Genomic DNA, 1,153,433 nt, shown 5'->3' with positions numbered 1-1,153,433 from the left:
TATTGTTCTGCCTTCTTCCTTTCCCTTTGTAGGGGCTGGACTGTTCTTGTGCTTCCAGGAGGCTGTTCTTAAACGATCCCAGCACCCACAAGCTCCTTTGCCCTTCAGGGATGCTTGTCTTGGAACTCATTGCAGATGGACTCTGAGCTTATAAAATTTGGCTGTAGAATTGTAAAATGATAGAATCATAGAATGATTGAATGGTTCAAGACAGAAGGGACCATTAAAGATCATCTGGTCCAACAATACTTCTCCCTGTCATGGGAATCTTTTGCTAGATCAAGTTGCTCAAAGCTCCATTCAACCTGACCTTGAACACTTGCAATGATGGAACATCCAATAACAGCATATCAACTGCACCCCTCATCTCAGTGACACTCAATCACGCTTGATCACACTCAATCACACTGTCTATGTCATTGATGAAGGTATTAAATACTACAGGTCCCAGTATGGACCCTTGAGGGACACTACTCGTTACTGGTTTCCACTCAGACAGTAAGTCATTGACTGTAGCCATCTGGATGCAGTCATCCAGCCAGTTTCCTTATCCATTTAAGAGTGTGTCCACGAAACCCATATCCTTCCAACTTAGTGGACAGAATGTTTCAGGGGACAGTATCAAAGGTCTTATGAAGTCCAGAGAGATGACATCTGTAGCTCTGCCCTTATCCATTGATACAGTTACTCTATCACAGAAAGCCACTAGATTCATCAGGCCAAAGATCCAGGGTCTTTGTTCTACTACTGGTCTTCAATGTGCTCTGCAGATCTTAAACTCCACAATGTTATCATCTCTGTAACTAAGGTTAGCATTGGTAGTTATGTTGTCAAGTAAGTTTTCTCAGTATGCGAGCAGTGAATCTAGAAATGTACTGTTCCTAGTTGGCATGTCCAGCATCTCCTGCAGGAATCAGTCCTCAATGCATTCTAGAAACTTGAGATATGACTTGTGCACTGCTGTGTTATTTTCGCACCAAATGTCTGGATAATTGTAGTCATCCATGAGGACCAAGACTTGCTATTTCGACTGTCACTGAGCACTGAGTTTGTTGTTTCCATGGATATATCATAAACTAAAGTTTCACTTACAGAGATAATGGTCAGTCAGAGCCCATCACTTCATGTGTGAAACAACAGTTTTATTTCCCAATTAAAATTACTTACATTTATCTATTTTTATTTTAATATATTGTTTTGGAATCTCTTTGTTGTTGTTGTTAATAGTGGTGGTAGGTTTTGCTGCTGATTTTTTCCTGAGTAACTCAATTTTATTTAGTGTTTTTTCTGCTGTTTTCAGTGTGGACTTGGATGTACTTTTCAAAATGAGTTTGTACCAATAGCAAACTGTGTCAGTGTTTACTCCCTTTCCCAGCTCATGTAGAAATAAGGTAAACAGAAAAAGTCCCAGCATGGAACCCTGCAGTACCCCACTGATAATTTCCCTTTTTGCTAGAACTGAGTCTTTGTTTAAACTATTTTTAAATCTTTCTTTGTCCTGCTGAATAAGAAAAAGATATATATACATTCATCCTTACTTGCAGAACCTTTTCTTGGTATCAAGCAATGCATAACAAAGAATGAAAGCTAGAATATTAATTTCATGTAAATCATGCCACAAGAAAACAAGTTGTGATTTACCAAGTTTACAAAAATTCATGTTGTTATAGTTTTATTCCAATAAAACCAATCTTACTCTAAAGTAATTAGATGAAATCAGTATGAAGATCATATAACTGTATTAGTCAAACTTGACATGAATAAGCTATATTTCATACTGAATGTTGCTCCCTTTCTATTTTTCCACTATGAAGAATGGTATTAATTTTCAAACTAATTAGAATGCATCGTAATTCTGAAGTCTAGCATCAAATTTTACTTTCTCTCTATGAATTTTAATTAAACAAGCAACTCAGAGCAGATTATAGCTTTTTGCAGAAAAATATTAAAAAGGGGTTGGAATAAATTATTACAGAATGTGCTTACCAAAGAGTTTTGAATGCCTGAAGTCATAATGAATCGGCAAAAACATTAAATATTTTAATCTTAGAAGTACTCAATTAATGAGGAAACTATATTAAAAAATAACACATTTGATGATTGACAGAAAAAAATACTAACATTATTTGTGAATAGTTTTAATAAGCTTTATTCCTAATGCAATTCAGGATATTTAGCAGACACATTATCTGTTTAAACTCTACAGAGCTTTTGCAAATGTAAAGATGTTTTCATGATGACTGCGTTACTGCTACTGAAGCAACAATGCCTTGGCCTACATTGCACACACTATTATTTTGGTAGAATGGAAATTGAGTGCTTTTCTTAATAAAACCTTCTGTTAGAAAATGTAATTCAAGTAAGTAAAAGTTATTCTGCATCTGATTGTAAGCATCCCATTTAGCTGCCAAAGTTAAAATCTTAGGTATTGTACCCTCTATGTTGCCAGTGAAGACAGAGCAACCAAAAAAAAAAAAAAGAACCTGCCACCTGTATGAAAGGGAAAACAGCAACACCTGATATTTCAGAAAATTTGAATTTATTTGCTTTTTTAACTGTTTAAAGTATAAAAAAACAATCTTATTGCTTAAAATAGAAAAGAATACAGAGAATCAGGAAAGCTATTTGTTCCAATATGTCTTTGCTAATTGTGTTATAAAAATAAACTATAATACTGCCTAGCCACCATTTGGTGTGATCTTGATAAGAGCTGGTATTAAAGTTGGCACTGAGTGGAATAGCTACTAATTAACATTTATATCTGTTTAATTTGAGAAGAATGTATCAGACTTGTAACAACAAATGCTGTAATAAGTCTAAATCCTGTAACTCTTTAAGTGAAGGCTGGAAAACACAATACAAGAGAGAAAATGAATGCCTTTTTGTCTTACCCATAGAGAATAGACTTGTTGAAGCTGCGATTAGAAAAGTTAAACACTAAGGACTTAAAGTTTAGTAGGCAAAGGTTTTAAAATGTGAATTTTTCACATTTACATTCAATACAGACCTCTATATTCCTCTTTTATACATAAAAGGATAAGTTAAGGGTAATGAGTTCAATGATTTTGTCTTAATCTATGTCTTTCATTTTACCGAAAGGAATATTTAAACTTTGTTTTAAAATATGTTTTAAATCAGCCCCCACAGAACCACTATGAATAACTGTTTGCTAGAATATACATAAATCTCAAGAAACTGGATTTGCAATAATTCAGGCATAAGATTTTGCTCTAGTCTGTAACTGCCTGTGCAAGATCTAAATGTAATTACTTAATACACGTGTAGTGAGCTCTTGTTATAGCCATTTTTTTGTCTTCTGAAGTGCATGTGCCTGTGTAAACACCATGCTTAGACACAGTCTTAGATATATGTGCAGAAGTCTAATACAAGGTAATCTACACTTCAGACCTTTTTATTTATAAACATATGTAAATATAAATAAACATTTTTCTCCTCTCTTAAGGTTTATCACACTCAGTGGATTACTCTTCAACATTGTAGGAGGACTTCTTTTGATTGTGGAAGCAACATTACTGAGTCTTGTTTATTGCAGAACTTAAGCTTTTCCACTATACCCTGGGACTTTATATCCAGCTGGGCTAATTTTTCTAGATTTCTTTATGTCATTACTAGTAAGACAATGAATACTGACTAGTACTGCTACTATACTGATCCCAGTGACACAATAATAACTATCTTTTTATAGTATTATAATTTTTGTGGCACTTCTTGTTGTTGAAAGGAAATTTCCTGTGTTACTAAGTCTGACATCAAATGTCCCTCAGAGTTCAATACTTTCCGTGAGGTCCTTTTTCCTTCACAAATTTTGATCAAATGTTGAGTTTGTGACATATATGTAGGACATATCACCAACTCTACTGAGAATTGACACTGAGAAATAATATTTTCTGAGGTTCTTTTCCAAAGTAGATCTTAAAGATATCATATTTTGTTGTCTATTCTACAGTTACTGATTTTATTTTTTTTTTTAATTTGATAATTTTATTTTTAAAATCTGAAGAAATATTTAAAGTTTGGGAGAAACGAGTTATGGGCTTTCTCCTCCATTATTTTTCCTGTTTCTCCACATCATATGTTCTCTGACACACTGCATTTACCTCCTGTCCAGAAGAAACCTAAAATACACTAGTTGCTCATTTTTGTCATCTATAATACCTACACTAAAGTTGTTCTGTGCTATTAAAATATCTGTTTCTCCTTAACATATATTTTTGATTTATTTTCATTTTAATAGATGTACATTCATTAGACTAGCAGGAATGAACTTAGTGTTGAAAACCTTGCCCTGGTCTTTGAATTTTCTGCTCTGTGTTCCATCATTTGCCATAACACAGGGCTTTGGGGTTTTTTTGTCATTCAGAGGAAAGGCCTGTTATCTCTTTGGCATTGGACTACCACCTTATAGTACCACTTATATACACATATATATATAGCACTTTGGTTAACACTGGCCATTAAAGATTAAGCAGAGCATTGCACACAATAGATTCTGTGCTTGACATTCATCATACAGGCTGCCAAAACCCCTTTTTCACTTCCACTTATGAACTTATTAATGACAATCAAAGATTTCAGTGCATAGGGTTGATTTACAATCCAATCCTCTTCTTACTGTCTTCAGAAGGCCCAGATAGTTTTATGATATATGTTTTATATTATCAATTAAATTTTATTTCTCTTACTAGTATAGTAATTACGGCAGAAATACAGTTCAGTCTGTTCAAACCTCATATGTAAAGAAAGGGACTTTCAGTGAGTAACTTTGGGTTGATAATAAAGTTTACAGAATTATCATTTACAGGAAAATGTTCAGCTCACCAGTTTAAAATTAGGGTTAAATAGGTCCATTATAAAGGATCTTGACCAAAAATGTGGCTATAGAGATTACTTTATGGGTGATCTATGAATTTTTAAAAAATATTTGGAAGTTTCTACAGTAGGGAAATCTTGTTCTGCAACAGCCTGCCCTTTCATTTTTCAGAGGCTATCAATAAAACAGCAGCAATATTTGTTTCTAGCAGGGAGGACCTCACTTCATGACCCAATAGCCTCCTATCTGTCTGTTCTCTAAACACTGTTTAGAAAGAAGAGAAAACAAAAATGGTTAAATTACAGCATAAACCATGAAAATTATATAGGCTAGAATAGACTGCTAGTGGTTATCTGATTCAATCCCACACTGAGAGCAGGATCAACTTAGATCAGACGCTCAGGACTTTGTGCAGCTGTGTTTTGAAGCACGCATCTGCAGGATTTATCTAAAGTATTTTCCTTCTGGAGTATAGACATAATCTAAAAGTTACAGAAATATCTATGAGATTCAATTTTTGCCCAGTTTTTCTTTCTTTTGAAATTCCTAATTTCTTTATAGCCTGAACCTGGCAACAGACTTAATTAACTTCAGATCTTCAACAGGATTTCATGGCAATCTATGAAATTAAGTTTTCACAGTGTTGTCAGCCTATCTCTTCCTGGTTTTCGTATGCAGTAATCAATGTAGTTTCCAAGAAAGGACATAAATAAGAACAGAACTATGAAGCCAGTAGAAATTACTCTATTGCTTCCAGATTAAAAGCAGACTCCCTTAGAGTGGACATAGTTTCTCTGCATAAAGCAATCAGCACATAACAAATAGTGGTTTTTATACCATTGTTGAATCTACACTGTTCCTAGAGATATTTTTCCAGCACTAATATCAACCTCTCAGCTTGTAGTGTAGGTGTATCATCAGACCTTCTTTTCCCTAACGTCAAACCAGACATCCAAGTGAAAACAGAGCAGACCAGGATAAGAGGTTTGTTACACTCAGTATCCAGCTATGGATAAAAGGGAGCACACCAAATATATAAAGATCACAACTGTTTGATGATCCAGTTAACATTTTCACAGTTAAAGAACCCTAATTGTCTAGGACGGGAAAACCTTAGTAACAAAATGGGAGGCATTGTTGCACAAAACTGCTGCTGTGTCCTGAGGCCTTTGTCAGGGGAGTAAGGTGTTCATGGTGGGGGTCTCCGCCTGTCTACTCTCCACGCATCCCAGTATTTGCACATTTCCCTGTCACAGCCCCCTTCTGCCATGCTGCCAGCTACAGTCTGGCCATGGCCTCCAGCCCCTGCAGCCCCACGCACACAAAGGGCTATGGTTTACCAGGCAGTGACTGTGTTGGAGGGTGTCACCCCTCCCCAGCAGGGTCACCCCCAGCACAGAAGCTGGAGGAGGGAGGCAGCAGTCACTGGGCCCAGTACAGGGGTTAACCTAGAGACCATGGTGAGGCTGAGCCCCTGCACTGCCGGGTCAGCACAGAACCGGGCCTCCTCCTGCTGAGAGCAGAAATCACATTTACTGGCTACAGGTTTCACCAGATGTCCTGTCTATCAGATCTCATTGCAAGGTAGTTTTCTTCTGGCTGCATGTTTCTTAGTCAGAGAGCAGTCCAGAAATGAAATTCTTGACCATAGAATAGACTGAATATTAATTACTTTCATCAGCCTCTACTCTTCCCTTCAACTTGCCATACTCTTTAAGAAGGAATCATATTGTGAGAAGTTAATAAGAAAGCATTAAGAAGGTTTTACCGTGTCTTCACTGACTATACTTTGAAGAAGGTGCCTTTAGCAATCAGCTGGGAAGTGCTTTGTGAAAAAGAAACCCTGATGTATATTTCTCCCATTCAGACAAGGATCCTTAATGGTCAAGCTTACCTGTATTTATATCCACAAGATTTTTGCTTATCAGCATCAGAGTTTCTCCTGCTTTGCTCCACACAGTTATTTACATCTGTGCAGTAGAGATTATAAAATGTTACCTTTATTATTTTGTAGTGTTTTACCCTCCTTAGAAAGACGTGAGTATGCAAAATGCAAGGTCACTGAAAAGGTAAAACATACATTTTACTGAGTAACATCAAGATTGCTCTGCACCTTTTCCATAGCATGCACTTCACAGTGCACTGGCAGGTATATGAATATAAATAGTAAAACTTTATGCAGCAGATAAAAAGGCAGAAGATACCTGTCACTGGGTGTATTGAGGGGAGCAATTAGAGAGGATGGTAAAACAGAAGAGGATTGAAATTAATTTTTTGCATCTGTCTTTACTATCAAGGGCTACAGGGAAATCACTCTTCCAAGGGCACTTTTCATGTGAAATTATACTACAGCCTTAACAAAATGATAGCCTCCAAGGAGGAAGTTATAGAGCAACTTTAAAAACTTGAGCATAGTAAATCACTAAAACCAGATAATATTCATCTGAGGGTTGTGAAGGAAATTAAGTGTGAAATAGAGAAGTTATTGGCAAAGATATGCAGTGTATCATTAAAAAAAGAAAATAATCCACAGGCTAAAAAGTCACTATGATTGTTCTTGTCTTTGGAAAAACCTACATTTTTTATAGTTTTTACATTATAATATCTAGGGGGATGTTTGAGTAGCCTAAGTACTTGGGACTGAGCATACTCTTCTATTAAAGCAGTTCTTTACCACATGCTGTATACCACATACAGCTTGATTAAGTTCATCATACTGTAAAAATACTGAAAATATATCCCCAAAATCAGAAAGTCAACCTATAAAAAATAATTCCTTTGAAGACTTCTGACCATGTAGATACCAAATTTTGCAAAATTAACCATTTTCTATATCATGTTCAGATTCATTTATCTATTAATATAAGAGAGAAATCACAACAAAACAAAGCACAAAGCTTGTTTAAATAAATCGTCAAAACTACTGATCCACAGCTGAAGAGGAATAGAGATGAGACATTTTTTTTGAAAAACAGGTAATTTGCTGAAAAATGCATTATCATAGTCTTTGAAATATTCAAAAGTTCAGTCTATATCTCCTATATGGTTTTAGCATATATAGATGCTTTTTTTTTTTCTTAGTCTCCAAATCCAGTAGAAGTAACACTTTTACCTAAGCATTTAAGAGGTTGGATAACATTCCAGAGCTTATAAACAGATTTAGGTTTCCTCTTTTTCCATCCACTTGCATGGATTTGAATCCCACCTTTGTGGTACATGGTATTTTAGCATGGATCTTCCATACTTTGACAGTGTTGTGTTTTCTATATACTCTTTCTGTTTTCATACCCCAAATATACAGTTTCCAGGCATATTCTGTCATCTTTTTTTGTCTCATGGAACACAAATATTTCCTAAGCATCAGCATATTAGCACAAATGACTTTATAATATTCTGGCTATATTCTATTAGCTACTACTGGTAGCTACGGTAGCTAAAACACTGTCCTGGCAAGTTCTTCTTCAAGTTCCCTCAACCGGAAAAAGGATTTGAGGACAAGAGTAGGATTCAGTTTGAGACTAAGGCACCTTCATATCGTTGGCTTAGAGTAAATGTTTTATAGTCCTCTTAGAGGCAGTACAGACCAAAGACCAAGGCATAAGTAAGACTCAATTGCCTAAACAATGTCATGTCATGCCCTTTGAACTTGGCTGGGATACTTCACCTAGTTTCCATCTGCCTGTCTAGGAGATTAGGGAACAATTTGGTGGCACTAGAAACCTAGCTAAAACAAAAGAACTTAGCCTTTTTTTTTTTTTTTTTTTTTCACTAGATGTCCCTGTTTACAATAGGAATTTAAACAAGAACGCATTGCTAAAGACACCTAAATTGGGGATATTAGTCACAAACTGAGTTCCAATATTAATCCTTCATTTCCAATAAACATTTTTTACCTCTGGAGTATTTTACAATGGAATTGCAGTTTCTCCTTAACCTTTTAATTATGCGAAAGTCTACTCTGTTATTTCCATGTTTTGGGCTGTTTCTACTAAGAAATAGGACATCAAAAAAGGTGTCATACCAGAGGCTCACATACAATGCTTATGTTGCATTTAAAAAACATACTCCACAAATAACAAGCAAAGGAAACAAACAAAAATACCTCAAACAAACAAACAGAAACTTCTGTCTCTGCCCAGCCTAAGGGATGCAGCTGCCTCTTCTCTGTATGCAGGTTCAATCTACAGTGGAGACACGTCCCAGAGACACACACGTGAAGACACAGATAGACACAAAGGACAGTGACACACCGGGTCACAGAGATTGTTACAAATAAGGGAGTGCTTTCAACAGCATCTACATACATGAGAACAGACAGCCAAATCCCATCCTCCTCTTGGGCTGGCAGAGACAGAAGATCACTAGTGCAGGCACACACACAACTGTTGAGGTTCACAAGCACACACACTTTCACAGATCCCTTCAAAGCAGCCCTTATGGCCTTCTGGTATCCCTGGCCAGACCCCAGCCCTTCTTACCTGGCCTACATGTACCCTAGTCACCAGCTGGTCCACCTTGGTGCTCTCTAACAAGGACAGCAGTCAAGTCCCCCTAAGAATACCAGCACGTACCCTTGCTTTTTAACCCAGCCTGACAAGAGTCAAAGTTGATCTGCCTGGAAGTGGCACCTTTAGTTTCTTACTAGCCCATTAATTAGTGTAACAGTTAGGTTTTGTTTTCTGTCTTTGTCTCTACATTTGTTTTGTCAGGTCTGTATCTGTATATTTTGTTTCTGTTTCCCCTCTTTTTCCCTTAGTTCCCCAACAAATGAGACTACCCCAACCAGACAACATAGCTAGAATAAACATTCTCACTCTCTCACACATGTACATAAATAAGTCCAGTGTTCATCACCACGTGTCTTTCCACTTGTCAGTCAGGTTTGTATCCCTATATGTCCCTGTCCATGGCTTCCACATTTTCCCCTCCTCCATGGAAAAATGTCCTTGACCAGACAGCCTTGAAGGACCAGATTCTGTTCCTCACATACCTTCAGAAAAAAAAAAAAAAAATAAAATAATAAACTCCGAAATGCTAAGCCTGTCACTAGGTAGTTCTACACAGAGCAGTTAGCCATTAGATAGGCCAACACAGAGAAACACGTTGAAGCAGGGACTGTGCAGGATTGTTAGGAGGCATAATAAAGATCCACAACTCTACTGTTTTGGATAGAATTAATTTTCTTCATAGTAGCTAGTATGGGGCTATGTTTTGGATTTGTGCTGAAAATAGTGTTGATAATACAGGTATGTTTTTGTTCTGGCTGAGCAGTGCTTACACAGAGTCAAGGCCTTTTCTGCTTCTCACACCACCCCACCAACAAGAGGCTGTTGGTGCAAAAGAAGTGGGAAAGGGACACAGCTGGGACGGCTGACCCCAAAAGGGATATTCCATGCCATATGAGGTCAAGCTCAGCAATAAAAGTGCAGGGAAAGAAGGACAATGGGGGAGATGTTTGGAGTTACAGTGTTTGTCTTCCCAAGTCACCATTACATGTGATAAAGCTTTCTTTGTAATGGCTAAACAGCTGTCTGCTGATGAGAAGTAGTGAATTAATTCCTTATTTTGCTTTATTTGTATGTGTAGCTATTGCTATCCCTATTAAACTACCTTTATCTCAACCTACAAGTTTCTCACTTTTATCCTTCCAATGCTCTCCCCCATCACACTGGGGAAGAGAAAGTGAGCAGCTCTGTGGGCTTTAGCTGTGAGCTGCGGTTAAACCTTGGTGAAAGCCTAACAGGAATATGTTGAGAAAATAAGTTTATTTCAGAACATATTACTTTTATTTTTGGCAGTTTCACTTACATTAGCTGGGGAAACTTCCAGACCAATACTTTTTTTTTTTTTTTTTTTGGTGGATGAATTATGGAATGGTTTCAAGTTGAACTGTGAAGAGTTTTAGTACAAATTATTATGACAAACAACAATAAATCATTAGGGACACATGGTGATATTCATCCAGGAGTAGCAGGAAAACTCAGTTATAAAATTGCTGAAATATTAACCAAGGTTTGTTACTTACTGCCTAAATCACTTTCAGTGACCAAGGCTGACAATGTAAACTGACACCGGCTTTTAGAAAAGCCTCTAACAATAACTCTAGGAAGTGCAGATGAATGAATCTAACTCTATTACAAGGCAACATAATAGGTATTATAATAAAGAATAGTATCAGTAGATGCATGAATAAACGTGATATAATGCAAAGATCAATACCACTTGGGTGCAGGAATGTCATGCTTCACAAATGTATTAATATTCTTGAATAAGGAAATTATAAAATTGCCCAATCAATATTCAATTATTAACTTTTAGGGAAAAAAGTGCCTCATTAAAGGGGATTAACAGCAATGAGGAATGATTATTGAATAGATTCATAGTTGGTTAAGAGGAATATAGAGGACTGAATAGATGTATAGTTGCACAACGATGAAGATCATAGAATCATAGAATGTCTTGAGTGGGAGGGGACTCACAAGAATCATTGAGTCCAACTCCTGTCCCTGCATAAGACAACCCCAAAATTCACATCATGTATTTGAGGACATTGTCCAGTTGCTTCTTGAATATTGTCAGGCTTGGTGCCATGACTACCTCCCTGGAGAACCTGTTCTAATGCTCCACCAACCTCTGGCTGAGGAAGCTTTTCCTAATATCCAACCTAATTCTCTCCTGGCATATCTTCCTGCCATTCTCTCTGATCCTGTTGTTGGTCACTAAAGAGAAGACATCAGCATCTGCCCCCTCTTCCTCCCCTTGTGAGGAAACTGTGGACCATGATGAGGCCTCCCCTCAGTCTCCTCTTCTCCAGGCTAAACAAGCCTGTTGACTTCAATTGCTCCTCATACAGCTTCCACTCTAAACACTTCACCAACTTCATGGCCCTTTTCTGGACACTTTCCAGTAGCTTTATATCCTTTTTATACTGTGGTGCCTAGAACTGCATAAAGTGCTCTAGGTGAGGCTGCTCCACTGCAGAGTAGAGTGGGACAATCACCTCCCTTGCCCAGCTGGCAATGCTGTGCTTGATGCACTCCAGGACAAGGTTGGCCCTCTTCACTGCCAAGGCATACTGTTGGCTCATGTTTAACTTGCAATCAACCAGAACCCCAGGTCTCTCTTCATGGAGCTGCTTTCCAGCATCTCATCCCCCAGTCTGGGGTTGCCGTGTCCCAGGTGCAAAATCTGGCACTTACCCTTGTTAAGTTTCATGCAGTTGGTGATTTCTCAGTTCTCTAGTTTGTTTAAGTTACCATTCACTCATGAACGATTTGAAAATTATGTAGAAGACGTAAAGTTTGCAACTATTACAAAACTATTCAGTATAGAAAATCTAAAGGTACCTATGAAGAGCTGTAGAATCATCCCATGACCCTTGAGTAACTAGTTAACAAAATATCTGGTGATAATTAGAGTTGACATAAAGCCTCTTCTATGAGGAAAAAACAATTCCCATTATACATACATGATGAACTGAAAATGAGCTGAATGACTTAGTAACATTCAGACATGAGTTCTTCTACCTGTATAAGAAGGTACATCACATTCTTCTGAAACTAAAACTGAGTTGCATCAAAATATTTTGGTAGACTGATTCATCCAGAGAAAGAAAAAAATATCAGTTGGATGCAGATTCAATGTTTAGTCAGTAATTCAGTTTCCGTACCAGAAAGCCAGGTGCTCCCACAGTCTTACATAAAAGAAGAACTCATTATTTTTTAACAAAACCATATCCATGGAAATCATGTTTTGTCTAACACAAAAGATCATACAAGCATCAGTCCCGTGAATTATATGTATTAGGTTCCAATAGAAAAAAAAGGAAATATAAATCATTACTTATAGAAATAGAAGTCATGTCAGGTTTTTATGGACTACACAATTATATAATGGTGCCTTATTAACACATCTTCCAACCTTAAGTAGTTACAAAGAATTAGATTTGGAAAGAAAATGAGATAACATAAATACCCCTGACTTTAATGTATGTCACACATTCTGGATTTCTATCCATTTGCCTTCAGAATTAACATCAGGTTGTTTAACTGTTTAAAGCTCATTTCTAAGAATAAAAATATGTACTGTGTATTGCCCACTGTCATATTTAATAGAATTCATGTTAGTATATATAAAGCTAGGTGGTACAATTTATGTCTTGAGACTTGTCTCTGATTACCTATACCATATCATAGTCTACTGTTTATAATATAGATGAGATATCTTACTTCTTTGCAATATATGTTATATACTCCCTAGCTGGAGTATCATCTGACCTCTATAAGGTAGATATCTAAGACAGGTTGAATTAATTGTCTCTTAGAGGTACCTATTTCTTTGTACAGGGTATGTAGAAATACTTGCTTTATGTAGATGTCTACCCTGTAGACATCAAAGCTATGATGCTATAAAAGAGTATATATGTACCATAATTCCTTCACAGGCCTTCTATGATGTTATGACTGTCTGGGTAGACAAGAGAAGAGCAGTGGATGTTTTCTGCCTTAACTTCAGCAAGGCACTCGACACCATCTCTCACAACCTCCTCGTGCGCAAGCTCAGGAAGTGCAGACTGGATGAATGCACGATGATACGGATCATGAACTGGCTGGATGGCAGAGCTCAGAGGGTTGTGATCAATGGTGTAGGCTTGGGTTGGAAGCTCGTAGTTTGTGAGGTTCCCCAGGGGTCAGTATTAGGTCCTGTCCTGTCCAACTTGTTCATCAAAGATCTGGATGAAGAGACTAACTGTACCCTCAGCAAGTTTGCCAATGATACCAAACTGGAAGGAAGGGCTGACACACCAGAAGGCTGTGCTGCCATTCAGCGAGACCTGGACAGGCTCGAGGACTAGGCAGAGAAAGCCTGATGAAGAACAACAAGGGCAAGCGTAGAGACCTGCAGGTTAAGGGTGGACCTGCTGGAAAACATCATTTCGGAGAAGAACTTGGGACTTCTGGTCAACAAGAGTTTGACCATGAATCAGCAATGTGCCCCTGTTTCCAAGAAGGCTAATGGTAATACTGGGGTGCACTAGTAAGAGTGAGACCAGCGGGCTAAGGGAGATTATCCTCCCACTCTACTCTGCCCTGATGAAGCTGCATCTGGAGCACTGCATCCAGTTCTGGGCTCCCCAGTTTAAGAAGGAGAAGGAATCACTGGAGGGAGTCCAGCAGCAGGCTATGAAGATGAATAGGGGCCTAGAGCACCTTTCTTATGAAGAGACTGAGAGAGCTGGGTCTGTTCAGCCTGGAGAAGGCTGAGAGTGGATCTCATCAATGTTTATAAATATCTCAGGGGTGTATGTCAAGAAGATGGGACCAGACTTCTTTCAGTGGTGCCCAACGATAGGATGAGAAGCAACAGGCACATACTGAAGCACAGGAGGTTCCATCTGAATATGAAGAGAAACTACTTTGAGGGTGACAGAGCACTGGAACAGGCTGCCCAGAGAGGTTGTGGATTCTCCTTCTCTTCAGACATTTGAAATCTGCCTGGACACATTCCTGTGCAATTTGCTCGAGATGAACCTGCTTTAGCAGGTGGGTTGGGCTAGATGATCTCCAGAAGTCCCTTCCAACCCTAACCATTCTGTGATTCTTTGAAGCAGACCTGTTGATACAAAGAGATGGACTCTCATCTCATTTTAAATGTCTTCAGATATGTTTTTTATTCCTCAGGGAACACTGCTAAGCTTCCTTCCACTTTTCTTTTCATATAGATTTTCTGTTTCTTTGTAGTGTGATTTTTTTTGGTTGGCTGGTTTGGAGGGGTTTGGGGTTCTTTTGGTGGGTTTTTTTGCTTTGTTTTGTATGGGTTTGTTTTGTTTTGTTTTGGTGTGGGTTTTTTGGTTTGCTTTTGTGTGTGTGTGGTGTTTTTTTTTTTCTTTTCTTTTACACAACGGTGTACAAATATTACTGAAATAATGGTTATATTCCATTTGTTGCTCATTTGTTAACTGGGACAATAAAGCTTTAAATTAGTATGCAAAGAAATACAGATCTGGACTTAATGTATACACATGCCTTATGTGGATATGTAATGAATAAGTGTATACATGTTATATCCACCCTATTGAGGTTTGGTCTAGATATGGCAACCTAAATTATTCTATCATCCAATCCTATGAATATACTTAAGGGTAGCATTACTTTTTGTGTATTTATTTGTTTAACTTTGGTTGAAATGGCTAGAGATTGAGCTTTGGATGCAAAAAAATCCAGATCAAATGCCTAAACATAATTTTACTTCTGCAAGTCCATTTTTTTCCACGTGTAAGATATTTTCATGTGCTTGCAAAGATTACAAACATATAGGTGTTCACATTAACTATGGTTGTTAATGAGCCTCTTCTGATGATAAATTTTGCTAATAAAATGTGAAAAAAGATTGTCTGTCACACCTGGAAGTGACATTGGAACAGATAGAGAAAAACGTCATTAGAAGATTACTGATAATAAAGAAAATGGTACAGCTGTTCACAATTTTTACACCACTTTTAAACATGCAATGTGTGGGTAAATAAAATACAATAACTTTTTAAAAATATTTCTGATGTGTGAATTTTAACAATAATTTTGTATTCGATTCAGTGTTGTTATTAATTCTGAACTGTGATTTATTGTATTTTTTCTGTTAAATTAGTTTCCTTTATTTATTTAGAAAGGCAGTGATTGCATTTTGAATTATTCGTGAAAGCCAATAAAATCATAATGCTGTCTGGCTATTTTATGTTGTTATTGTTTTAGATAAGTGCTCAGTTGGGACCTGCGACAAATGAAAAATTTCTGAGTTTTCAATGAACACATCTTGGCATTCAGAAGAAACTATTGATTCAATAAATATGTTAGAATTGTCAAAGTGAAATCTGAAAAGCCATATTTTTCAGTGGGTAATACCAGTCATGCCACATGTTCTATATGATTTTGCAAATATATGTCCTCAAAAATCAGTGATATCGTACAAAACTCTTGGTGTAATAGTAAACGAAAATACTAGAAAGGAGCCCAGATGTTTGGAGCTAAAATCTGTATTTCATAATGTTATTTTTAATTCGAATTTATTGTGTGCTTTGTAATTCTCTCTTTAACAGCCCCATTGTATACAGTAATCTCAATAGTGTTCTAAATAGGCTTTCCTAAATATTTGTTATATATACACACATATGTAGTTGGTGTTCTATTGATTTATCTCCTATAGTTTTTGCATTTGATAGAAACCAGTGTATACCATTTTCCCTAAATTTTCCTGAATGCTACCTATTTTATAGTCTTCAATTAAATGTATTACATTATTCAAAAGTTCCAAAGAGTGTGTCTGAGATATGAGAACTGAAAGTAATGCTATAATTCTGCAGCACTGAGCTGCACTGTCTGTTTCTTGATAACTCCTTCATAAAATCACGAAAAGCTCTAGACCCACCCCCTCCAAAGAAAAATTGTTTTGGAATTGTACAGAACACAGGAAACAGAGGGCTTGATTTTCATTTTCCTCCCTTTTATAAAGGCATTTCCTATTGGCTCAAAGTAAATGTAAAAGACTGCTAAATCAACACAGTAGCATTTTCTATTTACTTTTCCTTCTTTGAGATGCTTGGTTGTGCAGTAGAGTAGAGAATCAGGCCAGAAGTTCCTAACCTGTAAAGCTTACAGTTTGATGCTGCAGTTTCACAAAGAATTAAAGATCCATGAAAACATACCTTTTTTTTTTTTTTTTCCTTTGGAATTATTTCTGGGTGCTAGCATGCATTTTTACACTGTAACTTGAATAGTCAGCTTCTTTAAAAAAGAAGTTTTGTGTAACATGGAGATAAGCTGAACACGTAAATATTATAGCCCTCTTACCTAACCAAATAAGCACTACAGAAATGATCCTTAGTTAGTGGTGAGAGGTCTGTCCAATAGTATTATCTGTCATGCTGTAAATCCTGATTCAAAGGTATTCAGCGAATATGAGCTATGACCCAGGGAAAAGGGCCTGAAGAGGTTTTTCTTGCTCCTTTAATTTGTAGGCTGAGAGATTTCATCCATTAAATTTACATCAATACTTTTCGCTGCTGGTTGACTTTCATATTTAAATTAAGAGTATGAGGGAGGCTGGATCTTTTTGAAAGAGATTTTTAATTCTAAATCTAAAAATAAATAAACAAAAATGTTTCATATTTCCTTCTCTCATATGATTCTTTCCTTTCTGGTGTGTCTTACAATGCAACAGATGTTTTGAATAATCATGCTACAAAAATAAATATATGAAAAAAATAAAACAAAACCTAGCTTTTTAAACTTTTTTCCCAGTAGGCATTCTAATTGCTTTCATGAGACATTAATTTAAAATGAGCCTCTTTTCAGCATCAGATATGTGGGTTTTGTTGATATTGTTAGCACAGTAACGGATAGCTCTGCTCTTCTAAGCCTCCCTTTATTTGACATTTAAAGTAGAGGTAATTCTTATTTCTGTCAACTGTGTGGTAATAAATGTGAGACACTTGTTATTAGGTAGGATGAGTATACTACTCTTAATACTTGTCAGCTTCAGTAGCAGAAGATTGTTAACCTCTTCTCATTGAATGCAGAAAGCAATTTCTTATCAACATTCAGTATAACACCATAGGAAAGACAATATTACGAAAAGTAGTTGCATTTAGATTCAACTACTAAAGATAGCTGAGTTCATTGGCTTTTGGGATAGCAGCAGAGTCATCACTCTATATAACATGTTTTAAAACTTATCTTATTTTCAGGCATTTATATTAATTATAGATAATATCTGTTTAGCCTGTACATCATACATAGGAATGACACAGCATAATAACCTAAAATACACATGATTTGGAACCCTAGAATATTGATGAGATAAAGAGGGTTTTATCTGATTAGAAAATCAGAAAGGAGTTACAATTGTATCGGGTTTTTTCCTTATGTAGATCATGTACATAAAAATGGATCTGTGGCCCCACTTCTAAGAAGGGGTTAGTCTTTTCTGTACAAAGGAGTAACAATTTTAAATCATTTTTGCTGTCTTGCATATCCAATAACAATTCTCAGTAACTGTCACAAAGTGAGTAACTACACAGTAATGTAAATCTTCATAGAATCATAGAACATCCTCAGTTGGAAGGGACTCACAAAGACCATCAAGTCGAACTCCTGTCCCTGCACAGGACAACCCCACAGTTCACACCATGTGTCTGAGGGCGTTGTCCAGTCTCTTCTTGAACACTGCCAGGCTTGGGGCAGTGACACCTCCCTGGGGACCCTGCTCCAGTGCTCACCCTCTGGATGAAGAATCTTTTCCTGATGTCCAACCTAAACCTCCCCTCGTACATCTTCCTGCCATTCCCTTGGATTCTGTCATTGGTCACTAAAGAGAAGAATCTGGTGCTGACTCTTCCTCTTCCCCTTGTGAGGAAGCTGTAGATTGCAATGACGTCTCCTCTCAGTCTCCTCTTCTCCAGGCTGAACAAACCAAGTGACTTTAGCTTCTCCTCATACAGCTTCCTTGCCAAAACCTTCACCAACTTTGTAGCCCTCTTCTGGACACTCTTGAGCACATGGGAGGTTGAATGTCAATGGCCTGTGTTTCATGGGAATGATCCCATAGGATCTACACAAGATAATCAGTGCTATGAGAAGCACAGAAAGAGAAGGTAGCGTGATGTTCTGTCCAGTCTTTTGTGGGGTCTTTAACAAGGACATCACATCAGGAAGATCTCATGGCTTCTTCTCCACATCCTTTGTTTCTGGCTGTGTGTACAACTCTGAGGGGATAGTACAGCCTTCTCCGGGTTTCAATTATCTCATGTGGGACCATTCCAAAAGGAAATGAATCCCAGAAATACAATTATATGGAAAGTTTCCCAATCAACATTATGGGAACATGGCTGTTGTTTTTTAAAAACAAGCTCGTATTTTTTCCTACCTGTCTTTAACTAGAGCTAGAGAAAAGGATGAATACCAGCACAGAAATTGTCACTAGCTAATTGTCATATTAATTCAACTACTGAAAGTAACAGTTTATCATGTTTCTTTTATGCCTGGGTGATAGGTAGATTCATGAATCAATGTATCAATAGACAGATAATGTACCACAGAATGACAAAAAGTTTGGGAAGACAAAGAGAAAATGAAATTACAATTCATAAGTATTAGAGGTACTGATTTTATTTTATAAGAAGGGAGGCAGATTAATGTTACTGTTGAAGTAAGATTGGAGTTCATGTTCTTATTTTCATATTTCACAGCAAAACAATGCAGTACCATTTTTCCCAAGTAAATATAATTTTGTTATTAGGAGACCCATCTGTGTATTGACGCTGAGCTGGGTGTCTCTGGTTTAAGCCCTGTGCTGGGCCCAGTGACTGCTGCCTCCCTGCTCCAGGTTCAGCTCTGGGAGTGACAGAGGGGTGACACCCCTCCCCACCCAGTCACTGCCTAACAAACCAGAGCCCTTTGTGTGCATGGGGCTGGGAGTGCTGGGGGGTGCTACATCCAAGAAAATTGATAGATTTGTTCAGTTTGGTTTGGTGTAGTTTTGGTGTAACAGTTTTAACCCTTGTATTCTTGAGACTTGTTTACACTAATTTGGACCATGAGTGTTGGTGTGGACCAGCAGTATAAGTTTATTGTGTTTTGATGAGACTACTAAAATATTTATTGGACTAACAGAAAATTCTTAGGTCTGTATATATGATTTATTCCTTTTTTTTTTTTTTTTTTTTTTTTTTTCCTGAGTGTGACACACTAAATAAAAGCTATGAAAGAAAAAAAAAAGCATTTTGGCAATTATTATGTTTTTGGTATCATTCTGGCTATTGTTAACGTATGTTTAGGAAAAAATAAGACACTTCAGGGTAGAGGAACTGTTAAAATTCTTCATAATAGCAATGTTTCCCAGATGTAGTGTGTTAGCATGAGATTAATGTTGGAGGCAAATAATCATGCATTTATCTAGTATAATATTTATTTACGATCAATTAAAATGTTTAATCCAACAGGGACTTCATATTTCTATTTTGTATAAAAGAAATTCTTTTTTTTCTTTCTTTCTGTCTGAGGATTTTCTCACTTTTTTTATTTTCAGCATTTAGTCAAACAAAAAGCAATTCTAAGCAGCCAGCACCTGCAAATATATCATTATATTGTCTACCATAGGCAAGAGGCCTTAAGCAGTGGGGCATTACCTGTATTAGTAAGAGCTGACACAAACTACTGATTGACTCATTTTATACTCCCTGCGGAAAAGCTATTATTTAATAACTTCTTACATCAGCAGTTCTCAATGAATCATAACAAATATATTTAGCTATATACTACAAGGGTCATGGAGACTTTGCTTCTTTCTCAGTAGCAAAGTAGGGAGTTTGTGAAAGCAAGTCCTTGTTTATTTCTGAAACTAGTAGGCAATAAAATAACTTAGTGAAAATCAAGGGATTGTAAAAGGAACATGGATATACAGGATCCAGTCAGATCAGAATTATATTTTATTATTTTATGTTGGCTTGTTTGAATTATATTTTCGCCTTATTTTGGATATCAGACAACACACATGAAAATATACACAAAAATGTTAATTTATTATTTTTTAATGAGAAAATTGTGGGATGACAGTTTAGTCTTGTAACCTCGTGTGGCAGTTGCATTTCCCCCCCAAGAATTGGTGTGGCAGTTGCACATCGCCCTCTGAGAACTGGAGCCTTCAATGGGACAGTTAATGGCTCTTTTGTGGGACCCAGAGTTGGTTGACAGGGTTATTAGCAGAGAAGGGGCCCAGAGAAGCGGAGAGGCTTCTGGAATGCCCACAGCCAGATCTGATCAGACTATAAAACAGGGTTCCCACAGAAGATCCCCTTTGTGTGGTCTTCTTGGAGCAGCGGGTCTGCTGAGACAGAGCCCTCCCCTGAGACGGGAACGCCATCTAAGGAAACTTTCCAGGATTGGGAGTGGCTCAGCTCCTCATTCAGGTGAGTGATAATTTACTGGATATATCCTTGAATAAGTCCTTGCCTAACTGGGCACATGCAAGTCCTTGCCTAACCCAGGCGAGTGATAGTTTCTTTTGAGTACCCTGGAGTCAGAGGTCTCTGTTTTGTTTCTTGTGAGTGTGTGCATGCAAACTGTGGATCCTCATTATTCTCATTTTGCTACACCCCAATAATCTCCTCAATTGATATCCAAACCTGTATTTTATGTTGTTGGAGTGCTAGCTAATAGTATAAACCATGTTTTGGTCGGTTTATTGACTGCACTTTTCCGGCCAGAATAAAGTCTGTTTTGGAACTTCTTGTCCACCTAAAACTGACTTTGGGGTGCCTCCATGACACCTCAAAAACCTCAGTTTTCTGAATTCTGCTGAGTGAATTCCTTCCAACAAAGTTAATTGTATTGATTCAAAACTTAAAATGTAAGTAAAGTGGTAGATGCCTGCATCTACAGACCAGTCTAAAAATAACTTAAAATTGTTATAAGTCATCTACTAAGGTACTAAATAGGAGTTATTTCAGCTTTTTTTTTTTTTTTCCCCTCCCCTAAAGTTAGTCCTTATTGGTCTTGTTCTCCAGATCTTCTGGATAGCACTATAAATTATCTTTTAGTGAAAATTCTATTATTAGGTTGTACAAACTAGATGATGGCTTTTTTTATTATTATTATTTTTTTATTTTTATTTATTATTATTAGAAAAAGTGCAGAACAACAAATTTAGGAAATAATATATACCTGCCTTAAAATAAATGGAGACTTTCTGTCATTGGCATCGTACAGTCTAGATCTCTTCAAGCATCTCTTTTACATGCTATAGTACACCTTATAGAGGATGAAAAAATATAATCAAAAGGAAAACATGAAAATAAGCATTAGTTCTAATTTTCGACAAGATAGATGAAACAACTACACTGATACTACTGGATACTACTTAGAAACTGTAATCAGCACAATGTGCAAACACATCAGAATCTGACCAGGCTCTTAGTCATCATGTTCACATTGCATGTCTGTTCCGGTTCAGACTGAAGTTTATCAAAGGAGATGGTCACTTATTCACTAAATTATACCAAATTGTGTAGCAGTGGCATACTCCATTCTGAGATGAAGGGGTGTGGTGGACACTGCTACTGGAAATAAACAGCTGTTTAATGAGGGTTTGTTTTGCAGCACCTGTTTCTAAATCCTCAAAGCAAATGGAAAAATTGGGCTGATGGTTTTGTTTATCAGCCACTTTCCAGTTGTTTGTGTCTGTTCTGAAGATAAAGAACTTCTAAGAGACTGATAGGACTGTAAGACATGATAGCACGGCTCCAAAGCATGTGTTAAAAAATATGGGAAAAATGTCTTACTTGTTTTGAGATTTCTTTTGGTTTAGATCACCTCTCACATTAAGCATTTTACTTGAAAATTATTCACCTTTTCAGAATTAATGTACTTTGATAGAAGATAATAGTTGTCTGCAAACAACACCAGCTACATTACCATAGATTAGATACAGTAAATACAACAACAACAAAGGAATTACTGGCTTTGTTTTAAAAACAGTTGGAAACTTTCTCCTTGGGTTATACCATCCTAATGACCGCCTGATGTCCCTCAGCTACCCAAATTCACACGCCAGAATAAAGAGAACTGATGAATCTGGTCTTCCAAGCAAGACCTCCACAGTCTTACTTCTCCTTGTGGACAAGAAAAGTCACTGTAAGTCTGCAAAAGCGGATGTAAGAAATCATACAGCAGTCACCTATCTCTGACACATATGGAAGCAGATCAAATACATTGCTGTATTCTCTTCAGCTGGGGAAAAGGAAGGACAATGTTACCTCTCCTGCATGTCATAATGGTCCTGCCAACAATCTTTTCCAATTAGGTGTTTTTCTTCCAGGCATGAGCTTGGTGGAAAGATCCGAAGAAAGTTACAAACATACAAGTGTAGGCAGATATGTACCATTATTTTCCTTTTGTTCTATCCCTAATACAGAAAAACTGTTGTGGTTAAACAGTGCATGTCAGCTACTCCAGTTTCTTAAATTTGGAGAGCAACTTTTTAATTCTCGGTAGATTTATTTTCAGTAAGGTATAACCTGTATTGGAGCATCCCATATTAGGTAGAGAGTTTCCTTGGTTGAGCAGCATCATTGTTTTTGTAAGGATGTATTTTAATTGTTGTTTGTTTTTTTGTTTGGTTTTAATTTTACTGAATGTTTTTATGCCTAAAATGCGAATGTGAAGCTGATGCAAGTAGTGCAAACTAATATGTGACATGCTTTAAGGAAGCAATGATCCCCAGGAGTGTTTTTCATTTTCCATTGCCTTGAATCAGGCCCCAGATGCACACTTAGAATAAGATCTCAAAAGTGTTTGATCATTTGCTTTTGGCATATTTTTTTTCCCTTTAACCTTAACAGTCCCACACCATTTAGTTTGAGAATACACGTCAGTCAAAAATCTCAGTCTATTTTGAGCTCTTAAATAGTTTTGAAAATATTATACAACTATTACAATTGCTTTACAACTCATACTCTTACAAATGCAGAGAGGAATAATTCCTGTTCTTGCAGCAGATATATGCTTCCTTTTACAACTTCAATTAATATGGTGACAAGAATTATTTTCTACACAAATATATCTGACTTAATGATTGGTGACATCCATGCCAAAATAATATAATAAAAGTTTATCGGAGTTAATGTTACTTTGAGATGCTGCATGTAATTGTGGACCATCCACTGATTAAATTTATAAATAAAACAAAACAAAAAATCTCAAATGTTAACTTTTTTTTTTTCCTTTTGGATCAGATATTATATAAAAATCTAGGATTCAGAATGTGCACATATGCTGATTTTCAGTACAATTAGAAATATCATATGCAATATACTTACTGAGAAATTCTTACCGTAATTAAGTTGAGTTTTTCTATTTTAATGAAATGTCATCATTCATTAGGGGGCAAAAATAAAGAATAAACAAATAATAATTTTAAAAAGAAAATGGGAAACAAAAAATGCTAATTTCTAGTTTCTCTCCTTTTTCTATCCTGTATTCCTATTTCCTTCCCTTTTATTTATTTTTTAATAGAAGATCGTGAGAAGACCTTATAAAAAGCTAAGAAAATGTAAAAATATTATTTTAAAAAGTTATTTTCTTTATGTTTCCATTTGCTAACTTTCTGTTACACAAGTAATAAAACTACATTTACTCTTTTATTCTCTTTCATAATTTTCCTTTTGTTATTTACATGTATTTTTTCTGTATATAACACAGTTGTAATAAACCAAAGCACAAATCAGCTATAAAAATGCAGTTGAACATATGTGTAGACCAACTATCTTTTTATTTTATCACTTGAATGAAAGTAGTATTGCTGATAAAGTGAAAAAAAAAAATGTAATTATTCCAGTGTAAAACTTTCAGCTGTACAATTAAAATACGGGAGAGAGCGGTGGAAGAATTTCCAGCAGGGTCCTCTAACAACAATATGCTTTTCCAAACTGCTATTTAGTAACTTCTCTCCAGGGGAAAAACAGGCTCCACAATGAGCTGGGAATGTCATAGTGTGCCATTCGTTTTTTCTCCTTTTTCCTCCTTGATGAGTTCAAAAGTTTGATAACATTAATTATTTAAAACTCTGATGTTCTCAGTGAACTATTGCCATCCTTCACTGTTCTATTAATTGTACAGAACAAATGACAATGGAAGTAATTGGAAAATCTGAGGCTCAGAAGGGTTAAGTGGCTTTACTGAGGTCACAAAGAGCATTTTTTTGATCTCTTGACTTGAAGAGTCATACTTAGTTCCCTCTTCAGCTTTATCTAGTTAGTAGCTTGGTCATCAGTTCAGCCCAAAGGACAAGTATTTTCAGCCACCTGCTTTTATCACGTAGTAGTTGAACCTGTCTTATATTTTCTGTGGGACAAGGACGTGAGGTTAGATGCACATTTCCTTTTGTGGTGTCCAGAAGTTAAGGGAATTATAGTGCTTCCCTGCAGGAGAATGAAGCAGGCTGGTGGTGCACTTGCATTTGACTGTGCCTGTCCCAGGCAAGTGCCTCAGCCTCCATATGATCTTCAGAAACAGTCCTGAATACCTGGATAATTCTTTTTCTCCCAGTTCAGCATCTATAACTATGGACATTAAATTAACTGCTTTGTGCCCTAAAATAATTGTGCTGTTGCACTTGGCAGATCTTTGCTTTAAATACACCATCATGATACCTTGTCAAAATATAGTGCTTCAATTGATTATGTATTAAATCCAACAATAAAGTGGGTAGTTCTAGAAGGCATTTACTCCATATGATTGGGCATATTGCCTACTGAGCTGCAGCTTTTTTACATTTTTCCAAACACTCTCAAGAGATTACAATCAGGCTGGTAGAGGGAAACTTGCTGTTAACAATGACCATGACACTGTTTTGTCGCACTACTACTTTCCGCTTATTTTCAAGTCATTTGTCTGTCTCCAGTACAGAATTTATTAAAAACACTTCATCAGTGACACAGTTTTCTTTTTGACTAGGGTACTGCAACACTGGAGTAGCATAAGAAGAAAAATAATGTGTTAAAACACTGAACTGCACTCACCAAGGAGAAAACCTCTGCCTTTGAAGATGAACGTAATTGTTTTCAGAAAGGCTTAAATGGCTGTATGAAAATTCCTGGTAAAAATATGCAGATATTAGAAAGAGTCCTTCAATATCCAAAACATTTTCAAATCCTAGAATCATAGAATGGTTTGGGTTAGAAGGAACCTTTAAATATTATCTAGTCCATGCCCCCCTTCCTGTGGGCAGGGACATCATTCACCTTTATTAAAACACCTTTACTAAATATTGGCAAATTGCATGTTCACAATGCAAACAAAGTATTCAAATCTAAGAGCAAGAGAAACCAGGTCATACTAAAAATATAACATTTCTGGCCAAGGATTCAATTACAGCTGGAACCTGCCTACCTGCAATCTGAAGAAAGGAACTGAAAGCAGCTGTGTGTGCAACTGCAATCAGTTGCTAGATGGATAATGCAGCTACAGTATAGGGTGGTAGCAATTAGGATATGCTTTTGCAAAGCAAAATTGCATTGTAAGATTGATATTTTCCAATGTTTTTCAAAGGACAGCCTAGCAATTTTGAGAGTTTAATGTTTGTCTGTAATGACTTGGAATTGCTGAAGTTAGTCTTAGGTAATGGATACACTGCTGACTGATCGTTAGTAACATCACTTAGACTGCTTAATCAATGGTTTCATTTATCTTAGTTTTTCTGGGCAAAAGTTGCTTAGTGTCATGAATATTCAAACAAATGAGTGATTTTTTTGTTGTTATTCAATAACCATGGATTATCACATAGGGGAGAGGAAAGTGTGATAAAATAACATGACAAGCAATGAACAATTAATGTCAGTGAAAGTCAGCAATATTTTGCCATTGCATGAAATGCTCCAGATTTTCCCATTTTCTTTACATCACAGGGCACTCCAAATTATTGGATACTATGCTAGCATGACTTTAGGATAATTCCAACACAGGGAAATGGCTTGAAATGCATACACTGGTCGAGATATCAGTTCCTCTGCAGTTTGATCTTTGTGATGACTCCAGGGCACAAAGAGATTTCTCCCGAAATTTGGAAATGACTGGTTCCTTGCTGGCTTCTAAGGCCATTGCAAACTAGTTTAAATAAAGTATATTATGAGTGTTACAGTTTAGACTGCAATCAGTCCAACAAACAAGGCTGAGAGAAGAAACGTCCTACACCCATACCACAAATGTTCAAGTAATTTTTCAGAAAAATTTCTTGTTCATCAAATCTAACATTACTATTGAAACACACTGAAGTATTATATGCTCTGCTTCAGTGAAGCAAGATCCAACAGTGCTAATAATTCACCAAAATCCAACTACAACTTTGAGTCCTTCCATAAATAAATTATTAGAACTATCACTTTATGAGAAACAATATTTTGCACTATGCTAGTTCCAAAGCCTGAAGGAAGAAATCTTTTTGTAAAATCATTTTCCACAGATGTTTCAAAATTAGATAGTATTTAAAAATTTACTATCCTAATTACTGAGAAAAAATTCAATAGTTTTATTTTACAGTTAGTCTCATCTCTTTCATCACATCATGTATGAACTACTTTATCTTATAAAGTTAATAACATTTGCAATTAGCGGAAAATTCAAAAATTGGAACTGGCATATTTATTAGGCTTAAATATTAGGGAAATATCCTTATATATGTATTCTGAAATAGAATATCTGTGAGACATAGTTCAAGTTAATAGTACATAGTCAATGATTAAAATCATGCCTATAAACATTAAGACCTGACAAAATTAAGAATAGAATACATTGGTTGAAAGTTGAATTTCATCTTGCAGTGCTAAATGTTTTAGTATTTTACCTTTTAAAAGTCAAATGTATTTCAACACTTACAACTTCTATTAGACAGATTTGTAATGTCTTTCAAACAATAATCATAAAATACAGTTATATATGAGTGGGGTTTTCTTACATTAAAATAAGCACTTTTTACCATTGCCACTGCAAAACAATTTATACTAAGGACTAAAAAAGTGTCAGACTATTTGGATATATATAGCAATATATAGCAGACAATTTTTTTTTTTCTATTAAGTTTATATTGATGGATTTGACCTTCCTAGAAAATGTCACAGACATTAAAGAATCATTGATGATACTTGTCTTGAAACAACACATAGACTGTATAGTGTAAGGCTGGCATGAATGTCACTGTTAGAAAATCTATGTACTAACAATAGCTAGCTCTACTGCTGTCAAAGACAGAAACTTGTAATTAATTTAAATGTACAATTATGCATGTTTGTTTGTGCCTGTTTTCATTCATCTGGTAATCTGGATTGAGTGTATTTGTTGTACAGAGAGATATTGTATGTAGATATTATTTGATACTGATTGATTAAAAGCAAAGGAGGAGCAATACTGTTACTGTGACCAATGGAACGTAATAATCCTTATATTTACTTTAGGGTTTTATCATTAATATCTTCACAGGCATGTTGTTTCTATTAGATACCTAAGGGTCATCTATCTGATCTAAAACCGGAGAATTGTATAGATAGAACTTACCTAAATTTCAAGGATTCCATATATCCATATATAAATTGTAGTTTAACATGCAATTTCGAATCATTATTCTTACCTAACCAACATATTTCCGTCTGTATAGCTTTCTATTTTGTATCTTTTTGTATCCTTCTTTTCATCCATCAGGTGATTAGATACACTGAACAATCATTAATTAATCTTTATTAAAACAGATTAGAGAAACAATATATAAATGTTCTGTAATAAATACTAGATTGCTTATCATAGCCCTAGCAGCAGAGTTTAAAAGATGGTCCATAGTGTTATGTTCAAAATCTTGCTTATGGGCAAAAAGGAAGCACACCTCATATATAGAAACTGAAGAATTTATTGTCAGTATAATTGAAATCTTAGCATTAATCTAATCATTATTAGTGTAGATTTAACCACATTAGGTGGTGTCAGCAGGGGTTTTACAGTGAGTTGACAGCATCTGGAGTCCTTCACTGGGGGGGATTTGATGTTCCCTTCCTTACTTTGGAAACTACTTGTGGCCATTTTTTATGTTTGCTATCATCACACGTAGTTGTACCATACAAAGATAACAAAAGTTAAATAAATTAGCCGAAGACACCTGTTCATTCAGAGAATTATTGTCAAGCTAAGCCAGGTAAAATAAAGCTTCAGGCAGTTCAAAAAAGTTCAGAGAGAACAAGACTGATGAACTTCAGTCCTGAGGTAAATTCAGTACAAAGTTTATGGTCTGTTTCTGGGAATGGAAATGCTGTATGACAGAACTATGTGATTACAATAAGAAGACAGTAGATGCCAGGTCTTAATAAAGGAAATAGAAAAAAAAAATACAATAACAAAATGATTATGTGATTTTGTGAAAATAGATAGTAATTTACAAAATAAACCTGTGATTTTTAATATCTGTTGTAAATGAAATCTCAGAAAATTCAGTAACTCATTTGTGAGAACATGCTTCCACCTAAAGTTGTTTGTAGCTAGAAAGTTTATATTTGTCTAATCAGGTAATGGCACCTGGGTTCATAGAAACTATTGTATAATGGCTGTGCTTTTTCTTTTCAAGAGAAATATTCAGTATTAGATGATTATGTTACTGAGCACATTAGTGTATATCATTATCAAGCATCTATAAGCTGTATTTTGGGTAGATTTCTTTTTCAGTGATGTGGGTTTTTTCTATGTTTGATTGTTTGTTTGCTTTGTTTTGTTTTCCCTTGCTAAGTCTGGAAAATTCCTGAGGTTAATCAGGTTACTCTCCCAATATCTAATATACCTGGATTTTTTTAACCTCTTTCCACACTGTCTTTGTTACAGTCACTGATAAACTACATTTGAAGTTAAATAAAACAGGAACAATAACAAAAAAAGAAGATAAATACAGCCTTCAAATATTACCAGAATACACAGAAATGTCTGGGTAATGTAATAAAGCTTTCCAGAAGTTTAATTGATTAAAAAATATTTTTTATTTTACTCCTTTTAAAATCCTTAAATTGATCTTAATATTTTTTGTGCAGTAATCTGACTAGTTAAATATTGTCATGGCTACCAAATGTCTCTCAACAAGTGATATTTATTGGTTTTAACCTTCATTAGAAAAATATTTTTGCAGTCTGCATAGCTTCTATGCATGTCAAACTGTTACAGAAGTGACTGTACAAAATTAAATGGAAGTTGTAATACATTTCATTCTTGCTGCAGTAGTGGTACATGTCTTGCTTGTGTCAATGCCTCTTTAAGAAGTAAATTACAAGCTGAAGAGTCTTCTCAACAGATGAAGATTAATATAAACTAGTTAAGAGTATATATAGTTCAAGAACAGCATTCTGTTTATTGCACTGTAGATTGCATTCACTGAAGAAAGAAACATATATATTTAGCAGATGCCCTCAGGTAGGAATGTTCATCTGAAACCTGGCAGGTTTTAAAGTTTCAGGTATGGGAGTATTTATCACTACATAAATTATAATGTATTTGTTGGATACCCATAACTTTCATGGCTGTTATAGTCCAAGATGAAAGTATATTTCTGATGTAAATGTCATAGTTTTCCTCCCTATAAATCCCCCCAAATGTATTTTTTTATTGTAAGCAACATTATTCTTACAGCTGTTATTCATGGTAGATTCTGGCTTTCATTAGGTTACTTTACTGCTTGTTTTGGAAAATGTTAGTTCTACTATGTGTAGAACTTCTAAATCTAAGGTATTGTTCTTTCATACTTATCCTCTCACTGTCTACATCAAAATAAGGCAGTTTACTTAAACTAAAACATCAAACCCATTAAATATAGCCTTATGGTTCTTGCAGAAGTTATGCCAAGCAAACTTACTTAAGCTAAGTGAATTTTATATAAGCTGTTTCTAAGTAAGTTCTGTGAGAAGCAGTACACCAAATAATTCAATAAGCTACAGCGGTCTATTCCCTAACAGAACCAAACTGGATCTTGAAAGTTTTAAATTTAAACATAATGAAGTGCATGCATATGTTTAAGAACATGAAGCCAGGCATGGCCCTTTCTTTTGAGGCTGCCTGCAGGCTGCCCCATACACGTGCCTGATTTTCTTCCTTGTCCATTCATCATAGTCTGCTGCTGAGAAGAGTAGCTGAATGCTCACTTTCAAAATATTTTTTTTTCCTTTCTATTTCTTTTTTAACGGAATGCCTTTTCTAGAAGCATTATCTTCTTAGGACATTTAGCCTCTGTTCTGATGAAGAAAGTGGCTTCAGGCAAACTGCACACAAACTCTGCACGCAAGTCTCCCCCAGAGCCTTGTGCTTTGACTTTGACATTGGCGGACATGGTTTGTGTACAAGAGCTCTGAGAGCTGTCTGTGGCCTTGAAGAAAATAAAACACACTCCCCTCACGTACACCTTATTTCTTACCTTTACCAAACACATAATGTAAAGTCTTCTTCCTCTCATTCTGTACTTGTCAATGACTTAGTACAGAAAACCTACAAAGGCAACAATAAATGTAGTGGGAGGGAATGTACCAGGAGCAGGCAGAGGGTGGGCTGTGGTGATGGACAGTGTTGGTTATTTGAAAGGAAAGGAATGGTAGGGAAAGACACAAGCACTGAAACCATGTTTACTGTTTCTTTTAGAGATCTGTTTTCTTACTAGAAATGAAAAAGTGAGGTACCATGATTTTGCACAAATGCTGTTATTTTGATAATTTACATACACATCAGAGTGATTTTTTAACATACAATCTCTCCCATCACATTCATTCTCACTCAAAAAAAAAAAAAAAAAAAAAAAAAAAGATAGATGGAACTGAAACAAACATCAGTGTATATGCTCTCCTGCTGGTGGAGGACATCAGCTCTGGGTGCATCAGTCACCAGCAAGCATTCAGTCAAAAAGTCACACTGGCACATCACAATAAAGCTGTTTGGAATAGGGAAACATAAAAGTGCAGGACATAGTCTATGCCTATCCTTCCACTGCTGGTGGATACAATGAGGCTTTCACGGGTTTGTATGACCTACTCATAGCAAAATTCCAAGCATGTGTCAGCAGAAGTGCGTTTTGTCCCTTCAAGGAATGATGTGAATAATGATGTCAGAGGAAGAAAGCTAGTTTTTTACTCTTCAGAGTAAAAGTTCCTCCAAAACTGAGTACCCCTTGGACATTTCAACAGTACCATCAAAGTCAGTGGGATTACTAATATATAATAGGTGTTCTGAACATTTACTAGCATTTAAGTAAAAAGCAACCCTGTTTTTCAAAGGAGTCAAAGGTTAGTCTTTATGATTGTTGTTATGGTTTAGGCTGTTTTCTGTCAGCAAAATTTATCCAGCAAAGTAATTATAATGACTTATGACACCAATACTTTCTATAGTCTGCAAAAATACAGGTAGGAAACACAACTTTCATTGTGCCAAATAATCACATAATCACAGAATGTTAGGGATTGGAAAGGACCTCAAAATATCATCTAGTCCAATCCCCCTGCCAGAGCAGGAACACCTAGGTGAGGTTACACAGGAATGTGTCCAGGTGGGTTTTGAATGTCTTCAGAATAGGAGACTCCACAACTCCCCTGGGCAGCCTGTTCCAGTGTTCTGTCACCCTCACTGAGAAGAAGTTTCCCCTCAAATTTAAGTGGAACCTCTTGTGTTCCAATTTGAACCCATTACCCCTTGTCCTACCATTGGTTGTCACCGAGAAGAGCCTGGCTCCATCCTCGTGACACTCACCCTTTCTATATTTGTAAACATTAATATGGTCACCCCTCGGTCTCCTCCTCTCCAAGCTAAAGAGACCCAGCTCTCTCAGCCTTTCCTCATAAGGGAGATGCTCCACTCCCTTAATCATCTTCATTGCCCTACGCTGGACTCTCTCCAGCAGTTCCCTGTCCTTCTTGAACTGAGGGGCCCAGAACTGGACACAATATTCCAGATGTGGTCTCACCAGGGCAGAGTAGAGGGCAAGGAGAACCTCTCTCAACCTACTAACCAACCCTCTTGTAATACACCCCAGGATGCCATTGGCCTTCCTGGCCACAAGGGCACAGTGCTGGCTCATGGTCATCCTGCTGTCCACCAGGAGCCCCACCCAGGTCCTTTTCCCCTACACTGCTCTCTAATAGGTCATTCCCCAACTTATTCTGGAACCTGGGGTTGTTCCTTCCCCGATGCAGTACTTTACACTTTCCCTTGTTATATTTCATTAAATTTTTCCCCGCCCAACTCTCCAGCTTGTATAGGTCTTGCCTTCTGATATATCAGCCACTTCTCCCAGCTTGGTGTCATCAGCAAACTTGCTGATAGTACACTCTATTCCCTCATCCAAATCATTGATGAATATTATGAATAATACTGGCTCCAGTGCCGACCTTTGAGACCTCCAGCTAGACTCCGCCCCATTGACCATGACTCTCTGGCTTCTTTCCTTTAGCCAGTTCGCAGTCCACCTCACTACTTGGTTGTCTAGACTGTACTCCCTCTGTTTAGCTGTAAGGATGCTGTGGGAGACTGTGTCAAATGCTTTACTGAAGTCAAGGTAGACCACATCCACCAGTTTGCCATCATCCATCCACCTTGTTATGTCCTCATAAAAGGTAATGAGGTTGGTTTAACATGACTTCCCCTTGGTGAAGCCATGTTGACTGCCCCTAATGACCCTCTTATCCTTGATATGCTTCGAGATGGCACCAAGAATAAGTTGTTCCATCACTTTCCCAGGGATAGAGGTGAGGCTGACTGGTCTATAGTTATCCAGGTCCTCCCTTTTTGAAGACTGGAGTGACATTTGCTTTCCTTCAGTCCTCAGGCACCTCTCATCTTGGCAAAGATGATGGAGAGTGGTCCAGCAATGACCTCAGCCAGCTCCCTAAGCATCCGCAGGTGCATACCATCCAGACCCATGGATTTATGGATGTCCAGATTGCCTAATTGCTCCCTAACCCAGTCCTCATCAACCAAGGCAAACTCCTCCATTGTCCTGACTTCCTCTGGGGCCTCAGAGGTACAGGGCTCCTCAGGAGGGCTTCCGGCAGTGTAGACAGGGACAAGGAAGGTATTCAGTAACTCTGCCTTCTCTGTATCTTCTGTCACCATGGCAGCCACCTCCTTCATCTGTTGGCCTACATTGCCTCTGGTGTTAGTTTTAACTGCCATGTATTTGAAAAAGCTCTTTCTGTTGTCCTTGACCCTTGTTATTAGACAAACAAAATTAGAACCCCACTAGGATACTATATTGGCCTTGTTAAGGTTCTCTAAAGGCAACTTCAGAGACTTCTAAGTGCCTTTTACAGAGTTTTGAAAAACTCTGAAAATTGAACAATTTTAGAAGAAAAATACAAAATTTACACTCACAGGTGGAGAAAGTGTGAGAATAGGAGAGAAACAGAAAGTGTGAAACTAATAAAAAAGAATGGAATTAGGAAGATAGTAAAATACTAGGGTATTTGATTCAAATATAACATTAGAATTTAAATGCTTTAACTTCTGACCATTCTTCTTTTGTCCTGATGTGTGCTATCTGAGAAATTCCTGTGGACAACTTTGTAAGAACCACAATGTTAAGCAATTCTAATTTCTAATAAAGTGGAAAAGAGCATTTTGTAAGCAATATGCTACACAGTATTCAATAAAATTTAATGAAATCTTTCCTGTGTAACTTGACAAAACTATGCTGGTTAATTATTCTCTCACATTAGGATATCCTGGAGATGTAGGTCCTGACATCTCAAAAGACAACATTATGTATGTATCACTGTTTATTGTAAAATTTATTGAAACAACAATAACGCATTTTTCCTTTGTATTGAATCTCACATTAGTACTGTGGGTTTGCACTACTACTATACATTGTATCTGATTATTAATACATAGATATTTGTAGATGTTTTTTACCCTTCTTAGGGAATCTTTAAACATGAGAATTGTTGCTTTTTGTGAGGGTATAGTGCTTAGTACTAGGATTTTTAAGTTCTACCACACCACAAATTATGGTGTCAACACCTAAGTATAGAAAAAAAGGTTATTCAAAGTTGTTCCAGAATAATTTTGGTTTCATTCCTTCTAAAACTATAATAACTGAAAATGTCCTACTCCAGACTGTTCATCTATCCCCAAAATGCATTGCCTGGAACTCTTTCCAGCAAATTGTGTGTCTACTTTTCTACATTCTCTTTATGTCCTCTTAAATCTAAGATGCCATGAAAAGGCTAGATAAATGTGTTATCTCTGATATGTTATTCCCATTCAGGGAATAAAAGACTTAAACACAGTGACTTCACATCTAGACACACCAGAATTACAACTACAGGCACAATGTATATACTACTCATTAACATCTTGGGTGGAGAAACTGTTTTTTACTAGAGAACCCAGGCAGTTTCTGCTGCAGAACTGACCTAACTGAGGACAGGTAATGCACTTGTAAATATTCAGTAGAAATCACTGCTGACAACACAGAAATAGACAGATAGGTCAGACATTTTTATAGTCAGGAGATGTTTTGCATGTAGTTTTAAGATAATCGATAATGATGGATCATGTATATTCCAGGTAGCTCGATGGGACCACAGACCAGCTGGGTATGGGAATTCAGCAAACGAGAGGTTGACAAGGTCTCTCTTGGACCAGCTAGAGATGATGTTACAATGATCACTTCAACAGACTCCTGTCTTCATCCAAACAGGTACTGACCATCCTGTTACAAAGATTTGATTCCACACGCGAATACCTTTGCAAAGAATCACAAAAACTATTTTGTTTAGGCACTATTTCCATGAATGTGTGAGCAGTACAGTACTAGAAGGCCCAGACTCATCCAGGGCTAACAATGCAAGATTCTTTTTCTCTGCTGAAGGTTAACCTTTATGTCATTGTATCTGACTGGCATTATCCAGGTAGTACTGTTCAGGAAATTTATCACTGTGTGTAAACTTCATACTAATTTTTAATTTTTCTTTACGAAGTTCGTCTACAGATGTCCCAGTATGTTTTCTTGGTTCATACAGGATACTGCTGTTGTCGATGCTTCAATCATGTTTAGATGTATTATGTTACAAAATGCTGGGTACGGTACATACGTTTGTGTAGCTGCCGAGTATTCTCCTGTCTGTTTTTATGCCCTACTGAAATTGCCTCCTTCAATATTTAAACTATGTGAGCTTAAGAATAATAGTCATTTGAAGACCAAAGGTGCTCCAAGGGAACAAAGGCTTGTCTAAGCATGAACATAAATCTGTGACTTTGGTAATAACCTCATTTTCTTAGAGTCAACATGTGTGATGTAATCAAAATAATATCTCTAGTTTTTATTCTAAGTTTTGTTTTCTCACTGTTGATTGGTTATTAGATTGGTGGGTTCAGTAATCACTCTGGGCATGAGGTAAATGAGATGATGCAGTGAGCAACTATTTTACCTTAATAAAATCACAAGAATTTGAAGATCCATTCCAGACTTCCTGTATTCATAGCTATCACAATAATAAGGTACAGTTAAAGTTATAGCTCTGAAAAATTCAGGCTGCAACTTTCCAATCGTTTCTGCTTTCCCTTCTTTTTATTTCTTCTCTGCATCATTTCATGACTACTGTATTTTTTCTCCTTTTCCCCTTATCTCTCTTCTCTCCTATGATTACTTTGATTCCTGTTGCTCTCTCCCACTACCACAGACTCTTAAAACAATGTTAGCACATTTTAATATATTTTTATGTTAAGCATGTTTTTACAAAATAAAACATTTATCATGTAAAAAATAGATAGAGACCTAACATGGTTTTGTAGTGTCAAAAGCTCATGCTATGTAAGTGTTGTTAAGCTTTTGACTATCTTTTGTGAACTATGGTTTCCTAGTTCTAAGTTGAATGATATTTAATGTATTTCTGTACTATTTATCTTTATTCTATTTTCATTTCTCACTGACATGGTGCTGGACAGATACTAGAGATGTTTCTGTAAAAGTAAGTAAAAAAGTAAGTGTTAAAAGTAAGTGTCAAAAGTAAGTAAAAAGTTCTTTTTAACAGATCTTAGGAATAAGCATCCTGTACCGTAAATGGTATATACCAATGTTACTGAAGGGCTATCAAATAGATCATTGACACATGAAAACTTCACTGTCAGTTTATGTTTGATAAAAAACATTCAAACATCTACATTTTGGAATTTAGTTTAGAAAAAAAAAAAAGTCTGACAGCGTTACTCAAACTTGCTTTTTATCTATATTCTTATCAGTCTTTAGTTACTTATAAACATTTATGATGTGAAAATATTGTCTACTTTCTATTACATATCTTTACTATTACTTTCAGATTCCTGTCTTGCAAATATTCGATCTGTTTGTCTAGCTCTCTTAGGATGTTATGAAGATTTCAGGTCTGCAAAATTGGAACATCCAAACTAGAACTGATAGAATTGTGTATGAAAATATAGCTGCTTTCAAAACACATCAGCATAACCTTTACCACAAAATTCTAAGTTAATTCTTCACTGGAAATAAAATGAGCGAAGAAAGAAATATTTCTCACCAAGTTCCTCAGGTTTCCACTGGTAACGCTGTAGGAGTAAAATGCTATGAAAATGTCATCATGTATGTTGTCATAAACATGCTTTTTTGTATATGACATTTTGACAGAAAATAACAACATTCTTCATTATACTTAGGACCTTAACCCACAGCAGAACTGTGTGTGAAAAGACATACACAAATGTTCATTATTACAGTGTAAAAATTTTCTCCAAACAACTAGTCTTTCAACAGAGTAAACACACAGCTTTACTGAATTATTAAATTAATGCACGAACAAATCAGGATGAGCTTTTCATTGTTTATTTTAGTCATCTGCAAAACTGAAATTATTACCGCAGGGACAGAAATCTTATAATAGGAAGCTATGACTATTCCTATACATTCCAGATGCAACTTCTGTGGGATTCTCATATTTCATTGGTTCTCCTGTCTTTCATGATCATTGCTAATCTGTGCAACAGACATGTAGGAGACTAGCATGGATGAGTAGTCTGTACTTCTTTCAAGTACATTTAATAACAATAACATCACAGTAGTGTCTAGATGTCTGACATACATATGTACTCATACTTATATTCATAAAAGCTTACACAGTTGCAACAATGCTTACTAGTTCACCAAATAAAATCTACATTACATACTAATACTACAATTTGTGCTGCTGACTTATTAATCAAAACTTATACATTCATAAAAATAGAAGGGGAAGACAGACAACAAAAGTTATAATGAGTTTATTCTGATTGGTCTACAAGGGCTTATTCAAGGTAATGAAGCATTACTAAAAATGATTATGAGAAGAAAAACCTTGGAAATAGAAAGACTAACAAAGCATATTTGAATAATTTCTACTTTACCTTCCCATGAGAATTACATTTATTTGTAAGTTGAAGCTCTTACAGTTTCATTCCAAATTCACATTTGATCAGTACAATTTAAAATGCTCTACTAGAGTTTTTAAAATTTTGGTTTTGTTTTTCTTCAGGTGTGCAACATCACAGAAGAAAGTACCTAACAATTGTGACTAGCTGGGCTGTTACTCTTTTCTTCATTTTGCAATATCAATGAAATGTTTGATACATTATGTTAAGTCTATTTAAAAGCTATGTTTTCTTAGGATACCATGTGCTGCCACCAAAAAACACTATTCATAGAGCAGTCGTGAAAGAATACTTCCATTTAACTCAGAGTTAAGTACACTGTCAGATCACTGTTTTGCCACAGAATGGTATATACTTTCTTTACTGAAATACTGAGTAGAAACATATATTCAGGTTTTTATCAAAGGTAGAAAATAAATGTACCTTTTCAGGATTTTAAATACATGTTTTCCTATGAATGTGGCAGGTATAATTGAAGACATTTCTCTTGACAACTATTGATGACCTGGAGTTTACCGTTCCCACAGTAAACTCAACAAAGAAACCCTTAGAGCATTTCTAACCCATTTTGCTGTAACATCAAATCATTTTGTGTTAGAATAGTGCTGGAGATGGGTCATGACAACCTGGATGACTTTGTCTAAAATTTATTCTATTCCAGGATTCTACAACTTCTGCTACTGAATGATTGGGGTATAGTAGTATCTTAAACTATTCTTGTTTCCAAACTGATGATGTGATTATGTTCTTGTTCTTTCAGTTCTTTCTAGCAGCTGCAATTCGAATCTTTAGTCTTTCCAAAACTCTCCTTCTTTTTCCTGGTTGATAATGGAAACAAAAAAGATAATTGCACAGTGTGGGCTAGCTACATTTAGAGTAGCTGCAAGAGAAAGGATTACTAACAGAAATTTTGTTAGCACATTGACTGTACCTTTTGAATACAATTAAAGTGGTATCTTTCTCTTCTGGGTTTCTTAAAGTTAGGAGCACTTAATTATGTCTTTTGTTATACACAGCCTTAGGAAGATTGTGTTAAATACCTCTTTTGCAGACTGTAAAAAAAAAAAAAAAAAAAGAAAAAAAAATACGTTCGCCATCTTTTCTGAGTCAAAGATCAGGGAACTACTCTTTGCTGTAAGGTAAATGTTCATAATATCACTAATCTCACTTTCAGATCCCCATGGCTGGATACATCTTTCAAAATTTAAAAATATAGACTGCCTTTATAGTCATGGACAGAAATAAGCAATCTTGGAATGTGATTCATCTCACCCTAAGCAGATCTCTGAAACAGGCCAGGCAAACTGCATCCTAAAATAAATGAAGCTCTGAGTGAGTAGAATGGTTGGAGGCATCTATATTAGGTTTCTGTTATTCTGACATTAAATGCTAAGTTGGAAATCTGACATAGGGACCAAGTTGAGTTTCATATTAACTATTGCACCTTATCTTTTTTCTCTATAAGTATCTGTGTAAAAATCTGTGCTTTGATCCAGACATTTTAAAAATCAACTATTTAAATTCTCTTATAATGGGCTAAATCACCTACAGATGCTGTCATACTGCTTTCATTTCATCTTGTCATTGGAATCAGTTTTATTTAATTTATACTTTATTCTCCCCTAAAAAAATATCTCTGGTTTTTCTCTTACAAGTAATAACTACCAATAATTAGCAAAGCATGGTAATGTTATGGGGGAAAAAAAAAAAAAAAAAGACGATTTATGTATTTCATGTATTTAATGTGGGATGTTGTTCCACTGAAAATTTCAAAGCCATTTACATACATTTATTTAAAAATAATTAAATGTGTAAATTAGAAAGGATTAAAATTCTATAAAGGTTACGAATTCAATAATTTAAAAGTTAAGATACATTAAATTTTTGTCTAGTTGTCCATACAGGAAAAGTTCAGACTTTTTTGTGTTTATTCCTTGCAATTCAGGAGTTACTCACACAATATTTTGGTTTTCAGTCCTTTCTGTATTCAGGCCTCTGTTCAATCAACACCATTAATGTGTTTATTTCTCCACATTTGACATAAAATGTCTGATCACTTATGTTCAAGACCAGTACCTTGAGCTAGAAAATGCTTACAGAATGAGGCAAACTCTCAATATGCTTTTTGTCTGCACTATTCAGCATGGGATCCCTACTTATCTGTTGTACTTAATCCAGATACTGCACTGTGTAGAGAATCTTTTATTTTTCTGAAGGTCTTTTTGATTACAGTCTTCATCCATTTATCCTCAAAAGCCATTCATAGTCACAACACCGTTTTGTCAGATTTGGCAGATATTATTGTCCCTGTTTTACCAATTAGATGCAAAAGGATAAGGAAATTAAAGATTTGTTGCTAGGGTTACTTGTTATTATAGTTAAAAACATTGTTATTTTTATGAATTTGTGGAACCTGTTCCAATGTAATAAAGACATATTTTCTAAGCAGGCATGCTACAAAACAAAACAATAATTTACTAGCTAATAACCAACTGTAGTGATCTTTATTGTACAAATTGAATTATATAACTTTTCAAGTAAAATACTATACTCAGCTGCAAGCATTCAAATCCAGAGTGTTTCCAAGTTTCTGTTTCTAGTATTTCATGGAAACAGCTTGCGTTTATTTGCAGACTGGAGGAAGGATTTCAGAATGCACCCTAGAGTTTTATTAAATTTGCTTAGTGGAATATTATTCCAGAGATCTTTTATTGAAGAGTACACATTACAGTATTTTAGGAAAGAGCTGAAGAAATAACAGTTACCAGAAGTCTTCAATTTTTATTAAAAAAGCAAAAAGGTTCAACATTCAAAATTAATATAGGAAATTATTTTGCTACTGAGATTACTTCCTGAAAACACTTCAGAAACTCAGCATCTAGCTTTAGGTTTTTTTTAGCTGGTTGGTTGTTTTGGGGGTTTTGTTTTGTTTGTCTTTCTGTCTCCCTTCTCATATATTGGTAATGATTGTTAACCAAGTCTGAACTCTGTTCACTTTCTGTAGGTACCTACATCAGTTCTGTATGACTGAAGTGTGAAAATATTTTTCTCAGTATTTACTATAGTTACAGTAAAATATGAGGATACGCCCAAAATTGTGTAAAGGCAATTTGAATAATATAGGTATATAAATAAAAGCACATTTATCAAGTGCTAGCCTAATGGTCAGTCTTAGAGAGAACTTTAAGGACTTGCCCTTTAAGGAAGAAGGTAAAACTTCTCGATATATCAAGTTCTTTAATGTCTACCCTTCCTCACAAGGAACTCAGGTCCCACATTGCCTGAATGTTGTTTTTTATCTATACTTTTGCTCTTTTGTCTATCCTATGCTTTGAAGTGCTGACTTCCAAGGTGGACTTCACACTTCTAGAGTTTAAAAAAAACCAAACACTATTGCTTTTAAAAGGCCCTCTCTGAAATATTACCTTTCCCAAGGCAGGCTTCCCTAGTTATCCTTGAAATAGCTAATGCTGCTTCTTTTTAAGCATTATGATCAACATGCAGAAATCTCTAAGCAAATTTTAATTTAATAGTACTCTTTAGAGATGTGAGATCTAGAAACCAAAAAGACTTTTATTCCCATCTAAATTGGTATTGATGTTTCTCTTGACCATATTTAACTTTTCTTAGCTGAAAATGTACGGAAAGTAGTATGATGGGTACAGAAGCTCAAAAGTGTTAGGTATCTTGGGCTACTTTATGTACACTTAATTTCCAAAGAGGGAATCCTTTTTACAAAATTACCACATTATGTTTTCACACACACACAAAAAATCTTCAATAAAATACAATTTGAGTATCAATACGGTGGATTTAAGCAGGACTAAAATTATTTATACACTTTTTTAAGTTCAGCTGTAATAATTTAAGCTTATATACACCCATATTATAAAATAACAAAGATATCTAGACTAAAAATGTCTTTCCTTTCAGGCATTTTCAGGAAGATCAAATATTATAAAAATTTTTACTTCCAGACAGAATGATGTGAATGGCACAGTCTAAAGCTATGTAAATTCTGATTCTCTGCCACTAAGTATGTACATTGTATTTCATTTTTTTTGGCTCCAAAATGAAATCAAGTATCTCTTTACAGGTAGAAAAAAATGGTGAATAGTGATAATATTACTTCTCGAGTGTCTCAATGACTAAACTTCTCCATTAAGGTCAGTTGTTTTTGTTATTGGTAATGTAAATTGGGTACTGTATTCACCTTGAGGAAATAATTCCATTTTTATTCTCCACAGAAACATTCAGCCTGTAGGCCACTTTGCCTATTCCGGATTAATAAAAATAGCTACTAGTAGCAAGAAAAGTGACAGTACTTGAGATGTTATTTTTAGCTCATTTCTACAAGAAAGAATGTACATATTATCAGACTCACTGTCACTTTGAATCTGTTCTTATATTCATCTTCCAGCTGTCATTTCCATGCTTGTTGAGCATTACTGCCACAAAATACTTTGCTCACAGCCACTAAGGGCCAAATATCCCACTTCCATACACAACAGGATTCCTGTTGACTTCAGTGACACTTATCTAAGGAATAAAGTTTAGATCATTGTCTCTTATATTCAACAGTGCCATCAAAGAAAGTTTAACTTGTTTTCTTGTTGTGGGCTTCTTTTTTTCATTTTTATATATAGAGAAAACCAGTACTATCAAGACAAATAAAGCACTGTATTTCTCCTTCTATTTATGCTTTTTGCATTTAACAAAACTCATCACATACTCTACCACAATTCTTTTTTCTTCAGATGTCAGAAACATCTGAAATATTAACTGTTTGAAATATGAAATGATGTTTGAAATTTTTATATATATATGCATTGAGTTATTTGTGTCTTCTCAAGAAGTAAGAGTATTCTTGAAAAATTCTTGTCTTCCTGCTTTTAAAAATGTTAGCTTTTAAAAATGTTACTGCATTGAGAGCCTTGTAAGTTTGGTCACACTCACCTAAAAAGTCCATGACTGGTAGGAAATGTTTAAAACATATCAGTGTAAAATTAAATCAGAATGCAATGTGGTTTTTGTTTGTTTGTTTGTTTGGGTTTTTTTTAAAAAAAAGGTGAAATCTCTGCAAATACAAACCTAATTTATTATATCAAATTCACTGGAGTGATGTGTTTTATCATAATTTTGTAAACTTAGGTATAGTCGTATACTCTTCATTATGAAAGCAGGTAATATTAGAATAAAGAGGACTATGAAAGACACAGGTAATGTGTGCTGAAATTATTATGACTATTATATTAATAAACTTCTTTTTCTTTTGTTTGGAGAGATGATTTCCCACCAGAAAATACAATTTGACATCCTTGGGATTAGATTTCCTCCCTTTCTTAGTTGTTAAACTGGTCACATGATTTGTAAATTTGTAAAATAATCAAGTATGTATTTCTATAGTAATATACGTTTTGTTGTAATGAAAGGTGCTATAGAAGTATTTTCTATGGTTTATATTCCAGCAGTACTAAGGAAGTAGAGATGAAGATTCTTCCACTTTGCACAATCCTTAGTGTGTTTCAACAATGAATTGTTGAAATAATTAAACCAATAATTAAACCAATACTTTCTCTTGGGAACTTCTGGCAGCAGATAGCAATAGAACAATCTCTAAAATATTGTACTCTTGACCAGAACAAGAATAAAGGAAAATAATTATGGAGTCCTAGATATCTACTTAAAATTATTCTGCTGGAGTCGCTGTAAACTGGAGAGAATATAAAACCAGATGTTATATTGTTATTGCTTATAAATGTAAAAATAGAAATCCCTGGAAAATGTTAATAGCTGTAAGCTAATTTTTGATTGAAATATCCATAGTTCTGGTTTTGTATTCTTTGCAAAGTATATAAGGTAGTGAATAAGTTTTATATTTTAAACTAACCTAAATTTGGAATATAAAATATTGACAAGGATTTTCCCCACTCTCCCTGAATCTCAGAATCCCAGAATGGTTGGGGTTGGAAGGGACCTCTGGAGATCATCTAGTCCAACCCACCTGCTAAAGCAGGTTCACTTAGAGCAGATTGCACAGGAATGTGTCCAGGCAGGTTTTGAATGTCTCCAGAGAAAAAGACTCCACAGGCTCTCTGGGCAGCCTGTTCCAGTGCTCAGTCACTCTCAAAGTAAATAAGTATTTCCTCATATTTTCTGGAACTTCCTATGTTTCAGTCTGTGCCTGTTGCTCTTCAGCCTATCATTGGGCACCACTGAAAGGAGACTGGTCCCATCCTCTTGACATGTACCCCTGAGATATTTATAAAAACTGATGAGATCTGCTCTCAACCTTCTCTTCTCCAGGCTGAACAGACCCAAGTCACTCAGTCTCTTCTCATAAGAAAGGTGCCCTAAGCCCCTAATCATCTTCACAGCCCTCCACTGAACTCCCTCCAGTAATTCCTTGACCTTCACCCTTCCTTTTATCATATTTTTCCAACATTTTCAGACTTCCTATATTAAGGTGTGAGACAACCTAACTTCAAAGAAAGCCCAGAAAACTTCAAAAAGCTTTGAATACTCAGACTAATTACTCAAAGGTTAATTGTCTTGAATTAATACGGTCACATTTCTGAAACTACCTGTACAGTTCAAAGTCAAGTTCAGGCAGCTGTAGAAGCTCATCTGAGTAATCTTTTTTTTTCCTTCTTCTTCTTTTTCCTTGAGAATAATTTTATTTCATCCCTGTAGAGACAGATGTTCTGAATACACTTTTCTTAGCCTTTCTCTTTGGGCCTCATTGATTTGTATGCAGGCCTTCTTTTTTCATTAAACTGAGATAATATTGGTTGTCCTAGTTTTGTCTCTTCAAAATTTATTCAATATAGCTTGCAAGAGACAGCACTTTCATAAAGTATTTTAAGATTGGGGATGAAGTGAAGCACCATATAGAGGAGTCTATTTTTCTACATTGACTTTGTACAGATTCTCAGGCACATAAATTCTTAACTTGGTACTTTATTACCCAAAATTAGATAGGCTGAATATGTTTCAATTTTCGTTATCTTGCCTGTCTTGCACTATTCATCTGTTTCAATTGTTTGGGTGGAAACTCCAAAATAAATGATAATTCTTCTGTGATTTTTTTTTTTCCAGATTTGATTCTTCTTACCTTCTTACCCTACTTTTTTTTTCTAGTTCATCAAGTACAGCTTTTAAATCAGTACTCAATGTGACAGACTGTGCTTCCCTTGCTCTCAAAGGCAAGTTTTTACTGGATTATGTCAGCTACCTCTTGGTCTCGATTTGTTTTCTTGAAATAAATGTTTAGAGTAGATCAACTGGTTTGTTGGTTTTTTTTAATCAAAATCTGGCTATTTGATACTTGTCATATACAATCAAATATTCTGGAAGGAGTGACACAATAGTCTCTTAATTTTTTTAACCTGCTGTTGTCGCTTAAGTTGAGTAGATCCTTGACTAGAACCCTCACTAAAACCAGAGCTACCCTATATGAGGTTGCCCACAGAGACAATTTAAAATATGGACAATTCCTAGTACGAAAACCACACTTCAGCTGCTTCATTCCATGTAATCTGAAAAGCGACTCTGATCTAGAATAGAAACATGCTTTCATAGATCTAGAAAAGATGTTCTTCTATTTAGTTTTATTTACTTCTAATCAAAGAGATTAATAACAGTTAGAACTGAGAAGTAAATTTCTTATTCTATACATTTCCGTTAAAATGCAGCAAAATAAAGAACAAAACAGAATTACTTGAAGAAAAGTTGGTTTTCCTTGAAATTTTTAAATGGTAGCATTTAGGTTTTTTTTGAAATGAAGATTTTTCGTTAGGTTTTTTTTTGCTGTTCTTTAATGTATGATAGGAAAATTTCCCTTCCCTTTAGCCCAGTTGAAATATAGAATTTTCCTATTTTGTTTCCCTATTCAGTTTGGCTATTTTCTTCTATATTTCTCTCTACAGAACAGTCTTCTTTACACCTTGAAGTTATCACTGTAAAGCTTTTCAATCCATTTGTCAGCAAGTTTACCGTTTGGAAAGACGTAGGCTTTCATTCATGGGACAGAGGCTTTATGTCACAAAGGAAAGAAAATGTTTGATGGCATCTCTTCTATTTTATAAATGAAATAAACTCCAGCTCAGTGCTGAATCATTTGAAAAATATCTGTATGTTGCTTTTGCATAGGCCTTAACTTCTGCTTACGTTATTATAAAATACAATGTGGGAAATATTCATATACATTTGCAGATTGGGCATAAAAGAAAAGGGAAATGCAGTTGTCTAACAGTTTTCTAGGGGAAAAAAAAAGAAAAGAAAAGAAAAGAAACTTTCAAATCTCAAAGGAATATAGTGCTTTAAAAAATACTGGAACATAAGATCACGGAACATCTGCCAGTGGAAGAGGTCTTTCCAAATTGGTTTTTTTCCACTCTAGTTCCTGAAGCTACATTTTTTTTTCGTTTATCACAATATGCATATTGTATAAATATACTTATATTTCAAACAAGATTCAAACAAGTCACCAAGGCTAAGAGTTTGCACTAGCAGAAGTGTAACAATCTGATAATGAAATCTGAACCATGACTTACAGTATATATCAGTACATCTGCGATATTTTCTTCCCTCTGGCTGTCTTAAATACATTTAGACAAACTTCTGTTCTTCTGTGTTGGTTTCTGTATATAGAACGACAGAGAACTGGAAGGTCACCTAGTCATTCCTGTACTTAGTCTTAAGTGTTAGAAATAAGTCCCTCTCTAAACCCATCCTCATGCACCCTGTTTTCTATACAATTGCTAATTTACATTACTCTCATTTTGATCCATGAGCTGAGCTCTTTCAAGAAGTGCAGTGTCCAGACATAGATGCAGTTCCCTCAGCACTGTAGGGTAGAGGAGAAGATTCTCTTTCGATACCTTGTAGACTAGTTTGTAAAAGTTCTCTGTCAATACAATATCTGCCTTTTTTTTGTGGTAGAATAGTAATTTGATTCCTGTGGCACTTGATTATTTCCCCATATTAATTTCTGTGAAACTGTTACTTGTCCTTATCCTGCATTTATGCAGATGATTATTCTTAAATTCAACAGAAGTCACTTCCGTTCCTGTTGAATTATAGCTTTCACTTTTTTTTTTCCAGATTATTTCTCTAACTTTGTTAAATCATTTAAAATTCTAATCCTTATTTGTAACAAATGTTCACCTCTTCCAAGTTTGTATAGTTTACAAATTTAGTGAGTTTATTCTCTTGTAGCAGTAATCTTTCTGAAATATCAGGCACAAATCTGTGTGAAGAGAAGAATTAGGATTGTAAAACTGAGCTGATCATTTAAAGAGTTATTGTTTACATCAGAATTTAAAACAATATGCAATTAACATGATTGATATATTGTTCTATTTAGACAGAAAATATACCTTTTTTTTTTTTTTTTAATGATAAGACTAATTTGCCTTTCAGATATTCAACCCAGGTCACTGCTCTGTTATTGCAAACTGGAAAGAAAAAAAAAAAAGCAAAATCCTCGTCAAAAACTGCATCTCCTTCAGGACATTTTAGTATTAGAGCAGATGTTCACTGTCTTAGCCCCAAATCTCTGACAAGCATGCACACAAGGGAAGTGGGTTTTTAGTCTTTCTCCAATAAAGACTTTAAAAAGTAACTTCACTAAGTATTTTATATTTCATGTGTCTTGAGATTTTAAAATCAAATACTAGTATTAAAAATAAAGTGTTTATTACTCCTCTTAAAAACTTAGTGCAAACAGCACAAACTTGCTGTTTATTAAGATGAAAACTTATGCCTAGATAAATCACCAGCATTGTGCATACAAGACCAGAGGGTTTTTTCAAGGTTATTTCTTAGAGTTACTATTTTAACAGCAAGAGTTGGAAGAGGAGGAAATGTAAACATACAAGCCTAGGAGGGTCTGACCTTCCAGCATTATCCACCCTGTGGCAGTTGCACAACCCCCTGAGATAGGGCAGTTGATGGCTCCTTAACACCTTTTGTACTCCATTGTGCCTGTCCCAACGTGCACATTCAGGGTAATGCCAAGGTGCTGACAATCACATCATTCCCTACCCCGGGGGCACGCAGCTGGTGGGGAGGGGAGGGCAGTAGGGGTGGTACCCTCAGTCGATTGACTGGGTCCTCAACAATGGAGGTGCCCAGAGAAGTGGAGAAGCTTCTGGACCATGTTGTAATGCCCACAGCCAGATCTGACCAGGCTATCAAACGGGGTCCCTTCCAAAGATCCCCTTTGAGTGACCTTGGAGCAGTGGGTCTATGGACTGGAACCCTCCCCTTAGACTGAGACACTATCTAAGGAGACTTCCCAGGACTGAGAACACTTCACCTCCTCTTGTGGTGAGTGGTTATTTACTGGATATATCCCTGAATGAGTTCTTGCCTAAATAGGCGTGTGTGAGTCCTTGCCTAACCCAGGCAAGTCATAGTTTCTCCTGGAGTGAGAGGCCTCTTTTTGTTTCTTGTGAGTGAATGCGTGCACCTTGTGGATTCTCATTATTCTTATGTTGTTGTTCCCTAATAATTTCACAACTGATATCTAAACCTGTATTTTATGTTGTCAGAGTGCTAAATAATGGTATAAGCCCTGTTTCTAGTTGGTTTATTGGCTGCACTTTTACAGCTGGAATAAAGTCTGTTTTGGAACTTGCTGTCCATCTAAAAGTGACTCTGGGGTGCCTCTGTGACAGCATTGAGTCTTGTTAATCATTGATCTGTTAGACTGAGAATTTAGTCATTTATAAAATAAACACCCCTCTGCTACATTCTTCTTTTTTGTCATAAGTTACAGGTTGACTCTTTTTGATCTACATAGAATAAGAAAAGATGCTGAGCTCCAGGCACCTCTGACGTGAGTTGCAAAGTTGCACATTTTATTGCACAAATGAATGAGTAGAGCTCATGGTTACAGAATTCAGGTGAAATGTCTGAAGAGTATATTGACAGATATTCTCTTCTTTGTGAAGTAATGATAGTTATACACTAAGTAAAGCAGTTCCAGTATTAATCTGGAGGACTAAAGTCACAATTATACAATTGTTCACCAACACCTGTGCACTAGTCTCCCACCTAATCATTATTTTTTCTTTTGGTTACATCACCCACCAATTTGATTCCTGTTTCGAGAAGATGTGGCATTCTTCTGATCAGAACACATTTTCTACTTCTTTTTGTGATCAGATAAAATAGATTTACGTAGTAAAATATAGTAAAAAATGAAACAGAATGAGGAAGCAAGAATTCTGTGTGCAATAATCAGAATTGTTTTGTTTAATTCTGCTTACATGGACACCATGAAAGGGATGTCAAAATTACCGGTACTGCAAGTTAATTAAGGGAATAGTTCTGGATAATGAAAGAGTTTGCACCATATTCTATGTAATAATCAAGTAAAACAAGACCAGTTTTAATAATCGCTACCAAACTAATCTTTAGAATTGATATCCAGTAAGTGGCCTTGACAAGAAAAATATGTGGATGGAAACTGGAGCTGAATAGTGGGTTCACACGTTAACAACTTGACCTTAATTTACTCCTCCACTAATGTTATTTCAATTCTGTCTGAAACTGGGTGCATATTCAATTTTGAGGATTATAAGATTCTACTAAGGATCATTCAGGTTGTATATATTTTGCTGTTAACATTCATTTTCTGACTTTATTTTCTGAGGTTTGACAACTTTGGTATTACTTTCTTCTGTCAACTGTGAGCTGATGAGTATGAGTTATACTGAATATCCTTTTAAAAAGTGTTAGTGATTTATTTTGTATCGTACTGCAGTGTGCTCTTTTAGAATAAATGCCTGATCTTAACAGAAATTAGTTGAATATTGCTTGAATATATTTTAGACTTCATATATACCATATACCTTTATAAATATTTTCCCTTACTGTAAAGTAAAAAATATTCATCTATTACTTACTATACGATATAAGAGTAATGAGGTTCTTTGTGAAAATCTGTGAACAGTGAAGCCAAATAGTCATCTTCTTTTTTTTTTTTGTTTGTTTGCTTATTTGTTTGTAATCCAGTAAAGTTAAATTTAAGACAATTACATGAGACTATAATAAGGTAGAAGATGAATGTACTAGTGGCAGTATTAAAGGCTTAATTGCCAGCAGGTATATTGATCAAAAGCATGCTGCATTAACTTAATTTGCTGTTTGGCTCTTAGCTACTTTTAAGGGATATATCAGTGGAGACTGTTTATCTCTGTTTATCTTAACCATCATGACAGTTCAACAGTATTTTGAGCTTGTAAATTCCACTTATGTCCTCCAAGTGTTGCACAATATTCACATCTCTCCAGAAATGATGCCACAACCTGAATCTGATGTATGATATGGATTCCTGAAGTATTTCTAAGAGATTGCACATGTAGATTAAAAGATCTCTAAATGTAAGATTCATGGAAAAAAATCACATCTCTTAAAACTAACAGAAGGATCTATTTTCAATGCCAGTTGCAGTTGTAACCTCTATTATTTTATAGATGGTGGGAATTTAAATGCTTAGCTTATAAAATGCTGATGTAAAATTTGATTTGCAATGTTTCTTATGTGCATGTAGTATAATCCAGTCAAATTCCCTAGGGATTCATGCTTTAAATTTGCTGAGTAGAAAACAAAATGTAGAACATTTTCTTTTTCTTTTCTGTTTTACAAATGTCCTAAATTGTATTTTAAAAGGAAGGCTTATGCTAAAGTACCTATTATTTGTTTCTCCCTAGAAAATATTTTTCTTAATCAAAATGGCTTAGATCCAGGTTCTCAATTGATTTAAATAGGCTCACTAACCTGAAATCAACAAGGCCAGTATAAAACTAAGACAGCTCCACTAGTGACAGCAAAGACTACAAGAACAAAAACAGATTTGTGTGAAGTAGCTGCTGCATAAGCAATGTCAATAGAGGGATATAATGGTCCATATATAGAGCTTTCAAGATTAAATAATGGAGTGACAGCTCCAGGGGGAGAAGTACATATGAAAATCTTCAGAAAATCTTTAAGTGATAGCTCATCAACGTTTGTCACTGTTGGAACGTATCAAAACCTGCAGTCAGACATATATGGAATGTAGAACACTGCACTGTTAAAGAGAAAAAGAGTTTTAGAAGACACAAAGCTAAAATGGGATTTAAAGACCAAGAATGTCCTTAGTTTCTGGGTTGACTGGTGTTTTCCCCCTTCTATTCAGATTCTAACTATTTCATTGAAACGATTTAGAGACAACATGAAATTGGGTGGGAGTGTTGATCTGCTAGAGGGTAGGAAAGATCTACAGAGGGATCTGGACCAGCTGGATCATTGGGCTGAGGCCAACTGTATGAGATTCAACAAGGCAAAGTACCGGGTCCTGCACTTGGGTCATAACAACCGCAGGCAGCGCTACAGGCTCAGGGAAGAGTGGCTGGAAAGCTGCCTGGCACAAAAGGATTTAGGAGTTCTGGTTGACAGTTGGTTGAACATGAGAGAGCACTCTGTCCAAGCAGCCAAAAAGCCCAACAGCACCTTGGCTTGTATCAGGTATAGTGTGACCAGCAGGACTAGAGAAGTGATTGTGCCACTGTACTCAGCACTGGTGAGGCCCCACCTTGAATACTGTGTTCAGTTTTGGGCCCCTCATCATAAGAAAGACAATGAGGTGCTGGAAAGAGTGCAGAGGAGGGCGATGAAGCTGGTGAGGGGCCTGGAGCACAAGTCTTGTGAGGAGCGGCTGAGGGAGCTAGGGCTGTTTAGCCTGGAGAAAAGGAGGCTGAGAGGAGACCTTATCGCTGTCTACAACTACCTGAAAAGAGGTTGTAGCATGGAGGGTGTTAGTCTCTTCTCCCAAGTAGCAAGTGATATGACAAGAGGAAATGGCCTCAAGTTGTGCCAGGGGAGGTCTAGATTGAATATTACAAAAAATTCTTCATGGAAAGGGTTGTCAGGCATTGGAACAGGCTGCCCAGGAAAGTTTTTGAGTCACCATCCCTGGAGGGGCTTAAAAGGCATTTAGATGAGGTTCTTAGGAAGATGGTTTAGTGCCAGAGCTAAGTTATGGTTAGACTTGATGATCTTGAGGGTCTCTTCCAACCAAAATGTTTCTATGATTCTATGATTCTATGATTCTATGATTCTATGATTCTATGATTGTGCATTTGCAAAGTGTCCTGCTCAATACCATCTCAACATTTCATCTCATACCACGGGAGGAGTGGCTGACACACCAGAAGGCTCTACTGCCATCCAGCAAGACCTAGACAGGTTGGAGAGTTAGACAGGGAAAAATTTAATGAAATATAACATGGGAAAGTGTGGAGTCTTATATCTGGGTAGGAACAACCCCAGGTTCCAGAATAAGTTGGGGAATGACCTATTAGAGAGCAGTGTAGGGGAAAGGGACCTGGGGGTCCTGGTGGACAACACGATGACCATGAGCCAGCACTGTGCCCTTGTGGCCAAGAAGGCCAATGGCATCCTGGGGTGTATTAGAAGCAGGGTAGTTAGTAGGTTGAGAGAGGTTCTCCTTCCCCTCTACTCTGCCTTGGTGAGACCACACCTGGAATATTGTGTCCAGTTCTGGGCCCCTCAGTTCAAAAAGGACAGGGAACTGCTGGAGAGAGTCCAGCACAGAGCCACAAAGATGATTAAGGGAGTGGAGCATCTCCCTTATGAGGAAAGGCTGAGGGAGTTGGGTTTCTTTAGCTTGGAGAAGAGGAGACTGAGAGGTGACCTTATTAACGTTTACAAATATATAAAGCGTGAGTTTCATAAGGATGGAGCCAAGCTCTTCTCAATGACAACCAATGATAAGACAAGGGACAGTGGGTATAAACTGGAACGCAGGAGGTTCCATTTAAATTTGAGAAGAAATTTCTTCATGGTGAGGGTAACAGAACACTGGAACAGGCTGCACAGGGAGGTTGTGGAGTCTCCTTCTCTGGAGACATTCAAAATCTTCCTGTGTAACCTCAACTAGGTGTTCCTGCTCTGGCAGAGGGATTGGATTAGATGATCTTTTGAGGTCCTTTCCAAACCCTAACATTCTGTGATTATGTGATCTCAGTCTTGTCAGTGTGCTGTTTAATTTCTACTAATCGTACTATTTATTACAGCTCAGTTCATTCACAGTTAACAACAAAAAAATATCTTCTTGTGATGGGCCTATTGAACACTGCCCCACGCTTCCTTTACTGCCTATATCAGACATTAATAGAGAAATACTTTTACTTTGATATGTAGACATCATACATTACACTTTTGAATACAATAGAAAGTAAACAGAAACTTCGATTTTAAATTCCATTAGGAATTCAAGAGTAAAACAAAACTGATGCCTGCAGAATACAACTGGAGCTTTCTTAATGGAGCAGCAGCCATTTATTTTGTGGTTTCTAAGGGAAACTCCCTGAATAGATATTAAAAGGGGTTTTTTTGGGGTTTTTTTGGGTTTTTTTAAAGAGACCATTTTCCAACAAATTGTCTATCTATTTCAAATATATTTTTATTTACTACGCACTACAGGAAAGGAGAGGAAAAAAAAAATCCCTACCTTAATCAGTCATTTTAAGTTATTACTGAGAGGTATTGTTATGTCACACTGCAGTGATTTTTAAATACAGAAATGATGTTTGTAAGGCAAACTAAGAACCCTGACCAAAGCCCTGGCTTAGTTAAAATAAGTGACAGTTTTGCTACTTAATGAGAATGGGTCAGGTTTCTTTATATTATTGTATTCACCTATGCTGGTTGTATGCCAACTGTAAAATGTTTGGATACAGATCCTTGGTTAAAATAAATCTCAGCACAACTGAGCTGAGATCAATGAAGTCAAAGAAAGTGGAAAGCAATACAGAATATGCAATAAAGATAGAATTGTGGATGTGGAAAGATTCTCCTGTGGCTTATGTTGCAGGGCCTTTTTTTTAGAATTGAATAGAACTTAAGTTCATAGAACCATAGAAAGGTTAGGGTTGGAAGGGATCTTAAAGATCATCTTGTTGCAAGCCCCTTGCTGTGGGCAGAGACATCTTCCATTAATAGAAATTCTGATGAGGAAAAACTATCCTATGATAGCTATTTTATGTTCTTGTCCCATGTAAAATGTCTGTAATACTTGGTTTGAGGACCAAGATACATGTGGTTTAATCTAACAGTAGCTCTTTGTTAAATTGCTTTTGTTAAAGTTACCTTGTTTGTACAGTCACTGTGATGACACATGATCTCAAAGTCTATATTCTGTTTGTGGTAAATCTGATGAGAGAGGTTTTTTTTAGGTTTTGTGGTTATTTTTTTTGGCTTGAGTTTGGATGGTTTTTTTTTTTGATTGGCTTTTCTTTTTGGTACACAGATGATACAGTTTGCTGATAACTGAAATCTCAAGGAGAAAATACTTTCAGCAACTGAATATTTTCTAAAGCATGATAATGGTGAACAACTAACACTTTGCCTGTGTGGACAAAGGGCATTAGCTCTTTGTGCTACGATATTAACTCTATAAAAGGAAAAATAAAGCAGAATTATTTCTTTAAGTTATTAAATATGTAATATTAATATAAAAGATCTAATAGCTAGGGAAAAAAAAAGAGAGCAACCCCTCAAGAAACTCTATTGCTTTAAGGTGGCAGTAGGAAGGAAGAGTTCCCATTTTACAGAGTGTATTTAGAAATTTGAGGCATTTTTCAGCAAACATCTTATAGGTCACGTACTGCCATGGTTGATTTAAAAGTAGGTGAAGATTAAACTATTTTTGCTTATCAAAGAGCTTGCATATTTCTTAAGACTTAATTCCCATTTCATGAAAACTGAATTAGTCATAAGGAGAGTCAAAACCATTACTTTGTTAGCCTATGTGATGTGTTGGCAAGTACTCATGGGAGTCATTTTGTTAAAACATCAGCAAAGTAGGTTAGGGTAATTTCCTACCTCTTTTTGGAACTCATGTAGTTTCTATCTCATAATAATTATAATTATTTGTTTGTTTGGGTTTTTGTTTGTTTTGTGTTAAAAAGTCTCACGAAGCTGGGCTCAACTGCTGGTCATGGTCAAGCATCAATCTGTTGATACTGAATAACAATTGAGGGCTGACAGAGATAGCCTGGAAGATCCTTGAACATGAAGAAGCCTACTTCTATTCTGCTATCTGAAAAGCAGCCAGTAGAACAGTGCAGAATAAAGGTTATATAGTTAAAATAACAGCCTAGGAAAAAAGCCTTGCATTAGTTTTTTGGCTGGCTATCAGAAAGGCATGATTGCATTTCATGAAGTTAAAATGTTTTCAATAATCAAGAGGGGAGATGGTGCACAAGGTTACTAGTGATGTGGACCCATAGAGAAGAAGTCTGAGCCATCATGCAAAAGAATCTGGCTAACTTCGAATAGGTTAGCTGTGAGAATCTAGAGAATAGCCCATGCCTGAGCTGTACCCAGTTAAAAGACTTATGATAATGCTGCACAAAATGATTAATTAAAAAAGACCGCAGATTTTTGGGTAAAATCTGGTTAAAGGAAGAAAAAAAATCTTCATCAGCAAAAACAGGGAAAGTTGTGATAAAACTGATTTTAAAATGAAATGCATGGAAGGCAGCAGGTAATTGAACTGAAAAAAACAACACTTTTGTGTTAATTTCTTCATAGCTGCTTTAGGGGATCTTTTTACTCTGGTGTTTTTGATATTTTGGGGGAATTTTTGTTTCTTCATTTTTATTTTTACAGAAGTACAGGAGGGAAATGTCACCAAAGTGAATTGTCTTATTTACCCTCCCACTCCAACTCTACATATGATGTCCTCATATATTATAACACCAGGACAGAACACTGAAAGAATCATTTCAGTGGCAGGTGTGATCTGTAACCCATATCAAAGGCATTCGTAGAAGGGACATGTCAGACAATGAATGCAATTATAAATGAAAGGAACACTAGGCAAAAGTTGTAGCCTTACACTGTGTCACAGCAGTTTTTTATTAAAAGTAAAAAGAGTGAAGAATGTCAGTAAAAAATTTATGAAAGGTTAACAGGGAGAATAATGGAGTGAATGAGAATGTATAACAGGAAATCTTGATATGATACAGTAAGTTTATTTTACTGAGTGTATTCTGACTCTAGCATCCAAGAGATTAAACTGCATGTGTCTTGGTCCTCAAACCAAAGATTACAGACATTTTACATGGCACAAGAACATAAAATAGCTTTTCCTTATCAGAATTTCTATTCATGTATGTAGGTTTTTCTGTGGATTTTTGTACTGGAGTGAGGTATTTATTGTTTACTTTTGTGAAGGAATAACTAAAACAATATTTAAATAGCATTTTCTATGGATTGACGCAGACTTCATATTAACTCAAAATGAAGTTTCACTAGACTGGAAATTATGAAATAATTCAAAAGTCTGGTTAGTTAATTTGATTCACATTGGAAGAGATTACACAATCAGTCTCATCTGGATGTCAGAAGGAGTTCACAGATAAAGGATGAAGGTGAAAAACAGACTGATAATCATATTTAGGTTCCCTGAAGAGATTGCAGCTGTGCTATGACAATAAAATGAAAAGAACAGGGATTTTAAAGTGTCATATTTCTTTTTCGTAGATTGGGCAGTTTTCTGTGGATTTCCCCCTCCAAAAATTGCTGCTTCTGATGTTTTAAGGGTTATGTGTTTTTGTGAACAAAACAATGTATGTGGCCATTCTATGCCTCCTAGTCCTATAATGTCTTCAAAGGGCTCCATTTTTTGATATCACATGTAATCCTACATCAGTGAATTTCATACAGGAAGTAAAAATGGTTATGGGGTGGGGGTTCGTGGTTTGGTTTTTTTACTGATGTGTTGGATTAACCTTGGCTAGCTGCCAGATACCCACCAAGCCACTCTCTCACCCTGCCTCCTTAGCAGGACAGAGGAAGAAAAGATGAAAAACTTCTGGATCGAAATAAAGACAGTTAAATGTAAGAAAGCAAAGGCTGCACACAGGAAAAAAAAACAAAAACAAAACCACCACCACCAAAACATACAAATGAACCCAAACCCAAACAAACAAACAAAACCAAAGAGCAAAAAATAATTATTGTCTACTTCCCATCATCAGGAGATGTCCAGATGCTTTTTGAGAAGTAGAATCTCAGTATGTATAGCAGTTTCTTCAGAAGACAAACACCTTATAATGAAATCCCCTGTGCCTCTACCTACCTCCTCTTAGCTTTTATTGCTGAGCATGATATCACATGGTATAGAATATCCCTTTGGTCAGTTTGGGTCAGCTGTCCTGATTATGTCCTCTCCCATCCCTTTGCCCACTTGAAGCCTACTGGCAGATGCGTGTGAGTGTGTGAGAAAGCCTAGATGCTGTGTGACCACCTCTCAGGAATTGCTAAAACATGGGTGTGTTATCAACACCATTCTAGCTACAAATACAAAGCACCACACTATATGGGCTGCTATGGGAAAAGTTAACCCAATCCCAACAGATAAAATGCAACTGAGTGTAGGCATATTTGTGATTTCTTTGATTTGGCAGAGACATCCTACTGAAAGGCAATTTGATGTACTAGAAGGAAAAATAAACACATGTAAGGAAGAATAAGCAAGCACAGGGCTCCTGAAAACATTTATGTGAATTTGATGATTTGGGGCTAAGATGCAATAATCTTTCTACAGCAAAGGTTTCAACCTGAACTTTCTTATTGCCTTTGCACTAAAAAGTAGTTTAAAAATCAGTCTTTAACAATGTATACCCTAAAGCAGAGGTATAATTTTTCTTACAGATTTCATGGGTTGTTTTATCCTAAAATATTTTTAATATTTTGGTTTTAATCAGGTGTAAATTTTTACAAAATCCTGTCTAACATTCCAAGCACCCTGATGCAATTAATCATACAGTAAATGCAATTAAATTCTCAGCAGATTAAAACTGATTTCACAAGAATGAGATTAGTAAATCAGTCAGACATCAACTCTCTCTGTTGATTAGGAACAAAACCAGTATCATTCCATAGAGACCCTGTCACATAGATCTATATTTCAGCATGCCTGGGAAATAATTTAATTCTGTCTCCTTTTTTCTGAGTAGCTGTGAAGACTTTTCCCTCATATTATCCCCTTTTCTTCTCTCTAGCACAGGTGATTTAGTATCATCTTTAGATACGCCATGATATATAAAATATCTGGTTTTGTCACAAATTAGTTAACAATTAGTTAACAAGTTAAACAATAAGTTTATCCAATTTAGAAGATTAAAAAAACAATCCTACCTTCTTTCCATGTAAATGCAGTCCTTTCAATTAGAAGAACCCTCTCCAGGGTCTTGGCTAATGCTTGTCAAACAAAAGAGAATATTTCTTTTGAAGTTTGAAGATTTTCTAAAACCATGAACAAACGATGAAACGGGAAGATCACTTAATTTCTTCTCTCACTTTTCTGAAGAAGAAATAACCATAATCTCTTTTTTGGTCACGCCCATATATCGCAGTGTTACTCCACACATTAAGAGCCTCATTTTGTCTGCATTGTTGGAGATATGGGACAAGCAAGTGGTGTCTAAGGAAAGGAAATGCGAGAAAAGAGAGAATACCACAATATTGAAAGAATCCTGTGAAAGAAGCAGCAGAGGTGTAGTGTGCTGTAGATGCCTAGACAAAGACTTTATAGAACCCTTCCAGAACTACGTAAGGACTCCAGGATAAACTGTTGCTTGTTGGCACAAACCATGTAATTTGAATGAACTGTTTTACTTGAGTCCACAGGTTTTAGTACCATCTGCTAGCACCTAAAATTAGCCTGATTCACTAACAATGAAACTCAGCAAACAAAAGTAGCAAGGTAAAAGACAGAGAGAGAAATAATATTATATTTCACATAATTGTGTGAGATATTTCAGTTTTCAATATTCATGTAATGGCATCAGCTCTCTCACCCTGTTTATAGGTTCGTTATACCCAGCCTTTGGAAAACATAAGTAAAATTGCAAACTATTTAATTTTTAAGGGTATGATAATGATCATTAATTCAATGGTAAAATCTCTGCTGGGACAAATAAACTGATATAAAGAACTAACTTCTTAGTCTATACAAAAGCTCCTACCAAATTTCCTCAGTAAGAAATTGTTGGAAGAGTCAAGATTTATGATATATGCTGATTTTCTAAAATAAATAAATAATTAAAATAATTGAAAATTGCAAAGATGGTAAAATTTTACCTGCAAGCTGAAATTTCTGTTATTAGTTAAGTATTATGAGTTAGACAATGGTATAATGAACTTCTAAATACACATAACGTGTTAGAATCGGGCATTTACTCCAGCTGACACCTCTTGCTGGCTGTGAGAATCAAAATCTCCAAACCAGGTTTAGAAGTAGATCTCCACTCCTTGGCTGAAGAACTGTTTGCAGAAGTTGGTGTATTTGCAGCTATTCAGTGTTCATTTTAATTAACGAACACATTTCAATTTACAATCACCTGAGCTCTGGTGAAGTTACTCAAAGAACCAAGATTAAATGTAATCGGCATCTATCTAATACACCTCTGGTCTTTATCACCTTTCTGAACACACCAATTCTTTGACAGTCCTTCTGATCACATCCACTCTTCCATATCTAAAATAAATTACATTTGCATATGAATTCTGTGTGATTTCTGCTTTTAGTACTTCATACATTTATTTGTTCAATTGAATTTGTTTCACAGAATCACAGAATCAACTGGGTTGGAAAAGACCTCAGAGATCATCGAGCCCAACCCTTGGTCCAACTCTAGTCCGTTTACTAGATCATGGCACTAAGTGCCATGTCCAATCTCAGTTTAAAAACCTCCAGGGACGGCGAGTCCACCACCTCCCTGGGCAGCCGTTCCAATGCCTGACCACTCTCTCTGTAAAGAATTTCTTTCTAATATCCAGCCTAAATTTCCCCTGGCAGAGTTTAAGCCCATGCCCCCTTGTCCTATTGCTGACTGCCTGGGAGAAGACACCAATCCCCACGTGGCTATAACTTCCCTTCAGATAGTTATAGAGAGTGATGAGGTCACCTCTAAGCCTCCTCCAGACTAAACAACCCCAGCTCCCTCAGCCTCTCCCCATAGGTCTTGTGCTCAAGTCCCTTCATCAGTCGTGTTTCTCTTCTCTGGACCCGCTCCAGCACTTCAATGTCTTTCCTGAAGTGAGGGGCCCAGAACTGAACACAGTACTCCAGGTGTGGCCTCACCAATGCAGAGTACAGGGGAAGGATCACTGCCCTTGTCCTGCTGACCACGCTATTTTTGATACAGGACAGGATACCGTTGGCCTTCTTGGCCACCTGGGCACACTGATTGCTCATGTTGAGCTTCCTGTCGATTAGTACCCCCAGGTCCCTTTCTGTCTGACTGCTCTCCAGCCACTCTGCGCCCAGCCTGTAGCACTGCAGGGGGTTGTTGTGACCAAAGTGCAGCACCCGGCACTTGGCCTTATTGAACTTCATCCCATTGGAATCAGCCCATTTTTCCAGTCTATCCAGATCCCTCTGCAGAGCCCTCCTGCCTTCCAGCAGGTCGACACTCCCTTCCAGCTAGGTGTCATCAGCAAATTTGCTGATGATAGTCTCAATCCCCTCATCTAAATCATCAATAAAGATGTTAAACAGGACTGGACTCAACACTGACGCCTGGGGAACACCACTAGTGACTGGCTGCCAGCTGGATGCAGCCCCATTCACCAGCACTCTCTGGGCCCGGCCCTCCAGCCAGTTCTTAACCCAGCGTAGAGTGCACTTGTCCAAGCCACGGGCTACCAGCTTTTGCAGGAGTATATTATGGGAGACAGTGTCAAAGGCCTTGCTGAAGTCCAGATAGACCACATCCACGGCTTTCCCCTCATCCACCAGGTGAGTCACCTGATCATAAAAGGAGATCAGGTTGGTCAGACAGGACCTGCCCGTCCTAAACCCATGCTGGCTGGGTCTGATCCCTTGTCCATCCTGAAGGTGCTGTGTGATTCCATTCAGGATGATCTGCTCCATAACCCTGCCAGGCACCGAGGTCAGGCTGACAGGCCTGTAGTTGCCAGGGTCAGCTTTGCAGCCCTTTTTGTGGACTGGGGTAACATTGGCCAATTTCCAATCATATGGGACCTCCCCAGTGAGCCAGGACTGTTGGAAGATGATGGAGAGCGGCTTGGCAAGTTCTTCTGCCAGCTCCCTCATCACTCTAGGATGGATCCCATCTGGTCCCATAGACTTGTGAGGATCCAGATGGCTCAGTAAATCACCAACTATTTCCTCCTGGAATACAAGGGGCCTATTTGGCTTCCTATCTCTGTCAACCACCTCCAGAGGCCAGTTGTCCTGAGGGCCACCTGTCTTTCTGGTGAAAACTGAGGCAAAGTAGGTATTAAGTACTTCAGCTTTCTCCTCATCTTTGTTAACTATATTTCCCTCAAAGTCCAACAGAGAATGGAGGTTTTCCTTGCCCCTCCTTCTGTTATTAACATATTTGAAGAAGGACTTTTTATTATCCCTGACAGAATTGGCCAAATTAACTTCAAATTGCACTTTTGTTTTCCTGATTTTTTTCCTGCATGATCTAGCTATTTCCATAAATTCTTCATAAGTAGCCAGCCCTTTTTTCCACAGTCAGTAAAGTCTCTTTTTATTTCTGATTTCATGCAGAATCTCCCTGTTTAGCCAAGCCGGTTGTCTTCCCCGCCGGCTAGCCTTTCGGCACACTGGTATAGCCTGTTCCTGTGCACTCAAAACCTCCTGCTTGAAGCATGTCCGACACTCCTGGGCCCCCTTGTTTTTAAGCATTGTTTCCCAGGGTATGCTCTGAACTAGACTTCTGAATAGGCAAAAATCTGCCCTCCGGAAGTCCAGCGTAGAGGTTTTGTTAATGGTTCTCCCTGCATCTCTGAGTATTGAAAATTCTATTACTTCATGGTCGCTATGACCCAGGCAGCCTCCAACCACTACATCTCCCACCAGCCCTTCTCTGTTTGTAAACAGTAGGTCTAGTGGGGCCTTGCCCCTGGTAGGCTCATTTACTAGCTGATGAAGGAAATTGTCCTCTATACACTCTAGGAACTTCCTAGACTGCCTCTTCTGTGCAGTATTGAGCTCCCAGCAGATATCTGGCAGGTTAAAGTCACCCACAAGAACAAGGGCTGTCGATTTTGAGACATCTGCCAGCTGCTTGTAGAATAATTCATCTCCTTCATCATCCTGGTTGGGCGGTCTATAACAGACACCCACGAGGATGTCAGCCTTGTTGAACTTCCCTCTGATTCTGGTCCACAGGCACTCAACCTTGTCATTGCTGACCTCAAGTTTAACAGAGTCGAGTGACTCTCTAACATATAAAGCCACCCCTCCACCTCTCCTACCCTGCCTGTCTTTTCTGAAGAGCTTGTAGCCACAAATAGCAGCACTCCAGTCATGAGAGTCATCCCACCATGTTTCTGTGATGGCAACTATGTCATAGCTTTCCTGCTGCACGATGGCTTCCAGCTCCTCTTGTTTGTTGCCCATACTGCGTGCATTAATGTACATGCACTTCAAGTGGGCTGCTGACTTCACTCTTAATTCGGGCTTTCCATCCTTAGGCTGATCTTTGGAGAGCCCAGTTTCAATCCCTTCCCCCTTCAAACCTAGTTTAAAGCCCTCCTGATCAGCCCTGCCAACTTATGGGCTATAGTCCTCTTGCTCTCCCTAGAAGGATGAAGCCCATCTGATTTGAGGAGACTAGGTACCATGGAGTTTGCCCCACGGTCAAAAAACCCAAAATTTTGACGGTGACACCAATCCTTAAGCCACCTGTTGATGAGATGGGCTTTTCTACTCCTCTCTTTATTTAGCTCCTCATCCATCCCAGATAGCACAGGAACTGAGGCAAATATCACTTGTGCTCCCATCCCATGAACTGATCGACCCAGTGCTTTAAAGTCTTTTTTAATTATCTTGGTACTTCTTCTGTTGATGTCCTCGCTGCCAGCTTGGACTACTAACAGGGGATAGTAGTCTGAGGGCTGAATTAGCTCCGGAAGTCTTCTATTAATGTCCCTCACCCTGGCCCCAGGAAGGCAGCAGACCTCCCTGTGGGATGGGTCTGGGCGACATATAGGGCCCTCTGTTCCCCTCAGAAGGGAGTCGCTGACTACTACCACTCTTCTTTTTTTTTTTCCTCTTACAGCTGCAGTTGTAATCCTTCTTGTAGATGAGCTCCATCCAGGGGGCTCTCCAGGTGGATCTTCTTGGCTGTCCTCTGCCTGATTTTCAGGGTCCAGGGCCTCATATTTATTTGTTAAGGGCACCAAGCGTGGTGGTGGGGCTCGAGAGAGGGTTCTTTTACCTTTCCGATCAGGGACCTGTTTCCATTCCCCCCATCAATTAGATCTGCTCTATCTGCCTTATGGCAGGAGGGACAAGGCTTTGCCATCTCCTGCTGCACACCCTTAGGAGTCAAAAGAGTTTGACCCCATCGGTCAATTTCTTCTTCACTCTCCCTAATGCTCCTTAGTCTCTCCACCTCTTCCTTAAGCTCTGCCACTAGGCACAGTAAGTCATTGACCTGGTCACATCATACACAGGTGCCTCCCATACCATTCTCTGGTACTAATGCCAGGCACAGACACTCTGCGCAGCCAGAAGCCTGGGTGGCTGCATCCTTCTTGGCAGGTAGTGTCTGTGTAGACACACTCTTTGTATTAATGGCAGCAACAGCTTTCCTTTTTCTAGAAACCATTACTACCCTTAGTTAAACTGGGGACAAGATAACAAAATGAAACTCCAGACAAACTCACCTAGAAGAGCTAGTTGTGCCCAGTCTACTTGCCCTGCCACACCCCAGTCTGTGTCACCAGCAACAAGTGAGAGGTCTAACAGCAAGGGGTGACAGAAGCTCTGGACCCTACTGCACGAGCAGCCCCAGTCGCTGCTGCAGCACAGTGTGGGTGGTGCTCACCTGCCTCACAAGCACGTTCACCTCCCAGCGCCTGGTGGGCAGCGACGCGTCAGTGCCCTCCCGGAGGCTTTTTCAAAGCAAGAGGGAGGGGGTGTGACCCCCGTCACCGTGGTAACGGCCGCGCCACGTCAGCCGGCTCCGCAAGGGCTGCCGGGGACTCCCGGGTAGCGGAGTCGAAAACGCGACCAGAAACCCCTCTCTTTACCTTCTCTTACCTCTGTAGCCTCGAGATTTCGCTCACGGCTCCGGCCGAGCTGGCGTCAGTCAGCTGATCCGAGTTTCAACTCTTAGAAGAAATAAATATCCACATAAAAATTGTAATTGCTGTTGTTGCATCTAAATAATGCACAAGTCTTCAGTGTTAATGACCTAAACAATAACAATACTTTTGTGTGTGATCTTAATGAAGAGTCAATAACAGCTACATGCTTTCTTCTATTGCATAGGCTTCCTCATATGTTTGCAAATGCAAAGGTTGAATAAGATGCTTAACCGCTGGTATATTTTACACTAAAACACATACATCATTTGGAGGAAGTACATTTTACATTTCTTGAAACAAGAAATTGAAAATGGCAGATGGGAGATGGCTCTTCATGTGTTGAGACAACGCTGTCATTTCCAAAGTAAGGAAGACTTTTAATTCAGTAGAAATGTCAAACTTCCTAGAAACTTTCCAGAAGATAATTTAATCTTTCTGCACAATTGCTCATTTTACATTTCAGAATGCTTTTTTGCTTTTTCTGTGTTTTTTTTTTTTTGTTTGTTTTTTGTTTTTTTTTTTCCTTTATGTGTCCCTATCAAAATACACGTAAAGATTATTAGGGATTGGTCATGTTTTTTAGCACATAGTAGTGCAAACTGAGGTCTTGTACTCAAAAGTCAAACTATGCTTCCTCTTTGGTATTTTATTGTGACAGGGTCATGTGAATATCTAATCGGATGATTTTCTTTTTCATTAAGATGTGAGACAATGACCTTCTATACATCTAGAGTACAAACACAGATGTAGCCTGTATCCAGTATAAAGTAAAGATTTTTAAGGTGAGAACAGATTTTTGTGTTCATTATCTTTTAATTTTCCTTTCTATAGAGTTTTATGGCACTGATGTTCATACAGTCAGAATGACTTCTATAGTTTTTAATTAACAAAACATTTTCTGAAGTTATTATTTTCTTTGTGGAACTTAAATGTTTTACTTAATTAAAAGACAGCTCTCATCCTCAGTTAAGTTATTTATTTTGTGTTGAGATGGTACATGAAACATGTGACATTTCTGGTTCTTGCTTTTAAATTACAAATTGAATGGAGATGGATTCTTCCATTCATGAACTAAGAGTGACATGACAAACTTTATGGGTTTAGTATGTGAGAAGATTTTGTAAACTACATTACAAACATGGTAAAGTCTTTCAAATTTGTCTTTTATACTGTGCACTGTGACTTAATACCATACATGAAACAGGTCAGACTAAAATGATTCATAATGTGATATTTTACTTATCTGAGTAAAAGCTTTGGATAATCTTTTGATAACTGAGCATGTTCATATTGTCAAATGATTTCTGAGAAGAGTCATTTAATCTCACTTCCTATGACGTTAAAACAAAAATCTATTAAGGCCTATTTATGCAATCAAGGACTTAAATTGAAAAAGGAATTCTGATTAATAAATGCAGCTATAGTGTCAAGGGTTTAAATTGTGGGGTGACAATCAAACCCTGGCAGATGTATTGTTAACCTCCTCTCCTCTCCCCACTTCCCCCTTTTGCCCCTCCCTCTGCCCACTTCCCACTAAGGATTGGGAGCAAAAGAAGAACAGAGAGAAGAGGGTTGGAAAAAATTAAAAATGTTTTACTAATGCTACTAATAAGAATAGAGAAAATAATACAAAATATACAAAACCAATCTTGAAAGTCTCAGCAACTGCAGAGCCGGCACCCAAACTCCTGGATTGGACTCTGCAGCCAACCGGAGCTGGATTCAGTCTGTCACTAGGCCTCAATTCGCAGGGATGACTAGCAAGGTCCTCTCCTAATGTCAGCCATAAGGAGAAAGGAAAAGAAGGGAAAAGGATGAGATCCTCGTGATCTCCCACTTTTATATGAAGTATTCACGTGAATGGAATAGTATACACAGTTGGTCAGTTTCTTGGTCACCAGTTTCTCGTTGCCCCTCTCGCGAGATGTCCATCCGTGCTTATCAATAGCTTTGCATTCCATTGCTATGTTTACCAAAACGTGTATCTGGTTGTCCAGGAAAATGCAGCTAATATGAAAGCTTTAGCTGACAGGCAAATTCAATAAAAGAGAAACTTGTTTTTTAACAAGGCCAGGACATATAGTATTTGGAAGACTTTTTTTCCTCTAATACACAGCAGTTTCCACTAGCAATACAAATATTAGTTCATTTGTTTGTTTCAGTTAAAAAGAAAGAATTAAGAAATATTACAATTATATTCCAGAATTTAAACCATGTGTAGTCAAAAACTATTTAAGTGTTCCACAGAATAGTTGTTTCCATAATGTGTATATCTTTATGAGAATAAATACAACGAGATAATGCCAAGCTCTTGTTTGCTCTTACAACTGCTTCAATGTTTTTCTTTCTTTTTTTGCTTTACTAGAAAATGTGTTTACAGATATAACTGTGCCAAACTTTGGACTTAAGTACATCCACAATCAACATAAATTCAATATAAATTCAACAAGTGGCAACTTTTCCAAATTTGTTAATAATTACAAATATTGGCTCAGAAATAAAATATATCATCTTTCTATCAGGAAAGAAGCAAACATTTGAACTATCCAAATTGAAGTATTATTTGCTGGGAAGATATCATCACACAAGACAAGTAATATTTCTCACGTGGTATTTATACAACACTTGTCACTGCTTTCTTCTATTGGTTCTACTAAACATTAATTATTGCTGTTTGTAGTAGTGTTTATAAAACTGTTCTACTGATTTAAGGAACACAGTCTGGGTTTAAGATTCTGATTTTTCCTTAGCTATAGATAGAGCATATATAAACACATATATATATATATATATATATATAAATATCTACAATCAAATTAGCTTATTTTCTTGGCCTTGCTACATGTCTGTGCTATACAGAGATGCTAAGTCTGTGCCTGTGGTGGGTAAGCCTTGGCTCACAGCCAAACTCCCACCCAGCTGCTTGTTTACTCTTCAGTGAGACAAGGGAGAAAATAGGAAAAACAAGAATGAGAAAGCTTGTGACTTGAGACAAAGGCAGGGAATCAAGACAGGAGACAAGCACCAGTTACTTTCATTGACAAATCAGACTCAACTTCGGGAAATTAGCCTCAGTTATTGTCAATTAATATAATTTTTTAATTACTGAACTAGGTTTCGGGAAGCAAAAACCAAGAAAAAAGAAACAAACATGACACACTTGGGGAAAGCACTTTTCCTCCCCTTTTCCCAGGCTCTTCATCAATCTGGGTACCTCTTGTCTCCCTTTTTATACCACTACAAGTTACACTCAGTCTGTTCATGAGGTAACCAACGTCGTACAGGGCATTGCAGGAGGTGGCAGTTTCTCTCTGCATCTCCATGTTTCTCCCTCCCCCTGCTCCAGTATGCTCTGCCACTGAGTTCTTGTTGTTCCTCTTCCTCCTTTCATCACCTTGGTCTTCTCTCTGTTGCTTCTTACTCTTTTTTTGCTCTCCCCGCTCCTCACTGCCATTCTGTGGTATTTTCTACACTTTCTTAAAGTGCTGCACTGAAGCAGCACCACCTTGGCTGGGGGCTCAACTGTGCCCTGCGGCGGGTGGTTGGAGCTGCTGGAACCCCGTGTGTGGCACGGAGTAGCTCCGGCCACCCCTCACAGAGACCTCCTGCAGCCCCTGCTGCTGCAGCCTGGGCACCTCCACCCAGTACAGCTCCAGAAGGAAGAAGTGTAAATACATCTACAACTGTCCAACAGTTATCACGGGTATTTCCCATTCAGGTATCTTCATTCACAAAGATTCACAGCAATTTGTAGATGACATCTCTGTGCATAACTTGTGGCTGCTTCAGAGGGACTCTTCCATGAGACTTTGAGCTCACTTACATTGCAGTACATTGCAATTAGATCGAACAGAGAAGGCAGAGTACACACACCTTGCTCTTAACCTTTTCTAAATTCATGATTCACGTGTCATTGTCCTGGTTATGATAAACCTATGGGTGAGCCAGAAGTTGACTTAGTTTAAAAGTCATGAAAATTACTGTGTAAATGTGGTATGTTTTTCATTATACTCCCTACTTCTGTGTCTGTTTGGCTTCCACCAGTTCTGGTTTAATGTTTATATTGTGCTTGAAGAGTAGATTAAATCAACTATTTTCTGTACTTAATGACAAAACAAAGGCCTTCCGTAGTTGCATCCCAACTTAGGTGACAGGACACATTTTTTTCAAAGGGTGGTGCTTCAGACCAAGACATGTGGAAGAGGAAGCAGGTACTTTCTAAGCACATCTTGCACTCAGCTGCCAAACTTGTGTGGGTTATGAATGAAATAAAACTGACAAAGTTGAAGTTCCAGGTCAGGAATACAGGCTCAGCAGTTATATTCTTCAAACAGAAGTAAATTTGATAGAGATGCAACTGAGGATAAGCCAATGTGAAGTACCACATAGTGTTTTCACAGTTCTCTGTCTGATTACAGTCACACTTAATGATTTCTATCCCTTATTGGTGTACTGTGCTCACTGATTTAGGTATTAACTCTGGAAACAACACAATAAATAAATGCTTGGCATGTGTTATTTTTTCAGTTCTTACTGGATATAGGCACCAGGAATACAAGTGCCATTATATATATATCCCTGATGTGTGTGCTGTGGTACTCCTTCCTATCTTTGCTGACTTTTAGAACCATCAATTCTCCCAACTATAGGAGAATTAAGCCTCTTGGGAGAAGCAAACATATTTTGCTTAGACCGTGGCACAATAATATTACACTATCCTATGTCTTTCATCCTACTGTTTCCCCTTCTCTAGAACAGAAGCTTTCAGGTGCTGACATAGTGCCATTGGATTTGTACTCAGAATTCCTTTGAATTGCAGTTTCATGTCTTAACACCTACCTCACACATAGCTCTTCTTTGTTGGAATGGGGAGTTGTAACAGCCTGTGAATCAAATGAAAGCACAACAGCAGCAGCAGCAGCAGTTTTTTACCAATGAAAAGGCTTGGGGTCAAACCTAGATGTGATTTAAGTGAAGAGAAACATATGTGTCCTTAGTAGAAGTTCATGTAGTTAGAAGGCCCATCATTTTCACCTCAGAAACGTTCATTATTTCTAAGTTCATGGCTAGTCACTGAAGTTGCATGTCAGGAAACATCAAAGTTCTGCTAAATGAACAGAAAAAAAATATAAACAAACTGGGAAATGGACAATTTAAATAGCACCATCTGTAGTGAAGTTCAGCCATGCTTTCTACTGCGCGCAACAATAAGCCCAAGAATATTCACACTGTGCCTATCTTTTATTGTCCTTGAGCTAAATATTCTGCTATCCAATATGATGAAAGGGTTTTGTCTGTATTTTTTTCTTTCAGTAACGCCACCTACTAATCTTAGCCATGAGCAATCAACAAAAGTAAGAATTACTAAAGGAATGGGTCCCTTCTTTGATTGATTTTAGTGAGTTGTTTTTTTTTTTTTTCTTGAGTAAGATCTGCATTATCAACTCTGTATGAAAATTCCTGAAGGCAGCAGTGAGAAGAAATAATTTTCAGCCATTGTGATTATTAATAAAAGATATAGAAAGGAAAAAAGATCACTAAAATGCAGTGAATATCATGCTGGCTTTACATTTACAAAGTAAAAGCATGATTTCAGAGGAAAATAAAGATTTTTCTGATTTATATTAATTACATGGTGGGTGTCCAAATTCTTGTTTGTTGTATGAATAGAAGAGACAATCAAATCATGCTTTATCAGATTTCTGAAACACAATTTTGTCTGTGTTATCAATGCTAATTCACACTATGTTTTCGTTCTTTTCATTGCAGTTGGGAGAAAAATGGGTTTTCTTGTGACTCTTCTATCTTAGTTTTAGTGGTTTTAGTTATTTATTTTTATTCATCTACTTGAAATGTTACATTTTCCTCTACTGTTTGGATCTGGGTTACTGTCTTAGCTTTTCTGATGTCATTTTAGTAAGATCTGAAAGCTTTTGCTGGAATATTTTGTTTCTATATCCAGAGATATATAGAAAAAGGAAGTAAAAAACATATTGCTTGTACACATGATTTCAAAGCTGAGATTGTCATGCATGAGTGATTTAAGGTCCTGCTTGCTGCAGAGCAATGTTTAGATCACTTAAAGAAAAGTACGACTTAATTTGATGGCAAGGTTACCGTATGGAGGAAACATGCCAGGCTGAATCGTGTGAGAGTTGGTTTAGAGTGATTTGTACAAGGACAGGAGATATGAAAGGATAGAGGGAGACCCTCTTGTTGAGTAAAGAGTTTCAGAATGGAGCCCCTTGCTTTCTAAACTCCTTCTCAGAGTCTAGGTGCAGCTGGACACAAGCTTAGTCCCAGACTTGATCAGAAGTTCATGTCTAAGAAACAGAGGGTAAGGGAAAACAGGTAAGGGATTATATGTATTTGTGGCCAAAGGGTTATATGTCCACACTCAACCCTTTTTGTCACTTGGCAAGAATTTCAAAGTTTCATCATGGTGTATCTCAACCTGCTTACCTGCCCTCTAGGGGCCTGGTGTCAGGTCACTCTGCAGTCTGGATCCCAGGTCTCTTGGGGAGAGCTCTCAGGCACTGAGGTTCATTGATGATGAGGATGAGATCCTAGGTCTCTCAAAGCAAAGCTTCAGGCATCAAAGTTTGCAGAAATAAATAATTTAATGGAGTAGTACAGCAACAGGGTTGGCTTGAGCTGGGTGCCTTTGCAGAGGTCCCAGCCAATCTTAGAAATATGTGGGTGCTTACACCCTTACAGACTGTTTACCCACCCCTCGCACCATAATTCAGTCCAATAGCAATAGTTGAGTCTGGGGTCTTCTTGCCTCTCTTTGGATCCTTTTCACTGACCTCAGGCAGGCCTTCGTTTTGTTTAGCTGTAGGCATTGTCTACAGTCCGTAGCTCCTTCGTGCTAGCCTTGGAGGTGTTGTTTTGACTGAATGAACCTTATTTGTTCAGCAAAGTGAGAAATAAGACTTATCTTGCAGGTGTCCATAATGATCTGTAGCTTGATGCTGGCCTTGAAGGGATTATTTTGTCCAAGCAAATTCTGTTCTTCCCAGTAGAATGCAAAACAGGCCTTACCTTGTAAGTATCCATGACGGTCTGTAGCTGCTTTTGGTTTCATTAAGCAGATCCAAATTTGGTGAATATAAGCAGAACTTTACAACATACTGCTTAAGATTTCAGCAAAAAACTTACTAAGTGATGTGAGGCAGACAGTATACTAAAAATCACATGATCTTATAATTCTAAGTGATTAATTCTAGTTAATAAGCATTTACTTCAGATAAAGGATTAAAATAAAACAAATTTGGCTCATCCAGTGGTCTGTGAGTAGTAAAATATCATCATCATATAGCCATGCTTGTTTAGCAGAAAGAGCTCAAAGTAGGCTCCACCCAGGATGTCATATTTATGGAATAATGTGGTTGGCTTGTAGACAAATTGCACACAGGGAGAAAGATATGCACAAGACTCCCTGCACCCATAACTTATTGGTGTTCAGTGTGCTGTTCTGCTTCCTTGTGGGTTTCCAGGAGGAGTTATTGACCCAGCTGCAGTTCAGGCTTTTATCTCCTTTGGAGCCTGCACCAAACTGCTGCTGGTTTGGCTGGGGGGGTGTGTTGAGTGTATTTGTCATGGAGATGAAACAACATTTGGGGAAAAAAAATGCTTTCTGAAGAGCCAGTTAATAGCTAAAACTTTTTTTTTACTTTTTAAAAATTATTCTAAACACTTAATGATATTTCTTATAAACTGAGGATTATTTTTACTCAGATAAACTGTTTTTAGAAACAGAATGTTAGTGATCATACATTTTAGTGTATCAAATCTTTCACACTGCTGGCTTCAGACAACTTTTATTTAGTTAATTATTCTAGAATAGTTTAATTTCATTTTACTGAAAAATTCAAACCTATGTCTACATGAGTTTTAAGAATTATTTTAATCTGAGAAGCAGAACAAAATCCTTCCTTTCTGCCTGTCTCACTAAATTAGCATTCATAAACTTGGACTCATATATGAAATACTACTAATATTGCAACTCCACTAAAATAACATAGTGTATCCTTTCATCATCTCAAATTAGCTTAATCTGATAGAATAGTTCTACTAAAAGGTTAGAATACCTACAATATATTCATTATTTTAGTAAAATACAATTAAGTCTGTCTTCAAATATATATCTCTATACATAATTTTTGATCTTCAAACTCTTTATATCAAGAATCTTTTCAGTCAAGCACAGTGAATACACAGAAAATTAATTGCTCACTCCAGAATTTCTTCAACACTTGCTTAACAATTTACTTCCGAAGGTGTCCTATAGCTCTGTCTTTCTCTATTACTTTTGTGTTCAGGAAAATTTAGAGACCAGAAGACAAGGTAACGGCCTTCCCATAAATAAAAGACAATTCGAAAGAGGAAGACAATTAACTGTTCTTTATCCCATTGGCTCAAAGGTAATGGGCTTAATTTGCAAGGAGGGATATTTAAGTTAGACATTAAGAAAGGTAAGGATCTTTCTATTGGTAAAGGTAATTAAGCTTTGTTATACATTGTCCAGGGAACTTTTAGAATCCATATCACTGATATTTTTTTTTTTTTAATGGCAAAGCAAATGCATTAGGTATACCTTGTCTACAACTGTTTCTGTCCTAGGGCAGAAAATTGGGTTACATGATGCCTTAAGTGCCTTTCCAGGTCTATTTTCTATTTTGTAACACGGCAAATACTGAAGTAATCATATCCACTTTTCTAAGACAATAATGAAAAACAATTACGAGAGATCAATGTACAGTAGGACACATAGCAGTATCAATTACAGTGTCTGGCTTTCAGTTTAGTACATGCTATCATGGATTTCTTTTGCCTCCTCATTAGCCTTTTGGTACCCTACTGTGTGACAGAGCCATGTGGCTGTGGGGCTAAGATGGTATCAATAATGACAACCAGAACAAAGAAAATTATTATAACTATTTGTTGTAATTTGAAGGAGTTCTAGTAAAAAATTACAATCATAAAGTTCTATCTTGTTTTTTCCGATGTTTTGTTAATTGTGCTAACCATGTCATTATTCAGTCTCCCTGAGAGGCAAAGCAGATGTGGATTGTTGGGGTTTTTTTAAGCCCAAGAAGATACATTGGTCAATCAGGGAAAGTTTCTAATATTGCAATCTAAATGCAATGAATCCTGGACAATGTGAGAGTTCATCATTACTTAAACTTGAATTTCAGCTCCTTTCAAAAAATTGTGTCCACAGAAGTCTCTCTTTAGTGAGTTATATTAACACAAATCTTCATATTCCACCATATTCCCGATTTCGTCAGGCAATTCCAATTTGAAATTGTAAATGTCGTTTTAAAATATTCCAGAATTAACTGAGAATGGTATTTCAGAAGTAAGAGTGCCACAAACAGCTAGCACCTGTAACAAAATAAAGTCTATTATAGGAGTGTATTGACATGACAGCCTACATTTATGAGATTAAACCAGAAAAGAGATGTAAATATTGCTGACAATATTTCCAGAAGTGATTTTTCATAGATGACGAATATTAACCTTAACAATCAAAACTTGTTTATAGTTGTCCAAATGTGGCAGCATGTTATCTTACTATAATTATTTAGCTATTAAAAACTCTCAGGCTGACAGGCATGCTCCCTTATTGTTTTAATTGTGGAATTTGAGTTTGTGACTATCACTTCCAATGGAGTAATTTTCAGTCTACACAAACTGTGAGTACTTTCAGTAAAAAATCCAACTGCTCAGTGTCAAGAGAAAATTGGACATAACATTGGATATCTAAAATGGCCATGACAAAAATCATGAGACACTTTTGAAAATGATGTCTACAATATTTCTGGGATTCTCTATTTGTCAGGAAAATATATCCCTTTGAGTGGGTAGTTTTATACTTTCTTTGTAGTTAAAAAGCTTTCATTCACATTGTATGTAACTTAATCTCAGAAAACACTACACTTGAGATGCTACAGTATCTCTGCAACAAAACCAACAGTCCCGAAGAATCCCTCTACCTTTGTGTTCCCTCATTGAGGCTTGAAGATCCTCTATGTTAAGAAGTTCTTCTTATTTTTGAAATAAAAACCACAAGTTGTTAGAAGGACTGTTTTAAAATATATGACTAATTCTACATCTAAATCTACATATCTGTTACCTGTGCACTATTTACATAGATATGGTCATACCTTAACTGATTTGGACTGTAGTATTACAAAGTTATTCAAATCATAGAATCACAGTATCATAGAATGTCCAGAGTTGGAAGGGAGTCACAAGGATCATTGAGTCCAACTCTTGTCCCTGCATATGACAACCCCAAAGTTCACACCATGTGTCTGAGGATGTTGTTCAATCACTTCTTGAACACTGTCAGTCTTGGGCCCATGACTGCCTCCCTGGGGAGCCAGTCCCAGTGCTCCACCATCCTCTGGCTTTTCATTAATAATGACATAAAAGGCTTCTTATCAGTAAATGGAAAAAGTTGGGCTATGTAGGTCTTTTTAAGCTATTAACTAGAAATGCTGGTCTTTTATTCCTCCTCTTTACAGCATTATACATTCCTCTGAGATGCACATTGATTTCAGATCCCTCTTTTACTATTCCACAGGCTCAAGCAAAATCCAAATTCTAGCATTGGGGGTATAGTTTGTCTATTTTCTTCAGAAAGGGGGATGATTGTTGAATGGTTCATTGAATACTTGTTGCTTCCAGTAGTGGGCACCATCCCTACTTCTACGTAGAAAGTGGTGTTATCTAACATTTTTCTCTGTACAGCACTCTATACATAGGTTTTTTTACATGTGTATCTTATAGTTATGATTTTTTTCAATTTGTAACAAATGCTTCAGTGATTCAACCAAAATTTCAGTCTGTTATTTTTTTGCAGTGCTGCCATAATGATTCATTACTGTATTGGTGCCTCTGATACAGCAATCCTCTGGAGAACTTTCCTGACCTTGTGTCATTCTATCATTTTCTTTTTGCAAAAAGAGTGATCAGAGCTCAGAAATTTGAAAAACTAATCCAATATTTAGCTTTGTAATTAATAGCGTTCTCACCATGCCCAAGGGTTTCCAGATTCTTTTGCTTAGAAATATATTAATTGATTTTTTAGTTTCTGGTGTATAGTTCAACAGTATGCCAGCAATCTAATATTAATAATTAATTTTTAAGGTAGGCTGAGCAAGTTACTTGTGTATACTATTGTATTTTAAGAGTAATTCTAGACTGCACGTCTTCTGATATTGCCATTCATAATATGAATAAGAGAATAGTAATAGTAATAACAATAATTTAAAAAAATGAACTAGACAAGTAATTAAAAAAATGTGAGTATTCAACTATTAATTACTTTTTTTCACAAGTGATTTTCCTAAATGTTTGAACTAAATGAAATTTAATTTAGATTAATTTATCTGATGTGTGGATGAAAAGAAAATACTGCTAAAATAAACACACTAGTGATTATTTTTTGAAGAGTTTTAAATTGTGACAAAGTTTATTTCTCATCAAGGGAAAATAATCTACTAATATTTTCAAGCTTAGATTTTATCAGGTACATAAAGCATATTTTAAAACAGCCAGGATTGAAAACAAAACCAAACCAAAACAAATCAAAACAAAAGAAAACAAAGGAAGGAAGAAAAGTAATAGGAAAAAAATAACTTAAGAAAATGATATCACCTGAATACTCAATAAACACAGATATTAGGATCAAAGTGTAAGACACTCAAAATATAGAAGAGTCAATTTAATTTGAGCACATCAACAGTAATAAACACAGTATACAAAAAAACACAGGGTACTTCAGTTATATTTGAACGCTTCTTCCTTTTTTCAAAGAAGTGTTAGTTAATTCTATAGTTATGTTTAAGTAACTATTTATATTCAACTATGTTATTTTTGCTTACTTGGAACTCTTTCAAACTTGACGGCAAAAACTCATAGGTTTTCAGAGTTGCAGCTGATGTAACTTGGCATAAGGTTATTGGAATTAATGAGCTACACTTTCCTATCCTCATAAACTGGCTTTGGATCCAGATTGACACTGGAGACACTCCTGTCCCGTGCTGATTTCTGTGGTCCAGGCTACATGTATCAAACCTTCTAAGTCAATTACATAGCTTGTGTGTAATAAGGGAGTTCCTCTAAGTGAAAAAATTAGGTGACATAACCATACTCAGCAACAAAACAGCAGGAGAATTTGCTGATTGACCTCTAAAATGATAGTCAAAAGCTGAATGTATCCTCCCATTGTATTTTACTTGTTAAAAAGTCATTCTACCTTGACAGTGGAATAACCTTATGAAAGAGGATATTACATTGAACAGATTTAATTATATAGGAAACTTGCTTTATTTTGTATGGAAGAAATAAAAAAGCTGCACCCATGTTTATACTTGGCATATTTTTCCTTAATTGATCAATAATTCCTTAAATTATTTAGTCTGTATACATTATGACTTCTGTTTCAGAGTTCAAAAATTCTCTTTTTTTATATACACATTGTTTTTACTGTCAGTACTACAGATATAAAACTCACATAAGAAAATTATTATTATTCAATTATTATTATTCAATTTTGAAAAAACAGAATTTTAGCTAACCTCTGCAACTAATCAGAACTAATCCTGTACCTTCATATTTTGAAGTCTGATTGCTTGGATATACACAGATGGTCTAGTTGTCTGTGGTCTTCTTGCACAGTGTAGATGAAGTAAGAGACTGCAGAATGAAAATAAATAACAAATGAAAAACACCTGAAATTATTTGTAATTTTACATAAATGCACTATACCGTGACATTGAATTATTTAATTACGCTTTTGTTTTTTCATAAATCAACTCTGTTTGGTACTAATAGCAGCTGTACTAATAACAGTAATAAGAGTATTCTTAAGTAGTAGTAGTTCTACTAAAATGCTTAGTAGCACAGGGCTCAGAATTCAACTGGGCTTGTAGAAATATGCCTCCAGAGTCAAATACACATAGAATCCATTTTCCAGCATCATGTTTCTTGAGTATATGGTGAAAGGAGTGGGGTAAACTGCACTATCATATGAAGCACATTAAACACTAACCATGTAATATTTCCCACAAGCATTCTGCCTGCAGGTTATTGATGCAGAGAGAATGCCTCCAGAAGTATTTGACAGGTGAGGTCAGGAACAACTATTACTTTACACTTTTAAATGGAAGCAGCTGCAGACTATAAAAAGGGGAAAAAAAACAAGCTGCAGACTGGTTAGCAACTATTTAAAACCACAACACATTTCTGTGAAAATAGGTTTCTAAATGCCTCATGGTTAAAGATGTTAATTTTAATAAAATTCAAATGAACTTAGAGGTTACTTCAAGCTCAATACTACAGCTCTGTGAGATATCCCAAAATGAACTCAGAAAACTAAGTCAAACACAGGATGAGTAAGAAGGTCTGAAGTATGCAAATGCCTAATTCAAATAAAAAAATTAAAATTATGTCTGATTTGGAAAATATCAAAATGCTGACACAACTCCACTGCCAAGATCTCTCCTCCTCTCCATACCCTCCCCTGCCAGAATATCAGGAGGTTCAAGCTGCATGAGAATTTACCCTAGTTAGGGTAGGTAGCAGTTATGGAATTTGTCATGTAGCTGGCATTAGGTCCCACCAGTGTCCCGTAATCTCAGTTCACTAAACAGCCAACATCTTAAGTCTGGAAAATGAGGCCCATGTTTTGGGATTTTAAGCCAGCCAAGAAGGCAAGAAATTCAGATCTGCCAAAATGTGCTGGTTTTGGCTGCATATGAGTCAATTTTCTTCATCATAGCTAGTATAGGACTATGTTTTGGATTTGTGACCAAAACAGTGCTGACTACACATGGATGCTTTAGTTACTTCCGAGCAACTCTTAAACAGAGTCAAGGCCTTTCCTGCTTCTCACACCAACCCACCAACAAGGAGGCCAGGGATGCAAAAGAAGTTGGGAGGGGACACAGCTGGGACAGCTGACCCCAACTGACCACAGGGATATTACATACCATAGGACATCATGCTTAACAGTGAAAGCTGTGGACAAGAAGAAGGAAGGGTAGCATGTTCCAAGTTATGGTGTTTGTCTCCCCTATTAACAGTTATGTGCGAGGGAGTCCTGCTTTCCTGGAGATGCCTGCCAATGGGAAGTAGTAAATTAATTCCTTCCTTTGCTTGCATGTGCGGCTTTGCTTTACCTTTCAAACTGTCTTTATCCCAACGCATGAGTTTTCTTACTTTTATTCTTCCAATAGTCTCCCTCATCCCACTGGGGTGAATGAGTGAACAGCTGTGTGGGGCTGAGCTGATGGCTGAGGTTAAACCAGGACACAAAGACACAGGAACGGAACTGATTCCTTAGCCCAGCTAAACAGTTTACAAACTAGAAGTGCTTTGTTTTTTTTTTCAGAATTTCATTGACATTTTTAGTTTTCATAGATTTCTGAAATTTTAACTTATTTTCACTTCTACCTCAAAAAAAGGAATCGAAAAGATCTGCTAGAAGCATCGGAAAGTATCTACACCTTATTTAAAAAGATTTCAATCGAAGTGCACCTAGATAGTGAAATTTATAGCTGAATTTCTATACAACTGTTAGCCTAGATTTACTCTTTCTGAAGTGAATGAAATGTGATTATTTGATTTGGTGAAATGCATTCAGGAAGTGATTTGGTAAATCATACAAACTTTCATGTTCTTGTGCAATAATATGAAGCCACAACAAAAGATATGACCACAGGTCACCAATTAAAGGCACTTCTTATCTCTGCAGTGGACTCTGTCCTATGTAATGATGCCTAGCATCTAGAAAATATTTTATATATTCAAAGCACCGTACAAAAAAGAACTAATTAGTCACAAATACATACAGACCAATTTTCTTTTTGAGCAGTTGGTTTATTGCATCTACACAAGGTTGGAACAAGTTCAAATTTGTTTTGTTAACACTGCAGTACAGTTATAAAGCACCCCACAATATTTAACACAGGTAAATAATTCCAGTATTGAGAATAAATCTGATAACATTAAAAATTGCACCAAAAAAACCTATAATATATATATGTTGGCCTTTTTCATTCACAAGGCCTTTTTTTGGGAAAAAATTAACTCAGCTTTGAATAAGTAACACTTAGAATTCAAATAACTGAGCAGCTGATCTTAAAAGGTGCAGTGAGAGAAGAGATTAAGCCATCACTCCAAACTAAGCAGGAAGCTGAATGCCATTTTCTGAACTGAGAAAGAAGTGAGTTTCTCTGTAAGATAGTAGCTTGTCTAGAATATAAGTAACTCCTATTTTCTGTAACCAGAATATGGAAACAGCATCTTTATTATACTAGGAAACACAGATGTTGTTGCAATCCTGAAAAGTTATGCAGAGGAAGAAAATGGTCAGCCCGATTCTGTTCAAAATTAGTGAAAAAACTTCTAAAGAACAGTTCAGTGCATTCTACTTAAAGCTGCTTAAGATTTTTGTGTTTCTTTAGCACTCCTCTGCATGAATATAGCAATAAAATCCAGAGAGTAATAACATGCATTCTAAATTGATATATTAGGCCCCTACTGTGTCTTTTAGAGATAGCTTCAAACGTCATTGAATGCAGCCACTTCAGGTAAAACTCAGCACCTGTTCAACAATGCACAGCAAACCTCGCCTAATGATTTACTAGAAGAAAAAGAAAAGCAGCATCTAAATAAAATGCATGGAGATTTACTGGCACAGTGTAATTGATTGTGTTGGAATTTGTCCAGGACACTGGGGTTAATGCTTCTACTGTTACGGAAAATCCCACTAGCTGTTTAATGGTTTCAAATGGTGGAGGTTGGAGCACGATTTGATATCTGACAGAAAGGTCTTTGTGTTTGAATCTGCTTTCACTATAGTTTGAGGTGGCATAGCTCTGACTTTCATGTAGTTACCAATGATCTATACTAGCAAGAAAAAAGAAGTGTTGGGCCTTCAGAAAGCTTCGTGATCCACTAAAAGGCTGTAAGGGTTTTTTTCTTGGTGTTAGGCATACATAATATTTTAAGTATAGGCTATTAAAGGTCATGACTCAAAGAACCACTATTAAGATATGATATGGTATAAAATCTTCATGGAGACCAGGAAGTAAACAAGCCATTCAGGCCTGTGTTTCTAATATAGTCATAGTTCCTGCATTATTCTGAGCTGAAGTGATAGCTCTGTAAATAGGATCTCTCTACTTAAAGACACAATCCTAAAATCTTATTAGGAAGGAACTACATTATGTACTGGAAAGCAGAGTTGGTAAGCAGTATATGAGGAATATATAATCTGTAGTGAAAACCTTTCCACTGTCTGTGAAAGAACTCACAAGTATTTAAGTTCAGACAAAAAAATACTCTCTCATGTTTCTATTGTAGTGGTTTATGTAACCAAAACCATAATATATTAACATAAATTATTTTGGAGAAATTTATTGAAAATGCTTTTAGTGTTAATACTGTTGTATCATGGCATATAAATTATTTTATAAAAACACAGCTTCCACTAAATGGAGGAACTGACTGTACCAAAGCTCATATGCAATACACAAGTATATTTTACCAGGTGTTGAACAAGTGTAGCTATAAGATTTATGTGTGTATGTGTGTGCACGAGAAGATTTTACTGGGATTTGAAAGGATTATTCATTGATTTCAGAAGGCATATGAATGTCACAACACATTCTAACCCTTCTGTTACTGTTAAAACAAACATAGACTTTGACAGACCATAATAACTTTGAAAATAAATTTTTATTAAAATTTTCATATGGCTTTCAATGTTCTTAAATTAAAAAAAAAAAAAATTAAAAGCCGTGTTTTCTGCTGATTTACAGTCTAAGCAGTCATAAACATGTGCAAGTCAGAATGGGAAAGAAAAATCTGGCATATAGACTTAATTTTAAATTATTCTTACCTAGCTCATCATTTCCTCTATCTTAGCTATTTCAAGCCATCTAATCTAATTGTATTTTTCTGACTCCCACTATTTCAAAGTAAAGAAATAGAACGCCACCCCTTATTTTGGGGTGGATAAATACGTGGAACTACCCTCTCTTTTCTAGTGAAAAAGAGCCAGACCACTAGTTTAGAAGAGATGAAAAGTTCAAAAACTTTGGATGTCATGACATCTGCATTGCAACAAATAAATGTCCTTGGAAATTAAAAAAGTCTTTCAAAATCTACCTTAAATCTCGTTGAATATTAATGATATTTATACTTCTAAGAAAGGCACTTTCAAATTTATATTCTAAACATTACAGAAATACCTTTAAAATACACTTAAAATATGGCATGACCTCACTTTTGAAAATGGTAACGATACCCTTAATTCGCTCTCATTCTTTTTGAAAGTTTTACCTTGTGGTCTTTCCTATAGGCTGAACATGAAGAATAGCTCTAACCATTATGTATAGCTTTATAATCTGAGGCTCTATTCCTCCTTCAGTTACGGATGGGGAAGAAAAAGAGACAGAATTCACAAGTCTGTTGCAATTTAATGTAATTGTTTTCTTTCATCTTTTCTTTTGTAGCATTAGAATCAATTTTACACAATTGTTCTTCTCTGACAAGCATTGTATTTTATAAAGTCAGTCTTTTTGACCAAATATCTTATGGTTTCACAATAGTTCTCAAACTGTTCTAATTAATAGTTATAAATGTAAAAGAGCTTTAAGACTATATTTATCTTCCTGATTAAAAGATTTTTAAAGTATAAACCCTGCAGTATGGCCCAGGAACTTTTGATCCACATTCAATGAAAGACTATGCTATTGAAAAAAATTCTTCATTTTTGGTTGGAAAAGAAGTCAGAAGATGACTTTTAAATTTTTTCTTGTCCTAAGGAATAAAACGTAACTGGTATAAAAACATAAGGAAAAATTCTTACTACATTAACAGTGGTGAGGTCTGTGAGGAGAAAGATGGTGCAGTGATCAAGAAATAGAGAATAAGTGGAACAAATGCTGCAGGCATTGTTTACTATAGGTTTATGAAAATGAAGAGAAAGATTCAGTATCAGACTTGTAGTTCTCTTTCAAAGAAAAAAAATCATAAAGTGTTAACATTGAATTTTTCTCTTTTAAAGAGTTATTAATGCTTTTGCTGGGAACCTGTCTACATACAGCTTATGAATTATGTGTAATACTGAGAATCCTCAGTGTGTCAGAGTTCATTGTGTCAGAGTTTATCCACAATTCTACTTCTAGTTCTGTCTTTTCCACATTTTTCTCTGTCTACCTAACATGTTTGCTTACTGTGTTTTTTTAACTGGTTCTCTCAAGTTGAAAAAGTCTCCTGCCAGTCAGTGTGTGTTGTGCTCAGCCCCTCCCAAGCCCTTTGATGAGGTGATGGGTGATGCAGGAGGCTGGGGTCTGTGCCTTGCGGTATCCTTCTACTGTTCAGTCTTTCTTGCTTTTTTTTTTCTCCACTGCCTCTTGCTTTCTACTGCTCCTCTGCACAGGTATGAGTTCCTCTATAGGCTGCAGCCCATCAGGGGTGTCCCTGTTGCAGCGTAGGTCCGCCATGACTGCTGTCTTTTCAACATTGTTTATCCTCATGGCATGGAGCTTCCTTCTTATTTCAAGAGTGTGTCTCCAGCTGTCTCCCTAACAGTGTCCTCTTCCATATGTGTCCTCTGCTTTCTCCTAATTTTTTTCCAAAACCACACCTCTTCACAGCTCTCCTCTAGTGTCTCTTTCTTATGTCTTCTCACTTCTTTCCTTTTGTGTCTCCTTTTGTGTGTTCCTACATATCTCATCAATTAATTCTACAACTCCCGTGCCTTGCAGCTTTCACCCTTTCTCAAATATGTCTATGGGGTGGTGCTGTGTGTTTTCCTCACCAGCTTCAGTTTTGGGACACAGTGGGGTGTTTCCATCCACTGCCAAGCCAAGAACTCATGGCCTCCTCCCACACAGGTGCTAGTGTGAGGAGGAAGAGCAGAAGGAGCTCATGACCTCATTTCTGAGACAGACTCATAGGCAGAAAGGTGACAGGAAGGGGAGCAGTGCTCCTGTCTGTTCAAACCTCGGCAAGCACAGGAATACGGTAATGTAAAATACTAAGATCCAAATACAGCAAAGTATAAGAGCAGCACAGGCTGAGATTTACCAGAGCTGCATAACATCCTCCAATTATTATTGCTTATGAAAAAAACCAGATACAGATAAATAGATAGTGCTTCATTTAATTTTTATGAAAGGAAGAGTATGAAAATAGATGTCATTAAGATCATAAATCACATTATGAAACTGATGCACATAAAGAAGTTATATACACTGTGTAATGAAACTCATTTGTTAAAGCATGAAATACTTATATTTTATGCAGAAAGTGCAACACGTATATTTTAAAATGCACTCTCAAATACATCTCTTTATAATATAGCCGATACACCAAATGGACAATTCTCAGATAAAATATTGTTAGGCTCAAAATATATGATATTAAAAGTTAATACAAATATAGAAACTTTATGTATTTCTTATCTAAAACCTGGCACTATCAGAAATTAGAAACCCATTGGATTTCATTGCATAGGCTTGGCCTTCTTACAGCTACCATAACTTCAGCTTATAGGTCAGTAATACTTGGGTTTTTTTATGGCGATTAGTGTGCAGCTGTGTTTGATCCTGATTTGCTAACAATAGCACACTATTAATTTTTTCTGATACATCTCAGCTATAAGACGCACTCTGGCTTGTGCTGGAAGACAGTTTGCATTTTGGAGGGAAGAAAATATAAATTAGGAAGAAAGTTACATAAAGTGAAACATACTGCAAAGTAACAGCCCTATAGTTATTTAACTACTGCAGGGAAAAAAAGGAATTCAGACTTCCTATGTTTATGACACGCAAACATGCTTTTGAAACTGAGATTTCACATATCTTATTTCCTTAACTGTATCCCAGCACTGTCTGGGAGAGTGTTATTTGGCATGAGGCAAAGCCATGCCGGAGGTTGTGTTAACAAAATGAATGCACTGTCAGGAGTAAGTGCTCACCCTCGTGGCCCTGTTTGTTAACTATTATAAATTTAGTAGTAAACTTTATGGCCAAAAAACCTGTTATGATAATCCATTGTCCTTTTGCTTAATGCTGGCCTTATGTAACAAGCAATTAATTCATTATTCTCTTTTTTTGCTAGTAGTCTGTTACATAGTTCTTAGAAAAACATTGAGACCTGCAAAAAATATAAAATAAATCTTGATTCAGGTTCTTTCTAGTACCTGACTGGACCAAAAAGCCTTGACTGTTGAGTACTTTAATGTTTTTACCTATAAAATGTGTCTGATTTAAAGTTTAAATTTTTCCTAGATTCATTTTGCATACCTTGTATCATGCAATTACTCACATATTCTACACTGAGAAGTCCTCTCTCAGCGGCATTCTCCTCTTTACATATTTTAAACAGGTTATCGTTCTTTCATCTTCTCTCCTAAATGCCCAAGCAGGCTGCAGGGGAAATCCAGCTCTAGACTCACACTTTTGCATTTAGCTACCTGTAACACTGGTATCTACATGTAAGCCAGGTAGAAGTCTAAACCTCCATTATAGTCTGTAGACAATCAACAGAGTCAAAGGCTCCTAGCAAAGTCGTCAGGCATATGTGTCTGCTTTAGAATCGCAGAATCAGAGGAACACAGAATCACAGAATGTCTGGGGCTAGAAGGGACCTCTGCAGATCATCTGGTCCAACCCACCTACTAAAGCATGTTCACCTACAGCAGATCAGACAGGAATGTGTCCAGGTGGGTTTTGAATGTCTCCAGAGAAGGAGACTCCACAGGCTCTCTGGGAAGCCTGTTCCAGTGCTCAGTCACCCTAAAAGTAAAGAAGTTTCTCCTCTTATTCAGATGGAACCTCCTATGCTTGAGTCTGTACCTGTTGCCTCTCATCCTGTAACTGGGCACCACTGAAAGGAGTCTGGTCCCATCCCCTTGACAAACACCCTTGAAATATTTATAAACACTGACGAGATCCCCTCTTAGCCTTCTCTTCTCCAGGCTGAACAGACCCAGTGCTCTCAGTCTCTCCTCATAAGAAAGATGCTCCAGCCCCCTAATCATCTTTGTAGCCTGCTGCTGAACTCCCCCCAGTAATTCCTTATCCTTCTGAAACTGGGGAGCCCAGAACTGGACACAGTACAGCAGATGCAGCTTCACTAGAGCAGAGTAGAGGGGGAGGATAACCTCCCTCGACCTGCTGGTCACACTCTCACTAATGCACCCCAGGATACCATTGGCCTTCTTGGCCACAAGGGCACATTGTTGACTCATGGTCAACCTATTGTCAAACATAACTTCCAGGTCTTTCTCCGCAATGATGCTTTCCAGTAGGTCAACCCCTAGCCTGCGCTGCTGCCTGGGGTTATTTGTCCCCGGATGCAGGACCCCACACTTGCCCTTGTTGAATTTAATCAGGTTCTTCTCTGCCTAGTCCTCCAGCCTGTCCAGGTCTTGCTGAATGGCAGCACAGTCTTCTGGTGTGTCAGCCCTTCTTCCCAGTTTGGTATTGTCAGCAAACTTGCTGAGGGTGCACTCAGTCTCTTCATCCAGGTCATTGATTAACAGGTTGAACAGGACTGGACCTAACACTAACCCCTGGGGAAACTCAGTTACTACAGACGTCCAACAGACTCTGCTAAATCACAGAATGGTTAGGGTTGGAAAGGACCTCTGGAGATCTAGTCCAACCCACCTGCTAAAGCAGGTTCTTCTGGAGCAGATCACACAGGAGTGTGTCCAGGCGGGTTTTGGATGTCTCCAGAGAACCAAACTCCACAACATCTCTGGGCAGCCTGTTCCAGTGTTCTGACACCCTCAAATGTGTCTCCGGATGCTATCAATTGTATTAATTAAAGTCACAGTCCAGTTGCACAACTGTAATTATTTTGTGCCATTTTAGACACCCTAGAGTGAGAGAATCTTATTCATTCTGAGTACACACGTAACGTCACCTTTTGTGCCTGCTTAGCAATCTTATGTTCACGCTTCTGTGGATGGCTTCAGCCCTTTATTGCTGATACATCACATTTTGTGTAGCTGGCCTTTCATGATGACCCTCTAAATCTTTTTTTTCAGGATTATGTCTTTTCACTGTCCGTTTTAGCTATATTGAAAGGGAAAGCAGTTGCAAAAAGTAGATTTTTTTTTTACCAATTTTTTGTGACGCACCAGTTCCTCACGTACCAAGAGGAAGAATCTCCGATAAACTAAGAATTAAGACTGGTCTGATGTTTAGAGTCTAATGAACCTTCTGCTTCCAGGATGTTTACCAGTCAGGAATAACCTGCATTAGGGATTCCCGTACCACATAGCATTTTGCAGATTCTTAACACTTTTAGAATCTTTCTTCAAAACATGTTACCATTACACATTTTTGCATCAAAAAATGGACCAGCAAGAAAAGTAGAAGAGCATCAGAGGCTCAAAGGAAATGGAGATAGAGGTTTTGTTGGATAGATTTAAATACATTTTTATGTTCTAATAGTAGTTTAATTCCTCTGTAATACAATTCTACCACACAAGAGCATGCTAACCAGATTTTGCTCTGTTCAGCTTAAGGGAAACTTCTCTGTTTCAGCAGACTTAAACAGAAGGGCAAGTTATTTATATGAGAAAAAAGAGAGTCAATAAAATACAGCTGTAAAGCATCTTGTAAGAATGGAGAGTAATTTAAAAATCAATGAATTGTTCAGCTTCCAATGAATAGAAATATAATGCTCTTTTTTCATAGGTGCCTTGTAGAACTCTTTTGCCAAGTTATAAATGTAACATGCAAAAAACCCTTTCTGCAAATCCATCTTTGCCTTTGTTGCAACCACTACATGTCAAAGTACTACAATCAGTCTCAAAGGACCATACAGCTATCAGTTGCATTGATGACTGGAGATGTATGTCCTTACCAGAACATGAAATAAACATTTCAGCTACCATTATCGATCTTTAATCTGGGTTGAGCAAAACCTTCAGTTTTGCTGTTTGTGAGAAAGGAAGTTAATGCGTTGCAGCCTATAACTACAGAGCAAATGCATGCTCCACAAAAAACAGAGACGTAGATATGTCAGTAGATATAACATAGATAGATATGTCAGTAATGGTGTGATATTTCTTGTCATGTGCCAGACTTTGAGAACTAGGGTTCCTGAATGTGCCAAAATACTTTCAATAAAAATTTCAAAGAAAAGACTGTATTCGAGTATCATTATTAAAAAAACAAATAAATAAATAACATGATACAGTACTTAAATTGCTGGTTCATCAGATGTTAACTTTTAATTTCAGAGGTTGTGAGTCACCTCTTCTCAGACAGGGCCTGCAAGATTTTATGTATCATATAATCCCATTTAAATTCTGCAGTGAGAAGATAATTGAGCCTTAAGTGAAGTGTCATCCCTGTGCAGGCCATCTGCACAGGCTGAATTGCATTCAAAGGCAGCCTATGAGAAACTAGAGTACCCAGTTGATGCTTGTTGGAAAAATAAGGTACAAATTAATCTCCATCTCACTTAATGTGATAAAATGGATTACAAGCATTTATAAAGTAGTCCAGACTTCTGTATTTCTATGTTAATTGATGAAATTCAGATCCGAATCTGTTTTCACTGTCTCCAAAGAAGCTCTTATTTATCTGATTTTGGCTTTATAATTCATGGCGTTGTAAGGAACCCGGTGATGGCACCAGACTCCTTATCCTCTGTGCTTTTTATAAACCGGGGGTGTCAAACTCATTTTCACTGGGGGTCACATCAGCCTGGTAGTTGCTTTCAAAGGACTGAATGTAATTTTAGGACTGTATAAATGTAACTACTCCTACACTTATACAGTTCTAAAATCACATTCGGCCCTTTGAAAGCAATGGTGAGGCTGGTGTGGCTCCCAGTGAAAATGAGTTTGACGTCCCTGGTATAAACCAAAACAAATAAAGCAATGTTCTTTGGGTTTTCAATACATTACATAAAGAACCCTCATCCTCCCAACCCTCTTCTCCATTCAAAACTATCTTTCTAAACCTAGCATAGTAAAAGTGAGAGTGACAGTGATAAAAAAGCAAGGAAGGATTGGGGAAGCCAAATGATAAAGCAGTGTAAAATTATGGTCAGATTAACTGAATTTTCAGGTAATGTAGGACCATAGTAGTTTCTAGGCAACAAATTGAATGCAATCTCTTTTCAGATTTGTAGGAGTCTTTGTCTGCTACGTACATATCATATTTTTTATATTTTGGGGTATTTTTTGTCCATCTAAAGACATCTAATTTATATCTTCAGTAATTCAGTCCAATCTGTACTTTGGACAGCAAATGATAGCTCCAAACTCATCTTCTTTCTCTTCTTCCAGTTCTTAACTATGCCGGAATGCATAAAAAAGGAAAAATGCATAAAAAGTGGGTGCCTTCTCATCTTGACGTGTAATATTAAAGTAAGCTGCTTGACTAACTATACAAGTATTACTGAAAACAGAAACACTAATTGGATAAGCCTTCTATATTTACATAGAGAGACTGAGCTGTAAAATCAGTAATTATCAAATAGGAGAAATATTTTCTAAAAATGATGTATATGAAAATTTAGCCAATGGTATTGTACTTTGTCTGGTTAGCTATATATTTGCATTAATAGAAAGGGACAAATGAACACTGTGGTCAAATAAACAAGCAACAAAACATGACAACAGTGGAGTTGCATTGACTGATAACAGACTGTGGGTGTGTGAACAAATGCCTGCAGCGCACCCAAGGCATGCATTAATCACACCTACTATAAATTCTGCATTGTGGGGTTACGATTTTAAAATATGCCTGGGAAAGTAAATCTATTGAAGGTTAAAGTGATTTTAAACATTTGATTGTGGCAGGTGGAGTAGATTTGCCTTTTTATTGCTAGAAGTAACTTTTTGCCTTTTGCATTTTTTTCAGGTCATTTGCAAACTGACAAATTTCAACAAACCTTCTTTCCCTACCTCAAAGTGGAACAGACTGTCAAACTGAAAAAGAGATGCACAGGTCCTGAGATAAAGGGTAAGAGCTTGTGTAAAAAATTCTCTGAGCTTGTGCTAAAACCCCTTTGTGCCTACTATCATCTTGTCCTTTAAGATGAAGACAGGCATGCACATGGAGCTCAGAAAGGACTTCTGGCTTAGGGATGTTTTTACTTTGCCTGATGCCTTCAAAGGTTGTTTTAATGTATTTTTCCCCCTCAAAGCAAAAGTGCAAGAGGATCAAATGTGGGTTGAGTTCTGGGAGGCTGGAGAAGAATAACAAGTTCTAAATTGTCATCTTTATGGGTTTGGCATATTTCATCTCACACTAGACTAAATACTTATATGGTAAAAGGGGGTTAAGGGTGGAGAAACTATTTTTCTTGTTAAAGAAATACAGTTTACTGGCTCTATCTTGATCTATGTTTGTCACTGGACATATTGAAGGAGTAGATTATTGAACCCTTCAAATAGTTTGCAGGTTATTTCCTTTCAGATAACAATGCTTCTTGAAATTAGAAAAAAAAAATAATAGTATGACAGCTGATGATATATTCACGCTTTTTTTTTTCAGTTGAACATGTTGCTCCTTTCTTAGCTCTATAAAAGAGTGATTTCCTTTGAATTACATAGGCAGTGAATCACATAATTTTAAATAGCAGCTCTCAAAACACTTCCATCAACAAAATGTATATGCAAATAAGGTTCAAACATTTTTTTGGGGTAGATGGAAGGAATTACCAACTGTGTGGAGGAAAGCTGCAATAAATTTCCCTACTAAACCAAAGCAGCTTTTTATGAAAAATAAAACTTCCATCTCTTAAATCCAGTTGGTAATAGGATAAGAGCTAGTCTGGAGAACCTCATCCATGGAGGAGAATGGCAAACTGAGGCACTGAATTTAGAATTCTCCTAATGTATGACAGCAATACTACCAAACTGACATGTTTAGGGATCATAGATTATTTTTTTCATTCTCAGTTTTCACTTCTGTTTCTTCTGAAATGAAAATTCTTCTTTTATGAAATATTAATCAAAAGCTCACATTTCCATAAAAAATAGATTCTGACAGAGTATTTTCAAAAAGTTCAGTTCTGTTTCCAAACCAAATTTGTCTCTGTGGCAAAATGCATGGAAGGGCTTCCTGAGGTTTTGAGGTCTTGAGGTCTAACAGTATTTATAGAGGAATATCCCTGTGGAGGATGCCAGTCAGTTGTTATTTGTTATTCCAGATATACCTGCAGGGAAAATGTGGAAGACATTTGCTGCTATCAAATATTGTTTAGTCAGCTGATGCTTCTAAAAAAATGAGAGATATAGAAGTTGTAGTAAACTAGGCATTTCTATTTAGTCCCTTCATAGTGATCAACACCAGATATGAGGATGATAAGGAATTCGCTCCAGAAAATGTATACAAGAATCATGGCATGACCAAGCTTGCATATTTAGATTTTTCTGTCACAGCAATATTTGCTTCGTCTGCCACTAAAACCATGCCAATGTTCCAACTCTTCTTTAGTTATGTATTCATGTTTATTACTAAATATGAATAACCAAAACAAATATAATAATTTTGTTCATTTGTTTTTCTGCTAGAGTCTCTACATTCAACTGAAATCAGGCCTCCCTTTTTCAGGAGATGTATATGTATATATGAGAACAAGCAGAGAGAAGAAATAGCAAATAGCTTCCACTAGCTAGCAAAGACGTAGGAAAATTATTTTAGTCTCCTGACAGTTATATGGATGTCTCAAATCCACACTATAGTGTGAGCTCACTTAAATTTCCGATGAATGGGTCATCAACTAGACATTGTCATACTCTGAATTTAGAGAAATATATTCTAGAGAGTGAAATAAAGGATTTAGCTTATATTCTCTGCTTGTTGCATAGATACATTTATTGTTAATGTTAATGGGACCAATGTGGACATATAAAGCGACTCTTCATTTACAGGAGCTGATGTGAAACTAGAATAATGAAGTATTGGAAGAAGGATTAAAGTCAAGTTAAAAGAGATATAACCCTCATATCGTGCCTACTGCATTTAAAAATAATAAGACTAATCAGAAGGGAATTCAATCTGCAACATGAGGGAACATCTTATGAATCTGAACTTCCAAAATTACAGACCATGCTTTTTTACAAGTGCTTTTTTATAGCAGAAATTAAAACATAGACAGAATTAATTTTTCAGAAAAAAAAAAAAAAATATATATATATAGTGCAACTGTTACATGAAAAAGTACATATAAAAGTTTTTTATTACTTTATTTTTAGTGTTGTACTGGCAGATTTGAAAATTATTTTATTAAAAAGGACCTAAAGTCTGATATTGTCATCTACAATGACCAAATATCTCTTTATAAAATAAATAGCCTTAAGATGAAATACTCTTTCCTCTGAGTTAAAAGCTAAACAATAAAATTTAACTATTTGTATCAGTGCACGAACTGTTTTTTTGTAGGTTTGTTTTTTTTTTTTTTGAGCATTAAATATGCCCAAATTTTCTGACATTTTATTATATTTCACCATTTTTGGCATGTAGCCTGGGACCAGTGGCCAGAGCAATACTTCCAAGTGATAAAAATTAAAAAGAGAAAATGAGATAGAGATATAGCTGTCCATCCAAAACAATGGGGAACTCTTCAAGGTTGAGTCGTTAATGGTAGTCATTCAAGTCCCCTCACAGTTGGAATAAGATCCAGAGGGTTGATTTGAAAAGAGAGAATGATCTCCTAGATATCAGGGTCACTCTTTTTAAGTGCTGCCTTGTTACCCTCACATTTTCAAGCTGTTATTCAAGCATATATTGCTTGAAATTGTATTGCTAATTTAACAGTTGAACAATGGCAGTGGTCACTTTTCATAATGTATGTTATTTTACATCTTTTCTCCAGCAAATACTGCATTTGCATTTTTTTCTTTTATTCTACATGAGGTCATAAATTAACTAGGGAATATGAAAGCCTTAAAGCACAAAGCATAACTCTAACTAGAGAAAGTTACATTGTATGCCTGTATTCTATTTTGTAGAACTAGAGAAAGAGGAAAACAATAAAGTCACTTAGAAAATAACATTTGCTCTTCTAGTGTTTTTTACTGTTTGGAAAAGACTATGGCTGAAGTGCTAATCATCTGAATTCATCTCAAGTGAAGCTGAACTTAGATGAAAGATGGTGACACATGAGCATAAATTGTAAGTTCAGCCAAGTTCAGCTGAACATCCTGAAACCTGCATTAATTCTGTTGTGAACCACTAGCCTACTGGCATTAGATAAGATACAAAACTGCATCTGAATAAGACTGCCCAACTCAGGAGAAGACTTTCAACCTGTTCTCTCTGCTAAAAGTATAGAGAACTAATTAGCTGTGTTTATCCATCCCCTAGAACAGATAAACACTTGGTCTTTCTCAAAAAGAAAGAGGAGCAGTTCCTATGCATAGAATAGCTACATGAGGAGAAAATTCACCTGAATTAAAAGAGATTTGAGGATACCATTCTGAAGTCTCCCAAACATCTTGTTAAATTAAGTATTTGAAACCAATCTCTGCCTCCTGTACAGATAAGCAGTCCGGGTACAGCACATTCTAAGGTGCTAGGTGACTAGGATGGGAAAGTAAGAAAGGGAACAGCATTTTTTCTGTTGATGTCATGCTATAATTTAAAATATTCAAATGAACAAATGACAATGATAATATCAGTATTTCACACTAAGCAGAAGATGCTAGCAAGAGTTTTTGTTTGAAAGTAATCCATATTTCAGTAGAAATTCTGGGATCTGGAGGAGCTGAAATCAACTTGGAGACAATAGTTCCACACTGTGGAACTGAATTCATGGCTACTGAATGTGCGAGACAAAATTGCCAGCTTGTTGTGTTTTGTATGAAATAACACATATTATATACATACTCATCAGACTGAATCTTGTAGGTAAGATAAAAGTAGGAAAATTTTCACTGTGTAAATTGTATTGCATCTTAGGTGTAGTAAGGGCACCAGCTAGTGACTGGTGTTTCTGACACAGGTGTTTTTGATCTAACAGAAGAAACTGAAGAGGCATAGAGAACAAAAATATAAGTCCTCAGTGGTAAATTGATGATATCCACACTTTAAAGTGTGCCTTTTGTGCTCCGTGCTGCACCTCACAAACATTCTGAATCTATGTCAGGATAAGAGCCAGATACACATCAGCCCTCTATGCAACCTTGTTTCTTTGGTAGGCAGGAAATCATAGTGTGGTTCAAAAGATTCCCTAATTTGGAGAACAAGAGTGCCTGAGATTCAATATCCTACACTTCAAATCTAGCACATAACATACGCAGGAATCTAGGCCTGAATTATTTTATTTTCTTTATCATTATTATTTTCTGTGATTTTGTTTGGAAAATGTGCACTGTTATCCCACAAAAGAAGACAAACTATCCTGAGCTCTTGTAGATTAAATAAGGGATAATATATAGTCCCTTTTATTATAACAATAACGTGGGGGTTTTTTTAATGTTGAAGCACACCAAACAAAAAATACATAGCTATGTCACCGTTTATTATAAGAACTTATTTGCAAAAAAGCATCTGGAACTGAATAAAAAAAATCTGACAATGTAAATACACTACAGGAATAAAAACTATGTTCATCGATTTTTCCAACATCATGCAAGGACTTTTGGAGTGTCACATTAGTATCTTTCTTAATAACTTGCAATAGCATTCTTGATACCTTAATATGAAAGACTTAACTGTATATTATTCAGTAGAGATAAGTCAAAATTAATACATTTATTCATGTTGTGTTCATATATTTTACTCCAATAAATCAATTTTAAAACTGCATCCACATTTTTATAACAATCTAAAAAGATTATTAATTAATACCTATCGTACTCCACTTGCCAAGAAGCTACAAGATAGATTCAGGGAGACTATCTACTTTCCTTTGAGTAAGGGTTCTTCTATATTAGGAAACTGAGCAGTGGCAGATCCTGTTATCTGGTCCTGAGGTCACACATCGAGACAAGATGTGGCCACATCTATAGTATTAAAATATCTTACCCTAGAAAACCAGAATCAAGGCTGTATACTGGAAAAGATGACTATGGTGTAAGAAGGTAAATGTAGACAGAATACATGCCTTTGTGAAAATCTATAAACCTCACAATTTTTGTGATAAGATTTCATACACAATTTCTCTAGCTTTTGCTGGTGTAGCCAAGTAGAGGTGTAAGCAATGGCAACAATCAACTCAGCTCTATGACATGCTGCACGTCTGGATAAGAATCATTCTCTCTTCTTTCATGCCTATGCTAACCCTAGTCCTACAAACTGAGATCACAACAAAAAGATCTTTCATTAGTTTTCCACTCTGTATTTGGAAACCAGTAATGCATTCCCCATTTCCTTCCACATCTCTGTCATAGTGTACTGCTCTCTTTCCCATTCTCCAGCTCCCTGTTTCAGCCAGGATCCCAGTCTGCTCTGATGGTATCTTGTTTCGTACTTCATTCTGCCTTGACATTGTCCTATGGATTAAGGGCCAGGAAGCAGCTGAGGGAATCGACTAGGTTCTTGCAGGACATTCTGGGAATATGGATCAGAAAATCTGGACCTGCTTCTGCATATACCAATATATACCACTGATCTGAACATGAGCTTTAACTATTTGGATAGTGATATGATTAAGATGTGTATTTAAGTAGCTTCCTTCAAATAATAGCTGTTGGAGTTGAGATACTTAGATGAAGGCTATGAGAAAAAATGTCAGGTAATGGAAAATAAAAGTATAATGTAAATTGAAAATTCTAAATTGAAATCTGTGTTTTTTGTAAAAACAACAAAAACAACAACAAAAAAACCCCTATAATCCACTGATAAAACAACCTATCCAGTGACAAAATATTTTTATTTTTCCAGCCTTTTTTTCCTAGGACTTATCTAAAAAGGTGCAACTCTATTTACTATAAAATATCTAAACTAATATCTAGACATTAGATCTTCAGAGTCATAGCAGAAAAGGTATCACAGTATCACAGTATGTTTGGGATTGGAAGGGACCTCAAAAGATCATCCAATCCAATCCCCCTGCTGGAGCAGGAACACCTAGGTGAGGTCACACAGGAACATGTCCAGGCGGGTTTTGAATGTCTCCAGAGAAGGAGACTCCACAGCCTCCCTGGGCAGCCTGTTCCAGTGCTCTGTCACCCTCACTGAGAAGAAGTTTTTTCTCAGATTTAAGTGGAACCTCTTGTGTTCCAGCTTGATCCCATTACCCCTTGTCCTATCATTGTTTGCCACCGAGAAGAGCCTGGCTCCATCCTCGTGACACTCACTCTTTATAAATTTATAAGCATTAATAAGGTCACCCCTCAGTCTCCTCCAAACTAAAGAGACCCAGCTCCCTCAGCCTTTCTTCATAAGGGAGGTGCTCCACTCCCTTAATCATCTTTGTTGCCCTACGCTGGACCCTCTCCAGCAGTTCCTTGTCCTTCTGGAACTGAGGGGCCCAGAACTGGACACAATATTCCAGATGGAGTCTTACCAGGGCAGAGTAGAGGGGAAGAAAAACCTCTCTCTACCTACTAACCAACCCTCTTGTAATACACCCCAGGATGCCATTGGCCTTCCTGGCCACAAGGGCACAGTACTGGCTCATGGTCATCCTGTTGTCCACCAGGACCCCCAGGTCCCTTTCCCCTACACTGCTCTCTAATATGTAATTTCCCAACCTATACTGGAACATGGGGTTGGTCCTGCCCAGATGCAGGACTCTACACTTTCCCTTGTTAAATTTCATCAGGTTATTCCCCGCCCAACTCTCCAGCCTGTCCAGATCTCGCTGGATGGCAGCACAGCCTTCTGGCGTGTCAGCCACTCCTCACAGCTTGGTATCATCAGCAAACTTGCTGATAGTACACTCTATTCCCTCGTCCAAATCGTTAATGAATATATTGAATAATATCGGCCCCACTACTGACCCCTGAGGCACTCCACTAGATACTGGCCTCCAACTAGACTCCACATCATAGACTACCACTCTCTGGCTTCTCTCCTTAAGCCAGTTTGCAACCCACCTCACTACTCTATTGTCTAGACCACACCTCCTCAACTTAGCTCTGAGGATGCTGTGGGAGACTGTGTCAAAGGCTTTACTGAAGTCAAGGTAGACCACATCCACCGCTCTGCCATTATCCATCCACCTTGCTACATTCTCATAAAAGGCTATGAGGTTGGTCAAGCATGACTTACCCTTGGTAAAGCCATGCTGACTGCCCCTAATAACCCTCTTGTCCTTGACATGCCTTGAGATGGCACCAAGGATAAGCTGTTCCATTACTTTCCCAGGGATGGAGGTGAGGCTGACCAGTCTATAATTACCCGGGTCCTCCTTCTTGCCCTTTTTGAAGACTGGAGTGACATTTGCTTTCCTCCAGTCCTCGGGCACCTCTCCCATTTCCCAAGACTTGGCAAAGATGATGGAGAGCGGCACCCACCCCATTCATCAGTGGGCCTACATTGCCTCTGGTATTAGTTTTATCTGCTATGTATTTGAAAAAGTTCTTTTGGCTGTCCATGACCCCTCTCGCCAGGTACAGAAATGCTAATGACTATGCCATATACATATATAATGCTATATCACTATGGTGTATATATATTATACAATGCCTGAGTTATAGATATGACAATATGGAATAGGACAACATGAACCAAGGTGCCTTGAACTGTTTGTTGTATTTATTAGGCTCTGAGGGACAGAGACGAGGAGAAATAATATCTGTATAAAGAGTTCTTTGCTCTAAGCTACTACCAAACATAAATCTACAGATAGTTCACCAATGGTTGTTCCCACTTTGCTTCCAATAATGTTCCTTGAAATCTTATCAGATTCAAGTTCTGCTATGAGAGAGTTCTGAATTACTTTCTATTGTTCATTATTTAACATTTTTATGTAGCTTCAAATGTATGCATTTAACAGTGGAGTGCGAAAGTATATGGTCCTTGTCCAAAAGAGACCAGCTCAAACAATGAAACAGCAAAAAATTATGCACACAGTTAAAGTGAGAATAGAATTAGTTATTGGTAATCAATGTAGTCCAGATGTGGGCTTTTTTGAGAAATAAGAACCTTTAAAGAGAAAGGGGAGTATGGGACAAGGAATTAATCTGTTGCAAACCACGAGACTGACTGCAATATTGATGAACAGGGAGGATTTTTGAGTTTTTGTTGATATGGTGTCCACATTGATATGCTTCTCCACATTGATGTAATATTAAAACTGAGCCCAGAAGCCAAAGAGTAAACTTTTTAATTTGAATTAGCAGAGTAGCTGCTATAGGCTAATTTATTCACAGGTGTGGATTATCCAGGATGGGATATGATTATAGTATATTAACCAACAGTTTGTAAACATTGTTGGACTCTATGTTTCTGTCTTGTTGAAATACATGGTATATCAATGGGAATTTGGAATGGTAATTTTCCATTAGAGTTCTGTGTGGTTGTCAGCGGTAGACCTGAACTGTATCACTCACTGATCTGAAAGCAGCAGTTTCTTTTGATACATAAGCAACCTGTAGGAATCATTGTTACTAAAATAACTCAAAGACAGATGGTTCACCACACATGTGTATGGGAAAGGAAAGGCACAATTCACACATCATACTTAAACTAGGGTCCAGTGCTGGAGATGTCCAAAAGTAGGAATATACATTGCTGAAATTTGGGGAACGCCGAATACATCTATAGACCACTTTTGTAACAATAAAGAGGTAGACTGAAAGACCTCCAGAAAAATGGGTATGCACGTAAGAATATGTAGATCTTAAATATCTCCCCACTTAACCGACAAGGTACAAAATTTAGAAAAAAATATGTGAAGTTCCCTTAATATCTCCAAATATTAGGCATAGAAATTATGTCTGTAGATTGGTACAGGTTTATTTGTAATTCTGTCTATAAATAGGCATACATTTAATGATCTTCAGACCAAATATAAGTGGTATATACACACATACACACACATATTTTAGTAGCTATGTTAGTGTCCACAGTGTCTATAATACAATATATGACATGAACACTAGAGATAGCACTGGCTGTGAGTTTCAGTACTAGAAAACTATTAATTATAGCTGTCTGCTATACTGCACTTCATGCATTTGTCTGTGCTCATGGAACATAAATCAAAGTCAAGTTAAATTTCTAGAGCCAGAACATTTGTCTTATTCACTAACTACTGTTCATCTGCTGCTACATATCCAAAGCTTGAAGTATCTGAATTATCTTGCTTATCCTGGGAGTCTGATTACACCTCCATTAATTTTGTGCTTTACAATTATCTATAGCTGGTATAACTGTGCTGTTGTAGCTGTGAATTCCTTATAACACCTAAATGAGGAAACGATTGGGTTGACCAGAGATTTTCGAATGATAGTAATTCATGAGGTGATACACTTGAGAATTAATAGTTAAGCGTCTTGCTAAGGGGACACTGTTGATAGGACCCCAGACAGCTTGAAATGCTTGGTAAATTGAGCTACCTGTAAGTACAATTTGCTTCAGTTCTGGTTTTCCAATACACTATTTTGATATTTCACATATATTTTCCTTCATTTTGTATTTGGGAAGTTAATTTTTCACATAGTATTATATAATACTTTTAAGAGAGAATAACTCTGTTGTATAACATAATTTAGTGTCTTTTTTAACCAAGCCAGTTCCATCCTTTTTGATATAAATTCAACAATAGTCTGAGATTCTTACTATCTGTCTCAGAATGATATTTCATCTAAATAAACAACAATAGCTTTTTTTTAAACAGGAGTATTTATATTCCAGCCATGTTGTTGTTGTTACTGTTGTTGTTGTTTCTGAAGACAATATGTAGAGGGATTGCTCGGACCTACCATTGACCTAGTCAGAAATTCCCTTTGATGCTAATGGTGAGACCTACTGAAGGAGTTGTCTTCTTCAGGTTTAAAATACCTAAGTATCCTGGAGATAGATACAGACTTAAATCCCAGTAGGACTGAATCAATCTTTAACCTTCAAAGGCAGATAAATCAATTGCTCTTGTGTGATGTTTGGTTTAGACTTTTGAAATAGCAGACCTTTCTCCTCAGTTTTCAGTGTAAAGTTGCAGAGGCCTTATTCTTGAAGAAAAGGAGTTGCTTTTGTAAATACAGTCAGCAGACTTCCCAGAACTATGTAGTGGGTTGGGACACATAATATGTTTGTAGAATACCTTGGAACGAAATACCTCCAACCGGATATAAAGTGTTACTTCTGTGTATTTGTATAAACCTCCCAATTAACAAATATCCTACACATCAAATATACCAACAAAAAATGAGACATATTTGATATTTTAATCATGTTTCTTCTTTTCAGAAAATATTTTTATGATAATTATTCATCTGTTAACAGTCAACAAATCAGCAGAGGGAAACAAAGCTCCAAATGATATGTGAAGTAGAAAGACACTTTATTAAAGGCAGTTTTGAACTGCAAAAGACATGTATCGACCTACATCCTGAAAGGAGATACTTTGCAGTTTATGCAGGCTGTGTTCAGAAATCCTGTTTTATATTAATAATAGGACTTTAAAATACACATCACAAACCAAAAATGTTTACAAATCTAAATGAATGACTAAGTATGAAATAAATCCTAGTTTAAAGACAAGTATTTTAAGGAAGCAAAAGATATCTTCTTCAAACTAAAAACTTGAAATACAGTATTAATTTTATAAATTTCGCACACTGAATAAAGGTTTTAGGAAGATTAGTTACCTGCCTAAAGAGCTTCCAGACAGATTATGTTTCACTGGTATATATTTTTCTAACATTAATGCAAATTCTTTGTATCTATGATCAAATTAATACATTTGAGGCAATGAAATGATTCTTCTGGTAAAACAAATTGGAAACATTAAAAATTAATTCTTTTTTCTTATCAGTAGGATTGCTGTCTAGCTGTCTAGTCCATCAAGCAGACAATCTCCAGCACAATACCATCTGATGCTGTCATTAAATCCTCAGCGTCAGGTTTCCTTAGCAACAGATGAGCTCTCCCTGCTTCACTGTCTGCATCTGAAATCCGGAACAAAAACAGTTAATGTTATACTGGTTTTCTACGTTTTTTTGGGCAGATTTAATCTGAGAGCTTCTATATCTGGAAAGAAGTGGTAAGTAGCAGTTAAAGTTTGTGCTTACTAAATTAGAGGACTGTATTTTAGCTGTTGGTGTACATGCACGCCAGATGGTGGCCTGCTCTATTCATTACCAGATTAGAAAGATAAAGTCTGGGCTATATGTAGGCCTGCACACGCACTTATGAGTTTACTTTGTAAAGCATTAGAGGTTACAGGGATTTTAGTGTTTATTTAAGACAGCACATTTTGAATAATTTTACTGTCATTTGATTATAAATTTGACGGGATGAACATATTCCCAAGATGTTTTAAGTTAGTTTTGATGGTGCTGTTTTCATGCTGTTATCCTTCTCCAGACTGACAATAGCAAGTCATATGCGAGTTATGTAGGGTGGAACTGCTTTAGGAGTTATTGTTCACAGAACAGACAACTGTATTTGACTCAAAATATATGATAATAATTAAAAACTGTGACCAGAACTCATGTATGATTTCCATAGAAAAAAACCTGCAAATGCTTCTGAATGTGATTTAGAGACAGAATGTTTGTACTTATTAACATAGTCTAAATAAAAGCTTTTCTCTGTTCACTTAAAACAAAGAAACCATCTGCTGAAATAAGCTTTCTTCATTTCTAAGACAACCAAATTTTCCTAAAACAAATAGAAAGCCAACCCAGCTAGCATGGGAAGCTCCAAGATCAGTGGAGTTTTGAGTTTCATTTTAGTAATTACCCATTCTTTCTCATTATACTTTTATGATCTAATTTTGTTGTAGCAATTGATAACATGCATGATGTCTTTATGGAATCTTTCTTAGATACTGTATCCATGTTTTGGAAGCAATATTTATACAAAAAGTAGTTGATACATTTTTAAAAACACCTTCATAAATAAACCTGAATTGCTGTCATTTCTTGGTGTACAAAATTTGGCTATGTTAATCTTGAAAGCTATGACATAGGTTGAATAAAACAGTTGTGACTGTGGCTTTATTACTTAAATTAAAGTAAGAGATTGTGCTGTTATACTTTTGAAAATTGGAAGAAAAAAAAGGTAATACTTTGATATAATAATCTTCTTTGTTTATAAATTTATGACAAGGACACCACTAAGAGGAAGAGACACTGTAGCAAGTATCAAAAACTTTAATAGAAACAGCATTTTTGCCTTTTTTGTAGAGGCATCTCCAGTGATTACTTCTAATTGTATTTTTTCTGTTCTAAAATTGTACCATTATGTATTATACTAATCTTTAAGTAATTGTGAAAGCTAAATTATAGCTATAATTTCATGTTTCATTTGTAAGTAATTTGCTAAATAATTCTGATGATTTCTCAGAAGTCCTTAAGCAATTTCATTAAAATACCATGCTCAACTAATTAAGGGTTAAACCTCTTCTCTGAAGTAATCAGGACAATGATAGAGACTTTCCAAGTAACATGAACTGGTCTCTCCTAAAGAAGGGTATAATATGAGAGAAGATAATCATATGAAAGGCATGTAAATATTTTCAAAAAACTTGTTATAAAGATAGAATACCATTTTAACATGACATATTTGAAAAGTTTTAAACATAGGAAGATACATACACCTTCTTTATAAGTTGTTACGTTTTAGGTTCATAACACTGCACAAACAAAATGTCACTTGGTGTTTACCCATCTGTGAAGAAGAGTTAAATAAACCCACCATCTGAAGTATTTAGTTAGTAAAACTGAAAAAGGTGTAGGAAATCAGCACACCCTTGACTACATAGTATTATGCTAGCAGCAGCATTGTACTGATTTGAGGATGAGCATGGAATGGAAAAAATCCACACTTACCACAACTTTGGCACAGATCTGGCTTTTGCAGTGATATGAAGATAGCAATGGAAAAGATCAGTAGAATGGCAAAAACCGCACTCATCTTGACCACTCAGAGGTCGTTACAAATGGCACAAAGTGCCAAGTACCTCAAATTAGTCAAGATCTCTGTATGTCCTCCCAGTACAGGGCAGCACTCTGGGCCCACCAGTCTAAGCAGAACCAACTGTAGAATTCAGGCCACCCTTTTACTGTTTTTCGGCAAGTTTCTTAATCAACCTTTGCTTTTAAAAATAATTTCTATTTCCTAAAATTTGAGTCAGTAGTTTTCTACTATACTGGTGATCTTTCAATAAAGTAATCGATGTTTTGATATAAACATTTTCATCTATTTTCATAATAGAATTACTACAGCTGTAGTCCAACCTGGACCTTGGATCATGTTGCTCTAAACACAAAGCAATTAATCCTCTTCAAAAAAGTGTTTCTGGAGAAACAATTTTGCTCATGGGAACTCAGTTGAATATTTAAGGCTAAATGAAGTCAGAATTTATTTGTTTAGGTATCGGTAAATTACTTGGCCTGGAGAACCAATACAGGGAGTTTATTTTCCCTGTCTCATTGATATTTGTAATAATGTTAACAATTTAGTATTATTTTTTTTTCTTTACATCATAGACAAGTAATCCAGATTTAGAAAAAAAACCCAACACATTTTAACAAATCATTAATAAATTTTTTTACTTCTTGTATGTACTTACATTGCAGATATTGTGTGAACATTTGGGCACAGCTTCATCCATGTTTTCCTACAGTTATTATTCTTTCTACACATTCCCAAATAGTATCAGTGAGCTTTTACATAGGGAAAAAATATGTAGGCTTTAATGTTTTTAAATATTTTTTTTTTTAAATAGTTCCCCACTATGTAAATGATATGTGATGAATGTAAAAAATTAAATAATATGATATTGGGCAAATGTAATGCTAGATAACTTTTGTTCCTCAGAACATTTTGGACAGTTGATTTTCTTTCTGGTGCCATACATTGTCTTCATTTGTAGTTTCTGAATATATGTATATATATTTAATAAACATTTGGTAGATAGAGAGAAGATTTATAAGAAAATAAGATTTATTATAGAGTGGACATGCTGACAGGAACTGATGGTGATAGATGCAGCAACATAATTTTGTGTCCGTACTGATGCATTTTGTTGATATCTCCCCATTCTGTCAGTCTATCATCCATTATTTTGTGCCAGTCAAATTAGTCGCATTTGAGCCCCAAATTCCTGATGCTCATTTAGCTATGGAGAGTTGACAGAGAAAGAAAAATAATGTCATTGGTCTCACCGACCAAAACCACTTATCTGGAAGATGCTTGTGGCAAAGTAAAATACAAAATGACCGTATTTTCTATAATAAGTTGGAAACTTTAATTATTTTGTAAAAAACAAACAAACAAAAAAAGTTTTTGCAAAGTTAACAAATCAAATGGACAGATGATCAATGTCAAATCTACTGAAAAGCTGCCTGTGCAAATGGAATGCCAGATTAGATCATAATCTGTCACTCAAAGTGCTGATGACCATATATATATTGCTAAGCAGGCCTTGGACAAGAGTTGTGGTAAAAGTCACCTTCATCCTAAGATGTATTTAACGTAAATTTCATACTAAAGTGTGAAAGGTTAATAAAAATTTCCAAGGTACATGATGAAGAAGCTGTTATTAGCTATAAATACATCTTGAATATTGACTTTCTGGATCAGTCCAATTATTGCAGCAATTATAAATCATAATAATTATTTATTAAATCAAAAGAGACAAAGATTCATTTTTTTTTTTCTATAAATGATATTAATTGATGCAGACTGTAAAATATCTTGTCATACTTTACATTGCCAAGCTGCTGCTGTGCCTTTAGGTCCCTTCTGACCTCCCAGTCTTTTTCTAGCTATAATTTTCTGTGATATCCAGACAGTGTGTTCCTTTGGAAATCTTTATTTGGAAGATAGTAGCTGCCATTGTGTTATGTATCAATATAGCAAAACTTAAATAGGATGAACATACTATGCAGCATGAAAGCAGTGGTTGGGCAAAGCTGCTTACATAAGTGGTTGCAAGATAGGCACTCTATGCCTTCTTTATTTCATTAGATGCTCATAGACTGTGTTCTCTTTTTATCGTAAAGGACTTAAAATTGTTGAACACTGGTTGCTTCACAGATTGAGTGGATGTTTCTTACATGGCTAATAGCATATAGGTAGGACTTTGATGAGACATATGCATTCAAATTTGGTAAAGGAATGAGTTACAAGTCTTTCCCTTATTGGGTTGGTGCACAAAGCACTGTTCTATTAAAAAAAAAAAAAAAAAGAAAAAAAAAAGTCAAGAAATTAGATTGGAAATGAGAGTTATGTAGCTTAGCCTTCATAGGAAGAAGGATTTCAAGGTGCCTGGAAGATCTTAATGTTAAAACAGAAAGGAAGGATAAGTAATACTTTTGAAAGTGTAGAGCTGTTTATCTTCTTCTACAGTCAAGAGATTAATAGGGGTTACCATGGGAGTCTCCTGCTTCTTACAAGGTTGAAGGTACTTCTTAAGACTTGGGCTCAGGTGCTGACATGCATGCATGGCCCAGATTAAAAAGGTATGGGGGAAGCAGTGTCGGTACAGTGCTGTGCTTTTTCACAGCCCCAGTACCCCTGAAGCTGTAGTCTTTGTGGCTCCCTGAATCCTAACCCTAATGCTGTTTGAACCCAGCAATTTGGGCTCTGGTCCCTTCATGCATGGGTGATACAGGTGAAAAAGGTGTGGGTGGAGCAATATATCTGCAGTGCCATACTCCCTTTGGCATGCCTTTTGCAGCTACCATGTCCCTGGAACTATAGACTTTGTGACTCTCAGAAGCCTAACGCTAACCCTAACCGTAACAGTAACCCTAATGGCAGCCTCATCCTGGTGCTCAGGTGCCAACATACATGGGTGTCTCAGATGAGAAGGGTGTGGGGAGAGCAATGTTGCTGAAGTGCCATGCTCTCCTTGGCACACCTTTTGAAATTCAGTGTCCCTGGAGCTTTAGCTGTATGGGGTGGGGATGTTTAACCTCACAGTAAATTACCTACCTATATGGTAAATGGGTATGAGGATGGAGAAGCCATCCTACTTGTTAAGCAAATACAGTTTCCTAGCTCCATCTTGATCTATGTTTGTCACTGGACATATTGAAGGAATAGGTTATTGAACATTCTGAGCAATTTGCAGATTGTTTCCTTTCAGATAATAATGCTTCTTGAAATGAGAGATAAAATGAGAGGATGACAGCTAATAAAAAATTCACACTTTTTGGGGTTTTTTTGTTTTTTTTTTTTTTCAGTTACACCTTTCTGAGCTTCATAAAAGGGTATTTCCTTTGAATTACATGGGCATGAATCACATGGTAAATAGCAGCCTCATAAAGATTATGAAACTTGTACGAGTCAGGTGCCTGCACATCTTTGCAAATTTTGAAGACAAAATTTATTAGAAAAATACTTATTCTAAAAGGAATTTCTCTTCTTATCACATGAGGACATCAGCTTTACGTTCTATAATGCCCTCTATATTTATCAGATTAATCTGTTTACTATTTGTTGTCTGTAGGTGGGGGATTAAACTCAGTAGAAAGGCAGATTTTCATAAGAGATTTTCATGCTCTTTCCATTAACTCTTTCTCTGTGGTGAGCAGCACTACGTTATGCTCACTACAGGTGAAGACCTAATTGGACAGTTTTCTGACATTTTGCAAATCATACAGTAGCCCATATGTAATGTTATTGATCAGAATTTCTTTTCTCTCTCTGTTACTTTACCGTACATGTTTGTTCTTTTACAGATAAATGAGGGATTGCTGAAAGCACAGTAGTTATTTATACTCATGTACAAGTAAGAAGGACACCTTTAGGACATCTCATCACTAAGAAGTGTATGTCCTTATCATTGTACAACTACATGGATGAATCACTTTCTGTTACAATGTGTCCATATTTTCCCCAGTTGTCACTTAGGAAATAATTTATTTTCATACAGTGTCAGATTTTGCATCTGTACAAGCTGGATCTATGTAGTGAAAATTAAATCATGATTTATAACATAAAGGGGAAAAGTATTAGGACATTATGACCTTGTCACAGTCTTGAATTATTCTCTTGTTTTTAAAATGGATTCAAATACTGGTTTTTATCCTAAGAGGCAACTGATGCTTCTAGAATTGGACCCCGAAAAACCAAGGTGCTTATTGTGTTTCATTTGTGCTGAATAGCCTTAATGTAAATAAAATGAAATAAAAGTCTCTCTCTCTCTTCTTCTCTTGCTTCTGTAACCACAAGTGCAATATAACAACATCATACAGTTGTTTTCTGATTATCTTAGCTGAATATAACTGTATTTAAAAACAATTAGCTGTACATAAAGATGAAGAACCTACAGGCTACTCACACAAAGATTATGATGTAATTGAGAATTAGACTAGCTTTCTGTAGTCCTGAGGGATGTATATTCATATAAGCAAGAAAAAAAGGTTTTTTGAGTTCAATTTTTGAAGCAATACTCAGATCATATAAATAATGGTGTGTTTGGTCATGATCTTCTTCCATTCTGCATTTCAATTGCTTTATTTCAAGCTAATGTCAGGCTAACTCACTGTCTTCAAGTTTTGGAAATGTAGCCTATTAGTGTTAATGCATCCTAAATAGTCAGTAGAGCAAGATGACTAAAGTAGTTAACAGTAATGCTCACAGATGAATATTACACAGCCTAAAAGCCCATGACTACAACATAAAGGATGCTTGATACGCCAATTAATTTCTCTAAATTGTAAAACTTTTATCTTCCATGTTGACAAAAGACTATGGTATGTTATTCACATAATGTTAGTCGCTGGAATAATTTAATATATTCTTTCATTTCATTTTGAGGAAATATTGTTGCCTATTACCCTAATTGCCAAGATATCTAATTAAAAACCAAAACCAAAACCAAACCAACAAAAAATCCACAACAATTTTCAGACTTACTTTGTGACATTGTACAGGTAGCAGCCTTAATAACAAGTGAGAGGGGGGTGAAAAACAGCAACATGTTGAAAAAAGCAAAGCTTTTTTAAAAATGAGACTGGCAGGATGGACTGAGCATCTATCCTTTTGATTACACAGATTTTCATCTCAATATGAAAAAGGTAATATTTTGCCAAAATGTCAATTTGGCCCAACTCTGCTTGTCATCCCTATCCCCTTCTTGTTTAGCTTAATTGAAAGACTTGATTTCTTGCTTGTTTATTTGGATAATTTGTATAAGTAGGAGTCTTATCTGTTACAATACAATCCCTGTGTGGTGATTCACTGTGTTGAAGGAAGCACAGATCTACTTTCTATTTTTATGACTGATAATGTCCAAGCAGTCATGCCCCTTATGGCGTTTGAAGAGGACAGCAGATGACACTTTCAAGATTACTAAGAGGGTGGGTTTAATTTTGTACCCTTTCAAATCCTTGTAGTAGTCTTTAGCACAAGAAAAGATTCATGCTGTACAATTTCCTTTTCTCATTACAATCATTGAGAATGAGAATCAGAATGTAATTGACCAGAGTAGTTATGCTGTATAAGAGAATATAGAAACATTGTAAACTTAACAGCTTTTTCTGAAAACTGCCATTAACCCACCCCTTTCTGAGAGCAGAGGTTGTGACTGATTAGCAGACCAAACTGTACACTGTTGAAAGGGTTGAGATAAGACTTTTGGCTACTTCCCACCATGACCCCACAAAGTCATAATGTACAATTGAAAGTGTTATGTGTTCTTAGCTTCCTGCCAAGAACAAATCAGTTTGACCAAGTGCTGGCCCACAGCTGGAGGGCTGCCTGAAGTAACAAAACAATCATGCTATACTGAAGTGCCTCACACATTAAGTCAAACACAGTGTGATACGAGGATTGCACACAAAGTGTATCTTATTAAAAACAAAGACCCAAGCAAGTACTGCAATCAAGGCAGCACACTGAATTGCATATTTACCTTCTATTGAATTTATATTTTTTTATAGAAAGTCCTTTTTACACAGTGTTTTTATAACATATTTATATGAAACGCTACTGGAAGCACCTCACGCTGATGCAAAAGTTGAAAAAATGTCAATGGTAATCCATTCTTATATCAGGCACAAATTCAACACAGTGAATTAGAGGTGTTAGTGCTACCTCTATATCACACCACTTGGTGTAGTCTTCATTTTATGTCTCCTTGCTTCTATGAAATCTGCTTTTTGTTGTTGTGTATATCTTTTTATGAGACTGAGTCAGAGAGTATATATGTGCTTCTGGCCCTCTAAGAATGGTATACTTGAACTCAAGGTGTAAACTGTTTATACCCAGCTCATCAGCAGGATGGCAATCATTTTGTGTACTCGTACAAACTGTATTCTTATACAGACACTATTTTAGACACTGTATTGTACTAGAAACTGCAAAACAACACTGCTTTTCATCATCAGAAGGTTCATTTTGCTTCTAACACTACTGCAGCTAAAGTTGAAGCAGTTGTAAGGTTCAGGACAGAGAGCAACCAGTAGTGTCTAAGATACTATCACCAGTGAAACAGGACATAATCTGCCTGCCATTTTTTTTATGAATAGTCTTTTCAGTAGCTGTTAAACAGACACAAAGCAGAATATTTACCTGTGGCAGATGGGGTCTGAAACAGTACTTATGATATCCCCAAGTTCAAAGAATTACCAAAATTGTCTTGTAGCAAAGATGCAGGTATTGCCATTCTTCTTGTTACTATGGAATATTGCTTAATCTTTCAGGAAGAATGTATTGCAGCAGAATTGTGTAGACAGATTTTTGCAGAAGTCTTTCTGAAATACAGACATAGATATATATAAGCACTCATAGACAAACTTTCGTAGAGAAACTTTCAGATCTACCAAAAATGTTCAGATATATACATAGATCACTATCACCTCAGTTTCCTTGAAATCCTGAAGTGTTCACACTGATTCAGAATTCCAGATGAACAGAACCCTCTCCTTTGCTTGCCTTTGAGGAATCTTTTTTTTTACACCTGTGACAAATTTCCATCACTTTCAGCAAGAGTGACAATGAAAAGTATTGCTTTTGCTCAAAAAGCAACAAGTCCTTCTTCTTCTATTCTTGTATTTTTGATACATGCCTTTTTACAGGTGTTTAGTGTAAACACAATGCCACTCCTTGCTCTTTCCTGCAGACCAATGCTTGCCTGAGTTTTACCTGCTTCACTGTTTCATTGAAGCAAAGCTTATTCAGTCTGATTTGGAGTCAAATACAAAACTGCACCAGGTGCACCAGGTCCTCACTTCCTAATAAAAAAATACATAATCTTAGAAAACCTAGATGACCAGAGTACAGGAGAACAATAAAAAGAACTCATTATTTCAGCAAGCATTAATCACATGCACATATGCACAGGCTAATTCCTCAAATTATAAAAATAAATGTCTGATATTGAATTTTTTTTTAATATCTGCTCAGGAAGAAACATTGCCATGAGAGGTAATTAGTATAGTTTCAGTGAAAATGTAGTACCTTGTTTTTCATATTCTACACAGAATACTGTTTTCCTAATTATGGTTAAGAGAGTTTGTGCTCCCAAATTAGAGTTAATCCAATTTCTAGGGTTTTCTGAATCTTATATATATGTATGATTGCTCTTTCTCTTTGTGGAAGTATCACAGCTCAGTCCATCTGCTGCTAAATACCTTACATTTAGTTACTTACTTATTTTTAATTTTCTCTTCCAATCATATAATCCCAACAGTTGTAAGCCTGTATGTTTCTTTAGCTAGGTACTGTCATGTTTCCTGGCTACCATCTGAGTGTTAAAATGCACAGGGAACCGAGAAGTATGGTACTTTGTCAAGCAGTTGACACAGAAACCTTGTGAAGGGCACTACAGCTTAATATAACAGCTGTCCTTAAGAAAAATCATTGAACCTACACAAAGAAGTTCAGTCAAAGAATTTGGGTGTTCAGGACCAATTTTCAGATGGTGCAGACCATGCAGCTTTTTCTTAGTTTAAGTGGTTCTATGTTAACTACACTGAGATTTGAGTGCTGTGGTACCCTGCTGTCTACACTGCCACAGATCTCTTAAAAAACTGCCCTAGATATGACTTTCAAGAAACTATATATGTAATTTTATAACACTAACTCTTCATAAGAGCCTGGATCACCTTGAAGACAGCGTCTGATGTCACTGCCTGGAGAGAGTGTTTTGTTCATTAGGAGAACTGTATCAGCTGCCTCCTATGAGGCAGTATCCTGACATCATTAAGCAGATAGAAAGCTAGATAAGGCACAAAGGCTCCATGGGTAAGAAAGAGAGACAAAAGCCAACTTAGCTAATATTTCAAGGGTCTTTTTGAATAAAAGTTTGAAATGAGCTTTATATAATCTATGTAGAATTTTAGTCTTCCCTGACAGAGTCACTGCAATTGAGTCTATAAACTACTTTTCAAGTGAAGATGGAGCAACTTTCTTTTAAAAAACAGATAATTGCTCAAAGGATATGAAACACTGAGCAGAGGTATTGCTCAATAACATTCTGAATCAATATACTTTATCTGCTTTCTTTTACTTCAAAACTTCAAAACTGTAGTGAGGAAAAAAAGAGAAGAGTAATGGTGACTCTGCTTTAAAGATAACAGGTCAGTTCTGAATGTTATTAGGATTCCAAAGGCAGATTTAGTGTTGTAGGATAAGGCATACGGGACAAGGCAAGACTCTAAGATTAATTTGAAAATTGCACTATGTTATGCTTTCTATGGTTCTTTACCCTAGTTATATATTTCAGAAATGAGAAGATTAATGATCTAGGTTTTATTTCCCTTAGATTTTTTGTCATGAGAACTTTGAAGAATTATACAGCAAATAAGTTACGTGAATACAGGTTGAGTTCTGTGTTTTTTCCATATATTGTTTTGATGCAAATGTATCACTGCTTCCAGCTGCAGGGGAAGACAAACAGGACTCAGACTAACAAAAAAATCTGAGTGATACATTGATCTTTAACTCACATATATGTTAATAAAGAAAAAAGATAAATTCAAATACTTGAAAAGTTATGGATATATAATGCAACAAATTATACTCTTGGTATCTTTTAAGAATATAACTTGCATACAGTATTTTTTATAAAGAGGGAAATGTATGTTAAGAAGAGCTTATGGATCCAGACTGCAAATGCCCAAGTAAATATCTTCTTATTGAAACAAATTTGGTTCTAAAACTTTAAGATGATGTATATGTTTTTATGAGATTAGAGTATGATTGAAAATCTTCTATGTGGGTTTGTGGCTGACCTGTACTGTCATGCTTTTTAAATCGGTTGTTATGTTGTTCAGTTTCCAGTGATAAGGCCATGCAGAAGGAAGTTGCTGGCCAGCTGCTGTAGATGTCCAGGTTGCAACAGAGCTGCCTTGTCTTTGTGTATCTTGGTCTCAAGAAGGCTTGTGGTACACTAACATGGCAGGACATTCTTGTTACACTTTGGACACCAAATTTCTTGATATTATGGTGGGAATGGTGAAAAGAGTATCATAGGTCCCAGTGTCATTGGTCCCAGCTAGGGGAGGGGAAAGTTTTGCCTGACCAACTTAATTTTGTTATATGACAAGGTTACCCACTCAGTCAACTAAGGGAAGCCTGTCAACATGATCTTTTTGGATTTCAGTAAAGCCTTTGATACTGTCTCTCACAGTATCTTCCTGGACAAGATGTCTAGCATACAGCTGGGTAAATACACAATGTAGTGGGTGGGCAATTGGCTGATGGGTCAGGGTCAAAGGTCTAGTAAATGAGGTGATGTCAGGCTGGTGACCGGTCGCTAGCGGGGTTCCACAGAGATCCATCTTAGCGTCAGCACTCTTCAATGTCTTTATAAGTGACTTAGACTCAGGATCTGAGGGATTGCTTAGCAAGTTTGCTGATGACATAAAACTGGGAGGAGCTGTTGACACTCTCGAGGGCAGAGAGGTCCTGCAGAGGCATCCGGACAAATTGGAGTAATCACCAACCACATGAAGTTCAACAAGAGTAAGTGCAGGATTTTGCACCTGGGACATGGCAACCCTGGCTGTACATACATACTGGGGGATGAGATGCTGGAAAGCAGCTCCATGGAGAAGGATCTGGGGTTTCTGGCTGACGGCAAGTTGAACATGAGCCAACAGTGTGCCCTGGCAGCCAAGAGGGCCAACTGTGTCCTTGGGTGTATCAAGCACAGCATTGTCAGCTGCTCTAGGGAGGTGATTGTCCCACTCTGCACTGGTGTGGCCTCACCTGGAGCACTGTGTGCAGTCTGGGTGGCAGCGGATAAAAAAGATAGTAAGATACTAGAAAGTGTCCAGAAGAGGGCTACAGAGTTGGTGAAGGGTTTGGGGAGGACAGCTAAAGTCACTGGGTTTGTTCAGCCTGGAGAAGAGGAGGCTGAAGAGAGACCTCATTGTGGTATGCAGCTTACTCACAAGGGGAGGAGGAAGGGACAGCACCGAACTCTTCTCTTTAGTGACCAATGACAGAACCCAAGTGAATAGCAGGAAGATGTGCCAGGGGAAGTTTAGGTTGAACATTTGAAAAGGGTTCTTCATCCAGAGAGTGCTGGAGCACTGGAACAGGCTCCCCAGCGAGGCAGTCACAGCTCCAAGCCTGATAGTGTTCAAGTAGAGACTGGACAATGCCCTCAGACACATGGTGTGAACTGTGGAGTTGTCCTATGCAGGGACAGGAGTTGGACTTGATGATCCTTGTGGGTCCCTTCCAACTGAGGACATTCTATGACAGGTCTCTGCCCTGTGTTTGGATGGTATTTACTGTAATGTAGCCATAAACACAAGCAAGACTCTTATTTGCTGAGGTAATTTGATAGCCAGGTACTTTGTTTCCTCTATTTAAAAAATGCCAGAGAAATAATTTGAAAATTCTGGATTTTTATTTGCAGAAATTGTTCTGCAGTAACCTTATTATGATACTAGGGAGAACAGGAGTTCTTAGAGATCATGGACACAAAGGAAGTCACAAAATGCTAGACATCTGCCAGCAATTCCCACACAGAAGCCAAGGAGCTAGGCCAGTAAATTCCAGGAATGGTTACAGTGACTAGCAACTTGGCTGGAGGGTAACCTACTCTGTCTGTTTCTAAAAGGCAAAGGGTATTCCTGCCTTTCTCTAGCAGTTCCAAAGCAGAGTTGGCTAGACTATTGCTTTGCTTTATGCTGTTTTCAGTAGGCTTTTAGGAAAAAATACTAGGAGGTGGGAGGTAGCAATGGTGCTTCCAGCTCTTCATGGTTTGCCACAAAATAGAGATATTTATAAAATGCATTATCCTAGAAGAAAATAGGTATGCATTCACATTGCAGTGAAGGGGAAAGGGAGCTGGGGGCCCTGGTGGACAGCAGGATGACCATGAGCCAGCACTGTGCCCTTGTGGCCAAGAAGGCCAATGGCATCCTGGGGTGTATTAGAAGGGGGGTGGTTAATAGGTCGAGAGAGGTCCCCCTTCCCCTCTACTCTGCCCTAGTGAGAGCACACCTGGAATATTGTGTCCAGTTCTGGGCCCCTCAGTTCCAGAAGGACAGGGAACTGCTGGAGAGAGTCCAGCGCAGGGCAACAAAGATGATTAAGGGAGTGGAGCATCTCCCTTATGAGGAAAGGCTGAGGGAGCTGGGTCTCTTTAGCTTGGAGAAGAGGAGACTGCGGGGTGAACTTGTTTATGTTTATAAATATAGAAAGGGTGAGTGTCACGAGGAGGGAGCCAGGCTCTTCTCAGTGACAACCAATGGTAGGACAATGGGTGATGGGTTCAAACTGGAACACAAGAGGTTCCACTTAAATTTGAGAAGAAACGTCTTCTCGGTAAGGGTAACAGAACACTGGAATAGACTGCCCAGGGGGGTTGTGGAGTCTCCTACTCTGCAAACATTCAAAACTCGCCTGGATGCCTTCCTATGTAGACTTATCTAGGTGTTCCTGGTCTGGTAGGGGGATTGGACTGGATGATCTTTTGAGGTCCCTTCCAATCTCTGACATTCTGTGATTATGTGAAGTCCATGCAAAAAGCTGAAGACACGAATGTGGAGCTTCCCGCTGGAATACTCAAATCAGCTGTGCAACTGTTAGGCTACTCAGTTTTTCATGTTCAAACATGGAGCTGTATTTATGGATTATGGGTAATCCTGTTCTTGAAGCATCAGGTTCTGTGATGCTTGGGAAATCAAAGCACTGGGAGTTGCTTAAGCTTTGCAAAAATGCAAGCATGGAAGTGTAGACTGAAAAATATTGAAGAGTGGGGCATGCATAATTACCTTTTGCTAGAATTGTTCCTTTGGAAATAATAATTAGACCATTATTATAATTATACTCCAAAACTGAATGTTAACAGAAGTTCGACTAAAACTATTCATATAGCCAAATAATCTCACTGTAGGAAATAAGGAGGTGAAAAAAAAGTGTTAATATGTAGTCTTGTTAAAATAAGGTTGTGATTCTTTTGAGATTGCTTTTGAGTGATGGTTCTAGATATTAAGCCACATATATTTTAAATTTGTCTGTGTTAACAACTAATAATTTTACAATAAGTTTACTTTTAGCAATGTCATATAATGACTTATTTCTTCCTAATCCACACTAAACAAAGTTAAACATTACATTAGTGAGAAAATATTTCTGTGCATAGTCAGAAAAGCATACAAAAATAATTCCATATAAATAAAATTGGAAATTTGACAGTGAGAAAGTAATCTTTTAACTCATATCACAGTTTTTAAAATGTGATGTTAGTTCTACTGGTACTAAAAATGTTGAAAATTCAAGTATCTTAAAGAACTTAGAATCCAAAAAATACGTTTCATTTTGGTTGAATATTTTAAAGACATTTTTAAAGGAAAACGAGTTTGATATAAGCACTTACAGTTTTATACCTTTTTTTTCTGCATTTTTACATATCTTTGCTGCAAACATAGGGTGTTCTGCATTTTCACTAATCAGGTCGTGCAATGGCAGTTTCTTCAGAACTCCCTAGTTTTTCTTTCTGTGGACAATTTTAAAGGAGCATTGATAAATATGCTGTCAAGTTTAGATACCTGGAACTGATCAAAAAGCTTTTTAAAACAAAAATTCAAAGTATAGAATGAAAAGGTTCATAATGGTAAGGAGATGCTCATCAAAGACATTAAAAAAAAGTGGCTCAAAATATAGATCTCTTCACTCAGCATACTATCTGAGAGCTACAAGATTGCAATCATAACAGTAATGAAAATGGATTTAGCTAATGCCATTTCTCATTTTCATTACCATCATTTTCATCAGATTGGATTAATATTGTGCTATTTTGTATTCTCATGGCAATTTTTGTCACAAAATGGATACATGCCAAGCCATCTTCTGTTCCTGTTAATCTTTGTCAAGAAGGCAAGACATCAAATTTTTCATGACCCGTTGAGTTCACAGGAATATGTAAAACTTTCATAGCCCTTCAGACTTCAAACATTTTTTGGTAGTTTGGATAGTTTAACTCTGTGTTATGTTTCTGGAAGAAATACCAGTAAAGAACAGAAAGCAGGAGAAATGTAACACAACATTAAGGTAACATTTTTTTTCTTAGTGTAATTTTTAGCAAGGACAGTAGAAAGTACAAAAGTATAGTATTGATGAAGATCAGTGAATAGATTGTGACTTAGGTAACTGTATCTTGGGCTGCATCAAAAGAAACGTAGCCAGCAGGTTAGGGGAGGTGATTCTCCCCCTCTGCTCTCATGAGACCCCACCTGCAGTACTGCGTCCAGATCTGGCATCTCCAACATAAGAAGGACATGGACATGTTGGAGCAAGTGCAGAGGAGGGTCACAGAGATGATCAGAGGCCTGGAGCACATCTCCTATGAATACAGACTGAGAGAGATGGGATTGTTCAGCCCAGAGAAGAGAAGGCTCCAGGGAGACCTTATAGCAGCCTTCCAGTACCTAGAAGGGACCTACAAGAAAGCTGGAGAGGGACATTTTACAAGGACAAGAAGCGGTAGGACAAGGGGCAATGGCTTTTAACTGAAGGAGGGCATATTTAGATTAGATATAAGGAAGAAATCATTCACTATGATGGTGGTGAAGCTCTGGAGCAAGCTGCCCAGAGAAGTCGTGGATGTCCCATCACTGGAAATGTACAAGGCCCAGGCTGGATGGGGCTTTGAGCAACCTGGTCTAGTGGAAGATGTCCCTGCCCATGGCAGGATGGTTGGAACTTAATGATCTTTAAAGTTCCTTCCAACTCAAACTATTCTATGATTTTATGTTTCTTTTAACTATTTAAAGTATTACAAATGCGTCTAAATGTAGGGATATATAGCCAAAAAAATTATAGCATAGGTATGTTAAACACACAATGATAATAATTCATAAGGTATTGATTTTAACTGATACAAAAATCCAGTATGTTTTAATTGTAGTCAAATATATAAGGTGGAAGTTTAAAAAACTGTCAGACAGAGAACTTCAAGGAATATATAAAATCCTTTTCTGTATGTGTATACATTTATGAATTAATGTGATAAATCAGTGTTATCTGACTATAATTTTGAACTAGCACATTTGAATAACTTTATTTTTGTTCTTGTTTTCTCTTCATAATGTAGTTTTGGTCCATATTGGATACATAGCTGAAATATTTAATAAGAGTTTTGAACAAAAAGAGTTACATACCAACTTTACACAATCACTGACATAATGTCTTAAAACCTGAATGTATTTTTACTTGAAAAATTACATGCTGAAAGGAGAAGGAAGATAACATGCACGATATCTCCATGTCCATGTAAGGACATGTCCTTTCTCCTCTATTGGGAAAGACTGAATGTGATAGCTAAACAGATTGATGTAGTGGGTGTCTGTAGCACAGTGGTGAGCCCACCATAGCTGAAATGTTTATATCAGACCCTAAGTGTGGAAAAAATCTGTTGAATTCCATACAAGTTTAGCTTCCAAATTATTTTGAGGGATGTAGCAGGCAATTTATAGAAACATAAAATACCCGTAAAGTCTACTGAACACTTTATCATTGTCCCTACTTCAGTATCTTTTGTTTGAACTGTATTTCAAAGCTAATGGTAACGCAAAGAGTAAACAGAAAAGAGACTTCCCAAGTAAAGGAACCTTTTCCACCTCAGGTCTGATCAGCTGATGAAGTAGGGAAGTTTTAAGAAGTATAGGACAGAATACAATAAAACCGTGTTTAACATCATTCAGTAGAAAATTTTGAATGAATACTGAGACAGTCATGATATCAATATTACCTTTATTTAATGATAATCAACTTGTAAGGACACCTTTGAGCCTCTCCTACTTTATCTAGTTGGTTCCACTTCATAGTACCTTAACTCTTTACATCAATCCATTAAATGAAGGATAGGTAGAGAGAGATAATTTTGTTACTACTGCCTGAAGCAAACCAGTGTACCATCTCCAAACGGGAACTCAGCAATTTCACATTGTCTGGAATGCTGAACTAAAATGATCTCTTATTTCTATAAGTGGCCTTTTCTCCCTCATCAAGGCAAAACAAAAAGTCAAAGTGGTTTTGTTTGTTTGTTTGTTTGTTTTAAGTCAAGTCGAAATAAGTCTAATATGAGTTTTAAAGGGAAGTGCTTATTTTCCAATGAAAGTATCTGTAAGCATTTAGAAAAGAAAATTTGTAAGATTTCCAAATTCTTATTGTCTGGTCTTCTGAAAGCCTTTCAAGATTAAGAAGCCCCAAGTTGTTTTCAAAGATGCTCAGCAAAAGGTGACATGTATTCTTTGATTTCCCTGTCTACATATTTTGGAGATTCTGCTTGACCAGTGCTTAGCTGTTTTGAAGTTTTTCAAGTTCTTTCAGGCTAGCTTTCAGTATCCAAACCTTCCACAAGGATGTCTGAAATGTTTGTTAGATATTTTCCTGCACGTGGCCTTCTGGATGTTAATTTTCTTTCTGTATTCTAGTTCTCCAGTATCAGATTACATATTTCCCAGGAAACGAGATAACTCTCAGTTGAATACCGCTGTGCTTCTGTGTTTTGATAGAAGGTTTGTATTACAGTATGAGGTTCTTCTTACTACACAGTATAGGTTTTAGCTGTTTATTTTGCATATAAATACTTTAAAAAGGGGAAATAGTGTTTGCAGAGTATCAGAGAAGTGGGAAATAAACAGTCTTGGAACTTCTACCTAGCTGATAAATCTGAGTGTAGCCCCTTTTATATCTGGGATCTAATTAACAGTGAGCAAGATTTTATTCAGGATATCTGCTCATATTAGCAACTTTCATTGCTTTCAGACTTAGTTTCAGAAATATTACTAGTTATTAAATACCTGTAGCTGCTTTGGTGCTGGACTGTTTTATTATCAGTATATTAGTATTTGAATAAGACCGTACTTTGACAAGTAGTCTTTCTTTTTCATGGGAATTGTTTGTAGACCAACAATTTGAGAACTTGGCTTCAAAGTGCTACAGCTCATTTTCTCTTTCTCTAGGACATGGAACTGATATATTTCAACCTATTTTTAAAAGAAGAGGAATAAATACATTATTTAAAATACCATCTTATAACCTCATTGTCCACTTGTGCTCTATTTTCTTTGTTTTAAATTACTTACCTGGGAATAGGTAATCCTTACAAAATGTGAAAAGTTCTTTGTTGATTAGATCTGTAGTCAATAGTCAATATCTTCGAGATTCATTTTCTGTTTTACATATGTCAGAGGCCAAAAATGTCAGAGAGAAAACAATGCTATATTTAGAAGGAGGGGAAAAAAAAAAAAAAGAAAAAAAAAAGAAAAAAAAAAAAAGAGGTATTAGCATAATATTAAATGTCTTATCTAGTCTTATCTATTATCCTCAAAGCTGATGACTTATCAAGCAGTTTCAGTTTAAAAGCCAGATTTGCAAATGAAACAGTTCTTGCTCAAGAGACTGTTGATTAATTAGGCATCAGACATAAAATTCATCTAACAGGTTTGGGAGCAAGAACCAGAACTTGGAGCTGCTTTACTGACTCTATAGGACCTCACTTTTACAAGGAAGGAAAGTGAATTTCCAAGCCTCATGGTAGTCATCATCTACTTACGCAAAGTAATCCCTAGAAACATACATGTTAGAATGCCCTTAAAAAAAAAAAGGAAGTCACTGAACCTTGTTTCTGCACTTCTTGTGTGAATACCTTAATAAGAAGTCTATTGCATCCTGAGTGGATGGAAGTATCATTCCTGAACATTGCATGACTCCTATGAGACACAGAGTTTGAAGCCATCAATGTTTCCTGTTTCCTATCTATAGATACGTAATGGGAAACTGCTGAATGTGCTAACTTCTGACAGACTGCTGGTCAGTGTTCAGCAGCTTTGAATTCAGATCTGTGTTATTGTTACTTATAAAAGCCTTTGTGTCTATCTTTGGAGACCTGATCATGCTCCGAGGACCAGGCTGAGCACTGATGTGTCTAGTGTTTATATATTCAGTCACTTGGGTCTGGAATTCCATTACTATGTAGTATATGTTGCAAAATTATTTATGAAGATATTGTTATGCAGCTTCATTTGCTGAACAGAATAAGTTCACCTTGCATTTTGTAGTCTTAAAAACCATGTGAAACCTTCCTTTTAAGAAAATTCTGATGTGAGATTGCCGAACTGGTCACATTAAAACGAATGAGCCTCTAAGTACTTCCAAATCCTCACTAGACAAAGGTTACACTAAGACACCTACTCTATAAAGGGCACTGACATATGCTTATGATCAAGTTTTTATCACTTTTTATTGTTTATAAAACTCTTGCTAATAAAATATAGTGACCCTGCCCAACTCATTTTTATCTCTTCATGTACAGCCTACCAGTAAGTCACCACTGCACAAAATAATTCATTGTTTTCTCAGTCAGTTTTCTATGAATGTTGTCCTGTGGGAGCTGGAAGAAAACAGTCTTCAATCACTGATTTCATACAGGAGCATTAGAACACAATAGGTTTTGACTTACATGTTAATCAGGTTAACCTGTTGGTTTCTTGTTAACATTTATTTTTGCATCCATTTCAAAGGGTTCCAGAAGTTCCTGTAATAGTTAGCTTAATACGGAAAGATGCTAGGACTATACAGCTGTGGACAAACATTCATTCTAAAGGAAATGCCTTAAATAATATCAGCTTTTAAAGAGAAGAATACAAATATATTAGGAAAATACATAAGCATAAGTTCTGGGCATACATTACTCTTGGCGATCATTCAAAAACCTAAGTTTTACTTATTAGTCTAAAACCTAAAAGCAGCATACAAGTGACACAGAAAACATTCTTCAAACAGTTAAGGAATATATCTAGTTTTTTCTAAGGATGAAAATATCTAGAACCTGAAGAACATTTACAAGGAATTCTAACTTTTAAATAGTTCAAGATTTCAGACTTTTTCACTGTTTTTAGGTTTTCAAAGGTATAAAAATTCAATAATTTAGTTAATATTAGCTGAAAAACTTTATAATTGGTTTATTCCGTGTAGTGTTGCTATAGCAACGGATAATGTATTGTGTGCATAGAAAATAATGTTAATATATAAAGACTTTTTTATTATTGAAGCTCTGTAATTGAATATATTCATATTCGGATAAGCTCTGTTTTTCCCTTATGATTTTAACACATTGATCATATGAGACAATTATAGCTTACATTTAAAATGTTTCAGAATCAAAAACAAAAGCATGGATTTAAAAGATTTGGTAAAGAGAGTGACAGTGGTTTTTTTAGTCTCATTTGCCTCCTGTGAATGGCCATGATATGAGACCTCTCCTGGCCACTTGTGCGGCTATTGGACAGTCAAATGGTTGTGTTGGAATTGAGTGAATGACAAAAGGGAGGCTGATATACAGTTTGCTTATTTAGCATGCTAGCCATTGTAAGCTTTCTTTTCACTTTTTATTTACACTAGGTCCCAAATTGCCACTGTTGCCAGGAATTAGGTTGTTCAGCAGTTTTTATGGGATAGGAAGTCTGCATTTATTTCTCTATAAGGTAAAGGTGACAGTTTGCTTTGTAGACCTTCTCAGTTACTATTTTTGTACTCCAGTGGTCCTGGGACTGTAATCATCTAAACAATTGTAGGCTGCCATTTAATCTGGAGTCAGGAAAGATTCTATTATTGCATTCTACAACAAGGTTACCCACCTAGGCAACTAAGGGAAGCCTGTCTACATGATCTTTTTGGATTTCAGTAAAGCCTTTGATACTGTCTCTCACAGTATTCTCCTGGACAAGATGTCCAGCATACAGCTGGGTAAACACACAATGCAGTGGGTGAGCAATTGCCTGACGGGCCAGACTAAAAGGGTTCTAGTAAATGGGGTTATGTTGGGCTGACGACCAGTCACTAGCAGGGTTCCACAGAGATCCATCTTAGAGCCAGCACCCTTCAATGTCTTTATAAGTGACTTAGACTCAGGACTTGAGGGATTGCTTAGCAAGTTTGCTGATGACACTAAATCGGGAGGAGCTGTTGACAGTCTCGAGGGTAAAGAGGCTCTGCAGAGGAATCTGGACAAATTGGAGAACTGGGCAATCACCAACCACATGAAGTTCAACAAGAGTAAGTGCAGGATTTTGCACCTGGGGCACAGCAACCCTGGCTGTACATACATACTGGGGGACAAGATGCTGGAAAGCAGCTCCATGGAGAAGAATCTGGGGGTTCTGGTTGATGGCAAGTTGAACATGAGCCAACAGTGTGCCCTGGCAGCCAAGAGGGCCAACCGTGTCCTTCAGTGCATCAAGCACAGCATTGCCAGCTGCTCTAGGGAGGTGATTGTCCTGCTCTGGTCTACACTGGTGCGGCCTCACCTGGAGCACTGTGTACAGTTCTGGGCACCACAGTATAAAAAAGATATTAAGCTACTAGAGAGTGTCCAGAAGAGGACTACAAAGAATGAGCTATTCCCTACAATTACCATCATGCTCTGTATGCATTTGAAACTGACTTTTCTTGCTCTTATCTGTTTTCTTTTCTTCCAGGATCAGCTATTTGAGACTGGTGCACTCTCTCTTACGGGGCCAGCTGTTCAATGTGATTGTGTTAGAGTGCGAACTGCTTCCTGGATATCTGCTCTTCCAGGATCAGCTGTAGAGGATCAGTGTTGGCGATCGCTGCTTGGGGACATGCTGGTTATTGGTCACTAAGTGGTGAGAAATTGCATTTTGCATTCTTTATTTTGTATTTTGTTTATTATTACTATCATCATCATCATAATCATCATCACTATCATTATTATTATCATTATTATCTCTTCCTTTGTTGTCCCATTATTTTTATTTCAACCCATGAGTTTCTCTCTTCCCTTTTGATTCTCTCCCCTTCTCATTTTGCAAGGGGGGAGGCGGCTGCATGGTCTTAGTTGCCAGTTCCCAAGTGGGAATAGATAATTTATAACCCATCACTCTGTATGTAGAGCTAGGATTGTTTTGCCTATGTACAATACTTTGAAGGTACTATCACAGTTTCATCTGGCATTTTATTTCACAGTCACTCAGTGGACGTTAGTTCAAGTGTTCAAGATGTTTTTGGTTGGCAAGTATTAACTGCTCATCTTTTTTTCTAATACTGTTCAATAGATTATTTTAAAGGGTATTTAAACAAGGAATCTATTCTCCCAAATACTCATTTATTAATGTAAAGTCACTTTTCTGTCTTCTTAATTTCCTCTTGGATAAGATTATTTTAATGAATACATAGAAAATTTTGTAGAAGACTTTTTAGCCTTCTTGTTCTGCAGACTAAGTAATGAAAATCAGCTAAAGTCACTAGACTAAACATAAGCCATTAACAGAGCAACTTTACAGATGAAATGAGTTCATATTCTTTCCTCAGTAAAATGTAGTATTAAAGCCATGAAGGATTATCTTTCTCAGTAAGGTCAAGAGGTAACTTCTGTTTTTATATGGATGGTACACACTCTTAATTTACACCAGTGTGCTTCAGTCATAGATAAATCTGCTAAAGCATTTTGTAGGACTTTTTTTTGAAAAGAAGAAAGTTTTATTTTTAAAATAGAAAAAAACAAGTATCTGTATAAATGTTAATAAATAACTGTATCCAATTATAATAGAGATTCTTTATGCGATATCTCATTTATGTAATATAGTGTTGTAGTACAGGTCTACTTGTGACTTTTGGTTACTATTGACGAGTTACTTAAATGAAAAACCCCGTAATGTTAAGATATCTGATGTGTTGCATCAAAATGCTAGGAAAAAGCAGAAAACTTCCACAACAACAGGTGAGAGTATTGTCAGTTAGACAAATAAAGAGGTCACAAATACTCTAATCACTGCATATTTGAGAGTGATCTCAACTTCTCATTAGAACTAAAATTATATCTTTCTTCCAGTTAATCTTGTGCCTTTCCTCTTTAATATATTGTATAGAAAATGCAATGTAAAAGCTTCATTTACAAGAGTTATGTGTGAATCAGGGAATTTATGTACAGAATATCTATTTGCACATTGAATATATTGTCAAGAAGAAAGATTTCACCTAGCTGTAAATGAGGTTTAACTACCTAAAGTTTGTAAAGCAGATGGAGATGCTAAGATTGGAGCTATTGCATAACAAGAAATTGTTTCAGATACCTTTCTTTTAAGGATGAACATATTTGTTCCTATACATAAGCTACTACTTTGGTATGTTAATGTATCATTACATTTTAAAAGTAAACAAAACATCAAGCAATTAGTGACACAGATGAGTGAGAATGAATTACACAACCCACTTGTCAAGGCTAGGTTAATTAAATAGAATCAGAATGTCTACCACAATATCTATGATTGTTACTCTTCTTCTAACTTTTGCTTCATCCAAGCTCTTGCACAGTTGCAGTCTTCTTAATGTTCTTATCCTCTTGCCTAGATCTTCCCCCTTGGTTTCAAACCTCAAAATACTAAGGAACAACATATGTCGCATTTGCAATAATGTGAGAAATTTCTTCTTTTCTGGAATTTGTGAAACACAGTTCAGCAGGACAGAACTGACCTCAGAACCCCCTGTAAAAAATTCTCTGCAACCTGCTCAGATTTCCTCTTTGCCATGTAACCTGACTCAATGGAAAAAAGACTGTCAAGTGATGCAGAGAACCGAGAAAGTGTTTCAGAGTTTCTGAGAAAAAAACTCAAATGTAGCAGAGGTAGAAAGGAAAGGTAATTTAGGTAAATATTAATGTCTACACATAGGAGTTACTTTGAATTACAGTAGTTTTTATAACTGATTACAGTGATTGACTATAGTAATCAGCATGGATATTGATGTCATTGTGAATATCAAAAAATATTTTTGACAACTAGAGTTTGTGATAATTATTAGTATAAATAACAATGTTTACAAATTTGAAGTATAACTACTGCACTAAGTTAGAGATTGGCCAATGTGGTATATTTCATTGTAGTTATTCTTCCACAAATCACAGTACTACTTCATTGGGAGGTAGGAAAGCAGAAAGGAAGGTAATTAAATGGAATGTGTCCTTCTTTTTTTTTTTTTTTAATATCAGGAAGAGGTGGGTTGAAGAAGCACAGAAGCATTTTTAATCTTGCATGCATTATAAACTGAAAGATAAAAAACAAGAACAATCAAACAAAAACAAACAAAAAAACAACCAAACAAAACAAGCCAGATTAAACATCACATCAGTGTGATTTCTTCATATCAGTGCTTGTGCAGTGAAACTCGAATTTATTCTTTTGATATTTTGAGGTTGGCAATATAAGCAGTTCCTCATGAAGCATCTCAAAGTACCTCATAGATGTCATTCAATGCAGAATTTGGAAGGATGGAAAGATAACTTCCCATGTCTTCATTATTAACACCAGTTATAGTGGTATGACAAGTGCAATAGGACTATGAGATCCCCTTCTATAACACCACTGGTTGACATGGACCTGAAAGCCATCTTCCAGTTTGTTTTCTGCCCTCTTTTTAAATGAGTAGTCATAAAGTTGTCAGTCATGAGATCTTTGTGGAAAGACCTATCTGTGTTTGTTTGTTTATTTGTTTTGGTTTCATTTTGTCTGGTATGATGGGACCTTGGTTAATGACTGTAAGCTTCAAGGCACTGTTGTGATGTAAATACCAAGCAATATTTTTCCTGTGAATTGGGAGTTTCCTTCATCACATTGGATCACTTTGAGACCTCGGACAACATAAAAAGGCAAAATATCTACTGTTGCTTAAGAATTGAACTAATAGCTTGGAAGACAACAATTATTGTGGGTGCAATGTCCATAGACTAGAAGAAAAACAGAGACATTTCATGCTCACAGGTGCAAGGAGTGTTTGCCTCATTCTGTTTTAGCACTGCTGGGATCAGGTTGATTTGAAGTTCAATGGTTGCTTCTATCACATTGAGGGTATTCTTCTCTCAAGGACTATAGAGGTGCAGCTGCTCTCAAGATAAATTGCTGTATGAAACAGAATAATTCTATTTCTATCTCAGATGGTAGAATTTACTTTCAATATGAGACAAATTGATTCTCTAGAAACTACATTTGTTAAATATATTGTATTCATAATGTCTGTTAATTAGAAAGCATTCCGCACACTCAAAAATAGAAATGGAAAAGAACTCTAATGACTTCTCATTTAGAGTAAAAGATTACTTCACGAGATTTTTTTTTTGTTGTTGTTTTTTTATTTTTTGCTGCATATTGGAGTACCATTGCCTGTAGTCATCTAGATTTTTTTCCCCATTTTTTCAAACTCTTGGTTTCTTAATATAAAATAATGAGTATCTTCATAACACAAATACTTAGACTTTCAGGTATGTTATTTAATTGTTAACTGGCACAGTGCAGAAGTGCAGAATAAATCTGATGCTATCCTTTCCTTTATTAATATTTTAAAATATTTTGATTTATATAGCAACTGATAAGTGTTTTTACTACAGTGACTTTCATTTTCACAAAGGTGTAACATTTAAGCAGATAAGAATGACTTGGATGTTACATGAAATGGTGTGTGATTTCACTGTAAATAGTAATTATTTCAAAAATGAATTTGACCACTTGCTTTGAAATCAGCCTTAGTTGTTAGAGTATTCAGTAACCTCTCATCTTCCTAAATTTAGGTTTAAATTCTCTGAAGTCTAGAAATATAGGCATGTTGTGCTAATTAATAGTATAGTGACAATAGTATATTGTCACTAATAAAGTCACTGTTCTTTGTGAGATATTAAACTCACAGCTGCCAAACAACATTGTTGACATTACACATATGATTGTTCACATGCATATTCAGACTACAATATAAGAGGTAGTGTGATTTTGGAGTGTAGGTTTCTATATAGAAAAAATGAAGAAAAATCTTCACTGTCTGAGACAGTGATTGAAGAAAGTATTCTATATTATGTATATTTTGATACTATACTATGAAAACTTCTGAGATAACAAAAAAGTGCAGGACTCTCTCCTTTTCTAATTTTCATTAACATTGTCATGCTTTCCAGAAAACAGTGTTATCATGTGAGATGACAGAATGCAAATTATCGTTTCTGATCATCTGTGAAAGAAGAATTTTACTAATTCTGAAGAAATAAAATGAGAATCATCCATGAAATTGTGTTTCCAATAGATTTATTCATAAATCAGATTATTTTGCTGTAAGTGAGACAATATATCCGAGTATATGTTATATTACTAGTACAACACACCTAATGTTATTTTGAGACTTGAGAATTCAAAACACTTTTGTGAAGAAGATTGTCATTGTTATTTTATTTCTACAAATAATGATGAAACTTCTAAACTGTTCATTTTTTTAACAGTGAAGTAATATGCTTCAAGGATTTAAAAAAGATAAAACAAAATTAACATAGACAATAGACAAATCCAATGCCTTCAGCTTAGTAGAAGTGACAGGGAAATAAAGAGTCACTTGTTAAAAATAATCTGGGAACCTGTTAGAAAGTTTTAGCACATAAAATGGCATTTTCTACTACTGCATTGGTAAACAGATCTGCTGTGTATTGCTAGTAGCATTTGCATTTACCTAAAGCACTCTGAAGAAGACCACACAGTTTTAAGTGTTTCATAAAAATTCTAATTTCTGATATTTCTTAAACAAGGTGGAGAATATTGCATGTGATATTCCTAACCATATTTAATATCTATGTACTTTTGCATTAGCCTGTATGAATATAATTTTCATAAGCCTTCAGCATATGTGTTAAATAACCAAGGATCATTGCATCATGTAATTAGTAATGTAATATGTTAGGATGACCACAAAGAAATTGAATAATGCGATGGTATTTGTAGATGAGCAGATACAGATATATTGACATACTGGGTGGGAAGTGTGTTTTTTGTATTGCCTTTTTTTTTGTTAGCAGAATTTAACTCTATTCTAAAAATAAAAGTTATAGACCAGAAAATAATAATAATGTATTTTTTAAAAGCTGTAGATTCTGGAGGGCTGAATTTTACAAAATCAAATACATTTGTTTCCTCTTTTCCATATAATCAAGCCATAATCATAACTTTGGAGTAATCATTATTAATCATGATTACAGAATTTACTTCAGGCTATTGAAAATAATTACATAAGTGCATGAAAATGACAGCACTCATTTTTATTGCAAATTTGTTACTCATAAAATATTTAATCCAATAAAACTCTTTGTTAAAAATCATGGAACATACACTGGTAGCATGGTAAACTATTAAATATCTGATTAAAGTCTCATTATAAGAAAAGAAGTTTTGATATAATTAAAATATATTCCAAAATTATACTTGGTTGTGCTTAGTTTCTTTGTAACTATGTTGAGGATTAGGATTGCAGGGTGACAATAAAACCCTGGAAGATGTATTGTTAACCCCCTCTCCCCCCTACTTCCCCCTTTTTGCCCCTCCCTCTCCCCCGTTCCCACTCAGGACAGGTGATTGGGAGAGAAAGAAGGACAGAGAGAAGAGAGTTGGAAAAATTAACAATGTTTTACTAATGCTGCTAATGCTACTAATAAGAATAGAGAAAATAATACAAAACATAAAACCAATCTTGACAGTCTCAGCAACTGCAGAGCCGACACCCAAAGTCCTGGATTAGACTCTGCAGCCAACTGGAGCTGGATTCAGTCTGTCACTAGGCCTCAGTTCGCAGGGACGACTAGCAAGGTCCTCTCCTAATGTCGGCAATAAGCAGAAGGGAAAAAGCAAAGGCAAAAGGGACGAGACCCTCGTGATCTCCCACTTTTGTATGAAGTATTCACGTGAATGGAATGTTATACACAATTGGTCAGTTTCTTGGTCACCGGTTTCTCGTTGCCCTTCTCGCGAGATGTCCATCCATGCTTATCAATAAGTTTGCATTAACATTGCTAGGTTTACCAAAACATGTGTCTGGTTCTCCAGGAAAATGCAGTTAATATGAAGGCTTTAGCTGACAGGCAAAATTCACTGAAAGATAAACTTGTTTTTAACAAAACCAGGACAACCTATTAAAGGAATAAACTTTCCATCCCTCCTATAAATTGGAAGTATCCTATGCTAATGTAAAATATAAAATAGTATTATTATCAGAAAAGACAGCATACTATAGAAATCAGTGCTCATTTAAGCATAAAAAGTTTTAATATGTCAATATCTTCAACTAGTGAAATTTCTTCCATATTTCAGTTCTTAATATTCTGTTCACAAGCACAAAATTTCTAATGAGGCCTATGACCTAGCTGAGGTTATCTGTACTCGTAAATGAGATAAAAATCTTATTCAAACCTTTTTCTTCTGGAAGATGAGACCTCTTTGTGGGTTTTCAGTGTAATACCTAGCTTCATTTAGAACAGTTTAAGCTGTGTAGAAACATAATGTGGAAGAAACAATTCTGAAAACTATTCAACTCCTGAGACAGAAGTAAAAGCCTCATTATCATTCAACATCATTAATAATTTCCGTTTTGAGAGCATTGCTAGGATTCTTAGTAACCAAATATACATTACAGTCTGGAAAGGAGCATATACAGTGGGGATATTACAATGGAAAATATTGCTTTTTTAGCCTAAATGAATGTGTAATTTTAAGCAACTGGTATTTTTCTAATATAAAAATATACATCCTTTGTTATATTTTGTAAAGTAGGCATGAACACTCCCTCCCTTAACAACATTGTGTTTTGTGTACCCTTTTTATTAAAAAAAAATATGAATTAATAAGTAAGATAACTCAGTAATGTTAGATATTTGCAATGTTGGCAATATAGAAGATTAAATATTACTGGGATCTCTGAGTTGAATAGTTTTATATCTTAGTGAGTGCCTTATAAAAAAATCCACTTGATGCCTTCTACTAAAGGATTAAATATTCTGCAGGTCCTAAAGGACACTATTTTTACTTGCTCGATGTTTACTACATTAATGTCAGAGAAAATATTTCATCGTTCCAAACCAAAAGTTTAATTTCCACATATGAAAATGATGCAAGTTACAACAATTGCTTACCACCAACTGACCAATGCCCAGCCAGTCCTTAAGTAGCAGTGCTCCTGTCAGCCTTCCCCACAGCTTTTATTGCTGAGAATGATGTTATATGGCGTGCAATACCCTCTGGTCAGTTGGGGTTGGCTGTCCCAGCTGTGTCCCCTCCTAATTTCTTGTGCACCCCCAGCCTACTCACTGGTGGGGTGGTATGAGAAGCAGAAAAAGCCTTTACTCTGTGCAAGCACTGCTCAGCAATAGCAAAAAAAAACCACCCTGTGTTATCAACATTGTTCCCAGGACACATCCAAAACATACCTCTATACTAGCTACTAGGAAGAAATTTAACTCCATCCCAGACAAAACCAGCGCTGTAGTTTGTTGTAAGGATGCCTTCTTGGTTTGTGTAATACATGTTTTTTGCTCTTCATTACAGTTTATGTTCAAAGTACTTTAGATGTACTTTTGATATGATTATTTCTCCCACTAGACGAAAATGCCACTTTATATCATCTTTGAGGACTAAAGAAGTTCTGTAAAAACAAATGTTGGACAACAAACCTTCCTTTAGATGCTATACATACCACCACAGAACATATTCCTTGATCATTTTCAGTATATAAGAACTAAAAAGTGACTTAGACAACATGAAAAAAAAAAAATCACACCTTCTAGATTAAATTCTAATTCTTTTTTGTTTCCTTTTTTTTTTTTTTTCTAATTGTTGTGGAAAAGGGAAGACTTACTTTTTATGGGGTATTACAGCAACTGCATGACATAAAATAGTCTTTTAGCCTTGTTAAAAAGATTTGCATAAATAAATGTTATTATATGGTATAAATGACTAACCTGTTCCTCTAGCTATATTTCAAACATACTGAATTCCTTTTTTTAAAAAAAAATCTTTTACTCAATTTCATGCCCATTAACTGAAGCTGAGTATTAAGTGGCCTTTATCATTGCTCAAAAGTAAATTAATTGTTTAAAAATGTGATTATTTACCTTGTTCATTTATAAATCAGGTACTATACCTAAAATGAAATTAATTCAATTATGTACCTACTTAATAAATTATTATGTTGATACTACTAGAAACTGAATATAACATAATTTTGTATAATACTTTATCTTAATATTTATAGATCTTTAATTATTGTATTGACTGCCTGTTCAGTGCCTTATGATGAACTCTATATTCTCAAAAGTGACATTATGTTACTTTTCTGACTGGATAATTAATACTAAATTTGTTTACTATACTCACACTATTGAGGAAAAGACCAGTGGCAACCTGAATATGATTTTGATCTTTTTACTGGTGATTACAAAATAAAGAATACTTTGTGTCATTGAAAATAAAACAGAAATAGTGTATGTTCTTTTTCACACACACTTTTTTTTTTTTAAGTTTTAACTATTATTGTGTGTCATTAGTAAATAAAACTTTCAGATTTGTTTCTAGCCTACACATTCAAGTAATATCTTAGCATACAAATTTGTGCTTTCACAAAAATAATATTCATAGCCTCGTTGAGTTCTAGCTTTGATTTGAACCCAGATTTCTTAAAGAACTTTTTTTATGTGCAAGAGATGAACCTTTGATTAAATGTCAACAGTTTTCCCATTATTTCCTTGATGTGCTGAAGTTATATATATATATTGAATACTTTTTTATCATGCCTCTAAGTAGAGACAGCAAAAAGTAGACTTTTTTAAATGCGAAAGATCTATTGTTTTCCAAAATCCATTCCACTAATGTCAGCTTTGTTCAGTTTTCTTTAAGATCAATATGGATATTAGCAAAGTGTAAAGAAACTCTTTATTCTAAAGAACAAGATTCCTGTATTATTCTAAAGATGCCAGTCACCTGCCACAAAAAATATTCAAATGGAACAGAAAGTAATATTCATGAGAAAGGTAACATGTAACAGTATTCATAGATGAAAAAATAAAACTATTTTATTATTCCCTAAATTAAACACAGTTCATCACTGTGCTACCTAAGCAAGTAACAGCAAGAGATATTTGTCTGAAAAATCTTTAATTATCTGTAGCATAGTTCTTGGTTTTGTGTTCATAATTAAGACAAGAACTGTATCGAGTAGCTTTCTACTCTTTACTCTTATTCAAATGTATTTTCTTTCCTTTAACTTTTAAAAATAAATCAAGATGATGAAAAACAAGCTAGAAGAAAGCAATTTCTGTTTTGCCGATTTCTTTATTAACTCCACTGCTGTGGTTGTTTGTATTAAGACAGAGGAATAGACATTTTATATGTGAATCTCAGAGGTTTCGTGCACAAAAGACAACCAAATAAGTCTTCAAGTTAGACCAAATAATTACTCTGTAATGATTGACTTTGTAAATAAAGGTTTTAAGACAGTTTGTAACTTGTACTAAGAGATTTAACTAGCTTTGCTTTTGTAATTAAAAAGACTATCTATTCACTTCAAGAATTTTTCAACCATTCCTGAGGTAGTTCAGAGAGCTTGGTGATCTAACAAATCAATATTGAGTTTAAGAGAGACAATATCAATTGAATGAGGCACTAGATTCCTCAGTAGTTAAATAACTAAGGTTTTATTTATAAGGCTACTTTTTTAAAACTCTTTTTAAGAGCATGCCACATTCTCCAATATCATAAAATAATGCTTCAAAACTCCCTTTTGTGACTTCACATCCAGCATGGAAACTTAACTATAATCATGTCAATTTACTTCCATAGAAATAGATTGATTCAATAATGACTCTTTCAAGTGAAATTCCTCCCAACTTCTGTGTCAAAGCAAAGTTTGTGGGGGAAAAGAAAGTATGTCTTTCCAATCTTGGTCTCTTTCTTCTGTATCTGTAAACTAAACAAATCTTGAGAGGGCATTAAAAGCTGTCTGAAGGACAGTGGCATGTTTCAGGGGAGAACTACAGTACTGTGTAGCTGAGATTCTAATTTTTCCCTCGCTGTCTGTAATTCTCTATGGCACAGCTCATCTTAAGTCTAGGCCGGAAAGCTAAGAAAGTCAGGAAATGACACCAGTCCTGAGCCCTTATCTGTACTGATAGTAAAGACTGAATTATATCATCACTGCTTCTAACAAATAATGTATTTCTACAGATGCCAAGAGAATTAGTTTCTATGAGACCTCTAACATAGTTGGACACCATTCCAATGGCTGAACATTGCACAGCTACAACCTGCATTGCTTCCTGCTTCAGAGAAGAACACTCCCTACTTCTGAATTGCTCAGCAAGAGCAGTACTTTTCAAAGTCAGCCATTATGAAGTATCCCACAGATTTTATTCTTTTTCTGAAGAAAAAAATTCTTATAATCTGCATCTCTATGAAGTTTGTCCCTTCTCCCCCATTTACCTGGTTTGTTTGTTTGTTTTTTCCATTTATCACTCAAGTATGATTACTCTGGTCTCCCCACCAGAACATTTTAATGCAGACAAGGTACAGACTTCTATGAAAGTATAAATGGTGTTTTGCTCTTTAGAGATTCTTCTTTCATTGAAATATAAAATCACAGATCATGATGTCCATGCTATATATGGTGTAAGCATTTAAGTAAATTAAGTACAAAAAATGTGTACAAACCATTGATTAAAAATGCAAAGTTACTTGCCACTAAACTGAAGAATTCCAATATGTTCTTCCAAAATGTACAAGATTTTTCTACCCTCCTTCCCTCTTTTAGAGGTCTCTTTTAGCTAGTAAGAACACTGAGAAGAGCTGAAAAGCAGAGAGACACACCCCAACACCATAAGCACACAATCGGGTACTAACATTATGTGGACATTCTTCATAAACATCTCCAGCTTAGGTGTTTACAATGCATGCTGTAGTATGATGTGTAAACAAACAAATCATCTCTAAAAATCACGTCTGACAAACACTGATTATTGTGTGCTGATTGGATAATTAATTATATTTTATTGTCCCACATCTTCAAGTATATAGAACTAGTTTTTGTGTTGATGTCATTACATCATTTTGCTAACTATCTTCATTAGTCTAACTTAAAAAATACACTGTGTTACTCATGTTGCAATATGTAGACTTCTACTTGAAGTCTGTTTTCCCCTGAATACAATCCCAAAGTCCTGTAACTTTTCTCCACTTTCTACTAGTATCCCTGGGTTTCTCAAATTTCTCTGTGTGTAGATCACCAACTAGCCTTTATTTATTACTGTCTTACAGTAATTAACTAATCTGAACTCTTGCTTTAAAAAGAAACACAACAATATTATCAAAAACTGATCAGTAGCTTAAGCTCATTTAATGATAAGCTTCTCTTTTAGTTTGTTTGTAGCCATTATTAATCTTCCAATCTGACCAATATTCTGTTCAGTGCCCCAGGCAAATAGTTTTAGTAGAATTCCTTACAATAGACATATCTCAGCTTTCTGCAGCTGGAAATCTGCCTAACTCAAGCATCTAAACCTTGCTTTTAATTTCAGCAACAGCAGTTAGTGGTTCTTGGTTAATCAGAGGTTGCAGGTATTTTGTCTAGTACCTCATTTTAAAAACTGGAGCATCTGCTGGTTGCTTGTTGCTCTGTATTCTTTATGTTCTCTTTCTATCTAGTCACATACTTTAAACGAATTCTTTGCAACTCAAGTCACCTAGAATTATGGTTTAAAATTGTCAGGGCAAAGCAAGATGAGAAGCAATCAGACACTAGGATCCTATCCCTCAGATTCAGAAATGAATGGATTTATAACGAGGGCTCCAACACGGACAAAAACAACTGAGTGCTGGTGTCTTAACAAACCATTGCCCACCAACTGAGCTTCTGAAAAAGTCCATATGAATTCTGTCAGCATAGCCCAATTATCTGAAACCCCTGCCACTGGAGTTAGTTCTGGTGAATACTTCTAGGAAGTTAATAGGAAAGGTTTAATTATATTGTATTATTTGCAAAATGAATTATTTGTTTGTCGACTGAGCATCTGCAGTCTTAAGCAGTGAATATATAAATAAGTATTTTTATATATATATGAATATATATATTATATATATATATGTATACAAAAACATGTTTGTTAAAAAAAAAAAAATGTTAGGAGATTCGTTTTCTCCCTTTCTTCTGAAATTATCTCCAATTACTTCAGAGACTATAATTAGGAGCTGACTTGCAAAATGGGACCTAATCCTTATTATCGATGTTAATGTTATGTAAATAAAGCCCTAGTAGCTTATGATAATGTGTTATTCATATTTATTCAGGCTTTTCTTCTTAAACTGACCCCCTACATTTCACTGTTCTTATTTTATTTTCATACCAAATTTTCCTTCCTAAACCAGAGAATATTTCTGTAGTCTTATCAGGAAAAGGAAATACAAAAATGGACAAAAAATACTCACTGTCTTTTGGAATTAATACCCGAATTTACCTTGTATATAAGAGGGCATATTTAGTATTTGACTTGTTATATGTAATTATATGTCTTTAAATCTGTGTCTGGCTTTAGAGTTATAGTTCTGTTTGAGGCAATTCATTCCTTAACTGTGTTGTTGAACTGAAATCATCATGACAGGAAATAACTATCCATTATTCTTTTAAATAGTAATACAATTTATTTTAACTGTTTTTTCCACTGAACAAGAGTTATTTGATTTTTCAGTAGCAGAACACAGAAAGGAGAAAGGCAAGCTCTCTCAAATAAGATACATTGTAATTTGTTTTCAAACTAACCATGAAGGAAAAATCGTTGATGAGTGCAAGCTGATAGTTTTAGAATCTGAGAGTTTTATGTAGCCTTAGGAGCCATACGATAAACTTCTTTATATTTCTTATATATATATTAGTATGCACACACCATACCAAAACAAAAATCACTATAGTAAGATTGCTGGGTCAATAATTGCAGGATTAGAAAATTATTGAATTCCAGTTCTTTAAAGTGTTAATTTGATTACCTCATGTTCACTCTATGATATGTTCTTCAGCTGCACAATCCCTTACTATTTTTCCACAGATGTGGACCTACTCATAGCACAGAAAGTAACTGCATTATTTTGTTTTAATTTTGATGTTGTGTGGACATGTGTCTTATCAGATGTTAACATCCCACTCCACAGAAAAGGAGTAATAATGTTATCATGTTGTTATGAGGAAGTCAAAAATACCTAATGGTTGTAGTGAATCAGTTTAAAACAGATGTCACAAAAAAAGTACTGCATTTTGAAGACCTGAGTAAGGGAAATGGGATTAAAGGTAGATTTTTAGGTTATACTCTTTAGAACAGATCACATGAACTTGTCTTCTAAACTGAAAATTAATCATTGGAAACAAAATATGATAAAAAGCCTGAGTGTGGTAGTCAATCTCATTATGATGATTAGCATTCAGTAATACGATATAACTTCACATAAAGCAATATAAAGTAGTAGTGTAGGAAATGAAGTGTTTCCTGGTACTTGGAAGAAATGCAGACAAAGCCTTATATGATTTTATCATATCAGAAGGGGTAAATAAATTTTCCTCCATTACACTAGGAAGCAGAAAATAGTGGTTCTTACCTTCAGTTTTTACTACTGTTTTAATGTGATAAATGTTTACTCATGGAAATGAAGATCTGATAAGAAAGAAAATCCAATTAAAGAAGAGAAATAATAAGTTCAGAAAATTTGGCCTTATGCAAAAATTTTCAGCAGCACATCACTTCTTAAGGGACAGCTCTTTTATATCTAGTTCTTGCTTGTGAGCTTTATCAATGGAAAACAGTAAATACCTTATTTTATATTAAGAAACAGTAAAAAACTGAGATATTTTATTTGCTTTTCTTTAAAATGATATTTTGCATGCCAGCAGCCATTTAACATTACATTTTTATAGCTGGAATGTCAAGTGTTATGGTTTTGTCTGGTCATTTATACTATTAAACACTGGTCTTATGAGGAACCTCATGTGGGAGCAAAATCACAACTTCGTAATGTTTTGAGGCACAGATCACACTTCAGGAGCTCCAGTAGTACAATATGCATGCTATAGTGCATGATATTTTCAAAGGAAAGATAAGCACTTTTATGTTTTTAATGATCTATAAACAAAATAAGATAAAGAATTTAAAACCTCTTATATTCTTATCTGACAAATGTACCATAAATTTAAAAGTTTACTATGCAACAGGAAGAAAATTATCTTAACATGTGCCAGTGTATCCTAGATTAAAATGTCCAATGTATGTATATATGTAAAATACGCAAATTGGGAAATTATTTGTTCTTTCCATAATGCTTTAAGCTATTGCAAATCACAGTTTTGTTTTTATTGAAAATAAGTAGGTGAGCAGTCACTGTCATCCCTTTTTATTCTCTGATATTGTTAGCTAACATGAAACTGAATCTTTTTAAACACAATTAGATAAACAAAACATTTTGACCAGTTTATCTAGTGCACTGCATGGCCAGAAGCCACATTCTAGAGTATGGAGGACCTCAATTATCTGTGCAGACTTCATGTTAGGGGTTTCGGTACACCAGTCTTCCACAAACAGGATAAGTTCTTCCTAAAAGACATTCTTCTGGTGAGATGCTTATTCGACCAGAATTACAAACTCACACAGTAATGTAATTATTTACTGTAGAAACATAAATAATATTGATGCTTTGCTTTACAAATCAGATTATTTTAAAATTACTGTAATATCCTAGTCTTATTTCTCAAAATCTACCATAATAACATGTTAAATAAATGTGTTTTATACAATTGCCCATAGCAATTTAAGACCAAATATTCCATCTCCCGCTTTTTGTGATGTGCAGATTATTAATTTCCATTTCATTCTTCCCTCTCACTGCAGGCTTCAAAATTAGAAGCCTATTAAACTCAGTTAGCAAGCTCTCAACACTGTAATTATTTGATCAAGATTAATAGGTGACAAACTGCAGTGATTTAAAGGACCTCTAACTTTTTATAAAGTATTTATGAATCAGAAGCAATAGCCACAATAAACTGGCTCCATGCTCCTAATGTCTGCTTTGAATGCAGATGACCTGAGCTCCTAACACTGTTTCAGATGCAAAATTGAAGTGCCAGCAGACACAAAACCATAAGCTCTAACCTTTTTCTGTCTCTTAACTCCAGCTCAAGACTTAGTCCCAACCCTTTAGAAAGATCTGAAATCTTGAAAACAGTGAAAATTATTGGGAATAAATAAAATTTAAAAAAAAAAAAAAAGGCTTCTTATGGTGTGTTAAATTGATTAGTAGAAGTTTATGTATAGAATACATTAAGTCTAGTGAAGCCTTTGGTGTGGAATGCTTACTGAGCAACACATACACAAGCTCTATTCATCCCTATTCATCCTCCTAGAACAATGAGGAAAAGCTAAGCTGATGCATGGGATCTGAGAATTCTTGCAAGAAAGATCCTATCTGAACTCCACACTGGCACCACTGACTCCAAGCAATCTGTCCATAAGAGGATCTCCCTGGATCCCTGGACTCCCAGATTCAAGCAGGGACTGGAACTCACAGCTACAAACAGGAGCCCTCCAGGAGCTTCTGGTCTCCAGAAACCCATGAGTGAGCCTTGAAGAACCAGTGTAGTATAGACAGTGCTCTTCATTCTTCAGCAGCCTAATGAGAGTCCTACAAAACAAATACTCTGAGCAAAAGTTCACTCACTTTATCTGAAATATTTTATGGTGATGGCAGGAAAAGCCAGTTTTCTATCAGAAATCAGAAATCTAATCTGACGTTCAGGGTGATTTAGATACAACAGGCACATGGGAAAGTCTTAGGCAGCACTTAAACAGCTTTTCTACAACACTGACCACACATCAGATCTCACTAAACAGAAATGGAAGCCACTCTGATTTCAGCTTTGAATTAAGTTGTTTCTCTTTAGCAGTGAAATATCCCAGTAGCATCATTAAAAAAAAAAAAAAAAAAAAAGGAATCTCTGCGCATCTTTAAATACAGACAATGAAAATATTTAATAGCTTTAGGCCTGTTTTGTTGCATTTTCATCTATACCTGTACAAGATTTAGCGGTAAAAAGTTGTTTTGTTCAATTCAGAGAGGAAAAAAGATTATCAAGTGCAAATCTCTTGTATTATCTAAAACATATTACTTGGGGTCTGACTCTTGGCTGCTATTCTCTCATTTCCTCATGGCTCAGTGCTTAGGTGGGTAAGTTATGTTCATTTTATTTTTTTCAATCTACTGGTTACTGTGTCCTTTGCCAAAAAGGTGTTGTCTCCTAGTAAGTCTTGTATACCATAACAAAATTTCAATTTTCATTGCCTTGAATGTATCCCTAACTACCAGTATATCAGCAGTCAGTAACTGTTCTCCTACTGACACAGACTGAACCATTAAGATCATAATTCTTTTTCTTTTAAGAAACTATATTTTATAACATATAAACAAAATACCAATCAGCCATTATGTTCCATGGAACAGTATCAGGAAACACTGAAAAATCTTGTCCTGAAGTAATTTTATTTTAATGAACTTTACTTTGAAATATCACCTCAATAGATTTGAATTAAATTACAGTATGAAAAAAACCAAATCTGAAAATTGTGGGAAAAGTTCTTTCAGAAATGTTAGCTCACTGTTTCACATAAAGGAGATCATCAGTGAAGTTGATAACTGACAGCTTGAAATCCTAACAGGATTGGATGTTCCGGGCTGCAGCTTCTGAAAGCACTTCAGCAAGTAAAACAGTCAGACTGTCTGGGCTACGCTTTTTTGTGTGCCTTCAAGTTCTGCCTTCAAATGACCAAAAGTTAGTAGATACAACATGCTTCCAACTTAATGTTTCAAAATCAGGCAATTAATGTTTCTTAATAGTGTATGTTTTTTTCAGAAGATTTCTGATCAGGTCTATACATAAGCAAAGTTAGGTTCAAATATTATTTTTACATATGTAACATGCGTGACTTGTTCCATGGTTGTGACAGTTTGTAAAGTACGAGATAATGAGTGCTATCGAGTACTTGTAGTTTAAGTAATGTATAGGAAACATAAACAGTTGTGCAGAACTAATATGAAATGAGTCACGAAAAATCTTTGTCATTTTTTTTTTCATTTGAATTAATAGTTCAACTATTTGTTTAGATTATCAGCATAATAGATTTTTTTCATTTCACAGATATTTTAGGCCCATTTGTCTCTGGTGTAGTTTTGTTTATATAGTTGAATTGGTTTCCATATAAAAATCACATAATTCTAAAGTATTCTTGTTCACTCCTGCATGCAAATAAGTGAGTTCTTGTTCTGCTTGTTCATACATTTTAATTAATAATTTAATCCTCTCATTGATTATTATAATAAGCAACTGATCAAGAAACCTGCAGATTTCACCAACACTAAAATTACATAAAGTAAATGACATATTAATACATTTACACATACTTTGACTAGGTTTTTGAAGTTACATTTTAGTAATATTTGCATTATTCAGGTAATATTATTTTGATGTAGAGAATAACTTAAACCCAGTAAGCTTGAAAGCTTTTCTGTTTTTCCAGTTATTTAGTAGCATCTGCCAAAGAGTACTACCTCTTTCCAAGAAGCTTGACTTCCATTAGTAATATTACGTAGTTTTGCTAAAAAAAAAGGAGTATAAATTCAATAGCTAAACAAAATAGGGCTGATCAGGTAAACAATGATCATTCTAATATTCTGGTGGATGTGAGCTAAGGTTTCATGAAGAACTTTTGGATTGTAACTTTCTAATGACTGATATTAGAGCATTGTCAGTTTCTACTGTAGCTACACTTGGGGTTTGTTGTTTGTTTTTCCATATAAAGCAAACTGAAACTGAAACTGTACAAACATCACAACTTTTCTTAACTTTTGAGTCAAAGAGAGTTGTTGATATAAAAGTCGTCAAATAGGATGAATCAGTTACAAGTTATAGTGTGAGTACAATATTAGAGATGGCCAGTGTTGTATTTTTATAAGACTTGGAATTCTGAGAAATTCTAATACTGAAAACATAACTGATCCATGGACAACAGAGGAAGGTCAATAGCTTTATTTCTTATTGTGCAACTATCTCACATCTCTTCTCTAAAATGCCTATGCAGAAAGATCACTTTCTTACTTCTGAATACACAACTATAGCTAAAAAATGTCTTAACAGTTGGTATGAATGGCAATACTTGATAATTAAGAAATGACAATAAATTATGCTATTTACATCATATAATAACTCCAATAGTTTGCCAATAAAAAGCTTTCTTGCTGCACTGTCTTGTCAAATGATTTGTGCACTAAGAAAGTAATCCCTTAAAACAGGTGGAGATGCGTTACATAGCTCTCCTTAATAGGACTACTTGTTTCTTTTATTGTCAACAATAATTATACTAGTTTTTATCTCAATATATAGTTAAAGTGTGTAAGATTGGTACTAAGATGATTCAGAAATCATTTCCATCATGCAATCAAAGTCGAGGAATAGCATTTCTAGTATAATTGGAAAACGTTTTTTTCAAGTCAGTAGAGGCCCTGACACTGCAAGACTGTGTTTTCAGCAAGTATTTAGAAACATAGGTCTGAAATGGAGCTCCTAGGTGTCAGAACTAGAGCCTGTGTGACTGGAGTGAAGTTTTAAAATAGTTTGATTTTCCTCTACATTGGTTTAATTTTTGTCTTTCTCATGATTACCAACACCCTTTCTGTTAGAACACTGCTTAGGACAGGTTTAGTGACTATTAAGCATTTTTCTAATTTTTGTTTCACTTGTTTCCGCAGCTGACGTATACCCATCTACCTCTTTGCCAGTATTGACTTGTGGCTTAAACAGTAATTTTTTCTTTACTGATGTTTATATCCTTGTAGTGTTTGTATAAGAGGTTATCATACTCCTCTGTCGTCTTTTGCTAAATTGTATCTGATACAGACAGAGCATTTCACTACCTAGCTTCTAGCAAAATAATAGTTTCTTGGCTAATGTAAAAGGGTTGTGAGGCATTGGAACAGGCTGCCCGGGAAAGTGGTGAAGTCACCATCCATGGAGGTATTTAAAAGATGTTTAGATGAGGTTCTTAAGGACATGGTTTAGTGCCAGAGTTAGGTTATGGTTGGACTTGATGATTTTGAGGGTCTCTTCCAACCAAAATGATTCTATGATTCTAAATAAAATATTTATGGCAAGACCATATATTTCACATCTATAGTAAGCTGCTTCTAACAGCGCATTTCTAACTCCTGACAGTATATTCAAAATGCTATGCTAGACTGAACAAACCATCTTTTTTCCCTTTCGTCTCCTAAGATGAGTTCCCTACTCATTTTATCATTGTCATTGCTCTTGTCAGCATCTTTTGTAGTTTGATGCTGTTAGTCTTGAACATGAAGAAAAATAATTGTATTCAGCATTTCAGAATATAATGAAAACTGATTCCTTGTGGGTTTTTTTGGTTTTGTTTTTGTTTTTTTTCTGGAGAAAGTTTTAGCTAAAATACCTTGGAATCTATTTTGCTTCCAGGGTTCCACACTGATAGCTCATTATCCTTCCATGATCAATTTGTATACTCAGACTTTCTCCTCCTCAGCTCTGTCCATCAATAAGCTTGTGGAAAAGTTGTCTAGCCAGGAGATATCTATAAAATGTAACATAAATGTCCAAGATAGAAGTTAGGCATCTTATTGAGGTTTATCCTTCTTTCTTTCCATTAATAATGGAGATTAAGCAGGACTAAGTTCACCTGGAAAGCTGACTTTCAGATGGCTTTAAGTGAAATGCAGTGCAGGACCTTGGGTTTGAATTGTCTTTAATTTAAACCTATAAATAATATAGAGTTGTAAAATAGTTTATTTTTATGATACATTTTGATATATTTTTCAACCTTTGACAGTAATGTCTAACTCGACATTATATCCATTTAGGACTCTCATAGTATTGTAAATAAAATTTGTATTTTCCATATTAAAAAAAAAAAAATGTTTCTTGATGTATGTATATACTTGTATCTGGATATCTAAGAAAATATTATTTTCTTCTTTATTTTTCCCTCAGACATCCAATCATTATTTGAAACTCTCTTGCATTCTGTTAAATTTTCAATAATAACTTGGAATAGAAACATTGAAAAAATAGTATTTTACTTAACCTTGACTGGTTTGAGAGGTGGGCCTGTACAAACCTCACTAAGATAAACAAGGCCAAGTGTACAAGGGTCAGGACAATCCCGAGCACAAATACAGGTTAGGTGGAAAACAGGGCAGCCCAGAAGAGTAGGACTTGGTGGTGTTGTTTGATGAGAAGCTTAACATGACCACCCAATGTATGCTTGAAGCCCAGGTGGCCAACCATATCCTGGGCTGCACCAAAAAAGTGTGACCAGTAGGTCAAGGGAGGTGATTCACTCCCTCTGCTCTTGTGAGGCCCCGCCTGGAGTACTGCATTCAGCTCCAGGGTCCCCAACATACGAAGTACATGTATCTGCTGGAGTGAGTGCAGAGAGCAACGGAGATGATCTGAGCACCTCTCCTATGAGGAGAGGCTGAGAGAGTTGTGATTGTTCATCCCAAAGAAAAGAAGACTCCAAGGAGACCTTCCAGTACCTAAAGGAGACCTACAAGAAAGTCAGAGAGGAATTTTTTACAAAGGCATGTAGTGACAGGACAAGGGGTAACGGCTTTAAACTGAAAGACCATAGTTTAGATTAGATATAAGTAAGAAATTCTTCACCATGAGGGTGGCAAGGGTGAACAGGCTGCCCAGAGAAGTTGTGGATATCCCATCCCTGGGAGTGTTCAAGGTCAGGTTGGATGGGGCTTTGAGCAACCCGGTCTGGTGGAAGGTGTGCAGGGCAGGGGAGTTGGAAGGAGATGATCTTGAAGTTCACTTCCAAACCAAACCATTCTATGATTCTATGATACTTAGATTTGTGCTTTGAAGAATTAGTGCTAATAAACGTGATAATGCTGACATCTTGAAATCACTACATTACATGTAAAATGCTTAGTTTTCATTTAGTTATTTGGTACATTGAACAGGATAAATTTAAATTTCTAACAAATCTGTGAAATAATATAAACACTACATAAACCTTCCTATAGATAGCTTATCAGCATTTTAAAGTAAGCGATATCACTATTCAAGCATTTTACTGATAAATCTTCATTCACACTCAATGTGAAAAGGAGGAGTTGAGGTCCAGTGTGTTGAGAGCATTTATTCTGAGCATGGTATGTTCTAGAATGTTTGCTGATTATTAGCACATCATCAAGAAACTCCTGGAAGCCTTATGACTTTGGCAGTTGTTCCAGATGTTCCTAAGATAGTTAAATCAAAACTTTAACACAGGATAATCTAATGATTAGAACTTGTTCAGTCATATTTCAGAGAAACCACACTAATATTTTATATCTGAGGCAGGTTTATTGTGAGATTTCCACAAATTACTTGGGTTCTCATAACTTGCTTCCTTCTGTGTGAAACATGGACCACAGTGGTTCCTTATCCAGGATCTGTACGAAAGTAGACAAACAGTTTAAGAGTATTCTTTTAGTACAAATAGGAAGATAAAAAATTATCCTGTCTTAGTTGAGTTTGACAAATACACTGCATTCAAATTGATGAAGTTCCCCCACTTGATGCCTTCTGCAGCTTCTTCAGAATTCAGTCATTAGTGTTTTGCCCATTGAGTACCACCTATTTATCTTTCTCTTATATTTTTTGTATCCACTGTTTTCAGTTCTCTTCCAGTACTTACCTTTCCGTTTGTGATGCTGGTGTCTTGGCATTGCAGCTTTCGTCCCAGAATATCCTGATGATATTATCTTCTAATGCTCAGAGATTTATCCACTATTTTGATCTTTCTTGTCCAGTTCATTTAATTTATACATTGTCAGTAGATCAACACAACCCAAATTTAACCCATATTGCTAGCCTACATGTCTGTTTTCTGGTCTACACTAAACCACTGCTTTTCAAACACCTGTCACATTAAACTTAATTATGTCTTCTATGGCAGGTGGATGCTTTCTATAGCAGGAATTGGCAAGATCATTTTAAGCAAAAAAAAAGTGAATTGACTTTTCCATATAATATTGTTAAAAAGGAACATGCAGATACAAATGAAAGAAAAGTAAAAATTTTGTTTTTTTTTTTCTAGGAGAAATGCCAAGGCAGTGATGTAATAAGAAAACAGTTGGATATACATGACAATGTAGCTCAAGGTTAACATCTCTCTTCCTATGCAAAAAATTACCTGAAACATTTTTGTTTTTTTCTGTTCTATTCTGTTTTACCCTATTTGATAGAGAATAGATATCTTGACACATACACACTGTCACTTTCATTATTTCAAATTCCACTATCTGAAATCAATTATTTGGAGAGACATATTGTTTTAATGAAAAGACCACAGAGGGATTAAGACAAGATCAAAACCAAAATTTAATTTGTGAACTAATGAAGATATGAATTCAGGTCTCCAGTGGCAAAAGGGAGTATTTCTGGCATCCCGTATTAATCTGTATGTTGGATAGCCATGCCCCATAAGTAACGTATTGTTATATAATGTTGTGATACTCCATGTACTTTTTGAGGTGTTGATTATAACATATATCCAAAAACTGAAAGGATGAGAGTTCAAGTTTCAAGTTGCTGGAAAATTATTAATATGTCAAATGTATTTGGCAACCAATTAAAATCTAAATGCTACTACAAATCAATTATATATTTTTGAGTTTGGCACTATCATTAACTAAACCATCATCCTTACTTTCTAGATTCATCTTTTTTTTTTTTTTTTTTTTTTTTTCTCTGTAACAGCTTTTGACAATGACACCAAAAGCACAGTAGGATAGCACTGTCATTCATAGATGTAAAAGATTCAGGGCAGGAGGTCTTACTGATGAATAACAACAAATACTTAAGGTATATTTTTTTTTTTTAAATAGCAAACTAAGTTAATAGATGTCCTGGTATAATGTTTATACTCATTGAAAAGTTATTTTAGTTGACCTTCTGGTTTCTTAAAAGAAAACTTGACTTTTCAAGGGCTAGAAGTCACACAATATATTTCTTCCTATTTTTTTTCCCCCTTAGGTATGAAGCTTTGTTTATTTAATGCCGTGAAAGTCTAAGTCAGGTAGGACCTGAAAAAGATGTGTCACAATAAGCAAGAGACACTAAATTACAAATCTGTTTTCTAATCGTAGGTGTTTCACATTTCATGCTTTCTTTAATCCAATGTCATTTATTCTGACTTTATTGCTTTTGGACAATATATTACATTCAAAAGTAGCAGGAAATCTGTTAAGTCATTTCATATTGCTTTTATGTCAACAGCACATTTTGATGGTGGAGTAAATGACTGCAAATAAGGATTATTTCCCATAAAAGCTGACTTTTTTATATCTACAACTTTAATCAAATACAAAATTCTGCCTTTAATCATTGTCTAATATTATCAGACCATGACAAGGTCTTATGTCATTAGTAACTCATATGATTTGTTCAAATTCAGGGCAAGACTGACCCACTCATCAGAGTTTTTTAAAGAACAAATATATAAAATACAGGATCATACGTTAATTGTTAGGTTCTTTTCATGTTCACCTATCTTATGCATCATGTTTACAGATTGTCAGTGAAACTTATCGTCTGATAATTTAAGATAACAGATGTCTAAAATGTTTTCATTTATCTCAATTTCACACATATTTTGATATTATATACCTTCAAATCTGGCAGCAATGTATCTTCTGCTTTCTCTAATCCTCCACATTTTACTGTAAAAGTCAAAATGATATAAGCATATGGAATTATAGCAAATTAAATTGCAATGATATCCTTGTGATTTTGAAAAGGTCTTGATAGTCTTTGCATCTGTTACACATTATAAAGTGAATGCAGTAATTGGTTTTCTTTTGCCTTCGTGTAAAATTCACAATAGTTGGAAAATATCTCATCTCTTAACATTGTATACACGGTTGATAGATTTAACTTGGCGTATAGTATTGTTATCTTTACCCTGAAACATTATTGTTACGAAGAAATTCGAACTCATTCATAGATATAGGCCAGAATCGATTAATTTGTGAAATACTTTTAAAAAATAAATTACACACTTGAAGGACAGTTTACTGCTTTATTTTAATATATTTTTTATCTTATCAGTACAGACGTCATACCATAGACTTTTATATTAGAAAAGTAATTAGAAGATCTAGCCCAACAATTTTGTCTCAAAAGTTTAGTTATGTAGTATTACCTTAATATAAGATGCAATTACCTTTTAAACTTATGTTCTCTTAAATTTTTCTGATTCTTATTGTGTCTTTCTCTATCCTAAAAGTACTTCAGAGGTTTGCTTTTTTTTTTTTTTTTTGATCCTCGTGAAAGAAATTAAAAACTATGATCAAGGTGGAAATCAAAATAGATTAATTCATGTAAGTATTTTGATTTTCTTTTTCTTCATAACTCTTTCCTGTATTTTGTTATTTAAAAGATGTAGTCATAAAAATTCAATGAAAACTTTTACAAGTGGAAAATCACTTCTCTTTCTGTCCACATTATTTTGTATGAAATAATTCTGAATTTTTTCTTTATTATGATTTATATATTTTCCAGAGTCATCACATTTTATAAATGCAATCTTTGTAGAGATAGATTTCATTTCTTAATCCAAAGTCTATTTATTTGCCTTGTCTTTCTGTTTGATTGGCCCCAGCTAATCAAGTGTTATGGACACTTCATTACTGACCTATCCTTCTAATTCTTTAACATTTCAGTAATCTCAATTAGTTAAATACACTTAATTTGCATAGTATTTTCTTATTGTTTACAGCGTTATTTACCTGTAATACTGGCTTACAAGATGACCTTCAAAAAATATGTGAGAACTACATTTAATGGGGAAGTAGAATGCATTTTCTTGCTCCAAATGTAATCGAAATCCATCTGTGACAAAAACAATGAGAAAAATAGAAAAAACTTTAGTCTCCAAGGAAGAATTTTGTTGTTGTTGTTACATGTATTTATTCGGATTCTTTTGAGTAGTGGAAAATGCAGTGAAACAGACTTGTATAAAGCACAGTAGTATTCCATTAAGAAAATTATAAAAATCAATATCTTAATCAGTGCATCCTGTTACCTAGTTTAGCCGAAGCTTCCTCTGCCACACTGTTCATGTTACCATTTATTTTATACTAGAGGAATTTTTCACTTCATTTGAAGTCAATTCATGAAATGATACCATTTAAATATTTGCATGGATACGATTTTTTGTTTGGTGGATGGTAGGAAGAATATGCTAAATTTATTACATAGACACTAAGACCTTGCTTTATCCTGAAACATGCACATTTCAGCAGAAGCTGTAGGCATAGAAAATGGGTATACCTAAAATAACTAATCAATAAACCTGAGCAGGCAGACAGAAAGAGATAAAACTTTTTCCCTTTTGATGAGCAAATAACACATTGTCATGATGGAAAGATGTTTTTAGTTCGGGTGGAAAATAATGTATAGTCTGTATACACTGATAAGTGTTTTGGTTAACATTATTGTTGTATACAACTCTAATCAGTATCAGGAAAGTTGGAAAAAAGCTATTTTGTTTTGAAAATAGAGTCCAGAGGCTAGGATTTTCTCTTCATGACCAAGGTATATCAGTCCTGATGATGTGACTGTAGGTCAGGATAAGGAACTAATAGGATATTGATTTTACATTGTACAAATTCTCTTTTCTCAAATGTTTAAGGAGACGTGTATAGGTCACTGATGTGAGCAGAGGCTGATGTTATTCTTGTATTAGGCTGCTTGGCTGAGGTTTGTGTTTATGTGGGTTTATTAGTATTTTTCTGACCTATTGTGTTCTCATTGTAAATACTAAAGGTAAGTTGTAGCATCTCAAGCATTGGAACTGCCATTTTGTAATGGGAAATAAATGGAACCAAAGTTAAGAAGTCAAATACTCAAGGAATTATCTGAGGTTTCTGATCAGTTTCTGAAAAAGTTAAATGTAGTCTGTAGTCTGTAATATCTACATTTAACTTTTTCAGAAATTTACCTGATATAGTTTTGGACAATATAGTGTCTTATTTTATGGCATTGCAAACAGTTTGCTCTAGTAATACATATTTTTTTTCCATTGATATATTATAGAACATGTTAATGATCTTTGCTAATTGCACTCACAGACTAATCAATGTTAGAATACTGAAAAAAGACTAGTGACCTAAACAAATGTATAGAAGTAATACCATCTTCTCAATCCAGTACAAAATATATTACTATGTCTGTATCACTTCCAATTACATTGCAAAAGCTTGGTGTTCTCCAAAATGCTTCCAATTGCAGTAAAAATGAAGTTTTCATAAAAACAGTGTTCCTGGAAATTTCTTTGGCAATGACATTCTCTTATTTTATGTTCTTGCTTATAATGAGATGAAGCTACTTAATTGCCATAAAATGTGAACAGAAATTACATTGTTTAAAAAAGTTCAAATAAAAATCTTCAAACTAAAAATTGTGTTAATATTTGAGTAGTTCAGTATTATAACTGAATTTATAGACAGACATTTTCAAGTCTGCAAAGTTCATTTTCAGAAAGACTGTTAATAGTTACCTTTATTTATTTGTAAATTTGATACTTATCTTTTTCTTTTCACATTAATATCAGTTTTGTCACAATTCATCTTAGATAGTCAGCACAATTGCAGAAACTAATATTCAAATTTAAATTAATTGTTTGTTTGTTTTTCCTATGTAGTTACCTATCTGGTCACAACAGTGATCAGAGGGATTGAACACCTGTCCTCTGATGGAAGACTGAGAGAGTTAGGATTGTTTAGCCTTATAAGAAAGATGGAGACAGACTTTTTACTTGGTCTTGTTATGAAAGGACAAGGGGTAGTGGTTTTAAACTGAACGAGTGTAGATTTAGACAAGACATAAGGAAGACAATGGGGGTGGTAAAATACCGGAACAAGTTGCCCAGGGAGGTGGTAGATTCCCCATCCCTAGAAATATTCAAGGACAGACTGGCTGGGGCTCTGCTCTAGTAGATGCCTCTGCTCATTGCAGGGGGTTTGGTCTAGATGACCTTTGAAGGTCCCTTCCAACCCAAATAATTTCATGATTCTACGATCAAAATATAAAATATTTTCTTAAATTCTACAACATTTGCTATTTTAGTGTCAACAAAATTTTTAATCAAGCCTTTAATCTTTTATGTGTTTATTTGTAATTCAATGCTTATGTAGAATTCAGTCAGAATTAAATTTGGTTTTTTGCAAAGTAAAACTTGAAGTTATTTGACATCTTCATTTTTGCAAGAAATAGGTACCTAACTTTTGGTCACTCCCTAGCTTAGCTATGTTAAATCATGTGATCTGAATATCACTAATGTTCTCTATGCATTTTGGAAAACCGGTTAGTACATTTTGTTTAAAGTTTACAATGATTTAATGGTTGTAGAAGAGACAAGCTAAATTTACTGTGCAAACAGAACAACAGTGAATTGGCAAGAATTGGCAGATAAGTGTTTGGTAATCCTGTATGTGAAAATCCTCACTCATCTATCCGTACTATGGATTCTGTTTTCCTAATGGAAAAAACAATACATCCTTATTTAGCAAGGTATGGTGAAAGGTTAAAATTATTATAAAATACTATGCATATGTACCTAGTTATCACTAGTCTGTATTTACAGCTATGTATGCATATATGTAACTGTAGATTATAGTTGCGTATGACAAAAAGTCTTTAAATAGTATATCTGAGACACTAAAATAAATTGGCAATAAAGACCTGAAAAGTATGGTAGGGTGCCATACACTTTTAAAATACTTTTACTGACATGCAAAGAGCAAGAATTTTAGTATTTCTCATATCCCATTCTAGTTATATAGGCTTTAATTACTTCATTCCCTGAGATTCCATTTTAAAATAATTTAGCAGTCTTCCTTTAAAAGTATTGTGGCAGTACTAAGAATGATTCACACAGAACTTGATATAATTCCATTGTGTCATACTATCTTACTGTCACAAGCCTTATCAAAAGATACTTTAATGCACATTTATGTATAGCTTACAGCTCAAAGTAGCTTGTTTGACAAGTATTATCTAATATTTGAGTGAGAGAGATGAAAAAAATATTTTTCAATAATCACATTTTATGTCTCACACTCCCTCTTTTATACAATATTACCTGTTTCTCCTTTTGAAATATAAGCTGGATACAGTGAAACAAATTTATCTTTTATATCTTTGAAGTGAAACTTTAATGTTATCAAATACAAAGAACTTTTACCATTTCTTGTATAGATGTCCTGTTCAGATCGCTCACTAAGAAACATTTTTATTTTATATAGGTAGTAGCATATCAGAACTATTGAGGATATGAGACTTCTGACTGCTTGTAATTGCTGCATTCTACTAGCAAAACATGTAACCCTTTTTTTTAAGAACCTTCACCCTGACTCAAAGTGGACAGTCTAAACATATCTCAGGCTCCGAATTATGTCATATTAAAATACTTTATTCACTCCTTTTCCACTAATGTGATCAATCCCTGAATATTCTAGAATTATAATCTGTCATAATTTTACATATTTGTTAACCTACTCAGTTATGTTTCATATTCACATTAACACTAAATTAAAAATTCATAGGATATTCAAACATCCATAACTTCACAAATTGCAGCCATCTTTAATTTGCTTCCTATAACATGACTCTTATCCCTTATATTGTCTATAACATGAAATAAAAATTACATCTTTTAAACTAGAGGTATGTACTTTCTATGTAACCTTAGTGAGGAATAGTTATAAATAGCTTTAGGCTGATTGTGATGTTTTTTTCTATTCATATAATATCATGATGGGTTGACCTTGACTGGAAACCAGGTGTCCACCAAGTTGCTTTATCACTTCCCTCCTCAGCTGGACATGGGAGAGAAAATACAATGAAAGGCTGATTGGCTGAAATAACAACAGGGAATCATTGTCATGGGCAAAACAGACTCGACTTGGGGAAATTAGCTGAATTTATTACCATTCAAATCAGAGCAGAGTAACAAGAAATAAAATCAAATCTTAAAACACCTTCCACCCACCCCTCCCTTCTTGCTTTCCTCAACTTCACTCTTGATTTCTCTACCTCCTCTACCTCAAGCAGCATGAGGGGACAGCAAATGGGGCTTGCAGTCAGTTCATCATGTGTGGTTTCTGTCACTACTCCTCCCTCACAGGGAGTACTCCTCTTATTCTTCTCCTACTCCAGTGTAAGGTCCCTCCCACAGGAGACAGTTCTCCATGAGCTCCTCCAATGTGAGTCCTTCCCATGAGCTACAGTTTTTCATGAACTGCTCCAACTTGGATCCCTTCCATGTGGTGCAGTTCTTCAGGAACAGACTGCTCCAGCATGGGTCCCCTACAGGATCACAGTCCTGCAATAAGATCTGCTCCTGTGTGGGCTTCCCATGAAGTCACAGCCTCCTTCAAGTGCACCCACCTTCTTCAGTGTGGGGTCCTCCATGGGCTGCAGGTGAGTATCTGCTGCAGTGTAGACCTCCATGGGCTTAACAGAGACAGCCAGTTTCACCATGGTTTGCACAACGGGCTGTAGGGGAATCTCTGCTGTGGCACCTGGAACTCCTCCTCCACCTTCACCTTCAATGACCTTGGTGGCTACAGAGTTTATTCTCCCACATAGTCACGCTCATCTCTCTGGCTCCTGCTGCAGTTAAACAGCAACAGTTTCCTCTTCTTAAATACATTATGCTAGAGACACTATCACAGTCACTGATGGGCTTGGACTTGGTCAGCAACATGTCTGTCCTGTAGCCAGCTGGCATTGGCTCTTGTCAGACACAGGGGAAGGTTCCAGCAGCTTCTCACAGAAGACACCCCTGTAGTTCCCCCACTACCAAAACTTGGGCACAGAAACCTGCTACCTTTTTTTTTTTTTTTTACTACTTCAGGGCCATTCAGTCAGCTGATCCAATTTCTTTGTATTTGAGTTCTTTTGTGTATTAAAGCTAGAACATAGTGGGCTTTTTCCAATAAAATGCAGTGTGATGACTACATGAAATGGAATGTCCAGCATTTTTAAGGGTGATCTGTTCCACCCTCACTTAAAATATAAAACCTCCCAAAAATTTGAATGTGCTTAATTTCATTCCCAGTCCAGTGATATGTGGTAAGCAAACAATGGTGCTCTAGGGGGTCATTCCCAAGTCCATTGCTGCTGACTATGGTTGTTTTCTGCAAAAAGAGCTCTCCAAACATGCCAGAGCATTACTGTTGGCAGTAGCAACTATGGTTGTAGACCTTGCTCTAAACTATGTTTCCTCTGGAAATCTAACCCAGATCCTGTTCTTGTTCCTTAGTCTTACTTTCAAAACATCTTTGCTCTACAGATAAACACTTGCCTAATTGTCATGATTCAATCCCAGTAGGCATCTCAGCCCCACACAGTCATTCACTCACTTTCCCACAGGGTGGTGGGGAAGAGATTTGGAAGGATAAAAGTGAGAAAACTTGTAGACTGAGAAAAATATAGTTTAATAGAGAATTTTTATTTCAGTGATTGTCAAAATTTACTTTGCTTCTCTGAAACATCCTTATATCTCAGGGCTTTTGCAACCTTATTAATCTTCTTTCTGGTTTCATAAACTCTCTCAGCAGCTGAATTAATTTTCCTCAGTATTTAAATAATACACTATGGATTGGCTTAGGATGGAGACAGTTTAGCACATCATAATTGCTGTTAAATGAGATCTTTTTTTAGTATCATCTGAAATGCTGTCCTCCATGGATGTATGTTTTGCTTTTCCAGCCTTTCTCTATTTTTCCTTGAATTAATTTTAATCAAAACATTCATTTTTGTTTCATTATCATTTTGGTACTGTACATGGGTTCAAAGTTGATGGAAAATATTAAAATTAGAAAAGATTAATCTTGATAATAGATTTTAAAATAGATTTTTGATAAATATATAGACATATAGAAAGAAAACAATACATGAAATTAGTGCACATAGAAACCTGACAAAATTTCTACTTGTTTTTAGAATCTAATTTAAAGCTCTAATGTTCTTGACATAATCAGAAATCTTTCTCTTTTTCTGTGATGATGAGTGTCATTTTTCATAATGAATGTTTAGCAAACTCTATACAGTCTTAAATTTACAGGAAATGTAAATTCAAATTGTCAGATACTAGAGACCAGGCAAGATTCTGTCAAAAGTTTCTAATAAAGATGATGTATTATTTGTGAATTCTGAATATTATAGAATTTTTATTTTTAAAAAGAACTGTATAGGAAGTGACCCAAAAGCCCATGATGAAAGCACTCCTTGCATATCAGAAACTGAGGACCGAAGATACTGTCATCATGTCTGCTCTTCTTACACATCTCTGAAACAACTCCAACATTGATGAGAAGCCGTATATGCAGGAATTTGAACACACCTGGAAACTGTGATAGCAACAATAAGAAATATAAAACTAAGAGAGACCTGGTCCAATTTCGTTCTGTTGTATGCATCTTTTCATCTAATTAAGATATCAGCTCCATCCTACAACTACTGAGATTTTTCCTACTGTGCTGCTGAGGCTGCTCAGGTTGTCCCATATTGTCTAAATATTTCTAAAAAATTTTTTTCAGTTCTTTTCATGTGGAATGTATAACATTTTCCAACATTAGTTTTTTCCTATCTAATATTTACCTTCATGCATTATAAACATCAATCATATCCCTTTCAGCCTTTGTTTTCCAAAACTGAAGAAGCTACCCTCTATTTTGCAACCAAGGTTCAATTTTCTGTTTCCTTGATCAATCATAGCTGTCAATTCTATGTTAACTTTTGCTTTCTTGTTTCTTCATTATTAAGCATATATGCCAGCTGGGGTCTTGTTCAATGGAATTATTACTTATACATCGCTTCTGGAGATGTTACTCTGCACATCCAAAAATTAGATTATTTTTTTTTTCAGTCTCACTGTGGTTTCCTCTTAAACATCCTAAGACACTAATCTACCTATGTCATCTTCCTCTTCTGACATTTCATTTTTAAGAACCTCTGGTTTATAATAGAAATTAATAAATTCTCAGTTAAGTTCTGAGTTAATTTCACTTTTCACCACATCTAAATTTTAAGTTTAGTCATCAGAGACAGAAAAGAAAGACAGAAAGGGTGATTCTGCTCATTTAAGACCAGAATAGTCTTTTAGTCTTTCTGTTAATTCCAGAAAGAGTCTAGGTGAATCAAGGTCTTATCTATCTTCACATAAGCAGCTGAAGTGCTTACTGATTCTAGACTACTACTGCATAGACTATATGTGGACAAGGCAATTCAATTAATTGTCCCAGATATAAACTGCTCACAGGCAGGCCAGTAAAGCCATTAAAAAAAAAAAAAAAAAAAGGCAAAGACTGCAGGAGACAGCTGTAGGATAGAATAGCTCTCTACTGAATGTGATGGCTGGGGAAAAAAGGTGGGAATCGTTGTGTATACAGAAGTCGTCTAGAAGTTTCATGTCAGCCTTCTAGCTGAAGAAGGTGTGTTTGTCAGGCTGAAAATAAAAGATACACAAGAATCTAATGATTGATTCTCAAACTGTGATGAGTAATAGACAACCATGTTATTTCCTACTTTCCACCTAAAACCATGCAAAATCTAAAATGTAGTGACTAACTAATGTTGAAAGGTTAGCTAGGAACAACAAAAATTTGGAGTCCTGACAGCAAGTTATTGATTCAAAATATTTAGCCACAGTCAAAGACATTGTAAAGCATGTCCTTTGGTGTAACTAAAGCTTGTTCTAATTGACATGTCTCCAATGGGGTGAACCATTTAGAAATAAATGTTAAGATAAATATGACTATATTCTGGAATTTAGCCTTTCTTATAGTTACCTACATAAAGCATATGCACTGAAGTAATATAGTGAAATTTAAGACATAATAATAAAAACATGGTAACTAATAAACTGTTGTATCTTCTACTGTGGTAAGAAGATTTAAAATACATAAAATGTTACACAGGGAAGACAGTTATTGTATATGATTCAAATAAAAAAAAAAGAAAAAGACTAAAAGACTGTAGAAATGTTTCTTTTTGATCTCTGAATGATTTTTGTAGAAAGAGTAAGTCACAGTAGTAATCTAAAGGAGACACTGTGCAGAATTTTTAAAGAAAATATAACAGCGATTTTTAGCACAGTAAGTGGTGAAATTATTCATCTTTTTCAGTTCTGTTATGAACACAAATCAAGAGATTCCTGTATATGCATCTTTTCTAAAAATACAATGAAGGGAATGATATGACCTAAGAATGTGTGTGAAAATTAGGACCTGTCACTTCTTTACCTTCATCTTTCTAATAGTGAGCCTTTTCTGTGACTAATAAGAATCAGACTTCCTCTGGAGAATTGTTGGATGGCCACAGGGCTTTAAACTGTGGTGTTACACAAAGTGAAAATGACAAAACTAAAATAAAAGGCTTTTTTCTTTCTTGTATTCCAATATTTGGCAAATTCAGATAAAATTATCATAGTAAAATGAACAATACATCTTGGAATGAAAGGTGCATTCGGGGAATATAAATATGCTTGACTGACCGGTTTTGTACAACAATCTGACTCTTGCTTTTGGCTCTATAAAAGGGATGAAATTCCAACCTGAAGCTGGGATAATGGTAATTATTAAAGGACATCATGTTCACTTGAAGCAAAATCCGTCACCGTTCTTTATGTTAGGAAAAAAATTACCTCTCAGCTGTAATAGGGCTATTAGTAAATAGCCCTGGACAACATCACTAGTACTACAAAAATTATCCACACAGTAAAATCAATTTCTGTGCTTATTTTTTACGTCATTTCCTAGCTAATGATATATCTGAAATACTCTTATGTACTTTCCTGATAGCTGCATTGAGTAAGGTTTATTTATGTCATAGCATCAAGTATAGATCAGTGCTTTAATGAATAAGATTTGTTCTATACTAAAAACAGACAGCCTGTAGAGCACAGTTCAGAAATTGAGGATTGCCACTTAGATGCTTCAGGCAGGTGATTTAGATTAGTTGGGCTGAAATAAGGCTTTAATAATGAATTACAAAATTCCTTTAAATGTTGAAAATGAAGAAGAATAAACATACAAGTCCACTACATTGTACTACTAGTATAAGAGAAGCACTGAATATTTTATTTGTCATAGAATATTTGAAGATGCCAGATTCAATGAAGTTTTTGCAATTTAGTATTCAAACGGTGGCATACAGGCTACCTCAGTGAAGAAAGCCGGGACCTTTTTGTAGGTGGTATGATTATAGCATGTATTACATACTGTAGGATTGGGCCCTGAGAGTAAAAATAGGATAATTTCTCCAACACCCTTCGTCTAGTGAGAAGATTAATAATGATATCCAGTTTCAGAAAAGCTATACGATGGGTGCAACAAGAAGGCACATAGAACAACTCAATGATAGTTTGACAAATGTTGGCAAATGCAGCACTGAAAAGTGATCTCAAGAAAGATTCCTCATAATTAAGATTAAAATTTTCACTTTAAAAGCTAGATCAAGTCTCAGTTAATAGCATTTTTTTACAGCACAATATGCCATACAGTGGGAACATAAAAAAGAGAACAGAAAACTTCTAGCTAATACTCTTCAAACTCTTTGACTCACTAAACCAGTGTTTTGAAATCTCTTGTGATTTACAGTAGACAAGAATCTGATCTGCAGATAGGATGACTAAAGGAACAGAAAAAAGACAAAATATGCCCAAATAAGCAGGTCTTCTATTCTTCTCTCCATATTATGATAAAGGCCAGAAATATGGGTTCTAATGAAAGATACTAAAGAATAAAAATCAAATGTACAAGGCTAGAAACTAGTATTTTTTTTTTTTCAAAATTTTAATGGAAAATTTATACTTCAGTATTTGAAGTCACTGCAAAGATATTTTAATTTAAATTATTTAAACACTAGAAATAAAGAAACTGAAGCAATTGCAACTGTTACCAAGTCCTTTAAGCAGCTAGGAAAGATTGTGACATTTACAGCTGCTGTTTTGATTCAGGAGTGTTAATAACTCTGCTTTGATATCTTTGCACAATTTGAATACCATTTTAAAGCTTTGAATGTAGAGTTTGAGCTGCTTGTCTTCAAAGACAATTGAAGTTATATGACTGAAACCTAAACCATGCTTCAAGAACATAAATTATAAAATCTTGCTTTTGTTTTATTACTTATCCAGAAGAACCAATACTTAAGATACAGCAATTGTAACCTGTTGTTTTTTGGGGGGGTTTGTTTTGTTTTTAATTTTTGGTCATAAGAAAGCAGCACATGTTCCTTCTTCCTAATTTTTTTTTTTAATTATGTTTTAAAGTTGGTTTTTTTTGTGTTTTTGTTCTTTTTTTTTTTTTTTTAAGTTTTCATCCTATGTCCAATGCTAGAAAACAGAAAGTGTACAACACTTAACACTCTTGTGAATCACTTATTAATGAAATCTTCTGAAGAGAGACTTCTGAAATCCCTGTCCTGTGTGGGTGGTTCATCCACTCAGGCAAAATATGGCTGTAATTGCATTAAGCTTGATGGGGCATCAATGATCTGCATCAGGCTCAAACTACCCACTGCTGCTTTAATTGTTTTGACAGGATTGTTAAGCCAATTAATATCTCATCTCTACAAAATGAAAGTCTTGTGACTCTACTCCATACAGTTTACTGTTATATCCACATCGCAATTTATGTTTTACTGTTGCCAAAGGAAAATATTGTAAATTGTTTTAAAGATGAAGAATCAAATTTGCATATTTTCTTCTTTAAATGTCCTCCTGCCTTAGTTCCATTTTTAATTAATCATATAATTTTAATATCAATTATTTATGCACTTCTTACATGCATTCTATTAGTAAGCATGTCTAGAAAGTCAAGATTAACTACGCATTTTAAGAAAGAGTGAGGGCTATCAAGCATCCTGCAGAGAATGCCAAAAGAAAATTATACCACTAGTTATTAAGTAGTATTGTTAAAATGTGTTGAGGAAAGCCAGTTGAAAACTTTAATGTTCACCTGAACTAATGGAAATACTACATGCTTTTATTTAAACGCCTCCTTCAGATGTTTGGCTGACATTGTTTGGAATGTTTTTTGTGAAACCATGTACCTTAAGTTCTTTGGGTGATGCATGTATAAGTCAGCATGAGCTTGGCCACATCCAGAGTAGAAGCTGCTGGTACTTTTTGAAAAAAAAAATATTTTTGCCTTTTAAGACATTTTTTGTTTCCTGAAAAGTAATTTTAGATGACATAACAAGTGCATCAAGAGTTAGAACTACCTTGTTACCAAGCATTTTGTATTTTTTAGGGTCGTTTATATTGTTGAAATCAAAAGCTGTTCCCTAATACTAATGTCAATACTGACATTAAATGCAACAGAATTCATTGGATGAAAAAAAAAAAAAACAAAAAAACCAGAAAGGCTTTTGTTCCTATTTTTTCCTCATTGTTTTTGACCACAACTTCTGGGTGCTTGTGATTTTTATTGCAGCATTTACTTCACGCTCCAGCTATGCTTTCTGTCTTAAATAACTCCTCGTAAAAGAGGTAATGTTTTATAAGCAATATTTTGCATTTACTTTCAATATTTGTTGGTGTTTTTCTGTTTTCCTATTATCTGTCCCTCCACGTGCTTAGGCAAATAATAGAGATTAATACTCCAAAACGTAAGCAAATGAATCCATCCCACACTGGAATATCCAGTAAAAATGAAACAGCTTCTTCAGGTTCACTACAAAGGAATCACTTAACATCTTCAACATCTTATCCTTGAGATTCCTAGGGTGCATAAGATATTGTCTTTTTCCTTCTCGCAATAGCAAAAGTGCTGTGTATTCTACAATTGGATAGGTGAAGAAAAAGGTTTGTCTGGTTCTTCAATTCATAGAATATTTGCATGGTACAAGTAAGATCTTCAGCCTTGCCTTTCTTCACTGAACATCACTTGCCATCTGCTGGCTGAATCACAGTTCAAGTGATTTTGAATACAATTTCATTATTTTTGTTTATCTTCCTACCTTTACTGTAATTAAATTTGAAATAAATCAGTATATTTTGCCATATTTCTGAATTTTGCTATTATTTATATAATGAACAACCATCAGGAGTTTGACTGCTAATTTTAATGATCACTAAAGAGGCAAGCAACATTTCACTTATTCCAGACATTACCAACATGAGTGGTGCTTCACATCTTCTGATATGAAGGAAGAAATTGTCATAAATTTAGCAGACTTTAGACAAACAGTCCTCAGAGGGGTGGGAGGGGTAGGAAGGAAAAGAAAAAAAAAAAAATTAAATCAGAAAATGGGTCGAACTTTAATAATATCTGTATAAACTGAAGAGGAAAATACAGAGTTTAGAAAGGTGTAGTGGATACAGTGATACAATTAGTGTAAAAATTTGATTACAGCAAACTAAAAATTTGGGACATAAATTCAAACCATTGTGAAAAAAGTATATATCTGAAAAAGTGCATTTAAGGAAATTGAAAATTAAATTGTCAGAGAAAAGAAAATATAAATGTGGACCATTACATAAGGAACAGTAGCCTGCAATTATTTCACATAGTTATGAAATAGTGGGTTCCAACATTGTTCTTTGACTAAACTCTGCCTTATCATAGTAAGAAGGCACTTTACCATCTATAATATAGTGGATTTGTTAACACAACTCCCGTTAAAAGCTGGAGGTTATTTTGCAGAAGAACAGAGAAATGATTCTCTGGTCATTTACAACAGAGCAGAAGACTAAATAGTGATCTCCTTGTCTACATGTATTTTCCTAAATTCCTTCTTACTGAAGTCAACATGCTAAATTCAATTGAAATCAAGGTGACTCAAGAGGATGCAAATTAATGTAGACTCAGTCCATAAGAGACATCCAGATACATTTTAAAGCGGCACTCAGAAAAGAAAAGGTAGTGAATTAAAAGTCAGGTGAATTGACCAGTGAGATATGCTAAGTCTAAAATACTGGTTAATATAAAATTTCACCCAATATAAACATTAGAAAAATAGGTTACAACACTCTGTACATTATGTCAGACTGGTAAGCTTTGACATAGGATCATTTACAGCATGTTATCAATGAATGAATATGTCCAGTAATAGAATAGTTAATCTCATGAAGAGTATCCATTCTTCCTTAACTGAATCTTATGGTTTGAAAAGCTGTATATATTACTTGAAAGTCAAGACTTTGACAAATGCTAACAAGACAGGCCCAAATGGTATACATACAAAAGTAGAATCAACATTTTAAGATTAAATTCATGCCTTTTAAGAAACAATGATGGGGCAAAGTAGTACATTTAATCATAATAACCAATATGACTGCTACTTACATAACAGTACATAGAAAGCTACCCATCTTCCACCTGCCAAAAAAAAAAAGACAGACTTGTGTGCTTAAACACATCTAATCCCTTACTCCCCTGAAGGAACTGCAAACAAAGGAGAAATGGAAGCCAAGTAAAAGTCGAAGATGCAAATGCAATTGATCCTTTCAAATCAAAGCAGATTGAACAGAAGCATTTGTTTTTTGTTTTTTCTTGCTTTTTAACAGAAATTAAATTGTTAGAAACATATATTTAGAGGATATATTTCACTCAAACTGCTAAGAAATTTTATCTTGCACAAGAAAAGCAAAGGGAAATTGAGACTAGATTCAGAAATCTATTGATGGCTGCATTGCTATTCCGTTATATATGTGTAAGTGCTTACCCAAAAAGTAGGATTTTTTTTTTTTTTTTAATTTGAGATTTTTAAATCACCTTGCTTTTTAAGAGTACTTTGTACATCCATTTGGGATTACCTGGGGGATACAGTCTGGTGGGTCTAATTGCATTTAAACATTTACTGGACCAGATGAAATAGAATCATTAGAACCCCTGCTTTATTTTCTAGTTCAGTGGTTTTTTAAGAATTTCCTATATAATAGAATAGCTGCTTAAGGTCAGCACCTCAACAAAGACATGAACATAAACACAAAATTACTATAACTGTAATATCTTATAAGCTGTGTATAAGCTTAATAGTCAAATAATAGTGGACTACTGAGCTGCATACATTTCTCAAGCAGTTCAAGCACAGTTCTGGTGCTGGGGTAACACGTGAACACGTGAAGCTTGTTTCAGCAGCAGGTTGTTAGACTGAGTACTTAATCATGGAAAACAGCAAATTAACAGGGGCTGCTGTGGCTGATGCAGCTTTCTTGTAGTAAGACTGAGCTGTATACCCACTTTGGCTGATGTTTTAGTGTCTGAAAACTATTCTCACTTTTCTTTTTTTCTTAATTCTCAAAAATCCCTTGTTTTTACCTACGTAAAGATTTGTATCTAGTTTACAGAGAAAAGTTATGCATGTCAGATAGGATAAAAAAATGTTCTCCTTTCCTAGAATTTTTTCTTATGTTGCATCCTTCAACTATCATGCTAATACTGGTATAGTTAACCTAATGCCTAGTTAATAGAAACACATAACTTTGATGAACATTGATAATATGGGAAACAGTGTCAATGCTATTTTACATTTTTATTTTATATATTTTATAATTATGTAATTTTACCTAATTACACCATTATAACATCAGATCTGTACCTTGTCAGTCTTTCATTTCACTCCAATTTCTTCTAGATTCTCCTAAGAACACATTTCCTGGAGTAGTCTATGTAAAACAAATATTTTTCTTTAAAAGTATACCTTCAGTGGTTTCTTCTGAGTAGCTGAAGTTTGCAGATTTTGCTGCAGGGCATTGTTCAAACTTTCAAAAACAAAACGACTATTAGGTACAAACTGTATATGTCATAACACCTTAGACAATACAAGAAGTTATTCTCAGAATGAGAAAATGAATGATTTATGTTGTCATAAGAACGCTGAGATAGCATGTCAAGATGTTGGGCCTTTCTTTTTTTTTTCATATATGTCTGTGTTTTGACTGAAAGAATGAGGCTGTTTCTGTCAACAGGTAGTAGTGATTGACTCTCTTTAAGTGTACAGGTAAATTAAAAGTATTTAGTAACTATGTTTTGGCATGAAGTTTCTCCTGATTACTGTTTGAAATAAGAGGATCAAGTGATCCAAATTCCTATAATAACACTACATTTACACAGCTGAATCATTTATTTTCTGAAATAAAGTGCTTCCAGTTCACCTTGTTGGAAGGACAAGGGGTATCATGGAAGTTTATATATACTACTAGAAAAAAAAAATCAGCCTTGCTCAAATTAATTTGTCTTGAAATTCTGGAAATGGGAAATCATAAGATATGTTTTAGCTAAAACACTTTCATGAACTGACAAAAGAGAATTCCCCTCAATTCTTAATAAAATAAATATGAAAACCCTTTGAGACTTGCAGGTTAAGTCTGACTTATTCTGAAAGGATTTGGACATTTCTCCATGTCACTGAACCCAGTCCCCTTATAATGTGAGCAACCACACTGTAAATCGATTCACCTTTCTCAGGGAAGTAGCAAGATATTTTTGCCCCACTTATTATATTGACATACTACTCCACAACATCAGTATTTTGAAGGTTAGAATGATATGATTTTTCTCCTAAATTTATTTCCGGTGCATTTATGTTAATATATTCTTGTGCCAACATTGCATCTCAGTTCTGTGATGTATTTACAAGAAATTATGTCTGTATAGCCTTCATTTTACTAGGATAAGTAAATCAATTTAGTATTTTTGTCTAAATTAAGCTAACTTCATGATCCCTCCTTTTGTATCTGAATAAATATTTTAAAAAACAATGACCCATACTGTATATTAAAAAAAAAAAAAAAAAAAAGTGCCCTAATAACTTGTCTGGGGAATATAATGTAGTTTCTTATATAATAAAAATGTAAAGCAGGCCATTCAGAATGACAATTCAGAATATTGTTCACATACTTCAAAACTTATTTGTTTCTATTAATGCCATAGACAGACTTTTTTTTAATAACGATGTTTTAATTAAAAACCTAAAATTAAGTTGTACTAATTCTTCCCAGTATTTCAGATGAAGTCTCTCCTGTGTTTTGCACATTGGCCCAAGTCCCTACCTATGGCAAGTACATGGCCTGATCAGCCTTACAAAACCCAATTACTTTCTCATATCTCCATTATGCTGTTAGTTGATGAATTAATACAGACAGGATTTTGTCCTTCTTTGCCCTTTCCAACTCAGAATCTCCATACATACAGACTTTTATTATTAGCAATCATACACTTTATACTAATATAGTTCATTTCCATTTCTGTTCCCAAAGACTTCAGTTCTTCCTGTTCTGATTCTATTTATCAGTGATGCTTTCCATATCTTTGGATTAGGAAAATGTTATTAACACTTTGCCATGTTTTTTTTCTTATTAGTGAGATCCCTAGGATAAGATTTTGCTTTTCAGCCTGATGGTTTCCCTTTGAATACTATTATTTTCAATCTACAGTAAAACACCATACAACCACAACTTTAATCCTCAAACTTCATAATAGTTTCCTGTGTGGCTTTGCTTTAAATACTTTTCATCACATCTCTACAATTTAAGAAAAAATAACCAGTACATTACAACTTTTCTCAGAAAAGCAACATTAAAGAAATGAATACTACATTCAGAAGCAGGGTGAGCACTTGATTGTTGAGAATATCATAGGTCATCTATGTGAATTAGCTCCAAAAATTACTTCTGATATATATGTGCATGTTTCCTCTTTGAATTGGGTTTATTTTAAGAACATGAGTTGAAATATCATGCCCCGTATAGTACTTTCTCAATCTAAATTTCATATAAATGGAATTAATTAAATGTAATCCTTCATTAAATATGATTTGTTGAAAAATGAGTTCAGACATGAAGATTTCTTCAGCTTTCACTGCAGATTATCTCCCAAATATACAGTAACTCAATTATTTTAGGTACTCTTTTTAAATTTGAAATAGATTATACATTAAAATGTTCATACAAATATTACACTAGAGCCCACTTTTATGACCTGATCCACAGTAATCTCAGTGCAAGAACAGTTAATCCAGGTACATGCCTTTTCAAGATTTTAAAATGTAGGAGCTTGTTACATATTACTTAATTTAGGACATGATAAAAGTTCTCCTCCATATGAGAAAAGCTGCTCCTTTTATATTATTGATTCTAAGGATATTATATAATTGAAAGAGGTTTGAAAAAACAACTTCTCAATTATGGAGCAGTGCCAGTTTCACTGAGCTGCATATAGTGTTCAATATGACAGTTTGTTAACTGGAAAAATCTATGAGTGACAGTTCTTCAGTAAGTGTAGGCTGAATTACTTTTCCAAATGTAAAAAAAAAAATAAAATAAAAAAAATAAAAAAAAAATTTGACATTTTTTCTGTGCTTTCCTGCTATATCTGACTCCTTTAATAAATTGTTCTAAAATATCAAAATTTTGCATTTTAATTTGATTAGATATGTTTTATTTAAAGTATTCCTGGATTCTATATTTTATACTAATAAAAAATATTCTATTAAAAATTAAATTATTGGTTTTCATTTCTACCTCCCAAAGTTTTATTCCCAACCCCTACTCTGTTGTCCTATTCTCAGAATTTTTGGCTATTTTTTTAATATATGCACAGCAAGTATATTTTTGGTATGACATATAACAATGTGATATAATTTAACAGGAGTGGAAAAAACTGTCTCTGAGAACAGATTTTGCATTTCTTTCCCCCTTTTTTGTTTTAGTAGATACAGTTATTTTTCTTCGAGAGAGAGAGCAGAACCTATAACCACTAGCTAGAATGTTGCTTGCAGGCAAAGATTGAATAATATGAATCCCAATGACAGAGCAATAGAGAAGAAACAGGAAGTGTTTTAAAGATTTAAAGATCAGAATTCTGAAGTTTGAGAATGTATTTTTTCTACTCTTGCTAATATTAAATCTCAGATTTATTTTGTAATGTTCCTAACACCCTCTGTCAGAATATCTTTGACAATAATTTGTAAAATTTGCTTGTTAGTACATTTGCAACTGTGCACAGACCAAATACCAAAGACTCAATTTTTTAGGTTAAAAGTACTAATTTTTAATGATTTAAATGTATATTACAGAGACAAAAGTGTGTTACAGGTGGTTTTGGGTTAGCACCACTGGATACCTTTTTTCCTATGCCAGTTAAACATCTGGCACGTCTTATGTTTCTAAGGTATGCATATATCTGATTTTTTTTGCTTCCAGAAAACAAGTGGTATGATTATGTTGAGTTTCACCCTCTTCCAGAACCAGATGAAGCACACTCAACTCATGAATGGCAGATGTCCCTCAAACATACCTTGAGTACATGTGAGATTTTGGAAGTGGATTACACTATATAAGTAATTCTATACATTCCTAAGTAAATCTGCTCCAAAATCTTCATTCTAGGGCAGAACCTCCTCAACAGACTGAGCCATGCCTTGAACCGTAGCTGTTAGTAACATCCAGCTTGAGGCAATGACTAACTGGGACTGGATACTGGGTGTCATGATGTCCGTTACAACCTTTAAGCATATATCAACAAGCTTCTGATTTCTAAGACTGATACATGGGAAAAGGTGACACTTTAACAGTGAAATACTCAGATCTATAGGTGAAATTGATTAAATATTAATACAAGTCTGCAAATAAATTTGCTCTTATCCAATCTGACTTTCCAAGCTTTCCTCTAGTCTTGCTTTCCTGGGAGGAACTTTTAGTAGTTTAGAGGCTCTACATGTTAAATATTGTGTGGTCATGGATCCCTGTGAAAGCTGCCTTCTTTTCACCATTTCTGAGACTTTTGTTTCAAGTTGTAAATGTATCCTTATCTTTTCTACTGCAGGCTCTCCCCTTAACCCTGCTGTTCTGTTTATAGAACGTTTTCTGAAAGAGAGCACACTTCAATGAGCTCAGTCTCATTTGCTCTCTGGAAGGTTTTCACATGGGATCTGAAGGCCAGGGTCAGACAAGTGGACAGCCTTCTTTCCTGTCTTCGGCAGTATTTTCTTTAGCTGAAGACTATACCCAGTAATGGCATAAGATGTTGATAAAATAAATGGTTAAGCCACTGACGATAGCTCCCAGTTAATTTTGATGTCATCAGTCAAGCCGAAAATGCAGCAGATGTTATGTATTTGATTTTGAACTGAAACAGTTTAACTGTACTTGTGAACTTAGTTGAAGGGGAGAAACTTAGCAGTTTGGTCAGTGTATGGACTCTGTGTGCACAAAAATTACTCTGTAGCCTGGTTGTCAGAGCGTTCTCCTTTGAAGTGGAAGACATTGGATTCATGTCTTGAATAGTTAAGGTCAAAACTAAAGTTATGCCTTTAATTTCCTGACTGAGTAGCTGAAATAGATAGCTTCCTGGGCAAAAGTTTATCTTTACCAGAGACATGATACGATCCCTATGTATAATCTTAAACAGGGACAAATTATATATCTAAAATAATACAAAAATGGAGAAGTGTTATCCACTACATTTTACAATTCATAACTCTTGTAGTTAAAACAAATAGAAGAAAGTAACATTTAATTTAACAATTGTGGGATCCTCTGCCACAGGATATTTTTGGAAGTAGAAAAAGAATGAGATGAATCAAATGACAGGTCAATCAGTAACCACTACCATAATCAGTAATCAGCATGACCAAATGCAATTTACTCACACTTGCTCCATTTCTTATCCTCTTTTCCTAAGCGTCTATTACTGGCTGGTATTAGGGACAGAATATTGGAAAATGTAGCTGCTCTTGTTGGAATATAAGCTGTTGAAGCTCTTGTTTATGATCCCTCATGAACATGGGCACATTAGTAGATTATGTATAGTAGATAGCAGAGCTTCTGATACAGACCCTTTCTCAGTATTTTGTATTAATATGTTAACATCCTTCTCACTTTCTCATGTTGTCTACTGTGCATCCCATTTTTAGATTTCAATTTAGAATTAATTTCTTATGTAGTGCAGAAACTTAAGTGCTTAGTTATTTAGGATGAAGTATATAAAAAACAGTGTATGAAGTCTGTAGATGGTATAGAAGCAAATAAAATATTTATGTCTTGTCATTTCTTCAGGAAATGCTCTCTCCTTAGTTCAGGCTTATGAATTTCATAACTGGAACCGGGCATCTAAAAGGTGTGGAGCTTCTGAACATGTTTGTGCCTTTCTGCCTTGGTAAAGAAAGAATATTCACTTCAGTCTCACAGCTCTTTAGATGGGTGTGAAATTTTTCTGAACCCCAAATTACACTATTTGATTTATGCATTGATATTCTTCTTTCTGATGTTTTCCTGAGATGCTTAATATAGAAACAGTCTTATTTGAATCTGCAAAAAAATAACAGAAGAGTATTAGTAAAAATCTGAATTCATGTATATCAAAATCTGCCTATCTTTTTTAGGAAGGAATTGAAGAGGATAAAAACTATTTTCATTAATTGGGAAATCTATTGAAAGCTATTAAATACAGAGTTTATCACCACTGGTTCAGGCTGTGCCTCAGCTGCATGTCTTTAAACACTGGGATAATAAAAAGAGACGTGTTTCTGGGCTCTTTCCTAAGTATTTACAATTGGCCACTGCAAGACACAAGAAAAAAGCTATACAGACCTTCATTTCACCCAAGGACAGCTCATTGCTCTACTTGTAAGTGAAGAGAATAATCACATAGCCTATGTGGTGTGGTAAAAAAGAAGTTATTATTGATAATTCACCAGTGTTTTTTTCTTTATTTGTTACAATTTGTTTGTAATTGATATCATCTTTGTTCATCTTTGCTTATCCCAAGATTTAAATCATCATTGGCATTCTTCATATATACTCAAATATTCATCATCATACCCAGTCCACTACACACATAAAAGATAAAACAAGTTTCAGATAAGATGACAAGAGATATTTAAGATGATATAACACAAAGATCTCATTTTCATAGCTTTAACACGAGTCAGTGTATAGTTGAAAGCTAATGTGAGGAGTATGATAGCCATAGCCCAATTATCAATTATGATCAAATTTTATTTTGTTAGTAAAAGGCTAATAGTAGATACCTTAGAGTAATGGTAATAAACCAGTTTATTAGCTTTTTTATTTACACTGTGGAAAAAGGAGAAGAATGTGCAAATTTAGTGGACTTTCCCATCCACCACCTGCAGTGACTATGGAGTAAATTTACCTGGCTGCTATGACTTCATCTCCTAAACCCCATTAATCACTAATGCAGAAAGGTCATGGTCAACAAACACTGAACTTGGATAACTTGCAAGGTCTTGCACCTGGGTCAGGGCGACCCTTGGTATCAATACAGATGATGAAGGGATTGAGAGCAGCCCTGCTGAGGAGGACTTGGGGGGACTATGGTGATAAGACAAGGGGTAATGGTTTTAAACTAAAAGAGGGTAGATTTAGACTAGAGATAAGGAAAAAATATGTGATAGAAGCCTCATCTCTGGAAATGTTCAAGGCCAGGTAGGATGGGGCTTTGAGCAACCAGGTGTAGTGGAAGGTGTCCCTGCCCATGGCAGTGGGATTGGAATGAGGTGATCTTTAAGGTCCCTTCCATCCCAAACTATTCTATGATTCTGTGAACTATTCCATGATAACTTTCAGGTACTTGCTTGCTGAATCACTTTTGTGAATTAACATAAAACAGATCTATAGTTATGAAAAGTCAAGTTCAGAATCCAGAAAACAGCTGTAGAGTTTTCAGGGAAAATGTTCAAATCAACAGATGTGTTTCATGAAGGAAATGAAAACAAAATTAAACTTCAAACATACTGTGTGCATCAAAGTAAATCACATTAAAGATAATTCACTTCTGTTGTGTAAATATGATATTTAGGCTATGGAGTATATTTAGTATTTTTTTTTTTCTGACTGAACACATGCATATTTAAAGTCTTATTGGTGCAGCCTTAATTGTGAAGTGCCACTGTTTGTAGGGAGATTAGTCACCTTAGCACAGCACAAGGAATGGCATTGTCATTTCAACAACACTGGTCTAATGTTGTAAGCTAGGCTTTCCAATATTTCAAAAGAAAAAAGTTCTACCCTCAGATACATATTTATACCTAAGGTGAAAGCAGAAGACAGTAGTGAAAATACTTGTTATTCTTTGGCATTTGTTGTGGGTAAGCCCACACCCACACAGCTAATAAGAGTGAAGTCTCAATGAGATAGAGGAAAAAAATTGATGGAAAACAAACTAGGAAATTTTTTGATTGAAATAAAGACAGAGAAATCAGTCGCCACTTGGTGTCACAGGCTAAACAGACTTTACTCGTGGAATTTAACTTAATTTATTGCCTTCTCACTTGTTTCTTCTGCTCCAGCATGGGTCCTCCATGGGCTTCAGTCCCTCCAGGGGGGTCACTCATCCTCAGCCCCTTCAGGGGTGTTACTAGCTCTGTAGTGGAGCACCTTCAAGTATATTGACCTTGGTTCTTTGTTCACTTAGTTCTTCTTCTGTCCCACTGTTTCATTTTCTCCTCTTTATTGATGTTTTCTCATCTTTCTTAAATGTGTTTTCACCGAGAAGCCACCAGATTGGCATATGGACTCAATTGTGTCCTGTGGTTGGTCTGTTGTGGAGGCAACTGGAACACACTGTGCCCAGCATGTGGGGCAGCCTTGCCATTCTTCCACAGAGGCCACCCCTGCATCCCCCCTCCTCTGTCCTTGCTACCCAAAACATGTCACTTATGACATTGTCAGTATCTAACCCAGTATCTTGTGTGAAAAATCACAAATTTTAACATGACTGGCTTGTTCTTCATCATAGCTTATTTCAGCAAAATTACGAAGAGTGATGTGACTTTAGGCTAATTAAATAAAACTAGCAGCTGAGTATGATTTGATACAGGCAAATCAATGTAAGACATGAAGATTTTTCAACTTTAAGTGACTGAGAGGCATCTAGTAGGAGATAACTAGCCCTTTGCAAATCAGAGGCTTAAATTATTTTTGAAGACAGAAATACAGAGCTTAACAGAAAGGAAAATAAGATAGTGGAGTTTTTTGTTGTTTTGTTTTGCTTTGTTTTGTTTTAAATGGATTCATTCCTGTATGCCTTTAAACTGTGCACCCTCCAGCAAGGTACTTTAAAAAATTCAGGAAGCAGACGCTACCTCAGGAGGCTTCAGCAAGTGCTCTTGGAATGGAATCCGTGAACCACCTAAAATCTGTTACACACCATTACCTGGTAATGACTTCTTACCTTTTGTTAGAATTCAGTATAGGCAAATTAAGATAACCAGATTACAAAATATTTAATACATGAGCTATTCTGATGGTACTGCAGTTATAGGTCAACATGGACAGGAAGTCCAGTCAAATTGTTTTATAAGAAAATGCCTTTTAAAATTAAAATTATATATTAAAAAAAGAGAATTCAAAAATCACAGTGAGTGCCGGGTCTATACTTATGAGGCTTACCCACTAACTAATTTATAAGATAATAGGAGGATATGAAAATGAATTTTCGAGCCTTGCCACTTAGATCCAAACACTAAACTAAATCTGTTTAAAGCTTGCAAAAATAACAAACTAAAATGGTTATCTCACTGTTCAAAGCAGGGTCTGTGATTTTAGGTTTATTATCAAATACATAATTTATGTTTAAATTGCACCAAATTCTTATCAAACGGCATGTTTCCTTCTAAATTGTATGATTTTCCTTATCAAACTTATAAGGAAAATGGTATAAAACTCTTAACAAATCAGATAAACAATATTGATATTAATATTTTTTTCTATTCCATTCCAGTTCAGGTAAGTAACAGATATGAAAAAGAAAACTGTACTTTCATTCCTCATAATTTTTTCCCAGTATTTTACTATATAATTTTTCAAAAAAGTATTATTTATGAAAAATGTGTATAAAAACTTTGAGATCCTGTCAGTATATTTACTTTTGTGCCATAGCAAAGTTTAATTTTGCTCATCCATGTGTAAAGAGTACCCATCCTCAGTTCTAAGGTTTCCACCCTCAACTACCTGTTTGTCAGTTCCCTATGGAATCACCCTCTGCCTTCACTCACATGGCTCTTTATGCGTTGCATCTGATCCTGGGGCTTGCATGCAAGGTCCCTACTCTGATCATACTTCAAGCCCCCTAGAGAACAGTTTCTTTGACTCTGTAAGTAAGCTTGCGTTTCTTTTTTATCTCAGTTTCTTTTTTTTTAAAAAAAAAAAAAAAAACAACCCTTCATTTTTTTCTCTGTCCTTAGAATGTAAATGCCTTCATGACAGGGACCATCTTACAAGTGCAGAGATGCACCCTGAGAGTACAATTATAAAAATGTTATTGATATGTAATAAAATATGTGTATAAACAGAACACTCAACATTTTGAGGATGCTGCAGCTTCTCAAGGCAAACTATGATTACATTAGGTAACCTGGCATCCTGTAAATGTGAGAAATTTAAAAATAGGAAAAAAACAGAAATATTTTCTAGATAAGATATAACTTAACTGAAATACATTCAATGCTAGCCAGGCATTCCAGCTCAGCATAACAGGAAAAGAGAGGGGCATTTGACTGGACAGGCAGGAAATCAATACCTCTGGATTCTAGATAACATGGAAAAAAAAAGTGCCACATCTCTCAGGCTCCATTGAGCTCCTTTTTATGTTAAACAAACCTTGGAGAGGATTGTTAATTGCCATGCTGCTTGGACTGAGCCATTTTCCTTTCTGTGCACAGACTTAAAGAGCTCTTCTTTGGCAGACAATCTCTTTCAGCATCTATATGCGGCTGCCTTGCTGCTTATCTCAGTGTTACTTTGTCACATAAACTCTTGAGCACATCCTTTGCAGTAGTTTGCCAAAAAAACTCTTTGAAGCAGCCATGCAGGAGGTGGTGGTAGATAGTTGCTTCTAATGTAGATATTTTCTTTCATGGCTGAGACACAACTTCAGAGAATACATCCTAGGAAAGACTGGAATGTAGGCCTCTACAGGGTGAGGATGTGGAGGTTTCTCTGTGAAGTGTTGGATTTTGTTTTACAGGAATGATGCTGATATGCATTTGAAATATGACATTTCTGCTATAAATGGAAAAGACTTCATAGTGCTGTCATCTATTACTTGCTTGATAACATAGAATTTTTTCCCTACTCTTTAATGTGATTATTAATATCTTAAATAATTGTTGACAAAGCAATTCCTGAAGTTTCAGAGAATCCATTCCTGTTTCAAATTTGCCCTGTCATTGATGAAATCACGGCTTTTTGTTGTGTTTTTTTTCTTTTAGTTTCCATACACTTTTAATTAGTGTGCAGTGTTTTTTTGTCTCTGTAAGCCTAAATCTTCTCTGTATGTTAAACAGAAATTATTTCAAAACATTCAGACTACATTGGTCTTAAGTTATGATAACACCATCTACATCAGAACAGGAAAATAGCTGTTGTTTCCCAAGCTGAATATAGCTTGCCGAGGTTAAAACTTGTAACAGTATAGATTAAATGCAAAAAAATTACATGTAAGCTTTGTAATGGACTTGTTCCAGTGAAGATTTCTATGTCTTTTGGCTTTTGCGCTGGGGGCAGGGTAAGAATGCAGGAAAGCTGCAGAACAAATTGCTTTATAGTTGTCAAATCTTGCACTCCTATTTTCAACATTAGACTTTCATCTGCTTCATAGTTATAGAGGTCAGGAAGCTTGTGACTAAAGAGCAATAAAATGTTTGTTGAAGAGCCTCTTAATTCCATTTAAATCCATAAATACAGACTACAGATGGACAGGGTTATTTTAGATTTGAATTAAATGCAAGCAATCAAAAGAACGTGAGAATTTGTTGTACTCCCAGGTGATTTCAGAATGAAGGTTTTCCTTGTTCATGAAGCATTATTCTCTTCTAACTAGCATATACATACCTCTCAGTTTCATTATTAAAGAAGAAAAATTATTTTAGATAAAAATTTTCCAAAAGAGTATTGAAACTGAGGTTGCCAAATAATATATGAATCATTTGATTTTAGGTTTGGGACACTGCATTCAGTTTTGTCGGGTTACAATATTTGTGGCTTACTGTCCTTTCAAAAAAAATGTAACAATTTTAAACTTGTGTTATGAAAGTGCAGCAGCTTTATCCTTTTCAAGTATATAATACAAAATTTGTAGATAAAGGATAATGGAGATGAAAGGCTTTAAAACATATATAGAAATGAAATAATTGTGGATCAGGGTGCTTGTTCTTACCAGTGGTAGTGTTTTTAAAACTTCCTAATTTTCTTATTCTCTGAAAAACCAAAGAACATCAGGTTCAGTCAATTTTAACTTTTTGTCCAGTGATGTTACTACTGTACTTGCGCTACTCCCTGCATGATACTGATGATGCTGTAAATTGACGTTGATGCTTTAGATTACAGGGTGACAATAAAACCCTGGCAGATGTATTGTTAACCTCCTCTCGCCCCTCTTCCCCCTTTTGCCTCTCCCTTTCCCCCCTTCCCACTAAGGACAAGTGATCGGGATGAAAAGAAGGACAGAGAGAAGAGAGCTGTTTTACTAATGCTACTTATAAGAATAGAGAAAATAATACAAAATATACAAAATCAATCTTGAAAGTCTCAGCAACGGCAGGGCCGGCACCCAAAGTCCTAGACTGGACTCTGCAGACAACCGGAGCTGGATTCAGTTTGTCACTAGGCCTCAGTTCACAGGGACGGCTAGCAAGATCCTCTCCTAATGTCGGCCGTAAGCAGAAGGGACGAAAAAGAAGGAAAAGGGAACGAGATCCTCGTGATCTCCCACTTTTATATGAAGTATTCACGTGAATGGAACGTTATACACAGTTGGTCAGTTTCTTGGCCACCTATTTCTTGTTGCCCCTCTCACTAGATGTCCATCCGTGCTTATCAATAACTTTGCATTCCATTGCTATGTTTACCAAAACATGAATCTGGTTCTCCAGGAAAATGTTTTACCTTGAAAAACCTCCAGGAGAGATTAAAGAGCAGTACGGCTATGTGTTTGCTAATTGGTTGAGCGAGTCTTTAGAAAGGCTGACTAACAATACTTTTGTTTTTTCACTAGGACAGTTTGCAAATGTTTTTGAGAGCTTGGAATATCCTTGGAGCTTTGATAGAACTGTGATGGTGTTATCTGGTTTTCTGAATGTGTGTCTGAATGAGTTTGTGAGCTTGTGCAGCTAATGTGAAGGCTTTAGCTGACAGACAAATTCACTAAAAGAGAAACTTGTTTTTTAACAAACCAGGGCAATTGACTAAAATATTGGGTATTGCATGTTATAGTTTACCTGAGCTGTTACTTTTATAACAATGCACTTGGTTGTGCAACCGAAATTAAACAGATTATGCTTCTGAAGTACATTATTTTTATTTTTAAAATGACAATTTTATGGCTAGCAGGATTCTGATAAACAGCTATTTTGTATTCTTGTTCAAATTTGTGAAATTTTTGGACAGTCACAAAAGTCTTCACAATCAGTCTGGGTTATCTGAATTCAGCATTGGTCTTGAAATCACAGTGCTTTGAAATCTGTGTTCTATTAACAGAAATAATTGACCTCCTGCAATGATTGTTTTCTTACATAGGAAAGGATGAGCTATATATTATTTTTTAGACTAGAAAATTTGAAACATACAACTTGGGATTTTTTTTTTGCTTTTTAAAATGTAAGTAATAGATTTTTGTGTTTATAATAAAGCTACATGTAGTAAAACTTCAGCTCTTGACTCTGCTTTTGCTATGTGTTACTGTAACTGCTTCTGCAACTATGTATCATTACCTCCTAGCCGCTAAGAGGTTGTCTAAGGAGAGTTAATACCTTCTTTCAAGTTCATTAGGTGTTCTCATGATCATCACCTGAAATGCTTGAATGATCAAATCTCATTTTCCCAAAGCTGATAACTTACCTCTGTAAACTCATCTTTTACAGTGATCTCCTGTCTCACAGAATCACAGAATCACAGAATGTTAAGAATTGGAAGGGACCTCAAAAGATCATCTAGTCCAATCCCCCTGCCAGAGCAGGAACACTTGGATGAGGTTACACAGGAATGTGTCCAGGTGGGTTTTGAATGTCTCCGGAGTAGGAGATTCCACACCCCCCCTGGGCAGTCTATTCCAGTGTTCTGTTACCCTCACTGAGAAGAAGTTTCTTCTCAAATTGAAGTGGAACCTCTTGTGTTCCAATTTGAACCCATTACCCCGTGTCCTACCGTTGGTTGTCACCGAGAAGAGCCTGGCTCCATCCTCGTGGCACTCACCCTTTATATATTTGTAAACATTAATAAGGTCACCCCTCAGTCTCTTCTTCTCCAAGCTAAAGAGACCCAGCTCCCTCAGCCTTTCCTCATAAGGGAGATGCTCCACTCCCTTAATCATCTTTGTTGTCCTGCGCTGGACTCTCTCCAGCAGTTCCCTGTCCTTCTTGAACTGAGGGGCCCAGAACTGGACACAATATTCCAGGTGTGGTCTCACTAGGGCAGAGTAGAGGGGGAGGAGAACCTCTCTTGACTTACTAACCACCCCCCTTCTAATACACCCCAGGATGCCATTGGCCTTCCTGGCCACAAGGCCACAGTGCTAGCCCATGGTCATCCTGTTGTCCACCAGGACCCCCAGGTCCCTTTCCCCTACACTGCTCTCTAATATGTAATTTCCCAACCTATACTGGAACCTGGAGTTGTTCCTGCCCAGATGCAGGACTCTACACTTTCCCTTGTTAAATTTCATTAGGTTATTCCCCACCCAGCTCTCCAGTTTGTCCAGGTCTTGCTGGATGGCAGCACAACCTTCTGACGTGTCAGCCACTCCTCCCAGCTTGGTGTATGTATGAGGCATCATTAGCACTCCTTCACACATGCATAGGAAAGTGACTTCTACCATAAAGATTATGCTTTCTACGACAGAAGTTCTCTCAGCCAAAGACCAGAATAGAGAGTTTTGAAACAGAGCATAAATCTCTGTCTCTCTTTGTCTTCTTCTTCTTCACTCTTTCTCTTTTTCAAGTTATTTGCTCTGAACCAAGATGATGACATACTGGTGGAACTAGATTTGTAGTACCTGACCAGCAAACACGTAGTTCTGAAGACAACAAAGACATGACAAAATATATTAGTCTACACAAGATTTTTCTTTGAGACATTTTTATTTCCTAATAATTTTCTATGTATTCAACAGATAAGTTCACAGCTTTCTCCTCCCTACCCCAAAATCTCCTATATTTCAAATCTTCATGTTTACCTTGAGAGATTTTCATTCCCACAGGCTTCATTTGCTGTCCCTTGAGCAAATGTAGGAAAACCTGGCACCTCACTGATATATTTCTGCAGAAAGTTTCTATGCACACACCCTTGTTCCTAACTCTTGGCATTTCACTTTAAGCTCAAGTACAGGAGGGACAGGGATTCTAAACTGTAGCAAATGCCTCTAAGTAGCTATTGTGATTGTGCTTATGAAATGTCTGCTCCATGCTACAAGGAAATAAATAAGAATTTTAAAATAGGTCATGAGTTTATGTTTTCCTGTTTCAGTCATAAAGGCAATCTGTGAGTTAAAGGATAATATCCTGGCCTGTTCTGTAACAATGATAACTATCAATTAACGGAACACACGTTAAGTCTAACAATATGATGTGGAATTATTAACATTTTAATTTTTTTGATCCGATGGTTAGCTAACAACATATTGTCACCTTCTTATTTTTTTCTATTATATTTTTAAATGTTCCGTTGGTTGCCAATTACAATTCTAAAATTATTTATGCATTTGTTAGAGAGAAAGACAAATTTCTGCCTTTTTTTTTTCTAGTAATAGTGAAGAGTGTGTTGTCCATATTACTTATAAAACATATTATTTTAGAAAAAATAAATAGAATTTTAATAAAAGCAAAAATCAAAGTTGTATACCTTTGTATTGTCAAAACGTGCCTGGTATCTAACAAATTAAATTTTCTGTCTGGTATGGCAGTGTAGTGTTACATTTGTTCAACAAGCTCAAATAAGAAGGTGACAAGGTTATTTGAGTGCATTAAATATCCAATCTGAAATAATTAGCATCAGTTTAAGACTTTTTTCTAATGCAACACATGCCCATGTATAATACTACAACAAAGATTCATTTTAGAGGAGCTCTGTAGCTTAGCTAATGTGTTCCATAGATACCAAGCTCTGTGTCACATCTTGGAATGATACTTTAAAGAAAAATTGCCACACAGTTGAATCTAAGAAAAATAGTATGACTTGTACCTTATTAGTGACTTTGTGATTTATTGCTATGTTTCATTTTTCCTATGAAAAACTTACAGTAGGTAAACAGGTTTAAAAACCCAGATCAATGTTTGAATGTACCATGCTGGGGCTGCTTTTATGCAATCTTTTTTATCTTTTTACTCATTCAGGTTACAAAAGAGGAGAAAGTAAAACTGCCTAGTAAAGAAAAAAAAAGTTTCAAAATCTTATTGAGACCCTCATGAGATTTTTCAAAACTATGTGGTTATTGGTGAAATGGAGGAAAAAAAAAAAACAAACAACACAACAGCAAGAAGGAGAATGCAATAATTACTAGAGAAATCAGAAAGATATTTATGATACAGGAGAATTAGGAGATTCAAACTCTATTTACAATACTAGTACATAGAAAGATTCCAGAAGACTTGTTTTGTTTTCTTTCTTGTTTGGGTTTTTACTTGTCATGTAATATTAAATTACCTTATATCTGTTTCAAAGTAAATATGGTTCGTCTAATTCTGGAACAGATAGCTGTTTTCTAATGCACAGGGATAGCTTATTGTGCCAAGGCAACGTACAGTAAATTCTGGCAAAAGGGAAAACATAAGCCATATGAATTGTTTCTATGCTCAATTATGCAGAAAGGAAAAAAATGAATTTGAATTTGTGTTAGATAATAAAACAATTAGAAAAAAAAAAATCCAACACAAAAACTTTGGTAAAAATATTAAGTGACACAAAGAAAAATGTGGAATTACAGCACTACTTAATTCAGCTTCACTTTGGTTGTGTAGAGGTAAGATGATGATTATAACTCAATGACAAATGTGGAAATGCACTAGTAAAAACAGAATGCATGCAGCGTTCTGCCAGAAGTATTTAGTGACTTGAACGTAACAAAAAAGGATTAAGTACAAGACGAGACAGGGACAAAGAAATTGATAAAAAAAACTATTTGAAAATTGAAAATAATATGAAATGGTGGGATTTTTTTACACTATGAAAGTTTTCCTTTTTTGTGCAAAAAAGCTAACACATTATTAAAATGTACTGAAGAAGATTCTTCTCTAAGTGTCCTAATTCAATCAAAGTAAGTTATTGTTTCATCAGCTCTGCTTGTAAACCAGAGGAAAGTATGTTACTAACCATAACTTATCGAAAATTAATGGACTTCCATCTCTTTAAGGAGTCTTCCTATTTCCCTTTCATTCTAGAGACTGTCAGTTTGCTGCTCTAATTATTCTATACTGCCTTCAACCTATGACAAATTACCTGAGATGACTTTGCAGTATGTGATCAGGTGGTTTATCTTGCTTCTATTTTCTTACGTCTATCTCCATATTTCCACTATAAACGTGAAAGAATTGAATTTAATGTACTTCTGCTGCTTAAAGGATTATAATAATTTTCTAATTGATCTACAAGTATGATCATGGAAAAATGAACTAGTTAAGAGGATTACTTGTGAGACTAGATTTATACTAAGAGGCCGATGTCAGGCCAGAGTTTCATCCTTGATTCTGAGAGGTCTTGGTTTCATGGCTTAAAGTCAAACTTTCAACAGTTTTAAATGTATCCTTTTGTAATGACACAGTATATCCACAACATAAAGTTTTAAAATGTATTCACAAGCAAGACCTGAGAACAGAGTAATGGCAAATGTGCAACTGAAAAAAATCCTACACTCAGAAAGGCTATTACAGCTATAAATGAGGGAAATTACTAAGATACGATAAGTAAATTAAAAGACGTTTTCAACCACGATGTGGTGAGAATACAAAAGCCTTTTGAGTAGTAGAATGTACCAAATGGAAAAGTGCAAAGGAATAAGATTTTGTGAGTTGGAGGGGACTTCTAGAAAGCTAAGTATATTTCTGACCCTGCTTTAAATTTTTTCTCCAACATTTTTTATTTTGTAGTTTGGGTCTGTGAAGATACATAGGATTAGGTCTTCTCCTTCAATGTTTGTGCAAGCCAACATTCTAGAATCTTGTTATATGATTGGCTGTAGGAATAGTATCCATCACAATTAATGAGTAATGATTAATAATGGTAATGACACATAGAAGATATTAAGTTAGGATAAAAGAAAAAAAAAAGTAAGAATGAAAAGACAATACTGTACAACAGTTATTTCATGAGTGTTTTCCTGTCCTGAATTAAAATCTTAATGTAGTTATTTTCAAGTATTTTAGTGAAATCCATAGCAATCTTTTAATAAGACAGAGCAAAATGAGAAGCCTGCATTTAAATTATATTGAATTATATGGTTGAGTAGTTCTTCAGGCTAGCCGCTGTCAGAGTCCAATGCTCTCTGACCAGGTTCTTTTAGAAAGTCCACAACTTTTAGGTGTAATGTGTGATATCAAATTTACTAATTCAAAGATAATTGGTGTTACATGGAATTTTTGATTTAGCAGAGTTATACAGAAATACTGCATAACACAACATGAACATAAGTTAAACTTAACAAAATATGGTTAAAATTGCAACATGCAGTATAATCACAATACTAATATGATTGCTCTTACTGGTCTCTAAAATATGCTCACTATTGCAATGACTTTTTCTTGAGGCTATTAAGTAGCTTGTTATATCCACAGCTCAGAATTATCCACGACCTTTCCTATAGGTGTCTATTTAACATTTGGTAACACTCAATGAAACTTAAAAATTTCAATGTAACTTATTAAGATTTGCATAATCTATCTATAAATTAGGAAGGGTTGTTTATAAGTTTTGTGGGCAAATATCTGTAACCCTGCATTCTCTTAGCCTTCTACCTAGACTTTGGAAATCAGATTTGAGGAATTGAACTTTCTCTGGTTTTGGCCTAGGCTGACCAGTCATTAACCACTACTTATCCAAAAGCTCATGATAAAGTTTATATACAACTTCTGTTTCAGATTCTGTTAGAATCTTGCCAGATGTTGCCCAAATCTTGGGTGTCATAAAGCTTGTAGTGACAATTTGTGCTGTAAAGTCATAAGGAGTCAGTTGCTCAGAGAAAAAACTTCAGATGAATGAAACCATAGCAGCTAAGACAGCTCAGGGTTTGTATCCCCAGCTTTTAAATATTTTAGATGTTGTAACACTAGGTGTAAGGAGTTTAATCTTCAAATCCTAACAAGAATATCATGAGAGAAGCAGCAAGACTAGCTTATGATTTATTAAGTATACTTGGACAGTTTTTAGAATCTGAAATAAACACCAGAGACCAGCAGATTGCTGCTTTAAAAGTTAAGCTTTACACATGAGTAGTGTCTGTTAACATATCTGTTCACCACTTTTATTGAAATGTAACAAAGCTGCATCAGTGGATGTTCAGAGTGGACATTAGGAAAAGATTCTCAGCTGAGAAGTAGTCATGTCATAGAATCATTTTAGTTAGAAGAGACCCTCATGATCATCAAGTCCAACCAAGCCTGTCAGAGTTCAAGGACCATCTGGATGGTGCTCTCATTCATATGACTTAGTTTTAGGTACTCCTGAGAGAAGCAGAGAGGTGGACTTCGTGATCATTACGGGTCCCTTCCAACTCTAGATATTCTATTCCACAATTCTAAACCTGTGGTTGCTCATCTAAGGCATATTTAGAAATTACTTTCCCTGATGTAGGCTCAGATAACATAATGTCAGTGAGCCCTGATTTCCTGTGTTTCAGTTTGTGCCTAATTCCTCTTGTCCTGTTACTGGGGACTACTGAGAAGTGTCTGGCTCTATTTTTCTTCTTTCCTCTCATCAGGCATTTATACAAATAGATGAGATCCCTCTCAAGCCTTCTTGCTTCCAGGGTAAATATCCCCAGCTATCTCACCTTTTCATATGAAAGATACTCCAGTCCCTTAATCATCCTAGTGGCCCTTCTCTGAACTTACTCTAGTATGCCTGTACCCATCTTGTGCTGGGGAGCTCAGAACTGGACACAAAATTCCACTTGTCACCACACCAGTCCTGAGTATTGTGGAAACTCCATCTGAACAAAAGAAAACTCTTTTTTTACTGTGAGGGTGGTCAAACACTTGGGCAAGTTACCCAGGGAGGTTTGTAAAGTCCCCATCTATGGACATACTCAAAACCTGACAGGACACAACTGGCAACTAGCTCTAGGTGATCCTGCCTGAGAAGAAGGTTTGGACAAGGTGATCTCCAGAGGCTCCTTGCAACCATTCTGTGATTATGTGAAAACCCAATATAAAACTCTAAATTCGAATGACACATCTATATGTAGAACTGTGTAGTCTATTGCCAAGAACCTGTAACTATATGTTGATATTATTATCAAATCTTTGACTGTAATACTTCACCTTTGATTTCCTGTATCAGGTATCATTTTCATAGCTGGTCTTTTCCATGGGAGTCAAGCCCAGCTGTTGAAGAACTTGATTTGCAATGAAATAATATATCTGTGTAGAAGTAATACTATTGCAAAATGCAATATAATTAATAAAATCATAGATCAAATAAAATTAATTACAAATGGCTTAAATAGATGTTGAAATCTCCAAATATATCTCTTGTATTGCAATGCATTATGGAAGTCAACAGATGAAACATTTTAAACAGATACTGCTTTTTTAATAAGAATGCTTATGCACAAAACAAGCTGACAAAATGCTAGAAAACTTACAATACCCAAAAGTAAAAATAAAACATAATCAGATTGCAAATCTCAATTATGTAAGGTGAATTCTCTCATAAGTTACTCAATATATCTGAAACTAATTCCTTTTTCATTTAATATTTGTGGAGAAAACCCCAAAACAACAAAAAAAAATCTATAAACAGCTAAATAAAATTCTCTAAAAGTAAATGAGTACATTTTTATCAACAAATATAGATTCTTTCAGAAAAGAAAGTGTTATGAAATTTAAAATATTTTATAGCTTCTTGAATGTTGATACAACTTTCTAAAAATATTTAGAAGCCATTTTACCGACAGTTGAATTAATTTTCAGATATAATTTACATAATAGTGAACATAGTATTACAAGTTTACTGTATGTTAAACATCTTAATGCCGAAGACTTCTTTGATGTTAAAAATACCACTGTGACTATTTATATCCCAGTCTAAAAAATTCTAGAATTTGTGTAAAAAATTTCAGTGCCTTAATTTCAAATATTGCATAACATTTCTAATGCTAAAATAAAAAAATAAAACCTGAAACCCATAAACTCTTTCTTTAGTTCTTAAATTACCAGTTTTTGTGTTTCATTTCAGATTAAACATTTACTTAGAATCACTCTTATCAAGAGGTGGACAACATATCCTCTAGTTTTCTTTTAAAACCTCTTCGGTAGTTCTCAGCTTGACCAATTAATTTTATACATTTCTCTACAAGATATAACTGTCTCCCACTGCTTGGATAGATGGCATCCATTTTATCTGTTTGCTTACATTTTTTCTTTGTTTTACATAATATCCTAAAATAAATGTGGCTGGGCAGCAGAGAAAAAAGTTATTATATATATGTTCCCTGTCCTAACTGATGTATATACCTCTATGGAAAAATGGAAAGATCATGCTTTGTGTGTTTGCAGCTCAGTATGAGCTTTCAATTAAGATTTTGCAATGCAGGCAGTGAGCAAGAACCTCAGTAAGCAAGGATTGTTAAGCATTAAGAGATACAGGGAGATCTGGGAAAGAGCAGGGAGGAGACTTCAGAGGCTACAGAAAATGCAGACAGGTTTTTTACATATCTGGAGAGAACAGTGTCAGTTTTTTAATCCAAAAGGCTTCTGAAAATTGTTGAACCACAGGAAAGAGTATAACTATTCAATTACACAATGGATATTAGTAAAAATGTTTACAAAATCTTTCTCTTCTTGTCTGATCAACTCTAACTTCAAAGTATCTTGTTCTAATAATCCTAGAAATCAAAAACAAACTGGCTTCTGAAGAAAAAATGAGAAGAGGTGCACCTGTTTCAAAGCTGTAGGTGATTTGGGGTGAGCCATCAGTTTCTAGGTTTAGAAGTTTTGGAGACACTTCACTATTTTTTTCCTTTGTCAGATGTTCCAAGTTTTGTGGTTTTATCTTTTTTTGGGTTTTTTTGGGTTTTTTTTTTTTTTTGTGGTTTGGTTTGCTTTGCATTTTTGATGTTGTTGTTGGTTGGTTGGTTTTGTTTGTTGTTTGGGTTTGGGTTTTTTGTTTGTTTGATTGGGTTTGTCCATTTGCTTTTCTACTGTGTTCTGCTGAGTTTTACTTGAAAAAATGAAGTGCTCGCAGAAACAAGCATTGAACAAGCTTCTGATTTTCTCTGACAATTGCACTCTACATACTTCCCCCAGAGCTGGAAGCTATGCTGGCACATGCACCTTTTTCATGAATAAGGAGAACAGCAAGGAATCTCCCACAGTTGTGTTAGAAATTACTTTTCTGAGATCATTATGAGAGTCTGAGTAAAATATATGGATTTTACCTATCTTAATTCTACCATTGGAGCAATGCTTTTTGAAGAAAAGAAAATCAAAGTTCAGATACCAATGTAAATTAATTTTGATGCATCAGTAACATTTTTTCCTCTGAGCCAGGAAGCTTTGTTGCTTTGACTAGTAACACAAGTACATATAGCTGAATAAAATCACCACTTAAATAAAAGTAGCATGAAGTTCGAACCAAATATTTTCTGACAATTAAATTCAAGCACACGCTCATGGACATTTCATAAAACTTTATGTCCTGTAGTGTTTTTCCACAATTGAAGGAGATGACAAAATTCCTTCTGCTTCACAAGTAGAGAGTTTGAATACTGTTCCAGGAACTCTAATACATTTATGCCAACAAAAGCTAACTCATTGTGATTATTATTTGTGATGAGAATCAGGAGAAAAATTTGCTACAGTTCCTTTATTTTTTTGCTACCTACAGGGGTTTTTTTGCCCCCCACATCGGTTAATATCTGCTTTTGAGGGTTGTTTATAGAGTCTTGATTACTCCCTGAATGTCCATTTCAGCAGAGGTTTTAGAACTGTATGTTCCTTTCTAACATTATACTTGTTAGCTCTTCATTTTTGACATGAAGACTGAAATTCTCTTACACAATCTACATGATACTTTCTTCAAAATTTAGATTAAAATTCTATTCATCTCGCTCACTAGTTGAAGGATTTGCTTTGAAAACAACCTTATTTTTCTGTGCTGTATGTGAAAAAATATTTTCCCTGTGCACCTGCTGCAGCTTAACTCAGACAGAACTCAGGTTATTGACGGTGACTTGTAAAGGCTTGGCTGATATGGAGAGTGTTAATAGTGACTTCTAAAGACCCAGGAGGGTTTAATCATATCCCTATTTACTCAGATTTTTCAAAATAAATACGGTGAGAACTGTGAGCTTTCTCATTTTTCATTCTCATTCCTGAAATAGAGAGGCCCCATGTTCTTTATTCTGTGAATTCATACAAGAATTATCACAGAGGCAACTGAAAAGACAGAAAATGGTACATGACCATCATAGGTGTCATTATTAACTATTTTTTTTTAATTCTTTCAAGAATACATCAACCAAGTTGGATAAAAAAGCATAAGCTAAATTCCCCAAAATTAGAAACAAACCCTTCAAGTCAGTCTAGAGGATAATGTAGTTGGAGGAGCAGTGAGAAGGTGGTTTAATTCTTCTTGTCCTTGTAAAGTAGTAGTCTGCAAAATCCTGCCAAGATAAACCAGTTATTCAATTTATTGTATTACCTAGATATACAGTTGTATGCTTGGTATCAAATATATTAAATCTTAACATTTTAAGTGGAATTATTTTGTTAATTCTGTCATTAAGCAGACGTTTCTTTCACCTCTATTAGGAATTTTCAAAAAAGAGATATTACAAATACACATTATAAATATTACTTACTGTAAGTATGCCTTTACTCTGTGTATTCACTTCCCTCACAGGGAAGTGGTTGAGTCACCCTCCCTGGAGGTATTTAAAAGATGTGTAGATGTGGTGCTTTGGGACATAGTTTAGCGGTGGACTTGGCAGTGTTAGATTAACAGCTGGACTCAATGACCTTAAGGATCTTTTCCAACATAAATTATTCTATGGTTCTATTTACATGGAGTGTCAAGAATGAGTTTTCATCATTATGTTAACCTGAATATCTATTTGTGATTCCACATTGCACATTCTATTACTGCACTTTTAGCAGCTATGGAATATTTACAAGGAAAACATAGTTGCTGAATCTGAATTCATAATGTCTAGGATTAAGTAAAATGCAACACTTTGGAACTTACAATTATCATTCAGACTCTTTAATATTGTGAGTCATACAATTTAATTTATTGTCATTATTCACAGATCCAATATTTTTTATTTTATACATAATATATTTCAAAATACTGGTAAAACAGCACTCATATTCTGAACATATTTTCTGGGTCATATATTCTGGGCAATTATTTTTTCAGGTAGACATAGATCTTCTCTTTTGTCTTCTGGTTCCCAACTCCCTGAAATAGTGTAATCATATCCTACATTAAAGGCATGAAGGCATTTTTCTAGCAGCTCAGTGTTTCCAGAGCCTGTTGTCTAGTCCCAAGGCTTAATAAGATTGTAAGGACTATTCAAACTCTCACTTTTTGTTAGCCTCCAGAACATGTGCACTCTGACTGCCTGTTGGGAATGATCCTTGGTCTGACATCCCTCACAAATTGTGCTTGAGAAGTATGAGTTTGTAATGGTCACAATCATTCCAAGAACCAGTTTAACAGCTCAACAGTATGGAAGATCAATGTATTTTTCCCAATTCCAGAACTGATAAAATAAACTGATACTTGATTATTACTATAGACATAGCAATTGTATCTTACATTTTTTGCTTCCCACCATATTACTATATTTTAATACTTAACTAATTCCTAAATAGTATTGTTTGGTCCTGAAGTATTTCTAATAATTCCAGTCTTTTTTTTTTTTTCTTTCTTCAATCATTAGTAGAATAAGGGTCTATTTTATCATAGAGAAAATGCATTCTAGCATTTTAAAAAAATTCAAGTAAAAGACAAAAGTGAAATCACAGTCTTATATTCTTTTCTGAATATGCTGATACCGATTAAAAAGAGAACTCAGCCTTACTTAACATCTGACTTGTTCCTATACTGGTTCAGGTAGGTAAGTCTACATGATGGACTGAATTCCTTTGCTCTAATTAGGGAACAATTCTGTTGAATACTATAGAGTTTAACTTCTTGAATACTTTAGGAAATTAGTTGTATTTTAGTTCACATTTAGTTCACAGATATGTCTGCATTATCAAACAATGTGGATCAATGTGAGGATTTTTAAAGTGAAGCAGTATTTTCGTTTAAACCTGGATAACAACTAAGCCCTACATAGTTGCTCACTGATTCCCCCTGAGTAAAAATGAGAAAAGTAATGGGTTGAGGTAAAGACAGTTTAATAGATAAAGCAAAAGCCACACAGGAAAGCAAAGCAAACCAAGGAATTCATTCTCTAGCTTCCATCAACAGTCAGGTGTTCAGCTATCTCCAGGAAAGCAGAGCTTCACCATGCATAATGGCTACTTCAAAGGACGAACACCATCATTCAAAACATCCCCTCCTTCCACCTTCTTCGCTCATTTTTATATTACCAAGCATAACATCATATGGTATGAAATATCCTTTGGACAGGTGGGGTCAGCTGTCCTGACTGTGTCCCCTCCCAGTTCCTTGTGCACCTTCAGCCTACTCACTGGTGGGCTGGTATGAGAAGCAGAAAAGGCTTTGGCTCTGTGTAAGCACTGTTCAGCAAAAAACAAAAATGTCCCCGTGTTATCAACACCGTTCCCAGCACAAATACAACAGATAGCACCATACCAGCTACTGTGAAGAAAATCAGATCTATCCCAGCGAAAACGAGCACACCAGCCACCATAAAATTCTGTTCAGTGACTGATACTGAGAAAAAGAATCACACAAACAAACACAGACATAAAGACTTATTATTAATATCTCCACACTCAAATGCCTGTTTGAACTCTGTCCATACAATATCATATTGTATGGATTGGTGAGTAACAGACCAGCCTTCAGAAATCCCTGATAACTTCAGCACCGGCTGTGTTACCACTCCTTCTGTCTATAGATATAGTATAAGGTAGAAATAAGAATTCTGTAATTTGAGGTGCAGGTAAATTCACTGTCTAGCATGATCAATATTCCAAAAAATCATATTATCAAATTAATAATTCAGGAAAAAACTGTATGTTTTGAAGCTTGTATAGTAAATAAGGAACGGATCATTTTCAAAGAATGAAGACTGGTGTAAATAGTGCATCATTTCCTATTAATTACTAATTTTGCAATTAAAAATGTGAGAGTACAAAAGACAACTTGGTATGTCATTGGGTCAATTAGTGTATATTGTAAAACATACAGAGAGTGGAAGACAAATTGTGCAGGCACTATAATTTGCGGTATTTCCTACATTATATGTACATACTAAGTTATGTCTAAATTTGAGGTTTTAAAATATGTATCAGAAATAAAGTGAGCGTGATATCACAGTCATAAGGACCAGCAAATGCAGGGAGGAATGCTGGGAGCGGGGAGTGACAGTGACCTCAGTGTCATGCTGTGCCATTCCACAGCATCCATGCAAGAAGCACAGAGCAGGTCTGGGGATGACGCTCAGAGCCAGCCAGTCCAGTGATTCCCAGGCAGGTACACAGGGAGGAGAGACATCCTGAAATCAAGACAGTAAGTCAAATACTTTGGTCAGGATCAAGGCCCAGGTAAGCAAAGTATAAGGTCAGGTACCAGCCAACTTACTGCATAGCCCAGATGAGGACCAAGAGCCAGACCCTGAACTTAAATCCAGCTCGTGAGTGAGGGACCTCCAGCAAGGCCCCCATAGCTCCCTCTCAGTAATTTTCAGAGCAGGTTGATCCAACTTCACAGCCCCATCCTACAGGAGCTCACCTCAAGCACAGTCAGGCAGTCCACAAAGTGTGTATGTAATATGTGCGGAGGTAACAAGATGAGGTTCATTCCTGACCCAAACAGGGTGACACAATGTTCCTAAACATTTTCTGTTTTCTTCCCTTCTGTGATAGATTCTTTTTTTTTTTTTTTTTTTCGGAGAGGCTGTTGAAATCCAAGTCTTCTGTTGGTATTTCTTCAAACTCGTTTAAAATATACTTTGTTTTTGACACTAGTATTCAATAACTCTTACTAATGGAAAGAAAACATAATCTTTACGATAATGGACTCTAATGCAATGTAACTTTGGATTCATTTTTGCTTTTAAATGCGTTCTCTGGGGTCCTGCAAAAAAGTTTCTGCTCCAGTTCTCCTTTAGTACAAAATAGAGCATTGTGCTGCTTTTTACCCAGCCTTATGTAACTTTAAGAGTTACATTTTCCTCAAGTGTCTTACTGTGTGTCCATACAAGTCTCAGTCTTGGACTTTTCTTAGTCTTCCTTAATTGCATTGAAGCATCTGGGGTTATAGATAGGAAGATTTTCTCCTTGCTCAAAGCAGGCCTAAAATAGAATAGTTACCATAATCATTTTCTAATTTCATCTCATGACATCATTTTGTCTCAATTACATGGCATCAGCATTTTGAAGATATTTAATTTCTTGGCTGATTTTCTGAGTTGTGTGTTAATATTATAACTCTATTTCATGCATAGGTCTTTTCATATTCTTCACTATATAACTTGTTTTTCCTCTTGATATTATTGCTTAAAATGCCATCCTTTGTTCTTTCTTGATGTTTGTTTTGCATCTTCCCCTGATTTTTCCACTGCTTTCACAGGGTGTACTAATTTACTTAATATTATTAATTTTAGTACTCCCATAATAATCTTTGAGTTGCCTGAAGACTAATCATGATTTTTATGAAGACAAAGTATCAACTATTATAGTACTAGTACTACTGATTTCTTTTAAAATAGTTCAGAAGTTTTATCACATACAAATATTGTGAGGGAACACATTTTCTTTGTCAGTAAAAAGGAAGCAATAGCTTTCTTTTTGAAGTGCCTAAAAGGAAAAATATTCTTTTATAAAGATCTATTTTAGCAATCCCTGAGAAAAACATGAAAAAAAAAAGCAGGTAAAGATGGGATGTTGAATGTAAGATTTCTAAATATACAGTAGTATAGAGCACAGAATTTTACAACTGATAATAGTGACAGATGTAATAGCAACTTTAATGGATATAATAGTTCAACACTGTCACCTTAAAAGAAAAAAATGTTAAATAATCCAAACTATGTATTTGATAGCACATTATCTAATGGTATCATTGAACATCATGAGATTCTGAAGATAATGGAATGGTCTCAAAATAGTAAGACTATGAGTATTCTATAACAAGGCTAGTAGTTTTCTTGCAGATCTCTGTCCTTTCTCTTTTTCTGTAGGGAATTACCTCCCAAGGGTGGAAGTGCAGAGGCAGAGAGAGGAATTAGAAATTAGCATACTTGCCTTTCTGTGGAGCTTAGGTGGTCAGAGTACTTCAGGTGTTTGAAGACAGAATTGGGATTCACTAATTAAATTCTAAAAACACAAACAAATAAACAAAAAAAAACCCCACTTTTCTTGGAAGGTGAGAAAAATCCCTTCTGGATTTAATATTCTAAGCCTGCTATTATTACTACAACTTAGTCATAGTCTACATCTTTCTGGTACCTTCAAAGGCTTAAACAGTGCTGGCCACCCTGATACAAAAAGGTCATTAGGACAGCTTCACGTGCACAACAATTTATGAACAAGACAACTGGATTTTAGATGTTTTCATCCAAATTTAGGTGACAATAGGAGAGACTGAATATCAGCCTTTGATATTATAGTTTTCCACAGCTCAATGAGTCATTTAGTGTTCTCCAGCTCAAGGTTTCCACAAACTCTATCTTTGTTTCTTGTCTTACTTTAATCTTTCAGCATAGTTCAAAGTATGGTCCAAAATACTTTTGAAGTACATGGGGGAAGATGAAGGCATTTCATTAAATGATATTATTAGAGTAGTATCATAATCTATGTACACTTCAGAGGTAGACCAGATATACATAAGTGTAGAGATATACACATCCACATGTTATTCCACATGTTGCGTAAAAATGAAAACAATGTAAGTCAATTTAAAAATACAAATACTATTGTTTATTTTTATTAAATGGCTTTCCTTGTATGATACAGTTTATTCCTTACAATGATTGCTTCATTTATAAATATCAGTTGGGAGGACACTATCTTAAAGTGTAAGATAAATATACTGGGGAAAAAAAAGGCATTATAGAAATAAAAGGGAGAAAAGACATAATGAAAAATTAGTCTGTTACTAACTCAAAGTTATTGACAATTTCTAAAGTATTAAGCAGCTGATTGTATTTTCGTGATTTTCACTACGACTCCCCAATAAAATTAATAATCTTATTACAGTTTTCTTTCTGTTCTGTAATCACTCTTCTCTGTGGAATAAAAATTGCCAGATATTTTGAAGGGCCAAAAAAGGCTTTCCTATATATTAAATAGCGTTGGAAGACTGTAGTCTCCTGGTTCTCACTGTGATACATCAAAATCTTCAAGCATATCATTAAGGACCTTTGGTTTATCAAATATATACTTTGGAAATCAGGCATTTAATTGTTTTGCTGAGTGTGTGTGAACATGAGTTGTGTGAACAAGAGTTGGGTATATGTTTGGATGTTTTCTTTAATGAAGCCACAATTCACATGCTTATACCTTCAGAATATCTACTTTTATCACAAATTGATGATAAATCATCAGGAAAACATCTATGGAAAAAAAATCCTGACTAGAGCTTAGATGTTCTGGTTTATGTCTTAGTTTTGCCGCAGATGTCCTATCTTAACTTGTTTATCATTATCTTTTCTCAACAGAGGGAGGGAAATGGAAAGTGTTTCTCTTGCTCTTCCATACACAAGGACAATAACTAGATGAATAAAAGTAAAATCTTTAGTAGGAATAGAAATAGGAAAAATCTGATTATAGTGATGAAGTTCTGATCAGTTAATTTGACTTATTCCAGGTTCAGAGCAGTGTAATTAGATGTAGAACTTACTTTGTTGTATACTTTCTATTTTTGTAACAAGGCTTCGAAATATTTTTCTCTTTTTGCTAGGATGCCATGGAGAATACAGACAAATCCTTTTCTGAAGCTATCCTCAGTAAGGAAGCAGGTGTGAAATACAACTCCTATTTGTCAGGTGAAACAAAGATTTCAAAATCAGCAGTTTGCATGTTAGCATGCTTGCTTCAAATATGTGTTGTAAATGGGCAGGTAATATGTGAAAGGCAAATGACTGCTGAATGGCGAGTGGAACCAAAACCTACTGTAATAAAATGGACACTGAGGGAGAACATCTGCTCAGACTTTTACACCGAATGCTGGAATGTGAATAAAACTATTACTGGAGGAATATCAGAAGAACAAAATCTCGTCATTCCTCAGATATGCCCCTTACAGCTTCAATTAGGTGACAGTCTCTTCATCTCCTCCGAGCCATCCTTTCAGTCCTATGGAATGAATTTGGTAAACATCTCCAGGGAAGAATTCATTAACTGCCCTAAAACTGATGTTCTTCAAGAGCAGATGATTTTTGTTTGCCAGATAAGAGGACTGCACCAAGTTGACCCTAACTGGCTTGGTGTTGGAACTCATTACTTTGCAGAGCTCCATAAGAGAGGCCCTCTGTTGTGCAATATGGGCCTCCGTCTGAATATAACTGTGAAGCAGCAATTTTGCCAACAGTCTCCAAATGCACCATTATGTTCTGGACATGGAAAGTGTCTAAGCCATGTTTGGGAAAAAGCATATACTTGCCATTGCTTCTCACAATATTCTGGAAGATTCTGCCAGAAATTTGATATGTGCTCCACGAAACCTTGCCACAACAATGCCTCCTGCACAGAGAAATCAGAACTTTCTGGAGATTCTTACGAATGCACCTGTCCTCCACAATTTTCAGGTATTTATTTTCCCCTCAATGAATAAATATTACATAGATAATATATTTTCCTTAGTGGATAATAAAATGATAAGTACATCATTACCAAGGCTTCTGAATAATTTTATTATGCGTTGTCAGGCAATTTGTCCTTCCTTATATTCATGTGTGAATTGTGGGGGAAGACAGAATAAGTTCTCATCATGCTTCTTTCCCATGTAAGCATGAGACATGGGTAAGTGTTTGTGAATTTACAAAAGTAACTGATTTTTTTGTTCAGCAGTTCAAGTTCCTACACCAAATAACATAAATCATTTGGATGAAACCCACCCAAAAACAGTTAACCAAAATGCTGGAAAACAGTAAAAAGTTTTGTTGAAATTAGTATTTCATTCAGCCTGCCATGAAAACTCCCTTTTCAGTTTAAAGACCTTCCAAATTACACTGGAGAAAATTTTAAAATCAAAACTTATTTTAATTGAAAAGTCAAACAGTTAATTAGAAGAGCAAGCAAAACAAAACACTCTTTTCTTCCAGATTGTTTTGTGCTCTGAAGTTCCTTTCAAAAGCAGTTTGGTAACACACTGTTGTCACCAATATTTCACAAATAAAAAAAATAACTTAATTTTCTCTAGGAAATATTGCGGTACTTACCCAAAATCCATTAGAGAAATTGAACCTGTGTTTGGGATTGGACCACCAGAGAGTACAGCATGATAGATACATTCTTATATAACATCTTCTTTTCACGAAGAATGAAAAGCAGGTTATATTATGTTTGTTTGGCAAGGTTTGGGCAGCCAGGGGGTGACATGGGTGGCTTCTATGAGAAGCTGTAGAAACTTTCTCCCTGTCTGATAGAATCAGTGCCAGCCAGCTCTAAGACAGACCTGCTGCTGGACAAGGCTGAGCCAATCAGTGATGGTGGTAGCACCTCTGAGATAATGGGGAAAAAAAACCAAAACCACAGTAATTGCAGCCAGAGAGAGAAGTGAGAATGTGAGAGAAACAACACTGTAGACACCAAGATCAGTGAAGGAGGAGGTGGAGGGGGTGCTCTAGCCACCGGAGCAGAGATTCCTCTGCAGCCCTTGGTGCTGACCATGGTGAGGCCAGCTTTCCCCATGCAGCCCATGGAGGTCCATGGTGGAGCAGATCCCCATCTGCAGGCTGTGGAGGACCCCACATCAGAACAGATGGATGCCCAAAGAAGGCAGTTGACCACATGGGAAGCACACACTATAGCAGGCTCCAGTCAAGATCTGTGAACCTGTGGAGAGGAGCCCACACTGGAACAGATCTTCTTGTAGGACCTGCAACCCCATGGGTGTGTTCCTAAAAGACTGCACACCCCGTGGAAGGGACCCATGCTGGAGTAGTTCATGAAGAACTGTAGCCTGTGGGGAAAACTCTGGAGAAGTTCATGGAGGATTGTCTCCCATGGAGGGACACTGGAACAGGGGAAGAATGTGTGGAGTACTCCCTTCAAGGAGGAAGGAGAGGCAGAGACAATGTGTGATGAACTGCCCACATTCACCATTCTCCATCTCCCTGTGCCGCTGGGGAGGAGGAGGAGGGAGAGAAAATCGGGAGTAAAATTAAGCCTGGGAAGAAGGGAGGGATGGGGAAAAGTTTTTTAGAATTTTTTTACTTTTCATTATCCTACTCTGATTTAGTTGGCAATAGATTAAATTCATTTTCCCCAGGCTGAGTCTGTTTTGCCCATGATGGTAACTGGTGAGTGATCTTTCCCTGTCCTTATCTTAACCCAGAGCTTATTGTTATATTTCTCACCCCTGTCCAGCTGAAGAGGGGAGTGATAGAACCAGCTAGGATCAACCCACCACAGACTGGATGTATTGTTCCTGCATTCAGAACAATGGCATTGAGAATCATTTTGAAAGTATCAGAAATATTCATTCACATCACAAAAAGGACAATTGCAGCTCTTTCTGTACTTCTGGAGCAGAATTTTAGCAATGTTCCTTTAATGGACTGCACTTTGCACTCACAATAGCGATGCTATGCTATGAAACACATGTGATGGGTCAGGAAAGAGTGAGAAATTAGGGTTATGTTGCATGAAGTTCGCTGTAATTTGTTTTTAATTGCTTTTCAAAAGGCATAATAATTTGGTTATTGATGCATTTGCAAACAGAAGATTGTGCAGGTATGAATAAGTCAATGTTCTAAGAAAAATATTTTTAAAATTATTCAGAGTTTAGTTAAAATAATGGAAAACATTGATGGTATGCAATGTTTTCTGTTTCTTCTGTGAATTCTAGGGGCTGTGTAAAATGCTTTGAAAATAATACTAAAAAGCACCTGGTACTACTTTAACTCAAATTAATGGAAAGATTCACAAACAATTCTGTTAAAAGCAGTCATCATGCTTGATGTTTTCAACAAGCAATACTTAAAATATTCTGCTAGCCTATATGGGCCAGTGTTGACTAATAACATAATTTTGTACTGGCAATATTGGTTCAGTAAACAAGCTGTATGTAAACAAGAAGAATTAGGAGATTAAACCATTACATATTATGGACATGGCTACACAAGAGAAAGGGAGGAAAAAACTTCCACCCATAATATAAAGTCTATTAAAAATTTGAAAAGTTGCTGAAGTGTGAATAATGTCATAGCAGCAATTCAAGCGGCAAGCATAATTATACTGTATTTAGACCCATATGCTGTAATAACATAAACAACTTATAATTGGAATTGTAATTTCCAGAAAGCTGCATATTAAGAAAACTTCAGTCAAATTGAACCCCACATGAGAACATGTTTTGTTCTCAATTCTGGTAGAAAATGAAAGCTAGATTTGTGTAACAAAGAAACAAATACTGCAGTACTAATAGGATTTCTGCATTTTAAGTTATAAGTGAATTTGTAACTATACAACAGATGAGGTTGAGCATGGTAGCTCATATTACAGCTACTGAACGTCTTTCTGCCTTGCTTTAGGACTTCAGGAATTTTGATTAAAACTAGCAACCAACATAAGTACAAATAGCTATCTCTTCACCTACTAGATATAATATTTTATTTTACATATAAATTTGACATTTCAGAAAGAAATAGAAATATTTTCTAAAGTTCAATGTTCTTATTATCCCCTTTACATAGGTAAAAATTGCACAGAAATAGTTGGACAGTGCCAGTCACATACATGTTTCAATGGTAACTGCAGCAATGTTAGTCCAAACACTTTTCTTTGTGAATGTGACAAGGACTTTGCAGGTAAGAAACAACTTTGTTTCCTGTCTTATAATAGTGGTCTCCTGTGTTATAATAATGGTGTGGACTTTTGCTTTATTAAAATAGTTATGTTATTGTTGCACAGTTTGCAATTTCCTCAGATTTTTTTTTAAATAGGTCTTGCAAAATAAGTCAAACTTCCATGTGACTATTCTAAAATGCTTGTATACTAAAGTAAAACCATATAAATGACAGAGGATTTTAATAATTGGAGTGTATCCATGAGTACCTGCCTCCTATTGGCAATATGACAAAGTAAGACTCATAATCACTAACTCACTGTTTCTCAAATACAGAGTTCTCAAGAACAGGATCAGAAGTTCTTGCTGGGTGATTTAGAATGGTCGTGACACCTGTATTCATCATTTCAGCATCCTCTTAGCAGATGTGCTAGAAAAATAAGATGGAAATAATTTAAAGAGTCAATAATCTCATAATTTAGCAGTGTATCTTCATTTAAAAACAAACAAACAAACAAAACAAACAAAACCCAAAACAACTCTCAGAAGCTAATCGGTTTACTTATGATATATTGGACAAATAAGATGCTTTCATGAAAAAAGCTTGAAGCAGAAAACATATTTAAAGACATCCTATGTAAACACTTTTACTTAGGGGTCAGAATAGCAGCCCAACTTAAAACAATGTTCATTCTTGTACTTCACAGCAGAGAGATACTGTGTTGGTGTAAGTAGCAACACTCAGAACAGCCTTTAAGGATACACAAAGTATAAAGCTAGAACTTAAATAATCAAGGACAGTAAAACTTTAAAAAATGTCACTTTCTTGGAAGCCTCAGTTATCCCTGACAATTACAAAATATGAAAATGAAATCATTACATTGAGATGCAGAGTTAAACTTGTGCACAGAAAACATAAATATGCATGCAAATTATAAGATTTTATAATTTTTGACATACCTTTTTTCCAAAATGAGGTAAGTCACTGGCAGTAAGTAGCTTACATGATCTGAAATGAAAGTATGAGATATTGTTACTGTAAATTGATGAGAGGTAAATGAAATTGTAATGAAATTATATTTATAAATATAATTATTTGCAAGTATTCAAAAAAATTAAAGGATGCTGTTGTTGTGTTCACAATGATAGAATGGTTCTATTGGAGTATCAGTGTATATGTTCATGTCAGTTATGTAGTTTTAGTTTTTAGTATTTTTTTTTAGTTCATTCATTGAGCTCTCAAAACTCTTTTCACTCTTTCCTGAAAGAACATTTTTAACATAATAACAAGCAGCTAACGATAGGCATGCTATTATTCTTATGACTGAATACTCCAATTCATACCAGAATTTACATCCTTAAACTTACTGAGAAATGTTCAGTGGAAAGGGATCTGGGCAAAACAAGGATGGTGGGTATGGAAAAGAAAGAGGTATAAAATAGGCTGGTAGTGTGTGAACAGTCATTGGTCAGTACACTTATCTGATTGAGCCTTGTACCGAATCACTGTAGTCTATCCATTCCTCTTATTAAATCCTTTCTTAACTATCTTTCCATGCAATCTCACTCTTTCCTCACCTGTGAGTGCTGTAAGGTCAAGATGCCAGTAACTGGAGAGAATAAAGAGACTGAATCTGGGGTCTGCAATTGGAGTTAGACCACCAGTGACAGTGGTTCCGACATCTGTGATGCCAGCAGCTGAAGTGAATGAGGGTCTCAGCATCAGCAGCTGGAGGGACACCACAGATCATAGGAACTTGTGTCTGCAGTGAGTGAATTTAGTGGCAGTGGTTGGCATCAGACCTTGGGTGATGATGACTCCTGTGCCTTATGCCAGCAGGAGCAGGTTAGAGTCCCATCATCAGCAAGGGGAGAGGGGACCAATGACAGGGCCCATATACCTGGGCTCAAGCCACTGGGAAGACCAGAATGTTTCTGTTTTCCCCTACTCTGGGGTGTGTACATGTGTGCACATGTCCATGTGTGAACATGCATATGTGTGCACATGTAATTCATTATTAAACTTCAAGCTGAACCATCTCATGAGCAGGAGGCCTGGGATCTGGGCATCAGTATTAGAGGAGCTGAGATCCCACACTTGTATTCAACAGATCCATGAATGTGTCCGTCCTTTTGAACTAGAGAGTAAAGCACTGAGTGTTTTTTGCTGGTGAGCTTCAGTCCTGATCAGTCAGAGAAGAGGACTGGGTTGTACATATCTTTTATGTGGTGTTATATGTGGGTGTTGTTAAAGGAAGTGCCCTGTCGGTCAGAAGTCTTCATAGCTGGCTGTGTTAGTATCCTTTGCATGTGCATGTCTCTGGCACACATGTTCATCTTCGCTACTGGCTGACCTTGTAAATGGGAGAACAGCAGCTGCATCTGTTTGCCTAACACAAAGGGACCCCCCAGGTCCATGAGTTACCAGAATGGGCTCCAGCAGCCAGGAAGGAGGCTTATCAGGCTGCAGAGTCTACCAGAAGATGTACCTTTTATAGATTCACTAACAAAGAGGTTATCTCAGAAATTGAAGTTCTGATGGATGTTGTGATCCTGTGACACACCAAAGATTGTCACTCATTCACAACCTACAGGAAATAGCAATGTCTGAACTACCTCTGTAATGGCAATGCTTAATGTGCTTAGCCTAGACAGTATTTGGTGGATTGAGAGCAGTAGTTTTCCATTTGAACATGTTTTGTTGAATCTGGGGGGCTTTTTACTCTTTAAGTTGGAAGCTGGAAAGTAAGATAAGTGATTAAAAGCCAACCGTCTGTAGAGCACTTGAGATTTTTGGCTTGGTTGGTTGGTTGGTTAGTTTGGTTTTTGTTTGTTTGGTTGGTTGGTTTGGGTTTTTTATGGTTTGTTGGTTGTTTTTTTGTGTGTCGTTTTGTTTGTTTGTTTTTTGTTTGTTTTTAGGGGTTGTTTGTGTTTGTTTGTTTGGTTTGGTTTTGGGTTTGGTTTTGTTTTTTTTCACATATACCTACAAGGGAGAACTACCTTTCCTGCCTTCCCCAGTGGTCCAATTAGCCTCTTTACAGGCTATAAGGAGTTCCCTCCCCCCTTGTGGGGCAGCTTCTATCGTCCAGATGCTCTAGTTTAAAATGGTATATTCACTTAATCAGTGAATTACAGCCAGAGTACTTTGAAAAAGTACATAATTGTAAAAGGACTTCACAATATATATATACGGAGAGAAGAATTTATTGTTTGTACAATTAGTGTTTTAACAGCCTAATAGTTCAATTTGTCTAATACTAACACTCATAGCCCAAATTAATATCCAAAACGTTATTAATATAATCCCTAAAAATATTATACAAAAAGACCTTCCTATTATCTACTTTTCATTTTGGTATTAAACTCAGCTTTACAGTGCTCTACTTGGTCTCAAGAGCAACAGATCAATCTTTCTCAAGGAGAGGGAACAAGACTTGTAGCAAGTCACTAGCATCCTGAGGTCTTCTTCAGGAGTGTGATATTCATGCTAGAACTTTCTTCCGTGTCAGTCAAGGGTTCACTTCAGTCTACTTTTACATGTTTTCATATCATTATCTGCTTCCTTATCCCAGGCTGCCAACTGCAGCCTGGCTGTTGTCCTCAGCCACACCCCACAAAGGGCTATAACTGGGGCGGGGATGGGGTCACCTCCTCCCCAGAGGGGTCATTCCCAGAGCTGAAGCTGGAGCAGGGAGGGAGCTGTTACTGGGGTCAACACAGAGACTGACACAAACTAGACAAGTCCTGACACAAACTAGACAAGTCTTGAGCTCTTGCACAAAGTTCAGCCTGAAGACATAATCCTGCTACAGAATTGGGGTTTTAATGTTTCTCTATACAATAGACAAATATAATTACTCTGGGACAACACCAGACATGTATACTTCCTATAGTCTACTGTTAATTACTAAATAGAGTAGCTTCAAATGCTGAGCAGCTCAGTGACCCTTTGAAATGAGTTAGCTAACTTGTGCTCAAGTTACCCTATTATAAATGCTATGGCAGGGCAAATTCCAGTGACCTTTCCCAAGATTAAATCAAGCTTAAATCAAGACCTTGGAGAGTAAATTTCACTGACACTCTAATCCAATATGCCAACCAGTAAGTTTTTAACAAAATGAATTGCAACAAATTATTAGAAAAAAAAAAAAAAAAAAAAAAGAATTTTAGAAGATTAGTGACCATGAGATGAATAACAATACTTAGTTCTATAGTAAAAAGTCAAAATTGCCCTATTCTTAAAGAAGTAAGACTATTAGCTCTAAAATAACTTGGAAATAGGTGAAAATGTGCAAACATCCATGGATATTGTACAGATTTTAAGCATATTCCTTATAAGATTCTTTGGGGATGTATGCTTGTGCTGTGATTAACAACAGAGTTTGGCTGGACAGAATACCATAAGGAAAGATGACTCAATTTCTTGATTCCTTTTGTTTTCAGTTTTGCAAAAGCATATTGTCAATATTGACAGCAGTGTCATCTTAGAAAATTGGAGGAAAATAATTTTATTTTTCACTTTCAGTTTGTATTTAATTATCTGGGCTTGTAAAAGGATTTTCACCTGACATCATGATTTGAAACTTTATTTTCTCGATTTTTAAATATCAGACACTCCCTAAAAATCAAAGGAATTGATTTAATAGCTGCTTTATTTTAATGTAATAATAATAATAATTAAAAAAAAATGGTAAAGTTATTTCTTTACTACTTTCTCAAAATACATTAAAAGCCGAGATCAAACCATACTTAGGCTATATGTTAGGGTCCACAGAACATGCCAGCCTGTAGAAGTCACTTTTTATGAGGGCAGAGCTGTGACCACCCATGTTATTTATAATAACTGATGTGACAGTTTGGTTCAGTATAAAGTGCATTTATCTATTTTTTTTATCTTTTATGAAATAAATAATTTTAAGACACATTTTTCTTCAGGGAAGGGCTTTATTCCCTGCAAGATTATTAATACCATACTCCACAATGAATTTCTAACTGAATAATTTGTTTTGTTTACTTCTATTGAATTAATCTACTTGCTTTTACGTTAGTGATTGTGGTTTTTTGGTAGTTGGAGAAACAATGTAGTTCTCACTAAATCTTAACTAAATTAAATAATGAAAACAATCACACTATCAGCTTTAAATGAATGAGTTTGTTGTGAGGTTACAGAACTCTCACTATATTAAATAATGCAATTATTTATTCTAATCCATGAGCTCCCTTTGTTTCCTTACTCCATTACCATCATATGCAGAAATGAGATGATAGAACGTAATGAGGTATTATCAGGCTGCAAATCAGACTAAATCTTTCCCATTTCCTCAAAGACAGAAAATCACTCTTTGGATACTTTACCTTCATGAGACATGTTTACTGGTAATCCTTACATGTTTTTTCCATGACTATATATTTTTTTTTAAATTCTTCAAGGATATAAAAATAATGCCTGCATGTGGCCTTGCAAAAAGTAGTGAGAAAAAATGTTTTCTATTTATAGACGTTGTCAGCTAAGAAATACTGGTAACACTGAACATGGAATTAGAAATAATCTGTAAAAGATATTAAAGAATGAAGTGACTGAAACTCTGGTGTATGAATGTCCATGACAATGAACTACCTGAATTATTGTATTCCCTTTATGACCTGTAAGTTTGTCAGTTTTCTCTAAACTTCTTCTGCTAGCTGGAAAACCACAAATATTTTCCACTTGATTAGCAGAAGCCTGTTAGTATTATACTTATTTGAATTACAGAATGCAGTAAATGCAACTAACTGTAAGGAAAAAAAAAAACAAACCAACCACAAACGAAAACAAAACACAACACACACACCCCCCACAGAAAACAAACAAACAAATGAAACAAACAAAAAACCAGAAATCAACAACTCCTTATTATAGATAATTGCAGCTCTTCTCCTCCTTACACATCTCAAATGGTTTATGTTTGAAAGAAGAATGATATTTCATGCACTAATGACATATGTCAGGAGACTGAACAACTCACGACCCAAAGCTCTGATGTCAAATGCTCATGTGTGTTCCCTAATTACATGACACCAACTAACTTAGTCTTACATAAGTAACAATGATAAGAATTTAGCCTTTGAAAATAGCTGGTGTTCTTAGTCAGATCCTCAGTGTGAAAAATGAGCCTCTTCAAAGTCAACATTAACATCCACTTGTAGCAAAATGGCTAAGCCTGTAAACCCACATTGTGGTCTCCCATGTAAAATGTTGTAATCAGTACCAAGTCTGAATTTGGAAGGCTCTGAAGATTCATCTCAACTAGTATTGGTTAATGTCTCAGCTAGACATGCACAAAGTTAAAATTCTTAAATTTGTTTAAGTATAAAAGTCCAAGTTCCTATTGCATTCGATCAATATCTAGTCAACACAAAATGGAACTAAGAGAATTACAAAATTAGCTGAATCACTCTTCAAGCTCGACTGACTACTATTAGCTACTTCACAACCAAAAATAGGGGGAACATAAAGACCACATGCATGCATGCGTAGATCCACTTAACCATGTAACTACACAACTATGTAAATTTAGGTGCCTTAACCTAAGAGATGAACTTACCTGTAGCATTCCTCGATAGGCTTAAAATCTTATCCTCAGAGCAATTTTATTGGAGCAATTGGTCTTAACCTAGACCTTAACCCTTAAATAGAAGAAATTTCTAGATATTTAGCTCTCATGTATTTTCTTGTGTTGTAGGTATCTAAACTTAGGTAATACTCCTGAGTGTATTAATAAAAACATTTTTGTCATGCTTGCTTTTTTCTTAAATACTATATTTAAAATAGCTAGAATTTTTAAAGGAAATAAGTTTTCATTTCCACCTTTCCACATTGCAATGTGGACATGGTTAACATTCTTTATTAAAAAAACCTCTCCTCATCTTTTTTGTTCAAGTGTCTGTGTATAAGAATTGTAATATTCTAACATTACTGCAACTGTGGCTGAAATGTTTCATAGTTGAATTTATAATTTTATAGAAGCATGAATATTTAATAGCTCACTTTTAAAAGATTAAAATATTGGAAAAGGAAATATAATCTTTAGAAAATATTTTTATTTTAAGACTATTATGACAAATTAACAGTTTCACTTTATATGAATGTGCATGCTCTGTGCGCTGTCATACAAAATTCTCCATACTTGCCTAAAATATATCTTTTTGCTAAAAGCATTTTTAGGATTATAGGTTTAAAATTTCAATTTGAGTTTCTCAGCTGTAAATCACATTATACAGAAAAATCCCCCAAAGCCCTTATATGCAGAATTACAAAAGATATTTTTTACCAAATTTATGTAATCCTCTCTGCCTCAACAGAGGTAAATTTAAAATGACAGTAATGACAGATGAGATACAACTTGCCCTCAGATACAAGTTTTCTTATATTACTCTATCCTCATTAGAAACATCAGAATCATGGAAACATCAGTTCCAGAGTACAGGTGTGGAGCAGAAGGGTTGGATTTACTGTGTATCCAGCAACTTCTTCCCTCTCTGCCAGGCCTAAGATGACTGGTGATCATTATGAGTTTACAGCTGGCACTGTTGACAGCAGGAGTCACTAAGAAATGGATCATTACAGGCCTGCAAAAGTAGTGGAAGAGCAGATTTGTGTCATGTCACATCTAAGATTCCCCTTAAGTGAAGACTAGTAGGAAATTAAGAAAGAAGTAACAGATCAGGGCAATGAAAATACATATTCAGTGCTGAGTTACAAGATATGGAGGATAACATGGAAGACTGGTAAGAAACAGATGTACTGACATAGAAGGACTTAGTAATACAGATTAGAAAGAAAATACAGAAGGGTTTAAGTTGTTACTGAGCAGCAAAGGAAAGTAGGGCTGGGGAATTAAAAAAAAAAAAAAAAAGAAAAAGTAAGAAACTTTGGCTTGTTATGCGGAGTGATTGTTTTAGGGGTGGCCATAGGCTAAAGGTTAGGAAATAATTCAAACAAACTAGTTTAATATCAGAGATTTAAAGTGTAGGTGTAGTATCAAAACCATGTTTCAATAGTTCTGTGAAAAACGTTAGATCACTGAGCACAAACGTAATAAGTAGATATGGACATGCAAGTCTATGGCTAAACTCACATGCTTTTCTAAGTGTTTTGCTGGATCAGGGCCATAGGCTATTTCTTGCTCTCTTCCTTTACAGTCCTGTCTTAAAATTTTGTGTTTGATATTATGGTTCGGAGAATCAGAATTCTATTAAAAAAAAAAAAAAATAGAGCCGTAGTAAGTTTGGGATATAAAAAGAAGACTAATTGTGTGCATTACCATGTGGCCTACAGTGAGTTTTAGCATGATTTTCGGTCAATAGTTCATATTACCAACTTGTTCTAAAATGGTATATTGCAGCTGGATTTGAATGAAGTTTAAAACTGAGATTTCTGGTTATATCAGCCTTATCAAAAAATAAGACTTCATAGGAATTATCAATATGCAACATTTTACAAATCTGTTAAATATTACTATAGTAATTAGCTTTTAAAATGTGTATATATATATATACACACACACAATATTTACATTTTAACAAGGTCTTAGAAGGTATAAACACATCTAAATCTTCATAACTTGCAAGAAAGACAAACATAATCTCAGTGTAGGTAGCTTTTCTACTAATCTGCATAAAAAAAAAAAAAATAACCGTTCTAGAAAAGGTTAAGAATTACATTTTTATATAAATATACAAAAAAAACCCCCTTTTTTTTTAATTGAGGTTCAGTTATAAAATATTTTACACCAAGCTTAATTTTACTAGGAATATAATTTAGGTTGATTTATGACAACGTGATGTTTATTTGCTTTTAGACATTTATGTGTAAAGACAATTGGTCTCTTTCATAATCAGTCTTTACCTGTTTTTCATGTCCTATAAATTAATACAATGTAAAGTCTGTGTCTTCATAGGTGTAGTACTTCTTTATAAATGTACTAAAAAGAAGAAACAACAAACGAGCAAAAAAACCCAAACATCATGACTGAATGAGTATAGGACACTGATTATCACAGAAACTCTTTCTGGTCAGCACTTTTTTTTTTTTTCTTTTTTCTTTTTTTTTTTTTTCTCTCAATAGGGCCAGATCCTAAGTCTTGTGGAGTTCTATTTTTCTCATCTTAACTTTAGTCATTTAATCAAACACCCTGTGGAGGGATCTGTCTTACTGTTACCTCTGGATGAAGTAAAGAAAACTTCAGTACTAAAAGTGAAATATCTGAAGAAAAATAAAAAATTCCACAGGGTTTTGAGTTTTAAATCAAATAAATTATATTGTTAAATTTTGTGCAAAATAATTTAGATATTTTTATAGCCTCGGTGTTCCAAGATTTCTGTACTAATATCCAAAAGTAGTATGCATACAAGGGCACAGTAACGTGGGGTTTTTTCCTTTCACTTTCTCAGTCCCAATGCTTTCTTCGGATACCTAATGCAGCTGTTCATAAGAATTTTTTCTTTACAAATGTGGCTGCTCATTTTAAACTGAATGCAATTGTAGTTCACTTCCTGTTTAAAACAATTACAGTAGGAGACAATTGTTAAGGGGATGTGTTGAGAATGTAGATTACTATTCAAAGAAGCTTGGAGATCAGGGCAGAGCTGGGTTCTGTGGGATGGAAGTAGGATTTCTGCCTGCATTTCCCTCAAGTATTTCACATAATTGCTCTGAATTGAAAGAAAAATGAGCACAGTATTGTAGAATCCAATACTTAAGCAATACAAACATATTAATAATATTGTGACAATGAGTATAATAAAAGAAGCTCTAAGGCACAGTCAGAGTGTGCCTACAGTCTAGAAAATTCACAAGACATACAGATGCAAGTTGTATCAAAGAGCCATGATAGTTCAGTCTATGTAACCAGGAAAAGTTACATTGAAGGATGAACCAAAGGGGATATAATATTTGAGAAAAGCAGGCAGGTATCAGGACTGAAAAGCAAGATGTGTTGAATTTTCTCTTTATTTGATGGAATAACGGACTGAAAATGCTCATGACTTAGGAAGTAGCATAATACAATAATGATACCAGAAACATATGACTAGTTGGGTTTTTTTTTTCCTTTCTTGAAAATTAATCGATAATTCATACAGATTAAAACAAGTCCAAAAGAATAGGTGAGCCCATTAATGATATATTCACTGTCCTGGAGATCCTAGCACTTAAATTGCACTGATGCATTTATCTTGATGAAATGATACAGATGATTGTGACCTTTGCAATACAAAAGCTATTAGAGCTCAACAGCCTTTTGATATTTCAGGAAGATATAATGATGACTAAACAAGTAAAGTGCATCTGTCATCAGCAGGAGACATTACAAGGACACACTACCTTATGGTCAATAACAGCAGCCTAAACTGTAAACAGTTCCCAGATAGGCAAATAGTGATCTTTGTTTTAAAGAAGTCAAATAACATTCCTTGAGAATGGGCATGGTTTAATACAGTCACAGTATGGGTGACTTACTATGAATGCCACACAACGCAAATGTTATATAAGGTGCCAATATATATGCACATGCCATGCAGGAACACAATCGTCTTGTGAGGTAAAAATCAGTAAATATGTCTTGAATGATATCAGATGAAGAAAAGAAGAGAGAGGAAGGAAAGAAGGAAAGGAGGGAGACAAAGGAGGAGGAAAAGAAAAGGGAGGGAGTGAGGGAGGGAGGAAGAGAGGGAGGGAAGTGAGAGGGAGGGAGGAAGGAAATTAATGCTAGTGTAGGTATCTTTTTCAACTTAGAAAATAAATCCGCTATACTGAAAGAGCTATTGCATTTGACATTGATGATGTGCTTTGGACTAAACTACATATTTAAATGCTATTTTTCAACACCAAATTGTAAATAGTTTTATTCGTGTGGTTTAAAAGAGGCACATGTTGATAAAGACCTTACTATATAAAATATCACCATGACTTCTCAAAAGCAAGAAGTGAAAGAATATGATTAATATTTCAATGCTCTTGATGACTATACAATTAACACTTCTCAAAATGGTATTCTGGAAAACAGATCTTGAAGAAACCTTATATGATGTTTATATACTACATTTAGACTTTGGAAAATAACAGCATCTGCAAAGTGCTAAAATATACAGCAGTATGTAAAAGGTACAAGCCAAATTGATTGACATTTCAGATGTAGATGTAGATCAGTAACTTGTGCTATTATTGCTCCTAACCTGATCAGTATCAGTGGCCCTATATGACAGAAAATGTGAAATCAACATTCGTAAATGTTTTAAAACTAAGAGTGTGAATAATGGTAGTGCAGGTGATGCAATTACAGCTTTAAATATATATAAATACGATCTGATATAACTAAGAGAAAAAAATCATCTTTACAAAGAGCTTTCATACTTACAAAAGAAGGGGCTGTTACTTGATACCATCATCATTTAAAAGGATGTAAAATTAGCATAAAAAAACAGAAGAGAGTGAGATACCAAAAAGTAATCTCAAAGCCATCCTCTATCCTTCAGTGGGATTAGCTATATTTACCATTGTAGGGGAGGTCTGTTACAAGTTCTTGGTATCAGGCGGGCTGCAGGAGGTCTCCGTCAGGAGAAGCCATGGCTGCCCCATGCCAGACACAGCCATTTCCACCAGCTCCAACCACCCACGACAGGTGCTGGAGCAGAGATTCTCCAGGGTGGAGCAGGTGTTTCCCTGCAGGGTGTGTAGGAGTCTGGAGTGAAGTTGGGCCTGGGAAAGATGGAAGGAAGGTGAAGTTTTAATATTTGTCTTTGTTTCTCACCACGTAAAACATTTTTAATTGCCAATAAATTAAATTAATTTCCTCCAAGTTGAGTCTAGCTTGCCCACAGCAGTAGTTAGTAAGCAACCTTGTTGCCAAATTGTGTTGTGACTTGAATGGAATAAACAGAACCATCTTCCCTGTTTGCAAGAGTCTTTGATGTACCTGAAGATGGTTATAGCTCTATTTACTCTTATCTTCCTTAGTCTAGACTACTCCAAGTATATTAATATCTTTGCTATCTACCAGCTGCTTTGTTTCAGACTTTTTTTTGGGGCCTGATAGTGAACTGGCTCATCTATAATTCTTGGTTTTATTTTTGTTTTCTTTTCTTTCTGAAGTTAGGCATTATATTTAAATCTATTATTTCAGTGAAATGAGCTCTTATGCTAGGCAGGAACTTGAAGACAGTTACACGTCTTTTTTGCAAAACTGTGTATTTGCTACAATGTAATAGAACCTACTTACTTGAACATTATTTCAAATTACAAACCAAAACCAACCAGGAAAAAATATATATTTATTTGTTCTGTTAGGAATGAAGACCTAAAACATAAACAGAAAGGCTACCTCTGAGTATAATATAGTTTCTTTCTAATAACCCAAGCAGTTGTAAAGTCTCCATTTGTTGCACTGTGAAGACAACATTACTGAGAAGGGCGCTGAGTATAGGTGTATTAATAGTTCTGGTATACCAAGAAAAGACAACGACAGATTAAAAAATCCCCAGATGCTACCTTCTGTTGAAGGAGGTAGAATTAACGGCATAAATTTGAGTCCACTTAACTGAAATGTTGTATCTACATTAAACACAGTCATTAAATATAGGTAACCAGATCAACGGAACACAGGCAGGAAAGCTTCAGACTAAATACTAAGTAAGGTATCCTTTAATGACAATAAAAAACCCCAAACAAACAAACAGACAAAAACCCACAAACAAACAAACAAACAAAACAAAACAAAACAAGCAACAACAACAACAACAAAACACAAACAAACAAACAAAAAACAACAACAAAAAAACCCACTTAGATATGTAGCAATATATTGCAGGATACCAGAGTGATCAGCTCTGCATACCCAGTCCTGAAGCATGGCATCTACAGAAAGTAGTTATTTTTCATATAGTCTTGTTTACACTATAAAGACACTTCTAGCATAGCTCTGAGTTATGGGCAGCTTCATTAGCTTGTTACACAACTTCATGTCACTAATTGGCCATTTGTGTGCACCGCACTGCAGTCTCTGACATGCTTCTGTACTTTCAATGCCTCTGCTTTGAACTCTCAGGGACCCCTGCTACAGTCTTATGATCATTCACTTTTCATATCTGTCTCATCTGTCAGTGCTCACAGCGCACAACATTGGTGTATAAAAGCATATCACTGTACATATATATGTCACTATCTCAACTAATTATTATTAATATCTGACTAACTACTGCAATTTTTGTCACAGTTCTAAGTGTGGCTCTTTTCAGCTTGTAGCACAATCATAATGTGCAGTTAGTGGAGACATATATTTTGATCTTATTTGGTCTGCACTAGAACTGTCTGTCTCTCCACCGACAATAAAGATATCTACAGAAACTAAGCTACTAATTTGCATGTCGTGGTCAAATGCAAAAAATCTGATGGAGAAATTCTCTGGGTTTAATTTCATTAACAAAGAAAAAGGGGATGAGTCAAAAATGTAAACAAATGGAGAAACAGGGAATGACTATATTTTTGGACATTAATTCTAGTTCATTGTTCATTTTAGTTCATTATTTCAACATCTGCTAGATGCATCATGAAAGGGAAAATTATCAATAGTATTAGTTTATGAAATACCAATTCTGTAAAATATTTTTAAAGGAAAGGTACATGCTGCTTCTCTTACAGCTACAAAGTACATCACTGTAATAATTTTTATTTAATAAAATATATATGAAGTATGACAAACAGTAGAAAGCAGCAAGTGTATTTCCATTTACTTCCAGAGGACCAGAAGAAAGCATGTGTTTTCTTAATAACCCTGTACAGCTATATTATCCAGAATAATGCTCAGTTTCATATTGTAAGTATAATCAGTGAAGAACTGGAAGGATGTGGAGCCAAGACTTAATAATAGCTTTATGTATAAGTGCAGAAGAGAGGATGGCACCAAAAAGAGAATGTAGTGGTGGAATAGTAGAAAAATAAAAAACAAAACAAAACAAAATGAATAATAATAATAATAAAAACAGGAAAATTAAGTTTGTTTATATAAAACTGAGTTGAACGATTGTGAGACTTCATGGAAGACAGACTCATAAGGTGGTATCAGCTAAGAGGCTGCACAAAAATGAGGAATCAGAGAAAGACATTTTAAGTGTAGTGATTAGTATTTTTTTTTTAAATGATAACAAAAGAATATATTAAATAATGAAGAATAAGAGGAATGGAAGTGGTTGAAAGAAAAACAGCACCAGGCTTTGCAAAAAGCCAAAAGTAAGTGTGAGGAAACCCACTTATGCATGGGAGTCTAGAATAGCCAACAAGGCTGATGAATGAGAGGTAGCTCAAATGTGATGTTCTTTGTTAAACATAAACCACAGCAAATACAAGAACAAAAGAGCTCTACCCCAGCACAATGCTGGACCTGAAATCGGAGACATGCCAAAAGCTCCATTAAGTCCACAAAATATATCACCATTCATTTTTATGGAAGTGATTGGATACTGGGGTGATGGATGAATAGACAGATAGGTAGATATTACAACAAACAGATTGCTCATGGCTTCACTGACATTATTCATATTTAGCAATCACAGCTGGATAGGTGAAGACAAAGCATATATTGCAATATATTGGGTTAATACTGATGAAAACACAGAGATGTAATACTTCTTTTTAGTTTTGCCTGTGCTGCCATTTCACTTATAGAGTTATAGATTACACTTACTGAGAGAAAAAAGCACACAAGGTATACTGAGTCTTACAAATTCTGACAAAGCAAATATTAAAAATTATAGTAATTCTAGAAAGAGGACAAATAGTGTAGGAAATAATAAAAGTGACACCATCAATAACGGTACTGCCACTCTGAACAGCAGACTGTTTAAAATTCTCGACATTAAGCAAGTAATAAATTTTTAAAAAAATAGTTTGAAATCAAATCTGTGGTTTATGAGCAAAATAAAAAGCAGATGTTACTATTTCACAGTGATATGATAATAATGGCTTATGAAATCCATACAGAGGAGGAAAAAAAAAAAAAAAGAAAGAGAATAAGACAGAATACACAAAAATGAAAAAATAGAAGATTTTTTTTTTTCACCTTTTATATATTTTTTTTTTTCACTTCAGTACCTTACATTAATTCTAACTGTAATTCTAAACTGTAATTCTAGTTGTTATTGTACTAAGGATTGTGCAAGTAAAAACATTTCTTCTCCGAATGCCTGAAATAGCGTCTGCTGAATTGCAAGGAGCTGTGGCTGAAGCTCCAAAGTCACTCATCAGGACACTACAGGAGACAGCACAAGTCCCATACATAAATCCCTGCTTATTTACTGGATAAGCGTAACCACAGTGGAATTCTGTATGCATAAATTACTTGCATACTATGTATTTCATTGATGTATCCTAGTGTAATACGCAGGAAATACCAACAGAAAGTGACTGGTTAACCAAAACCAGATTTAATGAAATCATCTACAATAGCAAAAAAAGTATTCATAACAATAGAAATCACAGTACCTAACTGCTTAATCACTGTTCCTTGTGATCAAAAGAGTTGATGATACATAGCATAGATCCTAATATGTGCATAATCATTGGCAAAGATTGGTACAGTATGGCAATTATATAAATTATGATTGAGCACAAAATACCTCTCATGTATATGTTCACAAATACTGATTCCTTTATGCCAACTAAGTACAGCTTACAGGTTGTGCTATATAACAAGCTATTGCATTCTAACTTCTTTTTCACTGAATGACCAAAGCAGTCCACTTTAAACAGGGACTTGTGCCCTCATCCATTATGGAATAAAAGAAAAATATTTGAAAACTTTTCTGAACAATGAAATCTTTTCTGAAGCCTTCAGAGAATCTGATAGCTGATAGTAATTAAAATTTTGGATTGACTATATAACATTTTTGTAAAATTTCCCTCTTTGTACAAATCATATCCGCTTGATCAGTGTCGTGATGTAATCCCAGTAGGCAGATAAGCCCCACACAGCTGCTTGCTCACTGCCCACCAGCGGGATGGTGGAGAGGAACACTGGCTGCCCAGGGGGGTTGTGGAGTCTCCTACTCTGGAGGCATTCAAAACCTGCCTGGATGCCTTCCTGTGTAACCTCATCTAGGTGTTCCTGCTCTAGCAGGGGGATTGGCCTAGATGATCTTTCGAGGTCCCTTCCAATCCCAAACATACTGTGATTCTGTGATTCTGTAATTCTGTGATTGGAAGGGTAAAATTGAGAAAACTTGTGGGTTAAGCTAAAGACAGTTTAATAGGAAAAGCAAAAGCTGTATGTGCAAACAAAGCAAAACAAGGAATTCATTCACTACTTCCCATTGGCAGGCAAGTGTTCAGCCATGTCTAGGAAAACAGGGCTCCACCACATGTAACAGTAACTTAGGAAGACAAATGACATAATTCTGAATCTTACCACTTTTCCTCCTTCTTCTCCCAGATTTTATTGCTGAGCATGTCACCATATGGTGTGGAATATCCCTTTGGTCAGTTGGGGTCAGCTGTCTCTGTGTAAGCACTGCTCAGCAATAACTAAAATATCCCTGTGTTATCACTGTTTTCACACAAATCCGAAACACAGCACCATGCCAATTACTATGAAGAGAATTAACCCTATCCCAGCCAAAACCAGTATAGCCAGAAATGGAACAGATTTGCTAGAAGTTTATTAGCATCAGCACTGTCAGCTATAGTTTTCTTTATATTTTTTATCAGTGAGAGAACCAATATGGTAGTTACAATGCCTGAGATGTCATATTTTCTTTGTAGAGATGGATATTACTTTTTAATGTGGAAAAAAAAAATTACCTGATGTTTGTTGAAAGCACAGTTTTTCTGACTCAGTAGTGTCTCCTGTATTTCTGTATTTTGGCAAGAATACAATAAGTTTCTGTTGAATGGCTCTATTGCAGTTGTTCAGTAGTTTTAAGCATATCACAAAGGTAGTACTGCTACCATCTGTTTCTTGATAGGTAGCTTAAGTTTCGTCTAGCATTTTGTCAGAGGTGATACATGAATGATTTAATGGTGTTGAATCATTCACTTTGCACCAGTGATTCAGGATTCTTCCTCCATCACTTTACAGAATATGATAATCTCCATTGAAATGCTGTGTAATAAAACCATCATAGGGGCATATATAATTTCAAGCCATTGCAGACATGTTTGATGTGATAACGTTTTGCATTTTGTTGACATTTATACTTTTCTTGATTAGCATTTTAAAACATTCATTTATGGTAAGCAGCTTTCTTGTTTGCCAGTTTTTACATTTTACGCAAGGTTTGTGCAATATTTATACTTTAACACTGTTATGGTGAAATTATAAAGACACCCCCCCCAAAAACAAAACAAAACAAAACAAAACAAAACAAAACAAAACAAAAAACAACAACAACGAAAACAAATAACACTTCTCACATTTGCCTTTGACAAACCAAAGGACCTCATCTGTAGTAGTGCATGATGCCTGACTGGCACCCTGGCTGACAAAAAATCAAAGAAATATAACACTAAAATAATCCCAATATAATATAATTCCTAATTGGTGTTTTTTTGTGGGTTTTTTGGTTGATTGGTTGGGGTTTTTATTGGGTTTTTTGTTTTTTGTTGGGGTCGGGGGGAGAGGAGCTGCTTTTTCTTCTTGTGGGGTTTTTTTAGCACTTCCTAGCACAAAGCTATTTTATACCAGGAAGTGCTGGTCAGTTATAATGCCAGTAAGAATGGCCCTTAGACTCTGTAAAGTATCATGCTAACTGATACTTTAACATTATATTTATCAAGGATAACAAAATAAATAAAGAAGAAATAGTATAGAAAACCTTATATCCCTATAGATTCTGGGAACTTGTGGAGCATTGAACTGTCCTCCAAGCAGTGTGCAGCACTCTCTACTGACACTGTCCATGGAAAACATTACTCCATTCTGGTCATTCAGGTTATAGGAGTTTGTTAGAAGGAAAATCTTGAAACCTTCCTTGTACTTGAAATTGGCATCACATTATCCCAGACCCTTTTTTTTTTTTTTTCTTAAGCTGAACTCAAGTTCATTCAAATTGTCTTTGGAAATCATCTTTATTAAACTTTTGATCCTTCTTGTTCTTGAAGCAGGACTTTCTGTAACGTTTCCTTTTCTTTTTTTCCCACTGTTTTTAGTCTGAGCCTGTAATCTAACTGAGATAGAACCAGATTACATTTTCTTCAAGTATTTATTGAGAGCAATGCTGAATGCACTATTAAATTTCATGTAAATGGCATTATAAGACTTGTTGTTCTTCATAAACCTAAACTAGTTTGACAAGATTTGTAGCTTACAACTCCATGTTGTCTTTTATGTCTACTATTTTTGGCTATATTTATTGTCTTCCAGGTACTTGCAAATGGCTTGATTGTTTGACATTTTCCGTTTGATCTTTTAAAAAGTTAAACAGCATTAAAAATTACTTCCATTAATTTATTCTCTGCTGTTCTGAATAATTGAATCTGAACCCATTAATGTGTTACAATTAGTATTTAAATTGCACTTGTCAGGTATCTTGTGACTTGTAGCACCCCGTAGGTTGATCGTCTGGCAAGCAAACTACATCATAGGTGGGTAGTTCTGACATCTACAACTACTAAATTGCTTCACAATGATGTAACTACCAAATTGTTATGCCTAGACTATGTACAAATCTAGAATTTTTGCTTCTCTGATGACCACCTGAAACTGAGTAGGATATTATTTTTCTTCCCTAAAACTACACTTATCTAGGTCCTTTTTTTTTAATTGGAAGTCAAAGGTTTGTCATTTTATGCCATTGACTTTATGACATTATAAAGATACAGTTCTCTGACCTCCTGTTTCTTTATCGTAGTGTCTTGCCCCAGTAGTAGCAGAGTAACCAGTAGGCTCTTTGTAACGTCATCAGCTGGCCTACCAGTTCCTTTGGTATGGAACTCATTTGTCAGTAACCACATACTGTTCTTTTTCTTCCTCCAGTTTGCCTATCCAAGCAGCTTCAAAGTCTTTCTGTTGAGATTTGCTGGCCAAGCATTTCTAAATGCCAACTATGACATCTGCTTATCATTTTTCTATTTTTCTACACTGCATGAATTAATATAGTCAAGAATAAAAATAGTAGTGTAGTACTGCTTTAAAAAATGTATTCAAGTTGTATGATAATAGCAAGAAAAAAATGCATAATCCCATTCCAGTTTTCCTATCTGTGGCTGTTAATTATCTATTGATACAGCTAATTAAAAAAAGTGGGTATAAGGTGCAAATTGTTTATCTGATTACGGTCAATTGATACAATTTTCTCATAGTTGATAGTATAAATTGCAGGCACAACTACATTTCTCAGAATTGCAACAATATCACATAAGGATAAGTCAGTTTTGAGCCTTTAGGACTTTACAAAGGATCACTGTTGCTTTCATTTCCATCCAAAATCCAGTAGGCAGCTAAGACCTCAAATTAGAAACTACTGCTGAAGTAAAAAAAGTAAAGGAGAAACCATTTCACAGGCAACAGAAAATACTCTTTATACAGAAAATATTTCCATTTACACAAGTAATTTTTGCAACAGCAAGAAATTACTGACCCACATTTTGATTGTAGTTCTCTAAAAGCATTAAACTCTTTTCTAAATGTGGTTATTTAGCTTGTTATTGCATAGATGAGTATTCTTTTATAATGGTAGGACTCTGCATATTTTTCTATGAGTTACATCCTACTTTACTGAAGTACATCAAAATCCATATTGCATAGCAAAAAGCTGTGTCCAACACATTTTAATAATTTGTGATTATAGACCCTCATTTGTATCAAACTCATTTTTCAGTGTGACCAACATGATTTTATGGAATTATTTCAGTGCTCATTTACAAAAAAAATGAAAGCCTTAAGTCAAACAGCATTCTGTAAATTAATACACATTTAGAATAACAAAAAATATGTTTTGAATAGACTAAATTGCAGCTGCAAGATAACCATGGCTTTAACAGGTAAAAGGAACAAATTACTTAAGCTTATATTTAGTTTCATTAAAAATAAATAAATAAATAAATGGTCAAACTGCTTCTATTTCCATATTGCAGTTTTAAATGCATTTTTGTACTTTATGATTGCATTATTTATGAAAAATTGAACTTGATTTAATTATATCCATTTAGTAACCATAAAGTCTTTTCAAAACAATGAAGTTCCTAGGTACAGTGATCTCTTATGTCCACTGAGAGTATTAGATCACTGTAATTATATTCCTATATAAAGATATTTTCTGAATATTTGTGTTTTAAACACAAGACAAACTTGTGTGACACCAACATACAAGAATTCTGCAGTAAGTTTTTCTGAAAGTAATATGATCTCCATAATAGTGGGTATAGCTCTGTTTTATTAAAATTATATGTGATTGCCTATAACTGTTGCTTCTCATAACGTGAAATGTGTTCCACTTAAATTTGAGAAAAAACTTCTTCTCAGTAAGGGTGACAGAACACTGGAACAGGCTGCCCAGGGGGGTTGTGGAGTCTCCTGCTCTGGAGACATTCAAGACCCACCTGGACATGTTCCTGTGTGACCTCACCTAGGTGTTCCTGCTCCAGCAGGGGGATTGGACTAGATGATCTTTTGAGGTCCCTTCCAATCCCAAACATACTGTGATACTGTGACTGATATGCAATAATTTTTCTAATTGTGTATAGCTTGTCAAACTTTTGGGTGAATTTAGAGTGGCTTCTACTTCTTGTATCTTCACTGAACGTGGGTATAGTAGCATTAATGTCAAAAAATAGATAAGCTGATGTCCTTGGTGTATGTTACTTCAATTAGAAGTAAATAAATGTCATTTAGCCATTATCTGAGTTACACCACTGAAGAAAGGCAGTGATCAAATCAAACTGGAGTAGCTAAAGCATAAATATGGCATCTGCAAGTTAGACAAATATAGTATACTGAAGTGAAAATGCCTATAGAATGTGGGTGCCTCGATGATTATATGCCAGCTGTAAAATGGGTATTTTATCACAATTTGGGATATTTTATCACAACTTTGTTGCTGAAGTCCTGCCACCAACAATGAAGCTTTCATGAGCTCTAGGTTGCAGTCTCTGTTTCCTTTCTGTACCCGTCAGCTGAGTCTTCCGTACTTAGACTTGTCACTCCTCTGAGCTGCCTGTGAAAGACCTGGTCACTGTAACCCTGAGGTTTCCCATTACTGTATGTTGATATAAAATGTAGAAATACATTCATCATTTGAATTGTCCAAAAGAATTCTATTTCACTGCATGAATAAAGAGCTTAATGAGTTTTCAATATAAAAAGCTTTTGTTTGGCAGTTTCTTACTGTTATTATTGGCCTTTAAAACCAGTAGATACTCTCTACTCAATCAATTTTGTAGAAGATCACTTAGTAGGCACCATTTTATCAACACTCGACAAATAAAAAAAAGTTTTGCTTATAAAAGTAGGGGGTTTTTTGTTGTCATTGTTGCCCTTGTTTTATAAAACAAAAACATAGTCAGAACTGTTCCTGAAACAAGATTTATTCAAAATGCAGAAAGCCTTAGCATAATGTGTTGAACAGTTGTACAATAGAGAAGTTTCTGTGGATGTCTGTTAACACAAGAAATCATACATGGAGCTTATCTGTGCAGAGAAATGCTATGAAATTTAAGGAATTAAGTTTTTCTAAATGGTGGAAATTACTGTGAACACAGAGAAGTTAGAAATGTGAAGCAAATTGTATTAATACAATGTTTGTGGTTGAAATTGATTAACTGTAAATATTTTCCTTTTGTTCAACAGATATCCTTGCAGAAGGCAAACTTGTAATAGTTTTATTCTTACAGTACGAGGAGCCAATTGAACACTTTGTTCAAGTCTTAAAAGAAAATATATTCTGTATATGTTTTATTGATTAAACATACATTGTAGGCATGCAATTCTATTCAATACAGTTCAAATACTTTTTTTAAGCTATCACAACACAGAAAAATATTACTGCCATTAATTTTCCTATATTTGAACTTTTCTTCTTTTTTTTTTTTTTTTATAGACACCCTCTAGAGAATAATTTCTTTAGTTTGCTGCTGGCGTATGTTACTTTCCCCTTACTGAAGCCCTTAGTGTTTACTGGTCAACTTGTTTGATAGAATGTAAAGCCAGAGTGTACATGAGCAGTAATTTGAAATTCCTTTTGACAGTAAGCATGGCTGCAGGAGTATATCAATCTGTAGTCAAGAGAACTGCACTGCTTCTTCATGTCCTTTTGTTACTATGACTTATTTCTTCCCTCTGGCTTTTCAGCTTTCTCCCAAGCTAATGGGTTCTCAACTCTGAGATACCTGATATCTTGTCATTAATCACTCTGAAGTTAACAGATAGTACACCTTTCAGCACTATCTTGACTTTAACTTGGTCCACATAGTAATGAATCAAGGTCATGAAAATATAGGATAGTATCATGTGAAAGCAAAGCCTCTTTTTATATCAGGCAGACTTTCATTTTCAGAAAACCTTTTTACATTGTCTGAAAAGAATGGCAACCTAATTGAAATTTATTTGTTAGAAGAGTTAATTGCACATACAATTGGAGAGACTAGAATTTCCTGTAAGTAAATTTGAATGAAAGAAATTCAATTAATTATTTCTAGAAATATAGGGTGTTAAAGAAGCATTGTATAATTAAAGAGTATAATACATTCAAGTCTTTTACCATGCCATTTCAATTTTGAATTTTCATGTTTTATCCATTACTATGTGGACAAATTATTGTTCTGTACACTCATGATTATCTATTTGACTTATGTACAGTAGTTCAAGTCAGGATCTCCAAATTAATAAGTTTAAATAGTTTGCAAATTACTTTTAACCCATGATTCATTTCTAATCCATCCTGAACATTGGTAGTCTTGGCTGCAAAAAAGGCAGACAATGATTATTGATTATTTAGTTTACTGACCAGAATAATTCTGATTCTGAATAAGAATTACACAATGATTCTAATTAACACAAGAGATCTTTTATTGCTCTTCACAGAGAGAGAGTTGGACCTTGGGAGGTTTGACATATTTCAAACAGTTCAGCTCTTGTTTTAATTTTGGCTCACAATGATTTATAAATACAATACACAATGTTCTGAGAATGCAAATGTCTTAAAAACTTTCCAACACACTGACCATAATCACACAAAAGCAACTATAGCTTATATGCATTGAACCTAGAGCCCGATAAGCAAAACGTATAATGTGAATTCACATTAGAAGTGTTTGAAAACTGTATCTATCTAGTCAAAAACAGTGAAAAAGATGACAATATATTAAAAATTCAGAAATAGAAGCCTCTAATCATAATTTTATGTCTCCAAACACATAGAGATTGTAACAATCTATATATTTGATTGCTGGACTGCATCAATAACTACAGCCTGTTTACAGCTTTACTTAATGGAATCTCTTAAAAGCAGTCTCTGTACACAAGTGCATGTGTGCACATCTCTTACAGACATAAGAGATTAAGGGAATATCCTTTTGAAAATATCTTCCATATGCTATTTATAGTAACAGTAGTAATAGTAAACGTATATCATGACTCAAGATCAGCACTACCTTCATAATTTTTGTAATATTATTCAGAGTATTTAATGATACTATGAAATAAGACGGTAAATTAAGAAGAATATAAGGTGGTACACTCACAGACCAGGTAGGATAGAGAGGACTGTAAATGAGTCAAAGTTACTGACACCAGTAGTGTAATTTTAAAATAATGAAAATGAGCAGAATGGAATAATGGCACACATCCATCAGAGTGCTTAAAAATGTAGGTAACAAAAAGAATCACTGTTCTCTATTGGTCTCAGTTAATATTTTATGTCCCCATTAAAAAAAGAAAAGACAAGATTGCTTCTTCCCTAGTGAACAAATGAGCAGACTTAAGGCAGAATTCTCGACAGTGAAAAGAGGAACAAATCAGTGAGATTGCAGCTGATGCAGAAGACTGCTGGGGAGGAGTAAGGATCAGATGTCCAGGAGCCAGTGGTGTTGGAAAGGTGACTGTGCAGTTAGCCAAGTATCCATGGGCAGAAATGAGAACTGCAGAGAAATCATGGAGAAGTAAAAAACCGTGTATGAATTCCTCTTATTCTAATTGGCTGGGTCATGTTGAGTTCCTTTTGTTTTAAAAACTAATTGTTCTAGCTCATACTCTAATAAAATTTTTCTTCTTTGAATTAAAAAAAAAAAAAACCACAAACTTTTCAGATGTTATTTAGGAATTCACTGCAAAGAAGATATCCACTTCAAAGTGGTGGCTGACTTGGTGACCTGTTGCAGTGTATTTGTATCCCACTAAATAAAATAAAGTTTAAAACATGCCTGTCTACTTTGTATAAATTCTATTCTCTTACTAAATTGATTCCAAAGACAATTCTAAGAAATCCCTATTTATTAATATCTCCTTCAGCTTATCTCATAACTTAATCCATCATGTTGCTTTCCATTTTTTGAGGAAACTGGACCAGCTACATCAAAATCAGAACAAATATGGTAGGAAAAAAACCAAACAAAACCCAATCAAAACTGTCCATTATAGTCTTTCAAAAACTCAATTTACTTCCAGAAGCAATCGTGTGATTTGTTATTGAGCTAAAATTACCCAAAAAAAGGCACTGTCGTCTTCTAATACTGCCTCAAAACAAAGAAATTTGCAGATATGTAGTGTGACTCAACTTGGGGAAACTTGAACAACATAGCAACTTCTACTGGAAAAAATAGTGTAAAGGTGAAAGAGAAATATGGGAAGTAAGTTTTCAGTCACATTAGAGCTCAGTTCTATATAGTTTTCCAAATGTTTGTTGTAGGTTAACCCCTGGTGGGCAGCCAGGTCCTGCACAACCACTTGCACACTCCTCCCCACCAGTGAGACAAGGAAGTGAATTGAAATGGTAAAAGTGAAAAAAACTAGTTAGTTGAAATAAAGACCATTTAATAGGTAAAGAAAAAGCTACACACACAAGCATTGCAAAATAAGGAATTGATTCACTGTTTCCCATTAGCAGGCAGGTGTTCAGCCATCTCCAGGAAAACAGGGCTTCATTGTGTGTCGTAGTTACTTCGGAAGACAAATGACATAACTCTAAATATTCCCCCAGTTCCTCCTTTTTCCCCACAGCTGTTCTTGATGAGTACAATGCCATGTGTTATGGAATGTCTCTTTGATCAGTTATGGTCAGATGTCCCAGCTGTGTCCCCTCCCAAATTCTCGTGCACGCCCAGCCTACTTGCTGGCAGGACACACTATGCAAAAACCACTATGCAAGTATTGCTCATCAATAACTAAACCAGTGATGTGTTATCAACACTGTTTTCAGCACAAATCCAGAAAAGCCACATATAAGCTATTATGAAGAAAATTTACTATCTGTCCCAGCCAAAAACAGTACCAAAAAAAAAAAAAAAGGCATAGTATATTTATAAGTGAGTAAAAATCAAGGATATGAAGAGAGAATGGAAGACAGAATTTGAAAATATGGCAGAATGAAGGGAAAGGATTAAAACATAGAACTTTTTGGGCTATTGGATCAGGTAGGCTTTGAGAAAGGATAAAACTTTTCAAAACTTCTATTTAGCTTGTAAATCAGTTTTCTGAATAAATTGATAGCAGAACATTTTTCCACAGCAGAATGAGTAAAATCAAGAAGATATAGGCAATAGGCTGTTGTATAATCTGAAGTTTTTTCTGAATTGGGTATTGTAAGTCCTTCAGTATATATATACCAGACTGTTTTTCTCTTTACTAGATGGAGGGTAAACATGTAACTATTTATCTGGCTGGCAGGATATTGCACCTTTGAGAGAGTGTAATGATTGTTTAGTTCATTGAATATGTGATTTTTACTATTAACAGTAGAAGCCTTCAGGCTGTGTGCTGACCCAGCAGTGCAGAGGCTCAGCCTCACCTTGGCCTGAGCTGGGTGTCATGAGTCTAACACTTGCTTGGGGATCCAGTGACAGCTGCCTCTGGGATGGCCCCAGAGGAGAGGGGGATACCACCCATCCCACCTCCCACCATCAATGCCAGGAAAATAATAGCCCTGGGAGGGGGGCGGGACTGGGGCCAAGGCTTTAGCTGGCAGCCCAGGAAAAGGAAGTGGTCTGCGATTAGAAAATATACTAAGAAAAACTCACACACACACACAAAACAAACAAAACAAGCTAGACCTGAGACAAAGGAGGAAGAAACCGCTTCTATGAACATCATACTTTTCATCAAGAAGGCATCAAGATGCCCATAAGTCTTATAGCTAAGTCTTACACATTTTACCTCCTTCTTATGGAGAAAGACAAAAACTGTCAACCTTGGGCTTCCAGACACTGGAAGGATGAACATAACACCAGAGAAAAGGAATATTAGTAAATTTTATTCTATAGGTATTTTAGGGCTTTTTGTTATTTCTGTGTTAAGTAGACTATGCACAATTAGACAGTTAAACATTAATTGAACTAACGGTAAAATTTTGGATCATATAGTATGTTTACTTTTGCCCACAATATTTTGTGCTTGATATGTGGCTCTCAGTTTCTACCAAATTCGTAACAAAGGTAAGCAGAAACAACTTTTCTCTAGTCAGAATCTGCACCATATCGACTTCTGTGTCCCTGTGGCATTTTGTCCCTTCTTTTAGTTCTTTATCTAACTATACCCGTCCTACGTTTCCCATTTGATATCATCCTAGTTTAGCCTCAGCATAAGCACCAGCAGAAGGGTGGTACTGGTTGTTAAATAACAAGTGAGACAAGAAGGTGTAACTAGAAGCTTTCTTGCTTTTTGGTTTCATCTTCAAGAGCAAGGCCTTTGGAGGTGTAGCTCTAGTTATCCAGCATCAGTAACCGTGGCATTAGTGTGTAGCACTTAAATAACTCAATAATTCATTTAGCTAATGCTTACAGCTCAGATTTAGTTCCCAAGAATTCATGCATTAAAAAATAACAGCAGATTGAATGGAGCAACTGATAACACTGTATATTCAATAGGGATGAAGAACCGTCACTCTTGAATTAATTAAGATTGCATTTAGTTTTGTTCACTTTGAACTTGAGTAGTTTTAAAATAAGATAGGCAGCTATAAACAACACATTTGTGAACACATGTCAATCTCTTAAGTGCTATCAGCATTTTGTTTTGTCTTCTATATCCTTTAATATTTAATTTTGCCTTCTTTAAAGGTTTTTCTGAATCTTCAAGTATAGGGTAATGAGTACATTTGGTTAGTAGACCACCCAAAAACCTTTTGTTCTACTCAACCTGTGGTGAGTGAATGTGTATTTTAATAATACTCTACAATATTATAGTACACTACCTTTTTGCACAATGGAGTGAGAAAAATAAAGTTAGCAACTGTGACACAAACCTGACTCAGCCAGACCTTTGAATTGGACCTGCTTGCACTTTTTCTTTGATATAGAAGGGCTTTGAAATGCTAAAGCTATGTTTTATAAAAACATAATGAGAACAACGAACTTTTAAAGAGAGATATTATAACAAAGAAAAACTAAAATAAAAAGGCCTCTGTTCTGTCTTTTCCTACAATTTTGCTGTCAGATTCTGTTAATCCACTTCTCTGGGTTTAAACAATTTCTACCCTCCATGCTACCACACAAAAAATGTTTTTTCACCCTTCACCATGGTGCTTTAGCTTCCTGTCTGTTTTCTTTGCTTCTTGCAAATCCTTCACTTTAGGCTCATGTTGCTCACCCTCTTGCTCACAGCTCTGCCTGGATTCCTGCAGCTTCAGTTGTACTCAGGAGTGATTTCACCTCTCCCTCCAGTGGCTTCCTTCTAATTCATAGTGCAGTAGACAGGAAAAGTTAAAACAGACAGCATTCCTTTATGCTGCTCACTCACATGCTTTTAAAAAGAATTTAACATGTACTAGCTTATACTATCATTTTATATGTAGTAAAAAAATGACCTAACAAGTACCCCACTTTTTCTTCCGGAATTCCCCTCACTAGAAATACAAGCTTCCTTTAAGAATTAAATTTCAGTTTCTTGCATAACGACGTGTGACCAGAAGTTTGTGCTTTGAGAAATATTTCCAGAAACAAAGTCCCAGGATTGATAACACCATTATTCAATACACTAATCTTTCTCCCCAGGCCAGTAATTAATTGCCACTGATGGAAAAATGATGTTAGAATTCAGTTTAATGTCTTAAATGGAACACCTTAGGGTCCTGACTCAAGATCTGACCCTATGGCAGGATGTAATAGCATTCATCTATACCTACAAGGCAGGTTATTGAGAAGATGGAGTCAGGCTTGACATAGTAGTGCATGGTGAGAAAATGAGAAACAACAGGCATTGTGCGAGTATGGTGGTAATTACTTTTTTTTTTTTTTTCATAATGAATTAAAATATAGAGGACCACAGGACTTAGACATTGTAATTTTATCGTATTATTTATCTCAGTGTGTGGAAATCAATGGCTTGACACAATGTGTCTTGCAAGTAGCTGGCTGTTTATTGACATCATACCACATGTAAACAGAACACATTATCTAACCTACTTAATTAATGAATGAAATTCAAACACTAGAAAACATTAAAAATATGTGTAGGTTTTGTGTTTTTTTTTCTTTGAAGAGATGATGACTATACACATTTCAAATTTAGTAAGACTCATTTACTTATTTTAGAGAATTAGCAAAGGAGAAGAATTTTACAAATGACATCATTAGCTACAGGAGGGATACATACCAGAGTGTAGAATCAGTACTGCTGCAAATATTTCGGTAAAATAATGGCTGTCTTCCTTTAAAGGGAAATCCACTCTGCATTTCCATGATACAGAGACTATTAAATAGACAAAAGACAAAATTATCTTACAAGTAGATAATGACAACCTGTGAATTATGACAAAAAGACACTATTTCAAAAGATTTTCAAAGCTTTCAGAAAGCTTTGAGAATTCCTTTGTTCATTTTGCTGGTAGTTTTAAATCCTTTATAAAATGAATGTAAGTCCTAAAACCTATTTGCTGAACTGTTCAAACATAATACCAATAAAAGCAATCTTGGATCTTTTAAATTTAAGGCATCTTCAAAATAGATAGAGATTACAGATTAAAATAAAAATACCACATAGGAAAAATGAAGAGTATACATTAACCACTTAGTTTGTATATGTGTGAATGAAATCCCTAAACACATAAGTAGGAACATATCATATTTGAAGTTGTTTTTCTTCCTAGATGCAGGACATAATTTCATTGACTATTTTTTAAATAGTAATCAGTCACTTCAATATACATTTTACCACCTTGGCAGTAAAACCAACAAACTAAATACAGTTATTTTTATCAATTAGCCTTTGCAGCTTGCTGCAAAGTGAATGCTTGTAAAGATAAATCTGTAGTAAAAGTATATTCTCTGGTTAGCTTTAATTCATCCAATTAGCAAACTTTCAGCTATTCTTCCTTGGCTGGCTGCATGTTATTTAGCATAAGCTGTCTGTAGTTTAGTATCTAACCTGAAATATTAATTTAGTTTGCCATGTTTTGTCAGATGAAAAACAGGTATCTGAACAACAATTAGTTGCATCTGTCCTAAATATAATTTTTTATAGAATGAAACATGTTCTAGAGATGTCCAGTTCAAACTATAGGTTTTAACAGGAGTTAAAGTGAACACATTTTTTTTATATGGCCCAAGTTAGGTTGTATAATCTTATATTTTATAAATTACAGAGCACAGACCAAACGATGAGATAAAATAGTCTTCTGATGTTGTAGAGTTCTTGATGCTGATCAGTTCTCTGCATTAAACCAGGAAATTTATTCAATATTAATGTTCCCCTCCCACCAACCCAAAATTTTCCCTGGCTTTCATTTAATTTGGTTTTGTTATCTTGCTGCCATAGTAAGTGTCAGTATGTATCGATATTTAAACGCAGGATTCTGGAAAAAAAAACAACATGCATTTATAAAGCTAAAAAATGTAGTATAATTGAAAACTTAAGAGTCAACTGTGCAGAAAATGTTTCAATAATAATACAGGTAAATTCCTTATATATAGACTTCTTGGTTTCCAGCCCTTTTCCTGCTCCTTTTACTGCTGTTTGTAGCAAGGGTCTTATGGTGAGTGTTATTGTGAGTGTCTCCACCAGGAGGAAAATAATGCTGGTGTTGATGCTTTCAACTTCTACTTAGGATCATGCTCATATATTTGCAAACATGCTTATATATTTTTATTTTTCTGCAGTTCCACAGCACATCTGAATTTACTATGTATGATGGGTTTTATGTATGTTAGATAATATTCCTTTTTTCTTTTTGTTGCCTTTGAGACCAGTTTTGACCTAGTTTCTGCTGTGCATGAGGTTGACTGTTCAGTGTTGAGTTCTTTACAGCTGTAGAGTCTCCAGTGCCAATCCTGTGCCTCACTTTTTATTATTCCACACCATACTGTTCTATGCTGCATGCTGTGTCTATAATTTTCAAGGCCTCTTTTACCATACCAGGCTTGTATTTTTTTACATTTCATCACTAGGTTAGAGCCAGAAACTTGTGGTGGTATTATCAGCTTTTAAGGATCACTATCCTTTTTATAAGAGACTCCCAGATCCCATTCTTCTCTCAATAGCAGTGCCCTGGCATGTAGTCAGGCACTGAGTATATTCTATGTCTACAGTGCTTCCAGAATTGCCAGGTGCTGCAGTACTCTGCACAACATCCAGAGATTAAAATACTCCCAGTTTGTCTCATTAAATCATGCTGATGGATGTCAAATTTGGCTTCAGGAAATGGAAATATACCCAAAGGTCATTGGAGACTAAAAGTTAAAGTTCTAAGAAACTTTGAATGTTCAAAAGTTGATTTTCTTGCAAAGGGTATAACATTCTGTTATTTCTCAGAGTCTAATAATGTTTACCAACTGCTACAATAAACAGAGCTTTTCCTTCTCATCACAATTCTAATAGAATGCACAGATGAACAAAACTTAGTTATCTAATTTTTTTTTTCCTGGTTTTCTTCTATAAGTACTCCTAGGGGATTTTTTTTTTTTCCAAGTTTAATTAATTCCCATAAATTGATGCATAATCTAGAAGACAGAAGATAAATTTCTATTATGAGGTGATGTGATGTGGTCACTTGACAGTATATCACACATTTTATTCATATAGACAGCCTTTGTTTTAGGCATTAACACAACTGAGCTCTCTTGGGATTTTTCATGACAGTCAATATTCTTAAAATTTAGTATCTAGGATCAAAAAAATCAGCAATATGGAAATACTCAAGTTAAAACCAGCATATTTTTCTCACCAACAGCATAAAGGTTATAAACAGGGACTTTTTTTAACAGCTATTCTCAACTTTCTTTCCTTCCTCTGCCTCCTAGGATAAAGGAGGTATCAAAATAGGGCTATCGGCAGCTACTCAGCGCATTCTACTGCTTTTGTGTTACTGTGATGAGCTCCCCTATTCCTCAGATTCAAGGACTGTTTTTGCTCTCACTTTCTATACCACCTGCTCTCTCCTCCTTCTCCTTCCCCTCAATATATTTAATCCTTACAGCTGCCACAGTCTTCTCCTTATTTAGCACATGATCCCAGTCTCTATAGTTGCCTAAGGGCACACCTTCCCAGAATATATTCCTTTCATTCACATCTCTTCCTCAACCCTCACCTTGCTTATTGAATTTCAAGTGGACATATCTCCTGAAGATCTGTTTCCTGGGTCTTCAGTAGTTGCCTCAAATAAAATTAGCAAATAAACACAATCATGACTACCCAAAAACTATGAAATGTGTCATTTTGCATATTTGTATAAGTGAATCAAATCAATCCAACAAATCTAACCCATATCACTTTACCAAAGAAAAGTGTGTCAAGAAGATGACCAGAATAAATCAGTATGTAGACTACAGTAAGCCTGTTAGCACAGAGTTAACAAGAATTTTTAACTTATGTATCTCACCTTCTACAGTTGTCATTTATCAGCATATTATATATCATAGTGCCAATAATAGAATTTCCATTCCAAAGATGCCTCAATTATTTTTGAAAATGAGACTTCATAGGATATCAGAGTATCTAAGTTGCCTCAAAAACTGAAATCTAAAATACAATATGAAGTTGCCAACATCACACAAGATATTTTAAGATGTGAAATAGTCTAGATATACAAGAGACCTCTGAGTGGGATATCTCATGTAGCACATTTATTTTGTATGTCAAGTTATTTAGGTGTTTTCAAAAATGCCACTCAGGATCTTTATGTGTTCTTTAAAACCTCATCTAGTTTTACAGTGCTAGAAAGGTAAGTGCTAAAAATCATAAATAGCCAGATTGTCCATAATGTGGCTAAAATGGTTATTTGTGTTGTGAACATTTATAAAATAGAGTGTCCAAAAATGTTTCGAGTGGTTCAGAGTAAATCTAGCCCATGTATAAATGAATTTTAGGCATCTTATCAAAATCTCTGTGCATTTAATTACTTCTGAAGTGTTTTTTCCCTTCTAACCCTTTGTCAGTTTCTACTAAAAAAAACCACAACACAACCCTATGTGAAGACAAATTATCTTCTTTGATTAATATATAGCAGAAAATTAAAATATATTAAGGTCCAGACTTTTCTCTTGCTAAGTTTTTGGTGTATCAGTTGGGAATATATTGGGAATCTAAAATGAAAAGCCTTTAAAATGCCCTGAATTACAGATTAGGTTGCTTTGGCATCTAATTAAGTTTTTTTTAAGTCTATGCAGATGTCTATCATGCTTATTCTGTAGAATATTAGAGAGTACAGATGCCCCACTCGGAAATCTCAACGCCCCACCTTTCTTCCCTCCTTTCCTGCCTCCCTTCCTTCATTAGGTGAAGAAAATACCACACACTTTAATTCTTCTTTACAGAACAGTTAAGAACATGTTACCTTCATTATGCATAATGATAAACTTATATTAGTTTCAGAAAAAAAATTTATTCAAAGTTTCAGCTAGAAATTGCTGTTTGAAGACCAGAGAGGGAAGGCCTAAATTCCAGACATACCTATGGAACATGCAACTACCTTATTTTAGTTTTTCCTTTGATGTGAAATAGATATCTTAGCTAAAGGGCTTTTGAAGTCTTGACCTTTGAAAAAGAGGCGAGTTGAGAAAACAACAGAACAACTCAGAACCTAAGGAGAAGCAGAAACCCTAAGGTCTCCACCACAAAAAAAAACCCATAGAAACAGTAGGATTTCAACAGGCAGCTAATCATTTCTGCCAAGAAGCATGGAAGCTACTGCTTACTCCACTGAAGAGAAGAAAAGGAAATATGGTTTGCCTGCTTCACAAACAACAGAAAGTTTCAGGACCTTTCTGTTTCTGATGGGATTTTTATAGACATCCATAGAAGCCTTAAGTAACATCTTGCCCATTGAGAATTTAATAGACTTACAGTGTTCCTTGAGGTGTATTCACTTTCCCATATTATTGAGCACTTCAGGAGGGATGTTGCTTTTCAATTCTAGCTGGCTGTAAACACGCATGCAATAAAATGGAAAAGGCTGGATTGTATTTGTTCTAAACATAAGTTTATTTTCTTCTTTAAAGATTTTTCACTATCATTTAATAATAAATGTTTTTATTTTCTGCAACAGCTCTTTACAATCAGGATACATACATTCTGTATTAGTAATATTAAGAGCTAAAGATAGATGCCCTTTTAGTCATTTTACACCTTGCTCTCTTCTGTGAAATTATTTTCTGTTCAATTTATTCTTTTTGCTTTACTCACAACATTTTTTTTTATGATTGAAATGGTTTATGTTTCCACAAGAAAATTCTCAAATATCTCTAAATAGCTCTTTCTATTCAATGGTTCTACCTTGATACCCATCTATACTACGTTAATCAGTCATCATCTGTCCATTGCAAACCCAGTGAGAACTTGCATCTCTTGAATTCTCTCTTCCAGCTGAACCCTTAGGTTTCACCCAGCCCAGTATGGTGTGCCCTTGCACTGCCTGCCTGTCTTCACCTGGGAGACACTTTCTGGTATTAAACATCTTTGAATCATCTATGTCATTTACCCTGAATGGTAATAAGTATTTAATTTTAGTCTCACTAATGACATATATAAAACAGCACCTTCAAATCACTAATCAGTTATTACGATGTTTTATTTCCTATGAACAACCTTCTGTTTTGGTTCACAAAGTACCAGTATTTTGTTGTTACCTGGTATTATGTAGTTATGTATTTAATGTTTTTGGACAGGTTTATTTTCATATTTTGTACTTTTACATTTGAAATCACACCAATTTTTGTATTTTAATGAAGAGAGTTTCTGTCCCACTCAATATATTGTCTTGTTCTATCATCATTTATGATTTTAATAAAAAGAGTATCTCCCATTCATACATTTAGAAACCATACTGAATAACGTCAGGCACAATGCTAGTCCATGAGTGCCAGGAGAGACCTCCTCACCTGGAACGCTTCAGAATTCAGAAGTATTGACCCTTGCACAGAAGTATGTGAGCCATTAGGAACATACCTTGCATTTGAGCAGGTCTTGTTACCTGAGGGCCAGATGGAGAACTGAATACTATCTGGAGAAACTGTTACCTTAGAGAAAGAAGTGATTAATTATAGCATTTTTAAAACCACCTTCCCCAAACATGGATAAGTAATCATATCATTGTACTGTAGTAAAAAACATGGAGAAATAGTAAATTCACTGTTAATGGATACGCTTCGATTTTCTTCTGTATTTGCTGTGTGATAAACACCAGCAGCTGGCAGCATGAAGAAAGACAATTCTAAATCTAGATTTTCTGTGAGTAATCAGCACTGGTGTTCTTGATAAAAGTCATAGTTGTCAATTTTATCATGACGACTATTCTTTCTGCTGCATCTAGTAAAAATTTGAAGACCCCTTTTTGCAACAAACTGAGGCACTAGGAAGTAATTTTAGGCTAGGGAGAGTATATTGACTTTTTATAACTAGGGTGATGCCCTGCTCTTGCCCCAGGGAATAACAGCCCATGCACACTTCCCTAGCAGTGCCCAGGGTAGCATTGACTCAGAATCATCTCTATTTGCTTTGGTTATTTTAGAATTTCTGAACACTCTGGTTAGTCAAGATAAGAAGTAAAACTGAAAGTTTACAAGGACTCTTGATGAGTTTTTCAGTAGTACTGTAATTTTCTCTCTAATAGGTTTTCCTCTGATGGAAGCTAGTGTTCTTCTCATTCATTTACTTTCAAAATGTCTGTTTTCAAGTGTACTGATTGGAGCTTTTGTATGAAGCAAATCAGTGAGATTTGATACTGCATATTTGGTCTAAAGTTAAGATTGTAGCCCTTACAGTCTTTCAGGGAAATTTGCACTCACTCTCTTCTGAAACCTAGATTTGCAGTGCCTTAAGTAGATTTAATTTTGATTAAAACTTTATTGAAATATATGTTGTATGAAATATATAAAGAAAAAGGTGATGTTAATTGTTTTTTATTAGAAATTTATATGAAGATGCAAATACCATATTCATTTCTCAAATATTAAAGCTCTTAGTGCACCAATGGAAATGTTCTCATATTTCAGGGTCTGGATATATTTTAAAAAGTTTGTTGTGATTCAGTGACACTTTTGAACAGAAAAAAAAAAATATTATTTTTACAAAGATAACTTTAATAAATAAAATACTTTTCAGTTTTACATTTAAAAGAAGAGGCAGCTGATGAAACTCAGGAAAGCAAAAATAAGGAGGAAACTTTAATAAGGAGTAACTATAATAAATTTTACCTGAGCTATGCAGATAGGGTTTACTTTAGCTGCAGAACTACTTTCACTTAAGCAACTGAAATCTAATGTTCATCAGATTAAAATAACCTTATTTCAAAATTAGTTTTAAAGTGTACAAGAGTGCTAAACATGATTAATGGCATGACATAAGAAGGATATGATGTAAGAGGTGGGTTTCTAGAATTTCAGTGGTATAACTGAACATATTAAGATATTAACAAGGCTTTATTCTGTTCACTGCCTACTGTCTATCTTGGTCCTTGATTGTAGATCCTAACAACTACTTGTTCCGTTTAAACTGAAAATAAATCTCTCTCCCTCTAAATAGTTCATTTTTTATGCTAGGCCTGAAATGTTCTTCCTTCATTTTAACTAAAATACAAATATATTGATGCATACAGGTTTAAAAGATACTGTTTCCTGAAATGGTCTATCTAACTGCTGTAGGAAATACTGATTTTTCATTAGAAGAATATCAAATCAAAAGTACTGAAATCATATTAAAGCATAGTAAGCTAACATGATCTTTCACACATTTTACTCATTGGAAAGAGAAATGATAGTACAGATATGAAGGCCAGATAAACTGTTATTCTAAAAACAAAAACTATTTATTTTAATCAGTAACCCCAGATATTTATGTAAATTGCACTAGGTGGTATCTTAACAAACTGATTGATGCTCGTCAAAGCTGTTAGAAATGTCCTATGAGTTCTAGTGGATTATCATTCTAACATGGTAGTCAAACTAATAAAGATGAGAATGGATACAGTTAAATTAAAGAAGGAAGTGCTAGAGGGGTTTTGTAATTTGTTTGAGTTTAGTGGAGAGGTTTTTTTCTCTTCACATGTAAAAGCAGTAGAAAATGCTGCAAATATGTTTTCATTCCTTAAACTAAAATTCATCAGCTTTCATATTGGTCTACAGTATAATCCTTACTCAATCATTATTGCCATTTAATCTTCTGCAATTTTTATTTTATTGAAGTAAACTAAGCAATAATTCACTTTATTGAAAGACCATGGTGAACCAATCCTAATGATCATGTCTTTAATTTCTTGAATTTTCCTCTTGAACCAGGTTATTCAATCAACCTGATAAGTATTTATTTTTTCATACTGAAGTTTCTTAAATTAGATATCTCCCATTATAACATGGCTTCTGCATTTATTTTCTTGCAAAGCTGAACAATATATCATAGTTTTGAATAGCTAATAATTTGTAAGTGAATACTAAAGTGACTTCAGTATTTTCAGCAAATGTCTTTGGGTCTGACTGAGCAAAGAAGTACTTCTGCTGAAATTGTTGGCAACAGAAACACACTGCACTTAAGTCAAATACTATGTCTATATTATATTGCTGTTGATATCAAAGTAAAATAGGAGGTCATGCACCAAATCTATGCAGTTAAAAGGAATCTTGCCTTGCACTTTTTTTTTTTTTTTCAATTTGCGTCTCAGGTCTCCAGAATTTGTATAAGCATTTTCAATATGCACTTGCAAGTTGGACTGACATGTTATTCCCATCTTCATTGTTCATTGCTTAAATATTGTTCTCCTTCAGGGATTTACTTTTGACTTCAGGCTATGCATTCTGTTCTCTCTTTACCTTGCTTCTAACAGCGTTCAAGAGACCAGTTAGCATGGATATGAAGTTAAGTATTTATTTAAACATACCTAAACAAGAAACACTGATGATGACAAAAATATGTAAATTTTTAAATGGAAATTTGGAATTAATTTCTATTTTTTGACAGCTATTGAGAGGTTTCATATACATTTTGAGTCAAAGTAGTTAAACAGATTTACACATTTAGAGGTTGAGTTTGCATCTGTTTTGACCAAAGATTGTTATATTGGTTATCTGTGAAGACATCAGCAACTGTAAAATCCAGTTCTTTCATGGCAGTCTGGTACAGGGACCTCACTGGTGAAAATATGTGAGATGTTTCTAACTTTATTTAATCTTACTTCCCTCTTCAGTCATTTGCTTTTGTTACACTTTTTTCCACTGAATTAATGATCCCTTTAGTGCTTGATATTTTCCACGTTCAAGCACTGTAATTAAGTCACCTTTCAGTCTTCTTTAGAAAATCAATCGTGATATCAGGTTTGAGAATGATAGAGTACAAAGTTTCAGGTGAAAGAGCATGGCTCTTTCTTTTCACATAAGATGCTGAATAAAATAAATTATAAATTAGAGGAATATCAAAGACAGAAGTAGAGTCAGTGATTAAGGAAACCTTCCTACTTAAGGTTGAATCCTTCCTAAAAGATGTTAGGCAGTTCATAGAATTTTTTATTGAATTCGTTCTAGATGGACCTATGAAAGATGTGACGTGTTTTAGACCATGAGTGCAGTTGCTGTTTTGGTATCTTCATTTAAAATGATCATCCTTGGCCTAGTTAGGTAATTGGCTCCCAGTTCACACTAAATGCACCGGTTTTTTTCCAGATCAAGAAAAAGAAAAACACCTTTTTTTGCCATCCTTGAACCATTTCCTTGTTCAACTATCAGGCTGTCGTGATTAATAGTATTTCCTTATCTCTTTTCAAGCTTTTCTCTATTCCTCTTCTAACTACGTGGGGTTTTTTTGGTTTTTTTTTTTTTTTTTGCAGAACAATGCTCTTTTCCTAGTTTGGCTACAAATGAGAATAGCATTACCAAAAAGGCATCTCTCTCATCTGCTTTCCCCAGCTGGATTTCATTGTCCTGTGTTATTTTGTTCATTTAGTCTTTTGCTTTTCTAACAATCCCATCCAATGCCGTTTTTTAACAAAAGTGTAAGAATAGATTGGTAATGGTGACAGAAAAAATGAGGAGGATTGAATGGATTCATGGACAGAAACAATGGCAGGAAAAACTTATTAATCCATTTGTCTTGTGGAATTATACTTTCTGGCTTTCCCTTGAGTAGAGCAGTTGGAGTTACTGTTTTGCTGATTTCCCTGCTCCGGTCCAGTAATGTAGGTAGGTCAGGAGCACTGATTCTTGTCAAATGTGCCCAATCAAAGGAAAAAAAAAATAAGATAAGTATTGATATATTGCCTCGTCTATGAGTACTGCCAGGGTACAATATTTGTATTGAAGTATAACAGGACAGGTAAATACTAAATTGAATAAGAAACGATTGGCCAGTCCACATCATTTCATGTTGCAAATAGTCTCTTACACGTGGACTAGTACCTGTCAATGGCCTGATTCTGAGGAATGGCCTTCTTGGCTTTTCCTATTAGCAAGCACCAACATCTGCAAGTTGCAATGTACTTTTGGTTACAATGTTGCAATGTAATTTGGTTACTATGGTGATGAGGGATAGCAACAAATTCACAAAAGATTCTTTGAATGTCCTCTAACACGAAAGATAAATTAATAATATGTCCAAAAAGCAGATCCAATTAGTTTTGCCTTAATGGAAGAACTATTTCCAATGAGCTGAGTGATAAAAAGGAAATTGTATTTTGACCCTTTTTCTCTTAATGGAATTTTCTTGTGTAGTGTTTGTTGCATCAGCTGTTGTGGTGTATAATAAAGTGTTGTATTTGGAGCTCCTGGTAAAAGTTGTTCCACATACGTACTGTTGCTCTGTATAGGTAGTCTATGTTGATAAGAAAATTATTACAGGTTCACATACTCAGCTGTTTGTTTTGAACGAATTAGCTGTGTTTACCAGGCAGTTTACAATTCTGAGTTAAAACTATTCTATTTACCATTTCAAAAGTATGCATCATTTTGTAAAGTATAATTTATTGTTTTATGAATGTCTATTTTTAATTCAGTTGATTCAAGTGACTAACAAAATGTGGAATCAATACATACTACTACTTCAGAATAGATTTATTATGAAGTTAATGTTATTGCTACAGCAAGTTATTGAAAAATTCTTCTGATGTAATCTGTAAATACATGTTCATAAGGTAGTTTAAATCAGAGCAACAAAGTACAGGATATGTAAAAAAGTATGTTTGTGAGATAATTTTCCAGAAGTAAAGGGAAGTAGATTTTTAGCTGCTGTAATTCTGCTGTATCTTTGATGTTGCAAAATTAAAAAGAGTTAATTGTCCAAAATACTTATGTAGCTCATAACTGTTGATGTATGCAAGCAGATTAGTAAACCCCTGTCTGGGATTACCATGACTGACCAGAACCTGGGAAACTAATGGACTAAACTGGTTTTGGCTTGGATAGAATTAACATTCTTCCTAGTAGCTGGTATAGTGCTGTGTTTTGGATTTAGAATCAGAATAATGCTGATAATACACTGATGTTTTAGTTGTTGCTAAGTAGTCAAGGACTTTTCAGCTTCCCAGTTCACACTAGGTGCACCAGAAGCTGGGAGGGGGCACAGCGGGGACAGCTGATCCAAACTTGCCAAAGGGATATTCCATTCCATATGACATTGTGGTCAGTATATATTTTGGGGCACCTCTTCTCAGGAACTGGGTGTGTATCTAGTTCAACGAGTGGTGAGGCGTTGCACAGTGCATCACTTGTTTTATGTATTCTTTTATCATTGTTATTATTAGTAGTATTAATGTTTTCCTTTTCTATCCTATTAAACTGTCTTTATATCAACCCACAGGGTCAACTTTTTTTTTTTTTTTTCAAATGTCTCACACCATGCGGTGGCTGTGCGGTGTTTAGCTGCCTGATGAGTTAGACCACAACATTGACATAACGTGAACATGTGAAGTTGCTGAGCTTAACAAATAACTGAGTAGTGGCTGACAAAAGTTACAGATAGTGATTGCACCATTAGCGATGACTGGGTGACTGGATTCCACAGGCAGTTAAGGGAGACTTTTGGGAGAGACAGGAGAACTTCACAGATAACTGGGGACTTACAAGGAATTATTTTCTTGCAAGGGCCTCAGAATTTGTATAACCATATCAGTAATCCCACAGAAAGACAAGATTATCTAGTTAAACACATCAGAAGTACTGAATATGTGTTCAAAAGTACTGCATATGTGTACAGAAGTGACAAAACTGGGACCAATAGGGACAAACAGTTAAGGGTAGTTTATCTAGAAGAAAAGGTTGAAGGAAGGTAGGGATCAAGGTGGACGGAAGAAGTACTAATATGGGGAAATGCGGAGAAAAGGTGATAAAAGGTCTGGCTAAGTGTAAGTAGGCTGGGGCTCATTACACTTGTCTGGCTCAGCCCTGCATCTGATAACAGCAGCCTCTTTACTGTTTCTGTGTTACCACCCTTCCTAGTGGGCAGGGGTTAAGCTGGTCTAGCCAGCAATTAGACTGATACCCAAATCTGGAATGATTCAAGGTCTGAGTCAGCAAGCTGGCAAGAGGTCCAGAATCTGGGTATACATATCAGACACACTTAAAACCTGTGCTAATATTTGAAAGATCCATTAATATGGGTTTATTTGTGCATTTAGAAACTGAGGGAGTGTCTATGTTTGCTGGTGAACTTCAATACTGACTAGGCTGAGAGGAGGAAAAAGTTTGAGCCATTGTTGCTGTTCAAGCTGTTTGTGTTGATGTGTTCCAGGGAAAGACACTGCTCTCCATGTTGATCCATGTGGTCATTGTGTCTCTGTTGTGTCTGTGTGTATGTGCACATATACACACATGGTTGTAGATGCACCTACTGAGAGTACACTCAGCTTCACTACTGACTGGATCCATAAACAGGAAACCTCCCTCTTCAGAGTCTGCTGGGACTATGGTTCTAGTTCTCATCCTTCATTGGCTACAGATGAGTTTAATCACTCCCACATACTTCTACCATGTTTATTTGCCATAACAAACAAAACATAGAGTAAAATTTTAATATTTCTTTGCTTTTTAAATGGTGAATGTTCACATGTGTTTGAGTCAGTAAATGTAGCTTCACAGTGTAGACAAGAGAGAGAGAAATAATAGCGAAACATAACATAGTGACAAATTAATGTTTAATGTTTACAGGTAGCATATCAAGAATCATAATTCACTCAAACACTACCTACTTTTTAATGTTTATTTCTTTTAGGTCCATTTTGTGAGGAACCTGGTGATCCTTGTGCATCTCAACCATGCGCGAATGGGGGCATATGTCAATACAAGCAGTCTGGTTATGTTTGCGATTGTCCTACTGGTTTTCTTGGTCACAATTGTGAAATTGATATCAATGAATGTTCTTCAATGCCATGTCAGAACCGAGGTACATGTATCGATTTGCCAAATGTAAGTATAAACTTAGATTTCTGTTTGAACATAGAAACATAGAATCACAGAATCATCAAATGGTTTGGGTTGGAAGGGACCTTTAAAGGTCATCTAGTTCCAGGACTTGTGCTTTGCGTACAGGCACATCTTCCCCCAGATCAGGTTCCTCAAAACCCTATCCAACCTGACCTTGAATATTTCCAATAATGGGGTATCCACAACTTCTCTAGGCAACTTCTTCCACTGTCTCACCACCCTCATTGTAGAAAATTTCTTCCTTATACCCAATCTAAACCTATCCTTTTTCAGTATGAAACCTTTACCCCTTGTCCTGTCACTAAGGGCCTTGGGAGAAAATTTTTTTCCATCTTTCTTATAAGTCCCCTTTGTATATTGAAAGGTCACAATGAGATGTCCTCAGAGCCTTCTGTTGTCCAGGCTGAACAACCCCATTTCTCTCAACCTTTCTCTACAGCCATTTTCGTGGCACTCTCCTGGACTCACTCTAACAGTCCATGTCTTTCTTGTGCTGGGTTCCTAGAGCTGGACACAGTATTCCAGGTGGGCCTCCTGAGAGTAAAGTAGGAGAATCACCTCCCTTGACCTGCTGACCACACTTCTTTTTATGCAGCCCAGCATACAATTGGCTTTCTGGGTTGCAAGAATACATTGCCAGGTCACGTCCAATTTTTCACACACCAATATCACCAAGTCCTTCTCCACAGGGCTACTTTTAATCCTTTTGTCATCTGGTCTGTATTGATACTGGTGACCGCCCTGACCCAGGTGCAAGACCTTGCACTTGTCCTTGTCAAACTTCATGACTTTCACATGGGTCCACTGCTCAAATCTGTCAAGGTCCCTCTGGATAACATCCCTTCCTTCAAGTGCACCAACTGCACCACTCTGCTAGGTACCATTTGCAAACTTGCTAAGAATGCACTCAATCCCACTGTCTATGTTATTAATAAAGATATTGAACAGTACTAGTCCAAATAGGGGCCTCTTGGTGATATCACTTGTTACCGATCTCCATTTGGACACTGAGCTGTTGATTACAACTCTTTGGATGTGGCCATCCAGCCAATTCCTGATCCATTGAATAGTCCATCCATCAAACCCATATCTCTCCAATTTGACAACAATGACGTTGTGTGGGACAATGTCAAAGGCCTTACAGATTTCAAGGCAGATTACATCAGTTGCTCTTCTCTTATCCATCAACAAAGCCACTCCATTGTAGAAAGCCACTGGCTTAATCAGGCATGATTTTTCCCTTTGTGAAGCCATGTTGGGTGTTTCTAATCACCTCCCTGTCATCCATGTGCCCTGACATAGCTTTGAGGAGGAACTGTTCCATGAAAGTGTCAAAACACTTAATTCTAATGTAACTTTTAAAATTGACTTTGCATGCTTCATGAAGACACACAACATTGTCTGAATGTGCAGTTTTTCTAGTATTTGTAGAATTAAAAACCCCAAATTCCTCATTTTCATTTCAGTTGCTTGGAGGTCACTTAGGACATTACTGAAGTTGTTTAGTTTTTTTTCTCTCTGTAATAAAAAATGACATAAAACATGATACATCAGTCATCTTTATTACCTAGTGTTTGTTGCCCATTGTTGCTTTTCCTGTGGTATCTATCTTTAATTCTTTTTTTAACCTGTTTTCTTTTTTTTAATAATATATAATAAATTACTGCAGACTCACAAAGGTTTGATAATAGTCATATCTCCTAGTATTTCAAACTGTGATGTCAGTGTTCTTTCATTTACATGACTACTGCAAATAGCAGTGATTATACAGAACTAAAACACTGAAAGAGTTCAAAAGCTCAGTTATTATATACAGGTGACACATAGTTACAGAAAGAGACATCTACATTACCAAATAAATTGATAGATTTCAAAATTATGAAATCTGTCTAAATATTTCCTCTAGCAGATAAACTAGCATGTACCATTTTGTATGATAATTTCTATAGAAAAACAGGTGCAGTGGTTTGTTTCACACATGTAGAAATCTCTCAGTAGATGTTAAAATAAAGTTCCCTGATTATGCCTTTAGGACCAATCCTGAAGACACACATGAACTCTCCCGATTTCACTTGGGCAATAAAACTCTATATATTTTTCCTTTACTTTCTAACATTATAAGGCCCATGAAGAACATTATTTTTAAAAGAAAATAAAGTTAAGATTGTCACTTTCAGTAAGTACTTTATTTTATAAAGTAACTTACTGTTCTCACTGTGTACATTACAGATTGCAAAGACTGACAGGTGTCTTTCACCATCTTAGAGAAGTGTAGTCTCTAAGTTTCATGTTGAAGGGGAAAAAGGATACAAATCATTTTCTTTCCTACTCAGTGAACACTGTTTGGTATCTGAACTACCTTGTGCACTGTTACAGCTTGGTAGATGCAAACATTACATTGGAACAAAATCAAAAATGAGGAAACAACATGAATGAATTATAAAATAGTCCCTTCTTGATTCAGTTATGTAATCACAAAGCCAGCCAAATTTAGAGCTGGTATATTTCCAGCTAGCAAACCCAACTTGAGTACAATCCGTGCCTATTCCACTTGTCCTTTCCACTTGTCCTAAAATATGTTTGTAGCCTATTTGAAACAAGGATTTATATTTTTTTTTCTGTCTTTGTAAACTCTTTAACATGATGAGACCTGTCCTAGTTGGAGTCTCTGTAGCAATGGAAGTAAACACTAATTTCTGTATTGCCTTAGTTACAACAAATAATTATCTCTAATTTTCTTCTTTTCTCTAGGATGTGACATGTATCTGCCTGCCAATATTCACTGGCAGATTCTGTGAGAGAATACTGAATCCATGTGAATTGTTGCCTTGCTTAAATAATGCAACTTGTGTAGCTCAACAACTGAATTATAACTGCCGGTAAGATTAGAAAATAATTTATTTCAGTAGTTTTTTCAATCACTTTATGATATCCCACTTCTTGGAGAAAGAAAAGACATCATCAGTCACAGACAACACAGAAAACTATAAACATTTATTCTAACAATTTTTTATTTAATTTCAATGCCATACTGTGTTAATCTTGAAAACTCTTAAAGTGCTACAAAAAGATTTTTTAAAAATGTAGGGGGTTATAAATTGCTTTATCATTAATTCTGTAATGCAAAATACATAAATCCTGACACACCGATGACAAGTGAGACACTTAAACTGCAGGTACCACTCTCATTCAGGGTATATGATATTTATGCTATGTTTCTGAAAGGATAACTGTGATAATTTCTGTTTCACAGACATGCATTAGCAGGTCTTAAACTGATCCTTCAAGCAGCATATTGAAAAGCACTCGGTTCCTAAAGTCCATACTATAAGTTATCCATTTGAAAATAACAGAAGTAACCCAGGAGGTATATAATTTCATTCTATTATAAATAGTTTTTTAGATATTTTTCTTAGATGACTAAAGAATACAATTCGTACACTTCACATTTGATTGGCTTTTATCTGGCTATCTGAAGTAAGTTCTGCTAAGTATGACTGAAGTGCAATAAACAACTTTCAAATTTCAAGATATTCATAAAAGCAGAAAATTGGAAGCTGTAGTACACAAAAGCCTGAAGATACATCATGATTGAACTTAGAAACTGCAAAATATGTAACAGAAGTATAGAACATAAAGTTATGGTCCATCAGAAGAGATTTAGTTGAGAAGTCTCTAAATCAAAATATGAGTAGAACTATGTTTACAATTTTCCCAAAGAAGATAAAAATATATTCAATTTTATTTATACTTACACCTAAATAGATATATACATATCTACATACAAACATATACACAGAGTTAGATATTCCCATATAGATTTGTAGACCACAGAACAAGTGTTATAATTTATTTTCCAATACTTTAAACCAAGATATAAGCTACTAATAATTTACCATTATATAGCCACTCTTTTACACAATATGTTGGTGCATGAATCCATGTGAAATAATACCTGAAGCTTAAATTTCAAAATATGCATAACACGAGCAATTAATATTAAGATGTAGATTACCTTTCTTTAAAAAAAAAGGCCTTGTGTGCAATAGAGATGGATTAATTTACAATTTCACAAAGCCCTGGTAGAAATGGTCTCTACCATGAACATCATTGCACCATGGAGACTGGTTTACAAAAATAGCTATGGAAAGGCACAGTGATTTGACAGTCTTTCCGTTGATATATTATGTGACAATTAGAGTAATTATTTATATCAATATAACAGAAAGTGAAAATGGGTAATTAACAACCAACTTGGCATCCAAAGAAGGACAATGAAGCTGCTGAAGGTTTTGGAGCCTGTCTTATATGAAGTGACTGAGGGAACTGGGGTTTAACCTGGAGAAAAGGAGGCTGAGAATAGCATGGAGACTTTTGGTCTGCCTAGTAGCCATAAACAGGACAAAAGGAAACAGGTTCAAGTTGCACTAGGGGAGGTTTAGATTGGATACTAGGAAAAATTTATTCACTGAAAGGTTTGTCAGGCATTGGAACAGGCTACCCAGATAAGTGGTTGAGTCGCCATCACTGGTGGTATTTAAAAGATGTGTAGATGTGGCACTTAGGGACATGGTTTAGTGGTGGAATTGGCAGTATTAGATTTATGGTTGGATGTGATGATCTTAAAGGTCTTTTTCAGCCTAAACAATTTTATGATTTTATGATTTGCATTGATTATCAAGAGAATCACTTAAATTATGTGGTAAAGCTAGGTACTTGCAGCGTTGGTTTTGAATTCAGATGGTACGATTCTATTTACTACTAATATCAAGCATTAAGATCTTATTAATATCAGTGGTGCTTGGATTTTAATTTTAATATTTGTGTATTATTCATGCATTCAGTTTTGCTATCTCTAAAATACTTATTTCTCGAGACAGGCAAGAGACATTTGTGGAGAGCTAGTTTGAGAAATGGGATAGGTTATAAGCTTATTATTTTTAACACTAAGAATGTTCTAAAGAAGGGAAATAACATCCTACAGAGAACACTGTGAATGGAGCAATGAAGGGTCCCTCCCTCAACTTTGTACAACATTAAATGCATGGCTTTGTACATACCGTTTAAGTAAAAACTTCAGATAGTATTCAATTCATATAGTTTTCCTTACCATCTAAGCTGTACACCAGACTTTATTTGTGAAGAGAACAATTCCAGAAATTGTCTTATTTCTTCCAGAGAGAAATATCCAGGACAGATGAGATGAAGCATCTTCTGGAGATTCTGAATTTTCTTTGTACAGAGAAAGACTGGACTGATGCCATAAACTAGATATTAAAACTACAGACTTTTGACCTTAGATAAATAAGCCAGCATTGGACCTTAGTCCAATTGGACTCAGCCTTGGTTTTGCCATTCAGGCCCTGAAGGCTTCAATTTGTGACTGCAATATTTTTTTAATGTTTATTATTAAAAAAAACCAAAATTATTTCCTCATTTTTTATGAAAATAAAATCAGTTTTCTACCAGTTAATCCAACATATTAAATAAATAGATACAAATTCTGTGTATATTTATGCCTGTATACTTGCAAGGAGGCATTTAGGTAGAGAAAGTATTTTGAGGGAATATGATGTATTTTTCACAAGGAGACTGGATTCAGTAATTTGGCTGTGAGAGCTACAGTCTTGTCAAAGTCAGACTGCTGAAATATAGAGGAGGAGCCAAGTTTTAGAGAGGGCCACCAATCAGCAGGTTTTACTGTTTGTCACGGGGACACCTGAAAAGTCAATTTAGGCAGGCAACAAGCTCCAAACAGATTTTATTCTAACCAGAGCTGTTTAGCAGAAACCAACTACAAATGGGTTTCATTCAAATTATTCAGCATTCTGATAATGTTATACACCACAGGTTTGGATACCTGTTAGAAGTTCAATTACTACACAACTAACTCAAACTCAAGGTGATCATATCCCAAAAACTCCAGAGTTATGTTTCAAAATGTGCGTCCTCCCACTCTGTGGCCAAGTGAGGACTCTCAAGGGTACACTATGTGCTTACCAGGTTGGTAAGGTATCTCAGTCTCCAGTCTAGGGAGGAAAAACTTTAACTGCATATCTGCTGCTCAGAGGAAGACCAACTCAAAGCGGGTTTCTGACAGGCTCCATTTATAACCTAGTTGACTCTGAGCTGTGGTCATTTATGGCAGGTACCAAGAAACTTCTCTCAACCAAGGCATCTCATTGGTCAAAAGACCTGTCTGTTGACCAAGGGGCATATGCATGACCATAGTGGTCCATCAGCCTAGAAGTTTCTGTTGCTCTCAGGGTGGAAGAGTACGTCTGCCATATTGTTCTTAGGATTCAAAATCCAATTTATAAATGTCAGTCTTGCATTAACTACTTAAATAACGAATGATGTCAGAATGCCTAGAGGAACAGTGGTTTAACAGTTTCAGTTACTTTTAAGTCACAAACTTGTAAGCTTTCTGGCTGTGAGTCATTTTTTAATTCATTTTACCCAAAGTAAATCTGCCATTAATGAATTTGCTTTCTTCAGGAGGTTTGGAGCTGCTCATTCAAGGTTTTAAATAGAGGTTCTGTTTCATTTTTGGTAACAATTATCAAATACTGTAGTTTATGGCTATGTCTAGTCACTCCACTAAAAAAAAATGCTTGTGTTTAATTTCATGTAATACTATTATCTGACCTACTTTTACAGAATTAAAACATTCTAAGTAAATGTAATGGCTTTGGCTGGCATGCATATAAAAATTCAACTAATAGTTGATTTGACTTTTAATCTTTTTTTGTTTGGTTTGGTTGCCCCTATTTTGTCTGTTTCTCCTTATGCCTAAGCTGCATTCTTTTTATATCCATCATCATCTCAGCTTCTATCTACTTATACTTTCTTCTTTGGGAAAGCAATTGTTTTCCATTCTAAACATAAAACCAAACAGTCTCAACATAATTTTCTTCACTTCAATTATGATGCATCTTGTATCTTTGTTCTATCCTTTCAGTCTTGTTATCATATACAGCTTTGTGCTAAGCAGCTAGTAGTAGCATTTTTTTCTTAAATGTTAAAATCTAAGGTGAATTCAAATGGTTAGTGAACAAAGATATCCATCACAATAAAATGTGGTTGTTTACTTTTTATCTTCTTCTGTTATCCTTGTTCTTCAGGACAATAAAAAGTCACAAATATTGTGAAATGGCGTTCTGAGAAAATTTGTTCTGTTAGTGTCATCTTTGGACTGTCACTGTCAACTTTCTTGCTGTTAATTTACTCTCATCTTCTCTGATACTGGCATGTCTATTGCAAAGCACCAACAAAAACAAAATAGTAAAAATGAGCAACTATAAAAATTAAAATAAGGAATTTCTGAAAAAGTCTTACTAAATTACTTATTTTATAAAACAGTCATGGATTACTAAAATAAATTGAACCAAGAAACCCAGGAACTCTTTCACCTGATTTTAGGTCATATGTAAAAACAAATCAATAAAACAAACATAATTGAGTTGCTCAGATTTGGTTTTAAGTTTTATTTAAATATAGAATTATAATAAAAGATGTTTCTTTAAAATTTACATTCCTTTCATATATATATAAACACAATATATGGATGAATGGTGCTACAATATAAAGGACAACAAATTGCTATCTGTGATGTGATTAATTTTGTTTAAAGGGAAAAATAATTATGTAACTATCTGATATCTTTGAACATGATGGAATAAAAGCAGATAAGTATTGTGAAAAAACTCCTTTTAGCTATGATAAGTGAACTGGAAATTTGATTAAGAATAGACTTTGCAATAATATTAATTCCAAGTAGTTGAAATTGAAGCTATATAATTATGAGATTTACAAAGAGTAACTTTTCCAAGAGCAGGGTGAGGATTACATAGCACATAATTACTTGCATAGTGTCCTCCTGTAGTTTTGTCTATACTAGTATCAAAGAATGAAACTATTTAGCAAAAGTTTTCCTATATCCACCTCCCTCTGTCCAAATGGTCCTATGCATGGACTGTATGGATGATCTCCAGTGGTTTCTCGTCAAATCCAGCTGTTTAATACTTTATCGAAAACTAATAAGTGACTTAAGCTTCTGGACATGCTAGAGGGCATAGCCACACCCACTGAATAGGCATCTTTAACTGATTTAGTAAATATGGTTAACATCAGCTACTTTCAATTGAATGTTGTTTCCTGACCTTTTGGTATTGAAAATATACCCTTAACTTTTGTATGCTACATAACTGTAAGAGGCTTTATGCATTCTGAAACCAGGAATGGCATTATTTTTTAAAATGGGTAAATATAAGCAAGATGACTGAATCTCATATCCATTTGAAGCAAGGTCATAGAAATAGAAGCAATTCTGTATCATTTTCATGATTTCCAGCTTCTGGGCAGAGTCATTAGATAAAGTACTCCTCAGAAAATAGCTAAAGAAACTTCTGATCTGTTACTGTTAGTTTCCTTCACAAACACAAATTTTCAGCTAACTGGCCATTTCCTTTCACTTCTACTTAAATTTTTTCTTTCCATGCTACCAGAAAGATCCTTTAGAGGGCACATGTCTGTAAGGACATGTAGAGCAAATTTGACAGGGATAATGTCCATTGTCCATTAAAACATGGAACATAGTTTTTGCTTTTTAAAGCGAAGAGAGATTTTACTTTTTACACATTTTGAGCACAATATAAATATTCAAATATTTTTCTACACTATTTCATTATTGCTTTTGAATAAGACTTATCTACTATCTGTTTGAATCTCATTATTTTTTGTGTATATAGGGGTTTTTTTAAAAACACTGGAGGGCTAGGTAAGGATTTTCTTCTACTAATGACAAGTGCTGACATGAAGCAGAAGAGATGTCTGCAGTTCCTTTTACCAGAGAAGACTTATCCACGACTTCATTGACATCACATGGAACTAACATAAAATAGAATGCTAGTTTTCTCCATTAAAGAAAATGCTGAACTACAATTAAGCAAAACCAAAACCAAACATACATTGCTCTCTTCACAGGTTCCTTACATTTTTTCTTACATACCTAAGCATTTCATTATTGACTACTCTTTGTTAATCACTAGTAATGATTGATGGTAACTATTTTAAACTTAATTTATTGTCATAGTTCTAATTGTGCTCTCTGACGGTTTAAATGACCCATCCTAACAGATTTCAAAATCCTCATTTATAGTTTTTTATTAAATATTACCTAATTTTAGATTAGTTTTTGTCTCCAGAAGTTTATATGAAACATTAAAATGTTTAGTAGATGAAAAAGAAGAAATTTATGGAGAAGCAAAAATATCCAGAATCATGCAACTGATTTTTCTTTGCTTGAAAACACATTCTGTTTATTTTAAATAACATATGAGGTCTGGTTTGTTACAGCAAGAACATTATTTAATAGAATTATGGAGTATAATTAAATACAATTAACTTTTAAAATGCAAGTCCTGTAAAATACACTGGTGTATTTGCAGCTGCATGCCAGGATTCACTGGAAAGAACTGTGAGGAAGTAATTGACTACTGCAGGCTGCTCAGCATCAACTGTCTGAATGAAGGATTGTGTCTTAATATAATTGGAGGATTCACAGTAAGTAATTTAATACAAGTTAAACTAATTCAGTGTTCCAAATTATAAAAGCTTCAGACAAGCAGAACTTCAAACACATTCATTACTCTAAGAGAAGAGGGACATACACTTATGTGTTTGTTATTTATTTGAATCATGGATGATTCACTTGGGTACTATGGATTTTTTTTTTTAGTTTTCTACTGAGACTGTTTTGTAATATATCAAGTAAGAGAACTGAAGAGTATTTTTATAGTAAAATGAAGAGATAACTAATTGTAGTCCAGTGCTAATATCCACATAGATTACAATCATAGCTATATTGGGGCCTTTAAAAATGCATTGCTTGAGTTAAGTACATTGTTGTTGATATTGTTTTAATCAAAAACAGTAACTTAAACATAAGCACATTTGAACTTAATACAAACTTTGAGGCTTCATCACAAAACTGCAGTGCAGTGAGGTTGATTCCAACTCATAATTTGAAAAAAAACCCAAACATAATTCTCAAAATATTGATAGCTCCTGAAAATGTTCAGCAAGATCCATCATATACCAAGATTCTTCTGGCCATAGCTTGTCAAAAGAGAGGAAATAATTTCTCCAAAGCAGTAATAGGGAACAAGTTAAAGATTACTGTAAACAACCACTCACTCATTCTGCAAATAAAAGGAGATTATCACGGAGTCACAGAATGTTTGAGATTGGAAAGGACCTCCAGAGGACACCTTGTCCACCACCATCCACAAGCATGGCTACCTAGAGCCATTTATCTAGTCCTACTCCACTTATCTGTTTAGATGTTCAGACAAAATATGTTAGGATTACTGGAACAGGAAGAGCAGTGTACCCTGTGAGGGAAGCAGAACTGGAACTGAGAGTTGCACCACTGCCATCAGAGAAAATGTCCTCACCAACAAGGGGCACAATCCCTCAATACCCACAAGAACACAATAGATCTGCAGATTCATCCAAATACCCAGTGATCACCAGAAAAAATCCTTAGTGATGAAGCGGATTTGCAGTCAAGTCGGGTAGTGAAGTCAACAGATCAGAATCAGCAAGGTATAGAGCTGGATACAGCCATACTGGCAAAATAGCTCTGAAAAGGATCTAGTGCAAAGGTCTGAGCTCAAATGAAGCTCATAAGTAAGTGAAAGAAAGTGTGGACATCTCAGAGGCAAGTTCTATTTTCACAGTAGGGCGATTCAAGATGACAGTGCTGGGTCACATCAGAGCTGACCTTGAAAACACAGTCAAACCTGTGACAAAAGGGCAAGAAGTCATCAAGGAAGAGTCCAGAGAAAGATGATTATAGGCTGATCAGGCCAGTTAGAGCCTGATGATGTATTCAAGGTCCAGACGGTTTCTCTGAATATTCCTTGCATGTAATTATTCATTCAGTCCAAATATCATTGCTTTGCTTGTAGTCAAAAGCCAAAGAGGCATTGATATTTTTACCCCAGTGCTTCCCACCTGATTTTTTGTGTTTTCTCATGTTCCTTGAGTCTTGCCTGATCTGAAAACTGCTACATACAGGTGACCAAGGATTGTTTCTCCTTTTACTTATGAGAACAAAGAGAAAATAAGCTTCCAGTGAGTTGTTCAAAGTGGCCAGCCCATATTGTTGCACCTAGTCCTGTGTGCATGTTCTAAGTCAGATACTGTTGTGGGCTTCTAAAGTGTCACTAAGAAACAAATTCGTGCTGCTACTGACTGCATTACAGTCTCCCAATTGCTGCATTTTGTCCTTTCCCTTACTCCCTGGTCTTAATTGACCTGTTATTCATTCAAATACTTGCACTTCCACAGATATATAATGAGATATATAACAGAGCTGTAATAAGAATTGTATTTAAGAGCATGATAAAGATATTGACGTGCATGTAAATTGTAATTTCAGAAATTAATGAATACTGTCTGGCTAAAGGAAATAAGTATTTTGTATCTGATAAATTCTTAATTCTGATGAAAATTATTTTACAGTTTGTGTTTTAAGAATATTTTTAATGCTACCTATAAATTTATCTTAACAAGAGCAATAGTATATAAATGTACTTTAACAAAATCTGAGGTAATTTGCAAAACATTGCATATCAGATATTTATGCTAATAGAGTACTAAAACATCCATACTTAAAAGAACATAGTTATTGGTTTGTGAATATATATATAATATATCCACAGAAGAATAAAATAGATGGCAAAGAATTCTCTCTGTTGATAGCAGATGAAACAAATACTGAGTTCAGTTCTGCTGCACTGAAATGAAAGTGTTCATGAAAAGATATACTGATTTAAAGAGGTTTGTGTCTCCCAGTTAACTTTCCTACGTTATAGAAATATTCGATTCAAAATAGAAACGTTGTTTTTAGCTCTTTTCAACTACTTATGCCAGTTTATAAGAAGCAATAGCAAAAGCTACAGTATAACAACTAGAACACAAAAGTGACATAATTAATAAGTGAGTACAATGTGTATGACATTAGCAGACATCAAAGTGAATACTGATCAAACACAAAAAGAAATTTTAAACCAAAGTTTTAGGAAAGCAAACAAAAATTGGATACTAAATTTTTGTGTCATTAGTACATGTGCTAACAATTACTGTTAGAGACAAGCACGTTATTTTTAGAGCCGTAAATGTTTTCATAAAATAACCCTCAAGATTACACTTTCATGATAACTGTAAGATGTGATACTTCCTTAGCAGACACTGAATTAGGCTATAAGATGGAGCTAAATGACCTGGTACAACAAAGGCTGGATTTTTCTGTTTAAACTTCTATGACTACAGAAGAGAACGGTATGGTATAGTACCTGAAAACTAGCACAGAAGGCCTTTGAGATGGACAAAGAATGGGCAGACAGAGGGTGGAAGGGATGAATATACAAAAGAGTCAGACAAAAATTACTGAAATTTGTGTTGAAAATATACATTACACAGAACCATAGCTGAAAGTCATTACCCTTTTTCTTGACAGTCTGTGTTGTGGTACCTTTATTTTGAAGATAAGTGGTTGTACATCAATTATAGGTTATCTTCTCTTTTAACACACAAACAACTATGGATTCTGTCCAGCCAATTTTTTTTTTTTTTTTGCTTCTCTAAGTTATAAATTTCTTGATTATAATTCATTTTTTCCCCATAGAAAATATGTATTTTCAATATTATTAGAAAAATCTAATACTGATGAGTAGTTTTAGAAGTCCAGCTGAGAGAAATTTGGCTGTTAGATTAATATTTTTTCTACAAAAGAAGATTTGGAAGTACTGAAACATTCAATGCTTTTGTGTAAGTGGCATGAAGCAGTTCATCTCAAAAAAAACCCAAAACCACACAACAAAATAATTTTTAAAATATCAAGTTTCAAAGAGAAAAGGTTTTATTTTTCAGTGTTACTGTAACAGGCCATTGATCACTGATTAGTATTAATTACTAGTAATTATAATATTAATAGTAACTGCTTACATTTATTATATTCAGTAATTTGCTCTCTATTTCTAAAACACAAAAGTCTTTCTTCTGAAATGTTATGATGACCACAGAAAAAATGTTATAATAACCAAATCTGATCAAGATTTCTTGATAGGCTATACTAAGGAAAAAAAATTAATTCTAGGAGAGGCGAATTCAATACTGTATGCATGTGAAAAATAATGTGAGTTACACAGTAGTGACTGTTTCCTGATAGTCAGTGAGAAATAAAACAACTTTGAGCTCAAGGTGGATATTAAATTTTACACCATACTATTGATGAAGACAGAAAGACAGTCTCTGTTGTCATAAGTAGAAAATTAGTATATAGAAGCATTTGTAAGTGGTCATACTTCTGTGACTGTCAGTGAAGGATATATCATATGCAGTTCTATCATCTAAATTGTTTTAATAAGGCTGGAAAACAATGAGTTTTATGGAAAAACAATGCTTTAAAACTATTTTCTTAAACATATCTATAGATTCCCAAAGTGAAGCCAGTCTACGGGCTATCTCTTTTCCCAAAAGAAAAAAAAAAAAGGAACAGCTGAATTTCATATCACAGAATCACAGAATCGACTGGGTTGGAAAAGACCTCAGAGATCATAGAGTCCAACCCTTGGTCCAACTCTAGTCCATTTACAGTTAAGCTGGGAATACAGACCTAGGAACTGGAAAGATTTCCTCTAGGTCCAAGGAAGAATTGAGTATCTAAGTATCTATTTATCCAAGAAGGCAAAAGAATTATCCATACTTAAGATCTCCTGAGGTTTTTTTTGTGTATGTGTTTTGTTTTGTTTTATTTTGTTTTGTTTTCCTGAATTATTAGTATAAAAGTTGGGGCGGGGGGGAGGGGAGAGAAGAGAGACTAAAAATATTAACTGATTTAGTGTAGATTATGAGGATAACGGAACTGTCAGTTATCAAATTGTGGAAAATGAACTGTTTCTAGCTCACAGTATTGGGAAAGTCAACAGTATGAAGACTGTCAAGTGCTGTCATACTAGCTGTCTTTACTCTCTTGGGAGAGACAAAAGACTGTGTTCTTTGGCTTCAACCACAGAATTGCATAGAATTTACAGAATTCATAGGCCAATTATGACTACCTACAGAAGTGCATGGAGGGAAAGGAAGGTGCAGACCTACAGTAGTTGTAAGCAGGAGATTTGGAATGGCTACAAATTCTCCCCTATTTCTGATCTGCCACGCATGCTTTACAGAAGGGCACACAGATTAAAAATGCATTCCACTTTTTACGGGGTGTAAAAATGCTCACTTATAGCATTTTTTTTTTTTTCTTAATTGCACCTTACTATGTTATAAACAACTATCTTCCAACTTACATGTTTTGCATAGTGTTTTCAAGTCTATTCTGTCAATATGCCTTTGTCCAATCATCCTGACAAACCACTGATTCATGCAAGGTTATGTGCTTACAGCTAACAAGGGAATTGAGTTAGGTAGTCACAAAAACTGAAGCTAAAAGATGGAGTAAAAGCAATGCCATTGTAAGGTCCATTTCCATTTGCATGCACCACACTAGAGATAAGGAGTAAGCAGATCTTACATATTCCTTGAATAGCAGGGCTCTGTTGGCAAGCAAATAAACACTAGAGCAGCGTTAAAGAAAGAGACAATAATCTGTGCTATTATTATGGAATTTACAATTACACCTACTGTTGGTCATTCAAAGTAAATATTTAAATTTTCTTTGAGAAGTTGTACTGACACTTAAATGTGAAATTTTATGACAGAGCCATCATCAATCAATGTCCTGGTACCTTCCAAAATAGCAGCAGTGACTGCTGCTAATTTCTGGCTAGTGTTATACAGCGCAGCGGAAGCAGATAGTGTTGTTAAGGAGGAATGAAGCTAAGCAAAACCAAAAGTAATGTTTTTGACTTCTGTAAGTTATTTGCAGAATATGTGTGCAGTAAACGTCAGGTGTTTCCATATGCCTGGGGAATACTGGTTAATAAAAACTTATATGTATAAACCAGAACTAACCCAGGAATCACCTAATTATGTACCAACATACACATCTTTCAAACAGTTGCTCTTCATTCACTCAATTTTCACTTTTTCATATGGACATGCATTTAATAGTGTATATCGCATAGTATGATCCACTGTAACAGGATAGAAAATTAATATGATATGATATGATATGATATGATATGATATGATATGATATGATATGATATGATATAATATAATATAATATAATATAATATAATATAATATAATATAATATAATATAATATAATATAATATAATATAATATAATATAATATAATATATTGGTATCTAAAATCTTTCCCTGCAGATGGCTCTGTGGCTGTTCATGTTATATTCTTTCAATCTTTTTACTTACATCCATGTATCAAAGCCATCACTGTTATATTTGGAGTTTTATGGTGAACCTGAGATATTTCAATAACAAAGTAAAATTATGAGCACAAATGAATAATCATGTACTCTGGTAAAGCAGAAGAAGCTTACATAGTAATAAAAAGAACTATCTTCACCATAGGTAATAAGTTCCTTCAGGGGGATGAGGGAGAGAGAAGAGAGGAGGGAACCTTTCTTTCTCCTGGTTTTTTTTTTGCCCCACGTCAGAAAGCCAGTGCATGGTACACATTCAAGAGAACTTGTGAAGAAACTACAACCGGGCAGACAAAGCTCCAACTTTCATGCCTTGCCAGATGAGTTTTGTCCTTGTGGGTGCAGAACCAGACCCAACAGCCAGCTGTCAGGCTGAGAATCAATCTACTTCTTTTCGGAAGAGTGTCAAGCAGTGCCAAGCCCAGCAGGCCTGCAATACACCGTACATCAGCCTGAACAGCCTTGGTGCAAACTCTGCTGCCACTGATCCCCTTTGCTACCTTGTAAGTTCTTCCCTGAGGAGTCACTCTCAGTCTCAATGCTCTTTGATAATAGTTTATCTCCAGAAGTATGGCTGAATTTATAACCCAGATGACAAACATCTGCACACAGAATTAGCAATAATCTCCAGAACTGAGCTACATGAGTCACACTGCTTGGATCTCATAGCCCTAAGAAGGCCTCAGAGTTATTCTTAGAGAAGCCATTTGTACTTACTGCATAAGAGGAGAAATGAGTTCTAGATAACATATCGTGAATGAAAAGGGAGTATAGCTGAGATAAAACCTTACCTTGTTTAACAAATGTAGTTTAGAAACAAAACAAAATAAAAATAAAACCAAACCAAGCCAAAACCAAACCAAACCAAAACAAAACAAACAAAATAAAACAAAAACCAAAACAAACAAAACCCAAACCAACAAACAAAAAACCAAACCAAAACAAAACAAAGCAAAACAAAACAAAAAGAAGAAAAAAACACTAGGGCTTTTTGAACACACTCTGCACTTTATCAATCAACATTTGATTTCTGAGTATAAAAAAGCCATAAGGAAACAAACATTTAATATGGTTGGCATACTATATATTAAAGCCGTTGGTTGGAATGGTAACATTGTTATGAATATTTATAACAGCTCTACTAGCAGTGCTAGAAGCAATGAAAGTTGGCACTGCAAAATCTACTGCTCTCAGATACGACTTTCATACTTATGTACAACATATAAAATAGATTATTGCTGTTTTCCTTTTTTAAAAATATAGTGTCTCTCCTGCTGTTTTCTCCCTGTGCACTATCTGAACAATACAGTTTCATCTTTGTGAAGCCACTTATTTGTCCTTCCAGCTGACTATTCAAACAGCAGAAATTCAAAGTCAGATACTTCCATTAGGGGCTAGTTTTCCACAAGTTAATTAGTCTATTTTATTCCAAACAGTAGCAGTAATTCTACAGAAAAGCGCACATAAATTTTGAAATGTCCTATATAGTTTATGCTTCTTCAGTATTTAATTTGAACTTTATCTAAACAACCTTTTCCTGCTTTTCATATTTCATTGAAATAAACAGCATCAAAGCACCCTAGGTACATTTCATATTTGCTGTTAGGCATCTCTGAGCAGTACAGAAGGTAATGAACAGTAGAATTCTTCATGGAATAAACTAAAAACCTTGCATTCCAAGAGCTTATTTAAACAAAAAATCTTTTGTTTAAATTCTGATCATGTTATACCTTTACTTATCTTCATACAATGTATCTTAATGGATCTACTAGAATAATATATAATATAAATACACAGTTGCACAGGTATTTAAATGGGAACTACACTAGGACTGGAAATGTACAGTTTATACAAAATGCACAGTTTGATCAACTGTTCCCCACAGTTGTGTACTTCTTGTAAATAGCACATAGAATCATAGAATATCTCTAGTTGGAAGGCATCCATAAGGATCATGGAATCCATTTCCCTGCCCCTTACAGGACTACCTAAAACTAAATCACATGACTGAGAGCATCATCAAGACATTCCTGGAACTCTAACTGGCTTAATGACTGATCATATTCTCAGAGAAGAACCTTTTCCTAATGATGATACATATATTTAAAATTACTTGAGTACATTTCAGTGTCAAATACCTCAAGCTCATAGTAAAGACCTCTAAAAGTTTGGAGATTTTTTTTATAGCTATACTTTCTCTTTTAGTAGACAATAATAAATGTGCAATGTTATAGGAGATTATGATATATCACTGCCCTTTAGTCTCTGCCACCTGAAAAAGGTGTACAAGCAGAATATTAAAGAGTCATTGCAATGGTAGGTTGTAACCAGAATTTCTGTATTCATCTTGACAGTTAAGCTGAATATATCTAAAGCCATTAGGCAGCTGTGCAAAATTGGAAATAGAGGTTTTTATCTGGTATTTTGTTTTATGATTTTCCTTTTCCAGCATAGAAAATGGTGGTTAAGGAACACCAAACATTTTTAATATCTTAACAGAATCACAAAATGCCTCCACAAAACAACAGAACATTTATACAAAGAATTATTTTTTAATGAAGCAATACATCACCTGGTAACGGCTATCCCCAAAACAGAAATAACAAGTAGAGTGAAAGCAGCATCTAATATTTCTTTTATGTTGGTTGCATAAACCAACCAAACCAACATTTTAAAATATTTCTCACATTGAAAATTGTTGTACTGATTTTCCAAATAAAATTTCCTGATGACTGAATGATCTTCAGCCAAAAGGAATCAAACTGGCATCCCAAAGTAGCAAAGGATAGTTAAGACATCAAGTGAAGCCATTAGTCCCTTCTGCTCGCCACTTGTGAGGCCACCCCTAGACTACTGTGTACAGCTGAGGGCTTCAATGTACAAAAAAAAAAGAAGTCCAGCAGAGATCTATAGACATTGTGAAAAGATTGCAGCACACAATGTATGAGGAAAGGCAGTAGATTGCATCAAATCTTCCTCCTCCTCTGAATAAATTATTTTTATTTATTTTAGTTAACAGATACTATTAGAATGTAGAACAGAATCTCCTGTTTTGTTTTCTCATTACTGGTTGGCTACTGTCTACCTTGCAGGCTGATTTAGTATCACTGTTTGGTTTCTTCCTCACCTCCAAGCCTTTAAAATCCCTTTTTCACACTCAGTTCTTCTTTTCCTGCAGGCAGCTCCACCTGTCACAGTCAGTAATTATCTTTGCCATTTCCTCCTACTCATGTGTCCTCTTTTCCTACACCTTTTCAGCAGGCATTGTATAGATGGCTTCTGCCTCTTTCAACTGTTTTATTATCCGCAAATACAAGCATGAACAATAGTGTCAACTGGATGTAACACTCTGCATTCTACAGTACTTTTACTCAGAAGTAAAATACAGGACACAAAGAAATTTCTGCAAACTTTCACATTACATTTTTATGTTGTGCTTTCTCTTTTGTGTGTGTGTGTGTGTTTGTTATATTTAGTGTCTCTGTGCACCTGGATGGGCTGGAGAATTTTGCCAATTTGCTGAAAATGCATGTTTAATTTACCCAAATAGTTGTCCTGATGGAGCAACTTGCATTGATATGAGCCACTTGAGACAGCAACCTTCATTTCAGTGTTTGTGTCCTCATGATTTCACAGGTAAGGCATACACAAATCATGTAAAAGTTTGTAGTTTCATTTCCTTTAAAATATTAAAGTATAGGAGTGCTGAATTTTCAAAAATAAGGAATAGAGAAGTGTTTGGAGGAGTAATCACTTCTCTGTGTTTTCTGCCCTCTGCTCTGATGCCTACACAATCTAGATCAAACTCAGGTTACTTTTGAAGCTTCCACATGAAAGTTATAGTAAGAATAGATCCAGAGTAGGCTTCAGCTTCAGTTTAAGAGACTAAGCATATGTCTACATGTAGAACTTCTGCATGTGAGCTAGGTGTCTGCCTTCTCATTATAGTTCCTGGAGATCAAATTAATGAAAGCAATGGACCTCAGGGAGTTTATTAGTTTGTTATCAACCTATATTTGTTCAGATATCTTTAGTTATCTTTCTGAGAGCTGAATCCCAGTTCCTATTTAATTTCTTGGTGGGCTACAAATGACTTAGGCAACTGAATTTGGGGTGGGGTTAACAGATTCATTTTACTTGTCTTTAGAAGTCTAAAGTAATGTGAGACGTAGTAAACAAGTCTTCAAGGCTCTCTGTGTCATCAATGAGTAAGCATTTGCAGAGAGAAATTAAAACCACCTGTGTAAGACATCTGTTATTGGTTGGAATATTCCAGGAATGCACAACATAATAATGAAACAAAAATCTGACAGGATATAGTAAAAAGCAACAAATATATGCATTTAATACAATTTAACTGTACTAAGCACTGAGTTATGACTGAGTTCAAGCATGACTTCAGTGTTCAGGGACATCTTAATATAAACCCAAGATTCTTTCCTTTGTGGGATCTCATTATTACAGGTTCCTTATATTGTAGTACAGGGTTTTTTTCACTTTATTTTTAAATAGTAAGTTACTCCTTCATTATTTTTTTGATACGATTTTTTTTTTTTTTTTTATAATTGTTTATTTCATTTGTGTGCTTGGGAAGGGAGGTAAGGGTCAGAAGGAAAGACAATGCAATGATAATTTTGGCATGTTTACTTGATTCTGAATTAAATAGCATCTGCAACCAGAAAGGCTATTGCAATTTCACATCTAATTGTTCTTAATTATGTTTATAAATTATAAACACTACAGCTGCAGCCTTTGCATTAACATCTAGATCATATTTGGAGCAGACTTATCTTATGGAAAAGAAAATATGATATTATGTAACATTCTCAGCTGTGAAAAGCAGAATTTTTATTTAAAAAGTAATAAAAACATTTCCTTTTGGTTGAAGAAGCTCGGCATATACACACAAGTGCAATTTTAAACTACATTTCTTATTTCTGTTTCTATGTAAAATACATTTTGGATAATTGACTCCATGTGTTTGGTTTAAACTCTCAAAGGAGAAAACAAGAAGGTTATAAAATATAGTTATTTTTGTTGGATAGATGTCATGACTTCTGTGCTTTTGATTTATTTCTATAGTTAGTTCCTTATTTTCCTTTTCCTTATTTTCTTCTCTGAAAGTGGATAAAACCCATTGTATCTACAACAGTGCATCTAAGTAACAGCTTATGACATTGAAATGAAACAATCCATGTCAGCAGTTTCTCAGATTTTGCACAGTAGGCCAATTGTCCTTGAAGAAGCTTCCTCTAATTAGTCACTATCTTTCCTTGTGTTTAGAGCAATAATATTGACAGGAATTGATTAGGCATGTTAGACGCTTAACTTAGTTGGTAGAATAGTCCTTTAATTAAAATAATCTTCTGACTGCTAAAATGAACTGCACCCAAGCAAACTCAGCAAACAGTATTTAAAGTACTATTTCAATTACATACTTTTTCCTCATCTTCAAACTTTCCTTTTAGAAGAATCATTAAGATCATTCACAGATTTAGCCACAGTTTATTTTCTTTCTCTCTTTTATTGAGTTGAGAAAAGGTTGAAAATTTCTACACAGAATCACAGAATGTTAGGGATTGGAGGGGACCTCAAAAGATCATTTAGCCCAGTCCCCCTGCCGGAGCAGGAACACCTAGATGAGGCTACTTGGGAAGGCATCCAGGCAGGTTTTGAATGTCTTCAGAGCAGGAGACTCCACAACCTCTCTGGGCAGCCTGTTCCAGTGTTCTGTTACCCTCACTGAGAAGAAGTTTCTTCTCAAATTTAAGTGAAACCTCTTGTGTTCCAGTTTGAACCCGTTACCCATTGTCCTACCATTGGTTGTCACTGAGAAGAGCCTGGCTCCATCCTTGTGACACTTACCCTTTATATATTTGTAAACATTAACAAGGTCACCCCTCAGTCTCCTCTTCTCCAAACTAAAGAGCCCCAGCTCCCTCAGGCTTTCCTCATAAAGGAGTTGCTCCACTCCCTTAATCATCTTTCTTGCCCTGTGCTGGACCCTCTCCAGCAGTTCCCTGTCCTTCTTGAACTGAGAGGCCCAGAACTGGACACAATATTCCAGGTGTGGTCTCACCAGGGCAGAGTAGAGGGAAAGGAGGACCTCTCTCAACCTACTAACCACCCCTCCTTCTAATACACCCCAAGATGCCATTTGCCTTCCTGGCCACAAGGGCACAGTGCTGGCTCATGGTCATCCTGCTGTCCACCAGGACCCCCAGGTCCCTTTCCCCTACACTGCTCTCTAATAGGTCGTTCCCCAACCTATATTGCAACCTGGGGTTGTTCCTACCCAGATGCAATACTCTACACTTTCCCTTGGTATATTGCATGGTACATGGGAAATTAATAGAAACAGATCTGGATGAAGCTTGGACTATTGAATTATGTAAGTGGTTTGAAACAGTCTCCTGTAGAAGGAATCTCTGGTCCCATCATAGCTAATGTCCCAGAAAAAGAAGATATGGGATATCAAAGGGTACATGTACATTTAAGACAACTTTTGAAGGCTGAGGTAAAAATAGTTTAATAGGGAAAGAAAAAGCTGCACATACAAGCTAAGCAAAATAGAAATTCATTAATTACTCGCTATTTACAGCAGGTCTTCAGCCATCTCCAGAATATTTGGGGAAGCTCTCTATTTCACATTGAAGAACAGTGGAAGACATAAATCTCAAAACTCCAATAGACAAAAAGAACAACATTTCTTCCACAGCTCTATTCCTTGTATTAAAGGTAAAGGAGTTTTGTAGCATCATGAGAGGTCCCTATATCACAGGGATTACACAGCAGTATCTGTCTCAGCAATACATGCTTTGTTCATTGCACTTTATGTGTTATTACCATTGTCACCTTTGAGAGAGAAATTGTTAGTGCACACAGATTCCAAACATCAATGACCATGGACTGAAATAATGGAATAAAAGTCACTTGCTAAGTATTACTAGAGGAATTCACTCAAAATACTTATCTTCACTAAATGAAGAAAAAGGCAAAAGCTCACTGCTTTGAAAAGGATTCAATTTTCTGTTAAAGAAGAAATTTCAGTGATAACTGGCGGAAAGTAAAAATAACAACCTGTAGCGATTTAACCGAAGCAGATAGCTAAGCTCCACACAGGTACTTGCTCACTCTCCCCTGATGGGTTGTGGGAGTAAAAGCGAGAAAACTTGTAGGTTGCAACAAAGACAGCTTAATAGGTAAAACAAAAGCTGTGCACACAAGCAAAGCAAAACAAAGATTCATTCACTAGTTCCCATCAACAGGCAGGTGTTCAGCCACCTCCAGGAAAGCAGGGCTCCATCATGGGTAGCCATTACTTGAAGAGACAAACACCATAACTGAACATCAGGGAGAATTGGTCTGCTGTGCAAAACCTGGGGAATTGCTGACATGGATTATTTCATTTCAATGTCCCATCCATGTCTCCTCACAATATTTTTTGCACATCCCACCTTCTCATTGGCAAGCCAGTATAAGAAGCTGAAAAGTCCTTGACTGCTTAGCAAAAGCATCAGTGTGTTATTAATATTATTCTCATACTAAATACAAACCACAACACTATACTATATACTAGGAAGAACCAGCCAGAACTAGGACACAAGCAAAGTAATTCAATCTCTAGTACTCTTAATCTATAAATATTTCCTGCTGTTTAAAATGCCTTTTAGAGCAGGGAGTGGCTGAATAGTATTGGTTAGGGTGAAAGGCAAATGGTTTTAGCCAGAGCACAGTTCCTTGCAATGATCTCTTATCTAAGAAGATACCAAGATGAATTACATTAAAACATCTGGAGCATTCCACTTTACTAACCAAGATAAAATAATATAGGAGTAGGCAGTCCAAAAATAAAAATAACATAGTAAACCATACTGCTATAATATCTAATTTGAAACAGATGATAAACTCTAGAACACTAAGCAAGGGCTAATGAATGATGTTGTACCATACTTGTGGGAATGCCAGGCAGACTACGACCAACAGCAGTTTAAATCAACAGTTTTTCTCAGGTCTTGTTTTCCACAAGAAAAAGTATGACTACTGAAATTTTTATGCTGGCAATACTTTTTTTTTTCTTTCACATGCAAAAATTTCTTGAAAAGCCGAAAGACTGTGAAAATATTCTACCTGATATTTCAAAGAAAAATATCAGTATCTAAGTTCAGCTGCTTTTAAAATGGAACAAAGTGTTTCCAGTGCACAGGGATATTAATGACTATGTTAATAGTTATTAAAATTTCAGTTTCCAGTTCAAGTTTCTGTACAGAGAATATATTTAGCCCTTATGAATAAGAAAGAATTTTTAAAGAATTCTTACCCATAGAGAGTAGCTCATATAACATGGTTAACTTAAAGATGCTGTAGTTTGTTAAGAAGCATAGATATCATCAGTGTCTATGGATTTATAAGTAAATGATTGCGTAAAGTTCTCGATTGAAAGAGGTGCTTAAAAATGTACCATTAAACCTGAAACATAAAATACTCTAACTGGCTACATCTGCTTTCATCCACCTCTGTCAAACTCTCTAATTTATTCTCAGGGGTTTTCCAAAACTCTGTCAATTTACTTTAGCTTGTCTGTCTCTTCTGGCTTTACATCTATTGATGTCTATTCTTTCCTTGTTTACTCATTCAAAGTAAAACCTAAAAGAAATCTAAGATCTTTTCTCCATGGATAGTTTCATGGGTCTCTCATAGCGAACGTCAATGCCTTATTCATTCTCATTACCCAACACATAAATCAGCTGTAAGTGACAAGCGAAACTACAAATTTGCAGCTCTCTTTAAGCATCTGGAGAGGCATCTGGAGAGATAGTGTACATTCAAATAGCTGCATATCACCTCCCAAAATCATCAAATTATCAATAAGAATCAGGAGGAAAGTACTAATACACCTTTTATGTAAATTCAGTCAAAAAGCCTTCAGAACATATTGTTTGAAGCAGTTTGAAAAGTTGATGATCTATAATAGCCATTGAGACATTTGTTCTGCACCTGAGCTGAGCCTGTGTTGATTAGCTCAACCAAGTACAGCATTTCAGACCTTACCTAGGTAGAAAAGTTATTGAAAGCACTATAAAATCACTTGTCACACTAATGGGTTTAAAACATGATGTGTAGTGTATTTTTAAATATAGTGTGTTTAAAAATAGAAAATGCATTGGAGAGATGAACAACAGTATCATGTAGACCTACTGACTATTTTTCTTACACAGCAGATCTTTGTAGCTGTATTTTATTTCTTTAAAAGGTCTTAGTCTTACATGTTTTAGCTCCTGAAATCTTTCTATGTAGTGGAAGCATCCAAGTTGGGATTTATTGTTTCTGAAGAAAATATCATGAAGACATCTATGTAGAAAACCATGTTCAAGTAAACCAATCTACCACAGTATTCTTATACTAACATGAACTCAACTTTCCTCTTTAAAGTACGGATAATTGTGCATAACCAAGTATTGCCTACTTTTTCTCATACACAGTGTACCACATCATTTGCTGACAGGTCCACTTTATCTCCACTGAAGCTATAATAGTATTATGCTAACATATGACCTAAATCTTGAAGGCTTTCTTATGCTGTTCCTCAAGCTCTGTGTTCAAAAGTTGTTCATTCTAAAAACAAATAAACAAACAAAACCAAACCCACATCAAATAACTCTGAAATACTATATACAATACTACAATGTGACAAACTGAAGGCATAGTTTCATTTGTGTTATTGTGGTCTGCTATTGATGTATATTTTTTCCTGTGACATAAGCAGTCTCCATAGGCATTGTAAAAATCTATCTAATCTGCTTTTCAGATAATTAATAACATTGATAACATAGTTGATAACAACATTAAATAACATTAGAACTAGCATCAATCTTTGTGGAAAATTTGGGCTGCCACCCCCATACACTGTCATTCATCTTTACTCCAGGTTTATAATCCATCTCACCCTGTTCTCAATCTAGAATACTTGTAACTAAATAATGAGTCAATTTGCCAAGAAATTTTTATAAAACTTAAAACCACCACCTTTCTGGAACCCAAAGTGGGACATTCATGCCTCTTATTGCAAACTATTCTTCTTGGCCAATACAAACCAGAGAATAGTGTGATTTAGGAACAAAAATTCGGTTGTGCAACTAAGGCTGGCAGGTTTGGTACCCACAATAGGCTGCTGTTGGCCATATCATGGTTGTGCTAAGGACACTGAGCAATATCCTGATGTTATGCGTTCTTTAGGCAACTTCAAACAGTCTTTCATCAGGAGGTATTCCGTACTGGACTGTATGAACTCTTACACCTTAAGAATGATCTGTACAATTCTGCACAAGGAAGTGTAGCCCAGTATTTCAGTACTGTTTCAGTACAGTAAAATATTACTTCTAAAAAATGGTAAACTTTATTTCACCTTGCTTTGGGAAGAAAGTATTGTGTATAGAGATAAATGAATATAGATTATTTTGTATAAAAAAAAGAATCTGTGAGAGTGATACTGAGTACAGAAGTAGACTAGAGCACAGAATATAAGGGGAGACTGATAGACAATAAAAAGGAGTAGAAAAAAATAAGTATAATGTCTGACATACTCTGAAATCAACAGCAAATTCTGTTATCATCTAGTAAAGTTAGTCTGTAATCTTATGATATTCCTCTGAGTAAAGAAGTACCATTATCCTTTTCTCATAGGAGGGGCATTATATGCAGAGAGACAAAAATCCTAATTAGCTTTTCCTAATTTTAGATAGCTCCAGTTGAAGATGGAAAATGCCTAATGAAGCTAGGAACTAAACTTATTTGTATCCTAACATTAAAAAAAAAATAAAAAATGTATCTATTTGAAAGATCTTTGACAGTTCGGCCTGTGTTGATCTGCATCCGTTTCAAGAAAGCTAGATGCAAGCTCCAGTTTAATGAGATTTTAAATGGAAAGTATAGAAGATTTCTCTGAGAACATTGTGTGTTTTGATCACATTTTACCCTGACTTTTTATGTCAGGATGTGGAGTAAGTACACTGATATGCACAGGCTGGAGAGTTGGGCGGGGAATAACCTAATGAAATTTAACAAGGGAAAGTGTAGAGTCCCGCATCTGGGCAGGAACAACCCCAGGTTCCAGTATAGGTTGGGAAATTACATATTAGAGAGCAGTATAGGGAAAAGGGACCTGAGGGTCCTGGTGGACAGCAGGATGACCATGAGCCAGCACTGTGCCCTTGTGGCCAGGAAGGCAAATGGCATCCTGGGGTGTATTACAAGGGGGGTGGTTAGTAGATCGAGAGAGGTCCTCCTTCCCCTCTACTCCGCCCTGGTGAGACCACACCTGGAATATTGTGTCCAGTTCTGGGCCTCTCAGTTCAAGGACAGGGAACTACTGGATGGGGTCCAGCACAGGGCAACCAAGATGATTAAGGGAGTGGAGCACCTCCCTTATGAGGAAAGGCCGAGGGAGATGGGTCTCTTTAGCTTGGAGAAGAGGAGACTGAGGGGTGACCTTATTAATGTTTATAAATATATAAAGGGTGAGTGCCATGAGAGCCAGGCTCTTCTCGTTGGCAAACAATGATAGGACAATGGGCAATGGGATCAAGCTGGAACACAAGAGGTTCCACTTAAATTTGAGAAAAAACTTCTTCTCAGTAAGGGTGACAGAGCACTGGAACAGGCTGCCCAGGGAGGTTGTGGAGTCTCCTTCTCTGGAGACATTCAAGACCCACCTGGACATGTTCCTGTGCGACCTCACCTAGGCATTCCTGCTCCAGCAAGGGGATTGGACTAGATGATCTTTTGAGGTCCCTTCCAATCCCAAACATACTGTGATACTGTGATACTGTGATATATGATTGTAAATGATCTATTAATATATTTATAATAGAAATGAAACATACAAACAAACAAAATCCCTCCTACCTATTAAAGTATTAATCTTTCAGATTACCAAATGAGAGGAAAAAATAGCAGCTAAGATGGAAGTTAATCAGTTTATATAATGAACTTCTGTGGAATGGCTACATGTGTGATTGAGTAGGCAGGGGGCTTGTATTCAATGAACCATACGCAATTTTACTTTTGTTCTAGGAATGAAAGCTTGAATGTTTGGATATTTGACATTCATCTTGCTAAAACCTATTTTTCTATTTGACATTTCACCTGACTTGTGCTGGAACTGAGTATTAGTCTCTCAAGCATGCTTGAAATAATCCAAGGAAAAAAAAAAAAAAAAAGAGAAATGTTTGCATTAACAATGCAACCACCTGTGTTTTTAAAGTAAACAAAAATATGAACCGAGGTAAATATTTTCTTGCTGATCTTAGTTAGATTGTTTCTTTGCTAATGACCTTCATGTAGAGGCTACCAACCAGCCAACCATATGAGAACTCTCTTTCCATTTCCATGCTACACAAAGTAGGTTCACTCAAATTTGAGAGAATAGTAATCTCTCATCTACCTCTGCAAATACATGGTTGTTTATGCTTTTTTTTTAAAAAAACCAATAACTTAATTTTTATGAATATCATTAGGAAGTCCTCATTTCAACAATGTAAAAGTAAGTTGAGTAGTTTGCTTTCTTAAACAGATTTACCCTATAGGTGATTTGAAATAGCTGAACACATTCTGCTGAATTTCCTACAAAAACTCAAATGTGAGTAAAAAAAATATTCTTTTGAGATTTTTATAATTAAGTAAAAAAATTACAAAACAGACATCATTTGGCAATTGGGAAAATGGGAAAAACTGCAAAACTAAATTAAAAATATAATAATTGATAATGTGTATGATTTTCCATAACCTGAGACAGTTTTTCTTGGGCTCGTATAAACCATTCATTATTTTTAAAATCTGAAATTTTTGTTGAAGTTCTATACCACCTGGGCTCATAACAATGGTAGAGGAAGAACGAGTATATCCAGAGAGGATGTCTGGCTGAAGAAGAGACTCATTTCGGAGAGTTACAGATTTGAGATAGCTGTTGATACAGCTGTGAGCAAACTGTCTTCCTGTAATACCCAATAAACACCCACACAGAAACATTGGTGTTCTATTAGTTGCATCCTTGCCATCTGGCTCACCTAGGTTGAGCACTTTCATGACCCTTGGAGAGTTTTTATGGGACAGGTAGGGGATCTGTGGGATCCAGAGGGTAGAGGAACCTGCAAGTATGGAGTAGTTTATCCAGGCTAAGTAGAATGCTTGTTCTGGAAGTTTCTCTCTGTGAGTTTCCCTCTGAAGTTTCTCTCTCTATGAGTGGTTGCTCTGTATTTCTTCATATTTCACATATGATTGACTGATTCCCTTCAGACAAGGAGGAGTTTAAAAGAGAATGGAAGGGGATAAAACTAGAAGAAATTTCTCTGTTCCAGGCATGAAAAATGTTTTGCATATTCTTCTAGTATCCTGGTTTGTTTTTCTTTTATGAACAGATTTTGTAGTGAGACATATGAAGGGCACTCGGACTGGCAACAAAACAACCAGTCCACACTCCACACCTCCCCTGACTCCCCGAGAGACTAAGAGATTATTTGAAAGAGAAACCTATAAAAGACTTCGCTAAGGGCTGAATTGCTAAGGCAAGATTTCCAGCTAAAACCTGGAGGCAGTTAAGAGAAAGGACAGATAATCTATTAGATGGTCAAAAGTCAAATTGTATGTTCTGGAATAAGGAGTTAATTTAAGAGCCAAGGTTAATAAAATACATCTCAAACAAATTTAAAGACATTCTGCAAAAAGTAGCTCAGCTAAAAGACTCTGTTTAAACAACAAATACAGAGGAACTTTCAGGAAGGACTCTTCCTAAGAGTACTTGAATGATTCATTTCATTCTAAATAGAATTTTCATTCTAATAGCAAGTAGAATTGCAACCCTGGACTTTAGCAGGGCTAACTTTGGCCTTTTCAAGCAATTGCTGGGGGAAATCCCATGGGCAAGACTGCTTGAAGGAAAAGGGGCCCAAGAGAGCTGGATTGCATTCAGAGATTGCTTCTTCCACGCTCAGGATCAGAGCATCCCCACACGTAGGAAGTCAAGGAAGGGAGCCAGGAGGCCTGCGTGGTTGAGTAGGAATCTATTGAGTATGCTCAAGCAGAAGAGGAGAGTTTACAGGTCATGGAAGCAGGGGCTGGCCACTTGGGAAGAATATAAGGCTGCTGTTAGAGGATGTAGGAAGGCAGCTAGGATAGCCAAGGCCTCCTTAGAATTACAGCTGGCGAGAGGGGTCAAGGACAGCAAAAAGAACTTTTTCAAATACATAGCGGATAAAACTAATACCAGAGGCAATGTAGGCCCACTGAGGAATGGGGTGGGTGCCCTGGTGGCGGAAGATACAGAGAAGGCAGAATTACTGAATGCTTTCTTTGTCTCTGTCTACTCTGCCGGAGGCTGTCCTGGGGAGCCTTGTACCCCTGAGACCCTAGATGAAGCCAGGTCAATGGAGGAGTTTGCTTTAGTTGATGAGGACTGGGTTAAGGAGCAATTAAATAGACTGGATATCCATAAATCCATGGGTCCAGATGGGATGCATCCGCGAGTGCTGAGGGAGCTGGCTGAGGTCATTGCTGGACCGCTCTCCATTGTCTTTGCCAAGTCTTGGGAAACGGGAGAGGTGCCTGAGAATTGGAGGAAAGCAAATGTCACTCCAATCTTCAAAAAGGGCAAGAAGGAGGACCCGGGTAACTATAGACCGGTCAGCCTCACCTCTGTCCCTGGGAAAGTAATGGAACAACTTATCCTTGGTGCTATCTCAAGGCATATCAAGGATAAGAAGGTTATTAGGGGCAGTCAGCATGGCTTTACCAAGGGTAGGTCATGCTTGACCAACCTCATAGCCTTTTATGAGAATGTTACAAGGTGGATGGATGATGGCAGAGCTGTGGATGTGGTCTACCTTGACTTCAGTAAAGCCTTTGACACAGTCTCCCACAGCATCCTAGTTGCTAAGTTGCGGAGGTGTGGTCTAGACAATAGAGTAGTGAGGTGGGTTACAAACTGGCTTAAGGAGAGAAGCCAGAGAGTGGTAGTCAATGGTGCGGAGTCTAGTTGGAGACCAGTATCTAGTGGAGTGCCTCAGGGGTCAGTACTGGGGCCAGTATTATTCAATATATTCATTAACGACTTAGACAAGGGAATAGAGTGTACTATCAGCAAGTTTGCTGATGACACTAAGCTGGGAGGAGTGGCTGACACGCCAGAAGGCTGTGCTGCCATCCAGCGAGACCTAGACAGGCTGGAGAGTTGGGCGGGGAATAACCTAATGAAATTTAACAAGGAAAAGTGTAGAGTCCTGCATCTGGGCAGGAACAACCCCATGTTCCAGTATCGGTTGGGAAATTACATATTAGAGAGCAGTGTAGGGGAAAGGGACCTGGGGATCCTGGTGGACAACAGGATGACCATGAGCCAGCACTGTGCCCTTGTGGCCAGGAAGGCCAATGGCATCCTGGGATGTATTAGAAGGGGGGTAGTTAGTAGATCAAGAGAGGTCCTCCTTCCCCTCTACTCTGCCCTGGTGAGACCCCATCTGGAATATTGTGTCCAGTTCTGGGCCCCTCAGTTCAAGAAGGACAAGGAACTGCTGGAGAGGGTCCAGCGTAGGACAACCAAGATGATTAAGGGAGTGGAGCACCTCCCTTATGAGGAAAGGCTGAGGGAGCTGGGTCTCTTTAGTTTGGAGAAGAGGAGACTGAGGGGTGACCTTATTAATGTTTATAAATATATAAAGGGTGAGTGCCATGAGGATGGAGCCAGGCTCTTCTCGTTGGCAAACAATGATAGGACAAGGGGCAATGGGATCAAGCTGGAACACAAGAGGTTCCACTTAAATTTGAGTAAAAACTTCTTCTCAGTAAGGGTGACAGAGCACTGGAACAGGCTGCCCAGGGGCGTTGTGGAGTCTCCTTCTCTGGAGACATTCAAGACCCACCTGGACATGTTCCTGTGCAACCTCACCTAGGCGTTCCTGCTCCAGCAAGGGGATTGGACTAGATGATCTTTTGAGGTCCCTTCCAATCCCAAACATACTGTGATACTGTGATACTGTAAACCAGGAGAAGGTGAAAATTTAACTGCATATTTAACATTTGAGAATATGTGCCCATGTTTATAATTCATAGAATTGTAGAGTCATAGAATCACGGAATCATATAATAGTTTAGGTTGGAAAAGACCTTTAAGACCATTGAGTCTAACCATTAACCTAGCATTGCCAAGTCTACCTCTAAACTATGTCCCTAAGAACATCATCTATGTGTCTTTTAAACATCTCCAGGGATGGTGACTCAACCACTTCCATGAGCAGCCTGTTCCAATGCATGACAACCCTTTCAATGAAGAAGTTTTTCCTAATATCCAGTCTAAACTGCCCCTGGTGAAACCTGAAGCCATATCCTCTCATCCGATTTCTTCTTACTTGGGAGAAGACACCAACACCTTCCATGATACAAAGTCCTTTCACGTAGTTACAGAGAGTGATATCTTCCCTCAGCCTCCTTTTTTCCAGGCTAAGTAGCCTCAGTTCCCTCAGACACTCCTTATTAGGCTCCTCCAGACCCTTCACCAGCTTCGTTGCCCTTCTCTGTACTCACTCTAGCACCTCAATCTCTTTCTTGTAGTGAGGGGCCCAAAACTGAACCCAGTGTTTGAGGTGCAACCTCACCACTGCTAAGCACAGGGGGACAGTCCTCTCCCTAGTCCTGCTGGCCACACTATTTCTGATACAAACCGGGATGCTGTTGGCCTTCTTGGCCACCTGGGCACACTGCTGGCTCATGTTCAGTTGGCTGTCAACCAATACCCACAGGTCATTTTCTGCCAGGCAGCTTTTCAGCCACTCTTTCCTGAGCCTGTAGCACTGTCTGGGGTTGTTGTGACCCAAGTGCAGGACCTGGCACTTTGCCTTGTTAAACCTCATACAATTGGCCTCAGTCCAATGATCCTGCCAGTCCACATCCCTCTATATGGCCTTCCTACCCTCAAGCAGATCAATATTCCTGCCCAATTTGGTGTCGTCTTCGAACTTACTGAGGGTGCACTTGATCTCCTCATACAGATCAATGATAAAGACATTAAACACAACTGGCCCCAATACTGATTCCTGGGGCCCAGCATTGTAACCAGCCATCAACTGGATTTGGCTCCATTCACCACAACTCTTTGGGCCTGGCTATTGAGACAGTGTTTTACCCAATGAAAAGTGCGCCCATCTGAGCCATGAGTAGCCAGTTTCTGTAGGAGAATGCTGTGGGAAAAAGTGTCAAAGGCTTTACTAAAGTCTAGGTAGACAACATCCATAGCCTGTTGCTCATCCACTAGCAGTAGACAATGGGATTAGGTCATAAACTGACTGTGCCAAGTTGAAGTCTTTTTGATCTTTTCAAAAAGCTTTAAATCCAACTCCAAGCAAATAAAAAGATGCTAGCTGATAAAATTTGAGCATAATCATACTCAAGTTTCCTTTGAACTGTTTGTATTAAAGTTTGAATCCCCTTAGCATATGAAACTGGGAAAGTATTTACTGAACATATGTGTTTTCCTTTGGCTACTCTCACTTACTGGGACATGTGTGTCTCTATGTTAAAAAGCTTATGTTGCTTTCATACAAGGATGAATAGCTTTCTAGAAGACCAGTCCACTATATAATGTAAATACGTCTAACATCTTTCACCTAATTAGATTTCATAAATGATGATTTCTAACGTCAGAATTCTTATCTCCAACCCAAGCAATTTTTTTTGTTTTTCAGAAGCTAATGAAAACTATTCCCTTTAGATCTTCAGTAGAAAAACTGTCATTAGAAAATTATTAATATCAATTTTTCTTGAGTTTATTTTCTGTAATCTCTTCCCCTCAGAAGAAAGGATTTGTGAAACACCATCCTAAAATGTAAATACAAGGAATTTTGGAAGTAAGTGAGAAATTATCATTAAAAATGAAAATTTTGACAAAAATAATATTAATAGATTATTTTCCAAACACAGTTGTAGAAAAATATATATATTTTCAAGACAACTGCCATTTCAGATGGCTGTGTCATTAATTCATTATTTTTTTTTAGTAAATGTTGGGACAGAGGTAGTGATAGTCAATGAACGAACTAATTCAGTGTAATGTGTCTTGAGCAATCTAAAAGTTAATAATTTACTCTAAACAAGTTTTCTAGATTCCATCTATAGTCAATGGAGATTGCATAGTTGTAAGCATTCTCAACTTGCCTACAGTAGAAATCTCTTCACCAATGGGATGTATTATATATTCCTGCTTTTCAAGTTTATCTGTAGGGTCAAGACAACTTTTTTTTTAAGGAGTATACAGTTTTACTTCATTTTAGAGTATTGAAAAACTATCTATATTTTTCTTGATAAGTCTTGATTTTAACATTTATGATAACTAGTTTATTAAAGATAGATTTGTCATGTGACCCTTCATAGAATTTTCAAATTATAATGTTAAAACCAAGTCATTTAAACTCAGTTGTTCAAACCTTTGAGCTATGGTCAGGCATATACTTTTAACACCTCCATGTGTGAACTGTCAGATCAGTTCCTCATGTCTGCTTTTTTATTCTTTTCTCATTAACTGAAACTACTTTACTTTGAAAAGCACAAATATTAATTAGCATACCTATGCATCTCTAATAATACACTTACTGCACAGTTCTACATAACTCCAAATTAAAATGAAGAAATATTCAGAATCCACAAAAACCTGTTTTACAACTTCTAGTGGATCTGATAAAGATTACTACAAGTGTCTTTCAGAATAATTGAATTTCAAGTTCTTGGAAGTGGAATAAATCACGACTAATTTTTAAGTGCCTACAGTGTAAACATCTATATCAGGCTTGACATGGTGGTCTCTGCAGGTTCTGTGGAAAGAAATGAGAATTTTAAAGACTTCAATCATCTGACCTATTTTGGACATAGAGTTCAGGATGATACAAATCATGCTTCAAAATTTAAAAGTCTTTTATGGCCTGTAAATGAAATAGCATGGATGTAAAGGCCCACATTTCAGAAGGTGAACCTTAACTGCCCATGGTCTGCAGAATAACATTTTTTTTTTCATGTTTCTACTAGCTTCTTTGTTTAAATAGTAAAAAAAAAAAAAAAACAAAAAAGTAATGGGTCTGTTTGTATGTCTGTGAGTGCACATATGCACTACATATAGTTGTGTGTTACAACTATATTTAAAACCAGAAAAAAATAATAGTAATAAAAAATCTTGAGTTGTAGAGTGCTAAAATTACTTTAATTTTAGAGAGAAAAAAAAGAAAAGAAAAAGAAAAGAAGAATTGTGATGCAGTCCCAGTACTTGTGCACTGAAAAAAAGTGTTAGGTCATGTCAAATATTTTATTTTATAGGCTTGTTGCCATATAAAACAGGGAATGGGAAATGTTTAGTCTATATTGTCTTTATGTACTCTTTATTAACATACTGGTTGTTACACAACTTCTGCTAGAAAAGTGATGACATTACATCAAGACTGGAAGTGCAAATAGACCAAATCAGATCACCTAAATCTAAAAATACCTCTAGCAACTACAAGTTCAGCTAAAGTTCTAAGGAATGCAAATTCTGATTTTAGAGCTGAAAATGTTTGGGTCAGTTAAAAATGAAATGCTCTTATTAGAAATGCTGACTTTTCTACACTTTGCAATATGGAAGGCAACAGTGAGTTATATTCTTTATAAGGACCTTCAGGAAGTTATTTGGTAAAATCAGACTTACTAGTACATACATATCTAGCTCTTTCTTTTACGCTCAAAATCTTGGTTTGGGTAAGGGAGAAGTTCACCTAATACATACCCAAAGCAAATAATTTATTTGTAATGTAACTGAAATATTAAAAATATATCATTACTGGGCCAGATCTAGTGGCTAAAGAAAAAGAATAAAAATGCACTTTAAATTAGGATGTACACGCCCTCCATTCCATACTCACACTTTTCCTTCCTTCTTCAGGTCTTAAGGCCAGTGATTTCACAGTGGTGGAGTTGGGGACAGTGTTGCAGAATCTGTAGTCCTTCACTGGGAGGAATATGATGTTTATACTAGTGGTTTCTTCTTCATCTCTTTAGGATTGAGTTGAAGTCATTTTTTGCGGGCGTGTTAAAATGCTTTTATATTTTTTTTTCATTAGGCTGCAGTTTTATTTGATATCTGAATTTACTTTTTTTATGGCAGATCTATCTGTTCTGTGTTTGCTGAAATCAAAGTAATTTTCCATTTAGTTAGGATCTTTTATTCTTAGTAGCCAGCACAGTCTTTTGTTTTGAGTTCAGTTTGAGAATAATGAAATAGCATCCTGGGACAGAGTTAATGTTTTATTCCAGTAGCTTTCCAGTGTTTGGGATTTGATATGAAGAGAACTCACTGGTATCGTGGCTGTTGTCAAGGAAACCAAAGACTTCTTCAACTGTCTAGTTGCAGGTGCAAATTGGTAGGAGGGAGATACAGATGGGCCAGCAACTAAATTGACATCCAGGTTGTTCAATTAAGTATTCCATACCATGAATGTCACACTCCATTTATAAGCAGGAAATTGCTAAGGCGTGGCTCTTCTTTGATGGCTGCTCTCCATGAGGTATTCTGCTCTTGCTCCCATTGCCCAGCTTCCATGGCTTCCCTATGTCTACTATGATCTTTGCATTTTGCTGGACTTGCTGTGTTCTCAGTGTCTACTCTCTAGATTTCATTACTGGGAGTACACATTCCAGCAGCCAAATATTGCTCTGTATCATGGGGCAGAGCAGCCCCATGGAAAGTGATGTGTGGTCTTGGATTGATGGCAAGTTGAATATGAGTCAACAGTGTGTCCTGGCAGCCAGAAGGGCCAACTGTGTCCTGGGCTGCATCAAACACAACAAAGCTATCCATTCAAGGGAGGTGATTATCCCACTCTACGCTGCAATGACATGGACCCACCTTGAGTATTGTGTGCAGGTTGGTGTACTGCAGCATAGGAAGGACATCAGACTATTAGGGTGTGTCCAGAGAAGGGCAATCAAGATGGTGAAAAGTATCGAGGTCAAGACTTACAAGGAATGGCTAAGGTCACTTGGGTTGTTCAGCTTGGAAAAACGAAAGCTGAGTGATGACCTCATCACAGTTTGCAACTTCCTCAAGGGGAAGAGTGTAGAGAGAAGTGCTGATCTCCTCTCTTTGGTGACCAGCGATAGGACATGAAGAAATGAAATGAAGCTGTGTCAGGGGAAATTCAGATTGTACATTAGGAAAAGATTCTTTACTGAGAGGGTGGCTGGTCACTGTATGAGGCTCCCCAGGGAAGTAGTAACAGCATCAAGCCTGTCAGAATTCAAGGAATGTCTGGACAATGCTCTTAGTCATATAGTTCACCTTTAGGTAGCCCTGTGAGGAGCAGGGAGCTGGACTCAGTTATTCTTATGGGTCCCTTTCAACTTGAGATATACTATGAATCACAGAATCACACAATGTTTGAGGTTTGAAAGGTACCTCTGGAGGTCATCTTGTCAAACTCTTGCTCAAGAAAGGTCACCTACAAGTTACCCAGGACCATGTTGACATGGCTTTTGAATATCTCCAAGAATGGAGATTCCACTACATCTCTGGGCAACCTCTTCTAGTGCTTCATCACCCTTGCAGTAAAAAAATGTTTCCTGATGTTAATACATGTGCTCAGTTTGTGCCCATTTGTGTCCACATTTTATTTCACTGTTATCTTGGGAATAGAATTTGTAATTAAACAATTTAACTTGTAAGAACACATGCTTAGGTAAAAAATGTATAAGGTCCTTTTTAAAAATAAACAGTACACTAGTGCACTCTTTAACTGAATTACCTTCTCTCTTTCTTATTTTGTATAATTTCTTTATTTTTTCCTTCGTTCCTGTACCTGCTGAACTTATTCCTGATAGAAGAATAACATACTTAATTGAACACAAAAATCTTGTTTGAGTTCTCTAAGTATTGCATTTCTCAATTATCCAGCCCTCACTCACTATGAAGTGATAATGAGGCATTAAAAGCTAAGTGGATTACTGTGGAGATCTCTCCTGACATCCATTTAACACTTAATCAGATCTTAATACCATAAATTATGCATTTCTCAGCAGTATTCAGATTCTAATAAATTTTATAACAGTTTGGAGTTACTAGGTTTTCTTGACCTCATTGTGCAGGCAAAAGTTATAAAGTTTGTTTAAACGATACAGCCATTATAAGGATTTCAGATTTACAGCAAAATAATTCTTTAAGCCAGTACTAATATTTATTCATAAGGTTTTCCTGGACAAGACAATTCCACCCTCATGAATAAATATGAAAAAATGGATCCAAAATACATATTAAGTTGAATTTTATTCCAAGCATTTTTTTTTCCTCCAAATTTTCCTTCCAGACTTCATTGAGGAAAAAAAAAAAAAAAACCCCACATTTCCTATGTGATAGCAACTTCCTCAATATATTCAGTTGATTTTGCAATTAAAATATCTGTTTAATTTTTATCATGTCTTTTTGCCAAACAATATTACACAAAGTTACATTTTATAATTCTGATCCTGACTCATAGCATAGCTTTCTATAAGCATTAATCACAATGGTACTTCCCCAGAGACACAGATGTGTATAGCTACCATTAATGTCAATACAAAGTGAGCAAATGAGAGTCTTGTAAATGTAAGGTCATGATGTCCATAGCTGCCCATGTAATATTACATATTTTATTATAATAATAAACAGTAATAAGTATCTAATTTCCTATTTAATCTATTTTTTAAATTTTACAATAATAACATACTTAAAAATATTTCTAACTCAGTAAGCTTTATAATACACTAAAATATACTCTTGGCTGTTGAAAAATTGATATATGTTAATACTGGGTTATTTTTGGCTGAAGAGTAAAGGGACAACATAAACATTAAAAGTCTGTGCAAGATGCTGGTCAGCCTCTCTGTAAATACATGAGATTGTACATGTGGTTCAGCACCTGTTGGCCCAAGATGGAGATCTCTGGCCAACAAATCACAGCATTAAGGACTTAATATGTATATTTTTGTTTACATTTACAGAAGTCTATAAAAAGCAATCCTTAGGTCTTAGCTTGACACTCCATTCCAGCATATTAAAAGACGCAGTGTATGTTTCTCAAAGGTTGAGTGGTTTATATTAGGAATGGACTAAAATGAATGAAATTAGAGAAACCCTTCGCATAAACAGAGATGTAGTAATTTCTTATTAATTGCATACTATTAGTTCATGTTCTCCTAATGTCTCGAGCTTTAGATTGAAAGGAGAGCTGATTAAAAATTTTAAAACAATTTTGTTATTTGAAGTAAAATTTTTTTTTTTGCCATACGAAGAATTTAAAGTAGAATACTAACTTTTGACACATTTTACAGAACATAATGTATGTTCGGAGAAATTATTTCAGTTTCTTGTATATCTCTCTCAAATGTTATTCTCCTGTACAACCCTTCTGCTTTTTCTGCTTAAGCCACTGAGTGAAGTAATAATGGTAACAAACTGGTTGGTGATAAAAACATCAGTAATCTACTCTTATTTTCTTTTCTGAGGTTTTCCTTCTTGAAACTTTTCGAAAGTTCTTCACCTTCTTCTAGTTTTCTGAGCAGTACAGATTGTTTCACTTTTCATTTCTCCATTCTTTATCTTTTCTAAAATTGAAAACAAAACAAAAACCAAACAAACCTAAATAAACAAACAATCCAGAACCCCTGCTGTACAAGTAGTAAATTAAAAATAATTTTTTTTTTTTTTTTTAATAATGGGAAAAGGAACAACATCATACCAATAACAAGGAAAAAAAAGTCTCAAGAACCTTGACACAGAATTCATTATATTGTTTTCAGTACCAAAAAGAATAAAGAGAAAACCTTAATGTGTTTTCTTTTTTGTCAAGTCTACTGGTTTTCCAAGACTAATGGTAAAGCTGATGGTCTTCCTTATTGACTCTTAATACATTACCAGAGATCCATTTCACTTCAGTACATTTGTTTTAGAACTGTCCAGTTACAAGCTCAGTTATTTCTTTCTGCTGAGCTAAAAAAAAAGACTTCAACTAAATGAACAAGTAGTTGTTCAGTGAAATAGAGGGTTGACTCATGCAGCAGTAAAGTAGCAGAAAATGCAAAGGTATTAACTCAGTTTCAGATAATTATTTAAAGCGAAAATCTTCCCTCTTCAGCTCTGTATTCCCATTTGGATCCCATCTAAAATTGTTTTTTAATGTTGAAAAGGTTTGTTTGGACTTTTTTTTTAAGACCTTGAGATTCATTTTATATATATAAATGGAGAGAAAGGTGTCTGGAAACTTAAACAATGTTTTAAAATTCTAAACAATAATCCAGAAAGATTATTTAATGCAATAGTTATTTTACCAATATTGCTAATATGGTTCATGGTTTATTTTTGAGAACATTATACTAATTCTTAACCTAATTTGAACTTATTTTTTTCAACTCCAGGAAAATTCTGTGAGGTGCAAATTGAAAACTGTGATTCCATTTCATGTAAAAATGGAGGAACATGTGTTGACTATGAAGACCATTTTAAGTGCAATTGCCCTATAGGTAAGTCACTGGAAATTTATTGTATTTTCTAACAGAACAAATAAAATGTCACCCAAATATTTAAGTTTGATCAATAGCAACATAAAAATAGGAAGATATCTCAATGTATGCAATTAACATTTTTATGTAGAATCCCACTTTTTCACTTTGTTTAGGAAATAAAACTGCCAAATTACTCTAATAGAGTGGTGTTAACTGCTAACACGTTGAACAGACACTATGTCAATATTCTGAATGAACTGTGATTAAACATTCTCTTTGTGGTGCAGGTTTTGAAGGTGAAAGATGTGAACTGGATATTGATGCCTGCCTGTTCTACAATATAAGCTGTGCCCCAGGAGGACTGTGTGTGGATAAATCTCATGGATTTAATTACACGTGTTTATCACCGTGTATTGGAAAAAAAGAGGTAGGATAAAGTGATATATTCCCCCCAGTGTTTTGGGGAAATCAAACAAGTTATTCGAAGAGCAGTGAGCTGATGAAGCCTCACCCATGGATTTCCTAAGCACAGTACTTGTTTTTGATATATTCTCATACTAACGTTCCTCTTTCTTCTGTAACACATGCATTAAAAAGTGCATGACATGACTAGTCTGGTCTTTGGGCAATGAACCCTAATGTCTGAGCTCTGCCTTTCTTGCTCTTTATAAGTTTACTCATTGATGTCTCCTTCTGTCCTGTACTTGCTGCTGTTGTGTTGTGAAACTTGTAGAAACTTAAGATGAAATTTCCTTGAAATATTTGATGTGTTTAAAAGTTACTAGAGAGTAGATTAATGGTACATTAACTCACAGAAAGAATGACAAAGGTTTTGTTTACATTAAAAACAAAAATAGACCATAATCAACTAAACAACAAAAAACCTAAAGCAAGACTAAATACACTGCAATGAGAGATGAAAATGCAGTTAGAAAACATCGAAATTATCCTTGCAAATTACTCTTAAATGTGTACAGAATACAGTAATTAATTTGATTTTTGTACATTCAAAGTATTCCAGAAAACTTTAAGTTAGATACTTACAATGCTTAGGCTAAAATACCATCCATTGTGTTCCCCAATGTCTTTAAGAAACATATTTGCTGTATCTTTCTCACTTCTCTTTAGTGACTTTTTCAATTAAATTACTGGTTTTGGTAGGATTCATTCACATGAGGGTGGACTACAGACTCAGGCAGGCCCTTCAGCTACTGAGATTTCAATATGGGATAAACTAAAATGCAGTTGTACGTTTTTCCATTATGCTAGTTATTTTAAAAGTGATGTACACAATGTTATATAGTCCTTTCAAACAGCTGTTCAAACATGATAACCAGTGTTTCAAAGCCTTAATCAATTTTTTAATTGAAATATATTAACCATAAAAATACACTATGCAAAGCAGGCAATGTGTTTACAAAGAAACAATCAACATTTATGTCACCTTGAAGTCCATGGTTACACACTCATCAATGAATATGAAATGTAACACCGAAATACTCACTGGCTCAAAGGTTTGTATTTAAATTGTTCAGCATGTGGTAAATTTTAACATTTTTATGATTTAGAGTGTCATACTGAGTGCAAATTTATTGTACGTAGCATAAAACCATAATGATGCAATAATCATTATGGCTAGTTAGGATGGGAAGTGATGATGTGCCAAGGATGCTGATGGGAGCTACTAAAGCATTTTACTGTAATATTTGCTTAAAAGCCTTCAGACATATTTAATTTATTGATACAAACACTTCAAAGGCCATCATAAATGTCATGTGGGGAAAAAAATAATATTATGTATCTGTATCTATATACACTCACTGTATAAGACACTTAATTTGGGCATGATGTGAATAATTAGTAGATTTTCTAGTGAGAAAGGGAATAAAAACTAAAATAAAGGAGTGATATATTTGCATTTTACTTGTTTTCTTAGCCTACAGATCATTAAAGTAATGCCATTTGTATGTTGGAAAATATAAAGACTTTATTCAAACAAATGAATATTTGAATACGACTTGAAGTAGTGTAAATAATAATTTGAAATTAAAAGTTTATATTACCCAGTAAATTACATAATTCAGCATTTAAATCTTTATTTTTTCTCTGTTGTTCAAGAGTAAGTATATATTTTTGCATTATATAATTTCTTTTCCATTTCCAATGGTACATCAGTTGCACTGAACTGCTTTGCCTCTATGTATTCAGCACAATAGGCTCTCTATATAAATGTATAATTACACTAATGTGTTGTTTTTATTTTTTTCTTTCCCAGCACAATACTTAAAACATGAAGATTTTTTTAATTTTTTTTTTAAATTATATAAATATGTATATATATATTTAAAGACATGTGAATGTACTAAAACAGAGGATATCTCCCTTTAAATTTCAAATCTAATCTTAACTTCATAACCAGGATAAAGCCTGCCTGCCCTGTACCTGGAGTTATGAAGGATCTCTAAATTAAGCAAAATTTTGGCATCTTTAAATTAATGACTTTCAACAAGACCAAATTTAGCCACTTCATATTATAATATCCTTCCTTCTCTTATCTAACCAGGAAAACATCAAAAGAAGTAAAGAAAATATCCTTGTCCCCTTTGAAGAGGATGTGTGCTACAAACCCAAATACTTTTATCAACATTAGTTTATAGAAAATTGATAAGAGCAATGGTAACAACAAGTAACTGTTGTGCAACTTATTGAACATAGGTCATAGAACTTCAGAATCGCAGAGCAGCCAAGGTTTGGGAAGGGACCTCAAAAGACCTTCTAGTCTGACCTTTTGTGGGAAAGGGAGTCTAGGTGAGATTATTTAGCACCCAGTCTAATTGCATCTTTAAAACCCCCAGTGATAGGAACTCCACCAGATCCCTGGACAGATGATTTGCTTCAAAAGCCCAGCTGTGACCCAAACAATCACAAATGTGGAGGGATGCTAATATATGCAATTATTTTTAGTGGTTGTGGCTCCTTTCAAGCCATTTTATTGCTTCTCTCAAAACACTAGTTTTTCAAAAATCTGTTAGCAAGCTTACAAAATCATAGGTTCCATTAGCATTTCCTAAGAAAATATTTGAAAATATAACAGTAACTATGAGAACTCCAAAATGTTGCTCAATGGCTGTTGTTTCTTAAAAGTACTCATAGGAGTTACAAAGTACCTTTCAGTTATTTTTTAATTCTATTTTCAGTTTTAAAATGTAAACAGACACAGTGGGCGTCAGCTTGGTTTGTTAAAAATAATTCCCATATGAATTAAACCATGTCTGAAAAGTTCTCTCACTGTCTATTTATCTGTTTATTTATGGTACTAAAGTTGTGTCCAGCTGGATTATTGAGCTCCACTTGCATAATTTACTTGGAAGTGGTTTTCTCTTTTTATGAGCCAAATTATTGCAAGTTACCTTGTTACATTTGCAGTCAGGATCACAGTTCCAACCTTCTGAATGGAAAGATCCATGAGCTGAATGCATACTTAGTGTTTAGAGGAGCTGCCACTTTCATGCTTGTGCTGGTTCTTACATGCTGTGCAAGTTTATACAGTTGCCTCATGTGTAAAAGTTAGGCAATCACATAAATCATGGAAGAGTGAAAAAATTAAAGAATGGATGTTCAGATGCTCATTTTGATTTCTTTGGGTTTGATTTATTAGAAGGAAAAAAATAAACAACAACAAAAAAAGAAACAACAACTAAAATATCTTGAAAGCTAGAAATAAGGCTTTTCTGATTAACCTTGAAGTTGTACCTGCAAGTAACTATCTCTTCAGCAAATCTGTGTTGCTTGTGAAGTAAGTGACATGATGTGATGTTTGACTTTCAGATTAGAGCTCTGTCATATTGCAAATACTACACCAGCAGTTCAATTTAAACAGATTTTAAAATGCCTTCATAAAAACAATTTATATGCGTATATTTTTTTTCAATCTGTTTAAAGCATTTATGTGTGAAGAGAGGCTTGTGGAATTCAAATCTTGGTGTTGTTTTCAAGATATGCCTTCTTGGTTAAAGGTAAACTTTCCAACAATCAAAGAAGATGGGAAATACTTAGATGCCTTAACAGAAGATCGCTCTGGGAAACCTCACAAAAAAACTTGGAGGAGGTTGTCTTTGAATCACTACGTGTTTATCTTTAAGAACCTACACAGGATAGTGAAGACAGGAAAAGCAGGAAAAAACAGATTATTTTATATCTTATGTGATTATATGCATTTATATATTCAGAAATAAAGCTTTTTTAATTTATCTCAAAGAAACTAGGTTTGTGCAAAAGTAATTGTGGTTTTTGCATTGTTGAAATTTGCCATTTGATATTGGAATACATTCTTAAATAAATGTGGCTATGTTATACATAAATTTAATGCACTTTCCTCATCTTTTCTTTTGCTGCTGACTTATTTCTTGATGTTTATTTTATATTTATTTTAGCCTACGGAAATGATGTTAGAGAAAAAGCAAATTTGAGCAGTTTTCTTATTTGAAATCAAAATGGGTTGTAAAGCAACAAAGACAACTTGCAACATCAACATCACATTTGTCCCAGGAACTGCTAATGAACGTACACCACTTTTCTATGTTTTATGTTCATAATGAATTCTGGACTTTTTAGCAAAATAATAATAAAAAAAAAACAAACAACAACAAAAAAATAAAAATAATAATAAAAAAAAGAGCATTTCCAAAACTATACACAGAAGAGGTTTTTTTGCATTTGTATTGAGCAGTGTTTTTCTTCACTAAGTTGTTCTGCTGAAAAAGAATCCCAAATTAAGTCCTAAATTCAGTACTGAGAACCTAGCAAAGATCTCTTCATTTTAAGGTCAATTTAAAGCTTAATCAAAGACAAATGAATATTATAGGATTTCTGCCAAGAACTGTTATTATTACAAATCTTAATGACATTATAAAGATATTCAGACTCAGTCAAATTGAAGTACTAGTGCATTAGCTCATCTTCGAGACACCATTTTCTTTATAAACCAATTGATTAGAAGGAGAGGTCTTAATTGCTTTGAAATGAAAATGTAGTTATCCATTTTTACACTGGCAAAATTGTCATAGAAATAAAATGGGGCTTTAAAAGTAAAATTAAGAAAGGAACATTCATTCTAAACTAGAACTTCCTGTAATTTTTGAAGAATATGGGAATACTGGCTTAGGAAATAATCTTAGAAAATAAAACCTATAAGGAAAAAAAAAATGGTGTTCCACTCTAGGTTTATTCATTTTTCAATATCTGCAAGTTAAAAAGAAAGAAGATTCTGGTCTTTCCATAGAATAGATGTCATATATATACATTGAAATAAAAAAAGATTCAAGGACAGGTTGTGAATCAGAATTATAATTAAAAAAAAAAAAAATCCATATTTTTTTCCAATAGCCACAAATTCCATTAAATTATACACAGATTTTAAACACAGGAACAGTTGTTTTAATCTTTCAATGGAAAAATAAGAGGCTAGTTTACCATCTTCCATATTAAAATAAGAAAACATTTTAAGGTCAGTTATGAAATTGGCACTATTAAATTGAATCATAAATACCTCTTTCCAACTAAACAATACATTGATATATTGATTTGATGACATTCAGTATTTTAGGTTCTTGGAGATCTGTCTTTTGTAATATTGCAACATAAAAACATTAAATTACCATCAACTTATTCTGTTAAACTCTTTGGGGAAAAAAACCTAACAGATAGAGAAAAAACTCCTTATGTATTTGTTCATCTCATCTTCAGGTATGTGGAAATGGAGGTAGCTGCTTCTACAATGAAGAAAACCAGACATCTCACTGTGTCTGTGCTCTTGGATGGACAGGACAAACATGCCTGGAGAATATTAATGACTGTGAGGTAAACCAGTGCCAACATGGAGCCACATGTGAAGATGGAATTAATAAATACAGGTACTAACATGACGCTTTCTACACATCCCTTCACAAATAAGTCTATGCCATATTAAGGTATGTTTTCTTTCAACAAGAGCTACAATGAGAGTTGTTGTAGCAGTAATATTTTTCTCAGATTATAAAAGGCCTGGAACATTAACTTTAAATAAGCATGCACATTCAATAAGACTGTAGTCTGAAGTATTGCACAGGAAGGCCTCACAAGCACTCCTCTTTGCTGGACAAAGTAGTTAAATGAACTACATAAAACCTCAGTTAAATAAATCATCAGTTTTGTAAAATTCACTCTGTGAGCCTGGTATGTGACATGGAGTGATTTCTCTTATTGAAAGCTGAATTATAATTTTCAAGTGAATATTTGAAATGCTGAGTTCCTTGTGGCTAATTTTTTTTAGCTATTGACAAAACTGTCAAGTATGTGATTTCTTAGTGAGCTGCAATATGCTCTGGAAATTTGAAACTGGGACTGCATAAAAGTACAGGAAAAAATAAATGGAAAAAGATTTCTTCAATAAGCACAGTTCAGCTGTTCTTATCAGACTTGAATTATTTATTTTTCCTCTAGAAAAAAACAGAATAACTAAAATCTCTCCATAATGTCAGCAAATGTATTTTGAAAGCCTTTAATTTATACTGTGTCCTGTACTTAGAAGCACTGTAATTAATATGCTTTAATGTTTCTATTTAGAAAAGGTTGCAATAGTGGACAAAGTTAATATAGAAGTAATTAAAAATCTCTTCCACTCCATCTCTGTTTTTATAGGATCTTCTGTAATAATAACTGAAATTCCCAAATAAACACACAAATAGAGATAAGTATATGGCTCTCAATATACTGGAGTTAAAAGGAACTTTTGCCACAGAGTCCTTACAAAGTCTATATCCTTCTTTTTTGCCAGCTTGCAATCAGCTCCCAAATCAGTCATATTTTGACATTTTATTTGACTGATACATCTGTGGTTTTCCTTTCTGCATCAGGAAAATAATTCTGATAGGACAACTAACTCATGTTTGCTGTACAAAATCCACTAGCATTTATGGAGAAATTAGTAGGTCTGAAGACTTCTAGTAAAACAAAACCTTTTGAATTTAGCTTGCTTATCCAGACTCAAGCTACTGACAGAAAGCAATTCTTACCTTTTCAGTCTTTGAAAGACAAATTAAATTGACAGATCAGTCCATTTATTTAAGGAACAAAATTACATACCATTAAGCTTCTGATGCTAGATATGTTAGCAGACAGTTTTGTTATCAGAAGACCTGACCCTAGAGCAACACAATTGATTATTTTGCAAAAATAATAGGCAGAGTGTTTACTGTATGATACCTGTTCTGTCAACAGAGCTTTGCTGTTTTTCAGTGACAGTGAAGCATTTTTTTAAGAGAACTGAACTACTCCTTCCTTAAAAATAATGGAATTTCACAAGAGTTATTGTCAGCAAGTGAAATTGTCATTTCCCCATCCAATACACCATTAAAACCAAAAGAATAGGAGAGGAAATGAACATTTTTGAAACACTCTTGCAATTTACATCTCTGTCCTAAAATGGTATCATTTTTGATAAGGCAGTTATCAAGAGCTTTGTTTGATGCAAAGTAGTTTCAGGAAGACATAAGAAAACTGTCAGCAGAATACATGGAGAGTTAGACATGTAGGTGTCATTAACAGCTCTACTGATGACTATTATAGTCATTCAAAACACCATCTAAAGGTACCTTTATCTCCTCCACTTATTAAGTAAACCAAAGTGTTATACGTTTTTTGGTTTGCTTGTTTGTTTTTGTTGTTTTTAATTTATGGAAGATTAGTGTGAACTCCAGACTTTTCTCCTAGTTAAGAAATTTTAACTTCTAAACTAATTATTAAACTTTGGTCAAAATATAGCATTCCAATGATGGCTTGTTGTAATAATGGTAAGACCAGAAAAACACGGAAAGTATCCACCTCAGCTTCAAGAACATCCCCCTCTTTTAAGCTCTCACATTCCACAAGCTGTAAGGCTTTTCCAGATTAGAAACAAAACAATCAGCTGTAAGTATTTTTTTTAACTTTCCCTCTCCTTACCATGGCATATTTTTTCCACTCCATTTTGAAATTACTGTTCCTGGTCCAGACAGTAGTGTCACGTAGGTGTATATTTAATACACGCAGAGAATTTCCTTTGAGTCTAGGATGGGGAATTGCTCTGGGTGAAGGAGGAGGACTTTAAAACTATGATAAAGTCTAACACTCAGTACAGCTACATAATAAAAGAAACACAATCACAGTAATAAGTCTTAGGAATTTAACTCCTTTGGTTTAGTGAGCCTTCTCTTACAACTAAAGTGGCCTCATTCACACTGACACAAAACCTCTTATTAATTCAAATGAATTATTGCTCTTCCAGCTGAGTCTGTGCTCTTTGAGATATCATAAGTTAATCAGCATGCATTTAAAGTGGTAACTTCTCCAAAGAATTACTGCCCCTGGCACTGGATTCATGATGTAACTGTCAATATGGTTAATCTGGCAGATACCAAGCAATAGACCAATTGCATCCACACACCAAAAGAATGCCTTTACTTTTGGTCATATACACCTGAGAGAAAAACCAGGGAAGATTAATTACCTCAGCAAATAGACAGTGTTATTGCATTAAAAAAATATTTGAACTTTCCTTTCTAAAGGACTTCTATTGGTTCACTGCAGTAGAAGGGAGTGGAAAACTGATTTAACATGGCCCAATGAGAAGCATTTAATGAATAATTAAAGTAAAAGAACTCTTCAAGGAGTTGATCCTTCTGGTTTAAAGTCCAAGGGGGATTTTATTGTTCTATTTTCTTCACTCTTGTAAATTTATTCCTTGCCATCATTACATTTTGGACAACCAAGATCCTAACTAAATCCTAATAGATATTTTACAGTAGTCTATTTCGTGAAGGGGAGCAACAGAGGGGGAAAAAAAAAAACAACAAACCACCACAAACAATTTAAAATTCAATGTAGTTTCCAATACCTGCCCTATTTATCCTGTTTCTTCAGTCTGGTTTCTTCAGTCCAGTCTATTCAGACGAAGTTCTACACTTATCAAAGCCCTGGGAAAGCTCAGCAAGGAATATTGATAACTATTCGATTAAGACATTTGAAGAAGGTGTATTGTAGGATTTCCCATTGTTTAAAAGCTCATGACAAACTAATATGCTCTGAGGTCAGCATTTCATGAGTTATTATGCAGGAAAACTTCCCATTAAGAAGCTAGATTTGGTGTACAGCAGAGCTTGAATTGTGAATTCACTTTTCATTCTTCAGTATACAAATTTCAGACTGTATAATTTTGTCTTGAATTAATCTCACTACAAAGAGTAAAGCCTCACCTAGTGACACACTGCTAAACAAAATGCTTTAGAATATGAATCACTTCTTTGCATGATGCCAGCAAGATTATGAAAAGTAAACATAACTTAGATAACTTTTCAGTATCACAAAATCTAAAGGTTCAATTGCTTTATTAATCCTTAACTTTTTCATTTTCTACCAGCTGTTTAAATTAAGCTGTTTGATTAGGTTATTTTCTTATATTTAGTTTTTCATTTTCAAGTTTATTCATCTTATACCATATAGGCAATTTGACTGCAGGACCTGGTTGACAGTGCCATATAAAGTTAGTGCTATGATATACACGGTTTTCTGTAGCAATAATAGGCTTCTTCAACTAGAGAAAGAGGAAAAATGCTTTTCCTGTCTCTGCTACAACTCCAGGAGGTTGGTGAATATATGTTGCAATTTCTTAGGGAACATCTCTGTAATAAGTTATACAATAGCTTTTCTGCAGAGAATACAGATGCTTACAAAAAGCTTACAAAGTCAAACTAAGTAACTTTTTACTCCATTTATGAACGTGTGTGTAGTTTATATTTCAACTAGAAAACAAAATAATTAATTCTGAATAAATGCAGTTAATCTTCCTGGACTGCTATAATAACAAACCCCACACCTGTATACAAATTCTTTCTAAATTTATTGTAGAGAAGTATTTCAGCTTTGCAAAAAATTAAAACTGCAAATCAATCCATGATTCAAAGCTTTTTTATATCATGTTCAGTATTTTGGTGCTGCTGAAGTATTAATGCAAGGTCATATTCATTAAAATCTAACACGGTGATATTATTTTTCCTACTACAAATGTAAAAGACTTAATTACTTAGAGATCATTGGTCTTGATACTATTTCTAAGACAGAGAGGAAAAGATATTTGAAGTTCAGCTATGTCAGTGTAATACCAGCACACTGTTTAACAAAACTGTGTTCAAGACCCATTTCATAGATTGACTTGGTGATGAAATGATAATATTTATTAAACATCTTGGATAATTTAGAATTTTATCAAAATGTTTAAGCTACAAATAAATGCAGTCAGATGCTCATATCCAAAGCCCACAGAACTGCACTTAAACTATTACACATTACATTTAAGAAATAAGTCCAGTGCAATCCATGTCTACTTTTTGTGTAGTACTGTTGAGCATTTAATGAATTACTGCAAGTGGTGACTATTGTATGTTAATGTTATTAAATTAATGAAAAATGCACCAAATTTAAGGACCTGACTAGTTTAGACTTTTGCTGCATAAAAATAGTTTGTTTTTACTGAAAAATAGACACATCATAAAGTACAGATTTAAAATAAAGACTAAATAACGATTATTAGTAATAAATGTTAGCCTTCCTTTTTAGATATATGATGTTATGCACTAAAGTTATTAGTAAACATGTCCTTAGAATTTGGTGTAGATTGTTATAAATAGCTTGTAAGGAATTTATTGAACTTCTAGATCCTATCACCTCTAAACCTGAGTTTGAATTATAAACAATAAATGAACAATTCTTAAATGTTTTAATCCTCAACACACAGTAAGAAATTAACTTGTTATTAAGAGGACTAGAATACTCTTGTCTTCATTCATGTATGTATTTGGCAAATAGTAGCAGAACAAAACCTATTTCTGCACTGTTAGTTTGTAGTTTCACATTGTTTTGGGCTGCTGTCACAGATTTGGGCTTGATTAGCTGCTTTAGTCAGCCACTTTGTTTCACATGACATGAAGATCCAGTTTTAAAGTTATTTTCTAGTCCTGTTTACGCTGGAGAAAACAAACAGACACAGACAAACAAACAACCAGCAACAACAAAAAAATAAAAGAAAAAAATCAACTAACCACAACAGCTCGTATATATCAAGAAAGCGGCAACTTATACTTAATGGATAAACCAAGTAAACTTTTCACAATGAAGTGACAAGAGAAAACATCATAATTTTATTTTTCCTGAGCAATAATATGAAATCAAGAGCCTTGATTTATCTGCTACAGGAGTTGAGCCATATTAAATTGGAAGATATCCAGTTATAATTTCACCAGGAGAAACAAAAGCCATTCCATTCTTGGTTTAGATTTCTTCAGACACTGAAGCACTGAAAAATATGCTACTCATAACATCATTGTTTGTAGTATGGAATCAGAAATATGAAACTGAAACTAGAAGATTGTCTTTTACATCTGTTCCTACATAGTTCTGTGGTCTCTGAAGATAAGCTTTACAACCAGTAATAGTAAGGAAACGATAGAAAATTCCTTCTCTTAATCCTCTCTTTCCTGTTAAGGAGAGCAGTAGATTAAATATTCTGTTCAATATTACTAAGAGCCATGTTTTCAAAGAAAGATAGAATAGTTGCATTTTCATAATGCATACATTCATCATTACTATAAAAAAATATTTTTTGGCTACATAAAATTTAATGAAGGAAACAAGCTGATTAACTACACCAGAAAACAACGGTATGGCTGTTGTTTCCATACTGAACATTTACTGTTGGTGGATTCAGAAACTGTTCAGCTAAAAGTAACTAAAAGTGTATGTGCTTTGCATTTTTATGTAAATCAACATTTACATTTAGCTGTAAAGCAACTGTATGAGAAGATCCATGTGAATTTCATTCTTTTAAAAAAGTGAGAATCAGAATCAGCTGGAGTTCTCAAGAGAGGAAAATTTCTCCTTTGCTAAGGAGCGACCAAGGTTAGAAGAGAGAATATAGTAGCTGTACTTGTGTAGGTACTGCAGTGCAATAGCAATGGATCTGTAAAGCAAAATAGGTGCTGCTAAAGAACCCACAGACACACTATACATGATATGGAGGGCTTACTTCAAGCAAGCTCTATTTTGGTTCATGAGCTAGAAACACATTAGCAGTTGATGTGCATTAGCTGTACTCTGACGAGCACATCTACTGATTTAGTTTCAATTGAAATTCATCAATTTTACATGTTCTGATACTTCTCTGCAATGTGATACAAAACACTACAGTTTGGAACAGCCGGAAAGTTTCCTCTTTTCTGATCTGTATAAAATATTTATACAGCTGCACCTTGAGACACAATGGAGCATAATGCCACACCTCAGGTATTAAAAAAAAATTCCCAGGCATGAAGACAACACAAAGTCAACAAAAGTCTAACTGAGAAGCCTGGACCTTCCTGCAAGCAGATGGTATTAGTTTATATACATATAAAAATAATAATAGTTGTTTCTCAATAACTTGATGATTGTGCTATTAAAAGAATGAATCATTTTATTTTCTAATAGTACCTGGCTTTTCCATTGGCTAAACCATCTCTACATTCAGTCCACTGTAGAGTTTCACATAACAACCAATAATGTATCCTTATGAAGACACCTTCTTTACTGTAGGCTTCTTTTAGTCACAGCATGAAAAGGAAAAATTGCCTTATTTTGTGTCTGCTCTGAAGCTACTCGTGAACACTCAGAGCTGTACTAATGTCCACCAATTACCTTCGAGAAAAAAAAAATTAAAAAAATGGATTAAACACTAGGATCTATTCATTTTATACGTATCTCTTTTCTCTCTTATTCTTTCTTCAGGAGTATTTCATTAGTATTACAATAGATGGAGCTCCCACAGCATCCTGCCCCTGTTGATCTCCAGTTTGTACACAGACAAAGTTATTTGGTCTTTCAAATTCTGTCTTGCCAAGAAGAAAGTGCAGGCAAAATTAGAGCCTAACTGAACAGAGAACAAAGTAAGCCAATGGTGGACATGGTTATGACTTAGTTAGTCCAAAGGTTATATTGAAAAAGCTTTCGTGAAATGGCATGCAAAATCATCATGCTACTTTCTATAGTACACAGTCTTACACGGATTCTGTACACAGTCTTACATGGGGTCTTTTTCCTACTGACTTGCGGTTATCCTGTTGGAAATTTGATAGGGATCTAAAAATATCTAAGTGGAAATTCCCCAAGTCTAACATAAAAATGCAGGATTAATAAGCAAGGACTGAAGCAAACAGCCACATGAACATTTGCTTCTGTTAAAAATAAGGAAAAAATATCCTTTCTGCCAGATGGATTGGTAGGGAAAATTGCTATAATCAAGTTTTCCTTAACATGTTAACTTCTTTCAGCTTCTAGATAGCATCTCCATGGACCCAGAATATGTAAGATGATTGTAAAATTATCACAGTATCACAGTATGTTTGGGATTGGAAGGAACCTCAAAAGATCATCTAGTCCAATCCCCCTGCTGGAGCAGGAACGCCTAAGTGAGATCGCACAGGAACATGTCCAGGCGGGTTTTGAATGTCTCCAGAGAAGGAGACTCCACAACCTCCCTGGGCAGCCTGTTCCAGTGCTCTGTCACCCTTACTGAGAAGAAGTTTTTTCTCAAATTTAAGTGGAACCTCTTGTGTTCCAGCTTGATCCCATTACCCCTTGTCCTATCATTGTTTGCCACCAAGAAGAGCCTGGCTCCATCCTCATGGCACTCACCCTTTGTATATTTATAAACATTAATAAGGTCACCCCTCAGTCTCCTCTTCTCCAAACTAAAGAGACCCAGCTCCCTCAGCCTTTCCTCATAAGGGAGGTGCTCCACTCCCTTAATCATCTTCCTTGCCCTACGCTGGACCCTCTCCAGCAGTTCCCTGTCCTTCTTGAACTGAGGGGCCCAGAACTGGACACAGTATTCCAGATGTGGTCTCACCAGGGCGGAGTAGAGGGGAAGGAGGACCGCTCTTGATCTACTAACTACCCCGCTTTTAATACACCCCAGGATGCCTTTGGCCTTCTTGGCCACAAGGGCACAGTGCTGGCTCATGGTCATCCTGTTGTCGACCAGGACCCTCAGGTCCCTTTCCCCTACACTGCTCTCTAATATGTAATTTCCCAACCTATACTGGAACCTGGGGTTGTTCCTGCCCAGATGCAGGACTCTACACTTTCCCTTGTTAAATTTCATTAGGTTATTCCCCGCCCAACTCTCCAGCCTGTCTAGGTCCCGCTGGATGGCAGCACAGCCTTCTGACGTGTCAGCCACTCCTCCCAGCTTAGTGTCATCAGCAAACTTGCTGATAGTACACACTCAATTCCCTTGTCCAAATCAGTAATGAATATATTGAATAATATTGGCCCCAGTGGACCCCTGAGGCACTCCACTAGATACTGGCCTCCAACTAGACTCCGCACCATTGACTACCACTCTCTGCCTTCTCTCCTTAAGCCAGTTTGTAACCCACCTCACTACTCTATTGTCTAGACCAGACCTCCACAACTTAGCTGTGAGGATGCTATGGGAGACTGTGTCAAAGGCTTTACTGAAGTCAAGGTAGACCACATCCACCGCTCTGCCATCATCCATCCACCTTGTTACATTCTCATAAAAGGCTATTATCTCCTCCCATGCAAGAACACCTCTGGACATGATAAGGGGAGGATCAATTGAAGAAAATATTGCCAACTAGAAGGGATTATCTAATTTTCTAATTCTATGAGATGTGGATCAGCTATGAGATAATCCAGCTTTGTTTTCACACATTAAAAAAAAAAAAAAAAAAAAAAGGCATAAAAAAATCTCTGGTCTTCTACAATTTGTATGTCATTCTACATTATGGGGAAAAAATATCCAGCTCAATTTCTTTAAAGTTGTATAGATTGTTATTTCTTTTCAGCTATAGACAGAAATTGCAACCTTTGCATCTAATGATAAAGCAATTTTATACTGATTCAATGTCCAGAGCAAACAGGATATAATATTGTTTTTCTCTTAGAGACATTGTAGCAAACAGCTAATAATTTTCATAAAAGAAATTCTTAAAATCCATAATACAGTTTATACCAGTTTTCTATTTGAGTATTGTTATCATAAGCTTGGTATTAAAAACTATATAGCTACTAGTTTGTCCCACTTAAATAGCTAAGATTCTGGTTATTGTGCAGTTCCATTTAATTACTGCAATCAGTCTATATGAAACCAAGCTACTTCGTGACAATTAAAGGTAGAGAAAGAAGACTGGAAAAAATTGCAATCAATTTGTGAGTAATTAAAAGTGAAAGTATTGTTAACATTATTTGCCATTATTTACCTATATATTCAAGATGGGGGTTTTTGTTTGTTTTGTGTTTTTTTTTTTTTCTCCTCTCATTACAATAACAGGTGCATATGTCCCCTTGGTTACACCGGTGCACTTTGTGAACTTGATATAGACAATTGCATTGGACACCAGTGTTCTGAGCATGGTTTCTGCCAGGACCACTTGCATAATTACAGCTGCAACTGTGTGCCTGGATATGAAGGACTCCTCTGTGAAGCTGAAATTAATGAATGCTCAAGTTCACCTTGCAAAAATGAAGCTACTTGTATGGATTTAATTGGCCACTTTTCATGTCATTGTGCAGCTGGGTTCAAAGGTAAGTTTTCTTTTTTGAAGTGCTTTCTACTATAGATGTGATTGACCAATTCTATGCAAGCAATGTTTATATGAGTGTTTAATAACAATTTTTAAATATATAAAATATGAATATACTAATATTTGTGTATTTGTATTACTTCCAAGACTTTTAACCGAAATAGCATGGAAACCTTTAGAGCATGAGCTTTGCTGCCATTGGGAAAAAAAAAAAAAGTTTCAAAACAATGTTAATTATATTATTTTTATCTCATTGTTACGTGGTCTTAGGTGTCACTGATTTAGTTACACACAGGCTGATAAGAACAAATGTTTTTGTACAGAACAGGAAAATCTAAGCATAAGGAGGTATGAGATCAGGGGTATCATCTCTTTCCATGTATGGAATAGGAACAGTTGCATTTGAGTGAGTTGTTCAGACTCCCCCTCGACTCAGTAGAGACATTACATCTGCCTATCTTAGACATCTGTTCTAGGATGAGATGGGCTGCAGACTTCTGCATTGGGTTGGATGAATCCCACACAAACCAAGGGGATTCCTTTTTGTCCTAATTTGCTGGTTTGGGTGAATATCCTGATACTCAGACCACACGTGAGAGGCAAAAAATAATTTTGGATTCACCAATGCTGACGTTCTGCATTCACAGCCTTTAATCTAAAACACAAACATTATTATTTTGATTGTTTCTCTATCCTTATTGGCAGTTTGTGGTATACTACCACTAACAAAGAAAAAAACAAATAGTGTAGTATGCACAGTGCCATCTGTACTTATCAACCATTAATTCACATCTTATTTTTCCGAGTTACTGAGGGCTCTTGCTCCAATGCAGGCAGCATGCAATAGTATTAGATTTGTAAGTCCTAGTTAGATCACTGAAATCACACATGTATTTTGATCTTTCTGGGTCACTACTGAAGTGTTGAGTTATTTAAGTAATTATGTGTTTGTGATACACATTTCCAGCTATCTTGTTCTCAGTTTGAGTTCAGTATATAATTTCTTAGTCATTTAAATACACATTTAATAAATACATTTCCTCTTCATGTTCATTTATTAATAAATATGTAAAAAAACAGAGTATTTTCCCTGAGGTGGCCTAAAAATTATTCAGATAGCACTACCAAATGTCTGACTGCAAGCGAAGAGAAAAAAATGCTTGGCTCACCTGTACAAAATCTAACATAATTTCACTGCTGAAACTTCAACTCCTATTTTGTATTTTCCTGACCTTCATGGGAGACTTCAGCCACACCAGTATCTACTGCAGGGACAATACTTGGAAGAGTCTCATAGCATAAAGTACTGGAGGGAAGAGAGGCCCAAGAAAACCTGTCGCCTCCTCCAAGCTCAAAAGTGGCTCATGTCAAAGAGCAAGTAGTTAGGAAAAAATGCCAGGAGGCCTGCATGGATGATCAAGATGCTCCAGGCCAAAATCAAACACAGAAAAAGAAAGACACAGAGGGTGGAAGAAGACACAGGTAACCTGAGAGGACATACAAAGACATTATTTGAACATGCAGTGGGAATGTCAGGAAAGACAAAGTCCAAATGTGGTCGAATCTGACAATGGATGTGAAAGGCAACAAGAAGGGTTTCTACAGGTATGTAGGTGACAAAGGGAAAAGTAGGGAAAATGTGGATCCAGTTTTCAATAGGGTGGGGACTTGATGACACTCAACATGGAAACGTTTTTAGGTACTGAATGTTGCCTTTGCCTCAGTCTGTAGTAATAAGACTGTCTTTCTGAAGTCCAGTGGACTGCAGACCACAGGGAACGTTTGGAGCAAAGAAGGCATGAAAGAGGTGCAAAAGGCTCAGATCAGGAAATACTCAGGCAAACTAGATACACCTAAGTCCATGATCTCTGATGTACTGTATCCACAAATGCTGCGGGAGCTGGCAGATGTCATTATGAGGTCACTGTCAATCAACTTTAATTGGTCGTGGTGATTAGGAGAAGTGCCCAAAGACTTGAGGAAAACAGATGTCACTCCCATCTTCAAGAAGAGCAAAAAGGAAGACCTGGAGAACTGCAGGCATATCAGCCTCACTTTGATCCCCGGGAAGGCAATGGAGCAGCTAATCCTAGAAACCCTAAATGCCAAGAAAATCATCTGCAATACTCATCATGGATTCACCAAGGTCTAGTCATGTTTGACCAACCTGATGAACTCCTACAATGATATGTTCGACTTGGTAGATGAGGTAAGAGTAAAGTATTTGTCTACCTCAACATCAGCAAGGTTTTTGGAACTGTTTCTGACAATATCCTCATGAAAAAGCTGATGAAGTCTTGGCTGGACAATGGGATGAATCGAATACTGGTTGAACAAATAGCCCCAGAGGGTGGTGATCAGTAACATGAAGTCAAGTTGGAGGCCAGTAACTAGCTGTGTACCCCAGGGTTCAATAGTGGGTCCAGTCCTGTATAATATCTTCATAAATGATCTGGCTGATGGGGTACAATGTACCCTCAGCAAATTGGCCAAAGACGTAAAAATAGGAAGAGTGGCTGATATATCAAGAGGGTTATGCTGCCATCCAGAGGGACCTTGGCAGGCTGAAGAAATGAGCTGACATAGATCTCATGAAGTTCAAGGAGAAGTTCCAAGTCCTGCACCTTGGGAGGAATTACCCCAAGCACCAGCACATGGTGGATGCTGAGCAGTTGGAAGCAGCTTTGTAGAGAAGAATCTAGGGGTCTTGGTGGACATCAGGTTGAATGTGAGCCAGGGATGTGTCCTTGTGATAAACGTGGCAAATTCCTGGGCTACATTAGGCAGCATTTTGCCAGCAGATCAAGAGAAGTGATGCTTCCCCTCTACTCAGCATTGGCACTGAGACCACACCTGGAGTACTGTGTCCAGTTCTGGGCTCTCTGGTACAAAAGAGACATGGAGAGAGCCCAGTGAAGGGCCATTAAGATGACTAAGGGTCTGGAAAATCTCTCCTATAGGAAAGGCTGAGTGACCCAATAGTGTTCAGCCTGGAGAAGGCTCAGGGAGGGTATCTCATCAATGTATATAAATAATGGAAGGGAGGGTGCAAAGAAGATAGAGTTGGACTCTTTTCAGTGGTTCACAGTGAGAGGACCAGATGGAATGTGCAAATCAAAACATGGGAGGAGCTGTCTAAACATCAGTAAATACTTTTTTACTGTTAGAGTGACTGAACACTGGTACAGGTTAGCCATGAAGGCTGTGGCATCTCCATCCATAGAGACATTCAAAAGCTGTCTGGACACGGTCCTGGGAAACTGGATTTAGGTGTTCCTGCTTGAGCAGGAAGGTTAGACAATATGACCTCCACAGGTTACTTCTAGCCTCAACCATTCTGTGATTTTGTGAACATGAGGACTTGCTTGTATAAATGATACAATGATATATTACTGGAAAAATGTTTTTATTATCGTTACTTTATCACACAATGAGGTATTATATAATAGCATTCCCACAGAAGCAAGCTAAAGGAAAAAAGAAATTTCACAATATTACTCACTTAGTGTAACTTATTATCACATGTACTGAATATATTGAATCTTGACTTTTCAGAGTATAAACCACAAACAATAAATAAAAGGTTGTTTAAACTTATAAAATGTTATCACTACCCTAGCAATTCCATTTTTATATAGTCTCTGACAGTTTATGATCCTGGGATATTTTCCAGCACAAAACAGATATGAAGTTCAGTCACAACTACACGATATGAATCAGTGAAGAGTATTTCAGTGTAATACTAAAAAACCACATTTATTCCTATCTCATTTCTTTTTGTATGTGTGTTCATTAAGTCTTTTATCTGTAATTCAAATTTTTGACATATCCAGATGTACTTAATTTTTCTTCATAAAAAGTAAATTTAATTTCAGATGAAATATCAAAGGCAATAGTAAATAAACTAAAGAGTAAAACAGAAGTTATTGTTGCTCAGGGCTCTGTGCATTTTTGGGAAACTATTATACTTTGTGTACAAGGATTCATAGATTTGCAAATAAGCCATAAGCTCCCAGTCATCAACTTGGTTTCTCTCCTGCTATTAAATTAATCCCTTGGTACTCTTTGATATGACATTAGAATCAGTTTTTATTTCAGAAGCAAAATTTTATATAGATAACTCATAGCTGTCCTCTCTGCCTAGATGATCGATCGATCTGGTGTCTATCAGCATTTCTCAAATGCTTTACATTCTAATGGCTAGGGACCCCTTAGGCACTGTAATGGGACTTGTCAACATGAAAAGCATGATCTGATTTGGTAAAAAGCAACTTCATAAAAAATCCAAGGCTTGTGTGTTTGCACAGTAAAAACAAATACTTTGTAACATCATGCACCACAGTCTTTCCTTTCGAACTGTAAACTGTTCTTGTGATGACAACTTTAATATGGAGACATTTTGTATATATCTGGAGTACTCTCCGTCACCTACAAGAGAATTTGGCCAATGTCAAACTTGGAAGTTTTCAGTATGGTCTTTGAAGATTGAGCAAATATTTTTTTTCAACAAAATTATTCCATCCTTTTTATCATGTGATGACCCTCTATATTGCCCTCTCCTGGCTCAGTTCTTCAAATATAATTGTTTACCTTCAAAGTCATTTTCAGTCTATCCATTCTTCCCAATCTTTGCGTTAATCTCAAAGCATCAGTGTTCAGCATCAAATGACTCCAGCTTTCTTGATGACTGGTATTTCTGAACAAATAACACTGTGCTTCATTTCTGGTTCAAAAGAAGATCTTCTTGGAAGTATTTGAAAAAAAAGGCTGCCTTTATACAAACACATCCTTCATTAAACCTCTTTTTGTTTGTATGCCTATAAAAATGTGAAGATGGCTGCTGAGAGCTCTAAGTAGATATGCAATACAGCCTCATTGGTTTCTCTTGAGGGTTTACATCTATATCACATTGATTGTATAGTTAAGATTTGGAAAATATTTTTATTTTTAATATATACTGTAACTCACATAGCAAGATACTGAAAGATATTACCCACGTGTAAGTAACAAATAACAGTATTAAGAGCCATCACCAATGTAAGCCTCCCAGTAGCTTTTTGAGTTTGACATTATCATATGCTATATATGATGCTCTTCAGTATTTTTTCTTTTTGTCCAAAAGATGAAAATGCAATTAGGACATTTTTAGTATCTTTTAATTACTTTAAATTTCTGTGCTTTGTTTTTCTACAAATACATCAGATAAGTCCACTTAACATTTGGAGTCTGTCTGAGAGGTTTTAAGTCTTCGTACTTTCAATAAGTTATTCCTTCGTTTTAAGTTGTTTGGATATTTTTTAAACCGTGACACCCTTCTGTGGTAGATATGAACAGGTATCCCTAATGCCATTAAGAAAAACAAATTAAGTGTGAAAAACAAACCTTTTCAACATCAGTAAATTTAGGAACATTTAACCCCTGTAAAAATAAACTCTAGAACGGCTGATGGATACCCAAATACATAATGAAGAGCGAACCTATTAACAAAGAGCAGCAAGAGCAAGTCTGCTCCACAATGTGCACCACAAACCAGGATCCAAGGATAACCCCAGTGCAGGCACTGCCATCACTTAGCAAGGCATAGCCCTGCAGCATCTAAACAGGGTGGGTAGAGCAGAGGCTGGTAACAGGTACCTCACAAGCCCCAGGCATCACAAACAATGGACTAGGTCCAGGATCTATCTGTGGAAGCAAGTTAGAAGTAGCATGAGACAGAACCAGAGACAAAGCTCCAACAAACATTCAAGAGGTGCATCCCAAGAGAAAATTTACCTACAGTAAAAAAATTACCTACTTTCTCCAAGTTAAAACTCTTTCAGAGTATTTAAGCCAATTAAACAGTTTAAGATGAGATTACATAAATCTCTCAATTTGGAACAACTGGTCACATAAAGGTTTACACTGTATGAAGTAAATAATTTTTTTTAAAAAATTGTTTCAGATTTTTAAATACTTCAACTTCTTACACGGAAAAGACCTTGAATAAAAGAAAAAAATCAACCAAGTATGTAGAAAAACATAGTTGAGAAAGGGAAATGTTGGTTAAATTCACTAAGGCCACACCTGGACTGTCTCGCTTTTTCATAATTGTATTTTTGCAAAGTAAGAAGAAATGTTACTCAGGCTAACACCTCTCTTATACAACATGATAACTTATGTTGCTTAGAAAGCAACAAAATTACATGATTTGTTCTTAAGTACAAGACTTGAATGCTTTATGTCTATATACATTTTACAGAATGGTCCACAGTAAGGCAGGAGTGTTGTGAAGACAACCTTTGAATACATATTGCTACTGGTTTGGATACTAGTTAAATTTTTAAAACTTTTTTTTTTCTTTTTCTTTTTCTTTTTTTTTCCCCCGGCAATAATTCATTAAGATTAAATTGAGTAGAATTTTAATTAATTTGCTTGTCATCTGATTGAGGAATAGAGAGATTCCTCTCATGTCTTGAAATAATATTTACTCAAGTAAGGAGTTCTGGTTAAAATAAAAAATATTCTTAGACATCCTTTTGTTAATTGTGGTCATTCTATCTGTCTTTGCATTGTCAAACTTCATATTCTACTATGCCTATAAAACAAAAGTTGGTATAAATTGTGTGTAAATGAAACTTTTTTTGCATTTTGCATTTTGCAAAATTTGCATTTTGCTTTTACTTTTGAAGTGAAGGAATATTCATTGAGGCTTCATCCATTATATTTCTGAAAAGGACTATTTCATTGTTGTCTTTTATCTCCAGATATATTTACCTGAGAACTTCGCAATGTCTTCATTTGCTAAAATAGCATGATTTTTTTAAACCAAGTAAGTTACCTCAGTAATGCTGGTGGACGACTAAATATCTTTGCCGATTTTTTTAACGTTCATGTACTCAGGTTCTTAGGCTCTTCTCAAGGTTTTTGTGCTCTTGCAGAATAATCTGTTTCTTGTGTATCATCAATGTGCCTGTAGAAAATGTTACTGTCAAACATCAAGATCATGCAGTTTGCAAGAATCACAGGCTTTCCTAAGCAGTCATGATTTTTTTTCTTTTTAATGTATTTTAAGAACACTGATTTTTATACAGCATAAAACACACTATAGAGTTAGAAGGAGTAGAATAGGCTCACAATCATTTTTAAGATTCTCTTTGTACTTTGGTGCCATGATTTCTGTAAATTGTTTAGGAATTAAGACCCTAAGATACGATTTATTAAGTAACTATTTAAATATTATGTTTTACTACTGATTATATTTGGATGTATTGTATTGACATTAACCTTAAAAGCATAAACTGAAAAATATTTATATTAACATACTTTGATGTTGAAAGTAGTTTGTAGCCAATTAGTGACTTTTATCTGATGTTCAAAGAAGGTTCTCACTATCCATTTCAAATGTGTAGTTGAGATTAGCTGCATGCTGAAAAAAAGGTCTTCTCTGTACATGTCCAACTTTTTTTGTGTTTGAATACTCAGAAAATACAGTCTCTCAGTAGCTTCACAGAGTCTTTGAATCTCTCTGAAATATTTAAAAAATAGTGTCCATATATTACTTTTGTCCTTTAAGGACATTAATTCTTAAATTTCCCTAGCAGCTGTTTTCAAGAAGTTCTGGGACACGCTCTTTGTCAGGTGCAATTACCAGTTTAATGGCACTCCATGTTATGGCACATAACCAGAAGAGCTAGCAATTCTCTACAGTACACAAAAAGTGATTACCTTTATTTTTACTACACATGCATTTGATTGACCAAAATTGCACTAAAACATGAAGGCTTTTCCAAGTTTTAACATGATTCATAGGAGAGAAATGCTATTCTCCTTGCCTTTTCTGAGATGTACAGAATTACTAAAACTGCAGTTAACATTTAGATGAAAAATGAAATCAGTTTTTCATATCTGGAAATGGTTTATTTTTCAGTGGCTAGCTAGCAAAATCAGAAGGGAAAAAAGTGATCTTGAAGGAATGGTAAGAGAGATGCATAGAAATTAAAGTCTTAGTTGTGTATGTCAACAATATTGCAAGTTTGTCAGAAAAAAAACCCACAACAATCAATTAACTATCTGTATTTAATGTGTTAACAGAATTTTCAAGGGAAATATAACAGAAAGTTTGATATCTTTCTAAATCATTCTGCAAGTACTGTTAGTACTGTTTACAATTTGTAAATCAGTCTGTGATTTTCACAAATATTTTCATCAGTTATGAGAAAGGTATTCTCAGTGCTTAATAACTCAGAAGAGGCTGAGTGGCATGTAATTGCTTCTTTGTCAACTGAAGTAATTTAGCTGTAATAACAGCCTCCAGCATAAAAACAGCACCTTTTTCAGATCAGGTTTTTTTTTTTTCTCCATTTCCTTATTATCCTAAATGAAGAATGGAATTCATATACATCTAGCATGCCCACAGGTAAACAATAGCATAATAACTGAAACAAGACAGTTTTCTGCTAAACAAGTAGAGCATGCATATCTCTACCGTACAACATTAGTTTAGACATTTGGGATTAATTGTCTAAATTGGAACTAAATCTTTTAATCTATGGAGTATTGCAATATAGATTAATACATTAAGAAAAAACTGTACTCATTGAAGTCCTAAAATAATGAGGGTTAGTGGCATGACATCAGAAATGAAGTTCAGTTTCTGATGCCTCTGGTGAGAATTTCTTAGTTTTAGATTAGATCAGATTTTTTTTTTCTAAATGAAGATACAAAATAAATCACCTTTTCTCACATCCTTTCTCATATTGACAGAATCATTATGCTTCCTGTCAGACTTGGAATGGGAAAATGTTTTTTACTCCTTTTTCAACTTTTCTACACGCAAACTGTTTTTGTCACTACTCCTTAACACAGCTAAATCTCCAATGTTCGCCTCATGTCTCATATTCCTCTAGCCTTCATTATTTCATCATCTTCTCAGGACTCCCCAGGTGTTCTATCATTTCACATAGTTAAGTCAAAACATGGCCACAGAATTAACCTTTAGATCACGTGACATTTTGCTTTTGAATTGCTCAAAGGATTTACCTTGCCCAATACATAATATTCTTTGTTCGTTTTTGGAAATACTCCTCAGCTGACAGCTATCCTCTGTATTTTTTTTCTTTTATCTTATTTCCTACCTTCCCATCAGGATTTTCAGCCTGAATGACCAACTTATGGTACTGTTGCAGCTGTCAATGATTATTGTCCATTTCATGCCCACAGGACTATTTTCTTGAGACTGAATACAGGATATCCAATATTGCATTAGATACTGGCATTTAGGGAACTGAATTTTACCCTAAATGCTCAATTTTTGAAGTATATATCTGCAGTCAGAAGCCTACAAGTAGATGACTCATTTTCCTGCTGAGTGCCACACCCAATTTTCTACTCCAAAAAGAAAAAAAGATCAAAGGAGATGGATAAGAACAGTTCACAAGATATTGTAGTTGTACCTGTTACAGCCATGTCTTAAAATTATAGTACTATCCAGTTCAGTAAGATACATTTGCCACCTGAGATCCAAGAGGAAAACAGAGCCATCTTCACAAAAAGGTAGTAAGAATTTCACAGATCTTAGATATAATGAGTAAATGAGGATGATTGCATTCCATTATTTTCCTTAGAATTGCATGTGCTTTATTTTAACCGTTTATCTGTTAGGAGTACACAGCAAGTCAAGGGAGGTGAAAGAATCTATTTGAAAGAGTTTTTCTTGTATGTGCTGCAGCTTACCCATGGCTTGTGGCCAGATGATTTACTTCTAGAAGAAACTCTGCACTACTCGCCAGTTGTCTACACAGAATAACAGAACTGATACCAATGCTTTTCTATATATCTTCCTCAAAAGACTCCTACCACAATCAGGGACTTGACTGTGGAAATTGATCTGAAGTGGAAAACATAAAGAAAGTAAAATATCAGAATTAGATCAGAAAGGTTGCACATATTGCTGTTACCTTATCAGCACTTCAAAGAAAATGTAAAAAATTAAAATAACTTAGACAAGGATTTATACCTTGGCCAGTTCTGACTGTCTGTATTCCTCACTGGTGTCACAGCACACTCTCAGCAGCACTCAGCAGCTGCTGCTAGGAGATAGCTTTTTAGTTTAGGGAATTACCTGAACTCTCCCTGACCTCTGCTTGTGTCTCCACCTTTTCTTCCAGATATCTTGAAGTTTTATGAAAAATGCAGAGAATGTTTAGAGACAGGAAAAAACCTTAATGGGAGCCACCTTGTCATATTTATGCATGTAAGAGAACCTCAGTGATACTATGGGCTTCTCCAGTGAAGGTCTTTTATATCTAATAGATTCACAAAATATGGGTTTTGAGAGCTGACTGTCTTGGTTCTTGTGATGGTATGAGAGGACATGTATGTGTTGTGTAGATAAGAGACCAAATATTTTCTGCAGTTCAAAGAATTCAGAGGAATTTCAGCATTCATTTTGGTTTTATCTTCTTCTGTGAGTGAGGCTGACAGAAAGCCCAGCATGCTTTGTACACAGTTGACCTGTGACAAGTACTGAACATATGATTTACCTCCATATTCCTGTGTCTAGAAATAGGTTTTCTGTTAAAAAACAAAGCAACTCTTACTGTAGATTACAAATTTACATTTCACTATACTTCCTACCTTTGCTCCTAATTATTTAATTCCCTCTCATCTGTATTTTGCGGCATGAAACCTTCTTCAGTGACCTGATTGTCCTCCTCTTTTGTATTACATGGAGAAAGAGAAATATGTAGTACCACAGCACTGACACTTTTCTGTAGAATATAGGTCGATCTCTACTGTTATGCATAATGGTTTGTAAATTAGTGTTTGTGTGATTTTCATATGCAATGATACTTTGCCATTCTTTTTCAAAGCAGACAGTGAGTGAAATGAAAGAAAATTATTAACACAACAAAATTTGCCTGAATATAACAATTTTTATAATGGTAGAATGCTCCAGGATTATGCATACTCTCAGTAGGAAACTTTCTGTTTTCCTGATTGTCATGCTTCCAACATTGCCTGTCAAAATGAACTGTCTTGTAACCAATGAAGCAGAAAAAATCATGACATAAAGGATGTTTATCAGTATCTTTGTGTACTCAGTAAATACACCTTGGCCAGTGGGGTCAGCATTTAGAATGTAACAACCTCATAGTCCTTTTTCATTACAAATATGTCTCTATGATTTGAACACATCAGCACTTTTTTTTTATTATTAATCTAAAATTTCAGGAGAAACATGTTCTGTTCACATGAATGAGTGTCTAGACAGACCCTGTTGGAATGGAGGAGCCTGTGAAGAGGACATAAATGGCTTCAAATGCATCTGCCCCTCTGGTAAGCATTTATAGATTTTATACAATTGCTGGTTTGGCATAGTCTGTGAGTTTTACAGTTGTTACTCAGGTGCTATAAAGTCTTGTATGATGAAAGTGCTCTACTTACATTTTGAAAAATAGCTATTTATTTAGACTAATAGAAAGGAAAATTTTCTCAATGAGTGCCCATAACAACTTGCTGTGACCTAATTTAATAAATAATAGATTATGAAGTACTTGTAGTACTGGAATATACGTTCCTTAAAAAAAAAAAAAAAAAAAAGGTGCAGGTTTTAGACAGCAAAACATGTAGAAATCGGAATCAGGCAAACATCCAAAATCTCAGTCTTTGGAATCCTCTTCTGCTGGCCACATTACTCACACCTTAAGGAACTGAAGACTGCTCTAAAGTATGTATGACCTTTACCTGGTTGCCTCAGCATGGGCATTTTGTGCCACCTGAGGTGTATTTAAGTATCCAAGATATTGTATGAGGCTGGAGAATATGGTACAGGATATAAGGGATATCCAAGATGGATCAGGCCAAGTGGCAACTGAACTAAGCACAAAGCGTAAAAAGACCCAGCAAAATAAAGGGCGAAATAAATATGATGTTGAAGATTTTGCTTTGCTAGTTATATACACATTTTATAACCTGGGATTTCTATGTTTCTGTATGTTGACTAAGAAAATGTAGAAAAGGGTGGGTTAGAAATTCCTAATCTTTGACCAGCATCAGCAGGCTTTCTCCATTTTTTTTATAATCATTGTGGCCAAAGGAGACTGGGGTAGACACTTAGCAAATGGTAAGTTCATTCATTAACATGGGTAAGAAATTACTGATAAATTCTAAAATGGTTTTTGACATATGCATTTGCAAGCTCAGTGTTACTATGCAAAATAAGGTCAGAAGAATGACTTTTATATAGCCACGGTCTAAGAAGGCTTACAGTACCAGGATATTTGGAAGAGAGACTGATAATGATCAGTAAAACCTGGAAATGTAAGAGTACTGAAACACAAGTGTCCAACCATCCCTCTCAAGCAAAACAATTGATTTAAAGAGGACTTTAATGTACTTAATATCAAGAGATCCTTAAATGCTTTAAGGGTGGTGTCTTGATGAGTTGGGAACTGAAGATAACACTAAGTTACATCTTCAAAGGTAAGATGATGCTTTTGTGTTTGTTGCTTTATTGGGACAAATCTAGGCACAGGTTCAAGTGTTTTACTGAATAAGAGCTGTTGCTAAATATTAACACAAACATTATCTCCTTTGTTCCACTGAGATGGAGGTTCTCACATTCAATTCACTGCTTTGCTATTTCATGTTTAACCCCCATCCGTGTTCACTAACACTCTTACATTCAGCAGATTTTAGACTGAAACATCCTGAACCTCTTTTACACAGCAGAACGTGCCAGTGATAATAAAGAAAATTGTTGTGACATTGTCTTAGTAGGTTGTTTGTGCTTGTAACCTGCAGTAAACCAGAGGTTATCTGTATAAATTATTATTTCTTTCTGAAAAGAGTTAAGGCTTTCTCTATAACTATTTACAGCTACCTTATTAATATAATGGCAAGATGGATTAGAGAGGAGGGAAATTGTGTAGTGATGTACATACCTAACAAAGAGCTGAAAAAGAGCAGAAGTTTAATATAAATGTGATATGGATCCCCTTTCTGCCCTTGGGTAAAATAATTAATATCCCAGTTCATATTCTCTAGGTGAAAGTGCAGATAAACAAATGTAACCATCTCACAAAGATATTGCAATGATTACACAGATAATGTCTGTAAATTGCCTGAAAATAAAAATCACTACATTACTGGTTACTTTTACTGCTAGCTTGGTTCTAACAAGAACATCAGTTAACAATACAGTTAATTCAAGCTAATCCTTAAGTGAAAAACAACGGTTTATGCCTTTATATATGGCATTGACAACCAGTGTCATATTGGATTTCTGGAAAAAAAAAAAAAGGTTTTGTTCATCAGAGGATCTGCAGTTGCTGTCTTTTAGCAAGTAACAGTAAAAAAATAAATAAATAAGAAGAACTTGGAATAAATCACATATATTCAGTAACAAAATACAACAGAGCACAGAGAATTTGGATATGCCCTAATGATCAAATTCTTGTAAATGAAAATACTTGTAGCTGCAACTGTTTGACTAGACCACCAATAATGTGTTTTTCACTGCCTGTTTTTCTTTGTAATACATTTTTATTCATTAGATAGGTGGCTGTTATCTTTCTACTTCTCTGCTTTGCCTGTTGTTGTCTGAAATAGTCTCTGGTTGCATCCTATTTTTAGGTGCATGGTTATGTCTTCCCAGATTACCCCTTTCAATATTATCAAATATGCTACAAAAAATGAATGTAAATAACTTTATATGCAGTGGAGATTTTATTTCTATTTTTATTTAAAAGGAATTGTAACTTTGTTTTATTGGATACAGCTTAAGATGCCTTTGCTGGGCAAAAAATATGTCAGTAGCACCTCAGCCATGTCAGAAGTGAGCAGCACTGTTTTTTAACTTTGACTAAAAAATTAAAAGGTGACAGAGTTAGGAGTTATATGCATTAAACTTTAATGAGTGTTTTTCTTCAAATTATACCATATCAGAGTGCCTTTTATTTGGGATATGATAGCATAAGTTATCTTGACATACAATTTAGAAGGAAAAGGATGAATTTGTTTTTTTTTTTTTTTCCCCTACAGAAACTCTCAATGCTAGGCTAAGATAAATCTGGGAAGACTCCTAAAGAGTTTTGTATTAGCAGTGGGTGAAGATAGCTTAATGAATGATCTTGTATGGCTTAATAGTGAAGAGATGCTGCATAAATAATAAACATATATGTTTTGAAAGGAAAATGTGTTTTATATCTTCTTTTATGTTATACAGTTTATTTGTGCAAAGTGGATGTATAAGTAGGAATTTTTACTATTAAGATACATATTTTTTTCAAAAGCTCATGTGGTTACACATGATATATAGTGCTCTATCTGGAAATGCATAACTGCTCCAATGAGAATGCTAACATGATGGATGAAAGACTGGATTCTTCACTGTGCTGTGTGGCATATGCATTTGATTGGATCTGAAGAAAGCAAGTTAATTAGCCTGACTAACAAGCAAGGTTCACTAACCTGACAAGAAAGCTATGCTAATAGCTATACTGCTCCTGGTACTGAAGTAAGCTCTTTCAGATATTGTACCTTTTTTTAAAGTACTATATTTATGAAGTCCAGAGCTACTAACATATAGTGTTTGAATGGAGTTAAGAGAATTCCATTGTCAGAAGTTTATAGACTGAACAAACTGCTTTTGATTAAGTCTTGTGGTCTTCCATTTTTATTTTATTTCAAGAAGAGTCTGAAGTGAGAAATGCCTGTAGCATGAGCAAGGGACTTCTGCTTTGCTGGGTAATCCTCCAACAAACAAAACTCCAGTCTGCCATGCTTATGTTTGTACGTATTTTCCAAGACAGTCTCTCGTAAATGCAAGTGTGAAGACCTCAGTACTTTCTGCACTGGAAATTCCAGAGCTGTTGGGTTTTTTCCATCACCAGTAGTCAGTGTGTTAACAGAAACCAAGGCACACTATCATTGCACACTTCTGTAATTAGTCTATAGAAAATACTGAACACTTACTGTTGGATGCAGTAAAATGAGAATTTTCTTAAAATACTGATGTTCTTCAATGTATTAAGTATATTTATATTATGTTTCAAAAAGATAGATGTATTTGAATTTAGCACAGCACCTACACCTTTCCACAAGAGCCCAGATACTTTGTTTTTAATTTTGAGAAATATTTACTTTTTGTAAGCATTATATTTCTTATTTTTGAATTATTTATGATACTGCTATCTCATTTTTAATTACTCTATAGAATATTAGTGAAAAACTTATTTACATCAGTCATAAATTCAATAGGATACTTCTTTCCAAAAGAAAATCTAATTTCTGAAATGTTTGTGCTATATATGGACATTAAAACAACAACAAATAATATCAAAGTAATTTTTATTTATCTAAAACAAAATAATATGGATTTTTAATAGCTTCAGAATAGTAATATACGCATCACATAAATTTGTATATAATTAATCACATAAAAAATAAAGTAAATAAGCTATACTGATAGATTTAAAACATTACAGTTATGAATAACTTAAAATGGTTAAAATATGCTGCTTATTTTTAAAGATCAAATTCTGTCTTCTCTATGGCAAAATTTTCCTGTTACTGAAATTTTCACTGTTTTTACTGAATTCTTACTTTACTGATTCACATTTCATTTCTCATTTGTGCAGAAAACATTCTCTCTAAAATATGAGTAGGTGTGTCTTCTCTACCCAAATGCCAGGAAAATAGTTAGGTAATCCTCAATATTAATCCTTCTGATGGTTTAGGAGATTAGCCTAGGTTGGATTCATTGATGCACTAAAAAGTTCTGCAGTCACTACAGTAAAACAAATAGGGAAATACTACTTTGATTCGTTGCCAATTTATCTAGTATGTCTTTTGTCAAATCATGTCTTAACCCTCATACAAAAAGACAAAATCCAATTTATTCCTAATCCTGTCTCAAAAAAACAATCATCTCCAAAGAAATTATCAAAGTTTTTCAAAATATAAATACAAGGAAGGACCTGTGTTCTCTTCAGTTATATAGATTCAACCTCATTCTTTTAATATAAGAAATAATAATTAAGTGCAAAGTAAGAGAAAAATCAGCACATCAGTCTTCATATCTGTTCTGTCTCGTTGAAACCAGGCAAACTCATAAATCTGCCTATGTGAACATAAAATAGTAAACTATGAGGAACATCCTTAGCAACAAGTTTTTCTATTTATGATGCCACAACAACAAGTATTAGTATTTTGCAATTTATAGTAAGGACTGTATAGTGATGTGTTATATGAAATCTATTAATTATTTTCCACTGAGCATCCTATAAACACATTCAATATATTCTTAGAAGAACTTTGGGGAATATAAGAACAATTTTAAAAGTGAAGAAAAACACATTTGAAAAAAATGTATGTTTTTTGAATATGTCTATATTTCTTTATCTTCAGAGTATTTTTAGGGCTGTAATAAACCAAAATTTAATACAAAATGTCATGATGTAGAAATTCCTAGTCCAAGATCTTCAATAATTTGTAATGAATATTTACATATTTTTAAAGTGGAATGTAGCTGGAATTAAGTGCTGAAATATTTAAATGTATTGATAAGAATTAAATCCTGATTAATAGAGAAGTGTATAAAAACTTGAAAATAATTATTACTTCTGGAAAACTTTACATTTGGGAATAATGTGTTGGATTCTTTTTTCATCTACCTATCCAGTGTCAAAAGTGCAACTGATGTAGTAGGGTTAAACATGACAGCAAACTTTTTTTTTTTTATTCCCCAGAAAGAAAACCCTCACCTTAGAAACTAAGAGAACACCAGTAAGGAAATAGTTCATCTATAAAAGGGGAAAGGAAGGATGGCCTGAGGGCTAAAGCAATGAACTTTGATTTAGGAAATCTGTTGCAAGTTCTACCTTGCTCTAAAGTGAATTTTTACACAATATGTTTAATACCACGAGTTAGTCAAAGAATTGGTTCTGCTAATATGAACTGCAGAACTATGCTGATGGCAAAAAGTTTTGAGTCATTGAAGAAGGAGGAGGAGGATTTACTTCAGGCATCAGAGCAGAGATTCCCTTGCAACCCATACATGCAGCCCATGGTGAGGCTGGATCTCCAGCTACAGCCCATGGAGATCAACAGTGGAGCAAATACCCATCTGCAGCCCATGGAGGGCCCCACACTGGTGGATGCCTGAAGTAGGTTGTGACCCCATGGAAAGCCCACACTGGAGCAAGCTCCCAACAGGTTCGGGGGCATGTGGAGAGGAAGCCCATGCAGGAGAATCCTTTTCCTGAAGGACTGCAGCCCTAGTGAGAATGCTAGGTGAGATTTATCTCACATGCTAGGTGAGATTTATCCTGAAGTACTGCAGCCTGTGGGAAACACCTACACCAGAGCAGGGGCAGTGTGAGAGGGAAGGAGCAGCAGAGAGGAGCTGTTATGGACTGACTGCAATCCTCCATTCCCCATTCTCCTCTGCTGTTTGGTGAGTGATAAAACAACTGTGTGGGAGTCTGGAAACCATCCAGTGTGAAACCACCACAGCAACAAAGACCAGTCTTAGGGACCTACAGATTTAATAAAAAGAGAAGTAAAAGTAGGAACCTTTAGTATTTTAACCTCCTCAACGTCTTCCACACAAGGACAAATTCTGTAGCAAGGAAACTCTAAAATATTTAAATTCAAATTAGCCAGTGATACAATTAACATGAGGAATTCTGTTTAAGATTCTTGAAATATTGTGAAAGTACCATAACAATGAGCCTTATAAACAGGGTGGAAGAGGCCCAGACAAACCTCCTGCTCAGTACTTTGACTGAGGTAAGTGCTGTGTCTGTGGCAGGTAAGCTTGGAAGATAGCACTGGAAAAACAAGTAATTCTGAGAAGTATGAAATCTATGTTCCACATAGCAAAAAGTCTTGCATTGTTAAATAATGCCTTCTGGAAATATGTTTTCCATCAATTCTACAAGAAGAGTCTCCTGACTCTTTCACCAGAGCAGACAAAACCTTCAGCCGGAACTAAAAGTACTAAGGAAAACATGATAGGCACTAGCAGTATGTCTCTTTCCGTCACTCGCTGTCACTATGTGATCTTTTCCATCAGTAACACGAAGACTAATAGGTATTAATTAATTTGTATTCCAAACTCAGTATAATAAAAATGCAACATAATGCCATCTTCATCAACAGAAGGAATGACAGAGGAAATTTCAGTTATGATAGATACGCAGCTAGTATATGACATCTGATTTAATATGTGATATTGGAGCTAATGCAGTATTGGCTCTACACAGTGAATTCTTCATATGGTCTGTCAAGAAAACTGAAAGGTAGAAGACTGATGAGGAAATCCTAAAGGACAGTATTTGAACCTATGTTATACTCCAAGATTTCTTAAGACTAATGTGTCTGCAAAACTTTTTACCTATCAGTGAATCAGCATTTTTCTCCCACAGCATCCTTACAGGTAAACTGAGGGAGTGCGGTCTGGACGATGGGGTAGTGAGGTGAACTGCGAACTGGCTGAAGGAAAGAAGCCAGAGTCATGGTCAATGGGACGGAGTCTAGTTGGAGGCCTGTATCTAGTGGAGTGCCTCAGGCATCAGTACTGGGGCCTGTATTATTCAATATATTCAGTGCAAAGTGTAGAGTCTTGCATCTGGGTAGGAACAATCCCAGGTTCCAGTATAAGTTGGGGAATGACCTATTAGAGAGCACTGTAGGGGAAAGGGACCTGGGGGTCCTGGTGGACAGCAGGATGACCATGAGTCAGCACTGTGCCCTTGTGGTGAAGAAAGCCAATGGCATCCTGGGGTGTATTAGAAGGGGAGTGGTTAGTAGGTCGAGAGAGGTTCCCTTTCCCCTCTACTCTGCCCTGGTGAGAGCACACCTGGAATATTGTGTCCAGTTCTGGGCCCCTCAGTTCAAGGTGGACAGGGAACTGCTGGAGAGAGTCCAGCGCAGGGCAACAAAGATGATTAAGGGAGTGAAGCATCTCCCTTATGAGGAAAGGCTGAGGGAGCTGGGGCTGTTTAGCCTGGAGAAGAGGAGACTGAGGGGTGACTGTATTAATGTTTACAAATATATAAAGTGTAAGTGTTATAAGGATGGAGCCAGGCTCTTCTCGGTGACAACCAATGGTAGGACAAGGGGTAATGGTTTCAAACTGGAACGCAGGAGGTTCCACTTAATTTGAGAAGAAAATTCTTCTCAGTGAGGGTAACAGAACACTGGAACAGGCTGCCCAGGGTGGGTGTAGAGTCTCCTACTCCGGAGACATTCAAAACCTACCTGGACACATTCCTGTGTAACCTCATCTAGGTGTTCCTGCTTCGACAGGGGAATTGGACTGGAGGATCTTTTGAGGTCCCTTCCAATCCCTGACATCCTGTGATTCCGTGATTTTGTGAAAAAAATGCCAGTGGAGTGTACCAAATCTGTTCTTGTTACAAGCAATAACATGTACGCTTTCAAAACCCATAGAAACCTGGTAGCTTCATCATACATTGTCCTTCTTTTATGTGACTCAGTCTTCAGATTATTATTTGTCCCTCATGTTTTTTTCTTACTTTGACAACTTATAGTTCTCATTGAAACAGTCTTTTTTTTTTTTTTAAGTTTTTTTATATTGATTTCTTCATCGTGTTTTCTAAAGATGTACTACTTGCTGCTCTTACCATTATTCTCTCGGTGGTATTTAACACTTCTTTTGTTTAATAATAATTAACATTTGAAACCTCTTATTTGTTGCAAGTATTTTCATACAGACTAATTAAACTTCCATTTCTTGCAGGTAGACTAGTTAGCAAGCACTTTTTTCACTTTGCCACCTGAGTATTTGTGTTCCTTTTCTGATTAACCTGGTACATACTTTGTTTACTTGAGTGGTTTTTCTGTACTTATTTATTTATTTATTTATTTTTATAGATGACACCTGTTAGTTGATCTTTTCAGTTCCCAGGTTACATTCATACATAATACATAATTTAAACATTTCAAATTTTGGAGGACTGTTTATGCATGTTTTCTTCTTTCTTTAGTTCGCTCTAGGTAAAAAATTGTCTAGAATACCATGATAGCCTTTTATGGAGAGAGTGACTTACTGTTTTACTTACCTTTCTCTTTTAATCTTTCAGCTAGGTGAGTGTAGGAGTGAAATGGAAGTTTTCATTTCTGTATGTTTCAGTATAGATGAATATGTCATTAGTCATTGCTGTGCATCTGAAAGCTTCTTAATGTAGCATGTTGTTTTGAGAAAAATAAAATCATGAATGACTTGAGGAAAATTAATTTATTAAAATAACATAAAGACTAAGCAGCATCTAAATAAATTTATAGCAACAAAAGATTTCTAATCCTGCTGTTTCCATGACAACCTCCCTTCTCGGAGCTTCAAAACTCATTTCTGCATTATTCCCATGCTACCCATCCCTTTCATTGTATGCTATTTCAATGGATAGATATTTTTATTTTATCCATATTAAAAAGTCAGGTGAAAAACAAGATAGAAGATAATTCTTTCTTTGTATTATAATAGTGTCTGTGATGCTTGATTTATATTAGGGACAATTATACGATGTGTTTTTATTTTACAGTAACATAGACATTAATCTGATTCAGAGAGTTCAGTAGGTTTTGTTTGTTTTTTAAGTGCAAACATCATTGTTGTGAACAAAATAGGAAACAGTTGGATATAAGTATTGCTTTCCCTGTTTTATATCTGTAGAGACAACGAATACAGATGGGATGAACATTCTACCAGAGGTACCAGCCTCTTGTACCAGAGCTTAAACTGAGAGAGTTTAGATTTAGAAAACTGAGTTTTAGACAGCTGAAGGTAGATGAGATGAGATTGAGATTGAGATTGAGATTGAGATTGAGATTGAGACTGAGATTAGATGAATCCCAGCTGAGGTGATTTTATTTATGACTAGAGACACTGCATGAAAAGTGGACAGAGATCTCCTTAGCCTTATTCTGATATTCTGATCCCTTCCTTCCATCTTTACAGCTGAATTTTGGGGCTTTTTTTTTTTTATTCACACAGTTTTCTGTTACTCTGATTATACCTTTAGGGTTCTAAAAAGTGTTCATCTACTTTATTAAAGCACATTATTTTGCTTTAATCCACTGAATGGATCTGAAAAGAACAAGTGGAAAATGTGTATGTATTATAACTAACTGTGAATCCTCAAAGAAATAACATGAAGGAAGTTATGTGCAGAAGGCAGAATTGCAGTCCCTATGTGACAGTGAAAATAAGCTGTAATAAGACACCATTAAAAAGTTCAATACAATGAAACCTTGAGAAAACTGTCACACAATTTTATTAAGCTCAGCATAATTGGCAGTCCTTTTTCAAGAATAACTCAGGACTGAAAGCGTAAAGCTGTTGTCTGAATTGCTGAAGAACACCAACAGTGTTTGAGGCAAAGCTTTCTCTTGCCACCCATTTTGTGTGGAATTAAACAATATATATAAGACAGAGAAGCATGGGATAGATAACATCCTGTATCACTGAGAGCTGAAAGACTCAAAGCAGTATTTGCATATTTAGGTAGTATGACTTCCTTAACATAGGCTGTAATTTTTTTTACATTTAAGATACCATGCCTAATTTTAGCCATATTGAAGTCGAACTGCTTCATGAATTCTCCACTGTGTTAGAAAAGGAGAGCTAACAGTAAAGCTTTTTAGTCATTAGAAACATCAGAACTCAACTTTCACTTTCATGGAATATATAGAAATAACACTTTTAAACTTGTGAGTTTTTCAGAATTTGAAATTAGTCAGAGAATTTAATGAGCTTTTTTCATGCATACATGTATTACCTAAAGTATACTTCATAAAGAACGTCATCACATAAATTTTATTTTATAAAGATATCAAGATAAACATAATAAACTATTTAAATACTTTAGATATTATTTCTTAGTCACCATTTTCTAATTTTAATTATCTGGCAAATTTATAACAAAGATAGAACTTTTTAACAAGTTAAAAAGAACAGATTTTTATATACATTCTGGCATATGAAATACTATCTTCCTTTGGAAAGATAAATTAACAGCCAAGCTTGCAAGAAATAACGAGACTTGACATTTCATAAAGAGCTTTATTAAAATCTAGAGAAAAAAAATAATCTTACATTTCAAGAAGATTTATACCTAATACAAAAGACAGGCTATCAGGGCAAGTATTAAGTTGAATACACTAGCTATCTTGTTGCCTTTTATAAAGGTAACTGGTTTTCAGGACATCTGAAGGAATATTAGCAAAAGTGCCAATGTCTATAATGTTGCTGTCATTTATGAAAGTGTATTCATCAGATAATCACAGTTGCTAGCTGTACATGTGATGAATAAAATAATTATTTATTCTACTTAATGAAATCCACAGAAATCATTAGTATACTAAATGTCTTCTAATTAGTCATTTTTTATGGAAGCATTAATCCATTTAAAATCATCAAAAGACCAGTCATTACCAACCAAACTTCATTACTCAGTGAAATGCACATGAGATGTCTCCAGAAGGACAATCCAAAAAGCAGTGAAAGGAATATTGTGAGTGAGTTAATTAGACTTCTTGAGGAAATACCTGCTATCGTGTTGAAACTGGTGTTTAGACTTGTGTTTTTTACATCTAAAATACGACATGATTTAGCAGATTTTAAAATTAACATGCCAAAAGTCAGAAAGGTCTTAGCAGCTTTTCATTTCTATACTCTCAGACTCTTGAAACCTGTTTAAGCATCTGCTTTTTTAAAAGTATTTCTCCAAAAGAATAGCCCATAGAAAATAATTAAGAATGTCACTGTTCTGCAATACATGCTTCCCCCCTCCTTCCTGCTCCCCAAAAATGCCACTAGCTCTAGTAATATTAAAGAGAGGATGCTTGGTCACAAAAGACCAAGTAACAGTAGCACTCTTAAGTGTTTGGATTTTTTTGTATTGTAGGTAACTGGTTTTGCTGCCATGTATATTTACAAAGGAAGAAAAAAAAAATAGAACAACAGTGTTCAACAACTGGGTGTAGCTACAGAAGTGAGAGATCTTAGAAAGACTTCAGAAAGCTAACATAAAATCTTGACTCTGCTGAAATGATAGGGACTTTGCTGGCTGTTTACAGTGAATCATGTCTTTTCCAAGGTGAGTGTGGCTTTGAAAAAGAGCATACCTTATGAACTGCTAGCTTTGGAAGCACTGGAAAAATATCAGAATGCTAAAATGTTACCTTGGCTGTCAAAATGAAAATGTACTGTTTCCACAAATTTCTTTTTCTAGGGACAAACAAACCAACCAACCAAACAAAAAAGTTTGGAAGAAAAATGTGTTTTAGACAAAACGAAAGCAAACAAAGAACTAGTGTTGCCATGGTGCTTCATCTTCTTTATTTCATAAACTACAACTCTGATTATATTTCCATGATAGATTGTAGACTCATAGCTACATCTTAGAAGCTGAAGTCAAGCTTTCTCAACAATTCAGATTGTTTTGATAAAAGCATTGAAAGTTGAAATTCAAATGCTAGCCCTGACAAAATGACAGAAGTCAATGGGAACCATGTATCATAGAAGGGTGAGCACTTGTCTGGAGGAACAGTACAGAACAACTGAGAAAAGACATCCAGGAAAAGTTAAGAGAGGGTGAATACTATCTGTGAAGCCTGGGGTGTAGATCTGACTGAAATGATGTTGAATTAGCTCTTTAGACAGCAGAGAGACAAATCAGAGAATGGATAGAAGAATGTGCAGCCATCAGCAGATAGACATGGCATAGCTGAAGCATGATAACATTGGAGATACATTCAACTGAAAAAAGTACTGGAGTCAGGGAACCAATACAATAACTTTCCCCCTCAATAACAAACAGGGAATATGATATTCTGACAATCTCTTGCAACAAATCAGGTGCGTAGAGTTCTGAAACCATGGAAAACAGCAATTTGTCAAATACATTGTCTTAGCAGTCACTAGGAGTATGACAGATTGGTTGCAGTTTTTATTGAAATCTAACACAGCTAATTGGATCCCTTTTACTGAGGTCTTTTTCCCCTCTCTCTGACAGTAATCTTATCTTTAATTTAAATGGTAAAACTTTTTTTTTCCTTTTTTTTTTTTTTTTTCCAATTGGGAAATTATTGCCATTTAAGAACACCCAAAATTCATTATTTTGGCATCTCTAGACCCAGGCAATATGTTGTGTCATGTAACTAGCTCTATATGTCACTTAAATTTCTGCCACTCTATTTTATTCATTATAACTTTTATCAATTTTCACTTTTTTAAAAGTAATAGTAACAATTGAGTGGAAAATATTTTTATAAAGACTATGAATCAGATAACACTGCTGTATTAGGGTTTTTCTGTGTTAAGGGGAGTGTAATACACTCAGTGGATGAGTACATGGACTAGACGCAGGTCAGGAGTTTCTGTGTTTTAACAGGAAAGATCAAATCACCTTATAACAGTTGAATTCTGTATCGGTAGCAGCTTGCAGACATAAAGGTTGCTATTTCTGTAGCCTTATTGCCCCAGAACACCCTCTCTCATTTCCTCAGAAGGCTCTGTCTTTATCATTCAGTTTTGCTGGTAAACATACTGGAGGTTGTTTCTTTTTGGTCAAATGGCAGACAGAAGAGCCTGACTATAAAAGCTTTATTGTCATTCAAGTGATTGTTCCTCGTATCTATGTCCATTCAGTATGCTTTATTTTAATAAATACAGTAAATAAATATAACAAACAACAATGAGCTTCTCCTAAGTTAATTCTTAAAAGATATTTTTTCTGAGCATATCAACATACGCAGATACCACTGTATCCAGTTATGTTCTAAAATATATCCCTGGATAGACTTCATTGCTCAAAAGATCATACAAAACAATTTACTTTTGAAAAATAATTCTCTTCCCTTCTTCCATTTTCGGATGACAATGTGGGAGGGAATAGAAAAATTCAGTTCATAAATGATTGGCTACAAGACTGGTGCTACAGGCAGGGCTTTGGATTCTTTGATAACAGTCAGTTTTATAAGACACCAGTCCGGACAGTGATACATGAGAAAGGTTTATCTCACTGGGGCAAGAGGATGCTGGGACAGGAATTAGCAGGGCTCATTTAGAGAGCTTTAAACTAGATTTGAAGGGAGATGTGGTTGTAGCTGGGCTTGCATCAGTGGGGCAGCACTCTAGAACTGATGAAGACCGGGAGACCTCCCATACCCCTAGGGTGAATTCGGTGTGCTCAGCTCGCTCCCTGAAATGCCTGTACACCAATGCGTGCAGCATGGGGAATAAGCAGGAGGAGTTAGAAACCTGTGTTTGGACAGGAGATCATGATTTAGTGGCAATTACAGAGACACGGTGGGACAGCTCACATGACTGGAATGTTGTCATGGATGGCTATGTCCTTTTCAGGAAAAACAGGCTAGCCAGACATGGTGGTGGAGTTGCTCTTTATGTGAGAGAGCAACTACAATATATTGAGTATTGTCCAGGCACAGATGAGGACTGATTTGAGAGTCTATGGGTGAGAATTAAGGGGCAGGCTTGTAGGGGTGATACTGTTGTGGGTGTCTATTACGGGCCACCAGATCAAGGTGAGGAAGTTGATGAGGCCTACAGGCAGCTGAGAACAGCCTCACAGTGACAGGCCCTGGTTGTGGTGGGGGATTTTAACTTCTGGAACTGTTGGAAGGACTACTCAGCCAGCCAGCCACAGTCTAGGACGTTCCTCCAGTACCTTGATGATAACTTTCTGATGTGAAGGGTGGAGGAGCCGACTAGGAGAGGTGCACTGCTGGACCTCATCCTCACTAACAAGGAGGGTCTGGTTGAAGCAGTAAAGGTTGAGGGCTGCCTGGGTTGCAGTGACCATGAAATGGTGGAGTTCAGGTTCTCATGTGGTAGGAACAGAACAGCAAGCAGAATTACAACCCTGGACTTCAGCAGGACAAACTTTGGCCTTTTCAAGCAATTGCTAGGAGAAATCCCATGGGCAAGACTGCTTGAAGGAAAAGGGGCCCAAGATAGTTGGTTAGTATTCAGGGACTGCTTCTACCAAGCTCAAGATCAGAACATCCTGACACGTAGGAAGTCAAGGAAAGGAGCCAGGAGACCTGCGTGGTTAAACAGGGAACTGCTGGGTAAGCTCAAGCAGAAGAGGAGAGTTTACAGATCATGAAAGGAGGGGCTGGCCACTTGGAAAGAATAAAAGGCTGTTGTCAGAGGATGTAGAGAAACAACTAGATAAGCTAAGGCCTCCTTAGAATTAAACCTGGCGAGAGGGGTCAAGGACAACAGAAAGAGATTTTTCAAATACATGGCTGACAAAACTAACACCAGAGGCAATGTAGACCCACTGATTAATGAGGTGGGTGCCATGGTGACAGAAGATACAGAGAAGGCAGAGTTACTGAATGCCGCCTTTGTCTCTTTTTTCACTGCCAGAGGCTGTCCTGAGGTATCCCGTACACCTGTGGCCCCAGAGGAAGTCAGGACAATGGAGGAGTTTGCCTTAGTTGGTGAGGACTGGGTTAGGGAGCAATTAAGCAATCTGAACATCCATAAATCCATGAGTCCAGACGGGATGCATCCATGGGTGCTGAGGAAGCTGGCTGACATCATTGCTAGACCATTCTCCATTATCTTTGCCAAGACCTGGGAAACAGGAGAGGTGCCTAAGGACTGGAAGAAAGCAAATGTCACTCCAGTCTTCAAAAAGGGCAAGAAGGAGGACCCAGATAACTACAGATAGACTGGTCAGCCTTATCTCCATTCCTTGGAAAGTGATGGAACAACTTATCCTTGGTGCCATCTCAAGGCATATCAAAAATAAAAGGGTCATTAGGGGCAGTCAACATGGCTTCACCAAGGAGAAGTCGTGCCTGACCAACCTCATAGCCTTTTATGAAGACATAACCAAGTGGATAGATGATGGTAGAGGGGTGGATGTAGTCTACCTTGACTTCAGTAAAGCATTTGACACAGTCTCCCACAGCATCCTTACAGGTAAACTGAGGGCATACAGTCTGGACAATCAGGAAGTGAGGAAACCCTAAAGTACAGTATTTGAACCTATGTGGTGCTCCAAGATTTGTTAGGACTAATGTGTCTGCAAAACATTTTACCTATCAGTGAATCAGCATTTTTCTCCCACAGCATCCTTATAGGTAAACTGAAGTAAAGAAGCCAGAGAGTCGTGGTCAATGGGGCAGAGTCCAGTTGGAGGCCTGTATCTAGTGGAGTGCCTCAAGGGTCAGTACTGGGGCTGGTATTATTCAATATATTCATCAATGATTTGAATGAGGGAATAGAGTGTACTATCAGCAAGTTTGCAGATGACACCAAGATGGGAGGAGTGGCTGACACGCCAGCAGGCTGTGCTGCCATCCAGCGAGACCTGGGCAGGCTGGAGAGTTGCGTGGGGAAAAATTTAATGAAATGTAACAAGGGAAAGTGTAAACTCTTGCATCTGGATAGAAACAACCCTAGGTTCCAATATAGGTTGGGAATGACCTATTAGAGAGCAGTGTAGGGGAAATGGACCTGGAGGTCCTGGTGGACAGCAGGATGACCATGAGCCAGCACTGTGCCCTTGTGGCCAAGAAGGCAAATGGCATCCTGGGGTGTATTAGAAGCAGGGTGGTTAGTAGGTCGAGAGAGGTTCTCCTTCCCTTATACTCTGCCCTGGTGAGACCACATCTGGAATATTGTGTCCAGTTCTGGGCCCCTCAGTTCCAGAAGGACAGGGAACTGCTGGAGAGGGTCCAGCGCAGGGCAACAAAGATGATTAAGGAAGTTGAGCGACTCCCTTATGAGGAAAGCCTGAGGGAGCATTAATAAAATGAAGTTATTTTGTGAAATCATGTATACAGTAACACTTATACAATACATAAAAAACTTTTTTTCCAGTGTACTGTCATAATTGCAAAAAACAAGCTTGAAAGTTATTATAAAATTGTAGAATAATATATAGAAATAGAAGAAATTATTTTTTGTGAATTTTTAATAGACCTGAATACTAAATATTTTAGCAATATATTGATTGCTGCTCTGATCATGTAATTATAATTATTACATTATTTAGATAGCATAGGCTGTATCATTGTCTTACCAATGTCTAAATATAAAATAATTTTATCAATTTACTTCACTTCACCGTACAGAAACAAATACTCTGGTGTCCAGCCAATCTCATTGTAAAAATATCCTCTTGTTACAGGGATGCTGGTACATAGGCAGTTTGAAGGTGTTATCTTAACCTTTTAAGTATGATATTGAATATTTCATGAAAAGAGCAATTACAGTATTTGTTCAGTCTGATAGCACTATTAACTTGCATACATTCCCTCATAAGTTTTGTAATTCAGTCAGTCATCATGCATGACCTAATAACAATAATTCCATTGTTTTATTACACTATATTGTATTTAAAGTCTGCTAGAATATACCTAACTAAAATATATGATTTCATGTCATAATAAGGATAATGAAACTCTCAACCCAGCTGTTCAGTTTCAGTATCTGATTGAAAGAAATCTCTTTGTTTGCAGATGATAAAAGGTAGAAACGATATTTTTAGAAGTCAGCCATTGAAATTCAACTATTAAGTAAAACATGCCTTTTTAAAAATAAAATTACAAACATTTTACTTAAGCAAGCAGTGTGAAAAAATATCTAAAAGCAAGGTTTAGTATCTCACAGAATACCCTGTAGGCTATATGTGAAAATCAATTTAAGTTCATTGATTTCTTCATAGTGAGCACATTAAGGATTGTACAAATATTATGCAATAAACTGATGCTACAAATAAAGGATGAAGGAGGAGGACCAGGCAAAAAGGATAAGCATCATCAATGTGAATAAACTATTGGCTCCATTCTACACCAAGCTATTTCCTAGCGGTAACCTCTACATCTTATAAAGTGTGAGTACGCACATTTCCTACAAATTTGAATGAAGAAATAGATCTAATAAATAAGGTGATAGAGTAGCAGTGTTTTCCATTGAATTAGCTAGGACATACATTCCATATAAAAATAAATGGTCACACTGCAGAACGTTTTCTCTTTTTTAGTCTTCCAGAGACACATTTCTCCCCCGTCGCTGTGCTCAGTCCTCCTTTTCCAAAGTGTTAATGAAGGAAGGACTCAAAGTAACTCCTCATTTGAAAAAGCAAAGTGAAGTAGGTACAATAGTTTTGCTGAAGTTGATTAAAATGAAAAAAAAAAAAAAAAAGAATAGTGAAGGGCTGTCACCAGCTGTAGGCAGGCCGGTATACATCTCAGCGCTGACCATTAACCACTCTGACCAAGATCAGAGCCTTTTCAGCCCTCACAGGGAAACAGAAAATCAGCCAAAGACCACAAACCAAACCCAAACCCAAACCTACCCTCTATTCATGGATGTGCAATAAATGAATAGCACATTTTTTGAGGTTGGGGGTGTATGTTGGTGTATATTTTGTTTTGCTTTGGGTATTTTTTGCATTGAATCTTGTACTTCTAAGCTTTTCTTTCAACAGACTCTAGTCTTGGGTGTTTTAACAAATAACAGAAACTAATGCATCCAAACTTATACACTATCAACATAGGTTTAGGTTGTCATGGCAATATAAGTGCATATAGCTTTCTTAATTTTACCAAGACAAATAAAAGTTATGTGTATAAATCTCAATATTTGGGCTCTTTCTCTTAATTTTATTGATGATTAATTATGCCAGGGCAATTCAGTGGTAAGTCACAATACTTGAACTGCTTACTACATATTTCATTCTGAGGCAATTTGACTGTAAAATATTTTTTTTTGTTTTGAGTTGGGGAAAGATTTCTCAAGTACTACACTGAGGAAAAGTGAGATGATGAAATACTTGTCTATATCAATGTTAATTTCAGTGTTTTAACTTAAATGTAAGCATGAACTCTGTAGTGTTTCACTCACTCTTACATTATATAAAATAGGTTTTTTGGTTTTTTTTTTTTTTTTCAGAGTAAGAGATAAAAAGTTTTGGGATTTGGTTGGTGTTATTGCTGTTGTTGTTTTAATCACTCTGAGTACGCGCATGTTTAAGCAACAGTGAGAACTGTGAGTATCAGGCTCTGTGGCATCTCTTTTGCATTACAGTGTACTGGAAATGAAATTGTTTTATTCCAGATTCACTCAAGAAAAAACAATTATTTTAACTGCTACTGGAATTCTATGACATGGTAATGATAATACTGCAGACACCTTCAGTAAGATGAGGTAAATCCTACACTGAAGTTTTCATTCCAGTAGTATTCCAAAGCACACCAGATGCTGTAGATAAGATTTCAGAAACTGGAAGCAGATAAAGAGTCCCTAATAGCAATCTTGTCAGTTCCCAATATGAAGTCCTTGTCCAGAGATGGTATTAATTTCATTCAGCTTGAGCTATCTTTTTTTTTTTTTTCTTTTAAATAGTCATGGAGAAATGATACAGCTGCATAGTAAATAAGGAAAAGAGATACTTTTAGCGAATGATTCATTTTGTCATTTTTAGATGCCTATTTTGGATTAAATCAATCACATTCAAAAACTTCCTGAACAAGTTCCTCTCAAAATGTAGATGTTTGCTAGCAAATAATCTTATCTCCCTGTATCTGTTTGAACTCTCTCCTAAGACTTCATGTGTGTTTGTGTGTGTATATAAAGATTAAAAAATTATACTTCAACTTGGACTGCTCTGCATTTCTAGTGGACTGGAATAGGTCTGGAAAGATAAGAGAGAAGGCAGTTTAGCCAAATAATTCAGAGAGTTACAGGGATTGAGAATGACTATTCTAGGGCATTTCAAAGGATATTCTTTAAGCTATAAGTACCCTTCCTTCATGAATAAAACTGTAACTCTAACATCTCTGAATACTGGGAGAGGAATAAGAATATATACACGTGCCTTTGGATATGATTTTAAACTCTCCTGTAAAGGAAAGTTTTAATTGAAAAGGTTGTTTCACAATGAGAACACACAGAGGGGCTTAAAAACTTCTGGTATGTCAGTGACAGTTGTATCCAGCATATACTAATGTTTTGGATCATCTTAGAAAGAAATTACAGGAATGAAAGCCCGCTGAGAGCAAGGTGTAAATAACAATTTGTTTTACTGTGCAGTGTTCATCATTACCATATAACGGAATTCCCACAGCATTTGAAATATCTGATATTTCTCAAAATGTTATGGAATCTTACTTCTAACTTCCTATTAGAAATCACTTATACTTTTCATGCAGAAAAACAAATCTTACCTCTTTTAAATCAGTTGTATATGAAAACAATCAATCTGAGGTGTAATCAAAATATTGTCAGAATAGGAAGAGTTGATAATTCTTTCTGGAAATAGTTAATTATTCCTTCTCTAAGTAGTGGTCTGATATGACTTAAGAAATTGAGAAAATATAGGCTTTCTCCTGTACTTTCTGTTGTACCAATAATTTATATTGGAAGGACCTCAAGAGGTCATCTATGTCAGCCTCCAGCTCAAAGCACGTCTAACTTGAAAGTGAGATCAGGTTGCTGAGGGGCTTGTCTGGTCAAGATCTGAAAATCTCCACTGACAGAGATGCCACAGCTTCTTTGAGTGACCTGGTTCCAGTAACTCAGGGATCAATACTTCATCTGATTCCCTGAGCAAGTTCATGGATGACAACAAATTAGGGGAAAAATCTGATATGCTCGAGGGAAGTGTTGCCAGTCAGAGTGAGCTAACCAAGCTAGTGAAATGAGCCAATGGAGCTCCATGATGTTCAACAAAGACAAATGGGAAGTTCAGCCCCTAGGACAGAACAACATTGTGCATCAGTGCTGGGACTGATGTGCCAGGAAAGAGCACTGCAGCAAAGGTCCTGAGTGGGTACCTTGATGAGCCAGGGCTGCACTCTTGTGGTGGTGAATGCTAAACACAAAGAAATCTATTGCGGTGACTTGACCTCAACTATCAGGTAAGTTGCTGCACATCTGCTGGCTCACTCCCCTGCCGGGGGGATGAGGGAGAGAATCAGAAGGGCAAAAGCGAGAAATACTTGCTTTGTGCAAGCAAAGTTAAATACAGAATTTGTTCACTACATCCCATTGGCAGACAGATGTTCAGCCACTTCCCGGCAAGCAAGACCTCAACACACATAATGCTTAACCAGGAAGACAAATACAATGACCACAAATGTCCATCCCTTCTCCTCCTTCTTTTCCTGAGTTTTTTCTTGCTGAGCATGATGTCATATATTATGAAATATCCCTTTGGTCAATTGGGCCAGCTGTCCCAGCTGTGACCCCTCCCAACTTCTTCTGCACCCCTGGCCTGCTCTCTGCAGAGGCAGAGCAGGAAAAAAAAAAAAAGTCTTGACACTGTGAAAGCACTGTTCAGTAATAGCTAAAACACTTGGGTGTTATCAACACTGTTTTGGGCAGAAATTTGAAACAGAACCATATCATATGATATGAAGAAAATTAACTCCATCACAGACAGACCCAGTACAGCTGTGTTAGTAAGATCATTGCAAGCTGGCTGGAGAAAGTAGTTATTGTAGTGGAGAGGACACACTGGGAATAATAATTCTCATTCTGAGCACCAGTACAAGAAATATATTGGTAAAATAAAGCAAATCCTACAGAAGATGACTAAGACAGCTAGAGACCTGTAATACGTAACTCAGGATGAAACAAGGAGGGACTTTTTTTGTTTAACCTAGGGAAGAGAAGTCAGGCAGCTTTAATTCCTTTTTAATGGGAGGTAATGGAAAAGAGAAAGCAAACTTTCCTCTGATATGTACCACAAAAGGGCAGGTGGTGGTGGTAAAAAGTTGCAGTTTTTGAGATGTTGTGGGATCTCCATCCTTGGAGATTTTAAAAATTAGCAACTTCATCTGCCTTTGAAGGAAGACTCACTTTGAGCAGGAGGCTGCAGTAAATGACCTCTCTCCTTCCAACCTAAATTACTACACAATCCAACAGACTATTTTGTCTCCCTATTGCCCACTAGACCTGTTTGAAAAAAAATACATTATTTATTTCTCTACATAATCCTACAAAATAAAATTTATTTTATTTCTTTATTTTCAAGACTGTTTTCTCTGAATTATTTAGAACATGAATGTAAATGCATGAACTCAGAGTCTTATGTAAAGCTTTCTGAACTGTTTGTGATACTATTTGCATAACAGATCTGCATCTTACAATTAGTGCAAAACTCAGTGGTTTCATGCAGTTTCCCAGATAGAGTTAGGAAACAGTTGTTTTCTATCTGATACAGAATTCTTTTACCTGCACTTATATCTCTTCAGGGAACTTGTTAGTAGTTTTCTGCTGTTACATTTAAAGATATTATTTAAAAAAAAATAAAAAAGGGAAAAATGAAGATTTTTGAAGCACTTTGAAAGAGAGCTAAGAATAAAAGAACACTCCTTGTTATTTCTTCTTTGAAGTGAAACCTTTGTGTAAGTAAATATGAGTCATTCGGTTTGCTGCCTGCTGAAGTAAAATACTTGCATGCTGTAATATTGAAGATATATATTGTTTGAATTACAATCTCTGTAAAATTGAACTTCTGCAAAGATTTGAACAAGTGAGAAGAACTGAAGTTTTAACATGCCCTTCCTGAGAGACCTTCTAAATTATGACAAATAGTGGCAGGATGAATCCTCTATTAGACTGCACTTCAGAGGGTATGAAGCTGTAGTCTGGGGATACTGCAAAAGAGTAATGAAAAATCATTAGGAACTTTAAAAGATACTATGAGTTTTCTTTTATATACCAAGAAACCATTACAAACTATTGCTGTGTTCAAGGGTCTTTCCACGGTTTCATCATTAACCTTCATTTGCAAGAACTTTATAATTAATCTGTTTTAAATCATATTATAACTACACCTTTTCTGTCTAAATGCACACAGTAATTCTGTTTAAAAAAAAAAATGAATATACTTAGTCTAAATATATTAACATTATCAGCTGAGGGTCAGACAGGAGTAGCAGCCTGACAAGATCTTGCTCTTCAAAGATCATGTGCTGAACTGGTGATGTTAATTCAGCTAAGGTCACATTTGAACAAAGCTTAGTTAAAAATAATGGGTTGGACTCTTCTGTCAGCCAATTCAGTCTGTGAAATAACCACGAGTTCACAAAACAACCTAGAGAGAAGAGGTAATGAGAAGAAAAACTTTGAGAAGAATGAAATGTCAAATCTGAAAATGCGAAGAAAGGCATCTGTGAGTTCTGCAAGTATCCCAGAAACTGAAGTCAGTTATGGCTTCACTTAAAATTGTGCTGAGCAATTCAGGCCACTGATTAAATTAAAACTGGACCACCTATGAGCTTTATCATTGCCTATATGGGTCTGGTTTTTGGAATCAATATACTTATGGCAATATGACTTGAAACCATATTATTTTTGCCTACATACAACATGAGACTGGGAACTTTTTTCAGTGCCTCCATTTTCTTATGTAATGGGTTAGTCACTGTCTAATGTTCCCTTGAAAAACAGTAATGCAGGAAAAATAGATACAAAAAGTTCATAACATTGTTTGATATTTTAAAATCTATTTTTAAATGCATATATATTTAACTAGAAAAACAATCACCATTAACAGTAGAGTTAACTGTACATTCTCCTTCCCTCTTCATCCATCCAGTATCAGCATTCACATCTTGACATAAAAACTGACTGTAGAATTAAGTGATCTTTCAGTTGCTGATTGTTGACCACAAAATGTTGTAAAGCTTATTGCACGAGTCACTAAATGATAAGATACTTTGTTGGGGATCCTTTTAACAGTGTTTACTAGAAGTCTAGCAAGGAAAAGTTACTGTGTATACTTATTTATAGATGTGCTGCATTGCCAAAAATTAATTTAAGAGTAATTGATTGTCCATAAAAACAAATTCCTATGAAGTAATACAGTATAAGAAAGTGTCTTCTGGCTCTGAACTTAGTTTTCTGCTGTTGCAGATGAGTACATTTTAAAATTGTTTTCATAAAACAATGAAGTTCCATTTAAAAGTAGGAAAGGCTGTTTTTTCATAACTTGTATAAAGTCATTCTCAAAACCCAGTCACTATGATGACTTGCAACCTTATTTGTATTCAAATTTACATAAACTTTTTATTTATAAAAAATTTATATATATATGTGAAAAGATTATGCGTATCAGCACACCAGGACATAAAAATTTTATATTGATATACTTTTATATATATCTATAAAATTTGTGTGTGTCACAAGAAATGATATGGAGAGGATAATTGTTTGTAGAATGGATGTGAATGAAGATATTCATAGGTGATGAAGGGATAAGATGTGTGTTTATTTGGGCCTCCTGAGAAAAAGTCCAGTATGTAACATTATTTCTAAAAGACAACTATCCTCACCACAGCAGCAGCTCTGCATCGTGACCAAATCCTATCCAATTGTTCTGCTGAGGTACAAATTCAGCCCTGGGCTTGTCAGATCTCAAGGACATGACCAGTTTCACATGCAAATACCATGCTAATATGTGCCTGATTTTAATAGGCAGCTTTTATTCATTCTTTAATCTAACCACTGTAAGCAAATTTGAGTTCCTCTGAATTCTTGTCTAAACATCAACTATGTATTCTTTTCATATGTTTAATATGTTAATTACCTGCTTGTGCATTGCATAATTCTATAGCTTACCAAATTCTTGGAAGTAAATAAGTACTGTACTTCATGAAGATTGTGTTTTATTTAGTTGCCATCAAATACTCAACTTCAGACTTTTCTGAAAAAAAATACTTTTTAAAAACTTGTTAAATGCATCTTACAGCTATTTTTTCCATACACTGCTGCCACTTGCTTGCTTTATAAATGTGCTATTTTGCATCTGATAAAAACTAACTGAGTTGTACTTCACAGCACTCAAAACATATTTATTTTGCTGTATGTCAAAATAACTGCATATTGGGTGCTCCAGCATTTCATTTACACTTTCCATTGACTTTGCATTTCAGCATGACATTTACTGTTGCCAGGTTTATCAGTACATTCTGAAATGAAAGTTTGGCCTTCTAGTCAGAATAAGAAAGTGGTATCTTGTAATATAAGTCACATTGAAATATATTCCTGTATTCGTAAAAATACATTTTATCATCTTTTTCCACCTGTCTGCTTTGATAAATTTCATACAAATGACTATTTTTCTCATCATCAATTTCAAAGAGAATGTAAATATTCATGAATTCATCTCACCAATATTAATTTGCTGGGTTTTTATTCACATAATAAGGAGACTCTGATGCATCCATTATAATTTCACATACATTTTCCACTTGGCAGTGGTAAATGAGATCCAGGAAACATGTTCTTCTTCCATTCATAGAATTTAGAGAGTGATAATAAATTATTACAATCAGTCATAATAAATTTGAACTATATAGGAGAAAACAATCCACACAGGAGGGAGTCACAAATATATGCCTCTTTAATTTCTTTTTAGTGTGTTCAGAACACATACATTAAAAGATTTGTCTATTCAGTTCTGGGTGGGTAAGAATTCTGGTAGTTTTAATATTATTTGTTTAATTCTCAACATTGTATTTATACTCATCTATAGTAGAGCTTATGGCTAGGCCTTGAAGTAAAGTGAGTGAGAGAAAGGGAAGGCAAGGCAAGGCAAGGCAAGGGAACACCTTGTATGCCTCTTACGTTCCAAATCAGCAGCATGGTTGTATTTTACTTGTACATACAGTGTTGCCAAACAAATATTGTGGGCCTGAGGTCATCAATGACAGTCCAGCAACATTATGCAGGCAGATTGTGCAGTCTAGAAAAACAATCTGTACAGAAGAACAAGGCTTAGTGGAAAATGTTCCACATAGGATATACTGTATATCTGTCTCTAATGCCTGTCCACATTCCATTGCTATTATAATATTGATAGGGATTAGTTTACTAGTAATCTATTTTATTTCACTAAAGTTATTTTAATAAACATACAGACAGAAAGCTTATTAAAAATAGACATAAAACTCCAATATCTATGTTCTAAATTGAATGAATGTCACACTTAAAAGTTCCCCAAACCTTATTTCTTATCAAATTCACAATATATCAGTCTTGTCAGGATCTGGGAAGCATGAGCTAAACATTCAGCAAAGCCCAGTATGGATTCATAGAGTTCTTATTCTTAAATCTGTTTCTCAAGATGAATGTTGGTTTGTATGTGTTCTTACAAGCTGCCTATCACATAGAAAAGTGCACAAATAAAAATTGTAGGGTTTACTTTCTTTAAAGTTGTTCTAATATTATTATCATAATCTTTATTAATAGTGTAGTGGTCACGATAGTTGCCCAGTTTTCTCTTCCTTCATTGAAATCCCAGCACTGGAGAAGGATATTTTCCTTGTCATTATGAGTTTTTTTGATGCTACATATATAGAAGTCTGGTGAAGAGAGGGCACATACATATCATTATAAGATAATGAGTTGCTCAGCTAGCATTAAACAATAAAATCAACTCCTTTTTTTACTAGCAATCAGAGTTCTATACGGCTGTTGTTTCAATCAATATGGAACTCCCAGTGGTATTAATACATTTTCATTATGTCCATGCATGACTGAACTCAGAAGGCTTCTCTGTAAAGAATGATCTCAAAACAGGAAAATAGAAAGTGAGACAAGGACACGCATTAAATTAGGTAAAAGAAAGAAGTGTGTGTGATAATCTACTGAGTTTGCTTCATCTGGCATCATAAGATTTCAGATACCCAGAGTAGGTAGACTTGAGTTCCTCTCATGAGTACTCTCCCTAGATCCAGAGCAGAGATGACTGTAACTGAAGCATGTGGCTGGGTAGGGGTGGCTTGGGACAGGCACAGCCTGCCTGCTCCCCTAGAGCACTAGAACAAAATGTTGTGGTGCTCCTGTGCAAATACATGAGATTGCATTGTTTCCATGACTTGTTGGATCGTAACATTTCAGACCACACCTAGCTCACAGATTTCTTCTTTTCTTCACCATGCTCCCATAGGTTTTCTAGCTATGTCCTTGCATTTATTGATTTTAATGTGAATATACACTTCTTTCAGAATTACTTGTATTGCTTTTATTTGTGTGTGCTGCAGCAAGAAAATGTCGTGTATACTTTAGTGTTGCTGCATACAGTAAATTTTCAGGAACTGGATATTGGTGTTTGAATATAGATTTCAGCAAGAGAGGCTTGTCTATGGTACAGTGTACCTATGTATCTACTCATGTATAAATAAACGTGCGTAAATAAACAAGTTACACTGAGGAAACATGCAAATACTACCTCACAGATTATTCCTTCTAGTAGAAACTAGTTTATAGAATCCTTATTTCAGCTACCATTCAGCAGAAGATCAGCATGACTAACAAATGTTCATTCTCATAGTGTTTATTCTGTATACAGGAAAATCAAACTATATACTATTTCTTAGGGCTACAGCTATGGACATTTAGAGAATGTACTTCACCTGTACTTCACTTTGAAAGGCATTCACTCACAGGTACAGAATGGGGCAAGTAGCTCTGCCATCACACAGCCCCTTTGGCCTATACTTTATTCAGTCATACGATACCCATCTGATTTCTTGAAGTCTACATAAAGTTAACCGTGGTATGCCAGATCTTTTCCTAGTAGTAAGTTCTATACATTGCTTTATACAGTCTTGAGAATTGGGATTAGTATGTCTTAAATGAAGTTACAGTTATGTAACAATCCTTTCTTTGATATCTCCGTATGACAAACTAGGTCAGGATGCATTCATAAATGCTGAATCCTGTAATAAGTACAGTCATTTTGTGAGCAGCCTCCATGAATCTACTAGTAATTTTCTTTACATTCAAATTGCAAACAATTAGATTAGAATCTCTCTATGCTCCCTGTAGAGAATTATTTTAAATCAGAGTGATGAGGGGTGTTAGAAGAGAACAATGTTAAGTACAAAGATTTTCTGCTTCTGTGTGTCTGTCGATAAGGAGCCATACTCTGTAGTTGGCCATTTACTGGGTATAATTAAGACATAGGTAACAGAAACTGAAAAGGCAGTACTAGGTGAATTATTGCAATTTAACACATTCTGTAGTAGAAAACTAGCACAGTACATCAGATGAAGCAGAAGCAGTTTCCCTCTGGTACAAAGTGTCTCTGACAGGAATGTGACACTTGGAGAAGCAAAGCCTATAAACAAAGGCAAAAGAATAAAGAAACAACAACTGCTGCCAGTTTTGGACTGGGATATGTCTAGTGATTTATTGAGTGAATCACTGCACTATATTTCGCAGCATTTACTGTATAAAACTGTAGCTCTGGGTGGTGAAAATTTATTCCTGTCATGTTTTTTTTATGTATTTGCATATTTGGTATTGGTTGCAGGTTGGTGCAGAAATTAACAGCGGGAAAGAAATTAATAAAAGATATTTCAGCTTTGTATTCTTTATATTTGTAAAAATATTATTGTAAAATAACCTTCTTATAGTTCTGTTAAGCAGATATCTTTTCCACCAAACATTCTTGTTCCTATCAGAAAGACTAAGTGATATATTTCTAAGCCAAGTCTCTGCTTAGCATTTCAGTTGTTTTAGTGTTTATAGGCATTTATTAATTCGACAGTAGAGCTGAGGACATTTGCAGAAAGGATATAGTTTTATGGCCAAGGACTGAAAATCTACATTGAACAAACAAAACTGGCATCTTCCATTATCATTGTTGTTTAAAAAATAGAGTAATAGTGCTTTTTTTTTTTTTTTTTTTTTTTTTTTCTGTAACAGCACAATTTACTAGACCAATCATATAGGAACAAGGGTATAAAGTTTTGGTTCCCTACTCAGCTTACATGTCCCACCACTGTAAACAATTCCAAGGCTTACTGATTGGACTTTCATATGACTTGGGCAAGATGTATACTCTCGCTGTAGTAACCAGACTACCGCACGGTGACAGTTTCAGGGTTCATGAATGTGAGGAAAAGCATGCAATGTTTGTGCTCCTCCGCAGCCTAACACTGACATACTCCCACTGAGAGTATGAACTTGCCTTCAGCCTTTGTTCCTAGGCAAGTTTTTGCCCTCTAATTGGAATGGGTCTGAGCTAAAACAGGTATAGTCAAACACCTGTGTGAACTGCTAGCTACAAGTCTATACTTTCCATTTTTCTTTCCCAAATATTGCATTTGTTACTGTTCATTCCCAGAAAGAAGCTGGGTACAGGGACCTCAGAGTACAACCTGTTGAACAGGGCTTGCTACTAGAACAGTGAAGCTTAAACATCTTTAGTTGAGAACAGATATGATGCTGTATTGCCACCTTGCCCCATGAAGTGCTCCATTACAGAACTGTGAAATGCATATGCATAATTTATACTTCACTTTAAAAGAGGGCATGACTTCAGTACTTGTCTTGCACATTCAGGTATGCACATCCCGGTTCAACACAAGCACCTTTAAATCCAAAGAGAAATCATTCCCCTGTTTCCTACTGACCTGTTTTCATAGCTTTCTGCCTGATGCTCTAATAGCTACTGGCTGTCTCATTCTCACTTACAGAGAGAGGCACAGCTTTGAGTAATGGATTTCATTGTGTCACTCAGGCAGGTCAGATATCAAAAAACTGGGCCTAGTAAAAATCAACAATAACATAATTTTATGGTTGTGCCTGTAAAAAAGGAGACTTGAGAAAATAACCTTTGAACATCATCTTTTAAAGAAAACAGGACACAGAGATAAATGAGATTCAGTCCACATGTGCAGGTTTACATATGTGGAAGTTATAACCTGTGGAAAGCTCTAATAAATGTAATGAATACTATAATTAATGAACTATGCTTAGTGTAAAGTATAAGTATTTATCACCACAAACAAGTGGAACATAATTTAAGGAGACGTCTGTGAGTGTGTATGTGTGTGAGAGAGAGAGAAAGGGAGAGAGGAAGTTATACTGGAATTATGCCATTCTCACATTATTTGATCCCAGATTTTACAACAAAATCTACCAAGAAAATACATTGAAGGCATAGGAACTGGAAGTCAGTAGAATAATCTTTTTTGTTGCTTTATTCCATAAAGACATCATGAAATTCTATTGTTTATTTGACCTTTTCAGTTCCGATATCACTAACATGCAATTAAAAATATCTCATTCATCTGGAACTCATAGAACTTCTGTCTTTGTTATAAAGTAAAACATAGGTAAGGCAAATAAGAAAAGTGAGCGACAATCTGACAAACAAATTTATGGGTGTGCCCACTACAGTCTCTTCTTTGAACTTTATGTAGTCTTTTTTTTTTTTCTTTTTGTAAATGAATTTCTCAGTTGTCATCCTGATATATAGATTTGTGCAAAATATACCTCAAGGCTCTGTGGCACTCTTTCTCACCAAAAATAACAACACAGTGAAAGGAAAAAATTATAGCAAATTGACATTAAGGATAGCAAAATGTGTCAGTAGAATGACCAAGTTAGTTTGATTTGGCTTCTCATGCAGTCTGTATAGGAAATTATGCATCTAATTATCTTTCAAAATGGCTTGTATTATATCATGCGGTATTCAATGTAGCTTGAAATGATGTCCTTACCACTGCATCTTAGGTGGATGATTTGCTACTTGATGTTGCTTAGAGCTAGTGGCTGTGTTTGGTAATTTTTATTCCACACTTCTCTGTCTGCAGATATTTACATTGCATGATTTGTAATTTCACAGGGGATTTTTTGAGGAAAGGAGAACCTTTCTCCATAAATTTTTAGTTTCTCTTATGCATTAAAAAAGGAAAACATTGCACCTATATGGCTGTGTATGCATGAATAACAGATACAGATGTATTTTGCTCTGTTCCTTGACTTGTACTTCATTCTTATCAGCATATCAGCAAACACTAACATATCCACCAATCCACTAACATTCTAACTAAATGCATTATAAAAGCAGTGGCATTTGAATTAATGCCCTCTCTCTCCCTTTCGCTCTTTCTGGCTTTGTAATGTATGTCTTCTCAACTTTCTGTGAGTTTACTGATACAGACTTCTCAGATCATTATAGTTCACATATAAGTACACACAAATAAATTCAAAATGACAATATGGTATTAAGAACCTCAGTTTTTCATGTCAAAGTGACTTGATGCAGCTATACTGCAAGCTGTTTTGAACTTGTTACACCATAGACATGCAATGGCTGACCTGTTGGCAGAGGCGGCAATTTATACTGCATGTTAAAATTAGTATGCACACAGTGTGAGGAAAAAGCAAGATGAACTAGAAGCCTTGGCCTGGTCTCAGGGATACGATATAATTAGCATTAGTGAAACCTGGTGGGATGAATCCTGTGACTGGTGTGCCAGGATGGATGGGTACAGGCTATTCAGAAGGGGCAGGCAGTATAGGAAAGGCAGGGGAGACACTGTATGTAGTGGAGGGGCTCGATTGCATGGAGCTGGCAGTTGGCGATGGCAAAGCTGAGAGTCTTTGTGTAAGGGTTAAGGGTCAGACATATAAAGCAGATGTCATCATGGATGTGTACTATAGGCCAGCCAGCCAGGACGACAACACAGATAAGTTATTCTTTAAGGAACTAAGCGAAGAGTCCAAGTCATCTGCCTTTGTCAACAGGGAATATCACACAGCTGGTACCAACAGGTCCAGAAGATTCCTAAAGCATCCTGATGATAACTTCTTGGTGCAGGTACTAGGGGAACCAACCAGGAAAGCTGCCTTCCTAGATTTCATTCTCACTAACAGAGAGGTTGTCGTGGAAGAAGTGCCGACTGGTGTCTCCGTTAGCCACAGTGAACATGAAGCAGCCAGGTTCAAAATCTTTGCTAATGGAAGGAAAACTGCTAGCAAGACCTTAACACTAGATATGTGGAGAGCAGACTATAGGCTGCTCAGAGAAGTGCTTAGTATGATTCCCTGGGAAGAAGCTTTTGAAGGTATTGGGGTCCATCGGTGTTGGTCATTATTTCAGTACCACCTACTAAAAGCACAGGACCAGGCAATTCCAAAATGCTGAAAATTGAGCAGATGAGGCAAAAAGCCAGCTTGGTTGAGCAGGAATCTTCTTGAAATACAGTGAAAAAAAGAAATTACATGGTCAGTGGAAACAAGGTCAGATGACATGGGAGGACTACAGAGATACTGTTCGCCACTGTAGGGAGGAAGTTTGTGCTGCCAAAGATCAATTAGAATTGAAGCTGGCCAGTACTGTGAAGGACAATAAAAAAGACTTTTTAAAACATATTAATGGCAAAAGGCAAACTAGAAATAACATTGGCCCATTACTTGATGAGCATGGTCATCTTATTAACAGGACATAGACAAAGCTGAGACATTTAATGCTTTCTTCACCTTGGTCTTCAATACTAATGATGGACTTGGGGCCCCCCATAGCCCTGGTTTAGAGAACCATGGCTGCGAGAAGGACAGACTTCCAATCAATCCAGAACCTGTACAGGATTTACTACCCCAGCTAGATCCCTACAAGTCAATGGGGCCTGATGATATTCATCCAAGGGTGCTTCAAGAGCTGTTTGACATCATAGTGAAACCTCTCTCCATGATTTTTCAATGCTCTTGGGTATCTGGAGAGGTTCCAAAAGACTCAAAGCTGGCAAATGTTGTCCCAGTCTACAAGAAGGGCAACAGGACTGACCCTGGCAACTACAGGACTGTCAGCCTCACTTCTGTTCCTGGCAAAATCATGGGGAAGATTGTTTTGGGAGTTACTGAAAAACATCTGAATGACAATGCAGTCATTGGTCCCAGCCAGCATGGATTTATTTTGCTTAACAAACTTAATTTTGTTCTACAACAAGGTTAACCACCTAGTTGACCAAGGGAAGCCTGTTGATGTAATCTTTTTGGATTTTACTAAAGCCTTTGATACTGTCTCTTACAGTATTCTCCTGGACAAGATGTCCAGCATACAGCTCGATAAACACAAAATGCAGTGGGAGAGCAATTGCCTGATGGGCAGGACTCAAAGGGTTCTAATAAATGGGGTTATGTTGGGCTCTCAATCAGTCCCTAGCAGGGTTCCACAGGGACCCATCTTGGGGCCAGTGCTCTTCAATGCATTTATAAATGACTTAGACTCAGAACTTGAGGATTACTTAGTAAGTCTGATGATGACACAAAATGGGGAGGAGCTGTTGACACTCTTGAGGGCAGAGAGGCCCTGCAGAGGCATCTGAACAAACTGGAGAACTGGGCAATCACCAGCCACATGAAGTTCAACAAGGGCAAGTGCCAGATTTTGCACCTGGGACACAGCAGCCCTGGCTGTACATACAGACTGGGAGACAAGGCTCTGGAAAGCAGCTCTGCACAGATTGATCTGGGGGTTCTGGACAACGGCAAGTTGAACATGAGACAACAAGTGTGCCCTTGCATCCAAGAGGACCAACTGTGTTCTGGGATGCATCAAGCATGGAGCTTGGAGGCCAGTATCTAGTGGAGTGCCTCAGGGGTCAGTACTGGGGCCAGTATTATTCAATATATTCATTAACGATTTAGACAAGGTAATAGAGTGCACTATCAGCAAGTTTCGTGATGACACTAAGCTGGGAGGAGTGGCTGACACGCCAGAAGGCTATGCTGCCATCCAGCGAGACCTGGACAGGCTGGAGAGTTGGGCGGGGAATAACCTAATGAAATTTAACAAGGGAAAGTGTAGAGTCCTGCATCTGGGCAGGAACAACCCCAGGTTCCAGTATAGGTTGGGAAATTACATATTAGAGAGCAGTGTAGGGGAAAGGAACTTGGGGGTCCTGGTGGACAACAGGATGACCATGAGTCAGCACTGTGCCCTTGTGGCCAGGAAGGCCAATGGCATCCTGGGGTGTATTAAAAGGGGGGTGGTTAGTAGATCAAGAGAGGTCCTCCTTCCCCTCTACTCTGCCCTGGTGAGACCACATCTGGAATATTGTGTCCAGTTCTGGGCCCCTCAGTTCCAGAAGGACAGGGAACTGCTGGAGAGAGTCCAGCGTAGGGCAATGAAGATGATTAAGGGAGTGGAGCACCTCCCTTATGAGGAAAGGCTGAGGGAGCTGGGTCTCTTTAGTTTGGAGAAGAGGAGACTGAGGGGTGACCTTATTAATGTTTATAAATATATAAAGGGTGAGTGCCATGAGAATGGAGCCAGGCTCTTCTTGGTGGCAAACAATGATAGGACAAGGGGTAATGGGATCAAGCTGGAACACAAGAGGTTCCACTTAAATTTGAGAAAAAACTTCTTCTCAGTAAGGGTGACAGAACACTGGAACAGGCTGCCCAGGGGAGTTGTGGAATCTCCTTCTCTGGAGACATTCAAAATCCACCTGGACATGTTCCTGTGCGACCTCACCTAGGCGTTCCTGCTCCAGCAGGGGGATTGGACTAGATGATCTTTTGAGGTCCCTTCCAATCCCAAACATACTGTGATACTGTGATACTGTGAAGCACAGTATTGCCAGCTGGGTGAGGGAGTTGATTGTCCCACTCTGTTCTGCACTGGTGTAGCCTTACCTGGAGCACTGTATGCAGTTCTGGGTGCCACAGTATAAAAAGGGTATAAAACTACTGGAACGTGTCCAGAAGAAGGCCACAAAGTTGGTGAAGGGTTTGGAAGGGAAGCCACATTAGGAGTGACTGAAATCATTTGGTTTGTTCAGCCTGGAGGAAACTAAGGGAGACCTCATCATGGTCTACAGTTTTCTCACAGGAGAGGAGGAGGAGTAGGTGCTGAACTCTTCTCTCTGGTGACCAATGGCAGAATCCAAGGCAATGAGAGGAAGATGTGTCAGGGGAGGTTTAGATTAGACATTAGGAAAAGCTTCTTCACCCAGAGAGTGGTGGAGCACTGGAACAAGCTCCCCAGGAAGGTAGTCATGACCACAAGCCTGACAGTGGTCAAGAAGAGACTGAACAACACCATCAGACACATGGTGTGAACTGTGAAGTTGTCCTATGCAGGGACAGGAATTGAACTCAATGACCATTGTGGGTCCCTTCCAATCCAGGACATTCTACAATTCTATGATAGTATATTTTATTAACCTCTTACATTGAAGTGCACTGTGGTAGATATTTAGAATTCTCATTGTAGGTGCAAACTGGCAAGAGACTCACCTGGAAGACTTCAAAGGTCTTTATGTAAAACAAAAAAAAATACTGCCCATATAAGGAACTGGCTGAAGGTTTAAATTCTGTAACAAGCTTAATGCAAGACTCAGACAGAATAAAATCACATCAGACCCAAAATGCGATCCCAAAGCCTTCTGCCTAGAAATTGCATAGCCCAAGAAACAAAGTGAAGTTGCTTTTGTAGCCTTATGGTTAGATCTCTCACATCGTAGAGGTCCTCTTTCACAGATATCCTGCAAAGTTGCAGTTCTTGTCAAAATCATTAAGGAGTTCTCTCTTTAGTGAGTTTTTTCAAGTATTAGGCTAAAAATTCATACATTTTTGTCTCTATCTCCATATTTTCCTTGGGCATTTTGTGTATTCTTTCTCCACTGAGGAAAAGAAAAAGAAACAGTTGAATATTTCACAAAGATATCTGATGACCTTGAGGCTAGGACAGTCTCCTGGTAATAGAAGATGTCAGTGCAAATAATGTCAGGGTCTGAAACTCTCTGAATCATGGCTTTGTTTTGGTTTTTGCTGTGTTTTGTTAGCTTTGGTTTTTTTTCACGTCATTGATTTGAATTCAATTCATAAAGCTGTAAAGTAATAAGAACACTGTCAGAGAGCAGTGAGGGTGACCCCAGCACAGACATTGCGCCACAAATAGGGGCTGAACATTGTGGACAGAGCAAGAGGCTCGTAGCAGGGGACAACTCAGACACAGCGAACAATGGACAAGGTCTGGGATCCATTGACAAAGTCTAGCCAGGAACAAAAGGAAATGAGGCCAGAGGCAAGACTTGGAATAAGGCTACAAGGTGGGTCTGAAGGGTTCATTTACCTACAATGTGGGGCTGAAGTCCATGCAGGAGACAGGGCAGACAGAGCTGGAGACAGACTACAGTACAGTCACAATAGCAATTGGGAAGACCTTGAACCCATAGGAAGTGGGAAGGTGAGAGGGAAAGAGGGGGTAAGGGGGCAGAGGAAGTAGCAGGGGATATGGACAGGACCACAGAGGTTTGTTGGTGCTCTCTGGGCCCTGACACATGCCAGTCAATCTCTTTTGTCTTACCACTTAAAGCCCTGAAAGAAGATGAGTAGAGGTATTGATCCTCAATAAAAGATTTCAGGCTTTAGTCTTGAAGGAGAGGATAGAGGGAGATAGCTAGAGATGAAATGAATTCAAAGTAGGGTCATCTGAGGATATTTCTTATTGACCAGCCTCAGGTGATTTCCATTTTGGTATATGTTTTTTTTTCCATTTCGCAGTACCACTGTCATCCCAAATTCTGACATGGGAATCTCATGATATCAGAAGTTTAACATCAAGGTCATATTGATCTGTCTTCACTGAGGGTGGTAAGGCAGTGGAACAGATTGCCCAGTGAAGCTGTGGATGCCCCATCCCTGGAAGTGTTCAAGACCAGGTTGGATGGGGCTTTGAGCAACCTGATCTAGTGGAAGGTGTCCCTGTCAATGGCAAGGAACTTGGCATTAGGTTATCTTTAAAGTCCCTTCCAACCAAAATTATTCTATGGTTCTATGATTCTATGATCTATTGGACTGTGTGGCAGATGACTTTCTGAAGATTTGCAGTTCTAGGAGAAAAACATCAACATTTTGAAGAAAAGCATAAATTGTCACACTGAAACAAGGACAGAATTAAGATAATCAACAACATCCTGCAGTACCTCTGTTTCACAGTTGTCTTTAATTACAGCACAGAACATAATTTTTAAAAGCTAAAGATTTAAAATATTCCAATTTGATTTGGGAAGAAATCACAAAAGGTTTTTAATTAACACTGCCTCAAAATTAGTAATTTAGATTAATATTTTCATATTCTATGCCAAATACAAATTTATTAAATGGATATCACATTTAGCTCTGTTTCATGCCTGCACAGTCAGGAAAAGGTATCTAGTAAAGAAAGGGCTATGGTCAGATAAAATGTCATAGTACTATGCGCAAAAGGACCAAAGTTTGCTTGAGATGCAAAACTATCCAGTTTTTATAAATGTCAAATTCTCCTTTCAATGTGATGTCTGTTTGCAACACTTCCTTCTCTCTTTTACTCTCTCTGCTCAGTAGATTTTTTTTTTATTTTAAGTATGAACTCATTTTGTGGTTATCAGTATTCATCTTGCTTATGAATTATCTTCACAACTAGTCATTTTTGTTTTGTCAGAATGGTTTATATAGTAAAGATTTTCTTTTTTTTAATATGAGTAAAAACACCCCTTGAGATTTTTGCCTATACAGGTAACTTTCAGTAATACAGCTCTTAATTTTGTTTACTGGCATGATCTCACTGCATATTTATGTATTAGAATCTATTTTTTTTCAGAACAAGGCCCAATATCTTAGCCTAAAGGAATAAAATTACCATGATTATGCCAAACATCAGTAAATACCTAAAGGGCTGTATCAAACTTGTTATAGAAAGGAGGGAGGTTCTTCCAAGATTTGTAAGAAACTGAACTATCTACCTCTAAAAATTTTCATCTCTTGTAGTGCCCAATCTATAGATTTGGTCTAGCTATGTAATTTACTGGAAAGTACCTTAAGCCTCTAAGCTTCTGCTCAATCATGCCAGGGAGGTGAAATTGAGTACAATACCCTCTATTATTTTGATTGTTACTAAATGAAATGGAATTTGACTTGTTTTCCTTTTGTTCTAACAGCAGGGCTATGTTTTCAGAGGGATTTAGATCAAGGCATAACTCATAGAAGAAAAATAAATGAAATAAATGTTTCAAAAAGAGAAAATTATACTGTACACCAAACAATGAAAAAGAATAAGATATGAAACTCTATTTTTATTCCTTATTCTATTCATATGATCATTAACCAAAAACTTATTTTACTAAAAAGCCTATTACCCAAAGTGAACAGCAAGCTAGTCTGAAACCCTAACCCTCATAGAACTGGATCTCCTAACTGTAATGCAAAGACTCACTAGTTTCAGTATACAACATTTGTAATTGAAACTAGAGAATGAAAATAATTGAAGTTATATGTACTGACATAGGAGGCTGACCTCCCTGCCACAACCACGTTTTCCTCTATTCTTTCCTGCAGTGCCAAAACTCATTTAAGAGAAGGTTGACTTGATAAGATTTGCTGTTTGGTTGGGATTTTTTTAGATGCAATGTAGCTTTCTCCTTACAGAATGTTGTCCTAGAAAGAACAATAAGAATGGGAACAGAGAGACTTATGGAAGGACCTTGATCTCATCCACCTGTCATCTCATAACCTGCAGAGGTGGTAGTTAGCACTGAAAGCCTGGAGTTATCTGTGAGAACTTAAAACAAGCAAAAATATATATATGAAAGAAACATTATAGTAACTTTAAAATATTGCTGATAACTGGTAGGCAGGATACTTGAAAGTATAGAAAGCTGTACATTTACGTGTCCAATACTGTAGTTTTGTTGTACAAATTGTTATTTACTTGAGAAGTGTTTCTTAATTGTTCCATCAGAAACTAAACAGTAAAGACGTAAAATGTCTGGTTTACCCAGTCTGAGCCCTCAAGAGTCATGCTGTTCCATGAGCCTTTGGGGAGTGCCCCATCACAGAATGTTAGGGATTGGAAGGGACCTTCAAAGATCATCTAGTCCAATTCCCCTGCCGGAGTAGGCACATCTAGATGAGGTTACATAGAAAGGCGTCCAGGCAGGTCTTGAATGCCTCCAGAGCAGGAGACTCTACAACTTCCCTGGGCAGCCTGTTCCAGTGCTCAGTCACCCTCACTGAGAAGTTTCTTCTCAAATTTAAGTGGAACCTCTTGTCTTCCAGTTTGTACCCATTACCCCTTGTCCTATCATTGGTTGTCACCGAGAAGAGCCTGTCTCCATCCTTGTGACACTCACCCTTTATATATCTGTAAACATTAATGAGGTCACCCCTCAGTCTCCTCTTCTCCAAGCTAAAGAGACCCAGCTCCCTCAGCCTTTCCTCATAAGGGAGATGCTCTACTCACTTAATCATCTTCGTTGCCCTGTGCTAGACTACCTCCAGCAGTTCCCTGTCCTTCTTGAACTGAGGGGCCCAGAACTGAACACAATATTCCAGATGTGGTCTCACCAGGGCAGAGTAGAGGAGAAGGAGAACCTCTCTCAACCTACTAACCACCCCCCTTTTAATACACCCCAGGATGCCATTGGCCTTCCTGGCCACAAGGGCACAGTGCTGGCTCATGGTCATCCATCTTTAGAAGCTTCAAGCTAGATTTTAATGGAAAGAAGCAAATATAATCAATTCATCATATTAAAAATCTGCATAGCCTAGCTTGAGTCAGAAGCAGGTGTGTCTAGAATTTTGTACGGAGAAACACAATAATTTAGTCGTTGGAGTATGCCCCCTATCGGTGACACTTTTAAAAATTAAATTGTTAAAAATAAAATCTTTGGATATTAGATACCTTAAAGAAATCTGAAGTTTTGCTGTCAAATGTTCCTGGTCTTTACCTGCACAAGTCAGTTTTGACCTGCACTTGAGGAAATTTGTAAGAAAAATAGGTCCATGGTACAGGGAGAAAGGATGAGAATATTATTTTATTTATGGGACCATTTTAAAATACGGCATTTGAAAATACTTTGCTTTATGTTCACAGGATAGCTTTTAGCTTATTTGTTGAGTCTCTGAATTCTAATTTTGTATTTATTTCACTGCCCTCTATTTCCCTTCGTTACTTGTATCCATTTATTCTTTGTACTTTGGAAAGTAACATCAGCATTAAACCTTGAAACATGTTAAAAGCAGTACTGCAAAACAGAACAAAACAAAAAAACGACAATGAAAACACACACAACACCAATCTAAAACCAAGATACCCATTTTCTCCTGTGGGTGCTTCAAAGCTCTTCAGAATTCATAAGTTTTCTTCTTTCCTCTCTCTCTATATCGATTGTTTGGAAACAAGCTCTTCTGTCCTCTTTTTTTTAGGGAGGAGAGAGTGGCATTTGAGGAATTATGTCCTAAAGATTCAGGGGTAACAACAATTCTAACAGAGCAATCTATCCTCACAAAGGCAAACTTCTCTTTATCATGAATAATTCATAAACAAATCAATCCCTAGGTGTTTAATAAGGCAATTGTCAAATATACTTAAGTAATTTATAAGCCCAAGTCACATAGACATATCCAGGCAAATGTATTTTAGAAATGCAACTTTATGATATATATTTTTAATGTGTGATCCAAGACTCTATTTTCACTCATTTTTTAAAAGAAACTATAACTTGTGTTATCATTAAATATGTTGGTCCATCTGCTTCAAAACTTCAAGTTTACAATAATGGTAACTTCTTTCCCCCTTTTCACTCCCTATGATGAAAGAAGACAGGCTAAAACTATGATGTCACACCAAAACTAACATAATGGCAGTAGCCAATGCTGAAGATGGATTTAGCACGGTTAAAGGAAGTTCTTGGCATTGTGTCTTCATTGCACAGCCGTATTGTAATAAGGTCTACTAGAAATACATCATTAGCCTAGACAAGATAGGTAAACTAATTCCTGTCTAGTACAGATATTCAGTTTCCCTCACCTTTGAGATATTGCCAGGATAGCACACTGTCTGCTCATTTTAAAATTCTGATGGAAAGCTGGAGTGGACAATGCTGAATGTCTAATTCTAATTAAACAGTTTATAGTGAAAGAATGTAAGAGTTCAGTTTATCAGGAAGAAGTAACGGAAGGTTGTGTCAGAGCTCATAAGCAAACTTCCATGGTGTGGAAAACAGGCAGTAATTGTCTCTGTAGTGATAAAGACATCAGCAAGTCCTTAGTTAACCTGTGTATTCTCTAGCTCTGTAACAGTAAATTGGCCATATGTCTTTCCAGAAGGATCAAGTGAGCTGTAATGCTCTTTTGTATCTCACAACATCCTCATAGGCAAGCTCATGAAGAGCAGGCTGGATAAATGCATGGTGAGATGGATCATGAACTGATTGGATGGCAGAGCTCAGAGGGTTGTGATCAACAGTGCAGAGTCTGGTTGGAGATCTGTAGTTAGTGAAGTTCCCCAGGGGTCAGTGTTAGGTCCAGTCCTGCTCAACCTGTTCATCAGTGACCTGGATGAAGAAACTGAGCGCATCCTCAGCAAGTTTGCTGGTAATATCAAACTGGGAGAAAAGGCTGGCACACCAGAAGGCTGTGTTGCCATTCAGCGAGACCTGGACAGGCTGGAAGACTGGGCAGAAAAGAACCTAATTAAGTTTAACAAGAGCAAGTGTAGGGTTCTGCATCTGGGGAGGAATAACCCCAGGCACCAGTACAGGTTAGGGGCGGACCTGCAGAGAAGGATTTGGGAATTCTGATTAACAGCAGGGTGACCATGAGTCAAAAATTTGTCCTTGTGGCCAAGAAGTCCAACAGTATCCTGGGCTGCATTAAAAAGAGTGTGACCAGCAGTTCAAGGGAGGTTATTCTCCCCCTCTACCCTGCCCTGGTGAGGTTGCATCTGGAGTACTGTGTCCAGTTCTGGGCTCCCCAGAAGAATAAGGAATTACTGGAGGGAGTACAGTGGTGGGTTATGAATATGATTAGGGCCCTAGAGCACCTTTCTTATGAAGAGATACTGAGAGATTTGGGTCTGTTCAGCCTGGAGAAGAGAAGGCTGAGAGGCGATCTCATCAATGTTTATAAATATCTCAAGGGTGGATGGCAAGAGGATGGGACCAGACTCCTTTCAGTGGTGACCAACAATAGGATGAGGGGCAATGGGCACAGGCTGAAGCATAGAAGGTTTCATCTGACTATGAGGAGAAATTTCTTTTCTTTGAGGCTGACTGAGCACTGGAACAGGCTGCCCAGAGAGGTTGTGGAGTCTCCTTCTGTGAAGACATTCAAGACCCGCCTGGACACATTCCTGTGCGATCTGCTTTAGGTGAACATGCTTTAGTAGGTGGGTTGGATCTCCAGAGGTCCCTTCCAACTCTAACCATTCTGTGATTCTGTGAAAGTCAGACCAGGTTAAAGTCCCTTCTGTCTTTAAACTCTACATATAACGTACTTTACTCATCACTATCCTTGCAAATGTTCTAAATAATCAATAATCAAAATGTGGTTCAGTGCATATATGTAGTTTGTATCAGTAGCAAAGAGAAGAAAATTCTAAATGATGCTAAGTGAACATTGAATGTTTGCATAATGAAAATTACACAGTTAGCAGGGACAATTATTTTCATTCTTTTAGTCCTCTGACGGTTGAGGAAGAAAATAGTAAAGTTAAAATTCTGAAAGATACTTAGTGTTTTTCCCTGTGAGGCATACCATCCAAGGGCTATCATTACATTTTATGAAAATTTGAGAAGTTAATTGACACTTTTATTGTGGAAAAGAGTCTGCACTTTAAAAGATCTAAGTATAAAATTTTTAAGGAAGCTAGTCTATGTCTAAAAAGCAGGGAAATGGAAGGTCTAACAAAAAATACATGTTCTTTTACACTAAATAAGTTAACAAGCTAAAAAAAAAAATTCTAAACCTAAGCCTGATATTTTACACTATGAGTTTTCTAAATTATATAGTTAGGAAAATCATTAAATTACCTAGCTGAAGTGTAATGGTCTCCAGTGAGTTATCAAAACAGAGTTCTGCAGATATGTGAGTGAGAGCTAATGCTTCACATGGCTGTGTTTTTCTGTTTGTGTTTGTCTACTTCTGCTTTTTACAGTAACATCTATTAAGTTTGCAAGTAAAATAATAACATAATTCTTAATGAATTTTTTAAAAATATCTGAGATTTATTCCCCACTTAGAATAAGAATTCTGATAGATTATTTATTTAATATTGTTTTATTTGTGAATGTCCATGATGGAAGGTTTTTCTTTTAAAAATTGTTATGTAGTAGAGAGTTCATTATCTGAAGTGCAATACTGATTATAAGAAAAAAAATCACAAAAAGATTTGTTCTGAAAGAACCTTCTGGAGGTCATCTTGACTAACTTCTACTCAAAACAGATCTACATTCAAGTTGTTCAGAATCTTGTGCCATAATTTTTTAAAAATCTCTAAAGTTAGAACATCTCTAACTTCTCTGAGCAAATTTTTCTCAGTCTTTGCCATCTTAAACAATCCTTCCGAAGTGCTGTTTTAAGCTATTACATTCAAATCAGTACTTTAAATGAAGGCTTGTCCTCTTTTTAGAATAAAAGCTTTAGTCACTTTGTTATTTGTTTCTGCTCTTCCTTAATGGGCAAAACTGTGGCATTTGTTTTTTAAGTGCTGTGACAATATGGGCTGATATTGCTGCTGAGCTTCCATGTTTTTTCCTAATTGAATACCTTAGTTTATTCATCTGTAAAATATCTATAATAAAGCACTTTCCTCTCTCACAGGCGTATTGCAAGGTTTAATGAGATAATAATATGCAGTACTCACAATTTTCAGATTAAAGATCACATGTAAGTGCAAATCATTAATTATTATTATTCCTGTCCCTCAGAGCATATTTTAAATTCAAAATCTATCAGCATGAGGATGGTTGGATTATTTTTTACTAACTTTGGTTTGTTATGATTGTGTTGAGCAGTATAACAGGAATCTTATATATTTCTTACCCAGATTTATTTAGTTTTCTAGAGTTCATACTTCCCAAATCCATGGTTTATAATAAATTCCAGAAAATAATGCCAAGAGCCTCATTACAAATGTACCACATTTAGGTGTAGTAATCCATTTAAGAGAAAGGAGATTTTCCGTTCAATAAAAATTGAAAAATCATTTCTTCCTACTTTAAAACTGTAGGGACTGATTCAGAGATAGGGTCTATGAAAGCAAGCCTGTTCTGCTACCATAACAAAAGTCCAGAACAAGGTTCCTAAGTTTATATGTAGGTATCTTGAACACTGGGAGTGCAGTTTTCTGACATAGTCACAGAGGACAATGTAGGACTGAAAGAGCCAAACCTGTTTCAATGTTATCAGTTTTGCTTCTTGGGAATGGTTCCTGGAAAAAAAACCCACACAAATAGTCAGGCCCGAACCTTGTTTTGGAGACACCCTTCTGGAGACAGACAAGCAACAAACCAAGAACCCGCAGGTATCAAACTCCAGGCATCCTGTAAACCTCTCCTACTTTCCCAAGAACATGTCCTAGCCACTGGAGGAGCTGCAATGGGAACCTCCCCAGCCTCAGTTGTCACTGGGAGTTGAAGGAAAGGAAGTAAAATGAGATTAGTGGGAATATGACTGCTAGTATAAAGATTAGGACTTTGATGAGATATTTTTAGTCTTGTGCCCCTGTTTCTCATTAAATGGTTTTTAGATGGAAAAGAAAGAAGCAAAAGGTATGATAATTAATAAGTCACATTGGTAACAATGATGAAATTAATCAGAATAACACCCACAGGTGTGTTGACTTTGAATGCTGCTAAATTTGTTGAGTATGAAGGCATTGCTGGCTTTTCAGTTTATATTCTTAATGTAACTGAAGGATGTCTGACTCTTCGCACAATTTACTTCTGGAAGAAGACTGGAAGAGATTCAGGAATATTCTGGAAATGAAGGAGCTTAGGAAGTGATAGCAGTTTCATGTTGAGGTGTTTAGAATCAGCATTGACTCACATGTCCTGATCTCAAGACGTAGGTAGGCAGGGCAGCAGGAAAGGTACATTTATTCACCTTGTTGAGACTCAGTATAAGATTTTATTTTAAAAACAATACTAAATGCACTGCTACCTATTTTTTGATGAAATACGTACCTGAAAGTAAATATAAATGCCTTAAAAAAGGAATGGTTTATTGTCAAAGTGTCCTTATTGTTGTTATACATTGTACTACTAGGAATCCTGTTCTTGTGCTGGGTTGCTTTCTCTCTCTCTCTCCCCTCACCCAACTCTCCAGCCCTCATCAAACAAACTGTTCATTGTATGGGATGACATACAAGGTGCTATTGTCAAATGCAGGTGAATAGTCAGTACTTAAAATAATTCTATCTATTAAAAATATTATTTCTTTCATTAAGAAAGTTATATGCCTATTATCAGTCCCCAGGATTTAATTTCTGCTGAAGTTGCTTATAAAATATTTTTTTATTAATCATATTTGATGCATTTAGTACATGCAAAACTAATTCTAACTGTTAAGGAACACATACTACTGTGCAGCAATGTGTAATATTTATGACCAGAACTTGTAGAAGACAACACTATTCTTATGGGATTTATATTAATTATTCCTTTCTTTTTTTTTTTTTGTAGTTGTTTAAAGGTTTTTTTTGTAATTAACCAGTGAAAAGTATTTCCATCATTTTTGCTATCTTTCATATCTTCAAAGCAAAATAAGTGACATTTAGAAAATGCATCTTCTGAAGCAAAGAAAATAATAAGAATATTATATGGACCAGAAAAAAGGTACACAGTATAAGCAATACTTGGAGATTCATTCACATATTCACAACACAAACAAGCCATGATAATGAAGGCAGTTAACCATCTTTCCCTTTTTCTCAGAATCTACAGCTTAAATATATTTTTCAAAGAAAGTTTTGAGCAGTTCTCCTGAATGGCTTGTCAATGTCATAAGTAGAATAAGAAATTCACTAGTCATTATCAACTATTATGTGTAATGAAAACACACATAATTTTACACATATTGTTGCATATATATTGAACTAAAATGCTCAATTCTAAAACTTTCACAGTTCTTCTATTTTTATAAAACTCTACTCAAGAATTTCTGCTTTCTCTTTATCTCAGCTTTCCTAACTCTTTCTACCACCAAAAAAATCAAGCCTCTCCATCCACTCTTATTTGTCACTCAAAGCACTTCAAAATAGTGTGATCAATTACACATATAGCCATGCAGCCCAGAATTATGCACTCCTTCAATAAGATGCTGCTTTATTTTTAGGTATTATACAGGGACAAACAACTTAACAATAAGTTATATAACCAAGTGAGTCAGTCAGACTAGACTCAACGACAAAGTGAAATATGCCTCACTCTCACGGAAGCAGATATTTATTTTATAACTTAGCCCTGCCTACAAACTAAACTAAAAGGCTGTCAGATTAGAACTATAACAAATAAATCAATTTTGCATTAAGAGAGAGAGGACTGTTCTGTATCCTTGTCAATACCCTAATAACATAAAACTGTAAAATTAAAAATTATTTTTCTAATTTTTCATGAGAGAAAATAAATAAATAAACCTGTAAGTCAGGATGAGCAAATGGACCGCTTGGTTTTACACTTAATTCTTGTGTATCTGTTTTTAGCTACCAAGAAGGTTTCCCATTGTTTCATGTGGTATTTGAAACAGGAAGTTCTTTACAGTAGATCTGATAAAGTGTATAAGATACGAGTAAAAAAGCAATAACTTATTCCTTTTTTTTATAAGTAAAAGGAAAAAAAAAAGTTTTCAGGGCTACTTTGTAACCTCTTTTTCAAATTATGCATTTCACATGTTAATATTTCTAATATTTCACCAATGGAACAAACACCAAGGCCATTCAAAGTAAAAGTATAGATTTCTAAAGATATTAGCTAGTATCAGCTGCTTATATCTCTCTGATAACTTCATATTACCCTCTGACCCTGTGATTCAACATACTTTGATAAACAGTCAGAGCTTTAGAATATGCACCTTTCTCTTTCTCTAAAAAAAAAAAATAAAATTTATTAAAGTAAATGTGTCATGACTGATTAAGTATTATCCTGAACCGACTTGATATATATTTATCTGCTGGTACCAAGCAGGGGCATTTATCTGCTGGTACCAAGCAGGGGCATTTAAATGACTCTTTCTATCAGTGATACAATTTCTAGAATTTTCATATTGACTTTGCTTAATTTTTCTACTTGTAATTCAATTCTGAATTTACTGTAGTTTTAATGGTTGAAAATCATCATAATAGATGAGATCTATGCTGGTTTATACTCCGTGCTGTCACCCACAAGATAAACCTGGGCGTAAATTAAGACTTACACAGGTTCCAGTAAAGAAAATTTAACCAAAAATCCAACTAAGTTTTTTAAAACAAAATTCAAAGATTCAAACTCTGTTACATCTTAATTGTTAAATGGTTAAGATTATAATTTCTCTTGTTTTAGAACCTTCAAGTGAATTTTGAAGTGAAAAGTACCATTTATCAGCAGTATAGGTCCTCTCCAGGAAGTTCAGTACTATGACTTAAAATGAAAAGGTTAATTTCAAACACAATTTGCAACATATGATGGCAATGAGTACTTCCCACTGTGTGAGCTTTCACAATGATGCACCTTGCAAATTGGATTAATTTTTTTCTATAAGTGTTTCACAGGAAGCCCAAGAGCCATTCATAAGATGAAAACGCTTAATATAAAAAAAAAAAAAAAAAGTTCTAATTATAAAGTAAGGATTAATGTTTATTTCTACTAGATATAATGTATATCCAAGGAATGCTGAACTTTACTTCTAGTATTTTCTTTCAATTTCATTCAAAGACAATGGAATTGGACAACAGCAGTGCTCTCAAGTTGCGAGCCTAATTACTATATGAACTATCTGAAAGTTTCCTGGCAAAAGACTATTTATGAATTCTGTTCTGGTTTGTAGAAGCCAAATATTTCATAGAAATCTCTTGAAGTCAAGAAACTTATGTCTAGTCATAATGAAATTCACTTGGGTTTCTAAGCACTCTGCTGAGATCCAGCTCTTTCAAAGCGTGTGACTTGAAGTGAACTTTCAAGGCTTCCAAGAACTCTGACAAAGATTCCAAGGTCTGGTAGCCCTGGATGCCCTTGGAATATACCACCTGTCACTCAGTATCCAGGTTCCTTTGGCTTTACAGTAGTGTGGAAAGTTACATCCTCTAATAACCATTACAGTCTGGAATGAAAAAGAAAATAAATTTAATTTGCAAATGTTTGCAGAACAGTAGCATGTATTTTCTTGTCAATATCATGAACAGTTTTTTCCCAAATTAGTCTCTTTCAGACTTTCTATATCATAGGAGGTTTTAAAAGTGGTTCATATTCCAATGTCATCTAGGATACAGTGTGCCCTAACTCTCAGCTTATCATCTCTCAACCTGTGAAGTCCATATCAGCAGGTTGAAACAGAAGCTGTTGAACTGTCTCAGGAAGCCATTCTGATGACTTCTTCAAGTCCTTGCTTCCTGCTCCAGTCTTCTGAATGTCCCCAAATGCTACCTGGAACTTCAGCTACTTGTCCAGAAACAGTAGGTTTGCACAGGCAAATGGCCCCACTTCAATGACTAATATCCTTATTATTATTTTCTAATATCTCATAAATAATATCTGTGGCTGCTATTGTAGTGTTAAGTATGTTTTCTTCATGGCTAGAGGTCTCAGTTATATTTGGGAATACACTGATTTACATGTGAGGGCAAGCAAATAAAAGTGAGGGAGAAAGAGCACAAAAAGGATTTGGCATGTCATTCAACAGCTCAGAAGTAGCATCTGCACCATACTTAGCCCTGTTCTGTGGCCCAACCTGGGCTTGTGTGAGTATGCTTTCTGCAGTTTTACTTCTCAGGTGAAACTCTGTGTTTGTAATTCTCCTGAAGCAGAAATTGGAGGTTAAACCAGAGCAAATGGCATCCAGCTTAGGCTTTTCAGTGCTGCTTGATTTTCACAAGTATTACTAATTTGGAAAGCCTTGTGACTGTAACTATTAAAGCTGTCAGCTGACATTTTTTCTCAGCATGAATGAGAAACAGACTTTCTCTGACATATTGTTGACAAATTGTTCTTTAACTTTTTATCTATTTAGAAGGCTCTTGCAAACAGAGCTTACTTAGTACCCCCTAGATAAATTGAGTTAATGCATATTAAATAAAAAAAAGAATAGCCTACATACCCACAGCAGCAGTGGTACGGATATTTTTCAAGTTTAATGAGATAAATTAATTTTAAGAAATAAAGGATGCAATTACTTCATGGCACATGTCCTGTATCCTGTTCAGAATTTAGTTTTATTGAAATGTTTACAGCCAAGAATAAATAATTCTACACATATTAACAAGTATAAAAGGCATTGTGTTTCCTTTTAAAGTATACAAATCCATGTGGCTCGATGAGATCCATCCAAGCGTACCGAGGGAGCTGGCAGAAGTGCTAACCAAGCCACTTGCCATCATTTATCAATAGTCCTAGCTAACTAGGGAGGTCCCAGTTGACTGAAAGTTAGCAAATGTGAGACCCATCTACAGGATGGGCCAGAAGGAGGATCTGGGGAACTGTAGAACTGTCAGTCTGCCCTCAGTGCCAGAGAAGGTTATGGAGCAGATTATCGTGAGTGCCATCACATGGCACGTACAGACCAACCAGGCAATCAGGCCCAGTCAACATGGGTTTATGAAAGGCAGGTCCTATTTGACTAACCTGCTCTCCTTCTATGACAAGGTGACCCACTCAGTGGATGAGGGAAAGGCTGTGGACTAAGTTAAGGAACATCATGCTAACGGTATCCATACTTCAAATTCCTGAACATGCTCATACCATGTCCACTGTAGTATGTTGCTGTATCCAACGACAATGTAGACCATTGCCATCTTTGTGAATAAATGCTGAAACTCTTTCTTTATCATATTATTTTCTTGATGTAAGATTAAAAAATAGATTTTGAATTAATTTTGTAGGTATTTGACCTCTAAGATCATCAAGTCTAACCATTAACCCATTACTGCCAAGTCAACCACTGCACAGATAATATCTGTAATGATTTAAGATAGGTTTTGTGTGGTTTCTATTTACACTGTAAGCTTTCATTTTTAGACCTACCTAGAGGGTCAAAAAATCATAATTTTGATTTTTAGACAGCACAAGGGCAAGATTAAAATGCTTTTGATTCTAAAGAAAAATATATTGTTTTCACTAGAAGAGATACAACACAGAAACAAACTAGTAAGTACTGAAATATAGCTTGTTCAAGCCCAAGTATCGACCAGTAATTTTTTTTTTTTTTAGACATAAGTAATTGTATTATATCTGTATCAGTACAGTCTGGGTGACGAATGGGTTGAGAGCAGCCCGGCAGAGAAGGATTTGATGAAAAATTGGACATGAGCCAGCAATGTGCACTTGCAGATCAAACAGCCAGTTGTATCCTTGAAGGTGTTGAAACACTGGAACAGGTTGCCCAGAGAAGTGATAGATGCCCTGTCTCTGGAAACATTCAAGGTCAGGTTGGATGAAGCTCCTAGCAACCTGATCTAGTAGATGTCTCTTCTCATTGCAGGGGGAGGCAGACTAGATGGCCTTTAAAGGCCCTCACATACTGTTCTATGACTCTATGGTCAGTAGGTCAAGGGAGGTGATTCTCCCCTCTGCTCTGCTCTTGTAATATCCCACCTGGAGTACTGGATCAAGATCTGGAGTCCTCTGCACAAGGAAGACATGAAACTGTTACAGCAGGTCCAGAGAAGGGCTGTGAGTATGATCGGAGGTCTGGACATCTCTTCTATGAAGAAAGGATGAGAAAGTTGGGGTTGTTCACCGTGGAGAACAGAAGGTTATTAGGAGACCTTGCTGTGGCCTTTCAATACTTGGAGCTTATAAGCAAGATAAAGGGAGACTTCTTACTAGGGTTTGTAGTGATAGGATAAGGGGCATGGTTTTAAAACTGAAAGACGGTAAATTTGATTCGATTTAAGGAAGAAATCATTTATGACGAGGGTGTTGAGGCACTGGAACAGATTTCCCAGAGAAGCTGTGAATGCCTCATCCTTAGAAGCGTTAAAGGCCAAGTTGAATGGGGGTTTGAGCAACTTTATCCAGTAAAAGATGTCTATGTCTATGCCAGAGGGGTTGAAATAGATGATCTTTAAAGATCCTTTCCAACCCAAACCATTCTATAATTCTATAATTCTGTGATTCTATGATACTATCAATAGCTATGTACTATTAGAATGTTATTTTCTTCTGTTCAATTTTTCCTTCTTTTTGGTCTTCTTATTACATTTGATTTTTTTATACTTACAATTTAAACACAAATTTTCTACTGCATGTAGCAAACATATTTTATCTTTGATACAATCTTTTCTTCTCTGTGTGAATATAGTCCCTGTAAAACTATGTAAAACAATTCAGGACATCACATACACTTTGCAGAGGTAGAAATGACTATAAAAGCTTTTAAGAAATAGATAATCAAGTTCCCTTTGTGCTGAATGACATTTTGCATGCAGAGAACTTGCCAAGGAGCACTCAATCTTTGTTAGAGGAAAAAGCGAGATTGTGCGTAATAGTAATTGCTGCATAACCTGGTATCTGTTGCAGCAAACAAGTTTGCATGATTCTGAATTCAGGACAAAGAGGTAAGGAATGAAGATTAAACCTTACTAAAATCAATGCATTTCCAATAAAGGCAAATTTAAATGTTTCTTAATAGTATCTTTGCAGATTGGGATATCTACAATTATAGCTGAACTGAAATAATTTAACTCAGTTATTCTTTTCAAGATAAATTTAGTGAGATTATTAATCTTAAATTTTGGTATTGCTACTTTTGATAAAATTTACAGCAATGAAAAAAAATATTTTCAAAACATTGGTACTAAGCAGTTGAGGCACAAAATATGTATATCACAAATTAGGTTTATTTACAGTTAGCATAGTTATTGCCAGATTAGAGTTTTTATCCTATATCTGTGCTAAAGAATACTTTACTTTAAAAGGTCATAAAGGGCAAAATAGCCCTTATTGTAAGTCTATGTTCATAATATTGAAGCAGATGGTTAACTACTTTTTAAGATGTCAACATTACTTTAATTCTTACCAAAGCATAACATCATTTCCTGATAGTACATATGCAGTATTACTGTGAATGTTATTTTACTAGCATGGGAATGTCCTGAATTAAATAAATAGCTTTTTAAAGACTGATTATCTCTCAATGTCTTTGCTATTTTTTTAATAGAAATTATTTCACAGACACAGAGAAAAACAGTGCCTGCCTCAAATTTGTTTTTCTGCCATGTAACTCTGCACTCTAGAAAAGTTCTGAGTGTCATAAGTAGCACAGTTTACATGAAAAATATTTTGTGTTAATTTTTGGAAGCATGGAGGGTTTGTTGGCATTAGTACTATATTTCCTTGCTTAAGAATTGATTAAGTCAAGATTTTGAGAGTGTAGCTTGATCATGAGTGCAGACCAGTAGGCCCTGTGTTCCTACATCATGCAACATTGCTCATGCTGGGTAATACCACTCTTAATTCAGATGTCAGCTGTATCTCTTCTTGCCATGAACACCTATTTATGATCACTCTGCTATTTCTCATATCCTGAATATTTTAAAATTGGAGATAGGATCCGATTTGATAAATTACATATGTAAAGTTAGGTAGACAAAATGTCTTGATAGATCCTTTCAAGAAAAAAAATATATATTTTCAATGTCTATGCTTCAAATGTAGGTACTAACAGATAAGTATTGCTTTCTTACAGACACTGAAAATTTAAATTCAGTCTAGCTTCCCCTTTGTTTTATAAGAATGTCTTCTCAGCCATGCATGTTTTAAAGACTTCTTAATTAAGAGATTATTCCAAATCATTGTGTGCAAAATTGATATACTAAGTGCTGTATTCAGCACCAGGAATTGTAAATTCAGATTTTATTTTACTTTTTTTAACTTAAAAAAAATATATCTTGTTATAAGACTTTGTGTTACTTCTCCTTTAGGAACCAAAGCTTTCATAGAGGATACACCAACATGACCCTTGTGTCACTCCAGTATTATTTCTAGTTGTGTGCTCTCAGCTTTCCATGCAGAGTGAAGTACATTTTGGCAACTCAGAGATTTTTCTGAAAATTGTATTAATTTGGCTCCTATTTTTATACATTTAGATGTTCACAGACATTATACTCAAAATATCAGTGGTCATCCCAGTAGTTAAAAGCTAAAAACCACAATGCAGATAAAAGTACCTAGAAGACATATTCAAAGTGGGAAAAAATTATTTGCATTACTTAATTTATTCTGATAAAAGGAAATGCTATAAAACCCTGTAGATATCTCTCATATATATATAAAGAAAAAGAAAACAAATGTCTCAGAGATAGTAAAATATATTGCCAGAGTAACTCAGAAAATGTGTCAAACAACTTAAGCTTAGAGAAGGAGTCTAGAAGGCGTGCATACAGCCACTTGCATGAGAACTAATTAAATTGAGAAGAATAAATTTCCCAGGAACAGCAGATAAGCATAAGTCAAGTGGAACTGATGATCTCAGAAGAGATTGATTTCTACCAAATGTTCATGATGGTGCCTTGCTGTCTATTAATAATCCCTAGAAATTCATCATCGTATATGAACATACACTCTCCTTTTTATTTTATTCTGGTTTTAATTGTAGGAGGTAGTGGTAAATTAAAAATGCTATACAGAGCTTTATGCCAGAAGGTATCATCAAACTTGTGTTCCCACTTTCATATCATAGGCTCTTATCTTCCTTCCACCTCTCTATATTAATCACTTAGATTTAACATCAGTCCTTTAGTACAGTTGTAGGGCACAGTTTATGAAAAGAAAATTTAAAGATTAAAAAAAAAAAGGTCTTAGGCCATAAAAAAAAAAGCTAGTATAAAAGAGAATTTCTGAAATTTGAGATAACTGGTAGTCTAGTAGAGAGCAAAATTCCTTCTCGAAGATAAATCCAGTGATCAACCTGACCACTAGTATGTAGTTGGATACAGAAACAGAGGATTTTGGTGCTCTATGTTCCATATCTTGTCTAGCCTGTAATGTATCCAGTTTCAGTTAACATAAATTTCTGTAGGTACTTTGATCATAGCTAGAGAAGAGTATAAATAAGACCTTTGCAGGTGATCAGCATATTCATATTTTTGGCTGGACGGCCATTCTGATGCCACCCTTCTTCCCAGCAATTTGTAGAGCAATCTATATCAGGTAGGATGGCCAGTACCACCTCCCAGACTAAAGTCTGTGGAAAACAGAATTATCACAACAGGTTGCCTATCTCACTAAACAAAACTTGAACACTGCAGTAGAGGAGCTACGAAACAGTCAGATATCAAGCTCTTTCACAGAAAGAGTTGGAATGGTGGTGAAGGCGCTTGGCAAATTGTTTCACAATGAAAATACCACTTGGATGTTAACATGGAATAAGATTCTGTGGCAGTAAGTTTTAGCCTTAGTTGACACTGCATCTTCCTCGAGGCTTGAGTCACTTACTCTCAGTTTTGATATCCTCAGCAGTAAAATAGAGGCTGCATAATTTCAAGATAGTATTGGCTAATTCTCGATTCTGCCAAAAACACATAGGAAGAACTCAATCCAGAAACTTATAGAAGACCATATCTGCCTATACAAGGCTTTCCCTCAAACAAAATTTCTGAGAATATGAAGAAAATCTGATGCTAGTCAATCCTTTTGACAGCTTATTCTGTGTCATCAACTATTTATTTTTTCTTTTTATCATTGTCCCCCCTCAGTTTGTAATTAATCTAAGTGAATCTGACTGAAGAATATGTGATACATCAGAATGAGTAGCTGTTATCCAGATGGTAAAATGATAGGAAGGATGTCAAACTGTCCTTAACGGTTTAATTTAAGGGCGATGTCTGTCAGTGATGGTTTATGTGACAAAATGCTATAACTCTTGGTGTTACTCTGGATTTCATGTTTCCAGTGAGTTTGGCACGGCTGACCCTTAGCAACTTGGACCTTTTTCCTTAATATAATAATCAGTAAGAAGAATCATTTCCCCAAAAAAGAAAAAAAATTATCCCAAGGTTCTTTTCTGTCCTTGCTCCTCAGTCACTCCCTGCTTTGAAGTATGCAGCAGAAACATACAGATGTTGGCTCCAAGGCATCAGCTGTTCTCCCTTGGGTTTATGTTCAAGATTCCTGAGGCTCAGTTTGTTCAATGGTGTTGCGGGTCTTTTTCTCATGACATGGAGGACTTTCTGCTTGATTTTGTTGATGTTATCATTCTGTGAAGTTCTGACGCAGAATAACTTCTGGGGAAAAAAAAAAAAAAAAAAAAAAAAAAAGAAAGAAAGAAAGAAAAAAAAGTGCCCTATTAATTTAATGGTAAACAGAAAACTACAAATCAGGTGAAAATGAAAATTCAGGCTGAATTTAGTAAATCTGCATAAGAGATTAGAGGTGTTCCCTACTGTCCTTGTTGATACCATGCTTTTTAGATTTTTTTTTCTTCTTTTTTGTAATAATTTGGCTAAAGTCAAACAATTTGCATGCTAACAATCTTTATTACAAATACGTTTCAACTCCTCAAGCCTGTGGTAAGCTGACATCAATGGTGTCTAGCCTAAACCTCCCGTTTTCCTCCCAATCTTACAGCAGAGATTCCCTGCACTGCCTGACCAACTGCCAAGCATCATGTGTGTCTCATTTGAACTTTTCCAGAGTCTTTGCTTTGTAGGTATCATCCTCACCATTGCCAGACCTTGCTCATGCTATCTTCAATAATCCTTAAAAAATAACTTTTTCTCATGTTCACAAGAAAGGATACTTGTTGCCTTAATCAGCACCACATTAAGGTGCTCTATTATGTTGCTTTCAGAGCAGTTTTTTTACCACCCTGTTCAGTTTGCCTCCTGGTGTGAAGGATAAAAGCAGGGGAGAAAGTGCAGATAGCTGTGTTAATTCAGTTTGGACTGCTGAACACAGAGATTGTCTTAGCTCAAGCCATTTTTGTTTGTGTGTTCTGACCTCAGTGGCTGGAACAGGATTGAGAGAAACAGAAGATGTGAGAGAAGGGTTGAACGACATTTTTGAGTAGTTACTAATTTTTTTTCATTACGTTTTTCTATAATTCACATTGATACAGCAAAAGAAGGGGGTGGGAATTAGAGGCATCTGTCTTGCCTGCCCCTAGCTTGTCAGCTGTTGGCGATGATACAGTATGCTTTCTACTGGCCATTTGTTCTGATAAGTAAGGTAGCAGCGATCTGTACCTTATGCATATTTTTATGTGTAGGAACAAACAGATCCAGACTGTCTGCAGAGACATGACCTGTAAACGGTGAGACTAACATTTCTTATTCACAATTGTACATTGACATCAGGGAAATTCTATATAACTTGTCCAGGTATAAGTGAGAACAGACCTCTTTTTCTGTCAGTCATATCTGGAGTCATGTCTTCCAATTAGATACTCAGACGTTAATGACCATTGCAGCTCTTGATGAGTCACAGAGCTGTTTGTGTAGGGAAAGTGCATCCAACAGCAGCGCAGACACGTTCCTATCCTGTGACCTAGGCAAAAATTTCTGTTAGCAGGGATAGAGGGACACTGTATCACTGTAAATTGCTTAGCCTGCCTAATAAATCTAACTTGCATAATTTGTAATTCATCCAATTAATTTATACTACAGTACCTACTTATCACAATTTTGACAAAGCTACAATCACCTCTCTTCCTGATTGCAGCAGATTAGTTCCTGTTTACACCAAGATGACCTTTGACAGCCCTTTGCCCCAAAGCAGCCGGTTGAAATCAGTGATGTTCCACATACATGCTCCTGGGATTTGTTCATGACCGATTTCTGTTGTTAAAGTCTGTTCTGTTGCACAGCCTACCCAGATGTACAAAGACATTTGACATTACATGAGAGCCCTCAGCCAACTTTAAATTCAGATCCAGTCTGTTAGTCAAATGCAGATTTTCTTTTTCAAACTGGTGAAAGGAGTATAAATCTATTTTTATAGTTGCCAGACATAATATCAGTGTCAAGACAAAATACATGCTGGTAATTAGTAGAACACTAAATATTTGGTTAATATGAGGTGAAAATTTAAATGCAATGACAATTAAAAAAAAAAAAAATCTCTGTTTGAAATAGGCAGAACATGATTATTTAACAAAAAAAAAACCAACAATAACAACAACAAAAAACCCCTCTCCACTGACTTTAAACAGTAAACGTTTTTTAGAATACTTATGTGTTTCATACATTGATGATAATGTTTGCTTTGATTGCGTATTAAATAAATATCCCCGACCCTAAACATTAAAAGTTTGAAAGTTTGGTATCTGATGTGTTGAATAATTGTAATAGACAAGTCATTAGTCATATGGTTTATATGATTATGCAGAGAAATTTTAAAGTGCAGCATATTAGAAACATTTAGTGTATTGTAACTTCTGATTTACTGTTAGATCAATAAAATTTGTAAATACTTCTTCAGAGCATTTATTATTAAATGTATTTTGCTTGAGGCAAATCTGACAGTCTGCATATCCATGCTGCAATAATCTATTCTCTCTCCTCATATAAACAATTAAATGAAGATACATGCTGCTAGCACCCAGTGAAGGAGAATAGTCATAGGTTTCTGCTTTCTTTGTTTTCTTTCGTTTTTATCTTAGCATGCACATACTTTAACTGTCAGGTTTATACTCTCACTTGTACCTGACAAAGCCCACATTTTAGTTAATTTGCTGGATACTTTTGATTTTCTAATATAAAACTCTTAATGAAATGTTTTTCGCCCTTGATTAAGCACATTCAGTTTGGTAATAAAATTAAATGAGGAAAAAAGAATTTCTGGCAAAGTATTTAATTACCTGCTTTAGCAGTCATTATACAATGGGGACTTAAACTTATTTGAATGTGAACGAGGAATGCAGAACAATTCTCTGAAACACAAAAAAACATGATTATTCTAGATACTTATCTACTACTGAACTGTCAGGAGGAATTAAGATGAATTCCTCTAGTCTTAGCATGTTGATACCAGTATAGAAGAGACTAAAATAACTGAACTACTGTAAATAAAGAAACTATTGATTTAAACATAAAATATCAGCTAAGATATATCATGACACAAAGCATTAGATAGTCGTTGTTTTAATTTTTAAGGTAATTACCTTACTAAAAGAGTGTTGAAGTATAATTTTCTTCACTTTACTAATATTCTAAAAACATAAGTGAATTTATACCTGTGCAATTATTCATGAGTATATCTTGTCAAAATAGAAGCAAAACTATATGCAACAGAAAATGCTGACCTTCTCAACAAGTTTTATGAATGAAGAATATACCAGTTCTTTCTATTACAAACCCTTTTACTTTTCATTATTAATTTGTTGACTTCTCTATATCTTCCATACTTAGTCTTCAGTACACTCCATCTAATAAGTCATGAGAATTTATCACAGACAGCATCATATATATATGAGAGTGTGTGGAAAATGTTAAAAGTCTAAGACATGTGACTGGGTATGTCATCTAGCATTTAATTACAGAAATATCTGATTGTCTGCCAGATGATTTTATGCACAGTTATAGCTATTCTGATTATAATGTGGAGCAATTTGAATTGAAAACATTTCATCTTATCCAAAGTTTAACAAAGAGCTCCCAACAAAGTATTGTGTCATCTTCTTGAGCTTTGGCTATGTATTGGAATAGCAAATAAAATCCTCACTCGAGAGGTCTTGGTTTGGGGAAGTGAAGATCTGAGTCAAAGAAAATTTAAATCAACAGAGAGAATCCCATTGACTTCAGTGGGATCAAGCCTTTGGAGAGCAGCCTGGACAGCCCCAAAGCCATACAGCTTACCCACAGCTACCCACTTCTCTCCACTTCAGACAGTTGGATCTTACTGATTTTGTCCTTAAGACATTTATTCTGGTCATCTCAAATTGATTAATGCTTAAACATAATATATAGATTAAAATGATTTAACAGCATATCTGGAAAAAGGTATGCTGGCCACAGTTAAAATATGTGGTAGCATGAGTAGTTTATTTGGGAATGTTTCTGGAATCAGGCCAAGATTAAGACTTCTGCCCTTATAAAACACATTATTGAAAAGCAATAATCTTAATTTTATAGCTGTTCTGAAGAGTACAAGGAAAAGTGCCCTAAATCCAACATTAGAGGGTAAGTAGCTTATGTCAACTGCTGGTGTGTGACTAGAACAAAAGTACAGAGGGTGAGTTGCTCTCTAGATATTGTAAATTATCCTTTATAAATAATTTTCTGAAACTGTACAGTATTATAGTCAGATAAAAGCATAAATCTTCTTTCTATAAAGAGTTTAAGTCTTTAAGCACTTAAAACTTGAAGTTCTTCTCTTAGCTACAGCCTGCATCTCCTTCTGTCTATGCTCTTATTTTTAACATAATAAAATATAGTTACATGGAATGCTGAAAACAAATTTACAAATGGAAAGGGTGTAAACACAGTGACAGGTCTGGCAAGAGCAATAGCTATAGTCAGAATTTGCAATATAAAATATGTTGAAAGTAAATATTTCAGTAGAAGCAGTAGGTTCCATTGTAAAGCAATGTAGACAAAATATATGCCATGGAAGTCTCTATAAATCTTCAAAAAGCACAAATATGCCACTCATTTATCACATAAAATGTAAAATGAAGAAAGGTAATTGTCATTAACCAGCATTAAGCAAGGATGTAGGTAGAAGGGAAAGCATTGTAAAATAAAGCTGTGACAATCCCAGAAAGAAGTAAGTTACATACAGGTCGAGGAACTGAATGAAGCTATCTTCAGTGTTTGCTGCTGTAATATTTAAATTTTTAAGGTTTTTCTTGCTGTGCAATGATTTTATACATTTGGTTCAGCTATGCTACAGCCACAGGAGTACATGCTGTAAACACTATGACAAATTTGTCTCTGTACTCAATGCATTCCATGTTTAATAGCATATAGCCACAGTTTGCATACAATGTCCTACCCTTCTTCTTTTCTTCAAATAAAAAAACAACTGTGACGTTATATATCTGGGTGTGTTTTCTATTGATAAATGCTGATTTTTGCTGGACATTGTTTATATTGACACTTGCACAAACTGTGAGCCACAATCCAGCTAGCTCAGAGTCCAGCTGCAAATGGCTAGATATTAAATACTGCCCGCCTGAACAACTCTGACATGGAAAACAATACTTGAACTATTTCTCATTCATCTTCAGGATACAGCAATTGCAAACCATTCCTGTTTCATCTTTGTTTATGCATGTTGCAGAGAGATTCAGCTGCGTCATTTTCATCAATGGTTAATGAGCTGTGGTGCAGCTGACTGGCTTTTAGATTCCTCTTTTCTCTCAGAAAGCATTTTACTGCATTTCTCGTATTCTTTTCTCATGTGTAAAAACAAGAACTAACACAGTCAGAGCTATGTATGATGTCTGTGAAAGCTGGATTGCCTTTTCAAATCTCCTCAAGATACGACAAATTTGTTTTCCTGTTTGCGTGCCTGTTTCCATTTCCCTACTTTGTCTACCTTGTCTGTGTGGGTTCTAAGGTACTAGGACAGCCGTATTCATATAAGTCATGGGATTCATGGGATTCATATAAGTCATTTGCATTTCGGCAAATTAAATTAAACAACTGAAGAAACCAGAACCTACAACACGGTTAACTAATAATGAAAAAGCAATAAGCATAAGAGAAAGACAGGTTAAATATGCATACAATTAAAAATTTTCTTACCAAGCTGATATCTTTTTAGCCAAAGGTGCATTTTCTTTTGACATAATTTATTTACAGTTGGTTTTAATTTGATAGTAAAGCTGCGTAGAATAATTTTAAAAATATTTTTTCATTTTTTTGCCTGTTTTGACAAGTGCAAAACTGAAAGAGAAAAACAAAACAAAAAAAAAGTGAATGGGCTGTAATCAGTCCTTGAGTGGTAACTGCACTTTGAATAGAACTTCATGAAAAGTATTTCAGATAACTATTCTAAAACCAAGATATTCAATACCAAGATCTAAAAATTCAACCATTAAGCAGCTAAACTCCACAAATAAGTGTAGATAATTAAGTCTTGTAGTGACTGATTAGTTGTAGACTCACAAGACGAAAATGTGTTGACGAGATGAGAGTAATTGCAACCTTGTGCCAGTGTAGTTGATAGGTCTGCATTCCAAAGCCATAGATGTTTTAAATACCAGTTTAAAGGAATAGTGCTGAGCAATTGTCTCATATAATTAATTATGTGGTTATATAAATTAGTTGTAATAACAGGAATCAAAAATATCAGAACAATTTAATTACTACATTCTGAAGCATATCTTAACTTTAAATGAGTCTGTCTTGTCAAACTGCTTCAGCAATTGTTTGGCTTTGTAAAGCATTCAGTGAGTGTTTCTACAAGAAGTGAAAAAAGACACAGGCATTTGAGGTTGAATCAGATTGGATAAAACCCCAGTATTTTAGATTTTCTGGTAATCTCAGAGAGAAGCTTGTTGTATAAATTCCACATGCATATGCTGAAGGCATTTACTTATAAGTCCTATAAGAGACATATGCTAAAATGCCACGGCATTCCAAATTAATACCACTAATAATGTTTATATAAACCCTTTGATCTGTTTTTAGCATATGCTTTTGACACAGAGCTTTAGATGTCTAGGACCCAGATGGTCTCTTGTCTGCTTTCACCAATGTCAAAAGAGAGTAAAATGCTATATTGTCTACATTATGGCTTAATCTTCTACTGTGAACCAGCATAAGAACCAATAGATGAGGAGAAATTATGAACTGATGATGGTAACACTAGGATGGGGAACACACAGTGCAGATAAGGTATGCACAGCCAGCTCCTGCCCCAGACCACCCTGCTACTAGTTCTGTGTCTTGCTCTTTTGTATAGCGTTACACTACATCCTTTCTTCCACTCTGTGATGCCATATAGGGATTTCTGGCCCTGTTTCTGAGCGGCACACTATACTGTTCAGTAGGAATCTGCAGCACTGCACTGCTGCCTAATTGAACCTCAGAGAAGTCCTCTTAGCATCCTCCTAGAAATAAGTGGGTGCACCTAAGGGCACCCATCTGTGGACACGTGGACATGTTTCTGGTTTGCAGCCTACCTACTTACCCTTTACATTCGGTTCCCAGCACACCATCCATGAAGTCTCACGCTATGGAATATAATAAATTAGTTTCCTGCACTTGTTCAGTGTCTTCTGCAAGTGCAGTGGTAGAGATTTTTCCCTGGGCTATATTGGGTACACCCAGAGTGGCCTGCTCCGGCGTAAAAAAATCACTGTTGAGGAAAAAATTGTTTTAAAAGAAAAATAAGAGATGTTACTCAGCCACACCATTCTTTAGCCATATTATTTGCTTTGCAGATTGGCTGGTGTTCCATTTTTGAAAAATGAGAAGTTTGAGTGTAAGCCCACACTGGAGTCCATATTTTGAAAGTTGTATGAAATATTTTTTCATCCTGCTGACTTTGCATTTCTGCATAAAGGTGAATTTTATGCTATGCCAATGGGGTACAAGTCCAGTAGAGTATTTAATCACCTGAGTAACACTAATTACATAAATGACCTCAGTAAAATCAATATAATTCTTCACATGCTTAAATTGTACCCTTACTTAAGTGCTTTCTTGGATTCAGGCCTAAAATACTCTCATTAGAAAATGTGTTTCTTTGTATTTCAGAGAAATGTAACAGTAAAGGGGTATTTCTAAAAAACTTTCATATGTCAGATGCATGCTCATTTCATAAGGTCAGATTGAGTCAATGGATCACATTCATAAAAATTATAAACAAACAACGTGCAATTTAATGTGTCTATAGATTCCCTTTAAAAAATTTGCAAAGCCTGTTTTCATTACAAATGTATACATATTTAATTAATATTTTTTCTACATAGTCCTGTATGACTTAAGATTAATTAGAATGGAGCTTTATAGAGATTTCATTCAGATCTGAACAGAATGATATAGTTTACTGTTATTGCCATTTTTGTGAGCCCACACAAGAGCTCTTGTTTGACTGAAAGGCAGCATTACAAATTTCTATATGAAAAGTAAATACCTAGAAGTAAACAGAATTAGTAATAACCACAAGCTATTCTGACTCCTGTAAAGGGTAAAAAGGACACATTATATGAAGTCTACTGTTAGAAGTTGTCTTCTACGTCCTTGTATTCCATGCAGTATTTTGTATTTTTTCAGACATATCAGATTGACTGAGGCTCTTATGATTGTCTTTGCAAGACAAAGGTTTGAAGATCTGAAGCATTCCCAATTCATTTTAGAAATGCCAAGCCAAGGACTAGGCAGAAGATCGCCATAATGTTCTCACTTGTACTATTCTTCCTATTCATATTTAATGCCTCTCGCTGCATACATCAACATCTTACATAAAACATGATGTTTTTCACAACAGGTGACAAGTTATTGTGATCCATAAGCCCTTTGTAAGTATCTGTGAACTACAGTTTAATCCTTTCCCGCAACTGTGGCCCACTTCCTTAGTTTAACTATTTGATTTTGGAAGTTTGTCCAAATACATATCTTACAAAGCCACACAAGCTTTATAACTTGCTTGTCTCTATCAATATTTATAATCCTTTCATCTTTACTTTCAAGTGTAAATTTTGATAATAGTTATTTATATTTTTATTATTAAAATACTGAACATCTTTAGACCAAGAACAGATCTCTTCCATATCTGACTAAAAAACACGTGGTCTGAAGAGATACAGTAGTCAAAATTATTTATGCTTCAGTTAGCTAATTTTAATTTCAGTAAATCCAGAGATGCATTCTTTTTCATAGCACTGATATGTTATTTAGAATATTTTATGATACTAAGCCAAAAAACATATGTAATTTTTTTGTGTCAACATTCTTTCTCTTAACTGTACTTATGATCACGCCCTAAATGTCAATTTTATTTGGTATTGCCTATTTTCCTGAAACAGTAATCACTGATTTCAGTTTTATTGTTGTCCTTCAATTTGTCTCTAACTTCTACCCAAATCTTACTAGAATGGTTTTCTGAAGTACTGTCAAGCTAAAGCTAGCAAATCTAAATCTCTAATAGTTCACCTACTGGGACTTTTAAAGTAGAAGCTAAAGGTGTCCTTCTCCCTTCCAACCTTCTGAAGAGTTTCTGTTATTCCAAGTTTTGTTTAAATTAATAATATTTATCAGAGATGACTCAGTTAATTCTTTTAATAATCTTGAATGAGAATTCTGTGCCCTCTAAGACTAAAAATGTAGTAAATTGAATGCTTGTCTTTTAGTGTTACCTGTAACACTGATGAAATAAAAGATATTTCATAATCACTGTAAAGATAGGAATAGTTCCTAAGTTAAAAGGAGAACCTTGTCTTGTCTCTTTAGTTTAGCCTCATAGCATTTTTAACAAATGTTTTAACAATGATAGGGAAAAATAAATTTTGTAACATGTCTACATGTAAAACTTTTTATTTTCAGTATATTACTTACTTCACTAAGTATTTTACTTATTACTAATCTAAATCTTATTCTTAGTTGTGCTTCTTTATAATCGCATTTAACCTATATGACATAAAATTGATATATCAGTAAATTCTAAATTAATGGGTCTTTAACATTGTTTCCTTATATTTTCAGCATAATAAGTAATATTGTTTTGTTTATGACATATAGTGTGACACTATGTGGAAGAATGACCTTCAATAGTTATGGTAAGATGTTGAAGTATGCTATGGTATAAACATCTAATGAGGAAGGATTATGCTGAGATTTTAACAGAGTGACAACCTCTTATCTTATAGCTGCACACATGCGTCTAGAAAGCAGGAAGGGCAATTTCCCCTCCACTGTGACTATATATTAGCTTTTTAATTGTCTAGGACTAGTTCTGGACAGGAAATCATTAAGTCATTGTTGAAAAGAAAATATGTGCATGGTGGGTGTTGTTAATTTCTAAGTAAATAAATTGCACCTATTCAAACACTATTTCTAACATCTCTAAGCTAATATTATATTCTTGGTCAGTTATATTTTAAGCAGGTGTTGCTGGAAGGAATTACTGAGACCAAAAAAGCCAGCAATTCTATAGTCACAACTTTCTTCAAGTTTGTGCTAGGAATATTCAAAGACAGGCACTTAGATTTAGTTACCTAGAAAAAAATTCTGTCTCTGAATGAAAAAATACAGCTTTTGAGGAAAAGTTCATTAAAAAATGTTTGATTCACATGTTTTCTTTCAGTAGGTGCAAAAAGACTTTATAATAAACCTGATATCATAAGAAAAGGAGATTGAAATGCATGTGCTAAAAGTAGTTTGAGGTATACACTTTTTGAATAACAATTTAAGAATTAGAAATAAAACCTTTATGCCTGAATCAATGATCATGGAAATAATCTCTCTCTAAGGGATTTAGTTTACATCTTTATACAACGAAGATGAATTCCTATATGCCATTAGACTATGAAGGTATGAAAGAACTGTAGCAGATCTCACTATCCCATAGAGTGTTTTTCCACTTTGTGTGACTATCAGATGAACACTGGGTTTTGAGAAGAACAGTGACAGAAAGTGAAATTTAATATGGACCAAACCCTGTGTGAAAGATACAACATATAAATTGCCCACTTTGGCATTTCTTGTGTTTCCATTTGGATGGGTTCTAGCTCCTGACATTACATTACATTACATTACTTTATTTGCTTTTAAAATTATTCATTTATTTTCAAATAGATCATAGTGAACGCTCTTAAAATAAAAGTTGTGATCTTAAAAGCATGTTGATAATATACATTTTCTATATCCTCAGTAGCTGATCCTTGATGCTTCTCATGGTCTTAATAGTAAATTTAAACATGTTAATTTAGCTTATCAAAACTGCTTTAATGAAATCTCACATATGAGAAAGTGCAGAGCTGCTCTTTTCTTATTTTCTGTCTTCAAGAAGACATTTTTCAAAACATCTTAAGGACACAGGTGCTTGATTTCCACTGACTGCAAATTACAGTTAAACAGTTCCCCTGACAAAGTAGGTGAGGAATTATTCCCACGTGTCTTTCATTTAGTTGTGTTGAAAGTAACACCACAGGTCACATATCTAAGTACTTTAGTTTATTAATTGCACTTAAGATTTCTTTCCTGTCAGGTGATTTTATAAATATCAAATATTTTTAGCCTTCCTCTGTAGCACGAGCCATTCTCAGGTCCCAAGATATTCAGGAAGCTATATCTCACAAATTCACTGCTGTTACTGTTTCTAAGATTTTAGTCAATCCCTTGATCTTTAAAGTAATTGATTTTTTTTGGCACAGGTCTTAGTTTTATGAGAGTGAAAATATTTCTGAAGAAGATATGAAGAAAATGTTAGCTCTTTTGAATGAAGCATTTATTTCATGATCAGCAGCTTTCAGGAGTGAGAAAAGAGGAGATGACTGATTCCTGCCAGTCATGTTCCTGTGACTTATGTTGCTTCTAGAATTAGCTGATTCTCACAGTATTTCTCTGGAGAAATACCTACTGTTTGTCTAAGATCTTTCATCACCTTTGATATGATTTTTAGTTTTTTAATCAAATAATACTGTTGGTATAACCAGATTAATAATTGGTAAAACATACTTTCAAAAATCCTTAAGCAACTGATAGGAATTCATATTTAGTTTGTAAAGGCAAAAATTGGTTACAATCTGTAGACTTTTTAAAAATTCCCTTTATGGATTATATATTTCATGAAGAGTATACCTAGGATGCTAAAGCTAAAGTCAAAGTTAGTTGCAGGATGTGAGTGGACAGTAATATGCTAAGTTTCATCTCTCACATCCCAAACCTGTATTAGCATTCAAGTGATCCCTTTATCCCTGATACTCAGATGACCATAGAACAATTTCTTTCGGTTTGCTTCTGAATTTAACATGTCATACTTTACCACTAGGTAGTTTCAATACTGAAGTATAACAGATATTAGAAAATTAATTTCATTTTAACTCTCAAAGGAGGTCCCTCAAAAGCCTTAATGAGTCACATTGTTTAGGATATCTGTGGGATCTCATTGTACTTGTTTCCTCTCCTTTTATGAGGAAAAAGAAAATATACTTTGATCAGTGAGTAAGGAAATCCTGCTCCTGCAAAGAAAATCACTGATCATGAAGGGAAAATAATGAAAAATTGTGAAAAATGCACATAAATATGTAGGTTAGTATACCCAAATGAGCAAGCTTAAAATGATTTTGTTAACAAAAGAACTCCAAGTTGGCAGGAGTGTAAGAATAATTGGATTGGAGAAAGCAAATGGAAATTTGAGTAAATGAGGTGCAAACTCTCTATTTTTTTAGATTATGGGGCCACGGGTAATCAATTTCTCATTATGAGGTTTTGTTTGTATATTTTATCTACACAAGGTGAATTTCTGTTGAGGGTAAATTTGTGAAGAAACATCTTGATTTAGCCTAAAGGCAAGATTTTTACACTGAGAAAAGAAGAATATATGATTAACTGAAGGTAATTCTGATAATCTACTTTTATATCAAGTTCTCGTATATCACGTGTATCAAAACTTTGTGGTTAGGCAGAATTCTATTCAGAATACAGGAGGAAAAAAAAAAACTTACATTTCAGTTGCTATATATTATAAACACATGCTGGAACAACATTGTTGTGCAGTAAAAATTTAATTATTTTTTCTCCATCATAATTTCACACTGTAATACCAACATGATAGACTCACAATTGGCTCCCTATAGAAACATACAGAAATCATTTTGTCATGGTTATCTCACCTTGTAACAGTATTGAAAGCAGTTGGGTCTCCATGGCCTTGCATTAAACTGTCACATCATAGTTAAAATTCTCTGTTTCAAGAAATGGTGATGGTACATCTTGAGTTCTGTGAAAAATAACTACTTCATTGCCCATACTCATTGGTTCTGTAAAACCAGATTACTCTCTTATTCATGAATGGGAGAGGAAAATATTTTTCAATAGTAAGTGATGATGGAGATTAACCATTTTCTTTGCTTGTTTAGCTGTCTCAAAATGATAACAGCAACATTTTACCACCCCAGTATAAATCTCATGACAATATTTATGTTTCTAGATCTTTGGCTTGCCCTGATTTTCAAGATATTATAAGTATACTGCAAACATGCAATTTCTTCTTATACTTGTTTAATTTCTTACACTAAATATAGCTCAGCTACTCCCCTCAGAGGACATCTATTTGATTTTTCAAATTTCTGGGTATTAATTTCTCAGTGTTTTTTTCTGCTTGTACCCGGACCATAGCTTCACATCAGTTCACTGAGATCCTAGATGGAAGAGAAATTATTATCATGTTGCTGCAAGAGAAGATATTAGACTGATTCAAAATGTTTGTCTCTAAGGTCATTTTTTTTTTATTTAATAAAAACTCCCACTTTAATCACACAACTATAAACCAGTATCTATTTAGCTGTACCAGCAAGGTATGTTAATGAGACAAGCTACTCTTTGAGTACTTAGCAGACAAATTATATCTATTATACCAAGAGCACAGCTAACGGTGTTCAAGCAGTTGTCATAGCAGGGTTGCAGAGCGCTCCAGGAGAGGCCTCTGCCTACAGCTATGCAGCAATGGTGGTGAGGCACCATATGCCACAGACTCCAATTTGGGATGGAGTACAGTTCCCGGAACACCAGGAGCCTCAAAATGGATAGAACTCCAGGGCAAGACACTACCATCCAGGTCTCAGGTGGCAGGCAGTGCAAGGTGGATCTCCTGCAGCTGGAGCAGGGGACAGCAATGAGGAGTTGCCTCCCTCCTGCAAGGGGTGGAGTCACATATTTGCTCACCTGGTTTGATGTCTACAGGTGTACTGCTGTCCAGACAGCTGGATCCACAATGTAGTGAAGAGACTGCTGAGGCTTGGCTGGGCCTCAGGTCATTGCATCTACTGTTCTTTCACATGGACACCAGCACTGTCAAAGAGACCTTGAAAGTATTAAGAGCAATGATGTGACTCTGGAGGAGAGCATCCAGGGCATAAGAGCACCAGTGGCAGTCTCTTGATGCATAGTGGATCTGGACAATGGGGCTTATTTAAGAACAAACCAGATTAGAGCTCTTACCATACTTGGTTATAGAACACACTCACACCCACTTACACCCCTTCAACACTACATTTACTACGTTTTCATTTTGTTGGAAGCTCAAGCAGAAAATCCTGTTGGTTCATGCTGAGGCACTGCTCAAAGTTATCAATCTTGGACATTACCAACCGCAGTCCCTGTGCATCCCCTGGCAATTGTTTCCACATGTCTCCCTGATCTCCAGACTCTTCCCATACTTTCAGGATCTTTCCTCCAGTCATGATCTGCACCTCCTTCTTTAGAAATCCCCTTCTTCATAATACTACTTGTTTTGAGGACCTCATATTTTTCAGCACCACCTCTTCTCTCTGCAAGCCCAGCCTCCCCAGTTCTACCAATCTAAACAGTCTTTTAGCAGAAGCACGACAGGTGATCAGATTGGTGATGCTCTTTCTTGTCTCTCCATTAACTGGAAAGTTCAAGACATGAAACTTCTATTTGGTCTAGATATTATCAAAATTTACAATAAGTCCACATGATCACTGCAGCTAACAAGTTGCAGACTTCTGCTTGAGACATTTGCCCACACTAACATCCACAATTATCTGCTGCCTGCTAGCATTTATCATTTAAGCTTTTTTTTTTTTCCTCTGACAGTCATATTGAGGATTTCTATTTGTGATTAATGGTTATCAAATTTTGAGAATGTCAATCTAGTCAGTTTCATTTGGGGCCATATTCAGCATCTTTGCCTCTATAAATTATGAGAAATTAGGGAGCATTCAGTAACTCTTTATGTGATAGAATTTGTGCAGGATTTACCAACAGGAGACAAAAAATAACATAGTTCAAATGCTACATACTTAGAACTATCTGTCATTTCGATTTAAGGTTATTCTCCAGACTCTTTCTAAGCTTATGTTTGAGTCTTTCCTAGAGTAAAGTTGTGTCCTGAATACTTCGCTTATACAGATAACTAATTTAAACAGAATTCTGAATCTACAGAGTTGTGAAATTATTAGTATTCTGGTGAAACATTTAAAAGAAATCAACAATGCTCCACATTCCCTGAGATATTTCTCTAGAAAAAATGTCATTTGTGTTGTACATCTGTGGGGCAATGAGCATATATATGCAAATGCATATATATATACATGAGAATTTTACTCTCTTGGAAAGCTCCCATCTGATTATTGGAGTTTGGATGTACAACTATTATTTCTAATGCCATTTGTTCATTCTATTTCTTTTAGAGTGAATTTATCAGGAATATTTTTGTTTGATTTCACTTTAAAATCTCTAAGAAAAATAAATGTAGAATAAAACATTCCAAAAAAAAAAAAAAAAAGAAAGAATAGGCACCATAAGAAATGAAAGCAGCGACCCAAACAAAAGAATTCCAAGCAAAACCACTTCTTTTAATCCTTGTAAATATATTGCTTTTGATATATTTGCACTAAGGAAAATGTGTTGTATTTTCTTACAATTGTGTGTACTTCATCAATTATTATTTTTATTCAAGCTGTTAATCCTGTTATGGTTTTCACTCGAACTGTAAGTCCTGAAAATCACAGATGCAGGAAGAGGTTCCTCAGGCCTAGAGATACAAATAAAACAATATTTGTCTCTGTGCTGAATTTGGTAACAGGTATGTTCAGCATCTTGCTTGAAACAGAGGTCTTTTTGCTGGCATCTGTACCTTTTTGTCAGTGGGAGGTACCCAGGTGCTGTTCATGCGTCCTTAGTTTTGATGTGGCTTTATAAATTTGTATGCAGTAATGACATCCTCTCAGAAAGATAGATACTAATGTTAAAAAAAAAATAAATGCTGTTCTTAATAGGAATGGAAGAGACCACTCTGATGCTTTTCATCTTTAAACAAAAATTCACAGAGCATTTGAAAATTAGAAAGGGTTTAAAGAAAAGCATGGAATATCTCCTACTGTAGCACAAGTAAAATCAGTAAGCCTCAGCTTGCACATTTTTCATACAATCATCCTGTCAGGGGGCACAGTTTTCTATTCAGATCCACATTATGGTTTGTGTGATTAGCATTTCCCACATGCAAGTCTGTCTTTATTTTTCTCTACAAGGGCAATTCATACAGGGATTTTTTTTAGTTTTTTTGGGGGGTTGGTTTTTTTTTTTTTTTTAATAATTGAATACATGTACTCTCTGCTATATGTTTGTTCTTAATTCCTATTGAAATTTGTTCAGCAGTCTTGAATTGGCTGCCAAGAAAGCTTTATCTCCTGTACAAATAATTCTAACCCTTGTACTAGACAATTCTAATGTGTCTGTTGTCTCCTTGTTCTGAAGTTTTCTGACATTTTGGTATGTTACGCTCAGACAACTGAGAGCTTAAAAAATAAAAATATGACACAAAATCCCATAGGGATGAGGGAGGTTTACAGAAGACAAGATAGCTAGGTTTTGAATGTCTTCCTTCCCCTCCTAACAGCATGGAGTTAGTAATGGCTTAACCCTGAACAGCCAGTGACATAAAACAAATCATCTGGATGCAGATTTAGAAAACTGAAGCATCTAAGAGATGAGATTCTGCTCTTTAATGCTTCTAGATTAATCCTCAGTTTTCCTTTCATTTGTTTTATAATAGATTAGTACTCTAACGAGAAAGGTAAGTATGTTTGTTGGGGACACCCTTGTCTGGAATAACTCATCCTATAGAGGTCAGTGGTATTTTGTGGAAGCAGAATAGTTTGCCCATATGACATCTCATGAATAACTGGGGACTTTATTCTTTCTTTGTTAATACTTGAATGTGGCTATTATGTATATACCCACAAACTGTATTAAAAGAACGATTAGGATTTCAAAATCTGAAAAGGGCAGAATTAATGTTGCCAGTGTGATTTCCTGTACCCTGTCTCTGTCTAAATCCATTTAAATCTGAAGCTGCATAATTTCCTTTTGCTTACAGTATGTACAATACATTTACCCCAAGAGCAGATGTTCCTACACATATATTTCAATATTCCTAGGGGTCAGTTAAATTCCTAAATATTATGTATGTTTTCTATTTACAGGATTTTTTAAAAGTTTAGATTAAGAGGTAACAACTACTTTATCTTCTTTTTCATGTGTTTTAACAGTTGAGAAGACTTCGTTGTGAATAATATTTGGTGCAGTGCTAATTTAATCATAAATGTAATCGTGATTTTCAGAAAAATATTCTCTTCTGTCACATCCAGGCTGCTGATATATGTTGTTAATACAAAGCTGGCATGTTATCATGTGAAAGTTTTCATGTAAGCAATTTTATGTCCTCTCATTAATACCCAATAATATCACAATTCATTTATGCAGATTTAAGAAGCTCGTGAGAGATTATGAGTATTTCTGTGAAAAGATTTAGTGAATACATAAGTATACAGCAAGTAGCAGTAGCAAATCTAATTTTTACCTTCATATAATATTTTCAATGCATTTTAATCTGAAAAAATTGATAATATTCTTTTAGATAATTTAATAAGATTGGTAATAAGAATACAAATTTTATTTTCTTGTGTCGTTGTATTTGGTCCCCAGTACAAGAAAGACAGTGACATAGTACAGTGAGTCCAACAGAGATCCAGCAAGATGGTTAAGGGACTGGTGCAGGTTGTACATGGAGAGACTTGAAGAACTGGATCCATTCAACTCTAAGAGGAAAAGGGAGATTTTGTTCGCTATTTACAAGTACCTAATATGAAGCTATAGAGAAGACAGAGCCAGTCTTCTCAGAAATTGTCAAATCGGAGAAGAAGCAACAGACCTCTCCAATCTCCAAACATTGGTTAGATTATTTTAATTTTTTTTTTCTTTTTTTTCCCATGAAGATGGTTGAAAACCTGACCAGGTTTCCCAGAGGAAGCTGTGGAATATGCTTGGATGTACTCAAAGCTCAACTGAGCCAAGTACCGAGGAAACTGATCTAATCAGATCTGCTTTGAGCGGAGGGCTAGATACGGTGACCTCCAGGGGTTCCTTCCAAACTAAGTTATTTAATGATTCTGTGATGTTTGACTTTAAGTTTGACAACATGTCAAATTTACATCTGCAGAGGTCCTCTGAAAGGGGGATTCAGTTGCCTAAGTATAGGTATCTACTAGCCTTTTAGACCTAAAAACTCCTCAAGTCACCTGTCCTTTGCAGATGTCTTTAACACCCCAGAAGATCTCAAATAGTAGAAGGAAGCTACATCTGGACAACTGAATACTGTGTCTTGTGAAATACCTGCACCATTGCAGTTGTTGTGGAGCTCTCTGAAGAAAATAAATCATAAATAGCACAAACATGCGTAGATATTTCCCAACATTCATTTGCAATCCAAATTTTATAACCTACCATTTATTAAAAAAAAAAAAAAAGATAAAGAAAAGCAGAAAATCAAACTGCAGTGACCAGACAAATTTGCCCAATTTGTAAAATTGTTGAACTGTTCTATATGTGTCTTATTTAATAATAATAATAATAATAATAATAATAATAATAATAATTTCCTTTTAACAAATATTTCAAATATTTTACAAATATTATTTTGCCATAATTTTCATGCTGGTTATATTTCCAGACTTTTCAGTACGACATTTGTTTAGTTGAATTTTGGTAAAATAAAATTAGAAAACAAACAAACCAACAAACACAAGAAATCTCAACAATGTATGACGAGAAGGGACTTTCTGAACTAATGATTCCAGTCCCTGATAATGACAACCAACCTTCTCACAATCTGTTTTCTTATAATAATCTAGTTTTGACTTGCTGCAACCATTACAGTAAAAATTACTTTTCAGAGTTGGTGAGTTTTCATCCTTACCATTCCAGCTGGAAGATTATTCCAGAATCTCACTTCTCTCTGCTGATTAAGGCTTTCTACTACGTAATTTAAGTCTGTGAAATTCAATGTCACTTTGTACCTGTGATACTTATCTTTGAACTTAAATCATTTGAAATAGTCTTTTTTTAGTGATTTTTCTCATTGGCAGATTTAGGAGAAACAGTCATATCTCTTTTCAGCCTACAATTTGTTACACAAGACAACCTAAACTTTCCAAGTCCTCTGTTGTGTGGCAGGCTTTCTGTTTCCCTTCTCATTCTAGCCTTTTTACAGGATTTTTTAAAAATTATAGACTCCTTGAACAGCCTGAGTTGAAAGAGATCTCAAAAGATCATTTCATTCAACCTTTTGTGGTAAATGGAACCTAGATGAGCACCCTGTCCAGTCATATCTTGAAAATCTCCAGTGATAGGAACTCCACCACATCCTTGGAGAAGTTGTTCCAGTGAATGTTCTCACTGCAGAAAACTTCTTTCTTACATCTTCTTGAAAAGCAGCGCCTACCTCTAATGAGACTGTGAGCACAGGCGCAGGCACATCACAAGAAGAGCCAGAGGCCACTAATGCATTTGCAAAGAGCAAGTTTTATTTTAGTTGCCTCTCTACTGGGGGATCTCTGAAGGCACACCTTAGCTCCCAGGCAGAGGTAACACAAGCAGGGATGCAGGCGCTGCAGCAATTCAGCCCTGGTCGGAGATTGCTGGGACTGCTGAGCTCGCCTGTATTTCAAGGATTCAGGCAGACGCAGCCTCTCACTTTTTCTCACATCTAAGCAGGAATCCCAGACATAGAGATAAGGTGTCTAGAGTTTCTCACAGGCCTATGTTATCTAATACAGAGGTTCTACTTGTCAAGCATACAAGGTCAGTAAAATGATTAGGGCAATGTATGTGCTTTTTCTACAGACAGCTGCAAGTCATGTAACTTAACCAACCTCCTCGCCATTCTTCAGCTGTATTCCCATGCAGAAACCCTTCCATTATTTTGCCAATGTACATTTGAAGTAGAAAATACTGTACCTTTCTTCTGGCTTTCTCTCCAATCAGTTTTGTGGAATGGATTGGTTTTTGTTGTTTTTTTTTTTTTTTGTTCTCAAGTTAGGCTTTTAACAAAGAAATGATCTTGCTTTGGAACCAAGATTCAAAAACGTGATCTAAACAAGGAAAGTTCACACATCATGGCTGGAGGTGTAGACAGTTCAGTTTCCAAATGCACTTTATTTTTCAGTGCAAGTGATTCACATATAACCTACTTTAGTATCTGGCTTAGTTGGACATTTTAAGAGTGGAGACTTTAAAAATCATAACAAAATATTTTCAGTTTCATGCTTTCATCCTTAGAAAATTTCTAGAAGTCTTACCACTTTAAAAAAATGTAACTTTAAAGTGTCTGAATTCAAATTCCCATGAAGTTGATCCTAGACCACATTTGTATTAGTGTAATTTTGTAGAAACTAATAGAGTCATACATAAGATAGGCATATATTGTTTCCTTTTTACAAACAGGTGCATTATGAAAAATAAAATTCAATAGCAAAGATTTCTTGCCTTTAGTGATTAAGGATGTGATCTAATAGATTTAAGCATCCAGGGAGTTCTTATTAAGCAGGAAACCTATAGGGCTTAAGAAGAGACTCTCATTTCTCTGACATACTCATAATGAAGACTACTTTTTCTGTGGTTGTGGCCTTTCTGCTAAGAATTAGAAGGAATTATTTAGACCTATTTTTTTCGGTGGAATCACAGTTCTCAAGTATCAAATATCAGGAACATATTTTAATCCATATTTTCTGTTGAAAAGACAGCATTTTTTAGATTTGACTCAGTTTATTGGATTATGACACACTGAAAATATTTTTTTCTTTTATGATATGTTACTTAAAATTAGTCTCTGAAAAATAAACAATGCTGAGGTTTTGACATGTTAAACGTGATTATGAGTCAGGTGACTGTGTATGTCTTCACGGAATACCTACAGTTCTATAAAAATGGCTCTACTTTTAGACAACTTCATACACGCAGAAGACTCTTGCAAGAAATACTACATTCACAGAATTGCTTCCCAGGGAACCTTGTTCCCTTTATTATGCTTTATTTTACCTTTCCATTAGCTGAGAAAACTGGTTAGTACCAGTGGAAACAGAAATCTCATCCCCCATCTTGAGGATGAAGTCTAAATAAAGAGTTATAAATCCTGAGAGCTGAAACTAATTACCTTAGTGTAAGAGCATGTTGGCAAAAAGATTATGAAACCATATACTTAGTGAATAATTATGCTATATTTTTCCAGATATGTAGCCAAAGAAACTGTCAGTTACCAATTCCTTCCTTGCAATAACTGAAGTAAGATAATTTAATATTTTTTAATTAATCTTTCAGATTTTTTTACCTTTGAGTTTTCAGTTTAGAGATAAATTGTGGCACAGCTGCATCATCAGTGACGTGCTCTGACTATAGCTATTTGTCATTTAGTGAAGGCAATGTCAAAATATATATGCAAATCATATTTTTTAACCTACATTTTATGCTAATACAAACATTCTATTCTGCTATGTTATGCTACGTCACGTTACATTACGTTATGTTACGTCGTATCATCTGATAATATTATAATAATTTGGGAGGTGATTATAAATTAAGCCACAAATTACACTAATACGTTTTTGCATACAAGATCTCCATAAATGTACTCTTGATCATATGAAAGTATTTGCTGATGGGACACATGCCATTTCACTGGACTTCATGGAAATTTTTGTTCATGAGTCTGGCACCTCTTTCATAGCACTTATCATTGGCTGATGGAGAGAGGAGTGGAATGGATGAAGAATAATTATTGTTTCCTAGTTCACAGAGCATCATGTTGACCCTGCCAAAGTCATCATATGGGATAAGAGGGTGGAGCACAAATGTTTGGAATACTCACATAGAGGAAAGGCAAATATTTGTTACAGCAGCATGTGTGAGGATGTAAAGGAAGTGTGTATTCTGCATCTGCATGTGAACCAATAAACAGCTGATACAAACTGCCACTGCTACGGGTACATGTGACATTTGAATAAATGAAGTCCTGTTTTATAACTTTCTTAATACGATGTGGTCATTACTATTGCAGCATTGATGTTTGGTAACACTAAAAAGCCTCTTTAAAATACAGCAAAACTTATAACCATTGCAAGAATAAAAACTATGTTTGATTACTTAAAGTCCAGTAATTTGAATACAAAGTTACTTTGGTTTTGTGCTTGAAAATTTTGTCTTCGTATTCATGACTTATGGTTTTGTGGTTTTGTTGATAAAGAAACATCATGTTGACTACTTAGTGCTGCTAAGGCCGCTCCTAGAGTGCTAAGTCCAGTTCTGGGCTCCCAAGTACAAGAGAAACATGGAATTACTTGAAAAAGTGCAATAAAAGGCCACAAACAGGACTAACGAACTGGAGCAGCTCTCCTATGAGGAAAAGTTGAGAGAGCTGAGGCTGTTCATTCTGGAGAAGAGAAGGCTCAGGAGGGATGTCATCAATGTATATAAATAGCTGAAGGGAGATTGCAGTGACAGAGCCAGGCTCTTTCCAGTGGTGCTCAGTGACAGGACCAGAGGCAATGGGTCCATCTTGAAACATGAAAGGCACCATCTCAACATCAGGAAACACTTTTTTGTTGTGAGGGTGACTGAGCACTAGCACAGGTTGCCTAGAGAGGTTGTGGAGTCTCCATCCTTGAAGATAGTCAAAAGCTGCCTAGACATGATTCTGAGCAACTGGCTCTAGGTGACCCTGTTTGAGCAGAGGTTTTGCCCAGTTTGACTTCCAGAGGTCCCTTACAACCTCAGCCTTTCTGTGATTCTGACTGTGTAATGATAGGGTCAGTGCACACCTGAAAGTCTCACATAGTCTGACACAGTTGTACAGAAGTGCACCGGCATTTATGCATTTATATCCCAAAGCTGCATGCTTCATTCCTGTGGCCTTTACAAGTGGGAAGAAAAGGGAGTTGATCTCAGCAGTTTTAAATTTAAATCTTAATACACTCTGCATTTAACACAGAGTAAATTTTTATTTTCATATTTCTTCTAGTAGCCTCATGTGCATTACCAAGCTACCTTAGTTTTCCCAATCTGAATTGTTTGGTGATACTCATAAAATGTAAACCAGGAATCTTTGAATTATCCTCTGTATTCTTATACCTACAAACTTTAACTAGACACTTAGATTTACCATTTTCTTGTAGTAAACTGATTAAATACAAATACACTATTTCCCCTCACACAGCATTTCATGTACTATCCCACTAGCAATAATTTTATGTTTTATGTTAACACTGACATCAATTAATTTTCATATTTTCATGTGTATTGTACTAGTGAAACTTGTGTGATATCCCAGTTAAAATCACATCAAGCTGGTACAATTTCAAGCATGCAGATATAATTCTACTTTAGTTGACTAAATTATTTTATTTTCTTGTCTAACAATTTTATTACAATAAAAGTAGGTAACTCACTGTGAATACATGGGTTATAATGTGCTTAAAAACATCCCCCTTAACTCATCATTGATTTTAAAATAATGCAAATGAAGCTTACTCTTCCTCATGCTCTTCCAGCACATGAAGACTGCTAATTGATGTTTGTGAAAGAGATGTCGTTTGTCAGCATTCTGATCAGCAAGAAATAAACATAATCAAAGTACATGACATTATATTGAAAATGAATAATCCACTTCAGCAGAAACAAATTAAGATAATTACAAATTGCATTTAAATTGTTTTCTGTCTGCAGGACAAATTCTCTTAAAGATTCAACAAGGAAGAGAAAAAGAAATAAAAATCTATCAATATGTTTACCTTCCAAATCCTTCAGAGTGGATAATTCACACTGTGTACACCAAACAATTCTATTAAAGACAGATTTGACTTACGCTTTTAATTTCTTCCCTCTCAATCCTTAGGTTTGTAATATACCCTAGGTAGTTCTGAACAGCTGCAACAGCATGAAGTGAACTGTATAATGAAAACCTTTGAAAAACAGTCTCTGGTATCTGGAGGTCTGTATTGGCCCCTAGGATATTTCTCTTTGCCTGCTTGCCCTCCTGCAGCAAAATATCCTCAGAATGTCAGGAGCAGACACTGGACATTTACATTCCTTCTTCAAAAGAGTGTCCCTGCCATGACTTGTCACAGGGAGTTGTTGCAACCTCCCAACCAGTCATGTTGAAGTCTATGAGCCACTATAATTTTCCTAGATTTCAGACTGCCTGCAATGGTAGGTCTATTGCTGATGGTACATTTTTTTTCTGACCCTGAAAAGACAGCAGTAGCTCCTAAGACATTTTCACACTATTAGCAAAAACTGTCACAATATTAAGTACTTATTTTAAAATTGATGTGAATAATGCACTTGTTGGTACATCTCTTGGAAGCTCTCTACAAAGTGCTGCTTTCCAGAGATGATTTCTGAAATAGCGAATACTAAGAAAGGGGAGAGTAGTGTTGAAAAACATTTTTTCCATTTTTAGGAATCAGGTGCTTTTCTCTGTGCTTGCTAATCTTCTATACTTTTAGGGGGGGAAATATCAGAAGCTAACATTTTCGAAAGCAGAGAACTGTTCTAAATAGTTGAAACTTTAAAAAATTGGCCTGTAGCAACTACATTAGAATCATAGATTTTTTTTAGGTTGGAAAAGACCTTTAAGATCATTGAGTCCAACTGTTAAAAGGTAGGTTGGCAGCTATGCCTAACTACCCTTGTTTCTCTAAAGGTCAAAATGCTAAAAAACACAGGGGAAAGGAATTTCTCCTGTAGTTTTTTAATACATTCACCTGAAAAACTTGTGCACCTTACAGTTCTTTAGATGGTCTTGAACCTGGTCTTCTACAGTGGGTGACTCTTCATTCTCCTAGTCCTTGTCTTTGCCTTCTGCAACTTGGGCAGTGTCACTAGAGCTCTTGCCGATGAAGACGGAGGCAAAAAAGTAGTTGAGTACCTCGGCCTTCTCCATATCCCAGGCAATGAGATCTTCAATTTTTTTCCAGAGAGTGCCTACCTTTTCCCTAGTCTTCCTTTTATCACCAATGTATCTATAGAAGCTTTTCTTGTTGCCCTTGATGTCTCTGGCCAGATTTTATTCTATCAGGGCTTTAGCTTTCTTAACCTGATCCCTGGCTTCTCGAACAATTTATCTGTATTCCTCTCAGGCTACCTGTTCTTGCTTCCACCCTTTGTCAGCTTCCTTTTTTGAGTTTGTCCAAGAGCTCCTTATTCATCCATGAAGGTCTCCTGGCATTTTTGTCTGACTTTCTCTTTGTTGGGAAGCATTGCTCCTGAGCTTGGAGGCAGCGATCCTTGAATATTAACTAGCTTTCTTGGGCCCCTCTTCCTTTCACAGCTTTATCTACCAAGCAGACCCCTCAAGAGGCCAAAATTTGCTCTCCCGAAGTCCAGGGTAGTGAGTTTGCTGTGTGCCCTCCTTGCTACCCTAAGGATTCTGAACTCCACCATTTAATGGTCACTGCAGCCAAGGATGCCCTAGAGCTTCACATTCCACAACAGTCTTTACTGGTGAGAACAAGGACTGTGCATAGCACCTCTTCTTGTTGGCTCCTCTATCGCTCAGAGAAGGAAAATATCATCAACGCATTCCAGGAACATCCTGGATTGATTATGCCTTGCTGTATCATTCCTCAAACAGATCTCCAGGTGGTTTAAGTCCCACATGAGGACTTCAGTTACATTTCTAAGAGATTTTTTTTTTTTTCTGATTGCTATTTTTGTTCTTTGTTTTTGGCATTTTCTCCATTCTGAGGGAAGCAGATGGTCTTCTTTTCAATCTTTATTGAAATAAAACTAAGAAAATATTTCAGCTGCCTTTGGAAATAAACTGAGTCCTACATATTGTTGTGAGTTATATGGAAGTGATAGTACAGAATACCTTTGCAGGGAAGAAAATTGTTAATCACAATTTAATAGGAAGGCTTCTCAGAAAATGAGACTTTTTTTTTCCCCTGTGATTTGTGTGGGTCTCTTTCTAGTCCAACTTTTTTCCTCTATTTCTTTTTTATTTTCTGAGATTTAATGTAATGTTGCAGCAAAATGTTGAGAGGTCTTTTATTTTTTTCTTCCATTAAGCACTTTTAATAAGGCAGTATATATCTGTTTCTTTTTCTTTTAGTTGGGTGACCCTCTTTCGTTGGACACAGGATAAAAGATGGCCACTGCTACTGTGAAAGATGAGAAATTATCAGAGCAGTAGTGTTCTCTCATCTTTTCCTTACAGAATTGTTCAAAGAAGCCAAATCATGAAGATTCTTTATTATGAGAAATAAAAGTTAACTTGGCATTTTGGTGGCTAACAACAGAGTTAGTATATTGAAGGATTTTCTTTCTCTCTCACTGTTTTAAAGAAATATCTCTTTTCATTATAGCTCTGTTTCCCATCCCTCCTCTTTTGTTCTTACCTTCCTCCTAGTGGGGAAGAAAAGCAGCAATAAGTTGTGAAAATAACAATTGTTAGTTGAAAATTAATAATGTGTAACTTAAAACAAATAAGTTGCAAAATGGGCAAAACTTCATAGAAAAGGCAGAAGGAAATGCAAAAATGCTAAACATGAGCTTGCTAAAGAAATAATGCTTTATTCTACCTATTAACGAATATAATAAAACAAGAAAGAGTTGAGATATCAGATATTGGATATCTGTTCTCTTCCCATCCCTTGAGAAAATATTTTTGAAATTATTATTTCTGAGAAAGCTGAATATCTATAACAGGAGTGAATAAAGGTTCCTGTCTGTCTTTAACAGTCTAACTTCTTCAACATTTATTCTATCATCTGAAGCTGGCAGGAGTAATCTTGTTAGAACTCCTCCTGAATGGCTGATTGTAAATCTGCAGAGCAATCAGATACAAATAACAAAACTTTGAAGTTATATATTTGCTGCTTAAGAAAAAAAACAACTTTCTCATTATTACTTGGAGAAAGGCTCTGGTCTCAGAGTTTTGCAATTTCTGCAGAGTCAACTTGATGTTGTAGCAAAACTTAAAATATTAAATCGTAGCATGTCACAACTGGCACTACATGTACCTCCAAACTCACTCTTCTGGACTTTGAAATTAAGAACTTTGATGAGTCCTGTGAAACAATAACTTCTGTGGGAATCTGATATGATCTTCAAAGCTTTCAGTTTAAAATACATTAAAAAATAATTATATATTAATTAAAGAAAAAATAAACTTGTGATAATTCGTGTATGTGATCTGATAGAATTTATAACAAAAGATATTAATTATTTTTTCCTCTTGACTTTTCATTTTCACAATGCTTAATCTCATAATAGACTGAGAAATGACTGTGTTTAAAATATGAAGAATCATTTTACGTGTCTTCACTTGTTAGGAAGTAGGATAGGTCATGCAAAACAGATTTTAAACCTAATTCATTTTGTTATGTTTTCCAATAGATATTTGAAACCATAGCACCTTCCTAGTAGCTTGTGAATCAGTTCTAAATTTACAATTCAAAGGGTTTTTTATGGCCAAATTTTTAGTATACAGAACTGTATATAAAATATGCAGACTGAGTACTTGAGCATGTTCCCATAATTGCACAGACAAAATTGCCATCAGCTACCATTTTACATCATGAGGATTTTTATTTACATTCTCACTATAGAGCTGGTTTCAATGTACTGTTCTCATGACAAAATCACAAGGAATCAACAAATATGCTGTTCTGCATTTGGATATGTTGTGGAATAGTTATATGGAAGAACATTGATGTTAAACTTAGTAATTTGTAAGGCTCTCAAACTGTGTTTTCATTAGGAATTAATGTCATTCTTCTATTATTTTCTACTTTATTTCGACATTAGGTTATCAGCTGACACAAATCAGAATAGTCAAGCTGCCTATTTCACATTCCCAAGTAGAAGAGAGTCAGATTGGGCAGGACTGGCCTTGGAAGTAAATGTGACAATGTGTGCCTCTGAGATCATGGTATCTTTAAACCAGATAGACAGCACATGTTGTCACAGCATAGAGTTCAGCCTGTGTTCTACCTCTTGCTTAGACACTTCATAGAATCAGCTATCCCACTGAGGAGTGTGAGCTACTGTAGCTGTGCTGTGTGCCATCATGTCAGGTCTGGTAAGTTCAAAGCTAGCTCAACAGCAGAGTTGGACTGTTTTGAATAGGCTAGCGGTCTGTTGCTGAATTATTCCAACTGAAACATATATCAGCTCTTCTATAGCTTTTTTTTTTTTTTTTTTTTTTTCCTTGAAAAATAGAGGAACTTCAGGAATAAAAATACAATTTCAGAGTTATTAATGTTCTTGTAAAGACCTGTTCACAGCCTGGAATCCTAAGAAATGTGAGGAACCTTCCTAAGCAATCTTCAGTTTTTTAGAAAATAGACATATTGGTCAACTGCTGCCTGTTGTGTTTCTTTCCAGGTAGTGATCATTACTAGGATGGGTTTGGAGACATACACTTCCTAACATTAGTGCTTACATATGAAACCACTTGTCATTGCAAATGAACTGGGATATATGGCTGTTTTGAGCTGCTTTTATTTTTCTTTCTTCTTTTACAATGTTCAGTGATAGTGGCCAAATGTTAAAATAGCAATTGTCTTGGTGATCAGATCACCAAACATATCACATATAATTCCCTATTTTAGATGTTTAAACAAATTTATGCTTCTGATATTCAAAGCTCTGTTTCTGGAAGAACACAAACAACAATAAATGACATAAAATAAAATGACATAAAATGACATAAAATGACATAAAATGACATAAAATGACATAAAATAAAATAAAATAAAAGTAGGTCAATATGGAATATTACAAAAAAAAATAAACCTTCAAAATTACCAACTATGGAATCAAAGGTTGGAAAATGACTAGCAAAGACTCAGTTCAACAAAAAAAGTTCTGTATTTTGGAAGACCAAACATTAGTCAATGGGATCATACTAAAAATATTTCGGAAGAAGATATCAACCTTTGTTGGACTCTTTCAAAGAGTGAGAATTTGTAATTTTCTTTGGGTTTTGAGTGATATAATTTAACAGAGAGATCTAATAATTCACAATCTAAGAATATACAAGCAGGATATCTATGCAGGAATAAACTGGGCCAATAAAAATATGAAACACTGTTTAGATTGTGGTTCTGCAGAGGGCAATTTGGGAGCTACAGTGATTTAAATTAGACAAGATTCACAATCATCACACAGTTGAAAAAATATAACAAATACTGTTATATGTATATTTAAGGATTCACTGCACATTACAGTCCAATTTAGAATACTGTATCATATACAAGTGCAGGAACAGAAAAGACAGGAGTTTGACTCATCAGATAGCACATGAACAAGACCTATGAGGAAAATGTGGAAGAAATTGCTTGGGTTTTTTTAAGCAACAGAAGACTGAGTGGGAATATCAAGATATGTAAAAATACACAAAGAGAAGGGAGATCAGTTCTTTTCCACAGCCTTTGCAAATAATCCAGAAGTGTTAACTGAGGTAAGGAATTCTAATTCAAAGAAAACCTGAAGGAACAGTAAAGACAGAGGCTACAGCCACATAGGGGCAGTGGAAAATTTTCCCAAGGATCAGTTTGGTTAAGTCTCTATGAGTTATTCTCTTCTTGAACTAAGGATGGACTATGGTGACAAGGTCAACATCATAACACAGAATGCTTGATTCCAGGTGACAAAACAAAGACAGAGGAAGAAATATCATGTTACATTGATTCCTGGTTCTGTAGGAGGTGCCACAGGGTTTTTATATGTTAACAACACAGGGTTTTGTCCCCATGACCACAGTACCTTGTTTGAGGAATAAGATTGCTAGGAAGAGACAGGTTTATCTGAAAGAGCAGTTCAAGGACATCTTTGTCAACAGACATGTTATTGAGAAGGACATTAAAAAGGTGATCAGCACTTTTCATGCTGGAACCATAAATATTTTATGGTACAAATATTCATGTTAAAAGTATTTATGCTGGTAAACATTATCAGTTTGGCATATTATATGTAATAACACTTTGCTGTAGGTTTTTCATCTTCAAGAAAGATAACCAGGATGGCAAATATATATTGAAAGAACACATGTAGGGTGGGTTCGATGTGAGAATGTTGACCTACTCCCAAGAGAAATGAACTGGACATAGATGTGTATTTGAGCCTGCATGAAGGGTTAGTGAAATGTTTAGCTTGCTCCTATGCTGTGTTCTTCCTGGGAGCACAGTTGCATCCAAATATTTCAGATCTTAGTTTACTTTTGATCTTGAATACGGGCTTAAAGGCTGCCTTTAAAATAACATATAAAATGGAATCAACAGTAAAAACATATATGAGTAAAGATCACCAATTTATGAGGAATCTTGATAAGTAGTGAAAGCTGTATTAGTCAAATGTAGTTGAGGACTTCAATTCTGTATAACAATTTTATTATACTTCCACTTTCTTGTTTTGGGGTTTTTTTTGTTGTTGTTGTTGTTGGGTTGGGAACTTAGGACAACAGGGGACATCGTAGGTTATGGAGGCCAGTTCCACAAAGCAACAGACTGACAAAAAGCTAACCTGGAAGGGACAGCATAGATTTCTCTGGTTTGACCTTAATTATGCTTCAACCTGAACAGCACTGTTTTATTTCTCTTTTATTATATCTATGAGAGGAAAAATATGTTTCACTTCAGAAAGGAAGCCTTTGGGAAAAACAATGTGTTCTTAACCAAAAATCTATTCTCTGGATGTTACTTTCATCATTAACACTTAGTAATGTATCCTCTCAAAAAGTAGAGACTAATCATATTTCTGAACACAACAGCATGGCTAGAGTTGCTGGTAAATTACAACATCTGTGAAACAAACATTGGAATTACAGTTTACTTCATATTAATCTGCATGTATTCTACCCTCTATCATCAATATATGTTAACTACTATGGATTATCTACATTTAGAATGACCATCTGGAGTGATTCAAGTAGTGATGATTGTATGGTGCCTCTTAAAAATGTTCAGTCTAAGACTGAAAAGGGGATTCTTTGAAAGCTTGTCTGATACCTGACTTGTTTTGCATTCTGTGCAGGTTGGGCTCTCTATCTTATGTGACAACTGAACTGCATATTAGAATTCATAAATAAATTCTGCAAGAAAAAGGGAAAAGAACTCATGCATTGATCACACTGGGAAACTCCATTATTTATCTTAATTTGTTGTTACTGTGCAGACACAAATATCAACTGTATACAGATTATTTTTCTGGTATTTAGAAATGTATCACAGAGTGGCATTTCATGATGATTCTGAAGGCCTTTGAATTTGTTTTCTAAATGAGATAAGGTTGAAGGACTCTAAATATGACACAAAAATATGAAGATGTAAAATCATCTGCCTTTCCTAACATATGCAATTATTTTAATTTATTTATTTATTTTAATTTGTTATTTTAAAAAAAAAAATTCTAATTCTTTACATAAATAGTGTGGCACACTTTTACACTACCTGTTTCACAATTCATGTCCTGGGAGCATAATAGAAAAAATGAATTTTTTTTATCCGTTTTAATAATTACTTGAGGTATGTGGAAGGAAAGTGATCAGAAGAAGAGAAAAAAAAAAACCAACAAAACATTCAACAGAGACTCTGGCATTTTACATATGGATTTAAAAAAAAAAATAGTAACAGTAAAGTGATTTATTTTGTTCTTCCAGTCAAACTAAATGTGCTAATAGTTGTGCAAATATTAGAGGTGATATTTTGAATTAACATAGAGCAAAGCTATAGACATCTGGTGGGTTGACCTTGGCTGGCTGTCAGACCCCCACGTAGCCACCCTCTCACTCTACCTTCTCACCAGCACGGCAGGAGAAGAAAAGGTAAAAATGCTTACAGGTCAAGATAAAGACAGGTACATCACTTACCAGTTACTGTCACGGGTAAAACAGACTCAAATTAGGGAAAATTGGTTTAATTTAATTCATGTAGGTTTTCATAGTGAGAAACAAAGACAAATTAAAGCAACACCTTCTTCACCCCTGTTTCTTTCTTGAGGCTCAACTTCACTCCTTCATTCCCTACTTCTCCATCAGCTCCCCACCTCAAGCAGTGCAGGGGGGTGGGGAATGAGGCTATAGTCAGTCCACAGGAGCTCCTCTCCACTGCTCTTTCACAGTATTACAGTATGTTTCGGATTGGAAGGGACCTCAAAAGATCATCTAGTCCAATCCCCCTGCTGGAGCAGGAATGCCTAGGTGAGGTCACACAGGAACATGTCCAGGTGGGTTTTGAATGTCTCCAGCGAAGGAGACTCCACAACCTCCCTGGGCAGCCTGTTCCAGTGTTCTGTCACCCTCACTGAGAAGTTTCTTCCCAAATTTAAGTGGAACCTCTTGTGTTCCAGCTTGATCGCATTACCCCTTGTCCTATCATTGTTTGCCACCGAGAAGAGCCTGGCTCCATCCTCGTGGCACTCATCCTTTATATATTTATAAACATTAATAAGGTCACCCCTCAGTCTCCTCTTCTCCAAACTAAAGAGACCCAGCTCCCTCAGCCTTTCTTCATAAGGGAGGTGCTCCACTCCCTTAATCATCTTTGTTGCCCTACACTGGACTCTCTCCAGCAGTTCCCTGTCCTTCTGGAACTGAGGGGCCCAGAACTGGACACAATATTCCAGGTGTGCTCTCACCAGGGCAGAGTAGAGGGGAAGGAGGACCTCTCTTGATCTACTAACCACCCCTCTTGTAATTAAACCCCAGGATGCCATTGGCCTTCCTGTCCACAAGGGCACAGTGCTGGCTCATGGTCATCCTGTTGTCCACCAGGACCCCCAGGTTCCTTTCCCCTACACTGCTCTCTAATATGTAATTTCCCAACCTATACTGGAACCTGGGGTTGTTCCTGCCCAGATGCAGGACTCTACACTTTCCCTTGTTAAATTTCATTAGGTTATTCCCTGCTCAACTCTCCAGCCTGTCCAGGTCTCGCTGGATGGCAGCACAGCCTTCTGGTGTGTCAGCCACTCCTCCAAGCTTAGTGTCATCAGCAAACTTGCTGATAGTACACTCTATTCCCTCGTCCAAATCGTTAATGAATATATTGAATAATATTGGCCCCACTACTGACCCCTGAGGCACTCCACTAGATACTGGTCTCCAACTAGACTCCGCACCATTGACTACCACTCTCTGGCTTCTCTCCTGAAGCCAGTTTGCAACCCACCTCACTACTCTATTGTCTAGACCACACCTCCGCAACTTAGCTGTGAGGATGCTGTGGGAGACTGTGTCAAAGGCTTTACTGAAGTCAAGGTAGACCACATCCACCGCTCTGCCATCATCCATCCACCTTGTTACATTCTCATAAAAGGCTATGAGGTTGGTCAAGCATGACTTACCCTTAGTAAAGCCATGCTGACTGCCCCTAATAATCCTCTTATCCTTGATATGCCTTGAGATGGCACCAAGGATAAGCTGTTCCATTACTTTCCCAGGGATGGAGGTGAGGCTGACCAGTCTATAATTACCCGGGTCCTCCTTCCTGCCCTTTTTGAAGACTGGAGTCAAAACACTTTTTCCTTCTTCCTGTATGGGCTCTCCATTGGCCACATCCACCTACTCCAGTGTGGGGTCCACCATGGGCAGCAGTGTGGATATCTGCTCTGACATGGTCCTCTCCACAGGCACCTGGAGCACCTCCTACCCCTCCTTCTTCTCAGACTTTGGTGCTCCCAGGATTGTTTCTCACTTGTTTTCCCCCCTTACTCCTCATTTTACCCATGCAGTGTTTTGCACTTTCCTAAATATATTTTCCCCAAGGCACCACCACCTTGGCTGGGGGTTCAGCTGTGTCCTGCAGTGGGTGGTTGGAGCCTCTGGAACCAGCTGTGTCCAACACAGAGCAGACCTGGTCTCTTGTCACAGACACCCCCCTCCAGCCCCCGCTGCCAGGGCCTGGTCACCTGCACAACATACAGTGTGTCAAAGTACCTATAAGAAATAAAAAAATTGAGTTACCCTTTTATTTTGTAAGTTACATCAGGTTTTTGTTCTGTTGATGTCTACATTCCTTCGTTTAGCAACATATACAGAATTCTCATCTGTTGTAATTAAGCAACGTAGTTTACATGTGCTGACCTGACTTGTATGGCATGTGTTTTGTTATACCCAATGCATTTCTACTCTGTACTTTTTTCACTACTCTCCTCCAAAGTAGAAAACATCAGACAATAGATGGGAGATAATTGATGTACTCCCTATTGTATTAACACAACAAAATGTAAAAAAAGAAATCATAAAAATAGTAAAGTGACTCTAATACAAGAAAAACACTTGAAAATCTGTATATTGTTTGCATATTGCTATGAATGTCTTCTTACTTTCTGGAAGTACTTCCTACTGCATTTATTGTTTTATTTCTGCAATAAAGATGTGTTTGTAACACGGAATATGAGTGAAATTTAAATATTTGTAAATAAAAGACAGAAACTCTTGACTTATAGCTTCCTTTTTCAGGGGAATATGGATTGTAACACCTCTTGGTTTTAATTACAGAACAACATTCAGAGTGAAAGTTTCATGTGAGTAGGACACATAAATATGAAGAAAATTACAGTTCATCTTGCTTCTTTTGCAGGTTTTTCAGGACAGTACTGTGAAATAGAAATGAATGAGTGTGATTCAACTCCCTGCTTGAATGGTGCTGTCTGTCAGAATGATGTCAACAGCTATGATTGTTTTTGCCCTGAAGGTAAGTTGTTCAAAATAATTTATTTTCATTATCTTTGACAATTTTCAAAATTGCCTGCAGTCTGCAAAACATCTTCTTGACAGTCTTCAAAACCATTGTTAAAATTTCCTTTAATAGAATGTTATTCATTCTTTTCTGAAGTCTAATTTGCATTTTTGTCCATGAAAGTACCCAATAAAACAAGCACACTTATAAAGAAAGGAGACAGATATACTTGTAAGGGCTGCTTTTTTTTTTTTTTTTGACAAAAATCTCATGATCTAACAAAGTCTGAAGGAGCAGAGAAAACACAAATGTGCAGTACGTGAAATCCACAGAAAATGTAATTATTGAAGTTACAAAGAAAATATTTTATCCTGGTGTACTAACTTGGAGATTTGTGACTGAGCATAGCAAGCAAAGTACAATGGCCATAATAATGACCATAATATATCTTCAGTACAAAAATCTATTAAAATTTTCACAGGCAAAAATAATGTGATCTTCAGCACTTTTGGTCTGTGTCTTTAAAAATGCATGTTGCTCAGTGTTATCAGAAGAGTACAAACAAATGAGTGTTTTCAAGAAAAAAAGTAGTTAAAGGAAAAATCAAAACACTTAAAAACATTAAAAATTACAGTGTTTTTTCTGAGATACTTTCACAAATGGGTTTGTTCTGAATATTTATGCTTTTTTAAATTGGATTTTTATTTATAAATAAAGTCAAGGTTGTGGTTTATAATCTGGTACTTTGTTTCTGCATTTCAAACATTCTTATACTTGTTTGATTTTAATGTTCAAATAGTACTGTTTTGTAAGTACAGACTCATGTTGAGTTGATTTTATAGCTTACAATATTTCAGGTTTTTATATATTAATACAAGCATCCAAGTAGTGATGATAAGTTCAGAAACTCATCACAAAAGGTTAAACTGCTACAAATAATTCTCGTAAGTATGGCCTCTGTAATTTGTTAGTTTAAATTAGAAGCTAAAACAGATATTGGAAGGCAGTTAAAAATTAAACTCGGAAAAGACCATTCTGCTGTTTAGTCTGCTTGACTAGCTCATAAAAAAATAAATCTCAGCATCCACATCGATAGTTTTGTGGCTCACTTGTTACCTGTTAAATCTGGTTCTAATTAAACACTAAATGCAAATGAGAACTGTTACTGTATACATTATTAACAAACTAAAAGGGTAATTCTAAAGTTTTATGACTTAGGTATCAGTGGAAACCGGTTCCTTGGTCAGTTCAAGAAATTATGGGAATGTGCCTAGCACTGAGTGTGCTGATGGCTTAGCATTAGTCATGGTTTTCCCACAGCCATGGCCTGTGACAGCACTAATGATAGTCATTTTGTAGCATGACCATGAACTAAAATACGTTTACGAGAGCATAAAATGTCAGATATCAGCGTGAAGATTCTCCAGCAATTTCAAGTACAAAAAGCAATGTTGGACTTCTGAGTTTTCTAAAAGTCACTGTGACACAAGAAACAGACAAAAAATGGAGAAGTAACTATTTGAGAATTGATTTTTAAAACTATAATCAGATATCCAAACCCCAGCATCAATTATATTCATCTGCAATGTTCTCAAAATGGCAGAACATATATAGATCCTTAAGTCTCTGCTAAACAAAAAGTTCAACTAGATTAATGAAAATACTGAATCCTAAACTTGTTATTTGATATCAATTATTGCCTCCTTTTAAAATACATGGGATGGTCAGACATATTTTCCTATTAATTGAAAAAAAAAAAAAAAAGAAAAGCTTTTAGAAAGATCTTTCACTAAGACTTCAAGATATCAAGATAATTTTATTACAAGAGTAAACTGAAAACAATCTATTTTTTAGACAAAGACCAAAAAAAAAAAACCAAACCCATATACATGCTTCAGAAAATAAGGCACAGATAGAGCTGAATAATACATAGCTCTTCGGTTTTTTTTTTCCAACTAAGGATTTGAAGGTCTGAACTGTGAAATCAACTTTGATGAGTGCACTTATGGCTTCTGTAAAAGCAATTCAACTTGTTTAGACCTGGTTGCAGACTACAGTTGTGTTTGTCCTCCAGGATTCACTGGTAAGATTTATTTTAATTCTGGAAAAGACATTAAATATTTAAACTTTTCTGAAATTAAAACCATTTTAATTGCATTTTGTTCTATGTTTTAGCATTAATAATATATTCAACACAGTGTTGTGTGCTGTTGAGAATCTATTTTAAAATCCCTACTAATATGATAAAAATTGAAAGCAGTGTGTATACTGTTTGATTAATTGATGGAATGCAAATCTGTATTTTGCCTAGAAAAAAAAGTGTTCAAAAAACACCTAGTCCATGAAAAATAGGTGAGCATTGATAGCTATAGCTGATGCTGTTTGTCTTCAGAAGATTATATCACAGTCATATGTGATTGAAACAGAAATAAGAATACAATTTTAGCAAGAGGACACTTTGTTCTCTTCACAAAAGATGCCATCAGATCCTTATGGTAAATTGCTCATAAATTGCACAATTATTTATGTGTCTAAGAGGCTTAAGAAAATAACTCCTGCATCAGTAGCAGTCTTCATGGTCCTGCTTTCTGTCAGAAGCAGCTAATAGGATCATGGGGAAATCAGTACAATTGTCTCAAAAAATAGGCGATCTTAACAACTAATATGCTGTGATGTCAGGGACTGGAACACACTGACTTTCAGCTGCTGGGCTCAGAGAGGCAAATGGAGCATTAGTCAGAAGCAGTAACAGGAAAACAAGCAGTGTCAGTCTCCAAAATCATACACAGGTAGTGGGTGTTGTAATAAAAAGCCAAACAGGTATGTACAGAGAGCTCAAAATCTGTGGTGACCAATTGAAAAGAATGAAAGAAGGAATAAACAAAAACAAACAAACACCAAAAAACAAACAAACAAAAAAACCCCCAAAAAACAAAGAGATCTGTTATGGAGAAATGAAAGGTTAAAGAAGCAAGTAGAGTAGTGAAGGATGAGGAGGCAAAATTAAGTTAGAAGTAAACAAAGCATTTCAAGTTGATAGTAACACCAGCAACATCCAGCTTAGGAGCGTATTTTTTCAATAGTTAAAAATAGGCAGATGGAACATAAGGAATATATGATGATACACAGAAATTTAGAATCTGTGAAAGTGATAATAGTTGCAGTTCCAACAGATGTCTGTGATTTTACTTGATTGATTCATGCCAACATATTCTAAAATTATTCAGCATCACAAAACAGAGATGTGCTCTATTTCCTACAAGATCACATTCTCCTTTTCTTCTTTTATAACTGGCTTTGCTGTCATGAGTTTGCATAGCATATGCTTCTTTTATGTCAGTCATGAAAATAATGGAGCTAATTACAAAGTATTTGTTCATATAAATGTAAGCATTTTTAATGCAATAATTTTAAAAGAAAGAGCTTTACAAACTTAATGGTTTATTACAACGACAAAAATGGAACACATCTAACTTTTCAGTAGTAGGTTCTAAACAGTCAGTTTGAACTAGGGAACACAGGTAAAGCTGTTCCTGTGAAAATACAGTTACACTACTTTGGGATATGATGGAATCCGCATTACTGAACCAGAACCATAAACTAATGTGTGGGTGTCACTAAGGCAACCTGGAATAGGGTATGTTCTCCATAGGAGGAATACTTCAGACTTATGGAAATTGGCTTTTTTTGTGAGACAGGACAACTCCCACAAGAAAACAAATCAGCCTGTCTACTGACTGGAATTGGAAGTGTGGTTAAGAATCCTCCTGATTACACTGAATATTTTCATCTGTGTTCATTCAATTTGTATAATAAATGCACAGCCAGCCATCATGGATGTCATTAGATCTCCTCTCTCCAGGCCTTCTAACAACTGCTTCAACCTGCCTAGAAAGAGTCTTCAATGCAACATACTGAATATTTGAGCTTTTATCTTCTAAGAAAAGCAAACAATGGTAAAAGGACATTTCATGCCCTTCTGAGTTCTTGGACTGATGGATGTAGTCCAAGATACACACATAGTGATATACTCAAAATCTTTTCAAGAACAAAAAGAAACATAATGTATATGTAGGATTATTTTGTTTATTCAATTACTATTTAAGCAATATAGATATCCATATTACAGGATGAATGTAGAAAAGCACCATCAAAATTGTTATACTAGAAAACCTATTAATATCTACCCATTTTCTGTAGTGTTATGTTCAACTTTATCACGTCCCTCTGGGTCCTACAGATGATGTTTTCAGTCTTCTCAAGAAGGAGTGGAGGAGTTTAGACCTTAGTCACTAGCATCTTGAGCCCTTTCCTAAGAGAAAGATGATGTTCCTGGTGGGGGTTTCTTCCTCCTTAGTCAGGGGTCTAGCTTGGGTTATTTTTATACTTTTATACTTTCTCTTTTATACTTATTTTTATACTTTACACTTTCTTATCCTGCACTGCCAGCTGCAGTCTGGCCATGGTCTCCAGTCCCTGCATCCCCAAGCACACAAAGGGCTATGGTTTACCAGGCAGTGACTGTGTTGGAGGGTGTCACCCCTGCCCAGCAGGGTCACCCCCAGCACGGAAGCTGGAGCAGGGAGGCAGCAGTCACTGGGCCCAGCACAGGGGTTAAATCAGAGACACCAGCTCAGGCCATGGTGAGGCTGAGCCCCTGCACTGCTGGGTCAGCGCACAGCTGGGCCTCCCCTGCTGAGGGCAGAAATCGTATTTACCGGGCTACAACAGTTATCTATGAACAAGGAGGCACAAGTTAGAAAGTTCATAAACAGGTCTGCTAACTCCCTGACAATCACATCTTGTATTTTTCTCATGAGATTTGATTAAGGAAGTAAAATTTGGAAAAGTCCAGTAAACGTATAAGGCTGGTTTTCTGTTTTCATTTTTTTCAAGACATTTTTGTTTTCCTTTTGTTTTGTAAATGAAGTTTAGCTATAGCATCTGAGCTGGATGAGTACATAAACTGTCTTAGGCCTAGCTGTTTGTTTGTCTTGCCATTTACTAGTTCCATGTCAGGTGGCATCACTGTTGTTTGGTATTATGTGCCTTTCTTGTACACAAACACTCTGCTGAAAAGGCAGTGTTGGACAGAAATGAGAGATGCCTGTTCAAATGGAACTGGCCTTTTAAAATGCTTTTTGAAGATCAAATCTAGATAATTCCCTCTGGTATGTCTCATACTGTAAGCTTTAGGAATCCTATAGTAGCCATTGTGGCTAAAGAAGTGGTGCCTTCAACACCGAATATTTGAAAACCCAGATTATAAAAGGATGTGCAGTGTCTTGTAGTTCAGCTCACTCCATCATGAGGCAAAAAAGTGACACCTTTTTTTGTGCTTTCAAAAATCTTTTCTTGTGCATCTTTTTAATAATGTTTTCTAAGCTTTGTTTTCAGTAAGCCTGCAAAAGCTGTTCTATTTTAGACATTTTTTGGCTGACTCAGATGTTTTTTGTTAACATCAGGACCACTGCACAGTTTAAAACTATTGTGTCATTCCATCCTCCATTCCACATTACTCATCTTCAGTGCTGTCCTCAATGACTGAAAGGAAAAAATTGACCTGAGACCTCTATTGGTGCTTCCCAATCACTAAAGTCAGTCACAGATAGTCGGTATCGCTTATATCTCATGCATCAGGTTATTGTTCCATATCAGCGTCCCTTACAGAAACACCCAAAAGCCAGGTATTCTTTTCTCTGATGTCTCCTGATGACCAAGTTCATATAAACAACATGGCTGAATCTGATCTCCAGTCAGAGCGCTAATGGTTTTCAAACCAACCCTAATCCTGGAAGCTGAAAGCTGAACAGGCTGGGATGGTTCCCCCTACTCCTGGACAGCAGAGCTGTCACTCATAGTGGGCCCGTGGCAGCATGAGAGCAAAGGGCTGCCTTTGCCCCTGCTCCGCTGGGAAGGTGCTGATGGAATATGTGGATATGTATTCAATATGTGTTTCTCTGGTTCTTAGAGAATGTTTATCATCATGCCTACTGTTTAAGAATACGTGCTTCCCCTGCAAGGAACTCAGGTATAAAACACTGAGTGGGGAAAAAAAAAAAAAAAAGGCAAAAAAAAAGATCAGTAGAGCACAGAAAAGTATGTTTAAGTTTCACTATGCTGCAAATTATATGGTATAAAAAATTTTACAAACTAATACATAAAAAATATTAAATTGCATGAAGGCAAACCAAATCAATAATAGTTCCGTAGCAATCTTTTTTCCAGTCACCTAAAAATAAGCAAAGTCCCTTTTTTGGTGAGAAATCAAATGGCACATTTCTCCAATACCTTTCCACTTCCAAATACTAAGCATGATTTCTTTAAATAAGAAGGTGAATAGTAACAGTTGGAATCATCTAAAAAAAAAAAAGATAAACTAATTCTTTAATCAAAAATTTAATTAGTTTATATGGGATTTACTTTATCATTGCTCTACTGGATGTATTGTGAGATTATTTTTCTATTTCAGTTTATCCCCTGTATTTTAGATAAAATGCATTTTTTCAATAGTGGTGCCAATTGTCATACATAATATAATTTATGTAGAACATACATTAATATCTTTCTGGGAATGATTTGTATTTAATTAATTTTAGATAAATTGGAACATAATAATTTAAACTGAACAGTCCTTCCCAAATAAAAAGTGAAAAGCAGTCATGTCTACAAAAGCTGCTACAGTGATTAAAGTACATGCAGAAGAGTCTAGGAAAACATGGTTGAAATTCTTACTCTTCCTGAGTTACAGTGGGAAATTAACCAATTTTTTCCTTACCTCCACACTTTTTCTGTAAACAATTTCTCTTTTCATGAGTTTCCTATTTATATTATAAACAGTTAAAATAATGGGTGAAATCACAGTATGAACAGGAATATGTCAAGACAGTGAGCACAATTTTTCTTTTTACATCTGAGTGCATCTGTAAAAATAATGTATGGATATCAAGACAGAATTTCCTGCTGCATCAAGGTTTTTATTATAAGTGCCTCCATTAACCTGTTAGGACTAAGCTTTCTGTTATGACATAAGCAATTAGTGCATGAACTCTGACATAAGAAAATCTGTTTTCAGCCAACTTCCCCAGTACACATTTTCCATCCTTCTCAGATAATCTCTTAATGAATTTTGGAAATGAAAGGAGCATCTTACATAAGACCAGTTTTCTCTGGGGTTTTTTTATGGTGGATGGTTCTTCTAATGAAAAAATCCACCAAATCATTGATCTTGGAGAAAGTCTGTTGTTCAACTCTGGCCTTGCAATACCAACTAGCATTGTAACAGGTTTTCATACTAAATTATATTTCCAAGTATATACTCAGCTGTGTTTTTAACAAGTGATAAAATTTACTTTTGGGCACCCTATTCTTTGACAGAACCATTCTATAAAAGGTATGACACTATCAGTTTTAATATGACCACACTCAGTAGTAGCCATATTTGGTCTCATCTTCAGTAACACAGCTGAAGTTTTTTGTTCTTCGCTCTTTGGCCTTTTCCTTTGTCTTGATTTTTTCTCTTTTTTTCACACCTTTCTCTTTCTCGGTTCTGCAACTCCCTGTAACTAGTGATTTTTCTATATTTGGAGCATTTTACATATGCTAAGTATCTGTTCTAGTTCCATTTTGTTATCCCTAGAACTATTTTTGTGCAACTCCTGTCTTTGCTTCACTACCAGTAACTGGCCATGCACTAGCCGTTAGTAGCCTTGGAGTCTCCTGTACCACCCTATAAATGCACCTTCAAGGCCTCTGCTCTTTCCCCTGTGCTTCTTCACACTGTAGCCTTACTCTAGGGTCATAATTAGTTCATTCTATACAGTGTAAGTACTTGTTATTCCTGTCCACACCTTATTAACAATAAACAGCATGATGCAATTGTATAAAAAAAAAAAAAAACAAATGAGACAAGATCCACCTGGCTACCTGAGGTCTCTGGTGTTAACTTGACACCAAATCTGCGGCCCAGTACCAGCACAGCAATTTCATATGTACAGGGCTACAGGGCTTCAGTCGTAACAATGGGGACATGAACCCACAGCTTGGCTGACTTCACTTTGACAGGAGGTTGACCAGAGACTACTGCTTGCTGAGATCTAAGGAGTCTTGAGACAGGAGAGGAAAAGTGTTAAATACAGGCTGATGTTTTTAAAACTGTTTATAAAACTTTTATAAGAAGATTTTTCTTTCCTTTACATTTTTACAATCAGGCAAGAAACAGAATTGTATAGATTATTTGCTCTTGTAACAGCAGAGCAGCACCTGACAGCCACTTTTCCCAAGAACCTTCAAAGACAGGACATACACATTCCACATGATGATTATGCTGCAGGGCTCAGTTGCCTTGGGGTAGGTTATTGCTGTTATAAAAATATGTCTGTTTCGCAGAATTGTCTTGATGTTTTCCCAGGAAAGACACACAGAAGACTACAGGATGAGTGAGTTTATTCTGGAAGTCTTCTAACAACCTTTAAATTGCTGGTTGTGTGCTCTACATTAGGTCTATATACCAGAAGGCTGTTAGTGTTGTCCATTAACCACCTTGTACTGAACCTAATTAATTAGTTTTGATTAAAGCACACATTGATTTGAAAAACGTTCAATCCTGATTTGAATGCATGAAGAGAAGCTAGAATTTCACTCGTATTTTTTTTCCTAGTAGTAATCATCATCAGATTTAGAAGTTTATATTAAATATTTTATTTACATTTTTTTCTCAACTTCAAGCTATTGAGTCTCATTATCTTTTCTACCAAAATGGAAAAGCCTCTTATTGTCCAGGTATTTTCTCTTTGTAAAAACACTTTTACACTGTAATCAAGTCACTTCTTGTTTTTGTTTGTTCTAAATGAAACAGATGGAGCTCTTTAAGCCTTTGCTAACAGCACGCTTTTTCAGTTGTTGAATAAATTGTGTAGCTTTCCCTGTATTCTTCCCACTTATTTTTTAATATGGAACACTGTAGTCAATGTTTTATGCAGAGGTATTTTACACATAAATAGTCCTTGTTTTTTTTAAATACATCTCAGAATCATTTTTATTATTTATTTTGCTGCATCACTGCAAAGCACTCGTATGTTGAGGTCCTCAGCAGTCTGTTTCAGATCACTTTTGTTGTTTATTCACACGCAGTTCAGCTACAGTTCAGTAACTATATCCTACATATCTTCTTCTTTGCTTGTATCTGGCAGCTGCAAGTGACCAGAAGTGACCTGCAGTACACTGAAAAATGTACTGTCTAACTATATAAAAGTCATGACAAGATTTCAGTTACTGCATATGCTTGCTCTCCTGTAGTAGGGAGATCCAGGAAAGGAAGTGAGAGTGGAAATGCAGACTTTGTTTCAAAATCAGTATTGAAATAGTAGAATAAGACCTTTTCATTCATCTACAGAAAAAGGGGCTCAGGCAAGTATGAAGTAGCTCATTTGTCTCGTTTTGATTTTCTCATGAGAAATACTTGAGGTGTGAATACAGGTTGAACGTGATAAGAGCTGTGCTGCTCTTCGTAAGAGCAGGACTTTCTGTCTAACTCTCTGTATTTTTAACCACGTAATTCTATTGTGTGGATGAAGAATGTCTTTCTTCTGGCTGCTAGTGTAAATATTCTTCTACACCCTGAGTATCCTCTGTTTCTTTGGCTACTGCATACCTGGTGTCATTTCTGTCTTTTCTGACTAATACAGAAATGCATTATAATTGAGAGACAGAATGGAGATACAGATTTGGATAGTAGCACTAGGTTCCAATGTGGGTGTTCTGTTATCACACACCAAGTAACTGAAGACCTTTCCTATCCTATTTTAGATTTCCTAGACTTTTTCATATAGATGACTCTTGGTAATTCCTTACATGACCATAGATTTGGAATATTTGTCCTGTTTTACCTCACCATGAGGCACAGCAAATTTCCAAACAATCCAACTCACTGCATAAGCATATAAACCTTTGAGCTTTCTTCTGCATTATAAACAGGGTGTGTGCTCTGTAAATTATATAATCATAGCACTGGAAGAAAACATTACACATCATCTATTCCAACTACATCCCAGCAGAAAACATACCAAACTTGTCATTTGGGATATAACTCACCTTAAAGAAGTCCAACACCATTCCTTACTTTCCCCAGGCAATCTTTCCAGAGTGTTATAATATTAATCATTATATTAACCATTAGAAGGAGTTCCTTAAGATCTAATCTGACTTTCACTGAAGTTTAAATGCATTACTTCCTGTCCACTACGAACATGGAAAACTAGACATTTGCAAAAGCCTTTTCTTATTTTATGAATGTCATCATATTTCTATTCAAATCTTCTTTATTCAGGCCTTACAAGACCATTCATTTTTTTTTCCTAAGTCACGCTTTCAAGTTTTTTGTAATTACTGTCACGCTCATCTGGACTGTCCACGTTGTCCACGTTTCCCTAATGCAGCTTGCTGCACAGTGCAAAGCACTCCAAATGCGGTTTTACTCTATCTAGATGAAAATCAAAGAATTGTTTTATGCTTCTAACTGGGTATGTTCCTTTTTATTTATCCCAGCACACTGCTCGATCTGGAAAAAAATTCTGGGGTTTGCTCCTATTTAACTTGTGATTTGCTGTATGATATCTTCCACTTGTTCTGACTGATAACATTTCTAATTTCAAACTCTATCTCCCATTTATCAAAAGTATGAAGACTTCTAATCCTGTCCTCCAAAGTACCTTTTTGCATTGCCATCAAAAATCTTACTATGTTGCCCATCATCCAGACCACTGTTCAAAAACTTGAGTGGAACTAGATGAACAGTACATCTCTTTCAAAATATGTGCGATACATTTGTCCATCTGTTTTGTAGTAAAATCACTGATAACTAAAGTATGAATAATACATTACGAATATTTTTACTCACCTGATAGTATTCTCTTGTAGTTCACATCACATTATTAGGATTTCACAGAAGACACCAGTAGAAACATTACTGAAGTCAAGGAATATGGCACATGACACTTTTTTTTTTTTTTTTTTAATTCACAAGGTAACTCTGGTATAGAAAGGAATTGATTTGTTTATATAAGGCTCATTTTTAATACATTATTTAATATCTACAGGTTCTTACAACTAATCAGTTTGGTAACTTTTTTCCCATATTTCCTTCAGGAACTGAAATTACAGAAATGGATCTATAAATTCACAACTCTGTCTTTTACTCCTTTTTAAAGGCTGAATTTATTGAGTCTTCAGGTACTTTACCTGTCTTTCACAAGTTCACAAAGAAAGCTACTGAATTTTTATCAGCTCACTCTTGAAGTACCCAAGGGTGAAGTTCATCAGATCAGCCTATTTGAACATCTAACTCATCTGACAGCTCTCCAGCCTGCCTTCTTTATCCAACACTGAAGTTTTGCCCTTTAATCGTATGTATCAATTATGATAACGATCTGCGACCTTTCTACTGATGAAGCAAAAGAAGCATTGAACAATTTGGCATGATTATCATTATCAGTAGCCATCCTTTCCCGTTGAATGGCATTGAATTCCTTCATCTTTAATGCTGAAGTACTTACAGCATGATTTGCCATTACACTGACCATCCCATGATAGTTACATCACATACAGTGCTTTTGTTGGTCTCATTTTAAGCCTACACATTTATGTTGTACTTCTTAGGTTTTTCTTAGTAATCTGACCTTTTTATTTTTTGTTAGACATTTTCATCCTTTCAAAAAAAAAGTGCAAAGTTGGTCTCATAATACCCAGTGTCTTTTTCCACATAAAAAGATAGTTTATCTTGGTGTACTTAAAAAAGCATAACTTTCCTAATTATATTTTTATTTTAGTACAGCCTTCCATGGGGTTTCACATCAGAGATTTTCTACATTCTTTGCATTCTATTTTTCTGAATTCCTTTGATTTTATGTTGTTCAGCTCCCTCTCCTCTCCCTTCCCATGGATCTCAACTGATCTCACCCAAGTTCTTCATATTCCTCTCTTCACATTCAGGGAGTACTCTTCCTTTTTACTTAGAATCAAATCCAAGAAAATCTCAATTTGTAGTTGTGTTTTTCACTACTGCATGAAAAAAAAAAAAAGAAGTCAATAGCACATGCATCCTTGTATTTTTGAATTACTATTCCTTTTCAAAATGTTGTTTTCCATCACTTTCAGAATAGAATGCAAATGACCATTTTGCTCACTCACATCAGTAACAGCTACAGTTTTCCTCCTCTGTTACTCAAATAGGTATGGGTATGCATAGAAGCCCTTAACCTTTACAGTTATCTCTTGATTTTGAATCCGTTTTGGATCAGAAACATCCCAGTATCATTTATACCAGGCTAGAGTTTGCTTTAAATTAATGTAGTGCACAATAGAGAGATGAGCGACTGTGGATTTTCTTTGGTATGCCAAATGAGTTAATTGTTTTCATAAGCCACCTATTCTCTTGTCTTCTAAATATTCCCCTCTATATGTCTTCTATATATTCTTCTGTATTTTTGTTGTTTCATCTTTTAATTGATTTTAATTGTATCTCAATTAAATGTCTTTAAAAGAAGAAAAATGAAGAAACAGCTAGTAAATTTGTAGGTTTCTGTTGGGATCTGAAAAGTGGCTTTATTCATCTAAACAAGGAAGCAACCTTGATAAATATTTTTCTTAGTGTCACTGAGTTTATTAAGTGTCTAAAATAGTCTTTAAGTTGTGGCATATAATTCTAGTAATTATGGTGTTGAAATGTAATGCTAGAATACAAAAATAATAATTTGGAAATTTGTTAACTATCAGCTATGATGTATGAACATCTCTAGTTTTAAAGCTGTCATGCAGAAATAAAATAGTGTTCCCAACCTGGAAAAGTTAAACTATGCAGTTGTCATTTGTACTGTGAAGTAACTTTTCTGCTTTCCCAAACCCAAAAATGATTTATGGTTTTAATGTTTCATTTTCTTTTCTGTCAGACAAAAACTGTTCCACAGATGTTGATGAATGTTTCTTCAAGCCCTGCAAAAATGGAGGCGATTGCCATGATTTGATTGGTGAATTTTACTGTAGCTGTTTGCCAGGTAAGAAGTCAGGTGATGTTTAGGTGAGAAATATTCCGTGATATTTAAGAAAGAAATATAATTATTCATAAGCAGACAACTAAGTAGTAATTTATTTTCCTGAAAAGAGAGGACTGAGCAGATATTCTTTAATCCTACTCTACCATTGCTATGCTGCTGGTGCCAGCAAAATTTGTTTACAAAACAGAGCTCATGTACCAGAGGTCCTGCCTTGCAAACTGATGAATGAAGTCTTAGAAATCAACCAACACTTGTAGTGGTATTCACTCCAGAATGCTTGAGGCATTCTGGAATATATTATACTTGTATAGTATAACAAATTGTTGATTTTTTTTCCTACTGTCATTATTGTGGGTCAACTAGTCATCATCTGCCTGAAATGCAGAATATAAAATGTGAAACAGTAGTACTTTTTCAGTTGCAGTTTTTTTCATATTCTTAAGTCACTTACATTGCACTAAACCTTGTTCCATCATGTCAACTTAGCAATATAATGATAAAATCATCAAGTTTATCTTTGGACAGAAATATTTGCTTATAATGGACAGGAAAAAGATGTGGTGAAAATGATGATGTCCCTATGAGAATTATGTATGTTTTTATGTAAGAGATATAAAAATGTATGCAAACTGTTTAAAGCCTAATATGTAAATAGCTTGAAAGTTATTGAAGTATGAAAAATAGAAATAGCACTCACAGCCAACATGGCCATTAAATCATAGTGCATACACTCAAAAATAACTCGCATATATGCATAAATACATATGGGTATTCGTATATATAGAAGTGCATGCACGTGCAGAATTTACATATACATATACAAACTATTTTAAGACCTGAGACCTCTCAACAGACTTTCATGATGCAGAATATCTGTTTAGTCATTTTAATTGTTATTATTATCAATTACTATGGCAAGTTTATTGAGACTGGATTCTTTTATTTTGATATAATACGTTAGTTTTACTTTCTAAATTGCAAAACCTATGACTATATTTCATTAAGCTTTCCATGACTGACAAACCAAATGTCACTCACACCTAATTTTGTCAAAGATTTTTTTTGCATTGTGCAATCACAAACAAGACTTTGCAGAAAATGACCTGAGGGTCCTGATGTTCAGCAAGTAGAATACGAGCCAGTCACATGTCCTTGCAGCAAAGAAGCATCCTGGGCCACATTAGGAAGACTGTAGCTAGCAAGTCTGGAGATGATTATTTTTCCACTCTGGACTTGTGAAACTGCATCTGAAGGACTATGTCTAAGTTTTGCATTCTTCAGCAAAAAAACATTGCCATACTGGGACAAGTCCAGCACAGGGCCATGAAAATGTCCAGGGACCCAGAGAAACTGATGTACAAAGAGTGTCTGGAGTAACTGGACCTTTTCAGTCTGAAGGAAATTCTAAAGGGAGTTTTATCGGGGTTTGCAATTACTTCATGGGAGTATACACAGAGGACAGAGTAAGATTTTTCTCAGAGCTGAAATTTGTGGCAGGGCAAAAGGCAATGGATGTAAGTTGGAACACAGGAGAATTCTGATTAGATATTGTAGAGGAGGGGAATCTGCTACAAAGTTGGTTAACTATGAGGATGAGCTTGTGGAATCCCTGTCCTTGGATGCATATTGAGATCTTGACAGAACAGCTCCCTGAAATACTTGATCTAGCTCATCTTGCTCTCAGTGGGGATTAGAGTAGATGACCTCAAGAAGTCGTTTCCAACATAAATTGTCTTGTGATTGTATTATTAAAATAGGAATCTTTGCCCAATTTTATGTATACTTTACAAACGTAATACTTTCAATTGAATTTGAATTGAACTATTTATGCCTACATGCACAGCCTTTAAGACTACAAGAATTTTAGCCATATTTAAAAGTTTTCCATAATCTTCATTTGGTGTATCAACTTTGTAGCTGAAAACAAACAAATAAACAAACAAACAAACAAAGTTCGTTTATATGCAATGCTTTTCCAAAGCCAGAATTTGTGTGAGTATTTAAAAACTTCTCAAATATAATTTTTTCCTCATGTGTTAACTCAACCTTCCACTGGGAAATTATTTCATTTCTCTACGAATTTTAACAAAAGGAAATCAAAATTAAAAACAAGCGCTATAGTGGTGTAGTGAAAAGTTGATTACAACAGTAGTCTGTCATCTGGAAACCTTGCCCTGAAATGATAGAGAAGCACAGGTTGAGGAAGAAGTGAGGAGTCATTCTCTAAAGTCCATAAATTCTCGCCAGGTAATCTGATATTTAAGGTAATATTAATCTAGAAATTGTTAGAGTTGTAGAATGTATTCAGAATGCCAAAAGATAGATCAATGGAATAGAGAAACTGCCTTCTGAACAAACAAGGATTCTTTAAATTTGTAGAAGAAAAGCATGAGGGAAAGAGGTGAAGCTTAGAAAGTTGTGAAAGCAGGTTCTAAGCTGAAAGCAGAACTGTAGTTCACTGAAGCCTGTTCACAAGAAGCAACAAGGCACTTGAAGAACCTAGTGACACTTTGAAATAAAACATATAAAAGAATTTTTAACAGACGTTAATATATTTCTAAATTTGTTACCACAGAAAGTGATGTTGATAGACAATTTTAATTAGAAGTTTTGGTGAGTGTTTAGACAAATTCACAACTAAAAAGGCTGTAAGTGGATACTAAAGGATCCTCTGACTTCTTTAATACAACTGAATGCTCCATAATTTCAAAGGGAACAGACTGCTGGAAGTGGCTAGGCTAGTATGCTTTCCATAAATAGCCTCTCTTTTTTCTACTTTCAATTCTGGGCTAGATGAACCATTTTACTGACCACACAGGATGTTTCTTAGTTTTTTACATAATGTTCTTATATTTTTGCCTTTTACAAAACCTTACATCCACCACATAGCTTCTTTCCCATTCCCATTCATGCCTCAGTGATGTATAATATTATCCCTGCTACACCTTACTGAATACACAAAAAAAATGCTTTCTTTTTTTCAGTGGGATTAGTGCATGATTAGTATGATTGCTAAAGTAGACTGATTTTGAAGCAGAAAATCCTGACAGTTGAGGTGCTTGTATTGATGGATTCAACCTAGAATCAATTTATGTTCAGCTTCATATATCAAATCAAAGAAGCAGTACTTCTGATTAAGAGTAAACTCACATACAGAAAAACTGTAAATCAAATTCTTCCTTTTTTGGAGGTTTGCTTTTATTAAAGTTTACTGTACCATGAAATAAGACTGTACTTTCTTTAAAATCTTTCTGGAAACCCTTATTATAAAGTAGAAGCTTATACATGAAAGTTTCTATTCCCAAAAGAAGTCTTAGGAAAATTGTTGCATGCTGTGACTCAAAAAATAAAATGAATCATCAAGATTACAGATGGGAAATATTTAGGAAATCAATCCTTCACACTGTTTCTGAACAATCACTCTTAACATAGAATCTTTATGATTGTTTTTTGTCTTGGTTTCAAAATTGCCTAAGAAGAGGCTCTAACGTTTTTTTTACAAGAAACTGTTGCTCAGTTTACCAAAAGTATTTCCTTGATGCGTAGTTTGAAATTCATATTATCAATTTCTTGCTCTAAGTTACCATTCATTTGTACAATTTGGAAGTAATATGTTTTTCTTATACGTCTAACACCCTAACTTCTGCAGGATAGCAATCTTTCTAAAAAAGTCCATCTAAACAGCTGTAGAAATGCTGTTTGGCAACCTACCACTTTCAGAAAATGCTATGAGTATTCATACAGTGAGAGAGTGCAGAACCACTTGAAGGCTCAATACCACTAGTAGACTCAATATTTTAAAGAAACAGGTTTAATACATTCACATGATGTTAGCTCTTTTGCATACTCTTTATATTGAAACTGCTGTATGCAGTCATATCTATGAGATATCAGTGCTGACTCTTCATCCAGGAAAACAGCTGAGGTCACTGATAGAGCTGTTGGAGAGACAGAAGTTCAGCTCTTGCAAAAGCAGTACCTGGAAGGAATGAGTGTCAGGGAACATCACTAGGGGACCTTCCAAGGAATTCCTCCTTATGTTTATAGCTGATCCATACACTAGCATTAATTTTTCTCTGATATTTGTGAAATGTTAAATATATTTTTAGAAACTCTAGTCATTCTTCTGTGGTTTTGAGAATCTCGGTATATTTAGCTGTTTTTCTAATAGTGAGCTTCCTGAGAGTGTCCAGCCATTTGCTACCATAGAAGGTCTGATTGTTCATTTCACTTTTTCATAGAAGCCATTACAAAATTAGATACTTCAATTGTTTGTTATATCATAAAAGGCCTAGCAGAAAATGGTGACAATTCTAAAACTGGCACAAGTTATGAGAACCTTCATTTATATAGCAAAAAAAAAAAAAAATCAGAAGTATTCTAAAGTATTTTAAAAATAAGGAAATAGAAAAAAATAATCTTCCTAGGCCATGCTTTCCTTTTTCACTCTGCAGTGTAATGGTTAACCTGTCCTTCCTCTCTCCTGCTCAGTAACATTTACACAATGCTATTTAAGCCTGGTACAGCAAATTATACCATTTAATTTAGGTTTTTAAGATGTATGAAATAACATATTGAATAAATCACTATGTCCTCATGAAACTCAGACTTTACTATAGGAGGATGGTTACTAGAATTTTATGTATGTATCAGCAAAATCATTAGACAAAATTAAGTATCGTAATACAACAGAAGAATGTTGATCACTCCTAGCCTCAACTTAAGAGAATGACAGAAGGAAGATGACAAAAAGGCTAAGTAAAATATGCCCCATTTGGGGACATAGGACAGAATCTAGAAAGCAAATGTGTAACCCATCCTTTCTACACAGTTCCATGCAAAGTAAAATCTGCACTTTGACATTTATACAAATAAAAAAGCTGGTAAAAAAGAACACAGTTGGTCATTACTGCAGTGATCACGTAATTGCACTGACAGTGTGTATTCAAAGCGTGTGTTATGATGTAATACATAATTGTGTTTTCTGCAATATACTGGCAAGTGTACCTTCTATTTGTTTATATTGTTCCTAGAAGCACAGTAAGATTTTAATTTTTAAATATAATCTTTATTTCCTGTTAAAAAAATGGGTAAGAGCAAACAAGACTCTGCAATTTCTACTTATGCAAGATTTCATTATATTATTCTTACACAAATAAGCATTTAGAGAGCTCTTTCACTCAAAGACTGAAATGTGTAGAATTTTGGTATATTAAAAAGTGGAAACAAGATAAAACTATTAAAAACATTTATTAAAATATATCAATTTTTATTACAGCCAGTTTTTACAAAATATAAGAAGTAAATGGTGAAGGCAGAAGAAAATTCACATGATGGCAATGAAAAACATTCATTATACACCAGCACATATTAGGCAGTGTGTAGAAGCATGCAGCCAAGTGTAGGAGAAGGAAAAATATGGAATCCAGAGGCATTGTGATGAAAGTAGGAAACAAGAAGAGCAACATACTTCACAAAGTTCATTAAAAAGTCTCACACAAAGGTTTGATGTTAAGTTAGGATGTGATGAAGAAAGAGAAAGTAAACTTCTGATTAGAGAGAATATGACAAATTTCTCGCTGTTGTGAAAGGATCAAAACTTATGAGTTCTAATAGCTTTACTAAGTTGCATTCTCGTCTATAATTCCAATTTTCTTCCTATGTTCCTGTCTTTATCAGTATAGTGCTTCCTGCCAGTGGTAAGTGAAATTTTCCTGCAATAGAACACAAATTGCTGGCTTCCTCTCCTTTTTTCTCACTTGTGAATTTATGTCATTTTGAGGCTGTCATTTGTGAGGTTGAAAAAGTAGAAGAAAAAAATTCTATTGATTAACAGCTCATTCGTAGCATCAATTCAGTCCTTCAACCCTAACAGATGACTTAAAAATCTGACATTTTTCTAATAGAAACAACACTATTTATTTCAAAGTGGATAATGAGACATGGAGTTACTGTTAACAAAAGCAGACACAAAACACTGATGTCTTCAGAAATACTGTAATAGCCCATTACAAATCCCCCAGGTGAAGAAATGTCTCTATGACAGCCTTTAGCTTGAGTCTATTCATTTATAAAACTACTAGAATGGCAGTAACAGAATGGAATGGAATCATCTGTTCTCTCAATATTAAAGTTATTCTAAAGATCTGTTAAAACCATCATAACTGTCTTTCATGATTCACCAAAGTCATACACTTCTAGAAAAGATTTAACTACCCAACTGTTGACTAATTTTCACTTGCTGCTTCTTAAATTTGGCATCTTTACACTTTTCTTTTTGTCTGACACATTAATGTTACTGTATTTAAGAGTCTCCTGCTGATAGAATGAGCCCATTCAAATAAAATATGAAATTAATGAAGTCATCCCCAACAAGCAAAAAATCTTAAGGTTTATTACTCAGGTAAACAAATGAGTCAGATCTATAAATCCACTTCATTAATTCCCTTTCCCACCTGAGAAACCTCAAGTTTTGTTTGTATTCATATCATCTCTGTGGATGAGAAGAAGCTGAGGTGTAGCAGGTCCAAATGTCTACCCCACAGTTTTTTCCAGTACATATTCTAAAAATGGGATCTCTCACAACCTCATTCTTCAGTACATATGATCCTTTTGTCAGTGAAATCTGACTAAAATAGCAAAATGTCTTATGTAGCAAATGGATACATTCAATTGCCATATGCGTGTTTAGAACAAGGCCCTCATGGAAAAAGCTTAAATAATGCTAACTGGAAGGGTAAGCATGCAAGATTAGCTGCATAGAAAACTGACTATATATAGAAAGATAGCTGGGCTTTTTTGACACAGTGTCATTGGTGAGAAAGGAGTAAGGTAAGATCCTGATGGATCTCTCAGAAAAGAACACTCAAGCTGTTCATTAGCACCTTCACTGTGAAGAACAGTCTGGATAGTACTGCCTGCTAGAGAAAATCTGAGGAAATACATGCCCAACTTTATGTTGAACTTCAGAAACCATTTTATTTTAAATAAAGGCATTGAACTTACTTTCCATAACAAATTAAATTTATCTCTGAAAAAAGAATATTGTAGTGAAGAGCTCTTTATTTAATTTAGTGTCAGATCACACTATGGAAGGCACATTAATTCTGGAAGGCAGGAAGTACCTCCAAGATGTGACTGATGGAGGACAGCAACGCTGCCCACTGTTTGTGCTGATTTTGCTGGGAGATTCGTATGCCACTGATGTTTGTTTCAGAGACACTGTGTTGAGTTAAATATAGTGTCATTATCAGAAGTTAGAAAGTATATAATAATTATTGTTATCATTTATATTATTATTGCTTTTGTATAAAAACATAGTTCATCATACATATTTGGTTTCTGTTGAAATGCATGGGTATTTATTTCTAAGAAATATTAACTGTTCAGAAATTATATAGACCTGTCAAATAAATATAAGATTGGAGGACAAAAACATGTAAATTTTCTCCATCAGTGTCCTATACTTCTTTTAAAGAGGTGCTGTTTCAAATTAATTATGTACTGTATTGAAGGAATGAAAGAGCTGTTTCTTCTCATTAAATCTTAATTCTTTCCACTAGAGGTTCTTCCTTTTCTTTTTCAGCAAAATTAGATTAGCACGATAGACACACTAGAATGAGTTTTCGATGCTGATACACATTAAGGTGAGGCTATCAGTAATGGATTGGTGTTGGGCAGATTAGATGTATCACTAGAAGTAAGCAATATCAGCAAGCAATTATAAATCAACTAAATCAAAAGGAGACAACAAAAGACACTATTAAAACAGAAAACAAACAAAACCTCAAAACATAAGCCATTCCTTAAATTATATTAAAGCCTGACTGCTGCACGTATCAGCATTGAAAAAAAGGAAGCAAGGAGAGAGGTGATTATTTTTTGTTTTAGTTCTAGACAGACAGAAATATTCCTGTGTAATCTACCCGTAAACCACCAGTGACAGAACAAAAAGAAAAAATAACAAAAACAAAGAAAGTCCTCTAAGAAACACATTTTTACAAAACATTCTGAAAAAAATCTTTTAAATTTTTTTTTTCCTCATTTTTTCTTTTTTAAGGAGAAATGTGTCTCCACTTCTGCTTTCTCACTGGTGGAGCATTGTCATTTTAATTCAAGTTACTCTTCCTACTGGTGCTCTAAATCGGGTGATAATCAAGGCATATCATTTCTTTAGAAATAAACTAGCAACATTTGAGTGGTAGAATGTTTTTACTTCTAGATTACTAATCTGTTCCTGTGAACTATTACTTATTTTATGTTTAAAAAATGCTGCTGGCCTGAAGCTGAAGTCAGCTGTTACATGCTGACCTACTAGCAGCATTGATTTTTCTCTGTTTTTGCCTACTTTGAAAACAAGCACCTCAAGTGTTTATTTTGGTCTTGTTACACAGAATTTGTTTTTAAAAATACCAATATAGCATGTACAGTCACTCCAGTACAGAGGGAGGAAAGGAGTATCACTCTGGAATTTAGCTTTAATTATCTGCTGAGATTTTGTCATTTTTCAGCTCCTGTATTTGTGTTTCATTAAGTGATATCACATTAGACTGATCTATGAGATGATGCAACAACAACAACAACAACAAACTATTTCTATTAAGCAATTTCTTACTCTAATTTTTCATTATGCATAAGGAAATTTATAAATGTGATAGTTTATGCATATATAGGAAAGGGTAATAAATATACCCACTGGTATTAAGAAACAAGCTATGTTCTATGATACACACCACCTTCTCAGTATGGCTTGACATCCTCTCAAAAGCAGCTGCAAACACTGACTACTTTGCAGTTCTGGTAAATGAAAATGGGTAACTGTTATTACTTCATAAGGTTTTCCTTTTTTCTTTCTACTTTTGTGGCTATATTATTCTGCAGTTGTAAAATAGGATTAGGTCTTGTTCTAATGTATCATATGACAAAATGATAAGATAGTCTGACAAATACCAAGGCACCAAGCACGCACCATCAGAATAAAATCTTATTCTCTGGTTTCTTAGTGTATTATAAACAATAATCTGAGGTTGCCTGCTGTGGTACAGTAATCAAACTTCTGTTGTAATAGCTGTAAGTCTTCTGCTGTATTTCTGTAAGATGTATAGGGTATGACTGTTCTCGCTGAATCCTTTTTCTCTAGGCCTAATCCATCTTTTAATGGAACTGCCAAAAATATTTCTACAGTATTGGAAGCTGTGTTTGGCCTTTGTGGTCCTTTTCCTAGGTTTGAAGAGTTTTTTTGAAAGAAAAACACTGCAGAGTGATAATTCTCTTACATCTTCTCATTAAATTGTATGAGTTAAGGTCCAGCTTGTCCAAAGCAGTAGAAATGGTCATTCAAGTTAGGCTGCTAGGAAAGAAGTGATGAACCAATTAGCCCTCACTGGAAGAAATAAATCCTAGGCAGAGGGAGAATGAAGAGAAATAAAGTGACAGAAAAATCAGAGATCTTACACAGAAATTTGAAGATCACTAGCAGCAGAATTCATGAAGCCACTCCTTTTAAAAGAATTTTCTAGATGATTAGGTTCTGTTCTGCTGTTTTGCTCTATATTCAATAAGAGATTAAAAAAAAAAAAAAAAAAAAGGATGGGAGAAAGAGGAAATGTATAGTTAAAATTTGAGCAATTACTTAGAAAGTGTCAATATGCTTCCTTACAAAGAAGGAAAGTTGTTGACATACGATACCAAGACATTTTCAACATTCTTTTTTTCTTTACCTTAAGCAAAAAAGTCAACTACATTGTCTAAAAAGAAAATCTTTGACCAGAAAAAAAAAAAAAATCTAGAAAATGCTTAGGTGAAAATGCATACTTCAAAGTCTGTTCAGCCACAGCTACAGCCATGGTATTTAGAAATTATTCAGAGCAATTTTAGATCTGTTGGTTTGTGGATAGGTCAAATAACAGAAAAGTAGAAAAGAGCAGAAGTGAAGTATAGAACTGTCAGGTCTAACTTGAACTCTTGGCAAAACACTACACAAAAATATAAAGATGAACTATTTATAAGCATCTGAAACCAACAAAATGATGACAGTCAGTTACTAGGTAACATGGATTTCTCAAGAGCAAAATGTGTGAAACTGTTGCAATTTCTGTTCTCAGGTGGTAATAAACCTGGATAAGGAAGAACTAGGTGATATATATCTTAAATGCATCAGCATTTTTATAAGGAAACCAAGGGGATATTGTCTCTAGCACTAAATGACACTTAACACACTGAAAACAATAGTAAAAGATTATAGTGATTCAGTATGGAAAAGTATTTTGCCGCAAGTGTTTTGGGCCCGCTAATGTTCTTCATCAATACTCTTCATCAGTGACCTGAATGATGCCCCTGGGAATTGTGACTGAACTTGAAGATGGCAGCAAGCTGGGAGAGGGACAGGTAAAAACTCTACTAATGGTCTGGAAAGGAAAGAAGATTCAGTTGAGCTAAGACGTATTCTCTTCAGCAGTCATAAACAAATAGATACAAATTGGGAACAACCAGACAATAGTCTGCAAAAACGGATTCAGAAAGATCAAGCTGAATGACATTCAGCAATGTCCTAATATTGAGGAAAAAGAGGTCTCCATGCTGAGATATTTGATCAGTTCTGCTTGTAGGTTCCTGCCATATGTCAGTGTACCAGTAGGCTCCTACCAAACTGACCTTGCCTTCCCGACTTTGATTTCCCAGCTTCATCTCAGACCTACCTTGTTAATACAGACTGTTTGGTCATCACTGGACCGTGACAGACCCTGGTTACCAGGATTTCACCTGCTCAGCTCTTCTTATTTGGGTACTATGGGAATGTATTTCTTATCAGTGAGGCTCTGCCCTTCCTGCCTTGCCATCATATTCCTTATGTGAATAATAGAAGTTGATCTAAATTATTAAGCTAAACCTAGCTGAATGCAGTACTTCAAATATGGTTTTAAGATGTAGACCTGTCATACAGGCACCACATGATATGACTGAAATGTGTCTGTTGCTGACCATTATCCATGTCCCAAAGCCTATTAATATTTATTGCTGTAAAGGATTTGTGCCTCTGTATGGAACTGTAGGTATTCAGATTTTGATCACGAAACACAGAAAAAAAAAAAAAAAGTCATTATTATCCATAATGCTAGAGTTCATTGGTGAACAAAGACTTTTATCAGAAAAGCACTGTCGTTCAATAAATAGTGACTAAACTAATAGAGAACAGCTTGTTACCATTAGAGAACTGAGTTTATTCTGACTATTTTTTAATTTGTAAATATTCCAAACAATTTACATTCAGGTACACAGAGTTCATACTAAGCTGTAATTTCAGTCTGACTCCATAATGGACTGCATTCATGAGATGGAAATAGTAGTGCCCTTTATCTCTCCTGTGTAGGGGCATAACTGAACCATGTGTAGGTAAAAATGAATCTCCAGGGTTGAGCAGCACCTGCAAATATATCAGTGAAGTGTCAAAAATTTCTACTCTAGCACAAAGGTGACTCGAATAAATTGGACGACAGCAATTGCTTAGTAAAAGCCTAGAAGAGGGCCGGGAAAGCATGTGGATTCAGGCTGGTGTATGGCATGCTTCTAGTTCTGTAAGGTCTATGTGGGAGGTTTGTCCACTGGGAACTATCTGAATCAGAATTGATCTTAGAGCAAATCCATCTTGGAGGAAGATATTATCTGCAACCTAGATGAAATCTCTTTTTGTTTCCTGTGACAAGTACATCAGCTTGCCATCATTGTCACATTAGTGTTTAAAGTAAGCAACCTAATAAAACTGAGGCAGAACTTCTGTGGTGTCAAGAATATTTTAAAATGTTTGGGTGTTTGTTGATGCCAAAGTGAGTAGTAAGCAGAAGGTGGACTGACTGCTGTTTAAGATTCCGCTCCAGACTAAACTGAGCTTAAATGATGTATACAAGTTTTTGCCGAAAAAACATTTTTTCAGTCTTCCTGACAGAAAACCATAATATAAAATTCAAAGTGAGTTTTAATGGTGACTTTTTAGCTGTTTGTAGAACTTTTTGAGGAATATGCAATGGAATGTTATTTCATCAGAAAATGCTGACATGATGAGATAAAAACTGACTTTTGGCTTAGAATAGGTTGTTGGTTTATTTTTTCACTTACTACTTAGTTGAGAAAACTTTGCAAAATATTTAAAACAGTTGAAACATTTCACTTCAAACCCAAATGGCAGAAAATTGTAAATCTGTTGAAATTATTTTACTTTGAATATTTAACTATTTATTTCTGGAATGGAATATGTAGGTTAAAAAATGAAGTAAAAAATATCCTAAATACTCATGATAGCACATTCTTGCAACATGTTTTAGCTTTCTTTCAGATTATGTGTGAGCATAAACACAAGTTTTGACTTTTCCCTGAGCTAGATGGGAAAATAAGATGACAATTGAATTTCTCACAAGAACAGAATAGCATTTTTCAGATTGCTGCAGCTGTAAGATCACGAAGTCTGCTTGTGAAAATGAGGAGCCTTCAGAGAACATAAAAGCTTTCTTAATGTTACATGTGCATCATTTCTCAGTCTCTTTAATTTTGAAATACGAACGTTTTAAAACTTTTAGAGAGTAATTCTGTTATTCTAATTTAGTTGCCGAAGTTCAAATTGTCTTTACCAAGAATTAGTGAGTTTTGTTCTGAGTTCTGGAAAGCCTATACACAAGAAGGATACAACAGAGAAAGTTGTATCTTCCACTTTGTCTTTTATAGTTATGACTGGTTATTTCAACACAATGATCAAATGCATTTATTAGAGCAGATTGTCATAATAAAACAGTTTTCTCTTTTATGCTCTGAGGCAAAAGCAGCGTTTTTTCCCTTTCATTCAAAAGTGACCTCTTTATTAACTTTTATCTATTTTGTTCTACTATGCTATTACTATTTGAATACTTTTTACAATTTTTACATTTTGTATAGTTTTTGAAATAAGCTCAATTTTTACATTTGAAATTCTAGAGGACCCAAGCAAAACCAGCTTTTCATTATGACAGATGTTGAATGACAAAATCAATAACAATCACTCTATCTCAAAACCCAAATTAATAAAATGTCTTGTATGTTACTATCACAACCAGGGCAAACAAGGAGAAATTAGCAACCCATTAGTATGAAAGAATCTTAATAACAGTAAAAATACTGTCCAAGTTTTAAATTAATTTATTAAATTCTGACATTTGTTTCTTTCCATCTGTTTAAGTTTTTCAAGCTGTAATTTTAATAGGAGCCCTATAACTTTTTCACCAGAAGTAATATTTGTTCAATAAGAGTGAATGAATGCACATAAAAACCCGCTGGCCCCGACAATAACCTTTAATGTCAGGTTCAAGTTAATAGCTTCAGATGTATCTGTCATTCAGAATATAAGGAGCCATGTAGTGAAATTGCCATAAATCACTGTGTGGCTGGACTGTGTCAGAATGGATCACAGTGTGATGATCTCCCTGGAGAGTTTAAGTGTCACAGTCTGACTAGTAAAAATCACTTTTTTCATGCGGCATTGGGGTTTGTCAGAAAGAAATGTCTGAAGAATATAAATGCGACATTTTGGGGGGGGGGGGGTAATGGTGGGGGAAAACAACAAAAAAAACCCCACACCTAAAACTCTGCTGTTAAATTTCCATTATCTAAATTAATAAAGTATCTTTTGAGTGTTTGTAGCACAACAATAAACCAACACTTGCTAATCTTTTTTTATAGGAAATATTATATTCTTAAGTACTGCTGCTGAATCTATTCTGATGAGAAACTTTATACAAAACCAGATATTTAATAGTAAAACTGGGTCCTGAAACCTCCATCCTTTGCTCTTCAACTTAGTATAGTAAGTTTGGATATATTTGTCCATGTTGCAATACTTTGATAATTAATTCAAAACACAAAAATAAATGCATACATAGGTTAAAATATTTACTTCCAATCTATAAAGTTATTAGGAATATTTAGTTTTAGTTTATCAAAAAGAAAATTATATCATTTTTTTTCTATATTCAGTATCTCCATCTGGATGAAAGTCACATAACCACATATAACAGTTATATCTATGTATACTGCTACCATTATTGATTAATTTTTATATTAATTTTAGGTAGTACTTCAGTAAGCAGATGTTAACGTCTATTTCTGAAGGCAAAAATGAGAGACATGCTTAAATTTTTAATAGCAATCAACAGGGAAGAAAAATTCAGCTGTGTGAGAAAGCTGCACAGCTGGTGTTTGAGATGGAATAGAAACATAGCTTGAAGACACCTTTCTGCATCTACTGATTTAGAAACCAAAGTCACTGCATATGTAAAGCAATTTTAATATGCATTGTCTTGGTTTTATGCCTCAAAGACTTGTTATACAAGCCAAGGTTTCTAAACTGCAATATGTTTCAGCAGTCTACCCTCATGGTCAGAAGTTGCTGTCTTACTTCATCTAACCAGCTGTTCAAAAACTAAAAAATCACCCAGATCAGGAGCTCTTCAGTCATACCCTAAGGACATAGTTTATACTTCCTTTAATTTGAAGACTGAACTTGCTAAAGGAGGCCCAAGCAGGACTGAACTTTTAAAATTTTGTAATAATTTATTACTCAATGTCCATTCAGAGTAATGCTTATGCATTGATAGCCTATAGTAATGCTATAAAAACAGGGCTATGCTTACTTTTTAAAGCTATCACAGCATGCTGTAGGAACAAATTTGTTTGAACATCTTTGACCAAGGATTCATCCTTATTCTCTTTACTGTGTAAAACGTTGATGAACTCATGGTCAGATACAGGGCAATTCAATGGCCAACTAGAATCTGTCATGTCAACACTTATGCTACTGAAGCACAGCATCTCTTTATGAAACTTTTTTAAAATGAAATGTGAAGTTCAGATCTTCAGCCAGACTTGGTATCCAAGTTTGTAAGACATTGGAATTAGTTATATTTAGTTCACTGAACCAAATCTGTAGTTTAAATCTTTAGTGGCTTTTCATGCTGTAATGGTTAAATTATAATAAATTGGTCCAGTCTGTTTTGATTTTTGCTGTAACATTATTTTTGCAAGAATCTAAAAATCATTAGAAACTTTTAAAGTGCTTGGTTAATAGGAGAAAACAAAACTATACTTCTTATAGTTTAACTCACTGATTTTTTTTATCACAAAAGTTACAACAAAAATGTCTTAAGTTTGAAACCTGGCATTTATATTCAGTACTTGGATCCTAGCTCCACACATGATTGATTTTTTTAATTGTTTTATATGAATTAAATTAAACATGTATTTTGTTTGAAAAAAGCCATTTTTCTGTGAAACAAAAAACATTTACTTCCAACTATTTACTGTGTATGTTCAAAAATAAAGGTGCTGTCTTCAAGGAACCGTGTGATTTTCTTGCTGGATGATTGCTTCAGAAACTATAATACAATGGCAAATATAACCTAAGTGTAGAATGCAGATTCATGTTTTACCTTTTAATTTATTTTTTAATTTTTGTGCATATATGGCCCTCAGCAGGAAAAAAAGGTGCTCAGTCTTTCTTATTAGCTATAAGTTAACTGGTTCAAAAAATCAATATCGATATCTGTCAAACTGTCAGATCTTGTAATATCTGCCTCAGAATGCATTGGTACAATTTTCTTTTGTGGCTTGGAAATACAGCATGTTTTCTTAGCGTGCTATAAAGAACACGACACAAAAAATGAAGAAACTTTTATCACTATCAATATCACTATCACAATCACTATCAATAAAAATAGGAATATCTGTATAAAACCACTTGAAGATATTGACATTTATAAAATTCTCTTGAAGACACATTGTATCTTGAATGGTTTTTATTATTCTTGCAGGTATGGCTTTATCATAATGTTCTTTTATTCCATTTAGATTAGCTTTAAATATGAAACTCAAACTTTCAAAGAATTGGAATATTTTACTCTATCCTAAATAAATTTTTGAAATATAACTAAAGAGCACAGAAGTACTTAGTCTCTCATTTGTCTCCTTTCTCAGACTAAATGTGATAATAAAGTTTTATGTCTTCTGTTACTCCATTTTTCTTCAGGTTTTACTGGTCAGTTTTGTGAAGCAGATGTTGCTGCCTGCCTGTCACAACCGTGTGGTACCTCCAGCATCTGCAAAGACATATTGGGTGGTTATCTTTGTTTCTGTGCACCTGGTTTTATAGGTGGGTTCAAAAGAGTGTTGTTTAACAGCTATTTAAGTCAGTCTGAAACCACAGAAAAGAAGGTTATTCAAAAGTAGCAATAGATACAATTTTGCAGTGCGTATCTGAGTCAGGCAGAAGCAACTTTGGTTTCCAGGCATACAAAAGTACTTGGCTGTGTCAGAGTAGTCAACTGTAAAAAATATTGTCTACAAGGGACTGTTTCCACTTGAATAACTCTTACTTTATACTATTTTAGACAGGGTGTCTGTCTTACACTGACATGATTGCAACTCCCAGCCACACACAAGCTGGTCTTAATTTATCTGCTTTGCGATTCCTGTAACAATAAGGCTGCAGTAACAGGGGCCTCAACAGCCAAATATACATCCAAGATTCTTAGGCAGGTTTAACTACTCATCCCTAAACCTATCCTGCAGGTCGAAATCATTAGTATAGAGTCTGATCAGATTAAAATTAGTTTCGTTATGCCAGCATACTGTCATAGATTAACACTGATTACAGTGCTTTAAAACAAACAAACAACACACACACACACACACACACACACAAATCTTTTCTAGATACAGAGTCAAATCTTTTTGATCACTTGTATGAATAAATACTCAAGTGCAGTAGTATTTCCCTATTTGCAATTCAGCTCTACAAACCAGATCCATCCTGTCGAAATTCAGGGACTTCAACAGGGCTCCTAAAGCAGGAACAGGACGACTCTGGAGTCTCTCTTGATGCTCAAGGAGGACCTGGGCAACCAGATGATCTTGATGAAATGATATGTAATTTAATAGCTGTAGTATTTCTGTCTCCAATATAATGAAATGCTATATTTTATTTCTATGCTTTGTTTATTTTGTCAACAAAATAGAAAGTAAAATTATTTGATGTTACTTGTGATAATTCTTGGTGAGGTCTTATTGAAATGTTTGTTTAAATTCTTATACTCATATCTACATAATAGCAGATTATTGGTTTTGCTTTATACTTTTTCTGTGGCCAAATAAAGCCTTCAAAACCCCTCTGAAACAAACTTTTAGGCATAAGTAGCAATAAATTTGAAACCATCACAATCTGTTTAGATAATTCATATGAGAAATACAAATAAATACTTTATGAGCTTTGTTCTACCTCAAAGGCAAAAAAAAAAAAAATAGGCACATCATTCTCAACTACAAATAAGCATCTATAGTTTTTTTTTCCTCCATATATTTAAAACTATATGGCAATATCTAGCTTCATTATTATTAGTTTCAAAAAAATGTATTAAAATATTTGGCCATAATGGAAAACTTTACTAACATTTCCTATAGAGATCTTCATAATAAATCCAGAAATTAATACATGAATTAAAAGAAATTATAGAAAAAGACTGTTATATTTTAATATTTTATCTTAGAAACCATACTTACTCTTTTGTGATGTTTCAGGAAAATTCATAACTTTATTGCCCTTAAAATATAAAGATATGTATAAAATTCCCATCAGGTTATTGTTGAACACTATATATGATGTATATGTTTCACTTTTGCCTTTAATCAACAATAAATTGATTTCCCAAAGACAATTTACAGCTCATTGGTAAAAGCTGTCTGTACATAACCTCTGTTACTTCATTTTGTTGTTGCTGCTTGCATTGGTGACTTGCCAGCTGCATGTTCCTAATAAAGAAAATTCTTCACTTGTTTCCAGGCAATAACTGTGAGATTGAAGTGGATGAGTGTCTTAGTGACCCTTGTCACAATGGAGCTACTTGTGTTGATCATCTGAATGCCTTCAGTTGCATCTGTCAGGATGGATTTCAAGGTATTAAAATCCAAAGAACTATAACTTTGCATCTTATACCAATTTTTAACATCTTGAATGAGTTGCATGTATATTTATTTTTGGGTCATCTGGGTTCTAATCACATAAATTTAGCATAAGTGCATCTTTACTAAAGTTATCTACTTTGTTTTCAAGACAGCATGGAACTAGGTGTTTTCTGCTGGCTGGTGGCTTAGCTGTTGAAAATGAATCAATGGAGTTCAGTGAAATTTTGAAAATAGCATATACTGTTTCCTGTAAGCTTTTTAAGTTGTGGACAGATCTAATATAATGGAATCAGAGAAAAAAAACTTTTTGAAAGTTTTCGTTCCTGACATATTTGTACAATTTCTATGAAAAACACAATTTATTTGATAAGTGGATACATTAATATCTGCAGCTATTCTTTGCTTTCAGCTCATATTAGGAATTTAAAGTGCATCCATTTTCTTTTTAGAGCATAATTTTTTAAAGCTCAGGGATTTTTAATCATTGTAATACAAGGCAATCTATAATTCAAATGTCACAGGGCAAAATACTGTATTTCTACTGCTAGTTATATTCTGAACAACTATCACTTGCATTTTTGTGTATTAAAATTCTTTGAACTTCCCAAATCTCACCATTGATGTCATTCATCATTTATTATTCAAATGATAAAAAATTAAGTTCACTCAGAAATATTAACAATTGAGTATTTTATACTTTAAGTAGCTATGCAGTTATGGTAGCTATAATATATACTGGAACAAATAGTGTTCTTGTCTAAATCATATTTATTTTTGCATTTTCTGGGACTACACCTGTTGTCTTCTCATGAACACTAGAAATATTTCCTCACATGTTATTGCAATGCAGTATTTTATGTTCCAGTGTATTTATTTTTCTACTCCTCTGTATTCATATAATAAAAAAAATTGTCTGCTTTAAGCCTTAGGAATCTATTCAATGACTGTACTTTTAATCTTGTGTGAAAATTAGTGAAGAGCTTAAACCTTAAAAATATCAACTTACTGTCACAGATGCCAAAATTTTAGTATAAAAAGGGTGTCAAATCGATTCCAATATGTGAGCTATATTCAGCTAAAATAAATGTTGATATTTGACTATGTGTACTGTGCAGTAACTCTTCTCCTCTTTGACTGCATATTTGCAGGCACTACTTGTGAAGCAAATATAAATGAATGTCACTCTTCTCCATGTCTTCATAATGCATCATGTTCAGATCTTATTGGTGGTTTTGAATGCATCTGTCTTCCTGGCTTTACTGGTGAGTCGTATTCATAGCAAACTTTGTTTTCCACAGCAAGGTAGTCCACAAAGCACCTATTAAGACATTATTGACTAATTTGCTTCTGTTTCCTTCTCATTTCTCTTTATCTGCCCTGGACTAATGTTTCATTTGCATTCCAACAAACTGGAACACTGACTCCATCTGTAAACTAAATAGCACAAGATAAATTAGTCTGCATTTAAAAAGGCCTTCAAAGCTTCGACACACAGGGAAGATTAGTTACCATTTAGCAACTCAGAAATAGGCTGTTATGTATTCATGCTGATAAGAATTAAATGGATGCTGACATTAGTATATGTGGCTCTTTATTTGGCTGATTTATGTTAGTTTCTCCTCACAAGTTGCTTGACATTTTTGTGGTGCAAATGAATTAGAAATTGTCTTACTAAATGTTCAAATCTTTCGTCTTTTCAAAGGTGCAAGATGTGAAACAGATATAGATGAGTGTGCTTCATTTCCCTGCAAGAATGGAGCCACCTGCATTGACCAACCTGGTAATTACTTCTGCCAATGTGTGGCTCCCTTTAAAGGTAATGAAAACCCAAGGAGACAGGAAAGCAAGCATAATTAACTTTAGAAAGCATTTCTGTCAGTTGTCTGAACTTATTTCACTCTTCCTACAGCATTATTAGTCCTTCATTTTCTCAAGCAAAGCTTTCAAAGTGACCAGCCAATTATGCCTTAGGCTGCAACCAATGTGAAGTAAACTTTGTTAATACATCTACTAATAATGTTCATTTATTAATCAAAACAGATACTTTAAAATCAGTTCATTAACAGAATAAGATTATTTACAAAATGACCAGCATATGCCCATTAAGCTGCCATCATAAAGAGCGGTTGCTTTTCTACACATTTTTCTCTCTAGTTTGATTGGTCATGTCATTCTCTAAATTATTTTTTCACTCTCATAAAACAATTTATAGTTATCTTAGAATCCATAAACGGTGTGTGATTATTTCTGTTGATGCTTTTAAAGGAAATACACTGAAAATGAAAGCTTTATTGTGACCTTTTTGATAGAAATTTTGGGGTTTAATTTTAAATGCTCACTGCTTAAATTATTTAAAACAACAAATTGTGTGGTGTTCTTGAGCAAATCTGTTTCAAGTGATAATCTCAGTTAAAGGGGCTTGTTGATTTATACATTAAATATAAACACATTTTTCCTCCTGCAGTTCAATATAATGATATATGCTTAGGATTCCAGAATAATCATTAAAAGGCAATTTTCTTGATATGTTGAGACAGCAGGGCTTTTCCCCTTTAGGGAAAATTGTTACATTAAATTCATCATTCATAAGAAAAGAGTGAGCTCCAGTGTTTGTTCTTATTATTTTAGTTAATGGTCAAAATTCAGTTTGTAATTTTTATTAGTTTTAATTTATGTTCTGCTGACTAAATTCCAGTATAATAACAAGTAAATGAGTATTGCAGTATCAGAATTGCCTCTGCTCAGAACAATGTGAAATCATTTTCAGTAAGTGGTTAGAAATACTGGTCTTTTAAGTGCTCGTTTCACAATGAGCCAGATTTTCAGAACTTTGATATTCATTTAGATTTTTAAGTAAGTGTTTAAAATTTCAGAAAGTCAACATTTCTGTAGTCATCCTTCAAGAAGCCAGCAGTGTCTAATACTCTCAATCGAAAAGTTAAACCCTGCTGGCAAGATTCATAAATGGTAACTGAGATTCTCTGAAAACATAATATTCTTGGTACAGGATGTCTGGAATCTATGGTATTCTTATTGAAATAAAAGAATTTTTGAGACTGTTTACTTCTTAACAGGTTTACTCTGTACCTTTCAAGATAATTTTTTAATACTGATGTTACCTAGACTTACGATTGTATTAATAGAAGAAGAATTAGTTAAATATGAAAACTACCTCAGTCTCACACCATCTGTTTATTTAGTATTTAACTGCTGTAAATGTGTCTTAAACAGATTCACAGTAAGCAAACATAATGGGTAGTTAAACTATGTTTTCTAATTGTGTGGAAATATTCACGTTACTGTAACAAATACCTTTTTGTGCACTAATTACAGATGACAGAGTTGTTTTATTAAAAAAAGTAGATATATTAACGGTAGAAGCTATATAGGAATATCTGTTCTATTTATGGAGTATTTTCACAGATTTTTTTGTTTCTATTACTCTCAGTGGAAAAACATAAATGCTATATTACGAATACTGTCATTTACTTGGAAAGCAATCTGAAGTTGTATTTCCATAATACTTTGTAATGGTTTGATTCTCCCATCACAAAATCTGACCATTATTAGAAACACATGCCAGATAATCAGGGCATTTACAGCAGACATCTACTATATAGAATGCAGAATGAAGGAATTCCAAGCATGACTGGAACATTCAGTTAGATTCATACAAAAGGTAGCCTGTCAGATTAAGCTAGAAATGGATTCTATCTATAGAAACTGGCTTGCATACATTGATCTCTCTGATTTCCTTGACTATTCTCATTTGTTTATTTTGACAAGGAGACTAGAAAAGATTATGACCAGAAGGTTTTGATTTTTCCATTTAACTTTTTCTTCCCCTTCATTTCCTCTCCTTTTAAAAAAGAAAATAGAAAAATCTTCAATTTTTAACTTTCTTTCAATTTCACTTCTTTTGAGAGCAAGTATAGCTACTTCTCATTTTTACATGCTGCAGACTTTTTGATATCCTGAATATGTGCTTTTATATTTTAACAAACTTTTACATTAGTTCTAGATAAACATGAAAAGTCATCAGAAATTTTATTATTGTTGTATATTTTTAGTTTATTGTATTTTTCATGTGCACTTTATTTGTTTCTTGTTTTGTTTTGTTTTGTTTTGTTTTAAGCATGGCTTTGTCTACTTTGCCAGAATGTTTTAACTCATTCCATTCACTTCCATAGAATACTGGAAGACATCCAAATCTTTTAAGAGCTTGGGTAGTGGCATGTATCAGGATTTTTCTTCAAATATCTGACAGTTCAGGCTGTGTAAATTAACTCTACGAGTCTGATCTACGAATGAAGTTTCAGTTTTGCAGTGGACACAAACATTTTTAGAAAATCCAGTTTTCATGGCAAAGTCAATGCATGGAGAGCACTGGAGAAGAAGTATGTCTTCTGACGCTGTTACTGTAACCCTGTACGTTCCTCTCCATCAGTGTTCCCCTGACAGAAGATTTTACCCTAGCTAGTGTAGATCACTGGTCTTTCTATATATTCTAGTATTTCATTTTAATTATTGCCACTGAAATTGCTACCTTTGACTTTTCCCAAATGTCCAGCTGAACAGCTTGAGGGTACTAGCAGTCCATCTAACGGAATTCAAAAGAAAAGTGAAGAAACTTATAAGACTTCCAGATACAAAATTATATCTTTGTCAACTTCTGATAATGTTCTAATTACTAAATATGATAATTTAATTATTTTCATCATATTTTAGACAAGTTTCTTGTCCTTGAATTTCTATTTCTATACAGCTCTAGCTTTTGCCCCAATAAGGTATAAAAAAATGAACTTCAAAGCCATATACTTTTATATCATAACTCTTTTGTCCTTGGTTTGGAGGAAGCTCACAATTTGATTAAAGAAAAATAAATCCTTACCAGATTATGTTATTAGTGAAGAGATTGCTGTGTAAACTCGCACAGAAATCCTAGAAGTTACTGAGCCTCACTGAGCAGTATGACAGTCCACTCTTTAAAGTCCAGTTCTCTGTTTCTGTCTACTTTTACTAGTGTTCTGGCACTGACTTGTATAGTACAACTTACTATTATACCTCACACCTAAATGCTGAAATGGTGTTTACCATGCTGTCATTTACATGTACTGTAGTATAACGTTCTTTTCATATAAGAAATGCCTTCCTCTGAGATACAACACTAACAGTGATGTACATTGGACACTTTTTATCAGAGGACATTCTGACATTAAGTTGTTCAAAAACAGAAAGGGGATCAGCTGGTTTTCTGTTGCATTCCTTACTGGCAACGTAACTATTGAAATGGCAACAGGAAGGAAGATAATCTTGATTTGGGTGGAGGACAAAGATTTTAGTATTAGCAACAGGAGACAGATCAGAAGTATATTCAGCTACAGTTTGGCCAATGCATTATCACCGGTAGTCTTTGACAGTAATTTATCCAGTATAGAGTTAAGTAGGCCTCTCAACCCTCTTATGGGCTTGATTCCATTATAGTATCCTAGCTGGGGAGTTATTATAATAACTTTTCTATTATGATATTGATTCTACAATTGTAGCCTTTCTATAATAGAATCACAGCTATTACAAAATTGATATTAAGTGTTTCAGAAGATAGCAGAGTGTGTGAGAAACATATTGTGTTTAAGGGTCCTAATAGTTTCGTGGAAGGTAGAATGTATTGTATTATTCCATTAAAAATTCACACACATTTCAAGAACAGTGCAATTAGTAAATTTTATAGTCACTATTATTGTATTTTTATCCATATATAAAATATATATTTTATCTCTATTTATATCCATGCTTTTACTTCCATGTGAAAGCACATAAAATGGAGACCTGAAAATATTTATTTACAGAGGATAATAACAAGCAGAAGTTGATAAGGATAACTTTTTGAAATCAACATGCTCTTTAATTTTAATGAAAAAAAGAAAGACTCCTCATTCTCTTATGCTAAGGAGTGAAAAAATATTCTTCCAAACCTCAACACTACTATATTTTTCAGTCCCTCTGTGGTATCTGTTATAATTTGGCAAATTACATTTTTTCTCTTAAGTCACTTATTTTGTTTTAAGGCTGAAACATACCCATTATATTCTTCCATCTGTGCCAGCAAAATCAGAAATTTATTTTTGGATTGCTACAGTTTTCTTTGCTTTCCTTAGTTTTAAGTTTTCATGTAACTGGCAGCTGTAGGATCACATCAGCCTACAGAGTTTATCTGGCTCTTACCTAGTTGTATGAAGGGAAAGGAAGGAACGCCTGCAGTTCATTCAATCATTCAAAGATATTTTGGTGGAAGAGGTGCTCAAATGCTCCACTAACAAACACTGGTTTACTGCTTCTTAGTAATAGTGGCTCTTTATACAATACATTAATCTTTCTTACAATTTTGAATTATTATTTTCAAGGTCCCTTTAGGTGCTTCACCCCAACCATTAGCTGTTTCATCCATATTTAGGAGTACTGGTGTTTTTAGTGTTCTGTAAGAACCTTGCAGTATATTCAAATATTCTTCTAACAGCCAGGTCCATATTAATAAATGCAGGTTTGCTGTTCACAGCTTTGAACTGCCAACATTTTTAGGTATCGTACAGCTGCATCAAAGAAGTTAGTCATGATTATTAAACAACAGTCCTTGCTGAGAGTGTAGCAAAGTGGGATCATCTTGGTATCAGGCATGTTGCTTTTCAGTATTCTTAGCATGCAAAAGCAGAACGATTCCACTACAATTTCTAGATCAGCTTATTTTTTTACAGAAATTAAAGTAAGATGTATAAAGCTTCTTTATTCTTACTTGGGACTGAAAGATAAGAACAAATCCTGTACTCCCACACTAGAAATTGTCCCCATTTTCTACCCTGGTATTTAAGGAAAACATGAACCAAACTATCAGTTTTTCTGTGACCCATGAACTGAGGCAGTATTCTGCTATTCCCAAAGAAAGCTCAGGAAGGAATAAAGCATTATAATGTCCTTTTCAGGTAGAGAGTGTACATTTGATATGTGATAACCCTGTAGGAGCTGATATGAATATTTAAAAAAAAAAAAAAAAGGCTATTTAGTAACTTGCTTTTTAAAAAAATGAGTAAAAAAGTTTATCCTTTGATTAATATTATTACCCAAATCATTTAAAAATGCACTGTATGAGTTTGGTCTAGATGTTGCTAATGGGCATGACCTTTTTAATCAAATACATGTAACTGTAGAAGAAAACCGAAATTCAGTTCTGAGGAAATGTCTATTTATTTGTTTCAGCCTTAATGACACATGTCTCCAAATGTGTTCCAATTAAGATTAAAGCAAAAACGGTAATTGGCCATTAAACATGTTGCAAAAGAAAGTAAACTAGTGAGAAAGGCAACTCAGCAGAAAAAAAAAGCTTAAGTCAGTTGAAAAGCAAGAGTAATAATGGAGTTTTCAGCATAGGACACTATTATGGGAGCAGCTAATTACAAAACAGATAATAAGTAAGAAATGTTAAGTGCTCATGAAGACAAAAAAACTAGACTAGATAATGGAGCAATTACTTTTTCAGTGCTCATAGGCCTAATCTCAGTCTTTCCTGTGCCAAGACCCCCACAAAAAGGCAATTTTGCAAGACTTGTGGCTTCTTCTAGCATACCATTGTGTTAGAGCATAAAAAAGACTACCTCCTGTTCAACATCAGTTTATATCTGGTTTTGCCATTCTCTTGACACTGAATAACTGAACAAAATTTTATTTAGGGGAAAAATTTAACTGGTGCATAGAGCTATGAAGGACACTTTGCATCACATAAGAGCTTTTTGTGGGTAGAGGAGTGACCACTTTTGTGGTATATTACATAGAAAATACACATTGTCTCTAAGCAAAAAAAGGTTTGTCTAAAAAGCTGTGCAATGTCTAAGAGTGAATCAGTATGAACTGGGACTTGCTGCTGGCTCTTATATGAAGTCACCACAGATATTCTTTGGAATTTTTTTCTAGTATTTTCACTTATTTTTCTGTTGTTTCTAAAAGTTGCCATCTAGATACATAAATTCAGCTGTTTCTGCTTCTGAAATGAAACAATTCAGAGAGCAAGTCTTTTGCCTAGCTATTTTTAGTGTCCATTTAGGCACTCTTGGGTACATTAGATATACACAAGGGTCTGGCAGATACGACAAGATCTGCAGGAGACCCATGGCCTTACAAAACAGCACTGAGAACCCCAAGGCCATCTCTAAAAGCTCTGGTTGCTTAACTCTATCTATACAAATTGCGAGGTAGTACTATGTTGTAGTTTCAGCTTTGCTTTCAGTTTGCACTTTTGGAGACATCTTGATCCCCAAGAAAAATTATCTAAGCCTTTGCAGCTGTGAGTACTTTGGGAATACTGCATGTGTAAATCCAGTCACCTACAGCAGACAAGGGGTTTGAATTTCATTAGTCGCTGTGTGAGAATGGTGTAAAGAACCTTGGTTACAGGGAAGAGATTTAAGTTATGTAGATGTTACAAGGTATATTAATTTCAAATGAGAAACTGTATATGCCTGTCTCTTAATTTTCCAGAAAGTATGTGCAAAACACAATTTTAAAAATATTTTAAATATGGTTATGTTTTCCTTGACTGCCCTACAAATTATGAGGGCATTGCTGTTTCTCAAAAAAAAGTTTACCAAATTTCAGTGGGTTTTTTGACTGATGAAACACATGTTTCCAGTTTTACTTTTCTACATGGTGGGCCTACTCATGGTGTAGGCTCATCTGTCAATACACAAATAAAAGTAATAAAGTAATAATCCTAGTATCAAGTTCTATAACTGATGTCTGGACAATCTGTCAAATTTTTAGAAAATTAAAACAGAATCTCAAAACAGAGAAGGGATTGGCCCCCTGAACTAAAGGTGGCCCTCACTATATCTGAAATTGACACCCACAGGTCCTAGGTCATGAGGAAAAACTGTGTTTGATGCTAGCTTTCTGTAACTTTTATGCATATATTAAAAATTTCAGTTGAATCCTGATGCAGTAAACAAAGATAGAACACCTCTCCTATGAGAACAAGCTGAAGGCAGGGGGTTGTTCAGCCTGGAGAAGAAAAGGCACCAGGGAGACTTTATTGCAGCCTCCATAGTACTTAAAAGGGGCCTATAGGAAAGATGGGGACAGACTTGTTAGTACAGCCTGTTGTGATAGGACAAGGGTTAATTGTTTTTACCTAAAAGAGAAGAGGTTCAGCCTAGACATGAGAAAGACATTTTCTACAGTGAGAGTGGTAAAATACTGGAACAGGTTGCCCAGAGAACTGGCAGATGGACACATTTAAGGTCCCTTCCAACCCAAACTATTCTATGATTCTATGAAAGGTAAAAGGGTAAAAAGCATGTATTTCAATAGGAAATAAATTCATGGCAAATGTTTTCCCTAGTAATATTATTTTTACATTTTCTGAGAAAGAGTGAAGCTTGCTTTTATGTTGAAATGTAAAATGCACAGATACGGATACAGGAGTATCCTCACTGTTTATTATTTATAAATATGTATATTTTAAAAGAAAAAAAAATCACCTAAACAATATATTCCACTTCTATTTTTGTCTATTTTTACAGAAATTTATACAGGTATGGAGCAACAATATATGCATGTCTGTGTGATTTTTATTGTAAAGTTTGTGATGTGGGTCTATCTCATTATTTTTCCAGCATTGTTGCATGATCTGCATATTCATATACAATTAAGGAAATGTTTTTTACTTGAAAAGTGCTAAGTATTGCTTTTCAAATATCTTTCCTTTAAAAAATAATCAAAAGATTTTCAATTGGCATGGATTTCACAGAAAATGCTTTTCCACAGATTATATATAGAATCACAAGGAAATTCCTTTCATGGAAAGTAAACTTTCCATTCCAAGGAGAAGAATGGATTTGCTATAAGTACGAACAGAAAGAAAAGACTTGCTATATTTTTAAACTATTGGAGTAATACTTTGCTTAATTTCAAGTAATATCAATATATGCATGCTTCTGCAGTTATTTTTTTTTCTTTCCACTTCCAGGGTAATTCTATTTTTTATTTACATTTACAAACCTTTAATCATCTCAATTGTGTAGGTGTTCTGTTTTCTTATGCCACAAAGCAGATTGAGCTAAGCAGATATTTCATAAAATAATGACAAGCTTAGAGGTACATCCAAACTTTTCAGAGTTACAGGAAATTACAATTTTGAACTTTTAATAGAAGCAATTCCATATTTAGTGTTAAGACATTTAATCTTTAGAGTTTCAGGGACCACAAATTTTAGGCATCTAACATATTGCTCATTAGTGTTCCTGGGATACTGAGCTATATAAAGCTGTTGAAAACCAAACCACAGATCTCTCTGAAGTGATCAAGTAACTTTTAAAAATTACAATTATTGTACCTACTATTTTCAAAATAGCAGTCTTGGGAGAAACAGAAAGTTACATACAGGTTTGGGGCAGGGATTTTGAGTTGTTTGGGGTTTTTTGTTTCTATAAAGCCTTTGTACACTAGATTTTCTCCCATAAGTAAACACATTTTTATTTTTAGTGAATGGCATTCAATTTCCTTAATTTACCTTGGAAAACACCAGTGATTCACTTTAATGTTAGAAATGTCTTTTAGCTCTTCTGTTAACAAACAAACAAAAACACATAGAAAACATATAAGAAAACACTTATTGTGCAAGTCTCATGTCAGTCATTGGCTTTTACTTCATATATGAAATTATTTAAGTGTCATTTTGAAAAATTGGTCTCTGTGTTCTGAACGTAAACATATAAACTAAAAAATGTAAATTTAAATAAAACATTACTGAGTTAACACAAAGTTTTGAAACTTTTAATGTATTTATGCAAGCCATATAGAATTAGCCTGTTGTAGATTTTCTCCCTATTCTTTCCTTCCTGACATCTTTTAAGCTGGTGTAATTTTATATCCCATTGAAGCAAAATTTTATTAACTTAATTCATATGATATATACTCTGTTTCATCAAATTTATAACAACAGTGGATAGAATCTAAGTAAGGCTACTGAAATCCAATGACACCAGTGTCATACGCCTACTGGAGCTGGATCAAAATAAAATATTTTTTTTAAAAAAACCCTTCTAGTTAGCCAGTGTCTAAAGATCAGATGCAAAGATCAGATCAGCATCACAGTTTCAGTTGGAGCAGCTAGTCGAACTGGGACTGTGACGATCACTTTACAACTTCACGGAGCAACTACATCCTCTGACCCGAGTCTGGTGCCCAATGGTAGGTGCTGATACCTGCTTGGTTCTTCCTTTGTTGTCCAAACCCCAACATGGACCCCTTGGCAATGATGGATCTTGGTCTGTCTTGAGAGCTTTTTGTCTTCACGAGTGCACATTCATCAACAGTACCAGACTACTTGGTATTATTTAGGAAATTGTCATCCAAATGACACATTTGTTTTTCTGGTACAAGCCATAGATATTAATAGTTTACTTTCACTACATTGTCATAATCTTGCCAGCAGTCTGCAATCAGATATGTTTTGTCACCAATTCTGTCCATACTTTTGCGGCAAAACACTGACTTTGAAAACTGCTTTCAGATTTAATTCCTAAAATATTACTAGAAAGTGTTGCTTTTATTACATTAGTTTCTAAAAAGAATAACAATATTGAAGAGATGCCATTTCTGATTATAAGAATTCTATAGTACACATCAAAACATTTCATGTACGAATTTATGCTGAGCAAATAAAACAAAGAAACAAATGTCAGTAGTTTTGCATAAAGAAGTGAAAATATATCTCATATAATTTATTTTCTATGTCATCTTTATAAATTATGCTTTTCACTTTTAATAATAGCTTTAACAGAACCGTGTTTTTGAACAAAAAATATATTTTCAGCATTCATTTGCAATATTTAGAGATTCTACTTTAGAAATATTATAAGCAAACACAGTAGAAAAGAGAACTGATGAATAGTAGAATGACATTTCTGAATATGCAATATGCTTCTCATTCCTTAACAAACAAAAAGAGGATTTTTCAAATAAATTATTCAGTATTTGATATATCTTGTATGCTAACAGAGAAGCATAGTATATGCTATGAGTATATGCTTCTGTGATGTATATATATACAAAGACATATAATATTTAACCAAATATATTGTACCACTGAAAATAAAATTGTTCTTCAACTGACTGCATAATTTAATTATTTGTGCCTATTCTTTTGGGATGTGTTCAGGTTTATTCTAATAGAAAGGCCTTTAACTGTCTAGTAAAGACAATCTATTCTATAAATAATAAAATATAACCACAATTAAACAACTACAAATGTTAAACTTGTCTAATGGAAATAAGCAGAGATGGAAAGATTTTCTGAACTTATTAATTCATTAATGAGCTTCTATGTTTGATTATTGCACAGTGGATCTGCTGTGCATTCTTTCTTTCTCTTTTTTTGTCAGCTAACTATGTTCAGTGAAAATTACCTTTTTACCCTGTGATGGCGAATATAAAATCTTCATATGTCAGTGGGAGAAGGCAGTTTATAAACTGTTTTCCTACCACAGCATTTCTTTCTGTGGACAATCACAGACTTACTATTTCAGAAACTTCCCAAATCAGGTGAGAACTTTTTTATATTTAGTGAAAAATAGATGTATCAAATTAATCAGTTACAGCTAAACATTTAGTATTTATATATTTGAACAAAAATTCTCTAACAAGTAAGTTACAAGAAACAGAAAATGCAGAAGACATGAACTCTGTATTCTGAATAACCTACGTTAATTAAAAAGAAAAATCATCTATAACCTGTTTGCTGCTTGATTTATCAAAATAGCTTTAATCATACATCTACAGATTTGTAAAAAAATGCTGATGTGAGAGCAACAGCAGTAGTGCATTCATTGTATTAACATGTAACTACCATTGCCTACTAATATTCAACCTTAATCTTTGTGTAGACTTACATTTTTCAAAAAAATTCTTCTTTAAGCCAGCCAACCTTTTTTTTGTTGTTTTATTGCTATTTATATCAATTAGCATTAATAATCAATTGTTTAATAATGAATGACTTGCAGAATTGTATTAAAATAATATAAACAGTTGCGATCCTCTGACTGAGGGAATGGTCTTTTAAATTATTAATTCTCAAGTCTGACAGTTAAAAATTAATTGATTCAGGGACTGAGTGGGTGAGAGACAGTCTTATTATTTTCTTCTGTTTTTGTTTTCCTAATCTTCAAGTTTGAATACAAATGAAATCTTTGCCATTTCTGCTGGTAGCAGAAAAAACAAATTCCATGCAGTGATATGCAGGAAAGCTGGGTGAGAGAAAAAAGAGGTGGAATTTTTAGTTAAAGAGTGGTGAATGTTCTCTGAAAGAAGGCATGGAAAAAAACCTGCTTAGAATAGTACTAGCAATAATATTATACTACCTGTTTTGGCCTCACTTGTTAAATAGGATTGTTAACCCAGGTCATCAAATTTATGACTGGATTTTAATTTCCTATTCTTTATAAATATCAGGATAATGTAAATATTTTTTGTTTTGTGCTGTTTCACTTTACTATAGATAGGAAAAAAAAAAACCACAAAAACAGTAGTATTTTTCTTTCCTTTAATTCCTTAAAAAAGGGGGGGAAATATTTTTTTTTTGTCAGGGAACAATTTTAGTATAATTTCAAATGAGTACAAACTTTACAGGAACTCGTATCCTTATGGGGGCTACCCTGAACAAGCATCTGAAGAAGATTCTAAACCCATGCTCCTGCCTGCATGGGAGGAAGTGCACAAGGTCCTTACCAGCCAGACATGCATCCTAGTTGAGTTGCCATGCCACCAGGGGTAGGAGCTGAGGAAGAACAACAGGTTACACAGTATCAGTGATGATAAAATGGATGATGAAGTGGTTTTTCTTAGAGACTCCGAAGAGACAAAAGGCTGATACCCACAGGAGCGGGACTGGAGGAGTGGAGGAAGAGAATGCAGAGGACACACTCAGGCATGGGAGGACAGAGACTCTACAACAGTGGAGTCTGGAAGATGGTTACTTCTGACAATTTGAAGGAGACTTTCTCTTACAGAGGTTCACTTATGGAATAAGTATTGAGCCATGACAGCAGGTGAGGAAGGGTCAGTTTCGTCTGAAGAGGCATGTAAGCTGAGTCTGATGCACACACCCTCACCAGTACCGCTAAAATGAAACAATGGTTGACAACAGATAAAGACTCCCTTCTCTGACAGAGAGTGACACCCACAAGATCTGATCTCTGAGGAAGTTTATTTGCATGTCAGACATCTGAAAGAGAGCTTGTCTGATGCCCAGATCACTATCTTTTGCTGCTTGTCCATGCAGACAACAATGATACTGCCAACAGATATCCTGCGCATATCAAAACTGACTAGTGGACTCTAGTGACAAGGGAAAAGGCTGTAGAGGCCAAGCCAGAGTTTTCATTTTTATTACCATGAGGCCTTCTTTGAGCAACAAGGTCTGGAATCAATCTAAAAAAAGAGAAGAGTATTTTTGCCAGCAGGATTGCTAACTCTGTGAAGAGAGCTTTAAACTACATTAATCATGGAATGCAGAGAAAAACCTAAAGGGAAACAGAGGTACTAGAAGCTGGAAAGAATTGTCTGTGGGTAAGCATAATAAGTGAAGATGTCACACTTCCTTGGATTGCAACTGGCGGCCCATCGCTAGTGTCTGCAAACAAAATACACAACACAGGAAAGACAGAAGGAGTAACAAGTCTATGTGCTTTCTCAGAAAAACAGCCATCTTAGCAGGAGAAGAACTCCCATTATTGGTATGCTGTAATGGATGGATGCAAGCTCCCTGGAAACAGAAGTGGGGAAGGTGAGGAGACTGGGCTGAACTTCATGCAAAGCAGTGTCTTGAATGCATGGAGCTTTACTATGGAATGGGTGATGGCGATGCAGTGCTCAAGTCGATGAGGCAGCATGAAAAGGGAACCAGTTAAAGAAATATTGTGGTGGGTGTCTGCTACAGACAGTTTGATACAGAAAAGTTTATCAAGTCATCTTTAGGAAACTGGAAAAAGACTCATGAATACAGGACCTAGTTATCATTGGGATATTACCACCCTAATTTTGCTGGAAAGACAGCAGGAGATTTTTGGACCACATTGAATACAGTTCTTTGAAACAATTGTGGGGTGAGACAACTAGGGGAGATACTTTCTTGAATTCCCTATTTGTGAATAAGCAGGAGATGTTTTGGGATGTAATGGTCAAAAACAGCTTTGATGACAATGGCAGTGAGATGATGGAGTTTGTAATCCCAAGAGAAATGAGAAAATCAAGTAGCAGAATAATGATTCAGGACTTCAGCGAGCTGACTGGTGAATGCACTGAAGGAAAAACTGATTTTTGGCCCACTGATTTGTCTTGAAGGACAGTTTCCTCAAAACGCAGTTCTTTCCAATATGCAGGAACTCAAGCACATGTGACAGAAAAAATGAACAAATGGAGAACTCCTGACTGAGCTTAAAGAGAAAAGGAAGTTCACAGAAGTTAGATGCAATGGTGAGCTGCCCAACTGGAAAACATCCAGTCAGACAGGAACAGAATTAGGAAAGCTAAAGGGCAGCTGGAGGTAAAATTATCAAGGCAACTGAAGGGAAACAAGAAAGGTTTCTATAGGTCTACCAGTAACAAAAAAAGATGGAGAAAAATGAGATCACATTGTTGCATTGACAAAGGAAATTAAAAGCCTGAGATACTCAACGCCTCTTTCACACCGTTTTTCCACCACTGGGGACCTGGGCTTGTTCAGCCTGGAAATTAGAGTTTCAGGGGGACCTAACGGCAACTTGACACTTATCTAATATGAGTGAATAGAGAAGACAGACTCAGGCTCCTTTTCGCAGAGCATACTGTGAAAGACATGTATTCAAGTGTTCACAAAAAACAAAACAAAACAAGCACTTATAATCACTTAGCACTTATTGGATTTCAGGTGATAAATACATCTATACATGTTAAAATTTATGAAAGCAACAAAAGAATCTGAACGTGTAGGTTGCCTATATATCTTCCTTTCTGAATCTGTTCATATTGAACCTTTTACATTTCAAATATTTGCAAAATTCTTCTCTGATGTTGTATTTGAGATAGCAAGAATCATCATAAGTCAAAGCTTAAAATACGTTATGAGTTTCTGAATAAGACAAATACAGGTTTATCCATAGTTCTTTGTAGCTCACTGTTTTTTGGAGGAACTGAGACCAGAAAAAAGTTGTTCAGTTACTCTTTGGAAAAAGATAAAATTTTCTACACACAGTGTAGAATGAAAAGGCCGAAGAAACACGGTATGTTATTGAATCAGCAGAGCAAGATGTTCAAAATAAAAATCATACATAGAAGCCAGGCATCTGGGAGTAAATTTAGAGTTGTTTTGGTTGTTTGTTTTTGTTGTTGTTGTTGTTTTCATTTCTAAGTTATTACTTTTCTGAAATATATAGCTAATTCATGAAATGACTTTTGCTTTATCTGCCAGTGATGTCCACCCTCACGAACACTTGGCATGTAAAAGGATGGACAAATCTCTTTAAAGGTTCTTCTGTCAACCCAGAAGAAAAATAAGTACTGCATTACTGGATCATATGGTAGTTCCAATTACAATTGTGAGCCATGTGTTAAGCTTTTTCATTTGCGTGTGAACTCCACTTTAGGAATCAGTATGGTTGTTACCCATGTCAAGCTGTTGTGATATAAAGATGAAACTTCAGGGCAAAATCTCAATGTGCCATATGTCAGACTTTGCCATGCAATTTCATGAATTCCAGATCCAATACTGTCGGCTGCCTATGGCAGGGTCACCCTGCACTGGAGAGACCACTGGTGACATAAAGACAAGGAACAACTTGTGTCATTCTTTTTCTCCTCTGTCAGCATGACTACTGGAGTCAGAGGGTTGTTGGGTTTTTTTACTTCATTTCTGTTTCTACTTGTTGTTTTTACTTTTACAAACCTTAAGAATTCAGCCCTTAGATGACTCTACTAACATTTTAGACAGTGAGTGTTTAATATATAGCATTAAATAACATTCAGTGTAATGGACAGCTTAATATTGAAGTTAACCAATGAGTTATCCTACAAATTTAAGGAATTTTAAGCTTCCAAATGAGTCAGAGGATGGCACTAAGTGGCACTGTAGTTTGATCTCTACCACTGTACTGTGAAGACTTATTCTTCTGAAACCATCATAAGATATTCGGTATGTTCCTTCAGAATAAACTGACCACTTAACTAATTCAGTTTCCTCAAAATTATATGCAATATAACTGTATGGATTGCCCACTTTATTAGTTAACACCTGATCTACAAACTTAAAGCTTCCATGTACTGTAGGTGACCTGTAACACTGGTTGATTCTTTGTCAGGAATTCTTGTGTGAAATTTTCAGCCTGAAAATAAATTAAAAATTCTCACTGTAATTATCTATCTCATGAACATGGATTACCTTGTGTACGGGGTACAAGTACCCAGACTTTGGTCTCTGTGACGAGAGGCCAGGGCTGCCCTGTGCTGGACACGGCCAGCTCCAACTGACCCACTGAAGGGAACAGCTGAGCCCCCCAGCTGTGAAGGTGGTGCCTTGGTGAAATGTGTGTAAGAAAAGGTAAAAAGCTGCACAGGCAGTGAGGAATGATGAAAAAAAAGTGAGAAACAGCCCTGTAAGCACTGAGGTGAGAGAAGGAAGAAGGGGAGGATCTGCTCCACACACCAGAACAGAGATTCCCCAACAGCCTCTGGAGAAGACTATGGTGGAGAAGGACCCCGGCAGAACTTGTGGCTTGTGGGGGGTCTGTACTGGAGCAGGGGAAAGGTGTGAGGAGGAAGGAGGGCAGAGGTGGACTGTTATGGACTGGCCAAAGATCCCATTCCCCATCCCTCTGTGCTGCTCAGGGGTGGAAAGGAGGTAGAGGAGTCTGGACTGGAGGAGTAAAGTTCAGCCCGAGAAATAGAGAGGCATTGAGGAAGGTGGTTTTAGTTTTCTGTTTGTTTCTCAACATCCTATTCTATTTTTATTTGGCAATGAGTTTGAATAGTTTTCCTCAAGTCAAGTCAGTAACTGGTAAATTATATCCCCATCTTTATCTTGACCCACAAGCTTTCAAACTTTTCCATCTTCTTTTCTCGAGGGGCACTGTTGAAGTGGAGTTAGAGAGTGGTGGGGTGAGCATCTGGCAGCCAACCGAGATCAGTCCACCACAATCTAACTATATGGATTTGATTTTCCACATGACTACCCAGGTGCTTTATGTTGTAGTGTCATGTTGTCCATCACTGTGAGGTAGCCTGTCAAAGGAAGAAGGAAGTTGTTGGGGCAGGGAAAAGCTGCTCCAGGAAGGAATTGCTGGGCAACCAGAGCTGGGGCAACAGCACTGGGGAAGTCAGCAAAATGCTGGCAGTACAGCCAGCCATGGGCAGCTCTGCCAGAAAGCACAGCATCGACACAGCCCTGTCTCAGCAGTCACAGAAAGGCAGATGGGGTTCAAAAGGGCTTAGAAGGGCTTGTGTACAGTTTGTTGCAGCCCCAATTCCACTGTGCTCTGTCTCAAACTAAGCCTGAAAGAGCAGACTTGCCTTCAGCAACACCGAGGGAAAAGGGAAGCAGCTTTGTAAACCCAAACCCATTTGATCTCTGTTCTGTCTGCCTTCATAATTTTGAATTTCTCTAGTGCAAAACATGAATCAGTCTTGCTTATGTTCTAACAAACTAAGACTCACTTTAAAGGGCCTTTTAATCTTTTTTGATCTACTTATTGCAAATTAAACATTTAGATGAGAGCATCTGTGACCCAAGATCACCATTACATAGTTCCTTGATTAGCGCAGATAAATGTATATAATCTGTTATACACTAGAGTATTTATCAAAAGTAGTAGAAACGGACTGTTTGAGATTTTCTTTTGTATGGAATTTTTATAAATTATGGAGGCAGTCACTTATTGCTAAATACATATATAATTTCAGCATAATAATTTGTATATAGTCATGAATAGCAAGCAGAACAATCATGTAAGTTTACTTCCATTTCATTAATGTTCAGGATTATGGGTTAATGTGTAAACAATGCATATGGTAGCCGTGAAAACAGGTTATTAGGAAGAAATACCAGGAAGATTCAAAGCAAAATCCATTAATTATTTTTAAATACACTTTTTGAGCCCTTTTAGAAGACAAGAATAAACAGAAAAACTATAAAATATATTGAGATAGCTATTATTATTTTAAAATGCAATGTCATTATATAAACAAAACAGATAAAATTGTCCTTTCTTGTAATTCTACAAAGCAAGTAAATGTTTCTGCGTGATAATATACATATATGTACCTCTGAGACCCTCCAACTCAGTTTTAACCAGCAGTATAAAGAAAATACAGCTCATAATAGGCAGCAGCTGCAGGGATATGTTCATTAGTTAAACACTGACAGATTTGCCATTTTTCCTTTTCAGGTTTGAACTGTGAGTTTAGGCCTTGTGAGGCCAGCAATCCCTGTGAGAACGGAGCTGCGTGCATAGAAGAAAAGAATTTGGACGTTTTTCCCCTTGGATTCCAGTGCCAGTGTGTGAAGGGCTTTGCAGGTCCGCGTTGTGAGATCAATGTCAATGAGTGCAGTTCTAACCCTTGCCTCCATGGATACTGCTATGACAGTGAGTTCAGTCTGATTACTCACTTTAATGTAGAGCAGTCTTTCTGTTGAAGCATCTGCAGCTACTGAGCTGCTCTGGGGAGAAGAGTGGATAATTTACTGAAATTTAGCTTGTCTGAAGCTCCAGAGCCAGTGCCAGGAGGATTAGTTTTGCCAAAATGCCTCAACTCCTGGCACCGGGGTTTGTGTGTTCGGGGGGTCAGAGTTGTAGCTAATGAGAAATTTTAATGAGATTTGTGCTGTCTCCTTTGATACCTAAATTAACCAAGCATATCTTACATTGTGCATTCAATGCAAGAATATTGAGGTTCTGAAAAGGAGCTAATGGAGTAGTTAGGCGTATATGTCATAATTCTAACAAGTCCAAAACCTGGATTAACTATCAAACTGATGCAAAATTGAGTGTCTGTTTACTATTAAGCACCTTCTATCACCTAACTATGTAACTTTCACTGATAGATATACTTAAAAGTTTTAAAAGAAACCTGATGATGAATCACTCTACTATTAATATATCCTGTCTGGATTGGCAGGCTAAAATAAGTAGCCTCTTTTTGCACGGAGTACTTACTGGAATGTTTTATTTAAACCTATCAGACACTTTCTAGCCTTAGTAAACAAAAGTGAAAGTGGCAATTTTCTGAGAATCTTATAATACTGGGTGGAAAGTAGAATGATGTCTGGAGGTCATGCAGTCATACCTGCACGAAGCTGGACTATCAGGGATTTTTCTAGCTGAAATTTGAAAGCCTCTAAGGATGGATAGAAATTTCACAAACTCTTTTAGACAGCCTATTCCACTAATGCACTACCCTTGCAGTGTTAAGCCCACCCAATCCCGTCTGAATCTCATAAACTGTAACTTTTGGCCATTGCACCTTATAATATTATCTAAAACTACTGAGAGGAATTCAGTTCTATCATTTGTGCAATTGCCCTTGAAATGATTTGTATATAGCTTTCTAATTATTAACCCTTCCCTTAAGGAACTAATTCAAAGCAAGCCCAGCTGTGTCAGCTTTTCCTCATGGGTCACATACTTCAAGCACTGAACAATCAAGTTTGTCTTCTGCTACATCTCCCTCTTATTTCCCCATGTCCCTTTTAAAATTAGAATGACTCAATAAGCTTTCAGAAATCTATCTTTTCATACATGTGAATAAGATGTACAGCTTCATATTTTATCTAGTAAAGACTACTTCCTAACAAGTTTACAGCTGTTTTATCTACTCTACATTAGCTCAAAGATATTTTTATAATGGAATTTAGAGAGCTGCAGTAAAATTCTGCAGTGCCAGATCTTTTGGAGACAGCTTGTCTTTGTGGTGCCTCTGGATTTGAACTGTATCATGGACATCTTATTTCCTCTGAACGATGTGCAATGGCTGACGAAAATTGGAATCTCGAGGAAGCTAGGAAGCTCTCAGCAGCTGAATAATACTCCTGCTTTGAGGGTCTTAAGACATTTAAGGAATACAACAGCAGCTATGTGTACAAACACAATGGCAGAATAGATTCCATGGTAAATCTCAGAGATAATGAAGAATAGATGGACCTCTTTGAGATTAGAATAAATGCAGACCTGCAAGAAGTTGAAACATTGCTGTCGTAAGCTGTAGCACTCTAAAGATTCCTCTACGTTTTGATCATTAATGATGAAAAAGAGAGAGGATTCATATCATTAGCTAGATTAAAATGAAGCATGGGTTGAGTTGCCAAATTCAACTCAGGACAGTTTTCCTTTAATATAGTGGTATAATATGAGGCATTCTTTACCAAAAACAAGCCAACAAATAAAACGTTTAACTGCCCCATCTCATTTACACACAATACCAAAGATAAAATCTTATGTACTTCGTGTACAGCTTTGTGAAGGAAAGTTATTCATTAGCTTATAAGATACCATTACTTTTCAGAAGCTAGTAATGAGTATGCCAAGACATTTGACTTGTTTCAGTAAAATGCAGTATAGTAATTTGTTTTCACATTAAAAAGCTGTTTTGAGATATTGCATATCACTTATTTCATTTTTTTAATGAGAACACATATTTTAGGTAAAACCAGTATAAATCTTTTCCAGATGGTAGACATAGCTGTAAGTTACTTAATTTTACTACATTCAGCTGTTATTCTAAAACCCTTTTAGTACTAAAATACTATGTCTGTTACAGTTGTCGATGGCTTCTATTGTTTGTGCAACCCAGGATATGCAGGATTGACATGTGACCAGGACATTGATGACTGCATAATCAACTCTTGTGAAAACAATTCTACATGTGTTGATCTACATCTGGTTAGTAGAGAACATTTTTAACTAAAACGGTTGCTAAGCTTTCTTCCTGAAATCCAAAGCACCCACCCAAGCTGCTGGAATCCTTGCTGATGCAGTCAGTGATTCAGCTGCCTGTCTTGTAGGTGTCTACTTTGAGTGAACTGAACTACCCTGTAGGTACCACTGACTGCACAGCCAAGCTGCATTAATGCTGAAGCAGACACCCATGTTTAGGTGTCTGCATTTCAAGCTGAATCCTATCCCAGAAGCCCAGAAGTGCGTGAGGGATGAGTGCATTTCTGCATTGTTTCTTTGTTTTTGTTGTTTTGCCCTTTTTTTTTCCCTCTTAGTTCATACATAGAAAAATTGCAGTTCTTTCTGACAAATCCTGGTGACAACCCACAGCTATCACTTTTTCCTAAACTTGAGCAGAAGTTACATGCTTCAAGAGAATTTTCTCAAATTCTCTACTCTGATTTCCAGAGTTGTTTCTTCTTTTCACAGTTAAAACATTTTATGTATTAGAGAAATTTTTTGGTAAATTTACTTCCAGAACTAGTGAATGCCTTGAACAAAATGAAATGCTTGACAAGGAAACAAGAGAGTTTGTGACACTTTTTGTTCTTGTCTTTGGATACTACTGCAAATGTACATATTTTTACCAGTAGATTGCAATCAATATTTCAAGCTCTCATACTGGACATATACCACCATCTTAAAATCAGGCTAGACATCATTCCAGAGATTAATTTTATGCTCACAAGGCGTGTACTGTCTTAACCTCCATGAGCTTGTGTGGTATCTGTAGACATTTCAGGTATTATGCCTAGATGCAGCTGATGCTTTAACTGGGACTGAGGAAATGGAGTTGTATATGCAAAAGTTTAAACAGCTTCCTTCCATAAAATAATAAGAGATCAGAAATGGACAAAATTATGGATTCTTTATAAAATAAACATACTGTTCCACCAAGAATGTCTGCTAGATCTTCCCTGAATGAGTTGTAATCTTGATCCAGGAGGAGTTTTTAATTTAGGCAAACTTAAACCCAGAAAGACTGGTAGCTTATTGCAATTTTTAACATTGTTTTAGATTTTTCTTTATATACCTTTCATGATTTTGTTTTCTTGATTCATTTGTGTTTGGTTTTGTCCTGTAGTACCTCTACGTTTCTCATCTTATTTGTCACAGACCTGTGCCATTTTGTTTTAAATGGACTGTGATGCAGTAAATCAGTGAGATCTGTGCAGACTCACTCTTTCAGAGAAAGCCTGATATTAAAAAATCTAATCTATGTGGATTCAGTTGCTAACTACAGAAAATAAATACTGTAGAAACTTGATAGCAAGGTGTCATTTTAGACCTGGATTTGATCTCTTTCAGACCTCAACGGCTTTCTCAATGTAGTTTACCTATGCTGTCAACATTACAGTAAGTGTTCATACTAAAATGTTCATTTTGATGTTAGTTAATACACAGATAATAAATTCTCAGTATCTTTTTTATTGGAAGACTGTTCTTTGGCATTTTTGATAGTAATGTAATTTAGTACTTAAAAAAAAAAGGTAAATATGGAATGGGCTCTGCTAAATTGAAAAGTTAGTATCAGCATATTTTTAAGACAAGAAATAGGGAATTGCTCATAGTTCTATTTTGCTATAACAATAATAATGCATTGCTATTCAATATTTATACTTTCTTCTTCTCTATTCTTCTCTATATTATATTTACTTGAACTAAAATTTCTGATATAAGTTTCTGAAATAACTTTCATGTGGTTCATCTTTTAAGTTGAATCCAGAAAGGGACATAAAAAACTCACTAAGTGATTGCATTATTCAGTTCATATGCGACTTTATTATTCCACATACAATTTTCTTCTTTTATTGTATTCAGTATAAAAGAGTATTGAATTTCATCCACATCAAATGAGGCCATTTTATACACTAAGATATCTTAGTGAAGAATGGGAAGAGGATTAATGAATTAACATATATTCATAAAAATGGAAGAAGTCCTATTCGCTCTTCTTCAGACAGAGCAACTGTAAAAGAAGAGATATTGAAGTAACAATCCCCTAGAGAAGAAATTTTTAACATTAAAGGGTCTCCTCCTTCTCCTCTGAAATGTAACAAACTGGGGAATGGGGAGCAACTGAGGCATAATCAGAAACTTACAAACAGATGGAAACCTCAGGAGTTTCATGATGTTTCCATCAAAGACAATTTTCTTCCAGAGATATATTACATTAGCCTTATTCTATAAGTCAAGGACCAGAGATCTCAATGTGAGAAAGAATTCAAATATACACTCTAATTGCTACATACACTTCACAGCCTTTACCTTGGCTCTGTAGGCAGTTGGTTGCATTAAGCAATTGGACCATGTGTTGAGATCGATATAGATGAAGTATACAGAGGAAAAACACATCAGCTTAAGGAGGCTTCAATTTTCTTCTGCCTCTGAGAATTACAGTCACTCAAGAGCTACTATTTACCAGCAGAAGCCACTGTCAGTCATATTAGGCCCTCTGGTGGCTCAAGAATAATTAATTGGCTAGCCTTATGCTATTATTAAGTTCCATTCTGCAGTCCGGCAGCTCAAAAACCTTTTATGCATTTTTCTAGGTCAAAATGAGACAATCAGCACTGCTGGAATGAAACTAGCAATACATCTTCTTCCTCTTTGATATTTATAATAGAGCCTTGAAACTAGATCACCATATTACCTTAACAATGAATCAGCAAATACAGGCATAAAAAATTACTCTTGTGTAATGGGTTGACCCCAACTGTCCGCTAAGCACCACAAAGCCACTCACTCATTCACTGTATCCTCTACATTGGGCAAGGGAGAGAGTAGGAAGGGCAAAAGGAAGAAAACTTGAGGGTTGAGATAGTTTAATTAGCAAAGGAAAGGGGAAGAAGAAAGAAAAAAAAAATCAAGTGATACAAAGGCAATCACTCACCACCTTCCATGCGTACACCAATACCCAGCCAGTTTTCAAGCAATGACCGCTTTCCCAGAACCCACCACCCCTCCATTCTTTCTACCATGCATGAAGTTACATAGTATGGAATAGATCTTCAGTCAGTTTAGGTCAGCTGTTGGGGTTGCATCCCTTCTTGACTTCTTGTGCACCCCCAGAATACTTGCTGAGGGAGCAAAGTGGGAAAAATAAAAGGCTGTGATGCTATGTAAAAACTGGTCAGCAGTAACTAAAATGCTGGTGTCTTATCAACACTGATTTGGTCACAAATCAAAAACAAAGCACCACACAGGCTGCAATGAAGAAAATTAACTCCATAGCAACCACATCTACTACAGAACAGAATTCTCCAAAGTGGGGTTGGTTATACTTGATATGGGGAAATCACAAAAGCTGGGTTTGTGATGCAGCTCCTGATGTGTTAAAAGGTCTGGTTTGTAAAATCTGTCTGTAAAATATTTATGTAAGATATTTATGTTGGTCAGTCCCAACAAGGACATGGCCCCCTTCATTCTGGTAGAACCAAACCTTCCAATAAGAGATTAGTCTTTCTTTCTAGGTGGCATATTCAGAATTTTAAGGTTTCTATGATAAAGATTCTCAATACCATAAGATTCCCCCCAAAAAAGTATTCTCAGTGCTAATGTAAGACAGACAGGGAGCAGCAGCAAGAAGGATAAAAACACAAAATGTTTTACCTAACTAACTAGAGAGAGAAGCAGAGACCCAGCAATTCTATTCTCAAGATTTTTGCAGTTGAGTGCTCTAAAACTGTATGCCAAAATGTAAGGGCAAATAGTTATAACTGAGTACTTGAAAAGCAATGTGTGATTTTCTCAGATAAAATTTGGGACATTTATTGTTTATTTAGTTCCCAATTTTTTTCATATGGCAAGATTCACCAAAACGTCATGTTATGGAATTGAGCTCCCCATACAATAACAGAAGGTACTGTCAATTTGAACCTAAAAACCCCAATGATTACTTGTTCAGTTTCTGTTTTCAAAGTTGCAGAAAATAAGGACTCATAATGAGGTGAAATTCAGTAATTCAGGTCTTTTAGGAACTTACATTTTGGTTTATAGGGAAGGTTTTTGTGAAGGATGGAGAGATAGTACTATTAAAATTTAGGGGTTTTTAAATAGAAAAAATATTCAGAGTTAACAGATAGGAAGTCTGTTGCACAGATCATATTTCAAAAGCATAATCCACAAGTAGGTTATCTTATTAAATAAATTGTGAAAGGAGGATTAATTGGAAGGAACTCTGACATTGAGAACTAAGGTACAAAGTAGTAGTTAACTGTGAAGAGCCTATGTTACCCAAAAGAAATTGTCAGGTCTTTGAACTAACCTAGATAATTTCCTCAATTTGTCATCCACTATTCATTTCTATTTAAAACAGAGTCTCCAGTACTTTCTGCTAAATAGCGAGAAGATAAAGAATAATCTTCAAAACTTATAATTTATTTTAGAACATCCAGAGATGCTCAGTGTGTAATGAAGTAACAGATACTCAGGAGGCTCTGCCTCCTGGCTAATGACAGCAGATGGTCTGACGCTTGAAACAAGAATAAAGACCGGATAGGCCTGTATCAATGAAAAATTGCCAGATTTCTGTGGTAGTGGAAATTCTCTAAGGTTTCAATAAAGCAAACAAGCTCTGCCACTGAAATTGGTCTGAAACAGTACTTTGGTTTAACTAAAGGTCAGGCCACATACCATGAATGACATGCAGTATATAGCAAACAATAAACTCTCAGCATTTCCCAGGTCACATAAATTCAAGTTGATTTGTACTTGATTTAAACTTATGCATCGACTTCACTGAGAAAATACATGTGCTGGAATTGTGAATGTGCTGTTTGACAAATTGGTTTCAGATTACCAATTATGCATCCCAGAAAAGAGCTATGCAGCAACTGGAGTTTGCTTAAGAAACTAGCAACTGCAACCATAGTTCTGCAAATGAATATTGCTAATTCAGCTCACTGTGCTGCCCTGAAGATTTGACTTGGCATCCTTGATATATTTAGTCTTTGAGCTGTATTTATTTAGAAAAAAAATGAACAGTGTCTTTATAACCCTTCAATAACAGTATTTTGAAAAAAAGTCTAGTGAAATAATTCCCTCCTCTGTCTTGGACTACTGAGCTAGTGGATAAAGCAGTACACAGACTGAAAACTTCACCATCAAGCGTACTCCTTTGTACTCTAATAAGTCCAGTTGTGTCAAAGACATTGGAATGCACAAAATTAACTACTGATTTACTAACTTAGGATGATGTCCTTAATATAGTTCTGTGGAATTATACAATGCTTAGATAAAGTCATTATGATGTCTTAGCTAACTTAGCTAACTGGTAGTTGAAGTCAGCAAACAAGCACGAACTTTCCATTTATTTGCTTCATTTATTACTTTATTTGATAATCTTTTAATTTGATTTTTTGAAAGAAATTGCAGACATAGATGAAAACTCTTAGCTTTAATCAACAATGTCAGTAAATACCACAGGAGTTACAGCATTCTATTGTCTTTCATAAACTAGATTTGAAATACTCGACAGAACTGATTAAAACTGTTACAAAGTGGAGAAAAGGGAAATTAACAGGAAGTTAAAGATGGGCTTTCAAATGAGACTTGTTAACAGATGGCAAATCAATGAGATAAAGATGCAGGAAGGTGGTCCCAGATGGTGTGCTGTAGGTTCTGCCAGCAGCAAGGCGGCTGGACAGAGAAAATCAACAACAGCAGAGAAATAAGTGAAGAACTTAACAACATTAGGAACAGGCTGGAGAACCATGGCCTGTTCGTGGAAAGCACAATTGTAAATTTGATTTTTGCATGATATAGAGACCAACATTTTGTTTGAGGTGGGATATTAAGTCTTTGTAGCTTTGAAAGCATTAAAATACTGGCAGTGGTAAGGAGACTTGGGACTACAGAGGCTTCACTGACTTACAAGGAAGAGAACTGTACACAAGAGGATCTAGCTGCAGAGAAGTGGATACAGTAAATTGTCTGTATTTAGTAAATTCATAGAGCAGAAGGTCACGGAAGGGTATGGGTCCACAAAGAAATTACTCTGAAATAAGCTAAATGCTGAAATTTATAGCTCGTCAATCAGTCTTTTAAAACTTTCCACATACAGCACAGAAGAATTAAGATTAAATTTCTGTAAAGGGATGACAAACTAATCCATTTACAGTGGGATAAGTTTGAGTATCAGAACAATTACTGAATAGGAGCTTTCAGACTGTAATTTCACACCCCAATTTTTATTGCAATACATCATTGTCCCTAAAGTAAATCTAGAGGATTCTGAGTAGCAATTTTTAAGCCTTATCTACATCCTGTTCTGAGCACAGCATTGCTTATTTTCTTGTGATGTATTTTGTGACATTTATCATCAAGCAGCTATGTATACTGTAAATATTTACTTCCTACTTGAAAACACACCTCCATTGGCTTCAGTTGCAGGTTTTGAATGTTCAGTGGTTCTGAAAATCACACCTTAAGCTGAAAATTCAGAAAAAAAGAAAAGGAAAAAAAAAAAAAAAGAACAGGAAGAATTCATTTCTACCTATAAAAAGATACTTGCTAGGCCAAACCAACTTCAGCTAAAGTATAATTTATTTAAATTTCTTTAGGGTAACATTCAACTGAAACCATAAAATTAACCCTTTTTTCTGGTATCCTTCTTTATTCTAAATACAAGTGAACAGAAACAAACGTATTTCCCTTTTCTCCATCTCTAGAGCAGACCAGATTCCTCATACTCTCTTATTCACCAAATGAAGTGGTGGAAAATTATATAATCCATGTAAGTAAAGACTCTCACAATATTTAGCTAGAGGGAGGCTAAATCTAATAAATCATAAAAACCCCTTAAATCTGGCATTTCCTAAATTTTGAGTGCATATGTTCTTGCACCCCCTACATTTTACTTTTAGCCTACATTTCTATATGGATCCAAATCATTATATGGATAGATTTTGGTAAGGAAGCCATTTTCTTTCACCCATACAGTAGATGTTTTTCACTATTTAATGTGGTCAGGTGCTGCAGATATTTGCAAGAGTTTCTGGAAAGCACTCAGCTCTGGCCTTGCTCTGGTCCCACTGTAAGTTACAGAAAAAATTGTTGTTGACTTCAGAGCTCCACCATTGAAATATATGCTAATTCCAAGATCAGTTTTCTGTGCAGTGGCAGACACCTGATGTGTATTGACCCTTGCCAATCACATCTTTTACTTTCTTTATGCAAAAAACCCTCAAACTGTCCAGAATACTATTCATAGGTTATCTTCTTCACAAAGAAGGATAAAAGGATATTAAAGGATAAAAAAATCTAGGATCTAAAATACCTCTGACTCCAGCTTGGCTTATCACTTTTTCTGTTTGCTACAAAATATTCCTATTTATAAAAACGGACTCCATCTGTTTTCTCTTTTAATGAAAGAAAAGATCTTACCCAGGGATACCAAGTTTCTGGTGTAAGTAAATTTACCTACAATATCAACTCTTCTCCAAGAACTTCAGAGATGGAAAAGCATCAGATGTGTAACCTTAGAGGCAGTACTGAGTGCTGTTACAGCAAACTGATAATTAAGCATCAAACAAAAACAAGTCTCTGGATAATCCTTCCTGGTAATATGATTCATTGATCCTACACTATCAACTCTGCCAACTACTGTACCGTAGTCAACAGGAAGTTTGCTATTTGGGCATCCTGAAAGCAGCTGATTATTCTCTTTCTGAAGCTTAAGAACCCTATTAGATTTACCTTGTTGTGCTTAGGCCACTTGTCTGACAATTTTTGATTGTTGCCTTTGCTTGACTTTTTCAGAAATTATGGCCAGGCTTTAGACATATTGTTGTCCATTTTCAATAGAAGATTGGTTCAAGATAGAAACATTTGTACTGAATATTTTATATTGTAAAGCAAAGAACTGAGGTGGTAGCAAGACAGAAAACATGAAAATTACTGTACAGCAAGTTAATTTTCTAGCTCCAAAGGAATGGCTCAGATAGGTATCCTTTTTTTGCTGGGGTAGGGTTGATTTTCTGCCTAGTAGCTGATATAGTGCTGTCTTTTGGATTTGGAATAACACTGATAATACACCGATGTTTTAGTTGTTGCTAAGTAGTAGTCAAGGATTTTTCAGCTTCTCACACCACTGTGCCAGGTGCCCAAGAAGCTGGGAGGGGGCACAGCCTGGACAGCTGACCCCAACTGACCTCTTGGCTACCATGGCAGACACTGCTGATTCCTACTGAGCTCCTGTCAACCAGCACCCTCAGATCCTTTTCTGCAGGGTATGTAGCGGGAAGGGTCTTCTCTTTTGCTTAAAGAACATGAAATCATTTTGTACATGACTCAAACTGTTTGCATTTCTATAGAAAGTCTGAATGTTACTTCTAATCATCAATTATAAACTAGACTATGCTGTCTCTTCCTTAACAAAATGAGTTCTGAAGGAATGAAGAAAAGCCTCTTCTTTCTGTTTGTACAATAAAATGTGAACTATTTCACATTATATATGTAGAACTGATAACCTTGTTTACCCGTTTATGTTCATGATCCACAGACTAGAAGGTCATTTGTTAATTTTAGTAGGTCTCTCTAGCTGCTAACCTGTGCTTAGAACTATCTTCAGGCTTGCAAAAACTAGTCGGCACTTGGCATGGAAAACAGCCCGGAGAAAGAATGTCCACCCAACTTTTTTTAGTTACTTGCAAGTTCTGTGATCTGCCCTCCTTTAGATTTTAAAATTCTGTTCCAGGGATTCTGACTGAAAAACTCAGAGTGAAAAGCCAAGCTTCTGATATACTTTCACCCTGACGAAGTGGCTGTAAAGGCATACAAGATTGGGCACTAACAGATAGTGCTGTATGTGAGACTTGACATGAGACTGTTATGGCTGAGTACATACCTAGAGAAGCATGTGTGTGGAAAGCACACCTGGAAGAACTACACTTACCAGAGGATGCTACCATCCTTTTTCTTCACAAATGATATTTTTGAGATTGTTCAAAAGCTCTTAGTTAAAAACAAACAAACAAACAAACAAACAAAAAAACCCTAGTTCTAAGGAATCTCATTACATGACCTTTCTCAATTCCATTATACTATTCTAACATCACTAGTGAGGACAGAATTTCATATCAAGCAAAAACATACTTTCTTAATGCATATGTTGATCTTAAATAACTCAAAACATCATTTATCAACAATATGTAATAAACATTGACTTATAGCTGTTAAAGCTTTGCTGATTCATCAGTACTTTGTTAATTCCTTATTAAGCTATTGTCATATTAGATTTCACGGTGTCACTGTTTATTGTAATTTCTGAACCATCAGACTGGATTATTATCCTTTCTCCATGCTGAAAATCTAATCTCTGTTTGCATACCAAATTCCTATGCCAAATTTCTATGCCAATAACCTATGCCATGTACCCAGTTAAAATCTGTGATGAACTTTGTTGTACTGCCTCTGCCTTTCCCCTTGATCAAGACACTGTTTTGCTGCACAGCTCTTATATAAAAAGGATATTGCCAGACCATGTGACAAACAGATTTTTTACAATATTAAATAAAAAAGTTTTCTCAGGAAAGAAAATAAAACTAAACTAAACTAAAATAAAATAAATGTCTATACATTTAACCTGTTTCAACAGCGAATAATGTGATAATCTGTTTATTAAGAAATATAATTTGTAGTGTCCAGTTATCCAGAATTTTCATAGTCTGTTCGGGCAAACTTAAATTAATACATATAAACTAGAAAGACCTTGTGGTGTTCAGTGTTGACAGCCAAGTAGATTAGATTCTCTCATTGTTACATATCCCTGTAGTTTCACTCAGACTATCCACACAGCACAGTGTCTCTTTTGTTACAAAAAGCTATGGCATCAGCTGGAAATTTATTTCTCACAGTTTCAGGCTCTGTAAGTTCTCCTTAACTGATAAAAAGCACCCAAAGTTAGTCATGTACCACACAGTCTGTAAAACAGGTTTTGGAGGGAGGGCCATAGGCATCAGATAACTTTAGGATTTCATGAGAGGTAAGTCTCATATGTAGTCATTAACTGATTATTTTAATGTTACAAAGTCTACACTGTGATAAAAACATGTCAAGGTGCCTAGCATATTGATCGATGCACATCAAGAAGAGGGTTTTCTATCATATCAAAATAAAATATTCTGGAATATTTCTCATAAGTAATACTTTCCACATGGACACTAATCACTGTCTAAGTCACACAACTCTATCTCACCTTTTAGCACAGAAAATTGCTTTAAATTTAAAGCAAAGAAACTGCTTTAATTAGACCTAGCATTCCAAAGGTCTCAGGCTAGAGATAATGTTTGTTCCTGAAAAGGTGTGATCACAAGAGAGATTCTGAAAACACAACTGCTCAGATTAGCTTAACAGGCTTCTGAAGTGGCTTTTTTAACACTGGGAAAACTGTTTACTAGCTCTCTGCTTTAGCTCACTAATGTAGAACAAATGCAAATCCAGCTTGATTGCTTCATTGGGAAAAGTTCTTGCTCACAGTTCTGAATTTCATTCATACATGGTGGATTCAACCTTAGCTAATTTGAGACTAGCTCAGTTTTCTTGCACCAAATTGCCATATGAACATCTTTTTTCCTTCTTCCTTCTGTGCTACAGCCTTACTAAACAAATTTTTCTTTGAAACAAATGATTTCTACTTGTTTCCATCTTGTAAGTCAAGAGTAAAAATTAACAAGAAAAAAGCCCAAATACTTTAAAGTGTCTTGCAGGATGTATTTACACTGGCGTTTTAGTTTATATTACAAGGACACTTCTGAAGCAACTTTCCCAGCAATACCCACCTACTGCATATCATTTGCATTGTGGAGAAGACTTGGATGATGTGAACAGGGTTTCCCTTGGATGAAACTGAATCAGAAAATGCTCTTCACACGTGCTTATAATGGGCTCCAATCACTGATTTTCCATGCATGAGTTTAGAAAAATCAATTTTAAAGTAAACCCCTCAGAACCCAGGTAATGTGTATGTTGAGTCTTCCATGCCAACTTTTTTCAGAGATTCATTGCTATTGCTGATTTCGAGTGTAGGCACAGCCATATTCATTTGAAGTTTCATGAAAATATAGCACAATTTATCCAGCCTACTTACATTATATTATATATTATTTGCCTTTAAACTTATAGAATTTACATAAATTGTATGCCACGGAGATTTTAGGAGATGTGTGTCACGATTATATATATATATATATATACACGTTCGCCAACACATGTATTTTACCACTGATATTGCTACAAAGGAAATTATGTCAGCCAGCCAGTCTAGAAATATTGTTTTACTCCATGCATGCACAGCATGTACCTTCAAGTGTCCAAAATAATGCTTAGATTTAAGCCATGCAATTGCTGAAAAACTGTGTGAGTCTGAAATCTACCTCATGAAATCCATTTCTGCTAAAAGCTTTTTTTCTGCAAAGAGCAGTGATGATTTCTTGCTTATCTTGCATCTGTAAATTTATTTCTCTCAGCTAGACTGAACAAAAGGATTCCGTAGGCTTTCAAGATGAACACTGCGATACATTTCCTTCGATTCCTTAAATAATATTTTTCTAATGTATTAGATTCAGTGATGATTGTATATTCTATAGCAAGCTCAGCAATGAGTAACAGTAACATGACAGTAAACAAGAGCAAATAACAAAAAAGTCAGATGGAAACCTTGAAATAGTATTTGTGCTAACTTGCAGTACCACATAAGCAAAAATATCAATATGTAATAAAGAAAACAGATTTTTTTTAAAATTAACTAATAGGGACCATAACCAAGTCCTGTTAGGCAAATTTTGTATTTTAGCATATATATCTCCAAAAAAGCAAAGAAGATGTCCCTTTAAATAGCTTTAACTTAGTCCATATTTTGCAGTATTATTTACTTTTTTATTCATTATTATTTGTTCCTTAGCCTGTTTTTCTTATGAAAATGGAAAAGAGTTAGCCGAGGAAGCGCCCTGACAATTTATCAGGTTCTAGACTACATTTGAGACTGAGTTACTTGTCACAAAAGCCAATTGTTCTTATCTTTGTATCTAATCTATGCTCTTTCAGAGAGCTTTTCAGACCAAAGATATACTCTGGTTGTATATACTGTGTTTTATTTGGATAACATAAAGACCTGAATATGCTGATATACTGCCCAGAAAATGTATTTTTCAAGATTAATTTATAATAGCTATTTTTTTTTACAAAGTAATTTACTCTGATAGCACTGGGAAAACATTACATTCATTCAGTGAGTAAACATACTAACTGATTTCAGTAGGACTAGGAGGGAATTGTGAAAATAAGACATTACATCATATTAGAGTTTGACTGAAATCAAAACTCTTGACCAAAATTGCCTTTCAAAATAATGGTGAAAGTCTCATACTATTTCCTAATTACTCTCCCTTATCAGTTCAAGTTCTGCCTCAATACCTGTTTTCTATTGACATTTAGTGGTTCAGTGTAAGGGCTGCAAAGATAAAAACAAATTAAACCTAAACAAAGCCAAACCAACTTTTTTAGAGGTGTCTGTTAACATTTTGAATAATTTCTGAATCTGATTATACTAATGAAAAGACTTGTTATATTGCCTAAATGCCTTATTTTGTTTGTTTTAGTACAGCTTCAACACCAATCAGAAATTCCCTGAATGTCTCAATAAACTGTGTTTTCTCCCAGATTAATTCTATTCTAGTCAGACATCACTTTCCTCATATTTCAGTCCAGTACTCTTTTCCAGGTTCACTTGTATAGAAGAATGTTTACAGGTAAAATGGATTACTTGAAACAAAAACTTCATCGTCTTAATGTAGACTAATTGGCTACTTCTAAAATAGTAAATTGGATAATGTCAGAGCTTGTTCCCTAGCTTTAACATCAAATGGCCTGGGACATCTTGTTGCCTAAGCATTTTTAACAAATAAAATAGGCTGGCTGTGTTCTGATTACTAACGAATGTGCATATAACTAGCTAATAATTGATTCCTGGTTCCACTTCTCCTATTTTGTGCTTAGAAGCTCCCAGCACAAGAGGACACAATGCTTCTTCATTTATTTCTGAGAAGCACCTACCATGTTCTGAGGCATAGAATTATAAAAATGCATTTAACTTTCCACAATTCCAGTTTCCCTCACAGTAACTACTGGTATTTTATGTCAAAATTAACATGCCTAATAGTAAGTTGTTAAGCTACTATTGTTCAGCCAAGTAATACAGTAAAATGTGTTTTGTTTTGTGCAAAAATATTATTTTCATACGAGGTTCTTAAACGTCAAGCATTAGCACCAAGCAGTCAAATTGTAAAGACTTTGTCATAAAACATAATGGTTTTAATCTATTTTCACTCTTACAGCAGGTTTAAGTTCTACCAATGTGTGATTCACTAATCCAATGGTCAGCAGCTGGATAAAGAACTTGTGCCTGCGATAGATCCCAGAAGTTTGTAAAACAAACAAATTAACTCAAAAATAATTGAAAAAAACCCTTACTTGTTCATTTCACAGTCTCATGTTGCTTATTTCTCTTGTCACTCACAGGAGATTTTAAGTTGCATGTTCATGCTTTTAAACTATTTGTGTTTTAAGAATTCTTTCTGAATGACACAATTGTGTCATTTCATCTATAGTCCATGACTTGACTTCTAATTTTGCCAGTTACTTATTACTTACAACATCTGTGTATCATGAATCTGCTTCTTTTTTTTTTTTTTAACATAAGCACTACCTCACTGAAATAAATGCAGATATTTTTAATGCAAAAAGTAAAGATAAAATTTTATTCTTGTCACTAGTGCTCCATATATAATACTGCATACTTTTGCTCTTACAATTTCTTGTCATCATCTCCTGAGTAACATCCTGCCAAGATGAGATTTCACCAATACAGAAAGAAATCCCATAAGAATAATGCAGATGTCTCTATTCTGTCAAAGATAACTGGAAAAAGTTATTTAATTGCTGCTGCTGCCTCTCTCTTCCAGTCAAATAGCTAAACTGCTTGATATGACAGTGAGATTTAAAATCCCATAATTTTTAATGACCATTCTCTTTATATATACATAAATAATGTAGTCTACAGCATAAATAGCACTGCAATTGCCCTGGGTGGAATACTAAACTTCATGTTTAATTTTCACTCATTCACACTTGCTCCTTGGAACCATGGAGTGTCTGGAGAGGAACATGAATGACTGAGATACAAGAAGAGACATAAAATACTTCTCCACATTCCACCTATGTTTTCTCCCATTTTTCCAAATGGTCCTTCTAATTAGGAAAATACCCATTAATTCTATGTTTGGCGTTTTGGTTGGTTGGTTCGTTGGTTGGTTTTTTTTAAAGTATTATTATTAAGAAATTACTGGACTTCATCTAGTAGAAACAATAAAAGAACATATTAGGGAATTTCTTCTGAACTCCCCTGGAGTTGAAACCAAGACGTAAAAGAAACTTGGAAATAATTAATGAATTTTATTGGATTTTTTAATTTAATGAATATATAGAACAGGTTAACTGCTCTGGTAGCAGATGAGGTGCCCTGATGGTTTTCTCCCTGATTCCACCAGTGAGAGAAAGGGCTTGAGGAGTTGTGCATAAATCCTGTTGGTCAACAACTGGTCATGTACCTGATGTTGAAAACAGGGTTCCATCTTTTAGAACCATGGGATCCTTTCTCAGGATTGAGGCTAAGAAGAGATGGGATCCAGTTGATCAAATGGGACAACAGTATCTTTGCCAACAAGTTTGCCAACCAAAATCAAGTGAAGATGTGGTGGACTAGGTTGTCAAGCAAAGGATGCAGGTAAAGCAGACAAGATAGACTTCCTCATCAACAGGCTAGCGCTGCAGAGGGCCCACCTCAGTCTGTGCACAAAAATAAGGAAGTGCCAACAGGACAGCATAATTGCACCATTCTGAAAAACGCACACAACTGGGTGCCAATCTGAAGTACCCGTATATTAACACATGCAGCACATCAGCAAGTAAATAAGACAGAGTTGGACTCTTGTCAGCACACAGTGGTGCCCAGTCAAAGAAGCAAAGGGCATAAACTGGAATACTGACAAGTCCATTTAAATGTAAGGAAAATCTTTTTGCTGCAACAGGGATTGGACACTGGAACAGGTTGGCCAGATGTGAAGTATCCATCCTTGGAGATATCAAAAACGCAACTGGACATGATTTTGAACAGCCTGCTGTAGGTGACCCCCCTGTGAATGGGGGAGGTCCATTCCAGTGTCTACTGTTTTATGATTCTGTAATAAAGAACCCTGATTCCTGTATCTGATCCAAGACACTTATAGTTTAATATATACCTTTCACTACAGTGATATAAATTTATATGAGAATTGTGTAAAGGTACAGAAAAAAAACCTCATATAATAGAGCCCTAGAATTGCATTGCAGAAATACTATACATTAAGAATTGATCAAAAGGTGGTTCACACCTGTACAAATCATTTAGGTGGAGAAAATTATATTGACAGAATGTGACACTAAATTATGCCCATACAAAAATGCAGTAGTAATTTATTTAACAACCAATTCACTTGAGTATAAATGAATATAGAAGGATAGGAAGTTCAGGCTCTTCTGGTTCAGTCTTAGAGTAAAAAACATTTAAGATTGACTTGTGCCAGAACAGGATCAGACTTTTACACATCACAAATGTCTTTAGATCACATTTCTTTGCTTTTCTTACTTAAACAAAAAATAGTCTGTAAATGGACCTTCCTAAATGTAGTTGTATAGGAGAAGAAGAATGAAACAACTGGAGCTGAGGCCTGGCTGCAAACAGTGTACATGTTTTGGGGCAGGGACTTGCTATTTTGGACTCGTTCTAGTATAGTGTATGTAGTCCTGTGGACTAAATACTCATTACTGGCTGGAGAGCACTAAGAGCACTCTTGAAGCACATCTTCTGGTTCAGTTTCTTTCAAAAGTAATTAGGTTTGTGTGCACTGAGACCACTGTGTGATGTGAGGCAAAGCACAGTTAAGTGAGGACAATTGAGAAATTAACATCAAAAGCATAGTTCTGATCTAAAATAAAACACTAATGACTCTGAACCTTATGAACCCTGACAGAAATATGAACACATGGTTGCTTTTAAGCTACTTGGGCCAATATATTTATAAAGGACAAGTCTTCTGAAACAGCAGTTTGTGATCTCAGTATTGACAACAGCTTGGAAATCTCTGGCTTTAAGTCTGTCCCTCATTAGTCAGCTGAGATACTCAAATTATGTGTATGCGTACTGATTGCCTATAAATGTTCTCCATATGTTTATCTGGTTTTGTGCCCACTAGAAATTCAGTGGTCCATTTAACAGAGCCAGACAAAATGTGCCAAGTGATTGAAATAGTTTAACTCTTACCAGTCCATAACAGTGCATGTCATAATAGTTAAATGAAGCTCAGCATTCATGCTTCCAAAAAATTCTGCGTATTGTCCCAAGCCCTAAAAGACATCACAGCAAGGAGACTAAGTTTAGACAGTTGTTACTGATAATCTTCCTGTTGGCAGAGGTATAATATAGAACTGAATTTAATAATGCAGGAACCAGCTAGTTAGCACTGCACTGACAGATATCAACAAAAGTAATTTTGGGAGGTTTTTAAAGGTGAATAAGTAGATGCTTTATGTAGCTTCACTGTGTGACAATCTTGACTTATATCTCAGTGTCATATCTGTCTTGCTGTAGTTCAGTTAGTGATATGAAATAGAAACCTACTAAGGACGTATTTCCAGTTCCCTGAAAAACAAAGAAAAGACCACTGATGTAAGACTGCAAAAGTTTTAAACTAGTCTGGGTTTTTATAGTTTATGAATATTACTCTACCTTAATTACAATACAACTGTATGAGATATTCCTAAAATTAATAACTCTCATACCTACTGATACTATATACTTCCCTGGTCTCATGTATGTTCTTGCTATGTTATGTCTGAAATGCCCTTTGTAACAAGTATCTACACTTTAAGGTCTTTGTAGTACAAATTTAGTATCTGAAAAACTGTTAGCAATTTGTCATGTAAGATTCATCTTATAAGATTATTTCTGATTTTCATGTTTGAAGATACTAATAGAATATATGCAGCGGTTTTAAAAATCAGCTGAGAAATGTTAATGTTAAAAACAGCTTAGTCCTAAAATATGTATATAATGTAAGAAATACACAGTTTCAAATATTGCTCTCTTTTTTGTTTTTTTTTTTCTTTTTGGTCTTTTTTGTCTTTTTGTGTTCTGCGCAGCATAACAAAATATAATACAAAATATAAGCCACTTGCTAGTTAGCTGTCCATCTGGGATGACTGTCACTAAATGAGTACTAAAGAAGTCCAAGCCTGGAAAGCATTTGCAGGGACAAGTCCCGGTGCTATGAAGAACAATAATGTACATTCTGCATATGTGCACACAGGAGAAAGGCACAAAAGGCACATTAAAGGGTCTGGCATTTTAATTTTCCCCAAATTAAAGTGATTTTATTGCCTAGGCAACATTCTCAGTCTCCTCTGGCTGTGGACATATGCTTTTTAGTCATATTTTAATAGCTATTTCATGCTTGAGGAATGAACAGTAATTGAGATGCTGTTTTCACATACTTTAAATATGACAATTTCTTTAGTAATAATATTTATGAACAGTAGGCTAAATACACTTTCTTACAGTAGACCCTTCCTTCCTCTTCAGCCTTCATTATGTACACCTGTAGTTTCCAGGTTCCCAGATTTATACTACTTCTGTTGCTTTTGGCTGTATTCCCAAATGATTTACAATTCCTACCTTCCAGACTGTCAATTTTTCTTCACTAAATCTTTGTCTGTTAAAAAATCCACACTATTTCTATTACTATTTGTATGCATTTCATTAAGGGAGTCAAATAATTATTGCGAGGTTGTTCTGTGGAACTTGTAGCTGACCGAGGGGAAGGAAAGGAACTGTGTGAAAGACACAAGATTTTTAGTGAGATCTTTTACCAATTACAAATATCTCTTTGGCAAAAAAAGTCTGTGGAGAAACTAAAAGAGCAACTGAAGCTTTCAGCATTATGAAAAATGAATCAAGAAGTGAACTAAGGAAACCACCATTTCTGCAGGAATTTCTGGAGTCTCTATTCCCAACTGTTCTGCATGGTACAAGTGGCAGATTCAGAAAAAGTGGGTTTAAACAAAACAAAGCAAAACAAAACAAAACAAATAAACAAACAAAAACCCCAACAAAACAACAAACAAACAAAAAAACAGATAAATGCCTATCATCTCCTCTTTCACCCTGTCCCTGGCAATTTTAACACTTCTTGACTCCACTTCTAGATTAGTTCCTGTTTTGGACGTATAGCCCTAATACACACCTATCGAATCTTTAAACTTCATTTCTGTACTGACCTCTATAATGCCAGTCCATCCCATTTGGCTATTTAGGCATTTATTAATAGATGGTAAATTATCTTTCTTCCTTCTAAACATATCTATGCCCTTCATGAAGAAAACAGTACACAGAAGGAGGCTTGATGTATTTCTGGAACAATTAAACATGAGCACAAAGTCATTGTCTCCTATAAAGATTCTGCATGTGTATATGTATGTGTAGAGTTACTTTTTTTTTATTCTTTAATTGCCTACTAACGAAATGCTAATTATGATTTTTTTTATTTAAAAAAGTTAAGATTGTATTATTTTATATAAAGATCCCAGTCTGTTTCTCATGTTAATTTTTAAATGAAGAGATACATCGTTATGAATTAAGAGTTTGTATTCTAAATAAGCACCATCCTGTTTGCATTATAAAACTGAGACCTCCTTCCTCATCTATTATTGAGTACAATGGCAGCAAACTAATCCAGAATAGTGCTTATGCTGTCTTTTTCCATACATACCAGTAAACAAATATTCTTTACTCTTGCTCACAGTATGCATGTTTAATGAAATACCAAAACAGCAAGATGCTCTGGTGCACTTCCTTATCTCATGATTTCTCAATGTACAGAATGTTACAGAGCTCTCTTTGTTTTCTTCTGCTGTTTTATCTTTCAGAAGATTTTATGCAGATTATGCAAATTACAAAAAGAACAGGAGCAATTCTTGAAATTATTTTTATTTTTAAAATAGCTTAAAATGTTCAGCATTTTATTTTCTTCATCTTTATAAAGAAAAATAACTTATTTACATTTCTATTTAACACAATATTGCAACTATGAGGAGTGGTTGAGGGAGCTGGGGGTATTTAACCTGGAGAAAAGGAGGCTGAGGCAACAGCTTCTTACTCTCTACAAGTACCTGAAAGGAGGTTGTAGTGTGGAGGGTGTTGGTCTCTTGTCCCAAAATTCTTCACAGAAAGGATTGTGAAGCACTGGAGCAGGCTGCCTAGGGAAAAAGTGGAGTCACTCTCCCTGGAAGTTTTTAAAAGATGTATGGATGAGGTTCTTAGGGACATGATTTAGTGCTAGAGTTAGGTTATGGTTGGACTCGATGATCCTGAGAGTGTCTTCCAACCAAAATGATTCTGATTCTATCCACTTACTTTTTAAAACATCCGATTCAGAAAAGCTGGTCCAATTTTTTTTCCCACTAAGTTTCAGTCTTGAATTTCCACCCCTCTAACTCTTACTTTTAGCTTTTGATATAAAATTTTGCAACAGTAACTCTTTCAATTTGTGACTACAACAGCCTATCACATCCTTCTTTATGCCTATGCTGGAGTGTGGGTTGTTACTAACGGGAAATTAAGCTATACACTTTCCATGCTGGAGTAAACTGACTCCATCTTGCCGGCAAGTGAAAACCAAGAAAAAATTCTTACATATTCCTACTACAGTTTCCCAGATATATGCTTCCCTTTTTAGAGAGCTCAACCTCAAGTCTGGGTCAGCAGTATAAAGTAATTGGTCCTTGATATATTAAGCATCTGTCTCATCCTTACACACTCACATTATACTTTTTAAAAGAAAATACTGAAGTTTTCTGTTAAAAAGAGAAAAAAAAAACAAAAACAAAACTATACCCACTATAATATTGATTTAATATAAAAAGTTAACCTAAATCATATGCTATTGCATCAACTTACAGTTTTACTTTTCTCTTGGCACATAATTGAAGTGATATATACAAACACAGAATTTAGAGAGATACATAGAATCATAGAATCATTTCAGTTGGAAGAGACCCTCATGATCATTGTGTCCAACCATAACCTAACTCTTGTACTAAACCATGTCCCTAAGAAACTCTTCTAAATGCTTTTTAAACACCTCCAGGGATGGTGACTCCACCACTTCCCTAGGCAGTCTGTTCCAATGCCTCACAACACTTTCTGTGGAGAGTTTTTTTCCTAGTGGGGTGCTTCAGCACCAGAAATGAGGTGCTTCAGAAATGTCTGCAGAAAAATGGCCAAATCCACAACATGAGAAAACAGAAGAAAACATGAAGTAAAAATAATTTGAAATACATATATATTTTAGGTGACAGAAAAGTGTCTGTTATACCTCAATATCCTTGATAAAATATTTTAAGAAAAACTATGCTGTATGTAAAAAATGCCCACTCTGCTCCATTCTTCCTCTGGTTTAAAACGTCATTTTGAAACTATATAGTTTCAAATGAGTGGAAGAAGTTTCAGCAAGCAATGCATACCAAACGTTTGGAGAAGGATATTGGTTAGTATAATCTGGAAATGATGAAGCAGAAAATGTTGGGGAATTCCTGTAAAAAAGTAATTTGTGAGAATAATATCTAATGGAAATACATTATTTGGATAACATCTATCTGAGACTGCATTGAGAGAAATAAATTTCTGGTTTTTTCTTTGTTTAACCAACTAGAGTTGTTTTATAAGCATACATGTTTACATTTTCCAGATATTAGCATCTTAAAATTATTTCATATAACATTGTTGTACCTCAGGAACAGGAAAACCAAAATTTATGTGCCTGAAATGGCTGGTGGGAAATACACTACAGCGATGTCATAAGTCCAGAGATCTCATAGTGCTTTCACAGGTTTTTTCTTCCAATCTGCAGAAACCTCATTTCTCCACAGCATCCCCTGTTTCACAAGTCGACCTATTAATGCAGGATGATCAAAATCAGATTTGCAAAAGTTCTATTAATACATATTCTAATAAAGATTGCTTAGTCAATGGTTATATCCTTTCCTGCTCTCATTGCTCTGAATCTTCAGTCTTATTTAGCTAATGCGTCTCCCCACTTAAAGCTCCCTAAATCAGTACATTCCTCCAGGGTCAATCACGGTCTCCTCACATTGCTATTAGTTTTGGACTTCAGTCTTTTTTTTTCTTTTCTTTTCTTTTCTTTTCTTTTCTTTTCTTTTCTTTTCTTTTCTTTTCTTTTCTTTTCTTTTCTTTTCTTTTCTTTTCTTTTCTTTTCTTTTCTTTTCTATTGGCTTATAGTATCTCTCACTATTGCCCTGTTAGGTTCAATGGCTGTACAAATTCACACCTTCAAACAGTTTCTGCCAGGGCCTGAGTGAGATTCCATGAGAAGGATGCACCTTTAGTGCTGAAGAGAGAACGAGGGATCACAAAAAGAGAGTCAGTGACTTAATGATGACTCAGGTAGTAAAAGAAGAAATGTAATTTATCACATTTCTAGACAAATTTCAGACACAAATAATATTTTTGTGGCTTATTGATGACATTTCCTGTCTCATCAATATGCTACTGAAATGCCAAGAATTAAGAAGAGCCCTAGCCATGCACCAGCATCATAAATTGTAATACATTTAATAAATATTGGTAGTGGGTACGGTGCTTGCAATACCATTAAAAGGTGTGGTGACACCTAAAGTCCTGTAAACAAGCATCCTCAATATTCAGAAATAGAACTTCATCAGAGTAATAAGAGACAAACTCCAAGAAGGCCTACAACATGTAAATTGCAAAAGATTGCCCTTAATAAGATTGAGCTCTCCCAGGGAGTGGAAATGAGACAGAAAAAGTTATGGCTAAAAGATTAAATATTTTTACAGCCTTACAAGATTAGAATGAAAGTCTTTAAATTTGCTGCTATCAGAGTGAAAAGCCTTTTCTTTTGCTCATATGAAATATAAGCTAACAGGTAAAGAGCTGTTAACCTCTACCACACCAAATATAGATAGAATCATAAAAATCCAAAGTCATAATTCCTTGAAGCATAACTTCCCTAAGGTCACAGCGTAGTCTAATTGCAGCACAAATTATTGATGATCACTTAATCCTAAATACTACTACACTTTTTTAACTATGTGTTACGAAAACAGAGAGAGGAAGACAGTTCTCAACATTTGAAGGTAAACTATTAAGCTAGGATTTTATTCTAAGGATACTTTTATTCCCTTTTTTCTTATGCGTAGAAATATTTCGTAATGGAACCGTGGCTGTTCAGGTTTCCGGCTGCAGGGAGTGCCAGAGCCTGCTGCTGCCAGGGGAGGACAGCTAGCATTCCACCTGCATGAGGTGTGAGCAGGTGCAAGATCTGCTCAGCATGGTTGCAAAACTTAAGGAGGAGGTTGAGTCACTGAAGTCCCTCAGGGAGTGTGAAAAGGAGATCGATTGGTGGAGTAATGCCCTGCCGTGCCACTCAGAGAGGTCCCAGGGGGATACCCCCCAAAAGGTGATGGACTCTCTGCCCTGTCAGGCAGAGGGGGAAGACCCGAGACAGCCCCTACCCTGTTGCTGTTGGGCAGAGGTAGGGAACCAAAAAGATGATGAGGGTTGGAAGTGAGTTACAGTTTGGTGCCATGGGCAACGCCCCTCCCTACCTGCTTTGCTTCCCCAGGTGCCCCCCCATAATACGTTTGAGGACCTGCATCCTGAAGAGGTAGGTGAGGAGGTGGTGCGAGGCCTGTCTACAACGTCACGTAGAAAGAGGCAATTTACTCCACGCCTCAAGATTGCCTCTGATAAGAAATAAAGAAGCATAATTATAGTAGGCAATTCCCTTCTGAGAGGGATAGATGGTGCCATATGCAGAGCTGACCCTCATCACAGGGAAGTGTGCAGTCTACCTGGAGCCCGGATCAGGGATATCACCAGGACGCTCCCAAACCTGGTGCACCCAACAGACCACTACCCACTGCTGATCTTCCAGAGAGATGGGGAGGAAGTTGCACCCCGCAATCTGAGGGGAATGAAGAAAGATTTCAAGGCCTTGGCACGGATGGTGAAAGAGTCTGAAGCTCAAGTGATTTTCTCTTCCCTCCTTCCATTTATGGATGATGATGTGGGAGGGAATAGAAAAATTCAGTTCATAAATGATTGGCTACAAGACTGGTGCTACAGGCAGGGCTTTGGATTCTTTGATAACAGTTGTTTTTATAAGACACTAGTGCGGACAGTGATATGTGAGAAAGGTTTATCTCGCTGCGGCAAGAGGATGCTGGGACAGGAATTAGCAGGGCTCATTTGGAGAGCTTTAAACTAGACTCAAAGGGGGATGGGGTTGTAGCTGGGCTTGCATCAGTGGGGCAGCACTCTAGAATAGATGAAGACCGGGAGGCCTCCCATGCCTCTAGGGTGAAATCCCTGAAATGCCTGTACACCAATGCGCACAGCATGGGAAATAAGCAGGAGGAGTTAGAAACCTGTGTTCGGGCAGGAGATTATGATCTGGTGGCAATTACAGAGACATGATAGGACAGCTCACATGACTGGAATGTGGTCATGGATGGCTATGTCCTTTTCAGAAAAGACAGGCCAGCCAGGTATGGTGGTGGAGTTGCTCTTTATGTGAGAGAGCAACTACAATGTATTGAGTACTGTCCAGGCACAGACGAGGACCGAGTTGAGAGTCTATGGGTGAGAATTAAGGGGCAGGCTGGCAGGGGTGATACTGTTGTGGGTGTCTATTACAGACCACCATCAGGGTGAGGAAGTTGATGAGGTCTTCTATAGGCAACTGAGAGTGGCCTCACCATCACAGGCCCTGGTTGTGGTGGGGGATTTTAACTTTCCTGATGTTTGCTGGAAGGACCATTCAGCCAGCCAGCCACAGTCCAGGAGGTTCCTCCAGTGCATAACTGTAGGATGCAGGATAGCTTTCTGATGCAAATGGTGGAGGAGCCAACTAGGAGAGGTGCACTGCTGGACCTTATCCTCACTAACAAGGAAGGTCTGGTTGAAGCAGTAAAGGTTGAGGGCTGCCTTGGTTGCAGCAACTATGAAATGGTGGAGTTCAGGATCTCATGTGGCTGGAACAGAATAGCAAGCAGAATTGCAACCCTGGACTTCAGCAGGGCAAACTTTGGCCTTTTCAAGCAATTGTTAGGGGAAATCCCATAGGCAAACCTGCTTGAAGGAAAAGGGGCCCAAGATAGCTGGGTGGCATTCAGGGATTGCTTCTACCAAGCATCCCGACACGTAGGAAGTCAAGGAAGGGAGTCAGGAGACCTGCGTGGTTAAACAGGGAACTGCTGGGTAAGCTCAAGTGGAAGAGGAGAGTTTACAGATCATGGAAGGAGGGGCTGGGCACTTGGGAAGAATATAAGGCTGTTGTCAGAGGATGTAGAGAAACAACTAGGAAAGCTAAGGCCTCCTTAGAATTAAACCTGGTGAGAGGGGTCAAGGACAACAGAAAGAGCTTTTTCAGATACATGGCAGATAAAACTAGCACCAGAGACAATGTAGGCCCACTGATGAATAGGGTGGGTGCCCTGGTGACAGATGATACAGAGAAGCCAGAGTTACTGAATGCCTTCTTTGTCTACACTGCCAGAAGCTGTCCTGAGGAGCCCCGTACCTCTGAGGCCCCAGAGGAAGTCAGGACAATGGAGGAGCTTGCCTTAGTTGATGAGGACTGGGTTAGGGAGCAATTAAGCAATCTGGACATCCATAAATCCATGAGTCCGGATGGGATGCACCCATGGGTGCTGAGGGAGCTGGCTGAGGTCATTTCTGGACCACTTTCCATCATCTTTGCCAAGTGTTGGGAAACAGCAGAAGTGTCTGAGGACTGGAGGAAAGCAAATGTCACTCCAATATTCAAAAAGGGCAAGAAGGAGGACTTGGGTAACTATAGACCGGTCAGACTCATCTCCATTCCTGGGAAAGTGATGGAACAACTTATCCTTGGTGCCATCTCAAGGCATATCAAGGTTTAGAGGGTCATTAGGGGCAGTCAACACTGCTTCACCAAGGAGAAGTCGTGCTTGAAACAACCTCATAGCCGTTTAGGAATGTATAACAAGGTGGACAGATGATGGCAGAGAGGTGGATGTGGTGACCTCATTAATGTTTACAAATATATAAAGAGTGAGTGTCATGAGGATGGAGCCAGGCTCTTCTCGGTGACAACCAATGGCAGGGCAAGGGGTAATGGGTTCAAACTGGAACACAAGAGGTTCCACTTATATTTAGAAGAAATTTCTTCACAGTGAGAGTAACAGAGCACTGGAACAGGCTGCCCAGGGAGGTTGTGGAGTCTCCTACTCTGGAGACATTCAAAATCCACCTGGACACCTTCCTGTGTAGCCTCATCTAGGTCTTCCTGCTCAGGTGAGAGGATTGGACTAGATGATCTTTTGAGGTCCCTTCCAGTCCCTTATATTCTCTGATTCTGTGTGATTCTGTGAAATCCCTGCTTAATAGTCCTTTAATATGTTAATAAATCTAGAATTAACTTTCATTTTTCAGGAAAATATAGACACATTATTAAAGTCTGGAGCTGCTGATTTTCAAGATAGTAAGACAAACATATTCAAAAGATGAGAGGAAAAACATGAGACAGGAAAAAGTTTCTAAAAATTATGGGGGTTGGTCATGATGCTATTGCTCAGTTTATCTGGTCTGCCTCTAGTTTTCTTTTTACTTTCTTTCTTCCTTCTAATAAATGGCATATTTTAAAATGTGACAATCCTTATCTAATTAAAATGTATCTCCGTACTAACTTTTGTGTCCTGTTCTACAGCCTCTTTATTCATATTTTAATTGACATGTGATTTTTGGAAGAAGCCCGAAAAGTAAGCTCTCATTGATTTTTCAGTTAAATAATTTGGTTTTCAAAAGAGTACTTGTATTTGACTTTTCGTGACTTACTTATAAGTCACGTTATGTAACAAAAGAATTAGACTGTTGGACACAATTTGTGCCTTTCCCAGAAAGTATTGATTCCTATAACAAGCCACTCTGAGGACATAAAACATTAGTTACTGAAATTTTCTTGCAATCAGAAACTGCTATGAATATTTTACTTATAAATGCAGCTATCACTAGGTCACACTGCCAAACAGACTCCTTCAAGTTCTTAGTGTATTAATGAACTTCAGGTCTTCTTTACCAGACAACCATGTACTCTTAGTTTTGGTAACGCAAGACTGTGAATGAAGAAACAGGGATAAGCCCACCAAGGTTTAGTTTCCAATATAGAGAACACATATTAAATACAAACATTTGCACTATTGTGTTACTTTTTGTCCTGGGATAAATTCTAAAAAATTGCACTGCATTAAGTGACTGAGAATCTGGGGACACTGGAATTTCCCTTTTGGGGAATATGAGCTATCCAGCTCCAGGCACCCACTGGTCTTCCGGGAGCTGTGGCACTGGACTTGCAACGACAAAAAGCTTGACAATAAAGGTGCTGAACTTTCTCATAAAGGCATGCACAGTGAGTGCTACCCGGACATTAGCAACTATCTAGCTATATGACCTAAGTACATGGGAGAGTTTCCACCAGATTTGAAACAACTGAGCATGTTGATTAATTAAAAAGAGCAAAGAATGATGATACAGCTCCGAAAAACAGCACAGTCAAGCCCCAAGATACGCAAATTCAGCCCCATGTGAATATAGAACCATATTCTCATTCTTTCAAACACCTGACTTCCAATGCATGCTTTGTTTACCTCTGTGTTCGCACAGCTATGTGATTTCCTACTGGTTTATGCTCTGAGCTTTGCATCTTCATTTGCATGCTCATAGCCTAACACTAGCATCACATATTTTATTTGAAAATGTACCCTTTAAGATAACTACTGTGCATTGGCTGAGGGCTGCTACCAGGCACCAGCCTGAGATCCTGCTGACAGGAGCACTCATCACTCACAGACTTTGAGCCAAATGATGCTATTTGAGACCAAACTGACAGGCTGAAAACTAGCTGGGCTCAGGTGTGAAAGCACATTTAATGTTAACAAGTGACTCACCTTTCTGCCTGTGGTGGGGAAGATGGGAGAGCCTGAGAGAGAAGCCAGGTGGGTCAGGGTGAGTTCCTCACACAATGTCCTTGCCCTCTGGTGTTGGAGGTGGAGAAAGGCAATATGGCGCAGAAGGAAGTGGAGCGATCCAGGGCAGCACCCCCTGCCACCATTAGAGCCCTGAAGCTCCTATTAGTCATAGGATCAGAGAGGGAATGCCCAGTTGTGATTGGCTCAAATTCCCTTGGCTGCTGCTGTGCAGGTGCTCCCCACCAGTCTCTCTGGAAGGTTCTCTGCAGGTCAGCAAGTGTTGCCATTAGCAGGTAGTGAAAAGGGAGTCGCCTGAGAGTCAGCAAGGTTTAAACATTGCTCAGCTCATGCCAGGCTGCCACACCAGATACACAAGCTTTCTTGATCCTCAAGAAGGAAACAAGTAAGTGAATCCTTCCAGTGTGAGCAAACAGCTATTTTGGATTGCTGTGAAGTACTGAGATCCAAAGTCACCACGTGACCAGCCAGTCATCATGCTTCTAGTTTCAGAAACAATGAGGTAACCTTAATGTTATAAGAATCTTATATTAATTAAGAAGGCTATGGTTAACCAAGACTGTTTGGGTCTCATTTTTTTTTCCAGAAAAAGTCTGCATTTCTGTATTTTTTGTAATGCTTTGCTTCTTGATGTTTTTGTTAGGTCAGGTCATGCTTCCCTTCCACTCTCTCTGGGCTTGCCTTCTTTCATCATTTGCTCTGCATAGGCTCCTGCTTGCTGTATTAAACGTATTTCCTCTGTCAGCCATTTTGTATCCATCACTAGATCTGATCCTTGTATCATATCTTTTAGTTTGGAGAATGACATAATTTTTTTTTACAGCTTGTGCGTATGATTTTGAAACTCTCTTATTCTAGTGCATAGTAATATTGAATTAGATTGAATAAAATGTCTGCAAGTATACATATTAATGCTATACTAGATTGAACAACATTTGTTTATTAGAGTCATCCTTCTCTATTAGCTGTCTAGCAGGTTGTTTTTATGCTAACCGTACTTAGAGAAGGGCACAAGTGCCAAGGTTTGGCACTTTCAGAAACTCACCTCTTTGTGTTAGATGTGATGGAAGCAGCACATTAATTTGGAATGCATTTTATTACACATAAATGCTCTATAAACCTGAAGTAGGGATGAGTGAAACTTCAAAGAAGAAACTTGACATCACATAATTCTGTGAATGTTTAGGTGCTTCTAAGGATATTGGGGTTGAAGTATTTTTAGAACTGCTATTTTTTTAACTTTCCCTTACTTTTGAGCCTGACGTTGGCAAAAATGGCACTTAGTGGTATTTAAAGTGTACTGATGTGATAATGGTCATATGCTTAAGATCTATATTTTAACCATCTATTAAAGTACTAGATAGCTTTGTTTTGTAGCCGGCAGTAGTTGTTCTACTGCTTTTTCTTACTGTACTTAAAAAGCTATTTTACTTTATCTAAAAAGTTAACAGTAGCAACACAAGGTTTGATATTCAGAAACAAAATATAATTCCTGTCTGTCAGTATGTTATTCCTTTGGAATATCACAGTTGACTCCCAGAGCTCTCCTGTTACCTGAGGTCTAGGAGTGAACTGAAAGCTCTGGACAAGCTTTCAGGTGGGTTCCTTCCAGTACTTCTGCTTAACAGGAATGTGTTTATGACCTTTCACTATTCATTGAACAATTGAGCTAAACATCAAACAAGGTACACTTATCAAAGACAGATACTCGAATGTCTGTCACTAGCTGGACTAGTTATTTGGTTTATTTTGCACAAACAGCTTACAGCTGTTTTTTCATTAATTTTCCTTTGGTGTTCACACCTGTCACATTGAAGGTGATTTCTTTGACACATTTCCTAGTGAGCTCTCTAGTAGAGTAAGGAACGCAGGATATAAATAGAATAAATGGCAGAGGTCAAGAAACAGAGACCAAAAAAAAAAAATCTATCACCAATTACTATACATGCAAGAGATCTCAGACTGACTTTGGTTTGTTGTCGTAAAATTACTTCTAGTCTGGTTAGATTAGGCCCATACTTAGAATTACATTTTAAAAAAATCGTAAAAAAAAAAATTAAAAATATTTTTTTTCCAGAAATCTCTCTTCTTTCCTAAGAAGGATCTTTCCCAATTTACAGCAGCAAGTTTTAAACAGTTTGATTGTCACAGTTGTTTATTTTAATGATTGTTCTTAAGTACTTCTTAAGGTTTTCTAGTGTTCGTATTTCTTGTAGTGTCTCATAGAAAAACATTTAAAAATAACTAGAAAAATATAACATCACAGAGGCATGCATTTGTTATTAAGTATTTTTTCATTTTTTGCTAACCTAACACAAAATGTTTAATATTAACCATTTTCAAATAGAAAACCTGTATCAATATGAGTAAAAGCTATGTTGCATGTTTCTATGCCTCAGCATGTTGTGAACGAGTCTGCATAGAGAAAACTACTCCAACAACATTTCCATTGGACTATGAGTATTGTCATATCTAAGCAGTGATGTATATAATTGATTTGATTCTAAAGGCACAGGCCAGCATTTGTTTGAAATGGGAACATGAAATCTAATGTAATTTGAAGAGAAGTCTGTTGCTAGCATTAGTCATGATTTAATTTTAAGAGCACTAAACTTTCAGCAAAGTATCATATTTTTACAAATGTGTCACTTTAAAATGATCAATATCAAAAGCAGAGGTGATTATGGATTTATTAGCAAAGATAAGTTTATGAAATGGTAGTGTATAAAAACAGTGCAAATAAGTAGTATTCCCATTTAAGACCATTTTCTTTGTGGTTACAAACTACAGTAAGAGCAGTTAGAGTTGTAAATATGAAACATGTCTAGATACAAGCCATATTTTAAGTTGGAGCCCGCACTGAATGAAAATTTAATTTTGTCTTTACTACTGGTGTGCTGTTGAAATAAGATGAAAAAGATACTTCTTTTGCATATATTTATTATATGCATTTAGTAAACACAGATGTAGAAATATTACAATGTAAGGCAAAACTCATTACAGCTCATAAAACTTTGCCTATACTGTTTCAAATATGCTCCTTCTTGCTAATTTAACTAATTCATTATTTAAAAGATTGGAGAGATAAGCAAATTAAAAATGTCCTTTATTTCTCCTGTAGGCCTTGCTCAAAACTTAAATAAAAGAAATTCTGTTTTATCCGTGATATCAGATAATATATAATTTATAGTAACTTAGGGTGCAAAATCATACAAGGAGGTTTAGAAGGACAAATAAATATATTGGTTAGCATTTTTAACATGTCAAACTATTTAGGGAAATATATCTGAATAAAAATAGAGAGTAGATTGGCTTTTGAAAAATGCTCAGGTAGCTAGTACTTAATATTAAGTATTTATCCTAATATTTCACATTTTGCAGTGCTTAGCACGAAACTCACATAGGCTTTGTAAATTACATGGTGAGAGCAAAACAGAAAAAAGCTTTTTTAAAATAAAGTAACACATAATAATATGACAGCTAATTATTTAATAATAAGATTGAGTAACTGATTTTGGTGATTTTTATATAGTGGTTTCATCAGAGCAATTCAGTTGTTATAGCACTATTTATAAAGTAGACTTTTTATTGTAATTATTCTCCACTTCCGAATCAATGTTTCATTTTTCTTTACCTTAATCTTTCACATAGCTTATTATATTTGTCCATACAATTAATATCAGTATCAAAAATCTTATTGCAACCCCCCAATAAGGGTTTATTTGCTGTTAGTTAGGCAATCTGACTCTATCTATTACAGAGTTATTAACTTCTGTAAGAGCAAGCCGTATATGTCTTTTAGACTAGGAAAAACAAAGCCAATTGAATATTTTCCTTCATGCCTCAGCAGTCAATTTTCTTGTAGAGGAATGCTATTAATACATTCACTATTCTTACATCCTGTGAAGAACAGGTAAATAATTAATTACCAGAACACTAAAAGGTAGTGAAGTGTCCCGTCCCGACCGATGGGATGAGTTAACTCTAGATGCGACACGCGCCCTGACTCAACAGATGAGACCAGGTGTGAGTTAACTCTGGGTTACTTCTGCGCGGTTATGTGAAGTGAACGACAGACAATCACCTCTGGAGTCCAATTCAATTGTGAGTTTTACTAAAAGTACTTGTTGGAATATTGGTTACAGTGAATGGTGACTTGGCAAAAGTATAACAGAACTTATCAACACATTAACAGAGAAAGTCCTACTACGAGCGGTATATTGGCAACCATCAGTAGCTATAATATGAAATTTAACCAGAAATCAACAGCAGAGCTTAAAAATGCTATTATCCTTATATATTCAAAAGGGAAGGAGAGGAAGAAAGTGGTAGAGAAGGAAGAAAACTAAGGTATAAGGGAGAGAGAAAGGGAGTAATATTATATTTATAAAAGGAAGGAGAGGCAAAGAAACGGGGGTATAGAAAAAAGGAGAGAAAAAAAGACCAGAGAGAAAGGAAGAAAGAAAAGAGTGAGGGATCCAGCCTCTTGCAGCCCCGCAGTGTAGATGACAGGACTTGTACGATGATGCGTGGCCTCGGTGTAACATGGCGAGGATGCTGGGGTCAGGAGCGCAGCGTCCTCCGACGTCTGGTTCAGAGTCAGGGTCTTCAGGGTGCTGGTATTCTCTTGATGGTGAGGCCGAGCTGGTATTCCCTTCGATGAGACTGGTAGGCACTGGTGAAACTGGTGTTCCCTTGATGAGACTGGTATTCCCCTAGATGAGACTGGTATTCCCTCCTCTGCTGTTTTAGGGTGAGCTTTTTATAGCCTCCAGAGTAGAGGAAAGTCGGGGTTGGGGCGGGCAGAAGTGGTGATTGCGAAAGAGAGACAGGTCTGGACAAGTCCTAGGCCACGTTGAGGGTCTCCCTTTGTGTTGTGCAGAAATCTAGGGGGAAATGGTGGTTGCAAAAGATCAACAAGCTTCGACAAGCTCTGGGCCATGATAAAGGGTCTCAACTTTCCTCCTTTGTTTGCCAAGCTGGTCATATCAGGAGATGGGGCTATGTGCCCTCCAGCACATCCTCCATCTCCTGTCTGTCAGCCGGCCTCATCTATGGCTCGTTAGCTGGTCGTTGTTGTGCAGATTGCAGTGCCTCCTGCTCTGAATGTGTCTTCTTCTGGCTGAACTAGTCACAATGTTTTCAGCCATGATCCTTAGCAATGCCCAACATGAAGTTGCTGGCACTTCACTTTGCATAGATCTTGTTTTAGTTTGGTTTTCTTTAGTAAAAGTTAAAGTAAGCATTAAACCAACTGAAGATGGACAGGTGTCTTGTTTGTTCATTTTTTTATTATTATTTATTTTTCAAATAACCTTGATTATTTAAGATATAAACTCAAAGGGAATTGCATCATGAAAACAATATAATAATGAAAATGAGAATAATCTGATTTTGTTAGTGAATATGTATGGTTATGTAAACGGTTAAGTCAGTAATAACTTAAAAGTGAAGCCTTATGGTAGCAACTTGGAAAATACCCTTAAATTAACAAAAAGGCTGCATAAATAATGTTGTGAACTCAATACAGCTTAGAGCAATTGCAAATATGATTTCACAGATGCTTACTCTTTTATGTTCAGATTTATTTCATGGGGTTAAATGAACTGCTGTTAGCGCTAACAAAACTAAGTTGAATGAAGCTTTTCTGCAGGAAAAAGCCCTACTTCCAAAAGAACTTTGTGATGAAAAGTTTTCTGTAGAGGCAGGAGAAAAAAAATCTTAAAGGCAAACCTGAGGTTTCTTGCTGGTCTGCCTCTCCCATTATGTGCTGTTGGCCTTAATGGAAAAAGAGTTGCACTGCAAGAAACATGGTGGAAGAAGCACTTGGAACACACAAATAGAGGGAGATTTCTACATTTCAATTTGTGTGTTTCTGTTTCCAGGTAAGGTATTTTTCATCCTTTCTGTTTACCAAAAATTAAAAACAGTAACAGCTCCAAAAATGTTCCAAATCCATAGTAACTTTAAAAATGAAATTACTTCCATTAAAATTTTGCTCTAGACATGGAAAAAGTATCTGGAGTATATATCTGCATGGTAAAAATTCAGGCTTGAACATTTACCATGTTCATAATTCAGATCCTTGTTGTGTGTGATGAACCTTTTTCATTGTAGTTTCTATTTGCCAGATGTTCAGCTGCCATTTTCCAGTAAAGTAACATTGACTAGGGCTTAAGGAAATGATTAAGTTATCATTTACAGTGTTGGAAAAGGGAAAATATGCAAATGCTCTTAAATAACACTTTCTTACCACACACAGTTAATTGAATGAAGACATGCTAGTGTGTATGTATGGTTCTGAATATGTACACAGGAGATTAAAAAGAATCACAGTTTGTGACCCTGTGTACAGCTGGTAAAGCCCACTTTTCTCACAAATGCTGTGCTATATATTGTACAAAGGAAAGCTATGTACAATGAAAACTATGGCGTTTTTTATAAATTTATTGTGCTCTTTGGAGGACAAGGAAAAGATGATTTGGAGGAACTTGAAGGTACCATTTATTTTAATCTGTCTACAATGGATAGTAATATATCATTACAATTAACAAATGAGAAGAAATACATGAATAGGTGTCAAATCCTATTCCTTCAGTCTCTTGCTTGACTCACTGCATACTTTCCACTATGCAGTTTCCATTTATACTGTTCAGTGTACACTGTGCCCTGACTGACAATCCCACCTCTCAGCCTTTCCCCATGAGACAGATGTGCCAATCTGTTAATAAATTACTGGATGTTTGCTGGACTCTCTCCAGTAGCTCCATCTCTTTTGTGCTGGGGAGCCCAGAACCGGACACAGCTCTCCAGGGGTGGCCTCTCCAGTATTGAGTAGACAGAGAGGATCCCTTGACCTGATGGTCACATTTCTCCTAATGCAGTCTAGGACACCGTTAGCCTTGTGTGCTTTGAGGGCACATCAGTGGCTCTTGTTCAACTTGGTTTCCACAAGGACCCCGAGGTCCTTCTCTGCAAAGTCTTGTGTCTGTCAATACCTTTTTACCTACCTATAACATGACACCTTCAGCTATTGTAAATCTTCACAGAGATGAAATATTATATAAGAATTTTTAGTTTATGTATCCTGTACCTATGCGTGATATACATATGTGCGAGTAAAATTTTGTGCTTGGTGTGTCAATCCTCATGTAATGAAAAGTCTACAAATCACAGAATTTCAGTGGCTGATTTATAGATGTTTTTAGTGAGACCAGAATAAATACTAGTGCTTTCTGAACAAAACCACTTGCAACCCCTTTCACATCTAATTCTGGAAGAGGGTTTTGGAAGTAAGTAATTTTCTCACATTTCTGCTTTATATGAAAACCTAACCAGACAATACAACAGTTTCTAAGAGGTGTCTAATAGTTACTTGTGGGTAGGGTTTAGTAGTCCTCCTTTTTCCTTTTGTATTTGTAGCATCTTTTGTTTTCCATTGTAATATTTTTTTCAAGGCACTGATATATATGCAAAGAGCTGAGGAAGTCTCAGAAAAAAATTCTGATTCATTAAAATATTTAATATCTAATTTAGATGTGGCTATGATGTAATAGAAAATATTAACACGTGGTCTAGTAACGTAATTCATCTCAATGTTTCTTTTTTCTTTCCTTGGCAGAATTCCCAGAAAATTATTTTATCTTTCCAAGTTTGTGTTTCAGTATTTTGTTTAAAAAAATACAAAATACTTCAACAATATCTTTTTGTCTCCTATATTAACATTTGACTTACTCTCACTGCAAATATTTCCCACTTATTGGACTCATGTTGCCAATTTTCTTCTCTCTCCATGGAGAATATTTTGCAGTTCTTGAGCCTGAGTTATAGGAGTACAGAGCAATAACAGTAAACTATCAATTGAGGTTTTTTGTGTTTTGTTTTTGGTTTGCGTTTGTGTGGTTTTTTTAACAGATGGAGTCCATAGGTTGCAAGTTGTATTTAGTTGCATGGAATAGCAAATGTAAAACACATAGGACAAAACATTACTTTCTTTTTTTTTTTTACTAGAATATGGAGTTAACTTATCAGTACATACTGATCTCCTCTTAAGTGTCCAACCTGCTTTCAATGATTTTTCTGTTGTCTTGTTTTGCTCTGTAAACAAGTTAATGACATTCCATGCCTCACCTTAACTTGAAAAATACCTTTCAATCTTATTTTCTGTTTTTTAAAATGTATCTCAGTGGGTGCAGAAAATCCATGTTACAGAAATCAAGGCTGTGTCCAAGCAAACATAGCAACTGTGTTAGTCAACATGAACACAAAAATAATAGAATGCAGTTGGGAAAAATATGAATCTCAAACACTATATGTACAAATTGGCTGGTGCAAAGTTGATTTGGCCAGCTATAGTAGAATATACATGTATATAATTTAATTTTAAGTACCGGAATCAGTGGAACTCTTCCACACTGTATGAAACCTCAGGACAATCATACTGAGCTCGACTTTAAACCATTAACTTGCTTTCTTTTTTATTTTGTTATCTTTGTTCCAATAAAATACTCTAAGCTTTTAATTTTGCAGGAGAGGGTGGATATCATTGTAGAAAGGTCTGGGACAATTGGCCAATTTGCATTTCCTCAGAGTTCTGACACTTAAGTTATTATATTTATAAATTGTATTAGGGAAATAAATATTTTCTCTTCACCATTAATGTAAAAATATCTTATCTCTTTGAAAAACAATTGTCTCTGTTTCCAAAATGTAGATACAGTAACTGAACAGCTAAAATGCAGCTGTATGATTTGCAGACTATAAACACATGTAGATGCCACAATGCTGATACATTACACATTTGATCATCATGCTATGGCAGTTTATTTACACACTCAGCTTTTAAAAATATTCCTAAACTTTTTTTTGCTGTCTGTTATTGGTTCACAATTTACAAGGATTTTAATAGACTTCAAAATCTACCCTGAAGGCTGTTGCAATGTTTAGCAAGTAATGAAATAATTTACATTAGTCATGTTTACCATTAAAGTGGTTCCTACCTTTGGTAGAGAGAAGCTTCGTAAGAAGCAAGCATGTTACAAAAGAAGCAACTAAAACTTCTGCTGAATGGAATTGCTGCCCCTTTCTCATTAATAATAAATTCAGCAGATGTTCACCTTTCTCTATTTTTTTTTCTTTGGTAAAACGTAGGCAGGAATAGATGTATTACGCTTTTGTGAGACTATGTCAAATAGCCCATTGCACGCAGATACCAGATAATTTTGGAGTTGGAGGTAATACTGAATGTGGTTACAATTCAGTATAACAGGTTTGCAGTGTGATGAAAAAACTGTTGTATTATATGTCATTTTGAGGTGGATATACACACTGCTGAAGTTTTATTCAGTTTAATCAGTCAGAAATTTTGCACTCACCACACCTGATGGTTTGTCTATTTCGTATAATACTACCAGCGGAGAGCTAGAAGACTTGTATTTATGCTCTCTGGACTACAACACAATACACTTTGTATTCTATCTAATGTGTTGTATAGGAGGCAGTATTTCTCATGTCATGAGTTGTCTAGTACTACTTAATTAAGATACTGATGTATGATTTCATATTAAAGGTGTTAAGTTGGACAGAAATGTATTACTTAGAATTTCCATGATGAATTATTTTATATTGAGTTCTGTTTGGACTGCATGATGAACAGTATAACTCAGATGATTGCAAATACATGTGTTTTAGGCATATCAGTGTAATATCTAAGCAAAGTAGTTTTATAGAAGACATAATAACATTTATTAGAAAAACTTGGAGGAGGGAGGAAGAGATGGTAAATGATTTGAGGTACACAAGTTGATTATACAAGAAAGTAGCAATAAGTACTGTTGCATACTTACCTCATATCAGGTTTTCATCATATTAGCAGGCCCAACTATTAATATATTTATAAAATTTTCAAGTTTGAAATGGTGAAGCACCTGTTAGAAGACAAAAATGCACAACAATCACTAATAATACCTAGTGTAACAGTATTAAAAATACAAAAATTAACAGATTATGTATTTTACTTAATACATTACAGAGATACCAGTGTGTTTGCTTGCCTGGATGGGAAGGAACATTTTGTGAAAATGAATCAAATGAATGTAATTCAGAACCTTGTAAAAACAATGGCACCTGCATGGATCTTTTCAACAGCTATCGGTAAGCATTGCATTTTCTCACTATATCATTGTGTTTCAGGTGTGACAGACTTATACATCCAGTTATTACTTTATTTCTCAACTTGGGAAATAGAATGTTATTACACAAAGATGAGCAAACAACTTGTGTCATGGATGCACTGCTTCACTGCACATACATATTATGTCAGGAGACATAATTGTAGATGAAAATTTTAAATATGCATCAATTCAAAACACTTAGCAAGTAATCTAATCTGGAATTGTATTTTGTCAAAAAAAAAATATAGGACCTCTTTCTGTCATGTATGCCTTGTAAGCACAGGAGATGCTTCCAAAGTATTGGAAGTGGATGTAGTTGTACAATTTTAAATGAGATTATATCATTACTGCCACCTTGTGGCTTAAAATGGCAACAAATCAGTAATTTAAAATTAAAAGCAACACTGAAAGTGAAGAATTTGACACTAACTGTACTATTTTTAACTCAAACCCCAATCTTTATTTCATGCATGAATTTATGATCTAAAAATGAGATTTTTTTTTTTCCTAGTACTAGGATAAGATGTCTGTAAACAATCCGGTGGTCAGCTTCTGTTATTTGTAGCCAGAGTTTACCTTTATGATGTCAATATTGGAACAGTCCTTCTGTATCTGAATGTAATCTCTTAATAGATGCTGATATAGCTGCATAAAGAACACAGTGTAATGGCTGTACACAGCACACAGTCTGGCTGTTGGACAGCGATTATATTCCTGGTAATATAGACAATAATCAGAAATAAAATATAACACAGCTGAAAACAGACAAATGATTCTGCAAATAGCCAAAGATAGATTTAACTAAGTTTAATAATATATAATATATAATTTTTAGCATTACTTTCTGTTCAGAATAAGACTGAAATACTTTGTGTTATCTTAGAACTGCATTTTTATATAGTATTAGATGTTTTATTTTGGTAAATATTTTTTCAGTCCAGTAACAGAAAAAGAAGAGCCTAGTGAGGTTGAGAAAATCTGTTAACTTTTTTTTTTTTCCACTTTTTAAAGTTTATTAGGACATAAAACAATTTTTTTCTTTTTGTAGCTCTTATTTTTTGAAATGTGTAGTTCTTTGTATTCTACTAATGAAAAATAGTTTTATAACTGCATCTAATCCTGAGGACATCCAGCCATATCTTTAAAATTAAATGTAGACTTTCAAACAGGATAATTGGTTCTTAACTGCCTAATAGAAAAGAACATTGGCATTCTTGGGCTGTGCCTAGGCATTGTTGTGGACAAGCAATAGTTTGCCTGGATCAAAGTTAGGCCAGGCACTGTTTCGAGAATGCAAAAGTGATAGACAATACAGTTTCCTTGCCTGTGGCCATGTTCTGGCACTTCTTCTTTTCCTGTTGTAACTTTAGCCGCTGGCAATGATATTCAGAATTTTCTAAATTTCTTTGAAGTTGGTCCCACCACTGCTAGTACTTGATATCACTCTTAAATTAATGCAAAAGTTAGATAACATAGCTTTCTTTTATGCCTTTGATAATACTCACTAGTTTACTTTCTGTTAAATATTTGCAATTCCATCTGAATACATCAGTTCTTGACAAATTAGGTAATTTATTGTGCAGCAGCCTAAAAAATGTATTTCTATATATATTAAGAAACAAATAGAAAACAATGTGATATGAAAAGAAATATTTTTGTACCAAGTTTTAAACGTGTAATAATGAGAATAATAACACAAACCATAATTAGGGATTAAAAATGTCTCTTTTAAGTCCATTTATTTATCTGACCCTGTTCATTTTTGAACCTTGATATGAAATCTTGCTGCCAAAACTGAAGGATGAACAAGTATGCCAGAATTCAATTATTTTCTTTATAGTTTCCATCATAGGAAAATAAATCATGTCAATAGAAAAAAATACTTTCAGTTGCATATTTTTATTTAAAAAAATCAGAATAAATGTTAGGATAAGACAGATACCAAATCCATACTTAAACTTGAATTGGTAAATGTGGGTCATTTGTTACATAATTCCTGTTTCATTCTAGCTAATTTTTGTTCAGCTGATAAACTAAGAAAATTATTTTTCCCACTTTACAGTTTGCCACATGGCACAGCAAAGAAATGAATTTACAATAGTTTCATGCATATATTTCCAGTGTCCTGTGAACCTCGCTCTAATCCTCACGGCAGCATAATCTCTCAAATTATGTCCCTGAATGTTTATAGACAGTTGCATCTATTATCAGCTGAATTCCCTATTTCTCCTCTGTCTGTTTTACCATATCTCCTGATGCTTCTGAGGTTTTGCCCTACTAACATCAAACCCTAATTAAAACCCTTGTGTCTCCTTTACTGTTACTAGCTTACAGGGAAACTTTAAGTGAAAATCTCTTCAACTCTTCTTGCAAAATAATAAGCAACATAGCTTTATGGATGAGCTGGTGTTTCTAATGATGTAGCATAGTTTGGAAATTTGAAGTAACCATGATGACATTAAAACCCTGAGAATTAATAAAGTGCCTTTTTAAAGTGCTCCATTCTTTTTGTCTATCCACAAAGAATCCCACAGACTCATGCTATTTACCATCCTGTCAGTATTAATGCTTGAAGTTGTTGCTAATTTTCTTTTTATAACATACCAATGGACTCCTCCAAACTAAACAGCAAATTAGACTTACTTAAGTATATGTCCTTATGCTATCTATTGTTCTTATATTTTTATAACAGTTTGGGTGTTCGCTTCAGTAAAGTTGTCCTTTGTCAGATGTTGAATCCGTCCACTAAGATGCCATTTTGTAATCCCTGTGTGAACAGAAGTCCAATTCTATTTTTATAACTGTAGTTTGTCCTTTTGCTTCTTTGCTACTTTTTTTTTGTATATAGATAAAATATTTTACTTTTAAAAAAACTTTAAAAAATACAGAACAGTAATCTTTACAGTATCTTGGATCACTGATTGGGACTCATGCTGACCATGTTAGTCAGTCTAGCAGTGCCAGTCTTTAGCGCCAGAGCTCCATCCAGAATCTCTACTCCCTATGACTTTACTATAAAGTATAAATTTCTTTCATTGTAACTTCATTAAAGATAAGTTTCTTGCAAATGAATATATAGATACATGTATCAGTTAGGAAATTAGTGATCTCCGTGGTGGGAATATTTGAAAAGACTGACAAACTGTAAAAGTTCCAAACTCAGAATTACCCTTTACTGGATTGCTGATACTCATTAACATTACACATTGACAAAGGTTGATTCTTAATTGCTGTTAATCATGATCATTGTACGTACAACACCATTAGTCCTTACTATTAGTAACTGTACAAACCAATATAATTTGCATTTAATTATAGTACTGTTACAGAAAATCCAGAAAAGCAGCATGCCGTTTCCTTTTTTTTTGTTTGTTTTCCTTCTGTAGAAGTTTCTTTGGAAAAGCCAAGGTAAAAGCAGCCTCTGTGTTTTCTCAGAACTACAGGAGAATTGTTCTGTACCAAGTTGTCTAAGCAGGTGATTCTTAAATTAGGGATGGGTGAATACCTCAAAGATACATAAGTAAAAGGTAAAAGCATGCATATTTATGCAGTATGTTTCTAAGATATGTTTATTTCTAAATGAATGGATTTTAAGCTATATTGGAGTTCAAAAGTAAATCATGATATGATTTTTAATTTGAAAACTGAGTTCACTCTGCCTTCTGTTTTTACTGGAACTCCTTTAAACTACTGCTGTACTCTTTCTTAGTTTTTCTCCTCCAGAATCAGTAAGCATCTTTTCCCACAGATGGGGATCAGCTTGGCATTTAATGGCCCCAGATGCCAAACTCTGGAACATTGTTTTTCAAGCAGCATCTGGCTTCTTAGCTGGCATTTCTTCAGGGCTTTTTGGCCAGCTCTTCCTCGCTTGCTGCAGAAGTGTTTCCCAAAACATTTGTATGTTGCACTTCTGACTTACCTTTAGGTTTTACTCATTTTTGTTGTTGTTTTTTTTTTCATCTTAGTATCAAGTTCCGTATGTGCCTCTTAGTCAAAACTATCTTTGAAAGATTTATAGGTTCAGTCAGGAGATTTACTAATGAATTAGCTAAAGAAATTTGTGGAAGTGCAAACAAGTGTTTCCTCCAAAGACAGCAAGTGCTTTATAGTTTCATCTCTGGTAACACTGCTAACGACTGGAAATGTGTAGTGTGCTGCTTGTTATACTGCAGTGTGTGAAATAAGCTTTAGGGATTTCATTGCCTTTGGCAAACAACAAAATATCACTATGCCATCTCAGGAACATCTACTAAAAAGTCACTGACATTCTACACCCCTTAAGGCATATTTTGGCCATTATTCGACAGTTTTCTGAAAGGATATCAGCATTTTTCTTAAAAATCCCACTGAAACAAGCAATTTAAAACAACGTACCATAAGTATCTGGAAAGTACTGTGCCTCAGCCACAAACCTTAATTTTTTCTTTCTGAATAGTAGCATTTGTCCTCCTGGTATATTTAATCATTACGTGACATAATTTAAATGAATGTTTTATAACATCTTTTGGTTACAGACACCCAAAGAGAAATGAAATGATCATTTGATGAATTCATAGGTTAAATGAAGGGAGTAAAAAAACAGTTTCTAAAATGAGGTACTTGAGGCATATCTTTGAAAGTGCATGAAATCTGATAAAAGTTACTCAAATTCATCGTAGCTGTAGGGTAGTTCAAACACTTTCAGTGTAAATGTTATACACATACATGAACACAGCTAGCAGACAGCTAACAGATGAAGTCATCTGCACAGCAGTTTCTGAGCTCTGGCTTGAGATATGCTAGATTTTCTGGGAACTACTTCTGGGGTCATCAGAAGACTGCTATGAACACTTTGAGGAGCTTCAGGATGCCTGCTGCTCCTGGTAAGGGATAGCTGCAGGGGGCTGTGACTGATAGCAAGCTGTAGCAGTTTCCCACAAGCTTTGTTTTCAACTTCTCTTGATCAATGGGGACTTTGAGCTTTTTGTTTCCAGCTGATCTGTCATTAGGGACAGTCAGGCATCCTTTCAGCAAATACTGGGAAGAGTGTATATAACCACCAAGCCTAGAGCACAGAATCAACAGAGGTAGTAGTGTAGAAGGGGGATGGAAACTCTGTTGAGGACACTATGTACTTAGGTAGTGAGGTGCTACAGGGCACTATCGCTTGCCATCCACAGGAGCAAATACCCCAGCACAGTAGGGACCTCCAACCAGACTGAGTTCCTCAGGGCAGATGTAATTCTGCAGATCTGGCGCTGCAGACATGTCTGGGGCCTCTTGCTGAGGCTAGGACCAGAGGATACAGTGTCCTTGCCCTATCAGAGGTACTTGTGCGCTGAAAGCTGACAAATAAATGATCTGCAGGAGGCAGATGATTAGAACATCATTATCTCCAACACCCTATGGATACAGGAACCTGAATTACTAACCGTAGTGAAGGAGGACCAGGCAGAGTCTGTGCTTATGAGATTTGGAAATGGAGACTATAGTGAGGATGAAGGCTGAAAGCTTGTGACATCAACAACAGCTTGAGTGCTCCTGTCCTATCTGCAGCTCTGCAATGACAGAGTAGGTTCAGTGACCGGGTAGCAGAGGAGCTACTGTTCTGGGCAATAACAAAAATTCTGCCAGCACAAAGTATTCTTTGGAGGGGGGAGTGCAAATTAAAACTGGAATGGATAGAAATAAGATAGGTAATGAACAGCAGAATACCTGAAAATGTTTTCAAGACAGACTTCACTGCCTCATTATTTCTAACCCAAATCTGTTGTAGTACTTCTATTGCAAAAGATTTATAATAAACTCAATTTTACTTGTTATTTTACCCTTCACCTAAGAGTTCTCTAAAAGCATTCAATTTTTTATTCAGAAAACTTTAGTTAAGTTAGAAGTTTAAACAAACAAACAAAAAATGGTGCTGACACTTTTAAAATGGCTCATTAGAAATGAATGGGAAAACCATCTGTCATTGTTAGCTACAAATTAGATGTTTCATGCATGGGCAGTGTCTAGTACACACACAAAGGAACAAAATCTAGAAAGGATTATGGGCATTGCTGCTGACACTATATTTTGTTGGACCATGGACAATTGGTAATAAACAGTATCACATAAAAGTACAGGATGTAGATCAACATTCTCTTTACTGTAAAATCTGTACTGTTTTCTTTTTATTTGAAAGGTCACTAATAAAACCTACATGTTGTACTTGTTAGAACAGATATCATCAGTTTCATAGGTATTGTTCCTTTTACCTACCTTCTTAAAGTAATTCTGAACTGGTTAAGAGTGAAAAGTTTTGTAAATTAATTGTGTCAGATTTATTTTGTGTTTATTTTGTACTGATATAACTTTCCAGCCAAAACAAAAGCAAGATTTTATCTTCAGTTATGAGGCATTTTCTCTTGAAGTAGAGAAAGATTTTTAGAGAACAGCAGTCTCAATTTCCTTATTACCAGTAACATATAAGACTATTTTGCAGCGAGCATTTTCTCTGTTTTGGGAGACAAGAGGACAAAACTGAACCCTGACTATATATTGAGTTGTAGCATAGGTGAATAGATTTTAGTGATGTCAAGCAGTTCAGTAGTGAAATACTACCTAACCCAGAAAGCATTGATTTCCATCAGTTGTGCTCAGGTACCTCAGATGAGTAGATAGTTTTACCATCATTAGGTCGCTGGGATGATGAAGATAACAGACATGAAAAAGAATTCTGCAAGACTATTAACAGAATAGAGTAAAAACTAGCATATGTGAAACTGGCAGTATATAGCCTATAGTTAATGGAAATAAAAAGAGGGTTCTGTTTTAGTTTGGTTTTCCATTTAAGATGCAATAAATGAAATTAATGTAAGACTTTTCTTTTAAAAAATCTGTTCTTAAAAATGTAGATTGTGCTAGAAACTACAAAATTGATTTTAGAGAAGAGTATAATTGTGTGTTTAGAAAATACGTGTTTGAGAAAGTGTGAATTATTCAGCTAAAGCAGTTGCATCTTTGAGATGGTTGCTTATATATGATAGTACAACATGAAATATATGTGCACATGCACAAGTTATGTGAAATGGTTCTTGTATAAAAAAACTATATACAATATATATAATTAGAAAATCAATATCATCTTCCCCACCACTAGTTTCTATGGGTAAATTTTAGTTAATAGTCTTTTTGGTTTTGTCTCGGATTTAAACTGTTATGTTCTGTTAGATCAATAGAAGTAATATAGGAAAGTTTATTTATACTGATATTACAGACAATATGCTATTAGAGGTCCTCTATAAAACAGTGCTTGCTCCTCAGCAATAGCAAGAAGACTAATGCAGGATCTGTAATTATCACATTTGTTTCCACCAAATGCCAGTTTAGATGAAAAAAAAAAAGCTATCGTCATAATTACAATAGGAAGTCCTTATCTTTGAAGGTCACAAGTAGAGAAAAGGGAGCACACATACAAAAGTCACATCTCTCTAAGATTATCCATAAGTATTGTCATGTATGTCTCTTAGCTCGTTCATTCCCTGTCTGGAAGGGGCAGTGATAAAATTTTCATAGGTTTGTTCTATTGAAAAATCTCAGTGAGACAGTCACAGCAAAAAGTTGGATTGTTTATATTACAATAGATATCAAAGATAGATAACTGACTTTTGGGGAGCAATTGATTTTTTTTTTTTTTTTAATTTTATAGCTTAATATTAGAACAATAATCTTTTTAAGAATAAAACTATTTTGAAATGCTGGTTGCCAGAACATGACAAGTTGAATTTTGTTTTTTCACAGATGCTATAATAGGGAAATATCCATCTCATCTTGTGACCGCATCTTGTGAGGAGCATATATAAAAATATATTTATGATTTTTAACACTGAGAAATACTGCCTGAGTTGAGCTTAAATATTCTTTCTTTTCCTCTTTTCCTATTATTTATACACTTGGAAGTTCTGGCAATCCTTTATAAAATATTTCATTGGTTTATCTAAATAATAATTCTTTGGCAAACTTAAGCAAGGCCTGTGTTAGATGATCTTTGGTAAATTTAGTTGTGGCAAGATGAAATGCTATTGCCTCAGTTATTTGTTGGAGGTTACAATACTCATACATGCTCATACATGATTAGGTGAATGGTAAGAGAATATAATTTGGCATATTAAATGATTAAAGAAGGTCAATTTGTGCAAGACATCTTTCTCGTTCTTGTTATCTTTCTCCTCTCCTCTGCCCCTCTTCTTTTTCTTCTTCTCTTCATAACAAGTGTGAGAACAGAGGCATCCTTTCTTCTTAGTCTTTTAAAAAATATTTCATAGGCTTCCAGTATTGATGATGACAAACTCTGTAGCCTTTCCAAATGTTTTATTTCATATAGGCTTCTTTGAAAATCTAAATTAATGATGTTTAAATTAGCATTATGAGGGTTGTTTGCATGATAAGTGATTCACCAGACAAATTTTGATGTATAATGGACTACTGCTGAGTGTTGAAAATGCTTCAATAGTGTTCTTAAATGTATAAACATTGGTGCTATATGTTTAAGTGATGTCCTGATGTATTCTGCTATACTACATACTGCAGCCATCCTTGATTAGCTGTTGTTTACAGGCACCTAACTGGTACTAGTCATAAAGTATTCAATGTGTTCTATACTTGGAATGAAAGGAAAAAAAAAAAAAAAAAAAAAAGGAACTTTAATCCATTTGTTCAAAGATGTAGTGTTTTTATGCCATTGCTTCCATTCCTGGATTTGATAGTGCTTTGATGTCAGACTGATTCCTCCTTGGAATTTCAGTGGACCCAAGGTAAATATCAAGTGACAATTCTGAAAGTAGCTTAAAAATAGGCATAGAATATTGAAAAAAAACTGATACAGACATTGTGCTTAAATGACAAAAGTGTTTGCAGAATTCAAAAACAGGAACATGAGATAAATGTTTCTTTGTGTCATCTGTTCAAATCATTCAAATTGTTGTGCAGAGGTCATTTGCATAGAGTTCTGAATTGGTGTGCATTCAGTTATTTTTCATATCAAATTTTCTAAATGTCTCAGTAATCTATCTATCTTCATGGTTAGATTTGTATTGCTCACGCTTCGTAAAATTTCAGACTTGCAGCATATCATCTACCATTTAATGTTGCTGTGCTAATTATTGCTAATAAAAATTAGCAGTTGTAATTACCTCTGCTTGGTCTTCTTTTATTGCCTGCGGTGGAAGGAGCAGACCAGGAAAGATCTCCTTTACTCCCCTAGAGCAAAAGTACCTTCTGTTATTAGCACTCTATCTGAAGAGTTCATTTTTCTTCTCTGTAATCAGTGCCATCTCTGCATACTAGGTGGAGAGCTTTGAAGCTAATTGACAGAACTACTGTTGCATTGCTAAACTTTCCAAATTTAATAAATGTCTCTTCTGCAGGGACTGTTACTGGCTTACAGGTGATAGCTCTTATTTTTTTCAGTGCAGCATTCTTCTTCCTTTCAGATTTCTCAAGTCAAAAAGTACTTGTCTCAAAATCAATGTACTAAAACGCAGTAAGAGTTACCTGTAACTCTCAGAAAATATCAGAGCAATACAAACTGAAAAAAGTCATTGAGCTAATTTCCATATCAACTAGGACTTTTACACTGAAATCTAGTAGACAGTAAGAGATTTCCAAGAGGAATTAGTGCTGAAAGTACCAGTTTCAATATGTGCAGCAATAAGCCCAGTACTGTCAAATTTGTCATCAAACACTGGCATTAAATTAAGATGGATGAGCACAAGCAAACAGGCAGAAAGGGAGATGGAAGTCTTTTGTTCAGGAATCCTTCAGAGATGAAGAGTCTTCCAGATAGCTGATTTATTCAACATCTGAGATCTAACAGATTAACTTTACATAACATCAGCTTATTGGACGCTGCATGACAACTGTCTCCCTCTTATTTTTTAAAGAATGAAATAATATTTCTTTTTTATCTACCAAAGTGAATCAGTACCATCCAAGATACTGAAACCTTGGAGAAGTGTTGCCTATTAAAAGGATGCAAATTACATATTTTCCCTCAGATTGCTGGATGGAGTCTTGAGTTACCTTGTTGCTGTTTTACTGATTGTTGTTGTTCCAGTGTGGGATGAAGGACACATAGGCAAAAAATGCAGCTCTTGATGTTATTGACAACAGATGGTACAATAAAAAAAGAACATATGTCCTTTTACATTTGCATTTTGTCAGGAACAGAAATACGTCTAAAGCAGGTTTACTTAATAGATGTTACTCAAAACAACAGTTTCATATGCCAGAATGCATAGACACCCTATATGGGGGTCTGTAGTAATCCATGTAATTGACGCTGCTACTCAGATTTTACACACTGAAACAAATTTAGACAGATCTTTCTCTTTTCTGTGCATTGTGTGCTGAATTGCTAAGCTGCAGTCCAAAAGTTTTAAGTGACTATGACACCCTTCTGATATATCTTAGGGAATTTAAGAGAAGGAAGTTCCTATTTTTTTTCAACAGATGAAGTAGTATTTTTAAATATTTTCATAATTTGTTTTAAAATCCTTGTACATGTTAAGTAGATTTTCCTAGAACTCTAATTAATAACCAAAACTGTGTAGCAAAAGTAAAAATAACCCTCCCAAAACACAGAAACTTTTTTTCTTTAAATTTATTTTTTAATGAATTCCTGCCGCACCTAAGACAGGAATTTAAGGAGGTAAGGCTGATGGGAAGGTACTTTACCAATTGTTTTCTCCATGGTCATGGACTATGAACAAGACTGTTAATACCAAACCATACTGTGTTTTCTGGTTCCAAGCCACATGACCTGAGTGACAGTAATAATGCTCAGTTTTACTTGTTTTGCTGTCGTCCTTAATTAAAAGTATTCAAAGTATTTAGTGTTTGTTCTTTTTAAGCACATTCATTCTAATGAGTAACAGTTTTACTCTTGTTTTAAAATTATTTTAATTTTTCCTGCCCAAACTAGGAAACAATGCAATTTCGTCTGTCTTTGTAGACTGAATGATTTGCTGCAAAATCCTTCTTGAGATAAATATGCAAATAGTTAGATAGACCTGAAAAGAAACTTGGTGTACCTCACCTCTGTGGTCTAGTAGTCTGAAAGTTGCATGCAGTCTGATGTAAAATGTATCTTTATCTTGTTTTAGGAATATGGAAAAAGAAAAAATGCTGTGTTAAAGAATTTAGACATGAAAGTTGAAATCCTCTTTGTTGGACATAAAATTCTGTTTCCTAAATAGGAAAAGTGTGCATTGCAGCTCAACTAGAGCTTAAAGTAAAAGCTGAAATATAGCTTGCTTTCACATTGAGCTGAATGTTACCACGTGATTGTGTGAGCTCATTGCTTCAAATATAGGCTTCATGAAGATCTGGAAAACAAGCAAATAGAACTTTGCTATTTGTTCCTGTAAAATATTATTTTCTTTGTGTCACATTCCAGAATACACAGATTATTAGGAATACATTTTCGTTATTTTTACTAAAGGAAGAATGTGAGCAGAGGATTATGGGAACAAAAGTACACAGAATAGAGAAAATTTATCCTAAAAAATGAGAAAAAGGACAATGATATAAAGACTGAAGCAATTAAACTGGAAAGAAAAGAACAGTACCTAAGCCCTCTGAAGTTTTTCTTTATGTATCAGACAGGCAAAAGGCACACTTACACATTTTTATAGTAGCAGAAACATAATCTTTTTATCTCTCTTTCCAGCAGTGTACCTCCCAAATCCTTTTTCTCTGGTTTGGGGTCAATATCCACTTCTATTTCTAGCTTTAAGAACAAGCCAAATCATATTGTATTTGCAGATTTCATTTTTTTGTTTGTTTGTATTGTGTTTCATGTTTTCTGTGTAAAAGGGTTTATCCTTCTGATTTCTAATTCAGAAATTTAAAAGCAGAAAAAAGACATACCAATCTGTCTTCAAAATGAGAAAATACAATTTTTTTTTAACATGTGTATCAGGAATATATTCTAAAAGCCTAGGTCTCACTTTTGAAAACTGTAAAAGCTAAGGAGAAATCAAGCAGTTGCTGTGGAGCTTTCTATGTATAGTATCGTACTTTGAGTAGGACATGATGAAAATTCACAGTTATAGATCTGATACACTTCAGCCTTATACCTGCTTTTTAAAAGACAATTATAATTTTTATTTTTTCAGTACTCAGGAATACATAAAGCTAGAGGAAATAAGTATTTAGTACTGTGGTTTTAATTATTAAAATGACATAAGCTCTAACAGATCCACTTACCAAAAAAACTCTAAAAGCCATTTCTTCTTCAGTTCTATGAGAAATTTACTGTGAACTCATCACTGTTGAACTGCCTTTTTAGTAAAGGAATACAGCTGCCTCTGAAATATCAGGGATTCATAGCATATCAGATTGAAGAAGACAGCATAGCATAAAAGAAAAAAAAATTAGACTTTTAGATAATATTTTCAAATTTGAGGAAAACAGTTTGATCGAGGTAGTTCTTTGTATATCTGACAGAGAACCTTAAATTCATAAACCTACCGACACTGTTTCTTTTATAGCCAGTGATGTTAAGTAGAAGGAGAGATTCTTTACAAAACCCACTCAACTCATCTGAGATTTTAACTTCTAAGTAACTTACTTCTCTCCAACAGCATCTTCAAAGCGACTTAACTCATAATGTACAAACTTCCAGTGGTTAGAATTGCATAGTTGAAAGACAAGTCTTCTCCCAACTCATAAGCTCTGTAATGTTTCTGAATGCCAGATCCCACAGCTGTCTAGGAGAACAAAGGCTACTCCAGGGTGAGTTTTAGTTCAAATGGTCAGTAGATTATTATTTTTTTTTTAAAGTAAATCTCCCACATGTCCAAGTTACTATGCTTTGGTTGGCTTGAAATGTCTAATGATCCTATATGTGCAAACCAGAATCTTTTTGGATGAAATTAATTAGAGTATATGCTCACATTGTATCCTGTGCGTTAGAAATACTGCTGGATTTTCAGTCCGTGACACAAGACTAGAACTTATCGGAAGTAAACCAGGCAAAACATATATAGTGGTTATTTTGGGTCTGCACCATCTATTTTGCTTCACACATCATCTGTATTTGTGCCATACTATGTGGACATAGTCTTTGGCTCTTTTCTTTCCTCTGTGTTATCCCAGCATGGAAAGAAATGTCCAGGATGGGCAGTGCAAAGACGACAGACTCTGCTGCATAGGCTCAACCAGTGAGTCACAAATACCTATCTTATTACTTTTTAAAACAGGGCTACAATTATGTTTGGCAAGAGGAGGTGCTGTTTCATTACGACCCCAATGCATTCAGACTCTACATACAGTATCATATTGGACATATTGGAAATAATACTATAAAGAAGATAGTATACAATCTTACATCCCTACGGGGAACCTCAAGTTGCGTAGCTTCAAATAGACCTCCCATCAGGGCCAGAATGCCATGCAGAGCCTGTCTATGGAAAGGTTACTCCATTCTGGTAATCTTACAGGATTTTACAACTCAATTCATCCTTTCTACTGTTAAATAGAAAGGATGTTCACATGGTAACTTCTTGCTACAGTCTTAGATAAAGGCAAGGACACAGAGCCGGTGCAGTCATATATGCTGAGACTCCTCTTTTAAAATTAGCCAGCAAAGTTTATCCAGTGGTCAAAGGACGCATGCAGCACAACACAGACCACAGGGCCAAGTTCTACGTGTGTTCTACAAAACCAGGACAACATGCTACGTAGCCCAGCACAGTACATGCCTGCTCAGGTTAACTGTTCCATGGATCACTAATGCCTTGATACAGAACAGTATTCCAGCCTGGATCACTACAGTTGCCTTTGCAGTGGTATGCTACATGTTTTTTGCAGAAGTTCTTGATACTTTCTTTTATTTGTAGAACACGAATTGCTGAAATGTGCGACTTGGTTTAGTATTCTACTGCTTAGATGACTTCCAATACTCAACTATATTCACATTTCTACTGAGTTATGGACAAACACTAGTAATATATTGTTCCTTTTAGATATTAGCAATGCCTATTGGTATCAAACTCTAGCTTATTACTCAGTGCTTTTGCTTTGCTGTTGCTGAATAGATAATCCAGAATGCATCAGTTGGTTAAGTTGCATAAACAGTTTGAAAATTAATATATTCAAAATAAATAATAGAATGTTTTACAGATAGCAGTGTTAACTTAGGAAACATGTTGACTTGCATAATATTCAACAACCTTTATACACCATATGGACAAAGGAGAAGAATGAAAGTTGTTTCAGCCAGTTTAACCAAGTGTCTTAGAACATACTCTGTCTAGATTTACTGTAGTGTTCTTTTATAGATTCATTTTATTTCTGAGATGTAACGGTGGCAAGGTCCATTGAGTTTACAGGTCATGAACTATAGTATTAGTCATCATACTACTGCAGGTATTTTGCATTCCATGATGCAGACTTCTCAGACACTTAGAATGATTAGGTATGCAATGAAGAGTTCATCTCCGCATATTTGTTATTACCTGGTACCACTCCCCAGGTATTTTATCTATGCTTTTTTAGCCAACACTTCAGATTCAACTTGGAAGACTTCAGGTGGTGCATATAATTCCCATAAGCCAGCATCCACATGTCTGTTAAATTAATAAATTTTTGGTGCATGCATGACAATAGTAACAGTTTATTTTTCCTTGATTTCAGTTTCCAATCACTATTCTAACAGCTGATAAGGCAAATGGAATTTTTTTTGTAATTTAACTGTGAAATTGATATATGCCTACCAATTTACTCTGTGAAAGACAAATTGCTCTTTACTCACTGATGAATTATTTGGAAACAGGTGAAATTTCTTCTTGTGTGGCCACTTTCTTGCTGTACACATTTACACACTTTGGAAAGATATTTATCACTTGGTCATGGCAGATATGAGTATATTGAGGAATCAAAACCACTGGATAATATTTCTTCCCTTGTTTAATCTTTTTATGCTCTGCACTTCACTAATTAAATGAAACCAAACTATTGTTTATATCACTGCTAATAAAACTTCCCATTGTCAAATTGACAGCCCAAGGAGCTGAACTACCTTATCGACTAACCACAGCAGTGGTACGTTAATACCACTTCCTTACACTGAAATGAGAAGATGAGAGCATAGTTCAGTCTCTGTGCTCAAACTGATAACTTGGTTTACAAAAAGTGGTGATGACTGCTGTAATAGTTGTAATATTAAAGAATTATATTGTAATAATGAAGGATGACCTAGTATTTTTGAAAGCCAAAGCTGAAAGTTTTATAATTGACTTATTGACTTGCCATTGTTGACGGGGACAGCACCTAAACAAGTCTGGAATTTTATTAACAACAATTAAATACATGTATTTTTACTTTCTTTCCAACCTAAGAGTTAATAACCTAATAGTTGCTCAGCAAAAATGCAAGCAACAAGCCATGAGATTCCTAAAAAAAAATGATGGTCCCTTAAGCTGAGATACTGCAATACTTTCACAGTGCGCAGCACTCCTTACAACAGTCCAGTGGACCTTGAGGATTAGTTGTACATCTGCACTGAACTCCATGATTCAGTTCGGGAGCTTGAAGTAGAAAGCACTGGTGTGGAAAAGATCTTCCTGTTATTCGCATTAACCAGAAGTTTTCTGGCACGCCACTGAAAAGTGCAATGAGTAAGCAAGTTTATAACATTAGAAGGTTTTATCTGAGTTTACAAGTTGGTAAAAGAACAAAAAGAAATTGAGTAATTACTATCTCGTCTTTATGTAGTCTCACAAAACCAGATATTACCTCTTTTTTTTTTTTTTCCTTGAGAATCCTGTAAATCATCTTGATTTTTCATCTAATGCAGTGAATGAAACTATCATTTTGAAAAAAAAAAAAAATGTTTGGGCTTTTGCCTTTTCATCAGGTAATTTACAAGAATATTCAGCTATAGCAGGTTAATTGATAATCCACAGTTAAAACACTCTGTTCTATATTCTGTACCTTTAATACTCCTAACACCTCCTTACCTTGTTTAAGTAAGAGTTCTCATTAAGACTAAATGCTGTATTGACTCTTAAATCTGAGCCTTGAGACAGGTACTTCTATGTATTTTTTCTATTTAATGGGAGCACCAGCAATTTCTTAATAATACAGATAAGAGTACAATACAACTATGCTGTTAATTGTCTGATTTGCATTAAATTGACCTTTGCATCTCATTTGGTTGCTGGCATGAAACCAGGGTAGGACTTGATAGTTGTGTAGTGTAGGAAATTGCTGTGCTTTGGTGATCTCCATCTGACATAATGTTCCCTGTGGTTAAAGAGAATAGTTTGATAATTCAAAGGCAGTTGTGAAACCCTGAAGTGAAAAGAAGGAATGGAACATGTTTTATGTTTGGTTCTCTGCACCTCAGTGACACCCATAACAGTAGAGCCAGTTAGGAAATGAACCCTGTTCTCCTAACATGAAGTGAAAGACTCTACATCTAATGAGCTTTCCAAGCTACAAATGAAGCATAGAGAAGGTAATACATACCACTTTGTAGTGCTTCATTGGCAATAATTTCCTCAGAACTTCATAAATGAAGTCAAGAAAAAAATGAGCAGTTCTAAAAGAATTAAACATCTGAAATATTTGTTCTGACGGATCTTTCTACTTTGTCTAGTGTCAGTGAATTTGAGATATTTAATTTGTAGTAGAGGCTCGTCCTTTGATTGATTACTTAAAAGAAAAGTAAACAAAGTGCTGAGGAGTGCATGCACTGTTATTCCTTGTTATTCAGTGGGTATTTCTTCTAGACACCAAACTGATGCAACTATGTATAGCAAAAGCAAAAAGTTTGTTGTTCCTAAACAGAGATTAGCAAAACATATTTATTTGTAACCATATTTCCAAAAATGTGGTTTGGGTGCTGTAACTGATAATGAGTCTTGAAATATGATTTTTCTCATAGTTGCTTTAAGAATGTCTGTATGCCACTTGACAGTTACAACTATTTTTCTTCCCATGAAAAACTTACAGTAACCTGATTTATGAATACTTATTGATAAAACACTCAGGACTTTCAAATTATGAAGTTCCTTAGTAATACCTATTTAATTTCATGTGACATGGAAATTATACCCTCTGAACCAATCACACAGAACATAAAAATTTCAAAGAAAACACTGTTTTTTTTTAAAGGGGCCAAGTTCACCTTTTGTCTAGTAAGAAATACCCATGCTTTATAGAACTAATTTATTCTCCATTGAATGACATATTTATTATTTAAAACCCATTATTTTTCTCAAATTAGAACTATAAAGCTATATTTGAATGGCTTAATGCCTGAAATCAATATCAATCAAAATAGGCAGGAGCCGGTATGGTTAATCTTTTGTATTGTCTGTTGTCCTGCAAAATAGTTACAAATATATACTGAATTTAATTCTATCTTCAGTGAAAGTAAAACCACAAGACTTTGTACCTTTTAAAGCATATAGAACCTTCTTTTATTGCTGCTAATGAGGGTATTTTCTCTGCAAACTTTGAAATAATTAGCAAATTTTTATCTTTGAATTTTTAGAACCTTATCATCAAATTCGTGTTGCAATTAAAACAGATGTTATCTAATTAATGAATGTAGATTCTTTACAATTCAGATGTAATGTAGTTTTGGTCCAAGTTTTCTCTTCTATATTGTCAATAATAGGTCTTCACAAGACCATACTAAAAAGAGAAAGAACATAATGAGAAGAGGATTCTTCTATCATTTAATCTCCTTTAACCTCCTACCTTCTTTCTTGAAAGTGTACTGGATACTACCTGGTGCATTTCATCCCAAACACTGAAATACCTTCTTAGTAGTTTCATACATATAAAAATAAGTCATTATAATTCTAAATCTTAAATAAATTTACATTCCATATTTGATAATTTGTGATGGTGTTTCAGTTTAAAGAAACTTCACAGATGATTCTGTCAGCATTAACTAAACCAAATGGTTCTCCAAGTTGATAAATCCTGTGATTTAAAATAAGTCATTCTGCTTTTGCTCAAATAAATGTTGGGAGAAGAACCTGAATATAACTTTTTTACATAATGTAGTCTGATACAATCAGGAAAAAAAAAGGCTGTGTACAGAAGAACATGTTCGGATTGGTGTAGTTTGTTTTTTGGTTGGTTTGGTTTGGTTTGTTTGGTTTTAAATGGAACTGATTGGGCTAAATTGTTGATTTTCATTCCTGTACTGCTTTAAGCTTTTTTTTTTTCCTTTCAGATGCACGTGTAAAGTAGGGTGGACAGGACCAGACTGCAGTGAAGATATAAACGAATGTGATTCTGAACCATGCTTGAATGGAGCCACCTGTTACGAATCTGTTAAGCAGGGACAGTTTGTATGCATTTGTCCTCCATTTTATACTGGTGACTTCTGCCATCAGCGCTTCAGTCCCTGTGAGCTGCCTTATAATCCGTGCATAAACAATTCAACCTGTTTGGCACAAGTCGATGGAAATCCAATGTGCATTTGCAAAACAGGTAGGAACTGGTATGAATAATCTTTTCTGTTTTGCTGCAGAAAAGTTGCAAATACATGTTGAATTTAATGCTGTCTTCAGTGAAAGTAACAATGTATACCTTTCAAAGCACATAACACCTTCACGAATTACAGCAGGTCTATCACTTAGGTTAAAAGACTGGTAAGATAGCTGTCAGTTTGTCTGCTATTAATTTCTTATATTGTAGTACATATTAAATCTGTGATTTAGATTCCAGCCCTCAAAATTACTATTTCTGAGTCAATTGATAGGACAACATAGAGATAGGCATGCACATGGCCAGCAGAGCTGACAGACTAAGTTGATAAAACAGAGGAAGAAATAGACAAAATATATGCAAATTGTTAAGGGTACAAAACTTGGAGCAAGTTGGAAATGGTTCCTCTTCCTGCTGAGCTGTCAAGAAGACCTGGCACATCAGGGCAGTAATCTTCCTCTGCCTAATGTGTAGAGAGGGTTGTTCTCCATATACACAAGTAGAACCACAACAGGTGCTGACAGCTTTCCTGGGTCATGGCTTAAAAGACATGTTCTCTCCCTCGGTGTACAAGAACTGCTGAGGTAGAAGAGAGCAACAGTTTACCTGCGCAGAACATCACTGTGCAATTCTGTGTAGCAAATGAAGAATACATTAACTAACTAAACCACAGTGAAAATTTAAGTAGGGACAATACAATTACTGAATTTGGAATTTAGACAGGATTTTGAAATCATCACTTTTATAGCTAAAAATGGCAGGGTAAAGGGGTGTCCCAGGGATCAATGCTAGTAAATACCTTAATTGCAGTGTTATACCACAGAGGTACTACTCTTGGTTTACTAAGCTGCAAAGATGGGGAGACAATACATAAAGTCAGCACAATTTATAGTTTGTTTTTTACAATTAAGGTAAAGGTTACCACAAATTACTGAGTTAAAAAACCCTCACTGGAGGTATGCAAGTTGCTTATTGAAGCAGCTTTTAGGAAAGCTACCTTTAAAACCCAGCTTTTAATACAATCTATTGATTTTGAAGCCTTTTTCAGAAATTATCTGTAAAGAGACATGTAGTTCGAGTTATTTTCTTAGCATCCCTTAGGAAAGTCTTCTTTTCAAAATCTTTTTGTGCACAGATTTTCAAGAATCAAAAAAAAAATTGCAGCCAAGATTCTCAAGAACTTTGACAGAATCTTCAAGGATTCTTGAATATTGCAGCTAGGAATCTTCAGGGAACTAGTAGGGGAGTTATGTGAACCAGTAACATACATGGCTAAAAAATCTTGGAAAATGGTATATATCTCAATATTGAAAAGGGCTAAAAGGCATCATTTATGAAATGAGTTAATAATTTATGTTAGGAAAAATGCAAAAATTTATTCATGACTCTTATCAAAAAAAAGAAGAGACAGCAAAATCTAGAAATTTAATTGAGAGCAGTTTATGGAAATCTATCTACACAGCTGTCTTCTTTTCTTTTATTCTTCTATTTTTGTCTGCCATGTGCCAGCCTTTCTCTCCCAAAGATCCTCTCACAATTACAGATCTGATCACAAAGGGCAACCACGCTGACATAGCTAGATTACTCCAAGATACCTGATTTAGCACCAAATGGCATGTTGATTAAACAACTTGCCAGTAGTTAATGGTCCAGTCATTACAAAGTATGAATCTAGTTTAGCAATAGTTACAAAATGTAGCTGTGCTAACGAATTCTAAAGATTATCTTCAGAAAACCATATCTGCTATAGCCTGGGGCACTTCTTTATAAGAAAAGAAACAATACCCACTGACTAAAGCTAGCTGGGATTGGAATGCCATACTAGGACAGAGAAGACAAAAACTGATAGAGTATAAATTGAACTCAATCAAACTTGGTGTAAGATGTTAGCTTAGGACAGAATTATTACAGCAAATTGGTAGGGAGATAATGAAGTAATGATTAGTAGTAGAATAAACTATGCATCTTTGTTCTTGTATATATGTTAGGAAGTTATAGTTGTCTGTTCTTGCTTTAAAGGTTTTTAAAATTTTATAAATAAAATAAATGGAAAAGCTTCCTTTTGAGGTGTCTGCCCTTAGCTGTAGAGGTTTGCTTCATGGAAGGAGACAGATTATAACATTTGTAACACAAAACTGGGCTCTAGTGTCATAGATTCTGGAATAGTGTTAGACCATGAGTTTAAGTTTAGTTGTCCACACAACCAGATTAAACAGTTTAAAAAATTGTAATCTCTATAATTGTATGCTGGTATATTCATGGTTGCAAAAATCTTGTAGGGTAGGTTGTTACTGCAAAAGTTTACTGCAGTCAAGTAAGTTTCCCAAGAAGTGTACAGAAAACACCTCTTCTTATATACATTGCCAGTAATTGATAAGCAAGAGTTTGATCGAGGCAACTGGGAGGAGTTGGCTTTTTGAGCTATTATATATATACACCCAGCGTTGAATCCTGCAGTTAGTTTCTCCTGAAATGCTACATACTAAATGCAAATGAAGCAGAGGAGGGAAGGACAACTTAAGCAATAAAACATTCTACTATTTGCCCTAATTTATCAACATGCTTTTCTGTTCTTAAAGAATTTCATTCTTGGAATTAATCTTAATAATAGAAATGAAAATTTAGTGTAACAGAAGAGAAAGGTAAGGAACATGACCAAAGCTATAGAATATAAGTAATGTTGAAATAATTGTAGCTGTCCTGGGCAATTGTCCATAGATCCCCTGGAAGGTCTACATGCAAAAGATCCAAAGAGCAATTCAACTGCATACATAAGTGAACTAGAGGGTCAATAAACTAGGGTATGAATATTAGACCATGCTATTCTAGATAAAGCCAAGCACAAAAGTGTTAGTTTCATAAAGGCAACCCAAACGGAAGACAGGACAGTTTGGTAAAAATAGTGCAGCTTTCTTAGAACAATGGTGTTCCATGAAAGAACAAATTACTGAAAAACATATATTAAAAAAATAAGGAAAATTATGAAAGGGCATGCAACTACTGAATGCAAGACCAGGTATCTGGCTAGGACTGTTGAACAGTAACAGGTCTACTTAATCATGAAATGGGAGACAAAAGGTAACAGTTATCATGGAGAAATATGAAAATCATGGAAATACAAACTCATAAATATTACAGAAAACTGACAGGACAAAAAGTAAGTTGCCAACATAAACTGTGGGCCAGAAAACATCTAGTGTTTTCTAATGAAGACTTCTTTTAACAATGATTTGTTGTTCTGTGGGAATTATTATTAATTATATGCAGGAGCTAAAGCAAATGGTGACTATAATTGAAGGGTTAGTTTCAGATGCATTCTCCAGAGACTTTTTTTTCCAGGTTTGTAGAAAATACAGTTTGAAACCTTCAACAGATATTCAGAAATTATTTCAGTCAGATCTAGCCAGGAAAGTTGTTGAACAGAAAAAATCCTGTTAAGAAGAAAACATCAACTGCTTTGATGTGAGCTGATATTTAGGTCATGCATTGGAATGCCAGCAGAGATTCTTCTCTAAAGTTTTTCCTACAACTCTGACCAAGAAACTAAATTATTTCAGTAATTATTTTATCTAGATAAAAATGAGCCATGCTATTCTAACTGTGATTTTTCATGAATTCTCCACTCTCATGAAATACTTTGAAACCCACAAATTAATAATATGACAATAGAAGTAATTTCTATCCTTGTTTCAGTATCTAAAGAAGTACTAATAACAATTATTTTCTAGTTGTTTTAATAGATAATCCAGTAAAGACTTCATCATATTTGTAATAATGTACACTAAATTTCAGTAGCTGTTTTTATGGTTGTTTTAATTTAATTTTGATATCTAAATGGTGTTCAAAAGCACTTTGAACACCATAAATGCTCTTCAGTCAGCCTGCTATGAGGGGTTGTGTATTATAGCCACTACAATGCAAATAGTTTCTTCATTGTAATGGATTTGTCACTGCATCAGTTGAAACATACGTATTCAGTTTGTGTAAAATTCAACTAAGTAGCTATAGTTTATCCACTGTGTATAATTTTATTATGACTGTGTGTTTAGTAGAAAGACCACTTATTAATGTGAAAGTTTTAAGACTTAATATGCTATCTAAGAGCAAAAGTAGTATTCTTACATCACTGAAAAATCTCTTATTTTTCTTTTCTACATATTATGGGATGTTTATACAGGTGAATGTAATGTATCATGCAAATAATGTACTGTGCATATAAGATCTTGATCACACTTTTTCTTCGTTTAAATATTAAAACTGTGTTTGTTTGTTTGTTTTTCTCATCTACTGACTGCTTTGAATAAATGTGGTCTCTCTAACTTCCATTATGTTCTGTAATACATTAATTATTGAATTAGCTTTTAGTTTCTGATATTGTCCCACACTGTTCAGTAAAGCCTTGTCAGTCTTTTAAAATGTTTTACATTTCCCCAATATGTTCAGTCAGGTGCTCCACCCGTATCTGTTCTCTCTGTTTCATTAAAGTATGTTAACACTTCCTATACTCACTGGAAATCAACTCGTTGAAGCTAAGGAGCAAAAATAATTGGAGAGAGTTCTTTCAGTGTTGCATCCACTTGCTGTCCCTGGTCTTAGAGTCAGGGAGCAATGAGGGCTGTCTGCTCCAGAAGCGAAGGTAAGTCAGGAGTCTTATCCAAGGTGAGGCCTCACTGTCAAGAGTCCTATCTGACACTATCTGAATGAGGCAAGCAGGGCAGGGCCAATGATGGTGTCCAGGATCAGCATAGTATGCCAGATTGCCAGTCAAATCTACAGGGAATGAGGCAGGTCTAATGTCAGGGAATTAGTCTGAAGGCCCAAGTTGGCATCCAGATAAACAGGTGCATGGCTAGGCATGCAGGTCAGTCACATACCAAAGAGTTAAGAGCCTCAGCTAAGATGCTCCCAAGAGAAGGGGTAGTTACCACTGATGCTTCTCTCAGCTCTTCTTGAACAGCTTCAAGGGCAGCTGATGTTTCTCACGCCTGCCACTCGCATTGTTGAAGTTGTTCCTGAGCTCAGATGGCCAAACCTGCAGGAGGAACTGTGATTCTTACATTCACATTTTGTAGTTGAGTTCATTCACTGACAGTTAATATAATCTGTATTTCAGGATTTGAAGGTACTCACTGTGAAGTAAACAGTGATGAGTGCATTTCCCATCCATGCCAGAATGAAGGTCTCTGTGTGGATGGGGTTAACCATTACAGGTGAGGAAAATTATTTGAATGACAGATATTTAGTATGATACATGGATATTTTTCATGTAACTATTTTTTCGGGACTTTGCCTATCTTACACTTGATGTAATGATGTAATGTCTGACACAATACACAGTTACATTACACTTAAAATCTTTCTGTGAGCAAAAAGGCATGCATGTATGTACACCATGTGGGCTCAAGAGTCTATTGTGGGGGTGACTTGAATCTTAATAATCCAATCAAAACATAAAAAACAGTTATTAGTCAAGTTACAATAATACTAATAGTCTAAGGTGAAATTATTATAATATTAAACGGCTTCATGAGCAATGTAGTTTTAATTGTTATATAAGAAATCTTGCAATTATCAATCTCTAATCTCTGTTGTTATGACTATCCTCACAATGTCTGTCTGGGTCCTGGATTAGTGATTTCAGTCTTCCTCAAGAAACTCTGGCAGTGTTACTGCGAGTCACCAGCATCTGGAAGACTCTGCTAGGAGAAGTGGGATGTTTACAGTGGGGGTTTTCTCGTCTTCAGTCTCAGACCTGCTTGGAACTATTTTTATATGTTTCTTTGTCATTATTTACTTCCTTTGCACTGTTTACCATCTTCACCAGCCCACATGGACACAAAAGGCTATTTGTGACACGATGATTACCCTAGTATGGTGCACACTCTCCATAAGTGCCATTCCCAGAGCTAAACCTAAAGCATGAGAAGCAGCAGACAGTTGCCTCCAGGGCAGGCTTGTGGTCTTCAACTAAGAATGGCAAAAATCTTATTTTCTGGGCTGCAGTCACTGTACTTATGAAGCTTGTTAAAGTACAGCACTTTGTAATGATCAGAAAAAAAGAAACAAAAAAAATGGAATCACCTCATTCCTACCCTTCAAAATCTACCACATTTTTTTTCAGAATCTTTCTATATTAAACTGAAAAGTAATATGTTTACCTCCTTTTTGCTAGGTGCTCCTGCCAACATGGCTTTACTGGAACACTATGTGAAGTGGAGATTAATGAATGCTTATCAAGACCCTGCAAAAACAATGGAACTTGCCTGGATCTTGTAAACAGGTTAGTTACTACTAAATGTAAAGCAATTCCCTGATTTCCTTGTGTATAACGTCTACTTGCTGCCTTGAGATTTGGATTGGACCTTCAGCATATGACAAGGATTCTGTATTAAAATGAGGCAGGCAAATGTTACTGACTCAGCTATTTGTTTCTTATGTGACCTGAGAGGAAAACAGAAGAGAAACTGTCTTCAGCACATCTTGTTGTTTTCCTCCTTATTGCTTTGTTTCCTTCAGAAACACAGAAATGAGAAAAGTTTAATTATTTTAATATGGATGTCAATTAGGGACACCAGCTTGACATCAGGACATAAATATAGATTCAGAATATTAAAATAGATGATGTTTACTTCTGTTGACTTACCTGATTTCCCCTTTTCTGAAGATTCATCTGTATTTGTGCACCTGGATACTATGGATCTCTGTGTGAGCTGGATGTAAATGAGTGTGAAACTTTGCCTTGCTTGCATGGAGGAAGCTGCATCAACAGGCATGGAGGCTATCAGTGTTTCTGTCCCCCCGGATTCACAGGTATGATCCTCCCTACCACAGTGGAGAAGGCTATTTCACAGGTTTTACAGTTTTTAAAATTTTATAGTAATGGCCTCAACTAAATAAAGGAGGACTACACAGGATCATCTGTGTATTGGAGGATAAATCAATATAAATTCAAATAGGACTTTGATCCAACTCTTGCTAAGTAGTTCAAGATGTTATTTGCATTAAGACTTGATCTATGATTTCTTTAGTCATCTATACATGCTTCTAAAACACATTAAAAGAGAGACTCTATAGTGCAAAGAAAATATATGTTTTCTGAATTCAGCCAAAAAATAAAAATTATTACCATAGATGCAGAGTAAATTTTACAAACATAATAAAATGCTACTTGCAATTTGAATTTACATAGAACCGTAGTAAGACTTTGACTTTGCTGACCTGTTGGTCTGACATTGTTGCCTTTAGTGTTAATCTTTACATTTATAAAGAACTAATGACAAAATATTTAATGGATAGAGATGTATAGAGATGTAGCAAAATTTCTCTGAAATTATGTTGATATTGATTTAAATGCTCTGCATGCTACAGAACAAGTAGTTTGAACTTAATATTTTGATATAGCCATCTTAAGCAACCTGACAAGACATGGGGTCATTTGAGACTGTTTGTGGAAATGTTTATAGCTCACTGCCTCAGGTTGTACCATTTCTGCATTCTTTTTTTCCTACCCATTCCAGCCTGTGACAAACAACACATAAGGTCAGAAAGAACACAATTTGCATCCACCGAAATAAGAGGGATATAATTGCTCCACAGAATAAAGAACAAGTTATAGTTTTGGGAATATCTATATAGCTGCATATCCTTCTTCCATTCATCATAAACTTCAGTCCACATAACACTTGTGCAGTGTTCTTCAAATTTATCCTTTATGTTTCAGAAAAAATTGGAGAAACCTATGTAATTCTCTTGCCTAAAACTTTTAAAGCCTTTTCCCCTCCCCCTCAATATTTTCTTCAGAAGGGCTGTATTCTAACTACTACTTCTCAGGTATCACAGAAACTTTGATTCACTAGGCAGTGGTGCTTCAGATTTATAATTTTAACTAACAGATGTTAAAAACAGTTGCCTTCACCTATATGTTTCTGTAAGAATTCCCAGTTATATTTATAAAAGACAAGACACCTGTACCTGAAGGGCTTGTGAGACTAATTTGAAAAGGACAAAGTAATCTGCAGGTGTGCTTTCCTTTTATGGTGCTTCATTATTGACTAAACAATTTGACTTGAGTTCTTTTTCCCTAACACATTTAACCAACAAGGACAGGATGTTGGGTTTTATCAGGGTTTGTGAGGTTTTTTCTTTTTTTAATCAGCTGAAGTAGTTTTTCATTGTTACAAATTGTTATTTACTGATATAAATTATTTTAGTATATTTACAAGAATATTTGTTTACTATTTAGTGTTTGTTATTTACCAACAAGAGTGGTGTGTTATCCAGGTATCTATCAAACCCTGAAAAATTATCAAAAAATGAGTGATAGATAGCCCATCTCTTAAATATAACAAGTGATTTTTTTTTTCCCCTTAAATTGACACCATTTGGACATCCACTATGCAATGTACCAGTTATATTGAGTCTGAAGAAATGATGCATCCTATACAAAATGTTAGTTACAGCAATTGAACTAAGGCTTTAAAACAAAGTTGCAGTGTTAGCAGGCCAAGAAGTGAGTGAAATTAATTTGATTTCAAAGCAAGGTATTTTCAGACCTTTCTGGATTCTGAAGCAAAAAAAACACGTGCCAAGTGTGTATTTCCCTGGCAAACATACAGAACTGGGAAGTAGTTCTCTGATAAACTGAGGTTTTGGAAACTTTTTCTAGCAATTGCAATTCAAGTTGCTAGTAGCTGATTTTTCATATTTAATTTAACTTTTTGTTTTGTTTGTTTCATGTTACTTACACTAAAGGAAAAGTAATTATACTGTTTGAGAGTACCAAGCTTTGGAATTATAAATAGTGAAAAAAAAAAATTTTAAAACTACAAAATATTGGTATTTAAGGTACTGAATTTATAAGAGTATAATAACAGTAATTTATTTTGATCTTTGAAAGACAGATGTATTTCCACTTTCATATTCAGTAATTTCATAAACTTAGGAAAAGTGTTTTATTTTTTGTTTGTCACAGACAAGGTGCCTTTAAAGATACAAAACAGTGTGTATTGGTTTCAATGATCATTTGAATTTCAAAAATTATTAAGATACTTGTACAGAAAAAACTTTAATCATCGACTATAATTATTAAAATACTATAAATTTATAAGTTTGCATGGAACCTGGAAACAAATTACAATGCATTAAATGGATTAGGCCAAATTAGGTTACTATGTTTCATTTTATTTATAAAAACTGACTTTAAAAGTATTAATTTTCGTAAGATATTTTGCATATTTTTTCTGGTCATCATGTTATTTAATGTCTTAGAAGAGACAGTCTTTAGATACCAATCTCTATTCTGTAAGTTCTAAAATTGTGGCAGCTAATGTATCTGTTAGTTTTTTAAGTTTTCCTTAAATTTATCTTATTTTGGATTCATTTTACATCATTCATAATTTTGTTTAATTTTGAATAACTGTTTAACAAAAATATATAAAAATAATTTATTAACTATTAAAATAAAACTTTTTCTCAACTGCTCAGACAAAATCAACTGTTCAACAGCTCAGGTAGACTTAAAAAAAGTAATCACAGTTCATATGACAAATGCACAGATGTGTCTTTTCTGTCAGGATGTAAATGGCAGCAACAATGGTCTTACTCCCTAGATATCACTAATAAACCCTGATTAAAGTCCTCACCCCAGATACTCTGGAAAACAAAACTAAGCGATCTGGGCATTCAATAAACTATTTTTTTTCCCTGTCCCAAAATGAGAAGCAAAATGACTTAATAAAACAGTGCTATATTAGGAAGAGGAAAACAGAGATAAAAACATAATACCAAATAATCAACTAATCCTTTTCAGAAGTACACAATTATTTGAGTTCCTTTCTTCTGTGGTTTTCTGGTTTGTGTTTGGTTTTTTTGTTTGTTTTGTTGGTTGCTTTGGTTTTGGTTTGGCAAAGTATGTTCTAGAGATGACTGCATCCCTTCTTCTGCAGTAGCCTTCTGCATATGTGTAGATGGTCCATTGACATGAACTTTGCATCCCCAGCTTAGCCCCCCTTGTTTTATTTTAATTGCTTTGGCTGGCCAATGTCACTCCATGAAACAATACTGCTCAGTTCCACTAGATACTCTTGATAATACGAGATCTAATTATTCCAGCTCTATCCACTACTGTTGTTCTTTCACGTGTATCTGCTCTTTAGCAACTGTATATATACTGTATACATCATCTTTGTTGCCCAAAAAAGATCTTTGTAAACAGACACATGTTGTTGCTTCAGATCTATGACTTCATCATTCTAGAGCCACAAACTGTCTCCTTATATTAGTTTGACTACTCACTTCCAAGCGCATAGAAACATCATCAGCTTTTCCCCGTTTTACCTTCCATCACAAAAAAAAAAAAAAAAAATTATTTATTTGAAACAGCATTAAACATTCATGTTGAAAGAAACAGGCCTGGAAATCTATATTTGGTGTTTAATGATTAGACATCACAAAGAAACTTAACAGTAGCATAGCATAAAGTCTCTAGATAACCAGTTAGCTATAAAATTCTCTGCAGTCTTTAATTACCGAGACTGGTCATTCTCATTCCATACCTCCCATCTTTGTATGTGAAAAGTCTGGCCTGGTTTATAGAAGTAACTCTGAAAAAAAGCAGTAGCTTAAAGTCCTGAGTAGCTCTTTACTCAAGATCACAGTTCTTACTGCTTATTGTTTGTACATTGGTCGTATCTCAGTGTTAGATATAGAAAAAAAAGATACCTCCTGAGTCACCAAACCTAAAACCTGTTTTGTCTAAACTGTCAGCCATTTGTTGTCTGACCTGATTAATATTAATGGTTGTAATGTGAACTGTTAAATTTGTACTGCAATTATTGTAAAGAAACAAGCAACTCTATAGATACGCTTTATAATGTACCAAATATGAGACTTAATGTACACGCAGGATAGATTTTTTGAGTAAGCTGGGGATGCTTACATAGTCAACTTTTAGCACAAATATACACTTTTATATAAGTCTCACTCAGGGACTTTCTCTGTAAGTTCCAGAATCCTTTGATTTCATAAATGTTACTAGAAATACAGGAAATTTGCTCATAATCTAAGAAAATCAAAAGAGAATCAAAGACTATGTCAGGCCTGGTAGGTTACTAAACCTTTATTAGAGAATCTGAAGATACAGTGCAAACAAGTGGAACTCTTATGACTGTGGAATTATAAATTAAATGGCACATAAACAGCAATTTCAAATTAAAAGCAAAATAAGGAAATACAGTCAAGGAGTATAGCTATATCTTCATTATCACAAATCAATGTGATGCATTCTGAATGTGCACTGGTACACAGCTATGTGATGAATAAAACAAGAAAAAAATACATATATGTGTATTCCACTACGTTTGCTATTGAAAACCTAATAATTAAAACACTAATATTACTTTCAGTCCAACTGTGCAATTTCTTAAAAGGAATAAGTAATTAAACATAATTTATTATGATCATTTACCCTGAAGGTCATTTTCATGACTGAGGTGTTAATCATTTCTACTTTATAAATCTTACCACTTGAACAACTTTATGTCACAGTATAATCCAGATGATTATGATCCAGATGTGCCTTAAGTGAAATATTTTTTATGATTATGAAAAATTTATTTTATATTCAAATAGAAACCATAAGTGTCTGGGTCACTGAGTCTGCTGCAAAATGGGTTTAATAAGAATACATTTTTTTGACTGTAGAACTTTATTTGATAATTCCTGATTACATCATTTGAAATGATTCTTGGATTGCCAAGTCATTACCACCTCCATTGACAGACTTGGTCATTCTTAAGTCTTTATTTTCTGTGGGATTTGTTTTTGTTTTGTTATTGTTGTTTGGTTTTGTTTTTTGGTTTTTTTTTAACTTGAGGTTAACTCAGTAGTTCTAAGATCTCTTGAAATGATTAAAGGTTTTTACCTAAAATGTGTTAGCTTGACCTTGGCCAGCTGCCAGCCTCTCTCAGTCTGCCTCATCAAGAGGATGAGAGAAGAAAATAGAGATGAAAAAACTCACTAGTTATCATCAGAGCCAAAATAGACTTGACTTGGGGAAAAATAATTTTTTTTTTTTTGACAATTAAAATAGATCTTTGGATGGTAAGAGACAAAGACAAAACAAAGCAACGCTCTTCCCCCTTCCCTCCCTCCTCACCCCTTCACTGGCTCAACTTCATCTCCAAGTCTTCTACCTCCCCACCCTGAGTCACACTGGGAGATGGGGAATGCGAGGTTGTGATCAATCCATTATAGCTCCTCTCTGCTGCTCGCTCCTCTTCATACTTTTCCCCTGCTTGTGCGTGGGTCCTCTACCCAGACTGTAGCCCTTCAAGATACATCTGCTTCAGCATGGACTCTCAACAGGTGACAGTTCTTTCAGGAAATAATCACCTGCTCTGGGTGGGGTCCTCCATGGGTTGAAGTGTGGATAGCCTGCTTGCGTCAGGAGTGATTTCCACAGGCTGCAGGGGAACTCAATACTCCACCATGGTCTCCCACATGGGCTGCAGGGGAATCTCTACTCCAGCGCCTGGAGCACCTCCTCTCCCTCCTTCTCTGAGCTTTGCGCTCACAGGATTGTTTCTCACTTTCCTCTTGCTCACTCTGCCTGGGCATGTTCTGTCCTTCCTTAAATACATTTTCACAGAGGTGCCACCATCTTGGCTGAGGGGCTCAGCTTTGTCTTACACTGGGTCCATTGGAGCTAGCTGGAGTCTTCCATCTGGTATGAGGCAGCCCCTGGTCTCCTCTCACAGAAGCTGCCTTTCAGCTTCCTCCTTCTCCACACCCACCAACACCTTGACACCTCCACCTAATGGTTAAAATAAGATTTCAGTGGCTAAAAAGGGTGTGTATTAAACTGAGTTAGATTAATTCAGAATTCTGTTTCAGAGTGCCAATTATTTGACATCTGATCCAAAAGATGCCCCAAAATGACTAAGTACCATGAAATAACTTTTTGCTGTGAAGGTTTAGTCATCATTTCTCCAGAGCAGTAATTATTCCTTAATTCTCAATAGTTATTCTCTCAATCTCAGATCTATGCTTACAGTCTTAACTCCTCTACGAGATCAGTACAAACTGACATTTGGAAGTGACTAAGGGTACACTTAAGTTGTATGTTAAACCAAGTCAAAAACTTGGCTTAAATAACTGATCTTGTATTTTATCTTTAATGCCAGCTCTGAGCCTCAGCCTTCCTTATCCTGGGCCTCAGAATGTGCTGTTCATCTTGTCTACATGACAATGAAAACTCTGCTCTGCTTTTTATACAACGGGCTGACCTGACAAAAAAGTCCCACAAGATCTAATCAATGAACGAGAGAGAAGTTTTCTGTATCTTTTTGACCTTCACAGCTGCTTCTACAGCTTCACTCTGTCAGCTGACTCTGGCAGTGATTGCATCTGCACTCCTCAAACCTCTGTCTGTATTCCTTGCTATTGATATCCAGAGGAAGATGAAAAACTACACTGCAACTGAAGTAGCTATTTATTTAGAGGGGAGGAATCTCATGGTATGTTCCCTGAGGTGTCAAAGCAAGATGCAGCTTACATATCAAGAGAGGCCAAAATTGATTGGCATGCCAAGAACAAATCTAACTTGTATACTGTCAGAACTGGGTTTCTATAGTAAATGTGGAGGTAGTCGTGTCCATCTTTAAGTTTAATGACTAGAGAATTCACATAAGTTTTGGGAATTATAGGTACAGTGAACATACCATCATGAAGGGGCAAATTTACTGTATGTATTTTCCTGAGAAGTGCTGTAATGTCCATGCTATAGGCTAGTCTGATTTGTAAGGAAAGGATGGGACACTTTTGCTGTACTTGTTGAGCTTTAACACTATTCAGAAAATATTTCCTGGGCCAGAAAAAATGTAGAACAGTAATGTGTAACCTCATTAAGTATGTGGCCTGAAGTGCCAACTCAATACTGCTAGTTCCCTCTCCCTCTCCTGAGAGCCAAGGTCAGGACATAAACAGTCTTTTTCCTCTCAAAGTGACTTACTGTCTACTAACTAGAGCCTTTAGTGATACTTTAACCAGTTAAATCTTAGCCTGGTAGCAGCTTTATTCTAATTACTGGTCATCCTTGTTCAAGGAAGAGAGTGGTCAAGAAGTCATGGCAGAAGGCCAGCAAGAATTAATAGGAAACACCTGACTGATCTCAGATGCAGAAAAGAAGAGCACATTTGGTGGCAGAAGCAAAGATAGGCTAATTAGGAGTAATATGAAGCCATTGTCCAGGTATACAGAGTTGAAATTAGGAGAGGAGAAAGGAGAGGAGAGGAGAAAGGACAGGAGAGGAGAGGAGAAAGGAAAGGAAAGGAAAGGGGAAAGGAAAGGAAAGGAAAGAGGAAAGGGGAAAGGAAAGGGGAAAGGAAAGGAAAGGGGAAAGGGGAAAGGAAAGGGGAAAGGAAGGGAAAGGGGAAAGGAAAGGGGAAAGGGGAAAGGAAAGGGGAAAGGAAAGGAAAGGAAAGGAAAGGAAAGGAAAGGAAAGGAAAGGCTAGAGCTGAGAACAGAGAAGGATGTGCAAAGCCAGAAGGCAGCCTTCTATATGTACTGTCACGGAATATTACCCCGAAGGACAACAGGGTCCAAAGCAGCCTTTATTAAACTGGTGAAACAGGGTTTTAATATTCCAAAAGTGACTTAAATACAGGTTCGAATATCAGCTGGAAACTTATTTAGGGGCGGCAACCACTACAGCAGGCGGTCCACAGAGTGCATGCACGTGGCTTCACTCAAAACAATGCCGGAGTCGCCCCTGAGTCCCGGAGAAGCACACACTTGCCCCAGCCTAATTATTTTAAAGAGATAATTTAGAGTATGTGTGCAAACGTGCACAGAAAGTATAAATATACTCGCAATCCCGCGAGAAGTTTTACTCACGGCCGTGGCGGCGAGGCAAGCGGAGACTCCGTTCCGGGGAGCTGGGGGGGGGCATGGCTCCTGGCGGCAGTGGCTAAGCTCGTTCTCTGAGAAAACTCCAGGGCCAAAGGGAAGTTTTCGACGAGTGTCCCGTTTTTTTAAGAGCTTGACCTGACTGCAGTCATTCCTCCTATTCTCGGAAGCCCCTCAAAAACATCCCCCACCCTGGGTGTGGGCGCCCAGCGGCTTTTGCCCCTAACGACTCTGGTATGGGTGCTCTGGGGCCAGACAAAGAAGCTGTTAGGCCCGCGGCAGCCAGGAGAGAGGGGGATGTGCCCACTCCTCCATACTGAAGGAGGGAGGGGGAGAGTGGGGGTAGAAGAGGGGGAGAGAGGCGAGGGGGGGTTGCATTCTGCCACATGTACATTGACAGCAAAAGAAAGACCAATAAAAAAAGTGGGCCTGGTTCTTAGTGAGGAGGAAGACCTAGTGACAAAATACATGGAAGACTCTGAGGTACACAAAGCCTTTATTTCAGGTTTTACTACTGAAGTAGTAGCCTCCCCGGTTTCTGAGCCTAGTGGCAGAGTTGAGGGTACTCCTCTTTTAACAAGCCTTCTGGTAGAGTACGATCCATAAACCACAACCCAAGAAGCCTAACCAGTAAGATTTTTAGCCATCCAGTTGTCCACCCTTCCAGACTCTAACATCCTAACTTGGGTACAGAGATGTTGTGGGACACAGTGTCAAAGCCATGTTAAAATCAAGACAAGTGGCATCCACTGCCGTCTCCTCTTTCACAGACCTAGTCACAGAAATACAGAATCACAGAATAGTTTGGGTTGGAAGGGGCCTCTGGAGATCACCTAGTCCAACCCATTTGCTAAAGCCAGTTCACCTAGAATAGGTTGCACAAGAATGTGTTCAGGCAGGTTTTGAATGTCTACAGAGAAGGAGACTCCACAACCTGTCTGTGCAGCCTGGTCCAGTACTTTGTCATCCTCAAAGGAAAGAAATTTCTCTTGATAGAATGTTCTGAGTTGGAAGCGACCCACAATGATCATCAAGTCCAGCTCCTGTTCCTGCATATGACAACCCCACAGTTCACACCATGTGTCTGAGGGCATTGTCCAGTCTCTTCTTCAACACTATCAGGCTTGGGACCATGACTGCCTCCTTGGGGAAACTGTTCCAATGTTCCAGCCACCCTCTGGGTGAAGGACCTTTTCCTAGTGTCTAATCTAAACCTCCCATGGCACATCTTCCTGTCATTCTCTTGAGTTCTGTCACTGATTGCCAGAGAGAAGAGATTGGTGTCTACCCTTCATTCTCCCCTTGTGAGGAAGCCGTAGACTGCAACGAGGTCTCCCCTTAGTCCCCTCCAGGATAAACAAACCAAGTAACTTCAGCCACTCATCATATGGCTTCCCCTCCAAACCCTTCACCAACTTTGTAGCCCTCTTCTGGACACTCTCCAGTAGCTTTGTATCTTTTTTACAGTGTGGCACCCAGAACTGCATACAGTGCTCCAGGTGAGGCTGCACCAGTGCAGAGTAGAGTGGAACAATCACCTATCTCATTCATCATAAAAGGCAATCAGATTTTTCAGACAAGATTTTCCCTTGATAACCTATAGAATTATATAATAGTTTGGGTTGGAAGGGACCCTCAAAGGTCATCTAGTGCAACCCCTCTGCAATAAACAGGGACATCTTTAACTGGATGATGTTGCTAAAAGTCCTGTTCAACCTGACCTTGAATGTTTCCAGGGATGGGGCATCTACCACCTCTCTGGTCAACAGGTTCCAGTGTTTCATCACCCTCATCATAAAAAAAATTGTTCCTTATATCTAGTCTGAATCTGTCCTGTTTTAGTTTAAATCCATTACCCTTGTCTTATTGCAGGCCCTGATAAACACCCTGTCCTTGTCTTTTTCACAAACTTCCTTTAAGTATTTTAATGCCACAATAAGGTCTTCTTGGACCCTTATCTTTTTCAGGCTGAACAACCCCAACTCTCTCAGCCTGTCCTCTTAGGAGAGGTATTCCATTCCTCTGATCATTTTTGTGGCCCTCCACTGGATCTTCTCCAACAGGTCTATATTTTTCCTGTACTGAGGACTCCCAGAGCTGGATGCAGTGTTCCAGGGGTAGTCTCACCAGAGCAGATAAGACAGGGAGAATCACCTGCCTCAGCCTATTGGCCATGCTTCTTTCGATGCATCCCAGGATACGGTTGGTTTTCTGGGCTGTGTTGGCACATTGCCAGGTCATGTCCAGCTTTTCATCCACAAGTACTTCAAGTCATCTCCACAGGGCTGCTCTCAACCTATCCTGGTTGTTTCCAGTTACCACCTTCTCCTTCTGTTGCCTAGAAATGGCTTCTAAGAGAATTCACTCCATGATCTTCCCAGGGACTAAAGTGAGGATTACTGGCCTGTAGTTGCCCAGATCATACTTTTGGTTTTATGGGGGGAGATAAGTCTAATGTTTGCCCTTCCTAGTCTCTGGGGACTTCCCAATTTCCATGGCATTTCAAACATGAGAGAAATCAGCCTTCCAAGGACATAGGCCAGCTTACTCAGCACCTTCAGATTAAGCCCATAGGGTACTGAGTTACAGGAAAAGAACTCAAGAATTGAATACAAGAATTTATGTTTGGCCTTGTATTCTATATGCCAAACAGAAACCATAATAGATTATTGTGTCTAACCTTTGTTACCCAAGTTCACTATTTGGATATGACCCTTTGAATAATTTTATTTTACATCTTGTATTTACAACTTCAGCAACAGGATAAGATATTCTGGCACATATTTTCTTCTTTGAGGAAACATTTTATGCAGTACCTAAAGTTTACCATGCCATATAGTAGTGACCTCCAACTAGAAAGATAGAGAAATGTGTTTGTAGTTTCAAACCAGTGAAGTTGTTGAACACCTAGGAATCCTCTTTGTAAGAAACAGCAGTCTCTACAGTGCAAATTCTCTGGTCCTTAAGGAGACAAAGTCAACAACTACCTAATATTTTGTACAGATTATGCTCAAAATATGCAGTGTAAAAGCCCATTCATAATGAGTGTTTGGCAACAGCAACTCTCACTGTGTGTACAAATTAAATCTGGTGATTAAGAACTTGGATGACAGTACACTCCCCTTGTTTAGTAAAATATAATTGTTTTGGGTTACAGATCTTTGCCTTTAGGGAGGAAAATCCTTGTCTTTTGGCAAAGAATATCTAAATGTGAAGTGTTTGTTCCTCATGCTCATTACTGTCTAATTTGAATGTATTTAGTATAGCAATTCTAAGGTGATTTCACCAATGTGTTGTACAGTTAATTACTATTTATCTTCAAACAGAACCGGCTTCTTTTGCTGGATTTATAGGAGTCAGTGAAAGAAGAATAGAACTAGTTCTGTTTCTTATTTTTGACTACTGAAAAGAAACACCATGTTATTGATGAATAGCATCAATGTAGAAGACACTGCTTTAAAAAGGACAGTCATGGACATGTCAGGTCTTATACCAATTTCCTTTTGTACTCATTGCCTAAAGTGATATCACTGACAGGGAGAAAATCTCGCTTTGATTCAACATAGACTTTTCTCCAAGTTTCCTGCATCTTTATAGAGGGTACTAAATACAACATCATTAATAAAGAGTTTTGAATTCCTTCTGCTTCTTTCTGCATACATCATTCCATATTGAACAAAACAAAGTCTTGAATTGGATTCTTGCAAATAGTTTAGGAATATGGTGATGCATCCTCTCCCACATTCTCTCTCTTTCTGTAGCTGGTAAGTTTAATATTAATCATTTATATTAAGTGAGGCAAAAACAACAAAAAAAAATAAAAAGGAAAAATTCTTTTCGATATAAAATATCCAGTAGGTGACCCATCCATCCATTCGCTGATTGTGTGAAGCATTCTTGCTCCATATCAAACAAATCTGTAAATGTTTGAGATCAGTTTTTCAATTTATTACTGTAAATGGAGTGAGGTATTCCCTTAGACTCATGCAGTTGACAGCAGTTAGCGTACTATTCATCACCACTCAAAATGTGCAAGCTAGGTTGGATGGGAAAAATAAAAAAATTAGCTGCATCAAAATAGTGTCAGCTCCAGGCTAATTCGTCCTCCTTAGAGGCATGGCAGTAGAGCCAGATACAGTGCCACACTAACATGGCTAAAGTGCTTTTGGTCTTCCAGAGACATGTGTATTTAAGCTCTTGCCTCAGTTTTCTAGTTTCTAGAGTTCTTCAGTGCCTGACTTCCCTTCATGGAAGGTCTGGTTGCCTCTCTCAAAGTAATAGATTTTGCTGAGGCATTCAAGAATATTGGCACCATTCTTGTTATTTCTGTCTTGTTGCCACAAAGTGGCAATCGAAGTAAACATAGTAGTAATAATAATAATAATAATAACAACCATAGAATTGTTTTGGCTGGAAAATACCTTTAAGATCGTAGAGTCTAGCTGTTAACCTAGCACTGTCAAGTACAACTCTAAACCATGTCCTAAGAACTCCATCTATCCCTTCCTTCAGGAAACCATGTCTAGCAAGCATAGAATCATTGCTAAACATTATATGCTAATTATGGAAGCGTTCCTGTGAAGTTCAGTGGTTTGTCTTATGATCATGCTGCTATGTATACCATAAGTATGTTTTTGTGAACACACACATACACACACACACATACACACACACATAGTGTTTAACAGAACAGGAACATTTAATACAACTGAGACAATCCCCAGCTAAACAGATAGCAACTGAAATTATGACATCTTAATTTACCTTCTCATAAATATAATTTATCAGATCAGTGTTTCAGGGTAAAGCAGATATAGAATTGTTCCCTGAAGATTTTCTGAGCTGCTTGAAATGCAGAATACAGGAGGCAGGACTATCCTATGAGAACATTTGAGAATTTGTGGTCAAGTGATTATATCTAGATCTTATCTGTTATAGTAAAATATTTGATGAGAATTTAAATTATCTAGGGCTTCTAGAAGCAAAATCAGTTCTTCACCTTATACCTACCACAAATTCAAGAAAGGCCTGATACAACTGTTAGAACTCTTTTCCAGCTATTATTGCTAGCTAGGATTTCAGCAAGTGTAACTTTGGAGGGGTCTTAGAATGTATTTAAGCATGCCACTGTGCATGATTTAAAGGAGTTTCTATTCTGTAAGAGTTACTAAGACCCAGGGGACTGAAATCTCAATTTCCACACAAATTGCTCTGTTACCAATACTGTGACGAAGGAACTTTTAAGCAGCTTTATTGCTAGAACACCACAGAGGAACATTATGTATTATAATTCCACTCTGTTCTTCTGTGATTGTGTGATATTCTTTGAGCTTTGTGTAAGTTGGAAATGTATTTAATGTTTAAATCTTTTACATTAAATTATTGTAGTATTTCTAAAAGGTACTGTTACAAATGAAATTAGGATATTTTAATAGCCATTTCTGATAGTGTGGTTTTTTTCGCTATGCACTCAAAAAATCATTACTGGGAACTAGTTAAATAAAAAAGAGTAACTCATCACTTAAAAATCTGTGAATGTTTCTATCAGTCACAGCAATAAATATCTAAATCTTTCTCTGACAGCAATCTCTGTCTTTTATTCTCAGCAAGATTCAGAGAAATAGGTGAATTCATGAAGAGTATTTTGTTCATTAAAGTAAAGTGGGTTGACCTTTCATGCTAAGAATCTAGTAGCTTTTCTTAGGAAAAATGTAGTAGCTTTTCTGGTGGAAAAATGTGTGGGGCAGCTCTCTGGATCTCACTGATTACTTGACTTGGATCGGTTTTATTTCCCTGCAGTCAACCTGAAGTACTATTCTTGGTTGCCATGTTCTCTCTTGAAACAAATAGTGAAGATATTGTGTTATAGTAATTAAATGAACCAAACATTAGTGTCTAAATATACTACTCATGGCATACCTGTATTCTAAATAATACATTTTCTTATCAGAAATTAAAATTATTTCCAGTTGTCAAGATTATTTCCAAGTGTTTGTACTTCCTGCTTGCTTGCATGGAATCTCAATGTGTGATTAGCATCAATCTAAATGAAAAATAAAAGCAGCCTACCTTCTCTGCGTACTTTCTATTTTGATTTTTTTGGGGGGAGGTTGAATTCGACCAGTGTTATTAAATAGCACATGAATTTTGAAAATTATTAGTCTTTGATTAAATATATGGTATTCACAACTAATTCTGCATATAACCATGATCGAATTCTTACTGCATTGTCCATGCACTCATTGCATACTTTTGATCTCATGCGTTTTGCCATTAATCAGGCTACCAGACCAAGCTACCAGGGAAAATATCATTCTTGTAGAGGAGTAATTCAGGTTGGAAGGGACTTTGTGAGGTACCTAGTCCAACGTCTTGCTGAAAGCCGTGTTAGCTCTGCAGTGAGACCAAGCTTCTTAGGGATTTGTCCTGTTGGGTCTCAAAAACCTCCAAGGACAGTACTGCTCTCATTTCTGTTGGGACATTTAAACTGTAATGTGAATAATACATTACTTTATTAGTAGCAAGTATGATCCTTTATGTTCCAAGAAAAGAAAGACAAGTTGTGCTTTTAGCTATACAGTGAACTTTACATTTGTTATCATTTGACTGTGAAAATGCAGAAGTGCTTCAGTTTTAAATAAGACTATTACAGACTACATAAAACATGCCTAATAGAGAAGAAAATCAAAAGCTATAATAATAACAATAATAATATTAGCATATTCTGGAGGCGTTCAGGTTATAAAGTGATAAGGTATATCTGTTTGTTTTTTTAAACAAAGCTATACTTATATTATTTTAGAGTGCTGCTAAAACATCTTTTTCTTGATGACTTTACCATATAATACAGCTCTCCAATTTCCTCTTATTTTATTTTTACGCTCCATTTTACGGTGTTAAAATGGATAATAAACAGTGACTACTCTGAAAAAAATGGGTTATTCCTCTGTAAGACTATATGTACATGTTTATATTAATACATATAAGCAATATACGAAACATATACATTATATATACAATACAACATACCAATACAGTTATTTTCTCTGTATTAACTGTATTACTTCATATGAAAGACACTTTGCTCCTTAGAAACTTGTCTTTCAGTCAAAAGTTTTAAGTTATCTTTTAGTTTTAAAAGTTCTTCTCAATTTTAATAAAACAATTGTATGTAGTAAACCTTATGTTCTTTGAATAAAAGTTAAAATGTTGTAAATATTGAATTTATATTTGCAGCTTTTTGAGCTACAATGTGACCTCCTCTGGCAATATTGACAAGTCTGACATTTTTGCCATGATGTTTCCAATACTTAGATATGAATTAACAGATTTTATTGCACTGCCTTCAGATTTATGTTGTTCTCCATCCCTTTTTTGTAAGTTTATTCATCGGTGAGCTGAATCATAATTCTATACTGTGATCTCTTTAGGTATAGCTTGATTTTATAATTCTGTAATCCAATAAATATGATTTCTGCCCTCAGCAGGGGGAGGCCCAGCTGTGTGCTGACCCGGCAGTGCAGGGGCTCAGCCTCACCATGGCCTGAGCTGTGTGTCTCTGGTTTAACCCCTGTGCTGGGCCCAGTGACTGCTGCCTCCCTGCTCCAGCTTCTGTGCTGGGGGTGACCCTGCTGGGGAGGGGTGACACACACCTCCCTGACAGCCACTGCCCAGGCTGCCCTTGGTGTGCCAGGGAGCAGGAGGTTGGGTGTCATTGTCGGGCAACCTGCAAGAAGGAAAGGCTGTGACAAGGAAAAATATAAAAGGAAACCCATGCAGAACCCAAGACTAGGAGAAGAAGAAAGTATTGTTGTGTTCCTTGAAACAAAGAAATCTGTTTCTAGGTCCTTCACAGTCCTCCTGGCAAAATGTCATGATGCTGGTATATCCTTGCAATGCCCCTCCGTCCACTGCCCATCTACCATTTTTGGGAGAAAACTGTAGTGTTACACTTTAGACCCACAGGGACACTTGAAGCATGAGCACACCACCAGTGGAAAATGTTAGATACCGGCAATGTTTGGGAGGAATTTTGGTATAATCATTTAAATGATTTTAATATTGATGCTTTTCAGTAGTGATAATTTTGGCTATCAGACTGTTAAATCATTAATAGGACTGTCACTAAATTATAGACTCTCCATATGGTGTGTTCCCTTTTAGCTGTCACAAGATTATGGATTTTTGAATTTCTAGTATTTTTAGTAGATAGTGTTCAAATCACTAAGATCTGATGCTTGATCCGATGCTATGACTAAGCACAGCAATAATTCAGGAAGTAATTTGCTTAGGTAGATTGCTCCTTCTGATGGTCTCATCATGCTCTAGTCTAGAGGTCAAATACCTGAAAAAAAAGATAGTACAAGCTACAAGTGACATTTTTTTGTTTAATCCCTCTGGTTCTTGCATTCACTTTTAAATTAAATGGGCAGGTATATAAATTCCCATATTCCTCAGTTTTTAACCTTAAAAATCAAACAATTTAATATATGGTATACAGAGGTTTTGTATATTTTTGAAATGTGTATGTATGAGTTCTAACATGTCTTCTTATAAGTCTAAAAAGAAGTAAACAAACCAGAATATATACTATATTTATAAAAAAATAAAATAGTTTACTCTCAGAAATATAACACAGAATCACAAAAACACCCAAATATGAAATGTCATGAAAATGTCAAGCTTACTGATAAAGAGGGGAAGATATAGAGATTATCAGAAATTTATTGTAAAAATAATAACTGTTTGCTGTCTAAAAAATTAAAATTTTGCAAAGTTATGTGCATGCATGATTTTAAGATAAATAAATCATTATATACATTGCATATACTACAGACCTTGGAATGAGTGTATCAGTCATAGGCAAAATGCAGAAATGTGTAGAAAAACTTCAGAGTTGTTTTTGCTAGTAGTAGGATGAGAGCTTAAAGAGAGAGCGTAGCTAATACTGCTTGTGCACCTCAGAGATCACACGTCAGAAGTGTTTGTTGTGTGGTCCGTTCCTATGTTCACAGTGTCTGCTTTCAGCACTATTCTGTTGAAAGGAAAAAGCTCCTGAGGACCTCAAGTTTTGCAACTAGGAGAGTTTTGTTTTGTTTTTTTTTTTAAAAAAAGGTATTTCTAGAACTTACTACCTTTTCAAACTTCCTCCTTTCCTGTGCTGAAATACTAGTTTCTGATTTTTCAGCTTGTTAGTTACACTACAGCTTGTAAAAACCCAAATGTTGAGGGCATGTATTTCTGAGGGAAGAAATGCAAAAACATATTTTTAAACAGAAGACTGAGAATAAATGCTCAGTGTCCAGAAGAGGGAGAGATTCTAGGCTGGATCTGAAGTTGGTGAGAAACATCCTTGAAGGTAGAGAAGGATAATTTCTTATTTGAGTTTACAGTTGGAAAGAATAAAATCTTGATGGAAGGTGTGACACTCTTTACATTAAGATGTGTGTAATTGTGCAAATGAGCTCCAAGAAAGGCTGAGGCATCCCTGATTAGTGAAGTAGGTTGGTCATAAAAAGGGCAGATTGCAGAGTTTTCTTTATTAAGAACTGATCCTTAGATTATTTGAATGAGTAAAAAAAATGTCTGTCTCCTTTTCATGTTAGTGTTACACTCCACATCTATGATATTTCCTTGCCTTCTGAAGCACTCTGATATGCACAGGTGTCCCCAGGTTACCATCAACATCTTTAATCCCCCATCATGTATGTGTGAGGTCCTTCTCCCTTTTCTTTGATGTATAGAGGCATTATTTCTAGTGTGGTAAATACAATCTGTAAAGCAGAGCTGCAAGAGGTGTCTTCAACCCAGTAACACATCTGGCATGGTCAGAGCTATGAAACAATTTACAGGCAATGTTTTAAGTAAGGTGCCAGTTCTCTGGTATTATAGTCTGTCTCTCACACCAACTTTGCAGAATGTTTGGTTGTATCATAATGTTTGTAAGACAGGAAGATTATTTTTGGTAGAAGTTTTCATACTTTGAACAAAGATTGAAAAAGAAGTCTGGTTTCAAATTAAATAGCAGACACATTGAAAGAGAATGACAGACTGTCCAGGTTATGGTCATTAACAACTGCCAGCCTTTTGTGTCTGTGATGTGACAGATTACAAATTTAGTACATTTTGTTCTTGGAAATGATTAAAATGAAAATGTTTATTTGTAACAAAATGGATTAATCCAAAGATGCTAATGGATTAGTGCCAGGCATGTATTTGGTCTGATTTCTTCAGAGGTGATTAGAATATGAGTGTGGAATTTAAAGAAAATATTTTTGCATCTGAATATAAATTACTTTTTACAAAAGCTATCAAAAATACATTGAATTACTATATTTTGGCAAGAACATTCAAACTAGCTCCTACTATTGAGCAAGTTATTTTCTTTGTTAGAACGAATACTTCAAAATTATTTTATTTAGTTAATTTTCTTTAATTATTTTTGCTGTGTTACGTGTATTTGTTTTCATCTTTAAGCCTATTGTACCAGTAATTACTGTAATGATTATAGTCTGTCTTTTTAGCAAATCCCACAAATTCCTGTTAGGGTGGGAATGACAAAATGGATTATTAGTCTCTACATATGTCTGAAACTTTAACACAGGCAGTACTAAATGTCCATTTTGACTATTAATATTGCTAAAGCATTCCTTTTTAGGACAGAATATGGAGATATCACTACAAGGCATTTCTGTTCTTTCCATCAGATTCAGTCTTTCATGGACGAATCTCATCTTAATTATGTGTTATGATATCTGTTTTTTAAAGACACTAAGCACAAAGTTGCATTTCTCTAGCTTCCCATTTTATTCTCTGCCTGACCTTCATAAATTTGGTTCCTGTATTTCAGATTCACTTGGAGATTAAAGACAAGAGCCTTTGTGACATTAAGCATTCTCTTAAGAAAAGATTGCCTTGAAAGGTGATGTACAGTATTTCACAGTATTTGGACAGAAATTAAGGAAGACTTCTGTGATACGTTCTCACTGAACTCTAAGGAGCAGGAGAACTGAGGCTGAGAAGAAAAAAATTATTTAAGGAAGCATTATTTATAGGCTATCATGCTGATATTAGGAATAGGCTTAATTTCATCTATTTTTAAGCCTTTACAAACTAGGCAGCTAGTCCAAATTACTCATTTCATATCCACTGCAGTCTTTGTCATCACTAGGACATTGCAGATAAATTATGCCCAAGACATGATACAGGTCACCCTTTGAAGATGCTTCTTTCTTTATCTATTTTAAAGTGAGTTTAAACACCTATCTTAAACTAGTTTCTTAATTTCACAGTAGTTAAAATTAGGTGGGATGTATTACACTGTGACTTCCCTAACACAACATTATCTGAATTCTACTCCACTGCCACATAGAAGCTGAGGAATGGGCAGTTACATTCTGCCCACTGTCATTTCTACAAAATTACATTATCTACAGAAAAAAAAAAATACAACTTTTTTATCTTGCATAAGCATACCCTGTCTAGGATACTAAAAATGGTTACTTTCTCAATTTTATGTAGTTATTATGGAGGTTTATTTTTTCATTAATTCATTACAATTATTTTACTGATTTTCCAACAGAAGAGATGCTGGCCTTTAGAAAAGACATGAGGCCGTACAAGAAAGAACTAATTATTTGCATTAACAATATATATGATCAGTTCTAATTTGGCAGTTTGATCAGAATTTTACTAAAGTCATTACTGTATTTTTCCAAATCAACCAAGCATTTGGGCACTTCAATGGAAGTAACATATTTCCTTTAAGACTTATTGCAAATTTGATTGCAATTCTATGGCATTTTACTGACATGTTCTCTTTTATTCTGACTATTAAATATGTTAAGTCATATCTAGTTTAAGACTTCAAGTTACAGAAAAGGAGAACTTCTTTATATACTGTACAAGTTGAATATTTCTCCACCATTTGGTAATTCTGAATATGTAATTCTGAGTACTGTTCTGTTTGTTTGTTTGCTTGTTTTTTAAAGAAATACTGCAATTATTCCTGATTTTAAAACTCTCCAAGGTTATAAGTTCTTTTCTAGGAATGAAAATACCTTTTTTTTTTTTTTTTCTCTATATGTCTTGTCTTTACAAATGTAATTTTCTAATAATTTATTGATACATTAAATTTATGCACTGAGTCTTCTTTTCCCACAATCAAGTAATGGAATTTCACTGCATTGCCATTGGGCTCACTTAAATGTTCAGGTAAAAATTTATTAAATGGCCTTGAGATAGTAGATCAATGTAGCATAAATAAGAGTAGGTCAGAAATGCAAACCAGAATCTATTTAATTACAAGATGTTACTCATCTAAAGGAACTACATTTTTTTCTTTTCGCAATTGATTATGCAGTAATGGAAGCACATGTGAATAGGGAATAATTATCAATGGTTCTACTGAGTTGATTATAGTCATACCAGATTTCATTAACTGATTTTGGAATCTGCTGCCGGTATATTGCTGAACTAATTAATATCTTACTAGCAATATACTATTTTTTTAAATATAATGTAATTTGATTTCAGGTTTATTTCCTTTAGTGAGTGTGTTACATGTATGCAGAGGATAGAAACAGCAGCAGTGAAAGTAGGAATGAATGTCATGAGGTTATTTATAAAGCAAACTATTTTAAATAATGAAAAAACTGACTGGAGCTATTCTAGTGTTTGCTTTCTTGAAGATCAGAAATATCTGCCTTAAAAATAATAAAACAGTGGAATTATTTTTAAAAAAAATATGATAGCTTTCACATATATCTCTCTATCAAAAGCAAATTAATAGAGTTGAACTTAGAACCTCTAACTCCTAAAATACAGATTTGCACCTCCAAAGTAACTTGTGTGATTAACTAGGAAAGTGAGTTGGTTGAGATAGAGCTAAATTTCTTCATAGTAGCTAGTATGGTGCTGTGTTTTGGATTTGTGCTGCAAAAGGTGTTGATAACAGATCAGTGCTGTAGCTACTGCTGAGTAGTGCTTACAAAGAGCCAAGGTCTTCTCTGCTTCTCATATGACCCCATCATCAAGTAGGCTGAGGGTGCACAATAAGTTGGGAGGGGACACAGCCAGGACAGCTGACCCCAACTGACCACGGGGATGTTCCATACCATATGATGTTGTACTCAGCAATAAAAGCTGCAAGGCATAAGAAGGAAGGGGGTATGTTTGGAGTTATGGCATTTTATCTTCTCAAGCAACTGCTGCAAGTGGAGTCCTGCTTTCTTGGAGACGGGTGAACACCTGCCAACTGATGGGTACTAGCGAATGAATTCCATGTTTTGTTTTGCTTACATGAATAGCTTTTGCTTTACTTATTAGACTGTCTTTATCTCAACCCACAAGTTTTCTCACTTTTACTCTTCTGATTACTAGCGAATGAATTCCATGTTTTGTTTTGCTTACATGAATAGCTTTTGCTTTACTTATTAGACTGTCTTTATCTCAACCCACAAGTTTTCTCACTTTTACCCTTCTGATTGTCTCTCCCATTCCACGCTGGGGGAGTGAATGAGCAGCTGGGGGGGCTTAGTTGCCTACCAGGCAGTGGGTGGTAGCTGACTACAAAGAGACCTAGGTAGGTGTTGGTTGTCAATCACTATTTAGTAAAGTACTTGAAGGTGATTAGATGGAAGATGTGTGGCACTAATTTGCAGGAAAATTACAAGCAGAAAAGTATCTCTCATAATGAATGTCTTCAAAAATATTTCAGAGACTTCTACATCTGGCATCATTTACCAAAAGCCCCTGCATTTTAGTTTCATTTTGAGGAAATGAGTATTACAGTTAGACCACCAAAGACATGTATGATTTTAATTCCGTATCCCTCTTACAGGAAACCTGTGCTATTAATCTTCCTACTAGCTGTGCAAAATGTTCCTCTTGAAATTTCAGTTTCTCCATTTAACTATTTTGCTTGCAAGTTGACCCTCAAAGTCTTCTTGCCTTGCCACAATTACAGATGTTATCACTGTGATATGCTGCAACATAGCCATTCTTTCTGGCATTTACACTCACAGGTAATTCCACTGGGATGTTCATTATTGATGAATATAATGAACTACAGAAACAATGTATGTAAATAAAAACAGTTTGTCTGGAATTATTTATATTAATAAATGAACTGTTAGTTGGTTTGAGTTTGGAATTTAAAGCTTAGTTGTATCTTCCATTTTTTCACAGGCGATAGATGTGAAATAAATATAGATGAATGTATGTCTACTCCTTGTCTCCACAACGGAAGCTGCATTGATGACATCAGTTCCTATAAGTGTCACTGTATGAGAGGTTTTATTGGAACAAACTGCGAGATAAATGTTAATGAATGCTTGCCAGATCCTTGTCTTCATGGAAGGTGGTTATTTTTATTTAACTATTATTATCTCCAAGATACTGTATCTAATGAGCAATATTTAAGATTTAATGATATTGGAAGGTTGATAAATATACTTTTAATTACATTCTTCCTTAAAGAGTTCAAGCTCACTTAAAGATGACAGATGTTGCCTGCTTAAACTAGTGTAATATACTGTTACATTATCTCAGTTTCTTTTTCATTTTTGTTCATTAGCATAAGCCAGTTTTCAGCACATATGAATTAATTAGAGTTTAATATACTTAGAAGCAAATCTTTAGCTGGTACATGCCAACAGGTTCAAATGGGAAAATATCTTTTAATGTGAGAATCAATAACCTTATAAAAACCCCTCAGCATCCATAATATACACATGTGATACCCATTATTAAAACTTATTAAAAGTACCGTAGATTTCACTAGGCTACATCAGACCACTATTTTGAAATGTACAGAAAGATACTACTACTGCTGAATCTAGAATGCCATAGCTTTATCTGAATAATACTATTTTGTATTTCAGATGTATAGATCTCATTGATGGATATCAATGCATGTGTGAATCAGGATGGACCAGCTCAAGATGTGAGATAAATATTAATGTATGTCTTCAAATTTTATTTTAATTATAGGGGAAAGAGTAATATGCTGTTTGAAACGTATTTTTATTTAAGTAACTTCTGAACATGTCAGTTTATTGAAAATACATGACAGAAATTCACTTGTTTGAAATCAGTTCTGAAAATCTCATCATTTGTTACTTACATGAAACTGCATTAAAAAAGACCATTAAGAAAATATGTAAAGAACTTTAAAGGTGAAGCATGAACTGTAAATCTGAAAAGTCACAGCAAGCTAAGCCAACATTACCTGAAAATCATTTATGCCTCAGTTCAGCATGGATAACATAACTACCTAATTTGCATTGTGAGCCCCATTTGCTGTAGCTTGACTCTGTATTTGAATAGTAAACCTCAAAATGCAATGTTCTACATCAAAAATAGACATGAGTCATCTTTCATATTTCTAAATCCAGGTAATTCTAGAATTCTGTTAAATGAAACCGGTGCACAAAATACATCACCCAGTTTTTCCTCTTAAGTTCAAGAATATTTTTTCATTATCATGGAGAACGGCTGTGCATAAAGAGCACACCTGTATATGTGAGTCTGTGCCATGAAGATTCTCATGGTCAGTAAATCAACTTGCAGAAGGTAACTCCATCTGTCATAACAATGAACATTCTTTACAGTGTTGGCCACACTTCTGGGAAAGTATTGAATTAGTTTAGACCTTTCCAAGTTTGTTAGTTTGTTTGTTTTCCAAACAGAGTTTATTCAAGTCTTAGGATCTGATCCTTTTAAAAGTATTTGGTCTCAAGAGAAAGTCTGGCATGAGATCTGCCTCCCTTTGGGATGTCTGGCTTCTAATATTGTACTTCTGAATTATCAAAAACACGTCCCAAAATGTTACCCAAATTTCTTTCTAACTTTTGTATACATGTAGGGACCTTTCACTTCTTTATATATTGCTCAAAGTGCTAGATAACTAAAAATCATATTACATAAAGTAAGTATGGTTTAACAACTTTTCTGTTGAAAATACATTACAGTCTCACATAAGGAGTAAATCTAGCTGGAATACAATTTCCAGTTTCCTCTACAGAAAATAAAAAAAAAGGTCAGAAAAAATTCAAATCAACAGACTGTGCATCATGACATGATATTGCAAACCCGTATGATTATCAGCTCTTGCCAGTGCTAATACAGAATACCCTTGGGTAATATTTTCTCTAGCAACATCCAAGATTTACACTTTACTCCATTTTAAGAGAATGAAAGATTAAATGACCTGTAGATAACTGCATAAAATCATATACAAAAGATAACCACATTTCATACTAAGATGTTTAAAAATGCACAGATTAGAAATTCATAAAAAGAAATAATATACATACACATTTGACAGATAAATCTGTCAGAATGATGGCTTCATTTTTTTTATATTCATTCTATTTACATGCAATGTGATTAGACTATGTTGCAGGTGCCATATTTTTAAATGCTCTACACTACATTCACCCTGATCAGACATATATCATGCCTCTACAAATCTTACAGTGATAAAAAAGGCTTTCTGGTGCTCTAGAGGCACCCATATGTGGATAGACATGGTAGGCTCATGCTCTATTATTGTTTCCCTCTAGAATAACATCAGCCAGTTCCTCTGTTTAAAAAAATAATCAGGAATTAATCCAGCTAAATATATTTCAATGTTTTCTGCACCTGAAGATGCCTTTCTTTGTATTAAGGTTTATGCAACTAATTGAGTGCAGGTGCCAAGGTTTTATTTAGAGAGAGGGCTACAGGACAGCCTCTAGGAGGAAAGGTCAGGCGATGCCCCAGGCCAGGCACAGCTGGTTCTAGTCAGCTCCAATCAGCTCCAAAGGACTCTCCACAGGACACACAACAGGACACAGCTGAGCCCCTTAACCAGGATAGTTGCATCTCTGTGGAAACATATTTAAGAAAGGGTAAAACAAACAAGCAACACTGTGTAGCAGAGAGAGGAGTAAGGAAAGCAGTTGTGAGAAGCAGTCTAGCAAACATCAAGGCCAGTGAAGGAGAGCAAAGAGAAGCTGTGGGTGCCAGAGCAGAGATTCCCCTGCAGCCTCTGGAAAGAACTGCAGTGGAGCAAGTATTTCTCTGCAGTCCAGGGAGAGGAGCACACCAGAGCAGATATCCACACTGCAGCTCATGGAGAACCTCATGCTGCAGCAGGTGGGTGTACCCTGAAAGAAGTGCAGCCTGTGGAGTGCCCACACAGGAAGGGGGACCTGCAGTCAGTAGAGAAGACCCAATCGGGAAAAAATGTGAGGAGGAAGGAGCAGCAGAGAGGAGCTGTTACAAACTGACTCATTTCCCCCCTGCCCTGTACTGCTCAGGGTGAAAGGATGAGATAGAGGAGTTGGGAATGGAGGAGTAGAGTTGAGCTTGAGAAGAAGGGGTTTGGGAGAGTTGGTTTTAGGTTTTGAATTTGTTTCTCCCTTTCCAAAAATCTGTATCTAATTGGCAAATTGAGTCTGTTTTCCCTAGACGTACTTGGATGCTTTTGATTTTTTCATCTTGGACTTTTTTTCAATCTCTACATGTGTTACAATATAGCTTGCAAGAAAATACACTTCAAGATTTTCTCAGGTTGTCTAATACTTCTAGGAAAAAAAACCCAAACACTTTGTCTTTATAGCCTATAGCTTTTGCATATCTAACATGGGGTGTGGATGCTGGAATTTCCCTATCTAATACAATTTTCATTGTTTTTTCAGTTATGGATTTCATGCACAAAAAAGAAAAAAAAATATATGCACTATATGAATTATTGCAATACATTACTTCCTTTGACATTTGCATATTTTTGAAGTTGTAAGATGAGTATGTATAACTGAAAATTGATGTTTTCTTTTTGATATAAGTAAACATTTTGCTAATGTAGCCAGTAGAATATTAGTAATAGACATTATTTCTTAGTTTCTTTGTTGTGTTTTTTTGTTTGTTTGTTTGTTTTGTTTTTTGCTATGACTGATAAGATGTCATTGTCTTCCTTGGCAGTCATTGTCATTGGCAGTTATGCTTCTTCCATGCTCCACTAAGGCTGTCTCATGCTGTCCAAAAGAGGGCAAAAAGGATTCTGAGTCTTTATTCAGAATGATATTCAGCTTGTTGGTGTTTCTGCTTGTATCTGACAAAAGCTATGATCAGAGACTATCCTAAAATTATTTTAATTTGTATCATTTTACTGATCTTTTCTCCCTGTTTTAATAAAAGATGGAAACAAGGGGAAAATCAGGAAAACCAACTAATTTTCTACACAAAGGCATCACAGCTGATGCACATGTAGAGTCAGAGAACAATATTCTGCTAGTCCAAGTAAATAAGCAATTACTTAACAGGACTTGTCAGATTGCACATAAGACGTGGGACTTGACAGCACTATAATTATCTGTAATTTGATTGGGAAGAAGAGTATGATTCAGCTTGCCTGACTTGAGTTGCCTTTGAGAAAGCTAGTTGTCTATGCACTACTTATAGTCAATGAAAATGTGAATATTTAGTGAGATCTGTACAGTTGTTCAGCTGAGTTTGGAATGGATATCTGCATTTCATTAGTAAGTCTAGACTCTACTGACTATGATGACTGGATCTTAATGGACTGCAGTAGGTAAGACAAAAAGTAGAATCCCCTCCTCAGAATTCTCACTGTATATGTGTAGCATATATCTGGATGGCAAACATAAGGGAATGTACATAGAGCCCCAGATGAGATGAATGCTCTTGTTTGTGCCTATGTGGGACTTCTTCACACTCTTGAGTATGTTTACATATTGCTAACTAGATTAAAGAGGGTCGAGTAAGGTAAGCAGCTCCTTCAAAAAAGCTAAACTAATGTAAACTTAAAGTAGTTTAGTTTATTCTTAAGATGCAGAAAGGTAAATCTCAGAGCAGAAGGGAGATATCCACTTTATTCTGCAAAGCACAACATCTGTGATTATCCACCCATGGGACAATTTCAGTGTGTGTACCACTACAGAGACCTCCTGGCCCTAAGAAGTCTATTTTAAGTAGGAGTGGCTGAATTGGAGATTATACTAGAGAAGTAATAGAAAAATAGTGAATAGAAATTGGAGAAGTAGAGAAACGGGTGAGACCTAGAAGAATGTTGCACAGGAGTTACACCTCCAAAGCGGTAAGCCTTCTGAGGACATTCCACTGATAGGAATATTTCTAATCTCTCACACAAGAAAAAACATATAAACTGATATTACAGTATGCTTGTGCATCAAGGATGCTCTAGCAACAGAGAATATCTTAAACCCCAAGATCATTCAGTTGTTAGGCACATAAGTAAATAGATTTATAACATCAAAGAAACCTTAGGTACAAAGTAACCTGCTCTGCATCTGGAAGGACACTGTATTTCACAGTATCTGTAGGTATGTTCCTTCAGTGTATTGGAAAGGAGCTGGTAACTGTGACCTGTGTTGATGACCAGTAATGGAGGGAAGTGTAGGAGGGTTATAAATTCAGGCTGGGCAGGAAACCATGGTCTAGGACATGCATCTATCTATCTATCTGTCTTTGAAAGACTGCTAGTTCCCCATGAGATCTGAGAAGCAGACAGAGATTGAGTCCTAGTACATGAGTATTGTGCTGGTATAGACAAAAGGAATTCAGACACATTTAAAATGGTAAACTTTTTGAAATTGGAAGAACCTGTACAAGATAGATTGCACCTTTATCATCATGGACCCAGGATATTGAATGAAAGTTAAATGGTTGTAGGGAAATATTTAACCTAGATGGTTGGGAAAACCTGACAAGTGTAGAAGAGCACCATTTGAATTACAGAATTAAAATCTCAATATGAGTAGTGTTCAGCCTGCCTTTGAAAAGATCAGCATCTGGCTCAAGAGCTGTTAATGACAGAGATTACGTATATTAATGACTATAATGCAGCTAGGTTTATGGCTGTAGCATGAGAGAGCATACCAAGTAAGTTCAGCAGATAGACATTGAATTTTGGGAAAGGAAACTGGCAAAATGGAGTGCATTGTCAAATAGCTTAAGAGGAGTAAGCCAAAACCACAGGAAACATATTTGGGGCTGTTAAACAAATCCTAACTTAAAAGTGCAGATAAAATGTGTCCCACAATTCAAGAACTCATGGGGTCAAAATCTGCCAGATTACTTAAGGAGGAAACTTAAGGCTGTCACAGGGAAAAAAATGTCACTTTAATAAATGGAAAGCTTGGCCACATGGGAAGAACAGAAAACTCTGTAAAACACAGTAGTTCAGATCTTGGCAATAAGTTCAAAAAGCTAAAACACAAATTGAAAAATGCCTTGTAAAGGATACTATAACTTGTAAAAAGCTCTTCACATCTTTCAAAAACAGGAAGCAAAGCAGGGAACTCATAGAATGGTTTGATGGCTAAAGCATAAATTGGGCACTTAGATTAAGGTCATAGCAAGAGAAGCTCAGTGAGTTCTTTGCACTTGAGGACTCCAGAAGGACCTCACAAGATGGAAAGAGTGAAAAGGTGGCAGATAAGCTTCAGTGTAATATAACAATCTAGGGAAAAACAGCCTAATACTTACCTACAGCTGAATTCAGAACAGGCCGTTACAATGCAGGAAAGAAGACTTGGAGCAATTCTTGACAGTTCTTTGAAATCATTGTCTCAATTTATTGTCAGAGTTCAGAATGTGTGTGTGTGGGGCAGGGTGGGGTGGCAGAATAAACACTTCTGGACATGATCAGGAAGAGTGTAGGGAACAAGACAGGGGACATAATTTAACCGAGTAAAACTCCAGTAAGCTCATCTATTGGGTACTGTGCATAGCTCTGGACCTTGATTCTCAAGGAGGGTTTAGTATAGTTAGAGAAGCTACAGAAGGCAACAAAAATTATATTAATGCACTAGTTGCCTTGTAAGGACAGAGTTAAATGGCTGAAATTATCCTGTCTGGAGAGGAGAAAGCTGAGGCGAATGCAATTAAGGTTTAGAAAACTGACAGTAGCAGATAAACTTCAATGGAAAATTCTTCACCAAATTATGCAGTAAAAGAATTGAGGGGACACGCTGAAAATAAGTGGAGAAACAACTGGAAGAAATAGGACTTTCTCTCACATGAAGCAGAGAACCTCTAGAACTTGCTGCCACAGGAGGCTGGGAGTCAGGTGATATCTTAGTTGTTTCAAATAAATTAGGCAAGTCATGAACAACAGGTTCATAAACTGATTGCGATGTCAGCAAAGTACTCTTTCTCATGTCTGATTAGGTGGTTCTGCTTGCTGGGAGGATGCATGGAACATAAACTGTAGAAATTGACAAAGTTCACATGATTTTACTGAAGTGACTTTCTCTCCACCGCTATTATAGACAGAACACTACTACTGCACCATTGGTCTGATCCAATGTGTTCCTGCTCTGTATTGTTGTCTTAAAAATAGGGTTATTTTTTTTTATTATTTTTTCTCCTTATGTCCATAATCCAAAACTTGAAAGCAAAATATTTTGATAATTTTTAAATAATTTTGAATGATGTTAGATAAAAACAACATTCTCAAACACAAAAATAAGTTTTTCCAGTTCATTTCACAAAACATTGTATGTATATTTATTCCATCAAATGAAAAAGCTTTGGGAAGTTAATAATGAAACAATGTGGATATGTGATAATATTAACAGAAAAATAGAGAAAAAGTAGGGTAATAATGTTACTGGTTAGAAAAACACACTTTGTTTATAATTTTATTAGATATACTATATTAATAGTAGTACTATTGAGATATCCCAAAGTAAGAGTGAACTTCGAACTCCCATGTGAATGGAAAAGTTAAAATACCTTTGAAAGTAACTGAAATCACAGAATATGCATGTATATGGTTTCCCACTAATGCACTGAACCATTTCTGTTTTGCATAACTATGAAATAATATTAAAACATTAAATTGTACACTTCCTATGAAGTAATATTGTAAATTTAAACATTTTAAAATCCAGACTTGGGGTGCATTAAAAACCATATGCATACCATGTTTTGTATGTACAAAACCTTGCTTTAACACATGAATTATTTTCCAAAGCATTTATTGACAGCATTGGTTTCCTTTCTGCCTACTTTTTTTTTTAACTCTAATCCAGACTCTAGACCACAAGGCTTTTGTTTATTACAAAAATTCTGCTTTTGACCTGAGAATAATTTTGCCCTCAGACCTATCATTAAATGACTGGAAACACAACTCCTGAAAGCATCTTTCTTTTCTGGTGCAGTATTTCTCTTCAAATTCTTTTCTTATGTCTTTTCATCTCCCATCAAATTCAAGTTAAAGCTCTGTTTGGTTCTACCTTCTACAAGTCAGTGGCTTCCACTTGGAATCCAGTTTTCTCACAAATAGCAGGATACTTTCTTCTTCTCCCTGAACTGGTGTTCACTACCTTTTTCTGCTTCAAGTCTTCCCTTACAGTTAAGCACTGCATAGTTGTCTACAAATGGATATTTGCAGTAGACTTTTTCCCCTCATAAATGATTTGCATGAGTTATTTATGTTCAGAATTGAACATCTTGAATCTCTTTTCTAGACATAGATTTTGAAGTGTTGGACTTTTTTTTTTTTTTTTAAATTTATTTCTAATTGGAGTTTCCAAGGAGGACTAATGAGCAATAGTCCTTTCTGTAGGAAAAAGAAATAAAAATCCTAACTTCTGCAATGCGCTTCTAGATTTTGTTTCAAGAAACAGAGCTGAACTGACACATTATTTGGAAAACTAGTAGATTTTCACCATCTTTATCAATTTGCTAAAATCCATCCCCTCATTATTATTTCAATCTATGGATTGGGGCTTTGAAAATTATGTAATTTGATATGTAGAAAATTGGAATTTCTTAGGCAGATTGACCTTGCTTCCAAAGACAGATGTCAGTATGGACCCACAGATTTGTACAAGGGAGTCATATGCCTTGAGCAAAATGTTGTGCCTTTCTAACTCAGTTGCTAGAGTCTAGATTTCAGAACAATTCCCTGCCAGCAGAACCAGTGGACTGTGCCATGCCAGGTGAGCTCTCTTAGGGGACAATCATCCCCTTCCTAGTAAAAACAAGATTTACTACACTATGACATTTGGACAACAAGAAATTATAATTTATTGTGCTCTAGTAAATGTAGTGGATCTTGTTTTGCGGTTTTTGAGTCAAGGATCCTTAACCTTAAAAGAGTTGCATAACAAGAAATCTTAATATTCATTCAGGAGTTTTTTTGCCTTGAATTTTAAATTGTCTTGCTAGCCTAAGGAAAAAAAAGATGAGGCTTTATATGAACCATAACAATAATTGAGTAAAAAATAAAGGCAGAAAATCACCATCCTGTTCTCCTGTCAGAAGTCTGTATAGTCCTTTCATTTACAGCACCATGGAAACTTATATTTGTATTTAAATTACACTTGCTTAAAGTGTGTGTTTGAAAGACATCCGGTTTTTATTTAGAAAGATAAGGAGGTGGAAGATCAACTATGTTTGCCTGTTTTACAGTGGCTGACTCTCAGTATTAAAGTTGGACCTTATCTCTATCTGGATACATCTGAATTTGGGAATCCAGGTAGTCATTTTTGTACTGACTTTCTCTGGGAGTTCAAATACTCCTTAATATATAATACTACTTGTGAAAATAACCATGCACTGCCATTATCTCTCTCTCTCAATTTTCTTGGTGATAAACTAAACCTAAGAACAGTCATAGAGTCATCAAGAGTTATGGAGCTTCTTATGGCAAAGAACTCACACTGATTATTGCTTTAATAGCTAGAAAGAGACCTGTACTCCATGAATTTGTCTAATCATTTTTAAGCCATATATTTCATTTATGTTTTTGGCAGTATCATGTAAAAATGAGATCTATGATGTAATAATGTTTTGGAAAAAAAAAATCAATCCTAGAAGTTCTGTTAAGTGTTATTTTCCTTAGCTTACTATATGGCATTCTATCTAGTACCTAAATCATTTTATATTCTCAGTCTTTTGGCATACTTTATAATAAACAGATTCTAAAACTTGGCACAATGCTTCAGTTTCCCCTAACCATAAAAAGAGGAATAATCAACTGTCTAAGTGCATGTCATAGTTCCCCTGACTGGAGACACAAGAATAACATTAGCAATTTTTTGCAACAGCATTGCAGTGGGAGTTCATAGTGATAGTTTGTCCATTATAACTTTCATATATTTTCCAAGGACATTGCCTGTTAACAACACATAAACTTAATTGATTCCTTGTTAGATCAAAATGGGAAAAGTGTATGCTTCACAGAAAAAAGACCCAGGGGAAAAAAGCCTACTGAAAGGGACCCTTCCTGCTTTACTCTGAGGAGATCAGATATAAGGAAAAAAGAAAGTTTACAAAAATTCTCTACAAATAATTACAATAACAAAATAGAAATGATACTAAATTATTTCAAATTTTTATAAGGTAACTTATTGAAGCTGTTAGTGTTTTAAAAGATGAGCTGGGAAAGGGAGTACTGTTATGCTGTAAAGTGTGAGCACTGAGCGTAATTTACAAATACAATGATGGTTTTGTTGTTGCTGGTTTTTAAGAAGTATGAGCATGATTTGGGATGAGGAACTAGCAGGGAATAGTGGAAGGAGTTAAGAACATCATAAGCCAAAACTACACCTGAAGTTTTCATAATATAAAACCAATGGCAAATCCTGAAGACATTTATTCCCCTTTGTTTTCACTAGGAAATGCAAGTCAAATTACATTTGGGCTTCAGGCCTAGATTGCTAATCAAGATCAGAGTGTATATTTATGTTCTGTAACATAATCTGCAAATTTTTCTGTACTGTGAAGTTGGCCAATTTAGGAATGTTGTATGAGTGTACAGTGATGGTAACAGGGCTTCCCTTTTGCTCACAACACTGCTCCTTTCCTCCCAAAATGGGATTGAGCAGAGGTGAGGAAAGAGGAAAATGAAAGGGAGATACTGGCCTCATGGTCAGTGAGGTATTGCCAAATACCTTCTGTTAGCAAACATTTGATTCTAATGGCAAATAAATCAAAGTTACCCGTATTTATCTGCAGCATTCACTCTACCTTGAGTTATTTGTCACCATTTAAACTTGCTATTTATTCTCCATATCTGCCAAGCGAATACTGTAAATTTCTAAGAGATAAGCCCATGCTGCTCTCACTGACTGCAGGGGTTTTAGTGGTATTTATTTGTTTTACTCAAACAGGTTATTTGTAAAGTTTTGGAAGGATTACTGTAAGATAATGACTTTGCCTTTGAAGCTTAAAAATTATGCATTTTTAAATTCCAGATCAAAATAGAATTTCAGATTTAGTAAAGGTTAAAAAGACCCATTGAAAATAAGGTACAAAATGAAGTATAAATGAGCAATTGTGACATATCTGTATACCAACAACTTGTGTTTCGAGAAACCTAATAACCTTTGTCAATAATATTTTTGTAGTTTTCAGGTTTCTTAGTTGTTTAAAGGCAATTTTATTTTGATAGGATCTGACGACTTCTAGGTGAGAAAAGGTTAAAGGATATCTTACTAGGCTGGTAACTGGGCACCTGAGGTGCCCAAGAAAGTCTCTTTCGACTACTACGCTGGAGAAGAGAGAGAATATTTCTAGGGCTGTAAGTCCCTGCAACTGATGCTGTAATTAGGGAATTGTCTGGTTAGGTCTCATATTTAAGATTCAATCTGTGATTATAAAAAGGAAGACAACACTGAAATAGCATTGGTGGTTAGGTGAACTTGTCTTCAGGGAATCAGGGTAGTTGGGGATTTTCTGTGAAGCCAGCTATTCTCCAATGCCAAGCTGTAAAGTCAGTTTCTGGTAGGATCTAAGATGGGCAGGACTTAGTCACAGCTGTGCTGCAACTTCAGTTTGCCGTCTAATGTCCTTGTTCTTTCAGCCTATGAATTACAGCATGTGGTGGCAATGTGGTAAGTCACTTAGTTAGGGAAAAAGTTACTTGTGACATTTTACAGTTGTGTGTGTCTCTTTTCACTGAAACAATTTTCTTGCCTAAGAACAGGGCAGACCAGCACTTCTCTGGTAACAGAGTACTTTGGGTTTTTTTGCAAGTTTAATGATGAACTTTTAACCTCAGTGGATCTAAGTATACTGGAAAGTGATAAGTGTGGTTTCTTTCCTACATACTGTCTGTTTTTTTATGTTACTGTAAAAACTAATTACTCTGAGCCATTTTGTAAGATTTTACAAGAACAATACATTCCATAGGAGAAAATGAAAAAGTTTTACCTTAAGTTTGCAACTCGATATGACTGTGATGGTATATTGAGCCAAAGCTGTGAACATTTGTCTGAGCTTTGAAATTATCCTTAGTTACTTTGATTTGGATAATTTTTGAATAATAATAAGGTAAAATTTTGATAGATTGATAGATTTTTAATTTATTCTGCTAATGAGCAAAGCTGTAAAAACAGAAGTAGCAGAGAGAGATACAAGTGAATACTAATTAGGAAGCCTAGACAAGTTACTGAAAGAGAAAGAAAACTGGGCAGTTGGAATTGTGAATTGAGATTATTTTTTATAAACAAAACAAAGATTACTGATGTTTGCCAGCAACAAATGTAATTAATACAGCAAAAGAAAACTTCTAGGATCTAGGATTTCTAGAACCCACAGGATTTTTGGCAGTCTGTAGAGCTATCCCCATCTTCCTGTGGGTTGTACAATTCAATTAGTTCATGTAATGCTCACTAATAAATCATCCTATAGAAACCCAGCTGGAGACTGTATAGTAAAATAAGTTGTTTTCTTGTAATTCCCTACGGGTATCTGAATTTACATTCTGTCAAAACAACTGTAGTACCTGCAGGAAATCTGAGTGCCCTTGGATATCCTTAAAGAATTAAACCGTCTAAAGTTACAGCAGCGTGAGAATAAATTTAAAATACTGGCTTTAGTTAGGCTATTTGGGTGGCAGCAGCAAAATAATACTCCTTTGGGATACAGGCAAAAACTAGGTTTCTGTGCTCAAGGGTAAAAACGTATTTTTGCACTGGCAATTGCACTGAATAAACTCTCCTGTAATTATGGAGGAACATTAATTTGCTGCTACTTTGCATGGTTTTAATTTGATGACTTTCACAATAGCTTTATCAGAGTGAATTGTTTTTATGTGAATATATAAACATTTCTACATGTTTTTCTTTGTAATATTATGCATTAATTGACAATAAGAATGCATTTATTAGGAAATATTTGATGAAAGGCCTCTGTGTGTTGATTAATAGAAGTAATTTTTTATGCTGTTCAGAACTGTCTTAATGTGGCTTTTTTCACTGCAATAGGCCCCATTATAAAAACTTGGAATAATTGAATAAAATATGGCTCAAAAACAGGCTTTAAAATTTTCATAAAGGAATCATGCGTGGGGAGCACATACCTATGGCTGTAAGACTGCTTCTATAAAAAATATATGTATTTCTCCAAGATTAATTAGGGGAAAAAGCATAGTTTCAAGATTGAGTATGAGTTGTAACCAAAGGTTCTCTATAGAAATAAAAAGTGCCCTAAATTATAGACTTCCACTTATCAGAAAATAAAAAAAATCCATCACTCTTTTTCTAATCCCTGTATTCAGTCTCTTCCACTTGCTGTTAATATGAATTAATGTGTAATGTGTTTTAAAGCTGTGTAGTCAATGTATTATTTCTCTCCTCAGGAATGTGAGTCCACTCCCTGCATTAATGGAGGTTCTTGTCAAGATGCAGTTAATGCATTTGTTTGTACTTGCCTGAGTGGGTACACTGGAAGGTTTTGTGAAGTTGATATTGATGTTTGCATTGAGGCCACACCGAACTCACTTCTCTGTTACAATGGAGGTGTATGTGTTGATGGACCTGGAAGAACTTTTCATTGCAGGTTAGTATGAATACTGTCCTATAACTGCTTTACTTAATACACATTGATTTGCTAAGATTTCAGGATGATGGTGTTGCTATGTGCTGTATGTGAGCTTGATTGCATTTGATGCTTAATCTAGTGCTCAAACACTTTGTTATCTTAAACCGTTCACTGTTTAACATCAGGCCCTTTATGTGGAAACTTATCTTCTGGTACTTTTCAGAGTTCTATGCGGATACTCCTAACACAAACTGACCCTAAAAAAATTTAAAATCATGATGTTTACAGATATGTATGTACTCCTGTGTACTGTACTCAGAGATAAAATTGATTTGCACTCAAATTTAGATGATAGGTAATTTGTATAGTATGTGTGCACAGACATGTATCCGAAGAAATTTTCTTTGATCAGTCGTCATCATCATTCTCTGGCTGTTTAAGGCTTCTAACTAAATACATGTTGTCTTATATCTTATGTACTCATAATATAGTGAAACAACTAATAAAATCTATAGAGTAGCATAAATTTTTAGTTGTAGTACAGAATAATGTATACATACATCAACTCACAGTTATTATCTAAGTCCCTATTCAGTTGCTACATTTGTAGAAATATTAAATACTAAGAAAATATCTTATAAACATACTTAACAATGAAGTATAAATATCTTCCCCTATACAATCATGTGACCAGTAAGTTGATACTGATTAATGGCCAAAATTGAAGCTTAAGGTTAACAGTTTTATTCAAAAACAAAACAAACAAACAAAATTTTTAAAAAACACACACAACAAAAATCCCCAACACCTGCTAATGTTAACTAAGAATAATCATTGTTTGTTTTGTGTAACAATTTGATAGCTTTATAATGCACTATAAGAAAGGAAACTTATGAAATGAGGAAGGTTAAGAAATAAATGTAATACCTGCTGCTAACCTGCCTCATGGATCTTTAACCCCTCCTTCCACTGAGATGGCAGACTGAAGGACCTCACCAGCATACCACCCTTCAAACATTGGTGTATTTTTCCTTTCTTCTACATTGGAATTTATTCCAAATGTTGTGATGGCAACTACCTTGCACTTGCTTCTGAGCCCAGTATTGGCCATCAGGAGGAGCTGTTAATGGAATCAGTGTCAGGAAAATTACAAACAGTTAAAATCAGGACTTTTAGCATTGCCAAAATCACAAAGGATTTCATGAGTGATGCAAAACTACAGTAAGGTAAGTTGATGTGAGATAAGGTTGACATCTTGCAAAAAAGAAGTCCTGTACGTGATATAAATTTCTTCCTCTGAGGGATCTGGGGAAAGGACTTTTTTTAGCTGATTGCCTCTTCTATGTTGATATACTTCAGGAGACAGATGTAATTCTCTGTCTTGCCCTTCAGCAGCTGCTACCATTCCAAGTAACGTGTACAAGGTGGAAATAAGAAACATAAAAAGATCATTAAGTTGGGTTTGCTCCTTTACTGTGAACATTAAGATGTAAACACTCCTTTTTCTACCATTCCTTCCACTTGCTTTAAGCAGTCTAAACAAAACTCATGAAATCATGACTGGAGAATAGGACTGATATAAAGGACAGAAAAGCAGAATAATTGAAAAATAAGGAAGGGAGAAATAGTTCCTACTCCAGCAAAATGCCACCAACATCCAAATGAGTGAGGAGTCTTAATGTCTGTTACATACTTAATGTGGAATGGGCAGGAGGGAGGACAAAAATCCAGTATCCTTTAGAGTCTCCTTGTTTTGAGCATCTGGCCTCAGATGTTTGTATTATTGTGGCTGGTAAAACTGGAAACAGCAAGTAATGTGTCCAGTATGTGTCACACTGCCTTAAATGTGGGCAGGACTACCAGCTTTAGCTATGATGTATATGATATTTTATGCAGTAGTCCAGTGAATGATTCAACTTTTCTTGGATTATGTGGGAATCAATTACATGAACAACGGTACAGGCTTCTTCCTGAAATTAATAAAAAAAACACAACACTTTGGGATAGCCCTTGAATTGTGTGTTATCTGAAATATCTTTCTATCTTCAAGCCCTTGGTTTAAAATTAAAACAACTCATTGGAAATGAGGGGGGTGCTGGGAGTTGTAATTCAGTTCTATCCTGGGCAGACTGCCACTGAATCAGGGCTTCAGGAAACAGATTATCATCTGAAAGGATGCCCACCTACCTTGCTTTGTATTTTAGTAGTCTTAATTAATGGAACTGGTGGCCACAACAACAAGCACTACATAAATTAGTGTATTAATAATAAAGCTATCATTGGGCTCAGGGGGCTTTCAGAAGACAATTAAATCCAACCTACATATGGTTGATATAATGAGCATTTAATAAGAACTGTGAAGCTTTTTCATAGTATTTTCCAAGTATCTAAAGGAAAAGAAGTTGTTCCATAAGAATTACTCGGGGCAGTCAACATGGCTTCACCAAGGAGAAGTCGTGCTTGACCAGCCTCATAGCCTTTTATGAAGATATAACAAGGTAGATAGATGATGGCAGGGCGGTGGATGTGGTCTACCTTGATTTCAGTAAAGCATTTGACACAGTCTCCCACAGCATTCTCATAGTTAAACTGAGGAAGTGTGGTCTGGATGATTGGGTAGTGAGGTGGACTGTGAACTGGCTGAAGGAAAGAAGCTAGAGGGTTGTGGTCAATGGTGCAGAGTCTAGTCGGAGGCCTGTATCTAGTGGAGTGCCTCAAGGGTCAGTGTTGAGGCCAGTACTGTTCAATATATTCATCAATGACTTGGATGAGGGACTAGAGTGTACTATCAGCAAGTTTGCTGATGACACCAAGCTGGTAGGAGTGGCTGACACGCCAGAAGGCTGTGCTGCCATCCAGCATGACCTGGACAGGCTGGAGAGTTGGGCGGGGAAAAAATTAATGAAATATAACAAGGGAAAGTGTAGAGTCTTGCGTCCGTGTAGGAACAACACCAGGTTCCAGTATAAGTTGGAGAATGACCTATTAGAGAGCAGTGTAGGGGAAAGGGACCTGGGGGTCCTGGTGGACAGCAGGATGACCATGAGCCAGCACTGTGCCCTCGTGGCCAAGAAGGCCAATGGCATCCTGGGGTGTATTAGGACGGGGGTGGTTTGTAGGTCGAGAGAGGTTCTCCTTGCTCTCTACTCTGCCCTGGTGAGTCCACTCCCGGAATATTGTGTCCAGTTCTGGGCCCCTCAGTTCAAGGTGGACAGGGAACTGCTGGAGAGAGTCCCGTGTAGGGCAACCAAGATGATTAAGGGAGTGGAGCACCTCCCTTATGAAGAAAGGCTGAGGGAGCTGGGTCTCTTTAGTTTGGAGGAGACTGAGGGGTGACCTTATTAATGTTTATAAATATACAAAGGGTGAGTGCCATGAGGATGGAGCCAGGCTTTTCTCGGTGACAACCAATGGTAGGACAAGGAGTAATGGGATCAAGCTGGAACACAAGAGGTTCCACTTAAACTTGAGAAGAAACTTCTTCTCAATGACGGTAACGGAACACTGGAACAGGCTGCCCAGGGAGGTTGTGGAATCTCCTACTCTGGAGACATTCAAAACCTGCCTGGACACATTCCTGTGTAACCTCATCTAGGTGTTCCTGCTCCAGCAGGGGGATTGGACTAGATGATCTTTCAAGGTCCCTTCCAATCCCTAGCATTCTATGATTCTATGTTTTTTTTTTGTCATATTTAGTACACAATTGGTCCTTTCTCACTTTGCATCTTTTGGTCCCAAACCATTTGGTTATGCTTGGCTTTGGATTTAAAAAAGTAAAAATAAAATAACTTTAAAATTTCCTCCCTCCCCACTCATGCTGGCAATGAGCCTTTTTAAATGTGCATTTTGGGTAGTTCTTGCTGACTAGGTTCAGAAGACATACTGTCTTGAAAAGGATTATCTGTGAAGTGCTTTCAGTTTAAACAGGTGAAAATAATGTCATCTATCTAATGATGGGCCTTGGCTTAGATCAAGTTGTTGAATATTATAGCTTCATTGTGCTTTTTCAGCACATTATAGCATATTTGGGTGTTGTAATGTTTTTGTTAGGGAAAACAGAGGTAATTTTTTGTCATTTTGTCTTTCAACATCTACTTTGAGTAATCTTTCAGCAGAATTTAAATGTAGTTGTTGGTATAAGATAACTTTGGCCTTAGAAATGTGTAGGATCACAAGTAAGTTGGATCCTGTCCTTTGATTCATAAAGGGAGACTGGTGCTTTATAAGTCTGCTTTTTGGATTACATTTGACTGTGTTATTGGATTCAAAACTGAAACTTTGTTTGGCAGCACCTTTCAGAGATCAGTTTACACTCACGAGACCATTCTGTAGGCTTGATATTTGTATTCCGAGGGCAGGTAAGGGTCAATATATGATCAACAGAGAATACCTGATTGACAAAATGTCTTTTTTTATTTTCTTCCAGCTTGTGAAATTTTAGTAAGAAATAATTCTAAAATAGGAGTATGTTGATCTACATTTCTTTCAAATAAGGTGCAATTACTTTAAAATCTTTATTATGATATCTATCACTCATTCTTATTTGTGACTGTAAACTGATTGTAATGAACGCAATGATAAGCAGTGAAAGGCTGGATACCTCTGTTTATAATCCCACAAGTGTATGAGAAAAGGTTGGAAGATCTTTGAGTCACAGCTAAGCAAGCATTTACTAGCATTTATAAAACAATATAGCCTAATAATTAGTTGAATGCTAAGTTGAAGGAGCAAATAATATTGTCAAAAGCAGTCATAGTAGCATGTATTTAACAGCTTGTCTCCTTGTAAAATCCTGTTGAAAGGTTAAAATATACCACATTTGGACATCTTCAAGTGGTAGAACTTATGCTGGAAGAAAATATGAAATCAAAATATGAAATCTTTATAACTTAGCCTGACTTCTGACCTTTGTAAGGATAAGGGACTAGGTTTATGATGGACTGTATCATATTAAATTGAATTCAAGTATCAGTGATAAGACATCCACAAAACCTGTAAGCGACGTAAATGTTTTTCTTCCTTGAGATTCTCCACATGCCACTTGGCACTCAGACAACCCTTTTGTTTTTTTTCCCGTAACTCTTCTTGTCTTTTCTTTCAGTAGAATCAAATCGCTCTTGGAAACTTTTGCATTACATTCTTTTATATATTTTCTATATTTAGTGCTTTTCATGCCACAGTTGGAGCACATATAGAACATATAATTAAAAACTTAAAGCTGCCTTACAATCTTATTTTTGTGCTGTTTAGGAAGAGCTGGTGAAACTAAACTAAGATAAATACATTCATATTCATATTCTGATGGTAAGGTAGCAAAGTTTAGATTTTAAAATATCATGTTTCCAGTTCCCTTCCATTCTAATTTGCTTGATCTCTTGATCTGTGTGTGCAAAGTGTTCTCACTGGAACATCATGTCTCGTAACTAGCTAGGGCCTCTGCAGGGATACAGGAAAGGGATTACAACAGTTCAAGATTGGAGATGCTGTATGAGCAGAAAACAGGAGTCTGAAAAACATTACTCTGCTCTGTATGCAGACTGCATGTAAGAAACAACAAAGTAGAATGGTTTGTCTTCGAGCATGTGTAAGGTAAAGAATAGACTGCTGGTATGGAGCAAATAGTTCGAGATGTAGCCCAGTGGTGCAGTGTCTTGTAGGGCAACCCAAGGAACTGTGTCCAAAAAAGTTGCCATTTAATTGTCATGATACACAGAAAACATTGATCTGTATTATTTTAAAGGGTTTGATAAGGTTTTGATAAGTGACAGTCATATTTAAATTGAAAGCTATTGCAGATTGGACATCAAAGAAAATATTTTGCTCTTGAAGAAACACTACTTAACATGAGTGCAGCCATGTTTTGAAGTAATTGGGCTTTGCATGCCTCCATAAGAAATTGTCCTTAGATTGTAATAATCCAGTCTGAGGCTGACAAATGCGATTGCTGCGATGATGGAGTCCACCTTGAAAAAGTAAGAAGGAAATTTGGCCAGCATCAATTATAGAAAACACAGTGACTGTTTCCAGCTGTTACTGCCTACAGTATCTATTACATTATCATTTTCTCTATGATTTCCTGCTCAACTAGATGACAAAACAAAGTTTAATGCCATGATATATAAGAAACTGTCTTTTAAACAAATGCCATATATCATCCTTTATCAAAAGTGGTTCCTGCAAAGCAAAAAAAAAAATAAGGTGGGTTGTGATCACAGCTAACTCATTTATAAAGGAAACAGAAGGCTCAATATACAGGCCTGACCCCTTTCTGAGGGAAGTGCTGCCTTCCTCGGGCCAAGGTTAAAGGTATGAAAATCTTACTGCCTTGGTTTAAGCCTCAAACCATTTAGGGACATGGTTTATTGCCAAGTTGTGTTTGGACTCGATCCTGAGGGTCTCTTCCAACAGAAATCATTCTATGATGCTTCTATGAAAAATACTAATGGTAACACTATTAAAAGAAATATTATAATAAAAATGCATGTCATATCCTGTATTTTCTTACTTTCTGGATATATAGTAAAATTCCTTACTTACATCTCTGACAAGCTTATATGAAAAACAAACACAAGTAAATCATAGTTTTATCTACATGTTAATATAAAGTACATGATGAATTTAAAAGAACTATATATGCTGTTACTCTTAACATATCTCTAGATTTTCAATTGTTATATAAAAAGAACTGTAATCTTAAAAGTGTTAATGTTTTTTTGTGTTGTTTTGTTTTGTTTTTAAAAAAAAGGTAATTCTCTAAGTGAGGTATAGTTCTGAATTACTTTAGAAATATGTTTTAGAAATCACAGAATCACAGAATGTTAGGGATTGGAAGGGACTTCGAAAGATAATCTAGTCCAGCCCCCTGCCAGAGCAGGAACTCCTAGATGAGGCTACACAGGAAGGTGTCCAGGCAGGTTTTGAATGTCTCTAGAGAAGGAGACTCCACAACCTCCCTGGGCAGCCTGTTCCAGTGTCTGTCACCCTTACTGAGAAGACGTTTCTTCTCATATTTAAGTGGAACCTCCTGTGTTCCAGTTTATTCCCATTGCCCCTTGTCCTATCATTGTTTGCCAATGAGAAGAGCCTGGCTCCATCCTCGTGACACTCACCCTTTATCTATTTATAAACATTAATGAGGTCACCCCTCAGTCTCCTCTTTTCCAAGCTATGGAGACCCAGCTTCCTCAGCCTTTCCTCATAAGGGAGATGCTCCACTCCCTTAATCATCTTTGTTGCCCTGCATGGGACTCTCTCCAGCAGTTCCCTGTCCACCTTGAACTGAGGGACCGAGAACTGGACACAATATTCCAGGAGTGGACTCACCAGGGCAGAGTAGAGGGCGAGAGGAACATCTCTTGACCTAATAACCACCCCCGTCTTAATACACCCCAGGATGCCATTGGCCTTCTTGGCCACGAGGGCACAGTGCTGGCTCATGGTCATCCTGTTGTCCACCAGGACCCCCAGGTCCCTTTCCCCTACACTGCTCTCTAATAGGTCATTCCCCAACTTATACTGGAACCTGGGGTTGTTTCTACACAGATGCAGGACTCTGCACTTTCCCTTGTTATATTTAATGAAATTTCTCCCTGCCCAACTCTCCAGCCTGTCCAGGTCATGCTGGATGGCAGCACAGCCTTCTGGCATGTCAGCCACTCCTCACAGTTTGGTATCAGCAGTAAACTTGCTGACAGTGCACTCTAGTCCCTCATCCAAGTCACTGATGAATATCTTGAATAATACTGGCCCCAGTACTGACCCCTGAGGCACTCCACTAGATACAGGCCTCCAACTAGACTCTGCCCCATTGACCACAACCCTCTGGCTTCTTTCCTTCAGCCAGTTCACAGTCCGCCTCACTACCCAATCATCCAGACCACACTTCCTCAGTTTAACTATGAGAATGCTGTGGGAGACTGTGTCAAATGCTTTACTGAAATCAAGGTAGACCACATCCACCACCCTGCCATCATCTATCCACCTCGTTATATCTTCATAAAAGGCTATGAGGTTGGTTCAAGCACGGCTTCCTCTTGGTGAAGCCCTGTTGATTTCCCCTAATGACCTTCTTACCCTTGATATGCCTTGAGATGGCACCAAGGATAAGTTGTTCCATCACTTTCCCAGGGATGGAGGTGAGGTGGACTGGTCTATAGTTACCCAGGTTATTTGGTTTTGTTATACCCTGCATGTAAAAAGTGAGATAACTAAGTAGGTCTGGGGAAAAAAAAAAAAAAAAAAAATATGGAGGTGGGGGAAGAGACTTCACTGTAACTTTGTTGTTGAGAACAAGCTGTTTCACATTGTCATTCAGATGTATGGATTATAACTTTTCAGAGAAGGGCAAGGGAAAGAAAAAGAAAAAAGGAATGGCAAAGGAGTGCATTATTAAGATAAATGGACCATTTTTGAAGCCCAGAATAACAATTTTTATTTTTCATTTAAGTTTAGTATTGAAAATGGGTATTTCAGCATCAGTCTCCAGAATAGCCATACAATTTTTGAGAAGTGCATTTGTGTGCCGGTAGTATGCATGAATGTGATTATTAACATAGAGTTTGACTCTATGTTTATAAATATGCATAAATAAGTCCATCTAACAAAGTCATAGTACAAGGGAACACTTTTTAACATAAAAATCTTCTGTAATTTCAACTACTATTTATATTTATTCATCTTTAAAAATATGTACAAGGTATTGTGGTCTATGCCCAAATGTGACATACAACGTAATTTTATTAACAGAGCATCTGTTCCATTTAATCACCTGCCCGGCCTTAAATGGTGACAAATGTCATGAACTGTGTATATTCATGCAACTGGAATTAAATATTCTTTCTGGCTTTACCTGAGATGTTTCATTTTCTGAAGGTTTTGTGCTGAAACTTTCAACTTCAGTTCTGTAGGACTCAACTAGGTATCAGTGTTCACCAAGTTTCCGTTCATCTGCACTGGACAATCAGTGCTCCAGTTCCCCAGGAACTAATCCCAGTGGGACAATTTTTCCCCTTCAGAAGCTGCTATAGGATAGTACCAAGTAATGGCTGGCATGGACCCATAACACAATTTTTTTCTTTTTTCTCCAACTATATACACTTGAATTACCTCATATAGAAGTAACCTTATCTTAGGAAGCATTAATGCTAGAAACAAGTCAAATAATTGTGAAATAATCTTCCTCACCTGAGCATTGCTGTAAAACTTTTATTTTAATTGTTGATATAATTTCCAATAACTTCTTGTCTAATATTGATGCCTAGTCCTCTGTACTTGTTATTATGTTAGAGAACTGGGGGAGAGAAAATGGAACATAGGAACTGCTATTTAATGTCAGACCTCAGCCTCATCTCATTCTCTTTCTGATCATGTACTGTAACCAGACTTCAGAGGACTGCCTCAAGAAGTCGGTTAAAAAAAAAAGCTTCCCCCCGTTTCATCTACCATCACATATAGGTATCAATTTAATTGGTTACAGACTGTGACGACTCCGAAAAATAAGTTTAAGATCCTTCCAAAAGATTATTTTTAAACATTTTTACATTAAGTCTGGATACTTCTGTGTAACATAAAATTTCCAAGCCCTTTCATGCTTTCCTTCACAGTTCTAGCATTAGAAATTTCTCATCTGTCATAAATATGATGTGTCATAGTGTTGTGTAAGTCAGGTATATTCCTGTATATTTCTCAGATTTTTTGATTTCTTCCAGAACTCAGTTTTCCCAAAACAAGTATTTGTCATTCTGAATAGATGTCCCCCGAGACACTTTCCTGAAAGACCTTAGGTGCTCTGTCTCTTTCTCAGTGAGCACGAAGACCTAGGTACTTCCAACACCAGATACTTCAGTTCCTAATAAGTATTCCTACGTTTATTCTCATTTCTAATTTCTTATCAACAATTTTGTTGTGATGGTCTTACAGTAAGAAATACAACTGCTGTTTGTTCTCAAATAATAGAAAGAGATAAACAGAGACACTTCTAGAAAGTGATTTGTCCACCTTTGTTTTTCAAGTTAATGTAGAGGACTGATGGAAGTTAGTTGACTGCAAGATTGATGAAAGGAGGGAGCAGAAGACATAATTCATCACTGCCAGTGCATTATTGGAATGAACATATTTCCTTTACATACTAAATATTCATCTGATTTAGACAGGGTCATAAAAACTAGAAAAAAAACAAAAACAAACAAAACAAACAAACAAAACAAAACCACACACACACACAAAAAAACCAACCACAAAACCCCAAGAAACAACACACATCAAATTCAAATACCCAAAGATATGAAAGAGACTGCAATTATCAGGAAGAGTCTCTGAGACTTCAGTTTGGCTGTTTACAACTGATTCCCTTTCTGAAAATGTCCTCTTCGTCTTTGGTAAATAGTCTCTAACATTTACTAGAAGAGTAAAATGTATTGTTTGACTATGGGGTTTTGTTTGATTGTTTTTGTTTTGTGTTTTTGGTTTGGTTGGTGGTTTTTTGTTTTTTTTTTTTTTTGGCGGCAAACAGTTGTCTTCTATTTTTATTCCTTCCAGATATTCAATATGTTTGATGCAAGGCTTAGAAAAGGTTCAAGATTTCTTTTATAGTACAACATTGTAAAGTTTAAGCCAGTTTTCTATCCTACATTTACTTTTATACTAGTAACGACTCTAATTTGTTTTGTAAATCTCTCAACAGTTTGTAAATACCTGCAACTGGCTTGATTGGGAAATTAAGATGGAACTGTAGGTACCACATTGGCAATGTGAGCACTGAAGTCATCTTAGCGTGGTCAACCAGGATGACATGAAACTTGTGCAATGCCTTAATTTTATGATTTGAAGTGTCTTCTTTAGACAGGGTGGCATGCACTGGGGAGAAAATGAGAAGTATCTGTTTTTCAATCCAGCTCTTGCCAGGTTTGGAAAACCAAGTTAATTTTAACTGAAAAATTGGATGTATAGATTATTGTTGTGCACTCCCAGCAATCTACGGGTTTATTTCATGACCCTTTCTCAAATGGGAAGTCTACCACACATGGTATTTGAGGAATTTTTTGGTACAAGCTGGCTGAATCATGAAATAACAACTGGATATTGGGAAAAATCAGAGAGTGTTAGAAATTCAGTTTTCTACAATGGGTAATATAGTTAGCTGATTTTTATTTTCACTTGTTTTGAAGAAGGGCAAACTTTTCATTTTTATTCATAATTTTCTTTGCTTCAAAGGGACATGTGTGTTAGCCACTAGTAAGTAATGGTTTACTGACTCACTCTATCAATAAGTTTGTGCTATAAGTATATGTATATACATAATATATAACATATGACTCCATATCCATTTGAGATAACATTTCTTCAAGCTGCTGCATGTAATCTGAGAACAACAATGCTCTTTTAGGTTTAATATCTAACAGTGGCCTATAACTCACTGAATTACAATAAATATCAGTTAGTCATTTTATATTACTATAAAATTATATTTTGTCTGACTTCCCCTCTATTTCTGAACTAGAGTTTAATATCTTGATTTTTTAATATAGTCATTTTAAAATAAATAAAATCAAGCTCTATTCTCATAAACTATTATTTATTATGAAAAAGAAAAAATCTGGAAAAATATATGGAAAGCTCCTTCTAGAGCAAGCTGTTTCGCTTCATTTAACCATTAGAATATACATTCTTTTGAACTGTGTTTTGGTTTCGGGATATCTATTTTATCTGTAGGAATTCTCACATAAGGAAAGCTAACATGAGTGACTTTCTCTGTGATTGTACCTTTGAGATTCGATACTAAAATTCAGGTTTGGCTTTAGGCAGATTTTTGCTTTATTTTAGGAGATGACTGTAGATACGCAGGTCAATAAGTACAAGTAAAATCTGACAATAAGATTGTTTAGACTGCAACCTCCCAAGAAATAACTGGCATGTACACACATGTCAGATACGCACATGTTCAAATCTGGATTCTGCCAGAGTATGCTCAACAAGTCAAGAAGATGTGAGAAGTCATACAATCATAAAATTGAAGAATCATTTCAGTTGGAAGAGACCCTCTGGAGTATCAAATCCAACCATAACCTAACACTCCCTGAAAGTACTCATAAAAGGACCCATTGTGTTATTCCGAAGTTTTGTGGCTGCTGCTTATTTTGCAGGTTTTTGGTGGAGTTTTTTTGTTTGTTTTGCATTTTATTTGTGGTGCTGTGTTTGTTTACTTTGTGGGTTTTTTTGTGTGTGTTTGTTTGTGGTTTTTCTGTGTGGTTTTTTTTTGGTTGGTTGGTGATTTGGTTTTGGTTTATTTGTTGTGCTTCTTTTGTTTGTGTTCTTATATTATTATTTTTTTTTCCTCTGGCTGATACTTATTTCATGAAATTTGAAACAGATGTGTTCAGAGGGAGGTTTCTCCAAGGGAAGTCTTCTAGAAGCAGTTATTTAGTCTTGCTGTCTCCTCTTGTCCACTTTCTGAGTCTTCTCCAGGCTGCCTCTAACAGCTAGTATGCATAACATTACAGACCTTGTGGAACCTAGAAAGGTTTAACTTCCCACAGGATAAGACCCAGCTGGATTGTTACTGTCATATTTGTACAGGTTTTTTATCTGGATGGAGCTGTGAAATCAAAAACATGAACTTCCTCTAGTAGTTCAGGCTCAAATACCTACAGTCAGCTGCAAACTGGTAGGAGAGATCAGATAATAGCATCATAACACCTTAGTTGATTAACCCTGCTATAATTGTTATACAATCAAATTGATGTGAACAGAATAGTCTGTGTTATGTTTTAGTGTCCATTGGTTTATATTCCCCTCACTAAATTTGTTGTTTAATTAGGGCTGTGTGAATAGAGTACAATATGCCAAGCCTAAATAGCTAAATTACCTTTTATTGAAGTCTTTTCTTTTTCCTCTTTAGTTGATATACAGTACAGAAACAAAAGACATAAAAGTAAAAATCAATGCTTCCTAATTTTGAGGACCTTTGGGATAGTAAGTCAAGTATGTGACTGACTGCCTTACAACAATAGCAGCCTTTGGGGATAGGAACTAAATACCTTTCCAGGTTGTGTTCTCAGTAATGAAAGTTGTGTTGAAGATGACAATACCTAGTTATATCCATTGTTCTGAGTATTATACTGATGGTTCATTTGTTTTTTGTTTCATATCTGTGGATACTTTTTGAGAAGCAATGACAGAATTTGTAGTGATTATACTATTTTTCTCTTTGTTTTCAAGGAAAAGCTGAGTGTTTCTGCTGGGGGGGGGCTGGGGAGGGAATAATCAGTGACATAGGCAGACTTCTTGGTTGCCTCATTGTAGCAGATGTGCAAAATTAAAAACCAAAGTAAAAAACAGACAAGCCCAGACCACTAATAAGATAATTGTGTAAAGGGATGCTACCAGTATGAGCCCTTTCAGAGGCCTGAAGCAGCATGTGTGGTGCATATTGCTGAGATTATTCAGAAATTGACAGCAAAGCTGAATACTTGATCTGCTTTCAAATGAGAATGAATGCTGCTCCTGGTAGCTTAGCATGATGTTTTCTTTACACTCAGAGCCAACTGCTTCAAAACAATAAAGAAAATCCTTTGCAAGCTACATCTATCCTTTAAATACAAGAGCAACAATGGCTGGCAGTAAGTGGAAGAATCCTACAATTTTTTTGTGGTATACAATTTCAGACATCTCCTTTCCTCATGATTCATATAGTAAAGTCATATTACATTATGAAAACTAGCATCAACAGTTTTATATATACATAGATACCTTTATAGACACTTTCATGCATATATGTACATGGTTTTGTTGTGAAATAGGAGTTTATCTAGAAAAATTAAAAAAAAAATAAATTCTAGTGCTAAATACTGCATACACTGAGTTTAAGATACATGTTTTAAATTGTTATATTAAGCCTTATCACTGTAAATAAAAAAACAGAATACCTTTACCTGGAAAAAATAAATGTAGTTTCTGAAGTAAATAGTGAATTGGGACTTCATATATTGCTATGAATATGTGGGGAGAAAAACCTGAGACACAACAGGGCTTGATGTTCAGAAAATATACCTAGTTTTTCATTCCAGGGTTCCTGTATTTTACACTTGAAAATGCAGGCATTGAAAACATTGCATTGAAAAATAACAGAGTAACCTGGAGGCAGTACAGATATTAATGGTTCTTGAATGTCACTATTCACATGTAAAATAACTTCCAAATAGCATGACATGTATGTGGCATGAGAGAGGATGTTAAATATTAGATATTTAACATTTTAAGCATGTAACATTCATTCAGTATTTAGTTTTTAAACAATACCCAGCTAATTTTAACATTTGTAAATTTCTCTTGTAATTTTGCTCCATCTGTGCTTCCAGTTCAGATTGACGTTTTCCCCCAAGCAAAGCAGATCTATGTGATTCTTTCAGATGTTCCCATTAGTTTGACTTTGTACCTTTCAGACAATATACTGAATAACCAAGGAGTTGGGGGGCAGGGGCGAAGCACCAATCAAGGGCAGAGCCTCTTCAATATACTTACAAGCACTAATTGATCATATTATTTTAAAAGATATCAAAGAGAGAAATTTCAGCCAAGATAAGCATTACTGAACACTGGGTGCTTCTCAGAAAGCCTTTTGCACCTTCATTATTAAATCCATTCTGCACCCATCACCTTCCCAATTTTCTCATGTATTACATTACCATTTACTGCTTATACATTTCATTAACTTAGATTCTTTATTCACTGAATTTTCTAGAGGCAGTTCTTAGAAGTTATTAACCATAGGCCACACTGTGAACCTTACACCTGAGACACACCATAAGCTCAAAGTGAAAGTACAGCAATCAGTAAGACTATGGGAGGTACAATATACTGCTCTTTTTAAAATGTAGCACTCTTTTGAGACTTGTGTGATAAATACAGACAAATCAAAGCTTGAAACTAACCCAAACTGGTAAAAATAACAAGAAAATGCTACAGGAAATGTATATCACAGCCATGATGATGCACAAATAAAGAAAAGTATATCAGGCTGGTGCTAGAATGTCATCATAAATTAAATTGTTAAAGCTTTCACCCCCTTCCTGCTCAGCCCTTCCTCACTCTTCATTGTGAGGGTTAGAATAGCAGTTGGAAGGTGAATGTTGCTCCCTTTTTAGTTTGAGTGTACGGATGCACAGGGAAGAGGGGAAGGGAGCTCCATCCAACCTCATAGCCCTCTCTGCAAGAAAAGACAAAACTGGAACTGTTTAGATAAACAGACACAACATTCTGATCAGACTTCTCAACATTTACTTTTCTTAATATCTCTGAATGATAAATCACATTTATTTCATCCTCACTGTACTCCCTCTGCTTTTCAGAAATGAACATTAAGCATAATGTAGTGTTTATTTTGATTTTGAAATTTTAATAAAATGTTCAAAGAAGCAAATAAAATCTTCATCAAGAAGCTTTCTTGCTTCAGCTCCCTTTGCAATACAGCATAGAAAGTTCACTAATGTTTCAATCACCTCTTTAAATCTTTATTTTAACCATATAGGAACTGACATTTTGTTCTTTACAACAACAGCCAGCTATACCTGAACTTCTGTACAGGTAATGTAAAAGAGAGAACTCTGTGTATATATTCATATATATATGAGGTAAAGTCATCGTGGAAATCAACATCTCCATTTAAACTGACAGTTTCTGTTATTAGAGATTATTCTGGCCTAGAGATTATTCTTTGGCCAAACACACTTATTTGAAGTAGCCTTCTAAAGTGAGCAAGAACAAAACTCTGCTATCTTTTCTTATGAAATACCAGTGTGTAATGCCTGAATTTCAGGACTAATAGGACTACAGCTAAGACAATCATAACAGTAAAGCCCTCTGCTGGAGAGATACCTTCTTGCAAAAGGAACTTTCTTCACCATTAACTGCTTTCCTGAATGACACAAGCCATAGCAGAAATCTTCTTGAATAAATCATGTCTACCCATAGTTTTTTGTCCCTCTAGTTGTGTTGGATGGAAGAGTGATTTGTTTCGTTTTGTTTTTCCCTATGTTAATTGCACCTGTGCTAGCAAAATACTTAAAGTTCAGCCATTTTATCTTTATCCTCAGGTGAAAAGTTGGCAGTCTGACAAAATGATAACTGAATACGAAGATTTTTAAGAGCTAAGCGCATGTGCTGCCAGAGCAACACCTGCAGCAGCAGCATAAGCTGGATTGGGAGTGCTTGGGAGATGCCAGAGCAGTTTTACTAGCTGGGGGAGGAGATGCTTGTGTCTAACCATCTGCAGTTTGCCGATCTGGCACAGGCCATGGAAGAGTTTCTTCAGAATTGAGAAAGGTGTGACTACAAGAAAGAGAGAAGTCTGCAGCAGTCACTTGGGTGTAGCCTGAGTAGTGTGCCTCTGTCAAAACAAACTTTCTCCAAGTGCCACCCATTGTGCCTAATACATAACTAAACATGAAGAAATATATGTGGGTAATATGGAACACTGGAGATTCAAGTCATATACTTGGATGTGGTGTATATCTGTGTGAATTCTCAGAGGAAAATATACAAAGTACACTAAATGACAGTTGTATAAGCTACAAAGTCAAGTGGTTAAAGTACAGAAAACACCTAAACTGTTGCTATGTGAATTATGTACACACAAGAACACAGTCTTTGTGTAGCCACATAGTATTTTTAATAGTGCTTCATCTGCAATGAGTAAATACTTCACATATACATAAGGACAGATGAGACTACTCAAGAGACTAAATCTGTTTTTTCTAGGAATTGAATTTGTATACAAATAGATTAGCTTTTCTTTTGCTGGCACACTATATGTTAACTTTTTCATTGAAAATGTATCTTGCAAAAGTTATTTTCTGGATGAGAAACGAAGCTTTTTGTATGTGTTTAAGAAAAAGTTTCACTTCCTTTAAGAAGATACAGCTTTTCCATTGGCATGTTTCACCTACTGTTTTCACATGTAGTATGGATTATTTCCTACAACTACAGCATTCTTCCATGGGAAGAAATTCATAGACATGGTAGACACGTGAATGAAATTCTGAAGTACAAATTCTATGAGTGTGTTAGACATGTGGCTGGTGGGATTTCAACAGATGGAATTAAAGTATTAGCATAAGGAAATAGCTGATTTTAACTACGTTAGGTGGTGCAAAGCACAAGTCCTGCTGTGTGATTAGCCCTTTATGTTTATTCATTCACATTTAAGTAGTTCCCTTCTGTGTGAAGTAGCCAGCAGTGCAGTAAGAATGCTCCCGCTAGAAAGCATACTTGTTGCTTCTACTATGGTGACTCCTGTGACAAGGATAATTACTGGCAACAGTATGAAATAATTTTTCAAGGAAATGTGAACGGTGAAAGAAATATCTAGATCTGTAAATATTACCGAAAATGTAACACTATTGATTTCTACATTTTCTTCAAATTATATGGTCAATTTTATTAAAAATTCCCATGAGATTATTTGCATTAACTATGTGAACTCATCTATAGCTTTGTCCAGCTGCATTTTATATTTTCACAAGTTAATTCTACTTTTAAAGATTCTGCAGTTCAAATTGCATTTGTTATCCCCATCTTTTTGATTCCACTACCCAACATTGCTTTCAGCGTTAATGCAATGCTTTAACTGCCTACCCTTTTAATTTACTCAGTGATCGAGTAAACCTGAAACCACACCACCAAGTGTTGCTTCAGTATCCAGCAGTCACAGTGGAAGACAGAAGAGCATCACCGCATGCTCAACAGAATGTTTTGGCTTTTTTTGTTGTTGATCCCTTTTTGGGGAGCTGATCTGTTCACTAAGAACTCTTTGGAGAACCATTCAGTTGTGTCAGTTTCTCAGGTCAAATTATAATCACAGTGTTTTGATCAGATACTTAATAGATATGTTAACAGAAAAGTGAAACATAGTTTTGAGCATAGATCAGTCAGAGTAAATATGTGATTGTTCTTACCTCCTATGTTGATGCTAATCCATATCCTGAGCCTAGCTTCTTGTTTGACAATTATTTAAATGGACTGGTACCTGACTAAAAGTTTACTTTGATTGATAAAAACAATAATTTTCACTGCAAATTAGCAGGTATGTGGCAAAATTCAAATAATAAGAGAAAACCAATTGAAAGCAACTGTGGAGTAAGATTACTGCACTTCAATAAACTTTGCTTTACTCATAAATAACAGTAAGTTTATTGTGGGAGCAGAAAAAGATTAATGATGTTGTTAACTATGCATATTCTTGATCAGTTTGAAAGTGGTGTGATAAGTAGGTACATTATTATTACTGGCCTATAACTGGTTGTTGAAACAGATTTTCTTCTTTGTTTTCTGGTAATTCGTTTCATAGTCATGCAGGGTGGGTTTTAACAGAAGCACTTGGTGTCAGTAGTTCTATTTATGGCTCCTCAAATGAAACAGGTTTGTATTCTAGCTTCTTCCCTACTCCTTGTACTATTAGACAAAATAATAGAAAACACCATATATTTGTAGAAGAGAGAAACAGGAAGAAATATCTTGTTCAGTTTCTAAAAATACATGTGTATGTGCTAAATGTTTCTTATAAAAATTAAATAATAAATCTTTATCTTGTTTATAAATTGCTCTGAGATGTAGTATTGCCCTAAACCAAGGTGAGAGTTTTTTTTTTTTTTTCTTTAATGAAGTCCAGGATGCACAGGGTTCAAATCACATAAATTACAGCATTTGATATTTAAACTTAAAACTTGTCACATAGGACTATACAAAACTAACTTTTCCATTTAGGAGACAAAATGCTCCACTACACAGACCAACTAGTGTTTCAGAAAAGTGTCACTTTCATTCTTCTAATGTTTCCTTTTTCTCAATCTAATTATTCTTTTTCATGTTTGATTTGTTTCTTCAGCAAAAAAAGTTCACCTCTTTCACTGTGTGAATTCTTCTGTGCTAATGTTGCTTCCCACTAACTGACATGCCTCAGTGTCATGAAAGATTGTTTCATATATTGTAAGATTATTTCCAGATCATTGTATTCTTGATAATACAGGATGCTGGCATGAGCAGTACTAAATCCTGAACAAAGCGATGTAGCCTGGTCATTTTATTTTTGAAATATCGTAAAGAAGGCAATCAAAATACATTTCTGTTTCAAAAATGGGAAGGAATAGTAATGACAAAGGCTTTTTCTTTAGAAACAGTAATTGGCATTAGGCAAATGTGTAGTCATAGAACTAGCTAATACTGTACTGCCTGTGAAATCTCATGACTGAAAAATTCAGTGAGCTGACCAGTTAGATTTATCTCTGATATCTGACTGATTCTGACTGGCTGTAGCTTACCCACTAGGAAATAAATAAATGAATGTGATGTACTAGGTGTAAATTACTGAAGGCTAACGGACTCATTTTCAAGGGTAGCTTTTCTGCTATTTATTTTACATATCTCTATGTCTCATAGTAAATTTAAATGAAAAAGCAGTCCATCGTAATTTCATTAATATTTCATGGAGAAGACAATTTTTTTGCAACTGCAGTGTGTTAACCCTGGCAGGCGGCTCAGTGCCACACAGCTGCTCCCTCACCCACCCTGCAGTGGGATAGGGGAGAGTATCACAAAGGCAAAAGTGAGAAAACTCGTGGGTTGAGATAAAAAGTATTTAATAGGTATAGCAAAGGCTGCATGCACAAGCAAAGTAAAATAAGGAATTCATTCACTACTTCTGTCCTGGTTTTGGCTGGGATAGACTTATTTTTTTTCCTAGTAGCTGGTATGGTGTTGTGTTTTGGATTTAGAATAGGAATAATGTTGATAATACACTGATGTTTTATTTGTTACTAAGCAGCCAAGGACTTTTCAGTTTCTCACACTGGCCTGCCAACGAGGTGGGGAGTGCACAAGAAGCTGTGAGGGGACACAATCAGGACAGCTGTCTCGAGCTGGCCCAAGGGATATTCCATACCATATGACATTGTGTTCAGTATATAAACTTGGGGGAAGCTGACTGAGGGCTGTCACTGCTCAATGATACACTGGGAATTGGTCAGCGGGTGGTGAGCAGTTGCATTGTGCATCACTTGTTTTGTATATATTATTATTATTATTATTATTATTATTATTATTATTATTATTATTATCTCTTCCATTGCTATCCTTTTAAACTGTCTTTATCTCAATCTACGAGTTTTGGTTTTTTTATTTTCTCCCCCATCCTACTGTAGAAGGGAGTGAGCGAGCAGCTGTTTGGTATTCGGCTGCTGACTGGAGTTAAACCATGACAACTTCCCATCAGCAGGCTCCAGGAGTGCAGGGCTCCATTATGTTACCTGGGAAGGCCAGTACCATAACTCTGAATGTCCCTCCTTCCTCTTTCTTCCCTTAGCTTTTATTGCTGAGCATGACAACATATGGTATGGAATATCTCTTAAGTCATTTGGGGTCAGTTCTCCAAGCTGTGTCTCCTCCCAACTTCTTGTGTACCCACAGACTACTTGCCAATAGGGTCATATGAGTAGCAGAGTAGTCCTTGAGGCTGTGCCAACACTGTTCAGCAATAGTTAAAAGGCGGGTATGTTAGCAGCAGCTTTGGTCACAAATCTGAAACATGCAGCATGCCACTTACTATGAAGAAAATTAACTCTATTCAAGACAAAACTAGCAGAGAAACTCCCTGTACAACCTCCACTGAAGTATTAATCCTGACTGCATGTAGCCTTTGTCGCTGCACTTCTGACTTACCACAGTATTAATTCCTAGCTCTGAAAAGTCAGATGTTATCTGGGACTGGGTAATAACACTTTCTTCAGTTGACACGAACAAAATTCCAAGATAGTAATCATAAGGGTAGAACATGAGAAGCCAGGATTGTTGGAAATAGATGTCCAAAATTAGATTACTTGGAGAAATTGATTAAAGTGATAGAGTTCCGCCAAGTTTCTACATATAGTCAAATTAAAGTGGCAGGCTCTCGACTTAAATTTTCTTTTCATGATCTCTTTACATTACCTGTTTCACAAGACTAACCTCTAAATTTATGCACTTAAAGTTAGTTGGTATATACATTCTATATAATTCTACAGTATATACTGTAGTATCATCCATTCATCTAAGTGTTTCTGAAGATACCTGATCACAACTGTTAATCTTTCCAAGTAAATCCATGGGTCACCTCTGCCTCATTCTTATGTGACAGCTGGAACAAGAGTGTAAAGATAGCATACTTAATATTTTGGTTATTATCTGACAATATTTTTTTCTTTTATTAATTGTAATGTCTTTATTAACATTCTGACAAGTCAAACAATTAGGAAGAAAATTGTGCTTACAGACAGAAGTAGGGAAGCAGACTGTGATGGTACTAGCACAAGGTAATTTTAAGATAAAAATATAGATTAAAGTTTGCAGTATATATACTGTTTTTCTTTTTACCATTTGGTTGGATTTCTTGGGTGAGAAGGTGTCTATATGTGCATGAATCACCGGTCATTAATAATTACTCAGGGTGTTACAAGGCCTGCATAGGTATGTTAAGCTTTGAAAGAACTGGTTACCTAGAAACTTACAGAGAACTTATAGAATCGTACAATCATTTAGGTTGGAAAAGACCGTTATAATCAACGAGTCCAACTGTTAACCTAGCACTGTCAAGTCCACCACTAAACCTCACCTATAGAATAATAAAATCATAATTAACTTGTTATACATTACCCATCAACCTACTATAAACTAAAAGACCTACCTTCAAGTATAAGTTTCTTGAAATCTTTACTTGAATATTTTGCAAATGGAAGAGATACATCATCTCTACCTTTGTGTCAGGCTTGATAGAGCAACACTTCATATTGCTCAGTTTATAAGTAACTTAAATGTAACTACAAGTTTGCTGCCTAGCAATTGCCATTAGTTTGTAATAATAAAATGGTCAAGTGAACAGTAATTCTCAGAGCACCATTATTGCATATCCTTATGATACATGAAATGCCTTTAGCAGGACTCATACATTTTTATGGAGAGTAAATGAGAGTTGTGTCAGTATGTTCGACCCTAATGGAAATTTGCAGTCTCAAATGTCAACATAAATCTTTCTGAGAGCTGTACACAGCATTCAGAAGCTCAGTAACAGCTGTTTCTGTCTTCTTCTAAGAAGGTTACACATTTTGTTTCCTTGTTGTATTACTGCTGCCAGCAGTTATTTATTATTTTTAATTCATATATATACACACACAATATTTTAAAACTTACTTTAAAAGCTTCATTGAACTTCTTTGATCCATTATGTCCTCTTCTGACAGCATAAAAGCCAAATCTATTGATGTTATAGTATTTCATCATGCATGTCCATGTCATGTGTTCATAATGAGATACCCATAGAGATCTACTGACAAAACTATATATTTGCTGCCAAAAATACTGAGAAAATGTCTGAGTATTGCCAGTTTCTCTTGAGTCTCAGTGATCAGTTAGAAAATAATTCTCTTAAGCAGAATTCAGTTAAAGTTACTAAATAGTAGTACATTTTTTTTTCTCTTAATCTGTTAGTGGAAGAAGAATAGAATGCAGATAACGGTATATTTAGTAATGTCAACTTATTAAATTTGAACTTTATAAGTTTTTAGGGGAGGAATACTTATGACTTGGTTAAGGTCAAAAAAAAAGCAGAAAAAATTTGCTATGTATTTTCTGATAAGACGTGTATAAGAAGAAATAATGGATGTGTTTAATAAAAACATTAATTTACAAGTGAGGCTCTCAGTTACAGAGACTGCTGGTATGTCCCATGAGATGCCATTTTCAGTTGATGATAATGTTCCAAAGTTCTGTGATGAATATTCTCATGCTAAGTTATGTATTTCAGGCTAAACTCAGGCAAAAGTTAAGACAAAATATTTTGTACACAACATTTTTTTTTTCTTTAAAACACTCACCAGCAATCATATGTCTTGAAGCAATAAACCCTGAAATTCAGCATTGGAGAAAGAAGATAACTCTTTCTGGATTTATATTAGATCAGTTTTTAAAATCTATATAAATATAATCAAATCATAAGCCGGAAGCTTGATTTAGCCTATTAACTGAAATCTTTTAAATTTCATATTCACTGTGAATGTTAGTTCCAAGTTCATCAGAACAGATACTTTGTAGATCAGTAAGTATCCTTCTAAACTAAGTTCAATTAATGCAAGATGAGGTTTGCGGCTACTGCTGCAGAGAGTGATGGAGCCAAACACAAAAAAGAGCAAGTTCCTTTTTTTGAAGTTTAAATTCACAGATGTGGAAGAAATGAACAGCCAACAGTCAGAAGTAAGAAGAGAGAAACCAAGGAAGAAGTAAAGCTTGTGAATACATCTTTTTCTAAGAAACACAAAAAATTTGTGCATCTTGTCATTACCGCAAGAACAAAAGAAAACAAATTAACACAGATAAAGACAGCTAGACTAGGAAAGAGGTTGTTGATTTTGCATATCACAGAATCACAGAATGTTAGGATTGGAAGGGGTGAAAGAGGTGAAAGATCATCTAGTCCAATCCCCCTACTGAAGGAGGAACACCTAGATGTTACACAGGGAGGTGTACAGGCGGGTTTTGAATGTCTCCAGAGAATGAGACTCCAAAACCTCCCTGGGCAGCCTGTTCCAGTGCTCTGGCACCCTCATCGTGAAGAAGTTTCTTCTCATATTTAAGTGGAACCTCCTGTGTTCCCATTTGTACCCATTGCCCCTTGTCTTATAATTGGTTGTCACCGCAAAGAGCCTGGCTTCATTCTCGTGACACTCACCCTTTACATATTTATAAACATTAATGAGGTCACCCCTCAGTCTCCTCTTTTCCAAGCTATAGAGACCCAGCTTCCTCAGCCTTTCCTCATAAGGGAGATGCTCCACTCCCTTAATCATCTTTTTTGCTCTGCGCTGGACTCTCAGGCAGTTTCCTGTCCTTCTGGAACTGAGAGGCCCTGAGGATGCCATTGGCCTTCCTTGACTTCCTACATGTTGGGATGCTCTAATCTTGAGCTTGGAAGAAGCAGTCCCTGAATACTTATCAACTATCTTGGGCCCGTTTACCTTCAAGTACCCTTTCCCACTGGATTTCCCCCAGCAATTGCTTGAAAAGGCCAAAGTTTGCCCTGCTGAAGTCCAGGTTGCAATTCTGCTTGCTATTCTGTTCCTGCCACATGAGATCCTGAGCTCCACCATCTCATGGTCGCTGCAACCAAGGCAGCCCTCAACCTTTACTGCTTCAACCAGACCCTCCTTGTTAGTGAGGATGAGATCCAGCAGCGCTCCTCTTCTAGTTAGCTTATCCACCTTTTGCCTTTCTGTGAAAAATCCACAGACTGAATTTCTGGTGTGTGAAAGGGCATTCTTTCTGAGATCTTGGTGAATATTTGGAAAAATTCATAACACTTCCAAATTTTGCCATTGAAAAATGTAATCCTGAACATTTCAGCCATCATCCAGATCCAATTTACATCAGCCAGGTTTTTATTTATCAAGATTATCTATATCTTCCTGTCTTGGATACATAGTATACGACTTCAACAATTTCTAGCTATCTGAGAACACAATTTATAATTTAAGTCTATTTGATGTTTTGGGGGACAAGATATCTTTTGAGGGAATACTCTGATAAAAAATCTTGAGCAATTCTTCTCCATGATTTTGTCAGGCATAGAAGTGATGCTGACAGGCCTGTAGTTGCCAGGGTCATCCCTGTTGCCTTTCTTGAAGATTGGGACAATGTTTGCAGATATTCTTGCAATTAAGCATGTTTTTTATTTAGTTTTGCCTAAATTGTAACCTTTGACATTTGAAATATAAAATAAACTCTAAGGATTTTTTTTTTAAATTAGGTTAATCATCAAAGTACTTACAGTGTCTACATATGCCACCACACAGCTAATATGGACCTATTTAGTAATGTAGTATCATTTTTTCAAACCAAAATCTTCCATACTGTACGATTGTTAGTAGCAGAAAAACACATCCATTTTTTTCCTTTAATTTCTCTAAGTACTTGTATTCACCTCCATTCCTCTATTGCCTTGAATTGTGAAACATTAAAGATGCACCAGCATAGTATACATTCAGTTATCTTTCCCTTGCTGTGCTGCCAGGATTCTGATTTGCAAATTATCAGATACATCTTCTTTCTCGTCAAAATGTCTTTTATTTTATTATGTACTGCACAACCATCTGTCACACTGACAGTATTAATATGTGCTGTTTCTATTAGATAGTATCCATTGTTTAAAGTGAGCGATATTTCTGCTTAAACTGATTTTTTGTAGCAAGACTGGAGTGCTCTGGAGTGTGGAGATGTGTGCGCTTTTTGTTCCATTATATTTTTCTTCTGTTGCTCGTTGTTTACAACTCATATGACAAACATTTTAGACTCACTCTGAACCAATGCTCCACTTTACTTGGGGAACTTATATTATAAAAGCTGGAGTTCTGCTACATTTAAATAAATCAGGCAGGCCTACAGCAAAGCTCAGTGAAGAATTTGGTTTCCTTGTACTACTATACTCTGTAACTTGAGTTATCCCCACGGAGATGGTACACATTGCCTAAAGTACTACAGCTTAATCCTGCTTCTGTAAAAGTTAGTGCCTACTTTTCCATTCACTTACCAGTGTATAGTCAAGCCTTACATTATAAATGTGACTATAAAAATTTTCCCATTTGACAATTAATCTTAAGATATAAATGTATGTATAGTATATAGAAGTTTATAATAAGACCAACTTTACAATCAAGATTATTTTGTATACAGAAATAAATCAGCAGTTTACTGCTAGCCCGTTCTTTCAGTTACTATGATTCTTAGCTGATTGGGTTATTTTCTTTCCTATAGACAGAACTTAGGTTTATGAAAGAGATAGCTCATAACTGCTACATCTTTTGGAGATATGTCATTTTTGAAATTAGGCTGTCTTTTACAAAATTCTGATCTTATTAGGTGGCTATTTCTTGAAGCTTTGCAATATATTTATCTACCATTTCTAGTGTGCATATAAAATAAGCATCATGTACAGATTTTTCTCATATCTTAAATTACTGCAAAAATGATCGTTGCCCTCAATAGCACCACTATATGTTTATTGGTAAAGATAAGGCTAAGCAATTGAATGCTAACCTCTACATTTTCATTCTTTCACGATCTGTTTATAGAGGTCGCTGAATCAACTGGGTTTTTAATCTTTCTTTACCAACTTCTAATCTATGGTTGAATAGATAACTCAGTTTTCATTAAAGAAACGAATTTCAACAATGGTTTGGCACTATCATATATTTTGAATGAAGCTTTATACTCAAAATTTTAGTCTTGGTTGTATCAGTTTCAGCTTCAGACTTTAATCTGATATTCAGCCTTTTGTATCTTCATGACAAATGTGAATCACATCAGTGCTCTGTTGGTTTGAATCTCTTTTTTATGTCTATTATTAAAGAAAAGCTCTTCAAAAATTATAAATTACTATCTGGATTTGTGGATTGCATTTATTCATGCTGACTAAGACTCTGACTAATAATATTTCATAACCTGGAGCCTTCAAGTGTAAAATTCATCTGCTTACAGTGGATTTACCTCCCTGGGTTAAAAATGAAACTGTAGCAATTGTGCTTTACCTGTGACTTGGTTTTCATTAGCTACACTGATTTTTTCATTTGTTTATTTGATTTTGGGGTTTTTGTTTGTTGTTTTGGTTTGGTTTGGGTTTGAGTTGTAATAGCTAAAATAATTGTATCATTTCTGGTAGACTGGGACTTTGCCTCTTCCCATACAGAATACCAGTTTCTTCTCTACAGCAGTGCCAAAGAATCACAGAATAGTTAAAGTTGGATAGGACCTCTGGAGGTCATCCTGCCCAATGTCCCTGCTCATGCAGAGTCACCTAGAGTGGACTGCAGAACTGTGTCCAGATGGGTTTGAAATACCTCCACAGATGGAGACTCCGCAACTTCTCTGGGCAACCTGTGCCAGTGCTCAGTCACCCTCACAGTGAAAAAGTGTTTTCTGATATTGAGAAAGAACCACCTGTGTACAGCTTGTGCCCATTGACCCTGGTACTGTCACTGGGCACTCCTGAAAAGAGCCTGTCTCTGTCCTCTGTACACCCTCCCTTCAGGTATTTATAGACATTGATAATAACCCCCTCTGAGCCTTCTCTTCCCCTGGCTGAACAGTCCCATCTCCCATTACTTTTCCTCAAAGGAGAGATGCTCCAGTCCCTTAATGATCTTTGTGGTCATTTATTGCACTCTCCCCAGTAGTTTCATCTCTCTCTGGTACTGGAGAGCCCAGAAGAGAACCCAGCACTCCGGTGCTGAGCAGAGGGGAACGATCACTTCCCCTGACCTGCTGGCAAAGATTCTCAAAATGCAGCCTGAGATACTGTTAGTCTTATTTCCTGCAAAGACAGATTTTCTGGCACATGGTTTTAAGATTATGTTTTTAAAAATAGAATTACAGTAGATTTTTGTAAAATTTTTATGTCTGAATTAAAGTAGGGTGTTTTTTTGGTGTTGGTTGGGTTATTTTGCTCAAGCAATAATTTTTTATCAAAAGGTTAAGGTAAATAACTGAATCTTTAGAAAGTGAGCTAGATTTGTCATCTATGTGTTTGTCATCTATATAATCTGTAAGTTAGAAAGTATTCAGTTCTTTTGAGTATTTACTTAGAAAATGTAACAATTTACACTGATCATTTTGGAAAAAAAACCCTGCTCTAAAAATGGATTGTGACAACTTTGACGTGTTTCTGTTCAAAGTCAGTGTAGATTTGCTGGGGTTTGTTTATTTGTTGTTTTTTTGTTGTTAGTTGTTTGTTTGTTTTACTACAAACTCTCACATGCATGCGATTGCATTAGAACTGAACTCTATACAGAAAACCGATTTGTTGTATAATTGCAGAAACACTGTTTTTCTCAAACATATATTGGGCTTTGAGATTTTGCAGTATAGAACTACTGAAAATGCTGCTGTTATTTCAATGCTGTGGGGATGTACCTAGAGGTATATCAATAAAAAGGTAATAAATTTCTGCTGCCTTTGACTAACCCACACTTCTTGAAGACATGCTGAAAATAAAATGTTGAATTACTGGCTTTAATATACAAAATTTACAAATATGAAGTTTTAAACAGGAAAAAAGAGAGGATGATCGTCACAAATATGTGAATTATTTAGCTGTTAACTTGAAATATTTTGGAGAACACATTACAGCAAAAAAAAAAAAAAAAACAAACCAAACTTTTTTCATGTTACATATAACAAAAATGTAACTGTACAAAGAGGATGACAGGTTATATATATATATATATATATATATATATTGTTTTTCTGCAAGCTCTAGAAAAGACAAGACATCTTCTGAAAACAGTAAATAAATGTAAAAAAACACATTTTGAGTGTCTGGTGAGGTTAGGTCTCATAGAAGTCTGTTCGACAGGACACAATGTATTGTATTACAAAATGTACTTTGCAGAGATCCTTCAAAGTAGTACAGATATACTTAATCACAATTGTACCTCATTTATTGTTTTATTTTTATGAGTCTTCATGTGCAAAAGGCCTAGTCCTGGATTATGGGTTACCCGGGGAATGAGGTTTGCTACCTATCTCTTCCTGTCAGGATTTCCTACAGTGTTTTATTACTACTAAATCCTATTACTCTTATAGGCAGCCCAGAAAGAATACCAAACTCTGTTTAAGACAATATAATTGAAACAAATGGACAAAATGTGTATTATATTGGTGAGTTCCTGCAAAATAGCTGTAGACATTGTTCATTCTATCTGTCCTACCTATATTTCATGAATCCTTCTCAACTGGTTGAGTCAGGTAGGAGAAATGATGTTTATACTTGCAGGGACAGGTGCTAATTATAGTCAAATAGAGGAAAAATCAATACACTTTCTTTTAAAATATACCTTTGGTGAAAGAAGCTTTGAAATATTTTAACTGACTTTTTTATTCACTTTGTTGTAGGATTGATAAAGATGAGATAATTTTTTTTAGCTTATCTTTGAAGTTTTTTCTGTGATGATGCAACAAAACTGAATTTGGACACCATGTGGAAGTTTACCGGCGTATAAAACTGATGGCTATTTAAGCAAAGTGGTGCTATTTGAGCTGAGGTGCAGCTCTGCCAAACACCAATTTTGCCATTTTCCCTGTTTTGAGAAGGAGGCTGGACTACATGACATCCAGAGGACCCCTCCAGTCTAAGTTTTTATCTTATTCTATTCTATGATGTACATGCTTTAGATAAGCTTATACCAAATCTTCTCTTACTGCATTCTGAGGATGCAGTAAGGTAAACGTACAGGTAAAATGCGAAGATATTATAGTACCTAATTTGTGCAAAAATTTATACAACAGTTTTAAGAAAACAATACTCTGACCTATACTGGCTTCCATAAAAAAACCTTTATGCTTCTTTCCTAGCTTAGTAGTAAGGCTGCACTTTTATTAAAAACTAATTACCAGTTTTCATTTACCACCTGCTACAAGGCACCTTTATTTAACTCTGATTTGAAGCTATATCAGAGAGGCAAACTGCATTCTTGATTAGTATTGATTGTTGGTGTAGTGCTTAAACAAACAGTGGAATTTAGGCTGAGGTGGCTACAAGAACAGAACCACACTCCTCAGAAACATAAAACAGAATTACTTGCTTAGTGGGATGGACATAACAACTGTACAGCAATTCCTGTTCTATAACACACATATTCATACAAATATGTTCACATGGACTGAGGTCCCAGTTCCTCTGGTGATGTTGCAGCCAGCACCATGGACCTGTGGTGGGAATAGGGCAGTCACTCCTGGCTGGTCTCACTCCTGGCTGGCAGTCTGGCTTTTAAATGTGGCACTTCTATTTGAGACTCAACCCTCTCTTGCAGCATTGGGTGTCTGCAAATGCATCCCCCCAAGGGACTACTGTTCCCACTATTCATTGTTTTTTAACTTGTATGGTTAGCATAATGACCTTGCTGGTCAAGTCATACTAGATAAATCTCTATAACTTTCTCTCCATTTAAGCCAATTAGCAGTCTTTACCTGGGTTACTGTCACTGTCTGGCCTCCACCCCAAATGTGCTAAAAGGATGTAAAGATATTAACAGTTCATCTATGATCATCTATGCTCTTTACAGAGCATATTTTTAAACCATTGTAGCAGGGCAGAGATAGCTAGATCTCATGACTCCTTTCCAGTAGAGCTTGCTCATGGCAATTGCCTGGTTTTTGCTTTCTCAGTGCATAGCAAACCATCCCCCCCCCAGGGCAGATGGAGTGTAGGTCTCCTCTATTTCAGATAGGTTTCACTCTATGACTCTAAATACAGGATTTAAGTGTTTTTTTTTCTGTATTTCTCAAATTAAGAACTTCTACAACATGACCAAAACCTTCTTCCCTTTTGTAAAGAGGCATATTTCCCTTTTGTAAAGAGGCATATTTCAGTGTTTTGCCACTAATCCAATGATAGTTTCAGACTGCCTCATCAAGGTGATATGCCAGAAGGCTGTGCTGCCATCCAGTGAGACCCTGGACAGGCTGGAGACTGGGCAGAGAAGATGAAATTCAACAAGGGCAAGTGTAGGGTCCTGCAGCTGGGGAAGAATAACCCCAGGTACCAGTACAGGTTAGGGGTTGACCTGTTGGAAAGCAGCACTTTGGAGAAGAACCAGGAAGTTCTGGTTGACAACAGGCTGACCATGAGTCAACAATGTGCCCTTGTGGCCAAGAAGGTCAATGGTATCCTGGGGTGCATTAGGAAAAGTGTGACCAGCAGGTCGAGGGAGGTTATCTTTCCCCTCTGCCCTGGTGAGGCCACATCTGGAGTACTGCATCCAGTTCTGGACTCCTCAGTTTAAGAAGGACAAGGAACTACCAGAAGGAGTTGAGCAGTGGGCTACAAATACGATTAGGGGTCTGGAGCATCTTTCCTGTGGGGAGAGACTGAGAGAGCTGGGTCTGTTCAGCATGAAGAAGAGAGAAGGCTGAGAAGGGATCTTAACAATGTTTATAAATATCTCAAGGTTGGGTGTTGAGAGGATGGCACCAGACTCTTTTCAGTGGTGCCCAAAGGTAGGATGAGGGGCAGTGGGCACAGACTGAAACATATGAGGTTCCATCTGAATATGAGGAGAAACTTCTTTACTTTAAGGCGTGATAGAGCACTGAAACAGGCTGCCCAGAGAGGTTGTGGAGTCTCCTTCTCTGGAGAAATTCAAAACCCACCTGGACACATTCCTGTGCAATCTGCTCTAGGTGAACCTGCTTTAGCAAGGGGGTTGGATTCAGTGATCTCCAGAGGTCCCTTCCAACCACAACCATTCTGTGATTCTGTGATCTCAAAAGTAAGTTATTTAGATGATTCACAGCATTTAAGGAAAGAGGCATGGAAAATTAAGGCAGTCTGTTGAAGAGTAGGAACACCAAGCTTTCTTAGTTTATGAAGATTAGAATGTGAATCTTTCCCAGCATGGAAAAAAGTATTATCCATACAATTTTATAAAATATCATACTTGAATTCTTCTCCTGCATCATTGTATTTTTGCATATTTTGCTGAATTCAGTGCTCTCTGACTGCATAGGTATGGTCCAATTTTAATTTCCTCCCAAGACAAGGGGACCAGGAGAGGTCTCTGAAATGCTCACTGTGGGCACACGTCATCTACAGGTATGACAGTGCCAGCTAAAAATACTGTCTGTATAGTTCATTGCTGCTCATCAGGGATATCTTTAACCCTGTGTGCCCAATAGGATTGTTATCAGCTACTGAAAATATTAATAGTATGATTAACATTTCTTTAGTATCTTTAACAGGTCAAAGCATAAACAAAGAATATGAAACTATCTTTCTTCCTTGGGCATCAATATAAAAAAAGATGTGGACAGGCTGGAGAGTGTCCAGAGGAGGGCCATAAACATGCTCAAAGGAGTGGGAAGCCATCATATGAGGAAATGTTGAGAAAACTGGGCTTGTTCAGCCTTTAGAAAATAAGGCTGTAGGGAGACTATCACCATGTTCCAATATTTAAAGGATAGCTACAAAGAAGGTGGAGACTACCTGTTTACAAGGAGTCACATGGAAAAAATGAGGCGTAATGGGTACAAGTTATTCCTGGGGAGATTCTGATTGGACACAGAAGGGAAATTTTTCTTGATGAGAACAATAAACCATTGGAATAATCTCCCCAGGGAAGTGGTGGATTCCCCAACATTGGACACTTTAAAGATTCAGCTGGACAGGGTACTGTGCTTTTGCCAAGAAAGGTTGGACCAGATGATCCTTGAGAAACCTTCCAACCTGGTATTCTATGATTCTGACTTCATGTTTGGATTACGGTTCTAGCTTTTTGATTTTTTTTATACGTATGTTCACTATTTTGTTTAGATACAAATAATATTTTTTTATTCACCCAGCCATCTGTTTAAACAAAAGCTACGTTGAAACAGTTTCCCTGTCAAAAAACTACTTGTAACTGGCTAACTCTTCTAAGTTTGTCAGTGTCACTTATTAACAAAATTTAATGTGATACTGATGGTGGAAAAATAAAAAATATTAGATAAATTCTAAGTGAAATCATACCTTCTTTCTTTTTTTTTTTTTTTTTTTTTTTTTTAAGCTTTATATATATGATCGTGTTATAAAACTACTCTTGTTATTCTCTAGCTGGTTGTACCATCAGAGCTCTGGCATACTGTAACACCAGAATAATAATTTTTGATAAGTACAAGGTACATATGTTTTAATCTTCCATCTAAAACAGATTACAGAGTATTTAGGTTTTATTAAAGACACTGCCTAGTAGAAAACTTGAGAGCCACATCAAGCACTTTGTCTTCTCAGAGCAAGCACCTGCTGGATTATGAGATTATATGTAATACCCTGGCAATTTGCCAGCACTTTTATTTATATAGATTGGCACACTACGCCTTCTAGCAAGTCTCTAAGCACACTTGAAATCAATGGCCTGAAACTAGAAGGACTCAGTCAGCCCTAATCAGATTTGGAAACATCTGCAGCTTTATAATTGACAACTGCTACGTTTAACACAACTGCCTATGGAAAATAGCTTTTTTTCACAAGACCACAGCAGTGTCTCTCCTTTGTGTGTGCTAAGGTCCTTGAGACTGGTATCTTTGCTGATTTACATCTCAGCAACATTCTACCTGGCCTTCTTAGATAACTGCTGCCTGACTTTCTGTAACTTCTTCATTCAGAAGCAGATGAATATCCAGAATTGCACAACAATAAAGGTGCTTAAACATGCACATGCATTTTTGAAGTTGCAAACATCTGCATGCACAAAATGCCTGCCCTATAAACTGATTTAATGTGTTTACAAGATCTAATGCCTGGATATGTCCAAGTATTAAAATTTTCGAGATGCTTTCTTAGTTTTTTTCTGGAGTATATGCATAGAATGTAAACTTGTATTTCACGCAAAAGTTAACACTAGGAAGAAAAAAATAAGCTCTTTCCAATGGACTTCTTTTGACACATCATGCTAAAATTCTAAAAGACATCAGCAAATAGCAGCATTTGCAATGGAAAACCCATTTTCTTTTGTAGGGGAAGGGTAGATATGCACACAGGTGTTTAGATGTATGTCCGTGTATATATGTATTGCAAAATTAAAAGGAGTTAATAATGTGTGTGTGTATATATATATATAGCTTCTGCACATGGTTAAAAAAAAAAAGTGATTACTTTTGAAAGACTGTATCACATTCCTGTTTTAGACTATTCACCCAAAGAAGCTTATATACCTACAAGACCTTACTCTAGCAGAAAAATCTGTGTGTATGTGTAGACATGTGCACTTATTTGTAAGATTTTTTATATGCTCAAAAGACAAGAAGAACCCACTGAGAAGTATGAAACTCCAACCTTTTTTTCACTTCTATTTTCTATATTTAACAGAACAACATTGATTACTGACTGTAGAATTCTGTTGTAGCAAAAAAAGGATATTTTCCCATATTATATGTACTTTAATTTTTATTGACCATTGTTCCAGTTCTAGTAATAGAGAACTATACCTGTATTTAGAAAAATGTATTTTGTGTCTTCCTTAACTGAGGCATTGCATGGCATGGAAGAGCCAAAGATATAAAACAGTGATTGCAGCGATATTTGACAAGTCAACCCCCCACTTTCTGCTTATTACTTGATCCAAAACCTTAGTTTTTATACTCTGTGTTTAAACTTAATGTAAGACCTAGGGTGGTTTCAACACTATTGTTGATGAACATGTATGAAAATGCAAGCAAGACCTAGGGCAGTTACAGGTATTTCTTCTTGAGGAGTAGCAGAGTGCAAACTTTCATGCAGGTCAACCACATAAGACTGAGGATGCATGGAAAGCTTTGAAGTGTGATGAATAAAGTCCAAACAAAAGGGGAGGCACTGCGTGCATGCAGGATGCCCATTGAACAATTCTCTATAAGATATGTGAACTGCCCTGTGTTCAAAAGGAAATACCTGCCAAGGAAACTTTTGTTGCTGCTGTTTTCTACTATTGACATAGATGGATTGTTTCCTGCTGCCACTGAAAGCAGGCTTTAAATATTAACTGGGGTTCATGAGGCTCTATGCAACTTCTATAAAACATTACTGCACAGCACTAGTCAAAATGCCATCTGTGGAATGTTTTTTTTTAAAGGCAGACAGCCTGAAAAAAACGAAGTGATTTACATTTTTCCTGTTAATTAGTGTGAGAAAAGTAGTTGTAAACATCTCAAATAATTACACAACTTAATAAGCACACAACAGTTCTGAATTAGTTGTGTTAATTGTTTTATTATGTGCATACATGTAAAAATAAAATGGAAGTTGAAAAAAAAGCAATCTATTTATACAGCTGCATCTCTTCTTCTAATGCTGATTAGTCATTTACATTGTGACTGAATGTGCTATAAGGCACTGATATGAAATATATTAGGCATCATAACCAATATCAGGATTAATGAGTTACAGATTATTACTTCTGATTGTTCTGCATTTATGTCAGATAGAATTAGCAAGTCACTATAGATTCATTGAAAAAATTAAGCTAGAGGGTGTTATATTATGCAGAATAACATCCTAAATTTAGATAGCTATAATGTGGCAAGTTGTTTATGTTACTTTTGAAATGGCTACCATATGGAGTGCTTCAGGAATTTTTATTAGGGTAAAACCTCAGTTCCTTCTCATGGATACTTTGGATGACCTTGAGTATCTCACCTCTCTTTGGCTGCGCTCCCATCCCTCTGGCTTTGTCTTTTTATATTGCTAACACTTTCTCTTACCATGTGTACAGACCCACAGATCTTGATCTGGCTATTTTGATGTCACATTCATATGAATTATAATAAGAATGACAACAATAAATGTATTAGTGATGTGATTCTGAGTCTATAGGAAAAAAGTAACACTTCAATAGTGGTTTGTCTGCCAGAGAGAAATCAGCTGGAAATAAAATGTTTGCTAAGTCCCATAAATGAATGTACCCTTTTCAGAACAGAACAGGGTCAAGGAGACTTAATGTGCATAAAGCTGAACTAGTATTTTTGTATGGCTTGGCAGCTAGTAACTGAATTTATTCTCTCCTGCAAAAGGCACTTGTAACTGAGTTCTAGGATCCTTGCAGTATTTCATTTCTCTCTGAGAGTTGCAGGGCAACAGCAGCAAAGTAGTTTGAGTCACTCATCTTCTTTTTAAGGCTTTAGTTCACATTGAGCCAAAGAAGTTAAATTGATGTTTTTCTTGTTGTCAGTAAGAGGCACAACAATAAATATATTACTTATAACTTCTATCTAGTGAGCAGTTACTGACTTCAAAAGAATGAGCAGGCCAGGCTTAGAAAGCCACTTAATTCAGTTGTGCAAGATTCCAGCATCCTAAATTGGCTGGAGTGAGAGAAGAGTGCCGTAAGGGAAGCATAAAAATTGTAGGGGTTGGAGCAATTTGGTCCTTTCTGTATATGCTTGGCACAATGTCAGAGTCAGTAAGAGTAACAAAATGTCACCCAGTGTCTTTGTCTTCTTTTACAGTACTGAAAAATGTATTTAAAAACTGTAGAGGGACTGGGGAGACTGAAGTTTTGCATGAGGCTTAAATGGCAAAAAAAAGGTTTGAGTGTAGAGCTGGACACGTGATTTTTAGTGCTTCAATTCACTGACAAATGGGGCTAATGTTATCTTCTAACAAAGCCTCTCCCAAAAAGAGTTAACTCTGTGGTAATCCCAATTTCTCTAGTCTAATAAAGCTGACAAAGGAATGTTTATGACCTTTACTTGGCCAAATTTAAAGTTGAAAGTCTACTAGGTCCTAGAAAAAAGAGGAAGTTCTCCAGAACATGCCAAAGGGTTTTATAATATGTCATTAGATGGCATAATATTTTTGTTTGCTGTTGCGTGGATTTGACAACCGTTGTGTGCAGGAAAGACCACATTCAGTATCGCCCCTGCTTCCTCCTTTGCATTCAATAAGAACCAAGAGTAACAAGATGTGAGGAGTGACAGTGGGGAGACAAGAAAGCAGCAGAGCTGGATGCGAGCAGAGGGAGACTATAGTGCATCTGCAAGGAGCCCTGTCTGCCCTCATGTGGTGAGGAACTGCCCCAGCGGTTGTGTCACATGTAGGCTTGTCTGCCTGCCTGTCAGAAAACGTTATGCTCGTGTGTCTTGCAGAGGTCTCCATGCGGGCAGCGGCCCAGCTCAGCCACAGTACAGGGTGAGGAAAAAGCAGGATGTTTCTGGTCACCATCCGAGATGGTCTGAAGTGCCCTCTGGGGATGTGCCTGCCCCACCTCCAGTGCTGCCATGAGAAGTCATTCATTCCTTCATCCTCCCCTTCCTGCATAAGCACATGGCATGAACTGTCTACATGGCGCATCAAGGTGCAGGAGAAAGGCAGATGGTGAACTTTTTATTTTGTGAGGGTTATATTTATTTTTTTTTTTACAGTTTTTTGTGCTTTTGTTTTTTCAGAGGTGATTTTTGGGGTCAGGTTTACTTTTTGTTTTCTGTTTCTTTCAGTAGCCTTTCCTCCCCTTGGCAGGGGCTGGTGCAGGTTGTTTATTTCTTGTTGTGATTTAGCTTTGCCCTGGATCCAGACAGTGGCTTTCAGGACCTTTCAGATCTTCCAGAAGCTTCCAGGCCTTCCAGCATCTCCCAGGGGCTTCTGCAGCTAACAGCTTCTGCAAGGCACTCCCTGATTGGTGGGGTCCTGCTTGTTAGCTGTTTTTTGATAGGCTGGTTGGTGATAGGGCGGGGGGGCGGTGGAACTTCCATTGTTTTTTTTATCCTTCATATTGCCCCATCACTCTTCTGTAACCAGGTTATGTAATGTGAAAGACATGGGTCATATTTTCTACTGGAAGATTAAGATAATCTTCATTACAAGGCCGAGACACATTTGAAGTGTATTTTCCTGAGTGTTAGCAGGGAAGTTTAAGTTATCCCAGGTTTTTTCTTCCTTCTGTGTGCACTTGTGGCATGTCTGAGGACTGGCTCCCCATCATGAGCTGCCATGTTGTGATACGCTGCAGGCTGGGGACATGGTCACCTCACATGATTAAGATCTGACGAAGTTGCAAAAGAAATTAAAGCCATGGCTTACAGAATGTCAGGTAACTTTCTAAATAGATATTTATGATAGCTCTGTGAATACCAGGAAAGAATGAGTAGGAGTAGGGGAAATCAGTTAAATCAAGCCTTCAGGTATAAATGCTGATTGTTGTTCCTGAGTACTTAATCATGAGATCTTAACTTTCAATATCACTTTCAATGAAGAAAGTCTTTCAGTAGCTTAATGGGCAAGCTTTTTAGCTAATCAGATAAAGCTGTGGATTTGAGCTGTAGAGTGCAATGGAAGTGATTTCCCCACACTTTACTCCCAATGTCCCCCAGAATCACTTCTCCCCTTACTGATCCGAGCCAGGACCCTGCTGGCCTTAAATGACATTAAACTCTTTCTCCTAAGGCAGTGTTGAAGAGACTTGGAATTCTACATGGTCACTAGGCAAGATGGAGGGGACCTAAAGCTGGGGAAAAACGGTTCCCCTTCCAAACTCCCACCAGCCGCTCTGATTCTCCCCTTCCCAGTCTTGCACTTTCTTTTTGACTCAGAGCACAAGGAGGTTCTGCAATAAAAGTGGTGTCTTTGCTCAAGGGAGTGGAAAACTACTTCAGCTGGGCTTTTCAGTCATTACTACTACGTGAACAAGAGTTTGCAGGTTCACCAAGAGTTAGGCTACCTGTGGGATTTCAAACGGTTTCACTTTAATGTTTAACTCATTCCCTTCCTCATGATTGTGTTTTGCTTCCTAGTTTTCTGTGCAGTCACTTATACGTGAAAGAAAACTTTCCCTGAAGGAAAAATAAAAAATCGAGGTGACGGCCTCATGGATGATAAGACTCCCATGAGGTAAACGTGAATCTTCGTAACCAGGTAGAAACGTTCACACCTTCCCATGCCATGTGGCCCACGTGTGCTTTCTCAGCTCGCACCCACTCTTCAGGTATTGAGCTACACTGAGAAAGATCTGCCCCAGAGTCTTCTCTTCTCCAGGCTACATAGCCTGGAGGCAGCTCTCTCAGCCCTTCCTCACACAAGAGATGCTCCAGGCCCTTTACCAACCTCGGGAACCTTTGCTGTACTCTCTCCAGTATGTCCATCTCTCTCTTGCACTGGGCAGCCCAGCACAGTAGCAGCATTGTTTCTAAAACAGAACGCAGCGCTGGCTAGCAACAGTGAAACCTGGTGTGTGAATGCACGTGAAAACTACAGCTACGGGCTTCTGCTCAACAGTGGGGCAGTCTTGTGAGATGAGCTGCCTGGATGATTTTTGTTCTCTGAGGCCTGGGCTTGTGCCTTGTGGCTGTGGCCCCCAAAAGCATTGTGATGTCCCCAGAGAGTCATTGTGACCCGCATGACACCAGGCCTTTTAAGGCCCGGGGCAGCCCTGAAGGGCCAAAGCCTTGGCCTCATCCGCCAGGGAGAGACGTCTGCAGGTGGGCGACCAAAGGAACCCCATCCTGAAGGCTTCCTTCGGAGGGCAGAGAGGATCTGCTGCACGAGGACACTGGCAAGGGCCCCGGGTGCTGGTCCCGACCTGCCGCACCCCCACGCTCAGGCCGCTGCTGCTCAGAGGCCAGGACCCGCTTTCCTGCCTTCTCAGTTCTGCCGGCACGTGTCCCGTTTGCAGCGCGAGATGGTGTCGGAGGAGGACTCGCCGAGTGATGGCACCTCTTCCCCTGCTGCCAGCACCAGCCAGGAGCCCCAGGACACGCCGCTGGATGCTTCTGACGACCTAATGTGCCCAATCTGCCAGGACAGCATTCATGACGAAGCTTCCGTGAGCTGGTGCGGGCACCTTTTCTGCTACGCCTGCATTTTGGAGTGGTCCCGCAGAACAGCCGTGTGCCCCCTCTGCCGGTGGCCATTCTACTACATCTACCGCAAAGTGGGAGATGATACCTACGTGGTGTACGAGGTCAAGCCCAGCACCAGCTCTGCCAGCCATGCTCGAGAAGGGACACCTGGGCCCCGCTCCGCGGAAAGGAACAGGCATCATTCCCCTGGCCGCCAGCCCCGCAGCGACCGTGGCGGTGGCCGCGCCGAGGCCCCAGAGAGGGGCCGAAGCAGGTCCCCGAGGCGGCACGACGATGGCCCCAGCAGGGTTCAGCACGCCCGGGGCTACGACCCCTCGAGCAGCAGCAGGCGGCCGCAGAGCAGGGCTCAAGACACTGCTCGTAACACTGCTCGTGACGAGGGCCGAGCTCCAAGGCTTGAACGGGACGTCCCAGTCGTCTCTGGGAGGAGCGACCGCCATGAGCGGGGAGGCCGGCTTTCCGTCAGGGAACGGCAGGCAGCAAGGAGCCGATCCCGGCACAGGTCCCGCAGCCCTTGGCGCCAAACATGGCGCGAGCAGGAAAGGAGGAGGGACCACCGCCAGGGGCGAGCTCTAAGCCCTGAGGAGCAAGTCCCAGCTTCCTCCAGGCGGAGCGACCGCCGTCAGCGGGAAGGAAGAGTTTCTGTCAGGGAACGGCAGGTGACAAGCAGCCGACCCCGGCACAGGTCCCGCAGGCCTTGGCGCCAAACGTGGCGGGAGCAGGAAAGGAGGAGGGACCACCGCCAGGGGCGAGCTCTAAGCCCTGAGGAGCAAGTCCCAGCTTATTCCAGGTGGAGCGACCGCCGTCAGCGGGAAGGCCGAGGTTCCACCAGGGATCGGCAGGCGACAAGGAGCCGATCCCGGCACAGGTCCCGCGGCTCCTGGCACCAAACATTGCAGGAGCAGGAAAGGAGGAGGGACCATGAAGAGGGGCGAGCTCTAAGCCCCGAACATCAAGTCCCAGCTTCCTCCAGGCGGAGCGACCGCCGTCAGCGGGAAGGCCGAGGTTCCACCAGGGATCAGCAGGCGACAAGGAGCCGATCCCGGCGGAGGTCCCGCAGCCCTGCCTGGCGCAGCGCTTGGTAGCACACCCTACCAATTAGGGTACTACTGTATGCCCTGCTACTAGTGCTTCACAGAAACAATACCACTTTACACCTAAACTGCTCCTCCTAACAACTGCAAAAATGGCAAATCCAACTATAAAGCTCAGGGCCAAGGATCTACTCTCCATTACGGGACACGTCTGAAAATCCAAACAGACTCTTGCAAGGCCTCATAGGTTTATAATGACAACAGGACAGAAACTCGGGTCCTGTTTTTCTCATACTGTTCTGTGTTACACTTGTCTATAAAATAAAATGCTGTGTTGAACATTTGATGCGAGTGTGTCGTTTCTGCTTTTATTGCATTTCCACAGGATGATCAGCTGAAGATTCGGTCGCTTTTTGTCCTTTCTGCCCTGGCACCAATGACACCAGTGGCTTTGTAGAAAACCTCTTGTCCTTCCACATCACCTGTTTCCCCACACTTTACTCCCAGTGTCCCCCAGAATCACTTCTCGCCTTACTGATCCGAGCCACGACTCTGTTGGCCTTCCACCACTCTGTCGCAATGAGACTTCCTAGAATGCTTGTCCAAATGGAATGGCTAGTAGCATTCCTTGGAAAAGTTTGCTTTCTTATTCTTCCTCCCTAGAGATTTTAAATGTAACCCCTGAAGCCTTTAGAGAGAAATTTGCCTCCATGCTACGCACTGTACAGATCTTCACCTTTAATGCCCGCAGAGGGAGTACATGCTACAGACTCTTCAGGCCATGTGCAAAGATTCTCCAAGTCAATAATAAACAATGGTGTCCCATGGACATTCTAATTTCAGGTGCGACTGGTAGGAAGAGGCATTTTCTTAAAAGAGAGACGTTGTACAATAGATTAATTACTGGACCAAGACAAATGGTATTAAATTTCTGTCTCACACTGAAGTTGCCCTCTACTCTGCCCTCTTTGTGTCAGTGCATGACTAGGACCACCACAGATCAGAAGGAGTAGGATGCTGTCAGGAAGATACTCAGATTGGGATCAAGCTGCTGACTTGCTGGCTCACGGCACTGAGGTGCAGCAAGTTGCCTCAGTTACAAATTGTAACCTGCAGACCAACTGGAAGAACTTACACGCACATGGAACACACACTATGAAAATGTAGCCAACGTCTTTAGATTTTAAAACTGCATGTTTACAAATGCAACCATTATGCATTTTGTGTTTATGGAAAGACAGAGGTATTCTAGGACTTGGGGAGCAATGTAAAAACAAGGTCCAGGATCAGCAGTATTCCTCCTCAACAGAACATTTTCAACAACATTCATTTCAGGCAAAAAGTGAAGAGAAAGCATTCCTTGAGAAGAAACTTCACACATTTTCCACCCACTTTTGCTCTGAGCTAACTAAATTAAAGCAGGGAGACAGAGACATATTCAATTACCTCCTACAGTACTGTCAATCCCCAGCCATGATTCATTCTTGCCTTTCATCAGTAACACAGAACTCTCACACTTGCTTCTGTATAATACACATGTATCTCATCCCTCTTAATTGGAAGAGAACATGCAGGTAGTCTTCAATATGAAGACTTGTTTCATCCCCTTCTACACCTGTACAATCTTTCCAAGAAGTTCTTTTGCAGTACTGTTCTACATTATTCTTTCACAATCATCTTGAATAAAGCATGTTCAAAATTTCACAGCAAGTAGTATGTTTGCACTCAAATGTTTCTTCACAACTCTCCTCTCCTCTCCTCTCTTCTCCTCTCCTCTCCTCTCCTCTCCTCTCCTCTCCTCTCCTCTCCTCTCCTCTCCTCTCCTCTCCTCTCCTCTCCTCTCCTCTCCTCTCCTCTCCTCTCCTCTCCTCTCCTCTCCTCTCCTCTCCTCTCCTCTCCTCTCCTCTCCTCCTCCTTTTTCCACTGTTTGCTTTTACTGTGTCAAAATTGTTTTCATCTCTCTGAGAGTAATTATAGCTTTGTCCAGCCTTTCAAAGAGGTGCTATGACTTTTTCTGGTGGAATGCTGTTTTAAGTGTTTTAACTACATTGTTGGCAGTCAACTATGTCCCTTAATAAAGAAATTGACTTGACAGTGCTCTTCTCTACTACTACTAAATTGAGCTATATGCTCTCCTAAAATGTCTACTGTGCAGAAATTGCTGTGGATGCTAGTAATCTGGACAGATTGCAATATTTTCTGATCATGCTTCTGGGGAATCTAAGGTAACAGTTGTGATTTTAAGTGAGTTTTACATAGCTATTAGAAGCATTTTGTATGTGTCACAATTTCTTCTTGCTATGGTAGTCAACCAGTCTTTTCCCCTGACCACCACCATGGGAGAACTTTTAGTGTATCTCTCTTTAGCCAAAGAAACAGTAGCAGTGATTAGTGGTGAACAAATAGCATGTTTTCCAGGTGACACTGTTGATTCAAAGTCAATCTGGGTTCAGAAGGGATTGATTTTTGTCGTTGTGTTTCCAAATGTCATAGTGCTTAACACTAGAAGTACCCAACAAAGCCCAGGGTGGAAAGTGCACTAGATGTATGAGAAAAATCTGTGGAAAAGAGGTTCAACTAAATTTTAGGTCTGGTTGCCTTTCCCAGTATGTTGCACTAAAACATTGGTGTCCCAGCTTCACAAGAGATGTGCTTTGTCTGCAAAGCCAAGAATTTACTGTGGGTCTAACTGGGATCTTAACAATCTTGCTAAAGATGTATTACTAGTCCAGTTACAAAAGTACTAAGACTTACGATGCAAGTTATCCAATTATTGCAATTGAATCACAGTAATTACATTTTAACAGTTAAAACTTACAAACTTAACACTTTAAATGGTTTCATTCAGACAGAAAGGACTATAGTGAGTTGTCATCCTGAATCCTTTGCCAAGACAATATGGTGGGGACTTCTTTCTCATGCTTGAGGAGCTCATACTAGGGGATACTTTTAAACATTTTTCTATCATGCTCTACACCTGTTTGTTTTTGTGTTGTTGTTTGTTTGGGGTTTTTTTGGTTTGTTTTTTTTTTCTTTTATTTAATTTGGAAGTTTATCTTTTGTTACTCCTAAATCCAGTTTCACCCAGCTCCAACCTTATCATCTCTTCTATGTTCAGTAGTTAGTCAGTGATGATTTGTTTAGAGCCGTGGTCTGTCATCCCATGTTTACATTTTTTAGTTTCTACTGTCATCCAGTGTTTGTATTCCACAATACCACATAATTTATTCTGTGCCCAATAAACTGTGTCACTAGAAAAGTACTTGTTATGTAGTACTTGTACTATCTGTTACTCACAGAGCTATATCAGAATGATTATGACAAGAGGCATAGCACCACACAATTGCACAAAGATATGTAAAATTCAAACAAATTAGATAATGGTCTGCTAGAGCTAAAAAAGCTAAAACAAAGCTCCAGGCGAGAGTAAGACAAGTCCAGACAAATCATGCCTGATAAGCCCCAGTCCAGTGTCCTTGCAGTGTTAGAACAAGCCCTGTGGTTCCTCCTTCAGCAATGCTATATCTACTGAGGTAAAGGACTGAAACAGTGAGACAGAGGGGGATAATCTGTGTTGATACTATTTGCAAAACTGTGAATATATTTTTGAACCATTCAAAGTCAAAATGACTAACACTGAGAATCAGCTGAGCCAGCCACTGTGAAATGAATGATCCCTGGGGATTCTAACAATAAGCTAAGGGTGGTAGGGAGATTGGTCTTAACAGTGAATAGCAACCTGTTAATGAGGTGCTCACCATTCTGTATTATAACAATTATCCAAGTTGGGAAGGACAGAGGTCTTAAATAGTACCTGCAAAGCTAGACTAACTAAAGTAGTTTTCTATCAGAAGGAGTATCTCTCTAGGTAACACCTCTCCTGTTCTCCTTTAGCATTTTTGTGAGCTCTTTGCTTGTTTTATAAGCTAATATACAAAAAGGAGTTTAAGTCAAGCACTTAGAGTGAAGGAGCATGAAATATTGGCAATGTTCTCTCACAACAGGCTGTGTAGCCGTTCACAAAATAAAAATAAAAAACAAAACCAAAACCACCAACAACAACAACAAAACCACCACAACTGAGCACTCCAGCTGTCAAAGCCAAGTACCAACTTTTGCTGGTGCTGACAAAGATCAATTACAGGGTGAAGTTGTGAGCAGTTGGTGGAAGTTAATCTCCAGTCCTATTTACATACGCAGAGTTTGCAGACAGTGATTCAAAAAAAGCAAATACACCCCCCATAGCCAACCAGCCTCACTGATCAACACAGCAGTGCCTTTACAGGCAGCCACATAAACACAACAGTTAAACTAGTGGAACTTGCACACAGCCTCTCCATCTTTATTCATAGGTAAATCCATATTCATGGATGCCTCAAATATTCGTTTGGACTTAAAATCCAATACAAATACTGGCACCATAGGCCCCTTAGCCAGTTGCAAGCGCCAACCTTGGGTCTTTCCAGATGGCAGTCTTCTAACTATCTAGTCTGTTTCACTGGCTGCTTATGTCCACAAACACAGTAGGGTCACACAGAAAATAAGCTAGCAGTGGAATTTTGTAGGAGGATAGCAAAGACTATGGGGATTTAATGGAGAGACTGGCCAGAGAAGCACACTGATGAAAAGTTTGTTTACACATGACTATTACTTTGTATTCCTATTCCCATCACATGTATGATAATGTTGTTTCTTTTCTTGTTAGTTACAAAGTTCTGGTTGAACCTTTCCACTGTTGTGCTCAACTGATTCTTTCAATGTCCCATCAATTAGTGACCTGAAAAGTTATCATCTCAGTTGTATATTGCTCCTTAAAGTTTGTGTAACTATGTTTCATCTGTTACTTTTCTTATATTTTGCTCTTTTCCTTATGATGAATAGCTGTTAAATAGATATCATTACAAAGCAGGGGGCTTACATTCCAGACGTCCTTAAGGAAGTGTGTGACTAATCCAAGGGAAAAAAAGCAGGTTGGATTTAGCTTTCAGATGTGCTTTGTTTCAAAAATCCTCCATAGTCTAGAGCAATATCTTTGGTATCTTAAATGTAAAAAAAAATTTCCTCTTCAAAAAGCACATTTATTTCCAGTGAGAGTTTTATAATCCAGTATATACTCATGTATATTTCTCTCTCAGGTGGCTTTCATCTTGGAACAATGAGTGCTTTACATGTTCTTTAGGAAATGGAAAGCCCCAGATGCAGTCAATTCCTCATAATTAGTGACTTTTCAAAATAAAATACTTCTCATGAGCAATATTTGATTATGGCTATTTATAAGCAGAAAATAATTTTAAGTGTAGAGACACTCAGAATAACGAGAAACTTTAGAGAGCAAACAAGTAAATAAGTTTTTTTCAGATAACTGAGTTTAGAAATACAAAATCTCACTACAGATACAAAACTCCTAGTAATATAACACTAGTAAAGAGATCCATCTTGTTTACATCTGCTTTGCAAAAATTAAGCATTTGTGTAAACCAGTTGTATGTGTTCTACTAATATTGAATGGAGCAACAGGTGCCCTCCAACTATGAACTGTCCCTTCATAAAATGAAGGGTTGAATTACTTTCTGGAGAATCCAAGGTAGGACAGATATGTAAAGTGGTATGAATTGCTTTCTGGAAGCAGCAGCCTTCCCTCACTGAAAATTGAGAGATCTTACATGACTGAAGTAGGGGGCATTACAAATGAAAATTGCTTTACTTCATTTTCTGTCCTGGCTGGAATAGGCTGAAGACCGTTTTGATTACTTTTGTCATTATTTGGTGGTTTTTCCAGCACAAAGAGATGACTAAGATGTTAAGAAGCCATGCCTTTAAGTAGACCTATATAAAATTTACTAATTCAAAACCTCCATTTTCATATGCATGTTTCTCAACATGGTCATATAAGGAGCTGATTTGAACCAAGGAAATTTAACAAATAAAAGAAAAATAAAATGGTGCATGATATTACATTGTTTTGTTGTGTCGAGGGTTGTGAATGAGTGCCTGGAGAGCACAGAAGCATATCAAGACTAATTATGAGAGTTTACGTCAGCTAAGGACCTGTCTTAACATATTCATGTACAAGATTTATTAGTAAAATCTTAGGGAGACTATAGTTTGAGCAGGGATTGACCAGATAATTATATCTGGATTATTTTAGAAACAAGCTGACTGGTGGTTTTTCATGAGTCCTGCAAGGACACACACACACATATGCCAGTTCCTTCTTTAATTTTGTCTGCACTACTGGTGTGTGAAGAAATGCATCTAGTTTCCAATTGGATACATTAATAAAATAGAGGAGTGTGTTAACTCCAATACACTTTCATGAAGGCTTAGCCATTCTGGTTGTTTTACTGTATTCGTTCTAGCCTGATCGTCAATAGATTAACCTTTCTTATAACACTGTCACACCCCACCAACTGTGATTTAGCAAGTATGTAATTTATCACTTAATAAGAATGTCCATGTTAACCACAGTGGGAGATTTTATTGGCAGTAAAATCTGCTTTTTCTCTTAGGGAAAATAAAGCCTGTATCCAAGTGGACTGAGAAAGTTTAAGGTTTCTTATAATGAGAATGACCTTAGAAAGAACAGAACTTTTCATTTGCAAATGTTTAGTATATGTTGTGGTGGTCCTGAGACATTCTGTGAGCATAAATACCCTTACTGGCCAGATATTTTTATAAAAATGCAGACAATGTCCCAAGTAATTTTATGTGTCCTGAGTAGTAAAAAAGTAGTTTTATTTAGCCCACATTGCACTTACTATAGTCAGGAATAAAGCTCTAAATATGTTCCTTATTGCCCTACCATTGCACTGTCTTTTTTTTTATTTATTTATTATTATTATTTTTAATAATTTCTCTGTGTTATTAACTCTCAAGCACAGAAGAAAGCTCGAAAGTTGCAGAGCTTCCAGCTCCAATCTTGTATAAACTACCTGAATCTGTTTTGGCTCCGTTACACGCAACATTCCCGCTCTGTGAAGAAAGATGCCTTGCACTAGAATATCTAGCATAGTATGCTGGCAGGGTTGCTTTTCTAAGAGAACTAGGAGTAAAATGCTTCTATTTCCATCATTGCTTATGAAGTCTTGAAGTATCAGTTCATTCTTCCTTACATCTACCCCTGTGAATATAAATTTCAGGCAATAATATGTGGTAGAGATGGGGCCAAAAACTGGCATGAAATGTCTGATATCTTTAAACCAGTAGATTTCTGTAAACCCATGGTAGTGAAAATTTTTCATACAACTCTAAAATATTTTAATAATTGAATGACTTCTCCCATAAACTAAGAAAACAAGCAGAAATGAAAAAGATCACTCTTGTTACTTCAGGTTGTAAATATCCAGGAGGGAGTGATGCTAACGTGATAGAAATATGACTGTAGGTGAATAAATGGTAGAAAGCCCTCTAAAATCAAATATACACTCAAGTGTGTTATTCCTATTTTTCTTCTTTTTGATTCACTCTTCTTTAAAATAGAACTAACATTTCTTGGCAACCATGGAGTGCTATAGTTTATTTTTCCTTCATTCTAAGCAAAATCTTACTTCAGAGGTAAATAAATTTGGTTCATTCTTGACAGTGCCTCTAAGGAGAATTCAGAGGAGGGAAGGGAAAGAAAAAAGTAACATGATATGCTAGACCTGTAGCTTGGGGAAAGCTTCATTGTCAGTGTTCTAAAATTAACAATCACAATAGCAACTCTTGGGAAGGGTTTTAGAGAAAATAATCTGAGAAAAGCTCTCTCAGGAGAATTCTGTGAGTTGCCTCCTGGCTGCTTTCTCAAATTCTCTCTGTAGAAACATGCTTTGAGGTACATCAGGAGAAGCAATTTTCAGTAGTATTAGTGGTAAGGCAGCTGACTCATATTACATTGAACTCAGAGTCATTTGGCTTATGGAGACAATCAGTTTAACGCACCAGTGAAACCACAGTAACAACAAAGATCTATGCTGGTCCAACATAGGATCATAGAAATCACTAAGACTTCATACACAGATGCACACAGAAGTCAGTGTGGTTTTTCTTCCCGTATCAGTTTTTCAGAACCTGAAAAAAATAGAACATTTTGAAAATGTGGCATACACATTGATTGCATCATCTGCTGCATCATCACCAGCCTCCACTCTTCAGGCCAGACAGATGGCCAGATAGCAGGTAATTTCCTTTTACGTGATGCCCTCATTTTTCAGTTTTCCATAGGGAGTTCTGCATCTGAGCTTAATGTGATAGAAGTTCAAAATCTGTACCTGGTGAAATGTGTGGAACACTTTACACCAAGATGAGCTCATTAAGTGACCTGTCCAGCACCCACATGTTTGGTGTTACTTGAAGGCCCTAGTAAAGCTTCACTGTGAAAGCAGTTTGAAACGCATGATGCAAAGCTTAGAATAGTGAAACACCTAGAAGAAAGGTTTATCAGCTGAAGTGATTGACTTACAGAAGTTAATTCTAAAGCAATAAGGTGCTTGGTCATTGTTAGATAATTGTAAAAGCTTCCTCTCTGAATTCTCTATTAGGTTCACAGTAACATCCCCATATCTATTAAACTCTTTTTTCAGAAAGGAAATATATCAAAAGTTTCCGTAACTTCATAAATGAAACAAGAATTCAATAAAATATTCTACTGCCTTTTTTTTTTTTTTTTAATTTGAATCAAATTAATGTTATATATAGTGTTGTGTTAATGGGCAGTATGCAGATCTAGCGGTTCATACAAATTTTCCTGACCACACCAAAAACATTGTCATCAGATGATGCTATTTTGCATTATTTCTTAAAAATATAAATATTTTTTTTTACAGAATATGCTTAGAGTACAGGTCAGTTCATCATGAAGAAATTAATGTTATATTGCTGTTTTTCTGAGATTAGCTCCTCAGCAAGGTTCTGGCAAACTCTGAAGAGGCTTGGTCTCTGTCTTGGTTACTGTAAATAGAATTAATTCTTGAGGTAGGGAAGTAAATTGAGAACTTCAATAGTTATGTAGAAATCTCTGGAAACGCATATAGCTTTGGGGTGGGTTGAAGTTGGCTGGCTGCCACCCACTCACTCTCTCTTCTCAACAGAATAGGGGAAGAAAATTAGATGGAGAAAGTCAGGGGTCTAAATAAACACAGGGGCACCACTAGCGAACAGACTCAACTGGTGGAAAATTAAATAAATCACAAATTTAACATAGAGTAGGATGGTAAGAAAAAAAGACAAAACCTAAAATAATTTTCCCTTCCCGCTCTCTTTTTCCCTTGCCTTAACTGCACCACTTTGTTCCCAACTCCTTCACCTGCTTCTCCCTCTCCCCTGCCCCAGGTGGTGCAGGGGAAATGGGGAATGGGTGGTTGTGGTCATTCATTGTATAACCGATACTTAATGTATACATTTATTAATGAGGCAACTTTTTTTTTTTTGACATGTGTATTATGGCAATATATATATATATATATACACATATATATATATAAAATGTGTAAAATAAGAAAAAAAAAGATGCACAGAAATTGAGGCAGTTAAGTTTGAAAGATACAAGTTCTGAACGTTCAAAACTTTATAAACATCACAGCCTAACTTGAAAATAAAATAGATTTCATTTTTCAAAGTAATGTTAGAAGTGTCAGGATTTTGGCTTGCTCTTGTATTTCTTGAGAAATAATAATTTCAGTTGAATAAAATAATATTTGTCTTTTTTATATTTTCTGTGAATAATCTTACTTAGAAGGGCAAAAATGATGCATTGGCTTCCAGTAAATTGGAACTTATGATCCAAAAGGTTGGCTGTTAGAGACTGAAGTATGATAACGGATGCAAGTTTATTTGGCACTACAGATTAATTTTCCCAATGAATTTTCAAAGCTTTAAGAAAACGTGTTGTAATCATATGTATATTTAAAATGAATCAGTGATCTTCCTCATTTTTTCTTGCTTTTCCTCATTTTTTCTTTGAAATTAAAGAGATTCTGAAGAAGTTTGTTGTGTCAATACTGCTCATGAAGGTCATGCCTCAGTAGTGCTAAGTTAAGGGTGATATATTTCATAGGAAGTTTCTCTAATAATCCTGAAGGTGGTTGAATTATCTAGTCTTCCTTGCTCTTCCTTTTTTCTTTCCAAGCTGGCATATGAGCATCGATGAAATGAGTGATAAGGTCCATGTTTGATCGATTTTTCACATTTTTTAATTTAGAAAGTAAAACTTTCTATCGCATTTGAAGTAGAGAATTATGGTAGAGATAATAGAGGTCTGATTCCAGTGGAAGTTAAAACCGAAAATGTTGCCTCGCAAATGTCAAGGCACCTTGTGGTCCAAGATGATTAAACCTAAACTGTTTGCTATATGAATCCCATGGTGCTGCTATATCTCAGTTTCCATGACATTTAGCCAGTGACTTTTCATAGCTTATTAATAATGTATAGCAATCCCAGTGTAAATACGCAGTGACAGAGCTAGCCTGTTACAGTAGAGCAGTTAGCTAGATTTATTTTGAACAGAAAATGCAGATTTGAAAAAGTCATGACAAATGTCAAAAAAAAGCATTGCACATTTACAAAACCATTTTAGCCAAGACAGTTGGTCAGGAGAGGTGCTTTTCACATTGATCTATTATTCTGTCCAAAGTCGTAATTACCTAAGTGAGAAGTATAAACAAAGCATTGCCCCACTCATCAAGGTTAACACTCATGAAGAAACATTGATATCCCAAAGAATTTCATAATAAGGACTGGTCCATAAATTTCATTGATTTTATCAGGCTGAATGAGTCACATAGGCAGGTAAAGGTTACATCGTAAATGCTCTGTTACCAGTACAATTGCTGTTATTCGTTGCTCCCAGATCAACTTAATAATCTTCTGTGTTGTAGAAAACATGTTTGTTTTGTTTTTTTTTTTCTGAAACTTATATCTCACAGATATACAAATTATTCATAAGCTGTAAAAGGTCACAAGGCAGATGAAGAAAGAGAGGGAGAAAGAAGGAAAAGGGTACAGATAAAAAATAGACTCAAAAGATGAGTTACAAAACAGACTCAAAGAGCAATGAGTTACAACAAGACATGAATTAGAGTTGAAGGGAAAAAATTGGCTGACATTTTGGTTCTTACACATTTTCTCTGAGGATGAAAATTTACTCACATAGAAGAAATTTTACTATGACTGCAGCTATAATTGTCACAGATCAAAATCCTTAATTTGATTCTCTTAAGCGATTATTAATCAGTCACTTTGCAGTTGATTTAAATGTAGTATTTGGTGTAGTAGAAATGCATGCATGCCAGTAACCCTCAAAATGCAGAATTGTCTTGAACAAAAAAAAAAAAGTTTTGACAACAGGTATCACTGCTACTTTTTTTATAGGAGTTTTACATAGGACATCTTGGGATTTTATTAAAAATTTCATCTAGGAGTTGAAGTCTCTTGTTGATTTACTCATTCTTTATATGGAAATGTGTTGGAAATAATACAGATATTTTGGCAAGCCCAAAATTGTCATTACAAAACTCCAATTAGGCTTGAATAACTCCACATCTGTCTAAAATATTTAAACAAGTCTATGAAGTTCCCTTACCCCTTCTCCGATTGATCTTTCCAATACTTATACAAATATGGAATTTCTAATTTGTGTAGAAGCAGCTGTACGTCTTTTTTTTTGTTTAAATAACCGGAAAGATAAAAAAAAAAAAAAACAAACCAAACAAAACAAAACACATACAACCAAACTTAGGTACTTATGTGATAAGCTAGTAAAATAACTTAAGTGTCTTATTTAGCATAGTTTTCAGGAGCAGAGCAACTTTCAGGTTGTTACAGATTTTTCTGCCATTAGTGTTTTGATCAGTAATCATGAAACAAGAGACTTTCTAGACAGAGTTCATACTGAAGTGTGAGGAACTCGTAAAATAAACAGATATTCAAAGGGATTTTGCCTGAGCTGTGTTCTGATTCATTAATACGTTCCTCTGCTGCTGTTTTAGCTTTAATCTCAAAAAAAGATTGTTGCTTTGATGTGGAAACATGAATGTTCTCAGGTTCACTCTGACAAGCTCTGGACTAATTGAAAAATAACCATTTTCTCAGTGTGAATTCTGTGAATTCTTTAGAAGAAGTATTTCTATCTTATTATTGATTAATAAATCATAATGTACAACCTTAATTATTTTATTAGATACAATGAAGAGCAGGACTGCAGACGTGGGATCAGTCTCACATGTGCAGCAGCTCCTGCATTAGATTGTTCAATGTTATATATAGAGCACGTATTTTTCTTGTTACTAACAATTAGCCCATTTCTGACCCACGGTATAGCCAGCCTTGGGGGAGGATGTCTGCAACACTGTGGGACAGGGCTGCTTAAATCATGTAGAGGCATTTTATCTGATCTTTGATTGATAAAATATCAATAATGGTACAATTTCCTGTAGTTCTGTAAATCTGTCAATTTTCTAGTAATAAATGCTTAAATTGTGGTTTAAGGTTACTGTATCTGTGAACATTTCTTAGGGCCTTATTCATCTTTTCTAAACAGGTCAGCAAAGTGCATATAGACAACACCCTATTAACTCTGCTGTCTTTCTGTATCTATACAACTCTCTCAGTTCTTCTTCATATTAATGTCAGCCCCTTAGACAGCCAAACTCATCCTCAATGAATGATCTTTCTTTTTGCCTGAACTGTTCAACTAGGCCAGCTTCAGGCTTGCCAATTGCTTTTATACTGAGTCCATTACAGGCCCATTCTCCAGCCCCTTTCCTGCCTGTTCTCTAATTATGTATAATGCCTCACTCAGTTTAAATGTCCAAGCTGCTTTTGGCAAAAGGCCTTCAGTGCATAAGTATTCTCTCTACTGTTACTGACTCAAAGTACCACAAAGCCCTGTGAGGCAAGGACAAAGAGCAGCTTCTATCACCCATAGTGGATTGTAATGAAAACCATAGTGAAAATCATCTTAATAAAGCTAGAATGCTGGATGTAACAAAATAAATTTTCCCAACATAACTCTGCTATTCATGACCCAGGCAGCAGTGGTTTCTATGACTGAATCTTCCAAGATATTTGTGACCACTTGTGATAGCAGATATGAGTGAAACCTACAAACCTTTGATTTTTTTGCCAACTAGCTCTCTGAGAAAAACAATGTTCAGTGTCACCAATGCCTAGCATGACAGTCTCTGTTTTCTCAGCACTTTGGGGGATGGTGAGAGTGAAATAATCACGTTATGGATAACTAATGAACTTCTCGAACTGTACATCTCACTGGAAGCTGAATTTGAAAACTCAGTTGTGACAGAAACGTGACTTCTTTAGAAGAATAGAGCTGGAAATATCTCTACTTTATCAGTCCCAACACTCTCCAGAGATGCAGGGGTTTAGACAAGAAAGAGGAAGCTTAAGATGGACTAACCCTAGCTATTGGAGAGACTGGAGGCTGACATGGAGGACCAGAAAATTGCTCTTTTACAAGAACAGACAGTCTTTGTCCCAGAGCTGTTGCTATTTAGACTTTTAGATGAAAAGGGTATTAAAAATAGTCATATCCCTAATGCAGCATCATTAGAGCACCAGCTATCTTTACCTCCAGTTGAGCAGTGCCATGACAACTTCATCCTGAAAGGGGAAGGCCTCACACTTCTATCCTTGCTATTTCTTGATAACTCTTTGTCCTGAAAATATTATTTAAAAAACTCACACTTTAATTTTTAAACTTTCCTTCCCTTCTCTTCTTATATTGAGTGAAATAATTCTTGACCAACAAGTTCATCTTATTTATCTTTAATGTGTACATTTTAGCCAATAGCCCAAAGGGCAACCATGAGGAGGAAGCACCTTCAAACTGATGGGGACTTTTCTCCTGATTTAGGAATTTTGGCTGGGAAGTGCCTAAGATGTTATAGTTACACTTCAGAATCATTCTGACTCACAGGTTTCCTAGGTGGCTTGGGATGAATTTTACAAGATGGGTGGTGAAACTGTCTACTGATTCTAAATCTGTGTACATGTTTCGCAGGCAGTTTAGACACTGCGAGGCAGGTACACCTCTTCCTTTCATTTCTGTTCTTCGTTGTACTACTTAATAATGGTGCTATTGAAACAGCATTTGTCATAACCAAGGCAGATGCCCATTTATTTTCCTATGGGACCTTCAAGGTATTCTTAACAAGTTCCTGCATTCATTGTAGAAGACACAATTTCCATTCCAGCTGAGATTAATGAATGAGGAAAGATTTCAAAATTGAAAGTTTGCAAATATCATTTCATCACAATTTGCAGTTAATGTCAACATGCAGGTTGAAAACTGCAAAGAATTGGCTCATACAGATGCATAGGAGGTTTAACAGTGACTAGGTGACCATGTTTTTCTGGAAGAAGGAAATTAACTCTCATGTTCTACACCACACGGATTCTCAGCTAAGCATTTTGCTAAGACACTTATTCCCATTTCTGTTCTTTACTGCATTGTAGAAATACTAAAGTTATATTCTTCTGTTTCAAATCCATGCAATTCAATAGAATCTTTTCAGTCTTTTGTTCAGTATTGCATTGCATATGCCCAAATTAAGATGATCACTCCTGATAATGATTGATATAAAAGTAAAACTGAAAGGGACTATATTTACAGCGTGTAATCTCAGTATTTTATATGAGAGAAAAAAAGCTGTAGAGAATAATAGAAAAGAGAAAGACCTTTGTCATCATCTATGTAAACTGGTCATAATTAAATTGTGAATGCATTTATCTTACAGAAAATGAAAAGGTTTTTTTTGCTGCTTTCAGTACCAAACTATTGATCTTGTGCTGATACCTTTGAAACTTTAAAAGCTCAGACTTCACAATGTGTTAGCTTTCTTTATTAGATAAGCTCTGAAAGTTATTTGCTGCTAAACCTATGAATGCATTTACTTATAAAGTCATAAATTTTATTTTAATAAATAGTAATCACTGTACAAGATTTGCTGTGGTCATATCTTGATATGAAAGCTATCTGAACCCCCCTGGTTTTCATTTGCAGAATATACAAATGTGTTCCAGAGTATGTGAGTTAAGTTTAATATTATTTATAGCATAAGAACTGTGTTCTGTATCTACTTAAAATTTCTAATATGAGTTTTATGTAAATTATATTGTTTCTGTGTCTCCTAAAAAGAAATGACAGAAGGGAGGGAAGGATGTAGATAGGCAGAAGAGAAACATAAATTTATGAAAAAAGGAATATGGGTGAAGGTAAGAATGTAGGAAAAATAAGAAATTATGGAATTCCTTCTCATACCTTAACAAGTGTTAACTTCATTAACACTCTTAACAAAGCATACAATTTATTGCAACTTTGGGAAATTTGAGAAAGCTGCTGAGATAAAGGTGTTTTTTTATGACTTACAAATGCCAGCAACTTGCTTACTGCTAGTTGTTTCATAATTGCTCAGAATCGTTTAGTTGATGGAGTGCCTGCCTCTGCAGTCATGAAGCATCTTTTATATCTAATTATGCTATCTGAACACAACCAAACTGAACACTGCGATATTGTAGCATTTAGAAAAAATAAACCACAACAGTATGTGAAATACTTGCAACATTATTAAATATTCTTTAAGTTGAATGACTGTCTGACTTAGGAAAAAGAGTGCCTTATGCAAATTGACATATTTGGGATGTGATTTACTGAATATGTAAGTGCTTTAATGGCTTTATGTTTTCCACCAAACATACCAATTTTTAAGACAATGTAATATTTTTTATATATTTTTTTTGTTGGTGGTGACACCATCACTCTGTATAATATTACACAATAAATATTTGGAAAGTTTTCAGTATAAAACAAATTATTTTACCAAACCTTTATACATATAAATATATATAAATATACTTAATGTTACAGCTTTATTTTTCTACTTTAGTGTCTATAGTTTATAGTTTGTGTCTCTGAAGTCTCAAGCCTGGCTGAGTAGAAAATCATCCAAAGCTCGTCCAAGCTGTAGGTCACCCTGTAGGTCATCCAAGAAGCTGATTCCATTCTATTGATTATTTCCATCAGAGTTATATCAACCTGCTCCACTGGTCACTCTTGCTCCACTTAGTTATGACCACAATAACTCTGTAAACTGCTTCTGGCTTTACTGGTTTCTACTCTTTAGCAAGTATACATGCCACATGTAAAACTGTACCTACTTGAAGCGGCTCACAGGAAATTCCTTAAAAAGATTTTGTAAGCTTTTCCTCAGTTTTTGAGTTTTGCAGATAAAAGTAAATTCTGTCCATCTTATCTACACATGGGTATAGTTATTCTGTTCAGAATTTTTACGTAATTAATGTATAATTCTTCTAGTTTATGTTGTAATCACTCTTTTTTTAAAGGTAAAGAGAGTTTAAAGTATCACAGTATTCCCTGTGAATAGTTGCCCTTTTATTTTTTTTTCAATAGAATATTCTTTCCATTATTTTATAGGCATTCATCCTTCTGGTCCTCCTTCCCACATCTGGGAGAAGTCACTCCTTTAATTTTTTTTTTTTTTTTAATATGATATAAAGCCAGTGGAAAGACAAAGATATCGGTGGAAAATTGTTTAAGCTTTCAGTAAACAGCATCATCCTTTGCACCCTTTATTCCAGTAAGCACAGTAGAATCCTAGGTTTATTACAGTAACGTATGTGAAGTTAGGTGGCATTAATCCAGTTCTAAACCCTAGGCTTTGACACTTGTCAGTAAGATGAAAGGACAAACTGTACCTTCTCAGTATATTTTGCTTGAGGTTTTGTTGCCAAAGAGCTATTCAGGTGCCTTTAGGGCTCACTCATTAATCCTTATCCACATTCTTTTGCATGTTATAATTAGATATTTGAAAAAGAGTACTGTGTGTGTCACTTTATACTTTGTCCAAGCAACGTGCCATCACTGTCATCTGTAGCTGATGTAGACTTGGCTTGGTAGATTCCAAATTCCCATTACTCAGAGTGGATTCCTTGTAAGATTAAATATATATGTTCTAACAGTCAAGGCAGAAATAAACCAAAACAAAATTACAAATACAGACTGTAATGATCCTTCAAGAAGTGTTACATGTGCCTGTTCTGTGGTCTATCATTCTTCCCTTTTTGCTTCAGGATCTGGAAAGTTAAGACAGACACCGCAAAACACTTAATTTCAATGATATGTTTTGTATTCATACAATCTAGTACCTTGAGAAATATGTGATGTGACTATTCTAATTTACTCAAAGGTAATTTGTTAATGTACTCATCTTCTTTTAAGTGGGGCATAATGTTTTATCCTCTTCATTAGAGCCAAGACAACATGCAAGATGTGCACCACCTGGTTGCTAACAGGAGTTTTTGAATACACTGTCTCATGTAAATTATATCTGTGTACAAAACATCTTTAGAAAGTAGATGTTGTAAATATGTAAATATGTTGTAAATATGGCCCTGTTCTGCAGAACATATATGAGGATGTCTGTAAAGCTGTGCAGGTGTGTACAAGGATGTGTCTCAACGATGAGATAAGTAAGATTTTTGAGCTTCATTAGAGGTCTTGTTAATCTGTTTGAGTCAGGTGTATAGTTACATGTTGAAGTCATACCAAAGTATTTTGGTATTAATGATGAGAAAAAAAAAAAAAAAGAAATAATTTTTTCAGCATGACTAATATTTGAAAACTAGAATGATAAAGCATGGTTCCCGAAGTTTAGCTTTTATGCTATAGTTACATTTAATGGTTCAACATTTCTTAACAAGCAGTTTTCCATGCATAGACTGCAGTTACTTAGCTAAACAGTCTCCCATTAAGAAGGGTACTCGCCTTGCTAGAATCAGGAAACTGAATTGAAAATGTTAGGTTTGATTATGATCTGGATGTGAAATTCGTGATTGAGTTTTGACATCATAAATCCCCTAAAAGATCACCATGGATTACTGTGTGAAACTTAAAAGAGTTAGAGTAGAATACTTCTTAAAACAAAGAAATAAATGAGATTGTGTGCTGTTAATGCTCATAATTTATATTAATTGTATCCACACTGCTGTTAATGCACATATTTTATACAAATTGTTTCCACACAAAGTGTATTTTATACAATGGTTATGTGTAGTATAACACTTTGGAATATTGTTTGCTTCAGGTGTCTCGCTGGATTTTCTGGACAGTTCTGTGAAATAGAACTTAATGAGTGTAATTCATCACCCTGTCTACATGGCTCAACCTGTGAAGATCATATAAATGGATACACTTGTAAATGTCAACAAGGTAACTGACATCGGACAGAACAATCTTACACAATTATACTTTTTAAATTATCAGTGTCGCTATTGAGAAAATTGGTGAATTATATCAAGCTCTTTATTTGTATATAATCTACAAGGTACAAAACTACTATCTCTTTGACAAGCACTTTAAATGAAATCTAAAGAGAATTAACTACTCTAATAAGCATGTTAGAATGACCTAAAACTAAAACCAGTGCATTGAGTCTGAGGAATTATCTGGAGCTAGGTTTATTTTGTATGTTCTTTACGAATGTAACTTACCGACCAAGCAGTAGAACAGGCAATGTGTAGCAACTAGATAATTTAACCAGTTACAAAATAAGACTGCCTGAAAAGAAATTCAGAACATTTTAACCAACATTTATTATTGTTATTGTTGTTGTCACACAAACCCATGCTTAGGCCTTCTGGCAGGGATTAAATTTTCTGTAAAATTATAAACAGAATGAAAATAAGCACTTTCTAAAAAAAAGTGGGAGCTGTTTTCTTTTGCTAACTTAGATTGCTTTCAAAGGTCTTGAGAATTAGGAAAGTATAAGGAGTTTAGTATTTATACAAAAGCAAAGGTCACAATCAGCTTGCCTTGTCACAAAATCACAAATTTAATCTGTTCAGGACTACTCAGTGTCTCCCATCACGTCTATTAACAAAGAGCCTGTTGTCAAAATAAGCAGGGTATAAATAAATGCCTTGGAGCATTCTGCTCCATAATTCAGTTACTCTTAATTTAAGAATTATACTGGTACTTACCTCCTGAAACTTTAATTTTTCCATTTAAGTCTATTATTTCCTATTGCACCAACCTGCACTGCTAAATACTTTCTTTGATGGTATTTGTCCAAGATTTCTTAGTGATTATTTTAGAAATTGGTTAGATATATTCTTGAAGATAAATATTCTCTTCACCCATGATATCTTCATGCAAATAAATTCAATATCAATAAAATCAGATTTTATTTCACATATTTTTTTTTTAATTCTGAAGTGCCCCTACTGCAATTGGCAAAACTATATGTGACAGATTTTATTTTTTAAGTATACGAGATAGTGAAGCAAGAGCGTGTGTGTATGTTTGTGTGTGTGTGTAGTGAGAGTCAATATGGACAGTTTGCTCATGTGTTTAATCAGTACTGAGGAATGACACTCTAAGACAGAAGACTTAAATGGAAGTATCTTTGTCTTAATTTTAGGACTAACTTGCTGACAGATTAATATCTTTATAGCAACTTTTTTTTAAATGTCTAAGATACACTCAGTAATGCAGGAAGACATTATAGTCTTGATGTATGAACCACTGAGTGAAAAATTTCTGGACTTCGCCATACAGAGGGTCAGAATTCATGATCATAACAGTTCCTTCTGATCTTAAAAGCCTGAGTCATGACCTATCTTCAGAACTGTTTATCTTTTTTCCTCTCAGTGCAGTTGCACAATTAAATTCTACCTGGATAAAACCGTGTGTCCCATCACTCTAGCTGGTACTGCATATGGCTATATATTATTTTACCGATACAGATGACTTTAAAATGTAAAATATATATATATATATATTTGCCATTTCAGTGATTCACACAGAATACATTGTCAAGTTCAAAATTTTTCTCCTTATTTTTAAAGCTAGTAATACTTTCAATATATTTGAATATAGACATTTTAAAATTGCTTGCCTGCCAAGGACTGTAACTGCTATCTGTATGCAACTGTACATGGAAATGCTTGATATAAGTAGAAGAAGCTTCTTGGGGGCCTTGGAACTCATTCCTGCTGCCAACATGATTTAAACACCTCCAAACCCAAGAATAAAATACCCTTCTTTTACACTTCTTTCAATAATAACATTCATTAGTAGGGATGAAAGATCTCTACATGTTTTCTTTACTAGGAAAAGACACAGTGAAAGAGACACATGTCAGGTATGTGTATCATGGTTACATACGTTGGTATTTTTTCGATAATGTGGTATTTTCAAGTGTCATTTGAGTTACATGGCTTCTGAAACATCTGAAGGAAGGTTACAACTCAGAAAGGGAGTGGATTTGGAGAAGCAAGGGAACCATTGGGAAAAACAGCTTTTTGGAAAGTTGCAGAATGAAGGAAGAGATTGGAAGCTAAAGAAAAAAATACCTTCTAGAGACAAAAAGTAGAAAATCTTGGAAAAAATCTGCTTTTGTTGCAGGCTAGTACTGTTCACCTATGATAGGTCTTGGATTTCTCTGCTAAGCTTCACCTATAGGAATGTGAAGATGGGACTGACTATATTTGGATCTGTAAAGACAACTATGGCAAGAACTTTCCACGAGGCAGAAAGTCTGAGATATCCAGCAACAGATCCACAGTTGGAATTTAATGAAATGGAAAAGGGATAGTGGCAAGACAGAAGGAGGAAGAGGGCAGATGATTGCAGCTTTCCAAAAACCTCCAGAGAACAAAATGAAGCATGTGGTGACAACATGTGATACCAGAAAGGGGTATTGATTTAGCTCTGAGAAATCTATTTTGTAATGGATCATGAATTTTGTCAGCTAGTGTCCCAGTAGCAGTCACCATACTCTTAGAATAATAGATGCATGTTCAGGATCTGTGGCTGCAGCTGCAGGCTGTTCAGGTGCAGAAGCAGCACAGAGAGATGTAAACTGTATTCTAATAGCATCTCATCTCAAAAAGCAACAACAGCAGCAGTTAGAACTAATAGCGACCTCACAGCTGAAGCCTTCAGCTGGGGCAAACTGCACTTCTATCAGGGCAGATAAACCAGGACTGGAATGTAACTGTTCGATGCACGCTCTGAGGCAAATACAGGATGAGGGCAACTAGATTTGCATCAATCAAGGACTGGTTTTGTTGTTGTTGTTTTGTTTTGGTTGGTTGGTTGTTTTGGGGGGGTTTTGTGTGTGTTTGTTTGTTTTGTGGGTTTGTGGGTCTTTTTAGGCTACGGGGTTTTATTTGTTTAGAAACGGGAAAATTTAATTGAAGAAATAACAAATCTGTAATGGGTGGTGGGAATATCATGACAGAAGATCTGGTGGTCTTCAATAACTGGGCATATTTTACAAAATTGTAGGTTTATTTTGTTTAACTGCAAATATTTTCATATATCTAAATGCCCAGCTTTCCTTCCCCAGTGTGGCAATAATACACAAATTCAATGAATGGGATAAAGGTCAAAATTTAAGATAGACAATTCCATACTCTTTCAGTTCAAATTTTGAAAAAAAAAATGGCTTTTGTTGCACTATCCAGATCTGGAACGAGATAAGTTTCAGGGAGTGTTTTACCCTTGCTAATTCTTAGCCACAAGAAAGGTCACAGTACAGATAATTCTGTAGGTGAAGGGCAACCCATCAAGTTAGTTAATTCAGTAAAGAAATAATATATTCAGGTTTTACTCTTGTTTGCTTACTTATGTCTTTACAGAAATAGAAATCAGCAAATATCAGCTTTTCTTATACATGTTCATTGGAGTATAATTGTAAAGTCCTTTTAGTTTGGATTGTGTTTGTTTGTTGTTAAACCATTTTCTTTTTGATGCTTTGAGAAAATACAGCACAAAACAGTTCATACACATCCTATACTATATATTTGTGTGTGTGAGGTTTGATTATAGTTACCCATAGCTTTTTTTTGATTGACACTCAATGAATTGATTTAGATTTTAATGGGTCTCTGGGTTTTTGTTTGTTTGTTTGTTTGTTTTTATTCCTGACAGGATGGGAAGGCCTCCATTGTGAGCTGGATGTTGATGAGTGCATATCTAACCCCTGCATACATGGCATCTGTGTTCAGAAGGATCCCAGCTTTGGTTATTCCTGTTTTTGCAAACCAGGATTTGTGGTGAGATGCTGACATTCTTTTGTGTCTTTCCCTTAACCTGACTATTCACTGTTGCACAGAAAATACTGGAAGTAATCCCTTTTCTTTGTAACCCCACTCAGACAAAACCTGGCCTTTCTGAAAAATACAATATTTTAGTAACCATCCTTTTTATTTTGTTTGTTTGTTTTACTAAAAGGAACTCTAGTATTCCAGAGGAATAGTTACCTAATATACACAAAAAGTGGAAAAGTGTGAGTGTATATAATGGCTTTGTCAGTCATCAGAGTACATTAATATTTTTAAACACTAATTAATTTTTACATACCTATTAATATTTCTATTTCACATACCAATTATTATTTTTACATTCTAAGATAACTCGTACTTGAAACTATTGCACACAGACAGATATTTTGAAAACAAGTTCCCTGAAACTAAATTAAACAGTGCCTTTGAATGCTTGACCCTGTAGGCTTTGGTCCTATGTTATATTCTCTCTGTTTAACATACCAAAAGAATCCTTTGAGGGTGGATAAATACCAGTGCTGTATTCATCTAAGGTTGAAATTTCCATGTTGCCACCACCTTTCTATGCCAGTTCTTTCTGTAGCTGAAAACATACAGTTGGTAGCTATGCTTTGAGCTTTTGCTTTATTTCATCACACTTCAGGTTTAGCTTAATAGAATCATTTAATAGTTTGGGGTTAGTAAAAAGGGGAGAAAGGTGTATATTTTGGGGGTTTTTTTTAGATTTATTTTTCTTACTTCAGTATTTCTTATCTCTACAACTCCAAGCTTGAAATTATTTGAATACCTTTTCTTTATAAATTATATCAGTGATGCTTATTTTAATATATATGCAACATTTATTTGGTGTATTTATGCCTGTAAATAGAAGGAATAGGTTATTGAAAGTAAGATTAAGATATACCTTCATAGATTCTCTGCAACTAAGTCAAAAAAGAAATTAGTAACTTCTCAGATGTTAGCCAGTTTCAGGGCTTCTTTCTGCAGCAGAAAATGAGGCTCATCAGGGCCTTGACAATAACATGTTCAAGTCTAAAATACCTGAAGATTGTTTTGTTAATGGTCTTATCACAGGACATTTCTAAGTCCTTCACACAAGCCTCCACTAAACATTCAGAGGGGAACTTCCAGTTCAAATCAAACTTCATACCAAGTGGTCCATCATTAGTAGTAAATGAGGACCAGGCTGTCTTCTTTGTGTGGTGCAAACATGGCATCAAATAATGGAAGCCTTTATAGGTTACCTTTACAGGTACCTGAAACTAGCATATTTTCAAGAAGTTTACATCCACTCCCAGAATAAGAGGTTATGAGTTCCCTGAACCTGCATCCATATTTTCCACAATCCAAAGTGTGGAGAAAGGATTCAATGTAGCCTTGTTAACCTCAATATAACCATAAGTTTTTCCTAGACTCAGAGGGCTCATATCTGAATGCAGCAGTGGCAAGGCATCCTTTTTTTTGTTTGATTGGTTCATTGTGTTTTTTGGTTGATAGGTTTTAGTTTTTTGTTTGTTTTGTTTTTCTTTTTTCTTGTTCTTTTGGTGTGGGTTTTTTGTTTGTTTTGGTTTGTTTGGGGATTTTTTATTGTTGTTACTTCTATTGTTTCAGGCTAGGTCTCACTCCTGGTGTTAATTAAAACGAGAAAAAGTAGAATACCACCGCATTCTGGATTTAGAGACTTCCAGTTCCACCAGCTTCTTCATTGTTGGTCTCCTATTTGCTTACAATGCAGAGTCATCATTCTGAGAGCAGTAGATCATTTATGTAAGATACCCCTATAGAAGTGGACACACAAAGGATTGCGTGGAGGCAGAAGTTTTCTCTAAATTAAGAAAACTTTTCTCAGATTCCTCTAGGGAATAACAGAAGAAAGGTAAAGGTCAATTTGAATGCGATAGTAGATTCATATCTCGCTTTTACTAGGAAGGCCAGAACTGGATGCAGAATCCCAGGTGTGGCCTCACCACTGGTGAGTAAATGTGAGGGCTCACCTCCCTCAACCTGTTAACAGTGTTTTTCCTAATGCAGCCCAGGATTTTGTTGGTCTTCTTTGCTATAAGTGCACGTTGCTGGCTCCTACAGTTTGTCATCCAGCAAGACCCCCTAGGTCCTTCTCTGCAAAGCTGCTTTCTAGTGTGTAAGCCCCAAGTATGTATTGGTGTGTGGGGTATTCCACCCCAGGTGCAAGACTTTGCATTTCCCTTTACTGAGTTTCCTGAGGTTCCTGTTGGCAGATTCCTCCAACCTCCCAAAGCCAGTATAGAAGACAGCAAACTCATCTGACATATCAACAACTCCTCTAAATTTTGTATCATGTGAAAACTTTCTAAGGGTGTGCTCTGTCCTGGTATCCATTACTAAAGAGCTTAAGTAGTATTGGATCTAGTGTGAAGCCTTGTTGTACATCATTAATGATTGGCCTCCAGCAGGGGTTCATGCTGCTGATTGCTGAACAGAGACCTTTGAGCCTGGCAATTCAGTCAGCTTTCAGTCCATTTCACTGTCCAAATATCTAGCCCATCCTTTGTCAGCCAGTCTGTGAGGACATTATGACAGAAAGTGTTGAAGGCCTCATTGAAGTTTACAGACAACATGCACTGCTCTCCCCTCATCTAACAAGCCAGTCATCTCTTCTTAGAGGCCTATTGTGTTGGTGAAGTATTATTTCCCCTTCAAAGCTTCATGCCAACTATTTCTAATCATCCCCTTGTCCTTCCTGCACCTATAAATTTCTGCCAGGTGCCGTTGCTTCATCACCTTCCCCAGAATTGGAGTTAGGCTGGCTGTTCTGTAGTTCCCTGGATCTTCCTTCTGGCCTTTCATGAAGACAGAAGTGACATGCTGTCTTCCAGTCACCAGGAATTTCTCCCAGTTGCAGTGACTATTTGCTGACATTTTTTAAAAATCTGCATTTTATCACAATAGTTAACTGACTATCCTAAGAAGGAAGAGACTAGCCCATAAGAATGAATACAGATTTTCAGTAGAGTGCTCTGTAGAGTGTACAATGGGTACTGTTGATACTTCCCCACAAACCACAGCAACTGCTTTCTTTTTGTCTTCAAAAGCAGGCTGGCATTCAAAACAAGGGCAGGTGATGATGAAGGAGGATATATCATTTGAGTGACATCGTCCGTCTTTTTATATGGAAAACAGTCAGACCCTTGTGTTAAAATAATCTCATTTTGTTCATAAAGTATTCATACTTATCCCCCATGAATAACTGTAATGGAGAAGACCAATTACACTATTTTTTTAGTGTTTATTTCTCAGAAAAATATTCTAAACACCAAATAATACCATCAGAGATGCAGCTTAATGAAATTATTTTTTCACTCAGTGCAAAATTCAGTGGTGCAAGTCAGTGCTGCACGATACTGTAGAGACCAAAAGTACAAATCAGTCCAAAAATGGGGTAGAAGGGAGGATAGGCTCATCATAATTCAAATTACTCTTCTGAATGTTAGCCTGGCTTAGGGAGTGTTTGAATTACCCACTGCCAGAAATTGTAGTGGTATATTTGGTGAATTATCAGCTGCAAACTCTGCTTGTTTTCTTCCTGCATTTTCCCTCAAGTATTCATTAATAGCTCACCAATGATGGAGCTAGATAGATATTTGACCTGTGGGGGCAGCTGTTCTATTAGTACATAGCCTCAGTGTTAACTGCACAGCATGTTGCAGAACAAGCTCTTACAGAAGAAAAAGTAACAAACCTCTGAAGTAGCTGGAATTTAATATATATTTTCTTTGGTTTTATTCCATTATTCACTGTTCCATCTTCAGTCCCTCAGATTCCACTATGCTTTGGGAAGTCCACAGTAGAGAAAGAATATGTGGAAAAAAAACCAAAACAAACCAAAGAATGTTTAACATACCTATCTTCAGTATGGAAGATAAGGCATTAGTGTCTAAACATTTCAAGATGTGTATCTGGTAGCCCCCGATGGTTTCTGGTTCCTAACTCTAAGTGTGGGGTGGAAATAATGGAGTTGCCGGAGAAATAAGTGTTCAAGGAACTTCAGCTACAGTGTATGTTAAGTAAATCTCTATTCTATGTATGTAATGTTATCTGAAGTATGGATCATAAAGTACAGATCATGAAGTTTCTCATAAATTTTGAGAAGAAAAGTATAGCCAGTGGTATATGGAATAAATGTTTACGTTTTAAATGGAAACATCTATAGACACATGCCTACTTTTAAATACAAATTTGCACCATCTGCCTGCATAGAAACTGTTAAAGCATTTACAGACACTTTCAAAGCTATCAAATTTGTCTATGACTATTTAATGTACCCTTCATGCACAGTGGAGGTTATCCACATCTGCTTTGTTTCTATGAGTCATAAAATCATAATAAAATGCTCTTCACCATTACACATAGTAGTAATAAAAATGCACTAATTTGTCACAGGGAGAGTCAGAATGAAACTTAAATTTTATAGGACTAGGAAGGATTATTAAACAGAAATCTTATTCAAACTGCTAATTTGTGCTGTGTGTGGAATTAGAAGAGAGCAAGGAAGAAATTATTTCTATCATTGTATGGAAATCCTATATATAAATTGGGCTGCTGTTCCATCATACTTTGGAATACTGGTACAGTGAGTGATTTTATAAAATTCCATGAATTTACCAGATAGGTCACTACTTGCCAAAACAAATTAAGAACTTGATTGAAAGAAGCATGAGTGTATCTAAATCATAAAAAAAAAATAAAAATAAAAAATTAACTTCTTCCATTTTAAACACTGAATAATTTAAACTATTTGTAGGAAAAGTAATTTCAGATTTTGTGTCTGCATTTCTTCCTCTTTATCTCTTGCACCTTCTATTGTTTCCTTATATTATCAATGAATTTAATAGAATTGTTAGAGATCTCAGAAAATATAAGTTGCTTAAATAGCTGGGCAGGTAGACAAGAGACTATTTAAGCATCTTGTCTGAGGGAAAGTGTGCAATGAGCACACACTTATTGAGCACTAGAGAATTTACTTGGATTTTCTTACATGTGCCCCAGTTGCTGGAGGAACTTCAGGCAGAAATTATATTGTGATAATATGTTGTCAAAGGTGCATGTCTTTCAGGGATGACACTGCATTTTTTAAATAGCTATCCAGATATTTAGGATCCTTTTAGGTTGGCTAAGTTAGCTGCATCTCCTCATGTAGCCCATTAGTTCATTACAACAGAAGTGAAAATAAAATGAACCAAGGCCAGCATATATTTATTTCACACTTCAAGAATGTATTTAATTCACATAATTGTTGCTGTAAAAGAAATGCATTATTCCTTTCCTTTTTTACGGACCACTGAATATGAACATTTTAAATTTATTACTAGGAAGGATAATTCAGGCTTCCTATGAATTGTTAGTGAGTGCCACATCCAATTTGAGAGTGCCACTACCTTTTTTTCTTTTCTAAGAATTATCTGTCATCTTAATGTATTAACAAGGTGCTGTGTGAAGATTTGGTAACAAGAGGCAACAAATACTGAGCTTCAGTGTAGAAAAAAAAGAACATTAACTTGACAATCAGAACAAACAGAGGTTTTTAGACAGCTAAATCCACTGTATAAAGTTTTCTGTATAACTACATGCTCTACTGAAGATGATTATTTTAACCACTTTGTATTACTGGTGGCAATACAGTTTTGATACTTTGCAATTACAAACCTGTGCGGAATTTATTTTTGTTTATAATTTGTAATACTAAGTCAGAGTCAATATAGTTTTGTTATAATTTAAAATATACAACTATAATATTAAATTAGTTAAGCAATATTTTCCCCATGATTAAATTTGCTTTCAAAAGTGTGGACAGCTTAATATAAGTAAACAACATTTTAGAATCAAAAGAAAGCAATAATTTGAACTAACATAGCTATGAAATGCAAATTGCCTTCATAAATGGCTTTTTTTTAAATTCTCTTTCAGGGACGAAGCTGTGAGCTTAATTACAATGATTGCCTTATACAGTCCTGCTCCACTGGGTTTCTTTGTGTTGATGGAATAAACAATATCACCTGTTTACCTACTATCCCCCAAAGCAAGAAAACTGTCACTGAAGTGGCTGAAGTGTTTCCTGCTGAGATTTTAGACAATGACCTTCCATCAGCCCAGGCTGTGTTTATGGAACTTTTGTCTAAACATACTTCTCCTGATTTTCATACAGAAGAGACGTCCCAAGGTAAGTAGAAAAAAGCCTCTGAGTAATGCATATGTCAAACTTCTTTCCTTGTTAGTGCTTTTTAAATGGTAAGAATATTCAAAATGTATTAATTTTCTTCTGAAGAGTATTTTTTCTACTTCCTATATCACCTTCTATTATTTTGATTTAATCCATCATCCTTTCTTAATTGCATTTATATATAACTGGAAAATTACTCTGTTCTCTCAAAAGAATGTTTCCCAGCATCATACGCACACAGTAACAAAACACACTTTTTCTTAACTTCATTTTCCGTTTGCTTTGCTAGAGTGTACCACTTCATGTGTCTCATATTGTGTTCAGCAATCTCTGACCCTAATGCCAATCTTCTCTTCTTCCTCGGCTAGTCAGCAGCAGAAAGATAATTTACCTTAGTCCATGGGGATTTTGTTCTTCCTTTCTTAGTTCTCATGTTTGCTGAGTGCCTCCTTTTCTGTGCATCTAGATGTTTGTTTCACTAAAAATATCTGGAACAAGCCTTTCAACATCTCTGCCATTCTAACTGCTTGTAGTGATATTTTTAGGAAACCAAAAATTGCCTATCCTATTATTGTTTAAATATTTGAAGAAAAATCAACACTAACAGAAGTGCAAAGTTTTATTTTAAAGATTGTGCCTTCTTTGTGGCCTGTTCATTGTAGTAAAGCTACTATTATACAGATTTTGTATAAGGTATCCTTTTTACAGTTATTTAGTTTCAGAATTTTTTGCTTATGTACTCTTTCAAAGTAATGACTTGTTTAAGAAATAAGCCAGGAGTCCTGTTTTATAATTTGGGTTAATGAGTTTTACTGAATGTTTGATTTCTGTACAGTTTAGTCTTTTGGGGATATAACTAAGCTTTTATTGAATTTTTAATAGATAATCTTCCTTCTTGATATTTGTAATGACACTGAATGAAATGCAGTTAGTAAATGCAGTTATATCTGTGTATCTTCCAAAAGATCATGTCAGGTATTTTGCTGCTGTTCTCAATGGATAACATTTGTAATTAATTCATTTTATATTGATTCACTTCTGTTCTGAGCAGTGCCACTTGTCCTGATGCTGGCCCTCATACAGAATATGAATAATGAGAAAGTTTGCATTTGCTCCCTTCTCGAGGTCACTAAAACTGCTCCTACATTTTTATTAAGAATATGATTTGCAGAGTTGTATTTGTCTGCTATATAATACTTTGGTAAGACTGGATGATTTTTGGTGGCCATGTAATTTACTGCAGATTCTGGCCAGGGCCAAAGTTACTAATGTTTTGATTTGCTCTTATGTGAGTTTTTTGGTTGTGGGGTTTGTTTGTTTTGTTTTTCCTTCTGATTTTTGTTTGTTTGTTTTGGTTGTTTGGTGGGTTTGGGGGGTTATTTTTGTTTGGATATGTTTGTTTGTTTGTTTGCTTGGTTTGTTGTTTGTTTGCTTTTCTACACCTTTATCCTTAAAGGTCTGAAAAAGGCAGATATTTTAAACTATGGGATATTTCTGATCACTAATTTGGCTAAACTGAGCTGTGGACTACGAGAACTAATTGCCACTGGAGAGTCTTCAATAGTATTCAAGATAGCAACCTCAACACATGTTCTCTATTCACACTTTCTTAGTTCTGCTGTTCAGGTCTTAGTGAAATACAGTCTAAAACCACACCTGTACCATATGTTGCTACTGATACTTTCATAGATTTAAGGTCAGTACCTCTTTCCCAGCATAATTATGATACAATATAGTTTATCACTAGTTCCTAAATTATGCTTTCTGCCTTCCTATAAAAGTTTCATCATTAGAGCAGCACCAGACTGTTGCTCTATCTGTCATGGACATGAGTTCAGTAATTAGTGACATACAAGGGGCTGAAATAGAATTAAATAGCAAGTCATTACTCACTATTGGTTACAGTTTACAACTGATTCTACAAGTTCAGCTTCAGTTCTCTCTAGGTTGCCTCAAAAGCATCCTGAAGAATTGTTAAGTGTCTTTTCAGCATTAGAAGAGCAGTGGCTATTACTAAGTCCTTCAATAATTTCTCATTCCCCTACTTAAAACAGATATTCCCCTATTTAAAAACAGGTATCTTTCCCTGGTTTGTTAGTGAGTCATGAAATGTAAATGCAAACATCTCTTCCTATTGAATATCTGGCTGTTTATTGCTTCATCCATCAGCCAGAGACTCACAAACATCAAATCACAGTCTGCTGATTCTTTGAGTTCAGCCAAATATGTGCAACATGTTCTATGACTGGAATAAAACTGACTCTCAGACCAAGTTCTGTATAGCAAATAGTTCTCATTTTATGAGATGTTTTGGATGAACTCAGTGATATTAACCAGCTGGTACACACTAATGGGACCTACTGCTATTACAATACTTTTGTGTATTTATTTTCCCTCATCTAGCAAAATAACATCAGTGGAGTTCACGGAACTGTCATCCTTGCTTCCCACTACAGGAAATACACACACATCTCTGACTGATAGACCTTTCTGTTCTGCCTTTTCCTTCACAAGAACCAGATATTCATTTTCCATGTTTTGATTCATATCGTCTATTATTCCTTCAAAGACTATCTCTTTATAATAATAATTTTTCATCATTGACATCCTTTAAAAAGATAAATATAGACTTGAGAAAATTATTAACTACTATTGAGTGGCTGAAAACAGAGGAAATTCAACAATTACTGGAGACAAGGCTGCAGGATCTGGTTATGGAGATCTATCAATCATAAAGTCAGGGTACTTTTTTAAACATGCAGCTGAGTAGTGTACCTCAAGAACTACTTATAACGCACATAGTAGTTCTAAGTTCAAAACATGTCTACTAATAAATGCAGGTGAGGCTCTAAAACTATTTTTGAAAACAATCTGATCAGTGTTCTTGATGTATATCTTCTTCCTACAAAAGTTTCAGGTAAAGACTTACTGAGAGATACCCTGAAAAGCTGTCATTATTCGAATCTTCTAGTGACAAGTTCTCTTCCTTTGTTTTATCTGCAGAAGCCTTGTTGGTGCAAACAGAAATTTGTAAAATCTTAGGTACAAAGCATTTATCTTTACATTCCTGTTATCTTACTTTAAGTTTTGCCTTACTAGAACATTAGCACTATTGTACTGAAACAGGAGATGAGCAGACACTACTGCTGTGCACAACAAGGAACTCCGCATGAATCTAAACACTGCCTTACCTAAACTTCACTCTATATCTGTAGCAGATTCTGTTTCTGCCCTTTATGAGTTGATGTTATATCTGTTGAGTTTCTCATTTCTATTGAGACAACTTTTTGAGTTGGTGGGCTGTTTTTATACAAAGATAAAAGTGTCTGTCAAGGTTGCCAGGTGCTCAAAAGAGATTTACTATAATCAGGCAGCAACCTGTTCAATGGATATAACACCTGCTTCTGTACCTGGCACAGATGCTTATTCTTCATGTTCTGCCACAGAGTCTACTAGATCAATATAAAAGCAGGTTGGAAGGTGGTATAATGCTGACAGTTTCCCTTCACTACAGGGAAGTTTTCAGGAGTTTATGTGTAGCTTTCGTTCATACTTACATATTATTTCAGGAAGTATCTGTATAGTTACAGTATATGAGTATGATCATTAACACTTTTGAATGTAAAATAGGTATAGAAAAAATGTATTTTTATCTCTTGAGATAATAATTTTATATATCTAGATTATCTTGTCATTTCTCTTTTGAAAATGAGACAGAGGATGGCTACCTTTTTTAAAAAAACAGTACTTTACTAAGAACATTACAGCTCTTTCAGAAATAAAGTCAGGGAATGAAAAGAACACACAAACCCCTATGAATTCTAGAATGAAATATTAGGGAATATTGATTGGATTGGACTACATTTTCATACTGTACTTTTATAAAAATACTTTCTACAAAGTGTATACCCATCAGGCCAAGGAGTGTTTTTTTTATTTTTATTGCTTTTCATGCTTTGCATGGAGATTTGTGTAGGAAGACATAGTTTTATTTCACTGATTTAAATCACACAGGAAAAAAAAAAGAGATTTAGACGATGAATGATACGTGTAAAGCTGATGAAATACAAGTAAAACTTATAGGTTTTAGGTTTGGAATAACAATTGTTTTTCTGTGAGTGCTTGTCCATGTAAATTTCATTCTCAGTGTATATACATAGGCACACAAATTAAATTCTTTCTGCCAGAAGTGTTTCCTGATACTATGCCTATACTCATGAGGTCAAGTTGTCTGAGCAAACTACTTTGGATTCCCAGCTGATCAAGATATGAAGCAATATGGAAACAAATCTTAAACTGTACACCTACTGATAACTACTGGCTCAAAAAAGTTCCCTCAGAACTAGTAAAAAAACACCCCATGTCTTAGGTTTTAACAAAATCTGTTTGTTTGTTTGTTTGTTTTTTAATCTGTAATTCTTTGATACTGTCAGAGTGAAATATATTTACACGGATTATACCATATACTTTCAAAGTGACTTCTTTGGCACCAAGTGAACTCTTTCCTGTCCATATAAATCCTTTGTATTGGCTTATACAATATCAAGATATCTAAAGGTCACCAAGATCATAGTATTGCATACCACAGTTTAGTTGACCACCACCTGCTTCCTCTTTGAAAGTGGGAGGCCCAAATATACCAAAAAGAATAGAACTGAAACATAATTTACTTTCACCTTTCCCGTAAAAGCATCAGACAGATTTATCTTCTAGTCCTTCCTCTTTAAGAGACTACCTTAGAAAACATAAAAGGGCTTTAGATGTCACTCCTTGAGTGGAACATCACTTGGGAGTTAAAGGAAACAGGTATCAGCAATTAATAACCATGATCCCAGTATCCATATGTTCAAAATACACAAACACACAAAAGTTATGAGGTACACAGAAAGAGACCTAAAAGCATTATCTTTCAATATCTTATTTTCCATGGCTGGATCTTTTTTTTTGTAGTGGAAACAACAAATGAGGAAGAACAGTGCATTCCCAAAAGTAATATTTGCCATTGTGTTCATGCATAAGCAAATCTATGCCTTGTTTAGTGGAAGAAATAGGACTATTATAAAGCCAAATGAGCAATGCTCTTGGATGAGTAAGATACTTAATACACTGGGGTATCCATGGCAGAAGAAATATGTCAAGCTGTTAAACCTGCTGTTCGCTTCTGTGCTTACTAGTCTTAGTGTATTTATTAATAACCCATATAACTAAAACTTGGGAAAGAGAGACTGATGATCTACTATTGATAACTGGCACTTTGGGGAAGATGGATACTACATACTTTTCATATATTTTATTATTGTTTTTCTCCACTGACAATGTGTTCACACATATACAGCAAGTTCTGTGAGAGTTTAAACTAGCAGGGGCCTCTAGAAAATGGCTATAAGAGGTGGGATCTGTTTAGCAGAAAAGTATATTCTTTGTTTCAGTTTCCAGGTAAATATTTCAACTGCTATACCATTGCTAATGGCAAATAATGTTTTGCAAATAAATTTATTCTGAGAAAAATACATGTTTAAAGGAAAGCTTTTATGGGACTAGAAAGAATGATCTAGGTTCTTCATCACATAGAAATGTCTGTTAGCACTCTGCAAAGTTCTGTATGCATGCTTAATATCCCTATCCATAATGTGACCATGCTCATGTTGATGTGAATATTCTCCTGATTACAATTATAATAGCAGAAGACTTTCTAAGTTTTGAAAGCTTTTCAACATGAAGATAGTCAGAGAAATTTTCTTCAGTGTTAATTTCCACAGTTATCCAAAGATCTATGAAGACATGTAATGATTCGTTCACTCGGTGCCTCTGGTCTAGATTATGGATCTCAAATGTATTCTACTACCAGCTTTAAGAAAAGTCAGTTTTTAAAAATGGAGGACTTTTGGGGGAAATCTGGTCCGCACATTGATAGACCACTTCTGTAGTAATGGTTTCCATACAGGCTATCTAGCGGCAAAAGTCAGACTAGGGAAAACATAGGCCTTCTGCTGAATGTGGCAGGGAACCTAACGACAAAGGACACAGAAAAGGCCAAGGAACTTGATGTCTTCTTTGGCTCATTCTTTACAGGTAAGACTGGCCTTTAGGAATCCCTGAGACTGGTGAGAAATTCTGGAGCAAGGATGAGTCATCCTTGAGGAAGATGAGATGAGGGAATATTTCATAAAAATGAGCATACACAGGTCTGTTGAACCTGACACAATGATGCTCCCACAAGTGCTGAGGGAGCTGACTGACACAATTGTGAGGCAACTCTTGATAATCTTTGAAAGGTTATGGTGCTCAGGAGAGGTTTCTGGTAACTGGAAGAAAACATGTTATTCCCGCCTTTAGGAGTTACTCAACGGAGTCCAGGAAAAGGTCATGAAAATGATGAAGGGATTGTAGCATCTTACACATGAGGAGAGTCTGAGGGAGCTGGGGTTTCTTAAGTCTTAGAAGGCTCAGGAAGTGATCTTACCTCATTAGAGGGACCTTACAATTACAGAAACAGAGACTTCCAGTGGCACCCACTGACAGGACAAGTGGCAACTTCACCCCCCACCCACCCATTTATTTATCTGTCTGTCTGTCTATCTATCTATCTATCTATCTATCTATCTATCTATGTATTTACGCTGTTAGGGCACTCAAGCATTAGAACAGGCTACTCAGAGATATTCAGAACTGAGCTGTCCTGAGCAACCTGTTGTTGCTCACACTGCTGTGAGCCGATGAGGTTGGAATAGATGATTTCCAGACATCCCTTCCAACCTCATTTATTCTGTGATGCCCTGTACTTGTCAGGAGACAATTGACTTTCAGATATTGTTTAAAATGCTAGTATTTGTTCCTATGCAATATCTAGTTAGTCACCAAGTGTGGGATTCATTTTACCTATAGCTATCAATTAGTTAATATGTGAAAGCTGTATCACTATGTAGTAAATGAAGAGAAACAGCACCACCTGCTTTAGACATCTATTTTGGAAAATAATGTAAATTATTTTACTTTCCTTCATATATACTATTCTCCTTCTTTGTACTTTCACTTTTGGCAAAGTGAATATTGGACCAACTTTTCTGTTCATGTTATGTGTGTGCGTGGTGGAGCTCACAAAGACATCTGGAAGACCAAAAGCATTGTATTCTTTACAAAGAATAACACACACTAAATAAATACTTCACTGAAGTGGATTTTCAACCCTCTCTTGCGCCACTTACTCCCACTGCTTAAACTGTTTGTGTTCAATATATATCTTTATTTCCTTTAAGACTACCTAACATATCAAATGGGATCTGAAAATATGATTCATGAGAATCGAATTGTCACATGCTACAAAGCTCCTCATATGCAGTACTATTTTATTCAAAATCTTGCTCTGCCAAATTTCAAATTTTGCTTTATCACTTGCTTGCATTCAGTTGTTATTAATTAATGACTCCTAGGAGAAAAGAAAACTCAGGGCTTTAATTGTTTTTTACACACTGTTTTCCATAATAACATAATGCTTTTTTGTCTTTCTGCCTAATCAAGTTCTATTCAATTATATGAAACTGTGTATGCCAAGGTTTCTGAAAAATGTTGAAATTACATGACACCTTTGCCTTCTAATTCTGTTTTATCATATTGATATTGTGGTGTCTGTTATTCACTAGGTCTGCCAGCACCCTCATGTTTCCTTTAAACTTTGTCTTTTATCGTTTCTGCCAGACATATTATTATTCAGCTCATTTTAGTTTCCCTGTTCTGAATAGGTGTAATCATATGCTGATTTTAAATGTGTCTTGTTTTATCTTCTATATCAAGGAAAGAAATACTTTTAACATAGTTAAGATGCTGGCTATGTAGGTTAGCATGGAATTTTCTACAAAGTGAATGCGTTGAGTGCTGGTCCAGTATTTGCACTGTATCTATAAATGCTTGAAGCCTGAACTTGGTAAGTTTCCAGATCTCTTTCACAGGCAGTCATTCTCCCCAGTGATCTGATAAAGAACACACAGAACTGTTAATGCAGGCCTGGCCTGCTTCTGCTTTTATTTAGATGCAACCTGCTTCCCTGCAAGCAAAAGCATTTTGATAGCCTGTAACTGTGAAGTGCATTTTTTACCCTGATTGCTTCATACTCAGACTTCAAAGCAAGTAAGATATATAGCAAAATCTGTGATAACTCTATGTACATAAGCGTTATAACAAGAAAATGGTAAGCAAATTAACCTTTCTTTTTAAAAAAATATACATAATATGTAAATTTCTAGGTTTCTATAGTGGAATGAAAATGAGTACATGGGACATGGTTAGCAACCTGCTACAGCACTTAGGCACACAGAAGTCAATGGGGCTGGAAGGGATGCATTCAGAGGCACTGAAGGAGCTGGCAGAAGTGCTCACCAAGCCACTTTCAGTCATTTATCAGCAGTCCCAGCTAACCAGGAAGTCCCAGTTGGTTGGAGGTTAGCAAATGTGATGCCCAACTACAAGAAAGGGTGGAAGGAGGATCCAGGCAATGACAGGCCTGTAAGTCTGACCTCGTTACAGGTGAAGGCTATGGAGCACATCATCTTGAGTGCCATCATGCAGCACATACAGGACAACCAAGCAATCAGGCCTAGTCAGCATGGGTTTATGAAAGACAGGTCTTGCAGGACCAGCCTGATCTCCTTCTACAAGGTGACCTGCTTAGTGGATGAGGGAAAGGCTGTGGATGTTGTCTACCTAGACTATAGTAAAACCTCTGACGTTGTATCCCACAGCATTCCTGGACAAACTGTCTGCTCATGGTTTGGATGGGTGTACTCTTCAATGGATAAAAATTGGCTGGATGGCAGCGCCCAAAGAGTTGTGGTGAATGGAGTTAAATCCACTTGGCAGCTGGCTACTTTAATCATTTAATGTTCCTGACTAAGTAGAAATTCTTCACATTTTCATTTATTTTATTATGCACTCTTAGTCAAATGAAACTGAGATCAATTAAGACGGCCTGTTAAATTAGGTCACCTCATTTTCATTTCAGAAATATTTTACCTTGATTTTTTTACTTTACATTTTCTATTATCAGCAGACATAAAAACATACAAAAATAGAACTCAAAAAATGTGACAGAATCATAATGACTTCAGGTAATATTTTTGATAACCATTTTAAAAACTACCATGAGAAACTAATTCATAGTGTTCTGTAATATCTGACTAGAGCATGCTGACTAGCTTCTTTTGATAAGAATTAATGAGCAGACTTTTCAAGGAGATTGCATATAAGGATATATCTGTATTGAAGGCTTTTTTTTACTGATGATTTTGATTGCAGGAAGAAATATTTTGTACAAATGTAAAAAAAAACTTTCTAGTGATAACTGTGTATTTCCCAAACATTTAATTAGGTTTAGCTTTAAAAAATAATGTTGGTAATTTAGATACTGTAGATATTGTAGTCTTAGCAAAAAAAGCTGACAGTTCCATTCTTACCTGTGATAGGTTACATTTCCATTTTGAGTTGATGACTATTGTCTGCCTTCTAACCGTCAAGTGTTCCAGCAATATTTAAATATTTTCTAGACTGTGTTGTCCATCCGCTCAGAGGTTCATTTTACCTGATACTCCCAGGACTGTTAGTTCACAGAAGAAAGTATCATCATTTTTGAAATAAAACTCTTAACACACATGCTAATGATAGTAGATTTTGAGTATCAGGTATATAGAAGCCATCCTGAGAACAGTATCTATGACAGTCAGTAGCTCTTCTTATTTGGACTTCCAAAGCCAGGGGGATCTATGAGCAGCATCTATTCCTGGGACTGATAAATCCCCAGCAGCGTCTTCTGTCTTTGAAAGACAGTACTCTAAGGGACTTTCTACAGGCATAGTTAACTTCCATATGAGGAAAAAAAAAAAAAAAAAAAGGGGAACAAAAAAAAGGTGGAATAGAACAAGTATTTCTGGGTTAGGGAAGATATTGTTTTCCCAGTAATTCAAAGAAATTGGTAAATAATTGATAAATAATATCAGCATTCTGTGTTAAAGTTTAATTTGTAGATCTTTTGAACTACATAGAATTCATGCTAACATTAAGCAGCATAGCCAAGACTATGTTTTGGTATCTATAAATGTCATTTGTACTGTAGGTTCTGAGAAGCCTAAAAAGATTAGGTTTAATTTTCTTTGAGGAACAGCAAATGAAAGATATGAGGAATTCCATGCAGTTAACATTTTGCATTTACCTTTGAGAGCAGTTAGTGCAATTACTGAATTTACTTATGCTTTGCCCCTAAACCCATGTGTTGAATATATTCAAAATAAACCACAGTGATCAACTTCTGTGGTTTGAAATAACAAAGGTTTTGAGAGTTATGAGAGTTATGAGAACCCCTACTAAGACTTTATCTTGTTATTTATTTGAAAAGCCTGTTATTTGGTGTAATATGAGGTGCATCCCAAATGTACAGATTGCTTTTCAAAGATTCTGTTACATGCCCTGGAGTTAAGTAATCCTTAGGGATTACTTAGCAGCATTCATGATGTGTAAACACTTCAACTGTTTCTTCAGTTTAGTGGAGGAAGTTAAGTGGTTCCTGTACAGTTCCCTTGAGCAAGTAACTGCTTACCAGTACTGATAAGTTCTGATAAGAGTCACTGAGATCTGGACTAAAGAGAGTAGTAGAATAGGAGGGATCCACTATTGGATTCTAGTGCAAGGTCTCTAGTCCTCTAGTTGCTGAACGTTATTCAAACAAAGGCATCTGCTTATAAATTCTATTGCACAGTGTATACAAAGTATGACAGCTATCAGCCATCTAAGACTGGAATAAAAAAACATTAAGGGTGGACTATGTGTGTTTTTCTTTGCAAATAATAATCATATTTCTGAGTCACTTTGAACAAACTGCACATGTATTGAATTTTAAGTGAAATCTCCGACTTCATCCTTCTAAGAAAAGTTAATCAATATTTAAGGGAAAATAATTATTTTTGGTTTGTTGCATCTCAGAAACTATTTTCATTTGATTGTGATCTCTGCTTGTATGGACATTACAATAGGATAGAGGACCTGCTGGCTAAAAATTTTCTAGAAGTCTGTCAAGGTTTAAGGCAAAGCGACAATAAACCGTGGCAGACTCTCTCTGTTACCCCCTCACCTTCCCTCCACTCTCTTCTTTAGATGGGAAAGATAAGGAAGATAAGAAGGAAGGGAGACTTAGACTTCAAGTTGGAAGGTTTTAAAGGGTTTTACAAATTCTACTAGTAAACAGAGAATATATATGAAATATACAAAACCAATCTTGAGTGCTCGATAGGGAGCTGGCGTCACTCCAGCAGCAGAGCTGGGTGTGCGGAGCTGGTGGCTCCAGCAGCTGCAGGGCAGGTACCCGGAAGTCACAGGCGGGACTGCACAGCAAACCCGAACCTGGTTGCGGGATGCAGGGCCTGAGGCCTGTAGGTCACAGGCAGACAGACAGACAGGGTCCTCTCTAGATTTTGGCCATGGTCAAAGAGAACTAGACCCTCATGATCACCCTCTTTTATAGGGGGTATGACAATTATGGGATGGAATACTCAGTTGGTCAGTTTTAGACACCTGTTCTGTCTGCCCTTCCTCAAACACGCCCCTCTCAATTATGAAAGGTATGGAATTCTAGGCTGTCATAGCAATAAATCTAAACATGAGGCTTCTTCAGATTTCCATTGGTCTTGACCTTGGTGATGTCAGCACCGAGCACAGTGTCTGAGAAAAACATGCAGGCAAAAATTTCAGAAAAGTACAATTACTTAGAAGGCACTTGGCTGAAAGGAAAATTCACTGAAAAAGAAACTGGTCTTGTTTTTAACAAAACCAGGACAAAGTCTCAGTTTTGTTCTCAAATCAGTCATATCTGTACAGATGTAAAGAGAGTAGTGTGCATTTAAAAGTAAAACAAGAAAAACATCTTCTAAAATGCTGTGATATGTGTTTGCAAGTGGAGGAAGCTGTAGGATGGGGATGGTGAAAAAGAAACAAATATGTGAGGTGGAAGGGTGGGGGACATTGTAGGGTCAGGGCAGGATAAACAAGAGTGGGTGCATAGTGAGGTAACAAGGGGTGAGAATCAAACAGCAAACTTGATTGAGAATGTGAGAGCATTCAGGATTACATGTTTAGGAGTAAGACCTGAAATGATGCAACAGGTTGTTGGTCCTGAAGAAAACTAGGATGCCTGCACTCTTTCTAGATTCTCTTCACTCATCCTAAAAATCTCCATATTTACCCCGGTGGAAACAAAGGGCACTACCTTAAAATAAGTTAATCAGTAGTCTTTCTACTATATGTCATATAGAATCACTATTTCACGCTTTCAACACCTCTAATTTTAACAGGCTTGTAGAGTTCTGAGTGAGAGTGGATTATGTACCTCAGACCTTTGACTGGGGGCTTTGACTTGTTTCAGTAAATCTTTATGTGCAGTTATGGGAAACATAAAATGACTTCATAAGCCAATCCTATCTTTCCCTTTAATGTCACATGGGTCACTTTGTCATAAAGACTGAACTGATTACTCAATACTCTTGAGATAATTATGCCTGGTTAACAGCAAGCTGCCCTGTGGCTTGACATGGCCTGGGCAGCAATTTGTCATACGTAACTATTCTTTTCTTCTTCTTGAAAAGAAATATGCAACACATTTTTTCCTATTAAAAAGTAAACAGTGTGAAGCTGGAGCAAATTCTCTCAAGTGTTTGTTGTCTCAGCTATGCTTCAGAAGTTGGAGGTACCTTAAATACATTTATAAACCTCCTTCCTAGAACTGCCAGTGTGTGTGCAACTGAACAGTTGATGATAAATGCCTGTTACTATAAGAGAACAAATAAGATAGCTGAAGAACTGTTGGACCTGAGTCTTTTCTGCATACCTGAATAGGTCAAGAATATACCAGAGGGAAAATGTTTTACCCTTTTTATTGACTGGAAAGAGCTGCTCCTCATCTAAACGTTTTAACCTACAGATTTTGGACACTGTTTTCTACACTGAGGTGAAAAATGTGATTATCTTTTTTTTTATTTTCAAGCTAAGCAGGTGCAAGGCCTTATATCATGATTTGATTTGTTCCAAAGTGTCATATATGTGAAATACCAAAGAAATTCTGCATTGTAAAGTATCAAAAACATTTAATCATATGAGAATTCAGTCATTGTGTGTATCACAAGCAGTTATTGTACTAGTAACGCTAAAAAAATAATTTGAAACTGTTTAGAACTGTTCACTGTTCAGAACTTATTTAGTATGACAATGAATGAGTCAAGAAAGTTTGGAGGACATAAAACATACTGAAGATACTCAGTTTACAAACATAAGTTAGAAGTCTATCCTGCCTTTCATGATAAAAGTAGGAATGAAAGAATCAGAATATTTTCCTTACACAAAACAGCACTTTTCTTCCAACACAGTGCTTCTACCATGTATGGCAGTGTGTTTCTAAATGCTTAAGCATCTCTACTTTTTGGATTCAGTATTCTCAGTTTCTCCTGATTTCCTAGTTTTCAGTGTCAATCAATGCATCAATATTCAAATATTGATGTTTTTATCCTAATTTGGAGAATTCACCGAGTATTGACAAATATCCTAGCATATAACAGTTTTCCTTAATTGTTGGAGACTACTGGATGTTCCTAAAAGAATATCCATGTCACAGTTTTATTCAGTCTTCTTAATTATCTCTCAGAACTATTAAGCAAAAGGAATGGTTAAATGTGTGCATTTCTCCTGTTTTCCACTGGGATAATTAATTTTCCTCTTATTAGCTGATATTGCGCTGTGTTTTGGATTTGTGCTGAAAACAGTGTTGATAACACAGGTTTCAGTCACTGCTGAGCAGTGCTTACACAGAATCAAGGCCTTTTCTGCTTCTCTCACCACCCTGCGAGGAGGCTGGGGATGCACAGCTGGGACAGCTGACCCCAGGTGACTAAAGGGACATTCCACACCATATGACATCATGCTCAGCATGTAAACTATGGGAAAAAGCGACTGGGTGGCTGCTGCCTGGGGACAAGCTGGGCATTGGTCAGCTAGTAGTGAGCAATTGTATTGTGCATTACTTGTTTTGTATATTCTTTAATCATTATTATTATTAATATTATTTCTCCCCACTTCCTTTTCTGTTCTATTAAACTGTCTTTATCTCAATTCATGAGTTTTACATTTTCTTTTCCCCAATTCTCTCCTCATCTCACTGGGCAGGAGCAGTGAGGAAACAGCTATGTGATATTTAGCTGCCTGACAGGTTAAAACACAACAGCAGTGCAACAGCACATTTAACAGCATATTTAATTTATACTAACACTTATTTCAATGAAATAAATAGGATAGAATAGTATCTTAGAGGAAAACCTAAACCAGTGATTATCTAAATTATCTTCTGTGGATCTGGTTTTAAAGATCACATCTTAAAAACTGCAGGACATGGAACAGTGTAATGATTTTTCCTGTTTCCTATTTTCTTCCCTTTGTGTACAGATACCATCACTTACATCCTTGCTTTTCTCTAATTTCTTTAGAGATAGTTTCCTTGGTAACCTTGTTTTTTTAATGCCTGTGGCCACTTCGTATTTACATAAAGATGGAGATACTGGAGAAAAGTTTAAAGATCATTGTCCTTCAAGTTAGGATTATGAGATATGAGACATCTTTCCCTCCAATATTGTTCATACATCGCATCTATTCTGGAAATGATGGAATATTACTTAAGGAAGGCTTTTAATGAATAACTTTGAATATAATTATCTTTTAGTAAAAATAATAGTTCTTTTATTGGTGAGAGGAATTTAGTTGCCTTTATACTTTAATCTAAAAAGAAATATATTGTGAAGACTTGAGATTTGGAAGGCTTTCTTTTTCCCTTCCTTCCATTCGCTGTGAAAGAAGTGGTCTTTTGCTACAGGACTTTAAAAGTTCTCTCTCTGTGTCAGAACAGATTTTCAGCAAAGCCTGGAGAATGAAATCTGTTTCCAGTTCTTCTGAGCTTTGTAGTGAAGGTGAAGTGCAGGTTAGGCTGCATCATCTCTTCATAGGAGGTCTGAGGATTAGTGTCCTGCAGGGAGAAGAGAGAATTCTCACTAGCATGTCTCTAATGGAAACACTGACCAGAAAGACAGGGTCTCCACTAACCCCAGCCATGGCAAAGAGGGACATTAGCTTTCTCATGAAGAGAAGAACATGAATGTGGAATCCTTGATAATACTTGACCCCTGAAATTTCTGCCATGGACTTATATTAAAAAACGTATTGTGGATTTGGCAGGGCAGATTGCCTAAGGGTGTAGAGATATCGTTTTTTCCTGTGGAAATGTTAGTTTTCTTATAGGCTACTCTGAAGGGTTTCAGACTATCTAGGCAGTGTGTAAGGAACATACACACCTAACAGAGAGCACTGGGCCTCTGGGGAAAAACAAATTATCAGATACTTTAGATATACTTTGAAATTGCAAACTGCCAAGATTGTGGTTAAATAGAAGCCCTATTAGGTTAATCAGTCTGACTCTTTTTACTTGAGTTACTTTGAAGAGATGTATGCTCTTTTGATTGCCAGAGGTGCTGTACTATGTGCATTTTGATCTTACAAATACAAACTACTACAAATTGTAAGTTCTAAAACTAATTTATTCCTAAAGACAACTGACTACAATGCAGAAATAGTGAGATCTGGGTGTATTAATGTCTCCAGTTCATCTTATGCAGACTTCTCAAGGTTATCTGGGTGAACAAATTGATTGCTTTATTAAAAAAAATCTAAGAACATTTTCAAATTTTTGTGCTAACATGTTTGGATGAATATACAAGCCTAATCATTGACCTAGTTAGTAATCTTTTCTGAATTTGGATACATAATAAAAGATTAATAAAACTACAGGAGTTCGGTGATAAAACCTCAGTGTGGATTTTTTTTTTTTACACTCAGTATAGAAAATGACATCTTGATCTTAAGCATTCTTTTAAGAACTAACCTCAGCATAACTACTTATATGTGCATTTGATTTGAGGGGTAAGAACTATCCAGTCAACATTTTTTATTTCCCTCTATTGAAGAGAGAAAAAAAAAAACCCTGTATGATACTGGACAATTTGCTACATGGTTTTGATTGTGAAGGACATTTCAAACTGTGTATCATATAATGCTTTTGTACTTCCTCTGAAAGTTAAGCTTCTAACCAGGTTTTTCAGTTCTTCCAGAGTTTGTGGCATATGTGAGCCCTTTTAGTATAGGTAGAATGTATTTCAGAACTTTGTAGAAAACTCATGACTTACAAATGTGAAAGTCAGTCAGTCTCTGAAGCTATACACCTCTTCTGTATGTTGGGCATTCCCACAGTTGTATCTGATTAGCCCACCTGTCTCTGCATGAGTCCTGACAATATATGGAAGAGGAAGAATCAGTACTAGTTTAGCCACTGCAGCTTTTAACTGTGTCCATATGGCATCAGGTAAACAAGCTTCACATGCTGACTTGACTTCTGCAAATGCTGTTACACCAGTTGTTCTTTTAGGCATAACACATCTACATTTACAAAGTATATTTTAGTATATTGGAGTTATGAAATTAAAAAAGAAAAATTAAGAACTTCATTTTTAGGTTTAGAAGTGGGCTGCATTTACTCCATTTATTTTTTCTTTAGTTTATACTAAAAAGGGGTAGGGGTGCAGAAGAGAATGGATTTAATTTTTTTTCCCCACATCATGCTTTGAAGGGAATATATTTATTATCGTACCTATTTCTTAAGTTAATTCTTCTATCTGAAGTATGAGTAATTTTTTCTCATAGTAATAATTTGCCTTTTTTTTTTCTTAACCTCAAATGTACAAAGGAAATATAGTGCCTACCAGTGATACTGGGGTGCTGAGTTATAATCCTATCTACTTCTAAAATGGTGAACTATTAATTCTTATAGTTTTTATTTAAGACTACTGGAGAGCCATCATGTTGAAAGATGGTTTCCTGTTGAAGACTGAAAAATAGAGCCAAGTTCTCTAATACTGGCTCACCCAAAATCCCTCAGTTATGATGTGTGATTTTTTTCACTGTAGCCTCACTGGATTTTTTTTTTTTCTTAATTGAAGAGACTGTTTCAAGATCAAGTAAAGAACTGTAAAATTCTGTTACTTATCTTCACTTAAAGACAGTAGCTTCAGGAATTGTATAAAATAATATGTCATGACAAGGATTTGGAAAAACCTCAGAATTTACACTCCTATGTGGTCAATAATCCATGTGATGAACCTCAGTATCTCACATAAATAAGAATGTAGTAATAGCTTGCTTAGAAATTTGTCCTTCATGTTTTTGTTTGTTTCTTTTAATGTCTACAGCCTTCAGTCCATTATGATTCAGCTCAAGAAGTTATTCACATTAACAGCATGCTATATGTATTAAAATTGCCAGCTTCTTGTTCAGGAACAAAACCAGCCAAATCCTTCAACCACAGTATACAGTCAGAGTAGTATCAGTATTGCTAATAAATGGAGCACTTCAGTATAAAAAGTTGTCATTATGTCACCTCTTGTTGATACTGAATTTACTTTAAAAAAGACACCTTTGAAAAACAACAGAAAAGGAAAATTAGAATTTCTTTTGGCCACTGGCTCTCTTCAAGTAGGGGAAAGTATAGATGAACTGAATTCATACGATGCAGTAGGACTCTTTGGAGCTCTGTCTTTTGATGAAATACAATTCTACTTGGTTTTCTTATATTCATCTGTGTTACTACTGTATGTAAATTTGGTTCCTAGCTTTCTTAAAATATTTAAAATAGTGCTCACGAATGTACTTAAATAAGTATATGCAATGATTAACATCCTTTCAAGGTGAAGTCGATTTTTTTCAAGGTAAAGTATTAAAATATTATTTTTCCCACCTTTTGTTCTTCTTCCTCTCCTTAATGCAGCTGTTCAGTTTATAGTTTCTAACACTTACACTGTCCACATTATCTATAGGTAAATACACACATATGAATTAATGCATTCTATTACAACTTGAGTCCTCCTTTGCTTTAGTTATATTTTGGTTACCTCTGGACATATGATCAGTTTGTAACACAACTAGGTTATTAATCTCATTGACAATTTTCTTCCAAGACAATGAAGTCCCATATTTTCCATCATGTTGAATGTGGGGACTTAAAAGCATCTGTCGTCTGCCTTGGAGTTTTTCACATCTTTCTCCTTCATCTTTCCCTCTCTTGGTGGCAAATGACCAACTCTGTCACAAACTGTAATTTGAATAAAATTAATTTGGAGTTTGAGAAAAAAAAATGTGTTTAAATAGCTTTGTTGAAATCAAGAAAAGAGGAGACTGAAATGGAAAAGCTGCTTAAGAAATTAGTTTGTATTACCATTCAGTAGGACATAAATTCTGTGTAGGTGCTCTAGCTTAATAGAAAGCACAATGGAAAACGGTGGTGTTGAGTGTTTCTTCTTAAAGTAGTTTCTGAACTTTTCTATATAAACCGCTCTTCTTGAAATCAGAAGATTGATTAGAAAACAATCAAGATTAGCTCTCACTCAGATTCACTTGTAAAAGCATCCTAAGCTTAACGTCATAAAAAGTTCAATGTGTTATATGATTCAGAGCATTTTACTTTAGCTGCCCCTAGACACACAGTGTATGTTAGATAATCAGTTAGACCATTTGTTTCAATTATTCTTCCATGAAATAGTATGGCATAGAAAATGTATACATTGATTCCTGTTTTGGAATGAATGACAGTTTCCTCTATGTCTCTTTTGTCATCTTTGGGGTTATGTTTCTCTGCTACGTCCCTCAATTATTGCTGGGGTCACAGGAGATGTCTTTGAGTCCACGGGACAGAAATGGTGTGGACTCCCTTCTAGTTTAACACTATGCCAACTCTGTCTCCACAGTGAAGCACATGAACAAGTAGGTTGTTTCAACATCTTAGGACTGATTGGAATAATTGAGTTTTAATGAAGTGGAATGTTGCTGCTTTCCAATGTTTGAGAACGAATTTTTGCTTTTTGGCATCCTAAAATAATTATGAATCTCAACGTCTTGGATAATACTATCTCCAGCTTCCCAGCTTCTGAAAAGGGAGCTCTTTTTGTCCTTGCAGTTTTTATACTTGTAGGTGGAGTATCTTCAGTATTTCTCCTGGGTTTAGGAGATCTTTCTTTTTCTGATTCTTAAATCAGTGAGTGGCATATTAGTGATGCATATATACAACTGTATAAAATCAATGCTGGAAATCTAGAGCAGGTCCGTGTAGATGGGGCCATGCCTTTAGTGCAGTAACTATTATTTTTCATGTTGTCATAAGTTTAAGATAGCTAAAACCTCCTTTATGTAACAAAGCTGTAATAATGATACCTACTTTTACATGAAGATGCATTTTCTAATAGAAGTTAAAACCAAATATTTGCAGCCATCAAAAAAATGAGATTATGTTTCTAAATTAACATCAGTAACTGCTAACTTGAAACTATTCCATCAGCACTAATAATAGTCAGTAAAGGCACAGAAAGGAGTGAAAAATATTATGTATACATATTGTGATATGCTGTTTCCCACCTATAAATAATCTTGCTTTTTAAGATTATGTTTCATTGTAATAAGCTGACTTCACTAAAATGTTTACTGACCTAGAGTTAAAGGTAAATAATGTGTGTACACAAGTGTGATTTCCATTTAATATGAGATTAAAACATTTCTCTAAGGTACAAGTCCAAAGATCAGGACTTATTTTAATTGTTGCAGTTATTTACAATATACTTTTAAACTTGCCAGTTCCGATCTCGTAAATTAATAAAATTCTGAGGGTGACTTCTTCTTAGTGGAAATTTCCCCTGTAGTAAGCATAAAAAGTTTATTTGTGCTTCCACCTAAGGCTGCTGGTGTGCTAATTAATTTGAGTTATTTTTGAAGTTTCATATTGAGGTCTCTTGCTTTGGTTTTCTGAGCTTGTTTTGCTCTGGAACACATGCATAACACTAGATAGAAGCAATGTTCAGATGAGTTCGTAATGCTGACAATCAGATATTACTTCAAATTCATTAGCAGTGTTCTCATCATTCTCTCCTCAAAGTTATGATAAGACCAATAAAAAATACTTCTATATACACACATGTGTTTGTGTATTTCTATATTTCATAGGAAATCAAATTCTGTATGTAATCCTACAAGGATTTATTAGTGGGTATAATGCCTCCTGGCACGACTTTGATTTTACTGTAACATGAGTTGTAGAATCTAAGCCTCAGCTAGCTGTATATGTTTTATTACACCAATTAAAAAAACTTTGTAGGCCCTATGAGTTTATCTGCTTAAAATGTAGATCACTTTTATTTAATGTCTATCATGCTTCAGTCTTATATACATCTTTTTTTAAAGCTTTAGAGTGGGTAAATGAAATTTGCTTTTATTAAAAGTATTTATTTTAATTAGAAAAAAAACACAGTTGAAGCTGCAGTGGGATATAGTCAGATGAGGATATTTTAAATGATTTTTACTGAAGCACCTTTTTTGCTATTTAAAAATAATTACTAAGTTATTGCTATAGTAACTGCTGAAAGTATCATGCCCCATTTGCAGGGTAAGCAACTGTGGGTCATAGAAATGATAGAAATGCTATTTGCCTTAATTTTAAAAAGCTGTTAAAACACCCATTTCACTGAACTTCAGCATTATAAACATTGTTCTGTATATTTTGGAGCTATTAAAGCTTAATCCACTATGTTCGTAAGGCATGGTTAATCATTGCTCTTTACTGATTTCAAATGAAAACATTTCAATACTAACACTTACTGAAGTAAAATAACTTCAGCTATACTAATAAAGCATTAAGCTGATCCACTCATAATCAACATCCACTCATAATCAACAGTATCATTATAAAATTTCTGAATACTTTTTTCCAAATCTTTACTTTTAGATAATACCCTACTTTAAAAATTGCTTCAGTTTTGTACTACAGGCTGCTGCTACATGCAGCTTTCACTTACCCAACACTTAAAATACCGTTACTAAGTAAGTGGCATCATATTATAGAATCTTGATTAGGTTATTCCTGGTAACCACATGTAGTTTGCTGGGCATAACACAGTATTGGCCTATGAAATGTAAGCCACTTCTTACACAGGTGCATTGCATCAAGAGAAAGGAAGGCAAGAAATGATTCATCCCTCTAAGCAGGATGAATGAAATTCTAATAAATTTTGTTTATTACCTAGGTCACTGTACTTTTCTTTCCCAAGAGATGACAGATGATGAGGTGAGATATAATTTCATAATTGAGAGTCCTAGCAAGCTCAAGGGAACTTCTCTCTGGAGACATTCAAAACCCACCTGGACATGATCCTGTGCAACCTGCTCTAGGTGAACCTACTTTAGCAGGTGGCGTGGAGTAGATGATCTCCAGAGGTGCCTTCCAATCACAACCATTCTGTGATTCTGTGATCTCAAAAGTAATTAATTTAGATTATTTAGTTCTGAGATACTGTGAACAACAATGCAATATTTCAAGAAAAAAAAAATCTAATGCACCCTAGTACCATCCAATTCTTGATTCCTTTACATTTAGATACATAACTGTACAGTTACAAGTTTAAAATAAATATATAAATAAAATTACTAACTGAACTTTGAAATAACATTTACCATTTAGGAAAAGGTATTAATTTTATACTTATAATCATTGTAGCGCAACTGTTAAGTAAATGCTATTTTTAAGTTTGGATTTTGCTTTGAAGTTTATTTCTGCTCTGACTGCAAAGAACATTGATTTCTGCTAATATAAGAGTGGGAAGGCTACATAAGTTTCTGCTCATCAACACAGGAAGTTGATGAGTCAGTACAGCCATTCCCACTGCCTTATTTTTTCATTAATGCCTTTAAAGGGCTTGAAAGTGTCAGATTGTTAAACACACCATAAGAACTCTACTTTTTTTGTTCCTCCCTCAGATCCTAGTCTCCTAGACTGACAAATTAAAATTTTGAAATGGAGTGGGGAAAGGAGTTATATTGAATAAATTTTCAGTATAAATTGCCTTTGAATACCATGGGACTTTCTCTGTCCCTTTTGCATTCTGTTTCTTCAAATTTTTCTTGAAATTAGTGTAACAGACTTCAAGTTGGCAACTAAAGCACACTTCTAAATTTAAAAATAAAACCAAAGAATAAAAGAAAAATGAACACTGATTAAGTAACATTGTAACTTTCTGAGGAATTGCAGGAGGGTTTCTATCTCATTGATACAATCACACTGCCTTTTATTGTATTTAAGATTTTTTTTTTTTTTCGGGGGAAGCATCGTTTCAATTATACTCCAAATACACAATATGAGTCTATGACTGAATAAAACTTCTAATCTTACAGGTCGCTGCAATAAACCTGTATATCACAATACCTTGTGTGATCAAACTTGCTGTGACTAACATGAGGGATATGATTGATCAGAGTAGAATTAAGGGAGTTTTTTATGTTAAGTATTGTAAAGTTTTGTAAAGTCTAAAGAAACTGAAAAAAAGGTATGTGCATAGGTGTAGATCCATCAAGAAAATAAGTATTATTAATATTAGCATCTTAAACTCTGTTATTTGCTAGACTTTAAATTAGATTTCATATGTTACAATAGTTAAAAAAGGAATATTGTGACCTGGGGATGGGGAGGAGTTGTTTGTGAAATACGGATTAATTTTTAGCATTATTATTTGAAATGAACTTCTGTAGATGGAAGCTGCTCTAGCTGGTCCAAAAGTTGTCTGCTTTCCCCAAATAGGGATTTACCTATCTGCTAGTAACATCTATCAACACCATCTTTCTTGGCATAAAACTGAGAAATTCAGCTTTTTCCACTTAAATCAATACAGTATACTTGCAGATATTGGTGATACAGTTTTCCTTATATTCTTTTGAACTTATGTCCCAAATTAGGATGGTGTAGTTCTTCCGTGGATTCTTAGTTTCTTTACTTGGTACTCTCATCTTTCATGTCATCTTTAAATCCCCAGTTCTGAGTATACTAATCGCAATGCCAGAAAGCTAATCTCTTTTCTGTTAATGTATGAAACAGAAAGAGAAATTATCACTGAAAATGTGATTACATGACGATTATGAAACTGATCATAAAAACAGGTTACATAACCAGGAGATAATTAATTTGGAAGTGATTTCTCTTTGAGTTTGTTTACGAAATGGAAGAATATCCTGATGAGAAGCAGAAGGATCTTTTTTTTTTCATAGCCAAGATGCCAATCCTCACTGCTGGCCTTATTTCTCTTCTCTCTTGTTCCAGCATTTAAATTTAACAAAAAAAGAGCAAACAGTAGCAGTGCATAGATTTCTTAATTGGTGAAGCCCTTGGTAATGGCCTAAGTACAAATGCATGGTTTAAAAATACTGTCTTATAAATGTATTAGGAAGTTCCATTTAATAAAAGACAAAAACTCTTCTCTTAGTTTCTGAATTCTTATTAAATCTCAAAATTATTGGAAATAAATGTGTACAATACCTGACTTGGAAAGTGCAAAACTAGCCAGAGTTTCTGCAAAGGTAATAACAGTTCCTTGAGAGTCAAAGTTATTGTCAGGATAGCTACTGATTTTGTATACTTCCTGTTTTCCAGTATAGAAAAAAAATGATTTAAGAGTAGGCATAATGTGTACATATTGGATATTCTAAGCAAGGTAGTTGAACATTTCATTAAAATAAAACAAAAACACACATTTTCCAAGTATTTATAAAGCAAGGAGTTCAATGAGAGATTGGTTTTTACTGCCAGGATTTGTAACTTATTTGTCATGTTACACATAACTTTCTTCTTCTCAATGTGATCAAAACCCAGTTTCCAGATTAGCTAAAACCTGCCTGGTGTTTTATTGTTTATAAAGCATATCAACCGTCCTTTTGGAAAATAAACTACATCAATTATATTTGAATAAACTGAGAAAATGAACATTAGAAATTTTCTGTGTGTCTTCAATGACAAGACAGTTTTAAGCAAGACATTACTGTGATGCCAGAAAAGGATTTGGGAAACTACAAGCCATAAGACTGGTGTCCTGCTGTATCATCTAAGGTAATAGAAATAATATTTAAGAATTGAATAAAACACGGCTAAATATGACTTTGTTAAGAACAGGCAACATGTTTGGGGCTTTTTAAAGAAAAATTTTGCCCTAAAACCTATTGTAAGTCTTGGAAGAGTTAGCTGTCATGTGGATAGGGGGCTGATGGAAGTTTTTTTAAATTTCTGAACAGCTGCTGCTGACTCCCATAAAACAGACCTTTAAGGAAACTGAGCAAGCTACAGGGTAGGAAACAGCAAAACAGTAAATGTTTATTGCAGCTGGTAAGTTCTTTAATGCCCTGAAAATGGAATAATCAGTGCAATGAAAAACAGTTCACTGAAGATATGACACTGTGAGATTGTATTATGAAACGATATAATGAATTCAGCAACGTCTGAAATGGTGCACAGGCACAGAAGGAAGATAAAAAAATCCTGATTCAGTTTACAGTGACAGACTAAGGAGCAGTATTTAGGTTCATGCCTGATGTTTGTATGAAAGTGTCAGCTGAGTGCTGAGTATTCACAAAAAAATCCCAAATCAAGTGTTAGGAATGATTAAGCATACAAATGGGGGATTCTATAGGATGAAAGATACAGCATAGATGTTCATATCATGAATACAGTATGCAGTTTTGGTTTTCCTGTCTTTTTTGAAAAAGATATAATAGAATTGGGAATGACCAGACAATATTGAAGTTACTAGTATGAAAGCCATCAAAGCTACATCTGAGCTGGAGATTAATAGGAGACTAGCAGAAACTCTCGTTTGTTTGATCTGTTCTTGCCTTTCTATAATCATTCCTTTTAAATGAATAGGGACTTCTGAAATTAAACAATAAGACTATAGTCACGTTTCCTATGTCAGAATTTGGAGTTCTGTCCTCATTCTGACAAAAATCTTGATTGGTTGTTATAAACCAGTTTTAAACAGAAAAACATGAACAAACTGTTTTTGGCTCATTTATCTTAGTGCAATTCAAGAGTTTACATTGGCATTTCAAGGTAAAATCAATAGTCCGGTGCTTTTACAGTAACATAATTTTTTTTAATAGTTTTAGTTCTACTTTAAAGAATATTTTCAAACTGTTAATCTTTATTTATGATACTTAATCACTTCCTTTAAGATCCTTACAACACTACTCTGAACAGGAGGTTATATTATCCTTCTCCATCCCTCTCCTACCTTTTTTTTTTTTTTTTTGCATATAGTGCAAAGAAGTTGTAAAATCAATTTAATTGTATTCTTATTTTTAATAAACAATGAGATATAATTATCAGTGTCAGGTCAGAAAGTTGCAGTAGCTATACTGGTTTAATGATTTGTTCTGAATTGTACTTGACAGTTCAGGTGAGTAGACCTTGTTACATAAATCATTATGAGCATTTTTAAAACTCTCGGTGTAGTTAGAGAACTATAGATGAAAAAGCCTTATTCAGTCAAACATGAATCTATGCTTCAAGGTTTGGGGTTTTCTACCAAAATCACTTTGAAAAACGAGGAGCAAACATACCTCTTAAAAGGTGAGATTTTTATTAATTTATTCATTTTAGTATTGAGAGGGGAGGCTTCTTTTACTACCATGTGTTTTTCTTTTAACATAGTCTAAAATAATGTGCAGTTCCTTAGCCCACAATATTTAGCCATAGATCTGAAGAGTATGCCTACATTTACAGTTATGAATGTAACCAATACAAGTGTCCACACAGAACAAGACAAGAGTCCTGTGTTCCATGATTTTTTGTGTGTTTTGTATTGAAAAGCTAATGATTTCCACTTTCCCCTTTGTGTTTATTTCATAATGTGTTTCTGCTTGTCACCAGACTATAATGCCAAGCTCTCTATTGTTTTTTTGTAAGCTTTTAAACTGCTTTGCTTTGAATTCTTTAGTGTTTGCTTACTTGATGACAGGATCCATTAATTGCATTTTCTGGATTACAACAGATTCACATCTCTCATAGGAATGTGCAAAGTATCCTTATAATCTCATCATCAACAGGCGGAGGCCATAGATTTCAGTACTTTTAGTTTGTAAATGGCCTAAAATTCAGAGAATCTCATTAACTGAATTCGTGGGCAATTGAAGTGAAGATATCTGCAAAGTATGGATAAAGAACTGGCTGGATGGCCGGGCCCAAAGAGATATGGTGAACAGAGTCAAAGCCAGTTGGCAGCTGGTCACAAGTGCTGTTCCCCAGGGCTCAGTATTAGGGCCAGTTCTGTTTAATCTCTTTACCAATGATCTGCATGAGGGGATTGAGTGCACCCTCAGTAAGTTTGCAGATGACACCAAATTGGGTGGGAGTGGTAGCAAGGCCATACAGAGGGATGTGGACCAGCTGCAATGTTGGTCTGAGGCCAGTTGTATGAGGTTTAACAAGGCGAAGTGTCAGATCCTGCACTTGGATCACAACAGCCCCAGGCAGCGCTACAGGCTCTGGGAAGAGTGGCTGGAAAGCTGCCTGGCAGAGAGGGATCTTGGGTTCTTGATTGACAGTCATCTGAACATGAGCCAGCAGTGTGCCCAGGTGGCCAAAAAGGTCAACAGCATCCTGGCTTCTATCAGGAACAATGTAGCCAGCAGGACTAGAGAAGTGATTGTGCCGGTGCACTTGGTGCTGGTGAGTCCCCACCTTGAATATTGTGTTCAGTTTTGGGCCCCTCACTGCCAGAAAGACATCGAGGTACTAGAGAGAGTGCAGAAGAAGGTGATGAAGCTGGGGAGGGGTCTGGAACACAAGTCTTGTGAGGAGTGGCAATACAGCTTCACTCCGTATTTATCATATCTTTAATGGTTCATGAATCCTCAAATTCTAATTTTTTTTTTTTTTTTTTTCATAGAAGTGTCTTTAGTTTGTCTTTATTCGTGGGAAATTATTTATGGTAAACTAGAACTATGTGGGAACTTATCTTAGCATAAGACATGAAGATGCCCCCATAATGCCAAGAAAGCATTCTGCAATAGTTCTTGTCTTTTTGGATCCAGAACGCATTGTTTTAACATGGAAACTGCAACTTATGGAAACCTACTTCACAAAAAACTCTGTAAAACCTACTGCAAACTTACATAATCTTTCCTGATCTGTGTCTATGCAGCCTTTACAAGCTTCAGCAGGCAGCAGTAGAGGGAAGGTATAAAATGCAGAGAATGGAACTGAATTTAATCTGGAATTTAGATGAAGAAGAGAATAATAAAGCTCTATCATGCAATAAAGTGAAGAAACAAGAACTGGTGTTATAGTGAAACAAAATAGAGGGACTGAAAGACAGAGGATATGTAGGTGAGGGATGGCATGGGGACAGGCAAGCAGAGGCTTGTAGCGGACGGCTGGGTTGGGAATACTCCTGAGTTGCAATAATTGTGGGAAACGGCAGGAGAGCAAAGGCACATTTGAACAGGCAGCAGGAAAGACAAGAAAGGAGGTCCAAGTAGGACCTTCTGGACAGCATGACTCTTGTGATATATTTTTTCTGTTTTTTTTCTTATAACTCTGGGTTAATTTTGTATTTTCTTTATGATCATGACCAGATTAACTTTTAATTAGCAGAACCAATGCTAAATGCATGGCCTTGTATGGACTTGTAAATTTATGGAATATTATTATTTATGAGGTTGTACAATCTATTTGTAGCCCTTTTTTAGTCTCTTTCCCTGAAATTTCTTCAAAAATATAATCTCTGCTAGAGTCTACTGATAGCTTGGAAAAATTTAGTACAGTCTTCTCTGCAAATATAAATAGGGCACTTATTTCATTACATATTTTCTGGGGACAATCTATTAACATGGCTACCTTTTTGACGGAGTCCCAAGGTAGGAGAGAAGGTGGACAGTGTTCTTTTTTCTAGACTGGGGAAAAGAGACTTCCCTGCCACGAGGCAAAATCAGGATACAGTAAACCTAGAGATGCTGTTGTTTTAACACCGCTGGAACACTTAGTTTTCTTTTCATGTGAACTAAAATTATGGCTGGAGAAATTAAGGACAGACTACTTGAAAGTATAGTTGTATAATGTTTGGTCTTATAATATCAGAGTCTCTCTGGAACTAAGTTTTATGACTATGTAATGACAATGAATTTTTACATCCTCTAAGGCTTGCGTAGTTTAAAATGTAGAGGCTATGTCTGACAGCAAAAATCTCTGTGTAGTCTCTACTGAGTCCCTTGGAAAAAATCTACTGTCACCACTAAAGTATAACTCTGTCCCTGCTCCCCGCATTTCTCAGATACCTCTTATTCTCTGTTACTGTTACAAACTCCTTGCTTGTCGTATCTCTTGCCCTGTTTATCCCCCTGGAGTAGATTTTCTTTTGAGGAAGGACCGTTCTCCTCCTTCCTCAGCCTGTAGTGTTTGTTCTTACCAGTGGTGCAGTTGCCAGGTAAAAGCAAATGGGTATTTCATCTGCTGCCAAGAGTCGTCCTTCTAAAGGAAAACTGTGAACAAATAAAAAAGGTAGAGCCTCTGTCATCATTAGGTTAATCTCTACATTTCAAAGAGTCAGTCCTTGAGCACAGTAAACTCTGTTAAAATCTTTTGGAGATGGAGAGGGAAGGGAGAGAAAGTGACTATCAGGGAAACAGGATAAATGTTCACTGACTTTAAAGAGCTATTCATGTAAGGAATCACTACAGAAAATACTGTAAAATACAGAACCTGGAACTCAAAGTACTCTGTGGATCTTACAGAGTGAAAAGTATGAGAAACTAGGTAGTGTGTTGACTTACAAAAAGCTATGATTTGAACCAGTATGGCAGTAAGGGCCTGGCCTCTTTTTTTTTTTTTTCTTTTTTTTTTCTTCCTTTTAACTTTGTCTTCTTCTACAAATGTTTGATCAAAAGTTAATCAATTTATTCACAGAACAGTGTGTCTTAAAATCCCATAATTTCTGATACTGATGAAATTATGCTCCTGTTGCAAATAAACAAGTGATCCTCCCTCAGGAGTCAGCTGAATTTGCTTTCACTTTGTAGTGCATTTTAGCATCAGGACATGAGTGAACACCATCCTTTTCTCTGTGTAATAATGCTTTGAAATGCAACTGTTTGCAAAATGCCAAACAAGACTATTCTCCCCTGAGACTGAAATGTTATTGTCAATAACTAAAAAAAACAACCAAACAAACAAACAAAAACACCCTGGCACACATTGGGGTTGTTGTAAGAGGCACAGTAGTTAATTTCAGAACTATGAAATATTGATATCTAGCTTCTAACCTTGAGATCCAGCAGAAAGTATATTCATATTTTGCTTTGTTAATATCTGTTGACTTTATGGAAAGTCAGTGGATATAATAGTAGAACTTGATCAGAGATTATTTGTATAGTCAGATTCTGTTTGTACTGGTATATGGGTATATAAAGGATGAACTGTCGTATGTGCAAAAATCCAGACAATAAAAGTATCTACTCATACACATGCTGATTTTACAAAAGTGTACTGACTGCACCTGAATAGAGTTGTTAACAGTTCAGTTATTTTGAGAGTTCTACTTGTCTAATGTTCAATTTAAGTAGAGACAATCAGGTTGCTTGAAAATGGTCAGCCACCCAGTCACCAATACATATTTTACACTGACCAGTGAGTGATACAAGGTTTATTTCTTCATTTTGCATTTCATTTGGAGTGCAAATCACCTCTTCATTTTGCATTTCAGTTGTTTACATATCTCCAAGGAGATTTAGGGTTTTTTTGTTTCAAAATCATTGGCTGAAATATGGTATATGAATGAAAAAAAGACTAAGATGTCAGTCTTGATAAACACAGTAAAAATCTATAAAAAAAGAACATGAAGTTGCAAGGGAATTTTTTTGTTGTTTGTAATTTTTTAATTTGACCTAATTTGCAGGTAGCATCTACTTTCTAATAGAAACCCAAAAGTAACAAAAGTCTTTTAATATATGCTAACTTCATTTTTACCACATTTTTACAAGAGAAGAAGGAAGCAAACTTTTCTTGTAGCTGCAATATCAGATTCTCTGAACACTGTCCTGTGTTGGTTGTTTAAAGCAGAAATTGTAATTGCAGGCAGTAATGTTCTTTCTCGCATTTCACAATAGCAGAATGAATTAGAAAATGCATACTCAAGCAAATCTAGTTCTCACTATTCTTTTAATCCATAGGAGGTGATATGTACCACTCTAGCAGATCTCAGTATCTTTATCATGTAAACGGACATCAATTTAGGGCATGTGATGTGTATTTTCAGATATAAGTAAACTTCTTATTTAGTATGCCTGTGTAAGAATGCTTTGTAGATTCAGGCTTCTGAAAACTGAGACATTCTGTATCCTAGTAATTGCATAGGTTCAAAAATATTTAAAAAAAAAAAAAAAAAAAAAAAAAAGGTGTTTTATTTTGGGGAATTTTCCAAAATTTAAAAAAAAATCTACTTCAGATAAGGCATGTAGCAACTCTATTAATCCAAGTGATAGATTTCAGTTCACCATTCTGTTTCTCAGAGTACATCCTACCATATTTTTTTAAAATATATTTTAAACATTTATTTATTGGAGAATAGCCATGCTATTGCTTAGGCACATAAACAGGTGAGGTGAACAGAGAAGTTTGAGGGATTTGTGCCTTTGGTTTCTTCTAAAAAGTTAATCATGGTTCCACGCAGGCAGTGGTCATAATTCCATATACTGCCCTGAGTATTCTGTACTTCCCTGTTGTGCTCAGCTAGTTTACACTACCTACAAAAGACAAGAATATTCATAGAGAAAGGTGTATAATAATGATGCTGATCAGCATCTGAAATACTGCAATGGCAGTAGCTCAATCAACAATTTTCTGGTTGCAAAGATATATTGTAGAAACTAGGCTGATATATACAAGTTATTGAAATTTCTTATGCCCCTCTCCTGTGGCAGAGAGGAGACCATTATTCTGCCCGTAAGTATAGAATATTTATTCAGGATTTAACTAGCCAACTAATGAGGCACCTGTCTCAGAGCGTAAGTTATTTAAGCATCTGTGGGATATGATGCATAAAACTGACATAAACTATATTAAAACAAGCTGCTAAGCTCTGCTGATTTTGTGAGGTGAGAGTATTATGTGTAGCCAGAGTGGAAAACATGGTTTTAACACCTGAGGTTACAGCTCAAAAGACACAATAATTTGGTGTAATAACTAGTGGAATCAGTCCCCCTACATCATATTTGAGTTCTAGGGTCAAGTTCTTACATATGCAAGAATGTTTCAAAAGAAGTGAGATTTTTGGAAATCCTTCTTCTTTGAAAATGGGATAAAGTTGTGAGAAGTAAAATCATAACCATACAAGTAATTTGAAATTAAGTCTTCAAGTTGAAGGGGTTTTGCTAAAAATGTTGAGAAATTAGAGCCAGTGCTGTGTAAATGAGACTGGTTGTGTTTCACAGAGAGAGAACTAGAGTATTCAAAAGTTGGAATACAAGGTTGTAGGGAAGCCAAAACCAGCACAAACTCAGGCAGAAGCAGTGCTGGTGTATGTGAAGTAGGAACAGTAGGATTAAATTATTGTTAGAACCTGCAACAGGAACATATGGGGGATCAGATGACTGGGGAACAGCTCTGTTGAGAAGAACCTGGGGGGCTGCAAGCCAAGCATAAGCCAGCAGTGTGCACAGGTGTGGGGGCGGTGTGGTTCTCTTGGTTCTTGTGCTGTAACTGTCATGGCCATGCTCCTGCAAATGGTGATGGTGTCATTATGGTGGATTCTCATGGGAAAGAAATGCCGGTGGAGTGCAAATCACCTCTTCTTTTCCCCTTTTCCTACCAATTGGTTGTACCCTTTTGGTTTACATTAGGGAACCAAATAAAATGCGCCCGCAAAGCTTAACCAGTTAGTGTGCAGCACCTGTCCATGACCACGGTATGGTCCAGTCAATGCCGATAACATCATAAACATGAACAATCTCTAGGAAGTTTGAGCAGGTCCTAATGAAAACTGTATGGCTATTGTGGTAAAGTTTATGCACCAGAGTGGATGCCCAGGGAAGGATGCTCTTCTGGGCATGTACTAAGTCTACAGACTTGGAAGTAAAATTTTCAGATGTGTATCTAATGTGCAGGACTCTCTTCATCACTGCATAGATTCCAAGTATTTCTGCAGTGTTTGTTTCCTCTACCCTTTGGAACTGTGGCTTCTCAGTTCAGTGCTGGTTAACTGACAGTTTTGCTTCAACTTGCAGAGTACATAGGTGCTATTTCAAGAAAATTACTGGAATACTAGTGCAACATCGCTTTCAAAAAAAGACCAGTGACTGCAACTTTTTAGTTGCAGAAGTGAGGAAAAATGGTTGATTTTTTATGGGCTCAGGGCAGTTGATTAAGCATAAAGCACTGCTGGATCACTTTGATTCAACCCTGAACTTAATGTTTTTCTTCCCCCTAAGGACAGTTTTTAATATGTACCCTAACAAATCCTAGGAGAGCTGAACAATACAGGTTGATTTAAAAAAATTAAAACTGTGGAAATAATAAGAAAGTTGTGCATTTGCTGTTAGTTTGACTTGATCAGCCAAGACGGATTTAAGATAATGCTTCTGGTTTTCTGTTGGAAAATGGTGAATGCCTTATTAACCTTTCTCATGTCACCCATAGCTTTCTAGACCTTTCTCATACTATTATTCCATTCTTCCTAGTCCATTTAATAAGAAGACATTCTTCCTTCTTCGTTACTTTTCCAGTTCTACGCTGACAGTCTATGGGATGGGGGAACAGAACACTCAGTATTCATAGCGTGGAGACATCACCAGTACATGAGCTTAGTGAGATCTTTTCTTTGTCTTTATGTTCTTAGTGTCCAACATCACGCTTACCTACCTTGACTTTCATATACCGTTTTATTGCTCTATAAGTTAATATTGCAAAACCCTTCTACATTATTTCCAGTTCACTTGGTGTAACAAGCATCAGCTCAGAAACTGAAGCCATCATGACCTCCTAGAACTGAAGGTGAAAATGTAGCTCTGTGGTTCGAGGGAATTATTTCAGCTTTTAGCCAGAAAGCTGAAGAGTCACAGTGGACATCCAGTCTTAAAACAAAATAAAGTGGAAGTGCATGTTTATTCTCGTCAGGGTGACTTCCACTGCACTGTATAAATTATTATTCACTGTAGGAGTAAATTTAGCAGCTGTTTTATGCTGGATATCTCACTGTTTATGATCAAATTTCTCCTTAACCATTGTTCCTATTATAAATCTAGGTAAACTGTACGTGTGCACATGTGTACACAAATTATTTTTTTGTTCTTGTCTCCAGAAGGATAGGATATAATTCATGGAGGTCAGCATAATGCAGTTTATCAAACACTCTGTCAGGATGAGGATCTTCTCAGACTAGGCTTCTTATTGCTTATTGCTCGTTGCTTATCAGACCATTATTTTCAGTCACTCTCTTCCTCATTTCCAGGTCTTCAATAGAGTCAGGAGAGGTTTGAGATTCTTTACTTCGAGCAAAACCATGTCCCAGGATAAGTGGGATTTAAATTCAAGCTCTCAGAATACAAAGAAAGGCAGAGTCATTATTGATGCAGGTATTTATATATATAGTTGTAATTAAAAGCAGGCTTTATACAGGACAAGAATTTGCAATTAGGGCAACTGACTTCTGCCTCTGAAAGATAAAACCCAAAAAAATGTTTGTGCCTCCTTCCTCCCTCCAACCCCTGCCCCCAAATGAACGTTCCAAAAGGAAACATTCAAACCAGCACAGGGGTGAGAATTTGTGAAGCTAGGGAAGGGAATGATAGTGTTTCTAGCTTCTTTGAAAGAGAGAAGTACAGCTAGTGTCAAACAATGTCTAGCCACTAGAAGATATCAGGAACATACTGAATCACAGCTGTGTTATAGGTTTTTTAAGTATGTTCTCCAGTCATTAATCACTCCTTAGAAGTGTTTCAAAGTAGGCTCTTTCAGATTGGTCCACTTCTCAGCACTGCTCTTTTCAGATTGATCAAAAGCCTATAGTAGATTTCTTTTTGTACCGGGAACCGAGTGCTGCTGTGACATGTGGGTAGTCCTCATCACACTGCAGAAAAGTAATGATTCCTCTTCCTCTTCTCTCTTGGGTGCAGCAAGTGTGGCATTCACAGCTTAGCATGCACCACTAAGATTTGATTCCTCAATAACCTTGGCTAGTCTCTTTCTGATTCTGGCTGAGAACTTCAAGCTTCTGAGGTAATTCTCAGTTCACAAATGTGGAAATCTGCTTTCATAAACTCTGAGCAAATATATGAAAATTAGGTAGCGACTACAATAACATTAGCACAGCCCTTCTTAAAAAGAGAAAAAAAAATTCTGCCAAGTACATTGAGAAAGACTCTAACCACTTTCTTTAGGAAGGGATCTGGCAGATAGAACCAACTTTCAGCAGCAGTAAATTGGAAGTATCTGTATATTCTGGTCATCCTACCAATTATATCTTACCAAAGTTTACTGAACGTATTTTGTTGCCTTATGTCACATGAGGTTTGTGGATTCAGTAAAGCATTTAATATCAGTAAAGTAGCACCATTCGCTGTATAAATACCTTTGAATATCAATCTGTTTAACATGCAAGAAGCACACGGGAAAATTTGATATGCATGATGAGAGCCAGGAGACAATGATGACTAGAGAGAAATTGAAAGAAAATAACAGAAGCCTGACATACCATTAGAAGAGGGAATGGAAATGCAAAGTTTGATCAATAGGAATGTTTTAAAAACATATGTTAGTAAAAGAGATGAGCAGTCAGTCACTTTAGCTTTTAAGGTAAAGATATAGCTATAAGCAAGGTACATAACTTTTCTGGTTTTTGTAATGCTTGCCTTATAGACAGTTTGATACCATCTTGTGACAATAAAATGTGTTTCCTTCTTTGCTTTAGGAGAGTAAAGCACTCTCAGAATGTGGTGGTTATTAATATATATGTTGTCCTTTACTTTTTAGACCTGCTAGTGCACGGTGTAGCTTACAAAAAAGAAAAAAAAAAAACTTCTAAAACTCTATAATGGCTTCTGTTATTTGGAAATTCTGAAAATGTAGTGACTGGCAACATGTACCTACCAAAGGCCTTCTGGTTTATCTATATGATACTGAGAGCTACTTGTATGAGAAATTGCACCATGTTCAGAACGTAGACTTAGTCATTGCTAGTTCCAGCAGTCTACTGGTCTCTGAATGGCTGTAGCTTCTCCAGTCTGCCACAGCTGCAAAATTATTTCAGGTAGGTAGCTACAAAAAGGAACCTAATGGCTGTATCAGCCTTTTAATCAACAATTTCTGATTAACTGTTGTATCGGCCATATCCCTGGGCTGGAGGATAGGTAATGGAACTAAACCGGGTCTGCGCAAGCTACATGTAAATCTTTCACAGAAACTAAGGGCAAAGAAAGAATGCTGCAGAGTAGCTGATGATATAAATAAAAATGTTACCATTTGGAACCAGAGGGTGATCATTTTAAGGCAGATGGAAGGAAAATGGGATTTCTTCAAATAGGCAGTCCTAGTAAAAGCCCCATTACTACAGACATATGCAGCTATCTGCTTCTGTTCTCTCACAAGGCCTTATAGTTCTTTTGTGTTTTATTATATAATTTTAAACAATATTATGTAAGGAGTAAGCAAATAGTTCTTCAGTATCTGATCTCAGTGGGTTGTACTGAGGTGTTCTAAAACCGGAATTTGCAGTAACTAACAAAAATGTGCTATTTTGAATTAGCGTTACCAAGAATTATTTTTCTCTACAGATTAAAACACTGATGTTTTAATCTATTAGAATCATAGAATAGTTTGGGTTGGAAGGGACCTTCAAAGGTCATCTGCTCCAACCCCCAGCACAATAAGCAGGGACATCTTCAACTAGATCAGATATCTCAGAGCCCCGTCCAGCCTGGCCTTCCATTTTTCCAGGGATGGGGCATCTACCACCTCTATGGGCAACCTGTGCCAGTCTTTCACAACCCTCACTGTAAAAACTTTCGTCTTTGTATCTAGTCTAAATCCACCCTCTCTTATTTTAAAGCCATTACCTTAGTACTATGGTAACAGGCCCTGCTAAGGAATTTGTCCCCATCTTTCTTATAGACCGCCTTTAAGTACTGTAAGGTCTTCCTGGAGCCTTCTCTTCTCCGGGCTGAACGACCCCAACTCTCTAGCCTGTCCTCATAGGAGAGGTGTTCTGTCTCTCTGATCAACTTGGTGACCCTCCTCTGGACCCTCTCCTACAGGTCCATGTCTTGCCTGTACTAAGGGCTCCAGAGCTGGATGCAGGACTCCAAGTGAGGTCTCACCATAGTGGAGCAGCAGGGCAGAATGACCTCCCTTTACCTGTTGGCCATGCTCCTTTTGATGCAGCCAAAGACACGATTAGCCTTCTGGGCTGCAAGTGTACATTGCTGGCTCATGTCCGATTTTTCATCCACCAGTACCCTCAAGTCCTTTTCCACTGGGCTGTTCTCAATCCCTTCATCCTCCAGCCTGTATTGGTACTGGGGATTGCCCTGACCCAGGTATAGGACCTTGCACTTGGCCTTGTTGAACCTCATGAAGCTGACATGGGCCCACTTCTCAAGCTTGTCCATGTCCCTCTGGATGTCATCCTATCCACGGGTATGTCAACCACACCACTCAGCTTGGTGTCATCTGTAAACTTGCTGAAGGTGCACTCGATATTAAATAGTATTTGTCCCAATATAGACCCCTGAGAGACACCCCTTGTCACTGATCTCCATCTGGACAGTGAGCCATTGACCACTACCCTCTGGATTTGACTGCGGATCCAACTAATACCTCATTCACTGATCAGTTCACCCTGTAATCCATATCTCTCTAATTTAGAGAGAAAGATGTTGTGGAGGACCATGTCAAAGGACTATTACAAACATCTGAGTTAAGGATAACAACGCTGAATATAAAAATCAATCGAAATTGCTTTCTAGTGTCCAGCCTTGGACCACTGCTTCATGGTTTAAAAAACATGAGACAGGAGATGAACTTCACATTAATCCTCCTCAACAGCAACTATGATTCTTCGGGTAGTTGAATCGGGGCATTCATAAAACATTTACCTGCGAAGAGACTTGAGGTCTATGCCAGGAACTAGAAAGGTAAACATTAAGCAGTAAAAAGGTAAACATTAAGCAGTACCACATCAAATGGATAGATCCTTCTGTGAATCTTGAGGATCTTGAGATAAAACAGAAAGTAACCATAAAGTATTTAGAACAAATGACTGGTACTAAATCCTCTTCAGTCATCAGCAGCTACCTGTATTAGGATCAGACTGAGAAAATCTTCTTTAAGATTAACTGTATGAGCTCCCAGAGGTCTGTATCTGTATATATGTCTGCCAAAAAATTCCAGTGTAATCACTACAGCGTGATGAAACAAAAAATTTTGCCAGTTTAGAACCTTCTGTACTGTTCTGGCAAATGAAATAAAGACTCAGTTCTGCCTCTCTGTCTCTTACTGAAGAGTTAACTGCTGGCCTCATCAAAATGACACCAAAATTTATAGCAGTTTTAGGTCTGATATTTCATGTACTGAGGTTGTATTACCTTGTACCTCTTCCTGTCGCCTTAATGTGCTGTCACCTGAGTCACTAACACTGAATCTGGAGGAATTTAGTAGTCTATAGCTACGGACATGGTATTGTGATCTCTGAATTTTAACTCTAACATTTCAAGCTTGTCTTTGAGGAATTTGAAGTTTCATTACAAGAAGTACTGAAATGAAGGCAGTGTCACAAATCTGACAGGATCATATAAAAGTAAGCTTACACAGAAATAGGTTGTTGTGTCTTTCAAAATAGCGTATATTTCTGAATATTAACCTGTTTGGTTTCATGTGTTACCTTTTTGAGATTCATACACACGGATGCAAAAATTATTTCTCGTAAGATGACTGGAAAACTTACTTTGAAAAAAATTAAACATACAGTGTATTTTGTGAAGGGAGAAAACAGGCAGAAATGAGACATATTAAGTGTGAAGCCAAAATCCTAATCAAAACTCTCACAAAAAGGAAAAGAGAGGAAAAGATATAATCTTATCCCCTGCTGAAACTCATAGTAATGTTACTGCATAAATACAGAAGAAAAAAATCTTTCATAAACCAGGATAGGTCAAACTGGAAGTCTGTCTTGGCACAAGATCAAAGAAAGGTCTCTGCATGTGTTGGAAGCCTTTACTTACCCTCTCTCAACTGAATATGAAAAGATTCTCACTTTAATTAAAGATAGACATAAATAAACATCCAAGAAAGGTCTTCATAGTTTATCTGGGTGCATTATTTAAACCTTCTATTCCATTTGCTTCCTAAATAGCATTTATTGGTAACTCTTATTCACTTGCTATCTTCATCTGGCATGCAGGTTTACTTAAGTGTGGGCAAATTCTTAAAAGTAAGTTTTTGGCATTCCCCAGCAATTGCCCTTCACCATCATGGTGCTTACCTGCAGAAGCTGTGTTTAACTTATTTGAGACCTTGTATTGTAGGAATCAATCTTCCCGTGACCAAAGATGACTAAAAGAGCTCATTGACATCAGGAAAGGCTATACAGACAATACCGGATCCTCAAAACTTGAGAAGATCTATATGAAAACCAGAGTTCCATCATTGCTGACTCTTGAGTTGTGAGATCATTGGTGCTTGTTGTAGGCCTTACTGTTGATGTTACCACTGAGTTATGAGCAGTGGGGTAAAGGGGTTATGTCAAATATCGAAGAATAAAAAAATTAATGAAATATATAATTGGAAAAATCCAGTTTTGTCTTACTTATATTAATTTTTCTGCAGCTATGATAGAGATCAAAATTCTTTGATGAAGTTTCACTGCCACTTAGCAATGCGTGATCTTGTTTCAGACTAAACAGATTAAGGTTCCCAGCTGTAGCTGGTTCTAGCCAGAGGAGGTTAGGCTGGTCTTGCTACCGACCTGCAAAGGTGGCTAAGGCAGTTCAGAAGCCAGATGAGGCCACAACTCAACCAATTCTGAGCTTGAGCTCAGGGGACAAACTTCAGACCTGCTCCTCCACCCACAAACAACATATCCATCCTTCAGTCACAAAATCGATTGTATGCTGTCTGCATAATGTTTCTATGTAATCTCAATTTCTGTATCTCCATCTAAATGTTTTTTATTAAAATATTTATAAATAATAGCAGAGATCATTTTCGAAATAGGATCAGAAATCCTTAATTCTTTCAGGGATTTTTAGACAGTTATTTCAAAATACGTGTGCTATGGAACATAAAGCCTACTTCATTTTATAAGGGAAAGTGGAAAATGAAATGCAAAACTCTAATTTCTTCAGAAAAGTTGAAAGTTGAGAAGTACCAGACCTGTCAAGATTTGTGAACCCTTTATGGTGTTGCTGCATAAGAAGGACATCAAATAATTACTAATGAAATCTGAGCATAAATTATTTACATTTGATATCAGTGAAATCAAGATATATAAGAATTATAACTTTGAAGTTCTTTATCATTAGTAATTTATCATCCTAATTAATTTTGTATACTCTGAATACATTTATATTTCCTTTTGAAATCCAGCCTATTGTTACTAAGTCATTGCTGCTATTCAAACCTCAAAAGTACTCTCAGAAGTTCTACTAGTTTGCTAAAAGTGTTATGTCCTCCAGCTCTCATTGAAATCTTAGTCACCTGATACATAGTTAAAGGGTGTTTTTTGTTTTTATTGTTCAGTTGATTTGCTTTCTATGTCTTTGTCTTTTCTGGTTTTAATTTAGAGAGCTGAAGAAAGTCCATTAAGCATAGAGCAGTGTTAGAACATCCTACTCTCCTTCTGGTCTGTGTGAAGAATCCTTCCTTCTGGGGAAGATATTGTGTCCTCAGGTACTCACTGGTGGTTTCAAGCTTGACTGGCAATACCAGTAGGATAGCCAGGGCAGAATTTTAATAATAGCTTTCTCCTTAAAGGTAAATGGAAATGATTTTATTAAAAAATTATTAGGAACTGTTTTTTCCTTTTATATATATATACTATTATCACTCATATTTTTTGCACCTCTTGTTTGGAAGACTGTTCTTTAATATTAGTGTCTGGTTTGCCACTGATGAGCAAGCAATCTTTAAGCAATCTTTGACCAGCATGTGGGATAAAGGACAAACAATAGAGGGAAAATAAAAAGCCTTTGTTTTCCCTCAACATGTATTTCAGTCTTGAAATGACTATATTAAAAAAATTCATTGAACTTGCTTTTATGTTTATTTGTTTATAAACTCCTACATATTTTACTGGACTATTTTTACTGAATTTTCCTTTGATGTTTTATAGTCAACATAAATGTAAAATTGAATCAGATTATGTTTTATTTTGTATGTAGTCATCAGAATTCAGTTTTATTTGCAATGTCCTTTATCAAACTGTTTTATCTTCAAATTACACTCTCAGATGCTACCACACTGAAGATAATAGAATTGTAAAGATGTAATTTAAAGTCTGGTTTGAGAATAGTAATTTTCCGTAGAAGTAGCCCAAGAAAACACTTGACCTGCAGAAACTTTATTACTAGTGATTTTGTTCTTTTCTTGATTAGATATCAAGTTGACTTTCAGATCCTGACCTCTTTCTTTCCACCAAGGAAATAATTTTCTTACAAACTTTTGAACAATCATGCACCACTGGGCACAGAATTTACAAGATAATTTTGCCATCTGTTTTTGGAGTATACCTGTCTCTTTTTTCTTATAGCAACTTTAATGAAATAGCAAGTACAGCTTGATGAGGTTTCAGGCTGAACAATATTGTGCGCTATAGAATAAGAAAGACAAAACTGAGTGTGGCCACTGTTTTTCAATATTCTGAGAAGCTTCTTTTTTTTTGGTGATAAAAACACTTGAAAACACAAAATGAAATAAATGTGAGTAGAGCTGGTGAATTGCTTCTCCACCTGCTAATACTTGAATCCTAGCAAGGCAAGGATACTTGCTCGCCTCAGAAATTTCAAGAGGCAATTTTGTAAATGCATGATGAAATGACACCTTCATAATGATAATATTTTGAGCAGATGTGCAATGTCATGAATAATAATGTCCTGTAGATTTTGGAAAAATCTTAAACTTCAGTATTCTAGAGTTTTCATTTCTTTTCATGTTACATACAAGTCCATCCATTACAATGGACCAAGCTGGTCTTTCAGACAAACATTTGATGCAATGCCATAGTACTTAATTCCACTTACACATCTCAGCTCACCACAAACTGCTATTAGAGAACTTGTATATATGGCATAAATTTTCCATTAATTTCTAAATAGCTTTTAGGATTTAATCTCCACATTTTTTGTGCAGCTGAACATGTTTTGAGCATAAGCACAGTTACTGGGATAGGTGCAATCAACGTCCCATTACTCCAGGCACCCTCAATGACTCAGGCCAGAGTTGTTCTAAGGGCCTACACTGGCTGCTGAGGTGGCAGGTATTGCAAAGCTCATTTGAGTTTAATATTGCCAATGGATGGAGAAAGGGAAGCGGAAGCCAAGGGGAAAGTTTGGGGTTTTTTTCTGCTGTTTCCTGGGGCTGCACAGTAAACCAAATTTTGATGTCGTTATTCAGAGGTATTTTTGCGTATAAGTAAAGCATGGTGATTAGCTTGCAAGACTATAAATTTAGTATTGTCATTCCTGAGGTGGAGTTGCTGGCCCTTGTCATGTGTACTGTAGTCACTGCGTAACCACCGACTACCTATGCGGGGACATTCAATTCTACCATTCTGAGATGAGGCTGCACATCCTTAGTTGTCATCCTGTTATTCAGTGTTTTGGGTTTGTTTGGTTATTTTTTTTTTTTTAATATCTAAGTGTTCTATTTATGTGTAGAGCCAGTAAACAAATGTTTGAGTACCAGTCTTCCTGTGAAATGATTGAATAACGCTGTTAGCATTTAATAGATGCCAAGATGAGGGTCTGCAAAGAACAAGTATCTTAGTTCACTTTTCTTTGGAAGTGAGAAACCTGGGGCAAAACACACATTCTGCTAAAGGAATGCACAGAGTAATTGCTTCTAAGTAATGCCAGGGTAGTTTTTCATACAAGATATTACTAATAGTTCACTAAACTGAATGTCACGTAGGGGATTTGGTTCCTATGTGACCTTGGGTGAGACATATCCACTTTAGTGGATTCTCCCCTGAAAGTGCTACAAAATCTAAACTGCTACTTTCTTTGTCTCAGTACAGTCTTGATATTATAAGAGTTTGATACAAATACTGCAAATAACTGTCTCTGAAATAAAGAAGAAATTCTTTATGATTAGTTTGAAATAATATTCAGAATTAATTATTTTAATGTATTTATTTTAAATTGAAGGCATCTGTTTAACTAGGTATTTTTTTGTTAAACAGAGTTTGTATATGTGCTTCATTGCCTGATACAGTGGGAAATATTGGGTCAAGAAAAGGTTTGGCTGAAATTTCTTGATCTGATTCTTTTCTAACACATAGATGTAAACCAGTTAATAATAATAATAATAATAATAATAATAATAATAATAATAATCAACCCCCCAAACTAACAAAAACAAAGTCAGTGAGTGACTTAACTTTACCAGATTGAATTTGCCACTTGGCTACTTTGTTAACTTAAAAAAAAAAAAAAAAAAAGTCTTGCATGTAACAGTTTTCTCAAATGGTTTTATACATTCCCATCAGCTCTTAAGACCATTTTGTCATTCATGTGCACAGAATGAGTACAGTTAGTTTACTTTGTACACAGGTGGGCCCAAGCAGTTTGATAAATTCCTGCTGTGATAAGAAACATGTCAGTTGTTTGGACTTTCATGAGGAGGCCACGTGGATGGAAAATGATTATGTTATGTTAAGAAATGCTCAACATAGAACCAGTACTGAATAACAGTGCTGTTTTTTCTTTCTGTTTGTGACACAGGCATCTGTTCTGTGACATCAATTCTAGACTGACTGCAGTGCAACATTCTTCATTATTTTGTGTCTAATGTAGCACAGTCCTGGCTTTAATATTCCCACCAGTGTAATGGCTGCACAGAGTTTAATTCTTGATAACTTGCCCTGAGTGTGAACAAGAGACAAATGCCTGGTGAACAGCTGTATATCATTTAGTCATCTCCCTGCAGGAAGCAGTCATTTGAACCAGACTTAAAATTAGAGAAGTCACAGACTTGGGCACTTACAGAGTTTCCCCTTTGCCCATAATGGAGAAGAATAATGAGTTTCAGTACAAAATTGTAAGGGCTAAAATATTGCTTTGTGCAATGAAAATTGTGCTGTTATATATCACCTCCTCCTTCCTCTGACACTTTAAATCAGCTTGTCAGTTTTCACTGGTAGATAATTTGATGAAAGCTTTGCACCGAGTAAGGCTTTTTGCTCAGTTGTATACAGCAAAAATGTTGCTTGTGTCAGGGCCAATTAATAATGCTGAGCATGTTTTCATACATGTGAATAGTTGCTATAAATCTTTTCTCCACGAAACACCAGGATCCATAAGAATAATGTTAGCAATAGGTACTAATGGCATACTTTGTGACTGGTCTAAAGATGTTACAGTAACCAGCTGATAAATTTAATGACAGCTGACAAATTTCTGCTGTATTAGGATACCTGTAGACTCCTGACCATGTATTTTAAAGCTTGATTTCTTGCACTTACCTTTAACTATCCTTAAAGACCACAGAGCTATATACGAGTGTTAGCCTTGTGGTAACATTTCTTTATCCTAGCCTTCAAGAAGAAGTCTGGGACTGGCACTTAACACATTTTATATTTAGAAGCTTTATCTATATTTTCCTTTTTTTTGGTCTCGAGGCTATGAATGTCTAGGATTTTCATGACATTTACAGTCCAAAGTACATATTATTAAAAGGCATGGGAAAAATATCTAAGGAGAATATGAAATGCATAACAAGGTTTCCTAGTAATAATAGCATCTCATCTGCAAAAGAGTTGTTTATGATCTTCCTATCTTTTGCTCACTAGGAATGATATGCCAAGACCTGGGGAATGCAAATACAGCAACAGTGTCCACTGTAACTACAGTATATGAACAGCTGAAAATTAAAGTAATTGAAGAAGTTAATGTGTGGGACACTTGGCTATTTTGAGGAAAGTTTTGGTTGTTTTAGCTACATTCATTCTCTCCAACCCTCTCTCATTTTAGACAAGAATATTTGCTCAAAAGTTATAGAAAGCTTCTTTGTTGCTTTGGTAAATAATTTAATACTATTAACCAATTTTTTTTCCTTTAAGGATTTACAAATATATCTTTACCCCTCAAAAGTGTAGCCTATAAATAATATTTGCAAGCACATTTTCTTTGTTTTTAATTTTGTGATATCAGTAATGCATCAGACCTACCTTAGGAGCAGTTAATTATTTCTTGTTTATTTTATAGTTCAGTGCTATAACTTTCATTCAGTTGCAATCTATACAAAGAACAAATTAAAAAGACAGGTACAGTAAAGTCTGTATGTTGGTCAATTCTGTTTTCTAGCTGCTTAGTATCAGCTGAGATTGTAAATCATTATTAATTCAGAAGATTTCTTTTGGTCTCTGAACTGTAATCAACAGATTCATTAATAAAACCCAGTACAATTTTACCCTATTCTTAATTCTTTTAATGAACTCCTGATTAATATGCATTACTTTACTACTAAGCTTGCCTTTAAGTACTATTTGTGGCTTAGATACATATTTTTCATTTTTGCATTCATTTAATTCTGGACCAAAAAAAAAAAATCCTGCTAACAAATATATTTCTACTTTTACTGATTTTTCATGGATATTCAATATTTAAATTGGGCAAATGACACTCATGCTAATTTTGTTATTTTTTAAACTGTGCAACCTTTGTAAAAAATATGAAGGAAAAAAGTTTGGGTTTTGGTTTTTTGCCTTTTTTAATTAAAAAAAAAAAATTACATGTTTCAATAACTGCTAACTTTTTTCTTAGAGATTTTAACCACCCACACATAAATTAGGTTTGCCTAAAGATATCTTTAAAAAACAAATGATTTTTTAAAAAGCAGCAAAGTAAAACTGGAAAATACAGTCTATTCCACAAGCATTGCACGAGTAATAAGTATAAATTCATGTTGTCTGACAGTGGACCAAATTTTTTTATTTGCTTCATTTGAAAAAATTCTGGTTTGTGTCTCAAGGGCTGCATTGATGGCTAGGGTAGGGGCATGATTGAATGCACCCTTCGATGTGTCACGTTTCTTAGGGAAAAGAGGAGTAGATGAATGTATCCACATACAAACGATACTATCTGAGGACTGTCAAGTGAAATTCTAAAATGAACAAGGCAATAATTCAGCTGTCCTACTAAGGATCTCAGAAAAGACCATATCAATCCTTTTTCAGTGAAAGCATCTTTTTTTTTTCCATCTTTTTTGTGTTTTCAGTCCCTGCTTCTGATGTACTGACTTCATAAAATTCATTTCAGTATGTCTCCATTTCCCCATCTCTACAATGGGTGATGAATATTTTAGATCTTGCCAGCAAAGAACTTTGAGTTCCAGTAATAGAAACATACAATACAAGAACTTATTATTTCATATCTCTTTATCAAAGGAAAGTGTATTGGAATGAAAGCACTATCTAAAAAAAATTACAAAGGAAATGTATAGGAAGGCAGTATTTCTTGCACAGGTGTCTGTGGTGCAGACTCAGTTCCATTACTGAAGTCACAGTGCTGGGTTCAGAACAGAATCGCAGAATCACAGAATCGTAGAATCATAGAATAGTTTGGGTTGGAAGGGACCTTCAAAGGTCATCTAGTCCAACCTCCCCTGCCATGAGCACGGACGTCTTCAACTAGATCAGGTTGCTCAGAGCCCCGTCCCACCTGGCCTTGGATGTTTCCAGGGGTTGGTGTGTCTACCATCTCTCTGGGCAACTTGTGCCAGTTTTTCACCACCCTCATAGTAAAAAAATTTCTTCCTTGTATCTAGTCTGAGTTTAACCTCTTTATTTAAAACAATTACCCCTTCTCTTCTCCAGGCTTAGAACTGAGACATTTTTCTGTCTTCAACTTGCAGGATATCCAGGACTCCTCAGAACATTATATGCTTAAGGATTCTTGCTCTGTGGGAACTTAGTTGTTATACAGCACAACATGGCTGGAGTAAATGAGCTTGTGTGCTTAATTTCTTTAGATTTTTATAAATAGTTATCTTCTCTCAACCTTGGGAAAAAAACAAAAAATAAAATACAAGATAGAAAACATGGAACCTCTTTGTCGTAGGAGAGGAGAAAGAAATACCATGTAGTGTGCCACTGATACATTCAATTTAGTAAGGGGACCAAAGAAAGGACATGTTGTGCATACGCACACATGCACTGTTAGCTGAGTCCCATCCCTGGTGCTGTGATGAGCAGGCACCATTGTGCTCAGGAGAAGGCAACTCTGGCCAGCAGCTTGGCACAATCAGAAAACTGCTGCACCTAAGGCCCTCTGCATCCACATAAAAATGTTTACTATACAGCTCTATCATTCATTATCACTTCTCTCTGGTATCACTGGAATGGTGAAGAGTTGCAGAGGGGTGTTCATAGCCAGATTTCAGAATGAGCTGCCGATCACATCACTGTGTGATGCTGTCACAGTGCATCTTTCCAGCAGTTTCAAGTATTATTTTCCTGTCAGTTCTTAACCCATGGAAAAGCTGAGGCTGTTTGTAGTCAGCTCCTTTTCCTAGTGTCCTTTTGAACATGGTCCCAAAACTCCTGTATGTGTTGTACTCCTAATCATGGCAAGGCCATGATCATGCTTTGTCATCTTTGAAACATCTGCGAGAAGATTTCATGTAAACATTTTATAATAAGTAGATTTGAGACAAGTCTGAGACAAAGTAAAAAGCATGAAGTAGAGGAGGAACAAAGTTTTCTATGCATATAAGTACAAGATTGAGCAGCACTTGCATTCCCAATCTGATAATGCTGCACATAATACCATATCTTAAAAAAAAAAAAAAAAAAAAAAAAAAAAATCTTTTTGTTTGGAAATAGGGCTGAGATTGATACAGGCATTTAAAAAAAAAATTCCAGATGACATATTAGTAACTATTCACAGCATTTAATAATCCTTTACAACTAATGAAATTAATTCTGAATTAAATTATTCCTGATCTGTAATAAAAGCATTAGAAGATTGTGAGGCTCCAGGAGACAAAATGTGTACTAGTGTGCTTTACATTGTGATATTCCCAGACAGCTTTTCTTTGTGAACATTATGTATTCTGCCTGTTAATCCCATATCATTCAGAGTTGCACTGATGTAAAGGAAGCATTTATTATGTAGCCAGTGTGTTTTGCAATACCAAAACTAGAACTCATTTACTTGTATTCAAAACAACCAATACAATATATTCCAAACTTCTAACTATTTAGGTAAAATCAACTTGTTGTACTAGATGCACGTAGATGCATGTCTCAGTTCTGGATAAAACCTGTGATCTGATGTAGTGGATCATGTAATACAGTCTATATAAAGAATTAATATGGACAGAATTAGAAAACATGACACTGCTTCAAAAACACTTTGTTTACAAATGAGTGTAGAATTAATAAATAATTATATCAATTTGTTAAACATTTAGGTTAGATACCTAAAAATGTATTGAAGAGTACACTTTCTTTGTATGTACTTTTACAAGTGCATTTAAATCCATGTCCACTGCAGATGATCTGTTAGTGTGAGAAAGATAGATTTCAGAGTAGCCATGTTTTGCCTATAGCCTGAAATGGCATAATATCTTTAAAATGGATGAGGGAATTGAGTGTACTATCAGCAAGTTTGCTGATGACACCAAGCTGAGAGGAGTGGCTGACATGCCAGAAGGCTGTGCTGCCATCCAGCGAGACCTGGACAGGCTGGAGAGCTGGGTGGGGAAAAATTTAATGAAATATAACAAGGGAAAGTGTAGAGTCCTGCATCTGGGCAGGAACAACCCCAGGTTCCAGTATAGGTTGGGGAACAACCTATTAGAGAGCAGCGTAGGGGAAAGGGACCTAGGGGTCCTGGTGGACAGCAGGATGACCATGAGCCAGTACTGTGCCCTTGTGGCCAGGAAGACCAATGGCATCCTGGGGTGTATTAGAAGGGGGGTGGTTAGTAGGTTGAGAGAGGTTCTCCTGCCCCTCTACTCTGCCCTGGTGAGACCACACGTGGAATATTGTGTCTGGTTCCAGGCCCCCCAGTTCCAGAAGGACAGGGAACTACTGGAGAGCGTCCAGCGCAGGGCAACAAAGATGATTAAGGGAGTGGAGCATCTCCCATATGAGGAAAGGCTGAGGGAGCTGGGTCTCTTTAGCTTGGAGGAGACTGAGGGATGACCTTATTAATGTTTACAAATATATAAGGGGTGAGTGAAAACCAATTATAAGACTGGGGTAATGTGTTCAAACTGGAACACAAGAGGTTCCACTTAAATTTGAGAATAAACTTCTCAGTGAGGGTAACTGAACACTGGAACAGGCTGCCCAGGGAGGTTGTGGAGTCTCCTTCTCTGGAGACATTCAAAAGCCGCCTGGACACCTTCCTTTGTAACCTCATCTAGGTGTTCCTGCTCCGGCGGGAGGATTGGACTAGATGATCTTTTGAGGTCCCTTCCAATCCCTAACATTCTGTGATTCTGTGATTCTGTGAAATATTGTGCTGAATTTTTATGAGCTTTTTTTCCTTGATCCTAAACTATGTTTACTCTCCATTCTTCACTTTTTATTTATATCAATTAATTACCTTTAATTACATCATTACTCTTTCGTAATTTGATTATTATATTAGTTTTCAACTATCATGCAAAGATTTTAGTTGCTTTGCTGATACTTATCGCATCTCTAGATTAAGTTAACTGTAAAAAGCTCATTTGACATTACAAAGCATTTGACCTTATTTATTTATGCACATAAACCCAACTGTTTAAAAATGTAAATAGATTTCAGTAACATCAGTGCTCTTAAATAATTTTGTGTTATAAGATGCATTTGACTATGTCTTAGCCAGAGAGAATTGTTTCCCATAGGTTCTTTCTTTTAATACTAGAGACTCTAGAACATTTCCCAAGAACTCTTGAAAACAAACTGTGTATTTGCCTTGACAAAAGTATGTAATATATACCCACAGTGATTTATTAAGTCTTCTGACCACAGTTGGAAAGGAAATAGTGTCTTTATTGCAGATTTTTCATATCCTTAACATAAATTCTACTCTGATTTCTGATTTTTTTTTTTTTTTTCTGTGCTTTCTTTAAACCGTTAGTGAGTTACAAAGCTTGGTTATGGGTCAGGCAGAATAGATTCTCCCAATAGTGAGTCACATTACAGAAGCAGAGGAAACAAGTGATCTGACCCTGTGCCATGAAAAAATGTAAAATGTGGAATGCTGAGGGGGACATCAGTTCACTTCACCTTGATTGTCATGCATGGCCTGAGCCTTTCAAGATACAGGCGTGCCTACGTCCTTGTGTGTGTGTGTGCAAAAGGTATGTTTTGGTGGATACAACCTTTTTTGATTGTTGCAGTGATCCCAGGGACCTCTATAACCATACAGCATTCCCTCTGAATGGCTCACTACTGTTTTCACAGTTATCTCAGTTAAAAGTTAGATCAAGAATGTACACTACAGCTGTGTTTAACTCCTCAGGGTTTGCTAAATGTAACAGGTAAAATGTAGTGCCTCTCGTGATTCCTGTCCAATCAACTCTAGGTGTACCTGCTCTAGCAGGTGGGTTGAACTAGTTGATCTCCAGAGGTCCCTTCCAACCCCAACCATTCTGTGATTGCTGCCACCCTTTCTTCACTCAAGAGTACTATCATGAGATACATGGGTGCCCAGAATGTCTTCTGCCTCTTTATCTCAGGTAACCATAATGTGCAGCTACAGCCACACAAAAAAATCCTGAACCAGTGGAGTTTATGTAAGAGCAATATCATTTAGTAGGGAAAAATAAGAATGCAATTTTCTGTGGGAAAATTTTGCATATTCAAACTCAGAAGAAACATAGTAATTTTGCAAGACTTGCAGATGATCAATAGGGCCCTGAATTTGGAGAGGATCTCACCAGAGAAGCATTGAGAAGTCCAGGGGCTGGATAAAAGTGTTTGCTATGAATTCCCAGGCTGGTCTTTGGGATTTTTGCAGTGTGTTACAATCATGACACGGTTGCATAGGGTGTGAGGCTGGACTGAACAGAGCTGCTATTTATAAGTTTCTGTAAACCACAGAAATATGGGGATGCAAGAATTCCAGCATCTATCTGAGGGAATGCATTTATATAGGTAGAGATGGTGATTGTTACATAGAAGCCAAAGATTACTAAGGTAAAAAAGTTAGAAGAAGTAAAGATGTCATAATAAAGTGATTGATAATAGCTGAATTATAACCCTGATATCTTCAGAAACTTATTCTGCTGTTTAGATGTTTTAGTCTGTCTTTGTTTGGTTCTGTTCTTTTTTTAAAAAAATAGAACCCCTCAATTTTGAAATAAGATGCACTGTAGGAGAGATTACAATTTTCCTTTTTCTGAATCCCTTTCCTATATTTTTTGGCATATTTAACACTGTCTATAAAAATGTAAGGCTGGTGGAGGGCAGGAAAGTGGAGAGAGGTAACTGCTGTTCTGCTGCTTGCTTTAGGTACCAGCTGCAGCTGTCTAAAGTGTGCAACTTTGAACATACAACTCAATTAACTGAAATGAAACGGTGACTTTTTGATTCCTTTTCCTGTTACCTGTGCAGTTTCTTAAGTGAATTTGGCATTTTTTCCCGTAGAGCTGTCAGTAAATGTGTCAGAGCACACAAGAGATCAGCAAAATTAGGACAGGAAAAGGAAACTGAGAATTCTAAGAAGGTTTTGTTGGTTCCTCATTCTGTATCCTGGTCATGACAATAACCTGACACTTGTCAATTCAGCTTTAAAGCATGCTGTTACCAAGAAAAAAGTACCACTCAGCTGGACTATTGCACTAAAATAAACTGTATTTTTTTCCCTCTTGTGGGTATGGGCATCATTCTGCACAGAAGTCCTTTGGATTGAACAAAAAGTGATATTCATATCAATAGCAGAATTGGATTTCCAGCTTTTCCTTCATTCCAGAAAATACGTTTTTCCTGACAATACATGGTGATGATAATGACCATGTTTAAGGCGTTATTTGTCTTCCATAGGAAAATGATCTTCGTCTAATAAAACCAAGTTTGAGTACATGAGAGGATCTTTTTGCAATATATTATCTTTTCAAGGCATTAGCATTGTGGGAGATAACTCAGCTGCTATTTTATTCCTTCACTCAGCTGCAAATTATGTCTCATTTTTCTAGTTCTTCTGGTACACGTAGATGAATGACTATCAAAAGACTGGCATTCAGCATGCAAACTGTGATGGCTAAAGGCAAGCTGCTGCTATTAAAATTATAAAGAATTCAACTCGTGTTACTTCTAAGTATTTCAATTTACTGACAAATATGATTATTGAAACAAATAATGGTTTAAGCAATGGAAGAGAATTAAGATTTCATTTTATCCCCAGAAGTAGGGCTTGGATAGGGAAATATGAGACACTTCACAACTATGACCTCTACACCTACATGTTACTCATGGTACCTGAGAGGTGTGTAGGCCGCTTTACACTGGCAGCAAACCAGGAAACAATGATAGCAAAAGTGATACAGTCTTCCATGAAATTACATTTATTTACCTCAAAGTATTGATCACATAATTACTGAGGCTGACAGTTGTTTGCCAAGACCGAACAAGTTTGTGCCATCAAATGAAAGAAAGAAAATATTCTGTGAACTCCTGTTGTTCCACATGATCCAGGCAGAAATTGGGAGAATTGGCTGAGTGTTAGTTTTTTATACCTTTCCTGTCTATTTGTGAGTAGTTCAGTTAGGTTCACAAAGTCCCATATTCTTTCATGTGAAAAGGCAAGAGTTTCTCTTAAACTTAGTGGAGCTTTGTTTTTAAGTTCTATATAGGTTCTATTTAGTTATATATTTTTATGCAAATGGTAGTTACCTGATACTTAACTACTATGGTAGCCTAACAACTCAAGTAGATAGATTGGATAGATTTATTACTGAATGCTATCAGACATCTACTGAGACCAGATATTGAGACTATGATACCTTATGATACTGCTAGAGGTTCATTGATGTAAAAGGAAAATTCTGAACACATTCTGAGTTAAATTGTGCAGAAATATGGTAGACCTGGAAGTGAATGCTGTCACTGACAAACACTGAGGGGGCAACATTGGTAGCCTTAGATGTCAATTATTACAAATGCTGAATTTTAATGTTTTGTCATATCTGAGATGAGGTAGGTACAGAAACTAAACAAAGAGTGCAAAATAAAATTCAGCTTTGCTGAATTATGTCTGTATCTCAAGAAACTTTCTGATTAGAAAGGTTCAAAAATGGGGAGTCAGAAATGGAAACTCTGGAAACTTTGCTACTATGAATATCAGTTTGAATTTTAATGTCTCAGAAATTAAATATCTTCTCTTGATGTTCTGTTACTCAGACTTAAGTGTTCTTACAAGACTCCTGCAAGATTTACAGCTTTAGCTGACAAGTCATAAGCAGAGAAGATGATTCAGTGCTCTGTGTAGCTGCAGAACATCAGTGACATTCTTCAGAATGAACGTGAACTTGCCGCTACACTCATCATCATGTATTGTGCAGAGCTAATTCATTTGCATCAGAATTGTAGAGCTCCTGTATTGAGATTTAGTCTGTTTTCCATTTCAGTATGAAAAGATATTTTAGTTGTGATTTAGTCAGAGAATACCTAGGAAGGGTGACAGCTATTGAATGCAATTTTCATAGATCTTTCTCCACTGAGAAGCTTGTGGTTTTCATTTCTCTTTTCTAAAAAATCAGTTTATGGGGTAGCTTTATGCATATCATCAAATATCACATTTTATATCATCAACATTTAATTAAGAGACACTTGAAACAAAAAACATGTTTCTGTCTAAAGGATTTTCAAATGTATATGTGTCACAGAGTGGTTGAGGTTAGAAGGGTTCTCTAGAGATCATCTAGTCCAACCCACCTGCTAAAGCAGGTTCACCTCAAGCAGATTGCACAGTAATGTTTTGAATGTCTTGAGAGAAGGAGACTCCACAACCTCTCTGGGCAGCCTGTTCCAGTGCTCTGGCACCCTCAAAGTAAGGAAGTTTTCCTCATTCAGATAGAACCTCCTATGTTTCAGCCTGTGCCTGTTGCCCTATCATTAAGTACCACTGAAAAGAGTCTGGTCCCATCCTCTTGACATCCACCCTTGAGATATTTATGAACATAATTAAGGTCCCCTCTCAGCCTTCTCCAGGCTGAACAGACACAGCTCTCTCAGTCTGTCTTCATAAGACAGGTGTTCCAGATCCCTAATCATCTTTGTAGCCCTCACTGGACTCCCTCCAGTAGTTCCTTGTCTTTCTTAAGCGGGGAAGCCCAGAACTGGACATAGTACTCCAGATGCAGCCTCACCAGGGCAGAGTAGAGGGGGAGGATAGCCTCCCTTGACTTGCTGGTCACACTCTTCCTAATGTGCCCCAGGATACTACTGGCCTTCTTGGCCATGCGGGCACATTGTTGACTCATGGTCAACCTGTTGTCCACTAGGACTCCCAGGTCCTTCTCTGCAATGCTGCTTTCCAGCAGGTCAACCTGCACCACCTGTACTGGTGCCTGAGGTTATTCCTCCCCAGGTGCAGGACTCACCTTTGTTGAATTTCATTATATTCTTCTCTGCCCAGTCCTCCAGCCTGTCCAGATCTCACTAAATGGCAGCACAGCCTTTTACTGTATCAACCACTCCTCCCAGTTTTCTGTCATCAGCAAACTTGCTGAGAGTACACTCAGTCTCTTCATCCAGTTCACTGATGAACAGGTTGAAGAAAACTGGACCCAGTACTGACCTCTGAGGAACACCACTTGCTACAGGCCTCCAGCTAGACTCTGCACCATTGATCACAACTCTCTGAGCTGTGACATTCAACCATTTCTCAATCCATCTCACTGTCCACCCATACAACCCACATTTCCTGAGCTTACCTACAACAATGTTGTGAGACACATTATCAAAAGCCTTGCTGAAATCAAGGTAGACAACAACAATGGCTCTGCCCCCATCTACCCAGACAGTCATACCATCACAGAAGGCTATCAGGTTGGTCAAACTTGATTGCCCCTTGATGAATCCATGTTGACTACTCCTGATAACCTTTTCCTCCACATGCTTGGACATGATGTCCAGAATTAATTGTTTCATCACCTTTCCAAAGATGGAGATGAGGCTGACAGGCCTGTAGCTTCCTGGATCATCCTTCTGGCCCTTTTTGAAGACTGGAGTGATGTTGGCTTTCTTCCAGTCCTCCGGCACTTCTCATGTTCTCCACAGGCTTTCAAAGATGATGGGGAGAGGCTTAGCAATAACATGTGCCAACTCTCTCAGCATTTGTGATCGCATCCCATCAGGGCCCATAGATTTCTGGATGTCCAGTTTGCCTAAATGATCTCTAACTTGTTCCTCCTCAACCAAGACAAAGTCTTCCTTTCTCCATACTTTGTGTCTTACCTCCAGGGTCTGGGATTCTTGAGGGCTGGTGTCAGCCTTAAAGATGGAGGCAAAGAAGGCATTCGGTAATTCTGTCTGTAAATCTTACAGAGCTGTTCAGCTGACCTAGAGTTCAATTCAGTTGCCTAAACGCCAAATGAAACGCTAGATTATCCTACACATACTGGAAGCTCTAGATTATCTTATGGATACTGAAAGGCTAGAAGATATGATTCATGTTTTCTCACAAAGCAGAGTATCCTATGGGATCTAAATTGGTACCAAATATCTGTGTTCAGGTAGCAAAGTGTCTGTGCTACAAAGCTCCACTGATTACAGTGAGAATTTATTATGTCTTTATATGTTTATCAAGACAGTTCCATTTAGACATTTAAATCCTGAACTGAGTCCCATCCATAATAAATTTTTTGTGTCTTACAAAAAAGCTCTCAGAGCTCGTTAAATCTCTGCCGACAGAATTTTTTTTGTAGGGAAGTCAAACATGTCTAAAGCTTATGTAGGGTACAGAGGACCAAGATTTAAAATAGCTTGCTGTGGTGCAGATATCAGAGCAGTTTTACCAGCAAAGAGTTCATCACTGTGAAACCTGCTGAGGAACCTGAGCAATTAGCCCATACTGGCCACTGGTCTTCTGACATTTATACTATTAGCATAACTCTTTTGATAACCGTGGAGGCCCACTGCATTGGGTGCCAGCAACAACTTCTGCATGTTACAGTTGTCATAGTTCTGAAATGAGTGTTAGGAATCCATTGCTGGACCATGTCAAGTACCACACATTGAATTTAGTTGGATGAGCAGCTGAGTAGCTTGAGGAATGTGAAGTTGTCTCAGTCTTGGCTGTCATAAAACACAGGCTTAATTGCATGGTGTGGGAGGGGTGTCACTATGCAAATAGAGTGAAAACTAGGCCAGCATGCACTCAGTGAAGACAGGTAGTTCACTCAATTACAACTGCAATTTCTTTTAAGATGTTATAATTACAATGGATCTCAACATGCCTCATGTCAGCTGATGACTATAAATCACAGCTGTGCAGAGAGGATTCTAAATTCTTTTTTGTGTTGTTTCTTTTCATGAGAAAATATAAGGAAACAGAGGTCCCTTCAAGACCCCAGCGGACACTGCCATTTTAAAGAATATTTCATCAATTTCCCAATGAATATAAGAGCCAAAAGTGGAAATTCCACCAACTGCAATGCCTTTAAGAACCAGGGCAACTATAGGTCAAGGAGCAGCACTTACAGAACTATGAATAAATATCTGATACTCTCATCTGCTAAGTTAACAAAGAATTATTACTGTCATGCTATCTATACATTTAAAATTCTATGTAGGGAACTGTTACCTTTTTAAAAATACATATATATTTGTTGAATTTTAATGTGAATTTTGGAAGCAGTGGGTAGAAATAAACTGACAAGTATGCTTTTAGTTACTAAGTTACACAATTTACATTTATAATTGTATTAAAACTTGCTATAGGTATGAAATAAGAGTTTTCAGTCTCATCTGTCACATGAGATAGAGTTTGCACCACTCAGACTACTTGCAAAGAGTAAAGAAGAGATCATGGCCTTTTAAGCCCCTCCTCATCTAGTCGATCTGCTTATGCTGTTTTGGCCAGGAGCAGCCTCCTTGAATTGAAAGTTAGCCTGTGTCCTTTGGAACAGTTCTTCACCTTTTTCTACATATGCCTAGTTAGCTAGGACATTTCCTGATATTTAATTTTGTTTTATTTCCATTTGTTTAAATGTGCTTTATTATTTTTTCTTTTTTTGTTTTGTTTTGGTTTGGTTTTTTTTCCCCTGCATCTCTCAGTTCAAATAAAGAGTACCTGAGTACTTAGTTTACAAAAAAATGAACACCAGAAGTTTACCTCTGTGTTTGCATAAGTTAGCAATACTTGACAGTCATCATTGTAAAATCTAAGACACAGAAGTCTAGCCTTGCTGATAGTTCTGTACCTTTTGATGCTTTAATTCAAAAACACACCAAAAAAAAGTTATTGTGAAAACCTTTATAGCTGTAAAAAGGGGGAAGCACCACATGATTACATCTGTTAGCAACTTTATAAAGTATATCAAAGGCTTTAGATGGAAGACTCTTCACTAGTAATGGAACAGTTTTTGACTGAGTTAACTAATTGATTCTGTAAGTTGTGGACAAAACTGAGCTTGTTCTGAGGAAGTATGAGGTATATTGATTGATGTAAGGCTTCTGCCATTAACAAATTATAAATAGGGTTCACATCCAGATTTTTATTTCCTTGGTTTTTTTTCTTTGTCTTTTTTTTTTCTTCCATGCACTGTAATGTTTTAACTAATGGATCATTTAAATGTGATGGTTTCAAATGACAGCCTGTGGTAGCTATTTTGTATTCTGTTTTGTTTTCTGCTCCAGTGTCATTTTCATTAGCATTTGGTGCAACCTATGAAATGACAGTATTATTAGCTAATGCTTGCCACCTTCTTAAGCTCGAGAATTATATTTGACTTAATAAAGGTGTAAAAAACTTCAGAATCCTGATTCACACCATTAAATATCTCTGAGATTGCCATAAAAGGTTTTCCTGCTCATCTCCTTTTGAAGCAGAAATTGTTCACTGGTGTAATAGATTTTCTGTGATCTACAGTGACAGGTTTATAGGTGTTAAGCATCAAAAGGCTTTTTCTAGTTCTGCATTACAGGTACGATCACTTTAAGACCACTAAAGCCAGTTAAATTACTGAAGCTCTCACATGTGAAGCAGTGTTACAGCTCAGTGATATTATGTTAAAAGAGGAATCAAAGGTAGAGTGAACTCCAGCAAGATAATAAAAGCTAAGCTTATTATTTGGAATTAGTACATACAAATTAATTCTAAACCTCCCTTTGCAGTTCTATCAATAGTTGTGTTCTTTTAAACAGCCATAAAGAATTTCTATGAAATCATAATCTATATAGGCCCATTAATAGAAATCACTTTTCTCTGATTCTTTGAGGTAAGAGTATTAAATAGAAAATAAAGGTCTTAGTTGCAGCAGATCCACCAGTATCCTATTCATGCACTAGTGAAATGTGGGGCATCTGGGTAGGTGTCCAAATAACAAGAAACACTTAACATCTCTGCTTACATTTTTATCGGTTGCTTTAGTTTGGTACTGTTCTTCACAGACAGTTAAATCAAATGGAGTTATCTTAGATTTACTCATTCACTGTAGTCAGATGGAAGAAAAAGATAATAAAACACTTTCTTGTTTATTCTGCAGTGTTTTACACTTTTGTGTCTGGTTTTAATCCCTTTGAAGTATACTTAGTCTTGGAAGTTATTTTTTCTTAATAGCTAAGAGAAAAAAAAATTATTACTTAAACTCTTGTCCTTTAACATTAGATAGCCTGTCCACAGGATGGGAACATTAACCTGCTGAGGAAATTCTTTTAAAGAAAGTCTGTGTAGCCATAGGTTGTAAATGAATTATCGTCTTTTCATGATAGTGATACCATATTCTCACTCATTTTTAAAGGCCTTTCTTGACATCAGCAGTAATCTGAAGTCTTAGTAGCTTAAAGGTGAAAATTGAAAGGGAAGGCTATGAGAGGACAGATGCATTTATATAAACAGAAGTTTTCTATAACCAAAGGAAAAATAAAATTAGGCTTTACCCAGAGGTACCAGAGTGCCATGGTACCTTTATCATTCTTACTGGCTACAAATAATTAGCTCTTCTCTATGCTAAAACAAGAGGAAGCCTTTATGACAAACACTGCTTCTGAGTAGGATACACTTGATTACAGAAATGAACTTCAACCAGAGAAAATAAAAGTTTGCTCACCACAATTCCTTTCTTTTTTCTTTTTTTTTTTTTTTCATTTATATGCTGAACACTGATGACTCAGTCCATGGGGAGTTAAATTCTCTTTAAAGGGAATCCTTCCATGTGTTCAGTTCAGTTCATACCTCTAATGTAAGCATTGTTACATCATACGTGACAAAGTAGATAGCAGACACGAGGTTAATATATAGTGAAATGATCTACTGCTACTTCAGGGCAGAGGATATTTTACCAGCACATTAAGATTAACTGTTTCTTCTGGAACATAGGAGGCAATGGAGCGTGTGTGTAGAAAGAAGTTATTACAAGTTAATATATTATATTTTTTGCTTGAAGCATTTTTTTTTCTTTCTCCAAAACTCTGAAATAGTTTGTCCTACAGGAAAGTTTATACCTATGCTGATGGTAGAGTGTCAGGTCAGGAAAAAGGCTCAGGTCACAGTCTCTGACTCAGCTGTTTAAGGGCATGCTGCCCTACTTGAAAAACAGCTATAGATGTTGCCTAAGCAGCCTAGATAAACATAATCTACAGATCCCGTTAGCTTTTGGAGCACGCGGCCTTGGGGCTTTTTCATACTGGGGAGGTCAGGTGCTACAAAAATTTGTGCCACATAGGCCAGGCACAAAGTACTCCAACCATACTGCAAGAGGGTTCATGTCTTGGTTTGAGCTTACTAGTGATACAAGTCTTCTTGTTTATAGTTCCCTGTAGATCTGCAAGGCTGGACCTAGTCAAGGCCTTTGGTCCTCACAGCACAGAAACCAGAGCGGTTTGGACTTGAGCATATTCTACATACTGATGCCTGAAATGTGCTGTGAAAGCAAACACAACACTTTACATTGCTACTAAGAGATACTGTTCTGAAAAAGTCTCTCCAACAATAGTGTCTCGAAGTTAGTCACTTCTTGAATAAGCAAACATAGGTGCTCGAAGAAACCTTTAAATTTATACTAGAAGCTGGACAGACGATCTGTTCAGCAAATTCACCTGATGGCTGCTAGTTAGCCAATATATATTGAAATAAAGAATTAATTTAACACTGTAACACTATTGGCAATCTAATATAACACTATTGGCAATCTAAACAGAAATTCAAACTCTTAATCACAAAAAGACACAGGGACAGGACTCGTATAGGGGGCAAACCAACCTGCCAATTAATATCAACTTCTTCTTTGTATTACAGGCAAATCTCTACAGATCACTGTACATATTTATTGTTTTCCAAAAGGTCTGATCCTGGTTGCCAAGCAACTACAGCAGTTTCGTTATAATGCATATGTTTGATATGAACTACTGCTGCATTTTTTTTTTGCCTTAAAATTAATAGTGAGAAAATTCATCATCTTAAATTTAGTTGTTTGTTATTATGGTTCTCCTCAGCAGTATAGGTTATGTGTATTGAACAAGCTGTGTGAATTGTTACCAAAATATTTCAGAGGCAAACTTTGTCAAGAAAATGTCCTAAGAGCAGCAGAAAACATAAATGGCAACAGACTTGTAAGTCCAGGTTTAATTTTGTTAAAGTATTATATACATACGAAATGTTTAAGAAACAATTTTTCAGTCAGGAACTAAGCAGTAGATGAGAAAGGAGAAAAATTCTATAAAATTAGTTTGATATGTGCCTTTCTCCTTTATTGGATGTAAAATATGTAGAGTCAACACTAAATGGTTATATAAGGCTATTGATTTTATAGTATAAAAGTAGATCTGTTAACTTACACAAACCAATGAGAAACTGTGATTAATCAGACTGTATTTTGATTTAGATCAGGTTTCTACTGGGAATCTTATCTCAGATGAAAATACAGCTAGAGTTTGGGACTCACCATCTCTGAGCTCTTCTTGTGAGAGATTTGTCCCACGTGAAAGACATTTTGCAACACCAAACACAGTACAGTTGAAATATGTAATAGGTGATTTATTGAGTTTTCTACTGGATTGGAATTAGGCTTAAAATAGCCTCTTTTCTTTACTAATCTACAGATGAATCTGAACTGTACTGGAATCCTTTCCAGGAAGGAATGGAATATTTAAGAAACAGATGTGGCTTTTTTTTTCGCATTGCTGTATAGTTGAAACCCTGAGAAATCTGGTTTCAGAATAAGAACAGAGACCAGTTCTTATTACAGCATTTCTAGTAGTTATATATAAATATATATATATATATATTATTTCTTAACATGAATGTGTCTTAAAATTTCATGACTATTCAGCACATGTGGAAACAGAGAACTTGAAAATGCACCAAACGTCATGGTAACCAAATAAAATGGTAACTAAAGATACATCTGCTACTGTTTTTGTGACCTTTTGTGTTATCTTGGCTTTACTAGAAATTTAAAAATTTATGTATTGAATAGAGTACAGGTTCTAGGCATAGTCTATTTGGTTCTGATGACTGAAAATTAAGCACTTAGAGTCTCGTGGCTTTGAAAAAATAGTTGTGGTAATTTCCTAAAATTTTAAAGACTTGCTCAACAAAGGAAAGAGTGCAAGGAACTTTCCTGTAATATATTATTTTTCATAGAATATGAGATGTCTTCCTTTTTTATTCTGGTTCAGTCATGTCAGACGCTTCTGTTTGGAATCAAGGATGGATAACATTTCATCAGATATTGTTACTTTCTAGGTTAACATAGAAATCAAGACAAGAAACAAATCAGTGATCAGTAAAATCCTGATGTGATAACCCTTTCTCTATCCTTCCAGTTGTGGAGAAAAAAACAGGACTTATCCTAACCAAAATGCAAGTACTCGACTTAGTGCTTCAGATGACTTCTAAATAAACAGCAGAAAAGAAGGGGATGGAGGCATTAGTGCAATAACATTAGTAGGAATGTATTAAGTGAATATATGAGTCAAATTGGGTATTGTGTTCTTTAATTCAGTGTCCAGAGGAGCAGTAGTACAAGTTACTTCTTTGTTTTATCTGGGAAATCATAATGTTTCATTATTAAGTTCATTGAATTTGGAGTCATCTCACATTCCTTACATGTGAAGCTTCATTGTCTGAGAGATTAGGGGATTTGGAGTAACTGTAAGGGAATATGAAGGTAAAGATTTCATTCTATTAATTGAACTTCTACATAAGAGTTAATAGATACTTTTTCAGAACCTTGCGAGTGTATGATTGCTTTTACCAACTAGCAATTTTAGTGCCAATGTTGTCTCATCCAGTTCCTTTTCTTTTTCTCCCTTCCTTTCAAAGACATACAAGGTAACTTTTAGTCACATCAGAAAAGTCAGCTTGGCGAAATTAATTTGCAATAGATACTGTTTGTCTCACACTTGATCATTAATAGTCCATAGTTTATCGTTAGCAAGAAAAGCTAAACTTCATTATGCCTAACGTTGGATACTTATGATGATATCCATATGGGAGCTGAGTTTAGTGTAGCCCAGGAAATATGATTTCTGCCCTCAGCAGGGGGAGGCCCGGCTGTGCACTGACGCAGCAGTGCAGGGGCTCAGCCTCACCATGGCCTGAGCTGGCATCTCTGGTTTAACCTCTGTGCTGGGCCCAGTGACTGCTGCCTCCCTGCTCCAGCTTCTGTGCTGGGGGTGACCCTGCTGGGGAGGGGTGACACACACCCCTCTGACAGTCACTGCCGGGCTGCAGCTGGCAGCCTGAGAGAAGAAAATGAGCTGTGACAGGGAAATGTATAAAAAGAACCCAAAGCAGAGCCCATGGCTTAGAAGAACGAAATGTGACACTTTTTCTGGTGAAGACCTGAGGGTGCTGACAGCTCTACATGACACCCCTACAATCTCCCACCCCTGTCACTCTTGAGGAAGAATGAAGGGTCAGCCTTATGTCCTAGCAGTACACAGGAAGGATGAGTGTAACAGCTAAGAAAAGGGACAGATAATAGGAAGACTTTATTGTATAACAATTTTAACTACATTGATTAATGAGGCATTTCTGTATTAATTGGATAGCATGTGCTACAAAGACCTTTAAAACACCAATTTCTTGGCGCCATATAAACGATGTTTTCTCTTTTGTCTACGGCAGGATTTGGAGTCTGACACTAGACTGCCTTTAGGCAGAGAAATAGATGGTTTTAGGCTGTGATTCATCTCAAGGAATGCATCTAAAATTATTCAGATAAATCATGTTATAGAAGTTCCTCTCTCCATTCACCATAAAGATAATCCAAATAACCCTATGTCTTCCTGCTCTCAAATAAGTGCCCTCATCTAAGGCTGCAAAATCCATACTTTCCTCTTCACTTATGTTTTTCATGATTTTTTCCACTCTGAGGAACAAAATACCCTCTGGGCTAGGTTTCTAAAATAGTAGCTAGGACATTTGCTAATACATAGAAGACATATACTGAGATGTAGGAAGAGGAAAAATTAACCTGGGTCTCCCACTGGCTGAACAGCGTAATAATTGGTTTGTAACATAAAAGATGAACAATGGCGCTACCATCCCCTCGGTGGCACTTCTGTAAAGGAAAATAATGATCCCTGTTTAGTCCTTCGAAAGTGCAGTTGTACATGTCAATGCACAGCAGACAATTCTGGCCTTCAGCTTCCAGGAGGACAGATCTGCATTGGATCCTTAACCAGATATCTGGCAGCTGAGGAGAGGCCAGAGTCCAAGTCACTGGCTTCCCTAGTTTCATTATCTAGTGTTAGATAGGTTCCCGCTTCGTATATAGCTTTTGGATTATTGTTCAAAAATTCTTAATTTCCAAAGTACTGTGTAGTTCTTGATCCCATTTTACAGGGGCAGAAAGCCACAGTGTAGGGATTTGGTCGTGATCACTCTAGCAGAGACGGTGCTCAATCAGTATTCCCTGAATTACGTACGAAAACGAAAGTGGAATATACATTATTTAGCAAAATGAATTTTTAGATAGCTATTTTTGCAGTGCTTTTGGTTATTTCAAGCACAGTACAATTGTTTATACCTTCTCCAGACTAAATAGGGGTTTAACCCATTAAAGCTTTGTTTTCTTTTTTTCTTTTTGCTTTTCTAGGCATAATGCAACTGATATAAAATACCATATTTGCATAATCTTTCCCAGACTTCATTAGCAAATATATCTCCTTTATTCTTAAAAATATTTTCTCAGCACTCAATCAAAAATGATACATTCTTTTAACAACGTACAATTTCTTAATGTTAAAAGATTACCTAAATTCCATTCTTCTCCGTATCTGTGGTACAGTTGAAGTCATACAGTCAAAATCCTATTACAATGCACAGGTCCTCTGAGGTTTCTAGTCAGGTGACAGCCTTGTTCACTAGGCTACAGCTAAGAAGTCTTGGACATGTACCTCCTTTTCTCCATCCCAGTGGATTTTGCATTCACTTCTGCAGAATGGCATTATTAAGACATGAATATGATCCATAACACTCCTAAGGAAAATGAGAGCTGCAGCTAAACCTCTTCAGGCAGAGGGGCTTTGTAATATCTGTCCCTTCCTCAGTTGTAATATGTATTTATGTGGAATTGTTGTCACATATTAAATATGCCTGCTGTCCATATCAGAGAAGAAAATGCTGCTCATTCTTTCAGAGGCCTTAGGACTGTCCTCTTTATGGATGGAGAAGCCTGTTTTGTACTTTAAATAGGGTTTTAAGGCCTTAGAACTTAAAGCTGCATACAAAGCTCAATGTGCTGATTATTTTAGTGCTGTTTTAAATCATTTCCTGTACAGTAAGAAGCCGATCCTTGTTAGACCTTTACAAGAGCCAAAGTTTAAATATCAGGCCATTTTTGATTCTGTCCTTAGCAAGCTTGTAAAACTTATGCCCATACAGAAGGCATAGCTTCATAACGAAGCTGATTAAAACAGCCATGGAGTATTGTTGTTCTTGAGAATGTAGTTTTTATTCCTAACGACTGGTAATGTTGGGATTTTACATTCATGTAAAATCTTGTATTTGAACATTTGAAAGATATAAGATGAATTTCTGATGCTTTGGATTAATTAGCTTCAAATAATTTGAATGTATTCAATTGAAAAATAATAATTTGGGGATGACCTATAAAAGACACTGATTAGATCATTTATACGTCTTTAATTGTGGGATGGTCTTTCTCTTTTCTCTTTTGTTTTGTGTGGGGGTTTTTTTGTTGTTATTGGTTGTTTGTTTTTTTAGCACTTCCCCAAAAATTTATTTATAATATTAGATAGAAAGAAATTCACTTGGAGACATTAAGCATAGTCATTATTTGCTAGCCTGAAATTTTACTTAAAAAAATTGACTCCAAATTTCCTGTCCTGTAAGGAGAAAGAAGTGTAAGACCTTTACAAATCAATTAAAAAAGACACAGTGAATGGCATCAACAACAGTTATTGCTTTCAGTATTTCTGTAACGCTGGAAATACCATCCTAAGTAACACCAGTGTTGTATACTGCTGTGCTATAGATCACACTCTAAATCTCTATGCACTGTGGTAACATCAGTTGTCAGGACAAAGCCTTTGTATTCCAGGCTCTTTCTGGTTATCATTTATGACTGTTCCCCTAAAAGTCTGCACAGCGTGTACTCCTGTTGTTAGGAAATACTCTGCAACTATTTTGTTACTTTTGACGTATGAAAAATTGAAAACAATAAATCTTAAGTCCTATAGTGTTTCTCTTTAATCAAGCAATTTTCATATCAATATTTTTGGTGAAAATCGTATGTATCATACAAATACCTATAGCAGGCAGCTGTTCTTTGTCTCGATACTTTTTATATCTGAAAATACTTCTTTTTAATTGATTGCATTTCATGCCTAACTTTTCTAGTAAATCAAACTAGGATTTCAGAAAGAAATTTAAACAGAGCTAGGTAAGTGAAATGTCATTGTACCCAAGATTATAATTAATATTTTTTTCAAATTTTACTTGGTGTAAAAAAGGTTTCTTTCCAGCCTTATCCGTATGTGCTACAATTCTTGTCTAACTTTCTAAAGATATAAAACGTAATGAGCTCTAGCTCCCAAATACTGATCTATTTTTGCAGATTTTTTTCTCTGTTTTGGTCAAAATAGAATACTGTGTTTGTCAAGAATTCCTCAGTGACTGCTGCTGTGTGGTATTTAAGCATAAGTCAGTATTTGTAGATTGATTTTCCTGAGTAATCTTTCCTTAAAGGCATCAGGGACAAGACTGTTTTTCTTAAATGGTATTTTATATAGTACAGGTAAACATTGCATTTACCAGAAGTGAATATTAGATTTCTCTGAGTTAACAAGTAAATTTACATGGAAATGCTTGGAAAATTGAATAACAGGACAAGAACAAAGAATTCTGCATGGGCTTGGCTGTGAAATGAGACCATTTCCAGCTCCTATATAAATAGTAATTTTGTACTTCAGTCCTTCCTCAGATTCCTGGGTTTAGTCCTACTTAATATAATTTCAACAATATAAACAATCATAGTCAGGAAATCGTGTGAAGGGTACTAAGGAATAAGTAGAAAGTTGAAATAGTGATTCTTCAGTTTGTTGATATCCAATTTTTATCTTAAAAGGGTATAGACATATTAGGAAACACATGACCTGAATTATAGACATCTGGTCCCTTCAAACTCACAATAGTAAGGGGCTCTTCCTAAGGCTGACTACAGTTGCAGTGGCCCTGCTACTTAGATGTACAGAGATGTATAAAACCAAACAAAAACTCCTGCTGTCTTTTTGGGCAAGACAATTTCCATATAGACATGTGCGCTTGCAGCCCAGAAGGCTGGTCGTACCTTGGGCTGCGTCAAAAGGAGCATGGCCAGCAGGTGGAGGGAGGTGATTCTACCCTTCTGCTCCACTCTAGTGAGAGCCCACCTGCAGTTCTGCATCCAGCTCTGGAGCTGGAAAGACATGGAGCTGTTGGAGAGGGTCCAGAGGAGGCCACCAAGATGAGAAGAGGGATGGAACACCTCTGCTATGAGGACAGGCTGAGACAGTTGGGATTGTTCAGCCTGGAGAAGGCTCTGGGGAGACCTTATTGCAGCCTCTCAGCACTTAAAAGTGGCCTATAAGAAAGATGGGGACAGACTTGTTAGCAAGGCCTGTTACAACAGGAGAAGGGGTAATGGTTTTAAACTAAAAGAGAGGAGATTCAGGCTAGACATGAGGAAATTTTTTACAATAAGGGTGGTGAAACACTGGCACAGGTTGCCCAGAGAGGTGGTAGATGTCCCATCCCTGGGAACACCCCAGGACAGGCTGGATGGGGCTCTGAGCAACCTAATCTAGTTAAAGATGTCCCTGCTCATTGTGCTGCGCGTTGGACTAGATGACCTTTGAGGATCCCATTCAACCCAAACTATTCTATGATTCTATAATTAGTGATTCTCTAACTGACTAGTATGAGGTCATCTAGCAGCTTTCAGTAGTGGAAAAAGAAGCCTTTGCAGAGTTTTCTTTCTGTTCTTTTAGAAATTTGTCTTGGGACAGGAAGGCAATGTGATATAGAGCTGCTTTCCAGCTTTTGTGTGGATAAATTAGATAACTCAGCCCACTGACCAAGTGATCCTTTCAACTGACACTGATTCCGAACCCATGCTGTCCTTCAGAATGTGCCTCAAACATAAATAACTACATTTTTTGGTTGGTTGGTTGTCTTTTTCCTGTTTGGCATTTGGTGTTCTAGCAACATTTTTGAGCAGAACAAACTTTCATGCCGGTAGGGAATTTGTTGATAAACTAGTAAAAGAAATTGATTGTTTTATTAAAGTTACTGAGGAGTTCAGTAGATGTGTCTTGCAAGTGAATTGCCAAATAACAACTGTCAGAGCTTTGCCTCTATTTACAGTAACTCCTCAGCAGAGAAAAATTTGGTGTTATTGTGACACAGGAAGTGCAAACATTTGTACAGCTAAAAACTGTATTAAACTGGCATGATTTCTGTATCAGCTCATGAAGTTGTGCAGTGATTTCTGTGGTCTAGACCCATATGCTGGTGCAGAGCAAGAAAATGACTCTGATTATAGACATCAGCAATGAGTATCACTGTACCCGTCGCAAAAATGGGTGCAACCCTAAAGAAAGAAACAGGTGCTTTTTCATATTTTAAGTTAGTGTTTGTTTTGTAATGACATACGTATGAGAAAAAGTAGTGGAGATCTTGAAATGGCATCATCTTGGTAGAATATTCAGCAGAAATTAATGCTGTACATCACAAAAGTAGGTATGACTGTAGAATTCCAATGTGTAAACATAGTTCACTTGACATAAAGCAGACATTTTGCTTATGGTGAGAAGTGGAATGGATAACAAAGATTTTTTTTTTTCTCATGCTGACCCAAAAGTAATCTTATTCCCTTATCTTATTACTAAATAAGAATTGAGGGGTTTTTTCATTTTTACCTTAGAGATAAACAGTATCGAGCGTAGATATTAGTTTTACTCATCTTCTTCCTAATTCTGTCTTGATTCTAAGATTTAATGTTGCACTGAAACGATTAGGGATGTGGTAAGTGATTCCACACCAAGTGGAATTAGTTATAAAATTTGGTATGACATTTTCTATTCTGGCCCTCACTTTGTGACTATTCTAAATAAGATATTTGAAGGCATCTTTTTAAACAATAGTACCAGGCACATTGTTTGGAGAACTTCAGGTCCCTTTGCAGAGAATGATCCTAGAACATATTAGGCCTGTAACTGGTCTTACAGAATTTCTAGAGCTGACTTTGTTTTTCTCTTAGTTGTGGAAGAGTTAACACCATGCCACCAGTGCAAGAAGAGCTATAGCTTTTTTGGTTTTGTAACATGAAATCTGAATCTTCCCCTACTTTCCTCACATTATTTCCATGCAAACATAAACATGAAGCTGGCAAGGACCTCTACGTACTAAGTTAATTCTCCTGGTGTTGCCAATTGTCAGATAGTACAATCCTTTGCATAAGCTTCCACCTGAGTTCTGGTCACAGATAATCCTGCTTTTTCATTTTCACAGTTTCAGAAATGCCATCCATATGACTCTTTAGACTGAAGCTCTAAACACCTTCACTCAGCTTGCATTGGTGACTTTGCTCCCATTGCTTGTCATTACTGGTTTCTCCTCTCTACTGTCTCTCTTTTACTACCTAGGACCCTTTCTTGTATTTTCCTCATTGTTGTTTACTTATCTGAATCACAATATATTCCTTATTTCCTTATTTCTCATCTGACATACCTACCTGTGTGGGAGGCTGTTATCTTCTACCACTATCAGCTTTGCTCCATACATGTCTTTGGATCTATTCCAAATTTCATCAATGTTTCCAGCTTCTGTTGTTGTCATCTTCACTTTTGAGATCTATTGGAAAAATTTCATTTAAAAATGCATGCCTTTGTAACATAGTCAAATATTATGTATTTCACATGGTTTCTTCAGAAGCAAAAATTCTTGTTCTTGCCACCTTAATTCTCTGTGTTATCTTGATAACAGACATCTTTACCTATTTGCCTTTATTTTTTTTTTTTTCCTTCATAAATAAAGGTGTATTGGTAACTTATTTATTTTGCAGCCCTGATTGCTAGCTAACTAACATTTTAAAGCCATTTATCTTTTGGCCATGACCCCTCAGGTAGGTTTGCAGTTACCTTTCTTTTTAACTAGATATCATGATCAAAAGTGGGAAACTTTCCACAAATCCTTGTTTAGAAAGCCACTATCTAACCACTATGTAGTTTCTTCAGAGTCCAGTCTTCATTTAAACCAAAGACACTGCAGCTAAGTACAATACAGACACATGCATTTACTCTGAAGTAGCAAGAATTTTCTAATTTTTCATCACAACTTCCATACACATAGTTTTTGGGAAGATGTCCTGTGTCTATGCTCTTTAATCTTATCTTCATGATTCATGCCAAATCTTTGCAAAATACAATTTGTGTGAAGGCTTCCTTTTGCACTGTTAGTTCTTCTACATAGGAGAAATTATTCTACTGTGCTTACACTAAAACTCAAAAAATTAACTTAAATTTTTCAGCATATAAACTATTTCAAATGTGTATCTTGAAATAAATGACCTAAGCAGCACTATCATTCTGGATCTTCCTCATCCTTTGAGCTGCCAGTTCCCATATTAAAGGCCTATCAAATAAGAATTTTTCATTTATGTGCAACTAGATCACATATAAAACAGGAGGGGAAGCAGCTGGGACTATATATTATAATATATATGTAAAATTTATGAACCGTCTATTTTAGGTTTACAGTTTTGGTTTTGTCTAGTAGGTTATGTGTCAGAAGTGATATATTTTGAATTTCCTGATCCTAGTTTTAATCAGAGTTTCATTTGTGTGACCTTCGAAACATCCACTGAGTTTTACGTGGTGTGACGTTGGTCTGATGTGTTATTAGTGTTTCATTCTGCATTTATTTTCTTAAATATTCGTGGCAGCATTTGTTTCCATAGCACTTGCTCACATTTGTAGACACTAGACAACTGTAACTCAGGAAGTGAAACACAAAATGAGAGTTCATATTCATTTTTCTTACACATCCTTTATTGGACATCATTGAGGAATTTAATACTGTGAATGATGAGTGTTTTTAACATCCCCTGGGTGTTTTTTTGTTGATGGTTTGCGTACATGCAGGTCTTCATTAGAACTAACGAGCTAAGTGGGAATAAAATGCATATCAGCACACTGAACAGCCTGCAGGCTTCTACTACTTGACATAAGATGAAGGAAATAGAAATAAGGCTCACCACGCTCTTAATTGATTGTTTTACTATTTCTTTCATAAGACAGCCACATATTTGTACTGCAAATTAATTTGGAGAAAAGGAAAGTAGAGAGATACAGATAGACTGAACACAGTACTATATGTTATGTATTAGAAGAGTCACCAGAGTCACTTCGCCAGGAGAGATGAATGAAGTATTATATCAGAGCACCATGACTTCCCTGGTATTAGGATCAGTAGTATCAGCCCTATTTGTAAATGACAGATTAATATGGCCCTGCTGTGAATACTATCCATGCCTGAAGGTGCAGCTTCAGTTGGGCCTGTTTTCAGGTTCCATACAGTCAAGATACAGACAAATTCTGCAGCTGACATCCCTGTGCAATGACAGCTGTGGTTCTGCTCTGAGAGCTGGCATACCTAGCCACGAGCCAAACAAGGCATACTGAAGATAAAAACACGCATTTGACCAATTTAACGGGGTTATGTAAAGTTGCAACTGCAGTAAATACAACATACGGAACAGATAAACAGATAAAACTTAGCTGTCAATTTAGCATAGCTACTGTGTGAGACTTAACAATGCCATCTTGCCACAGTATTTTGTCAGTGATTGGGGAGACACAGTTTTCAGATAAGCATAGTTTTAGTCTTAGGATTCCATGAGATTTTTTCCAAAAACCATCAACAGGAAGAAGTACACTCCTGAGAATACTGGTCAGTAAATCACCTGAATATCGCTTCTCCCATAGCAGTGTAGTGCTAAGCAAATTTAAGCTGAATTGCAAAATAAAAATGTTGTATCTATGAAGATCTGGATCTGGAAAAAGAGTTCCATTAAATTCACAGAGAGTTCCACTATCCTTCTGCTACAGTAGGTACCATACATGCGTCCTCAACTAAATGCATAGAATTCACAATATAATTGTATGTGTCATTTTCAAACAACACCCATATTTTGATAGTCCATGCACCTTCATCGTGATTTTTTTTACTGCATTAGGGAAAAAAATGCTGTTAAACTCATTTTTTAAATCCATCTCTTCTACCAGTTTTTGTTATTTTGTTATTTTGTTATTGTTGGATTTCACAATGACTGTTTGTTTTTTAGTCAGAAGGTAAACTTGCTGAAGTGATTGATTTAGTATTGGGAGGCAAAGGGGAAAGGATTATGACTAACCTAATTTTTCTTGTGTTGTAGACTTAAAACCTTGTACTTTTGGTGTGAAGTTCTTGTAGTGCACTGCAAGATTTTTATTATCGTGCCATTACCCTCTATATTATTTATTCTGATTAATGTGGAGCTAACTGCCTTTTGGAGTAACCTACAATACTATAGAGGATATTTTAAAGCCACTTCATGCTGTGACCATTGGTTCTAATCTTTAAAATTGGCAACAAGATGTTAAAATAAGTTCAGTTGTGTTTGTTCAAAGTCTAATTGTAAGAGACTGAAAATAGCAAGTATGTTTATGAATAGGAGTGAAAAAGCTTAAGTTCTTATGGATACATCTGCTTCTCTCCCAGAGGTGGCTCTGATGCTTTCTAGCCGTGGCACTGGGCTTGGTGCTGGCTCTGTGCCAGCTGCCAGTGCTTTGTAGAAAGGGCAGCAGAAGGGAAAGATTTTAGCAAGGCTTGTGAAGCTCTGCTGAGAGCAGGCCAAATTATCCCCAAGGTAAGAGCTGTTCCTGATTTCTCCTGTAATAATGCTTGATCCTCTCTGTGTCCCTTATGGTGTGTTTAAAAAGCAAGGAAACAACACAAGGTTTGGCTGAAAGAGAAACACACAGCTGAGATTTTTCCTGATTTTATAGATACGTTTTTATACCTTCAGTAAGAGAATCTTTTCTACTTCCCTGCTGATTGCTGTAAAACTTGACACCTCTCTCTCCATCATCTATATGTTGTTGAGCCAGCCAACATGTTAAAAAATCCCTTGTGTGACTGGCAGACAGCACTCGCACAAGTCTCAGTTCTTCTCACTGACCTTGTACTGGAATTAATAAATCTAGTCATGCAGTGTATTTTATGTTAAAATCCACAATTGAAAATGAAACACAATCCCTTTTTAGGAACTATTTATACTTTAGTGATAATAATAAAACAATGTCCTGCACTAATTACATTCCAGGTGCTTCATACAATTTAAATAGGTTACTGGTAGAATACTCTGCATCCCTTTTCCCTGAATTCAAAGCGTGGCCAAGACTTACTCTCTTCTCCATACTTTGCAGTTTATATATATGTGAAAACATGTAGGGAAGGTATTATTTTTTAAAATATACAGTAATCAACTAATTTATTTAGTTTTATCTGTACTTTTAAGAAAAAAATCAAGCAATATCTGCTCTTCCTCTCCAATCTATTCATAGGCATATAGCATTCACTGCTCCTGCTGCATGTGTGAATTTTTCTAGAAAATTAATTTTGAGTATTTACTTATAGACAAAAAATACTTTTTCAAAGAGCAAGTGAGTAGAATACCAAATTAGAACAGAAATGCATGAAACTTCTAGGATTGTCATGCTCTTCTTCTTCTATAGGCATTTTAACCAGTTTTAGTATTCGAATCCAACAGAATAAATGCCTCATATTTTTTATTATACTCTCATTCTCATAAACCTTGAACTTGGTTAAGCTGTATTAACATATATCTTATTATGAATTTTTCTCTACTATCAGCAAGTTTTCCATTGTGTAGCACACTTGTATTTTCTGGTTGACTTATTGGTGGAACTCAGTTAGCAGTGATGGTAGCAGGAGAAGCATTTAATATAACCCTCTCACTGCTAAATGCATAGACAAGAAAACCGCAAAGATTTTCAAGTCCATTGGACCAGTTGACATGTCTTGTATGGCAATCTTCTGTAGTCTTGCTTTTAGAGAAGACGTTTCTGTCAGTCTAATTTAAACGTCAGTGGAATATAGATGCTTTTGCACAGGGCCCCAGAAAGGATTTGCTAAACCCAGCAAAATATATTATAGTAGGCCCTGATAGATGTCTGAGTGCAGAAGAGGCAGACAGAATTTGACATCTGAAAATAAGAAGGTAAAACTGACAATTAAAGCATCACTCACAGGAAAGTAACAGCTGTATAGAAAGGTCATATGGCATGAGCATGAGGTTCTTCAAACTAAGTAAGTATAAGGAAGAGGAGATAGGAAAACCATACATTTAAAATTAACTGCTAATAAATACGGAGTTTTAAAGTATTGTAATACATATATATATATTACCTACAGAAGTAGCAAATAACAGTTTCCAGAAATACCATGTAGTTATAATTGCTCTGGCAAGGGAGATCATAGCCACAGTTTACCTGCACTAGGTGATTCTGGAAAGATATTGAAACCTAAGTGCTGACCTGAGCATCTGTAAATGGCCACCAATTTGGCTGTCAGAATGCAGGCATTAGTGAAAATCAGGATGAAAATCAACAGAAATTGGGATCTTAATTTTAGACATTGCAACTGAGTACCTGTCATCCTAAATTAATTTCAAAGTAATTCAGAAGTTCTCTGCATTCATGAAAAAATGTGTAGGTGATAGAGCTCTCCAAGCTGTTACACCTGAAGGAAAAAAATTTACAGCTGATTTCTATTTAGTTTGAAATGGACATTTAAGTCCATAGTTTTGAATATAGGTTTGAACATAGTTTTGAAAGACTGTCAGAGCACAAACTTTTTACTGGCTCGTACCATATGCCAATGTGAGGCGTAGTCCACGTTGCTGGGTACAGTCCAGCATTCCAGTCCCTCCTTTCCATGGGGGGATCTCCAGAACCTACTTTGGCCATAGAAAAAGGACAAAAATAAATCTATATGCTGATGTTCAGTGAGCTTTCTTCTGTGTAAAAAAATTTAGAATAGTTTGAAACTCTTTTCCCACAAGATTTTAAAAGTATGTGGTTTATGTAGTTTATACATATAGAAATTTGATACTTATTACACATATATAACTCAATATTATATAGAAAATGGATATTATTACTGTGACTATAATGGACTATTATCCTTGGATATAAACAAGTTCCATGCCCATTTTTCGCACAGTATCCAAATACTGTAAATAATAAACAAATAAATTGTTATATTTTTTAAAGGCATTTTACTTCCCATAAAATAATTCTATGTTATAGAATGTCACTCCTTGTATGATTACAAAGCTCTGAATTTCAATCTTTATTGTAGTATTGGCTTCTTCATACCTCTCTGCTTTTTAAAGATGTGCTGTTTGTGTATACATATATTTTTTTCAAACATGATTTGATAATGTATTGTGCAAGAAAATCTTGTATGTAGAGGTCTTCTTGTTTGTTTCCAAACAAAGCTTTAACAGAATGGAGGAGAGAACTGAAAATTAATAGAAAATGCAGCCAGTTGTCCCCTTTATGGAGTGGGCAGGCAGAGTAAGTGCAGATCACACTACGAAGAGCATTGCAGACTCTTGAACGTGAAGGAGTTAAGAATCAAAACATGGATCAACAGGCATGACTGATGTATGTGTGAGGAAAAGAAAGGTATACAATAATTGCAGGAAAAGGTAAAGAGCTTCCTGGGGTTTAGGATCTGATTTTCTCTCCCTTTAAGGCCGCTGGATGTGTTTGTGTATGTGTGCATGTGTAGGATAGAAGTGTAGACATCATGGATTATAGCAGCTCTGAAAGAGACATGTTTTTCTTTCAGAATAATTTTGCAGTCTATTCAAATCTGTAGCTCTGTGTAAGCATGACAAAGGAACAGTAAAGACGGTTTATTCATAGCTTGTTTTTCTTTGCTTGAAAGCTGCTTGTGGGCTACACTGGCAACGGTTCTGGATGTTAACCACATTTTATTGTTGTCTAACACGCTACATTAGAGAACATTTCAACTTTGAGAGAAAAACATAACTATAATTCTCTGCTAGTCACACAGCGCAGACTTCTTTGACAGCATAAAACATAGGCTCACTGCAACTGTGGGTACATTATGTGGAACCAAAGGTGAGGCATATCACAGTGAAATAGCACTGCATCTGGAAATAGCACTTGAAGATTAGTGTTCTTCTCTGTCTTTAAGGTGTTTCAGCTAAAAAGACTAAATGAAACATAAAGAAGAACATAGGACTCATTTGTAACTAAACTGAACTTTTTAAATACTGATTACAAATATGAAGTAGGCTATTGTATTTAGAGGAACAAAGAATAAAACGTACAGATTATTTTGCTATGACTGTCCTCCAAGACTCACTGGAATGATTGACCTTATTTTAGAATGCAAGAGTGATTGACATGACTCATTAAATGTGAAACCTCAAAGAAATGCAGTTTTTGGAGATAAAACATAGAAATATAAAGAAAATGAGAGCTGAGGTACTTTCAACTTATTGAAAGTAAAGGGAAAACACTTCTATGTCCATAGGCCACCAGAGGCAAGACATTCTAAGAGACGTTTAAAAAAAAAAAAAGCATCATATAACTAATGACTAATATTATCCATTAACCTTGCCTTTCTATTCTGTCAGAGTTCACAACACTGGGGAGGCGTGAATTCTTTGTAGTTAGAACAGCAAACATTTGGTGAGTTACCTGTTTCAATTTAAGGCTATTTTCTCATCCTCCTGTCATTCCTGTCTACAAAGAGCCTGACTGTCTCCTGAATAACTTCCCTGCAAGTACAGAAAGCCTGCTGTTAGGTTCCCCTCAAACCTTCCCTGAAGGCTTCTAATCTTCAGTATGAACATCATGCTGGGCCCCTTCTCTGTCCTGGCAGCTGTTTTTCCTCACCTGAAGCTTTTTTTGGGAGCCTTCAGCCATAGTTGAAATGCGATCAAATCACATCATTAACACTGTGCGTACCTATCAGTAGTATGGAGAAGGTAGTGTGCACCTAGAAAAAGCGAATTCTCACCATCAGCTGCCAACTAGGTACAAACACAATTGTACAGTAAAAATAGTGAATTAAAGGAGTGCAAACAGCAGTTTAGTGCTTGAAATAATTTATTGGTATTAAGTCTAAAGGTTGGATACACTGTAGTTTTGACAAAATATTTAACTATAATTGACAGTAGTTAGAGTCATTGTTAGAAAATCTTCTCCAGAATGCACAACAGTAATATTTTACAGAAGGCATAAATTCCAGCTAGAGGTGGACCTTGCACTAAGCAGCTTTACCACTAAGAAAAATTGGTTATGAAAATCACTCTTCCTTTTTTTAAATAGTCAATTTCAATATAAAAGTAATACTAACAAGATTTACTTTTTCTCCATGTATTTCCCATGTTACTCAGAAAGTGAAGAAATAAGCCAAGAGATAGAGTTTCACAGCAAAGTATAATGGCTGAATTTGCTTTGTGCCATCCTAATTAGAGGACTGAAGGCTTATTTATGAATTAAGAATGAAATTATTAGTTTCAAGGTCATTGAAGAATTGTTACCAGCATTAATCTCCTCAAGAATATATTCACAAAAATATTTGTTAAATTTCAAGTTTCCAAATGCGTTAATGTAATTTAAAAGAATGCTGTGTGTGAATATTCATAGGAGAGTGACGTGGTGGGGGGAGCTAATTAAATATAGGAGGGTTTTACTTGACTTACCATCTGTAATTATTTGCAGTGCATGTACTGTTCTTCAAGTGTCAGTGGTTTAGGAGCTTGACTACCGTTTACCAGCACATATTGAGGTAAATTCATCTTACTCACAAGAGCTTCCTGTCATGCTGTTGCTCAGACATATCTGCTCCTCCCTCACTTTTCTTGGGGTTATGGAACTATCCCCCAGCATACCTAGTCTAAGGTCCTCTTCATTAGGTTAACAAGTGAAAACACTCTTGCCCGACTTTGTTAGGTGTGTCAGCAAAACAGCCAGATGTTGACTTGCTGGATGAGTTGAATGCTGGTCAGGACTTTCCCCCTTGCTGGTGGGACTGAGGGCCCCCATGCCTTCCTCCGTTATACCCAAAGCTCTGCAGTCACTCTTGATGCTTTGGGTTACCCCAGCAGCATTGTTGGTATCCAAGTGGAAGAGTAGCAAGGGTTAACCTTTTGTGGGCTGGGGAAGCCTTGTGAGTCTTTCTGCAAAATCCTGGATCCTCACCCTGTCAGGCAGTAGGCCTCTGGAGACATCAGATCAGACTGGCAGATTGACTCTTCCGTTCTCTGCAGAAGGGAGTCTTCAGTAATGGTCTCTCTCAGCTTTTCCCCCTTCTGCAGACAAAAGGTGTGGGCTGAGCTGGCTCTGAGGGGTCTCCTGATTCATCTTATTTCCCCTCAGTAGTGTCCTGGACAGCTGCAGGTCAATCAGGAGCTGTCCTCCTGCCTCCAGTGGTCTGTACATTTCTGTAAAAATCCTCATTTTCCCTGATGCTGTGTGACCATTTCTCTCTCCCCTCTGCTCACTTACTTGACAACACAGCACCAGGGCACACTGAGAGAACCAGCCACAAGCTGCAGTGCGAGGCTGGGAGGGGGCCATGGTGTGTGGGGCAGCAGTTGGCGTGGCTGTTGGTGGGGCAGGACACTGGGCTGCCACTGAGGTTTTTGACCCACCTGCCAGCCATACCCGTGGCATGTGGCAAGCATGGGTGGATGCTCAGCGAGGTGGGACGCAGACATACCCTGGCTGAGGAAGCCATGGTGCTGTTTATGGTGGAATCCAACAGGTTGTTCCAGGAGAAGCATTGCTCCTTGCATGCTGTTAGTGTAAGCATGGGCTGTGGGTGGCTGCTGTAAGTTGCCTGTTGGGCTGGAAGGGTCTGTAGCCAGCCCAGTGAAACAGTCCTTGCTCTGACCTTTTCATTTCACTTTTCTAAAACTTCTTGTCACTTGCTGTTCCCCAGTCTTAATCAGATGTAAATTTAAGACCATAGACATACACTGTTGCAAGAAACCTTTTCCTTCTTTATAAAAAAACAAAATTTCCAAATAGCAAGTTAATACTTCATATCTTTCCTGAGAGAGTCCTCCCCACAGGCAATGATGCCTCCTGTTTGAATCTTGTAAGGTATTTTTAATTAAAGGAGCAGTAAATTATCTAAAAGAGGTGTCAATGAAAATAAAAAATGATAGATTGATCGGGAGTGCTTTATCCTAAGGTGTAACATAACAAAAAAGCAGAGCAGTAGAGAGAAAAGAAAAACATTTATTAGCATCCTCTCTGTGCCTGTATTCATGCAAACTGCAGAGTATGCATTAGACTTTGAAATGTCCAGAGTCAAAAGCTCTATTGTCCACAGGAGTATATACCCATGACCATATTTAAAGTCTTTATTATCTCTACTTGTCTTTAGAAAACAACTGAAGTTGTCTAGCCCTTGAGAAGTTTTAAATTTGAAGGCCTCCTTTCTGAAGCTGGTGCACCTGCAGCTCGTTGAAATGGAGGAAATCCAATAGGTACTGGCAAGATTTAATGAAGCTTGCCAGTCAGCTGGGTTGTGGACCTGCCTGCTTCTGTTCTTACTGTTATGTCTGGGTCTCAAAACTTTTAACATTCTGACATTAATGTGAATTTGTGTAAACAGAAAAACGCCGAGAGCTGTATGTGCACAGGGGAACGAGCTACCGCTGAAAGGATTTTATAAGCCAAAAGGCTTTCCTGTTTCTTAGGAAAGCAAGTGTTAGATATTCAGAGTGAAAAGATAAAATACAGCTTCAATTTTTCCTTTTTCTTTTTTTTTTCTAAAGGCTTGGGTGACAAGTACTCTGCTTTAGGGCAAATAGCAATTTAGGAAGCCAACTCTAGAGGTCAAATGAAAAAGCTGCATTTAAGTGTAGTAGGAGGATTATAAGCAAAGATTTTGTTCTAGGAAAAGGTTGTGTACTGTTATAAACAAGGTGAGAATCTTTATAGGTAGAACCACAGCAGTAGTTTTTGTTAATATCTATTGTGGGAAGGTAAGTGGCCATTTGCGATTCAGATAGCACATTTTTATGGGTTTCATAAAAACCTGGAGCCTGCTAAATATTCTTCAGTGCTCTCTCTCATTAACTCCTTCCATATTTATGGACATAGAGCAGTTGCAGCAGTTTTACTGCAGCCGATTCCTTTAAAATCTTTCTGGTTAACAACATGGAAGTATTTCCCAGAAGAAGCCAAGCTGGCTTTACATCCATGGAATAATTGTGGTATATTGTGCAGAGCATATTGTGGTACAAGGCAGCACCATTTGTGGCCATAGGAAGACAAAAAGGCATGGATATCAGTGAGAATAAAGTATAATTTTTGTCAGCAGTGCTCTGTATACTTATTACAACTATACATAGAAAGCTAAAGGTAGATACCACCAGCTTTTTCTTGTTTGGTCTTTCTTGAAATTTAGTAGATAATCGAGTCTGACTGCAATTACCAGAGTTAGATTATAGTTTCAGCAATCATGAGTAATCTGCTTTGTTATCACCTTTTTTTTTTTCCTCAAAAGTACAGATTTTATTCTCCTGTAGTGAGATCCAAGTCAGATGCCTTGTGTTTGCAGAGCACTAAAGAAGTGACATAATTTTCACCTGTTCTCACATGTCTGCTGAATTATATGTCAAGTAATAAAACACACGCAAGGAAAAAAAAAAAAAAACACAGCAAAAAAACAAACAACCCACAAACAAACAAATAAAAACAAAACCAACCAATCTAACAAACTAAAAACACACACACAAAAAAATACCTCCAAAAAACTGAGAAGGTACAGGAGGAATTAGGACTGCAGGAAATGGTTCGTGCAACTTTGCTGCCTTTGAGCCAAGCTGATCCCCTAAGTGGAGTCAAGAAAAATAAGTGGTTAGATATCAGTATCTCAGGAGTGTGGAGATAACTGAGTGGTTACATGGGAGAAGCAAAACCATGTGCAGGGGCAGTTCAGGGTAAATTGAATGAGGGAAAGATTTAGTGCTTAGTGGAGAGCTCAAGAAGGAAAACAAGCAAGAGTTAGGGATTGGAGATAATCCTCTAAACCTGTGTCTGCCCTTTTTTAGAGAAATTGTCATGTCTATAAGATGGAAGCTTTCAGTGCAATTTTGTATTCCTTTTTCAATTGAGTTTTCTGCAATTTACACATACAGGCTTATATTTCAAAACAGAATTTTGAAAGATTAAATAAACAAAATTCTGAGGTCATCTTTTCTGCATCACTGGTCATTAATCAGTATTGCTTGAAGTTTTTGGTTTGTTTTACTGTGTGTTGTATGTGTGCATATGTTATTCATTTGTTGCTGTTTCTCTTTTCACCTCTTCCTGAGAATTTTTTAAGAAGAGCTTTGTTCAGGATTTGAGCACAGTGACTCTGACTTTGTAAATAGGTTTCTGCAATGTCATGAAAGTATAATATTCAGCATAGTCTTACAGTGATATACAGGAGTGCAACATTAATAGTTTGGAGTTTGTGCCAGTATCATTGAGGTTCATAATTTAAGCATATGTATAATCTGTTTGCTATTGGAATGAGTATATGAACAGACTAAAATTTTGCCCATTTTGGAAAACAGAAGTGAATCTATGACTCTCAGAGATACTCAGAATCCCTTCATAGATGATTCAGTGAAATCTGAGCCAAGCAAAATGGAATTATTCACTTATTAGGTGTTATGCATTTATAGACTCATAGAATGTCCTGAATTGGAAGGGACCCACAAGGATCATTGAGTCCAACTCCTATCCTTGTACATGACAACCCCACAGTTCACGCCATGTGTCTGAGGGTGTTGTCCAGTTTCTTTTTGAATACTGCCAGGCTTGGAGCCATGACACCTCCCTGGGGAGCCCATTCCAGTGCTCCGCCACCCTCTGGGTAAAGAACCTTTTCCTAATGTCCAACCTAAACCTCCCCTGGCACATCTTCCTGCCATTACCTTGGGTTCTGTCATTTTATCTGGGATTATATTGTTGCACTGAGTTTTTTTAACAAGATGGGTGAGTTGTTAATATTTCTTTAAATCTTTATCAGTCGCATAAAGCTAATCAAACAAATAATTGTATTCTGTATTATTCTTTGAGTGAGACTAAAGCATATTTCTGCTTGTGCAAAAAATAAAATACCATAGCTGTGCTAAAATGGAACAACAAAACTCCTCCTGTTACCTGTGTGGAAGAGGATACACATTTTTTAATTCCTTATGAGCAGATAAGTGTGCTGATCTGAGGCTCAGTTTAAATATTGGCAAATAAAAAATACTAAGTACATGACTGTGTATTCATGTATGAATTCGTACCCATGTGTATGTTGAATACTATCGTAAAAACACAACACGTGAAAGAGAAAGAAAAGGGAGGAAAGGGAAAGAAAAGGAAGAAAAGAAGGAAATGGATGGGAATAGAAGGGAAAATAAGAAAGAGAGGGAGAGAGAGAGGGAAAGAGAAACAAAGAAAAGGAAGGGGGAGAGGAGAGGAGAGGAGAGGAGAGGAGAGGAGAGGAGAGGAGAGGAAAAAGGAAGGGAGAGTGGAAAGGGGGAAGAAAGGGGAGGAATAATGTATAAGTATAGTCTGTCATCTGATGGGCTTGCAGATATATTCACACATCTTTTCCATTTAAATAAGAGATGCATCTGCCTTTGCTAGGTATAGCACAGGGTGCTAGAGATTAAGAGGGAACTATGTAAATCGAACAATCAAGCTAAAGGTAGTCAGAAGAGAAATTTGCATCTTTCACTCTAGCAACTTCCCATTGTTTGTTTTAGACAGAAATAGTTGACATATTTGCTTAAGATTCGAGTTTCATAATTAGATTGTGGAATGTCTTCCTCTCTTTCCGTACTGTGTGGTTTCTGCAAAGTCTTCAAACTCATTCAGTCTTGCATCAAAAATTATGTGAATGCCTAACTTCAGAAAAACTACTCTTGATTTATGGGAAGCCAAAGATGCTAGATATATACCAAGTGCTATCATTTTCACAGCCTTTTCTTTCAAGCATTGATCCTAGTTGCCTGTTTCATATAATCTGACCTAAACCTTTATGTCTAGTTTTATAAACTCTTAGTCTTTGACAGAAGAAAACTAACATCAATTTTCAGATTCATGTCTGTCTCCCTGACAGATGTAAAAGAGTAACCTATATCTTTGCTACCATTGGCAGAGTAAGCAAGCAGTGGGTGAAGAAGCAAAATGTCATTGTATCCTTATATCTCTCAAAATTCTATTTACAGATTTTAGTCATGCTCGCTATTATGGTGATTCTTACCTGGAATTTCAAGGCTTGCATTTGAAGATGCAAAACTTCTTCCACTTGGAATTTAAGACATACAATGCTCACGGTCTCCTCTTGTATATTGATCAGAGCTCAGAAACTATAGGACATTTTTTAATTCAGCTTTTCATCAAACATGGCACCCTACAGGTAAGGCATCAAAATCTCCCAGTGAAGAAGTAAGTAAAACTTAGGATTTGTAAAAATTTTAATATTTTTTGTGTTTCCTGTTGTAGAAGACAGTAGATAGAGCTACATAGAGTCTTGAGATTCTTTAGTATTTTAAGGAAAATAGTTGTCAAACTTTCTATCTGTTAGGACAAATTCATGGCTAATATGATTAATATGTTTCACAGTATGTGGTGCTTGACAAAAATGGAACAGTGATTATAATTAGCATGTCTCACATAAAAAGTATATATTAAAAAAAAAAAAAAAGCATCTAGATTTTGTCTTTACAACTGGTTGTGAATTAAGGTTTTCTGTTTTATATACGGAGCCTAGACTGACTGAGGCTCTTCATGTGCAAGTTCATTAGAATTGTTATAAGGGAGGCTTTGTAACTGAGTGAATTGTCATAATATTTACTATGTAAGGGAATGGAGTGTACCTTTATTACCATGTGACTCCAAATAGAAACCTTTTACTTGATCTATTACATTAATTCACAGTTCCACAGGACCACAAAAAATATTTACTTGTTTTTCATGGACAAGCTCAATAGGATCCATTTGTTCACAGATTTCAAGGAGTAGAGTGTTTATCCCAGTATATCTTTACTTTGGGCAAATTATTCCTTCCTTTCTGAGGAAGAGATAAAGCTTGAGCTTCATGAAGATATGGGGAGATATTAAAGAGGCTATAAAAATAAATTTAAAGATAAGTTACTTTTCTCATAGCGGATCTTCCATTTCCCTGGTAAAATTTCCAAAAGTTTGGCTGTAATTATATCATTCTGTAAGAGCTGTGAAGTGACTGGTAGAAACAGCATATTTGAGTTTTAGTTACTTTGTTGTTTAAAGAGCATGACCATACTAAAATCATATATTAATTCTAGAGACATCAGAAAATAAGAAAATAACTTTTTACTTTATTTTGTTATGTTGTGATTAACTGTTTTGTTATGTTGTGATTAAATGTTTTATTATATTGTGACTATCTTTATCCAGAACAAATTATATTAGTCAGGGGCAGGTAGTTATCCAAGGTTTAAAAAATGTTGATGGCTTTAAGTCCATCTTACTTGCATTCATGGTAAAGTAATGATGCAGAAAAATATTTTTCTAGCAAATCATAAGCACCATAAAATATGAAAGTACTTTAATTGACAAAAATCTATTCAGAGATCCCAGTGTGCCATGTTAAAACTAATTGAATTCACTTAATCATTCACAAAACCGGTCAATTAAATGTAGATTTAAAGCCCAATGAACAAATGGTTCTAAGCTCACAATCAAGCTACAATTACAAGTAGACAAACCATGAAATCAAGTGCTTGTTCACATTAGTATAGGAAATTAAATGGTGTTCCAAAATGCTCAAGCTTGCATGCTACATTACGTGTTTGGAAGTGTAAGAAGGCCATAAAATGGTAAGTAAAATTCACCCGTGGCCAATGTTAATTTGAGCTGGGTTGCAGATGGTCAACTTCTTTGCAAATCAGGCCCATAATATCTGATTGTACAATACACAAAGATTAAAGCATTTCATGCACGCTAGGAAGCATATATTTGTGTGGGTATATTTCCGGTAGAAATAGGCTTCCTGATCTAGATCTTTAAAAGAACATTAGTTTCCCTTGATAAACATGACATCCTTCAGGTATTCATGAAACCGTTTGCTGTTTTTAAATTCTAGTTTCTAAGTCTGTAACTATTTCATTAGCAGTTATGTAATAAAAGTATTTTTCCCACTCTGTAGTACCAATTTTCTTGTGATGCAGCCACAGAAGTCAAAAACATCACTACTGCTGGTAGGGTGGATGATGGACGTTGGTATAAAGTGCAAATTAGGTAAGTTTTCTGTTTTACTGTTGTCTGTGTTCAAAGATCATCAAGGTTGCATAGTTAGTATAATGAATGGAAAAGATATCTCATTAGTTATGAGCAATACCTGAATGAGTGCAGTAAAATCATGTTCTGGCAGTGTGGAGTACAGCACATCCTTGGAAATAACTTTTAAAACTACAGTACAGTGTTATCACATCACTGATGTGCTTAATGTACTTAAATAAGTTCATTTTTGTTGAAATCATGTACCATAACAAACAGGCAGGGAAGCTGCTGTGCAGCAAGTCCAAGCTATTTAGTCCAGGAAAGAGCTGAATTTCTGACATTACAATGGTCATTAATAGAAAAATCTTGGAAAATAGATAGGTGGAAGCAGCACCATGACTTTCGTTACTGTAACTGATTTGCAACTATAGGGAAATTAAGTATCCGTCTCAGTGCCTTCAGGTGCCTAGTTCCTGTTAGAAAGCTTAAAGTAGGTCCAAAGCACTCCAGTCCAGCAAGAAGAAAGAGAGCTAGCTGTTTGTTTGTCTCACGAATAAATGACTCCCTAAAATGTTTGCGAAGGTGTACAGAAGGAACAAAAGTATTTTACTGGAATAAGCCTTTTATAGCTGTATCTGTCCAAAAGTAGCTAAATGAAGCACTTTTGCAGGGCAACTACAGCTGGACCCTTAGTGGCTATGAGAAACCATAGTGGTGATTGTAGCCATTATATTGTGCCTTACTGACCGAGATGTGGCAGTGAGTAGTCAGTGAGAAGGACCAGAGTTTGTTGCTGCATTTCATCTGGCATTGCTGGCATATATTTTTCCAATATGGTTAAACAGGATCAGGCTCCAGACCACATGGTAAGACAATGCAAACTTAACACAAGGAGCAAAAGCCAGTCACTGCATTTGTGCTTATCACCCAAAATGTGAACAACATAAAACCAAACTGTGCTAACAGAAGCTAATAGCAAGTGTAAGGTTCTCTCTGACAAGGAAGGAAGACACCTCTGTGATACTGATAAATTATTAATAACGTAGGCAGTTCTGTTTATTTCTCTGGTTTTTACTCCCTCTCAATCTCAAAATAAAGTGGAATTGGATTCTTTTTTTAGAGAAGGGATATAAGGATGATAAAGGTATTAAGCAGCTTTTGTACGAACAATGACTAAATAATCAAGGTCTCTGCAAGTCTGTTAAAGACAATGGAGGGAAATACCAAACAAATCTAAAAAATCCCAGGTGACACAGAGAAAGTGGATAAGGACTGGAGACAAAAATTTTAGTCTGTTAGCTAGTTTAATCCATTAGAATACTGTTGTTGTTCCTTCATTGTTCATTTTAAGAAAGATTTAAGATCCTGAAGATAACAAAACTCTGAATACAAGAACCCTCAGCACGGTAGGAGATTTTAAGAAAAAAGTCCTTCCTCTGGTGCCAGAGAATTAGAGCTGCTATGTCATTGACATTACTCGGGAATGCATTAACTACCATAATGTGAGTGCACCTCTTATATGCATTTTTCCCCAGCTCCATTGAGCAGAAAATAACTTGAATCTATAAATCAACCTATGTCAATAGCTGGAAATTAAAACAGCCCAGTTTCTATTTCTGGTGTTCCTTTTGAGCCTGAAAAGGAAAGAAGTTATCTTCTTTCATTTTCAGATAATGGTAATTATTTCAGAACAGCTCAAGTATGATGGGCCACACTGATTTTTGCTATTGAAAGAGACAGAATGCAGAGCATTTATGGGATTCAGGCTAATTAGTAAGCAATAATTAATCATTCTACTCACTTTAGTAGACTGAAAATGGTTTTAGACATTGTTTTAAGATGACGTGCAGACAACTCCAGGGTGGGGGCAGGAGGAGGGTGTGTTGATCTGCTTGAGAGCAGAAAGTCCCTATAGAGGGATCTGGATTGGCTGGATCAATGGGCCAAGGCCAATTGTGTGAGGTTCAACAAGGCCAAGTGCTGGGTCCTGCACTTGGGTCATAACAACCCCATGCAACCCTAGAGACTTAGGCAAGCGTGACTGGAAAGCTGACTGGCAGAAAAGAACCTGGGAATACTGGTCTATAGCTGGCTTGTATCAGAAACAGTGTGGCCAGCAGGACCAGGGAAGTGATCGTTTCCCTGTGCTCAGCACTGGTGAGATCACACCTTGAATACTGTTTTTAGTTTTGGGCCTCTCCCTACAAGAAAGACATTAAGGTGCTGGAGCGACTTCAGAGAAGGGCGACAAACCTGACGAGGGACCTGGAGCGTAAGTCTGATGAGGAGCAGCTGAGGGAACTGGGGTTGTTTAGCCTGGCGAAAAGGAGGCTGAGGGGAGACCTTATCGCTGTCTACAAATACCTGAAAGGAGGCTGTAATGTGGTGGGTGTCAGTTTCTTCTCCAAATTAATAAGTGATAGTACAAGAAGAAACGGCTTCAAGTTGTGCCAGGGGAGGTTTATTAGGAAAAAAATCTTCAAGGAAAGGGTTATGAAGCATTGGAAGAAGAGTGGTTCAGTCACCATCTCTGGACATATTTAAAAGTCGTGGCATGTTTAAAAGATGTGGCAATTAAGGACATGGTTTAGCAGTGGACTTGGCAGTGTTAGGTTTACAGTTGGACTCAATGATCTTAAAGGTCTTTTCTAACTTAAATTATTCTATGATTCTAGGATTTAAAATCTAAATGGTGCAGATGTCAGAAAGATTTGGTTAGAAGCTGCTTCTTATTTTCAACTAGTGTATCTTCACATCTGCTTGAGTTAATTAAGAAAATGTATATGCTGTACAAAAAGTATAATAACCACTGCTTTACATACCTTTTTCTTTATTAAAAAGAAATTTATATTGCTGACAATTATATTTGATAGAGTGACTCTTGAAATATGTGTGTTACTTTTTCATGAAGTTAACATTTAATTTAATCAACTGTAGTATAATACGGCATAGTAAAACTTAAAATAACCTTGGTGAAAAATTGCTGTAGCTTATTCAGCATCTGTCTAGAGCTTCACAAACATTATTTAATCTTCTCAGAAGTGATTTGCAGTGAGATAAGTAAGTTAAGTTTTTAACAATGGTATTTGGGAAACTGGCAAAGTCAGGATGAGAACGTAGGAGATACTAAATATGGTAACATAATGGATATGCACAGTGTGAGATATTCTTTGTCATGCAGATGTTAAGTGTTATGAACAGACATTATGGGTAATACAAAAAATGCGGTTTTCTACTGGTTTGATGAAAGAAAATGCTCGTTCTCATTACTTAAAATATTCCTAATTGTTTGGAGCCCTTTTTATGTGGCTCTGTTACAGAAAGGTTTTTATCTTTCAAATTCACTAAAAGCATTGCATTTCAGCTACTGAAGATAAGCCATCTACAAAGGATCTATTGCCTCTACAGTATCATATTAAATTAAAGAAATAGACTTAAAAGTAGTGAGTGTTATGTAATACAAGTTGAAATACAGTGAAAATTAGATAGTGATAATATCTTCCTTTTCTGCTTACAGGGGAACATTTTACTGCTTCCTTTATCCCACAGAAATCATTCCTGGTGTGAATAAAAGAAATGTCACACCTTTTAAGGTTTGCAAATAAATGTGCATATTACTGTCAGACACTATACTATATCCAATTCCTGTAGTTCACCAGAATATTCATGCTGAAAGTAAAATCGTAACATTGCTGAAACACATTTTTCATGATGATGGAATATTGTGGCGGTAACAATTGTTAATAAAATTGAATATAATAAAAGAACTGGGTGTGCATCAAGACCTTGGATAGGTTGATAGTTTTGGATAGGATATAATTTTTTGCATCAGATTAGGCTTTATTTATGTCATTGGCTGTTAAAACCAACATCTTGCCAAAGTTTGCCTCAAGAGTGTTGTCTGAGAGTTCTGTTTTATGTCTAAGCTATTATAGTACATCTGTTTACTAAGTCTAGTTGTTAATGAAAATCATTGCAGTTGTGTCATTCATATACTTGATTGTATGTTTTTGGTTTTCTTAAGAATATTACCAGGGAAGTGAAAGATTTACAGTGAAAAATGGATGTGCACTATTATCTCCTTTAACTCATAATGTTTGTGATTTGAGGTTTACACTAGTTGACCAGAGGCCTTTTGGTGATTGATTGTCTTGGTTTTGAGATGTAGATGTTTTCTAATTCCTCTTGTCAGAAAAAGGTCTTCCTAATGGTGCCATAATGCAACATATGCTTGCTCTGGAGCTTGTATATTGCATGGTTTTGATAGCTTTTTATGAAGGCCTGAGATAATCCATATGGTGCAAAATATGCTGTATTTATTATTCTTCAGAATATGCTACAAAGTTCATATTTTCCCTAGGGCATTCAGGCAGTAAGAGAAGCAGATGATAGATAAAGTGGTTAGAAAAAATCGCAAATGCTTCTCTATTTTGTTTTCCATTTTGATTTGGTTTTTTTTCTCTTTTACATTGGCCTTGATTTTTAACTTAGCAGCATATAGGTGAAGAGGTCATCCATCTGCTGTTTCATGTACCGTGTAAATGCCGTATACTCTACTTAATGAAAACATGCTTAATGAGCCATCTCCTTGAAAAACAGTGTAAGCCACAAGATATTAATAGCAATGGCTACTGCTTAATTAGAGTAGAAGTGCATTCAATATTTATAGAATGCTGTAAAAAGTGTATTCTTGGTGTAAGATAGCTTCATGGTCTATACATTTTCTGGATCTCTCCCAAGGAAGCCATCAATGGACTTGCATCAGCTGCAAGACTTTTGTTGAAGTACTTGGACATACGCAGGGTTAAGCCTGATTTATATTTATTACCAATACAAAGGATTTAGCAAGTTGTTGGACTTCTAAGCTGGCCAGTGACAGGGCATCTTTTCCAAGGTATGGCTGCGTTGGTATTTCATGCAGTCCCTCCTAAAGGGCTTAGTGCAAAACTCAGAGTGTATGAAATACAACACAAGTGCTGACTGATATAATAATTTCTCTTCTTTATGTAGTCTGAAACTTCCTGCCTCAATGATCTCACTTAGAAAAAGTCCAGTTTATTAGATTTAGTCCAATGTATTTATGATTTATTAATACTGGCAATAAAATAATGCTTCTTTTTTCCTAAATTCCATTGTCTTGATTCCTAACTGTTATATCTGCTACTGACTGTTCCATATCCATTGCAGAGAAGCTAAATCAATGAAAAAAACTAATTTGAGAATATAGTTTAGATGTAGATGCATTTTTATGTAAACCAAATTAAATTATGAGAACTTTTGAAATAATGATACTAATGTCAAGACCTGGATTTGTAAGGTAGAAAATGGGAATAAGTAGATAATGAAATAACACGAGAATTGGAAGGATTATTTTCTTTGGTTTGGTTTGAGTGTGGACAGAGATAAAGAAATTTAGACTAAAATACTTATGGTGACTATCACACAGGTGAAGAGGAAGAATTGAAGAATATCCCACAGAAAGTGTATTCTGGAATACATTTGAAAGAAGAAAGATACTCAATTGTTGACAATAAAGAGTGGCTATTGGCACAAGTAGCTCAAAAAGTGGAAAACTAACTTATAGGTGCTGAAGATTTCTGTTACACAAAGTGACACTATTACTGCCCACTAGCAGAGCATGGCAGTGCTACAGAAATGGCAATGCTGGATTAAAGCATTAGAATCAAACAAGATTCCGATTTATGAACTGTGAGATTAAAAATAAATATGAACCAAAAAACATTAAATGGAGGAAAAGTTTTGAAATCTTGCTAGTCAGAATATATATTTGTTTTCCTGCTCATTCTACTAACCTGCACAATACATTTAGAGATAATTTGATTTTAATCTTTTCAGAGATAACTAGAAGGGGAGCTGGGCTAATACCATTCCCTCCTGTGACTAATTTTATTCATTACTTTGTCTCATAAATACTTGATAACTTAAATGTAGCTTAATGTATCTTTCTATTTGGAGGTCAAGTGTTCAGAGTAAATGGTGGTGCTTCTTAAGAGTAAATGTTCAGTGACGTTTTTCAGATTATGCTATTTTTTGTCCAAGAACCTAATCCTTCCTTTTTAATGACCTACGGCACTATGCAGATAATCACTTTACAGAAGCTAGAGAGGAATAGCAGTGGAAGTAGAAATACTGCATCTACTAAAAATCATCAGAACAGTTAAACAAAAACAAACTTAGATAAGCAAATTGGTCTATACGCGGGTTGAAAACTGAGAATGCATTGATGATACCTGCTGCTGAAGAAATATTAAGGAAAGCTATAAGGAAGCAATGAAATCATACTTAGTTTGCTTTGTGAGTAAGCATTGATTTCTGCAGCTGGAGGTTATTTTAGTGTAAAAGTACCAGAGATTAGTTTCATATACAGTGTATCAATGCAGCTATCTTCTACTAGTCTTAGGTATTTTTGAAGTACCAGTTAGATTTTTGGATTTGTTTGTTTGTTTTTTGAAAAGAGAACATCTCAAACTTCAGTATTAGACCTATGTTACCAAAACTATAATCTATTCTTTGAAATGTCATTATCATGAAAAACAAAATAGATTTTTATATTTTTTATTCACAAGCTATTTTTTTTTTCTTACTTACAATTGCCTTTCTTTTTCTGTCTTTAGTAGAAAAAGCAAAGAAACAACATGCTCTTTCTTACCTACTGCTGCATATCACTAAATTCCATACCTTTTAAAGATATTATCTCAACAAATTATACATTTGCTGGAGGCTGGAGCAGACCTAATATATATAATGCACACAATCCAGTAATTACTTTTATAAACTTGAATGTGGTGAGACCTTTGACTACCTAAACAAAGTGATTTTAAGTTCTCATGTTTTCACGTGTGATGTCAATATATTTTATACAATATATGCATATTAATTAAGAGTAACTGCACCAGACATCCCAAAGGGATCTTAGGGAAAAAACAGTGTAGCATACATAGAACATTTTATAGAACTTCATTTGAACACTACAGAAGAAGATACCATAGGCTACCATTTTTATCTAAGATAAAATTTCTAAAATGTATTGATTTTAGAGTTTCAGGTCAGAAAGGACCACTCATTTGACCACCAAGGGTTGACCTCTATGTCATAAATGATCAATATTTTGTTCAGAAGCCACTGACTTCAGCTAAATCAAACCCTTCTGTTTCTTACCTTCTTTTTTGCCCTGAGATACAATCTACTACAGTCAACTATTCCTAAGCTCACAGCACTGGTGAAGAATTTATGTATCCAAAATATTCCAGCTGGAAAACCCCAGCCAGTACTTCAGTGAAAAGCAGAAAATAGAAGCTGGGTAAAGATTCCTTTCTGACCCTGCTAACCCTGTCTCAGATATGTGACCCTGACTATATGAAAAAGCAGTGGCCGGCATCTAAGAGGTGTAATTCCCTCTCACTTCATAGATATTTTTTTTGCCTGCTAGTTATTTTTTCACCACAAAACTCAAGTTCTACTATTTGAGGGATGTCCCAGAGAACTGAGAAATAAAAATAATTACCCAGTTCTGTACTGGGAGAAAAATGCTCTTAGGCACTGCACGTGACATCCAGAAGCCTGAAGGTCTGAGTTCTATGAAAACCGTTGGACTGAGGCAGATATGAAGCAGCGTGAGTATTTGAAATACGATGCAAGCCACCCTTTTCTCACTGAAGAAGGAGGGATATGCAGAGAGCAGGACAAGCCCTATAGCTGTTTTTTACTCAAATGGTGCAGTGTGAATACTGCACACTCTTAACTCCTACTAGTAAGAAGGAAGCTGTCTTTCTACTTCGCCCACATGATTCCCTTTCAGTCAGAGTCATCTGGAGACAGGGAGATTGCTCCTCTTCTGAAAGCAAATAAGCTTTGTCTCCCTGAGGGACAGGACAGAGCTTGCAGATAATCTGCAGCAACAGCGCAGACTGGAGAAAAAGTGGAAAAAAAAAAAGAAAGCAAAGAATCTGCAAAAAAAAGAAAGCAAAGAATCTGCCTGCTCTAGGCAGTCTAGGAAGTAAACACTAAGGTGAGCCTTGTAAGACCAGGGGAGGAAGGTGATTTTGTTTGAGACCAGCAGTATTTATTCAAGCTATAGAATAAATTTCCTTTGAAGCCTTTTATTTAATCTATGAGACTTATTTCTACATCTTCTTTATTTTAAAAGTTACCTTTTAAAAATCTGGTCATTTTGTGCTCTAAACAAAGTCTATCATCAAAGCGGGGGCTCCTTTTATTTCTTTTTGGATAAGTTATTTCAGCAAAAGGGGGACAATTCAGAGACTCTTTAAGGGGAGACTTGTGGCCTCGGGTTTCCTTTTCCTTTTTCCTTTTCCCTGTTTTTTCTCTTTACTATTTTTCCATGTTCAAGCTGCTTTGTTCCCCCTCTCTTTTTTTTTTTTTTTTTTTAATCTTACTACTAGTTCATATGGCCAGAGCTTGTATAGAGAACTGATCCAGTTAAAATATAATTTTGGTTTGTTTTGTTTTCATTTGAATTATTTCCTTAATGCTGTGCAAAGAAAGGAGAAGGAACACAGGAATGCCATGGGATAAAGGCAGGAACTAACCCTTTTGTATAAATTGCCAGTCAAACCACATCAATAGATGTATAAGAAGTGCCAGTGAGATGATCCAGGCCTCCATTCACTTTCAGAATTTCTCTAAAATGTTAGCTTAAAGCTTGAATGAGCAATTTACCTTTCTTTCAGAAACAAGCTTTTTTTCAGAAAAAAAAATCTTGCTCTTGCTCTGCTGATGTTACATGAATGTACTCCTTTCAAATATTGCGTAGTAAAGATCTCAGTTCTGCATTCTGTCAGAATACCCTTTGCTATTCTGTAGTCTCTACAAGAAATACTTTATTCGTTCAGCAAGAACTAAGAATTCACAGAGAAAGAAGGAATAGTGGAAATGGGCAAAACCTAGAAACTATGAAAAAGAACCTTGGAATTAATAGTTTCAGATATTCCAGAAACTGAGAATATTGAAAGTAAAATTTCTTATTGCATAACTGTCTCAGTATACAAAAAAATCTGCAATGATCAAATCTAAGAAAACAAAGGATTAAAACTAAGTGCATTTGTTTGCAACTAAATAATATTATTATATTTTGCATCAATGCAATGTGAAAAAGTCTTAATTAGAATGAAAAGCCATCAGGAAATCAAAGCTCAATATGTTGTCCATGTTTTTTATATTCCACAAAGAGCGTCTATTTTTCATAAACTTCATATGAGTCAACAGAGAATAAACAACTGCCTTTTTTAAATGATGTAATTGAATGCAATGGATTTAATTGTACTAAATTGATCGTAATAGCAGTTAATAGCAACTTAATACCACCAATTAGTTTGATACAAACTGTTGTTTTACAGTCTCTTTAAGATAAAAGCTTAATTAGTTAGTCAGACCACATCTTGGGTACAAATCACATTCTATATCTTTTCAAAATTCTGCCATCAAAGGAGACATTCAGAAGTTAAAACTTAGAATCATCAAAGCGACAAATCCTGTATATCGTTTATAGTGATCTATTCTTGCTCAGATTATTTATCAAAATAAATACTAGAAATGTTTCTGTCATTGCTACTTTATTTTCCTTTGGATCTCAAAAGAGCTCATTAGTCTCACTTCTAAGAATGAAAAATTTCTGCTTTAATTTCAAAAACAATTTATTGTAGGGACAGAAATATAAAAACAGTACAGTATGACTCTAATAACAGGCAGCATACCTAAAACTTTGTCCTGTATTATTTTATGAGTAACATCAAAGTCTGGTCATTGATGTGAAAAGTGGGTTCAGTGTTCTGTGGCTGCCTTGGCCCCATGTCACAAGCACAGAAATGATCTTATGGAGAACACAGACAGGATATAGAGACCAGAAATAATGTTGGCCTGCAGAGCTCATGGACATATGTATCTCCACTGTGTAATTATTTCTTACTCAGTGCAGCTTTTTCAGTTTCACTTAAAATAAAATGTTGGTGTTGCAAATCTAGAGCCTAAACTTGCCACTGTCCTTATGCTTGAATACAATACTCTCATTTGGGCCAGGCTGTTCACTAAATGACATTTTATTTACATCAATTTGAAATAAGTGCATATTGTTTTCTAAGTTTAATTTCTGTAAACAACATTTAAGGCTGTTACAATGTGAGCAGAAGGTAACTTGAAGCTCTCCCAAGTGCAAAGACAGAAATGGCCGCGAGCATAGATTATTGTTTTTTCTTTAGCTAAATCTGTAGTAGTAAAAAAAATTGAAATTTGAAAACTATTCTCTGGACCTGCAGCCAGATGGCAGGTCCCAGATTGTGTCTATAAAAATACTTATTGCAAAATAGGTTGGCAACATTCAAACTAGGAATGATTCCTGAATTGCAGTAACCAGTGAACTTGTTCAGTTTCAGAAATGGAGATGATAGCTAGCCTGGGTGGCAGCTCTAATAGGAACTGTGATAATATCATAAAAATATGGATGATTGTATGTCAAGACTTGAACTCATGTTATGGACCTTTTTACTTTAGTAATATAAGTGTAATCTCTGTGAAAAGAATAAGGGGGTGCCATATTTATTCATTCCTTAGAATATGAAACACATATTATTTCTGCACCTGTATTCTTAGAGCAGTTTATATGATGCCTTGTCATTAGCTTCATTTTCCTTATTTATTTAGTTAAATCATTCTCTAAGATCAGAGTAAGACATCAGCTCCAAGTTCAGGAAATATGAGTCTGCTGTCAGAGAGAATGAGAAAAAAATACATTGTTGACTCATTAGTTCATCTGCAACATGAAAGTGTGTGTTACCTGGTGTCTCAGTAGGGCACAGTCAGCACCAACAGATGTGAGCCATTCAAAATCACACATATTACTGCAGAGTAAAAATTTAGTGACTCTGAGAGTAACTGAAATGTACTCTATCTAAATAAATCTACTGATGGAATTTGTGATTCTGACTTATTTTCTAAATGTTATTACAATGGGGCTGGGTTTTGGGGTGGTTTTGGATTTTTTTTGCTACATACATCTCCTACAGAAAAATGTCACAGAATGATAGAATCACAGGATAATTCAGACCAGACGGCACCTCGAGAGGTCTCTTGTCCAAACTCCTGCACAAAACAGGGGCAGCCAATGGGCCAGACCAGGTTGCTCAGGGCTTTATTCAGTCAAGTTTTGAAAACCTCCAAGGGTGAAACCTGCACAACCTCTCTGAGCAGAGAGGTACAAATGTTTCAATCTTAAAGTTGTCTCAAACACCCTTGCAAAGCCTTAAGGTTTTTAAAAACAGTATTGGGTCAAAACTGATCCCACTTTTTAAATGTGTATTGAGAAAATGTAACTCTTGTCTGTGACAACAGGTCTATTGTTTTGTTACAATTTTACAACAATAAAAATCCTACTGCAAGGAGCAGTTTTAGTATGAAACCAGAAAATGAAATCTACTAGATACTGAGTGAAAACAGAGAGAAACATGAGTTAGATTTTATTTTTTTAAGCTAAAAAATCTGCAAAATAATTATTAAACACAGTGAAAGTGAAATGTTTCTCAGCTTTAATCAGTCAATTGGTAGTCTTTAATAAAAGCAGAGAACTTTGGGATTGTGTTTTAGAATATATGATAATAACACCTCTTTAATTCTTGTAGTTCACAATTCATATTTGATATAGCTGTTTGCATACCTGTTGTTTTTGATTAATAGACTGAATATTAACTTTGCATCCTAAATAGTTCAAGGGTAATTAGTGAATTGTTTGTTGTTGTTTACGATGATCAAAATGAAATAGTTAGAGAAGGGTGAAAGTTTCAATCTTATTTCTAGAACAAGAGATTTCCCTTTCTTGTCAGGCAAACCAGATTAAAGCAGCTTTATTTCCAGCAAGGCTACACAGCATAACTGACATTTAACACTTTATCTGGGCATCCCCATTTCCCTCTTCCTCATCGCCCATTTATTTTATTATCTTTTTACCATTTTATTATAATCCCAAGCATGTCATTTAATCACCACTAACAAATGCCAGCAAGTAAGGACATTATGTGAAAGGATTTGGATTTCATGCAGAAATTGTCATGTTTAGGTACCATTATCCCAACAGTTATCAAATTATTATCTGACCTTTCCATCCTTCCAACCTGTGAGGCATTAGGCAATGGATTTAATACTGTTTGAACAGAACTCATCTTCAGGTTATAATTAATAGGCCAGTATTTAATCATTACATTTATGTGAGTACAAATGAGGAATCTGTGAGCTATTACTCCTGGGTTGGACTGAGGCACAATTACTGGTAGCTTAGCCAGCAAAAGTGCTTGAGAGTTGCTGTATGCATTTCCACATTTATAATTATGCAAAAAGCTCTGTCTTACTTGACCTTTAAAGCACCCAATGTGCTGATTGTAGAGAAAGTATTTTAAAAGCCTGATGGAAATTTCATAGAGTGCATATATGACTCAGTGATTGTATCATCAGCAAATGCTAAACAATAATGGTTTAAGGTTGTTATTCTAATTTGGCCAGACCCTGCTAGATTCAATCAAGCACAATCAAAGGTGCATGGCTGACATTCTAACAAGCTTAGGGCAAAGGCAGCTCATGCTATGGAATTGCATTAACTTGTTTTCTGACATAATGTACTGGGAATTAATTTCAAAATATGTTTATATATGCACACAAAAATACCTCTGCATATCCTTCATAGAAGCTATTAAGAACAAGCTAGCAAATATGTCTAAAGCTAAGGTGGAAAGAACCACATTTGTACATAGGATGCTTGTGCAATAGAAGTACATACGTGGTCATTTAATTAGTTACAGAGTTAGCGTCTCAAAATGTGTAAAAGAAATAGTAATTTTTTTTAAAAAATAAGCTGTTTGGGCAGCTTTTCTTCATTTAGAGAATCTGTTAATTTTTTTTTTTTAAATGGCTGTCATTTTGCTTCCTGACCCTCTTCTTCTCCAATCTTAAGAATTATGTTGCATTAAAACAAGTCCGTTTTAAAATATTTGAGAAATAATGTTATCCTGTTATTATGCTTTTATTCATAAATATTATATCCTTTTACCAGAAACAGAATAAAATTTAGATATTAAAAAATCAATATTTTTTTTCCTTAGAACTCTAACCACAGCTTTCTACTGTAGAATGAAAATATCTAAGATGTCATACTGGGTTCAAGCCTTAGGAAAATCTGCTTGATCATTGCAAACACAGCTACTGAGAATGCATGTATGAGTTGCACATAATATCAGCAAATTTCGTTTGTAAGCAAGTAATGAAAATCGTGTGCTGAAGAACCTTGTGTATATGCTTAGATATACAACCATTGCATTATATCTACAAAACACAGTAGGAAAACATTCCTTTCCTTGACCAAAGTTGGCTACAATTTTCTCCTTTTTCTCATTCATGTTAGCTATTAATTAGCAAGTTTTTAAAAACTTTGTGAAAAAATGAGATGAAAACAAAAATAAAACCCTGAAACAATCCATTGAGAAGTTTTGTCCATAAAATTAAAATCCCAATTTATTTCTCTTCTTAAAGTTGATTTGACCAAGAAACAAAACTTTATATTCTTTGCCTGAAGTTATTTACCATAGGATGGGTAGGCCTTTTTGCTTGCAAAAACATTTGCAGTCCTTTCTATTAAAAAGCTAATGCTATGTTTTCATATTTTTCTGAAAGTATCATAAACCAATTATACAGAAAAGAAACACAGAGAACTGTTTGCAAATGTTAAGTCTTCAACCTCTCAGTTAGAAATTATAGAAAACCTTATCAAATAGCATGTGGGAAATATTTTATATATCTTTATCTGTCAGAAAATAGTGAAGAAAATTCTTTGCCCCCTTTGTAACTAATATGTTTCAGAACGGGGTAAGTGGAATTCCTACTTTACCTATACCATCCTAGCTAAAATACAGACTGTTGGTTTTATGATTTTATTTTGTATCTGCTATTTTCACACAGATTTTTTGTGACACCTCTATTACAAAGACACATGAATATTTTTAAACATACAGCTGATTGAACTCTGATTTGTTTGGTGTGCAGAGAGAAGGACAGGAAAAAAGAAATTCCTGCATGAAAGACTATTGTTTAGTTCTGATATTTCTTCACTGTTCCTCCTTTCATGAAGACAGAGTGCTTGCTGCCAGTTCGATATTGGAATGTAAATGAGCTTTGCATCATTAAGAAAAAATTGAAGAAAACCAAATTGTTTACTTTGCACCTTCTGTTTATTGTTAACAATTTATGCATGCTGTTAAGACTGACGCTGTTAAGAGGGTATGTGTGGACAGGGAGAGAAGAAAGGGAATGTATATGTTAATTTCAGGACCTAATATTACTGCCTTCAGTTTTAGGAATAATGCTTTTTAAGATAAGTATTACAGATTATAGTAGGTCTGCAGTCTCTAAAATGCAGTTTGTTTTAAATTGCTTTTCTGGGTTATCTTTTTTGTAATGAAAAAGCAGGATATTTAAAATATTTTAAGTCAATGGATGTCTTTTTTTTTCAAATTACAAAACCTTCTTGTTATTGTTAAAAATTGCCAGCCTGTTTTATTCACCCATTGTTATGTGTTTTGGCTTTTTAAGCAATTATATTGTTCAGATTTACAATGTGTCTTCATTTTAATGGAAGTTCAGACCCCAAAGATACCAACTTACATCTTGTTAAACAGCTTATTTTATGTTTATGGTCTTTAATATAAAAACAGCTATTTACTTGATTTTCTTTCCTTATTGGTTTACTAACAACCTAATTAATTTGTCAGATACAGAGTAATGTAAACTATATATAGTGGTAAAACGTGCCTGTTTCTAAATCTCTGCAGGCAAGGCATGGCACCGTGTGAAGCAGAAATGTCAATCCTGGGGATATCTGCACAGACCAGTATGCCTAGCAATTTCTTGTTCGGTTCTTATTGGCTTGAAACAGGATCCATATTTGTTGGTGGCTTGCCTCATCGTTATGCAATTAAGCAGGTATATTTTTTCTTTTTATTTGTTTGTTATTTTGGGAAGAGCATATTGAACAGGTTATAACTGGGGAGATTTGAACTATGCAAAAAATAAAAAATTTACTTGCAGCTTTTTGATGATTACATCTGAAGGATGAGTATGGTCCCTTGCAGAGTTTTGCTGATGCCTGAGACGTTGGTAAATGAAGTGAGCAGAAACAGCATTCTGGCCTGAAGATATGATCTACATTCCTGTTTGCCTTGAGCAGACAAGGAGCAAACATGATCAAATGTAGAGGACATACCTGTTACCTCAGGTGCTAGTTCTATTAAGATGTGAAGAGTGTAACTGCACTGGGTTCCATAACCAGAGAGGATCTCTGCTTGCATCCTGTGCTGGCACAGACAGTTGTGTGTAAAAATGGACCATGTGTGCAGGTAGGGCAAGGGCACATGCAGGGCTGAGAATTAATACGCAATGGGCTGGCACAGAGCTGGGGAGCAAGTGAGCTGTGAAGGTGGTAAGATACGCACAGGGTCATACAGAGCATTGGAGAGAAGTGGGTCATTACTGAATTGTTGTTATGGAGGAACTGGGGGGAGAGTCATCATAATAACAGATGAACATCACTTAAGTGCTTTCCAGCCAATGTTTTAGTTGTTTTTTTCAAAACTGGATGAGTGTTTTCTGTTGTAGTCTATGACACTCACACTAAGTCCCAGCCCCTGTAATTCATTTGAGACTGGTACCTTGCACCCAGGGGTCACTGAGACCAGCTCCTGGCGGCATGGCCCCTGTGCAGAGCAGTATCCTGTGCAGAGCAGTTCCCGCTGGCTCTGCCTTCTACATCTTGTCGGGTGTCTGGGTATGGAGTCCTGCCCTATGCTCAAAGGGCTGTTGTCATACTATGTATAAATTTTTTAAATTAAATTGTTTGCACAAGGCACCAGTGCCCTTGTTAGTCACATAGCTCCAAGTCAGCCTCTGATTTTCCCCTTATCTAAAGCCAACCAGTGTTGCTACCTGGATTGTTTCACTCTCTATGTGAACACCCTAAGATGTGTTACCAGAATGTAAATCTGTTCACCGTTACATAACAAAGATTATCTGTGAGTCTTTATTTGTTTTCCATATGCAGTGGAATAAACTAAACTGTTAGTGCTGTGTTGGTAGAGCGTAGGTCTCATTTTTCTGAGCAGTGATCTTTTGATAAGATGTCATTCCCCAACTGTAACAAACTTAATCTGTGGGAATTTTTGGTTTTCCTACTGTGTAGCAGAATCCTGTAGTCAGAGATGGACATACGTAGTCCATATTTCATTCTTCAAGCCACACTTTTGGGTACGCTTCACCCTGTGACTATTATTTTAACCTTTTTATTTCTGTTCTGTTCTTCAGTAAGTGAAGGTCATCCTATAATGACAAAAATACAGTAATTTCAAGCACAGACATGGTTTTGATGCTGTTATTGTAATGCATCATTTCTAGATTGCTTTCACCTTATAATAAATTGTACAGTAATAAATGAAGCTTGAACCCAACTTAAAAGTTTTCATGAGTAGGTGCTCTTAAGGCTGCAAAATACTTAGCCAGAAGTATACTTCTAAATATGACATACTGGCATGAACAGAACACATCAGAACACATTTGTAGTTATATAACTTTTTCGTGAATTCAAACTTTCATACTCAAACTATCCTTTCATCTGGAATATTTTATCCTATTGGTTGCATAGAAAATTTTATTTACTATAGAAATATGTGCACAAGAAATGGTCTATACTAATAAGATATAAAGAAAAGATGTTATGAATTTTTGAATGACATATCTCTTAAAGGCTAAGCAAAAAGTTTTTGGGGACCCCCCAAAGAATTTATAGGGAAGGATTAAAGAAGTTCTATCTGTAGGGTTTATTTAGGAGTAGGTAAAGAAGCAATTTGTTTGAGGATTATACAAAATAATGTGTATGTGAGAAGGAAGTTTGAGATGATAACTAGCTAACAGCAAAATAAAATCCAGAAAAATAGGTTTACCTTAGTAAGTTAAAATAGTGATAATACACAGTGGTTTAAGGGTAATATACTGCTAGCACTTTTTACCTATGTGTATGTTGGATTGTCATATCAAGATGGGCTTTCTTTAAGGGTGTTGCATTTCAATAGATTATTCTAATCTTAACACAGGATTAGTAGGTGAAATGTAAGTACTAAAGCTGTTGATACTTAACCTCCCTCAGTACTTGAAAAGTGTATATTCAAATAACTTCCCCAAAAGATGAAAATACATCCTTGACTTTCTGTTGTCTCTGTAGTTTCCCATGAAGCTTTTTGCAGCTCATTACTTTCTGTTTGAGATTACTTCAGCCTTTTATTTCACTTCATATTCTTTGTTCCTTTGTGATTTTTGTGTTCATTTTGATCTTAGTGTCTTATTTTGCTTAATTTGTACTTTTTGTAGCTTTGGGCAAGTTTAATTTTTCTTGGCTTCCTCATCAAAGTCTGTTGGCTATAAGCCACATACAGTCTATAAAGGCTTTATTTTTCCTTTTTGTTGGGGAAAGGAGCACCGTCTGCCCAAGTTCTCTTTATGTGGGCTTTTCAATCCCAGCAGTAGGAAGCCACTCCAGGAAGTTTATTTCTCATAATCTTTGACCCAGGCAGTCAGGCTTCTATTGTAAAACCTCCATCATCCCTGAAACAGAAAAGGTCTGTTTCTGACCTTCGTCCTGCAGTTCTCTTCAAGGGAGATTTCTACTCCAGCTGAGACTCTTCTTTTTCTGGCAAATGCTCTGATCACTCTTGGAGTCAGGTCTGATTAATGACCCGTGTGATATCCATAGTATCTGCCTAGTAATACATTGTCTTGTTTTAGATGAGCTCCTTCTCTCTCTGGAGTAGTTCGCCCTGCTGTTGCCTCTCATACTTTCCAATATTGGGGAAGTTGTAGAGAGCATTGACTTCAGACCCAAGACTGCTCCAGTTTCTGTCTCACAGGAGCTTCTAGCTGTCAGTGCCAGAAACTGTTGACACAGGAGTTCTGTATTCCTGGAATTGGCTTATGCTACACTATTAATTTCCAGGCTATATTTCTTTTCCTTTCTTTATGAGTGAAGTTTGATATGATCTGTGAAGCCCTCCGGGTAAGATATTTTATCCTCTGAGGATTTCCTATACTGCAATTTTCTAATCAGCTCTCAAGTGTCCATGCATTTTATCCACATTTATTTTTTGTCTGTATGTTTACTATTCGATATTGCTTAGAGTCAGAGTGCCCTCAGCATGTAAGGCCAGGTGCAACAATTATTCTGTGCCTTTCAATCTCAAAAAGTTGAAGCTTTCTTTTCCAAAAATGAAAGGGGAGATACCTCCCTATCTTGACTGTTTTTCCTTTAATTCTTCAATGTCATTCTGTATAAGGAGTAAGGTAAGAGGTAGCCTTTTACACTTTCTTTAAGACGGAAAATTGTTTCAATGTTCCTTAAAGATTGGTTAGGAAACCGTAGGATCTTTCAGGAATTATTACTGCTTGTATGTACTCACTGAGGTGTTTTGAGTCTGTTCTGAACCTGGTTGATATTCTGCCTATTATACACCAATTTGAATAGAAATATCAATAAACAAAGTCGTGATAGTACTAGACTGGAAGGCTTAATAAGCACCAACTACTTATGTTTCCACTGCCCAGGGTAATAACAGACTTAGCACACTATCAACAGAAGCTTTAATTTCCTTCCTAGTCACCCTGTACTGATTTCCCTGGTTGCTGCCACAGCTTGGGATTGCACTTCAGGAGAACAGATTACATCCTTACCCTCAAGACAGTGATATATTTAAAAGAACACCTGTGAGATCTGAGCAAGCAATGTCATACTACCCGATAGATTTCTTCATTAATCAGAAGCTCTCAGATCTCCCAGATCTCTGTGCCCAGTGGCAGTGGTTGTTGGGGAGAAACACTAGAACAGTAGACCAAAGTAAAGTTATGGACTACTTAAGTAAACCAGTTATATGAAGTATCATGGGTCCAGATAGGATGCATACAAGCATGTGCCACTGGCTGCTGTTATCACAAGGCTACTCTCTATCACCTCTGAAAGACTAGAGAAATCAGAGGATGTCCCTGATGACTGGCAAAACACAGATGCAATGTTATGTTCATATTCAAAAAGACCAAGGAGGAAGAACTGGGTAACCATGAGCTGGTGGGGCCAATGGCATAACTCAGTTCCTGAGACAGTTGTAGGAACAAATGAAGGACAAGCAGGACCTTGGGAACAACCATCATGGATTTGCCAAGGGGAAAATCTGCCTGACCAGTATGACTACCTTCTATATTGAGATGGCTGGGTTTATAGACAAAGGGAGGACAGTGGATATTCCTTTTTTGTTTTGATTTGTTTTTTTGCCAGCTTCACGTCTCAACTCCTACATCACCTCCATCCAAGTGGGACGGGGGATGGGGAATGGAGGTTGTGGTTGGTCCATAACACTCATCTCTGCCCCTTCTTCCTCATACATATCAACAGTTCTCTGATGTTACACACCCACAAGCCAAAGATAGAAAAAGTATTTGCCTGGATATGAACTAGAGAGCAAGGACCTGAAGATGTGGGTAGAAAACGCAATAACAGGTACATGTGCTGAAACGCCTTGGATGAATTCATCCAAGTTCAAGCACTGCAAACTGTTTCACACACAGCAAGAAATTATTTTATGACTCTCTGTAAACTGTCCTTTGCAAAGCTTATTGGATTTATCTGACAGGATAGGAAGGCAGAGCTGAGCAGTCAGGAGGAAAGCTAAACTATAAATAGCTGGCTGGCAGACATCTCATCCCGCTGCCTCTACACATTGAAAAAAATACCGTCCAATTCTGTGACAGCTTTGTTTATTACTCATGTTTAAATCACATCCTATTTCTTTGTTAAAGAATGTGACAGGCATACTTCAGACTTGTCACATCTAAGAAACAGGTAAATGGCAAAATCAGTTAAACAGTTAAATAGTGTCATCTTTTTAAAATATTGGTTTTTTAGAGCTGTTTATGGTAGCTGTTTTCTAAGATTAAAAAACAACAACAGGAAAATAGGAAACAAATTACATACAGAAAAAAAAGACATTTTAAATCAGAAATTGAAAAAAAAAAAACAAACCAAACATTATTTCTGGAATCTCAAGACATGTTTCAGAATAATTAATTTTATGCTAGGTCTAGTATCACTAATTGTTTCCATATCTTGTTCTTTTGCAGAGTAGATAAGATTGGTACACTCAAAGGGAAATTAAAGATTGTTTTCAAATACCTACAGCAACAGTTGACTGCAGTAATAGTGTTTTTTCTGCAGCTATAATTGCTCCAATAATTTTTATATCTAGAGCTAATAGTGTTTTAGTATTAAGAATGTGAAATGTCATTATATCTTCATATTCCTTTTCAACATAAGCAGTTCTCCATAATTAAACTTTGCAAGTATTCAAACCGGGAAGTGAGAATAATCTTCTAAATAAAACAAAGATAAAAGATCGAGTGGAAAGTATGCAAATATATATGCAGGCTTTTGTATCCAACATTACCAACGGGAAAACAGAAACAGATAATGAGTGATATGCTCAGGATTGTGGTGTGTTAGTGTTGTATAATAACTGAGACGGAAGTCATTACACATCTAAAGTCTCTCAGTTACACTAGCCCATACCTGGGTGAACTTTTTTGTGGAGGTACATATTTTAAGTACATAAGTATAAAATATGCTGTGCATATATAAGAAAAATATGGTTTTCTTATGAGAAAGAGATAGTGTGATATCACAATGATACGATACTGTGAAACTGCCCATTTAGCCTCAGAATATTCTCAGGTATTACCACATGTAGATGAAAATGTTTTAAAGATTTTAACAAATAATTATTGAGACATAAAAAATGGCATTCTTTGTTGCAATTACTCATCGACTGAATTCAATAGTATTGAGTGAAGAAATAGTATAAAATAGGTATTACAAAACACAGAATCAGGCCCTTAATTTGGAATTATCTGAAAGCAGTTTGCTCTGTGTTACAGCTGCTTTGCTTCCATAGACCAAAGCAACAGTAGCTGTTTAGCTAGACATAGTTTATGATCCATGTCCCTTGCCAGACCATCGCAAAGCAGTGGGAGAATTTAGTACAATCTGTGCACAATATTCAGGTTTGATTATCTGGCATTCACCTTATCTGATAAAGCTGAAGAATGGGGCTCTGACAGTAACTTTCACATAATAATTTATAATAATATTAGATCTACATGATGATTTAGCATCTTTCTGCAGTAGTCATCAGATGTGAACAAATTACAGTGGTCCAGTTAGTGCTCCCTGGGCTGCAGTGTTCAACTTGAGAAGATTCCTGGAGAAGCCAAGAAAGGAAAGGAGATCAGTTTTTTCATAGGACTACAAAGCGTACTAGACTGTTACATGGCTGCAACTGTTTGCTACAGTGGCATAAGCAAGAGTGGATAGTTTGAAACCTTAGAGGGGCCAGTTCTTGAACCTCCACAAATTCCCTGTTGTTCCACGGCACATCTGAAATTTTCATACTTAGTTATAAAGAATTATATGTTTTGTAAAACCATTTTATTTTGACAGAATTTTGACATATTGCTTGCAAGTCAAACTGCCAGTTCTTTTCATACAGTCCTCTAAGTTTAAAAAAAAAAAAAAGTTCAATTTTTCTATTTTTTGGATCAGTAGTTTAATCAATTAGACCTATAGACTGGTTATAGTTTTTTTCATCAGATCATAAATCTGCTTGGTAATTGTTGTTATTTCATATTTTATATAATTTAAAACATCATCTACTCCATGAGTTTAAGCTGTAGCTCAGAATAGACTAAGTGGGAGCTAGTTGCTAGTCTTCACTGAAGGTGTAGTAGAATGTAGATGCTCAGCTTGTAGTAGCGTTGCATTTCATTTTGAGGTTCTGCTCTGACACAGAAAGTGCAAGGGAACTATGTTGACTCTTCTATCCAACATCTTCATGGGGTTTCAGTGCTACCTTGTGAAAACTGAGCTGTTCCTGTTTGTGTCAATTCCAGCACCCATGGTTTGGTGGTTTTTGGTTTTTGGTTTTTTGTTTGGTTTTGTTGTTGTTGTTGTTGTTGTTTTTTGTTTTTGGTGGTTTTTTTTTTGTTTGTTTGTTTGTTGTTTGTTTTTTTTTTTTTTTAAAGCTATTTTATTTATGCCACTCCCTTTTAATTTGACTTTCCTTATACACATTATAGGTCTTTTAAGTCTGGTGTGTGATTACAGTGTTCAGAAAGGCTTTTTCAGAGAGTTTGTTGGTTTGAAATGCATTGTGCCTCCTCCAGAAGGATGTCTGATTTCTTCTTGGATCTTGACATGACAGCCTTAGATCCCAATGAGCTTTTTTCTTTCTAATGGCCTATTTAGGAGATGCTCTGGATCTGTCTTTGCATCATGCAAATGCTTATTCTCATAAAAGCTCTGCTTATTCTTCTGCAAATGTTTTATATATTTATGTGCTTTTATATAAATATACAGAGAAACTAAATAGATATTTGTCACATCACCAAAAATTAATCTTCTACGTGTCATTCATTGTTTTACTGATTGCTGTCACATTTGCTGTTGCACATTCTTGAGACGTCATGGTTTATATGCTCTATTCTCATACAGTTAGTCATTTTCCTGAAATCAAGGGTCCTGTCTCTCGAGTGAAGAGATAATTCTGCAGTCTTCTGCAGGGAGCTGCTGTTTTGACTATTTCAAATAGTTTATTCTGATCAGCAAACTTTTTCACCTCAGTATTTCATGCAATCTTAGATAAATTGTGAATGTCTTTAACAGGACTCAGATGGAAATATTTGTGACAGTTAACTTATGTGACAACCCACTTAGTATTTGTAAATCTTGTTTCCTTTCTTTTAACTAGTTTATTAACCAAAAACAAGACCTTTCTGTATTTCCCGTGACTATTAATTTTCTTTAATGGCTTTTGTTGGGAAGCCATACAATAATATTTTTGGAAATGAAATTAGCTATGTTGTTCAAAGATTCGCTTGTACAGAACCATTAATGTTTTTAATAATAATAATAATAATAATAATAATAGTAGTAATGATAATAGAGGAAGCATAGCTTTCACTTACAAAATTTTACACTGACTCATGTCATGTTGTTCTGTGTTTTCGCTACTTGCATTCTTTATTACAACTTCTAGGAAAGTGCTGCTGAATACAGATTTGCTGGGTCTTACTTTGCTTCAACCATTTTGGCATTTCTTCTTCCTTTTTTAAAAAATGGCTATCATATTTGCCACTTTCTTGTATTTTGGTACTGAACACAATTTAAGTGAAAATTTACATACCATCTTTAAATAATTACAGGCTTCCTACTTTTAAGTTTTAATGAGTACCCAAGGACATGGTGGAGTCCCCATCACTGAAGGGTTTTGATATGTGATTGGAGAGGGTGCTAGATAATCTCATCTAGGTTCCCTTTCCTCTGAAAGGTTGAACCAAATTATCTTTCGAGATCCCTTCCAACTTGAGCTGTTCCATGATCCTACAGTTCTTCAAGTGGTTTTTTTCTGTCAAAAATAAATTAAATCCCAGACCCCTTTTGAATATGCATGGTTTAGATTTAATTTACCACATATGTTTCGTTTACACCCTCCACCTATATTTTGGTCTGAAAGATGTCATCTAATAGTCTTCTTTATTCTGCCATTCTGTTATCCAAGCTCCTCTTTTTAAAAAATAATGTCTGGATTTTTTTAGGTAGCATATACACAGTTATTTGAACTCAATGCAAGTCTTTTACTGTAACCTGCAAGTACTTTACCCATTATTTTTTCCTTTTATTTTTATCCTAAATAAAATCTTTCTGTTGCAGTTAAACTATTTTTGGTAGATTTTTAAGGGTATTTTTCTCCCAGAAGGACACTGAAGTTGAGTACATTATAGTCAGTGTTTTTAAGTGTATTTTTGATGGTTATGTGTTGAAACAGATCCTATGCCTGGCTTAATGCAAAATTGAGAGTTATTTCTCTTGTGGTTTTTCTAATGGTTCCAAGAAACCATTATTTACAGCATCTAAAAATGTAGTCCCTGCGTCATATCTTGTCATGATTTCTTACCAGACTACTTGGGAGTAATTAAACTCTCCTATTACTGTGTTTTCTTCCTTACCCTTTCTAACCTGCTTCAGTATTTAACAAGCACTATCATCATCTTGTTTAGGTGATATATAATATTGCTCTAGCATCATATTTTTCTTTCTGCATGAAAATTCAGTGCAAAAGGACTTATGTTACTTTGTATATATTCATTTGACTACTTTCTTTATATTGTCTTTTTTCTCTGGTGCACCCTACACCTTTCATGATTTTTACTCTTGCATCATAATATCCCAGTGTTTATTTTTCTACATTCACAATGCTTATCATATTCTTATTGTTTACTTTTTTTCTTTTTAGAATTCAGGTGGTTTCCCAGAGGCAGTTAGTTGTCTTTTGATAAGAAATAATGGTTTAATGGTTTGACAGGAAGGGAGTTGTATTAGAAAGAACACAAATTGTTCTTATTACCTTTTTTTTTTTTTTTTTTTTTTGGAGTGGAGGGTAATATATTAACCTAGCTCAGTTTTATCACATATATTTTGAATGTGAAATTTTCATTTTTAAAAATATTTTCCAGGTAAAATGTAATGGAATTAGATAAGTAAGACAGCTTTAATGTAATTGTGATATCCTGTAATTATATCTACTCTATAATGGTAATACACTGTCTTGCCCTTTGATCCAAAAAAGAATACATATAGGACTTAAGATATTTTACTGCAAGTTCTAGATGTCTACAATGCTTTCCTGTTGGAATTATTCATCACTAGTATGCCAGCAGCTCTTAGCACCTAAGGGTGTGATCTTGCAGGTCTTCAAGGCTAAACAATAGAGGGAAGTGACACTATCAAGGAAAATCTAAAATGTTCCTGTAATACTGTGTTAGTTCTTCGTTCTTTCTTCCAAGTCAATCTGTGTTGTAAAGTCTGCACATAATGATTTTGAACATTGCAGTATTTGAGATATCAACTTAAAGAAGAGGTGTGTGCAGAGAGCATTTTAGTGAATAACACCACTTTCATTTTTTTTTTTCTAATTAGTTTAATCAGTATGCTTATAGGCATATTATTGATTTGTTAATACTTTTTCTTACATCTGAATTTGCCCATGTGAGTGTTTTGGAGAATGTATCACTGATGTATCTGCTTGAAACAAGTTTGAATTTTTGTTGAAACTCAGTATTAGTTCTGTGTGATCCTTAAAGTTAAAAAAAAAAATAAAATCAGCTCATACAGAATGCAGAATTTTTGTATTCTGCTAGTTACACTAAAATCTAAACCTAGAATATATTAATCAGAATGTGCAATAAATCTTTCTTGTATGTCTGATAAATTCCAAATTTATAATATTGAAAATGCCAAATGGAGGGCATAAAAACATCAAGATCCCCTCAATTCTTTTTATTCAGTTACTTTGAAAAGTTTCTATTAATTTGGGTGATTTTACTAGCTGCAGATTGTGCTTCATATTTTATTAAGAAGATAGTTGAAACAAGTATTTTTGACACATAAATCAGACTTCTTATCAATTGTGAACATGTATATTAGAAGCAGCCATCCTTTTTTCTGCCTTTTCTCCAGCTATATTCTCTAATTTTTTTTACTGCTTTTATTAATTTCATTAGAGTTGTTTTAGAGAAGTCAGAATTTCATCTGTGTATATAAGCATATATGTAGTATTACAATATGTAAATAGTAATATTAGTAATGCAAATTCCTGTTATATGGTTTAACTATTGATACTAATATTAATATAATGTTAATATACTGTGTAATAATAATAATAACAACAACAATAACATCTATCTAAACCATAACAAAATAATCTTAAACCAGAAAGTAAAAATATGCTTTACTATGTTAAGTACACAGATCAGAAAGTATTGCTGGTGAAGAATCAAGATCTTTTCTCAGTGATAATCTTCTGCATCAAATTTAAAGAGACATTTAAGGTTATATATAGCGAACATTTTCACATGTCTGTGCTTCACAGAAGTGTAAAAATCTCATTAATATCAACAATTCCACATTAAAAAAATGCATTTGCATTCCATATATATAATATGCCAGCAGTCCACAGTATAAACTGCGCACTATAAGCAAGATTAAAAATGTAATTCAGTCTCATTAGATAATGCTAGAATGCCAAGTTTATTATATTTATTACAGAGCTACAGATCACCCAAACCAGTGATATTATAGTCACACTATAATCTAGCAGAAAATAAGCCAATGAACTTTATGGCCCTGGGCCATCTGTGCAGCGGGGCTCGGCTGGGAGCAGCCGCACTGAGTCAGACCATTAAAAACAATGGGTCTGAACTCCAAACCTCTGGGCAGAATCAGGATGCTCAGCCAAATAGATTATTCCTGTTTCTTATTTCTATCAGAGTCTCGATATGCATGGCTTCAACCAAGCTCTCCAGAAGCTCTTTTATGCAGTTAGGAATAACCAGACCTCCCTGTTTGTACATGGGGAAATCAAATTGCTGAATCTTCGGAGTCTGAAATTAAGAGTGTGAGGAGAAAAAGAAATAAACTAGCAGTCTCCTGATAACCCTGAATGACGATGATTTGCCACTGTCTCACTGCAATCCCCTCAGAATTTTACTTTATGGAAGTATTTTTCTCAAAAGTACTTTGTTTCATACTTACAGTACCTGAACTCAGATTTGTGTGTTCTAAATGCTCGAAGCTAATCAGATAGTATCCTCAGTAAATTAAAAGACTGATATAAAGGCATCGCTGAAATATCCCCTGTCTTGTTCTCTTGAGATAATTTAAAACCAAACCAAAACAAAACAAAACATATGGGGAAAGAGGGTGTAAGCAAACTTCTCATTTGGAGAATTTAATAAGAGGTTTGAGTTTAGATTTCTATTCAGTATGGAGAAAACATTTTCCCCTTTTTTGATTAATATTTCCTGTAGAGGGAAATAAGCATTTGGGAAATAAAAGATAAATTAAAAGGAAAATTGTATTATATCATTCAGTTTCTGAAGGGAACTGGTGGGTACACTCAGATACTTTGACATACCACTGCAAAAATACATATATATTTGAAAGAAGGGATATGTTGTGTATTCCTCTATGACACCAGAACTTCTTTCAGTTGCAGTACCTCTAGAGGATCTGCTCGAGCTCTTTCCTCTTAATCAACATGTAAAATACATTAATATCTGCAACCATTTCACACTGTATGGAGCTGAAATTCTTTTCTACTTGGTATTCATTGCTTTGAAGTTGTCTTTGCCTTTTGGATTTCAGGTACTCAGCTTTGGCTCCCTTTCAGCTTTGTGCCAGCTGTGGGTTTGTACCCCATTTCTTGAGACACATAATATTTTTTGTACTGACACCAGTAATTCAAGTCTTATCTGGCAAGACAGGTTCACCGTCGGAATTCATGTCTTCATCCATCAGGAAACCTATGGGTCCAGTGCTGAACAGGACAGAGAATCTGGTCACAAATGGCATAGAGAAGGGTGAGGTACGTGATGCCTTCTTTGCTTTGGTCTTTACCCATAAAACCAGCATTCAGGAATCCCAGGCCCCTAAGACCATAGGGAAAGTCTGGAGCAATGAATACATACATGGGTGGAGATAAGGGAGCTCTTACTGGTCATATGTAAGTCCATGAGGCCTGGCACGTTGCGCTTGCTAGTGCTGAGGAAGCTGTCTGATGTCATCATGAGGTCACTGTTAATTATCTTTGAATGGTCATGGCACTTAGGAGGGGTTCCTGAAGGCTGGAAAAGAACAAATATTACTATCTTCGAGAAGGGCACAGAGGAAGATCTAGGAAATTATAAGTCAAATGGCCTCACCTTAGTCCCTAGGAAGGTGATGCAGAACATCCTTCTGGAAACCATTTCCAAACACATGAAGGAGAAGAATGTTACATCAACACAAATTTACAAGGGGAAAATCATACTTGACCAGTTTGGTGGAAAAGGGAGAGCAGCGGTTGTTGTTTACCTCAACTTCAGTAAAGTCTTTGACACTGTCTCCAATGACATCATCACAGACAAAGTGACAAAGCACAGGTATAGAGAAGTCCACAGTGAAGTGGATTAAAAACTGTCTGACTGACCAGGCCTGGAGTGTTGTGGTAAGTGGCCTAAAGTCTAGTTAGAGGTCAGTAGCTAGTGGTGTACTCCAGGATTCAACAGTGGGTCCAATACTGTCCAGCATCTTCATCAGTGACCTTGATGATGGAAGAGAGTGCACACTCAGAAAGTTCACAGATGACACAAAACTGGGAGGAGTGGCTAATTCTTCAGAGGGTCATGCTGCCATCCAAAGGGACCTCAATAGACTGGAGAAATCAACTGATAGGAATCTCATATAGGTTCAAAAAGGGGAGCTGCAAAGTCCTACACCTACGGAGGAATAATCGCATGCACAAGTACATGGTGGGGCCAACTGGCTGGAGAAGAGCTTGGCAAAGGAGGACCTTGGAGTTCTGGTGGACAATAAGCTGACAAGGCACCCTTGTGGCAAAGAAATTCTGACAGTATCCTGCAGCTGCCTTAGGAAGAGCATTTCCAGCAGGTCAAATGAGGAGATTCTTCTTTACTCAGTATTGGTGAGGCCACAACTGAATTAATATGACCAGTTCTGGACCTCCCCGGTACAAGAAAGATATGAACTTACTGGAGTTTTTCCAGCACGGGGCCAAAAAGAGTATTAAGGAACTGGATCATCTCTCATATGAGGAAAGGCTGGGACTGTTGTTTTGATTTTGTGACCCCAGGCCCTTTGCTTGTTAGCTTTCACAGGGCTTTGCTCATCAGTCCCTCACAAGGCTGCTGGTAGCTCTCTCCTGTCATTCCTAGTTTAAAGACCTCCAGAGGTTCCTTTGAACAGAAATATTTCTGGGATCCTGTGATACATATCCTCTCTAACCACCAAAGAGAGTGCTGATGCTGATACTGGGGGTCAATACCAAATCACATATCCAAACCCTGTTGTTTGCACCTGTCATTGGTAGTTCACTCTATTGAGTGTTTTGCTCTGGAGCCACAAGTTGGAACTTCCTTTTAGGGTATCTTCTTCACATTGTCATAATATGGCAATGTGGCCAGTGATGAGAGAGGTAAATCTGTATCATACATGCCTACAGATGTATTGTTCTTGGGCTTTGGAGTTTTTCAGGTTCAGCCTGCCTGCCTCCTTCTGTGAATCCAGTGTGGTGTTTGGTCCTGGAAAGTTCTATCCAGCATTCAAAGAGTTAGGGCAGACACAGTGTAATGGAAATTTTCTTCTACATTAGCCCATGCAAGATTATTTTACGTCAGTGGGGCCTTGCTGGAGCCTGACCAGGCAATTTGGCAACTGTTACCCTCTTACTGTCATCTGTAAAATGAATGAACTACAATTGCCAAACCTGCAGGAATACTGAGAACCTATATGTATTCTGCTGTTCTTTTTCTTTTCTCCCATGGCTGCATAAGAGGAATACAGAGGCATGTGTCTCACAGGAAACAGAGATGTTAAGAGACTGACTGCTAGAAGAAAAGGCTAATTCTCCTATATCCCTCAGATTTCAGTAGTGAACTGTTTGGCTTTTGCTCACCAGTAAGAACTCATCAATAAAATATCTGAAACTGCAGAATCTGTCTTAAAGGACTTTTCAGCCACTGGCACCAGTTATTCTATAGTGCTGAAAACTGTTCATGATCTATTGGGTACCTCCTCCTGTTGGTACTCCTTTTTTTTTTTTTTTTTTTAATTTTCCACAGGGCTCCTGAAGGAAACGGATCAATTTACGGAAGAGAACTGATTTAAGTCCTTCACTCCTTTAAAACTATGTCATCCCATATTCTCTTGAATCCTTCTAATGACTCCTAGGAAGAATGATAAAGTTTCGTTCTTTCTCCTTCCCCTAGGCGCTTCTCAAGGTCAATCTCAACAGTCATTTAACCAGCCACACATATGGCAGCTCTTTATCCATCATGGGTTGTCTGCACTATTCCCACGAGCTTATTCTTGTGTATCAGCAGCCTGAAGTATGTGTTGGAAGGCTCAATGCTATTTTTATCCTTTCTACCTTTTACTGCATGCAACTACAATATCATCTGCCATCTTATGGTCCTCTTATATTCAGTGTTTGACCTTAGATACAAATGGTCTTTTGATTAAGATCACAATCCTGCTACCTGCTAAGCTTTTGTCAGTTTTCAGGAGTGGGGTGGGCTAACATTGACTAAGTGCCCACTCCCCCTACCCAGCTTGACAGGGAGAGAAAATAAGATGAAAAAGTTCTTGGGTTGAGTTGAAGACAGGAAGATCACTTACCAATTAATGTCATGGCTGAAATGGACTTGACTTGGGGAAAACTGATTTATTCTTTTGCCAATTAAAGTAGATTCAGGTGGTGAAAAACAAAAGACAAAATCCAAACAATACCTTCCCCTGGCCCACACTGCTTCTTCGCAGGCTTAACTTCATTCCCAACTCCTCCCACTTCAGCCTCAAGAGGCACAGGGGGGATGGGGGCCATCATCACTCCATGGCAGCTCATCTCTGCTGTTTCCTCCTCATGCAGTTCCCCTGCTCCTGTGTGAGTCCTCTTTACAGGTCACGGTTCTTTCAGGAAACATCCACTTGCTCTGGCATGGTCCTCTCACGCACCAGATACTGCCCGTGATGTTTGCTCCTCTGTTTCTCTCAGTTTTTCCTCCATGCCTTCTCCACCTTTGTGGCATTTTCCCCAAGGCTTGGTGCCACGGCTGTGCCCTGCGGTGGGTGGTTGGGGCGCTGGAATCAGCATGTTAACCCCGGCCTCTCCTCACAGAGGTCACCTCTGCAGACTCCTCACTGCCAAAACCATGATATACCCTATACAAAGACACACTGATTTTATCAGAAGAAAGATGCTGGTTTGGTGATATGCAATTATATGATCTGATGATGTGCAAAGATATGATTCTGTAGAGGTTATTTCCTTATTTTGAATAACATTTTGAAGGGATGACATTGATTTGTACTTCCAATCAAGTTGCTTTTATGAATTTGCAAGTTCAAATCCAGGTGATCGTTTCTCTTTGAACATAGTAGCAAGGCTGCAAGATCACTTTTTCTCTTTCAACTCTGAGGACACTGATTTTCCCATAGTTGCTAGGCTGACCTGCTGTTAAGATCTTCAGTTTGTGGTTAATGTTGCCACTTAATTAGTCCACAGCTCCTGCATATTCAACAGGATTCTGGCAACAGCTACAGTTCATTTTTGTTGGCAAGACATCTCCCTGACACCTTGTCTTGATGTGTGGGTTGATGTGAGAATTGTCCTGGGAGAAAATTTTCAATCTCTGTGTGACTCTCTCATTCTTTGACAACCCTGGTTCTCATAATAACATTAACCATTTGTCTCTTCTTCATGTGCAAAATTCTGGGCAATTACAGACTTATCTTCTGCTGAGCATATTCAGCCTTTTTTATCCAATAGCTTTCCCACATTGTCTAACTTACCTGGAAATCTGGTAGTGTGTATGTGCATAACAGCTCACGTACCTTGTCAGATATTTCACCTTTGTTTGCCTATTGTTCATGGTCCAGTCTAGAAATTGTTTTTTGAAAATGATTGTTATGTTGAAAGTGGCAGCACACAGCATTATGGGATGGAGAAAACATTCAAGCAGTCTGCTACACAGGATCTGTGGTGTTTGATGGAGCTATGCTTTCACATTGACATCTTGGAAGTCGAGGCAATTCATAATATATATACCTTGGAGAATTGTAAATTTGCCACCACATGTTATAGAAAAAACAAAAAAGAATTAATTTATTTGTCTGCAAGCAGTGGAACTCAACAGATGGCATTGTCTGTGAACATGACATTTCAGTAATTCCTCTGTGTGACTCTTTGAGATGCTTTTTGGACAATTTCAGCACTTCTGGTTGATGATAAGTGAGAAGTAAGGCTTGAGCAGTTAGCAGATAACTTTCATGAGCCCTTAGAGGCTATGTTTGATATCAGACCCTTCTAGCAAAGCTTAAAGCTTAAAGAGACTACAGTGAGGTGACTTAATGCAGCAGTGCTCTTCCATGCTTGCATCCTAGACATCTGTCATCTGATCACTTTGAGTTCCTTCCAAACACTGACTGAAGATTATACTGTTCCCAAGCAGCCTCCCAAAGCTTGGGAGGATAGGCCGTAATCATTCATTGCATAAGTGTGCTCTGGAATATTCTGTAAGAAGTTTGATGTTTGAAGTTCGAAAATGGTTGTGGGCTTCAGGTGCAGTTCAAAACTACATTGGCATGGTTCCTCACCCTGGCTTACCTCTCCCTTTCAGTCTCTTTTTCAAGGCAGAATTATATCAAAGAGACATGGATGCTGGACACTATGCTCTTCCTACAAACAATGAAGAAAAACAGAGAAGATCTAGGGTTTATACCTCAGTAAAGGGGATGTGTTGACCATGCATACCAGCAGATACCAATTAGTGGCCTGTAATCTTCCTTTGTAGTTTGTGTAGTGATACAGTCCGAGGGTGTAAACCTAATGGGAACTGTGTAACAGCAATTACTTCCACGTAGTCTAGGTAGGACCCTTTCAGCTTCAGGAGAAACCAGACTACAGCACATTTGACAAGGCGGAAATATATTTAACAGAATGTCTGTACCAGTCAGGCAACTAATGCAATAATCACCCAAATGACGCTATCAATCAGTAGTTCCCTAGATTAGTTGCCCACTCTTTCTTTGTGTGTTCAGAAATGATAGGTTCATCTCTCTCAGACTGGTTCTTTCTCCAATTGATGAGAATGCATAAATCTTACCTTCTGTTTCTTTATGCGTTCTCTGTAACACACAGCTAAAATCGAAAGCTGATCTCCTTTAGCTGTCTGTTTACTCATCTGTTAACTTGTTTTTGATAACAGTAAATGTGTAGGCCTAAATTGCAGCAAGCTAATAGCAAAATTCAGGCTACATGAGAAAAAGCACTTCTTAACATATTTTAATAGACAAAACCAATATTAATTTGTACCTGTCTTATATATGTGTGATTTTTCTTCAAGTTTTTTCAATAGTAGAGAGGTTTATGCCACAAAGATGAAGTTTTGGGTGTACACCTCCATCCTATTAAAATGCAAATCCAACAGTTTCTCTTCAGGAAAAAATAAGACAATTTGCTGCTAAATCCCACAAAATCCCATTGAAAATTGCTTTTACTGATTAAATTTGTGTGCTTTGGAAGGCAAGTGAAGCAAATTGTTGCCATTTCTGATAAATACAAACTTGGAAACCAAAAACATACATGTGGCTATAAAGTATATTAAAGTAGTTTATTTATTATTCTATAACCATATAGTGTTGCCTGAGTTTATAATAATTAAAAACAAAACAAAACTTAGCTCTCACAGTTGTGTTTTTACAGCATTCTGGAACAGACATTTTTTGGATTTTATTTCTCACTTCTGTCATGTTTATCACTAATGTTTGTATCACTTTGTATTTCACTTACATCTTTAATGGCAGTTGTTTGTATTTCCATGCACTGACTCACAGTAAGCATCACACCAACTACTCTTGTTATATGCCTGAGAAATTCTAGATGCATTTATTCCCTGTACTGAATCTGGCTGAGGCTGAGCTGATTTTCTCTATAGCAGCCCATACAGTGCTGTGTTTTGTACCAGTGACCCAAGCAGCATTGCTAACACAGGGATGTTTTGGCTGTTTTTGAACAGCGGTTACATAGCATGAGAGCCTTCTCTGCTTCTTGCTCTTACCCCTCAGCAAGTTGGCTGGGACTGGGCAAGAGGCTGGGAGGGGACAGACCTGGGACACCTTATAGCAGCTGACCAAAAGGATATCCTATACCATATGACATCACACTCAGCAATAAAACTGGGGGGAAGTTTTCCCAAAGTAGCTGTTTCTCAGGGACTGGCTGGGCACCAGTTTGCTGGTGATGGGTAATTGCTTTTGCATCACTTGTTTTTTTCCCTCTTATTTTCCCTTCACTTCAGCTGTCTTTATGTCAATCTGCGAGTTTGCTTGCTTTTGCCCTTCTTCTCCCCACAATCCTGCTTGGAGAGAGTGAGCGAGAGACTGGAAAGGGGGGCTCACCTGCCAGCTGGGGTCAACCCACTGCATTTCCTCAAGCTCACTCACCCTAGAGGGACCTCTGTGGCTATCTTCTGTCATGTGCTGACAATGAATCACCACAGTATTCTCTCTTATACTTCTGTTAGGTGTCATTATTGATTTGTAGGTCTATCTGCAGTAGACTTTTCAGTGTGTTAAAGTTGTGAGTAGAGGTGAGAGACCTGTCTGAATAGCTGGTAAGAGCTGTTTCTTTCACAAGGAACTAACAATGTCTTTATAAAGAAATATTAGGACAGCCACTAAGTTCTCTTTACTATCTAGATAAGAGATGTTTCACCCTGGCAATACTCAACAAAAATCAGCATTTATGAAATTAAAATAATAATTCTTTGGAAGAAGTGTTATGTCATAGCTTGAAGTATCTGGTAGAAGTATCAGGTTTATAAACTGCAGAAAACTATACCAGCAGGTACCCCAGCAAGAATATACTCATGTGAGATTATATACAACCCCTGATATTTCAGTGAAGGCAATATTGCCATACAGGGTTTTCTCATGGAGTCATAATACAGGGCTGCATAAATACCCTCAGAGCTGATAGCCTCCTGATCTGACCCAAATTACATGAAGCCACCTGGGTGTGATATTCTGCATGGTTTTCTTTAACCGAAGAAGACCAAAAGTCTTCAAAACAAGAAACATGTCAGGTTTTAGTAGAATGAGAACAAGGACATTTAGTCTGTTTCTAATAAAAGCTTAACATGATGTCAGACTAAGCTGGAGAAAAATATCTAGGTGCAATCTTTCTCCACTCACCATGATCTTGCAGGTGGGTTTTCAGTCTGTCACTGCTTTTCTGAATGTTAATGAATTTACATCTTCTTTGATCCTGTTTTCCTCTCTCTCCTCTCTGAGCTCTGGGTCTCTGTTGTGTTCTCCTAACACTAATTTCAGTTTCTCTGCTTAAGTTGCTGTCTGCTACTTCCCTGCTATGTCTATTGCCTGCTGTCTGGGTTGTTCTTTGGAACTTCTTTTTTTTTTTTAAAAAAAAAAAAAAATGAGCCCACCCTGTGGCTCCCTATGGAAATAAAATGTTCTGGTTTTACAGAGGGTAGCTGTTATTCTTAAGAGGATATCATACTAGCTTCAATTAGAAGTAAATATAGTGTGGAGCCCATTACAGCAGCACACTGGTACATGGTCTAGGAAAACCCCAGAAGTGCTACTTCAGTGTTAGTAAGACAAACGTTTTTAGTGACAGCTGCAATATTTGCAACGTGATGCCCCTCTTCACATTCAGTCAGTCTTTCTTCTTTCCTCAGTGTGCTTATATTTTGTGTAAGGTCCAACTCAGCTTGAGTTTTGGCAAGTTTTATTTCATCTTTGTGCTTTCTACTTCCAACACATATCATTCTTTGCTGTGTCTTTGTGTGTGTATGTTTGTGTGTGGTCTTCATTATTCCCACTACCCTCTTCCAGCTGGTGATTGCCAGACATTTCTGCCACTTTAATCATGGAAATTTCACACCTCCCATCTTTGATATTTTCAGTTCTTTAAATTATTCATTTAGTCCTGGGCTTTTTTCCTTTCAAAAGATAAAAACCTTCATTGAAGATGTAGCTTTGTTTGCTAGGCTCTGTTTAAGTTATGATGATTCCTATTTGCTCCTTCCAGAGTTAACCTGGGTGACAAGTATTTCTACAGTGTCCTTGACATTTATTAAACTAAGATATAAGATAACATCGTCATTTTTAGTCTGAATGTGTAGATGGTAAAAAAAAAAAAAAAAAATCAAATCAAATTTTTGCTGAGGAATGGAGATTCTATCAATATTGAAAACATTTGGTCTCCTGTTATGCATGCTAAGTTGGTCTCATAGTTGTGTGATTTCCCCTAGAACCTACTTCTCTAATAATGTTAGTGATCTCTCTGCATTCATTTTCAGTACTGGGATCTTCCATTCTCATTGATCTTCTATGTACAAGTTTCCATTATTTCAGTAGCAATAAATTGACTTTGTGTGTCTTGGCAGCTTTGACATTTTACTGTGTTGTTTCATTTCTTTTCCCAACTGCAAGCAATGTAGCAGAGGCAGTTTTTATAGAAAACTGTAGTCAATGGAGGCAATTCCTGATCCCTGGCAAATAAGCCCTTCAGTGCTTTTCGCTTAATGGCTTCACTCTAAACTAAGTATCTGAATGTACCTATTGGGCATGCAGTGAATAGCTGAGGCTGAAAAATAGTCAAATAATGCATTTGCCAAGCCAGCAGGAAATGCACTCTGCTCTAAAGGTAGAAGCCAAGAAAGATGTTGTAATAGAAAGAAAGTGTTGGTATTAAGAGAGGAACATGGCGATCACATTGTAAATTTGTGATTTTTGGTGTACATCACAGAAACAAGAAAGGAATAAAGGAACTTGCAGCTATTATATGTGAAACCACTGGAAATTTAATTCATATTTTGTGCTCTTTCATCTAAATGAAATGAGATATAGAAATGAAAGAAGATGAGGAAACATTTTAAAAAATGGAACTTTAAGGCGAATTAGCATAAAATCATTCATTTCCTATTTTATTAGTATTAATGCAACATTTTTTGAATGCAAGAAGGGGCAAAGATGAGTAACTGTGTCAGTCCCTGTCACTCTCTTCTCTGGCTTAAACCTCCTTCTTATAACCTAGCTTCTACCTACTTTCCTGTCCTGGTGTTTGCTGAATTCTGAGAATTATATATAAAACTACTGAAAGCTGCTTTCTCTGTATATAAAAGTAAACATAGAATAAATGTTCTCTGATTGTGTCACTGTCTTGTTATAAAAATTCTCATCCCAGGTTACAGAATGCTGTTTTAGAGATTATTGTTCACAGCACAGGAAGAAGAGTATGGAAAAAGAGGTGGAAAAATTAAAACAAAATACATTTCTAGAATGTACTCCAAAATCAACTCAAGTTAATTATAAGATATGTTAATGTAAACCTGAAGTGGTAGAAATATCCTACCTTTTCACGTGATCCTACATTGTTTGCCATTTGTGATCTCATGTGTACTCAATACCTGAAAAACAAGGCTATCAATTTTGCCTTGTAATCATTTGTGAAAATGAACACTCTTTGTTCATGCTGCAAACCTGATGTCTGTTTTCTGGTAGCTTTGTTGTGTACAGCACAATACTTTTGAAATTTTTACTGAGGTTGGAAGAGAGGGATTTGAATGAATCAGATCTGTTTATTTAAAAGAGTTTCCTGGTTAACAGCATAAATGAGTGCATAATAAGCCCATTTGTGTGTGTGTGCGCGCACACGTGTGTATGTATTTATATATGAATGTTTGTTCCTCTTGGTTCTTGAAGTTCTAATACCTGAATGAGATCAAGTGACATTATATCATTCTATAATCAGTATGTGAAAAGTCCTCTACTGACATGGCAGAACTTCCCTGCTGAAGAATCCCTGACATCATCAGACATCCTTTGATTTGTAGTTTTTACAAGAAAGATTTGTAGAGCTTTTGCAGAGAAGGACCTCGAGGTCCTGGTGGACATCAAGTTGAACATAAGCCAGCAATGTGACCTTGCAGCAAAATAGGCTAATGGCATCCTGGCCTGCATTAGCAGGAGTGCTGCTGGCACATCAAAGCCCTGGTGAGGCCACACCTGGAGAGCTGTGTCCAGTACTGGACTCCCCAGTAGAAGAGAGATGTGGACGTTCTAGAGAGAGCCCAGAAAAGGGCCACTAAGATGACTAAGGAACTAGAGCATCTCTCCTGTGAGGAAAGGCTGACAGCCCAGAGAAGAGAGGGTTCAGGCTTATCAATGTGTACCAGTACCTGAAGGGAGCGTTCAAAGAGGATGGATCCGGGCTCTGTTCAGTGGTGCCCAGTGATAGGACTAGAGGCAACCCACACAACTTGAAACACAAGAGGTGCCATCTGAATGTCAGGAAACACTTTTTCACTGTGAGGGTGACTAAGCACTGACACAGGTTGCCCAGAGATGTTGTGGAGTCTCCATCCATGAAGATATTCAAAAGCCATCTGATGCAGGGCAACACTCGCTGGGACAACATGACCTCCAGAGGCCCTTTCCAACCTCAATCATTCTGTGATTCTGTGAAATACCACAAGCTACATGATCTGTTATTGTTCTCTTTTCTGGCATCCTGTATTGGTTGCTACTGGAGATAAAGGATAAAAGTTCAGTGCCGGATAAAGATGGTTGTTTACTCTTATATGTCTATTTCTAGGAGAAAGTTTGGGGAAAAAAAAGTTATTTTTCATTATCAGATGTACTCTGTTGTAGTAGAAGCCTCAATAGATGCAGAACAGTGGAAGAGAGGGCTCAGAGCCGCCTGAGTACCAGGTCTCTGTACTGTTAATTATTACACTTGTAGTATCTGTGAAGCCTGAATAGAAAACTAAATGTTGTGAGCTCAGCAGGGTGTTTATTGCATTAAGACCTTTTTTTTTATACACCATTCTAAAGCCCTTTAATAACCTTGAAAATTTTGTGACAGTTGGAAAGTTTTTTTCAACCAGAAAGAATGTGCTGGAGAAAGAATACAAATGCATTAGAATCTCAAGAAAGGGAAAGTGGCCGACCCCGCAGTGTTTTTCCTGAATAAAAGCCTGAGGTATGTTGAAAGTAAAAATCATAGAGGTAAGATTTCATCTTGAGAAGAATAGAGCAGGTCAGCAATGCTTAAAGCAACACTAGGAAGGGGGAGAAGAGGAACTGTGTAATGGGAGCAAGTAAGGAAGTGGTTTAGAATCTGCCATGTTTGTTTTCAGGTTTGTTTTTGTTTTTAAGTGAAGAACTTACTTCATACTTCCAGTTTTTAGATTGTTTGATTTCTCCTCTATATTATCTAATGCATAATATTTGTTCATGTGAATCTTACCTTTTTGTCTACTCTGGCTTTCCTGGGGACTATCAATTACAAATAAAATCTGTAAATTCTGTAGATAAGGACTCTTAAGAGCACGGAACTCAGGGCAAGTATAGAATCTCAGGACTCTGTGTGTCTTTTGACAAGTATATGGATAGTATATGAGTCAAGCTGGGGGAAGATAGAATTGACAGCTAGAACAAAAGCAAATGGACCACATAAACCAACATCTGACTCTGTCTATGAGCAGGCAGTACAGAGACAGTTCACAGCTCTGCAGAAACACATATGGTTCTAAGTCTCTCAGGACTGTGATTCTCAAACTAGAAATTCAAGCTGAAAAAAAAAAAATAATTAGGTAACTGAATCCAACTGCTTACATCATTCCTTTGCTAAAGGGTATTTTTTTTTCCTCAGGAGAGATGACAAAACAGGTCAGGGGTCCATTTCTCTGTTGTGCCAAATCAAACTGCCATTAATCTCAGTCTATGCTAATATGGTGAATTATAGTTATATTTTCCTATTCTGTTACATTTGTTACAGGGACAGTAACATCTAGCTGAAAGACAATGCGGCCAACAGCATATAGTAACCTATCAGTTTTCTGAACAAACATTGGTAAAGGTTTTAAATTTTTAGTCATTCATAGAGTTTATTGTTTATGTAACACAAAAATTTGTCTTGTCTTACCATAGTAAGAGAATGTGTTAAATGCATTTTGGAAGTGCATGGATTAATTACCTTCTTCACACATCCTCATTAAAGTTTTTATGTGATCTGTCTACTGTTGATACACTTCTGATCACCTAAATATATGCAGCTAACATTTTGGTGACCTTGGAATGCATGTGTGCTCCTAAACACCTTGTTATGTGTCAGGCAGCTCTACTTGTTACCGTGTTCCTAACACCGCAAACTGCCATAATGCTAGTTCTCACCTGGTCCCCATAGCTTGTATATGCCACACTGCAGACCTGGGAAGTGAAAACATTTGCTGAAAGGAATAGTGTGCCAGCTGACATATTTGTTACATCTTGTGTGAGGAATACTGTGTTACCTTGAATCCACACTTGTCTTAAAAGAGACTAAGCTAGGGGTGGGGGTGAAGTATTTATAATATACAAAACCAGACAATCCACTTGCAGGTGTTTATAAAAGATGTACAGGTATGATATACGAAAACACATAATCATAAAAATGTATGAAGAAATTTTCTTCTTGTCTCTTCTTCAGCTGAGAATCTTCAGCTTTCATAGAACACCGTCAAAATGAACCCCTTCTGAATACATATACCTCAGGTTACATTTACTAAAGAAAAGTCTATTTTGTTGGAGCATTTTAGGTTTTATAGCCATTTTTCCCTTCTGAAGGCCTCCAGATATTTCAGATAAATACAATCAATGTCCCTGAAACATATGTATTTCCTCTTTATGCCAGAGGTAGCCTGACCATCATATGAGTATTAATTCCTTTTATATGCATGTGTCTTTGTTTTAGATGAGCTGTTACCTCGTCCAGTTCAGACAGATGGATAACCACTTGCTTCAGCCCTTCTCTTTTTTGTAACTCAGCATTTATGATTAAGTAAGAAGTGTTTCACACTGATTCTTAATTTAGGTACCATAATATATTTTGAGTTGAAACCGACCGATGAGGATCATCGAATCCATCAGTACATAAACACATATACTTGATAGAAACATCTATTGTGTTAAAGGTTTCCAAGTCGGAGCTACTTGTTATTGATTGTACAAGAACCAGAACTACAGAAGTTGACTGGCTTAGACTGAAAAGTAGTTAACGGTGAGGGACTCCAAACACCTTTCCTCTAATGTACTATAATACTGTATTGTATCAGCACAGCACAGTGTTGAATATGTTTAACTTCAGCATCACTCAAAAGGGGAGGTTCAGGGAGATCAGTTGATTTACACAGTTGATTGAGTCTGTACTAGATAAGAAACATAAGTCTGTTTTCTACATTTCACTCTACGTGTCCTAGTCATCTCAGGCCAATATATTTTCTGTCTTATTCATGGGTAAGGTATTGTACCACATTAATAAGAGAGAATTAAAAACCATAAATTACAGTAGTTGAACTAAGAATTGGAATAACACACTTATGCTTATAAGCATAAACACTGAAATTGTTCGCAAAAAGGCCAGACATTGCTGGCCATAAAACTTAGAAAGGTCCTTCCTTACTTCAAAGTCTTCACATCACTTCTGAAATGCAACATTGCAATTGCTTAACTGCAAGCCAAAAACAAGTTTAAAATATAAGGATCCTGGCCAAGGACGAACTTTCATAAAAATGGTAAGGGAATTTCTCAGTACCCTTGAATCTTTCAGACTTACTGATTTTAATTAATCCTTTGTGGCTTAATGAACCATTCTCAGCCAGAACAAACTGGCAGAATCATGGGAAATTGACAGTGGGACATGGGAATTTGCAGTCAGGTTTTACACTGTCAGTCAGTTTAGATGAGGTAATAATGCAAGAGGAATGTGAATGTCTGTTATACTGGGTTAACTCACCCTGACAGAGTCTGGGATCAAGCAGATGACCAGTCTGGTTCTCACTGTACACCGCAGCAATCCAGGAGGTGTTTTACCAGTACTGGTCTGCTCACAGATCCAATGTGAAGGCATAGTTTAAGTTCCTTGCCCTACAGCACAGGAGACTGGTTACTTGGGCCATATTGTTTATATTTAAAATATTTAACTTTGAAAAGTTTCACAATCTTTTGAAGAGAGTTCTACAAATCAGACTCCAAAGTTAGGCATATTTCACAGGAATCACAAAGATTACTGAATAGTGTATCATGGTACACTGCAATATGTATGGTGAGAATTTTTAAGATATATAAAATTTATCTTGAGTGGAGACGAATTAGGAAAGAGTGCACTATGCTTTTTCTTTCTTTTGAGTTAATTGAATTTATTTTTAATAAATGCCCTGGTCATAAGACAAAATCTCATTATATTATTTATGAATCTGTAGTGAAATGGCAGTATGCAAGCTCTGTTCACTAGGAACTCAATTCTAGGTTAATTCTACCTAACAGCAGCTCTAATTTGAGCTAGTCAGTAAGGGATGTTAATAAATAGTTTGACATATATGTGTGAACTTTTCCAACCAGGTAAGTATCTGTACTCATTTTTGTCAAGTATAAAGGGCATTTAAAGAGCATGGTTACTATATGTCAAACATATCTGCATAGTTTCTGAATAGTGAATTGTATTAAATTAAATTTCTGGTGTTGCTATGACCCTGACATTTTCAGGCAATTTAAGTATTACAGTTCGACAGCATATTAATGTACTTTTGTAACTGGAAGGAATCCCAACTACATGTGAAGTCTATATTTTAATACTCTGCTAATCACAAACAAAAAACTATTTTTAAAACTGGCAGAATAAAAGCTGCTTACTTTTGATTATTGGTATCAATAGTCCTTATTCCTAAATATGTCTAAGAAGACATTTGTTTTTTCTATAGATAGCATAGTACTCCAAAGGCAAGTAATTGTTTGACCAAAGTGTTTATGATGTAGTTATGATTACAGAACAAATAAGTTAGTATTTTAACATTACTGTAGAGGAATGCATTGTATTCAAAATATACACATACTATTGTAGGAGAAATTATTATGAGCCAAATCACTATGTTTGTTTTGGGGATAAGGAAACCATGTTTTTAAAATATACACTGACAACAGTGCTTGGGGGAATATGCAGTTAAATGTTTATTCCCAAACCAAGTGATTAATTTGCTGTTCAGTGTGCAGAATAGATCATAGGTTGCCATAGTGAATTTTCGCTATACCAACCCGACATTCAGTCTTGAATGAACTTACCTAGGCACAGTAGCTCCCATAAATGTTAAAACTGTATCATACATGACCTTTGCATTTATTGGTTCCTTTCATTTTTTATTGGTTGTTTGGTTTGTTTTTACAATACCAAGAATTATGGCTTTTGTTGAAAAACATACATGGTGTGAATGGAACAATCAGAATTAAGCTTTAGTGAAACTTCAGAAGAGGAAAAAAGGAGAAAAGCAGCAGAGTTCTAACAAGCTGATTTATGTAGCCAATATTAAAACGCTGTTCAGTTTTTCACTTTTTTAGGCAATGTTATGGGTCCTATGTAATTTCTGACTCAGAATTTTGTAACTGTTTCTGTCCATGTTCATATTAGAAAGGCAATAGATCCTGCATCCTCTTAATTTGAAAATTGTTTTAATTAGTATTCATAAAAGGCAGGGGAAAAAAAATAACAAGTATCTCTTATAAAAAGTAAAATGTGAAACTTAATAGGACAATACATTTTCAAAGATTACCTGGTATACTTTGTCATGATAATGGCAACAAAAGCAGACTGCAAACTATAACACTTGGCAGTCCATCGCACTATTTCCTTGCCAAAGTGATTAATACGGAATGAAATGGAAGAGACACAGTCTTCTGTTGTCCATAATCCGTTTCTATAGTCTACGTCAGCCATCGGCGTATATCAAATGATATTGTTCTTTTAATATCAAAAGTGTAACTTTGAGAAGGGGAGTGTTCACATCCAGTCCTTGAGTGAAGGTTTTGTTTCCTTCTAAGTTCCAGGGATCCTCGGTGCAATCCTCTAAAACTTGTTTGCTACACAGAGCTGACCTTCCTCGTTCCAGTAGTTGAACTTTATTGACTTCAAATGCCACCTTAATCATAACTTTCTACATTGTTGTTTTGTAGTAGTATATCCATTTTGAAGTCTTAACTTCCCTTAAGCTTTTGCTGCTAAAGAAATAAACAATGAACTTTAATTATTTGCTTTGAGCCCTTCCCATGGGTTGGAAGGCTGGTTCATTTTGTTTACTGTGTATGACATTACTCAGTGGGTTATTTTTCAGTGCAGCTGAACAGTGTGGAGCAAAGGACTTCACCTTGCTTCAGCTGAGTCACCCTTGAGCACCGAATCTCTCTGCTGTGAGGGAGACCTCACCTTTCCCAAGGGAGCTGGGAGCAGCTTATGGCAGCCCCAGCCTGGAGAAGTCCTGAGAGGAACAGGGTGCTTTCTTAAAGCCTGAAGGTGGCTCTCAGCTGTCTTGTAGTATGTGATGGCAAAAAACATCCTAAAGCAGAGTTCCACAGCTTAATTTCAAGTTGTATGAAAACTATGACCTTTAGCTTGCTTTCATCTTTGCACCCTTTTATGTAACATCAATGTCCTTTTGATCCTGTATTGTGAGAAACTGTGAAAACTTTCTTCATCTGTGCACTATTTTGTTCTAACCGTCCTTGACATTCTCTGTTCAGAAACTCTCATATGTATCATCATCCTTATATACTTTATAGTTTTTGCATACTGTTAAATTTTTGCATATTATGAACACCTCAGAATTTTGTTTTGCTACCTTCAGTAACACAGGAAAGAATGAGCCACTTGTGAACACACTGAAGAGCACAGACCCTACTACAGATTGCTAAGGGAATTTCTAGGGCCTCTCCATATTGAGAAAGCTCACTGTTAATTCCCAGTTTTTCTGCTTCTATTCTAACCGTTCTCTTCATTTATTGAAGCCCTTCCTTGTTATCCCAGGGTGATCGAGTTACTTCAGAATCTTTTAACATAAAAACACATTAAAAGCCTTTTGGAAATCAAACACTATGTGCCAAGAAATCCTTATTCACGTATTCAGTGTTCCTCCTGAGAGTTACAATTTTCCTTTTCAGAAACCATCTCAACTATTCCCCAGTACATTATGTTCATCTATGTATCTGTTAATTCTGTTCTTTAATGTAGTTCTAAATGGTTTGTCTGGAATGGAACTGGGACTTAATGATCCACAGTTTGAGGTGTGCATTTGCATTTCCTAGTCTTGTCCCCTTTTCTTGAATCATAGAGGCAATAAAAAACCCCAAACCAATCAAAACCCAGAACAAACAAACGAAACCCCCAAAATCCCTAAAACCATTCCTATGGTTTGAATGTCATTTTAAGTGATGACTACAATAATTTCCTTTAAGACTTCTGGGTAAAACAATTTGGTTTTTTGTTTTGTTTTTGTTTGTTTGTTTGTGGCTTTTTTCTTGTTGTTTTTTTTCCTACTGTTTGCTTTGTCCATTTATTTTAAACTTTTCTATTTTGAGATCTCTGATGTATCCCTACTAAGAAGGGGTTCTGGCACAGACACCCCCTAGAGCTCCTCTACATTAAATTTTGGAGAGTTCATTTACATTTCCTGCTAGAGTCTTATGTCTTTGAACATACCTTTTATACTTGATGGTCTGTTGGCCCTATAGCCTTTCTGGCAGGCTTACTGCTCCTGTTGGGTTTTAAAAAGCACTTACTGCTCACCATTATGCTTTTAGCAAATTGTTCCTCAAGATCTTTATTTTTCTTTACCTGTCCTGCTTCATGGGATTTTTACCAACAACATTTATATAACTACGTATTTTCCATCATTTGGACATGACTTCGACGTTTAAAGGGTGTATTTTGGCCATTAGAAGTATTTTGTACCTTCCTATTGAAACATTCCAGTTTTCAGCAGTCTCTAAAGACTTTTCTATTTTTCTAGTATTTTATTTACATTTTATGAGAACCTCTGATCCCTCGCTCTAAGTATTCATCTGCAGGTGCTTTACCCTTTGAGATATTCCTTTGAATGTCAATTTTTAAAGTCTCTTTTTTTTATGTAGTATGCCTGTATGAAATGATAACCTCAATGACTTTTTGTATCTAAACCTGATTTAATGATCAGTGTTGGGAACGGGTCCTCTGCAGTGTTAAACACTAAGCCAACACTTGCTTCTCCTTCTATGGGCTTATGACCAGCATCCATTTAATGCCTCATGTCATACCCTTATGTTACTGTGCTTTCTTCCTGAGTAGTCTCCCAAGGCACCATTCAAAATTGTCAGTGACTTTCATCTTCTGGGAAAGTCCTACCAGTACTTGTTTTCCCATTTCAGCATGCAAGTTATTATATTTATTATATAAACCATGGATTCTTACCTGTTGTGTGGTTGCAAGGATGGGTACACATGATGTGGTGTGACCAGAAACCTGTCCCAGTCCAGTGGTCCAGTTTATAAAAGACTCACAATATTTTGGGTTGTTTATATATTATAACACCTCTCAACATATTGTGTCAGTATATTTGTTTAGATGGCAGGATATGCATAACAATTCATTGTTCTGTTTTTGAGTGCCCCTACAGTGATTTGCATTTTTAGCAGATCTTTAGGCATCTTTGAAACACGATTAATTGTACTACGTATCTTTTGAGCAGGAAAGTAGTAAACTTAAAAGTAGACTTTTCAAGGTTCCCTTGTTTGCCATTTCCCACTACCTGTGTTCATCTATAGAAATTACCTGATTAAAGTTAGAGAAGTCCACTTTTTGCTGGTGTCTCACTATACCTGTGGTGCTGTCTGTATGTCCAAAACTCTATGAGTTTATTTTCAAGTCAGTATGACTTATCTTGCTGTAATTACAGAGTCACAGAATCACAGTATGTTTGGGATTGGAAGGGACCTCAAAAGATCATCTAGTCCAATCCCCCTGCTGGAGCAGGAACACCTACATGAGGTTACACAGGAAGGCATCCAGGCGAGTTTTGAATGTCTCCAGAGTAGGAGACTCCACAACCCTCCTGGGCAGCCTGTTCCAGTGTTCTGTTATCCTTACTGAGAAGAAGTTTATTCACAAATTTAAGTGGAACCTCTTGTGTTCCAGCTTTTTCCAATACGTGGCAGATAAAACTAACACCAATGCAGGCCCACTGATGAACGAGGTGGGTGCCCTTGTGACAGAAAGTACAGAGAAGGCAGAGTTACTGAAAGCCTATTCCTTTTCACTATTTTTTTTTTTTTTAATAGAATTTCTTTAGAGAAAAAATGGGGACCAGGAGGGTTCTTTAGGAGTAGGGTTAAAATAAGATATAAATCTTTTGCAGAAACTTCATGATTTTTAAAACTGATCACAATAACAAGCAGAACAACCATGTGCATTTTCTCCTTTGTAGGTACCTGGACCTGTCTACAATTTCACTGGCTGTATACAAGTCATAGAAATCAATGATGTGGGACCTTTCAACTTCTCTAATGCTGTGGGAAGAAATAATGTTGACAATTGCAGGTAAACTACCCTCTGTGCCTTTTCAAATTGAAAGAAACTGGTTGTGATGATTTTGCTTTCTTCCTTATATAAGGTGACCATTTTAGACAATTTCTGCAATTGTTGCAGAAAAAAAAAATTGATTACATAGATGGATATTGTGCTTTCTTTTCTGCTTCTGAAGCCTTTCCTTTATGTAAGATACTTTTTGCATAGTAGGTCAATTAAGTTTGACAGTTTATTAAGAGTGAGTTTTCAACCAATGAATGCTGAAACACAGTGAACTAAGCAAGATAACCTGCAACAAAATGTAGGAGTGGGAAGCAGGGTGATGTACTGATTGTGTTTCTGCTCATGGTTTGGGGATTTCCATTAATCTTGTAACAAATACTGATGATTTGCTGCTACGCTTACTATATCTGAGACTGAAAAATGCTGGAAAGCATTGTTTCTGAATACATAAAAAACTCCATTTGGTTTCATTTTTTGGATATTCACATTGGCTGAAATAAAAGGCTATAGAGGGACTAGGGTGCAGATCAGGATTCTATTCTGGCATACAAAAGTTTGAACAAGGATAAGTGGAAAACAACAGAAAGTAGAGGTGAATTGCATTTGTAGGTCATGAAGTATTCCAGAACAGAGTATGATTTTAGTCACAAGACATATGTCCTATATCCCTGGAGAATTTTGCATGAGCCTTTTTACATGTGGCTTTAATTTTTAAATGGCTTTACTTTAATTTTTGTGAGTGTGAATCCTATACAAAATACAGAACTCTGGCATCTTTTGTGGCAAACCTCAACTAGAAAGAAGTGTTGGTTCCTCTCTTGCCTTTCTGCACAGTTGTTTTCCGAGCTAGAACTGTGTCTCCTCCAAAACATGGGCACATACTCTTGTCTGTGGAAATATGCTTCTGTGATGAACAGAAATTCATTGAGATGGAAGCAAGCAAGGAAGCTACTTCAGACCTTTAATTCAGGTATTAATTTAGGAAAAACAAATATTGACTTCAAGGGCTATTTATAATTAGAAATTAAATAATCATTTGGAAAAAAAAAAGAAAAAATATAAATGATCTCAAGTGTGTCCTGTGCTTACTACATTAGGAAATTGTTCTCCATTTTGCACAGGCGTTAGAGCTTTGGCATCCCAAATCCTGGTGCAAGGTGTAGCTCTGTTTTTTATATTAGATTAAAGAGAGATAACTTTAAAATCGGGACTGTTATCATCTTTCATGTTTTCTTTCATTCTCCAAAATAATACTTTCTCTCAGGTGTCTACATCCTTGGGCTTTTTTGACAGCATTCTTTATCCAGTTTTTCCTGTTGAATAGTATATATAATCATTTATTTAAGAACCAAGAGCCTCAGGACCCAAAACATGAAGGAGATCTGCTTTGTCCAGTCTGTCTGTATAACATATAAAGGGATGAAGACAGAAAAATCCACCTTTGTTCATTTTATAAAGTGTTTAATTTAGAATCATCTATTACACTATTATCTATAGCATTATATGCCAAGATTTATTGCATTTTGTACTGATCCTGATATTTCCCTTCATAATTAGTTAATTAACATAGAAATATAGCTGATATGGTACAGTATAGATATTAAAGATTGCTTTATTTGAATCAGAGCTCAGTGCTATTGGGCCTCCTCAATATTTTATCCTGGACAATATGTGTTCCTTTCCCCCTGCTTGTTCCAGAATGCTGCAGATGAGCCGAACAGTGTCCACACAGAGCTGGCTCCATGCTGTTCAAATCACAGCTATTCCTGTCTGTGAAAAGCTGGGAAACACAATTGAAATTAGTCTGAATTTCACTTGTGGCATTGTTGTCCCATAGAAGTGAACTGCAGGGAAGCCTGGCAAGAGCGCTCCTTACTCATTCCCTGCCCTGTGACACATGAATTTCATACCTACCCACACATGGCAGCTTGCATCATCCTTTGTTCATCACTTAAGGTATACCCCACGTTCATGCTGACCATCATCAATCCTCACATAAAATTTCTGCTTTCCAAAAAGTGTCTAGGAATCTGCCACTCTGTTTTTGCAAGACAGGATTCTTGGAAGAGATATTTGTTTTCAGAAGAGAAAGTGCCTGAAGAAAGTACTTAAATAGGGCAATAATGGATTATATATGCTGCAAATCCGAGTAGTTGCAGCATTCTAGAAAGCCTGGTGTACTTACATTGGGTTTGCAGAATTCATATGGTTCTGTTGATGTAATATTGCTACATATGGAGCTGCCTGACAGTAAGAGAGCACTCTACAACGTGGCTGACAAAGCAATCCAATTTCTTCCTGTAAGAACACCCCTGTATTTATAATTCAGTGGCATAAAGTATTTCTGTTCTTGCTGTTGTAATTTTTCCTTAATTGACCTTCTACCTATGGTCACCTAGATTTACATTTTTGATCCTTTTGAGCGATCCTGCTTTTGCATATTTAGCCATACTCTAGTGGCATTCAGTTACCCTGTCAGTGTTTTTATTTCCTGGTGCCCTAGCAGTATGGATTACTTCCTTATTGTGGCATCGAAGGTCAGCCAAAGGGAGACAACTTCTTAAAGTGTATGGGCTTGTGAGTAAACTTCAAGGTGATGAATTTTTAAAAGGTTTGGAATTTACTCAAATGTGCTCTGCCATTTTTAACTGGGTCTATTTGAATTTTAAAATACCAAAAGTATGAGCTAATATGTGCAAGGAATATAGAGAGCTGTCAAAAACAAATTTTACACACAGTTCCTTAACATTTTCAAAACTATTGTCATCCCTACTTCAGGACAAGTAAGCACCTTTCATAGGATATCATATACTCCACATTGCTTATGTCAGACATCAACGCAATTTATGTTACTGTTTAAAAATTCTTGAGAATTAAGAAATGTAAAAAATGAAGCCATAACATTGATTACACAGGCACACATACCAGACTATTTGCTGTCTCAAATGCCCTAAATATATAGTACAAAAATGCTGTTTGTTCCTTTAGTATTCATATTTTGTAATGCAAATATCATACACTGCAAAGGAGGTAGAATTATTCTAACTTGGTAGAAGAAAATGAGACATGGGGGCAACATGGAAATTGCCTTTTGTGTAATTTTGAAAGCAGGTACTACATTCTACGTAAATTCAAGGGGATGGTTGGTAGAGGCAGCAATGGACCATTGGATAAGATTAAAGACATTAAAACCCTGATCGTTCTGAAAGATGCAGGATTTCTGTACATGCTCAGAAGCACTGAGGTTTCAAGCATGACGCTTTAACTGAGGTAATCTCTAAGGTCATGGCCCAGACCTTCTGCTAATCACATGCATCACTGTTTAATCCTGGAGTTCATAGGTACGCTGCAACTCATGATACTATAGGGAGGAGAGAACAGCTAGGAGGGATGTATTGCACTGAGAGCTCATCAGAGCTTCTTTCCATAAGATGTAACCAAAGTGGAATAGGAAATGACAGAATAATGTAATGGGAAGGAGAATGAATTTAAGCATGAGTCTCTGAGAGTGGATTTGCATCTGTAAAAGTCCTCTGAGCTATGCAGCTTTTGCTTCCAGGAAAGGTTATAATGGAATTGTATCAATTAGTAAAGGTCAGCATCCAATAGGTAGTTTTCTAGAATTACACTAGGCTATATACTTATCTAAATCTTGTCAAAGCTTATGTTAAGATTGTTTAAACTGTTCCTGTCTCAGAGCTATGAATATATAGGCAATTTTGAACGAGATTATATGGTGGCCAACAGTAGCAGAACAGACAATTGGAAATAACGGATCTCTGATGAGATCTTTTAAGAAATAAAGTATTTTTTATTTTTTCCTTCTTCTGAAGCAAGTAAGACACTTGTGACGTGTTAATGCAATAGAGAGCTTCTGTAAATGTTTCAGAAAATGTTACTGGAATAGATTTGCAGGAAAAATTACTATCACTTTCGGGTAGAGTACAGATGACAGATATAAATGAAGCTTTTAGTCCCAGTATTAAAAGCTGATGTTTAGGCAGCCGACTTCTGATTTAATGTCTGGGAGCTAAGGCTGCTTTATATTCCTGAGTTTACTGCATGGAGTAAATTCAAACATTCCAAACACATGCACATAAATAAAATTGTCTTGGTTTAACCCAAGCTAACAATACAACCACGACAGCTGCTCACTCACCTCTTCCTTACTCCCCTCAAATAGGGGAGTGAATTGAAAGGGAAGGGAAGGGTTGAGATAAAGACAGTTTAATAAAATAACAAAATTCTAATACACTACTGGTAAACATATATAAAATAAAAATAGAATATAAAATAAAAGATACTCAATGCAATTCCTCATGAACTCTGTTCACACTGAGCAGCCAGTCCCAGGAAACAGCACTTGGTCCTGAACAGCTGATCCCAGAGAGAGAAAATAGGATAAAAAAAGACAGAAATGCCCAGAGGCCTCTGCAGTTGGCAAAAGGCTGAACTATATGTCCCAAACAGAACTCCCCCTGCTCTGAAAAGGAGAGAGAAGAAAACCAAGAAACGAGAGAGAAACCAGAAGATCTCAACTCTCCTTAAATATGAAGAATTATGCTAATGGGATCAAATACTCTTATTGATCAGTCTGGATGTCAGTCAAGCTCTGCCCCATCCATGGCCCCTCTTTGTTGATGCCTCAGACCTGTGGGCAGAGTGCTCAGAATGTCCTTGGCTCTCAGACCAGAGCAATTAAAAACATCAACTCTGCCCCAGGGTGATATCTTCTTGTTCTCAGACTAAGTCCAAATAATTACCTTACTAGCTATGAAAAAGAAAGGTTTCCAACTGCATGAAGAAAATTAACTCATTTTAAGTCAAACAAGCACAGATACATATATACACACACATACATATATACACAGATGTATATCTATCCAAGACATGATTCTTTCTTTTTTAAAAAATTCCTTATTGGGAAACAGAGAAATACTGTTTGCTGTTTTCCTAAGAGGAGTCTTACTGATGAATGCAAATGTAAAAGGCTGATTTGCACTCACAAACAGGAGCTAATAAGCTGAGTTCTTCATTACTGCTCATTGGATTTTTGGCTGATTTTTTCAAAGACACTATTTTGCTGTTAATTTATCTTAAGATGCTTTTTTCCAGGCTGAATCTGAGCTTCATTTCAGCAAAGACACTGCTTGCTATTTGCATTTAGGAAAGAAGCTCTTGACTGTGCATTACCCAAGTTCCATTCCATCAAGAGGACTGATGGGTTTCCTAATGCACGGCAATTTTCTCAGGAGCCATGCAATACATTTTGGAGATCTCTACATGTTTTCAGTAAGCCGTCAGTTCCTCTTTCCCCTCACTTATGCACTTTCCAACAAGCTCTAAATTCCCTTCCTTATATGTGAGTACTCCCCTTTCCATTCTGTAGTTTTCTGTGATATTTTTACAAACATCCCAACAGACCCGTAACAGTTTTTTGATACTCAGTCTCCTGTGCAGTTTCTCAGCATGTCTCTTCCTTTATGGAACTTCATGCTTTTTCAGAATATGATAAAACATCACAACTCAGAGCATCTGAGGTATTTGATTTCTATCTTTGGAATGAACTCCATACTTTGGAAGGCGGGAGGTTGGGCCTGATTAAAGTTATTTTTCAGCTAGTGGTGAAAGCCAAATAGTTACCATTCCATACCTGGAAGGGAAAAGTGCTTATGATGGTGAGTACTGTGTGTTAGGTTCATTGTAAGAACCCATACAAGACTCAAGTAAGGTTAAAGAGTTCTTTCTTATGAATCCACCTGAGCTGAAAAATTTGAATTCAATGAAATGTACAAGTTGGCTTATACCTCAAGGGGAGATTCCAGAGTTCCAAACTTAAGCTTTTCTGTCTACTTACATCTTAGTTTATGAATAAATGCAAGATCCTTTGAGAAGCATTGAGCTTCTGTTATACATGAGAGATTATTCAGACTTTAAGTTATATTCTTACATCTCAGCATAGGTAGGTATGTTAATATTTTTTCAATAACACTTTAGAGTTATGTGCTTAATTCTGAAAAAGCAAAAATAAGAATATCTAGAAGAAAATTAGCAAAGCTTTATTTATTTAACACGTTTTCTGTGATTAACATAGAGATTGGACTAAATGTCTCTGAAGTACAGAACTGAAGATAAAGCTGCAGAAATATAATACATTTGTATTCATCATATATGTGATGCTTGATATTATGTTAATAACAATTCTTTGCAATTTTAAGAGAGAGTGATAACAAGCATTGGTTTTTCTTTATGCATTTATTTTGTTACTTTTTTTCCTCTCTCATCTATTACTTTTGCTGGCTGATAACCTTCTCATTTTGTTTCTAATTGCCTTTTCATCCTTTTCCATTGCCTGAGTTGTTTTTATACTTTTCATCCTCTTTGCTTGATTTATCCTTCTTGATTTCCCTCATCTTTTACAACATTTGTTTGGTTTGCAATGTTTTCTTTTGCTGTGTGAGTTTTGCTCTCCTGTGCAGTTTCCTTTCTGTTCTGAGTACATGAATTCTGGGTGGGTTTTTTGGTACCTTTTCTTCCTCCTTTGGCATTCCAGTTCAGATGATGACTTTTCAGACATACAGACTTCATTGTCAAAAAATGAAAAAAAAAAAATGAAGAAGTGACAGATCTAATCTTTCCTACTGTTATAAATCCTCAAAATCACTGTAAATTATGTAAGCCTTTAACTCACTCTTTTGAAGCATTCTGTGGAAATTGTTTGTCATGGATATTAGACAAATCCATGTGTCAAATATATTTAGAGGATGCATAAATGCAGGTAAATATTACATTTCATCCCTATTTCTGGAAAAGGTTGCCTCTCATCAGCATATCACAAAACTATCAACAACCTTTCTTGGAGCAACTCTCTGTTTCTGGAAGATTATTAATATTTTTTTGTGATTTTTATCTTGACCAACCTTACCCTTCTTTAACCGTATGCGCAGAGGATTGTTTCTTAATTCTGTCAACAGAATTCAGTGGCAGTCACTGTCTGTTAGTGTTTCTGTAATAAAAGATTGTTCTGAGATCTTGATTCCTGCTGGAATTGCCAGGTATCCACATGGAAACTAAGAAGATAAAACTTAATGGATGCCATGCACTTTTTTCCTTCTGTTTTTAACAAGGAGCCATTTGCAAGTATATATGTTAATGTATGCATTGCAATGCATAAGTCTGAGGCAGTGTGTTGCTGAAAATAAATAATATCTCAATTAAATGTTTTGGAAAACACTATGACACAGTTGCACTGAAAGGAAACATTGTTATGAATGAGACTCATAATTATTTTAATGAAATTGTCTTTCTACTGCTGTTCATAGGTACTTCATTATTTTATAACACATTTGTTTCATGTGCTAAAGAAAAGCTTCAGTGCTGGAGAAGTGCTATTTTGCACTCATGTCACACCTTTGTATCTATCTTAGTGTGGTTATATAATACTGAATATCTCCAGTTACTGGTGATTCTTACTCTATATCTTTACTAACTTTATTAATGGAATTAATAAAACTTCTTTCAACCTAAATACTTAACCATTGCATATAAATTGATCCCTTTATACATCAGTAAAATAAAGTGCCAAGCTTTAAGCAGAACGCTCATAGTGTAGAACTGATTTTTTTATGTAAATACTTTAGGAAGAAGAAATGTGTTGAAGACTTCCATTGCAACAAAAAAAATCTATAGCTACTTTGGCCTCTTTACACTGAGTGGTAGATTTAAAGCCCCATAAACACTTGTGACTAGGGTAGAAAGTCCCTGTATCCATCCACAGCACATACCTAAAATGTAGAAATGAGAGAGATTGCCAATCAGGTACCTTTTCAGTAGATCATCATAAGTTCTTACATAGAAGATAAAAGAGTTAAGGATGTCACAGAGGTCAGTGGACCAGCATGGGGTGATTCAGAAATTTTGGGAGGCATTAGAGTCTAGAGGACAACATGGTGAATTCTCTGTACTTGGAGCTTCTTCAGTGTTAAGAGTGATCAGAATTAGAAGGCTGCTAAGATAGCTTAAAAGCCTTTTTGCAGTTTATCAGCCTTTCTTACCTGTGGATTATATGGTAAACTGATGGGTGGAGAGGCGTAGGATTTCAGCTGTATATTTTTAGCTCCAGCAAAGGAGGTGGACCCCTGTTTTGCTTTACATGAAAGATCATAGTTCCAGGAACCCTATGGATTGCCACATTTTGGGTTGCTCTATGCTAACAACAGTGTTCATCACCTTCTGCCAAATCACTTTGAGTATTTATACTTCCCTGGAAATTATGTTATCCAAACAAGAACTGCAGTTGAATGTGATTAGCTTTTGAAATGTAAAACCATGAAAAAATTTGTATCAAGAAAATACATTTTTTAAGATTTATGAGAAAGACTCATTTTCTCATGAATAAATGTAATCTTTTTTTTTTTTTTCCAAGTTTCATCACAGCTTCCCATAGTAACAAAATAATATTAGAAACATGAAAATGGAAGAGTATTGCTAGAATTAAAAAAAAAAAAAAGGCTGAGAACATCCCAAATTTCCTACAAAACTGGAGCAGATTCATAAAATAAAAACTAACTTTAAAGCCATTTTTGAATATTCCTAAAAATTAATTTCCTATATTTTTCACAGAATTGATAACATCATGTATCATAGCCATTGCAATATTTTTTGAAAACTTTACCTTAATGCTGAGGAAATGTTATCTTAATGACACAAGATATCAAGTGGGATGGTTCAGTAGCTTCCTGAAATAATCACTGGAGCTTCTAGCCAGACAGGTGTGTGAATAATAAAACCCTCTTCTTCTATTCTCTTAAAATAGAAAAAATAATCTTGTTTTTGTTCTGCCCATCTAAAACTTGCAGTTGGGTGCATAGATGTTTTGACAGAATTCTGCTTTCAGAATATTTCCCTAGATATATAGTCTTAAATTTATTATGAGCAGTGGTTCAGAAAAGCCAAGTATATAACAGAAGGAATTGTCTAAAACCAATCAAATAGTAAAAGAAATTATCTTGCATGCTTTCCTCATCGTACTACAGTCACATTTAGCTTTAGTGCCAGCATTTCCTGTCATTCCAATTATAGAAATCTAGAAATAGAGAAAAAAATGTTTTGTTACATACTCACAAATAACTAAACTTTGTAACAGGTCTCCATGACTTCCAAGTTGTGTGCAGAGAGTGCCTTGGAATGGAGATACAGTTTCTCTTGTTGCTATACCAGACTGTATTGTGAAGAGAGAGGCATATTAGACAGAATAAGTAAGAATGAGAGTCATACTGAAAGGAATAATTTGCCTACTGGAAGCCTGAATCAGTATAATACTTTCTTTTTGACTTTTTTCATTTTTGAGATTCACTTTTGAATTTGATACAGAAGCAATAAGAAATCATGAGAGTTGCTTTGAACTGCTAACAGCCAGAATGTCAATAGAAAAGTTTGGAAGTTCAGTTCTATTCTGTCTAGCAGCTCTCTGCTGGCATCCATTCTGTGTTCTTCATTGTGTCAGTGAGTAGAATACAGGACTTCATGACTTCTAAAGTACTTGTGGGTTTATAAAAGTCTCATTTAAAAAAGATAAAAGAGAAACAATCAACAACTTCATAAAACCTGTTTTTCTTGTCGAAAATAAAATCCATCACAAATAATATTCCACTTTTGAAAAATATTTTGAATATTTATTACAGTTAAAAGATGGTTTGAGCTTCTTTTTGGCAGAGCACTTTTAATAACAGCTGCCCATTTTAGATCTAAATTACTAAATGATCCAAATTTTAAACCAGATTTTTTTAAAGCTCTTTATTTTGTTGATATCCAAAAGGCGTTCATTGTCGTGATATCTATTGTGAATCTGTGAACCCAAATTTCATCTATGAATATGCAATCAGCTTCATAATAGGTATTTGCAATAAAATTAAAATCCTCTGAAATTGCTGAAACATCACAGGTTTAATTACTACAAGAAAAAGAGAGCCTGAAAAAGGGAAATCTGTAGAAATTAAAAAATAATAATAATAATAATTCTTTGAAGTTCTTCTTTAAACAGGCCAAACTCCAAGGGAAGAACAGTGTCCTGAAGAGTTATTTTTAGTTAATGTAGACAAGCAATTCAATGTAAGCTTTTGGAGTAAAATGCTAAATGTCATTTCTGTGCATCTGAGTAAGAAAGTAGGAAAGCAATTTCATTTTTGTTTACACTATCCACTTGATATTGGTTGTACTGTATTTTATTGTGCACTGGTGTGCACTGGAGCAATATCTAAAAGAAAAAAAGATGAAATGTGTAATTAAAAAATCCTCAAATAAATTGGTAATTTTATTTTTTTTTTAAGTTATGCAGAATGATACTTTAAGAAGCAGTCTCTTTTCTATTTTTTCCTAAGATATGACTGAGGTGATTATATTGTATATGAAGATAGCACATATGTTTAATGAGGAGAAACACTGGACATGGAGGAGGTTTCTTTAGCTCAGTAGAGACCAGCATATTAAAACCAATGTCTGAAAGCTCTAAACAGAACATCTGAGATGGTAATAAACCAAAAAAGCTGTAACAGTAATGATTATTATTGGTACAAACTACCAATTGAAGTGGTGGCTTCTTTATGTGTTCCTGTGTTAAAATAAAGGCTTGTATAGACAGACATAATTTTTTAGGATTAGTAGCGTTTTAACTGCAGGAAATATGAAGATTGGAGATAAACGGAAGAGATGAAACTGTGATGTAAGTTACATTAAAGAAAAAAAAAAAGGAAGGAAGGAATTATGTGCATAAAGGAATTGAAGAAAAACCAAGCAGTACTGAATGTTAAATAGATGATGTAGTCATGGTTGCATGTCTACCATATGTTGCTGAGTGATAAATTGTCATACATTCTTACTGTCAGGAAATCTCTACATTTTAGATGCCATCTTTCTTAGGTCCTAAAATAGAAAATGTTGAATAAACTGATAAAATATATAATTGCTTCTTTACACATAAAATTATTTCTTACATGGTTTCTTATGTAATACATTCTTACTTCAATGAGTTTGTGAATCAGATAGTGTCTGTATTGGCTGATTAATATATAAACAAGCTATTATCAACTGTAAACAAAAGGTCTTCTCTGGGGAGCTGCTAAGCAAAATTTTATTTTCTACAGGGAATGAGGACTGTTTACCTAAGGCTGTAATATTAAGTAATGCAATACTAGAAAGATATATCATCCTTCAAGGGACCTTGGTTATAAAGTTAACAGTGTTATCCCTACAACTACTTGATTGCAACAGAAAAACAAACATATTTACCAGTAAAAGAAACATTAATTCTCCTTCAAAATTCATATAAATATTTTACAGTTACCTAATTTCTCAAAACCTAAATTGATTATAAATACTTTATGTGTTTTTTTCTGTATCTGTAACCTGCAGGACTGTTTAATCATATCCTGTCTGACTCTCGCTCTGCAGTACTGTAGATATACAGTGCATCAGCGCCCCCTGCAGCCTTGAAACACTAGTATAGTGTTTAAAAAACATACACTATTGATCTATGTTGAAGCAAATATTCAGAAAAATAACAGATTTAAATCCTATTGTATCCTTCCCTTTTTTTTCTCCTTCCTTCTTTAAAAGTGAAATTATAGCCCTTGGATAAAGAGAAAATGCTTCAGAAATTTAACCTAAAAACTGAGACAGGTCTTGATCTGATATATTTGTGAGAATAAAAAATCCTTTATTATTTTTTTTTTTCCACAGAAGTAGAAACCAGAAGCATAAGCAATTCAAAATACATGTGTAAACATTAACATGAATAGTTACAAAAACAGCCTGTCTCTGAGAAGATCAAATTCTGTAATGTGCAGAATATTCAGAGTGTATAGAAATCAGTGTTTCATCTGTGCAAAACTGGAGTAGGTATTCATGTACATTTTTGACAATTCACTCAAAATCACACATATAAGATATAGATGAGTTTGGGGTTTGTGCCCTCTCCTTCAGCTCCTAATCGCATCTTTCTCAAGTCATCAGTAAATTTCTAGAAAAAATAATAATTATGGGTTTGAGGATTTCTTTTGAAGGTCTGAAGTTTACAGGAAGCTGTGATTGGTCGTAGTAACAGCAGAAATCTTAAGTAATTTATCTCTGTACAAGGAAAGGGAAGGATTTCAGCTCATAAAACTCTGAGGTGTTAAAATTGTAAGCAGTGTCAAAAAGAGGACAGGCACATAAAGGAACTGAAAAAAACCAAACAAACAAATAAAACCAACCTTTCTCTATAATGTGCAAGAACTCATTGAGACATACATGCTTCAGGCCAGATCTCTGAAGACAGTTTTCCCCATTTTTCCTCTCTCCATTCACTGTAAAATTAAGAGGTAAATAGGAGAAGATGCTACACTACTCATACTCATACAAATTCCTGGTTGACATAAAAGTGTGTGTTGGCTTTTCTTAACTGACAAAAAAAATTCCTTAGAATCCAAGATGTAATTTGAAATTTTTACATCTGTAAAGAGCTAGGCTGAAGGCCTAGCCATCATTCTGCATTGAAAATGCAGTAATTTATTAGAATCAACTGCCTAACATATTTCACTGATGTTATAAAATTGAGTCTTGTATAAAAATGAAGTGATTACACCTCTTCAGTTTCTGGGCACTGTAAACATGAGTGTAACATCAGTAACTGACTTCCAGCATTTACCAAAATGCATTTCATAAACCAGAAGATATAAAATTTTATTGACTGAATCAAAGTCTATGAAAGAAATTGACTAGAGTTCAAAACTCTTAAGTGGCAAGAAGCTTCTATTATAGTTGCAAGTGAGATTAATTTTGTTTACCATAAAGACTTGGTTTTCCTTCAGAATGCATTTCTAATATAAACAGATGATAGATATTTTGAATCGTGAATTCTAAGTGAATTGTCCAAATTTTTCACAAGGAAATCAAGAAAGTAAGAAAGAAGGGAAAAATATAATGTATTATATCTTTTAACATTCTGATTTAATTTAGATATTCTGAAAATTACCTGCTTTGAGATAATGACCCTGTTAATTCTCCAATATCAATGCTTTCAATATAGATGGGCTTCATGACTTAAAGTTACTTAAGAAAGAATGGCAGAAAGACGTAGTGCAATTTGAAGGTAACAATGAGAAGTATTCACTAACTCTGTCATTGAGAATATTCTCCCAGTTTTGCCTCAGGTTTCTCTTTCTTGCTTGCTTTAATACTTGTTTTGTAGTTGGATAGGTCAATGACTTCTGGCAACTGGTATTGCCTAGTCCCAAATCATAAGGAGGTATTTTAACCTCCTATGACATAATGTTTGGGTTCACATAGTGTTTAAGATAACTAAAAGCTGTTGAGATCAATAGATGTAAAATATCAATTCATTTAAATGTTACCCTGGAACAAGTTAACTACCTGATAATTTCAGTATAACATACTTTTAGTTTAATATGTTCTCTGCCTCCCTATGATCTTGCCATGTCACAACTTTCAGCTGATAAGAAGATGGAAGAGTATTAATAATCCATTTTTTAGCATTTTTCTGTTAGTAATCCAGGTTGAGGAAAGGCAACTCCTTAATTATTCCTAGTCTGAATATAAACTTAAACCTAATTATTCCTAGTCTTAGCATAAACATAAACTATTTTAGTGCAGTGCAGTGGCATATTGTTGTTCTGCTGCATTTTATCTTGATTCCTGTGCAGGCAGTTTTGAGTACCATTCTGCAAATTCAAAGGAAAGATGGAAATCTGCTGTCAAGGCAACTGGAGTTTCCTCTCCTTGTTTCTTGTTTGTGAACTCTTATGTTTTTCTTGCCATTGTTCACACTAGTAATAAGCTTCTCAGTTGCAGTCTTGATGATGCTGCCTGTTACTATCTCCCTGTGTTTTAAGATATTGCTAAACCAGAGTCACATTCTCTTGCTAACATTAAAGTCATATTTGTCTCTTCATTGTGAACTTAGATTACTTAAAAGTTTAGAAAGATCACTTTAGGCTGTAATAGAGTAAAGCAAGCTCTGTCCTTTGCTGTAAAGTTATGTTTCACATAGCTAAAAATGATTTGGGATGTTTTTCAGTTACATAATCAAAACATGCATGATTTTAAGCATGACAGAGTGAGTACTAGGAATTTGTCCTCACTTGTCAGAGTGAATTTGTTCAGTTCTATCTGTAGTCAATGGAGAAAGGTAATCACCTATCTTACAGCAGGCTGAACTAGAGATGACTCTCTCTACACATAGATCATCTACAGGGAGAATCAAGGTGATCAGCTCATGCAGATTTCCAAACTCTTGAGCAGATAATGTTTGACAAAGTGAATGCTGTCCAGAGAGTTTTACTGGCAGATGAAATGTCTTCAATTATTTAGGAGGGAAAAGGTGATTTTGGGTGTCATTTTGATGCCTTGGAGAATTTGGAATTGAAAAGAAATTGAACATGAGGTCGTATAGCATTGAACATGTTAATTACTCTGTTATTGATTGTTCTTGGTACTGCTGTCATTCTCATTGTTACAGTATTCGTTCACTCTCAAGTAAAGTGAGAATGCTCATTCCAAAACCACATTGTGGCCAAAATTCAAGTAGTTTTCCAATTGCATGAAAGAAAAATATTTCATGCTCCAGCATTTAACAGCTTTCAGTTAGGAAGATCCATTTAATAAGAACATAAATGTTTTTAGTGTACCCTTACACTCATTTACTGCTAAGATGAGAAGAAGGAAAAAGCAACTACTAGCATTCTCTTTTACAATAGGATGCTCTAAAATATGATACTGCTTTAGAGGAAAACAATAAATAAAATTAAAATTGAACAGTAGCAGGCAGCAGATAAGGTTTGGAAGGGACTTTCCAAAGTCATCTAGTTAAACCACGCCCACAATGAGCAGGGACATGTTCAACTAGATCAGGTTGCTTGGAGCACCATCCAGCCCAGCCTGGAATCTTTCCAGGGATGTGGCATCTACCACCTCTCTGGGCAACGTGTGCCAGTGTTTCATCACCCTTATTGGAAAAACTTCCTTCCTCATGTCTAGCCAGAATCTCCTCTTTTTTAGATTAAAATCATTACCTGTTGTCCTGTCATAACAGGCCCTGCTAAAATGTCTTTCCCCATCTTTCTTATAGGCCCATTTTAATTACTGAAAGGCCTCAATAAGGTCTCCCCAGAGCCTTCTCTTCTCAAGGCTGAACAACCCCAACTTTGTCAGCCTGTCTTCATAGCAGAGGTGTTCCATCCTCTTCTCATCTTGGTGGTCCTCTGATGGACCCTCTTCAACAGGTGCATGTCTTTCCTTTACTGAGGTCTCCAGAGCTGGATGCAGAACTGCCAAGGTGGCTCCTCACCAGAGCGGAGTAGAGGGGCAGAATCAACACCCCCAACTTGCTGGCCACATTTCTTTTGATGCAGTCAGACATGATTGGCCTTCTGGGCTGCAAGTGCACATTGCTGGCTCATGTCCAGTCTTTCATCCACCAGAACCCCAAAATCCTTTTCCACCAGGCTGTTCTCAACCCTTTAATCCCCCAGCCTGTATTGATGCCAGGGGTTGCCCCAACCCAGGTGCAGGACCTTGCACTTGAAGTTCACGTGGGCCTGCTTCTCAAGCCTGTCCAGGTTGCTCTGGATGGCATCCCATCCCTCAGGTGTGTCAATGACACCACTCAGCTTGCTGTCATCCACAGACCTGCTGGGAATGTACTCACTCCCACTGTCAGTGTCAGTGATGAAGATATTAAACAGTACTGGTGCCAGTATGGACCCCTGAGGGACACCACTTGTCACCAGTGTCCATCTAGGCATTATGCCATTGATCACTACTCTCTGGATGTGACCATCCAGCCAATTCCTCATTCAGCTTACAGTCCACCCATTAAATCCATATCTCTCCAATTTAGAGAGAATAATATTGTGGGGAACAATGTCAAAGGCTTTGCAGAAGTCCAGATAGACAACATCTGCAGCCTTTCCTTTGTGTACTGATGTAGTCACTCCATCATAGAAGGTCACTAAGTTGGTCAGGGAGACTTGCCCTTGGTGAAGCCTGTTCTTAAGTATAAGCCAGTACCCAGATCCACTATGGGCTATTGTTTACTCTCGCATCTGTGACACACACTTTCTTGACTATAAAATCATTTTTCCTCATAGAAAAAATGTACATAAAGGCCTACTATTTTAGTTCCTTATCTACTACCTTGTAAAATAGTACTTGGGAAGTTTTCATAATATATCTTTTTCCTCTGTTAATATTATGGGGTTTTTTTACCTGTCATATTTACAATGTTCTTCCTTATACACTCAATAAGAATGCAGTAATATTTCAGTTAAATGCTAGATTACTGATGAATAAATGATGTTTGTTTTTATGCATGCCAGCCATTCTGCAGCATTAAGATCTAATTAGAAATTAAGTCTGGAAGAAACACTAGATAATACATTACAGTACTCTGCATTTTTAACTCTTTCTGTGCTGATTTCTACATGTCTGTCTTATCTGACTTGCAGGACAGCTCTTGTGGTAATTTCAATAGAGTTTGATACAGAATGTCTTTTTATATTTCCATATCTCTCCAGTTTGTCTTTGAATAGTAAAATGCTTTCTACTTGGCAATCTTAATTAATATTTATAAAGCAATATAGGCCTCCCCTACTTCTACTATGTGTGCAAGAATTATTTTCAGCACATTGGGAATTGAATGCATAAAGAGATTAAGGACTGTATCTGTGCAAATTATTTAGGTGCCTAAACTATTCTCATGTGAGGCACCTAAAAATAAAGTATGCTCTCTCAAAACTGCATTTTAACTATAATGTTATCCAGGGTGCGTTGAAGTTCCAGCCTGATAAAGTATGTGTTCTCATGCATTTCTGCAAGCCCCTTGATTATCTTGGCAGTCCACATCACTCCTGTTAGGGTATGAGAGTGCCTCTCCTCATCCTTCAAAAGTGTATCTCACAGAGGGCAAGATGTACTACGCATGTCCCAAAGAAATGATAAGACTATACAAGACATATCTAAAAGTGCTACATATGTTTTCCCTTTTTATTCTTCAGATAAATGGTAAGTTCACTGTTCTGGTTTATCAGACACTTGACTTCAGTTGTGTCCTCAGCTTGATGGAATGGTAGCATTATGAAATTGCCAGACTACTACCATTGGGTTGAGTAGAGAAAGGAAAATTGTTCCTATATGGTTCCCAATGACTTGGGTGAGAATATTCATCCGCATACAGACTTGAATTTTTCCACTATATCAATTCTGGTTTTTTAATATACCTCTTGAAGCACTTCATTTTCTTTCTTGGCAAGGCAGGACTCTAGCCTTCTGGAGAATCTTTACTGTGGGCATAGACCAAAGGTTTGGCTACTACAGTCCCGAGAATTACAGTGCAGAAATCCTACCCAAGATGAATTATTACATAGGAAATCAATTTTATATCAGGTATCAAGAAGTGTTTATCCTTTATCCCTCACAGACACATTGTGCTACAATAATATGCCGTAGGTAGATCTTCCATTTTAGCGTCTAAATTGTGGATGGCATCATGGAGGTAGAAGAATATCTATAGCCCTTGAAGCTAGAGAGAAGCTTTGGTAAACATTAGTGACTTCATTCTGGAATTGTGATATGATAGACAACTGTCACAGCCTCTCTGTTACAGGAACTCAATTTACCCAGTAGAATTTACTCAACTATTCAGGACTGGGAGAATTTTCAAGGAGGGAATGAAAGTATTTTTCCCATTGAAAACCACTAGTTTCAAGAAACAAAGTAGTTGCATAAATCAACAGAAAAAAATGCAGTACTCGCGTATTTCAAGTGCTGTTTTTCTAAACGGCAGCTAAGATGAAACTGGGAAGTGCTTCTCTGTGACTGTTGACTAAATGTAAAAAAGAAAGCTGAAGTTCAGACTGATTTGAGATTTGCATAAACTTCAAAAATTTTAAGATTTGCACATTGGTCTACTTAGCGCTCTGTAGTTTTGATTGCTCTCCTTCTTTTGAGTTTAATGTTTGGATGATAGAAAGTCAAGAAGAACTTTAAAAGGAGGATGGGGAAGGCTACAAGATGGCAAAACCAAGACCAAGTAAAGATTGGTGCAAAAAAATGAGATACTCAAAACTCATTTACTTCTGCAAGCAAGTCAAGTAAAAAGAGAACTGCATTTGGTACAGAAATTTTGTTCTAGAGAAACCATTATTTGTCATGCCCTGAACTTAGGGGCTAATATATATGTATGCATATACACATATATATATTTAATATCATGTAAGGAAAACTCACTTTAATGAAATTTTTAGGGGTAGCCTTTGCTATTAAATTTTCAACATAAAGAATTTTTGCTGTAAACTCTTTCACATTAACTTGTTTATCTGTTGCAAAGTCTATGGTATCTACATACTTTGAAGAAAACAGAACAGGAAGGTCTCTTAGCACATGTACTCCTGTTTCATCTTTCCTCTTTGACCTCTCTTTCCATACCTGGCATTTCTTCCCATATCTGGCATTTCTATGCATACTGGAGTTCATAATTTTTCTTTGGATTTGTAAACCAAGCTTTCATAAACTTAATTATATCTGTTAATTGCATTCTCACACCCTCGGCTGCGTTGTATATTGAATACATTATTTGCATTGCTAAGAGTTTGCACCATTAAATGAGATGCTGTGTGTGCTAAAGCAGTTGCAAATGATGTTATACCAACTGCAAATTTTTAAATGGGAAGCTGCAACTACAATATCACTGAGTTCTGCTACCAAATGTTGTGCCTGGTAGGAGGGAGAAGCTGGGCTCATAGCCTGGAAAATACACTGAGAATTGGATTTTTTTAAGAGATAGATCTGATTGTTTGTCATCTCTGTTACAAAAACAGACACCTGATTCTTTCAAATCAAGCAAAGACTGGGATGGGTGAGGAAATTAATTTCATATATAAACTGCTGAATAAAAATGATCTCTCTCAGGTAATCTCTGAATTTGTTTCCTCAATTACTCTGTTAAGTGGTTTCTCCAGTAGGGTAAGTGTGCAGATACACTGTTCCATGGATTCACTGAAATTGGTAAAATGCCATTTAAAGTATTCTTCTTGACATGGTTGTGAGCAGGGAAATAAACAGTTTAAAATGTTTTGTTTGTTCTTGCCAAATTACATGCAAGGTTCTAGTTTTTTATTCCTGTTTAGATCAACATTTCCATGAAGTATAGTTGTTTTCATTTTAATAAGGTTTTGAAATTATAATCTATCATGCATGCTAATGCACTTGAAAAATCTTTCTTTTGGCTCCCAAAACTAAAACATTGCTTAAAATAATAGTCTGTCATAGCCCAAGAAAAATGACATCTACACACTTTTTTACCAAGCAAAATTGCAGTTGCTTCCCAACACAAATTACTTTATTGACAAGCTAAAAATACAAACTTCCTTATCACACTTATATCAGATAAGGTTAAATCCATTACTCCAGTAATAAAATGTTAAGTCCATAAGTACCAGAAGATATAGGCAGTGGGGATGTTATCACATCATTGGGACTCCCATGCCATTGCATGTCTCATCAACCTGCTTCAGGAAAAATGTCAGTGCTTCTGCAGACATGGCTGCTACCGTCCTGATAATGAATGACTTTGAGGACAAGTCTGCTCTTTTTGCAGATCTCAGTTTGAAGTCCATTATACAGATAAATCACCTCTATGATAAAAAACCAAACAAACAAACAAACAAAAAAAAAACCCACAACAAAAACAAAACAAAACAAACAAACAAATAAAACCCTTATATTTAGGTGGAATTTCTTATAATTCAGTTTGTGTCCATTGCCACACGTCCTTTCACTGGCCATCAGCACAAAGAGTTTGGCTCCATCTTCTACCCTCCCCTCCCTCTCAGGTGTTTATGCAACTTGACAAGATCCCCCTGAACCTTCTCTTCTCCAGGCTGAATAGTCGCAGCTCTCTTGGCGCCGGTCATGGTCACTGTCCCCAGCATAGGGGTTAAACCAGCAACAATCCCTGGCGAGGCTGAGCCCCTGCACTGCCAGGTCAGTGCACAGCTGGGGCCTCCCAGATGTTTTCTTAACTTTTTAAATTCACAGTCCCCCTAGCCCCACACACTAATAATATTGGGCTCTTTTTTAAGGGAGTAGAAAAGCACAGGGGAGTGGAAAGCAGGACTGGGTAGGGTATGTGTGCTTTTGGTTTAATAACTTAACATTAAGTACAGTCTCTAAGTGCTATATTCCTGCCATTCAGTTTGAGCGGTAAAGAATGTAATATGAAATAAACAAGACTTCAAATTGCACTAGCATCTATATTTAGGCAAGCATTTCAAAGTTCCATGCACTTAGCTACAAAACACAAGGTTACAAGCCTCTAAAATTCAGCTGTTTGAGCTCATCTTAAGATTAAAAACAATGTGTTGTTGCTTATAGCAAGTTAGATCATCTTCATGTGCATAGTTGACCTGAAAGGCAGTGACAGGCTGAGGAATTGAAAAAAAAAAAAAAAAAAACCCAACAAAAAACCAGAAAATTGTGGCCTTGGTGTGTAGTACCAGTGAATCAAGTTTTGCCTGATTTGTTTTTGTTACACTTTGTCAAAACTTCTAACACCTCAATTACTAAATTACTTTAAACACTTCCTGGCTCTTTATTCAAATAAATGTTTTAGTTAAACTGGGTTGAGCTGGCATCATTACTTATTCACAGCAGCAGCTCGAATGGCTTGTGAGAGCAGCTGCAGACGTTCGCCCCACTAACCAGCCCAGGCAAACTCCTCCGCTTCTGCAGCAAGCCAGCGAGCTGCAGGGGGCCTGGAAGCAATGCTGGCACGTAAGCAGTCAGGCACCATCTAGAAGCAAAACATCCAGAACAACACTGCAAAGGCTGACACACTGCGAGAGACAGGCAAATGAACCGGGGAGAAATCAACCTGCCAAGAAGCTTTCTTCTCTTTCTTCTCAGTGGATTAGAATGTCATCCAAAAAATGAAGCGAGGCTGCATTGCTTGCGCTCATAAAATTTCATTTGAAGCACACTCCTGTGATTCTATCTCAGAGAAAAAACAGTAGCTTCCCGCCTGAAAGGGGATCTGAAACTTCCACAGCTGGAAATCAGTGCTTCCAGTGGATACAAGAATCCATAACCTGCCAGTCAGGCACATTTCCCTCTCGTTCACTGTTTTATCCCTGACAGTAGCTGTGACCAGATTCAGAAGAATAAATTTTGTAATGGTAATCTATAGGATTATCTTTCATTAGAGAAATGGTCTTTCTAATAACTACTAGTGAGAGCTTAGATTATGCCCTGATTCATCTCCAAGTTTTATTTAGTTTTGTTGTTGATTTTTTTCAGGAGGAACAGAAAAATCAAACCCAAAGCCCAGTAGTAACTCCCAATACATTTCTCCTGTAAATGTCTGATTTCTTTACATAAGCCTACTATTAGTTCAGAGTTTCTCAAATATATTTAGTTTATGTTAGGGGAGAAAATTAAGATTTTATTTTTTTTTAATCAGTGGTTGCAATCTCAGCAGCAGGTGACTAAGCATTTTTAATTCGCTGTGCTAGCTGCGTAGACACTTAATGTTGCCCATATGAAGATCATGTTAGTTATTTCCCTTAGGAGAAAAGGATGGTTATGAATCCAGTAATTCCTTTGTTGTAATTCTATTCATGTAAATGGAAATGTTATTATTCTACTAATGTACATGGAAATAAACAGAAAATCACTATTTCTTAAAAAGCCTGTCCAGAATCTTTTGGGGATTTGTTTAGAGCTTTTTTGTCTGCCATCTTTGTGGATGCTTTTCTCTCCTACCAAGTGGATGGCTTTTAACTGCCTTGAACTCCTTGTATCCTCATTTCTAACCACCACAGTGCATGTGTTTTTGCTGTCTTATATGTCGGACACAGACTGTGTCCCTACTTCAGTTTCCCCCTCTAATGGTTCCCTTATCGTTATTGCTCTGCACGTCTCCTCTTTGTTGTCTCATAAGCCCTGTGTCCCTTTTGCACTTCCCCAGGGCTCCACTCCTTTATTAATCACTGTGGCTTTCTCTGGGTCCCTTAGATATGTACTTTGTCCTAAATTATTTCTGTCCTTCCTCTGTCCAGCTTCTTTTCCTTCCTGCCTGCTTCCCAGCGTGTATCACTGTCTTTGTGCAGGTTTTACAGGTGCTGTATGGATGACTGAGAAAACTGATTTTTCATGTTCTCATTTAATGAGAGTTACAAATGCTATACTTAACTGGAATGTGTTATATTTTTGTATTTCACAATATTCTGAAGCTTATTAATACTTTATAAAACATGTATTCCAAAAAGAAAATTACTGAAATAAGTTTTCAGGTTGTTATCACTAAATAGGTGATGTAATTAGTTCAGAAGCTAGATCTAAGAAGACAAATGCCTAGAATGGAGAACGCAAAGTCACACTGAAGGGGTCCCATCACACCACTTTTCATCACTCTTGTTTTTTATAAAGCAGGTTTAAACCTCCATTTTTACTAAAATAAAAAATAATTTGGCTATTGATGTTTAATACATTGCCAGAAGTGCTTTCACTTTCTGTGATGCCTATAAACGATTGCATGAAATATATAATTCCTATGTTCTGTTTTGGGCAAAATTTCAGTGACATTTCAGTTCAATCCAGTCTCCCATTCTCCATAATGATATTCTATTTGTACAACATTAAATAATAGTAGAAATATTCAGAAAGTATAAATTACTAATGAAGTAAAAATATTAAAGTATTTTATTGGATTAATGTTGCCAAATTTCAGAATTAGAAGTTGCCTTCTGGAAAAAAGTAGAACCTCTTGAACTTAATGAAATCAGAGAATGTCTAGCTCTTATGTAAAATTTAATGAGAACTTTTTTTCTTAGCTGTGCAAGCTTATTAAAGAGCTATTAATCTTCTTGTTCCTTTTGATTCCTTTTGTTTTGCCTTCGTTGTAACAATTTGTATTATACATATAAGAGTTGTTCTGGTTAGTAAATCAGTAGCCTTAAATTTGTATGGTTTTAGCGAGTCACAAGTTTGTCTCTCTGGATAAAACAAAAAGCAGTAATAAACAGTTGATAATTAGGGCAAACAGGTGGTATCGCTAACTAATTTCTAGTAACTGAGATAGGAAATAACTTGAAAAGAGGAAAATTATTAACATATCAGTCTAGTAGCTAATGTGAGAGCTCAAAAATTAGGAAGTGAAAGATAATGTCATTCTAAACAAGTAAATTTGTGGTAAAATATGAAAACAAAACCATCTGTCTTTTTCACCCCCTTCTCCCCTCGTATAGTTATTTCTTTGAATTAAAATGTATTAAAATGTACTGTATTTCTGTACTGCAGCATACTCGTGCTTAGTCTACTTCAGTGAATGTCATGTCTTCTAGAACAGTCGTGAGATTGGGTAACTTCAAGCAATAAAGTATTTAATAATTCAGGCCTGTATTTTTTTATTACTGCATTGTTGACATCCACTGAAAAGGAATTTCTGAGAGCATGTACAAACTGTGCTACATGCACGGAAGTAATTTCTTGCTCCATCACAGGGAAAAATACCTTCATTACCTTTTAATAGATTTCAGAATGGGAATTCGATTTGAGAATTACTAATGTACTCACATTTTCTTAAATATAATCTAAATTTCTGAACAAAAAAACCCTACTGTTTTCAAATGAAGCTGAAGCATAGTGGCAAAATTGTGTCTCATGATCTTTTGTTTTGATGTGTTGTCTCTATCCTTTCAGGATTCCCAAACCCACACATCTGTCAACAGCATTCCCTATGGTTTCTACTGATGTGACTGAGTTGCCAGAGCCTGTTGTGCCCTCTCAGATTTCCCCTGAACTGCCATCCGTGTGCCAGGAAGGAATGTGCCATAATGGAGGAACTTGTCATCCTCTCTCTCTGCCTACTGGTGCCACCTCATTTCAGTGTGACTGCCCACTGCACTTTACTGGCCGGTTCTGCGAAAAAGGTAGTCATGGTTCATTCTTTATTAGTTGTGTCTTATGCTTCTTTGGAGCGGGAAATGGGGAAGAAGTAGTGATCATCATCTTTCTCAGCTTTCCTTTTCACTTAGTGTTGGTAACTCAGGAGTAGATGCATTGAGTTATTTAGAATAATTGGAGGGTAAAATGGGTTATATCAGTCAGGCACAGTTGGAAGAGTTGCAGGCTTGAGTTAATGAAAATTAAAAAATGTTATTTGTGCAAATTGTTGTGCACAGTGTTAATGCATGTTAAGCAACCTAGTATTTCTGAGACAGAAAAAAAAGTTAATATATGTAAATAAGGAGAAGATTTCCTCAAAAGATTATGTGCTTTCCATTTCTACAGATTGTTTTTTCTCCACTGTGCCTGGTCCTTTGTTGAAAAGGGCTTTTTTCACTCTGTAGCTCATTTATACTTCTATTGTATTACTCTTTCTTATAATGCACAAATTAGTCAAAAGAACATAATTTAATTAGAATTTAAATAAAAGCTAATTCTTTGAACAATTTGGGTTTCTTTGTAAAAAGAATCAAGGCTATAAGACAAACTGATCAATAACTGCCAGGGTTTCTGTTTTGTAGTTGTAATTGTTTTGCATTACTGCTTTTCAGAAAGTTCTTTTTTATGACAGATTTTCTAGCTGGCTTCCAACACTGTTTTGACTTTTAAGGTATGCTGGGTTATAAATGGCAGTGGATAAATCTCATAGTAATTAAAGGGCATTACTGGTACACAGGAAAAGAACAAAAATATCTTCTAGATTATGGTTATATAACTGTGACATCCTCTAAATGAACTTCCCATGGTATGAAATACAGGCACCTGGAGTTAAAAATGCCCTTGTCAGGCTGTCGGTATATCTGAGCTAACATCACCTTGTATTACTGTCTGAAAGTAGGTCATTACACTCACTATATGTGAAAGCAATCAATGACTGTGAGCTCAAAAAAAAATTGTTGTGTTGCTTAGATATCAGAGAATGTTATATCTTTCAGCCTTTCCCAACTTTATAATAAATTAAATCATATATTTTCACATTGTCAGTGTTAAAATTGAATTCTGTGAGTATCTTCTACGCATTTGGTATCTAAGCATGCTATTTGCACTTGCTTTCAGTACATGGCAGCTGTGTAAATGGCACCAGAATCCATAAAATAGTGGAATGAAAAAAGCATGTTTCCTTCAAATAGAACTGATTTAGTTACCATTCAGTGTGTTTCAATGAAGTATTTTCAATATTTCAAGGCAGTGTTTTATTTATTTACATACATTGTATGTGTCAGAATTCCCTCCTGTAGTCCAAAGAATGCATTTGGCAACCTTTTATCAGCATTATCTGCAGTATTTTGTATGGGAGCATATTTTGGCTTTTCCTGAGGGTTCGGCCAGGAGTAAGCAATGTTAAATTTGAGGAGTTTGACAGGCATCTTGGGGTAATAGGCCATATCAGTTTATATGCGCAGCCACTCTGTTGGGTGACACCGTGTCTGGAGTCCACTGCTGCCTTCTACCGGTGTCTGATTGCTGCCTTCTTCTGACCTAGTCTTACCTTCCAGTTGACCTGTCAGTCCAGCAGTCTTCTACAGTTTGGTGCTTTTAGTGAAAAATGACATAATCTATGTTTGAATCATATTATGTGGACTGATCATTTACCTCTCTGTGTCACGGACTTTTGTAGAAGTACCTTTCGGTCCATTGACCAAAAAAGCTTTTCTTGAGTTGCTCATTCAAAAATAAATCATCCTAAGGCATTTTCTCCTTTGAAGTTTAACCAGTATAGGCCTGCTGAGTTCATAAAATGGGACAAGTTGACTGTCTTCCGACTACATTTTGAAGGGAAATTCACATGTTTATTTCACTGTGTAAATGAGGAAGTCCCCTTCTCTTTCTTTCTGTGACTTTGTTTCAAAAATCATGTGTGAAAATATGACTGAATTATGACTACCTGAAGAGCAAATTAAAAGTAGAAGACCATTATAATAAGTTGCAAATGTAACCAAATATCTGATGATTAGGACTGAAACATCCTACGTTTGACAAACTGGTAACAATTCCATTCAATAAATCAGAATACAAGATTTAAAAAAAACAAAACAAAACAAAACTGAAACAAGTAGCTCCTTTTGAGAATATAATCTCAGCTGTATAATCATATCATCATTTTAATGGTTAAATGTCTAGTTTCCATGAGATATCTTTCGTTTTTTTTTTCTAAAATTGGAAGAGATACCATTTGGTTCACTGATGTTTGCAGGCATGCTTGGTGATGAGATTTTAATAGTGATTCATTTTTCTGCATGGGATGTCTTTTAATAGTTCTGGCACTGGGAGAAGAACATTTCTTTTTCCCTGTTGTGTGAAGAAAATGAGTTAAAGGGTTCTTTTTTTCACAGAGCTCTGCTTTTACCCTCTGCAACCCCACCGTCAATAGAGGGAACAGCCTCCCTGGTGCTCAGCACTCCCGGGTCAGCCAGGGCTGCTGCATGTGACAGGCTCATCAGCAGCTCACTGGGGCAGCTACAACAGGGCATGTGCTGTCGCACTACATGTTTATATAGATCGAGATCAGATTTTATGTATCCTCCATTTAGTGGCTGAAAAGTAACCGAAGCATAATGTGATTTTATTTAATCCTGTAGTTTCAATGAGATATTGATAATTTAGTGTAATGAGACCAGAAATTGCCCAGCTGAACTTTCATTATAAGCCTTTGATATTCAGGGACCAGTTCTTCAGAAAGTCTCATAAGTACAGGAGATAAGGGCATCTGTAATCATTTTATTATTATTTACCATAGACCTTGCAAAGGAGAAAGTAAATTATCACGTATGCAATCCAGAAACTTTGCTCCAGTCAAGGAAATTGTCTGTTAACCCCTTAAAAATAGCTGTGATCTTTTTTTTAATGATACCATAATGTACATCTGCACATTTCAGTAATGTAAACTTGTAATCATGTTAGACAAGGTCTTATATACAACCCCTGCGTAGGTATCTTGGCTTCATTAGAATGCGTGCATTTGCTTATTTCATATCTAGGTTAAGATATACCACTGAGTTACTTTGTGTATATTTCTGACAACGTATAAGACCATCTTCTGTAGTAAAAGTAAGTGAATGTCATTATCTAAGTCATGTTGTTCAATTTGATAGCATCTTATTATATGCAATGTTGCATTTTCCTATTAGATTGCTTCTTAACTAATAAAATCCAGCAGCTTGTTCTGCCCTTACAGGAAATATCTTCAAGACATAAGTGTCATCATGGATATATTAGGGCCCAGCTAGTTTATTTAAATACATGATGCATTTACTCTAAATGATCATATACCTCTGAAAGCTGAAATGTCCTTAAATGACAATTTTGAAAAGTGGAAATCTATCTTCATTTTTCTGAGGAAACAGAAAATCATGGATATGAATGACTGTATTTGCTGAAGTCAAACTGAATATATCAGCACTGGATATATGCCAATGTATACAAAGTGAGGATTTAGTCTAAAGCATATATATGCAACCAGCTGAAGCCTCAGTTCCATTTAACAGTGCTTCCAGTGTTTCCTTTTTTAAAATTTTAACTACAAATTACCAAAGTCATCCAGAAAGGAGAAATTGCTACAAGCTTTATTTTAAAAACTCTAAATGCAGTGTAGAAAATTTGCTGCTGGCATAGATTTAATCTTGATTATGGAACTGTGTTTGCTAGGTCAAACAATAGCAAGGAAGGATTGTGTAGATAAGGAATACAGTGAAGGGTAGGTAGTGTACTCTGAGCTGCTTTTTTTTCTATTTCTTTCTAGGTAAATAAGCTTTTTGACTTTAATATGAAATGTATCATTCTCTCCTCCCTGAAACAATTCTTTGTTAGCTAAGCTGTTTTATCTGCTTCATTGCAAAATCCCTACACGAGTGGAAAAAATGTAATGCTTCTGCTTTAGCATGAAGGCAGATGGTTGTCTATTACTGTAAAGTTCATAGCGATAGGTTTGGAATATCACTGTCTTGTGTGTGAAAAGAAAGTATGTCCTTGACTGTTAATTATAAGATTAACATTTTAAAGTCTCCAAAATTTTTAGTATTCTGTAAAAGTTTTATAAATTGTTCAATAAAAAGAATATTTAAATGTCATGTGTTAAAAACAGGAAATCTGTTTAATTTTATATGTTGCCTGTGTATGTTCTGTACATTACTTAAAGGTCAACTCCTTTGACAAATCTGCAAAACCAGTAGTAAAATAGGAGGCTGTTACAGGCATTTATCTTGCAACAGCCCACATGGAGACTTTGCTACATTTGTTCCCCAATATATACTTGTTGAATCCCTGGTTTATTGAGCAATACTTGATAATATCATCCTCAATATCTGAAGTTTCTTTTGTGGACATCTTTTCTAGACATGGTTCCTCTCTTAACATTTCTAAGTTGTGTCATTGAGTAGTATCATTCATCTCTGTCAATTTCTTTTGGTCTTTTTTTCTATTTGGTTTTGAAAATAAATGTAATTAGCTCAACTTCTGTGATTTCAGCCATATTTAGAAGCATACAATCTCATGTGTCCAGTTAGTCATACATCTATCATCTCCTTAATAATGTTTATACTGTGTATGTATGATTTAAAACAAGTCTGTGACAATTTCCATGAAAAAGAAGGATGAGGAAGTGGGAATCATGTAAAGAGGTGAGGGTGAGGAAAGGCAACCATGCATTCACCTCCACAATCAAGTCTCAGTTTGAGGTATCCAGAAAGGAAAACAGGAAACTGTTACCCCATATCCTCTGTTTTTCCAGAGTTCAAGCATTTTCACTTATTTTGTCTTCCCTGAAAATGATTCAAAACCCATTACGATTCTGCCAGCAGGAAAAAAAAAAAAAAAAAAAAAAAAAAATTTAGAGATATGTATAAACTTCAGTAATACATTTGATGTCATAAATCACAGCCAGTGTCTAAACTCATGAGATACTATTGATTTCCCACAAAATAAACATTAACGCTCTAGCTTTTGGGCTAAATTTGAAAAAAGTAGTAAGCTTTCCCTTCAGATTTAGTTTTTTTAAAGGATGACATTAAAAATTAAGAACGCAGTAGGCTAGTTAAGAACAAATGAGGATTTAGGCAGAATGCAAATAACTTTGTATATTGGCTTTGATGCACTAGTTGCTAGTATTACAATTTTAAAGTGTGTGTAAGAAATAGCTAACCATTCCCATACAGTTTGGATGGCATAATAAAATTCAACAGAAAAACTATTTTGGTGAACAATGAAAAAAGGAATTATCTAAATTAACTTTAATGTTCTCTCTACTTTTACGCATGGATATTATCTTGCACTTTGATATGAAACAGGCATACCTTACGAAGTGTAACCTGTTAACACTTCACAATAACCTGCATCTGTGAGTAATCACATTAGCTGCACAGTCACTTAGCATACGGTTCCGATTTTCTTCCTTCTTAGTTCACAAAATTATGGAGAAGTTTTTGAAGATGTCTAAAATATCTTCAATCTGATGCCATCTTGTTTTATCAGTTACTGCATATCAGATTTTTACTTGCCATGGGTTAATTTACTGAAGTATTTTCGAAATTGAAGGAAAACAGGATTTTTAGGAAAGAGCAGCTGGGTTCACAAGAAAGTAGTGAAGAGATTTGCAACTAATCTTTCTTCTGCCATTCTGAACAGTGTTCTACTACCACGTCAAAAGTGTCAGTATAACTGAGCTTTAATACAACATTATATTACACTTACTTCTAATTTAGAAACTATGTCCCAGATCCCATGGGGTGGGGAAGCTTTACAGGTATTTAACTGTAAGAGTGTAAGTAAGTTGTGTGATTCATGTCCTTAATGTTAAGGATGCAGGTATTTAGCTACAGCAGATCCTGAATTAGAATCCATCTATTCTGTTCCTAGTTTGGTCATTTACGCAGCTTATCAGTTAAAAACAACCTACTTCTCAAAACCTTCAAGGGGACTTCATGAAATTGCAAAGGAATATGGCAGTTTTCCATGGTTATTAAGAATCGATTAAAAGCATGATTAAATGACAGTGTAAGATACAGCTTAGTTATATCTAGAGGGAAGATAACGAGAAAGAAAGAGCTTGTTGAGTTAGAGAAAGAGCTCTTCAAAGTACAGACTCCAACAACAGGTGTTCCAGTCTCTGCAAACCTATATACCATTGCACTGACATTTCCTCCCAAACCATGATCTTCATAACAGATATAGGATCTATTCCTTTATGGTATACTATAGAGCTAGAGTAGAGAGTTGATATACATTTCAGAAGTCTGCTCTGAAAGAACATTATGGAGCCTGTTGGGTACTAATTGCTTTGAAAAATTACTGTGAAAACAGTTAATAGTGATATAAACATTTTAAATAATTGTCAGTATGCTAGTACATTCTCTATTTTATATTCACATCTATTCATAACCAGTCATGAGCCATTTAAAATAATTAATTATTCTTTTAAAGTATTGTTTAAAGGTTTGTATTTTTCATTTGGATGTTATTAAAAATGAGATAGCTGTAGCATTTTGTTATAAAGGCTTGCATGGATAAGCACTTTTCAAGAAGCTGTTCTTTTATTTCTGGGAAAAAAAAAAAAACAACAATTGATAAAAGCAGTAGAAACCTCTTTGTCTCCTCATGTAGATCAGACCTGTGAAATTTTGGTATTTCTAGTATTAGGCTTCTGAATCACTGCTTCTTTAATGTGGACAAAAGCTTTCTTGTCATAGTAATCTTTAGGAGAAATGAAACAATTTGATAACAAACGCTATTTTGGACAAGAACAGATAACAGAAAATGAAATAATAGCAAGTTTAGAATTTTGGGGAACAAGCTTTCTTCCCTTGATTTTTTGCTTGAAAATGTTGGTATAAAAATTGATTGTTTCTAAAGCTTGTAACATATTCAGCTGTAAATCTCCCAACTCCTTCGAGTAATTTTTCATTCAAAGATAATCATTGTTGCATAAGTGACAAATACTTGCTTTCTTTTTCTTTCATTAGTTCTCCATCTATGGCATTTTCTGGAAACACCTTCTTTCAGTAAGACTTGAATTGCTGCCTTTTGTTCTGTTAGTGCTAATTTGCTGATAATCAAGTCATCTGGGGAAATGTTATCTGTCTCCTCAGGCAGTATGGCAAAACTTATTTTCTGAGCTTGACTCATTTGTGTTCTTCCACAGGATATACCGTGTAATAAAACAGCTGAGGTATTAAATAATGTGTTTGAGCTTTATTATGTAGCCTGTAAGAAAGAGACATAGAAGACTGGGTTTGCTTTTATAGAACTGAATAAACAGTAGTTACTTAGGCCTTTTACCAATGAAATCAACTGTGCTAAAGAGTTAGGATGGCGGTACATTGTGCTACCTTGACATTTTGATTTCAAGAATGCTGCAATTAAAAACAGAAGGAATGTTTCATTCCTGGATACAAAGATGTGCAGCTGCCTGTCTGCTCCCTGGCCACTCTCAGAAGGTTCAGCTAGCTAAGAGTGTGAAGCAAACATCATGATTCTCTGGGGCCCTCACTAAAGCATCCTGCTCAAGGACACACCAACTGGACGATCCTTTCATGTCACCTACCAAAGCGAGTGGTCATTTTGAGAGGACACGGGCTACTTACATGAAGTGGTTACAGAGGAAATGGTTTTGCCGTTTTCAGGCCTAAGGATAAAACTCTGACTTAACCATGAAACTCCAAATTATTTCTAATTAAGAGTGCCTGACATGTTCCTTTTTATGCATATTCACAGCACACTGGTGCTTGTGCTTTTATAAAATCTCAAACTATTACTGCTTAAACAGGGGTGAAATTTATAATCTAACTATTAGGAAATCACTATTTTGAAGCTCTTCAAGATAGTAAACCTCCCACTGAGGAAAATGAGTTAGGTTCTCTTATATAATGTAAAAGTCAGTTTTTATTCTCACTGTAGTAGTTTCTTTACATTTTGTAATAATAGTTTGTGATGAGAAAGTATGCAATTATATAGTAAAAATCTTTTAGGTATTTAGCTAAAATCCTGAATTTAGGTAATTCAGGATTCAAAAGTTGAATTTCCTAGTGGCACAATACACTTATATATTTAAATTCTACATGCATGTAGATCAGTTTGTGGAGAATGTCTGAGAGGTTCAAAAGGTTGGGAGCATGTAGTGTCTCCTTTTATTTCAGTGGAATTTGTAAAAATACTGAACGCATCATCAAACAGAGCAAAAATCTAAGGCATTGCCCAAGCAGAAATTACTGTCAGATTCTTACTTTCTGTTAGATTCATATTTAAGACAGCAAAGTTCAAAAATAAAACCAATTTTCCTGTGTGAATTGTATTGTCCTGCATCAAGAATTGTCCTCTATCAAGAACTTTAATGATTTTTAGCTCTATAATTGACAAAATAAAATCACTGTGTTATAAATAATTAATTAAAACCCCTTTTGCATATTGAATACAATTGAAACTATGCAAATATGGGAAATATAACAAAGAAAGTAAAGGCAAGCATTCTGTTAGCCTCTACCAAACATAATGGAAAACTATAGATTCATCCAACTTCCAAATATATTTACCAACACATGGCATTATTGTTAATACTGTTACATGGAAATAATCATAGTTGTAGTGACTGTTTCACTACGGTTACAATGTGTTTCAGTAACTGGTGAACTATAGCGAAATAAACAGCAAGAATCAACTAAAAAAATATGAGTGAAATATGTACTATGTGGCAAAGTACAGTATTTAATGTTTCTTTTAGAGTTTAACAGCAGAATCCTATTTCCTGTTGAAGACCTGTTTCTTCTCACACATTTTCTCAGATAAGAGTATGCTACTGTTTTGGGGGTACTTTTGCAGTACAGTTGCAAAACAGAAAAAGTTTATCACTGCAGATTAGTCTGAGGTTTAAATTACGGAGTTATTTTAATAGAGAAAAAAAAACAAACAACAACAACAAAAATACAAGAAGATTGGAGTATTCCCACTAAATACATGTTTATTTAATGTGTTGTTAAGAACACAGTAGGATCAGCATATATCCTCTCTGTTTCTGGAGGTTCTTATATTGGAGTTTTGTAGGAATTCCTGTTATAATCTGTTAATTCTGCTCTTGTTATGAAAGTATTTTAAATAACTCATTAAAATACTAATAAATAATAAAGGTGCAGAAAGTCAAGGATTTCCATGCATTAAAAAACTCAAGAAGGCACATTCCATTCATTGCTCTTTGAAATCCAGCAGACTGCATAAATCTCTTCCTTTAAAGATTAATGCAGACAGACTCAAGACAGGAAATAAGATGAAATTCAGTTCTAAACAATCAGAATCACTCTCCCATTTTTTGACATTTCTGGAGAGCAGACTGGGTGCAGTTGAGAATAAAGGGAAGAATGCCTGAACATTTCCATGAATAATCCAGATGCTGATGTTTGAGGGTCTGAAATTTATCCAGAGATGCTGAGGAGGCAAAAGATTTAAAAGGAACAGTAACAATAAATTTTGCCAAAACAGAACATTGTTATCCAAAATACTGGCTCAAAATGTGTTTGATATAAGAATTACCCTTGCTTTTCTTGTTTTGTTTTGTTTGTAAAACCACAAAGAGCTTCACTGGGATTTAGGTACATTAAAAAGGTGATTAAGCCTTTGGTCCCTGTTAGATATACTAAAAAGTTGATGACATTCAAGGAAAGGAGAGGGGAATAAGGTAAAGAAACTACTACTGTGTCACTTAACAGCAGGCAGGACAGATTTCTGAAGTTGTGTGATAGGACAGCTCAACACTGAAAATATTACTGAAATACTAATCTAGAAAAGCAAAATAAAAGTGAAATGAGGAGTTATGAAGAAAAATATTAATCACCATTACACTTAATCCAGCTGAAGGTATCTTAAAATAATAAAGAAAAAAATCTCTGTGCACAGAGAGTGCTAATAAGAACTCAGGATTATCTGATGAAGGAAACTGATGTTTTATGCTTGGCATTTGCCATAATTTCTTTTAGCTTGGGGTGTTATTGTGTTATCTCAGTGCAGTAGAAGTCTACTAGTTTGTTGTTAAAATGAGGTTTCAGCATGGACCTTACAAACCCTTGTATTTCTCTGCATTTTCTGTTACCTCTGAAAATGCATTATACGTTTTCTGAATTTCTAGAACAGAGACATTCTTCATTCTTTCTTCTAGCTCCAGTGGTGGTACACTGAAATCCTGCTGAATTGTTACAGTAGATTAATACTACAGTACTATATTGCTGTATCCTTTTTTTCATATAAACAACTTGCCAAAAGTATATAGACACTAACTCTATGAATAATGGTGAAGCTTACTTGTAATAATCAATAAGGCTTAGTCATTGTGCATGACATTAGGATTTTTGTAAGTTCTGCCAATGTCTTCATTTATCTATGCCATGATTTTTTGTTCATAGAATGGCTATTTTCATCCTCTGCTTTATAAGGTGCTCTCCTAATAAAAAGTGTCTTTCCCCTTAACATTTGATTCATGAGTCTTTAAGAGAGGATGTAATCACACAATGTCTGTCTACCAAAAAATTAAAAAAAAAAAAAAAAATGAGGGAGAAAAATGCTGAAGGCACCTATGGAAATACTGTGAAATGTCATTAGAAGTAGTGTCTTTGCTAATAACAGAAATGCTTCTTACTGAACCTGACCAACACTGTTTCTTCTTTTCTTTCTTAATGTTATGTTGCAGACCATGAAATATTGATAGCATGTCCTTATTTATTTTCCAGCTTTGTTCCCCCAAATAGTAATAAATTGGTTATATGCTATCGTGTATATGCATATAATAGACAAAAAGCATATAGACACCATATTCTAACTTTTTTCACTTGTTTATTCTCCTTTCTTTTGTACCTGTTACAGCCCTTTCTGACTTGTAAGCCCCACCCTCCCCCAGTGCTCTGTGAACAGAAAAGATTGACTCCACATCTCTCTTTTTCTTGAGCCACAGTATAAAGAAATAGATATTTTTAACATCTCTTTGCATTTAACTATTTCTTGTCACTCTTACATGCATGACAATCTACCAAGAAGACCACTTGGTCTTAGGGTTTTCATTTGTTGCTTGGATAGAGGGTGATCTTCTCTGCCTGGTGCTTGCCTACTGTTAAAAACTTGTATTACTCTTTTCATAGTCTGGTTATGTGGAAAACATTTCTGGTAGAGGTTAAAGATGGTTGTGGTGGCCCCCGCAGTGAGAAGGTCAGGTCAGCAGAACTGTTGTGTACTTCATCCCGTTTAATGGAGAATGTGGTGACACAAGAAGTTAAAGTGAGGTTCTTTACTACTGATGTTTATGTTAAATACTTAGTGGAAAAAATACTTCTACAAAAAACACTCCCTTCGGTTTTCCCCATTGCTTTTTTTGCTATCTATCTGCATGCACTTAGTGTACTTTGTGGTTATTGTGGTTATTTACAAAAGATCATAATAACTTTGAAAATGAGATAACACTTAAAAAACAAAATCTGAATTCAGTTCTCTCTTGGTAGAAATCTGGGTGCAATTCTAAAACCAGTCATATTTAGTCCAACTTTTTTTTCTTAAAAGTGTATGATAGTTTTCCTATTGTCATAACTGAAAAAAAAAGACTGAGCTATGAAGTCTCTTCCTTTTGGGGAAGGCAGCTTTATTTTTGTTGCTTCCGTTCATCTTTTCTATGCTATAATTTTTTTGTTTATTCTGGCAGAAAATGGAAAACTTCGTAATAGATTGAAGGTATAACAGCAGAACTATTACATATGATAACAACTCAGAAGAGTAACAATGAAACCAAAAACTGAGAAAAGGTTAACCTTCAAATATCTTCATAACATTTATAAATATTGTTTCTAATGTTTTTGGACAACAGCATATGTAGAATAAAACAAGTAAGTTTCCCTTTCCATGCTTCACTACATCAAGTTATGAGGTCTTTATTTGTTATACTTCCTTTTCTCATCCTGGGATGCCTGATCATTCATATCAGCTGCTTTTGAAAGCTAATATAATATCATAAAGAGCCCAAAGTTCAACTGAAGTAGCACCTATCATGATGTTCAAAATAAACAGAATGCAATGAAGGAGAAATGGAAAATGTCATGGAAATTTGGGCTGAAATTTTGTTAACCAATTGGTCACTTAAAGAGACAAAGTTAGGAAATGATTGGACAGTTTGAATAAAAATCTGAATAACTTCATTTCTATCAGTGAGAGATTATTTCAGAAAATATATCTAAATATTTGTGTTACAATTTGATGTTAGTAATTACTGTGCTTTACTTGCCCTATCTTTGATCACAAAACCTACGGTCTGTACTTTGTGTTTTTCTGCTGTTTCCATAAGATCTTATCTCAAAAGCTGCAGTAGCTTGCTGGTTGTTTTCATCACTTTTGTGACCATTGGACCACCATAAATGAGAACAGTATACACCACCTGCCTTACGTTGGTGCTCTGCACATGTCACATCAGATCTACAGTAAGAATAAAGGAAAGGAGGAAAGATTTAGGGAAGAATAACATATGTTCTGAGATGCCCTGAATCACTCTAGTGAGACCACAGAAATAGTTTTCTTTGTTTACACATACAGGATTATAAAGCTGAATAAAAGGTACCAAAGAAAGCAACCATCATCAAGGTGGATCATAGAGAGATTGGTTTCAAGAGAGTTTGACTTGGACGAGAGATGTTCTGGAGAAAGATGATGTTAGGTAGCTTTGCAGGATTAGCTTCCTGGAGCCAACTATTCAGTCGTTTCATGGTAACAGTGGAAGAGGTATTTGCACAATGTTCAGTGTAAGGGAAGAGATAACAAAGCCAAATGTACTGAAAGAAAAGTAAAATAGACTGTCAGAAATCAAAGACTGTGACCGTTTTTCAGTCAACACAGTATATTTGAGGAAAGAAAATCAGATAAGGAAGTTAAAAGAGCACCCTCCTGTTCACCCTCAAGTAACCTTACAGTAATTCAGTAGACCAAAAGCCTGTTCCTGGGAGTAGCTTAGGGAGAGTGAGTGCTTCAGGACACTAGAAGCAGCTTCATGCATGCTCTGCAAGAAACTGGTTTTCCAGTTACTGATGTATTTTTTTTTTCTATTGTAATCTGACAAGTTCGGTGCTTGATAAAGAAACTGTTACTATTAAATAGCACAGATGACTCAAAATCAAGCTCTGCTATATTCTTGAAACAGCCTCAGACTCACTGTATGACCTTGGACTTCTGTTCCCTTGCTGCAATTCTTGCTGTCCCTTCTTCTGCAGTTTTTTGGGATGTGATTCTGTTTCCCAAGTAATAATTAACTTTTCCATTCTTTATCTAGATATTTTTTTAAGATTTCCAGGACTGTCTCAAGGAGGTATATATTCGTACATATTTACAAGCTTTTCTAATCATGAGAAGTCTCATAATCCAGGTCAGCTGCCTTTGAAAGCTAATACAGTATTTTAAGTGGGATGAAGCTCAGTGGATTAGCAGGTACTGTAATCTGTCAGGTTTCACACACAAAATATACCTGACAGCAATCATGTCCCACAAAGGTAAATTCCAAAACCATCTTTTTTTTTGCCAAGGATCAGCAAATCACCTGGAGAAGTCATGTTTTCATAGGCTGAATCAACTGTCCTTAACTCGGTACACAACAGTCAGCACAGCAAACTCATGAGAATGCTTGGGAACAGAAACCTAACAGTGTGGCTGCAGGTATTTCTGATCAGCAGTTTTAAATCCACTGCCTAGTATTTAAAACCAACCACAGCTACTCCATGTGCTTTCAAGGATCCTATTTTTTATATGTTTTCACAAAACACAAACCTTTAATTTTCTTTCTCTGAAACGAGCACATGTACCTTTTTCTTTTCTTTTTTATTTTCCCAGAGGAAAAATTCTTTCCTCAAGGGAAAGCTTATTTGGATTTGGAAACTCAATACATTAATGTGCAAAAGAAACTTGAGGATTCATTTGCACTGAACAATTTTAAAATATATATATTTTTAAATATCAGTACTATCAATGTACACCAAGTATCAATAATTCATTCTTGGCAAAAAAATCTATTTGCTATTGATGAAAAATATGCCTGTCAGTCTAGTAACTACATAAAGGCAATTTCCTTCACTTTTAATGGAATCAGTTGCACACAATTAAAAACACCCTTTATCTTGGTGAATCTTTCCTTGGTGACTGGTTGACACAAAAGAAAACATCCTCTTATAATTCGGATACTCAGCATATATTCAACATATTAAGAAATGTAAAGTAGCTCTGATATGTGACTTCTCTTGAGAAAAAATCTTAAGTTCAGAGTTTATCTGGTTTGGTAGAGTTTTCAGAATCTTACATTTCAAAGAAAATCTAGACTCCATAGTGTAAATGTTACTTGCCTTGCTAGAATATATGTCCTTTTCATTATATGATAACTTTTATTATATTCCAGATTAAGTATCCATTATTGGCATTTTGAGATATATTTTGACCAGATGCTGTGTGATTGCTCCACTCTATGCATGTCCTTATGATCAGTGACAGATGGTCATGCTCTAACTTCACCTGAGAAATCAAATCACTGGTCTTGAAGGAGTGTGTGAAGAAATCATAAATAATGTGATTTTATTAGCACAGGAATTCGCACATTCAGGAAAATCACTACCATCTGTGTGCATTAGTGCAGCATCATGCCTTGTAGACCAGATCTGATTCTTGCCCTGCCAACTCTGAATAGAAATTGAATTACTAAGTATTTTTCTGTGCAAGATCATGTAGACAGGCCTCTGTATGTCCATCCAATTGCTGTCCCTGGAATACCAGAAAGACATTCTTGCCAACATTTTCATTTATAGCTATATGTCAGAGGATTCTGATTATGGTAGAAAATAGATCAATAAGGTAATTTTATTATATGACATATCATTTACAAGAAGAGGATTTGTCTGGAAGCTCACCATCTGACACCAGATGATATTTGCCATGACTCAGCCATCAGATCTGCAGAACACCATAAGAGAAAACTTTAGCAGACATAGACTTCTTATACCATAAGTGGGAAATCAAAGGCTCCATATGACCAAACATCTTTTAAAGACTTGGACTTAGGTTAGGAGTGTGTCTAATTAGGCTTTAATTAGTTCCTAAAATACAGATGCCAAGTAGAATTCAGACAGTTGGTTTCTAGAGCTCAAATACTTTTAGCATCCCTTCTCAGTATCCTACTATCCTACCTGAATCTCTAGTCACAAAACGAAGCAGCTCTCTAAATAAACAAACAACATTTACAGACTTTGGAAACAGATTCACTTGTCTTAATCAGAAAGCCATAGGATCTGCAGTATAAGGGATACTTTTCATGTTACCTCTCGAGATATCTCAGGAAGTTTCTGATACCAATGAGACCTTGGTACCTTTCATCCTACAGAGTTTATTAAAACCAAAATAAAGAAATTGGCCATTAAACTGCCCAAAAGATTATTTGGCTCCTATCAGTTTCATGTTTCGTGTCAAACAACTTTCTCCCACCCTCCTTTGAAGTAAGATTATTGAAGGTTTTGATTGAAAATGATAAGTGTTCAAACCCATTACAGACTCAGTCACATCTAGGACTTTAATTTTCCAGTTTTAGTCTATGGAGCTGTATTCAATCAGTGACAACGTGATCCCAAATAGATACAACATTAAAAGTCATATTCAAGAGAATAGATTTCTGAGCTATTATAGCACTTGTCTTCTGTCTTCATAAGCAATTTGCATCCAAGTTGCTGAAAGTAATAAAAGAAATACATTTTAATGCAAAATCTGAATGTATCATTCTATTTACTCATTTTTATCCTTTGTATTTGGTAAGAGCTGGTAACAGCTCTCACATCTTCAGTGTTTCGTCTGTTCTAGTCTTCTGTCTTCAAAACCTGAAATCAACCAGATCTTTGCCAATGCTTCCTGCAGGTGTCTCAAAAAGGAATGAAAGGCAAAGCTGCCTGAAATCAGCCTGTTAAGATGATTTCAATCTGAATGAAAATGTGCTATTGAGTAGTCCATCACTTAGGAGTCACTTAGCACACCCTGGTATCACTGGAGTATGTGTGCAATTTGAATATTGATACAGCAGCTGCAGGCTTCCATTTATAATTTCATGAAAGCTACTGCCATTAGATTTTCAAGAGGTCCAGACAATATTTTTTTGTTATTTGTGCTCTTAGTGCAGAGTATAAAAATCCTCATGGTACGTTTTGCTATGAAAAAAAGGTTCAAATAAATCTTCAACTCAAAATACACACAGTGCGTTTGTATCATTAGTAGAATGTACAAGAAAGCACCACATTTTGAAGAGGTACCTCTTCGGAGGTGATAAAGTTCTCATGTTCTATTGCGTACTCCAGAAATTATGAGAAAGTTATCTAAATTATAATTGAAGTTATGTGAGTATCTAACAGGAATTTATAAAGCTGTAACTGATTTACATCAGTACCAGATGAATTACGGTACAAATAGCAATTTCTATGCATTATATAATGAAGTAATTTTTACTATATATTATAGAAGGATACTGTTCAGTATTATGTACACAAATTAAACACTTGATGAAGAATTTGCTATATTAAATATGCAAATTGCACTTAAGGAAGACATGTAACTGAATTACCACCTAGAAGTTCCTGGTATTCTGTGATTTACTTGGAGAGGGCTTCAGAGAAATGTAATAGTGCAGCATTATCAAAGCCATGAAAACTTCTGCCCAGGAGAACAGAAGTCTTTAACTAAAGTTTAATGAGAAAAGTGTTAAAAATTTTCCCCAAACTAGGGTAAAGTGGAACAGGAAACTTGCTGTGCTGTGGTACTATTGATTATAGCCTCCTAGAATGCTTCATTATCAGCCAAATATGTGTTGCTTATAAATGTGTTAGGGTTCTGGGACAGATCACTCATTGTTAGAATAGGCAGTTTAATTCCCTAAAGGCAGACAGGGTGCAGAGCCTAGATGTGCATGGTCCCTCAGTAACATCCCTCTTATACTTCTACTTCTTTCCAGATAATTTTGTTACAGACTATAAAGTATCCTATTGATTGAGCTCTGAAAGTTGTAAATGTGATTTATGAGCTATATTTGATTAAAAGTGTGGCTGCTCTGGGGAACACAAGCATTTCTTCCCCTTAGTCTAATACTGTGTAAATCACTTAAATCCATTGCCTGAGAGAATATGCCCTTATAAAAGACTAGTAAAAATGGAAAGTTGCATTGGAAAACCAGGTAGGAGAGCTTTATTTTAACCAGAGTGTTAGACAAAAATGATGTGCGGGCATAGGAGAACTAAAACACTGCAAACATTATTCACTGCTAGATAAAGTAATACAGTTTTTCCAGCAATTCTGTAACTACAGCAGTTTGAAGATAGTGAAGCAAAACTTGAGAGCAGGTTAAGTAGCGAAGTTGTCACTCCTGGCACTGTCTTTTTAATTATTCTTTCATTTGATATACAACACTACGTATCCAGTTTTGGCTCAATAGGAAGGCAGCTTTGTCTTCTAAAAAAGAAGATGCAGAACATGAGAAGAAGAGTTTTTAAGGAGGCAACACATTTCCCAGTTTTCTATAAGCAAGTATTTGGCTTTCAAATAGCTAACATATGAAAGGTGTTTGCAGACTTTGGACTTGCATAGCTTTTAAGTTAGAACCAAGTGAACATGGAGTGAAGTTATGTGATATGTGTTGGTGTCCTCACTGCTAATGAAGATGAGGCACTTTGTGAGTGCCCACATGACTTATCTCTTGTGGCTGGTATCCAGTGAGGCTACACTGTGTAATTTTAAAAGAGAAATGTCTCTCTCTTTATCATCAGCCTATAAAATTGGCTAGGAGATCATGCTTGCTCTACCAATTGATCAAATTAACCTTGCAATGTACTGCAACTTTTTTCCTATATCAATCATATTTCTAATGAGACTCATTTAGAGAAAAGAATATTTCAAGTCTTTGTATTTCAGGGTGTGAAGGACTCAGGAAATAATATTTAACAAAAGTTGAAAAAGTATGTTTAAAAATCAGATAGTTAACTTTCCTTAGTACACATTAGCTTTCATTTTAATCTATTAACATCTTTCTTGGACGCAAGATGTAAATAGCTGTATCGTTGCACAAAATAGACAGTAACAGAAAATGTGATAAAATTTTAAAGCATGTGACAAATTATTTATGAATCTTTAAGCATACATTCCTATACATTCTCCCCACAAACATTCTTTCATCAAATCAGTGGTAGCTTTACATACTTCTGACTTCAAACAGTGCAAAAAAAATGTTTCCTTCTTTTGTATCAAATGTGTAACTTACCATAAAAATACTTAGCCTTAACTACTGGATGGACAACATTTAGTGAAGCACTAGTGCTAAGTTGCAGACAGTACTATCTTATTTATTTTGCTTACATCGATGAACTTTCTAATGTGGCAAAAATGTACATTAAAAGATTGGGTCACTCTTGGGCATATTCTTTTGTTTTCTTCAGAAAGTTCTGCGTGCAAAATAGACTCTTCTAAAATGTTATATTGAGCTTTTTAGACAGATGAGTCTAGCAAATAGCAGCAATAATATTTTAAAACACTTCTAGTTAGTTCATCTATAAAATGTGTGATTCTTCAAGTTATACCTATGTTGCAGTCAGCAACTGCTGAATAGAAAGTAAGATATGGTAGCATTGAACCCAAGCTGTGATAAGAAACTTCCATGCGTAACTACATATAACAATTAACTGTATGCAGTTCTGTGCCTGGAGTCATCTCTACAAAGGTGCATCTCTGTGAAAGTAAGCTCTAGAGACTGGATAATTTTCTTCTTCCTCTGAGCATAAAATACCAGCAGCTTTAACCAATGTGGTTGATTTTCTCTTTGCAGTTTCAAAAAAAAGAAATGAAGTCCCATGGAGTTCATTTCCTAGGCTTGAACACCTTCTGCTCTTTTGATAGTTATTATTCTATTTGTGGTATTAACCCAAATGTATGTCTTCACTCATGCAAACAGAAGCCTGTAAGTGTGCCCCAATTAAAAAAATACTCAACTGAAGCTCTACTGCAGCCTTTAATTTGCTTTATGGTTAATTAGCTTAATTTTGGTATCTCACTGCTTACTAGTGGAGTTTGTCTCATTTAAACATATTTACAATATAACTGTCTGTATCTGAGCTAGACATCCTAGATTCCTTCAGTTAGTGAAGAGAAGCAGGCATTTCTTGGGCATCCGTTATCTCAGCCATCTAAAACAGTTCAGATGAAACAGACACTAAATGTGTCTGTTTCCGCTCACTGATTAGAAACAGAGTCTGCATGAATAACTCACTCTGAGTCAAGGGAACATGAGCGTAGAAAGGCAGTTGGATAGTGACAATAATTAGGCCAGGAGTGAAAATCAGCTTGCCTTTTATTATTTTTTTCAGTATAGGCGCTGCTTATTTTTTTCTTTTATTCTCATGATAATTAGTGATGCATTTTATGTTAGGTCTATTACCAGGTTTCAAGAGAAGAGATACTTACTACAGCAATGGCTTGAGTCTTCCAATGTTTTCTGCTCCTCTAATTTATTAAAATATGCTCATGATTGACAGCTTGCATAGATTTTACTCCTACTACTCTTACACTGCCAAAAGTCAGATTTTAATTGATTAAGAATATATGTTGTGGTTTTATGTATCCATCATACCTCAACATAGTTCTATGGGTATTTTTTCCACCATACTGAGCTCCAAGCCAGCTGTAGTCAATTACATGCCTGTCTTACCTGCTAATAAGAATATTCCATGATTGATCTCCTGGATTATGCCCTTCTTATTTCGCTGCAGCACCAAACTTGCAATCTCAGTTGTTGTGGAGCCTCTGTAAACTCCTGGTGGTTCTGACTTGACTTCACACAGCACTGTGCAGAGTTAGTTTTCTGAACAGATCAGTGCCCATGAGAAATGGGACAGCAGTTAGTACAGTTCTTTCCTTCTGCCTCTCATTCTCTATTTGTGCCTGTAGTGCTACTCCAGGAAGTAAGAAAACTTTTAAACCCTTAAAACTGAGGGGGTTTTAGAAGTAAATGTCATAGTATCCTCTTACATGCTTGCTTGCTTGGATACCCTTGTCATAACTGGCCACTGGCAGGAAAGTTCCATCAGCTGTATTGTACCCTAAAGGCATACAAGAAAAGTAAGAGAAAGTATTTTTTATACTGAGTATTAAGACACCAAATGAATTCAGAAAATATGAAGATGTCCATCTTAAATCATGATAAGCATATTTCTCATGGGTATTATAACTTAAAAAAGTGGGAATAAAGATATTTATTTACCTGTTTGTGTATACGTGCTTTCTTTTCAAATATGAAAACACAGAAACTATAAATGTAACTGAACTGTAACACTGTAGCACATTGAATGCAACTTCAAGAGCTGTTAGACTTTGACTGTTAAAATCTAGACAGTCTTCAGTGATGAAGATCTCTCTTCTGCTGAACAATCTAAGGGAAGAAAATTGTGAGAGAACTGTACATGAAATTATACAAAAAGAACAGGAGAAAATAAAAACTTTAAAACCAGATTGAAATCCTGAGAATATTTAAATAAATTCTAAATGGTTACTCTTTAAATAAAATGAATTAATCTGACAATAGATTACATGAATCACGTGTCTATGCAGTCCTTCACAGCTGGAGTCAAGCTTGTATTCTGTGGGCTTGGAGACATCCGGATGTGAATCTGGCTTTGCCCCTATGCAGAAAATCTGTATTGATTCCCCATTCTTCGTGAACTTTGTTGAAAGCATAGCTTGCAATGAACTCAATTTTGTTAAAATTTAATACATTAAGTGCAGTACAAGCAATCACTTCATAATTGTCAGTCATTTTCTAGTAGCCTTTTGTTGGGGTCACTGTAAACAACTGGTGTTTAAATCAGTATATTAAAGTGTCCGAGACCAAACTAACAGTGTGGAGACTAAATGGGCCCAGGCACTGAAGCACTTTTAATCACAGACATGTAATTAATGCTAACGAATGACAGGGGAGATATGACAGCCTGGGAGAGAAGCCAGGTGGACCAGGGTAAAGGTTCCTCACACAGTGTTCCTGCCCCTTGGTGGTGGTGGTGGTTGTTGTGGTGGGGCAGCACAGCTGGAAGGAGGTCACGCCAGTCAGGACAGCACTCCAAGCCACCTGGGTTGGGCGGGGCCAGTAGCCATTAGAGCCCCACCATGCTCCAGCCGCCTCATGCAGAGTCTCTGCTGACTCTCTCCCTCAAAGGCCAAGGCTCCTGTCAGTCATAGGAGCAGGGAGGGAGTAATCAGTTGTGATTGGTTCAAATTCCCACAGTGGCTGGCAATTGGCTGCTGTTGAGTGGGTGTTCCCTACCTGTGGTTCTGGAAGCTTCTCTGCTCTCAGGTAAGTGCCACCCTTAGTAGCTAGTGATAGGGAAGTTGCCAGAATATCAACAAGGTCTAACCAGTCCTATGCCACAGTAAACGCAGAGTTAAACTCAAAGCCTGGAGTCAAGAACTGACTTTTAATTATCATTCAGATAGTAGTGTGTTGTGTTTGAGCCTGTTGAGCCATCACTGAAGGTACTGGCTTCCTAACTGCTTTAATGTGCATGACTGGCTATTCATAAATGCTTCAATGGGAACACTCTTTTTCTTCTGTTGAATGAAGGTAATTCTTATTTAAGAGGATTATTAGATGTTTGGCTATTGTTTTAGGGCACTGGAGTGGTAAACTCATAAGTAAGTGTTAGTCATAGTAATTCACTGGATTTTGTTTAGTTAAGATCTGCATTTAATTCATACTGATGTTATTTGGATTCTTTGAACGCTAGTAATAATAAAATAGGAAATTTGATAATGAGCCCTCATTTAGTTGAGGCTGCAACATCACCTTAAGGCAACAACAATGACTTTTTCATTACTACTTTAATCTAACACTGTATTCTGAAGGGAAGCAGAGATACATGAAAAAAAAGAATTTTCTCCTCAAATGTTCTTTACAGACATGAGATGTATAGAAGCATTAAAAGACAAGAAAGGTTGTGAACATGCCTGAGGGTCTTGTAAGGACAGCTCTTCTATTTCTGATTGTTTGCGATTTATGGTGAAAATATTAGGACAATCTACAAGTGCCTTGTAACCGCTTTATATAACCATATCCTAAAGTGTCATCTAACTTTTAAATCAGTTTTCCCAGTTGCTTTGCCCTTTCTTTTTGTTGACACTTTATCCTAGGCTGCCAAATACAGCAGGCTTAGTTTATCTGATGGTGATGCAGCTGCTACTGCATTTTCACTTCTGGGAAATTCTGAGTAATTTTAAGTGCCCATCTTCACGTTGCAGTAAAGTCTAAACAAAACAGAATTAAATAGTTTATGAGCAGCTGCTTATTGAGGCCACCCATACTTCATACACTTCAGAACACAGTCTTTTTAAGATAAAGATAACTTAGTACACCTAAGCCTTGTTTCAGCTCATCTTACAGTCTGCCTTACTGGAAGCTCAGTACATGATTTCCTCAGGACAAGGTGCGTGCTTCAGAAGTACCACAGAGGTTTGAACATAACAGAAGCAGTTCTAGCAGACCTAGATACCTTCAAAGCAAAAAAACAATCTATCATTTTCTCCATAATGACATCCATTACTAACAATATCCCAGATTCTGGATAGCCTAGACTATTGGCTTAAGTAGCTATGCCTGTCACTGGTTTGGGTAACAGTATATTTAGCTGCTACCTGAGCCATGTATCATCTATTATGGCTTTTTTCAGCATTTTGTCAGCAAATGACAGACTTCTGAAAGGGTTTAAATAGAATTGTCAATTAAGTGGGTGCGATACATGGAGTTTATATTTGCATTTGACTTTATCAAACCTCACAGTCCCACATTTCAAACTTATGGCTGTTTTGTATCATTGCTAGTTGCAACACTTCCATGAAAGAAGTAGATAACAGACAGTGATAACAGAATCTCCTGCCATATTTCATAAAGTTTCTGTGAAATTGGATCTTATACATATGCCAAAATTAGTTATGTGTCACTTTGTAAATGAACCTATCCCTTTGCCAGCATTCCCAAATGACTTTCAGGTAGAGGAGACTACAGACTATAATAATGTGTTTGCAGAGAATTCTCACTCTGTCTAGACAGACAGAGCAGTAGAATAGGTACACACAGCCGCTCAAGGAGGAAACTGCCTGTTGTCTCTCAGTAAATGTTCAACTTTGCAATATGTTGTAACTGGATGTTGTGATATGATTTCTGTTCCTGTAACTTAGTTGTGAAAACTTTGCAGAGAAGGAACTGCCCCAACTGCTGTAAACAGAAAAATCTCTGACCTAAATACTTTGAATCTCTCTTGAACAAGGGAAAAAAACTATTGTGCACAGTACATCTCAAAATCCACTGGCTGTCATAAGGCACTTCAGTGTTTGTCATCACTTGCAGATATTTCACATATAAAATGCCATATTATTTTCATTATTTATGTTTTTGCCTATGATATCTGAATGAATCACTTATAAACTGAGAAAAGTAACTATGTATAAAGTGCCCATTAAATACGTCCTTTAAATGGGTGACAGAATAACAGAATCAGTTGCTGTCTTTGGCTTTTGCATATGATTTTACACTATTTCCACTCATTTTGAGTTCTGTGTCTTCAATTCTGCCTGATAATGTCATTTTTATTTATTTGGGGGATAAAGTATGTTCTAGTTATTACAATGATGAACTTTTCAGAAAAGTAGAATTCCTATTGACACAGATTATACTGCTTGCATACTTAGGTGTTAGGTTTCATTTCATGGTATATATCTGTAATTTGAAGACAGTAATGATGCAAAAATACATACTCTACTTCAGGAACAAATAAAGGTGTTCTTCTGATGAAGGAAATTAAGGTCATCTATTTGTAACCAGTTGATTTTGTTGCCACAATGCAGCTTAATACAACTGTCATGTAAGTTGATCCAAACATCTAGGTCAAAAAAGCAGAAAAATTAAAGAGAGTATCTATTAGTGATGTTGCAGAAGAACCTTAAATGTGCATTCACTAGCCTTTATCAGTGTCTGTCTGCAAGCTAAATAGCTAGTTCTAGTCCTAACAGCTACGTCTTTGGCGTCATCATATAGTTACATGATAGAAATATGGACTTCACTGTTTCTTATAAAATTACATTGCTTAGTGACTTTCTTTAAAAATTGAGAGAGAAGAGATTATGAAGATGTATAAGAAAGAAAATTCTTTAAAAGTTATTTGTCCTTTGCAGTGACAGGCTGGTTTTGGGGATTGAAGACTCTCATACAACAAAACTGTAAGATCCCTGCTTCTTTCCTTCAAATAAGCAGAGTGCTTATAACAGGTGCACCATCAGCATTAGCATCCTTGCTGAATTACTGACAACAACATTTAGAGCATTTATCTCTAGGACATGACAGATTTGCCTCCAAGCTAACTGATGGGTTTAAAATTATTCATAGTGCAGCTTGTTATGGTGTGGTACTATCATTAAATCAGAAATGGGATAGAACCACCAAGTCTTTTTATGTAGATCTTTGAAAGCTCACAATATCACAGTGATCTCCTCACCTCCATAGATAGGCCCCAGTGTCACATTTTACGTGACTAATTGGCGTGCAGAAAGAAGCAGCTTGAGATTAGGCAGTTCTTGGTGCTATGAGTGTGTGGTAATGAGCTCAACCTTCCTGCAGCATGAATGTGTGATGCTGTCCAGGCTACTTCCCAGCTGCCTCATATACTGTGTGGAAATATCCACTGTCTGTGCATCCTTAAACAGTTGTCACTCAAGTGATGAATGTTGGGTTAGATGATCTTTAAAGGTCCCTTTCAGGCCTAGCCATTCTATTATGCTAAGTGTGGATGATGGGCATTTTTTCTGAGGCAAAGAGTTCAATTGAGTTTAGCCAGACTTAGTCTGTGAATGTTAATTTTCTTGTTTTTCTTTCAGTCTGTACAGTTAAATTCTAGCATTCTAGTAACATCTTTTGGACATGAGTCAGACTTTACATAGTGAAAATTTCAGTTTGTTTCATTTAACCAAGTGTTGAACAACTGAAACTTTTCTAAGGAAATGTGAAGTAATGCCACACTGATATCATGATAAAATATCTAGCCTTACTCTATCTGTAGCAGACCTAAAAAAATAGAAATATTCTGTTATGAAGTTTATTATACAAAATTTCAGTTGTCATTTTACATCAGTATTCAATGTCATACCTATAGAGGCTGGAGCTCCATATCAGCCGTTCCATAACTATGACAAAACTTTCTCACACAAGGTGATGTTGCTAAAAATTCTTTATGAAACACAAAATCCTGAACAAAGAGTGTTGCATTTTTATCTTGCTATTTTATGCAAAAGTAATACCATTTTGACTACCTGAAATATAACCACCACAAATCTCTTAATACACTTCAAAGTTGTGGTTTGTTTTGTTTTTTTTTTTTTATGAAAGATGCTGAATAGGATCCTACCAAAATACCATACATAGGAGAAAGCTATAGCTGTCAAAAATCTGAGTTTAGCTATGATAGTCATTACACTAACATAAAATACAGTGTAATGCAGAATGCATGAGTTAAATAAGAACAGGAAACAAAGACCATAGAAGCTTATGCTTAGTGTGTGCTGGGGGTTTTATTATTACTATTTTGGGCTAATTAAGCTATCAAGAGTGTTCTGATCCTTTAGAAAGCTGTGTTTTCCACATGCCTGCCCAGAGGCAATACTTGTGGAAGAGCTAACAAAATTCTAAAACTGTGACACGTTCTGCTTTCTAAAAAGCTGAATGCTTATTTAGCTTTTGGAAGCACAAAGTTGAATGCATGAAGGAAAACCCTTCTTTTTAGAGTTTTTACAGATGCTTGTTAGAGTGTGAGTCTACTGTCTAATTTTTCACCTGATTTAGGATATTATTGTAATCCATCTTGATAAAAATTGATTCTGTAATGCTCTCATTTGTAAGATGATTTAAGGTAACATGTTTTACTGTGCCTGAAATGTACTGAAAGATTCAAGATTCACGTGAATAGAAGATCTTATCTGAGGGCACAATAATGAGCAGCTGAAGAACAGTAACAATTGAAGCTACATCTAATTCATAAATGAACATGAGTCTAGTCTCAGCGTTTCACTATTTCAGAAAATGTAGTTCATTTAGAGAAAGACTTTCCTGCTTTCATTTTAAAATTCGCAAGCTGTTCTTGCTCTCTGTCGCATGCCCTCTGATGTTCTTTTCCAGATAAGTTAGTCAAACTTCAATGCTTTAATTGCACAATAATATTTGTGAGAAAAAATAAAAGAATTGAGGAATAAATTAAATTTACAGGTAGAGACATGAGGGGTAGATGTGTCTGTATGAACATAGGGATTTTGAACAAGAGTTTCTTTCATGACAGCAGAATGTATACTGTGTGGAGAAATAATTCAGGGCTTAATGAGATTTGTCTGTTAAGTTTATGATGGTGGAAACTGGTTTCATAACAGAAGATACTCTTATTGCTTTTGACATTAGGAGTGGCAGTTTGTTGTATTTTCGTCAAGCCTATATGCTCTTTAGTTGTCAAGTTTTTTTTGTTTGTAACCTGCAGTAGTAGAATCAGTTGCTTTCTCTCATTAACTCAGCACGCATGCTGAAACCTGTAGTAGGTTTTCTTTGATTTTAAATTCTGAAGAAAAATATGAAGTTCTTCAGAAAATAAACAAAACAGTTCTGGAACTGATTTATTGAGGTGTAATACAGAACTGCTAGCAGAATGTCCAAAGAATTGTTTAATGGAATTCATATTTTCCCACAGCTTTTAGGTATTTTGTCTTTTTTGAGGCACTGTATGTTGTGAGGGGAAAAAAAAAAAACATCAGCCTTGTTGAAATCATTGGGGATTATTCTGCTTGTATTTTTTCACATAGTGTAATTAAGCAGTGGGACGTTTTTGTAGGAATACTAGAGGTTACATGAGTTCAAAAAACAACTTGTATAAATTCATTATATAAAGATTGTTAAAATATAATAAACACAAAGACAAAATCTTTGGCTTGTAAAGTCCTTGAGTTTCAAATTGTTGGAGGTTCTAAGAGTATTTTTCAGTAGCATCACTATGTACTAGTCATGTTCCTATCCTCTTCTGTGACATCCTTAGGCCCTATGAGAAACAGAATCCTGGGCGAGGCTGCCAGGATTTTACTTGTATAACAGCTTGGCTCATATCCAGGTTTCACATGTGTTGCATCTTGACTACTTCTAGCAGTGAAAATGAATGGGATGGTTATAAAACTCACTCTGTGTGTGTATCTGCCCCAGATCCAAGACTTAGTTGGCGATGTCAGCACCTGAGAACAGACTCACCACTTTTCTGACCCCAGATATCACATATTTGAAGATAAGGTGTCTCAGATCCCTCCTTCATATTTCCCTTTGGTAATCTCCTTTCTGATGTGTCTCATAGTAGAGCTTTAATCTGTGACCTGTGCCTGCTGCTGCTCTAGTCCCTTCCCAGCCTCCTTAGCAAAACAGAAGGATTACCGTTCTAATTGAAGAGAACAAATTATTAATTTATTTTGTTGATTCATCAGGCTTTGTTTTTGTCTCCTTGATACATAAACATAGGCAAAAAGAATCAACATGTTTTGGCTCCAGATACACATTTGCATAAGGAGGTGAGTCTACTTAAAGACCAGGCAGTACGTTTTTAGAGCAGTAGTATCAGTTCAGTTGCCACACTTTCTGTACCATGTGTATGCCATAGCAGCAGATACATTCATTTATTGTTAAAAAATAAAAGGAGGTCACATAGTTCTTAATATAAATGAAAATTTCCCATAGATTAAGTAGCAAATATGTAAGACTTAGGTGGTTGGGGAAGGAAGGTATCAATCGATGTTCATGTTATTATTTTCTCTCTTGTTCCTCTTCTACAGTGATTTTTTTTTTTTTTTTTTTTTAAGTCTAAGAAAGCTGACATGGTAACAGAGCAAGATCACTACTGTGTGGCCTTAGTAATGCCAACATGATTTACAAATCCATTTCACGTTTGTATAACATGTTGGAAATGTTTTCCTGTTGAAATAATGGCTTTATTTCACACAATTTGTTCTTTAAAATCAATGTGAAGCTTCTTTCAAAACAGTTGCTGCTCAGGACTAAGGCAACACAGATTATATAATGAAGATTTAAGCATCTATTGTTTATTTACATGCTGTGAAGAAAAAAAAAGTTTTCATTCTGTTGGCCCAAGATGCAAAAAGATATTAAGTATATTTTTATGATAATTCATATTGTTAGTAACAGCTGCCCACACTTTGTGTCAGTAGTCACTATCAGCTTTACAGACTCTTTATTTTGGATTTATGCTACTGTGTCTGACATCAATAAGCAGTGTACAAAAACAAACCAAATGGCAAATTTTGATTTTTATAGGCATGCATTAAAATCAATATGAATTTAAATCAGTCTAAACGAGTGTTCAATGTCTGACTCTGATAGACATTAGATAAAGGTGAAGAACACTTTTCAAGATGACAGATGTTAGTTATTTTGTATCTTATCATCCAAGTTATAAACTGGAAGTGGTATATTAATGACATGAGCTTTTTCTGAGGTTTTTTTTTTATTAATTTGTGGAATGTTATATGACTTGTAGGACTATTTTATTCAAATGAGAGTTTTTGTTTTAAAAATCTGGAAGTAACAGCTGACAGTCCAAAACTAATTAAAGTGATTTAGTAGATAAATTAGATTAAATCTGTCTTGGATCATTTACCTGCATTTCATCAATTGTGATACATTTTAGTGGGTTTGTTACCAAATGAATGTAGTAAAAACCCAGAAAGCAATTACATTTTCCAGTCTGAAATCCATTGGCATTGAGACTGTTAGGAAGAAAATATCTCAGGTGACTCGGGGTGAAATATGTTTCTAAGAGGAAAAATCAGACAGCAGTAAAATGCAGAATGTACCTTTGTTAATAATGAGATACCACAAGATAGAAGGGCAGGTGTTCTTTAACCTAGGACATGTTCTTGTGAACATATTTTAATTTTATCTCCCTTTCAATGTGTTTTGAGGTTGTGTTTCTTTCAAAAGAATAATTAGTACTGCCCTGAAGTGCATCTGAGCTCTGCTGAATGATAGTTTATTTTAGCTTCATTTTTTTTCTCCCATACTCATTTTTCACCTATGCTTTGAAAAAGAAGTGATTTCTTAGATGGCAATTTATAGCCAAGCAGATATTAGTAGTAGACCATGGTCAAAGAGAGTGAGACCCTCATGATCTCCCACTTCCATAGGGTGTATGACGTGAATGGGATAGAATACTTGGTCTGGTTTAGTCACCCGTTCTGTCTGCCCCTCCTTGCAAATATGCCCCTCTCACTTACGGGGCGTTATCAGAATTCTTGGTTGTTATAGCAAAAAATCTAAACGTGAGTCTCTTTTGCAATCCATTGGTCACCCTTATCAGCTCCAGAGCACAGTGTCTCAAAAAACATGCAGTTACTTGGAAGGTACTTAGAAGAACTGAAAGGAAAATTCACTAAGTGAGAACTGGTATTGTTTTTAACAAAACTAGGACAGGCAGATGGGGAACATGTATTTAAAAGTAGCAGTAAAAGTGATTTCTGTGTTGTTTTATTCACTGCTTTCATGTTTTCTTTATCATGTACTAGAGAACCGTAATATTATGTGGTTTTAGTGGCAGAGCTGTGACATTGCTATAAGGTTGTTTTACAATTGCAGTTGCTCATCAGACTCAGAAAAATTTATAGAAAACAAATGCTACAGTATTACAAGTAGTTCTCAAAATGAAACTTAACTCAGCCTTACCAAGGAATTTAAATAAGATATCCCATCCTAAAGTACCATATCATTTAAAAAAATAAGTATTAGTAACTTTTTTTGTTATGTAAGATCAGATATTGGGAGAGGCTCTACTCTACACAGTCCAGGCTCATAGTGTCTGGAGGCAAAGAGTTTAAAAGTGCTGCTTGACCTGTGTTTGTGAACCAAAAACTGAATATAGTACATTGATGGTGCACTGTTGTCATCACAAGTCCAAAATATAGCACCATACAGCTACCATGAAAAAAATAACCTCTATCCCAGTTCAAACCAGTATAGACATGGTATTGAAATTTACTGTGGGATGACAGAGGTTTTAAACTGAAAGAATAACATCATAAACAGTAACAACAACAAAAGTACTGAACTTTGTGAAGTAGCTCCTTAAATTCTAATTAACATGGCAAAAGACTAGCACATCAAACAATTATTCCTTTTCTAGCTTATTAATTAATTTTAGCTATATAAAAGCAAATTTAAGGTTTTTATGTTTGTATAGTGTCCTCTAATGTACTAGGTAACAGAATTAAGTTAGTGCAAAATGGTTGATAATTGTTATTTAATATATATCAGTCATGGATCAGTGATAAATGGAACAAAGGAGAAAATAGCAATCCCTAAATGTAGTTTATATTGCTATCAGTACTTCAGACAGTAGGTTTATTTTGCTATGTGTCAGTAATATTAAATTAGAAAGACCCAGGAATGTTTGAGTTTAAACTGTTCTGCAATTTAACTGCTGTTGCAGCATAGGCATCAGTTGTTTTAGGTTAAAAAAAAAAAAAGTGCTACTCAGCTCTGTGGGATATAGTAAGTGCTTTGTGAGCAACAATATTGTCAAAAATAAAAATACACCAGCTGAAAAGCTCAAAGTGCCTCTAGCTTTCGATTGTAGAGGGTGGCAGACTTTCTAGCTCCAGTAGTTTGGTATCTCTGAAACCACATAATCCTGATTATCATCTTGCCTCATACATTCCTGTCTGCCTTAGTACAGTTTTGCTTTCAGCTGCTCACTGGAAGACTGTTAAAGCTAAATCTAAAATCAATATCAGATGTGGGGTAATGTATTAATCTCTAAATCTTGGAGCTGATGAGAATATATGTTCTGAAATCATGATGGAAGGAGGCAAGGGAAGATAATCAGAAATGCTGAGTTCTTTTAAAGGGAACACGTTACTTAATTCATTTTTTCTTATTCTGTTTCTGAATCAAATAGAAATTTTAATAGTTTCACAAAATGTAATGAAAAGGTGTGTTTGTCTCTCAGGTGTCTTCACTTCTTCAGTTGAAGAAATTGCTTGTATCTTAGCTCATTGTACTAAATCTTACTGATTTCCCAGCTTCTTTTGTATCAGTGAAGTAGTATTCCGATTGAATATATAGGTGAATTTATTTCAGCTTTCGAGAAATAAATATTTGACATAATAATGGGGTTTGTTTACCAAATTGTCTATTATTTTATTAAAAAGGAGAAGAACAGCCTAACTGTCAAAGCAACATCAGCAGCTTCATTTTGAAATAGCCTTTCAGAATTCGCTGGGAGAAAAGAACAGCTGATATCATAGAATCATGGAATGTCCGGAGTTGCAAGGGAGCCACAAGGATCGTCGAGTCCAACTCCTGTCCCTGCATATGACAGCCCCACAGTTCACATCATGTGTCTGAGGACATTGTCCAGTCTCTTTTTAAACACTGTCAGGCTTGGGGCTGTGACACCTCCCTGGGGAGCCTGTTCCAGTGCTCCACAACCCTCTGGATGAAGAATGTTTTCCTAATGTCCAACCTAAACCTCCCCTGGCACATCTTCCCACCATTCCTTTGGGTTCTGTCATTGATCACTAAAGAGAAGAGTTTTGCACCTGCCCTTCCTGCCCCCCTTGTGAAGAAGCTGTGGACCACAGTGAGGTGTCCACTTAGTCTTCTCTTCTTCAGGCTGAACAAACCAAGTGACTTTAGCTTCTCTTCATGTGGTTTCCCCTCCAAACCCTTCACCAACTTTGTAGCCCTTTTCTGGACACTGTCCAGTAACTTAATATCCTTTTTATACTGTGGTACCCAGAACTGCACACAGTGCAGTGCAGGACAATCACCTCCCTCGCCCAGCTGGCAATGCTGTTTGATGCACCCAAGGACATGGTTGGCCCTCTTGGCTGCCAGGGCATACTGTTGGCTCATGTTCAATTTGCCATCAACCGGAACCCTGAGATCCCTCTCTGCAGAGCTGCTTTACAGCATCTTATCCCCTAGTCTGTATGTACAGCCAGGGTTGCCATGTCCCAGGTGCAAAATCCAGCACTTGCCCTTGTTGAGCTTCATGCAGTTGATGATTGCCCAGTTCTCCAATTTGTTCAGATCCCTCTGCAGGACCACTGTGCCCTCAAGAGTGTCAACAGCTCCTCCCAATTTATTGTCATCAGTGAACTTACTTAGTATTCCCTTAAGTCCTGTGTCTAAGTCATTTATGAAGACAAATATACAAATAAACAAATATGGAAACATTAACCCTCTAATTGAGAACTGATAGTTGCATAATTTTATTATTTGTGGCTTGCTTTTGTGGTTTAACCCCAGCTGGCAACTAAGCCCCACATAGCTGCTCACTCACTATCCCCCAAGTGGAATGGGGGAGAAAAACAGAAGAATAGAAGTGACAAAACCCATTGGCTGAGATAAAGACAGCTTAATAAGTAAAGCAAAAGCTGCGCATGCAATCAAAGCAGAACAAGAAATTCATTCCCTGCTTCCCATAGGCAGGCAGGTGTTTAGCCATCTCCAGGACAGCAGGGCTGCATCACTTGTAACAGTTGCTTGAGAAGACATAACTCCAAACATCCCCCCTTTTCCCATTCTTCCCCCAGCTTTTATGTTGCTGAGCATGACATCATGGGGTACAGAATATCCCTTTGGTCAGTTGGCATCAGCTGTTTCAGCTGTGCCTCCTCCCAGCTTCTTATGTGTAAGACACAGAAAAGCCCTTCACTCTGTGTAAGCACTGCTCAGCAATAACTAAAACATTTCTCTATTATCAACAGTGTTTCCAGCACAAATCCAAAATATAACCCCATACTAGCTAATATGAAGAAAATTAACCGTATCCCAGCCAAACCCTGCACGCTTGCTAAGGCACATGTATGAATTGGTAGACATGCATCACAGAGTTTTGTTTGTACAAAGCATTGATCCAAATTATAAAGTGAGAGGAAAAAAACACTCTTACTGGGTCCAGGCTCTGTAGTTTTCAAGAGCTTCAAGCAGACAATTGTTCTACTTACCTGTAAACCAGAAATTAATTATCTGGGTCTTTGAGTTGATGTAGATTCTTGATACGGTATCCTGATACAGATCTGCTCTTCTGAACTGGTGTTCCCTAGGGTCATATGAAGTAAAGAGTAAGTTTGTACAACCTGATTTGTACTTCTGACATAGCCAGTTGTCTGGGATCTGAACAGTTCACTCAAGTGAAACAGTTTTCTTATTTTTCCTGTTCAGACCTGAGAGATTAATTCCATCTGCCTTTTATATCTATGAGTGAAAAATATTTCTCTTCTGGGCTGGGTTTTCTTCCCCATATCTTCATCATTTTTCTTTCTCTGGATCACCTCTATAAAATTCTTCTGGACTCAAAAATCCTTGTAGTGATTATAATGTCATTTTTCTTATATGCTACATTTTAAATTGTCTTTGAAGACTTAGAAATTACGAGTCCCTTTTGCAGTAGCCTCCTTCTTTTGTTTTTACAACAGACCAGCTTCTAGTAATGCAGAATGCAGATGCACTTAACTTCTGAACTGAGCATTAAAAAAAAAAATCACACTGAAACTGTACTTTAGGTCTTTTTTTTTCCCAGTTCACTGAGAAACTCTCTTAACCTTGGTGTGTTTTATGCCTTTATTGCCAAATAACCTTCATACATCTTCTGATTTGTGTTCCTTGAATCAGAGAGCATCAAACCATTTTTTAATACTTGTGGGTTTTTTTCGTAATGAAACCAGGTATACTTGAGATTTGTTTCTGCTTACATACTCTGCTTTAGAAATTCTCTTTTGTGTTGTGTTGAGGTACAAGGATTACTTTAGTCTATGATAAATGTTGCTATATTTGTTTTGTTGTCTAGATGAGAAGATAATTTTTCTCCAGGGATCCTTTGTAGAAATATCCACGTATACAAGAAAGTGTTCCTTAAATATTGGCAGATGCTGCAAAATAATTTGTCATTTGCTTTCCAGCATTTGGGTCATTTCACTTACAGTATTTTCCAAACTGTATTCTGGTGACATAGCTTGGCCACCTGGACTTGAATTATTATCAATCAGAAGTTTGTGTTTGAATTCTGCAGTAAAGCTAGGGAGAAAAGGAATTTTTTGTCCACGTGTACTTTTCTGTAGGATAAGACTATCTGTGTTCTTTCATTTCTTGCTATTCATTTAACTATATAGATTTACAAACTAATGTTGTAAATCAAATCAACAACCTGTTTCAATAGACCTACTTAACACCAATACAGAGGAGGTTACAGTAGCGCTAAAAAAAAGCTATTTCTGTACAGTTTAACGAAAGGGAAATTATGTGTTCTGTAATGCTTCACTGAAATCAATAGGCAGGTTTTGTGATAACTGGAAAACTGTGTCAGAAATGGTTCTGCAATAAGAGCTTTTAGTCTGGGGTAACCGCTTGGCAGGTTCCCAGGTAAGCCGCAACATAGAGTTGAAACACTGTTTTGCTTTTCTTTCAGAGAGAACACCCCAAAACATGAAGTCTAACATCATCCTAGGTAGAACATAAAACACCAAATTAGAAGAAAGTAACTCTTTGTATAGATGAAAGTCAGATCTGCACTGCAAGGAAGTTAAAAGGGTTGAAAACAGATCTGCCCAAGAAGGGTGGCTTCCTAGGTTTGTTGAAACTCTCATAGACCTTTTTATTACCTTTGGGACTAAATTTAGGCAGGCCTTTTTGGGTTGGCAGAATGGAGTGTGAAGAGAGATGGGGTTGGGGATATCTGTGTTTTCAGCCGTGCTTCAGGCTTCTTCCGTCTCCAAACGGATCTTCCTTGGAGAAGCAATCTTCCCCTTCTTTCTTCCTTCTCAGAAGGGATTTGCACTGACCCAAAATGCACCAGCTATGGCAAGGCAGTAAGTTATTTTTTTTTTTTCTATTGCTCAATTTTGCTTCAACAAAAACATAGAATCATAGAATGGTTTGGGTTGGAAGGGATGTTTAAAGGTCATCCAGTCCAACACCCTGCAAGAAGCAGAGATCTTCAACTAGATCAGGTTGGTCAGAGCCCCATCCAGCGCTACTGTCCAAAAATCCATGCTACAGTCTGCACACAGCAGGTGATGTACAGGTTGAGCAGTTGAGCAGTTACTCTCTGTTTCTCCTGCAGCCACAGTAGGGGTTTGCTACATGACTGTAACATCAAATCAGTGGAAAAAAGCATGCAGATGAACTGAAAGCTCTAAAACAGAACATGGTCAAGGTCCCTTCCAATCCCTAACATTCTGTGATTCTGTGCATCTCATCTGATACTTCTACTGGTTATGTTTTGGAAAGGGAGAGTGATGATACTACAGTTAAAGACAAGATAACCAAGATAAAGGCAGTAAAATTACTCATTTAAGCTTAAGGTAATGTCAGACAGGATTGCTTTTACATCTTGGCTGAATAAGGCTGCTAAAAAAAATACAGAGTTCTGCAAGAGATTATGCATTTCTGAGTGTTTGGTTGGCCATCTTATTAGTTTAATCCAGAAAAGTTTACTTACTTGACTGTAATATTATCTTGCAGTTTCGTGTGACTGAACTGGTTGTGTGCCCACAACAGTGAGGCCAATTAAACCACTTTGAAATTATTGCTGTTGGGATTAGCTGAACATGCATATTTGCAAATGTACGTGCTTCCCTCAAATGTGGCTCTCTTGTAATTGCAAAAATAACAACTAAAGTTACTGCAATTCAGATTTGGTTTTGTTGGTGTTATTATTAAATATTAACAAAGTAAATATTATATTGAGATCAACTGGAGAATACTTTTCTAAGAACATTAAATGTTAGATACAGTCTACTGCAAATGTTAAAATTGATCATTATATGTAAGTGGTAATTCAAATTTGATAGTTCCTAACTAATATAACAGCGGCAAATGTTAGGAAATGAGGGAAACGAATAAGTTGTCTATAGAGGTACTTCTCAATTTTATATTTTTTGCATTCATCTATCAGAAAATTCAGGCTAAAAATAAATAAACTACATTAGGAAAATTGTGAGGAGGCAGAAAATATTCTGTTTTGTGAATCCTTAAAGCAAAGGATAAATACACCGAAATGTCTGTTTTTCCTGCTCTGATGCAAACTGAAGATTAATCTATCTTAATTTGTTAATAATTTTAGCCCTTAAGTATTACACTTGGTTTGTCATTTGTTGATTTTTATTTTTTTTTTCACCAACCTCAGAGTTAGCTACATGATTCTCAAAAGAAGTCATGACAAGTTGTTAACATAATTGGGAGATGGAGAAAAAATACTATCGTATTCCTATTTTGTGGCTGTCGTTGTTCCTCTTAAAACTTAATGTTTTGAGAGAGCAGAGATTGAGAGTGTTTATGTTCACATTGTTTCTCACCTTGCTCATTCTTAATTGCAGCCATTGTCACTCGCTAATCTCAGGCTGTTATCATAACCCGCAAAATAGGGTTTTTTCAGAATAAGATAATAACTCTGTGATTTGAATCCAAAGGCCTTGAAACATCCTAAACCCAAAGCCTGAGGGACAACTTGAGACCGCATCTGGAATATTGTGTCCAGTTCTGGGCCCCTCAGTTCAAGAAGGACAGGGAACTTCTGGAGAGAGTCCAGCACAGAGCCACAAAGATGATTAAGGGAGTGGAGCATCTCCCTTATGAGGAAAGGCTGAGGGAGCTGGGGCTCTTTAGCTTGGAGGAGACTGAGGTGCAACTTCATTAATCTTTATAAATATGTGAAGGGTGAGTGTCGCGAGGATGGAGCCAGGCTCTTCATGGTGACAACCAGTGATAGGACAAGGGGCAATGGATACAAAAATATGAGAAAAAACTTCTTCATAGTGAGGGTGACAGAACACTGGAACAGGCTGCCCAGAGAGGTTGAATGTCTCCTTCTCTGGAGACATTCAAAACCCGCCTGGACATCTTCCTGTGTAACCTCATGTAGGTGTTCCTGCTCCGGTGGAGGGATTGGACTAGATGATCTTTTGAGTTCCTTCCAATCCCTAACATCCTGTGATTCTGTGAACTGTAAGATGTTAGTTTAAAAAATTAAAACATTGTAACTAGTTCACTGACTAGAATCAAGTAAATGCATACTTAGGAAGGCTTAGGAAGTAGAAAAGCTTACACACTCGGGTTCAAGAAGTTAGAAAAACTTCTTGATGAACTTTGTGGTTTTAGTATCCTTTTGCAAAAATGCAGCATTTCTTTTTATAATTCTATTCCAGCTTAGTGGATTTTATTGATTTTTGTCTGGCCTCCTAATTTTTTTTCTTTTTTAATGGGAGGCTAAGTTATAAAATTGCCTTTGAAATCCAGTCTTCCATCAAATACCAAATATTTACTTTTGCTTCATCTTGACCTGTATAATTTTTGTTTTGCTTTTCTTAGTATGGTTTTGCTCCTTAGTCTTCATTTGTTTGGGGTTTTTTTCTCTTTTTAGCATATTAATCACTTGTGCTGGACAATGTTCTGTCCATTTATTAGCAGCTGCTTTCATATTTTTTTTTTTTAATTTTTAACTAAGACATATATATATCTATGCACTGGCCCATGTCTCCAAAAAGACCCACCACCACCAAAAATGAAAAGTATTTTCTAACAAAATTTAACCAGATTTCTGAAAAAAACCCTGAATGTATTGGCCACAAATTATTGTGTATCAAAATAAAGAGAGGCATAACAACCAGAATGTGAATATATTCCTATAAATATGGTTTAGAGATCTTGCAAAGTCCTGGGAAGCAGTGAAATTAGTTTCAAAACGGTCATCTAAAAAGGTCAAATCTGTATTTTTTGCATTAAAAGCACTGGTAGAAGGAAGTCACTTGATCATTGGTTGTTTAACCAGTTGACACTCTACCAAATCAGTTTCTTCATTTTATGCAATGCTTGCTAAAAGATTAGGAGATCATTCATAAATAGCTCAAATGAACTTCAGTAGCATGTTACTGAAACTTTAACAGGAAGATAAAGAAACTTCTTGGTTTCATAGAAATGCAGTAGTAGTACCTCTAGAGCACTATTTTCTCGTTTTTTCTTTCCAAATTTGTGCAGGAGGAACCTACTTTTACAGAGAATGTACTGATAGCTAGAAAATCAGAAATTTCATGAACTACCTTTGCACCCTAAACCTATGAAAACAGACTGAGATTAAAATTTCAGATTAGATTTACACAGTTCTGTAAATTATGCATCTATATGTCTAAATAATAATAGGAAAGTCTAATCAAAATTTCATTAAGATCTGCTAGAAAAGTAATAAGAATTTGGTGCATACATAATGTAGCAATACATAAACTGCATTATTTATAGAAGCACATAAAATTTAGTGTTCTTAAAACTACAGCTTGCATTTTGCATATAGTATTGATAATCTGTTATCTGGTACCAGCTATAGGACAAATCAGTCTGCATTGTTATCCAAATGGAACTCTTCAACTGACTAAATACAACACACACTGAAAAAGTCTGAATATTTCTCCAAATTAAACTTTTATAGAAAATTACTCATCAAGTGTTTCTCTGATCCTTTGGGATAGGAATGTTAGTTTGTGTCCAAGCACCATTGCAGAGAATAAAATTAAACTTATGTGGCAGAAATAAAGTCACTGAAAGTACGTTGATAACACATAAAGTAAGAAGATGGCCCTAGAAATTTTATAAACATGAGAACTACAAATACACAAATAAAACATATACACATTTAGCTGAGACTGATAGTAAAACAACAGAAAATTAAGATACTGGGTCACATTCATTTGTTTAACCAAACAGTTCTCTATTGCAATAAGTAATATATGATCTCTAGTACATCAACATGTTATAAAAAAGTCAGCATTTCCATATGTATTATATTCCACCAGCTACCTTTTTCCCCTGAAAACCAAAACTTTATTTCATTCACTCCTTTTACCACTTCATTACACTTGAATCAAAAATGTGAAAGCTAATGTTCAAGTAGATCTTCTGTGATACTTCACAGAACAAATGTATTAATGAGTGAACTTCAAAAGATTTTTGCAAGTCCTTGCTTCATTAAAATTTGCCATGTGTCACAGTGACCTTAAAAGTAACCAGTTTTTCAATATAAAATACAGTGGTGCATTATGACAACTCCAGTGCAAATTATGGCTTGATAGTCAAAGTCTGCCTTAGACTTTTTCCTGTAATTGGGAGAGACTGAAAAATATAAATTAAGATATAGAGGACCTTCATTTCCCTCCTAGATAGGACTTTTTTTTTTCTTTTTTAATAGGTAAAACTCTGGTGTTTTTGCAGGAAGATCATATTTCCTGTCAAATATATTGAGCTTGAAGAAAAAATGAGATAATAGCTTCCCAATTTTCTCTGTGTCAAATTCAGGAAAAGAATTAAGCACTTACGCATCATTTTCAATGCAGGTGGTAAAATGCATCTGATTAGGTACTAGTATCAATTAGGAAGATTCTTTTCAAAATGCAGTGCACTTAGGAGCAAAGTAATAAATTTTGGAGATGAAACTAATGAAACAAAAAGATAAATGACTGTGTTGTGTTCAAAACTATTAAAAACAGTAAGATGCCAATTTTCTTTATGGATTTGGACTAACAACTAGATTGTTTGGGATTTTTTCCACAACCAACTTAGGACAGCCCCACGGTTCACACCATGTGTCTGAGGGCGTTGACCAGTCTCCTTTTGAACACTGTCAGGTTTGGGGCCATGACTGCCTCCCTGGGAATCTTTTTCCAGTGCTCCAGCACCCTCTGGGTGAAGAACCTTTTCCTAATGTGCAGACTAAACCTCCCCTGGCACATCTTCCTGCTATTCCCTCGGGTTCTGTCATTGGTCACCAGAGAGAAAAGTTCAATGCCTGCCCTTCCTCCTCCCCTTGTGAGGAAGTTGTAGACTGCGATGTCTTCACTTAGTCTCTTCTGAGGCTGAACAAACCAAGTGACTTTAGCTGCTCCTCATACGGCTCCCTCTCCAAACTCTTCACCAACTTTGTAGCCCTCTTCTGGACACTCCCCAGTAGCTTAATATCTTTTTTTATCCAGTGGCACCCAGAACTGCACACAGTGCTCCAGGTGAGACCGCACCAGTGCAGAGCAGAGCGGGACAATCACCTCCCTCACCCAGCTGGCAATGCTGTGTTTGATGCACCCCAGGACACGGTTGGCCCTTTTGGCTGCCAGGGCACGCCATTAGCTCATGTTCAACTTGCCATTGACCAGAACCCCAAGATCCCTCTCCACAGAGCTGCTTTCCAGCATCTTGTCCCTCAGTCTCTGTGTGTACAGCCATGGTCACTGTGTCCCAGGTGCAAAAAAACCCAGAATTTAATAACTACACAGCATTACTCAGCTGGACAGCTTAGGATGCTTCATGGCCATTAACTGAATAAGCTTCATCTTAGTCTATGAGACAGGTCATTTTCTTCCTTTTACAGATACACATTAGCTAGCCGGAAATACTGAATTTTCATCTGGTGTAAACTGATACATACAGTTACAGCTTTGCTGATGTACGGCAACTGAGAGTCTAAGGAAAAAACAACAACAAAACAGTTATTCTTTCCTGCTAAAATGTGAGGTTGGAAGAAGAATAATGATGGCTACAAAATAAGGATATGAAAATAATTTATTCTTCTTTTGGCTCTCTGTTTCCCAAAGCATATGAATTATAGAATCATAGAATACCAGATTGAAAGAGACCTCAAGGATCAACCAACCTTTCCTGGTTGTCACAGTCTAGACAACAGTCACACTGTTCTCACAGTCTAGACAAGTTGGCCCAGCACCCTGTTCAGCTGAATCTTAAAAGTGTCCAATGTTGGGGAATCCACCACTTCACTGTCAGGATTATTCAAATGTCTGATTCTTCTCATTGTGAAAAATTTCCATCTTCTGTCCAATTGTAATCTCCCCAGGAATAACTTGTACCCATTACCCCGCGTCTGCTCCAAGTGACTTGCTCCAAGTGCCCTCTAAGTAGTGCAACGTGGTGATGTGTCCCCTAAGCCTTCTTATCTCAAGGCTGAATAAGCGTAGTTCTCTCATCCTTTCCTCATATGACGGCTTAGATTGGTTTTCCTGTATTTTTGTTAATTTTTCAAGTTTGGGTTTTCTTTGTTTTGATGGAGGTTTTGTGTGTGTGTGTGTGTGTGTGTTTGTTTGTTTGTTTTGTTTGTTTATTTGGTTCATTTTTTTTGTTGGTTGTGGGGTTTTTTTGTTCTTGGTGGTTGTTTTTTTGTTTGTTTGTTTGGGGGGTTGAGTTTTTATTGTTATCTTATAGTACTTGTGACCTACATAATGTCTTGTGGCAATAAATTACCCAAGAAAAATATTTCACAAATGCTGTGAAAAGTTATTATTAATTTCCTTTTGTTTTTCAAGCATGTGACCTGACAATATAATTGAGTACCCTTAGTTTTTGTGTTATAAAACACATTGCTGTAATTTCTTATTCACATTTTCCTCATCACGTTGCATAGGCCTGATCTGTTTATAACTGTGGAAGCTGTTACCATCCCTTTGGTCATCTCTGTTCCTGTTCTTTGTTTCATTGTACCTTAGCAGATGCATGTTACCAGGTTGCTTGGAAAAATCAGAAGAGACTTTTCATGGCATCATCTGCTTTATTTTCCTAGATTTTTAAAAACTCTTTTCATCTAATACTTCTCCACTTCTATGGCAGTTTCCTTCAATGAAAATGAAATTATATCCTGCTCTTAAGGATTGCTTATGTGACCTGTTGTCTCCCAGAGCTTCCTCTAAATCTTCACGATTAAATATACTGTCTCTCTACCATTCGAAGCCCCTAGCTATCTGCAAAGTAAGAGAGTAAGTCAGTGATCTGAATTCAGGTCTCCCAGTTGACAGCAGAGAGCATTATCAACAAGGCACCAGGCTGGCCTCATAAAGAAAAACTTGTACATTTTATTCCAGAAGAACTTTTTGCCTTCTAACGTAGGAGTTCTGTTACACAGAGAGCAGAAGGTTTTTGTGCATTGAAACAAATGAAAGCAGCAAGGGTGAGATTTATTTTGTTTCATATTTGATTGTCTGGGAACAGCTGAAATCACCTAATCAATTATTTTGTACATTTCTAAAGTTATAGTCATTGAGGAAATGGTTATTGTAGTTCTGTACTACTGTAGATGTGTGTGATGCTTTATGAAATATTCAAGTCAGATTTTGTATGTACCAGACATAATCCCTAGGATTTTTCTGAATCGTATTTCTTTCACTTTGATTTTCTTCCCACTGTGAACATGAGATAAAAGAACGCATTACTCTCAGGTAGTTAAATTTGACTCCTGGGGTAGTCTGTGAGCATGAGATGGATAAAGCAAGTCATGAATTCATCAGTCCCTTGATAATGCTGCTAAACTGACTTTTTCCCTGCTAGGAACACCTCCATTCTTGGTGATACAGAAAATGTTTTCTGCACTGGTTGGCAAAGTTTTTATCATCTGTGCTTCTACCATATTCTTTGAGTGATGGAAAAGAACAAGAAGTACAGAATCTACCCAGAAGTTTCAGATCTCTGTCATAGGTTGTTTACCACTGTAATTGAAAAATACAAATAGTAAATTCAGGGTTTAGATCCCTGACTCATGATTCTGATATCCTGTTCAGCTCACATCTCTAACATTTCAACTCAGAACTACTGGAGACATTCAAAAACCCGCCAGGACACATTCCTGTATAGCCTTATCTAGGTGTTCCTGCTCTGGCAGGGGGATTGGTCTGAAAGATCTTTTGAGGACCCTTCCAGTCCCTAACATTCTGTGATTCTGTGATACTGTATGAATTTGATTTGCCTGAAGAAAATCCTCCAGCAGGTCATTTGGTGCTGATGCACAGACGTCAAGAGTGAGAACTGGTCATCTAATGTCCAGTATTACTGGTGTACATGTCTACAGCTAAGCTAGTGACCCTCAAGTCCTTTTATAGCAAATGGAGACAAATAGGTGGGTTTAGGTTGTGATTCATCTGGCCTTTTTAGATGTTTCTTTTAAGGTGAGAAGAATCACATCGAAGGACTACCCATTTCTGCTCACTGTTAAAGAGGACCAAGGACTTTGAATGCAGTTATCTGAGTTGTAGGTTGGAGACGGGTAGTTCAGATGTTTGACTGGATCTCTCCTACTGGAAGATTAATGCATTACTTCCCTTTTTAGGGTTTTGTGGTGTTTGTTGTTTGTTTGTTTGTTTGTTTTAATTGGCATTTGTTTTGCTGTTGTGTTGTGATTTTTTTTTTCTGCACTCACTATTAAAAGTGTTATTTATGTCTCATTTGAATTTATTTAGCAATGGCTAGTGCAGTTGATGAATATTACTATCTACAAGACTAAAATGTCTATTTCTCATAGAATTGGATAGAATTTAATAGAGTTCAATACTAAGCCAAACTTACCACAATAAAAGCAAACAATGCTAATGGAAAATTAGAGACAGGAGTGAAAATAGAGTGATTCCAGTTTACTAGCAGTGGAAAAATGTATTCTTCCCCTTGCTGCTGAAGAAAGACTAAGTCAAATATGATCATAATATAAGCTGGTTAAGGTTTTCTCAACATTGATTTTTGCCTTGTACTTACGAGGTCTTTTATATATATATATATACATATAAAAGTCATTGTATTATGCTGCTCCATGATCATTGAGGTATTTAAGTATCTAAAGTTGAAGCTTGTATGCAGATAGGGACCTGAGTTTGATTGGCTTAGGTTTTAGACATCTATATATCCTAACAAATACAGTTTGGGGACTGAAATTCCTTAATCCATTTTGTTTGTTGAAATAGGGACATACTCTAAAATAACTGTATGGCTTTGAAAAGTTGTACTGTATTAGTTTTCTCACTATCCTCTCTTGGTATAGTGTCATATTTGTCACTGTTTAGTTGTGGTAACAGCTAATATCTCAAGCTCAAAGACCTTAGATGTAGGTCAACGAATCATCGTGGAATTCCTTTGTAAAAATTATCTGTACTACAGACCTCCTGTGCTGGTGACTCCATTAGGTTCCCTCTCCTTCTTATGAGCGAAATGGTTGTTAAGTTCCTTTTGCCCTTGAGATTTTTGCCTAGTGCAGTGGTGTCCAAACTATTTTCATTGTGAACATCATCAGTAAAAAAAAAAAAAAAAAAAAAAAGTATATGCATGTGGACTACTGCAGTTGTAAAATTTTTCTTCCTTCACCTTAGTGATTTGTCTTGCATATACCCCAGGGTGCATGCAGTCCACTTTGGAGACCTCTGCCCCAGTGGAATAGTCCCTTGGAGTCAGAGCTGACAGTGTCAGTAGCCCCAGGAGAGAATGAAGTAATAGTAATAATTTCTTCTGTAAGCCTGTGCTTCAGTGATGTAGAGTCTAGTTGAGGGCCTGTAGCTAGTGGTATTCCTCAGGGGTCAGTATGGGGTCCAGTCTTCTTCAACCTGTTCATCAATGACCTAGATGAAGAGACTGAGTGCACCCTCAGCAGGTTTGCTGATGATACCAAACTGGGAGGAGTGGTTGATACTGCAGAATGCTGTTGCTGCTGTTCAACAAAACCTGGACAGTCTGGAGATTAGGAGAAGAATGTAATGAAATTCAACAAAGGCAAGTGTAGGGCCCTGCAACTAGGGAGGAATAACCCCAGGCACCAATTCAGGAAGCTGACCTGCTGGAAAGCATGTCTGTGGAGAAGGACCTGGGAGTCGTGGTTGACAACAATTTAACCTTGAGTCAGCAAGGTGCCCTTGTGGCCAAGAAGGCAAACAGTATCCTGAGGTGCATTGGGAAGAGTGTGACCAGCAGGTCGAAGGAAGTTATCCTCTCCCTCTACTCTACCCTGGTGAGACTGCATCTGCAGTACTGAGTCCAGTTCTGGGCTCCCAAGTTCAAGACAAGGAACTACCCGAGAGAGACCAGCAGAGGGCTGCAAAGATGATTAGGGTTCTGGAGCATTTTTCTTATGAGGAAAAGCTGAGAGAGCTGGGTCTGTTCAGTCTGGAGAAGAAAAGGCTGCTTATAACTATCTCCAGGGTGGGTGTCAGGAGGATGGGACCAGACTCTTTTTAGTGGTGCCCAACAACATGATAAGGGGTAATGAGCACAAACAGAAACACAGGAAGTTTTGTCTGAATACAAGATGCAACTGCTTTGAGGGTGCCAGAGCACTGGAACAGGCTGCCCAGAGAGGTTGTGGAGTCTCCTTCTCTGGAAACATTCAAACCCCACTGGGACACATTCCTGTGCAATCTACTCTAGGTGAAAGTGCTTTAGCAGGTGAGTTGGACTAGATGATCTGCAGAGGTCACTTCCAACCTCAAACATTCTGTGATTCTGTGAAATAAATAAAGTACAAATTTATTTATTGCCAGCAACCATCTTAAACTATGCTGATCTGTAAATGTTGTTAGAAAAACAGTGTAAAATACTCTAATGTTGTAGTAGAGTCTTACATACATATTGTAGCTGGCATCAATAGTATTTCTGTTATTAGCTTATTTTAGTTCAGCATATGCCCTCTTTGGCTCTGATTCATGGAACCTACCAGTGTGCAGACATGCTCACAGCTGCGTGGGACTTTAATTTTTGCTGATTCAGAGTTTAGTAGGAGGGAAGTGGAAAAAGATATTCCAGACAAGCAGTTTTGACTACTGTTCTACCTGTGCATTTCATCACAAACCTCAAGATTTTAGATTTTTAATAAGCAGACTTAACTACACAGAGCAGCAACTGATTTTTCAGAACCACGGCTTTATCTTAACACAGGTTTTACTTGTAGATATATGTATTTTCTACATTTTTTTCCCTAAAAGTTACCTTTTATTCCAAGTTTTTTCACAGTGTATGAGTTATGATTTTGTTCATTTTAAGAAAGGTTTTACAGTAGCCATCTTTACTATATGTGCATGCTAAAAATAATTTCTTTTCACTGTTTACTATTACCAATAATGTATAAATTTAAATAATAAATAAATAAATAAATTTAAAGCTTTAATATGTTTGAGACACTTAGTGTTTTCTTATGGTCCATAGACTGTCTGTAGAATCCCATGTCAGGGAATTTTGTATTACTATTTAATATAGCCTTATGGAATGGTTCTATAGTTACCTGTAAAACATAGCAGCAACTTCACAACATCTTCGCTTAGGATGATGGAGTTTCTTTTGTTTATGGATTTCTTACCATTTTGAAGATAATACTTCACTGTCAGAGATCTCCTAACACTCATATCCTCATGAAATCTCTCAAAGGTTATTACTAAGTTCTTCCAAAAATAATGTGTCATCAGGTTAATCCTGATAAGCTTTAAGAGTAATGCTGTATGTGAGGCTACAGTTTGCTGAAACAACTGTTTGCATTGCATCAAACTATTCCCTGTTATCAAATGCTTTGCTGCTGTTATTGAATTAGCTTCAAGTGCTGGGCCTACAGTTAGCTGTATGTATGAATTCTGTTAAGGATAAAACATGAGATGTGAAAAATGATTCAATGATTTCGATTTTTTTACTTTTGCCAAATCCAGCAATACTGGAAATGAATTGCTTGTTTCTTGACAGATATTGAGAACATTTAAAATGTGTTTCCACTATGTGCAAGATAAGACAAGAAAACTTAGACTTAGTTGATATTGCTACAGGTACCCTTGGGATGCTGGGGTTCCAATATGTTTTTCACTGTCTTGCCGTATGCTGGGCTACATGCTTGCCAAATTCTTGCCACTGAATTACAGTTTCCTCTCCAGACCTCCTTTTGGAACTGAGTTCTCATTTTTTTTAGTATTTTACTCAGCTTTAGATTAGAGAATGACTCTTGAGGATCAGCAGGCTAATAGCCTACACACCCTGGACGTACTCTGCATCTTAGCAGTTCTGGATGTCTTTGTTGGCCAGGTATGAGTTTAAGTCTCTGGTAAAGTCTCTGTCGTTGCTATATCTCTTCTGCTGACTCCTCAGAGGACTTTGTGTTGGTGATGGAGGCCTAGGCTGCTTTGAGAGCAGCACTGCAGATATAGTCGCTACAGTTGAAATAGCATTTCCCTCAGTAGTTTTGATTTTCCATTAGTGCAGAGACCTCTGGATGCAGAGTGCTGGACTCCCTGGAAAGTTACAGGTCTTTATGGAAGGTCTTTCCTTTGAAGGGATCTATTCCAGGTAAAGGACTGATGAGATTGTCCTTTCTTTCAAAATTGCCTGGATATCCTATGCTCACTTCCCTTCCTCACTCTTCTTCCCCTCACCTTCAGATAGCTGAAAGAAACTTCACAGAATATTTTTAATGTAGAAACAAAAGTGTGTCAGTTAATCTTGAATTTTTTGAAAACTGCCTAATAAAAGACATTTTAATAGCTATAGCTGCAAGATGTACTGCTATATTGTCAGTACTGTGCTACACTGAGGTTTCTGAAGGCACTGCGTTTGAAGAATAAGAATTAACATTGTTTGCACAGATCCTCCCTTTGAAAGGTCACAGAATCACCAGATCGATGAGGTTGGAAGGGACTTCTTGAGATTATCTAGTCTGACAATCTGCTCAAGCAGAGCAGGATCACCTAGAACAGGTTTCTCACAACCACGTCCAGTCAGGTTTTGAAAATCTCTAAGGACTGAGACTTGACAAACCTCTCTGGGAAACCTATGTCAGTGTTTGACCACCTTCACAGTGGAAAAAGCATTTTCATGTGTTTAGGTCGAATTTCCTGGGTTTTGGTGTATGCCCATTGCCTGTCAGGGGGCATTACTGAAAAGAGTTTTGCTCCCTCTTCTCCATCCCCTCCAGTCAGGTATTTGTAGACATTGAGAAGATCCACATGAGCCAGCCTTCTTCTCCAGCCACAGGAGTCCTGGCTCTCTCAGCCTTTCCTCATATGAGGGAAGCCCCAGTCCGCTATTCATGTTTGTGTCTCTGCACTGAGCTAGCTAGATTTGCTGGTACTGTTCCTTTTGAAAGTATGGATTTAATTAGACAAAGTTTGTAGGTCTGCTTCTGATTTGTAATGCCATTGACCTTACCTCACCCTCCAAGGGAATTTTTTCATGCCGTATTTTTTTCACTTTCTCCAACAATCCTGTTTTTTCCAGGTCTACCATTTAGAAACATAGCTACTTTTTGCTTTGCATCTTGCCTTTCTTCTGCTGTCAGGTTGTGGTGGGGTTTTTTTAATGAATGACCTTCAACACATACTTGTTTAACTAGGGGTTTCATTTTGTTCCTTCTTAAGTCCCCAAAAAATTGCAGAGAATAAAACATGGGCAGATTTCACAAGGAAACAAAAAAATAATAGTGAATTTAAAAGTTTGAAAAAAAAATCATGTACTAGTCACATCTGAGTGTAACCATCAGCTACAAATCCATTGTACAGTTCTAGTTCACTAAATTAAAAATTTCTTTACAAAAATATTACCTGAACTCAGACTGCTTTTCTTGTTGCTCATTCCTTATTCGTATCCCTGGTGATGAATTTGGAGAGTCTTCAAGGAGAGTTGCTTAACTAGGATGCTTAAGGCATCAGGAAGACATTCTGCCTAACCTCAATTAGTTTTGTTCTGTTTTTTCTTGCTTGAGTGGTATTATTATCATTGCTTCAGGGGAAGGAAAAAAAAAAAAACACAGCATAGTGACAAAGGTAATTAATGCAATAAATGTTGCAAATGTTAAGCCTTCATAGCTAAAAATTTTCTCTTGTGATCATTTATTTTCAAGATAGCAGTAGTGTAGTGGAAGAATGTTTATACTGCCCAATGGCATCCTCATCTTAATTTCAAATTCAGAACATTTGAGTATCCTCAAAATGAAGAAAACCTGTGTTTCTTATCTGCCACTATAAACCAGAAGTACTTCACAGGGATGTCATGGGACAAAACTTCTGCATGGACACTTCTGAAATTATTTGTGACAATCTTTTGAACTTTATTTCATCTTCTAGCAGTAGTCCCTCCTATAATGGTCTTTTCACTTCTGGTAATATGCAGCTGCTAGAACAATTTCATTTTCTGCATATTTAACTTGAATGTTTGAAATTAAATAATTTTATATGCATGCTCTGCAAATAATATAGTTGATTATACCATTGACATGTATTCAGAAGAACAGATATTTTAAAATATGTTTTGCTGATTATATTCTATTGTATTACTTTATTTTTTAATAAATTAATAAAATTAGCTTTTGGTTATTCATTTCAGACACAGCACTATTTTTTCCATCCTTCACTGGAAATTCTTATTTGGAACTACCTTTTCTGACATCTGTATCTGAGACCAGGACTGCATCTGGGCAGGAAACAAGCAATCTGATGACTCTGTACTTGACAGTGAAAACAACTGCTCTAAATGGGACAATTCTTTACAGTGAGTACCAATGATACTTGAAGTTAAGTATCAGTTCTAGCTCCTTCAGGTCCCTATTAACTTCAGTGTACATCAGCTGGCATTTTCTATTCAGCAGCAAAATGAGTCATTAAAATGCAGTAGAAGCCTTTTGGTATTCTAATGCATGATGCATTATAAAATTTGAACCATCATTTTTTGTGTTCCTCTGGAAAATTCTTTAATTTATGACTCATTGAGCAAAATATAAGTTACAACTGAAAATGCTGCTTCCTGAGAAGAAAGAACACAGGAAGTGTATGACACTAGTAATAAGTGTTACAGCTCTAAAATAAAAACATTGAAGAGGTTTTGGTCAATTTATTACAGAAAAACAACTTCTCCATAGTTAGTTTGAGACTCACTTTTTATTATAAATATGATCTTGGTTCCAAAGATTTTTTTGACTTGCACAAGTATCTTAAGTTCTGCAAATCTGCCATATTTCAGAGTATTTACTGTGATTTCACACTTCAGAGGATTCCTTTGTGGTCCCCAGAGAATATATGTGCAAACTTGGATGTATGCATATTAATATTACAAAGGAATGTTGCTTCTTGCCTGCATATTTCATTCCTCAGTATATGGCATGAACTTCTGAGACAGCCTGCTTTTCGCTAGTCAGCAAGAAAAACAGGCTTCTCTGCCAGTTGAATATTTCATTATATGTATTTAGCTCATAATTTCTATCAAATGGAAAATGAAGGAGGTGAGGTGGTTTCTTCTTGAGCTCATTAAGAGCTAGAAAAGTATGTTTGTGCAATCTATGTGGTAGATTTACTCCAAAAAGCCAGGAGCATTCTCTGTTCACTGCCACTTCCTAGAGTCTGCACCAAGAAATCGTGTTGGTTTAATACAAATTATTTCCTTCAATTTTTGTTATTTTTATATTAATCTGAAAGTATTATATGAGTTCACCTGCACTACATAACTATTTATGTCAGAGTTAAAAATAATATAAACTTCATGTTGTTATTTAATTACGTCTTTTGTTATTACCTGTATGACATATTCTTTAGATGTAAAACACCGTAGCACCAAATTGAACATTTATGTTAACTTCTTATCAAAATGCTATGTTGAATACTTCCATGTTATAGATGGGCTGTTGGCTGCAGCTGCCTAAGCTACATGGCTGCAAGATTTGCTAAGAATCATGGATAAGTGGTGGTGTGGCAGTTCTTTATGTTGAAGTGTTTTATACTTCTTAGTTATTTCAAGAGGAGTTATATGTCGTTCAAGAGAAGTTCCTGGAAGTACTTTAAATGCCCAATATATTCAATGATTTTGTTTGCCTCCTCACTGCAAAGTAGTTAGCTTCCAGCCAAAGTTAAAATCCAACATGGGAGTTTCTTTGCCATTCTCAGGAGGAAGTGATGTTTTCTGAAAACTTGGAGAAGCAAACTGTACTCCTACAACCAGAGCCAAATTTGTTTCTATCACTGCTTATTGGAAAAGATCTTATCATAGAATCATACAATTATTTTGATAGGAAAAGACCCTCAAGATCAGAGTCCAACCGTTAATGTAACACTGTCACTAAACAGTGTTTGGATCTGAAAGTAGCAAATTTACAAAGCTTGGGAGATATGGGGTGGGAGTAGCTTTGAAACAGAATTTGCAATGCTGAATGCTGTTGGCCTAGTTTACAACTCAGCCATGTTTGATCTTCACCTGGTTTAATTTAATTTGTAGTGTGATATACATCCAGTTATATAACAACCATGGAGTTAAATCACAGGAAAAAAAAAAAAAAAAAGAGTAATTTTCAACTTATAAAATAATTAAACCATTCAAAACTTACACATAAATAAATTGTAAATGCTTAAATCTCACTATCATAGGGTAATTATCGCTTCAATTTTTACCTAAATTAATTTCATCCCAATTGCATAGAATTATTACTCCTCAATTTTATCTTGAATCTATATTTGTCTTATATCTGAATTCTCATACTTTCCCTGCACAAAAGTTAGAGTTTCTCTTAGTTAGAGACCCTAGTTCTTGGCACATGCAGAGATTCATTTTTCCTTAAGTTTTCATGAGTTCTAGTACCTCTTACTTATTTTGACAAAGTATGTGTGTGCCTTAAAAAACTTCTTTGAGGGTTTCCGTTTTCTGAGGTCAGAGTACCTCACTTTCCATTTCCCACTGACATACCTTCTTCTTGACTTCCATAGAAATACTAAGAAATATTTGCATTCCAGTTTTGCTTTCCAGATTCTTGCAACAAAAAATAAAAATGATTGACTGGAATTTCAGACAGTTGAAACATTTTCTCTGATTTTGATTACCTGACTTGAATTATTGGTCTTATAATATAAAGTATTCTATTTTCTAGATAGTGTATTTATCCTGCATCCAACCTAATAGCTGTTCAGCTCTCCTGTCATGCATTCTATGGAAAACTCTTAATACAGTATTTCTGAGGTGTTTACAGCAGTTTTATTACAGCAGTAATTGAGCACTTCACCTTCTTAAAAACATTTATCTTTGCACTTTCTGGAAAGATAGTGTGGTGTTAGTGGAGAACCATGCATTTGTTTGCTTTCCAGTTATCCATGTCTGAGACCTTCATGGACTGTGTCACAAGTCTCTCCTTGTCCCTTTATGCACCCAGAGAGAGGGAAGAAGGGAAGGTCAGGATGCAGTGGTATGAGTTTAGTTCTAACCCTGACACTGAGCTGGGACATCTCCAGCTTGGGATCATTTTTACCTGATTACTAGCACTCATTTTACTCACTTTTTCTTGTTGGTTCCCAGTAACATGTGGTACTTACAGTCCCATTCCCCTTGTTACCCCTAAAACAGAATTTTACCTGACTTCTAAGTTTTCACTCTTTTAGTGATCAATAGTTTTTTCTTCTGGTTAGGTTTCTGCTAAGATTGAAAAAAAAAAAAAAAAGATCTCTTCCTGGCTTTTGAACACAGACTCAAAAAGTAGTGGAGGACTGCATATTTTGTAGAACTCTGATACTTTATTTAATATTAGTTATAGCTTTGCTTTACATTTTTACTTAGTCTTCCTCAGGATTTGGTCCACTTTCTATAGCACCAGTTTCTTTCCCTTATTTTTGCTCTTTGGCTCTGTGTCTCTTTGGTAATTAAATGCCTTTTCAAATGATGTTAATGTTTGCTATGATTGTCCATATCAATATCCTTATTTAGTTTTACATGAGTGTAAAATGCAATATTTAATACATTTGTGAAATAAATATCTCTTCAGTGTCTTGTGAATGAATACTACGTGCATATACAGATTATCCAGAATTCTGTAATTTATCATTTCTCTGTGCATGCATAAGCTCTTCTGTAGTTCTGTCAGATGAACATTATATCTTTCATGAGTTCATAGGCTCCCTTTGTTCTTCCTTCATCCCTGTGTTTTGCCCCTTCTCTGTCTTCCGTTTTCCTTTCTAACAACTTCAAAAGAGAAACTGCTGTTGTCAGCTGTGCTCCTTTTCATAGTAGTACAACTCCTGCTTCTGCTGCTGCTTTTTTGAAGCTGTGCTACCATCAAACATCTGAGAAACGAACTGTCAGCAGAAATTTGTCTTGAGGCAAGTGCACTCACTAGGTACAAGAACTACAGAATTATAAAAAAGGGCTAACATTCCTGAGGTTTTCGTATTCTGTTAATATACTGATGATAGCACTAGGTCCATATTTAAGGTTGCAATAAGTTTCACACACTCATAAAGCAAAAATTCTCTTGTCATTGTCGAAAGAATTTTTCAAAATATGAAGAAAATCACAGTGATTGTTGCAGGTGTATTTTACTAGAAAATAATTACACATTTTGTAGTTGGTTTTCTTTGTTTTTTAAATTAGTCCACTTTCAAGTCATTCATTTTACGAGCACACCTGATTTTACCAGGTTGTGATGAGGTTACATCTGTTTCTCTGGCAGATAATCACTAAACATTTAATTACAGTGGGAATTCTCAGAGAAGATGCTTTTGATGTACAAAGGGATTTGAATCAGAATTATTTGAAGGCCTAGAATATTTCAGAATTATTTGAAGGCCTAGAATATTTAAGTCGGAATCTTAAGGGAAAATGTATAAGGATTAAAACTTGTATTTATCTTTACCTAATACAGCAGCCAGTGAGGATCAAAAAAGGAGTTCTGAACCTTCTCCACTTGTTCATATTGATGTGTCTTAAGATAAAGAGAAGTGAACACTTAAAAGTACTCATGTGTTATTGTAATATGTTTAGCAGTTAATGCAAGTACACATGTATATGTCTAAAAATGTATATTTAAGAAAAATAAAATCTGTGTATACAGAAAACAAGCCTACTTACTGGCAAACTGATAGGCAGAATACGAGAATCATTAACTGTGCTGGATGTGTCACTTTGCTAAATCTTGCCATGATGTTGTATGCATTTTCCTATTTAATGCCTTTATAAGCAAGGGTTTTAACCCTTTAAATGGTTGGTTGAGAGTAACAGATACTAAGGACTAAGTGTTGTTTGTAGAGGGTACCAAAAATAGATTGTTAAAAACATGAGGAAAGAAACAGGATGTGATTTATAGAAAATTACTACATGTGTTTGAGGCAAAGAATCAATCCAAGAAGCACTGGTTTGCACATTATTTTGAATAGATTGTAAACCATCTCTGTTTTAACAGAATCATAGAATAGTTTTAGTTGGAAGGGACCTGTAAAGCTCATCTAGTCTAAATCCCTTGCAATGAGCAGGGACATCTTCACCTAGATCAGGTTGCTCAGAGCCCCATCTAGCCTGACCTTAATACAAAGGCAAATGTACTTACCTTCTTAATAATGTTTTCCCTAATTATTTCAGTATTTATTATATTTAAGAAGGATACAAATGTTAACAGTTGATGGACTAAAAATGTCTGGACTTCTTTTAGTTACCTTCCCTTTAAATTATTGGCAGAATGTGAAGAGACTTTTCTTTAAATATGTAATGAGAGGAAAGTTTGAAAATATACACATTTATTACATTTGTGCCAATAAAGATTAACCATCATTTGAGAAATATTTCTTCATTGAGTACAGTATGCATTCTTAGAATGTTTTATTCTATTCCTTATTGATTTTACTTTTTTGCATGATTTAATTTTATCAACATGTCAAAGCAAATTGTGGTATTTAGCCACAAAGCAAAATAAATTACAAACAGTCATAAAAAACTGATACAGTTATAAAGTTTTACTTTGTCATTTTCACTTTTAACAGAGTCAGCATAATGCTGTTCACAATCCCTTCAAGGACAGATTGTTTAACTTCTACTATATATGGAAGTCTATAGCTTCTGACAATTGGATTTCAGATATCACAGCCCAAGTTTATAGCATTCCTTAAGGACACTAGCTCCTGTTTCATAAGTTGTGCACTTGAATTATTCTCCTGTGCTCTCAGAAGCTCTGTTCCCCAGATCTATCCATATTCCACTTACCCTCCTAAAACTAAAGATGGGCTTATTCAGTCATAGTCTATTTGTGTGTTGTTTCGGCTGGCGTTCTCCAGGAGAGCAGTGCACAGTATCCTTCCTCTGTGTCCACATATGTTTTTGCCTAATACATCTTCTTCCCATATCCCAACTGGAATTTAAAACACTAGATAGACAGCTATTTGAGCCTAGTGGCCACTTGCCTGCCATCACACTGACATGTAGCCTTCAGGCCTTCACTTTCCTGTGAAAGAATGGTTGCTGAGATCTCATTTCTGTGACCTGATCTCCTCACACAATCTCTGCTAAGGTCAAGGTGAATGACTTCCAATATCCAACAACATTTTTACTCATATGGTTCCTAACCTCTGTCTGTTCCCAGAACCAATGTAACCCTCCCACCACTCACCCACCAATATAACCCTCCTCCACTATCCCAGACCAGTTGCCAAGCCCAGCTTGGCACTCTTTGAAGTGATGCCTGAAGTTTCTTGATAGCCCATGCATTAATGTGACTGACAAGTTTGGTTTCTTACCATTGTTTCTGTTGCTCTTTGTCACCTGTGTGTTTTGCTTATTGCCTTCCCCTTTTCCCTATCACTTTTCAGGGTCCTAGATCAGATAATCTTACTGAAATAAGTATTCGCACACTCTGCATGACCATACCAGTTAGTGTAACCCACTGGGTTTGGTTCTTGTTACTATCTTCGTTCATTGGCCAGGTTTGTGCTTCAGCACATTTTGGTTTCCCTGTTTTCCTTGTCGTCCCATTTGACAAGGTTGTTGATCAGATAGCCATGAGGAAGCAAATATTCTCTCCTCCCACATATCCTCATAAAAAGTTTATTTGTATGGTATATGTGTTGTGTGTTGTTTCTCAACTCAGCTACAGACAATGGATAGGAGATGTGCTCTAGGCAGGCTGGAGAATTGGACATAGAGATAATTCTGGAACTCAAGGTTACAGGTTTCCTAAATATTATGATTCTGGAAGTTAAGAACATAGTAATATTATGTTCAAATACTGCTGAACAAATATATGCAGTAAATTCAATTTCATGACCTAGCTATTGAGTCTTTTTTACTTAAAAATAATAAAATACATTGCAAAAAAAACAGGCTAACATTTTAACAGTTTGTCTTAAAGGCAAGAAAAATCCTAAACAGGAACTGTGGCTTACCTTCTCTGAGAAGCAAAGACAGTTAAATTCAGAGGGCAAATTATAATAATTTAAAAATATCCATGAAAAGGTGTCAGTTCTTTTTTTAGCAGATGAGCCATATGCCATTCATCATTTAAACAGAAAGATTTTATTGTAATATTTACATTACGCTACTTAGTGGAAGTGAAAAGAAAATTTTTATTCTTAGTTTGAACTGCAGTATGTCTGATGCTTTGTAGATAGCAATTATTCTTCTCATCAGGGCTGAAATGTATCATTAATTGGGAAAGGTGAATTTTTCATAATCTTTACAGAGATTATAAGAAAGAGATGTTCTCTTATTTTTGTTTTGTGTAAAATGGTTGAAAAGCTGAAAGAAATAGTAAATCATGGTATTATAGTATTTTTGTGATTACCTCTGTCACCTTAATGATACTGCTGAATATAGAGAGATGGGGCATCTACCACCTCCTTGGGTGACCTGTGCCAGTGTTTCACCACCCTCACTGTAAAAAAATTTCTTCCTCATGTCTAGCCTGAATCTCCTCTCTTCTAGTTTAAAACTATTCATCTTGACTTAAGGCAAAGATCTCCATAGGTTTTATGAAACTACAGCTTTAGAAAAGTAAATTTTGTCTTCTGCTTATTTTCTTTTACTTTGACCTGTTATCAGCTGTTGTTAGAGTGTAATTTTATTCTCACAGTCACTCAAGCAGAGTCCTGTATATGGACAGAAGAATCCCCAGTGTCACATAGGCATTATGACTATTGATGGCATTCCAGTAGTGTGGAATAGTTTTGGAAGGTCCTACACTTTCAGAAGTGTGACTGTCTCCCATTTTTTTTCAAAGCTAGTGAAAAGAATTTTGGAGAACAGTTTCTTCACTTGTATCTTGTGGAGGGAAGACCAACAGTTCGATTCAGCTGTGGAAACTCTCAGAACATTCTAACTGTTTCTGTCAACGAATCCATTAGCAAGGGTATACTCATCCCTATCACAGTAAGGTAAGAACTTACCACTTTCGTATGCTCAAGTTTGAGTCATGTATATTGACCAATAAAGTGCAACCTCGTTTTTTGGACAATAAAAAGCTTTTTTGACAAGGTAGTGTCATTGACTGAAAATAAATTTTAGCTCACACTGGTTAGTTCAGTCCTTTGGACTGAATTGTTCAAACTGCAGGTATTTTTACAGATAAACATGGAACCAGTTTGAGAATTGCAACCATTTAAACCTAACATTGGAGGTTACAAATGGGTAACTCATAATTTATGCTTATTAATTTACACACTGAATAAACTAGATTTGTCATTAAAAATATAGTGCTAAATATAAGACTAATTTATTGCTTAATTTTAAGATGAGAAATTAAAAATGGGCAGACTAACATCTTGCAATGCAGTAAGCTGTCATATCCACATATGCAACTGTACTGTCAGCAGTATACAATGGTGGCTGATCAGTACTGTGATTTTTTTTCATCTAGTACGCACAATAATTCACAGAATAGTTAACTTATAATTTTGGAAAATGTATTGATATCATGCCTTGGTAATGGATTAATTCTTTTCCACTCCTGGAATTTCATATGTGCAAGTTAGGAAAAAGGTAAGAATGAAATGTAGGTGTTGTGTTAAATTTCTATTAGTAACATTAAAATAGCAGTGAAGTATTTAATGTTTACTTTAATAATATTTTAGGAATCATTCTGACACCCTTATAAAATTTCAAGCTACCATGATTAATATTTTATTTTATTTTTTTGCATAGTTAAATAATGAGAGCTAATTCCTGCACCTGAACTGTAAGCATTTGTGATGTAAGGGAACTTATTACACAAGCTATTAAATAAAAGGTAGTTTTAGCTACAACCATTTTTGTTGTTAGAGAATGGAATATGAAGGAGACTGCAAAAGTTTGCCTGACACAGGCATGTAAGAGTTCTCAAAGTACCTTCTTACTACCAGAAAAGGCATATAAAAGCATCATCTGAAGATTTTTGTATTTGTCTTCTGAACTGCTTCTGTATGCTGTAAATGTTGAGAAATTCTAAAATGCTGCTCATACCAGGAGGCTTGAGGGGTTCAGTACATAGAGTAGATTGGTATGGGGAGAAGACACTGTGTAAGCTTTTTTGTTTAGATTTTATGCTCACCCTATAGGCTTCACCATATTTTTTTGAAAACAAAGTCATTGGAATATAAATATAAAACCTCTTTTCAATATATAGAAGATTAAATAATCTATCATTTAAGAAACTGTTTCATTTACATCTTATATTCTCAGCCACAGGTCTGTACATTGTTACTCTTGCACTCCATTTTAAAAAGTTTTTTTCCCCTTTATTCTATATGAGTATTAATACCTTGTACTAATGAAGCAAAGTCATATACATTCAAAGATAATTACTTGTTTTCTAGCAGTATATTAATGTTTTAACATTTTTGTACAAATTGTAAATGTATATAAAAGGTACAAATAAAATTCTGTCCTTCCTCTCCCTATGGGCCAGCAGATAACTTTTTTTTTTTTCTCTTAGAAGGTGTGATAGAAGTATAGAGCACAATCCTAACAAACAATCATAAATATGTTTTTTAATGTCAAAGGCTACTCTTGTGTGAGATATTGGTCAGGTAATCGTCTGCACTTTATTAGCTGTTATAGCATTGTCTCTGCTTCATAAGATTAAGACATTAAAATGCAGCACAGATTTCAAAGTCTGATAATATCTTAACAAGTACAACTAAATGGCGTTGTCAAGATTGATTCTAGTTATAGAGTTCAAGTTCATTCTGAAAAATTAATTTGTTTTCCTCCTTTTTACCTTAAAATTAACACCTATATATTTATGGCTTCATTCTCCATGTTTTTACACTAAAAAGTAATGTCAGTTCAATTTACACATTACCTTTGTTTACTTGAATTTATGCTACTATCTTCAAAATGGGAGCATACTAAATAACTTGCAAGGTGTGTTGTAGGCTGCAACTGGTGGGGATTTACATGCATCTGAGTTTATGGGCTTGGCCTTCAAAATGACTAGTGATTATTCTTGTGAGTCCTTGTAAAATGTAGAGAAAGCAGTATATCCTTCACCAAGCAGCAATAAAATTGTAATCCTTCAGCAATCATCCTTAACCTCTGCCAAAGAAAAAAGCAAACTTGACAAGGCGTTCGTGGCCCCCCAAGATCTTGTACCATAGGCTGTGAAATATTAATCCGTGACAAAACTGTTGATTTGTGTTCTCATAGAGGCTTTTGAAGAGAGATAACTCTATCTGTATGTTTTACCTGCAAAATTAATGAGGTTTTTCTCTCTGTAATGTAGGAAAAGAGATGAAGACTGAAGTAAATAACTGTTTTTGTTACTGTTTGAGAATACTCAAATTGGGAGACAATATTTCTGTTAAGTTTGACTTTGAATAAGGCTATAAGATCATATTTGTCAGATATTCCAGTTCTGGATGTAACTATGGCTCCAGTAGATAAAAAGTATAATTTAATACAACCAATAATATCTGTAGAAGCAGATACTAATCTTCTCAAACTTTTTCTTTCTAAATCTGACATATACAGGAAGCAAATATATCCCCATAGTTTCTACTGTCTATATGATTAGTGTCCTTAGATACAGCTATTTCTTTTAAACCTGATGAAGATTAGATGAGTTTTAAGTGTTCAGTCATTGCCTCTACAGCCCTAGTGAAACAACAGCTTCATAGAAAAAAAAAAAAAAAAAAGAATTCTGATGGCTTACTTTTTTACCTTGCCTAAAGAAACCTGTTTCAGTCCACTTTTATTCTTTGTTTCCATTTCTGTTTATTTTAGAATGATGCGATTGCTAGTTTTGAAAATGTGTATTTGTTTGGGTTTACTTTTTTTGTGATTTCATAATTGAGATTGTATTGATCTTTTCAGTTAAAGCTGTGAGCACATACTTGAGATGTAGTTTGGATTGCTTTTATGGATTTGTTCCATAAAACTTTTCATTTTGTGTGTGGGTTCTGAAATGCATTTGCCTGGTGCAAAATCAGCTATATGTTATTTGTGGTTAAAGTGATGTGACTGTCACTGGGGCCAGATGACCTTTCTTCAATTCATTGGCTGAAAGAAAGTAACTTTAACAAGCTGAGATAATTTCACCAGGATTTTGATATTTCTAGGTAGTGAGATGGATTTTATCTTTTAGAGTAGGAATACTGATTTATTTTTTTTTAGGTGTCTTTATACTTTCTTCTCTAAATGATAATTTTTTCAATTATATTTCCTTAAGAAGTTTAGATTGTCCATTCTAAACAGTGATGGGAGACACCAGATTCTTTTCTGTTTGGAAGATCCTTGACAACCATTAATTAAAATCTTGCCTGTATAGGATAGCGTCACTCCTTTGCATCTTATTTACCTGCAGAATTGCCAGAATTTTGCTGCAGAATTTAATGAATGTACTACCCATCCCCACACAGCTTTATCATTGTATTGTGCACATAAATATTTCATGTATCTTCTAAGTGAATGTATTGAATGTAATTGTTTCCAGTTTTCTGTCACACTTTAATTAGTGGTATGGATTTAAGTGCTTACTTGTGGCTGAGAAGAGAACATGTAGCTGTCCATAAAAGCATTTATTTGTTAAATAAATTATTCTGTTAATGTTGTTTTGCCAGCTCTAGCCTAGACCATGCAGTTGTACAGAAGCTGCTGAAGTTTATTATTTCATCTTCATACTTAAAAAGCAGATAACTCATTCTCAACTGTGAAAGTCCTAAACATGTTTTTGTACATCCACTTGGAGACTTTGGCAAGATGTTATGCACTGACTGCATGTCCACTTTTTTACCTACACTTCCACTTCCTCCATTTCCACAGAAGAGGCAGTTGTTTGAACTGATCTTACAAAGTTTTTTTTGCATGTGCATTCTGCAAATGTGTTTTTAAAAAGAATATGTAAATCACCATCCATGCAATCTGTTGACTCATTTTGAGTCATGGGGTTGTCATCATTCCAGAGATATGTATGTTTTCACATTAGTGCATACTTTTAAGTCAGCATTTTATTAGTATTTACAGATGCTGGGTGTTCTGCATAGTGTGCAAGTATTACTGAAAATCACATTAAATCAGTAAAACAAAGAATTAATAGTTCTGATGTTTTGCTATTGTTTCCAGCATTAGCAAATTACCTAGGAATACAGGAATTTTTTGATTGACAAATTGGAACAACGGAGCAGCTGTTTGTAAATGTTAGTGGCTTTGTATCTGAACAGATATATAGTGTAGCCTATATTTGTGATGTGTGGAAAACATTTTGCTGTCTTCAAATACTCCTAAGCTTCCAACATAATCAATTATGTGATGAAAGCAAAATGAAAAGGTGTTTTGATAGATAACTTTAGCCAACTTGATGCAATATTGCCATCATCATCCCTCAGTCTGGGAGAGATTTAAGAATTGTTATTCTATCCTATGAATTTATAAATTGTTAAAGAAAACACATTTAGACGCGGCTTTGAAATGGAATATCTTGCATACTGTATATTTATTTTTGAATTTTAAGTCAGCACATGTATTAGTCATACTCATATGGATGTTGTGTTGTATAAAACTGGAAATGCTGTAGGACATTGAGTAGACTTAATAAATTTTGAATTATAGTTGGTTTCACTTTTAGAAGAACTGTATATACAACTATACGTATTTATATTTACTGCATTTTCAATAGAAATCACAAATCATGATAACTCAGCATAAGTCTTAATGGGACGAAATCTAAAAATGGCTTTCATGGAAGTTATTTTCCCCTGAAATTATCTGCAGTTGATTACAACTTAGCAGGCCTTGTAAAAACAGTAATGGACTCAGTTTGTAATGTATATTTATTTCATAAAATTATAACCACATTTGCCACTATGAGGCAGGAAGGTTTGTACAATGTATGCCCGTATAACATTTGTTCTCTGAAAACCTTAATCTCAGGTCCATCAATCCAGCTGTTACAGTTTTATGTAGATAAATCACTACATGTGTTATTTAGTCCCAAAAACAGTCCCATAATAAATGCATTACATCAAACTAATGCATATAAATTCTTGTACATGCAATTAAAATTGACCACTTGATGGAACATTAAAGGCAACCAGTTAAATTATTCTGTGTGGCCTGCTAGCTGAAATGACTCAAATAAGAGAATGGATTCTCATAAAGAGCATAGAAAAGGTTAGTTTTTAGTTTCATTTATATTTCAGATTTTGTGAACAGAACATTAATTTAGAAACATATGTCACTTTCTGAAACAATTTTCTTTGCTTTCATTCAGCCACAGTATTCAGTATTTCATCAGTAATCTGTCAAAGCCAACAAACCAACTGCTGTGGCAATTCAAGCTCATTAGCTACTGACTTGAAGAGCAGATGTTTGAATTCCTATACCCTTCATGCTCTGGCTTAGACTAGGTCATCTTAGATTAACTGACCTTACAGGAATATCTCAAGAATGCAGAAACACAGAATCACATCATTGTTTAGGTTGGAAGGAACTTCTTGAGGTCATCCTGTCCAAGACTTCTTCTCAATAAGGGTCACATAGAGCACGTAGGACCAAGTTCAGTCAGGGTTAGAATATCTCAAAGAGTCTCCAGTGCCTTACTCATCTTTGTGGCCTTTTGCTAAAGTCGCTTCTGTAAGTCCATAACTGTCTTGTACTGAGGAGCCCAAAACTGGATACAACATGCCAGATGTGGTCTCACCAGTGCAGAAGAGAGGGGGGAAAATTACCTTCTTGGACACAAAGGATAATCTTGCCAGTAAAAACAGAGGTAAAGAAGGCACTGAGTATCTCAGCCTTTTCCAGTCCTTTGTCAGCAGATCGACTTCCCTGTTCAGCAGTGAGCTCACATTTACCGGTCTCCCTTTTGCCGCTGATATTTTTGTAGAATCCTTTCTTGTTGCTCTGCATGTCGTTTGCCACAATTAAGTACAGGTCAGCCTCAGTTTTCCTAACCCTATCTCTGTAAGATCAGACAGCAACTCTATACTCTTCCTGAATCCCATATTTTCATGCCTTGTGCACTTCCATTTTATGTCTGAGTTCAATTAGAAGCTCCTTGTTCACCCATGCAGGCCTCCTGCTGCATTTGCTTAATTTCCTGCTTGTTGGGATGGACCTTTCTTGAGGTTGTAGGAGGTGATACCTGAATACCAACCAGATCTCCTGGACCACTCTTCTCTTCAGGGCCTGATCCCTGAAGAGACCAAAGTCTGTTTGCTGACATCCAGGGTTGTGCTCCCACTTTTTGCTTTGCTCCGTCCTCCTAGGATCCTGGTTTCTACCATCTCATAATCACTGCAACTAAGGCTGCTTCTGACCTTCACACCTCCAGCCAGTTCTTCCTTGTTTCTGAGTATCAGGTCAGGCAGAGCACCTGCACTTATTGACTCCTTGATCACCTGTGCCATGAGATTGTCAGTGCACTCTAGGAATCTCCCAGATGGCTTAAGTCATGCTTTATTGTCCTTATAGCACACACCCAGGTGGTTAATAGCTCTGATTCTAGTCTGAAAATTCTGCATCACTGTCTTAATTGGGTCATGACCAGATTGATTGCTTTGTTCCATTATGAAAGAACTGTAGATCCCGTTGGATTTGGTGATTTTTGTCCCTTCAACATGGGCAAAGCCAAGTAGAATACACACACTAAATGGTATTTCTACTGTAAATGTTTGCAGACAACTGTCTTATTAGTTTCATGCAGTAATTACTGACTTAAGAATTATCTTCTTACACCTTCTTTTTTTTAATGCAGTTATCCTCAACATAGATAATTCACTGAGCTTTTTATGGCAAATGTGCTAAGGGGAGGACAGAAGCGCCATGTGCTCTGGCCATATTTTTTTTTTTCTTTTCACTTGAACAATGTGATTATTAAGAATGCAATTATGATGTTATATTGATTTTTATAATTTCTAGCTGGATAGATTTATTCTTATCTGAAATTGAATTTCCATTATTAACTGATTTTTGGATGATTTATTCCAAAGTGGCTCACCATAGTATATAAAGTCGCGATATTTTCATCTTCCCATTCATAATATGTCATTCAACTTCTATCTCAGATAAAAGAGCTAAATCACTATAGCAGTGATATTTGCTGTGTTTTCTTATTTGCAAGCTAAGGAGCTGCAGCAGATGTCATTTGAGTATGTACAAGGATGTGTAGTCCAGAAGCTAAAACAACTGATTGAAAACAATGGACTGAAGGAGTGAAGCAATTCTGTTGCTAGATGTGAGTTTTCTTTAGTATCTTTCAAATTACATTCATATCAATATAAATTTTTAAATGTGAACTGAGTAACATAGTGCAGCTTTGTCACCTGCCTTTCCTGAAGTCATAGGCATCCCGACCTCTTCTCATAGTTGTGCTGATAACCACATCATACTTGAAAATAATAATGAAGATTGATATTCTGAGTTTTGTCCACTATTTTTATTGTCTTTTTATCCTAAAATAAGTCAAGCATATCAGTAATGTCCCTCATACCCTGAATTTCATTGCTGTCAACTATTGATTGTAAAGAAAACTCAAATTATTCAATACAGCGTATTTTTCTCACTAGAATTGAAATGGTAGAGGAATAGGACTAATGAGGGGTGCCTATAAACTTTGTCATATCAATATTCACATGTTTGAACAAGAACAGATTTTTTTAATGACCATGTTAATCTCTAAAGTATATTCAGTATTTTATTACTACCCATATTACATATATGTTGGTAATTAGATATGTGAGTAGTTTTTCATGCTATAACCTTAACAAAGCATGGCTAAACTGTTGAATACTTCAGAACATTCAAACACCTTCCTGTTTAGCAACCCCTCTTATCAAAAGTGACACAAATAAAAACAAGTGTAATTTTCAAAATCAAGAATAACCAGAAAACCTAATTTTCCAAAGAAAGCACTAGAATTAATCATTACATTAAAGAAACAGTTTCAATGCACTGTTGATCATTGCAATAATTATTTATTACTTTCTTAGTGACTGATGTTGCTAATAACAGTTATTAACTTATGTGATTTTACTGAAGCTCTGTGTCACAATTTACTTGGTGTCCTAAAGGCAATGAGCTGTGGATTCATCAGAATTAAGGTATACGTTATAAAACATAATGAATGCACATTTCATTACCTTTTATTTTTAGATTTGCCTTTGTACCAAATGCATTCCAATTTTGAGAGAATCTCTGTATTTCTGCAAGGAAAATATACAAGATTAAAGTTCTAATAGTCTGCATAGCCCAATTCCTGTTTTCTGGATATATCTGCTTTGAAAATTATACAATTTGCCTTTCAGCGATGTTACAGCTAAAGCATTTGTAAGTGTTCTTTTTGTTATATCGTGGAAATGCTAAACTACATTTAACCTAAATTTCCAGAATTTTGCTAAGCTCTTTCAAACTCTCTCTTCACGTATTAAAGGAGACGCTACTTTAACAGTGCACAGTAATCCTTTCAAGTGTGCCATAGTAGTTTTTTTCCTGTGTGCTGCATAAAGCTTTATATTCAAAGTAGAACTGATGTGATTGTTTACTCGCTGCAATTTCTGCTCCATGATCTGATGTGATTCACTTTTTCATTTTCCTGTGGCTGAGAGAGACTGTGTGAAACAGGTAGTAAAGATTTCAAAATACTTGGCTATTCCCTCTGTTCTAGGGAAGAAGCAGGATGCAGAGCCCTTTTGATCTACTTAGAAGGAAGAACAGTTCATTCATACATTATAGTTGCCACAGAGGCACCCCAAAGTTAATTTAGGTGGACAACAAGTTCCAAATAGACTTTATTCTGGCTGGAAAAGTGCAGCCAATAAACCGACTAGGAACAGGGCTTATACAATTAGTTAGCACTCCAACAACATAAAATACAGGTTCAGATATCAGTTGAGGAGATTATTGAGGTACAGCAAAACAAGAATAATGAGGATCCATAGCGTGCATGCACACACTCACAAGAAACAAAACAGAGACCTCTGACTCCAGGGTACCTACAAGAAATAATCACTTGCCTGGGTTAGGCAAGAACTCATGCTTGCCTGGTTAGGCAAGGACTCATTCAAGGATATATCCAATAAATTACTACTCACCAAAGCAGGAGGTGAGGCACTCTCAATCCCAGGAAGTTTCCTTAGATGGTGTCACAGTCTAAGGAGAGGGCTCCAGTTCACAGAGAAGACCACTCCAAAGGGTGCCTTCAGCAGATACCGTATTTTATAGTCTGGTCAGATCTGGCTGTGGGCATTACAACATGGTCCAGAAGCTTTACAGCTACTCTGGGCACCTCCTTTGCTAACAGCCCTGTCAGTTGACTCAGTGTCCCATTAAGGACCTGGTCAATTGACTGAGGGTCCAACCCCTCCTGCCTCACCAGCAGGTGGAGTCACCCTGCCCCGGGGTAGGGGAGGATGTGGCTGTCAACACCTTGGTAACACCCTAGATGTGTATATGGAGACAGGCACAGTGGGGCACAAAAGGTGCTAAAAGAGCCTTCATCTGCCCCATCTCGGGGGGATGTGCAGCTGCCACAATAGTACAAATGGATTACAGTACTACCAAAGAGACACTAGGTATTCTACATGAAATGATGGAGTTATCTGTGATTTGAAGGGAAGAGGAGTCACTGGATTACAAAGAGAATAATAAACTATTAAAATTCAAGATAATCTGGTATATAAAAAAATATTTTTTTTCAATATTGTTCAATATTTTGATAGTTTCTGTATTAATTTATTTATTACTACAGTATATTGAATTCCATAAAATTCATTTGCTCAATATCTGATCATCAAGTGCTTCACACAGAGGACTTTTCAGAAAACTGTTTTGCTTCTGTTTGGCCTAGCACATGGAAATACAGCTATAGAGTATGTTGCAAAATAGCTTATGAAGGTGTCATGTTGCCTTCTTCCTAGGAAGTGAGGTGATAGCAAATATTTACACTGCTGAGTATTTGTGAGTTCTGAAGAGCAAAATGAAAAAAAATCTGTGAAGGCAAAGCAATTTTTTTGAATTCTTTTCCTCAAGCCTGTTGTTGCTTAAGTGGAAGATCAATACAGAAATAAAATTGGTTCAGTGTGCTTATAACAGTTTGTAATTCTCTACAGGTTTGCTTTAGCTGAAAGCAATAGGAAGTGCTATTTGCTCTGTAGATATTGCAAATCAGTAAAAATTAAAAACCAGTAGTCAGCTAGCCTTTATTTGAGTATCCAAAAAGGAGTAATGGAGGGAAAGGGAAGAAAATGTATCCCGCAGCAAGCCAGTTTGGCTCTCATTGATATACCTCATGAGTACCAGTAACTGTAGAGGAATCAGAGGACAGGTCTCCACCAGCAACAAAAGAGGCAGTGAACTTTCTCAGACGAGACTGCTGCAGGGTTAGCTGAATTTTATCCACTGTGGTGAGGAGAAGGGAGCAGTTCTCCTTAGTCTGGGTCATCAGCTTCTATCTCAGCAGTAAACTTCCTATGTATTTTTAAAGAGTTTGGTTAATCTTAACTTGTTACTTAGCTTGCACAGCTGTAAAGTAGTACTCACCAGAAAGGTGTTCAAAAAATTAAATGTTCTGAGGGCAAGTGTTTAAAGAGATTAAAAAAATGTGGCGTCAAGATCCTGGTGCGTGACCTGTATTTGGTACTATGCTCAGTCCAGCTCTGTGGCCCAAAATCATCACAGGGCCTCAGGTGTACTAACTCGGGATTTCCATTTCCTACAGCTCATAGGAAATCCTTTTCTCATGAGGGATGAGAGAAGAAACAGCAATTGTTATTCTGCGATTTATTGTTGTTATTTTATTTCAGTTACTATAACCTTATTTTTTTTTTTAAGTTCTTGCATCCTAAATAAATTTCTTGTAGATATTTAATAATTATCTACAGAGAAGAAGGAACAAAAAGGACATCAGGCAGCTGATTGTTTTAAGACTATCCACTTTAGGTCTAGTTTTACATATTGGCAGTAAGAACATCCAGTGCTGCAAATTGAATCACTTGATTGAAGAGAGTATTGAGTAAAATTTACACATACATTTGTTAAGTAGTCCTCCTTAGGAGTTAGGTTAGAGAGAGAGACATGGGAGTTACATCTTCCTGAGAGGCTGAAAGAAATTTATTTAAAAAACACAACCAAGGAAGGAAGGTATTTCTCTCCCTTTGACTGAAGTGCATCAATTTTGTGACAAATTTATATTCTGGAATGTAGTCAATTCAGCCGGGAAAAGATTTTTTTAATTCATCTCTCTACCACCTTGACTGCCCTTATTATCCTTTGCTTGTTCTTTGAAGCATACACTGACCTGTTTTTTTATTAGACCGTAAACTGTCCATGAAACTTTCTTCTCTGACTGCTCACCATTGTATGCCTCTTGCCTTTTGTCCCATTCTCTTTAGCTTTGTTATCTATTTTCTGTGTAGTTACTGATGCTGCTGCTACATCCATGATGACCTTCATCCAAAGATGCTTTGTCATTTTGTGACCATTACTTGATCTTGTCCTTGACATGGCTGGAAATACAGAATTAAATTGAAATCAGTTTCACTGGAGGCTGATTGCAGACGGAAATTTAAGCTATGTCAAAATGTAGCAGAGACCGGAGGGCAGACACCTTCACCAGAAACAGGTTACATGTGCAGATTAGTGGTAGTATTACATTATGCAGTTCAAAACAAAGATATTTTAAAATAGCTAGGACTAGATTTCAAAGGCATTGCTGTCATACTGGTACTGACAAGGTTGTACAATGAGACACTTAGTTTTCAGCTAGTAAAGTTGCGTCTACATGTCAATAGCTTAATCTTTTAGCAAAGTTTATAGAAAGAAGGTGTACAGGGTGCAGGTGCCCAGGCTCTGGCAGCGGGGGCTGCAGGGAGTCTCTGTGAGGAGAGGCCGGGGCTATTCCGTGCTGGACACAGCTGGTTCCAGTGGCTCCAGCCACCCACTGCAGGGCACAGCTGAGCCCCCCAGGCAAGGTGGTGGTGCCTCTGTTGAAAGCGTTTAAGGAAGGGCAAAACACCCCATGAGCAGAGCAAAGAGTGAGAGGGGGAAAAAAGAGAAAATCCTGTGAGCACCAAGGTCAGAGAGGTGAGGAAGAAGATGCTTCAGACAGCAGAGCATAGATTCCTCCACAGCCCGTGGAGAGACCATACCAGAGCAGATATCCACACTGCAGTCCCATGGACACCCCACACTGGAACAAGGGAAAAGTGAGTGGAGGAAGGGGCAGCAGAGAGGAGCTGTTATGGACTGTCCACAGCCCCCATTGCCATCCTCCACAAACACTGCTTGGGGTGGGAGGATACAGAAGTTGGGAATAAAGTTGAGCCTGGAAGAAAGGGGGTTAGGGATAAGGTGTTTTAGGTTTTGTCTTTGTTTCTCACTACCCAAATATACTGGCAATAAATTAAATCAATTTTCCTCACACCAAGCCTTTTTCGCCCGTGATGGTAGTTGGTAGGTGATCTCCCTGTCTTCATCTTGTTCCAAGAGCTTTGTCATCTTACTCCTCTGCTTCCACTGTCGTGTTGAGGAAGGGGAGTGAGAGAGTGGCTGGGTGGCCATGTGCCAGCTGGCCAAGGTCATCCCACCACAGAAGAAAGGTGAACTGATACAAAAAGAAATTTTCCTACATTCCTTTCATACATAGCTATGTGGGCAAACCTTTGTAATAAATGTTACCTCTGTAGTTTATTTAAGTTACAACTAGTGCTGCCTTCTGTTGCATAAGGTTTTATTCTGTTGTTCAATAGAAGGTAAAGGTGAATATATTGTAGAATTCTTGTAGTCACGTTGTAAGTGTTAGCATTTACTTGCCATAGCAAGGCAATTAAGGTCCAGCACTACTGATGCTGTTGTCTTTCCAGAAGCATGAGAGATACTTGTGACATTACAAGGTATTTCAGGATACAGTAACTATTTTAATATAATCTGTAAACAGCTTCTCTGGGTCAGTAGAAACCCTGTGCTTTGCCATGAATGATGAAACTTTATATACATCTTGATCTGCATTTAATCTCATACTCCAAGTGAACCATAAACAGGCATGTAATGTGGAGGGAGATTTGGAGTACTTTATATAAAATTATTCTCCAGACTGTCGACTGCCTTTTTTTAGAGGCCTTGCTCAACTGCAGTATCATATGTTTGCTGTACATTTCCGCATTCGGCTTGGATAGTTTATATAACACCTGTTCATATCTGTGCCTTGGGATATGTGTCCCTGTGTTCTTTCTTATACAGCTTCTATGAAGTTTGCAGTGCTGGTCAGCCTTTTATGTTGATGGTGGATATGACTTCCTACTGAGCTGATGGGTTTTAGTGAGAACACCAGGAACTAGGGATCTATACATTGTCACTGAAATTATTTTATCCCCCCTACAGTTTACATTGTCTTGTCAGAGCTGCCAGCACCTAGGGGACTAGTAGTAATGAAAGATGTGAATGTGGGAGCTATGCTGTAGCATGCTGTGTTGCTACTAAATTACTCAGCAGCTGTTCAAAACACCTTCGGAAATACATTTTCTCTTGCATTTGAATACATTTTATGTAAATATGATAGGTGGTTTGGCCCCTGGGTTTTGTTCCCAGCACTGTCAGAAGCAATCTTCTGCAACCTCTTTTGTTCACCCATCTGGAAAATAACAGGATTATACTTGCCCATGTTCTGGGGGAGGGTGTAAATTTTGCTCAATGGCAACTGTTGTGAAAAATACAAATCTAAACACCAGTCTGTGGCTGACATAAGACAAGGCATGATCCAACCATTTCTTTCATTAGCCAAAGTAGATGAAAAGCACTCTTCCTGAACCAGCCAAAGAGGAAGGTTTTTGTTGTAAAGATTGTGAGTTCTTCCTTCACCTTTAACAGGAGAGAAACACATATCACTTTGTCTTAGTGAATTTATTTGGACCAAATACATACCCCTATAATCTTTCTGTAGAGTCTCCTTTACCCCAGATTTTTGACTGTATTTCATATAGGTAGGGAATGTGGCACTTCTGTCATTCCACTCTGTATAATAAATGATTTTTCTTCAATTCCCATGTACAGCAGCGTGTACACAAGCAGTTTTACTGAAAACATAAGGTGGAGGTATGTGAGATAAAACAGGCTCACAGTGACACTTGAGTGGAGTTTGCTGGTTGCTTGGTGCAGACAATAATCTCAGCAGCAGCCCATGCCAAATGTATATATATGTTTTTCAATTTTAGAACTCAGTGTGATAATGCACTGAGGTTCTCCAAGCCAATGATGCAGTACTGCTTGTCTTGCTAAGTACCCGGTTCCTGCTCCAAGGGCAATAAATGCTTTCTAAAGTCTATATTATTTCAGATGATTTTATCTGTTTCATCTTAACCTCTTTAAACCTCAAATTTAAGCCAGAAAGTTTTTCAGTTTTTGTTTTTGTTGTTTTTTTGTTGTTGTTGTTTGTTTTTTCTAAAACACCATGCACGTATTTAATCATAGATAAATTCTCTATTTAATAACAGAAGTGGTAGGAATCACCATTTGCTTTGTCTCTAATAAAAAATGAAAGAAGTCTCAGAATGCTAAAAATTAATCATACGGCATTCAAGTGTTCATACATTCCAACATATACAATATTAATTCATGTTGAGTGGCAAATGGCTGTATATTATTGCATATACTACCTTTCAGCATAAAGTACTTTGGGGCAATACAACATCTGTGATGTTTTATTTTCTTGTGCATTTTACACTGCTTAGCCTCTTACAGCTTGTGGAATGAATGTATATCATTGAAATCTTCAGTATCAGTCTTACAGGCAGACAATTGAAGAGAAGGCTGATTAACTTAGTCTGATTAGCTGTGAACTGCTGCAGAAATTCTGCTGATCTGACTGAAAAATCATCTTTTGGGGGAATTGGTAATTTGGGTTTTATTAGGATCACATCTCTAATCACACTGAACAGCTGCATCAAGGTGCTATTGGGCACCATTCTTTTTGGCAGCAGCACAGTCTCAGATTGACTAAAGCTGTCCCTTATTAATAGTAGATCTAATATGGAATATTTTATCACTCAAGCAAGTACCGAAATGAGACCCAAAAAGAGGAGTAGATCTTGGAAAGTCTTGTCTTGTTCTTTATAACAGACTCTCACTTTGGCAAGTAGATATGTAGAGGAAAAACCTTATCCAAACACAGCGGGTCCAACACTGTCATAATCAGTTCATATCATACCACTGCTTTGTGATTTAAAGTGATTTATCCATATAATTTTTATTACAGCTGATGGTTTGCAGCAAGGTTGTGGGATTTTTTTTGATAGCTTTACTTTTTCATGCAGTACTAAATTAGTGATCAAATACAGAATATACTTTCGCTCTCACTTAGAATCCTTTCGTGTTTTTATTTGTTTGTTTGGGGTTTTTTATTTTTGTTTTTTGTAAACTACTCAAAATCTACTTTAAGAAGACAGAGAAAGGATAAGATGTAATTTTTCTCATTTATGAGCAGGAAGACTGCTAAGTTTGCCAAAGGTTGCACACTGAATACAGAAGACTAAAGGCCCAAAACATTTACAGCTACATTAAGTAGGAAATGAAGCAGCACAGAATTGTTCAGTTTAAATTCACGCTGAGCTGCAAGTAGCTGGTATATCTCATCTCACCTTACACAAGTTCTTGAACTGAACATGAACTAACATTTTGCCACCTACAACTTTCACGGCATAGTGCTCCAGCATGTTCAGATGATGAAATAAACTAAATTGCCTAATAGCTGGGAAAATTGTAGATACATACTCTATACTTTTCAAATCTCATTGCATACCTTTAAACAACAGAAAGACAAAAATTCAGAGTTTCTTCCTTCAAGCTGCATATTCAAACATTTGAGATCTTTTAAATGTCAGCAGCTGAGAGTATACCTGCTCATTTTAATCCCAAATAATTGACCCCATTTTCTATGGGTTCCAAAAAACTTCTCCTATAAAATTAGCGTGCTTTAAATCATTATAATGGATGGAGGACAAGGAGATTCCAAAATGTTGAGCTGATTGAAGATGGCTATTAAAAACTTTGCCAGATAAGCTTCTTACTTTCTCATTTGCAGCTTTCCTTCTGAAAATGAGCGTGCCGTCTATTCATGTCAGTATACAGTTGTCTTCTGAGTCAAGCCAAATAGGGGCTGGTCCTTCCCTGCCTACACAAACTGTTACATTAATATTCAGTAGTGACAGTAGAAAACCAGCACAGAACATCCTTTGCTCCCCCAGCCCTTCCTGAATGAGAAAATGGTGATAAAAGGAAGACAGTGAAAAGAAAATAAAGCTAATCAAACATGCAGTAGATTTTCCATAGTAGATTCCACACGCAACTTATTCTGCTTATCTAATTATATGCAACACATATTACAGTTGAATCATCATCAGCATGCACCCAGCTGTTCATATGCCAGGCACAGGTGTTTGGGTTTATTTTTTCCTTCCTGACCAGACAGTAGCCTATTTTTGTTATCATTTTTTAAATTTAAAGACAATCCAATAGTCACTGACAGTCACTGAACTTTCACTCATTACATGATATACTTAGCATTCTTGGGAAATGATCTCGAGCAACTCGTTTCATCTATCTTTGCTTCAGCTTCTTCCCAGTGATACAAGATCCATAGAGATCTTATTATAAAATTCATTGATGATTGCAAAGTGCTGAGATGCATAGCTGAAGACTGAAATAATCTAAATAAAGTATGTCTGATAAATAAAAATGTTTCCTAAAATACACTGCTATTCAGTTAAAACATTTTAAAACAGTTTGACTGTGAAAGGGTTACCCCATTTTGCTCATTCGAGATGTCATTGGATTTTCTTACAAGAAAAAAAACATTTTTCTTACAAGAAAAAAAGCTGCCCAGACACTGCCCTTCCACACCAGGTAGCCCCTGTGGCTTCTGACATCCCAGCCTTGAGAGAGCAGCTGGCCCACATTGTGTCCTGAGTGGTCAAGTTCAGAATATAACACTTGGTCTGCTTTGTCCTAGGTTGAGCAATGAGATCAAGGCTTCGATAGTTCCTCTCAAGAGGCAGTACAAGTTGGACCTGTGGGTGGTGGCTACTCTAAGGTCTTCAAAGCATCTTTTCTCCTACCAAAGTTTGTTAAGTAACATGGTGGGTTTACTTAAGCAGTCTTCTGGGCTGAGCATTATGTAGTCACTCAGTCAAGTACTCATTACAGTGATTTCCTCCAGTCATCCCTTTCATCAGCCTTGTTGGATTCTTCATCATGTTACTTCCAGTACCAGTCTCCAGGCAAAGATATTTGCTCCTTCATGTTATTTTGTGTCACTGCCACAGCTAATATCCAGGAGAACACAGTTGACTTCTCCCCACCGGTCATGCTTCCTTACAAAAGCCATAAACACTTCTCATAGCATTTGTCTCTGACAAGTTTGTGGTGACAAGGGAGGACCATCCAGACTCTCTCACACAGTGAGATCCAAAAAAAATCCAGCTCCTTTGAATAATCCTCTTTATTCTCATTAACTGGATGCTGACTGATGACAATGAAGGTCACCTGAATAAAAAGGCGTAGTATTGGCTTTGGTTAGTTTGTAGTTAAATGTTAAACAATCTCAAACCAACCATATCAGCAGTTACTAGACTTGTCTTCAATGTATGTATTTTTCTTCCTGTAATATTTGTCTAGTATGAGCTATTCTCCTATATAAATGCTGGAGGACTCAGCCTTTCATAATGCTTCTGATGTTACAGTACATAAAGCTAAAGTTTGTGATATCCCTTGTTATGACAAATATGGTCTTTTGTATGTTTATGAACTCAGTCATTTGTTTTGTTGTTCCCCAGAACTTCATTATATGTTTTTTCCTAAAAATACAGGTAGTCCAAACATTTTCGCATTCTTAATTTTTCACTGGAAGTGTGATTTACTAATAAATAAAGCAATTTAAGGGTAAGATCAAACCAAATGGGATTTATTCCTGCTGTGGGAACAAATCTGAATGAATTCATACTTCCAGGTGGGAAATTTGTGATTTCACATTATTTAATAGGATAGTTAAATTGACTTTGATGTAATTTGAGTGTATAATCTACACCGCTGCAAATCAGAGATAGCTTAATCTGAAATGATTTTTGTCAGTTAAAAATATTTATTCTGATAAATTGAAACTTTATTCAGTTCTTGAATTTTTGCTTAAAGTATCTAGGTGATTAATAGCACTGAGCATCCCTCTGAAGTGAAATAGTTAATCTCATTTTTTTCTTGTAGTGAAATATACTCTAATGTTTCCAAATGCATTCATAATATTTAAGTGAAAGAATGGACAACAAAATGAAAAAACAAAGCACCTCTATCTGTAAGGAAAAACAGATTGTACATACACAGCAACAGTCATTGTGTTTGCTTACACTTCCATAATTTCCTTAACAACTTACATTCATAAAATATAATCTTGTTGAAATGCTACCATCCTACATAAGATTTTGTCTACAGATGAAGAAATGTAGCACATTTCACATCATACAAGATTGCCCTTTTCCATGAACACCTCATACTTTCTGAAATCTGATGAAAGTAATCTATCTTGTTTAAAAAACAAACACTTAATAAAGGTTGGCCTAGGAATATACATTTATTCATACAAGCTAAATGTATTGTATTTACCTTGTTTTTCTTTTTCACAGTTAATATTCATAAACCTTGTGCAATATTTATTTTCCAAATAATACACTTCAGTTCAAATATACATCACTAATCAAAGTGACTGAAGAAAATAGGTGAGACACATGTACATTATAAAATGTGCATCTGACTATTTAAGTAGCCTCTCTTGAAGCATATCCAAATGATTTTATCCGTATTTTACCATTGTGTATTCAAATAGGGAATAAACCTTATGATACTGTAGTTTCATGTATGTTTAAGAGTAGTTTTAAAGAAGATTGCAGCTGAAATATGTATAAACATATAACTGCAAAGCAGTCTTGTTTTCTTTTTTTTTTTTTTTGAAGTTGATTATAGCTTAGCAAAATGTTCTTAGCTGTTCATGTTGGATGCTGTGATTTAGACAGCTTGAAGTGCAAGGGACATATGAAAATATTATGAAAATCTTAATTGCTTTGACATAGCAGTTCTAAAGCTCATACTTTTTGATGTTTCGGAAAAACACAGCATATGTGTTATCATAAGCAGACTGCAATAGAAAAGCTAATGACTCTGTTCCAGATAAAGGTGAGTGGATCGCTTTAACCACTTTAGATGGCAACAGCAAACTTAGAGTTCTGTGCAGTTCTGTTTTTACATATGTATTCTGAAAGCACAGATCTGGTCCATTCTGTTTTTTTGTGTGTTCAAAGAAATAACTATCAGTCAAGAAACAGTTAACTGATTACATTGCCTGACAGGCTTCACAAATCAATAAATTTTAAGTCTGGTAAGTGGGCATGTCATTTAACATTTCTGCCTTCTATTACTGACTTCAGGTGAGTTACATGTGCTTTGTAAAAGAAGATTTGTAATATGCCCAGCACTTTTAGTAGCGCTACTACCTCTCATTTATCCAAAACAAAGGTCATTCTGACGTGTTGAAGAGGACATGAAGGGATCGTGATGGCAAGGACTCACGTCCTCTCTTACTGGTGGTGTCTGAACGAGAGACAAAATGTTGGTGAGGGCTGGAAGCAAAGACGTCATTCAACTGATGTTACAGTTTACTAAGAAGAATAAGTTATTCATTTCCAGTTTCATCTGACCTGCAACTGGTGTATTACCCTTCTGCAGTATACTCTGCAGGTCTGCTTGGCCCTTTGTTTATGATAACATAAGTAATGCTTACCACAAATAAAATGTTACTTATTGTTCTTGTCATATATACAAAACAATTATTTAGCAATAACATATATTTGCACCTTTAATTGAATGAAATATTAATTTACCAAATTAAGCAGTACATTGGAGAACTCAAATCCTATTTTAAGAGGCTGTCCTAGTCTCTGTATGCCCTAACTCACATTCTCTTGCCATATTTTCAGTTGATCTTATTGTGATTCAATGGAATTAGGCATTCTTAGACCTTTGTAAAAGAGTTAAGTAGAGGATATAGGTGCTTCAACAGTTGTTCCTGAATTATGAGAGATTAGATGTCTGTCTATTCCTTTTTTCTGACTAGGATGCTTCTGAGAATCGGAAAAACCAAATTACTTGGATGTCATCATCAAAATCTAAGAATAGGCTGTCTGAATATCACTGTGAGAAGCAGGCATTTAAAATTTGCTGAAGTCTCAGAGCAATGTGAGAGTAGCTCTGAGATCCAAAGACTTAAAGTTACAAAGGATTAGAAGACGTAGGCCTTGAAGACTTTGAACCCGAATCACCTTTTATTTTTTTTTTTTTAATTGATACTTACATTCATAAAACTGAAATATTAGCAGGATATCTGTTGGTCATGGGTATTAGCAAAGATACCAGCCTCAACTGCAGGGTTTGTGCTAGTTGGCAATAGAAGTATTTTTTTCTTTACTTTCCCCAGGGTTTCCCATATAAGTATATAAATTGTTCCTTCTGTTGGCATTCAAGTTAAAAAGGTGATTTCTTATTAACCATATTACTTAACCTATTTTTCTCTTAGTTTTCCCATGTAGAGGGAGGTAGCAGTTCGTTTTAGACCATCAGAGTACGCAAATGAAAATTAATTAGTGCTGCCTGGTAGAAGCAATATACATTACTCATTATTGCATTTCTTATGTCTGCAATAGCTAAGAAAACAGAAGACTCTCAATTGGACATCACTGCAGTATTGCATTGTTATCTGTACAGCATTGCATTGATACAGCTTTATTAATGTGTCAGGTGGCTTCCTAATATTTATTCATAGGATCAGATTTATGTGACACACTAAATGGAAGACTATATCTGACTTTTGAGATAATAGATCAGTGTTAGGGAGCTTGTTTGCCATTTTGTTTGCTGAGATAGTTTCATCTGCACTTAAGAAAGGAACAGGTAAAACCTGTTATGAAATGACTCTTCATGAAAAGAGTTTCACTCCTTTCACATGAGAATATTCTTTCAGTGGAGATTACACTTGAATTTCCCTCATTTTTTTTTTCCATACATCTTCCAGAATTTTTGTTAGGTGCTGCATAGGCTCAAACTGGAGGCTTTTAACTGGAGGAGGGAGCAAACTATCTGTCATTAGACAATTTTCCTAAAATTGCTTGAATGCAATTACATCTATATTAAAAACCAATGAATTAGAGAAGCCAGATTTAGAGGCTAAGTGCTTGCAAAAGACTGCAAGCATTTTCCCTGAGGAACGTTCATCTCTGGAGCTCTGGAGAGTAAAAGAGTAGAAGTCTTTCTCTTTGGTATAATGTAGTCTCCAAGAAAAGTTAAAGGTAGCCATAACGAAAATTAAACCAGCCTTGTTCAGGTTCAGCAAATACCCCATTGTTACATGAACCCGAGGCAATGCTGTCAGACACAGGAGAAATCAACAGTATTCAGTCTTGCAGCTGGATTACTTGGTTTAAAAACACAGCTTTTTATCAGCAGTAAAAACTAGTGGCTCCATGAATTTATCTAACAGAAAAAAGCCCAAAAAACACATAAAGAAACCTGTTATGATTCAGCAGACAATGGTCAGTACATAAGCACAAGCACAGTACATATTCTCCATTCTTCCAAGTAAGAACAGGTTGTCCTGAAACTCAGATTAGAACATAAGGTTTTTGTAGGAGTTGGTACCTACTGTCAGGATCAATTTTGTAACAATCCATTCTTCCAATACTCTCATGATCGTGAATAATGATAACAACCATGATGATTTTATTGTGGCTTCAAGACTCTGCATAAGTGTTAATGCTAATTATTCCAGTATCTTTGTGTTAGTCCCAGTTTTGCGTGTGTGAAATGGAGATGTCTATCAGTCTATGAGTCTATCAGTCAGCTGTCACAGTGCACTAATGTATTGTGTTTGCACCAGTGCAGTCCCTGTGAAGTCAATGGAATTCCAGAGGTATGATTAAGAGTAGGATTTACACTTTCCTAAGGAGCTAGTTTGAGAACAGATATCTTTGAAGTCATGATTCATAAAATATATATGTTGAAGAAAAGCATTCCACTGAAGTAAATGATCCTTGGCTGCATGCTGCCTGTAGTATGCTCAGTGATATATGCAATAGAAAGAGTCCCATTAACCAATCTACTAAAGGATCATATATTTGACTGTTGGACTGGCAGAACTGAAGTAAGTGAGGCATAAAGCAAGTGAAGTAGAACCTAGCATAAACAGCATCTCTTTCAGCTAAAGTATATATTATCATTTCCAGCTACTAATGTGCTTATGCACAAACATGAATTTCTGAGGGTTTTTTAGGTTCTATATAATGTATGAAAAACTGTATGTCAACATTAAATAAAGAAATTGCACCTTCTGTGCAAGCTAGACAATATCAGACAAGATAAGGTGTATTTGTTCTTTTGTATCCAGTTCTACTGGTATCTCCACTGCAAAGAAAATATAGTTTGAAGGTGAATAAAGCATTTTCTTTTCTTCCCTTTTGTTCAGCACTATCTAGAAAGATATTTTTTCTTAAGTAAGGTTAGATTTGTGTATGAAAGAATCTAGTCCTGTAGAAATCCAGAGACACTTATCATTGCAGTCACTTCTATTATAGTCTTGTTGTCTACTATGAAACTTGTTTGCTCTTTCTTTACTTTTTAATGGGCTCAATTATCTGAAAGACTGGAAATGTCATATTAGTTTTAAGATCACTTTTTACCAAATCTGAGACAAATTTTTCACTGTTAACATTCCTTCACTGAATCATATGTAATTCTTCTTATAGAAATGTTAGAATTGTAGCATTTTAGGGCTGCAAGACATCTTATGTGATCACCTTGTCTACACCACTGCCTTAGTAAGACACAGGCCATATTTGTCAATGTAAATTAAACACTTATGCCTTTTCTCACAGATGTTTATCTAACCTGTCTTTAAAAACCTCCAGTGAGAGACCCTGTACAAACCTGTACAGTCTACCTCACTATCCATACTGTTAGAGATATTTTTTTTATAATGTCTGACATGGAGACAAAGGAAAGATTACTCATTGCTTGTTTGTAGCAGCCTTCTACATGCTTGGAGATTATTTTGTTCATCTGATTTGGATTGTATTCTTCAACTCTTTTGATTTTGCCTAAATATGTATGGTATTATCAAATCAGATATCCAGTGCGAGAATGTCAACAACTATAGGATATATCTTTGATTTGATGAAACCTGGATTTAAACTTATAGCTCACTTTTCCAGATCTCCAGTAGTTATTGAGGCACTTTTGTAGTTTTGATTCTCTTGGCTTATGTATTCTGCATCAGAGATGCACCATTTGAAGGCTATTAGCACATCTTACGTAGCAACAACAAGAGAAATGAGGAAATGCAGATACCAAATATGTTGATGATAATAAGGGAAAAGAAGATCAAAATTAACGAAAAGGGATTGAGTAAAACTCCTGATGAATAAAGTGGGTCATTAAGGAACATGACATCATTCATTGTCCTTACCTTGGAATAAAGCAGAAAAATGCTTCACATCTTCACTGTCTCTATACCTATCTATATATCCCAATGTGTGGTTACCTTTTCTGTAATAAGATGACATGGTTGACTTATTTTTAGTTTGCCATCTACTCTTAAGGATACATACTCTGGAACTGTTGTCAGTTGTATAACTGTTTCCAAGTCCTAGGAGCTTTGAAAATCCACTATGAAGTATGTTTTGCTTATAATTATTATGCCATATTAAGCACTGTGTTCTTTATGTCAATAATAGATTAATTATTACTAGATTATATGAAGGGACATGACAAGTCTAGCAAAAAACCCCCTTAAAAGCTAATTGGAAAAAAGCTGATGATCTGCATCAAGCCAATTGCTGTTGAGATTTATTTCTAAATCAAAGTTAATGTCCCAAGAACAGAAGAATAGAATAAATAAACTATTTTTTTTTAATATCTTTCCACATTAAAAAAAAGGTTCCGTCCAACAAAATAATGGCAAAAAGTCGATGTCAGACTGAATAATCTTTTCATACTGAAACTGGGTAGTATGGAAGTACATATGTGGTAAACAGATTTGAAATTTAGCAGATTTGCTGTGACAGTATTAAAAATATATTCTCACCGCATGTTAATAATGGAAAGCCAAAAAGTGTCATTCTCTTACAGATACTTCATTTCTTATAGCTTGATATATGTATGACTTGAGAAGACTAAGCACCTTTAATATGAAAGCCATGTAAGGATGCTATTATTCTTCCTGGATTAATCAGAACTGAGAGCTGTCTGTAGTTTTCTCTCTTGTATAAATGTGAGTCCTGACATGCGTTACACTTTGTTAGAATTCTCCCTGTTCTCAGAAGGCCCAGTAAGTACTGCGAGAAACTACTGAGAAACAAAGGTCAAATAGTACCTTTTCAATATCAAACTCTGTATTATCTTTATAGGAAAATGTATAAAATATCTGTAAGAAATATTTTAAATAGTAACATAACACCAGTTTTATTAAAAAGGTCAGATTTTTGTTGAGAAAGTTGTGTTCTCCTGGAATGTCCAAAATCATGTGGGGAAGAGCTATAAGGTTTTTCTGCTTCTCCCATTCTCTCTGCTTTTCCCATTCAGATACATACCTTTGAAGCTTTTTAAAAGACTTACGTGGAAAAATGGGAGAAAGGAGGCATCTAGTACAAAAATTATTATATTACTGTGCAAATTGCTCCGTGTATCGCATAAGAGTTCTAGTATAAACATCATATGTACAGTTCAGTTCAAACTTCCTCATACATTTTGAAGTGCTGAATGAAATGTTTGTTATTGTCCACAGATAAATCCAAAAGTCTGGCAGAAAATCAAGCATGTTATGTGTATAAAAGAACCCTGCCAATAAATCTATTATCAATTGTCAATTAAAAAATATCATTTAAAAGGAAATTGTTGTTGAAAGTGATGCCTAAGACTTGGTATTTCCATAAAACTGTGTGCCTGTGTTCATGCAACAGCTAGATAGTTCCTTCTTCTGTTTCTTTTGTTGCAACCACAATGAAGAAAGAGAAGATGGAGTACTTGGAAGACTTTCAAAGTCAAAGTATAATGTAACTGGATTAATGCTCTAAAAACTCACTTTTCAGGTCTTTTTTTAGGCAGTACTTTTTGCAACTCTCTTCATTGAAAACAGTAAGTAATATTTTGCAACAATGCAATATGGAGCAATTAGGAACAGACTGAGCTGAAGACAGAGCTCTGTGTAGAATAGTGAGAAAAAACTCAGTTCAGTTTGAAATATTCTCCCTTTTTTGCAGTAACCAGTAACAGGACCTCTGATGTTCTTTTATATCAAGAAGAATCAGTGCGGTACTACAGGACCTGCTATACCACATGAACTATATAAGGCATAGAGATAGATGAGCAATATCATTAGTATCCTAGATATAGTAGCCTTATTATTTGGTACAAATATATCAGAGCAATTTCGTATATTCATTAGGCAGGCTAGACCCCCCCAAATATTCATGTGCATTACTATGTCCACTCTTATGGATGCTAATTGGCTGTCTTTAAGGGCTCACTCCCTCAGATTTCTTGACCTTACAAGGGTACATAGTGATAGAACAAAGGGTGATGGCTTTAAACTGAACAGAGGTTAGATTTAGATTAGATATAAGGAAGAATTTCTTCACTGTAAGGGTGTTGAAGCACTGGAACAGGCTCCCAAGAAAAGTTGTGGGTGCCCCGTCCCTGGAAGTGTTCAAGGCCAGGTTGGATGGGGCCTCAAGCAACCTGGTCTAGTGGAAGGTGTCCCTACTCATTGCAGGGGGGTTAGAACTAGATGGTCTTTAAAGGTTCCTTTCAACCCAAACTATTCTGTGATTTTATGATTTTTCTAGGTTCTTCTTTTCCTACATATTCTAGCAGAATGGATCAAGGAAGAAGGAATTTAAGTACAAGGAGCAGAATCTGGTTTTTGGCATTGTTAGGAGGAACAGCCTTTGATGTATGGATTTGAGGAAGATGTCAGTAATAACGGGGAATGTAATGTTCAGTGTAATGCTGCCAAAAACTGTTAACTGATTTTCTTCACATAGTGAGGAACAGCTCTTGAATCAAATATCAGACACTGTGAGGCTCCATTAAGAAAACACTGAAAATAAACGATCGGCAAAACTTTTGGATTTTCTGCCCCATCAAAAGAGCCTTTAATAGCAAGGTTTTCTTTTCTTCTCTAAACCTAGACTTCTGACAACTAATCATAGAATCATAGAATCATAGAATATCTCAAGTTGTAAGAGAACCATAAGGATAATCAAGTCCAACTCCCTGGTCCTTACAGCATTACCTAAAGTTAAATCATATGACTAAGAGCATCTTCCAGACACTCCTTGAACTCTGGCAGGCTTGGTGCCATTACCATTTCCCTGACTGGGGAGCCTCTGACAGTGACCAACCATGCTCTCAGTTAATAACTTTTTCCTAGTGTTCAATCTGAACTTCCCCTGATGCAGCTTCATTCAATTTCTTTGTGTCCTGTTGTTGGTCACCAGAGAGAGGAGATCAGCACATCCCTCTCCACTGCCACACTTCAGCAAGCTGTAGACTGTGATGAGGTCATCACTTAGCCTTCTCTACTCCAAGCTGAACAAGCCGAGGGACCTCAGCCACTTCTTGTAAGTCTTTCCCTCAAGACCTTTCACCACCTTGGCTGCTTTCCTCTAGACACACTCTAATAGCTTTATGTTCTTCTTATCTTGGGGTGCCCAGAACTGCACATAGGGCTCCAGGTGGGGCCACAGCAGTGCAGTATAGAGTGGGACAATCACCTCCCTCGCCCAGTTGGCAGTGCTGTGCTTGATGCACCTCAGGACACAGTTGGCCATTTTGGCTGCCAGGGCACACTGTTGACTCATATCGAACTTGCCATCAACCCGATCTGCAAGATCTCTTTCCTGGTGGAGAATTTGGCATTTGCTCTGTTGAATTTCGTATTGTTGGTGATTGCCCAGCTACCTAGTCTATCCAGATCTTTCTGTAAGGCCTCTCTACCCTCAAAGGAGTCCACAGCTCCTCCTAGTTTAGTGTTGTTGGCACACTGGCACTAAAATTGAGCCCTGAGGAACCCCACTAGCAACTAATCACCAGCCTAACGTAAACCATAACTCTTTGACCTGAACCATCAGCCAGTTACTCACCCAGTGTATTGTCGACTTGTCTTGCTGTGTGCTGGACATTTTATCCAGGAGGATACTGTCAGAGAAAGTATCAAAAATATCCAATACCACCACATCTACTGGCTTCCCTTGGTCAGCTAGATGGGTGACCTTGTCATAAAAGGAAATTAGATTGGTTAAGCAGGAATTTGTCCTTCTGAATCTGGCTGGACAGGACCAATGGCTGTGTTGTCTGTCAAGTGTTTTACGATAAGTCCCAGAATAGCCGCCTTCATAATTTTATCAGGCACTGAAGTGAGGCTAACAGACCTGTAGTTATCAGAGTATTCCTTTTTTCCCTTCTTGAAAATTGGGACATTAGCCACCTTCCAGTTGACTGGGACCTCTCCAGACTCCCAAGACAGTTGAAAAAATAAAATAGAGAGGTCCTGTGATGACATCAGCCAGCTCTTTCAATATCATCTTTTCAGCATTCTAAAAGTTCACTTTTTGTTGTTGTTTTTGTTTGTTTGTTTGCTTTTTAGAAAAAGAAAAAAAGAAGAAAAAAGAAAAAGGCATCAAGAGATTACTGCAAGACACTATTAGGGGTCAGAATCGTTTGACGTTTTTCATCCTCTGTGCTTCTGTCTACCCCTTTCCCTTGTCTCTCTTTCTCTCTCCCCCTCTACCCTACTGTGGTATGCTTTAACAGTTCAGTCAGCTCATAGCAACTGAAATGTGGTGTTGGATGGCTGGAGGTTACAGCAGACATTTCATTGATTTCAAATAAAATGTCACATATATAATGCAGCATTCATTTTCATAATTATCACTTCTTAGTGTTGTAATTGAAAGTGGTAAGAAGTACCACATTTGACCTTGTTGAAATAGAAGAGGGCAGAGAGACATGAACATTTCCATGGAAGCAGCATGTCGAAGTTACTTTTGCGAAGAGAAGGTGTGTTTTTAATAAGGAATTTTTAAAATACATTTAAAATACAAGAAAAAGGCAAGAATTTTGAAAAGAAGTACCAAGAGATTATTAAAACTGCAAAACACAGTACAGATTTTCACACTTACGAATTGAAAAGTCAAAAGTAAAATTACTGTTCTTGAAAAATCTTACGTATTTCTTGACAGCTGGTTAGATGTTCCCTTGACAACTGCTCTGGTTAATCAAGGGTGTAAATTAAGCCACTGCTTCAGTGTTTTGTGGGAGTAATTTTAGATTGTGTATTTAATATCAACACGTTTTCACTAAACAGGATTTTTGTGGGGATTTTTTCCTATGATGCTCTATTAAGTTGGGCTAGTGTTTGTCAGCTTCTAGAGAGAAAAATAGCAAATAGTTCTAAATGTAATCTTTGAATTGTGGCATTAGAAAATGGACAGTAGTATAACTACTTTGTAATCATTTTTCAGAATATCAGAAATTCTTGTCTCCTAGCAGTGTGAGATCTTTGTTCAAAAGAAATCTTACACTGATAACTTGTCTTGGATAAGAATGAAGCCAGTTTTCTTTATAATGCTTGAGGGTTTTTTATATCTGATGATCTGACATTTTAATTTTGTCATGCGTCTTCCTTAATCTGTTAGAAATACATCTGCACTATCAGCAATACATAGAAAACATAATTGCTATGAACTAAATTTTCTTAAATATCACAGAATCACAGAATGTTAGGGATTGGAAGGGACCTCAAAAGGTCATCTAGTTCAATCCCCCTGCCGGAGCAGGAACACCCAGATGAGATTACACAGGAATGTGTCCAGGCAGGTTTTGAATGTCTCCAGAGTAGGAGACTCCACAACCCCCCTGGGCAGCCTGTTCCAGTGTTCTGTTATCCTCACTGAGAAGAAGTTTTGTCTCAAATTTAAATGAAACCTCTTGTGTTCCAGTTTGAACCCATTACCCCTTGTCCTACCGTTGGTTGTCACTGAGAAGAGCCTGGCTCCATCTTCATGACACTCACCATTTATGTATTTATAAACATAAATGAGGTCACATCTCAGTCTCATCTTCTCCAAGCTAAAGAGACCCAGCTTCCTCAGGCTTTCCTTATAAGGGAGGTGCTCCACTCCCTTAATCATCTTTGTTGCCCTGCACTGGACTCTCTCTAGCAGCTCCCTGTCCTTCTTGAACTGAGAGGCCCAGAACTGGACACAATATTCCAGATGGAGTCTTACCAGGGCAGAGTAGAGGGGAAGGAGAACCTCTCTCGACCTACTAACCGCCCCTCTTCTAATACAACACAGGATGCCATTGGCCTTCCTGGCTACAAGGGCACAGTGCTGGCTCATGGTCATCCTGCTGTCCACCAGGACCCCCAGGTCCCTTTCCCCTACACTGCTCTCTAATAGGTAATTCCCTAACCTATACTGGAACCTGGGGTTGTTCTACCCAGATGCAGGACTTTACACTTTCCCTTGTTAAATTTCATTAGGTTATTCCCCGCCCAACTCTCCAGTTTGTCCAGGTCTCACTGGATGGCAGCACAGCCTTCTGGCATATCAGCCACTCCTCCCAGCTTGGTGTCATCAGCAAACTTGCTGATAGTACACTCAATTCCCTCGTCTAAATCGTTAATGAATATATTGAATAATACTGGCCCTAGTACTGACCCTTGAGGCACTCCACTAGATAGAGGCTTCCAACTAGACTCTGCCCCATTGACCACAACTCTCTGGCTTCTTTCCTTCAGCCAGTTCCCAGTCCACCTCACTACCCGATCATCCATATTTGTTGTGTAAACAAGTATGTGTACACAGCAATGAATGCGCCTTTTTTACATGATTACATTAGGTAACTTTAATGCATGAATACTGTTAAAAGTCTTCCAGGGTTCCAGTCTCTGGACCTATTATCATCTGTATTGTCAAATATGTAATCAGTTTAAGACACTTTACTGTGTTTCTCTTGATATAAACTGGAGGATGAAGCAATCATGCTATCAATTAGGGTTTAAATCAGTCTTTCCATTGATTAGCAGAGACGTAAGTATGAAGTTTGCATTCATTCTTTCTACTCTGCTCCTCTAGTGCCACCTTGTGACTAGCTTGAAAGAAAAAAAAAAAAAATGTGGTTGTATTTCTCACATGGAGAAGTAGCTGTTATAACTTAAGCTAAAACATTTCCTTGAGCAAGATTATACCAGCTAACATTTGATTTAGAAGTGCCTCAATCTTAACTAGTTTAAGAGGATTTCTTTTAATATAATTTCCAAGCATAAATTAATCCAATACTTAATATCCACAATTGTGTCATAGATATGAGCACGTTATGTAAACATTGCACTTTGTTAGAAATTCAGTGTTCATGCACATAATTAATCAAGATGTAACTAGTAATGGCATTAATCACTGTATAGAATTTCTGGTTCGCATCTGTTGAGGTCCATGAGTCTTTTGTAAAGAAACAGCCCCTGTAGTAAATCCTTTGTTAATTCTTTTTCTTAACAAGCTTATATAAAATCCACAGCAGCTATGAAAAAATCATATTATTCTAAGACAAGCACAGAAGAAGGCTGAACCTCTTCTTATTTCGAATCTGTGGAAATAAATATTCAACTACATGAAGCTTGTATCTTAGCATCTACAGGAACAGGTTGGGGTCCACGTGGCTCCAGACCTATTTAGATTATTGTGCATAACATTCCCATGTGCCCTCCCCACACACGCATTTTCCATACCTACTCCCCACACAGCCAGTTCTCCATGAATTCCCAATGCTCAGTGAACCCTTTTTATATCATTATGAGTGTGATGTGCATGAATCACAATTTTAGTATCTGACAAAATATTCCTGCAATAGGAATCATATTGCATTCTCTCCTGTCATTGCCTCTGGAGGGAAAAATATGCTGGCTTTGAATGCAACTGAAATATGCCACTGAGATGTGAGGCAGATGGGCTGAAATGCCTTCAGCATCTAAACGAGTAAAAAAGCACAACGGAACTAAAAATACTTCAAAATTTAAAGATGTCAGTGATTAGCCACTTTCAACTCAGGTGTTCTTAATGTGAGGTCAGTATCTCATAATATGAGGTTAATTAGAAAAATTAAAGAAAAATGTCAAGAGAATAAATTATCAGTTCAGTTTTATCTTTTCTAATGTAGATAATGGATTTCAATCTTATATGAGGTGCGTTCAATAATAGAACTGCATTTATCTGGTTGCAAGATTGAGATAGATTTAATCTTAGAATATAAGAAAAATATTATCAAGTTACAGAGCTACATGAAGTGATATTTTAGTTCAGGTTATTTCTGCCACAGAATATTTCAAGCATATTATTTTTCCATCCTTGTTTTTAAAAACAAGTATAATTGTGTCTTGCATATGTCCATAGTATAGCAATGTGTGGTTTTAGTAAAGATAGAGACAGCATTTCTGTTTTAATTGCCATTTTTCATTATTTTTATCATTTTCTCAGAAAACTGTCTTTTGGGCTGTAATTTTCCATGCTCTGTCTCTTTCTAAAAGCTACTCTAAGCATACTGGAGTAATCTAGCAAATTCAAACAGTCCTAATTTTGTGGTAATGTAAGCATGAAAAATATTCATTTTGTCCACATTTCAAATGGCAGTTTTTCCTTTCTGTGACATAAGACAGAGAAACTTCAAGTATTGCTTGCTTGGACATCATTGAAGAAAAAAGAGCAAACGCTGAAGAAAGTAGTGGTAACATTCCTAACGTGTGCTCCTGAATACAGGGCAGTAGGTTGCTGCTTACAGCCTGGTTTTTTTCTCATAAGTTAGTCACTAATCTACTGGCTGACAACAAACAAATCAGTTCTTTTCGTTGAGATTTCATTGCTACATCTTAAAAAAAAAAAATGAAAAAAGTTTCATGTTCTTTGTGAAATTGAGACCTAAGGATCAAAATGATCCAGATCATTGATAAGGAGATTAAACAGAGCTGGCCCCAATACTGAGCCCTGGGAAACACAACTCGTGACCGACTGCCAACTGGATTTTACTCTGTTCACCACAACTCTTTGGGCCCAGTCATCCAGTGCGTATATAAGGTCTATATTACAATATCCAGTCAGAGTAGAAAGCATTGAGGAAAAGTTGTGAGCTGTTTTTCCCCAAGAGAATCCTAAATGAACTGATTTTCTTTTACCTGAAAAAGTTATCTGTATACACTGTGGTTTACCTGGTCAAGTCCCAGCAGCTGAAATATGAGTAGGAATAATAAGTAAAATTTACTTTACATATCAATAATTTGTTGGAAATCACAGTAGATTGAAGTACTTTCTCAAAAATTGTCCGTATTCCAAATATCTAAAAAGGAGATCATAAAACTATCTGTAAATTATCTGTTTATTTATTAATGGTGAACTTTTTATTATTTATTATTTTTTGTTATTTATTTTATTATTGTTATTTATTTTTTATTATTTATTAATTTATTATTAAAGAGCAATTTTTCCTTACTCAATTCATATTTTATAATGAAATTGTGAAAATTAGCTTATGTTTAGAACAGCAGACATTGCTTCTGGATCCATACCTTCAAAATCAAAATGTTAACTTTAGACTACATAAGAAGGAACTTAATTTAAAATATATTTAAAATCAACATGATATTTTTAACCTGAGATAAGAAAGAAAAATTAATATTTTTCAAACCCATTTGAATAGTCTAGGGGCCTAGATCACATTTCAAAAAGTGGCAATAGAAAATGCCATTCAAACGTCTCAGTCTTTAACAAAAAATTTAACACATTGTTCCTGGTTGAAAAAATAGGAAAAGTGTTGCAGACTTACAAAGGTGAAATAATTTAGCACATTTAAACCCCAGGTAGCAGAGCACAGTGAAAAACTCAATGAGTTAGTATTGACTCAATTAGCTCTGGAACAAGAAGCAATACAACCACTGGAAAGGAAGGATTTATTAATATGGGTGTATCACCTGCTAATATTGATGTGCTGCCTATATAAGACCTGTGGTTTTTAACTGCTCATTCAGAAATCACTGCACTGCAGTGAATGTTATAAATATTCATTAGGGCACTAATACTATATTCATTTATGTCAATACAATATTCCCTGTAAGTTCAGAGGTGAAAACTGAGATGAAATTTCATACTGAATCTAGAGGTGGGAGGATAAAATAATAAAACTGTAGACACAGGAGTAGAAAAGCAAAGTTCCAAGCGTAACATGGGATAAATAATACCATGGCAGCTGTACACAACCAGCAGGGTGGTGGTATATGAAAAGGTTGGCATTTGAGAGCATGATAGGTCTTGATGTGGTTCATCCAGGACTAAATTTGTCCTTGGCAGTGTTGAGGTCACTTCTAAGATTAGTAATAAGTGGTTCTAGTGTTCAGGACATAATGGACTTTAAAATATATTAACTCTCATATGTCTATGGCCTAACATAAAAATTCATCTATCCCAACACAAAGTAGATTATGAGATCCCTGTAATTGTCCTTCAGCATTTGTTCAGCTAAAAAAAAAAAAAAAAAAAAAAAATTTGGCAATCCATATAAATGTATATTTTTTTCAGAATCTTTTGTAAAATCTGTTGTGTAACATTCGTGAAATGCTGCATGACAGTGTAACATTGTTCTTATTAAAGCCTTGCTCTAGAAATGTATTATATGGATATGACTGAGCAGAGTTTCATGTGCAGAGTGCATGTGGTCAGTAAACCTTAACATTCCTCCCAAAAGGAGGCCTATCATGTTCTTTTTTTAATGCATGTGAAAACTGAAATTGAGACAAAGTGAAACTGGGAAGCACTTCTACAGAAATAGCAGTTTTAAAGAATCTATCGACTAGTGTTCTCTTATTCTGCTATTGCTGCGATAACATTTATACCAATTTCCTTTCTAAATATAAAACCAGTATATTTGAAAGTCATCTTGTTGGATTGAATTTTTATTGTTGATAATAGCATTTCATCAGATCTCATCATAGAAAGAACATGAAGAATTCTCAGTGTTTTATTGAATGTTAAGTAGTATTTGCTTTACAAATTCCCTTAACCTTATATTCTTCTTTATCTGTGAAGCTCAACACCAGAGTTTACATTAACAGCAAGTAGCGATAACTGTATCGCAGTGTAATCTTGCTGCTCAGAGGTATGCAGCCTTTCATTTCTTATTCCATTTTTGTTTCCCCTGTAGGGCAGGAAAAGGAAATTTCCACCTAGGGAGTTCAGCATCATTCAACATTGATGTTACTTGTCCAACAATCCTCTATACTAGGGAAACCATATGTCAGCCACAGTTAGCCCTTACAATTTATCAGTACCCACTTATGCATGTAAAGATCTCTTTCTTCTTTGGCTCTGTATACATTTCAAATGCTGGAGTCAAGAACAGTAGGAAAGCAAATAGAAGAGGGACATTGGTAGAAGAAACTTCCATCTTTTTTAGTGTCCAAAGATTGCCATCCTTTATTGAGACAGACGCATCTTTTTCACTTCGCCTTCGCTGTATGAGATTCGAAAACTCTGCTGTCAACAGCATAAACAATAATGAGATCTTCTGTTTCCTTCCAGCTACGTGTTGCCTGTGGGCAGTCCTGAAGGTTACTGTATGATCGAAATGACGGTAGATGGAAATCCTCCTGTACAACACAGACTTTCTCTCTCATATCAAGCATCTCAGGTAAGTCTGCAAAACATCAAAAAATAGCTATTTGCTTTGAACATTTCATCAGCGTATTAGTCATTCTCAAAGGAGAATAGGCATTCTAACTTTTTTCTAAAGTAGGAAATGTGGTTCCTCCACAGATAACATTGTATGTACTTAATTTTTCTTTAATATATCTTTTCACATCAAGCATCCACAGTATTTCCATTAATTTCTTCATCTTACCTGACTCTGAAAAGTCTGCTTCAACTGCCTGAAGTCCATTGAAAAGGACACTGGTACTGCAAGAGGAAAGATAATATCTTAGCAATGTCATTTAACTAGGCCATGGTGTTATTAGAAGCAATTCAGATACTGTTAAGCAGTATTTCTGGTTACTTCTTATTTGCAAGCCACACTGTCCAGTGGAGGGCAGTTAAGAATCATCAATGATTTAACCTGGTGTGACTTGTTGCTAGGACTTCATTTATGAATAGTATTGTAAAAATTACTGTCTCCATTTTGAAAATTACATCAGAAGACTCTAAGTGGGCAATAGGCCAGCTTGTATCTAGGTGTTTGTTCAGTCTGATACAAACAACTTTCATTAGAGATTGCTATTAGCCCCATCAGTTGTTCATAGCTTCCTGACATTCTGCTGCAGAAGATTCCTTTTTCTCTCCCTTTATGTTTGAGTTTCAGAACTCTGGCAGAATGTAAAGATAACACTATTGGCAGCTTCTGCACAGAGAATCTTGACCCATCTGTACTTAATTATATAGAGAAGCGAACAATACCTTAGTCATAAAGAACTTGCAGGTAGCTGCCTTTGATGTTATGCACCAGGATCACACATCAGAATATTTCTGCTCTTCATCAGGAAATTTCTTTGGTTCCTAAAAGAGTCCATAACTCTTCTCAGTTTCTTTTTGTGGGGTCCACAGTTAAGTTTTGATTCAGATCATGAGTGGACTTTTAAAGTGAATGTTCTGATTGTCCCCACTTACTACGCTTTGGTTCCTGTTGCAGAGCAATCCTGGAGTGTGACAACTGAACTCTTCTAGGATAAAACAGCACAAAAGATGCTCTCAATGAGTGCATGGAATATGATGTAGACACTAATAGGTATTTCATAGCACCATCTAATACTTAAGCCAGAATAACAACTTGCATGGTATGTAGTATGAATGTCATATCCTCATGACTAACCATTACACTTTACAGAACTACTCCCAGTCTCCTAGAGCCCCTATTTTCTTTGCAAAGAACACAAGCAAAGAAAGAAAAAGAGAAATTTCTTATCTCGAGGAGGACTGATGAATTTCTTCCCATTACTGGCCAAGCTAATCCTTAGCACTTAGGCTCCAAGTGAAGAAGGATATTTTCAAATTAGTATTTGAAAAGCTAAACATGAGTATTACAGAAGTTAACATAATGTTAATATAACATTATATTAAGCCTGTTATGTTATTAACAAGATCTACAGGAATTACTCCTGTGTCCTTCCATAAAATATGGTTGTCAGTTAAATTCAGAATAGAACCTATACAGAAATAAATGTGTATTATGGTGTACTAGCATGAGCTTAAACATCTGACATATTATGATAAAATCCATTGATGTGAGAAACTGGGCAGAGCCTACTGAAGTTTTTCTGTGGTACATTGGATATGCCCACAGGGTCAGTGCTTTTGTAAAATAAGCCCATTAATAAAAAGATTGCATCACAAGAGAAGTGTTAAAAATCTTTTCTTAATCATAGACAGTTTACATTCCAGCCCAGTGCTCTGTTTAATTCTTGTAACAGGTTCACAAGCAGAGAGAAAATGTCTGTCTGCAAGCACTACTTACAAATCTTGCCTGTAACTACAGTGGTTTATAGCTTTGTTTGAAAGAGGATAAAGTCAAGTGATATGAAATTAATTCGACAAGTGCTGAGCTGATGTCTTTGAATTCCTTCCGCATGAAAAATCTGATTTAGTTTTATCCATGCTCTAAAAGAAGTACGGTTTTTTATCTTTCCCTTATAAATGAAACACATTGTAAGTAAAGGAATATCTGGAGGTATTCATGTTCATTGTATCTCCAAATTTCACTTGCAGTTTTCAGCAACATAGCTCCAGGACTGATAAAAGCAATACAGGAAACAGTAAAACAATATCATATGGATGTGTGAATTCCAGATAAATCAATATGATGTTTTCCTCATGTTCCTAGTTCTTTACAGTTGATGGCTGAATAAGATAGCAAAGGGCCCCTTCACTATAAATTGTCTCCTCACAAATTATCTCTTTGTTTTACACATGCTGTGAAATACTTTTTATTCCATTGGTTTATTCCTACTTGACTTGAATTGACTAGGTTTCACCCACTTTCTGGATTTATGGTACCATGCAAATAAATGCATCACAATGTGAGACATTTATGAAAAAATAGGATTTTTTTAATTCCTAGTGACATGCATTTAGCCAAGGAATTTAGAAATGGTGAAACCCTATGTCACAACTCCAGAAAATCAGACATCAGTTTGATGGGTGGAATTCACGGTGCTGCATGAGTCACAGATCCTTTGCCTCTGATGGTCAAGGATTTGACTCCTCAGTCAGGTAGCACAGGAAATACCAGACCAACCTCTAATATGATTTGGTTGGTCTCAGTATGAAATAGTTGTGGATGTTTATTTGGCACCTTTATAAGGATGTTCTAGGAATTTGTGGCTCTAGAATTCACTACCTAAAACTTCCCCTTTTCCCCTTGGCTTCACTATAGTGGTTTGTTTTCTATCATTCACTCATAAAGAGTAAAACCTTGTCTCTGTATTTCTCTTGCCTTGGGGTTCTGTAGTTTCCATATCCTAAAGCTTTATCTTCAAGTCTACAGCCTCTCCTGTGTTCCTGCACAAACCCTCAACCTTGAACAGAATGAGGTAAACGATGAGAAAACCTTCCCATTTTCATTGCAGTTAAGACTGGGAATTCCAAGTTGTGTTTCATGCAATGTATGTTGTCTTACATGTTTGAAGATATGGAAATACATTAAACCACTCTCTTTGTATGTTTTTTTCTGTTTTTGTTTGTTTTTTTTTTTTTTAAGAGAATGACATTTAAAAAAATAATCCCATCAGCAAGTATCATAGTTTTTTTGCAAGCTTCAGGTAATGACAATTTCTTTTATCTCTAGTTATTATTCATTCATTATTTACACTGACGTCACAAATCACATTCTTTTCTCATGATTCTCTTCTTGTTTCTGCAGATCGCCTTTGGATCAATCTTCCTTGGAAATGTTCCTGTTTATGAAGAGGTTAATCGATGTGCTGGGCAGATAGTTGGCTATAAAGGATGCATTAGGGATTTTCAAGTTAACAACAAAGAGTTGTTTATCATAGAGGAGGCTCTTGGAGGGAGAAACATTGAGAATTGCAATGTTCCGATATGTGATTATCATCCATGTCGCAATGGTGGGACCTGCACTAGGTAAGAGTTACCTCTTCAATCATTTTATCATCTGTTTACACTCTGTGGCTGGTGGGTTCATTCTTAATGAGCAATTACTATAATTTTCTATGTAATGAAGTAATCACCAATCTTTTGTCCTGATTGTATTAAATAGAAAATGTAACATCTTCATGCCTAACCAGAGAGATTTTATACCTTATTTGCTTACATGAAAAGAGATATAAAATGTAATTACATTGCCCACACCGCATGCATATTGGGTTGCTGCCAGAATTCTTTTATGATCAACTAAATCAGTTCCCTTACAAGGCTCAGTGACTAAATCAGACTATATAGATAGTTTGGACAGAAACATATAAGATCTCTTTCTTCTGTCTAATGACTCTGTATCTTACTAGTCCTTGTACCCTCATATGTCTTCATGGTGTGCTCCTGGGTACATAGCATAGACCTTTGTCATCGTGCTCTGAAACACTAACAAGTCAGCACCTTCAGCATGTGTGAAGAAGTGTTGTCAAAGATCCTTTGGAAGTTGAAGTGCATCATGCTGAAATGAGGAAAGGGATTGAAAAGAAGACATGGGCTAAAAGCACAGCAGATGATGGTTCAGTTGAATAATGGTTCATTCAGAGCACAGTTATATTTTAAGCCATAGTAACTTAATCATTGTCTAAGGGACTCAACACTTAGCAACCCCTTTTCTTTTTAAAATGCATAGAATGCATAAAGTGTCTGCCATGTCTGCTTTAAAAAATGTACTTCAGCTTCAAGGCAAATGCTGAACAGAACGTAGTCTAAAGTTCTTTTAAAGCTTTGAACCACTGTGTGTTTCTTAGGTTGAAGAGAACCTGAATCAAAGTTTTGAGGTGCTTCTCTGCCCCTCTTAGCTGGTATGAGCACAGAAAGAACACCAAACAGGTTTCTGATCTCTAAGCCTTGTTTGAGCACAAATAAGAACAGTGAAACTTTATGGAAATATACACAATTTGCCTACTAGACTGGTAAAATTGCATGTGTACTTGGGAGTAATGAGTCTGGTTTTCCTCTGTTGTTCCTTGCTATATCTCTGTCATTCTACTGATTGGCCTGTCATCCACTATAATGGAATATGGGTCCTGAATAATTCATGACCATTGGATTTGTTTCCTGTCTTTCTGCTTTCCAACTGCTGGCCTCAGCCCTTTTCAGAAATGCTTTTGTTCTGAAATGGGTCGCTGCTCCTCTGCCCAGAGTCATGGAAGACTGTGCATGTGCAAACCGGGGATAAGCAGCTCTACAGAAGCATGATTTTCATGATTTTCTACAACAGCCAACTGATTTTCAGGGATCACTTCCTCTAAGCCCAAGAATGATCCATTCCAATGAGCAGGAAATTAAGTGGCAGGAAGCCCACATGGATGAACAAGGTGCTCCTGACAAAACTCAAACATAAAAAGGAAGCACACAAGAGGTAGAAGCATGGCCAGGTGACCTGGAAGGAAATAGAAAAAATGTCCAAATATGCAGCTATGACATTAGGAAAACCAAAGTCCATTTGGAGATTAATCTGTCAGGGGACATGCAGAGCAAAACCAAATGCTTCTACAAGTGCATTAGCAGCAAAACAAAGATTGGAAAAATGTGGGCTTGCTGCTGAATGGGACAGGTATTCTGGTGACTAAGCATCCAGAAAAGACTAAAATACTCAGTCCCTTCTTTGCCTCAGTGCTTATTGATAAGACTGGCTTTCAGGAATCCTGTTCCTCTCAGACCTATAGGAGAAAGTTACTTTTGATGGATGAGGATCAGATTAGGGAACATTTAAACCAACTGGACACTTTGAGTCCATGGGACATGATGGGTTTCACATATGGGTGCTGAGGGAGCTATCTGATGTCATAGCAAGATCCTGATAAGATTGAGGTGATTGGGAGAGGTTCCCAAGGACTAGAAGACTACCTTCAAGAAGGGCAAGAAGGAGGATCTGAGAAACTACAGCATGGTTAGCCTCACCTTGATCTTTGGGAAGCTGATAAAGCAAATTATCCTGGAAACTACTTCCAAACACATGAATGAGAGGGAAGTTGTTTGGAGTGGTCACCATGGATTTATGAAGAGAAAATTGTGCTTAACCAACCTGATAGCATTCCACAGTGAGATGGCTGGCTTGAGGGATGAGAGGAGAGCACTGGATGTTGTTTACTTAACTTTAGTAAGGCATCAAAACTACCACCCATACCATCTTTAGTGACAAACTGATTAAGTACTGGCTGGATAAGTGCACAGTGAGGTGATCTGGAAAGTGGCTGAAAGGCAGACTAAAAACGCCCAGAGGATTGGCGACACAAATTCCAGATGGAGGCGATTCACTAGCAGGGTGACACAAGTCTCAATACTAGATCCAATACCATTTATCTTCTTTAATGACCTGTAAGATGGAACAGAGTGCACCTCAGAAACAAGGGATAAATACAAGGCAAGCAGGAATGATTGTTGCTGCTGTTGGTGAGTCTGCTGCCATTCAGAGGGACCTTGACAGACTGGAGAAATGAGCCAACAGGCGTCTCATATTGTTCAACAAAGGTCAATACAGTCTTGCACCTGGGCAGTAATATAGACTGGAGATTGACTGGCTGGCAAGAACTTTGCAGAAAAATACTTGTCAGTTCTTGTGGACACCTAGCTGACCATGGGTGTGACAAAGAAAGGAAGCAGCATACTGGGATGCATTAGAAAGAGTGAGTGATTAAAGGGAGGTAATTTTTTCCCTTCTCACCTAGTTTGCTGATTCTCATATGTATGCACATACATTCTTCACCAGTTCACAAACCATCCACATTTAGTAAGTTTCGCCTTGGTAGGAAGATCTTGATGCCATGTTTCACGTCCAGGTTCTACAGGTGTGATTTCGTACTGTTCACTTCACAGAATAGAATTTGCTTTTTCAGAGGCTGATCATTCATTTCAGATGTCAAGACTGTTAATAGAAACTATCACAACAAGTTGCCTCTCAGGATTTGGAGGTTTCACTTGGATAGGTTACTAGGTAGTAGTCTTTAGAGGAGCAATTCCTGTATCCCATAGTCCTGAAGCTTCATTTTGTCCACAGTGTGCACAACATTCTCTTTCTTGGACAGTTACACACATACGTGAGAACAGATTGCTTCATCAATATGTAACATGTAATCAATCAAATCACTTCTGCTTTGCTGAGAAGTGTGACAGATCTAAAAGATTCACTTCTTGAGAGGTCATCTGTGCATCTGCACCAATTTCTTCATAGAGGATGCAAACAGGGGCAAGTGTGGATGGAAATTTGCCCATGCTAGCAGCCATTTTTCAGCAATACTAGCAGGTGCTTTACGCTGACTTTGCCTGACAGAATGCCAGGATCAGAAACCTCTTTGGAGAATGCTTCAGTTTGCTGTACACCAATTCCATCTTGAACAGGGTTGCTCAAATTGAGGAGACAAGGGAAAACAATGAATTGCATGCCTCCTGATCAGCCTTGGCAGGTCTGGCCCCAGAACCTCTTTCATCTGGACCTGAACACTCTGCAAAGTTTGTTTCTCTGAATCTGTTGTCTTAAGACCTAAGTCCAGTGCCTCAGTGGGTAAAGCATCTCTCAAAAGGAATGGTAACAGATTCTGTGCTATAGACTTTTCCTGTACTGCTTTCCAGAAGTGCCTGCTAATACTAGGAGTCTGTTTAGTAAATGTGTGTAACGTAACAAACTCTATTCAGTAAATGGACCAATTTTAAATGTCTTGAGCTTGTTGCCACCTTCTTCCTTCATTGCTTTGGTTGCTACATTCTTTTGTACCTCTTGTAGCTGAAATATTTGAGTTTCTCCCCTCACACCACTTTAATTTATTGGTTGGTTTATCCTAGCGACAATTTGATTAATTACTTGGTCATCAAACTGTAGTGGTTCACACCATGTCATTTGTGGAGCAGGAGAATTGATAAGCCAGAAGTGGACATTTTCTCTAAAGTTTATGGGGAAAAGTTTCCAGGCTTCAATCCTGGTGTTCAGGTGGTGCATGTGGACTCTACAACTGTGTTATCTTCAGATAATGAATTTATATTCATGAGACCACAGCCAATGAGAGCCATAAGTAATCTATAGTGTTAAAATATTCCCATCTACCTCATTAATTGTTGATTTGAGAATTTATTACTGAAAAAAATCTTAGCTGTATTAAAAAAATCAGATTAAGAAAACAACAGTTTGACAATCCATATAAAACCATTATTGACTTAAGATTTTGCCAGTTGTTTCAAATACACTGTTTAGTGGGAAAAAAAAAAAAAAAAATTGTATTTTATTCAAGTACTTAGCAACTCATTAGAGCTTTTGCTTCTGAAAGGCCATAAAGTATTACATAGCAAATATCTTAGACGTGCTTTATAATGAACACTGGGTCTCGTCACACATACTGCTGGGCATAGACAGGTGTGTTTCGTAGAGACATTTTTTACAGTTGTTCTTAAAGGAAAGTTACTTGCCTTTTCTCTTAATCGGAAAAAAAATCCTATTGTGTTCATTCTATTACTTAATCATGCAGAATAAATTTATTTGGAATAAAAAATGTTTTATCTGTATTTATGGTAGCAAGAGACAGGGATTCCTGTACACCTAGTCTTCAGACACAAAATTTCAGGATGCAGCAGGGGCTAGCAGTTCCCTGATTGCATCAGGTGCTCCCCAGGGGTCCACCAGGACAGAGTCCAGCAGCCAGGGCCTGTCCCACCAGCCCAGCCAGAAGCAGGACAGCTGACACCTCCTTGGGGATGGTGGCAAGCTGAGACTGGGCTGGGACATTGGACCACTGGTGAGGCATCAGGATCAAGCCCAGTGAGGGGAACCAGGGTCAGACACAGCGCAAGGATGTCTGGGCCTGGCTGTGGTGCTGGGGACAGGCTGCACAATCACCATTTTGCTGTGAAACTACTGAATATGTCATATCGTGGAATTGCAAACGTCTAGTTGTTTTCATTCTTTTTAAGTTAAGATCTGCTGCACTTTAATTAAGAAAAAAAAAAAAAAAAAAGGTTATGTAGGTTCCATTTATATTTTAACTAAAAAAATCTGTCTGTGTATAAGGACAAAAGCCATTCTGTTTCAAGAGTATTTAAACATATACTGTATCAGATGAGTGGTCCAGTGCAAATCTAAATTTCTGATTCTCTACATAGCCATTATTTTATTAGTTTTTAAAACCAAATTACTCTCTCTCCTCTGTGAATGCTCTATTGCTTTTAGAAGTACTTTTGCAAGTTCACTAACTGTTTTACTGCCCTTTAAATCCATGCTAATGTAGAATTCCAGAGAGTGGTTTGTTTCAGAGGAAAAAATGACAACTGTTCAGTAAATTTAGGGTTTCAGTGTCCTATAGCTCTATGATTAATTTTGTGATTTCAAAGCTAATCAGATTTTAAAGCATGTGCTTGACAAGGGCATGGAAAGATTAACCTAGGAAGCTCTTAATATTCTGTGTGGCCCCCTGATCATATGAGCCAGATGTTGTAAACCAAGCTTAGTGTTAATTAAGAAGACACATCTGTGTGTGGGAAATAAACTCATGAAATTACTTCACCCATGATTTGACAATTGTGTCAGCCACTACAGTAGTAGTGGTTGATTAATACATTTGTTTTAAACCATACAAAGACTTGATAAAATGTAAACATAGACAAGCTTAGTTTTTATAGTGCAGAGTGCAGTCCCAAAGTTAATTGCTCCCACAAACAATCATGTTTCCAGTGTCTCAAACTATTCTCACAGTGATTATTCTTTCTGTTGTTGTTCCTCATGTATTGGTGCAGCAGATGGGTCCATTAATGTTAATCAATTAACCAAGACTGAAAAATCAAACTCAATTAGCAATAAATTTCAATAGAGAGACACTTATCTTCAGGCTTCAACTGTCATGAATGCTGTAATCACCAAAAATACACAAGGAATGTAATTTTTCAGTTTTCATCCCTTGATAATGTAAGAAATACCTTGCTAGATTTATAGGTCTCACTTGGATGGTACCTTTTTCAGCTGTAAACAGGGAAAGCTGTTTTTTAAATCATATTCTGAAAACTGTCTGTTTTCTGAATGCTGGGACATCACACAATTCTTATACCTTAAGGAACTGATCACCAAATGAAATATTCCACTCCAACTGTTTCCTGAAGCTTAAAAGTTGCCTTAAAAAAAAAAAAAAAAAAAAAAAAAAAAAAAAGTTCTAGGCTAGAGCTTTCTTGTATGTTAAAGGAAATTTTATAGTTGAACTTGGTTAAGTGATAGATTTCCATATATTGCAGATACTGAAGAGATCAAGTGAAGTGACTTAACTAATTTTGAGGTCTCTTTTTAGTATACATCCTCAATGTTAATTAAAACAAACAGTAGGAAAAGTCATTATGACTATGACTGTTTTTAGAAAAAAAAAAAGGAGCTCAAACTGGTGACTTTGGCGACACTAAAATGTTCTTTTCAACTTATTTTTACATCATTTTCTATTTTGAAGTATAGTCATGGCGAACCGCTCCCAGATCATGTGCCAGAGGTACTTCTTGTACTTCCCTGTGCCCATAAGCCAGAAATGCATGTAATATCAAGTTTGGGCTGAATGTATTCCTCTAAGGATAGCCTTTTATGCCTTTATAAATGCTTTGCTCACATTTCTAGCACAGAGCTGCAGTTCGCTTCCAGCTTGCAATATCTGATTTGTGTGTTTGTTGAACTAAATATAAAATTGTTACACAAGAACGAGTAAGTGCCCATTTTCAAACCAAGGAGCACTGAAGCACGTCTCAAAACTGCTGAACAGCATTGCAGGCCAGATTTGAAAATTGCTCACAGATTTCCTATCACTGCTTTAGATGTAGGTGTTTCTGTGTAAGAAAGAAAACAGCTCACCAGAAACAGTGGGACTGATCATATGTCACGGATCTTTTTATAGATCTGATTTATAGAGTAAGAGACTCAGGCAAATGTATAATTTAAAACATGCTAGTTTGAGTTTTTTTTACAATCTAAATCTAATTAACTATTGTCCATATTAAGTCCAAAACTAATGTTTTAAGTTCCACTTTATTCAGCTGTTGCAGAAAGATAAGCCAAAGGCATTAATTTTTATTTTAGTTGATTTGCAAAGAAAGAAGATTTCCACATGGGAGTTGTGTGTTCTCACATCTTTTCAGAATTTGCACTGTATGCACTTATGTAATACTGACTTGTATGAAGAAGGCAACCTACTTCTTTTTAAGGGGCTGATTCTGGGCAGGTCTGTCAATAATAAAGATGCTCACATTTTACAGTTCCAGAAAATGCTGTTATTATGATTCATGTTTACAAACACCATTGTTTAGGAAGACTGATTTGGAGATCCACAGATTCAATATTTGATTAGTATGAAAAGTAACATGCTGAAAATAGGTCATGCAGGAAAACCAAGGATCTTTATATAAATAGGACTTTAAATTCCTGACTGCTTAGATAATGTGCAAGCTATGCACAAAATTTGTTAAACTTGATGTTTATACATCATCTCAATTCAAATGTATTTGAATCAGAGAAGCTACCATGGCTAAAATTTTAGTATGGGTATTGACATACCACTAAGTGCCATTTTAATACCACTTACCTCAGAATGTTTTGACTCTATTTCCAGAAATACTATGGAATGACATTTTAGAATCGTAGAATCATTTTGGTTGGAAGAGGCCCTCAAGATCACCAAGGCCAACCATTAACCTAACACTGTCACTAAATCATGCCCCTAAGAACCTCATCTGTCCTTAAGAACCTCATCTAATTCTCAATAATTGCATCATAACCAAATAATTTCTGTTAGTTTTGATTCCAGAAGGAGTATCTGATTTGAAGAAGCTTTAAAACACAACATATCAGTAACATGAATTGAATACTAAATTTTTCCAAGGCCAGTGAGATGTTTAAGCCTATACAGAAATACTTAAGACACTCCAACTGGAGATGTAGTGCATGGATTCTTATAAGGATTTTACTCCACTATAAATCATGACAAGTATTATAGCTCATACTGTTTGTTATAAGCTGTAACATACATAGTATGTGCATGAAAAATGATAAATGTGCCATATTCTTTGTACTAATGATTTTCAAAAACTCCACAGAGATAATTCTTCCAGTGAAATGTATAAGTTTTCTGTAAGGATGTATTACATGCTGTAGCCGTTTACTGTAAGATATCACAATAACATTACAAGACTTGTACAGCAGAAGATTAACAATGCACTATCTGTAATAAATGTTAGAACATTTGTTCCTTTTTTGCTAACATAGCACATACACCTACCTACTAGTGATAGACTTCTGAACTTCAAGCAATGAGAATTATATAAGAGAGAAAAAAATTATGACATTTCAGTCCTGACTAGCATGGTTGACTGGAGATTGAATAGGGGAGAATATAATTGTTCTGAATCCCAGTTTTATGGGGCTTGTCACTAAAAGAAAAAGTTTATCTGAGGTCACAGAGGAGAACAGATTTTTATTATGATTTAGAGAAACCTTTACCTTTGGTATCTTGTTGAATTTGAGAACTTGCTTAATATTCAAATGTGATTTGAGAACTCTGGATTTGAGGTATCATCTTGATACAGAAGGTTACCATGTCACCAAATTTGGTTTTGTTACTTTTTTCTTTCTCAGTAACAACATTTCTTTAAGTTTTATTTTTAGAAAGACAGGAAGCTGGATTTTTTTTATTACAAGTAATCCTTGTTTTTTGGATTTAGTAAAACCAGCCAACTTTGTTATGATATGTACAGATAAATACAGAGTGGTACCCACATAGTCTTGGGAATTTCATGCTGTGTATGCATGCATATAATGCATTTAGATTAGGCTTCTTTTAGCTACCCAACTCTAGCTAAAGCTAGCTTGTAGGTAACAGAAAATACAAAAATAGAGGAGATTTTCTTCCTGTACCCAGAGTTTCCGCAAAGTGTTCAGCTGGCTATTCAAAGGGAAAGGTAACCTCACTAATCCCTCATTTTTGTTTTTTTCACTGCACATTGTCATGGGCGCTTGTACAATATAGCCCACAACTGATTCCAGTTATTTCAGATTAAATATCAGTCCTGCATGTTGTAAAGGAGGGAATGTTTTGGTTTGGGTTTTTTTTTTGCTGGTTGGTTGGTTGGTTGGTTGGTTGGGTATTTTGGGGGTTTTTGTTGTTGGTTGGTTCGTTTTTTAAATTGGGGAAATGTGTGTATATATATCTCCCCAGTTGTATATTACTCTCAATATGTTATTCATAAAGAATACAGAGGTTTAAGAATTATCTGGTGTCCTGCTAGAGACTGAGTGCATCCCTCCTCAGAAAAGACTGTGTCGACAAAAATACATATGAAACAACTGTTCTTGAAGACTGATTCTCTGTAAATATAAATCTTAGGAGACAGGAAGATAAAAGGACACTAGAATCACAAAAATCCTTTTGTCCTTCACCTGGACCTTCCTTGGAGTACCTGAAATCATAGTAGAAGAGGTCAACACAAGGCTTAATATGGATCCCTTAGTATCTTCCGTAATCTGTGGAGCCATCTAGCGTTGCTGTAGGCTAGTTGTGGAGCAGTAAGAATTGTTTCACAGCAGCACCTTGAAAGCTGATGTCATTGTCTGCAGTAACACTTATCTATTGTCTGTCTCCTTTATCTATTACTCAGTAGCAATACTGTTCAATTACCTATCTAGAGTACTGTATTACTAAATTAAAAAGTCCTGCATAGCTTTAAAAGGCTTATTGTTTCCTTAAGGGACAACTCATCTTTTTAATAGTGTTTGTATTATTACCAGACTTATTAGTCACAGCCAGTTACAGTACGCTCTTTGTGTGCTTGTAGGAGTACAGCTGGTATTTCTTCTTCTCTGTTTCAAAGTCTGATAGTGCTTAGTTGGTATGAATTAGAGGATCAGGGGAGTTAAGCCATGATGTGTATTACTCCACAAGACATGAAAGGTCAGTAAGGTGTGCTGTGTTCTCTGGTATTCAGGTCACCTTCTCAGTATGCCCATCAATTTAGCCCTCTTTCGTACTTTGGAAAATTCATCGGGCTTGGAGGTCAGCATGTGCACTAGATTTCTTCTGACGTTGACTCAGGAGTTTTACAGAAGACTGAGAAAACATTTCATCTATCTGAAGAGAAGCTACATAGAAGACTAACCATGCTGTTTCTTCAAATCATTTTCTAATGTGATTGTGACATTTGAAGTGGGCCATATGAGCTTCTAGGACATCCTGCTCATTTCTGTACTTGGACAACTTCCATATATATTAACATATAAAGTACTTGCAGGAATACTTTACTTGGGTGTGTACATAAAATACAGAAGTGCTAGCAGCTTTTTACACTTATTTTTAAATAGGTTGTAGCAGAAATTAGGTCAAGTTCTGAAAATGTCCAGTGGCCGGGAGCACCTCACAAATTCCTCAACATGAAATGTCTCAGTCAGAAGACAGTTGCTCAGCATCAGGAGTGTTTTTTAAAACACTTATTGAAACTGCCAGTTATAAGGTCTCCTCTGTTCAGCACTTTTATTTACATTAGAGATACCTCTCTCCATTCTCCTGCAAATTTTCTCAGTATTACAGGGGGGTATGTAAGCCTTCAGTTCCAGAAGCTCTGGCCATGACATCTCTCTTCTGCTTCCAAGCAGCCTTTGAAGCTGCTAATAGGATGTGAAGGCCCATAACTTACATTACCATGTCATCATCTTTGTTGCAATCATCAGGAATTACTGAAGTGGGATTTAAATACCTGTGTGGAAACACAGATACAAACACATCTGTATATACAATTGAATTATACAGTGGGTATAGCTGTGCTGTATGTGTTGGTCCTTTGTTCATAATTGTCTTTATTATATTATGCAGTTTTATAACACATTGTTCATGAGGGTGCTAAAGGCAATGGGTTTTACTTTGTATCTCCCCCAACTTGTAAAGATGAGGACACTGAGAAAATAGCTAAAATCCCCAACAGATATGTGGGTTGGAGTACATTGTGTAAATATTACTAATGAAATATAAATCAACAGCGTTTGTTCAAGGTGAATGATTTTTATCCTATAAATAGCCATTTTTTTTCTATTTTTCTTGGTGACAGTCTTAGCCCTGCAAGTATTCAGAGCTTTAAATTAATTTATTTTTTTCAGAATTACTCACAACAGGGTTCTGAAAAAGCTAGGAAAAAAAAAAAAGAGTAACTGTAAAATAAACAGAAATATGCTAGAAAAGGGTATGGCATCAATAACAGAGGCATTCAACTTAAAAAGAGTTCTTAACCAAAAGATGTTTTGAGTTATAAACAGTTAGCATTTTGAACACAAATCTTCAGGTAAAACATGAAGACTGCTACTGTCTGTAGGATGAAGAATATCCAGGAATTATTATTTTTTGGACTAGTATATGATATGATAGTATATTATATTATTTCAGTTATTATATTTCAGTTGTCAGACTTGCTCAATTATTCATCTGTTTTTCCATTCTGTGAACCATTTTCAGAAACAGAGCAGTATATTTCCATGGTGGAAACTAAACAGTAGTTTATTAACCCAGATTTAAACTCTGTCCTGGATACCTTCAGGGATTAATTATGGACTTCACACTCTACCAGGATATTCAGAGATTGATTTAAATCCCCAAATTCAAGATAAGCTTGTTTTCATCATATTGTCATTTTACGTAATCCAGATTCTTTTCTTGGCATTCATTAGTATTCATTATACTGTTACATGGGTCAGAGTCACTAACTGGATAAATACACTAATGTAATGGAGATGATAAACTATTTAGAAAAATCTCAGGTAAATTTGACTGAAAACCATTTGGAGTTAAGAAACATTAACAAAAAATAGTGTATTGTAAAGGTGGATAGCTTTTTAATGTTTTTTTTGGCTCATATTTCATGGAGAAGGTGAGGTGAAAATTTGCCAAAGGGCTGTAATTTCCCCTTCTGCTCCTCCAGACACACAGCCCATAAGGTGCTTTTACTCCAAATTATATGATACACTTACAGCTGATAATTTGATGAAATTTCTTTTCTCTCAGATCCTGCCTGATACAACCCTATTCTCCTTTTATCCAAAAGACAGTATCAGAAAAAAAAAACTTCCTGGTGACTAATACCAAACCTGTCAAGTAGGCAGAAAGTCTAAATGCCACCCCCAACCTGGAGATTAAATGGAAACAAGAGTTATGATCCATTTCATTTCCCTGGTACTATACCTTGGTTTCTGATTCTGTCAGTGTGATTCTTACACCCTTGCCTTCCCTAGGGTGACATTTGCCACTTTGAGATTCACTTAAGCCCTGGAAGCAGAGCTGAAGTGTGACATGGGCTTTGCCCTGACCCTTGGAAAACAGCTCCTTGATTTGTCACTGTTGCAGGGATGACGGAGCTAGAATACAATGTACAAACGTGCATTTGGTTTCACAGTAAATTAAATGTAGCCACTGAATTTTTAAAAAACTGATGTAGGCTTTGAGTATCCTTACTGCTTTCCCTGCTTCGAAAACGGTGAAGTGGACAAACTTCATTTGTTTCACTCTTGGCAGATAACTATTTAATTGTTAGGCATTGAAATCCTTTGAGTGGACAAACATAGGATGTTTTTAGTATTGAAATCTAGCTTTACTATGTATACTTAAACTGCAATGAAAAAGACAAAGCAATCAGGAGTTTATTTTATTTGCTTTACAAGTGTTGAGACTCAGCATCCAGATTTATAATGTAATAGTTATGCCAGCTCAAGATTCAAGGCTAAATTATAAAGTCAGTTTTCAGCTTTAGCAAATGCTCTCTGAGTCCTGCTCTGTTTCACTTAATAGCAAGGACAAGTGGATTCCATCTGTAGGAGAGCATGTTTTGCATTTGAACTACTGCAAGGCAAGAGCCAATACAGAGATGGCATAGGATTCAATATCAGGACACTCTTTTTATTTATAGACAGTTGCTTGCTTGTTTTCAAGCAGGTCTTTAAAGCTGAGTTGATGATTTAGAAGCAGATGTAGGGTTATAATACTTAGCTTTAAAATGAAAGGATGTTTGTCCTGTACTTGGATGGTAAAATGCTGTGATTTAATATGAACAAGATGTCATTTGTGGGTATGAACTAATCTCACTAGGTGCAGAATATGTACAAAATGGTAATTGAAATGAACATATCTTTCTTCTGCCGAAAACTGCTGTAGTTAAAACCTGAGATTTGATCAATTTTTTATGGATAAATATTAGTGTACTAGAAAAACACTTGTGCATTATTATACAAGTGTTTGCATAGATAATTTGGTACATATGAATATGTATAAATATATTATGATTTCGTTTCCCAGTATAGTTTTGTCCATATTTTGGGGTGGGGTTTTTTTCAGTATGAATTGGGCAGTTCCTAACTCCTGGATGTTTAAATTTGCAGCCAGTTTCTGTAGACTAGACTAGGTGATATTTATTTCTAGTACCTTTGTCAATGTATGTGTATTTCTCTAAGTCCTTGACATACCACGTGTTCTGTCATCTTACAGTGAGAAGATAGGTACATGTACGATTAACCTTCCTTAGACAAGAACACCGCAACCTTAGCAACAATCCCAAAATAATACCCAGAGTATCTTGAGTTCAGCCACCACAGATTACCCCAATTTAGAAAAAAAAAAAACACCCACAAACCAACAAACACAAACAAACAAAAAAAACCCCACGGTGTAAAGAAAAATATTTAATTTTTACAATTTATTTTAAAATAATTAATTAAAAAGTAAAGTTCATAATATAAGTAAATAGGTTCTTCAAAAACTCCTTTACTTGGTCAGAAAAACCCTGAGATCCTTTTCATCCATATTTTGTTCTGCTGTGTCTGAGTGAAGCGCTGTTCTGTGTGTCTGGGCTTATTTTAATCTTCTGCTGGGTTCTGAAATGGAAGATCTGTGGGTTGTGCTGCCACCTGCAGCTGGAATGTCACCCGCTCCCAGCTAGAGAAATGGACTTTGCACTAAAGCCCCTCTGGACAAAATGCAGTAGATCTTAATGGTGAGCTAAAGGAGGACTTTGCAGAGCTAGTAGTAATTGGGTTTTGTCAGCTTTTTATGACATCTAAATAAAACTGGGACTACAGAGAAAGTAAATCCCCTAGTAGCATATTCAAGCAATTTTTGTCTCATAAAAGCATCTTCCTACTGGCAGTAGCTTGGCTGAAATGTTTCAGAGTTTATATTTCACAGAGAGGAGAAGAAAACTCAGATTCTGACAATCCTTATGTCAGCTAACATTTGAAATGTTCTGAGATTTACCAGGAAGAAAAAAAAATAGTGGAGGGAAAAAAAAAAAAAAAGGTAGTACTGTGTTGAGGCCTATTTAGTCATTTTGGTTTAGTGTGTTGCACCTATTTGAAGATGCTTAAGATGTTCTTTGTCTTCTATAACCTCATTCCCTCGTCTCCACTGCATTTTTATCTCTGCTTTTTTTTTTTTTTTTGAAGTAAAAAAAAAAAAAGCATGCTCTAAATGAAGGCGTCAGGAAACCAGGAATAATAATGCCGAGCAGTGGTGTGCCGTTTTCTGCAACTGCTCTCACCTTTTTTGTTCTGTGTTTCATTGCAGTATCTTTTTCAGTAAGGAAAGTACAGGGCTGCTTACAATTGTTCTGAACTGCTTAACCTAGTAAATATTGGCATAAAAATACTGTGTGTGGGGGAAGGAAGGGAAATTGTTGTTTGTTTCCATTCAAGTGTATCTCTTTTTTTCACTACTACTGTGGTGTCAGAGGCAGTTTTTTCCTATGCTTTTACTGATTACATTTCCCTTTCTCTGCTACACTGAAGAACAGTGCTCGATGTGGGCCAATCAAGCTACTTCACTCCCAAAAGAATTTCTTATGTAAGTAGCTCCAGAGAGACTTAGTGAATGATGTATTTTAGTAGAAATGCTGTGTTCGTGAAGGTATCCTTGCACAGTGAAGTGTGCACATAGGCAAGAGCCTGCGTGGTGCTGCTACCTTCTTTTAATTCACAGTACAGAAAACATTATTTTATCCTGCATTTTGAATATAGGAATTATGCTTGAGGCTTTTTTTCATTTTTGAAATCAGAATGAACATAAGAGAAAACACAAACACATTATGCTATTAAAGAAATAAAATCAACATATTCCAGCCATCCATCAGAACTGCCTTCTGTTTGAGCAACCTTACGCCTATAACCAGCATTTCTTCGAAACACTTACCTTTCTTCAAACAGGAATTATGCATCTGAGTCACAGAGGCAGAAGTACATATTCTTTCAGGCAGCATCTCCAATTATCTTGCTTGCCAGCAGATGTTAGGGGCATATTCCTCTCTGCCCAAATGTTGTAATCATTAATAATTAGCAATTGCACAATTCAGTGTTTACACATAGAGGAGGTTCACCCTCTGATGCAAGATTTCAAGCTAGCACTGCTAGCAGAAAAAGAAAGAAAATGGAGCTTGGTTCTCATTTTACATCTGAGATTACACCATTTTAGAGTGCAGAGATTCCCTTGCCTTTATGTGGCATTACTCTGATTTATACCAGTGAAGTGAAAATCTAATCAAGCCCACAGCTGGATACATTCAACAACTTTTTTCTTCACCCAGGATAACTCTGGATCGTATTGATCTGCATTATAGACCTGAACAGAAAGCAACAGGAGGGAAATCTGAAAAAGCATGTCTCATTTAGAACCTAATAAAAGTTTTTAAGATGCTTGTTTCATTGCAGTACTTGGCTGGATGATCCTTAGAAATCAATGAAGGACCTGCAGTCAGAAGCGTGCATAATAATGTCTTGAACTTATTAAGTGGTTTCTATTGACAGAAGGTAAAGACTGGGGGCAGGAGGAATACCACCAAAACCACTGCAGTCATGTTGATTAAAAATTTGTCAAATTTTGCCTGATTATTCTTTTCAGAGAAGTGTAACCAGCTCAAGGGGAAAGACAGGGTGCTATAAAGAGAGACAGAAAACAGAGCAATAAAGCACTATGTGAGTCATTTTAGATCACTCGATGAATAGCTCCATAGAAGAGAAATTACTGCGGTGCCACTGGCTTGCTGCTAGCACTGTGGATGTCAGTGTAAAGTGAAACTGGGGAAAAGAGAAATACACTCGCCTCTTGCTTCTGAGACAAAGAAAAGGGCAAAACCTGTTCTACCTCTGGCAATAGCAGTCATGGGTAAGTGTACATATTGCTGAGAAGTCTGAGAATTCATCCTTTGAAAAAAAAAGTCTTTTCATCTTGAGATGACTTTGCAACCCTTACCATAGAGTCACTAAGTGATCTGCACAGGCCCAATTAATAACAGCAGGGATAGATTGTAAGCTCTGAACTAATATAGTCAATTCTGTCACATTTGTCTTTCAAATGTCACATTTTAGTCATTAATAGCTATTTAATGTTGCTGAAATACAATGACTTGATATGTTCTTTACAGCCCACTGTTAGCTGAGTGCGTACTTACTAGCTCACGATTAAGCAGTACAGGGTTTTGGTATTCCAGTTTAAAAATGACTTCTGCATAAGTGCAGTACAAACAGAGAGGGCAAATACAAATGAATGCTTTCAGATCTCCCTGTTTTGGAATGAACATGTAGAGGAGTATAAACCTGGCCTGTTTCCTCCACACTGATTTAATAGAAAAGAATGATTAAATCAATATTGTGTCCCAGAACCACATCAATATGAACAAGAACCAAACATCTCAAGGATATGTTACAACCAGGAGATTTACTTGATTCAATTATTTATAATTATAGTGTGCCAATAATCCTGACTATTGCATAAATTATTAACATTTTCCCTCCTCACTAACATCCTGCTTTCTGGCAGGAGCTAATTATTACCAAGCTGTCAGCTATTGCAGGGATCTTTAGCACAGAAAGATGATACAATGATATCACATAGAATTTCTGAAGTGTTATGACCCTCTTTGCATTGAACTGTAGGAAATTATTTCCCTTTCCACTCTTCTTGCTTGAGTAAGGAAACATGTTAGTTAACAAATGAACTCGTTTGGCTTGGCCTGTCTTTAAGGAGAAGAGAACAGTTTCTCTTTTTTCCTCTGTAAATATTTACCCCTTCCTACAAGCAGTGACCAAAGCTACTGGTAAACAGCATTATGTTTGCCTTGTTCTTTCTGTTTTGACTCTAATTATTTTTCAAGAAAAAAGCAAAGTGGGATAACTTTTTTCAAAAATCAGAAAGAGGACAGGCATCTTAAGTAATAACCAATTAGTTATGTCTGAAAAGTGAGATTCTAATTCAGGGCTCTCCTTTATATCACAGAGAACATGACTGTCAACCTTTGCGTCTGGTTTTAGCCAGCTGAATGCTGCAGACTTTGTGCCATTAAGTGCTTTCATCTGTGTTTGATACAGCTGGAAACATCTGTCACAGTGCAATATGGATAATTATTTGGACGTCCACATTTGCAATTTTTTTCTGTCTACACCTATTTTCTCAATTTAGACAAATTTTAGGTTGTCTCAGACAACCTATGTTGTTTCCTAAATACATAAGCACAACAGTCTGTCATGTTTAGAATTATGTATTATAAGAAGTTAGATGCAGCCAGTACTGGCAGTTCTTTCCCTGTCTTAAAATTTTTACATGTATTTGTCACAGGGAAAGGCTGCTTAATTCATTTGGGTTAAATTTGAAGTAATTTATTGATTTATTAATGATGAGTAATTATTGATTTATTAATTAGGTGGCAATAAGTGAACTAAACATTCAGGATCAGTATCAGCAATGCCACAGATAAACCACAGTATTAGAGGCTGCGGAATGTTAATAAACTTGTAACAAACTTGTAAGCCACTTTCTATAACCTATCTACACAGGCAGACGGTGTTCACACCCAGCCCCTCACAGGCAGTCTGGATTTTACAAACACTGAAGAGTGTGGGTTCCCCACATGCAGACCCTCATGTGTAGATGTGGGTGCTCCGGCTGAGTGTCCCCTCCACTGCTGCCAGTACCCTGCTGAGTGACCTGCATGGGCAGGTGCCCCACACAGCCCCATATCCACCCTGAGGATGGGTCCTTCCATGCCACCCCCACGCCGTGGGTCCCTGGCTTGGTGCAGGCTGCTCTGTGCCCCACAGAAAGCTGCCAGACCTCATCCAGGCAGGGCTGGGGATGCCAGCAGGAGATACCTGGCAGTGCCCAGCAGGTCACTGCTCCTGACCCCACCTCTCCCAGCACCCTGTGGTTCTACACTGCATTTCAAGCTGACTCTTTTGTTTCAAAAGTCTTTTTACAATTCCTTGGCTTCATCTGGTTGATGGTGTTATGGAGTTCCTCCTTGGCATTATGAGTCTGGGACAAACACTCAGGTGACTTTGGGTGTCCCAGCCCACATACTGTTACATGCATCCCTGTTATCAGCTGTTATTTTCAAGAACACGTGCCAGGTAGGCACACCCTCACCCAATGTTATTGTACAGTTTAGCAATTTTGAGCATGCCAATAAGTGAATTATCTATTGAGGTCCACATATTTTAGGGTTTATTTTACATTATGGGATCATCAACCTTTTTTTTTTTCCTTTCCTGAGAGCTATAGTCTATCATAACACCTCCGGGCAATGCCACCCCTAGTCCCTGCTTTTTTTCCTGAAGAATACTTTCCTTTAAAAATCCCTGTTCCAGACATATTTTCTATTCTACCATTTATCTGTTATTTCTGTTACATCATGTTTTATAGTCTGCTTATCCTATTTGTTTTTGTTTCCTTAAATTCTTAAATTTTGCTTAAATTATTCACATTTTAATGTAATACTAATATATATAGGGACCATTATTTTCCCCACTGCCAATATCCACTTTCCTAGCACAAATGCAATTATTTTGCTAACTAAATTGCATTATTATTGTTCTTATTAATAATTATATTTTCTTCTTGCTATTTGTCCTTTTATTGTGGAGAGTAGTTTATGATTGGAGTGTCTTTGCTTACCTACTTTTGCTTTCTTTATATGCAAATGGGATATAAGTTATAAATCTCTTGTTTATTTATTAGGTTTCATATAATCAGGTGGAATCACCTGAGAAAGTTCTTCCTGCAGGTATTCCCCCATAACCACACTCCCCAAACCTGCACTGGACCCATGCAGTGCTGGTGACTACATCACACCTTTAAGTTCCTTCCCTTGAAGTTGGAAGGTTTTTATTGCATTTCATAACTGTTCTCTACAGATAGATGTAAATAGAGTATTTTGGCTGTTATGATACCTAGATCCAAGTTCACTGTTGATAAGACAGCATTCATTTCGGTGGAATGGCACCTGCTTACATCAGAAACAAATTGACTCAGACTTCCTAAACATCTATGGAAACAATCAGTACAAATGTAGAACATGTGGTCTGATTTATTGTAAAGCCAAGGAGAGGGAGCTTCCTGTAAGCATTCCCCTACATTCCAGTTTGATAAAGGCCACCTGCTTCTTTGAAATCTTCAGGGGCAGTTACTGAAACTCTTTATTTTAATTGTCAGGCATAGCACATTGTTAAAATATACAGAATCCTTTTTCAGCAGGAATTTACTGTGTTAACAAAAATGTGACAAGTGTGACAAATTTCATGTGTTCTTTGACTTTATAATTCTGGCAGACACATGAAACAGCTCATATGATATATTTTACATAATACAGGTCATTGTTTATCCAAATGCAAATTATTAACAATAGTGAATGTCATATTATGAAAGATACTTGAAGCTATCAAGATGTCAGCTTTTTCGTCTGTATCTATACTCTCATTTAACTTGCTATACTTACCAGAATTAAGCAGCAGCTGATTTATTAAATTACCTACACACACACTTCCTTAAGTGTTTTATGTAATCACTAGAATTTGTATTTAAAACTTTTGCAATAATATTTTGAATCTCTGATTTTAAAATAGTAAAAAATAAAACCTAGAATTTTTATTTTAAAATCAGTACAGAACTAGCTAGCGTTAGTAGCCTATGCCTGATGTAAAATCTTGAATTTCAGATAAGAGTTGTTTTCTCAAACCTTCAGGTGCGCCACTAGGATGGGATTTACCATATCAGCATCAGTCCTCAGCAAGCAAGATATCTCATCTAAATCGCATGTGTGCTCCCTCCCAAGTCAGTGCAGACTTGCAGGCACTTTTGGCAGAACACACCACTTTTTTTAGGCATATATCTTAGTACTGAATAAATCCTTCTCCAAAAATATTTTTCTGCCTATTTGACTGTCACTATGTGGATAATTAGCTTGGTCTAGCTGTCTAACTTTCAGACCACTCAAGTGAAAAGAGAGAATTCCCACACTTTTTGACAATGTAGTGAATCAATGTCTTAGCAGTTACTATGCGCCATGCAAAACATTGGAAGCAAAGCATCCTGGAAACAGTTGGTTCTGTTTTGAAATTATATATTGCTGATTGGAGAATTATTGAAAAACAAGAAAAAAAGAATCAATAGAGGAACAGCAAGAGTTGTTTATAGTGTGTATAAATGAGTGTGTACAGTGTTGAGTTTGTTACACAAGTCTGATCACCAGACTATTCTTTAAAAATATCTCTGAAGGAGATTTTCAAAAAAGAAATCTGTAGCATAACAGTGCAATAAATTATAGAAGAGGTTTATAGAATATTTCAGTTGGAAGGGACCTGCAGCAATCATCTACTCCAAATGCATAACAAGAAGGACCAGAGGAACGTGCTCTAAAATATCAAATAATGTATATATAGCAATAGAAAGCATACAAAAGGTGATACTTCAAGATTTGTGAACCAAATTGTAGGCAAATACACTGGGATGAACATTGTTTGGCTATATAAGATGGCCTGCCATCTTTGTTTTCCAAATTAGATAGACCCATAGAGTTCAAAAAGAAAGGTGTCAAATAAACTTGCCCTTGTCCAGTAGAAATTTCCAGTTCTAGATGAACTCATTCAGAGCTCTGACAGGTAATGCTGGCAGTGCCTGTTCAAGCCGTCTGCTCCACTTCTGGGTCAGATGAAGCAATGTATGCCTGCATCTCATCATCCAGTTTGGCATTTTAGTGTAAGTCAGGTGGATTTGTATTGAGGTACTGAGCTGTGAAGAGGAGCAACTGAACCATGGTTACACATTCTGTCCTACTGATTTTCTTGTGGTGTTGTTGCATCCAACAGGGGATGGTACTGACAACTGAGGGGCCGACACTCTTAGCCATTTTGGGTGCTTATGAAGTACGTGAAACCCAGAGATTAGAAAAACCTATGTGGAGGACTGTAATTTACCTCCTCCTCTTTTTTTTTTTTTGCTAGGTTTTTTTGGGGGTTTGGTTTTTTGGTTTTTTTTTTTTTAAGATCACAAATTATTAATTAATGTAACCCTGACTGTGTTCCCTTCATATCCTGGATAACTGAAGTACTTTATCATATTTATAAATCCACTGAAATGATGGATCTAATGGGAAGTGGATAATTGTGACTGTCTAGCTTGAGATACTCTGTAACATATACAACAGCATTTCATCACAATCTGTTGGTATGACTGTTAATTTTGCTTTAGCTGTAGCATATCCCTTAAAATACATCCAGTCCTCTTTAGTGTTCCAACATAGTTTGTGTTTTCTGTCACTTTAGTAACAGAAATTATTTACTGGTAATGTTTTCAGTCAAAAGGATTTGTTAATGTATCTCTGTCTTTCCTGAGATAGAGCAATGCTGCTCTTCACTCAAGGCAGATGATATAGTCAAGGGCTTAGCCTTTATGATGATACTAAAAAAGACTGCACCTGCCTTATTGTATTTCCTCCTTTCTGACAAACTTTTTGAATCATTTTCTGTGCAGAATGTGAGAAGGGTATCGTATGAGTGTAGTCAGGTATTCTTTCATAGAATGCAAAACATGGAGAGCAGCTGATTTGAAATTAAATACTATTCTAATTTGCATGTCATTCCTCTGATGTCATATTGTGAGGTGGGTTGACTCTGGCTGGATGCCAGGTGCCCACTAAAGCTGCTCTATCACTCCTCTCCTCAGCTGGACAGAGGAAAGAAAATATAATGAAAGGCTGGTGGGTCGAGATAAGGACAAATGTAGATCATTCATCAATTAGCATCATGAGCAAAACAGACTCCACTTGGGAAAAAAAAAACCACTATTTTATTACAAATCAAAATTACCAATCAAAAGCAGAGTAGGATAACGAGATATAAAAATTAAATCTTAAAACACCTTCCCCACACCCATCCCTTCTTCTTACACTTAACTTTAGTCCTGATTTTCTCTACCTCCTCCCCCCAAGTGACACAGGTGGACAGGGAATGTGGGTTGTGGTCAGTTCATCACATGTTGTCTCTGCGGCTCCTTCCTCCTCAGGGGAGGACTCCTCACACTCTTCGCTGCTCCAGCTTGGGGTCCCTCCCACAGGAGACAGTTCTCCATGAACTTCTCCAATGCGGGTCCTTCCCATGGGCTGCAGTTCTTCACAAACCACTGCAGCTCCAGCCTGGGTCCCCCACAGGATCACAAGTCCTGCCAACAAACTTGCTCCCATGTGGGCTTCTGTCTCCACGAGGCCACAGCTCATGTCAGGAGCCTGCTCCAGCAAGGGCTTCCCATGTCTGGCATTGTTCTGTCAGACACAGGGGAAGCTTCAAGCAGCTTCTCATGGAAGTCACCCCTGTAGCTAATACAACCTTGCCATGCAAACCCGATACACTCACTCAGGCTTTCAGTTACAGTTAAAATTCTTGTCTGAAGGCCAAAAGAGTATTCAATTTCAGATTCAATTTCTTGGCTTATATGTAAAACTAAATACAAATATTTTTATTTCTATGTATACTAATAAAAAATCTGGGCATACAGTTCTATTTATGGAGTTCTAATTAATTACTAAATCATATATACATGTCTCTCATATAAGCTTAGGAAGATTTGGTGAAGGGATGTTAGATAATACAGCATCTTTACACGGCGTGTTTAGCGAGTTTATCATCAGGAATATGTATTTTTTAAAGTTTGAAAAGGTTGGCTATTTTTTAGATTTATGTATCGGTAAAGATTAACTTAGGTTCAGTTAATGTTTGGTGACTTAAAGCTGTAATACTAGATCTCTCCATTAATTGTATTTTATTACTCATGGGTGAGTGACTTACAAAGTACAGTAACAAGAAGCTAAAGTGTCACAGGTTAAATATCCAGGGAAGACTCCAGAGCTCCCTTTTCTCTTGGATATTCAAAGAAACCATGCAGCACAGATCTATAAACAAGAGGAAATGTTTCTTTGTTACATATTTGGCTGAAGAAAATTTCTGATTTTGTGCTGAGGAATGAGTGTCAGAGCCACACTGACAATGTTTCTTTGATACTTACTGACTCTTACTTTTCTGGATCATGAATTAATGAGTGTTCCATCTCATAAGTATAGGAGAACATTGGATTTCAGAGGTCAGTGTGTAACTGGAGAGGATATTTTTTTCTTCATTATGATGAAGTCCCTTTTTCTACCATCTTTGTATATTTCAAAGCAATCTGAAGAATTCCTGTTCTTCTTTTCCTTGGAAGTGCTAAATTGTCACACTGAGTTACCAGTGCTAATAGTTGAGCAAATTGGTCAACCAACAAAGTGCTCAGAGTTACATTTTCTTAACATGTGGAGTCGTTCCTCTATTTTCATTGCTAAGCCTTACTGTTTCATTAAATAAGACCTGAATTTACCTTCATAGATATTGCATTTTGCACCGAAGTTTTTAGACTTGATAACCATGACACTTCTCTGTAACTGGACATTTCCATATAACTTCTCAAAAGCTGGGAGAATTTATAGCCTCATTCCTGATAATCACTTAATACTTATACCTTAATGGAATTGATTTAGTTTATTAACTCAATGAAAGTTTGGGTAATTTTTTTTTTTTTTTCTAATTTTCATTAGTACATGCTGACATTTCACTAGTGGTTTATCCCCTTTCTTGGTCATAAAAAACAAAGATAATTATCACACAGGATTTCTGACTTGCTTTCAGGTGATTTGGTCCAAGTACACATATACAGTGCCTCTCTAAGACACACAAATATGTTGCCGTATTTCAGAAAACAATTTCTGAATCTGGACTTTTCACTGTTGAAAGAGTGGATGCAAATGGAAATGCAGAGCCTGGAAACACTGTTCTTAACACTTAGTATTCTTGGAAGCTATGGTTACAAAAGAAATAAGGCTAAATAATTGTTGCCTTTGTTAAGAATTGTATTTTTTTTTTCCCATAGTCATCAAAGTTTCATAGCATTGCTGGCCTGCTGGCATCTATAAATATGTAGAACAAGGTCAAACTTAAGCTTGTGACCCAAAGAGAAAAATAATGAAATAAAAATGAAGTTGAGCATTCAAGTTTTAATGGGCATATCTGAGTTTATAGAAAGAAGTGTCATACCCTGTCTGTAGAAACAGCAATATGGTAAGAATAGTAATTTCTTGGCAGTTGCAGGTATGCAGTAAATGTCTTCCTGAGCTCCTTGGGGAGAATATTTTTCCTTAAAGAAGCCCGGAGGGAACATATCATATAGCAAAAGGAAGGAAAGCTATTAGAAAGACTGGGCTGCAGTGCTGGAAGAAGAGTAGTGTTACAGAAATATTTTTTCAAGCGTGGTGCAGAGTTAAAAGAGCTGAAAATACCTTTAAAAACTTAGAATCTAATTAGTGGGAAGTGAGACAGACATGGGTTGTTGTCATACCATTTGCATAAAAATAATTGGAACTGAGTGTTACAAGCTGCAACATTTAAGAGTGAAGTGCTAACATATGAAGGTCTGAATCAGCTTTTCTGAGGCTGATGGGAGAAGATGCTAAAATATGACAAGCCAACATAATAGATAAGAAGCAAAGGTTAGAGACAAATTATGATTAATGGGTAAATTTATAGACTGAAACCCTTGGGAAACTGAGAAAAGATTTTGTTTCCCTCATAATTTAGAAACACTCTGATTACAGTTCGTAAGACTAGACAGGGCATTAGAGTGGGAAATACCCTTACTGTTCACTCTTACTTTGTCTTTAAAACCTTTAGAAAGAAAGGTTTCAGAATTTAGAATCGATAAATGAAATGTTGAAAGGAAAGAAGCCACCAATATGTATTTCTTACCAGTCAAGGTCAGTGGTAAGTTCAAGCAAAAGTTTTCTGAATTGGTCAGTCTGTGAAGTCGCCAGGTCAAGTGGAGTCAAAGTGTTCCTTTATCTTGGCCTAAAGTAGCCAAAGATTAATCTGAAGTTGCAAACATAACTGTTTTATTATGTAAGTGGCAGTTTATCAGTCCATGCATGCTGCAATTTCATTCTTGTGACTGTTTTTTCTTCACAGCAACTTACTTGAAATGACTGTGGAAGTACTGACAGACCATAGGGGGGGAAAAAAAAAAAAGGGATTTTTAGTTTAAACATTGATGCAGTTTTCTGAATCAATTGGCTACTATAAAAAAAGTTAATTCCCGGTTTTCCAGAGACCCAGAGGATTCTGTTGTAGGAGAGAAGCAGGAACAGAGTCTAAGATGGTCTGGAGAGGGTTCTGTAGTGCAGCCTTTTTATTCTGATTGAAAGACCTGGAGCCCAGGGAAACAATTTCACATTATTTGCACAACTGAGACTTGCGGCACTTGACCTTGCATCTGTTTGTTAATTAAAGATGAGAAGTGCCAGTTTTGAGGGAGTATTTGATGGTGAGAAGAAACTAGTAACTTATATTCCACTTGAGATATCCTAACTAGGAGCTCTAGTTCTTGACAGTCCTTGCTGGAGGAAAGTGGCATTTTTTATCAATCACTAATTTTTCTTGAAAGTATAAGTAAGTCATTTGGCAAGTCGGGAATCAACTGTTGGAACAATAAAGGACTCGGCATTCCGATTCAGTGTGAATCATGCAAAGCCATTCATTACAGAAACAAGCCTACTTATGTATGCAGCTATTCTCTGATCATGCATTCACACTCCAAGCATGCACTTGCTAATTGGATACCATCTATGTTCATGAGCTGTCCACGCACTGAAGTCTCACTGCTGATAGGTCCGTTGATTTACACCACGTTGGGGCCTTGTTATTTCGGAGTTGCTTCTCTCCCATGGCAGGTCCCGTTCCCAGCCTTGAAATTCCTGGCTGGTTCAGTAACAAATCTCCATCTAACAGCAACCCCTCCACAATCAACTAATAACGGAAAGTTAGTGTTTGACTCTCAGCCCTGCAGACTGAAATTTTTTACACCCTGTTAATCACTGCTTATTTATTTTTCTTTAGATTTCATGAAGTTTATTATCATAGTGCAGGTCTTAGCCTGATACAGTGGAAATCAGATTAGAAACACTTCATCTGATTCAGTTTTCATTAAAATCTTTTAAATAATACATTAGTACATATTACTTCTGACATACCCAAAGATATGACACTAATCCTGTTCTGACCTGTTCAACTTATCTGCACACTTGGTAATTCCAAGTCATGCATTCCTTTTAGCTCAATGTAAATTGGACTTCTGCTACAACAATCATAAATGTTCTTAATGCTTTCTTAAGATTGTATGAAGCTTGCATGCTACAAATGTTGCTCTAAATGGTTTCTGCCTCAAGGGTGATTATAAAATCATTCCTAACAGCTTCCTTTCAATTTCTTTCATATATATTAGAAAAATAAATTCTCTTCAATCCAGTTTTATATACTTAGCTTCTGAGGAAGCTTCTGAAATATGGGCAAAAATTTGACATAGTATTTTAAAGCTGCACGTATAAATGTGTTTACCCAAGGAGACCTTGTGGTTTGCAATACTGTATCATTAAAGGATCTCCGCAAGATCCACCTGACCCAAAACCAGAAGCAGAGGAAAAAGTACATAATTCCCTTTCAGAAAGAAAAGTCATAGAACAGTATGAGAGGTGCAGATACTCTGTAGGCCTATTGTATTTTTCAGTGAAACTGTCGTAACTGTTAAGCTGCATGATGCTGGTTTGGTGCTCAGGAAACCTCTGCAGAAAACCCAGGTGGCCAAGAATCATCAGTGTTGATTCAGCAAGGGACACACATCTCCAAATCTGCTCTGGTTAAGTGTTGTAGTCTGATGTTAAGGAACACAGCAGTTCTCTTTCAGATGAGAGTTTAAGCATGAGTCTTACTTGCTCTCAATTGCTAAATGTCTTCCAATACTTAAAAAATACTTATGGTAGATTTATGCAGAATTAACCTGCTGGCTGGAATACGGTGGGGAATGCGGTTTGATGAAAAATGCTTTTTGACTACAATAGAATAGTAAGCATTACAGATTCCTTGTTGGATATTAAACTATACCCTCATTAGTACAATAGGAGTTTCAAATTGCTGTTATTTAATATTAAAGATTATGTTTAAGAACATTTATCAGTTTACTTACACACTTGGACTGAGATTTCTTTCTTACAGTCTTGTTACTTTCTGCCACAATATTCATTAGGCTCTGCAGTGTAAACGTACAGTCTATAGGTTATTTGGGATTTCAGCTGATGGCCAGAAAAGCACATTTTGACACAGTTGTTGTGTTGCTATGCTTGATGAATTTCCCAAATAATATGTTTGCAATAAAGTTCTATCATGTCTGATCCTGAATTATTCAATATGTTATTTAATGTCTGTTACAGTATATAAATACTAAAGCAACTGAAATTCAAGAAGTCAGCCTTGTGATCTTTAAATGAAGTCTTTTGGTCTGTTTTCCTTTTCCCTATTCCTCCTCTCCCAGACAAAGAAATCCCTGTGGGAGGTTGGTACAGAGGAGAGCATCTTGGAATATGAAGTGCGAGCTCCCAAAGGCGGTTCTTTCTCTTTAGTACCATGATAGAAGGGAGGCTGGGAAGAGATAAAAATATAAAAAGCATCTTAAATAGCAAGTTCTCTGCTTTATGCATGATTGCATTTGTATTGCTTGCCTCTTATCTTTTGATCTATTTGCAGGTTCCTTGCTTCCATTAACAGAGCAACATTTATAAGGGATTCCTTCTCATGAGATATTAAACATTATATTAATCTTTTCTTAGTTAGTTGTAACTTCTTGTGTCTCTTCTGTAGGGACACAAACAGATGTACGTAATTAACTTTAATGAGAGCCACGTTAACTAACACATGACAACTTCCAAACGTTTTTCAGACTATAATGTCATTACAGCTGTCCTCTGTATTATACCTAATATTCTGGCAGCCATTTTAGATAAGATTTAAGTGGTACAGCTTTACATAGTTGTTGGGTTTTTTTTTTCAGGAAGAGATCTGCTTTTAATCAGACTATACTAGTCAATCCATACATCTTCTGGAATCGTTTTCCTGACTGCAGTTTGAAATCCTAATTATAGAAACTAAAATACATTGAAGAGGAGGCAACACTACAAATAATTTGGAAAACAGAGCCTTATTTTGGCATATATTCCCAGATTTTTTTACATTTAAGTATGGTGTGGCGTTTTAACTAAAATATTTGACTAAAGTATTGAGAGTATGGCATAGCCATTTGTGCACCTATTAGCACCATTGGGTTTATTACTGACTTTCTTTGCACTGAGCCACATAGTGACTTTATGTTTTTCTCTCCTTGAAAGACCATAGTGAATGACTCAGCTTTGCAATAGAATAATAGATAGTGCAATGGACAACTTGGTTAGGCATTGCGCTACTAATAGCTAAGCAAAAGAAGACTAGAATTTCTTTCCTTTCACCTTTGTTCCCTGTTGAAATTGTGCAGCCTTTCTGTACTAAATCTCAATATGTACCTTATGTTATGAATTTATTAGCTTACTCTTTGCTGCCACCTAGTGTAATTTACAATATTTAACCACGCTAAATTTGAATTTCTTGTAGAAAGGGCCACATTATTAAAAGCAATTAGATTTATATTTATCATATAAAAGGGATATAAAATACATTACATTTTTCTAACAGTAAAGACTTTCTCCCTGTGTAACATCCCTCTCTCTGAGTACTATATGTACTTTGGCATTGTTCAGCTTTTTTGACCCTGCATCTTTATTCAGCATCATTTGTCTCATCTAAGGAGATTATTTTAATTCTTTACAGCCATTCACTTTGTCTGTGAGCTTTGCACATTTTCAGTGTTAGGTATACATTTATTAATACTCTTTTAATCTTTCCTTTTCCTGTAGAATATGAAATATTATAATTTGAACTGTTTGATAACCATAAAATGCTGGAAAAATTGAACATTCTGAATTACAAGCATTCAGCTCAATAGCTGGGTGTTACAGTTTCTGAAAAATATGCCTTACTTGGCATTTGTTTGCAAGGCACAGAGAGTCTGAAAATTTGATTGTAAATGCAACCTAGCCAACTGACAAGTAAACATTTTCAGGGTTGAAAATGCTCAATATCCAGTGAACATCCTACACTGTCTGTTTGGACTGCTCTGATGTTATTTCACCTGTGTAAGCAACTTCCATTTGACTGACTGCTGTAATTTTTAACAGCTATAATCTATCTTGAAATTAAAGTGATTGTCAGGTTGCTTGTGTCTGTAATTCTTGATTTTTCCTTATCACTCTCTTGATAAGGAATGAAATGAGCAAGAAAATATATTCTGAAGTTGTTATAATTTGCTTTGTACTACATTATTAGATAAACATATGCTGATATGCATTGCCCAGGGTGGTTGTGGAGTCTCTGTCCTTGAAGATATCCAAAAGCTGCCTGGATGTGGTCCTGGGCAACTGGCTGTAGGTGACCCTGCTTGAGAAGAGGAGCTGGACCAGGTGACCTCCAGACATCCCTTCCAACCTCAGCCATTCTCTGACTGTGATCTTTGAACAAGAAATTCTGCTTCTGGCACAGTATTATTTCCTCTGGTTTTTAAGCGATCTGACATCTGTTGGTTTTGTTTGGTTTGATGTTTTTTTGTTTGTTTGTTTTTTCCCACAAATATAATTAAATGGATTGTTCCAGTTTAGTAGCAGTTTAATAATATAAAACATTCAATAATGGCTGGTACTTCTGTAAAAGGATTTCATAAAGGTGCTTTTTTCATACTTTGAAAAATACGGTCCATCATACTGAGTGTAAGCTTAGTATGGCTTAGTCACAAATGCCTGTGGATATTTCAGGAAAGGAACAAGTGCAAGGCAGAGAAAAATAGGATGAAGAGAATTGGTTTTAATCTTGTTTGCTTGATATTGCTAAGCAACAGGATTGTACTTCTTTAGGGTCCTCTCATGACAGAAATGTGTTGTACACTTAAGACAACACCTGCCTACTTTAGAAGTTGAAGAGGCAAGGATATTCCTTTCTGATAAACTGTATGAGCACTGACTTCTGTAATATCTTTATGTTGACTGAAAAACAGACTCCTACACTGACAGATACAGTCTTTAGTTTGTGAACGTAGCTTTTTACATCTAAGGGTGTCTGAATGACAATAAAATTATGCATAAGATTAGCATGACCTCTGAATCTCTCCCTGGATTTTATAAGGTCTGAAATAGCATTTAGGAAGATAAACATAATGGTTCCTTCATTTTTTTCTGAATGTGTGCAAATGAAGTAAAATAAATGGGGAAGCAGGGGAAAAAAGCACCTCCTTTATTCTTTAACTGCTTCTTATAATGCATTATAGATTGGTAGGAAAAATACAACAGTATTGTGCTATAAAACGATACTTCTTCACGTTCAGATCAGTGAAGGAGCATGAAGTAGCACAATATTGAAGAGAACATCTAAGACACTAAGAAGAAGAAAAAAAGGCCAATTTACCATATAAAAGTGGCATAATTTTAACATCTCATGCATTATTAAATAGCCTGTGATTTTTGGCTTACATTATGTCTCTGCTATTTTAAGAAATGTGTAAAAATGCTGTGCAGTATTATTTCAATAAAGCTTTTCTGTAACTGTATAGAATTGCAGTATATTGCTGCAACTGTACAGAGCCTTATTGCAGTGGAGTACATTAAGATAATGCTGAACCAAGGACATCGTAATATATGAAATAAATCCTAGATAGTAGTTTTGATTTATCATATTAGTATAAGAGCATTATTTTTCCAGATGACCACAGAGTTTACATTACAGACAGTTGACAGAATCATAAACATTGCAAATTGTCATAAAGCAATTCTGAAAACTGAGTGATGAAGGCTCTTGATTGTGCTGCGTAGTACTTAAGCCTATTTCTGTGGATACCAGAGCTAGAAGCAGCCAGTTCCACTATTATAACAAATTGCAAATACACATAACATGTATGACACACTGAGCAGACTTTCATTTGCTAAAATGGTTCATTCCCCAGTTGTAACTACAATGAATTTACCAAATGGTTGTTTTAACTTTTCAAGCATTTAAGTGTAATGAAATAATCTTGAAAATTGTGGTCTAGTGGCACAAATCTTGCTCTCCGGCTTTTGGGACACGGAGAATGAACAGTATGAACTGTATTTGTGTGTGAAGTTTGTCACTCCTGCTTACAGGCAGATTTGAGGAGTGGGACAGCAGTGAGATATGAGCCCCCTCATCATTCCAGCCTACAGAGAAAAGAGTACAAAACAGTAAAATCTACCAAGCTATTGACATCTTCAGGCTTTCTCTTTATATGGCTGTCACTTCCATAGTATTTGAGCAACTGGATGAACAGATCTGTTGCCATGGTGTTCAAATATTATACTACCAGATCCGACTATGTGTATCAAATACCTTTTACAATAGGACCATATCCTCAGTCGTTTCACAAGCTACTGCCTGAGTAATTTTTAACGTTTAATTTTAATACACTTGCACGGATACAACACTTCAGATAGGGGAGCTTGTTTTGTTTTAAGTATGGAAAAAGAGAAACTAAAAAAAAAAAATCATATTCAACAATGTTAAGAAAGTATTACAAGGGGGATTTGCTATTATGACACATACCATCTCACAGTTTTCTCAAAAGGAATTAAATGCCTATGGTACCAAGAGTTTTCTTGCAGACTTGACAAAGAAACTGGAATAAAGTAAATAGAAGTCTGAGATTTACATAAGCCACTGCAATGATTTTAGTTGTCTTTATAGTCTTTCAGATCTATTTTGAGTTTCAGTTTTGAGAGTCTGAAAACAGACATGTTAAGCCAGTTTCTTCCAGCAGAACTTTTACTTTGAATTTCCCCAACTATAACTTTTGAAAGATGAACTCCAGTATTCTTTCAGAGGGTGAGCTTTTTCTTCCAGTTACTGTCAATCTTTATTTGCAAGTTGTTTTTATTGAGGTTTCACTATCATATGCATTCAAGATTTATGGTGTGTTTTAAACAGCTACTCCTTTTTTCTTGTTTTTTAATGACTCACTGCTATTAAAAAAAGCAGTAGAAGGGAAACTTTTCCTACACTGTTGCATCCAGTATATCATCATGTATATTCTTAGGATTATCTGCTTGGGCTTTTGGTAAGTTTGCATGTCTGCTTGTGATAGTGATACTTGACTACTAGTTATTGTCATTATCAGCAGTGGCTTGGAGTTAAAAGTCTCAGACTACTGGGAGTTTCTTTTGATTATCTGTAAGCAGAATTATGTTGTTTTATATAAGCTTATTTTTTTAATAATATACTTGTAATAATTCTAGTTCCTATCCTTTTAGAAAAAAAAAACATATTTCTTCTAAAGCAGTTGAAGGTAGTAGAATGTAGACACATCAAAGCTAGAAAGCTTGTGTGTGAACTTCAGTGAAGGCAATTCAGTTTTACATAAAAGTTTTCTGGGAAATTTACTGAGGGCTCAGGCAGGCTCCTAGGAATGACCTGTAGCCATTATTACACCAGTGATGGTTGTTTGACTAGTTTGGCTAGCACTAAAGCCATTCTCAGCATGGTAATGCAAAGGAAGCTGCACACCCACTTGCATGTGTATATCTTCAGTAAGTTTACCTCACAAAACTTTAGGAATGCTATGATATTGGTTTTGCTTCTGAAACCTTGCATTTATGAGCACAGCTTCGAATACAAATACAAAAATAATCATAGTCATTTCTTGAATTTAGAAAAAAATGAGTAATTGTGCATTCAAGCCATTTTCAACTTTGAAAACAAAAATCTCTCAGTGTTGAAAGACAACAGACCAGTGTTTCTTTCCATCAAGTAAACTAAGGCTAATGAGTAAATATTGCTAAATGAAAGTAGTAATATTAGTTCATTCTATTGAATCACTGTTGGGTGAGTCTAAGAGCAGACAACATTTGTTGTAACAGATTTTTTTTAAAATATGCATTAAGGACTTATCTGAATCATATTTCCTTAGTGCTTCATGCTGATCTTTGTAACCCACCCAGAAAAATAAAGTTATGCTAATTTTACAGATTAAGAACCTTAGCATAGAAAAAACCTTGTCTTCCCGTAGGTGAAAAATTATTCAGATTCGAAGTTGAGTCTTTCCTCTATAATTTGAATTCTTTTACTACCAAAAATTCATGTATGGTGGTCTTTTTAACTCAAGTCAGTTGTGCTAGCAGAGGGATCTCATCAGGCTGCTTCTTAGGTGGTATGTTGTCACGAAGCTATTGCTGTCTTAAGTATGCCCGTCAGTGAAAACCTCTACGAGATTTGCCGATGGTCTGAAAACCTGTGGAAAAGCAAGGATTTTTTCCATACCACAGTTCTTAGCACATTCTAATCCTTTCATATCTTCTGCATAAATAGAGCAAGACTCATGAGAAACTGAACATTAATGAGCCTTGTACCATCAGATGCATTTCAGTCATCTGGTTTTGATGTTTTTCATTATTTTCTTTCTAGAGATTTACTAGTTTTAAAATGCAATTTTCAATGGCAAACTGCTCTTGCTGAGAAATGAGACATATCACAGTTGTCAAAACAGGAGTCACTTGTGCCTTCAGGACATTGGTAACATCGAAGGTATTGCTGCTGACACATGGAGACCAGACAGCAGGAAGTCTGCTTTAGATTTTATCAATTTTGGCTGCCTTAGCAGCTTTATTAGCTGATTTCTAGAAAAACTGACACAATACATGAAAACATAAATTTACAAAATTCCAGGTAAATGTCATGTTTTCTTACCACCATTTTCAATCTTAACTTGTAATAACATTTTCCTTTGGCCAGAAATGGCCAATGTGCCTTTGCAATTAGGATGTGTTTATAGCCTTATCATCTCTGCACAACAGTTCTTTGAGATAAATTGCCTTAAACGGCTTTGAATGGAAATAAATTTAGAAACAGACAATATTCTCTTACTTTAGAACATCTTAGAATTCAAATAAACACTTTCTAAATCAGGCATTAAAATGGTTTAAAGCCAGCAGGGTGTGACATTATAAGCAAGATGTCATTTTTACTTCTTTCACTATACAGAATGTGGCCTTTTCCTAAATTTCTTTAATTCATTGCTTTTAATGTTAGCAGGATCACTTTTAAACATTAACTGAAATACAGATACAAAAGGTGAGCTGAAATTAAAAGGGAAAGCTGCCACTCCATTATGACAGACACATCTTTTAAGCAGGTGTAAGCATGTGTTGGGTGCATTGATATTATTCACCTGTTCTCCTTTGTATCCTAGAATTTAAAATATGAAAAAAGCTTCATTCCACTTAGAGCAAAGAATTAGGGCGTGTGGTTCACTAGATACAGAGATTTTGTTCTCTTTCCCAAAGCTCAGGGTAAGTAAGCCATCCTTACAATATTCCATGCTGCAAGTTGGTTCTTGACCCTTCTCAAGGTCCACTGTGAGATTTTGCTCATATTTCCTTATCCTTTACCTATCAAGGCTGATCTGTAGCCATCCAAGACAAGTGTGAAGAATTGTATGAGAGTTCTTACAATACTTACTGAGTGAGTGAGTGAGTGAGTGAGTGATAAATGAGAAAAGCAAATAGACAATAATTGTTTATAACAATCCTTTTTTTGTGAGATGACAGTTTTTTCCATTGTCAGAGGTAGAATAATGGTACATTGGTCTGACGTGGTGTAATTCTTCTTACATTCCTATCTTTTTATATAATTGCAACAGGTATAGCATTCCTGTATGTTTCTCCCTGCAAGTCACTATAATTTGCTGGTTGGCCTGCTTAAAAATACTGAGACAATACTGAATTGCTTTTGGATGCTGTTAGACACTAGACACATCCAGTGTAGAACTGGACACGCATCCAGTGTAGATCAGAAAGTCCAGCACTCTGCTTGACCATCTTTTGACAATAGCGGGAGCAATTTTCCAATTCAGAATGCTCTGAAATACTCTTACAAATAATATATGGGTATGGGATATCCCTTTGACCAGTTCAGGTCAGCTGTCCTGACTGTGTCCCCTTGTGCCTTTCCACTTGCTCCCAGACTATTCAGAGTGAGAAACAGAAATTCTTTATGCTGTGCAAGCACTGTCCAGCAAGAGCTAAAACGTAGATATGCTAGCACTGCTTCGGTCACAAGTCCAGAACACAGCACCATAAAGGCTGCTATGAAGAAAATTAACTCTTTTCCAGCCAGACCCAGTACAGCCAGCTGGAATAAATGTTGAGAGCCTAGTTCTCTGATCTGATGCAGCAGTAGTGAACTATGAAATACTCAGTAGATTCCACTTCAGTAACAGGTCAACGAATGAAATCATAAAAAATGTCCACATCTGCCTATCTTATGTCTTGTTAAGATTTTAGAGGAAGAATGTCCTCACTGTTTGTCCTTTCAGCAGCACTTCTTTGGTGGGAGTGAGAGACCACGAAAAAATGAAGTACAAACTTTGACCTAAATCTAATGCATGAGGGACCTAGCTACACTCTAGCAAATGCTAGTTCCCAGCAAAAACCTCATGCATTTCAAATCCTGCATAAAATTCAGCTCAGAAGAAAATTACACTAATGCTTTTTCTAATATCTATCACAATGCAGACCATCTCATCAGTGTGAAATGTTTGCATTATTGGAAGTGTCATGGCAATAATAATAGGATAATAATAATAATAATAATAATAATAATAATAATAAAAGTTAGCTTTTAAAATATCAGCAATTTTAATTGAAAGCATTTTCTGGGGAAAAAAGAAATCTTTTATTTTGCTGCTGAATGTGATGGAGTGTGATAACTAGGTTTTTCACATTTCACCTCTTTTCTCTTTGCCACTCATAATATTTCAAAATTCTTCATTTTGCAAACATGACTAGAGTATCAAAAGAAAGAAATGGCATATGTCTCTACTACCTTGTAATGTTTCAGGTGAGGGGGCATAGCCTGGTGTCACTGTGTCTTGGTCACAGGACAGGTCTTACAAGGAAAAAGTTTCCATTTCAAGAATGTGTGTCACATAAGGTAAAAGAGAGTACAGCTTTGTCTGACTGGAGAAATAAAGGGTTCTGAGTTTCTCCCAGAAGTCAATAAGACATGTCAAAAATAAGTCAGATAGATCACCAGTTCTTTTTCATATCTCAGGAAAGAAAGAATGTGTGATATTGCCTCATCGGCCACAACTCTCTTGCTGGGAGATCACTTGTTTTCATTCATAGGTCTGAGCACAGCTGTGAATCCTGCGAGCCACTGTGAACACTGCACTAATTTCTTCTGGGACAGTGGGAAAGAATTATTCTGTTTCTTGTCATCAGTTTGGCTGCAATAGAGTGTGTTCTGAGGCTTTCTCATAGGGTCTCTGATCTGCATTTGGAAAAACTCCGCTGTTGCAAGATGACAGGTGGTAGGTACGTGCTGCAGGTTGTGCTCTTCAGAGGGTTGCATTCTCTGGCAGGCAGGAGCGCGCGGTAACCGCAGAGCAATGTATTCCTTGAAATGATGATGAATGGGGGATGAGGCTTTTTAATAGCTTAGGTAGGAAGAGGATGATGCCTTTTCTCCAGGATACTTAACCTTCATAAAATAGGACATAACACTATTTCAGGCACTGCCTGCAACTGTTTAAGGATGAGAGGGCACATTACCGGTCATCCCCTGGCAGTTGGTGACATATGAGAGAGTGATTAATGTATGATTTGTGATCTTATATGATTTATGCTGATAAGTCTTAGATGAATTCATAGTTCTAGGGGTCATTACATCTTATTGCATCACATCGGCAGCACACCTTAGCTATGTATACAAAAAGATATTTGATAAATAGCAAATAGAGTGCTAAAGGGGATCCACAACAGCTATGTTTTTATTGTCTCCCCTAAAATTCGAGATTTATAGAGTCCTGTATAAAATAGGTTAGTTTGATGTTCAGCATATGACTGTACCACTTTGGAGATAAAGGTGACCCTTAGATTAAATTAACAAATATACATGCTTACACTTGCATATGTTATATAATCTTTTAAAGCCATGCTAGCCAATTTTTATGTATATTCTACTTATAACTTTTACTCATATAGATTCAAATAGTCTTTCTTCAGTAAGTCACTCCATTGTATCTATTTTTTCTATTTTTAGCATTTATTACAGGTACTATGCATGAGTCAATCTCTAATAGTAACAGTATAATTAATGCTATTTATAAGTATAGAACTATTGTGCTGCATAGGACTGCTTTTAACAATAAAAAATTGAACTTTCCTTAAAATATCAGAAGCTGCATGGTATTCTCTCTGCACAAGTGATGCTGCCATAGCTACCACCTGTGGAGCTGAACAATTACAGCAGTGGAAGGGCTTACCATTTTTCCAGTACTGTAATTTCCAGTCTAGCATTAAGCCTATTGCTGGAACATAGGAAACATGTAAATGATATCTTGGCATGAACACTGTTCTATATTGTACTAGAAGACATAGAATTATATTACACACAGAAAATACATTTAAGGGTAGCCATCTGAGCTACAGAAATTTCTGCCAGAAAAAATTCTATGCACTGTAAAATCTTGGAGGACTTGAGCCAGCAGAAACCTCTGCCAGACATCCCTTTCCCACAAATGCCACTGTGAAATTAGTTTTGTTGCTGTTTGACAAATTAAAATATTATGAATATTAGCATATTTTAAGTCAGTTCAGTTACTCATCTGTTTGACACCTTTAAAAAGAAACGGTAGTGCAGATACAAAAGGAAAGTGAGATTTTAAAGGAATTTGCTCATCATATAATAGAAGATAGTAATTAACTCTAATTGTTGATTTTACATTTTAAATAGTTCCACAGAAAAAAGCTTTATAAATATTTATAATCAACTCTTTTTTATATCATTTGCAGTTAAAGATACTTTAAAGCATATATCTCACAGATGATACAATATCAAACTGACCTAACAACTGATGTAATTGATTATGATATTCCATGTGTACATAGATCACATATAAAATGTCCTAAGTGAATGTCAACAATGTCAGGATTTCTCAATTCAAATGAAAAAAAAAAAAAAAGGCAAATGGAAAACTATATGAGTTTTTGATGACAATATGTGTTTCCCTACTTTTCTACCCCTGAATGCACATCAATTTAATACAGAGGTTATATACCACAGACAATACAGTTCAATCATAGCTGTATGTTATTATGACTTCCCTCCTCCTTGCACCCTTTTCTTCAATATCCAACAACAACAACAACAACAACAACAACAACAAAAGATTACTGACTCTACATAAAAATTCAATATTTTTTATTTTGGATTTGGAGGCATATAGTTTTGAGTACTAGCTTTTCAGGATTACATGACCTTGAGTAAAGTAGGAACTACAGAGCTTACAGACGGTGGAAGCAAGAACAGGTAGCCTGGGACGAATGCAGAGAAATTGTCTGAGCAGATAGGGATCAGGTTAGGAAAACTAAAGTCCTAATAGTATTAAACCTGGCCGAGGACTTCAAGGGCAACAAGAAAAGCTTCGATAGGTACATCAGTGATAAAAGGGAGACTAGGGGAAATATGGGCCCTATCTGGAAGGAAATGGGGGACCTGGCTACCCAGGATAGGGAGAGGACTGAGATGCTCAATGACTTTTTTGTGTCAGTCTTCATGGACAAGTGCTCTAGTGACATCTCCCAAGTTGCAGAACGCAGAGACACAAACTGGGAGAATTAAGAACTGCCCACCATAGGAGAAGATCAGGTTCAAGACCATCTAAGGAACCTGAAGGTGCACAAGTCCATGAGACCTGATATGGTGCAGCGTGGGTCCTGAGGGAACCGACAGATGAATTTACTAAGCTGTTATCCATCATACTTGAGAAGTCGTAACAGTCTGGTGTTTCAAAAGAAAAAGAAAAGGAAAATTCAGGGACCTACAGGCCAGTCAGTCTCACCTCTGTTCCTGGCAAGATCATGGGGCAGATCCTGCTGATGACACTGAACCATGTGGTGTAGTTAACACATTGGAGGATGCCATCCAGAAGGACCTTGTAAGGCTTGAGAGGTGGGCCTGTGTGAACATCACGAAATTTGACAAGGCCAAGTGCAAGGTCCTGTACATGGATCAGGGCAATCCCAAGCACAAATACAAGCTGGGCAGAGAGTGGGTTGAGAGCAGCCCTGCAGAGAAGGGCTTGGTGGTGTTGGTTGATGAGAAGCTCAAAATGAGCCGGCAATGTGCGCTTGCAGCCCAGAAAGCCAACCATGTCCTGGGCTGAATCAAAAGTAGTATGACCAGCAGGTCAAGGGAGGCAATTCTCCCCCTATACTCTGCTCTTGTGAGACCACACCTGGAGTACTACATCCAGCTCTGGGGCCCCCAGCATAAGAAGGACATGAACTTCTTTGAGCTAGTCCAGATGGCCATGAAGATGATGGGAGGGCTGGAGCACCTCTCCTGTGAAGACAGGCTGAGAGAGTTGGCATTGTTCAGCCTGGCTGTGGATGTTGTGTACTTAAATTTTAGTAAAGCCTTTGACACCGCATCCCACAGCATTCTCCTGGAGAAGCTGGCAGCTCATCGCCTGGATGGGTGTGCTCTACAATGCATCAAGAACTGCCTGGATAGCCAGGCCAAAAGAGTTGTGGTGAATGGAGACAAATCCAGTTGGCGGTTGGTCATGAGTGGTGTTCTCCAGGGCTCAGTACTGGGGCCAGTTCTGTTTAATCCCTTTATCAATGATCTGGATGAGGGGATTGCTTGCACCCTTAATAAGTTTCCAGACGACACCAAATTGGATGTGAGTGTTGATCTGCTGGAGGGTAGGAAGGTCATACAGAGGGATCTAGACCAGCCAGATTGTTGGGCTGAGGCCAATTGTATCCGGTTTAACAAGGCAAAGTGCTGGGTCCTGCACTTGGGTCATAACAACCCCAGGCAGCGCTACAGGCTCAGGGAAGAGTGGCTGGAAAGCTGCCTGGTGGAAAAGGATCTGGAGTGTTGACTGACAGCTGGCTGAATATGAGCCAGCAGTGTGCCCAGGTAGCCAAAAAGGCCAACAGTATCCTGGCTTGTATCAGGAGTAGTGTGGCCAGCAGGACTAGGGAAGTGATTGTGCCAGTGTACTCAGTGCTGGTGAGGCCCCACCTTGAATCCTGTGTTCGGTTTTGGGCCCTTTATCATAAGAAGGACACTGAAATACTAGAGACAATGCAGAGGAGGCAATGCAGCTGGTGAGGAGCCTGGAGCACAAGTCTTAAGAGGAACAGTTGAGGGAGCTGGGGCTGTTTAGCCTGGAAAAAAAAGGAGGGTGAGGGGAGACCTTATCGCTGTCTACAACTACCTGAAAGGAGGTTGTAGCATGGAGAGTGTTGGTCTCTTATCCCAAATAGCAAGTGATATGACAAGAGGAAATGGCCTCAAGTTGTGTCAGAGAAGGTTTAGATTGGATATTAGGAAAAGCTTCTTCGTGGAAAGGGTTGTCAGGCACTGGAACAGGCTGCCCAGGGAAGTGATGGAGTCACCATGCCTGGAGGTGTTTAAAAGGCATTCAGAAGAGGTTCTTAGGCACATGGTCTAGTGCTAGTTAGGTTAGGGTATGGTTGGACTCGATGATCCTGACTGTCTGTTCCAACCAAAATTATTCTATGAGAAGTCATAAGAGAGATCTTCTAGCAGCCTTCCAGTACCTGAAGGGGACCTCCAAGAGAACTGAAGAGGGACTTTTTACAAGGGCATGTAGTGACAGGACAAGAGGTAATGGTTTTAAACTGAAAGAGGGTAGATTTAGATTAGATATACAGAAGGGTGGTGAGACACTGGAACAGGTTTCCCAGAGAAGTTGTGGGTGCTCCATCCCTGGAAGTATTCAAGCCCAGGTTGGACGGGGCTTTGAACAACCTTATCTTGTGGAAAGTGTCCCTGCCCATGGCAGGGGGGTTGGAATTAGATGATCTTTAAGGGCCCTTCCAAAACAAATGGTTATATGATTCTGTGATCTCTTTTTTTCTTTCTCTCTTTTTTTATGATGAGGGTAAGCATGTGCATTAAAGAATTAATGTGTTTTCCCAGCTTCTGTAGTTGCTAAGTGGTTTCATGGAGATCTTTGTCTGCATTAAAGCATGTGCCACTGTGCTGAAAGACATGATCCTTATGAAACCAGTCAGAAACCTGTCATCTGGTTCAAACACAAGCTGAATATTCACACCATGGCCTTACTCTTCAGCACATTAAAAGCTTTTCTGTTGGAAATTCACTTACAGGTTTGTTTTTTTTTTTTTTATGTGAAAGCTATGTAGTTGTGGGGGGACCTCAACTCCAGGGAACTGCCTTCCAGTCCTGAATCTCTTAGAAAGGCTTTACAAAGCATATCAGAAAAAGGACAAAGAAGTTGTTCTCTTTTGACTAACAGTTGTGTTATACAATTCGTTTGACTAGGCACAGATGACATTTATGGTTTTAATTTTTACATCTGTTAAATAAAAATGCTACATAACCTCTGATTCTGTCAAGTTCTCATGGTTCTAGGGTAATTTGTGGTACAGGTCTCAAATTATTTTTGGACTCCAGGCCCTGTTCTGGGTTAATCTATAAGTACCCAAGTCTCTCAGAAGTTTTCTGGGAGCATTTTTCACCTCCTCTTCAGAAGTGAAGACCTAAGCAGTCAACAAGGCAAGAGTGAGTCTGTTGCTCTGGATGCATAATAATCAGTAGGGGACCTGCCCCTACCTTTGATCAGGCATATAAGAAAAATTGAGACAACTGAGGTTCTAGTTGGTACTCCAGGGTTACTTTTCCTTCTGGCAATAAATTTATAATATTAAAGCATAAGCAGTTCAGCGTTAGAGAATGGGATTTCTATTTGCCTTCTTCCATCTTCCCAAAATTAAATTTCTTATTCTAATTATGTTTATTTGTATTACAGTGTATGAAAAGCTGTGACTTTTCAAGAGCACCACAGATTTCAGCAGGGCTGTTCTGATTTGAGCAACTGAACCGAGAAGTCTGGAAAAACTCAAAGCACCTACTATCACTAACAAATCATTGTGTATCCACAAGCAGGATGTTTAACTTCCCCACCCTAGTAACTGAGCTCTTGCAATAGTCAGTCATGCTTTCTAGCTCTAATGTGCATTTCTTTTATAGGAGTATGGATATCAAAGAAATTTCTCCATTAATATTGCAGCCAATATGGATTTGGTAACTATGTTATAAGTTGACTGAAAGAAGTAAACAGGAAGGGTTAATATGTATTCTTCCCTCTGGCTGCATTAACCCTCTGTCTTATTTTTTCTTTTTTTTTTTTTTTTTTTTAAGGCACTCTCACTTCCATTATGTGGTAACATCAAAACAAATGTGTGACCACAAGGCATCACAGTTCATTCTGTTCTTGTTTCTGTGGATACACAGAAGGCATGCCTATAAAGCAAAATAAAGACATAATGGCTATAAAAAAGTGCAACTAAGGTAGTGCTCATGAAGACAGAAAGTGTAGCAATATCAATGCATGCTAGTAAACTGAGTGAAAGCCCTGCTTTCCTTGAAGGATTAGCAGTCAGGATGAAACATCCTGCCATGTTTTCACTGCAGATGGTAACAGTGCTAATTAAATTAAAACTAAATTGAATATTTCTAATTCTACTTTCATGACCTCCTCATTCTGCTGTGCAGACATAGTCTTGAAACTTAATGGCAAAACCACTGAAAGACCTTTCAAATCACCAACCTTGATACTGAATCAGTGGGGTAGAAGTCTTTCTGTAAGAAGAGTACAGCATATGTTAGAGACAAACACGATTCATTCCCCCAGCAGCAGTCATATTTGTAAAATGTTCAGACATTAGAATGAGACAGTCTAATATCACATTTTTATTAGTAATTGTTCTAGTATGTGAATAGACATTATACTGATGCACACTGGAAAATAAAAAATATTCAGAAGATGTAAAGAAGTTCATTTACATGTAAAGGTTAGTATTGTCACAGACACCTTCTTGGTAAACCTTAGATATAGACACCTTACATTCAGGAAAAAAAAAAAAAAAAAGAAAAAAAGAAAAATCATATGTCTGTTTGTCTGTTTTTCTACAAGAGTTTCTTTAAATGCCCCTATGATTAATTGTAAATTATTACATAAGTATTTCCAGTCAAAATTTGGGTTACTTTAGTCATTCTTCTGTAATTTCAGGTGGCTGTTGTAAAGGAACAGCTTATTTCCACTCTCCTGAAGTTTACATGATAGGATAACCTGTAGAGCTAGACTGACAGAATAATTTCGTATTATTCTTCTGCATAAATGTAAATAAATGTATTGGCATCATGATCTCAAGGAAAAGGAACTGACTCATTTCTCTAAAAGAAGTCTGAAAGCAAATAACAATACTGCTAATGATTCTGCAATGCAATGGTTTCCCTCTAACATAAATTCTCTTGTAATTTAGTGTTTCAGTATAGTAATTTACTTTTTGCTGCAATTAAGTCAGACTACCTGGCTTATCTGACCTCTTGAGTGCAAGGTAGAGAGTGACTAATCTCTTAGCATTTTAAGTTATGTCTGTTCGAGAAAATGGTACACAAATGGCCTTTTGTACCAATTATAAAGGTCAGCTGCAAATCAGGCTTCTTCTGTTGCATTTTGCATTAGTTTAGCCTGGTGTGTCACCCAGCTATGCTAATTCTCATCAATGGAACAACTCAGTTACAGTTCTTGCACATTTGAAAAATGCCAACACTCAGTTTTATAGCATTTGATTTCACAGTTTTTAAGGCACCTTATATCCTTCATAAGTCATTGCCATCATCTAGGAATGTGTGAAATTCAGAGCTGAGGCAGTGATCAAAGTAAAAGGTCAACCTACAAGACAGAACAACACAAGCTATTGATAAATACTCTATTGTAAAAAAACTGAAAGCACACAGTGATTGCTAACTTCAGTCAATGTTGTCGATGGTTCTAGTACTCAGCACTTGTCTTGCCCTTTTCATGTTCAAATAGTTTTGCAAGCTTAACTAATTAGCCTTTGTAAAAGTTTTGTGCTTTATTTTTAATTTGTAGTAGGAGTAAACTGTGGTAACCAAGTCAAGACTTGATCCTTCAAACGTATTTATGTTCCTAACTGCTTTTTTGTTTAAGTTTTGTGACCTACCTTTGATGTCATTTAACAAAATTGCTTAATCTGGATTAATTGTAGATATTCAGACAGAGCAAAAGGGAATCTGTGAAGTTTTCCTTAAAGTCCTACAGTTCAGTTAATTTATAAACATAAGTCCTGTGCTTCAGGAATTTCTTACCCCTGAGAGCTCATGGCACTCCAGAGAAAGGAGAGGCAAGAAGACAGTGCCCTGGCTTTCTTCTCCTCTCTATTCCTGATAGTAGAGGAAGATATCTGAACTGTAATGGGGAAGTGAATCTCTAAGAGACTGGAATAAAGAGATGGTCAGGGCATGTACACCCAGTAGTTTTAAGAGAGATTTTGGGTTGGCAGTCAAAAAAATGGTATTTTGTTGTTTATACTACAGTCAATATGAGAGTGCAATGTCTGATGGAGGCAAATTTTACTGGTTTTGTTCTAAGATCTAGGATGCTTAGATGTTTTGATTTTTTTTTTCTGAGTTTCAGTACCACATATTCCATGCTTATAGTGTAAGTAAATATATCCCCAGTGATTAAACAGCACTGTTGGGCTGAGATAAGATTTAGCTCTAGACTTTATTACCAAGTATATGTGAGGTGATTCCTGAAAATCTATGTTCTTCAAACGTGACCTACCAATTCAGTTATATCATGTGACTGATGATGTTCTAGTCTGAGGGCTGTACAAAGCTCTTTGGAAACTTCCCAGCCTTATTTCAATTCTCTAGGAGTTATCTACATTACAGTTAAAACTCTTGTCAGTCAAAGAAAGCACAGACTGAAAAGGCACAGAGGTGTGAATTACCTCTGGGGCAGAGAAATTACCTTGGTCGTTGGTAAGGAAATTTACATTATCCAGTTTGTGCCAACCAGAGAATTTCAGCTAATCTACACCTTTCATAAGCACTAAATTTGTAGAAAATATTGTAAGGGTAGTTGATGTGTTTCAAGCTTCCCAATAGGTTTAGATTCAGGTGTTAATAGAAATGTACTAAGCCCACAACATTCCTGGGATTTGATTTAAGCAAGAAACAGAAAGATCAGAGACTGAGTTGAAACTAGAAGGACCAATGATGGTACCTAGGATTGAAATGAAGGAGGTATTGGGAAATAATTCTGTGAATGGAGCAAATCACTGTTGGAAGGTGATGATGCCCTCCAAGTTCGAAGCCTAACTTACCTTTTTGTGTGTTCCTAAGAGATTCCTGGCTTCCAGCCTTGTATAAGACAAGGCTTACAAGAAAGTACCAATGGATGCTGAATAGATATGAAGAAAATGCTGAGCCACTGATCATTGCAGTTGCAAATTGGTCAAAGTACTGACAATGCAATTAAAAAGTGATTACAAAAACTTTTTTCTGTAAGTTGAATTCAGAACGGAATAGGAAGAATTTGCATCTACAAAAGTTTAAATAATAAATACATAAATAAAAATCTATTTTAGAAACAGAAAATTATTATTAGGAAGAAACTGAGAAATAGAGGAAAGTGTAACGAACACCTAGATTTACACTAACTATATTTCTCTTTCCACAGTACACAGTTCTGGTTTTAGATTAGTCATTATATTTCAAAATTATTATGTTGTGAATTTAAAGTAAATGCAGTTATTTTATAAACTATTCAAAATGTTGTTCTTCAATTTTGTTGTTATCCATCTCCTCATGATCAGTGTAGCAAACTGCAATTACTCTGAGGAGACTTTGAAGTCTTACAAGTTACTAAGTTACATAGTTCTGCAACCTATAAATTCATCTAAGACTGAAGTTATGGTTTTGTGCTAAAAAGATTTTTTAAAAATTCTAATAAAAATTAATGATAGTATACAATACGTGTTTAATGAAAACAGTTCAATAAGCAATATGCTGCATACTGATGTCCAGTGTTACTGCTTTGGATATGGTGTTCATGAGTTCTGCTGCAAATAGCAGATATATTGAAGCAAAGGATGTTTAGGGCTCCAGGGATTGCTGGGAACAATTGGAAACTTTCTGTCGTAAGGAATTATGAGATACTTTCAAAGGACAAACAAGTTAGGAAGCATGTGATTTCAGTGAGAGGTAGAGATCTGGCTCATACCTTATGCTGTTGAAAATGTTTATGTGCTTCCTTGGCCATGTTTCAAATAGTGATACTTTTTATTATCAAAACCATTGTCTTTCAACTTTTAATTTTTTTTTTTTCATTTCATTTTTATAAATACATTTTAGTAGATAGAAAACTCTATTTATTATTTTTCCCATACAACACAAGAAAAGAGAAAATGTAGTATTAACTGAAAAGACTGAGGGGATCGGGGAAGCAGTGTCAGAGCTAATGACAGCCCTTCTAGTGGATCCAGTGTGACAGACCATTGTTTCTCTTCTCAGGTGTGGCCAGGGAATGGACTGCTGCATAAATTGTTCTCACCAACCATTGCTTGCTGTACTTTTTCCTGAGGGATCCTTAACCATATACACCATTAAGTATTATGTGTCCAGAAGTACTTGATTCCACAATTGTGTATCTGCTTGTGTGACAGGAACAGTCATAATTGTCACATTAAAGCACAGGACTTTTTATGCATCATACTTTTTAATGGATGTGTATCCTTCATGTGATGGCGAATCACCTGTATATTCACTATCTGAGTTGAAAATGGGAGTTAAAGAGGGTTTATAAGACTCCAGAAGAGGATTCATGATCCTGAAAAGTTAGATAGTACTGTGTTAGATATATGAATTTATTTTAAAATAAGCTGTAACAATCCTAAATTCCTGAAAATAATGGCATCTTTGAAGGTCTGAAAGAGATATTCTGCTAATAAGCAAGAGCTCTTCCTCATTCATCATTTCCATAAATCAAATTCTGTCCTTCCCGAGTCATAACTAAGTCAAACACAACTCCGGTGTACTTTCTATGGTTTAGGTAGTGGATTCTTGTCCAAAGAATCTCATATACATATATATATATATATATGCTTAATGATAAGATTGATCAGATGCTTATTGATATCTGTCTGGGATGGATTAAGTAGCGATTTTAATTAAATTTCTTACTTGAGACCTATACATTAATTATCTGTTTGAGCTGAACCATTTTGTATGCAATAGTTTCTTTCTTGTACATTGGCAGCAGGCGAGTGAGGTGCTGGAGCCTGTCTGTCACTCCTGTTCTCCTTTTTGAAGTGGAATTGGAACATTATCACTCCAAAACTTTTAACCCAGATCAAAGAATTTGGAAGTGTCTTTTAAACGTGAGCTCGTATTTAGTCCATACCAGAACCAGTTTAACTCTGAGTTTAAGCCTGCCTCCAACAAAATTTAAAGCAAAAGCTTTTTTCTCTGAGTGCACCCAGCCAATCTAGAAATATTTTCCGTAGGAGTTTTCAAAACCAATTTAGTCCACAAGTGATTTAGACTTGGTTTAAACAGGGCCTGTCAGTGGTTGTTTATATGAAGAGAAGCAGTTTAGAAAGTGCTTTCAGTGAAAGGAAATTTGAAGTGAATCACCAGAGCTTGCAGAATAATAATTCCTGAAACAGGAAAAAAGGATTCAAAACAGTAGAGCACTCGGATCTAGTGAAGATATCATAATTGAGGAGACCTGGGTGAAAGTACTAAAGCAGCAGGAAAGCTGAATTGATTTTTGGGAGCTGTATAATGCAAGGAAAGATTGGCAGATATATTATATACTAGAAAAACGCCTGCTGTTCACAAGGGAGAAATGTTTCCTTTATGTATCGTCCTTTGACATTTTTAAGATTATTGATGAGATAAGGTTATCCTTCTTGCTGCAATGAGTTTCTTTAGATTTGTCTATTCCACAGAGCTTTCAAAGGAAGATCCTAATCACCTTTACATTATCCTGGTATTTTCTAGAAAGAGATTTAATGAATCTTTGCATGAAGTGTAATTCAACATAAAGTTTAAACTGATAAAGTATGATGCTCCTTTCATTTTCCAGTAATTTAAACCAAAATGGCACTAGGAATAAGTAAGAGTAACAACTTTAAAATAAACTAAATTACATCTATTTATTAACTGAGGAAGCTTTGGAAACTGTTACCTCAAATTCCATAGCTTTGTCCCAGATAATACAGTGAGAACACTAAAAGAACTTGTGTCATTAAATATTGAACCCACTGTGACATGTAGTTCTTGACATTCTCAGCTTAGCACTGTCATGATTAAAGGGTGCTGAGTGTGCTTCCTTTCAGGGAAGCCTCTCACATATGACTACACGAATGGCAGGTACAGTGCTGTCAGTTGGAATCACAAAGCATAGTGCTCCCCCTTTAGAGACAGAAAAAGCACAGGCATATCGAAAATATAGAAAAATTGAGAGACAAAGCACTGATTCACTGGAGTACAAATGATGTCTACAACACATTGTACAGAGGGATTATAATATTTTATTTTAAAAACAGAATTAGTTTCAAAATCAAAACTGTGGTTAAATACAGCTGTGACTGCATTATTAATGTTAAATGTTACATTGTGTAATAGCAAAAAAAAAAGTCATCAAAACTCGTGTTGTCATCACAGAGGTATTAATCTGATATAAAACTTTGATTTCATTAAATTGTGTCACTGTCATAGTACTGATTCAAGAACAATTTGTATTACTGAATTTCCACTTTCATATCATACCACACAAATGCTTCTTGGTGATTCTCTTTCCAATCTAATGTGTAGACCAAAGATCAAAGACCTTTTTTAACATGTGAAATGGTAATGAAAGGTGTATCCCTTACCACCTCAGAGAAGGATTATAACAATGTCAGAGAACAGTTCATCTTCCCTAGGCTTTTTTCTTCATGTATCATATGGCTGGTGACATATTATGATGGTGCTCTTGGAATATTGTTCTTATCTCTTCCACCCCTTTTCTGTGCTATTTCTGATTCTTCTCTCATTTTCTCTCACTGTTTGTGACATTCTTCCTTCTTATGATTCTGGGTGGCTAGGTGTTTTTTCTCTGTCAAATTCTGGAGTCCATCAGTACTCCAGTTTAAAGTCTGGAGCCTTTTCTGATATCTAATATACAGCGTGGCTGTCTGCTTTTCTTTTGATGGCTTATAAGTCTGCGTCCATATTAGCAGGTAATGTAGTTCAATAGGAGTAGATTTACAGGGCAAATCAATTAGAGCTGAGAACCCAATATCGCCATTATCCACATTTCAGGGAGCTTTAACTCACACTAGACCTCATATGGCCCCATGGACTGAATGCCCATTAGCAGTTGGAGTACCTGGGGTGTGAGGCAATGTTCTGGTGCAGGTTCATCTCAAAGAAACTGGGTTCATGCACTCTTGACACCACCCTACGATGTGAACCAAGGCACTTCAACTGGGGACAACCAGGAGATTTGCTTCAAAACCATGCTCTGGAGCTGAATTTAAACACTAATAAAGACATGTAACACATTTCAGCAAAACACTCCAAATTTGTTTCCAATTTTGCAGCCTCAAAATTCTGATATTTTCCTTGTCTTTTTCACACATTATTCACTTTCTTTAGCTTGTGTATTATCCAATAACCTTTTCTTGAAGCTATTCACAGGTGTACAGCACAGGCAAAAGATACTACCTCTCTGATTTGTTGTCCGCTTTTGTTTGCTTCTTGCATTTATAAAGGATAGAAGGATGTAATGAAATTGTGAAATCCACTTGGGAGGAGAGGAGTCCCTGGTGATTCAAGAATTTCTGTGTTTCTTGCTCCTGAGATTAATTCAGCAGAATAGGGGAGCCCTTGTCCTCTTCTTAACCAAGTACAGTTACAGACTGCTTGGAGAAAGAATTATAAGTCATTTGGGACTTCATATTTCAGTATACTAATTCTTGTGAACTGGCTGTGATTTTTTTTCTGTGTGGTTAGCAGTTCTATTTTCAAGCTTTGTATTATTTTGTAGAACTTGTAAAAAACTCTTTACCTCATTGGGATTAATTATTCTTTGTTATTACGATGTTATGGCATCAATAGCGAAACATTAGAACATCACTCATTTTTATAACAGTAAGCTCCTCACAATTTGTTATGAGACCTATTATTTTTTATCTTCTCCACAAGAGCAAAAGACCATAGAAAGAAATGGGCAATGTTGACATATACAGCTCAACAGAAGAATGTATGAAAATTGTCTTTTTAAAGATGAAGACTAAGTTCTCTGTATTTTGTCAGTCAGCAGTGATGATCTGTCTTCTATAAACAAACAGAAACACACTTGATAACTAGTTTTAGATATCATCACCATCAATTGTAGATTTCCAGGAAGAATTCAGTTTATTGTTGCTTTTTTAATTAGCTGAACTCTGTAATGCTGGTATTAAAACCATTGAAAGCAGGCTTCTCAATGCTGCACAAATGAAAGCAATCCGGTGTCTCATTTACATTCCTCTCCTGGTGTCTGCAGCAAATCTATAAATAGAATAGGCTACACATAGAAATTTATTATTGCAGCTGATAGCAATTTTCTTTTGCAAAGATGTCTGGAGGCGTTATTCATGAGATTCATTCTGATAGACTCTCCAGCTGAGATCCTCACTCCCCAGACCTGCGGGTGGTCAGTTTAGAAACACACTAATCAACTGCTATGCACAAAGACTGTCACAAGACTTACTTATGCCCCTCTTAAAAAATACAGGAGTTTTTTCAGCTTCTCTAAACTGATTGCATGGATATTATAAGCAGTGAACAGATTTTTTGAAATCACATATATTTGACATTTTATCACTGATCATCATAATGATTATGCTATTATCTGGAAAGACATAATGACTGTGGTTTGATACAGCTCACATCACGTCTTCTGCATTCATACCCACAGGCACATATGACCTTATCAAGTATAAGAAAGACATGTTTCTGTTCACTACCAAGGATGTGAAGTAATCACATGAACTGACCTATCTAGCTGCCATCTAATTTCAGTCATAAAACAGGGAGAAAATTAAATAAGACCTTTAATGAAATTGTATTTATAGTACATGATAGATGGGAATTTCTCACACTCCTGCTTTTCCTATCTAATTTTGAGTTTCATACCATATCTGCCATTATACAAGCTAAAGATGATTCATACAAACTGAATATATACATTTCTAAATGTTTGTTTTTATCACCCCTCAAGACTGATGGTAACTTATTTTTTCTCTTACCTGTTCTAATATTCTTTCTATGACTGAGAACATAAGATATATGAAAGCAGAGATATTACTTGTTTATTCTGGTTCATTTTCACTGTAATCACTACTGTAAATATTCATATTTCAGCTTTTCTTTTCATCCTACTGTGTTGTCACAAGCTATATGTAATACCTGAATGTACAAATGATGTTATCATTTGCAAAGCAAATCAGTAACTTCACATTTTTGGTTTTCACTTTATTTCATTTTTTGACACATAATAGAAGAGCAGTTTTTCTGTAGCAGTTTTTTCAACTATGTTATGAAAGCAGCAGAACAAATAAGTAGTGAGACATTAGAAAAGTCACATACCTTACTGTGAAAGGAAAGATAAATTAAAACATAAAATTAAACCCAGAAGAACCTGTCAAGTCACCCATAAAGCACTGTGTCATCTCTGATGTTAGGTGCACAAGAACAAAAATGTTAAGAGAGTAGAAACAAAGAAGTGTATTACAACCATAAGTCAAATGCCACTGATTTTCTGAGTATAAAACCCACCCTCTTTTTTTTAAGTTTGTTTTTGTACTGATACATATTTTTTTGTTTTAATTTAAATTTTTCAGTGATGCAGAAAATTGGTTTTGTGAATGCCCTAAACTCTACTCTGGAAAACTCTGCCAGTTCACAACTTGTGATGAAAATCCATGTGGAAATGGTGCTACATGTTTTCCAAAGTCCGGGCAAGATGCTGTTTGCCTTTGTCCGTATGGGAGATCCGGCATCCTCTGCAGTGATGGTAAGAACCATATTCTTCCTGCATCAGTCGTAGTTTCTGTCAATCATAGAAGCCATGCTAAGAAAAAAGTCCAGTGCTTTGAGGGCAAAACACTGAAAGTGACCACTTCCCCACCTACAAACACATCCCAAAATCCAGTCACAAGCAAAGAATGTCTGAGCTGAGCATTCTCTATGCATGTTGTTTCTTAAAAGTGTTGGCCACAGAAGAGAGATGGATCAAAGAAGCTGGGAGTAGACAAGCTAGGGAATACCAGGCAGTGTCTGATGTTTTAGTAATTTACCTGGAGAAAAGCTGAGAGAGATTTGACTGAGAGCTCCTTTGGAGAAATTAATTTCTCCTCTAGTTTAATTTTTCCTCTACTTAGGGAAGTATTACTTCGTATATTTTGTAAATAAAAGGATTATTTAAACAATATGTAATTAATTGTACACATACCACCAGGTGCTAAAATTTGATTCATTTCTGAGGTCAAAAATAGGAACAAATTAAAATTTACCAAGTACTTTGTTGTGAAACAGGAGACAGGATGAAGGGAAATTAGTGAAGTCAAATAACTAGGTCATTTTGACTAATATTATAAAGCGAGGGGCTTATATTCCTCAAGCATTGATTATAATGATTGTTCTAGGTCAGAAATTCCTGTGTGTAAACATCCAAGGTATTCTTTTTCCCTAACACTCTATGTAGCAAGGGGCAATGACTGAAAAATCTGCATATAGAAAATAATTACTGGTTCTGAGCTGATTCAGTAATACATATGAACTGCCTTTTAAAATAAATACTAAGCAATATTCATGTCATATCAAAGTCTTTTCCTTCACATCATATACACCTTTACCTCTTCTTCTATATTTTAATTTCTAAGATTTTCAGTAAATGAAAGTTTATTTTTTATCCATGTTTTCATCTAACCCTGATAATTGATAGCCAATAGCAAATAAGTAGGTAACTGTATGAAACATGTATGATACTTCCTTGGTAATCTTTATTAATTTGCAGTAGCACCAGACATTGGATCTTCATCTCCTGGGGTTGGTATCTGGGTAAGCCCTTGATAGAATTCTTTTCTTCCGTGCACTTCTCTAATGTGTCTTTGAGTCCATGTAAACTTGATATACAACATCCTGTGGCAAAGAGCTCCAGAGCTTAAGTATACAGCTTGCACAGAAGTACTTCCATTTATTGGCTTAACTGCACCTATTGCTAATGACATTAATGCCTCAAGCTTCTCTGTTAGAACAGATGTTTTGGAGTTGTTCCCTGTTTTATGAATATTTCCCTGTCCACCTTCTCCATGCCTCTCTTGTTTTATATATAACCTTATTACAACCCTCACAAATTATTTCTGAATAGTCCAAGTTGATTCAGTCATTTTGGGGACACCAGCCATGCTGTATCTTTAGTCATCCAGGCTGCCTGTCTTTGATCCTTCTCAATTCCACTGCATCCTCTTTAAAATGGGGGTCCAGAGCTGACCACAGTATTCAAGGTGTGACAATGCCACTGTTTTATAAAGTAGTGTTTGGCATTTTTCTGTTTTACTCTCTGTCCTTTTCTTAACCATTTCTTCCATTCTATTTCCTTTTATAAGTACACTGATGTTTTTGTGAAACTGCTTATTAAAACTCCTGACACCTCTTTCCCTGAGTGCTGATGCTGAGTTCAGAGCCCACCATTCCGTGTGGAAGGCTAAGACCGCTTCTGCAACCTACCTCAATGTACATCTGTCAACACCGAGTATCATCTAGCTTTTTTTCCCTGTAGTCATTCAATGAGACTCTTCCACAATTCTTTGTAATTACCTGTCTCTAAATTGAGAGTCTGAATAAAAATTGAGAACGCCTAAGTTGAAAATACACAAATTCGCTGGTTTGGTTAGACTACAGAGCTGAAGGCTTTGAAAGCACAGAAAGAATGAAATGCTATCGAGTGGAAAGGGAAATCAGTCTGGATCATCAGGGTAAGCAAGCAAAACAGGGAGGAACACCCAGCTTCATAGGACAGAGCATAAATCTAGGGTCAATAAAATAAACCCACAACATAAAAAAATACTGAAATATGAAAAATTATTTTATTGAACAATGTGTTAAGAGCTTAGAAGGAGTAGAAATTAACTAAGCACAGACAGAAGTCTTTTTAAGCTGGATTTTGCGTTGGAAATTAAAATGGGTTGCAGAAGGCCGTTTTATCACACACACTAAAAATCAACAAAGGGGAGAAACAGCTGCAATGCAGAGAAAGCTGGTGCAGCCTTAGCAGTAGCCCTAGCAGCATCAAGGCCATACATTTGTCAAGGTGTTTGAAGATAATGGTAAATTGCCTAATTACAATGGTAGAACAATGTAAATTATATCAGAAACAGAAAACAAATTTAGTTGTTTACACTAACAAGTGACCCAGATAATACATTTATTAGAAAGAAATGGTTCATAAAATTAAAGTCTAGGTGCATGCATTTTTTATGAATCATCTCCCATTTAAAGTATACAATATTGTCTCTACTGTTAAGATTAGTAACTAAGAGCATGCTACTTTGTGTCTGAAACACCGAAGGAAAGCTTGTTTCTCTTAAATGATTATCAAATAATAGTTGTTCTTCACCAACCAGAAATGTTAAAATGATGATTTTATAAAACTGATATAGAAAATGTACCAAATAGAACTGCAGATTTTGTGCTGCTCCTTGTCATATCCCACCCAGAGGTATGAGTCAGGGGGAGAGGTGACTCAGGTTTGTGGGTCCCCTTGGTTGGAAAACAGTACACACAGTACTTAAGGTCCATAAAAGGCTTTTATTTTGCAGCTTGGCCCAATAAGCAAATGATTTGGTGGCAGAAGGATTTACGTTATTGTACGTTAAATTGGTAATCATGGAAAGTTTGTGGCATATGCGGGGCTGTAAATTTTATAAATCTTATGTTACTATATTACTTATAAAAAGGAAAGCAAAAGAATAGAACTATAGGAAAGAAAAAGAAAGAAAGAAAGAAAGAAAGAAAGAAAGAAAGAAAGAAAGAAAGGAAGGAAGGAAAGAAGGAAGGAAGGAAGGAAGGAAGGAAGGAAGGAAGGAAGGAAGGAAGGAAGGAAGGAAGGGAAGAGAGAGAAAGATTTCACCATCCTTATGGCTCTGCTTTATGTGTGATGGAATTTGTAGTCTTGAATCCAGAGATGTGCAGCATCCTCCGGTTTCTTGTTCAGTTCATGTGGTGAGACTGGTGGGCAGAGTGGTCCTCAGGATGGTGGGTTGATGCCACCAGTGCTTGCACAAGGTGGGCTTTTATAGCTCTCTGGGTTGCCTGCTTGTGTAATTTTTGGTCTTTTGTGGAGGCGTTATTGCAAAAGACAGAAAAGTTGGGGCAGGGGTGGTGATTGCAAAAGATTGACAAGATACAGGCCATTTTGAAGGGTCTTGTCTTTTCCTTTTGTGCCATGCTGGGCCTATCAGAACATGGAGCTATGTGCTCTCCAACACGCCCTCCAAATCCTGTATTAGCCAGCTGGCCTTTGTCTGTGGCTCATTAGCTTGTCATTGATATGGAAATCACAATCCACCTTATACTGAATATCCAATCTCCTGCTCCTTGGAATGTCCAGTCTTCTGCAGCTGGATGAACTGGTTTTGCCACAATGTTTGAGCCATTATCCTTTTCAGTCTTTGACACTCCTACCAATAGAAATTATTTACAAAAAAAAATAGGGAAAAATATAGATGTGGACATAGCAACAAATAAGACCAATGCTACAGATCTTGTCCACATCAGAGCTCCAGTTTCCATCTGTTAAGCATTGGAAGTCACACTGTGAACAACATCAATCTCTACAAATATGTAAGAAAAAATGATAATAACACTATTGTCACTATTAAATGGAAAAAAATAGCTCAGCATGACAGGTTAAAAATACATCATTTTATGGGGAATGCATAACATTCTAAAAGTGAGAAAACTATAGGGCTACCATAAATATTACAAATGAGGCAAAACTTTAAGGACAGATAATAATTTCTGTTACACTAACCTATAGACCTATGGCAAAATAGCCAAGGCTCTAGGACGGACAAGGACTTCTTCCATTTCTGAAGCAGATGGAGCATAGCATGCTGGGAACAATTGCTCTGAATTTATCTGAATTATGTTATACTTGTTTCTGACATCAAGAAAAGCTTCCTAAAAGCATGTTCATTTTTCCAAATATATATAGTGAAATGCATTCTCTCTCACTACACATCTTTTCTTGCTTTTATCACTAGATGACCCTGTTATTATGACTGCAAGTTGACCATTATATATTGCAGTCACTCTCAAGAAGCTACATAGCTAAGACATAATGTGCCAGCGGGGCCGGGGAATGGTAATACAAGTTAGAAGAGAGGGCAGGCTGTGCTGACCAGAAGGACACAGCTAGACAAGGGTACTGACCAGCAAAGTATTTACATGTGCCTGGCCCTTTTTGTCCCTGTGTCCCCCTATTTTTCTCACTTGTTCCTCCCCAAATCACCTAATTCCCTCATTTTCCCCACCTTTGGTTCCTCCCTTAAATATCTGTAAGCCCTATACTATTTCAAAATGCTCTTCACCTGCATCCTGTAATGTGTCCCATACCCCATGGTCCTTGCACCCTTCTGTCCAAAAGGTGTTCCAGTGTTGAATCGCCATGGTGGGTGTCACACCTGAACACTAGGGCTGAGAGTTTCCTGGCAGAAGCCTGGACAGGGCGTCCCTTCCTCTGAATCCTTCATTTGGGTTCCCATCTGCCTTTGGGTTCTGTGCATCTCTGGGTTTGTGGAGATGGACCTGTGGTGAGCTGATGGGCCCTGGGAGAGGACTGGGAGTAGCTGGGGTAGAGTGTGAACTGAGTTCCCCACCTGCCATTGGCTCTCTCTCCTGCTTTGTGGGTGTGTGGGAGAACATTTATCACATAACCAAACACTGTTGATTTGAGGAGTAAAATGTCCCTATGATTTCCAGCTCAGGGGGGGTGGAGTTGCCTGTAGCAATAATTTAGTCATTTACTAAAATAGAAAACACGACACATTATTGTATGCAACAGTTTGGAACAGTGACTATGTCTACAAGGGCAGCTTGACTCACTCTCCCAAGAGGCTTTGTTTTTTTAAGCTGTACATATAACAATCTGTATCATTTAAACTGAGTCCAGTTATTGAGCTCTGGCTTTTCAGTAGTTTTGTGTGAAAGCAGCCAACAGTCAAGCTCCAGTCTGATAAATTTCCTTTCATATTTAGTTTAATAAAAAGTTGCTTGCATTGTGTTTCTTGCAGATTGTAAATCTCCAGTATTTAAGATCACACTGGTGAATTGAAGTGTTTACAAATAGCACCATTTCAGATCATATGAATACACATCCTCCAACGGTGCTATGAACATCTTTTTCTCTGAAATGCTTTTTAAAATACTTCCTATGTCTTTGATTTTTCTACTTTTAAAAGTTGGTCAGGAAGACATATCAACAACTCGTTAGGTTAGCACTAGAACTGTCCATCACCCAGGGAGATCTGTGGTGCATGAAAATCTGTGGTGCATGCTCAGTCCAAAGAGAAAGCTTGACCTCGGAGTTAAGAGAGATGTTCGTATCATCATACTTCAACTTTCTTAAAGTTCAGGAGAATTCTGATTATAATGATTTGAACATAAATGTGGCCAAATTACTGTTGTTAACATGAAATAAATAGTTTTAATGAGACTAAACTATTAAAAATACGACTGTTGTATCTCACCAAAATAAACAGAATTTAGGACACTGTACTTCTACAAAAACAAACAAACAAACAAACAAAAAAAACCCCACCAACTTGTTCAATCACTACCATCTCATTAATCAGCCTTCATTATTTCTTTTTTCTTTTTTTTTTATTTTAACAATTTCATCTAAGTAGAGATTGTGGCATTCCCTGATTGGTACAGGAAAGTGGTATGATCTGTAAAATGTAAAGCCAGTATGTTTGAAATATGAGTATAACGAATTTTGATAACTAAGATGTAGAAATGTTAAGGAGGAAGTATCAGGGTATCATTGTTGCATTGCTGAAGCAGAAATGATTCATTCACCAGGAATGGAAATGAATACCTGGAGTTCTAAACCCTTTGTGTCGTTGTTACTTATATGTTGCACAAGAAACTGGGCCTTTCTGGGAAGCTGTTGGTCATACCATGAAGCATTTTGTTAAGCCAGCAATCAAGTGCTTTGCGAGCACAAACGCAAATTTAAAAGGAGAAGGATTTCAAAGGAATGTGCATTGCTAAGTTGAGTAATTGTGTCAGTTACAGTGGTTTAGTGGTTTAGTTTCACCATGTGTTTCACATATGTACATATGTGACAACATAAAATGGAGTCCTAACTGTGACATTGTATTTCATAAATACATACCAAAAAGGGCCATCCACAGCATGTGTTCACAGCATTCTGTGTGTTCCTTCAAACATTTCTGAGAAACATTCATGATAGTGCTTCATAGTCCAAAGCATTCCAGCAGGTTTTCTGTGGGATATATTCCCCCCATGTATAAAATTAATTTCAAAGTGCTGAAGTGGGAATAGTCATTTGCTCCAAGCTCTGTAGAGTGAAAATCAGCCTGCAAGCACATTGCTTCTGTGCAGCTATGTTTGGCACACAGTGTCACCTTCAGAGTTGTTTGGGTCTGCAGACTAAATCATGCAGTTTGGTGACAGCAGATGCCCAAAGGAAATTTCATCAGATGAAAAAAAAACCAACTGCATTGCAAGGTTTCTGGTCAGCGGTAAGAGACTTTGAGGAATGCTGATCAGGGTGACTCTTCTTCCTGATCAAGAAAATTTATTTTCTGGGTCATTTGCTTTTAGCTGGGCTTTAATTTCCCCTTCCCTTCCAATGTGAGGAATGTCATAAAAGTTGTACAAAACGTACATATATCCACAATCACACACTATTAATGTCACTACTGTATTACCAGTTTTTCAGCTTCATATTTTCATCCTTGAGCAGTGAAATCACTTTTATTATTTCAAGTCTCATCTTCCAATCAGAAGTACAAGTTACCTGTCCATACGATTACAGAAGTAAGGTAAGCTAATAGGGCCTGTGGGCTCCATGATACCTACTGTTACTGCAAGATAAATAAAACAATACCTAAGTATGTACTGGAGATGGGAACGGAAAGCCATATGCCTGAATTATGCAGATCTCTAACTCCTCTTAAAATAGTCTTTCAGACTCTTTCAGGAGCATGTGTTGTAGCTCAAACATGCAATCTTCTTGCTGCTTCATTGCAAATATGATAAGTAAGAGGAGGAATAAACCAACTGCTTTAAAAATATTTTTTCTAAACTCAGCTAAGAAAATATTTTGCACTCCGTTCTTGAATATTTCTGTGCACAAGAGCAAGTTTGTTTGGGTTTTTTTATTATTATATGCTATGCTGCAAGCCAGTAAGAGAAACAGTGGCTACTGAATTTTGTGATGGCAAAAGGAATTTTTCTGAAGACTTTTGTACAGCTTGGAAAACTGGAAAATACAACACTTGGTAGTAATTTCCATATTTTTTTCAATATTATCTTTGCAAATATGTGAGCTGATATTTAAGAGAACTGAATAATACTCATGCCACAGCGTATATGACTGCTGATCCTGGAACCAGACACTGAATTGATAACTGTTCACAGTAGTCAGTGATACTATGAAGAAGTGGATTATCTGATTGTAATTCTGTAGCCTGAAGTCTTCATCTCTTTCAATCCCTTTCATCTGTCTTGTTTTTTGCAATGTATTGTAAAGCTGTGGTTCAAGACATGTTGCCAGTGAACACTGAAAGGAACATTAATTTTAACTTATAACAGGAAATTCAAAGATAATGAAACCATTATTTTCTTTCTTCTTTGTCACTTTATTCTTTCATCTTTGTTAAGATTTTTTTCAAACTATAGTTGATTTTTTTTTACCACCCACTTTTATACTCGCCTCTGATACTTTGTACAATGTTAGGGAAGTAGGTAACCAACCATATTAATGTATTTATATAATGGGATAATTTGTCATTATTTGTTTGTGAGGCAGTGGGACGTATCATACCTTATTACTTGTTCAGTGCTGGGAATGCTGAAGAGGACCATGATGAATGGCGTGGCACTGACAGGCAGACATAGGACAAGATCAAGGACAAGAAGTTGATAAAAGACTTCGTACTCTGTCAGCACAGTGTGTGTTTAAGGCAGTCTGTTAATTTGTAATGTGTTTTTGCATGGCTTATAGTCAGAGCCATTGGGACACATCTCTGTTCTTTCCCACTTCAGACTGTACACTGCAAGAGAAAGGGTGGGAATTACCTTGGATGGTCTCCAGGCAGGAAAAGGGAAATAACCAGTGTGGTTAGCTGTGCCCTCTGCTATTTCAGCCATCCCGAAATATTTTTTGGTACCAGAATGTTTTGAAGGACTGTGCTTCAAGTGCTATAAGATTATACAATCTTCTGCAGTCTTGGCTCCATAATGAAAGGAAAGAGAATAAAAGGAAAAGGTGGGGTTATCTTGCTGGACACAATTTTACGAATCACTGTATTTTTCATACAGTTGTGGGTTGTTCTTTTTGTTGGGGTTTGTTTCGGTTGTTGTTATTGGTTTTTTTTAATTTTTAAGTTAAAATACGTAAGAGTATGGCAAACTACTCTATCCAAATCAAATTAATGAAGGTCATAAAAGGTATCTCACACACTGGATGTTTTACACTGATGCACATTTACTGATCAACTTTTTGATGCGATTGGATAAAGATCTCTTGATTAATAACAGTTAATATAGAGAAGAAACATGATTCAAAATGTGGTATAAAATCTGTAAGTGCCAGTCCAGAAACAGATAAAACATGACATAGTTGTCAAGCTGGATATATTGAATTAGCCAGAAATATAAGCTTTTGACTCAGGATTAATTTAATATTTAACTCTCCAGAGACCAGCATAGGGAGGACTATTTACAAACATTCACTGCAGGTACCTATCTACTAAGGATAGGGCAGTTAATTAGATACTATGTCTGATTTCTACTGAGTGTGAGAAATTGCTTCAACACTGTGGAGAAAACTATGAAGAAGTAAACTAAAATAATATATAATGATTTTCATAAAATATGCCTCTGGGGCTCCTATTGCCTTATACAGTATTTCTCCATTTGGTGACCACATGCTTTATATAGGTACAGCTCCATATGGTGGTCATGCACCATTTCAGGTAACATCCAAGCACCATGCACACACAGGGGAGGACCAACAAGGAGAGGAGCAGGAGTGGGGTGTGATGGCTGGTTCACACATGCAGGTAGTGCTTCTGCAAGTCAACAATAAAAAAGAACAGTATGATCAGGGAATTTGAAATTCCCTAAACCAGTCATTGGGTCTGAGTTGCTCATCTGGAGAAGATTAAATACTCTGCTTCCTGCTGGCCTCATGATAACCACCACCACATAAATCTTTTTGTGTCCAGATACTAAGTTTATCCCACTATTAGTGATATACTGGATTTACTGTTGTTTTAACTTGGGTAACCATACTACTGATTTGTATTTGTTACTGTCCTGTTATTCTAAGATGAGTCTGTTACTATGTATTATTGAATACATTTCATAGCCCCAGCAAACTGTACAGTTAAAACTGGATGAAAAGGCCATAAAGAGCTGAAAGGAGATCCTCAGGTCAAAGATCAACATTAGTTATGAAAATTGCTATTTGCCAAATGTTTTGAAAGTGGGTGTGCTCAGACACCCAGGGATAAGAAAGTAAAAGGTCAATTTGCAAAGAATGTTTTGTGATTGTGCTCTCAACTGGAGTTCATACATCTATACTCAATTCTATAATACACTCCAGACTTTGTGTGGAACTTTGTGCAAATAGTTTAGTTTCTGAGTATACTGTGGTTCCCATTTTTCAAAATCAGAAAGAAAAAAAAAAAATTGTTCCCTTGATTTCACAGAGAATGAGTTCAAAATTTCTAAATCATTTAGCTTTTGTGGCAATGAAGACCGAAGACAAAATGCAGAGTGGGAAGCAGTTGCAGGATACAGAGAAGATAGGCTTCATCCTACCTAACTTCACAAGTTTGTAATACTTCACTCTGACTTATGACCTAATGCTACTTTTGTATGTGGTGTGGTGAAATAAGCATTTCAGAATACTGTTCACCTGACCTGTATAAGGTAGGTGTTTTATGTGAAAGGCACTGCATCCTAAATGTGCTTAATTTTTACACTGACGTAAATTGCAGCTTTAGGTGGTCGGCTGTTATATCTATATCACAGATGCTCTCATTTTCTCAAATGATTACCACCCATTGTGTGCATGTGCCAATTTCTTCTAAGGAGTGGGAAGCTTAGGGCCTAGATATGTCTCTTTCTTATAGTGAATAATATAGAAAAAAATAGGTAAGCAATACTGTGAAATTAAAAGTCTAACAATTATTAAACATCAATGTGAAATAAAATGTTTTCATATTACTGCATAGCGAAAATTTAGCACATACCAGATATTTTTGTGAGAGTACAGAAGGTGTAATTATATGTAAGCTTTCCCCATATGAACATCTTCAAAGTAAAGTGCAGTTCTTCTACCCGGTTCTGGTGAGCTGTATGTAAAATTTCACTGAAGGTAAAGATCCAAACCAGAATCTGTATTATTTTTTGAGTTGAAGACAGAGCTCCCATCTTTTTGCTTTTATATAGATATTCGTTCAGGGTGCATCCATGTTAAAGATTATGGACAAAGGCCATTCATTCAGTGTCCTCTCTGAATAGCTGTCCTTCAGGAACTCCTAAGTAACATGTTGACATTCTCTGATACACCTTCCTCAGGACTTTGAGCATTATTCTTCAAAATATGTCAGTTCTGTCTAAGATATTTTGAACTTGGACTGTCTCTGAGGTGTCTCTAAGAAGCACTTTAAACCTGCTTGACAGTGTCAAGATTTTGACATCTGACAGTTGACCAAATATAGCATACACAACCTGTTTGCAAACAATGAATATTGCTGTCTATGTTTACTGGTATGAACTTTTTTTTAAAAAACTGCTTATCTTTCTGTACCATTTTCTGTTAATTTATGGGTATAAAACTTCATCATCCATTTGGCCTGGTAATTTTTCTCCCAAGCCTGTTTTCTTAGATGTCATCCTAAAAGCAGGAGAAAACAATAGGCAAAACCACAATTTAAGACCAACCTTTTCAGTACTGTTGGGAGCCCGTGCCATATGTAGTATCACAGGCCATGTATAGATGGTGATACTTGTGTCTGGAGTCAAAGATAGTGACTTCCTATGATGGTGAACTCAGCAAACTAAATTTTGTATAACATGTTCAATTTACTAAGGCCAGTTCCCACTTCTGCTTTCTTAAAAGACTAGCCCCATACCCTTCATTTTAGGTAAAGTTATTTAAAGATAAATTTTAAAAATAACCTTAAATAGGAACAGTTCTGTTCTCAACACAGTTTTTTTCGTGACTTCAACAAAACCTTCAGCTAGTGAATCTATCACTTTGTTAGATAAGGAAACACAACAGAGAAAAGTCGAGTCTTGTCTCAGTAGCCCCAAATTTGCTGCCCCCCAGGTAATGGGCCAAAAGTGTTCTTGCTTGAAAGAGATGTGGTTTTAGCTGTGAGTATGAACTGAGATCTTTGAGCCTTTTGTTCTAGGATGTGTCAAAACTGCAGTGAAATTGAAACTGATATGTAGTAATAATATAAGAGTATGGATATATATAACAATTTTCTGTATGTTGTATAGCACCTGGTCAGTGGGAGCAGCATCTTTCTACTGTCCACGTCCTACTGTTGTAGCTCACTTTGTAGGACATTCATTTGTAAATGTTCCATCCATCTTTATAGAGAATGTTGAAAGAAGCAAGTAGAAAGGCAAGAAAATAACTCCTCAGTTAGAAAGCTCCAAAGAAACAGCTGAGACAACGGCATACTTCATCCTGGGAATGAAGTGTTTAACCCTGCTGGGGAGAGCTTGTCAGGAATAGACTCTTCAGTGATCTCTGTCAGTGAACCAAATTACCTGGCACTCTGGAGTTACATGAAAGAATTTGCCTTTCCTATTATAAAGGGAATAGGAAAAAACAGTAAAAACAAAGGCCTCCTTTATTTTAAAATCTTCTCTCTTAAATATTTTGCTTTGTATTAAATAAATAGAAAGAAACAAAGAAAAAATAAAGGAATAAAGAATACTTCACATTAAAGGAGCTGTCTGTCAGTCATAGCTTCCTGAGAATCATGAAATGCTCGACTTGAGCCTCCCTCCCTCAGGCATGTTCAGGTAATCTGAGGGAGGACTGGTGAACTGCAGCCAACAACAAATCTAAATACGGGACAGTTGTGTTTTTCCTCCACCACAGCACATGACTCACAAAGGTCTGAGACTTGAGGTTACGTTCAGTCAGACTAGATTAAGAACAAACTCATTCTCAGTTTTCTTCTAATTAGGACAAAATCACTGTTTCATAGAGAAATTTCCTGGCTCCCATTTCAGATCACAGAACAAGGCACAATGTGCTGCCTGTGTGAAGTAGTGCTTCATAAATGGGACAGTACACTCTGTATTGCTGCAGACTGCAGATCTGTGCTAGAAAAGGTTTGTCAGAGCCTATATCTGCACCTCTGCTCAGATGCAGATACGGAGGCGACGTCTGCCACTTCACTGCTGACATGGCAGGTGTCCCAGGTTGCAAATTTAGATACAGATTCCACAAACTAGAGATGGTGATATCATTTTCACAATTACATGTGATTGTTTCTCCCACACTGTAAGTGTTGAGGGCTAGATGATGAAAGGTACCTAGGCTAACATAGGTTTACTCGGGGAAAATTATAATTCTTTACTAGCACTTCCCAGTTGGGTTTCTACATGGTGCAGCTACATATTCCTTCCTCCCCCATTAGTAAAGCTGGATCCAGTCACATTTGGTGCTCAGGTTGGTTGGAAATAACTGCGCAAATCTTTTAAATCTAGCCCCTTAACCAGTCTTTCAGGATTAAGCTTTACTCAGCTATTCTTCCTCTCTGTCCTGTGTTTCACTAAACCATATTGTCAATATGAGCAGTATGTTATCTCTGCTCTGACCATCAACTGCAAGAATTGACTACAACAGCCTGGCTACTCGACTGCAGCAAGCGGTCCTTGAGGCTGTGGGGATGCTTAGCACCAGTGTTCTAATGTCTGTTTACCAGTACAGATATGTGTATAGACTTGATTTCATTTGCTTTTTATCTGCTTTTTTAATCCCACTGTTTTTCTTAGCATAAATTATAAATTTCTGTGTTGCAAAATCAGTAGGTGTTTGAATGAACTTGTAGCCTGCGCAGCTTTCGAGGAGGCAGGAGTATATGTAGTTGGTAAAGGCATTTTAGAAAAAGCTACATGTTTTGCTTGGTCAGTGCCAAACATAAAGGAAATTTTCACTAAATTGAACCTAAATGACAGTAAAAAAATATAATTTATCAGTAGTGTAAATGATGCATTTTTTGATACTCAATTCCTGAATATTCAGATTGTACAAATAGTGGAGCAAATACTGTTAACAATGTAATTCATGCAGGTTCTATTCACTGTGCTGCAAATTCATCCTTTTATGATGTTTCTTTTGATTATTTCCTTACCTGTGAAGAATTACAATTCCTCGACCTCTTCAGCACATCTCTGTACTCGCTTTCACTCAGATGCGTGTCAGAGATGACACTTCTTTTAACAGGAGAATTTCTTTGTATGTTTTCTTTTGTCTATCTGAGTTTTGAGTAAATATTGCAGTGTATTTCTATTAATAGCAATGCTATCTAGAATCCAGGAGATGGCAGTAGTTGCCAATAATTCAGTGGTAAAAGAAGCCCCTTCACAAAAGCTGAAAAATAAAGAGATTAGACTCAGAAGAAAGTTAAACTATGTTTGTATGTATGAAAAATATTACAATTTATCAAATTATTAGTATTATTTATTAGTTTTTAAGTTCTGAAATGGGCTATGTAGATAGAATCTGAAAATACATACGTTAAAGAATTTGCCCTAACACCAAATTTATGTTTCTTTAAATCCAGCTATTAATATTAGTCAACCAAGTTTCAGTGGTACGGATGTCTTTGGCTATACCTCATTCCTAGCTTATTCTACGATCCCAAATATCACCTTCTACTATGAATTCCGTGTGAAATTTCAGTTGGCAAACCACCACTCAGCTTTACAAGATAACCTGATATTTTTCACTGGGCAGAAAGGCCAAGGTAAGCTTTTTTTTTATTATCTATCCTTATGAGCTTTCAAATATTCATTGAACAAGTAGGATATAAATATATGCATATTTTTCTTGATCTTTTTAGGATATAATTTTATCAGGAGGAAATAATCTCTTCAATACTTTATTGGTTTGTAAACACACAGTAAACAATCAGGTTCTATAAATGTTTCTTTTCACTAAGAAGTGTAACTGCTTCCAGTTATTAAAGTCAACAGTTAATCTGATACTTGAGGTAGCATAATTCTGAACAAAATAAGTGGAAACCAGAAGATTTAGGTTCTCTTTTCAGTCACAGAATCACAGAATCACAAAATGTCAGGGATTGGAAGGGACCTCGAAAGATCATCTAGTCCAATCCCCCTGCCGGAGCAGGAACACCCAGATGAGGTTACACAGAAAGGCGTCCAGGCAGGTTTTGAATGTCTCCAGAGTAGGAGACTCCACAACCTCCCTGGGCAGCCTGTTCCAGTGCTCTGTCACCCTCACTGAGAAGAAATTTCTTCTCAAATTTAAGTGGAACCTTTTGTGTTCCAGTTTGTACCCATTACCCCTTGTCCTATCATTGGTTGTCAGTCATAAACATATATTTCATTATTGACTACATTTATTTGGTGTGCAGTTTTGAGAGATGCTGTCTCAACTCTTCTTCCAGTGATACTTACTTTATTGGAAAATCCATCCATCCATCCATCCATCCATCCATCCATCCATCCATCCATCCATCATGCCACAGCCACCTGTCATTTCTTCTTCCTGTGTCCTCAACCAACCTGTTCCAGGAACAGCCACAAATTGCTGCTGTTGTCGCAGTAGCTGCACTTCCATGGCCCACAGTACTCTCAACATGGAAATCCAACCCTGCGGCGGTCAGAATTGGACTCTGTGTTATTTACGTGAAATATTAGATCCTAATCCTTGAGCTCACTCAACAAAAGTTAACCCAAGCTAGCCATGAATAAGTCCTGCTACAATCTGTGTAGCGACTGAGAAGCAGCTAATATAAATCTGCTTACAACATTGTACTAAGATTTTAGCAATACTTCAGGTGTTCCTTCACAGCACCCCACTGTGGCAGGGTGATGTGGCCTCAGCATTGAAATGGGGTAAAACAGTAATACTACATATGTTATGTCCATCTTAGCATCACTGTCCACACGGGATCCATAATATTGATGAAAGCTGAGAAAAAATTAATGAAATGTTAATGCAGACTTGAAGCAGTCAGGTAGAAACTACTTTATACTTAATAGATCAGAGGAAACATAGTACTTATTTCTACCTTAATTGTTTCCACAGTTGGAGCATGAGCTAACTTTTTGATTTGGAGCTGTCCTACAGGATTATTGAAGCCTAGAAGGGATGTTCGGTGATGTGTCTTTAGGTCTAAACCCATCAGAGTAAGAGAGTGCCTTAGATACCTAGATGTAAGTCTCTACTGCTACATATCCAAAATATCACGAGTAGTTTGGCAGCTATGGCCCACAACATGTGGGAACCCTGTGCTTATGCTGAACAGGCTCAGAAAATCAATACTTCAGGAAGGTGAAAGAGGGGAGAAAATATTAGTAGCAGTTTTAAGATACTGAAGTCCCAAACTACATTTTTAAAAACCAGTTTGGGGACTGCCTTATGCAGTTACATATATATTGTACAAAACAACTGCAGTATATCACATCAATAGGATACAGGGTATTCTCCATTTGCTATGTTAATACATTTGATATTTTTTAAGGTCTCATTTTCTTTACTTAAGTTCCTGTACACTCTAGGGCTTCTTGCCCTTTCTCCTCGTGGTAGACTTCCAAGAGTCAGAGTTAGTCTGCTGTAATGCAAACTAAAAGACGTTAGCTTAGAATGGCTTGGCAGTTTACATATCTGCGATACAATTAAGCCTGTTACTTTTAATTTGCAAAGATCCTGTGAAATTTAGCTAGTGCAACTCAGCCATCAGCTGTAGTTCAGTGTGCCGTGATACCCTAGTATGGCATGTGGACAAACAGCCACAAATTGATTTACTTCCTCTATTGAGCTGATTCTCCAAACTAGCCTAACACAAGTAAATATTAAAGAAACGGTAAGAAATGTAACCAAACAAAAATTACACCAGTTTGTCTACTTTCTTTACTTGGGATAGAATATGAAGGAGTCTATGAATAAATATGAAATGTAGAGCACCAATAGTGTGAATTAACCTGTTGAGTTGTTGGTTTTTTTTGTTTTTTCCAGTTACAATAAGTCCAAATATAATACCAAAAAAATGCTTAAAAATAAAACTGATACTGACAGCACTGAAGTTTGTCTCAAGTCATTGTCAAGTGGAGCGCTTGCAACCATATTTAGCTGAATTGAGTAGAAGAAATTCTTCCTGGTGTCTTTAATGTGCCTCTGCTAGTTTGTGTAACTACATTGTGAACACTGCTGAAAATAGAAGTGTTGGTTATGACTTTAAAAAACTGTTGTTTTCAGTTTAGACATCCTTCACTGAAGGCAATGGGGTTTCATTCAGTCATGAACAAATCATCTCAATAAAAATGAACAGTGTTTGTATTCTGTTCAACTGAATGTAACTGCACATTTTCTACAGAGGCTGCATATTTAATTTCTTTGGAATAAGCTTTTCTTTTTATATATATTCATGTTACATCAAAATAGTAATTGTATAGAAAAATCAAACTTCTGTATAGAAAAAGCAGGGTACTGTTCCCCATCCTCCCCATGCTGCTAATGCAACATGTTCATTTACAATATATGAGACAAGGGAAATACAGTATTTTTGGCTATGAAACATTAGTATGCAGAACTTCACTGTGAGGATGAAATATATCTATCATTGCTTCTTGTGGAGGAAAAGCCCACTTTATCTTTTGCAAATGAAGCAAACTCACTGTGCACTTGGGGCAGGGGCATCAAAGCATGCAATTGAAATGAGGGTCACCGTATGACACTGCAAGAACAAATACAAAGAGACCTTCCAGAAACCAAATACAAAATGAGATACCCTTATGAAAACAGAATATCAAAGAAAACACAATTTACACGCATGAAATTGAATGCTGAATTGCTTGAATTCACAGGAGAGTTGTAAAAAGAAATGGATGGCTTTGAATTTCAGTTCAGGGCATCCTAATCCAAGACTGATAACATTCTTCCATTTTACCATTGTTTGTATCCCAGTTCTTTTACCATAATAGGAGTATGTGCAAAAGAAAGGGTGGTTTTTGTAAAAATAATCAAGTTGATAATGTTTCTTCTCATGGTGGCTTTACTCTTGCCTACATGAGGAGACTGAATTATCTTCAAAGTTGCCACTGTAAATATCCATTTACTCAGATAACCAGGAATGAGTCAACGAACTTAATTCTCACTCACAGGCTTTATGTCAGACTTAAAATCTTTCAAATGAGATTTTATAGTATAGTACCTGATAAGCACAGACTACACTTCCAGCATGTAGTTCTAAATATAAATAAATTAATTTACTGCAGATTTTCACATGAATGAATTCTAACCTGAAAGTCTAAGAAGACTTCAGAGCATTAGAGCATACAGCTGTTCTGACCAGAGAAACCTCAGTAAGAAATACTCTAGAACCACCTTAATCAGAGGCAGCTGCAGTAAAGTCTCCAGGCACTCTTGGCTTGAGGACAGCTGACCAAACTTCATAGAAGCTCCTAGGGCTTCCTCAGGCCCATACCCCTATTTTTCCCCTTACCTGACAGTAGCAGCTACTCTCAAGTACCTACCATGAAAGCTGAAAGCAAACTGTAATAGAATTAAGTCATGGGCTTTTCTCACATGCAATTTGGAATTTCAATTTGCTTGTTTTAAGATTCTTAAGGAAACTGAGAATTTATTCATGTTGCAGGGGGAGGGAGCAGCAATGACTGCTAAATTTACCAGGGTCAACAGGTTTTGTGAATGTCACTAAACTAGTGTGAAAAAGAACTTCCCTCAGAAAATCTGAAATATGTTCAAAATCTCGGCAGTTTCCACTTTAAACCCACAAGAATACTGGAAATAGTATTACTAGTTAAACAGAGGATAGTAAAAATTTATACAAAGTTTAAAACCTTCCTGGCTAAATTTTTCCTAAACTGATATATTGTTAGTGAATTTGGAGAATATTTTATGCACCAGTATTCACTAAATCCTAGAATAAGTAGTTATTCTTCTTTTGTCTTTTCAGGTCTGAATGGAGATGATTTCTTGGTGTTAGGCCTCCGTAATGGCAGAGTTGTATATAGCTACAATCTAGGTTCTGGCACAGCAACAATCAGTAGTAAACCACTTGATCTGACACTCAGTATTCATGTCATCCATCTTGGCAGATATCTACAAAAAGGCTGGCTGAAGGTAAGAAATTATTTCCTTTAGAACAATAGCTCTTAGATTAAAGTGTTCTTTTTTTTTTTTTCCCCCCACATTTTATATGGAAAGTTGAAAAATTACTTTTGTGTTCCCCTGTTAAGTTTGGAGGACGATCTGCATTAGGTGTTTCTATATAAGGTAAATTTCTTTATTGTAACAAATATAAATGTTTCATTGAAAGGTGGATGATCACAAGAATAAAACTGTCACTTCTCCTGGGAGACTGGTTGGACTCAATGTCTTCAGTCAGTTTTATTTAGGTGGCTATCATGAGTATATTCCAGAACTCCTACCAAACGGGTCCAGATTTAAGAACGGCTTTCAAGGTAAAGATAATGCTGTTTTCACTTCCTTTTAAAATATGCATTAGATTGTTTCAGTTGCCTATGAAATAAAGATCTAAAATCTCTGTGCTGTAAGGAAACAAACTAGGATCTCCTTTGGCTGAGATTCTTGTGACTTTTTCATTGTTTCACTATGATAACTAAGAAACATGATGCAAATAGGAGCTTTGCTAACTGTTTTTAATATTTTCTGTTTCTGATAAAAATGGAAGTTTGCCATGATATAATTTCTTCTTATCTGTCCCTATGCTACAGCATCTCTTCTGAAGGACTTCCTTTCTCTGTGGTAAAGCAGCTTAGATTCTTCCTCCCACTAGCTCTGACCATTGTCACTGACAGTGTTGTTTTGGGTATCAGTTTTCATGCTGAAAGCTTCTTTATGATAGGATACAGTGAAATTTGGGTTGTTTTGTTTTGTTTTTCCTGACATGATGATCTAGGTCTCTAGATAGGACCTAAGTAATTGCTGTTACAAATATTTCAGCTCTTTTTCTAACAGATAATAATTCCTACCTCAAAATTGATATCTGAAGCTTTGTAGAAAACTTAATTGAACTCCTACCAGATCAGCAGTGAAGCAAAGGATTTGTTCAAAACACTTCTTCATTTTCTTTCCTTAGTTCCATAGAAACAATGTGCTCAGTATTCGTGAGATAAACTTCAATTAATTTTAAGCACAGGAAAACCTTTAAAATGAAAAGGTTTTGCCAGAGCAGAGCAAAGTTTGAGTTCTCAATTATAACATTTGGGCCACATTACGAAAGGCAAGCGTAGCAATAAATTCACTTTCATACACTACTACACTCCATTTCTACTGAGGCCATGTAACTGCTTCTTTTCCAACCATCACCTTACTTTTTTGTCTTACACAGAAGCTTCCTCAATATCAATTTCTTATCCTATAATAAGCTTTTCACTCAGAAAGTCATATGAATTAACATTTCACCTGTCTCCATCTTTTCAGGAAGTATGAATTGAATAGTTATACTTTCCATAACTTCTTAAGAGCTTGCAAATTGGCATTTTGTAAAACATAATGTCTATGCAAGTATTTTAATAGTGTCAATATTTGTGAAGTACTTCTGGCTTATTTTATAGACATGTTAATATCTATTCCAACACAAATCTCTGGTGCTTCACTTTAACCACAAACCTTCCGCCAGTTTGGGAGGTTCTTCATGTTGCAAATATATTGTGGTGGCCAAATTTCTACAAATGCAGAATGAATACTTTTTCCCTTAAGAAACAAAATATTTCAGAGTTCATGTACTGTTAATTACCGTACTATGTACTGATTTTTCTTACTGTTTAAAAATAAGTGTCTACCTCAAAATTTTGTCAGACATGTAGCACATAAACAGTTTTCTCTTTATCATTCACAGTATTAGGTCTATTATATTTGCTAATTCATTCCTTGTTCCAGTTCTCACCAGCAGTTTGCTTCTGTACTTCAGAGCACGTTGACTTTCAAGGAAGCTATGCCTCCCTATGACCGATTTCATATGACTTTTTTTAGGTAGTCAGCATCTCATTTTTTCTTCTAGCACAGAAATCTCCCCAGTTTCAGCTCTCAGGATCAGAAATAAACCTCCAAAGCCCTCACCAGAGCAGGAACTTTATTACTACTAACACAAAAGAGAATTTTGAACGATTTTACTTCAGCCAATCTGCAGCTATAGGGAGCCCACACAAAAGCTCTGGAAGTGACAAACAAGATAAATTTATCTAGCACATAGTTAAACTGCTCAGACTTTCAGGAAGCTCTGTTGGCTGCTTTAGAAGACATGATTTATTAAAACCACTTTGCTTCTAATACTAGAGTGTACCTCTCCTTTTGTAAGCAATCACTATTGGATCAAGAAACATTGAGGTCAGCCTTGCTGCTGCAGACTAACTGTCCCCAGTGTCAGTGTGCAATCATTTAGGGTTTTTACTCTGTCCAGCTACTGTTTCAGATCATTTCCTCCCTTACCTGCATGCTTTCAGCAGTTGTTGTCCAAATAATTCCATGGGGGAGCAGGAAACTGAAAATAAATGCCTTTAATATACTAACTTAATAACAAAAAGATTGGGAATTTTAAGTTTAGGAAATTTGGGGATCAGCACTACAGATTCTTTTGCTAGGTTGAAGAATGTTTGATGGTAGCTTGAGCAATTTAGAAAACTTCCTTAAGCCCCTATAAGAAACTGAAGAAATTAGTAAAGGCAGAGCTCAGATGAAGCAGCCATGTTCATGTGGACTTTGAGGTGCTCTCAACTTTAAACTTCATCCAAATTTGTAGCTCCTTTTGGGCTTACAAGAGCCTTTTTTACATGGGAACATGGTGGGATAGTTAAGTGTCCAGTTTCCCTGTGCTGTCCTATAACAGTGGGCCATTCAAGAGTCTTCTGAGGTGTGTAGCAAAGGATCCTGCAGCTGCTCTAAAAAGTCAGTGTGGGTTTTAGGTAGCTGCAAGGCTTGTGGCCAAAGAGACTCAGCCTGCTCATTACGGACAATCTGAAATGGAGTATAAAATCAACCACCTCATGTTTAGGTTTGCACGACTCAAACTATGACTCACCTTCACAAGATGAGATAGAGAATTATTTGGAAAAAGCCAGAAGTTACAGCTGGCTTTCTGGACATTGCATCTCTGAGACAGGCAGAGAGAAATCTGGTGTGAGCGAGAAAAAAGAGGGAAGGTTCTGATGTTTCACACTCTGTGCTACGATGGTGGCATGATGCAGTCTCTAGCCATAGAAGCAACTGATGGAGAGCCAGAGCTTGCATCTAGAAATAAGTGAAGAGCAAATGATTGTTCCTGTGGTCCTGTTCATAAACAGGGTGAAGTATGGCTATAGAAGCAATCTGTTGTTTGAAAGCAAATGGTATTAAGTAGAGGAGTAAAAAGGCAAAAGAAGCTCTTACCATAAAGCCAAACTGTTTCTTCTGCACTGAAGGAGTACAGAAGTAAATAAAATTCCAGCTATTGCCGTCACCTTTTAAAATACAGTAAACTCAGAACTCAGTTGAGTTCCAAATAGATACAAATACAGCCTTGTGGTCAAAGTTTATGTTCATAATAATATAGAATACATTGTAAGCCTGTCAGGGCAATGACTATTTTTCTTTATGTTCTGCATCACAGATGTCACAGAGGAAAGTGACTTCTGAAGTAGTTTTTACTCAGTGTTGCTTCTTGTATCACAGTTGGGTATGATTCATACAGGCCCTCTGGGAGTTTGGGTCATAGCTCAGAACAGCACTGGGTAGTTATTGTGGGGGCCATCGCTTTTAGACAAACACCCCACTACTCACCAGCAGTCAAAAAAAGCAAGGAAAAAGCAAAGCACTTCAGAACAGGAAGAATTTTAGAAATGTGTAAATTCAGTACTCCATTCAGATAGTCCACAGTTTATCTATGCCTCTATTTGCTTTGTGTATTTTTAGTCAAATTAGTACTAAGGACTTCCAAGCAGGTAAGTGAGACTAGAGAGAAATTTTGGAAAAAAAAAAATTAAAAAATTGTATGATAAGGATATAGCCAAAAACCAAAAGTAAAGCTGAGTAATGAACTCATGTTTTTTATTGTAATATCTTTAATCTATTGTTTGTGACTCTTCGGTGGTTTGTGAGCTCTGCACGACTGGAGTGAAAGCTATAAATTAAATTGAGGGTAAAAAAAAGTCTTTGGCAGAAAGCTTTAAGTGCAGTCCCAGGATTACAAACAAAGAGGTAGTATATCCTTAGCAAGTGCACTGTCTTGTTGAGTCTGATTTCGGCTTATTTGCATCAAACTTTAATCTTCAGGATCAAACCAAGTTTAACTCACAAATTCAGAAATTTCTTTTGAGTTCCTCTTGCAAACTTGGCTCTGTCAGAAAACCTCTCCACTATTCAGCATAGTTGGCAGTCTCTCGCTAAAAGAGGCCCAGGACTGGGAAAGCAAAGAGAATTCAGGTCAGAAAGAAGGCACATTCATCAGCTGATCCTTCTGCAGGAGGCTGTACAGTGCTTGCTACAACAGGCTCAAATTGCTGCTCTGAGTTCTTCTTCTGCATCCCACTGACTAAGAATTTGAAGAAATAAGAAAATTAAATTAAAAAATCAGTTGAACTCATTAAGCTGGGTCAAAACACCCTAATACATACTATATGCTTTGTTTACAAGTGCTCAAGAACTGTTTCTAACCCTAATGTTCCGCTGGTACAGTTAAACTAGTCACCAGCACAAATGCCAGTTTATTTTCCATGGTGACCTTACCAGTTCTTGGGTACTCACTGTGCTTTCCATTGTTTACACAGAGCTCTGGGCTGTTTTTCCTTAGTGCTCCAGCAAGACTTAGGAGAACAGAACATGCTTTATCTGCTGCTGATAAACAGATGAAACATTAGTTAGGATTTACTGAGCGTATGGTGGCCTAAAACCAACACTGTTAAAAGCAAAGAAGCAATAATATGAAGATAACAAGTAGTCATCAAACTAGGTTATTTTTAAATTGCTTAATATGATTTTTTAATTATCAGCTGTGTGTTAATATAAACAGAACTAAAAAATGTGTATAACATGGGAAAAGCCTTTCTAAGCTGCTTTTACTAACATTGTTCTAACTGTAGTTAAAGGGGTTATCTTGCTACAAGTATTGCTTATATTTTGTTAAAAAAAATATGTTATTGTAAAAAAAAAATCAAAGTTGGACATTGATTGTGTCTTTCAGGTGCAAGTATTTTTCTTCTGTGATTTCAGTGAAGCATGCAAAAACTCATATTAAGTGATTTTTTTTATAAAACAGAGTGATGGTTACTTGCAATCTCCATATTGTGTCCTTTCCATTCTTTTAATACTAAGCAGAAATCCTCTGGCGTGCACTGCTGAATATCCACTATTTTCATGATTTCAAACACTAGAAATTCACTATATCTCAGCTAAACTGTATAAATCAGGTTTAGAAAGGTATGAGCATTTCCAAACACATTACTGTACTGGTTTAGCTAAACTGCTTTAAAAGCTGATTTTCAGTTTAAAATTGTATGTATCTGTGTATCAGTCTGGATGACATTTCTAAAGTGCTTATGGCTACCTTTAAATGTGACTCTAAGTCACTTGGATGTTGAGGTATATTTTGAAAGGTTACTTAGGGTTTGATCCAAAAAGATGTAATATATGGCATAATATTCAGGTTTGCAGTACTTAAATGAGCATGCAGATCTGGAAAAGTGATTCAGAAATACTGATGAATTAAGTTAGACCCATAAGGCTAACCATCCTGTGCTGTCACGAGGAACAGCAAAGACTTTCCAAAGGGGCAGTTCCCAGAAATCCCCACAGGCTAAGCGGGAGCTGCCTGGAGGCAGCAAGTGGGGAACACCTCTGCTTCACTCTGAAGTTTGGCCTCGCTTTTCACTTGGGATACCAATGTTTTAGCAAATTAAAAGAACATCAGGGTGGAGATCAAGGCACAGGCACTCAATCATCCCTACAAATAAATTCTTACAATGGTCTCTGACATATATTTGGTCTGTGACAACTGTACTTTTTCCAAACAGTTCTTTGGTATATTCAGGGACTTAGCATAATCTAGGGACCATTTCCCATCAGTACTCTAGATGCAGCTATACTGCAGCTACACATGACCAAGAAACAGACCTGGAAGTGTTTACCTTACTAGTATACATTAAACTTTTGAATTCTTTTCTGAGATTAAGGGCCTAAAGGAGCAACATACACCTACTTCAAAATGCGATCAAATGCAACATGATCTGTATGTACCTGAAGCATTCACTTAGGAAGGGAAGGGTCTAGGTGCTTCCCTGAAGGGGTCCATTTCAAGCTAAGGAAATTCAAGTCCACATTTCCTGCCTGCATTATATTAGTCAGTGTTCTCTGAATTTTTATGTATTTTACGTTAAACAGACTTCTTGGTATATGTTCTCCTTTTTTTCCTTTTTTTGTTTGTTTGTTTGTTTTTGACAGCTTTTATCTGATACAGAAGCATTCCTGTAAGAGCATGCATGTGTAAATACAAAACTGCACCGTCATTCCTTAGTTGCTGACTTTGTATTCTGTATATTCCTTGAGAAATTACTTCTGTTGCTTTGCCTATCATTAAATGAAGGAACTTACAATCATCCACTTATTTGCACTTACTGTCAGCATATCTTTAGCACATGTAAATGGCATGATTGTCCACCCACTGAAGACATTTTAGTGGAACCCATTCATTGAGGGTTGACACTGACCTGTTCTTTGGTTTGTTTTTACTTCCTGGGTTTGTTTTAAACTTCTTTTTTTTTTTTTTTTTTCCGACTTTTGAGGTTGCATTTTTGATGTTCAAGTTCGCACCACCATGAATCAAGAGTTTAAGTCACCAGGGACTCCAGAAGGTCACCCCAATTCTGGTCGCAGTATTGGACAATGTAAAGATTCCCCATGCAGTTTAATAAAATGCAGAAATGGTGGGAAGTGCATAGAAAGTGGTTCTACTGTTTAGTAAGTATACTTCTTTTGTTTGTAGACTACATTATAGACTGATCTCTAGACTAATAACTATGGTAATTTAGTGGCTTCATAACAGAAGTCTCCAGGGGCCTGTCATCTTGAAAGAAAAGGAAAAAAAAGGAAGAAAATGAAGAAAAGAAAAAAGAGGAAAAGGGAGGGAGAAAGGGAGGAAGAAAGTAAGAAGGGAAGGAAGGAAGGAAGGAAGGAGAAAACTGCTGAAGGGTTCATTGAGTTACGCAGAAAATTTTAGTCTTATCGTAATCAAAACTAAAATATTAAAATTATGTTAGGACACTTTCTGTGGAACTTTTTAAAGAAATTCCATGGACTGACTCTGCTCCACTAAAGTCACTGGCATCCCAACTTAACTACAAAATGCATGGAAAGAACTAGATATTTAAGAAAGACATTTTTAAAAAACTAGATGAGCAGCCTAGCTAGCAGAGAACAAATAGCAAAGAGGACAGCTTGACTGTCTTAATTTCTGAACATTTCTGATGGAGCAGAAACAGGTGCCTTCTGTTTCCTGGAAATTAGTATTTTCATCTAAGACTCCCCTTTCAGGAGTAAACCACTGACTGCCCAACACCAGAAAGTTCTGAGCCTGTTCAAATTCTAAGAGCTCCCTTACCTAGCTCCTGTGCATCCTTCTCTCCTGCTCAGTCTCTCCCTAATACACACAGTTGTCTGTCCCTCCACTTGTGATTTCTGTGAATACTTTCCTGACTCTCAAATGCACCTTCCCTGGTCACTCTTCATGCCATTCTCAAGTGTTCATTCACTGTTGCCTTTCCAGATCTGCTGGCTGGCCTGCTCATGTAAGACCTTCTTAATCCATTTCAAACAATACAAGGTGTGCTAGTAAGGATGTCATGTTAAAATTGTTTGAACTAGGTCAGTTCATCATATAAGCTGTTCACCTGGCTGACCTATGGGTCAATAAGTGGTGGTGAGGACAAGCGGCCCAGAAGATAAGTCTATGGACTTTCATACCTTATCACTAAGTGTAGATGGATGATAGTGCCCAGACTGAAAGGCATACAAGAAGGAAGTATCTTTGTAGTTCCGAATTGCTGTTGTGTATCAACACTTCCATTGTAATAAATCTTGTTTTCAAACACTTTGTAACACAGCTGTAAAACCTTTGCTGACCAGCACTTTTGATTTTAAAAGTATCTGCCAAGATTAATTATTCTTGCTTCCCCATGTGCTTCTGCATGTGTTCATTTATTTACACATATTTGCATAATTATTTAAAAATGAGAAAAGTGCTGACTTAAAACATCTGAAGACACTGCCTGAAAACACTGCAGACAGCAAGACAGATAAGGAGAAAAAAAAAACAACACGCTTTGCACTGTGGGGCTTCTGTGTATTTTTCTTCAAAACAACAAAGGCCCGTCCTTCCATGTGCTACAAAGAAAAGAGTTTACATTCCTGTCGAGCTAAAAATAATCCACTTACTGTGTGCTGGAGAGAAAATTACATGGTAACTGTTTTTGCCCCCCCTGAGACAAATCTTCGTCTGTAAGAAAACCTGTACAAAACTGGTGCTTCTAAAGCTGGTAAGGCTGTACTAAAATTTGGAAAATTTACCCTTGAAGTGGGGCATGCAGTTCCCTCCCCAGTCCCCTTATGAGCTTATTTATATCTCTTAAATACAGTAATGATGGGAATGCTTTGAAAGATGTAATGTGGGATTGTTTTCCAATTGTTGTGCTACAGGTATCTCCTTATTATTGCACTTTGCAGGATCCTTCCAGAATGGTTAAATCCTTGACATTTAGAGTGTTTACTCTTTCTGAGAAATAAGAAAAGAGAATGGCATTCTTTTCACTCATGAGCATGTTAGAGAGATATAAAACCAAAACTGCAAGAAAATAGAAATGTGGGCTGAAGCATGACACTCCCATCTGCTCACCTACACCATCCTCAGTCCTTGCTTCAGCAGTTTATGCAGCCATGCTGACGTATCCTCATGTCTGTAAGGTCTGTAAGCCACCACCAGCAAGATCTAGAGAGTAATTGGAAAGCAGGTGGCAGCTGGTGACATAGCTACACTGACAGCTTGATATTATAGGCATAGTTCTTTTTCATCATTATAGTTTCATAATTACTATTCCAGATTTATTTGAGGATTGTTCTAAAATGGGCAGCAGGGAGAGTAGGGTGTTAATTTGTTTTTTCTGGGGCTTCTTTGTTCACTTGCTTTTAATTTGTAGTGTCTTGCTACTGAATTATGTTCCTCTTCTCATATTTCAAGACATCTAGGTCTTCCCAGACTATGTATATGTGCATGCATGGACCAGTAATGGCCACTTTTTTCTCTCACAGAAAAGTGAAACATTGCCAGAGGTGTCATGTAGCATGCATATCATTTTTGTCAATGTATGGTAGCTGTCAATGCCATCTCACATTGCCTTAGAGGGAACTTCTTTCTGTTTTCAAATCATCTGTGTTCCTTTGAAGAGCAGAGTCCTTGAGGGAACTGGATTTGTGTTCAAGCATTTCCTCTCCTGAAATGAGATCTCATCAGAAGTTTTTGGTGGTGTTTTAAGCTACTTTTATATCTTGCTTTCACCACCCTGTCAGAAAGTGTGCGACGCTGTTAAGCTGTAAATTCAGTTGCTACAGATATAATGCTTTGATTTAAATAAAAGCAGAAATATGTACCATAAAAGCTTACATTCTGGCCAGCAACAGGGCACAACTACTATGTTTTAACAAAATAAAGAATAATGAAATAAAAAAAATTATGTTCAAGGGACAATAATATCCTTCATTATTTATGGCATAGAGTCATACAAAATAGAAAACTTTGAATAGCAAGATTGTCTATGATGTGTTATGACTGTCTCTTGTTAATGAAGTAAAAGTATGTCTTGTGTGTACTTTGAACAGAACATCAGACATGATTGGCAGGATTTAGTTTTGCTAAAGGTAAGCACGCAGTGTCACTTTAGATACCCCTGGGTAGAAAATTTGGCCTTCAGCTGGTGCTTCAGAAGAGCTTAAGACTTGTGTAACTGTTTTGGTTTTTGTTTTATGATAAAGTGTCACTAAATTCTAAATACAATAGGTCTAACATATTTCATTTTAACTATTAATATTTTGACACTTTTCAGTAAGGAGGGCATTTTTAACGTCAATGCCAACTGTATTCTATATTTAACAATTTATATAGAATTCATGCTAATCTTAAATTTAAATTTACAGGCTAGTGTGTGTGAATTTTTTTTGTTATATTCTCCTGGCATGGATGAAAGAAAGGCATAAAGAGTAGTGGACACTAACAAGTCCAGTGATTCAGTTAGTTTAGAAAATGTGCTTATGGCATAGATTTACAGTCACAGATATATAACACAGATTGCCATCTCTTTCACAGTCAAATCCACTATCTTCTTTTCCATCAAATGCTTCATCTATCCTACCTCTGATGTGTCAATTATAAGAATAGGTACCAAACCTGAAAATCTTGATTACATTGTTACTGATGTGTTGATTTCATTTGATAATTATGTTGCATTATTTCATTTCACTTACCCACTGTAGCTGTGACTGCCCTACTGGATGGAAAGGTGCATTTTGCACAGAAACAGTGTCAGTATGTGAACCTGAGCACGATCCTCCACATCTGTGTAAGCAAGGCGGAACCTGTGTGCCACTGCCTGATGGCTACACATGTCACTGTCCTCTTGGAACAACCGGTACCTATTGTGAACAAGGTATGTCAAATGGATAGTGCACTGTACATACAATTATGCAGTAATGCCTAGGCAGAAAAACACAGTATTCTCTGATACATCGATTAAATGTGACATAGAGAGACAAAATTGGTTTTATTTAAGAAACTGGTGATTCTTTCTGTTAGAAAAATCAAGTAGTTTAAAGCTAAGGATTGTTACATGTTGATTTCCACCATCTGTTCCTTCAATTCTTCCAATCATTCAACCAAATTCATGAGCAGTGTGGCATTGTCAGATACTGAGGGGACAGCAAGCAGCGCAGAGCAGCATTATAGTGCTTAGTTCAATTTCCAAGCTCACCATAATGAAGCATGTTGAGAAATACACCTAAGAGCTCAGTAGTACACTTCTGAGTACGCTTCAGAAGTAAGAAGCATCTAGGACCGTATCCAATTTTTACTGACACTAATGGAGAGTTTCCTGTTGACTTCACTGGCTATTGGGGAGGGTTGTACTGGAATGATGATAAAAGATGCAAACATCACTGTAATAATCTTCAGTTGCCCATTTTCCCTGTCTTCCAACATGTTACCCTCAAAGTATGTCCTCAGTTTGCCAGCTTTGCATTTCTTAGCCTCAAATAGAGGAATCCTTCGTCTGTCTGTTTTCTTCTCTGAGAGATTGCACAAATGAATATTTGACAATGTGGATACATGGGTGCTACAAACTCAGGGACTTGTCCTCTAAGTGTCTGATGCACCTCTGTGTGCAAGGAGATGTAGTACAGACCGTACCTTGTATTCCGCCGCTCATAAATTCGATCGTACAAGCTGATGTTTTTCCTTTGAGAAACTCTCTGTACATCTTTTCGAGAACTCCAGTTACTGTTAAATAGCTTCTTTTCCAAACTGCCTTCCAAGGTCCAGCCTCCCTTCTTGTGCCTACAGAGCAAGTTTCAAGCACAAAACTGACCAGCTGAACTGCATTTGAACTGATTTGCAGTCCTCACCCTATAGATGGATAGTTTTAAAATCCCATTACAGAAAGCACTTGTAATTTGTAGGCTCAAATCAAAGAGAGTATAGTTTCTGGAATGTCATTGTTAAATTTCATGTAAGAATGTGCTTGGTCTATTGCCTCTGCTGTAACAGCTTTTCAGGGCTCTTTATATGAACTTTTCAACTTTGAATTCTCATTTCAAGTGAGGTTTTCAAAAGTAATGCCATCTGAATTCAGGACACTGTTCAGCAGGACATGTGCTATATATAAAGCACACAATTAATCAGGTAAACACTCCTGTGTTCTGGTTTCAGAATAGATTTGGATCTTCTTGTTATGACCACTATTACCAGTACAAATAGCGTATATCTGAGCAACAGAAAATTGTATTTCTTGTAGGTTGTCATCCTTTTAGTAATTCCTCCACCTGGTAAACACATTAGAAGGTTCCTCGCTGTTTTACTTAAAAGCTTTCTTTTTATGAATAGGGACCATGGGTCCTGACCAAACTCTTTGCCCTGCATTTCACCTTACTCTGGCAGAATAATGAATTATAATGAGATTTTTCAAAGCACAGTTTGCAGTTTTAGTGGATGGCAAATTGCTAAAAAACAGCTGCTTATCAAGATTGAATATCTCATCTCTGGATTGATGGTGGTTATTGGAGCCAAAAGAAAAAGAGACAGAGAGCAATGAACAGCCCAAGGGACCAGGAGAGAACAAAGGGAAATTAAATGATGGAGACTAATGAATGTGCAAGAAAAACGGGAAAAAGAAAATAAATAAAGGTAGAAGAAAATGACAGAAGAGATTTATAAGGCGGAAAAGCAGAGGAGAATAACAAAGAGTAAGAACAAATAGGGCTTTACCCAATAATAGCAACTGGTAAATGCAGTACGATACTATGAATTGCACGAGAACAAGTCAGGTGGAGTAAATGGGGCAGTAGGGGTAGAAGCACAATAATAAGGAAGACTTCTCTAACCACAAATGTTAAGGGTACTTAAACATAAAGTGACAATAACCAAGCACTAATTTGCCTAGCAAACAATAAAAATGTTTGTGGCTCTTTATGAACTATGTAAATGAAAGTTGAAAGCAGATGTGTGGATGAGGACTTCACTGTTCTTAAAGAGTAACATGATATGTCCTGGTTAGAGCAGCAACTCAAACCACCAAGGACGGAAGACTATCAGCACAGAGATATAGTACATTATGGTTAAGCTTTAGAAGTCAGAGCTGTACTAATAAGTGTTCAGTAGCTGGAAAACTAAGTTAGAACAAGAGTGAACCCAGGGAGAGCAAGAATAGTTAAAGAATACAGTTTTAGTGGCTCATATGGCTTGATACTCGCAGTGCTTACTTGGTCCACTATGACAATGCTAATTGCCAAAGTGTAAATACTGAGCAATATTCTCAGGAGGTTGCAGAAAGATGTGTATTAAATCATATGTTTTAGAAGAAATCAGAAGAAATCAACCCTCTTGATGAAAAGAGGGTAGCAGTTTCAATGACCCTGCATTTCCTATACATGGTCAATTAATATTCAGCAAGTAGTACACAGGTATATTTTGTCTGACACTGAGAGCAAATAATTTATTGTATATTTCAACCTGCCAAAACAAGTGCCAGGACTTGCTCTTCTAGGAGAAATATCAAGAGGTTTAGCAGGTAAGCCGCACATTGGTGACTGAAGCATAGGGGGAAGATGCCTATGAAATTTCAGACCTACTTTGGAACAGTAGGCATCCCTAAGGAGCACTGGGAAGAGAGCAGAGGGTTGGCAATTAGATCTGAATGAGTCCAAGGAACAAAGCCTTGTCAGTCAAGGCAGAGTAATACACTAATTCTAGAATAATTTTAAACTCCACTTCTTGAGTATACTGTGTTATCCAAACCCATTAACAAGCATAAGACAGGATGGTTCTTCAAGTGTGTTAGGTTTCTAAAGGTAACACTGATGTAAACAAACAAGCAAACAGATTAACTTATACTTCTAGAAATAAGAAGACCTATAATTTCAGATAAGGGACTTCACAAATCTGATAATATTCTCATTTAAGGGAACAGCAATGTAATATTTGAAAGATTCTACAGATGGCAGTATTGGAGAAGAATTGCCAGTAGGGCTTTCATTACAGTATTTCTATAAATTTTAAATTAGTCAGCAGTTTTCTTTAGCAGAATTAATTTGTGCCACATACTTTCATAAAACGTATTAAAATAATTTTTCTTGACTTCAAGGCATCATAATGGAATGCTACTGCTCTTTTCATAAAGAAATAATTTAATAAATAGATTTCTTCAACTATATATTAGCCTCTGAATTCCACAGCTAGAAATACAGCCTGTCAACATACATCTCGTGAAGAAAGGAAAGCAAATGTAAAAAGCTTTTCATTGTTGCATCCTCGATTTAATGGGATACTTGTCAAGCAATAAAACCATTTCCTTGATGAACAAATGGCAGGTGAGTTCCTTTGGCCATGTTTAGCAGCTCAAGTCAACTTTCTAGATACTATTCTGATGTTAAATTCCATTATTCCAATACAAAAATATAACAAATTTTTGAAAATACCTTATAAACTGACAGAAAGGAAAAAAGTTACAATAATTTTGTAAACATTTAATCCATCTTCATAGTCATGATGAATGAGTGAAAAATGGAAGAAACTGACTTTTGGAAAAATTTTTACCATAAAGATCTTTTTCTTTCTACATAGTCTAGAATGTTACCTGACATATTTTGACTGCTATTATAAGACAAATTAATTCACAATACGATTTAGCTCAAGATTTTTACACTACAAGACACCTTACATACAAACACTTCAGCACACATTTGTGCATGCACACATATGTTGAATTTATCTGACAATGCAGTTAGACTTGCTGGCTTAATGCATAAACTATTTCATAGTTATTATTTGAAAGCTTGTGTTTCTGTGTGTAACCATATAAAGGACAACAGCAGGCACTTACTTGCTTCTTGTTTTGAGTCACAGTGACTAGTGTGTTCTCTTAGACACTTAAGCAACACCGGTCCCATCAAGCTTTGTTTCCACTCTTATTTTTTGAAACCTTGTGGCGACATGACAAAAATCTTTAAATGTTATAGTAGCTATAGCAGTCATGTCCTATAGGGATAAAAGGTGCTGTTAGAGTTGTACCTAAAAAGCAATCTAAGCTTTCAGATTTATCAGTAACAGTCCAGTAAACTTAATATTCTTGGTCAACACAAGAAAACATACATTTGTAAAATGTCAAGTAGAATAAAGTGAGTTGCCTACTTAAATACATGCCATGAATTAATGATATATAAACTCAAGTGGAAGTCATGCATGACAAAATGAAGGCATTGATATGCAGTACAGCAATAATGCCCTCCACACCAGGGCAGCCATGAGTGGCATGGTGCCCCAATAAAAATTCAGTCATGCACTTACCATTCCCTCCAGCTACCCAGCTGAGTAAGAACAAGATACAGCCAACTTACTAGCGCTTATCAGGATGGCTCTGGAATTATTTTCAGACTTCTTCTATGAGCATGAATGATTTGCTGAAAATATGCCAGTCATCTTTGTGAAGGTGTTCAGATTTAGAAACTGTGTCAAGGGTAGAAAGCGGTTTTAAAGGGAAGGCACTTAGATGTGTGTCTACATGTGAGTTCAATATCTAAGTTCCTGTTATGGTTAATGAACATCTAGTCAATAGTGTCGGTGAAGGTATTTAGCTAATAAGAAGCTCTTCTAAATGTAGATGCTTAGTGCTGTTTGAGACTCCCTGGCACTGAAACTTGTATTCAAAAGCATCCAGATGGGGTTCATATATATGGCACACGACCTGTTGGAAACCTGTGCCTTTCTGGAATGGCACATGAAGATAAGGCAATAGAGGCTGTGAGAAAATAGCAGTAGATACCTACGTTAGGAAGTTGAATGGAGCCTTGGAGGAAGCTACTTCAGGATAAGGTGAATCTCTTTCTCCGTCTGTTGACTATTGCATAGTGATGCTATTCAGTTACCTGAAAATAAGACCTAGTTACCCACTGCCACGTATCCTTCACAGCTTCCAGCTACTGACTGCAGCAGGTCCTGTGTTTGCTGTTATACCAGCCAGGCCCATGTGGATGGTCTGGATACACTAAGGCATTTCAGTGGCAAGTGACAAACATGTTTAAGCAACTGAATCTTGTCTTCTGTCATAGTTGACCATAAGGGGTATTTTCATGCCTCTAAATAATATGTGTAGACAGCTGAAGGAAAGTGTCTTAATGCAACATTTAATTCCTCCAATTTTATAGTAGTCTATTTCCCTGACTTAATTATTCTCACGGACACTATGCAGAATACCAGCTTGTTTATACTGCAGTCCTCCTCAAAGCACACTTGCACTGTTGTCAGACTAAATGCAATCCAAGATATGAGTAATGGAAGATCTCAGTTTGAAACTAGATTAACAAAGTTTTAGGTACTTAATCCTTTACTAATTGCTTTATCAGGCTACTCTGAGATACTCACAGGTTTCATATCTGTTCCCACTACAATTTACTGGTTCACATAAATTATTCTTAGGCACTTATCTCCAGTATGTGTCATACTGAAAGACTGAGGTTTACTGTTTTGACTTTGGCTAGTAATAGCTATTTTAAGCTTTGTAAAACCAGAGATCTCTTTAGGGATTTAGCCAAATGCTCCTAGATGTTACTTCTTAGCTAATTAGGTCTCTCATTAGCTAGCAGCAAAGATTACAACTCCACTGCAACAACACGAAACAGAACTGTAGACTTCACTTAGAAAATTGCAGCCTTTTGTTCCAGTATTGCTCAGAATAATGATTGCTTCTGTCTCTCCTCTTCAGGGACAGCAACAATTAATAATGGCTGCAGGTCTGGCAAAATAACAACTTTCATGATTACATTGCTATGTTATATTCGAGTTGTGTTAATAATAGTTATTTCTGTTAACATGCTCTGTTACTGCACTAAAAATTGAAGGTATAAATGCTTTCTGCTTGCTACAATGAATTAGTTTATAAGTTATGAAAAGCTGGCTCTTGAAAGATTAAGTAAAAAGTGATAATTCAACAGAAAAGAATACCTTTCTATTTAGATAAGGTGATTTTTTTTTTCAGTTTTTCCACATTCTTACACAGAAAAAAAAATACTTATGCAATATCAGTAGTCTTAACATAAGGAATTCCATACAGCCATATTTGTCATTGTTTTCCAAAATGAAAAAAGCAACTGATGCATCTGCTCACTCTATGAAGAAATGAATCCGCTGAAAATTTCTGACTGTGGAGTTTAAAGCTTTCAGACAGGTGTTTATTGCTCATGAACAGTTAGACTTGCACTGTAAGTGCCATGCCCTGAGTGCATCTTCCCTCTGCTTCCTGAGGGTTTGTCTGCCTGGTCTCAGAGCCAACCTAGAGACAGGGCTGGGGTCTGGTCTTGAGGACAGCTTTGTTGAGAAGCAGCAGGAGGAGTCTCCTCCTGCATTGCTTCGGGAGCAGCTTTTAAATAGAGGTCCCTGCCCTTGATCCATTGCTGAACTACACTGCGGCAGCATCACATTCATGTCTCACTTGGCCATGTTGATCTGGACCTGGACTCCAACCCACAGACTGACATGCAGGTGTGACCTTACACCTGCCTCGTCACTGTGGGCCTTCCTGGTGACCTGGCCTCTGGAGCTAACCTGGCTGCTCTCCCCAGGCCTGTCCTGCTCTGCCCTGTCAGCTGCGTTAGATCAGTCCTGCTCTCACCCCTCACTGCTCCCTCACAGAAAACCTGGCTTCTAACACCACCAAAACTAAACAAATACTGAGATGAAATTATGTCTTATGGTCAGGACAGTAGATTTATGGTGGTGAGCGAAAGAGTTCTGTAAAAAGTCTTGTTTGATATATTTAATTGCAAAAAGGATTTGAGAGAAGAAAAGCAAACTGATACAGCTACTCAGTATCACAGCCTTACCCATCCATCCAAACCACTTTTTGCCAGTTTGGCAGTCTGGTTACTGTGAAAAACTGTCAGAGGTCTTGTCAAACTCGAGGCAAAAAACATCCACTGCTCCTGTCTTGGCACTGAGCCACCCATCTCCTCACAAAAGGCTATCAGCCTGGTCACACACAATTTGACCGTGTCATCGTCTTGTCCTTTATATGCTCGGATATTGTGTTAAGACAGTTTTGCCCCGTGATAGTTTCCAAGTGAGGGGAGGCTTACTGGTCCCTGCATCATCCTTCTTGCTTCTGTTGGAGGGGGACATGATATTTTGCCTTCCTCCAGTCATCAGGAACTTCCTGTGGTCACCTTGACTTTTCAGAGCTTATTGACAGCCAGCAGCCTTACAGCAATATTGACCATCTTCCTCAGCACTTGGGGCTGTGCCCTGGCTGGTGCCCTCCCCTTGTGTATGTCTGATTGCCTGGTGTGCTCCCAGGTTCTTCCTCTGCCATAGATAATGTTTCACTTCCCCAGGCTCAGCTACCAGTCTCAGGGATTTGAGAGGCTTAATCAGGCTCTACAAAGTAAAAAGTGAACCAAACAAAGCTGTGAATATTTTGGCTTTTGCCATTTCTGTTGTCATTAAGTCCCCTTTGAGGAAGGCCTAGTGGCCTCACTTTTTCCATAGCCTTCTTGACGGAAGCCCTTCTTGTTCTCCTTCACATCCCTTGCCAGTTTCAACTCCTGCTGGGTTTTGACTCCTAACTCCATCCCTGCTCAACTCAGGTGCTGGTTCTGTATTCCTGCTGGAAGTTGGAGCTTTCTTTCGTGATGACTGTTGTACTTTTCCACTGCAAGTTTCCTTGACATGCTGAATAGCAAAAGGGGCTTGCTGAAAGTTCTGAGGCAACAAGCTGCTTGAAGAACCTATCAAAACTTAATGCCATCAAAATATAGAATGGGATGTGTACAAGCACTTCTGCCTCAATGGTTGGAATTTAGCTGTAAGAATGTGCTAGAAAGCTTTGCTCATAACAACAGTTGAACAGGATGTGTGAGATTACAGGAGGAACCTGAAAGGTATTAGTGCATGGTAGAGAGAAAGAAAAGCACACTTCAGCAGTACTTGCAGGAACTTCTAACTGGTCTAAAGAGATTTGGAGTTTCTCTTGGTATCATTTAGAAATGCATAGCTTCATCAGATGCTAGTACTCAGCTTAGAAAAGTGAGTCATTAATCAGAGACAGAACAGAAATGTTTGCTTAAATGCCTGTTGTGCTTACAATGCACCACACAGTGCTGAGCACCCTAGTGAGTAATGTAGTAGTTACACAGCACAAGTCCTACAAATTTAGCTTATAGGATTGGCAAAGAAATCCATTCACCTCATTTATTTTAGCAAAGAATTTCTCTGGAGTAAGCATATGTAATACAGGATCTATCTTGCGCAAGTTTAGCCAAGCTTCTTATTTTCTTACCTTAGCTGGGAAAAAAGGTTGTTGCCAAGAAAACAGTGAAGTACCTCAGCATTTGACATGACATGTTAGTTTTGCATATAGCTGTCATAAAAGCAAATTGAAAAGTTTAAATTTTCTTATTCTTCACCTTAAAAGTTTTGTATCTATAAATGCAGTTTTATACTGATCATCTCTGTGCACTGTAGTAGAGTTAAAGTATTCTGTTCTGAGATATGGTTGCACATTTCCATGTACCTGTCAAGTCAAATCTTTTCCATGCATGTAATCCATACTTAAACGATCTATTACAAGTGAATTAAAAGTAATTCTGGTACTTCCTGTATTTAGATCTCCTTCATTGTGGCAAAATATGTCATTTTCTGACATTTGTTCAGATATATTTATTGGAAATAAAATCACTCTTTTAGTAAAATGGGAATAAAATATTTGCATCTTGGAAGTTTCAGAATGAAGTATATTGAATAGAGTATTTTATTTGTTATCTATAAATCAGGATAATACTGCCTTTCTAAAGCATTCTGACATTTGCTGCTAAAGATGTGGGTGTTATTTTTTAATATTCTGTTTGTAATGTGAAGCCATGGATTTCATTCATTCTCTGAGTGATACTATAAAATCACCTTTTTCATCCTTGTTCTCTCTCCCTGCTCCAAGGCTTCTTATCACAGCAATCTTCCTTCCATATACCTTCCAATGATAAGCAATGTAGCACTGCAATCCTGCTGCAGCTGAACATTTTGCTTTCACTCTAGTCATTGTCCATGCTTCCTTCATAAGCAGTAAAGAATTAACTGCATCGACAAAGTTAAACTGAATCTAACATAAAGACTTTCCAATGCCTCATTGTACACTTCACCTGGTATGACCTGTTAACCAGCAGCATATTTTAATACAGAATTGACTGCTGAGGCACAGTTCCTCCATATGTAAAAGTCTCACTGTGCAAAAATTTGTGAAGAGAAGACTGACTTCCAAATTATGCATAAAGGAAAAAATGTCATTGTACAAAATTAACTATTATTTCTGATAGATTTTTAAATATGAAGACATCAGCATAGGGATTACTTCTTTAACTACTAATGGAGAACATTGTCTCTTACCTATTGAAACACATAAAAGCACCTAAAAATTCATATGAAAACTATAAAGTATTATTTTGCCTTTTCTACCTGATAGTGTTTATAAGTTTTAGTGATATAAATTGTGTCACCTACTCTGTTTAGTAACTTTTATTACTATTTATCTTCCTTGGTAATTGCTACTCTTAAAACTATTTTTATCTGTCAACTTTTAAGTATGGATGCCAGAACCTTCACATTTCTGTGATTATGCAATGTATTACTACAGACCCTGCCAGCTACTACGATGCTTAAGATGGGAGTGATTGGTTAATGTAATGTGTTTGCATGACAATATATATATTACATAGGCTGAACAACAGCTCAGCAAAAGCCTGATTCTGATCATCCAAGCATTTCATAAATCCATTATAATTGATATTCCAGACATTAAAACTTAGTTTTAAACTTACTGAGAATTTCTGAGGTTAAATCCATGCAACTTCCTCAGAAGTACTGACTGTAATCTAGTGGGGGGAAATTAACAGCAAGTCCAGCTGTGTTGTTACTGCCCATTCCAGAGGTGTCCTCAAGTCATTACGCTGGTAACAGCTGAGAGATCTGGTTCCTGTATAATGGTGCAGCAGACTGCTGGACACAGTCCACCAGGAACACATTGTGTCCTATTCTGAGAGAGGTGGTGTGACAGCTAGACAGATTAGGAAGCCTTGCAGCATGCTGACTGTACACCAGTCTAATAAGTAAGGCCCACTGGCGACCGGCAACACAAGGTGCAGCCGGTTGGCAAGGGGATTAATGAGCAGACAACTATGCAGAAAACGTAAGTAAGGAAAGATAGCATAAGGTTGCCTAGGAGTGCACTATGAGGTAGGTATATACTGGAAGCTATATTTGACTGAAAGCAAAACTATGAAATTGGGAGTATCGAAATGAAGAAAGAGGCTGGCCTCAGAGCAGAAACAGCATAGCTTCAGCAAAGAAGCAGAAAACTGAGGGGAAGCGCTTAGGGTTCAGGCATTCTATGATTCTATGATTTAGTACTGCCGTTAACTAAGTAGTAAAAAGGGCTTATCCCGCACCAGTCTAAATATACCCTGCACATCTAAATAGCTTGGCTTATTCCAGTAAACCCACAAATACAACAAACTAACAACCACATGATAACGAATTAGCTAATAGCTACCATAATTATATCTCAAATATATAATGTTGTGATAGTGGGAAAAATTTGGAACAATTTCAAGTAGCATAAGCAGTTCAGAAAAGTATAATAATTTACCATTCAGCTGAAGGAAGTTTAACCAGCACGGTTTGTTAGGGGGTATACGAACTATCAGCACTGAGACAAGTGGTAAGACAGAACGATGAAGTTATGTATAGCTCAAAAGCGTACATTGTATTTCACTGTGATTGTGTGAAAGTACTCTGTTCAGTGTAAGATAGGACAATTTGAATTATCGAGCATCTCAGTACGATGATCCTAAAACTTCAGCAGCAATTAATGAACACATTCTACTTAAAATGTACATTCTTATGACACACAAAGCAGTTCATTAAAATTCCTCCACTAAGGTTTTCATCTGTATGGTGAAGATACAAATGTTTATTCTGACTCCTGCAAAAGTATTTTGCTTTTGAATTTTTTAACGATGTAAAATTTACACTTACATTTATTTGAAAATGAACACTAATAAGATCATACTTCTTTTGCATTACAACTATGAGCTTGATTGTTAATGAAAAAAGGCACACAGAAGACAAAATGGCATTGATTTGCTATTATCTAAGTTTTATTCTATATTTAAGTTATTTTCGTCTTTGGAAAGCAAAGAATTGGAAGTATAATGTACAGCATTTATGAACTATACAAAATAACTGTAGACAACTGGTGCCATAATAAAGTGGTATTCTCAAAATATCTTTCAGGAAATATTTCCTCTTGTATTTTTCAGATATTTCCATTAGTGATCCATCTTTCAGAAGTAATGAATCATCATGGATGTCATTCGCACCCTTTTATATCCGGCATAAGACCCATATAAAACTTGAGTTTCAGCCTCTGTCTCCAGATGGTATCCTGTTTTATACTGCACAGCGTCTGGGTACTCAGTCAGGTAAGGACATTCCAGTTTGCTGGTATCATACACCCAGGTACTTTTTTTAAAAACAAAGGCAGTAAATTGAAGTTATTCAAACATTCCGTCTGTGTAACTCATTGCCTACGGTGACTGGGTTCCAAACAGTGAATAATCAAGTTCATAAGAAAAAACATGCATAACAAAATTCTGGAGTAGTCCAAAGCCACCAAGTATTTAATGAGGTGATTCAGGAAACCATTTTCCCCTGAAAAGGAACTATAACCCGCTTTTCAACAGACATTTACTGATTCTGCTCCCACAGTTTCAGTGCAGCTACACTGGGATTCACAGTCTAGGGGTTTGGCCCCGTGTTTTAAAATGACCAAAAATAAAGCAATAGAAAAACTGATCAAACAGGAGGGCTAATGAGGTTCATCAGGAGTTTAACTTTTTATTATACAATGCTGAAATGCTTGCTGGTGCAGCATGCAAAACATACCACTTCTGCATTTGCCAGACATGCAGAGTGAAAAACAAATCTAAATAAAACTTTCTACTATTTATAAAAGTATTGTAAACTTTACCGAGTTAACATTTCTAAAACTTCATGGTAAGAAAACATAATTTGCCAACTAGTGTAAATACATTTTAAAAGTTAGTCTTTAAGGTGTAATTTTTTTGTAATTACTTCATTAATATATTTCATCTTTCTATTGCATTTATGTGGTGTCCTGCATGTTTTTAAACAAAAACATTACATATTAGTCACAACATGATCTTAGAGCAAATTTTCTACTTCCATTAAGTAGTATATTATGCAAAAATGGGCTTTTGCGTGACAAAAACCCCACAACTATTTCTCATGTATTTTTACATTCGTTTGTTCAAAGCCTAGAGCTTTGAGATATTTCAATAAACATACTCAGCTACACATGAATATAAACACATATATGCCAAATTTATCACCTTCTTAGTCTGTACACAGGTATTTTAACAGGCTGCTATTTGGTAAGACTGGTAACACATCATATACTGCTGGCACCTCCTCAACCACATAGAGAGAAGCATTTTAAAAAACAAAAATATGGAACATCTGTAATACAAATATATGTATTTGCAAAGAACTCTGTCTTCTACAATGAATCTTTTATAATTCAGTCACTTACGTGCCAAATTCTGAGATTCTCAGTGAACAGTTCTCTCCTACATAAACTAAAGCATTACATGGGCCATCAAAAATAGAAGAGAAAAAAGGATCTCCCTCAAAAGAATAGTCAGAGGACATGGAAGCAGCTAGCATATAAAGAAATTAAATATTTGCAAGCATCAAAGAGAGTGCTAAGTCTGGTTAACTTGGGCCAGAAGTGGTTTAGCATGAGCATGCCCTCATTATGTTGCCATTCATGAATGTTTAGTTTGCACAGGAAGGAATATTTTCTTTAAATCACTTTCTAGAATCATATCAATTTCATTTCAAAATAAAAGATATCTTCTATAGAGTAATTTAATTTCTTTACAAATTTCCTACTTCCATTTTCACTGTCGTGAAGTTTTTGAAAGGTTTAGGAAAAGCTAATCGGCTGGCTCTTCATATTTGCCTTCTTATAATCCTGTCAAATCCAGGCAGAATTAGACTGATGAAGGACTCAGAAGTATTCTTAGCAGGCAGCAGATGTGAAAGAGCTTTGTGTTGGGGATTAGTTTAGAAAGCACTTTATATAAAGCCTTTTCTTCTACACAGTTATGTAAGATTTAATAAATTGATTGCCGAAATCACAGGAATTTTTTTTCTAAAATTCCTTTTTAATAGGAAACAATTAGAACATTTTTTTTTCCTCATTAGGCAATGTTGTTTTTTTAAAAAGAAATGAGTTCTGACTACGTAGCTAATTTAGCAGTGACACTGAGTTGTATCATCTCACAGTGGCACCATTATACATTGGCTTGGTTTGTCACTGGTGTAAATGCTACTCTGGGACTTTCCCTTCAGGGGCGTGCACCCACCAAATAACCCTCCCATCATTTCCTTCTTGCTTCGTTCTTTTCAAATAACATTATACACATTTCTGAAAGGTTGGGTAGGTGGCTGGTCTCCTTACTCCAAAGCTGGTCTGCTGGTTCCAGCTTCCACTCCTATAACAGTGTCATTACTTCAGTAAACACATTTAAACACCTGACAAATTGGCATGAAATGGAAAACATCCTATGAATTTTTATCCGTTAGCAGAATTTTCTATAATTCTATCAATCATCAGTTTTCTTGCTCTGTCAGCTGTTTCTGAATGTGTAATGTGATTTTAAGCCTGGTAGTATTGATTTCTGCAGGTCCTAAGAAAATAATTTCCAAAGTTTGGCAAAATCTATGTGCCCAGCTATATTAATAATATGCTGGGAAAAAAAAAAATCCAACAAGTGAGCTGCGTATGCACATTTTAGTTTGGGAACTTGCATATCGAATGACTTTTTCCCCCTCTCTTTGATTACTTGTTTATGGAAATGAGGTAAAAATGTGGGAGATGCAGACAGTTGTATGCGCTGCTGCTGAGCGAGGTCTCTGCCAATAATACAGCATTCTTGCAGAGTTCAGCAGCACATCGGTGCAAGGCCAGCCCACTTCACTTCTTCTCAAGTGCAGTTCTACCAACAGACTCTAATTCAGACAGGGGTTGCTGGATGCCCATCGACTGCTGAACAATGTATAATTCAGTCCATTTACATAGTGACCCCGCTCTATACTTGAAGGCCTCAGCACTCTATGTAAAAGGCAGTAAGGAACATCACTTTTTCATTGAGTTGTAGCATTACTGAAGCTTTACATTTGTTCGTGAAGGTGGAACATGCTGTGGACTGTCTGCACTACTGCAGGGAGCAAGCCAGGGTGATGGAATGGTTTGCTCCCTGATGAGATAAGAAAGAACAGTTATGCTGGGTGACTAAGAAGGAAATTAGGTTAACAAACGGAATGGGATGACTCACACTAAATTTAACACTCAACAACTGCAACACCAGCGTTCTGGCTCTGTTTAAGAGGATTATGTTACCTACCTGGTCTGAAAAACCTCAAAACTTTTAACTCCTCGTATTTAAGGCATTCCAATTTAAAAACCTAAGGCATGAAAATAAGAGATATTGAATAAGAGTGCGGGTGTGGGACATCTGCATGCTTTTCCAATATATTGTTTATGGTGAAAACTGAATAATGGAATTGGACTAAAATCTTTTGGAAATGTTCAGAATGTCTAGAATACCCACAATGAAGGAGTCTTGTTTTCGTATTCAGAAACAAATTGATTATCCATCCACCTTTAGAACAGAAACTTAGAGTGATTAAGCCTCTCTTTGCAGTCATTTCTTTAGCCAATAGGGACATCATTTCTGCTTTGTTACTAGTTTTGGGATCATTTGTATGGACTAAATCAGCAGCATAGGAAGCAGAACTACCAGGTCTGTGTGTGACAGAACAGACACCCCTATTAGTTCTGAAATCTGGGGCACATGCAGTGTTCTTGCTACCTGTTTGCCATTGGCAAGCAAACTAAAACTGAGACTGGCAAACTGAGGTTGCTCAAGGAAGGTGGCTCATTCTCACTGCCAAATTATGCCAGGGCGACAGTGGTGACTAAAGGAAACAGGAAAAATTTCTTCACCAAGAAAGGCATTTTTGAAAGGTGAGACTGAGTGGTCTAACCTACAAATAGATAATTGCCCACCCCTTCTAGATGCATTACTCTGTCTAGGGTTGTTCTGATCCCAGCTATGCCCCTTCTGCTCTGGGATGGTGCTCCGCGTGGAAGCTGGAATCCACCTGTTGCCACAGGGACTTTTACATGGTTCAAGAGATTTACAGGCTTGGCTTGATACAAGTGCTCAGTCTTGCTGTGAGATGTGGCTCCATACATGGAGTAGAATCATTTTGTAATAACCCATGAAAGCATATCCTTGGGCAGCTCATGTCAGTGTGCATTAGAAGCACTGGCTACAGTCATCTCTGGATGAAAGTTACAACATCTGCAACAGGCTGCAGCTGATACCCAGTGCTGTGCATACACACGGACTGTGACAAAGACAGCCAAGGTTAACAAGCACCTGAAGACAAGGAAGGCAACACAACCTACCGATTAAGCTGAGAACAACAAATTTCAACCATGCTGCTGTATTACTGGCTAGCAACTAGCAGCAGAGGCTGCAGAAGGGTGGGAATGAGGCTCATCTCTTCTCTCTGTCCTTTGTTCTCTTCTACATGTTTATAGCCCTCCGTCTTCTGCTTTGCTTTCTCTCCTTGCTCCTGGGCCTTATGCTGGCTCTTGGAAATGCTCAAGAGGCCAGCTGTGAAGGACAGCTGTTGGTCAGTTAGGTTTTCTCCCATGTGGAGACCAGAGTACATCACCTTCCTTGGCCACAGAGTAGAGCCACTCTGCGGGAGGCTGACACAGCTGTTTCAACCTCTGCTAGACAAGAAAAGCTCTGCTACTGGAAGAATACATTAAGGGTCACAGCACAAGAAGATGTGATTTAGGTCCGTGGAAGATAATACAGGGTGGAAGGAAAACTGTGAAGAACAGGATAACAAAAAACAAAAACAAAAACAAAAACAAAAACAAAAACAACAAAAAAAGGAAGAATGAAATTCAGCAAGGGAGGAAAGAAAAGTGAGCAAAGATACATTTGGACCTGTGATGGTTATAGGATGCATCATACCAACAAGAAGCAATAATACTGTTGGAGACACAGGCACTTGACTATGGTGGCTTAAAGGGTCAACTTAGAGTGAAGATGAGCAGGTACTGAAACTAACCTACAGTAAGAGACTTCCCTTTCATTAACTGGAGATTATTCCTGTGAATGTTATTGCTTATAAGAGTGTAAGGTTCAAATGTTCCCTCTGTCACTGAGACAGTGCCAATGATCAATAAACATTTCTGAAAAAAGAAGGTGGAAGGAGTGGGGAGGGGTGTGGGGTTGATGCTGCCCAATACAGAAGCTGACACTAGGGCCTTGAGCTAGAGGAATGAAAGCAACAGAAGGCAGAGACTGAAGCCAGCAAACATACATCCAGAGCTGCCATCTCAGGGTTCTGAAGTGGCTGACGGAACCACAGCTACAGATGTTCTGCAACCAGGAAACCACTGCCTAGAGCTCTTGAGACACCTGTCCCGCAGGAGCTGCTGAAGTACTGAGCTCATCAAAGCCTCTGTCCCCAGCAGAAGATCATAGCATGGAGGCTTCTGCTTAACACAGGATGAGAAAAAGGACAAGAATCACATGTCTTATGAGTCTCTGTAAAAGAATCGAGACCTTCAGTAGTCCAGGAACTAGAACTAATCAGTGAGTTTTGAGCAAAGAGAGAGCCTTTAGAGACCTGCACTTCTGGATCACTGGGGACATGACAATAGCATCAAAAAAGACAAACACCACTGGCAAGAAGACTGCATCCACTGCTTGCAAAGTTACTTAAAAGGATGATCTGGAAGATCCTTTGGCCTTAAAAGCTAGTGGAAAATCCTTATTGTCAATTTGCAGTGAAGTGCAGGAATAAATTCAGGTACTCTAACAGGTAATAAAGGCTTTGTCTTGTACTCACAGAGCACAAGGGTAGCCTTTGAGTCACCGTGGGGAAGAGACCCTGAAAGAGAAATGTTAAAAGTAACGTCCAGGACACTCTCCCTGCTCGGGGTCTGTCAGCCTACTGACATTGTATTCAGTCCTCCTAGGAAATACATCAGCATTAGGCAGATTTGATAGTGAAAGCAGTAATGCAGAGATCTTTGCCCAACACAGCTGTGTAAATTTAACACTCTCACATTTGTTATACATGGTAATGCTTCCGGCATGAACAGGATGTCTCAAAATAGAGTGCAGCATTCCTAGCATGCATTTCCAACTGCACAAATCTTTTAATATTACAATGTAGATGAGTTTCCTGTGGAAACATAAAAACGGTGACCTGATACTGCTTAAGCATGGCGCCGTCTAAGATGGGGATATACAGACACACCTGCATGTCTAGAAAAAGGCTGACCATGAAAAAGCACTGTTGCCATTTGAGAGAATTTAAAACTTGACTGTGTGACTGTAACCATCATGCTTATTCAGACTAGTAGCAAGCTGAAAAAATTTTGTGATGCATTTAGAATGCATCATAAGAAGTCATATAAGCAGATACCGTAATGGATAATCCAGATCTCACACTAGTAGTCAGATGTACACACAGGAGACTTTTCATTAACTTCTAGTTCTAGGAACTGACTGCTCAGGACGTAGAGTTGACCTGGCTTCTAGGAATGCTGATATCTGATATGGGAGCAGGTGAGACTTATGCACATAATAAAAGCCTGAAAATTAAAGTGATGACGAAAAATCAATACCTTTTTGAAGTGCTAGTTTCTACTATGGAATAGAGAGAATCCACCCTTAAGTGGAGCAACTTTGATTTGGTGAAAAACCTGAACTGGGGTTTGCAAGTAAAAGTGCTATTTTAAGTCCAGAACAGTTCCTTAAGACAACACCTGCTACAAAATTCCCTTCCCCTGAGAAGACATGCAAATGCTTTTAGCATTTAGACTATAAAAAAACCCTCTTTTTTATATTTTACTGAAACAGGGAAGATGAGCGGGGCAGGAATGTGCATCAGAACAGAACTGAATGCTGCAACCATTCAAGATTTTGCTCAACACCCAGGGTCTTGACAAGTTGCAGTTTCAAGCCACAGCTAAACTACAACAGTTTATTCCCAAAGAAAATTCAACCTGATTGCCTGGCAGTTCCTTGCACACCATGCGACTGCTTGGGCAAAGGCTTGAGTGAACAACAAATTGATGACTGTGAGTTCCTACCTCAGGAGGCTCTCTGCTTTTTTTTACAATGGTACTAATGGGGATAAATAGTCCAGATTAGATGAGATCCTAATCTGAAAAGCTGGAAGCAAAGTTGTGTGTCCCGCGTGTAGGTCATGTTTTCTAGAATGCATGGATCAGCTATAAAATCTACTCCTGCAAAACTGAGAATGTCATTTCCTTCACACTTAACAAAAGCAAACTTCCTCAGAAAGGTCTCTGGCCCCAGTTAGGTCACATGGGACAGGTTTGACTACTGCTCAGACTGGAACAGAGGAAACTACCTTGCTTAATGGTCTCCCATACTGAGATTGCTTAGAGAAGAAATCTAGGGGTAAGGGTGCCATTTGTTTAAAACGGTGAGGCAATTCCTATGACAGCATAGACCTGCACAGGCTTTGGCTGCGCAACTCGTCCCTTGGGGACAGGACAGACCAAGGTCTCTTGTTGAAAATTTCACTGGTCGCTAAAATGAAGAGGAAAAAAGATAAGCCCATAATTTGCCTTCACCTTGAGAGGAAATTTTGTGGACACTGAGCACACAGCACCTTATGTTAGACTCCTAAAATGTATTCAGCCAGTTGTCCCAAAGTAGTACCTATGGCATGGATAAACTTCATGGAGAAATACTGAGCTGAATCCTGGGATCAATGTCCATGCTGTCAACACTCTGCTGTTCTTGCCAAAGACTAAAATGGAAAGCCAATCGTGAAAAGAGAGGATCTAACCAAGGGAGTAAGAGGGTGCCTCGAGAGACTCAGAGAGAGTCGAAATAGGGATGTTTTCTTATTTTGTTCACAACTAGCAGACAAGAAAGTTATTCCCATTTGAAGAGGGGGCCAAAATCTGTGCTAAGGCACAATCCAGAGTACTCAGTCATAACCTTTCTTTACACTTTAATAGCAAATGCAATAACATAGATTTGCTCTTGTAAAAAGACTAAATAAGACTCTGAACCTGACTGCAAGTACATTAGCCACAGACATTGTTAGGCTTGAGTCAGAAGCCCTGCTGAAACCGTGCCCATTTTTTCCTAGACGTCACTGAAGCACTATTCTCTAATGTTGTCTCAGACGGATTGTTGTCTAATGTGCAAAGCTACCGAAAAACTTCCCTGCAGGCCAAGAAGTCTTGGAGAAAGTTCCAGTTTCTCCAGATCTTCATTACAAGACAGATGAACAAGGAACCCTGGTCAGATGTCTTCCTTCTTCCTAGACTGCAAGGAATGAGCACTCATGTCCTTGGGCAAGTCTGCATGTTTGAGTAGGAGAGGGGATTGAAGGTTGCCAAAGAGGTAGTTCAGGTACTTTTTCTGATGCTCCTTTCTTACCCTAGGATTGAGGTCCTGATAAAAAAAATAGACAAGCGGGTTATGTACATTGCTCAAACAAACAAGTGAGAGGAGTGCATTCAGACTATGCACTGAAAAATGAAGCAAGCTTAAGGCCACATCACTGAGCAAGAGAAACCACAAGTGAAGAGAATGTTATTCATTTTCTGAAAAATGTAAAACCAAACAAGGTACTCAAAAAGAACACTAAACACAGGTAGGTAAAACGGATCATCACAGCTGGAACTAGCAAGCTAGAAGGAAGAGCTCTGCCATCACTATGCTGAAGCTGAAAGAAGGAAGAGCCTTCTCATTCTTCTGTGGTTGTCTGGGGCAGGGAAGGTGTGGTATGAAGCACGTGCTCTACGGCCGCTAATAAAATTGAAACATCTCCAGAAAAAAGAGAGGTGTCATTTTAGTAATTTTCACAAGCCTCCAGTAAATTAAGCTATTCATTTTTAACTTCACTAAAGGCAGCATAATTCAAGGATTAGATATACTCAGAAATGAAACTCCCAAGAAAGCAAACTTCATTCGTTCTACTAACAGGTCTGCCCTTAAGAATGCTGAATTTTTAAGGACACTGTACTTTCCAAATTTAAAAGTATTTTTTCATTAGTAAAATACTACATGAACTTAAGTTTTACCAGTAACTATTAGGACAGAAAGCTTACATTCAACTTTAATAAACATATTTATCAATTTATTAAAAACAAATAAAAACCCCAAACAAACAAAAAAACCTTATACCTACTATTTCCAAAAGCAATATATCAAAAAAGTTAAATTGCAAAGTTTGAAAAGGTGACTTTCATTTGCAGTCTTTCGCTATCCTCTTCTGCCTGCCTGTCACCTTCCCCTATTAGACTCCATCTCCACCCTTCAATACTTTCCTTCCAGCTTCCATTTCCTCACCTTTCCCAGTTTTTCTTCTTCACGTTTGTAGGCACAGTTCACAGTGGTACCCTCTCTCCCTTTATATTGCCTGTAAGGCCAGAAACACTGGTAGTACAAGAAAAGATAACTTCCTCCTAATATCACCTGTCATGGAGGCCTACAAAGAACAATTCAATAAAAACCTTATCTGTTCCTACAGCTGTCAGATTATTAAAGCCAAAATATCCCTGTTGCAAAAAGCAGCTTCAGGGAAAGCAGTGTGTTAGGTGCAGACAAACTTCCAGTGCACTAAACTGACAAATCTATCAAGCCTTTATTCACCATATGAAACAGAGTATGCTGGTGTTTATAACTCGGCCAAAACTTGCTTGTTTTTGTGGGAACACCAGCTCGCATTCCTTGGTTGCCAAAGAGATCCTGTGTCCTCCCACCTCACAGTTATCTAGTCTCTGCATCAAAGCAGAGCTTTTCAGAAAGCTGGGCTTTTCTTTGAAGCAAATATGAGCTCAGTTTCCAATAATGAAAAAAAGGCCACAAAAAGCTTATGGATGATTCCTTTGTGTGATTTATACATGATGATGGTACAAGGCTACTGAAAATAAGAATTGGGGAAGTGCAGGTGTGAAACCATCACCTGTGTCATCACGCATCTTCAGCGTGCTGCCCCTAAAAAGTAAAACTATTTCATACTGTTTTTTACAGGTGACTTTCTATGCATATCATTACTAAATGGATATATACAGTTACGCTACAATCTTGGAGACAAGACAGTCATCCTGCAGACCTTTCAGAAGGTTCGTGCAAATGGCCATACATGGCATTCGCTCAAAGCTGGAAGAGTGGGTAATGAAGGCTACCTGGACCTGGATGGCATCAACATCACTCAAAACGCTAGTCCTGGAATGACCGCGCTAGACACGCACACAGATTTTTTTGTTGGAGGGGTTTCCTCCTTAAACCTTGTCCATTCAATGGCAGTAGGAAATGAACCCACAGGTTTCACTGGCTGTATACGAGAAATTGTAATAAACAACAGGGAACTGAGGCTTACCGTGACTGACCCCAAAGGTGGAGCCAACGTCGGTGACTGTGATGGAACAGCTTGTGGTTACACAGTGTGCAAAAATAATGGAACATGTCGAGTTGAAAACTCAGGCTTCTCTTGTTCTTGCCCACAAGAGTGGACAGGGAGCACGTGCGAACAATCTGTTCACTGTTCACAAAACAGGTGTGGGTCTCAAGCTCTCTGTATTCCTCAGCCTGCTTTGTTTTCATACACGTGTGTCTGTGCACTAGGCTGGTCAGGTAAGTACTGTGACAGCGAAACCAGATTTTTCATAGCAAAGTTCATTGGCAACTCCTACATCAAATACACAGATCCTTATTATGGAAAAAGAGACCTCCAGTATAGCCGCATTTCTTTAAATTTTACTACCAATCAAACTGAAGGCTTAATAGTATGGATGGGAAAAGGTGAAGATGAAGATAATGATTTCCTTGCCATTGGTCTTGCCAATGGAACATTAAAAGTTGTGATTAATCTTGGAGAAAGAATCTCTGTCCCTCTAATTCACAGCAAATACTACACCTGTTGTGATGAAAAATGGCATTTTGTTACTGTAGTTCAAAATCAAACTTGTATTAAGGTATACCTTGATGAGGAGCTCATTCTTTTTGAAGATATTGATCCACACAGAAAATACACTGCTTTAAACTATGGAGGCATTTGTTATTTTGGAGGGTTTGAAATTGGCAGAAAAGTCAATATAGTCACTACAGGGCTTTTTCAGAAGGAATTCATTGGCAAAATTAAAGATGTTGTGCTCTTCCAAGATTCTAAGAAGATTCAGCTAATGAAAGCAGAAGGGTATAATGTTTACAATGGAAATTATGGAAATTAATTGAAAAACTGTTTAAAACTCTTTAAAAGTGATGAATTTCCTTTTCCTCCTGCTTCTTGTGTTAGCTGGCAGTGTAAGGCTTGCAAACCAACATAAGGAAGTGCTTAATAAAATCATCTCTAATTCTTTTTTTTTTTAATGTTGAGTATTAATAGCATATCTAAAACGTGATCAGCTGCTTTACTTATAATTACTTACATATACTCTTCAGTAGTTACTTTAAAATAATGGGAAAGTCTGCAGTTTCTTTCTTTATTGTGCTGGAAATAGTTTTGTAGAAAAATAGGTAGCAATTAGCTTATAAAGCCAACTGTCATGCCAGTATTAATTGTTTGTTGGTTTATGAGAACACACAACTTACCTGTTTCTCCAAAACTTAAATTGTATTAGAATTTTTATAATTTTGTAACATTAAGGTCAAGTGTGAAAACTGAAATTGGACGGAGAAAAAAAAGGTGCTCTTGGGATTAAAGAATGTTTCTTGTAATGAGAATTCTAAAAATCATAACATCTGTAATTATTTATTAAGTCTAAAAGGTGATGACATTCTCCCTTCCTCCTGAGTCTCTATCCATCACTTATGCGTTTTTGTAAGAGGGTAGGAATTAAGCCTGTCTTCCGACTAAAATATTACACTTAAAGAAGAATGATTTTAAGAGTAGAAAAGGTATTTTACTTAATTCTTGAACAGATATAAAATATGCCTCCTGGTCTTCTCCAGCAGAGGTCTCCCCTGTTTGACTACATGAAAACTCTTTGTTTTAACCATTCACGACTGGAACGTGGGAAGGTGGCAGTCAGCCTACAGGTAACTTCTATTCCTAACAGCTTAAAAACTAGGGAGTCTAAGAACTGCTTTGCTTTAGACATACTTTTCTGGCTTATATGCCCCTAAATGAGATTTTGAAAATTTACTAAACAAAGGTTTTGGCCCCAGTAAATCGAATTTACATAACCTCAAAAATAAATAGAGCTCTTCATATACAAATGTGAAAACTCTATTCCTTCTGAAAAAGCTGTTATATTCTAGTTTAGTCAGCAATAAAACCAAAATACATCAAGTTATATTTTAATGTGCTTAAACAAATGATTTATGATAGTATCTACATTTCTTATTTGACTGCTGACTTACCGTATAAGTAAAACACTTAAATAAAATAGTGACTGATTCCTATCTTTTCCTTTTTTACTTTACTGTTGCTCAAAAGCAGATAATAAACCATCACCTCCTTGCACGGAAATTCTCCGAATACAAGTCTTCAGTGGGTACCCATCAGAAACAAGCAACGATTTCTAATTTTTTTTGTCTTTCCATAAAGCAGAGACAATACATACAGTAAAACCAGGTGACACACGTTACTTTCCACATATCCATAATTAGTATGCAGCAACGAATGCACTGTCAAGTCAGTTACAGATGACTTGAAGATAACTAAGGTGGGATGCAGTGATGGAATTACCCTGAGACATTTTAATAAGGGTTTGCAGAGGTTGGTGAGGTTCCTTCCACCCTCTTCAGCTGCTCTGAGCCCTCAAGCAATCAGCCCGATGCACTGAAGCCTCTTCCCAATAGGCAGCTCATGAAGCCCACTTGGCATTAGAGCTGGCCCAGATTCTTCTCCTCTTCTAGTTTCTCCTAGAAGGGCCTTTTATGGCCATGTGATGCCGGGAAGGAAGCGTATTTAGGGTTTATCCTGTTCTCTCGGGGGCTGCTGGGGTACTGCCAGTTCCTCCTCAGTGCGCGCTGCCTTCTGTGGCCTGAGCAGCGATTCAGTGTGAAACAAGTAACAAGTCATGGGAGCACTTCCAGCCAACACGGGTGGCTGAAGGCAATGGAGAAGACAATGTCCTTTATTCCTGCAGTAGCGGGATTTACTCCCATTTACACTAACTCAGACTCTAGGATCAAATCCTGGAAACTGTTGCTGCTTGTTAATTTAAACTCCTAAAAACCCTCTCTCTCAAGAGCTGTTTTACTGAGGCTCTCTTCAGGTTCTGCATACAAAAGGGGGGCAGTAAAGCACATGGCAAATTTTACATATTCTTTCCAAATAAATTATTTCTGGTAGTTCTGTCAGAAAGCATTCCTGGCCTTTTCATACAGACAGATGCAATTTTCATTGCTCCCAGTTTATTTTTAGAGCACAAATGGATGTGAATGTGAGAGATGGGTTGCCCGGGGACCATAAGTAGACTGTTATACTCTTGAACAGGTCAAAAGAAAATCTTCACAAGCAGAGCTGCTGACTTAAAACTTACTCCAAAAAAACCAGAACAATGCTTTGGTGCACTTCTGTGTCTAAAGAACCCTGATGTAATTATTTAAACAACAAAACACATCCATAATACTACCAGATATATTCAATGGCACTACTGCTATAGAGACCATGGAATTAATTTGGAGAAAAGCAAACATAATCATGTCACAGTATCATGCTATTAAAGCTACTAACAAACTGAAGATTTTTTCCTCATGAATCTTCTCAGCTATGAGTCTACGAAACATTAGTTAATATAATATAGGTTTACTGCCCCCTTTATTTCATGCAGCTGCCTGCAACGTATCCAAATTATATTTTGCCTTAAAATATATTAATAATTAAAACTAAGAATTAGTGTATTGTTAAACCGGAAAGACCTTTCTGGAAAGAAGAGGATTTTCATCAGCAAAGTGCAAAATGCTACGTCAGTACATAACGTCATGTGAAAAAAAACAATCGACCAACCTACCAACACTGAAAACCAGAACAATAAACCTAAGTTTTTCTATATATGGTGGAATATTTTTGTTGTTTCTGACAGACTCAAAGTGAACAGTGTATTTTAAGAAGTATAAGAGCAGGAGATATGTTTTCATGTTTGCCTATTTTTGCTTTTTGTTTTGCATCAGTGGATGATAGTCTCCACAAAATATCAATTTACTGGAAGTCCCAATGGTACAAAACACCCTTCTGCCCTTCTCCCCCACTCTTCACCCCCCAAAACTTGAAACATCCGAGCCATGAAGTGTAGAACAAATGTGGCATTGTGTAACTCAGCCTGCTATATTCGTTTAGCCTACAGTTTCACACCTATGAAATCAAACACAGACAGTATGTGAGAAAGTTTTATCATTTTAGAATCAAAATATCCCTTAAAATATTTACATTTTACAGTAAAAAGGATAGCAAAACACAAAGTAATGTACAAGCTTAGATATTCAAGTTTTTGAAGCATGGAAAATGGTGGGAGAAATGAATTTACTACTACAAATCATATTTTCAAGAATTTAGGTTAAAAATGCTTTCTTATTAAAACAAGTGCAGTTTAAAGCAGTAACATTTGAGCAGCTCAGCCTTTCAATTTCTGGTCACAAACTGCTTCAGATGCTTAGGAAATACTTGAAAAACTAATGAAACACACTTCAATTATTTTGTTGTCCTACTGAATAATTAAAAAAAAAACCCCACTCTTCACACCTCCGGACATATTATATTTTGTTATAATGTTTGTGGATTCTGAGGCCCTTTGCTACAGTCTGTAAAAACAGTGCAATTTAAAAAGAAGGTTATTGTATGAAATTCACCTTTAAAATTAGCAGAGCATCTTAAAACAGAAGAGAGCACAAATTACCAAAGGCAGCAATTATACTGCAGACTTAAGCCAACTTCATCAGCTAAGAAAATTTCTAAGCTTTTATTGCATATTAATAAAAGAAATCTTTAAAATTTTGAATATACAGCAATGTAAAACTTTTAAAAATATTGAACTCCTACTTCTAGCGATAGTTGGTATAATGAAAAAAAGGATGAGTATTGGTACATCGAGTGGTACCAGAAGACAGATTTGTTTCTGCAAAACACCAACACTGAATAAAAAAGATGGCACAATCCTAGCAGGCTTTTTTTTTATACAAAGTTTTACGACGTTACTCTAACAGTTTATTTAAATAGGATTTTAAAAGACTGCCTGCATCTTTTTACCTTTTGCTTTTAGTTTTATCACTGTGGTCCCTATGTCTCTCTCTGTTCTTTTCACTTTCTCGTTCTCTATGCTTCTCTTTGCCTTTCTCCCTCTCCTTATCTTTGTCATGAGCCTGTTCTTCACTTTTAGGCTTTTCCGTCTTTTTTTCTGGATTTCTAGTCTCTCTGGGGCTTTTTCCATCAGCAGCCCTATCACTGTGGGGAGACCGCAATCTTTCTTTGTCTCTCTGTCCTTCCTCTCTGCTTTTCCTCTCTCTCTCTTTTTCCTGGTTTCTGTCTCTGCGTCTGTTTCTTTCAGAATCTTGCTCCCAATATTTTTCATTGTTCCACTCTTTCTCATGTCTGTCTTTCTTTTGGTGATGGGATTCACTGTAAAATCTTTGCCTGTGTTGATCATTTTTTCCTCTACTGAACCCTCTCTCCAAATGCTGTTCTTGTCTGCCCCAAGGATCGCTGTGGCGTCTTTCTGGTCTCCTACTATCTTTACTCTGAAAAAAATTTTCTGGCCCCAAAAATCTTGATTGTTTGTGAGCCACCGGTAGCCCTTGTCCAATGGGTCCAGCATAGCGTGGTGGCTGACCTGATAAGTGAGCAACGGGTGGCCATGGCATCATCGGATTCTGAGAAAAGCCAAAGCCTGGAGGAGGAAGAAGTGGAGGTGGTAAATGAGGAGGAAATCCAAACATAGGGTTGTTCTGTGGGGGGAAGTTATGAGGTGCAGGAGCCTGAAACTGAAACCCAGGGGGATTAGGTTTAGGATGCTGGAAATTCTGCTGTGGAGGTCTAACAGATGGGAAGCTGCCAGTTGTAACAGGGCTTTGGACTTTGGAAATGAATTCAGAACGAGAAGAGTTTTCAGTTTCAAAATGAGATGAAGCAGCTGCTGGTCCTCTTCTAAATGAGTTCACTGTTTCAATGTTTTGCATCAGTGCATCTTCCTGCGAGTGTTTGGTATCTTCCGCTTGTGATGCACACATGCTATCTGCTTTTGCTGCAGTTGAACTGTACTGTGCCTCACTGGTTTGCGTGTCACTTTGATACAGGCTTAAGCCCACTTCTCCAGAAGATCGTTTATTTTCTGGTTCCACTTGATCATTTCCTGAAGCATTCTGTCGGTCTTCATTTCTGCCAACGTCTCCTTCCTTGTTTTCCGAAGTATTAGTCTGCTGGCTTCGTCCAGCTGCCTGTCGTGGGTCTCGTTTAAGATTAATAAATGGTGGTGATTTAGAGGTATTAGCAGTGCTACCTTCAGCAGAGCCAACATTAATGTTGTTCTCATTGTTTGTTTTCCCTGCATTTGATGAGGAAGAAAAGCTGGAATTTGTCGTCCTTCTAACTTCCTGTGCAACATTATCCTTGTCAGGTATCTGCTGTTTTGGGTCATTTTCTTTACTTTCTTCAGTTTCTTTATTCTGTGCCTGAGCAGACAAATTTGCTAAAAATGCTTCTGTAGAGACATCTGGAGGTTTTCCCTTAAGACTCAGCCCTATTAAAGATCCAGCACTTCTTGCAGAACTTGAGGTACCTACAGCTGCTGCATCCACAGTTACAGTTGCGTTAGTGGACTCTTGTAGATCATCCAAACCAGTCTTTGCTTCACTACCTTCAGTAGTTACCTCAGCAACATCCATGTTTTCTTCTTTTAAGGTTGACTGCTCATTTAATAATGGTATGTCTTCACTGGGACCCGCTTCTGAATTGCTGGGCTCATATGCTTGCCCTGTCGTACCCAACAGGCTTTGAAGAATATCATCGACTGGCAGTGGTTTATTTGCAAGCTCCAGAGTTGAAGGCTGATTTTCCCATCCAACCAAGACTCCAGGAAGAAATCTGAGAGGCTTTGGTGGTTCATGTTTGGTACTCTCTACCAATGGTTCAGTAACTGCTGGAACATCATCTATATTAGATTGCTGAGGTTTATTTCTCTGCTTGTGTAGCACAGTTGTGAAGGAATTAAAAAAATCATTTTCCTCTTCTTCTTCTAGTGCCAACTCATGATGAGAAACTTCAGGTTTGTTTGGCTTGCTTTTCTTCTCTGGTGGCAAGCTACTCAAGGTACTTTCAGAAGCTTCATCCACAAAACTACTAGTAACACTTGCAACAGCAGTAATCTGCCTCTTCATTTTCTGGCGAATTATCAATCCCAGTAATAAGTTTGGTCGATGTATTTCAATCCCTGTACAAAATTGTAACAGCAATTTATCATCTCCTTATGTTTTGGTTAAGACAATCATTTTAACAAAAATAACTCACATACTCTTATATTAGAGAAAGCATTTTATGACATCTGAAATTTCCATCATTAAACATAACAAACAAAATTATCAAAAATGTATTTCCAACATAAAAATTATTACTTCAAACATTGCAAATTAAAATTGCTTTAAGTACTATATTGCCCACTATAACTTCAAAATGCTGATTACAAGACAGGTATATAGGACATCTAGTCACATAAGAAAAAGCACAGAAGTTAAACATGTTAGTTTAAAACAGCTACAGTCTGCTAACAGTGGTAGCAAAGCACACGAGGGAAAAAAAGTACTTGCACACTTGCAACCACCAAGTCTCCAAATTGATTTAAGGTAGAGGTACTTCAAAGATCTACCAAGAGTGACGTTCCAAAATGCTTCCCTCACTCCACGAAGGTCTGGTATTTCAAGGCACACTATTAGCTACCTCTTCACTACGTATATTTTGTTCTGTGTAATTTAGGTTCTTGCAAAAAAAAAGTGGGTTGTAGCTCATCATGTCTTCATTTCGGCCCTGCCTATCTCGAAAGAAGAAATTGTCCACAAATTTTTATAATCAAAATAAATTGATACAAGATAACTCAGGTATATTTGGAACAACTGAGAGCCGTTTCAGGATCTTTTCTTCCTTGCCTACACGTTTTTTAAACTTTCTATGTCTTTTTTTTTTTTTTAAGAAAATTTGGAACACTTGAGAAATAAAATGAATTAGTAGATTTCAAATAATGAAAAATAATATTTTAAAGTTTGAGTATTAATTTGGAACTCAGTATGCCTACTATCATAGTTCACTCGCATCACTGAATTTACTGAAACTGTAACCTACAAAGCCACCTGGGTTAGAAGAAGAATGTTGTAAACATGAAACAAAGTTATACGCAGTAATTTTTCCAACAATACTTAAAGCATCCAAAGAATCTCACAATGGGAAATCGATGTCTTTTCAAGAAAGCTAATATAAAACTATGGAAAACTCACAATATATTTGAACAGAATAACTGGCATTTTTAAATGTAATTTTCTCGTATATTCCTGTTGTAAATGTCTTTAAGTAGCATTACAATAATAAAGTTCTAAATTCCAAGCTGTACTTACCAGGCCCATCAAAAGGCACAAGATGATGTGGGACTTTATCTGAGGAACCTAAAGGGATGAGGTACAAATCTTTCACTTGCTTCATGTTATTAGCCGCTACACCATAGCGTTTTCTACTGCTGAAATAGGCAAACAGCAATGCATAGGATATCTGATCTTCTTCAGTGACAGGGGTAAAGCGAACTACACAGATCTCCTGTTTACAAAAAGAGAGAGAAAAAGATAGTCAGACACATTTTTCTAAGAAATTTTGATTGTTTTACTGACTGCTCTTTATTTAAAAGAATAGTTCAGATGAAGAGAAAAAGCCCCCCCATGAATGCAGATAAAAAGAGACACAGAAGGAGCAGTAACAGGGCCAAAAATAATTAAAGAAAACTGAGGAAAACAAATAAAAAGCATTTAGTCTATAAAAAAAAATGAATTTCAGTGCACGAAGGTCAGCAAAAGCAAATGCAAAATCTTGCACCTTGAGATGGAGTAACCCCACGCACCAGGACAGGTCAGGGGATCGGCTGGCTGAAAAGCAGCTTGGCATAAAAGGACACAGGGATCTGAGTGGACAAGCTAAATGTGAACCAGCAACATGTTCATGCCAAGAAGGCCAAATGCATGTGAGTGTCAGAACCACAGCAGCCAGCAGCCCAGGGGAAATGATTATTCCCTTCTATCCAGCAGTTGTGAGAGAGCATCTGGAGGACACTGTCTAGTTGTGGGCTCTCCAGCACAAGGACACCCCGCACACCACGGGACAAGTCCAGCAGAGGACCACTGAGATGGATTTGCATACTGTCACAGCACCAAAACTAAAGAGTGACACTTGAGTCATGTGGTGTCCAAACATTCACAATGAGTTACTGGCTCAAAGGAATACAGGTATTCTCAAACAGCAAATGACAGCTTAAGATTAGATTGTAAGAAAATACACATCATCAGCTGACATCCAACCCACTCAATGTAACAGTCAGTTATCCTTACAGTGTCATGTATTTTGCAAATGTTCCAGGAAAAAAAATCCTTAGGATCAATAGGATATAGGTTAAACAGCAAGTCTTCAATATGTAAAATTCTTACCTTGGTCCCAGAAGCTTTGATTTTTTCTACATACTCCCAGACGGTGTGAGGTGATATTCTGCCACCTACTTGAATACTATCAGGTAAATCCTATGAGAAAGGACAACAGATATCTGAATCCAACTTAAAAATTGTGGTAGAACCTTCATAAAATATCTATTTAACATGTTAGACATACTGAATTCTTACAGTTCTTAAATTATAATTTTAAAATATTAGTAGAGGTCACAACAGTAGAAACTAATTAATATTTATATTTTTGATATTTAAATTAGTGTTTTCAGTGCAAAGTGAATGATCTGTACTAAATTCATTATCATTCAATACTGTTTGTCTATACCTTCCCCAAAATTATTTATTTCAGCAACATTAACTGTAAACATAACTGTACTGTGCCCTGGAAACACCCAAGTTATCTGTAAGATCAAACTGCTGTGGGAGCCCCACACTTACGAAGGAATATAATAAACTTTCAGAATCTTAATCATGAGGGACAAACGTAACCAACTCACACGTGCATACATAGACATACATTTGTTCTTGGGTACTTTTGAATTCACTATTCACAAGTAACAAAAATAGACTTTCAAAATTATTTAAGAACAGCTAAGGAAAAACAGTTTTTTGAAATAAAGCAGAAGAGTTTGCAGAACAACATATTTGTAAAATAATCCTTTAGTATTAAATGGTATTGCATATCCTGCACTTCACTGAAGATTTATAGCAAAGATAATCACATTAATAGAAGACCTAAGTGCTTTTAATTAGAAAGCTGTTGCATCCTGTGTCATTGGCGAGTAGTAACAATGAGCCTTATGAGCCCTCTGATCCTTACTTTATGCCATAAGGACATCTATTATAGGCAGTTGCAGCCCTTTCCTGCCTCTAAGACACTGAAGAGAACGCTTCATAAACTTTTTGTTTTCAGGTAGTATTTAGTCTTATAAGGTTAGGACCAGAATTGCCACCAGATAGGCAAAAAAATACATCCCATTATGCAGGCTTCTCTTGTAGAAGATGAGAAGTTTTCTTGCACTGTCAACAAAAAGAACCAGTAGACACTTCTGTGCCAAAAATTGGCAGTGACTTGTTTAATGCTTTCAATTCAAAACTGAGATCAAATTTTCTCACCTCTAATTCAGAAAATGGATGGCACCAAGGTGGTTACCTCAGTAGCAAATTTTGTCCTATCTTTCCCTCCTCCTTTACACTAGAGAAGATGTTCTATAATAAACAAAATGTTCAACTTCTATAAAACCAGCTCTGGAAATTACTCTGCTTATCCTCAAGAAACATCTTACACTGAGAGCAAAACATCTTAAAACATATCAAATAACCTGAATCCTGATGAACCACATAAGACAAGCTGAAAAACACCTTACTTACAAATGCATATCCTAACCCATGTCCTCCCACAAACACTTTACTCAGAGCAGTGGTCATGCTTCACTGCCTTTCCTCATTATACTTTGATTAGCCTACAAGGTAAACAAGTCACCAAAGATAACAGATGAATTTTTTCATTCTTTGCAGTAAATATAAATACCTCCGTTAAATAATCAAAAGAGCCAGAAACTGGATAAGCCTTAATGACAAACTTTGCCACTGAAGGCATATTGATGAAACCCTTCCAGATGAAATTCAGACGTGCCAGAAACAGGCTTTCACATTCCACAGTTCCAGGTGTTTCTGACCTAAAAAACGACAAACAAAACCCACTTTGTTTAGAATATGAGATATTATGCAAGATCATGTAAATTATAATCTTTCTTTGTAAAGGAAATTAGTTGTCATTATGAATTTTATTTTTCAGTTAAACATACTTGAGGGTCAATGAAAAGAGACAGGTAGACAACCACGTTTCTCACCTTCCAGAGGAGTAGGTATGTGTTACGTTAGGGGACTGCCAGACAAGCAGCACATTAGTTCACTACTGTATCTTTTGAGAATGGAGAAGTTATTTAGTCCAAGAGATACTAAATGCTACTGAAGAGGACACACAAACACATGAGGTGCTGCAGATCCAGTAACATCTTCCCCTGCCATAGAGAGGTGGAGAGAAGACCCTTGTGGGCCTGTGGGCCTTCACCCTGCTTTCCTGGCTCCTACACATTTCAACACAGCTCAACATGTTATCAAAATATTCTAGGCAGTTTTGAGCTAGCCACCCAGTACTGCCACACGTTTGCTGTTACAGTAACCTACGTTTCTTTCTGTCTACATTAGAAATTACTTATTTGAATCTCCAGCAAACTATTAAAAAAAAAAAAAGTCCACTGTCCTTGGTAAAGGATCACACTGTCCTGATAAAGGCAGAATTTCAGCATGAACTCTGGTCAATTCTAAATAACTGTGAGTCAATGTTTTTCTAGAAATCTCTCCATCAAACAAAAAAAAAACCAGTCTTATAAACTGCAATTCCCTCTTTAGTGGGTAGCAGAGTGTGGGAGAAAATGAAGAGAGAGTTGACAGCAAATATGGCAACAAAACATCAAGCAAGCTGCTATTAGCTGTCATTTCTAGAAAAGTGGTGCTTTGAGATTTTAAACTACCCTGATTTACCAGTGTAAATGCTCTGTTTAGAGAAATCTCAAATTCTGCAGCTTTATATATACACATGCTCATTCAGCTGCAGCACTGTACATAATACTTTCCTTAATAGCAAAATACAATATGAAATCTATTTTCTGATATTTTTAATGTGAACTCGTGCCTTTTTAGGCCTTGTTGCACCAGAAAATGTAAGGCTGTTTACTTTTCTCCAAAAAGAAAATGTGGTAATTAGAAATTCTGGAATCACAACAATATATGTAGTATTATTTATACAAATGCACAGCATCACTTACTTCAGCAGAAAACCCCATTCCTAAGAAGCTGTATAACTTCAAGTACACTAATGGATTAATGAAATGGCATTTGAAAAATTAGCTTTAGTCATAATAGCTTAACAAGATGAATAATGTCTTTCATTTTTAAATACTTTTTCTACAATTTATATTACTTTGGGAGAGGTGTCAATGATGATTTTGATGAGTCTTGCTTATCATCTTCCAGTAATTCTGAAGCTAAAATACTTGACGTTGACGAAAGGGCATCTGCAATGCTCTCTGCTTCGTTGTCCGACTGCTTCCGTGCAACTCCAACAGACACTTTCACTTTTTTTGCAGAAAGATCATCAGTAGGTGGTGCCATTCGGCCTGCAGAGAATGAATTGCAATGCTTTTCATTTTTTATTAAAGATACAAAAGTAGACTTCCTCTGAAGGAAGATGCACCAAAAATACTATATATTGCCACTGAAGTATCATTTCTTTATCCTAACTTACATTTTATAAACATTTATACAAGTTTATACACTATGTATTTATATATTATTATCCGTAAATATTGCCACTGTAATGGGATAAGATAAAGAAATGAGGAGTCAGCAACAGCATGTATACGCAATTAAAGAGATTTCTGTCCCTGCAGGCACCCCCCCCTTTTTTTTTTTAAGTAGAAGGCAACTTTATGCCAATAGTGTATCATGTCAATACTGTCTCTTCGGTAAATTACAAAGTAAAAGAGTGCTTCCACATCTCTGTCAGCAAACTAAAAAAAACACCCCACATTTATTTACATTCTTGAGGTATATTGAGATTTATGACTGAAAAGCATTATACAAGCATGATGCATTTGTTTTGATGTGCTGTGCAAAATTACCTATGCAGATTTTGCAGTTAAGATCGAAGAGATGATTTTTATGTTGACTTGTAGTGTCTGGAGATGCAGATTCATTTGCTTCTTTATCTTTTTCAGCTTCCTCTGACTTCTCAAAAACCTTCATATTAGGTTCCTAAGAAAAGTCAAGCACTTCTCAGTTATCTTTTTTTCCTTTGTTAATAGTCCTAATAATGCTACTCATATTGCTTAAATATTTGACGGTATTTTCTTCCCATCGGACATAAACCTGTCCCTTTAGCTGTACAGCCTAAAAGGCTACCACAAAAATCTACTAATGCATTTAAAGAATGAGCTGGTACTCGTAAATAACTTTTAGGTAAGATTTAGAATACTTTCTACTATTGCTAAAATCATACAGTCATGGACTTAACTTGGAGGGGGGGGCAGGAATAATAAATAAAAATAAAAATAAAGAAAAATAAAATAACTAAAATAAAATAAAATAAAATAATGCCCCAAACCCACAAGGCCCAGAAGTGAAAGTCAGTAAGGTTAAAAGAAAAAATAAACTCAAACCAGACCTAACACATAATTACATATGTGAGCAACAAGATCATATTCAAACCACTTTACACGGCGAGCACTGCGTTGCTCTTTTTTCTTTCCTACCTGAATTTCCATAACTTCCTCTTGCTCTTTCATTGGTGTTTCACTTTCAATTTCTATTTCTCCTTTGTGAGTAATTTTGGTGATAGGTCTTCTTTCAACTTCTCTCTGTTCTTTCTCAATCATTTCAATTGTCTGTAAAAACAGGAAGTTATGTATATTTACTTACATATGATAAAACTTGGAAATTCACAAATATAACAACAGAAAATTGAACTGCAATTAAGGAAACCCTCTGAGAAAAAAAGGAAAGATTCTTATTTTGCAAGTGTCAAGCAGCAGGACTAACTTCACCAACAGTGCAGCAAGTAATTTTCAGGCCTGTGTTTAAACAAGTTACAAAGCTGACTTTCAACACTGAAGTTAAAGATGGGTAGTTCTGGTGGCCAAGAGCTATAATAAAAAATGCATCAACTCTTTTCCTATAGTAATAGGGACAATGTAGGACATAAATACATATATTTTTCCAAAGTTTGTCTTTTGAGTACATAGAACTAATGCTCTACTTCAATAAAAACATTTAAATGTATTCTTAAAGTAACGGGTATGCTAATTCTCACCAGCACTGCTGCTTTTCTCTGTTGCAAAAAATAAAACATAAATCATTAATTCTAAATTGCTTCTTAAAGCACATTTCTACTTCTTAAACCAATACAGTTTGTGTTGGCTGTCCTCAATATTGCAAGTTAGGTTTCATAAGGAAACAAGGATTCTATGATTGCATTACCTGTCTGCCAAATACCTACAAGTTACTTTTGAACACACTGGGGAAATTTCAAAAATATTAGTAAGCAGTAGTTTCAAAGTTTTGCTTGAATAGGAAAATTAAAGGTACAGACAAATTATAAATTTATTTTACATGTTGTATTCCATTTCAACTTCTAGAAATTTTTAAGTATTTCTCTGAAATATTTAGGACCCTTCAGTAATTTTTAAGCAGTAGGTCCTTTTGTTTTGAAGTTGTAGCAGTGGAATACTGTTTTGTATGGTCTGTTTTCAGTATTTTATTGATGTTTATAAAATAAACGGAATGAAGACGTACTAGAAAAGATGGGCTTTCAATAGCTACAGAATAAACATACTTTTCATGTCTTTCTAAGCTCTCAAAACAACTTTAAGATAACTGAATAATTCAACAGCTATTTTTGCATAGGAAATAGTAAAAAGTTGTGTGACTCATAAACAGGTCTAGTTGCAATATGCAAAAAAAAAAAACCCAAAACCCAGGAATAATAGATGATGCGATGCTAATTGCAGTGTCTGAAACAGCATCCCACTGTACTGAATCAGTTATCACTGAACATTCCTTTCTTTCGTTGTGAACACATAGAATTCAAGAGGATGAACTTTCATTTATTCTATCTTAAGTACCTACTCATTGATTTTTTTATCAGAAATCATTTGATATAACCCACAATTCCTAATACCATAAAACCCAAACACAAAATGCATCAGTTCACACTACCCACATTTTGCACCTTTCAGTTCTATGAAGTGGCATATAAATACCAAAGATTCTGTCAACACAAATTCAGATTTTGTAACTAACTGCAGTTAACTATCATCAGACTAACTGCCTAATAAACAGGGTAACAGCCAAGAAAAAGGTATCTTCTGTAAAATTAACACAGCTCCTTATATTCCTGCTTCCCCTTTGAAACTGTCAACACCGCAATAAAGACAGCATGACTCTCTGTTTTGAGAAAAGTAATGCTCAAACTAACCTAATACACTTTGTACTTCTTTTTTTATCTCCCCCTTTAGAGTGTTTTTCAGACTGGCAGATCAGGTTTTCAGCTTCAGGTTTACTTCTTGGTGGGTGAATTGTCATGCTCCATCAGTATGTAAGTTATAAACACCACAAGTTCAGTTTGTTTTGCCTAAAGGGTTATCTCCCCCTTTTTAAGAAACTGGTGGGTATAAAGCGCCAGCTAGAGCTTTAAAATCTTGTTGGATGTAAGAACAAAGACGCCTTCACTCTCCAGACAGAAGGAAGAGTGAGCAGCAACAAAGCTGCATGGAAAACACATGGTTTCCCCCTTTTAGGAATTTACTGCACTTCTCTCACTTCTGTCCTAACAAGCCCTTCATGGTTTTAATACTAAATAAATTCTAGAGATCCTCCTGATTAGTCAGAGTTGCTTTGTGAAATGCACATTCTGTTCTTTCTACACACATTTAACCTGAAAACAGAAGTTAAATACGCTTAGGCAGTCAACTAAACAACATAAGTTGGCAAATCTCACATGTCTGTTTTCTCTCCGTCTCCAAGCAGCCAGTTCTTTGGAAGCCAGTTCTTCTGGGCTCATTTTTATTAGATGGTCTGGTGTAACCTCCCCTTTCAGTACTTTCTTAAATAATATCTGGAAAAAGTAGAAAAGTAGAAGAGTTAACCAACAGGAAATAAAGCAGAAAAGGAACATGCAACATATTCTGTAAAGCTATATGGATTATGTGATTTTGCAATTATCTCCCACTGTAGTAAGCAGTACTAGATTTTATAAGATACAAGGTTAATTCCAGAGCTCCATTTATTCTGCATATCAGAATGTATCTACGTAAACTTTTAATGATCAGATGTATAATTAGCTGCCATTCAAATGAAGAAAGTGAGTTTATGCCCATTGCAGTAGTAACTCGGGAGGTTTTTTTGGTAAAGGTGCAAATGCCCTGTATTACACAGCAGAAAGAAACTAATATTAACAAGGATGTCTATGCTTCCTGACTGACTGAACTGAATTCCTAAAGTAAAAAAAAAAAATAATCCCCCATAGCTTAGCACTATGAGCAAAGAGAAGCCAGTGACGGAATTTAGCCAGCTCATATAATTGAGAGTTGGCTAATGACAACAGTAGTATACTACAGACAAAGCAACTTGATCAGAATAACCGACAAAAGGACAAAAGATAGAAGTTGAGGAGGTATGATGTTGAATAATGGGCTCACAGAAAGCAGAAAAGAGAGTAACGACCAATCTTGAGAAATCTGGGCATGAAAAAGCACAATGAGACAAGCTACTGGACAGGAACAAAAACAGGGGCAGTAAGCAGGAAGGAGTTATGGGGTGAGACAGCGACACCCAGACAACACATCAGTGGTAAAGACAAACACTTAACCTAGGCAACTCGTAACCAGTACACTTTGAAACACTGGGAGCAAGGAGTTGAAGAATTAATGATGGGGAACAAGAAAAAAAAGAACATGGAGAACACTGAGTACACAAGAGGACAAACAACATCAAAGAGATGATGAAACATACAGGAAAAATAACAAACACAATAAATTGTGAAAGGATTAAAATGTATCTAGATAGAAGACTGTTTCTTTAATCTAAAGCAAATAAAGGATTTCTGCAAAGCTCAATAAACAAATAATACATACATTATTTTTAGGATCTTTTAGATTGAACATTAAACTTCGGTATTTGTTCTTGTACTTTGAGTCAGTGTCCCGAAAAAAAGAAAACAACTCTCTCTCAATCCTTGTGGCAACTTTTCCTGCTCTCTCCTCAGGAATCTTTAAACTGGAATCTGTCAACCTGCAATAGAACCCAAAGGCAAAAATAAGCAAATGCTTCCAAATAATTAATATTTTTTTCTCTGACTTCAGAAAGAAAATAATTAGAAATGTAAATGAATAATTTCATTTAATAATGTATCTTTACCTTTTCATCAGAATTTCCTTAAGAGACTGCTTGACACTTTGTCTTATCTGATCAGCAGAAGGTTTAGAAGCTGGCACAACCGGCACGTGTGTTGCACTAATATTTCCCTTTTCATTTTTCTTTTTCTTAATTTCTTGTTTCTCATGAATACCTATGAAAACACAGAGTTAAAAACTGTAAGCTACTCAAGCCACTGCTAGAAATTTTTACCATTTGTAGATGTCATTTTTATTTTTAAACTGCTAAGAATTGACCTTCATGGGTAAGGAATGGACTCACAAAGTGGTGGTTGTTTTCTGGTGGTAGTGGTGTTTTTTGTCTTGGTTCTGTTTCCTATTTGGTTTGATTTTGCATTACACAGATTAATCCAGAAAAAACTTCCTTCATAGAAACAAATGGGTCTTAAAGGACTTTCTTTTACACTAACCTAAGATGACCAGTACTTATTAGCTTGATTTTAAGTAGGATTTTTGACCTTAAATTTTTGTAAAAGCTTAAATTAATTTTTCAACAACTACAGTGAGAAATATTGTACTGGGAAGTACTTATTACAAGCATATTAAACTTTACTTTAAAACAGCATTTTTTGTTAAACTTGGCATTTCTGTATCTGTTAGTCATCAAAATTGTTTCAACTGTAACAATCTCAGCTTCTGATTCAGGTAACAGACCCTCTTAAACAAGGCCATTATAAGGTTTATGCCAGAAATAATACAAAGAATGGAAATTTCTAATCAAATTAAAATCATTAAAGCAAAAAAACAAAATTCCTTCAAACTTTAATTTCAGTGTCAACTGAAAGCTCATTTGTCTCAGCACATGAACATGCCACTAATTTAGAGCAGTAACCTTCTATTTATTAAAACAATGGGAAATAAACAATATTAATTTATACACTTTCTAGTCTGAAAAAGAAAGAAATTGAAGACCGATGAAGAAATAACTTAAGTGTCTGATAGCAAAAAAAGTATTTCATTACTACTTTCACCTATTGACTGCATCTTAAAACACATTAATACCAGAAACAAACTAACTGCAGTTAGAGGAAGACAGATTTTCTTTCCCATTGGACAGACTGTGTGGTTGGATCACCAGCTCCCTCAATAATGCAACTATCATCCATATCAAAATGACTGATTTCCCCTTCCTCACCAGCAAGGTGGTACAGACCCCAGACAGCTGTTGGACACTCTGCGCTGTCATCTGAAGTGTCCATATGCCAGGATTGTTCAGTAAAGCAGCTCTAATAATGCTTTTATTTGCTCATCTCCTCCTCATAAGGAGGATGATAAAATGGACTAAAAATTTTCAAAAAATGTAGCCTGAGGGCATCATCCACATGCCAGCAACATTTTGGCAAAGTTTGGACCACCTGAAAGCACAGTCCCGTAACAAGGAAACTATGGGCAAGATTAGCAATAACCAAAGCCACTATAAGCATAATTCAAAGCAGTTAAGAGATTAAGACAAATACGCTGCTTAATAATTTTATGCTAATTGTCCTAAATGAGACTGCCACACCTCCCATCTGTTAAAAATAATTTTTAAGATTAACTTCTATTTTGAAATGGTCATTATAAAAGTCTTTTTGTCATCTCCTAGTTCAATTAATATATTTTAGAACAATTCAATTATTTCATGGATAACAAAGACTCATTTCACTCCATGTAATTTGCAGCTAAAAGGGATGTCAATTATTTTGTGACTCTGAATTTTGAAGTTGAAAAACAAAGTAGTTGAAGTGTAAAAGATACCATTCAGTATAAAATATTTATATTTAAATTTAGACTTAACCCTGACATTTTCCATTGTTTTCTTCCACCAAAAAGTTTCTAGAACATATCAGCATTGGCAAAGGACCAGAAGAGCTGCTGGTTTTTTTGGTTTGGTTTTTGTTGTGTGAGTTTTTTGTTTTTTGTTGTTGGTTTGTTTGTTTGTTTGTTTTGTTTGGGAGGTGGAGGGGTTTTTTTGTTTTGTTGTTTTTTCTTTTTTTCAAGACAAGAATTCAAAGCTTGAGTTTAGGAGATAAAGACGCAGATCTCACACAAAATCTCACTACCATTGTTTCAGAGATTTCAGTCTCAAATGACAACAATTTCGTATTACGACAATTTTGGTAGAAACATGCTTCCTGGAAGTGAGCTGGGGAGGGGACAGAGGTTGCTGGGAGGGGAAATACGTCCCTTCAACCTCTCAAATAAAACTTAGATGAAAATCTGATCGCTCAGTGTGCAATAGAATGTTTCCCTTTGAAATGAGTTAATATAATTTGTCAATTCGTGCTAAAGACATCATTAAGACTAAGTATAATTTATATTTAAAACACTTTTATGTACATTAAGTATTTCATTGTATTTGATGGAAGAGTATTTCAAAGTTTTCTGCAATGTGAAATGAAGCTTAAACACAGAGATATCTTAGTGTACTTTTTCTCCCATTCTTGATTATGTGAGCATCCTCTACTATCAAAACAGGAGACATTCACACATCTACACAGGAAACATTCACCTGCTAAATAAAACTTAAAATGAGAAATAAAGATCATCAATATCATGTGAACAAACAGCTCTTCAGATCACTATCACTTGCACTAAAAAATGTGGTTTGAAAAACTGATTCTATAAAGAAAGTCATCATCCTGCACTGTACATACATGTGAATTACAGCGTATAGTACTTCACGAAACCTCACTACCTGATTTCATGGACCTTTCAACCACACCAAGGGATTCTTTACTTGTTTTTTCATTTTTATCTTCAGTGGACCGCCGAGGAATTACAGCAGTTTGTGATCCTTTTCGAGCAGGAACATGTTGCCCTTTTTTAGTATCCAAGTCTCTGGACTCGGACAAGTTCTTCCCATCACCAGATTCCTGAAATAAACATTTATAGATTACCACGCTACTGAATGACACAATGCACTACTGCATACTTACCACACTTTTTTTTTCCCCAGATTTTTCCTTTTTAAGTACATTGTATAATTATTGCCTCAATCGATGCACCATCGTATTATATTTTCTAAAATGTTAACGAACAATATCCCAAATTACTGCCAAATATTGCTTAACAATCTCTTTGAAATATTAGCTGAAGACACATCATGGGCTGTTTGCAGCTAAGCTCGATGTTGAAAACCACTATGTTTTCTGCTATTTTAAAAGGTCAGGGATACCAACGAACATCCCTTAACCAGTTTTAGCTACATATCTGCAGGAAGCCACTTAGGATTAGAAAGCGCGTGTAAACCAAAATTAAACAGACTAGATTCCATGTCAGAATTAAAATACTAATATGCAGAAATAAGACAAAAAGGATTACTGATGATTAAGTTATGATGAACATGATGCTATATACTAAAAGATTTTAAAGAATTTTAATAAAGACATCTCACCACTTTTGCAAATTATCCTTTGGTTAGTAAAATGAGACACAAAGCAAGCAGAAAGGCCCTAATTAAAGCATTAGGCATTTTCTTCTACATATACTCTTAAGTTAAAATAATCAAAACTAAAATACTGTTTTCATATTGTTCTACACATAAAAAGATCTGCAGTTTCTATCATTCAGCAAATCGAGAGATATCCTGTAAAAGTGTTTAGAAAGAAAAATGCACAAAGTTCTACACACACCTATACATATAGGCATATATACACATGCATATGATGCACACATAACCCTGCTAAATATAAGAGGAGTTTAGTAATATAGTCTTGAAAAGAGTAAAGCCAGTTAGAAAATGAAGTCACTCCGATAATAATAATGAAGTTCTAAATTAGATGCACAAAAATGTTTGAAACGTGGTATTTTAAATGGCAGGACGTTAAGAGGAAGCTCCTTCTACCTCAAATAATCAACAGAATTCTAAGTACTAAGACTTACCCGCCTGAAGATCTTGACTTTGTGTTTCCCAGTGTCCTCTGTTTGCTTTGTTTTTTCACTTGTTACATTTAGATTACAGGCAGGTGTTTGCTTCGACATCCCTGGTTTTTCACACTCAACTGCTTTTTCTTCTCTATGGATTTCAAGTTTCACTTGAGTATCCGGTACAGTTTGATCAAAACACTCCATTTTTTTGTCTTCTTCAGCACAGCATTTCACACACACATATTCTTTATCCTCTTCACCCATCTGCTGTGCTTGAGAAAGACTCAGTCCAACACAATCACCATGAAACCAATCATCACATCTGCCACAGCCCACCATAAATCTGAAAACGAAAAAGCCGTAAGTCAGTGTATAGACTATGAAAGAAGATACAGCAACTTAAGCAGAACATACCATACTTGTTTTGATTTGTGCATCTCAACAATTCCTCCTTACCTGCTAAGTGATTTTCTTTGTAGCTTTACATCCATCTCCAGCCTTACGACATGGTATGATCTTCTTAATAAAGAGTTTTTTTGACTTTTTTTTTTTTTACTTTGTAATAGTCCAAGAGAATATCATAACCTCATTATATTTTTTGTAACCTACCAAGAGGATTTTTTCAGACTGTTTATTAAAAAAAAAAATCAAAAAAACAAAAAAGAAAATATCCACAACACTTTAAACCAGTAAACTTTTTTGTAAAGATCTGGAAGACTTGGAAAGAAAGTTTTCTTGAAAGAGCACATTATCCTTGCCTTCCTTCAAATATGATCATCATCCTTAGAGGAGAAATGTATTGACTACAATCTTGCATAGCAGTCAGAAATGTCCGAGAGTTTTGACAAATACGATTAGCACAGAAACATCAAGATATGAGTTGGGATTTCACATCATATTCCTTAGACCAGTACTACTGAATTAATTCCAGAAGGCTGACTCTTTACTAGTGACTATGAGAACAGCAGTTGGCTTCCAACTACATCTGGCTAGCTTGCAATGTCTGACTGGCTAGTTTTAAATAAGGTACATGCCACTTTTGTGTTGCTCAGCTATTTTATTCAAATTTGGAGTTATTTAAAGACTGTTTCAAACACTGAGTATCATTTAAAGGACACTTTTCACAGTCACTTAAAGTGTTTCATTATTTTGGAACTTAATGTAACTCTAAGTACAGATTGTATTTTGAAAGTGTAAAAATCACTTGGTCATAAATAAAACCACCATTTCTGACTATTTTGCAGATGTATTTTGAAAACTTCATTAGGTATGACTAGTACCTAACTGCACTGAAACACACAATTTCCAGTGGAACTATTGTGGAAGGATGTGAAATTTCAAAGTTAGACAGGTTAAACATATATAATATGTATTCCGGAGACTTAATTGGTAGTAGTTATTTTTTTTTAAATCCTTTCTTATAATAATGAATCATTACTAAAGAGCCTTTGAATGATGCAGCAAGATCTCTTGCATTATCTACTTACATTCCCTTTCCCCTTTCATAACTTTTTTTGCTTTAAATAAAATATATTAAATATATGCACTATGATATATATTGTCTGGATGAAGAAAATCCAGAAAGACTGCAAATGTATTATGAAAAATGTGAGTGCTTTATTAATACTGAAAAATTTACCTAATTTTTATTTTAAATTCCATAGAACACAGACCCAATTTAAAAAGTAATTAAGTGAAATGTTGTTTCAGCAGTATATTCAACAAGCTAAATACACTGACCTGCAAGCCCTGTTAATATTCTATAGATTTATTTTGTAATATGATTCTAAGGAAAATTATTCTTAATGTATGTATGGTCCTATTAAGGCCAGGATCTGCTATCTGCTGACTTACCTACTTTGCAAAACCATATAGAAATTATAGAACATGCTTAGAAGTCTCATTCACCAGAACGGTGGAGAAACAGTCCAGATGGTTTGATGCAGATACTATATTCCAGAAACTATAGGTATCTCAAGAGATTAAATATCTATTTAACAGCAATACTTGAAACACAAGAGAAGAAGAAAATATTGTGGCTTTATGTTCTGTCCTTCCTTATCCAAAATAAATCAGTATTAAATTTTGCTGCAGTAAATGGCCACTTTGATGTAAAATGAGTGTGAGAAGGTTTAAAGCTCTAGCAGCATGAGAAAAAGCTCATTTCCATCTTCACTAGCCTATAATGCTATTTGTGAGATTTGAAGAAGAGTTTATATACTTTGTGAAGAAAACTATTTTCTCTTTTTTAATTTTCTTTTTTTCTGAGCTGCAAGTACATTTTTGGTAGTAGTCACGACCAGCAAACAGTATCTGCCCATCTACTTAGCAGCTTCTATTGGGAAGCCAGAGGTTCCTTCATGTTTTGTCAGTACCTCAATCTTTTCAGACCCGTGTTCCAGCAAAGTGAAGAAACACAAAAGGTAACAACTGCTTCTGATGGCCTTGCCAGAGTAGTATCATAACATTCATAAACACAAAAGGAAAACAAGAGAGAAGCAATGGGACTTTAACACAAAGATGATTGCTCCTGAGAATCTAGAGCCAAACGCACAATGGCAGGAAATACAGCATGAGTGCCAATTCCACAACTGCGAGGATACACAAGAGGATGCTTTACATAGGATACAATCTCACACCACGGAAATAAAATATTAGTAAAGTTTTGGGAATACCAAAACTGGTCACAAAAATTCCAAATATATGATTTTCTACAGAGCTGAAATAAGATGAAAGCATACAGTCAAGTGCAAAGCATACAGTCAGGTGCTCCTTGCTTAAATGGTATTTTAGAGTGCTAATGAATGAATGCCTTTTGGTTAAAAATAGAAGGAAACCAAGAACACATTGTCTTGAAGCCACAACTACTACTTGAATTTTTATTAAAAATATATGTATTTCTTTCCCTGTTTGGAAATTCAGGCATTGGAAACTAATTTGTTATATGAGCAAGGTAGACTGCAATCTTAAGCAACCAAAACAAAATTTTGATTATTTAGAAAACAGATTAAATTTGCAAAAAAAAGCAGAGATGAACTCCAGAGACTAACATATATAAGTTGCTGCACATCTTCAACTTTAAAGTGACAGCATATGGAATTTTTTCAGCTTAGCTGACACATATTAAGTGGGAAATAGGAATAGTGTATGATGAGTAAAGCACCAGATAGGCATCCAGTCTTATATCTTTATTTTCAGGTCTATTTACACACCAAAAAAAAAAAAAAAAAAAAAAGTTAAAAAACCTACAGTGAATTCAGCTCAGAAACAGACCATTCTTCCCCAGGAAGATATACCAAGATGGACAGATGTCATTCAAGCCATCTTGAACTACTTGAACTACTGAAGGTAGAACATCAATTTGGCTTCATTCCAGTCTTCACAATAAAGTTTCAATTACACTATATTTAAATACAGACAACAAAACTTCAGAATTCAGGATTCAGAAACTGAGACTACAAAGAAAATCTGGAAATGTCCATGAAACCTGTACTATAAAAGAGAATGTTGTGTTTAAGATTGTCTTGCTTAAACCTAATCATACCAAATGGCAATAAAAACACTGGTGCTGCCTGTCTAAAAAAAGAGTCACTATATCTAGTGACAGTAGGCAAATGCAGGACTGTGACTACTGAGACCGGGGACAACATACTGATTTTGGTACCAGTAATGCAAACAATCATTTTTACCATAAGGCCACTTTAACATCTTTATCTGTTTCACTCAACTGCCCACAAAACATGATTATGATTTGTAACAGCAATTATAATGGGGTAACAGGCAATGCTCAAAGACTACAAAGAGGAGTCAAGAGAAAATGAAGCCTGGCTTGAAGGATTAAGGATGTCCTCTTGCACAGCTGTCAGAGTTTCGATTGAAGAGGTTCTGGTATCTTGGACTATTAAAACACCAAAGTTTCTGACTGCAGATTGCTTCAGGTTTGAAGTGCAGGTGTTTTACCCATGTTGTAAGGCTGGATTGGAAGATGTAAAGCTGAAAGAGAAAGAAAAATGTGTTTTAAAATATTAAATCATGCCACATTCAAGAATAGAATCGCTTTCACTGGGAATCAATCTAAAAACAAAATTTTAAGAAAAAATCTAAACAGCTGACAGGTGACAGCTGACAGTTCACTGAGAACTTCGCATTGAGTAGGTTATTGTTTCATTCCTTTTAAAGAATCCTCTTGGTTGTGCACACATCAGCATGAAAAGACATACCTTAAAATCAGAAAGTAATTGATAATACATAAAAAGAGATGGGCAATAATTAATGCAAATCTTCCACAATCTCTCTTTGAATTGGGAGATCTTCTTTGGTGTGTTATTTGTAGTAAATTACATTCATCTGTTAGATGAAAAAACTCAGGCTTGAGTGATTTATTTTCAAAATATACATGCCATGTTTTAAAATTAATTTACATGCAATCAATTTATGTAATAAAACCAAGTTTCCAGAGAAACCCACTAGTGTGAAATGGTATTTTACAAGTAAAGTGAGTAGAAACTATCTCATTCATTAAAAAATTGTTTGTTGTAAAGCTATTCTTATGAGTAAAAAAGAAGACAAAAAATTAGGAGCTGTCAGAACAGTTCAATCCAGGTCAGTAATTGGCATTTTAAGATTAATTAACAATGAGAAAATCAGAAATAATTGGCTCTCTTTAGTCTTTTGCATTTGTGGTACATAGCATAGGGAAAACAGAGCAACAAGGCTCAAATCTTAACAACAACAACAACAAAAAAAGCGAAACAAACTATTCAAAATAACACCCAAACCCCAAATTCACCTAAGAGGAGTAATATCACCATTCATGCACTTTTTAAGGGCTTACCTATTTAAAGCATGTCCTACATCTGTATTTTTCCCCCTTAATTCTACTATTCAACAACCTACTATAAATTCTGTTTTAAATTTGTATTAACATTACAGCTGTCTCAGCTGCATTAATGCTATAGTCCAGCCAACGTTACAGCAGAGACACTGCACAGAAGCAACTGTTTTTCCTTCAGCTCTTAAAGATGTCACTAGTAGAGAAGCAGCTTTAGCAGAGCCTCCACATCAGTGAAGCAGTATGGGCTTAATTCAAAGCTCAGGTGAAATGAACGTTTATAAAAAAAAAATATATGCTCTACCTTGTCAGAGCAGATACAAATAGCAGTTTCTCTTGTTTGCTTTTTGTACAAGTCTAGCACAGGTGACATGGTTTTTCAGGTTTTGATCTTCTAGAAACAATAACCGACTATCTTCAAAGAAACACTATCAGCAGACCTGTTTTACACGGAATTCGCAGCATAGGAAAAATACACTGCAAACTTATTGCCTAAGTATTTAATTTCAATAACCCATCTTTTATATTATATAACTTCCTTTTTCCCTTAAAGACATAATTTTCTTTATTTTTCACATTACATGAACCTCTCCAAAAAGGAAGCAAGCAGGGAGATAAGCAACCCTATGCTCTTTGAACTAAAGGTGGATACATGAAGTGTGCCCAACAACAAAACAGGAAACTGAACTTCCCAAAACTTCAAAAAAATGGGTACAATATATCTCCTAACATTAACCACATACATATATATTAATTAAAAAATCATAATAACTAGAGGAAGCTTCATTAGCACTGCATTCTACCCATATGTTGCATCTTCAGGATTGTACATTCTATAAACTGCATATATACATAGATACTTTATAAAACTATGTATTTTAGAGAGCTAATGTTATCCCTTTGCCTGGTTCCCTAATTGTACTGGTATTAATACCAATCCTACCAGTATAGCAGCATAGTAATATAACCCATATAAAAACTACTAATAAAATGATACAGTTGTAAATATAAAATATACTGGAGTCCTTCCATGGTTTAATTATACATTACAATGCTATTTTGCTTATACTGTATCATGCAGTTTTTGTGGACATGCATGATCACTTTTAATGTTGTAAGGTTTTTCACAGTGGAAGAAAGCAGTAACAGAGGCAGAAAAATTAAAAGTATCAATGACATCTTGCACAATTTGAAATTTAACATACTATTCAATTAACATGTACTAGAACTAAGGCATAATTATTCTAATTACTGGTTCTTGTGAAGAATTTTGTTATAACGATTCATTTGCTGCATATGCATCTACTCTTAAAAAAATATGCACAAGTAATTTAAGAATGCAAATTATATGATCATCTGGTTCCAAAATAAGTTTACTGAGGTATTAGCACTAATTTCAAAAAACAAATGTCCTAATAACTTTTATTATAGGAGAAAAAAAACAGGTCTCAGATTTTTTTTTTTTAACTTCATCCATCAGCCAAATTAATCTTTTGTATTACAGTTGTGCAGAAACTTTTTTGTGACTATATATATGAAAAAGATCAGGAATACTGTATCTTTGCTAAATCAACTTCTGCACTTTCCAATTAATTGCCTTTTAAAAATATAGCAAAGTCTTCCTTCATATTAAATAAGAGTCAAAATGTGGGGGGAAAAAGACCCTAAGTAAAACTCTGGTCCTGCATCACTTCATTCTTCTGTGAGCTCTGAGAAGTGCGGTTTGTTTCTGACCACACAAACTGCACCATCAAATACCAAGCAACAACAAATAGAAAAAAAAAAAAAAAAACAATAAAAACACCCAACCTCCCACAGACTATTGAAAAACTTTACTAGAATTGTTGAATTCAAAAGAGGAAGTCACCAGCAACAAATTAAAGCTACAAGCTTTGCTTGTGACATAGTGCTTTCTAGAAAATTTGCTTAGAGAATATCTCAAATTTATGTACTATGAATTATTAATCAGAAATTGGTGGAACTTCTGCCATTAGAGTGCAGACAAGGGAGAAAATCTGCAAAATGTTAGTTAGGTGTTGTCTAACTGTACAAGCACAGATGAGTTCAGCCCTCCATACCACAGAGAACTTGAACATCTACAGTGAAAACTGGATAAATTCATATTATAAGCCCTTACACATCAGAAGGATGCATATGATGCATACAGGAAGAAATCTTAACATTAGCAGATTTCTCAGTGTCTGCAGTGCTACCATCATCTAGCTCTATGCCAATAAATTACATATTTTTTCCTTCAACTATTTCCAGGAAAAATAACTATTGCTTGAGACAAAGCTTAATATTTTCAACATCACTTGAACTCATTAAGAAGCTGAGGTAGTAATGTCAGTCTGGAACATTTTTCTATGTGATATGCATATCCATACACATACACGTTTCATCTATACATAGATGAATGAAAATTTATGTATAAGATTTACATTACTAACTGATGAGAATATAAACAGCAATATGGGGACACAAAAGCAAATTCAAACAGGTTGAAAGCAACACTATAATGAAAACCCACAGTAATTCGAACTTCACACTGGAAAAAAAAAAACAACTCTTTCAGATGTGCTGAAAACTACTAATTACATAATTATCTGACTCACTCAGAAACAGAGTTTCATTTTCATATGAAACAACAATTATCTTTTAGTTATATTGCAAAGGTAAATATCTGAATGGGAATCAACACAATACCTCAAGCAAACAGACTGAAACAATTAATCCTAAAGCCACACATAGACCACCCACTCTCTGAGTAATGAAGATATAAAATTCAAAACTATGTTGGTTCAAGCACAGAAACATCAAGGCAATTGGAAAACAGTGTGAAAACTCATGGTTCAAAGATCAGGCGCCAACAGAAAAAAAACAGGCATGCCTCTTAGAAAGTAAGACACATTATAACTTGTAAACCTTTTTGATTATACAAGTCACATGTTCGTAAAAAAGGATTCCTCCTTTCCCAGCCAAATTCATTTTATCTGCAGTGCAAGGTAATCGTACTTTGACTTTGCATGTTGCCAGCAAAGTACTGCATGGATTCCTTGAGATTTAAATTTACTTGTCAGATGCTTGTTCTGAAACAAATCAACATACAACTACCATCCTTCTTCTACTGTTCTTCCGGCAGGAACAGTAAGTTTACTCTAGGGTTGTGAAAGGCCTATGTAAGCATCCCCTTTGGGGATTGTGTACACAAACAAGGCTGATGAAACCATCCCCACACATTGTCTTCAATTTGAATCAATTTCCCAAACTTAATATTACATTAACAAGTTAGTGGCTTTGCATTTATTGTACGGAATACAAAAGGTTCAAGTGACTACTGTCTTGCAGCTTGAATTCTAAATGGTTTTCATTAACACAATGTACTGTGAAGCTGTTATGCACATTATTTCCCACCTTGGGGCTGCAAGGTCAGTTCAACTTCTTTTGCTACAAGCAGTTGTACCACAGCACTGATAAAAATTTCCAGAGTTTAAATATAAACATAAATACTGTTTCAGATCTTAGCTCTGTCTTTCACATTTGTTGAAATTCCTGTCATTTGTCAATATTTGTGTCTCACACTTTCTCCTTTTCTCCTATACAATGAAGAAAGGCCAAAAAAATAGCAAAAAAAAGAAGTAACCAGGCTGGCCAGCTAGGCTACTACAGAATGAAAAAAAAATTCCTTGAAAAGCAATTCACAAAGTGAGTGTAAAAAACTCTTATCACTATAGTCAATTTCGATAGTTTTGATGTTTTTCCAGGTGATAAAAGTGAAATTTATCATGTTATGATTTTTTTTTTTGAACCATGCTGAAAACATTTTCTTGTTCTTGTACCAGTAGTTACACAAAAATGTCAAGGCACTCTAGATACAAGTTTTGCTTCTTCTTGTATCTTAGTGACATTAAGTGAATCTGAAAGGTTTAAGAGTTCTTATTTGTAGAATAAAACTACAAAATAAAAGTAATTTGAACAAATTAAAATTTCACTTTTTAGAACAGTGATGATAAAAAGTGCAAGACTGACAGTCCTAAGTCTTCTATTATTAAGCACAGGGCTCAATACTACAAGCTTCCTCACTCCACTGCTATATGTCAGTCACATTTTATATACAAAAATTCTGTGTCTGTGTACTAAATATCTTTCTTCATTTAGCAAATCTGGTCTTTTCCTGTTGAAACTGCTGGTTCTGTCAGCAGTTTTGTAACACAGACATATCAAAAAACAAACAAACAAAACCTCAAATAAAACAATCCCAACAACTTAACAAAACTGACATTACAAAGTTGAGGATACCCATGATAATCATCTGTGGCAACTTATGGGCTCTCTCAATGCAACCTCAGCTGTTGATCCATATATTATACCATTCTTCTAGCAGCAATAAGGGCTGGCGATGCAAAATTGGTTTGTTGCATTTAATCCTATAGCAGTGCATATTATTTGTATCTACTGTAGCATTGCCTTGACTTTATAAACTACAATAAGCAGTTCTGGCCACTGCTGTTATCTTCCCAGTATTGGTTAGATTCATTTAGCATTCAAAATCAAGACTTTCTGAACTCCAACAAGATATTCAGAACAAAAAACCCACAGATGTTTAAAGTGTTAGCAAAAATACAAAGATAACATGAAGAGCTTAACTCTGAATTTTTAGCAAATATCAAGCAATTTACACCCCAAATATGCATATTTTGCTCCAAAATATCCACAGAAACGTTTTCACATCATGAAGCAGCCTTTCTGAATTTAAACAATTCACTGAAATACAGCCTACACAGGTACTTCTACCACTGTGGTAATACACGAGATGATGAAAACTAAGGAAATACAAACTGCATAAAATTAAACACTATTATAGAGGCATAAATTGAAAAGAGATGGATTAAAAAAAAATACACACACAAAAAACCCCACATAAAAACCAAACAAAACAAACAAAACCACAGAAACCACAAAACAAAACAAAAACCCAAAACAAACAAATGCAATATAAACAAACAAAACCAAAACAAAACCAAAACAAAAAAAACCCCACACAACAAGGATCTAAGTTTGAGTTCCCCTCCAATCGGGTAATGCCCACCTGGCAGGCAGAGCAAATCTAGCATTGATTCTTTTAATAGGAAACACTGTTGCAGTTGCTATAGCTGCAGTTAATTAACTTCATGCATGTTTTTCAAATGCAATGTAATAAGTCAATGAAAATCACAAGGGCTCTTCTTCAACGCAAACGACTGCTATAAAAGCCCCAGGCACCAGAGGTAATTGTTCGGTATTTCACTCTGATATACAGAGTTCTAAATCACACTCACTGAAAATTAATATTAAAAGTTTCTCTTATGTAAGCAAAGGACTAATCAGAAAGGTCTTTGAAATCAATTTAAAACAAACAAACAAAAAAAAGCCTGGTAGATAAAACCGCAACCATGCAAAGATAGTTAAATGTTAAATCCAGAAAATAAGTGGCAATAAAGGAATTCTTATTCTTGGATTGACAGTTCACTAGTGGAACCCAATGGTCTTTTTCAGTTCATATACAGTGCTTTTGTCACAGAGGGACATAATCAACTTCAGATGCCATTTCATTACTAGGTTTAGTTAAAGCCTATTTCATATATGCCTACATGGATGTTTTATAGGGTTTTTTTGAGACTGATGTTCTCCATTTCCCCACCGAGCTACTTCATTGCTCCTGTTAATGTGAAAGCCTCGCAGCAATGATTATACACACTGAAAAAAGCCTCTAAATTTCTTGGTATTAGAATTGCACTGCTACCAGAGAAAAGTCACATGCAAACAACTATTTGATTTTTTTTTGGGTTGATGGTGATTCTTCAACATGAGAGGTCTCTGGAAAGAAGGAAATTACAATCTGGAACAGAGACATCTTAGTCTTATTTCTTTCTAGAAAAAAAAAGTCAGGCTTAAAGTACATATTTTAACAACATAGCAGAATAACACATTCCTCACAAAATGTATTCATATAATAAAACATTTCTAGTAAATTTTTTTGGTCAAACTAGTTTTGAATGCTCTATTTAAAAGATGACTAAAAAGTGTATGAGTCCAAAGGAAACTAATTGACATTGTAACAGACAGGCTTCCATTATAAGGCTATGCCTTTTTGTTTTGGCACCAGCATCATGAAACACTTGGTAAGAGAGGAAAAAAAAATAAATCTTCTGAGCCCAGTAATAAATTCCTCAGACACAAAGTCACACACACCTGTTGCCATGTGGCTTTCTGCAAAAGCCACACTGCTTGCTGGGTACCCAAACATGTTTGCTTTCACTACCAGAGGTATGTTCCAAGCCTTCCCGTTTAACAGTTGAAATGTTATCTGGAATGAACAATGGAGGTTCATCAAGTGAAAGACTTTTGCTACTTCTTCTCTGGCGAGGTTGGAGATTCTTATCAATTCTTTTTGATTTGTTTTTTTCTTTATCATCCTCCTTCAGATGTTCTACAACAGGGACATTTTTTGTCTCTGCCTCTTCCTTTGTGGAGCTATTTGTTTTAAGCACAGTTGCAAGCTGATGTTTCTGACTCTGGCCTTGCTTCTGACCAAGATTTGAAACATGCCCTGATAATGAGTGCACAGAATGGTGGGCATCTTTAGAATAGCTTTGATGAGTAGGAGATTTCTCACTTGCTCTTTGAATCGATGACTTCTGTACTTGTCCAGAAGCCTGGAGTCGGGGTATTTTCTTCAGCATTGTATTGGTCTGCTTTTTTGCTGTCACCCCTGAAACACAGCTTTTGGCTTTCAAACCCAGATCAGGCTGTTTCTTCCTAATTTTAACTGGGTTATTTGGATGCTGAAGAATCTCTTGCTCGTCTGCATTCCGCTTCAGGCTTGTTGAAGATGGACTGTGAAGACCTGAAACACTAAGACCAGCCCTCGTTCTTGAACGTGTTATTTCTTGTTGCACTGTACCCGATTTTTGTCGAGTACCTGGAGTCAGATTTTGCTTATTCTGTATTATAGATTTACTGTGCCGAGGCCTAACATTCTTTTCACATTTTGATGAAATGCTGATTTGTTTATCATTATCCTGAAGTTTTGATGCCTCAAGGACTTCTACTTTAGTACTGCTGATCTGCTGCTGTACATTTGAGCTTGTTTGGTCAATAACGGTGTTTTCTAGAATGCTATTTCCTGGGTCAGCAGAAGTCAACTCATCGCTTTTCAAGTCTTTATTATGAAACTCTGTACTATTCAGTAGTTTCTCAGTTGAATTTACAGTTTTCTCCACTCCCTTGTCATCACCTACAGGTTCTGTTACACTTTCCTGTACTGACAATGTATTTTCATTAGCAACACCCACATTGTGGGAACTTGAACTACAACCAATCTCCTCTTCTACAGAGCTGGACAAATTTGAAAAGGTCTCACAAATTTCACTTGGATTCACACAAACACTAGATGGATCATTAGCTTTTCCAGTTACCCCACTTTGATGATGCTCTTCTGTTTCCTTCTCTGGTTCTTCTGTTTTACTTCCAGTCTTTTCTTCTGAAGAAGTTTCTGAGTCCATTGAATCAATCACATCATTTGCTTCATTTTCACCTGCAGTAATTTCAGTATCTGCAGACACTGAACAAACTGACTCAACATTCCTAGATTCAGTCTTTGTTGCAATCTCTGTTACTTCCTTTGTTTCTCCAGGAGAAGAACAGGCTACTGCTAAATTAGCAGAACTTGACTCTTGGGATGTTTTCTCAACCTCTGCCTGCTCAAGGGTTTCAGACTTTATTTCATTCACCTCTTCGGGACCAGGAAGACATTTAGCATTACTTGGGGATGCTGTTACTGCTGCTGTTCCTTCTGTCTGTCCCAATAGTCTTGTACTACGCCTAACTTCCTTAGGCTGCTCTATTTTCAAGGGTGCAGCAACATCTGTCTCTTTAGCTGGACTTCTCTCTTGTTTCTGTCCAGTCTTTAGAGCAGATCCACTTTTTACAGATGATTTCTTGTTACTAACAAGAGGTGCAACATTCGAACGTTTGGCTAGTGTGCTCTGTCGCAAACTCCGTACTGGCTCTAGGAAGGGAAAAAGAAAAAGTCTTAGCTATACTGCATCCTTCATTTTGCAAACACAAGACTTACCTACAATAGAACTGATTTAGACTGATTCAGCTTACTGGACACAAGAAGAACTTCAAACTTAGTTGTTTACTTAATTAAAAAAAAACCAAACACATCTCAGCTGTCTGTGTTTAAAAGCTATCAATTACTTGCATTTCAATTTTATGCTGCCACAGTTTGGATGTTATTATTCCAATGGCTATGAAAGTTCTGAATAGTATGTATAAAAGAGAAGTGTTGACTAAAAGACAAAACCCACTCGACATTTCTACCACTCAACTTTTTCTACCTCAAGTAAAAATTGAACAAGTTATAATGCAATTAGAAATATATATGTGAAGTTTACAAAGCTTTTGAAGAACACAGTATATGAACCTGAGACACAGTCACATTCTCACTTGATAACATCTCTTACATTTTCTAAACAAGAAACCCATTCCAGGGCCTTTTCAAAAGGCATACTCACCAGGTTTGTACCACAGGCTCTTACTTAAATTCTGATTTCCCTAAGTAATTTTATCTTTTTTAACTCAGCCTACTCCATAAGGGGAAAAAGCAGAGCTGTCAATAACTCCACCAGTTCAACAAGTTAGAAAAACCTTAATTACAATCAATTAGCTACCACATAGAATTTATATATTTGATTAAAATACTTATTAAGTGTATTAAGATATTTTGATGAAAGACTTTATGACTGCAATTACTATAACATAATTTAAAACAAAAGGAAAATGCACAAATAGAAATAAACAGAATTAAAATTTTAATTGGAAATAAAGAGCCATGCTAACTTAATATTCCAATGCATTTTGCAGATACATGCTTTTGTCAGTGGAGAACCACAGTGGTAATTCAATACAAGTAAAAGGATTAAAAATCTCAAAAATGAGTTTAAGGAACACAGGGCATAAGGAAGGTATAAAGTATTTTCAAAGAAGAATTAAAACTGAGTAGTACCCTATGGATGCCAACTGCTAGGTCCAGTTTATAAAAAAGGAAGTGTCTATACTTGAATTCACACAGACAAATAGCAAAGCTATACATGTTGGAGTGACAGGATTATAAAAATTTACTTGATTTCAAATGTGCAAAAACATCATCTATTCAATGGTCACCTTGTGCCATTAAACGTGGTGATTTTCTTGGTGATGTGACTGATGTTTCTTCACAACGGCTTCTCAAATTCCTGTTAGGTAAAACAAGCTCATCTTCATCAATGGCATCGTTACCACTCTCTTTAACTCCTTCTTCATCCATAATATCATCAAGACCAATAACTGAAAAAAAATAAACAAGAAAGAACCTAAAACTTAAAATTATCAAAAAATGTTGTAGCTGCAGTGCTGAGCAAGACAAGGGAAGAGACAGGGGAAAAAAAATTGCCATCTAAAAACAAAAAAAAAAAAAGGAGGGGGAAAGGGAAGAAAAGCAAGACAGAAAATTCCCATGTGCGGCAGTTTCAGTGTAGAAGCATCTATCACCCAAAGATTAAAATTTCTGTAGGTAGTCCTAATAGCTTTTTGGTGGACTCACATTTTTTTGGTTTGTTTGCTACAGGAAGGTCCCCAGTCTTAAAAGATCAGCTGTCCCTCACTGTCCCTTCCCACCTAAGAAAAAGTGAAGAAAGGTAAACAGCAGAAAGAGCTGATCTAGAAGTGAGAAAAGAGTTTAAAGATCACAGTCTTCTCATAGGATACAATTTTAGAACTCTTAAGTCCCACCCACATCACATATCTGCATCTGCAACCTGTTTTGGAAGAGCATTGAGTGCAGCATGCACTAGTCTCCCAGGAGAGTCAGAGAACATTGTCGAATTCCTATCCTCCACTAACCTGAGAAGGATCCCAGAGGTTGCTCCTGAAAACAGGTTTCCTAAGAGGCAGTCAGGCCACTGTACAAGCCATTCTCCTCACTTTCTCTAAGTCTGGTTCTGCAATGGTAGCCTCTCCTATCCCGAGATCCTACGTGTGATTAATGAATCCTGGTCCCTGTGGGATGCGAAATTTGTGAGACCAAGCCAAACACCCAAGTGATTTTACAAAACATGTAGGAGGATCCAACAAATACAACACAACCTCCAAACAACCAAATATGCCTATTTTTCACTATTCAGGCACCCACCTAGAAGCATTTTTAAGATAAACTAACTCACATGACACAAAAAAGATATCTAAAAATTTCTAACAATTTCTTACTTAAAACTGATCTAAATAAATTCATATTAGAAATTAAAATGAGCAAGAAGTTAATAGAAGTTAAAAACTGTTAGAATTTTTAGACTGTCCCAGAAAATCTGTCAATTCCTGCTCCTTCTCAAGTCTGATGTTACTGCAACTTAATGCTCATGTGAAGGCATTAAGCATGAGCATGCTTTTGAAATAACAAAAAATTGGAAATTGTAAAACATTACTAAAGCCCAACAGTGACAAATAATCAAATCTACCAAGACTGTAATCCAATCCAGAATCATCAGTCATGAAGTATCCAAAAAAACCCCACCAAATAATTTTCAAGCTCAAATATTAGAAAGACTTTAAACGGCCTCTTAAGGAAGGCTAACCTTGACATCAGGTAATCGGCACTCTGGACCTCTGTAATTAGGTGCCTGTCAGGAGCTGAAAGCTAGGAGTTTCTTGAGCTGGCAACTTACCACTACTCATTGTATTTTAACTATAATTTTTAGTTACTGCATTGTATACATCAGCTTACAGCAAAAGAGTGTTTCCATAAATTACTGGCAGTTTCGCTTTCCAATCCACAGAGCCACCTTCATGCCTGTGCATGTATACATACATACACACACAGATATCACACACAAGCTGCAGAGGACTAGTAATGCTGGTCTTACTCCACTCATCTAATGTTCTTTAATCACTTAACTGCTACAAGCTACATATTGGGAAAAAGGACACACTGGCAAAAAGATGACATAGACACTGGTTTTCCCCAAATATCTAAAACTGGCTGCTGTCCAAGATGGAAAACCGAACAAGACGGACCCTCACCCTAACTCGGGCTGTCCATTCTTGTGTTCTCAAAGAATATGTTCTCCCAACAGCTCTGCACTTTGGCATTCACATTAAAGAGTGTTCCTGCAGAATGTGGAGCTGGTATTCAGGAACGGACTGTGACAAAGGAGACTCTTTTCAGACCTTCTTCTTTTCTTCAGTGTAGAACCAAACTAAACTACTGAAGACAACATGCCAAATAAAAGCTACTCAGCTTCTGAAACAACTCTGAAGCAGGTGTCAGTGCTGCCATTAGAGCCTTGGGTTTTACAATGATCTTGCTCAAGTTACTGAATTTACACACCCTTCTTTAATAATAATAAAAAAGGACACATTCAGGCTACTATTGACAGTTTGAAATATTAGAACTTAAGTATTTTCATACTTACAAGACTCTGTGCTGTAGCTTTAATTTTACAGAGGAATTTGAAGCACAGAATCTTGCTAATTTCAAACCAACTGAGCTATAACTCCGCTAGCACAGCCCCATGAGGCCCAGGCTGAGGAGCATTCCACACAGACCCTGCTGGGAAGAGAAAAAGTGACAGAAAATAGTAATACAGAGGAGACTAGTAAATCAAATCATGAAAGGGAAGATGAGGTAGAGAAACAGCGCTTGAAAGAGTAAGCCAAAAAAAGCAAAATCAGACAGAACTAAAGAGATACAGATGATATTAGTAATAAATATCTAAAGATTATCTTAGTAATAAATATAGAAATTAAGACATAAGGATAAAAGACAGAGGAAAGGAAAAAAATAAAGAAAAAGCATATCTGAATGGAAATGTTGTACACCACTGTACAACTGAACAAGCTGCAAATAAGGGAAATATGAATCACGTTCAACATATTCATAGTGGAAGAGCCACCACTGGCCTTCAACTTAATATTTTCAGTCTTTCCATTACTTGTATTTAAATTTCAAACTACCGTGAGGCGCCACTGACTCATTTTTGTATGTTATACAATAACAGAATAATAACAGTAAAAATAGTTTACTTGCAAATTTAAAGTAAATTTTTCCATGTGTTAAAACAAAAGCATGAGAATTTTTAAGTTCCTCATCAATGTAAAACTGAGAAAAACAAGCTTTCCTTGCTGGGGGAAGAGCAGGGAAGGAAAAGAAAATACCCCTAAAAATATCATTGAAACCTTTGAAATGTATAAATATCTTTAAAGATATCTTCCCTTGATTATTTCAAACAGAAATATCCAGGTTTTAGACACACAGGTCAAGGTAAATCTTAAATATAGAAATAAATTCCCATACATGTTGGCCCTAATTTTCTTTTGCTTAGCTAAAATGGAGCAGAACTACACTGTTGTTGCTGCTTTGCATAGTTGTAAATGTTATGTCCACCTGAATCACATTAAGAGCAGGACTGAGCAAGTCCACAGTGTTTTCCACATTTTAATTCTAAAGCACATCAAATTAGATAGAAATGGTTGAATATCTTAACATTTCTACTATGTTATATGCAGATGATAACAAAAAACTAACATTACACTTCAACGACAAGAACAGCATAAGGCAGTAAACTAGCACATGTCTGGGTGAACCTTAATAAGAGCTAATAAGCTCTAGTAAAGCAATGAAACATATATATTGATAATTGTCAAGACTGTAAACAAATACATCTCATATGAAAAACTTTTTCCTATTGACATTGTATATGTTCAAGGAACAGAATTAAAAATGCTCTTTAAAAAAAAAAATACATTTTTTCAAGAGAAGTGAGGTCACTGATGATATAACTTACATAAGAAAACACCAAATTCCAACTAGTTTACTCAAGTTTTCCTGTAAGCTTGTAACCCATTTAACTGAGAATTTATCTGTGAGTACCTTGTACTGACTGCCCCATGCAAGAAAAGAATCACAGTAAGTCCCATGTGAAACACTAACTAAACATTTACTTCCATTCTCCATCAATCTTTAAATTGTAAAGAGGACATTTTTGTGTCTGTAGAATAAAAACAAATGAAAATCAAGTAGGATTAATAAACTTAATACAGCACATATCTTGACAGATGACTGAATCCCCATTTAAAATAAAAAGATGGAGTTACATCACAGGGGTACTCAGAGTTCTTTAGCCACAGGAGGCTGTTACTTTGGAAATAAATAGTAAAGCACAAATTCCGACAAAACATAGCATCAAATCAAGCACTTCAAATCAAATTATTTGATTAAGAGAGCCTTTAGATTAACTCCGTGATTCAAAAATATATAAACTGCTTGCAAATCCTATTACAGATCCAACCTTTCTCCACCCGTAAAACTGTCCAAAGCAATAAATAAAGTCTTCAGAAAGACCTAAAATAGGGAAAACAGGTAGTTCGTTACCTACAAACAGAAAAATGTGCAAAATAAACATTTTCCAGGTTCTCAATATAATACCAATACAGTTATTTAAAATTTTACACAGGAAAGTTACTACATTGGTCACAAGACAATGTGCAACTGATTACATGGACTGCTTGGAGAAAGGAAGGCATAAAGAAGTACGAAAACTGAAACAACTGTAGATCCAATTTTAGGTTGCAATCTGAAGGTTACATTTAAAATTACTTCACATGAAAGAGGAAAAATACACATACATTTGGCTTTGGTGAAAAGAGCCTGAAATGGCTAACATGGCCAGACAGAACACTAGCTGAAGAAAATAATTATTTATAGCCTGAACAATTGGTTTGGTTCCAAAGATTCAGTAGATGATCACAATTTTAGCACAGCTAATGCTGCTTTCAACAGCACTTATGAAAACACAGGCTAAACCTTGAAAGAACAAACTGCACTCGGGGAAAAACACTTTCCCAGCAGCAATCCAGAGGGACAGGAAAAAAAGGACAATTAAAATTATGTCCCCAACAGCCTTTTTACACTTTTTTGGGTCAGTCTTCCTTAACATCTATGAGAAATATCCGGTTTGGTAAACATACCCATAAACTACGTTGTTTAAAAGTTCAATTTGATTACAAAATCCATAAATGTCTGCAGATTATATGCAACTCAAATTTCCTTCTGTCTATTGCATGTATAATAAAGCAAACTGCCCCAGCAAATGACATCCTGAAAAGCTGCAGAATTCAAGATAGCTGAGAAATACCAACTTAGTACCAATGCTGGTAATTTAGTTCACTGGCATGTGACCAGGCTGACTGGCTACACTCACAAGCTAGTATTAGTGTATAAGCTTCCAGGATGCCTTCCAGTAAGAAATAATAGAACAAACCAGAAAATCTATCACTAGGATACCACCCAAAGGTGATGCTCTCAAGAGTTATGTCATATCCTAAACTTCAGTTTCCACTTCTGATAAAGGAATTGCTCAGTAAGGAACAGAAAAAAGCAACCCCAAAAACACACATCCATACCCACCCATACCATCCAGACATCAAAGGCACCTGAGAGCTATTCTATGTATTCTATGTAATCTACCCTCCTGCATTTGTCATTCAGTTCTTGAAGAACAGCCACTTGACCACTGATGAAAAGAGCACAGAAACGCCTAAAACATGCTATGGGATGCTTACGACTGTTTGATTTAATTTTCAAGAGCCTCGTTTTGTCAAATGCTGTCCTTTAACTGGGAAAGAGAGCACTTTTATCAACTTCTGCTACCAAAACTACATCCCTTCTGCTCATACCTACTTCAAAACAGTAAACGGCCTCCACTACTGCTAAGCTCCTATGAGCTGCAGTGAATAAGATCTGTGAGTAGCTTGTACCTTGATTCACTGAAATAACAGAAAGCTTCCTACCTACGCTGTAAGAGCAGCAATCAGCTCAGTCTAACCCCACAAATCAGCAATCCAACTACACCATTACAGTTAAATAGTTACTCCACAAACACATCCTGAAAGCATTTCAGCGTAACATCTATTAATTTGACTCATACCCTTTCCAGCTTGTGAGAGTCATAAAGACTTAATTCAACCTCTTCTCAAAGCGATTACCGGCATCACCTGGAAAGAACCTTCTCAACTTCAAAACATGTAACTGTTCACAGCTGAACAAGGCAACCTCAATCTACAACACAGTGGCAATTACAGAGCAAGCTCAGCAAGCAAAGATCAACTATGTCATCTAACTGAAGAAACCCCTCTTAGACGCAGCACAAACTGGATTCAGGCCAAGACATGAACATGAAACTGCTTTGCTTGTACTGATATACAGTGTGTTTCAAAAAGATGGACCCACTCATGCTCCTTGCTATTTGTCATACACCAGTACTGCTGACTATGAGATGTTCAGTACATGAAAGACATGGACCTGTTGGAGAGGGTCCAAAGGAGGGCCACAAAAATGATTAGAGGGTTGGAGCACTTCTCCTATGAGGAAGGGCTGAGACAGTTGGGATTGTTCATTCTGGAGAAAGAAGACTCCAGGGAGACCTTATTGTGGCATTTCATTACCTGAAGGAGGCTTAGAAGAAAGATGGGGACAGATTTTTTAATAGGGCTTGTTGCGATAGGACAAGGGGTAATGGTTTCAAACTAAAGGATGGTAGATTCAGATTAGATATAAGGAAGAAATTTTTTATTATGAAGGTGGTGAAACACTGGCACAGGCTGCCCACAGAGGCAGTAGATGCCCCATTCCTGGAAACATTCAAGGTGAGGTTGGACAGGGCTCTGAGCAACCTGATCTAGTCCCTGCTCATTTCAGGAGGGATGGACGAGATGATCTTTAAAGATCCCTTCCAACTCAAATTATTCTGACTCTATGTTACCATTCTCCCCAAAAGAAGCATTTATAACCCAACTTACAAAACCTGCATTTTCTGGGTAGACGCCTCTAACAAGCAGCGACTAGAAATCAAACTTCAACTCAAAAAAATTTATGTTTCTGTCTTATAGACAAGTACTTGAACTATTTAAAGGACACAGAAACAATTTCAACCAGTATCCATCACATGCAGTCAGATAACTGGTAACTCACCTGTGCTGGTTTGGCTGAACGGAGGTAATTTTCCATGAGGTTAGTTAATTCCCTTGTTGATAGTTAGCATAGCCTTCTGTTTTGAATGTAGTTGAGAATAATAAGATAGCACCTTGGGACAGAGTTAATGTTTTCTTCCAGTAACTTTCCAGTGTTTGGGACTTAGCAGGAAATAACGTAAGAACTCAGTTTCTCAGGTGTTGCAAGTAAACAGGTGCATAATGAAGCAAGGAGCAGATGGATCCAGGACAGCTGACTTAAGTTGGTCAACAGAAGTATTCTATACCATGAACGTTCCACATTTAAGCAGGAAGTTGCTGAGAACAGCCCTTTCCTGCAGGGACCCTGCTCCTGTTACTGCTCCCAGGGCCTGATTCCAGTACATTCCCTGTGCCCTGATGTTGCTCTCCATGCCTTTACTGAACTCACTGAGCTCACGGTGTCCATCTTCTAATGTTCATTGCTGGGAGCACGTGTTCTAGGAGCCAAGTATTTGCTTTGTATCATTTTTGTTTTACAAGTATTTTATTAAATCTGTTTCTATTTCAACCCATGAGTCTTTCTTCCCCTTCCCTCCAGAGAAGGAAAGGTGAACAAGCAACTGCTTTGATATTTAGGTGCCAGCCCAGCGCTAAACAGCAGTTACTTCACGGTGAATGATGGGCAACATAAACCCTAAAGCTGAGCAAGATAGATGCAATGTTGATGAGTAATAACTTTGGATTAGGCCTGTAAATAACATCCAACAAGAACTAATGTCAATGCAGCAATAAGAAAAAGAGCAGGAAACAAAATCATATTAAAAAACAACTTAAGAGCAAGAGAGAAAGGGTTCTTAGGTAAAAAGACCTGATCTCCCAAGTAAACCAGAGAAAATGTTGTCACAATCCTGAGAAATTTGGTATGTGGGTAAGTAGGCCTGAAACAATCCTTTCTCAAAGTTTCTGCCACTCACACATACTCATGTTCACATAAAACTACATAGAACATGGTAAAAGTTCTTGGAGTTGAAAGCATATGTGGTTTTTGCATTGTTGAAATTTGCCATTTGATATTGGAATACATTCTTAAATAAATGTGGTTATGTTATGCATCATTTTAATGTGCTTTTCTTGCTTTATGGTTTTTTTTTTTTTTGCTACTGACTTATTACTTGTTGTTTATTTTATATTTATTTTAGACTATGGAAATGATGTTAGAGTCAAAAAACATATTTCAGCAATTCTCTTGAGTTCAAAATGGGTTGTAAAGCAGTGGAGACAACTCGTAACATCAACAACACATTTGGCCCAGGAACTGCTAATGAACATACAGTGCAGTGGTGGTTCAAGAGCCTTGAAGATGAGGACCGTAGTGGCCGGCCATTGGAAGGTCACAATGACCAACTGAGAGCAATCATCAAAGCTGATCGTCTTATAACTACACCAGAAGTTGCCAAAGAACTCAACATTGACCATTCAATATTTGGCATTTGAAGCAAATTGGAAAGGCAAAAAGCTCGGTAAGTGGGTGCCTCATGAGCTGATCGGAAATCCAAAAAAATAATCCTTTAGAAGTGTCATCTTCTCTTACTCTACACAACAACAATGAACCATTTCTCAATCAGATTGTGACATGCAATGAAAAGTGGATTTTATACAACAACTGGTGAGAACTAGCTTGGTGGCTGGACCAAGAACTTCCAAAGCACTTCCCAAAGCCAAACTTGCACCAAAAAAAGGTCACGGTCACTGACCTTGCTTTGAACTGACTGGCAGTTTCTGCTGCTGGCCTGATCCACTACAGCTTTTGGAATCCCAGCCAAACCATTCCATCTGAGAAGTCTGCTCAGCAAATTAACAAGATACTCCAAAAACTGCAATGCCTGCAGCTGGCACTGGTCAACAGAAGAGACTCTTCACGTGTCTTCTCTACAATAATTCCCGATCGCATGTCACACAACCAATGCTTCAAAATTGGAACTAATTGGGCCATGAAGTTTTGCTTCATCCGCCATATTCACCTGACCTCTCACCAACCAACTACCACTTCTTCAAGCACAGCAACAACTTTTTGCAGGAAAAACACTTCCACAGCCAGCAGGATGCAGAAAATGCTTTCCAAGAGTTTGTCAAATCCCGAAGAATGAATAAACAAACTTATTTCTCATTGGCAAAACTGTGTTGATTGTAATGGCTCTTATTTTGATTAATACAGATGTGTTTGAGCCCAATCATGATTAAAATTCACAGACCAAAACTGCAATTACTTATGCACCAACCTAATAACTCTTCAGTAAAGAAATCAAATATCACCACCACCTTCCATTTCAGTATTTTCTAGGTCTTGCCCTGTTTAACATAGGTAACAACAAATGTACATAAACCTAGTACAACCTTAACTGCAAACACATTTTTCTAGGTACGCTTCTAGTGAAAGGTTAAGAGCCAACAGCAAACCATTCTGTTATCATACTGCTTAATGCACTATAGAATAAATTCATAGTGAGATCCTACACAGAGTTGGAAAAAAAAAAAAAGAACTGGAAGCATCAGAATACAGCAAACTATAATTCTGCATGGTATACCAATGGTGCTGTAGCTCTAAGGGCATAAGTAAGGCAAGTTTTGTGGGGAGAGTTATGCTTTTTTCTTTTATAGACAAATTGATGTTGGTGTAGAGATGGGTTTTCACACATAAAATCTGGAAAAAGACAGCCTTTGTACTGGTAGCTCTTACCAAGGGTACTATCATCTTGCATGACTACATCCTTACCAGCAGACTATGTAAGCTGTGTTAAGTCACCAGCATTCTCAGACAAATCAAATACATCATGAGCTATATGAATACTTAAGGGAGAAACACAAGCAAAGAAACTTTGCTTCAAACTGATAATCGTTCTCATCTAAAAAACTATAAACATATACTGTGGTCCTACCATCTCAGAATAAGGACAGTTCTTATCAAGACCTACAAAGAACAAGCAATTGCAAGAACACTTTGTGTCCTTTTGGATACCTACTTCATTAATTTGGTGGGTTACAGATAAAAATGTATAACGATACAGACTATGGCAAGAACAAGCAAAAACATTAAGGATGGCCTCAAATAGTGTTCTTCTGATGCAGTAAAAAGATAATTATCTTGGTTTTGCTTTGTAATTCACTTTTTCATTGCCTCAGTCAGTATCATCTTTGGTTTACAATTTTCCATACTGTAATGCCACTTAGTTTAGTGAAGGTGAGAATTTAGTCTGTTAGTAGACACAAAATACATATTATACCAGGAAATCATCAAGATTTTCAGAAACAGCTCATAAAAGTTACTAGAAAAAAAAAAAAAACCAACTTTGATAGAGTCAGTTATCTGCAGTGATCTACAACACTTTTCAGTAATGAACCTAAAAAATTTATTCTGTTTCTAAACTTCCAGTCAAATATAAAAAAAAAAACTATTAAGCATAGGGTATATTTTTTTCTCTCACACCAAATTCAGTGTAATTATTCCAACTGCTCATTAATATAAATAATTTAAGGGACTGGATCACCCTTTTTATTTTATCTTCCAAAACTATTCCACAACCCCTAAGATTATTTTTATTTAAAACTTTGCTCTAAATTGTTTCCAAATAGTAAAAAATAATTGTATTATCATTTCAAGCTCTTGTTTGAAGCCAACCAAAGGAAAACACTCAGAATCAGGCCACTACTAGAAGGCCAAGCAGTAACAGAATGACCCTGAGATTAGAGCAGGAATTTGTACAACTCTCATGCTCCTACTGCTAATCCAGCACTATTACATTTTTTGAAGACAACTAGCAACTTCACTGATAACGCACAGTACTTCAACTGAACAGATCACAACTGCAATTGGGAATGACTTACACATACTCAAGACAAAGCCTCAATTACTTCTGATCCAGATTAGGAGCCTTCTTCTATTGTTATGTGATTAAGTTAAAAAGAACTGCACATGGTTTACATGCCAGGCATGTAAGCAGCGCAACAAAAAGGGCAGGAAGAAGATAGAAATCCCAAATTATTATTTCTACATTACCAAAAAGGGTTGGTACTAGAGTATAACTATATTTTAAATTGTAATCTTAAAAAATTGTAACATTTACCTGTTGAACAAGGCATCTGGAAATTGGGATCATTGCTATCCAAAACAGGCAAACAGAACTGGGCACTTGCAGATCCTAGCATAGGATCCTTATCGCTGAGCATGTTCTTCAGCGAATCCTCTAAGACATTCTGACTTGTACTAAAATCCTCACAGACTTCATTCTCCAGGTTGGATCCTAGAAATAGGGCATCATCTAAGTGTTCAGTAGGAATTAAATGGTTAAATGTATCAACTATATCCATGAAGACTCCTGTGTGTCTTTCAGCCCTATAGAAAGACAAGAAAAATACCATAAGAAAATAAGCTACAAATTGTAAAACACCTAAGAAACCAGCAAATTGTTTTGGCTGTCGTGTTTTATAAAGAACATTAAAGGTATTTTAGAATTTTAACCAAAAAAAAAAAAAAATTGCTTGTGGTTTAGTATGGAATTGCTTGTGGTTTAGTATGGCACACCACCTATCTAAAAATCAGTTCTGACTCTTTAAAATAAATCCCATGCTAAGTTAATATAAATTCTGCTATCTGCATCAGAGTGCTGCCATTTCTACAGAGTTTGTATAACAAGGTCTAACTCAAACACTTCCTTTGTGAAATTTGGTCAAACCTTAGCCAACCCAACGGAGTGGAACAACAAAGGGATGAGGAAATCAAGAACAAGCAAACCTGGTTAGCAGCACTGTGAGCACACATTTATCTTTACCTTTAAATGTAAAAAGCCAGGCCAGCTTCCACTAACATCGGTGGAGCTGGGAAAGCTCAGAAGCCTGCCGTATCAGGCCTAAAACTGAGAAGGACTACATTTCCATTCACATAGGAACTATCAAGTACTTCACAGCAAGTAACTATTTTTAAGTAGCAAGGCCGTATCTCTATCATTTTTCACCTATCATTACATCATTAAAATTATAGACATGTTATATGAAATTCTGACCTCAATCAAGTATGAGAATGCTGTGCTAGCTTCAGAAGGGCCAGGAGCCTTTTAAAAACTTCACTTTTGAAGAAGTTTAGGTAAAACTTAAGGAATTGTATTCAAAGATGGTACCTACATTTTACAAAAAGGGATTCCCTATTTTCTACATCACATCTTTGTGACATAGCAGAAATGCAACTATTGCAGCAGAGATTCAACTAATGAGAATATGTAACTACAAAAAAGAATAGGAAAAAAGTCAGCAAAATGTTTCTTCAGAAGTTTAGCATAAGCATATACTTTAAAGTGGAGAGAGATAATTATAATAAACATGGTCACAGACGCAAAGTAAATGGAATAGTGCAGCAGCATCTGGCTTAATTCGGCATACAAGAAAGTCTGGGAGATCAGTTTTGGCACAATGAAAACTGTTCAAGCTTTTGGAAACAGAAAAAGGACCTATGTTCTCTCCCACTCCTTCCTTCATCATCATCCTTCTTCTACACACTAGACAGGATTTTATTTTTTTTAATGAATGCATTAATTAAAGGAAAATTACAAGTGAGATTTAGATTTTGTAGTGCTTGAATTACTTTCTAGATCCCTACTCCAGCAACATGCCACTAAACAAATCCAGTACCTACTCATGCTTACTAGAACAGTAAGTATGCTTCTTTATACACATTGGTGTATAAAGTGTATTATATACATTAATAGGATATTTTTTGGTTTAGCTATCAACAGGGAAAATCCTAGCCATACACACGCAAGAGCTCTGCTACAATTTAAACCCTATTTATACAATTAATTTGATTTCACAAATTCACAAAAACTACAGGTGAGCAAGAAAAACGCTTAATTTTCTGTTTTATTTTCTTTTTTATTTTCTTTTTTTTTTTTTTTTCTCCTTTAAACATGACAGTCTTTATTCCTTCTACCGTAGGGCAGTTCAGAAGAAAGCAATGCTCAGGTACGGCACTGCTTCTTTGCAGAACACAGTGTCTTTACAGTATTGACACACTAACCACGACAAAACTATGTGATACACAATGCCCTACTGACCAAACAGCCAGCAAGAAGGCAAGTCAGGCCAAACCAGGTGCATTTAGTAAATAGGCAGCAGTCTTACAGTAGCAAGTGTGTTATAATCTGAAAGCTCTCTACAACAAAAAATGTACTATTGTTTTCAAGCAATGCAGTGCATCTACATATACATAATGCCAACGAGCACATATAGCAGTCCGTATCCTTTCTGCAGTTGTCAAAATAATTTCCAAATTTGGCAACAAATAAAGCAGCAGTCTAACAGAGGAAGTGCTGTGCTGCACTGTACAATCTGTTTTTATTATACCATGTAGTTACAACAATCAGATACTATACAGGATAAACTACAAGAGGTGCAGTAGCTCAAAGTAAGACAATAATTATAGATGCTCCAATCCAGTATTTTAAACACCTTCCCATAATGACAGGGGGTTTTTTTCATATTACCATCACAGAAGCACAAGATTAACAGACACAGGATGAAATGATGGTGAACCCTGCCACTAATAACTGCCAATTACACTTCAATAGAAAACCCATGAATTACTATAAGAAACCTTTTTACTCAAAATTAGATATAAAAGAGTGGTGGGCTTTTGAACACATTTACAATAATATATCTGAAGTTATTTTCTGTATAGGAGGGGAACATCTATATAATTGCTACTCAAACACTGCTGTTACCAAAGCAGCACTGACCTTCTTTAAGAGCAGTGTTTAGTAGCAAAGCTCAAGCAAATGTCAGCTCTTGCTACAAAAATGGCTGCTGACAGAAATTAAGCTGTCTTCAGCAATGTGATGAAAAAAGAATACCTACAGTTTTGCAAGAGTACCATGCAGCGATTCAGAATACTAAAAACACTGCAAAGCAACTAACTGTCAAAGCAACTATACATGCAACGGCCACAGCCACCTTCAAAACCACCTAATTAGCTATTAGAGAAAATTCAAGAGGAATTTTATTGAAAGTTTTATTTCTCAAGCATGAGTCTATGATCAAATATAAGTTCTATCCAAATTTTGCACCAAAAAGTCATTGCAAGAATACAAACAAAGTGGTTTTGCATAAATGTCCTACCGTGGCAAAATCTAAGATTAAAGATTTTGTTTTGCAATTTTTAAAATACTTAGAGGGGTTATCCCAGTAAAGTACACGGGATCAAAATTTTGCTTTACCTGTTTCAAGAAACCACTGTTCAATTCTTTGCATAACTTGTACAGTGCAAAGTTTAAAAATTATTTCTAGCATTACTAGATTAACTATCACATGAAGTACACAATCTGTGGGGACTGATAATGAAAGATACACTTCGTGCTAGAAGGCTGACTGCTAGAAATAATTGCTACAAAAAAGAAAATGAAATCTTCCCTTACACAATGCCGCAAGTGCATTAATTCTGAATCGTTTATTTTGCATTTGAAACACTTCAAACACCAGGAAAAGTAGCCAAAGGTATAGGTAAAAACACAGTTAAGTTTTTCATGGTCACATATTTCAAAAGATAACTCTAACTACTCGGAGGAGGAATGAATGTGTCGTCCCCCTGGAACAGAGCTGTGTCCTTCACTTGAATACTAAAGGCCAGTGGCTCAGCATCACTGACAGCAAAATTGCGCATACTAAACATACTCCATCATGCAACCAATCAGAAGTGTTTTCCCACTGTGTAGTTAATCAGAAGCAACAGAATATGAAAAGTTTCACGTATGGAGAACCAGTGAGAAGAGGTGCGCACATGAAGAGGCAAAGGAGCAAATGACAAAGGAGGAACTCCCAGCTGGGTTCAGACTGGGCAGTTGTGAAACTTCTCCCACTCATTGGCTTGTGGAGCATCAAGGCATGTACTAAGACTGCTACAGTGCACAGCACAGCAAGATAAGGAGCGTGAGGGCAGTGAGATCTGACCATCAAGAAAAGCAAAAGCTACACAGAGCACTCTCCTCCATTTCTTAAAGTACATCTCTCTCATACTTTTGAGACTGATTTGCTTCAATCAGCCCCCTGCTGCAACAACAGGTACTCATAGAAGTAACCAACCAACCCAAATCTTTCATTAGTAAGAGATCCATCATTAAAAGAATCCTGTTAAAGAGAAAAAACATGTCAGTTAAATGTCTTCCAGAATTTCTCCCACATGTTTAATATAAAATTTCCTCATGCTCTCAACATAATTTTATTTTTGTCTGAGACTTCCAGCTTATAAAACCCAGTTCTTCATTTGTTACATTAGCTTAATTAAGTTAGGTATGTCATAATATTGCTTCAAACCCAAATAAATATTGGTATGAAATAAACAAGTTGTAGGATCTCATATGGCAGATTTTTATCTTGTCTTCATTTACTACTTGGTCATTACATCTCTAGCAGCTTCAAATGACTGTCCAAAATTAAAAGTAGCCAGAACGACCACTTATTAAGGGAAGAAACTGAGATCTCAAACAAGAATACCATTCCAAACTAATCTGAGAGAGGAAGGAAAACTAATATCTGGACAAGAGATACTGTACATCTGTAAGGTTTCTCATTGTTTAATTTTCTGTGAAAGAGGTAAAAAATACTTCAGTTACTGTTACATTATTTTCTTGTTGAGCAGAGCAAAACAGTTTAGGGGAGATATCCAACTGCAGCAGCATGTCTCTACCACCTTATCAAAAAAGTACCTCAAGCAGAGGTGACCACAAATTGTATGTATCACTAGAAATCCTGGGTGTTTCTTAGCTGATATACAGGTTAAGGATGCTCTGCCTTTGACTGCTTTCTAAATTAAGCCTGCCTTAAATACCATGTATGTGCAAGTTTTTAGTTATCCAACTACATGTTTGGATTTTCATTACATATGATAGAATGGTTTGGGTTGGAAGGGACCTTGAAGATCATCTAGTTCCAACCCGTCCGCCAAGAGCAGGGACACCTTTCACTAGAGCAGGCTGCTCAAAGCCCCATCCAACATGGCCTTGAACACTTCCAGGGATGGGACAACTACTATTTATCTAAGCAGCCTGTTCAAGTGCCCCACCACCCTCATGGTGAGGAATTTGTTCCTTGTATCTAATCTAAATGTACCCTCTTTCAGTTTAAAACCATTACCCCTTGTAGTATCACTACATGCCCTTGTAAAAAGTCCTTCTCTAGCTTTCTTTAGCCCCCCTTTAGGTACTGGAAGGCTGCTATAAGGTCTCCCCAGAGCCTTCTCCTCTCCAGTCTGAACAACCCCAGCTTTCTCAGCATGTCTTCATAGGAACAGTGTTCCTTCTCCTCAAGGCTGCTCTCAACTCACTCTCCCAGCCTGTATTTGTGCTTGGGATTGCCCTGACCCATGTGCAGGACCTTGCACTTGGCCTTGTTGAACTTCATATGGTGGGCACACGCCCACCTCTCATGCCTGTCAAAGTCCCTCTAGATGGCATCCCTTCTCTGCAGTGTGCCAACCATACTGCACAGCTTGGTGTTATCAGCAAACTTTATGAGAGTGCACTTGATCCCAATGTCCATGTCACCAATAAAAATGTCAAACAGCATCGGTCCCAGTGCTGAGCCCTGAGGAACATCACTTGTCACTGGTCTTCACTTGGACATCGAGGTGCTGATTGCAACTTTTTGAGTGAGATTATCCAGCTCTCACACCAATGCGCTTTCTAATCTGGTTCACATTGCTTCAAATCCGATCCTCTAGGGCCATCTTCAAGAAGTTAACTGACAAAACATTTTTGACAGGAAAAGCAATTTGATTTACGAGCATATGAACTGCAATATAGCCATAAAAATGTGTTCGTAACCGTAAAAGAAAATTTCAGCGTCTTTGGATGGAATACAGTTTGCTGAGCTTTGACCTTTGAGCATAATCAAATTTTATCTTTCTTGTTCCCTCATCTTCCATCAAACAGGACACTGTCAAAGACCTGCCTAACAGCAACGTGTAGACAACAGGTTTATTTGAAACATCAATATTGCTGTAAAGGAGACCCAGGTATGCTGACAAAGCTGTACATCAGATATATCAACCCATACGTATCGATAAGCCACCTCTTCCCTTATTTATATCCCCTATTTATTTTTTATTATTTTAATCCCTCATTTAAAATTAAAGATCTAGCTTTGAGTAGCACCAAAACCAATGCCCTGTCACAGATCCAAGAAGAAGAAACGTAAATCTGAGCATTTCATTCATTCTTAACCAGCTCGTCTATATTATTTTTGTATTCCCCTCAGCCTTCAAACACCAACTGACCCAAATATTATCATCCTGCTAATGAAATCTCAATAGTAATGACACACCAAATAGTAATAACCACACCACAAAATTCACCTATAATCTGAAGGTATGTACTGCTCCCCTCAGTGACACAGCAGATCTCTTACTACTTCCCATCACAATATTTGAACGAAGGGCAGAAAGTTTGAGATTCTTTATTAAACCTTCACTGTCCAAAAGAATTACATTAACAAGCCAAAATTGTACCTCATATCAGTGAGCAAGGAAAAAAGTAAATTTCAAATAAAAGATTTAATTATAAAACAAAGAAATGAAGAAAAAGTACAGAGAAACCTTTTCTTCATCAAATAAGATCAAATTATATCATAAAAAAAAAAAACCTCAGCAGTTATCTTTTGAACAGAGTAACCTCTCCTCAAAAAAAAAATAACATTCTTCACCCTCACTTTACAGCTAGAAGAGGCACAAAGTGCTGCACTACAGGTTGTGTTCTGTCACAAAAAAAAGTTTTTATTTTGTGAAATCTTTCAAATGTATTTTGTAAAGTAGACTGTTTTCCTTTGCTGGATGGTCCCATCAACGTACACTCCTGAATCTCACAAAAATTAAGCATAATCAAAGATTATACATAATTAATCTCTCCATCACTGCATATATCTCTAGAAATTGTAAGCTCACTACCAAGAATAATTTCCCTGAAGAACAAAAAAGACAAGGATGGATTATTTTTCCATCACTACTGCTATGTTCTTCAACTCTTTTCCAACCTCAGGCTCCTCAAGAATAATTTCAAATATTTTCAACTCTAACATAGTATAAATGTTAAGCTGTGTTAACAGGTTACATTGATTGTCAGTCACCCCAGATCAAATAATCTAATTTGTAACACCTTTTGAATGTCAGTGTCTCCCTGATAACGATTCATTTGGAAAATCATGTTAAAATTAGTTTTTCTTCAGAATCAAATGCTTAATGGGTAAGGCTCATGAAGTTTTCAATAGAAAAATACTATCCATCACATAGCTATATTGACACCACTCAAGTAGATGTCAGAAGTTGTCTATATTTTTCATGTTTTGCCGCTATATAATGAACACTCATATCCCAATTTAGTGGACTTTGTCATTGCTACTTCACAATGTTACCTGTCAAAAATATTCCCTCGCCATAGGAAAAAAAAAAAAAATTTCTGACATAATATGCCAGAATAATATAATAAAACAATGGAAGTTTATTTTTTCCTACAAATAATTTATCTCCCCATAGTAAGTAAACCAGACAGTTGTGGGGTTTTTTATTATAAAAACTTCACTGAAATAATAGATAAAAAAATTCTTACAACACATGTGGGCTTAACTCTTTGCATAACCTGAGTAATATTTACTCTATAAAGAAGAGCTAAGCCTTGTAAAAAGAGGAGACAATAATTACAGACTTTTTAGAGCTTTTGTTTTCTTAGAAACACCTTACCACTGTGCTGAATTACTTCAGTTAACTGTACTGAATAAGACCAAGCCAGCATGGTTTGTAGTTAGGTGCTGTTTCAGCTGCTTGAAATTCACTTGGGTTTGCAAATGTAAAATGCACATAAAAACTGAATAACAGGCAATGACGGCTGAAAAAATCTACGTGTCCAGAACTCCATAGCTATATGTATGATCTTTAAAGCTGACTACAGAATATTAAACTAGAACTACTTAGTAAAGCAAAAAGAAAGCTGAGTAGCAGTTTCACTATGGGCTACAGATTAAGTATAGAGATCAAAGTTAAATTATTCCAAGAAATACAAAAAGCAAGTTTTCAAGATCTCCCTTACAGTGTGTCCCGAACTTTTAACAGAGTCATTTATTAAGCAAAACAAGCCATGAATTAGTGGTGGTAAAAAAGATCCCATATGTTTACTCTCCTTACATTTAATCCTACAATATTTCCATGGCTTAGCAAAGTTAACATCCATTTTTATAAAAGCAAAGGTATACAAATTACATAATGGATTAACAGCCATATAAAAGGCAACACCATAACTACAATTTGTATGGTACAGCTGTTGTCATTCCATGTTCCTGTCTTCCCTTCCTTGCTTTTATGTTTCATTCTGCAGGCTACTTCTACTAACTCAATCTACACTGCACAAAGTGCTCTTCTTCCAGTGGCTCATGCCTACAAGTCTCCATTGTGCAGATCATCTAGAAAGCACACTTGCAATCACATGAGGGATGACTCTTCTAAAGCCTGATAGATATTACTTGCATTCCAGTAGCAAGCAAGAACACATTGTCTCAGAAAGAGCATCTCATCCAACAGGATCTGGAAATACCACTAGGCCTGGGTACCACCAGTAATCACATTTTCTCCTGCACTTCCTACAGTGGGCACTATACACAAGAGTTAAACCCAGGAATTGATGATGCTGAGCTTGAGAGACGGGAGGAGGAGCCCGGAGTAGGTCGGACCAATAGCAGGAAAAACAGCAGAGTCTAAATTAGTGTTTGTTCCTCAGGTTTTTGTGGGGCAAAAAGGCATCAGCGGCTCAAGAAGTGAGGAGAGGGACAAGCACTGCCAAGAAGGGGCGAGACCTGGCAAACGCGGAGCAGAGAAAGCGGTGCAATAAAGGCAGCAGCAGCGCGGCTCCGGGCAGGGAGCCTGCGGCAGGGTCCCGCACGGGTGCCGGGGCGGGAGGGGACAGTAGGGGCCGCCCCAGGCATCGAGGCCGGGGCCAGAGCGCCATGTCAGATGGCAGGGCGAGGAGCCCGGGACCGTGCCGGGCCGGGGTCCGTGGGGCGCAGCCTGCGCAAGGTCAGCGCCGCGGGGCCGGGCCCGGGCCCGGGCGGAGCGGGGCAGCCGGGGCTCGGCCGGGGAGCGTCCTCCAGCAGCCCGCGGGCCGCCTCTACAAAACGGTCGGCGGCGGCGGCGCCTCCGCGCCCAGCCCGTGCCGGCGGCGCACGACGGAAGCAGGCCGCGTCCCGGCCGGGCCGAGCCGCTGCGCCGAGTGCTGCCGCCAGGCCCAGCCAGGCCGCGGCCCCGTCGCCACGGCAGGCCCGGCCCGGCCCCGCTGCCCACCGCGCCCCAGGGGAAGCAGAGCGAGGCCACGCAACGACCCTCTCCGTCTCCTCCCACCCCGCCCTTCCTCATTTCCCTGCCAAGGGCCGGCGGCCGTAACTCACCCTGCTCCGCCGCCCAGCGCTGCCCCGGAGCCGCGGAGGAAGGACGCGGCGGCCGCGCCGAAGGGAGAGAGGGCGGCGCGCGCAACCGCGCGGCCCGCGGGAACTGGGGTGCGCGTGGGCTCCCCCTCCCCCGGCCCAACGGGTTCCGCGCGGCCCGGCCCGGCTCGGCTCGCGGTGCCGGCCGCGTGCCCGCTGCCCTCCAGGCGCGCCCCCGCGGCGTCAGGCGAGCGGCGCCGGGCCCGGCGCTCACGTGACAGCGCTGGTACGGGGGGGTTAGGGGGCCGCGTGCGCCGCTGCGCAGGCGCTGGGCCGGGGCGGCCGGGATCCGGCACCCAGGGCGGGGGACGCCGGGGTCGGTCGGGCTGTGTCGGGGCGCGGAGGGTCGTGCTGGGTGTTTATTGCCGCCTGCGGCCTCTTCCTGGCGAGATCTGCCGCGTCGTGACATAACTGTGCTTACGGCCCCTGCTGCGCCAAGCCCCGCAAAGGCCGTGTCAGCGGAGCCGGCCTCTTCGGCTCACCTGGGGAAAGTCTTCGGCACGCTCGCTGGTGTCGGGAGCCGAAATGGCGAGAGGCGCCTGGCGGTGGCCCCCCGGCTGCAGCGGCGCGGGCCAGGCCGTGCGCCCGGCCGGCCTGGCTTGCGGGTGGGTGGAGGGCGGCCTGGTGGGCCTGCAGGCTTTCCCGTAACAGCGGGGCGCAGGCAGCGGCTGCAGCTGGGATGGCCGACCCCGCACTCCCGCACTCCTCCGGAGTGTGCCTGTGTAACTCTTTTTTTCTTTTTTTTTTCTTTTTTTTGTCAGCAAATAGCAGCTGCCACCCTCTTCTGTGCAGCCCGTCTTATGCAACCGTGTTGTCGATCCTTCCTGTGCGCCTGCGGCCTTGGGCAGATTCCTTCAACTCCCCGTGTGCCAGGTTCGTCCGTTACTGCAGGTCGAACAGGAACAGTCACGGGGAGATGTGTCTCGTGCTGCCTGTCAGCGCGTGTGTCACTTCTCCTTGGCTTTCTCATTTTCTGGTGACAACTCCACGTGTGCTATAGGTACCTGTGGCACATGTTTGCTCAAATTCCCACAAAAGGGTCTTCATGGTGTGAGTTTATCAAACCATCAGAATCTGAAGTAATTTAGTCTCTACCTCATGTCTTCTAAGAAAAGAGCTCTCTTTCTAGTTTGCATTATAGCATTAGTTAAATGCAACAAATATTATTATTTTTTCAGCTTGATGGCTGAGGTTTCATCACATATGTCAAGTTTCAAATTGAATACAACCCCAAAAGAGAAACAGATTTTGAACAATCAAATCCTAACAATCAGATCATCTGAATGATTCTATATTAACACTACCTTTACGTATTCCTCATGTTCTTTAATGGAATGCAAACATTTTATTGTGTCAGGACAAAAAGAATAACAAGAAGGTGAAGTTAAAATGGTTTGATTTTCCTTTTGTTCCCTTCTCTGGTTCTGTTTGGAGTCTTTGAGATGCATGTTCTTCAGGGCCTCCTGTGGTGCCATAAAGGCAGAAATACCTTAAATATTTTTCTTGCTGCCATCACAGTAGGAAAGAAGGCTTTAATTTGAAGGCATAGTAGCACAGTGACATTTTCAACCACTACATAGGGTAGCTGCAACAAGACAGTAACACCTTTGTAGCACAGTACAGTTTTTACCTCACCTGAACTTTGTACTTAAATTATCTTTATGTGAATCACCATGTGGTTTTTTTGAGTTTTCTTCCTGTGCTTTCCCAGTTTCAGAAATTCTCCTTTACAAAGCAAGCATCTCTAAAAAAATATTGCTGCCTTATGATGGCACAGAACTAAGCTACTGGGCTGATTGCACTCATTTCTTCAAAGGCTTTTTAGGCACAATTTTTCAACAAGGCACTAAACCTCTAATATATTCTCAACATTATGCTAAGAAACGAAATTACTGCCTGGAGTGAGATTCAGTTAAGAACATTTGCATCGCACAAATTTGCTGGCATTCAACCCTTCTGCTCTCATTACTTTTGACACAAACACCAAACAAAGCACTGCTAGTAATCTGATCATTATTCATTGCCCTATTCGGTTCTTTCTCTACACTTTCAAAAGTCACGTAACTCCTGTGACCTATAATGGAGTGTGTGTACTTTTCTTTTGCTATGACCCATGCTGCACCAGTCACTTCATAGTCACAATTGCTGGCCACGTATATAGCGAACTTGCCCACCTATAGCACCTATGTTGTGGATTTATTTAACATTAAAAAAAACAAGCAAACAAACAAAAGCACCACAAAGGACAACTTAATAGGTATTACAGAGATCTTTATACGCAATGACAGGTCAGCTATACACAATTACAACTCCACCATCTGCTATCATTCCTATCAATGTGTTTATCGTATGCCTTTACGCATGAGCTACTTGGTAACAGTCCAGATCTTGCAAGTTGTTTCCATTGGAAAGCAACCTATTTATTTTCAGGAAATGGTCTGCTAGTGCCTTGAACATGAGAGAAGGCAGCAGCAGCAGAAGGCAGCAGCAGCAGAAGGCAGTTTCTTTACTTATAATTCAAAGTCTCTTTTCAGCCACAAGTGTTTCCCAGAGTTTCCCAAATGATTTTCCTGACAACCATCCCCTGCCCTTCTGTGTCTTTTTCTAAGTGGTATTTTTCAAAATATGCTATACACAGATATCTTACTGGTCTTAAACATGGCTTGCTGATGAGTGTTAATTACTAGTTCTCCAGTTGTCAAAACGTAGAAAGGAGCTAGATTGTGTCATATGCCTAACTAGATAAATCAGTTATGGGGTAGGGTAGAAGACTAACAAGTTTTCTCCAATGCTCCAGGGTAGTATTTGCCACTGTCAAAAGATGAGATATGTTATAGCAGTAGCCCAATAACTACTCAAGCATACTCTCACAGGGACATTTTTTTTTTGGCTGGGTATGTGTATTTGAATTTTTTCAAGATATTTGATTGAAATGATTTTAATACCCAAGTGTTACACTTATTTTTAAACATGTAACTTCTTAGAATGTCATGCAAAGCCCAATTAGACCTTCGAAATAAATTATCTACTACTGAAACGGTTGTATTTATCTGCTAAATTTACAATACTGAACAAGCTTATTTTTTCTACTAAGTATCTGTTTTTTGAAAAGTCATAAATATTACATTTACAATTACATTACATTACATCTTAATAATTAGATAACTGTCCTTCAAACTACATTTGCTATGATTTTTCCCAGGAGGAGCAGCAGACTGCCTGTTCACAATATCCAGGATTTGCTGATATCAATGATTCAGGAAGCTCCATAGTTGGCTTATTTGAAGCCTATTGAGTATAAATTAGCATAAACCAGTATCCTTAGTAAAAATTCGAACTGCTGGTTCTTCACATATTTTCTGTTCCTTGTTGTAGGAAGAGTTCTTTTACTGTTTCTTTTTCAAATGCAGGACAATAATAGCCAAAAATCTCCTGATTTTTTTTAGTCTTTTTATTAAGAATGCCTGATTTTGACACTATTTTTCCTTTCATTACTCACCTTTCCTTGCTTAATTAATACAGTAACTGTAACGTGTTCCGCTTTACCCACTTTCCACCGAGTTTAAGATCCCCCATAAAGAGTCATTGGCAGCTGCCAGTCATTGGATCAAACAACAGCTGTATGTCAGACTCTAGAAAGCAGCAGAAAACCATTCGGTTCCACAGGTGAAAGGAACTGTGGATTTTAAAATTAACAATACAGCTTTGGTGAACAAAGGCAAGGTTCTATGACTAAGGGTAGATTTTAGTAGAGAGATGAAATATACAGAAGCTACAAGCTTTGTTTTTTAAGAATTACCCAGTGGAATGCATATATTCAAGACTGAAAAAATATGTTTCATCCCAGAAGACAAGATACAGTTGCAGTTATTTACAGACAGTTCTATTAACTTGGAAAAGAAAAATCCTTGAAGGGAATTTTGGACCAGTAGAAGAAAACAAACTATTATATCTTGCATAAACCAGGCTTTTGAGACTTATCTCTCACACAAGTTTGGGCAGTTGCCTATGGAACTGCTGCTGGAGTTACTAATCCTCTAAACAGCTGAGATTTCACTCCACTACCTGTTCACCTTAATTTTAATGTTCTGTGGAGACAAGCATTTGGTAGTAGCTGTTAGTAAAAAATAATAGCTGTATTCATCTACATTGTAGTGAGTACATGATATATCTTCTATTAAAAATCTATATAAGCTTTCTGTAAGTCTGGTTTCTGACTTGTGAGATTTTCTTCCTGCTTTTCCACTAAGGTTGAATGTTATATTTCCTTTGCACACATGTTCTCTGTTCATCTCTTACACTCTCTACATCTCTGTTCCAGTTCTATAGCCAGTTGTCTTAAGTGTTTTTTCTGCCAACAAGTGTGATATTGCATCAAGTAGCAGGGGCACAGCCATGGCGCTAGAAATAGAGACTGGCAATGTGCCTTTTTTTCTGGAATTGCTGGATTGTGGGGCTATTCTGTTGAATTTCAGAGCACAGAACCAAGAGACCTTAGGGTGACCACTGTACAGAAATAAGCAAATTGTTTCTTAATCCCAGGATTCTAAATAAAGAATAATGTAAATAAAGACTAAGAAAAAATGCAATAAAATAAATTAGTTTGTGAAGGAAGGATATATGATGTATCACTCGGGAAAGCAAAATCAAATGAAAAACCTTCAAAGGTTCAAAGCTTGAATTTGATATTGCTAACAGTCCTCCAGGCTGTTGGAGAAGAAATCTTATTTGCTTTAGCTTAAATTCCTCTATCTTGGACAAAAGTAACAAGGACTATGCATACCATGCTGATCTTCCCCAGTCATCACAGTTCTTGATCATATTCTGTGTTTTAGGAAAATGCAATTAAATAATTTTATCCATATAGATGTAATATATTATTATATATTATGTGGCTTTATGTATGGTAATATATTATTTATTATATATTTAATATAATAATATATATATATACATACACAAAAGTGCAGTTCCCAAATCAATTGTTTGGAAATTCCACTCAAACTCTCTCCAGCCTTCCATTATTATCTGTTGTTGTCTCCTGCTTTTTCTGCCTTAAAATTGTTCTACTAAATCTCCAGTTTAACTAATAATTTATAGTGTGGCATAATGACCTCTGGAAAATCCATTCTTCATTTTATTCCATGTATTTTTTTCCTTTCAGAATTTGTAATTATCATCCCAGGCCCAGAGCTGCCCTACTCTTTTTTTTCCCCATTCTTAGGTATAAATACTGAAGTTGCTAATCTCCAGCTATACAGTACTATATTTGCAGTCTGTGTGAGTGGGAACCTACACAGCTATGCATGATAAACTTTATATGATGTGGAGTGCTCGTATGGGTGCAGCGCTCCTCAGGGAGAAAGGCTAGGGGTGCAGGGAGACAGCTGCAGCTGCTTCGTTCAATCCCAGCCTTAGCTACAATAGATACAAAAAAACTGTGCCCCTGGGTGCCTGCCGCTGACTTTGGCACCGTACCCCAATTAGAATAGAATGGAATTGAATGGAATCTAATAATTTCAGTTGGAAGAGACCTCCACTAATCATCTAGTCCAACAGCTTGTCCAATTCAGGGCTGACCAAAGATTAAAGTATGTTATTAAGTGCATTGTCCAAATGCCTCTTAAACAGTCTTGGGGCATGGGCCACCTCTCTAGGAAGCCTATTCTGGTGTTTGACCACCCACTTGGTAAAGAAATGCTTCCTAATGTGCAGTCTAAACCTTCCTCAGCACAGCTTTGAACTATTCCTACATGTCCTGTCACTGGATACCATGAGGAAGAGATCAGCACCACAGCAGAGAAGGATGGAGTTTAGGAGCAATTAGACCAACTAGACCAAATGGAATGCATGCAAGGGTACTGTTGGAGCTGGCCGAAGCTGTCACAAGACTGCTCTCATCTTTGAAAGGTCTTGGTGACTGGCGAGGTTTCTGATTACTGGAGTAAGGAAAACTTCATGCACACCTTCAAGGCAAGAAAGAGGCTCCAGGGAAATACAGACCCATCGGCCTCACTTCCTTTCCCAGGAAGGTTATGGAGCAAATCCTCTTGGAAGCCATTTCTAAGCACATGAAAAAGAAACGATTGTGTACAGGTCACATTGGATTTACTGATGTCAAGCTACTCTGACCAATCTGATAGCATATGATGATTGCTTCAGTGGATGGAGAGCAACAAATGCCATTTAAGTTGTTAGTCCTGCATAAGGGATGTAATAGCCCATGCACGGGTGGTACAGGCTGGGAGTCAACTGGCAAGAAAGCAGCTTTGCAGAAAGGATCTGGTGGACAAATTGAATGGAAAGATTGCATCAGAAAGAGACCAGGCAGCAGGTCAAGGGAAGCAATTACAGACCACAGCTGGAGTACCGTGTCAGATTTTAAGCTGCCTGGTACAAGAGAAATATTGACAAATTGGAGGGAACCCTGGTGGAGGGTCATCGAGATGATTAGAGGCTTGGAGCATATGGCATGCTGAGATATCTGTTTCTTAAGAGGAGGCTGAGAATGGAACTTTACTGCTGTCTCAGCTACCTAGCAGGAGTATGTAGAGAGGAAGAGATAGTCTCTCTAGGAGGTCACAGTGAAAAAATGGGAGAAAGAGGCCAACTGCATCCAGGAAAACTAGCTACCAAGGGAAGAGTATTCACTGGGAGGGCAGTCACACCCTAGAACAGAGGTCTGGAAAGGACCAAGTTACCTCCATCCTTGGAGATATTAAAAACTTGACTGGACAGGCTCCTGAATAACATGATCTAATTGTGAAGTTAGCCCTGCTTTCGGCATGGGGTTGGACTAGATCACTTCCTAATGTTTTGACCGATCTAAATTACTCTGTATCTCTAAATTGGACAATTAGGGGATTTCTTTCCAAAACATGCTACTGCTTCAACTCAAAAATATATTGTGATTCTCTCTAATTCCCTTCCTGGACTTGACTCAGAACCTCCAAAATTTCTCCTTCCAAAGGGAAAGGGCTTGCTATTTAATAGAACTTACTGAAAGCCAAGTTTCAAAGTAGCATAAATACTTGGTGGTGCTGGAAGACAATTGAGACAGGAATGTAAACATGAAGTGCCATTAGATAGTACTTCTTAATTGTTTCCAGTGAAGAAAACTAGATACCAATTAAGGAAGCCCAGAAGAGAGTTTTGAGGACAAGTAGACAAATGAAATAGGAATGACCAAGAATTTCTGAGCAGGGAAAATAGGAACACAATAAGGAAGTCAAGAACTTGGGAGGTCAGGACTCTCAAGGTACAAAACAAACCTTACACAGCAAAGAGCTGAGAGCAAATGAAGCTTCAGAATGGGAGTAGTAAAAATAAGTCAGGTTTGCAATTAAACACAAATGTAGGGAAGTTTGCATGCTCTCCATCAGAAGAACAGCCTCCTGAACATGACACAGTGACTGGATATTATAAAATTGTCTGACTGGTTAGATTAAAATGGGAAATGGCCAACAAGTGTCTGTCTAGGAAAAAAGCCTCCCTATTAGCCAAATTAATCCTAACTGGATAATTACATGGTACAGAGACAGTCCATGTGGGGAGACCTGAGATAGTGCATCAAGGCTACGTAGTTCCTGCCAGGTACGCATCTTCCATAGCATCCTACATGGAACTCCCTGTTTGAAGGAAAGGAGAAGCAAGGATCCTGCCATACGAGATGGTGGAGAGCAGGATAGCTTGTCCCTGGGATAGGGGGGTGTGTGTTACCGTGGAAAACCTTCTATATGAAACCTAAAGGAATTATTGTACTTGCAGTGTAGGAGAACCCCTTCATGATGATTTCTCAGATCTGCTATGCCACCGTTGTCTTTATGTGCTTTTGTTAGGATGAATTGAAATTTCATTTTGTAGAGTTGAATTGAAATGTTAAAGGCAAGTCTAGGTTTTGCATGCCCTACCTTGTGACACACAGATTTACTTGAGAATTGAAGAAAGCAAACTAAGGAGTGTGTAACCTCCCACTAGTATCAGCTGATGAAGTGTGTGACAGCACTGAAGTTGCACTGTCCTGTTCAGATCAGTATCATAAAACTATGTCTTAAATTATTTCTCCTTGTAATTTAAGCCTCTGTCTTGTTGTAATTTAAGTTTCAGTCTTCTTCAGAACAAACATCTGTGAAACTCACATGTACAAATTTATATGAAGGATAAGGATCTGCTACTGCTGTTACTACACCAATAAAGTGTAATTAAGACTCCAGCCCACCAGAAAATACTCTTTCCATATACTTACTTAGGTTTTATTACACTGACACAGGTTAAATGTAGTGTTGAGACTGAATGTCTTCTACTATTTAAGTATTTCCATATTGAACATTCCCATGTATCTAAACATTGTGGTATCTGGTTTTCTTCAGCTACACTTTGAAAAGGTTCTCATTTGAATCAGAAATTGAAGGAGGCAACTTGATCTTCTGGCACTGGCCTTATCTTTTCTTGTCAGACCACTATTTAACCACTATTACTTCACAAAGATGTTTTCCACCGATAAGTTAACTTGTGTTGTTATAGAGATAATTAATTATCAATGCAGAACAATATGTATCAAAATTAACAGTATTAATGCAGGTGATCAAGAGGAAAATAATGCCAACTGAATTTGCTGTCCCATACGGCCTTTACAGACTAGCTCTCACCTTTAGAGAGCTTTTCATCTAACCTATTTTAGACCTCTCTCTCAGCATATCACTTGCCTGAGAGGTGCAAAATCTTTTCTACTGTCAGGGAAGCCTCTACTCACATGTTGTAAAAGTCTATTTGTTTAGATGAGTCCCTCGCAGCTATTAGAAACACCCACTAAATTTCAGCCCGATTTTAAGATTTGCATTCAACTTGTGAATTATAGCTATTCTTTCTATTACAGTGAAGATCAGCTCAGCAGGGATCACACAATACCTACAAAAAGATAACATTGTTCCAAATAGATTATGATCATCCCCAGCTTGTAAATCACCTGCATACTTACAGAAAATACTTGCAAAATACAGCAAATTCCCAACAAATCTGCAGTATTGTTTTGAATACTACCTCTCAGTAACTATTTAAATTGTTGCATGTATTAAAAAAAAAAATTGAAAAACATTGTTATTAATACTGCACAGTCAAGCACTCAGAAGCTTAAACATGATACAGGTCAGGCCATCTAGGAAGCCTTAGTCTGGCACTCTCAAGGACAAATACCTAATTAAACTATTTTTCCCTTGTCTCACTTGTAAGGATGAACAATGGTCACACGAATGACCAATGCTTTACTACTTTTCTTATCGACTGAGATCTTAAGTCTAACCTAGAATTTGTACTCTACAGAGTTACATGTTTTCCTTCTGTTTCTTCTGCAATAATACATATGGGTCTGATTACTTCAAAAATTACTGCTTATCTCCACAGCTGCCCTCCGTATGTGAACGCATTTTTATGCATGAAGAACTGAAGACCAGGGATATTAACAATCAGAAATATTAACTGGCTTTGAGTATTCAGTCTGAAATGCTTCAGGATTGTTCAGAAATATGTAGTACTACATAATTTCATGTAAATACAATATTTACAGACTTCACTTGGAAGTGAATGCTCAGCACTTCTGAGAATCAGATTTAAGAGAATCATATTTAACTTTATACCTGATTTTGGATATCAAGTAAAAGAATATCTTGACTATTTTTCTCAGCAATATTTAAAGACTACATGACAGAACAGTATAGAGAACCCATCAAGTTTTCTGCTGCGATAATTGAAAGATCATGCTCTCCCTCTCCTCCTGTTTCCCATGAATATTTAACTTCTGCTACATGCTAAGGAATCTTACAAATACTACCACAAGCCATATTTACCTAAGCCATTAGGGTAACATTAAAGCCTGTCTTCCATGCCAGGCTTTGGCCTTAAGTGAAGATATAGTAATTCCATTTAAACTTTTCTTTCCATTTATTTGTAAAATCATAAAAGTTATATAGAACTTTATATAACTTGCTTTATATACTTCCATCTGCTATCTTATCAATTACAATCAACATCTCAGTCTCTGAAACCTACCAAAGTTGCTACACAAGAGCGATCTTCTGACCCTTAGAGATTCATGTCTAAATGTGGAAATGGTTCTAAGATTGACTTGATCTTTGCTTTAAACAGACACACTTATTGTGCAAAAGTTTTTCCTCTTTAGAAATCCCAGTGTTCTGGACTAAAGTGAAGTCCAGTCTCAAGTTTAAAGAGTTCAAATGACCAAGCTCCCATCACTAACATGTTAGAACTCTTAACCTAAACACAGCCCTCCTTACCCATGTGAATCCTGTGGAGACAGAGCAAAAATCTGATGTATATAGCACACTTGCACTAATAATTTTATATTGGTAGTTGTTATACAGATTCCTCCTCATTCCATGAGTGACCAATTAGTATTTTTTAACTCAGTTTGGATACTAATCTGTGTTACACCAGTATTTATGTCAGCCTGCCGAACTGCTGAGTTACAGAATTTTTGTAGGTTTTGTCTTTACGATGGTTCCTGAAGTCTAGTCCATCTTGACAATAGAAACATCTATGACTTCGGATGTCTTTCCAAAAGAATAGGCCTTGTTTCCTCACTCAAATGAAGCTGTATTCCTTTGATCAAAATACCCTTTAAACTAAGTTTAACTTCCAAAGGAAAGCTCAACTAGTTAAGAGTTTATTTTACTACTTTACAAAACTGAATTATGTTCAGTGTCAGGCAGTTTTAAATCATACAGAATTTCAAAGTTTATAATGAGACTAGGCCTTTACAAGAACAATTCATCAGAAGTCTCATTGTAGTTTCTGGTGTACACAGCATTCCACCTCACCAGTTAGAAAACAAAGATAGGTATAAGCATAGCTTAATTTTAAGCAGACATAGGCCTAAGCTTATGATCACCAGTAAGAACAGCACCTCAGCTGGCTACTAAAAGCATCTTCCAGTCCTAATCAGGAAATTTGGTCACCACTCTGGAAACCTAAGCACAGGTCTTAGCTCACATGATTTTGGGATATCTTCTGCTTGGACTTAACTTCGGTTTTGACAATGAAGCACTGTATCATACTGTTTTGTAATTAAAATCTAATGCTACTGATACAAGTGTCCCCCAAGCTCTGCAGTAAATGCAGAATAGCATACATATATGTAAAGACAGTTTCAAGAACACTAAGCAAGTGGCCTATTTTAGTGCTGGGAAAGGGACATCACAAGTAAGCTACATAAAGAAATACTGTACTTTCTATTATTAATTTTTGTCCACATTTATTTATGAGTAAAACAAACAGCAAACATTACAGCAAAGGGGACATTCAGGCCTAGATTAAAAAAAACCCAAACAGATGCCTGGATAGATTCTGGATTTAGGCACCTCAAGACTGCTGACAAAGTACACAAAACTAAGTGAAAGTCATGAGCATCTCAGCAAACTTCGTAAGTGCATTTCAGTATTTATTTAGATGTTTAAGCTCTTGCACTAGATTTTACAAGCTGGTGAACACTGGCAAAATTATTTCTCCCACAGAACTATAACCACACATTCCCAAGACAGTATAAATATATGGTTGAACTAACATTAATACACATCACCATTTTATCAATTACATAGTAAAACAAATTATCAAGTATTCAAATATTAAGTTACGCAGCTTGAAAGGCATACAAAATATTACAGAGGTCTGCCCAAGTCATAGCAGAAACTCAAGGAGGAAAAACAAAAGAAAAAAAAAATATCACACTTTCAACAAAGCAATAGTTGGTAAACAACTCTCAATAGGTACAGTAAAAGAAACTACAAGATTTTTCAGAAATTTTCTGATTAAGAATTTTTAGCTACAATAACAAAGCATTTCTACATTTTAAAAAAATATTTACTAAAGTAAAGGGCATATTCTATACTTCCTGCACAAGACAAAGGCAACATTTTACTAGAAATATTAAATAGCCCCTCCCAACCTTTTCAGGCCCTCTGTTAAGTTGCACATGAAGTGCCAACATTAATTTTACTGTAAGGCTTTTTGTCTGGAGACATTAAAGATTTGTGTGCTTCTGTACAATTTAAAAGATTTCTACATGAGTAACCAGAGAATAATGATTTGTAAAATGCAGAGGTTCAGATAACAGAAAGGTACGGACGCTGGGGTAAAAAGTTGCTGTAATTCATAGTATTAAAAAGACAAACTGTGCAAATCCTGATAATTCTAGTGCGATTGTGGGAGACAAAACATACAGTGAGCAGGCAAGGCTACCTTAGAGGCCATATTCTTCAATATTGAAGTGACTGTAGAAAAAAGATAACAAGGTCCAGATAAGCTGGTAGTTCTCACGTCATCAGAAATATGCTCATTTATAAGGAAAAACAAGTAGCTGATATGCTGGGTATTTTGGCACCTAATCTCTCTACAGATTGATTTATTTCAGTACCCCAATTTTTAGCAGTTGAAACTAGGTGGGTAAGACTCAATGGCATGATTAAAGGATATCCAAACTGGTAATTAACAAACAAGGAGACAGCTCAGAAACAGGGTACAGCAAAAACATTTACTGAGTCTCCAAACGGATATTTACCTAAACACAGAAGTTGCATTTCTACTAAGCCTTTAGCCTATTAAATACTCCTAAGGAAGCTCCATTTACTACTAAAAGAAAAAATATCAGACTGATGTCTCTGGCATGCAGTCTGCTTAATTCTAGTTTCCATCCTTTATTCCCAAAGAAGTACTATAGGCTATTGAGCTTTACTGAATACAACAATTATTTCGGTGACCATTGGAGTCTTTAAAGCGCAGACGCATCTTGGGGCGGTACTTCTCCAAGTACAGAAGTTGCTTGCTGTTAAAAGCTCCACGCCGCTTCCTAGATGGAGGAAAAAATATTTTAAACAGAACATTAATCTACTGTCTAGTGAAACAGTATCACCAACCAGAGCAAAATATTTTTAGGTCACTTAAATAAAACACCATTAAGTCAAGACTGTAACCAAAGTAAGGATAATTGAAAGTGCCAGGAAAGAAGGTGGTAGCTTCCTTTCACAAATACTTCATTGGACTGCATGCTCAAAGGAGTACGTAGCATTTTAGACTGTGTTTTAGCCTCTGAAATACACAAGTCAAAGATCTTAATTCAGATCTTCAAAAGGAAGCTATGGAGCACATGCAAGATGGTCTTCTTAAGACAGCTGAAGTTATTCAGACTCTTAATATAATTTTGAAGAATACTACAGTATTAAGAAAGTACATAAACATTCTAACTTCCCATAATAAGAAGCTGAACAGAAACTGAGTTTTCTTGGTTTTCTCAAAACTAGAAGTGTGTGAGGGAAGGGTACATTTTTGCTGAGTGTTTGGAATATGTGCCAGGCTTCCTATTCCTCACTTCATAAATACTAGCATGTTAAGATGTACAAGCTGAATTTAATTCTTTAAACGTTTTGCAGTTATGCAAGAAGTAGTTTGGTATTGTTTATATGAGCTGCAGCTTCTTTTTAATATAGTTGAAACCTGCAAAATTGAGGCCTTGAGACTAAAATTGTTCTCCTCCAACTTACATTTACTAAAAAATTCAAGGAAATATTTTTCTTTGGTAGACTACCAGAAAAGACCAGGAGAACTGTTTAGCACACTTTGATCTAATACAGAAGAAAGGATCCACAAATGTGAACAATTGTTAGCTCTAGGTAGTTGACAGAACCTAAATTGCAAATATATTCTGCCTCTCACATGTACAAATAATAGAGACAACTCTGTAGATCTAACAGAAAGTTAGGGTATTTTTTTGTTTTTTACACTTGCTCAAGTACCTTACTGATTCTGCTTTCCGAATGAACAGAAAATACCCATCCCAAAGGCCAAGTCCTACAACACTGACTATACACAATACGTGTTACAAAGTTCAGAGGTACTAAATATGTTACAAAAAAAAAAAACCAAAACAAACAGTAAAAGGTAAAAGACAAGAACATCATTTAGAATTGCCTTTAGTGCCAAAGGATATATCAATGTGTTAAGTCTTTGAAACAGCTAGATGTTAGCTTCATACTTACTGTCTTATGAATTGCACTGCATCTTCATACTTCATTCCACATTCTATCAGTGCAAGTGCAACTAAGACTGGAGCTCTGGTTTAAAAAAAAAAAAAAAAAAGTATTATTTACTTTAACCAGTTCTCTTTTCTGTCCTTCTGTGTATCTGGTGTTTCTGGCCTGGGGAAGCAAAAAACTGAGCCATTATACCATCTGTTTTCAAGCTACCCATCTGCAACACAGTTCTTAGTAAGCAAGGGCTTTAAATTAACTCTGGTCAACATTAACTTTTTTCATCTGACTTTAGGTACAGGAGAGAACAGCAGGTATAAAATGCAAATCATCTTTACCCATTTGTTTCAAAGCCAATTGATTATGGGAGGGAGTTGCATATGGGTTTCCATTCCCATAAGCAAGCATCTTTAGAAGCAGTCAGAACCCCAAAGCATTAATCAGAAGAGCAGTCAGCTCAATAAGAACTGACAAGTCCTAGAACTGGTGTCACAAGTTTTACAAACAGACGCAAGCCACAGACTGCTGCACACCCCCAATCCTTTTCAAGGATTAAAAAAAACCCCACAAACCCTTACGTGGTAAAAAGCTAGGATCTTTTCAATTAGTTAACTGCCCAGCTTTGAGGAAAAACAACACACATCATTGTAAGCAGCTGAAGACGACTTGTTTTGGTAGCATTAAGCATTACAGTCAACTTTGTTATGTGTTAAGCCGTAATGCAAACAGTGGATAAGGCAAGCTTACAGACAGCAAGACCAGAAAGCTCCATTTTATACTGGACATGCTGAAACCCATGGCTAGAATATGGTAACTGCTTTTTTAACAGATCTGGTTACCAGGTAGTCCAGAACAACAGCAGCAAAAACGTTATGTTCTCACAACTGCTGGAACTGCATTTAAGACAGTGGCAGCAGACAGAGGGAACAGGGCTAAGAGAAGAACATTTAGCATTTTCTATAAAAATTCTGACACTCACTGTTGGAAATGAGACAGAAACAGAGCTCTGGGACTTCAGAGAACACTAAATAGGTGGCGGATCAAAGTTCGTCTTGATATGACAGAATGACCTACTTATTTGAGGCTAATAGTTACAATACGCTTTGTACAAGGAGACTGGAAATATTGCTGCAGTGTCAATGAAGAGAAAGCTTACAGGTGTGTCACTAAAACCAAAACCCATTAGAAGAAAAGATCACATAGCAGGACAAAAAAAATATCAATATGCTTGGCATAAGAATATACTTGTTTACTTCATTCAGTAGTTTTTGTCTGAGACCTGTGATAATAGCATCATTTGTTGACTAAAAGGCTTTTAAAGTCTAATATTTACAGACAGTTTCCTACCATCTGAACTACTTTTAAGCATGAGGTCATTCCAATACCAGATAAGTGGCTATTTTACATTTGACTCAAATAAACTTTTGTACTAGATTTTAACAAGTCTGACCAGGGATGGCAATTCAACAGATCTTTAAAACTCTACCCACCTTCCAAGACCAGCAACACAGTGTACAGCAATACAACAACCAGGTTCTTCACGAAATTTAACTTTAAGGAGGTTTAGCCAATCATCAACAATCTGGTTGGATGGTGGAGCACCGTCATCAAAGGGCCAATCCTAGAATACAGTGTGACATATATGAATAAATACATAAAGATAGGACTCTTCATGATTGTATGCTACGTGCATACACAAAAATGGAGGTGACACAATGGCCAAGAGCTGACAGGTAAGAGAACCACTCAAGCTTACAGTTTTCTAATAGTATACCATAGTAAAATTAGGAACATATTCCTTTCAATCTGTTTCCATTAAGCGAATTATTTTGCTCCAAACAAGATTTTTTTCCTGACCAAGACAGGATGTCTGTACAGCTTTTGCTTCCATCAGCTACTGGAATACACTTCTCAACCTAATAAGGTGGTATAAAAACTTTTTTTTTAGTTTGGGGGCAGAGGTGGTGCATCAGTTTAAAACTCTGCTTCTGCACTACTTACCAAAACCTGAATGCCTTCTTTTTCCACCGGAGCAGTGTCATAAGTAGCTTCACACACTCTCACCACTGTGGTAACGCCATATTTCTTAAGTTCCTAGGGGGTGAAAAAAACACCTGTTTTAAGAGTAAACTGACTTCACTTAGATTTAATTTTCTCAATAGGTTAGCTTATTAACTCATTCAAAAATTTTTAGTAAGTAAACTCACACAAATGCTTGCCACCTTGTGAAAAACACAGCAAGATGAAATAACTGAAAACCTGTGTGCTAATGCCAGATACCTTTAAGCTCTTCTGCAAACATGTCTGAAGATTAAGTTTTGTTACACTGGATCAGGCTTCTTTTTCTTTTAAAATTAGATCCACCTAAATATTAATGAAATAAATAGGCCCCCTCTAAAACATCCTTCCTGTAATGAAACAAGAAGTTTCCTGGTTTGCAAAGCTACATGCTTCACCAAAAGCGTTCTGAGGGAAGTTTAGATCTTCCCCTTCTCCCTGTCTGCTTAAAGCAACAGGATTATAAGACCTCTTACTGTTAAGAGTTACGAGCACAAGACAAATTATTCCAGCTCCCGAGTTACCATAACTAGAGAATAACAAACTTTAACTTTCAATTTTGCTATTACCCTCCATTAAGAAATAAGAAGGGGGCAATTACTCTTCATTATCCCTGAAACAACTCATCATTCAGACTGTAACCGTCACAGTAGTGACTGAAGCATAGCCTAAGAATATTTTATCTAGTTGTGAGAGTATAAAGACAAACAAATGTTATCTCACTATGTTTCTTGTACATTATCCACACTGAATGCACAACTGAGGCATAATACTCCTAGAATCTTGCTAATGAAGGACTGCATTACAAACTCAAGACCTTAACAGGAGGCAACTTTGGAGGAACCTATTGTTAGCATACATGCCTACATTTTTAACTGGGCACTTTATAGCTCCAACATGCTAGATGCAAGGTTTAGATGCAAGTTTTGATACTAGCAATATATGCCAAGCGACCTGGCTTTAATCAGTAAACAATTTCAGCATGTACCAAAACACTTAAAATGGCTTCAGCAGCTCTGGATGCAGAGCCTACAGCCACAGATTTCACTCACATAGACAGTGACACTCAGAGGATTCTCTGAAACAACACTAGAATCATGATCTGCTATTACTGAAGGGAGATATCTTTGTATTGTTCTACACATAACTCTGCCAGATAATTCCTGTTCTCAGACCTAAACAATGTACTTCATGTACAATGTACTAGACACTATAATTATTTCAGTCCTTCACTTTCAAAAGTATGTTTTTGTGAAGGCCAAAGTATATCTCAATAGATTTATCTGTAGGTCTTCGAAGCATGTCATCAGTATTTGAAAACTGTTATCAACTAGTAAAGAAGGAAACTGCTAATATAGCATGCTGCTCAGGCATTAAAAAATAACATCAGTAAAAATTCTGTCCCAGCCTTACCTCTATAAATTTATTTAAGGTTGCATTGGTTGGGTTGTGTGTGATTAGGAATCTCATGTTCTTGTAGGTGATTTCCACAGGAGCTGGGCGGTTCATTCGGGCCATATTGATTTAGTTAAACATGCAACAAGATTATGAAAGGATTAAAAAAAATCTAATACAGAAGTGATGGAGAGAAACTGAAGTCTACTTCACTATACTCCACGTGAAATTCTCAGTGCTTGCAAGTATGAAGTTGGGAGCAATGGGAAATGAAATGAACCTCCTAACAAGAAGCAGCAATTCTTCAATCCAGTAATACTGAGGCAAAAGAAAGGCAGTGCACTGAGGTTTACCCCATCCAGGTCTGAATTCTGTTGTTAAATGCTCTGCCAATTTCAATTCAATACTTCTTATCCTGGTCAACCACTCTTAGGGGGGCTTCTTGGTGGAGTAGTAATGAATTTCTACAGTTCACTTGTCTGCATAGAGGTCGTGCTGTGCCTGGCAGTAGTCTCCACTGCCCTTCAGAAACTCCATAAATGTGTGACCAAGAACACCACAGAACTGCTGTAAAGAGAAGGAGAAAAAAAATACATAATGAGCACAGGTGAAGCCAGGTTATTTTGAAGACAACAAACATTACAAAACAAAAAGAAAATAAAACCAGAGCAACTAAGCAGTTTCACAAGGTTTACTTCTTAATCCAAGAATTAAGTTTGTATAAGAATCCTGCTACCTCTTTCAGCAAGGATTACTTGAAATGAATACATTAACTCAATGAAAAGTTTCCATATAGGGTTGTTTCAACACTAAAAACTGAAATGTATTAAAATACCAAATCAAATGAGCTAAACATAGCAACACGAAGTATTTATACAAAGCATATCTGTTCCAAGATACCCATACGACAGTATTTTCCATTCTGAATTGAGAGACATCACAACACCTACTAAAGTTACACTGATGTTAAGTAGTCCCATGAAGGCAAGGATGAGATTCCTTGAATATTCAAGCTGAACATCATATAATTTCTAATGTTGAAACAAAACTACCAGTCTCTACATAGATGCAGAATCACTTAAAGGCTAAAGACTTATTTTGCATGTAAGCCTTATTAATTCACATACAGAACTGCCAGTAGAGCAAAAAATCATTTTAATCCACCTGTCTCAAACAGGAAGTCTTGAAAGCAAATGAAAAATCTTTGTGGCCTAACAAAACAATGCAAGCTTTTGAACATATCTGGAGATTTTCAAGGCACACAGATTTCTAACTAAGGAACATCTCACATACTAAAGGCTGAAGACACATGGCAACCTTCATCTGCCTTTTTACACCATGACTTTATTAACATACCAAGATATTAGTCCAGCTAAAAACATACGGAGTCAAGTTTATTGAACAGGTTATTTCTGCCCTGTGGTGTGCTATTTTGCTATGGGCAAGTTTACTTATAAAATTACTGCAAGATGCACAACAAGAAAGTAGACAACTAAGGAACTACTCTGAGATGTGTATTCATTTGCAGATGTTGCTATGCAAATGACCCAAGGATATATGCTTTTATGCTCTGTGGAATGTTACAGCAGAGGAGCTAGTTTTGTGACCAACCTCAGTACCAGTGCTGCTGACAATACCTGCATAGAGAACAGAAACGAAGTTTTGTGCCCCAAAAGACAGGCACAAGCCAAACCAAATGCCCACTAAAAATACTTAGGTACTAGAGAGAAACATTATTGACCCCTACAACTGTTTAGCAGAAAAAATTACTTGGCCAGTCAACTCCCAGCATTGGAAGGAATCTGTGTATTTCTATGGTGAAGCAAAATATTGCCCAAGCAAGACACTTTGGGAATACATTAGCTGAGCACAGAGTGCTATAGAATTGCTATCACATACTTTCTTTAAAATGTCTTTTTTTTTCCCCTACTCCTCTGGCTGGGTTACAGTAATGCCAGTTCTTTGCCTTCACAAACCTAGTTTCTAGCAAACAGAACATGTAACTTAATTGTAGCAATGTTCAGATTTTTTAATGATTACAAATCAGTTCTATGCATCCATATATATATATATATAATTAAGGCAAGTGTACAAGAGAAAATAAGGAGACAGACAGTATTTCAGTGCTCTACACTGAAACCTTCCCATTCAAGTGACCATGAAACAAGCAGCCTGTGCTGAAAAGCTTCCCAGTCACGAGGAAGCAAATTCAAAAGATCAGGTCCTAAAGACAACTGTCCAATAAGTCCTGATAAAGTGTTTTAAGAAAGTGGCTTTTATCAAAGGGCAGGAAGAAACAGCTACATGCAAATAAGTCACAGTCACTAACTGCCATTTTGGATTTGGAGTCAGACCAAGACTCCACTGCAGGCACCTAACCATATAACATTAAGACAACAGCAAGTCTATCTAATAATGATTAGTATTAAGCAGAAACCACAACAAATCAATAGCCTAATAACTGTTGAGTTTCCTAAAAGGTATGGAATTGCAGAATCATAGAACAGTTTGGCTTGGAAGTCACCTTTAAAGGTCATTTGGGTACCTCAGTAGGTTAGAAGCTCTTATGGTGAACTACAATTTAAAGAACTGCAACAATGTTTTATGCTGTGAACATGATTTTGCAAGTCCAGAGAAGAGGAACTTCAGTAACAGAGCAGTAGTAACAAAGAAGATAATAATTAAGATCAGACTTCAGCAGATGGGTAGCACTGCATCACATAATGTTACAAAGGCCCTTTAGAAAAAGCAGATCAAACAACTCCAGGAATCCTTCATGTTTTCTTTGCAGGAAGTTGTCTGAAGTTTTAAGGATGAACCTTAATCACAAGCCGTTTGCAGAGGGAAACTATTGGAAATTTAAATTATAATAGTATAATTTCACATGCACTTTGCTTCTGTTCCAGAGACACTACCATCACCATTTCTGTAAAGACTGTAGGATTAAGTTTGCCAGTTACAACTGTTTGAGTTTTTATTTGCAATAACTTGAGGGACAGTGAGAACTCTAAATCTAGCAGGCACAAGAAAAAAAAAAAAAAAAAAAAATCCTACAAAGTCAAAGGCCAACAGAGTAACAGGAACCACAAAAATTCAGATTCGTAAGAACTCTTAAGAATTGTCATCTGACACCCTCCATACCCCAGCAGAAGGTAGATGTGCGTTAAAAAAAAAAAAGACTCCTAGGACCAGACCTCAGGAACACCTAAAATAGCAATTGAAAAAAAGAACTGAAGATAGCTTATTTAAAGTCACTTTCAATTAGTTTAAGCAGCAGAGCAGCAAAAAGGGACAGGACAGCTTTAAGCACATACAGCTGCACATGGTCTTGTGCCGCTTTTCGCATGCACTGGCAGGTCTTGGGTTTATCTCTTCTTAAGACTGCTAAGAGGAACCATAGCCTGTCCTTTCCCCTGGTAGAAGATGGAGTGGAGGTTGTCAGAAACAGAAAAAGCATGCAAGTGACCTTGAGGAGATGGGATGGGATGGGATCACTAGGGTAAAGACAAGACCTTTCACTCTGCAAGATGGAGATTTTCGGGAGAAAAGAATGTAGAGTAACTGGAACCTGTTAACATGACTCCATATGGGGGAAGGTAGGAAGTAAAAAGTAATGAAGATTAATCCAGTCTGGTAGGCAACCTGCCCTTAGTACGCAACTAGGAGTACTCAATATGATACCAGACAAACTCATCATGGGGGTAAGAAGGAGGGCAGATCGCAGAGCATTCGTTAAGTAACCTACTTTCTAAAATGCAGACTGTTAATCACACTTAGAAACTGAGTGCACAGTTTAAATTCTTACACACGAAAAAGTACATTATGCAATGATAAATTTAAGGTCCATGTGTAATTAACCCCTACAAATGAATACATTTAATACTATCTTAACAGTTAGCAATTAGATACATCAGCACCTTACTAATTCACAGAACCACGGACCTAACCAAGCACGTATCTGAGTCTCGCTCTTCACCTTGGCAACTGCTGCTGCCACATTATAAAGGAGCAAAGCTCACATCTTCCTTTGATGTGAATGCCATCACTTCTCAGCATTGCTAGCCAGAAAGCTCCACAGACCAATTCCTTAAGGCAGCAACCTACTGCACTATCCTAAGACAGCTTTGCCAGCCTAGCTTAGTTCTGTTCTGGGAGCCAAATTAAGATTAAAGACAACTAGTACATTGGCATGCTGTTTGTGTTACGGCATTAAGCTGAAGTACAAGGCTTCACTCATCTTCAGCAAAAAGACCTGCAAGATAAGAAATAAGCTATAAAAGTAGTGTTGTAATTAAGACCACTTTGGGCACGGGGGGACTCAAAAGCTGTGAGCTGCTTCCAAGAGGCTTGGAAACACAACTTGAAAATTTCTGTGTTGTCTCAGAGTTAACTACTTGGTATGTAAGCTATCAAAAAGTCAAGATAGTGTATGCAAGTATAATGCTGCATAAGTGAAACTCAAATGCATAGTATTGTACACAGAAGTTTAATAGAATGATGCAACTCAACATTTATACTATCAAGTTGGCTACTCCAGCATATTATTTTCAATTTACATGTGAGTTTTCCTTGAGGAAAATGAACACTGAAGGATTTTGGAAACAGACACAGAAGATTCCATTATTAACAAAAAGCCAAACAGCACTTAGACTGTGAGATCCATCAAAATAAACTTGGAAAACAAAACTAAGGTTAATATGAGAGGACCACCTATTAAGAGAGGGTATCCTGTCCAATATGAGATAAAGTAATATTATGATTGCACCATCTCCTACCATTTATGGTAGAAGTTAGATAATAGTTTATTGCAAGAGAAAGACATCTTGAAAGGAAAAGATTTAATTCTTGCCCTTTTTTGAGACAGGAAACTAAAGTACCTATCTTGACTGGCAAGGAGACTGATTCACATGTATGCTAATTCTGGGTTTGAAACAAACAATTGCTGGTGTCTGGCAAAAATTGCTTATGAAAGTAATCTATCAGATTGTTATTGATGGATGGAAAGCAGAGAGGTGTAAGGTTATCCCATGCTGTTGACATTCTTGTTCACAACTTAGTAGCATCTTGAGAAGCCTGCAAAAGAAAGCACTAGTTTACACAGTTACATGACACTTCACTCTACCTTCAGAAGATGCAGAAAATGGTTCATGGTTGCTCAATCCACCTGCACATACACTGCCCAGAATTAACTACATGGGATCACATTTTCTGAAGTCAAGACCTGCCACACACTCACCTGCTGAAACCACAGGATCAAAACTAGAAAACTAAAATAAACTACATTACATTTCAATTTGAGAGCACCTGCAAGTACGTTCATTGTTCTAACTTGCTACCCGACAAAAAGCTACTGAAGGACGGAGGGACAAATACCTCTGACTTCTTCCTACTACTCAAGGCCTAAGTAGCAACTGCTAAGGCAGACAAGGAGCAAGAGAGGTAAGGAGTACAGACTGCAGAAACATTACACAAGGTACCTTCATTAGGTATTGTTGAAAAGATTCATCTCCTACCTACTAGGCACATGAATGCTTGTATTATGATATCCACAGAGATAACAATACTCATTTTGAACCAGAGAAAGTAACCCATGGCCTACGAAAATACATTTACACATCACAGATGGGAGACTGTAAAGCTTTATCACAGATTTGTTATGACATGCTGTGTGAAAGAACGATGTTTCTTGTGATTCCAATATGCAGTTTAGGGGGAAGAAAAAGTTCTCAAAACTTCCTGTATAACAAGTCAATGCAACTTCCAGAGATGATGAAACTGAGGCCATGTGACTGTCTTCCTAGTTCTTCTGCTTAGACCACGTAAAAAAAAGCAAAAAAGCCTTAACAGATCACAGAATGCCAGGGATCTCAAACGATCATCTAGTCCAATCCCCCTGTCAGAGCATGAACACTTAGATGAGGCTACATAGGAATGTGTCCAGGCGGGTTTTGAATGTCTCCAGAGTAGGAGACTCCACAACACCCCTGGGCAGCCTGTTCCAGTGTTCTGTCACCCTCACTGAGAAGTTGTTTCTTCTCAAATTTAAGTGGAACCTCTTGTGTTCCAGTTTGAACCCATTACCCCTTGTCCTACCATTGGTTGTCACCGAGAAGAGCCTGGCTCCGTCCTCGTGACACTCACTCTATATATATTTGTAAACATTAATAAGGTCACCCCTTAGTCTCCTCCAAGCTAAAGAGACCCAGCTCCCTCAGCCTTTCCTCATAAGGGAGATGCTCCACTCCCTTAATCACCTTCATGGCTCTGTGCTGGATATTGGGAAAAATAAGACATAACAGAAACCATTCAATCCCCTTGTCTAATGTAACCGCTTTTTGAGTTTCTGAAAGCAAGAGGTCTCAAAATGACTTAACACTGTCACTTCAGCAGCAAACTACATAAACGCTGTCATCCTACTCAAAAGTTATTACACTATGTTTTAAGTAATAATGAGAAACTTTGCATATACACACAATGATGGTTATTGCCGTATTTTATTGATCTAATAAAGGTGTGAGTACCAAACAAGAAGTTGCATCTGTGAAGAAAGCTCTAAGGAGTTACAGACTCACTTTTAACACAGAGGTACCTCTTGTATTGATTTGAGAGAGTGAGTTTGAATTTTTTTAAATATGAGGTGACTAGTTTAGAATTCAGTAATACCCTGATCTGGGTGTTCTGCTTAATCTTTAAGAAAATAAGTGATCACAGAGTCAGCCTACACACTGGGATAGATCCAGCATTCTTACGTGGCATATATTCTGTCAGAACAGGAAGGTTTCACAAGACAGAAGTTACTAGATAATACTAAATTATATTTATTTACTGCCTCACTGACACATTTAGTTTTGGTAAGACAATTACATTCTTCCTCCTTGGCTCCTGCCACTCATTTTTCTTTCTCACTCTCACATTTCCTCCCATGGCTATGTAATTTCTCTCTTCCACATTTTCCTCCTGAAATGATTCTGTTCCTGTAAGACAATTAAAAAATCCTTTGATGTTCCATCAATGGAATAATAAGAACTGACATTTAAGTGTCATCTTCAGGTTTTTTGATTTGACAGTTCTATGAGATTACAGAGAGACTGAGTTCATACTTCTGAGTCACTGCTTTGGAGACTCTGCAAATGCAGGTAGACATATTGGAAAGTTGTCTTCAGCAAGAAATGCCAGAATCACAGGACCCTCATGCCACAAAGCCTGTGCATTTGTCAGCTCATAGTATTTGCAATGTGTGTAGCTGGCTAACGGACCAGCAACCCAGATCTACACACAACTGCCACTAATGGTGATTCTACTACCACCATATAATGGTTACTTGATTTTTATAATACTTTGTCTTTCTTGCTTCCTCACTTTTGGAGGGTGTACTACCACCAGCAAGCCTTTCCTTGTTTGTAAATAAATACACAGGGTGCTCTGTGGTGGAAGATGTTAGGCAGCACAGACACATAGACTACTAGAAGCAGGGAGGGGGAAGGCAAGTATGTGAGGAAAGCAAAAACTTCTGATGCCGAACTGCGATTCACCTCCAGAAGGAAATGCCTTCCTTGAAAATCCAGATGGCAAGGTCTTAAAAGCAGGTCCGGTAAAAATTAAGGTATTTAACAGCATTCGTGAGCTTCTAAGGGTAAATGGCAGACTGCTACAGAAACATTCACCTCAACGTGTACCAGAATGACTCCTCTGAGAACTCTTCCCGGCTGAGGAGCCACCCAAAAGCCCAGGCTGAGCCGGGCCGGCGGCGTACGTGAGTTGGGGAATACCCCACCTCTGCTGCGTACAGCTCATTTCGGAAAGGCCTCACGTCCTCGCTCGCAGCCCGTTCTGCCTCCCCGCCCGAGCACGCCGGAGACAAAGAAGCCGCTCGACCGTCTTCGCCCTCAGCGCGGCCGCGCACGTGGGGCCCCGGCGGGGGGCGAGCGCCGGCCACGCTGCCCGGTGCCAGCGCCGCGGCCCAGCCGCGCTGCCTCGCTGGCGAGCGCCCACGGGCAAGTCCCGGCTTGCCCGGAAAGCCTCAGGCTCCGGCCACCTCTAGGGCTGCGTCAGCCGAGGGGCGCCGGGCCGCTTGCCTCTCCCCAGCGAGGGGACGCTGCCCCAGCCGCGACACCGCCCCGCGGGCCGGGCCGTCGCCCCAGCTGCGACGGTCACGGGTTCGCATCACGCTTCGATCAGGCTCCCGACGCGGAGCCATCTTGTCCCCCGCAGCCGCCGCCCGGCCCCAGCCTCCCCCCGGTAGGGGGCTCCCAGCCCCCGCCGCCCTGACACGGCCCAGGGGCGCAGAGCCCCGGCTGCAGGGGCGCTGCCCTTCCCGGCGGCCGCCCTCCCCGGCCTAGCACGACAGACGCCGCCAGACAGACACCGGCGGGGGGAGCCCGGGCGGGCGGGGCCGGCGGCAGCCGGGCTTTCAACGCGGCTTTGTGCCCGGGCCGGGCCACTCGGGAGCCGCGGTGAGGTCGCCCCCTCTTCACCTCCCGGTAGAGAAGGGGAGAAGAGCACCGGCACGCGGTAGCAGGAGGAGAAGGGCGCCGGGGGCGGGAGGAAGGCCGGGCCGCGCCGCAGCCGGGCTGGATCGGCTCCCCTGCGGCCCGCACAGGCGAAGCCACAGCCCGGCGCTACGAGAAGCCGCCCGGAGCCAGCGTGACCCAGGCTACAGAACAAAGACACAACATGGAGGAGACAGGAGGGGGGGACAGGGGGAAAAGCGCGGGAGCAGGGCACAGAAGGGCAGTCGGCGGGGCGAGGGGCCGGGGGAAGCGGGGCGGGGGGCGCGGGCGGCACTCACAGGAATATGGTTACTCATTGAAGACTGTAGCCTGATCATACAGCCGGGGTGCGGGCGCCACCGCCGGGGGCAGGAGGACCAGAACCAGGAGGACGTGGAGGCGCTAGAGGCCGCGGAGCTGCCGGAGGGGGTTCGGCGGCGGAGCGGGGCTCGACCATACAGCTGCAGCGGCGGGCGGCTCTGCAGGCTGGCGCGGAGCGGACGCTGCTGCACCAGAGGGGACACTCGGCGCCGCCTCCCGCACAAGAGACCCGGTCCCGCCCCTCGCTCACGCACGTCGGCGACGAGCGTCGCGCCTGCCCAATTAGAGGCGCCTCCAGCGCGTCCTGGGCGGGAGCTCGGCCGCCGGGGTGGGCGCGGCGCAGGCAGGCAGGCAGGCAGGCAGGCAGGCTGGGCGGAGGCGGGAGGGAGCCGAGAGGCGGAGGCAGCCGGCGAGAACCGGTTAGTGAATGAAGCTGGTGGTGGCGGGGCCGGGGAGGGGCGCGGCGCGGCGAGGGCAGAGCGGGACGAGCGGGCGGGCGCAGGAATTGTCTCCAGGGGCCGGGCCGGGGCCGCCTTGCGCGGGAGCCCCACCCCCGCCCGTGCCGGCGGTTTCGCCGGGAAGCGTGTGGCGCGGCCTGCGGCTCCCCCGGGGCGGCGAGTTCTAGACTGTTCCCCGCGCCCCAGTGCGGGGTGGCCCGCTGGCACCCTGCTGCGGCCCGCCGGCTGTGGCCGGTTCTCCGCCGGGCTGCAGGATGTTTGAGGGAAGGGCGGCCGGCGGGGCAGGGGGGAAGGCGGCAACGGCAGCGCGGCTGGACGCGCGGTGGCGCGTTGCGGCCCCTCTGGCGCTGGAGAAACCGAAGGGCCCTGCACGCGTTCTAATCCCCAGTCCCCATCGCTCTCGGGCTGCAAAACCTCTTTCGCAAGTTTAATGCTAATAGGAAGCTCTTAGCGCGTTTTGTCCGCAGATTATTTGGGGCTGTTAAATCCAGATAAAATCATGATTTCTGGTTTTACAGATGGGAGATCAGCCCAGTAGGCCACAAGTGCTGTAGGGAACAATATAGACTGATCCTTGTGCCCCCTCGCTGACAGGAAGCGCTGTCTCCAGGACACAGGTGCTGCTGAGACACAGACACCTCACGGGTGAAATCCGGTGTTGGGACCTGTGGTGTCACGAGGCATAAGAGTCCATCCCCAGCTGGACATGGTCAGCCTGGAAAACACCTCCATTTGGGTCAGCGCTAGCTTTATGAAATAACAGGCTATTTTTAGCTTCAGTTAGCTGGATACTGTTCTAGTTATATTTAACTAGTTAAGCCTGCCTTCTGCATGTTACATTATTGATACTATACAGGTTACAGGAGTCTGCATGAATTGGTTTTGATCTAAAAAATAAACACCTCCATTCTGAATCTCATAAGTTTGTATTGACTTGTACAAAGGCATGGGTGGTTTCTGGTTTTGCCGAAATTTTCTGTTTTTATATAACCTGCAGAAACTGTGTTTCATACAGAGGAGGTTTTCATGGTAACAGACACGTGAGAGGTGTGTTATTTAGAATATATCTGCATTACCTTTCACTCCACCTGGCTTCAGGTGGGCATAAGTTAATTTCTGACTGGGAGACATGTCTCTGCTAGGATAACATATTCAGCTTTTCTGGTCTATAAACACATCTAGGTTGTATTTATTTACATTTGCATTTTGTATTTACTGACTGATTCAGGGCACAACTCTGGGGAACTTGCAGCTGTTTCCTTGTCCATGTAAAACCTGAAAACGTGCTCAGAGTCCTATAAAATAAGAAGATCCCAAGGCTGGTGGCTGCTTGGAATATTGTTTATTTGTTGGTGGTTAAAATATCAGGAACATTTTTGGGGGAAAAAAGAGGAAAAGTCAATACAGCTTCTCTCTCTAGTGAGTAATGCTTGAGGAATTTGCTCTGGATAGAGTTTCGAGACATAAACCAGCTATTTACCTGCTTTAATCCACGCTGTTTTTTTCTTTTTCTCCAACAATGCAAGCTTTTGTTTACTGTTTCATTGGACATTAAACTGATCAGGATTTTAGGCTCAAATTACTTTCTGCTGCAGCATCCTTTCAGTGCTGCAGCACAGTAGTTCACACTGGAAATAAGAGTCACTGGCAATTTATGTGAAATTATATACCCAAGAAGAAAGGATTTAGCTCAGAAAGCTTTTAGTTTAAAAATGTACAGGTTTTCTTTTTTGAAGAAAGTACGCCTGTCTCATTTAACTATTTAATACTCATTGTGATACTTCTCTCTGGGCCCCTGGTTGTTATTAATTATGTCATACCGGTTGGCACTTCAGATGCAGTTACTGTGTTTTACACTCTGAGATGACAATAGGTACTTGGAGTGTGAGAGAGAAGCAGATTACAATAAAATAGTCTATATTTTATATGACATAGGAAAAAGTAAAACATATTTATGGGATAGACAAGTTGATAGTTACAAAGTGCCAGCTAGTGAACTGCTGAAACAAAGTGGGTTGAGGAGGCAGAAAATAACAGAAAGAGACAAGACTCCTGAATAATTTTAAATATAAGAAGAAAAGAAATGCTTGTAAAGAGAAATCTGTGGGGCAAATTCAGGAGAGACTGATAGCAGTTTGAGAAGCAGACATGATCACCGCCATTGATGTTAAGAACATTAATACAACTTTTACGATAAGGTGTTATGATATGACAACATTTTAATATATTTTTGAAGCTTGTGAGTCAAAAATAAAATTTAGGCGTAGCCAGAATGTCCAGCCCTTACATAGTGGACTTTTATCAATATTTTTGGAAAGTTTTAATAGGAAGTTGTGCATTAAACCGGTCAAACATAACAAAGTTTCAAAACTCAAAATAAGTTATACCTTATGTTTATTTTATTAAACCTACTGTTTTGTAACCTGTGATAATTTGATGTTACCTTATTCTGTTAAGCACAACAGTGAAAAAATTCTCTATTTGTTTATGTAAATGTATATATACTTCATATGTTTTGTTAGCCATTTTTGTCAAGAAGGGAAATCCTGACAGAATTAGGAAGCAATGTTTTACTTCTCATCATCTTTGTGAACCTTGCTGTACTTACAAAAAGTGCATTACATTATTTTTTAACCAAAGAGACCGGAACAGTAAGTAGTCGTCAACATGCAGTCCCACCATGTCCATGCATCACTTTAAAGTGGTTTGTATTAATTTTTTGCTCGTACATGTGTTCTGGTTTGAGAATGCTGCCTCTATGAGATTTGTGAAAGTTAATGTCATGTTTGAAATAGGTATTTTTATGTATCAACTAATGTAAATATTACATGAAGACTAAATGAAAATATTGATTCTCAATGTCCTTGTCTTTTGCAGATACCTGATTTCCTTAGTTTATCCAGAGAGAACTCAGTTGTCCCTGAGATTTTTGTGGGTCTTCAGTATGATAACATGAGGGAAAAAAAAAAACATCACAACAATTACCTAATGAAAAGAAATTTGAGAATCTGATTTTGTTGAAGTATCAGTTGGAAGTAGAATCACTGTAGTTTCACTGAACGTAGTGTTTCTGTGGACCAGTCCTATTTTAAATTTGAATGGAATCAGATGGATTTTATATAGATATTGATGTTATATCCATTACTAGCTTATCTGTATGGAATTACACACTTAAAGGTTTGCTGGTTAGGTGTTTGATTTGCTGATATTAACTGTAGCTTTTTGTGGTGAAATTTTAGAAGGCTGTTATTTATGACCATGTCATGCCAATGTTTAAAAAGGTGAAGTGAGTTGACTATGACCAGGTTAGACTTTCATCTAATAGAAGACTCATACATGACTAAGGTGATTAAATCAAAAAAAGAATTAAAGTATAAGAATATAATTAATGCAAATCAATGTAGTTCTAGGGCATATAGCTGTTGTAAAGAAAACTGACTTAATGCTTTGATAAGATTACAAGATTGGCATAAAAGTAGCTGCATAGCTGTAACACTAAATGTTCGTGTTTCTGAACAATTTTATCAAAGGACTGTAATCAATAATCACTAAAAATAGTGTGACTTATGCAAAGACTGAAGAATAGCAAGTAGCAATGATGGCAATGTGGTTATGCAGAGTAATATAGATTGTTTAGTAACTTGTTTTCACTCAGGAATATGTTTTAGTACAGATACATGCAGAGTCATACAGCTAGAACCAGGAATGCAAGCAAGATTTCTAAGTTCATAAGAATGCTTCTGTTACCCTGAAAAGAGTCCAGTCATTATAATAGACAAGTGGATTCTTCATAGTTATTTGGTTTCTTTGTCCATGGGTACTTATAAAAACTACTCTAAATTTGTTACGAGGATTTAGCACACACCTTTTGATCATTAATGTAAATAGGTACTTCATATACAAGGTGTGGTATGCTAAAGGTTTCTAGAAGAGTGTAATGATCTTGGGCTAGATCTTTTGTGTATGCTTTAGTGATAATGAGAGTTGTTTTCAACTCCTAAAACTGCTTCTGATTTTGTAAGAGAAGTTTTCAGTTTCTTTCTGGAACTCTGGCAATATGCATTGGCCATGGACTGGTTAGGGAGAGTAGACAACTACTACTAATACTTCACAAATACAACCAAACATTCCGAAGCCATTTTTCAGTATTTTATTGGGAAAATGCAGTTAATTTCTCATGTTGCTTATGTCTGTTCAATAAAAAAATTGTCTCTGTAATGGACTTTATGCCTAACATGTTAAAAGCTTGGGAAGGATTTTTCATGATTGAAGAAATCATGGTCTTTTACAGGCTTATGCTGTAATTGTCACTCGTCAGTTTTAACATTCATGATTGGCACTTAGGCAACACGGAATCCAAGTAGATGGTGATTTAAGTATTACAGGAGTAATCCTGAAGACCAACAGTTTTTAATAAAATTGCACAATATTGCATGCAGCTAAGTTTTCTGTTGTTATGCACTTCTACAACATATCTACTTATTTATTCCTAGTGAAGTAGATTAAGCCTATATATTAGGAAAACCAGGCCTTTAAAATTTAATTTAAGTAAGATTTTCTCTACTCTTTGTGGAACAGTCCAATGGTCTGACATTTTGGATCTGTCATGGCATTTATCTCGGCAAGCTGTTCAAGCTGACAGCCTGTGGATACTTCCACAAGACATGTTGGGGGTGAATCAGAACTGCAAGGACAAAGAACAGAGCCTTTGGCGCCGATCATGCTTTCCATATTTGCTATGACTGTGTATGTAGGAAATTGTGGCATAAGGATCCTATACAGCTGTTACAAAACTGCAGTCTGCTTCTGTGGGGTTTGTTTGTTTGTTTTGTGTGGCTTGGTTTGTTTGGTTTTGGTTTTTGTTATTTTGTCACTGTCTTCCAACAATACTATGTGTGAAGACTGCTAAACTGGTATTTAATAATAATGTCTTTTACATTTTAATGGCAATTGCAAGAGCATATGGCAATTACAAAGACTCGTAACTATTCAATTTTGAAAAGTTTTTTGGATGAGTGTGAAAATTTTTATGGTTTTGGTCTAAAATCTTAACCACAGATTTTACTGCCCTGTGGTGCTAGTGCTGCAGCCAGAACTAAACAGTGATCTCTTTGCTCAGCTGCTCAGATTACTGCAACTATGGATCACTAATTACCTGCTCAGCATCCTCTTCACACTGCTCCTGATTTTTTCCCTTATGTAATTCATTGTCTGTTCATTGGTTTTGTATTTTCTTTTTCTTTCTTTTTTTTTTTTTTTTTTTGTGTGTGTGTGTGTGTGTGTGTGTGTGTTGGTTTTGTTTTGTTTTGTTTGCTTTGGCAGCAAAATCTCAACAAATCAGACAGGAAAACTTTACAGGTCCACTTGTATAACTTGCTGTATTCATCTTTGTCTTGTCATTTACTGTTGGAACTTCATTATCGTTAAAAATTTTTGCCTCTGATTTCAATTCTGAGATTTGAATTAAAAATTGAAAGAATCCAAAGCTGGTAACAGAAGCTCTGTTGCAGTTCTATTCCATGCTCAAATACAAGCCTATGCTATTCAACAGAAATTAAAATTATTATAGAAGAAGGAAATTTAGAACATGTCATAGAAAATACAAATTATTATATTTTCTTCTCAGGTGTACATGTCCTTTTCTTGCTTCTTTGCTTAGTGAACATGTATCTTTTTACAGTACCATAATTGTCAGTGTATTAGAAAAAATGTACCTGTGTTCAGACTTCTGAAATTTTGAATTTAATAGGAAAAACAAATCACTTGGAAAACAAAATATGTGTGACCTTATGATCCAAAGCTCACAAACACAGATGAGCTGTATTACTTTAAATGGAAAAAATAATGCATATTTAAAAAACAAGATGGAAGCTGTAAGCCAATACAAGGAAAAGACTAGAAATTTTCTGTACTTCCTAAAAAATAAAAACAAAATCAAAAAACCCTTGGCTTTTCTATTTGGTTTTGAACAAGAGAGTATCTGAGGAATATCAGCCTCTGTGACCTGGTGCTGAGATTATTTTAGATCCATAATTTCCTTTGCCATTTGCTTTGTTCAGCAAATCAAAAATATGCTGAGACTTTGCTATGAAAAAGGGCTTCTTTTGGTCTTGCAGTGGGTAGAAACTCTCAAGCTACCAATAAACACGCACTTTTTACCACCCTGACATCTGAATGATGTTGTAGGCCTGACACTGTTTTGCTTTCAATCTGCCAGATGAACTCTGCACCAGCCTTTCCTATGTGTGTCATTATATTGTCTTTTCCCAGGGCTTGCACAGTCAGAATATTGCTTTGGCTAACAGTCATGTAAGTGTTGGCCAAAATAATACATACCAAACATACGGACCTGTACCCCATGGAAAATATGATGACTGAATACTCTGCAGTTTGCTTGTACAAGTTTCTTTATGCAGAAAGGCCTCCTCTGTACCCCTCGTGCCATGCACCTATTTAAATGTTTCAAATAATTAGTTCTGAACCTGCCATGAAGCCCAAAACCAAGGAGTGTGATATTGTTGCAGTTGATATGTTCACGTGTTCTGAGCAATGCAAGCTGTGGGCATGTGCATCTTAGCAATAATCTTGCTTTCTGAAACTAGCTATTATTTCAACATATGCCACATGGGTAACTGCTTTTGGATAATTAGTGGTAGCATCTCCACACCAAGAAGAGTGAGACACATCTGTTTCTACGTCTGTTTAGATGCAAAATTCTGGAGCCACTGCAGTTATTCCTTATCTGTCTTTAAATGTTCCCATTGTGGAAAGGCACAATTCCTGCCTGAAACACTAGTGTATACTTGGGAAGAGATTAACAATTGCAGCAGTTTCCATGGCTGTCCACTTTGTAATGAAAATACTGTAGTAGTAATTTATTTGATTTTTCACCATTTTCTTGCATTCTAGTATTGTCCAAAAGGCATCAAGCATCACATGGATGTCTCCATCTTAACATGAACACTTAGAATTGGAGGCAGCATATTTGATGTGTCTGTGATGCAAATGGAGAACAGTTAGAACTATAGGGGCCAGAAGTACCCCGTGTGTGTGGTGACAGGCTAAAGTATCTTCTGTTCTTAGAGCCAGAAAGGAAAAATAATGTTTGCTTTGTTCCTAAAGATACGCCACTCAGAAGGGCACTAGTTAAACTGGGATATACCATCATAACCATTGGTGTAAACAAGTGCACTAGTGAGTATTCAGGATATACTTGCTTTATGGAATTGTAGATCATCAGAAATAGTTTGGTTTAAGGTTGCCTGAGTAGATGTGAAAATGATGTGTCAGGTGGACATACCAACTGTGGATAATCATATATACGGAAACACATGTCCTTGAAGCTGGCCTTTGGAAGGGAGGGAAAAGGAGAAAGGTATGGAACTAAGTGCGAAGTCTTACTAAATAGGTCACAACAAGTAATTCAGAAAATCTAACAATGTCTGCAATGATGGAAAAAAGGTGAAGTAGCTCTTTGAGATGCCGACAGAGCCAGTATTTCCTGCAGAATCTCTCTTAGACACTTTTTAAAGATTTCAGTACACCAAAATACACTCCATGCAAAGTCCTTGTTGGCAGAAGAAGAAGATTCTTAGGATACAGACAAAATGAATGTAGAACAGATAATATGTATTTTTTTTCTGCAGTACTTCAGAATGACTAAAGAAATGTAGAAGCAGACTCTTATATTTTCACTACACAAATTACATTTTGTAAGGAAACCAGATTCTAAAATTTACTGACATCTTTCTTGTAGCTTGTAATTTTATTAGAGATTCCAGTTTTTAAATAAATTCCATTGTAGAAGAAATAATAAAATTCCAAAAATTCTAATATCTAGGCATCAAGATACATCTCAAGATTTAATTTTATTTAATCATTTGTAATCAGTCAAGAAACAGTCTGGAGACGTTATCAAAAGTCTGGGCAATGTGATACCAGAACTCTGCAGCTGCTGTTTCTAAGAATGCTACAAACTTTGGAGAGAACCTCTGAAATCAAGCACCTTATGCTGCTCAGTTGATGCAAATAAAAGCCTGACAACCTCTGCTGTTGGCATTGTTAGGTTCATAAGGCAGCTCTGTGAAACACACGTTTTCTGAAGCTTCTTAACCTGTTAGTGATTTAGTAAGTCTGGCCATGAAGCTTTCAGAAGCCAGCACTGTTTGTAAAAGATAAAAGCTACAAATCTCTCTCTGATTTGACTAAAATACAGTGGAAAGTAATGCAGGAATCATGGCTTTTTGTGAAAGTACCATTGTGAAAACAACTGGCCATCAATACTTTTTCACTGCTCATACTTTTGGGTTTTTCGTGTTATTTTCCATTGGGTAATTCTGGGGTATTTTGTGTTATTTTCCATTTTAATGTACTTTCACTATGCTTATGTAGGAAAGAAAAACAGATATCCTGTTTTAGTCTTCTTTCAGAAAATAGCCTGAAGCCTTTAATTAGGTTTTGCTCTGCTTTATTTGGGCACATTCTCACATACGACACTGATTTTGGAAACAAGTAAATATGTTGTCATCTCTGATCAAGACCTGAGCAAAAGGTAAGCTTTGCCTTTGGATACTGGCCTTTAGTTTGAAAGATTACTTTTCAAAAACATCTCAATGATGTCAGAGCATAAATCACATTTTCCAAAGCAATAGTAACTTGGGGCTTCCCAACTTTAGATGATTCCAGCAGAAGAGAATTGACACACTTAATTAGAAGGGTCAGATTCCTGATCAAAACATGAGAATTAGGAGACTAGGAACAGAATTGGCAGGAGTCAGCACAGCTCAGTGGCAGATACAGCAGACAAAAAATGTAGAGGGAAGGAATAAAGCTTAAGTAACTGCCAACTCTTAGGGGGTGAGACTGACTTTCTTTAGTCGGGCTGCAGTCGAAACAAAGGAAGAAAATAGGCAAACATGGGGGTAAAAGTTCTTGAACATAACCATGAAACTAATATTTTTAAAAAGTAAAACATTTTAAAAACTTGCTATGGCTTCTAAGAAAATTTACTAAAAATGCTGATGAGTTAAGAAAAAGAAAGAGGTATCAGTACAGCCTACAGGTAAAGAAAAGTAAATGGCTACTCCAGTCAATTTGTAAATACACTTCAGCCTGTCCAGCACCATCAGGGTAATACAGCTTGAAAAAAATTAATGTTTTCATTTATCTCCTTATCCATCATTGTAATGAACATAAAAATAAAAGAGGTTCCTACCTATAAATTTCTTGTTCACACACTGTTACCCAAGTCCATTCATTCTCTAGAAACTAAAGCAGCAGGCATTCTTAATTGTTACAATTATGTAACACGTTAACTACTTTTGTGTACTGCTTCCTCCACTTGCAGTACAAAATCTTTATTTTTAAGGATTTTCACTTACCTATGTTTGACAGCTCTTCCTTCTGCTTTTTCTTTGCTGGCATTATAGGGACCAATGAATAGTAACAATATTGTTTCCTTCATCTTATTTGCCACTTGTTTCCTTCATTTTATTTGCCACAAGACCACATATTTCTTTTTTCTTTATTCTTGCAGTCTCAGTCTTGTATATTGTGCACCAGGCTACCTGAATTTTCTTTAAAAGATTCTTCAAGGATTGCAGTTTTCAACTGCAGAAGCAGAGGTGGAAATTTATTACTTATTTTCGCTGCTGAACAGTCAGGAATACAGTTTTATATTTAGTTTTAGGGATCATTTGGTTTTCCTCTTCCTCTGTATTCTTCTATACTGTCTTTATCAGGTTCCCCTGACTGACATTCCTGCCTATGTATTTGTATGCTTTCCTTATGCTCTGTCTTCTGCTATGTTATTATATAGCAAAAATGGTATAAAATTTACTTTAAGAGAGCAAATTACAAGAAATTTATTTAATCTGGTGTTGCATTACATGTATAATTACATGTATAATGTAAACTAGGAAGCAAAATGATAAACACAGGAAACGCTAATCAGAGGACTGACTTGTAATGCAGCACATTTATGAACTGATATTCACACAAATTCAGACATTTAACTCAAGCTAAATCAAAATAATTTCCCTCCAAGCCACCATGAGTTAAGTGTCAAATGTGAGTTAGTGGTCTAGGCTTCCTCTATAATTCACAGAGAGAGAACCCCTTCTAGAGAGTAATTAATCCTGTTCTGAAATGAGCATTTAAGATGGGATAGATTGTTTTAAATCAGTATTTCTCTTGACTGTAGAGACAGAATGAACAATTAGAGTAGACATCTATATTTCAAACTGATCACTTGGGGTATGTGAATCCTGTCCCCCATGGGCAGCTTAAGGTGGATTGTTATATAAATTCCCCCATAGTTTATTACAGACTCACAGGGTGGTTAAGGTTAGAACAGACCTCTGGAAGTCATCTTGCTCAAACAGGGCTACCTAGAACCAGTTGCCCAGATCCATGTCCAGGCGGCTTTTAAATATCTTCACAACTGGAGGCTCAACAACCGCTCAGGACAATCTGTGCCAGCGCTCAGTCACCCTCACAGTAAAATAGTGTTTCCTGATGTTCAGATGGAATGTCCTGTGTCTGAGTTTGTGCCTGTCGCCTCTGTTCCTGCCACTGGGCACTACTGAAAAGAGCCAGGCCCTGTTTTCTTTACACCCTCCTGTCAAGTATTTATATACATTGATGAGTCCCCCTGACCCTTCTCTTCTCCAGGCTGAACAGCCTCGGTTCTCTTAGCTTCTTCTCATACGAAATATGCTCCAATCCCTAAACTACTGCTCAGCTCCTGGTGATATTGAATTCTGGTACTTCCATATCTGTCTAATTATAGTCCTGTCTGGAGTACTTGTTAGCTTTGTGTATTTATTCATGCTAAATTGTACATATTCAGTGAGTCAAACTGTGTGTAATATTTTAAATTAGTAGCCATAAATATTAAAAATATTTTTTTTCATTTTAACTATAACAGTAAGTGTCTCAAGCAAAAATAATCTAAAAGTATAGGGAAAATTCTAAAATTACATTGTAATACCCTGAATGCATCTTAATGCTTACTGTCCTATAGCATTTAATATACTGTTATACAAACAATAATCATACTGAAGTGAAGCAGTTTATTTGCATTGGAAGTCTCCCAAACAACTTGTGATAAGAAGAAAATAAACCACCTTTTTGTTATCTCGAAACCCCAGAATTTATGTGGGGTTCAGTGTCATACCAAAAATGATATTCTAAGTCTTGCCAATCTAGAGTGACACATACTCTCCTTACCAATGGCTTTAGCATATCACTCATCTGAAAAAAATATCTCATCAAAATCTAAAACTATGCTAGGTGTCTGGCTTAGTTCTGAGTCAGAGGAAAGGATATCTTCAGAGTCACCAGTATCTGTTCCCATACGCTGCCTGATGTTTTACTTTGAGTTGTGCTATGTACCAAATAGACCTTAATCCACTTAGTTTGTGAAAACAAATGGGATTGCACTACAATCAAATGTTGCTCTTGATAAATACATACAGTTGACCTGACACACCTACTATGTCACATGACATTATTTTCTACTATTCTTCTGGAGCGTTTCAATACATTCTATTAACTCATCATCCTGAAGCTAGACAGTGATACTCTATTTGGAGTATCAAGTTAAAAAGGCAGGTAAAGTTCTTGCAAGCCCTAAGAACCTATGCCCCTATTTCAAATTACGCAGTTGAATCGAAATGTCTTAGATTTCATATGAACTTGTAATCCTTGAGCCTGTGGGACAAATTTCTGCTTTTGCTGAGATTAAAACCAGTCTGATCCCTTCTAAAGGACGGAAGACCAGAGAAAAATGGAGCTAGCTAAGAACCTCAGGAGGTCACCCAGTCTATTTTCCATCCCAAAATGTTACGGGTCAGTGCATGTCACTCCTCACAGATGCTTTTCTAATGTGTCCTGACTGTGCTCCAATATTTGAGATACTGCAACCTCTTGGACAACTGTTGTAGTTCTTTGTTATCCTTACCTTGAAAACATTAAAAAAAACCCATAAGGTACAGAGACCATCATAATTTCATTTTTACGGCCTTAAAAGGTGCATTTGACCTGAAGTGATTTATGCATTTTTAAGAAAAACAAAAGAAATTAAGAGCCTCACATGGTTTCCAAGTACAACTATGTTACGTATTGGTATTGGTTTAATAATGCAAGATCAGGGCATTTGTTAAGGACTACAAGACCTTAAATTTAATCCCCTCTCCTATCTTCTGGGATTTGAGACTGCGTCTCTGAGAAGACTCCCTTAATCCTCAGACTGCACCACATCTCTAGGGAGTGACTAGGGCCTCTCTATCTCTTCTGTTACTCTTCACTCTCTAACAAGATGTAAAAAACCCCTTTGCTGGAATACATGTGCCATACCTATTAGTTCAGTGTCTACCTTCTTACTCTTTTGGTCTGTGACTCACAGATTATTTATGCATGATATCCATAGTGGAACAGTATCATTGGTGGTCCAGGATGGTCCAGGACAGACTAGTGATTAAAAAACCAGGATTTTAAGTTACGTCTGTTTGTTTCTGGATGATGATTTAAACAGAGGTCTCAAATGTTCCAGCATAGTGCATTAACAACTAGTAATTTATTTCGTATTGCTGGATTTAAAAGAGCAAGGAGGTATAGTGTATTTCAAATATATTTTAAGCAATTCAGCATAAGACTGAACACTGAAAGGCTGGAAATGAGATTAATGTCAATTTAGAAGGGTCACAGCCCCTAGACTGTAGGGTTAATGAAGCTCTGGGCTGTAAATATACTTGACTTGAACTATGGACATAACATTAGTTAGTGTGACACAAAAAGAGGAATTTTTTTTAGAATTTTCTTTAAAAACTAGCTAGAATAGTTTTCCAAGTGCTTTTGTACCTGTCTTTAGTTTCATAAAGATATTTTTCTTTGATTGCTTGAAATAAAATCACATGGAAGTATAAAAAAACTTTTAGCAAGTTAATACATATAATCTTTTCTGCTTTTCTCCTATCCAGAAGGCCTGTTGCCTCGTTTAGGAGGAGATTAAATTGTTTTATTGCAGGAGATTCCCTACAAATCTCTTAGTCTGTGTGTTAGAGACCTTCAAACTTTTTGGTTGATTATTGCAGTATTTTTCTGAGAACTGCACTTGGCTGACTAGTTTGTAAGTTCCTAATTCCCTCTATGCCTCCTTTTAAAATGTGTTATAATTCTTTCTGGAACCTTATTTACCGCCAACAGATAGCGTGTCTATTAGAAAATTCTCTAGAAAATAGGAAACATGGGTTTGACGTTGAAGACAATTTTTAAACTCAAGGCAGTCCTTCCCTTAGCAGTGTGTTACACTTAAGGCAGTTATGCAGAAACCATTCCATTGTGGTCTAGAAGGAAAGGAATAAATCTAGATCCAGCCCATTCTCAAGCAAGAATTCATGACTGTGGATCATGAGTGGACAGGAAGGCCTTACTGGCGTCTGACATTGCATGTGACATTTATGGATTTCAGACATGCCACTATCCTCAGGATTTTTTTTGTCTGGACAGCAGGGTATCAAATTTTTGTGTTGTCATTCTAAGTCACTTACATACTACTATGTGCTATATATGTGTTATGAATGCCATATCCTCAGTTTTGAAACCTCCTCCTGGGACCAAATGTTTAAGTATTTTTATTTGGTCTCTTTTCAGATCTTCTTTGAATAGAGGATGCAACGTGATTTTAGGCTGAGGGATTCTAGCTGAAAATACCAAGGTCAGGGAGGGCACAGGACCAAACTGTACTGGAAAGACAGGTACTGTTCAGTCTTAGAAGCAGGCCTGATAGACACTATGTTAAGATTTCTGAGGGATGAACTGTCTGACTATAGGCTTACTGGATTTTGCTGCTTTTTTGCAAGATTAGTAGAATCTCTCTAAAAAAAAAGAAAAAGTCAAAGAGGAAAAAGAGTACATGTGTAGGGCAGTTCACTTGCAAGGGGAAACTTGTCTCTTAAAAAGCTCTCAAAGCTCCCAATATGCTGTTTGGCAGAAGTCCAGCAGTTTTTAATTGGGATTTTTTTAGATCATTGCTTCCTATGCAAATTGTTCTTTGTCCCACAGATCTTGGCCAAAGTCTAATTTGATAGCACCTTTCCTCAGGCAGGCCAGATCACATGGGCTATGGGGCCAGCTGGCCAACTGGGGTAGCTGGTAGGTCCTCTTTGTGCTGCTGTTACCATTGAGTGCATTGGGTGCCTCCTAATTGCCACAGTGACACTGTGTGCTCCTTTGTCGTCATCCCACCAAGCTTTCTCTTCCTGTGTCCATGCAGGCAGAAATGTTGCCTGAAGAAATGTGAAGGAATAGCAGTGTATGAAAAAAAGAAAGGAAAATGTTTTTTAATCTCAACTATTACTTTAATCAATGTGCCATTACTGGATTCCACTTTAATACTGTTTTAAGAGTCATTTCCACAAAATCCTGAAGATGAGGAAAAGAACATAGTTCCTTTCTAAAGCACACAGGGATTTCAAGTTCTTTGACTCTGATCATTGCACATATACAAACACTAATTAGACCCCAGAAAAAAAGTAGATTATTTCCCAGTACTGGTTCCTTCCATCTTGTTTGCAACCTGTTTTTGCACAGAGCAACACAGCTATTTATAAACTGCAAGTGGGAGCTGAGAATAGGAAGAGCTTTGTGTTCATATAATGCCAGTGTCAGGAGAGCAATACATTAGCTAAATTGGAATGGCCTCTACCAAGCCCTATTTTTGTGATTGTAATACTACTGGTATTTTGGGCAGTGAAGTCTCCTAGACACAGGTCCAGCTTCATGTGATTTTTCTCTTACTACATGTAAAAATAAACCAAGTTATGTTCAAAAAGCCTTGTTTTAAATTTTATTTTTTTTTTTTAGTAAAGCTAAGCTGAGTAAAGCTTTTTAGCCTTTAATTTTAGTTATATAAAATTAGATAGAGGCATAAAGAAAAAAAACCACAACATTCTGTGATATGCTCCAAAGACCTTACAGTGACAGAAAAAGCAGCACAGTTCTAGCAGGTCTGCATGTAGCTGCAAATAAGAATTTCAGATATTTTTCTGTTTCTCCTTTCTTTTCTTCTAGGTAAAAAGAAGACACTGCACAAGAGAGTGGGAAACCTCCAATTTCCAGTCCTTTTTACTATTTGCAAGGGAGGTATCATTCCAAAACTTTGTAGAAAAAAATTATTCTCTAGCTCATTTTCCACTAAGAGCTGTGGCGTTTGGTTGGAGGAATTTGGTCTGGAATTATTATCTGTCAAATACTGGCTTCTAAGAAATAAAATAAAATTAGAAAAAAAAAAAGAAAAAAGAAAGCTTTTTTTCACTTAATTTGGATGCACTGGGATAAAATACTCTAGAAATACTAGCTAGAAGCAAATTGACTTAGTGTCAATTTGAACACCTACCAAACTGTTAGATTCTGTTACTAGAACAGGAACCTGCAACTCAGTGCACCACCTGTTTGTGCCAAATCGATGTTACAGAACTATATACTAAAAGATATAGTTTTTTAGATTTTCTAAGGAAAAAGGTTTTTAAATCAGTCAAAACTCTTCTTCAGATTTGGCAAGATACTTGCCTCTCATTTGAATATGCCAACAAAATATCAGTAGGACATGTCTGATACCTTCTTAGAATTATGGAAAAGGAGTTTGCAGTTTTGATTTACAACTTTGTGGAGCTGGAATTAAAAGCAATGTATTACTGCTCAGTTCATGGGTAAAATACCTTTAAACCTACCATTCATATTAATTCAACACAAATGTCTTTGGCAATGGAGAATGAGTCAGCACCAGAGTTGTTACTGTTTTTAACACTTCCATAGATAGGACTAGGAAAATACAGTTAAGAAAATCATAGCTTCTCAATTTCTGCAAAAGGACATTTAAGATTAATGGGAATTATACAACACTTTAAAAATATGAAACAAGTACAGACAAATCCCAGTTAATAACTGCCAATTGCCTTTTGTCACTGTCTAGTGACAAGGCTAGCTTACTGAGATTCTTTAATCCCCTGTGTTTGTACTAAAAGAAACAACTACCTGTGTGTGGAAAAATAGCTTGTTGAAACTTTCATATTTCTTCTTTGTTAAAGGGAAATCCAGTGTATTATTTAACTTTCTGAATCTACAAATACAGATAGTATTCTAAACAGCTCAGCAATTTTTTAACATATTTATGCTGTTTACATGCTTAAATGCTCTTGTAGGTCAGTTATCTATAGCAAAGACCTCCTAAACCTTGGTTAGTGGCTGGAAAAAGCTTAGAATCCAAATACACCTGCACTGTGGAGTCCTTGTCCATAATCAAATACAAATCTTCCTGCTGGCCTTTAGAGGCACTGAAGTGAAGTACTAACAGCTTATGAACTTGTTGCCCAAGTTAGCTTTCACATGCCGCTGCTTGTACATGTGTTGTATTCCTCTTCCTTACTACTATGTAAGTTCTACATGCCTCTGGATAAGGCTGAGGGAAAAGCAAATACTGACATATTTTAAGACCACCATAATTTTAATAAATTTTTGAGTAAGTGAAGGAGTAGACTGTGCATGCTAGATCCCCGAATTAATTTTGAAGAAACAAAGGAGACTTTGTGCAGATAATCCATTGAATATTTTCTCTTGAGAGTTTACTGAGACATGACCTTAGAATTTGAGTCAGTAAGATGTGTAAACAGACCATGATTAAGGAAAAAGAGAAGAGAGAGTCAGGGCTCTTCTAGGGAATCTGTTTCTGAAGGCTGTGGTACTACAAGTACACATTACCCAAAGAACTGAATTGGTCCACTGCTCTTTACAATCATTTTCACTTATGTACCTTGCTGTTGTTCTGTACTATGTTTACATAGCTTCACAGTGATCAAAGTCATACATTACGTGTTGTTACTAAATCTCTTGCTTATTTTCTGTTGTTGCTGTCTTCTAATATGATTGGCTAAGTAACTAATCTCAAAGGATCTTTTATATTAAAAAACCCATAATGAAATACACAATATTCTTAGCAAAGGATTACTGAAGGCATGACAACTCTTTCTTTTCCGTTTTTCAACTCCAAGTCACTCTTTGTGAGAGGGAAATGGTGTCAGTACTTCAAAAGTTGTCATCTGAATCACCTGTTTTCATGTATAGAAACATAATAAATAAATACTAATGCATATGTACAGACATAGCTGGCACTTGTTCCTTTAGTCCCAGTCAATTTGAGTAATCTCAGTGAAACTCATCATCAATTTATAATCAATTTTGTATTTTAATTATGTAAATCAGGAGAAGTTAAGAAAGCATATGACAAAGCTTACTCAAATTTCATTCTAACCAGCTTTTGAAAACTACAGAGATGACACAAAGTTTCCCTAAAATTTGGGTTTAGGGCTTGACCTTTCAGAATTTTTTATGTCCATCTTGTTTACTTAGCTTTTTTTGGTATTTTACAAAACTAATGGCAGTTATTTGGAGTTGTCAACATTAATACAGTTACTTGAAGGAATCACAATCATTATCTGATTCAGATATTGAATAGAAAAATGTACAGGTGGAACAGTTTTTTGATAATACAAAATGAAACAGTTTGGATCTCTGGAGGAAGGTTTGGAAAAATCCAGGCAGATTAGAAGTGGGATTGTCAGGCTCGCAATGTTGCATCTAGCATTTACAGTGAATTTATAGAGAAAAATGCTGACTGCATGGTCCTGCTATCATTCAGTATATTTTAAAAGCTCTTGTAATTTTTGCCTGTGGGAATTCTGATGAAGCATTTAGGAGACAAGATAGAACAGCTTAGTTATAGTGCTTGAAATGCTAGACTTAAACTCTGTTCTGACTGTAACACAAATTGGTCCCTATGTGTTTTGTAGGAAAGGTTAAAACATATTGCCATTTTTGATATAACATGGGAACCACACTGCAGTACACAGTTAACTGAATTTTAGCTTTTATTTAATTTAGGTTGTAAAGTTTAAAAGCTGTTCTTTTATGTGATGTATATGGAACAGTGATGTTGTATTTGGTCCCTATCAGCTTGCTGTGTCTTATTAAGACCTACACATGTATTTGGATGCTCTTCTAACACTCATAATTTGTAGAATCTTCATTATGGTTAAAATTGCAGCAGTGCAACAAATGCAATTAAGAAACCCCAATATTTTTGTCTTGTAAAAGCTCCAGTGAATAAAACAAGTTCAATCTCTATCTTGCTCATAATGCAGTGCTTAGGATGGTTATTATTATTTTATATGCATTTTGTACATGGATTCTGTTTCTGACTGAGGGTTTGGGATGCTTCTAACACATGTTATAATATATTGGGCACACTTATTTATCATTATATCAGGATTCATCAAAAATTTTGTGTCCTCTTCACATTTGTAACCTTTAAACTTACTGAATTGTGGATGGTATTCCATACTTAAATTTTGTATATTACACCAAAGATTGTAGTTATTATTTTATATTATTTTCTTCTGCATGCTTTTAGTTTGTCTCTAGTGTATCACTGAGATAAAGGACTCTTATTTTGTAAAATTGATTTGCTATGGTGAATTTCTCCTGCTGCTATTTTAATCTTTGTTGATCTGGATTTATAGTGACCTCTCTTAGAGAAATTGTTTTGTATAACCTGTTTTTTTCTTAGGATTTAAATAATTGCTTCAGCTGCATCCTGAGTTTTTTTGGTCTGTTTTTCATCTTCAGGATTATTTCTGTTTTACATTAGTTGTGTTGCTATTTTCTTGGTGACCTACTTGGCTATCACAATGTCCAGACTCAGTCTTTTTGGCTATGCTCTTTTTTAGAAGGCTGTTTCTAGAAATCTGCCTGCTTGAACAGCATACAAATAAAACAACAGTTCAAGTCTTCTTTCTGATGATGTGCAAAATTTGCCACAGCATCTGTTACTCTTGGTGTTTTTCCATGTTGGCTTTAACCATGATATTGGAGTGAATGTATAGGCATGTTGTCTTTTCTGTCAGCATTAAGCTATTGGGTACTATGATTCCCACTTTATTACAATTTCAGATATAATGTCAGGCTGTGGCTTTTCTTGGACAGTATTTCTGTAAATATGGCACTTGCTTACCAAGTAAATCTATTCTTTATTAATTGAGAGCCACACCTGCAAAAGTAAGCCAGTGGCAAAACAAAATAAATTCCTGCTAACCCCCTTCACATCTCTGGATTTAACATCAAGGACTTATTTATATGACTGGCAACAGTTAAAAGTGTAATTAAGTTTATTGCAATGTAGCACGGACTGAAATTTCTAACCTTACTCAAAGTCGAATGATGCTAAAACAAACTCATCGCTAAAAATGTCCCTTAGGAGTGAAACAGGACAAGCAACAGTAAACTGTTACCTGCTCTGCTGTTGATTTGTCTGGTTTCATAGCCTGTAGGCAAAAACCTAAGAGTGAATCCTTTCTCCGTTACTATATCACTAACTTATTTTTCATTATGGTCAGCAATTGAAAGATCGAAATGTTTACAAACAGACCTCTGTACTAATGTTGCAGAACCAGGTAGCAGTGGCCGTGTCACAAGCAGTGAGGGAGGTGACTCTTCAGCTCTCACTAGATTTACAACAGGCAAGGCAGGACATACAGTGAGAAAACAGACTGTAAAAGCAAACTACAGTAAGTAGTAATTAATAACAATTATAAGGAGAAACAGTCATGGCAGTCATAAATAATTCCTTTTGTATTCAAAGGCTGTGGAATTTGCCATTAAATACAGATTTAAAGTGCTGCTGCAGCAAAATTCACTTTTTAAAAAACTGTAGACATATGCATAAACATAAAAATGTGAGTAAGGTCGAGAAACCAAGTATTATAAAATGTATAAGTGCCAGAATGAAAAATACCTCTGCAATCTTTATTTGGCATCCAAGTGCTTATGTATTATGATATAGAAGCACATATTTAAAATATTGCCTAATTCATTACAGCTGACAGTGCACACTATTTAAGTTATTCTCTGAATTATTACCTTTCTCACAGGTTTTCCTGTGAGATGTATCATTTGCACCAGAAATCACCACAAAAAAATATTAATTTATTTTCCCAACACTCTTGTGAAAAAATGGAGTATTTCATCCGTATTTGATTTGTAGAAGGCTGAAGTATGGAGAGGTTAAGGTGGAAGGGATCCATTAATTTCATGTGTCTAACTAAGAAGGCAGAAGCCTCATTTTTCAAATAAGATATTTTTAGCAATTCATATGTCTAGAGCAGAGGTCCCTCTGACAACTGTCAAAATCGGAGTGCTTAACACTTAAAAAAATCAGACTATGTGGTTAAAGTTTTCACTTCTTATACCAGAACCAATCTGATGCAAAGCAGCTGGGAACAGCCAGGAAAGGGAAAAAAATCCAAAACTCTGTTTATGAGCTCAGTCATTCACTTTATAGAGATAGTGCAGGATCAGCCCACTCATCACTACAAGCCTTGTAAAGCTTTAATATGTTCAGTGACTACGGAACTTCTAACAATTTTAACTGTCATCTCTCACAGGTCTCTGTGGGTACATGTGGTTGGCACTTTAAAGCTTTATAATGTGGCCATTTGAGATGGTGTTTCACAGGGATAGTGACAGGTCCATCCTTGAGATATCAATGTCTTGCTCAGGTACAAAACCATGAAGCAAAGTATGGAGGAGAGGAAGACAGGGGCAGAGTGAGATGAGGCCAAAGTATTGCCAAGAAATATTTGGGTTTAGTATGTAGAAAACAACCTGTTTTCCCTTATTTTCTTGCCACAAATAACCAAAGTGTTATTGCTAAGGTTTTCTAAAAGTTTCCAGGCTCAGCTAGATTTCCAGTATGGAAAATGTCAGCTTCAACAGCTGTTGTTGGGCAAGTTTAAAGTAACTGCTCCAACAACTTTTTCAGCAGTTCTGTGAATTGACTTAAAGCAAAGAATGACTGTATATTTGATGATGTCCCTGCTCATTGCAGGGCAGTTTGGCTAGCTGGCCTTTGGGCGTCCCTTCCAACTCAAACTACTCTATGATTCTATGGACAACTTCTACTGGAAAGTATCGGCTATGGTTATCTCTACCACCTGCCTTTCTAGTAACTCTAAAGGCCTCTTTCTGCTCTAAATTACATTAGGACAGGTCTAAAATATTTTCATTTTTGTAAAATAAATAACATCAGTGCAAAATGATATCAAATAATGAAAATAATGTCACATAAAAAGTTACATTAAATAATTTCTTTCATTAAGAAACACATAGTGCCTAACAATTGTAGTCAATACTGAACAGCTAAAAATGAAGTAATGAAGTACAGCTCCTTTGTCTCATTAAGTATTTAGCAACTATTTCTAGGTCCAGTTGCTTTTCCAGACGTACTCTGGCAGTTTTTCTAGGAGAAAGCTGAGATTTTTTTCCCCCCTTTCCTTCAATTTTCTGCATCCTAACAATTAGAAATCCCAGATAATCAATTTAATTTACCTAAAATATTTTTTATTTTCCCAAATCAGATCAATCTCTCAGCTAATTTACCTGGAGAAATGCATAATTTCTATATATCTTTTAGAATGAAGTCCACTCATGTTCATAAAAGAACAATCTCATGCTAAAGGACCAGAGATCTGTTGCACTTTTGTTGTGTAAATCAGGAATTATTTCAGTGCCCTAGAAGAAAATACATGACTCTAAACCTGGGACAAATGAACAGGTGAACTGATTTAAATGAAGTTATACATGGCATTGACACTGTTAGGACATTTTCTATTCTATTTTCACTTGTAAGTCAGATAAGATAATACTTAAGTGTATGTCAATAAAGAGAAGGATGGAACTTTCATGAATTTGAACAAAAAATTGTACAAATTATGGTAGATTAAGCATATTTTCCCTCTTTTTTCCTTTTGCACACTAAACTAGGAAATTAACTATCTATGAATGTCTGGTCTCTCTACACAAATTCCATTGTCCAGAAAATCTGTTGTGATGAGGAATTGTGTCAGGACTCTGACTTTTGCCTTACTTCTGCTGTAACAAATACAACAGTGCCTTCGCAAGACTCTTACCCTGTTTATGTTGCCTTTATTTTCTTACTAATTTGGAAATTAAAAGTATCAGACGACATCTTGGACTTTGTACGTATCTGGAGCTAAGTCAAATCTTTCAAGCACATACATTGCAGTGGCGTTTCATAGCAGCAGCTGCCTTAGTTTCCCTATATCCTTTATTTTAATTTTGACTTACTAGTTTCTCACAGAAAAATCCAGTCTCCTTTCTTTGCCAGTAAACTTATTAGTCAACTTCCAGTTTCATGCAAACATTAATTTATTTAAAAATCATGTTACTTTAATAATACGAAAAGCGCACAGAAAATACATTACATTCCTGGGGAATTAGTCAATTCATGAACTGATAAAAATATTAGGCATATTGTGAAATGTCTGGCATTATAAGTATTACTGGCCTCTGTCAAGACTTCTATGAACTCTAAGGAGAGTTGTGTGGAGCCATTGTAGTTTCTTTTTCTGAAGTAATATACAAGGACAAGAGGCCTTCGCTCCCCCTCTGTCTCACCCATATTCTTCTGAAAATGTTTAATTTTTTATAATAACATAGTCACTTCATGAAATATTGTTGGTAGAATATTGAGAAATGACACATGTTACTGTGTGGCAGTGGTGTCAAACTGATTTTGACCGACGACCACATCAGCCTCGCCAAATGTAATTTTAGGACTCTATAAATGGAGTACTTACATTTATACAGTGATAAATTACATTTGGCCCTTTGAAGGCAACTGTGAGGCTGATGTGTCTCCTAGTGAAAATGAGTTTGACACACTTGCTGTATGGCTTTAAAGATATATAGGTAAAACTGTACAATTTTATTAATAAATTTTATAGAAAAAAGATTAACATTTTGAAAGTATCGATCCCAAATAATCAGGAATTACGTGCTACAGATAATGCTTACCTACTACTTATAATAGTTGAGTGCAGTTTTTGAAAAATGTTTTTTTTTTTAATCCTTTTACAGCATGGCTGTGTGAACTCTGGTTTTCCTTTGCATGCTACATTTAGTAAAATAGAAAGAGGAGCAGTAGTAGGGAGAAGAGTGAGACCTAACTGCTTTGCACCAGACTCTCTCGCGACATTGGCTTATGTACTTCTCAATGAGATCATGCTCAGACATAGTGGTCATGTCCTTCCTTTCCCTGATTTATCCCAACACTGTGGGCCAAAGCAACAATATATTCTGCTTGAATAATTTTTAAAATATTGTTTTATTTAATCCTGTTGGCAGTCTCATATATCAAAGTTTCTTTTTCAGTGGAGTTTTAAGGGTATAAAAGGAGAAAATGTGCCTTTTGAAACCCTTATTTGAAGGAAATATGTGTTTTGAATAAAAGAGATCTAAATCAACCCATTAAGAGTGATGATCACAAAATACCTCTGATTTCCATTGCATTTTTCTCCTATCCATTTTAACCAATTTCCTTTAGAAGTGCAAAATAGGACTCATGTTACTAATAATTTGTTTGCACTGTTGTAAGAGAAGATTTGTAGTGTTTATGTTAGTTTTATACATAATTACAAGAACTGCTTTCATTGAAATGGAAAGATGTTGCAATATCCAGATTTGCCATGGCTGGGAAATTTCTTGGATGTGTACATTTCTTGAAGTTTCAGCAGAAATTAATATTATGATGGATCTCTGGCAGGGTTCTCTGATTACTTCTTGTGATCACACAACTTCTGTTCTTGAAACTTAAAGAGCTATTTCAACAGAATTTTGTTTGGGACAAAAATCCACTTGCTTTTCTTTTCATTCTACATCAAAATGAAAGTAATCTTGAAAGCTATTGGTGAATTGAATTGTTTTCCATATAATCTTAATAGTTAACTTTCCCAGCAGAGTTGCTAATAATGGTATCTACTGAAGTTCATCTTTATTAATGGAGGCGTGGCCTGCAAATCACTTCTGGTACACTCCCTGAGATGTAGTTTAATAACCAGCATGCGTCACATGTCAGCTCTGCTGTTCCTCCTGGGATTCCTCCATCAAGAGAACATGTATTCTGTCTGTGCTATATGAGCAGTTCCTAAAGCCATCGTCCAAATTCCTTGCCAAAGACCCACAGAGGATTCAGAAAAACAATGAAGTTATTTTTTCAAACTACTGCATAAGTAGTTTGAAAATACAATGCTTTCATCATCTTAAGTCAGTGAAAGACAAAAATGCTATTTCAACCAGATGTTCCATAAAAATCTATCTTGCTGCTCAGGAAAAGGAATGTCACTGTTGTGTAGCAATCATGAATGAGGCAAAGCTTGACGGGGAAAAGACACTTCTCTAGGTTTCCAAACTCAGCAGTATTCTAGTTCATTTCTGAAATACGCATTGTTGATTGGCCATCCTCCTTTAAATAACTTTCTTACATAGTTATTCTAAACATGCAGACAAGGGCTTTATATAGAAAACAGAACATTTAGAAAATAAAACATTTAGAAAATTTAGTTATTTCCACACAATGACATGATTGCCTCTCTCCAAATATACATTGGGAATTAATTTCAAGGATCATATGTTCGTAATGGATGCTTTTGCATAATAAATTCAGTGTCCTTCAAATATGTTGTGGTTTAAGAAATGTCATGGGTTTAATTAGATGGCTTTATTTATGACTAGAATATACTGTCTATCATGGTGAGATACTGGAAGTACTGGGACTGAATCTACAACTCTCCAGTTAAACTTCTACTGAAAATACATGGAATTTACCCTCAACAACTGCAAAACTGGTCCAAATTTAGTAAAATATTATAATCTTGGTATTCATAACTTCATCTTCTTTTCAAAAAGAAAGAATGTACTCTCATATGATCTGCATAGAATAAAAAGACTTCAAGACATTAATTTATGGATAGAAATTAATAACCACTTTATTTTATTTTAGTAAATGCAGGAATTCATCAAAACAGTTGCTTTTTTGAAAGTAAAAGCTCAGTCATTTGGGGGCTTTATGTGTTTCTGTGACAGATTTCCAGTTTATATTTCTAGCCTTGTTTTTAAAATGATAATATTTATCCAAATACATGCATACACCCTTCCCATCCTTTCACATATGTATATGTATATGTATATGTATATGTATATGTATATGTATATGTATATGTATATGTATATGTATATGTATATGTATATGTATATGTATATGTATAGTGTACATATAACCATGTTTTGATACATATTCTCAAGTACAAAATTGTTTTGTGAACCACATAAACTATGATAGTGAAATAGTGTATCATTCTTTGTCATCAATTTCTAAAAATGTGTGACTATATTCAACTAAAAAAGTCCTTCCTTGTACCATCAGAGAGCTGTATTTCTTAAATATAAATAAAAACAGTGAAGAAATAATGTAAGTTAATTTGATCTTTTTCTTATAGGAGAAAAATTCACAGAGCTAAGAGATGAGGTTGGAAAACATTGTTGAGGAAAGAGACTGGGGAGAGGAAAGGAAGAAGAATGAGAAATTTTAATTCTATATGGTGTCAAGTTAAAAAAAAAAATATCTGGACTGGGTTACAAGAAATAAAATGAGAGGAGGTTAAAATAATCTGTCCTGAGCTCATTCTGTCAGTCAGAGACAGGAAAAACTGCCTTCAGAAATCTGAATACAGTTGATCCATTGACTTGTCAGTCACAGGAGGATATCAGTACACTGATTCCAAAGCCTGATTTACACCACTGTAGGAGTTACTGAGTGAGGATTAAAGAAATAGGAGGCTTGCTTGGGAATACAATTTCTGAAGGAGGTTAAATGAGAGAAAAAAATTGAATGAACAAAATGGAAAAGATGAACTAAAGAGAGGGAATTAAGAGAAAAAAGGAAGAGAGAGTTAATTGCTATAGCGTCTTTTGATGATTTTCATACAGACCATCATGTTTGCTATTTTTCTGGGACAAATTTTTGTTCAAAATATTTGTACTGGGTTTGCGTGGCAAGGTTTTTGTAGTGAAGGGCTACAGGGGTGGCTTCTGTGAGATGCTGCTAGAAGCTTCCACCACATCCAACACAGCCAATGCCAGCCAGCTGCAAGATGGACCCACTGCTGGCCAAGGCTGAGCCCATCAGTGATGGTGGTAGCACCTCTGGGATAACGTATTTAAGAAGGGGGAAAAAAGCCTCGCACAACTGCAGCCGAAGAGAAAGAGAGAAACAGCTCTGCAGACACCAGGGTCAGCTCAGGAGGGCAGGAGGTGCCCCAGGAGCTGGAGGAGAGATTCTCCTGCAGCCCATGGTGCAGCCCATGGTGAGGCCGGCTGTCGCCCTGCAGCCCATGGAGGTCCATGGTGAAGCAGAGATCCACCTGCACCCATGTAGAAATGCATGCAGGAGCAGGTGGATGCCCAAAGGAGCCTGTGACCACATGCGAAGCTCCCACTGGAGCAGAGTCCTGGCAGTACCTGTGACCTTATGGAGAGAGGAGCCCAGGCTGGAGCAGGTTTACTGGCAGGACTTGTGATCCTGTGGGGGACTCAGATGGCAGCAGTGTGTTCCTGAGGGACTGCAGCCTGTGAAAGGGACCCACACCGGAGCAGTTAGTGAAGAACTGAAGCCCATGGGAAGAACTCATGATGGAGAAGTTCCTGGTGGACTGTCTCCTGTGGAAGGGACCCCAGGCTGGAGCAGGGAAGAGTGTGAAGAGTCCTCCTCTGAGGAGGAAGGAGCCGCAGAGACAACATGTGATGAACTGACCACAACCCCCATTCCCTGTCCCACTCTGCTGCTGGAAGGGGAAGAAGTAAAGAAAATCAGCAGTAAAGTTAAGCCTAAGAAGAAGGGATGGGTGTGGGGAAGGTGTTTTATGATTTGTTTTGTATTTCTCATTATCTTACTCTGATTTGATTGGAATGAATTAATTTCCCCAAGTTGAGTCTGTTTTACCCATGACGTTAATTGGTGAGCAATCTCTCCCTGTCCTTATCTCAACCTATGAGCATTTAATTGTATTTTGTCTTCCTGGTCCAGCTGACAAGGGGAGTGATAGAACAGTTTTGGTGGGCACCTGGTGTCCAGGCAGAGTCAACCCACCACAGTGATCAGTTGATGCCCTTGTGTAAAAGTGCTTGAAGCTCTAGTCCTTCCTTAGATAATAGAAAGTGATTGTGATACCTGGGAGTCTGGCTCTATGAGTAGCTACTATGTTTGAATATTTAATGGCATGACCTGCTCTACCTATTTTACTCCTGGTTTAAAGCATTATAGCAACAGACAAATATTTTCAAACTTGAATGCTCACTTAAGTCCTAAAATTAGAATTAGACCTGAAGGGGCAGTCTGTGTTGGTGGAGCCATCACTTCTGAGAAGCTTCTTTCAGACAAGATGTTTCTTTCGCTGTATGTGTGACTTCTGAGGATTTATACTTAAAAATGTTGGCTTCATTCCTCAGAATATTTCTGTGCCATCTGTAAATTTTCCACCCCACTGTTTTGCATTGTTCATCTGTTTAAACTGAGGATTTTCTCACGGGTCCTGAACACAGTATCTTATCCTAGAAAGCTACATGAAAAACTATTTATCTGTTGATCTCAGGACAATGCAAAATTCAAGGCATTTATTTCCCCACAATCCCTGCAAGGTGAGGAGGTAGCAGTTTTCTCAGTTTTCTGAGGCAGAGGTCTAATACCAAAAGATGCTTAATGCAAAAGTCTCGAGTAGTGCCAGCTTCCACAACTTTGCAGACACAGAATCCTGCAATTTGGGTACTGTGTGTTTTTCTGCCACTGAGGTGCTTCTGCCACTTTACACTGGTTGTCACTGCATTGCTTGGGGACCTACACTGAAAAATATTTTCTGGCAGGATTGCCAAACCAGACATCTTCCCAGATATCTTCTTTTAGATGACCAATTTAAAGGATGTTCTCATAGCATTTCCGATGAACGATAAAGGCTTTTACAGCCCATGTGGTAGTGGATACACATATTCCCTCCAAAAAGCAACAGTTGGAGCACTCATGTGAGAAGAAAAAATGCATATTCAAATTTTCTTTTTAATATGTCAGAATCTGAAGCAGTCTTCCCCTTTTATGCAAGAACATCTGTGGCAGCCTTGAAGCACCGCTCCCCATGGCTCATCTTTTGTAAGACAAAGGACCACGTTATGCCTTAAACATCTGTTTTTTGCTACTTTGGGCTGAAAAGATAGATGGCTGTGGAGGCAGTCTGTCTTTTCCAAGGTTCTGTGAAATGAAGGCATAAATTTTTGAGACAGAGACAATTAACAGTGTTGCTGTCAAGGTCTCCTGGTCTGATTGGGAGATCAAAGATGGACCACCTGGTGGACAATGAACTACTAGGAGAAACCACGAAACAACAGCTACTCCTAATGAACAAAACAACTCACTTCTGGTCAGTACTGCAACCATTTATTGACCATTGACCTATTTCCTGTTTCTAGAAAAATCTTCTTAATTAGCATGAAGAGCAAGCAGAGGGAGGAGACAACCTGTCCTCTCCTATCTCTCATGCAAATGGACTGGGTTATAAAACTTCCTCACGTGAGAAACTTAGGTCGTCAGTTTGTCTGTCGGTCTGTCTCTCTGTTTTGTGTTTTTGTGTGTGTGCATGTGTGTGTGTGTGTGTGCTGCAAGGCATTAGCTAAGTTTGGCACCCACCATCAAGAGCAATGGAGTGGTGAGATCTTACCTTTTTTTTCTGATATATTAACCTATCTCTCCTTTTTTTCTCTCTCTCACTTTCTCTCTGTTTGTTTTATTCTGGGCACATAAGAGTAGTATCTTCCGAGTTTTGTTGTTAAAGTCTTGCTAAGTTTTATGATATAGTTACAAACTTTTGCCAAGTCACCCTTTTGCTGTAATTTGTAATTCAGCTGAGTGCTTTTACTAAATTCGTGATTGAATTGGACCTCTCAGGTGATTGTCTATTGTCACTTTGTGTTACTGCACAGAATACTCAGAGTTAACTCATCCCTAGTCTCACTTGGTAGGGTGGGCCAACACCTTAATCAATAGAATACAGGGAAGAGAAAAAAACTAATTTTTTTTTTCATTTTTATAACATAAAGTAATTATTTGCTTGTACACAGGGAAAAAATGACACAGTAGTTTTAAACTGAGATATAGAATAGTCAGACTTAGTTCACAGTTTCAGTGTATTTTATATTTTGCATCAACTTTGAAAAGTAAGACCTTCAGCTGTAGTGTTGAGCAAAATGGAACATGCTACTAAAATCGGTTTATGTAAGCATAGGATAAAATCCACAAATTTTTAAAAAATCACATATTTCAAAAATCACAGTAGGCAGGTATTAAATATTGACAGATATTGACATACATACATATATATATATATACATATATATATATAAAAACAAAGAAATAATCATTTCAGCCTTTAGGCTAGTGACAACCTATCCTAAGGATAATTAACATAGTGACTTCTGGTATTTTTGGCAGAATTAAATGGCAACAGGATAGCCTTAATCTGTTAGCAAAGCAAGAAAGAAAATGTTTAATGTTCTGTGACTCATCTTACATTTTCCATAGATGTTTTTTCCATCATACCTCTCTTGATAGGCCATGAAAAATTAATGATGGGTCTTCAACATTTGTCTGTGCACTACACCACAGCCAGGATATATGTGGACCAGTGGAAGGCTATCCGTATCACCGCTAGAGCTCATTTCCCCTGCACTTAGACATATGTTTTCTTGATGTGAACCAAAAGAAATAAAGCATTACTAACAACATGCAGGAATATCCAAGACTATAGGGCTATAATCAATAAAGATGGCACTGATTCATAAAATTATAGAATAGTTCAGGTTGGAAGGGACCTTTAAAGGTCATCTAGTCCAACCCCCCTCCAAGGAGCAGGGACATCTTCAACTAGATCAGGTTGCTCAGAGCCTCGTTCATGATCAGCTCTGTCAAAGGTGGGTGGGTGGATGGATGCTAAGCTCTCTGTACAGCTCCACAGGTGATGGAAGAGGGATGCCCATTTGGGAGGAGGTATTCCCATGAGACTGCTCCTCCTGCACTGCCCGTGCAGCATTCTTTCCTCGACTTCACACCATGACCACAGGGAGGGAGCAAAGGAGATGTTACTTCCTGGAACTCTGTAAAGTGACCCAAATCAGGGCAAACATAATCAAAATGAAGTTTTAAAGGGTGTTTGTGTGTAACAGTAGAAAGGATAATCAGGACTTCATTCAAAAATCAACACTCTAGTTTAAGATGAGTAAAATAGGTTTAAAAATCAACACTGTGACATATACAATTCTTGTTAAAATTTGGTTTTATGCTGCATTATATGAGGTTCTAGGCTATACCATGAACCCTAGACACAAAAAACCCAAACAAAAAACCCAAGAAAACAAACAAACAAACAAACAAACCAACCACAGAAATGAAAGTTAAGGGACTGCACAGGTCTGGACAGACAGCAAAGAACTGCAAATAAAACCCCAAAGTCTGGATTCCTACTTGTAATCTTAACAACTGTAAAGTCATAGTGAGTTTACAAGCAAGAACAGCATGAAAAAGGGCAGATTTTTGATCTCATTCTTTGGAAACTAAGAATATTTTGTTCTGTACTGAAACTATCAGCAGCCAAATGTGGGGGAAAAGTATGTTATCGTTAGATATAAATGTTGTTATGTGACTAAGCAAGAGATTTGAGGTATCATTGTTGTCAGGACTTTGAAGAACAAGAGTTTACTCTCACTGTAAAAAGAAAAATGTAACCTGAACTGTTATAATACAACTGTCTGAACATTTTTGCATGGCATGTTATCTGGAAATGATAGAAAAATTATGGGAGCTAAACAGTAAATAATTGCTCCAGACATACTGATTTTCGTGTCACGTAGTCTGTCTATTGTTAAATCTTCAGGAAATATTAGCCTTGTTATGCTAGGCATAGATACCACCAAAAAACTAGAGCAGTTATGAATATGCCAATTTTTAGCTGTATGAAACTGTTCTATGACACAAAATGAAACTTTAATTCAATAAATGCATAATTTAAGCATGAATTAACAATGTTTAATGCTGTTATTTGGACAAAGTGGGAACAATTACAAATTGGTCACAGTAAAAATGTTGTCAATCATGAAAAATAGAGGGACATTCATAAACAAACTGTTGCAGAAATGTGGTTTAAAGGCATGGACAAAGAAAGACCAATGACATCTAGAGCAAGATATGTGCATGACAGTGATACTTGTCTAGACATTAAGACCCTTAAATTTAGATTTTTATATTTAAATGCATACAGATATGTCTATGACCCCATTATAGTCAGTAGAAATTTAATCTGAGTTGGAGTCTGAAGGGCAGCTTGATTCACCTTAGAGCAGACATGAAGGCTATGACCTTACTAGCAAATAAACCAGTTCCACAGCTTAGATGCCTATAACGCTTTGATTTACGTGTCTTAATCTCATATTCAGTACAGTCACACATCAAAAACCTTCATGTGGTGGCTGTAAGTTCTTCATTTCAGAAAGTCATCCTGACTGTTTCCTTGGCACTTGGAGTTTTTTCTCTGCACTCCCAGTATAAGGAGCTCAGTGCTTGGCTTCCACCTTTGCTATTGCAGAACCCAAACACTATCCAAAACAGCTGTTAAGACTTCAGAGGGATCCAGTCTGAAAATGTTGCTTGAGATATGCCTAACTTCACGAAAAGATCTGAGATCCTTCAAATTCAATCAGAGCTCTACTTTCTAAAACATAGCTAATAGAAGAGATAATAATGATGATTCTATTATCAAGAAATAATTTAGTCACACCATAACTCTATTGCTTCATGATCAAGGCACTCACAGAAAGAACAAATTTCTTAAACAAGTCCTTTGCTCAAGTGATTACACGTTTTATTTTAAGTGGTCTCTCTTTGGGGATCATTTCCAACAAATTTAATATGAATGTCCTTTTTCTCCTCAGCTTTGTGGGAAATTTGTGTAAAAACTTCAATGTGAAAACTCACAGAAAATCATTTTAAACAAGACTGATTTCAGTCAGCTCTAGGTTTTCACTCACTCTTACCCACATACTCACAAGCACAGAGACATGTGTGTCCAAATGATCATCTGTGTGTTATGTGGATGAAAAAGGATACTGGTTGTTGATTCTTTACTATGTCTCTTAGCTTTCTTTTCACTGGCAATAACAAAAGGGTCTTTGGGCTGCTCTTCAATACCACTTAAAAATCAAACATTATTTTAGGGTTATTCTTCTGTTTCAGCATTTAATTTCACTTTCCATGAATCTTAGATCATGTGTTGCCCATTGTATTTGTTTCCTCATTTGAGGTATCTTTAAAGTTACAATCTGCAATCCTGTTAAGGGGAAAAGGAATGGTACATACAGTATGGTCTGTCTTTGTTGCCATTCTCCAGTTATCAGAACACAAGCCCTCTGATCTTGACAAAACCACATTCCTCAGTCTTTGCCAGTTTGATTGCTGTCAGTTTTGTCCTTTGCCATCAACACAAGCCCTTCTTTCAGCTCTTGCAGTACTGTTTCTTATAGAATCATAGAATAGTTTGGGTTGGCAGGGACCTTTAAAGGTCATCTAGTCTACTGCTCCTGCAATGAGCGGGGCCATCTGCAACTAGATCAGGTTGTTCAGAGCCATATCCAATCTAATCTTGAATGTTTCCAGGGATATGGCATCAACTACCTCTCTAGGCAACCTGTTCCAGTGTTTTACCTCCCTTATTGTGAAAAATTTCCTCCGTATATCTAGTCTGAATCTCCCCTCTAGTTTAACACCATTATCCCTTGTCCTATTGCAATGGGTCCTGCCAAAAACTTCACCCCTATCTTATAAGTCCCCTTTAAAGTACTGAAAGGCTGCAATAAAGTCTCCCTGGAGCCTTCTCTTCTCCAGCCTGAACAACCCCAACTCTTTCAGCCTGTCCTCGTAGCAGAGGTGTTCCATTCCTCTGATTATCTTTGTGAGTCTCCTCTGGCCCCTCTCCAACAGGTCCATGTGTTTTCTGTGCTGAGGGCTCCACAGCTGGACACAAGACTGCTGGTGGAGTCTCACCGGAGACGAGTAGAGGGGCAGAATCATCTCCTTCAACCTGCTGGTCATGCTTCGATGCATCCCGGGATACGGGTGACTTTCATGGCTGTGATTGCACATTGCCAGCTCGTGCAGCTTTTTATCCATTGATACCCTCACGCCCTTTTGTGTGCTGCTTTTGCACAGAAACTTTAATTCAGCCCACACCAGCCTTAGTGCTTCTCTTACAACTCTCTACTATTGGAGCAAACATGAAGATAAAGAAAATTAAGGTTTCTTTCACTTCACATATATAGCCAGGCAATTCCAGTTGCAGAATAAGTTGAACTTATTAACTTGCCTGTCTCTTACCACGAGCTTAGCCTCAGTCACCTGGAAGTGACTTTGGGATAGCATTTAGAGTTAGTAGAAAGAAGCTAGTAAATAGAAATCTGAAAAATATGAAAAATTATAAAAGAGAGTCTTTCTGACTCTTTCTTTTTTACTGGGATTTAGGCTAGTGGAATTCTATGTCATTGTAATCAATACCACCCAAGTCGTTTTTTTTGTTCAGTGCTCTTGGTTTTGAAAAGAAATATTTTTCAGTGTTTCTAATCCTCAAATCAGACAGAAAACAATGTGCTGAACTTTATTTTAACAAAGAATGAACAAAAGGGAAAAAGAAGACTGTACTCTGTCTTAAAGATTTTTAAATTTAACTTTTTATTCCAACCTTAGTATTGAAATAAGGTGGGTTTTGTTTGTTTGTTTGTTTGTTTGTTTGTTTTTGTTTGTTTTTTAATGGGAACGAAGCCATATCTGTCACTGAAAGCTTTTAAGGACAGAATAGACAAACTTCATCAAGTGCGACAAAGCTGATCCTGCACTGCAACAGAAAGACTAAATGATTTTCTGAGATCCTTTCCAGACCTGTTTTCTATTGTTTTGTTAGCATCGTGTATAAGTCACAACTACAGGATGCTGAAATTTCCATAAGGTCAGGAAACCATATACATACATATACACATACATAGTAGTGTTTGTATGTATATACATATATATATATATATGTAAACACAGTTTGTTAGTGGAAAAGCTCTCAAGTTGATGTTTTAAAAGAGATTTAGAAGCAAAAGCTCTTTCTTGTATTATGCTTTTCAATAAATATAAGGCTTAACAAAAATGAATCTAGAAGGTTCTATTAAAACAAGACAGTCATTATTTTGTATATGGTGGAATTTTAATATGAATTTATAAAATTTGGAGGTTTGAGAACATAGGGTTTATTTGATTTTAGACGTAGTTATGAAGTATAATGATAAAACCAGCTATGCTATATCTATGCAGAGATGGATTATCTAGTAGAGCAGATTAGGGCCAATTCAACATGTACTTAGAAGGTAAGGTCATGAACAGTCACTGCCTACATTGGATGATTTTATGATTTTGTGCCAGTTTTTCTTGTGCCTTTCATGTGATCTTTTGTATTTTCTTGTGTCTAACCTTTCATTTACTTTCCACAGATCTGCCGTATCCACTGCTTTTCTATCTGCTTTTTGCTTCAGAGCTCAGCTGCTGCCCCTGGAGGCAGCTGCACTGGACTGCCAGATGTAGCCACTGCTTCTATCTAACTTCCCACCTGAACTGGATGGAGAGCATAAACACTGCACTGGAAGGACTTTTGCAGGTGATGATATTTCTGTTTCAAGCACATGAGTACTGACATGTACCCAGCTGCTGAATCTCTGCTGAGCTCAGTGGGACACTCACATTGCAGAAGTTGTGCAGTCCAGACTGGCTGGCTGGCTGTGACCTGCTAACTTCATCATCATCTCTGTTGACCCCATCTCTTTCACTAAATTTCTGAGTTTCTAAAGATAAAAATGAGTGTTAGCAAATAGTCATGCTTTAAGGATTGTGAACAGACGCAGATGTTTCAAATGGGGACAGTGACATTCTTGTGTATCACATACTAAAGCAGAATGGGTGGCTGTTAGTAGTTCTTTACCTGAGTCTGTGTTAGGTCTTGGATAATTGGTTTCATTTCCTGCCATGTTGTGCTGTGAGCTCAGGAGTGTTTTTCTCCTTGGTATTCTGGAATACCTAAGATCATGGTCAGCCCTAGGACAGCAAGGGGGGCAATTATTCTGTTTCAGACAAGGATATGAAAATGCCTATTTGCTCAAGCAAAGAGAAAACTGTATGCATATGTCTAGCAATGTTTCCAAACATGGTACTGCAAGGGGAGACAAGTATACAGGCAAGAAATGTCATCAATGGATTCGTGGAAAAGCAAAGTTTTGCAAAGTGTGCATACCGTGATATGTTTTGCAATGTGTTTGTGTCTGCTGGATATCCTTCTGCAAGGAGGGGATTGTTGTTCCTTTCCTGGAGACTGACTGATTTTGCTTCGGAAGAGAAACTTCCAGAGGTGTTAGGTGATAAGTCAGGTGGAAGAGAGTGGAGTAAAAAGGTTTGTGCCTGCATGTGAAGGAAAGGCTATGTTCAGCCCATTAAATCAGTCAATCAGTGGCTGTAATGTGACAGGGACATTGATATATGGGGTATATGTGGGCTTTGCAGAGACAGTTCACAGCTCCAGAGATGAAAAGGAACCTGGAGTAGGATTCTGGGCTGGGCCTCATAGCTATAACTTCATAACTAGATCTCTAGAAGCAGAATGTGTAAGTCCAACCTGTAAGATGTCCCTGCTAGCAGAACAGCCAAGCCTGGTTGTGTGCCCATGAAATGGAAAGCACTTAGAAGCCAAAGCATATACATTCAGGTGCACTCACAGAAGAGGACCAACAGTACTGCCTACCTGGGCTATTTGTAGAACCCTTAATGGACATTGAAGCTAATTTTCCTTGGTTTCTGCTGTAGCAAATAGCCTTACACATTAGGAGATGCTTGTTTGATATTCAGAAAAGCTACTAACAGACCCAGAAACAAGGTCTTCATCTCCAGGAAGTAGGAAGCCATCTTATCATAATTTGGAAGATCTGATAGGTGTTTCTACAGACCCTTATAATGTTCTTCCTTTCTTGAGATCCTTCAGATGTCCATGGTGGTCCTTCAGAGAACGACTGAGGCAAACAGGTAGTTAGTAACAGCTTCAAACATTCATTTAATCCTCCTGTGCACTCAAGGCATAAAACTTGAGAGCACTGGATGGCTATCCTACTTATAGCTTTAATATCTCACAAGGGGACAGAGATAAAAGATATGAGCAGAATTATATAGTTCCATTGGACCAGCCCTATATCTCAGGGTCTTTGCTATTCACTGTATGATACTCTCAGGAAGCTGCTGTGGTTTGGCTGATCCAGTTGTGCCTAGTCAGATAACATGTTTAGAGGGAAGCTGTTCTGAATGAGATATCAGCATCTGAAAGACATCAACATGCAGCTATATCTTACTGTATATATCAGCTACTCAAACTGTATGTTTACATTTATGAAAAGGCATTTATTAGCAGTTTATCAAAATGTATAGCAGAGGCCTGCCTTAGCAGTGAGGTATTTCAGGTCTCATAAATTCTAACAAGATATGTTGCTAACAGATTGTGATTGTTAACACCTCAGTGCTAATAACCTAACAGGAAAAAAATGGGAGAAATGGTGGTTGCATTACCCTTTTGCTTAGGGTGTGGGAAAGAAACATGGCTGCAAAGAGTTTGAATAAGCAAGCATTACATGGCAAGGACAATAAAGTGTAGCAAAAGAACAAGCAGAAACACTTCCACAGTAATTAAAGGATTAAACAGTTTATTTGTGTGCCTTTAAAGGTATAGAAGACACAGCAGGATTGAAACACTAGACTGACAAACCAGTTTGTTTCAGAACAAAGAGGAATGTTCAAGGCAGGAGCATGGTAAAAAGTGATGTGTTCATACCCTTAGACAGAAAATGAGAAATAGGATATAAACAAATTATTTCCAATTTCATAGCTGTATCAGCCTCCCAAAAATTTGCAGAACAGACGTGATCCCTTCATTTTGCAGATGCACTTTAGTTCTAAGTCACAAGTAAAATCAAAACCAGAAAAATAAATTAATTCAGCAAATATGATCAAAATGTTTGTGGGCATGATGGTTTTGCCACTTAGTGCTAAGTTAGCAGTTATCTCCTGAGAGAGAGCAGAAGTGGATAACTGGAATGAAAAGCTCTTGCAAGATTCTAGCTAAATCTGTCCTCTTCAGTTTGGGTGCAGTGTTGCTGGGTGGCATTTGACTGAATCTACAGCTCAGCAATCCATCAATGTGTAAACACTGCAAATTATGAACTTAGCTCTGAAAGCAAATCAAAACATTATTTTCTCTCATTTGTTTGTTTGCTTTAGTAGTCAGAAAGCTGTAATTTATGGTCTGTCTGATTGTGTAGTGGGCATATTGATTTAAATATCATTAGGTTAGAATTTGCCCTGTTGAACTGGTAAATACAGTAATTTACAGACAATTAGCTGCATGCTGCTGTCTTTCAGATGCCGATCACTGTGAAACATATCCCCAGTGCCATGTCTGCACAAGCAGTTCCTGCCATCCTCCCACTGCTGCCTATTCATCTGGACCTCAGACTTCACAGGCTCATTTCAGCAGTAAGTAAAGATTTAACACTGTTGGCAGATTTACGGTTATCTGGTGCCTGAATTACAATGACACTTTGGGGTAATCTTACTAATGCTAACTGGCAGAAAGCATGTCTCATACCATCTAGAATTTTGCAGGTATCAAGAGATTGTCTATCTGCAATACAATAAGCAACTCAAACATGTTAAAATATTAGGAAACAGGCTTGTTTGTTTTGTTCTCATTGAACCTCATGGTTGTGGAGTTATCAGTATTGTAACCATTGGAACTTGACAAGGACCTAAAATCTGTTGCTTGTCTGTGTCTGGTTTATCATCTACGCTATCTGAACCACTAGTGATTGCTTCTACAGAGCATGATAGGTATGCCTCAAGAGTCCACATGTCCTATAATCTGCCTGGCTTCCAAGCAACATCATTTAGTAGCAGTGATGAGAACTAGGGATATTCCACAAAATGATGACTACAGTGTTTAAATTCCTCATAGTATTCAAGGAGGAAGTACACTCATATACAAAACATGCAGAGAAGTTAAAAAGAGCTACACAGCTTAAAGAAAAAAAAAAGGAAATTATTGATTATCAGGATGAAACCTCAGTAGTATTGTCTCTTCTAAACTAATTATTAGTTTTTGGTGGTTTCTAAATCCCCTGCTACATTCAGAGGACATCATATAAACTATGATGAGTAATAAAGATGTGATAGGATCTCTGGTTTTGTTTTGTTTTTGTTTTTGTTTTTTTTTCCTTTTCCCATTTACCCCATCATCTTCCCTTGGCTATTTAACCATAGAACATCTCCTTATCAGAGCCTGATCATCTGGTTGTCCTGTAAATGTCCTGTACATAAGATGATTGCATCCTAAAGCCATATTTACAATTAAAACTCCACATGAAAAGGACCTTCATTCGATGTACTGCAGCTCCCTTCTTCACTGAAAGGGTTATCAAGCATTGGAATAGGCTGCTAAGGGAACTGGTTGAGTCACCATCCCTGGAGGTGTTTAAAAGAAGTGTAGATCTGGTGCTTAGGGACATGGTTTCATGGTGGACTTGGCAGTTCTAGGTGAATGGTTGAACTCGATGATCTTTAAGGTCTATTCCAACCTAAATAATTATATGAATCTACAACTCTGTGACTCTGTATCTCTGGGAATCAGACTGATCACATCAATTTCATCATATAAACCAGCCATCAAATGAAAAGAGCTTCTACACATTGCCAAACCTGTAATTTCATCACTAGCTTGCAACCACTATCCAATCAAAGATTTTTAATTTTTTTTTAATATACTCACTTTAGAAGAGGAATGAAGTTCATACTTCCAATGGAAAAACAGTTGAATTATTGTGTTAAAGTATAAGAACAACTTTCATGGACTTACAGAATCACAGAATGTCCTGAGTTGGAAGGGACCCACAAGGATCATTGAGTCCAACTCTTGTCCTTGCATATGACAACTCCACAGTTCCCACCATGTGTCTGAGGGTGTTGTCCAGTCTCTTCTTGAACGCTGTCAGGCTTGGGGGTGTGATACCTCCCTGGGGAGCCTGTTCCAGTGCTCCACCACGCTCTGGGGGAAGAACCTTTTCCTAATGTCCAACTTAAACCTCCCCTGGCACATCTTCCTGCCATTCCCTCGGGTTCTGAGGGAACCCTTTGTTGGGTCAGAACATCAGTCTAGCTCACTGATTTGTCTCTGCTGATGGCTACTAGCAGATACTTTGAGAAAGACAGTAAAACTGGGAAAGCACTAGTTACTTTTCCTGTGGTTTTTCTCTTATAACTTTCAGCAATCTGAGACTCGGGGACTTTCAGAACAGATGTCTTTCATTAATTCTTCCATTAATTTTGTCTAATTGCTTTTTGAGCCCGTTTATACTTTTGGCATCAACGACATCCAATGGCAATAAGTGCTACAACTTAATTGTGTGTCACATGAAAAATATTTCCTTTTATTTGTTCTAAACCAGTTGCCTCGTAATTTCATTTCATTTCATTTCATTTCATTTCATTTCATTTATTTATTTCACCTTGTCTTTGAGTTATGGGAAACAGTGAATAGTTATTCCTGATTCACCCTCTCTATTCCTTTCTCAGTTTCTTCATCTCTCCAATTTCCCCGTGTTCTTTTATTTTCCATAGTGAAGAATCTTAGTTTGCATAATCTCTTCCCATATGGAAACATCCCAAATTCCTGATTATCCTTATTTTCTCATTTTACTCTGTTCCTTGGCAGTAGAATAAGAGTGCCTTATTTCTGTTTGTTTCTTTGCTGTTTTCATTATAGTTCTTGCTATTCTATTTCCTGTTTTGCTCACTTCTGAACATTGAACAGATATTTTCAGAGAACTTTCCACAAAATCTACTTCCAGGATCACCTTCCACATCATCATTTGAAATCTAGTATCAAGTTTGTCATCTTATGGTTTGCTTCCCTTCATGATGAAAGGTATGAATTTGCATTCATGAAGGATGAATTTTATTTGCCACTCTGTCAAGTAGATATTTTGTATCATAAGACCATTCTGCAACTTTTCCTTGTCAGTTCCAGTACTGACTCTTGTAATTAATTTTGTACCACTTGGAGATTTTTTGCCTCACTACTTACCTCTTAACCAGATCATTAGAAAATATAGTTAATATCATAAGTTTAAACACAGATACCTGAGGGACACTGCTGCTACCCTCATTCTTTGTGAAAAATCTACCATTTATTCCTAATCTTTATTGATTGTTCTTTGACCAGTTACTAATCCATGAGAGGACTCTCCATCTCCCTCCCTTGACACTGAACTCTTTTAAAAGTGCCTTTGTCAAAGAATCTTTTCAAAAGCTTCTTGAAAATCTAAATTAATTAAGGAGATTCAATACTAATTCCTTAAGATAATTGTTGCTCATGATAATAGAAATAGATTACAGTTCTTGATTAGGGGTTAAGATGCTGAAAAGTCCAGACTTGATACCTTTGAGTGCCTAATCTATCATGAAGAAAAGTTCAGGGAAGTCACAGAAAGCTGATTTTTGTGTCTCTCCAGGCAACTTTTTCAGTTGACCACCTTTCTGTTCTTCCAGTGCAGGACAGTGGGCTAAGCAATACTCCGAACTCCATGTTGGCAATTGACATGGGATGATGAAAGCTGGAAACTGTATTTCTTAAAATCAAGATTCAGGTAGCTAGTGTCTAGACATGCACAGTAGCTACCAGTTTAGAGGCCCTGGATATCACTGTGACTGGAGACAAAAGTCACTATGCATTTTACTGCAAATCTTCATTAATATGTTTTGATTGTGAAGACAGAAGTAGTTTCCTAAGTTTGAATAGCTCTATGGAAAGGTACCCTATAGAGGAGCTTGGCAAACTGTTGGGAAGTTAGTCAGGAATGGCATTTTGATCAATATTCTCCTTTTTTCTTGGGCACCAAGAATACAGTTTCTCTATAGTATTGGCTTCACAAGGTATTGTGTTTCCCCAATACTTTTTCTCCTGTAGCACTTTTTTTGGCTTCTTTTTTCCTCCTTAACCTTATAGGCTAGACTTACTAGTGTACATTGACAACAGTGATCCATTTTGGACTGTGGGATAACACAGAAGCAGAAATGTCACAAAATGTAAGAGAATATATTCTTAAATGCAGGAAATAGGAACTAAGCGTAACTCAGGTTCAATATGTGACACTTGGCAAGTCAAGGAATACCTAAATTTAATCAGAGGCATATGATTTCCTACCAAACCTACTGTGTAAGCCAACTCAGTCAGGTTGCAAAACCAGCCAGAGGCCATGAATGCAATCACAAAGAGCAAATTTATTTTAGTTACTTTGCTACCAGGGGATCTCAGAAACAGCACCTAAGCTCCCGGGCAGAGGTGACACAAGCAGAGGCACAGGCACTGCAAAATTCAGTCTTGGTAGAAGATCACTGGGCCTGCTGCGTTCACCTGTATTTCAGTGGTTCAAGCAGATGCAGTCTTCTGCTGTGCTCTGCTCTTTCTCACAACAAAGCAGGAATCTCAGTCACAATGATAAGGTGCCTTAGAGCTTCTCACCGGCCTATGTTATCTAACACAGAGGTTCTACTTGTCAAGCACACAAGGTCAGTAAAACAATTAGTGTGACGTATGTGCTTTTCCTACACCCCCGCTGCAGTCGCTTAAGCATATTTACAGTTATCCTCCTCGGCATTCTTATGCTATTTCCATACACCTGGTATTTTTCTTTGCAATTTTACTAGCTGATAGCCATTCTTAATTGGAAATAAGACAGAATTTATTCTCTGAGTAATAGACAAATTTTACTATGACCCATCTTTAGAGTTATTGTGAAGACTGAATTTTCTTTGGGAAAAGGTATTAGAATATTGTGCATACTGTCTGTTAAATATTAGTAAAAATTTTTATCTTCGGGTGAAAAAATACCAAACTGAGGAAAGGTTTAGTTGCGGAATGGGAGCTGGAGCTTCATAAATGATGAGATCTTAGAAGAACAAAACAGTTTCAAGTATCTGCAACTTGCACGTTCTTAAAGGTTTAATCTGCTACCTAAATAAAAAATGAGGTTTTCTGAATAGAAATCTGTAATAAAGCTGGACTGCTTCTTAATCTACCATCCAACAAGAAAGAAACATAAACAAGTCTAGATATTTATTCTTAATTAACTCAACTGAACCTCTAGAGTCTCATTATTGTTGCGTTTTGTCTCTCAGACTTCAGTTATACACCTAATCTTGGACATATTTGTTATACATATATGATTTGAAGTCTTGTTATGCAAGATAAAAATTCATTACAGGAATAGCATCAAATTGTTGTCTTCAAATTAACACTGAATTTTGAGATTAGAATAATAAAATTAGAATTTATGAGACACATTCATTAGCTTTTCCACAGATAAGGGCTTGCTGACAGAGTAGCATCCTTGAAAATAAGCTCTCTGACAAACGTAGTCTGTTTCTGTTACCAGAGTAATCCTAATTTGTCTGAACAGATTTGATATTCAGATATGTCACAAATAATGGCAACAAATAATTCGTAAGCTAAAATGCTTCCTGGATGCAACATCCTGTATCTAGTCACTGTGTTTAGCAACCAGAAAATTACCATTTGGATTTCCTACCAGTTTGCTATTCAACCAGTATTTAGGGCAATTCCTGATTGTGCCCATTCTTTGTTCTCTAAACAGTCCTGGCCAATATGTACAGAATTTTCTTTTTCATATTAATATAGATGAGACTGTGTAGGAGTTCCAGTCATGAGGTATTTTTTCAGCTGCCTGTTTGGAAGACAAACTTAATAAGAGTATAGTGAAAGGGGAAGACTACATTTTATGCTCTTCAGAAAACTTCAATTGAATCAGAATTCACAGTAAAATTCATTAGACTTTCAGAATTCACAGGCTATTGATTTATCAATCTGTAGTCCTTTGCATACATGTGAAGTGCAATACAGCCTCACAAAAACCTAAGGAATTCATGTTATTAAACACTGTGTATGCATATGGTTCTTCATGAAATTAGAGTAGAGAAAGAAGACGGAAAAAAGAAAATCAGATAAAGAAATACTAGGAAACAATATAATTTGCTAAAAGCTTCATGGTATCTCAGACACAAATTCCTGAGCTCATATGTAAAATCCCACATTTAAAAAACCAGCTGAGCCTCCTATTAGAAGCAATTATTGTATTTTGCAGCTACCTCTTGTATTATTACTTGCACAAAGATTATAAAGAAGGGTTATTTCTTTGTGAAAATCTAGACCATGGTATAGTACCTAAGTTTCATTTATTGACTTTCAGTGCAGTTTCTGAAAGGATCAACTGATATGAAAGAATGCAGCCATGCTATGTTCTTCCCTTGAGACAACCCATATTCATCTAAGAAAGGCTTAAGTCCGGACATGTACCATGGAATCTTGTTTGCTTCTCATTTAGCACAGGCTGCCAGCTTGCCTTGCACATTCTTTGCAGAGGCAGAAAGAAAATAGTGTATTCAGAAGCAAAACAGCACAACAAAAAAAGATGTTTCATTCAAAACAGGGAACAATTTTGGAGACCTGTAAGTATTCACATATATTTTTCTCTCAGAGAAGAGTACAGAATTCTAAAGTTTATAAAGAGGAATGCTTTCTAACCCAATTACATGCCCAAGAAGTTCAGCAGTTCACTTCTACAGGCCAACACATACAGGAACACAAGACCATAAAGTAAGAAGAGGTCCCAACAAAAACAGTCAGAATTACTTTATTTCAGATTTAGACTATGTCTAAAAGATGTGCATATTCTAGAAAAGGAAAATTTCAACTGTTCTGTTGAAGCCTGCTTTCAGCTAAGTGTGAACAGTGGTATGAGCTGGGGGGAGAATGGATTGACAGCAGCCCCGTGGAGCAGAGCTTGGGGGTGTTGATTGATTAGAAGCTCAACGTGACCCAGTAATGTGCGCTTGTAGCCCAGAAAGCCAACCATGTCCTGGGCTGTATCAAAAGAAGTATGACCAGCAGGTCGAAGGAGGTGTTTCTCCCTCTACTCTGCTCTCATGAGACCCCACCTACAATACTATGTTCAGCTCTGGGGCCCTCAGTGTAAGAAGGACACGGACCTGTTGGAGACAGTCCGCAGGAGGGTCATGAAGATGATGAGAGGGCTGGAGCAACTCTCCTATGAAGACAGGCTGAGAGATTTGAGGTTGTTCAGCCTAGAGAAAATTCTGAGGAGATCTTATAGCTGCCTTCCAGTACCTAAATGGGACATACAAGAAAACTGGAGAGGGACTTTTTACAAGGGCATGTAGTGACGGGACAAGGGCAATGGCCTTAAACTGAAAGAGGGTAGATTTAGATTAGATATAAGGAAGAAATTGTTCATCATGAGGGTGGTGAGACACTGGAACAGGCTGCCCAGAGAAGCTGTGGGTGCCCCATTCCTGGAAGAGTTCAAGGTCAGGTTGGATTTGGTTTTGAGCAACCTGCTCTAGTGGAAGGTGTCTCTGCTCATGGCAGGTGGTTTGGAACTAGATGGCCTTCAAGGTCCCTTCCAACCCAAACTATTCTGTGATTCCATTCTAAATTTTTGCCAGAATTGCAAATATAAAAGTAGCTCTGCAGAGATATAATAGTTCTCTGTTGATTAATTAAAAAAAAAAAAAAAGGAAAAAGAGGGGACTAGCAAAAATTGAAAAAGTAGCTTTTTACTCAGAATGCAGCGTAACTTTTTTACTGGCTAATTGTTTGCTTTCTGTGACTTACTACTGTAATGTTGAAACAGTAGACCAAAAAAAAAAGTTTCCAGCTGAAAGGAAATGAAAGGAAATAGAAATAGTTATAAAATGAGCCAAAAATGAATGTTTGCTGCAGTGTGAAGTGTATGCAGATGTGACTATGGCAGAAGGATTTATTCAATATTTAGGTCTGAACAATAAGGAATATTGTGCCAAAGTAATTTCTTTGACCTCCAGAACCAGTGGTGTTTCTTTAGCAGTTTGGTTTTCTTTCACTGATCAGATTCTGCAGCAACAACCCTGGCTGATTTGTTCTGCTATAAACCCTGGAGCTTCTGAAGTGCACTGTGTCTTTGTGCCTGGGTGTGAGCACGTGTATGCAGGTGACTCACAAAATTATACCCCAGCTTTGCACCACCATTTAATTCCTGGAAGGGAAGCTCCTTGTACCATGTCCTGTCACAGCCCATGAATATGACCACGTGTGCTCCTATTTACCTTAATAAAACAAAACAAACCAAGAAAACCTTTAGGAAGTTTACAGCAGAGAGAGATGACTGTTTTTGCAAAAAAATATTTGCTTACCTCAGAAAGGTGCCTAAAACACATTCCAAAACAAATCTTTTCACAGAATCATAGAATCACAGAATGGTTGGGGTTGGAAGGGACCTCTGGAGATCATCTAGTCCAGCCCACCTGCTAAAGTAGGTTCACCTAGAGCAGATCACACAGGAATGTGTCCAGGCAGGTCTTGAATGTCTCCAGAGAAGGAGACTCCACAATCTCTCTGGGCAGCCTGTTCCAGTGCTCTGTCACCCTTAAAGAATTTTTTCCTCATACTCAGATGGAACCTTCTGTGCTTCAGTCTGTGCCCATTGCCCCTCATCCTATTGCTGGGTATCACTGAAAAGAGTATGGTCCCACCTTCTTGACATCTACCCTTGAGATATTTATAAACATTAAAGAGATCCCCTCTCAGCTTTCTCTTCGCCAGGCTGAACAGACCCAGCTCTCTCAGTCTCTCCTCATAAGAAAGGTGCTCTAGGGCCCTAATCATATTTGTAGTCCTCGCTGGACTCCCTCCAGTAATTCCTTGTCCTTCTTAAACTGGGGATCCCAGAACTGGACACAGTATTGCAGGTGTGGCCTCACCAGTACGGAGTAGAGGGGTCACACTCTTCCTTATGTGCCCCAGGATACCGTTGGCCTTCTTGGCCACAAGGGCACATTGTTGACTCATGGTCAACCTGTTTTTTCCTGGTCAAATATGGTTTTGCCTGCAGAAAACTGACTCTTTGGATGAAGAATACAAATTAAATAAAATACATGAACCAGGCTATGGGCAAAAATCCCTTCTGAATATACCCATCTCAGCTGAAGCCACTAATGACCCCAAATGTACAGCCTGGTTGTTTATGACTTGACTGCCAAAAGGCGTGTGCATTCATTTTCTAATCTACTTTCAGGCAAGATCGATGAGCTAGTCTGTGACAGTGGTGATACATGGCTGCATACCAGCCTAGTCACCTTTGCCTAAAGTAAATTTGGGATGGCTCACAGCATTCTTCCCACAATAGGGCTGTGGGGTCAGCAACCTCCAACAGACAACTGTGAACAAGCAACCTGGGACTGTTAGTGTTTCCAGTCACATAAATGAAAGTTTACTGTTGTCTATTTTTTTAGCTTTATAATGCTACCTTTTCGCTTTCATGTATTTTACAACCTGAGCTGCATTATGTTTGTTTCAGATGTGCAAATACAGAGGAATACAAATGTACTTGATTGAGGGCATTAGCAAATTAGGTGGTGATGAGTAATCTGTGCTTTCAGATTCTCACTGAGAACAGTTCTGAAACACTTACAGCTTAACAGATGTGTCACGCAGAAAATTAAGCCATATAAAAGTGGAATATTAAACAATAATTACGTTTCAATTTGATTAAAATAAATTTAAACTGCCAATTGCTTCTCCTCCAGATTTCTCAATATTATCTCTGAGATGAAATCTGTGAGCCTATCGTCTAATTTAAGATGGCTAGGTTTGGAGAACTGCACTTTTTTCCCTCCTTTTTCCTTATGTGTATCTGAATATTTCATATATATAAATACATGTCAGATACACACTTTTATATACAAAACTGGACTATTTGCTTGTCTCTGTTGTGTGCTACCCATTTTTATAAAGAATAAAATATTAGAACAGATACAAAATCTTCCATACAACTCACTGAAACATCAATGAAAATTTAAGCTGATTTGTCATCTCTTAATTCTTCCTTCAGTTAAGTTGCGTTAACACTTTCTGTTCATGGAAGATATCACACAATTTAATGTGCCATCCTACAGGCATCAAAGATGGCATGTACTCCCATGTGTTTGTGATGGTGCAGTTGTACTATTTTTAGTGATTTTAGAAGTTCCAAGAGAACTACACACACACACAAATATCAGAAAGTTAACTAAATGCAGTGAATTATCAAAAATATCAAAAATATCAAGCATAAGGGTCTATCTCTGACTAAGTTATTGGTTTTATTTGGCATTTCACATAGAAAGAAAAGATCACATCAGGGCTAAGTAAGTCAGATGGCACTCTTCCAAGTTGCCATACACGTTCCTGCCAAAGTCAGCAACTTACAGAAATAAAGCACCCCAAAACAAGCTGCTAAACTCTAATCAATGTCAAATGAGCCTAACAAAGCAGAAGTTGTTTTTATAAGGTGTTGTTGTTGTGTTTTTTTGTTTTTGTTTTTGTTTGTTTGTTTGTTTGTTTTTTCTGTAGTGTGATTGAGGATTGAGTTGTGTTACAGAATATTTTCCAATGGACATTTAAAAACATTCTATTGATTTGTCACCACATCTTACTATTTCTAAATACCTTAGATAGGTGGTTATTACTCTGCCACTACAGCAGACCTGTCACTGGGGAGCCAATTTCTTGCAGATTTCCGTTGTGTTATGTGAGCCAGAGTTGCTTTTGACCTCTGAATAAAAGGTAGAGGCTTCCAAAGATTTTGAAAAGTATTTTCAGCAAAATAGGCACTGGGCACAGTCTGGTCACCAACTCAGAGCACAGAGGGACTCACAGCACGCGAGTATATCCCCTTGGACCTTCCCAGTCCCAAGTTTCCTTTGAAGATATACCTACCTTTGCTCAGCAGCCTGGGAATTAGAGCACTTGCCCAGGAAATGCAAGATTTTGGCTATCACCTTTTTGTCTGGGAAACGCTAAAACCAAATGTTCCTGCTCTCAGGGTCTGATGAGCAGCTGTATGAATGAAGCTGGACTACTATGCAGAAAAGACTGGAAAAAATTCATGGAACCAAGAAGAGAAAAACTCATGGGGAATGGGGAAGCATCTATGTCCAATACTGTTTGTGTCTTTTATCTCATGTCTCTTAAATGGATATTGCATAGGCAGAGCTCAGATCAGGAACCAGAATGAGAAATACTGTCTCAAAAAAAAAAAGGCTATAGACATATTTGCCCTCTTCTTTGCCCTCTCAGGCTAGTGCACAGTATGAGGCACCACATGTGGACAAACTGGGTATAGACAAAGTCCTGAGGGTGCCATTCGAGCCCAACAGCTGTAAGAGTGGTTGCAGGTAAAAGAATCTCAGCAACATGAGGTCACTTCTGGCCCAGGCCCTGTCAACCCCAAAATCCAGACTGTAGGTAGGTGGGATTGATTTCAGCCACTGTGACTCTAGTCCACTTGAATTTGTCCATGAAATGTCATATTTCACAAACTATGTATAATATTGTTGGACTTCATAGAGGCCCATGGGGAAAATACTATGAAAACAGATGTTAAAAATGCAGTTTATTGCAAATACAGGCTTATTACATTGAAGGACATTAAATGATGAAATAGATTATTAAAAAATATCAAAACTAACAGTTGCAGACGTTCTCTTGGGGAGAAATCTATTTCCTGCTCAGCCACAAACTCAGTAATGGTGGGATATGATCCATTTAATGCAGTTTGAAATGTAAAAGCACTCATACTACATCATGTTGTATGAACTGTTTGCTCTAACACTGCATTCAAAAATAAATATTGCAGTGTTGTACAGGGACCACATACCTGAAATTTTCTTATCTGGGAAAGTTCATCGCCTCTTTGTATAAAGGACTGGTTTTATCACCTCAGAAAATTATTCTAAAGCTAGTCACAGTTATTAGGATTTTGCAGAAATACTTGTGTTTGTCCTCATTAGCAAGCTGAGAGGTGCTCCTCCTTTACATTCAGAACCAACTCCAACGCTTCAGTGAACAGACTGATAATGAAGAGAAAATAGGAGAAAGAAGCTTTCCATCCTCTAAGAGATTGTTTAGATATGAAGAGATTAATCGCACTCACTGGGGCATCTGAACCAAGAATCTCCCTTCAAAAACTTCCCAGGTGATAATGGCACAAAGAAGACAAAGCCAGATTTAAATAAAAATTTGTGGAGTCCTGTGGGTAGCTCCAGGTCCTAAGATGCAAGAACCTTCACATTTTAAATCCAGACCTGAATCTTTTACAGAGCAGGCTCAGGTTAATGTAGCAACCATCAGTTTAAGGCAGTCAAACCGATCTTGGAATGCACTTTTTGTTATTGTTTGTCAAACAGAAATGAAGTTTTTGCAATTGTAGGTTCTGAGGTTACTCCGCATATATGGTGATTTTCTGAATCCTCCATAATAACTGGAAAGTCCAGTCTAATTTCTATTACATTTGGCAAAATCGTAGAGATCCCAAAAATAATTATGCTCCAAGTTTTATGCAAATCAATGAGCAGTTAGAGGAGGGGAAGTCTGTTAATTAAAGCCCACAGCAGAAATTTAGGATGTGCATGAAAAAGAAGCCTCGATCTTAGAATGAAAAACTTCATTTGGACAGCACAGTTTGTGAAAAGTAGTGCTTCAAGTGCTCATATCTGGTCAAAGTCAATCAAGTACAAGGCACAAATTTGTAGGAAACCAAGCTTTATTAGCTTCAATGTTCAGGGAGGTATTTGTTTTACTTAGTAAATAATTTATTCCTTCATTTTTTTTTGCAGTCTGCTGTGCCTCTGTTTTCGGCTGGGTTTGAGAGCAGAATTGCAGTAATGCTGTGAGAAAGGCCAAGACATTTCTGAGTGAGACTAAAGCAGAAAGTCTGGGCAGTCATGTGAAACAAAATTTGTTATGAGATTTGCAGCCCAGCTTCTAAATCAAATGGGTTTTGATAATAAGCATCCATCTTTTTCCAGTCTTTCTTTGGCTTGTTTTTAGATGGCTGTCACCTTAGTATAAGACATATTAATTCTAATTATCTAGTCTAAGACTTTTCTCTTTCCTTGATACATCATTTGCAAAGAATTTCCTCACTGATAGGGCTTAAACCACTTTGTTCCTTTGTCACATCTCTGATTGAGAAAAAGCTTTTTCCTGATTGCTATGTCAGAATGTCTGCTAACTGCACAACCATGTGTGAGAGTGTCTGCAAGGAAACTATATAGATGTACATATACATTTAGGCTTCATGAGGCAAAATCTATGGAAATATGGAGCTCTTTCCAAATCCTTATGTCCAAGGCTGCCAATATCACTGAAGTCCAACCATAAGTCTGATTAAAGTGTAGTTTATGACTGCGTCAGTATTGCAAATGTACAACTGAGACAGATTTTTTTCTCCTTTCTCCTCTGTTTTTCTGCAATGTACAGTAAATCAAATGTAATGTTTCTAGCATGCAAATGGTAGCCTCAGTAGCTACCATTTAAGCTTAAGAATATTTGCAGTGGGATTTCCTAAAAGGCTTCATAGAAAAAAGGGCTCTTTGTTTGAAGCCAAATTCATCTTTTAGTTAAGACTGATCAAAATAGTTTATACAGATTTTCATAAGCTTTTTGCTCACACTGTGTATTATTTAGCTTAGTGATCACAGCTGAAAAGCATGATTTTAATAAAGAAGTTGAATAAGTAGATTAAAGTAAGTTGTAGAGACTACCTCATTCCAATGGTAAACAAAATAAACTAGTTTAATCAAGGCAAGATAGGTTATATATAGCATGTGTATTATCATTACTTCATTTTCTTATTGCTTTGAATTTGTATTTAAAGTAGACAACATAGCACAGATGATAAGAAAGATTACTTTTTAATTACCAGCTGTTATATGTTTTTACAATTTCTTCTGATGAAGTAAGGAGAGTTGTTGATGTAAACTCCAATTATAATTAGCATCCCTCGAACACCTAGGAATCAATAATTTGTTTGCAAGCCCCTATAAGGAATGACTAAGCTAATAGCTTGGAGTGTACCCCTTATGCAAGGACAAACCCATGCTCCTGTGAATGCCTATGCTAACTATAGATTGATTTTGTTGCCTTAACTATTTAATGTTAGATGAAAGAAGTGGTAGGAAAGACACTTATAACAATAGTATCTCAGGTGATGTATGCAATAAAACACATAAGCGAAGGGGTTGAACAGGTCCCCAGGCTTGGAATTGGGTGAGAGTTGTGTGTAGTGGCCGCAGACTGCTGAGGATTTTGAAGGTTTTCTGGCTTTGTGAAAATAATGCGGGTATATTCCACACAATCAAGTTCCTGCAAGTGCTAGAGGGAAGGTGACCCAGGCTGCTCTCTGCCCTGCTGGTGAAGCTTGATTCAGGCCTCCAGGACGCTGCTCTCACTGACCCACCTTTCCTTCTTGGAAATCTCCAGCACATATAAGATGACAAGTGTGAGAACATAAGTGCAGGCATGTGACTAGTAGCAACTTTTATATTAATCAACAAACAATCATATGTACCAACTAAACACCAATGCCATCTTTCTGAGGAAGTAACAGTCAACCTCACTGTGCAATTTACATATAAAGAAACTCTAGTGCTTTTCCTGTACCATTCAAAACTTCTCCAAGGTATTTCCCTAATGAAGAGTTTAAAAAGTTTTGACCCCTATCCAAAGGTCTGGTTGTCTCATTAATGCTGCAGCCCCAAACATGTGAAAGAGAGCTAACTAGAGCTCTCTGAGTCTGAGACAGAGAAAGCAGGTCCCAGTAAATTAAGACCTATTTAACTGCATCTCATCTTTACAATCATTACAACAATATTTATGCATGGACAGTGATATATTGTGATACATACTCCTTTTTTTTTTTTTTCCAAGTTTTTTTCCAGAGGAATGACTAATCTCAGAAATCCACCAGTCGCTTGGGATGCAGGTAACCATGGTTACTGTTGTTGCCTAGCGACATCTGCCTTGCGCAGCTGAGCCTGCTCCTGCTCATGCCACTTCTGTGCAGCCCAGCTCCATTCGGCTCCCACCCCAGACCAACTTGATATAGGACAAGTTGTTTTGGGTTTATCCTGCAGACCAGGAGATTAGAATTTGAGCTGGTGTCTTCATCTGAAAAAAAGAAAGAGGGAGGGGGACCAATCTCTGTCCTCTCTTATAGCAACGTAAACCCAGTTGCAGCATAATGTAGAATCTGACTCAGTGTGTTGATGAAACTCCTCAGTTGTGCTGTAAGACACAAGTTTGCACAGAAGTTCATTTGGGGTGGAATTTAAGCATATCTATTATTTTCTCAGCCCAGACACAGAACGGGTACTAACAAACTAGGGTCTGGAACCTTTACCGACTTGCTGAAGTGCAGCATTACTTCATTTAGGAACATGTAATACTCATTTATGTCATTTCAGAAACAGAAAATGCATTTCTTTTATAAAGAAGATTTTAAAATACAGTTATTAAAAAGCTACGAGTCAGATTCTCCCAATTATGTCAAGCTGAGTTAATTGTAAATTAAGAAAAATAATTTTTACTGGACTTGGTTATGAAGGGCTTCTCAAATGCTGCTGTTTCATGTATTCCATGACTCACCAGCATCCAGGCTTGGTATGCAGAGCTCTGAGGTTGATGTCACAGCCTTGGGCTCTGCGTTTCGAAGCATTTTCTCAGAAAATGACTTGCAACTTCTTTTCACCTGAACACTTGAAATGGTATTTGTGGTCTAGCTGGATTGCTTACACAAATAGGAGGGCAAATTGCTTATGTAAGTCAAGCACTTCTGGTGCAATCTTCTCTGTCTGTAAATAGGGATGCCCTTGTCTTCCTCTTCTGCCTTCCCCTTCACAGCATTCAACAAACCCATTGCCTTGCAGTAGGAACAATCAAAAGAAAATTGTTTCTATGTTTACAGTCCTGAGTTTGCCCTTCCAAGAAGTGTTCTGCTGAGCAAGAGCTCCTTTAGGAGCTTGTCTTCTGGAGTATCAGTCTGTTTTCTGCCTCTGGTACTTACATAGATACAGTCCAGTTAACGTGCTTTTGCAGTAAGTTCTTGAAAGCACCATTGTTCTTCTTTGGTTAATTCTTGCTCATTACTTCCTTGTGGTTAGTGCCACAGGTGGTGTCTCTGACGCTAAATCTGAAGTAATAAACTCAGTCATCTGTAGTGCTAGATCATTAACCTGATCCCTGATTTGGGCTGGATCAGCTCAGACTCTTCCCAGCAGTACTTGGGCACTACTTGGGACTTAGTACAGAGTATAGGTTATTCCCTCTAGGCAGTTTGGAAGCAGCTACTGTGCTTTGGAGAGAAAGAGCAGTCGGTAGTGCAGACAAAGGACATTCCGGTCTAGCCGGTTTCAGTATCAGAGAGAAGTTCTGGGCATGTTTATTCTTCTGTAAAGTAGTGTAGTGCTTTAACTGGTGAATTCCAGCAAGCTGCTTACTTGCCACCTCTTGAGCAGGTTCAGCCTAATCACTTTTTGCAGTGATACAGACAGGTACAGGATTCTCATTCTGCTGTATTTCCTGAGATCCATTCAGAAAATCAGACACCTGCAAAAACTATTGTCAGTTACAGTGCAACTAGGGTGCAGATGCTCTTCAGTGTCTGTCATGGTGAACAATAAAGTTTCAGGGTACTTTCCCATTTCTGTGGAAATACTAGGCTAGAAAGGACCACCTAGATCCACTGAGTGATGTTCATCTGCATTTATCTGTTAATTCTTGTGCTGTAATTAGGTTTTTAACAGTAGGGAGCTTGTAAAGCCCATAGCAAATAGGGTGATGATTCAAAACTTAAAATAAGCTGTACAGTTCATGAAATAAGGAAATAGCGATAGCCTTAGCTAAACAAAGGGCCCCCGTTGCCCAGTATGAAGCTGGTGTCCTTGTACAGTAAGAAAAGAAGGGATTTCTTGCTCACTTGGCTTGTTGTCCAGAAGTGCATTTCTCCTTTATTTCTCTGCCTTTTTCAGAGCCTATTGAAACTTTCATTGTTTTTCTTCTCTATTTTCCTTTGTAATTGCATGTCAGGACTACTCTCAAATTACACCCTTCCTCTCTTTCTGTCTGTATATCCTATGCTTAGCGTTAGAGTAGTATTTTTTTTCTTTCTACATGCTGTTCCTTGTAAAAGGCCTCCTGGTTGAACATAATTTATTTTTCTGTGTTAATTTGGGATAATAGTTCCCCTTGCCCCATTTGCAGCCCACATACTGATGCAACTTCCCCTTGTTTTGTTCCCAGATAAGTATTGCCACAGTAGTTTAATAAAATGATGTAGGACTCTGTTTACAAAAGAGTACTTCTGTGGTATCTTACTGCTTTCACAGGAAGCTTAACAGCTTGCAGAACAGTAAGTGGCAAATGTTTAGTGCAGCATTATGCCAACTTGAGGACAAACTGTTCCTCTCAGGAATGTTTTCAGGCTTAAATAAGAGGAAAATCCCCCTTGCAGAATGTGAATTCTTAGAGGGGGCGGGGAGTGACTGCCACTTCTTTGCCTTGCCAGCAGCTCCAGTTCTCAAGCACCTTCCAAGGCTTTTTTAGATCAGCTGCGATGTATGCTCAGCAGCAAGGAGTGATAAAGATGTGACTGGCTGTCGGAGGAGTGAGGATTCCTCTTTCATGCATGAGGCAGTAAATCTTCCAGCTTTCCTCAGACCACAAACATTGGCTTGTGCCCACAGGTGCTGGGAGGGTACTGGGAAGGGAGACGTGAGCCGTGGCAAAGCTGTTAATGTGAGTAAGCAAAGGTTGGCAGCATAGCTGAAAAGAATGTTAGACAGAACATTTCAGAACTTAAACAGTGACGAGTCAGACTGAAATATGTGGCACTTTAGCCACAGATGCGAGTCATCCATCAAGAAGATAAGGGGATATTAATGAATTAATGACTAGTTTGACTAAACTGTGAAATGAGATGAATTTAATACTTTTCTCTCTATTAACCCTCCTAAGCGGTAAAAAATCATTGGCAAGTGGCCTTCACCCTTCAATGGTATTGTTCATCTCTGGACCTCAACCTCAGGTTAAAATGTTCTGCTGGCTTTCTGTGGCTTTTGAGTTCTAGATTCATCAAAGACGAACGGTGTGGCTGTTATCTGTAAGTGGATCCAGGACTTCTAGATGGGTGGCTGAGTTATAGAGTGTGCTGGAGCCTGAAGGTACAAGAAAATGTGTTGTGTGCTGTTTTATATCCAGCCTTTGGTGCAAGGCAGCACATAGGTGCTCTAAAGCTGACAGGTGCTCAGCTGATGCTGTGAATTTACCATAGGGAAAGCACAGTGAGCTGCAACTCATGGCTCTCAAAGCCCCAACAGCACCTGAAGACTTCGTAAAGTCTGAATGAATTTCAGCCCTGGATGCCCCAGTACTCCACCTCAGAAATATAGTCTAATAATGAGGGAAAAGAGGAATAGAATGAAAAACTCATCAGATGAAATCTGTGATCTGATAAAGAAATGCCGTTCTTCACTCCAGTAAAGGATGTCTCCAGTAAATGATGGGAAACATAGTCTGGTCAGGAAGCTTCACAGGAGAAAAGGAGGGGTAACAGCTTCCAGATCACAAGACTCCTGAAGCCAGAGCTAGAGTTCAGTATGTAGCGAAGAGCACTTTTAGAATCAGTTAATTATGGTGTTTCAGTGCTTTTCACTAAAAAAATAGTTTTCTAATGGAAATCCAGATTTTGCAAAAACTCTGCTTTCCATGAGAAGCAGTTTTAACAAAATTACTCCTTCATATGTATGCGTAGGCTTCATCTATTTCTGATCAAGGAGGGCAGAAGTGTCCTCTGGAAGGACCTATGGCCCAGTTTCGGGTGTTGCTGATGTACAGAGGCACCATGCCCTGGCCTAGGTGCCCAGATTGTCTTCAGATAGAGGCTGAGGGGACTGGAGGCATTCCCAGGTTTCAGCTGGCTAAGGATTTACATAAGGTCAGTATGTGCTTTCAGACCAGCTTGCTGGAAAGTGTCCCATAGCTTAAACAGCCAGAAAGCACCACTTGGTGACTTGGCCATGAATTGCAAACTTCTTAGGCAAATTACTTTTGCAAACCAGCAATGACAGAAGACTTTCTAGAGAAGATACACTGCCCAGGTTGATTTACATAACAACACAAAAATTTAGAATCCTTCATGTAGAACTAAATAGGTTTTTTTGTTTGCTTGTTTTGCCATGAAAAAGAACCATTTTCCTACATAACACATTACTCATTTTATCTTCTATGCTTCAAAACTGGCAGGCAAAATTGTTAGGCAGGTGAATTTCAGAGGGCCAGTAGATGAAGAAGTAGTAGATTTATCCAGGAAGGTTTTTAGTTTTTCAAGCACATAGAAGCATTTTGGGAAGGAAGAATTAACTAGAGGATCCTCCTTGATACCTCTGGAACTAGACCACGGGCATGGAGTTTGGCAAGATTTGGAGGGATTATTTGAAAAGCCCAAAAGATCCTTAAATCATGTGGAAATCCTTCTTCAAATGGAAATCTTGCCTTAGTAAAGAAAAAGCAAAGAACATGGACGATGAAATGTTTGTTTTATATGTAAGAGAATTTACTGAGAAATGTAAACAAAACATTACATTATGATGTATGACCCATTTTTCATATGGATTTTCAGCACTAATAACAGCTTAAAGTTTGTTTTATTTTCAAGTGATTAAATTATGCCTGTGTTGAGTGATAGGAAACATCGTAATGATGACATATGACATGGCCTGTACTTCTCCCTTACATCCTTGGCAGCAGTTAGTGTGTATTCAATAAAAATAAAAGATTTGACTTGAAAATTGAAAACTGGGTTTAAGACCTTCATGATAAGAAAGTGAAAACTAAAAGGACAGTATCTTTACTTACAGTATTATGCCTCTGTAAGTTAATGTCAAGTGTCTGAAGCTTCATTAGGCACAAAAATGCCAATGATGGAGGCATTTTTATAATGCTATTTTGCTCACTAAAAACTAACAATGTGTTTTATTCTCATAGAAAATGAATTTCTAAGAATGCTTCTTTCTTTGTGGCAGTTTTGCAATGGCTGCACCAACTCATGCAACAAAATGAAATCAAGTATGTTAGTAAACCAATTTTTTTCTCTTTACTGTCTTCTACAAGCAGTATCCATATTACCGCATTCTAGATTCATTTACATGTGACATTCAGACTCCAATGCAGGACTGCAGGAGTCTGAAACAGAAGTCTGAAAGCAGCAAAGGTCAGTCAGTTTTTGTGCCGTCCTGTTTTTTCCTCATTTTTATTAGAAACAAAGTTCTACTCCTGGCACTCATTCATCTCCCATATAAAATTATTATAAATATGTGTGTGAAAACAGTATTTTTCATGACAGTCTGCTGCACTGTCATGTGTAATTTTACCTTGTTAATGGAAAAATCATTTGTGCTGTAGTATTCCGGTAGACAGTAACTAGTCAGTAGTAACTAACAGATGTTTTATTGCTCTTCAAAGATGAAAATCCTTAAAAGAATACAAAAAAAATGGTGGTATTATCAATAATCATAAAAGAATAAAAATTTTGTTTTCATGCAAATATTTATTTTCATACCAGTAAAAAGGAGAGCCATAATAAAAGAGCCCTTGTAGCTACACTGTAAAAAGAGAATACTTTTCTTAATAATGCTTCCACAAAGCGACAGAGATTCTCTGAAGAGCCATATTCAGTGCACGGTAGTGGATTTGTTTTGGATAACCAAAACCAATTACTAATTGTCATTTCTTGAACAGATTAGTTAGAGATGCCTCTCATGTGCAGTGGGTTCCCTGTCCCATAAACAAATACAGCAATGAGGTAGTATAGGCAATCTACGTCAAGCCACTTCTGACAAAACTGATTTTAGGGGTAAAGGCATTTCAGTAGTATGAAGTGCTTTTGGAAAGGAGGACTCCCATAGGAATCCACAGTATTGCCTTTTAAATTTTGATATTGCAGCTATTTATTAGCTCCAGGCACAGGATGTCTGGTGCAAGCCATAACAAAGTCTCAGGGCTGTACAGTGAAAAATCTGTTTTCCTAGGTATTTGTAAACGAATTTCATACAAAAGCTCAACAGCCAAAAGTCTGTGTCATAATAAAATTTTGTAAGTCTCAAATATTTCCCATGTTCCATGGTAGCATCAAACCTCCTTCACTGATTAAATAGGTTCACAGGTTAATGACCTCTAAGAAAGCTCTGTTTTTCATCATGTTCCTGGAGTCTTTGGTTTCTTTTATGTTCTCACTTTAGGCTTAGTTATGAGACTGAAAAGAGGAGCTGAAATGAAGAAATCTGCCTGAAGGCAGCCAAGCACAAACTGCGAGCAAACCCAGAAAAACAGGCTGAAGATATGGACAGAGCAGAATGGAAGCAGCCATGGCAGATGAGTCACCTAGTTCAAGACAGAGCAAATCTGAGATTAAGACTGTATTAGCTATACATAGATTAAAACAGAATGAATAAAACCCTTCAGAAAAATGTAAAAAGCTTTCAGGTCTGGGCAGTAGTGTGTTTGAAAAGATACTTTTAAACAGGCATTATACCTAAACAGCAAATGTTGAAGCTTCTTAAATTGCCAAAAAGAAAACATATTTTTTTGTTTTCAATCCTTGGAGAGACTGACTGACAGTGAGAAAAACAAGTCTTCTTCAAGGGGGCTCATCCTGTCCCTAGAACTTCATTATAACTATAAACAAAGGAGCTGAAACAGGCTAAGTAAACAAAACTGGAAACAGTTTCTTCTCTTAAAATCCAAATGTAAGTTAAAGTACATTGAGCAAAGAATTTTGTTTCATTTTTTCTCTGCTGTTCTGCCATTGCCTAGTGACATTTTCAAACAGTGCTGGCTACTACTTGGAAGCAGAATTAGTAGGAGGATTGACTTTCTTCCCTCAAAGAAAATATTGGCTTTTTTGGTGAAAAATTGGGTGCTGAAGGCCTGAGTCTGACCTCATCAATTTTCAACCTCAAACTTTTATGTGTAAAATGATGTTTTTACGAGGAATGCTACTTTCATGCCTTGTGGGAACTGCAGCTCAATTGCTCGTATTCCATTTTCTTTCATGATTTTCAGTGAAAATGCAACAATTCACATGAAAAATGATCACATTTTAGTGTTTAGTAGAAACAATTTTCTTCTGGAAACAAGCCAACCAAATACTGAAACTTTTCACAGGGCAATGCGTATCGAATTCAAGATTGTGATGCATGAAAAGCAAAGACTGCCTCTGCTAACCACTTGCAAAGCTATTGTAAAAGGCACTCAAAATTCAACTTACTTCAATTTTATGAGTTCATATAAACTCACTTATTAAAAATGGATGTAGGATGTAGGGTCAAGCTGCACAGAAGCTAGGGATCACACCACCTGCAGTTGCCTCTGAAACCTTAATTTAGCTGCCATGCGAATCCATTTTCTAAACTAAATGTAAGAGGCAAAAAAAAGAAAGATAGGATGTGATTACATAATTAGAGACTTTATTGAAATGCAATTGCATGAAGGAACAGTATAAATGTTGCCAGGAAATAATTTATCTGATGTTTCCTAACTTCCAGTTCCTCAGTCTGCATTCCCCACCGGATGGTCACACACCAGCTGTGGTCCCACAGTTGCATGGCTAAAAAAGTAAAGAACTTGCAACTTAAGTAATATTCTTTTTGCATATTAGTTTTAAAGTTAATTCCTTAGTTGTTTGTTTGAAAAGGTGACTGAAAACTGCTGTTATGTGACACTGTAGGAATCTCCATCATCAGATTTGAACCCTCAGTTGTTTTCCACATGACTGATGTCAATGCATGACAGAACTGAATTGTGGACAACAGGAATCTGTTATTATTTGTGGGAATATGAATCCATGTGCTAGTGCTTAGATGCCCTTGTGAAGGAGAAAGAGTAAAAAACACGGTTCCTCTGTGGAGCGAATTAGCACTCTGACTTCTTGACTGAGGATGGGTAGCTGTGGACTCCTTTCCAAGTATGGGCTCTTGCTCATTTTAGTGTACATTTTCCATTCCAGCTGCTCACTCAGAGTTGGAGGTCCTTGAGCTTGCTGTGTGGTTGTGCTAGGAAGCGTGAGGTTGGTCAGGTGCTGAAGGTAGGCTGTTCACTGGGTGAAGTGTGATCTGCTTCTCATTCTCAGGCATGAAAAATGCCTAAGGCTGTAGGATGTGGCTCAGTGCTCTTTCACCAGAATTCAGTGGTGACTCCTACCTTACAATATTTTTGTGTAGTCATTTTAGTATTTCCAAATGTCAAAGATTTGGTAGAAAAGATGATGTGATAAGAATTCACGGAAGGAGACACAATACTGGTTTGTAACCAGCCTGTGCAGCAGTATCTCATTGTTGAAACAATCACAGGAAGGTTACTACAATAACTAAAAAAGTCATAAGAAAAAGGAGACTTTGAAAACTACAGTTATTTCTCCTAAATGCTTTTAAAGATGCTCTGGTGTAGCTGTGCAAAGGAGTCCTTGATTCTCTGTATGGACGCTGAGTCATTCTGATGTCAAATGCCCGAAGCATGCAGGAAATTGCAGGTTTGTTGTTGCTGACTCATAGTGTCATGTACATCTTGTTAACTTCAGCTGACGTACAGGGAGGATTGAAACACTTCTCTCACTCCTTGCATCTCTCCTTGTCTCTCATGGGTTGGGAAGACTGAGGTCTGCTTTGGAGATCACCGAGAGAATAATGCAGGAATACTCTCAGATAATGTTTATTTCTTGGTTGCTTCTTGAGCCCCTAATTACAGTGGAATGCTAGGTGCAGAATAAATGAATATTCTACAGAGTGGGACATCAATGACCTTTTAAACTATTCTGGTGTTTCTATTGAAAGTTCATTTTCCCCTGCTGCAGTAATGGAAAGAGAAGAAGCAGTGTCAGAACTCTGTGTGTCTATTACATATGGTGTGAGCAGCACCACTTATTATGCACCACTGAAGGCACCAGTGAAGACAGCTTCCATTCTCATTACACAACACTGGTTTTAGTTGTTTATACCTTTTTGAAGCACTGAGTTTAAGCCAAAACTTTTCATACCTTGCCTGTGCCCCTGGCTGAGTTCCGTAGTATTTCAGCCAAATAAATCAGCTCCTTCAGTGAATGAGCCTAGGAACAAAGTGCCACTTTGCTCATGCTAATACTTAGAGGTCTTTTCTATAAAATTCTCCAGAACAACTCTGCTTTGAAGCAAAGATTTTAAATTTGGCAGAGGCATAGCTCTCATGTCAAAAATAAGCCTTCCATCATGCCTATGAAAATCCTCCCAATTTTTTTTGAAGTCTTAATAATTATGTCAATTGCATACAGGTTCAGGAAAGTTGTGAGAAAGCTGTTACTTTAGCCTTTTAAGATATCTCCTACAAAAACAAAGGATCGTTGCAAACTTCATTATTACCTTAGGCTGCTACTTTAGCTTTAGCTGACCAGATGTGTTATGTGTGCTTTCCCCATAGAGTAAATATGCTTCAATCAATGACTTTGGGAGAACTCAGAAAAACTTTTTATGTACTGGGCCACTTCTAGCCCTGTACTGGCTTTCTGTACATAGAAAGGGAAACAACATAGAACAGTACTTGGCTGAGAAAAGAAATAATTGCAGAAAAGCAGATTGCTGAGATACAGTCTGTGGGGAAGAAAGAGAAGATTGAGGCATGATTGCATTATGGAGACTAAAGATTTCCTGGATACTGACTGTGGAAGGGGTGGGAACCTATGTTTTAGGGTTAGAAATGAGCTTGGGAGAAGAGAACAGGGATGACTGGGTAAAGAGACTGGAACAAACATGCTGGGAATGTAGTCTGGGACTAGGAGAACAAGGAAAGGAATGTGGTACCATGACTTATGGAAGGAGAGGCTGGTGATGGATAGAGATTACAAGAGGAAAAGCAGAGGAATTATTGAAGAACAATTAGCCGCAAAGTTGTTGGGCAATATTTTTCTCTGGAGGTTGGAACTCAAGATGCTGGAGATTTTCCTTTCTCTTGATACAAACAAATACCTGTGGAAACCTAAAAGGAAAAGTTAGCATGCTTATCTGCAAGTACAAAGAGTGTTCTATACTACATATACATCAGGACATTGAATTAAGTTTATATATAAAACTTCCATTCTAGTTTTATTTAATTACTGACTTCCTAAATTGAAAACTTTAAAAATGATTGTTCTGTATCTTTACAGTGTTTTTGTCTTCTATGTAACTTAATAAAGATTTTTTTCTATTACCCCAACACTTTAATATGGATCACAAGGTCAAGCAATTCAGTTAGCATGCTTACATCTTTTACAAGTAGTTAATTCTATTTTTACCTTCTTGTCAAGGGGGAATTTGTGTTTTTGAATGGTGTATTGTTTTGGTAGGCTTTCCTTCCTTTCTTGTATGTTTACACTGGAGATGGCAGGAGTGGACACTCCTACATCTTGCATAGTGAAGTTTGCAATGATCCTCGGTTTCTGTGAGATATATCTAACATGAACAATTTTTTCATGAACAAAGATTAATGTGCACTGCATTAAGTTTAATTGTACTTCAGTTGTGTTTATTCTGGGACTCTACCTGATGCATTTGCATCATTTCATGTACAATAGCCAACGTTTACTTTAAGGTGAAAAGCATCAGGAAAATATATTTTTACTAATCAGTATTATTTGTATATTGGTATGGCTTGGGAGAGAGTTGAAGTAGAAGATGGAAGATAAATAGTGAGATGATGAGTTTTCTACCCAAAACTCATAGTTATAAATACGCATAGGTAGTGACCAGTGATTTTGATGACTACCAACCATGTTTTTACCTAGCTTCTAAGAAACTATTTATGAAAACTTACCTAATTTTTAAAAGCAATTGCTGCCCTGATGTAAAGTACCACTGGTACTAATTTTGCCTTATTGTTTCTCTCCTAGAAGCAGTAAGGAGGGAACATGCACTCTCCAAAACTCTCCCAACAAGTATCTCCTTGAACCTGCAGATCCTGGGGCAGTGTGTGGCGAGGAGTTTAGGCTTTGACACTCCTCTGCAAGCAGTTGCCCCTCTTGAGCAGAAGTTTCTCTCCCACAGCTCCAAGAACATGAATGGTCACACGGCAGTCATCACACTAGTGGGGTATTTAAGCACCTATTCCCACTCCTTGTGTTAATCTTTTTTTCTAGGCAGGTGTATCCTGGCAGCAGCAAAATCACTGTCTCATTATTACAAGGTCAGGTTCTTCTTTGCTGTTTTTGTAATGACTTTTACCTTTGACTCCTCCAAGCCTTATGTCCTTCTGCTTGAGTAGATCAGCCTTCTGTATGGATAACTGGAAAAAAAAAAGTCTTCTACATTACACTGGATCAGTAGCAAACAAATGAGGATTTGGCACCTCTTCTTGTTCACATAAGCAGATAGATCCTTTCCTTACACCTTCTCTGGATCCTATTTGGAAAAACAGTCAGGTATTTGCTGAAGATGCAAGTGTCTACAAAGAGTGTTCATTCATTATTAAAAGTAGCTACAGGGTAGAGGGAGTTATTTGTGAGTGGGAGTTTGAACCTCTGGACTGGATATGGGAAAGAACAGCCTGTTTTTGATACTGTAAGTAATCAGCTTTGAAAAGGCAAAAGCATAGTAGGCGTGAACTGGCATGATAAGGCAGTAAAATAGGTTGGTCAGAAGTTACATGTCCTCAATGTCTTTACCAATCTATCCCAATGTTGTTTATCTTATTAAAAAAGTTTACAGAGGTTCAAGATTTGCTGAACCTTTGGATTATGGCACAAGGAGTTGAGTCCCTCGCCATTATCAGAGTTGCAGAAACAATCCAGCAGTTGAATTGTTTCAAATGGCTTATGGCACAAGGAGTTGAGTCCCTCGCCATTATCAGAGTTGCAGAAACAATCCAGCAGTTGAATTGTTTCAAATGGCTTATGGCACAGATCATAGGTATTTCATAGCCTAAAGGCTGAAGAGCCATAGGAGGCAAGAATATTTCATAGCCTCCTATGTTCTGTTCTATCTCTACCTAATTTTACCCCACTGGACTTTCAGTCTAAATGTAAACCAGTATAGGAATATGGCCAAGAACAGCTCTTAGATTGTGAGGTTAACTGGAACTGCATTACTCATGCCCTTATGCCTAATCTTTTGTGCCTTCCAGTATGGGTTTGGCATATCTAAGCCCCTTTTTAGGAGTGGTCCCTGGTCTGTGCTAAGCCCTGAACCATGCCAAGGCATTGCTCTGTGGAATGCCACCTGGCATGTGGGCATGCACCAAATCCATTTTAGGCTCACCAGTGGAGGGAAGTGTTGTAATAGTCCACTATCAGCAAGTAAGAGTGATGGACTATAAGGGCACTATTAGATGGCATTTTATCATGTGCCCTCAGACCATTCATCTGTTATGTGCATGGATGTACTGTTATCTGGACATCTATCAGGGTATGAATTTTCTTCACAGTCTTGATCAAAAGAACAGCAATGACAATATACAAATCTATTTGTGTAGCCTTGAACCAGTAGTATTTCAATGGATAGGGTAGAAATGCTACGTATGTGTATTATAAGGCATCAGAGACAGCACACTTAGCATCACTCTGTCCAGCTACTTTCCTATTATAGATAATGAGTATTCAATTCAGTGTTCAACCTCAAGTATGTTTGCAAGCATAACAAAGGATAAATGGCATTTGTAGAATCCACTGATATTATCTGACTCAAGTAAATATGCAAAACTGTGGCAGGATCATGATAAACATTCACTGTATTCTCTGTTGCAGTGTATGCTACTGTATGTATTAACAACTTTTAATGCACATGATTGCTTTTTATAGCTAAACCTCTTTTCTAAAGTTGCAGGTACAGTCCCAGTAATAGTATACTACAGAAAAAGCCTCTGATTCTTTTCTCCTCCTTCTAGGTATGGATAGTAGTATTACTTTGGTAAGTGTGTAAGATATGTGCAGGTGTGTGGGAGTACAGATGCTTTCCAGGACTAATGTGGTTTGCTCCATTGAAAATATATACAGATTACTTGTAACTTTTATATCAATAAATGCCATATATTAAGCATTCCAATTGACCTATTAGGTGCCAAAAATGCCATTACATCTGCTCTGTAAAGAACCTTATGAACAGTAGCAAGGAACTCAGAAAGGCACTTTGAAGTGATCTGGTAACCCTCACTGTTTAAAATTATTTTCAGCAAGATTTTGCTGCAGTTTTTGGAAAACTCTTTAACGTGGATGCCAGAGCATTTTCCTTGAGAGCAATAGAAAAATTATACTCTGTACTTTTGCAATATTTTCTAACTCGTTTCTGTTACTTGAAGCACGATTTTTCTAATAAATAGATCAGTCATCCTTAATTCAGCACTGAAATGGCAATATGAGCAAGAAAACAGAGTAACTGTGTCTTGTAATTGTTCCAGTTTTACCTGGGACTGAAATACTATGATGCATTTGATAATAATTGCATAGCCATTGCATTATGTCATCCAAAGACATGGTTAAGTCCTGATATTTAAGGCCTTCCATACCTTAACGTGCTTTTGACCTGAATTACCTAACCTGAATCATAACTTCAAATTAGCATAGCTTTTTATCTGGACATAGCATGGAAGGATATTTAACATCACTGGGCCAAACCTTAAAGCTTATGAAAAGCCATCCCACTAGCACCACTTATAATAGTATTCAGAGGCTGTTTTTACCTGATATCTAAAAATGCATATTGGGTCCTCAAGAGATTTTCAGAACAACTTATCTAACTCTCATTTAAGTCACAGGCTGTTTGTGTCACCTGTCTCTGTGGACATTGATAAATGGAATGAGATTGCACTGAGGGAAGATTTGGTATCAGAGACTCAGCAATAAGAGAAATAAGACATGTGGATGAAAATTTCAAATAGCATCTATTTGCCTTTAGAAATTTGGCTCTAACTCCTTAGGCCATCAAAGAGGAGTAACTTAAACTGATTGCATGGGTTGCTAGGGTATTAAACTAGATATGGGGCAATGAAATAGAAAGTCACATCCCTTATGAGTTTTTGAAATATTTAGACAGTTTCCATCCATCTGTTCCTAACTGTTTGACTGTAGTTATTTTCCCAAGTTTGGCAAAACTAAACTCTGAGCTTTCAAGTACAGTTCTTCTCTAGACCAAGAACACAGTGTCACAAGTCTTGTAAGAATTTCTTTCTAGTGAGGTTCTCAACTGTGACGGAAGACTAACAGCATGGAAATAGGAGTACAGCTAGCTGGAATATTGTTAACAAAGTACTGAAGTATATCAGAGCGAAAACATTTTGCAGAAATGTGTTTAAGAGTAATGCAAGTTTTATTTTCTTCAGAGGTAGGGAACCTTCTTACATATTACCATTGCTTTTGGGGTACCACCTAGGGGCACTGGATATACATGCCTAAGTCCATGCTTTGCCTGACATGTAGGTCATTCCAAAAGAGGTTGATTTTAATTGAATATGAAGTTGGCTGCTGTCACCACTTATCCCCTCTTTTTCTAAAAGTGTTTTAAAAGTTCTGACTTCATTTTAACATGGGAAGAACCACTGTGTGAAATAGTGACAAATGTCACAAAATGGAACTGGCAACCTCCGTCAACATTTTTGAGAAATTCCTTAATTAATAACTGAAGAATATAAGGGTCTTGGCAAGTTATCATAACCACAGATAAATAAGTTGAGTCATCAGTGACTTTAAGCTTTTATTTTTGTGGGAAGAGAGCCTGGTTAGAAATGGAGAGTGTATTGCAGGTTTCATAATAAGCTTATTTCAAAACAAGGTTTACTGGCAAATACCTCAGCATTTCTACTTTCTTGCTAGCTATTCCTTGCAGTAATGGAGATTTATTTTATGCTGCAACTAAGTACTTCTTCTTGTCTAAATAATGTAAGAGATTCCTATTGGTTGCAAATCAAGTACCTACTGTATCAAGATATTTCACACTCGATTTCAGAATGAATGTTTTACTGCTTTTTGATGTAAACTGTAAATCTGTGAGGATGGTGCCACCTAATGTAAATAGAGAATATAACAACTATTTTCCATTTATTTGACATTGTGACATTTCAAGGTGAGATTGAAAGGTTAGGAATTTAGTATTCTTTTATCCCTTCTGCCTAATTATCTGGAAGGCTATTCTGCCAGAGGTTTCCATGGAGCAACTGAAAAGATCTCATTCCTACAAGGTTCAATTCTTACCTTTTCTCATCAATATACTTTGAACTATTTTAAGTTTTTAAAACATAAAATACAGAAAATGTTTAACTAAAAACCTCTTAGGTTTAGCTACATGCATCTCTCCTGGCTTCAGCTGGATTCATCTATCACCTGAGAACAGTTTCAAATACCATTGGAGGAGGGAACAGCAGAATTTAGTAGATACTAACCACTGAGAAGAATCAAGGGACGATGTCTCAGAGAAAGCCTAATAAGTAACAGCTCTCTTGTGTCCTCCTTAGCTATGCTCTTTCTACCTGCATTGCTGTAGATTTAGCCATGCTCATATCCAGGCACTGGTGTACACCTTAGTGTGTACTTAGTGCTGCTGTCATTTGCACCAACAGTTGACTCAGATTTTGAGAGTGTGTATTGTGGTTTCAAGCAATTTACCTCTTCTGCATTGCTGTAACTTCAGGTACTGAGTCCCTGCTCTGGCTCGACATAGTCAGAAATGTGTTTCAAATAATATTTTCTATAAGAGGAAAAAGGATTTTAAAGTTTTGTGAAGGCAAGGAGATGTTAGGTACCTACCTTGAAGAAAGATGTAATGGAGACCTATTTTCAGATGATCTATTTCTTAGACCGTTTTTGAATAATCCATATGGAAACTGGATCTGACATAAACTCAGCTGTTTGATACAGTGCTTTACAAGACATAATGCCCTTGTCTTTTAACTTGTGTAAATAGGCTATGTAATTCTTCACCTTTTTCCACATTATCAAGCAAGCTCATTCAGTTGCAGTGGTTTGGGTGAGACTGAGTGTCTGCATCACTTAAGCTGCTTTTTGGAACTTGTTGCTAAAATTATGGTAAGGATTCCCAATTCAAAAACATCCCAAGCATATTATGAATAAATAAAGGATAAACATTGTGACTGTGGATGCACGTTTTAATTAACTAGAAAGTCACATGTTTTCACAGATTCTCTGCTCTTTGTCTCCCCAGGCTCATGTGTAGTGACTGTAGAGAGCTGAATAATGCTTTAGTCACACAGCTTTCATTAAAGCTATCAAAAACATGCAGTTAATTCCCTGAGCTCAACCTTGAAAACATAAAGGTTACTGCTTATCCCTGTATCTAAGAGCATGAGCACTTCTAACTGGCTTAGAAACAACCATTGCTTAACGTGGTAAAAATCCCCTTTATATAAGTAGAATTATATTAAATGTTCAATACTATTGTGATATTCTTTGGGTCTTTTGGGAACCTCTTTATAGAAGCATCAAGATGGGTGAAAAAGCACAATATTCTGATGGCTGAGAACAGAAGAATAAAAACTTCAGTCATTACACTGCTAGCAGATAGAGGGGGTGCAGTATCATCTATACATACAAGTCAATAGATGAAAGGGGTTTTGAGATAGCTATGACCTTTTTTATGTTATTTGTTGACCCCAGTAGTGTGCATTGTAACTAACTTTTTCCATCATATAGAAAGAATTAGCATTTTTATTGCTAAACCAGCCAATTTGACTGGGGTTTATATTTCCCTTAACATACTTGTATTATTCCATAATTCAACTGACCCTAATACAGCAAAGATGGCTGTTGTGCCAGACTGTAAAATCTAATAGTAGGATTTCTTTCCAATACAACACAGAGAATGTCTTCTTCTCGGTCTCTGTCACAATGATTGATTTGGGACAGAAAACTTCACTAGCAACTGAAGAGTATAATGCTCAATAAACTTGCAATTCAGCATGGTTTTATTTTTCCCCTTTTCTGCCTAAATCATCTTCTCAGATGGATTAATACTCCACACTCCTTGTGTAACCTTTAAGAGGCTAAAAATGCTCCTTTTTGGATATATCTAACTACGGGACAAGAATGCCCTGCAAGTTGCTCACAGTCCTCATTGCTGGGTGTGCTCCTAGCTGTGTCTTGACTCCATGTCAGGACAAGAATTGAGTGTATGTCACCCTCCATTTGACCTGGCTTCTCTTGAAGGGGAACTCAGATATATGGGTAGCAAAAGAGCTAAAATAATGGTGGAGTAAGTAGTCAGGTCTACGCTATCTAGGTCAGACCAGTGCAAATCAGGTTGGAGTAGACTAAAGAGTCTCAACTGAGCTACTGAAATCAGTGAGGTGGAGCCATTACTACCAGTGGATAGCTGTGCACAACTGAATCTGGATACCATCAAATAAAAGTCATAATTAAGTCTAATTTAGCACAGGGTTTGAAAAGAAAAATCAAGACCAAAAAATCTCCCTCTAAACCACCAAACTCAAAGAACCTGTTTCCCCTGGCACTGGGTTGTGTTCAAAGCTTCATTGAAAATGTGAGATAGAAATATATATTTAAATGAAAGTAGACATTCTTAAATTGTCTTTCCCAGGAGCACTGGGGCTACAAGAAAATGCAAAAATTATTGTGGCACTTGTCATAATATTCTTGAGTGCTGTTCATAATATGTCTTTAAACTATTCCCTATGGGAATTCAGGAGAACATGACAATTGCTTGATACCATTGATTGTCTATAAGTGAATCAGAACTGTATTCTATTTCACTCATCCCTAAGGAAAAAAAACAACAAACCAAAAACAACTAACAGATTTTTGAGGTTAATTCTGGTTAAACTCATATAACTAGGCTTACAGTTTTACAGCTGTGATCAATTTTTCCCTGTATTCTTATGATTAGTTTAGATTTTGTGGTCCTAATTAGGAAAGCATTTTAAGACTATTTATGCCCAAGTGGAACTTAACATAGAATCGCCTTTTGTTTTTCCCTTCCTCCTCTTAGATCACAGCTTATGAAGACTACAAGTGACAGATTCTTGATTAATGTTTTTCGTATAACCATTTAAAATAGTTAACTGTTTCAGTTGGGGTATAGTTACTAATGTCATCCCAGTCATTTTGGTGAAATCCTGTATCCTGATATCACTGAGTTCCCACTGTTGTGACAGAGATCACGGTGTAATCCTCTTGTATTGAAAGAATATAATCCAAAGGGAAGGGATCCTACACCATCAATTTTATGCTAATAGAATTCAAAACTTGCCTGGCAGAAAAGCTAGATAGAAAACAACTTCAACATAAAATATATCCTTTATACCAAGGCAGAGATTAAATCTCATGCTCTCTCTGTCTAGAAGAGTCTCTCGCTAGTGATATATAGAATAAAGCATATATTTCTTCCCCTTATCTGACCCAATGACTTTGTAGTGAGTTTACATCAAGTGGAATAATTTTAACAAAGAAAGATTAAGCATCCTTGTCACCTTTTCCTTTAGCAACATCAGCTGTTGACCTGATTAGAATAGCATAGCATAGCATAGCATAGGATAGGATAGGATAGGATAGAATAGAATAGAATAGAATAGAATAGAATAGAATAGAATAGAATAGAATAGACTAGACTAGACTAGACTAGACTAGACTATTTCAGCTGGAAGGGACCTACAATGATCATCTAGTCCAACTACCTGACCACTTCGGGGCTGACCAAATGTTAAAGCATATTGTTAAGGACATTGTTCAAATGCCTCTTAAACACTGACAAGCTTGGGGCACTGACCGCCTCTCTAGGAAACCTGTTCCAGTGTTTGACTACCCTCTTGGTAAAGAAATGCTTCCTAATGTTGAATTTGAACCTCCCCTTATGGAGCTTTGAACCATTAAGCATTTGAACATGACTGTAAAGAGATTTGGTATAGAGTGTAGAATTGTATATTTAAATCCATTCAGACATGAGTTGATTTGAAACTGTATCTACTGTTCTTTAGATAAGTATACTTCATTAAGCAAATGAAAAGCGTATGTTCCTTTCTGTCTGAACAACACAAATAATCTACTAGGGAAAAGGGAAAAAGTACATATTAATAGAAGTAAATCAAAGTGCTCTATGTGCGCAAATAGCGCAAAGGAGAATTTCTTTTCATAGTGGACAGATTTACTGAGGAGGTAAAAATGAAGAATACTGGAGTTATGGTGCAATAGCACAAACACATAAAAAGATTTAGGTTATTAGGCTAATAAAGTTGGGGCCAAGTTTTAATCTGCAGAACTACAAAAGTTTAAAGTAAGCATAATCACCCAATATAGAACCCCTCTTTGTCTATAAAATTCTAAAAATTGTTCCAAAGATAATCCTGAAGATAATTTCCTTTAGACTTGTCCATGCTGACACCTGATGGTAACCATCTGATCTTCCAGCATGGGCTCCTGGCCTTCCGAATTAGCATGGTTCTGGAATAAATTATCAAGAATTTGTGCAGGATGCAAAGATTTGTAGTTCCAGCACTTCAGCCTGTGACACTGCTGTCTTGATGAGTCAAGTAAAATCTGTTACATCTGCCAGTAATTTGCATGGTAAATTAATGTGAAAAATGCCAGCTGCTGCAGAAGACGGTGTTGGTGCTTTGGTTGTTCAGTTTCTGTTGTGCAGCTTCTTCCAGTTCAACTCAGAGAGTGCGTCATAGCTAGACAGCATTACAAGGATAGCTGTAAAACTGGAATAATGGTATTAATGCTCACATGACGTATTTTGCAGGATTAAAAGCATTACCTGCATTTAAATTAATCCATATTAGTTGCTAATTATAGCCTGCAGGACCAAGTGCAGCTATAAGGTTCACTCAGAGGAGTGTCTTGCACCTCACTTGCTGGTCTCCCTCCCCACACCTCGTCACAGGTTGTGCCTCAGCATGGGGCAGGTGTGACAAGCTGCATACGGAGTCACACTGTGAGGGAGCCTTCCTGTGTGATGCCATGCTGGAACAGGCATGGCAAACCACAGACACCATTTTCTAGCTGCAGTTCAGCCACTGCAGCCACTGCCTTGTGTCAGGAGAGAGAGAGCATACATTGCCACTGAGGTGGTGAAGGAGGAGGAGGAAGGTATATTGGGCAGAGCTAGGGGAACAGGAATTCTTGTTCTATCTGTGGTCTTATTTTGGTTCTGATTTAATATTCTTCATTGCCTGTCTAAAGCCATAACATTATTCTATAACTTTTTTTTTTCTTTTTTTTTTTTTTTTTTTAAATTCTATTATAGTGTCAGCTGTATGCAGGAGCAAGTAAAGTAGCATATGCTTTGTAAGTAAAAGCTGGCCTATGAGAAAACACTTTTGGTGCAAGCCTATATTTAATACATGAAGAACTGACTGGCTTCCAGACTGGAATTATATTTTTGGAAGGGAATAAAAGCAAAAAATAAATCAAAATAAAGCAATAGATAAAAGAAATAGAACAATTTCCAGTCACTTAGTAAGACAGAGGAAGCAATAGAAAGGATGAAAAAATATTTGATTCCTCTTATTAGGAATGATACAAACTCATAAGGACGTGACTGTTTGTTTAAGAGCATGACTTTGACTCATGGAAAGACAGACTCTTCATGATCTCCTAATCAGTAGTTCTTTATAATTTGAAAAGTAATTTTAAACTTTCAATATAGCAAATAAATCAGATGTGTTGTCAAGAGCAAAATAAAGAAAAAGGTTTCTGCATTTTATTTGGACATTTAACATATAAAAGACTAAGAACTGGCAAAGATGTAATAAGGTCTGGCATTTGATTTTAATGCTGAAATTATGGAGCATAACTGGAAGCACTAATAGTGCTACAGTTTCAAATAATCAACCTTTTTGACAACTGTAGTTGTTACGAGTATAAAATAATTGTTTATTACCTATTGATAAGATTTCTCATGTTGTGCCATTGTCATAAAAGTTAACTTCGTTAACTTCTAATACATCTTGGGCCAATTTTTGAGTCCTATCCTTGTCTGTGAGTACCATTTGTACCTACCTTTTGTCACCTGCAAACAGAGGAGGGAGCAACACTTTGTTGTGGAATGTCTAGTTACCTAAATAATCACTGGACAACAAATGGGTGATACTGGATAAATGCAATCATGCATAGTGAAAGTGTACTTGTGAAAATGTGGGAAGAGAAAACCATATGAATAAATCTTCAAAGAGGACCTATCAGAAAGATAGTTAGAGTAATTGAGTAAGGATTGGTGCAAATCCAAGTTCTAGCAATTTTTCTGTTTTACTAATAGCAATATGGAATTTAACTAACTGAAGCCCTTACAAATCTTGATGCAGAATAATATATCAGCTGTTAAGAAATGACAAAGAAAAAGACACTTTGAACAAGACAAACTATAGCATTATTTAATAATGATGGCAAGGCTCAGGGTTAGATGTAAAAGCAGAAATATATCCTGTTGGTGAAGGAACACATTAGGTTAAATTTTCCTGAAGGGATTTTGATGTTTGAATTTCTCCTTCAGCTTTGTAATGCCAGCCTTTAGGTACTAGTACAGAATTGTATAGGTTTATGGCGGTGAGGAAGAGACAGTGAATACCTCCTTTTGCTGGCAATGTAATTGCCAGCCTTGGATCTGGGGAACTCAAGGATCTTTGTTCTCAAACACTCCTGAGATAAGTCTGTGCAAAATCCAACTTAGCTTGTATATCTATATAGTACTATATAGTGTAGATATTACTTGACACTAGCCAGTTGGCACCAGTTTGGAAATCTCAGTGTGTTAGAAGAATAATATAAGGCTTTATAATGCCTTTTATTTTTAAGGCTCCTGAAATTGGAGAAAACAATTAGTAATTTTAGCTGTGTTCTCTGTTAACCTTTAGTTACCTATTTCATCTGTCTTTAAGGAGAGGGCTACTTTTGAAGCCAGTCAGGGAGGTTAGGTGTCTTTTGTCATGCCTGGCAGGATTAGAAATGGCAGTGGCCATATCCCATACAATTTGGGTGATTACAAAATGTGATCAAATTATTCGGAGAAATTTTCCAGCCCCATGAGCAGATTACAGGATGCAATCCTCCCTTCCTCCAACCTGAGAAGCACTAGGCACTATCCAAGACCCATCCCAGTTACAAAATGTATATCCTCTAAAGTTTCTTTTGAACAATTTAGGCATTTCAGGGAATCCATTGAAATTAACAGCTGAAGTTAACCAACACTAGTGGGGAGAAAAAAAAATTTCCTGGTGGATTTCCTGAGGCCTGATTCTTTTCTACTTAAAAGAATGTTAATTCAGAGTATATAGAAATTTCCCCTTCTGGAAAAAACAATCTGAATGAGAGGAGAGTACAGGCAGTGATAATTTTAACTTCTATTTCTTTTTGAAAATACTTGAAAAAAAGCCCCGACATTGCTAGCTGGAATCAGAAGTAGTTCTGAGCCACAATGATGGTGAAATTGCATGTATGGAGGTTGCTGGCAACTTGCCAGCAGAGAGCTCCCCTGAGTTGGCAGTTATTTGCTGCAGTAGCTGTCACTATAGAAGCTGTATCTCTTTTTTAGCTGCCGAAGCACCAGCAGTTGGAGAATGAGCAGTTTGCAGTTTCTCATTACTACTTATTCATCAGAGACAGTGCATACAAAGTATCTGTAGCTGAATTATTAAGTGATAATTTTTGTGATGTTTGGTTTGTGTTACACTTCCGATGTGTCTAGGTTTTTAGATTAGTATTTGATAAACTGTGTTTGAAGCCCAGAATATTTAAATTAAATAATTATGCAAACTCATGATATCAGTTCTACATTCTAAAAGAAAGGGATCATTTTGTGTAATTCTCTGCTTCTCCTCCAGAAAACAATCTTATTTAGTGTTCTTCTGGGGCTTCCTTTCCAGTGATGCTAGAAAGAACAGATAGCTATCAAAATATTAGACTACATGATACACACTCTTAAGAAACTGTATTTACTAATAACAACATTAAATATGATTTTGTAGCCAATGGAAGCTGGAAAAAAAATAGCAGAGTTATGCTAATGTTAAGACTGAAACCATCTCAACGCTGATGAGATGAACTAAATTTTGCTACAGCTACATGTAAGGATTAAAGACTGGGAAAGGTGCTTCTGTAACTAAGTGGAAAAGGAGAAGGAGAGGAGAGGTGGGACAAGCAGCTGAAAGAGCAAGAGCCTTAGAAGCAGGTCTGCTACAGCCCCTCCATCTGCCAGTGGGATGCGGGGGTGGTGCAGATGTTTCTTGCAGGTACATCCCTGGTCAAGCAGCAGTCATTCCTCCAGAATTTCTTTGTTGGCCAGCACCACAATCTTCTACTCACCTTTGTTTTCCAGGCCTGTTAACTTTGCATCTTGATGTTGGAAGGTGTTGCCTCATTTAAACATGGCTGTTCATTCTAGGCGCAGATAAGTTTAGCTATAAAAAATTGATGTACAGTTATAAACTTTTCTGTACTTTATATTAATAGTTCACTCACCTGTAATAGAAAGGCCTCTCATGCAGAATTCAATGGTAAATGTAAAATAAACACAATCTCATTCATTTCATCTTCCCTTCGCTCTGTTGGGTACTAACAAAACACTTCTCCCTCTTAGGATACCTTCCTCTCTGGAGCTTTTTTGGAGGAAAGACTGTAGAGAGGTTTGTTTTTATGAAGCAATACTCCCACACTCTTGTGAAAGCAGTTTTCTGCAAAAGCCTACTGACAGAAAATGTCTTTTTGAGTCTATATATAAAACCCAATTTCTTTACAAAATCTTGGATATTCCTCATGAAGATACAGTAGATTTAGCTTGATTTATCTTCTTTGTTAAAGGTGGGAGGTGAAGAGTATTACTGAACTAGCTGCTCTTTGCAGTATGCCATGTAATGTGGTAGATGTGGAATGGGCTTCCATCAGCTTCTGGCTTCTCTGACAATCACAGCTCTACTGAAACCAGCAGCCTCCCTCAGGCACATGTTGGCAGAGAATCCTCTCTCTCTTCTATTTCACCCTGTCCAGAAAACAAAACTAAACAAATCAACATTGGTTTTAGGAGGATCTAATATGCGCTTGAGATGGAAATAGCTGATCCTTTCAGTGCTAATGGAAATATTATTCATTACTAATGGTGCTTGCCAGGCTAGTGCCTCAAAAACTACACTCTTCAAGGCACAAGTTGTTCTTTCTTGTCTTTATGTTCTGTTTAGCAAAACAGAGTAGAACAGAATACAAAGTATAATCGAGATGTTTTGCTCTTGCAAAACCATAATGGAATTAATTAAAAAGATTTATAAATGAATCAGAATAATTTAGGCTGAATGACCTCTGTGGTAGTCATCAGGTTTGATATGTCACTTAAATCAGGGCCAATGTTGAAGTTGTTAACAGGTTACTCAGAGCCTTATACACTCAAGTCCTGAATACCTCTGATGGAGATCCCACAGCCTTTCTGGGCAACCTATGCCAGTGTTTGACCTTGCTGTGAAGAATATTTTTCTTGCTCTCAAGAATGAGATTTTTAACCTGAAGTGTATATTTTTTTCAAACTATGAACTGAAGTTGTTCAGGCTTTCATTCAAAATGAAAAAAGGTGGAGAGTCAGAAGACCTGTTTCTGTCTGGCCTCTGCTTCAGGTCTGAGTAGTTATGCTCAGAAGTGTTCCTCTCTTGCACAACTCATCACAAACAGCAAAATATAGGTCTATGACACCTGTATGTTGCTTAGAAAAAGGATTTGTGCAATTTTGCTGACTTGCATGATGACAGTCTGAAAGGAACTTGCAGGAGACCAGTCCTATGGAGTATGCTGTGTGTTGTTTTTTTTAATGTCTGCTTGATAGAATGTCAAGTCTTGTAAGTAAGCCAATTTCTTGAATATTAATAAACGTCCAGTTGTTTCCTGCTCTGCTCTGTGACAAGTGGGGTGGTTCAGAACAGGAGCAGTTGCAGAAATTGGCCAGACAGTGTCACAAGGTTAGGAGTTGTGGTCTTTCGGTGCTTTCAAGGCGAAGAAGGATTTTTAGAATCACAGTTTGGGACTTGGGTACCTGTATTGGTATGTTTCACTGGAGATGTCTAAGGTTTTTGTTAACTAGAGCTCCTAAGCCATCTTCATTATTTCTATGGGTTAAATTTAACAAACTCTATTTATTTATTTATTTATTTTTTAAGTATAAAAAATGCCAAACTTGCATTATCACAGGGTTAAATGCCAGTCTTAACATCGTGTTTACTTGTGTTTGTTGGGTGATCAGTTGTGGGGAAGGGTTACTGTCAACACACTTGATATGGTCATCTTGTAATGTTATGTCAGCTAAAGGAATCTATATGAAGATAATGTCAATTAAACACAGTCCTTTGAATTCACATTAAACCTGATAAATAGAAAGCATAAGAAAGAAAATACAATGGTTGAAATATTTTTTGAGATCTAACGCAAAAATGACCCCTATCCCCAATTTTTATACAACCAGATCTACCAATATTAATTAACAACATACAAGCACCCAGAATAACAGGCTAGTACTGCATGTTGTTCTTGCATTGTGCTGTCTGTTTCAAATCCCGGTCCATGTGCCTCAATAACATACTGTTGTTATAATGCCCAATATAGGTTTTACCTCTAAGGAGCCTAACAATAGCTTCTATTCCAGAACAGAAATGGCTTGTTCCAGGACAAAAGCCTTTTGTGAGGAGAAAAGTAGAGCAAAACAGTTTTATACTCAGTTGTCTTTGTTTCCAGGCAGGCAGCAGCTAATAATGTGCATTTGTCAGTTTACTACTTTAACACTGTTCCAGAAAATGGTGCTCTTGGCCATGACACGTTGGGGTTGCTCTTTATGGTTCATCATCTGCATGGCTTTCTGGGAAAAGAATTTTACAGCAATTCTGGTTTAACTAACCTTTATTGTACCTGTGCCTATAAATACGTGGTGGCTTTCTGCTAGATTTTTACTAAGCCATTTCTAATGGTGACCTGAACTAGAATGAAGTGGACATGAACAAAAGGGAAGATCTTACTCAGCAGGTAAGAGACTGACTGGGAAGGATTTCTGAGCAGATATGCTAATATAAAATACTTTTTACATGTGTTTCAAGATTCCAAGTGAGCGAATGCTTCATTGTGGATTATATGCAAGGCTCTTTGTGTCTAGTTCTGAAGGAAATGCAGGTCAAAGAAAGGCTTCTTGTTTAAGCTGAAAAAAGCCCCATTTACTTTAGGAAGCAACTGTTACACATTTTTACTTCCTATCTCTTTCATTTATGACTTTATCGAAAGTAACAGAAACAGAGGACTAAAACCTGATATCATTAATATTTGTGGGAAAACCATTTGGCTTTGACTTCATTAAGGTAAATGAAAGCCCTACAATTTGTGGACCAGAGTCTGACCTGGATTTGAAAGTGACAGTCCTCAGTCAGGCTACATGATTTGAGTGGGGCTGCTCGGTTTCTATATGAGTGCATTTTAAAAAAGATTCTGGTCTTGTATTTGTAATATGTATTTTAAATAAAGTAAAAAAAATATGAAAATGTGCCTGCTATTTTGAGTAGTGTCCAGAAGATCTCATTGTGAAAACACCAAAATGTTTCTTTAAAAATATTGAGAAAGATGTAATGTGGCTTGGAAGTAAGAGTGCAGGTAGGCTTCTTGAGGCTATTAGACATTTTAATCGAAGTGAAAAAATGGATACTTTATGTGCCAGAAATGTACCTACTCTGAGTCACTGCCTGCCTCCTAGACCATCTTTGTGTATGAAATGAGTCATAGAAATTGGACTTAAAAGTCTTGTAGATCATTTAGTCCATTCCCTTGCAAATGTCTTCCTGAGGATTAGTCGAGTGTCAAATGGATCCTGCTTTTAGATCTCATTTACACCACTGCAAATTGGACATGACACCACCAGTGCACTTTTGTGGTCTCAGGATCAGCTTCTTCATTTTGACACTTTATCTTACTTCAAGGATTTTTTTTTACATGGTGTAGGTGTTATAGTTGAAGGGAAACTATTTTTCAAACAACCTTGCCTCACTGACAACTCTGCTGCTTTGAGGCAGCAAGAGAATCAAAGACCCTCAGAAGCTTATCTAATTATTGCATGTATAGTATGAAGGTTTTGGATGGGACTAGCAGATAAAGGGAGATGTCAGATGTGAAAAGTAGCACAATACTGTGATGTATTCCATTCATTTCAATATGAAGGTCATTCGTAGTCTTGAGTATATTTAAAAGTTTCAGAGAAGGAAGGAGACTTTGCTTTTGCTTCTAATGTTACCACACGTCTTACCATGACCTATGGCAAGTCTGTACTTCAGCTTCTCTAACTACAAAATAATCACATATACCTAATATTTATGCCACTTGTAGGTCCTTCACTGGGAGGTTTTGTAGCAGTAAATCACTCTCATAGAATCACTTCATCAAACAAGGTCACTGAGGGAGAAATGAGTCACAGCAATATCTTGACAATGTGCTGCGATCTCTATGTCTCCAGCTTACAAGCCACCAGTGCCTGTCTATCACAGCACACGTTGCTTCAGCACTGCACACAAGAGCCAAAACCCCTCTCTGTACCTGGACCTGCTCCATGGAAATGTCTGTGTTGTTCTTCACATGACTCCATGGCCAGATTCCCTCCTGGTACAAATCTGTGTAGCTCCAGTGACTCCAGTGAAGCTGCATTAATTCCCTGCAGTAGATAACTTGTTCCTGAGTCCTTTGCTCCTTTGCTGCCTTATTACTGGGGGAGCAACTGGGCAAGGCTTTCCATCTGTCAGAGTAAGTGGCAGGGAAAGCACGTGGACATGGGCATACATGCTTTATGGGTAGTATTGTGTAAGGTTTGAAGCAACATCTCCTGTTGACTTGACTTATAGTTTTTTGAAATTTGTTGCTACACAAAAAGATTAATTAAATTTGACTGTACCAACGTGAGGGAGCTGTAAAGGGCAACCTGGTAACAGCCAGAGTGACTCAGAAAAAGTTCCTCAACATTTACAGTTTCATAGCAGTTTAAAGGCCTTGAAAAACTGTGTTACTTTTGAAATAAAACTGGAAAAAGGTTCAACAATGTCACATGTCAACATCACTTGAACAATATTTTCAGGTTTTTTTAGTTTGGAAACATTTGTTTCAGTTTTTCGACATTGTTTTATATGAGAGGAAAAAAAAAAGAGTAAAACCTAAATGAAGCAGTTTAACTTTTCTTAAATAAAAAAACTCAGCCAGCAAAACCTTACATATTTTTGACTTTTCTGTTTTAGTTTCTCATGTTTTTCTAATTCTCAGATTTTGACATTTTTATGTTCTTCACAAAATTAGTCTTTCAGTCTTGAAAAAATTATAGCAACAACTCGGGAAGATCATCACAATTTGACCTCTTACCTATCAGTTAAAATAAAGGCTAAAATTGGTTAATGATCTGAAACAGAAGAGAAAAGGAGAATGTGACTGAGACTTCAGTGCATTTTGCTGAGTGTTTGTATCATTATTTTTTAGGGTAGCCTGTAGCAGGAACATTGGGTCATCTTGTTAATTAGATATCTAAAAGCTCCCACTACTGTTGCTCTTTGCTTCTTTCACCTTTTCCTATGATAGAAATCCTTGTGCAACTATTCATCCACAGTTACTCAGAGCTTCTTTTAAACGAACTCACTTCTTCCTTTTTTTTTCTTCTCATTTCTCCCTCTCTTTTTGTCAATACATTTTTGAGAGACGTTTATAGACCCCAATAGCATTTGCAGTCTTGCCTGAGGCCATGACACAAACACAAAGTAGAAGAAAAATAGAAGGTCCTCTTTGCAGTCTCTGAATTTGCCCCATAGCACATTACAGATATATTTTCAGTCACCTATAGAATTATTTTAAGGCCAAAGTTCGAGAATTGCCTTGGATTTCATCTGTGTTTCACACACCACAAATTTTAGCACTTATTATTCCTCCCAAAGGCAACACTTTACATTTCCAAAGCCTCTCAGATTGCAAATTGACAGATTTACAGATGAACTGCCTTATCTCAGTCTTGTATTTCATTATATAGTTAATGTTCTACTTCAGAGCTTGTATAAAGCCTAAAAGTGAACACACATTGATTAAGAAAAAATGCTTTAGATGCTTGTTTTCTGTGTTATCACAAGATACAAAATGTCTCCTTGTTGCAGAAGCCTAATGGCGTGACACAAGTGGCATGTAATTGGGTTAAGTAGAGCAAGCAATTTCATCTGCACAGTGCTGAAATGCTTGCTTGCTGATAGTGTCCTCTATTCTCCTCCTACCTGCACAGTGCTCTAACATACTGCTGTAATGCATGAGTATAGCCCTTGTCTTCTGTTAATAGTCACAGATGTCCAGACTCTTGTGTACCCAGAGTGACATAAGAGGCACCTAGTGAAGACAACCAAAGCTGTTATTCATATGAGATGAAATTATCCATAATGAGAAATGAAGTCTGATCCACCCTGATTCTTCCTGCCTATTGTAGGGCTTGCACTGAAACGGCACCATTGCTGAGGGGATAGGTGTACCAGCACGAGATGCGGCGCTGGGGTAAGAGGTCCTGGTGGAAATCAGAACTTGGAGGAATACCAACTCCTATCAATGGCAATTAACATCAGATACATTTCTAGAAAGGAAAATCTAAGTCTCAGATTCGTTGCATAATGTGGTCCATAGTGTTTGTATTTTGGGCCTAATCCTTCTGGCAAGAATATTTGAATGACCTCCCAAGCATTCACTTGGGAAACAGAAACACATTTTGAAACTTTCAAAATGTCTGGCTTTGGGTGCCAGTAAATATTTGAAAAAAAGTAAATAAAAATTGAATGATTCTGAAACAAATGTTGGCTAAAAGAACTTTCAGGTAGTTTTAGTATTCCCTGTTCCTGTGGCCACACAGCAACAAAACTATAGGAATATTCAGCAATTAAATAAAAAATTATCAGAACTTTTGTCACATTAATGCTATGGCTGTTCTGCTTTCCTTTCAGCACAGCAGGACACATGATTCCATGAAATTAAGTAATGATCTGTATCCAGAAAGCAATGCATCAGAAAATAGGGAAAATAGGAAGAAATAATATAGAAAAAGGGAGGCGTAATGGCTTTAATGGAGACCATGTGGTGGTTTCCTTCCACGTGCACATCAGACACTTTTGCCTTTTCTTCTACATGCTTTTGTCTGCCAACAGGAATCTATTTCGCTTTATCCAGACTGGCATTCACTTTGCTTTTGTGCAGATCTTTACTTCTGGAAGTTCAGAAATTGGAGAGAGCGCACATTATTCCATTGTGGAAAAGGTAAAGAATGGGCTCATTCAGAGGATATCTCCTGATACGTGTTTTTAGAAGTGCTCATTGCTGCCCATTCCAAGCAAACCAAGGACTGCTGGTTAAGCTACTGAATCTAAAATAAATACTTGAGTAGGTATTCATGAGCAATATAACAGTTTGTGATCTATATCTTGGTGAAACCATATTATGGAGTCTTACTTAGGACAATTCAATCCCCATCTTGAGAGTTTGTGAAATAACTAGTCACTCACAATATTAAAATATCTGTTATTTTAAAATTTGAATCTATCTGGTTTTGATTTCCTGTCCTTTTCCCTGTCACCTCACATTAATCACACTTCTGGTAGGATCAGGATACTTAGGAAGAAGGATGATCCAGACACTTCTTGATATTACCTGGGATAATGCAAGCAGATTGATTTTCATAGCTCCTTTTTGCACCTTCTCCACATGTTTACATCCATTTTAAAATCTACTCCCAGCACTACAATAAAAATTATATCAATGCCATATATAAATGTAAAAATCTTCTTGTTCTTTCCTGTTTACACATCCAAATATGGGTTTGTCCTTTGACTACTGCCCTGGATGTTCAGTTATTTGGCCAGACTGGAGCCTGAAATTCATTTAAAAGCTGTTTATTTTCTGCTTTTACTCCCTATACTTATAAGGATTTTCAGTGTTCTGTGTTTCAGGGCAACAAATTTCCTTTGTAAATACAAATGCTTTTAATATGAACAATAATATAATTACATGTAATTCTTAAAATACATTTTTTCACATTTAAAGGGCACATGTTTGACAAATGATGTCACAAAGTGTACAATGTCATATTTTAATCTTCTAAATCTGCCTAAAAACTGCATTATGACGGAATTTTCACCAATTTTGTTCTAAAACATAAAAAAAAAAAATCTGTGAGAATTTTTAAAATCAAAATAGCAGAATTTGAGGGTCAGTAAATGTCCACAGAGACTTACTAGAAATAATGGAAGTACTATGGTAAATTCAGCTGGTGGTAGTACTCCATTGCTATGTTCTGTTTCATTCTTACATATTATTTGTTTGTATATTTTATTGTTATTTACAGAACACATCTGAAAGTGACAATGATGAAGTTGATGGCAACAATATATGTGGTTTCAGAAAGAAAAAGGGAGTCAAAGGTCCTGTAAAGTATGTTCCTCCTTTAGAAAATGAAAGGATGGAGCTGTCCTGCACCTCAGAAATCCCAGACCCTTGTCCCCTACAGGGAATTACTGGTTGCTCAGAACCACCATCAGACCAGCCTCTTCAAAACCCAACAAGCTTTCCTCCAGTGCAAAAGGGCAGAGAGGGTTGTGACAGTTCCAATACTGGCAGCAACATTAAAGAAGACACATCTGGAGAAACACAAGAAATCCAGGAAAATGCTGACACTAGGAAAAGAATAATAGGAAAAATGCATAAGGAAATAGATACACTAGCTAAAACGGAGCAACTCATGGGCATACAGCTTGAGAGGAGCACAGAGAAAGCTGGGTCTGTAGAGGCATTGTGCAGGGGAGAAGGCAGTGAGGAGGTAGAGAGCAAGCAAGAAGAACGGTGTGTGATGGAAGAAAAAGATGTCAGGTTTCACGGGATGAAGATGAGCTCCCTGAGCAGTACTGTAACCACACAGGGAAGCAGTACTGCACAGTCCTTCACTGGGGCACCTGACATTTCTAAACGAAGTCTGAAAGAGTTGAAAAACCTGCTGAGTGAAGGTCCTCTGCCTGCTCGTGGGCCCAATTACAGTGGCAAGGCAAGCGTCGGTTTTTCTCAGAAAAATTCGAAGCCTTGGGAGAAAACAGCTGACAAGCGGGGTCGACCCTTTGAGACTTTTAGTCCGCATTTTGGAGAGGAGAATCGAAAGCACCACATCTTCCATGAGGAAGGGATGGGGCAGCAGAGCAAACCTTTCTTGATCTTCAGCTCTGCTGGGTCTGATCAGCAGCAACCAGCCGGGAGTGACGTGGGTCAACTTCTTCTGGGACTACCAGCAGCTTCTACACATGCAGAAAGCACAGATGCTGAGATTCAGTTTGACTCCTCTGCACACTATGCTGGTAAGATATTTAAACATCACCTGCTGTCCTGTTAAATAAAATGTTCCTGTTGTTTCATAGACTTTGTTAAGCTGCAAATTTTAGTTAGAGCTAGCACATGAGAGAATTGAGAACTGACACTTGTGGTTTTTGTGTGATCAGGATGGATCAGAAGTTGTGCATTAAAACTATGCTTTTTTTTTTTTTTTTTCAAGCAAGGCATTTATGAAGCCCAGCTGCCAAAAACTGCCATGCACAAGTGGTCATGTCTCCTTCACTAAAACTGAAATATTTCCTCATTTAAACTGAGTGCGGGCAACGTTTCCCAAAGGTATCACAGTATCACAGTATGTTTGGGATTGGAAGGGACCTCAAAAGATCAACTAAAAGGTCTGCTAGACATTGCAAGGCTCTGATGGCATCTGGGCTTCTTAAAATTTTATTTTTCTTAATGTTTCCAGCAGTGGAAATTGCTCCCATTTAGAGATGGTGTTTTCAATTATCTGTCCTGTGAGAAGACTGGAATGCAAAAACATCTCAGATAAACTATAGGGGAAGAAAAGCAAATGAGGCAGAGAACTTCCACTTCATGCTGTTCAGTAAGTCTATTTTGGAAGTGCTTATAGACCCAATTAATTGCTACTAATAGCCTGTGATTTCTTTGAAACTATAAAAGCTATAGGTTTGGGCCAGCTGGATCAGCAAACTGAAATACTATTAGCTGTGATAATGTAATGGGTTTGAGCAGGTCGTTGTTTTCTGTCTATTCCAGGAAGCACACAAACAACGATTTGCCATTGAATAGATATCAGGTTAATACATTTCCAGGACCATCAAACTCAGATCATATTACCAGCTTTTCAGGATAGTTATCTTACCCTCCGACTTACGTCGCTAGTACTAGAAATACAAATCTCTTCATTGATAAAAAACCTTTTCCATCATTAACTATGTAATGAAATATAATGGTAGCAATCAAATTTTTACAACAATATTAAGTTATCCAGCTTTTTTAAAAGTCTCCTTTCAGAAGGGTGGAAATATTGCTATACATAGTCTGAAAACAGACAATTTGAATATATCAAATGTTAGCAACAGCAGGATTTCTTAGTAGACATATTGAGTTATGCAGTTTGAACAAGTTTGAACAAGATATCAATTAACACTATCAGTTCTAACTCAGGGCACTGCAGGAGAAATATAAAGCTTTGAAAAGATATTTTGTGCTCAAACTACTCTCTATTAATGTCTATTAGAATAAAGAAATTAGAGGATTATTTCTCAGCCTACACTTGACGCTGTTCCCTTTCCAGATTACATCTTTTTTGCATTGCTGAAAGGCTAGCAAAATGCATTGTCAAATTTAGATTACCGCTGTTTTCTCATTGTCTGCAAAGTTACTAAATATATTTTAAAATGTATGAACAATTATTCTTTTTCATAACACCATTTACAAGGTACAGGGAACTGATGAGATTGTCGATTCCACAGGGAGATTTCAACCCAATTTTAGCCATTTAAAGCGAAGTGGCTAATCCAAATTTATTACCTAGTCAATAGAGAAAGACAGGCATTTTTGTCAAGAAACTGACCTCTGGAGGTGGGCATCTCTGTCCACTCAGTGTGGTACAAATCCCATGGTGATTAATATAGATTATTTACATAGCACTGAAATGCCTTAAACTACCTGGGGTGAAATCCTAATCTTTTCACTAGTGATAACAATGACTGTAAGAGAACTGTAGAGAACTATGAAGGGAGATGTGGTAAAACTGTTTTGTCTCATCAGAAACATATTGAAAATTAAAGGTTTTGCAATCTCACAAGTTTGGGATTCCATTTGGCTTTGACTGGTAAATTCCACAAGTAAATGGAATGCTCAGAAATAGTTTATACTTAATTAGAAATGTATGCATTTAAATTTAATTTTCATTTAATACATTCAGTAACTTAAGTGAAGAGGATAACGTCTTAGATAAAATTCTTCATTCTTTAATTAGCCTCTGCATAAACAGTATTTAATTGCTGCCAATGATAATTTATTGATTGATAAGTTAAAATCCTAAATGTTTTACTTTTTAAACTATTATTTTAAATATTTTAGTTGCCAAAGTGCATGAAGTCTTGGATCTAAATGTATCTTGACACTGAGTAGATCCGAAAAGGTGTTGTCTTCTGCAAGTTTTCAAATATTTGAACTGGCTCAAATCAGATATCTTGATCCAAAATGTCTGGAAGACTCATTTCAGATGTACTCACTGTTTAGATACGGGCAAAGCAGGATTGTTCTGAAAGTACACAGTTAAGGGAAAATCTCTAGAGGTCAGCAGCGGAAAGGCTAAGACACATAACTGAGCTAAAGCTCAGTTCCTTTCTAAACCTTCTCTATTGCCCTTGTTTTCTGTTGAACAAACCATCATATTTTCTTCCCATTTTTTTCCTTTTCCCTTTGAACTGGGCTGTGTACAAAGTGCTTTTTTTTTTCTTTTCTTTTTTTTTTTTTCTTTTTTCTCACAAGCTCTAAGAGCAGCTATTTTTCTTTAAAACAAACAAAACCTCTTCAGTCCTTTATCTTCCATACCAATAGCTGAAATCTTCCTGCTCTGTGACTGCATATGATTTTTCATTTTCCCTCTCAATCTACACAAAACAAGACTGCTCAGATAGCACTTCCATCCCATCTATCTGATATATTTTGTCCATTTCTGGGTGAGATCTAACTCATCTCTCTCCGGTGCCTGTAGTAAGATAGTCATCCTGTGACTCTGTGAGAGAAAGAGGTGATACCTTCTTTCTAGTAATAGTGAAAGGTTGCCAAAACAATTAGTTTAGACTTAATGTAGTTAAAATGCATGCTCTGCTTGACATCTTTGCCAGCTGCCTCTCCTTCTATAACATATTCAAGAAGAATTTAGTCCTTACCTTCAATATTGTGCAAAACCCGCTCTTCCATAAATAATATTGCTTTCCATTTTATGTGGTGCTCTCACTCTTTCTCTCCTGATTTTTTTAAATTAAGTTAAACGTTTTTAGACAAGAAGGGGCTACCTAGTTTGTGACAGTGTGTACCTCAGTTCATGCAACTTTGCACAGTGATGTCTTCCTTAAATCCAAATTTTCTCTTTGAGTTTGAAGAAAAACGTGCCACTTTAAATCCAACATATTTAAGATTATTAGTTAGGTAGCTCCAGTGCATATTACTCACCTTATTTTTTTTTTTCAGACACCTGTATATCCTTTTGCCTAGTTAGAATATTTTCTAATATTTTCTATATAACTGTGATAATTTTCTCAATCAATATAGAAGAGTCAGTTTTACAAAACACTCTGGAAGACAGACAAATATAGATAATTTGTATTTCATACATTAAGAAATAAAATCCTACTTTGTGTGAGATTCTTGATGATGTAGCTCCTCTGAGAAGCTGTGTCATGTTGTTGTCATACCATTTGGAAAGAATAATTCATGGATGATCGAAGCCATTCATTACTCTCTAAATTATCTATACAACTCACAAAAAGCTGACCTTCTCCATGGCCATATCAGTAAAAAAGCCTGCTTCACAGTTCAGATTAAAAAAGAAAACAGGCTATCATGAGACAAAGAAATGGATGGAAAAAATATTGAAAGTGTCAATATCAAACAGATCAGGGAAATGTGTTTACTGTCTCCTATGCTTTGATACGTTTTTGATATGCTCACATATTTATTCCCCTGTTAGGGGTCTTGTACGGGAGAAAAAATATGAGGTAAGAAAGAACTTTTTATGTACTTTACTGCACAAATCAAATACTCTGCTGAACTAGTGGTAGACATCTTTTGTGAAGCTTTTTTGAGTAAAAAAGAAACTTAAATTATATAGTGCCTTCAACTGAAAATGTATCTGATCACTATTCATATCAATAGTATTATTCGAAGGTAACCCAGAACTTATGTCTATTTACTATGTCAAAAAGCAGATGAGAATAGAAAAGAGAGGCTTTAAATGCTACCCTGTTTTCCCCCAAGTAAGACCTACCCTGAAAATAAGCCCTAGCATGATTTATCAGCATTTTTGAGGGTGCTTGAAGCCCTACTCCAAAAACAAGCACTAGTTACAGTTCATTAAAAAAGTCAATTTAAATAGTGTCCAGGTAGCTATACATGTAAAATGTAATAAGTTTTGGAGCAAAAATTAATATAAGACGCTGTCTTATTTTCAGGAAAACAGGGTAGCAATGAGAATGATATCTAGCACAGGAAAAGTTGCCATATAAGGTTTGAGAAATAGAAGCCATTAATGTTTGAAGACAAACATGAGAACAGTAAGTAACATGCTGTACAAACCAAGTAGACTGGCTTTTCTTAAGTACACAAACTGGAGTCCTGTAAGGAAGGGCAGATATATTTAAATTAGCACTGACAGGAATTTCCATAGAATTTAGAAGAGTGTAGATATGTGGTTACCCTGTGGGACTCATTGCTAGTGGATATCATCAGTACAAAGGGTTCAATATTCAGATAGATTATCAGAGCACCCAGTGTTAGGTTTCTAAGAATGAAGAAGAAAATAAGATAAATTTGGATATTAACTCTCCTGCTCCTAACCTTGAGACCACCTTTTCAGCGAGGTATTGCAAAACCCATTTTCTTTAGATGGACTGTTTTGCAAAGAACACCCGACTTTTCCTGTTAATATCTGGTGTGAAAGATAGCTGTAGCATGGTGAAATGCTGGCTGCCTTGACTGATGTAGTACTTCCTATGCATGCAAGAGTTTTTATTTTCTTGCCACTCTGTCACAGTAACAGGTGGCACAACTTGTCACAGAGCATAGGGACACGCACTCTGACACTGTGTGGGGCTCAGGCCTGCCCAGACCCTGTCTCATGGGTGCGCAGCAGCTGCGTGGCTGCAGCAGGGTTGTACCAAGAGGGAGCACATCTGGCACAGCTGGTGCTGCTGGAGAGGCTGTGGGAGGAAGAGACTGGGGGAGGACTAATGGAAACATGTCTCCTTCTCCAGTGCATGATTTGTATCTGGAGTTTATCTGCTGGTGTCTGCTGTTATTGCCTTACGTTGCATTGGTGGTCATGTTTCTCAGTCAAGAGTTTTCAATATTACTACACTTGTTAGGTCACCCTGCTCCTGTCATTGTCAAGTCTCCTGGCAATATGTAACATGTTCTTTTTGTTCCATCAGTTTGACACAGTCACCTATGAACTGAGATATTGTTTGTTCTAGATGTGGTGTGATTTAATAAGGGACTGTGGGAAAGGATTTCTTTCAGCAAGCAGATAATAACAGGTTGATCTGGGACATGTGCGGTTTCTTCTGTCATGGCACTTTTTTGTTACTGAGGAGGTAATGGTGATGTTAACTCCTTACCCTAGCCAAATGTCAAGTACCCTCAGCAATCTGAATGATTTCAATATTAATAATCTAAGAATGGCACCACTCTTCCACTAATAATAACAATAACAATAATATTTGTATAATTTTTAGGTTTTTTTTGTATTATAGTATTTTTAGTTTTGCGCTATTAATCTTTTTAAAATGCATGAAGATAATGTGTTTATATCAGAAAATTTCTTTATTCATTTCAAAAGAATAATGAGTAATACTGATTGTTTGTCAGTGGAAACTCAAATGGGAAATACAGATAGAACCATTAAAAACCAAACATTTAGCGTTTTTCCATGTACCACTGATTTAATATAGATATCTAAGGATCTGTATGTACCATTCTGCTTTAAGAACAATGGCCTATCTGGATTTATATTTGATTTTTAAAATGAAAATCTGAATCAAAATCTGGGCATCTTGTGAAATTTACATGCATGTTTCCATAAGCAGATTTTCTGAAATGAAAATAAAGTTGTTGTTATTTCTGGAGGCCCAGACAGCTAAGGAAAACGTTATACTCATGAACAAAATCCTCCCTCATAAGAATGTAAATTTTTAGGCTGTGTATCTAAATCAGCTAGACCTGTCTAATACTTATTAGCTACCTTATCTCCAGTAGCTAATGCTCTTGATAATGACTCTATGAACTGGAAAAACACAAAGTACTCAGTTCCTTACTACACCTTTTCAAACTTAAGGCATCATTGGCTTCATGGACTTAGTTTGCCAGTGATTTATTTAGTGGCTACCAAGAAAATATATTTTGAGACCTGTCTTGGAGAAAAGTAAGTATTGTCAGTACTTATTAACTAAATTTTATTTGGGAAAAAATCCCCTTTCATATTTCCAAAATCAGTCAGAAATATTAAGTCATGACGATATTTTTTATCTATCATACAATTTACAGAAACTGGTTATTTCTGTGGGAAAGATAATCTGTAAGTGAAATAAAAGATGAACTGCCTCTAAAAAGTATGTGAAAGCCGCAGGAGTGTTTCTATTGATTTTAACAAATTTTGGAGAAAGGATATTGTAAATGAATAAGTATCTGTCTTTTGACTAGTGGGCTGTCTAGGCTGGTATATAGCCTAATTTTGTACTAATACTAGACCAATAGATAAATTTTAGTCTCATCATTTAAAAAGATCTATCATGAATCATAATAAGTCCTACTAGAGAAGACAAATTCTTGCTTCTTCAGCTAATCATTTTTTCTTTGCTTTATGTTCTTTAAAACCAGGAATTTTCTGTTAAATTATGTTATTTCATATATTCTAATTATCTATCTATGCATTTATTCAAATAACTGTAGCTTGAATACAAGCTATATAAAATTTGGAAAGTTACCTACCGTTGATAGATGTTTCAATGAAGTATTGACCTATTTGTAGCTTTATTTCTTAAACAAATTCATACATCACTGATATGAATGCCTATCACATATGAGTTTTTCGTAAACATTGATTTTACATTGTTTATATCACTTAGGAATACTGATGTAAAAAATTACTTGGGTCAGAGTTAAAGTTGTTGTTTTTCACGAATTTTATGTTTTTACCTGAAAAATGTTTGTTTAGTAGATGAAAATTTAACAGGCAACATTTCAGAACATTGTAAGATACTTGCAAAATATATATCAAAATTTGACAATATTTGGATGTCAAGGCTTGCCAGTCAAACTTTATTTGAAATAATATGAAGACATAAAAATCTCAGTGTGACAGATGGTAGACAGGAACTGTTTAACGTCTTTGCACAGGAAATTAAACATGTAGAATAAGGGACAGAGCACTGTTTTTACAAAGGAAAAAACCTCAATATGCTGTCCCTGGAGTTGAAGAAAACACTATTTGCTGTTATCTGTAGCAAAATTTTCAGAATTTTCTTTTAATTCAATTAATCTAATAAATAGCTATAGTTTATCAACTAAACTTCTGATTGATGGTTAGGTTCATAAAGAGGCCAAATCTGCTAAATGTCAGTGAACATCTATGTTGTAAAATAATGTTATGGGATAACTGGTGTTCAAATAACTATTACTTGGATGACACATACAAGACGAGGCTGGTTTACATATCCTTCCTGCTCACTATTGTATTTTGGCAGCATCTGTAACAGAGTATATGTTACACAAAATATTTAAACAGGATTTCTTTACTTAATGCACATCTTTTAAAGGACATAGTGCCCTAGCAGTTATAGGAGATACTGGAAAAAAAGCAATTTTCATAAGCTGCTTACAGCTGAAGCAGATCAAAGGGAAAGATGTAAGAAGGAGAAGTGCATGTGGTAAAACTATTTTTTTCTTCCTTCTACTTTTTTAATTTTTACTCTCTTTTCCTACAGACTGTTACATTTACTTAAAATTTTGTTCTGTATTTTCACCTGTCATTCCTCTGGGAGTACTGTTATTACTTAACCTCTTCTTACTTTACTTACCTAAAGTCACCTCCTTGCTATCTGGAGCTGGAGGATGCTCCAGTACTATTCAAAGACCCTGAGAAGTCTGTGACTGTGGCTGAGTTTGCTTCCTTCTCAGGGAAGAGTCAGACAGCCTTGTGGTGGACCAGCTGGAGAGCCTCCTTACAGCCTCACAGCTGGTAGCCCTATTTGCCACAAAGGTGTGGTCAGAAGGCTGTGTTTGTCTCTGCTGGCTACTGCTAGAGATCTACTCTAGTTTGGGTAATTTGGAACTGGGGAGATTGGGAGTACTCCCACCAACCCCTGTAGCCTCAGCATGAAGACTTTCACCTCATGAGTGGCAGTGAATGGCTCCTGTTGGTGTTCTTCCACTATTGATCTTCCTCAGAATGAATGAAGGACTTTCCTCCCAGAAATGTAGAAATAAATATTTTTTCACATTTTTCCACCTCTTTGATCTTGTTGGTTTATTGTACTAGATGGAAATTAATACCTTATGTAGTTTAACTTGAACAATAACAATACATAGATACTCAAAAGAAAAGCAGGCTGAGAGACTAAGAGGTTTGTGAAATTACTGTGCCCAGCTCTCTGCTCCATTACAGAAGTTATATTCAGATGTTACTGCTTTAATGTCAATATGTTTATATAATCCTACAGCTGCTGTAGTACAATTAAGAAGACAACTCCATAACAGCAAATACATAAGTGCGTAAGCTCTTTAAAGTCTACTGCGTGTGGTGGAGAAGACTACAGTCCTCCTCAGAAGATCTTGAGAAATGTCATCTTTCTGTATCCATGCACTTTTCAAAGGCATCAAAGTAATGTAGCATCTGATTTTTTTCATCTTTCAGTGGGAAACAGGTACCCAGCTGCTACTTGGGCTCCTAAAAATACCCAACAAACCAGCTGCAGTATCCCTCAGAAATTCCTAGCTTTACTGCATGATTCTCACGTTCTCTTACCAACTTGAAAAAATGCTTCAGCTACGGACCATTCCCAAAAAACCCTGGCAATTTATACAGGTCCTCAGGGAAAGAAAAGTGTGTTTATTTACAAAAAATGGTTTTGCTTTTACATTCCATGTCAGAGTTTCCTACTATTGCACTTTTTAGGAGAACAGCCTGTATTCTAGCATTCATTATTTTGTTTCACCTGAACATTCCTCTTCACTTATAGTGTCCAGCAGAGAGCCTGATGTAAACAACCTTGGAAGTCCAACTCTCCTTCGCCTGTTCTCTCATATTGAATTTATTAAGCAGCAGATGGCCAGGGACAACGTACAGTTTGTCAGATTTGAATCAATAGATCTCCATGGTGTGTCAAGATCAAAGAACGTTCCTTCTCGATTTTTTCATGTAAGTCTTTTGGTTTCTAGCTGTACCTTTATGTGTTTTAATGGCCGTGTCTTTATCTCTCTCTCTCTCTTTCTCTATCTATCTTTTTTTTTTTTTTTTCATAATACATGTAGAAATTCAAACTTAGAATAAATTATTTGTTCCCTCCACTTGTTAATATTCCCAAAGGATCTGAACATTTCTCATCACTGTGAACATCCATTCCTCTGTTCCCCCAAACAATAATCTAATTAAATAAGAGTAGTAATATCAGTGTTTCAAACTTCTAATAATCCTTCCCTCATCATAACCTTTTCAGGTCAATACATTATAAATACTTTATTTTACTGAATGTCAGTAAATTCCTAAAAAAAAGGAGTAAACACTGAAAGAAAGAACATGTCTGAATGAAAATCACTTCAGCTGTGAGAAACTTTATGTCCATCAATCAGATAAGAAAATACTATTGGCTTGCATGATGATATTTGCCATAGTAATGATTCAGAAAATAAGAAACGAATTAGGAAGCAATCATCACCATGTGTATACTTGACCCATCAGCCTTTTCAGTACATTACTTCTGTGCTACTTCATGTGCATAACTACATTATACTTTCACTTACTTATCACTATCAGTATTTTAAGCTTTACTCAGTGATCACAAAAAAAACATATGAACATGAAAAGATGTAGAGCATTTTTGTTTCAAGTTCCTTCTGAAGCCTAAGACACTTTTTCAAAATTTCCATTTTAGTTATTGCTAAACTGCAACTGTATCATCTAGGTACATTTTGCCTTCCCTGATGTTATTTGGGTTTTATCAAAATAATCTTCTCTCAGTCATTTTAATTCTTGTTAAGGGTGGTAGGTTAATTGCAACTTCTCTTTCAGTTGCTTTGTCAAATTGCAAATGTCTAGATCAGCTTGTTCAAAGACAGCTTTTTTGTTGACCTTAATATCTGAACAAATTGGAGCTTTGCATGACAATCTAAACTTTTCCACGCTAAAACATGTCTATATGTACACACATGTACGCATACATACAGAACAACTGACTATAGGATAATCACCTTCGATACCTTTTCAATGTCAAATGGATAGCTTAGCTATCTTGGAGCAGTATTTACCATGCTGTAGAGTTTTGGTTACGGGTGTCACACAGGGAGGATACCACTGGATGGCCACCTACTTAAGAGAAGGCAGAATTATTTATATATTATTTATTTATTTATTACTTATAATTTATTCATTTATTTTAAGTAAATCCACCATATGCAGTTTGAAGTATTTCAAAAATTTTCCACCTAGATAGGCAAAATTTTGGGTTTTTTTCAGCTCTGAGTTTGCCCCTTTCTGGCTTTGGTCTGTCTCCTCTGTTCACTCAGATGGTAATCCTTTCCCTTAGAAGAATAAAGGTAAGATCTAAACATGAGACAAATTTCACTTGATAGAACTTGGCATCACAAAAAGTTTAAAGGTAAGTTGTAAAGGTACTAGTTTGAAGGTAGGTGATCCTTCCTTTTGGTCCTATCTGCATTTCATTTGTGTAAGCTGAAGCTCACTGTTCAAATGGAGAAGTATAATGATGAGCTTATCCTGTTTGCTACCTAGGAGAGGAATATTGAAACAAATGCTTCCATGCATTTCACTCCCAAAATTATTAATTCCAGAAAGTGAGAATTTTCTGTTAAACTTTGCATCTGAAAATAGTGACATTTAGAGGGAAGTCAGAACCTGAATTCGTATTGCCATGAGTTTTGTGTGATCACTTGAATCTATGTAAAGGAAATGCTCAGATGATAAGGAAGCCTGATAGAGTAACTATAGATAGAAGTTTGACTTGCAAAATTTGCATCTAACTGGTGATGCCCATGATTGTATAAAAGCCATGCAAGACAAGTGTTGACCATTTTTTCAGTTCTTCGTGGAAATTTAGAAATTGGTCATTTGGATACTTGATGCCAGTGTTTTCATACCAATCTTGTAGAAGGTTGCACTGCTTCATAATGACATGGTAATGGCTGTTGCCCTCTGCTTTAGTAATTACTGCATTTTAGTGTTCTTTTAGGAAAAATACTATTATTCTTACTGAGAATTTGAGTTTTACATGTTTTACATACTTAAAAATACTGTTGAGTTATTTTCATATTTGGTAATCTGTCATTGTGCTCTGTGTTTAGGAGAAAGCAATTCACGGTGTTGCCATGCCCAGAAGTTATCTTGAGCTGACGCTGAATCCTAAAGATAATGAATCAGATTACATAAATGCAACCAATTTTAATTGCGACATAATCCTGAACCCTGATTTATCAACATTTCGAATACTCCCCTGGACTGAGCAGACTGCAAGAGTGATATGTGATTCCTTCACTGTGCTGGGCAACCCACTAATGACCTCTCCGAGGCACATCGCCAAGAGGCAGCTGAGCCAGCTTCAGGACAATGGCTTTTCTCTGCACTCTGCCTTCACTTATGAATTTTGTATTTATGGCATTACTGAGGTTGTAAATTCAAAGACAATATCCTTTGCTGCAGCCACGATACTAAATAACCATGACCAGACTTTCATTCAGGAGCTCATTGAAGGAATGTATTATGCTGGTGCCAACATTGAAAGCTTTTCTTCTTCCAATGGGCCTGGACAAATGGAGATCACTTTTCATCCAGCATTTGGCATAGATGCTGCTGACAGTGCCTTCACATTTAGAACAGGTATTAAAGAGGTAGCTAAGAAGTATAGCTACGTGGCTAGTTTTTTCTCAGAATCAGGATTCTATAATTCAGGGGCTCTGTCACATAGCCTGTGGGATTTGAATGGCCAGAAGAATTTGTTTTCTGCTGGTTATGGAGTTGAGGAGCTCTCAGATATTGGAAAAAATTGGTTATCGGGTCTCTTGGCACACACAGCAGCTATCAGCTGCTTGATGGCTCCTACCACCAGCTGCCGTAAGCCTTATTCTAAATACAGTAAAGAATCAAGAGAGACTGTAAATGCAAAATGGGCATATAATGATAACAGCTGTGCCTTTAATGTCAAATGTCATGGTGGAAAAGGCACTCAAATAGACAATAAATTAAGTTCTGCTACAGCAAACCCCTACCTGGTGCTTGCTGCTACTATTGCTGCGGGTCTAGATGGAATAAAGAGAGGACTTAGGTATGATGATATGCTCCAAGAAGAAAATCACACTGCTGATCTGAAACATTCAACAGTCCCTCTGAAACTAGAAGATGCTCTTGTTGCACTCGAGAAAGATTCGTGCATTAAGGAGGCATTAGGTGAAACTTTTATCCAATACTTTGTTGCCATGAAACATTATGAGTTAGAAACAGAAGAAATGGATAGTGAAAGGAATAAATGCCTGGGCTATTTTATTTAGAAATAGCACTCTTCTATAGTGATGCTGTGTAAATACATATAGTGAATGGCTAAGAATCTTGAAATTAGTAAATATATTTGAAAATGTTTTAATGGTTTGGAATTATTTTTTCCTCTTTTGTATAGTACATGGTGATTGAATTTTATTGTTTGTGTACATTCTGGACAGTGCAAAACTGATATTCATGAAAACCAATCTTTTAAAATATGGTATTTTTTTCAATTTAAGTGAACGTACCTTCTTGTGAAAAGGAGAAGGTGAAATTAAGAAAAACTGTGCAACTGTAATAGGACTGTATAATATGCAAAAAAAGTAGGAATAATGGGGGCAGTGCAAGAGGGTAGGAGAACTAAGAAACTAGGTGAATTTCTTGTTCAGCATGGTTGTGAGAGCTGAACGGTTGCCAAACCAGAAGAATCTGAGTTTGATTTAAAACTTATGCTAGAATGATGAACACTGTAGAGAGAGTGGTAGAGGTCCGAGGCTGTAGAACCTGAGAGTCAGGATTCAGTATCTTAGTAGGCATAAATAAAAAGACAGGAGGGATTATAACATAATCTATACATCAGGAATTTTGCTGCTGAATGAAGTTTGCAAGAATATAGTGGATAGAGACACTAAAAGAAATAAAATGGTGACTTGAAGAGGGAATAATTCATAGAAAGCCAGGAGTGTCAGGCCACTGTGCAATAAAAAAGGAGCTAGTATTATGTATGTTTTTATAGTTAATGTGTTAATTCAGAGTTGAATGCCAAATAAGAAAAAAAAATTACAAAGAAGTCAGAGAATTGAGAGCTTAAACTGGACTTTATTAGCAAACCTGCTGTTATCAAGGACAAGGAAGATGGATGTGAAGAGAGGAACAGGAAGAGTTGGTTAAAACCAGAAAGAATAAGTGAAGATGTAAATTCGGAGACTGGAAAATACTTGTTAAAACAGAGTAAGAAAAGACCCATCCTAAAATGAGAAATGGCAGCTGGTGTAAAGAAAAATAAAGTTTTTGGAATGGCAGGAAGTGGGGTTTAGATTTACTCTCTGTTTTTTCTCACTGTTGCTTCTGTCATCCTTTATTATTAAAGATAACCCTTATTTCATACCTCACCTCCACATTAACAGTGATTTCTGATGTTCTTCATCTTTTGTCACAATATTTTGATCTATGTGCAGGAATTTGTGAGTGAAATTGTTTGGTCATCAGTGGAGTGAAAATAAGATTTGGTCAATGACTCTGTCAACTTGCAGAACTAGAAGGTGTGAACAAAAATGTGGTGGTTGCCTGCTGCTGGATCTTTCACACTTACCCTATAGAGTATTGTACTTGAAATATAGCATCTGGTATGCTAAAACTTTTTGTGGGATTGAAAAGTAGAACTCACTTTATGCTCAGGTAGCAAGAGGAAATAAATAATCTAAGGAAACATGACAAATGCATTCCCTTTTCTCAGTTGGTAGCAGGTAGTTGGATTTACTCCTTTCTCTCTTACTCACCTGACATATTTTTTTGGATACCCCAGAACATGGGAATTTCTTTGCTCCAGGCTGATTTGCACTGGTGAGGTTTAGCCTTGCCTTTAAGCAGAACTTCCCATTCTGGAAAAAAATGCATCTCTTTTGCTGCCCTAACACTTCTTCAGGGACTCTGGGAATCTGTTTGTCTTCTAACCCAACTTCTGTCTTCTCTTTCTGGTTATTTCCCACTCTCATCTTCACAAGCTCTAGGTAGAAGACATCCATAAAAATTCTTTCCTTGCTCAGGCAGCTTACTTACCACACTTGTTGTTTAGTCCCAAGAGTCGCGCAGCTTAATAGCTATTTCTTGGTTCTTCATCTGGCAAGGATGTACTAAAGCACAACACTGCATGTATGATGTGTGTTAATGTGATATGATTTTTGTATGGCAATAAATACGCTGGCTAAGCAAAGCTGTACCAGAAATGGCTGTGGAACATGTATTAAGCTTCTGCAGGTAAAATGATCTTATTTTTAAAGTTTGTCTAGAAGTTGATCTTGAAATAGAAGCACACTCCCACACCAGTGTTTCTAAAATCCAAATTCAGATCTGTATCTGCTTTTCACAAAAAGGTCTTGGAAACTAAAGCATATTAAACAAAACATAAGTGAACTCAGCCTTCTCAGTGAAGTACCTTATAAAATTGAGTTACATTGCTCTTTCAGCTATTTTAGAACTTGGAAATCTACACTGACATAACACTGACCACATTTTGAAGCTGAAATATCAGAAGATATTTAGGTTCACTTTCTACATTGCACTTCTTCTGGACCTGATTATAAGGATGGCAAAATGGATGAAAGATTAAAATAAAAATATATATCTTTATCTTCATTTTATACATATATTAGTAGGATGTCATCTTACTTACTGTGCCAATTTTCAAACAATTTTTTGGTGAGGTTTTAGTAGACACTTTGTGATTTGTTTGGATTTAAAAAATCTGTGACTGTATACAGTCACTTTTTAAGAGATTACACATAATGAACTCCTATAACTGAATTTAATGAACATGAAGTTCATGATATCTATACTATATGTATTATCCACATTATTTTCTTCTTACAAAATTGAAGTAATATCATCAGACCTAAGTGTTTCTCTGTATATGTCCAAAAATCAGATTAAATTGAGTTACTGACAGCCATTATTTAGAAATTAAAACCAACCAATTGGAACTGATATTCTGAAGGCTATCTTATTGCAAGATCAGATAAATCTACACGTATTTTCTAAGTAGTCCTCAATGACATAAACTCTGAAAGGAGAGTGACCATATGATTAAATAAAAAATATTTTATGTTTCTGGCAAATGAATGTCTTTTTTTAATTTTTTTTTTTTTAATAGGAGGTCCACAAATCCAGTTTTAATCTAGTATGTCCTAAATTTTGATCAATATTTTGTTCAATATTGTTTCATAAATATGTTCCATACAATAAAAATAAAATTACCCCAACTCTGTGAAAAACATAAAAATATTTATTTCAGAATAAGTAGTTATGAATTTTTAAAGTTCTATGCATTCCCAAACAAATTCTCATGCATATTCTTTAGAAAGTCAACAAGAGAAAGAGAGCTACTTCATACTGCTCAATTGAAATGAATTACTATTGACTGCTATATCGTTAACATTTCATCTTGAAGTGTTGTCTGAAAATATTCTTCACTTTTCTACAGTTCCAAGATCAATGTTTTGAGCATCAGTAGTTAGATACTTCGAACTTGTGCAGTGTTATATATTAAAAAAATAAATAAATTTGAAACCTCTAGTTTTGCATAAGGCCCTGCTGATTTTCCAGGATAGTACAGTCAGATGTTGCAAAGCTTTATATAAGAAATTTCTGCTATTAGTAAAGCATCTTTAATATTTTCAACTTTAAGCAGACTATATATTTATATATTGGTTGACAAAACAATACTACGTTTGACATTGCACTGTGTTATGGCTGGGTTTTCCACATTTTTGTCCATGCCAGACTTTGGCTCCATAATGTACAGAAGAATTATGAGGAGCATTTCTATAAACTCTTAAGCCTTTTAAAGTACCAGAAGGTGGCTTTTGCAATGCCAGCATGATAAAGGCATTACAGTAGCTTGCAATTCAATATAAGCAGGTAAGTAAAGATTTGCCAAGCTAGCTAAATTTTTTATCAATAACACAAAAACTACAGAGCTCTTCATACAACAGCTTATTTTGAATCTGGAAATCTCATGCTTCTACCTAGGCTTCAGGTTTAGGAGATATAAGAAGAGAATTTGATTTATTAGCTAGCATTTCTCTGGCATGTCAAGACACTGACATTGTGCACACAAGTGAATATTTCTTCTTTCAGGCTCCAGCCAGAGGGCAGCACTGTACTGTGCAACTTTCCTTTGGGATCTCAAGCTCTCATGGTGTGCTGAAAAATGCCAGATTAAAATACACCTAGATATTTTATATATGTACTTACAATATTTTAAAAATAAGGTAGAATGGCAGCTGAAAGGTAATGCATATCTTTGTCATTTGTTTAGTTAAGCTTAGTTAACTGTTGAATTTGCATAGCCTTTTCAGTAAAGGAGGCAGTATAACACTCAAAATATTATTTTAATTATTGATAACACTGTATAAATCTTAATCTAGTAAAAGGCATATATCTATATTTGTATGTGTGTGTGTATGCATATCATCTTTATGTATTCTTTAACAATATCACAAAAAAAATTACAAATAATTTACTGTCTGTATGCAGTATTTGTAATTTAATGTAGGCTGTTACTGGAATTACTTTCATACTTCCATCTTAATAAAATACTTTGGGAAGTCTGCTTGATTCTAGGCACTGCCAGTTCACCTATACTATTTCCCTTCCTTTTCTAATATTTTTTACTGTCTACTAGAGGAAAATAATAAATACATAGTGAAAAAATACACCCTAGACACACCTATTCTAACTACCTTTCTATTTGTGAGCAGACACCTAACTCTACCCAGAATTTAAATTATTGGAATTTATCTATATATTCTAGATATCAGTCACTATGTGGGATAGACATAAAGTATTTCTGACCCTTTCTTTGCAACATCTTCCTGATTTTTTTACTAAAGAGCTTAACTATGTTCAAAAATCTTCAAACGTTTGAAATAAAAATTGATCCTGCAAGGTTATTGCAGAGCATTAATTTGGCTGCTCTGAAACTCTGTTTTAAAGCATTTTAATACACCATCTGTGGAAAAGAGCAAAATGTACTCCCAGGGTAGGGCAGCAAAGGAAGTAAAGGGGAGGGGAGCTATTTACAAGCAATTCCACTAAACTTGTACTTTAGGATTGAGCAGGGGGAGAAAGATGTGAAGAGGGCTGAGCAGGTGAGAGTGCTTTGTGTGAGCTCTAATTCATCACCTGAGAAAAGCACAGAAAGGCAGTGGTCAGGAGACCTGCTCCTGAATGAAGAGTGATTGCTTGAAGATGAGAAACCATTTGGATGAGTTTGCAACTTCAGAGCAATTTTCTTTGATTGAAGGTATGCAACAACAATTGTTCAATTTAGGCTGTAATTTCAGAGAGCTTTTTGATTTCTTTGCTGACACTAAGCTCTCATCATAACAACATCCACAAATAGTACTTTCTACCGTCTCCCACTGGCAACGATATTCCCTCCTGGTAAATATTATGTCCTTGGTTCTTCACTCCTTTTTGCTTATTTGTTTGTTTGGCTTATAAGACTACAGTATCCCTGAGATGGAACCTGTCACCACTTACAAAATTGCAGTTAATACATGAAATTGTTTTTTGCCCCTTTCACACATACTCTACATGGTCTTTCTATATAATAGTAAGTTGAATTCAAAGCTATTGGGCACAGACTCACACCCTCACCAAATTCTAGGCACTGAACTGGTGCACCTCAGTTAGGATCTTAGCTCCCATAGAACCCCTGGCTGCTCAGCGGCAAGACATCAGTGCTTAGTTACTGGCCACAGTCAGCCCACCACAGTTATTTGAACACTTGTGTCCCTGACCCAAAAGGACCCCAGGTGAAAGTGCATTAGCTAAAAGTCTTGGAGTTTTTGGAGGGGGAATAATGATAGTATATACTAGGGGGAGGGGGAGTAATGATTAGTATATACTAGGATTTTGGTGGAAAAGTCTGAGGGTTTTGAAAACTGGGAGATAAAAGGCACACGTAATACACTACCTGTACGTGGACATTAGGTGTTTAGGAGAAAATTATATTTTCTGTGCGACATCATATTAGTGGATGGATTAGCAGCAAATGTGTTTTAATCTAGAGTCTGTGCTCTAGAGGCTGCTTTTGATATTTAGATATTTTATTGGCTGTAGATATTCTTTCCCACATGGCAGCATCAGTGGGTTGTTACAGTCCAGCCTACTCTCCAGCAGGATTCAGCGAGCACATCGTCAGAGAGTCACACCAGAGCTGTACAGTGAAATCTTCTGTGCCTCCTAGTAAATCAGAGCATGTCACACTGAAGTTACAGTTACAGCCGCATGATACTGGGAGTAAGGACAGTCTCACAATGAAGCTATACCATAGTGTCCTGTATATTGTACAACAAATCAATATAAATTTAGAACGGAATTACATGCTAAGCTTCTCCGCATTATACGCTAAATCATGGAGATTCACAGTAGGATTTACCTTTAAGCTCCCATGTAATACATGATAAATCACTAAATATAATAACAACAAGGCCCATCAAGAACCTTGCTTTATTTGCACTATTTTTATTATTGTTGTAGGGATATGGAGGCATCTATCATTGATAGGTAAAGTTAAGCAAATAGCTAATCATTCTGACTTTGGGATGTACATGGAATGTGGCCACCTTTCACTGATTCAAATTTGTTCTTCCTTTAGGCTGTTCAAAATGCTGTTTGGGAACATGTAGCAGACAGGGACATATTAACAAAATAATTTTAAACATCCAAGGACAGCAAGATAGTCTCTTTAGTGTAGGTATTCTGCATACTGCTTCATCACTGCTGACCTCACTTGACAGTGAGGATGAACTAATCCTGGGGCTCTGGAGGTTGACCTAGCAGCATATGCATTTTTAAAGTAAAAAGTTGAAAGTAACTCTTAGTTCTCTTTTGGCAATACTTTGCCATTTAGCAAAGACTGCACTAGGCACTGGCAAAACAGTATTTGCAAGAAACTCTGTGAAAACATCCATTTAAAACTTACTTTTGTTTTGTTTTGTTTTGATGAGTAGTTTCAGCTCATAGTAACTAACATTTTAT

The 1,153,433-nt window shown here is 36.4% G+C and overlaps 5 protein-coding genes across 14 annotated transcripts; 2 read left to right on the top strand and 3 right to left on the bottom strand.

The window, feature by feature from the left end:
* Positions 1-292,889: 292,889 nt before the first annotated feature.
* Positions 292,890-968,537, top strand: EYS (eyes shut homolog; the record flags this gene model as incomplete). The annotated part of the gene is made up of 39 exons (XM_080341398.1): positions 292,890-292,920; positions 292,973-293,332; positions 304,543-304,647; positions 395,637-395,759; positions 406,621-406,725; positions 422,768-422,890; positions 424,577-424,690; positions 425,847-425,960; positions 426,401-426,514; positions 444,156-444,353; positions 446,524-446,645; positions 483,886-484,007; positions 502,245-502,504; positions 507,615-507,711; positions 508,674-508,781; positions 509,166-509,311; positions 531,593-531,764; positions 532,288-532,366; positions 545,028-545,227; positions 603,702-603,826; positions 607,553-607,677; positions 613,630-613,882; positions 696,006-696,196; positions 697,967-698,058; positions 712,884-713,034; positions 745,090-745,202; positions 768,942-769,171; positions 818,455-818,623; positions 826,083-826,232; positions 860,970-861,078; positions 864,298-864,518; positions 916,614-916,786; positions 930,852-931,034; positions 935,235-935,401; positions 935,598-935,742; positions 942,055-942,229; positions 945,791-945,963; positions 957,383-957,544; positions 967,271-968,537. The coding sequence occupies 39 exons, from the start codon at positions 292,890-292,892 to the stop codon at positions 968,467-968,469; spliced, it is 6,999 nt and encodes a 2,332-aa protein (XP_080197524.1). The 3' UTR covers positions 968,470-968,537.
* A 3,029-nt stretch (positions 968,538-971,566) lies between these two features.
* PHF3 (PHD finger protein 3) lies at positions 971,567-1,023,916 on the bottom strand. Of its 10 annotated transcripts, none has more exons than XM_080341752.1 (17): positions 1,023,032-1,023,101; positions 1,003,469-1,003,624; positions 1,003,170-1,003,243; positions 1,002,752-1,002,913; positions 999,773-1,001,591; positions 988,726-989,053; positions 987,539-987,716; positions 984,845-984,995; positions 984,562-984,718; positions 983,427-983,543; positions 981,184-981,315; positions 980,554-980,686; positions 979,854-980,049; positions 978,399-978,546; positions 976,853-976,942; positions 975,779-975,974; positions 971,567-974,607 (listed from the first exon to the last, which is right to left on the bottom strand). In XM_080341752.1, the coding sequence occupies exons 4-17, from the start codon at positions 1,002,891-1,002,893 to the stop codon at positions 972,428-972,430; spliced, it is 5,967 nt and encodes a 1,988-aa protein (XP_080197878.1). In that variant the 5' UTR covers positions 1,002,894-1,002,913; positions 1,003,170-1,003,243; positions 1,003,469-1,003,624; positions 1,023,032-1,023,101; the 3' UTR covers positions 971,567-972,427. The 10 variants fall into 10 exon arrangements, with proteins under 10 accessions (XP_080197878.1, XP_080197879.1, XP_080197876.1 ...); XM_080341753.1 differs by lacking the exon at positions 1,023,032-1,023,101 and adding an exon at positions 1,004,642-1,004,771; XM_080341750.1 differs by lacking the exons at positions 1,003,170-1,003,243; positions 1,003,469-1,003,624 and adding an exon at positions 1,013,692-1,013,960 and having other exon boundaries at positions 1,023,032-1,023,275.
* A 10,423-nt stretch (positions 1,023,917-1,034,339) lies between these two features.
* PTP4A1 (protein tyrosine phosphatase 4A1) lies at positions 1,034,340-1,040,711 on the bottom strand. The gene is made up of 5 exons (XM_080340832.1): positions 1,040,572-1,040,711; positions 1,039,102-1,039,194; positions 1,038,591-1,038,721; positions 1,037,110-1,037,184; positions 1,034,340-1,035,923 (listed from the first exon to the last, which is right to left on the bottom strand). Exons 1-5 carry the CDS (start codon positions 1,040,674-1,040,676, stop codon positions 1,035,806-1,035,808), a joined length of 522 nt encoding a protein of 173 aa, XP_080196958.1. The 5' UTR covers positions 1,040,677-1,040,711; the 3' UTR covers positions 1,034,340-1,035,805.
* A 270-nt stretch (positions 1,040,712-1,040,981) lies between these two features.
* Positions 1,040,982-1,049,661, bottom strand: LOC308038358 (uncharacterized protein). Its single transcript, XM_080340833.1, has 2 exons — positions 1,049,342-1,049,661; positions 1,040,982-1,041,120 (listed from the first exon to the last, which is right to left on the bottom strand). Exons 1-2 carry the CDS (start codon positions 1,049,378-1,049,380, stop codon positions 1,041,025-1,041,027), a joined length of 135 nt encoding a protein of 44 aa, XP_080196959.1. The 5' UTR covers positions 1,049,381-1,049,661; the 3' UTR covers positions 1,040,982-1,041,024.
* Positions 1,049,662-1,127,797: 78,136 nt separating this feature from the next.
* LGSN (lengsin, lens protein with glutamine synthetase domain) lies at positions 1,127,798-1,146,679 on the top strand (the record flags this gene model as incomplete). Its single annotated transcript, XM_080341397.1, has 4 exons — positions 1,127,798-1,127,827; positions 1,133,181-1,134,177; positions 1,143,142-1,143,320; positions 1,145,480-1,146,679. 4 exons carry the CDS (start codon positions 1,127,798-1,127,800, stop codon positions 1,146,677-1,146,679), a joined length of 2,406 nt encoding a protein of 801 aa, XP_080197523.1.
* Positions 1,146,680-1,153,433: the final 6,754 nt, after the last annotated feature.

The sequence above is a fragment of the Nesoenas mayeri genome, assembly GCF_963082525.1.
Source record: "Nesoenas mayeri genome assembly, chromosome: 3".
NCBI classification, from domain to species: domain Eukaryota; kingdom Metazoa; phylum Chordata; class Aves; order Columbiformes; family Columbidae; genus Nesoenas; species Nesoenas mayeri.
The sequence above is the reverse complement of the archived record's forward strand: the minus strand, read 5'-3'. Positions and strand labels throughout refer to the sequence as shown.

Bases quoted from the DNA above. Each gene is read 5' to 3' on its own strand.
- LOC308038358 (XM_080340833.1), bottom strand. From the start codon at position 1,049,380: ATGATCAGGCTACAGTCTTCAATGAGTAACCATATTCCT. The intron at 1,041,121-1,049,341 runs GTGAGTGCCGCC...TTCTCTTTACAG, and splicing joins CAATGAGTAACCATATTCCT to CAGTTCTGTGGTGTTCTTGG.
- PTP4A1 (XM_080340832.1), bottom strand. From the start codon at position 1,040,676: ATGGCCCGAATGAACCGCCCAGCTCCTGTGGAAATCACCTACAAGAAC. The intron at 1,038,722-1,039,101 runs GTAAGTAGTGCA...ACTGTATTCTAG, and splicing joins AAGAAGGCATTCAGGTTTTG to GATTGGCCCTTTGATGACGG. The intron at 1,035,924-1,037,109 runs GTAAGTATGAAG...TCCTCCATCTAG, and splicing joins GCAGTGCAATTCATAAGACA to GAAGCGGCGTGGAGCTTTTA.
- PHF3 (XM_080341750.1), bottom strand. From the start codon at position 1,013,935: ATGGATATAGTTGATACATTTAACCATTTAATTCCTACTGAACACTTA. The intron at 981,316-983,426 runs GTGAGATTTGCC...CTGTTTTTACAG, and splicing joins GACGGAGAGAAAACAGACAT to ACAATTGAAATGATTGAGAA. The intron at 978,547-979,853 runs GTAATATAAATT...GTCGTTTTTTAG, and splicing joins TCATTGACACCTCTCCCAAA to GTCAGAAACACCTGGAACTG.